The sequence below is a fragment of the Hemiscyllium ocellatum genome, chromosome 1 (genome assembly GCF_020745735.1).
Source record: "Hemiscyllium ocellatum isolate sHemOce1 chromosome 1, sHemOce1.pat.X.cur, whole genome shotgun sequence".
Lineage (NCBI taxonomy): Eukaryota > Metazoa > Chordata > Chondrichthyes > Orectolobiformes > Hemiscylliidae > Hemiscyllium > Hemiscyllium ocellatum.
The window spans coordinates 81,655,023-82,808,455 of NC_083401.1; the positions used below are offsets into that span (position 1 = coordinate 81,655,023).

The 1,153,433-nt window shown below is 41.0% G+C and overlaps 5 protein-coding genes across 8 annotated transcripts; 3 read left to right on the plus strand and 2 right to left on the minus strand.

Annotated features, from left to right (window-relative positions):
- Window positions 1-158,368: 158,368 nt before the first annotated feature.
- Window positions 158,369-159,115, minus strand: LOC132808957 (bone morphogenetic protein 2-like). The gene has a single exon (XM_060822544.1). It carries the CDS (start codon window positions 159,113-159,115, stop codon window positions 158,369-158,371), a length of 747 nt encoding a protein of 248 aa, XP_060678527.1.
- A 119,235-nt stretch (window positions 159,116-278,350) lies between these two features.
- kif2a (kinesin family member 2a) lies at window positions 278,351-425,218 on the plus strand. 3 transcript variants are annotated; one of them, XM_060830311.1, is made up of 21 exons: window positions 278,351-278,544; window positions 313,605-313,699; window positions 327,001-327,120; window positions 331,887-331,938; window positions 333,071-333,190; window positions 340,695-340,795; window positions 341,842-341,937; window positions 346,441-346,495; window positions 366,767-366,929; window positions 372,166-372,256; window positions 376,902-376,965; window positions 377,092-377,183; window positions 380,828-380,970; window positions 383,034-383,238; window positions 383,824-383,934; window positions 392,120-392,187; window positions 400,099-400,215; window positions 402,561-402,708; window positions 409,951-410,052; window positions 417,951-418,086; window positions 423,177-425,218. In XM_060830311.1, the coding sequence occupies exons 1-21, from the start codon at window positions 278,484-278,486 to the stop codon at window positions 423,260-423,262; spliced, it is 2,226 nt and encodes a 741-aa protein (XP_060686294.1). In that variant the 5' UTR covers window positions 278,351-278,483; the 3' UTR covers window positions 423,263-425,218. The 3 variants fall into 3 exon arrangements, with proteins under 3 accessions (XP_060686294.1, XP_060686284.1, XP_060686275.1); XM_060830301.1 differs by lacking the exon at window positions 400,099-400,215 and having other exon boundaries at window positions 409,954-410,052; XM_060830292.1 differs by lacking the exon at window positions 400,099-400,215 and having other exon boundaries at window positions 423,177-425,217.
- Window positions 425,219-428,803: 3,585 nt separating this feature from the next.
- dimt1l (DIM1 dimethyladenosine transferase 1-like (S. cerevisiae)) lies at window positions 428,804-459,098 on the minus strand. The gene is made up of 12 exons (XM_060830325.1): window positions 458,760-459,098; window positions 453,209-453,282; window positions 452,156-452,242; window positions 450,188-450,249; window positions 449,966-450,059; window positions 442,568-442,617; window positions 441,925-442,048; window positions 438,795-438,887; window positions 433,053-433,117; window positions 430,659-430,722; window positions 430,332-430,438; window positions 428,804-429,669 (listed from the first exon to the last, which is right to left on the minus strand). Exons 1-12 carry the CDS (start codon window positions 458,821-458,823, stop codon window positions 429,627-429,629), a joined length of 927 nt encoding a protein of 308 aa, XP_060686308.1. The 5' UTR covers window positions 458,824-459,098; the 3' UTR covers window positions 428,804-429,626.
- A 5,653-nt stretch (window positions 459,099-464,751) lies between these two features.
- ipo11 (importin 11) lies at window positions 464,752-941,638 on the plus strand. Its single transcript, XM_060823716.1, has 30 exons — window positions 464,752-464,831; window positions 508,923-509,067; window positions 522,180-522,280; window positions 524,803-524,875; window positions 530,960-531,163; window positions 558,704-558,833; window positions 570,889-570,947; window positions 599,718-599,766; window positions 621,005-621,075; window positions 625,584-625,776; window positions 630,452-630,604; window positions 641,062-641,105; window positions 643,440-643,530; window positions 646,935-646,982; window positions 649,456-649,561; window positions 663,452-663,578; window positions 680,209-680,242; window positions 682,053-682,093; window positions 689,774-689,890; window positions 693,740-693,853; window positions 710,402-710,517; window positions 724,973-725,049; window positions 731,288-731,367; window positions 741,842-741,922; window positions 758,316-758,411; window positions 761,558-761,671; window positions 773,392-773,513; window positions 834,797-834,892; window positions 848,823-848,907; window positions 940,683-941,638. Exons 2-30 carry the CDS (start codon window positions 508,930-508,932, stop codon window positions 940,845-940,847), a joined length of 2,925 nt encoding a protein of 974 aa, XP_060679699.1. The 5' UTR covers window positions 464,752-464,831; window positions 508,923-508,929; the 3' UTR covers window positions 940,848-941,638.
- LOC132815051 (leucine-rich repeat-containing protein 70-like) lies at window positions 815,018-824,204 on the plus strand. 2 transcript variants are annotated; one of them, XM_060823740.1, is made up of 2 exons: window positions 815,018-815,084; window positions 821,157-824,204. In XM_060823740.1, exon 2 carries the CDS (start codon window positions 821,183-821,185, stop codon window positions 823,004-823,006), a length of 1,824 nt encoding a protein of 607 aa, XP_060679723.1. In that variant the 5' UTR covers window positions 815,018-815,084; window positions 821,157-821,182; the 3' UTR covers window positions 823,007-824,204. The 2 variants fall into 2 exon arrangements, with proteins under 2 accessions (XP_060679723.1, XP_060679713.1); XM_060823730.1 differs by lacking the exon at window positions 815,018-815,084 and adding an exon at window positions 817,840-817,927.
- Window positions 941,639-1,153,433: the final 211,795 nt, after the last annotated feature.

Below are 1,153,433 nucleotides of genomic sequence, written 5' to 3' on the forward strand. Positions count from 1 at the left end.
GGCCAATTCACCTGACCCGCACATCTTTGTGACTGTGGGAGGAAACCGGAGCACCCGGAGGAAACCCACGCAGACACGGGGAGAACGTGCAAGCTCCACACAGTCAGTCGCCTGAGTCGGGAATTGAACCCGGGTCTCAGGCGCTGTGAGGCAGCATTGCTAACCACTGTGCCACAGTGCCGCCCACCAATAGTCATCCTAAACCTTACAAAACAGTGATTATTATCATTTACATGTTCTCTTACTGTCACTTGTTCTATTTAACCTATCTCATTCCCAAGAATTAGGTCCAGAATTCTCTCCTTTATCATTGCACTGGTAACATCCTGCTGTAGAAAATTCTCCTGAACATTCTCCAGAAGGTCTTGCTGTTCTCCACCCACTTATATTACAAATTATATGAATACAGACCTGTAAAGTTCTTTATCATAACTAATTCATAACTTTTGCACCCCTCTCTAATTTCCTTATTCTTCTACATCCTTGCCATTAGTTGGTTGCTGCTGTGGGTTACTCAATGAACACAGTCCACCGATTTTTCAGCAACAAACCCAAACAAGCAGACAAAATGAGTCCAGAAACCCAAGCCACTCTCCCGTACATCAAAGACACCTTGGAAATGATTGCCAGACTACTCAGACCCCTTGGCATTATGGTAGCCCACAAACCCACCAACACACTAAAACAGCAGCTAATGAACTTGAATGACCCTATACAGATAACAAGCAAAACTAATGTCATTTACAAATAACATGCAAGGGCTGTAATAAATGCTACATTGGACAAACAGGCAGAAAATTTGTGACCAGGATACATGAACATCAACTAGCCACAAAACGACATGACCCTCTCTCACTAGTATCCTTACATACAGATAAGGAAGGACACCACTTCAACTGGGACAACACATCCATCCCAGGACAATCCAAACAAATCCAAGTGAATCATCTTCAACATCATTCAGAACTGAATACTGTTTGGAATTAAGATGCATTCAGAGGCTGCCCTTTGTACGGCCTACTGGTTACACATTTCTTCTCTGCTTGCATATTCTTAAACTGCAGAGCAACCACATCTAAAAGCCTGCTATCCACGTAGAAGGGCAGCTGTGCTCATTCATGGACAGGATTGCTGTGCTAGGGGGGATGGGGCCACTATGTTTGAGTGAGGGGTATCGCTGTGGACCTGGCACAGGAGCAATATCAGAGCCTTAATGTCTGTCCTCGGCTGGGCAGGAACACTGTGAAATTGCAAAAACAGAAATTGCAACAGAAGCTCAGCAGGTCTGCCAGCATCTGTGGAGTGAAAGCAGGGTTAACAGTTTGAATCCAGTGACGCTCATTCAGATCTGATAGTCGCTGGAAATAGGTGATATTTCTGTGGAATACAGGGAAGGGTGGGTGGGTGGTTGGGGGGTGGGGGGTGGGGGTGGGGGTGGGGGGTGAGGAGTGAATGGATAGGTGGAGATGGAGCCCAGAGAGAGAGAAAACAACATTTAGGCTGATTGGATTGGACTTGTAACTGATGCTGACTGACTCCAGGCCCCTCTTTCAACTTGTTCTGACTGCTTCCGGGTTATCAGGTGATGAATGAGAAATCAATATCCTTCTGACAAAAGACTGTAGCATCCTTCACTTTTCTTTCATGTGAAGTATCACCTCAAACAAGAAATAAAAGCTAAAAGACCTTTTATCATTGGTGGAAATTCCAGCTGAACAACCTGAAAATGCTCTTAGTAACCTTTGTTGCAAATAATTTAACACTTGCATTTTTACAGCACTTTACCAAGATCAGAAATTTCCATGCTAAGCGCTTTTCACAAAAAATAATTTCTGAAGTAGTCAGGATTTTCTTGTGAATCCCTACGTGAATAATTCTGTAAACATAAAGAGTGGTAGCACAAAGTGGAAATGACAAGGACTGCATGCAACAAGGAATAAGTGTTAAGTTGGAAATTTGATACAGGTGGGAATTCAATGCAGGGGAGAAGGATGTGCTGCTTTTTGCACCTTCCTTAGCCTTCAGTAACTGCAAGGAAATTAACTAAATTAACAGATAGATGATAGTTCAGTGTCTTTTAAAGTTTCATCGCTCTAAACAAGAGCAGTAATTTACATGGGTATTTGGGAGATAGAAATATTATTTTAAATTTATTGCTCAACTGGTAAAGGTGCTTAATATAACTATAGATAAGTAATTCAATATTTCTATACTTGAAATCTAATACTTTAAAAAAAATTAGATGGCTGAGTGGGTGATGTGTTGCAGCTGTAGCATATAGGTGCTGATGGACATTAGTATGATCAATAGCAAACACAGCTGTAATAAGTGTCTGCAAGCCAAGGAACATTGTATCTACAGTTAAGGCTTTGGATACTATGAAACATCAGGGAGGGGAAAGTTTACCTTGACATTTTGCTTTAGGAGGCTAGGCTCACTTCCTATTTACTAGGTACTCCTAATTAGATCTTTCATCAAGGACAGGTTGGTGTGACTGCCAACGAGATAGTTATCAGGTACCAACAATATTGAAATTCTTGTAGATGAAAGTAAGGACTGCTAGTTGGATGAACAAACTGAATAAGGGACAGAGCAGATGAACATAAGAGTGTACGAGCAAAATGTTCAGACTGGGAATAAATGACTTCAAACTGATTAAGGTGAAGGATGGTTCATTTGAAAGGAGGTTTAGGAATCCAAAGATAAAAGTTGAGGGTCAATAGAAAACTATATTGATGTAATTAAAGATAAGCTGTGTGGAATGGTAATTGTGCAAAGTGTAAGGACTATGTAGGAGCAGTGGTGATGAAATAATACAGAAGTCCCGTTACCTGAATGCAAAAAAAAGCACTGCTAATCAAGAAGGAGGGAAGAAAACAAAGAGCTGCCAGTCAGATAACCTGACATTAGTGATCTGAAAACTGATGGAACCTATTATTGGGAACATCTTAACATGTACTTATAAAAACAGAGAATGGATAGAACAAAGAAACATAGTTTTATGAAAGGAAGATCCTGTCTGAAAGTTTTATCAGAAATTTTGGAAGATATAAGTAGTAAGGTTGATTAAGGGAAACAATTGGATGTAGTGTACTTGTGACCCTTGCCATCCCCATTTATTTTCGACGTCATCCCAGAACTGGCCACTGCTCAAACCTGATGCTATTAGGACTGCGAAGCTGTCAGCATGAGTTAATTAAGTATAAAATGGCTGTAGGACAGTAGCTTTCTTGTGGACTGAGTAAACACAGAACCACATACAATCCAGTCCATGAAAATGTATCCTGCAATGCATCATAAACAATAGCAGAGTACCTCTTCAAGTCTTTCCTTCAAAATTGTCTTTTATTCATCTGTATATAAGATGTCTTAATCTTTATTTCTGTGAATACACAGATTTCTATGTAGAAACATGGAAACACAGGTGGGAAGATCCACAAATATATATTTTAAAGAAAGGTCTTTGTAAAGCATATATTTTGTGTGAGTTCAGTTATTCCTGTGCGCTTGATGAGTGTCAATTTGTTAGCACATACCACCACCAATTGTAACAATTTTGACATTGATAGATTAGGTAATGGGTAATGACAATTAAAGATTGATACAAATACTGAAGATAGAAATTGGCGGAAATAAACAGAGACGCAGATAGAATATCAGTTTTGTCACTATAAGAAAAATTGCACAAAGACCAAATTCTTGTTCAAGTATACTCTTGTGGATGCTTTCAATTCATCACTTCAAATTGCTTCCATGAATAACACTGACAGATCAGTAATCATCATTCCTTCTTTTGTTTACGTGTGTTAAAATTGGCTTTCAAAATGACTCCGGTTTAGATGGTAAGAAAATCTGTAAATTTACTGCAGAGCAGTTCAAATTGCTGTTTTAACAGTAGATTTCATGTGACCAGCGTCACTCATTACTGAAATGCTTGTGAAAATACAACTTTTAATGTGACTGTATAGAACTTTCAGCATCATCATTAAATTTACTGATAGCTTCATTTAATCACTAGAAATACAAATACACTGTCAAAATAATTAAGACACTATATGGCCGTACAGAACATAAACTTTAAAATTTCAGAGTGTAATTTTACTACATAAATAAAACATGTGTACATATATAGCACATTTAATGCAGCAAACTAACACAAAGTGCTTAACAGCAATAGTAATGGAATTTAAAATCTTTTCTTGCCTTTGATTTCAAACCATTCCTTGATGACACGGAACCATAATCATCTCAAGGTTAACTTGGGGAAGTTTTTTATTCATTCACAGGATGAAGGTGTTGCTGGCTAGGCCAGCACTTATTGCCCTTCATTAATTGCTCAGAGGAAAGTTAAGAAAGTTAATATCGACTGAAAGTCGATATTAATAATAAATGAGTGATGCTGGTTATCAGTAGACTCTCATCTCCAGATTTTTATTGAATTCACATCTGCTGAGGATTGTGTGGGATTCAAACCTGGGTTCCCAGAACATTATGTGGGTCTCTAGATTAATAGTGCAATGATTACACTACTAGGCCATGCCTCCCCTTGCAGAAAAATGTGGTAGCATAGATAGTAGTTCATGGGCCACTCATTAATAAACTTGCCTTCAGCTACTAGCTAAAGTTAAAAACAGACCTCCTTGCTTTTGTACCATTTTTTTCTAACATTGAGTTGAATATTAGTCACTCCCTGATCCTCAAATTATATGTCAACGTCATCTGGCCTTTCACCAGCTCTTTTTTGGTCCTTTCAAATTGAGCATCTGCCATTAATCATGGAATTCACAGAAGTTATTCAATTTATGGGTTATATGCACATGAAACACTTTAGTCATTATTCTCACCAATGCATATAGATTCCAGACTTTATTCCATTTCCTAATGGCAAATAGAACATTTTATTTTCTGAACATGATTTTCATTTGTCTTCAATTTGGAAAGTGGTTTTGCATAATATTAAATAGTTGTCTTGCAGTTCCTAGATTCTTAAATCTTAGAATTGCAATGACCAAGGTGAATAATTTTATTGATGTATTGCACTGCTATCAATCTATTAATGTTTCAGAGTGAACTATTTTCTTTACCTTGGCATTTAGTTTTAGTTCTAATGTTCTTATTGCTCACTGATTGTAATATCTGCTAAAACAAAAAAACTTTGCTTACGTTTCAGTTATTGTGTCATCAAGATATTGGAAGGAAGAAAACAGGAGTAGGCTGAAAGATGCCGACTGGTCTATGTTTTTGAATCAATATTTCCGAATCTATCATGTGACAATACTACGACTTTAAGAGGTGTATTTTAGAACATAGAAGGATACAGCGCAGTACAGGCCCTTCGGCCCTCGATGTTGCGCCGACCGAATCCTACCTAACCTATACTAGCCCAATAACTTCCAAATGCCTATCCAATGCCCGCTTAAATGACCATAAAGAAGGAGAGTTCACCACTGATACGGGCAGGGCATTCCATGAACTCACAACCCGCTGTGTGAAGAATCTACCCCTAACATCTGTCCTATACCTACCACCCCTTAATTTAAAGCTATGTCCCCTAGTAACACCTGACTCCATTAGCGGTAAAAGGTTCTTAGTATCTACCCTATCTAAACCCCTAATCATCTTATACACTTCTATCAGATCTCCCCTAAACCTTCTCTTCTCCAATGAGAACAGCCCCAAGTGCCTCAGCCTTTCCTCATAAGATTTTCCTACCATTCCAGGCAACATCCTGGTAAACCTCCTCTGCACTCGTTCTAAAGCTTCCACATCCTTCCTATAGTATGGCGACCAAAACTGCACACAATACTCCAGATGAGGCCTCACCAGAGTCTTATACAACTGCAACATGACCTCAGGACTCCGGAACTCAATTCCTCTGCCAATAAAGCCCAGTACACCATATGCCTTCCTCACAGCACTATTTACCTGGGTGGCAACTTTCAGAGATCTGTGTACATGGACACCAAGATCCCTCTGCTCATCCACACTACCAAGTAGCCTACCATTAGCCCAGTAATCCATCATCTTGTTATTCCTACCAAAGTGAATGACTTCGCACTTAGCTACATTGAATTCCATTTGCCACATTTCCGCCCAGCTCTGCAACTTATCTATATCCCGCTGTAACCTACCACTTCCTTCCTCACTATCCATAACTCCACCGACTTTTGTGTCATCCGCAAACTTGCTTACCCAGCTTTCAAGTCCTTCCTCTAGATCATTTATAAAGATAACAAAAAGCAATGGTCCCAAAACAGATCCTTGTGGTACACCGCTAGTAACTGCGCTCCAAGATGAACATAATCCATCAACTACTACCCTCTGTCTCCTTCTAGCCAGCCAATTCCTAATCCAAACCTCTAATGCACCCTCAATGCCATACCTCCGCAGTTTTTGCATTTTGTCCTGGCTTCTTTTATAAAGGGAAGGTAAGACAGAGATACCGAGCAGTCTGTTCCAAGTCAACAAAGTAAATAGCTTGTGAGGTCTTGGCTTTCTATATTAAAGGTGGAACAATGGAAGCAGCTTGAATGGGTGGAGTCACACTCTCACAGAACCAGATTTTAAGTTAGATGTCAATTGTTGTGTTTTTTGAAATTGGCTGTGGAAACAGGTTCACCTCTCTCTGCTACATCAAAGTTCTCTCTCGCTACCAAAATTTTCTCTTGATATTGTTTCTCCTTGAACTGGAGAAACATTGCATGTAAGACGATCTATTTTACTGAATTTGTCTTTGCCAAAGGTGTGTTTATAGGATACTACTCTAATGAAACAGTTGCTATTTACGAATTAAGTAATCTATTATTCTCAAGTTTTCCAATAGAGTTAAAGTTAGATCAATTCTTCTTTCTTTTGTTTGTATTTTATCTGTAGAGTAAGAATGTTTTGCTATTGAAGGGCTTATGCCCAAAACATAAATCTCCAGCTCCTTGGATGCTGCCTGACCTCCTGTGCTTTTCTACCGTCACACTCTTCAACTGTTTTGCTTGAGGCTGAGTAGTGTAACCAATTGAATTACATCAGAACTCAGCATCTTGCCTTTAAATAAGAAAATGTTAGGATCTAGGTGATCTTCTTCATATATTTGAAGGCCACCCCCTCATTCCTGAAGAAGAGCTTATGCTTGAAACATCAATTCTCCTGCTCCTCCAATGCTGTTTGACCAGCTGTGCTTTTCCAGCACGACACTCTTCGACTCTGATCTCCAGCATCTGCAGTCCTCACTTTCTCCCAGTGGATTGTAACCTTAATATGAAGCGTCTTCCAAGGATGCCTACCTTGAAGAAGTTCTCCTTCTCCCTCTACAAGGATCTCAGTAAGTCTCTCTCCCTCTCTCTCACTGCACCATTCCCAGCTACCTTCCCCCCAGTCCCACCCCCCCCTCCCATTTAGCTCTCAGTCCCCATGGGCCACCCCCTCATTACTGTTGAAAAGCCTATGCTCGAAATGTCAATTTTCCTGCTCCTTGGATGCTGCCTGACTGGCCGTGATTTTCCAGCGCCACACTCTTCAACTCTGATCTCCAGCAACTGCAGCGCTCACTTTCTCCCATATTTGAAGGGAGTTTGTTCTGGTCCATAACAACCACTATTTAAATAATAGTCAGCCACTCTGTTTTTCCTAACTTCACAATTAGCCATGTTGTACTGCAGTGAAAGTGAATTCTGCAGATGCTGGAGATTAGAACCAATTAGAGATTATACTGCATTGCCATATATTTCCCATTTGATCACCTTGTCTAAAGTTCCTTGAACTGAAAATGTGTTGCTGGAAAAGCGCAGCAGGTCAGGCAGCATCCAAGGAGCAGGAGAGTCGATGTTTCGGGCATGAACCCTTCTTCAGGAATGAGGAAAGCGTGTTCAGCAGGCTAAGATAAAAGGTAGGGAGGAGGGACTTGCGGAAGGGGAGTTGGAAATGCGATAGTTGGAAGGAGGTCAAGGTGAGGGTGATAGGCCGGAGTGGGGTGGGGGCGGAGAGGTCAGGAAGAAGATTGCAGATTAGGAAGGTGGTGCTGAGTTCGAGGGATTTGACTGAGACAAGGTTGGGGGAGGGGAAATGAGGAAACTGGAGAAATCTGAGTTCATCCCTTGTGGTTGGAGGGTTTCTAGGCGGAAAATGAGGCGCTCTTCCTCCAGCCGTCGTGTTGCTATGCTCTGGCGATGGAGGAATCCAAGGACCTGCATGTCCTTGGTGGAGTGGGAGGGGGAGTTGAAGTGTTGAGCCACGGGGTGGTTGGGTTGGTTGGTCCGGGTGTCCCAGAGGTGTTCTCTGAAACGTTCCGCAAGTAGGTGGCCTGTCTCCCCAATATAGAGGAGGCCACATCGGGTGCAGCGGATGCAGTAAATGATGTGTGTGGAGGTGCAGGTGAATTTGTGGCTGATATGGAAGGATCCCTTGGGGCCTTGGAGGGAAGTAAAGGGGGGAGGTGTGGGAGCAAATTTTGCATTTCTTGCGGTTGCAAGGGAAGGTGCCGGGAGTGGAGGTTGTGTTGGTGGGGGGTGTGGACCTGACGAGGGAGTCACAGAGGAAGTAGACTTTTCGGAATGCTGATAGGGGAGGGGAGGGAAATATATCCCTGGTGGTGGGGTCCATTTGGAAATGGCGGAAATGACGACGGATGATACCTCCTTGGATGCTGCCTGACCTGCTGCACTTTTCCAGCAACACATTTTCAGCTCTGATCTCCAGCATCTGCAGTCCTCACTTTCTCCTTAAAGTTCCTTGAAGTCTCTTTACATTTTCCTTGCCACTCATAATTGTTCCTAGTTTTGTGGCATCAGCACTGTTAAAAATTTTACATTTGGCTCCCTCGTTGATACCTATTCTGAATAGCTGGGCCCAAGTTGTGATCTTGGTAATAACACACTAGTCCCTGCCTTCCATTCCAAAAAAAACTACCCACCAATTCATATTCTTTGTTCCCTGTTTGATAACTAGTGCTCAGCCCATTCCAGGATATTATCACCATCCCACCTAATTTATTTTGTATATTAACTTCTCAGATGGGACATTATCAAAAGCTTTCTGAAAGTCCAAATACAACACATCCACCGGTTGTCCCTTATCTACATTACACCTTCCATTCTCAAAAAAACTTCTCAAGGGTTTGTCAATTTAAGACGAGTAGGAGCTGAGTGAGATGGGAATGAGATATAAAGAACTTTGTTGGGAGTGGATGGGTTGCATTCAAATCACAGGGATTTGAACTAAAATGTGTGGCCCCATAGAAATACAGGTAATTTCAATTGATTCAGGATTCTTGTTCTCTTTATTTCCTTGCTTTTGCTTTCTCAACTAAAACATTTATTTAAACTAAGTGACAGTAAATTACGTTTTTTAATTCATCCATTGAACATGGGTATCAGTGGCTGGGTCAACATTCATTACTCATTCCTAATTGCCTTGGAGAAGGCTGTACTGAGCTGTCTTCTTGAATTGATGCAGTGCTTAGAGTGTCGGAACACCTACAATACTGTTAGCAAAAAAAGTACGTGAATTGTTAATTAGAGTATAAACTCAGAACAGCAATTCAGTTGACTGGAAACTTCCACAGAATAGAAGATAATTTCACAAGTGTGGGAATTTGGAGAGTTGGAAGCAAAAGGTACCACTTATACATACGAATGAATGGTAAAGAAATAGGGTTAAACTAAGATTATGAGCTAAGTTACAGAAAATTACTAAAACAAAGAACAATATCTAATAAATTAAAGAATATTGTTACCAAAATTAAAAAGAGTAAATGAACAATTGAATGATATTTTAAAATTTAAAACCTAATTTAATATTATAGACATGGCAGGTGATATGTTGCGACTGTAGCAAGTGACGAAACAAGTAAGATCCACAGCAACTAAATTTATAGTAATTGACTGCAGCTTGACATACTTTGGCTCAGTGTTGATTTTTCTCATCTCTAGTTCCAAGGACAGCAAAGTCACCCAAGATTTTCACTGGCTGAGATTACCTGGATCACATGTAGATTCTGGGATTTTCTGCTTTAGATGTTTTGGCATTTTACTTGATGTGGGCCTTTACTATTTGGCTACAGCGGAGTATTTTTGAATATTTTGAACAAATTATGATTAAATTTATTACAGATTTGTTATAATGAGTGGGTTATATTCATAGTAGATGAGTCTCCAGAGATCAGGGTGGCATTGTACCATAGATTTACCAATTTTCATTTTCTCCATCCACCGTGTACCACTGAACTGTGCAAAAGATTTCGTGGGCTGAATTTTGCCAGAAATTTGCTCAGGGTCAATATTGGTGTGTTTCATGGAAGATTTCTCTCTGTGACCATTAACGAGATTTCTCATGCAAAACTCAAGTTTGTTACATTTATACTATTCCCTATGGCACCCTGTTCATTATATCCCCTCTCTCGTCACAAGTGAAGTGGCTCACCACTGCCTGGATTTGCTGGCACCGGTGCTATATTTAAATCACAGATGTACATCAGGTGAAGAGCTGTCAGAACACCGAACAGGATCATTGAAAAATTCTGCGAGTAAAAAATGAGGTCTGCAGATGCTGGAGATCACAGCTGCAAATGTGTTGCTGGTCAAAGCACAGCAGGTTAGGCAGCATCTCAGGAATAGAGAATTCGACGTTTCGAGCATAAGCTCGAAGGGCTTATGCTCGAAACGTCGAATTCTCTATGCATTGAAAAATTCTGCAGAGCATGGCTTCCAAGGTGCAATGGAGGTTTAAATAGATACTTGATATCTGTCTTTACCTCAGAATACCTTGTTCCACAACCCTAAATGCAATGTGCAGTTGACTGTAGAATTCTAAATACCAAAGCAGATATGGATATAATGTTGGGAAAAAAACATGTTCAGAACTCCTCAATGTCTGAATAGCATTTATCTAAGTATGATCCAAATCAATGGATGTCTGCTCAGTGAGCCACATGCTCTTATATTTAACATTTGACCAGGTTAAGGTTGTTCCAATGGTTTAAGTACAGGTTAAAGTGTCCGTATTTGAGAAGGGCAGCAGAGGTCAAAACTTGGGATGGGAATGTGGCTCACAATGTGTCCCACTTGCAGCAAAGAGCTAGATTACATTAGATGTTTTACCCTTTCCATCACAAGCCATCAAAATGTTGACTTACATGTCAACTCTCGCAATGAGTTTGTGTTTACTACAAGTTTTCAAAATGAAGCCAGCCGAGCACAGCATACTAAAGGAGTCCCTTAAAAAGGGACTTACCTCGGCACTCAGGCCTCCATTTTTACAGAGTGTCGAGGAGAGAGGACAGAGTGAACCAAGGGCTACTGGAAAGGGAGAGCGTGAGAACCGTTTCTAAAGGAGGAGCTGAGGGAGAAGCCACAGGGAGGAGCAAAGGGCTACCAGCTATGTATTTGGCCAGCAGCTGAATCCCGAGGTACTACACGTGTAGTGTCTCCCAGCCACCATCTTCCTCTAACCAAAACAGAAGGACTATCGTGTGTAGCTAAGGTAAGGCATTTCAGTTGGTATTTCTTGTGTATCTTGTGATTGATTAAAAGTTGGTTAGGTGAATAAGACCATGGAGAAGTACTAGAAATTATTTGACTCATAAATTTGTATAAATTGGTTAATTAAATTGAGATGGCTAAACAGGTGATGTGCTGTAGCTGTATGATGTGTGAGCTGGCTGATCCCATTGTGAATGGCAGTGACCAAATCTGCAGCAAGTGTTGGTTGCTGGAAGAACTCTGAATCACAATTGATGATCTGGAATCTGAGCTTCAAACACTGCGGCACATCCGGGAGGGGGAGATGGATGCTTTGTTTCAGGAGGCAGTCACACCTGGGAGATTAAGTAATTCAAATTCAGTTAGTGATCAGGGACAACAGGGTGTGACTGTAAGTGAGGCAGGTAGGAGGATTCTGAGTTCAGGAGTGGAGGAGCCTCGGCCCTCGACCTTGTCTGAAAGGTATGAGATTTTTGCTCCCTGTATGGATAAGGAAAAGGGCTGTGGACAAGGCTGACCACAGCACCATGATGCAGAAGGCCATTCAAGAAGGGGTAGTAAAAAATACAAGTAATTGCTATAGGGGATTCTATAATAAGGGGGGCAGATAGTATCCTTTGTGAGCTGGATCGGAAGTCCCTCATGATGTGTTGCCTGCCCCGTGCCAGGGTGCAGGACATCTCTGATTGGCTTGAAAGAATACTGGAGCGGGAGGGAGAAGATCCCATTGTTGTGATCCACACTGGCACTAACAATATAGGCAAGGCTAGGAAGGAGGATCTGTTTGGGGAGTATCATGCACTAAGGAGGAAACTGAAGAACAGGTCCTCGAGGGTCATAATCTCTGGATTACTGCCCAAGCCACGTGCTAATTGGCATTTGGATAAGAAAATTACAGAAGTAAACATGTGAATTGGAGATTGATGTGGGAAAGAGGGATTCCATTTCATGGGACATTGGCATCAGTTTAGGAACAGGGGGATCTGTACCGTTGGGGTGGTCTCCACCTGAACCGATCTGGAACCAGTGTTTGAATAAAAAGGATAAATAGAGTGGTCACTAGGACTTTAAACTTGTGAGTCGGGGGCAAGGGAAAGGGAAAGCGACAGGGAGTATGGAGTCAAGTAGAAAGATAAGCATCAGGTTAGCATGTGTGCAGGGTTTAAGTTCAAGGCAGGGTAGGAATGAAGCAAAAAGGAAGGATAACTTAGGACATATTACTAGAGGCGTTGGAAATCATGAGGATAACAAAATTAGTATTAAGGTGCTTTACCTGAATGCTCATAGTATTCGTAACAAAGTAGATGAATTAATGGCACAAATCATCATGAATGATTATGATGTGGTAGGCAGGGGGTTCAGGACTGGCAATTAAACATTCAAGGATTTACAACTTATTGGAAAGACAGGGAGGTGGGCAGAGGGGGTGGGGTTGCCTTGTTAGTTAAGAATGAAATTAAATCTATGGCACTGAATAACATAGGGTCAGATGATGTGGACTCTATGTGGGTGGAGTTGAGGAACCACAAAGGCAAAAAAAAAATAATGGGACTTATGTACAGACCTCCCAACAGTGGTCAGGACCAGGGGCACAAGATGTACCAGGAAATAGATAGGGCATGCCAGAAAGGCAAGGGGGACTTCAATATGCAGGTGGACTGGGTGAATAATGTTGCCGGTGGATCCAACGAAAGGGGATTCATGGAATACTTACAGGGTGGCTTTTTGGAACAGTTTGTGATGGAGCCCACAAGAGAGCAGGGTATTCTGGACTTGACGCTATGTAATAAGCCAGACTTTATAAAAGATCTTAAAGTAAGGGAACACTTAGGAGGCAGCAATCATGATATGGTAGAGTTCAGTCTGCAATTGGAAACAGAGAAGGCAAAATTGGATGTAATGGTGTTACAGTTAAACAAAGCTAATTACAGGGGCATGAGAGAGGAGCTAACGTAAATTGACTGGAAGCTGAACCTAGTGGGGATGACAGTGGAGCAACATGGCAGGAGTTTCTGGGTGTAATTGAGGACACAGTACATAGGTTCATCCCCAAAAAATGAAAGATTATCTTGTGGTTGGGGGGGTGCGGGGGCGGCGGTTGTTAGGGAGCCATTGCTGACAAAGAAACTCAGGAAACATATCACAGAGAAAGGGAGAGCCCATAAAGTGGCCAAGAGCACTGGGAAATCAGAAGATTAGGAAGACTTCAATAACAAACAGAGGATAACAAAGAGAGAAATAAGGAAGGAGAGGATCAGATATGAAGGTAAGCTAGCCAGTAATATTAGAAATGATAGTAAAAGTTTGTTTCAATACATAACAAACAAACGAGAGGCAAAAGTAGACATTGGGCCACTCCAAATAGATGCTGGAAGGCTAGTGCTGGGAGATAAGGAAGTAGCTGAAGAAATTAATAAGTGCTTTACGTTGATCTTCACAGTGGAAGGAGAGCCAGGGGCAGAGCTGAGCATGTAGCAATTACAAAGGAGAATTTGCTAGAAAAGCTAAAAGGTCTAAAAATTGAAAAATTTCCTGGCCCCAATGGGCTACATCCTAGAGTTCTGAGCGAGGTGGCTGAGAAAATAGTGGAGACATTGGTTGTGATCTTTCAAAAGTCACTGGAATTAGGGAAAGTCCCGGATGATTGGAAGATCGCTGTTGTAACCCTCTTGTTCAAGAAAGGATGAAAACAAAAGATGGAAAATTATAGGCTGATTAGCCTAACCTTGGTTGTAGGTAAAATTTTAGAATCTATCGTTAAGGATGAGATTTCTAAATTCTTGGAAGTGTAGGGTTGGATTAGAACAAGTCAGTATGGATTTAGTAAGGGGAGATTGTGCCTGACAAACCTGTTAGAAGTCTTTGAAGAGGTAACAAGTAGGTTAGACCAGGAAAACCCAATGGATGTGGTCTACCTAGACTTTCAAAAGACCTTTGATATGGTGCCTCATGGGAGGCTGCTGAGTAAGGTGAGGGCCCATGGTGTTTGAGATGAGCTACTGGTATGGATTGAGGATTGGCTGTTTGACAGAAGGCAGAGAGTTGCGATGAAAAGTTCTTTTTTGGAATGGCAGCCGGTGACAAGCGGTGTCCCACAGGGTTCAGTGTCGGGGCCGCAGTTGTTCACGTTATATATTAATGATCTGGATGAAGGGACTGGGGGCATGCTGGCGAAGTTTGCCGATTATATGAAGTTAGGCGGACAGGCAGGTGGTACAGAGGAGGTGGGGAGGCTGCAGAAAGATTTAGACAGTTTAGGAGAATGGTCCAGGAAATGGCTGATGAAATTCCATGTGAGCAAATGTGAGGTCTTGCACTTTTGGAAAAAAGAATACAGGCATGGACTATTTACTTTATGAATTTATGAGAAAATTCATAAAGCCAAAGTACAAAGGGATCTGGGAGTGCTACTTCAGGATTCTCTAAAGGTTGACTTGCAGGTTGAGTCCATGATTAAGAAAGCAAATGTAATGTTGTCATTTATCTCGAGGGTTGGAATGTAAAAGCAGTGATGTGCTTCTGAGACTTTGTAAAGCTCTAGTTCAGCCCCATTTGGAATACTGTGTCCAATTTTGGACCCCGCCCCTCAGGAAGGACATACATGTCCAGTGGAGATTCCCACGGATGATCCCTGGCCTAATATACAATGAATGGCTGAGGATCTTGGGATTGTATTCATTAGAGTTTAGAAGGTTGAGGGAGATCTAATAGAAACTTACAAGATAATGCATGGCTTGGAAAGGGTGAACACTGAGAAGTTGTGTCCACCAGGCGGGGAGACTAGGACCCGTGGGCAAAACCTTAGAATTAGAGAGGGTCAATTTAGAATGGAAATGAGGAGACATTTCTTCAGCCAGAGAGTGGTGGCCCTGTGGAATTCATTACCGCAGAGCACAGTGAAGGCTGGGATGTGAAATGTCTTCAAGTCAGAGATTGATAAATTCTTGATCTTGCAAGGAATTAAAGGCTGTGTGGAGAGTACAGGTAAGTGGAGTTGAAATGCCCATCAGTCATGATTAAATGGCAGAGTGGACTCGATGGGCCAAATGGCCTTACTTCCACTCCTATGTTTTTTGGTCTTATGGATATGTGCTGTAAGTCACTCTGAATTCCTGGACCACAATTAATCAGTATTGGTGGTCAGAGAAACATTTCCCAGATTTTTTTTTCCTTTTGAATTCATAGAGAGATTTTTTTTGCCTTTTGCAGGTCATTACATCGTTTCCAATGGGTAGAGAACCCACTGGAGATAACTACACGCTCCATGTTCATTCTGACTTCAAGACTAGTCTCTATTGACTTTTTGCTCTCTTCTTGTTGTCATTTTCATGGACACAGAAGGTAAAGTTCCTATAATACTGACCTTCTTAACTTGTTGAGGAAGTGCCAAGCAAAGTAAACTGAGCGAAGTCTTATCATTTGGTGTACCTAGATTGCCAAAACCCTTTGTATAAACTGTTCCAAGAAAAGCAATGCAACAAACTCAAAGCTGTGGCAATTCAGGGACCAAATAGGAAAATGACTGAAAGGTATATAACAATGTGTACATCTTAGTTGGAGTTATGTCAAATTAGCAGCCTCCCATGGAGCTCATTTCTGGAATTGCCTATTAGTTCAAGGTTTGCAACAGGAAGCAGCAGAACGAAACCAAATAAATTCTAGAAGACAGTACAGCAGCCCTTCGCAGGAGGCACCAAAGCATTGATGATATCACCTAGAAAGGGGATGAAACATCTGCAAATCAACTTCCCAGCTTAGCAACAAACCCACAACCATGATCACCTCTTGGCTCTTGTTTAAATGAGCGATCTGGATTCATAATTTGCAGATAACGTCAAATGTAAACTTCCTGAATGGTATTGAAATGGCAAAGGACAAAGAAGAGAGAGATTTGGTTTCTTAATGGAATCATAGTTGAACATGTCCGATGGGCGTAATCAGCTGGCAATGCCAATGGAATGTTGACCAAGATGGGAAAGCAGTAGAATTATATTTGAGTATTGTGTGGAATATATAGGTTAAATCACTATATCCTAAAAATCATGAAACTACTCTCTCATTAGCGAGTTGATTGGTGGCAGTTTATTCTGAGGGTCACCATGTTTCAGGCAGAGAGCACGGTTGAGAAAGTGGGAACCTCATGATAACCTCATGCTGTTGGCATCACTTGCACTGCAAAATACCTGTCCAGCCAACTAAGCTAACCAGCAAAAGTTATTTTGACATTGAAATATAAGGGAAATAGGTAGTTTGTGTTAGTTTCTGTTCCCCAGCAAATATCAATCCCCCCGAAACTCCTCTCACCTTTTGTTAGCCCCCTAACCCTGAATTAGCTCAATTATGTACATTAAAATTAATCTTTGATGTTGCAGGTCCAGCTTCTCTGCATTGAGACAAGACCCAGGTTAAATTAGGCTGAGATTTGTAAAGGGATGTGAGAGCCAGGGGACACGAGTGGATATTGGCTGGTCTAAAGAGTTGTGGGGGCATTTTAATTTCCATTTCTGTTTGGAATATATTTTTTTCTGTGATGTTCTTTTCCATTCTGCCTACACCTGACTGGAGTTGCTTCTGACTGAATCTGGGACCGGTGAATGAGACTGACGACACACTGTTCCGCCTTGGAATACTTCAATCCCATGGCATCAATGTGGATTTCACGAATTTCCTCATTTCCCCTTCCCCCACCTCACCCAGCTCCAACCTTCCAGCTCAGCACCACCCTCATGACCTGTCCTACCTGTCTATCTTCCTTTCCACCTATCCATTCCACCCTCCTCTCTGACCTATCACCTTCATCCCCACCCCCATTCACCCCTTGTACTCTTTGCTACCTTCCCCCACCCTCCTCTCCGACCTATCATCTCCACCCCCACCCCCATTCACCTATTGTACCCTATGCTACTTTCTCCCTACCCCCCATCCCACCTCTCATTTATCTCTCCACTCTGCAGGCACCCTGGCTGTATTCCTGATAAAGGGCTTTTGTCAATTTTCCTGCTCCTCGGATGCTGCCTGACCTGCTGTGCTTTTCCAGCACCACTCTAATCTAGACCCACTGACACCCCCACCTTTTATTTGGCAGAAGCAGGTGTAGAGATTCCTTATGCACATATCCTTGTATCTTATTCTCACAAATAAAGGCTAGCTGCAGTAAAAAAAAAGAGAGAAGAGGCAACTTTTAAGAGATTTCTTGCACCAGGTATTATGTTCGCTGTCTGAGTAGTGGACATACATGAGGATGGAGTCATATATAAGAGTGCATGCCATCATACTTGCCACATGATGACTTACAAACACATTCTTCTATTCTCTCTGTGGCCATGAAGATGAGAATGCACTCAATTTATATGGTTCAAGGTTATTCCAGCCAATTTATGGGCTGTCTGTCAGGCAGTACATGTTCCATTTGCAGGCAAATTCTCACCTTCTACAACTGAAACTATATACCAGTAAATCATCTGTGTCCATGAAATCACAAATCACTAATTCACCTATGCATGCCAAAAAAAAAGTTACAACAAAAATTAACCCTATGGGCAAAAAGCGCGTATTCGCGGTACTTTAAGTCATTTCAACCTATTTTTTAATGAACTCTGCACGTGAATTTCTTCACTCGCAGGCATTCTCAGGAATGGAAGCCTCTTGTGTAATTCCGCCTCCACAAGCCTCCAAAGTGGAAGTGTCTGAGTTATTGTGTAGAAATGAGGAACCAAGTGCTGCAAAAGGTTAGTTCAAGAGGGTTGGAACATTTCACTTGAATCGTAAAATACCAGTTGTCTTTTCACTGCATGAGAAAATACACCACAGAGACTTTCCATCTAATAGTCTGCCAGATAACTGAGAAAATTACTGTAATTTATATAGTGCTGAGCTAAATTCACCACTGTATCTAACAGCTTTGTGCAGTAACCATGAGTGATTGAAATTTCAAACAGTAATATTGTCCAACTTTCACTGTCCACAGAAGAAAGGAAGATGAGCCAGCGCAGTCTTCCACTCCCTGGAAGTGGTGGGGAAAGTGGCAGGAATAATCAAATGGGTTAATGCCTTTTTACTCCCAAACAAGTTTTAGGTTGCAGGTTTGGAAAGCTCATAGTCAATTTGCCAGATCCGCCATCAGCTAATAATTTGCCCAACCTAGGTATGATTGGTGCAAGAAATGGGGGCCTTTGGGATAGAATCAGAAAGCTACTAGCTGCTATTCCTTTTGACACTCCTTGCCTTGCTGATGGCTCTTTCCCATGAGAGATCTCCCATCACTGCAACCTGCTCCCTCCCCACCACAACCAAAAAGCAATTTACCTTCATGCTTTTCCCAGTCTTCAGTGCTGGTCTGCAGCCAGATGGAATCTGGGCCTGCAAAGCAGTAGCTGCTCCTCACTGACTGTTAGCTTCCACTTAACCGGCAGTTTCAAGCGGTGTGGGGCATCACTATCCCAGCAAGTCAATGACCAACTAGCGGTGTCGGGTGGCCACTTAAGTGCCAGATTAGTGCTTGAACCATTGGGCGTTCTTGTTGATGGTGGTGAGAAAGTCTTAGTCTTAAAGACACCCACCTCCTCACTTTAATTGAAACAGAGAAAAATCATGCCTTAGAAAACAGAACCATGAAGGTTCTTTTAATTTCTCGGAATGTTTTTTGGGGTAAATTTAATGACTCAACCCCACAGGAGCAGCGGGGAGGTGTGGGCATGCAACATATAAAAGATTGGGAAGCCTTGGTATATAAAGCCAAAGCCTTCTCAACTCTCTGTTTCGAGAAAAGCCTTTGAATTGGAAGGTTCATAATGCAAGGCTCAGGAGTGGGAGAAAAGACACGATGCCAGTCACCATGTCCAATGACTTCAGGGGAGGCCTGGGTTTGGGCAGCACCATCCTCAGTGACCAATCAGAGCAAAGTTTTCCAATATGTGTGAGAGACAGTATCTGTAAGTAGCTGCTGCTCCAATCAGAGATTCTGACTCTGTTAAGTTCCTCTAATCACAGATGCTTCTCTCCTACATTCGCCACTGATAGGCTGATGAGTGACTTTGTCAGCATCATAGACAGGACAGCAACATTCTGTGAATGGAGGAACAGCTTGAAAGGTAATCCCTGTGCCAGGGTCTGGGCTGCAGGGGTGGCCTCCGGTTTGCTATTGGCTCAATCTATTTAATGGTCTCTCAAAACAGAACACAGTCATCTCAGGGATCAATTTAGTGAACTTTAATTGCACTCTCTATTGCTTCCTGGACAGTATGGACTCTTATTACAAAGATAGACTGCAGCATCTCAACAAGCCTTCTTCAACATTATCTCCCAAACAGGTGACCTTATCACCAAGAAGGAATTTAGCACATGAGAATACCACAAATTGTATGCTATCTTCCATCTCATACAGACTTGGATACATTATTTTTCTTTTACCATTGCTGGGCCAAATCTGGGAGCTCCTGTGAAAGTTTCTTCATCTGCAGTGACTGAAGAACACAGCCTAAGACCACCTTTCTAATAGTAAAAAATCACACAACACTCAGGTTATAGTCCACAGGTTTAATTGGAAGCACACTAGCTTTCGGAGCGACGCTCCTTCATCAGGTAGTTGTAATGAACCACCTGATGAAGGAGCGTTGCTCCGAAAGCTAGTGCTTCCAATTAAACCTGTTGGACTATAATCTGGTATTAGTGTGTTTTTTAACTTTGTACACCCCAGTCCAACACCGGCATCTCCAAGTGATTTCTAATAGTAGTTAGAGATAGAGAATAAATGTTGGCTCACATCGCACCAATGGATAAATAGTGTGTCAATCATCAACAGTCAAATAGTTGACAAGTGTACCTTATCCTAGAATCTGGCAAAATAATTTTAGAAGTGTTTTATGAAATGCAAGTCAATAGAGCTTTCTGTTTGTTAGTTCTTAGAAAATATTCACTTTCCTTTAGTCTTTCATGTGATGACCAGCAAGGTCAGAATTTTTTGCCCATCCCTAATTGCTGTTCAACTGAGTAGCTTGCGAGGTTATTTCAGTAAGAGTCAATTTTGTTGACGTAGATGTGGATAGACTCCGATGTAGGCCAGATTGGGTGAATACGCAGATTTCCTTCTCAAAAGGACATAATAGCTATCATGATCACCACCACTGAAACAAGTTTCATATTCCAGAATCAAATTCAACCCCTTTCCCCCCATAAGTTTTTCTTACAACTCTGTAAGTTCTTTTTCTTCAATTACTTGTTCAATTCCATTTTAAAATTATTTATGGAATCAGTTTCCACCACTCTGTAAAAACAATTCCCTTCTGGACCTTTTACCAATGATTTTAGATCTTGAGTTTTGATGCATTTGTCAGAAGGAATAATGTTTCTCTGTTGACTCTATCAAAAAGCAAAACCTTCTGGCTGTGGATAGTGGGGAGCCAAGTTAATTAATCGGGGTGCCCCATTACCTTCTCAGCTCAACCAAAAGTAAGTTCTGACAAGGATAGCCTATAGTCGATAATCCTGTGCTGTCACCAATTGAAGACATGGCCACTCAACGGCCTTATGTCTGTGCTTCAGTTATCACAGCTCCAAGCAGCATGTAAGATATTCAGCCACCTGACTGATAAACCAGTGCAGGCTGACAGTTCCTGAGTGCGGGTTTCTTTGATTTTCGCTAAATCATGCACAATTGAGGGCACAGACATAAGGTGCTAAGGTTCACATATTAACCACTCTGTTTCCCTCTGTCTGGAGCAGCCAACATTAGAAAACACACTTGCCCTTCTTCCTTCTCCATTAAAGCACTTATCTGAAACCTTGGTTTTTGCATTCTGACTGTCCTTCCACTAGCAGCCACACTGTAGCACTACCAAATGCAAGAACTGCCGGCCTCTGTTTGGCTGGCACTTACTTTCTTGGCTGTCTGGCTTGTTGGTCTAGGGGCATGGTTCTCAGTTTGGGTCTTCTACTGTGGAGTCTTGCCAGAGATCCTGGGTTCAAATCCCGGACGGACCAGCGTTTCTTAACTTGGGTATTCCTGATGAAGGGCTTTTGCCCGAAACATTGATTTTACTGCTCCTTGGATGCTGCCTGAACTGCTGTGCTTTTCCAGCACCACTAATCCAGAATCTGGCACTACTTACTGGGTGGGACTAGCCTCTGGGACCTGATTGAAGAAGAAGGTCTGTTGCTGTGTTTTAAACTGCTTGATTGAAAAAGGTACATGTTCTGCAAAATCAGTTTGATTAACTAATAGAGGTTTTTGAGGAAGTCTCAACCAGAGTGGAAAAAGGGGAAACAAGTAGATGTATTGTATTTGGATTTCCAGAAGGCTTTTGATAAGGGACTTCCAAAAAGCTTAAGTCATAGGATAGAGTCCATAGTGTTGGAAATAATATTGGTATGGAAACAGAACTGACTCATATGCAGGAAATATTGGGTGAGGATGAGGGGTTCTTTTTCAAATTGGCATCCTGTAACCAGTGGGGTATCACAGGGATCAGTGCTGGGACTGCAACTGTTTATAATATATATTAATGACTTCGCAGTAGAAAGAGGATGAATTGTGATAACACTAAAATAGGTGGAAATGCAGTTTGTGAGAAGGATACAAACAGTTTACAGAGAGATATTGATAGGTTCAGGAAGTGGCTAAAAAGCTGACAAATGGAATATAATGTGGAAAAGTGCAATGTTGTTCGTTTTGAAGGGAGAGCAAAAGAACAGAAGATTCAAGATGGCAGTGGCAGAATAGTAGCAGTCGGGCCACTGAACCCACAACTTGTCCACTTCAGCGTGCTTTTCTTTTCTTTTTCAATTTCTCTTCTTCTCCTTTTTACTTTTACTTTCTCTTTTCTTTTTGTTTTATCTTTAAATTCGTTAAAACCTCAGTTGTAGGAACATCAGTGAGAGCGGGCCACGCGTGGAATGGCAGATGAAGATGGTGGCACAGGCCTGAGGAGTGGTGAAGCTGAGTAAATGTTGAAGGGGAGGTGTCTGGTGGCGGCAACGCCAGGAGGAGGCAGACACAGCTCCATCCCAGCCTGAGGTCTCCCAGTGAGTAAGGAGCAGGTCCCAGGCTTAATCCGGGACAAAAGTGAGGACTGCAGATGCTGGAGATCAGAGTCAAGATTAGAGTGGTGCTGGAAAAGCACATCAGGTCAGGCAGCATTCGAGGAGCAGGAAAATTGACATTTTGATTTTCCTGCTCCTTGGATGCTGCCTGATCTGCTGTGCTTTTCCAGCACCACTCTAATCTTGACCCAGGCTTAATCCCCTCGTCCAGACTCAGAATCAGCTGAGGTTCCGAATCCGGGTACCTCAGGGCAGAGGTGGCAATAGCAGCGAGTTTGGCCCCAGCGCAGAACCCTGGGGCACTGGCAGTGCCTCAGCAGCAGCACTGGTGGAGGCAAGATGGTGCCAGAGAGCAGGAAAGTCTTTGCCTTGGCGGGGGGCAGTGGTGTGGTGGAGCGTGGTTGCAGCAATGCTGTCGGGTTAGCAGCAGGGAATCGAGACATTGAAGGAGCTAAGCTAGAAGTGGGACTTGTTCCAGAGACCATCTAGCTTTATTAAGGTAAGACTATAAGATGAACTTCATTGTTTTGTTTTTCTGGCTTTACATTCCATGGTTTGGTTTATTTTCTGTGTTTGAAGATGACGGCAGAGTGGCAAAACAAAACCAAACTTTTCACTCAATTCTTAATAAATACACGCCAAAATCAATGAATTAAATCAATATATTATTTAAATGGAGAAAAACTGCAGAAAGCTGCAACATTTTTGGCATGACCGGGGGTTTCTGACCATTCCTATTCGCCTTTGAACTGAATGGCTTGCTCAGTCACATCAGTGGTTGTGATTCAACCATATTACTCAGTATTCAGAGTTGCATGATGGTCAGACCAGGTAAACTCAACAGATTTCCTTTGCTAAAGGTTATTAATGAATCAGATGAGTTTTTATGACAATCAATGACAATTTCATGATCACCTTGACTGAGGCTAGCTTTCAATTTGAGGAGATTATTAACTTGAATCCAAGTTCCACCAGGTGCCGTGGTGAAGTTTGAATATGTGTCCCCATGCCATCAGCCCAGGCTTATGACATTGCATGTGTGTCATTGCCTCACTAAATCTCTTTTCATGATCAAAGTTTGGGAGAAGATTTGTAGCTCGGGTGCTCGTTGTTGTGGTTCTGTTCGCCGAGCTGTGAGTTTGTGTTACAAACGTTTCGTCCCCTTTCTAGGTGACATCCTCAGTGCTTGGGAGCCTCCTGTGAAGCGCTTCTGTGATGTTTCCTCTGGCATTTATAGTGGCTTGTCTCTGCCGCTTCCGGTTGTCAGTTCTTGCTGTCCGCTGTAGTGGCCGGTATATCGGGTCCAGGTGGGTGTGTTTGTTGATAGAACGTTTGCAACACAAACTCCCAGCTCATCGAACAGAACCACAACTCTTTTCATGATCTCTTTGTTTTTATATTCTATTCTTTTATTATAAAACTCAATAGCTGATATGCCTTATTACTCGCATTATCAATTTGCCTTACCCCTTACCCCCTTTTTAAAGATCTGTATACATGGACACAAACATCTGTGCTTACTCATACTTTGTAAATTTGTGCCATTTACAGAATACTTTCTTTCCATATGGAACCTCCTAAACTGTATGGTTTCATCTCCTTCTCATTGAATTCTGCCTGCCAATGTTTCTGCCCATTTTCCCATCCCATCTATGTTATCCTGAAGCCTAAAAGTACCATCATCCCAACTATTGGTTTTTCAAGATTTATATCTCCTGATATAAATTCTACTTTGAAATTCTACATCCTACTCCCAAGTGCAGGCCATTTAAAACAAAAATTACGACACGTGTTGGACCGTATGGAAAAACTAACCCTTATGGAACATTCCTCCAAACTACCTCTTTATCGGAAAGACTACCTTTTATTTCCTGACAATGAACAAGTTTTTGTATCCATTCTGCCATTCCCTCCCCCCTCCTATTAATTTTGTCTGCATTAATTAACTTCATGTTTGTCATTTTGTTGAATATGATCCCTATACAACATGTACTGCACTGCCTTGAACGCCTTTTCAGTTACTTCAGCAGAGAATTCATTCAAACAACTAAACATGCTGGGTCTCTTTAATTGACTCATGTCTTGCTAAATGAAGTTTTACTTGGTTCTTCATAATAGTTTCCAATGGATTCCCATCGATGTTAGCTTGACTGACCTGCACTTTCCTGATTTATTCTTCCTCTTTTCCGAATAGCAACTTGTATGCTTTTTTTCCCCATTTATGTTGGATTTTATTTCATGCCTTTCATCTTCATCTGAGGTGACAATTAATGCCTTTAAATCACCTTGCGTGCTGACAAGACTTTCTAGTACGCAAATAGAATTTATTTCACTGTGGCTCAGCATAGTTGCTGAATACAGGACAGGACAGGATTGTTTCATAAAGAAACCACTGGCTGGATGTGCCTTAGTGCTGCTGCTGGCTGCTCACCTCCAGCAACATTCTAATCAGGAATCACTCTTGCGTGGATCCTACCCCTGTGACATTGGTAAGATCACTTAGATAATGACATAATGAAGATAATAACGTTTTGATAATTTCACATTCCTCACATGATGGAGAACAATCTGCCCTTGGAAACGTCCTTTCATAACAAAGAATCAAATGTATAACTTTCCTTATTTTTGCTTTATCCTTATTCAAGATGAAACTATTTACATTTTGCTGAAAGTGGAGGAGAGATGTGGTGGTGCGTGGAGTTCCTGCATTGCTTGCTCCTCTCTGCTGAATTTTGTATTGTACAAAATTACTACCTTTTTAATGGAGCTGCCTGGGGTCTCCTGGTCGAGGTAGATCCTGCATTCAGACCCACAATATACAACAGAAAACAATTGTGGCACAAGTGGTTTTAGATTTCTGATGGCAACGATAGACTCGGATGCTCTGTTCAAAAATAAAGCCAACCAACTTGCTGAAATATTGTGTCTCAAGTTGTGATTTTTCTGCGAATAAAAGGTTTTCTTAGAACAAAACGAGAAGAGATTTTCAATGGACACTTGAGATGATGCAAATTTCCTTTGTCTGTAGCATATTGTACTTGTAGATCAGTTAATAATCTTTTCAGACAAGCCATCCTGCAGTAACTAGGCAACTGACAGAACACTTCAGCTAGACATGGTACAGCTGAGGCTGATATTAAGTTTTCGAACATGTCAACAAATTCTTCATTGAGGTCAGTGAATTTAGAGTAATGAAATAATCACCAATCTCATTCTCCATCAGAGTTTTAAAAATTGGATCAAAGAAATGAAAGTAAAACCCTTCTTCTTCTTAATGGTCTGTGATACGGTGTCTAATATTCCATGCGAGAATGAGAGTTCTCAATTAGAAGGAAGATGTGCTGCAGGGATCCTTTTTCTGCAGTTATTTAAAAATAAATCCTTGACCATGTTAATGAATATCTCTATTTCAGGAATCTCTTTCAATACAGTCTGAAAGAGGCAAAAAAAAGGATTCATGTCTTTTTGTAAAATATTTTGCAGTAACTGATTTATCAGTTTCTATAAGTTCATTATAAAAAACACCCTTTACCTTTTGCCAGTCAGGGAGATCAAAGTGATTAACCCTTACATATGAATGTAGTCACATTACGTCCTTGCTCATATACATTTCTTTTAGCTTGTGAATGAAAAATGTAAGGGTAACACATTCAGAGCCCGAGGGAAAGATTTAAATATGAAGATTAATCTTGAGAGACAGACAAATCTCTGAACCTTAGAATTGGGTCTGTATAAACATTCATTTATAACAAGCTCAAATAAGACAGAATGTTGCATCATGCATTTTGCCAGAATTGGTTTAAAAACAGCTCATAGTTGGACAGAAGGTGAAAATTTTCTTCGAATGTATGTATTGAACAGCTAGAAACTAAGCGCACTCCTGATAATGACAAACTTAGGAATCTGGCCATGCCAATTAGATTTAACTTCTTACAATCATGTAGAAGATGTTTCCAGAAAAAGAAACTAGAAAAAGCAACAAAAAGTGCCAATAGATTTAGTAGAAATGGAATCATAGAATAACATCATTGAAATTGTAGCAATACAGAAAAAAAATTGGATGTGAACCGAATTATAATTGTCGAGGTATGTGAAAAGATTTGAGGCCCACTAGTGGCTGATCCCCAAATCCTAATTCTGTCACATTATTGGCTTCCAAAGATTATCTCCAAATCTCTTCCACACCATGTTTTGGGTTTAAGTTCTTCTTGTAAGTTAAAATGCAATTATATAAATATAATACTGTTGCACTATTAAGTGATACGGAAAAACAATTAAACTGAAGAAATGCTGAAAATACCGAATGGTGAAGCTTTGCTGGACACTGGGTTATATTTCTACTGCGTATGAATTGAGCGTACACTGAGTAATTTCTGGTTGTACAAGTTACCTTCAAATATGTTCCTGGCAATAACAGAACCGCACTATTTTGGAAAGCTGCAATTTTAAAAAGGTTCGGCCACAAAACATGGCAGGAAGGAGAATGCCTTTCCCACTGAGAATGCCTGTGGCTTTACATTGGAAATAAGTCAGTCAGCTGTTTCCAAGGTCAGTGTGATTGAGCCAGGGGTCTAACTGAGCCAATAGAAAAGAAATTCCTCTGGTGGGGAGGCTTACTGGAGATAGGATTGAGACTCCAGGTTTATTGGCAAGATATGATTGGTTGTGCATCTCCTTTAAATCATAACACAGCCGCACATACCTCTTTAACTGTGGATTCAGCTAAATATTTTAGCCATGATTTTAATTGCAAGCATTCAAATGAACTGAAGAGTTCCATTTTATAAAATTCAGCTGAAATGTAAGGATGGAAAGCAGTTTTCTCTTTGTAGGACTTTTCCTTTTCTTTATTTTCATTCATATCCTATCCATTCTGCCATGGTTTTAATAATATTTAGTTTTCTCATGTATCTTGAATTCTCTTTGTTCCTTTTGTTTATTATTAGTCTCTGTGTTTGGCTCATAGCTTTTAATAAATACATATACCGCCCACTCCCACCTCCCCATTAAAAAATCCCAACCTTCTACTTGCATTTTGCTGGCTTTGTCTCAGCCACCTTTCCAATCATTTTCACCTTTCGTGCACCTACTTACAGGGTTCTTAGTACTCGCTTTGGCACTGCTGATCATAGACTGGCATTTTCAGGTTTCAGGATGAATGCCCATATGAATGAAGTGAACATCCATTTCCCCTCACCCCAAGGGCATTCGTGTCAGGGACAGTTTCCTCATTACCATTTATTATTGGTCAAACATGGTCTATAGATTAATGTGGATCATCAGCAACAACTGTTCATTGTGATTCATTGCCTGAGGTCCAATCTTCAGACTTGGCAACTGGATTCAATGTTTACAGATTTGCAATAAATTTGTTAGCCCGTCTTGTATATAATTCAGTGCTGGAGGACAAGATAAACTCATCTGCGGTATTCTATGAGTAATTATATTTTCCCAAGTGCTCTTCACTCTATCACAAATGAAGCCTTTTGTATCAAGAGAGAAAGTAAGGAAGAAAGAAACAGGAAACAAGAGTGAAAGAGAGAAGGAGAAAAAAGAAAATAAACAAATACATTAGTTTCAACATTCAGAGAAATTAGTCCTTACAGAAAAGGAAGTAGTGCCAAACAAGCAAAACAGCGAGTGAAAAGGTAGCTTTACTCCCCAGTTGAATGCTAACCTGATCCTGAACCATTTGAAGGCCCAAGATTCATTACATGCCCCTGTTGAGCAGTTGGCACCAAATTGGAAATGATGTGTTGGTAATGGGAAGGTGGAAAATTGACTGACTCTCTCACTGAGCTGACTGGAAAGCTGGACCTAGGTTTGGGGGCATGGGCAATGATAGGATGATCAGGGTTGTTGTTTCAAATGGATAAATGGTGAATTGGAATAAGTACTGATCCTGACCCCCTATACTTCCAGGGAAGTAAATGTCACCCAACTAGGAATTTAAAATATCCAACCTGAACCCTACTTGATTGATGAGCTATTTCAGAACAATTAGTCTCAAGGAAAGCAGCATATGAACTGAGTTATACATTTGCATGTTAGCAAGAGAATAATACATTGTATGGTATGTATGCTGTAGGGTAGAATTCTTTTCCAGTTATAAAATTGCATTTCATAAATATACTGTGAGTAACATGACTGAGTATTATACAACCAAGTAATAATGCAGTGCTGTATGTTCCTCTACCCCTATATGTAATAATATCTATTTCTAAAGCTTATCTTAATTCTCTACTCATATTGGTTGTTGCATCAATAGCAGTTGAAACAATAAAATTTTTGCATAACAGAACTCTGTTCTCTGTCTTTGCACCAAATTTGTCAAATCACACAGACTCAGTAATAGCATAATTCTGTCCAAGCAGTGTGCTCTTCTCATTACTAGTAGCCCTAGGCTTTAAATGAGGAATACCTTTTAAACTTCATTTTGGTTTTACATGTTCTTTATCTTTTTATCATGTCGCAGATTGTTCCACTCTGACATATGTAATATAGTGTAGTCAGGTGCTATGTTTTTGTGAATGAGCTTGTCATTCCTTGTGTAAAAGGTGGAGATCACCAAAGTTCCTGAGCCAGGTGAATGCTAGAGAGAAAAGCTGCTGAACTATATTCCAAGTTATAATTGTTGGCTGGAGGTAAAGCAACAGATTTGGTGGTGCAGTTTCCATATGACCAAGGTCAATGTGATAGAGGTTTTCTCACCTCCTCGTAAAGACCCTATTTTAAAAAATACACAACTGTTGGCATTGAGCTATAGTTCAGGGAGGGGCATTGGCCATCTCAGCCAATGTAGAAACATTTGCACAGTCATTTAATGTCCTTAGCTAAATTTAAATACGACAACCTTCGTTCCAAAGTAATTATCAACTTCTAAGTATTTTCTAACATTGTCCCATTTGTTTTACTAAATTATATTCAACATATGACAGTTTGACGATTAAAAAAATTCCTTCAGTTGTAAACGTAATATTCAGATAGTATTATCTTGATAAAACTGACTTCTGTTGAATGAACTGTTTTGTTAATTTTACTGCCTTTCTCTGAGGAAGGGTGACTCAACCTGAAACATTCTTTGGATTTTTTTCCGCAGATGCTACCAGCCTGCTGAGTTTTTCCAGCAATTTCTATTTTTGCCTCCCTCTGATATGTTTATCCATTAAGTATTTACTTTTATCAACAAAATCTGACCTTATCTTGATTTTTGTATTGCTTATGTTTAAATACAAAATTCTGTGGATGCTGAAATTCTGAAATTAAAACAGAAAGTGCTGGAGAAACTCAGTAGGTTGGTCAACAACCAGGGAGAGAGAAACAGAGTTAATTTTTTGAATCCATTGACTTTTCTTCAGTACAGTAAAACCATATTTTACACATTTGGGTTAAACTGTTCTCCTGCGTTATCCTAAAGATGCAATTCATTGAAACCAGTTAGTTCATTCAGTTTCCAAATAGAATGAGGCTGAGTTATCTGTATATTCAGTGACAACAATGAATGAAAAGTATGAATATGTTAAATTGAAACAGATAATGACTTAACTGTCGTGAATCATAACTACTGGTTAGAAACTATATAGGGCTAATTTTAACCTTGCCTGCCAGACATCAGTTAGAATGGGCCGTAGAACCTAGCCACATTGATCCAACAGCTTTCCTGTGGGTTCCAGATTTGGATTGTGCTTTTAAGAAGACAAGATTTATATCTGCCTGAAGAAACATATTCCTTCTTTAATTTTGCAGATTTGATATTTTGTTGATATCATAAAGACTTTACTGCTATTGTAACTGGAGGCTTGTGTGGGAAAGCCGTGAATAGAAAATAGATTAGACATTTGACAACATGAGAATAGACTACTACATACTGCCACCTACAGTGTAAAACCTGCTTTGTCCCTGAGTTAGGGGCCTTTGGTCAATGTTATTTCAAACAAATTATATTCATTCTTAGAACAACTTTTGAAAATGAACTTATAGCACCTTGGATGCCAATGTAACTTCTTTTGAATCTATACCATGCTAGTAAAAATAAATTGCCCCATTCTTCAGCCAAGAAGCCACGATGACAATCTATCTCATTCAAGCAAAGGTGTACCTCAGTACACAGCAGCAATCTGTTTGACCATTTTCCTTGCTGCTGTAAGAGGGTGGATCTCATTTTCTTTGGGCTGAGTGTGTTTGGCAAAGTGGAGAACTTCATTTTACAGGCTTTGCAATAAAGGAAGAAAAGGATAAGTGACAAAGTGACAGGAAAAAGAAAATCGTGGTGAACAGTTGTTTTTTTGAACTAGAGAAAGGGAGACAGTGAGATTACTCTGGGATCAGTACCTAGACCACTTCTTTTCTGACCCACATTAATAACTGAAACTTGGGTGAAAACAGTACCATTTTGAAACTTGCAGAGCACATATTAATTGCAAATTTCATGAACTGTGAGAAGGATCTTGATAGACTTTAAGAGAACATGGACTGATGACATGGAACACCAAAATGGGCAACCAATCATGTACTAATGCCTTGACTAATTGAGGCCTTTTGTGAACTTGGTGAACACATCAGCGAGTACAAGAACAAATTCAGTCCTGAAACTATGGGGTCAAGGACCATAAAATCCATTGCAGGTCCCTGTGGAGTTCTCCTGATGACCAGGGATCCCATTGCAGGTCCCTGTGGAGTCCCATTGCAGGTCCCTGTGGAGTTCTCCTGATGACCAGGGATCCCATTGCTGGCTGCTGTGGAATTCTCCTGATGACCAGGGATCCCATTGCTAGAGTGAGATGGCTGCCCTGCCTTGACAGTTTTGACAGTTGAGACAGTAATCTTGGTCTCTGGTAAGGCAGTCTTCTTTTCTTTAGCTTGATAGCCCACTTGGTTATGAACTGCTACCAACACGTAGTTCTTGATGTCATCAGGAAGGATGAGTTGCTTCACCTTTCTCTCCATATCATGCATCAGCTAAAAGGAAATTTGATCTTCTTCCCTGATCTACTTCCAGTATCTCACCAGCTTCCATACCTGTTTGGATTCCCTCTTCAGTCCACATTGGTTGGTAGGTCTACTGATGTCCACATCAATCAATTGAACCTGTCAAAAGCCATTTTTTAAAGATATATAGCAAAGGTGAAATCATACTTGGTTCCACCTACCTGGTTAGATCTCACTCGAAAGTGCATCGGCAACATGCTGCAGGATCTCAATATAAATGTCATAGGGAAATGGGATCAGAATGTTTCTGTTGACTTGGTGCATGAGTGTGGCATCACCAATAGCCCCCTGTAACAGAGAAGGGGGTTCTCTCCCATAATCAGTCTTCCAACTAGGGGCATCAGTAGTTGCAAAACATTGACTGCTGTGAATCAGACCTGGAATTGCCTGATTGGGTCTGTGTTACTCCCAGCTTGATGGCCATTTGAAAGTAGCAGAGTGGGGTGATGTCTGTAAATACTTCAGTCTCTGCACTGATCATAATGTGTTTAGATTTCTGGCATTTAGGCCACCCTGAAGCTAGCAGTTTGTGTTTCATACTGGAATAATTCTCTGTATTTCTTCTCATATGACTTGAGACATCAGCCGGCAGAAACAATAACCATTCCTATCTGCCTTTGAATCTGTGACAGCTCTACTCTGAGGCCAAGGAAGCTGTCATCAGTTTCCAGTATGAAATGAAGTAGGATATGTGACTAGCCAAAGACAGGTGATAGGAAAACCTTCTGCTTGAGGATGCAAAGCATGGAAGCTCGGAGTAGAACCAGGCCTTTTGAGACTTGACCTCCTTCCAACGTGATCATGATTCACCCACGATCTCAATGCTGTACTCCTGCTTTCTCCCCATACTACCTAATACACTTAACCTCAAGAAATCTCTTTTTTTCTTACATATATTCATTGACTTGCCCTCCAAAGCCTTCTGTGGTGGAGAATTCCATAGATTCACTGCTTCTCTGACTGAAGAACTATTCGTCATATCAGTCTGAAATAGTGCACCGCATATCCTCTTCTTGTTAAATTCTATTCCTTTATTTAAGTTGTTGCTATATACTACATATAACTTGGGTGCAGCGCTGATCCCCACTGTATACCCCACTTCCCACTTCCCATTGCCTTCCATCCAAAATTGATCATTTTATTCTTACTGTCTGTTTTCTGCCTGCTAACCAATTCTCAATCCGTGCCAGTATATTACCACCAATCCTACTTATTTTGATTTTGTGCACTAACTTCTTATGTGGATTTTCATCAAAAGCTTTCCAAAACTTCAATACACCTCACCTACTGGTTCTCCCTCATCTAGTCTACTAGTTACATCCAGTAGGCTTGCTCATATTAACCTCATTTTCATAAATCTATTCTATTTATATAATATCATTGGTACCTTTAAATATCATGTTGTCACTTTCTTTATAATAGACTCTGGCATTTTCCCTATTACTGATGTTAGGCTAGTTGGTCTGTAATTCCTAGTTTTCTCTTTCACTCCTTTTTTTAATCAGTAGTGTTTATTCCTGATGAAGGGCTTATGCTCGAAACGTCGAATTCTCTATTCCTGAGATGCTGCCTAACCTGCTGTGCTTTGACCAGCAACACATTTGCAGCTAAATACTCACACCAATTTGTCAGAACTGTTCTGAAATCCAAAGGATTTTGGAAAATGACAACTAACGTAGCCAATATTTCTGTGGCTGCTTCTTTAGTACACTGAATTGTAGATTTAAGGGAGGGACAATGGCCTGGTGGTATTATTGCTACACTATTAATCTGGAAATTTAGGTAATGTTCTCTGACTGTGTTTCAAATCCCATCATGGCAGGTGGTAGAATTGTAATTCAATAAATACTTGGAATTAAGAATCTGCTGATGGCCATGAAACCACTGTTGATCATCAGGGAAAAAAAAAATCTGGTTCACTGATGTCCTTTAGGGAAATAAATCTGCTATCCTCACCTGGTCTGGCCTACATGTGACTCCAGATCCACAGCAATGTGGTTGACTTTTGACTACCCACTGAAATGGCCTAGCAAGCCATTCAGTTGTATCAATCGCTATAAAGTCTCATATGGACTGCAGCTGTTCAAGATAGAATAATGAGTGCAAGTCTCAATTATACACATGCAAGCATTCTCATTCTAAATATTACTGTCAGTAATTTCCTCTGGCGTTCTTCTGCTCCATCACAATAACTTGTGCTTACATGTGACATTTGTAAACTCCATTCATGACTACAGAGCGGGCAAAGTCAAGAAAATTCCCAATGTATGTAAAATTATATTCAGATAATTTGGAATTTTTGGAAGCAAAAACAAATTGATGAATGATCTTGTGCATAGTCACTGGAAATATTCTCACAGGTTATTCCATAAAAGTGATGGAAGTTCCACAGGAACTGTGTTTAATGTGTTTGGTCATTCTCTGTGATACACACTTACTTGAAAAGTGGAGAGGAAAGCTGGAAGGACATTACTTTTGAGGTTGCTATTGATCTGACTGCCAAGAATGATTTGGAAATATCCCAAGATTCTCTGGTGTTCCTCCTCCCTCTCGCTCTCTCTCTTTCTCTTTGAGCATGTGCTGGCCTCAGCTCACATCTTCCCAGGATAATAGGACAAAGTTCAGGAGCAGTTCGAGCAAAATTTATTGTTACGTATTTACTTGAAACATGTTCCTGTTGCAAGTGTCTGACCCTTCCCTCCAGCCCCCACCCTCTCACTGCCAACTTCATCATAAAAGTGAACTTTCAAACATCCTCATACTTACTGCAAACCAAAATGTATCGACAAGGCAATTAACACAAGCAGTGACTTTTTTTTTAAAAATGGTGATTTTCCAACAAATCCCAGGAACAGAACTAAACATTAATATTATTAAATAATATTAAACTCAACAACTTATGTATTATCTTTTCAGTTATCAAGATTAATAATCATATGTTTATCTTCTAAGGAATCTATTCTTGTTCATATAATCTGATATTATCATCACTAACAACAGGAATTCTTTGAGAAAGTGCACATCACTGGGATAGAATGACAACTTAAAATCTATATTCCATTGAAGGATCTCAATTCAAGCAATAATCACAAGAACAATTTGCGTTTATGTAGCACCTTTAAATTGCAAAATATTTCAAGATGCTTCTCAAGAACCACCAACAAATGAAATTTGACACCAAGCCATTTAAAGAGATGTTAGGATAAGTGATCAAATGTTTGATCAAAGAGTTACTTTTTAACATGTAAAACGGAGAGAGAGGAAGAAGAATGAATTGGCCATGCTAAATTGCCCGTAGTGTTAGGTAAGGGGTAAATGTAGGGGTATGGGTGGGTTGCGCTTCGGCGGGTCGGTGCGGACTTGTTGGACCGAAGGGCCTGTTTCCACACTGTAAGTAATCTAATCTAATCTAATCTAAGAGATGGAAAGGTTTAGTGAAGAAATCTAAAGGAGGCAAAGGAATGAAAAAGGGATTCGGTAGTAAATGAGTTGAGAAATGGAAAGAAACAGAGCACTGTGGTGGGGGTGGATGTTAGTGATGGACAGGTTCAGTGGTTGGAAACTTGGTTTGGTAGGAAGAGGAAAAATTCCTGGGCAGTTGTGACTGGGACATGAGACATTGGTTTTAGTCTTCCTGATATTTATTGGGAGAAAATTTCTGCTTATCCATTACTGGATTTGTGCAGCAGTCTGACAAATCAGTGATAATAGAGGCCCCCAGAAAGGGAATGTTGTATTAGAGCAGGATGTGGCCAGCATACATGTGGAACCTGATGATGTTGCCAAATTGCTTCATTCCTGATGAAGGGCTTTTGTCCAAAACATAGATTTTTCTGCTCCTCGGATGCTGCCTGACTTGCTGTTCTTTTCCAGCACCTCTCTAATCTTGACTCTAATCTCCAACATCTGCAGTACCCACTTCCGCTGATGTTGCCAAATATTCCATGTAGATAAGAAATAGAAGGGAGTTATGGATAGACAGTACCTACCAAATGAATTTGTTGAATGTCAAGAGTGGAATTGGTGAAACAGTTTACTGGCTTCAGTAATGAGAACCTTACTGGCTTGAATTATCCTGATTGGGTGGATGTCCCAACACTGGAAGGAAATTCATATTGTGGGCATGCATCCCAAAGAGCTGTCACCTAGCTGTCTCAATCAGAGTGCCAGGAGAAATGGCCACTTCTGTGGGACTCTGCAATCCACAGCTCACAGGGAAGGAAATGGCCCAGATATTCTGATGGTCAGAGAGTCGTTGCAGCAGGATAGGCTGGAGTTGTACAATGGATCAGTCTTGAATCCCCAACACAGTGTCTCTATAGGAATTGCCTGGGAAATTAAAAATTGAAATATCTGATAGGCAATTCTCCTGAGTCTGGGACTTTCCCCATTAAGGTTGGTCACAACACACACACACCCCAGCAAACTTTCCTGCCACTACCACCACCTCCCCCGGTTCCCCCCCCCCCCAATCCACCCACTTGCTCTACCTTCTCTGGCCTATCATTCACATACCTCACCCACCATGAACCCTACCCACTACAAATACCTGGCCCCTTGCCCACCTGGCTCTTAACCTTGAACCCCTCAACCAACTGCTACCATAACCCCACCACTTTAACTAACATACTTATCCTCTCACAGGAGTTGTCAAAATGTCTGGCTGTGCTGCTGGAGATTAATTGCACAGAACCTGGTATCAGATTACTGTAAAGCAACATGGTTTCTACAGAAATCATCTTTGCTGCTGGATTCCTGGGCAGGTTCACAGTGGAAGGCCTGCCATCAGCAATCTGCCAAATACATAAAGCAAACTGCACCCAATACGGCATTTATCTATTTACATTTGAAAGCCATACCTTGGGGGAGGACAGCCTGTTGTATTCTGCTCTCATTATCAGTAATACCCCTGACAGCAAGACATGGTTGGCAAGATGACTCAGTGTGGTTTTTCAGGATTTCCCCCCTTCCTCCCCATCTGCCACGGGCTAGTAAAATTCTACGCACTTAGTGTACAAGAAGGCACTTTCTAAAAAAAACTGTTTTTCAGCCTTTATTATTTTATTACAAGGCTGTGGCATTCTACAGCTCTTTGTCATATAGTCACAGACTTATACAGCATAGAAACGGCCCTGTGGTTGAACGTGATACTGATTCTTTCCTTTCTATTGTATTGTATCCATTGAACTTGGAGAATAAAATGACATTTGATAGGACAGAACAAGGGAGGACCATAGGAATCTCAGGCATTCGACCCATTCAAAGAATCCATCCTTCCAATAATTGGTCAAGTCTTCTGTGTTGTATGCCCAGAATTCCAGAAAGCTGCACATTTACTCCTTCCGCTAAAGAAGTGTGATGGAGTAATAGGAGTTTCAGGATGAGACATGAAATGTAAATGAGCAAAAGAAAATCATAAATCGCGTTGACATTCACAAAACATGCATTTGCTAAAATTAAAAAAGAGGGGATTTTGTAATTACAGTTATTTTCAGGCTTTGTGTGCCATTTTGAAGGATACAGCGAAGCCAGGGTCTAAGCTGGCAAAAGATGTAAAGAACAGGCTAGGGAAGTGCAAGAGACCATAGTTTGTTACAGTCATCTGACAATGGATGAGTTTGTTATTGTGACAACTTTGGAAATGATGAAAAGTTGCTCCTTATAACTTCTCAGTTCCTTTGGGGAATTCACTGCTGCCTAATCCTCATTAATGTTAAACTCCAGCTGTGCAATATCTTGGCTGTTTGTCTCCCACTTTCATGGCCATGTATCTGGAAAGCAAAATTATAAAATAGGTAATAAATTACAGTTATTTTAAAGGCATTCTCAAGCCAATTCCACCATTTATTGAAATCATGACAGGTCTGTGAAACTCCACATGCCTGCTAAATGCCTTAATATATTTTGTTAAAAAAAATTCGAACTCTGCTTTCAATTAACAATCCATTGCCATTTTTGGAAAAAGGTTCCAAACTTCCAACATACTTAAGTGTGGATGTGCTTGTTAATTTCACTCCTGAATGATCTGTTGGTTAGTTAGACTGCAAAGGTATCCCTGGGCATCTGGTACATTGTTAGAGGATGCAAATAGTACAATCTATCCCATTACAGCCTTAACTTGTGCAGTAGCTTTTCCTGCTCTTGGCACAGAAGTATTACAAGCCAGGGTTCGGAAGAGAAGCCAAGGTGATCTTATTCAATGATGTTGATTTTAAGTTCAGCATTAATTTGAAACTCCTTTTGCCTTCCTGTAACACTCTGCTTATCTTTACACGTTGTCTCCTAAATAGTTCCTCAGTGTTAAATATTTTCAATGATGGAGTATCCATAACTCACTGGGATATAGAATTCCAAAAATTCACAATCCTTAGAATGAAGAATTTCCTTCTCATCTCAGCCCTAAATGTTAATCTGATTATCCTAAGTTCCATGTTCTACATTTCCAAGTTATGGAAAACAACCATGATACCTACTTTTTATACTCCTTTCAGAATATTTTACGTTTTAATCAGATTGCCTCTCATTCTTCTAAACTGCACACAGTTTAAGCTCAATTTACTCTGCCAATTGTAATTTTCTTTCTTCACAAACCAGAAGCTAACGTACCATCACTTGTCATGTGCAAGAGGCCGAGATCATGGTGTACTGAGAAACCACATACCATACCAAATTGGATTGATGAAAATGCTTTTCTGATGTCCTCTTGCACCATCTGCTAATGACAGTGTTAAACACTAAGTGGCCATGACTTTGACTTTGGATTAACATCCATGGCCCTTCAAAAGCTAGGAGAACGGATCATAATATGGGTGAATTAAAGCATGAACAGGAGGAATATCAAAGGCTTGGACTTCTGAAGCCACTTTCAAAATACCTTGAAGCTCATTGACATTAATAACTTTTAAGTTAGTTGACACGTAGTCTATTTGACAAAGTATTAACAGATATTATGTACACATTTTAATACAATCTAAAATATGCACTGTTGGCTAATGCCTATGGGACAGTTACAAAATAATTTGTGTAGGTCATTACTAAAAGCTTGTGCATTTTTACATTTCACCTCATACTGAGCTCTTATATTTGTCATTTTGAATGTAAAATCTCTTAATCAAAATGCCGTTTTCCCTGTTTCATAAAATGTTATTGAAAATAATCTGTTTGAATCACTGTTACCATTTTTGCGTTTGTTCTTTAAACTTTATCATTTATTCCAAAGCTCACATATCCTCACACTTTTAAGATGTGACATTTTATTACTGAGTCCTAATTTCAATAATAAAACAAGAAATTATTTATCTGTGTGAGACTTAAGGAATAGCAATGAAAGGTATTTGATTATATGGCTGATGATGTACTGTGGAACAGTAGTTCTTACTTCACAGTACTGGTTACTATACCAGTATTTTGTAACCAATTAAATTTAAATAGTGTTTCCTGTTGCCATTGTACGTTGAATGAAAGTATCATTTTAAGCTTATGTCACACTATTTAGGAATGTTTGAACAAAAATAAAAAGAAGTCAATTAGAATTTGAAAGGAGATATACCACAGCATCGTTTATAATCAGTCTGTTACAGCAAAGTGTTTTCATTTTGCAGAGATAATAAAAGTTCAAATGTCATTCTACTGCCAACAATATAACTAGGAAATGGTTGTTATGTATTAGTTTGCAGTCAAAAGAATAATAAGCTCTTCACTAACATTCTGCAGTGAAGCTGATATGAGACCTTTGCCTAATACAGGTAGTACTGCTGCACAGAGGTACAAAGCACACAATATATTGTTACATCGTGCAAGAACCATGGCTTGTTATTTTTGTGTCTTTAAATATTATAGCTGCTAAAAGAAAGACCTTTTTTTTAATAACAGGGATTTACCTGGATGGATGATTTATTTCACAGCAAGGAATTTGATACCTTTTTGTGAAATCTGTTTCTTCGTTGCTATGGATTCCTTCAATGTGCAGACAATCAGGCGATGAGTATTTGCTTAGTTCTAAGCAGGTTGGAACTGGAAGCAAGTTATTGAGACCCAGGCACAGAGGGAGAGAAAGACACAGAAGGATGAGCTGTTGTTCTCCCCAGCAGAAATTACCTGTTCTCAGTCTAAACTTGAAGAAAAAACAATTACCTTTCCTTCAGCAGTTGCTGTGATTTGTGACTTTTGAATCAATAAATCAGGGAAATTTTCCAAGTTAATCAACTGTTCTTAAAAAATATTGGTAACGCCCAGAGAAATACAACTGAGCACCAGGGTTGGACCTGCCAAAGTAGGATCATCTCAACATTGAGGGAAAGTTGTTATTGCATTTATTGACAATGGGCATGAATGGTAAGTGATTAGTTCTTTGTTTACTTCAATGTGGTTTGAGAGTACACCTTCATTCCTGTTTGCTGACACATCTATAATGACACATGTTTCAATAAGTCAGTTGAAAAATGAGAGGATTGATAGAGATCCCGTCTAACTTTAATGCACCAAACACTGATTTTCTTGCATTACTCAAGTTCTGAGTTAGCTAACTTAAGAACATTTTGTTCCAAATTTTAGTATTAAATCACCTGCATTATAACATCCTTAAGTCTTCTATTTTTATACTTTAATATGGGCACGTCAATGTAGACTGTTAGATTTTTTCACTATCGTAATAAAGCTATGGGCATATATGTATTCATACTTGTTCATCAGGTCAGTGTATTTCTGACAGAGTCATGCCAGCTGACTAATGCGCTTGTAACTTGTGGCAAAAAGCGACCGAATGGAGCCACTTCCTTCCATATGTGTATACAAGGTTAGGTACTACTTGTGCTTCTGGCATGGGGTTGCAGTAGCCAGGAATGTACTTTCGTAAAAATGTCTCTGTTGGCTAATTCATGCAATATATATATATGTGAGAGGGTTAGGAAAATCCTAGGAAGAGATAGAAATCCTCAAATAAAAGGGTGAAAATGGTTACTTTCAGCCCTTTTATGCCGTTCAATTGGGAGCTTTGCTAGTATCCCACTCGAGTTATGATGGTGATGTGATTATTAACAGGGAGGAAAGCTTTAGACTACAGGAAAATATAGATAGGCTGATTATAGAACATAGAACATTACAGTGCAGTACAGGCCCTTCGGCCTTCGTTGTTGCACCGACCTGTCATACCAATCTGAAGCCCATCTAACTTATACTATTCCATGTACGTCCATATGCTTGTCTAATGGCGACTTAAATGTGCTTAAAGTTGGCGAATCTACAACCATTGCAGGCAAAGCATTCCGTACCCTTACCACTCTCTGAGTAAAGAAACTACCTCTGACATCTGTCCTATATCTATCACCCCTCAATTTAAAGCTATGCCCCCTCCTGCTCACCGTCACCATTCTTGAAAAAAAGCTCTCCCTGTCCACCCTATCTAACCCTCTGATTATCTTATATGTCTCTATTAAGTCACCTTTCAACCTTCTTCTCTCCAACAAGAACAGCCTCAAGTACCTCAGCCTTTCCTCGTAAGACCTTCCCTCCATACCAGGCAACATCCTAGTAAATCTCCTCTGCACCCTTTCCAAAGCTTCCACATCCTTCTTATAATGCAGTGACCAGAACTGTACACAATACTCCAAGTGTGGCTGCACTAGAGTTTTGTACAGCTGCAGCATAACCTCATGGTTCCGGAACTCAATCCCTCTATTAATAAAAGTTAAAACACTTTATGCCTTCTTAACAACTCTGTCAACCTGGGTGGCAACTTGCAGGGATCTGTGTACCTGGACACTGAGATCTCTCTACTCATCTACACTACCAAGAATCTTACCATTGGCCCAGTACTTTGCCTTCCAGTTACTCCAACCAAAGTGAATCACCTCATACTTGTCCGCATTAAATTCCATTTTCCACCTCTCAGCCCAGCTCTGCAGCTTATTTATGTCTCTCTGTAACCTACAACATCCTTCATCTCTATCCACAACTCCACCGACCTGAGTGTCATCTGCAAATTTACTAACCCACCCTTCTATGCCCTCATCCAGGTCGTTTATAAAAATGACGAACAGCAGTGGATCCAACACCGACCCTCGCGGTACACCACTGGTAACTGGACTCCGGGATGAACATTTCCCATCAACCACCACCCTCTGTCTTCTTTCAACAAGCCAATTACTGATCCAAACTGCTATATCTCCCACAATCCCATTCCTCCGCATTTTGTACAATAGCCTGCTGTGGGGAACCTTATCGAACGCCTTGCTGAAATCCATACACACCACATCAACCACTTTACTCTCATCTATCTGTTTGGTCACCTTCTCAAAGAACTCAATAAGGTTTGTGAGGCACGACCTACCCTTCACAAAACCGTGCTGACTATCCCTAATCAAATTATTCTTTTCTAGATGATTATAAATCCTTCTCTTATAACCTTTTCCAACACTTTACCAACAACTGAAGTAAGTCTCACTGGTATATAATTACCAGGATTGTCTCTACTCCCCTTCTTGAACAGGGGAACCACATTTTCTATCCTCCAGTCTTCTGGCACTATTCCTGTAGACAATGACGATTTAAAGATCAATGGCAAAGGCTGGGAAATCTCCTCCCTGGCTTCCCAGAGGATCCGAGGATAAATCCCATCCAGCCCAGGGGACTTATCTATTTTCACACTCTGCAGGATTTCTAATACCTTCTTGTGAAACTCAATCACACCTCGTCTGGTAGCCTGTATCTCCGTAATCTCCTCGACAACATTGCCATTTTCTACAGTGAATATTGTTGAAAAATATTCATTTAGTGTTTCCCTTATCTCCTCTGACTCCACACAAAACTTCCACTACTATCCTTGATTGTCCCTAATCTTACTCTTGTCATTCTTTTATTCCTTGCCATGAGGAATATAAGAGGCCTTTGGGGATAGTTGGAATGGGGGAATATGGGGGGTGAAAGGTAGAGACAAAGGGCTTTTGGTTAGATGGGCAGAACTACGCCAAATGGAATTTAATCCTAAAAAGTATGAGGTGATGCAGTTTGGGAGGACCAACAAGACAAAGGGGTACATGTTGAATGGCAAGATCCTTGGAAGTAGAGAGGATTAGAAGGGCCTTGGTGCACCTGTCCACAGATCCTAGAAAGCAGCAGGATGGATGGATAAGGTGCATAAAAAGGTATTTAGGATTCTTGTCATTATTAGTCATAGCATTGAATACAAAAGTATTATATGATGGAACTTTGCCTAAGTTGTGTTATGGGATTTTAAGTCCAGAATGTGTTCTGGAAAAGCACATCAGGTCAGGTAGCATCCAACGAGCAGCAGAATCGAAGTTTTGGGCAGAAGCCCTTCGTCCTCTACGTCTCACCTCTCATATTCCCCCATTCCAATTATCCCCAAAGGCCCCTTATATTCTTCATGGCAACACGACAACTCATGCCTAAAGCCCACTTATGGTAGTCAATTATACCCCTATACCATGCCATGTCAATGCATGTTACCACCTCCCATGGCCCTTTATACTACCCAGAGCAGTTCATGCAAATGGCCCATTCATGTGGCCCTTATAACCTGCACACTGGGTTACCACTCCATGCCTTCCATCAAAGTTCCAATGTTTTCATCTGCATGATCCTCATGCATAGCAGTGACGTCTGGATTCAGAAGTCAATACGGTGAATGGTGTTGGCACATTGACTCAGTAAAGCTTACAGAGAACATTGCCAGTCACCTATATGACTCCTGATATCTTTTTTGAAAATTAATTCATGAAAGCTAGGCCCTTCTCCATTTACCTTCAGAAGATGGTGGTGAGCTGCCTTCTTCACCAGCTGCAGTCTATTTGCTGTAGGTAGACACAGAATACATTTAGGAGGTGCTTCCAGAATTTTGACCCAATAACACTCATGGTACAGTGAGATGTTTCCACATCTGGATGATGAATGGCTTGGGAAGAAACTTGCATATGGTATTGTTCCTATATATCTGATGCCTTTGTCTTTCTAGATGGATGTGGTCAGGGTTTCGGAAGATGCTGTCTGAGAAGCCTTGGTGAACTTCTGTGGTGTGTTAGAGATGGTACACACTGCTGTGACTGAGTGTCAGTGGTGGAGGGAGTAAATCTTTGCTGATGTGATCCATAATCAAGTGGATTGCTTTGAACTTGATGATGTTATGTTTCTTGAGCTTTGCTGGTTCTGTACTTATCTAGGTTGGGGAGTATTCCTTCAATGTCCTGACTTGTGCTTTTTTTGAAAGTGAGTCAGGAAGTGAGTTACTCATGACAGATTCCTTGCCTCTGAACTATTCCTGTAGTGAAAATATTTGTCTGGCTAGTCCAGTTCAATTTCTGGCTACCCTAGGCAGTTGACAGAAAGTGTTTCAGTGGTGAAATGCCATTGAATATGAAGGAGCAGTGATTAGATCTCTTGTCGAAAATGATCATTGCCTGGTACTTACGTGGCACAGATGTTACTTGCCATTTGTTGGTCCACATTTGGATATTGACTAAGACTTATTGAATTTGACCACTGGCTGTTTCAATACCTGAGGAGTAGAAAATGGACATCATGCAATCTTCTTCAAGCCATTCTTGAAGGTTTCTGAAATCTCCCCAACTCTGTGCACATCCAATTCTAATTGTACAATAGGAGGCCTTAAAGGAGAAGAAAGTTTAGGTATACACTGGACATGTTCCCAAAAAGAGAAATAAAGTTCATAAAGCTAGGGCTCACCAGATGACTAAAGATACACTAATTAAAATGAAGTTTCAATTTGATAATATAGTAGATAATACATCATATGTTTGACAGGAGTGAGAGGGATGGAAGGAAAGGAAAACTATTGTTTTCAGCTGTAATGATACATGGCCACTCAGTTTAACAGGTATAAAATGAACTTAATCAATTAGAAAATGTGCTGGTGATTTAGATCTTTGGATTTCTATCTGTCTAGTGCTAATTTTCTTACTGTGGGTTTCATAGGTTTAATGAAATTAATCTAAATTTGTTAATAAAGGAATTTAGATGTCTATGTTATCTCTTGTTCTACCTCTACATGAAACTGACTAATGTCTTCATTGATTCATGTTCTCATCCAGTGAATATCTGAGGTTGCTGGACAAAGAATGCTACAGATTTTAGGAATGCAGTGTAAAGATAGTCAGCAGGCTTTTCCAACCAACCGGAACTTTTTTTCTCAATGCCCTTTCTGATTTAAATAAAGACAAATCATCTGCAGATGCTGGAATCCAAAGTAGACAAGCAAGAGGCTGGAAGAGCACAGCAAACCAGGCAGTATCAGAGGGTGGAGACGTCCAACACTTCAGGTATAACCCTTCTTCAGGACCTGGGGTTGGGTTAGATCGAATTGCAGATAAAAGGAGGAGAGCGAGTTATGGGTGGGGAGAAGGGCAGAATGTTGAATTGGTGATACGTGACTACATGTGGTAGGTACAACCTGGTAGGTGGAATGAATCGGGTTGGTAGCTGGAAGGAGGGATTGGTCAGAGAGATGGACGGGAGGAAGCAAGCCTGGAAAGAGAGTCAGGGGATGATTATTTGAAATTGAAGAACACAATGTTAAGTCCTCTGGACTGTAGGCAGGCCAGGTGAAAGATGAGATGTTATTCCTTCAATTTGTGGTCTGATTTACTGTGGCAATAAATGAGACCGAGGATGGACATGTCAGAGAGGGAGTGGGAAGGGGAATTGAAATGGGTGGTGACCAGGATTTCAGGCTGGCCCTTATGGGCTTGCTGGAGATGCTCAGCGAAACGTGCCCTTAGTTTACGTTTGGTCTCACCAATTAGAGAAGACTATATTGGGAATCTCTTAGTTTACATTTGGTTTCATGAATGTAAAGATATATTCTGCATTCTCATATCAATAGAGCAATGAACATAAGCATTGCTATACCATAGCCTCATGAAACAAAATATTACACAGCATTTACATGTATAGAAAGGGCTATTCAGCACAACAGATCCATGCCATGTTCTGCACACGTTTCCTTGCACCATCTTCAATTGAGCCCTATAAACATTTACTTCTTTTTTTTCTCCTTCACGCATTTATCTAATTTTGATTGCATCTAAAATTTCTTTCATTGCAAAGAATAAACAGTTTACAAGTAAGATGCTTTTTAAGCTTTTACATTGTGTTTGGAATTTTTTAAATGTTTCTTTATTACAATTCAAAGCCCTCTTTCTAACCTGCCTGATCTCCTTCCTTCCTCACAGTTTACCGTCATAGTCACTGTGTTGCGGGACATGCATCTGAGCAACTTGTGATAAACCCTATCACATGAGCAGCAAGGAATTCTTCAAAAGCAATCATGTCAAAATGGGCTACAATTTTGTTTGTATAAAAATCAGAAATACAGACTTGGGCTGAGTCCACTGTAGAACTTTGAGACTCAGCTGTCTTGGTTTCTGTTAGCTGAGTCATTAAGAAGAAAATTCCAATCTGCACAATTGCATTAATGATGTTTTGTGATTTCTGCTCGTTAAGTGGCTCATTAGCTTATTAGAAAATGGTTTAGCATAATTATCACTGGTGCATTCTGATTGGCTAAACTGTTGTTATTGTCTTCCTAGCAAGAATGATTTTCACAAACTTCAGGCTGATCAAAATAATGTATTTCTGCACCTTTGGTAGCAGATCGTAGATAAAAAATAGTGTTCTCTCACTGTCCATTGAAAATAGTCCAATTGCAGGAACTATATGCAGTATCTTATTGAGCGCAGGGCCCTGAACATCACTATGGCAAGAAACAAAAAATTTACGCTAGGTCAACCTCAACACTGGGAGCTGCTACTTGTATTTCCAACAATCCTCGGTGCTGAGATGAGATTCTCACAAGGCAGTGGTGAGATGCCTATTAATGGAGGTTATTGTTTATTATCATCCTTACTAACACAAAATCTCACTCATTAATATGCATCTTCCTATTGTACCACAAGATGGAAATGAGATGTCAACAATTCCCAACATGAACATCCGAGTAAGTGTCTGGTGTGTCCAGCTCACTGCTTGTTCCTGAGGACTGCTACTTTGGACAGACAGCACCAATATTTCAAAGTATACTCCAGGGCACCAGCTGCACACACCTCTAATCCACTATTTGCTAGCCTCTCCTTATCATTATTACGCATTTCTTATACACTTACAGTGCACATCTGCACTTGAGAGCACACCAGTAACAATAACTGAAAAGCGGCTGCAAAGACATCTTACAAGCAAGGAGAGACATCCAACTTATCAACTGGACCTGGTTTGTCTCAGGATGCTTCCTGCTGTCTTAGACAGCATAGAATCCCTACAGTGTGGAAACAGGCCCTTTGGCCCGACAAGTCCACACTGACCCTTTGAAGAGTACCCCATCCAGACCCTTTCTCCTACATGTACCCCGGACTAATGCACCTAACCTACACATCCCTGAACATTATGGGCAACTTAGCATAGCGATTCCACCTGATCTGCACATCTTTGGACTGTGGGAGGAAACTGGAGCATCCAGAGGAAACCCATGCAGACATGGGGAGAATGTACAAACTCCACAGAGATAGTTGCCCAAGGCTGAAATCAAACTTAGGTCCCTGAAGCTGTGAGGCAGCAGTGCTAACCACTAAGCCACTGTGCCACTCATGCACACACATGGCACCTACCTGGAATCTTGCAGTATATGTGACGTGCCTTAACCTGCCCTCGCATGCTATGTCTTTTGGTGCATTGGTGCCTTAGCCAGAGCTTAAAGTCTCACAGTGCTTTGATTTGACTTGCTTTTTAGTGCAGACTCACAATCAGGCTTCTTGTCATGTGTGACAGTCATGACCAATGCAGGAGATGAGCATCTTGCTCTATGGCACATGCTATGTCAATCTCACACTTACAGCATGTATCAGCTTCCTACGCTTCAATCAAATGACCATGTCCGAAAGTCGGTGAGGAGAGGTGATACTATCTCTCCGGGAATCCTAGTGCAGTATCTGTACACAGTCCAGGACTTTGGAATTGTCAGCTGGCAACGTGGAGTGGTCACAGTCAGGTGTTTTAGTCCATAGACGAGGCCAAAATCAACCAGTCAGGGAGCTGGTTAGTTTTGTAACAGAGTTGTCGGGGTATGCAGCAGTCAATCCTGTGGCTCCGCTGATCGAGTTCACTGTCGGGGGTGATGTGAGGGGAGAAAGGGACATTGGAGCAATAGGGAGGTGCGGCTATTCAATGTTGGGAATGAGAGGCAAAGCCCTGTGTTGTGGAAGGGGCAAGGATGGTTACAGATGATCAGATGTGAGTTTTGATGTTTAAGGAAGGGAGCCAGTATTGAGGGCATGGGATGCTCTGGGATTGGGGTTTTTAAGCAGTCACCATCATTGAGGCCTCTCTGGGAAGGCTGTGAGGCATGATGGTTGGGCAATACCAGATTGTATGGAGGGGGACCAGGGGGCAAGGCCAGAAGCTGGGGCCATCATTCAGCATGTGGAAGGTTAGTGAAGATGTCCAGCAAAAGCAAGCTATGGCTGTAAGGACTTGGGGGAATGTACTTAATGACCAGCCTGGGTAAGAAAGGCACTGTATTCAGCGCAAGCTGCATTGCCCTCCTGACCGGCTGATTTGTTAAAAGTGGCACATATGGAGAGTGAAACTGCAGGCTGCAAGCAATGTCAACCAGGTCACTGGTCTTTGCAACTTGCAGATAGGTATCTCTATGTTGCAGAAGTAAGCACAGCCAATCTGGGAAGAGGCAATTATAGGCCACAATGAACACTGTTGATAGAAAACATAGACGGGTGCTAAAGGGCACTAAAGTGTGTTCCTCACTACCTGAACAATAAGTGTTATGCAAAAATCTCATTGTAATGATGGCTTTTGAGAGTCTGGGAAAAAAGGGGTCAGCATGCCTGAAGTGTTTACACTGCATTGCTATGGACTTGATATAAGACTAGTGGAGCAACTCTTCATGTAAGTCTCAATGTACCATGATAATTCAATCACAGTCCTCTTTGTCTCATTGTACAGTGGAATGTGTTTGTAGGGTACATAAGCACTGACTGCTCTCATACCTAAGAACCCGTTCTGTTCCTTATATTCCCAAAATGAGTTCGCTGCAAAAATCACTGATAAATCCAGCTACAAATATGTACATCCATAGAACAAACAAGATTAGACCACTCAGCTTTTTGAACCTGCTCCAGGTGACCTGAATGGCAGAGTGATTAACAATGATCAGGATAAGAGAATGGTAGTGTATGTGTGAGGGAGTGTTTGTCACTCCACCTGTGAACCAAAGCTTGGCTGCATGTATGGCTGTGGTTCCAAAATGGCACGGTTGCTGCAAATATCTGGCCAGTGGCAAATTCTTCTGGTGAGAGGTGGAAACCAACTGGCATCAGATGAGCAGGTTGTCATTGAGGAAGGATACATAGTTGATGAGGCAAGTTTAAGACAATAGCACTGGAATTGTTAGGCCTCACAGAGACAAACCCTCCATGGAAGTCAATGGCAATGATATTTAAATAAAGTATGATTCAACCCTATCTTATTTCATAAAACTTCTCCAGAATAATGATGTTTGGGGTTAAGATTCAAAGTAAAAATTGTTTGCTTCCCAACATTTCATTACAACATTCTCATCTAATACCAACAAATGATACAATGTAAGTATTTAATACCTGGATGTGCCAGCTATTTCCATAGAATCCCTACCATGTTGTAACAGGCCATTAAGCCCAATAAGTCCACACTGACTCTCTGAAGGGCTTGCCAGCCAGACCCACTCCCCCACCCTATCCCTGTAACCCTGCATTTCCCATGGCTAACGCACCTAATCTACACAACCCTAACCTGCACATCTTTTGACTGTAGGAGGAAACTGTAACACCTGACAGAAACCTGTACAGACACGGGGAGAACATGCAAACTCCACACAGACAGTTGCCCAAAGGTGGAATCAAAGCCGGGTCCCTGGCTCTGAGGCAGCAGGCTAGCCACTGAGCCACCGTGCCGCCCTCAGTATTTTAATTACATATTTAAATAGCAGATTAGGAAATTTCTGAGTTTTTTAAAATGAAGACATTATTTACGGGCAATACTTTATTTCCCATATTTATGCATATGGTGAGGAGCACGTGTCTTGCATTCCACATACAAAATCATAGCCTGTGGCTTTTATCAAATTGTTATCATATTTTGTTGATGTAGTGGCTTTATTTAAACATTTATTTTAGTAAAACAACAAATGACAAAATTCTCAACATATTTCAGAATTATGGACATTTAACTGTATACCACAACATTTAATACAATTTTATACCTGATAATAAGCTTGCATTTTGCTTTTATCAGAACTTGATTAAAATGCCCTTGATTCAGTCTGAAATCTCTGGCACATTATAGTCTTGCGAGTATTGACAAATCAGATGTACATGGAATCTTATATCTTTGTTCTTCTCTAAATGAATATTACTACTGTCACATTTTATCTTCTTCAATTTTATTTTTGCCTGAAGGAAGGTTCAACTCACAGTGCCATAGAAAGTAAAAGAAGGAGATCCCAAATCCTCCACAGCCAGAATGGGAATCAATATCATGTTGTTGACACCATTTGATCCAGACTGACCGTCCAGTCCTCTGACTGATCCTCCAAAGTGTTCTAGTCTCGTGGCAACGTTTACATGTATGTTATCGGTAGTATGGAGCTATGAATAGTGATGGTAGAGGCTCCAATTTTCTTCATATCAAATGGTTGACCAGTATTCTCTCACTTATATTCCTCCAGCGATGTATGTTTGAAGGATTGATAGAGGCTACGCCTGCCTCTTTGTGGGCTATGTCAAACAGTCCCCCTTCAGTACCTACACAGGCACTGTGCACCAACTCTTCTGCTGTTACATCAATGGCTGCATTGGTACAGCACCCTGCACCCAGGCTGAATTGCAGCAATTCATCAAGCTCACCCACAACTTTCAACCGCCCTCATCTTCACTTGGTCCATTGTGGACACCACCCTCTCTTTTCTTGACCTCTCCATTTCCATCTCCAGCGACAGTCTCCAGACGGACATTTACTACAAGCCCACAGACTCCCGTGACTACCTGGACTACACCTCCTCCCACCCAATATCCTGCAAGAATCCCATCCCATTCTCCCAATTCCTCCACCCCCGTTGCATCTGCTTGGATGAGGAGACATTCCACTGCCAAGCATCTTAGATGTCCACCTATTTCGAACAACGTGCTTTTCCTCCCTCTGTCATCCAGACAGCCCTCCACCACACCACCTCCATTCTCCATTCCACTGCTCTAAACCTCCCCCCAATGCAATAAAGACGAGTCCCCCTTGTCCTTACCTATCACCTCACCAGTCTCCACATCCTTAAACACTTCTGCGAACTCCAACTAGACCCCACAACCAAGAACATCTTCCCCTCTCCACCCCTCGCTGCCTTCCACAAGGACTGTTCCCTTTGACAGACCTTGGTTTGAGCCACTCGCCCCACCAACTGCCACCACCAGCTCACCCCCCCCAAAAAAAAAACCTGCCAGCAAGCACATCAGCCCCCTCACCTCCATCCAGGGCCTCAAACAATCCTTCCAGGTGAGACAGAAGTTCACCTGCCTCTCTTCCAATCTAGTTTATTGCATCAGTTGCTCCCGATATGGTCTTCTCTACATCAGGGAGACCAAACATAAACTTAGGGAACAGTTTGCTGAGCATCTCAGCTGGGCCCGGACGGGTCAACTGGACCTCCCAGTCACCACCCATTTTAATTTTCCTTCCCGCTCCCTTTCCAACATGACCATCCTTGGCCTCTTCCATTACCATAACGAACCACACCGCAAATTGGAGGAACAAGCCCTCATCCTCTGCCTGGGAAACCTATAGCCCGGAGGACCCAACATTGAGTTCTCCAATTTCAAATAACCTCCCTTCCCTTCCCCTGACTCCCTTTCGAGCCCCTTCCCCTCCCTTCCTCTCCTCCCTGCTACCAACCGGATCATTCCTCCCATTGACCATACAGTTTGTACCCTCTACCTTCCTCACCTATCCCCACTTCACCACCCTGCTCCTGCCTTCCCCTCTATCTACAGTTCCACCTACACCCACCCCCCCAGTCCAAAATGTTGACTTCTCTACCTCTTGATTTTGCCTGGCTTGCTGTGTTTATCCAGCTTCCTGCCTGTCTACTTTGGATTCCAGCATCTGCAGTTTTTTTGACAGTCTCTTGACAGGTTAATCGATTATCTATTCGGGCAAATTATAAATTCAGCATTTGTTTGGGCCTATAGTTCTGAAGTGGAACTTGAACATGGATTCAGAGACAAGGACACTATGCTGTTACGCAAGACCACCTACACATTTGGTCATGACTTTTTGTCACCAATACTTGTTAAACAATAAATGTTGCTGACTGTATCAAGCATTTCAAAAAAATAGCCAAAAGAAGTTACCATATTTCGTCAATCTGAAGATGGTATCAGATCAGACATATCCTGAAATATGCACTATGGAATCCTTCTGATGTTTAAATCTGAAAACTTCGTTGGAAGTGCCAGAGAAGTTGAACTTCCTATGGCAACTGACCCACTCCCTGAGACTCACCAAAAAAATCTTTCCAACTCCAATTTAGAGCCAGACAATTCCACCTTGCTTACCTTACTCAGAGAATGTCAGATGCACTAAATCTGGTCTAATTCCATGGTAACTATATGAATGGCCCATGCAATTACTCACACAAACTCCCCTGACTTACATGTCAACCTCCCTGACACCAATGAAAATATAATTCACCCCTGACCAAACCACCTTCATCTGATCTGACCCAAACACCTCCACCCGACTGTCCTGATCTCCTTGACTACTTTGAACCCGACATGACTGCCCCAAACCCACTTACCCAAGTGGTCTGCAGAAGGTCAAGAAGGTAACTCATTACCACCTTCTCAAGGGATGGTCAATAAATGTTGGCCCAGCAAGTGACACCCACAACACACAAATGAATAAAAGAAACCACTTCCCACATCCAAACTTATCTTCTTATGTACCCTATCCCTTACCCACTTACCTTACCCACCCATCCTCTTACCCATCTTACCTTCATACACACCAACCTTCTCTCCATAAAGAAGCATTAAGATATTTACTGCAACTGGTCCCATGAAAAGAAGGGTGGCTTCTACTTGGATTCTCTCCACTGTTTCCCAGGTTTTCCAAATGAGTTGGTCTGAAGGATCCCTTGTCAGAGAACCACTGGGAAAAATTGGAGAACAATTAAGTTTTTTTTAATCTGAGCAACTTCTGAAATAAAGTTTCTTATGCTGATTAGATGACCTGGACCATTATGTCTTCAGCAATGGTCAGTTATTCTTGTCCACATTTGCAGTCTCTAGTTTACTTGTTTTGATGTGTACAACTGCACTCACCTATTACACATTTACTTCAATTCGGTCTTTCACTGATGTCCCATCACATGCAGAAACATCACTTTTCATCAAGACTCATCGATATTCTTTTCAAGCTCTATTAACAGACTACTTGGCATAAAATAACAATATCACTGTGATTGAATTAATCTCCCTTGTGAGCATACACAGTTCTGAATTCCATGTAAAGGTTAATGGCCTGAATCTTCTGAAAAAAAGAGAGGGATGTGATTCATTGCATGTGTCTAGACCCTGAGGAAGTCCTGACATGTACAGTCCTTCTGTGAGAAATTTAAATTTTCGAATTGCCAGTTTTACCCTGCTCTGTCTGTCTGCTGTACAATTTCTTTCACAGCATTTGGATTAGTTGACTAGAAGCATGGAAATCTTGGCTATTCACTTGCCCTTTACTTTTCACAGTTTTTACACCAATATATTGAGAGTTTTTCACAGCAAATATAAAACCTGATGAGGAACATACCTCGAAGTAAGTCAACCAGAGTATCACAGGGCAAAGGCAATGTTTAAATCCCCTCATGGCAATTTTCAATCCCTACTGAAGCTCACCTGTCTTTTGGCTCAGTTACCCCTCCTCCATCTCACCCCCTGATCATGTTCATCCTGACTCCTATCCAATGAATATGGAAAGATTCTGGACTGTTAATGATTGTGGGGGTGCGGGATGGTGAGCACACTGTGGGGTAATGGGTTTGAGCATTGTCGATAAGATTGACAGAAGGCATGAATGTTGTTGTGGTGTGAGGATTGTTGGAGATCAAGTATTCCCAAAAGGGTCGGAAAGGAAGGAATGCCCATTGGAGAATAAGGATTTGAAGTCGTGAGTGAGGGGAGGGTGGTCATTGGGAAGGGTTTTGGGGGCAGGGAGTGTGAATCACTGGGAACAGTGAGTGAGGAAAGAGTGAGCATGGAGGGGGCTGAGGATTTTGAGGGGGGTGATGAGAAGGAATAAATATTGTCAGACAGGTGAGTGAGGATGAGGTGATTGCGCAGGGAGGTGGAGTAAGTATCTTGGAGGTGAGTGAGGAGAAATGAATGTTGTTGGAGGGGTGATGATTGGGGGGAGGGTGTGAATTGTCAGGGGAGTGAGAAAGGGAAAGGTGAGCATTGTTAGGAGAAGGTTAAGCATTTTGAGGCTGCGTGTGAGATAAGATGACCATTATTCGGGAGATGAGTGAGGAGAAGGGAATGTTTTGGGAGGGAGTGAGAATTGTGAGGGTGGTGAATGAGGTCTTGATCCTTATTGGAGGTTGTCTACATTTATCACTGGTCATTCAGCTCTGTTCATTACTGGATTCAAACTGGAGTTGGGCTGGAAGGTGCTAAGATTTGAACATCAAAGAGTAAATGAGCAGATTCAATTGCAGTCAGCAGCAGATAGGCCATCCTCACTGCTGACCAGAAGATCAAGGCCTTTACTTTGTCCCCACTGCCCCCTTGTGAGTTACAGGTCACTCAGAATGTCTGAGTTGCTGTGGAAACTTGGTTTTTACCTACACTCTGTTGTTTGGAACTTGTGATGGTTAAGGGACCATCTGTCCTGCCTCCACATGCTGACCAGGAATCTCTCCCAGCATTGCTGCATGCTATTAGCAAATGTTGGAATGATTTCCAATTTGATAAACAGAATAATTGGTTTCATTATGAACACACTTCCTTTGGCCATCAGCTCCTTGGGGTGGGACTTAAAATCACAGCATCGGACTTAAAGGCTGGGACACTGCCCATTGAATGATAAAACCTCTCAATCAATGACTATTATTATTGACACTCCATTGGACATCCATGGATATCAAAACTATCATGTTGGCTATATTAAATCTCTGTTCCAAACATTTATTTTTATACAAATGTTTATCTTGTTTAAAAAAACTTGTCAATTTTAGCTTTCAGTCGGTATGGGTGAAGAGTTTAAAACTAATGTTCGTCCATCTCCATGACAGAGCTTTAGTATTCTGTAGCCTAAGGTCAATCCAGATGAATGCTTGGCATTGCCTTGAGAACTGCATTCATTTTATTTATTAACAATTATTGCTATGAAAATCATTAATGTCTCTTTATTTGTTGTTAACAAAATGTGGTTTTAAAAGCTCATCAAGAGGCTATGTTGAATGTATTAAGAATCTTGATATTTTATTGTATTTAGAAAATAAACATTGAAACAGAAATGCTAAATTATTTAGCTGATTCTAGTATGGAGTACAATTTTTGTACCATTAGCATTGTAACCCAACATAAATTTAATTTTCAGTTCTTAAGAGAGACAAGCATGCCAATGAATACATGAGTGAAGAACACTGGGAGATGGTCCAAATAATAACAGCATTATATCTGATGACTTATTTGATGTGATGAAGAATCCTGTTTTGAGATTGTCTGATCTTTTTCTTTCTTTAATGACAATGTAACGATCAAATCAGTTTTATCAATCTCTGTCTCAATCAGGAGAAAATCAACTGAAAATCAATATCTTTAGCTTTGCATGCTGCAATGGGTAGACTGTCCCTCAGGGGACACTAAACTATGTGGGTGTTGCAATGAAAATCAAATCATGTTACAGTGAGCACGCCAGTATAAACCAGTTGTTGCTTGGAAAAGAGGGGCTTATGCGGCATTAAAACTGTAAAATTCTAACAAAAAGAAAAATAAAGACCATAGACCATATGATAGGAGCAGAAGTAGGCCATTCAGTCCATCGAGTATGATTCGCCACTCAGTGAGATCATAACTGATCTCATCATCCTGCCTTTTCCCCATACCCTTGATTCCTTCCTGATTACAAATCTGTCTATCTCAGCCTTGAATATAGTTAATGACCCGACCTTGGCAACCCTCTGTGGTAAAGAATTCTTCACATTTACTACCATCTAGAAGAAGAAGTTAAGAGTCATAGAGATGTACAGCATTAGAGCAGACCTTTTGATCCAACTTGTCCATACTGACCAGATATTCTTAATTAATCTAGTCCCCATCTGTCAGCATTTGGCCCATATCCTCTAAACCCATCCTACTCACGTACCCATCCAGATGCCACTTAAATGTTGTACCAAACTCCACCACTTCCTCAGGTAGCTCATTCTATACACATACTACCCTCTGCATGAAACTGTTGTCCCTTAGGTCCCTTATAAATGCTTCCCCTCTCACTTTAAACCTATGCCCTCTAGTTTTGGACTCTGGTACCCTCGGGAAAAAAGACATTGATTATTCACCCTATCTATGCCCCTCGTGATTTTATAATAAGGTCATCCCTCAGCATCTGACATGCCAGGGAGAATAGCTCTAACCTATTCAGCCTCTCCTCCAATACTGGCAACATTCTTGTAAATCTTTTCTGAACCTTTTCAAGTTTGACATCATCTTTCCTGTACCAGGGACACTAGAATTGAATGCAGTATTCCAAGAATGGCCTATGTCCTGTACAGCCACAACAGCCTGACCTCCCAACTACTAAACTCAATGCACAGTCAAATAAAGGCAAGCATGCCAAATGCCTTCTTCACTACCCTGCCTTCTTGTGGCTCCGCTTTCAATTAACTATGACCCTGGGATCCCAAGGTGTCTTTGTTTGGCAATTGCTCCTCATCTCTGTCTTAAATGCATAAACCATCATTCTCAGATTATGCCCTCTATCCTAGAGTGTCCCACAAGGGGAAGCAACCTCTACACATCTACCCTGTCTAGTCTTCTAAGAATCTTATATCTTTCAATAAAATCACCTCTTATTCTTCTAAATTCCAATGAGTCCAGACCCAACATATTAAACTTCTCTTTGTAAGACAATCCCTCCATAACTGGTCTCAGCCTAGTGAACCTTTTCTGGTCTGTCTCCAATTCCTTTCTCTTTGTTTAGCTAAGGGACCCAAAACTATTCACAACATTCCAGTTGTGGTCGGTCTAGAGCCTTGTATAATTTTGCAAAATCCCCCTGCTTTTAAACTCCATTCCCTTTGAATTAAAGGCTAACATTCTATTTGCCTTCCCTGTTATTCATTGAACTTGTATGCTAGCTTTTTGAGAAATGAGAAAAGTTCTATTCAGCTACTTAGTTTTACTTCTTCCCTGGCTTACTATCAGCAATCCCTTCCTCTGCTTCCCCTTTCTCTCTCTCTCTTGCTCTCTCTGGGCGCCTTCTCCTCCACACCCTCAATGCCCCAGCCCCCACCACCAGCAGAAATACCACCTTCTCCAGCAGCTTTCAGTTCTTACCAAGGATTACGAGACTTGAAACTGTTACTCTCTCCACAGAAGCTGCCAAACCTGCTGAGTTTCTCCAGCACTTTCTGTTTTTGGTTTATTTCAGGTCTTAGCATCCACGGTTCTTTGTTAACTTGGCTCTGCTGAAAAAACTTAACAGAATAATAGATTATTTAACTGTTAAACGGTAAGTGTTCCAATATGGCAACATCCCATAAACAAACCCTTGGCAAAGGTAAATTCACCAAAATAGATTGTCTCAAATGCAATTCCAGCAGCAGGAAGAGAACACCCAGCTATTTGCTGTAACAGAGGGAGGAAAAATAGCTTCCAAATCCAGCATCAAGAACCCAACAGCAACTATTGATGAAAAACTAAAACTAAAATTCCTGGTTCTGTAGGAGTTTGACCTCACCAATTCAGGCTGCCTCTGTTGTTCCAAGTTTGAAAAACACAAATTCAAGGTCTCACAAGGTGTTTATTGGTGTTGGAGCAGACTGATTGGTACCTCTTCCTCAATCTTTTTTTAATAAATAAAAAACAGGTCAAACTACACCTCCTGAAGCCAAAGTACTTTTACAATATGCTCTCATCACTTCAAGACTTGTGGTTCCTGGTGTGAAATTACTGAACAGTTTTGAAATATTAACAATAAACCAAACAAAACAATTACAATTTGTATTTATTCTTCATTAAGAAATCAGAGAGCAAAATCTGGGATCGGTGTTCATAAAAATGCAATAGCATAAATGACAATATTCATGTATTCCTGCATTTGTAAAAGCACAGTTCTGAGGAACCGTCACTCAACCAAAAACATTACCTTTGAGTTATCTCCACAGATACTGCCAGACCTGTTGAGCTTTTCCAGCAATGTCTATTTTTGTATTAGAGCTGACGTGTTAAATTTTAATGTAATTACTTTACACACAGATTTTCTTATTCTTTCCTCATGGTGAACCAAAAGAAATACTGGAGTATAAATTTGTCTTGGGAAGGAGCCCAAACAGGCAAAGGCAGCAAGGGATCCCAGTGAGCCTCACCTTTCCTGTGTCATGTCCCTAGTTTAGGCACTGAGTCAACTGAAGGGTCCCCTGGAGATACGAGCAGGCCACAGTTTAATCTGTTGTGAAAAAATCACTTGCTGACTGGCCTGCTCACCATCACCTCAATGGTACAGACATAGCACAGATGCCACTGCTTGAAACAAATCACATGGCAAGACATGCATTAATTTAAAAAATAATTAATTCATAGGATATGAACATAACTGATCCAAGCAACATTTATTGCTGATCCTTAATGGTTCGAGGGAAGATGATAGTAATCCATCTTTTTCAACTGTTACAGTTTTTGGATGAATGGAGAGATTTTCCAACTCATGCTACCCACCTCAGTGCATCTCATCCAGCTCAGAAACTTAAAGGTTCAAATCTCAATCTTCATCAACGGAGACTGGAAAGTAGATATTGACTTTTGCGATAGCATACACGCAGCCTTTTTTTCTATTTGTGTACAAAACATATTTTTTGGGTGAAAGAATTTTAGGAGCTTCTTGTGAATATGTTTAATGACTGACTACCATGGTAACCAACTGCAAAAATAAAACTTATCAAGCCACGTTTCAATCTGAGATCTCACTATTCCAGTATTACTATCTGTTAGGATTAAAACAGCCTGCAATTTAGGATAATGCATAACAGACATACAACAGGACCATCTCCAATAAGAGTCAATCTAACCACTGCCTCTTGATATTCAATGATGCTACATTCACTGAAACCCCACTATCAACATACTGGAGGTTACTATTGATCAGAACCTGAAAGAGACTTTCTTTGGTTTCAGCTATTCATTAACTGAATCAGCAAAGGAGTTACCTTTTTTGACAAGAAACCTAAACATTTCTTCTTAGAACCTAAAACTTAAATCAGTGGCATAACTAAAAAAAAAATCCATAGAAGGATATCTGTAAAAATGCAAGAAGGATCTTGATTTGTAACAGGACCCACACCTTGCAATTGAAGATTCTCCACATGGTCCTTCTGGCCCGAGACCATTTTGCTAAATTTAAAGAGGGAGCACCTCCAATGTATGCTAAATGTAATGTGAACATGGGACAGACTGTGTGCATACTGGAGCACAGTGGTAGGCAAAATAGAGAAGGCCTTGAGGACAGAGGTGGAGATAACAAAGAACAAAGGAAATTTACAGCCCAGGGACAGGCCCTTCAGCCTCCAAGCCTGAGCCAATCCAAATCCACTGTCTAAACCTGTCACCTAATTCCTAAACATCTGTATCCCTCTACTCCCCACCTACTCATGCATCTGTCCAGATGCATCTTAAATGAATCTACCATGCCTGCCTCCATGACTTCTGCTGGCAACGCGTTCCAGCCAACCGACCACCTTTTGTGTAAAGTACTTGCCACTTGTATCCCCCTTAAATGTTTCACCTCTGACCTTGGAAGTGTGACCTCTCGATGTTAAATCCTTCATCCTAGGATAAAGCTTATCTCTGTCTACCCTGTTTATATCCTTCATAATTTTGTAGACCTGAATCAGGTCCACCTTCAATCTCCTTTTATCTAATGGAAACAATACTAACCTATTCAACCTCTCTTCATAGCTAGCACCTTCCAAACCAGGCAACGTCCTTGTAAACTTTCTCTGCACTCTCTCCAAAACATCCACATCCTTTTGGTAATGTGGCCACCAGAACTGTACGCAGTATTCCAAATGCAGCTGAACCAATGTCTTGCACAATTTTAACATGACGTGCCTGCTCTTATACTTAATATCCCATCCGGTGAAGGCAAGCATACCATATGCCTTCTTGACCACTCTATCCACCTGTGCAGCAATCTTCAGGGTATAATGGACCTGAACTCCCAGATCTCTCTGCTCATCAACTTTTCCCAAGGCTCTTCCATTTACTATATAATTTGCTCTAGAATTAGACTTCCCAAAATGCATCAACTCATATTTGCCTGGATTGAACTCCATCTGCTACTTCCCCGCCCAACTCTCCAGTCTATATATATTTTACTGTATTCTTTGACAGTCCCCTATACTTTCTGCTACTCCACCAATCTTGGTGTCATCTGCAAACTTGCTGATCTTACCAACAGTGAAATCTTCCAGATCATTTGTGTATATCACAAACAACAGTGGCTCTAGCACTGATCCCTGTGGAACACCACTGGTGATCTTTCTGCATTTCCAGAAACTCCCTTCATCTACTACTCTCTGTCTCCTGTCAACTGGTTGTTGCTCAACCAGTTCTTTATCCACCTAGCTAGAACACACTGCATACCATATGGTTTCACTTTCTCCATTAGTTTAACATGGGGAATCTTATCAAACGCCTTACTACAGTCCATGTATATGACATCTACAGCCCTTCCTTCATCTATCAACTTGGTCACTTTCTTAAAGAACACTGTTAAGTTGGTAAGGCATGATCTCCCCTGCACAAAATCATGTTGCCTATCACTGATAAGCTCATTCTTTTCTAAATATAAATAGATATTATCCCTCAGTACCTAGCTAGAACACACTGCACACCATATGACTTCACTTTCTCCATTAATTTACCATGGGGAATCTTATCAAACACTTTACTGAAGTCCATGTATATGACATCTACAGCCCTTCCTTCATCTATCAACTTCATCACTTCCTTAAAGAACTCTATAAATTCAGTATATGGATGTACCTACTCAAGAAGGTGCAAAACTTGACCTACTCTTTGGAAATATGGCAGGACAGGTGATTGAGGAGTCAGTGGGGGAGCACTTTGGGGCCAGCGACCATAATTCTAATCATTTTAAAATAGTGATGGAAAAGGATAGACCAGATATAAAAGTTGAAGTTCTAAATTGGAGAAAGGCCAATTTTGACGGTATTAGGCAAGAACTTTCAAAAGCTGATTGCAGGCAGACGTTCGCAGGTAAAGGGACGGCTGGAAAATGGGAAACCTTCAGAAATGAGGTAACAAGAATTTAGAGATAGTATATTCCTATCAGGGTGAAAGGGAAGGCTGGTAGGTATAGGGAATGCTGGATGACTAAAGAAATTGAGGGTTTGGTTAAGAAAAAGAGGAAGCATATGTCAGGTATGGACAGGATAGATCGAGTGAATCCTTAGAAGAGTATAAAGAAAGTAGGAGTATACTTAAGAGGGAAATCAGGAAGGCAAAACAGGGACATGAGATAGCTTTGGCATATATGATTAAGGAAAATCCAAAGGGTTTTTACAAATATATTAAGGACAAAAGGTTAACTAGGGAGAGAATAGGGCCCTTCAAAGATCAGCAACGCAGCCTTTGTGTGGAGCAACGAAAAATGGGGGAGATACTAAATGAATATTTTGCATAGTATTTACTGTGGAGAACGATATGGAAGATATAGTCTGTAGGGAAATAGATGGTGACATCTTGCAAAATGTCCAGATTACAGAGGAGGAAGTGCTGGATGTCTTGAATCGGTTAAAGGTGGATAAATCCCTAGGACATGATTAGGTGTACCTGAGAACTCTATGGAAAGCTAGAGAAGTGATTGTTGGGCCTCTTGCTGAGAAATTTGTATCATTGATAGTCACAGGCGAGGTGCCAGAAGACTGGAGGTTGGCAAACGTGGTGCCACTGTTTAAGAAGGGCAGTAAAGACAAGCCAGGGAACTATTGACCAGTGAGCCTGACGATGGTGGTATGCAAGTTGTTGGAGGGAATCCTGACGGACAGGATGTACATGTATTTGGAAGGGCAAGGACTGATTTAAGATAGTCAACATGGCTTTGTGTGTGGAAAATCATGTCTCACAAACGTGATTGAGTTTTTTGAAGAAGTAACAAAGAAGATTGATGAGGGCAGAGCAGTAGATGTAATCTATATGGACTTCAGGAAGGCGTTTGACAAGGTTCCCCATGGGAGACAGATTAGCAAGGTTAAATCTCATGGAATACAGGGAGAACTAGCCATTTGGATACAGAACTGGAACAAAGTTAGAAGACAGGGTGGTGGTGGAGGGTTGTTTTTCAGACTGGTGGCCTGAAGCCCAGTGGAGTGCCACAAGGATCGGTGCTGGGTCCTCTACTTTTTGTCATTTACATAAATAATTTGGACACGAGCATAAGAGGTACAGTTAGTGAGTTTGCAGATGACATCAAAATTGGAGGTGAAGTGGACAGCGAAGAGGGTTACCTTAGATTACAACAGGATCAGGACTAAATGGGCCAATGTGCTGAGAAGTGACAGATGGAGTTTAATTCAGATAAATGCGAGGTGCTGCATTTTGGGAAAGCAAATCTTAGCAGGACTTATACACTTAATGGTAAGGTCCTCAGGAGTGTTGTTGAACAAAGAGACCTTGGAATGCAGGTTCATAGCTCCTTGAAAGTGGAGTCACAGGTAGATAGGACAGTGAAGAAGGTATTTGGTAAGCCTTCCTTTATTGGTCAGAGTATTGAGTACAGGAGTTGGGAGGTCATGTTGCAACGAAACAGGATATTGGTTAGGCCACTGTTGGAATATTGCATTCAATTCTGGTCTCCTTCCCATCAGAAAGACATTATGAAACTTGAAAGGGTTCAGAAAAGATTTACAGGGATGTTGCCAGGGTTGGAGGATTTGAGCTATGGGCAGAGGCTGAACAGGCTGGGGCTGTTTTCCCTGGAGCGTCGGAGGCTGACGGGAGACCTTATAGAGGTTTACAAAATTATGAGGGGCATGGATAGGATAAATAGACAAAGCCTTTTCCCTGGGGTTGGGGTGTCCAGAACTCGAGGGCATAGGTTTAGGGTGAGAGTAGAAAGATATAAAAGAGACCTAAGGGGCAAATTTTTCATGCAGAGGGTGGTACATGTATGGAATGAGCTGCCAGAGGAAGTGGTGGAGGCTGGTACAATTGCAAGATTTAAGAGGCATTTGGATGGATATATGAATAGGAAGGTTTTGGAGGGATATGGGCCGGGTGCTGGCAGGTGTGTGGGAATAGATTGGGTTGGGATATCTGGTCGGCATGGACGGGTTGGATCGAAGGGTCTGTTTCCATGCTGTACATCTCTATGACTCTATGGCTAGTTGTACAATTTCTCCTGTCATCCACAGTTCATGAACCTCGCCTTTCCTATCCCTTGCTTTCAACCTATCTTCAAAAGCCTCCTACATATCAAATATGGACTTCCCTTCAAATAGCTGTGTCCAAACCACATTTCCCAGCTCCTGCATAATTTTGATATAATTGGCCTTGGCCCAGTTTAGTACTCTTCCCTTAGGGCCACTCTCATGTTTGTCTATGAGTATTCTAAAACTTACAGAAATGTGGTCACTATTCCCAAAGAAAATAGTGATGGAAAAGGATAGACCAGATCTAAAAGTTGAAGTTCTAAGTTGGGGAAAGGCCAATTTTGACGGTATTAGGCAAGAACTTTCAAAAGCTGATTGGGGGCAGATGTTCACAGGCAAAAGGACAGCTGGAAAATGGGAGGCCTTCAGAAATGAGATAACGAGAATCCAGAGAATTGTTAGGGTGAAAGGAAAGGCTGGTAGGTATAGGGAATGCTGGATAACTAAAGAAATTGAGGGTTTCATTAAGAAAAAAGAGAAAGCATATGTCAGGTATAGACAGGATAGATTGAGTGAATCCTGTGAAAAGTATAAAGGCAGTAGCAGTATACTTAAGAGGGAAATCAGAAGGGCAAAAAAGGGGACATGAGATACTTTGGCAAATAGAATTCAGGAGAATCCAAAGGGTTTTTACAAATACATGAAGGACAAAAGGGTAACTAGGGAGAGAATAGGGCCCCTCAAAGATCAGCAAGGCGACCTTTGTGTGTGGAGCTGCAGGAGATGGGCAAGAAACTAAACGAGTATTCTGCATCAGTATTTACTGTGGAAAAGGATATGAAAGATATAGACTATAGGGAAATAGATGGTGACACCTTGCAAAATGTCCAGATTACAGAGGAGGAAGTGCTGGATGTCTTGAATCGGTTAAAGGTGGATAAATCTCGAGGACACGATCAGGTGTACCCGAGAACTCTGTGGGAAGCTAGAGAAATGATTGCTGGGCCTCTTGCTGAGATATTTGTATCATCGATAGTCACATGTGAGCTGCCGGAAGACTGGAGGTTGGCAAACGTGGTGCTACTGTTTAAGAAGGGCGGTAAAGACAAGCCAGGGAACTATAGACCAGTGAGCCTGATGTTGGTGGTGGGCAAGTTGTTGGAGGGAATCCTGAGGGACAGGATGTACATGTATCTGGAAAGGCAAGGACTGATTAGGGATAGTCAACATGACTTTGTGCGTGAAAAATCATGTCTCACAAACTTGATTAAGTTTTTTAAAGAAGTAACAAAGAGGATTGATGAGGGCAGAGCAGTAGATGTGATCTATATGGACTTCAGTAAGGCATTCAACAAGGTTTCCAGTGGGAGACTGATTAGCAAGGTTAGATCTCACAGAATACAGGGAGAACTAGCCATTTGGATGCAGAACTGGCTCAAAGGTAGAAGACAGAGGGTGGTGATGGAGAGTTGTTTTTCAGACTGGAGGCCTGTGACCAGTGGAATGCCACAAGGGTCGATGCTGGGTCCTCTACTTTTTGTCATTCACATAAATGATTTGGATGCGAGCATAAGAAGTACAGTTAGTAAGTTTGCAGATGACACCAAAATTGGAGGTGTAGTGGACAGTGAAGAAGGTTACCTCAGATTTCAACAGGATCTGAACCAGATGGGCCAATGGGCTGAGAAGTGGCAAATGGAGTTCAATTCAGATAAATGCGAAGTGCTGCATTTTGGAAAAGCACATCTTAGCAGGACTTATACATTTAATGGTAAGATCCTGGAGAGTGTTGCTGAGCAAAGAGACCTTGGAGTGTAGGTTCATAGCTCCTTGAAAGTGGAGTCACAGGTAGATAGGATAGTGAAGAAGGCGTTTGGTATGCTTTCTTTTATTGGTCAGACTATTGAGTACAGGAGTTGAGAGGTCATGTTGCGGCTGTACAGGACATTGGTTAGACAACTAGAACAAAGAACATACAAAAATACAGCGCAGTACAGGCCCTTCGGCCCTCGATGTTGCGCCGATCCAAGCCCACTTAAAACTACACTAGCCCACTATCCTTCATATGCCTATCCAATGCCCGTTCAAATGCCCATAAAGAGGGAGAGTCCACCACTGCTACTGGCAAGGCATTCCATGAACTCACGACTCGCTGAGTAAAGAATCTACCCCTAACATCTGTCCTATACCTACCACACCTTAATTTAAAGCTATGTCCCCTCATAATAGCTGACTCCATACGTGGAAAAAGGTTCTCATGGTCAACCCTATCTAAGCCCCTAATCATCTTGTACACCTCTATCAAGTCACCCCTAAACCTTCTTTTCTCCAATGAAAACAGCCCCAAGTGCCTCAGCCTTTCCTCCTACGATCTTCCTACCATGCCAGGCAACATCCTGGTAAACCTCCTCTACACCCGTTCCAGTGCCTCCACATCCTTCCTATAGTATGGCGACCAAAACTGCACACAATACTCCAGATGCGGCCGCACCAGAGTTTTATACAACTGCAACATGACGTCAGGACACCGGAACTCAATTCCTCTACCAATAAAAGCCAGTACGCCATATGCCTTCTTCACAGCACTATTTATCTGGGTGGCAACTTTCAGAGATCTGTGTACATGGACACCAAGATCCCTCTGCTCATCCACACAACCAAGTATCCGACCATTAGCCCAGTACCCCATCTTCTTGTTAAAGAATATTGTGCGCAATTCTGGTTTCCTTCCTATCGGAAAGATGTTGTGAAACTTGAAAGGGTTCAGAAAAGATTTACAAGGATGTTGCCAGGGTTGGAGGATTTGAGCTATGGGGAGAGGCTGAACAGGCTGGGGCTGTTTTCCCTGGAGCTTCGGAGGCTGAGAGATGACCTTATAGAGTTTTACAAAATTATGAGGTGCGTGGATAGGATAAATCGACAAAGCCTTTTCCCTCGAGTCAGTGAGTCCAGTCCATAGGTTTAGGGTGAGAGGGGAAAGATATAAAAGAGACCTTAGGGACAGCTTTTTCACACAGAGGGTGGTACGTGTATGGAATGCGCTGCCAGAGGAAGTGGTGGAGGCTGGTACAATTGCAACATTTAAGAGGCATTTGGATGGGTATATGAATGGGAAGGGTTTGGAGGGATATGGGCCGGCAGGTGGGACTGGATTGAGTTGGGATATCTGGTCGGCATGGACAGGTTGAACCGAAGGGTTTGTTTCCATGATGTACAACCCTATGACTCTATGACTCTATAAATCCTCCACTGCAACTTCTACCATCTGGCCTGGCTCATTCCCCAACACAAGGTGGACTCGGCAACTCTTCTTCTTGGCTTTGTTAATTCACTTGTATTGGATGCATACCAAAAAGGCTTTTCAGTGTCCACACGTTTTGTGCAAGAAAGAACATTCTATTCAGGTGGGTGTCAGAAAATTCCCCTGTGCTGGTGGGCTGGCATAAGGTAGGCATGGAGCACATCCCCTTGGACTTTCTTATGACTATGGTGTACCATAAAACTGAGAATTTCCATAAGATGTGGTGGCCCTTTTTGGACTGCCTGTGTATAGTTTTGTCCACCATACCAATAAGGGCCTTTATATAGCCTTGGCGATTCTGTGTAATGAATCTTGTGTCCAGAGAGAAGCAGCTACAAACATATGAATATGTATAAACTTGTGTGCTTGATGATCTAGAGCTATTTCTTTGTTTTGCTGTGCCGTGTTATGGTTATTATCATTATTATTATTGTTAAGATTTTCATTTTTTAGCTTTGCTAGTAGTTATTATTTATTTATTATGTAATCAGTGAGTTTTTTTTAACATTGATTTGAAATGTTTGGTTTTGTATTTGTTGTAATATTCAAAAGAACTAAAAACAATTTAAAAACAAATTCCAAAAATATTCCCTTTAAAATCCATGCTAATGTGGAAATATGTCCAGGCAGGCAGGCCACTTCAAGCGAAATTTCAATGTTGAGCATCTCATTGAGTTTATTCTCATGACAAATGTTTGACCCTGCACATGTATAGGTGCAGAATCTATGCACATGCTCAATATTGGAAGCCACTATGTGAAGTGGCATTGCTCCTTAGAATTATCTGGCATTTTATCCACCTTGCTGTGGTATGTGGTTGAAAACCTCTGCCATAGCACTTTCCAAACCTATATTATCCAGACGACGAAAGACTGCAGAGCTCTGAGCTGCAGAGAGATCTGGGTATTTCAGTGCACAAATTGCAAAAGACTACTAATGATCATTTATCATTTATCTCAAAAGGAACTGAATATAAAAGTGATTGCTTTAGAGGCTACGGAGAAAGGGCTGGAGAATTAGACTAGCTCGGTAGCTCTTTCAGGAGCCAGGACAGATATGTTTGTCAAATAGTCTCCTTGTACAATTCTATGAATCTATGATAAAACTGGGATGTTATGTTTCAGTTAGACAGGACCTGAGTGAGACCACATTTCGAGTATTGGGTATAGAATTGGTCACTTTACTTAAGAAAGAATGAAAGCAGTTCAGAGAAGTTTTACCAAACCAATACCCCGAATAGGGAGCTTGTCTTATGAGGAATAGCTGGACAGGCTAGGTTTGTATCTGCTGGAGTTTAGAAGAAAAGCAGAGAACTTGAATGAAACTTTTAAAATCTTGAGGGGCCTTGGCAGGGTAGATGTGGAGGGGATGGCTTTTCATACTGGAGCTAGGGTCACTGTCCATAAAATAAGGGATCACCTGTTTAAACTAGAGATAAGGCAAAGTTTATTATCTCAGGTGGTTATGAGTCCATGGAAATCTCTTCCTGAAATTATGGTCAAAGCAGTGTAATTGAATGCATTTAAGATAGAGGTAGATGGATTCATAATAAGTGAGGAGCACAGGAAGAAAAGTATTGTCAGAGGTATGTGGCTATGCAGGTTTGAGATTATAATCAATTAAACCATAAAGCTACTGAATGGCAGAGTAAGCTTAAGAAGCTGAATGGTCTACTCCTGCTCCTGGTTCCCATGTTAATATGTAATCTGTTGAGACAGATGACTTGAAGATTATTTACAACCTTAACTATTTACATAGCTACAATATTACAGAAATACAAACAAAGTCTAGGTCTGTGCTTCCTTATGTTACTTCATCCCATGTACACGTGCATGTGTAGCTGACAAAAGACACAACATTGACTTCATGACACAGAAAAATTGCCTGAAGGCAAATCTGAGACATCGCAGATCATGATGCCATGGAACTGGTTTGATGGTACAGGAGTATATAGAATCTAGCCATAATACAACAATCTTTGATGCAGATTTATCATCAGATCTGAAGTTGCGATTTTTATAATCCAGTTAATCTGTAGTTACTTTCCACTCAAAAAATATCAAGAAGTTTGCGTTAAACTGCTTGAATGATACAGCACAAAAGATGAGATTCCACAATTTCATTATATTTAATAGGTCTTTCAAATTAAACAATTCACAATCCACTCTGCATACTTTATGCAGAATTTTACACAATGAAGCTAAAAGTTAACATAAAGTTAACACAAACAAGAGGGATTTACAATGAATCATAGTTTGCAGCTACTATGGAAAACAGTCCAATTTGCAATATTTCCTGAGACTCATTGAATCTGTGAGGACAAACATGTTTGAGATTAATGCTGAACAGGCCAAAGAGAGATAAATAAGATTGCATCTAATTAAAACCGAAACAAGATTTTAAAAAATCTCAAATCTTTGATGAAGCTGCCAGAACACTGCACTCCCTACGGTAACTGAACCGCATTGTGGGAGCTGACTTCCGTGTAGGAGGTGGGGTTCAATTTACATTTCCCTATTTATATAAGCAAATTCTCAGATCTGGGAAACAATCTGAGCTCCAAAGGATGTTTTTTTTCTTTAAAAATCAGAAATATGAAAAGTACATTACACTTTATGCATAATTGGGATTTGGTTGAAATATGTGGGTCAGTGTTTGTTTACTCAATGAGAGAAATATTGTCAGCAAAGGACCTTGTTAGGAAACATCAGAAGTTAGGAATGGAGTTAAAAAAAAGAGTGCATGGGTGGTAATCTGGGAATTGTGATACAAACCACATGCTGATGAGCATGGGGATTGAAATAACTCCACAGAGACTAGTACCCTGTCACCAAATCACCCTTTGTTTACACATGCGGAGTCCTTGACACTGATCCAGTTCCCTCAGAGCCAGCTCTCAGGGTGAAAGAACTTCTGATACCTCTTTTTAATCTATGGTAAACAGAAGAAATAACAAATACATCACTTTTTCCTGTCTGGGAGCAGTGGGAGACAGAGCGGAGGTGATGTGGAGCCCAGGAGGATGCCGGGAAGGTAAGGACTTAATATATATTTGGGCAGCGGTTAAATCTGAGATACTACAAGTGTAGAATCTCCCTCCCGTCGACTGACCCCTCCATTTCCCCCACACACCCCCTCCCCACCAACAGAATAAACAGACTGTGTAAGGTAAGGCTTTTATTTTTTCTTTATCTTTCTTTTTTATATATTTAAGTGCATTGTTTGGTTTTAGTTAGTTGATATAGAGCTAAGGCTTACAATGGCAGGGGACCTCAGACCCATGGCATGTGCCTCTTGCTTGATGTGGGAGCCCAGGAATGTGGCTGACATCCCTGACTCCTACAATTGCAAGAAGTGTGTCCAGCTGCAGCTCTTGTTGACCGCATGACGGCTCTGGAGCTGCGGATGGACTCACTGTGGAGCATCGTCGATGCTGAGGAGGTTGTGGATAGCACGTTTAGTGAATTGGTCACACCACAGGTTAGAATTGCTGAGGGAGACAGTGAATGGGTGATCCAAAGGCAGAAAAAGAGTAGGAAGGCAGTGCAGATGTCCCCTGCAGTCATCTCCCTCCGAAACAAGTGTACCGTTTTGGATAATGTTGGGGAGGGATGGCTCACCAGGGGAGGGCAGTAGTTGCCAAGATCATGGCACCATGGCAGGCACTGCTGTTCAGAAGGGCAGGAAAAAGACTCGTCGGGCCATAGTCCTAGGAGATACTATTGTGAGGGGAGTAGACAGGCGGTTCTGTGGCTGAAAACGGGACTCACTGATGGGATGTTGCCTCCCAGGTGCTCAGGCCAGGGATGTCACCGATCGGCTGCAGAGCATTCTAAAAGGGGAGGGTGAACAGCCAGTTGTCTTGGTGCATATAGGCTCCAATGATATAAGTAAAAAATTAGATGAGGTCCTGAAAGCAGAACTCAGGGAGCTAGGAGAGAAGTTAAAAAGGAGGACCTCAAAGGTAGTGCCACACGCTAGCCAGCATAGAAATCAAAGAATAGGCAGGCCGAACAGTGGCTTGAGGGATTGTGTAGGAGGGAGGGGTTCACATTGGTTGGATATTAGGACTGGTTCTGGGGAAGGTGAGACTATTACAATTGAAAAGTCTACACCTCAATCTTCTAGAACTAATGTCCTTGACGGTGTTTTTGCTACTGCTGTTGGGGAGGTTTTAAACAAATGTGGCAGGGGGCTGGGAGCCTAAAGAGGAGACAAGTAGGCAGCGAGGTGGAAACTGGAAACTGTAAGAATCATAAAGTTAGCATTAATAAAGGGAAGAGTAGGGAGAGAGCAGATGAACACAAAAGAACTGGTGGCCTGAAGTACATCTACTTTAATGCAAGGAGTTTGGTGGGTAAGGCAGATGAACTTAGGGCTTGGATTGGGGTCTGAGAATATGATATTATTGCAATCACAGAGACTTGTTTTAAGGAAGGGCATAATTGGCAACTAAATGTTCCAGGATACAGACGCTTCAGGCAGGACAGGGAAAGAAGTAAAAGGGGTGGAGGAGTTGCATTGCTGGTCAGGGATGATATCATGGCTGTGCTAAAGGAGGACACTGTGGAGGGCTTGAGTAGTAATGCATTATGGGTGGAACTGAGAGATAAGAAGGGTGAAGTTACATTGTTGGGGCTGTATTACAGGCCTCCCAACAGTGAGCATGAGGTAGAAGAACAAATTGGTAAACAGATTATGGAAAGATATAGATGCAACAGGGTAGTGGTGATGGGAGATTTTAATTTTCCCAACATTGACTGGGATACACTTAGTGTCAGAGGGCTGGATGGGGCAGAATTTGTAAGAAGGGCCCAGGAGAGTTTTCTAGAGCAGCATGTCAATAGTCCGATGAGGGAAGGGGCCATATTAGACCTGGCGTTGGGGAATGAGCCACGCTAGTTTGTAGAAGTTGCAGTGGGGGATTTCTTTGGGAACACTGACCACAATTCTGTAAGTTTTAGAATACTCGGAGACAAGGATGAGAGTGGTCCTAAGGGAAGAGTACTAAATCGGGCCAAGGCCAATTATATCAAAATTAAGCAGGAGCTGGAAAGTGTGGATTGGACAGAGCTATTTGAAAGGAAGTCCACATTTATGTGGGAGGCTTTCAAAGATAGGTTAAAGATAATGCAGGATAGGCATGTCCTGTTGAAAGCAAAGGATAGGAAAGACAAGATTCATGAACTATGGATGACAGGAAAAATTGTATGACTAGCCAAGAGGAAAAGGGAAGCATACATAAGGACCAAACAGCTAAGGACAGAACCGGCCCTGGAGAATATCAGGAGAGTAGGGCCAGTCTTAACTGAGGAATCAAGTGGGCTAAAAGGGGTCATGAAATAGCTTTAGTGAGTAGAATTAAGAATAATCCCAAAGCCTTTTATTTTTATATAAGAAGCAAGCAGATAACTAGAGAAAGAATTGGTCCACTAAAGGATAATGAAGGAAGGCTGTGTGTCGAACCTGAGAAAATGGGTGAGATTCTGAATGATTACTTTGCATCAGTGTTCACTGAGGAGAGGAACATGATGAATGTTGAGATTAGAGATAGAATTTTGATTCTCTGGATCACATTGACATAAGTAGGGAAGATGTGTTGGATAGGCTATTAAGGTGGACAAATCCCAAGGACTGGATGGGATCTATCCCAGGTTGCTGAGGGAGGCGAGAAAGGACATAGCTGGGCCCCTGATAGATATCTTTGGAGCATCCTTAAACACAGGTGAAATGCCAGAGGACTGGAGGGTTGTTCATGTTGTCCCATTGTACAAGAAGGGTATTAGGGATATTCTGGACAACTACTGTCCAGTGAGCCTGACATCAGTGGTGGGACAGTTGCTGGAGAAGATACTGAGGGATAAGCTCTATTTATGTTTAAAAAAGAATGGGCTTATAAGTGATAGTCAACATGGTTTTGTATGGGGGAGATCATGTCTTACCAACTTAATAGAATTCTTTGAGGAAGTGACTAAGTTGATAGATGAAGGAAGGGCTGTGGATGTCATATATATGGACATTAGTAAGGCATTTGATTAGGTTCCCCATGGTAAACTAATGGAGAAAGTGAAGTCATATGGTGTGCAGGGTGTTCTAGCTAGGTGTATAAAGAATTGGTTGAGAACAGGAGACAGAGAGTAGTAGTTGAAGGGAGTTTCTTGAAATGGAGAAAGGTGACCAGTGGTGTTCCACAGGGATTACTATTGGGGCCACTGTTGTTTGTGATATACATAAATGATCTGGAAGAGGGCACTGTTGGTATGATCAGCAAGTTTGCAGATGACACAAAGATTGGTGGAGTAGCAGAAACCATAAGGGAGTGTCAAAGAATACAGGAGAATATAGACAGACTGGAGAATTGGGCGGAGAAATGATCAATAGAGTTCAATCCAGGCAAATGTGAGGTGATGCATTTTAGGAAGTTTAATTCTAGAGCGAATTATATAGTAAACGGAAGAGCCTTGGGAGATGTTGATGAGCAGAGAGACCTAGGAGTTCAAGTCCATTGTATCCTGAAGGTTGCTGCACAGGTGGATAGCGTGGTCAAGAAGGCATATGGTACGCTTGCCTTTATCGGACAGGGTATTGCGTATAAAAGCAGGCAGGTCATGTTAAAATTGTACAAGACATTGGTTCGGCCGCATTTAGAACACTGTGTACAGTTCTGGTCGCCACATTAACAAAAGGATGTGGATGCTTTTGAGAGGGTGCAGAGAAAGCTTATGAGGATGTTGCCTGGTATGGAAGGTGCTAGCCTTGAAGAGAGGTTGAGTAGGTTAGGATTGTTTTTATTGGAAAAAAGGAGATCGGTGGAGGGGTGGTGGGGGGGGGTTGGGGGTGGAGGTGGACATGAGATTGAGGTCTACAAAATCATGAAGGGTATAGACAGGATAGATAGAGACAAACTTTTTTCCCAGGGTGAAGGATTCAATAACGAGAGGTCATGCTTCCAAGGTGAGAGGTGAAAAGTTTAAGGAGGATACAAGCAGCAAGTACTTTACACAGAGGGTGGTAGGTGCCTGTAACACATTTGCCAGCAGAGGTAGTAGAGGCAGGCATGGTAAATTCATTTAAGATGTGACTGGACAGATGCATGAATAGGTGGGAAGCAGAGCGATACAGATGCTTAGGAATTGGGCGACAGGTTTAGACCATGGATTTGGATTGGCTCAGGATTGGAGGGCTGAAGGGCCTGTTCCTGGGCTGTAAGTTTCCTTTGTTCTTTGTTCTTTTGTTAAATGAAGACCAGGACTGGCAACCAAATGTTGTAGATTATTACATAGCCAGGAAGGATAATGAGGAAGAAGGGGCATGATGACTGTACTAATTAGCGATAACATAATGACATAATTAACAAAAGATTAGTCTCCATTAGCATAGGGCCCCAGAAAGGAGCCATCCTCTCTGTTTCCCAGCCACAAGACCAACATGGTCGGATTAAACACTGGGCAGCAGACTCTCCCTACAATGGGTAAAATCCTAGCAGTGGGGAGAGGAAGTATTGAGGAAAATGGGCCTCCTGCCACCCCCTCGTCGTTAATTACAGAAGGAGTAGAGATGAAGCAAATGAGTAGGTGCCAGGAATGATTTCAATGGCATGGTATCCAATTTATGGCACCATCTCCCCATCCCGCCATTCCTTCTAGAATTGAAATTCTAACACACTCCCGTCAGCTGTCACATTCTATCCTCTGTAAAACTGAAGTCATTTATAACATTGTTGCTCGTCGACTATGAATGGATTGTTGCAACTGAATGTGAGACACAATACAAGCAACAGAATAACTGCAAACAAAATTTTACAGCGGTCATAATACGAAAATCCTAGAATTTATTTGTAAAAGTGAGTGTACATTACTGTGCTGGCTTCCTCTTCTGTATTTAGTAGAATCCCTACAGTGTAGAAACAGGCCCTTCAGCCCAACAAGTCCACACCGACCCACCGAAGAGCAACCCGTCCAGACTCTTTCCCCTACCCCATTATCTTCTGTTTATCCCTGACTAATGCACCTAACCTACACATCCCTGAACACTATGGGCAATTTAGTGTGGCCAATTCACCTGACCTGCACATCTTTGGATTTTGGGAGGAAACCGGAGCACCGAGGAAACCCATGCAGACACAGGGGGGAATGTGCAAACTCCACACAGACAGTCACCTGAGGCTGGAATCAAACTGGGTCCTGGCGCTGAGGCAACAGTGCTAACCACCGAGCCACCGTGCCCACCCCTTTATCTTCTTTGTAACTGAGATGGTAAAAGAAATATATTTGAAAGAAGGTTATTGTAACCACCTCAATAGAACACTAACACTATCCCATGTAAATATTGTATTTAATAGGTGAGTTTTATATATAGAGGAGACACAAGGTTGGTTTCTCTGTTAAAGCTGAATAGATTTGGTACCCCTTGAAAGAGTTGTTGAAAGTTCCATGAATAAGAAATGCATTTGTTTCCACAAGCTGAATTTTTTTTTTAATTGTATAAGTTTGAGTTGCATCAGAGTTTTTGGAAGGCATTTTCCCACAAGGCCCAACGGCTTTCTTTCCCATATTTTATTGAATTTGCCTCATTAACTATTGCACCTTTATGGTAATCCTCACCTCCGCTCCGCCCCATCTTACCACATGATATTCTCACAACAACTTGTCATTCATTGGATAGCCCAGAATTCACCAGCCCACTTGTGCTCGTGCCATTTTAGAAGCCAATGTGCACCCAGACAAGTCAGTCCATACCTGCCCTGCATTGTCCCTGACATTTGCCCTGGGCATGGCAGACAGGGGAGTTTGATGCCCTATTTTGCTGGCAGAGTCCGGAGGACTTGTTGAAAGAGATGGTGCAAACACAGGACATGTTCTATCTTCAGGACTAGCCATGGAGGACATGGCACCAGTTCATGCCAGCCTAGTCAGTGTTTGCCATCTGGGGTAAAGCAGTATCAGTCATCTGGAGCAATGCTAAACCTCACACTAATCCAATTTCTGCCTCTGTACCCACCTTTCACCAAGGCTCATGCTCTACCACCCTCAATATTGCCAGCAATAACCTTCAATTCACTGTCACCCAACTCATGCCCTAGCACTAGCCCTGCCTGCCCTCTGTGCTACCTGATCACTCACTCAGACCACCTCTCACCAGCACTGAAAGTAACAGCTATAGCTCCTACTTTCATGTCCCTTACCACCTGCCTCTGGCTTATTCCATGAGGAAATCAGCTCCCTATAGGGCAAAAAGACAACTGGTGGACTGCGTCTCATTCTTTACGTGGAGAGTGTTCTGATTCTAACTACCTTAGTGCTGACTGATGATTTCCAAACCCCTGAAGTGGCATTAGAAGCTCTTACTAGGCTGCCATCTCCTGAGTGAAGGCCTTTCTCCTTGACTTGACAGATGAGACCTGACAAGTTACCTACATTGTGACTGCACTAAAGGCAGCAGTTATATGATTGGGTAACTCAAACAAAGACAAACGCTAAAAGGCAACACAGGACAGGTTGCTATGAGTATCTGAGTGGGCTCAGAGTCGGCGAGGGCTATGATACTGACTCCCAATGCAGCCCGGTCCAATCTAGTCACTGGCTGCGTGGCTGTGAGAGCATAGTGTCCTTATTGCAATATAACAGTGATGGCTGTCAGTGCACCCTAACGTGCAGCATTGAAGTGCAGAAGCATTCTGTTTTTGGGTAAATGATGCTCCATGGATGTGTGTAATATGGCTAGTGCCTATGGAGTGTGCCAGAGATCTTGGTGCCTGGTGTCCAGCAAGGAGGTCTGTTGGAGCGAGCAGTGAACTGAATTTGTCAGGTAACTGCTCAAATTTCCATGTTGAGTCATCTTGATATTTAAAGCAAAGTAACGATAAAATAATTGCTGAGTTTCTCCAGCAATTCTCTTGGTATCTGGCTTGTTTGGTGAGATAGGAAACTGAATGTTAATGAGGGGAATTGGACTGTTAACAAGATGTTTAACAAGTGACAATCACCGCTAATGGAAACATGCTGCAGCCTAGTAGGAGATTTGCTGTACCATTTGTTAAAAGCATAAAAGATGGAGCGAGGTGCTCCCAATGTCAAGATCAACCTTGCCTGATTTTCTTCCAATTCTGCCAGAAATCTTGTCATAGCTCACATCACTCAGCAATAAGATTCTGCTCATGTTTACTGGTGACAACAGCTCTACCATACTATCACCTCTCTCAATGCCTCCACTGATGATCAGTGACAACCACCTGATGAAGGAGCAGCGCTCTGAAAGCTAGTGCTTCCAAATAAACCTGTTGGACTATAACCTGGTGTTGTGCGATTTTTAACCTTGTACACCCCAGTCCAACACTGGCACTTCCAAATCATTCATATTTATGCCATCAGTACTGAGCTGTTGTATGGTTACAATACAGGATGTCATTTGGCCTGTCATGTCTATGCTGGCTCTCTGATAGAGCAATTCAGTTAATGCCTAAGATCAGTGTTTTCCACTTCTGTACCACTGCCCAAATTTACATATCCTCAACTCATCTGCTACTGAAACATTCGTCCATGTCTTCATTACCTCTAAACTCAACTATTCAAACGCATGCCTTGCTGATCACTCAGGTTTGACCATCTGGAATTTTAGATTATCCAAAATCCTGGTGTCAATGTCTTAATTCAAAGTAATTCTCTGCCCTCTGCACCCTGACCTATATTAGCTGAAGCACATCTTGGTTTTAAGCTTCTCTTCCTTATTTTCAAATACCTCCATGATATCCAAGATATTTGGGGCCAACTAATTCCAACATCTTGTGCATCCCCAATTTTAATTGCTCCAACAGTAGTGACCATGCTTTTAGTCTAAGCCCCAAGCTCTGGAATTCCCTCTCCGCCTCAACTTTGTTCATTTAAGATATGCTTAAAACTGACCTCTTTCAGGAAGCCTTTGGGCATATTCCCTAAACTCCTTCTGTGGCTCAGTGTCAGACTTTGTTTTATGATGTTCCTGTGAAGAGCCTTGGGACTGTGCACAAAGTGAAAGTGCTGTATAAAGGTAAGCTATTTTTATATTCCTCTATTTTTCACTATTTTTGTTCGTGCAAGTGATGAAATGAAACTGATTGGAGCTACATGCAAATTTTAGTTTTTGTTGGAAATTGAATGAATGCACAGCTTGCAGAATGCTCTCCTCATGTCATTTTGGAAAGCCTGCTTTCAGAGTGTAGTACAGTCTTAACTGCACTTTGACCTCATCAATACAAAATGCATTCTCTGAGGATGCTGTTATGTGGAATGAAATTGTTATTCAATGTATTCTTCAATTTTTTTTCTATTATAGACTGTCTTTATTAACATTAGTATTCAGAGATTTACATATATGTAATTTTAGATCAAATCTCTTTAAGCAACCATATCAAGATGGGATGAATAAATCATTTGCAATCTCTTTTATGGAGTGTCAGAAAATGCTGTAAAGGAGTGACACATTCAAAATACTATCTGCGCTTTAATAGTGATTAAAATGTAAAAGTAATCGTATTCAATAGTGTGACTTTACTTTGGCAGAAACTGAGTCTTATTTGAAAGTAATCACAGAGGTCTGCCACTTTAAGTATATTATTAAGGGAAAGAAGTTCCTGACCTTATCAAGGCTTGTTTACAAATGCCCCAAGCTAGATTGTGCTACAGCAATCTTCAATGTTTCTGCTTTAGGTGAAGATAGGGGAGATATTTAAGCCAAGTTACAAATTTTAATCATTTAGGAGTATACAAAACTAAACTGTTTAGTTATTTAAATACAAGGATCTGAGACTGACACAAATGGCTTCTGGTGTAAATATGAATTTGGATAAAATAAAAATAGAATGTTCTTTCAAATGTTGCAGCAATCAAGAAAACACGTTGCTTATGAAAAAAATGCAATTATGCTTCTGCAAAGGATGATGCTCAAGGTCGGCATCATATTTATCACTTCACAATATTAAACTGATCTGGACTTCCACTTAGTCGTAACAGCCATGCTGAATTATACTCAAAAACAGTGGGCATCACACACATAAAGAAGAGGGAGACGATGTCTGGTCTTCAATTGGTAAAGAAATCAGTCATGCCTGACAAATATGTTATCACATTTTTCTCAAGCAGTTGCAGAAAAAAGGTGCCATAGAAAAAGTACTATATTTACAAGTTACAAAATCAAGAATTTGTTTCAAACCAAAATAGTTTAATGGAGAGAGAAACAAAATGAATAGAACGATAAACATTTGCAATATAGGAGGCCATACAGTCCATTGTGTATATGCCTGCTTACAGCTGTGAAAAGTCTGTTAGTGTGTTCAAAGTGTATTTTTGTCTCATTGGACTGGACATCTTTGCCCTTACTGCAGGTGGTAAAGTCATATAGTTATTCAGCACAGAAACAGATCCTTCAGTCCAACTCGTCCGTGCCACCAGATATCCTAAACTGATCTTGTCCCACTTGCCCATGTTTGGCCCGTATCACTCTTAATCCTTCCTATTCATGTACCATCCATATTCCTTTTAAATATAATTGTACCCACTTAAAAGGGTGCTTGTTCCACACATGCACCACCCTCTGGGTGAAAAAAACTGCCTCTCAGGACCCTTTTAAATCTTTCCCCCTCACCTTAAACCTATGTCCTCTAGTTTTGTACTTGCCTATCCTGGAAGAAAGAGTTTGGCTATTCATCCTATCCATGCCCTTTGTGATTTTATAAACCTCTAAAAGATCATTAGATTGACATCTCATTTTTAGGTATATCTTAGGTATATCTGTACACCTCTATGACTCTATCTGGTGTTGCTACTGGAAATGCCTTCCTACACTCTTCATTGAACCAGGGCTAATGCCTGGCATTAATGGGAACTATATGGTGGGGGCTATACCAAGTTTATAGATTTTGGTTGTATACAAATCTACTGCTGATGGCCTACAGTGCTCTGATGTCCAATTTTGAGTTGCTAGATCTGCTTGAAATCTATTCCATTTCACACAGTGGTAATGCCACAATGGAGAGTATCCTCAGTGTGAAGACAGGACTTTGTCTCCACAAGAAGTATATTGGGTTGGTCTAGCTGACAAGAGAGATTACTGAGCTTGCAGTAGGTTATAATAATAGCTTGCTTGTTGCATGGTAAGGATCTATACAGATAGCTTCACAGAAACATGAAAACACCTTTGAAACCATGAGTCTCTTCTCTCATGCGATCTTTTACGTCATCACAGGGAGAGGTGCTACTTACATTCTCTCAGCCGTTCTAGGCTTTCTAGCCTTTTCATACCAAATGCAACCAGTATTGTCATGGATAGATGCATTCACAACAGACAAGGGAAAGTAAATTTTTCCCAACTGTTGGTTCTCTCACAACCTGCCAGTGTGGCAGTAGGATCCAACCAGCTCAATCAGCTGCGGAGCCACTGTTGGTGGTGATCATTGAAGTCTCTCACTGTGCTGTTGCTAGCATCAATGCTCCTTCAATTGGTGTTCAACATGGAATATTGATTCATCATTTGGAAGATGGGAGCTGGGGAGTTGTGTGAGACTGCTGGACTCCGGAGTAAATGTAAAGGATTTCCAGGCATCAAATTCCACCCCACACTGCTGACTGTACATCACTTTGCCACCACATCTGCTGTTGCCTAGTGGAACAGGACATACCCAGAGATGGTGTCTGTGACCTTGTCTGTAGGGCATGCATGATGTGTTAAGTATCACCATGTTCAGGGGGACAGAGAGGATGGGGACAGAGAGGATGGGGACAGAGAGGATGGGGACAGAGAGAGGGGAACAGAGGGAAGGGGACAGAGAGGAGGAGGACAGAGAGGATGGGGACAGAGAGGATGGGGACAGAGAGGATGGGGACAGAGAGAGGGGAACAGAGGGAAGGGGACAGAGAGAGGGGAACAGAAAGTGAAGGGACAGAGAGAGGGAAATAAAAGGAGGGGGACAGAAGGGGGTCAGCGTGAAGGGGACAGGGGGTCAGAGTGAGGGGGACAGAGAGAGGGGGACAGAGAGAGTGGGACAGAGGGTGGGGAACAGAGATTAGATTAGATTAGATTACTTACAGTGTGGAAACAGGCCCTTCGGCCCAACAAGTCCACACCGACCCGCCGAAGCGCAACCCACCCATACCCCTACATATACCCCTTACCTAACACTACGGGCAATTTAGCGTGGCCAATTCACCTGACCCGCACATCTTTGGACTGTGGGAGGAAACCGGAGCACCCGGAGGAAACCCACGCAGACACGGGGAGAACGTGCAAACTCCACACAGTCAGTCGCCTGAGGCGGGAATCGAACCCAGGTCCCTGGCGCTATGAGGCAGCAGTGCTAACCACTGTGCCACCGTGCCGCCCGTAAAGAGAGTGGGGACAGACGGAGGGGGACAGAGAGGGGAACAGAGAGAGGGGGGACAGAGAGGGGAACAGAGAGAGGGGGGACAGAGAGAGGAACAGAGAGGGGTGGACAGAGAGCACGGGGACGGTGGGGACAGAGAGAATGGGGACAGAGAGACGGGTGACAGAGCAAGTTGGGACAGAGAGAGGGGGGGACAGAGAGAAGGGGAACAGAGAGAAGGGGAACAGAGAGAAGGGGATAAAGAGAGAAGGGGAACAGAGAGAAGGGGAACAGAGAGAGGGGGGACAGAGAGAAGGGGATAAAGAGAGAGGGACAGAGAGAAGGGGATAAAGAGAGAGGGACAGAGAGAGGGATAAAGAGAGGGGGACAGAGAGAAGGGGACCAGAGAGAAGGGGATAAAGAGAGAAGGGGAACAGAGAGAAGGGGATAAAGAGAGGGGGACAGAGAGAAGGGGATAAAGAGAGGGGGTACAGAGAGAGGGGGAACAGCGAGAAGGTGATAAAGAGAGGGGAACAGAGAGAAGGGGGACAGAGAGAAGGGGGACAGAGAGAAGGGGGACAGAGAGAGGGGAACAGAGAGAGGGGAACAGAGAGAGGGGAACAGAGAGAAGGGGGACAGAGAGAAGGGGGACAGAGAGAAGGGGAACAGAGAGAAGGGGGACAGAGAGAGGGGAACAGAGAGAGGGGAACAGAAAGTGAAGGGACAGAGAGAGGGAAATAAAAGGAGGGGGACAGAGGGGTTGTCAGAGTGAAGGGGATGGGGGGTCAGAGTGAGGGGGACAGAGAGAGTGGGACAAAGGGAGGGGAACAGAGAGTGGGGACAGACGGAGGGGGACAGAGAGAGGGGGGACGGAGAGTGGAACTGAGAGGGGTGGACAGAGAGCATGGGGACGGTGGGGACAGAGAGAATGGGGACAGAGAGACGGGTGACAGAGCAACTTGGGACAGAGAGAGGGGAACAGAAAGTGAAGGGACAGAGAGAGGGAAATAAAAGGAGGGGGACAGAAGGGGGTCAGAGTGAAGGGGACGGGGGGACAGAGTGAGGGGGACAGAGAGAGTGGGACAGAGGGAGGGGAACAGAGAGTGGGGACAGACGGAGGGGGACAGAGAGGGGAACAGAGGGAGGGGGGACAGAGAGGGGAACAGAGAGGGGTGGGCAGAGAGCGCGGGGACGGTAGGACAGAGAGAATGGGGACAGAGAGACGGGTGACAGAGAGGGGGGGAACAGAGAGAGGAACAGAGAGAAGGGGAACAGAGAGAAGGGGATAAAGAGAGGGGAACAGAGAGAAGGGGATAAAGAGAGAAGGAGATAAAGAGAGAAGGGGAACAGAGAGACGGGGATAAAGAGAGGGGAACAGAGAGAAGGGGACAGAGAGAAGGGCATAAAGAGAGGGGGACAGAGAGAAGGGGATAAAGAGAAAGGGACAGAGAGAGGGATAAAGAGAGGGGAACAGAGAGAAGGGGATAAAGAGAGAAGGGGATAAAGAGAGAAGGGGAACAGAGAGACGGGGATAAAGAGAGGGGAACAGAGAGAAGGGGACAGAGAGAAGAGCATAAAGAGAGGGGGACAGAGAGAAGGGGATAAAGAGAGAGGGACAGAGAGAGGGATAAAGAGAGGGGAACAGAGAGAATGGGATAAAGAGAGAAGGGGATAAAGAGAGGGGAACAGAGAGAAGGGGATAAAGAGAAGGGGATAAAGAGAAGGGGAACTGAGAGAAGGGGAACAGAGAGAAGGGGAACAGAGAGAAGGGGATAAAGAGAGAGGGACAGAGAGAGAGGGATAAAGAGAGGGGAACAGAGAGAAGGGGACAGAGAGAAGGGGATAAAGAGAGAGGGACAGAGAGAAGGGGATAAAGAGAGAGGGACAGAGAGAGGGATAAAGAGAGGGGAACAGAGAGAAGGGGATAAAGAGAGAAGGGGATAAAGAGAGAAGGGGAACAGACAGACGGGGATAAAGAGAGGGGAACAGAGAGAAGGGGACAGAGAGAAGTGCATAAAGAGAGGGGGACAGAGAGAAGGGGATAAAGAGAGAGGGACAGAGAGAAGGGGATAAAGAGAGGGGGACAGAGAGAAGGGGATAAAGAGAGAGGGACAGAGAGAGGGATAAAGAGAGGGGATAAAGAGAGAAGGGGATAAAGAGAGAAGGGGATAAAGAGAGAAGGGGAACAGAGAGACGGGGATAAAGAGATGGGAACAGAGAGAAGGGGACAGAGAGAAGGGCATAAAGAGAGAGGGACAGAGAGAAGGGGATAAAGAGAGAGGGACAGAGAGAGGGATAAAGAGAGGGGAACAGAGAGAAGGGGATAAAGAGAGAAGGGGATAAAGAGAGGGGAACAGAGAGAAGGGGAACAGAGAGAAGGGGATAAAGAGAGAGGGACAGAGAGAGGGATAAAGAGAGGGGAACAGAGAGAAGGGGGACCGAGAGAAGGGGATAAAAAAAAAGTATCACCATGTTCAGTTATTGTTGGACTAGTCTGTGGGACAACTCAAGCATAAGCTCTTCATCAGGATTCCTGCTGATTCTCCTGCTCCTTGGATGTCATCTGACCTGCTGTACTTTTCCAGCACCACACTCTTCAACTCTGATCTCCAGCATCCGCAGTCCTAACTCTACAATTATTTGCTCCCAGCTCCCAAATGTTCGTAAGTTTTGCCGAACCAACAGGGCTGTGTTTGCCATGATCATTTTTGGTACCTAGGTCGATGCCAGACGCCTGGAAAATTGTGTCCAATTCTGAGCAGTCCAAAAGACCATAAGAGCAGAAATTCAGCCCATCAAATCTGCTCCACCATTTGATCATGGCTAATATGTTTCTCAACTCCATTCTCTGCCTTCTCCCTGAAATCTTTATTCCCCTTACTAAATAGGAAGCTATCCATCTCTGTCTTAAATATGCTCAATGACTTTGCCTCCACAGCCTTCTTTCCACAGATTAACCATCATCGAGCTGAAGAAATTCCTCCTCACCTTAGATCTAAAGGGTCGTCCGTTCACTCTGATGCTGTGCTCTCGGATCCCACTCCCTCCTACTAGTGGAAACATCAACTCAATGTCTACTGTATCCAGGCCTCTCAGTATTCTGTGAGTTTCAATCAGAACCTTCCTCATCCCTCTAAACCCCATTGAGGACAGACCCAGAGTCCTCAACCACTCCAGATATGACAAACCCTTCATTCCTTGGATTCATTTTTCTAAACTTCCTCTGGAACCCTCTAAGGCCAGCACATCATTTCTTAGATTTGGGGCCCAAAACTGCTCACAATGTTCCAAATGTGGTCGGATCAGAACCTTATTGAGTTGTAGCAGTACATCTCTGCTCTTGTATTTTAGCCTTAGTGAAATGAATGCTAACATTGCATTTGCCTTCCTAACTGCCAACTGAAACTAGGACTCCTAGATCCCCTTGTGCATCAGATTTCTGAAGCCTTTCCCCATTTAGAAAATAGTCTATGCCTCTATTCTTCCTACTAAAGTGCATAACCTCACACTTTCCCATATTATATTCCATCTGCCTCTTCTTTTCCCACTCTCCTAACCTGCCCAACTCTTTGTGCAGCCTGCCCACTTCCTCGATACCACCTGCCCCTCTACCTATCTTTGTGCCATCTGCAATATGAGCAACAATGACCTGAGTTCCTTCATCCAGATTGTTAATGTACAAAATGAATACTGTAGTTGTGGTCCTAATACTCCACTAGTCATTGGCTGCCATCCTGAAAGAGAACCCTTTATCCTCACTCTGCCTTCTGCCAGTCAGCCAACCTTCCATCCATGCCAGTCCCTTGCCCTAGTACAATGGGCTGTTAGCTTATTTAGCAGCTTCCTGTGTTGCACTTAGTCAAAGGCCTTCTGGAAATCCAAATAGATCACATCCACTGGCTCTCTTTTGTTTAATTTGCTTGTTATCACCTAAAAGAATTTTAACAGATTTAAACAAATCAAAAGAACTGCAGATGCTGGAAATTGCTGGAAAAATGAACAAGTCTGGGAGTATCTGTGGCACTGCATTATTCTTTCAGGGAGCTAGCGTGGATACAATAGACTGTATGGCCTTCTTATGTGATTCTATGAGCTCAATTTTAAGTGGATGCAATGGTATCAAGCACAAGGTGAAAAGTGGTGTTTGAGAGGCTGGGGTGTTGAGCCTATCTCCATGAGGTCAAGACGCCACATTGGAGTTAATTCCCTGAGGCTTTGGCTTCTGCCCACCTCCCAAGAGCTGTCAGACCATTAGAGAGACAATAGTTCACCAGACTCAACAGCACCACAGGAAGCAGTAGTCACAACTGGAACTGAAACCTATTCTAAACAAGGAGCAAGTGTCATAGTCATAGTCATAGAGAGGTGTACAGCGTGGAAACAGACCCTTCGGTCCAACTCGTCCATGCCGACCAGGTGTCCCAACCCAATCTAGTCTCACCTGCCATCATCTGGCCCATATCCCTCCAAACCCTTCCTATTCATATACCCATCTAGATGCCTTTTACATGTTGCAATTTTACTAGCCTCCATCACTGGATGAAGAATAGTGAAAAGCCAATCTGGATTAGTCACACAGGCCCTGGCGAAACAAGGAGGTACACAAGCAGGGGTATAGGGAAAGGGATTTATATAGGAGCGACACTTTCTGCAGTTTTCCTTGGGCTGTTCTCCGAGCAGGGACCTCTCACCACCTGACCTCCTCTGCCAGAGTTAACCTGGTGGTCTCATTATGTAGCTTTGGGCATCCTTCAAAACTGGAAAAATAATTCTCCATCCACCCCTTGCTCACAAGATTATTATATTTCCCAATTCTGATGAAAGCTAACAGTACTAGTTAAATAAAAATCAAAAGAACTGCAGGTCTGGCAGCATCTGTGAAGAGAAGTCAAAGTTAACGTTTCAGGTCCAGTAACCATTCCTCCGAACCCAGTTCTGAGGAAGGATCACTAGACCTGAAACGTTCGTACTGATTCCTCTTCAACAAGGTGCCAGATCTGGTGAGCTTTTCCAGCAACCTCTGTTTTAGCACGAGTTCAATAATTGGAGAAAATCAGGCAGGTTTCGTTACAAGGCTATAAGCTTCGCCACCCAGTTTCCCTCTGTGTACTGTGCCTGTCCTTCCCAGTGCACCCAGCAACAGGATAATATGCCCCTTATCCGCACCCTGTCTCTCTGAAAGGCCTAAAACCTCAAATATTGTATGCTGCACCTTCCAGGGTGAAAAAAGGCTATATATGTGTGAGTTATTGGTTTTTTCCTCAGGCTAGGCCCTCATCCTTTGATGACAAACTCTCACTTGTTTGTCAATTAACTGTCAGACCTAATTTCTTGCAGATATTTTTCATGAGCTAGGAATGAGCTCCCAAGATTCCAGGTCCAAATGAACCCTTACCTACAATCCCTTAACTCTTTTTAGCCTTTCTTAAATTGTAATAATAGGCCATTTCTGCAATAACAACAGTTTGCAATGAAGAATTCCACATTCTATTCACACAATCTGTAATGATAAGACTTTTGCAACTTTTTAAACTCTTAATTATGATGATTGCCACATTTCTTTAGATTCTTGTCATATGTTTGGCACCATCCAGTGGATGTAACTGGGCATAACATTATGATGTGTCACAGGATTATCAAAATAAAACATTAGGCCTAATTGTCAAGTTTTCTCAATGTTATTCTGGGGATTCTCCTGATGTTCCACTTCTGTTTCAAAGGGAAATTGGGATAAACCTACCACCTAGTCCACCAGAATTCCCAACATGGCCATGCTAGGTTTAGATGTAATGGCATAATGAGGGATCTCTCATCCATGATAAACTCTCCCAAGCAACAGATTGAACTTCCTTCACTGACCCACTGCAAGACTAGCTCTCCCCCTAATTTCAAGGAATTTCCTATGCCTGGGAAATGTGAAAAGGAAACCAGGTCTGCAGGTTGATTGGCTACAAAAGAATAGGTAGGTCATCACATTAGAATATAGGGCTGCTACCTTGTCAGTAAACGGGACGGTTTTGTATACACTTTTCTGCATTGTCATGAAAGGACGTGCTAGTTCGCAAGAAGTGTAAGGTTGGTTCATTGGCAAAACAAGTATAAAAAGGGCCCTGGTGAGGTTTTTCTTATTTGAACATGTATCTAGGAAGGACTTCCTTCAGGTTATTAAATAAAAGAATGTAACCCTTTTTAATGACAGGACATTATTATGGACAAGACTAAATTCGCTCAAAATATATTAAGGAGATAGCCTCAACCCTAACTTTTTCTTATTTTAAAGGCATGTACCAAGTGTTGTGTTCCAGATGCAATTTGATTGGTCAAACTATCAGTCTTAAAGCAAAACACACTCCATTCATACACTACAGGTAAATACAACAAAAGAAAGAATTGGAATAACAATTCCCTTGAAAAACTTAACAGAATAATAGATTACTTAACTACTAAGCAGTAACTGTTCCAGTAACATCCCATCAACATACCCTTGGCAACGGCAAATTCAGTAAGATCCAGTTTCTCACATGCAATTCTTGTAGCAGGAAAGGATTCCCCAGCTTATAGTTGTAGCAGAGAGATGAAAACAGCTTCCACATCCAAATTCAAGATCACAACAACTGCTACTGAAAAACGAAAACTAAAATTTCTGGTTCTGTGGGAGTTTGCCCCACCAATTCAGGCTGTTCCTGTTGTTTCAACTTTAAAAAAATCCAAGACCTCACAAACTGTTTATTGGCTCTGAGAGGACTGCTCGGTACCTCTGTCTCAATCTTTCTTCATAAAAAAAGGACAAAATACACCTCTTAAAGTATTATCACAATACAACACATTTGAATAGAAACACAAGCTACATAGGAATCATCTTAGACTCATAGAGTCGTACAGTACGGAAACAAACTCTTCGGTCCAACTCGTCCATGCTGACCAAATATCCCAACCTAATCTCATCCCATTTAGAGTCATAGTCATAGAGTCATGGGGTTGAATAACATGGAAACAGACCCTTCGGTCCAACCTGTCCATGCCAACCAGATATGCCAACTCAATCTAATCCCACCTCCAGCAACTGGACCATATCTCTTCAAACCCTTCCCATTCATATACACGTCCAAATGCCTCTTAAATGATGCAATTGTACCAGCCACCACCACTTCCTCTGGCAGCCCATTCCATACACGTACCACCCTCTGTGTGAAAAAGCTGCCCCTTAGATCTCTTTTATATCCTTCCCCTCTCACCCTAAACCTATGCCCTCTAGTTCTGGACTCCCTGACCCCAGAGAAAAGACTTTGCCTATTTACCCTATCCATACCCCTCATAATTTTGTAAATCTCTATAAGGTCACACCTCAGCCTCCAATGCTCCAGGGAAAACAGCCCCAGCCTGCTCAGCCTCTCCCTGTAGCTCAAATCCTCCAACCCTGGCAACATTCTTGTAACTCTTTTCTGAACCCTTTCAAGTTTCACAACATCTTTCCAATAGGAAGGAGACCAGAACTGCACACAAAAATCCAACAGATGTCTAACCAATGTCCTGTACAGCTGCAACATGACCTCCCAACCCGTGTACTCAATACTCTGACCATTAAAATAAAGCATACCAAATGCCTTCTTCACTATCCTATCTACCTGTGACTCCACTTTCAAGGAGCTATGAACCTGCATTCCAAGGTCTCTTTGCTCAGCAACACTCTCCAGGACCTTACCATTAAGTGGATAAGTCCTGCTAAGATTTGCTTTCCCAAAATGCAGCACTTAGCATTTATCTGAATTAAACTCCATTTGCCACTTCTCGGCCCATTGGCCCATCTGATCAAGATCCTGTTGTAATCTGAGGTAACCTTCTTCGCTGTCCATTACACCTGCAATTTTCGTGTCATCTGCAAACTTACTAACTGTACCTCTTATGCTCACATCCAAATCATTGATATAAATGACAAAAAGTAGAGGACCCAGAACAGATCCTCGTGGCACTCCACTGGTCACTATTCCGTGAGATCTAACCTTGCTAATCAGTCTCCCAGGGGAACCTTGTAGAACGTCTTCCTGAAGTCCATATAGATCCCATCTACCACTCTGCCCTCAGCAATCCCCTTTGTTACTTTTTCAAAAAAACTCAATCAAGTTTGTGAGACATGATTTCCCACGCACAAAGCCATGTTGACTATCCCTAATCAGTCCTTGCCTTTCCAAGCACATTACATCCTGTCCCTCAGGATTCCCTCCAACAACTTGCCCACCACCAATGTCAGGCTCACATGTCTATAGTTCCCTGGCTTGTCCTTACCACCCTTCTTAAAGAGTGGCACCACATTAGTCAACCTCAGTCTTCCAGCACCTCATCTGTGACTATCGATGATACAAATATCTCAGCAAGAGTTCCAGCAATCACTTCTCTAGCTTCCCACAGAGTTCTAGGGTACACCTGATCAGGTCCTGGGGATTTACCCACCTTTATACATTTCAAGACATCCAGCACTTCCTCCTCTGTAATATGGACATTTTGCAAGGTGTCACCATCTATTTCGCTACTTTCTATATCTTCCATATCCTTTTCCACAGTAATTACTGATGCAAAATACTCGTTTAGTATTTCCCCCATTTTCTGCGGCTCCACACAAAGGCCACCTTGCTGATCTTTGAGGGGCCCTATTTTCTCCCTAGTTACCCTTTTGTCCTTCATGTATTTGTTAAAACTGCTTGGATTCTCCTTAATTCTATTTGCCAAAGCTATCTCATGTCCCCTTTTTGCCCTCCTGATTTCCCTCTTAAGTATACTGCTACTACCTTTATACTCTTCTAAGGATTCACTCGATCTATTCTGTCTATATCTGACATATGCTTCCTTGTTTTTCTTAACCAAATCCACAATTTCTTTAGTCATCCAGCATTCCCTATATCTACCAGCCTTTCCTTTCACCCTGACAGGAATATACTTTCTCTGGACTCTCGTTCTCTCATTTCTGAAGGCTTCCTATTTTTCAGCTGTCCCTTTGCCTGCGAACATCTGCGCCCAATCAGCTTTTGAAAGTTCTTGCCTAACACCATCAAAACTGACCTTTCCCCAATTTATAACTTCAACTTTTAGACCGGGTCTATCCTTTTCCATCACTATTTTAAATCTAATAGAATTATGATCGCTGGCCCCAAAGTGCTCCCCCACTGACACCTCAGTCACCCACCCTGCCTTATTTCCTAAGAGTAGGTCAAGTTTAGCACCTTCTCTAGTAGATATATACACATACTGAATCAGAAAATTTTCTTGTAAACACTTAACAAATTCCTCTCCATCTAGACCCTTAACACTATGGCAGTCTCAGTCAATGTTTGGAAAGTTAAAATCCCCTACCATAACCACCCTATTATTCTTACACAGTTAGCTGAGATCTGCTTACAAGTTTGTTTCTCAATTTCTCTCTGACTATTAGGGAGTCTGTAATACAATCTGAATAAAGTGATCATCCCTTTCTTATTTCTCAGATCCACCTAAATAACTTCCCTTGATGTATTTCTGGGAATATCCTCCCTCAGCACAGCTGAAATGCTATCCTTTATCAAAAGCGCCACTCCCCTTCCTCTCTTGCCTCCCTTTCTATCCTTCCTGTAGCATTTGTATCCTGGAACATTAAGCTGCCACTCCTGCCCATCCCTGAGCCATGTTTCTTGAATTGCTATGATATCCCAGTTTATAGCCCAAAGCAGCATATACTAAGGAGTCAGCAAAGAAGTGTGTGAGTGGGTCAGTCATCCTGAGGTAGCTGGCCCAATATGAAGAAATTTGTGGACCTTGCTTTTGTGTTATGTTGCTGATATTGGCTGTTGGCAAATTTGGAGCTGGTCTGAATACCCAGCACACTCCTTCAATTCATTCTGATCATTATTATTGGAGCAACTGAGAAGTAACTGGTGAGAAATCTGACGAGTGATGTCATGTGCCGTACCACCTTGTTCAGTGACGTTTGCAGGAGGCGGACGCTGGTGTAAGAAAAGTCAAGCCCACTTCAGGAATGATTGTGGTTATGTTACTAGATTCCTGATCAAAAGACACTACCTCACACCTCACCATTCCAGTTAGAAAATTTAAATTTGATTAATTAAGCAAATCTGGAATAACAGTGAAGAATCTGTATTGATAACTGTGTAACTACTAGGTTATGGAATAAACTGATCTTGCTCATTACTAACCTTTAGTGGGGGAGGGAGATCTACTGACCTTATCCAGTTTGACCTTCTTACGACTCTAGAGGCAGAGCAATATGATTGACACTTAACTGTCCACTAAAATGGTCTTATGAATTGACTCATTTCTTCCAAGAAGGCAGGTCACCATTACCATTATCAAATAAAAATACCTTTGAGTAGAAATATCAGTGGTCTGAAAATGAATGGCCCAATTTGTATCTGAAAAGGTCATTGTAACACTTTGTTCCGTTTATAGATCAGATGAGACTCAAGTTTCTTTATTTGAGTGTTTAATTCATACATGCATGGGAGCTGTACACATCACAGATGGTGTACAACTTCAATCTTTACACAAACACAACAGTTTTAAACACATTTTAAACCAATGATAAGCGTTCAATCACCTATTTCAACAAGTAATAATTTCCAATCAAAAGGTTCCAATTTTTCCTCACTCATTTCTCTATCCAGTGATCTCATAGTGAACATGCCACGTTAGTTCGCGAGAGTATATTATCCAATCATATTCAAACTAGCACTCATGATCATATTCACTAATCACATTGTAAGATATTCACATCTTCTAACTGTAGGTAAGTACTTGTGAATATCAAAAAACTTACTGTAACCTTTCTCCCCTTTCAGTATCCATTGTCATCCAAGCCCAACCAAAGTATTTTCTCTTTGAGCCATTTCTGAGATGGATATTTGGGGCCAAAGATCTCAACAGCTTTTGTTTCAGATAAATCTGGTCTCCCAATCCCTTAGTACCTTGACGCTGAGTGTAGCAGAATTTATATTTTCTAAATACACCTACCAAATAGGTTGAAAATAGCAACAATGTGTTGCAGAGCTTCAATGAACAGCTACAAGAATGATTCCAAGGATTAAAGTTCAGCTATTTGCCAAGAGAGTATGAGAATTGATTTAATTCTTGACAAAGACTGTAGATAAAGGAAAATATCTGCATCTTAGGGGCAAGTATTCTGAGGTCCAAGTCATTATATGTGTTCTGAAGAAGACTTATTCCAGACTTGAAACATTAACTCTATTTCTGTCTAAATAAAAATGGAAAGAACTGCAGATGCTGTAAATCAGAAAAAAAAACAAAATTGCTGGAAAAGCTCGGCATGTCTGGCTGTATTTGTGGAGAGAAATCAGAGTCAATATTTCGGATTGAGAGACCTTTCCTCAGAACTTGGAGTAAGGGTCACTCTAACTGAAATGTTAACTCTGATTCCTCTCCACAGATACAGCCAGACTTGCTGAGCTTTTCCAGCAATTTCTGTTTTGTTTTTTTTCTATATCATTTGTGGGACGTGGGTGTCACTAAGTGTCCGGCATTTATTGCCTATCTCTAGTTACCCTTGAGAAGGTGATGGTGAGCTGCCTTCTTGAACTGCTGCAGTCCACCTGCTGTGGGTTGACCCACAATGCCATTAGAGAGGGAATTCCAGGATTTTGACCCAGCGACATGAAGGGATGCCGATATATTTCCAAGTCAGGATGGTGAGTGGCTTGGAGCAGAATTTGAAGAGGGTGGTGTTCCCATATATCTGCTGCCCTTGTCCTTCTAGATGGAAGTGGCTGTGGGTTTGTAAAATGCTAACTTAAGATCTTTGGTGAATTTCTCTCTTCACTGATGCTGCCAGATCTGCTGAGCTTCTCCAGCATTTCTTGTGTTTGTTCCATATTTTCAGCATCCAGAGTATATTGTTTTTGTTATCATGGGATGCTCAGGTACTACCAGAATAAATTTGAAAACCATCGGATCTTAATTTTACTTACTTTCTGAATGTAGGTGACAGCTTGCTCATCATTGTCTCACATCTATTGCTTAGATTTAAAGTTGCACCAGTCCCATGGAGTCTTAAAGAAAATCATCTAATGGTACAATGTTATGATCCCAGGTGTAGTTAATCTGGAAGAAGTCAGGTCCCAGAATGAAACCCAGCTTCAAAGAACAAAGAACAAAGAAAATTACAGCACAGGAACAGGCCCTTCGGCCTTCCAAGCCTCTGCCGATCCAGGTCCTCTATCTAAGTGTGCCATCTATTTTCCAAGGATCTATATCTCTGTGCTCCCTGCCCGTTCATGTATCTGTCCAAATCCATCTTAAACGATGCTATCTTGCCCATCTCTACCACTTCTGCTGGCAATGTGTTCCAGGTACCCACCACCCTCTGTGTAAAGAACTTTCCACGCATATTTCCCTTAAACTATTCCCCTCTCACCTTGAACCCGTGACCCTGAGTAATTGAGTCAACCACTCTGGAAAAAGCTTCTTGCTATCCACCCTGTCTCTACCTCTCATGATTTTGTAGACTTCAATCAACTTCCGTCTTTCTAATGAAAATAATCCTCAGCCTCTCTTCATAGCTAGCACCCTCCATACCAGGCAACATCTTGGTGAACCACCGCTGTACCCTCTCCAAAGCATCTACATCTTTCTGGTAATGTGGTGACCAGGATTGTACACAGTATTTCAAATGTGGTTGAACCAAAGTCCAATGCAACTGTAACATGAACTGCCAATGCTTATGCTTGAAACGTCGAATTCTCTATTCCTGAGATGCTGCCTGGCCTGCTGTGCTTTGACCAGCAACACATTTGCAGCTGCCAATGCTTATACTCAACATTCTGTCCAATGAAGGAAAGCATGCCATATACCATCTTGATCACTCTATTGACCTGCCTTACTACCTTCGGGGTACAATGGATCTGAACACCCAGACCTCTCTGTACATCAATTTTCCCCAGGGCTTTTCCATTTACCATATAGTTTGCTCTAGAATTGGATCTTCTGAAATGCATCACCTGCATTTGCCCTGATCCAAGGAACTGAAGTTGGGTGCATTTCCCACAGAGGCAGTCAGCAGGGATTCTGCAGGAAGAACATTCAACTGCCCTAACCTCCATTCCCACTATTCTAGATTCCCAACGATCCTACTGAAAACTAAAAGAGAGGAAATAAAAGGCTAGTAACCTTATCAATCTGGCACACAGAACTTTTTTTTTGATTAGAGGAGGAGAATGGGTGGGAGACATGACCCAAGTAGTGGTTTGGGTAAAGCAACCACCCAAATATCAAGCCTCACTTACCCAGCAGTCCCATGTCTGCTCCTGCTCAGTGTGTGCTCTGCTTATACACAAGATAAGTTTTTAAACTTTACTCCCACCTTCCCATCAGACCTCTGGTCCTCACTGTCACTCCTCCCACTGCAACTGCCACCGAAAAAATTAAGTCCCTGTACATTGGTTCCAGTCCTGTCCAGGTGCAGACCATCCGATTTGCAATAGTCCACCTCCCCCAGAACCGGTCCCAATGTCACAAAAATTCAAACCCCTCCCTTCTACACCATCTCTCAAGCCATTCATTCATACTGCCTATTCTTTCGTTTCTATCTGGTTAGCATGTGGTACTGGTAGCAATCCTGAGATTACTACCTCTGAGGTCCTACTTTTTAACTTGGTGCCTAACTCCCTAGATTCTGTTTGTAGGACGTCATCCCATTTTTAACCAATACCATTGGTGCCCAAAAGCACCATGACAACTGGCTGTTCACCCTCCCCCTTCAGAATGTCCAGCAGCCAATCTGAGACATCCCTATGCTGTGCACCTGGGAGGCATTTGGAAGTCCCGTTTTTGACTAACTTCTCCCCTTACAATTGAATCCCCTATGACTATAACGCTTCCACTCTTTTTCCCAACCTTCTCTACAGCAGAACCAGCCACGGTATACCCATTTTGGAGGGAGATGACTTCAGGGTACACCTGCACTGCCTTCCTGCTCTTTCTCTGCCTTTTGGTCACTCATTTCCTTTCTCCCTCAGCAATCCTCATCTGTAGTGTGACCAATTTGCTAAACGTGCTTTCCATGACCCCCGCAGCATTGAGAATGCTCAAAAGTGAGTCCATCCGCAGCTCCAGAGCCAACATACTGTCTAAGAAGAGCTGCAGCTGGATACACTTCCTGCCTGTGAAGAAGTCAGGGACATCAGCTGCATCCCTGAGCTCCCACATTGAGCAAGAGGAACATAACACAGGTCTGGGATCTCCTGCCATTTTTACTCTGAATCTTAACTTAGTCCAACTATAATATCAAATAATAAATAAATGAAATTTAAAAATTGTTATCAATCACACTACTTAGCAGCACACGATAAAATAAAAGAAAAGAATTACCTTACCAACACACCACAGAGTCTGTTTTTTATGGTTAGCGGAGGAAGGTGGGTGGGAGACACTACATGTATAGTACTCGGGTTTGGCCACTGCAAACATATCAGTTCACTCGCCTTCCCAGAGTGCAATTCAACTGTGCCCACTCAGCTCCTCGCTCTCACTGCTACTGCTGATACTGCAAAATGGAGGCCGATGATTGAATTGAATTGAATTGAATTGAATTAAATTTATGTGTACCAAGGCACAGTGAAATTTGATTTGTGAGCAATACAGGCAGATCACATAATTAAGTAGCATAGATAAGTCAATAATAGGTAAACAGCTGCAAAAACAAAAACACAGGTACTGGCGAACGTTAAGTGTTTGTGAATCCATTCAGTATTCCAACAACAGTAGGGTAGAAACTGTTACAAAACCAGCTGGTGCGTGTGTACAGGCTTCTGTACCTTTTTCCCAATGGTAGAGATTGTAGAAAAGCATTGCCAGGGTGGGATGGATCTTGAGAATGCTGGCAGCCTTTCCTTGACAGCGGGTAGATAGATTCTATAGATGGGAGGGTGGTCTTTGTGATTGTTCAGGCCGAGTTCACCACTCTCTGTAACCGTTTACCATCTTGAATGGTACAGTTGTCATAGCAGGTAGTGATGCAACCAGACAGAATGCTCTCAATGGTGTACCTATAAAAGTTGGCAAAGGTATTCACCGTCACGCCAAATTTCCTCAGCTGCCTGAGGAAGAAGAGACATTGTTGGGCCTTTATAACCAGTGCGTCCACATGAAGAGTCCAAGAGAGCTTGTTGTGGATGACCACTCCCAGGAGCTTGACACTCTCCACTCATTCCCCCTCTGTGCTGTTAATGTGTAGGGGGGCATGAGTAACATCCTACCGAAAGTCAATAATGAGTTCCTTGGTTTTGCTGGCATTGAGAGTTAGATTGTTCTCAGTGCACCATTTTTCCAGGTCTTCCACCTCCTGTCGGTGGTCTGTTTCCATGAGTAAGTATTTAAATGGGAAATTTACCTTCCCGGCAGCCCCCGGGGCTCACTCTCACTACTCCCGTTGCTGCTGCAAACCCCAGCACCTTTAATTTTATTTCTTCACTTTAATCATGGACGTCAGTTACTGAACAGAGTCAACAAACTAGGCTTGTGAAACAAGTTCAAGCATAAACTATATTGCATCAAACATGAGAAGACAATTTAAACCCACACAGTTTGTTTTAATCTCAGCAGTTCGGAGCTCGCCATGGCAGTTGTGGAATTTGAATTCAGTAAAATACCTTGCATTAACAGTCTAATGATGACCATGAAACCGTTGCTGATTTTTGGAGGAAACAAACCTACCTGGTTCATTAAGGGAAGGAAATCTGTCATCCTTACTGTGTCTGGCTTACATATGACTCAAGACCCACAGCAATGTGATTGATTTTTAACTCATCTCTGGGCAATTAGGGATGGGCAATAAGTGCTGTCCTAGTCAGAGATGCCCACATATTGTGAGTGAATTAAAAAAAACCTTACAAAGACCATGACTCCAGCAAAGATTTACCATTATCTTAACCCCAATGTTTCTTTATCATGCTTTTTCTTCTGCTGGTGTCTGTATCTCTGAGACTCATAAACCAAACTGCAAACTAAACTCATTATTATTTAAACTTCAGAGCAACAAATGAGTTCCTTAAACTCAGTTTCCAGTAATCCTGCAGAATTTGTTATTAATGAGTTTGATATTACTGCCTCTACTCTCTGGCATCTATACAACACAGTGACTAACTAACTTATGGATTTTTCTGTGTCTCTCTTGACCCTATGGCTAGGCAACAGCATTTTTTTTGCCCTCTTTTTAATGAATTAAGTTGCTAAAATATATCTCTTCCCCTTTAAATTATAAAACCTCATTAAATGCATGTATGCAGACAATGGTCTAGGCTTCCTGACATCGAGGTCATATGAGAAACAATAAAAAAACTAAAACTATGTCTCCCCATCTTACAAAAACCTGAAATGTACATTAAATTTATATTTATATTTGGACTGAAAGATGTTCCTAAAGTAAGTGTCAGTAGATTATTATGATTAGAAGGCATGAATGCAAACTCACCATGACGAAGTATTGTATCCTGAAACATCTTAGGAAGTGAAACAAAGCCATCACTGCATATGTGCTGAGGTGCATTCACCTGAAACCTCTGATGCAGACTCCACAAAGTTCACAGGGTCAGAGGACACTCTACAATTTAGCAGCTTGCTAAATTATATTATATCACTGTCACAGACATCACATTTTCCTTCCCTCATAGGAGTGATATGGTGGCTCAGTGCACCAGGGACCTGGGTTCAATTCCCACGTCAGGTGACTGTGTGGAGTTTGTACATTCTCCCCGTGTCACTGTGGGTTTTTTCTGGGTGCTCCTGTTTCCTCCCACAATCCAAAGATGTGTTGGTCAGGTGAATTGGCCATGTTAAATTGCCAATAGTGATAAGTGCATTAGTCAGGAGTAAATATAGGGTAGGGGAATGGGTCTGGGTGGGTTACTCTTCGCAGGGTCGGGATGGACTTGTTGAGCCAAAGGGCCTGTTTCTGTACTATTGAGAAACTAATTTAAAAATGCATTCTCTACTCACTAAAAAGGGACTTTACAAGTGACAGCTGAGATGGTAAATAAGTATTGAGAAGAAGGAAGATCTTTTTGAAAAAGGAAACTTAAGACACTTGAAAGATTTCAAATTGATATTGTACTTGAAGTAGTTAAGGCACTGGGACAGGATGAGAATAAGAAGTGAAGTGAAATTGTGGAGGCATTTGCCAATAACTTGCCAGTCTTCCTTAGATTCAGAGATGGTGCCAAAGGACGAAATAATTGGAAATATGGGAGATGGTGGTGTAATAGTAATGGGACTGGATTAGTAATGTCGAACTCCAGGCTGATACTTGGGAGACTTGCTGTACATCTCTATGATGTAGGGAAGAAACTCTGTCATCCTTACCTGGTCTGGTCTACATGTGGCTCCAGACCTGGAACAATGTGGTTGACTCTTAACTGCTCCCTGAAATGGCCTAGCAAGCCTTTCAGTTCAAATGTAATTAGCGATGTGTGACAAATGCTCGTTCTTGCCAGCAACACCTAATCACTGTAAAAGAATAAAACCAACCTATGTGCTGAGCAACTACAGGCCAGTTAGCTTCTAGGGGCAGCATGGTGGCTCAGTGGTTAGCACTGCTGCCTCACAGCACCAGGGACTTGGGTTCAATTCCAGCCTTGGGTGAAAATGTGGAGTTAGCACATTCTCCCTGTGTGTGGCTGTGTGGGCTGCATGGGTTTCTTCCGGGTGCTCCAGTTTCCTTCCATAATCCAAAGAGGTGCAGTTTAGGTGAATTAGCCATGCTAAATTGCCCAAAGTGTTCAGGGATGTGTAGTTAGATGCATTAGTCGGGGGTAAATGTAGAGTAATAGGGTCGGGGAATGGGTTTGGGTGCGATATTCTTTGAAGGGTCATTATGTACTTGTTGGGCTGAAGGGCCTGTTTCCACATAGTAGGATTTCTATGGGCGTTAGTATGAAATTAATAGTCAACAGTGAGAATACAGTTAATTAAGGAAAGCCAGTAAGCCTTTACTCAAGGAAATTCATGTTGATGAGGGGAATGTTGTTAATGGTTAATGTATGTTTTCCAAAGTACAGGAAGATTTATGGTGGATTTCCTTAGTCGATGGTGTTAGAACTTTCAATTTTCTGATATGTACGCATGATCTCAACCTTGGTGTTTTGGTCACCATTTAAAAACTCACAAATGATATAATTTTGAAATTTTGTGAACTGTGAGGGTGATCAAGTAGAACTTTAAGAGGACATAAAGCATTTAAAATGGTCTGACAAATAGTCGCTGAAATTTATAGCATAGAAGTGCTTGTCCAATTTAATTTTTAATGTATCAATTTTATCTGCCTCAGACAGTGCATTCCAGATCCTAAGTATTGCTGAATCTAAATTATTTTCATCATGTCACCATCAATCCTTTTGTCATTCACCTTAAATCGGTGCCCTCTTATTCTCAGCCTTTCTGCCAATGGGAGAAGTTCCTTTTTATCTGCTCTTTTTAGGCCTCCATAACTTTGACTACCTCCAAGAAAGCACCTCTTCAATCTGCTATCTCCAGGGAGAACTGTACAAGCAGCTTCACCAATCTATCCACGTAATTGAAGTCCCTCGGTCCTGGAATCATTCTTGTGAACCTTGCCCAGAATTGGACACAATGCTCCTGTTGAGTTCCAAACAGTTTTTTTTAAAGGTTATCCTGAATACATTTACATTTCATAGCCTTGTCTATAAAGACTGGGATATTGTATACCTTTATAATAAGTTTCTCAACTAGCCCTACCACTCCAGTAAATAATCTCCCTTTGTTTGCATTCCCATTACAATTGAATCCTTTGTATTATTTTGCCTCTCCTTGTATTTCCTGGACAAGTGTATTATTTCACAGCTTAAAATTTTTGTTTGCCATATGTGCATCCATTCTCTCAACTTGTCAATGATCTCTTGAAGTCTGTTGCTATCCTGCTCACAGTTCACAATACACAAAATACCACAATCTACTGCGATGTCCGAGTATTTATGCTGTAGAGTATTACAGTGGTAGAAACATAGAAGAAAGGAGCAGGAGGAGGCCATTCAGCCCTTTGAGCCTGCTCTGCCATTCATCATGATCATGGCTGATTGTCCAACTCATTAGCCTAATCCTGCTTTCTCCTCATAAGCTTTGATCCCATTCACCCCAAGTGCTATATCTAGCTGCCTCATGAATACATTTAATGTCTTCGCATCAGTTACTTCCGGTGGAAGTAGTTCCACAGGCTCACCACTCTTTGGGTGAAAAAATGTCTCCTCAACTTCGTCCTAAATGGTCTACCCTGAGTCCTCAGAATGTGACCCCTGGATCTGGACACACCCACCATCGAGAACATCCTCCCTGCATCAATCCTATCTAATCGTGTTAGAAGTTTTTAACTCCTGCATTACATTTCTATTACTTACTGTATTTTTTAAACAATTACTTTAAAAGGTGTTCTGATGTTTTTACACAGCTTTTTTGAGGGATGTTGGTGTCTCAAAGCTTTGCTTGCTCAGGGTTTACCGCTGTTACATGAACCTCTTGATTATCTGGCAACTTTGATCATTTGGTATACGCTTGGTACCATTGGTGCAGGTTAATAAAAAGTTTGCTGTATTTTCAAGTTTTTGTCATCTGCACATTTTGAAATTGTACCTTTTACAGGCAAATTTAGGAAAGTAATGACCTAGTTGTTCTGGTCAGTACTGATGCTGCTTGCTAAGATTTCTATGACAGAGCACTTTTGTGGATTTTTTTCAGCTGGATTTGCCAATCCCAGCTGAAAAACTGAAGGGGCAGCACTGATAACTCTGGAGAAAATCACAAAGCATAAGGAAAGGTGGACAATGCTAAGGCATCACGATTTCTCACAACTGTGGCTGTTATATTCAGAGGGGTTTTTAAAATCTCACATTTTTCAGCAAGTGAATGGGTGAGTAATTGGGTGACTAGATGGAAGAAATGGGTGAGTGCATATGGGAGGCAAGTTGAAGAGCAAGTGAGTGGGATGTGAAAACAGGCATGTGAACTGGAGAGATGGATAAGTAATACAGAGAAATATTGTCCCTTACTCAATGCATCCTCTTCTGCCCTTAACGCTATTAATATTTCAGCTGATATTAGGAAATTCAAAGTTCTCATGATTACTATAGCTTTCACATTTTTCTCTGTAAATTTATTCTTCTTTCCCATTGATTGGAAGCTAATAGAGTAAACTCAGGATTGCAATGCTACCCCTGTTGTTTCTTAACTTCAACCAAATCTTTGATACTTCAAGAAATCTTTTCTCTGAGAAACCGTAATATTATCCTTCATTAATACTCCTAGCGCCCCTTCTTTCTTTAGTTCCCCACCTTTTCTAAAAACTTTGACTGAGGAATATTTAATCCCCAGCCCAGCCCTTGCATTGAGCCAGGATTTTGTTATTATCACCTCATATTTCCACATGGTTATCGCAATTGCAGCTCACTGACTCTATTTAGCATACTCTGAGTACTCACATACATGCACTTACTGGATTTCCCCCAATCTTTCTCCACCTCATTCCCCACTATTTCTTATTTGAGTGATATTGGTTTCTCCCAATCTTTCATCCAACTTGTTTCTCATTTCTATTGCTATATCCTTGTTCCCATGCCATTATCAAGTTATTTTAATATCTTCTGCTCTCAGAAATATTGAGCTTGGAGACGGAAAGGGCATTCTGTCTGGTGCATTCACATACTTCCTATAGGGAGGCATCCAGAACTGTCTACAATATCCCAGCTGAGGTTCAGCGAGTGTCTTGTATAAGTTCAGCATTACCACCCTGCTCTTCTACTCTACACCCCTATTAATGAAGCCAAGGATAATGCTTTGTCCATTTGCCCTACCACCTTCAGTGATCTGTGCACATATACACCTAGGTCCTGCGTTTCCTTTAGAATTATATTTCTTACAACGTATTGTCTATCCATATTCTTCTTAACAAAATTAATCACCAAACACTTCACTCTATTGAACTTCATCTGACACCTGCTTGCTTATTCCATCAACTTGTCTATGTCCTTTTGAAGTTCTATGCTTCTCACTGTTTACAATGCCTCCAAATTTCATATCATCTTCAAACTTGAATTTGTTTCCTGCACATTAAGATCTGGTTCATTAAAATGTATCAGAAAAAGGAAAACAAATCCTGGAGAACTGACCTGAACTGACCTTCCACCCTAAAAATAACCATTGACCATTTCTCTCTGTTTCCTATCATTTAGCTGATTTTGTATCGACCTTGCTACTGTCCCTTTAATTCCAATGGCCCTTACATTTCTCAAAGGTCTGAGTCAAATGCCTTCTTGAAACTCTATATTAACAACATTACCATCATTGACCATTTCTGATACCTCCTCAAAAAACTCCAAGATTATTTCCCTCTTAGAAACCCAGGCTGGCTTTTCCTAATCAACACAACACTTTCCATGTGACTATTAATAGTATCCCAAATAATTGCTTCTAACAAGCTTCTCCACCGCTAAAGTTAAACTGATTGATCTGTAATTGCTGGGTGCGTCCTTAGAACCTTATTTTGAACAAATGCACAATGTTTACAATTCTCCAGTTGTTTCTGGCACCTTCCAAGTCTAGGGCAAAAGTCAGAATCTGGGTAAGTATAGTGGAGGTAAGGTCCATTGAACATTTGGAATTGGAACCTTATTTTAAAAGGCAAAGTTTTCAGGGCTTTGGAAAATGGCAGGGGGGTAGCACTCGGTGAACTGATCCTTGAGAAATAATGGGCTTAATGTCTTCCATCCATGCTGTGATCATTCTATGATGCAAGATTCAACAACAGTGAAACTAAAGCCAGTTATAAAAACAGAAAAATAGATAAATAATTGAAAATCTAGGGCATGCTAAATTGAAGTGAGGTTGCAAAGTTGTCAAAAATTAAAAATTTAGGAAGTGTGACAAATGGTAAGTTTTAATCACGGAGCACACATCTCATTTAGGTAAAATATGGAAAGAGATAAAATTAGGTTAGAATTTTATCATGAATAATTGAGCTTAATGTTGAGACCATCTACTGTGTAATAAACTACTGAATTATGCAACAGAGTGTGGTCCATTATCTGCAACCAACGTGGGTGATTTTAATCTGCATGTTGACTGGACAAATCAGATAGGCAAGGGTAACATGGAAGACAAGTTTGTAGAGTGCATTAGAGATTGCTTTTTGAAGTAGTAGTTTGCACAACTGATCTGGGAATTAGCTATTTTAGATCTAATAATGTGTAATGAACAAAGATTAATAAGAGTTCTTGTAGTTAAGGATTCTCTCGGGGAAGTGATCATAACATGGTGGAATTTCAAATTAAATTGAAGGAAAGCAACTCAGGTATCGAACTGGTGCCTCAAATTAAATAGGGACAATTACAGGGGTATGGGGAAACGGGCTGGGAAAATAGAGCAAAGGGAAAGTCAGTGGATGATCAACGTTTAATCAACATTTAAATCGATATTACACGATACTCAGAACAAATTTATTCCTGACAAAAGGAAAGTCCTGATGAGAAGAGTGAACTTCCCGTAATTAACTAAAAAAGTCAAAAAAGAAAACAATCAAAAATTAAAGCATAAAACACGACAGAAGCTGGTGGTAGGCCAGAGAATTAGAAATGTTTTAGGAAACAGCAGCAGATGACTGGAAGACTAGTGAAATGAGAGAAAATCGATTGTGAAAGTGAAATGGCAAGAAATATAATAGCCAACTGCAAGAGTTTCTACGGTATAAATAAAACAAAGAGAATATTTAAGGTAATTGTGAGACTCTTGGAAGACATGGCTGGGAAAATAATGATGGGCAAAAGGGAAATGACAGATAATATAAACCAATGTTTGCATTCATCTTATATAAACATCACAAAGATAGCAAAGATAAACAAAGAGTTCATAGAGGGAAAACCTTGCAACAGTCTCTATCATAAGGGGCTAAAGGCAGACAAGTCACCAGAATGTAACGGTCTGCATCCAAGGATCTGAAAGGAAGTGGCTGCAGAAATAGTGGAGGCATTAGTTGAAATATTCCAGAACTTACTGGATTCTAGGAGGGTTCTAATGGATTTGCAAATCATTAATGTGACATCCCTGTTTAAGAATGGAGGGACAGGAAGTAGGAAGCTATAGTCTAGGTAGTCTAACATCAGTCACTGGGAAAATAGCAAAGTCCATTGTCAAGGAAGAAGTGGCAGGACATTTCAAAAAGCTTAATGCAATGAAATAGAGTCAGCATGGTATTATGAGAGGGAAATCATATGTGACAAATTTTCTAGAATTCTTTGAGGAAGTAGGTGACATCTTTATGAGTACTTCACATCAGTATTCACCAAAGAGAAAGAGATGGATGATGGTAAGATTAAGGAGGGATGTGTTGATATTCTGGGGTATGTTGATATTAAGAAGGCAGAAGCATTGGGTGTCTTGAAAGACATTAAGATAGTTAAGTCCTCAGGGCCTGATGGGATCAATCTCAGTATACTGAAGGAGACAAGGTAAGAGATGGCTGGGGCCTCGACAGAGATCTTCTCTCACCACAGATGAGGTTCCAGCAGCCTGGAGAATAGCCAATGTTATTCCTTTGTTTAAAAAGAGTAACAGGAATAAGCCAGGAAATTAAAGGCCAACAAGCCTTGCCGCAATGATAGGGAAATTATTGGAAAAGATTCTTAGGGACAGAATTTACTGGTATTTGGAGAAGAATGGACTTGTCATGGATAGGCAGTATGACTTTAAGCAGAGGAAGTCTTGTTTCACAAATTTGATTGAGTTTTTTTTTGAGGTAGTGACAAATATGATTGCTGAGGGGAAGTTAGTGATAAAGGAGAACTGGTTAGTGTGTATCTGAATTTTGGGAGGGGTTCGATAAGGTACCACATAAAATGAGAACAGAGAAATGGCAGATAATTTAAGGCACAGATAGGAGGCTCATGGTATTGGCAGAAATTTATTAACATGGATTGAGGATTGGTTGACACACAGAAGACAGCTAGCTGGGATTAGTGGGTCTATTTCAGTTCAGTAAGACTTATCTGGTGGAGTGCCATGAGGCTCAGTCCTTAAGGCCTCAATTATTTACTATCTATATTCTTGATTTGCAGATGGGCAGAGTGTATGGTATTTAATTTTGCTGATGATTCAATAGGTGGGCAAGGAAACTGTAATGAAGTCATAAGGAATCTGTAAAGAGAAATAGATAGGTTGAGAGAGTGGGCAAAAATTTGGCAAATGGGAATTAAATGTGGGGAAGTGTGAGGTTAGGGTTAGATAGGACAAATCAAAAGGCAGCTGAAAATGTGTTGCTGGAAAAGCGCAGCAGGTCAGGCAGCATCCAAGGAACAGGAAATTCGATGTTTCGGGCATAAGCCCTTCATCGGGAATCCTGGTGTAGGGCTTATGCCCGAAACGTCGAATTTCCTGTTCCTTGGATGCTGCCTGACCTGCTGTGCTTTTCCAGCAACACATTTTCAGCTCTGATCTCCAGCATCTGCAGACCTCACTTTCTCCTCAAATCAAAAGGCAGACAATTTATTATTATCTAAATGGAGTGAGACTGCACATCTGGATCTGGATGTTCTTGTGTATAAAACACAAAAAAAAGTATGCAGGTCTAGCAAGTAATTAAGAAGGCAAGTGGAATTTTGACCTTTGTTGCTAGGGGCTAGGAGTTGAAAAACAGGAAGTCTTGTTACAACTATACTTGGTATTGCTGCCCCTGGAAAAGTGTGCACAATTTTGGACTCTGTATTTAAAAAAATGATGTACTAGTATTAAAGAAATTCAAAAATGATTCTGACAGGTCAGACAAAAGCAGAGGGAAACAAAAGGACCATTTGAGGTCAAAATGGATGGAAAAGTTAGATTCCCTACAGTTTGGAAACAGGCCCTTTGGCCCAACCAGTTCACACCAATCCTCCGAAGAGTAACCCACCCAGAACCATTTCCCTCTGACTAATGCACCTAACACTATGGGCAATTTAGCATAGCCAATTCATCTGACCTGCACACGTTTGGACTGTGGGAGGAAACCCACGCAGACACAGGGAGAATGTGCAAGTTCCACACAGACAGTCGCCTGAGGCTGGAATCAAACGTGGGACCCTGGTGCTGTGAGGCAGCAGTGCTAACCACTGAGCCACTGTGCCTAATGGAAGATCAGCCAGCTAAAATGATCACTTGGTTTCTCTCCACAGATGCTGCCTGACCTGCTGAGGATTTCTGGCAATACATTTTTCTTCCAGATTCCAGCATTCACAATATTGTGTTTCTATGCTATGTAAATCAATGACTTGGATTCAGAGCACACCCTGCATCTGGTGAACAACCCTGCAAAACACACAGTTAAAATTTATAGTTATTTTAATTAACCTGTTCAGACGTGTCACAAGACACATCCAGAACAAGTGGAACATGAACCCAGATTTTCTGGTCCTGTGGCGGAGACACTACCACTGCACCTTAAGACGCTTTAATAGTGAAGCTTAAACATTGTTTTATCTGGTTTCAAACTAGATATTCTTTGACATTTTAGGCAAATGTGATGGCCACGACACCACAAAAACAACTCTGCCAATTAAAATTTATATCCACTGTTCAAAAAGCTTTTAAAGAGCATACAGATTATGGTTAGAAACTGTTGCTCCCATACAGTCATACAGTCTGTTTTAGGGAACAGAGGTTTGGTCAGAATGAATTCTTCATTTAAGTGTCTGCAAGGTGGCTTCCTGCAGTGTGTGTGCCTCACGGTAAAAGTCATATGACTATGGCAGACCTAGAAGGCCATTTGTACACGATTGCATTTCAATCCAAAAGTAGCCGATGGAACTGGAATTGAAGGCAGAGGTTAGTCAGTTACTGCTAGTTTCCCAACACTTTGTCAATTTTAGCCAATTTAGCCAAATACCTGCTCCCAAACCTACTCCAGGAATGGAATCTTCTGCTCCTGGAAGGTCAAGCTTGGAGACAGGAAGAGCACTTATCCATCTTCTCACTTCCAATGGAATTAAAATGTGGGACAGAATGTCCATAGTTGACTTGTCCACCCTGCCACCAATTGAGTGTCAATGATGTGTCCAATGAAGAATCATTCTGGACCCCAGAGAGCCTATTGTCATGCAATGTGCAAAAAACACCATCCAGAGCAGGCATCTTGTCAGGTAGAGGCCCACAAAGACACTTAGTGCCCGATTACGGGAGGGGACAGAGGATGGGCGTTTTCCACTTATAGCCTATCCCCTCTTGTTGCTTCCGAGCCCTGCAACTACTAATCCAAGGATTGCTCTGATCCACGGCCTCCATGATCTTGGGTGTCTTCTGGCAGGAGTCGTGGCCTCCTCTTGCTGGATGAGTCATCCTTCCCCAGCTTTTAATTCTAGGCAACGGTCCATTCACGGTGCTGCATTAGATTCATTAGGTCTTTCCTTGGTCTCTCACCAGGTCTTCAGTTGGCTGATGACACTCCCACCACCCAAATAATATTTAAGCCCACTTTTTCAGGTTTGTATCCCTCTCTTATCTCCATTCACTTGAATCTGCAATAGATTTACTTTGCCATTGTAATGCATGTCACTAGATGGCACTGACACCAGAAAGTAGGATTGTTAATATAGCTGACTTACAAAGATAGATATTAACAGCATACTTTATTTTAAAACAAAACTGCATGAAAATGAGAAAGTAAAGCAGAGGAATAAAGTAATTATTTGCTGGACCCAAAACGTCAACTCTGATTTCCCCGCATAGATGTTGCCAGATCTGCTTATTTTTCCCAGCAATTTCTGTTTTGTTTGTGAATAAAATAATTATCCCATTTAGCCTTCCCTAAGATAGTCCTAATTTGCATTCTCACTGTAAATGTCCAGAAGATGACAGATATAATCAATAAGTCAGCTTGTTATGCTAAAAATATGGATAATAGGAGCAAATGTAGGGCATTTAGCACTTTGAGTCTGCTCTGCCATTCCTTACGATTATGGCTGACCATTCAACTCAGTATCCTCTTCCTGATTTCTTCCCATATCTTAAGATCCTTTAGCCACAAGATATATCTAACTCCTCCTTAGAAAAAGTAAATGTTTTAGCCGCAATAATTTTTTATTGCAGAGAGTTCCACAGGCTAAGAACTCTCTGGGTGAAAAAATTTCTACTCATCTCCATCCTAAATGGCCCACCGCATATCCTTAGACTATGACTCCTGGTTCCACACTCCCCAGTCATCAGGAAGATCTTTACCCTGTCTAGTCCTGTTAAAATTTATAGATTTCTATTAAATCCTCCTCAGTCCTCTGAACTCAATAACTATAGTCCTAACTGATCCAATCTCTCTTGATACATGATTAGACTACTTTAGATTCCCTACAGTGTGGAAACAGGCCCTTCAGCCCAACAAGTCCACACCGACTCTCCAAAGAGCAACCCACCCCCCTCTGACTAATGCTCCTAACACTATGGGCAAGTTAACATGGCCAATTCACCTGATCTGCACCTCTTTGGACTGTGGGAGGAAACTGGAGCACCAGGAGAAAACCCACACAGACATGGGGAGAATGTGCAAACTCAACACAGACAGTTACCCAAGGCTGGAATTGAACCTGGGACCCTGGTACTGTGAGGCAGCAGTGGTAACCACTGCGCCACCATGTCGCCCGCCACTAAGCGACCATGCCTCCCACATCAGGCCTATCGATCTAGGAATCAGTTCAGTAAATGTTTTTGCACTCCCACTGAAGCCAGGACAGTGTTCTTCAGATACGGAGACCAAAACTGCTCACAATACTCCAGGTGTGGTCTCACCAAGGCCCTGTATAATTGCAGCAAGCTATCCCTGCTCCTATACTTGAATTCTCTCACTATGAAGGCCAACTTACCATTTACTTTCTTCACCGCCTGCTGCACCTGCATGCTTACTTACAGCATCTGGTATATATGGACATCCAGGGCTTTAAGTTCCTCTCCCTTTCCCAATCTATTGCCATTCAGATAATAATTGTCTTCCTGTATAACTTCACATTTGTTCACTTATACTTCATCTGTCATGCATTTGTTCACTCTCTTAGCTTGTCCAACTCATGCTGAAGTATCACTGCATCCTCTTCACAGCTCACCCTCCTACCCAGTTTTGTCTCATCTGCAAACTTGGAGACATTATGTTTAGTTCCCTCATCCAAATGTTTAATGTATATTGTAAATAGCTGGGCTCCAAGCACTGACCTTACAGGACCCCACTAGTTACTGCCTGGAAAAAGAGCCTTCATTCCCACTTTTTGTTTCCTGTCTATCAACCAGTTCTCAATCTATTTCAGTGTACTACGTACAAACCCATGTGCTTTAATTTTACATGCTCATCTCTTATGTGGGATCTTATCAAAAAGGGTTGACAGCTACAATGCTAATAAATAATATTTAATAAATGAATGATGTGAGGTATTGGAAGATCATATGGAATTGGAACTTGAGTTTTGAAGGATCTAATGAATCATGATGGACCCTGTCTATGTAAATACAATAGATAATAAATACATATTCACGATTCATTCATTAGTGTGGTGCCCATTCCTAATCTACCAGGAGCAGGTCATGATACCTACATAGACACAATTACTGCAGAAAAATTTAAAGTACTCCAAACAAAATAGGACAGTTTATTAATGAGCTCGTCAATAAGTTCCATGGGATGTTTAATTGGCAGTGACTGCATTTCCTATTTCCATCCTCAAAATCTGTAATGTTTAATTCTTCATCCTGGGATGCTTTGAAAATCTGGCCCTGATCTCCATCAGCAGCCAGAGGACTCCATCTTGGAGGCATTTTGCAATTACTGCTCCAATGTCCTGCACAGGAGTTTTCTCATTATATCTGTCTGTGCGGAGTTAAAATAGCTTTTATTGTTCTAGAAAGGATAAGTAAATACAACTGCCTCTCCTTAGGCCTAGAGAAAGTTAGTGCTACATTCTAGAAAACTAATGCTGATATTAAGATAACTAGGTAAAAACAAGGACTGCAGATGCTGGAAACCAGATTCTGGATTAGTGGTGCTGGAAGAGCACAGCAGGTCAGGCAGCATCCAAGGAGCAGCGAAATCGATGTTTCGGACAAAAGCCCTTCATCAGGAATAAAGGCTGAAGCGTGGAGAGATAAGCTAGAGGAGGGTGGGTGTGGGGAGAAAGTAGCATAGAGTACAATGGGTGAGTGGGGGAGGGGATGAAGGTGATAGGTCAGGGAGGAGAGGGTGGAGTGGATAGGTGAAAAAGGAGATAGGCAGGTAAGTCTAAAGGAGACAAGTCATGGGGACAATGCTGAGCTGGAAGTTTGGAACTAGGGTGAGGTGGGGGAAGGGGAAATGAGGAAACTGTTGAAGTCCACATTGATGCCCTGGGGTTGAAGTGTTCTGAGGCGTTCCCTCTGTGACTACCTGGTCAGGTCCACACTCCCCTACAACCCACCCTCCCATCCTGGCACTTCCCCTGCCACCGCAGGAACTGTAAAACCTGCGCCCACATCTCCTCCCTCACCTCTATCCAAGGCCCTAAAGGAGCCTTCCACATCCATCAAAGTTTTACCTGCACATCCACTAATATCATTTATTGTATCCGTTGCTCCTGATGCGGTCTCCTCTACATTGGGGAGACTGGACACCTTCTTGCAGAGTGCTTTGGGGAACATCTCCGGGACAACCACACCAATCAACCACACCGCCCCGTGGCCCAACATTTCAACTCCCCCTCCCACTCTGCCGAGGACATGGAGGTCCTGGGCCTCCTTCACCGCCGCTCCCTCACCACCAGACGCCTGGAGGAAGAGCGCCTTATCTTCCGCCTCGGAACACTTCAACCCCAGGGCATCAATGTGGACTTCAACAGTTTCCTCATTTTCCCTTCCCCCACCTCACCCTAGTTCCAAACTTCCAGCTCTGCACTGTCCCCATGACTTGTCTGGACTTGTCCGACCTGCCTATCTCCTTTTCCACCTATCCACTCCACCCTCTCCTCCCTGACCTATCACCTTCATCTCCTCCCCCACTCACCTATTGTACTCTATGCTACTTTCTCCCCACCCCCACCCTCCTCTAGCTTATCTCTCCACGCTTCAGGCTCACTGCCTTTATTCCTGATGAAGGGCTTTTGCCCGAAACGTTGATTTCGCTGCACCTTGGATGCTGCCTGAACTGCTGTGCTCTTCCAGCACCACTGATCCAGAATTAGGATTAAGATGTCATTCTTGATATTAGTCCTGCTTTTTACTAATTTGTGGACTATTCATTTTTTGAATCCCATTGTCGTACATGGGCATTACTGGCTGGCCAGAGTTGCCCTCGAGAAGGTGGAGGTGAGCTGCATTGTTGAACCGCTGCAGTCCACCTGCTGTGGGCTGCCCACAATGCTATTAAACGGAGAACATAAAACATAGAACAGTACAGCACAGCACAGGCTGTTCGGCCACAATGTTATGCCAGACTTTTATCCTACTCTAAAGATCAGATTAATCCACATACCCTTCATTGTAATATCTTCCATGTGCCTATCCAAGAGTTGCTTAAATGTCCCTAATGTACCACTGCTGGCAGAGCATTCCATGCACCCACCATTCTCTGTGTAAAGAACCTACCTCTGACATCTCCCTAAGCCTTCCTCCAATCACCTTAAAAGTATGCCCCCTTATGAAAAACATTTCCACCATGGGAAAACTCTCTGACTATCCATTCTATCTATACCTCTCGTCATCTTGTACACCTCTGTCAAGTCACCTCTCATCCTTCTTCACTCCAATGAGAAAAGCCCTAGCTCCCTCAACCTTTCTTCATAAGACATGACCTCCAATCCAGGAAGCATCTTGGTCAATCACCTCTGTATTCTCTCTAAAGTTTCCACATCCTTCTTATAATGAGGCAACCAGAACTGAACACAATGTTCCAAGTGTGGTCTAACAAGGGCTGTAGAGAGCTGCAGCATAACCTCGCAGCTCTTAAACCCAATCCCTCTGTTAATGACAGCCAACACACCATATGCTTTCTTAACAACCCTATCAACTTGGGTGGCAACTTTGAGGGACATGGACCCCATAAATCTTTTGAGATCAATGAACGCGGACCCCAAGATTCCTCTGTTCCTCCACACTGCCAAGAATCCTGCCTTTAACCTTGTATTCTGCATTCACATTTGACCTTCCAAAGTGAATCACTTCACACTTTTCCAGGTTGAATTCCACTGCCACTTATCAGCCCAGCTCTGCATCCTATCAATGCCCTGTCACAACCTACAACAGCCCTCCATACTATCCACAACTCCACCAACCTTCATGTCATCGGCAAACTTACTAACCCACCCTTCCACTTCCTCATCCAAGTCATCTACAAAAATCACAAAGATCAGAGGTCCAGAACTGATCCCTCCAGAACACCACTGGGTCACTGAGCTCTAGGCTGAATACTTTCAATCTACTACCACCCTCTGTCTTCTATGGGCCAACCAATTCTGTATCCAGACAGCCATATTTCCCTATATCCCATGAATCCTTACTTTCTGAATGACCCTACCATGGGGAACCTTATCAAACACTTTGCTAAAATCCATGTGCACCACATCCACTGCTCTACCTTCATCAATATGTTATGTCACATCCTCAAAGAGTTCAATTAGGTTTGTGAGGCACAACCTGCCCCTCACAAAGCCATGCTGACTATCTCTAATCAAACTATGGTTTTCCAGGTAATCATAAATCCTGTCTTTCAGAATCCTCTCCAAAATGTTGCCCACCACTAACATAAGACTGACTGGTCTGTAATTCCCAGGTTTATCCCTATCCCTTTCTTGAACATGGGAATAACATTTTCCATCCTCCAATCATCTGGCACTACTTCAGTGGAAATTGAGGATGCAAAGATCATCGCCAAAAACACAGCAGTCTCTTCCCTTGCTTCTTGTAGTAAGCTAGGGTTTATCCGGTCTGGCCCAAGGGATTTATCTATCCTTATGTTTTTCAAAGTTTTCAGCACATCATCGTTCCTAACATCAACCTGTTGTGGTATATCAGTCTGTTTCATGCTGTCCTCAGAAATGTCAAGGTCCCTCTCAGTAGTGAATATTGAAGCAAAGTACTCATTAAGAACCTCCCCTATCTCCTCCAACTCCAGGCACATGTTCCCTCCACTATACCCGCTCAGCCCTACCCTCACTCTGACCATCCTGTTGTTCCTCATGTAAGTGTAGAACGCCTTAGGGTTTTCCTTACTCCTACTCGCTAAAGCTTCTTCATGCTCCCTGCTAGATCTCCATCAGTTCCTTCCTGGCTACCTTATAACCCTCTAAAGGTCTGATCCTTGCCTCCTCAACCTTAAGTAAGCTTCTTCACTAGATGTTCCACATCCACTGTCACCCAGATTTCTTTCAACCTACCATCCCTTCCTTGCCTCAGTGGGACAAACCTGTCCAGCACCATCAGCGACTGCTTCCTAAACAATCTCTGCATTTCCATCATGCATTTCTCTGAGAAAATCTATTCCCAATTTAGGTGCCCCAGTTCTCGCCTAATAGCATTATAATTTTCTTTCCCCCAATTGAATACTTTTCCATACCATCCACTCCTATCCCTTTCCATGTGTGTAGTAAGGGTCAGAGTGTTGTGATCACTATCACTGAAATGCTCTCCCACTGAGAGATCTGACGTCTGACCTGGTTCGTTGCCCAGCACCAAATCCAATATGGCCTCCCCTCTACATATTGCGTCAGGAACCCTTCCTGGACACACCTGACAAAAACTGCTCCGTTGGAACTAAGGAGGTTCCAATCAATATTAGGGAAGTTAAGGTCACCCATGACCACAACCCTGTTACTTCATTTTTCTAAAATCTGCCTCCCAATCTGCTCCTCCATATCTCTTTTGCTATTGGGGTGGGGGAGCTGTAGAAAACTCCCAATAAATTGACTGCTCCCTTCTTGTTTCTGACTTCCACCCATACTGATTCTGTAGACAAACCCTCCTTGATGACCACCCTTTCTGCAGCTGTGATACCATCCCTGATCAGTAATGCCACTCCTCCACTTCTTTTACCTCCTTGTGAAATATCTAAATCCTGCAACATTCAACAACCACCCCTGCCCCTGTGATATCCAAGTCTCCCAAATGACCACAACATCATCGTTCCAAGTACTGATCCATGATCTGAGTTCATCACCCTTATTCCTGATAATTCTTGCATTAAAATAGACACACTTCAACCCATCATACTGACAGCACCTTTGCCCTATCAAGTGCCTATCCCTCCTTACAGACTCCTTGCATGCTGTACCTGGCTGTTCACTACTTACTCCATCATCTGATCCATAGCTCAGGTTCCAACCCCCCTGTCAATCAAGTAAACCTCTCGCCCAGGATATTGGTGCCCCTCCAATTCAAGTGCAACTTGTCCTTCTTGCATGTGTTCCACCTTCCCCATTAGAAAGGGAATTCCAGATGTTGACCCAGCGACAGTGAAGGACAGTGGTATATGTCCAAATCAGGATGGTGAGTGACTTGGAAGAGAACTTGAAGGTGGTGCTGTTCCAATGTATCTGTTGCCCTTGTGCTTCTAGATGGAAGTGGTTGTGAGCCTGGAAGGATCTGAGGATCTTTGGTGAATTTCTGCAATGCATCTTGTAGATAGTACACCCTGTTGTTCCTGAGCGTCAGCAGTGGAGGGAGAAGATGCTTCTGGATGTAGTGCCAATCAAGTGGACTGCTTTGTCCCTGGATGGTGTCAAGCTTCTTGATTTCTGTTGGAGCTACACCCATCCAGGCAAATGGAGAGTTTTCCATCACACTCCCGACTTGTGCCTTGTAGATGATGGACAGGGTTTGGGAAGTCAGGAGGTGAATTACTCGCTGCAGTATTTCCAGCCTTTGACCTGTTCATGTAGACGCTGTGTCAAGTCCAGTTGAATTTCTGGCCAATGGTAACCCCCAGGATGTTGATAGTGGAGGACAGTGTTGTCTGTTATTGGTGACGGTCATGCTTGGCATTTGTGTGGCATGAATGCCACTTGACATTTGGCAGCCCAAGCTGGATATTGTCCAGATCTTGTTGCATTTGATCATAGACTGCTTCAGTGTCTGTGGAGTCATGAATGGTGCTGAACATTGTGCAATCATCAGCAAACATCCCCACTTCTGACCTTAAGATGGAGGGAGGTCATTGATGAAGCAGCGGAAGATGGTTGGGGTTAGGACACTACTCTGAGGAATTCCTGCACAGATGTTCTGGATCTGAGATGACTGAACTCCCAAGTCATTCAATAATCACAGCCAACTTCCTATGTGCCAGGTGTGACTCCAACCTATGAAGAGATTATCCTCTGATACTCATTGATTCCAGTTTTGCTAGGGCTCCTTGATGCTACACTTGGTCAAATACAGCCTTGATGTCAAGGGCTGTCACTCTCACTTCACCTCTGGAATTCAGCTCTGTTGGCCATGTTTGACCCAAGGCTGCAATGAGCTCAAGAGCAGACTAGCCCTGGCAGAACCCAAACTGGGGCACCAACAAGCAGGCTATTGCTGAGCAGGTGCTCCTTGATAGCTCTGTTGCTGACACCTTCCATCATTTTGCAGATGATCAAGCAAGAACTGATGGAATAGTAATTGGCTGAATTAGATTTGTCCTATGTTTTACGTATGTTTCATACCGGGGCAATTTTCTACCTCATTAGGTAGACATCAGAGTTGTAACTGGAAGAGCTTGGCTAGGGGAACAGCAAGATTGATGGTAATGGTTGAGTGGGGGATATGCCAGGCCATGAGGTTACAGATTGTGCTGGAGTACAATTCTGCTGTTGTTGATGGCCCACATCACCTCATGGATGCCCAGTCTTGAGTTGCCAGATCTGTTTGAAGTCTGTCCCATTTAGCACGGTGATAGTGCCACACAACATGATGGATGTAATTCTCAGTGTGAAGACGGGACTTCATCTCCATAAGGACTGTGGTGGTTACTCTTACCAATATTATTGTGGACAGATGCATCTGCAGTCAACAGATTGGTAACGATGAGATCAAGTGTATTTTTTCCTTCTTGCTGGCACCCTCACCAGTAATACTGTTGCCAAATCACTCTTGGTGATAGACATTGAAACTCCCCACCAAATGTACATTTTGAGCCCTTTATATCCTCAATGCTTCCTCCAAGTATTGTTCAATTCATCAGCTGAGGGAGGACAGTACATGGTAGTTATCAGGAGGTTTCCTTGCCCGTGTTTAAGCTGAAGCCATGAGACTTCATGGGATCTAGAGTCAATGTTGAGGCAAATCCCTCCTGATTGTATACCACTGTACCACTACCTCTGCTGGGTCTGTCCTGCCAGTGGGACAGGACATCTCCAGGGATGGTGATGGTGGTGTCTGGGACATTGTCTGTACGTATGATTCTGTGAGTATGACTATTGCTTGATTCGTCTGTGAGACAGCTCTCCCAAGTTTGGCACTAGTCCTCAATGTTAATAAGGAGGACTTTGCAGGATCAACAAGTCTGTTTCAGCCACTGTCTTTTCCAGTGCCTAGGTTGATGTCAGATGATCCATTCAGTTTCACTTCTTTGAGACTTTGCAGCAATTGGTACCCTGAATAGCTTGCTGGGCCATTTCAGAGGGCAACTGAGAGTCAACTACTTTGCAGTGAATCTGGAGTCACATATAGGCCAGACCAGGTGAGGATGGCAGATTTCTTTCCCTGAAGGACATTAGTGAACCAGATGGGTTTTTCCAACAATCGACAGTGGATTCCTGGTCATCAGTAGATTCTTAGTTCTAGCATTTTTCTTGTTGAATTCAAATTCCACCATCTGCCATGGCAGGATTTGAACCTGGGTCCCCAGAACATGAGTTGAGTTTCTAGAATAATAGTCTAGTGACAATACCACTAGGACATCACCTCCCCATAAGAAGACAACATAAGACTGTAAGAAGAATTAAGAAAACAAATTGAATTTTGGCCACCACCGAAAGGGGTTAACTTTGACTTTAATTGATTATGGCTAGCTTCCACATCTATCCTTACCTTTTGACATCTGATAATTTCCAATTATGAAGGCATCATAGTAAATTTGCTATCACATCAATTCATCTGCAAATAATGGGATAGATTTCAATTTTGTGAAACAATGCAAGACAAACAATTGAGAATTGGCTGCATATTTTACATATTTCCAAACGTTTTATTTCATTGTCTTCATGCTTTGTGTTCCAAAAATCTACTTTATTCATAAAATTTGTAAACAGCAACATTTCAGGAACATTTCATTTTAAACATTCGAGGATTTGCAAGCAAATCCAACATATCAGATTTTAAGTCTTCACATTTCGCAATTTCATTCCACATCAGATGGAATGCAGCCCAAGGCAAAAAACTTTCAAATAACAAGTTACAGAAAGTGCAATCTATATAAAGTTTTCTTCATTCTGACTTGCCTCAATGCATTTTTGAAACTGTTAATTTATACCATGTACTTTTTGTAAGACATACATTGCGAGAGCTCTTACATTTCCCAGCTTCTCCATGGGGTAAAGCTGAAAGGTTCTGATATTGAACTTTCCTCATTGCATCTTCTGTAGTGCTTGTCCCAAGTTTTAATGCATCCCACAATATGTAGTGCTGGACTTTAGAATGTGCCAGACTGCAACACCAGGTTGAGGTTCCATCTGCTGGAAATCCCATAGATTTCAGAAAGTACAAAGAGCATCCTTCACAGAGTCGATGGTCCTCCAGGCATAGGTGATATTTGACTCAATATGCATCCGGAGGGCGAACCTATGGATCACAGAGTCCTGTGTCATAAAGCTGACAGGATGAACCTTCCACGATAACTATTTCATCTCTCTCCAGACCATTCGAATACATTCCATAAGATGACAGTGTAGAGGACTGTTATAGGCTGCAGTGTGACATTGACAGGATGCAGAGATGGGCTGAGAGGTGGCAGATGGAGTTCAACTTGGATAAATGCGAAGTGATGCATTTTGGAAGGTCGAACTTGAAAATTGAGTACAGGATTAAAGACAGGATTCTTGGCAATGTGGAGGAACAGAGGGATATGTTGTGCAGGTACATAGATCCCTTAAAATTGCCACCCAGGTGGACAGGGTTGTTAAGAAAGCATATCGTGTTTTGGCTTTCATTAACAGGGGGATTGAGTTCAAGAGCCGTGAGATCTTATTGCAGCCCTATAAAAACTTTGGTTAGACCGCACTTGGAATACTGTGTCCAGTTCTGTCGCCCTATTATAGGAAAGCTGCGGATGCTTTAGAGACGGTTCAGAGGAGGTTTACCAGGATGCTGCTTAGAATGGAGAGCTTATCTTATGAAGAGAGATTGACTAAGCTCGGGCTTTTTTCATTGGAAAAAAGAAGGAAGAGTGGGGACCTAATTGAGGTATACAAGATAATGAGAGGCATACATAGAGTTGATAGCCAGAAACTGTTTCCCAGGGCAGAAATTGTTAACACGAGGGCTCATAGTTTTAAGCTATTTGGCGGAAAGTTTAGAGGGGATGTCAGAGGTGGGTTCTTTATGCAGAGAGTTGTGAGAACATGGAATGCGTTGCCAGCAGCAGTTGTGGAAGCGAGGTCATTGGGGATATTTATGAGACTGCTGGACATGCATATGGCACAGACATTTGAGGGTTCGTACATTAGTTTACCTTGCATGAGGATCAATGGTTGGCACCACATCATGGGCTGAAGGGCCTGTTCTGTGCTGTACTGTTCTATGTTCTATGGTGAACAATAGTCTCTTCCCCCATCACAACTTCCTCGAGGATAATGTGTGGAGATTTTAACTCAGATTTCCAGCGTTTGCAATATTTTGCTTTTATATGATCATATAGCTGTTAGGGAGATGTGGCTGCAAGATGGCAAGATTCAGGTTCTGAATATTATGGGGTATATTCATTCAAGAAGAATAGGAAGCTGGGAAAAGGAGGAGGGGTAACACTATCAATCAAGGGAAACATATGCAATAGTGAGGGTTAACCTTGGTTCAGGAGATCAGGATGTAGAATCAGTTTGGTTGGAGCTGGTGAATAGTAGGGGAAAGAAGTCACTATTGAGAGTTAATTATCTGCTCCCTAACAACAACTGCATTGTGTGAGAAAGTACACAGGAGGAAGTATTGCGTGCTGGTGATAAAGGGAAGGCAATAATCATGGGTGATTTCAAACTATGTCAAAACTGGAAAATTCCAATTGGCAATCGTAGCCTGGATGAGAAGTTCATCAAATGTTTTTGAGGGCATTTCTTAGAGCAGTACATTGCAGAACCTGCGAGAGAGCAGATTATATTAGACTTGGTACTGTGTAATCTGGCATGGTTAATTGATTAACTCAGAAAAAGGGTAAGTGGCAGTGACTATGATTTGGTCAGCGAGCTGAAGTGAACTAGAGGATAAATCAATAGAGACACAATCGCAGACATTTAAGGGGATATTTCAAACTACTAGATCAAGTATGTTTGTACTATAAATAAAAATGTAAAGGGAGGAACCAAATTAGGTTAGGAAATGAATCAAACTGAAGGGAAAACATATAACTGCACAATTTGAGTGGCAGGTCAGATAATTGATCTGTATATAAAGAACTGCAGAGAATGACTAAAAGTTTAACCAAGAGGAAGGAATTAGACCACGAATGGAATGTAAAAATAGATAACAAGAGTTTCTACAGATATTTAAAAAAGAAAACAGAAAGAAAGTGAGCGTTAGTCTGCTGCATATTAAGAATTGGGAATTAACAGTATGCAATAAGGAAATGATGGATGAAATGATCAAATATTCTGTCTTCGCTATAGAGAATGCAAAAAACTAACTGTAAGTCAGAAGGCGGAAGGGAGAGAGGAACAAAGTGAAATTGCAGTCGTGAGAAAACTAGTATTAAGAAAACTGATGGGGATGTGTGCTGGCAAATTTCTGCTCCAGGTGGATTTCATCCTCAAAAAAAACATTGCTCCTAAGGCAGTAGAGGTAATAGATGCATGGTATTAATTTTGCAAAATGTTCATGATTTAGAAAAACTTCCATCAGATAGGAGCAGAAGCAAATATAGCCCCTCTATTCAAGAAGGCGGGAGGCAGAAAACAGAAACTATCGGCCAGTTAGCTCAACTTCTGTCATGGAAAAGTTCAGATTCTAGCTACACATTTAGATAAACTCAAGGTAATCAGGAAGAGTCATCATTGCTTCATCAGAGGGAAATCACGTTTTACCATTTTATTGGAGGCTTTTTGAAAGAGTAGATTGTGCTGTGCTTAAAGACACGTTGGATTTCCAGAACACATTTAACAAACTGCCATTTCAAAGGTTATTACAGAAAATAAAATCCATTGTTTAGCAGATCACATATTAACAGATATAGAAGATTGGCTAGCTGGCAGAATTGAATTGAATTGAATTGAATTTATTGTCACATGTACCAAGGCACAGTGAAAAGCTTTGTTTTGTGAGCAATACAGGCAGATCACATAGTTAAGGAGCATAGATAGTAAATAATAGGTAAACAGTAGCAAAAACAAATACACAGGTACAGGCGAATGTTAAGTGTTTGTGAGTCCATTCAGTATTCTAACAACAGTAGGGTAGAAACTGTTTCGAAACCAGCTGGTGCATGTGTTCAGGCTTCTGTACCTTCTCCGCGATGGTAGAGGTTGTAGAAAAACATTGCCAGGGTCGGATGGTTCTTTGAGAATGCTGCCTGCCTTTCCTTGACAGCAGGCCTGGTAGATGGATTCTATAGATGGGAGGGTGGCCTTTGTGATTACCCGGGCTGAGTTCACCACTCTCTGAACCATTTCCGATCTTGAATGGTATAGATGCCATTCCACATAGTGATACATCCAGACAGAATACTCTTGATGGGTATTCAGCATCATGCCAAATTTCCTCAGCTGCCTGAGGAGGAAGAGACGTTGTTGGGCCTTTGTAACCAGTGCGTCCACATGAAGAGTCTAAGAAAACTTGTTGTCAATGACCACTTCTAGGAGCTTGTTACTCTCCACTCATTCCACCTCTGTGCTGTTAATGTGTAGGGGGGCATGAGTAACATCCTGCTGAAAGTCAATAAAGAGCTCCTTGGTTTTGCCAGCATTGAGAGTTAGATTGTCCTCAGTGTACCATTCTTCCAGGTCTTCCACCTCCCGTCTGTAGTCTGTTTCATCACCATCTGAGATTTGACCGACTATGGTGGTGTCAACAGTGAACTTGTAAATGGTGTTAGTATGGTATTTGGCGACACAGTCATGGATATACAGTGGGTACAATAGGGGGCTGAGTTTGCACCCCTGAGGGGCTCCAATGTTGAGTGTTAGTGACGATGAAATATTGTCCCCAATCTTCACTGATGGTGGCCTGTGGGTCAGGGAACTAAGGATCCAGTTGCAGAGAGTGGGGCTTAGTTCGAGATCGCTAAGTTTAGTAATCAGTCTCGAGGGGATAATAGTGTTGAAGGCTGAGCTGTAGTCAATGATAGGATTCTTACATAGCTGTTCTTGGTGTCAAGATGTTCTAGGGAGAAGTGAAGGGCAAGTGATATGGCATCTAATGTGGATCTGTTGGTCCGATAGGCAAATTGGAGTGGGTCAAGAGTAGTAGGGAGGCTGGAGTTGATTAATGCCATGACCATGGCTGGATTTGATTCCTGAAGAAGGACTCATGCCCGAAACGTTGATTCTCCTGCTCCTTGGATGCTGCTTGACCTGCTGCGTTTTTCCAGCAACACATTTTCAGCTCTGATCTCCAGCATCTGCAGTCCTCACTTTCTCCTAATGCCATGATCAGCCTTTCAAAGCACTTCATGATCATCGAGGCTAGGGCCATTGGGCGGTAATCATTGAGACATGCTGCATGAGCCTTCTTAGGCATAGGGATGATGTTGTCCCTTTTGAAGCAGGCAGGGACAGTAGCCTGCTGCAGGAGAGGTTGAAGATGTCTGAGAAGACCTCTGCCAGTTGATTTGCACAAGCTCTGAGTGCATGGCCTGGAACTCCGTCTTGTCCTATCGCTTTCCTTGGGTTCACACAAAGGAAAACTGATCTGACCTCTGATGCAGTGACTGTTGGGATAGGTTCGTTAGGACTTGTTGGAATAGGTGTTACCTCTCTGCCGAAATTCTGCTCAAAGTGAGCATAGAAGGCGTTGAGATGATCTGGGAGGGATGTGTCATCATCTGCTAACTTGCACTGTCTCTTTTTAAAACCTGTGATGTCATTAGATCCTTGCCATATTTGCCAGGTGTCTGCCTGGGTCTCTCGTTTGTATCGGTATTGGTCCTTGGCTGACTTAATGGCTCTGCGAAGGTCTTACTTGGATTCCTTACATCTGGGTGGGTCTCATGATCTGAAGGCCTCATGCCTGGTTTTTAGCAGGTTCTGTATGACCTGATTCATCCAGGGTTTCCTGGTATGCAGTCCTCTACACACTTGCTGATAAAGTCTGTGACGGTGGTGGTGTACTCGTCCAAGATACCTGCGGACTGTTTGAACACGGCCCAATCAGCCGATTCCAGACAGCACCAGAGTTGATCCTCTGCCTCCTCCGACCAGCACTGGGCCTGTATCCGCGAGGGGGTCTCCTGCTTGAGCTTTTCCCTGTAAGCCAGGAGAAGAAACATGGCATTGTGGTCGGAGTTCCCGAAATGAGGGTGGGGGATGGAGCGGTAGGCATCTTTCACAGAGGCGTAGCAGTGGTCTAAAATGTTCGGGCCCCTGGTGGAGCAGGTAATGTTCTGGTAGTATTTGGGCAACAGTTTCCTTAGATGGACTTAATTAAAGTAGCCAGTTACAAGAAACAGGGCCTCGGGGGTCTTGGGTCTCCAGGGTGTTAGTGGTTGAGTACAGCATATCCAGAGCTTCCTCAACCTTTGCTTGTGGCAGTATGTACACAACAGTTAGTATAGCAGCAGTAAATTCCCGTGGTAGATAGAAGGGGGCGGCACTAGATGGTGAGGAAGTCAAGGTTTGGGGAGGGCTGCCCAGGGTTGCAATGTCTGTGCACCACAACTTGTTGATCAAAAAGCAAACCCCTCCACCCTTTGCCTTATCCAAGGATGCTGTACGGTCCATACGATGGACAAAAAAACCCCTCCGGCTAAAGTGCGCAGTCGGGAATGAATGGGTTGAGCCAGGTTTCTGTGAAGCAGAGTGTGCAGCAGTCCCACAGTTCATGCTGGAAGCTGAGCTGTGATCTGAGTTCATCCATCAGAAAACTGTATGCATAAAGGGATCTTTGTCTACTTGACAGGATGTGATGAATAGAGTCTCACAAAGGCCTATGCTGTTCCCTTACCTTTTTATACTTTTCATCAATAACTTAGATAAGGAGAGCAAATGCATGTTAGCTAAATTTACTGATTGGAGCAAGACGAATAGGAAAGTATGTTGTGAAGAACTCACAAGGAAGTTGTGGATTGATTGAGTGAATGGGCAAGAATCTGGGAAAATGTAAATCTGTGCATTATTTAAATGGATAATGGCTGTGGAATTACAAGTTGAAGAGGCATTTAGATGTACTAGTGCATCAGTCAAACATGCTACTATGCAGGTACAGAACATAAGCAAGAAGGTTGATGGGATGTTATCTTTTATTATGAGAGGAATTGAACATATAAGTAAGGATATTATGCTTCAAATATACAGGATATTGTTAACACATCTTAAAAAATATGTACAGTTTTGGTCTCGTTGTTTAAGGAAGGATTCAGATGTATTGGAAGTAGTTCAGAGGAGGTTTGCTAGATTTGTGCCTGGGAGGAGCAAGGAGGACGAGCTGTGGTTGTTTTTACCGGAGTTTAGAAAGGTGAGGGGTGACTTGATTGAACTTGTTAGATCCTAACTGATCTCGACATGACAAACGTGGAAAGGATGTTTCCTCTTATAGGTCAGTTCAGAGTTAGGGGCCACTGTTTTGACATTGGGGGTCACCCTTCTAGTACAGAGATAAGGATTTGTTTTTGACTCTCAGATAGTTGTTTAATTTTGTAACTCTGTCTTCAAGGGAAATAGAAACAGGTTAATAGATTCTTGTTAGATAAGAAAATCAAAGGCTATTGAGGGTACATGGAAACATGAAATTCAAAACCTAAACAGATTGGCCATGATCTTATTGAATGGTGGGGCCGAAAGATCTATTTCTATTCCTGTTTTCTACATTTTCATCCCAACTTAGAATATTTCATTGGGCAGATTGACCCGTGGAATTCTCTTTCTGTATGAAGTGCACCAAGAAACTGCTGATGCAGTTGTTCTTGCTGAATTATGGACGACAAACACACATCAGGAGTTTCACAATATATCAACAGACTTTACACACTTGCATTTATTATAGTTTATTCACGTGAATTCTATAAACCTAAACTAAAGTTAAACCATTAACAAACAATGGAATTGAAATTGTCTACCTTCCATTTTATCATTTCCCACAATAATTATTGAAATACTTCCCAAGATGTTTCAGTTTGCATTAGACATGTTCAAAGTACAAGGTCATATTTTATTAGTGGTGTGCAGCTGCTAAATGGCATTGACACTACAATCCACAGAACTAAAACAATTTGACAGTCTAGTATATTTTGCTCATCGCATTAGGTGTGGTAAAGTATGTTTGTGACATGTTGGTATGGTAATGCATTTGTCAGTATTAACGTAATGAATGGTGTCATCGACATCATTTAAATGATTTTATGGTTATTGTATGCAATGGCCTTTGCACTACAGTATCCACAATGAAAACCTGAAACTTTGTTTTGACTGTAACCTTGATTTTTGAGGTGACTGTTCACAGGGCAAAGCCTCGAACACTGCAGCAACAGAAATGGTTTTGCAACTCAATGTTTGAATATTAGAGTGGAGTAACCAGATGCAAACCTAGATTTAATGTGATCTAATTTCACATCTTATGACCATAAAATATAGTAACAGGAAAAGGCCATTCAGCCCCTTGAGCCTACTCTGCTACTCAATGGCTAATCTGACATTCCTCACATCCACTTTCCTGAGTTGTCTTCTGTTTCTCTCTCCACAGATACCTTGAGACCTGCTGAGTTTTTGTTTTTGTTTTCTCTTTTTATTCTAAAACTGTGATTGTTTGTTTAGGAAGTACATGTTTATAATGCATTACCCTGCATTTAAAGATAAAAGTGAAATAATTAGTGAATGGGGCAAGCCAAGTAGGAAGAGTATTGAGCAAAGAGTAGGGATCCTCCCTTATGTATGTGACATGTCCATCAGAGGCACATTCTAGGCCTCTTCACTTGAAATCTCAACCTTTCACACCTTTGACAAGACAACTGATTAGATTAGATTAGACTTACAGTGTGGAAACAGGCCCTTCGGCCCAACAAGTCCACACCGACCCGCCGAAGCGCAACCCACCCATACCCCTACATTTACCCTTTACCTAACACTACGGGCAATTTAGTATGGCCAATTCACCTGACCCGCACATCTTTGGACACATCTTTGAAACCGGAGCACCCGGAGGAAACCCACGCAGACACGGGGAGAACGTGCAAACTCCACACAGTCAGTCGCCTGAGTCGGGAATTGAACCCAGGTCTCAGGCGCTGTGAGGCAACAGTGCTAACCACTGTGCCACCGTGCCGCCCCTTATGGATCTAGGGTTCTCAAAAGATATGACTGTCTAGTCTCAGTAGTGGTACTACTCGCAGCGAGGACTGCTGCGTTTACTGAGCTGTCAACTAATCCAACCAACTAGCACTCAAATGTGAGATTACTAACTGAGGTGAATTAGTCCAACTCGTCCATGCCAACCAGTTATCCTAACCTAATCTAAGCCCATTTGTCAGCACTTGGCCCATATCCCTCTGAACACCTCCTATTCAAATACCAATCCAGATGCCTTTTAAATGTTGCAATTGTACCAGCCTCCACTACTTTCTCTGGCAGCGCATTCCATACACTCACCCTCCTGTCTGTGAAAAAGTTACCCCTTATGCCCATTTTAAAATTTTCCCCTCTTACCCTAAACCTAGGCCCTCTAGTTCTGGACTCCCCCACCCCAGGGAAAGGACTTTGTATATTTACCCTATCTATGCCTCCCAAAATTCTATAAATTTCCAGAAGGTCAGTCTCCAAAATTCCAGGAAAAACAGCCCCAGCTTATTCAGCCTCTCCCTGTAGCTCAAAACCTCCAACCCTGGCAACATCCTTGTAAACCTTTTCTGAATCCTTTCAGGTTTCACAACACCCTTCCGAAAGGAGGGAGACCAGAATTGTACACAATATTCCAACAGTGGCCTAACCAATGTCCTGTACAGCTGCAACATGACCTCCCAACTCCTATACTCAATGTTCTGTCCAATAAAGGAAAGCATACCAAACACCTTCTTCACTATCCTATCTACCTGCGACTCCACTTTCAAGAAGCTATGAACCTGCACTCCAAGGTCTCTTTGTTAACAACACTCCCCAGGACCTTACCATTAAGCGTATAAGTCCTGTTCTGATTTGCCTTTCCAAAATGCAGCACCTCCCATTTATCTAAATTAAACTCTATCTGCCACTCTTCAGTCCATTGGCCCACCTGAATGAGATCCCAATGTACTCTGAGGTAACCTTCTTCGCTGTCTACTACACCTCCAATTTTGGTGTCATCTGCAGGTTAACTAACTGTACCTCCTATGCTCACATCCAAATCATTTATATAATTGATGAAAAGTAGTGGACCCAGCACCATTCCTTGTGGAACTCCACTGGTCTCAGGCCTCCAGTGTGAAAAACAACCCTCCACCACCACCCTCTGTCTTCTACCTTTGAGCCAGTTCTGTATCCAAATAGCTAGTTCTCCCTGTATTCCATGAGATCTAACCTTACTAACCAGTCTCCCATGAGGAACCTTGTCCACCAACTAATTGAAGTCCATATAGATAACATTTACCACCAGGCCCTCATCAACCCTGTTCATTACATCTTCAAAAAACACAATCAAGTTTGTGAGACATGATTTTCCAACACAAAGCCACATTGACTATCCCTAATCAGTCCTTGCCTTTCCAAATGAATGTAAATCCAGTTCCTCAGGATTCCGTCCAACAACTTGCTCACCACCGGTGTCAGGCTCACCATTCTATAGTTCCCTGGCTTTTCTTTACCACATTTCTTAAACAGTGGCACCACGTTAACCAACCTCCAGTCTTCCAGCAGCTCACCTGTGACTCTCGATGATCCAAATATCTCAGCCAAGGACCCAGCAATCACTTCCATAGCTTCTCACAGAGTCCTAGGGTGCACCTAATCAGTTCCTGGGATTTAACCACTTTTATGCTTTCTAAGATGTCCAGCACCTCCTCCTCTGTAATACGCACATTTTTCAAGATGTCACCATCTATTTCCCCACATTCTATATCTTCCATGTGTTTTTCCACAGTAAATACTGATGAAAAATACTTGTTTAGTGTCCCCCCTTCTCCTGTGGTTCCACACATAGGCTGCCTTGCTGATCTTTGAGGGGCCCTATTCTCTCCCTAGTTACCCTTCTGTCTTTAGTATATTTATAAAATTCCTTTGGATTCTCCTTAACCCCATTTGCCAAAACTATATCATGTCCCCCTTTGACCCTCCTGATTTCCCTCTTAAGTATGCTCTTACTGCCTTTATACTCTTCTAAGAATTCACTCGATCTCTGCTGTCCATACCTAACATATACTTCCTTTTTCTTAACTAAAACCTCAATTTCTCTAGTCATCCAGCATTCTCTACACTTACCAGCCTTTCCTTTCACCCTAACAGGAACATATTGTCTCTGAACTCTTGTTATCTCATTTTTGAAGGCTTCCCATTTTCTAGTGTTCCTTTACTTGTGAACATCTGCCTCCATCTTTCAACTTTTGAAAGTTCTTGCCTAATACCGTCAAAATTGGCCATCCTCCAATTTAGAACTTCAACATTTAGATCCGGTCTATCCTTTTCCATCACTGTTTTAAAACTAATAGAATTATGGTCACTGGCCCCAAAGTGGTCTCCCACTGACACTTCAGTCACCTGCTCTGTCTTATTTCCCAAGAGTAGGTCAAGTTTTGCAGTTTCTCTAGCAGGTACACCCACATACTGAATCAGAAAATTTTCTTGTACACACTTAACAAATTCCTCTCCATCTAAACCCTTAACTCTATGGCAGATCCAGTCTATGTTTGAAAAGTTAAAGTCACCGACCATAACAACCCTAATATTCTTACTGAGATAACTGAAATCTCCTTACATGTTTGTTTCACAATTCCCCACTGACTATTGGAGGGTCTAAAACACAATTCACTTTGGTCTTGAAGGAACCCACCTACAAGATGGTTACCAAGGTGGGCTCCTGCTACAACATGGTGAGCGGCAGTGACCACTATTATTCACAAAGAATGCCAACTCAGAGGATTAGAATTTAGAACTTGAAAAACTGATAAAAAGCATACCAGTGACCAAAAAGACTTCAATAGGAACTAATATTGGCAATGGTGAGTGACAACAAACATCTCATGACAAAACGCAACATTGAAGAATACTTCAGAGAAAAACGCAGAAAGCATTTCAGATCTGAGATGTGCAGGATCAGAACAAGTGAAGGACTTAAAAGTTAAAGGTAGGGGCCTGAAAAATGTTGTTGAACAGAGAGACCTAGGGGTTCAGGTACCTAGTTCTTTGAAAGCTGTGTCACAAGTAAACAGGATGTTAAACAAGGCATTTATCATGCTTGCCTTCGTTATTCAGCCTGTCAGGACAGGAGTTAGGACATCATGTTGTGGTTGTACAGGCTGTTATTGAGGCCACTTCTGGAGTATTATGTATAGCTTTGTTCATCCTGCTACAGGAAGGATATTATTACATTGGAGTGGGTACAAGAAAGGTTTCCAAGGATATAAAGGAAAGTCTGGGATTTTTTCACTGGAGGTTGATTTGAAGTTTATAAAATAATGAAAGGTATGGATAAAGTGAATAATCAAGTTCTTTTTCCCTAGGGTGGGGGAATTCAAGACTAGAGGACATATATTTAGGGTGAGAGGAGAAAGATTTAAAAGGGACCTGAGGGGCAATGTTTTAACAAAGAGGGTAATTTATATGTGCATTGAATTGTCAGAGGAAATGGTAGTTGCAAGTACAGTAGCAACCTTTTTAGGAAATTTGGACAAGTACATGAATAGGAAAGGTCTAGAGGTATATGGGCCAAACACAGGCAAATAGAAATGGATTAGTTGGGAAACTTGGTCGGCATGGACGAGCTGGACCAAAGGGTCTGTCTCCATATTGTATAACTATGTATCTAAATCAGCAGCGCGAAGGCACAGCTATGGAATGTAGCATGAGGCAGTCTGTGGAAGCAGCCCCAAGTCTGTGTTGAGGCAGCAAGCTGTCTAGATATCAAGGATTCCATGAGTTAAAGTCCAAAATTTTTTGTGCAGAAGGAGAAATCTTAAATAGTGTGGTAATTCAGGCTGAAAGGGCAGTAATGTAAAAATCAACAAGTTGTAGCTCCAATCAGGTTTATTGGGAAGAGTGGGCTCCAGTTTGCAGGGAATTGGCCCTAGTACTGGGAATGTTAAATCTGTACTGATGAGACAATCTCCTCCTGAACCATACTGGCTCATCTTACCAGCTGCTTAACAAGGGAAGTAGAGAGGATTTTAAACTAAGTAGTGGGTGTGAGGATTCAAATTTGGGAACATGTGATAAATTAAAGAGTAGAGACAAGACCCAAGAGAAAGTTGTTAAGATGGGAAATGATAAGCCACTGTGACAGGAAGGAATAGAGAGCATGAATATCTAAGCAATCAGATGAAACTAGAATTTGCACACATAAAGAAGGATAGAAATAAAGGCTATGTACCTGAATGTACATATTATTTGAAAAAAAGATGAACTAAGAGTACAAACAGAAATTAATAAATGCAATCTGGTCACCATTTCAGAAACATGGTTGCAGGATGACGTGGATGGGAGTCTGAGTCTTGAGGGTACAGGGGAACATTTAAGAGTTTCAGGAAACTAGGTAAAGAGGGAGGAGTACCTCTGTTAGTTAATAATGGTGTCCGCACAACAGAGTGGTATGAGCTAAATTCAGGAAACCAAGATGTGGAAACAGTTTGAGTTCAAATGAGAAATGATAAAGGCAAAAGGTTACTTGTGTGAGTACAGGCCCATAACAGTAAATACAGGTAGGGTGCAACCTAATATAGAAATAATGGGAGATTATTGGAAAGGTATAGTGTTAATCATGTGAGATTTTGATACATAATGACTGGAAAAGGCCAGATAAGCAAAGATAGCCGAGATGAGGAGTTCATATAATGCTTTTGGATTGTCCCTCAGCAAAGTACGTACTAGAATCAAGTAGAAAGCAGGCTCAACAGAATCTGGTTATGTAATGAGATAAGATTAATTAACAATACTGTAATGAAGAAGCTCATATATAGCACTAACCATGATACGATTGAATTTTACATTCTGTTTGAGGGAAAGAGGAGTGGCCTGAGACTGCTATTTAAATTTAAATAAGGCCAGTTATTTCAGGTTAAAGGACAAATCAATAAAGATGCCATTGCAGAGATTTGGGGGTATTTTCAAAAGATACAATGAAAATACATTCCAACATGTCCAAAAAGTTTCAAAGGATAGACCCACAAATCGTGGTTAACAAGCAATGTTAAAGGTGGTAAAAAACTAAAAGTAAAAGCAGATAATTGAACAAAGACGGATAGAAGTTCAAGATATTTTATGGAATATAACAAACAGCAAATAATTCCCCAAAAATTGATAAAGAAAGAAAATAATTACAAAAGAAAGACAGCCAGAAATATAAAAACAAATAAGCCCATAAGACCACAAGGCATAAAAGCAGAAGTAGGCCATTCAGCCCATCAAGTCTACTCTGCCAGTCAATAAGGTCATGGTTGCTCTGGTAATCCTTAACTCCACTTTTCTGCATTTTTCTCATAATGCTTGGTTCCCTTACTCATTAAAAAATGTGTCAATCTCAGCCTCTCATTCATTTTGTGACTAGCGTGTCTGATACCGATAGTGGAGAAGATGCTAGAGTTCATCATCAAGGATTTTAGAGCAGAGCGCTGAGAAAACAGTGGTAGAATCAGACTCAGTCAGCATGGATTTACAAAAGAAAAATCGTACTTGACAAATCTTATAGAATTCTTAAAGGATGTAGCTAGAGTTGATCAAGGGAAGCCAGTGGATGTGGCTCAGGAGTTTCAGAAGGCTTTTGACAAAGTCCCACATAAAACATTAATGTGTAAAATAAAATTGCATGGGATTGGGCTAGTATTTTAAGATGGATTCAGAATTGTTTAGCAGACACAATGTAAAGAGTAAGAATAATGTTTTTTTTTCTGACAGTGGCAGTGAATAGTGGGGGAGTACAAGGATCAGTTATTCGCAATATAAATTAATGATTTAGATGAGGGAACTAAATATAATACCTCAAAACTTTCAGATGACACAAAGCTGGAAGGGTAAGCTGTGATGAGATATTGCAGAGTGATTTGGACAAGCTGAGTGCAGATGCAGCGTAACATGAATAAAAGTGAGGTTATTCACATTGGTAGCAAAAATAGGAAGGCAGATATTTTTGAATGGCTATAAATTGAGAAAGGGGTAGGTTCAATGGCTCTGGCTGTCTTCGTACACCAGTCATTGAAAGTAAGCATGCAGGTGCAGCGGGCAGGAGAGAAGGCAATCTTTATGTTGGTCTTCATAGTGAGAGGATCTGAGTACAGGAACAAAGATGTCTTGCTAGAAATATACAGGGCCTTGATGAAGCCACACCTGGAATATTGTGTGCAGTTTTGGTCTCTTTATCTGAGGAGTGTTACTCTTGCTATGGAGAGAGTGCAGCAAAAGCTTATCAAATTGATTCCTGGGATGGCAGGACTGATATATGAGGAGAGATTGAGTCAGTTAAGATTATATTCATTGGAATTTAGAAAGGTGATGGGGAATCGCTTTCTAGAAACCTGTAAAATTCTAACAGGGTTCAGGTCATAAGTTAAGGAAAAGGGGTAAACCTTTTAGGAGTCAGATGAGGAATTTCTTGTCCAGAGAGTGGTGAACCTCACTACCAAGAAAATGGTTGAAGCCAAAATGTATTCAGTAAAGAGGTAGTTCTTGTGGCTAAAGAAATCAAAGGAAAAAGGGGAGGATGGGATTAGGGTATTGAGCTCGATGATTAGCCATGATCATGTTGAATGGTGGAGCAGGCTCAAGGGATTGAATGGCTTACTCCTGCTTCTATTTTCTCTGTTTATTTATGACCCAATCTCAAAAGCCCTCTCTGGATAAGAATTCCAAAGATTCACTACTCTTTGGGACAAGAAATTCCTCCTCATCTGTCTGAGATGTGCAACCACTTATTCTGAGATTATGCCTTCTAATCTTAAAATCTCCTACAAGAAAAAATAACCTTTCTGCATCTACAATGTCAAGTGTCTGAAGCAACATGCATATAAGGCAACCTCTCATTCTTCTATATCCCAATGAATACAGGCCCATTCTACTCAACCACTCCTCATAAGACAGTCCTTCCACATTTGGCACCAGTTGAATGAACCTTCTCTGGACTGCATCCAGTGCAACTACAGCTTTCCTCAGATAACAGAAATGATAGTTTCTACAAATAATTAAAGAAGGAAAGAGTTGACAAGAGGGCACAGTGAGACTAGAGGTTTCATAATGGAAAATAAGGGAAAAGCCGATGAATTGAACAGGTATTTTTCAATCATCTTCATTACAGATGATGCAGGTAATATCTCAGAAGCCGTGATAAATCAGGAAATGGAAAGGGAGGCGAACTTTCTTTAACAGTTTCCACAGTTTCTTACTGTTAAGTACTTTGGTTAGTTTGCCCCATAAGATAAGTAAGCCAAATGATGATACATAATTTTACAACAACCAAGCCACGACAAATAATTCAGATTCATTGTAGTATTTGTACATTTAAGTCAATATCCCACCATGTTGTTACTGATTTTATTCACCAAATTTTAACCTTTGTTGCCTCCAATAATAATGTTTTTGAAAAAAAATTCCTTTGTAATTCAAAGTGTATTTACCAAAATTGGAACATCACATCCAAACCTCAGCAAGTACTCATCAGTTCCTTTTCTGTGACAGTCCCATTCACAGTCAACTTTAACGGTTTATGATAATACATGGTCATATTCATGTGCCGTGACCCTCCAATGACCTCTTCACATTCAGGATGCAGCAGACAGTACATGAGTGTTCTAATTTGATGTTCTCTTTTAACATGCTCCTTTCTCATGTTGTGATACAATTTTTCCTTTTTCTGCATGAGATACCTGCAGGGGTTGGGGTTGGGGGGAGGAGTTGCATTTTGGAAATACTGCTGAACATACAATTTATTTTTTTTACATCAGTAATACCTACAGAATGCTGCAGTGTTCAGACCCAAATGTCAAAGGCACAATGCTATGTTAAGTACCCACGATGGCATCCTTCCAATTTCAATTACTTGCTTATTCATTTCTATAACAAAGCAGTTTGTATGCTCATATTTCACATACATGCTATCAGCCTACAAATGTGTAATATTTTCCCATCTGTACAGGTTCAGGGCTTCCTTGTACTCAGAAAGAACAACTGCACATATGACAACCCCAACCATCCTAACATTTATTTATTCTGCATTCAGTTTGAAATTGGATTGACTCAGGCTGTGTGGAGTTGACGGAGATTGTTGCTGTACTGGCTCCTAACTTGAGATTTTGATTATCTATCCACAGATGGAATTCCTTACATAGCACATTGCATTACTTAACAACAGGCTGTTTTATATATATGAACATATGATTTCTTCTCCTTTCACTTAGCTTCCAAGTGGAAAGTCAATTTGGCAGACATCTAGGTGATGAAGGTTGCAGAGGCTGTGGACTCTTCTCCTTCAGCATAGAAATATAAAAGACAGGAACAAGAGTACACAGTTCAGCCCTTCGAAATCATTCTACTATTCAATATGATCGTGGTTGATCATCCAACTCAATATCCTGTCCTGCTTTTCCCACATACCCTTTGATCCTTCAGCCCTAAGAACTACATCCAATTCCTTCTTGAAAGTATTCAATGTTTTGGCCTCATCTCTTCTTGTGGCAGAGAATTCCATAGGCTCACCACTCATTGAGCGAAGAAATGTTCTGTCACCTCAGTCCTAAATGGCTTATCCTCTGCTGACCCCTATTCTAGACTTCCCGGTTACCGGCAACATCATCATCATCATCCTACATTGTGGCCACATCCACCAGTCCCAAGCTGACATACTCAGCATCATACCTTGTACCTGGCAAGAAACAAAAAAATGAACAGAAAGAGCTTCTACTGGTAAAGAGAAAAACAAGAGTAGCTAAAGTGAGTTTGGAATAATTGGAGGATGCCATTGAGGTATTGATATTGGGAAATTGATTGCAGCACTTGGTTTTGTGAAAGGGAAATCATGTTTGGCCAATTTTGTGGAGTTCTTTGAGGTTGTAATGAGCACAGCTTATTAGCAGAACTGAAAGATGTTGTGTACCTGAATTTCAGGAGGTGTTTGATAAGGTGCCACATAAAAGGGGAACAGAGAAATGGCAGATAATTTAAGGCACAAATAGGAACTCATGGTATTGATAGAAATATATTAGCATGGATTGAGGATTGGTTAACACATAGCAGATTAATGGGCCTTTTCTATTTGGAAAGACATATCCAGTGGAATGTTACAATGATCAGTCCTAGGGGCCTCAATTAGTTACTACATGTATTCATGTCTGCAGATGGGCAGAGTATAAAATATCTAACTTTGCTGATGATACAATAACAGGTGAGCTGGCAAGCTGTGATGAGGCCATAATGAATCTAGAAGGAGATATAGACAGATAGAGTGTATAAAAACTTTCCAAATGGAGGTTAAATGTGGAACAGTGTGAAGTCATGCACTTTGATTGGAGGAATCAAAAGGCAGACAATTATATTATAGTCTAAATGGAGAGAGACCACAGAAAAGTACATCATAGAAGTATCTGGATGTCCTTGCGCATGAAACACATAAGTTAGTATGCAGGTCGAGAAAGCTATTAAGAAGGCACATGGAACTTTGAACTTTATTGCTATGGGCTTGGAGTTTAAAAACAGGGAAGTCTTGTTACAACTATATCTGGTATTGGTGAAGCTACACCTAGAGTAATGTGGACAGTTTTTGTCCCTGTATTTAAGATAGGATGTATTGGAAATGGAGGCAGTTCAAAGGAGATTCTCTAGACTGATTCTGGGGATGAAGGATTGACTTCTAAATAATGGCTAAACAGGTTAGGCCTTTATTAATTACAGTTTAAAATAATAAGGGGTCATCTCCTAGAAATATAAAAGACTCTTTGGGGACTTGAAGGGTAGATGTTGAGAAAGATGTTTCTACTAGTGGGAAAACCTTGACATAGGGAACATAGTTACAGAATAAAGGGACACTTATTTGAAGCTAAGATCCTGAAATTTCTGAAAAAAAATCCTTTGTTAATTCAAACTGTTTCTGCCAAAATTGGAACATCACATCCAAGCCTCAGCAAGTACTCATTAGTTCCTTTTCTGTGACAGTCCCATTCTCCAAAGATAACAAATGTCAAGACTTCTTTCCCAGAGAAAAACTGAGGCTAGAAATACTAAAAATAATGAAAGAAGATATATATTTAAAATACATTGAGTTGAGAGTGATATGAAGCTGGCACAAGAGGAATTGAGTTTTGGGAATGTCGGATTAGCAATAATCTTAGACCACAAGATAATAAGGAATAGGAACAGGAATAGGCCATTCAGCCTCTCAACTCTTCTCCACTATTCAAGAGGATCATAGCTGATCCGACATTCCTCAGCTCCACTTTCCTGTCATTTCTCCATAACCCTCGATTCCCTTACGATCAAGGATCCATGTCAGCCTTAAATATTTAGATTAGATTACTTACAGTGTGGAAACAGGCCCTTCGGCCCAACAAGTCCGCACCGACCCGCCGAAGCGCAACCCACCCATACCCCTACATATACCCCTTACCTAACACTACGGGCAATTTAGCATGGCCAATTCACCCAACCCACACATCTTTGGACAGTGGGAGGAAACCGGAGCACCCGGAGGAAACCCACGCAGACACGGGGAGAATGTGCAAACTCCACACAGTCAGTCGCCTGAGTCGGGAATTGAACCCAGGTCTCTGGCGCTGTGAGGCAGCAGTGCTAACCACTGTGCCACCGTGCCGCCCAAAAACTCTGTACAAAAACTATGTACAAAAACTCTGACACTTTGCACTCTGTGGCAAGGAGTTCCAAAGACTCTCAGTCCTCAAAAGAAATTCCTCTGAATCTCAGTCTCAATTTGTATCCCTTTTTTCTGAGACTTTGCCCTCTGCTCCTAGTCTCTCCCATGAGGGGAAACATCATCTCAGTATTTACTCTGTACTTAAGAATCCTACATGTTTCAATGAGATCATCTCACATTCTTCTAAACTCCAGTGAGCCCCAGCCTGTTTAGCTTTTGCTCATAGACAGTCCCTCCATATCAGTGATCATTTCAGTGAACCTTCTCTGAACTGACTCCAATGAAATAAATTCTTTCCTTAAATAGGGAGACTAATCTACTCCAGATGCAGTCTTACATTTAACTCTCTTTAAATACCTTCATGGAGGATTTCTAGCCTCCATGACTCTCTGTGGTAAGGAATTCCTGACATTCACTGTCCTTGGAGAAAGAAATTCCTTCGGTCCTCAGCCTTGTACAGTTGGAATAAGACTTCCTTACTCTTATACTCCTTCCCCCTAGAAAAAAGGACCAACATTCCATTAGCCTTCCTGATTACCTGCTGCATCTGTGTGTTGGCTTTCTGAACACATTTCCCAAGACTTTGTATTGCAGCTTTCTGTAGTTTCTGTTCATTTGAAAAGTATTTTGTTCCTTTATTCTTCCTTCCAAAATAAACAACTTCACATTTTCCCATTTGCAAACCATTTTCCTACTTACTCAACCTATCAATATCTGGTTGAATTATGGGGCAGATTTGAGGGCTGAATGGCCTATTCCATCTCCTATTTCTTAAGGCTTTGTGTACCCTCTGCCCTAAGTTGCCTACAGGTCTTTTTGGTTCTTGTACAACTTGCACTGATTAGTGTTTGGACACATATATGACACACACCATCAGCTGCTCTTATCCACAATGGAGTTAACCCATGTACAATATTTCAGTCATTCGTACTCATACATAATTCCTGACCATTATCTGATCCCCATTGTTATTCTCTTGTACTGGATGATTTATTTTCGATGTAGGCCTGAAAATGTGTTGCTGGAAAAGCGCAGCAGGTCAGGCAGCATCCAAGGAGCAGGAGATTCGATGTTTCAGGCATAAGCCCTTCTTCAGGAATGAAGAAAGTGTGTCCATCAGGCTAAGATAAAAGGTAGGGAGGAGGGACTTGGGGGAGGGACGTTGGAGACGCAATAGGTGGAAGGAGGTCAAGGTGAGGGTGATAGGCCGGAGTGGAGTGGGGGCAGAGGGGTCAGGAAGAAGATTGCAGGTTAGGAAGGCGGTGCTGAGTTCGATGGATTTGACTGAGACAAGGTGGGGGGAGGGGAAATGAGGAAACTGGAGAAATCTGAGTTCATCCCTTGTGGTTGGAGGGTTCCTAGGCGGAAGATGAGGCGCTCTTCCTCCAACCGTCGTGTTGTTATGGTCTGGTGATGGAGGAGTCCAAGGATCTGCATGTCCTTGGTGGAGTGGGAGGGGGAGTTAAAGTGTACTGAACCAATGTACTGCCTGTAATATAAATTATTTCTGTTTCTCGTGCATCTCTTTGACAAATCTATCGTCTGTTTGCCTATTACCTATTATTGCACCTGTTCAGTCAATGTAAGCACTAACACTTTTTTACGAACAGTTTTTAACACTAACAAGTTTATCAAGATTAGTGGCAACACTTAGGTTGCTCTAATGGTCCTGTGCAGCTCTTTCCTCAACCTCTCCATAAGGATCTTATTCATTCTTTCCAAAATTCCCAATATGCAATGCAAGCCTTGATTGACTTGAAGGTGGTTGATGAGAAAATGGCATCAGGTGAGAATGGACTGACATCAAGTTGACAAGTCAAATCATCCTTTACAGATTCAGATCAATTTTTATTTTGATTGAGCATTAGCGCAATGTTTAGGCGACTGGACAAATAAACTGGAGATGTGGAAACAAGAGTTCAAATTAAACTTGGCAGTGTATAAACTTTTATTCAGCTAAATTAAGTAAATCTGAAACAAAAGCTATTGTTAGTAATGGTCACCATGAAAATCACCAGATTATTGTAAAAATACATAGAGCCATAAAGGCATAGAGATGTACAGCACAGAAACAGACCCTTCAGTCCAATTTGTCCATGCCAACCGGATATCCTAAATTACTCTAGTCCCATTTGCCAGCATTTGGACCATCTCCCTCTAAACCTTTCCTATTCATATACCCATCCAGGTGCCTTTTAAATGTTTTAATTATATTAACCTCTACCATTTCCTCTGGCAGCTGATTCCATACACTCACCACCCTCTGTGTGAAAAAGTTGCCCCTTAAGTCCCTTTTAAATTGTTTCCCTCTCACTTTAAAGCTATGCCCTGTAGTTTTGGACTCCCCCACCCAAGGAAAACACCTTGTCTATTTACCCTATCTACGCCCCTAATGATTTTATAAACCTCTGATGCTCCAGGGAAATTAGCCCCAAGCTATTCAGTTCTCTCCCTATAGCTCAAACCCTTCAATCCTGGCAATATGCTTGCAAATCTTTTTTTATTTATCTGATTTCAGGAATGAAATCTGCTATCCTCCATATAACGCCAGATCCAAAGTATTGTGTTGACTCTGAACTGTCCTCTGAAATGTCACTCAGATGTATCAAACCACAACAAAAAGGTATGTCGAGAATACAGCTGGACAGAGCGTATGGTATTCATCTAAGTTGAGGGATTTGGGGTTTTTCTCGTTAGAGGAGAGGTGATTGAAGCGAGGTTTGATAGAGATATACTGTAGATTTAAATGAGGGACTCAAAGGAAAGCTGTTCCCAATAGCTGTTGTGTAAGGACTGGTGAAGACATATTTAGTTTTAGGCCAAAGATACAGGAAGGATGTGATGAAGAACTCAGCAAATAGTAATGGCCTGGAACTCACTGCCAGCAAAGGAGGTAGAAGCATACAGGATCAAAATTAGATTTCTAAAGGAAATTGGATGGGCAGTTGAGGAAAATAACCTTGCAGGTCTATGAGGTTAGTGCAAGAGATTGGAACTGACTGGATTGCTCTGTGGAATGTTGTTGTGATCTCATTGAGTCAATTGACCTCCTTCTGTGCCAAATGATTGTGTCTCATTCCAGCCCAGGTGATGAAGGTGAATATTTACCCCACTGTGTTTCTGATTGTGATTCACTGTCCTGCTATTGAATGAAACAGCATTCAAACCATGCATGAAGTTCAAAGGAGCATCAGTTTCATGAGAATGTCTTTGAAAAATCCTAACACAATAACAAAGCACAAAATAGGGCAAAGTAACAGCTACTGTTGTCTATATAGCCATTCCTAAAATACAAACTACTCCTAAAATCAAATGCGCAGTTTTCACTTGAATTTGCTGATGCCCTAAGTAACCCCACTGTCTGTGTGGCCTGTACATTCTATATATTTACTCCATCTGTTCATCCACTACCCCACCCTACCCCAGGCTCTAAATGTGAAATGTAAGTAGGTTAAATCTTGAACAAAGAAAGAATTGTAAGGATGGAATTGCTAGCCACCACCAGCAGTTTTAGAAAATGGATTTTACATCTTAAGTATTAATGAGTTACCCATTAGGAGGACTGTGAGTAAATTCATCTTGAGCTTATCCTATGAACAGTTTCTGCAAACATTTCCATCTCAGTGTCAGTATATGTTCAACTCACTAAGGTATTATTTAAAAGTTTAAGTATTTAGAACATATGCCTATGTAGTAGTCATTGGCGAATCTTTATTGTGTGCGTGACAACCACCAGGTTTGTTGTTTGGCTGGTCTTTTGCTCTTCAGTGAACATTTACACTGACAAAGTGCAAATTTAAATCTTGGCTTGTACAGTACTTGCACCTGGAAACTTGTTTCTCTTGGCCTATAAAAGTTGTATACTTTGAAAGTTGCCACATCATTACACAATATGTATTTTGAAGTTCGAGGCCACTCTAACAAGTAGCAAGGTCATTATCCTAATTTAGTTTTGCAATGAGCAGTAAAACAGCTGTAGGAGTCCATAAGGTTCACTTGAATTTCCCTTCTGAAGTGCATCATCACATATTTCTCAATTTTTTGACTGTGTATAGCATAAAATCTGGTGAAGAGGTGGAATATTGTTTACTCATCACATTGCCCATTTTGGTTGGTTTTCATGACATAAGTAACTTAGTTTGCAAGCCTGTTTTTGATTCTTTGTTTTCTATTCGTTGTTCAAGATCTTTACTATGAGGCATCTTCTGCTCCTGCCTTGACATTGATTTTCCATGTCTAAGAATACAGAATTAATACAGCACATAACTAATACTGAACAGAACTAATACAGCAAAAAGGAGGCCATTCGGTCCATTGGGTTTGCATGAATTTCACAATTTCTCTTTCTGCGAGGCCTTGCAAATTTCCTTACACTATCATCCCAAATGCACCTCACTAACCAGCAGGCATGCGCTCTACTAGCCCTCTCATCCAAAGCTAGTCCAAATCTCCCACTCTCCATAGCTGGAGATAATTCGTCACAGCCAGGATATCTTGGTATACCCCAGCATTCCTGGCATCAGCATCATATTTAAAAGGTCACTGTGCTGCCCATCAATCACTGGCAATCTAGGGCTAAGTTGCACATTTGCAGATATTCATCTCAGACACAGCAGATGAGGGAAAATTGGGGCCCCATTTTCCCAACAGGGACCTGGTGAACAGGGGAGGAAAGCCATTCTCTTCCCGGAATGCCACCAGAAACAAAAACAGAAAGGGCTGGAGAAACTCAGCAGGTCTAGCAGCATCTGTGGAAGAAAACAGAGTCAAGACCCTTTCTTCAGAACTGATCCACACTACCTGAGTCTGCCATCTTGGTCAAAGGTCAGTGCAGTCTCCACAGTCTGGAGAAACATCCAACAGTGTGGATGAAGGTGAATGACCTTCTTCCCTCATGACATCTTCCCTCACATGCTCTTGCCACCTCAAACCCACCTACCACGCTGCAGTATTAACCCTCTCTGCAGCCTACTCACTCACTCAAGCCACCTCACAATCTTTGCCTTAGCAGCCCAAGTACTAACAGCTCTGCCACCAACCTTCACCCACTCAATCTCTCTCCTCCTCTCATTCCAGCAGAGAGTGACCCACAATAGGGCTGAATGTGCCAAGCCAGGCGGTGGGATGCTGGATATTTGACAAGGATATTTTGGTGATGACTGGTGAAGACTGGGACCACTCCTGTGTGGACAATGAAACCTCCCTGTGCCCATAACCAAATTACGAATCATTGTTCACGATAACACTACTCTCCCATTACCTCCACTGTACATTTAATGTTAGCATGCATCAACTTCTACTCTTTGGTCACAACATTCACTCTTTTGTCTTCTGCAGTCACCAGTGGGAGATCAACAGTGTCCACTGTCAAGAGTCTTGCCATAAACAGAAACTCTGCAAGATATGGTGCCCACCACCTCAGAGAAAGAGGGTACGGGGTGCCTGACAGGAAGTCCTGGTAAGGCCATGCTTAACACAAAAAAAGAAAAAAAGAAAAAGCAAAAGCAAAAAGAAGAAAAGAAGTGAAAGAAAGCAGATGGGAGCAGAGGAACCCTGGGCTCAGCTCTGCTAGATCTACCACTGTCTTGTTGATGGAGGAACGTCTGGCTCAGTGGTTGGGGTGAGACGGTGGCACAGTGGTTAGCACTGCTGCCTCAATGCGCCAGGAACCCAGTTCGATTCCAGCCTCGGGCGACTGTCTGTGTGGAGTTTGCATATTCTCTCCATGTCTGTGTGGGTTTTCTCTAGGTGCTCTGGTTTCCTCCCACAATCTAAAGATATGCAGGTTAGGTGAATTAGCCAAGCTAAATTGTCCATAATGTTCAAGGATGTGTAAGTTAGGTGCATTAGTTAGGGGATGAATGTAACGTAATAGGGTAGGAGAATGGGTCTGGGTGGGTTACTCTTCGGAGGGTCAGTGTGGACCTTTTGGGCCAAATGGATCACACTGTAAAGACTCTAAGTTATAAGACTCACGTTAGAATTTGAGAAATGGCTGTTGCATTGAAGCTTATGCAATATGTTTGCTGCGTATGCAGCTGGCTCATGGTGTAGGTATGAGATTGATGCAGCACAGTTCCATGCAGCAAGATGTCCACTGCCACTTGACTGAGAATTGCTGACTACTACCATCAAGCTATCCGGCTTTGTCGCTGCACTAAACAGCAAGGCGACACAGAACCACTGTGAACCTGTAAGCTGTAGATTAGGTGGAAAAGTACTAGAAAGTAAGGAAAGACAATGCAAGGCATGGGTGCTTTGAGTAACCAGTTGGCACTAAGCTAGTAAGCGCTAAGAAAACAAACAAGTAGCGTGGAGATACAGCCTAGTCAAATCCAGAAGCTGGCTACCCATCCCTGTGCACAAAGTCTTACAGCAGCATTTCAATATTGGTTGCCAGTGAGCCTCAAAGTGTAGCCCTGCAGTGCAGAAATGTACTGGATGTGGATCAGAGCTGTGCCATGGTGGTGCAGACAGGATGGCATATTGGACACCAACACCTGAGGGCATGCGGTAAGTACATTCGCCATCTGTGAAGCATGCCCAGAGATGTTGGTGCTGGTTGTAATCCAGTGAGATAAAGTAAATTCACAGGAGGCCTTTACAGAGCATAAACATCACTTTAGATGTACTGAGCTGATTGATGGGCTCCTTTTCTCTCTGAAGATTGCTAACAGATTAGGTCGTTAGTAAATTGTTGATTTACCAAATGATAGTTGAGTGATCAATATTGATCATAATACTGGAGTACCCTTTTGTTTCCCTTTGAAAATATGCCTTTTGGTTCTTTTATGTCTACGTGAAACAGATTATGCCTCTGATAAGAAGCAAAAGACCCACTCTCTCAATAAAGCAGTTCACATCTGCTATTCCAAGTGAAATCAATGTCCTGAACAGAGGATGGATTGCTGCTATACGAAGAAGTGTGGGGTTTTTTTTGGTTTCTTTTATTTCCTATGGTATGTGTGCACTGTTGGCTGGGTTAGCATTTATTGCCTGTCCTTAGTTGCCCTTGAGAAGGTGATGGTGAGCTGCCTTCTTGAACCGCTGCAGTCCATTTGGTGTACATACACCAACAATGCTTACAGGGAGAGAATTCCAAGATTTTGTCTTAGCAACAGTGAAGGAATGGCAATTTATTTCCAAGTCAGGATGATGAGTGGCTTGAGGGCAACTTGTACGTGGTTGTGTTTCTATGTATCTGCTGCCTATCCCTTCCAGGCGTGATGGTTGTGGGTTTATAAGGTGCTATCTAAGGAGACTTGGTGAACTTTTGCAGGGCTTCTTGTAGACTGCTGAGACTCAATGTCAGTGCTGGAGGGAATGAAGTATTGCAAGTGAGGTGCAAATTTAGTGGACTGCTTTGCCCTGGATGGTGTCAAACTTCCTAAGTGTTGTTGAAGCTGCACTCATCCAGGCAATTGGGGAGTATTCCATCCTACTCTTGACGTGCCTTGTAGATGATGGCCAAGCTTTGGGAAAACAGGAGGTGAGTTCCTCACTTTAGGCCGAGCCTCTGACCGTGCCTTGCAGCCACAGTATTTATATGGCAAGTCCAGTTCAGTTTCTGGTCAATGGTAATCCCCAAGAAGTTGATAGTGAGGGATTGAGGTGGTCATTGTCTGACACTTATGTGGCACAATGTTATTTGCAAATGTAAGTATCAAAATCATAAGTACTTGGAATCATTCAAGTAAAAACAAGACAGTAAAATGTAATATGCCTTTCCTTATCTTACAAATAAATTACTTTTATTGTTGTTGTAACTGATAATTGAACATTCATTGAACTTATTCACTAAATATGCTATTGCTATCAGTGAGATTAAAGAAGCATGAGATTGCATTTGGTCCCCAGTATACTATTCTGAGATAATCTGGGACACACTGAGTTACCATGTACTCCAGAAGGATTGAATTTCATCAGGTTAGATGATGGTTAAATTGGTCTGGCATTTGGGTTTGCCCAAAGCAAAGGCGTGGGATTGTACCACAGTTGAAGGAACGGGCAACTATGGAAATGAAACAGAATGGACATTCCTGAGGCATCAGGACCAGTTTTCTTTTGCAATTGGCAATTTGCAGTTCTGAGGAAGCGTTACTGGACCCGAAACATTATCTCTGATTTTTCTCTACTGTTGCTGCCAGACCTGCTGAGCTTTTCCAGCAGTTTTGATTTTTGTTTCCATTTGCTTTATCATTTTGTGATTTTCCTGAAAAATCTGGGTCTCCTCAGGGCACCAGACAGTAATGTGTGGAGAATGGAAGTGGAATCTTCTTTTGCAAACTTGTTAATGATCATGCAGCCTGAAGGTCTTCAACATGTTTTTGCCTAACCCTAAAGCTAGCATAGCAAGAGCACAGCATCTACACATGAGTGTCCATCCTATTTCCTGTCAAAAAGGTCTGCCAGGTGGATGGCCCGCATCATGTGTGTGACTAGGCCATAAAAATGACAGATTCAACTATCTTAGTAACCCAAGGTACAGCACACATTGTTACAGCATCTTTCCACAATCTGCATGTAAAAAGCAAGGACAAGTGAGCCCTATTTGAACACCCCAGTTACATTGACAATACATACATATAAAAGGTACTAAAATTCAAAATGTCATTGTTCAAAGAGACTTGGTCTGAACAAGAAACACAAAAACATGTACAGCAAGCAGTTAGAAAGACAAATGGCACGTCAACCTTGATTGAAGATATTTGGAGCATTAGCAGAAGCAAGTCTTGAACTGGAGATGACTTTGGTGAAGCCATAACTGAAGATGGTTGGGCTGGGGACACTAGAGAAATTCCTGCAAAGGTGTTTCAGAGCCAAGGTCACTAACCTTCAATAACCACAACCATTTTACTTCCTGCCAGGTATGACTCCAATCTGCTGAAAGTATTTTTCTCTCATTCCTATTGACTTTAGCTTTGTTACGGCTCCTTGATGCTCCATTCAGTTGAATGCAGCTTTGATGTCAAGGGCTGTTGCTTTCACCTCACCTCTGGAATTCAGTTCTTTTTCCATGTTCAAACCAAGGTTGGTCAGGAGCTGAGCGATCCCAGTGGAACCAAATTGGATGTGACTGAGTAGGTTATTGCTGAGTAGGTGCTGCTTATTATAGAGTCATAGAGTAATGCAGCATAAGCAGACCCTTCGGTCCAACACTGGGTTTCCGAAACTGAACTAGTCCCATTTGTCCGCGTTTGGCCCATATCTCTCCAAACCTTACCTATTCTTGTGCCTGTCCAAATGTCTTTTAAATGTTATAATTATACTTGCTTCTACCATTTCCTCTGGCAACTCATTCCATATATGTGTGAAAAAACACTTGCACAACCCGGTCACTTTGAAATCTTTCTCCTCTAACCTAAATCTATGCCCTTTGGTGCTGGACAGCACTACCCTCGGAAAAGACCTTGGCTATTCACTCTCTCCATGCCCCTCATCATTTTATAAACATCTATAAGGTCATCCCTCAGCCTCCTACGCCCCAGCGAAAAGCATCCCAGCATATCCAGCCTCTCCTTATAACTAAAATCGTTCAATCTCAGTAACATCCTTGTAAATCTTTGTTCCACCATTTCTAGCTTAATAACATCCTTTCGAGAACAGAGTGATATAGCAGGGGTGTTGATGTTGATCACGATACTGATGATCGAGAGTAGACTGATGGGGTGGTAATTGGCTACATTTAATTTTGTTCTGCTTTTTGTGTACAGGATAGACTTGGGCAATTTGCTACATTGTCAAGCAGATGCAGTGTTTTAGCTGTGCGGGCAACAGTAAGTTCAAGAACACAAGCGTTCAGTATGTTGGCATCCTGTGAAGTAAATGCCATTAGCTGAAGATTGGCATCTTTGATGCTGAGGACTACTGAAGGAGGTCAAGATAGGTGACTCACTTGACACTGACTGAAGGTTGATGTGAATGGGTCAAATGGCCTACTTCAGCACCTGATTCATATATACATATGCAGTGAAGAACAACAGAAATGAGCCCCAATCTTAGATCATTAATCAAACAAAAATGGAATTCGTACTTTAGATTTGACTTATTGAACGAATGAAAACTTAGTAGGGATTTGGAGAGAGTGATGTATCTATTGAATGATCTGCCACAGGAAGTGGTGGAGGCTGATACAATTGCAACATTTAAAACACATCTGGATGGGTATATGAATAGAAAGTGATTAGCGGGATATGGGCCAAATGCTGGCATTGGGACTCGATTGATTTGGGGTAGCTGGTCAGCAGGGACAAGTTGGACCAAAGAGTCTGTTTCTGTGCTGTACAACTCGATGACTTTACGACTCTATGTAAGAAGATAATCTGTTTAAGGTTAATGACTCAATAGCAGATAGAAGGATGCCATACAAATGATTTCAGTTTTTAAAATACAATGGTTTGTATTTAATACAAACAGTTTTTAAATTACAATACAATGTATAACATTAATGCTTGAAGTTCTATCTATGAAAAGATAAGCATATATTGAATGCATAAAATATACCAACTATTTTGTCACACCATGACTTCATGACAACTATTTACACTTATAATATGTTTTCAACCTAAACAAAGACTCCTCAGCACTTTCTAGCAGACACCAACAAGAAAGTAGGAAAGAAATTGTGGGAAATGTCCAACAGCACAGACATATGAAATGGTGAAAATTATATACTTTGCTTCAAATGTCTGGTTGTTCAGTGGTAATTAGTTGTTACTTTTCCAAGGATATAATTAAAAATTGGCAATGTTAAAATTAACCATAAAACCTTGATTGTAAACGTTTAGGTAACAGCAATGTAACTCTGCATGATACAGAGTGACCAACGTTGGCCACTAAATGGTTACATCACATTGCTGCATGATCCTTGCTGTGTGAATACAGGACTAAAAATCCATGGAGACTGCCACCAAGACAGGGATAGTATTCTGTGAGGTACAGGAGACAGTGAAAAAATTGATACAAGTGAAAATGAATCATTTCATTATTGGGACATATTATTTGATATGTTTTTGACTTGCATCTCTGTTTAAATCTGTTTTGCTGCAAAGTCACTAACTATATTTATTCATATATGAATCAATGGATTATGCCATGAAAAATGTTGTATAATAATAGAATGTCTACTCAACATTTCCATTCATGCATATGTTATTAAAGATGTAATGCAGAAAGTCATTGTAACATACTGTACAACATCTAATTGTCTTTAACATTTTCACCAAATATATAATTACATTACTTTTAGTAATCTATTATGTTATTGTAATACGCTGTACAATAGTTCATTGTAGAAGATCGGGTGGCAAAGTGGGTTGAAACTTTGTCCTTTCACCTCTGGAAATTAGTTCAATTCCATCCCAGACAGAGAGGTTGCAAGTATCCTCTCTTTGGCTATTTTAACAAAGGGTCTTAAGAGAAAGGATCACTGGAGACTCAACCCAATAACTGTTACATATATAACATTCTACATAGTTTGGAAATGTCAGAGTATGGAGGAAAAACAATTTTATAAAACACTTTGGAAAACGACTAGAATTTGAAGAAGAAGTGCATTGCAATTTGACTGGGAGATCATTGAAACATAATTTCTGCAAAAGCATCCCAATAACTTGATAATCCATAAGTATTTATTATTCCAGAAATATAGGAACATTGGGGAAAAATATGAGCAGAGGCATAAGGCAGAGAAGGAAGCTAATATTCCCAATATGAGACACTGGGAAGCTAATTAAAATGCCAAACGATGTTATGTCAAACTTCTGGAGAGTGGGCAAACAGAACAAAATCCACTGACTGGGGAGTGGGGAGGGAGTTTGGAAGGTGTAAAATATCTCTTCACAAACTTCTTTTAAAGGATTCCACTAACATCTTAAACTAAAAATATGATTGTGAAATATTGATGTAAAACTGATACCATCGAGTTCAAGCTCAGCTTTTCTCTTTCTCTACAAAAGTGTGTACATTGCTGCCAGGTATAACATTTAATTCTGTAACTTGTAGGTGACTTGCAGATATTACAGCAATAAAACACACTCTCCTTTGACATTATGTTGGTTTGATTTAAGCCTGGTTCATCGGGAAGCAAAACAGCCAGTTTTCTGATCCTAAGATTAAAAACAGTGAACAATCTATGCAGAAATTTGTAGCATGTTCTTCCAAATATCGTTTGCAAATATAGTTCTGGTTTGGGAACGGCTTTGCTGCTACATTTGTCACATTTGCTGATGAGTCACCCCACAGTGTTTGCAAACACTTGAAAAAAGCCTCTTTGGCACAGAGTTCAAATTTTAGCAATTCAGACAATAAGGAGGCTAAGTTCTTTCAAACCACAAACCAGCACAATTCCAGCAACATACAATAATGGCTGTTTAGAACAGAAAGACCCAAGAACCAAACTCAACTTCTCCTTGGAATAGATGCAACAAACAGGCACTTTCCCATAATTGACCAGTCAGGACTTTATCAAAGCTGATTTGACCCTGGCCCATGGGGTGAAACAACAGGTGTCCCTGCAGTTTTCTTGTGATGCCAGAAAGGAGCATTCCTATGTCCTCCACTTCCACAAAAGCCAAATATTTACTGAGCTTGTTTGAACAATTACCAGTCGTTCAGTTAAAGCCTGCTGACAAAGCTGCTTGACTTGGAAATGACCAGCCAGAACTTCCATATTTCACACTCCGACCAGGATAAAGATGCCCATTTTAATCTCCCATGAGTTGAAGATTTAATCTGGAACAGATGCATTTATAAGATTCTGAGATGTAGACGTGAAAATTATGTTTATTCTTGTGGGTCAGTCCAGAACTAGGTGGCACTGTCACTGTATAGGACAGAATTTAGGGGAATTATTTCTCTCGGAGGGTTGAAAAATCATTTTGGACAATTTTGATTCTGCAACAAGTTCATGCCAGTTTCAACCATAATAAAAATACCAAAAATTGGAGTCAAGTCTATATATTATAAATAATTGATAACATAGAGTGTTTTCAGGGTAGTAATCTAATCAGTATATTCAGATGATGGTTGTAAAACACTTTATCTGAACTATATCTCTCAGTTCTTCCAACCTAATTAGGAAATGTAAGTTCTGAAGAGTCATCATAATGGAGTCAAAACATTCATTTTCTCTCCTGATGCTATCAGAACTGCTGAGTTTCTCCAGCATTCTCTGTGTACGTTTCAGATTTGTAGCATCTGTAGCATTTTGCTTAATCAATATCAAGTTTGGGGAATAAATGTTGATGTTTTTCCATGTCCTAACTGCAAAGAGTCATTTCAAAATTATGAAGTCCCATTACTCCATCCTCTAACCCCTAGCCTCTCATACAAAATCTAATTTGATCTCCTGAAAAAGTACTACCTCCTTTTCCAATGACACTTTCTTTTCAGATTAGTTTCTGTGACCTCTTCAGTTCCACTCTCAATGAGCCTAACAAAAACTGCACTCCATGTGGCTACAGTTGTGTTAACTCTCATGGGTTGAGTTTTATGTGGATGGCGTAACTACACCTCTCCACTCCCACCCCATACCAGCTGAAGAACACATAGGCCTATGGCTTTAAGAATGACACTTGTTGATACTTTTAGAGAGAGCTAGGCATTGCAAATAGTGAAGTGCTTTATCTCCCCTTCCAATTCCAGTTTCATTTAGTCCCCTCCCCCACTCCTTACCTCACCTTCACATAAATTATTGAATTGGAAACATTGGTGATTTACTGGTGGTGGTTAATAGATGAAAAAAAATACTATGAGTGATTTGGTATTGGAAATAAAGTTCAGTTGTGTGTAAGACCACTTCTGGGATATAAGCAAAACAAACAGGAAGTCCTAGTCTAGAGAACTGCTGACCAATCTGACTCACAGCAGCTCCACAGTACCAGTATTGAGCAGTAGCTATGGCTGGGACTAAAAGTAGTCCCTAAAGTTGAGGTGCCATAGATCCCAATTTCAGGAATGCCCAGGGATTTTGGATAGGCATACCTGACAAAACTAATAAAGGTGGCAGTGGGTAGGGTGAAGGTGGATTTGAGCTTTAAAGGTTTATGCTTGGAAGCTGGGAAGGAATAGAGGGAGACGCAATCTTAGGAGGAAGCACTTGGTGGACATCGAAGTCCCTACTTTCTGTCTGCGAGAAGCTCATTCAAGAAAATATGCTGAAGTTCTTGCCATTCCCCCATCTTCTTCATTGTGACAAAAATAAATGTAGCAGAATCAGATTGAGACACTTAATTGGCAGTTAATTGTACACCAAAGGACTTTAATAAGTTGAGAAGTTGGAAGGTTGTCTGATACCTTAACTATAATATAAGGGACATGGTAGGATTGGTGAGATGCTATAATATAAGGGACAGGGTGGGATTGGTGAGGTGCTTTATTTTATATTACCTCTGTCTGCAAAGTCTATAAAATTTACTCTTCCCTTGAAGAACATTTAAAATAATTACTAAAGTGTTTGGAAGGGGTCTTTTGGCATGAGTTCAAATCCCACCTGCACCAGAGGTTTGTCATACAGAGTCTGAATAAGTTAATTCAAATATCTTAAAGTGACTTGAATTGTGAGGTAGTGAATAAAATCCAGTGGGCAACTAGGTACATTGGGTTGAAATCTCTTGTGTTCAGAGAATTTTAGAAATGGTCATAAGTTATACAACATTATTTTAATTAAAAAGTAAGGATTTCATAGCTGTTTAGCTTAGTTCTGATCTTCCTCCTCCTCCTCTATCATCTGTTTTCATTTAATTCACGTATTTAAGTCCATCTTAGATACTGTGATTATCTTGGTTTCTACTTAAAGTAATCCATTTCATAATCTAATGATATATTTGAAGATTTTCTAGCCTCCTTAATACATATCACTCTTTGTCAATTTATGTACCTCCCTCAGTCACCAACATCTCAACCATATTCCATGCCATGACCTCCAGTTCCCTGTCAGCAAAGGAGATGCCAATTACCCTCTGTCTGATATGTCTGGGGCAAATAAAACAAACTATTCAGGACAGCTGTGGGCTGCCAATGATTGACCAGCTGTCCATCTGGTCTTTGGCTGTAAGAACCTCAGGGGATCCTAGCGCTGGCAAGTACTTCTGCCTGTGGAATGTTGGAAAATTTGGAGAATAAGATGAGAATGGTGCCATAGGGGCACAGGTAATGGTGTGCATTTGGGAAGATGGCACAAGCTAACCTACTTGTGCTCATAGAAACTCTGCATCAAATTTGTCAAAATCAACCCTTAGCCAACTTTAGGTAAAATTCAACCATGATTCTTTTTGGGTTTATGACAGGGAGTATAAACAAATTAACTCATTAGAGTCACAGAGTCATAGAGATGTATAGCATGGAAACAGACCCTTTGGTCCAACACATCCATGCTGACCAGATATCCCAACCCAATCTAATCCCACCTGCCAGCACCTGGCCCATATGCCTCCAAACAATTCCTATTCATATACCCATCCAGATGCCTGTTAAATGTTGCAATTGTACCAGCCTCCACCACTTCCTCTGGCAGCTCATTCCATACACATACCACTCTCTGTGGAAAAGCTGCCCTTCAGGCCTCTTTTATATTTTCCCCTCTCACGCTAAGCCTATATCCTCTAGTTCTGGACTCTTCCACCCCAGGGAAAAGACTTTGTCTATTTACCCTATCCATGCTCCTCATGATTTTATACACTTCTGTAAGGTCACCATTCAGCCTCCGATGCTCCTGAGAAAACAGCCCTAGCCCATTTAACCTCTCCCTATAGCTCAAATCCTCCAACCCTGGCAACATCATTGTAAATCTTTTCTGAACCCTTTCAAGTTTCACAACATCCTTCCGAAAGGAAGGAGACCAGAATTGCATGCAATATTCTAACAGTGGCCTAACCAATGTCCTGCACAGCCGCAACATGACCTCCCAACTCCTGTACTCAATACTCTGACCAATAAAGGAAAGCATACCAAATGCTTTCTTCACTATCTTTTCTACCTGTGATTCCACTTTCAAGAAACTATGAACCTGCACTCCAAGGTCTCTTTGTTCAGCAACACTCCCTAGGACCTTACCATTAAGTGGTTAAGTCTTGCTGAGATTTGCTTTCCCAAAATGCAGCATCGCGCATTTATCTGAATTAAACTCCATCTGACACTTCTAAGCCTATTGGCCCATTTGATCAAGATCCTGTTGTAATCTGAGGTAACTTTCTTCGCTGTCCACTACACCTCCAATTTTGGTGTCATCTGCAAAGTTACTAACTAAAACTCTGATGCTCACATCCAAATCATTTATATAAATGGTGAAAAGTAGTGGACCCAGCACTGATCCTTGTGGCACTCCACTGGTCACAGGCCTCCAGTCTGAAAAACAATCTTCCACCACCACCCTCTGTCTTCTACCTGCTGTATCCAAATGGATAGTTCTCCCTGTATTCTGGGAGATCTAACCTTGCTAACCAGTCTCCCATGGGGAACCTTGTCGAATATTTTACTGAAGTCCATATAGATCACGTCTACCACTCTGCCCTCATCAATCCTCTTTGTTACTTCTTCAAAAAACTCAATCAAGTTCATGAGACATGATTTCCCATGCACAAGTTGACTATCCCTAATCAGTCCATGTCTTTCCAAATACATGTACATCCCATCCCTCAGGATTCCCTCCAACAACTTGCCCACCACCGATGTCAGGCTCGCTGGTCTATAGTTCTCTGGTTTGTCCTTACCACTTTTCTTAAATAGTGGCACCATGTTAGTCAAGCTCCAGTCTTCTAGCACCTCACCTGTGACTATTGATGATACAAATATCACAGCAAGGGACCCAGCAATCTCTTCCCTATCTTCCTATAAAGTTTGTTTTTGAACACATCAGTGTTTTCGCTGCACATAATCAAGAGTTCAGTTCAGAAGCAGGTTTTTAGCTTCTCTACTAACAGGTTTAAGTTCAGTTCAATTTAAAGGAAGCTAGCCACTGTAGTCATAGTATTTTGTTCAAATTATAAACTTTCCAAAACTGAACAATTTGGGATTGAAATCTTTAGGTTGTTGAAAGTGAATAGATTTACGCCATCATGAGAAAGCTTGTAGCCTTACATGTGACACATTTATAGAGGAGATGTGGGAAAGCACTTGACCACAGCAGGGGCATCCATTTGTTCAGAAGAATTGGGGATATCTATTCTTAGTGACAATGGATTGGTGTAAATAAGGTGATAATATTTGTTCACTTGTGGAATGTGTGGCAGTACATCCTTCTCATCCCAGGGGCTGGAACATGCCTATTTCACAGTGGGATGTTGGATAACTGAGTTTCTGGTTTATATTGAAGACTCTTAACAAAACTCATACTCAATAGGAAAAGAACTTGTAATTTAATAAGCTGAGTGGAATATGTATGTAATAGAACAATCCTGATACCTTTTCATGTATACCACATGGAGCAGATTTGAATTTATGAAGCTCAGTTCCCTCATCTTAACTGTTCTGGAATGTGAATGTCTCATTGCCCTTATAGGCTGGGGAAACACAAAGGCTAAAACTGACATGTGAGGAAGTTGGAAGATGTTCATTTGTGAGTGAGAGGGGAAAACATTCTTCTGTAAATTACATTCACTGACTGAAGGGTTCAAGGGACACTGAGAGAAAGAGACAGACAGACAGGACAGAAGGTGGTGGAAAGGTTAACTCTTTGTGGTCTGCTTTGAGTGAACATTGGCTTATTATGGATTGAATGTTTGTGTGTTGTTCCCTGGAGCTCGAGATCCAGGAATGTTATGAATTTAATTTGCAGTCTGAGAATCTAAGATGATTTTATTAAAAACCCCTTTTGTAGGACCATGATACTGGACATGTTAGCTGAGCATGGTTGAGAGTGTGTTACTGGAAAAGCACAGCAGGTCAGGCAGCATCCGAGGAGCAGGAAAATAGATATTTTGGGCCAGAGCCCTTCATCGATTCTCCTGCTCCTCGAATGCTGCCTGACCTGCTGTGCTTTTCTAGTAACACACTCTCGACTCTGATCTCCAGCATCTGTAGTCTTCACTGTCTCCATGTTAGCTGAACAAGGTTACCTCATGACCTTTCCCACATAGTTTCGACTAGTCCCCATTATGATGTACTGTTAAAAGGGAAGGTTATCTAGCCAAAGCAATTGGCCATTTGGGGCCTGGCTGGATCAAGGTTTCCCACTTTGATGTGCATGGAGCTTAATTAGTCAAGCATTCATAGACCTGTCAATGAGGTTCTCTTCCTCTGCAAACTTTTGCCATTTTATTGCTGCTTATCTGATTAAGGACATGTGGTTTTTTTTGTCATTTTAATATCAATTTCTGTAGAAAGACAGTTTGCAGCAATAAGGGGAGTAGCCTGAGAGAGCTCTTAGGGGTAAGAACTGGAGCTGCTGCACTATTAATGGTTTTAGAACCTTAGCTCAAGCCTGGCTTTGTAGGTATCTATGATATAGTGTAACATTGATACTATTGGTAAAAAAAGGTAATAATTTGAACTCAACTGTCTGTAAGAGTTTTATATTCCAGACTATCACAGAATACGATCACTGGGACGAACCAAGAGAGGCTTACAGGTCGAGTCCATCAGGGATTCCCTGATCCATCTCGAATAGGTACTTGGAGAGGAAGCCTAAATTTTCTCTGCAGTTCAAGAAAGAGAAATTGGAAGAAGTCAATTAAACAGAAATGAAAAGAGTTGAGATACGAGTATAATTTCTCTGGACTTAATGTAATAGACTGGTTTGGGATATGTTAGTTTACTTGTTTTCTGTCTTTTGTGTAATAACTCATGTTCAGCTGTTAATGAATCCCAGCATCCTCTTGGGAATATGTTTCAGTGCCCAACCCACCACATTAAATAACAAAACAGAAAATGTAAACATATGATGTTTCATGCCACGTTTCATTCTGGGATCTGACTTGTTGGGATCATACCAGTATAAAAAGTATCTCACTAACATCACGTCCCTTGTGTCAAAGATTTTGGTGATTTGTCCATGCACCTGAACATCAATGCTTCCTGGACCTTGGAGTATTTTAGTCTGACTGTCACAGACTTAAATCATGGCCCGTACATTCATCTTAAGACCTGCTGAGATAGTCTATGTATTGGTTTTAATTTTAATTTTAAAACCAATTCGTTTTAATTTTCCAAAATTCTCTAGATGCAGGGAAGGTTCTATTGGATTAGAAAACAGTGAATGTAACTCTTTTATCAAAAAAGAGTGGGAGATAGAAAGCTGGAAACCGCAGTTTAAAATCTATCTTAGGGAAGATGTTATTATGAAGGACATTTGAAAAAACTCAGAGGCCAGTTTTCCATCAGCGAGTTACTCTTTATTTACATGTGGAGAATCCTCGATACTGATCTAGTTTCCTCAGAGCCAGCTCTAAGGCTAAACAGGATGACTAACATTCCTGTTCTTATCTGTCAGCCAGGGCTCTCTACACTGAGCAGATTAACAGCCCCAATCAGGGAACTCACTCTATGAGGTCCACCTGGCTGATCTCATTACAATCACCACAATTATATCATTTGAGGTTATCAGGCAGAGTCAACATGATTTTGTGAAACGGGAGTCATGTCAAACCAATCTATTGGAGTTCTTTAAAGAAGTAACAGGTTATCCGAATAAAAGAGAACTAGTAGATGTACTCTACATAGATTAGCAATAGAATTTAATAAAGTGCAACATCAAAAGCAGTTGCAGAGGCAGTGGCCCTAATGGTAATGTCACTTAATTAGTAATCCAGAATCCCGTGCTAATGGACACACATGGCACCCAAATTCACCATGGTGATGGTGAAATTTGAATATAAAATCTTGAAATAAAAGCTAGTCTAATGTAGGACATGTAACCATTGTTGCTTGTAAAAAGCCATCCATTTAGGGAAAGAAATCTGCTGTCTTTATCTAGTCTATATATGACTCCTGACTCACAACATCATGGTTGATTCTTATTTGTCTTTGGCAATTAAGGATGGGCAATACACCCTGGCCTTGGCAGTGATACCAATATCTCATGAACAAATAATAAAGAAGATTCCCATGCTGAAGGGTGTAACATCTTGGCATGCATTGAAGATTGGTTAGCTAACAGGAAACAGAAAGTAAGAATAAATGGTTATTTTTCTGATTGGCAGGATGTAAAATGTGGTTGTGCCTCAATCTTTGTATAAAATTATTTGGATGAAGGACAAGAGATATGTGCCCAGATATTTAGATAGCCAGTAAATTGTGTTAGCAATGTAGACTGGAATTGTATGTCAGAACCGTGCAGAATTCTGATGGTAGCACACTCCATGGGAATTGCCTGGGAATTTGAAGGTTTTGATTGGCAACTCCCCTGCAGCTGGAACCTTTCGGAAGAGTTTATTAAAGTCAGAGAATTTGGAGGGTTCCAACTCAGTTAAGCTAATAATTGCACAGGAAAATTAGAAAATTAAAAACCTACTCTAACTCTTTGCTATTAAACTGAACATGCAACTCACTATTTACCATATCTAAATCCCAACCTTGTCTGCTTGCATCCACATATCTCTGAGAACAATGCCCCAATCGTATACCTCAACTACCTAATGTGATTCCAAACGTCCACCTTGGGAGGCAACACCCATCCCATCCCTTCAGCCCTTTATAGCTGACAGCCCCAGGCCACCAGCCTGACCTCCCCTCTACCCCCTCATTGATGGCCTGACTGTTATTGATGGCAACCATATACCATGCTTCCTCACATTACTTACAACCTATCTGTGCACATGCAAGTCCACGATGAAACCTTGTTTTTCTCGATGCAAAGCTAGTTTCTATTAGCTCTCATCCTTCGTCTGTCCAAATTTAACATTCAAAGCTTTTCAGCATTAAATTTCACCTGTTTTGCTTACATTATTTTGGAAGATGGATGAAACTTCCTGAAATTTTATATCCAATAAGAACAGTAGGTAAAGTCCATGATGGCAGCAAATATGTAGATTCTGTGCAAAAAATAGGCTTAATGAGGCAAATGGGTCCTTTTTATTCTATGCTTTCAGATGTAGTTATGTGGACACTGGAAATGTGGAACTTCGTCTATAAGATTATTCATTTCACAACATGTCAGCATCTATTGCTCCCTCCTCACTGTAGAAAGGGCTGCATGATTTGATTTCTAGCTATTTTATATTAGTAGTATATTGAGAAATCCAATCAACTGTTTGTTTTTGCAACACAGATGAATCAGCTAGAGAGAAGTATTCCCCCTTGATCTCCAAAAAGGTTCCTCTCCAAATTACATGCCCCCCCCAAAAAAAACATGGAAGTTGTTTCATGCCTGCTCACCAAATGATCATTTTTCAAACTGCTGATGATATGCTCCTTTCTTACATTTACCCTCCTGAGTAATGTGCAATCAGATGTATTTGATTGGGTACTATAACTCAATTTGATATTGAACTTGATTTATCCAGATCAAACAGCAGGTTATGCACTTCATTAACAATGTAAGGCACCATCAGAATATTATACATCCAGCTCAACATAATAAATGGCTACCCATTTGTCATTACCATTCTTTGGTTTCATAGATGTCATTTCAGAAAGTGTGCCAAAAATATTAAAAATGTGCCACTGACATTGGACAGGGTTAAATTCCCTTGGTGCTTCTCCAACTTCATTGTCATAACTAACGCTGAAATTCATTAGAAACCCCATTTGTGCCATGGATGAGGTTTCTGTTAAGTTGGAGTGTAAGAAGCCCCAAAATAAATTGACCCTGAGACTTTGGGACTGGATCTGTCCAGTTTGCAGGATCAAAATCCTGGAATTCTCTTCCAAATAGGTCTATGGGTGTATCTATTCCCTATGGAATGCAGAGGTTCATGAAGGTAGTTCAATACCACCATCACAAGGACAATTGGGAACAAGTAATAGATGCTGGGCCAGCTCCCACATGCTCTGAATGAGTAAAGTTTACTTCAGTCATTTAATTCTGAAACTTTTATTTGAATACCCATTGCATGTACATTCCTATTTTAATAGGCTGCTCCTTTTTCTTTCTAAATCATGTGTTAGCTGCACATTTAAGTTTTCAAGAATAACTTTGCTTTTTGGAATATCAAAAAGGTACAGAAAGACAAATGGGCAGTATATTAACTTTAATTTGACAGCTAGTGTACAATGATGAAATAACAGAAGATTGAATGAACTATTATTTTTACTGTAGATGGAATAGCACATAAATATCAATAAATACTTTATTTGCAATAAATAGCTCAATTATAAATTGGTTAATAAAATTATGAGCAATGGCATCTGGACACAATCATGTCATCAAATGCTGTAAGTGTTAATTTGCTGTTACTGTTAAAATGCAGGAGAGTTAGTGGTTCATAGGATGCAGGAACGCAACAAGGTGCAGGAATAGCTCCATTAGAAAGATGATTCATCTTTGATTTGATTAGTGTATGCATTGTGGCAAGTTTGTACTTTTGAGGACAAGTACCCTCACAGTAAAAGGCATTGTAACTTAGAGGGGCCCTAATCCAATCTGACCATCCAATCTCGTCAAAAGAAACATATAATGGCCGCCTACAACATTGTATTTGATTTCTCTGGCAGTCCTCTGTATGGCTTTCACGGCGTGTGCGGACCTCTTTAAAAACCTTTTGCATTTCTATTTCCAGCTCTGCTTCAATGGTCACTTTGTCTTCTGGAGTGTGTTTGTGACTGGCAAACCAAGGAATCAACTCAAGTTCCAGACCATAATTTTCCTGTGGGTAGTTTATCCAGTATTCAACTGTTTTTCGAATGTCAAATATTACAGCCTTCTCATCATTTGACAGAATGACTGTACTGCCAAGGAAATGGCGCTGGAATTCTTTCCTTTCAACTGCTGGCTTGAGCAACTGGTATATTTTCACAAGCTGTAAGTTTGCGTCTCTCTTTTGCTGATGTAAATTTGTATTCTGTTGTAAGCGTTTGTAGAGCTTAAGTTCACCTCTCAAAATCTTTATTTCAGGAGAAACAAGCCAGTTTCTGGTCATGGTAATATTGAAGTACAGTCGCTGTTTATTGCTGGCCAGGTAATTTGTTGTTCTACCAGTGGTTTCCAAAAATGTCCCTGTTACAAACATAAGAGAAATGTACAATTATTCAATAGAATACGGTGAATTTTCCTTATATTCTTCTAACACACTTCCTATAGTTTCAGTGCTGTGAATATTTCTCCTAGAAAAAAAAATTGGGTTGGATATCTGTCTCCAAACCCCCAGGATTTTCTCACAAATATCATCTAGGGCTCAGTTGGAGCACTCTTGTCTCTGAATCATAAAATTCCATGTTCAAGTTACATCCTTGGGTTTGAATATAAAAATCAAGATGAACATTCTAGTACATTAAAGTGCACGCTGCATTGTTGGAAATGCTGACTTCCAGATAAGATGTTAAATTGAGACTCTAAGGTGCATGTAAAATATTCCAAGCACTATTTGTGGAAGCATCAGGAGATATCCTTCTCCTGAAGTATCTGCCTTTCAAAGTTTGCTTTACGCTTTCTGTGGCTTTGCCTGATGCTACTTTGGTCAGTTGTCAGCCATAAGCATATTGACTGATGGGGTAGACCCAATGGGTTGAATGGCCTACACCTCATCCTATGTTTCTAACTGTGGCTCAATTCAAAACAATCTCACTTGCAAGTCAAAAGGTTTAAAGTTTATGTCCATTCCAGAGACCTGACTACAAAACGTTCTAGGTTGACATCCTTGTGCAATAGAGAGAGTACTATGGGTTGGAGATGCTGTCTTTCGAATCGGTTATGAAAAGAAGACTTCAGTTGCCATCTCAGGAGGCTCTGAAAGGTCTCATGAGACATGCTTTCATTGAAAAGCAAAAGAATTATGCCCAGCATCCTAATCAATATTAATCCTAGGTCATCATCACTAAAATAAATGGTCATTATCAGACTGTGGATTATGGGACCTTGCTGTTGTTATACTTCCCACCCTTTAACAGTCACTACATTTCAATTGCACGTACTTATTCATGGAAGGCACTGCAACATTTCCTTTTTTGAACCGAAAGAAAGACAAGCTGAGGAATCACAGCTGTAACCCCCCCTCTTTCAGATTGTTGGATCGCCAATGTCTTATCACCATGTTTATTTCTATATAGTTTGATAATTCATTTCAAATTGCTAGATCACTTTGCTAACGAGTCAGATGATTGCATAAAAGTAATGGTATTTTTCAGCAAGATCATCTCACCAATTCATATGAGAATCTGTCCAAGAACTTATCTTGTGAATCATTACCAAAAAGGAAACAAATTATGGTCATGAGTTCGATGCTGTCAAGTTTTAAAGTATAGTAAGTATAAAAAAAATCACATAAAATATAGAATATAAACAGAAGACACAATGTTGAAGTTTTTTGTCTTGCATTCATCCAGGCAGAATTAGAAAAGTCAGTTGCAGGAGAATTGACGTTTCAGGCATAAGCCCTTCATCAGGAGTGAGGCTTGTGGGCTGGGGGACTGAGGGATAAATGGGAGGGGGTGGGCTGGGGAAAGGTAGCTGGGAATGCAATAGGTAGATGACGGTGGGGGAGAAGGTGATAGGTCGGAAAGGAAGGTGTAGCGAATAGACAGGAAAGTCGAAGGACAGGGCATGAGAGCAGTGCCGAGTCGAGGCTTGGGACTGGGATAAGGTGAGGGGAGGGGAAATGATGAAACTGGTGAAATCCACATTAATCCCGTGTGGTTGCAGGATCTCAAGGTGGAAGATATGGTGTTCTTCCTCCAGGCATCAGGTGGTTAGGGTTTGGCGATGGAGCTGGCCTGGACCTACATGTCCTTGGTCAAGTGGGAAGAGGAGTTAAAGTGTTCAGCCACAGGACGGTGGGGTTTGTTGGTGTGGGGTCCCAGAGTTGTTCTCTGAAATGATCCACAAGTTGGTGTCCTGTCTTCCCGATGTAGAGGAGACCGCATCAGGTGCAATGGATACAGTAGATGACATTTGTGGAGGTACAGGTAAATTTCTGTCAGATGTGGAAGGATCCTTTGGGGCCTTGGACAGAGGTGAGGGAGGAGGTGTGGGCGCAGGCTTTGCACTTCCTGCGGTGGCAGGGGAAGGTGCCAGGAGCGGGGTGAGGGCTGCTGGGGTGGGCGTGAATCTGACAAGGGAGTCGCAGAGGGAATGGTTTCTCCTGACAAGGGAGTCGTGGAGCACCTGCAGTCACCAGCATCTGCATTCCTCAATTTCTCCTAGAACTATAAGTATATCAAGTCTCAAGTGAACAACAATGTTGACTATATGAGAGATGGGTCCTGATTGGTTAACAAATGGTAGAAGCATTTCTTAATGGGACATGTTCCTTAAATATTATATTGTCTTTCTTCTGCACCTCACTGAAGCAGCCATCTTTGTGTGTGACTAAACAGTGGAAGTTGGAATATCACAATTGCATCTGACATTCCCAAACATACAATTATCAACAGAGTTATCAGATAATAATCAAAGGCTAATGATGGTATTGCTGACTCAGTTAAGATCAACTGTTTCATCACAGACCAAGGATGTTTCCCCTGGCCTATATAGCTCAATATAACATTGAGATGTTTTTGGACTCTCTACCCTAGGATGGTTATACTCATGAGATTTCCAACATTTCTCAAAAATAATTCCCAACCTTGTGCATGAAGGAGTTTGTAAAAGCTAATAAATTATATATCAGTAAAAACGCCATTCTTTAATGAACATGACAATATACAACTGTAAAGTAATAGAATCAATAGCTGTGACCTATTTGCTGGAACATTTGATATAATATTAAGGGTCACACTTGGCATCTGTTACATTTTTAAATTATTTGAGCTTAACACTTTGAAAACACATGTATTTCAATAGTAAATGCTTTCACTAGGTCTATATCTGGTGCCACTTATATCTTCTTCACAGTAAACAATTGTAACTATCTTAGTGGAGTATAGGTGCCCTAATAGTCATGTACACCATGATGTGAAACAAGGTATATGAGAAGAAACTTTGGGGGCTTGTGATTAAGGGAAAAAATTATTGATGACTTTAACCTGCTTATAAAATGTAAAACTCAACAGTAGTTGCATGGATGAAGATTTCATAGAATGGTTTCAAAATCGTTTCTAAGAACAGCACATTTTGGAACTAACCACAGCACAGATTATATTAGGTCTGGCATTGTGTAATGCCACAAGATTTTAAACGACCTTAGAGTTAAGGGAGCAATAGTCACAATATAACTAAAGTTTGTATCAGTTTCAAAAAGTGAAGACTGGGGTTAACACTAGTTTTTAAACCAAAACAAGGGCAATTATGTGTGTATGAAAGCTGACCTAGTTGAATTAAACTGGCATACAGGGTTGGGGGAAAAATCAAAAGAGACACAATGGTAGACATTTAAGGAAGATTTTCAGAATAATCAAAATAAGTTTATTCCTACTGTAAAGAAAAGTAGTGAAGGACCTACCATCTTAGCTAAAGATGTTAGGGAACGCATGAAATCCAACAGCACTCAAGAAGCTTGGCACCATCCAGTTCAAAGTGTTTGATTGGTACCACATCCACAAACATTTACTCTTCTACCACTGTTGCTCAGTAGCAGCAGTGTGTACTATCTAAAGTATGCAGTACAGAAATTCATCAAAGCCTCTCAGATAGCACCTTCCAAATCCATGACCGCTACCACCTAGAAAAACAAAGGTATTAGATGTATGGGAACCCCACCACTTGTGAATTCCCTTCACCATCCTGACTTGGAAAGATATAGCCGTTCCTTCAGCTTCGCTGTGTCAAAACCATGGATCTTCCTTCGTAATGGCACTGCAGGCCCTAGATTCCGTAGTTCAAGAAGACACCTCTCCACCACTTTCTTCAGGGCAATTAGGCCAGCAATACCAACATCCCATGAACGAATAAAAAACGATTAAGGAAAAGATACATAACTGTGCAAAGATCAGTGTCAGGCTGGTGATCTGTCAGAGAATGACTAAAAACTAAATCAGGTGGAGAAAGTTAGTGTATGCCAGGAAGCTAGGCAGGAATGAAAAAAAGCAGATGACAAGTTTGTACATGTATTTAAATAAGAAAATACTAAATAAAGTGATCATTGGTCCTCTGGAGAGTGAAAATAAGGTGTTAGTAGTAGATAAAAATGAAATGGCAGATGATATGAATAAGTATTCTGCTTCTACCTTCACTATCAAGGGAACAAAAAGCATTGCAGTAATTGCTGTAAATCTCGAGGTGGAGGTGAGACAGCAAGTTATCAAATTATATTCATGGGGGGAGTAAGTACTAAGGAAACTGATAGAACTGTGGGTTGACAAGTCTCCAGGTCCAGGTGGATTTCATCCAAAAGTTTTTAAAGAGGTTGCTCATAAGGGGGTTGCTAAAAGATTCCACTGGCCAGAAAAATAACAAATATAACCCGTGTATTCAAGACAGAGAGAGAGACAGACAGACAGATAGACAGACATATAACAGAAATCTATAGACCAGAATAGCATGGTGTCTATCATAGGGGAAGATGTTAGAATCGATCAATTAAAGTACACACTTAGAAAAACTGGAAGTAATTAGGAAGTGCCAGCATTGTTTTACCAATGGGAAATCATGCTTAACCGGTTCAATGGAGTTCGTTGGATAAAGGGGAGTCTGTTGACGTACTATGAGAAAGGGAGAACTGCAGATGCTGGAGATCAGAGTTGAGAATATAGTGCTAGAAAAGCACAGCAGGTAAGACAGCATCTGAGGAGCAGGAGAATCGACGTTTTAAGCATAAGCTTGAAACTTTCAAACACAAGCTTATGCCCAAAACATTGATTCACCTGCTCCTCGGATGCTGCCTGACTTGCTATGCTTTTCCAGCACTACACTCTCGACTGTTGATGTACTATACTTGGAATTTCGGTGTCAGGATAACCTATTAGCATGGCTAGAAGTTTGTATGGCTGGTAGAAAACACTGAGTGTGATTAACTTAAAGTGACATGTGAGTCCAACAGGTATCTGGGGTCTCAACATTTTACAATTTACATCAATGGCAATGAGGGGAGTGAAGAATGATAGCTAAATTCACAGCTGATATGAAGATAGGTAGGAATGTTTAATGTGAAGAAGAAAAAGAAATTGTGAACAGACATAGATAGGTTGAGTAAATGGGCAAGAATTTGGCAGATAGTGTACAATGTGAGAAATATGAAGTTATTCATGCTGGCAGGAAGAATAAGAAACAGTGTATTATTTAAATGGAGAATGACAGCAGAATTCTGAGGTGCAGAGTTAGATGTTCTGCTGCATAGGTCACAAAGGTCACTTTGCAGGTGCAGCACTTAATATCAAAGGCTAATGGAATGATGTGCTTTACTACAAGTTGAACTGAACATAAAAGTAATGATGTTAGGCTTCAGTTATACTGAGCTTTGGCAAAACCATGTCCAATACTATATGCAGTCTTGTCTCTTTCTTTAAGGAAGGACATAAATGCATTGCCATTCTGAAGAGATTGATTGACACCTGGAATGAATGGGTTGTCTTATAGAGTCATAGAGTCTTACGCCATCGAAACAGACCTTTCAGTCCAACTAGTCCATGCCGAACATGTTCCCAAACTAAACTATTCCCACTTGCCTGTGTTTGGCTCATATCCCTCCAAGGCGAAAGTGAAGACTGCAGATGCTGGAGGTTAGAGTTGACCGTGTGGTGCTGGAAAAGCACAGCGGGTCAGGCAGCATCTGAGGAGGAGAATTGACATTTCAGGCAAAACATTGATTCCTGATGAAGGGCTCTTTTCGATTCTCCTGCTCCTCGGATGCTGCCTAACCTGCTGTGCTTTTCTAGCACCACATCCTTGACTCATATCCCTCCAAACCTCTCACATTTATGTACTTATCTAAATGTCTTTTACATGTTGTAACTATACCTGCATCCACCACTTCCTCTGGCAGTTCAGTCTACATACGAACCACTCTCTGTGTAAAAATGTTGCCTCTCATGTCCTTTTTAAATCTTTCGATTTCCAGTTAACTTCCGCTCTTAACACATAATCAACAGTTCTATTTAAAGAAGTCATCATCCTACTTTCAGGTTTGCTATTTTGTATTTTCTACTGGCTTTTGCTAAGTTTTTGAAAGTTTTGGACATTTTCAGAAGTTCATGAAGGTTGGTGAAGTCCACAGTTGATAAAATAATGCTGCACATGGAGAAGGCATTAATTGTTACTGCAAGGCATCTTTTGTTAGCAATTATTTCCAGCCATGAAGCCTATAACAACAGTCCTCCTTGGGTTGCAACATCACGTGGCGATGGAGCGGAAACAAGAAGAAGGATCAGGGAAAGAAGGGGTGTTAGTAAGAGGCATATTTACCTAGTGAACATTTTTCAGTGAACACTTTTCCTGCTTGCACCTAAATCAGAAACAGTGCATTTGGTGCTTCATCGTGGAACTGAAAGTCCTTAGTGAACTGAAGAACCGAAGTCACAAAACTGTGTCACATCCTGGAAGCAGACTTTCAGCCTCAGTACAAGGTGAGGTCGTCAACTGAAGTGAGTGTGAATGTGACCACTACACCATTGGAAATTCAAGACTATCCAAATCCAATTCAAACACACTGGCACCGCAATATTCAAGGCCCAACCCTACTGGAATTCTAATTCCTAGTTGGCCTTCAGGAATTGCAGCCGGGACCTTACAGAGAATTGAGGGATTTAGATGTGTGCTTGTGAAACAAAAGCACAGACAATTCAACAATAACAAAACCTATCCATTCCACACCCTGATCTTCAGCTACAACCCAATCATAAGTGGTCAGCTTGAAATGAGAATCTGACTGCTGTGAGAAACTTGATAAGGCAGGTGATTAATATGCTGTCTGGGTCACTCTAGCAGAACCACCCTGTACTTAGCAGCAAGTATCTCAATTTACACAGATCTGTTGCATCCTGCACAATATGACACCTGCACCATTGTCATTACCAGCTCAAGATACATTTCAGAAGGAAAAAGGTGCGGAAGAGGAGAAGGAGGTAGCCAGCACATCCATCCTCCCAAGGGGGATGTCCATGAGTGCGTCATTTAATCTTAGTTCCTGTGAACATAATCTCAAATCACCACAACTTAAGAAATTCACACCTGATCCATTCCTCTGTTAACAGCCCTCACTTGGTCACAATCCTGAATAAAGGTCATTATAAGATAACTATTCTGCACCAATTTTATCCATTAAAACTGATATTGTATATAATAGTAAACCTACATTCCTGTCATGCAGGTGCTTTTGCTTGTCCTAAAGCAAGATTCATAAAGGATCATCCAAGAAGCATCCACACAAGCCATCCTTTCCTTCCATCCTGGTTGCAGGCCATTCATGCCTAATGTTTCCTCACAACAATGCTACTATCTTAAATTCACTCATTGCCAGAAGCTACTGACTATAAGTTCAGATAAATGACCATGGTCTGAAGTTCCATACAGATGGAAAGGCGCTGCACCTTGGGTGCCTGTGTCCCAAATATAGAAATTCCAACTCCATAGGAGGCTCACTGAGGTGGCTGAGCAAGCTGATGGATAGGTTGGAAATGAGTTTACATTTCAGCATTTCTTGAGGCAGTGGTGCATTTTAAATTTCGCTGCTTTCACTTCGGGCCACAGAAAATAAGACACTTTTCACATGTTTGGCATCAAACATAAGCCCAAAGAGCAGACTGCCTTTAAGCGTTTTCTGCCATTGTGTCATCAGATACTTTGTAGGTAGCACAGGAACGATGGTCGTTGGCCCATTCCTGGAACCACTGCAGTCCAATCTGTGATGTTCCTTCCAGAATAATGAGGAATTTCTGAATACTGGCTCAGTAATATTGACACAGCTCCGGCACAATGACACTTGAATTGAAAATAAATTGGAGACAATGGTGTCTCCTTGACTTAAGATTATAAGACACAGTAACAGAAGTAGGCCATTCAGCCTATTGAGTCTTCTCCAAATTCAATGAGATCATGACTGATCTAATAATTTGATAATCAACTACACTTTCCTACTTTTTCTCAAACATTTTTTATGCACTTGGAGCTTGGAAACAAAACATGCTGGACAGACAGTCACTGCCATCGAATAGAATGACCAAAAACTGGAAACACACATCTGATTACTGATTAAATGTATATTTTAGCTTTGAATATACTTAACAACACAAACTCTACGGTGTTCTGCGGTAAAAAATTCCACCGATTCACAACTCTCTAAGATAAAGAGAAATCCTCCATGTCTCTATCTTAAATAGGCAAGTCTTTATTCTGAGATTATGCCCTCTGATCCTGGACTCTCCCTTCTGCATCTACCCTGTTAAGTCCCCTAAGAACCATTTTCATCCTTCTCAAAAGTAGAAGGTACAAGAAAATGAGATACTGTCAAAGTGAATTTGATGAATTGCTACGATGCATCCTACATAACTATTGCTGTCAATATGCTAGGGATGGAAGGAGTGAATACAGAGTTCACTTCCTTGCTTTATTGTGCCATCTGAGACATTTTCAATTGTCAGCTTTCTGTTTTTCCCCTCAGCTCAGCCCCTTCTCTTTATGGGCTGCAGTAGTTCTGCTGTAGTATTGCTTGAAGTTTTGAAGTTGATAATGGCAAACTCCCTCTTGCTCATAGAGATTAAATTGGGAACTGCTATCAAAACTTAAAGAGCCCTAACTCAAGAAAATCTACTGAGGTCAGGGCAAAAAAGTGGAAGCTTTCAAGCACTGATACAGAAAAATTCAAATCTCAGATCTCAATAAAGTTAAAATAATACCCTTACATTAAAAAAATGTAAGTAATTGCCTGGTTACTTGTTTTGTCATTTATCAAATTGTGTGTGCTTCAAGGAAAAAGAAACAGCAATTGTAACTGGCATCAAAACTGATAAGACTGTTTATTGGCAATGCCAGTGCTACACAGAGCATTACAACTTGTGAGTGCGCAAGGTGAAAGAACTGCTGACTGGCTGCAGCAAAAACAATTCTGCCTGGCTGCACCAAAGCTTGCTTCAAGCACAAAACAAGTAACAATTACAACAATTACTTGTATTAAATTTTAAGTTAGTTGGAAGATCCAGGAAACCACAGCAATAATTATAATCAGTCTGTAAATTTATATGCAACTTGGGAGCTTGGAAACAAAACATGCTGGACAGGCAGTCACTGCCATCGAGTAGAATGACCAAAAACTGGAAACACACGTCTGCATTTGCACTCACACAATTGCGCACAATGCTGAAGTAGTTGGCTTCATAAATAATTTAGATCTATCGTTCGTCGAATTACCAGGAGTGATTAATTTTTATCTAAATGTTATCTAATCACATGGTGTCAGACGACAGTTATAAACAACTTGAGTTTTACTCTGTCAATTTAACATTCCAATTCTTTTGAGCTAAACCAATAAAACAAAATAAAGCTGTCATCATCAAAAGGCATTGAAATTTGAGTTTGGTTGTAGACTCAAAGAGTCAAACAGGACAGGAACAGACACTTCAACCTAACCAGTCCACACTAACCATATTCCCAAATTAAAGTAGTCCCTCCTGCCTGCACTTGGCCCATGTTCTCCAAACCTTTCCTATTAACAAACCTATCCAGACGTATTTTAAACATTATAACTCCATCTACGTCCACCACTTTCTCTGGCAGTTCATTCCAAACAAATATCACTCTCTGTGTAAAAACGTTGCCCCTCGTGTCCTTTTAAAATGTTTCTTCTCTCACCTGAAAAACTGCTCCTAGTTTTGAACTCGCCCACCCTAGAGAAAAGACCTTTGTCATTCACCTTATCTATGCCCCTCAAGATTTTACAAAACTTGATAAGGTCACCCCTAAACCTCCTACGCTCCAGTGAAAAACATCCCAGCCTTTCGAGTCTATTTGTATATCTTAAACCCTTCATTCCTGGCAATATTTTGGTAAATCTTTTCTGAACTCTCTCCAATTTAGTAATATTTTTCCAATGTCAGGGTGACCAGAACTGCACACAGTACTCCATAAAAGGCCTCACCAACATCCTGCACAACCTCAACATGACATCCCAACTCCTATGTTCAAAGGTCTGAGCTATGAAAGCAAAGGGGCAAAATGCCTTTGAACCACACTGTCTACCTGTGACACAAATTTCAAAGAATTATGTACCTGAACCCGTATGTCTCTCTGTTCTACTATACTACCCAGGGTCCTCCTATTATCTGTATACGTTCCGCCCTTGTTGATATTAACAAAATCCAATACTCCACATTTATCCTAATTAAACTCTATCTGCTACTCCTCAGCTCATTGACCTAATTAATCAAGATATCTTTGTAATCTTAAATAACTTTTTTCACTGGCCATGACACCATCAATTTGGTGGTTTCTGCAAACTTACTGACCATGCCTCCTATATTTTCATCCAAATTATTTATATGAATGACAAACAAAGGTGAACCCAGTACTGATCCCTCTGGAACATCACTGATCACATGCCTCCAGTCCGAAAACAATCCTCCACCACCACCCTTTGTCTCCTACCATTTAAGCCAATTGACATGTTAATTGTTAGCATGGAAACCATTAAAATGCATTTTGTAATTATGATTATTGTATAATAATTTGTGGTTCTAGATCATGTCTCAGAGCTTCCTGCAAATAATAATAAATTGTGACTTTATCATCTAGGGTGTGGGTTTGCTCGCTGAGCTGTAGGTTTGATATCCATGGATATCAAACCTACAACTCAGCGAGCAAACCTACACCCTAAACCTCAACCTGAGCTACAAACCTTGCACTTTATCATCTGCATTGAATCTAATTGTGGATTTGTCCAAAATAGACTTGGTCTAGTGAGGGGACTAAACTTCCATTATTTGTCTTAATATGAGCTTTTGTTTACAAATGATTAGATTTTTTTTAGATTAGATTAGATTACTTACAGTGTGGAAACAGGCCCTTCGGCCCAACAAGTCCGCACCGACCCGCCGAAGCACAACCCACCCATACCCCTACATTTACCCCTTACCTAACACTACGGGCAATTTAGCATGGTCAATTCACCTGACCCGCACATCTTTGGACTGTGGGAGGAAACCGGAGTGGAAGTGGATAAAAAAGTTTCTCAAGATAATTCAATTAAGAATGGCCCAAATAAACCTTTTGATCAAATTTTTAACTTGCAATTTCAATTATTGATAATCCTATTCTATGTACTGTACCAGTCAGCAGGACATGCATTTTTTTTTAAAAAAACAGAATGTTTTTAAATATTCTTTCATGAAATGTAGATATCATTAGCAATGCCAGCATTTATTGCCAATCTCTAATTGCCTTTGAATGAAACTGCTTTCTCAGCCATTTCCAACAATACTTAAGAGGAAATTATGCTGTGGGTCTGAAGTCACAGATAGGCCAGACCAGGTAAGAATGGCAGTTTTTCACCCTAAAGCATTATTGAATCAGCTGCATTTTTATAACAGTCACAATAGATGTCATTGTCAGCATTACTGAAACTAGTTTTATATTCCAAATTTATTAATCGCGATTTAATGGTTTCCATGATAACAATTAAACTCAAATGCCAATGTAACCTGCTGCTGTGAATGGGATTTGAACTTGTTTCCCAAGGCGGGTTCTCTGGATTGATAGTTCAATTATATTACTGCTATGCCATCATAGACACCCAAGTGGTGGCTACAAAGAGGAGATACTAGTGTTACATGGAGATACTAGAACCAGATGCTTCTGATGCTGGAAACAGTGATACAATTTATTTGTTTCTTTTTAAATCCCAATTTACTTACCCCTTTTACACTTAATAGCAATAGCCCACAGCATCATCAACGTATATAGCAGTAGTTATTTTCTTGACTGTTATACACTCATCAAAAATTCCTCTTCCCCATTCTCTCTTCCACCTCCCTTTTTGGATGTTTCTGTTATACAACTTGGAGAGGAGGCCTCAGTGTGAACTTCAGTCAGGAATTCAATTACCTGGCTGGCAATCCATAGTATCACTATAAAGCTGTTCTGAAAATTATTGTATCCACAGATATAAAAGCACTTAGGCATCTTGCAATAATAGTTAAAGAAAATGTGTACATAAGCACTAATTCCATTTCCTATCAGTTTCATAACTTATGTCTGTAATTCACAATGAAAAGTTGCCTTGAAGAGGCAAAGTATCAAGGCTTTCAAAAATTAAGGGAGAAGGAAAACATAAAATTATGGCAAGAGAAGCTATTATATAGTACTTACACCATCAATTTAAAACAAATCTAAGTAAGGCATCTCCTGCATGATTTATCATCATTTTGTGAATCATATGGATATTATGTTGCTTGCCATGATACTGAGCATGACTCAAATGATATATGGTTCTGAAAAAGTGCAAATGCATTTGATGATCATTCTAAGCAATTGCTTAGAAGTCAGCACTTCAAACATGACTGGTTATTAATTTATACTACTCAACTCAGGAAAATAAGCCTCAGTACCAGTGATTGTAGAAATATAGCTGAGTGGTATTCATAATAATCAGAGACTACTGGACAAATGCTCAGGCTGACAATAGGAATCATTGGGAATCCAATGAATTTTAAAGTTATAAAACAATTCATATTCTTTTCCTATTCTCAAATAGATCTCATTTCCCAAAAGTATTGTGATCCTGTAATAATAGGTTGTTAGTACCTATTATGGACTAGGCCAGACCACTCTAAGCATTGTCAAGCAGGCAGGCAGCTCAGACCATAATTTTGCAATTTGTTTCGGTGAGTGTACAGTGAAAATTACCCGAATTAAGTTAGTGAGGTTGACTATTAGATTTTAAAATAGACAAAAAATTATTCACAAAATTAAACAATGAAACACAAAGACCAGAATAAAGAACCCCTACAGAACTCAATCTATCCAACTAGACTTAATCATGCAGTTCTGAATATACACAACAGTCCCAATAAGCAAACTTCCTTTAAAACCCAGTACAAATGGAACACATGCTTACATTTTAAAGTTGAAGGGCAGAAAAGAGAGAGAGTTTCCATATAGCTCCCTGTTGAACTTCCAACCAGTTCAAGACTGAACTAAAACTGCCCGGCTCAGCTAGAGAGTTGACCACTTCCCTTTCTTTATCCAAGTCACTTCTAAAACATGACCCATTTGGCCTGAAAACTCATCTGTTTACCAATAAACAAAGGCCTCTCACACAGACGTTCTCCTATTTCATTATTATTTTACTGTAACAAAATGAATGCCCAGCCAGTCTGTGCCAAAAACACTATGATTGTGCAAGTAGGGTGAGCACGACCTTCACAGGGCAAGCAGTGATGGCAATAAATGCAGCTTTGCCCATTTCGAAAAGAATACTGGGCAGGATTTTTCCAGGTGATGAGTAGGATGGGCAATGGTGAGCTTCCTAATTATGTAGGAAAAAAAATGTAATTTTTCTCCCTAAGCTTTCAACAGTGAGTTCTGAATTTCACTAATCAACAACTATTACCTTATTATGCATTTTCATCTCATTTATAGCAAATCTCACCTCATTTCAATGCAGCTTCCAATTCTGCCTTCTTTGTGGCTTGCACTGTCTTTCAGCTCATATTTTGTCCAGCTATAACTTATATACAGGCTATCAGCTTCACTGTCTTGCAATATTATTTAGCAAGACGGAGGGGTTTTCCTCATGTTCAGAGCACAGAGGTAAGGAGTTGACTTGCCCACTGGACAATACTGGGCTATGTAAAGGTCGCACTTTCAGCCTGTGCCAGTTGCTTACACAGCAAACATAGTGCATGCTTCATGTCAATGGTAATGTCTGAAAGTCAAAAGCGACTAGATTCAGTGGAGTAAAAGGAGGCTACAATGAGTCAGGGAGTACCGCCACCTTCTGACAAGAGGCACATCCAATCTCCATCCAAGGAACTGACCACAGTTGATCAGGTGCTTGGTTTTACATCAATCCAATGTTCAGTGTCCTTGCAGTCTGATGATTGCATTGTGGCAAACTCTTCAGATCAAGTGTAAGCACTCCAGGAATTTCAGATAGGTCAGTGAGAATTCTTTGGAGACATCCTCCGAATTGATCACGGACCTTGAAGTGAAGGATCCATTAGGAGGTAGTGACCATAATACAATAAGCTTCAACCTGCAATTTGAAAGGGAGAGGGTACAATTGGTAGTGACAATATTTCAGTTGAATAAAGGGAACTATGGAGCTATGAGGGAGGAGCTGTCCAAAGTTCAGTGGTGCAATAATCTCTTAGCAGGGATGACAGTGGAGGAACAATGGCAGATATTTCTGGGTATAATGCAGAAGATACAGATCAGTTCATTCCAAAAAGAAAGAAAGATCCTATGAGGAGCCAGGGGTGGCCGTGGCTGATGAGGGAAGTTAGGAAACATATAAAGTCAAAAGAGAAAAAGTATAACATAGCAAGGATGAGTGGGAAAACGGAGGACTGGGAAGCTTCTAAAGAACAACAGAGGATTACTAAGAAAGAAATATGCAGAGAAAAAATGAGGCAAAAAGGTAAACTGGCCAAAAATATAAAGGAGGATATTAAAAGTTTTTTTTAGGTATGTATGTGAAAGGCAAAAAAAATGGTTAAGACTAAAATTGGGCCGTTGAAGACAGAAACAGGGGAATATATTACGGAGAACAAAGAAATGGCAGAAGAGTTGAATTGGTACTTCAGATCTGTGTTCACTGGGGAAGACACAAGCAATCTCCCTGAGGTAACAGTGGCTGAAGGACCTGAACTGAAGGGAATATTTATATTTGCCCGGAATTGGTGTTGGAGAGACTGTTAGGTCTGAAGACTGTTAAGTCCCCAGGGCCTGATAGTCTACATCCCAGGGTACTGAAAGAGGTGGCTCGAGAAATCGTGGATGCGTTGGTGATTATTTTCCAGATTTCGATAGATTCAGGATCAGTTCCTGCGTATTGGAGGGTGGCTAATGTTGTACCACGTTTTAAGAAAGGAGCAAGAGAGAAAGCAGGAAATTATAGACCAGTTAGTCTGACCTCAGTGGTGGGAAAGATGCTGGAGTCAATTATAAAGGATGAAATTACGACACAACTGGATAGCAGTAACAGGATAGGTCAGAGTCAGCATAGATTTATGAAGGGGAAATCATGCTTGACTAATCTTCTGGAATTTTTTGAGGATGTAACTCTGAAGATGGACAAGGGAGATCCAGCGGATGTAGTGTACCTGGACTTTCAGAAAGCCTTTGATAAAGTCCCACATAGGAGATTATTGAGCAAAATTAGGGCACATGGTATTGGGGGCAAAGTACTGACTTGGATTGAAAATTGGTTGGCTGACAGGAAACAAAGAGTAGTGATAAACGGCTCCCTTTTGGAATGGCAGGTGGTGACCAGTGGGGTACCGCAGGGATCAGTGCTGGGACCGCAGCTTTTGGCAATATATATTAATGGTATAAAAGATGGTATTATTAGTAACATTAGCAAATTTGCTGATGATACAAAGCTGGGTGGCAGGGTGAAATATGAGGAAGATGTTAGGAGATTACAAGGTGACCTGGACAGGTTAGGTCAGTGGACAGATGCACGGCAGATGCAGTTTAATGTGGATAAATGTATGGTTATCCACTTTGGTGGCAAGAACAGGAAGGCAGATTACTACCTAAATGGAGTCAAGTTAGGTAAAGGGGCAGTACAAAGAGACCTGGGTGTTCTTGTACACTAGTCAATGAAGGCAAGCATGCAGGTACAGCAGGTAGTGAAGAAAGCTAATAGCATGCTGGCCTTCATAACAAGAGGGACTGAGTGTAGAAGCAAATAGGTTCTTCTGCAGCTGTACAGGGCCTTGGTGAGACTGCACCTGGAATATTGTGTGCAGTTCTGGTCTCCAAATTTGAGGAAAGACATTCTGGCTATTGAGGGAGTGCAGCGTACGTTCACGAGGTCAATTCCTAGAATGGCGGACTATCTTATGTTGAAAGATTGGAGCGCCTGGGCTTGTATCCCTTGAGTTTAGAAGACTGAGAGGGGATCTGATTGAGATGTATAAGATTGTTAAAGGATTGGACAGTCTGGAGGCAGGAAACATGTTTCCGCTGATGGGTGAGTGCCGAACCAGAGGACGCAGCTTAAAAATACGGGGTAGGCCATTTAGGACAGAGATGAGGAGAAACTTCTTCACCCAGAGAGTGGTGGCTGTGTGGAATGCTCTGCCCCAGAAAGCAGTGGAGGCCCAATCTCTGGATTCGTTTAAGAAAGAGTTGGATAGAGCTCTCAAGGATAGTGGGATCAAGGGTTATGGAGATAAGGCAGGAACAGGATACTGATTGAGGATGATCATAATGAATGGTGGTGTAGGCACTAAGGGCAGAATGGCCTACTCCTGCACCTATTGTCTATTGTCTATATATTTTACTCTCCTTCATTTGTGACTGTGGACTGAAATGGGAAAAGGATTGCTTAAAGCCAAGGACTTAGAAAGAGTTGATGCACTTCTATAGGCAAGTTACTGGAACTCATTGTGAGTTGTGTTTACACATATGTGGTCGGCATGGACAGGTTGGACCGAAGGGTCTGTTTCCACGCTGTACATCTCTATGATTAAGTGACCCTATGCTGTTTGGAAGCAGTGGGGGAAGAGAGCTAAGATGGTGTAGCATCAGAGTATGTAAGTAGAGCGAGATTTGTTCAGTAACAGAAACGGTAAGATTTGACCAGCAACAGTGCTGATTGGCTTTTGTAACTATAACTGGTTGTGGATACCAGAGGTCATCAGCCAAAAGACAACTCTCTGATTGGCTCCTCAGCAGCTGAACAGCTGGTACATGTGAAAAACATAGAGTCAGGAGCTCTTTCTCTCAGCAGTGAGCTAACCAAAAATCTGAATAATTGCTAACTATCCTCTTCTGCCATTTGCTTTAATCAGTGTTATGGACCAAGCCAGACTGCTCAAAACATTTGAAGAAGGTAGCCCAGATCCTAACTTATCTAGTTGTTTTAAGCAGGTGTAACACAGATATTCCAGAAAGGATGCAGTGGTCAAACCATGCACTTTTAAACACAACACAATTTATTTACAAGATTACTGAATGAAACACAGACAAAAGAGAACAGAATACCGAATATCTTAACCAATCTGAAAACCCGACAAGTTATATCAACTTAATGATGCAGTTCCCAATACTGGCAACAGTCCCCATAAACACCCCTTGGCACAAAAGTTGAAATCAAACATAGGGTCTTACAGGGGAGAGAGTACCAATCTGGACCTGATTCATTGGGTCCAGCAGCTTTCTTTTCCCACTACTCTTAAAAACCAAACCAAACCAGAGATAAGCTGAGCTGGGAGAACTGGTCAGCACCCTTTCATTGTGCAGGTGATTTTTTTAATAACTTGAAGGCCTTCTGCCTGAGGCAGTATCTGTTAGGTATAGGCATATTGGCCCTAAAACCCTTCAACCTCAGACTTTTCGGAGTCTGTGTCTTTTATCACCTCACTGAAAAAAAGTCAAGGACAACATTACCTTGTCAAAGGAGCAGCATCATCACATCAGTGACTATGAAATTATGCAATTATGTGTAAATGCTATTTTTTGGCAAAGAGTTGAGATTCTTGAAGCAAAGGGATAAGAGTACAGAAGGAGTTGGTAAACAAAAGGACCACCTTATAAATTGTGAGGGCAGGCGCTATTAAACTGTTGAACACTTTTCCCTCAACTTATACTTTTGTTTTGCCTGCTGTGTCTCACTGTCTGGGTGTAGAGAGATTTAAAAGAGTTAGAGTTTCAACTAGCAGAGTTATGTGTTAACAATCTGTACTTTGTTTACCTGTGCCTAACAAACTTATTTATATCTAATAAAAAGCAATTCTTGTTAAGCATCAGTGTTTTCTGTTAATTTGATTCCATCAGACCAGTAAATTAGGGAATTTGAGAAGTTTGGGTACTTTGTTTAAATGATTAAATTTTAGGAGTAATTGGCACTTGAGAATCAAGACAGTCTTCCAAGTGATTTATGACAATTTATAATCACGCTCGCTTCAATATGAGAAGAGTGAATGGTCAACAAAGCCATGGTATTTCACAAAGCCATGATCTCAGAGAGTAAATGGAGAATATTAACAGTGCTATAAAGAGAGTAATGAGATGTGATGGGTTGAATGGAAATGGAGGAGTGTTGGGGGAAGCTGAAAATTCATCAGGGTTACAAGAATAGTAACACAAAAGGAATCATGGAGGATTGGGAGCAGGATCATTGTTCATTTCAAGTGGAAACTGCAAATGCACTCATAAGGACACAAAATTGAAACCTCGCCATCTGTGCACCAAACTGAACTACACAACGAGGAGAACGTGAGGACTGCAGATGCTGGAGATCAGAGCTGAAAATGTGTTGCTGGAAAAGCGCAGCAGGTCAGGCAGCATCCAAAGAGCAGGAGAATCGACGTTTCAGGCATGAAGAAGGGCTCATGCCTGAAATGTCGATTCTACACAATGAGGAACCAAGTAGCAGCCACTGCATGCATAACTCATGGTGATACCTTTTCTTCCCTCTGGAGGTGCTATGCAATTATTTACTTGTGAGGCGCTGCTAGGGGCAAAAGTGCTAATTATGCATCCAGCTAATTGTGTAATGCTACCTATCTGCCATCAAAGTGCCTTCTACTGAAAATTTGTTATTTTGACAACTATGATTATGTCAAATTATAACCATTGTGTATTTTGCATAAATTGTCCCCCTGTCAAAGCTATGTAGATACAATCTTAAAAGTCTCACTTTACTTTGCGAATTCTGAATAACTTGTCATACCTGACAATGGAACACAAGGCTTCAGAGCTGCATCATTCCACACCTACTTATAAGTCTGCAATAGCATGGCCTGCAATGTAAAGGGGTGGCTTTATTTGGCAGAGGGTGCTGTCAAAATGGAGAAATGCCAGTATTTAAACAAACTAATGGAGGAGGTGTTTTAATAATGCTCTTATATCTGCATAAAGAGTTAAGAGCTTCTTATTTAGGCCTGGCATTGTCCTCCTTCTGCAGGCAAGGGCCCAATGACACCATAAGGCCAGAACATGTCATTTCCTTGTGATGGATGTGAGAGACCAGGCATACCATTACTGATATACTGTCTATTTTCAGATTGAACGTAAATTATCTGATCACACATCAGGGATATAACCAGGTCCTGGAGGTTAACCTGCAGTGTTGCTGACCATCACATACCAGCCTCAAAGAAGACATTCAGTGGGACACCTTCACTAAACCCAGTAACTTCCAGTAGCTATTGCACAGCCTCCAAAGACAGTGCCAGCAGCTGCAAATCCCCAAAACCAGTGGAAAAAAAGACCAAATCCCACATGTGCCAGATACAGTGTCACTTTATTCTTTAAAGTTCATTCATGGGATGTGGGCGTCACTGGCTTGGACTGCAGTCACTGCTCAGAAAGTAGTTGAGAGTCAACCACATTGCTGTCAGTTTGGAATTGCGTGCAGATCAGATCAGGTAAAGACAGCGGTTTCTCTGAACCAAACAGGGTTTACAGGGTTTTCCCTGAACAATCAATAACAGTTTCATGGTCATCATTAGCTCTTAATTCTAAGCTTTATTGAGATTCAGGTCTTTTTAACTTGCTGCCTAATTCCATGTATTCTGCTTTCAAGACCCAATTCTTTTGTTCACCTTTGTTGTTGGTACAACCACCTTCCCCTTCGGGGGGAGGGAGTTTCTTTAGATATATAAAGGCAAAAGAGAGGTAAAAGTGGACATTGGGCCACTGAAAAATGGCGCTGAAGAGATAGGAGTGGGGAATAAGGAAATGGTTGAGGAACTGAATAATTACTTCGCATTAGTCTTCACAGTGGAAGACATGACTAACATTCCAAAAATTCAAGGGAGAGATGGTCGGGCTGAGTATGGTGGCCATCACCAAGGAGAAGGTCCTAGAAAAACTAATGGCCTAAAGGTGGATAAATTACCTGGACCAGGTGGACTACACCCCAGAGTTCTAGGGCAGATACCTGAAGAGATAGTGGAGACATTAGTGATGATCTTTCATGAATTGCTAGAATCAGGGAGGGTCCCAGAAGACTGGAAAATCATTAATGTGACACCCCTGTTTAAAAAAGGAGTAAGGCAAAAGATGGAAAATAACAGTCTGAAAAGCCTAACCTAAGCTGTGGGTAAGATCCTGGAATCTATTGTGAAGGATGAGATTTCTGAGTACTTGGAAGTATTTGGTAAATAGGACAAAGGCAGCATGGTCTCATTGAGGGGAGGTCATCCCAAATAACCCTGCTAGAATTCTTTGAGGGAGTAACAAGCAGGTTAGACCAAGGAGAGTCAATGGATGTTATCTAGCTGGACTTTAAGAAGGCCTTTGATAAGGTGCTGCACAGGTGGCTACTGAGTAAGATAAGGGCCCATGGTGTCCGAGGCAAGGTGCTAGCATGGATTGAAGCTTGGCTGTCTGGCAGAAAGCAGAGAGTGGGGATGGAAGGATCCTTCTCAAGATGGCAGCTGGTGACAAGTGGTGTTCTGCAAGGCTCAGTGTTGAGATCACAACTTTTCACTTTAAACATTAATGATCTAGATGAAGGAACCAAGTGTATTCTGGCTAAGTTTGCAGATGACATAGATGGGTGGAGGGACAGGTAGCACTGAAGAGGCAAAGAGGCTACAGAAGGACTTGGACAGGTTAGGAGAGTGAGCAAACAAGTGGCAGGTGGAGTATGATGTGGGAAAGTGTGAGGACATGCACTCTGGGGGGAAGAATAGAAGCATGGACTATTTTCTAAATGGAGAGAAAATTCAGTAGACTGAGGTGCAAAGAGACTTGAGAGTTCTAGTCCAGGATTCTCTCAAGGTAAACTTGCAGGATGAGTCAGTAGCTAGGAAGGCAAATGCAATGAAGGCATTTATTTTAAGAGGACTCGAATATAAAAGCAAGGATGTACTTCTGAGGCTCTATAAGGCTCTGGTCAGAACACGTTTGGAGTATTGTGCACAGTTTTGGGCCCATATCTCAGGAAAGATGTACTGGCCTTGGAGCATGTTCAGAGGAGGTTCACGAGAATGGTCTCAGCAATGAAAGTCTTAACATACAAGGAACGTTTGAGTACTTGGGTCTATATTCGATGGAGTTTAGAAGGATGAGGGAGGTCTAATTGAAACATACAGAATGCTGAATGGCCTGGACAGTGTGGATGTTGGGAAGATGTTTCCATTGGGAGGAGAGACTAGGATCTGAGGGCATATCCTTAGAGTAAAGGAAAGACCTTTTACAATGGAGATAAGGAGAAACGTCTTCAGCCAGCAAGTGGTGAATCTATGGAACTCATTGCCACTGAAGGCTGTGGAGGCCAGGTCACTGAATATATTTAAGACTGAGATAGGTAGGTTTTTGATTGTCAAAGGGATCAAGGGATAGGGGGAGAAAGTGGGAGAATAGAGTTGAGAAACTTATCAGCCATGATTGAATGGCAGAGCTTAATCTCTGCTCCTATGTCTTATGGTCTTATGGTCCTGCAGCTGTTTCAAAACATCCTTGACCCTAGCAATGTATTATTCTGGAGTCTGGCAGCAACTGTGAAGAGAAATTCAAGTTAATGTTACCGGTCCGGTGACCCATCCTCAGAATGCACTCGAAACATTAACTCTGATTTCCCTTCACAAGTGCTGCCAGACCTGCTAAGTATTTCCAACAATTTCTGTGGTTGTTTCGGATTTACAGCATCCACATTTATTTCAGCTTTTATTCAGGAGTTCTGCTTTTGGATTCAGTGAAGATTCTCACTGCTCCGCTCTGCTCTGCTCTGCTCCCACTGCTATGACTGGGCTCAGAAAAAAATGGATAGTCATCCCATCCTGGTGCCAGTCTATGTCATAGAATTTATATGGCAGCAGATTGTTCCAAGAGCAACTGGGAAGCACTGTAGCATCTCCTAATCCCTGGCCCACAAGTGCATCTAGGATGTCACAGATGTCAGGACACAATGAAGCTCAGAGTCAAGAGTGTTGCACTGGAAAAGCACAGCAGGTGAGGCAGCATGCGAGGAGCGAATGCGGCGGTGTATGCTGTGGTGGTCACGGAAGCAGTCATCTTCCCGGCGATCACTGAGGTGATTGTTTGGACGGTGATCGTGGAGGCGGGATAGTTGGCAGTGGCTGCAGTCTGTGGGGCGGAGGGGGCAGAAGTGACATCATCATTTGCCACAGCTGTTATGGCTGGATTGGCCACATTGCTAATGGCATCTGACCAGTTCCAGAGACCAGGAGAACATTCTTGAATGGTTGAAGAAACCTGTGTATTGAAGTAAATGCATGAAAGTTTATTTAACTTATGTTCTTTTAGTCTGATATAGTGGACAGAAAGCATGAAGCTCACTCAGTTTGTTACTCGTGGAGGTCTGACAGCCTTGTATGAACAGTCGCCCATTCCTCCATCCAACTACAACAGCTTCTGCTCATTTCAAGGTGAGGAACCTATTGTTACCTGCTGCTGATTCTGGCCCTCTTGGCTCAGTTTTGGCAGATGAAGAGTCACTGGACTCGAAACATAAACTCTGCTTTCTTCTCACAGATGCTGCCAGACGTTCTGCGTGTCTCCAGCTATTTCTGTTCTTTTTTTGTTTCATGACAGGTTTTGTCATATACAGTGTAATAATCCAAAGAGAGGGCTTGAATATGATACAAGTAAATGGGAGAAATGTTTGTGATGATGCACGAGCAGGAGAGATATCGAAGTGAGTGAATAGGAAATGTAGAGGACAGGAAAGATCAGTAGCTTGAGAGGATGAGGTGGCTGGGAGCTTCTGAGTGAACATGCTACATGCAACAGTGAGTTGTAGTCCACTCATTTTGGTGAGTTGTGGCCTTATGAGTGAGATGTAGGAGAGAACAGATGGTGACACGTATCTTGTGGAGCGCAAAAGGGTATTAAGCTTCTTACTGCACTCCTGGTTGTTTATGATGACAACACTTACCCAGGTGGCTATCTCCATCCCAGGCTGTCCGGATCTAGTGACGTGATCTCCTTCGTCAGTCAGAACACTCCACTTCTCCCGACAACCACATCCACCTGAAATGGATCACAGCTTTTCTCTCTGGGCTATTTGTTTAGATCCAAGGGTGGAGGCAGCAAAATGTAAAGGGCAGTTCCTGGTTTGCATCATCTGAAGTTCTGTGGAGCTAATGTTTAAATACAGCACCAGTAGAGAACATCACAATGCTCCAGCAATGGCAAGCACTTCCACTGCTCCTGCTGTATGATTACCTGAGCCAGGTGCTGAAGAGGTCAGTTGCATAATTAATCAGCTGAAGTGTGGATGATTGCAGGAGAAAGGTCAACATGAGCCAACATGGACCACGCTACATGAATCTCACTGAAAAATTCAGCCCATTATTTTTAAAAACTACTGATACCATACATTGAATCTATATAGAGGCGCATATGCTATTTATCCTGACTCTCTGCTTTCTAGTGATTAGCTGATCCGCAATCCAAGCTAATATATTATCACTAGCCACGTGTGATCTTATCTTGTGTATCAACCACTTATGTGGCACATTATCAAATGCATTATGGAAGTACAGATATACACCGAAAGAACCCCCATTATCCACACTGCTTGTTATATTTTCAAAACAAAGTTTAAATAAAGCCAATTACATTGTTAAGATGGGAGATTGGGTAAATAGTCAAAAAGTTACGGTAAATAAAGAGCAAAAAACATTTGAGGAAGCTATTAATTTTATTTGGCAAATATACATTCCACCAAAACACAAAAACTCAGTGAGAAAGATCCATCAAGGGCTCACTAGACAAGGTAGGTATCATATTAGAATAATAGAAAAGACTTATATTGCTGTAAAAGATCACTTCAAGCCTGAAGATTGTTAGAGTTTTAAAAATCAGCATCAACTTCCCACTAAGGGTTTCCACAGGTGCAGCCCACCTGATCCTCTCACATGAGACCATTCTGGGGATGAGTGTGACATGTGGGCTGACAGGAGACCCACATTTTACAGGTCCACCCAATTTTTCAGGTCCACCTTGCTTTGCGGCCTGTGGGGGGGGGGCCTGTAAAATCCAGTGCATACGAGGATTTGATGGAATAGCTTTGTCAAAGGGAAATTATACTTGACAATTTTATTGGAATTCTTTGAGGTTGCAACAAATTGGCTAGATAAGGAAAGCATAAGACTTAATTTCCACAAGGTATTGAATTAAGTTTGACACAAGAGATTAATAAGGGCTAATGGATTTAGGGCAATCTATTAGCATGGGAAGGAGATACAGGAAGTGAGTATTGGGTAAGTAGAGCACTTTCAAGCTAACAGGTGTTATCTAGTACAGTGCTACAAGAATTGGTGCTGCAGGCTCAGTGATTTATAATTTACATTGTTCACTTAGAGTTAAGAGGTCACTTCACTAATGATAGGAAGGTAGGTGTGCCTATTCAGAGGCAGCACGGGATGTCCATCGGCACAATAGAGGCCTTTAGAGACCACTGGGCACTACAGGAGCTGGAGTGCATCATCACCTTGGACAATGCTATTTTCATTTAGTAAGTTTCCATTTATCTTTTAGAAGTTTCTATTTAGAAGTTTGCATTTTTTTACAGTGCCCTATTGGGGAATACTTAGTTGTTAAAATAATAAAGTAAAAGTGTAGGTGGGGTTATGAGCTGTGAAGAGGTAGCAAAGAGATATGGACAAGGTAAATAAGTGGGCCACATGATGGCAGATGAAGTATTATGTGATAAATTGTTAGGTTAATTCCTTTGGTGGTAAGAATAGGCAAACAGGATATTATTTAAAAGGTGTGAAACTTCTAAATATAATACATCTGAGAAGGGAAGCACCAATATTGAATCAATTAGTTGGGAATGAACTATGTGATCAGAGGCTAAGAGAGGGGGAGATATGGACAATATGACCATGTGCTTTAAGATTATAATAGTGAATGACACAATAATGACAAAAACAGTTAATACATTGGAGGAAATCTGATTATGAGGAGCTGAGAATAGAACTTCAGGAAACAAAATGGGCAACTGTATTGGCAAACAACAATTTAGAAAACTGTTGGGTCTATGGAATGTCACCGATCAAAAATACCTTGGAGTGCAGGTTTGTAGCTACTTGAAAGTGGAGTCACAGGTAGACAGAGTGAAGAAGAAATCATTTGGTATGCTTGCCTTTATTGTTCAGTTCATTGAGTATAGGAGTTGGGAGATCATCTTGCAGCTATACAGGACATGGTTTAGGGCACTTTTGGAATACTGTATTCAGTTCTTTCCTGCTATAGGGAAAGGTGTTTTGAAATTTGAAAAGGTTCAGAAAAAATTTACAAGAATGTTGCCATGGTTGGAGGATTTGAGCTATAGGGAGAGGCTGAATAGGCTGGGTCTGCTTTTCCTGGAGTGTCGGAAGCTGAAGAGTGACCTTATAGAGGTTTATAAAATCATGAGGGATATGGAAAGAGTGAATAGACAACGCCTTCGGGTAAGGGAAAAACTTAAAATTGACCTGGGAGCATCTTTTTCAACTAGGCAAAAGTGAGGACTGCAGATGCTGGAGACCAGAGTTTAGATCTGAGTGATGCTGGAAAAGCACAGCAGGTCAGGCAGCATCCGAGGAGCAGGAAAATCAACGTTTCAGGCAAAAGTCCTTCATCAGAAATAGAGGCAGGAAGCCTCTAGGATGGAGAGATAAATAAGGGGGGAGTGGGTCTGGAGAGAAGGTAGCAAGGAGTACAATAGGTGAATGGGGGTGGGGATGGAGATGATAAGTCAGAGAGGAGGGTAGGGGAAGGTAGCAAAGCGTACAATAGGTGAATGTGGGTGGGGATGGAGGTGATAGGTTAGAGGGAAGGGTGGAGTGGATAGGTGGGAAGGGAGATTGGCAGATAGGACAGGTCATGAGGACAATGCTGAGCTGGAAGGTTGGAACTGAGGTAAGGTGTGGGGAGGGGAAATGAGGAAACTGATACCCTGGGGTTGAAGCGTTCCCCGGCGGAAGATGAGGCGTACTTCCTCATGGAGCGGCCTGCAGAGGGTGGTGCATTTATGGAACAAGCTGCTAGAGGAGGTGAAGGCTAGTACAATTACAACCTTTAAAAGGTATCTGGATGGGTTCATGAATAGGAAAGGTTTAGAGAGAAAAGGGCCAAGTGCTGGCAAATGGGACTAAATTAATTTAGGACATCTGGTTGGCATGGACAAGTTAGACTGAAGGATCTGTTTCCATGCTGTACATTTCTATGACTCTATAACTGTGGATAATATTAAAATGGAATTCAACAAAATATAATGAAAACATATTCCACTAAAAGGAAATAACAAATGGAACACATGAATAAATAAACACATGACAGTTAGGAAAAAGAAATCCAAGGGAGTTCTGAGGAAATAGCTTTCGACCCAAACATTAACACTGATTTCTCTCCCCAGATGCTGCAGACCTGCTGAGCTTTTCCAGCAATTTCTGTTTGTGTTTCTGATTTCTAGCATCCACTGTTCTTTTGGTTTTTATTTCATAAATAGTACACATTACATGTGTCAATGATGAAGAGAGGAAATGCTTGTAGCTGAGGTGCCATTTCAGTGGCTGCTATGTCTGGATGGTGTCAAGTTTCTTGATGAGTAATGAGGTAAATGCATTTAAATAAACATCGGATGTACCAAACCCTCTATGATCAAAACCCCCTGTCCATGGATTGCATTTTCATATTTTAAAAGAAATGAAATTCGTACCAATGAAAAAAGTACGAACATCTATAAGTAAGAAATATAATGAATAGTTGGTATGGATATCTAAATGGAAAATCTTGCTTCAGCAGCTTATTGAATTTTTGCAGAGGTTATCATGAGAATAGGTATTAATCTGGACCCATTGCAGCTTGTTATGGCAACTGGTCTGCCCTGGACCATAAGAAATAACAGAGTTGTGAACACAGCCCAGTCTATTATGCAAGCCAACCTTCCATCCATTGACTCCATCTATACTTCTCGTTGCCTTGGAAAGGCAGCCAACATCATCAAAGACCCCTCATACCCTGGTTATAATCTCTTCCAACCTCTTCCATTGAGCAGAAGATACAAAAGCTTAAACACACGTACCAAGAGATTGATGAACAGCTTCTTCCCCGTTGTTCTTAGACTTTAGAATGGAACTCTCAAATTTTAAATTTAATGTGATCTCGCTCCTTGTGCACCTTCTCTGCAGCCATAACATTGTATTTCTCCCTCTGTTCTATTACCCTTATGTACTTTGAATGATATGATCTGTCTGTACTGCACACAAAACAAAACCTTTCACTGTACCTAGGTATATGGGACAATAATAAATCAAATCAATAGATGCAACTTATCCAAATTTTCAAAAGATCTTTGATAAGGTGCCCATAAAAGATTAATGAAAAATTTAGAGAATTTAGAGTTTGGGGCAGGAGGCAGAATAGGTTGCTAATTACTTTCAAGACTTAATGCAGAGAAGGTTGCTGTGAAGTGTTGTTAGTCAGCGTGGCAGAAGGTGGAAAACTGTGTTCCATGTGGAACTGGACTGGAATCACTTCTGTTCTCAATTTATATTAATGATTTGAAATCAAAAATACAATTTCTAAATTTCTGGATGAAATGATGTTCTTGGGAAAGTTAATACTGAAGAAGTGTCTTTACCCAAAATGCACTGAGAATTTGCAACTTCATTCAATAGGGACAGGGGGAAGTCAATAGTATAAATGCAGTTCAGGAGAAGCTCGGTATGCATTTGGGGGAGAAAGGAATGTTTGGTTGAATTAGATTACAAAAAGTGGGGAGAATGAAACAAGAACATTGGCAAGGACTAGTTGTTCCCGTGCTGTATATGTTATGTACAATAATCCTAAATACAGGTGTAGAAATAGATGAGCCAATTCCACTACCAGCAAGTGGGGGCCCCTGAGTCCCAAATATTGTCCTGAAATAGCTGCATGTGTTCCTTCACACAAACACTAACTCTCAGAAAAGGAGCCCATAATCGCAGTGTTCAAGTTGGGGCGGTTTCACTTTAGGACAATCTACCTCGTTAGAATTCAGCCGCGAGCAAGGGAAACCTGGAAAACAAACTCCCATAACTCATCCACGTGACAGAGAGAAGGCAACTAAGGTGATATCAAATTTAACAGCATTAATTTTCTCAAATGTATTTCCTTAAAAATCGGTATGTGTTTCAAAATTTATGCTCAACGTTGGAGCCAAAACGTTTAATTCTAACTGGAAAAACAAGAGTTCGGGTTAGGGGATATTTACAGTGTGTGGCTAAAATGATACCACGATTGAATCAAATTCCATGCTAATATACACACCATTAATGTGCTTACCCTTCTCCATAAAGATGTTGACAGAACTCATTCTGATTGCGTCCTTGTTGGTCAAGCCAATATTTTGATCGAAATGCCTCACACGCTGTAGGTAAAGTTTCTGCATTTTTTCCTCCTGTGTTCCCGAAATATTTCTTCCCGAAATAGGTGGTCTCAACAGCCCCAGTTGTTCCATGACTGCTTTCTTGATCGTTTCAATCCGGATTTGTTTCTCGTCTCTCCACCTCGGACCGGATTGATTTTTCATCTCGCTGCTCTTGGAGCATGTTAGCGCCAAATAAATAGAAACATACATGGAATAATAGCGGTACAGTTCCATGCTGTGAGCTTGCAGTCAAAATTCCTGGCAGGTCCTGCACCAGGAAGTAATGATGCGACTGGACGCTTTCTCTTGCAGCTATTCGTTCCAGTCCGGGTGCGTGGGTTTATATTGTGTGTCCAAAGTTGACCGTGTGTGCCATCGCCTTTTGTTTATTCCTTTTCCTTTAAACAACAGAGATTTTATTAATAGCACACCCATAGCAGGTGTGAAGTTATTTAGAATTCTAAAAGGCTGCGATAAAACATAATAAATAATGGCAATAAAACTCTCACAAAATGACAAAATTATTCAACAGGTTTGATTACAACAAAAAAGTAACAGTGTATCAAGATGTGATGGGGTTGTTGGGAGGATTTCTGATTTAAGTACACAACAGGGGATCTGACTGCTCCTTTGTATGATTGTAGAAGCAGAGTCTCTAACCAAACTTCTAATGTCAAATTCCCTAACCTGGTCAAAGCCCTGCTGGAAATCAAGTAACTCCAGGATGTTTCTAATCAGGCAAGAAGTTATTAAGTGCTTCATGGTTTGGTCTGTGTTTCCACAATCGCTGCCAAATAAGGTGTTCAGGTGCCACTGTTAATTCAGGTGGTAGCTCAGCTTTGTCCATCTGGTCTGCATTCTCCACATGCTCCTGCCCAGGGTATTAGAGCCTGATAACTGAGATGTTGGCTCAGGAACAATGTGATTTTGTTTATGGAAGAGTGTTCTTTGCCCAAGCTTTGCTCTGGGCCTATCAATGTTATGAAGTTGGGGCTGTTCAGTTTGTGTCCAGAGAGAGTTTGCAGAGTATGCAGTGAGTTAGGGGGCAGGATGGCTGCCTGCAAATCCCAACAGGTTTTTCTGATGGTACTTTATGCAAGGGAAGTTTTATTCTCTCTGGAAATAAAGCAAAGCAAAACCATTTTCTATTTGGACTGAAGAAGGGTCAGTGGACCCAAAATACTAATACTTTCCTTGCCACAGCTACTGCCAAATCTGCTGAGTTTCTCTAGCAATTTCTGCTTTTGTTTCGAAAATCCAGCATCCACTGTTCTGTGCTTTTTATTTCTATTTGGGCTTCCTGTTTTACTAATCCAGCAGCTGCTGCCACAGCTGTAGTAAAATCCTTTATTAAAATCCTGGAATACAGAAACAAATCAATTTGATTGGGCCATTAATGTATAATTCTTATGGTATGAAGACTAGTTTCACAGCATTAAAGTTATCTTCTAAGCTGTCAGTAGCTATGAGCCCCCATTCCTGTCCATGTGAGGAAACAAAGTCAAATTGTATGCAGTTATAGAAGCACAGACTGGAATCGTTTCAACGCTTCAGTTTGTGAAGCATCTGGAAGGTTTAACAGACTGACACCACAATTAAATTCTAATCAGAGCGTGCCATAAATCACTAAATAAATATGGATGTGAAAGTTTTTTCAACCCATGTTAGATGACTCATCCAGTGAAACCTTACTCTACAAGTGATGCCCACTTAAGGTGGCATGGTGGCTCAGTCATTAGCACTGCTGCCTCACAGCACTAGGGATCTGGGTTCAATTCCACCCTTGGCAACTGTCCATGTGGAATTTGCACATTCTCCCTGTGTCTCCGTGGGTTTCATACGGATGCTCTAGTTTCCTTCCACAGTCCAGTATTTTGCAGGTTAGGTGGATTGGCCATACTAAATTGCTATAGTATCCAGGGATGTGTAAGCGAAATGGATTAGCCTGGGAAATGGGAGTTGCAGGGATGGGATTGGTCTGGGTAGGATACTCTTTGGAGGGTTGAATGGCCTGTTTCCATGCTTTAGGGATTCCATTAATCACCTCTTTAAAAGGTCTGAACATTCATATCCTCTACCCTAGCCAGAAGCCTCTTGCCCATGTTGATTTCTTTATGTCTGAAAAGTCTCTTGATATCAGTTCTGTATACAGAGGAACCTCGATTATCTGAAAAAGATGGGCGGGCACTATTTCATACGGATAATTGATTATTCGGTTAATCGATTCAATGCCTTTCCTCTGGGGCTCGGAGTTTTCTGTAAAGTCTGCCTCCTGTTTAGGAGATAAGGCAGCATTACAGCGCATGCGAGCCCCTGCCTTCCCCAACCCCATCCAACACAGCCCCCCCCCCCCCCCCCCCCGCTTGCCCTCAATCCCATCCAACCCTGTCCCCAGCTCATGTGCTTCCAACCCCATCCAACCCTGCCGCCCCAAACCCATCCAACACTGCTTCCCACATGCACCCCAACCCAGTCCAACACTGCCACCCTGCCCACACCCCATACCCTTTACAACACCACCCCCCACCTGCCCCCTTGCCCACCCCCAACTTCCCCACCCCCTTTCCAGAGCAGCCGGACTGGACACCAACAACAAGACTGCTGCTGCTGCTGCTGCCTTTTGGGGGGGCAGGGGTGGGGGTGAATCTCCAAATAGTGCACACAAACACAACTTTTTACTGCAACGTTTTGACAGGTTCCACCTTTGCCCTGTACAGGAAAATGTAGGAGAGATTATCTGGGGAAAGAGAGACTTAGGGTACGCGCCTCTGTAGAACTCCAACAAAATTGTGGGAATAGAGAGAGAGAGAAAGAGAGAGAGAGAGAGAGAGAGAGTTGGGAGGTAAGTCATTTAGAGATGGTGCCTGTGCTCCCATCAGTCCAGGACTGTTCTCAGCAGCACTTTTAATCACTGTAAACAAAAGACGGCGATCAGTGTTTGATGTAATGTTTCTGTCGAGACCTCAAGATCTCCTTCGGATAGTCCGATTTTTGGATAATCGGTATTCAGATAATCGAGGTTCCTCTGTATACCATTTACAGTTTGAATCTGTGTCCCCCTAACTAACTCCCACAATTTAATGATTCACAGAAAGGTTACAGCACCAGAGGAAGCACATGAGGAAGATCATCAAGTCTATGCCAGTTCTCTTCAGCATTAAGTCACCTCGTCCTACCTACTTGCCATTTTTGCTGTACCTCTGATTTTATTTTGTCTTCAGACATTCATCTATTTCTCTTTTGAAAGCCATGATTGAGTCTGTCTCCATCATACTCTCAGGCAGTGTATTTTAGATTCTAACCACATGTTCCATCAAAAAAATCCTCATATCACGTTTGATTGTTTCACTATTCACCTTAAATCAATGTTGTTTGATTTGTGATTTTTCTCCCAATAGGACCAGTTTCTCCCTGACCAAATCCCTCATCATTTTGAACATCTGTATCAAATCTCATCTCAACCGTCTCATCTTTAAAAAGAACAATTCCAATCCATCAGTGTAACTGAAGTCCTTCATCATCAGACCATTCTATTCATAAAAGATGACTCTGACCTTCCGGTTGTGTGTCACTTCAACACACCACCATGTTCCTTGGCCAGCATCTCTGTTTCATGCCTGCTGCAGTTTTCTATTGAGGCTCAACATAAGCTGGAAGAACAACATCTCATTTTCTATTTGGGCACCCTGCAATCTTCAGGGCTCAATGTTATGTTCAAATAATTTTAGAACCTGAGCACTTTCAACTATGTCCTTTATCCATCCTCATAACCAGGCATTGTTATGACTTGAGCTGCTTTAGTGCAGCTAATGCGTTTTGACCTAGTTATAGTATCTACTATCAGCTTTTCTTTCTGTCTGGCTTACTATCAGCCATCCCTTTGTCTACCTAACAGTCATTCTCTCCCTCTCTGGGCTCCATCTTCACCTACTGCTTACTCCTTTTCCAACCCACTTTGTCTCTTCAACACCATCTTTTCTTTGTTACTATCAGTTCTGAAGAAGAGTCGCTGGACTCGAAACATTAACTCTGCTTACTCTCCGTAGATGCTGCCACACCTGCTGAGTTTGTGCAGCAATTTTTGTTACACAGCTGCTCTAATTACAAATAATTGTTTTCTTCATTTTTTTTATTCTGTATCCGTTCTGATGTTTTACCCAGAAATCCCAATGAATTCAGCTGAATTTGCATTTTTTAATGTAAAACTTTGTCAAGTATCTTTTGGAGGCCCAGGTAGACTACATTACAGTTGAGTTCTGAAGAAAACTCACATGGACTCGAAAAATTAACTCTGTTTCTCTCTCCACAGATGCGATCAGAACTTCTGTTTTTCTTTCCAGGGTCCATTTGGGCTATTATTTCCTCAGAACAGGTAAGAAAGTTGGTCTGGCAGTATTTTTACTCCTGATTAGCTCCATCATTTTACATTGCTTTGAAGTATGTCACTTCGGTCTGAGCTTATCAATTCACTGTTCTTTTACAATGTGTAGTGTTAGCCTGTTTTAAGATACTACTCATTCCCAGTCATCCATGTTTCCCTCACAATGATTGTTAATTTGTCACAAATTCCATCCTTTTTCTTTATTTAAGCAACCTGAAATGAATACCAAATGAACTAGGATTTAATTATTTTGAGTCACTTTAGAATGCTAAGGTCATTTTTCCAATTTATTTTTAAATTATTCACTCAATATGACTTAGCATTACAAAAAAGTAACAAAAAAGGTAGAATTGAATAGGAGGTTGGTCTCACATTTAAGGACCACCATCAATGACTATGTCAACATCTAGCAGTTACAATGAAGTCAAAGTAAAATATTGAAATTTTAAATTCTTTTATGTCAGAATGTTAAGACAAACATTGAGCATATAGTTGAGGTTGAACAGATTTGTACTGTACAGGTCATGTATCAGAAGTGGATGATGCTTTTGATTGAAAGAAACGTGGCCAGTCAACTGCAATAACACCTTAAGCCCTCAATCAACAGCATGGGGACTGTGACAAGCAAGGGAGGATATTGAAGTTCCAATGGCAACACTATCTGGCTGAAAGGCAAGTGTTGGCTCCATCTTTAAAACGATGCCAGCACTTAATGGTTCAGCACTGCAGAGAGAAGCCTCACGGGTTCCCCATTACCCCAAGTGAAGATCCGAGAAGCAAACTAGGAGGCTGCTATGTTAGAGGAAAGATACAGGATGGCCTCACAGTTTAATGATGGGCTCCTGGAGTTCCTTGTCCCAATGGGCTACAAGAAGAGGTCAACCTTCCTGACCAAGCAAGGTTGGTTGAAGATTTCAGAGGAGCTTGTCAGATATGGGAATCAAAACTGAACCTGAGTTCAGTGCAACAAACAGATCAATGACCTCCTTTATTATGACAGACTAAATCCTTCATGTAGCTCTCCTCAAAGGCCTGTGCTAGTCTTTGTGGGAAAATTGGACAGTTTTCCTCCTTCTGCCTGCAGGAATAATTGGCCCATGATAATGAGGAACAAGCCAAGACTGATGGTGACATCCCAGATATTTGTACTTTAAAGTGTGCATAAGAGGAAAGACCCTGGAATTGGCTGGGTCATAGAACAACCGCATGATAGCTGATAGTGAGACAGCATTGCTGACCCAAGAGACTGAGTGAATGAGTGCAGGGACATGAGAGTATATTTGGCCAACACATATGACATCATGTTCATGTGCCCACTACAAGGTATATAGAGCTCCTCAGCAGGAAATGTTGGACTTCAAGATGGGCAGCTCTTACCCTCAAATGTTTGTGTTCACCCAAGTCTTAGAGATCTCAAAGAAATCTCAACTCTAGAGGCCAAGATCCATCAGACAACCTCTGAGGAGGAAGGATCCATTGCAGATTCTATCAAGTCAGAGTGTGATATTATGTGATCACAAACAGATTCAGCATTGAAAGCTGATGAGTACATTACTCAGCTGTCCTGTGAGACAATGGAGTCTCCGACAGCTGAAACCACTGATTGCTGGTGGCCTTGCCCTTTCTGAACTCCAGGCTACTGTTGTGCCTCTGGAGTCAGCAACATGTCACCTATCAGAACTGCAGCAAGAGGTAGGGGAACGTGTGGGTAGAGCTACAAAAAACATTGAATCACTAGATGAAGAAAGTAGAGGAGACCACCCAGGGAATAAGTTCTGCTATATCTCAGATGTGCGTGCACATGGTTCCCTTCATCGAAAGGTTGGCGATCCTCATGGAGAATCTGACCAGATAACGGATATGAAGATGGCACAGACCTGCATGCCATCATTTTGTCCACAAGTTCAACACAACAGGCTCAGATTCTCATTGTCCTCCAGTGAGCAGAAAGGGGTGTGTCCTACAAGGGAAGAGGGATTTGAACTTCCTAATCAGGAAGCTTTGCTTAAGGTGCTCTTAGCATGGACAGATGTTCCTCAAACCCTCTGCCAGTGACCCCATCTCCAGCTCCCACAATGACTGTGGAAGCATCCCTGTGCAGGAGTTCCTCAGTGTATTGGCAGCCACTGGCTCCCTGACCAGTAGACAAAACTCCACTGCAGCCTGTCTCTGCTATAGCTACAAGTGCAGAGGTTGCATCTCTCGAGAGTTCACAGTCAATGAGCTGGCCCTTGCTATATCCTGTCACCATGCTTCTTCATGCAGCCGTACCTTCTCTTCCTGAAGTGACAGAGGGGTCTAAATTTTGAGCACCTGAAATAAAAAAAAAGAGGGACAGGGATTAGCTTTTAATGTGAAGCAAAGCAGAAGGAGTGCTTGTTGCAGTTTGTCATGCAGTGTAGAGTGAAAAAGAGGTAGGAAGGTATAAAAGGAGGATAAATGAATAAATATTTGAAGAAAGTTTGCACAATGACTCTCTAGCATTGTCACTCATCATGTTGAAGATACTTTACCTGTCCTCAATGACCATGCATTTTATTTTACAGGAAAGAGCAGATTTGTACTTTCACTGCATTTTTTTGCTGCCTTCCCATGTTTCTCCTGACTCTTCAGACTAAGATACGACAGATAATTTGGACAACCTCTCCTGAAAGCCACCCTTGGAATATGCAGGCTGGATTTGCCTCATTCAGGTGCAGCCTCCCAGAGCAGGTTATATTCACTCAAGTGTGGTGAGAAAGAAAGGAATGTATTAGTGACTGTTCTGTGAGGTATATCGGGAATGTTCCTGGCTTGATTAAATAAATGCCATGAAACGAGGCATGGAGATATGAAGTTACAAATTTTGGGAGAAGATTTGTAGCTTGGGTGCTCGTTGTTGTGGTTCTGTTCGCTGAGCTGGGAATTTGTGTTGCAGACATTTCGTCCCCTGTCTGGGTGACATCCTCAGTGCTTGGGAGCCTCCTATGAAGCACCTCTGTGATGTTTCCTCCAGCATTTATAGTGGTTTGAATCTGCTGCTTCCGGTTGTCAGTTCCAGCTGTCTGCTGCAGTGGCCGGTATATTGGGTCCAGGTCGATGTGCTTATTGATTGAATCTGTACAAATCTCACAACACCAGGGTATAGTCCAACAGGTTTAATTGGAAGCACTAGCTTTCGTAGCGCTGCTCCTTCATCAGGTGGCTGTGGAGAATAAGATTGTAAGACACACAGAATTTATAGCAAAAGTTTATAGTGTGATGTAACTGAAATTATACATTGAAAAATACCTTGATTGTTTGTTAATAATGACCATGATAGTTTCACTTCTTTCATATGTAAATCGCAAAACTTTTTGTTTTAAAAGTTACATTCTCAAGTGAACTTTAACAATTGGTGTCAGCCCAGACAATGTATTGGGTATTAGTACCCCTCTGTGCTGCTGTCTGTGCCATAATGTTTAGACTGATTCTAATCTAAAAAATGAGTTAACAGAGTCTTACATGGATTCATGCAGTTTTTGAGCAAAACACAATGTAACTCTGCAAGTATAAATTCACCCCACAAACCTGTATGTGTGAGTGAGAGTGTCTATAGTGCAGTGGGGTCACCTGTAATGTGACATGAACCCAAGGTCCCGGTTGAGGCCATCTCTATGGGTATGGAACTTAGCTATCAGTCTCTGCTCAGCCACTTTTCGCTACTGCATGTCCCGAAGTCCACCTTGGAGGATGGTTACCCGAAGGTCCGAGGTCAAATGTCCCGGGCCACTGAAGTGTTCTCCAACTGGAAGGGAACACAGCCCCAATTATACCTCCCCAAAACGCCTTACACATATCCCAGACCATGACCTGACACACCTCTCTACGCTCAACACCCCATGGGACCTGAAAACAACCCCTGGCCATCAGGGAACTATCACACTCCAAGACTCCTACAGGAAGGATGTTGTGAAAATTGACAGGGTTCAGAAAAGACTTACAAGCATTGGAGGGTTTGATCTACAGGGAGAGCCTGAATGGGCTGGGTCTGTTTTCACTGGAATGTCGGTGGCTGAGGGATGACCTTACAGAGGTTTATAAAATCATGAGGGGCATGGATAGGGTAAATAGGCAAGGTCTTTTCCCTGAGTTGAGGGAGTCCAGAATGAGACAGCATAGGTTTCAGGTCAGAGAGGAAAGATTTAAAAGGGACCTAAAGGGCAACCTTTTCACGCAAAGGGTAGTGCAAGTATGGAAGTCTGGGATATGTGTAAGGCATTTGGGGAGGTATAATTGGGGCTGTGTTCCCTCCCAGTTGAGAGTGGGTAAGTAGCATTGCAATGCCCATCAGCCACGATTGAATGGCGGAGTGGACTCGATGGGCCAAATGGTCTTACTTCCACTCCTATTTCTTATGGTCTTATGGAAAAGGTGGAGGCGCGCACACACACACACACGCACTCCTACACACAGACACACACGCGTGTGCGTACACACATACACACTCACACTCCTACACACAGACACACACGCGTGCACACACACACACACACACACACAGATACATTTAAAAGGTATCTGGATGGGTATATGAATGAAAAGGGTTTGGAGGGATATGGGCCAAGTGCTGGCAAATGGGACTAGATTAATTTAGGTGATCTGGTCGACAAAGATGAGTTGGACCAAAGGGTCTGTTTCTGCGCTGTATATCTCTACGTCTCTATGACTCTAAGACCTCCGAATCGAAAACAATATCGCCCTCTCCCCCTACCAACTCTGAGACCTGACATTGCCACCACCCTACAGGACTCAGACCAACAGCAACCCCCTCCCAGGACATTAGTAAGTGTGGGACACAGGCTTCCTCCCACCCACACCCGCCAAACCCAATGTTTCCTGCCTTACCATAAACCTACCATAAACACTCCATGATTCACTAGCCCCATTGTCACCTTGCACTCTTGCACATCACCCTCATACACTGGCACCTAACTTAACTTAGTACCCAATCCCTACCATCTGGCACACTACCCTCCAGGCCGCCGAAACTCACACATAGCTTTACTTATCCTTTCACAGGAGCTGACAAGGTGGCTGCTTGTGACACTGGACCTTTAAGCCACAGAATACAGTATGAAAAAGGGTTTGTCTTCCCCCAGCAATCAAGCAGAATGAGGGACTTATCAGATTTAAAGTACAGTTCTGAAGTTGACCTATTGGAATCTGATAAGATGTTGCTGAGTAGCAATATGCATGTGATGGCCACTTCTCGGGAAATCCAGCCCAATATTCTTATCTTAATACCTCTGGTGAGGTCATTGAACTTCTTTTGCCATTGCAATGATTTACTGGGAGCTAAGTCCTTCAGTGGCTTCAATCCACCAGTGTCAATATAATCTGGAGAGTTTGTTGCCCCAAGAAATCAGGATATCTGCCTTCCAGACCAGATTTCAATCCTACATCAAAATATTGGTGTCCTTTTTAAACCAGTTGACACTTTGCTGCCATCCTCTACAGTCTTGAGCTTGAGTTTACCTCCTGTTAGATTAGATTCCCTCCAGCATGGAAACAGGCCCTTCGGCCCAACAAGTCCACATCGGCCCTCAGAAGAGTAACCCACCCAGACCCATTCCTCTACATTTAGCCTTGATTAATGCACTTAACACTATGAGGAGAAAGTGAGGTCTGCAGATGCTGGAGATCAGAGCTGAAAATGTGTTGCTGGAAAAGCGCAGCAGGTCAGGCAGCATCCAAGGAACAGAAGATTCGACGTTTCGGGCATAAGCTTATGCCCGAAACGTCGAATCTCCTGTTCCTTGGACACTGCCTGACCTGCTGCGCTTTTCCAGCAACACATTTTCAGCACTTAACATTATGGGCAACTTAGCATGGCCAATTCACCTGCACATCTTTGGATTGTGGGAAGAAACCAGAGCACCCAGAGGAAACCCACATAGACACAATGAGAATGTGCAAACTCCACGCAGTCAGCCACCCGAGGCCGGAATCGAACCTAGGTCCCTGGCGCTGTGAGACAGTAGTGCTGACTACTGAGCTACCATGCTGCCCCCCATTACTGAAGATGCTGGAATCTATACTGAAGGCAACAAATGTTGGAGATCACAGCGGTCAGGCAGCATCCGTGGAGAGAGAGCAAGCTAACATTTCAAGTCCAGACCGGAAGTGAAGTGTGGAGGGACAGCATTTATGCTGTTTTCAGGTGGACGGTAGTAGATGTAGGGTGCTAGTGGAGAAAAGATGCTAGTACTTTACATTAACTGATCAGAATGTGAGAATGACAGAACAGTAGTGTGTTTCTCCTGCCAGACTTGAAAAGACAGTAAGTGGGATAGGGGGAGGGGAAGCCATGATAACAAGCTAAAAGAAAGGAAAGAAATGGTTCACAATTTAAAGGTTTTGAACTCAATATTAAGTTGACAAGACTGTAAAGTGCCTTGAAGTTGAGATCATGTTCCTGGAACACTGGAACATTGCATCAAACCTGGATAAACTTGTGGGCATGTGAGCAGGACATTGTGTTAAAATGACCAGCTATGGGGAGGTCAGGTCCTGCTTGCACACAGACCAGAGGTGTTCCACAAAGCAGTCACCCAGTCTGCATTTGATTTCTTCAATGTAGAGTAGGTCACACTGGGTGCAACGAATACAGTACACAATTTTGGAGGAGGTACAGGTGAAATGACTGGAAAAACTGTTTAGACCCTTGGATGGTGAGCAGGGAGGATTCAAAGGTGCAAGTGTTGCACGTTCTGCAGTTACATGGGAAGGTGTCATGGGGGGGATGGTGTTGGTGATTGTGGAATGTATTAGAGTGTCCCAATGGGAACAATCCCTCTGAAATACAGGCAGGGGAAGTGAGGGGAAGATCTGTTTCATGGTGACATTCTGCCGGAGTTTTCTGAAATGCCAGAGAATGATCCTTTGAATTCAGAGGCTTGTGGGATGAAAAGTGAGGACAAGGGGGACCCGTTTATGCTGTTTGGTCAGGGAAGAGGCAGGGACAGAAGCGTGGGTGATAGAACAGATACAGTTGAGGGCCCTGTCAACCACTGTGGATGGGAATGTTATGGATGAAGCAAGCCACGTCAGCAGCGCTGTTTTGGAAGGTTGCTTCATCTGAACAGATACGATGTAGGCAAAGGAACTGGGAGAATGAGATGGAGTCCTTACAGGATGTGGGGTGTGGCAAGCTATAGTGAAGGTAGCTATGGGAGTCAGTGGCTTTGTAATGGATGGCAGTGGACAGTTTATTCCCTGGACAGAGAGGTCAAGGAAAGGAAGGGAAGTGTCAGAAATGGATGATGTGAAAGTTATAGAGGGGTGGAAATTGGAGGAAAAGTGAATGAAGTTTTCAAGGTTTTGGTGGGAGCTTCATGTGGCATTGAAGCAGTTGTCAATGTACCAAATAAAAGAGTTGTGGGAATAAAAGTTCAGCCAAGCTGAGGAGAATGCTGCTGACATGCCTTGCTTCCTCCATAATCACGGTTTCCCACCCACTGTGGTTGTCAGGGCCCTCAACTGCATCCGATCAAACCCATGCTTCTGCCCTGCCGCTGCCCTGCCCCTTCCCTGACCAACAACAGTGTGATCGGGTTCCCCTTGCCCACACTTTTCATCCCACCAGCTTCCGCACGCAAAGGATCATTCTCTGCCATTTCAGATAACTCCAGCAGAACATCACCCTCTACCCCCCCAACCCCTCGCGCCCTCCCCTTCACCGCCCATCCACAGCACCTTCCCCTGTAACCGCAGAAAGTGCAGCACTGACCCCTTCACCACCTCCCTGTTCATCATCCAAGGTCCTAAACCGTCTTTCCGGGTGAAGCAGCATTTCACCTGCACCTAGTGTGGCTACTGTACACTGGAGAAACCAAACGCAGACTGAGTGATCACTTTGCAGAACACCTCCAGTCTGTGTGCAAGCATGACCCTGACATTCCCGTAGCCGGTCATTTTAACACAGCGTCCTGCTCACATGCCCACATGTCTGTCCTTGGCATGCTGCAGTCTTCCAGTGAATCACAGTGCAAACTGGAGGAACAACATCTCATCTTCAGACAAGACACTTTACAGCCTTCTAGACTTAATATTGAGTTCAACACCTTCAAATTGTGAACCATTTTTTTCCTTTCTTTTAGCTTGTCGTCATGTCCTCCCATCCCCCATCCCACATACTGTCCTTTTAAGTCTGGCAGGACACACACCATTGTTCTGCCATTCTCACATTTCGATCACTTAATGTAAACAACTAACATTTTTTCTCCACCAGCACCCTATGCCTACCCACCCTCATGAACTATAACATAAATAATATTTCTCTATCCTTCACTTCAGCTCTGATGAAGAGTCATCTGGACTCAAAACGTTAGCTTGCTCTCTCTCCATGGATGCTGCCTGACCCACTGCGATCTCCAGCATTTGTTGTTTTCGGTCTTGTTAAGAGCAGGTTGCCTTTATATAGTTTCTGGATTAGTGGTGCTAGAAGAGCACAGCAGTTCAGGCAGCATCCAAGGAGCAGCGAAATTGACGTTTCAGGCAAAAGCCCTTGATCAAGAATAAAGGCAGAGAGCTTGGAGCATGGAGAGATAAGCTAGAGGAGGGTGGGGGTGGGGAGAAAGTAGCATAGAGTACAATAGGTGAGTGGGGGAGGGGATGAAGGTGATAAGTCAGGGAGGAGAGGGTGGAGTGAATAGGTGGAAAAAGAGATAGGCAGGTCGGACAAGTCCAGACAAGTCATGGGGACAGTGCTGAGCTGGAAGTTTGGAACTAGGGTGAGGTGGGGGAAGGGGAAATGAGGAAACTGTTGAAGTCCACATTGATGCCCTGGGGGTGAAGTGTTCCGAGGCGGAAGATGAGGCGTTCTTCCTCCAGGCATCTGCTGGTGAGGGAGCGGCGGTGAAGGAGGTCCAGGACCTTCATGTCCTCGGCAGAGTGGGAGGGGGAGTTGAAATGTTGGGCCATGGGGCGGTGTGGTTGATTCGTCCGGGTGTCCCGGAGATGTTTCCTAAAGCGCTCTGCTAGGAGGCGCCCAGTCTCCCCAATGTAGAGGAGACCGCATCAGGAGCAACGGATACAATAAATGATATTAGTGGATGTGCAGGTAAAACTTTGATGGATGTGGAAGGCTCCTTTAGGGCCTTGGATAGAGGTGAGGGAGGAGGTGAAGTGTCAGTGAAGTCTGATTTCACCCACTCCCACACATTCCTGTCCAAATAGCCTTGCAGCTAATGAATAGCATTGGTGTTGCTGGGTGCACTTCTGGAAGGTGATAATGAGTTCCCAACAAGAATGTAATGAAATCTTTTGTTTGATATAAACTGAAGTGTGCAGCACAATTTAATCCCTATGTCCACTTATTCTCTTACCTTCAGATCAATTGCTTGTCCTTCTTCATTATCTAGAATGAGAGTCAATACATGCACTTTAATTAGTTTACTCTCCTGTTTTATCCTCCCTATCTCTTCTGAGAATTTTCTAACCAGAAAAATTAGGTTTCTAATCCTGTATCAGCCGCAACCAAGATTCCACCAAGGCTGGAATATTATATGCCCCCCATTTTAATTAGTGTTTCTAATCCTGTGGCTTTTTTTCCAATATCTTGTGTCTTCTCATTATTATGGTGATCGTAACCCATCCAAGTTTCTAATTAACTTCCTAGCTTCTAATTTTTCTTATTAATTTCTTCATTATTCTTACTAACTAGGTTTTGCCTGCATTTGAGATACTTTTCTTACCCACTTTCAATTTATTATTTCGGAATGCTCTGCTTCTTCATCCCCATACCTCTGCAATATGTTTGTTTGTTGAAATTTCACAATTCTTTGACATTGAAACAAAATCAATATTTATGTATTTTTTTCCTAACGAAAGCAATGCAGTAATGGAGCCAAGTTTGCTTGGTAATGTTGTTGAAAATTTCATCTTCAAATTTCTACCCCATCATTTGTAGCAGGTGTAGGTTCTGCATGCTTTTCTGGAGTTGGGATAATTTCACCCATCTCTCTCGTTCTCTCACCTTCTGAACATCTTTGAGGATGAAGAATCTCTTAATATCCCCCTTAATTGTTCCTCATCAATGTACGGAGACTCAAAAAGGAATTTCATAGTTCTGCAATTTTTGTCATCCCATTTGAGTTCCTCAATATGTTCAGGGGTCTACAGTTTTACATTTAGCTTCACCATTCTCTTGTCACCCTTCTGGTCCTCCTGTAAATGACAGTCAGTTAGCAGGAGGCAGTGGTCACCACTCGATGTTGGTGGATCCAAACACTTAGAATACAAACGGAAATCTACCTGGTGGGGACACCCACCTGACTGTGAAAGGTCTATCTACTTTGTGCTTCATCTGCAGGGTTACTGAAGATATTGCGCAGCTTGGAATCTGTTACCATTTCCTTGTGAGTCTGGACATCCAGACTGGACACCCAGTTTGCTGTCAGCCCCTCCAGATCATCCAGCTTCCTTAATGATGCAGTTGATGTCACTGGCCAGAATGATCGGCCTGGATGTCACCAGAAACGATGGGAGCTGCTAAAGGACAGTCAGAAGCCCACTCTTTACCGCTGGGGCGAATTCTTCTCAGGAGACCATTTCTGTAAATGGGTCCTGCTTCAAGGAGGCAGCTGCCCTTAATCTCAGAGATGATGAAGTTGTCTCCTCGCAGCAGAATATCTAAGCCAAAAGAACAGCAATCATTACTTTCTGATCAAATCAAAGGCCGGTGAGTCCACTAGCTCGACCATTTCCTGTAGTTGCTGAGGTGCAGTATCCCACACTCCTGCAGAAACAGAAGGTCTGTTTTGACATTGGTCAGGTTAGCCATCAGGGAACATACACAGCAGCTTTAATGCTGTGCACATTGATACTGGTTTTAAATCTAATTTTCATATTTTAGATCACCATCAATTAACCAATAGTTAAAAGGTCAATATGTTTCTGTTTCTGGGTAATTTCCAGCATCCATGTGGTATGTGTGAGCTGCTGCACACACAGGGCAGGGGTAGTTGTCCTATTCTTCCCTATTTGGGTTTCATTGGTGGAGAGGTGCAGCCAGGAAGATCAGGTTCGATGTCTGGCCCTAAACCAGGCACTTCTGTTGATTTGCTCCAGAATGTCACTGCTTCTGGTTGCACAGAGCCGGGGTTTGGTGCAGGCATCATGGTACCTGGCATCCTGATGCAGGATTCTGCCAGGCCCCTCACCATTACCAAGGGCTGTGAGTCTTTGGAATGCCCTTCTTCAAAAGGCGGTACATGTGGAATCTTTAATTATTTCGAAGGCAGAAGTAGATTCTTGATTTCCAAGCTGGTGAAAAATTACTGGGGAATATGCAGGAATGTAGAATTGATGTTAAAATAAGATCAACCATGATCTTATTGAATGGTGGAGCAGGCTCAAAGGGCTGAGTGGCCTACTCTTGCTCATTGCTTTATGAACCATTGACTCAGAGTTTTGCTCAGGCTCCTTGATGCCACACTTGGTCAATTGCTGGGTTGATGTCAAGACCAGTCAAACTCATATCCACTCTGGAATTCAGCTCCTTTGTACATGGTTAGACCAAGGCCATATTGAGATCAGGAGTTGAGTGGCCCTGGCGAATCCTGAGCTCAGCATCAGTAAATAGGTTTTTGCTAAGCAAGTGAAAGCACTGTTGATGACACCTTCCATTGCTCTACTTATGATCAAAGTTAGACCAATAGGCTGATAATTGGCAGGGTTAGATTTGTGATCAGGACATACCTGAGCAATTTTCCACATCATCAGACAGATGCCAGAGTTCTGACTGCAGTGAAACAGCTTGGCTAAGTGCATGCTAGCTTGTGAGCGCACATGTTTGGCACGGTGGCTCAGTAGTTAGCACTGCACCTCACAGTGCCAGGGACCTGGGTTCAATTCCAGCCTTGGCCGACTGTCTGTGTGGAGTTTGCACATTCTCCCCGTGCCTGTGTGGGTTTCCTCTGGGTCCTCCGGTTTTCTCCCATAGTCCAAAGATGTGCAGGTCAGGAGAATTGGCCATGTTAAATTGTCCATAGGGTTAGGTGCATCAGTCAGAGGGAAATGGGTCTGGGTGGGTTACTCTTCGGAGGGTTGGTGTGGACTTGTTGGGCCGAAGGGCCTGTTTCCATACTGTAGGTAATCTAATCTACTTCTGGACTGTTATCAACGTCTGTTGACTATGTAGAATCCAGTGCCTTCAACCATTTAAAGTTGAAGTTCTAAATTGGAGGAAGGCAAATTTTGATGGTATTCTGCAAGATCTTTCAAAAGCTGATTGGAGGCAGATGTTCACAGATGAGGAGACAACTGGAAAGTAGAAGCCTTCAAAAGTGAGATAATGAGAGTCCAGAGACAGTATATTCCTGTTAGATTGAAAGGAAAGGCTGGTAGGTATAGGGAATGTTGGATGACTAGAGAAATTGATGCAGTAGGATGGAAATCAGGAGGGCAAAAAGGGGATAGGAGATAGCCTTGGCAAATGGGAAAATCCAAAGGGTTTTTTATACATTAAGGACAAAAGGGTAACTAGGGAGAGGATAGGATTCTTCAAAGATCAGCAAGGCAGCTTCTGTGTGGAACCTGTAGGAGATGGGGGAGATACTGAACGAGTATTTTGCCTCAGTGTTTACTGTGGAGAAGGACATGGGAGGTATAGAATATGGGGAAATGAATGGTGACATCTTGAAAAATGTCCATATTAAAGAGGAGGAGCTGCTGGATGTCTTGAAACACATAAAAATGGATAAATCCCCAGGACCTGATCAGGTGTACCCTAGAACTCTATGGGAAACTAGGGAAGTGCATTCTGGACCGTTTGCTGAGATATTTGCATCATCGATAGTCACAGGTGAGGTCCTGGAAGACTGGAGGGTGGCTAAAATGGTGCCACTATTTTAAAAAGGTAGTAAGGAAAAGCTAGGGAACTACAGAACGGTGAGCCTGACATCGGTGGTAGGCAAGTTGTTGGTGAGCCTGACATCGGTGGTAGGCAAGTTGTTGGAGGGAATCCTGAGGCACAGGATTTTCATGTATTTGCAAAGGCAAGGACTGATCAGGGATAGTCAGCATGGCTTTGTACGTGGGAGATCGTGTCTTGATTGAGTTTTTTGAAGAAGTAACAAAGAGGATTGATGAGGCCAGAGCGGATGGACTTCAGCAAGGCTGACTCCTCTACTTTTTGTCATTTACATAAATGATTTGGATGCAAGCATAAGAGGTACAGTTAGTAGGTTTGCAGATGATACCAAAATTGGAGGTGTAGTGGACAGCAAAGAAGGTTATCTCAGATTACAAAAGGATCTTGACCAGGTGGGCCAATGAGCTGAGAAGTGGCAGATGGACTTTAATTCAGATAAATGTGAGATGCTGCATTTTGGGAAAGCAAATCTCAGTAGGACTCATACACTTAATGGTAAGGTCCTAGGGAGTGTTGCTGAACAAAGAAACTTTGGAGTGCAGATTCATAGCTCCTTGAAAGTGGAGTCGCAGGTAGATAGAATAGTGAAGAAGGCATTTGGTATGCTTTCCTGTATTGGACAGAGCATGAAGTATAGAAGTTGCAGCTGTACAGGACATTAGTTAGGCCACTTTTGGAATATTGCGTGCAATTCTGGTCTCCTTCCTGTAGGAAGGATGTTGTGAAAACTGGAAGTGTTCAGAAAAGATTTACAAGGATGTTGCCAGGATTGGAGGATTTGAGCTACAGGGAGAGGCTAAATAGGCTGGGGCAACGAAGGCTGAGGGGTGACCTTATAGAGGTTTATAAAATCATGAGGGATATGTATAGGATAAATAGACAAGGTCTTTTCCCTGGGTTGGGGAGAGTCCAGAACTGGAGGGGCTAGCTTTAGGGTGAGAGGGGAAGGATTATAAAGGGGACCCAAGGGTCAACAATTTCACGCAGAGGGTGGTACATGTAAGAAATGAGTTGCCAGAGGAAGTGGTGGAGGCTGGTACAAGTGCAGCATTTAAAAGGCATCTGGATGGGTATATGAATAGAGAGGATTTAGAGGAATATGGATCATGTGCTGGCAAATGGGACTAGATTAGATTAGAATATCTAGGCAGCATGGATGAGTTGACTGAAGGGTCTGTTTCTGTGCTGTATATCTCTATGACTATGTAGTGGAAAACAAGTTTGTTGAAGATAGACACTGTGATGCTGAGGACCTCAAGAGGAAGCCAGGATGGTTTCTTCACTCTGCACTTCAGACTTCAGCCCTGATGGGGGAGGCAATGGCATAGTGATACTATTGCTGGCCACAGACGAATCTGTCCATGACTATATTGGTAACAGTGACCACTGCACAATTGTTGTGGACAATAACCTGCTTCATGTTGTGGCGCACTATCACTGTGTGAAATGAAAGACTTTGAACAAATCTGGCAACTCAAGACTAGGCCATCAGCAGCAGCAGAATTGTATTCTAACATATTCTGTAACCTCATGGCCTGGCATATTCCCACTCAACCAGTACCATCAACCTAGTGTCCCAATTTGTCAATCGTGTTACAGCAAATTTGCATTAATGGAATGTGTGTTACAGCAGAATGACCCATATTCCTCTTTCTCACTTTTATGCAGCAGAGCAGACTCAATGGTCTTGAATGGTCTACCTTTACTCCTATGTTTTCTGGTCTTCCAGTCTCATTTTCACTATAGAGCAAGGCAGGGATGCAGCCCCAAAATACTACCTCGGCCTCTATAGGGAGTTAACTTAAATTGGCGGCACAATTCTGCACCATACTTTAGTAATCTAACCAACTTAGCTTGTCATTGCCCTTAATGTCACTGCACCACATTTAAAAACTGATTGCCAGTTAACTAAGAGATTCCAACTTAATACTTAGCTTACACATGCTCAACACTATAATAGATATTATACTATACATTAATAAAGCTGTTGTGCTGATTGGAATTAGCATTAACAAATAGTCTCTTCACATTATTAGACTGAAGAAAGAAACTTTCTTGCTGACATCGCTACAATAAACCTGTTATTTTTGCATCTTAAATATTATCCTTAACCCCTTCACTGGGGGCGGCACGGTGGCACAGTGGTTAGCACTGCTGCCTCACAGCGCCTGGAGACCCGGGTTCAATTCCCGACTCAGGCGACTGACTGTGTGGAGTTTGCACGTTCTCCCCGTGTCTGCGTGGGTTTCCTCCGGGTGCTCCGGTTTCCTCCCACAGTCACAAAGATGTGCGGGTCAGGTGAATTGGCCATTCTAAATTGCCCATAGTGGTAAGGGGTAAGGGATAATGTAGGGGTATGGGTGGGTTGCGCTTCGGCGGGTCGGTGTGGACTTGTTGGGCCGAAGGGCCTGTTTCCACACTGTAAGTAATCTAATCTAATCTCTCCTGAAGTTGTTAAGTCCCTTTGGTAATGATTGCCTTCTTGTACCTTACAATTGCCAATTACTCATCTCTAGGCTTCAAGGATAAGTACTGAAAACTATCTTTGTAGTGGATAGTGTAAGGGAAATCCTTATGGGATGGAACATGACTAGCTGAGCCAGTAGTTATTTCCTATTCCTAGTTGTCTTTGAGAAGGTGGCAGTGAGCTGCTATCTTGAACCGCTACAGTCCATATGCTGTAGGTATACCCGCAATATCATTAGAGAGGGAATTCCACCTGTCCTTAACTTAAATCCACATACAGACAATTTAATTGAGGGATACCTGGAAAGCATTCTGTATGGGAACCCTTGTCAATTCTCCTTTCCCAGGCCTATCATCAATTCTGTAGATTAAACTGATCTTTTTGAATAAGGAACAAGCTCAAGAGCAAAAGAATTATTAAGATCAATCAATCTGACTGCTTGTAATTGCTGTATTCTCATGGTGCTACAGCCCTCACTAGTTTGTTTTTATTTTCATTTTATTCTTTTATCAACTTTGGTTTGTTGTTATGAATTGGGAACTATGAGCTAAACATGACTTTTGGACTGTGGATAACAGCTTGTGTTAAAAGGAAAACAGGCCAAACAAAACTTTGTTTGTTTATGAGGACAGGTGTAGAAGTTATTTTCTGGTTGGTTCCTGATCAAAAGAGTCTGCAGATGCTTTGTCACTGGGAAAGAGTATTACGTTTAAGACAATAGCAGAAGTTGGCTATTAATGATGTTTGTGATCTGGGAATTGGTTCCAGCAAGTCTGGAATAGATCTTTTGCTCAAGCATATGGCATATTTTGTAACTAGGACCTTGTGGAGGAGATGGTCAATCTGTTAGGGAGTGGGCAGAGTTTGGACTGTGTTTTCTGTGAAGGGAAATCTGGCTGTTGATAGTACAGCTTGAAGATTTTAAAGCTCCCTGTCTAAGCGCCCATAAACAGATCTTGGAAGTTCAGACAATTAAAAATTAAGATATAAGTATTACTGTCTTGATCTGAGTGAATTGCAGAGGTGACCCGGTAGACATCTTCAGAAAATTATTTATGCCTACGGAATAATACATCATGAAAGCCATTTGAATAATCTGGCCACTTTTGTTATTTTCTTTGATTTATCCCTTACCTATGTTTGTTTGTCTGTTTTTTTGTGTGAATGGGACTTCAAGCAAACGTTTTTGTTTGATAACATAGACCAATTAGATTACTTTGTTCTTTGATTTTGCTCTACTAAAGTTACTACAGAGAAACCTCGATTATTCGGCATTCATTTATCTGTATATTTGATTATCCGGCAAGATTGCAAGATCCCGATGCTTGGCTAAATTATATTATCTGGCATTCAATTATCCGGAATTCGATTAACCGAATGAAATACTCCCTGCCCATGTCCTTCGGATAATCGAGGTTCCTCTGTATGTTATTAATGAATAGCTAAATCTCTTGTTTAAATTACAAACTAGTGTCTGGAATTGACTATTCAGAATCTAGGATTGGTTATTCAAAAGACTGCTTAGGAACTGTTGGAGTCAATTTTGAGGATCTTAGAAGATTTTCATTTGAATGTATTGCAAATCTAGAGGTGGAAAGCTGATTTGGTTTGGCTCTTTGTCTCCACGTTGTAACAGTGGAGATTAATTTATCATCTTCAACGTATTTCTTCTGCTTTATTTTTATTGCCCCCTCATCCTAACTTGAAAGATAGGCACACTGAATGCCAGCATGAGATTTCAACACAGCTGAGATTCAGTTCTAACCTTGCACATGTGTGCACTTTCCAACACGGACCACTAGATAGCAATCACAAGCAGGAAACGTGATTATTTTTTCCATTTTCTTACCCAAGCAAACAAGCTTACTTTTAGATCTTTTATTCTAGCTCCTATTGCTCTGAGTATATTGAAAGGATTTGACAGAAGATCTCTGCTATGTGTAGCCCAGTACCATACCAGATGTTACATAAACGTATTGAATTATTGGAGTTATCTATTTATTAAACTTTCTTCCTTCTTTAAATGGAGAGATATTTTAGATTTCCTTATTTCCTTTTCTCTATCTTTATTGACTTTTGCTTTATTACTTTAAAAACATGATGTAAATGCAAATCATTGTTGTTGTTCAACTGGACATTTTCACTATACGTTTGCATCATACAACCATATTGAAACGTAATGAATGCAGATTTTAAGATGGAGTGAATCAAGCAGATAATGTTATGCTTGCTATATTCAAGCACGGTGGCAGGGAGTAATGACCATTCATGATTCTGATAAATCAGACAGTTGTCTTATGTGACAAAGTAGCATCACTGAATAGGCCTTTCAACCCAGCATTCTCATGCCAGTGTTTGTGCTCCACATGCTTTCAATACAGGTAGATCTAGGATATGGCACAACAGCACAATTTGGCTGTAAGGTCGCTGAAAAACTAGGGAACAGTAATGTTGGAATAGCGTGATTTCATCGGGGATTGGTTCGCATGTTTTGTTTTGTCCATGTGCCGGTGTGCACACCAAAATTTTGGCGCTGTTCTGGGCATGCGCCAATGTTCTTGCCAAATTGTACCGGAGACTACGCGTGCGCGATGTCAGTACCAGTCTCTGTGCATGTGCAATGTGAGCTCCAGTTTTTGTACCATTCTGCGCCTGCACCGATGTCAGCTGCTGACAGAGCAGCTTTCTGAAATTTTTTAAATGTACTGTGTTAAATTTACTTTTGTTTCATTAATAAAGTATGATTTCAACCTTTATTCAGCCTGTGCTATACTTTGCATTAGACTTTTGGGTGATTTTTTTGAGTGGTCATGGGTGTTACTTTTTGCTGGTCTGCCCCAAACCCCAGTTTTCTCATAGATCCCATTATTTCTATTAAGTAGTTTTCTATTAAGGGAGGTTTTTCGCTGGAATGCAACCAGAGCGTTCTAAGAGAACTACATATACTTCAACTAACCCCGTCAGAATTAAAAATCACACAACACCAACAAGTTTAATTGGAAGCTCACTAGCTTTCGGAGCAACGCTCCTTCACGAGATGACAATCACCTGATGAATGAGCGAGTTCCGAAAGCTAGTGCTTCCAATTAAACCTGTTGGGCTATAACCTGGTGTTGTGTGATTTTTAACTTTGTACACCTCAGTCCAACACCGACATCTCTGTCAGAATTAGTTAGGGTTCCTGCTTGTGATTGCTATCTAGCGACCCCTGTTGGAAAGTGCACACATCTGACTATGAATGAGATCGGTACTGGATCTTAAACTTGAGGAGAAATGAAAAACAACTTTCGAGATAGATTAGAGATTATAAATTAATCCTCATAGAAATACTGGAAGTACAGACGGACTGACATATCCACGCTTGCAGCAATGCGCCAGCACCTAACGTCTCGACAGTCAGCCCTGCCTCAGCTGAGGGCCACACTCTCTCAGAATTGCAAAGGACCCACTCTGTACTACATCCTCAGGAGAATTCATACTCTCAACAAGCAGTATTTCAATTCCATCTCAAACATCAAAAACTGTAAGTACAACAAACTTTTATCCACCCACCTCCATAACCAGCGCTCCTCAAACATTCCAGAAGATTCTCCTGGCCTCGGAAACGCCGTTAGCCATGCAGCTGATGCACCTATCATCCCCACACTGATCGATGATGTCACTTCCGCCCCCATCATATCCACTCCCACAGCCGCTTCTGCCCCTCACAATTCCTCATGCATCACACGTGACATCACGTCCGCCCCTCACATCATCGCTGATGCCACCCCTACTGCAGTGATCACCACCACTTCCGCCCCCACCAGCGCCACTCACCTGCATTCTGCTGACATGCCCCCCACACAGACCCCACTGTCACTATCCCCACCCCCCCAGAACCCCGAGGGCAACACTACCCCTGCTCATGACTTCACCCCAATTCCCCCCACCATCACACCCACTCCAGTTACTGGCTCCGACCACACTCCCAGCTCCACACCCACACCAGATCCCAGTTCCCAGCCCTGCCGAGTTTTCACCATCCCTCCAGACCTCCCCCTCACTGAGGACGAACGATCAGTCTTCAGCAAAGGACTCACCTTCATCTCCCTCCGTCCACGCATCAATTAATTTAATACACACCGTGACGTCGAACAATTCTTCCGTCACCTCGGCCTCTGAGCTTACTTTCACAATCAGGATTCCCGCCCACCTTCCGAGGACCCCTTTGCCCACCTCCAACACACTGCATCCACCTGGACACCCCGAGCTGGCCTATTACCTGCCCTCAACCTCTTCATTTCCAACTGCCGCCGGGACATTAACCGCCTCAACCTGTCTACCCCCCCTCCCCCACTCTAACCTCTTATCCTCACAATGCGCAGTCCTCCAATCCCTCTGCTCAAATCCCAACCTTACCATTAAGCCAACGGATAAAGGGGGCGCAGTGGTGGTCTGGCGCACTGAACTCTACACCGCTGAAACCAAATGCCAACTGGAGGACAACTCTTCCTACTGCCCCCTCAACCATGACCCCACCCCCCATCACCAAACCATCATCTCCCAGACCATACAGAACCTCATCACCTCAGGAGATCTCCCACCCACAGCTTCAACCGCATAGTCCGGGAACCCCGCACTCCTTCCCAAGATCCACAAGCCTGACCATCCTGGCCGACCCATTGTCTCAGCATGCTCCTGGCCCAACTGAAATCATCTCTACCTACCTCGACACCGTCCTATCCCCCCCAGTCCAGGAACTCCCCACATATGTTCGAGACACCACCCACGCCCTCCACCTCCTCCAAGACTTCCGTTTCCCCGGTCCGCAACGCCTCATCTTCACCATGGATATCCAATCCCTCTACACCTCCATCCGCCATGACCAGGGCCTCCAAGACCTCCGTTTTTTCCTCTCTAGACGTCCCCAACAGTACTCTTCCACCGACACTCTCATTCGTTTGGCCGAACTGGTCCTCACCCTTAACAATTTCTCCTTTGAATCCTCCCACTTCCTCCAGACCAAAGGGGTAGCCATGGGCACACGTATGGGCCCCAGCTATGCCTGTCTCATTGTTGGCTACGTAGAACAGTTGATCTTCCGTAATTACACTGGCACCACTCCCCACCTCTTCCTCCGCTACATTGATGACTGCATTGGCGCCACTTCGTGCTCCCATGAGGAGGTTGAGCAATTCATCAACTTCATCAACACATTCCACCCTGACCTTAAATTTACCTGGACCATCTCTGACACCTCCCTCCCCTTCCTGGACCTCTCCATCTCCATTAATGACAACCGACTTGACACTGACATTTTTTACAAACCCACCGACTCCCACAGCTACCTGGATTACACCTCTTCCTACCCTATCTCTTGCAAAAATGCCATCCCGTATTCCCAATTCCTCCGCCTCCACCGTATCTGCTCCCAGGAGGACCAATTCCACCATAGAACACACCAGAAGGCCTCCTTCTTTAGAGACCGCAATTTCCCTTCCCACGTGGTTAAAGATGCCCTCCAATGCATCTCATCCACATCCCGCACCTCCGGCCTCAGACCCCACCCCTCCAACCATAACAAGGACAGAATGCCCCTGGTGCTCACCTTCCACTCTACAAACTTTCATATAAACCAAATTATCCGCCTACATTTCCGCCACCTCCAAAAAGACCCCACCACCAGGGATATATTTCCCTCCCCACCCCTTTCCGCCTTCCGCAAAGACCGTTCCCTCCGTGACTATCTGGTCAGGTCCACGCCCCCCTACAACCCACCATCCCATCCTGGCACTTCCCCTGCCACCGCAGGAACTGTAAAACCTGTGCCCACACCTCCTCCCTCACCTCTATCCAAGGCCCTAAAGGAGCCTTCCATATCCATCAAAGTTTTACCTGCACATCCACTAACATCATTTATTGTATCCGTTGCTCCCAATGCGGTCTCCTCTACATTGGGGAGACTGGGCTCCTCCTAGCAGAGCGCTTTAGGGAACATCTCCAAGACACCCGCACCAATCAACCACACCGCCCCGTGGCCCAACATTTCAACTCCCCCTCCCACTCTGCTGAGGACATGGAGGTCCTGGGCCTCCTTCACCGCCGTTCCCTCACCACCAGACGCGTGGAGGAAAAATACCTCATCTTCCGTCTCGGAACTCTTCAACCCCAGGGCATCAATGTGGACTTCAACAGTTTCCTCATTTCCCCTTCCCCCACCTCATCCGAGTTCCAAACTTTCCACTTAGCACTGTCCCCATGACTTGTCCGGACTTGTCCGACCTCCATAGCTCCTTTTCCACCTATCCACTCCACCCTCTCCTCCCTGACCTATCACCTTCATCCCCTCCCTCACTCACCTATTGTACTCTATGCTACTTTCTCCCCAACCCCACCCTCCTCTAGCTTATCTCTCCACTCTTCAGGCTCACTGCCTTTATTCCTGATGAAGGGCTTTTGCCCGAAACATCGATTTCGCTGCTCGTTGGATGCTGCCTGAACTGCTGCGCTCTTCCAGCACCACCGATCCAGAGTCTGTTTTCCAGCATCTGCAGTCATTGTTTTTACCATATTGATTGTCTCAATTAAAATTAGATTCCCTACAGTGTGGAAACAGGCCCTTCAGTCCAACCGGTCCACACAGACCCTCCGAAGAGTAACCCACTCAGCCATTTCCTTCTGACTAATGCGCCTAACACTATGGGCAATTTAGCATGACCAATTCACCTGACTTGCACATTTTTGGACTGTGGGAGGAAACCGGAGCACCCGGAGGAAACCCACACAGATACGGGGAGAATGTGCAAACTCCACATGGACAGTCGCCCGAGGCTGGAATCACACCTGGGACGCTGGTGCTGTGAGGCAGCAGTGCTAACCACTGAGCCACCATGCCAGTTCCTCAACTCCAACGAAAGATTGTAGAATTGATACTGTGAGCTGACCTTCCTGGTCTTGTAGCAATATGTTGAGGGTGAATGGGAAACAAAACTTCAGACTCCTGCATGAGGACAGCTCCCCAACATGTTCAGCCTCCAAGTAATTGAGCAAACACTACAGAGGCTGGTTTCCCGCCACCAAGTCACTCTGTGTTTAGACATGGAGAGTCCTTGACACTATTCATCTCCCTCAGCACCACTCTAAGAGTGAACAGGATGTCTGACCCTCCTGTTTATATCTATCAGCCAGGGCTTCCTAATTGGACCAGATTAACAGCCCCAATTAGAGAATTCATATTCTATGAAGTCTAGCCTGGCTGACCTCATTACAATCACTAAATATCCCCCCGCCCTCTGAGTCTGAGGACATAGACCCCTCCTGGGATGTTTAGTACTGGGTCAGCTTCCTACAACTCTGCCTCTGATAAGGGCGATATGTAACACACAGTAACTTGGCCCTGGTGCCCAGAGCATCTGAAAAGAAATTCATACTCTTCTTCAGGCGTCAAAAGCTTCAAGGCAGTGACATCCACTGTGTCCATCTCAGAATCTGAGGTATCTCCAAAACTTGATGAAGAGGAAGGACCCACAAGTTCTGGAACAGTCGGAAAAGCTGTCAAAGAGCCAGGCACATTTTGCTCCTGCACCACTTATGAGTTTGCAAGTTCCATACGATCTATGTTCTTGTTCAGGACAGTCACACCTCTCCAAACCTTGTTCGCCATTGGATCTGACCACACGTTGACCATGCTTCTTACCCATGCAGGACCATTTCTGTGATGCCTACACTAAATAATATCCCCTGAAGAATACCATCTCTCTTGTTTAACAAAGTCTTGTGTCCAGCATTGGCACTCCTGATACCATTTCACTCTCCATCCCCCACCAGTCTGAGAAGGATTAGATTTAACCTTCTCCCCATCAGAGACTCTGCTGGAGCTATCCCTGTAGTTGCATGAGGGCTGATCCCATAACCAAATGGGAACCGGGACAGTTTGGTATCTAGTGAAGCTATAGGCTGTTTCTTTAAACCTGCCTTCAAATTTTGGACTGTTCCTTCTGCCACACCATTGGATGATGAGTGGAATGGAGCTGTCGTTTTACGTTGAATATGATTCGACTTTAGAAAATACTCAAATTCTCTGCTGTCTTATGATGGCCTCTGACCAACACTTTTGAGAGTCTGTGTATTTCAAAAGATGCAGCAGGTTTTCCATCATTGTCTCCATGTCTGACAAATGAACTCTATGTAAGTCCAGCCACTTGAGTGGGCATCCACAGTGATTAAGAACATTGAGCCCATGAAAGGATCTGCATAGTCAATGTGTAACTAAGTCCAGGGTTTATCTGACCATTCTCACAAGTGTGGGGGAGCTGCTGGTGGTAACCTTTGTCCTTGTTGGCACTCTGGGCACTGCCCCACCAACATGACTATGTTCATATCCAATCCTAGCCACCAGACATAACTTTTTGCTAACATCTTCATTTTAGAAACCCCTGGATGACCCAGGTGGAGTTCAGCCAATATCCTGTGGTGACCTTTGTTCAGGACAATCACTTGTCCTCCCATAATAATATGCCGTCCTCCACTGTGATCTGGTCTTTCTGGGTCCAAAAAGCTGTCAATGGTTGTGATGTCCCTTTTGTTTCCCCCATCATCATCAGCTGTTTCAGTTTTGCCAGCACCTGATAAAGCCTGATATTGTTAATTGTGACTGGAAGTGTACCCAGAAAATTTAAAACTATTATGGACTCCTCCAATGGTGGTCCCTGCCAGTTAGTGTATCTGCCAGTGGGAGGCAGTTCAATATATCCACATTTTCTACCTGGCCATCCAGATGGTGTTCCAACTTGCAATTATACACACTTATTATTTGAACCAACTGCTGAATTTGGCCTAAACCTATGGGCAGCACTGTATTGTCCTCTTTAAGTAGACCTAGCAAGCATTTGTGGTCTATTATTATTACACGTTTATGTCAATAAAGGTATTGATGGAACTTCCTAACTCCAAAATGACTGCCAACCCTTGCTTCTCTGTCTAGGTGTATTTAAGCCCTGCATTAGCCAAAGTCCTGGAAGCATATGCTATTTGATATTCCTCTCTTTTTGCCACCTATGAATTAATAGTACCACGGTGCCACATTGGAAGGCATTGCATGTCAATACCAGAAGTCACTCGGGATTATAGAGTGCCAACACCTTAGAGGATGATAGCTATTTCTTCATTTGCCTGAAAGCTATGGCTTAGCTAAGACTGGTCCTTTTTGAGAGTTGATGCAAGAGTGCCAGGTTATATATGAACTTGCTGTAATAACTGACCGGCCCAAAGAAAGCCCTAATCTCTGGTACAGATGTGGGAGGTGGGGACCTTTGATTGCCTTCACTTTATCTTCCAACAGGTTTAACCCGGACTTTTCGATTCTGTAGCCAAAGTAGGTCCCTTCTAAGGCAAATGCCCACTTGGAAGAAATGTATAAGGACTATGAGTTTTTGAAGTGCTGCTTATTGGTCTTCCCTGTTATTACCATATCATCCAGATATATGGCAACCTGGGTAAACCTTACAAAATGTTTTCCATCATCTCTTGAAAAATTGCACAGGCTGACAATACCCCAGGTGACAGACTTGTATATTGGTACAAATCCTTATGAGTATTAATTATAGCATACTTCTGGAAATCCTCATCACACTGCAATTGCAAGTACACATGGCTCATGTCCAGTTTCGTGAAGTACAGGCCCCTGCCAACTTTGCATATAAATCCTCTATGCAAGACATTGGGTATTTATCAAGCTGTGAAAAGCAGTTTACTAATTGTTTAATATCCCCACAGAGGTGAACTGACGCTTGGGCTTCACAGTTGATACGAGCGCTGCTGCTCATTCTGCAAATGGGACTGACTTGATGATTCCTTCACTTTCCAGCTTTCTGATTTCTGCTTCTACTTTTGCCTGTAAGGCAATTGGCACTGGGCAGGCCTTATCAATTGTTTCCTTATCAACACACAAGGTGCCCTTGGCTCCTTTAATAGTCCCTAGACCTTCCTGAAAGACCTGAATATTTATTTTGGACTTCACTCAGGCAGCCATTTTCTAGTCGAAAAATGTTGAGCTAATCTAAGTGGGTGGGCAGTAGTTCATTAATTGAATGCTAGATAACATAGTTAGCCAAGCATCGGGGCCTTGTGATCTTATTTAGACAATCTGAAATTCGGTGATTTGAATGCCGGATAATCAAGGTTCCTCTGTATCGCTTCTCAGTCTAGCTGAGATCTTGTGCAAACTTAAGGTTTGAAATCCAGGATTAACTTTCTTAAAGCTGTGATAACTGAAACAGCCTTGCCAGGTATTGACCTCCATTAGAACTGGGTGACCATTTAACCAGATGGTTATTTTGATTAGCTCTGATTTGGATGTTGCTACTTAATTTAACTTTTCCAAACTAGATCTAGTGGACTTTCCTGGGTGTGCACTATCTTGGATACTGGCCTATAAGTTGTCTTACTCAACAAATAAGTGGGACTCATTTGCTGTCTCGAGTTTGCATACTGGCAGCAACTACAATGGCTTGCCAGCCTTGATCCTGAGAAAAGTTTAATCGTTTAGCCAAGGCTTGGCTTTGTTAGTTTTGCTTTGAGCTGACCTAGAGTCCCTCTGTCCAAGATATATTTCCAGAGTGAGGCTATGCAATTTCTTTCACTCAAGTGGTGTTCCCTAACCCCAGTCAGACTGGCAAAGGTCTCCACTTCCATTGGAATATTCTGCAACTGATATGGTCCACTTGTTGCATTTTCCAATGATAAAGCCAGTGATAGTGCCTGTTTGAAGTTCAGTTGGGCTTCAGCTGGTAGGCACTTTCGCATGGTTACATCATTAATCCCACATACCAAACAATCTCTCAGCATCTCATTAAGGGTTAAACCAAAGTCACATGCCTCTACCAATTGTCTTAACCTAGTCAAAAATCCTGATAAGAATTCCTGATGAAGGGCTTTTGCCCGGAATGTTGATTTTCCTGCTCCTTGGATGCTGCCTGACCTTTGTGCTTTTCCAGCACCACTCTAATCTAGACTCTGGTTTCCAGCATCTGCAGTCTTGTTGTTGATGTGCAGTTCGGCAGCCCCAAAGAAGGGGCGGGGGTGGACAGAGGTGGGGTGGCAGGGGGCTGTGTTGAGGCAGGGGCTCGCGTGCTATGTGCTGGGGGGGGGCGGAGGGGGTTAGACGTGGCTGGAGCAGGGGTGGGATTGGACCGGATTTTGGGGGGTGGGGGTTGGTTATGGACCGGGTTGGGGGTGTGGGGGGGTTGGGTACGGAGGAGGTTGGGGGTGTAGGGGGGGTTGGGTATGGACTGGGATGGAGGGTTGGGGGATGGGGTTCTGGGGGCCGGCAGAGGGCTGTGTTGGGGGTGGGAGCTTGCGCACCTTGTGCTGGGGGGGGTGGGGTGGAGGCAGTGTTGGGCGGACAGGTGTCGGGGGGGGCGTTGTTGGACGAGGGTAGGTGGGCGGTGTTGGGGGTGGGGTGTCACACAATTTGTGCTGCTGCAGTCTCCCGAACGGGGAGCAGACTTTAAAACTCCGAGCCCCAGAGGAAAGGCATTTAATTGATTTTCCGAATAATCGAATTTCCGAACAAAATAGTGCCCGCCCATCTCGTTCGGATACTTGAGTATCCACTGTATTTGTCCAAATACCTCTCAGATGTTATTAATATACACACCTCAACTACTTCCACTGGCTGCTCATTCCATATACGCACCGCCCTCTGTGTAGAAAGGTTGCTCCTCAGGTTCCCTTTTATTCTTTCACCTCTAACCTTAAACTGAAGCCCTCTAATCCTCAATTCCCCAACCCTGGAAAAAAAAACTGACTGCATTCACCCTATCCATGCCTCTTGTGATTTTATACACTTCTATAAGGTCCCACCTTAGTCTTCTACACGCTAAAGGAAAATCCTAGCTTATCCGTATATCTCTGACCCCTGAGTCCTGGCAATATCCTTGTAAATTTCTTCTGAACTTCTTCCAGTTTAATAACATCCTTCTTTCAGCAAGGTAACCAAAACTGAACATAATACTCCAGTAGCGAATGTTGTGCCCTCACCAACGTCCTGTACAACTGCAGCATAACTTCCTAACTTCTATACTCAGTGTCCTGACTGATGGAGGCCAGTGTGCCAAAATCCTTCTTCACTACCCTGTCTACCTGTGACTCCATATTCCTGATGAAGAGCTTATGCTCGAAATATCGACTGTCCTGCTCCTCAGATGCTGTCTGACTGGCTGTGCTTTTCCATGCACCTGAACTCCAAGGTCCCTCTGTTCCACTACATTCCTTAAATCCCTACCATTCACTACAAAACTCCCACCTTGACTTACTTTACTAAATGCAAGACCTCACACTTAGCTATATTAAACTTCATTTGCCCTTTCTTGGCCCACTTCCCCAGCTAATCAAGGTCCTACTGCAATTTCTGATAACCTTCCTCATTGTCATCTGCAAACTTGCTAATCACACCTTGCGCATTCTCATCCAAATCATTGATATAGATAACAAACGGCAATGGGCCCAGCACCGACCCCTGAGGCACTCCACTAATCACAGGCCTCCAGGCCAACTAGTACCCTAAAAGTATTACCCTCTGCTTTCTACCATCAAGCTAATTGCGTATCCAGATTGCCAGCTCTCCCTGGATTCCATGTGATCTAATCATCCTAAGCAGCATACCGTGTAGAACATAGACCCTACTGAAATACATATGGACAATGTTTACCATCCTCCCCTCATCAACCTTCCTAGTCACTTCATCAAAGAGTGCTAACAAATTTTCCCATGCGCAAAGCCATGCTGACTATTCCTAATCAAACCCTGTCTCTCCAAATGCACGTATATCTTATCCATTAGAATCTTCTCAAGTAACTTACCCGCCACAGATGTTAGACATACTTGTCTGTAGTTCCCAGGCTTTCCTTTGCAGCTGTTCTTAAATAAGGGCACAACATTCGCTACCTTCCACTCTTCCGGGACCTCACCTTGTAGTTACCAATGATGCAAATATATCAGCCAGGGCCCCGCAATTTCCTTTCTAGTTTTTTGCAGAGTTCTTAGATATATCTGGTTAGGCCCAGGAGATTTATCCATCTTCGTACATTCTGACACATTCAACAACTCCTCTACTGTGATATAGACTGTCCCCCAGATATCCCCATTAACTTCACCAAATTCCCAAGTCTTCATGTCTTTCTCCACAGTAAACACAGGAGAAATATTCATTGATGACGTCGCTCATCTCCTGGGTTCTACACATGCATGTCCACATTGGTCCTTGAGGGTTCCTGTTTTCTCTCTCTCATTATTCTTTGTTAATATACTTAAAGGACCTCATTGGATTCACCCTAATCTTCTCAGCCTAAGCTAACTCATCCCCCCTTTTCGCCTTCCTGATTTCCTTCTTCAGTCAATGCCTGTATCCCTTATATACCTCCAGGGAATACCTAAATCCCAGCTGCCCATACCTGAGCCATGCCTCCTTTTTCTGGTCAAAGCCTCAATATCTTTTGTCATCCAGGATTCCCTATTCCTGCTAACCTTCACCCTCACAGGAACATATAAACTTGAACTCTCGCTATCTCACTTGCTGGGGGTCCCTTTGACTGCAAGAAAACTGCTCCACTCAAGCCAGCAAGCTCCTTTCTAATTCCATCAAAATTCACCTTGCCCCAATTTAGAGCTTGAACCTGTGGATCAGTTTTGTTCCTCTTTCATTACTTTTTCAAATCAATAAAACAATGGTCACTGATCCCAAAATGCTTCCCCACTGTCACTTCAGTCACCTGCTTTGCCCTATTTTCCAAGAGTAGCTTGAGGTTTGACCCTTCCTGAGTAGAACCCTATATATACTGCTTGAGGAAACGTTCCTGAAAGCACTTAATAACTGCCACCCTATCTAAGCCCTATCATGCTATTGTTATGGACCAGCCTAGACACTCTCAAAACAGGTAGCCTCGACCCTAACTTTGCTAGTTGTTTTAAGCAGGTGTAACGTGGATATTTCAGGAGGGATGTAGCTGGTCAACCACTTAGTTTTAAACAAAACAGAATTTATTTCTGAGATTACCGAATGAAACACAAACAAAAAAGAACAGAATACTGAATAACGTTACCTATCAGAAAATCCAACAGGTTATCCCAACTTAATGATGCTGTTCCCAGTCCTTGCAACAATCACCATAAACACCCCTTGGCACAAAAGATAAAATCAAACACAGAATCTTACAGGAGAGATGTCAGAGAGAGGATCAGTCTGGACCTGCTTTTTTTGGGTCCAGCAGCTTCACAATATTACTGCTAAAAACAAAACCAAGTCAGAGAAAAGCTGAGCTGGGAGAACGGACCACTTCCTTTTCATTGCACAATTGTTTTTATTTCAAAAACTTGGAAGTCTTTTGCCTGAGACAGTATTTGTTAGTTATAATCAAACTGGTTCTAAAACCCATCCAAGCCCAGACATTTTGGTGTCTGTGACTTTTACGACCTCATCACACAAGGGCGGTTGCATAATTTCTTAAGGACCCTATGAATTCTCTGATTTAATTTAAGATTTTTAAACAGTTCCAAACATAGAGGATTTGCCCAGCAGAAAATTCAATTTCCCAGGTAATGTCTTTGGAATTGACTATGATGGGGATTCTGCAGGATCCCCAAGTGCAATTCCTTTATACACTGGAATATTGACTATCTGGCTAATGGAAGACCAAAATGACTTAAGCAGGATAATGAAACAAAGAACTATGGATGTCGAAGTTCTGAAACAAAAACAGAAATTGCTGGAGAATCTCAGTAAGTCTGGTGGCAATACTTGAGAGAAAGTAGAGTTAACATTTCAGGTCCAGTCATTCGTCTTCAGATCTCAAGAATGTTCAGAACACAATTTCCATTTTTCAGTTCAGCAGGAGACTGGAATGTGAATATTGTATTCATAGCAATTATAGCTATACAGTAGTTCCAAAAATGTTCCAAACTGGTCTTGTTAATGCTGACTTTTGTTTGACACCATTCTGTTTTTGTCAGGGACCAAGTAAGATTTTGAATAGAAGTTCCTGAGAGGCGAAATCTAATCAGCTGTTTTGATGTTTTTTTAATGCAGCTCACTACAATATCCACATGAATACAAGTTGACACTTTGATACCAGAGAATAGCACAATTCAGATAAGACAGTATAGTCTTCCTCTTGAAGAAGTTTCTGGACAACTAACCACTTCCAGTTAGGGAGACTAGAGTATCAAAAATAATCAATAATAATTAATATTTTATATACATAGTGAAAGACTGTAAAATCAAAAAGTAATTGGTATTTGCTTTGCATGTAGTTTTCATCTCGAAGATAGTGGCAAATTTTGGTAGACAAGTACATTTTACTAAATAATAATCTTCATTCCACACAGAGGAACAAATGGAATCCAAAACTTCGATGTTATGTCACAAAATATATTTACATTTAAATAGTAACTTTAATGTGCCAAATGATGGTGTCATCGTTTGCAACACCTCATATACTAAAACTGTCCACATCCAAATGCAGCAAGTCTGGGCCCGTACTGAAAATGGCATCATTCACACCACACAAATGCTGAGAGATAATCTAACCACTGCCCCTTGATATTCAATGGCAATATGATCACTTAATCCCACACTATCAACATTCTGGGAGTTACCATTGATTAGAGACTGAACTGTACTAGCCATATAAATATAATGGCTACCAAAAACAGGTCAGAGGCTAGGAGTACTGCAGTGAGTAACTCACCTCCTGACTACTCAAAGCCAACAAATTACAAGTGCAGAGCACAATAAAACCCTCTCCACTTGTCTGGATAATTGGAACTCCAATAGCACTCAAGAAGGTTGACACCATCTAGGACAATGCAGCCTGTTTGATTAGCATACATCCACTCCCTCCACCATCAGATGCTTAGTAGCAGCAGGGTGTACTATCTACAAGATGTACTGCAGAAATTCATCAAAGGTTCTTAGGCAGTAGTTTCCCAACCATGACTACTTCCATCTAGAAGGACAAGGGCTGCAGATATATGGGATCACCACCACCAGGTTCAAGCCACTCTCCATCCTGACTTGGAAATATATTGTCATGCTTTATTGTCACTGAATTAAAATCCTGGAATTCCCTCCCTCATGGCATTATTGATCCACCTGTATCACATTGACTGCAGCTCACTCACTACTATTTTCTCTAGGGCAACTAGGGATAGGAAATAAATGCTGACTCTGTCAGACACTGCCAGGCCCCATGAGTAAATTAATATAAAAACCAAAGTGCTTCATAGTCATACCCAAAGGCAGTTATTGAATAGTCTATCAAAGGACATTTTTATTCAACCAGAATTTTTCTTCATCTTCTCACTAATAGTGAGGCATTGGAACACCCTTTGCACACTCAACTGCATTCTCATATTCCCAAAGTTCTCAAGGATTATTTAATAAAGAAATAACTACTGACTTTGTAAACTTTGGTTGGACAATTCAGAGGTTACTTGTAGACCTATCATAGCACTTATGCTACAACAAAAGAGTCTGAGAAATTTCAATTCTGGTGGTTACTGAATATGTTTTAGTTAGAAGAAATATAAGAATGGTACGCCATAGAGAACAATGTTAGAACATAGAACAATGCAGTGCAGAACAGGCCCTTCGGTCCTCAATGTTGCGCTGACCTGTGAACTATTCTAAGCTCATCCCCCTACACTATCCCATCATCATCCATGTGCTTATCCAAGGATTGTGTAAATATTCCTAATGTGGATGAGTTAACGCCATTGGCAGGTAGGACATTCCACATCTTTACCACTCTCTGAGTAAAGAACCTGCCTCTGACATCTGTCTTAAATCTAGCACCCCTCAATTTGTAATTATGCCCCCTTGTAAAAGCTGACATCATTCATCCTAAGAAAAAGACTTTCACTGTCTACCCTATCTCATCCTCTGATCACCTTGCATGTCTCTATCAAATCCCCTCTTAGCCTTCTTCTTTCCAATGAGAACAGGTTCAAGCCTCTCAGCCTTTCCTCATAAGACCTTCCTTCCAGACCAGGCAATATCCTGTTAAATCTCCTCTGCACCTTTTCCAATGCTTCCACATTCTTCCCGAAATATGGTGACCAGAACTGTACACAATATTCCAAGTGCAGCCACACTAGCATTTAATATTTGCAGCATTACATTTGTGGCTCCGGAACTCAATCCTCTCCCAATGAAACCTAATACACCGTATGCCATCTTAACAGTGCTATCAACCTGGGTGACAATTTTCAGTGATCTATGTACATGGACTCCAAAATCCCTCTGCACATCCACAATACCAAGAACCTTTCCATTGACCCAGTATTTTGCCTTCCTGTTATTCTTCCCAAAGTGCATCACCTCACATTTAGCTGCATTGAACTCCATTTGCCACCTCTCAGCCCAATTCTGCAGTTTATCCAAGCCCCCCTGCAACTTGTAATATTCTTCCACTCTGTCCACTATTCTACCAACTTCAGTGTCATCTGCAAATTTACTAATCCATCCACCTATGCCTGCATCTAAATCATTTATAAAAATGACAGACAGCAGTGGTCCCAAAACAGATCCTTGTGGCATACCACTAGCAACCAGTCATCAGGCTGAATATTTCCCTCAAACACCACTTGCTGCCTTCTTTCAGAAAGACAGTTTCTAATCCAAACTGCTAAGTCACCCTCAAACCCATGCCTCTGCATTTTCTCCAACAGCCTACCATGTGGAACCTTATCAAAGGCTTTACTGAAGTCTATGTACACAACGTCAACTGCCCTACCCTCATCTACATGCTTGATCACCTTCTCAAAAAACTCAATGAGTTTTGTGAGACATGACCTGCCTTGACGAAACCGTGTTGACTATCTGAAATCAAATTGTTGCTTGCTAGATGATTATAAATCCTTTCCAAAACCCTTCCTACAACAGAAGTAAGGCTCACAGGTCTATATTACCTGGGTCATCTCTACTGCCCTTCTTGAACAAGGGCACAACATTTGCAATCCTGCAGTCCTCTGGTACTAAACTAGTAGGCAATTATGATTCAAATATCAAAGCCAAAGGCTCCACTATTTCCTCCCTAGATTCCTAGAGAATCCTCAGATAAATCCCATCCAGCCTAGGGGATTTATCTACTTTCACTCTTTCTAGAATTGATAACACGTCTTCCTTACTAACATTAATCTTTCTAGTCTAATATCTCATATCCCATTCTTCTCCTCTATAATATTCTCCTTTTCCTGAGTGAAAACTGATGAGAAATGTTCATTCAGCACTTCTCCAATCTCCACAGGGTCCACACTCAACTTTCCACTTCTGTCTTTGATTGGCCCTATTCCTACCCTAGTCATCCTTTTATTCCTCACATACCTATAGAAAGCCTCAGGGTTCTCCTTTATTCTATCTGCTAAAGACTGCTTGTGTCCTCTCTTTGCTCTTCTTAACTCTGCATTTAAATCCTTCCTAGCTGATTTGTAACTCTCCATCGCCTCATCTGAACCATCTTGTCTCATGAACACATAAGTCTCCTTCTTCCGCTTAACAAGAAATGCAATTTCTTTAGTAAACCATGGTTCCCTTATCTTATCACTTCCTCCCTGTCTGACAGGGACATACCTATCAAGGACATACAATATCTGTTCCTTAAACCAGCTCCACATTTCGATTGTTGCCATTCCGTGCATTTTGCTGCCCTATTCTATGCATCCTAGTTCTTGCCTAATTGTATTATAATTGCCCTTGTCCCACCAATAACTCTTGACCTGTGGCATGTACTTATCCCGTTCCATCGCTAAACTAAACCTAACTGAATTATGATCACTCTTTCCAAAGTGCTCACCTACAACTAAATCAAACACCTGCCTGGTTCATTACCAAGTACCAGATCCAGTGTGACCTCCACTCTCATCAGCCCTTCAACATACTGTGTCAGGAAACCCTCCTGAACACATTGGACAAAAACTGATCCATCCAACGTACTAGAGTTATAGCATTTTCAGTCAAGGTTGGGGAAGTTAAAGTCCCCCATAATGACCATCCTGTTCCTTTCACTCCTACCCAGAGTCATTTTGCCAATCCTCTCTTCCACCTCCCTGGAACTCTGCGGAGGCCTATAAAAACTCCAAGCAGTGTGACCTCTCCTCTCCTGTTTCTAACCTCAGCCCATACTACCTCAGTAGACTAGTCTTCATCAGAAGTTCTTTCAGCCACCATTATACTATCCTTGACTAACAACATCACACCTCCCCCTCTTTTACCACCTTGCCTGTTCTTAATGAAAGATCTAAACCCTGGAACCTGCAACACCCATTCCTCACCCTTTCTCCGAAATGGCCACAACATCAAAGTCCCAGTTACCTATCCATGCAGCAAGCTCACCTACTTATTTCGGATACTTCTGGCGTTGAAGTAGACACACTTCAAACCAGCTTGTTGTCTGCCATTCCTGTGACTTTGAAATCCAATCCCTGTCCTCCCTACTCTCATCCTCCTGCGCACTGCAACTACACCTCAGGTTGCCATCCCCTTGCTGAGCTAGTTTAACTCCACCCGAATAGCAGCAGCAAATTTCCCACCCAGGATATTAATACCCCTCTGGTTCAAGTGAAGACTGTCCTGTTTGTACAAATCCCACCTTCCCCAGAATGAGCCCCAATTATTCATGTAGCTGAAACCCTCCCTAGTCTTCTCACAATATGAAAATAATGAGGACTTAAATGTAAAAACAAAAATCAAAATTTACAGATCACACTAAGAAGGATGATTAACTGTAACAAGAACTATGAGTGAATTCAGATGCTTAAAGAGTTTAAGAGATTCAATAGATAGAGGTCCGATTACAATTATGCAAAGTTAAAGTGATATACATTGACAGTGAGATCCTAGTCCAGAAAATGGAGGAGTCAGGAACACTGTTGTGTCTCATGGATGAGATCCCCCATTGAAATAGTGATCACTATCATGGAGAAACATATGGCATGACTCGTCAATTTCACACCAGCTTTGCATAAAGGAATGTGTTTTAGAAATTTTTTATACTCTCCTTTTAAGACTGCAGACATAGCTGTACACTAGTATTAAAGAAGAAAGCAGGTTTCAAATCTCCAACCTTCGTTTCACTATGGATAATGAAATTATATTTTCTGTCGTATTTATTCCATCTGCTGTTCTTCTTGTTTTCTAAATAAATACAACTGTTGATCTTCCGTTCCACATAAATTATTTGTTCATGTCAGGATTTCCAGATTCTTAAGGTAACTTTCAATTGAGCATGATTTTGAGTTGTCGCATGGTTCTGACTTAGAGTGTACCCATTCACAAGCAACTATTCCCTCCTCCAACAAGCAGTAATGTGTACTATCTACAAGGTGGTCTGCAGAAATTCATGAAAAATCCTTAGACCACACCTTCCCAAACCCATGTCTACTTCCATCTAAGGACGGGCAGCAGATATTTGGAAACACCACAACCTGCAAGTGACCTCCAAGCCACTCACCATCCTGACTTGGAAATATATCACCATTCTTTCAGTGTCACTGAGTCAAAATCCTGGAATTCCTTCCCTTAGAGCACTATGGGTCCACCCATAGCAAGCAGACTGCAGCAGTTTAAGAAGGCAACTCACCACTTCCTTCTCAAGGGGAACTAGGGACGGGCAATAAATGGTGGCCAGTCAGTGATGTCCTCATCTCACGAGTGAATAAAAAGAAACAATCTGGAGCATTACTGTTTCCTTTATTCCTACAAGCCAATTAAAGAAGACTGCCTTTGCTGCTGTAATTGGAAAGTGGAGCATTTAAATGGTTAATTGCTCCCATCATCACATCTACATTTCTGACTCTGACTTTGTAAACTTGATTGCCATAGCTTGGATTTCATTAAGACCTAGATGACCTCCCCTGCCAGCATAATTATACAAGCATTTTTTTTTCATTATTGGAACCTCAGACAGCATTGTTTTAACAGGATGCTAGAGTTCATTCTATCCTAATTATTTATTGAATAATGCTGATTGCTGTGGCATATTTTGACTATCCTGTACTTAAAGGAACTGCAGCTGTATCCTGGTCAACCTAAGAGCTTGTACTTAGCAACGAAAAGGGAAGTATTTTTCAAACTCAGTCTTCAAAAATAAAAACTAGGTCAACCAGTTGAAGCGAACAATCAGCTGTATTCATGTTTGTTATTCATATTGTTAATTGTTAATGATTCAGAAGAGAACATAATAACTGGTACTATTCCTGAGCTATACTGCGTCGTCAAATCTGAAAATAGCAATTAAACTGTCTTTGTGTCAACATGGTTATGTGCATGCTTTATTATTGACTGTAATCTTTTCAGCACTCAATGATCTGGGAAATTACCTTATACAATTCAGACTTGGAAAATATTATCAAAACATAACAAGACTTTTCTTATATCAAATATTATACTAATTGGCATATATATCCAAAACAAACACTTTCTCCAAATACAGAACATGAATTAAAGTCCAATAGTACACCAAAACCTGACTGTGTCAATTTTAAAAAATCAACTTTTAAATTATGTAATAGAATTTTGCAAGGCTATATAACTTTGCTAGGTGACCTTAAGTTATTGTCAAATGTTCACAACAAAACCTAGAACTCAAAAAAAAGTAAAATTTGCAGTTGCTAGTTACAAGATGAGCAAATTAACTAAGAATCAACTGGTCATAAGAATGACTGTACCTCAGAACTCAGTTGGCAATCTAACAGTTGCAGCATACCAGAGAGGTGCATTGCAACTATGAGATGGGAAGACCACGCTATCTTCCTTCCCTGAGCAACAAACCCAAACAAGCAGACATAACATGTCCAGATACCCTAGTCACTCTCCCCTACTTCAAATATATCTCAGAAATGAAGGCCAGACTACTCAGACCCCTTGGCATCATGGTAACCCACAAACCCACCAACACAATAAATCAGCAGCTATTGAACTTAAAAGACCCTATACAGACAATAAGCAAAATGAATGTCATTTACAAAATACCTTGCAAGAGCTATAACAAATACTATATTGGACAAACAGGCAGAAGACTAGCCACCAGGATACATGAACATCAACCAAACTAGCCACAAAAAAATATAATCCACGATCACTAGTATACAGATGAGGAAGGACACCACTTCAACTGGGACAACACATCCATCCGAGGACAGGTCAAACAGAGACATGCATGAGAATTCCCAGAAGCATGACATTCCAACTGGAACTTTTTCAACAAACACATTGACTTGGACCCATTTATCACCCTCTAAGAAAAAGAACAGGAAATAACATCACCAACCCAAGGAAACCTAAACACATAAATAGAAAGCTGGTCATAACAGTGCTTCACCAGAGGGTCACTGATGATGTTACGTAGTATGACGATGAAATGTCCGAAAACAAACCTTCCAGCTCAGTGAGCAAACTTACATCCAAAACCTCAACCTGAGCTACAAATCTTCTCAAAAAGTGTAGAAACTGCTGTGCTTTGTAGTTTTCATATATTAGTACACATAATTAAAACAATAAAAAATCCGGATCACATTGGCTGATGGACTGACTAGCAGGATAACTTACAACTGACGTATGATGGAGATCTTTTATACTGGAATGTTACATACTTCCATTACTTTTTTTTAGATTAGATTACTTATAGTATGGAAATAGGCCCTTTGGCCCAACAAGCCCACATTGACCCACCGAAGCGCAACCCACCCAGACCCATTCTCCTACATTTACCTCTTCACCTAACACTACGGGCAATTTAGCATGGCCAATTCACCTAACCTGCACATTTTTAGACTTTGGGAGGAAACTGGAGCACCCGGAGGAAACCCACGCAGACATGGGGAGAATGTGCAAACTCCACACAGTCAGTCACCCGAGGCTGCCTGAAAGGTATTGTACCTCTCAGAGAGCTTCCACCTTCATCCCTTTGAAGAGTAGGAAATCTGCTCTGATAAACAAATACAACCATGTATAACTGTACATTATCTTTATACATTATGATAATGCTTTGACAATGTACAATGTGACCAGATCTAGTCCTTAAATAGTCATCATGACTTTAATGTGTAGCTTCATTCTGCCATGTGCTGTCTCTAGTTTGGATGGATGTGTGTCATACTTACATTAAAGAATGGTTGTTATGTGGTGTGATACTTTCTCATATGATATTTTATGTATGGAACAATATAAATGTATTGGAAGGTTTGGTTGGACAAGCTAAGTTTGTAACTTCTGGAGTTTAGAAGAGTAAAATGCTACTTGGTTGAAACTGAGATAAAATCCTAAGTGGTCTTGACAGGGTAAATATGGAGAGGATGTTTCCTTTTATTGGAGAATCAAGGGTCACAGTTTCAGAATCAGTTAAAGCAAAGATTCAGCAAATTGTTTTCTCTCAGAGATCCATGAGTCTTTGGAACTCTTTTCCTGAAAAGGTGGTGGAAACAGTGTTGTTGGATATGTTTAAGGTAAACTTTAATAGATTCTTCTTACGCAAGTGAGAGAAATGTTACCATGGCAGCAGGAATGGGATTTGAGGTTACAATTAGGTCAGCCATGAGCTTATTGAATGGCAAAACAGGCTTGGTTTTAGATGTCATCGAAAGGATGGAAAGGGAAGTAAGGGGGGAGAGTGGGGGTTGGCATTTTTGATTAAGGAAAATTGTAATTAGGGAAGATATTTCTGAGGGATCATTTAGTAAAAATATATGGGTTGAAATTAGAAATAAGAAGGGGATGATCACCTTGATGGGATTGTACTATAGGACCCCTAATGATAAGACAGAAATTGAGAAACAAATATGTAGAGAGATCTGAAATATATGTAAGAATAATAAGGTTGTAGTAGAAAGGAATTTTAATTTTTCAAACATGGATTGCCATAGTGTTAAAAGTTTGGATGGTGAACAATTTGTTAAATGTGTTCAAAAAAATTTTCTTTATCAAGATGCAAATGACCATATGAGAGAAGGAGCAAAACTTGACCTTCTCTTGGGAAATAAGGCAGGACAGGTGACTGAAGTGTTAGTAGAGGAACACTTTGGGACGAGTGAATATAATACTATTAGTTTTAAAATAGTTATTGAAAAGAATAAGATTTACATAAATGTTAAAGTTCTTAATTGGAGTAAAGCAGATTTTAAGGGTATGAAACAAGAACTTTCGAAAGTTGATAGGAGTAGACTGTTTGCAAGTAAAGGATGACTTTTATTTAATTCACAAAATTATACAGCCACAGAGCTAAACAGTATGGAAACAGATTCTTCCGTCCAACTCATCCATGCCGACCATTTATCCTAAATAAATCTTGTCCCATTTTCCAGGATTTGGCCTACAGCCCTCCAAACTCTTCCTCTTCACACACCCATCCAGATGCCCTTTAAATGTTGTAAATGTACCAGTCTCCACCACTTTCTCTGGCAGCTTATTCCATATACACACAAATCTCTGCATGAACAAGTTGCTTTTTAGATCCTTTTAAAATCTTTCCCCTGTCACCTTAAACCTATGCTCTCTAGCTTTGGACTCTCCCACCCCAGGGAAAAAACCTTGTCTATTTACCCTATTCGTGCCCTTCATGACTTTATAAACCTCTCAGCTTCAATGCTCCAGGGAAAATTGCCCCAGTCTATTCAGCCTCTCACTATAGTTCAAACCTTCCAACCCTGACACCATCCTTGTAAATCTTTTCTGAACACTTTCCAAGTTCACAACATTCTTTCAAAGCAGGTACACCAGAATTACACACAATATTCCAGTAATGGCCTAACTAATGTCCTGTACAGCCACAACATTTAAACCCACCTCCTACACTCAATGCACTGACCAATAAAGGCTAGCATACCAAATGCCTTCTTCACTATCCTGTCTACCTGTGATTCTACTTTGAAGGAACTATGAACCTGCACTCCAAGGTCTCTTTGTTCGGCAACACTCCCCAGGACCTTACCATTAATGTATAAATCCTGCCCTGATTTGCCCTCTCCAAATTACAGCATCTGACACTTACCTAAATTAAACTCCATTCTCATTCACAGGATGTGGGTGTCACTGGTTAGGCATCAATAATTGCCCATTCCTAATTACCCACAAGGCAGTTAGGAGTCAACCACATTGCTGTTGGTCAGGAGTCACATGTAGGCCAGACCAAGGAAGGTTGGCAGTTTCCTTCCCTGGATGAGTATTTCCGACAATCAACAATGGATTCCTGGTCATCATTAAACTCTTAATTCCAGATATTTATACAATTCAAATTCCACCATCTGCCATGGATGGATTTTGAACCCAGATTCCCAGAACATTGCCTGAGTCTCTGGATTAACAGTGTAGTGATAATACCACTAGACCATTGACTCATCTGTAGCCTGACTGACAAGTGGGAGGCCTTCAAAAGTGTGATTATGAGAGTTCAAGGGCATTATTTTCCTGTTAGATGAAAGGCGAGGCTGTTAAAATTAGGGAATAATGGATGAATAAAGATATTGATGTACCAGTCAAGAATAAAAAGAATCATATATTCAGTCTAGACAACTTGGATCAACTGAATTGCTTGAAGAATATAAATAGTGTGGGGGCATTCTTAAGAAGGAAATCAGAAAGACAAAGAGAGTTTATGAGATAGCCTTGGCAGATAATATTAAAGATAATCCAAAATAAATCTGAATACATTAAGAGCAAGACAGCAACTAAAGAGAGAGAGTAGGGTCCCTTAAAGGTCAATGAGGATGTCTTTGTGTTAAACCGCAGGAGATGGGAGAGATATTAAATGAATATTTTGTTTCAGGTTTTACTGTTAAGAAAGAAATGGGTGCTAGAGGACTCAGAGAAGTAAATATTGCTGCTGTGAAAACAGTTTAATATTACAGAAGAAGAAATGCTGGAGGTCTTAGAAAACATAAAGATAGATAAATTTCCAGGACCTGATCAAGTGTATCTCAGGACATTGTGGAAAATTAGGGAGGAAATTACAGGTCCCCTCACAGAAATATTTGTATCATCTATAAATGCAGGTGAAGTGCTGGAAGTCTGGAGGGTGACTGGTGTAGTGCTGTTATTTAAGAAAGGCTGTAAGGAGAAGCTTGGAAACTGTATACCTGTGAGTCTGACATCAGTGGTGGGTAAATTATTCGAGGCAATTCTGAAAGATAGGATAGGATACAATTTACATGCATTTGGAGAGGCAAGGATTCATTAGGGATGATTTTGTGCAAGATAAATTGTGTCTCACAACCTTGATTGTGTTTTTTTTAATGAAGTAACCAAAAAGATTGATGTGGACAGAGTGGTAAATATTGTTTACTTGGTCTTTAATAAAGCCTTTGAAAAGGCTACTGCTTGATAGGCTAATTAGTAAAGTTGGATCACATGGAATTCAGGATGAGCTTGCCAATTCAATACAAAATTGGCTTTATGATAACAGACAGAGGGTGGTAGTGGAAGATTGTTTTTTGAATTGGAGGCCTGTGAAAAGTGGTGTTTCACAGGGATCAGTGCTGGGTCTACTATTGTTTGTCATTTATGGACAGGGACTTGGATGACAATATTGAAGGCATGGTTAGTCAATTTGCAGATGACACACCAAAATTAGTAACTTAATGGATAGTAAAGAAGGTTATCTAATATGACAAAGAGATCTTGAACAATTAGGGCAATGAGCTGAGTTGTGGCCGATCGAGTTTAATTTGAAAAAATGCCAAGTATTTCATTTTGGTAAAACAAACAACAACGGACTTATACAATTAATGTGAAGACTCCCTGAGTAGTCCTGTAGGGACTTTGGGCTCAGACATATATCTCTTTGAAGTTGCATCACTGGTAGACAATATGGTTTATGAAGGTATTAAATGTGCTTACCTTCATTGGTCAGACCTTCAAGTATTGGAGATGGGACATCATGTTGAGATTGTACAGCATGTTGTTGAGGCCTCTTCTGGACTACTGTGTACAGTTCTGTTTGCCCTGTTATAGGAAGGATAGTTTTAAGCTAGAGCGGTTTCAGAAAAGATTTATCAGGATGTTGCTGGTTTGGAGGGTTTGAGATGCAAAAATATAGGCTGAGACATTTTTCACTGGAGTATTGGAAGTTGCGGGGTGACTTTATTGAAGTTTATAAAATCAGGAGAGGTATCAGTCAGGTGAATGACAAGGGTCTTTTCCCTAGTGTAGGGGAGTTCAAAACTAGGATGCATATTTTTAAAGTGAGGTAAGAAAGATTTAAAAAGGACATAAGGGGCAATTTCTGACACAGAGAATGGTTAGTTTGTGAGAAGAAGGCCAGAGAAAGAGGTGGATGGAGGTAAAGTTACAATGTTTAAAATACATTTGGGTAAATACATGAATGTGAAAGGTTTGGAGGGATATTGACCAAACACAAGCAGGTGGGACTAGTTTAGTTTGGGAAGATAGTCAACATGGACTGGTTGGACTGAAGGGTCTGGTTCCATGCTGCATGACTCTATGATTCTGTGAATCTATGGCTCAAGGGATGAATGGCCTATTCTGTCTCCTTCAAATGTTTGTATGTTAAGTTTCAGTGTGCTCATCTTGTATGATAGACAGTTGGTCATGTACAACTTGGATGTGTTGTTATTTCACTATTTGATCACTGTTTGATAATGTCACATGACCTGATTTGCAGATAATATTGTAGTATCTTTCCATGAATTCACGTATTTGTATGACGATCTCATACTCTGACCTATTTCAAGGTGGGATAACATTGATCATGCTCCTGTACTATTTTCTCCCTTCCTGCCAACTATGTGTTGTGTTAATGTCATTGGTTGGTAATAGTATGTGATGGAGTGTGTCTTCCAAACATGACAGCTGCCATTGAGGGTATACCATGGCTTTTTTTGGAGTAGCATGTAGATTTAACATGGCTGTCAAAAGTCTTAGCAAGCAGCCTTGCATTTAATAATAATGAATATCACGACATGAACAGTATATTCTGCAAGACCACTAATTTGAGGATAGCAGTAATATGCTGAATAACCTACTGCCTGCATGGCTTGGAAGGGGACAGTAATGTATGTGGAACATTGTCAGGCACAATTTGCTGAGGAACACAAATCATGCTGAATATGTCAGTTAATGTAGCAAAACCACTGTGCCAGTGGTATACTTCACCAAGGGAAAATGATGTAATAGTCAACAAAATGTGATTTTATGCTGGGACAGTGAAAAGTATTTTTAGGTATGACGAAATTAATGAGATCGATGTGGAGATTATCTTTGAACTCGATTCAACAATATCCACCTGTAAGTCTAGATAAGTATCTTTGTTCCCTGTAAGATTTGGAAGTCTGATAGAAACATCAGGAATGCTCACCTGTGAACCTGGTTTGAATTCCAATTCAGAATTGTACCCTTGGATCATCTCAAGTAGATAGTGTAATTGTAGAGGTGCACTTGTGAGAGATTTTCAACAAATCATTTTTAACAGTTTGTGGTCAGTATAAGTAATGGAATGCTTGCCAATCAGGTGCATGTGGAACCTTTGAACTCCAAAAACTAAAGTGAGAGATTGCCTTTCTGTGATGAAGCAGTTCACCTTAGCTGTCATAAGGAATTCAGAACCAAACACAATAAGCTTTTCATCCTGTAATAGCCATGCTCTGACCTCTTTGTGGGATGCCCCTATTTCAGATGTAGGAGGCTTGGAGGGATCATAATATTACACAATACATTTGCTGGAAGACAAAGTATGTGTGAATGATTGTAAAATATGCTGGCAACCTTTTTGCCACACTTGGTGTATCTTTGAAGAGCAAATCTGGAAGAGGAAATACTTTTATCTTAAGACTTGGAATATAAAAGTTAAAAAGTTGGAGAAACCAAAATAACTTTGTAATTCACGTTTGGCTTGTGGTGTAGCCATCTATTGTATGGTTGCTAATTTGGTAGGGTCAGATCGATTACTGTTTGTAGATTATATTGATTTGAAGAAATTGGTTGGCTCAAGTTGACTTGAATTTCTTTGCTTTTGAAAACTCGACCATTTTTTGGCCCTGCTATGAGTTGATGAATATTGTGTTATATTAAATTTAACAATCTGGTAGATTCTCTATGATATTATCCATGTATGGTTAAAATCTGATGAAAATCATTACAAAAAGACACGTATTTAAATATATAGCTAATTTATTGGCTTAATGTACTTACTGTATAAACAAACTAATGAGCAAATGTATTATCGTATTATACATACATCAACTAATGAGTCTCACTGCCTTGTTTTCACGCTAGGGTCTTTGGACATCTGACACTTGGAGCTCAGATTTCATGGCACTGGTCTCACAAATCTCCTGTTGATTGTGAAAGTCCATGGCCCCAGCCTCATGAACTTGGTCTAATGGGCAAAGTGCAAAAGTGAGAAACAGTCCAACAAATCATACAAAGTCCTTGAAATTAATACTATTTTTGTTATGTGCTGGATCACCATTAGTACTTTCAGTTCTTTTCTAGACATACCATCGTGCAGAAAACAAGTTGAAAAACAGCTCCAGGTGGCTCTTTGTTAACAATGTAAAAAAAGGTTCCCATAGATAATCAAGGTTATGCAGTTGCCTCCCAGCCAAAACAAGCTTTGTTTTAATATCAGACCTATTTTCATGTATTTGTTTTTCACATTTTACAATTGTTATTGGCATGAGCACTTAACTCTTAATGATTGGGAGGCTAGGGTGACCTCATAGATAGGCATAGAAAAGGTGAATAGCCAAAATCTTTTCCCTCAGGTAGGGGAGTCCAAAACGAGAGGGTATAGGTTTACGATGAGGTGAGGGGAGGATTTAAAAAAGACCTTAGGGGCAGCTTTTTGACACAGAGTGTAACGTGTATATGGAACAAACTGCCAAGGGAAATGGTAGCGGTGGGTACAATTACAATATTTAAAAGACATTTGGACAGCTACATTAATAGGAAGGGTTTACACATATATGAACCAAGAAAATGGGACTTGTTCAGTTTAGGAAACCTGGTCAGCGTGGATACGTTAGGCCGAAGGGCCTGTTGCCATGTTTTATGACTTTATGACTTTGTCTGGTTTGAAGATATAGTTTTAGGCCAAACATGTTAGTTGGAATACGGCTACACGTGACTGATAACTGGAAGGGATTTGTAAAGAGGGAGGAAGAACATTTAACAGCTCTTAGCGGGCTGTCCAACATCCCATTGTAATCTTCTTCAATCAGGAAGAGTGCCTTTCAATACATAGTGCCCCTGAGCCCAGGTGTAACCCCAAGAGGTTTGAGTTTCATGATCTCTGCATGGAGAGATCCCACTATCTGCCCTTGGGTTAATACCAGTGGCAGCAGAATGAAGATCTAAGTGGGCAGTAATTGGTCACTTCAGTGCCTGAATTGGTGACAGGGCGCAAAGGTCTTGCCTTCCCATCACCGATTCATCAGGTGTCGACAAGAAGGCAATGGTGTTCCTATTTACTATTATCATGTCTGATTAAATATCCCCTCACCCCACTAAACACATCATTGGACAGGGTGATGTGATGAGATGTGTGTGACTTATATACATTAGGGTTAAAAATCACACAACACAGTTTATAGTCCAACAGGGTAATTTGGAAGCACTAGCTTTCAGAGCGCTGCTGCTTTATCAGGTGGTTATGGAGGTTAATATCTTAACCTCCACAACCACCTGATGAAGAAATGGCACTCTGAAAGCTAGTGCTTCCAAATAAACCTGTTGGACTATCACCTGGTGTTGTGTGATTTTTAACCTTGTCCACGTCAATGCATTACCAGCACCTCCGAGCCATAAGAGTTTCAATTTTACATTAACAATACCCATTAAATGTGTGTTGGCTCATTTACATGAAGGGGTTTAAAAATTGATCAGGTCAGTCTTTCTGGAACTGTGTTAAAACAATATGTGTTGGAAAGTAGCTGATGGAAATGACCCCTGGAATGTTTAATGGAAGTTTGTTTATATTGTTGTAAAACAGGAGCAAAAATAAATGAAGCACAAGCTGCAGCTGAAAATAGGATGAATACTTTTTTTTTAAAAATTCATTTAGAAAACTTTGGTCTTATTTCAAAGGAGATGTGACTGACATGAGAAGTGAGTATAGTCTTTCCCAGAAAAGAGATTCTTTGGACCATTAAGGGAATAAATTACCTCTGTGAAAGAGTTTAATCTGCGAATCTTCAGACCAGGAGTCTTTGGGTAGGAACTTGCATAGGTTTTTCAAAACTGATAAATTCTAAACTCTCAGTTGTGCCAGTAGTCAAGGGGAAATGCCTCACAACTCACAGGACAGGATCCGAGAGGAAGAAGTTAAGTCAAATCTATAGATTGGACAGGGAAGGCAAAATGCTCTTTTGATTTTGATTAATTGTGAAACGATGGTGTTGGCGAATAACTGGGATTAATGGTTGCGTGTTTTGAAATCATTTAAACTGTGATGTATTTAGATTGCTTATTTATTTTTATTTAATTTGTCTATTGGAGTTCTGTTTTATTGTTAAGGCAAAATCTGCAACATTAAATCCTTATGTTTCTGTGAAAGACCATCACATTAACTAAAACAAAATCAAAGACTTGTGGTCTACCAAGACCAAATGTCTTTTAGGGATTTGACTCGACCAGTAGTAACATCAAGTGGGATAATAACTCAAGAAGGTATGAATGCTAAGGGTAAATATTTTATTTTGTTGCAGACAGTCAGTACTGTGGCACATGTGTGATGTGAATGTTACATGCTTCTTATCAGTTCAAGCCTGAGTATTGTTGACCTTGTTGCATACAGACATGGATTGCTTCACTGTTTGAAGAATTATGAATGGAACGGAACAGCGTGCAATAATCAGTGATCATTCCGAGTTCTGACTTTACAATGGGTGTTTTCCATCTGATTCCCTTTTTCTTCAGTTTTGTTGTGATTCCTTGAGGCAACGCTCAGTCAAATGCTGCCTTGCTGTCAAGAGCAATCACTTTCACCTCACCTTTTGAGTTCAGCTCTTCCACCTATGTTTGGCATAAGGCTGTAATGAAGTCAGTCACCAGGTGATCCTGGTGGAATTCGATCTGAGCTCTGGTGAGCAGGTTACTGCTGTGTATGTGTCACTTCATAGCACTGTTAATGACATTTATGATTGCTTTCCTGATGATTGTGCATAAACAGATTTGGGTGGAAACTGAACAGATTAGATATCTTTGGATTTTTCTGGTCAGCACATGATTGGACAATTTTCCACATTTTTAGGCAGATGTCAATGCTGTCCAACTGGAACAATGTTGCAATGTTCCTCTTGCAACATGTATGGGGTGAGGGAAGCCATTAGCGTACCTGCTGATTACACTTGCAAGAAGTGCACCCATCTCCAGCTCCTCCAAGACCGTATTAGGGAACTGGAGCTGGAGTTAGATGAACTGCGGATCATTTGGGAGGCAGAGGTGGTCATAGATCAGAGCTTTAGGGAAGTAGTTACTCCGAAAGTTATAGAGAGATGGGTGACAGTGAGGGGGAGTGGGAGGAAGCAGCCAGTGCAGGGACCCCCTGCGGTCATCCCCCTCAAGAACAATTATACCGTTTTGGATACTTGTGGGGGGGATGACTTACCAGGGGTAAGCAATGAGGTTCAGGCCTCTGGCACGGAGCCTGTCCCCGTTGCTCAGAAGGGAAGGGTGGAGAAAGGTAGAGCGATAGTTATTGGGGACTCAATAGTGAGGGGCACAGATAGGCGGTTTTGCGGGGGCGACAGAGACTCACGATTGGTATGTTGCCTCCCAGGTGCAAGGGTATGCGATGTCTCTGATCGTGTTTTCCGGGTCCTTAAGGGGGAGGGGGAGCAGCCCCAGATCGTGGTCCACATTGGCACCAATGACATAGGTAGGAAGAGGGGTGAGGATGTTAGGCAGGCTTTCAGGGAGCTAGGTTGGAAGCTCAGAGCTAGAACGAACAGAGTTGTTGTCTCTGGTTTGTTACCCATGCCACGTGATAGAGAGTCGAGGAATAGGGAGAGAGAACAGTTAAATGCGTGGCTACAGGGATGGTGCAGGAGGGAGGGATTCCGGTTTCTGGACAACTGGGGTTCTTTCTGGGGAAGGTGGGACCTCTATAAACAGGATGGTCTACACCTGAACCTGAGGGGCACCAGTATCCTTGGGGGGAGGTTTGCTAGTGCTCTTTGGGAGGGTTTAAACTAACTCTGCAGGGGCATGGGAACCTGGACTGTAGCTTTAGTGTAGGGAGGTTAGGAACAAGGCATCGATCTCGAAGGAGGGTGCCTGTAAACAGGAAGGTGGCTTGAAGTGTGTATACTTCAATGCCAGAAGTATAAGAAATAAGGTAGGTGAACTTGCGGCGTGGGTTGGTACCTGGGACTTCGATGTTGTGGCCATTACAGAGACGTGGGTAGAACAGGGACAGGAATGGCTGTTGCAGGTTCCAGGGTTTAAATGTTTTAGCAGGGTCAGAGATGGGGGTAAAAGAGGGGGAGGTGTGGCATTGCTTGTCAAGGATAGTATTACAGCGGTGGAAAGGACGATGGAGGAAGACTTGCCATCTGAGGTAGTTTGGGCTGAGGTTAGAAATAGGAAAGGTGAGGTCACCCTGTTAGGAGTTTTCTACAGGCCTCCTAATAGTCCGAGAGAAGTAGAGGAAAGTATTGCGAGGATGATTCAGGAGAAGAGTGAAAGTAGCAGGGTGGTTGTTATGGGGGACTTTAACTTCCCAGATATTGACTGGGAAAGCTATAGCTCGAGTTCGTTAGATGGGTCGGTGTTTGTCCAATGTGTGCAGGTGGGTTTCCTGACACAATATGTAGACAGGCCAACAAGAGGTGAGGCTATACTGGATTTGGTTCTAGGTAATGAACCAGGCCAGGTGTTAGACTTGGAGGTAGGTGAGCACTTCGGGGACAGTGACCACAACTCGGTGACTTTTACTCTAGTGATGGAGAGGGATAAGTGTGCACTGCAGGGCAAGAGTTATAGCTGGGGGCAGGGAAATTATGATGCGGTGAGGCATGACTTAGGATGCATGGATTGGAAAAATAGGCTTCAAGGGAAGAACACAAATGATATGTGGAGATTGTTCAAGGAACAGCTATTGGGTGTCCTTGATAAGTATGTACCAGTCAGGCAGGGAGTAAAGGGTCTTGTGAGGGAGCCATGGTTTAATAAGGAATTGGAATCCCTTGTGAAAGGGAAGAGGGTGGCCTATGTAAAGATGAGGCGTGAAGGTTCAGTTGGGGCAATTGAGAGTTATAAGGTAGCCAGGAAGGATCTAAAGAGAGAGCTAAGAGCAGCGAGAAGAGGACATGAAAAGTCCTTAGTTGGTAGGATTAGGGAAAACCCAAAAGCTTTCTATAGGTATGTCAGGAATAAAAGGATGACTAGGGTAGGTATCGGTCCAGTCAAGGATAGTAGTGGGAAGTTGTGCGTGGAGGCGGAGGAGATTGGAGAGACACTAAATCAATACTTTTCATCAGTATTCACTCAGGAACAGGACACTGTTGCTGATGTGAATATTGAGTCACAAGTGATTAGAATGGATGGCCTTGAGGTATGTAGGGAAGAGGTCCGGGGAATACTGGAAAGGATGAAAATAGATAAGTCCCCTGGGCCTGATGGCATTTATCCTAGGATCCTCTGGGAAGCTAGGGAGGAGATAGCGGAGCCATTGGCCTTGATTTTTATGTCATCGTTATCTACAGGAATAGTGCCAGAAGACTAGGGATAGCCCGAGTAACTATAGGCCAGTGAGTCTCACTTCTGTTGTGGGCAAAGTCTTAGAGATAATTGTAAGGGATAGGATTTATGAACATCTGGATAGGAATAATGTGATAAAGGATAGTCAGCATGGTTTTGTGAAGGGCAGGTCGTGCCTCACAAACCTTATTGAGTTCTTTGAGAAGGTGACCAAGGAAGTGGACGAGGGTAAAGCAGTAGATGTGGTGTATATGGATTTTAGCAAGGTGTTCGATAAGGTACCCCATGGTAGGCTAATGCAAAAACTATGGAGGTATGGCATTGAGGGTGCATTAGAGGTTTGGATTAGGAATTGGCTGGCTGGGAGGAGACAGAGGGTAGTAGTTGATGGTATAGGTTCATATTGGAATGCAGTTACTAGCGGTGTTCCACAAGGATCTGTTTTGGGACCATTGCTGTTTGTCATTTTTATAAATGACCTAGAGGAGGGGCTTGAAAGCTGGGTGAGCAAGTTTGCGGATGACACGAAAGTCGGTGGAGTTGTGGACAGCGAAGAAGGATGTGGCAGGTTACAGCGGGATATCGATAAATTGCAGAGCTGGACAGAAAGGTAGCAAATGGAGTTCAATGTAGCTAAGTGTGAAGTCATTCAGTTTGGTAGGAGTAACAAGAAGATGGATTACTGGGCTAATGGTAGGCTACTTGGTAGTGTGGATGAGCAGAGGGATCTTAGTGTCCATGTACACAGATCTCTGAAAGTTGCCACCCAGATAAATAGTGCTGTGAAGAAGGCATATGGTGTACTGGGCTTTATTGGTAGAGGAATTGAGTTGCGGAGTCCTGAGGTCATGTTGCAGTTGTATAAGACTCTGGTGCGGCCTCATCTGGAGTATTGTGTGCAGTTTTGGTCGCCATACTATAGGAAGGATGTGGAGGCATTGGAACGAGTGCAGAGGAGGTTTACCAGGATGTTGCCTTGCATGGTAGGAAGATTGTATGAGGAAAGGCTGAGGCACTTGGGGCTGTTCTCATTGGAGAAAAGAAGGTTTAGGGGAGATTTGATAGAGGTGTACAAGATGATTAGGAGTTTAGATAGGGTTGACAGTGAGAACCTTTTTCCGCTAATGGAGTCAGCTGTTACTAGGGGACACAGCTTTAAATTAAGGGGTGGTAGTTTTAGGACAGATGTTAGGGGTAGATTCTTTACTCAGCGGGTTGTGAGTTCATGGAATGCCCTGCCAGTAGCAGTGATGGACTCTTCCTCTTTATGGTCATTTAAGCGGGCATTGGATAAGCATATGGAGGTTATTGGGCTCGTGTAGGTTAGGTAGGCTTCGGTCGGCGCAACATCGAGGGCTGAAGGGCCTGTACTGCGCTGTATTTTTCTATGTTCTATGTTCTTAACAGCTCAGCAAGGCTTGTGGTTAGCTAAGCATAATTCCTCAGGAGTGTACTTGAACACTGTCAAGGCCATTAATACATCTTCTGCACTCAGCAAATTTTTATATATCACATGAGTTGAACTGCATTAGCTAAATACTGGCATCTTCAGCCAGAGGTACTGAGTGGATGATCCAACACTGTCTCCTCCTAAGATTCCCAACAATATGGATGCCAGTCTTCAGTTAAGTTGATTCATTCCATGTGAGGACGTTCATTGATATTTAGTGGTCTGGCCCATTTGCAAAACCTCAAATAATGAAGCAGTCTGAACTCACATGCAGCAAGATCTGAACAACATTTAGGGTTGAAGTGTTAATTGGCAAGTCACATGATCAATAATTCAAGATGTGAAGGTGCCAGTGTTGGACTGGGGTGGACAAAGTTAAAAGTCACACAACACCAGATTATAGTCCACCAGGTTCATTTGGAAGTCCTAGCTTTCAGAGCACCACGCCTTCATCAGGTAGCTGTGAGAAGTCTCATAAAACACAGAACCTATAGCAGAAGATTACAGTGTCATGCAACTGGTACAATATATTGAACAAACTTAGATTGCTGTTAAGTCTATCATCTTTTAGAAAGAGTTGCAGTTTTAGTTCATTAAAAGTAATTCCCAGAACTTCTTTTAAGTCATACTTTTTGTCATTTACATAAATGATTTGGATGCGAGCATAAGAGGTATAATTAGTAAGTTTGCAGATGACACCAAAATTGGAGGTGTAGTAGACAGAGAGGAGGGTTACCTCAGATTACAACAGGATCTTAACCAGATGGGTCAATGGGCTTAGAAGTGGCAGATGTGTTCAAATAAATGTGATGTGCTGCATTTTGGGAAAGCAAATCTTAGCAGGACTTATACACTTAATGGTAAGGTCCTCAGGAGTATTGCTGAAACAACAGGTTTCAACTGTTGTTTCCAACAACTGGAGTGCAGCTTCATAGTTCCTTGAAAGCAGCAAGACAGGTAGTTAAGCTGGTTAAGAAGACTTATGGGAATCTTGCCTTTATTAGTGAAGGAATTGAATACAAGAGCAAGGAGGTTATGATGGAGCTTTATAAAACATTAGTTAGGCCATAACTGGAGTACTGTGTGTAGTTCTGGTTGCCCCACTATGGGAAGGATATGATTGCACTTGAGGGCAAGGTAGATTCACCAGAACATTGCCTGGGCAGGAGATATTCAGCTATGAAGAGCAATTAGACCGACTGGGGTTCTTTCCCTTCAAGCTGAGAAGGCATCTGATTAAGGTATTCCAAGTTCTAAGAGATATAGATATGAAGAACCTTTTCTCATTAGTAGAGGCTCAATAACCAGGGGCACAATTTTAAAGTAAGGAGCAGAAGGTTTAGAGAGGATTTAAGAAATCATTGTTTTCACCCAGAGAGTTGTGGCACCAAGAAGTCATTGCCTGAAAGGGTGGTAGAAAGGGGAATCCTCAAGATATTTAAGAATTCTTTAAATGAGCATTTGAAATGCCATAACAAGCAAGGCTGTAGGCCAAATGCTGGAAAACAGGATTAGAATAGATAAATGTTTGATTACCATTGCAGACATAATAAGTCAAAGAGCCTCTTTCTGTGTGTAAAAACTCTATGGTCTAAATACTGTGGCTACAAGAGCATGTAAGAAGGTTGGAAGTCTATGGTAAGTATCTCATCTTTTGATTTCCTAAAATCTGTTCACTATCTGCAAGTCTCAATTCAGGAGTGCTGTGGAATGTTCCCCAGTCACTTGGATGAGCATAACTCCAACAACACAGAAGAAGTTCAACATTGTCCTTGACAAAATGTCTCACTTTGATGGCACCAACCATCAATATCAACCATTTTAAATATTCACTTGTTGAACCACTGGCACACAGTGGCTGCATTATAAATCATCTACAAGAAGAACTGTAACTACTCATCAAGGCTTCTTCAATATTATCTCCCAAATGCTCAAAGACTTCCATGTGAAAGAACAAGGTCAATGATCATTGAAAATATCACCATCCATGTGTCCCTCTCTGAATCATACACTATACTGACTTGGAACTATATTCCTTCACTGTCACTGGGTCAAAATCCTGGAACTCCCTCATCAATGCCACATGGATTCCTACTGCTCAAGAAAGCAACTCATCACACCTTCTCATGCATATTTAAAATGTTCAATTAATGTTGGTCTCACGAGTAATACCTAATTTCCAAGAACAAATTAAAAATGGCCACATAAATCTTCTGCATACAGAAGTAACTACACTTTAAAAGTGACTGTAAAGTGTTTTTGAATATCTTCATGATATATCAAAAAATATTTTCATATGGAAGTCTGGCATTATGCATTTTGAAGCCAAGACAGAATTTGCAGTTAATTCTTCCATCAGGTTCTCACCATGATTATACTTGAACAGCTATGTAGTTGAGAATACATAAATTTATGCATTCTGAAAATTGGAATATGAGCACATTACTGGAGTGGGAAGGATTTCTCATGTTTACTTGGAACAGGAAAGTCAAAAGATTGAAAGAGACTATAGGATATTTTCTGTTTTACAACAAAAAACAAGCAACTTTGGAAAACAGTGACCAGCAAGGTTTTATTGCTTTAATTGTTGAGCAAACCGACCTTGAAATCCCTAATGAATCTATTCTGTTGTTGCTTAGCAACAGCCACTGGACTGAAGTAATAGCGATTTTTCAGTACACACCGAGAAGCTGTGGGAAGTTTTTGGAGACGTTTGAAAACATAAAAAGTATTTTCTCTTTCTCTCTCTCTAACAACAAAAGGCAGAGATTGGAGCTGAAAGTAGCACTCTCTATATCTCTTAGTGAAGTTTGAAGAACCTAATAAAGTTCAAATATCTGGACTCCTAATTGTTTCTCCGATGAATTGGAACTCTGGTCTGAAGACTTTCTATTATTCTGTGACTGTCAGAATCAGATAAAATTAACTGAAGTTCAAAGGAACTGTGAGAAGTCAACCTATTTTTTCATCTGAATTTACCCCTTGAACCATAAGGGTGCTTTCACCCCCTTTTTGCCTATTTCTTCAATCATGATTGCTCTGAATATTTGACTATGTTTTTGTCCTTTTGTGTATGAGTGTGTGCACAATTTGGCTTAAGGAGGATATAATTTAATTCACATAGTAGTATAGTTGATAACCAGTTTGCCACTTCTTTGAAGAATAAGCTTGTTAGTAATAAACATGCTGCTTTCGAGTTAATTGAAAAGCTTCTTGGAAGTCTCTTTTGTCTGGTTAACAATAAAAAAGAAAAACAAATTGACCATTTTTGATGATTGAATAAGAAATTTACCCTTTTGAAACAGCTCATGGAGTAATGGGCCTTGACCTCAAAAATGCATCTCCCACGAGAATCATGACACAGCATTTTATCTTTGTATTCTGTTTACTTAGATCTATATTAGTTTTCTATGGTGATACTGCTAATGTACAAATGAGTGACAGAAAATTATCAATGACCTACTGGTATGCCAATTTTTTTTTTAAGTCTGCTGAATCAATTATATAATGTCACAATCTAGAATTAAGGGTAGCTTGAGAAAATCATTTCCAACATGTTAAAAATTTGGCTTTTATCTTTTTCTATATATACAGGCTGTATGATAACATTTTTAATAAATTCTACCATCATAAGTACACCTTTACAAATCATTGATCAGACTACTTTTGGAATACGGTGTTCAGTTCTGGGCACCTTATTTAAGGAAGGATGTTAAAGCCCTGGAGAGAGTGCAAAGGAGATTTACTAGAATTTAACAGGATAAGGAGTTTTAGGTACAAGGAAAGATTAGAGAAATTGGACTTATTCTCCTTGGAGCAGAGAAGATTAAGAGATACCTTATATGAGGTGTTCAAATTTATGAACTAGTTTAATAGGGTTAAAAAGGATATTCTGTTTTGACTAGTTGGCATGTCAGTAACTAGGGTCATAGTTTAGACTGTCATCAAGAGAGTCAGGAGTACGATAAGGGAAAACTTGTTTGCTCAAAGAGTTGTTAGGATTTGGAAGGTGCTGCCTGGGAGAGTGGTGGAATTGGATTCCATAGGAGGTTTCAGAAGAGAGCTGGATATATATTTGAAAATGATGAATTTAGAGGGCTATGGAGATAGGGCTAGAAAATGGGACTAGCTGGGTAACTCTATTAGGAGTCAGTACAGACATGATCAGTCGAATGGCCTCCTTCTTTATTGTAAAATCCTATGACTCTATGAGAAGTAGTCAGGATCAAAAATATCTTAAACCTAATTACAAGATTAATGTGTTTTTTGTTTCGATGATGAAAAGAAGCCATTTTAGAGACAGGTTACAAGTATTCCAGTGAATATCACAGGTAGATATGATACTCACTGGAATTGGTTTAATGGTCTCCAGCCCATCTGAGAACACAGGCCAGGTGGTAGAGGAACCTAGTCTGCACCTGAAGCAGAGAAATTACACATGTAGGAGCTTACAGTCAATTTGGAGACCAAATCTATGAGGATTGAAAGGAGGCTGGTAGATTTACCTAGCTTGAGGGAGTTGGAAGGAAACTGTGAATGTCAATTCTGGGATTAGAGGTTTTATGATCGGGTAAATAAAAAAGAAGCAGCCCTTTGGAAGTTGCATGTTATTGTCTACTGACTGCTGGAAGGACTATAATTTCATGGAGAGTACAATGTGTGATAAGTCAAAAGGAAAATATACCTTTCTATAATTTAAAGTATAAGTTGTCTACAAAAAAGTAATTAGTGTCACCTTTTTTGTCATCTATTACAGTAGATGTTTTAAATTGTGAATCTTCTTTCAGCTAATATACAATATTGGTCTCTGCAGAGATTATAAAAGCTGATGGGAATAGACTTGGTATATTTCACAATTAGTAAAGAAAAACATTAAAAGGATCTATTTTCTTGCTGTTATTTCTCATTACTTATCGCTCTTCTGCTACAAATAGTGATAGATATTGGGATGTTTTTATGATGTGCAAATTCCTATCTAGTAAGATAACAGTAATTGCAGCAGGCTAGTTGTATTTCCTGATTACTGAAGAAAAATTAAAAGGATTCTTTTCTTGCTGTTGTTTTCTTTACTCATCTTTGCTACAAGTAATGATAGATATTTGGATATTATTATGAAGTGCAAATTCCTATTGGTAATATAATAATTGTCGCAACAGGCTAGCAACTCAAATTCAATCAATGTGCAAAACTTGATTCATAAATGTGGTAAATTTGTGAATTAGCACCAGGGAAATAGCCATGTAAGAAGATAGATTGCTATAAACAAATTATTTGTCTTATTTGAGTTTGGAGAGTGGGAGGCAACAGCATAAGTGATTGTGGATTTACAGAGCCAAGGCTGACAATAATTCTCATCTAATTTTAGCACACATGCATTTCTGGCATGTAATACTGGCTGGGGACCAACAATAAGGAATGGTTGGTGACATTGAGGCTATCTATTGTACCCACTTAACTCGACTAAGTCAGCAAAGTTCTGGGATCTTGCCACATCTTTTTGAACGTCAGCTTGGTAGTTTCGTAGAGACAATGTACACAGCTGAATAAACACAGCTGTATTTAAAACAGAGCCAAAGTGCTTTGAGAGAACTCTGCACGCTGCACTGTGGTCCAGATTGCAACTCAATTGGGAAGAGAAAAAAGAAGTGTAGTAATAGGGGATAGCACTAGTTAGGGTAATGGATAATGTTTTCTGTAGCAACGTTGGAGAGTCTGGAAGGCTATGTTGACTACCTGGTGGATCTCTCTGGGCTGGAGAGGAAATTGGAGTGGGTGGGGAAGCTTCCAGTTGTCAAATAGTTCCAATGACATAAGGAGAAGCAGGAAAGAGGTTCTCCTAAAGGATTACAAGCAGGTCAGGCTAAATTAAAATGCAGAACCATGAAGGTCACAATCTCTGGATTACTACCTGAACCACATGCAAATTGAAGAGGCTTAATAAATTAGAGAGTAAAAAGTGTGGATCAAAGATTGGCGTGGAAGAAAGCATTTTGATTCATGGGGAACTGGCACGCTACTAGTGAAAGACAGAACTGCTCCAGGGGAATGGATTTCATGTGAAGTGTGCTTGGACTAGTGTCCTGACAAATCATATAAAGAGGCTTTAGATTGGACTTTAAACAATTACAGGGAAGGAGGGTTCAACTGAATAGGAATTTGTAAAATTCATCAAAAAAAGAGGTGGGGTAACTTTGTTAATAAAGGGGTGTATCAGTACAGTGAAAAATAGTGACATAGGTGCAATAGATTGTGATGGAGTATCAGTTTGCGTGGAAATAAAGTATAGCCAAGAAAATAAGTTGTGGATGGGAGTTGTATTTAGGCCCCCAAACAGCTGTCACATTTTAGATCTAAGTATAAATCAGGATATAATGTAGGTATAACAGAAGGGCACTACAATTGTTATGGGTAATCTTAATCTTCATTTTGACTAGATACATCAGATGGGCAAAGTTAACACGGAAAATAAATTTATAAAGTGCTTCAAGGATTGCTTTTTTTTTGAGTAGCATGTTGCAGGAGTTACTTGGAAACATGTCTTTTTAGATTCAGAAATGTGTAATGAAGTAGGATTAATAAGAGATCCACTTATTAAGAGTCCATTGGAAGTAGCAATCACAACGCAGTAGAATTTCAAATTCAGTTTGAGGGAAAGCGATTTCAAACTAATGTTCTTAACTTAAATACTGGCAAATACTGAGTATGAAAAAGAGTTGTCAGAAATGTGCTGGAAAAGGAGGCTAAGGGGAAAGTCAGTGAATGAGCAGTAGCCAACATTTAATCAGAAATTTAATAACACTCAGCAATAATTTATTCAACTTAGAAAGGACTTAATAAGAAGGACGTACCACCTGTGGTTAACAAAAGCAGTCAAGGAGAGTATCAAAAGATACACAGCAGTGAAAACTAATGGCAGGTCAAAGAATTTAGCAACAAATGACTAAAAACTAATAATTTAATATAAGATCACCCCTTTTTCTTCTAAGCATGAACAAATAAAATGTGGGATCATGCAATTATGGTAGGAAGAATCAAAAGGCAAATTGAGCAATATGGAGAGGATGATTAGGCTGGGGCTATTTTCCCTGGAGGGTCGGAGGCTGAGGAGATGACCTTATAGAGGCTTCTTTAAATCATGAAGGGCATGGATAGGGTGAATAGTCAAGGTCTTTTCCCAGGGGTGGGGATGGGGGGAGGGGGCATTCAAAACTAGAGGGCATAGGTTTAAGGAGAGAGGAGAAAGATTTAAAAGGAAGCTAAGGGGCAACTTTTTCACGTAGAGGGTGGTGCATGTATGGAATGAGCTCTCAGAGGAAGTGATTGAAGCTGGCACAATTATAACATTTAAGAGGCATCTGGATGGGTGTATGAATAGGAAGGATTTAGAGGGATATGGGCCAAATTTTGGCAAATGGGACTAGATTTATTTAGGTATTTGGTCAGCATGGATAAGTTGGACTGAATGGGTCTGTTTCTGTGCTGTACATCTCTATGTCTCTATGTAGCACAGAGGGATCTGGATGTTCTTTACATTAAGCCCAAGCTGGTATGTTGGTGCAGCAACTAGTTAGAAGGCAAATGGAATTATAGTCTTTATTGCTTGGGGGGGTGGTGGGGTTGGAGTTTAAAAACAGAGACATCTTGTTTACAACTATACATGACACTGCTGAAGAGTATGGTGCTAGAAAAACACATCCTGCTTCTCGGATGCTGCCTGACCAACTATGCTTTTCCAGCACCACACTCTTCAAATCTGATCTCCAGCATCTGCAGTCCTCACTTGCACATTAGTCAGGCTGCACTGGGCGTACTGTTTTGCTTACTGTTTAAAAAAGGATAATGTGGCATTAGATGCAGTTCAAAAGATATTACTGGGCTGATTCCTGGGATGAAAGAGTTGAGTTATCAAGAGTAGCTAAGCAGGTTAGGTGTTTATGTAGGGTAGGGGAATGGGTGTGGGTGGGTTTCTCTTTGGTGGGTCGGTGTGGACTTGATGAACCTAGGAGCCTGTTTCCATACTATAGGGATTCTCTGATCCTCTCACAATGAAAGCCAACATACCATTTGCTTTCTTCACTGCTTGCCGTATCTGTTAGTTTAGTTTCAGTGACAGATATACAAGGACACCTGGGTATTGTTGCACATGTCCCTTTCCCAATCTATTGCAACTAATATAATCATCCATCTTCCTTGTTTTCCTATCAAAGTGGATAACCTCATATTCATTCAATTTTATGCTTGCCGATCACTCTTTGGATCGTCATCACATTTTTTTCCTCCCATCCAATTTTGTATCATCTGCACACTGAAGATATTGCATTTAGTATTCACATCTAAATGATTAATATATATTGTGAATAGCTCGGATCTAAGCACTGACTCTTGGATACCCTACAGGTCACTGGCTGCTACTCAGAAAATAACCTGTTTATTCATGTTCTTTGTTCTTTGCCAGCCAGTTCTCAACCCCAATCCCATACACTTTAATACATGTTAATCTTTGGTATGGAACTTTATGGAATACTTTCCCAAAGTTCAACTAAATCACATCAATTGCTGCCCCTTTATCACCTATACTTAGTACATCCATGAAAACGTCCAACAGATTTGTCAAGCAGGATCCCCTTATTGTAAATCCATGCTGTCCAATTATGTCTCTGCTTTCCAAGTGCTCTGGTGTTAAATCTTTATAATGGATTCTAGCATTTTCCCTACCACAGATGTCAGTCTAAACAGTCTATAATTCCCCTGTACCACCTTGTTAAAATTATGTTAGCTACCGTCCAAATCATAGGAACTAGTCCAGAGTCCATGCATCCACTATTTCTCGGACCACCTTCAGTTAGTCCACAAACATGACCCCAACTTTCACTTGGTGCTTCACTTCACCATTCTGCTCTGATGCTCACATTCTGTCCTTTGGCCTGCTGCAGTATTGAAGTGACACCCAACACAAACTAGAGGAATAGCTTCTCATCTTCAAATTAGGTATTTTGCAACCTTCTGGACTCAACTTTGAGTTAATAAACTTTCGATCATGAAGTGTGATCTTCATTTTTACCCTTGAGTTGCAGTCTGTATTTTGTTCTCTTGTTTTTGCTTTCAGAACTGACCTTTATTCTACCATTAGCACCCACTCTGGGCCAATGCTTTGTTTTGTTACTGTTACTCTTGCATTTTGTTTCATTACATCTTTAGCATTTAACCCACCACACATTCATATTGATCTCTGGCTTTCCTATTTGTTCATTTGACTGCACCACTTTCCAACCATTTCCAACAGCGTAAGATTCATCTCATTTTTACATCACTTCAGTTTTGAGAAAGGATCATATTTATATTTAACTAAGTATTTACTTTGTTTCTCCTTCCACAATTACTGCTAGACTTGTTGAGTATTTCCAGCATTTTATGTTTTTATTTCTAATTTCCAGCTTTCACACTGCTTTTATTTTCATCCAGAGTTTATAATCTTCCTGTGATTTCATGATGACTAACTAAATTATTTCAGGAATCTCATTCCTACTGCTTGCCAACAATGTTGGATATAATTTTAGAGCTAAAATTGAAACATTTTCATGACATGGCAGTATCTACCTGACGAAGGAGCAGTGCTCTGAAAGCTTGAACTTTCAAATAAACCTGTTGGACTTTAACTTAGTGTTGTGTGATTTTTTTTAACATTTTCATGATAACAACATATAGTCAAAATTTGATGCTGATTTTAAACAATATAATTATTGTTTTAAACACTGGTTCATTTCTTTCTTATCAGATTACACTTGTAAAAACAAAATTTCCTCAATATGAAACCATCAATAAGAATTAGATTTTCCTGTGCAATGGTTGTGTAGTTATTCTGATCACCAGTCAATAGAGGGAGCCACATTTCATATATTAAATACAACAAACAATTCTGGAGAAGCTCAGCAGGTTTGGCAGAATCCGTGGAGAGAGACTCAGATGTAATTTTTTGAGTACAAAATCCTTCTGCAGAAATGAAATTGGTTTGAAAATGGTGTATAACCAAATAGAGGACAGATGTCATGCCCTGAAGTTGTTGAATTCAATGAGTAACTCAGTGCAACTCATGCATTTGCTGAGTGGCAAGGCAAGATCTTTGATAGACAGCTGTGAGTTGCCAATTAGGGGGGCTTATAGCTTATTGTTTACTAATGTCGCAACTTGCCTCATTGACATTCAGCTTTCTAACATTACAAATGTGCTGAAACCACAATTGACATGCCGGGGGTATGCTGAAATATAGAGTTGAGGTTAAAATGAGATCAGCTATAATCTTGTTGAATGGTGGAGCAGCATTGAAGAGCTATTTGACCAACTCTTGTTCTTTGTTCATATCTAAACAACCTTGGTGAATTTCTGCAGTACAATGGTAAGTATTGACGCTACTGAGTGTTAGTGGTGGAAAAAGTGAACATTTGTGAATGTGGTACAAATTAAGCAGGCTGCTTTGTCCTGGAAAATTTTAAATTTCTTCAGTGTTGTTGGAGCTGCTCTAATCCAGGCAAATGGAGTTCCATCACATTCATAACTTATGCCCTTAGATAGTGGACAGGTATGGGTGTGAGGTGGTAAGTAACTCATCACATAAATTCCCAGTTTCTTGCATCACAGTATTTATGTAGCTATTTCAGTTCAGTTTCTGGTCAATGATAACCTCTAGGATGATGATACTGGTGATTTCAATGATGGTGATTGCATTGAATCTCAAGAGATGATGGCTGGATTCTTTCTTAATGGAGGTGATCATTTCCTGCCACTTGTGTAGCATGGATGCTCTTGCCACTTGTGAGCTGAAACCTGGGTAGTGTCTCGGTCTTGCTGCATTTGGACTTTAGCTACTTCAGTATCTGAGAGGAGCTGAAGTTATGCTGAACATTGTACAATCATCATAGAATATTCCCATTCTGACTTTATAGTGGAGAGAAGGTTACCACTAAAACAGATGAAGAGGGTTAAGCCTAAGACACTATCCTGAGGAACTCCTGCATAGATACCCTGGAGCTGTAATGATTGGTCTCCAACATCCAAAACCATTTTCCTCTGCACTCATTTTAGTTCCAACCAGCAGAGAGTTTCCTTTTGATTCCTATTTACATTGGCTTCCTGATGCTGCACTCAGTCAAAAGCAGCCTTGATGGCAAGAGTGGTCACTCTTACCTCCCCTCTACAGTGCAGCTGTTTTGTCTATGTTTTATTTTAAATTGCAATGAGGTTTGGAGTTGAATGGCCCTGGTGGAATCCAAATTGAATGTCCATGATCAGTAGTTGCAGAGTAAATGCCACTTGATAGTATTATTGATGGACCCTCCATCACTTTCCTGGTGATTAACACTAGCTGACAGGGTGGTAACTGGCAGATTGAAATTTGTCCTGTTTTTAAGAATGAAACATAATTGTGGAATATTGCACATTGGGTGGATGCCACTGGAACAGCTTCACTAGGGGCATCACTAGTTCTGGAGCACAAGTTTTCAGTGTTATTGCCAAAATGTTGTCAGGGCCAATAGCTTTTGCAGTATTTTGTGCCTTTAGCCATTTTTAGTATCATGTGGAGTGAATCAAATTGGCTGAATACTGGCATCTGTATTGCTGTGGACGTATGGAAGAGTCCAGGTAGATCGTCTATACAGGACTTCTGGCTGCAAATTGTTGTAAATGTTTCAGCCTTACCTTTTGCACTAATGTGCCGAGCTCCCCCATTATTGAGAATGGAATGTTTGTGGAGCATCTCCTTCAGTTGTTTAATTTATACGGCATTGGATTCCTCAATATGATGGTTCCAATTAATTGATAGTGAGCTACAGTCATCAGCTATTTTGTCAAAGGATTGCCCTTGTCATAGAGTCATAGAGATGCATGGAAACAGACCCTTCGGTCCAACTCATCCATACTGACCAGATATCACAACTTAATCTTGTCCCACCTGCCAGCACCCGGCCCATATCCCTCCAAACCCTTCCTATTCATATACCCATCCAGATGCCTTTTAAATGTTGCAATTGTACCAGCCTCCACCACTTCTGGCAGCTCATTCCATACACATACCACTCTCTGCATGGTCTCTTTTATATCTTGCCCCTTTCACCCTAAACCTATGCCCTCTAGTTCTGGACTACTTCACCCAGGGAAAAGACTTTGTCTATTTATCCTATCCATGCCCCTCATGATTTTATAAACCTCTATAAAGTCACCCCTCAGCCTCCGACGGTCCAGGGAAAATAGCCCTAGCCGATTCAATCTCTCCCTGTATCTCAAATCCTCCAATCCTGGCAACATCCTTGTAAATCTTTTCTGAATGCTTTCAAGTTTCACAACATCTTTCCGAGAGGAAGGAGACCAGAGTCGCACGCAATATTCCAACAGTGGCCTAACCAATGTCCTATACAGCCGCAACATGACCTCCCAACTCCTGTACTCAATACTCTGACCAATAAATGAAAGCATACCAAACGCCTTCTTCACTATCCTATCTACCTGCGACTCCACTTTCAAGGAGCTATGAACCTGCACCCCACGGTCTCTTTGTTCAGCAACACTCCCTAGGACCTTACCATTAGTGGGCGGCACGGTGGCACAGTGGTTAGCACTGCTGCCTCACAGCGCCTGTAGACCCGGGTTCAATTCCCGACTCAGGCGACTGACTGTGTGGAGTTTGCACGTTCTCCCCGTGTCTGCGTGGGTTTCCTCCGGGTGCTCCGGTTTCCTCCCACAGTCACAAAGATGTGCGGGTCAGGTGAATTGGCCATGCTAAATTGCCCATAGTGTTAGGTAAGGGGTAAATGTAGGGGTATGGGTGGGTTGCGCTTCGGCGGGTCGGTGTGGACTTGTTGGGCCGAAGGGCCTGTTTCCACACTGTAAGTCTAATCTAATCTTAAGTGTATGGGTCCTGCTAAGAGTTGCTTTCCCAAAATGCAGTACCTCACATTTTTCTAAATCAAATTCCATTTGCCACTTCTCAGCCCATTGGCCCATCTGATCAAGATCTCGTTGTAATCTGAGGTAACCTTCTTCACTGTCCATTACACCTCCAATTTTGGTGTCATCTGCAAACTTACTAACTATGCCTCTTATGCTCACATCCAAATCATTCTATATCTTCCATGTCCTTTTCCACAGTAAATCAGTAGGCAAATACTTATTTAGTATCTCCCCCATCTCCTGCTGCTTCACACAAAGGCCACCACTCTCCTTGTCATTTACTGTCCACCCTCTGGTTTGTCAAAATATCTCAAATGCAAAGGCACAGCCGACTGCCACAGAAGGCACCCTGACTTCTATCAGGATTCTGCTGACATAATAGGCTGTGTGTGTTCACACTCAAGCTCGTTATTGAGGGAGTGGAATCCTTTCAGTTGCATAGGTCTGAGCTGGTGTGAGGATTTCACAAAATGACAAGTTTGCAGTAAATGTCAAGTGCATGATGGGAAATCATTCAATCCACATACAATTTACTTTTGTTTAGCTTACTTCTCAAGTACTCTCTTAGAATACCAATCCTTGGTGACTGATCTCGTTTGCATCATAGAAGTTCACCAAAGAGAGCCTAACGCACTGGATAAAAATGATCTCTTACCAACAGAACTTCTCCCAACCTCCAAGCCCATTCATCACCAGTTCGCCTTGCTCTCTCTATTTATTCTCGATCATGCAAAAGCAAAACCGAATGCAAATATCTGATTCTATATTTGGATGAGTTACATTGGTTCCTGGTTCCACAATCATCTGATTCAAAGTTTTCACCCAAATGTTTAATTTACTTTATTACTTTGTCCATTTGCAATATGCTCTATCTCTGTAACACCTCAACACACCACTTCTTTCAACTTTCACCAGTCATAGCTCCACATGAAAAGCTCTCATGCCCCTGACTCATCTGCAAAGCCAGTGCTGGCAGCTTGGTGAGTAAATTCTTAATGTCATTAAAACAAATCTAATCTTTATTTGTAAAACCATAAGAGCTGTGGATGCTATAAATCAGAAATAAAATCAGAAGTTGCTGGAAAAGCTTAGCAAATTTGGCAGCATCTATGAAGAGAAATCAAAGTTAATGTTTTGGGTCCAGTGACCCTTCCTCTATTCCACTTATAAGTCTTAGCTGTATTACATCTTGAATGACAGCTACGACACCACCATTCATGACTGGGTGTGGCAGGATTGCAGAGTTTAGATCTGGTTAGTTCATTCTAGAATTACCTAACTCTATCACTTGCTAATTATGCTGTTTAGAAGCAATTAATCCATATTGTGGCTTCCCCAAGCTGCCATTTCATTTTTAAATGTGACTGGTGCTGCTTCTGGCATTTCCTCCTGTTCACTGAACTGGGGTTAATCCCCTGACTTGTTAGTAATAGTAGAGTGGGGTATGTTGGACCATATGATGATTGTGCTTCAGTACATTTCTACTGCCGCTTATGACTCCAGCACCTCATGGGTGCCCAGGATGGTGTTGCTGGATCTGTCTGAAGTCTGTCCCATTTAGCAGAGTGATAATGTGCATACAACATGATGGAAAGCATCTTCAATATACTCTAATGAGTCAAACATGAATAGACCAAAAAAGAACATAGTTATATTTGGACATTGTATGGTGAGGGGAATAGGCCAGGTTTTGTGCAGTCAAGAGCATGAGCCCTGGAGCCTGGATTGCTTATTGGGTGTCTGAGTTTGAGACATCTTCTCAGGTTGGACATGAGGGGGAGGATCCAGTTACCGTGTTTCATGTAGGTAAGACCAGGGGGCACATTAAGGTGAAAGGAAGGAGATTTTAAAAAGTATATGAGGGGTAAGTTTTTTAGAGGGTGATTCACATGTGGAATGAATGTCCTGAGGAAGTGGTGGATGTGGGCACAATTACAACAGTTAAAAGATATTTGGATAAGTACATGAATTGGAAAGGTTTGGAAGGATTTGGGCCTGGAACAGGCAAGTGGGACTAGTTTGGTCAGGGATTATGTAAGGCTTGGACTGGTTGGACTGAAGAGTCTATTTCTGTCCTGTGTGATTCTATGGCTCTATATAAATGATATAGGTAGGACTAAGAAAGAAGTTTTGCTTATGTCGTATGAAGAGCTGGCCTGAGTCACGGAGAGAGGGCACATATCATTAGTGAATACTTGGCTCAAAAATCAGTTTCACCCTGAACTCACTGAGAGAGTTAATTTTTTCTGAAATGAGACGTATCACCTGGGCAATCCATCCTCACCGGCTTCTTGTCTCCCAACTGAAGACCAGGTATCAAAGCACTCTCCACCCAGTTACTGTTCAATAGCTATAACAGGGGGTTGAGCAAAGAAAGCAGTGATCATCAGATTTTTCATTAGCCAGATAGTTGTAATTTCACTGTACACGGAAGCTACACAACAGTGACTCTGGAGAATCCTCATCAAGGCCTACTCTAAAGATATTGCCCGGGAAATTGAAGATTCCACAGAGCAATTCCCCTACTTCTAGAATTTTCTGAAAGTCACCATTTACATTGGAGAATTCAAAGGGTTCTGATGAAATTTAAATAATTAGTTACTTAGGAAAATTTAGACTATTAAATACACAGTCTAACAGTAGTATTCAACTGACCCTATACTTAACCCACACATCCCCAATTACACCTCCCCCAGACCACTTGCACACCCAGATCTTGAACCAAACAGTCAAAAATTTTTCTAAAGTACCTACTGGAATCTTGTGCTAAAAAAATATGTAATTTTAAGAGCCACCTCAAAGACTCACAAACAGGGACAATCAGAGGAAACTTAACACAGAGGTTCTTCGGTTTGAGGACACATCAACCTTTTAAATAGTGCAAGCTCTGCGCATAATTTTTTTTTCAAATTGTGCTAATGATTAAAGAAATTTGAATGGCATTGAACATAATTTCCACTTAAAATTCTGTGCCACTAACTGGAAGTGCCAGACACATTTGTCTATTGCAGCTGAAAAGATTGGAATTCAAAACATACTTTATTAGGACACCAACATAAGGAGAACAGAGTGAGTGATAGCTGCAGTACACCAGTTTTCCCACATTAAAAGATTCCAACCATAGGCTCTTGCCATAAGTAAGTGCCATCCTCATTCCAAGAAACTAACATAGACACAAGAAGAAAGGAACTCAAGTAGATCGAAGAAGTAAGATACAAAATATCCTAAACAGCTATAAATGTTGTTAGCCCAAGAAAAAAAAATGTGATAAACATATATCTGGTTCGCAAGGAAACTAATTTATAAATATAAATAGAAATTCAAGGGAATTAGCTTTGGGAATGAAGTATTGGGGATGGGCACTGTCTGTGACATATTAATTTCCTCCAGGCAATGATTGGGTGGGGCTTAGAATAGTATGACATTTTTGAGGGAGGCTACCATTAGCAACAACAAATAATTAATTGAACATGTTATTGCACACTTACAGTTCAAATGACTAAATGATCTGTGTGTCATTTGGTTTTGTGGTGTATGTCATTTGAACATTCTAATAATAATCTTTATTCACTGTACATATAACTTCATCATTATGCAAGCCTGGAGACTTTTCTCACTAATTTAAATCTGGTGTAATACAACAATAATAGTGATGAAATCATTCTGTTGTCTAAATTCAATTTAATGAGAAGAAACTTGGTTTCTGTTTATTACACACTGTATTTTTATTTCAATGTTCCACCTAGCTTGCTAGGAGCCAGCAGCCACTGACAAGGAGCTGCCATATCGCAGCCAGTTTCAACATAGTCATAGTTTCAGAAGTGGAGGTGAGATTGAACATTGAAGAGCAAGGAAAGATAAAGGAACACTATTGACGGAGAGACAGAAATGTTCAGAAATTGAAAAGTGTGACGTAATTAACTCATCTTGCAGAAACCTGTGCAGTTGCAGGACTAAAAAATGATCTAATTGAAGACAGATTTATATTAGGCATGAGAGATGCTGTAGTTAGAGCACTTCTAAAGACAGAGATAAAGTTTGCCCACAGAAAAGCAATCAACGTATGCAGACGCACTGAGGTTGTAACTCATGGCAGAACAGATCAAGTATTGCATTATGTTGGTAACTATTCCATGCCTCAAGGGCAGAACAATCATAGACAAAGGATAGGATATAAATACTATGGACAACATCTTAAAAGGGAGAATAAGTCAGGTCCAGAGTGGCAGAGATAGTGTACTCACTGCAAGAAGTTGGATCACTTTGTATATTAGTGTAAGACTTGAATGAAGCACAACAACGTGGTAGAGGTAAAAGCAAAATACTGCAGATGCAAGAAATCTGAAACAAACACAGAAAATGCTGGAGAAACTCAACAGGCCTGGCAGCATCTATGAAGAGAGAAATTACTAACGTTTAAAGTCCAGTATTACACTACTGAATAAGAAGATGGTAGATTTGGCCACTGGAGAGAGATCTGTTGAAGAACCTGATGGATCACTTTACAATATACAACATTCAATTAATTGGTATGGGATAAATGTTTTGTAACTGTTGGAATGAGAACTTCAGAAGGAGAACATCAGGTCAACATGAAGTATCAGGTAGACAATGATACCCTTGAAACTAAGTTTGAAACTATATGATGGCACCGTAGTCATACATTAGGACAGATAACCCTGTGAGCCCAATGAAGTGATGTGAATAAAATTCTGGAGTTCCAGATCATAAGCAGCAACTTGAAGCCACTCATTTCAGATCTGCTGAGTCTAAAACTTGTTAACCTCTATGTGGCAAAGGAGGTTTTCAACTTGCAGAGTCCATTAAACCATAGATCATGAAGTAAATCCTGGAGAAGTGCAATGATAGGTTCCCAGGGTTACATTATCTCCTTAGAGTTGATGAGAGTGAGACCAATTCCCATCTGGCAAATAAAGTTTCAGCTGCCTTGATGGCCAATCTGAAGGACAAGATCGAAGAAGGAGGAAAAGAAATAAATAAATAAGAAAGTGGTAACTCCCACAAAATAGATTAGCATAAAGATATACAGTACAGAAAGACTCTTCGGTCTAACTCACCCATGTCAACCAGCTATCCTAAATAATTCTAGTCCCATTTGCTAGCATTTAGCCCATATTCCTCTAAACCCTTCCCATTTGTATACCCATCCAGATGCCATGTAATTAACCCACTTCCACCACCTCCTCTGGTAGCTCATTCCATTCATGCATCACCAGCTGTATGCAAATGTTGCCACTTAGGTCCCTTTTAAATCTTTCTCCTCTCACCTGAAACCTATGCCCTCTAATTTTAGACTCCCCCAACCCTGGTAAAAAGACTTTGGCTATTCACCCTATCCATGCCTCTCACGATTTTATAATGTTACGATTAGTCTCGAAAGTTCCAGGGGGAAAAGTCCTATCCTATTCAGCCTCTCCCTATAGCTCACTCACTCCAATCCTGGCAACATCCTTGTAAATCTTTTCTGGACCTTTTCAGGTTTACCATCTTTCCTATAGCAGGGAGATGAGAATTGAACACAGTATTCCAAAAGTGCCCTCACCAATGTCCTGTACAGCCACAACCTGACATCCCAACTCCCTGAATCAATGCACTGACCAATGAAGGCAAGCAGGTTAAATGCTGCCCTCATCAACCTGTCCACCTGTGACTCCACTTTCAAGGAGCTATGCACCTGCAGCCCAGATCTTTGTTCAGCAACACTCCCCCAGACTCTACCATTAACAATATAAATCCAGCCTTGGTTTGCCTTACTAAAATGAAACACCTCATATTTATCTAAATTTAACTCCATCTGCCACTCCTCAGCCCATTGAGCCATCTGATCAAGATCCCGTTGTACTCTGAGATAATCGTCCTCACTGTCCGCAACAACATCAAATTTGGTATAAGTTGCAAACTTACTAACCATACTTCCTATATTCACATCCAAATCATTTATATAAATGACAAAAAGCAATGGACCCAGCACTGATCCTTGGTGCAGTCCATGGTCACAAGTTTCCAGTTCAAGAAACAACCCTCTACCACCATCCTCTGACTCCTTCCTTCAAGCCGTTTTTGTATCCAATTAGCTAGCTCCCCATCGATCCATTTGATCTAATCTTGCCAACAAGTTTACCATGTGGAACCTTGTCAAATGCTTTGCTGAAATTCATGTAGACAACATCTGTTGCTCTGCCTGCATTAATCTTTCTTGTCACCTTTTCAAAAATCTCAATCAAGTTAGTCAGATATGATTTCCCACACACAAAGCCATGTTGACTTTGCTTAATTTCTCCTTTCTTTCCCAAATGCATGTAAATCCTGTCCCTCAGAATTCCCTCCAACAACTTACCCACCACTGACATCAAGCTCACTGGTCTATTATTCTCTGGCCTTTCCTTACCAATTTTCTTAAAGAATGGCACCACATTAGCTACCTCCAGTCTTCCAGCACGTCACCCATGGCAGTCAATGAAACAAGTATCTCAGCAAGGTGCCAAGCAATCTCTTTCCTGGCTTTCTATTAAGCTATAGGGTACACCTGATCAGGTCCCAGGGATTTATCTGCCTTTATGCATTTTAAGACCTTCAGCACCCACCATGAAACAACTGGGAAATTGAAAGTATGCATCAAACCAAAGGATCTCACTATCACATTGCCAACATCAAAGGAATTTTGCCACAATTTACAAAGACAAAAATTCTTCACTATACTGATCCTAACTACATTCAAAATGCCCTTTATGTGATGCAGATGGCTGTGCATGATTTTGGCATTTCCATGGCTTCAGAGGAATAACAATGCAGACAACATGAGATGTTACTGTTCTACCCTCAAGTATTAGTGGATGATCCGCTAGTTTTGGTTAGATTCCATACAGTGTGGAAACAGGCCCTTCGGCCCAACAAGTCCACACCAACCCTCCAAAGAGTAATACACCTAACATTATGAGTAATTTAGCATGACTGGCACAGCTTTGGACTGTGGGAGGAAACCAAAGGAAACCCACACAGACACAGGGAGAATGTGCAAACCTCCACACAGTCGCCCAAGGATGGAATCGAACCTGGGACCCTGGCACTGAGGCAGCAGTGCTAACCACTGAGCCACCATGCCACCCCATGATTTATGGACATGGAGACCTCATGGAAGAAGCAATTGCTGATCATAATCAAAACTTTGTAGGAGAGTAGAGCTTGACAGTTGAATTTAACGCTGACCAAGAAAAGAAACTGTAATTTATGATGTCTGAATACAAGTGCAGAGTCATGTGCTGCCAGCAAAATATCTTCACCCAAATTCTGGCAATTCAGGAGTTGTAACAGTGATGCAATTACCAAGAGATGGAAAAGCAGCACAGGTATTTATTGGATTCGTTGACTATTTAGCAACATTCTTGCCCAATTTGTCAGCTGAATGTGAACCATGACATCAGTTCACTACCAATGACATGTAATTGTCACAAAACAAGAAGCTGCGGTCACTAAAATCAAGGAACTAGTGATAGTAGTACTTAAATACAATTCTGTAAATGATGAAGTCACCTTGTTGTATGATGTCAATGAGGCAGGACTTGGACCAACTCTAATAACATTATTTAATTTGAATCCAGGGTTTTAAAGTAGAACAATGCTACACTCGGATTGGAGTAGAAGTGACTGGCAGTTGCCTTTGCTCGTGAGCATTTTCATTAATACCTACTTGGAAGAGATAGAGTAACATTCAAAACATGTTCGTCAAGGTACTAACTGTTCCGAAGTGTCTGCAAAAGAAGTTTACTTTGGTTCCAGAGATAGCAAAGGTGTACAAATGCAGACAATTAAAAACAAAATACTGTGGATGCTAGAAATCTAAAACATGAAATTCTGGAGAATCTCAGCAGGTCTGGCAGCATCTGTGGAGAGTCAAACAATTTCAATGTTTTTGAGACCAATGTGATTCTTCAGAAGAGAATTACATTGCAGACATAGTGTCAAGAGCAGCATTCTCGATGAAGAAAGCAGAAGATGCTACAACAGACTGAAAATTATTCCAGTTTCAATAAGAAGCAGCAGCTCGATATGCTGTGGAAGTTATCAACACAGCAGAGACATAATAGGCAAATGCCTTGCTCAAGTCAAGGGAACTACTCAACAAGATGCAACTTTTCAACTGTTGGAAAAAGTATTGATGAAAGGATGGCTCAAAAATATCAAGGATACCCATTATGGTAGAGAATATTGTGCATACAGAGATAAATTAACATCCCCAGACAACGTATTGTACAAAGGAAGTAGAGACATTGTCCTTAAAGACTTAAGAGGAAATATGCTAAAACACATTTATATAAGTCATCAAAGAATTGAAGCAAGTCACAAGAAGACAAGAGATGTGTCAGAGCAGTGGAATGCACTCAATAATAAAAAAAAGAGGATACAAGGGCAACATGTTCCAATAAAGATAAATGGTGGGACCAATAAATCCTGTGGACCCAGGATATCAAAGAATGTTTTGGATTGAATAAAGAGAACAAAGGAGGCTTATGGCAAATACTGAGGGCGCAAAACAGCAAAAGCCCTACAGGAGTACCATTTGTGCAAGAGGAAACTTAATTTTCAATTTCTTCCGGGCCACAAGAGAGATGCCAGAGGGCTGGAGGACAGCCAGTATATTCAAGACAGGAACAGGGAATGAACCAGGAAACAACAGGCCAGTCAGTCTAACTTCAGTGATGAGAAGCTATTGTAAGCAATATTGAGGGACAAAATAATCCTGCCTCTGCAAGTGCAGATTAAATCAGGAACAGTCGACTTGATTTTATTAGAGAGGAGTCACATCTGACTAACTTAATTGAATTTTTCGGAGAGGTAACTAGGTGAGGGCAACACATTTGATTGTAGTCTACTTGGACTTCAGCAAAGGTTTTGAAAAGGTCCCACATGAGAGACTGATAGGTAGAGCCCATGGGATCCATGGAAATTTGGCCAATTAGATCCAGATATAGATGAGTAGCAGGAATCACCAGATGATGATCGAAGGGTTTTTTTGTGACTGGGAGCCTGTGTACTGTGAGATTCCTCAAGAATCAGTGTTGGGAGCTTTGCAGTTTTTAGTTTATTTAAATAATTTAATATAGGATGTGATTTGTTGATCGGTAAATTTGCAAATGTTACGAAAATTGGTGTTACTGTAAATAAAGAGGATAACCTCATAACTAACCTTAGGAGGTCATAAAAGAGTTGGTCAGTGACAAATGGAATTCAATCTGGTTAAGTATGAAGTGATGGATATGGGCAGGAGTAATAAGGCAAGGTAATACATGATGAAGAATATGATCCTGGGAAACACCGAGGATCAGAGTACCTAGATGTGTTTGTCCACTAGTTCCTTAAGGAAGTGGGATATGTAGATAAAGTGGTTAAGAAGGCATTTGGGATAATTGCCTTTATTAACCAAAGCATAGAGTTTAAGGACAGGTAAGTGTTGCTGTAACTGTATAAAACGTTGGTTAGACCACAGCTATAGTATTGTGTGCAGTTCTAGCATCTTCACTATAGAAGGGATGTGCATTGCAGAGGGTGCAGAAGAGATTTACCCGGAATTTGTCTAGGCTGGATAGCTTCAGTTATGAAGTGAGATTGGATAGACTGGCATTGTTTTCCTTGGAGTAGAGAAGACTGAGAACGGAATGATTGAGATGCATAAAATTATGAGGGGCATTGACAGGGCTGGTGAAAAGAATTTTTTTCCTCTGGGTGCGGTGATCAATGACCAAGCAGCATTGATTTAATGTAAGGGGCAGGAGATTTAGAGGGGATGTGAGGAAACATTTTACCTCCCAGAGTGTTATGGTAATCTGGAACTCATAGCCTGTAATGGTGGTAGCGGTAGAAACCCTCTTGGCATTTAAGAAGAATTTAGAACTATACTTGTAATACCAAGGTACACTGGCTTATGGGCCAAGTGCTGGAAAATGGGATTAGACTAGTTAGGTACTTATTTTTGATTGCACAGACTTGATGGGCTGACAGGCCTTTTTCTGTGCTATAGACCTCTATGACTATGACTCTCCAAATAGTGGATTATGTGTCTGACTAGATCCTGATTACACTAATCCCACTTCCAGTGTCATTCATTCCACACCACTTCCAACCACTGGCCATGACAGTGTCTCACGGGTACTGGCTAGATGTCCTTGGTCCTGGTGGGGAAAGAAACAGTTCCTTAGGATGAAAATACCAAGGCCCAAGAGGAAGCATTAGCAGAGGTATTCCCTGCACCCTCCACCAGCCCAGATACTGACACCCAGGTAGAAATATTTGAAAACATAAGCTGCTGAGCACCTCACTGCAAAAGTCCATACTGGTTGAGGAAGAAACACCCCACTGGCACTCAGAACTTCTGGGGACCCGGCGCCTGCTCAGCTCCAGGCAGGAGAGAAGCCAGTACTGTTAATATTCAGGCACTGTCTAAATGAACAGGCAGAACTGAAACAGCAGCCAGGTACATGGGATACAATGACCTCACTGTCCCGGATTCTGCCGTCAACACTCGGACTGGCTTCCATTTCCCCCCAGCTTCTGGCTCCACTTCTGGCTCCACCATTCTGCAGCCAAGACTCAGACTACACTTCCCAGGGTCACCCCTGGGTCCTACTGCTGACCTGCAGCTAGCCATCATACTAGTTCTCCCCCCCTCACCTATCCACCCCATAATGCACTCCAACATGCCACCTCTCCCTCTTCATCTCATCCCCCCCCCCGCATGCCTTTCCACTCCCCCATCCCAATCTCCTTTCTCTCCCACACCCACCCACCACACCACATCCAACCCTCACCCACCACATGTCATCACCCTTCCCCCTCCCCTCCATTAGCCACTCAGGAAACACCCAAAACCCCACCCACAACCTGTGCCACATATTGACTATCCCCTCTGACCTCAAACTCTCTGAGGCTGAAAGGTTTATCCTCAGGAAAGGTTTCATGTTCGTACCCTCCCGCCTCCACCTTAATGAATTCTGAACTGGTCACAATGCCTCCGCCTCTGTGCCTTCTTCTTTGACAAAAACTCCCAACCTACCCTGACAACCTCTTCTCCTGCCTCCAACCTTCCTCCTCCACATGTTCACTCCTCTCTGCTAGACTTGTACCTGTCCTAGACCTCTTCATTGCTGTGGAAGCTGTTTTTGCTGGACTGCTTGTTTGCAGAGATTTTGATCTGTCATGGTGTTGCTCTCGCCTGGCTTGGCCCCTTGCCTGGGTGGCCCTGTCCTGCTAGAACATTTTGTAACAACCACATAACCTCTGCCTTTCCGACATAACTCATGAACTGTTTATCTGCAGAAAGCGCAACTCAGCCAAATGTTATCAATGGGCAAGTGTAGTATCTGGAGTGTGCATCAACTGAAGGTCTGAGAACAATAGCTTGTTATGTGCAGTCTTGGACTCTGGCTCGTGTATTCTGAAGTGGACCATCGTGTCGACTATCTTGTGGTTTTATGTCTGATTGAGAAACTGTCAGCTCAGCATTTGTTGTACTATATAAATCTGCGGCAATCAGGAAGCGCTTTGGAGATGTACCGGACCATACTAAGGAATGGTGTGCTCCCCATGATATCATCCAATAAAATTTGTCAATGCTCAAAGTCTGAGTCTAGAGAATTTCTTCAACAATTGCAGAATGCCGACATGACATAGCCGCCATAATTTCTCCATCCCTCACCTACTCCAACCTCATCGGCTCCAAATGTGCAGCGCTCCACTCTCTTCGCACCAACTCCCGGGTCACCATCAAACCCGCTGACAAACGTGGAGCAGTGGCAGTCTGGAGAATGGACCTCAATATCGCAGACACTGAACGCCAACTCTCTGACATGTCCTGCCTCCCCCTGCCTATGATCCCACCACGACCCATCATGCCAAAATCACTCGCATTGTCTGTGCCCTCATTGCATCTGGTGATCTCTCGTCCACTGCCTCCAAACTCATAGTTCCCCCAGCCCAGCACTGCCCGGTTCTACCTGCTCCCCAAGATCCACAAGCCCAACTACCCTGGCTGACCCACTGTTTCGGCATACTCCTGCTCCTCTGACCTCATCTTGTCCTACCTTAACTCCATCCTCTCCGCCTTGGTTCAGGCACGTCCCCCCCCCTACAGCTGCAACATCAACCATGCTCTCCATCTCTTCAGTAACTTCCAGTTCCCAGGCCCACAGCGCTTTATCTTCACAATGGACGTGCAGTCCTTATACATATTCATATTACATAAGGATAGCCTCCAGACCCTCTGCTTCTTCCTCTGGAACAGACCCATCCAGTCCCCCTCCATCAACACTCTCCTCTGCCTTGCCAAACTGGTCCTCAACCTCAATAAATTTTCCTTCAACTCCTCCCATTTCCTCCAAATCTAGGGAGTGGCCATGGGGATTAGGATGGGCCCAGCTATGCCTGCCTCTTTGTTTGCTATGTCAAACAGTCCCTCTTCAGTACCTACACAGTCATTGTGGCCCAACTCTTCTGCTGTTACATCGATGATAGCATTGGTGCAGCACCCTGCTGATCATCTACTTCACCTACAACTTCCACTCAACACTCAAATTCACTTGGTCCATTTCAGACACCTCCCTCCCCTTTCTTGAGTTCTCCATTTCCATGTCCGGCAACAGTTTCCACATGGGTATTTACTACAAACCCACAGACTCCCATAACTACCTGGACAACATGTTCTCCCACTCAGTATCCTGCAAGAACTCCATCCAGTTCTCCCAATTCCTCCGCCTCCACCGCATCTGCTCAGATGAGGAGACATTCCATTCCCAAGCATCCAGATGTCCACCTATTTCGAACAATGTGCTTTTCCTCCCTCTGTCATCCGGACAGCCTTCCACCGCACCACCTCCATTCCCGTTCCACTGCTCTAAACACCCCCCACCAAATGCAATAAAGACAGAGATCCCCTTGTCCTCACCTACGCATCCAATGCATCATCCTTAAACACTGTCGCCAACACCAACTAGACCCCACCACCAAGAACGTCTTCCCCTTCCACCCCTCTCTGGTTTCCACAAGGACCGTTCCCTTTGACATTCCTTGGTTTGCTCTACTCTCCCCACCAACCCCTTTGAGATGCCAGGCACCTTCTCCAGCAACCAGAAAAGATGCAAAACCTGCCAGTATACCCACCCCCCTCACCTCCACGCAGGGTTGCAAACAGTCCTTCCAGGTGAGACAGAGATTCACTTGCCTCTCTTCCAACCTAGTTTACTGCATCAGGTGCTCCTGATGTGGTCTTCTCTACATCGCTGCCTCACAGTGCCAGGGATCCGAGTTTGATTCCAGCCTCGGGGTTTGCACATTCTCTCCGTACCTGCGTGGGTTTCCTCCGGGTGCTCCAGTTTCCCCCCACAGTCTAAAGATGTGCGGGCCATAGTGTTAGGTGCATTAAATTACCCATAGTGTTAGGTGCATTAGTTCGGTGTCAATATAGGATTGAAGAATGAGTCTGGGTGGGTTACTCTTTGGAGGGTCGGTATGGACGGTGGGCCAAATGGCCTGCTTCCACACTGTAGGTAATATAATCTAATCAAAAACGTAAACTTAGGAAATGGTTTACCGAGCATCTCAGCCAGGCCCACAGGGAACATCTGGACCTCCAAGTCACTGGCCATTTTAATTTCCCTTCCCATTCCTTTTCTGACATGACTATCCCTGGCCTCCTCCATTGCCACAATGAACCAAACTGCAAATTGGAGGAACAATACCTCATCTTCCACCAACGGCCCAGAGGACTCAACACTGAGTTCTCCAATTTCAAATAATCTCCCTTCCCATCCCCCGACTCCCTTTCACCAAACATTTCATCAAAGAGATGCCTACATTTTCGGTAACTTTAACCACAACAGCCCTTCCGATACTTTTCTTCTACAGACATTATTAACTCTTACACTCATCATATCTTTGGTTCTCCATTTTTATTGGTGATTTTTTTTTACCTTTTACCTGCAAAGACAGAAAATACTTGTTTAAGGTCCTTATCATTTTCCTTATTCCCCATTATAATTTATTCTTTCTCAGCCCATCAAGGACTAACGCTTAGTTTTCTTATAGTCTTCCTTTTTATATACATGTAATGTATAAACATAGAAAATGGGTGCATTGAAGTAAGACTTCAAGCCTGTTCCACTATTCAATATCATCTTCCCACCTTCTGCTCATATTCTTTGATCCCTTTGGTCCTAACAGTTTTTGTTTTGACCGCTTTCTGTGGGAGAGAATTCCACAGGCTCACCACTCTCCAGATCAAACAATTTCTCATCTCAGTCCTAAATTACCTACCCCATATACTTAAACTGTGATTCCTGCTTCTGGATTTCCCAGTCATTGGAAATATCTTTCCCAGTCATTGGAAATATCCATCTACTCCTGTAAGAATTTTATAGGTTTTTATGAGATCACTACTCATTCTTCTAAAGTCCAGTCAATATGGTCCTAACTGATCCAGTTCATGGATTATTCATTCATGTCAGAATCAGAAACAATCAAAATCTCTTTAAATCATACAGTTTCTTCTAGCCAAATTCCTAGGTCCTTCCTTTACTGTTAGATGTAAAAGAGGTAACATAAATGTTAGTTGGGATTTATCAACACAATTTGTCACAAATTTGGTGCTTAATCCTTCCTATTAAAGGCTGAAAATATGGCTCAAGTGATGGTGAATTTAGTGTTCAGCCAATTATTGCATTATTTAAATTTTGGGTAGGTACATCAGAATGCATATTTTTATATTTTAAAAAACTGGAAGTCAGTACATCACACCAGACAAGGGAGATCAATATTACAGAAAACAATTTATTTTAACAATTAAACTCTCTCTCCTTTCTCCCAGTCCCCTAGAGCCCAAAACAAAAAGTCACCAGAAGATAAAAGACATGGATAATGAAGGTATTAGTCATAGGGTCATACAGAATGGAACCAGACTTTACGGTCCAACTAGTTTGTGCTGACCATAATTCCAAACTAAACTGGTCCCACCTGCCTGCTCCTGGTCAGTATCCCTCCAAACCTTTCCTATTCATGTACTTATCCAAATGTCTTTTAAACATTGTAATTAAATCTGCATCCAACACTTCCACTGGAGATTCATTCCACATACAAATCACCTTCTTTGTAAAAAACAATTGCCCCCATGTCTTTTTAAGATCTCTCTCCTTAAAAATGTGCTCCCTAGTTTTGAAATTCTCCATCCTAGAGAAAAGACAACTACCATTACCTCTATCTATACCCCTCATTATTTTATAAACGCCTATATGGTAACCTCTCAAACTCTTACACTCCAGTGAAAAAAAGTCGTGGCCTACCCAGCCTTTCTTTATAACTCAAAGCATCCATTCTGTCACTATGTCCTCTCTCCCCTCCCCCCACTCCAGTGGGACTGTCTGTTCTTTTCAGTCTATAGACAAAAAAAAACTGCAGATGCTGGAATCCAAAGTAGACAGGCAGGAGGCTGGAAGAACACAGCAAACCAGGAGGCTGGCAGATAGACATATCGTTGTTCTACCATTCTCACATTCCATTCACTTAATCTGAACTATCAACATCTTTTCTCCCCTAGCACTCTACACTCCAATTTCCCCCAACTGTAGCATAAACGCTGCTCCCTCCACACTTCATCACAGCGCTGATGAAGAGTCATCTAGACTTGAAAGTTAGCCTGCTCCCTCTCCATGGATGCAGCCTGACCCACTGTGATCTCCAGCATTTATTGTTTTTAATACAGATTCCAGCATCTGCAGTAATTTGCTCCTATGGACCCAGCAACATCCTGCTAAACATCTTCTGAGCCCTCTCTAGCTTAATAAAACTCTTCCTATAAAAAAGCGACCAGAACTGGACCTAGTACTCAAACAGCAGCCTCAGCAATGTCCCACACAACTTCAACTTGACTTCCCAACTCATACTTGAAGGACTAAGCAATGAAGGCAAGTGTGCCAAATATCTTTTTAACCATCCTGCCTGTATGTGTATTTTTTAATCCTTATAAGCAGCTTTATTTTTTAATCATCACCAGAGGGCTTTGGACACTTTAAATCAATCAATCTTTTCCATTTGCCAGCATTTGGCCCATATCCCTCACAACCCTTCCTACTCATATAACCACCCAGATGCTTTTTAAACATTGTAATTGTACCAGCCTCCACCACTTCCTCTGGTAGCTTTGTTCCATACATGCACCACCTTCTGTATGAAAAAGTGGCCCCTTAGGTCCCTTTTAAATCTTTCCTCTCTCACTTTAAACCTATGCCCTCTAGTTTTGAAATCCTTCATCCCAGGGAAAATACCTTTTTATTTACCCTATCCATGACCCTCATGTTTATATAAATCTCTATATGGTCACGTCTCAGCCTCCCCACTCCATGAAAAATAGCCCCAACCTATTCAGTCTCTCCCTATAACTCAAACCCTCCGACCCAAAGTGGTCTAATCAATGTCCTGTCAGTGGCAACATTGAGAAAGCTGGTACCTTTACAAATCTGCTATAGGGAATGCAGGAAAGCTCTTGACCACGGGTGGGGGAAACGGGCTGTAACCATTTGTTCAGAAGAATTAAGGACATCTGTTCTTAGTGTCAATGGATCAGTGTAAATAAGGTGATAACATTTGTTCACTTGTGGAATGTGTGGCAGTACTTCCTTCTCATGCTTGGGGCTGGAAGTTGTGCATATTTCACTGTGGGATGTTGGATAACTTGAGTTTCTGGTTTATATTAAAGACTCTTAACAAAACTCCTACTTTATAGGAAAATAACTTGTAATTTAATATGCTGAGTGGAATATGCATCTAATAGAAGAACTTTGATACATTTTCATGTATACTACACTGAGCACATTTGAATTTATGAAGCTCAGCTCCCTAATCGTGACTGTTCTGGAATGTGAATGTCTCATTATCCTTATAAGCTAGGAAAACACAAAGGCTGAAATTGACATTATAAGAAAGTTGGAAGATGTTCATGTGTATGACAGAAAACATTCTTCTGTAAATTACATTCACTTATCTAAGAGTTCAAGGGACAGAGAGAGAGAGAGAGAGAGAAACAGGACGGAAGCTGGTGGAAAGGTTAACTCTTTGTGGTCTGATTTGAGTGTACACTTGCTTGTCATGGATTGAATGTTTTGTGTTGTTCCCAGGAGCTTGAGATCTAGGAATGTTATGAGTTGAATTTACATTTTGGGTATCTAAGATGATTTTAAAAGAAAAAGCCATTTTGTAGGATAATGATAGTGGGCATGTTAGCTGAGTGAGGTTACCGTATGACCTTTTCCACAAAGTTTAGACTAATCTCTTGTTATGATGTACTGTTAAAATGGAAGGTTATCTAGCCAAAGCAATTGGTCATTTGGCCTGGCTTGATCAGAGTTCTCACTTTGAAGTGCATGTAGCTTAATTAGTCAAATGTACTCAGACCTGTCAATGAGTTTCTCTTCCTCTGCAAACTTTTGTCATTTTATTGCTGCTTATCTTATTCTGATCTGTTTTTGTAATTTTAACACCAATTTCTGTATAAAGACAGCTTGTTTGCAGCAATAAGGTGCGTAGCCTGAGGGAGCTCTTACGGTACTGTTACTCTGCTAATGGTTTTAGAATCTTAGCTCAGGCCTTGCTTGTAGGTATCTATGTTATAGTGTAACATTGATGCCATTGGTAAATAAAGATAAATTTGTTTTAATTTAAACTAAACAGAGTTTCATATTCCAGACTACCACAGAGTACGATCTCTGGGACGAACCAGGATACTTGCAGGTCGAGTCCATCAGAGATTCCCTGAGCCATCTCAAATAGGTACTTTAACAATATGATCTCCCAAGTCCTATAATCAATGCAATGATCAAAAAGGAACGCATACCAAATGCCGTCTTCACTATCCTATCGACCTGCAACTCCACTTTCAAGGAACTATGTACCTGCACTCCTGGGTCTTTTTGTTCAGCGACAGTCCCCAGGACCTTACCATTAAGTGTATTAGTCCTGCCCTGATTTGCCTTACCAAAATGTAGCAGTTCACATTTATCTATATTAAACTCCATCTGCCACTTCTTGGCCCACCAAATTAAGATCCCATTGTACTCTGAGATAACCTTCTTTGATGTCCACTACACCTCCAATTTTGGTGTCATCTGCAAACTTACTAACCATGCCTCCTATGTTCACATTCCAAATCATGAGTATTCTTGGATAATTTGATGTATTGTTTTAGGAAATTGTCTTGAATATCTCTGAACTTGACCTCCAGACTGCCTTTGTCGATTTTAGTTATCCAATCTAGAGGAGATTAAAGTCCACCTTGATTGTCACATTACCTTTGTTAAAGCTCTCATTAATTGTTGATTCATGCTTTGTCCAATGCAATAGCTGCTGTAAGGGGGCTGCAAAATTTTACCACTCTGCGCTCTGCAGTGTTACCCTTTACCTCGACACATTCTGATTGTACTTGGTGTTTTGAGCCAAACTCCTTTCACACCATTGTTTTATCTGAGCTATCTTTCCTTCTTTTCTACTCTGTATTTGCAAGTCCTTTTTTTTAATCTTATCTAAGGTTTATCAAAATACTTTACACTAGCTTCCTCCCACTCTATTTGGTTAGAGCTAAGATACAATAAAAGTATCAATACGTTAGTGGGTATATTCTGTAGGCCATTGTCTAGTGGGAAAGATATACAATAATAAATGTGGAATGAAATTAGAGATGTAAGAATAAATAACTACAGAATGGTTATAACAGGATACTTTAATTAAATCGTAATACAGCCAGAGATAGTAATAGTATAAAGGGCAAATGAGTGTTAGAGTTTCTAAAACATAATTAGCAGAATTTTCAGTCCACTATTTTCAGATCAGTATTTTTCAGTTTCAACAAGGAAAGAGATGCTGCTAGGTCTGGTTCTGGAAAATGAGGTAGGTCAAGTTGATCAAGTATTAGCAGGGGAAATTATTGTTTATCATAATGTCTAGGTTAACGATGGAAAAAAGAAAAATTTGGCATTAAAATAAATTGGAGGAGGGCCAGCGTGATGAGAAAAGATCTGGCTGAGGTAAATTCCATCAAGGATTGCCGAGCCAATTTTCCTTCAAAGCAAAGAGAATTTGGGTTTGCGGAGTTACATTCCCACAAGGGGAAAGTAGAAAAAAGTCAGAGTGTCCGAAAGATAACAGTAAGAGAACGCAAAATAAAGCGGAAAAGGTATAAATATGAGAAATATCAAATGAATAATACAGATTTATAAATAAAGTTCAGAAGGGAAGTAAAGCAAAGAGAAAGAACATAAGAAAGTAATGGCAGCTAAGTAAAAGGGAAAATGAATTTCTGCTATGGAAATATAAAAAGTAAAAGGAAGATTGGGCTAAATGGACAATAAAAGGGACTTATACATAAAGCACGGGACATTGTTAGGGTGAGGTACTAAATAAATACCTTGCATCTGTCTTTATTAAAAAAGAAGATGCTGCCAAAGTCATAGTGAAAGAACAGGTAATTGAAATAGTGGATGGAATAAAATTTGATAAAGAAGATATAATGGATAGACTAAATCATAGAGTCATACAGCATGGAAACAGATCCTTCAGACCAACTAGTCCAAGCCGACCATGTTCCCAAACTGAACTAGTCCCTCTTGCCTGCATTTGACCCATATCCCTCCAAACTTTTCCTATTCATGTACTTATCCAAATGTCTTTTAAACCTAATGATACCTGCATCCACCACTTCCTCTGGCAGTCCATTGCACACAAGAACCACTTTCTGTAAAAACGTTGCCCCTCATTTCCTTTTTAAATCTTTTTCCTCTCACCTTAAAAATGTGCCCCCGAGTTTGAGCACCCCCACCCTAAGAAAAAGACACTTGCTATTTAACTTATCTATGTCTCTTGTGATTTTATGTACCTCTAAAAGGTCACCTCTCAACCTCCTATGCTTCATTGAAAAATGTCCCTATCCAGCCTACTTTTTTTGTCACTCAAATCCTATCCTTTCTATAATAGGGTGATCAGAACTGCACACAGTATTCCAGAAGAGGCCTCACCAACATTGTATACAACCTCAATGTGAAAGGTTACCTTTTCTCTTTTTCTGTGATGATGGATGATAACCATTGATCAGGTAGCGACATATTAAACTATTAATTACATGTTTTCATTTTTTTTAAAGAGGATATGCAGTCAAATAAAAAGGTTGTAAATTCTGAACAATGTAGCTTGTGACTGTAAGGCTTTGGAATATTGAAAAGGCCTGTGTGGAGTATTCCCAGTCTAGATAGAGATCATGGAAGATCACAGTTGAAGGGTGTCAAATAAATCTTATACAAAATAACTTCAAAGGGACAGATGCACTGCAAACTGAACAGTAATAGCCTGTGATTTTTCCCAGAGTGTGAACATGAAGGAAGAAAAGACAGCAGTTTGGGGAAAAGGCATATGTGTGATTAAAAGCTGGTAAAAACCCTGGCTGTATGTGCGAGTGTGTGCTGTGAGCATTGCAGTCATGACCTCCTGTCCCTGACATTAATTGCCTTCTGAGAAGAAAAATGTCCAGGTAACTTTCCTCCTTCCTGAAGTTTTTCAATATTCGCAACTCCAGCTCTGAACAAAGTATGCGAAGCTGCAAGTAATTATGATTACCAGAGTCATGGTATCTGGAACAAATTTCACAAATTCCCACATATTGTGGCAATAACACATCATCATCATTGTCTTTGTGTCTAACCTTATTTAATGGTTTGATCAGTCCTGGTTGTGGTTAAAGTTGATAACTTACCAGGGGCTGGATGAGATGCATCCAGAGAAGTACAGACAGAATTTGCAGAAACATTGACAATAATCTTCTAATCGTCCTTAGGTGTAGGAATGGGCCTGAGGCCTGGAGAATTGCAACTCTTATAAATTTACTTTATAAAGGTTGCAAGGCTAATCCCAATCCAAATGTGAGTTTTTGATTAAGTATCAGTGAAGGTTGATGAGCGCAATGCTGCTGATGAGCATTTGGACTTCCAAAAAACATTTGAAGAAGTGCCACATAATAGATTTGATAGTAAAGTTTAGACAACAGAATAAAAGCAATAGTGGTATAATGAATATGGAAACAGAGGATACTGGTCATTGGTTGTTTTTTCAGACTGGAAGAAGACATATAATGATGTTGTCTCCATGTCAGTTTTAAGTATACTACTTTTCTTGGTGGAGATTAATGACTGAGACTTCATATGCAGGGAACAATTATCAAAATTTTAAAATTACACAAAACTTGGAAATTTTGTGAATTGTGAGGATGATGGTGATAAGCTTCAAGAGGACTTAGGTAGCATGGTAGGAAAAGTGGCAGATAAAACTTAATGCTGAAGTTATTGTAGTAGTAAGAATGTGAACAGTCAATATTAATAATAAAAGATATAATTCTAAACAGGATGTTGGAGCAGAGGAATCTTGGGGTATACGTGCACAAATAACTGAAGGTGTTGAGGGAAATTGGACAAAAGTGGTTGACCGTACAGAATTCTGGCTTTATAAAGAGGGGCACAGAGGACAAAAACAAACAAATTATGATAAGCCTATATAAAAAAAAATTAGGCCTCAACTTAAGATCTGGTAGAAGTTTTCAAAATCATGAAGCGTCTGGACCGAGTAAATAAACTAATTGCTCTACCAGCACGCGAAGTTTTTTTGTGATTCATGTACTTCCAACAAACACCACCTTCCTTTGTGTTGGTTCTGTTTCCAGCTACTGGAGCATCCCTCTTGATCCTTATTATGCCCCAACGGGCAGTACAACGTATACACTTTTCAAAGCGAGCGTTATCTTAGAAAAGACAACTGTAGCCGGGTTTTAAAAATGTATGCACATTTTTGTCGGCGTAGCATTAAAATCACAAGATTAAGGAGAAGGATCCACTTTGCCTTTATATTGATGAGGAGCGGGTAGAGGGGAGGTGACTGGGCATGCGCAGTAGTGCTGGCGCTACTCTTGCTGCCCGGTAATTGTGGAGAGGGAATAACGAGGAAGTGTCAGCAAACTTGAAGGGGAAAAATCATCAACGGTTAAATATATTTCTAATCAACCGTGATATCGTGCGACGAATGTTAGCGGACGAAGTATGGCTGTCAATTTTGGAAAAGTCCAAATCGGGATTTACGTCGAAATCAAACGGAGCGACGGTTAGTGAAAGCGGGGAACAGATTTTTTTTTGAGCGCCTCTTCTCACGATCATTGTTTAAGAGACGCCTCAACAACCATTAGCAACGGCCGCCTCTGCGCTAGAGCTCCCTGTCTGCGTGATCCTTCCTCGATTTGAGGGCTGGGGGAGAGAGGGTAACAGGCGAGGAGGTGGCGGGGGAGGAGTAGGCAGTTCGGTTGACAGATTTTTCCCGAAGGTGTACTTGCTCGGTTGTCTCGGAGACGGCGCCGGCAGTACTGCCCAGGCCGGCGGTTGTTGCTGCCACCATCACGCCCTAGCGGAGAGCGCGCTCTCGTCGGGAAGGAGCCGTTGGGCGCGTGCGCGCTGGCGGGAGTGGGTGAGAGCCGGGCGGCGGCGGCGAAGCACGCTCCTTGTGAGGGTTTATTTTGGTGTTTGTGTGTGGGAGGATATCAGACGTTTTCTGTTTATTTCAAACAAAATAAAAGAAATCATCGAAGATGGTGATTGATTGTGACTAGAGAGTTCATTCAAAAGAGTTGGAGGGGATGTGTTCAGACACGCCCCTCCCGTCCTCGCCGTGCGCGTTGCTGCGGCGCTGCTGCAGACTGCGCGTGCGCGTTTTGCATCTCTATTATTTGGGCTGAACGAAGGGCCTGGTACTGATTGTCAGCTGGGTGTGAGGCTCTTGGAAAGGAGTATGTGGCTTTTTACAGGCGCTTTGGATCGGATTCTGTGGCCTGTTTGTCAGCAATTAATATCTGGAATTTTTCTCTTTCACCTGGGCAACCTGATTTCTCAATCGTAAAAGAGGGGTTCATTTTTTTTCTGTTGTGATTTCTAAGCATTCCTAAGGAGCCAATGAAATTTAATTGTCTCGTTTCCTGCATAAGAGTAGCTAAAATTACTTTGCACGCAGAAATAATACACGTACAGAATTATCATGGTGGTACTTGTTCCATTGTTATTGACAGTGGGAAACCCTAACTCATTGTGCAACAGTAAGGTAAAACAAAGAACCGTGGATGCTGGAGACCTGAGTTAAGAACAGAAATTGGTGGTGAAACTCTGGTCTGACAGCATCTTTGGAGAGAAAGCAGAGAACCCCAGACAGTTCTGTTGAAGACCCACCAGACTCAATGTTGATTCTTTCTCCCCACAGATGCTGCCAGGCCAGCTGAGTTTTGCCAGCAATTTTTTTGTTTAATTGTGTAATAGCATCCATTACATCCACCAGTGAAAAATGGATGGTACTCTGTTTAACCCTTTAGTCAAAGAAAGGCACCTAGGAGTGTGAGATGATTATGCATGGTTATTGTTTCTTCAGTTGCTGCAGAGGGAGACAATGGGCTGAGAAGAAGTTCAATGTAGAATCTGAAAATATTAAAGAAACTGAGTTCTGGCAGCATCTGTAGAGAGAAACCATTGATATTTTGAACTAGGTCTCTTCTTTGATGTTTTTAGGTCTCTTCTTTGATTTTTTAAAATATCCCCCCCCCCCACCAACACACAAGCCCCACTTCCAAATTGATGAACTGAGTATTTTTCCAAGAAGTCTGCCTTTAGAGGTCAGGGCCATTAGTGCCTGTCAGCATATGTCTGTCCGCCTTCATTATGCTTTCAGGTGTCACTATAGAGGATGTATGGACATCCAGGAAGATGTAATCCAGAGTCTACTCCAGTACAATAAAAGTCTTTGGACTTATGACCATCATCTATCTCATTGGCTCCTTAGGAATGCTTAGAAATCACAACAGAAGAAAAATGAGCCCCTCTTTTACAACAGCTAAGGTGGAAACTGTTCAGCCTTTTCTCCTGTTTAGGATATGTTGCTCAGCTCTCAACACTGAAGAGGCATGTTCTCTGGGTGGATGCTTAGTGGACTCCATTATCAGTATTCTTGGGCTGAAATTATTCTGCACTTGTACTTTGCTTGGGTGTAACAGCTTCAGCTTTTGTGACTCGTATGTTAATTTCAGCATCAAGTTGCTGGTGAATGTGAAGCTGTCAGCAATATCCAAAGTCACTTTGGCATTGCTGGTAAATATTGGTATCTCATCATTCCAGACCATGGCATTTGTTTTCCTGATACTGATGGACGAATTATACTTTACAAGTTTGAGAGTTTATCTATTTGCCACTGAAGGTGTTTCTCAGTATGGAGTGCTTGTCTGAGATTCAAGATGAGGATGAATAGCTTTCTGTCAGTTCTGGCATTTACTGTAAATGTCCTGAAGGTAAATGACAGCAATAAATGGAAGAATGTGTTCAAGAGCGTCTGTACCAGAGTATGACTCTGCTTATCATCACTGCAGACCTCATAGGCTTCTGTTGTTGCACCCATATAGCTGACCTGACATCATCTTGGAAAGAGGAGGTCACATTGAGTAGCTCTGAATAGCTTAAAAAGGCTTCCTCTGCTTATGTGGTCACATGTCTTGTTGAGATGAATGAATGCCATATACAGTGGACTCCTTTGTTTACAGCATTTCTCTTCGGCTGTTAGACTTTAAAGAGCATGTCAACTGTAGATCTTCCTGTACTTAGATATTTACAGTGTGGAAACAGGCCCTTTGGCCCAACAAGTCCACACCGACCAGCCGAAGCGCAACCCACCCATACCCTTACATTTACCCCTTACCTAACACTACGGGCAATTTAGCATGGCCAATTCACCTGACCCGCACATCTTTGGATTGTGGGAGGAAACCGGAGCACCCGGAGGAAACCCACGCACACACGGGGAGAACGTGCAAACTCCACACAGTCTGTCGCCTGAGTCGGGAATTGAACCCAGGTCTCAAGCGCTGTGAGGCAGCAGTGCTAACCACTGTGCCACCGTGCCGCCCACAGATTCAGCCAGGATTTGCTGCCTGAAGGGGAACACAGACAATTATGTTTTTAGTTCATAGTTAACTACTTTCTTAAGCTTATTTATTTTCCCATATTGTCCTCACATTAGGAACATATAGTTAATCCAGTAATTGATTTTACTATTTTGACTGTGTTAATCTATTAATGGTAAAGTGTAAACAGTTTTCAGTGGAAAACGTTGGATCTGTTGAGATGCCAAAAGAAGTTATGTTGTGGAGATGGAGAATATGGCATAAGCCAGTGAGTACTTTGCGTCGGTTTCCACAAAGACAATGAATAGTGTCACATCTAAGGAGAGGAATTATGGACAGCACGATGGAGCTGAAAAGCATAAGAATGAAGAGCAGGAGTAGGTGATTCAGCCTCTTGAGCCAACTCTGTCATTCACTACAATCATGACCTCAACTCTACTGCCTGCTCCCCATAACCCTTCAAACCATTACAAATTTTAAAATTGTCTGTCTTTTTAAAATTTACTGAATGTCCTGTCATCTACTGCACTCTTTCTCCTCATCTGCTTTAAACCTGCTACCCCTTATCTTAAAATCTGATTTTTCTTCTTGTAGGACAGCCTCTTTTCATTTACTTGGTTAATTCCCTTTAGCCATCTTTTATACCTCAATTAGATTCCCTCTTATTCTTCTAAACTCTTCTCAACTTCAGAGACTTTAACCTTAACTACTCAATCGCTCCTTTTTAAGACAAACCCTACATCTGTGATCAGTCTGATGAACCTCTTCTGAACTGTCTCCAATGCAGCTACATTTGTCCTAAAGTAAAGGAAACAGTACTCCAGGAGTGCTGTAACTGATGCTTTGTACAGTTGCAGCAGCACTTAGAAACCCAGGATTTTATAGTCTAGAAGGAGGGCATTTGACCCATTGTGTCTGTACTGGCTCCCAAAAACGCTGTCCAGCTAGTCTCATCCTCCAGCCCCCAAAGGCATCACTTTCTAATATACATCCAGCTCTCTTTTGAAATCTCCTATGGAATCCATCTCCACCACTCTCCTAGGCAGCCCATTCGAAATTCGAACTCTAGTAAAGAAGTTTCTCCTCCTCTCGCTCCGAGCTGTCTTGCAGTCAGTATTGAAATAGTGACCTCTAATTGCTGACCTACCAACTAGTGGAAACAGAATATCCTTTCTTACCCTGTCAAAATTGTTTATAATTTTGAACACCTTTAATAATGTCACCTCTCAATCTTTGTTCCAAGAAGAACAAGCTCAATTTCTGTAATCTTTTCACACTTCCCAGGGCTTTCACATCTTTCCTTTAAATAAGATGTCCTTCCCTTTTATACTTTTTTTGTTTAGCTATAAATGCCTATATTCCATTTGCCTTCCTGATTACCTGCATGCTTTCTGCAATTTGTGCATGAACACATGCAAATTATTTTGTACTGAAGTACCCTGAAGTTTCTCTCCATTTAGATAATACATTTCCTTTACGCTGTTTTGTCAAAAATGGATTACCTCAACATGTATGCTAAACTCCATCTACCAAATTTTGGCACATTTTCACTTAAGAAAGTTACAAATGAATATGGATTACTTATGTTACAACTTACGACCTATTTTAATGTTGACTGCAAATTTGGCTATGGTACCTTTTTTTTTATCTCTGCATTCAAGTTATTAGTATATATAACTGGAGCTTGAAGACTATAGCACTCTGTAACAGTTATATTCTTGCTGACCAGAAAAAGATCTATTTATCTCTACTTCCTGCTTTCTGTTGGTTAGTCAATTGTGTATCCAAGCTAATAAATTACCCCAATCTTCATATGATCTTGTCTTGTATATTATCTTTTGTGTGGCACCATATCAGATTCCTTCTAGAAGTCCAGATATTGTAGCTATAGTTAACCACTTTGCTTGTTACATCGTCGTAATCCCAAACTAAACTAGTCCCACCTGCCTGCTCCTGGTCCATATCCTTCCAAACCTTTCCTATTCATGTATTTATCCAAATGTTTTTTAAACGTTGTAACTACATGCATCACTTCCTCAGGAAGTTCATTCAATGCGCGAATGACCCTCGTGTTTTGTTTTAAAAATGCCCCTCATGTCTCTTCTAAATTACACTCCTCTCACCTTAAAAATTATGCCCCCTAGTTTGGAATATTGAGTGCAGTTTTGATCTCCATATTTCAGGAAGGCTGTAATGGCCCTGAAGCATGTTCAGAGGAGGTTTACAAGGTAAGGAGAAACTACTACTTCTTCAACCAGAGAGTGGAGAATCTATGGAATTCATTGCCACAGAAGGCTGTGGAGGCCAGGTCATTGAGTATTTTTAAGATAGACAGATAGGTCCTTGAGTATCAAGGGTTACAGGGAGAAAGCGGGAGAATGGGGTTGAGAAAATTATTGGCCATTTTTTGAATGGCAGAACAGACTCGATGGGCTGAATGGCTGCTCCTATGTCTTATGCTCTTGAAATCCGCTATCCTAGGTAAAAGACAACTACCATTGACTATTTATACCTCTCATTATCTTATAATTCTGTAATATTGCCTGTCAACCTTTTATGCTCCAGTGATAAAGTTTAGTTTATCCACTCTTTAGTTATAAACTAGACCTTCCATACTCTGCAACATCCTGGTAAATCTCTTGTCAACCCATCTTTGACGGTGAAGATCCCCAGTAGGATAGCTTTACTGAGTGCGTTGGAAGTTCTTAAGTAAAAATGGAATGCATCTTGAATTGCTGAATGTAGCGAAGGTGAATCGGTTATAATCTTGCAATCCTCATTGGATACAAAAGTATGGAAATTCAAGATGGGGGAAGAGAGTCAACTCAGGGCTAAAAGTCAGCCAGCCTAACATCAGTGATAATTCGAATCTATTATCGGACCAAAATTTTCTTTTGGCTAGGTATGAGTTAATTAAGGAGATTGGTGTATTTGCTTAAAGATGAAATATGTTTAATTTTAATTTTTTGTAGTATCTGAATAGTACACATTGTATGTTCTAGATGTTTCATGTATGAACGTTTGGAAGGGTTGACGAGCCCTATAAGACACTTAATAGAAGTGAAAGCCACAAAATTTTAGGGACAATGATCTGGGTACAACATTGGCATAATGACTGAAAGCAAAAGATTGGATGGATTTTTTTTCTGATGTATCTTCAAGGGTGGTTTTGGGTCTGTTATTTGTTTTTTTTCTTTTTAAGATCTAGACTGGTCAAAGGAGCAGTATTATAAAACTTGCAAGTTGATATTAAACTTGGCAAAATAGTGGATCAGGATGAGGATAGTTACAGAATAGTCTAGATGTGTAGTGGAATGACAAGTATTGAGTTATATGAAGGAATGATGCACTTTGGGAGGACTAATGTAAGAATACATTGCATTTTGCCAAAACAGCCATTTATTGATACGCCAAGAAAGAAATTTTTTTTGTCTGGAAGCAATAATCAATTCAAGGTGACAGAGATTGTTTTAAAAAGTGCATATAGTTTGCTTTATGAATAGAGGGACAGAATTCTGGGAAAGAAACAAGTCATTAGCAAGTATTTTGAGAAGATTTACCAGGATGTGACCAGGGATGAGGGACTTCCCTGATTGAGAGGTTGTAAAAGTTAGGACTATTTTCCTTAGATGGGTGGGTGATGTGAGCAGGTTGAATGAAGAGGAAGAGTGTTCCCTCTGGTGATGTCATGGATTGAAAAGGAGATGTTTCCACCTGTTGGAATGTGGACTATCTTAGCTGAAAAGATGGTCGAGGGTATTTTCTTGATGGTTTTAACTGAGTTGTGATAGACACTTAAGAATGAGGGTTACAGACAAAATAAATCACTGCTGTTTCAAAGAATCAACACAATTAAGATGGCAGAAAGAGTTCCCATTTCTAAGTCTACAATATTAGAGCATGGGGTCTTTTAAACAATGAGTGAGCTTACCTGCCAACTTGCTCCTTGGATCCTGCTTGACCTGCTGTGCTTTTCCAGCACCACACTCTCGAATCTAACCTATTAAGTCTCTCAAAATCTTGTATGTTTTAAAAGATCACTTCTCATTTTGGTGAACTCTAATGGTTGTGGGCCCAATTTGTCTAAGCTTTCCTCATCGCACAAAGCAGCTAAGTGAACCGCTTTTACACTGCTTTTAGTGCAATTATGTCCTTTTTACAAATAAAGGAGAACAAAACTATACTCAATACTTTAGATGGAGTCTCATGAATGCCCTGTGGAAAACTTACTTCCATTTTTAATAAAAACAGAAAATGTTGAAGGAACTGCAGGTCTGGCAGCATCTGTGGAGGGAGAAGTGGAGTTCACGTTTTGAGTTTGATATGATTCATCTTCAGATTTCCAACATCTGCAGTATTACTCAGAGTATGTGTATGCATCTATTAGATGAGAATTTTTTAAAAAAATTGTAAATTAGGGTTACACTGCAAATGTGTAAATACTTGGAATGGAATAAATCTGCTTCAGAATTAATATGGAGGTGGTATTGGATAAGTTGTTGGTACTTAAAGTTGGCAAGTTATTGGGGCTGAATGAGATACATCCAAGGATACTGAGGGAAGTGAGAGTGGAAATTCCAAGGACTATAACCTTTTCAGTTTTTCCTCAACATTGAATGATGTGAGAGGACTGGAGAATTGGGTGGAACCGAAATTGCTTATTGATGAGCAGGTGCACTTTGCACATGCTGCTCGGTAGCACTGTTGACAAAACCTTCCATCGCTTTACTGATGATCAAAATTATGCAGAGGGTGGTTATTGTCTGGGTTGAATTTGTCCTGCTCTTGTACATAAAACATATCTAGGGGATTTTGTTTTGTCTGATTAGGAACAGAAATGGGATTTTTCACCATTCACCACAGTCATACATCATAGAAACAGAGCTTGCAGTGCAAATCATCCACGCTGACCAAGTTTCCCAAACTAAGCGAGACCCACCTATCTGTATTTGGCCCATATCCCTCTAAACCATTCTGATTCATGTACCTATTCAAATGTCTTTTAAATGGCGTCGCTATACTTGCATCGATTACTTCCTCTGGCAGTTTATTCTATGTACGAACTACTGTCTGTGTAGTTGCCCCTCAGCTCCTTTCTAAATCTTTCTCCTTTCACCTTAAAAATATGCCCCCTAGTTTTCGATTTTCCATTTGGTATTCATCTTTCCTATGCCCCTTGTGATTTCATAAACCTCTTTCAGGTTACCCCTCAATCTCCTTTATCTATGCCCTTCCACCATCAATGATTTGTATTCATAAAACCACAGACCCCTTTACTCTTAAATGCCCCTTAGAATATTATCCTTTGTATTGTTGCCTCTCCTCTGGTCTTCCTAACAAATTGAAACGCTCATACTTGATAATTCTCTGAAATATATTTTGTCTGCAGCATGTCCACCATGCTGCCAGCTTATCTGTGTATTGTTTCTGAAGTCTATCACTACCGTCACAGTGCATAATATTCTCAAGATTTTGTCATCTGCAAATTTTTCCCAGTCCTTTTTAAGTCTAGGAGAAGGTGAGGACTGCAGATGCTGGACATTCCTGTTGAAGGGCTAATGCCCAAACTGTCAACTCTCCTGCTCCTCAGTTGCTGCCTGACCTACTATACTTTTCCAATGCCACACCTATCAACTCTTAAGTCTCGTCCATTAATTGAGATCAGGAAAAGCAATAGTCCAAATAACAGCCCCTAGAGAACATTAATATATTATTCTTCCAGCCTAAAAATAACGCATTAACAGCAACTCTGTTTTCTGTCACTCAATGAACTTGGTTTCCATGTGACTACTTCCCTTTTATTTTGTGATGATTAACTTTGCTGAGAAGCCTGCTCTCAGGCATGTTATTAAATGCCTTTTGCAAGTTTTGTACACCACATCAACCACATTACCATGTCAATGTTGTCCATTATCTTACTGAAACCTCAAATTTGTTAAACATTATTTGTGATTAACAAATTGTTGCAGCTTTCCTTAATGAATGTGTATTTGCCCAAGTGACTGTCAATTTTATCAGAGTATCCTTTCCTTTCCAAATGACTTTCTTCACTGAGGTTAAACTGATGGGTTTATAATTTTGCTAGATTTATCTTCTCATCTGTTTTGAACAAGTGTGTAACACGTGCAATTATTCACTCCTCTAATACTGTCGGTTTATCTAAGGGAGATTAAAAGACATTGGCCAGTGCCACTGCAGTTTCCATCTGAATTCCTTCAGTATCCTCAAATGCATATGATCCAGTCCTGGAAGCCTACTAACTTTTAAGCAGAACCAGCTTTTCCAATTCTTCTGCCTTACTTATTTTTCAGCCCACACAGGTCTAATACAATTCCGGTTTCATTATGACATTTACAGCATCTTCTTTGTTGCTAGAAGCAAATGCATTACGCTCTGCATATCCTTGTTTGCTATTATCTGCCTGTACTGCTCGCGAAAGAAACCTTTTCACTGTAATTAGGTACACGTGGCTACAACCAATTCATTCATTTTTATATGCCTTTTTAGGAAACTTTTTAGAATTCATTTTATGTTGGCTACCATTCTCGTTTTATTTTCCTTTGCTTAACAGCTGAAATTTAAATATCTAACAGGTTCTCGCCTATTGTCCAAATGTTATACAGACCTTTTTTCTGCTTCATCTTGCTCTCTATCTCTTTCTTTATCCATAAAGATCTGGCTCTGATTCTCTACCTTTTACCCTTGGCGAGAATAGACCATAAGAAATAGGAACAGGAGTAGGCCATTTGGCCCCTCATGCCTGCTCCACTATTAAATAAGTTCATGGCTGATCCAACATTTCTCACACCCACTTTACTGCCCTTTCCCCATAACCCTTGATTCCCCTACTGATCAAGAATCTATCTCAGACTAAAATATAGACTCCTTGCGGCAGCTCTCTGTGGCAGGAGTTTCAAAGACGCACAACTCTGAGGTCTCCCCACTATAGGACAGATGCTATGAAACTTGCAAAGGTTAAGAAAAGATTTATAAGGTTGGAGGTTTTGAGCTTTTGGGAGAGGCTGAATAGACTGGAGCTATTTTCCCTGGAGCATCCGAGGCTGTGGGGTGCCCTTATAGAAGTTTATAAAATTATGAAGGGCATGGATGGGATGAATAGTCAAGGTCTTTTTCCTCAGGATAGGTGAGTCCAAAACTAGAGGGCATAGGTTTTAGATGAGAAGGGAAATATTTAAAAGGGACCTAAGGGACAGTTTTTTCAGAGGGTGGTGTGTGTATGGAATGAGCTGCCAGAGGAAATGGTAGAGGCTGGTATAATTATCTGGATGGGACTACGAATAGGAAAGGTTTGGAGGGATATGGACCAAACTGTGGCAAATGTGACTAGAGTTATTTAGGACAAATGGTTGGCATGGACGAATGGACTGAAGGATCTGTTTTCTGTGCTGTACTACTCTGACTCTATCTTCATCTCAATCTTAAAATGGCACTCCTTTATTCTCACACTGTATACTCTAACCCTAGACTCTCCCATGAAAAAAAATCCTTTCAGTATTTATCCTGTCAAGCCTCATAAGAATCTTTCTTGTTTCAATAAGATCACCTCACTTTTTGCTTATAAGACAATCCCTCCATACCTGATATCATCCTAGTGAACCTTCTGAAGTCAGATGTGTAGTGGAGCACTCTCCACTTGCTTGGATGGGTGCAGCTTCAAGAACACTTGAGAAGCTCCACACCATACAGGACAAAGCAACCCATTTGATTTGATACTGCAGCCAACACCTTAAAAAAATACACTCTCTTCCGTACCAATCCACAGTGGCAGTACTGTGTATCTTAAAACAATTATACTCCACTAGGTGCAGTTGCCTTTAGACACGGGAGCAGAGACAGGTAATTCAGATATCATGGTTCATCTGCTAAAATCTCCACTTCACTTTCTTACTTTATCCCCATATCCCTGATTGATTTAAAACCCTGTCAATTTTGATTATGTTCAACTATCCAACTTCACCAGTCCTCTGTATAAAGAATTTCACAAAATCCATACCCTCAAAGAGAAGAAATTCCTTCTCATTCGTTTTAAATATGTATGCCCCTGATAATGTGTATAGGGTATGAGCAGGCAGGGAAAGAGTTAAGTTCTGTGTTTTGTGATGCGAGAGGTTCAGCTGAGCATGACTCAGATCAGATAAAAACTTGCAGTTAATAGTGGGGTGCTGGAGACAAAGGTTGGGTTAACAAGGTAGAAAAACATTCATTATGTAGAGCCATTTAACAATATTGGAAGCATTCAGGGTGTAAGGTCAGGTGAAAAGTATTCATTATGTGAAGCCAGTTAAGATTAAGAACATTCATTGTGTAACAGCAGATGGCTTAATCTTTACTGTTCATGCTTGCTGATTGTAATGGTTACCCCAATCAATATGTATGCTGCCTTATCTGAATGCCCCTCCCCTGTACAATGACTATATAACTCATTAAGAACCTGCTCTTCCAGGGAAGACTGGGAACTCATGGTTCCGTGCACGTAGGCGATCATTCTCTGTCTCTCTCTGTCTCTCTCTGTCTCTCTCTGTCTCTCTCTGTCTCTCTCTGAACGTCTTGATTTGACTGAGGGGAAACTGGACGACACCCACACCTGTATTCTGACCTCTGGCCCTAGACTCTCCTACATTGGGAAACAATCTTTCAGCATCTACCCTTAAAGCCCCCAAAGAATCTTCTATGTTTAAATAAGGTCAACTATCATTCTTCTAAATTTAAAGGAGTACAGGCTCTACCTACTCAGTCTTTCCTTCATAAGAAAGTCCTGCCACATCTGATATCAACCCAGTGAACCTTCTCTCAATACCATCTCTCCTTGGATAAAAGCCCAAAACTCTGCACAGTGTTCCAGCTATGGTTGACTAGAATCTGATATAGCTTTCGCAAAATGTCTTGACCTTTACTCCATTTCTTTTCAAATAAAGGCCAACACATAATTTGCTGTCCCTGAATGTGGATGTTAGCTTTTTCTGATTTGTGTATGAGTTCTGTAGTTTTCTAATGTCTTTCTCCATTTAAATAACATGTAGCTCCTCCATTTTTCCTGCTAAACTACAAATACTTGCGTTTTTCTACATTGCATTCATCTGCCAAGTTTTTGTCCACTAGCCTAACCAGTCTACATTCTTCTTCCAGCTCTTTGTTATACCCTCACCACTTGCCTTCCCATTCCCTATTTTTGTTTCATCTGCAAATTTGGCTATAGTACATTCACTTTCTCCATCCAAGTCATTACAATTATTGTAAATAATTGTGGTCCCAGTTCTGATCCCTGTCACATGCCACTAATTACAAGTTGCCATCCTGAAAATGAGCCTCGTGTCCCAACTCTGTCTTCTATTAGTCAGCCAGTCCTCTGAGACCACAGGTCCTTGTTTTATTAAGTAGTCTAATGTGAGCTTCTGTCTCAAATGCCTTCTCTATTGCATCCAGTGCTTTCCTTTTATCTGTCCTGCTTGTTACTTCCTCAAGGGTGATGGCACAATGATTAACACTGCTGCCTCACAGCACCAGGTTTGATTCCAGCCATGGGCAAATGTCCACGTGGAGCCAGTACATTTTGTTAATGTCATTAATGGTTGGTTGGTCTGATTGGGATACTTCTGGATGATTGGTGGCAGATTCAATGAACCATGTGGCAGCTTTCTGCACTGTAAGGATTCTATAATGCTACAATTCTATGATTCAAAGAATTCACCTAAATTTCTCAGGCACGTAGATCAGTGAAAGTGTGCTGACTCTGCTTGGTCATAATATATATTTCTAAATGTTCTGCTGTTATTATCCTCTACAATAAACTTGAACATTTTCCCAATGGCAGGCATTAAGTGGCATAGTGAAGTGTTTTTTTTTTGTCTTTTTTTTATCCTTTCTAAATAAAGGAATACGTTGTCGGTTTTTCAACCCTCTGGGACTTTTCCAGAAGCTAACTAGCTGGGCCAATTTTTATTGCTAATTCAGGGTTGATCTTGAGAGCGTGGTGGTGAGCTACCTTCTTGAATTGCTGCAGTTCATTGCTTGTTGCACAGTTCCATTATGGAGCATTTTGGTTGGAATTTCTGGGCCCATTATGTAGAGATTTGAGAAGATGTTTTATGAATAAGAGTATCTGAATAAACACTGATTTTGAGCATCATAACACATTCCAGTGAAATTTTATGAAGTTTCATTCCCTGATGTCTTGCCACTGGTTTATGATAAATAGATTTTAGGTTTCGGATGAAGGTGCCTTTATTTTTGTTTTGATATGCTTAAACAGTAGGTACGATTTTGGTTATAAACCTTGATGAAATCAATGTTTAAGTTGATGCAATAGATTTTCGACCTTTTTTTTAAACAAGGCATGTACAACTTATGTACATGCGGAACAGGAGCAGGATCATTTGGCTTCTTGATTCTGCTCCACTATTCGAGAAGATCATGGCTGCTCTGTTTGTGTTCCGAATTCCCCACTACCACGTACTGCTGAAATCCTTGTTTAGCAAGGTTCCATCTGCTTCTGTCTTTAAAAGTATTCAATAGAACTGCTTCTACTGCCTTCTGAAGCAGAGTTCCAAAGTGTACTAACCTTCTGAGGAAAAAGAATTCTCCCCATATCTGCCTAAAAGGAAGGCCTTTAATTTTGAAACAGTGTCCTCTTGTGTTCGACTCATCTACAAGTGGTTAACGTTATTTATATGTCCACTTTGCAAGGAACATTTTCAGGATCCTACACAGTTGAATCGACTTACTGCTCACTTTTCGAGACTGAAGTGTAAATAAGCCCACCTGCAGTTGAGAATGTATGTAGGGTATAAACTGGCAGGGAAATTTACAGAGACTATCACAAGATCTTTTCTCCTATTAGTACCTTTCTTATCCAACCTCTTTGGGATGTTTACAGTGCCCTCCACCATGAAAACTGGAGCAAAATGTTGATTTTAAACTATTTGCTGTTTGCAGCTTCCCTGCTATCAATTCCCAGTCGCATCTTACAGTTGAGAATGTGTATAGGATATAAGCAGGCAGGGAAAGAGTTCATTTGAGTTTTGTGAAACCAGATGTTCAGCTGAGCATGACTCAGATCAGATAAGAACGTGCAGTTAAGAATGGCGTGCTGGAGGCAAGGGTAACGGGTTAACAAGGTGCAAAAACATTCATTATGTCGAGCCATTTAACAAGATGAGGTAGCGTTCGGTATGTAACATCAGTTAACAAGGTGAAAAGTATCCATTATATGAATACAGTTAACAAGGTTAAGAACATTCATTGTTTAACAATAAAGGGCTTGGCCTCTGCTATTGATACTCGTTGATTGTAACAGTCACCCAATTAATGTTTGTTTGCCCTATCTGGATGCTTCTCCCTGTAAAATGACGATATAGTTCATTTGAGAAACTGCTGATCCAGAGAAGACAGAGAACTCATGTCTCTGTGCACATGGGTGATTGTTCTCTCTCCATCCATGGCCCAGAATAAAGATGAAGGAGGTCAAACTACACTGTGTCTCTGAGCATTTTGCTTCGACTGAAGGGGGGTTGGGATAATACAGTTTTGCAATTTGTTGAAACTCTCCTAGAACCCAGTGAGTATTTCAGCAAATACCTCTACTATATCAGTAGCCACTTCCTTTAAAACCCTTGGATGCAAGTCATCAGGCCTTGGTGTTTTGTCTGCCTTCAGTCCTATTAGTTTAAGTACTTTGTCCTTCATTATAGAGTCATAGTCATAGAGATGTACAGTATAGAAACAGACTCTTTGGTCCAACCCGTCCATGCTGACCAGACATTCCAACCCAATTTAGTCCCACCTGCCAGCACCCGGCCCATATCCCTCCAAACCCTTCCAAATGCCTCTTAAATGTTGCAATTGTACCAGCCTCCACCACATCCTCTGGCAGCTCATTCCATACATGTACCACCCTCTGCGTGGAAAAAGTTGCCCCTTACGTCTCTTTTATATCTTTCCCCTCTCATCCTAAACCTATGCCCTCTAGTTCTGGACTCCCTGACCTCAGGGAAAAGACTTTGCCTATTTATCCTATCCATGTCCCTCATAATTTTGTAAATCTCTATAAGGTCACCCTTCAGCCTTCGACACTCCAGGGAAAACAGCCACAGGCTGTTCAGCCTCTCCCTGTAGCTTAGATCCTCCAATCCTGGCAACATCCTTGGAAATCTTTTCTGAACCCTTTCAAGTTTCACAACATCTCTCCAATAGGAAGGAGACCAGAATTGCACGCAATATTCCAACAGTGGCCTAACCAATGTCCTATACAGCCACAACACGACCTCCCAACTCCTGTACTCAATACCCTGACCAATAAAGAAAAGCATACCAAATGCCTTCTTCACTATCCTATTTACCTGCGATTCCACTTTCAAGGAGCTATGAACCTGCACTCCAAGGTCTCTTTGTTCAGCAACGCTCCCTAGCACCTTACCATTAAGTGTATAAGTCCTGCTAAGATTTGCTTTCCCAAAATGCAGCACCTCGCATTTACCTGAATTAAACTCCATCTGCCACTTATAGGCCCAACTGGTCCAGATCCTGTTGTAATTTGAGGTAACCCTCTTCACTCTCCACTGCACCTCCAATTTTGGTGTCATCTGCAAACTTACTAACTGTACCTCTTCTGCTCGCATCCAAATCATTTAGTAAATGGCAAAAATTAGAGGACCCAGCACCGATCCTTATGGCACTCCACTGGTCACAGGCCTCCAGTCTGAAAAACAACCCTCCACCACCACCCTCTGTCTTCTACCTTTGAGCCAGTTGGCTAGTTCTCCCTGTATTCCATTAGATCTAACCTTGCTAATCGGTCTCCCATGGGGAACCTTGTCGAACGCCTTACTGAAGTCCATATAGATTACATCTACTGCTCTGCTCTCATCAATCTCCTTTGTTACTTCTGCAAAAAATTCAATCAAGTTTGTGAGACATGATTTCCCTTGCACAAAGCCATGTTGACTATCCCAAATCAGTCCGTGTCTTTCCAAATACATGTACATCCTGTCCCTCAGGATTCCCTCCAACAACTTGCACACCACCAAAGTCAGGCTCACTGGTCTATAGTTCCCTGGCTTGTCTTTACTGCCCTTTTTAAACAGTGGCACCACGTTTGCCAATCTCCAGTCTTCTGGCATCTCACTTGTGACTATCAATGATACAAATATATCTCAGCAAGAGGCCCAGCAATCACTTCTCTAGCTTCCCACAGTGTCCTCGGGTACACCTGATCAGGTCCTGGGGATTTATCCACTTTTAATCGTTTCAAAACATCCACACTTCCTCCTCTGTAATCTGGACATTTTGCAAGATGTCACTATCTATTTCCCTGCAGTCTGTATCTTCAATATCCTTTTCCACAGTAAATACTGATGCAAAATATTCATTTAGTATACCCCCCCCCCATTTTCTGTGGCTCCACACAAAGACAGAGACTATCACAAGATCTTTCCTCCTATTAGCACCTTTCTTATCTGACCTCTTCAGGATGTTTACAGTGCCCTCCACCACAAAGATGGGAGCAAAATGTTCAATTTAAACTATTTGCTGTTTCCAATTCCCTGCTATCAATTCCCAGTCGCGTCTTCCAAGTTCCACACTCACTTTAGTTACCCTTTTCATATACAGTACTTATAGAAGCTCTTGCCATTTGCTTTTATATTTCATGCTAGTTTGCTTTCCTAACCAATTTTCTCCCTTTTTTTAAATTAGGTCTTTAGTCCTCCACTGCTGGTTCCTACAAATCCCAAGCCTCTAGACAGCCATTTAGTTTTGTCACTTTGTCTTCCTTAGTTTTTGATTTGGTTATTTTCCTTCATTACCTTTGTTAACCATGGCTGGTTCATCCTTTTGATCAAGTCTGTTGTTTTTTTTTTGTTGAAAAAAATTCTGTTGAGCGTTATGGAAGAATCTGCTAAAATGTCTGCCACCGCTCATCTATTGATCTTCTCTTTAGCCTGCTCTAGTCAACTCTTTCTTCATACCTCTGTAATTGTCTCTATTTAGGTTTCAAACCAGTGTTTTTAATTTATGTTTTTCTCCTTAAAACTTTATTTAAAATTCTACAATGTTGTGAATGCTACCCCCTATAAGATCTTTCACTGTGCAATCTCTTATGTCTTGTTGTATTCCATATTATTATCTGTGAAACAGCCTGTTCTTGGAGGATTGTGTAATGTACTGACATTCTCTCGAAATTTGTCTTCCATGTTAACCTTGCCCATTAAATGGTGGCACGGTGGCTCAGTGGTTAGCACTGCTGCCTCGCAGTACTAGGGTCCCAGGTTTGATTCCAGCCTCGAGTGACTGTCTGTGTGGAGTTTGCACATTCTTCCCGTGTCTACATGGGTTTCCTCCAGGTGCTCCGGTTTCCTCCCACTGTCGAAAGATGTGCAGGTCAGGTGAATTGGCCATGCTAAATTGCCCATGGTGTTAGGTGCATTAGTCAGAGGGAAATGGGTCTGGGTGGGTTACTTTTCGGAGGGTCTGTGTGGACTGGTTGGGCTGAAGGGCCTATTTCCACACTGTAGGGAATCTAATCTGAATTATCTAGCCAATATGTAAATTAAAGTCCCCCAGGACAAATGTAATATCCTTCTAAAATGTCTCCATTATTTCCTGCTTTATATTTTATCCTAAAGCGATACAACTTTTGGGAACTTATAGATTCCTCTCACCTGTGACTTCTTTATCTCGCTCTTCCTTGTATGCATTTAAACTGATTTCATATCTCAATCAATTGCACCTACGTCACTAGTCATCACAAAACCGATTGAATCATTTATCGAAATGCTACTCTACTTCCCTTGTTTGCCTATTCTTCTGGAACACTAAATACCTTTTGAATATTTGAGTTTCTAATCTTGGTCAATCTGCACTCTTATCTCTGTAATAGATGTCAAATCATATTCATTTCTTTCCATTTCCATTTCAACTTGCCTATCTTGTTATGAGTACGGCATGTGTTCTGATAACAACCTGAAACGTTGACATTTTATCATATACAGAACAACCTCGATTATCCAAACAGGACAGGCGGAGAGTATTTTGTTTGGATAATGGGTAACGTTTTATGGGACCTTGAGATCTTGTTTGGATAATCTGAAATTTGGATAATTTTGGCATTTGGATAACCGAGGCTGTTCTGTATTAATTTCTATTCCATTTTTCATCTCATTTGTTTCTGCCGTTTTCAGTCATGTTTTGATTGTTTTTGCCTCTTCACTATCCTGCACCTCTGCTCCCTTTGATTCTTTTTGATTTTTTTTGTGGAGTTTGCACATTCTCCCTGTGTCTGTGTGGCTTTCCTCCAGGTTCTCCGGTTTCCTCCCACAGTCCAAAAGATGTGCCGGTCAGGTGAATTGGCCATGCTAAATTGCCCATAGTGTTAGATGCTTTAGTCAGAGGGAAATGAGTCTGGGCGGGTTACTCTTCGAAGGGTCATTGTGGACTGGTTGGGCTGAAGGGCCTGTTTCCACACTGTAGGGAATCTAACCTAATCTTAAAAAAAACTAAACCCTCCCATTAATACTTTATTTAAAGCCCTATCTACCACCTCAACTGTATGATTTTGCCAGGATCCAAGACTGGTTTCAGCATGGTTCAGATGAAGCCCATCTCAATGGATCATTCTTTTTCCATAGTACAGTTGCTAGTTCCTTGTGAATCAAAACCCATTTCTCCCACACGAAACTTTGTGCCATGTGTTTATCCTCTAATCTTTTTCACCCTGTGCTAATTTGAATGTAGCTCAGGTAGTAACCCTGAAATTTATTATCTCCTGAATTCTGCTTTTTAACTTTAGCTTGAACGTTTTTAATTCCTTAGCTGAACCTTCTTTCCCAGTTCTCCCTATGTCTTTGGTACCTATATATGTCAAGGCAGCTGGATCCTTCCTCTCCCACTCAAAGTTCCTCCCCATCTCAGAAGAGATGTCATGAGTCTTGTCACCAGTTTAGGAACACAGGCTTTGGTACTCTTTTACAGTGTCTTCAGCTCAGACTGGTTCATCTACCCTGAGTTGAAATTCCTCAAGAACCGACACTCGCTATAGATGCGTTCACTATGGATCACACCTATGTCACCAACTCCAACACATCACCTGCCCATCCATCTTTATTCAATTTACTTAATTAATTTGGATGTTAACTACTTTAGAGGTGAATTTCCTAAGTCTGCTGTTCAGCTGTAAGAGCATCATTTTTTAAGCCACTTAGTGAGTCAAAATGGATTGGAAGATCCACCAATCAGTTTGTTTTCCTGTGATATCACACTTCAACTCTTGTTAGATGGAAACAGGTTGTAGGGGCTCGATGCCACTGTTTTTTTTAATCTTTGGATGTTGACCTTCTTGTGCAGGTCTGCCCTCGTGGTCTATTTCACAGTGATGTTGACTTGCTATACTCTGACTCCCCCAAGGCCAGTGTTTTCTAAGACTTCTGAGACTGCACCCATGAATCTTAACTACCTGTACAATTTCAGCTGTTATCAAGTGGCTGGATTCATTGAGCTGGTGTTCATTATTTCTAAGATACAATTTTTCTCAACTGTACCAAGCAAGTACTGTTCGTGAGCTTCCTTCACCCCAGTCTCAGCTGCTGTGAACTATTAATGGTCTGAAAACTGCTATCCTTTTTGTAATAGTACTTCTTTGAATTCTCCTGAGCTCCAAATGCCTGGAATCTGCTAACGGAACACTTTCTGCCTGGAATTACTTCCTATGCTTCAACCCACTCCCCGCTCCAAACTACCTCCAACTCCCATACCAGCAAACACCCAAATAAATCGAAACCAGAGAGCCTTTTAAAATCTCACCCAAGAGCAGTTAAATGCGTGGCTACAGGGATGGTGCAGGAGGGAGGGATTCCGGTTTCTGGACAACTGGGGTCCTTTCTGGGGAAGGTGGGACCTCTATAAAAAGGATGGGCTACACCTGAACCTGAGGGGCACCAGTATCCTTGGGGGGAGGTTTGCTAGTGCTCTTTGGGAGGGTTTAAACTAACTCCGCGGGGGCATGGGAACCAGGACTGTAGCTTTAGGGTACAGGACCTTGAGTGTAGGGAGGTTAGGAATAATGCAGCGATCTCTAAGGAGGGTGCCTGTAACCAGAAGGGTGGATTGAAGTGTGTATACTTCAATGCCAGAAGTATAAGGAATAAGGTAGGTGAACTTGCAGCGTGGGTTGGTACCTGGGACTTCGATGTTGTGGCCATTACAGAGACGTGGGTAGAACAGGGACAAGAATGGCTGTTGCACGTTCCAGGGTTCAAATGTTTTAGTAGGATCAGACATGGGGGTAAAAAAGGGGGAGGCGTGGCATTACTTGTCAAAGATAGTATCACAGCAGTGGAATGGACGATGGAAGAGGACTTGCCATCTGAGGTAGTTTGGGCTGAGGTTAGAAATAGGAAAGGTGAGGTCACCCTGTTAGGTGTTTTCTACAGGCCTCCTAATAGTCCTAGAGAAGTAGAGGATAATATTGCGAGGATGATTCAGGAAAAGAGTGAAGGTAGCAGGGTGGTTGTTATGGGGGACTTTAACTTCCCAGATATTGACTGGGAGAGCTATAGCTCGAGTTCATTAGATGGGTCGGTGTTTGTACAATGTGTGCAGGAGGGTTTCCTGACACAATATGTCGACAGGCCAACAAGAGGGGAGGCTATATTGGATTTGGTTCTAGGTAATGAACCAGGCCAGGTGTTAGACTTGGAGGTAGGTGAGCACTTCGGGGACAGTGACCACAACTCGGTGACTTTTACTTTAGTGATGGAGAGGGATAATCGTGCGCCGCAGGGCAAGAGCTATAGCTGGGGGCAGGGAAATTATGATGCAGTGAGGCATGACTTAGGATGTGTGGATTGGAAAAACAGGCTTCAAGAGAAGAACACTAATGAGATGTGGGGATTGTTCAAGGAGCAGCTACTGCGTGTCCTCGATAGGTATGTACCAGTCAGGCATGGTGTAAAGGGCCTTGTGAGGTAGCCGTGGTTTAGTAAGGAATTGGTGTCCCTTGTGAAAGGGAAGAAGGCGGCATATGTAAAGATGAGGCGTGAAGGTTCAGTAGGGGCGATTGAGAGTTATAAGGTAGCCAGGAAGGAGCTAAAGAGGGAGCTAAGAGAAGCGAGAAGGGGACATGAAAAGTCTTTAGCTGGTAGGATTAGGGAAAACCCAAAGGCTTTCTATAGGTATGTCAAGAATAAAAGGATGACTAGGGTAGGTATCGGTCCAGTCAAGGATAGTAGTGGGAAGTTGTGTGTGGAGGCGGAAGAGATTGGAGAGACATTAAATCAGTACTTTTCATCAGTATTCACTCAGGAACAGGACACTGTTGCTGATGTGAATATGGAGTCACAAATAATTAGAATGGATGCCCTGGAAATATGCAGGGAAGAGGTTTTGGGAATATTGGAAAGGATGAATATAGATAAGTCTCCTGGGCCTGATGGCATTTACCCCAGGATCCTATGGGAAGCTAGGGAGGAGATAGCAGAGCCATTGGCCTGGATTTTTATGTCGTCATTGTCAACGGGAATAGTACCAGAGGACTGGAGGATAGCGAATGTGGTCCCATTGTTCAAGAAAGGGAGTAGGGATAGCCCTAGTAACTATAGGCCAGTGAGTCTGACTTCAGTGGTGGGCAAAGTCTTAGAGAGAATGGTAAGGGATAAGATTTATGAATAACGTGATCAGGGATAGCCAGCATGGTTTTGTGAAGGGCAGGTCGTGCCTCACAAACCTTATTGAGTTCTTTGAGAAGGTGACTAAGGAAGTGGACGAGGGTAAAGCAGTAGATGTTGTGTATATGGATTTTAGTAAGGCGTTCGATAAGGTTCCCCATGGTAGGCTAATGCTAAAACTACGGAGATATGGCATTGAGGATACATTAGAGGTTTAGATTAGGAATTGGCTGGCTGGAAGGAGACAGAGGGTAGTAGTTGATGGATTATGTTCATCTTGGAGCGCAGTTACTAGCGGTGTACCACAAGGATCTGTTTTGGGACCATTGCTTTTTGTTATCTTTATAAATGATCTAGAGGAAGGACTTGAAAGCTGGGTAAGCAAGTTTGCGGATGACACAAAAGTCGGTGGAGTTGTGGATAGTGAGGAAGGAAGTGGTAGGTTACAGCGGGATATAGATAAGTTGCAGAGCTGGGCGGAAATGTGGCAAATGGAATTCAATGTAGCTAAGTGCGAAGTCGTTCACTTTGGTAGGAATAACAAGATGATGGATTACTGGGCTAATGGTAGGCTACTTGGTAGTGTGGATGAGCAGAGGGATCTTGGTGTCCATGTACACAGATCTCTGAAAGTTGCCACCCAGGTAAATAGTGCTGTGAGGAAGGCATATGGTGTACTGGGCTTTATTGGCAGAGGAATTGAGTTGCGGAGTCCTGAGGTCATGTTGCAGTTGTATAAGACTCTGGTGAGGCCTCATCTGGAGTATTGTGTGCAGTTTTGGTCGCCATACTATAGGAAGGATGTGGAGGCATTGGAACGAGTGCAGAGGAGGTTTACCAGGATGTTGCCTGGAATGGTAGGAAAATCTTATGTGGAAAGGCTGAGGCACTTGGGGTTGTTCTCATTGGAGAAGAGAAGGTTTAGGGGAGATCTGATAGAAGTGTATAAGATGATTAGGGGTTTAGATAGGGTAGATACTAAGAACCTTTTACCGCTAATGGAGTCAGGTGTTACTAGGGGACATAGCTTTAAATTAAGGGGTGGTAGGTATAGGACAGATGTTAGGGGTAGATTCTTCACACAGCGGGTTGTGAGTTCATGGAATGCCCTGCCCGTATCAGTGGTGTACTCTCCTTTATGGTCATTTAAGCGGGCATTGGATAGGCATTTGGAAGTTATTGGGCTAGTATAGGTTAGGTAGGATTCGGTCGGCGCAACATCGAGGGCCGAAGGGCCTGTACTGCGCTGTATCCTTCTATGTTCTATGTTCTATGTTCAATTCAGCCATGACACCAATTCGTCTACTACCTTTACAGAATTTTTTTTGTTCTGATGAAGTAAATGTCTTTTCACTGAATGCTTTAAGCTAATTTAGCTGTTACTATGAAGTTCTGCTACTTTTTATTATAATAATAATAATTAATCCAAATCTCCAACTCCACAATCCCATCTATTGTTTCTGATCCTATCTTTCTAGTTGTTCAGCTATGTGAAGCAACATGACCCAAACTTTAATGTAATTGAGTAAAAAGACAATTCTGTGTTCATCTCATCCTATAAATTAGATATAATGCATGGGGTCACCGGTCTTCCATTATTGCTGGTAATTATTGATCGGAAATAAAACAACTGATTGGTATATATAAAATCTTTTGGTTAGTTTTAGGTGAGAATCTTTCTGAAGGAGTAAGAAATAGCAAGAGAAGGAAGTTCCTGGTGGGAATAATGTTTAGGGCACCTAACAGTATTTTTAAAAAAAAATGTACAGCATAGAACCGATTCTTCAGTCCACCATGTTGGCGTTGACCCCATACTATCCTAATCTAATCCCATCCACCTGCACCTGGTCCATATCCTTCTATTAACTGCCAGTTCATGTGTCTGACTAAATGCTTCTTAAATGTCGCTATTGTATCTCTTCTACTGCCTCCCCTGGCAGTAGGTTCCAGGCACCTACCACCCTCTACATTTTAAAAGAAAAAGCTTGCCTTTAAACTTTACCCTTCTCACCTTAAACCTGTGTCCCCTAGTATTTGATATTTCCACCCTGAGAAAAAGACTCTGACTATCCATCTTATCGGTGCCTTTTTAATTTTGTATACTTCTGTTAGGTTGCTTTCAGTGTCCAACACTCCAGCGAGAACAATCCAAATTTGTCCAACCTTCCCTCTTAGAGCCAATAGACTCCATTCCAGGCAATTTTCTGATAAATGTTTTTTTTTGCACCCTGTCCAAAGCCTCAACATCCTCCTACAGTGTGGCAATCAGAACTGCATGCACACTCCAAATGTGGCCTAACTAAAGTTTTACACAGTTGCAATATGACTTGCCAACTTTTATGCTCAATACGACAACCAATAAAGTCAAGCATCCTATACATCGCCTTTACTGCCTTATCCACTTGTGTTGCCATTTTCAGGGAGCTGTGGACTTGGACCCCAAGATCCCTCTCTTTATCAATGCTCCTAAGAGTCCTATCATTTATTGTAGATGTTCCTCTTGCATTTGACATCCCAAAATGCATCACTTAGCACTTGTCCATATTGAACTTCATCTGTAATTTCCTTGCCCAATTTTCCAACTTATTCATATCCTGCTGCATCATTTAATATCGTTCCTCACTATGCATAACTTTGCCAAGTTTTGTGTCATCTGAAAATGTATTAACTCGTCTACTGGCATTTTAACCCAAATCATTTATTTTACAGTCTGCAGCACTTCCAACCACCCATTCTTGCGGAACACTACTGGTCACAGACCTCTAGTCAGTAAAATACCTCTCCATAACTTCTATGACCAAGACAACATGCCAATTAACCACGGATCCCCTGTGATATAATCTCCTGAACTAGTCTAATGTGAGGGGATTTGTCAGATGCTTTAGCAATGTCCATATAGACAACATGCACTGTCTTTTCCTCATCAATCTTCTTTGTCACTTTCTCAAATGACATAATCTGTTTTGTGAGATAAGACCTTTCCTGAGCAAAACCATGTTGACGATCCTTATAAAATACATTCTTTTTCAAATGCAAGTAAATCCTATCCCTAATAATCTCCTCCTGAGTAGTTTCACAGTAGGGCACAGTATAAACATGGAAATACCGTGGGCTTGTAAGAAACCTACAACACCAATCATGGATGACTTTAATATGCGTATTGACTGGACTAACCAAATCAGCAAGGGCTCGCCTATAGAGAGAATTTATGTATTATATTAGAGATTTTTATTTTGGAGCACTGTGTTTGGGAAACAACCAGGGGACAAACTATTTTGTGTTTAGTATAATGAAATGAGATGGGATTAATTAATTACTTCACAGCATAGGAATTAGGGAACCGTGATTATAGCATACTTGAATTTCAAGTTCAGTCTAAGGGGGAGAAACTTGAGTCTCACACCAGTGCTCAGGCATTTTTAAAGAAAAAGTGTAATCACATAGGTATGAGGACAGATTTAGCTGCAGTGAGTTGGAACAAAAGACTAAAAGATAGGCCAGTTGATGTCCAGTGGCTGACATTTCAGGAGACATACAATTGCTCCCAATTAAAATACATTCCAGAGAGGAAGAAGGATTGAGCGAGTGAGAAAAAGTATTCATGACAAAGTGGTTGAAGATAATATAAGGGCTAAACCTAAGGCATACCAGATTGCAATGTTCAGTGGTAGGCTGGAAGATTGGGAAACATTTAGTGACTAACAAAAGTTTATTAGAAAAGCAATGAAAGCAAGGTTAATTATGGAAGAAAACTAGCACATAACGTAAGAATGGATAGCAAAAACTTCTCTGTGTATGAAAAGAAAGATAGTAACTGAAGTGAATATCGATCCCTTAGAAGACAAGTCTGGGTGGTTGATAGTGGGGAACACAAATGTCAGAGGCACTAAATTAATATTTTGCTTCAGTTTTCACAGTGGAGGGTACTGAAATCATCCCAGGGTTAATGGGTAATGCAGAGACTTTAGAAAAGGAGGAACCTAAAGTAATCGTGAAAGAAAGGGTGCTTGGCAAACTATTGGGATTAATGGCAGACACATCCCCAGGGCCTGATGGCCTCCATCCTAGGGTCTTAAAGGAACTGGCAGCAGAGACAGTAAATACATTGCTTATAATGTTCCAAAATTCTCTGATTCTTGAAATGTTCCAGTGGATTGAAAAATTGTGAACATAACGCCCTTATTCAAAAAGGAGAGAAGCATAAAGTAGGAAACTATAGACCAGTTAGTTTAACATCTATTGTTGGGAAATGTTTGGAATCCATTATTAAGAAAGTAGCAATGGATCATTTGAAAAGTCAAAATGAAATCTTTCAGAATCAGCATGGTTTTATTAATGGTAAATTGTGTTTGACTACTTTTGCTAGAGTTCTTTGAAGATGTAATAAACAAAATGGATAATTGGGATCCTTCCGAAGTGTGTATTTGGACTTTTTGAAGGCATTTCATATCATTCCACACAATTGGTTACTACACAAAATATGATCACATGGGATTAGTGGTAATTTATATTAGCTTGAATAGAGGATTGGCTAACTAACAGAAGCTGAGATAAATGAATCTTTTCTTGGTTGGCAAGTTGTGACTAGTGAAGGTACCAAAGAGTTTGATCTTTGGCTGCCAATTATGTACAATCTATGTTAATGAATTGGAAGCAATAATTTGCAGATTACATTAAAATAGATGGGAAAGTAACTTGTAACAAAGCAATAAGAAAGTTACAAATGGATAGGGATGGGTTAGGTGAATGGAGTTTAATGTGGATTATTGTGAGGCTATCCATTTTAGTTAGAACAATAAAATAGAACTTATCTAAAGGGAGAGAAAACTAGGTGTACTAGTGCCCTTTGTGCACAAACTGTAGAAAGCTAGTGTGCAGGTACCATGTAATGAAGAGGGCAAGTGGGACTTTGGCATTTATTGCTAAAGGAATGGAGTATAAAAGCAGGGAAGTCCCCAATTGTGCAAAGCATTGGTGAGACTGCATCTAGAATACTACGTGCATTTTTTTGTCCCCTTACATGAGGAAGGATACAATTGCACTGGGGAATGTTTACTAGATTAATTAAAGAGATGGAAGGATTGTCTTATGGGAGGAATTGAGCAGTTTATAAATATACTTTAGAGTTTAGGAGAATGCGAGGGTATGTAACTGAGGTCTATAAGATACTAAAAGGGACCAATGAAGTAGCCAAAAAGTGGATGTTTCCTCTTCAGCCATCTAGAACGAGTAGTCATAGCTTTACGCTAAAGTATTAAAACAAATGAAGAGGAATTACTTCTCTCAAGGTTGCAAATCTGTGGAATTCACTGCCTCAGAATGCAGTGGGTACTGGAACACTGCATAAATATGTGACAGATATTTAATTAGTAATGGGTTCAAGCATTATGGGGATTGGCAGGAAAATGGAGTTGAAGCTGAGATGAGGTCAGCCATCAAGGCAAAGAGTATGGTGCTGGAAAAGCACAGCTGGTCAGCCAGCATCTGAGGAGCAGGAGAGTTGACGTTTCGAGCGTAAGCTCTTCAGGAATGTGGGGATTCCCAAGGGGACTAGGAGATAAAATGGGAGAGGGTTGGGGGAAGGGCAACTGGCAATGCAAGATGAAGGTGGGGGTGAAAGTGATAGGATGGAGCGGATACGTGGGAAGGAAGATGGACAGGTAGGACAGTTCAAGAGAATGGTTGGATCTGGGATAAGGTGGGGGGTAGGGGAAATGGGGAAACTGGTGAAATCCACATTGATCCCGTGTGGTTGGAGGGTCACAAGGCGGAAGGTGAGGTTCTTCCTCCAGGCTGTGGAAGAGGCCCAGGACTTGCATGTCCTTGGCAGATTGGGAGGGGGAGTGAAGTGTTCGCCCAAAAATTATAGTTTGTGCTCGTTTTTCTTCTCTAAGAATGAATCTGTGTATTGATTACTTAAAGCGTGTGTTAACGTTGGTTAACTTGGTTCATATTATACAGTCAAATAATTTTCAAATCATAAATCCAATTAGAAAGGAAATCTGGTAACTGGTTCACAAAGTTCATTGTATGTATCGTCATTATGTATTTATTCTAGAAGAATTTTAAGATCAGGCTTTACATGTTTTATCTGCTGGGTGTTGCTTACTGTAAGGTCAGTTGGAAGATTTTGAGATGTGAGACATCATTCAATAAGTTAATTTGAAGTGAATATGAGAAAATGTTGCTTTTCCTTGTTCAATGGCCTGTTATGAGTGGAGCTACTTTTCTGGCTTTTCAAGGTGAGATTTCTTTGTCTCCCATTGCTACTTCTCCAGCCTCATTGGACCACTAGAAAAGGTCCAGTCTTGCCCTTCTCTTTATCTTTTTTAGCTATTTTTCTTTTTAAAAAAAACTCTTGCAAACTTCCCTTTATATTCCTAGATATTTCATCTCTCCCCTGTTATTACTTTTTTTAAGTTATCCTCTAATGAGAAACTGTTATTAAACTGGAAAGCGTGCAATAAAATATGTACAAGGATGTTCCTGAGACTGGAAGGTTGAGTTATAAGGAAAGGCTGGATAGTCTGAGACTTTCTTTCCTGGGGCATAGGCTGAGGGGTGACCTTGTAGAGATTTATAAAATCATGAGGTGCATAGATAAGGTGAATAGCCAAAGTCTTTTACTTTGATAGGGGAGTCCAATCTACAGGGCATAGGTTTAAGGTGAGCAGGGAAAGATTTAATAGGGATCCAAGGGACAATGTTTTCACAGAGGGTGGTGCGTTGATGGAACAAGCTGCCAGAGGAAGTGGTAGAATTGGGAACAATTATAACATTTAGAAAATATTTGGACAGTTACAGGGGCAGGAAAGGTTTAGAGGAATATGCGCCCAATGCATGCAAATGGGACTAGTTCCGTTTAGGAAACCTGGTCGGTGTGGATGAGTTGGGTTGGGAGGTCTACTTCTGTGCTGTATCACTCTATAACTCTGGTTTTTAAATGCTTCCTGCTAATTTTCACCACACTGTCTGCTTTACTTTTGTGTTGTCCCTGACTTCCTTTTATCAGCCATGGTTGTCTCATCCTGCCTTTAATATGTTTCTTCTTTCTTGGGATGACTTTCTGCTGTGCCCCCATATCACCGTCACAAACCCCCGCCATTGCTCCTCTACAGTCTTCCTTGCCAAGTTTCCTTCTGGTCAACTGTGGCCAGCTCCTCCTTCATGTCCTCGTAGTCACCTTTACTCAATTGTAATATCATTACATCTGATTAGAGCTTCTCCCTCTCAAACTACAGGGTAAATTCTATCATATTATGGTCACTACTCCCTTGGGTTTCTTCACCTTTAGCCCCTAATCAAGTCTGCCTTGTTACGATCACCAAATCCAGAATTGCCTATTCCCTAGTCGGCCCTATCACAAGCTGATCTGAAACAAAAAAAACTCATAAACATTCCACAAATTCCTTTACTTGGGATCCGCCACTAACCTGATTTTCCAAATTCACATGCATATTGATGTCCTCCATTATCAGCCTTTGCTACGTGCCTTTTCTATCTTTTTGATTTACTTTCTGCTCCAAATTCTGACTAGATTAGATTACTTAGTGTGGAAACAGGCCCTTCAGCCCAACAAGTCCCGCTGATGCGCAGTCCACCCAGACCCATTCCCTTCCATTTTACCCCTGCCACTAACACTACGAGCAGTTTAACATGGCCAGTTCACGTAACCTGCACATCTTTGGACTGCGGGAGAAAACCCACGCAGACACTGGGAGAATGTGCAAACTCCACACAGTCAGTCGCCTGAGGTGGAAATTGAACCCGGGTCTCTGGTGCTGTGAGGCAGCAGTGCTAACAACTGTGCCGCCCACTGATGCAATTAATACTGATGCAACTCCTATCATGGTCCACTTTTCTCTTTGCGGTTCTTCAACTCTACCCACAGGTTCTACACCTTCCAGTGGTATACCACTCCTTGCTATTGCTTTAATTTCTTACTAACAAGATAACACCATCCCATTGACTGCCGTTTAAGTAGGGCGTGCATCCTTGCATATTTCGTTCCCAGACTAGTCCCCTTGCAGCCACGTCTGTGGGATACCCTACCTGCCACTTTGTGCTCTAAGCTCATTTAATTTGTTTTGTGTACTGTGTGCAGTTAAGTAAAAAGCCTTCAGTCCTCTGATTGTCCCCTACTTATAGTTGTCCCCTAATTTGCCCAAAGTTAGATTCCTGACTCTTTCCATATTCTGTCTTGAAAGTGAGGGTGCCGGTGTTGAACAGGGATGGATAAAGTTAACAATCGGTTGTATGACACTTTTGATCTTTTACTATAAATCCTGTGCCCTGTGATCCTGCCCGACTAGCTACCTGATGAAGGAGCAGCGCTCCGAAAGCTTGTACTTCCAAATATACCTGTTGGACTACAACCTGGTTTTGTGAATTTTTTTTTTCCAACTTCATACTTTGTCTTATTACTTGTTATGGAAATTTTAATAACCTTTACTAAGTACGAGGAACTTGGTGGAATGTGGAAATTCAACTGGTAAATCTTTCTTCCTTTCTCCACTTTAAAAGTTTATAATCCAGTAGTCTAGTGAGAAGGTTAATAAGGAAGTTGATTCAGCTGACTGAGGGCACAGTTATCAGGATGCTGAGCTGGAAGGTTCATTTCAAAATGTTTCGTCACACTATTAGGTAATATTTTCAGTGGGCCTCTGGGCAAAGTATTGCTGATAATTCCTGCTTTCTGTTTATATGTTTGGGTTCCTTTGGGTGACTGATGTCATTTTCTGTGGTGATGTCATTTGCTGTTCTTTTTCTCAGGAGGTGGTAGATGGGTCTAACTCGCTGTGTTAGTTGATAGAGTTCTGGTTGGAATGCCATACTTCTAGGAATTCTCATGCGTGTTTCTGTTTAGGTTGTCCCAGTCGTGGTGTTCTTACTTTTCTGTATGTAAGGATACAGCTAATGAACTTGAAAGACCAATACAGACAACAAGCAAAATAAATGTTATTTACAAAATACAGTGCAAGGACTGTAACAAACACTACAATGGAAAAAGAGGCAGAAAACGTAGCCACCAGAATACATGAACATCAACTAGCCACAAAATGACATGACGCCCTCTTGCTAGTATCCTTACATATAAACAAGGAAGGACACCACTTCGACTGGGACAACACATCCATCCCAGGACAATCTAAACAGAGACATTCCTAGAAGTATGGCATTCCACCCATCAACAAGTGAGACCCCATCTAGCACCCCCTGAGAAAAAGAACAGGAAATGACATCACCGCAAGAAATGATATCACCAACCCAAAGAAACCCAAACATAAATAGAAAGCAGGAATTATCAGCAGTGCTTTGCCTGGAGGCCTATGGAAGATGCTACCTGGTAGGGTGACGAAATATCTGGAAATGAACCTTCCGGCTCAATGAACAAACCTACGTCCAGAACTTCAACCTGAGCTACAGATCTTCTCAAAACTCGCTGGGACAGTTATCAATCTGAATAACTGAAGCCTGAATAAGGCCTTAATAGGTGTTGGTTCAGAGTGAAATGAGTCATTTCAGTTCTATTTAAGAGAGGCTCTGTTGAAAGTGCATGGTCAGGAAGGAGAAAATCTATCCAGAGTGAGACACAGCCAGAGTGAGTAAGATTCTGAGGAGACTCAACAGGATCGATATGGAAAGGTTGTTTCTACTTGTGGGAAAGCCTAGGACCAGAGGGCATAATCTTGGAATAAGGGGGTATACATTTTAAGACCAATATGAGGAGGAATTTCTTTGGTGTGATAGTGAGTCTGTGGAATTCTTTATTGTGGAGGACTATTGAGGCTGAGTTGTTAAATATATTCAGAACTGAAATAGATAAAGTTTAATCAGTAAAGGAATTCAAGGCTATGGGGAAAGGGCAAGAGAGTGAAACTGAGGGTTATCAGATTAAAGATGATTTCACTGAAAGGTGGAGCAGGCTCACTGGCTGAATGGCCTACTTCTGCTCCTGTGTCTTTTGGTGTTAACTCTGGAAAATCACAATCACTGGAGAAGTGGTACTGAATTAAATTGTTGGAGATGAGGACTGGCAAGTGCCTGGGTTCTGATGGATGTAATCTTAGGGTCTATAAAGAAATAGCTAGTGTGATTGGTGTCATAGACCCCATAGAGATATACAAGGGAAACAGACCATTCGGTCCAACTCATCCATGCCGAACAGATATCCTAACCTAATCTAGTCCCATTTGCCAGCACTTGGCCCATATCCCTCTAAACCCTTCCTATTCATATACCCATCCAGATACCTCACCTCATTAAATGTTGCAATTGTACCAGCCTCCACCACATCCTCTGGCAGCTCATTCCATACACGTACCACCCTCTGCATGAAAACGTTGCCCCTTAATTCCCTTTTATATCTTTCTCCTCTCACCCTAAACCTATGCCGTCTAGTTCTGGACTCCTCCACCCCAGGGAAAAAACTTTGTCTATTTATCCCTAATGATTTTGTAAACCTCTGAGGTCACCTCTTAGCCTTCGACATTTCAAGGAAAACAGTCCCAGCCTATTTAGCCTCTCCCTATAGCTCAAATCCTTCAATCCTGGCAGGGTTGGGGGGCAGGGGGTGTGGGGGGCGGGGGGGGCGTGGGTGGGGGGGGGCAGGAGGAGGGGGGGGGGCGCAGGGGTTGGGGGGGGAGGGGATGCAGAAATCAAGAAACTACAGCCCAGTCAGCTTAATATCTAACATTGGAGAAAATGTTACTGGCAATGCAGTAATAGCAGTGCATTTGGATGAATTCAAGGAAACCAGGCAGAGTCAATATGGTTTTGTGAAATGAAAATCATGTTTGACCAGTGTACTGGAGTTCTTTGAGGAGGCAATACATCTATGAATATGCCAGTGGATGTACAGTATTCAGATTTTCAGAAGCCATTTGATGCAATGCCACATCAAAGGTGACTGTGGAAAAGAAAAGCTCACTCTGTCGGTGGTAACGTTTTTGCAAGGGTGGAAGATTGGTTGGCTAAGAGGAGACAGACAGGTTGGCAGCATGTTATGAGTGTTGTTGCACAAGGATGGGTGCTGGGACCTTGACTGTTCACAATTTATCTAACTGACTTGGATCAAGGGACAGAAGGTATGGTTTCCACATATGCTCATGAAACAATGTAGAAGTTGTTAAGAGTATATAACGATGCTACAGAAGTATATACAAAAGATTCCGTGACTGACCAAAGATCTGGCAGCTAAAGTATAATGTGGGGAAACATAAACTCATCCATTTCAGAAGGACGAATAAAACAAGTTAGATAGTGAAAGGTTGCAAATCTCGGAGGTTCAGAGGGATTTGGTGTCTTAATGTATGAATTGCAGAAGGTTGTGATGCAGATTCAGCAAGTAATTAGAAAATCTAAATATTATCATTTTATTGCAAGAGGAATTGAATACAAAAGTAGGGAGGTTATGTTTGGTTATTGTAGGCACTGTTGAGATGTAGAGTACCGTGCACAGTATTGGCCTCCATATGTACAAGGATAGAAGTGTTTTGGAAGTAGAGACTCGGGTAATGTTTTGGAGATCTGGGATTAAATCCCTTCATGATAGATAGTGGAATTTGATTACAATTTAAATAAAAATCTGGAACTAAGACTGTAATTATGACCATGAAACTGTCAATTGTTGTAAAAACCTATCTGGTTCACTAAAGCCCTCTTAGAGAAGGAAATCTGCCATCTTTACCTGGACTAGCCTATCTGTGATTCCAGATTCACAGCAATATGTTTGACACTTAACAGGTCTCTTGGCAATCAGGAATGGGCAATAAATCCTGCCTAGCTAGAGACACTGACATCTTATGAATGAATTTTTTAAAAAAGCATAGAAAGGGTTTAACAGTTAAGCTGGAATGAGCAGGCTGTCTTATGAGGAAAGATTTGAAAGAAAAGGCTTATGTATGGGAGAGAATGTGTATTTCAGAAAAATGTTTGCCCAAACTTATTTTCCTTACTGCCACTGTATTTGTATGACTGTGCAAAATTATGAATACAAACAGTTGGTTTATTGATCAATCCATTTTTTGGAAAAGAAATACAGTATTTGTATTTTGTTAAATCCTTTTTTTATTTTGAATTGTTTGTCCTTAAATGCCATTAGCTTAGTGGTAGCATGTTAAGACTGATTTGGAATATTGTGCATGTCCTATTTTAGATACATGAGAACATTGTTCTGGCTGACACTTTTTGTGGACAACTGAGGAAGTGCTACATTTATGGAACTGTTGCCTTTCAATCAGATGCTCTAGACAAGATCTACAGTATCCAAGTAGGCAAGATCCACAGTATCCAATGACAATTCCTCATGTTCTCGCTAACATTTATCTTTTTTAAGTAAAATTCAGCAAAAAAAAAGTAGTCATAGAGATGTACAGCACAGAAACAGACCCTTTGGTCCAACTCATCCATGCCAAGATATCCAAACCCAATCTAGTCCTACCTGCCAGTACTTGGCCCATATCCTGCCAAACCCTCCCTATTCATTTACATCCGGATGCTTTTAAAATGTTGCAATTGTACTCTCCTCTGTCTTGGGTTTTGTACATTACAACAGTGGCTATGTTTCACAGAAGTATTTCATTTGACTACATTTTTGGAACATGGAAGTCATAACAGATATTCGCTCTCTTCAGTCAATCAATAGGTACTGCAGTAATCCACAGTTCTGAAAGTTGGCTAACTACAGCAGGACATGTCGCAGTTGGAGAAATTAATAGAAAATAAATTAGAACAAAACAAAAATCTGAATAACTTACTAGGCTGATGAAATGCATCCAAAGCTATTGAGAGATGTCAGGGAAAGAAGCACTGTCCCTAAATGTTTTCTTCCAGAAAGTCTGTTAGTAAAGATATACTGGAGCCAACCTTTTATGCATTTTTATTTATTTAAGTTTGCACCTTACAAGCAAGCATCTTTTAAACTAGGCAACCACAACTTTAGTTTGTGTCAATCAAGGACAGAGTTGAATACCCCGTTAATGCCAACCACTAACATACAATTATTAGACTGTTCTTGTTCTTTGAATGAAAATGTAACACACAAATGTCTGGATATCAAACCTACACCCTAAACCTCAACCTGAGCTACAAACCTTCACAAACCTTGCAAAAACGCACACACATATTTTCAAAACACTTGAAGTCAGAAATCTAATAAAAGTTTCAAAAAGCAGTATGTTGTGAAACACCCCTCCTGTAGGACATCCCTGACAAAGGTTTGCAAAATAATCTGATATTAATGATTTGCATCTACCCATTTTAATTTTAGAAATTTTCTTCCTCTCTGTATTTGCTTTAAATTAACGTTGCTCCATATGCTTTATCACCCATATTTTAGTATAGACTGCATTATCCTACAGTGATTACAAAATATACCTATTATATAAAATTTCACGTTTAGATTTGACAAAATCTGGAATTCATTCTGTAACAGAGCAGTTAGTTCAACAGCTAATGTACTTTTAATGACCTTTTTCATTATTTTCTTAACCTGTTATTAGGTATGTACGAAATTCCAGGTGCAATGTTTTTTGACTGCTTTTCAATTTTCCATTTTCCAGGACGGATACATCAGGCTATGGTGACATCATTAAATGAGGATAATGAAAGTGCTACAGTAGAATGGATTGAAAATGGAGATACAAAAGGAAAGGAGGTAAATTTCCTCATTTAGCAGGTGACTTCGATATGATCGAATAAATAATTTCATTGAAAAGAATTTTTAAGTAAGATATTTATTGAAGTCATTATGTCCTATTGCCATTTCATTGGGGTTTCACGCAAGACTTTCACGTATCCACAGCCTAGTTAGTAAATCTGATTGTCAGTTGTATTGTAGGATCTTTTGAACTTAATACATTTCTATCTTTTAGATATCACAAAGTCTTAGTGCTGCTTCAATTCTCTATTGTAAAAAATTAGTTTGAATCTGCCTGCAGTTGCGTGATTTGACCACTGAATGTCACTGGAATGTTTAACTTGAGCATTTTGCTGTAGCATGACATGTTTTTAAAAGTCTAAGTTTTGGAAACTGTATGTAGCCGAACTGTACATGTTTATCATATTAAATATGTAATTTCATTGTGTAACTTTAAAATCAGTAAAGACATTTTATTTTTCATGCAAAATTACAGTAACCCATTCAGATATTTTCTAGCCAACTTGTTTAGAGATGTTATTACGCACTTCTGAAGCAGGTAGGACTTGAACCCAGGTCTCCTGGCTCAGAGGTAGGGACACTACTACTGTGACACAAGTGCCCTAACTTTGTGCTGCACATGGTAAATCCAAGTACTTACTAGGCCTAAGTCTGCTTACTTTCAGAAATCTGATGAAGTGATTTTAGTTGAGACTATATTATCCTACAATGATTACAAAATATTAAATTGGTATGTTTATACCTATTGTATAAAATTTAACTTCCGATTTGTCAAAATTTAATGAAAGTGCTACTCTAGAATGGGTTGAAAATGGAGATACATAAGGAAAAGAGGTAAATTTCCTCATTTAGCAGGTGACTTCAATATGATCGAATAAGCAATTTCATTGAAAAGAATTTTTAAGTAAGATATTTATTGATGTCATTATGTCCTATTGCCATTTCATTGAGGTTTCACGTAAGACTTTCACGTATACACAGCCTAGCTAGTAAATCTGATTGTCAGTTGGTATTTTAACTTTAGAAATTTTCTTCTCTGTATTTGTTGCTCCATATGCTTTATCACCCACACTTTAGTAGAGACTATATTATTTTGCAATGATTGCAAAATATTAAATTGATAAGCGTATACCTATTGTATAGATTTCACTTTAGAGGTGAAGGGGTATGTTTTAAAGAAGATTAACAGTTAAATCTTTTGTTTAAACACCGAGGGTGGCAAGTGCCTGGAACGTGCTGCCAGATGAGGTGGTGGAGATGGATACAGTAGCAATATTTCGGAGGCTTGTTGACAGATACATGAATAGACAAGGAATAAAGGGATATGGGCTGCATAGAGGCAAACCATTCTTCGTTTAGAAAGTCATCATATGTTAGTGCAGTGTTGATGGGCCAAAGTACTAACCAGGCCTAAGTCTGCTTACTTTCTGATATCCAATAAAATCAGGCCCATTCATCTTACTAGTTTTAGTTTGTTACGATTAAATAGGGTAGTGAGGTGAAAATGGAGCCCACTATTCCAAGAGTCATCACGAAAAGCTAAAGATTTTATAAAGAACACACAAAAATTTCCCAATTTATCTGACTTTCCGACCTAGGTTAATAGAAACCATGGATCATGTTTCTGCCGTGAACAAGAATGACTGACTGATTATTTATTACGTGTAATTAGACTGTAGCTGGAGTCGGAGTTATAAACCATCGACACTTAACATTACAATTAAAACAGTAATCTGCCTATGAATTCCAATATATACACAAGACAAGTTGGAATAGGTTATGGACAGAGGAGCAAAAGTGGAAAGTTCAGTAGTGTTTGTTCCCAGATATTTTGTTGAGATGATTGTTATGGTTCTTCTGCTAGCCAGCACCTTGCTTCATACATCTTTCTCCAGATGCTTCAACTGGTTCAATGTACCTGGTTGACTTGTAAATTGTCTCTGACATATCAGTAAATATTCAAAGCATACAACACCCATTTCTAGAACACTAAACTGGTTATGACACCCCCACACACACACGCACACATGCACGTATGCACACAAGAATGGCAGTGCATAGAGCAGAAGTAACAAGAGTCTCAGAGTCCTAATGGCTCACAAGGTGGCCATTTAGCCCAATGCATCTGTGTCAACTACTTGAACAATCTAGTTGGTCCATTCCTGTGACTATCCTTGAAGCCTTCTGTGATTATTTATCTCCTAATGCTCATCTAATTTCAAAAAACAGTCCAACACAGGAACAGACCCTTTGGCTCACCAACACTGCATTAACATATGATGCCTTTCTAAACTAAGAATAGTTTCCCACGTGGCCCATATCCCTTTATTCCTTGTCCATTCATGTATCTATCAACATGCCTCCTAAATGTTGCTATTGTATCAGTCTCCACCACCTCAACTGGTAGTACGTTCCAGACACTAGCCACCCTCTGTGCTTTTTAAAAAAAAACTTCACTGTTAATCTCCTTTTAAAACATACCCCTTTCACCTTAAACCTATGTCCCCTAGCAATTGACATTTCTACCTTGGGAGAAATATTCCGACTATCCATTTTATCCATGCTTATTGTAATTTGACTTTATTTATTGTGGTTACATGTGTCTAGGAACAGCGAAAAGCTTTGTTTTGCTTCAGTACAGGCAAATCATAGGAAACAAGAGCATACGGATCAAAGGGTGCTGAGACAGAGTGAGGCATACAGGTTACACTGCACAGGAGGTGCACAAAGCAAGGTCAACATTATTAACAGCTAGAGAGTATATTCATCAGTTTAATAATGGCAGGGATGAAGCTGTTCTTGAATCTGTTGCTGTGTCTGTTCAAAGTTCTATGTTTTCTGTCCAACAGAAAAAGTTGTAGGAGAGATTACCAGAGTGGGAGGGGTCTTTGCCGTGGAAAGGCTGCCGACATCAATGAGAAGTGTAAATGGTGTTCATGGATGGGAAATTGACTGCCGTGATGGTTTGGGCTGTGCACACAGCCTTCTGTAATTTTTGAAGCTTGCAGGCCGACCAGTTGCCATACCAGGCCGTTATGCACCTGGATAGAATGCTTTCTATGGTGCTTCTGTAAAAGTTGGTGAGGTTCCTTGTGAACATGCTGAATTTTCTAAGATGACTGAGGAAGAAGAGGTATTCATTAGAGAATAAGGTTGAGCGGAGATCTAATAGAAACTTACAAGATAATGCATGGCTTAGAAAGGGTGGACGCTGGGAATTTGTTTCCGTTAGGCAGGGATACCAAGATCCGTGGGCACAGCCTTAGAAATAGAGGGGGTTAATTTAGAACGGAAATGAGGAGACATTTCTTCAGCCAGAGAGTGGTGGACTTGTGGAATTCATTGCAATGGAGTGCAGTGGAGGCTGAGACATTAAATGTCTTCAAGGCAGAGATTGATAAATCCTTAATCTCGCAAGGAATTAAGGGATACAGGGAGAATGCGGGTAAGTGGTGTTAAAATGTCCATCAGCCGTGATTGGATGGTGGATTCGATGGGTGGAATGGCCTTCTATGTCTTATGGTCTTATAGTTATTATTGCAAACATGATAACAAGCCCTCTATTTCTTTTCTGTACTCTGACACATCGTTGTTTGATATTGGTCCTACCATGGTGGTGTTGTCAGAAAGCTTTGTAGATGGCATTCGTTTGGAATTTGGCTACACAGGAGTTCAGGGAGTACAGTAGGAGGCTGAGAATGCATCCTTTTGGAGAGGCGGTGGGGGGGGGGGGCGCTCCATTATTGACGGTTAACATGGAGGTGGTTCAATTGTCTGTCTTCACTGATTACGGTCTGTGGGTCAGGAAGCTGACGATCCATTTGCTGAGGACTGAGCTGTGACCTAGGTCTAGGAGTTTTGAGAATTAGAATGGAGGGGATTATGGTCTTGAAGGCATAGCGTATGAGTAAGGGTCTGATGGAGGCGTCCTAATTATCCAGATGTTTCAATGTCGTCCTGCTCTCTTTTCCCCCCCCACCCCCCTCCCCCGCTCAGTTAAAGCAAAACACTCAGAGTCACAGTGTAGTTTTACCTCATTCATTTTTATTCCGGTCCCTGTGGGGAGAGAGAACGATCGCCCATGTGCACAGAGACATGAGTTCACGGTCTTCTCTGGAACAGCAATTTCTCAATGTGCTATTTGGTCATTTTACAGGGAAGAGCATCCAGATAGTCATAGAGATGTACAGCATGGAAACAGACCTTTCGGTCCAACCTGTCCATGCCGACTAGTTATTCCAGCCCCAGTTTGGTCCTACCTGCCAGCACCCGGCCCATATCCTTCCAAACCCTTCCTAATCCTATACCTATCCAGATGCCTTTTAAATGTTGTAAATGTACTAGCATCCACCACTTACTCTGGCAGCTCATTCCATACATGTACCACCCTCTGCGTGAAAGGTTTGCCCCTTAGGTCTCTTTTATACCTTTCCCTTTTCACCCTAAATCTATGCCCTCTAGTTCTGGACTCCCACCCCAGGGAAAAGACTTTTTTGCCTATTTATCCTATCCATGCCCCTCATGGATTTTATAAACCTCTATAAGGTCACCCCTTAGCCTCTGATGCTTCAGGGAAAACACATATTAATTGGGTGATCATTACAATCAACGAGTATCAGTAGCAGAGATCTAGCCTTTTACTGTTACACAATGAATGTTTTAAACCCTGTTAACTGGATTCATACAATGGATACTTTTCACCTTGTTAACTGGGACTTGAGCTTGGACGAGGGAGAGGTTGAAGATGTCAGTGAATACCTCTGCCAGCTGGCCAACACAGGATCTAAGTGTCCATCTGGACCCATCGTTTTTCTTGGGTTGATTCCCAGGAAGATCGATCTGATGTCTGCAGCGGTTACAGTGGACACAGGTGTGTCTGGGGATGTTGGGACAAGTGACGCTACGCTGCTGGCAATCTGCTTGAACTGAGCATAGAAATTGTTGAGCCCAGCAGGGAGGAAATGTTTTTGTTTGTTATCTTGTTCTGTTTCATTCTGTATTTGGTTATCTTATGTAGGCCTTGCCACAAGTGGCAGGTGTCCGTGTGGTTGGTTTGGGCCTAACTTGGCCCAGTACTGCCTTTTGGCATCTCTGGCTTTATGAAGATCATCTCTGGATTATCTGTATAGATCTGGGCTGTCTGACTTAAGCAGTGGATTTCCCAGTTGATCTCCGGTTTCTGATTTGGGGAACATCTAGACTAATGACTTTAACAAAATGTGTGGAGGACTGCATGCCAATTAAGTCCTTTACTTTGGTGCATTACTTGTCTTGGTTGTCCACTGAGTTCTTAAGTGTCGGCCAGTCCACCGATTCCAAGCGGTCTCCGAGAAGCTCTTCTGTTGCCTCAAACCAGCATTGTACTACATTCTGTGAAGGATTCTCCTGTTTAAGCTTTTGCAGGTAAGCTGGGAGGAGGAATGTAGCATTATGATCTCATTTTCTGAACTGTGGACAGAGAATGGAGCAGTAGGAGTCTTTGGTTGTGTGATAGTGGTCCAGGATGTTTGGTCCTCCAGTGGGACAGAGAAATGTTGGTGGTATTTTTACAGCACCCCCTTGAGGTTGGCCTGGTGGAAGTTGCTGGCCATGATGAATAAGACGTTGGGGAATTTCATCTCCGGAGCGTTTGTGGCGATGTAAATTTAATTCTGAGCATTGTTCACATCTGCTGTCAGGATGGCAGTAGTGAACTCATGTGGTAGATAGTAGGGATGGCGTTTCACTGCAAGGTATTCTAGGTCCAGGGAGCAGTGGCTCGTAATTTTGTAAATTTCTAACAGGTTGCCCCTCGTCCTTCGTTCAAGTGTAAACAAACCAAGTTTCTCCAATCTGTCCTCATAGCTAATACCTTCTAAATTAGGCAACATATTGATAACCTGTTGCTGTACCCTCTTCAAAATTCCACAACTGTTTTGTAGTGTGGTGAACAGAACTGTAGATAATATTCCTGATATGACCTAATGTAAATTCTCTGCAGCTGCAACATGACTTGCCGATTTTTATACTCCTATACTGTACTAATGAAGGCCAACATGTTACATGCTGCCTTGACCACCATATCCACTTGTGTTGCCACTTCCTGGGAACTGTGGACCTATAAGCTGAGATCCCTCTATATATATCGATGCCTCTAACAGCTCTATCTCAGGCGACTGAATGACTCCCACAGCTACCTAGATTACACCTCCTCCCACCCTGCCCCCTGTAAAAACGCCATCCCATATTCCCAATTCCTTTGTCTCCGCCACATCTGCTCCCAGGAGGATCAGTTCCAATACCGTACAATCCAGATGGCCTCCTTTTTTCAAAGACCGCAATTTCCCCCCAGACGTGATCGACGATGCTCTCCACCACATCTCCTCCACTTCCTGCTCCTCTGCCCTTGAGCCCAGCCCTTCCAATCGCCACCAGGACAGAACCCCACTGGTCCTCACCTACCACCCCACCAACCTCCATATACACCATATCATCTGTTGTCATTTCCGAGACCTCTAAACGAACCCCACCACCAGGGATATATTTCCCTTCCCTCCCCTCCCCTCCCCTATCAGCGTTCCGAAAAGACCACTCCCTCCGTGAACTCCCTCATCAGGTCCACACCCCCCACCAACCCAACCTCCACTCCCAGCAGCTTCCCCTGCAACCACAAGAAATGCAAAACTTGCGCCCACACCTCCCCCCTTACTTCCCTCCAAGGCCCCAAGGGATCCTTCCATATCCGCCACAAATTCACCTGCACCTCCACACACATCACTTACTGCATCCGCTGCACCCAATGTGGCCTCCTCTATATTGGGGAGACAGGCCGCCTACTTGCAGAACATTTCAGAGAACACCTCTGGGACACCCAGACTAACCAACCCAACCACCCCGTGGCTCAACACTTCAACTCCCCCTCCCACTCCACCAAAGACATGCAGGTCCTTGGACGACTCCATCGCCAGACCATGGCAACATGACGGCTGGAGGAAGAGCGCCTCATCTTCCACCTAGGAACCCTCCAACAACAAGGGCCTGAACTCAGATTTCTCCAGTTTCCTCATTTCCCCTCCCCCCACCTTGTCTCAGTCCCAACCCTAGAACTCAGCACTACCTTCCTAACCTGCAATCTTCTTCCTGACCTCTCCGCCCCCGCTCCTACACCCACTCCAGCCTATCACCCTCACCTTAACCTCCTTCCACCTATCGCATTTCCAACGCCCCTCCCCCAAGTCCCTCCTCCCTACCTTTTATCTTGGCCTGCTTGGCACACTTTCCTCACTCCTGAAGAAGGGCTCATGCCCAAAACGTCGATTCTCTTGCTCCTTGGATGCAGCCTGACCTGCTGCGCTTTTCCAGCAACATATTTTCAGCCTTTAACAGTTCTGCCATTTATTGTATATTTCCCTCCCGCATTAAATCTTCCAAAATGCATTATGTCGCACTTGTTCAGATGAAATTACATCTGCCATTTCTCTGCCCAGGTTTCCAGCCTATCTATACCCTGCTCTATCCTCTGAATCTTTCTCACTGCCAACAGCTTCCCCAAACTTTGTATCATCTGCAACGTAGTAATCAGGCCACTTATGTCCTCCTCCAAATCATTTATAGTTCTAGGTACTGATCTCTGCCGAACACCACTGGTCACAGATCTCCAACTGGAAAAACACACTTCCATTGCTACACTAAGACTAAGCCAGTTCTGTATCCATCTTACTAGCTTACAAAAAGGTGAAGTCTGCAGTATCAGCCTGCCATGTGGGATCTTGTCAAAGGCCTTACTGTAGTCCACATTGACACCATCTACTGCCCTGCCCTTATGAATCCTGTCTGTCACTTTGTCAAAAAACTGAAATCAAGTTTGAGATTCACAACCAACCCTGCACAAATTTGTGCTGCTATTGCTCATAAGTCCATATTTTCCCAAGTGTGAGTAAATCCTATTCCTAAGAATCTCCTCCAATAGCTTCCTGACCACTGAGGTAAAGCTCACCGGTTTGTAATTTCCTGGATTATCCCTGTTGCTCTTCATATCAAAGGAATAATGTTGGCTTTTCTCCAGTCCACTGGGACTTCTTCTGTGATTAAAGAGGATACAAACAGTTCATATAAGGCCACAGCAATTTTCTCGCCTGCCTCCCTTAGCATACTGCGATTGATTCCATCAGATCCTGGAGACTTGTCTGTTAATGCTTTTTAAAACAGTTAATGCTATCGCCCTTTTTTTTGTATTGACATGCCTCAGAATATCAACATACTGTTCCCTAGACTCACCATCCATCATGTCTTCTTCCTTTGTGAATACTGGTACAAAGTAATTGCTAAGGACCTCGCCCACTTCTTCCAGCTTCACGTGCAAATTCCCTCCTTCGCCCATGAGTGGACCTAGCCCTGAGTGGATTTCCCTTGTGTTGAAACGAGGACACCTGCCAATTAAGTCAACATATCAATACCAATTACTGATAATAATTCACTAACTGATTACACAACCTAATCTATTAATTGCCAAACGCTGTTCTCTATTGGTAGCAGACTATATCGACAAAAGCTTTATCTCTCTCCCGATACTACTCATTCACTCTGCAAACCTGGTTCTGAGCAGTCAAGCCTATGTCACTTTTTAAGTCATGACATCCCCTCAGTTGTGCCTCCAATCTACTGTTGTCCACTTCTTAGCATTGCTGCTGCTGCTTGAAATTGTAAATTGCTTGCGTTCATTTTGAAATCATTAATTGTCTCCACATCCATTATCCTCATGGGCATTGAGTTCCAGATTGTGAACCGTTTGCTGTATTTATTTTTAAAAATGCTCTTACTCCCTTTGCCTAAAACCTAAAATCTATGTCCCTAGTCCTATTATTATCATCCATTAATAGAAGTAGCCTTAATTTGCCCAGACTTACAGTATTATTATAGGTTTGGATAATATTATATACTTCCTACTACATCTCATCGGAACCAACCTTTGCTCCCAGGAGAACGGTTCTGGCTTCTCCACCTATGTAGCCAAAATCTCTCATGTTTGGAACTATTGTGGACTGTACCTCCTTGAGGTGTGTCGCGTCCTGTTTCAAGTTGCAGTGACCAGAACTTAGACTGTCGAAAGCGGTTTAATAGTAACAGTGGTACCAAGAGGGCTACAGCGGATGAATGGAAGGTTTCACAAGGGAAAATTTGGAAAGCTTTTGAGGAAAGACCAGTCAATAGTGCAGACTAGCAATATGTGTATGGTATTCCTGTGTGACAAGAGAGGAAAGAACACATTCACAAAGAGAGTATCAGCAAATAGAGGTAGGGTAGGGGTAGGGCAAAGAGTTAAGGCTCTGCATCTGAATTGTATTAAGAAATGAAAGCTCAAGTAGAAATTGTAAGATATGGTATGCTTCTTCATTAATGCCAGAAAAGAACATTAATGTAACTACGAGACAACTGTACCACATTATGATTTAGCCAGCAGCCTGCAGGTTGAGTTTAAATACCTTTTGTAGTTAATTCTAATATATTGCTTGCTGAATCTAACATTTGTGGAAAAAGACAAAAAGAAGTCATAGGCAAGCAAATGCATTGTCATAGGGGATCATGTTATCTCATTGTGACTGTTGGCTGTCCCCAATCATGTTCTCTTTGAAATGGCATAGAAAATAACAGATTTGTTTTTATGGTTCCCAGGATATTTTGACTTTCGTTTATATTTCCTTTGTATGTTAACATAACTGCAATGAAATATTTATATCACGTTTGAGTCCAGTTAAATTTTAGCTGCAAAAACTGAAATCTGTTTTAACAAGATTTTTATTGTTTGAAGAATAAGATAAACACAATTTTGTTGAATATTTTTAAAAATGTCCTTGTTTTTGCTTTATAAGTTTCTCCCCTCTCTTATTGCAGTTATTAGCTGCTTCATGTGGCTATTCTGTGGTTTAATAAGTACAATTCCATGAACACCAGACTGTTTTATTTTATTATTCATGTGCCAGTCCCTGATGTAAGCCTGTTGAGTGTCAGCAAACTGTTCAGCTATTAGTGAGAATCACAGTCAAGGCCAACCAGTAATTACCAGACCCAGACACATTCTGGTTGTGTTTCCTAGACAACAAATTGATCAATTTCCTTGATTCCCTCATCATACTCCCATCACAACTGATTAGCTAACTCCGTGCAAAGAAAGAATTTAACATAAAATTATTCTATTTGGCATAATCAGACTAAAAACCAAAGAACTGTAGATCCTGGAAATCAGAAACAAGCTCAGAAATTGTTGGAAAAACTCAGCCAATGTGGCAATATTTTGTGGAGAGATAGCAGAATCAACATTTTAGATCCATTTCAGACTGCTAGTTTCTTTTGGCTGCTGGATGACACATGGGATCCAGGGAGATTATCCAATTGGATACAAAATTGGATTGACAGTAGGAGACAGAGGGTGCTGGTAAAGGGGTGCTTTTCAGGCTGGAGGATTGTGACCAGTGGTATGCCACAAGTATTGGTGCTGAGTCCACTGTTTGTCACTTACATAAATGATTTGGATGATAATGTAGTAGCCATGGTTAGTAAGTTTGCGATTTGACACCAGATGTGGTTGTATAGTGGTTGGAAGAAAATTATCTACCGATACAACAGAAACTAGATAACTGGACCAATGGGCCGAGGAAAGGTAGATGGGGTTTAATTCTGATTAAATGCGAGGTGTTGCATTTTGGTAAGACAGACCAGGGTAGAGTTACACAGTTAATGGTAGGGCCCTGCGGAGTGTTGGTCAAACAGAGACCTAGGAGTGAAGGTACATAGTTTACTGAAAGTGGTATCACAGGAGATAGGGTAGTGAAGAAGGCATTTGGCATGCTTGCCATCATTAGTCAGAGCATTGCATATCAGAGTTGGGATGTTATACTACAGGTGTACAAGACATTGGTAAGGCCACATGTGGAGTACAATTCTAGTTGCCCTGCTTACTGTAGGAAGGATCTTATTAAACTGGAAAGGGTGCAAAAAAAAATCTACAAGAATGTTAGTCAGACTAGAGGGTTTGAGTTATAAGGATAGGCTGGACCTTTATTACTTGAGCTTAGGAACTTGAGGATGATCTTAGAGATTTATAAAATCGCAAGGGGTCTTAAGTAAAAGATGAATAGCCAAGGTCTTTTCCCCAGGGCGGGAGAGTAGGAAAGTAGAGAGTATAGGTTTATGGTGAGAGGGGAAAGATTTAAAGGCACCTGAGGGACAATTTCAGGAATAAAAGGATGACTAGGGTAGGTATCGGTCCAGTCAAGGATAGTAGTGGGAAGTTGTGTGTGGAGGCGGAGGAGATTGGAGAGACACTAAATCAATACTTTTCATCAGTATTCACTCAGGAACAGGACACTTGCTGATGTGAATATGGAGTCACAAATGATTAGAATGGATGGCCTGGAAATATGCAGGGAAGAGGTTCTGGGAATATTGGAGAGGATGAAAATAGATAAGTCTCCTGGGCCTGATGGCATTTACCCTAGGATCCTATGGGAAGCTATGGAGGAGATAGCAGAGCCATTGGCCTGGATTTTTATGTCGTCATTGTCAACGGGAATAGTACCAGAGGACTGGAGGATAGCGAATGTGGTCCCATTGTTCAAGAAAGGGAGTAGGGATAGCCCTAGTAACTATAGGCCAGTGAGTCTGACTTCAGTGGTGGGCAAAGTCTTAGAGAGAATGGTAAGGGATAAGATTTATGAATAACGTGATCAGGGATAGCCAGCATGGTTTTGTGAAGGGCAGGTCGTGCCTCACAAACCTTATTGAGTTCTTTGAGAAGGTGACTAAGGAAGTGGACGAGGGTAAAGCAGTAGATGTTGTGTATATGGATTTTAGTAAGGCGTTCGATAAGGTTCCCCATGGTAGGCTAATGCTAAAACTACGGAGATATGGCATTGAGGATACATTAGAGGTTTAGATTAGGAATTGGCTGGCTGGAAGGAGACAGAGGGTAGTAGTTGATGGACTATGTTCATCTTGGAGTGCAGATACTAGCGGTGTACCACAAGGATCTGTTTTGGGACCATTGCTTTTTGTTATCTTTTATAAATGATCTAGAGGAAGGGCTTGAAAGCTGGGTAAGCAAGTTTGCGGATGACACAAAAGTCGGTGGAGTTGTGGATAGTGAGGAAGGAAGTGGTAGGTTACAGCGGGATATAGATAAGTTGCAGAGCTGGGCGGAAATGTGGCAAATGGAATTCAGTGTAGCTAAGTGTGAAGTCATTCACTTTGGTAGGAGTAACAAGAAGATGGATTACTGGGCTAATGGTAGGCTACTTGGTAGTGTGGATGAGCAGAGGGATCTTGGTGTCCATGTACACAGATCTCTGAAAGCTGCCACCCAGGTAAATAGTGCTGTGAGGAAGGCATATGGTGTACTGGGCTTTATTGGTAGAGGAATTGAGTTCCGGAGTCCTGAGGTCATGTTGCAACTGTATAAGACTCTGGTGCGGCCTCATCTGGAGTATTGTGTGCAGTTTTGGTCGCCATACTATAGGAAGGATGTGGAGGCATTGGAACGAGTGCAGAGGAGGTTCACCAGGATGTTGCCTGGAATGGTAGGAAAATCTTATGAGGAAAGGCTGAGGCACTTGGGGCTGTTCTCATTGGAGAAGAGAAGGTTTAGGGGAGATTTGATAGAGGTGTATAAGATGATTAGGGGTTTAGATAGGGTCGACACTGAGAGCCTTTTACCGCTAATGGAGTCAGGTGTTACTAGAGGACACAGCTTTAAATTAATGGGTGGTAGGTATAGGACAGATGTTAGGGGTAGATTCTTTACACAGCGGGTTGTGAGTTCATGGAATGCCCTGCCAGTAGCAGTGGTGAACTCTCCTTCTTTATGGTCATTTAAGCGGGCATTGGATAAGCATATGGAGGTTATTGGGCTAGTGTAGGTTAGGTAGGCTTCGGTCGGCGCAACATCGAGGGCTGAAGGGCCTGTACTGCGCTGTATCTTTCTATGTTCTATGTTCTATAATTCTTTTTCTCAGAGGGTGGTGTGTTATTGGAGGTGGGTACAATTACAATGTTTAAAAGGCATTTGGACAGATACATGCTTCAGAAATGTTTAGCAGGAAAGTGGCCAAATGTAGGCAATTGGGACCAGTTCAGTTTAGGAAACCTGATCGAATTGGATGTGTTGGGCTGAGAGACTTGTTTCCATGTTGTATACCTCTATGACTGTACTGGTTTCACTAGAGCCATTTGGAGGGACGTTGTATAATTAATTAAATGTTTAAAAAATGACTGAATAAATGTGAGTTATTCAATCTATAATCTCTCTCTTCTCCCCCAATTAATAGATTGACCTTGAAAGCGTTTTTGCACTTAACCCAGACCTTGCACCTGATGAAGAAATTGAGCCAAGTCCGGAAACACCTCCCCCTCCAACACCTTCCATCAAAACTAACAAGATAGTAAAGGTCTGTTATTTCCTTTGATTATTTATTCTAGGTGTTATTCTTCACTCTCCAAATTCCTCTGGAGTAAAGAGAGGTTGTTGGTGGAAAGAAGTGTAATTTTCTTTTTGACATCTCCTTTAAAGAAAAGATAATTTAGTTACAGTTTGGAGAGAAAAGAATGTCATTAGCAGCAATAATTTTTTGTTGTAATTTCAGTCAGTATGTCTCTCCTCTTTGCTCTCTAAGTGTGGTATCATAACTTTGTATTGAAATGCTCTTGCACATTGAATTTATTCAAAATTGAGAAATTTTGTGTCTCTTATCAAATTGCATGATCACTTTGAGCCAGATCTCTCCTAGCGCTTTCTAGATCCTTAGGGAAGTTATTCATGGACTTCCTGCCAGGAATGATTTGGTCATAAGACAGGTACCATGCTAGCTCCAGTGAAGACCCTACAAATGGATTTTTTGTTTAACACAGCTGTTGGCAATTCTCCAGAGTTCATGTAAGTGACAAAGTTGATTCCCTACCAGAATGATAGGTACAGCACAGGAACAGACTATTAAGTTAGTTCTGACTCTGCCAACTTTTCAAAGAACTATCCAGTTAGGCTCACTCTCTCTATCTTGCCCTGCAGTCCTTCATAATTTCCCCAGCAAGTATTTACCCAATTCTCTTTTGAAAAATGTGTTGCTGGAAAAGCACAGCAGGTCAGGGCAGTATCCAAGGAGCAGGAGAATCGATGTTTCAGGCATAAGCCCTTCTTCAGGAATGAGGAAGGTGTGCCAAGCAGGCTAAGATAAAGGTAGGGAAAGGGACTTGAGGGAGGGGCGTTGGGAATGTGATAGGTGGAGGGTGGTTAAGGTGAGTGTGGTGGGGTCGGAGAGGTCGGGAAGAAGATTGCAGGCCAAGAAGGCGGTGCTGAGTCCGAGGGTTGGGACTGAGATAAGGTGGGGGGTGGGGAAATGAGGAAGCTGGAGAAATCTGCATTCATCCCTTGTGGTTGGAGGGTTCCTAGGCGGAAGATGAGGCGCTCTTCCTCCAGGCGTCGTGTTGCCGTGGTCTGGCAATGGAGGAGGCCAAAGACCTGCATGTTCTTGGCGGAGTGGGAGGGGGAGTTAAAGTGTTCCGCCACGGGGCGGTTGGGTTGGTTGGTGCGGGTGTCCCAGAGGTGTTCTCTGAAACGTTCCGCAAGTAGGCGGCCTGTCTCCCCAATGTAGCAGATGCCACATTGGGTGCAGTGGATGCAGTAAATGATGTGTGTGGAGGTGCAACTGAATTTGTGACGGATATGGAAGGATCCCTTGGGACCTTGGAGGGAAGTTAGTGGGGAGATGTGGGCGCAAGTTTTGCATTTCTTGCGGTTGCAGGGGAAGGTGCTGGGAGTGGAGGTTGGGTTGGTGGGGGCTGTCGCAGTAGTATTTAGCATAACCTCTATTCTTTTGTATTCTGTCCTTCCATTTATAAAGCCAGAAGATTCTGTGTGCTTTTAATGCCTTTATTCTCTTGATCTGTCACCTTAACAATTTCTGTTACTCTGTTGCTGCCCCATTTTTAAAAATTGCACCATCTTAATTTACTCACCTTCATTCTGGTATCAAATTGCTTCTGTCCATGAATATTGTTACTATTCTTACTATTTACTATATTATCAAATTTTGTTATTTGCAGCATTTGCAATTAGGCCCAGTATACAGTAATAACATTCAAATTGTTCATATAATGCCAACTTCTAGAGGACACGATTGAAAGCAGATATTCCCAGCTATCTTGCAGTCTGTATCCACAAATTTTGAATTCATGTTGCTACTGCTACTTAATAAATGTGACACTATGGCAAGGACCTTTTTGACAATACAAAATTTCAACTGCATGATCTTAACCAACCGTGTTAATAATTTCTTCTTTTTGTTCCCCATTCCCCACTTCCCACTCAATCCAGTACTGTCTAGCAGTAGTAGCAGAGTGTTCATCTGCATTCAACAACAATTTATATTTCTCCTGCAGTTACTTCTCACATTTTGAACGTTCCAGACTATACACCCACCCCCCTCTCCCCCCAGGCCCGTGCGCCACCCCCACCATCTCTGTGTGGCTCTTGCTCTCGCTCTCTCTCTCTCACTCGCTCTCCCTCTCTCTCACTCACTCTTGGTCTCTCTTTTTCGTTTTCACTTCAAAGATACTGAACGTAGAAGCGTAAGAGCAAGAATAGGCCATTTAACACCTCAAACCATTATAGGTTATGATATATCACCAACCTCAACACCATTTACCGATAACTATCGGTTTTGCTTTCTCTACTCTTCAAGTAACATCCTCAAAAAAAAACATCTGACAGGTTTGTCAAATGTTATTTTTCCTTTTAACAAATTTGTGTTGACCTGTCCAAAGTATGCAGTTGTCACATCTTTTTCTACTGGTTTATAATACTTTTCCTGCTACTGATGTCAAGCTACTTAGTGGTTAGTTCTCCATTTTCTCCCTCGTTTCTTAAATTGTATGGTCACGTTTGCAAGTGCAATTCCAGAATCTACAGAATTATGAAAGACTGCATCCACCTTTTTCAACACTCAGGAGTCATTGAATGCTGATGATGTGTAAGCTTTACATCTTTTTAATTTGTCTAGTACTTTTTTTTTTACTAATTTCTTTCAGATCCTCCTCCTCCTCACTAGTCTCTTGAACTTGATTGTTTTGGGAAAATGTCTTTCTTCATGAAAGTAGACCTAAAGTAATTTTTTTAGCTTACGGGTAATTTCCCCAGTTTAAATATCTCTGACTGTAATGAACCCATTTTTTATTTTTGCTTTTCTCCCAACTTTTTATGCACCTGTAGATACCTTTTACACTTTTTTGTATTTTCCTCAGTTTAAAATCTCATTCTATTATTCCTTAATAAGTTTTATGCTTATCCTTTGGAAACATTTTAAGAGTCCAGCAATCATAGGGCTTACTACACTTTCCTTACAACTTTGTAAGTCTTCTCCTTTTGATTTAATACTATCTTTTACCTTTCTTTGCCAGTTACATTTGACTTTCCTATCTCAGTTTGAGTTTTGTAAATCTTAAAGGAATGCATGTTTGGTTGTTGTAAATACTAGCCTTGTCTGTCTACTATCATATCTTTTAATGTGATTATCCAGTCCACTAACTTCAACTTGCCCCTCATACCTTCGTAGCTTTCTTTTATTTAGATTAAAGATGCTATAATTTTGGATTGAATGATATTGTTCCCAAACTGAATGGTAATATCATGGAATTTTGTGTTACTGTTTTCTCAAGATTCTTTTGCAGCATGGTTATTAATTGGGGGTGGGGAGGGAATAATTGTTTTAAATCTGCTTCTCCTTGCTGTTTCTTATTGCTACCCAAACAGATTCTACATCTACGATCAGATCTACGATCCTCTTGCAATAATGTACTGATCCAATCTCTTATTATCAGTATTATATCACTTACTTTTTATCATTGCTTGTCTTAAATTAAATGTCCCTCCCAGGTATTTATTACAACAGTTTACATTATACCTGCTTATTCCTTTTGTGCAATCAGTTCACCTTATTGAGAACGCTCTATGAATTCTGAGTACCTTTAATTCTGCATCTTGAATGTTGTTCCACATTGCTGAACAAAAATCAATTTTTTTCAGAGGTTTGCATTCATCCGGAAAATTGCTGAAGTGGAATAATATTTATACTGTATGAAAGGAGACTGTTGATTGATTGATTGGCAAGTGGGATGTGATTCCACAATTGGACAGCATTGGCTAAATAAACCTGTGTGCAAAACATTAGATTGATAACCAATTTATAACTATTAGTCAGGCACCTTGTGTGACGCAGTTGCATGTTCTGGAAGGTACATTTAATAAATGTAAAAACATCATAACTAGGTGCAAGAGTAGGCAAATCAGCTCCTCAAGCTTGCTCCGCCATTCAATACAATCATGGCTTACCTCATCTTGGTCTCCACTCCACTTTGCTGCCTGTCCTTATTACTCTTTAAACCTTACTAATTACAAATCTGTCTGTGTCCTGGCATCCACTACAATCTGGGATAGAAAATTTTAAAGATTCTAAAGATTGACTGAGTGTGCGTGTGTGTATTCTTTGCAAACAGGACACTGAAGTTCTCTTGTCTGCACTCCCTTGCAAGTTTCCAACCTCCTGCCTAGTCTCTTTAAATTAACTTGCTAGCAAATGACCTTGCAAGCCTGGGTCAGTTGAGGTTTAAGCTGGCACCTCATACAAATTTAATCTCTTCCCCACTCCCCTCCCTTCCTACATCATTTCTCCAGCATGTGGTAGTATCTGTTGTTTTAATTTCTTACTAGTTTGTTCTCTTTCTCATTTGTTCTCTCTCTCTCTCGCTCTCGCTTCTCATTCGATCGTTTGCTCTCCACATCCTCTGCTCCAAAAATGTCAATTCTTTTCTCCTTGGTTAATCTTTTCACAGAATACTCAGAGGATAGAGATCAAGGTTATCATCCTCAACTCACCAGAGGGTGCACAACGTTTTTAACCACTCCTTGAAGCACAATAATTTAGGCTTCCAACTTTTTGTTTTAATTGCACATACCCTATCTGACCATTTTTCTGTGTTCTTCATTACCTATATCTTTTACATAACACTTTTTTTACTTTTATAAAAGCTATTACTTATTTTATTATTGGATGAATTTCCACCACAACCATGGCTTGTTGGAAATGGGGAATTTGGTGGTTTCACGGCATTCCTTTGATTTTAATTTATAAAATTATGACACCACCTTTGTTTTCTTTTAAAGAATCGCCGAACAATGGCTGCTAAGAATGAAACTCCTGCCAAAGATAACAGAGGTAATTTTAAAGTGGGAAAGTGGTGCATTTTCCATTGCTTTGACAATTTATATTTCGTATTATGTGAAGTTTACACAACTGTTACACTCTTGTTTGTTAGCTTGCTGCTTTTACATCATATTTTAAACCCTTTGGTTTGGGAATTAAATCCCTCAAGTGAGCGCAAAAATTAGGGTCAAACTGGATGAAAACTAGAAACATTAACATATTACACTTTTCATCTTTAGCATAAAGAGAGCTTGATTTCATTTGTCATTGGCGATATCAACACTGGAGCAATGTTTAGTCTTATGTAGTTATGGAAGGTTCTTTTGGGTAGGAGTCACTAGAGGATGCAGATAAAATTGAATATCAACTCCTTTTACCATTCAATTTTGTGAAAGCTGTTGTAACTTTAATCCATCTGAAATTATTGCTTATACTAGTTATACTGACTTATGTAAGTGCTATTTTGGATCCAGTGCATGAAGTTTTTTAATAAAGTATCCTTATTTTTTAATTCTGGAATTCAGAAAGGTGTAATTTATAATGTGAAATAATTTATTTTATAAGACAGTCCAAACCCAGATGAGACTTGGATGAAGAGAGCAACAATAGACAAAATTAAATTTAAGGAATTATTGTAAAAATAGATGTGTTGATTGGTTTGACAGTAAGTTAAAATGAATTTGTACAAACTTGAATTCAGGTTACATGCATGACATGAGTTGACATTCAGTTTTATCTGCATCCTCAATGCCTTGTTTCCAAAGAAATTGCCACAACTATATCAGACTTAATATTGCCACTGGGGAGCTAGAAGATCAAGTTCTCTTTATGCCAAATATAGAAGTGCAGTATGTTAATTTTTCCAGGTTTTAACTAAACCTGATTGGCACCATCGTTTGGAGGATAATCTGCCGACAAAAGTGACAACAGTTCAAAGTATATCCAGTGATCATGAAGAGTTCGATATAAATGCACCTGATAATTATGTCAGTAACCTATTAAATCAAAGCTCTTGTTCAAAGTACTTTGTATTATTTTGGCTTGCGCTTGAAAGGTTTTCCAGTTATTTTATGCAAAGTGTGTGGTTGATGTGTTGCTTTGAGAGAATTTCGCAAACTGCAACTAATTATATTTTTATTCTCAGTTGCATCAACCCGATCAAGACCAAGTCAGCTTCCAGAACACTCTTCAGCTACACATCAGAATGGCAGTGCTTCAGATATCTCACCAGCTCAGCCTGGCAAAAAGGATTTTGCACCACCATGTAAGTGCAATATAATTGTGTCTAATACATTAGCTGATCTCATGTCATATTTTACACCAGATTTAAGACCAAGTGAAGGTGAAGCAGGGTAGCGGGCAAAAACTAAAGGGACTACAGCGCGGACATGTAATTCAGTGCTGCTGTTAAAGTATCGCTCTGTTTATTATGTATTTGGCATTCTAATTATCGATATCCACATTCTAATGAAAGTATCTATATGTGCCTATTTTAGTGCTCAGTCTAGCCACCGGGTTCCAACAATTCTCAAATGTGTCTTGGGTTTTCTTTTATGCTGCCTTATCCTATGTTAATGAGTTTCTATAAAAGGTTGAAAGGGTGTCAGTAGGAATGGGGATTTCAGCTTGCAGCTGGATCACCCATGATCTTTACTGAATGGCTGAGTAGCCTTGAAAGATTGACTAACCTTCTGATACTCCTGATTCATATGTTAATATGATTAATCTTAACCGTTGAATTGCTTTATAGGGCTAGAGAACCTAGGAGATGTGGAAGGGTGAGTCCATGAAGAGATTTTAAGACTAAGATAAGCAAATTAATAGCAGTTGAACTTTGAAATTAACTCGCTTGACTTTACAAAATGCTAGTTCAACTTTGAAAACATGTTTCGTCTTTTCAGGACAAATGAGTGGATAGGCGAATAGGGAAACAGGTTATGGGTGAGAGGCTGCTCTTTGCTGGAGAGATGGCAGACTAAGGATGGGGTATGAGATAGTGGACCAAGGGAAAGAGCAAACCTCTTGTGTTTAGTTCAAAACGGGTGTAGCAATGGAAGTACATTAATTGTGAGAAGATATAATGAAAGGATATGATACATTAATTGCAATGAATGGGTTAGATGTATACCGATGGAAATGCCCAAATTTAAATTAATACTTCAGTTAAGGGCAGGTAATAAGTGGTATTATTGCTAGACTATTAATCAAGAGACCTAGGTAATGTTTTGGAGACCTGGGTTTGAATTGCACCATGCCAGATGGTGGATTTTGAATTCAATAATAACATGGCAATAAGAGTCTAATGATCTTGAAACCATTGCTGATTTTCAGGAAAAAATTGTCTGGTTCTCTGATTTTCTTTACGGAGGAATATTGCCTTTTTTACGTTGTCTGGCTTACATGTGACTCCAAACCCACAATAAAGTTGTCGGCTCTTAACTGTCCTCTGGGTAATAAATGCTAGTCTAGCCAGTGATATGGTGCAGCCACATCCCATGAATGAATTTTGGAAAAGAAATTAGTTGTTTATTTCCATGTCACACTGCTCACCTGAAAGAAAATTCAAAGACAGGGGGAATAAAAGATGATGAGAAACAAAAATGGATAAGGGGCAAGAAGCAAGAAAACAATGTCAGTCTTCTAGAGTGGACACTGTTAAGATAGTAACTGTATTCTGCCTTGCAACCTGCGGTGCCTCAGGACGCCAGCTATAAAAATGCATTCAAAGTCAATTGGCCTTGTAGCACTTTTTCATAATTTCTGTAGTTGTAATGATTGTAGGTGACAATGGAAATAGATGTTACATTAATGTTAGTGACACCGTAGTTGCTAAATTAGACTGAATTTAAGTTTCTTTGAATAACTTGTTAGCTGACATGCATTTGCAAGCTTTGGTCATAGGACATCCCTACTGAGTTCGCCACAATTGATCTAATATTTTTATTTGACCCAGAATTTGCTGTCAAAGGAATACAGAGGAATTGCTGCTATTTATACAAAAATACTAAAGCAATTTTGAGCAAGGTGAAAATGTGCAGTTAATGGAAAATATCCAAAAATTGGTATCCAAATTGGGTGGCTATACTGTTTACAAAAACCAACATCAGTTTGTCATGTCATTTGAAATATGATTTGAATGGCATGAGGTTGTTGCATTGCACAGGAACTATTTCTACAGAAACTTTCCACAAAGTTGACTCTGTTATTTCAAGTACAATTTTCCATTTATATGTGATTTTGTTTTATTTATTCCTAATTTAACCTTTCTTGAAAATTAGCCAATGCATGTACGAAGTCTCAATTATTGGGAGGGATTAAAAGGTATAAACTTTTAAATTTCATGTGTTTTAAATTTTCCTTTTCTCTCCATCAAATTTTTATTTCCTATTTTTTCACTTCTCTTTCTGTACCTGATTTAGCATTGTGTTCATTAACCATTTGTCAGCCATGACTCGATTTGTAGCAGTTGACCTTCTTGAGTGAGAGGATTGTGAGCTCAAGTCCTACTTGAGGACGAGCACAAAAGTGTAGTATAGAGGGCATGCTGCACTGCTAGAGGGTGTCATCTTTCAGATGCCTCTCAGTTGGATTTTGGACATATCATTGCTTGAAAAGGTGGTAGAGGCAATAATCCTTAAAGCATTTACTAAAATTACTTGGGTATGTGCTTAAAGTGCTATAACCTGAAGAGCTGGAAAGTTGGATTAGGCTCTGTAGCTGTTTTACAGATGAACCAAATGAGGAGCTGAAAGGCCACTTTTTGAAACATACATTTTCTGAGCTTCAGTATTTCTGTAGCTACTTCCACACACTTGCTGTGCACAAATTTGCTACCAGACTTCCAACAGTGACTACCCTTCAAAAAATACCCCATTTGGCTTTAAAATAGTATAAGACATTTCAAGATTTATGAATGCACTATTGTTCTCTCTTAATTTGTTGTTTATTTTACAGCCCTTCAATTTGCTTAGTTAGGGAGTTGCAAGTACACTTGCCCTGTATACTCATGTCCCAGATGCAGTTTTTCCTTATTATGAACTTATCTGTTTGCACTTTTAGAAACTTGCTACAGAAAAATAATTAAAACCTAAACATGTACATGTATGACTAATGATGAAAGTCACAACAATGTTTTGATGCAACTGCCTGCTCCGATTTCCTCCCACAGTCCAAAGATGTACAGAGTGGTTGGATTAGTCATAGTAAATTGTCCCATAGTGACCAGGGATGTGGCTGTGATGTAGATTATCCATGGAAAATGCGAGGTTACAGGGATTTGGGGGGGATGGGGGGAGTTTCCTGGGAGGAGTGCTCTTCAGAGGGTCTTCCGCATTATAGATGGGCAGCATGGTAGCTCAGTGGTTAGCACTGCTGCCTCACAGCGCCAGAGACCTGGGTTCGATTCCTGCCTATGGCAACTGTCTGTGTGGAGTTTGCACATTCTCCCTGTGTCTGCGTGGGTTTCTTCTGGGTGCTCTGGTTTCCTCCCACAAACCAAAGATGTGCAGGTTAAGTGAATTGGTCATTGCTAAATTGCCCATAGTGTTAGATGTATTAGTCAGGGGTAAATATAGGATAGGGGAATGGGTCTGGGTGAGTTACACTTCAGAGGGTCACTGTGGACTTTTTGGGCCAATTGGCCTGTTTCCAAACTGTAGGGGATCTAATCTAATCTATAGGGATTCTGTGATTATTTGTCAATTTACTCCCCATTAATTTTGATTCAAACAAACTTGCTGTCAAAGGGAAAAGGTATTCTTTTAAGAAAACACTTCCACTTTTGTCAGATGTTCTGATGGTATAAGATGGAGTACTTTTTTTACTTCTCATAAGTGAGGGAGTGGAGGCATTTGATGCAAGAAGATGGTACTCTGTCAAGATGTTTGTTATAACTCCTTCCTTAGTTCCAAAACAAATATTTTAGACTAAAATTTTCTATCACCTTAATGTTGTTAATTCAGTCTTTAAGATTTAAGAATAAATAAGTGAAGGTTACTGAATTGATCGTGTATCTGGAGCACACAGATTTCTGGGACACAGGATTTTTATTTGATGCAGTAATAAATGTAGTGTTAAGTAAGAAGATTGCCTTCTAGTTTCCTGTATCAGAGTGAATTAAACTTGGTAACAGTGGATGGTTTTTTAAAAGTGAAGATTGAAAACTAAACTTTTTTGTCAAGAAGAAGTTTGTAAGCTGAGTGACTTTCAGTCATTCTTCACAAATGTAACTGAACGGTCAAGGCATGATCACACAATGACCAATGGAAAAATTAAGTTAATATGTGGGTATGGGTCATGCCATTATTGAAGAGAAAACAAGGCATGTCTTTGGCCTTGTTGCTTCCTGACAAAAGTAAAGTCATCAGACTTTTTTTTAAGCTGGATCCTTGTCAACTGATGGAGGTTTGGACAGGTTATTAAGTTTCTTGGATGGAATTTGTAAGAAGGGTATTTTAATAAATGACTGAGGCATGGTCAAACCTTGATAAATTTCAAAAGATGGTTATTCTATAGGGGAATATATCATGGAATTGTAACAGACTACATAAAAAAAATGAAAATATTCAATTTGGAAATTTCATGTTTGCTACTCTTATTCCAGGGCTTGAATGGCAGCAGAAAAAGTCAATATTAAGATTGACGGCCTTTGGGATTGTTGGGACACAGGAGTCTGTATAGTAGAAGGGATGCAAACAGCCAATGGGATTGGGATAACAATAGATGACTGAGCTTCAGGAATGTCTAAAGAGCTGCTTTGGGTGTGATTTCAAATATCATTGTGATGAACTGCCTGAAGTTGGAATAGTAAGGTTTTGAAAGTGACACATGACAGAGTATTTATAAGTTGAAAAGGGTAATGTTCAATTTGAAGGAATTGTAGCAAGCTTTTGTAATGGACTAGTCATAGATTCATTTCATTGTTCCATTTTGGATAGTTGCTGTACTTCAACAGCTTGGAACAGATTGATTGTGTATATTCACTGTGTCAAAGAGCAATGTAAAGCCAGGGGAGTGTGTAAGTTTCAGGTTCAAGGATGAAAATGTTGCTGTAACCGAAAAGCTTGGTGATTCTGTGCAGAATAGCTGGAGTAAGCCACTTTTATTTATACAAATCTGATATCTCTTCAGGTATCTTTGCTGTTGAGCAATCCTCTTATGAAAAAAGGCATAAATGAAACTGAACAAGAAACATGATAAAATATTTGTTTGGGTAAACTGCAAATGAACTGATTGTCCAAATCAGAGCATTATTGCACCCCTTATCAAAACCTGTTTTTTCTCACTGAGGTGTAAAAGAAGTGTTAAGTACACTAGGTGATCAGGATGTGAGAGAAAAATCATTCTACCTCATTTTCTTAGAAAATTTGCTCATCCTTTTTTCTCAGAGATTTAAAATGACTAATTTTAAGAATGTTAATGAGATTCATAAAGTTCAGTTTGCATGTGAAAAGTGACCATGGCCTACGTAAGTCTCCCAATGGCTCAAAACTTTAATGAAATAGGAGCTGTGTGTATAAGGGCAAGGACAGAAGCTTTCTGTTGTACAGTTTATAGGCATAATATCTGAAATAACTCCACAGAGGCCAGTATTCCAAAACCAAGTCATCCTTCATTTACTCGTGGAGAGTCTTTGACACTGATTCAGTTCCCTCAGAGTCAGCTTTGAGTGAACAGTACCACTAATGCACCTGTTTTTATCTGTCAACCAGGGCTTCCTGTTTGTGTCTGTTAATCTGGTCCAGTCAGGGAACTCATATATTCTGTGAGGTTCACCTGGCTGACCTCATTCCAGTCACTACAATATCAAGATTCCGTCTTTCTGTGGTAAGACTTGGAAGGATAAAAAGTGGTTTAAAAATACTTCAGCCATGAAAACACTGGCTCTACATGAAGTAGTAGATATAGGGTTTTACTGAAAAAAATCTTGAGAAATACTCTGCAAAGGGCAATTTGGAATACTTTGCCCAGTGAATGCTGTAAGACCTTGAGATTTATGGCATTCAGCCCATCAAGTCTGCTCTGTCATTCAGTGAGATAATAGCTGATCTGATGAGGCTCTACTCTACTCCTACTTTCTTGCCTTTTCCCCAAAAAACTTTGATTCCTTTACTGATTAAAAATCTGCTATCTCAGCCATGAATATACAGTCCCCTTTAGTAAAGAATTCTATGTATTCATTGCCCTCAGAGAAGAAATTTTTCCTTGCACTGAGATTATGCCCTCTAGTCCTAGACTGTCCCAAATGGGAAAACAACTTAGAATCATAGAAACCCTACGGTGTAGAAGCAGGCCACTTTGCTCATCAAGTCCACACTGCCCTTATGAAGAGCATAGCACCCAGACCCACCTATACCCTATCCCTGTAACCCTGTATTCCCAATGACCAATCCACTTAACCTGCACATCTTTGGACTGTGGAAGAAAACTGGAGCACCCAGAGGAAACCCACACAGACACACAGAGAATGTGTAAACTCCAAGAGTAGAATCAAAACCAGGCCCCTGGCACTGAGGGGTGCTAATCACTGAGTCACCATGCCACCTACATGGAGTCATACAGCACAGAAACCACTCGTCCATGTTGAACAGGTGTCCTAAACTAAACCAGTCCAACTTGCCTGCTTTTGGTCTGTGTCCCTTTAAACATTTCCTATTCATGTACCTGTATAAAAGGGCTTTTAAATATTGTAACTACTGCATTTAGCGCTTCCTCTGGCATTTCATTCCACATATGAACTACCCTGTGTGAAAGTGTTGCCCCAGTCATGCTTGACAAATGTGTTTGAATTCTTTCAGAACCTGAATCTCTAAATCGACCCTGTCAAGCCCCTAACCATCTTGTATTTCAATAAGGTCTCCTCTCTTTTCTTTCAACACCAGTGAATATAACCCTAACCTACTCAATCCGTCCTGATAGAAGGTTCCTTCATACCTATGATCAACCTCGTGAACCTCTATGGATTGCCTCCAATGTATTAACCTGGGCCTTTACATTACTAGCCAATAACATTACTAATATGCCTTTGGTTAATTAAGAAATACTTGTGAATACACCAGCTCAAACCTTTACGTTTAGTGCAGAGCAAATCCAGTGTGATTTTTATTCATTTTAGTGCGGAGTCAATGTGCAAGGATTGCAATAGTGCAACCTGTCTGGAAGCAACCTTTCTCTAACAGCAACTTTTGAATTTACATCTGTACACTCGTGCACTTGAACTATGTTTTTACCTGATTCAGTCTGTTATAACAGTGAGCAGTACAGGTATATGCCTCACTTTTCTCACAAAATACAATCAGATCAAGGAATGCAAAATCTCTAATACGAATGACAATGCCAACAAAAATCCTCTGCCAGTAATGTTCACCTATACTGTATACTGGCCAATCCAGTCCAAATCAGTGTGGCTTTAGAACAGTTTACAACACTGAGGCTACAGCAACAGCTTGAAAGTTGTTGGTCTATTTGTTTCTATGTGTTGGCCCCGATTTCTATATGCAAATTACAAAATATTATGATGTCTTTGCAATATTAGTTGGAATGCTTGAAAAATCTGTCTGTAAAAAAAAAAGTATTTGTATCAAAGTATAAAGTATGTAAAACCATAAATGTCTATTTTCGTCATGAAATTTGCAATGTTTAGCATCAGGGTTGAATTTTGGAGTCAACAAAATTGCACTTGTTTACAGCTTTCTAAATAACTTCATCCAGTTGATCTCCACATGACTGACCAAATGCATATATACTGTGCTGACAAATGAATCTTTCAGCACGCAGAAAATCAAATTGTGTGAAAGAAGTCGAAAAACTCCAGGAAAAACGTGAGAAACGGCGAATACAGCAGCAAGAGATGAGGGAAAAACGAGCTCAGGTTTGCATTCATTTTATTGCACAAAATACTTGACTTCTTACTGAACCCTGAGGTTTAACAAAGACAGGTTTAATTTTTGTTCTAAATTTATTTGTTATCCCTAATTTACTAATGCACCAGGTGATTGGCAACACTTGATTAATTATGCTCTGGTAAAAAGGTAATCTGTTGCTCATACAATCTCAGAATTTTTTTTTCTCTCCAGATCTGTTTCCAGGAAGTTCTTTAGCCCTTCCATCACTTATCACTTGGAAATTTATATCTTCTATCATTGGATGTCAGTAAAAGAAGCAGGAAATTGGTTAGCAAATGGCAGTGTTTTTATGATGTGCACATTCCATATTGTATAATATCTTAACAAAATTTGGTCTTGGGTTGTACAACCCAAGAAAATTCCAGATTCAATTCCATGTCATTTAAGTTGGCTGATGTTGGCAGAGAAGCAAGGAAGGTTCTGTTAGGAAGATGTAGGTTAGGAAGAAAATGACCTTCTCTGTGATTATAGTCTGTTATTCAGATGGAAATACTTTGAATGTGTAATTTACTGTGATGTTTTGCAGGCTGTCACCCAATGGCAGTAAATGCTCAGCAGGAATGTGTAAAGATGGAAGTTTGGGTAAAGTACAATAGGCCAGTTGGTACCTCTAAACTCCATCCAGCTAATGCTGTGATGGGGGTGGAATGAGAAGAAATATTCATATCCTAGTTTTTGTTTTTGTTCCCTGAAATGTACTTGCGACTCTAATTTTATAATGCATTCTTTTCCCATTGCCTGCTTTGAAAACAGTCAAAGCTAATGTTGAAAGCTTCTGCACTGGCATCCAACTGGTCTGTAGACAATCAGTTACTCCATTAGCTGTTCTTTTTGGGGAAAAAAAAACTCAGTTATTTTCCAGACTTGTGCTTGCAAATATCTGTATTTTGATTCTCATTTTGAGGAATAAGATTTGGAAAACCAGAGTTACTGGTGCATGTAGTTTTGTCTACTTTGTGTAATCTTGTTATTGTATATGATTACTTAAGTAACTATGTGCTTAATACAATAGGATGTTGATTCTACAAATCCAAACTGGGAAATTATGTGTATGATCAGAGAATTTAGATCAAGCCTCGACTATCGACCTCTTACAGCTGCTGACCCAGTAAGTTACAAATTTAAGCAAGTAGACTGTGTGTACTCTACTGATATGACAACCTATGAGAATCCAGTAGTGTTGATTGAAGGTTGTCTTATACATATCTCGATAACTACTTTCTAATAAATTTAAAATCAAATGTTGAATTTTCAAAGTTGAGTAAGTTTCATGATATCTAAAGTGCAGTGTATTTAAAAAAGTCAGCTTCACATTTTTACATTTTTAAGTTTATTGTAAGTGTTCATATCATGTTTTTAAGGTTATAAAGTCTTTGACTTTTATAGAGGCAGTTTGATAGTTCAGAGTGGAGTTCTTAGTTAATGACTTTGTTTGTTTGTTTCAGTTTTGGAATTTCATTTAGTGTGTTCATAACCATTTGATTTGTATGATTGTGAAGCAATGTAACTTATTTGGAATATAAACAGACTTACAATAACACAGTATTTTTAAAAACTGCATATAGATTTCAAACTCTACATGCATTTTCTGTAGCATTGCAAAATTTTCACAAACATCACAGACAGTTCAGTTACATTTTATGTCCCAGTAACTCTGAAGGTTATATAACTTAATGCAATATAAAACAGTACAAGGACAGGCTCTTCAACCCACCAAGCCTGCGCCAATTTTTCATCCTTATTTAGACCTGCTATTTATTGTCCATGTGGTTTCTATCCCTCTGTTCACCTCACCATTCACTTGTCTATTAAGATCTACCTTAAACATGCCTGCTTCCACTGCCTACGCTGGCAGTGTGTTCCAAGCAAAGACCATCCTCTGTGTGAAAAGTTTTCCCTGCACTTCTTACCTTGAACCTGTTTCTCTTGTAGTTGACCTTTCCATCCTGGGAAAAAAGCCTCTGATCATCACCCTATCTCTGCCTCACATAATTTTGTAGATCTCTATCAGATTGCCCCTCACCCCCTGTATTTCCTGTGAAAACAATCTGAGTTGAGCCAACCTCTCCTCATAACTAAAACCCTCCAGACTAGGTAACATCCGGTAGTGTGGTGTTCAGAGCTACATGCAGTATTCCAATGTGTCCTAACTAAAGTGTTGTACAGCTGTAACATAACTTGCCAACTTTTATATTTGATGTCTCAGCTGATGAAGGCAAGTGTGAAGGATGCCTTCTTGTCCACCTCATCCACCCGTACTGCCACTTTCATGGATTTAAGGATCTGCATACTCTGATCCCTCTGTATATCAATGCTTCTCAGGGTTCTGCCATTTATTGTACAATTTGCACCTGAATTTGATCTTCCAAAATGCATCATCTTGCATTTGTCCAGATTAAAATCTGTCTGCCATTTCTCTGCCCAAATCTGCAATGTATCTGTATCTTGCTGTATCCAAGATAATCCTCCTCACTCTCTGCAACTCCACCAAGTTTGGTGTCCTCCTCAAACTTACTTATCAGATCACGTGCACCTTCCTCCAGATAAAATAACCATGGTCCTAGCACTCCTTTCTATGGAACACCACTGGTTACTGATCTCCATTCCGAAAAGCACCCTTCCACTGCTACCCTCTGTCTTCTCTGACCAAGCTAGTTATGTATCTGTCTAGCCAGCTCACCCCAGATCCCATGAGACTCTAACTTCTTTTCCAACCTGCCATGAGGTACCTTATCAAATGGTTATTGAAGTCCATATTGACAACATTCACTGCCCTTCCCTCATCAGTTATTCCTGTCACCTCAAAACAAAACCTCAAATCGAACTGGTGAGACATGACCTTTCTCGTACACATCCATGCTGCCTATCACTAACAAATCCACTTGCTTCTTGATGTGAATAAATCCTGTCTCTCAGTATCTTCTCCATCAGCTTCCCCACCACTGATGTCAGACTTATTGGCCTATAATTACTTGGATTATCTCTGTTTCCCTTCGTCAACAAAAGAACAATATTGGCCATTCTCCATTCCTCTGGAACCTTGCCCGAGGTCAAAGAGGATGCAAAAATAACTGTTAAGGCCCCAACTATTTGCTTCGTTGTCTACCACAGTACTCTTGGATAGATCCTGTCTGGACTTGGGGACCTGTCTACCTTTTAATATACTTCAAGACAGCTAACACTTACTCCTTCATTATGTTGACCTACCCAAGAGTATTCACACGCCTTTCCCTAGTGTTAACATCCCTTATGTCCCTGACTTTGGTGAATATTAGTGTAAATACTCATTGAGGATCTCACCCATTTCCTCTGGCTCCACCCATAACCTCCTTCCTTTTTCTTTGAGTGGGCCTTCTCTTTTCCTAGCTACCCTCTTGCTCCTAATATATGTACAAAATGCCTTGGGATTGTCCTTTTAACCCTCCTGGACAAAGATATTTCCTAGCCCCTTTTAGCCTTTCTAATACCCTGTTTGAGCTCCTTCCCACTTTCTCTATATTCTTCAAGGACTTTGTTTTTAGTTGCCTTGACCTTCGGTATGGTTCCTTTTTGTTTTGACTAAGCTTTGATAATTTCTCCTGTCAACCAAGGTTTATGAATCCTGACATTCCTGTCCTCCTCTTTCACAGGAACATGCCTGTCCTGCACTCTAATCAACTGGTCCTTAAAAGATTCCCACATGTCAGATGTGTATTTACCTCAAACAGCTGCTCCCAATCCACATTTTCCAATTCTTACCTAATTAAGTTTTTTATTTGGCCTCCCCCTAGTTTGCTACCTTCATACAAGATCCACTCTTGTCCTTAACCATAACTATCCAAAATCTTGCAGAATTATGATCACTATTTGCAAAATGCTGCCCCACTGAATTTTTGATCGTCTAACTGGGCTCATTTCCCTATACCAGGCCATTATGGCCCCCTCCCTCTTTAGATAGCCCACATACTGTTTCAAAAAATCTTCTTGGACATACCTAACAAATTGTCCTCATATAACCCTCTTGGCTGTAAGGGAGCTCCAGGCAATCTGGGGAAAATTTCAAATTGCACCCCGTTATTTTCACATCCTTCCAGAATCTGACTGCAGTAATTCAGCTCCACCAACCTAATTTGTTTCCTCCTTTTGTCTTGTTTAAAATATCAATATCCCAGAATGTTACACTGTCAATTATGTCCCTCTTTTAACCATATCTCTGTGATATCAATAACACTGTAATTACAGGCATTAACCCAGGGTCTGAGTTCAACCGTCTTACCTGTTATACTTCTTGCATTGAAGCAAATACAGTCCAAGATTCCAGTTCTGCTGAGCCCAGCAACTTCTCCCTGCTCTTCATCTTCGCTACATTTGTGTTAGTCTCCAGCTCTTTCCCAATTTCTATAATTATTGACCTACTGCTCCATTTTGACCCTTTGCCACACTAGTTTAAGCCATCCCGAGTGATAATGTCAAACCTCCCTGCCAGGATATTGGTTCCCCTCCAGCTTAGGTGCAACCCATCCTTCTCATGCAGGTTCCACCTTCCCTAAAGACTTCCCAATGATTCACAAATCTGAAGCCCTCCCCGCTAAACTAACTCTTTGGCCATGTGTTCAATTGTACTCTGTCTCTGTTCCTAGCCTCAGAGCAGATGGCACGGGGAGTAATCCTGAGACTACTACCCTAGAGGTCCTGCTTTTTAGTTTACAATCTAACTCCCTGAATTGTCATTGCAAGACCTTGTTTGTCACTCTTCCCACCGATGTCATTTGTGCCAATTTGAACAATGACTTCTGTTTACCTTAAGTAATCCTGTTGGCTAATTCTATAAGTTTGATAGTTTTAAAAAAAATGCTTCCAAGCTTTCTTTGGTGTGTGTGTGTGTGTGTGTGTCAATGGATGGTCCAGCATTTATTTCCCAACCTTATTGTGCATTAGAAAGTAGTGGTGATCTTGGACCACTATATTTGGAAATAGAGTTCCGGATTTTGACCCAGTGAAAACGAAGGAATAGCAACATACTTCCAAGTCAGATTGGCTTGGAGGGGAACTTAAGTGCACTGTTCCCACGTATCAGCTAACCTCCTCCTCCTAGGTGTTGGAGGTCATGGGCTTGGAAAGTGCTCTGGTTGAAAGAGGCTTGGTGAGTTGTTGAGCTGAATCATGTACTTGGAACAAACTGCTGCCACAATGCATCACTAGTGGAGGAAATCAATGCTAAAGGTGGTGCAAGAAGTGCCCATTGAGCAATCTACTTTGTCCTGGATGATGTTGAGTTTCTTTTGAGTTTCTTGGAGCCGCACCTATTCGGGCAAATGCAGAGCATTTCCTCACACTCCTGGCTTGTGCATTGTAGATTGGAGTCTGGAGGTGAGTTCCTCTTTGTAGTATTTCTAGTTTCTGATCTTATAACCACAATGCACAGCTGGTCCAGTTGAGTTTCAGGTCCATAAACCCAGGATGTTGATGATTGGAGATTTGTTGATGGTAATGTTTTTGAAAGTCAAGTAAAGATGGTTGTATTTTCTCTTGTTGGAGATAATCATTGCCCAGTACTTTTGTGGCGTAAATACTACATGCATGCCTTATTAGAACAGCTTGCCCTGCAACTAAAATTTTGTTTTCCTTTTAGATCGATGAACAAAGAATATGTGTTTGTGTAAGAAAACGACCACTAAACAAGAAAGGTATAATTGTTGATTTTACTTAAAATTGGAAAATCGATCCCATTATTTTATCCAGATTCTAATTGGTCTCTAATCCAATATTGTTTAGCATCAGGGAAAGTAATGGAAAAGAATTATATAAAGCATCAAACTGGCCCTAAAAGCTAATAGTGCTTTAAGTTTTGGTGTTTTTTTTAACTAATTACTTCCAGGAGTTCAGTGCGACCTGTTGGTCTTTATACTGAAGAAATACCATGCCCCAAAAACTAGAATGTGGCAGTAATGAGTAAAGTATGGCTTGACTGTAGGACTGATCAGAAAACCTTTTTATAACTGGACATATTTCACATGTTAAATAATTCATTTGACTTTATTGATCACTTCTTTCTGACTATTTTGGGTTGCACACCACTAAGTATTTATTCAACGGAGCACATCTAACAGAATAGTAGTTATTCAATTAGTAGTTACATAAAACCTTTTTCCTTTTGCAACACTTTGTCAAAAATAACAAAGACACATCTCCTGTCCTAAAGTTCAACATAATAATGTTCTTCAAAATGTAATTGATAACTACTCAAATTCTTTCAGGGACTTGGTAATATGTTTGATGGTTTCAGATAGACTAATAAGGCTACACACAAATTCAAACTTGCAATCTGATTGCTTATTAGAGTTTACCATCAAGGATATGGTCCTCTCTCCTTTTGAAAAATATCTGAATCTTCAATGCAGATATAACTTAGTCAGATCTTTATGATCTCCAACATTGAACTTCTGTGTAGTCTTTTATGTGAACATATCAACACATTACCTCTTGAGCATGCTGCATAGTTTGGAATTTTGTGGAAATGGTGGTGGGTTTCACTCTGTAAGTATGCCTGCAATCTTAAAAATTATTTACACGAAGCCTTCTTTTAGGAGTACACATTCCCAAACACTAGAAACTTCCGCCTGAGCTCAAATGCCTTTTGCTTCTCATCAACTTGTTTGCCCCCTTTCTGCAGTGCCTGGATATTTGTTGTGTAGTATGGCAACAAAACTTTGTGCATAGTTTTTCATTTGTGGTCTGAATGGTGCCTTGTACAGATTATCAGATTCTTGGACCTGTGCTTTAGCTCTTTGATTATATATCTGAAAATATACAAAACCAGAAAGGTTAACTACATAGTAGAAGGCAACTCCATCTGTCATATCTCTTCTGGCTCTTTACAAGAAGAATCTAATTTAACCCATTGTTCTGCTGTCCTTCAGTAGCCAGTTATTAACTAATTCTCTATTCACATTAATACACATTGTCTTGTACTACGGTTGACTGAATTTTTGTAGCATGATTTCTGCTTGACACCTTTGGTAATTTCTGAAAGTTAATGCGTTTTACTACACTATAAGATCATGATATTACTTTTATTAGCACTTTTTCAGATTTCTATACCATAGGAAGGTTCAGTCACTGGTGGTAATTGCATTCATTTCAGTTGCCTTTCTTCCCTTTATCATTCAATTTAAAATCTTCTGTTTCCTTTTGTTATTTACTGTATATACTTGAGTAATTTTTTGGCTACATTTTAAGGTTAAATGTATGAGGTCGACTATGACATGGATTCTACTTTTGAAGGGTTGAAATTCATGTGCATCAAAATTCATACCATATCATTAGCGGAAGCCTAATTGATCACTAAAGGAATAAAGAAAAATAAACAATGAATTATGGTAATTCCGAAAACCGGGAGCGGTATACAACAGCCAGCCGTCTGGAAGACTGGGCGCAGAGCAGAACAGCTGGCAGACTGGAAACCTGGAGCGGGACGTGAAGGCCGGCACACTGACTTAAATGTTGATTTGTTGTCTTTGAAGAACTACGGTTACTTTTACACAAGATATATGGAAAGTTCCAGATTAGTTGGCCAAAAATAGGGGTTGACTTTTACATGAGATCGACTATTAATCGAATATAAATGGTAATTTTGTTTGTATTAATAGTGTTCATATTAAAAAGGATTCAATAGGAGGAAATAGATTGTCAAGGTAAATTTGATGAAAATTGACCATTTCTTGCTTTTTATAGAGGAATCCAGAATTACATATGGGATAATTTTATTTTGTTAGTGCATCTTGTGTTTCCCCTCACTAAAATTCAGAGGAAGCAGTTACATAAAATATATGGAATATGTGAATTGGAAGCTGGAGAAGGCAGTTCGATGTTTTGAGTCTAATCTGTCATTGATCATGTCTGATCTGATTATGACCTATAAATTCTTGGGCCAGCCTATGCCTGTATTTAAGCTCTTCTCAAACTTCCTTCTATCAAAATTATATATTCCTTTCTCCTTCATTTGTTTGTATGACCGCTCCTTTAAATGCATTTATAGAATAGAGTATATTCTGTATCTCTGCTGTATATAAACTACAGAAAGTGCTGGACACGGGTCTGACAGCATCTATGAAAAGAAAATCAAAGCTAACATTTCAAGTCTGAAACTTGAAGAGTGGTTGAACTCTGTTAATTCTGTTACTTTCTCCTTGGGTAAAGCCAGACCTGCTGAGTTTCTCCAGCATTTTGGTTCGATGTCCTATTTGTCTGTGTTGCACTTTATTTGATGATAACCTGCCCATTCTGCAAATTTATTGATGTCTCGTAGAATTTGTATACAGTACTGACTTGCCTAACTTCAACTTCATGTCACCTGCACATTTAGAAGTCCAAATCATTTGAAGTATTTTGTCAACAACAACGTTCCCAGTATTCATAGTGTAGTTGATCAGATTATTTACTAATTTGCACTTGACCAAAGTTTCATGTTGTGATACTGAAAGAATACTTCACTTTGAGCTTTCTTCTATTAAGTGAACCTCTTATTTCTTCCTTCATGATTTGTTCAAACTGTATTTCCTCCCATTCTTTTTAATATGTTTCTTGACTTGTGAATAATCGTGTATACTTTGTGAAATATGTATTTGGAAATGTAATTCATGTTATTCTTCCAAATATGTTCTGTTGGCATTAATTTTGAAATTTTGTTAAATAACCTTGCCCACTTTTTTTTTAGTTTCTGAAAACAAAGTGCTGGAAAGATTCAGTAGGTCTGGGATTACCTGTGAAGGCAGAACCAGTGTAAAAGTTGAGTCCATTGAGTCTTCAAAACTGAAGAGATGAGGAAAAGTCCCAAACTACATGCTGTTGAAGGGAATGGGGCAAGTGGAATAACAGATCAGATCAGGAAAGATTAAGGAATTTAAGGAATGAAGATTAATTGGAGATCAAGGTGTCAAATGGCAAAGGGAATGGTTATGATTGTAGAAAAGGTAAGGCATTATTGAGATTAGAGACTAATGACACAATAAAGATGAATTCTGACTGAAAGTAAAATCATGAAAAACAACACAATGGAGAGAGGGAGCAGTGGGGTGTGGGAAGCGGAAAGAAACTGGAGGACAAACTTGATGATTTCAAATTAAGAAGTCAGTGTTGAGTACAAGAGTGCCAAACTGAGAAATAAGGTGTCGTTCCTTTACCTTGCTTTGGGTTTTCCTGGAACACTGTAGTAGACTTAGGACAGAAAAATAAATGTGAAAGCATGATGGTGTATTGAAATTGTAAATGATTAGACATTGGGGTTATGCTTGTAGACTTCAAAGATATTTTTGTAAAGTGCTTACCCAGTTTGAGTTTGGGAGACAGCCTTGTGAGCAGTGGATGTAGTCAACTAGATTGAACGTTATCATGGAAGACAGATCATAAGTCCAGATCATCTACAAATATATTGAATTTTTAATTACGATTTTTTTTTAAGAAGAGCACATACAGGCACGAATGGTTGAGAATGTAAATTCTGCACAACATATTTTGGTGTCTGTCTGAAAGGCTGATGCAGATTATCCGCAGACATCGGTGAGAGTCTGGAGTGTTACACCTAATAGGTGTCAAGGAGATGAACTTCAAAAGGAAGTAATGTAAAGCAAAGATTTTGTAAACGTGAAAGAAGGAGCAAGAACAGGAGTAAGCCATTTGGCTCATCAAGTGCACTCCATCGCTCGGTGTGATCACAGCTGATCCTCTATCTCAGTGCTATACTCCCACACTCTCCCATTCCCCATGACATCTAAACAGCACCTCATTTCCTATTTCTCTGTTTCTTAGATAACAACTTAAAATAGGAACAGGAGTAGGCCATTCATCCCTTGAGCCTGTTCCATCACTCAATGTGATCATGACTAATCCATGGCCTACTTGCATATCATTTCTGTCATTTATGGAAAAATGTTGTGCTGTCACATTCTGATTTGGTGGGTGGCTTTTAGTAGTTGTCTAAAGAATTGTTGACTTCGAATTTCTTTGGCATTGTAATGCTAAAAAAAAGTTCATGCAATTTTCTACTCCCGTAGCTTCAACATGTGTTTATCCCTCTGGTACCCCTGATGCTTAGAACTATGACTTTTTATGCTCAGAGGATTATGGGGGCTGATCATATATTACTATGTCTCTCTGTTTTCTACATACCAACTTTAACTCAGTTGGTGATATTCTCATCCCTTAATTAACCAGGTTCTGGGTTCAGTCTAGGACTTGAACACAAAAAATATCAAAGCTGAAACTCCATTGGGGATGATGGTAAAATGAGGCCCTATGTGTCTCCTTAGTAGATGTAAAAGATCCTATGGCAGTATTTCAAAGAAGAACAGAGGAGCTAATAAAGTATCCTGGAGAATATTAATCCCCAGATAAGAAACAGACTTCCTAGTTAATGACTGCTGTGTGTTTTACATTATGACTGTAAAGTTTTAAAATTGAAATGTTTGGTGGTTGTGAAAAACTCTATACATCAAATCCATTTTTTTTAACCGCCAGCTACTTCTTTTATTGGTGATCTCACACTCTTTCAAAAAAACGCTCAAAATACCCTAGAGAATATTTCACCATATTCTCCATCTGATTTTTGACAAAATCCCAATAAATGTAAATTGCTGTTCCTCATTATGTCATTATTTACATCGATGTGGAGTATTACCGTAGAGTTTTTAAGCATTTCCATTCTGTTTCACTTCTAACCTTGCTGCTGTATGTACAGATCTAGTTGCAGATTGATAGCTGATAATCAGTGAAGAATTTTACTGATCCATTTCATAAGCAAAGAATTGCTTACAAGTAGAATTGTTTATGGTCACCAGTACTTTTATCCAGGCTATCTTGTGGTTTTTTTAAGGTTTGTTTTTCTGGAACTTATTACTTTCTGCTGTATTAGTATCTGATTTATTAACATAATCTCTACATTCTTTAAAAGTAGTTTTACTTAAGACAATTTTGCTTTCTTCAGCTTTACTCTATTTTTCTCTTATTGTAACAACTCTTTTGTTGATGGTATTCTCCAGCTCCTGGTAATTTAATGCTATACTGACTTTAAACACAGAACTGTAATGATTTATTGAGCTTAATATTCATTCACCTGCAAGTATTCCCAGTTGGTTACCTGCCCTTGTAAGTTCCGATACCTTCCTCTACATTGCTTTGATTACCAGAAAGTTTCTACATCTCCGCACCCTTTGTACTTTTATTTCTCATTCACTAACTGTTGCAGTCATAGTTAACTGTTGATGTCTTCAAACTTAAGAGTATTATCAGGTCCTTCTTACCGAAGAAGTAGGAATGAAAACCTGATGTTTGGTACTGTAAAAGGAAAATACCCCTGAATGTAGGAGCTAAAAGTGATCCAGGTCTGTTCTTATGATTTTAGAAAAGGGTTGCAATGCATTTGTTCATTTCTTTGAATCTTTGTAGCTAGTATAGCAATCAATAGTTTTCTTCAATGGGAGACAATAATTTTCACTACCCATTGGGATTTGCATCTCTTTTCAAAACAAAACTGCTATAAACTGATTTTACAGACCTCTGCTTATATGACTTAAGTTGATGTAATTGTAAATATGTTGCATCAACTTGACCATTTTACAGCAAATGCCCAATCTGCCTCCAACTCTAAATGCCTCCTGTCCACAAAAGATCCATCAAATCTTGACTTGATCATATAGATCCATTGCATCTATCACATTTTCTTTCATACGAAAGGTCATTATTCCCATTTATTCATATCTAAGCCTGCCAAGTGATACATAGCCCTTTGTTTGTCAAGCTATGCTGTAACTCAACTCTATAAAGATGATGATTTTGTTGTCTTCCTATCCACCAATACCTCTAGCTGTCCCACTTTATTACCAGGACTTCAAGCAGCAAGTGAATTGAAATTGAAGATAACTCCCAGGTTTCTAACTGAAACCTTGAGACACAGTTATTTTATTTTGCCATAAAGATCCCTAAAGTACACAAAAACCAATTAGTCCTGAAACTAATTCTTTCAAACTGTTTATATACAAAACAAGTGAACTTGGCTCAAAAAATACAAATTGTTTTTAATTCCTACAAATATTTTAAAATCCAAACTTCACATATGAAATTTAAAATGTACAAATCACATAGTCCACATTTCAGTCAGCGACAAATTCTGTTAAATTTAGAAAGTAAGAAAGTTATTTTAGAGCGTTTAAAAAAGCAAATATTGTAGTGATTGTTTTGTATTTCTATAGAAGTGAATGAAAGTGATATGAAAATTATGTACTCGCATTCCCTCTTCCAGAAACTGTGCCCCTCAGAGCATTAAGACGCAACTGGAGGCAACAGGCATTAAGGAACCAGGAGGCAGGCAGAACTCCATCAGGTAGCAGACAGGAACTAACAAGGTAGCAGAAAAGTGAGAGATAGTAAACAGAAAAATATTAACTCATGAGAGGTCTTGTGTAATAATCCGAATATTCAGTGTATTGCAATTTTGGAAATGAAGCAGTCTGGAATCATGCAATGGTTGCGTGATGTTTCAGGGTATAAAATTGCTGAAAGTTTCATCTACATTGTGAAAGTGCTTCTGAAGCTACCTATAAAAGGATCTAATATGGGTATTCTTAAATATTTTTAATTTGTTTATTTTGAAATTTACTATGCGTTATGTCATTGTCTGCTATTTAATTCTTTATTAAGCATTCCTGTACAAAATTATGGTTCTCATTTGGGATTTTTGATCAGTCTTCTAGTTATTAACTGAGCTTGGATAATTATTAAGTACTAATCCTGTGTGTAAAGACTGCAACCATGCTTGACTTCTCTCCCAAAATTAGCCAAGCCATTTCAGTGATTCCAAGAAGAAGTTGTCAGCATTATTACTTTAAGATGCTTTCATGAATCAAATGGTTACATTTTGTACCTTGCTCCTGTGGTGTTTTTAATATTTTTCATTTTCAAGTAATTATTCAATTCCATTTCAAAGAAAATATTTCTGGAAGGAGATCCTGGTTTTAAAAGAAGTGTTATTCTATCAAGCTTCTTTGATTTATCTTGTAAACATGTCAGAATAACTTTTTTTACTATAGTTTATCCAAAGACCAATCTATCTTAACATTTACACTGTGAACCTCATTTTAGGATGCATATAAACTCCAAGTGTATTAATTGCCTTTTACATGCAAATGTTTAAAAATATATTAAGTGATAGAGTGAACAAGGTTACAGAGGCAAGAGTAATTGCAACAAATTGAACTGTGCATATTCTAAATTGCTATTATGTTGTTTGTCCACAAGTTATCAATTTAGTTTAGCCTAAGATTTAGGTGTATCTTACATAAGTCTAAGCCATGATCAAATTAGCGCAGGGAAAATATGATTAGAGAAATGAATGTATGGCTAAATGAGTGGGCTGATATAAGTGGGTTTCAGTTCCTTGCAGGGGAGGGGAAATAACAATAACAAGGCTGTATGACATGGATGGTCTAAATCTGAACTGTACTGAAACCAGTGTATTAGGGATGTATAGAGTACTTTGAATTAAGCAGTAGAAGAACAAATTTGGGAAGATGTGGAGAGAGGTTGAGGACAAGGTAAGAGAAGTGTATTAATATGGAGAATGATAATCAGATCATGATATGAAGGCATAGACTGTTCAACTCGCTTACGAGAAAATCGGCCCTTGAGATTAAAGTTACAAAAAATAATGAAAGAACAAAGCTAAAGAGTTTGTGTTCCCTTGATTTGGGGTCAGCCCTATATAATTCTTTTATTCAAAAAGGGAGGGAGACTAAAAGCCAAAAAACTACAGGCAAGTTAACTCAATTTGTTGCAGGCTTGAACAACATTTGGAAAAGTTCAAGGTAATCGGGCAGCGTCAACGTGGTTTTCTGAAATGGAAACAATGTTTAACAAATTTATTGGACTCCTTTTGGTGTGGATGAAGAGGAAACAGTAGATATATTTGTATATCCAGAAAGCATTTAGAGTCCTAGTTATTGAGATGTACAGCACAGAAACAAACCCTTCGGTCCAATCGCCCATGCCAACCAGATATCCTAAATTAATCTAGTCTCATTTGCCAGCACTTGGCCCATATCCCTCTAAACCCTTCCTATTCATATACCCATCCAGATGTCTTTTACTTGTTAATATTATACCAGCCTCCACCACTTCCTCTGGCAGCTTATTCCATGCACTGACCACCCTCTGCGAGAAAAAGTTGCCCCCTTAGGTCCCTTTTAAATCTTTCCCCTCTCGCCATAAATCAATGTCATCTAGTTCTGGATTCCTGCAATCCAGGGAAAAAAACCTAGTCTATTTACCCTATCCATGTCCCTCATGATTTTATGAACCTTGATAAGGTCACCCCTCAGTTTCTGATGCTCCAGGGAAAACAGCCCCAGCCTCTCCCTATAGCTCAAATCCTCCAATCTTGGCAACATCCTTCTAAATATTTTCTGAACCCTTTTGAGTTTCACAACATCCTTCCTATAGGACCAAGACCAGAATTGCACACAATATGCCAACAGTGGCCTAACCAATGTCCTGTGCAGCCACAACATGACCTCCTAATTCCTATATTCTGTGTCTGACCAATAAAGGAAAGCATATCCAACATCATCTTCACTATCTTATCTGCCTGCGATTCTACTTTCAAGGAGCTATGAAAATGCACTCCAAGGTCTCTTTGTTCAGCAACACTCCCTAGAGTCTTACCATTAAGTGTATAAGTCACGCCCTGATTTTCCTTCCAAAATGCAGCAGCTCACACTTATCAAAATTAAACTCCATCTGCCACTCAGCCCATTGGCCCATTTGATCAAGATCCCATTGTAATCTGAGGTTACCTTCTTTGCTGTCCACTCCACTTCCAATTTTGGTGTCATCTGCAAACTTTTATTAATTGAACCTCCTTTGTTCGTGTCTAAATCATTTATATAAATGATGAAAAGCTGTGGACCCAGCACTGATCCTTGTGGCACATCACTGTCCATGGGCCTCCAGTCTGAAAAACAACCTCCACCACCACTCTCTCTCTTCTATCTTCGAGCCAGTTCTGTATCCAAATGGCTAGATCTCCCTGTATTCCATGAGATCTAACCTTGCTAAGCAGTCTGTCATGACCAACCTTGCTGAATGCCTTACTGAAGTCCAGATAGATTATGTCCACCATTCTTCCCTCCTCAATCCTATTTGTTACTTCTGCAAAAAACCCATTCAAATTTGTGAGGCATGATTTCCCATGCACAAAGCCATGTTGACTATCATTTATTGTATCCGTTGCTCCCGATGCGGTCTCCTCTACATTGGGGAGACTGGACACCTCCTAGCAGAGCACTTTAGGGAACATGTCTGGGATACCCACACCACCCTGTAGCCCAACATTTCAACTTCCCCTCCCATCTGCCGAGGACATGGAGGTCCTGGGCCTCCTTCGCCTCTCCCTCACCACCCGACGCCTGGAGGAAGAACGCCTCATCTTCTGCCTTGGAACACTTCAACCCCAGGGCATCAATGTGAACTTCAACAGTTTCCTCCTTCCCCCTTCTCCCATCTCATCCCAGTTCCAAACTTCCAGCTCAGCACTGTCCCCATGACTCGTCCTACCTGCCTATCTTCTTTTCCACCTATCCATTCCACATTCCTCCCTGACCTATCACCTGCATCCCCACCCCACTCACCTATTGTAGTCTATGCTACTTTTTCCCCACCCCCACCCTCCTCTCATTTATCTCTCCACCCTTCAGGCACTCTGCCTTTATTCCTAATGAAGGGCTTTTGCCCGAAACGTCGATTTTACTGCTCCTCGGATGCTGCCTGAACTGCTGTGCTTTTCTAGCACCACTAATCCAGAATCTGGTTTCCAGAATCTGCAGTCATTGTTTTTACCATGTTGACTATCCCTAATCAGAAATTGCTGTTCCAAATAGATGTAAATCCTGTCCCTCACGATTTCCTCCAACAATTTGCCCACCACCGATGTTAAGCTCACTGTTCTATATTTTCCTGACTTTTCCTTACCACGTTTCTTAAATGTTCTTAATTGTGGCAACATGTTAGCAAACCTCCAGTCTTCTGGCATCTCATCTGTGAGTATTAATACAAATACCTCAGCAAAGGGCCCAGCAATCAACTTCCCTTAGCTTCCCACAGAATTCTAGGGTATTGCTGATCATTCACCAAGGGATTTATCCACCTTTTTATGGACATTTTTCAAGATGCCACCATCTATTTCCCCATATGCTATACCTTCTATGTCCTTCTCCACAGTAAACGCTGGTGCAAAATGCTCATTTAGTATTCCACCAACCCCCCCATATCCACACATAGGCAGTCTTGCTGGTCTTTGAGGGACCCTGTTCTCTCCCTAGTTACCCTTTTGGCCTCAATGCATTTATAAAATCCCTTCAGATTCTCATTAATCCTATTTGCCAAAGCTATGTCATGTCCCCTTTTGCCCTCTTGATTTTCTTCTCAAATATGTTCCTACTGTCTTTATAGTCTTCTAAGGGATTCACTTGATCTCTGCTATCTATACCTGACATGTACTTCCTTCCTTTTCTTGACCAAAACCTCAATTTCTCTAGTCATTCAACATTCCCTACACCAATCAGCCTTGCCTTTCACCCTAATAGGAATATACTGTCTTTTGGACTCTCATTTCCTCTTTTTTTTAAAGGCTTCCCATTTTCTAGCTGTCCCTTTACCTGTGATTATCTGCCCCCAATCAACTTTTGAAGGTTTTTGCCTGATACCATCAAACATGGCCGCCTTCCAGTTTAGAATTTTAAATTTTAGGTCCAATCTATCCTTTTCCATTACCATATTAAACTAATAGAATTATGGTTGCTGATCCCATAGTGTTATCCCACTGACCCCTCAGTCACCTGCCCTGCCTCATTTCCCAAGAGTAGGTCCAGTTCTGCAACATCTCTAGTAGATACATCAACGTACTGAATCAGAAAATTTTCTTGTACACACTTAACAAATTCCTCTCTATCTAAACTATTAACAGTATGGCAGTCCCATTCTATGTTTGGAAAGTAAAAATCCCTACTGTAACAATCCTATTATTCTTACAGATAACTAAGATCTCCTTACAAATTTGTTTCTCAATTTCCTGCTGACTATTAGGGGCATATAGTACAATCCCAATAAGGTGCTCATCCCTTTATTTCTCAGTTCCACCCAAATAACTTCCCTGGAGGTAATCCCAGGAATATCCTCCCTGAGTACAGCAGTATTGTTATCCCTTATCAAAAATGCCACTCTCACTCCTGTCCTGCCCACCTTTCCCCATCCTTCCCATAGTATTTGTATCCTGGAACATTAATCTGCCAGTCCTGTATATCCCTGAGCCATATCTCTGTAATTGCTATGATATCCCAGTCCCATGTTTCTAACCATGCCCTGAGGTCATCTGCTTCCCTGTTAGGCTTCTTGCATTGAAATAATTGCAGTTTAATTGATCAGTTATACCTTGTTCTCTGCTTTTGTTCCTGACTGTTTGACTTACTCATTTTCCCAACTGTACCAATCTCAGCCTGATTTCTTTCCGCACTATCTCCTTGGGTCCCCTCCCACCTGACTGATTTAAAACCTCCTGAGCAGCTGTAGCAAATCCCTCTGTCAGTACATTAGTGCTCTTCCAATTCAGGTGCAATCTCTCTTTCTTATACAGGTCAACATCTACCCTAGAAGGGATTCCAGCGATCCCAAAAATGTGAACCCTTCTCCCAAGTACAGCTCCTCAGCCATGCAATCATTTGCTCTATCCTCCTGTTCCTACCCTCACTAGCTCATAGTATCAGGAATAACCCAGATATTACTACCCTGAGGACCTCCTTTTTAAATTCCTGCCTAATTTCCTATATTCTCACCCTTTTCTTTTTCTATGTTGTTAGTTCCAATATGTACAACCTCCTGCTGGTCTCCCCTTTTGAGAATATTCTGCACACTCTCCGAGATATCTTTGATCCTGGCACCAGGGAGGCAACACACCATTCTGATTTCTCGCTGTTGACTGCAGAAATGTCTGTCTTTGCCTGTGACTGGAGAGTCCCCCGTCACATTTGATCTCTTGGAATCTGATGTACCCGTTGTTACATTAGAGCCATTCTTAGTACCAGAAAGTAGGCTGTTCATGCTACGATCTTGAGAGTCCACTACTCCTTATATTTTCTAAAACAGCATACTTGTTTAGGATGGGGATAGCCACAGGAGACTCCCGCACTACCTGCCTTCCTATCTTTCTTGGAGGTAACCGATCTATCTGACTGGATCTGCGGTTTTTCTCCCTTCCCATAACTGCCATCCATCACACCCCTGAACTCCTTTAAATTCCTCAATGCCTCTAACTGCTGCTCCGACTGATCCGTGCAATCTGATAGGATTTACAATGAAACACACTTGTTGCAGATATACTCGTCAGTAACATGGAAACTCTCCCTGATCTTCCACATAAGAGTACATCATTGTACTAAAGACCCTCTTTGCATCTTAACAATCTACAGACCCAGAAAATAGCAGAGTCTTACTGCTGTGAAAAACACTGCTCCAGGCTAACTTAGTACCTATGTTTTATATTTTTAAATTTTTAATCAAGAGATTGATCTCAATAAAACATATAATCAAAAAAGAACCCATTCTATTCTAGATTTACAAAAAAACTGCAAGGTTACACTTAAAAAACTATGCACTTAACTGCTCCCCTGCTCTGAGCTCTCCTATGTAGGTTATTTCAAGGTCAGCTGTGAATTGTACTGTTTGTTAATTTTTCTTTGAGTCCAGAGATGTTTGAACTCAAACAACAATGTAATAACTATGCAGATTCACTGTTATTGTCAGACAGCAGTGTAGGTTTCTTAATTAAGTGTCACAGATTATTATAGAAAATTAAATTCTCATAGTATAAGAATAGCATTTTTGCATGGAAGAGGATTGATCAGTTGATAAGAAGCAGAATGTAGGCATAAATGAGTTACTTTCAGTTTGGTAAAATGAAATGATTTTTGTGCTAGAAGGACAGTTGCTGGGACTTCAACTTTTTACTAATCATATAAGTGAATATAGGGCTGGAAGGTGTGTTTGCCAAATTTGCTGATGACTCAAATATTGAGATATAAGTTGTGAACAGGACATAAGGATGTGAATGAAGGATATGCACAGGTTAAGAGAGTGGAGGATGCAGAAATTTTCAGTGTAACTTGGACAAGTTGAGTGAATGGACAGATGTGTGCCAGGTGAAGTATCATGTGGATAAATGTGAGGTTATCCACTTTGGTACCGAAAACAGGAAGGCACGTTATTTACCTGAATGGCAACAGATAGGAAAGGGTAGGTGCAAAGAGACCTGGGTGTCCTTTTACCAGTTGCTGAAAGTAAACAAGTAAGTGCAGCAGGCGTTTTAAGAACACAAATGTTGCGTTGGCCTCATTATGAGAGGATTCAAAGACAGGAGCTAGGATGTGTTGCTGTAATTGTGAAATCACCAAGGCGCTATACATCTGGAATATTATGGATCTCTTACTTGAGGATGGATGCTCTGGCAATGGAGGGAGTGCGATAAAGGTATACTGAGCTGATTGTCTGGATGGTTGGGCCGACACATGAAGAGAAACGACAATGATTAGAATTATATTCAGTGGAGGTGAAAAGAACGAGGGGTTCTCATTGAACCCTTTAAAATTCTAACAGGGCTAGATAGGGCAAATGCAGGCAGGATTTTCCTGATGACCGGGAATCCAGGAATGTCTACACAACATTTGAAAGTACAGGAAGCCAGGCAAAACATTGTGATTTGATTCTGTTAATCATTGTTGGGACAGGCACAATGGAGAGGGATGATCTAAGGTTAGGATACTAGGACTTACAAGTGGTTTGGGTAGAAATGAAAAACTATAAAGGCAAGAAACCACTTTATAGGCATAGTGTACAGGCTTCCTAACAGTTAACACCAGGTAGAATACAGTATAAAGGAAGGAACTTTGGGAGTTCCTATGTACAGACTGGAAAAATCAGATGGGCAAATGTAACCTAGATTAAAAGTTTATAGAACATTTCTTGGAACAGTGTGCACTGGAACCAATAATAGAAGTGGCTGAATCAGATCAGGTACATGAGATGAATGTAGTGAAGGTGTCCTTCAGTAGCATGACCATAATATGGTTGGGGGAACTTTATGTTTAGTTTTAGATGTGGAAGAGAGGTTCCAAGACTTGTCTTCAATCTTAAATAAATGGTAATGGAGGCATGAATGCAAAGCTGGTTAATGAGAGCTGACAAATTTAAAAAAAATAGGTTAAAGGATTGGTCATTTGTAATGTAGTGATAAACATTTAAGGGATATATCAGAATGCGCAGAATAGATATCTTTCAAAAAAAAGTGAAAGGGAGCACTTACCATATATAATTAAGTTTTTGCAGTCTTTAACTTTTTTTAATTATTGGGTTAGGTGAGACTGTGGAACAATTCTTTGAAGAGGTGACAAGTAGGTTAGACCAGGGAAACCCAGTGGATGTGGTCTATCTAGACTTTCAAAAGGCCTTTGATAAGGTGCCACACGGGAGGCTGCTGAGCAAGGTGAAGGCCCATGGTGTTCGAGGTGAGCTGCTGGGATGGATTGAGGATTGGCTGTCCGACAGAAGGCAGAGAGTTGGGATAAAAGGTTCTTTTTCGGAATGGCAGCCGGTGACGAGCGGTGTCCCGCAGGGTTCAGTGTTGGGGCCACAGCTATTTGCATTATATATTAATGATTTGTATGAGGGGACTAGGGGCATTCTAGCGAAGTTTGCAGATAATACGAAGTTAGGTGGACAGGCAGGTAGTACTGAGGAAGTGGGGAGGCTGCAGAAGGATCTAGACAGTTTGGGAGAGTAGTCCAGGAAATGGCTGATGGAATTCAACATGAGGAAGTGCGAGGTCTTGCACTTTGGCAAAAAGAATAAAAGCATAGACTACTTTCTAAATGGTGAGAAAATTAGTAAAGCCAAAGTACAAAGGGATCTGGGAGTGCTAATCGAGGATTCTCTAAAGGTAAACGTGCAGGTTGAGCCCGTGATTAAGAAAGCGAATGCAATGTTGTCACTTGTCTCAAGAGGGTTGGAATATAAAAGCAGAGATGTGCTACTGAGACTTTATAAAGCTCTGGTTAGGTCCCATTTGGAGTACTGTGTCCAGTTTTGGTCCCCACACCTCAGGAAGGACATACTGGCACTGGAACGTGTCCAGCGGAGATTCACTCGGATGATCCCTGGAATGTTAGGTCTAACATATGAGGAACGGCTGAGGATCCTGGGATTGTATTCATTGGAGTTTAGAAGATTAAGGGGAGACTTAATAGAGACGTACAAGATAATACATGGCTTGGAAAAGGTGGATGCTAGGAAATTGTTTCCATTAGGTGAGGAGACTAGGACCCGTGGACATAGCCTTAGAATTAGAGGGGGTAAATTCAGAACAGAAATGCGGAGACATTTCTTCAGCTAGAGGGTGGTGGGCCTGTGGAATTCATTGCCACGGAGTGCAGTGGAGGCCGGCAGAGATTGATAGATTCTTGTTGTCTCGAGGAATTAAGGGCTACGGGGAGAACGCTGGTAAGTGGAGTTGAAATGCCCGTCAGCCATGATTGAATGGCGGAGTGGACTCGATGGGCCGAATAGCCTTACTTCCACTCCTATGTCTTATGGTCTTATCTGATCAGATTTTATTGAATGGCACAGGAATGTTGAGGGGGTAAGCGATTTGTTTCTGGTTCACATCTTTATATGTCAAGTTGACAATGTTGCATCTGTATATTGAAAACTCAACTTGGTTTTGCTGGTGATGAGCATCTTTGATAAAAATTCTTGGTTTTCTTACAGGCTTTCTTGAGTTGATACCAAGAGAGTTATGACCTCAAAACCACTTGTAAACTCTTGTGATGAACATTATGTGGATGTAATGGCTTTCTTCTGACTTCTTTTTGATCATCCTAACCTTGTTTTTGTTTTAGGAAATCTTATATGCCAATGATGCACTGAATTATCTGCTTATCTCTCATTTGCTGAAGTACTTGAACTTTTCTGAACTGTTTCTGTTGACTTTCTGTCAGTTTCCTCTGGTCAACTTCTGTTTTTTTTTGATCTTTGACTTCATATATGTGAATAAAAAAGCCATTGTATTTCATTGGTCAAGTCTTTCCTGGGATGGTGATAGTACCTAAGCCAAGTTACTATGCTGCTTGTAGGATCTTTTTAATTGCAAAATGTTTTTGTGCAGGAAAATGGTAACAACTACTTTTAATTGAAAGGGCTAGAAAAAAGTAAAACATTTTCTGAAGTGTAATCAGACAAAAATGATATCCTATCAAAGAAAATGTGGACAGGTGATTGATTGTGGATAGTGTTATGTTTTAAGCAGAAGCTTAAAATCAGGTCAGAAAGGAGATGAGATTTAGTGATAAAATTTCAGCGCTTTTGATCTACACAACTGAAAGTACATCTGTCAGTGATAGAGGTGGGGATTTGACCAGATTCTAGAGTTGGAGGAATGGAGAGTTTTCAGGTTTGTAAAACTGTAGGAGACTATAGTAATTGTTATGGTCAAGGCTGAAGAAGAATTTCAATATGAGAAAGTGTATTTTAAAATTAAGGCACAGAAATATGGAACATGTGGAATTAAAAGGTCACTTGAGGCTTATAAGCCCCAAACAGTAGTTACACTGCGTATAAAGGAAGAAACAAAATAGGATATGTTAAACAAAATCCAAATAATCATGTTAACTAAGTTGCAAATGACACAATTATATGTGGTAAAAAGCGAGGAGGAAAGCCTTAGACTACAATGATATAGACAGACTAGTCAGATGGGCAGAACAATGATAAAAGGAATTTTAATCCTGAAGCATGTGAGGTGATGCATTTGGGAGGACTAACAATGTAAACGAATACACAAAGACTGATAAGACCACAGGATGTACAGAGGAACCTTAGTGTAACCTGTCCACACATGTTTGGTTGGTGGGATCAGGACAGCTGGTTAAGTGATTAAGAAAGCATACTTGCCTTTATTAATTGAGGTACTGCGTACAAGAGCAGGGATTTCATGATGGAGCTGTATGAGATGTTAGTGGGCCACAGCATAAGAACGATGCAATTCTGGTCACCATACAATAGGAAAGATGTGTTTGCAGAGGAGATTTACCAGGATGTTGCCTGGGCTGGTCTATATCACCTGTGAAGAAAGACCACATAGATTCACATTGGCTTCACAGCAAAAGGCAGGACCTTTAGAGGGGACTTGAGGAAGATATTTTTCACTCCTCTGGAATTGGTGAAGATGGCAGAGGCCTTGAATAGGTTTTCTTTTGTTTGTCTTCATTGACTGAGAGCTGAAAAACATCCCAAACACACTTGATAATTAAGTGGTGAAAAGGAAGGAAACAGTTAACACAGTCACTTTCACCAGGAAGGGGTGCTGGTAAACTTACTGGACTCAAAAATTAACCTGTCCCTAGGACCAGATAGTCATACAGCACATTAGACCCTTTGGTTCACTAGTCCATGTCCACTAAGTTTCCCAAACTAAATTAGTCCCACTTGCCCGTGTTTGGCCCATGTATGTCTAAATCTTTCCTATTCATATGCCCATCCAAATGTCTTTTAAATGTTGTAATTATACCTGCATCTACCACTTCTTCTGGCTTCTTGTATATGCATGCACCATCTTCTGTATGAAAAAGTTACCCCTCACCCCTTTTTAAATCTTTTCCCCCCCTCATTTTAACCCTATGCCTTCCAGTTTTGAACTCCCCCACCCTAGGAAAAAAAAACTTGGTAATTCACCCTATCCATGCCCCTCACGATTTTACAAACCTTTATAAGGTTACCTCTTAGCCTTCGGTGCTCCAGGGATAAAAGCCCCAGCCTATTCAACTTCTCCCTATAAGCTCAAACTCTCCAGTCTCAGCAGTATCCTTATAAATATTTTTTTGCATCCTCTCAAGTTTAGCAACATCCTTCCTATAGCAGGGTGATCATAATCATGTGTAGTATTGTAAAAGTGGCCTCACCAATGTCCTGTACAGCTGTAACATGACACTGACTAGTGAAGGTAAGCATGCTAAATGCTGCCTTCACCACCCTGTTGGGCAGCGTGGTAACTCTGTGGTTTGTGCTACAGCGTCACAGCACCAGAGACCCAGGTTCAGTTCCAGCCTTGGGCAACTGTCTGTGGAGTGTGCACATTCTCCCTTTCTCTGTATGGATTTTCTCTGGGTGCTCCGGTTTCCTCCCAAAGTCTAAAGATGTGCAGTTTGGGTGGATTAGGCATGCTAAATTGCCCATTGTGACCAGGGACATGCATGTTAGGTGGGTTAGCCATCGGAAACACAGGGTTACAGGGATCGGGTAGAGGAGTGAGTCTGGATGGGATGCTCTTTGGAGCGTCCGTCTGGACTTGATGGGCTGAGTGGCCTACTTCCACACTGGAGATTCTGATTCTATACCCGCGACTCCACTTTCAAGGAACTATACAGCCTACACCCATCGGTCTCTTTGTTTGACAACACTCCTCAGGGCTCTACCATTAATTGTATAAGTCCTGCCAAAATGCAACACCTCAAATGTATCTAAATTAACTCCATCTCCCACTACTTAGGCCATTGGCCCATCTGATCAAGATCCCATTGTACTCTGAATTAACCTTCTTCACTGTCCACTGCACCAACAATATTTTGGTGTCATTTGCAAACTTGCTAATCATACCTCCTATATGAATCAACTGATTTATATAAATGATGAAAAGTAGTGGAACTGGCACCAATACTTGTGACACGCAGGCCTCCAGTCTGAAAAGCACCTTGTGTCCACCACCCTCTGACTCCTACCTTCAAGCCAATTTTGTATCCAGTTGACTAGCTTTCCTGGTCGCATGTCATCTAACTTACTAATCAGTCTATCATGTGGAACCTTGTTGAAGCTTTGTTAAAATCCATATAGATAACATCTACTGCCTGCCTTCATCAATCTTCTTTGTCACCTCTTCAAAATAAACTCAATCAATTTAGTGAGACACGGTTTCCCATGCACAAAGCCATGCTGGCTATCCCCAATCAGTCCTTGCCTTTCTAAATGCATGTAGCTCCTGTCCCTCAGAACCCCCTCCAACGTCCACCAATGACATATGGCTCATTGGTCTGTAGTTCCCCGGTTTTCCTTCCTTATAGCATAGGTTGCTCACTTTTTGATTTTTATGTTTGTATGGTTGTACAATTTACGTTTTTCTTTAGAAAAGTAAATTCACCTTAGTTTCTAATACAAGTTATCTATATTCACAGTATCTGTATATCTACGTCATTGGCTCTTGAGCTCTAAGTCAAGATGTGGTTCAGAAGGTTGACTATCTTGATTCAGGGTTTCGGTTTCTGGCCAATGATGACAATTACAGCTAAAGTATGAAGAAAATTTGAATAGGTCAAGACTATTGGTAGCAAGTGGTTGCTCACTATTAAATTCTCCTACGTGAATCTAACTTATTAGCCATTTCCCAAAAAGTAACCAATACCCTAGCTGGCTGAGGAAAATGAGGACTTCTTAAGTTGTTGGGAAGTATTCTTAAAGACAAAAGCATCTTTATAGGATATTCTACCATTACCCCCTTCCAGGTGATGATAAATGCTTTATATTATTTGTGTGTGTGTGTGTGTGTGTGTGTTCAACTTATGACTCTTAAATCTGGGTCATCAGATTCTTGTTTATCTCTGGTTAACCTTTATACTTGAACAGAACAATCTGATCACTTAATAATAAATTTAATTGTCATATGGCATACAAAATAATTTCACATGCCACAGAACTGTTTTAAGAAGATGGTTGAATGTATTGATTTGGTAAACAATTTCTCATGAAAGGAAATTTAGATAAACAAAGTAGCATCATGAGAGATGAAGCAAAGCATAACTCCTTGTCTTAATCTCTTTCAGAAAATGCAATAAGGGATCTTGATGTAATCACAATTCCCAGCAAGGATGTTGTAATGGTTCATGAACCAAAACAAAAAGTGGATTTAACAAAGTACTTAGAAAACCAAACTTTTCGTTTTGACTATGCTTTTGATGAAACTGCTACTAATGAAATGGTTTACAGGTAGGCAAAAACTATTGCTTTCCAAAAAAAAAATTGTGAACTAACAAACTTGCAAATGAGGTGTTTCTATCCTGTGGAGCAGATGGAAGTTGAAACTCTGGTGTTCCGGCCCTGAGGTAGGGGCACTACCACTGCCACAAGCTGGGGCTTTTGTTATGCTGACGCAAACAATCGAGAACTAATATACACTTGAGTACTGAGATGTGATGCATTCATCTCCCAAGTTGACTATTGAAGACACTGAATTTCCTGATCAAGACCATAGTGTCTTTTCTTCTGTTTACACTTTGTATTTAAAGGATCACTGCTTCTGTATCAGTGAAAAGGTCACTTAATTCAAAAATTATTGTTTTAAAGGAACTGTCTGAATCCAAAATTTGCCGTAATGTTGTGGAATCTTTTAGTTTACTCTTATTTTTTTCTCTCTCTTCATGGTAGTTACTGGCAGCCCACCTATTATCTTCATTTGCCTACATAACAAATGCATAGTTTGTAATGTGTTGAATGCAATGTCCAACAAATCAGTGCAGAAATAGGTGATTTGAATGCAATGTCCATCAAATCAGTACAGAAATAGGTGCCTTTCAAAGAGCTATTGAATTAGTCTGTGTTTTGCTTTCTTCCCCCATATACCTGCATTTATTTTCTTCTTTAGAAATACCCAATTTCCTTTTGTTTGCTTTTTTCCTCCATTTTTCACCTCGCTCTTTCTCATTTCTCCCTGATTTTCCTTTTCCTTTTTTAATCTTTTCATTCTGCTTCATCAACAATAAAATTGAACATGTATGGTATTTTCTGGTGTCTGTCTTTGACAAGGTAGGATCAGAATTGCAGGAAAACAGGAAAAATAGCTGATGTTTGTTGCTTGCAAATTTTGCCTTGCAGAGTTTGGAACTGGATCCAATATCAGACACTGAACTCCTGTTTAATATATGAGTAAGAAGTTAACTTATAAAGGCAGGTTGCTTAAACAAAGCTTTTAGACCCTTGAATGTGGAATTTTAAGAGGTGATTCTAGTTAACTATTTAAGATGATTAGAAATGTGCACTGAAAAAATCCATTTTCCCTGGTCAGAATCTGGAAATGTTACGTAATCTTAAAATTCAAACTAGGCCTTTCAGAGATGATGTCAGGCAGCAAGTTTTGAGTGGTTTTTGCTAGGCAAGGCTTTTACAGTTTAGGGAATTGAGGCAAGTTGTAGACGCTTGATCATGAATGATCTGTAACTTGTTGAACAGTGGAACAGACTGAAGGAGTTGAAATGTTAACAGCCTTGTTCTTGTTCTTGTATGCCAAATTTGCTTCCAGCGTCCTTTCACAACAATGCATTCAGATCAAAACCAGCTATGTAGAAAGCAGTTTGGTATTTTTCCCAATTGTCTTAATTTAATGGTTGACAGTTCTTAAAGACATTTGAGTGCCCTTGCCAGAAAAACCACTATATACAGTGATTCAGTTTTCATGTTTGCATAAACAGTGAAGTCTAATCTAAAATATGACATTAATATGCTTGATGTAATTACTTGTAATGCAAGTTTAATGTCACCTGTAAGATTTCTGCTGGTTGCCTTTCTTACCTCTTTTATGTATTGAATGTGTTGTACTCTTACAAGTCTTTGTTAGGCATCTCTAATTTTGTCTCTGTTTCCATTCAAAAAGACCCAAGATAAAGTTACAGATAATAACTTCTGTGACTGTGACTGTATCTCTATTTCCTTCTCTGCAACAAATGACACAATTCAGTCATGCTGTCCTTCTGTTAACCTGCTTGGTGGAATTTGGTGTTATACTTACCTGATTCTTAAATAATTGCTTCTTCACTATAGATACTTTGCAAACATTGAAAATATTGACGTTTCATTCCTGAGTTAAAGTCTTTAACGCTTGCCATTACTTTGATCTCTTTCTCATTGGCCAGATAATTCACATGATCTTTGAACTTTTTTTTGTGTTGTCATGCCTCATAGAACAATACAGCACAGAACAGGCCCTTCGGCCCACGATGTTGTGCCAAACATTTGTCCTAGCTTAAGCACCTATCCATGTACCTATCCAATTGCCGCTTAAAGGTCACCAATGATTCTGACTCTGCCACTCCCACAGGCAGCGCATCCCATGCCCCCACCATTCTCTGGTAAAGAACCTACTCCTGACATCCCCCCTATACCTTCCACCCTTCACCTTAAATTTATGTCCCCTTGCCTCACTGGTGCTTGTGCTGGAAATCAAATCTCGCTATTCCCAGAATCATTACCAAACCTTAAAAATTTTTTACTAAAGTACATACAAGTTCACTGATGCAACTACTTAAACCTAGGCAATCAGAAACAGTCTACCTTTCTGTACTTTGAGGATTACTATTTATTACATATTGAGCAATCAACCGTGACTATTGGTATAACACTGAGAGTTAAAACTCCAGCCCCTATTATAAAGCACTCCTATTTTTCTGTCTGTCTTTCTCTATCTGTCTCTCTCTGTCTATTACTTTCTCACACTCTGTGTCTCTCTCTCTCTCTCTCTCTCTCTCTCTCTCTCTCTCTATATACACCTTTCAGTCTGTGTCTCTTTTTCTTCCTCTCTCCGTTTCCCTTTGTCTCAACCTTGTTACATTGCTCCTCTCTACTGCCACTTCAGCTTGCATTCTGCTGAAATGCTGTTCCATGCCTTTTGTTCCACCTGGCAATCCGACCTTCCACCTGCTGTAAACTCAACCTCATTCAATTTCATTACACCTGATTGATATTGGCTCACAGTCCCCAATAGTTCAACCTTAAAATTTGCCACCTCAATTTTGAAACCTTTTTATGGTCTTACCTTGCCCAATCCTATTTCTCTAAGGTATACAGATGGGGAACTGTTTATGTGTAAACATAAAGCCTTTGTTTCATTTTTGCAGTCACTCTTGTTTCAGTAACAAACTCCCAACCTCTACCACTATCACTAGCCACATAACCACGTGCAAACATACACACCCTCTATCTCTTTTTTTGCACTGAATTATTTGAAATTCAGTTGATACATTGGCATTCATCTTAAAGGGATTTGACTACAAATATTACGATTTCTTGTACCTTGGTGAGACCTAACCATGGAGTATTATGTATTTGGTTTTCTTATGTAAAGAAGGATGTATTTGCCATAGAGGGAATGCAGCAAAGCTTCAGATTAATCCCTGGGAAGGCAGGAATGTTTTCTGAGCAGACTAGGTTTGTATCATCTCAAGTTTTGAAGGATGACAAATGATCTTATTGAAGCTTACAAAACTTTTCATAGGTCATGAGAAGGAGGACCTAGGATGTATTCCATGGTGATTCCAAAACCAGGAGGCATAATCTAAAATGGCCTATCCCTTTGCCTTAAGATTGAGATGAGGAATTTTTCACTCAGTACTAAATCTTTGGCAGTCTGTACCCAGCAAGGATCTTTGAAGCTCAATCATTGAGCAAGTTCAGGACACAAGTTGATAGGATTCTGGAGACTAATGACATTAAGGAATATAGAGGGAAAATGGCATTGAGGAGATATTAGCTATAATCTAAAGTAACAGAGCAGGTTTGATAGGATGGGTGGCCGACTCCTTGTCTTGCGTACCCCACCATTAGAGACTGTTTACCTTCCAAACACCCATGCGTTGGAATTCTGTTACTATATATCTGCCTTTACTCCTCTTTTAATCCATCTCTTTTACTAAGATTTTTTGGTTGCTATCTAATACCACCTCTTTTTGGCAGATTATACCTCAGTAAAGCACTTTTTGAATTTTGCTTCTGTTATAGGTGCTGTGTATGGGGGCATTTTCTCTACTTTAGTTATCGAATAAAAGGGACAGTGAGAGTCTGGACGTTGAAGTTGTTTGGTCACAAGGAACTGAAGGTAGTGTTGAAAGGTGGTATTTGGACTGGAGGAAGGTCAGCAGTAGGATTCCAGCTTTTCTAAAAAAAATTATTAATGACCTAGATTTGTGAGATAAGACACAAATTTAAAACTTGTGTATGACACTAAACTTTTGTGAATTGGGAGGAGAGTGGTAATAGACTTCAAGAGATAGGTTGGTTACATGTATGGAGACATAGTAAATGATATTTAATGCAGCGATATATGGAGTGATGGGAGCTCATAGAAAATAAAGTGGATGTGGGATTTGAGGAACCTGACAGTATGTACGGAAATCATTGAAGGTAGCAGGACAGATTGGGAATGTGGTTAATAAAGTGCAAGAGATTCTGGGTTTATTATTTGGGGCTTGGAACACTAAAGTCAGGAAGTTGTGAGTGAACCTGAATAAAACTAGTTTGTCCTCCGGTAAAGTATTGTGACCAATTCTGGGTACCAGAATGTCCTTTTTTAGGAAGGACATGAAGACTTGAGAGATCAGAAAGGTTTCTTAAGAAGAGTTCCAGGGATGAGACTGAGCTTCTCTTTAGTAAAGAGAAAATTAAGAGGAGATATGATAGGTGTGCAAAGTCATGACATTTGGACAGAGTAAATAAGGAAAATCTTCCCATTTGCACAACGAAGCAGGGGATATAAGATATGCTGACTGGAAAAGGAAAAAGTGATGACATGAAGTAAAGTCTCCAATGTATTGGCTGCTCAGGAGGTGGGCCTACTTGAGTGCTTAGTGGTTGTTCAATCAATATTGCAAAAGAACATTTGACAGCGATCTGAAGAGAAAAATTGTATGAAGTGACAGAAAAAAGGCAGAGAAATGTGACAAGAGAGTTGCTGGTGCAGAGCTGATATAAAAGTCTGAATGAATATATGCTACAACCAAATTACAGTTCTTTGAAAGTAACCTGTTGAGGCTGCCTAAGTCAAATGAAAATTTCAATGCTAAGATTGATGGATTTTGGGTTGGTAAAGAGATGAATGGATATGGACCAAGACGGTTGAATGTAATTAAGATACAGATCGATCATGGTATAATTCAATGGCAGAACAGGTTTGAAGCACACTCCTGTTCTTGTGTTTTTGAGAAAAAGAGAAAGATCAGAGAGAAGAAAAAGCAACTGACATACCTGCCTATTGAACAGTCTCTCTCTCTGTCTCTCTCTCTGTCTCTCTCTCTGTCTCTCTCTCTGTCTCTCTCTCTCTGTCTCTCTCTCTCTCTGTCTCTCTCTCTCTCTGTCTCTCTCTCTCTCTCTGTCTCTCTCTCTGTCTCTCTCTCTCTCTCACACACACAGAGAAGGGCTCTTGAGTGCAAATTTTAAAACCTTTATTTTTGGTCCTTAGATTTACAGCTAGACCACTGGTGGAGACTATATTTGATAGAGGAATGGCAACTTGCTTTGCATATGGTCAGACTGGAAGTGGAAAAACACACGTAAGTTTTTTTTACAATCAAGTTATATCATCTAACTGTAGTTGGAATTATCATAGAATTTTTACAGCGAAGAAGGTGGCCAATCAGATATTCTATCCGCAACGACTCTCCAAATAAGTAAATCACCACGGACCATTCCCCCACTTTCTCCCTATAACCCTGCACACTTCCCTTCTTTTTCAGATAACAATCTAATTTCCTTTTGAATACTTAATTCACACTATCACCATCACAGTGAATTCCACATAATGCAGTGCATTCAAGACCTTAGTCGCTCACTGCATGAAAATGCATTTGCTGATATTACTTATGCTTTTTAAATCTATGCCTACTCATTCTTGATCTATACGTGAATAGGAACCACTTGTCTATTTACTCTGTCCAAATCTCTCCGCTTCCTTCTCTGCAAGGAAAACTGTTCCAACTTCTCCACTTTATCTTTGTCACCACTTCTGTGAATGTTTTCTGCAGTCTGCAATGCCTTTGTAATGTGGAAATTGACGAAAATTCGTTGTTGTACTCTTTGCCCTTATTGCTGAGTCTCAGGATACTGTATGCTTTACTGACCGCTTTCTTAATGTGTCCTGCTTGGTGGCTTGTATATGTATATGTCAAGGTCTGTCTGCTCTTGCACCCCCTTTTAGAGTTTTTTTTATTTTATAATATCTCTCCATGCTTTTCCTATGATACCTCTGAAATCCAGTAAGACTTTTCATCTTGAGTGTAAAAGCATGGTTGTGTATTTCTATAGACAGCTAAATATGAGCTGAGTTTACTTCACTCGCTCAAGATTTGCAGTTACTCAAGATTTGTATAGAAACTTATCCAAATTTTCCATCATTGTGTCCCATCATCTTGTGGAAAGTATTTTGCTAATGCTGCATATTCAGTTTCCATACAAGCTGATAAATGAGGTGAAATGTAAGTTTAAGCATATTGTCATAATTAATCTGCTTGGCATTGACTAAAAAATCTATTTCATCTCTTGATCTCTTTGCATTTTTACTCTGGTATTTTCTGCGAACCACTTTTTGATCCATTTGCTTAGCAAATAGTATCTTTTTGTTAAGTAAAATTGCAGATGCAGTATATCTTTTTATTGCTGCATTTAACTTGCTAGGTATGTCATTAATCCAGTGTGCTCTTCTAGTTAGTGGAAGGAAGTAGAATAAATACTTAGGACTATCATCTTCAGAATATGTTAATAGTAACTAATGAGCAATATCAAAGACAATATAGCAAATTACAAGAGTTTACAGTTTTTTTAAAGGCAATATATGTCACTTTGTACTGTCGGAGACTTGCAGTATTAATGACATACAGCTTGGCACAATAACGTCCTGTTTCATGAGATGTTAGAAACATCTCTCTAGGTGTCCGATCTAAATTCAGTTATTATCCAGTTGAAAATTATTTTAGACTTTAAGCCATCTGCTATTATTCTAGCTGGTTGGCTGATACGGTGAAAAATACAACTTCCAGACACTAAGCGAACCAAAGTTCAACCACAAAGAAAATGTAATGGAAAGTTAGAAAAGTGATGCAGAGTGGTTACATTACAATGTTTTGTACTCTGGCTTCCTCTACAAACCAAATACAGTCTAAATTATTGTTAACTATTAATTTATTTAGCTTCCTTAAAGAGAAGTCTTGGAAAATAATTCATTTTTCCATCTATGGTAATCAACTTGAGAATAGCTGTTCAAAATTTTATGTCAAAGTATTCACCCATCTTTTCTGAGGGATCATATTTGTCATATTATACTTTATTGCAGTTCATACATTGTAGCACCAGGGTGATTGGGGCACTATTAGTGCAGCAAAGAGTCAAACTAGTCTTGAACATATATGCAAAGATTCTCTGTCTAATAGAACAATGACAGCAGTTGTTCTCAGGAAAATGCCAGCATGCCCACATTCTGAAAAAATATTCTAAATATGATGCAGTTTGACATGGAAAAGCATGATAGATTCTTCAAAGAGAAAAAACAAGAATGGTACAATGTGCTGAATAATAATAATGCTAAAGGCTATACAAGAGACCAAAGGATTCAACTTCTTAATTCTTTGAAAACATATGTTCATGGAGAGAAATTGATTAAACAGCCAGTAGCATTTCGAGCTTAATTGTAGAATCCTGGAAGGTATGCAGCATGAATGAACCCATTCAGTCCATTGGGTCTGCACCAGCTCCTTGAAACAAGAATTCAATCCAACTTCCTGCTCTCTGCCCTGCAAATATTTTCTCTTGGGTGATCATCCAGTTCCCCTGTGAATGACATTTTTGTATCTACCTCTTGGACAATGCTTCTCATATCCCAAAGTAAAAATGACACTGTTGGTTTTCCGCAATTCGCTTCAAATCTGTGACCTGTGGTTCTCCCTTCCTCTCCAAGTTTCACTGCTTATCCCTTCAGCCCCCCTCATAGTTTTGAACGCGTATAATATATCTTCTCTAACCTATTTATGTAACTGAAGTCCTTTATCGCTGGTGCTGCTATCAATTTTTTTTTTGCATGCTTTTATTTTCCACATCTTTTTCGAGTTCAGTGCCCAGAACTGGATACAATACTCCAGTTAAGACTGAACTCTTGGGTTCATAACAGCTTCCTTGCTTTTGCACAGCGTGCACCTTTTTGCAAAGCTTAAGATCTCGCATGACATTGAACTATCTTCTTCTGCAATATGCCAACTTTTATGAACAACAACCAAATTCTACAGTACAAATTTTGGAGAAACTCAACACTCTCTTTGCCATGCTTGTGAAGCATGTCGATAGATCTCCCTGAACAAAGGAAACAGTTCAAAAGGATGGAAAATCTTTACATCACAGTAAGTAATGCCCACAAGACAAGCCTCAGTCACTCCCTTACAGTCATGTGCCACTCTACACAACGCAGTGACCACATCATTTCCAGAAACAATACAATGAAAATCATCCCTTAATGTTCAAATAGGTTTTTTTTAACTACACTGAGTCGTCAAAATTCCAACTGCAATATTTTGAATAGGATGATGATGCAAGTGTAAATTATCTCTGAATAATAGGAGATGACCATGTAAATGGCTCTGAATGGGAAGGGATGGGAATGTAAATTCCTTACAATCTACCAATAAGTCAGAGGCATCCCACCCTAGCCTCGGGACATCCAATTTCCTGCAGATGAGCAGAGCACATGAACTCATTAATATCATACAATGGCTTCTCTTTAGCCCATTTAGTGTCTGAATTCCCACTTTTTTTGCTATGGATTTGATAGTACCTTCTTCCTTGGTTAAGACAGATGCAGTGTACTTATTTGTTCCATTAGATGTACTCGCTTCTTCCATCTGCAAATTTCATGTTTGGAATGGTACCAATCATCGGGAGCCAATTTTTCTATTTATCTGTATCTATAGAAAACATTGGGATTTTCTTCTATGTTAATGCTTGTCTTGTGTCTTCTTATTCTTTCTTTGGTTTTGTTTCCTTTCTCACTCCCTTCTGAAGGTTTAATTGTTCTGTTGCAGTTTTTTTTCCTGCAATCTGATTCCAATTTATCTGGAGCAGGTTTGTTCTCAGCTGCACTGAAATTAGTCTGACTTGAATTAAATATATATTTTAGATTATGTTTTGTCCTTTTCCCAAGTTAACCTAATCTTCCCAATACAGTGTTCATTAAAGGACATTTAATGGGAAATAAGTAATAAACCTGTAAAATGTATGACAATGTACCACAAAGACTACGTACAAGTTTGGGCATCCAGTTATAGAAAAGATGTCGACGTAGAGTCATAGAGATGTACAGGTCAGAAACCGACCCTTCGGTTCAACTCATCCATGCCAACCATATCCTAAATAAATCTAGTCTCATCTGCCAGCACTTGGCTTATATCCCCCTAACCCTCCCTATTCATATACCCATCCAGGTGCATTTCAAATATTGTAATTGTACTAGTCTCCACCATCATTAGATTATGTAGAGTGCCCAAGATGATGTCTGGCTTTGTAAATTACTTGTTACGAAGAGAAGCTAGTCATTTTTAATATATTTTATTGAAGCATGAATAAGTAATTAGAACTTTAAAAAATTTAAAGAGTAAAACACTATTCTCCTCAGTTAGCACATTAATAATGGACTAAGAGAAAGTGAAGATGCAGATGCTGGAGGTCAGTGTCAAAGTGTGGTGCTGAAAAAGCACAGCCAGTCAGGCAACATCCAAGGAGATTTTGTTTCACATTAAAATATCAGAAAATATTTTTTGTAAGTACCTACGATTGCGTGTCTCTGGAGGGGGTAGTTTAAGCTACTCTGGACTTTGACTTTGAAGTCAACTCTCCTGTTCCTTGGATGCTGCCTGACCGGCTGTGCTTGTCCAGCACCACACTTTTTGACATTACTAAAAAAAAGCCTTTTATAAATTAGTTAAGCTAAATTCTAATCTGGAATATTACTTAAATTGGGAGAAAGACGAGCAAATCTTGTGTTTATACATTGTAAAAGATAGTATTAGGAATTACATCAATAAGTTATTTATGCAAATTATACTTTAGCACCCCTCTTCAAAAGTGATTAATCACAAAAGCTGCAATTCATATTTATTTAGGTTTTATGTTGTAATTTCGCATTCTGTGATTTAATATGTCTACCCATTGAAATTTCAGACTATGGGTGGTGACTTCACAGGAAAAAATCAAGATTGTTCTAAAGGAATATATGCCCTTGCGGGTGAGACTTTTGTACATAACTTTCTAAAGCATAATTTATTTTTGAAAAAGCAGTATTGATTTGATGTTTTTGCATGGTAAATCTTTCTCTTGTATATCTCTCAAATTTTTATCAACTTTGTTACAGCTCGGGATGTTTTTCTCATGCTGAAGAAGCCAAATTACAGAAAAATAGAACTCCAAGTATTTGCAACATTTTTTGAAATTTACAGTGGTAAGGTAAGCAAGACATTTTTAACTTCAATAAAAAGACTTCTCCATTAAATTCAATAATTTCTGGGGATGAAAATTTTGAATACTGTTCTCATTTTCAAAGCAGGGGTTTTTGCAATTCAAACTTTACCTGTAAATGTAAATTCAGCTTATCGAAGTTATGTTTGGTTAATTATATCTAAAAAGTCAACAATGATTTATTGCAATGATTGTATTTTTAACACCAAAAACTTTCATTTGTAAGGCATTTCAGGACACTTCGGAAATAAGCGCATGCATATGGTCATCAAGCTGGGAAAGGGCAAGTAAATGTTTGTTCAGAGAAATGGACTTTGAGAAATTTTAAAAAGAACATGTTGAGGAGGGAATCCTAATAAGCAGGGCCTGAGTAAATGAGAGCTTTGTTGTTCAGTGTTGGATTGTAAGGAAGGGAGAAGTGAACAAGCCTAATATTAGAAATGTAAAGCTAGGGTGGGGCACTGGTATGGAAGGACATTTTAAGATGATTTCAAACTTAGAAATATTGGAAACTAGGGAACCAATTATGATTTAAGATAATAAGCTTGTGTGATTTAGAGTTAAACCGGATACATGTAATGTTGGAAAGATTGAAAGAGGGAAGATAATCTCAGGGATTGCTCTGACCAGAAAAGGGGGACAGTGATGGAGGAACTCATTTCAACCAAGTCCCCACCCTTTTCTCTTTCCTGCACGAGGCCTGAGCAGTTAAATTTGTCCCCACTTGCCTAATCTTTAATTATATGCTGCAGGTCTAAAATAATTGGATACATAAGGACCTTAGAATCAGGGCAGGCAACGGGCCGTAAGCTTCCGCTAGATCTACTTTTAATTGTTAAGGAAAGAACTTTGGCCGAGGCACTAGCAAAACGACTTTATCTCCTTCAAGTACACCCATGAGATCTTCAACATCCACCACAAAAGATCAGATGTTAAACTAAAATTTGTCAAATTCCTGACAGGTTGAGGGCTGATTGGTGCTCAAAAGGCCAGATGGAAATTTTATGGTCTGCCCACCTACAAACGTGCCAATAGGCCCTGTTAAATTCTGCCCGTTCTGTTTGGAAGATGATCAGCCCTTGTTTCTGAAATAAGTGTTTCTATGTAAAATTTTTTTTTTTTGCCTTTTATTCCGAAATTAAGTTCAATGGCAAAAGATGCTGGTAATTCCTGTTGCCCCATCTGATCTGCGAAGTTGACTTTGAAATGGCAAACAGTATCAGCCTGCATTTTGCAGTGAAGCAATCCACAAAGATTAAGTGTCCTCTTCTTGTTAATTTGGATGTGGTTCTAAAACAGAGGGAATTTTTAGGTGTTCAACAGTGGAGATCTAATCGAACAAGATAAGCAGCCTTATTTTACTTTTTGGTTTGCTGTGTGTTAAAAATACTTTGAAGTATTTTTCACACACAGCAAACCACAAAGTAAAATAAGGCTGCTTATCCTTCACTTGCAATTACATTTTAAAGTGAATGAAATACATAGATTATGGTAGAAGTTGAAATGTATAACTTTACTTTTAAAGGCTCCTGAGTGAAATACAATATTCCACAAATAATGAAATTTCATTTCAGGCCTAGGCAAGCTTTAGTAAGAGTACATTTTGAACTCAGTAAAGGTTTAAAAATCCCAGTTATATTGTGTTCAGCGAGTTAAAAGTTTTATCAAGAGTTTTAACAGTGACCCTAACAATTTTAAGGGCAAGTTCTCATCAGTTTAGTGATTTCTAATTAGTGATGATCTTATGTGAGGTGACTTTAACAATACATTGTATGAAAAAGTATAGAATCACTGTGAGCAACTCTGGATTTCTGAACTTAACAGCATGAGTGGACTGCAGAAGTTGCTATCTCAGAGGAATAATGATAATGGACACAAGCTGTATAGTCATCATTCTTATTGCAGAATCAAGATGATTTATCTTTCTATTCATGTCCTTTTCAACTGCCACCCAGACCAAAAGTAGAAGGCACCAATACAGATCTGCACCTTGTATCAGCCAAGTTCTGAGAATAGAGCAACATTAGAATAATTGAACCTCTGATCTTTTGTGGATATTGGCGATCCCCTGGCTATCTTTGAAGGAAATCAAGAAATTTTACTGGTGCTTTGGCAAAAAATTCTTACCTTAACTTTTTAAAAAAAGTGATCATTTATTTCATAATTGTGCAAAATTTGAACGACACGTTTGGTTACAAGGCTAGAAGGGTCATTTGTGACCTTATGGATGGGTGTTTCTGTTCTGTTGTGCATGATCTCAGGACCAGTTAAGGAACCTATGCTCAAAGTTTTGAACCATAGCCAACAACAGCATCAATGAATTATGAGTGGTGATACCCACAGTAGTTAGAACCTCCAGTGATGAGTACTCAGCAGGTTCTTGTTCCAGAAAAGGGATTATGTTCTCTTTAAGTTCACAAAAGGAAGGCAATGGGCATTATCCCCTTGTGTTTTTTTTTCCCTGGTTATATTGGTTATTTAAATTGAAAACAGACTTTTAGCAACAACTGAATATGATAACACAAAACGATATGATGTAGAGAAATGAACAGAGGACTTGTCTTTGGGTATATCACTGCTTATTTGCTTACATTGCAACACTGCAAATTGTTGAATTGCACAGGACCAGTTTTTGGACATTGTAAAATTTGCAGGTGCTATATGGATTGGCTAGTAGAATTTGATACCATTTTTGTGACAAGAATATTGCATGCTAACCTTGCTTAATTTCTAAGTTTCATTTCAAAATTTAGAAGTAGCTGCTTATGGATTTCTTTTATCTCACTGGTCTTCAGAAATCCAGAAAAAAAAAGGACTTAGAAGCTAGATGTTATGTTTATGCTCAAATACTCTAGATTTTGTATTATTTGAGATGCAAATCCCTCATGAAAATGACCATGAACAGCACAGTAGTTGCATTCAATGAGAAGTTGCTTAGTTTCTTTAGTCAAATTAGGCACACAATAGCAAAATATGATACAACAGTAGACAAATTGTATAGCCAATTTGAAAATGATTTGGAATACATTGGTGGATGGCTAAATGCCATTCAGCCTTCTGTGGCAGTCAGATTCATTATGGCTTACAATAGCTGTCTCTAGTAATTAGGAATAAGCAACAAATGCTGCCCTTGACAATGATGCTTACGTTGCATGAATGGGGAGGATAAGGCTGAGAATGAGGCCAAATCAAATCTTGATTTGTGAAGGGAAAATATCTACTATGCAGGAATGGGCTGGTAATGAAGATGGTGCTATGTCAGTAGTGCCACAGCACCTTAAAGGGATACCTATTTATGATTTTCCGTACTTTTGGATTTACCTCTTCTGGCAGATACTTCAAAGAATGAAGCATGTCGATGCTCAAAGATTGATGGAGCCCCATAAGTTATGTGCTTTGTCTTTCCTTTCATGAGTAATTAACTAAATGTTGAACACATTTTCTCCAGGTCTTTTTTTTGTGTATTTTGCCAAGATTTAATTTGAAAAGTGAACTACTTTTCATCAGGCGTTTTTTAACTATAATGTTTTGGTTTGAATTACTTGAATAAGGTGACTACTTGAATTTTTAATTGCTTTCTGTACGGTCCTTTGACAGCAAATAACTTGAGTTTATTGTATTTTTCTATCCAGGTATTTGACTTGCTTAACAGAAAAGCTAAGCTAAGGGTGCTGGAGGATGGAAAGCAACAAGTTCAAGTGGTTGGGCTTTCTGAGCGTGATGTTAAATGTACAGAAGATGTTTTGAAACTAATTGAAGCTGGCAATAGTTGCAGGTAGGTTTACCTTAGAAAAGTAGTGTTTTTATGTTTTGGAAACTTTGAACTTTTTTTTAGAAGAAGGAAGAGTTCACTATGTCATTGTTACCTGACTTAACTTTGATTAAAGATCCAGCTGATTACCAATGCAATATCTGTCTGAAATATTAAACATCAATGAATTTCTATATTATGTTCATAAATTATTAATTTCCTTTTTTATGAGGAAGCATGATATTGAGCTGCATCTGTGATGGCATTCTGTGAAATCATGGCTGATCTGATTACTGTGCAATTCCTCTTATTCCCTAATAATCTTTCACCCCCTTCTCAAAAATCTATTTACCTCTGACTTAAGAGTTTTCAAAATAATTGCTTTCTTAAAAGACAATGGAAGTAGAGCTCCAAAGATTCACAATTGTCCATAAGAAAAAAAAATCATCTTTTCTTAAATGGACGATGCCTTATTTTGAATCACCTTAGTTTTATTTTCTCCCATAAGTGAAAACATCCTTTCCATGTGCACCCTAAAAAGACCGTCCTATATGTTTCAGTTAAGTCACTTTCTACTCTTCGAAACACCAGCAAAAACGAGCCTAGCCTGTCCAACCTTGCCTCAAAAAATTATGCCCATTCCAGGTATTAGTCTAGGTAAGCCTTTTCTGAGTTCCTTCCAGTGCGTTTACATCCTTCCTTTGATAAGGAGACCAATACTGTATTCTCTGTATTCTGTATCTCGATGTAATCTCACAAATGCCAAATATATTTAAAACAGCCCCCCTATTTTTGTGTTCAATTCCCTTTACAATAAACAATAACCTTTTATTAGCTTAAATGATTACTTGTACCTTCAAATTATGCGGGTGCTGTGAGCTCTGGAATCTCTCACCTTTTAGATAGTGTGCTTTCTTTCAGTTCTTTGTCCCAAAATGGACACTTTCACATTCTTACACATTGCATTCAATTTGCCAGATCTTTGTCTACTTTTTTAACCTATGTTATGAAGGTCTAAGTATATTAATCCTGATTTGTTATATGACCTGTTCCAGATGCACACATATTTTCACAAGTTTTGTAGAAATTAAGTTGATGATAAATATGAACTAAATAATATTTAATGAAAACAGTGCTTTTCAATTGATCTACTTTTGGGATGCCAGGTTGTGACGAGTTCCTCCCTCTGTTCTATTGACTGAAGTTCTTTTTCTATCTCAGTCGTCCTTCCTGTGTATTAAACTGTACAGATTGTTACCTTTTTTAATAATTCCGAGATTATTAGCCCTGTGAGGTTTGGCTTAACTTGTTGTGTAGCTCTTCATACTGGCTACGTAGAATCTCTTTTTTTTTCTCTCCCCCCCGCCTTGCATTCCTGCCTTAAGTATCCCCCTAACTGCCTCACTCACATCATATCTGTTCTCTTCCATTCTCCACTCTCCCCACAGTAATAAATACCATTTTACAGTCCTTGGAGAATGCATTACAAATGATCATGCTCTCCCATGAAGTGTTTATATGTAGCAGTAGTAAGATCTAGGTGCAGACCTTTTGGAGAGAGAAATTAGATTTGACACTGATCTGTAGCTTTTCAGTATCTTTCACTACTTTATAAAACAGAATTTTTCTCTATTCATTAGAATGGTGGAACGTGTTTGAGACTTGTGCTGACTTTTGAGAATTTGTTGTCTTTAGAATATATGCAAGTGAATTATTTAATTTTCTTCAATGAAGAGTATGAATTCTTAGTTACTGAGTGTCTTCAAAACATGAGTCCCAGATTTTTGGTTCATGTAAGAAAGAAGGTTTTCTGAGGATATTGTGGAAGGAGTAACTGAGTTAGGAAATTAGCCATCTCACTGAGTGGCAGAGCAGTATTGAAAGACCGAATAACCACCACCTGCTCCTACTTCTTTGCTGAATTGTGCAGGAAATAGGATTTTCTTGTAAATTAATAACTAAAAATAAATCTTAATAAATATTTTCCTTTTAGATTCAGATAAAATTACCAATTTTATAACCATTGAAGAACCTTACGGTTTGAAAGGCCAATTTATAAACAAGGTTGTGTTTTATTTATGTTCTAGAACATCTGGTCAGACATCTGCAAATGCTCACTCTTCAAGAAGTCATGCAGTGTTCCAGATTATTCTTCGTAGAAAAGGGAAAATGCATGGAAAATTTTCATTAATTGATCTGGCAGGAAATGAGAGAGGGGCAGACACCTCTAGTGCAGATCGTCAGACACGACTTGAAGGTGCTGAGATTAACAAGAGCCTTTTAGCACTCAAGGTAATTCAATGCAACAACTTCTGTGTAAGACAAAGTCATGTTTCTCAGTCAGAGCCGAGGACAGTTTTTTTTTTAGAAAGAGATCCTTTTAAGATTTTGTGAAGTCTCTCAGCCGGACACAAATACCTTTTTTGCACTGCTTCAATTGAGGAAAACATGTTGTCATTAAGCTTTGAAGTTAGCATTAAGTAATGTCTACACTAATGCCAACTGTAAAGATCCAGAAATTTTCCCACCACTCAATTGGGCCAGCAGAAATGACCTTAAGATAATCAAATGGGGTTAGATCAGCATTTTTTTTTTGCAGTGTTGCAGGTGGCCAGTTGATTTATTTTTGTGTGCAGCCTATGCATGGGATATTTCATTTGGCAAAGACAATGGAGAGCCTTCCTGGCTGATGCACAATCGCACCTTCATATATATTTTATTGTAGCCATTGGTATGGATCCTGCAGCATAGCTGTTATGAATTTCATTTGTTGCCACTAGGGAATTGGTTTACATTACAGAGGGGATTGAGTATTTGAGTATTACTCAAATGTTTAGAGTATTTTTCTCATTTTTAAATGAACATGTGTAATTACAGGAATGTATCCGAGCCTTGGGTCGAAACAAACCTCATACCCCATTCAGAGCAAGTAAACTTACCCAAGTGCTAAGAGATTCTTTTATTGGAGAAAATTCCAGAACTTGCATGGTATGTAATTTAGTGTTATACATTTTTAAGGATAGTTTCTTAGTATCTATCACTTAGTCAAAATGAAAAAAAAATCTGATTTCTATAATATTGTTGTTCAAAGAATTGTTCTCATTCAGTTTGTGTAAACTAGTTGCTTCTGTCTTGTACTGCACTCAAATCCCTCTCGGATATGATGATATAATAGAGTATGTTTGTAGCTATTCGTCCTCCATTGTTCCACTTAGATGGTTATTCTGCATATAAAATAGTCTGGAGTCCAAATTTCTGCGTAAAGAAGATGCAGCAGAATCTGTTCAGAAGTTGTTTGATGCCATACCCGTTTTTCAACCTAACTGAACAGGCAATGTTAACTCAGAAGCACAAAAGCTAATTGTACTACCCCACCACTGAATCTGGTTAACAGTAGTTAACTTTACTCTACGGAATGCTAATATCCCATCACCAAGTCACCATTTATTTACACATGGAGAATCTGTGACTGTGATCCAGCCCTGAGTGAATAGGATGCCTGACACTCCTGTTCTTATTTGTCTACAACAGCTTCCTGATTGGGGTTGTTACTTTCATCCAAACAGAGCTCATGATCTATGAGCTGCCACTGGGTGACCTTATTACAGTCACTTCCTCCCTCCCCCTCTGATTCCAAGGACATTGGTCAATGTTTTTTTTATCCTTCTGGGGACTTTTAGAACTGGGTCAGGTTCCTCTTACTCGGTCTCTGACGGGCAGCATGTAACGCTTGCCTCTTGCACCTGGTGCATCACAGAAGAAATTCATTCACTTTTTCAGGCAGCAAGGATACCAAGGCAGTGACATCCACTGTATCCATTTCACATTCTGACGTATCTTCTGTAACAGTCAGAATGGTGGTCAAGGAGCTGGATACATTTTGCTCCTGCACCTTTTGCAAGTTTGCAGCTTTCATATGTTCCATGTGCTTATTCAAGACCGTCGCACGCACCTAAACTTTATATGTCACTGGACCTGGCCTCACATTGATCATGTCTCTTACCCATGCAGGGCCATTCCTGTGGTTCCTACACCAACTTCATTGCCTGAAGTAAACTCTCTCTATTGGTTAGTGCAGTCTTGTGACTGGTATTGGCATTCTTGAACCCAATTCAACAACCCATCCCCTCCTCACCCTGGTCTGGGAATCGGAATCAGAATCCGAATCCCTACATTGTGGAAGCAAGCCCTTCAGCCCAACAAATCCACGCTGACTCTCCGAAGAGTAGCCCAGTCAGGCACATTCCCCTACCCTATATTTACTCCTGACTAATGCACCTAACGTATATATCCCTGTACACTGTGGGCAATTTAGCATGTCCAGTTCACCTAACCTGGCACAGATTTAAGCTGGTGATTAGAGTTGAAAAGTGTGGCACTGGAAGTTCACAGTAGGTCAGGCAGCATCCGAGAAGTAGGAGAATTGACACTTTGGGCAAAAGCCCTTCATCACGAATGTCATTCCAGGAGTCCATATGTTGCAAAAGATGTGCACAATGTTTCTGTTGTCGTCCACATATTTGATGAATAAACTGTGCATCTCCAGTCACTTTGAATGGGCATCCATAATGACAAAGAACATTGAGTCAATGAATTGACATGCATTGTTGTCATGTAACCGAGTCCCAACCATTCCCACGAATGTGGGGAAGCTGACGGGTATTTTTTGTCCTTGTTGGCAATCTGAGTACAACCCCATCAGTGTGGCTCTGTCTGCATCCGGTTCAAGTTGCCAGATATAACATCTTGCTAGCAACTTCATTTTGCAAACCCCTGGGTAACCCAGGTGGAGGTCAACCAGTATGTGGCAGCGACTTTTGGTCGGGACAGTGTCTCTTGCTCCTCATAATAATATGTTGTCCTCCACTGGGATTTAGTCTCTCCGGGTCCAAAACGGTTTTAATTATAGTTGTGACCCCATCATCAGCTGTCTCAGTTTTGCCAGGACTGGATCATTTTGTATCCAAAGTCTGATATTGTCAGCTTTGACTGGAAGTGTGTCCAGAAGATGTAAACCATTACGGATTCATCCAGTGGTGGTACCACTGGTTCTGTATCTGCCAGTGGGAGGGTAGTTCAGTGCAGCTGCATTTGCTGCTTGGTCTCCGGGACGGTGTTCCAATTTGTAATTATTTGCACTTAGAATCAGAGCCCACTATTGAATTTGGCCTGAAGCTATGAGTGGCACTGCCTTATCCTCTAAGTAGACCTAGTAGGGGTTTGTGGTGTGTTATTATTACAAATTTACATCCGTAAAGACATTGGAACTTCCTGGCCCTAAATATGACCGCCAAACCTTGCTTCCCTCTATCTGGGCATACTTAGCTCTGCATTTGCCAAGTCCTGGATGCATATACTATTGGGCATTCCTCTCTATTGGGCCACCTATGAGCTAATACTACCCCAATGCCATACTGTGAGGCACTTCACATCACTTGCTTGGAAACTTAATGAGTCAACACCTTTGAGGACAATATCTGTTTCTTCAGTTCCCTGAAAGCACTGGCTTGGCTATGTGACCATTTCCAAGGCTGACCCTTTTTTTAAAGAGTTGATGCAAAGGGGGTGGTGGGAATTGTTTTCTGGTCAACATACAAGGTGGCTTTGGCTTCCTAGGCCTTCCTGAAAGACTTTTGTATATTCAGTTAGGACTTCACTTAGACATCCATTTCCTAATACAAAGATGTTGAGGCAATCTAGATGAATCTTTCTCTACCAATTTTGCCCATCACACTTGGGTCCGAATGTTTTACTACAATCAGTGGCAAGTGAACCAGCTGCTTCTCATATGAGACTGAAACCAAAGTTGCACCCTTCATCTGTCAAGGGTCCCTGATATGGGTTTTCAGTCAAGCTAGGTCTTGTGCAAACTTGAGAGTTGGAGTCGACCGCAAATTTTGTTAAAGATTGGTTCTGCGATCACTGAAATAGCCACGCTGGTATTGATCTCTATTAAAGCCCAGTGACCATTTAACCAGATGTTTAATTTGGTTCGGATTTGGATGCTCCTCAGCAATTAAACTGTTCCAGACCAGATTTAGGTGAACATTCCAGGGTGTGCACTCTTCTGGATATCTTACTTAATTTAGGTCTTATGGGACTCTTTTGCTGTCTGAACACATACCAGCAATAACTACAATGGCTGGCCACCCAGGATCCTGAAGAACATTTTAACCATTTGGCTGAGGCTTGGCTGTGTTTTGGGGTTTTGCTGTGGGCTGACCTAGAGTTTCTGGTCATGATTTTTCCTGAGTGAGACTATGCAATTGCCTTCACTCAAATGGTATTTCCCAAACTCAGTCAGACTGGCGAGGGGTCCACTTCCATCGGAATACCCTGCGACTCATATGTTCTACTTGCCGCATTTTCCAACGATAAAGACAGTTGTAGTCTTGTTTGAAGTCCGGTTGGGCTTCTGCTATTAGAGGCTTTTACATGATCATATCATTAGTCCCACATACCAACCAATCTCTCAGCATCCCACTAAGGATTAAACCAAAGTCCCATGTTTCTCCAGTTGTCTTAGCCTAGTCAAAAATCCTGTTACAGATTCCCCCAGTTCTTGAATTGCCTAGTAAAATGAAAGTGTGTCAAAATTAGAGGCGGCTTTGGGTTGTAATATATTGTAACTAAATCTGCCAACTCTTAAAAGGTTTCAGTATCTGGTGCCTCAGGGAAAGTTAGGTTCCTAATGACTGAGAAAGCTCTGGGTCCACTGCCCAAGTGTCATTTGCTTGGGAAAAAAAAAATGCATTCTTTCCACATACTGGGCCCAGTTTTTGACAGCAGGATCAAACGTGTCAAGCTTGAAATAACTTCAGAGGCTGGTATATCATTGCAAAGTCACCCTTTATTTACATGGGCAGAGTCCATGATGCTGATCCAGCGCCCTCAGAGCCAGCTCTCTAAATGAACAAGATGTCTGACACTCCTGTTCTTATCTGTCAGCCAGGGATCCCTGATTATATCAAATTAACAGCCCTAGTCAGGAAACTCGTATTCTGAGATCCGCTTGGCTGACCTTGTTGTAATCACTGCACTTAAGACATGTTTGAGATTAAACATTTGCCTTCCTAAAAGTCAGTGATCCATCTCTCTGTGTACTTACTAACTGAGTCTCAATCTCTCACGCTGTCTCTTCCTCCATTACCAATACTTCAGCATTATATATGGAGTAGATAATATATCTCCATCCCAAATTCCCGATTCTGCTTTTTCATCCCTCTCTAATCTCTCACTTTCTGTCCACTTTCTGTCCACTTCCTGTCACGCACTTGTCTATCTCTCCATTTTCAATCCCTCATTGTCTGTCTCCAGTGGCCCGATGTATCCATTTCTCCCCTCTAATCCCTCACTCATATTTATCTCTCCATCTATAATGCATTATTTTGTGTGTCTCTGTTTCAAATTCCTGATTCTACCTTTCCATCAATCTCTACTCTCTCAATCATGCCATCTCGAATCTCACCCTCTCTCTTTCCATCTACAATCCTTCTCTGTGTATCTCCTCTCCAATCACTTTATTACACTGTATCCAATCTCTCATTTTGTTCAGAACTCTATTTCAAATCATTCACCCTCAACCATGTCTCCATTTTCTCACTTTGTCTATCCACATCTCCAGTTCTTCACTCTGTCCAATCCATCATTCTCTCTACCTATCTCCGAAACCTCATTCTTTCACACTCTTCATCTTCAGTTATTCATTTACTCTATCACTACACCTCTAATTATTCACTCTATCATAACACATCCAAAATGTCCATTCTGTCTAGCTTACCTGCAAATTTACTATCTGTTACTCTATGTCTCCATGAGTACATGAATTGGGACCGTTTGGAAGGATATGGGCCAAATGCTAGCAGATGGGAGTAGATTAATTTAGGTTATCTGATCGGCATGGATGAGTTGGACTGAAGGGTTTGTCCCGTACTGTACAACTTGATGACTCTAACTCAAGTTCCTCACTCACTATCTTTAACCATCTCTCAATTGTTGCATCTAATTTCAGACTTTCTTTTTCCAATTCCATCATAAAATTATTACTAGGTCTATCTCTTATTACTAGGTCTATCACCGTGGACGGCATGGTGGTGCAGTGGTTAGCACTGCTGCTTCACACTGCCAGAGACCTGCGTTCAATTCTCACCTCAGGCGACTGTGTGGAGTTTGCACATTCTCTTCGTGTCTGCATGGGTTTCTTTCGAGTGCTCCGGTTTCCTCCCACAGTCCAAAAATGTGCAGGTTAGGTGAATTGACCATGCTAAATTACCCGTAGTGTTAGGGGTAAGGGTAAATGTCAGGGAATGAGTCTGGGTGGGTTGCGCTTTGGTGGGTCGGTGTGGACTTGTTGGGCGGAAGGTCCTGTATTCACACTGTGTAAGTAATCTAATCTAATCTTTATCTCCAATTCCCCCACTGTATCTAGCATGTTACCATTCCATAAGTCTACCAATATCCTAATCCCCAATATAATCTCCATTTGGAATGTCTCTGTCTAAATCCAATTTCTTTTTCTGTTAGCGAGTTTTGAGAATATTTACAAAATACTTTTGCAAAAACTGTAACAAACACAACATTGAACAAACAGGTAGAAAACCAGCCACCAGGATACATGAATATCAGCTAGCCACAAAAGGTCATGAACCTCTCTTACTAGTATTCTTACATACAGATGAGGAATGGCACTACTTTGACTGGGACAGCACATCCATTCTAGGACAAGCCAAACAGAGACACGCATGAGAATTCCTAGAAGCATGGCATTCCAACTGGAACTCTACCAACAAACGCAATGACGTGGATCCCATTTACCACCCCCGAGACAAAGAACTGGAAATGATGTCACCACAGGAAATGGTGTCACCAATCCAAGGAAACCTAAACACATAAATAGAAAGCAGACCATGCCACCAGTGCTTCATCGGGAGGCTCACTGATGATGTTACCTAGTATGGTGCTGAAATGTCTGAAAACGAACTTTCCAGCTCAGCGAGTAAACCTACATCCTTTTTCTGCCTTCAGTGTTTCTCTCTGTTTCTTCATTTCTGATCCCTTGTTCTGTTTTTCCTTAAGTCTCTAATCCTTCACTCTTTCTATCTCTGCACATCCAGGTCCTCACTGTGCATCCCTCTGTTGCTAACTCTTCAGTCTTGGTATCTCTCCATTCTTTGTATTTCTCCATTTTCAATCCTCCCCTCACTTGGTTCCCTCATCATCAACTCCTCCCTCTGTTTGGCTTAACCTTTCAAATTCCTTACAGTCAATTTCAACATCTCCAATCCCTCATCATCTTTCAACTCCAATCTTTCGCTCTCTCTATCCCTCCAATTTCTCACTCTCTATCTCATCTCCACACCCTAGTTCTGTTGTTGAAAATCTGTCTCATTTTCCTCAGTCTTTATACCTCTCCGTCTCCAAATCTGCACTCATTCTATTTCTTTACCACCACTTCCTCAACCTTTCTATTTCACCATCTCCAGGACTCTCAGATGCTTCGTATCCTTTTTATTGTAATGAAATCCTGATTGGAAGGAATCTAAGCTCTGGTATGGCCACACTTGGAGTATTGTGTACAGTTCTGGTCACCGCATTATAAGAAGAATGTGGAAGCTTTGGAAAGGGTGCAGAGGAGATTTACTAGGATGTTGCCTGGTATGGAAGGAATGTCTTACGAGAAAAGGCTGAGGGCTTTTGAGGCCGTTCTTGTTAGAGAGAAGGTTGAGAGGTGACTTAATAAATAGAGACATACAAGATATTCAGAGGGTTAGATAGGGTGGTCAGGGAGAGCCTTTTTCCAAGTTTGGGGACGGCATACACGAGGGGACACAACTTTTAAAGTGAGGGGAGGTAGGTTCAAGACAGATGCCAGAGGTAGTTTCTTTACTCAGAGAGTAAGTATATGGAATGCTTTGCCTGCAACTGTAGTAGATTCGCCAAGTTTAAGTGCATTTAAGTCTTCATTGGACAGGCAAATGGACGTACATGGAATAGTGTAGGTGGGATTGGCTTCAGATTAGTATGACAGGGCAGCGCAACATCGAGGGCTGAAGGGCCTGTACTGCGCTATAATGTTCAAAACAAAATAAAACAAAACAAAGTGGCACAATCAGAAATTGACCCTAATGGGGTAGCCAGTGAGACAAATTGGTTCCTATACTCAATAAACATAAGTTCCTGGCAAACAATCGAAGCATTTCTTCAGAGGCAAGAATTTGAATCCTGCATCTGCAGTAACACAAAGGAAGCAGAACTTTTCAAAATGATGCATGATTACTCAGTCACTGTTACTCCGCTAGGGTATACAATTCTATTGAAACCAACATTTGCAAATCTTATTATAATAGTGACAAAGTCACGCTTGCAAAAAATAAAAGCCAACTCAAAGATCGGAAAGATGTTATGAAACTTAAAAGGGTTCAGAAAGGATTTACTAGGATATTGACAAGGTTGCAGGGTTTGAGCTATAGTGGAAGGCTGAATAGACTGGGGCTGTTTTCCATGGAGCGTCTGAGGCTGAGGGGTGACCTTAGAGGTTTATAAAATCATGAGGGGCATGGATAGGGTAAATATACATGGCCATTCCCATGGGATGGGGGTGTTCAGAACTAGAAGGCATAGGTTTTGGCTGAGAGGGGATGAATTTAAAATGTGTGTGTATAACGAACTGCCAGAGGACGTGGTGGAGGCTGCTACAGCCACAACATTTAAAAGGCAATCTGTATGGGAATATGAATAAGAAGGGTTTGGGGGGGATATGGGCGAAGTGCTGTCAAATGGGATTATATTTGTTAGGATATCTGGTTGGCATAGATGAGTCAGACCTAAGCATCTGTTTCCATGCTGTACATCTATGAATCTATAAAGCATTGGGATAAGTGCTTTCTATCAGTCTTCCTTCTATTTTTAAAACTTTAAAAGATTAATTTATTGATTTCAAGTTCTACTGAGCAACTAAGTCTCTGCTTTTGCTCACTGTTACCAACTTTTGACTGTGAATACAATCTGGCTGTGAAGATAAATAATTCTGCATTCGTGGTCTGAAATTGCAGTATTTCAAAGGGGTAGATTACCGGTGGTTTTTACTTCATCATGAATCTTGAACTGGAGATTGGTGAAAATTGTTGATGCATTTGGATTGATATGCAATCTTCTAAACTTTGTGCATTTATAGATCGCCACTATCTCTCCAGGAATGGGTTCATGTGAGAACACACTAAACACACTTAGATATGCAAACAGGTATGATTTTCAAAATCAAGTAAATGAAACAAAGTTGCCATCCCCATTTTCATATTATAAAGTAAGATCTTATCTGGGAGTCTTTTAATGTTATTTACCTAACTTAAATATTGAAGCTATAAAATTCTGTTTTGTTCCATTTGTAGCTGTATAAGAATTGTTAATGCATTTTGAATTTAAGCTTAATGTATTTAAATCTTAAATGCCACATGCCTTTTAGTCAAACATTAAGAGCTTAACATTGCATGTTTTGTACGTTCTTGATCGTTTTAAGAAGTGAGTTTGATATACTGGAATCTGGAACGAAAAGTTACCATGAAGCTGTTGGATTATCGTTAAAGCTCTGCTTGCTCATGTTATTTAAGGAAGGAAAGCTGTTGTCCTTCTCATTCTGGCCAACACGTGTCTCCAGAATCACAACAACATGGTTAATTCTTAATAATCCTTGAAATGACTGAGCAAATCATTTGGTTATCACAAACAGCATTGTGGTGCTAATAACACTAGCCTTGCTAATGATGCACAAATTTTAAAAATTAATATTTTTCATTATAGGACTGGGAGGTGTTGTCATGAAGGCCAGGAACCACAAATAAATATTTCAACAGATATTTTTGAAATGTTATTAATTAAATGGTTGTCTTGCTGCATGTGCAATAAATCTATGAGTTGGGTTCTGGAATATCATCACTCCTAATCTATTTCAGATTGAAACAGTGAGGATTATTGTCTCTGCTCAAGCCTATGAAATCATGATTTCTGTTTTTTCATTCTAAGGATAACAAGGGATATTTCTTCTGAGCCTCCGCAATGTGGGATGAGGAGGCTAGTTTTCCTGCAGACTGGAGAATAGGTCGGAGGGATACCCCTCCCACTAGTTGGGTACACAGACACAACAGAGAAAAAGACAAATGGTAGTCAGTCAGTTAGATCTAAGAAGAAGGCATAGTGCAGTGAATGAGAACTTGCCCATATCCTGACCATATTGATTCACAGTGTATGCTGTGTGGGGTATGACATCATCACTATAACAGAGACATGGTTGAGGAAAGGATAGGACTGGCAGTTCTGTATTCTAGGGAATAGAATCTTCAAGCAAGATGTTCAAAACACTGGATGTCAGAGTATAGAAAATTCAGGGAGATACTTTTTTAAAAAATTAGTGTAGTCAAGAGATGACATGTAAAACACAAGAAGATAATGTTGAGGAGAATTCAAACATTTTTATAAGTACACTTGGGGCAAGAGAATAACCAGTAAAAGAGTAGGGTGAATTAGGGACCAAATTGGCAATCTTTTTGGAGCCAAAAGACAGCCTTGCTTTTACTTGAATATCTTGACCTTCTCTACAGTGAATACAAATGTAGTTCAAGGAGGGGAGCTGATATACTTGCACAAATTAGCATTGAGAGAGAGGAGGTTTCAGCAGGCTTGAACGTGGATAAATCCCCAGACTCAGATAAGATGTATCCCAGGCTGCTGTGGGAGGAAAAGGGGGAGATTGCAGAGGTTCTGACGTTAATTTTCAAATTGTCTCCAGCACAGGAGGGTAACAGAAGTCTGGAGTACAGCTAATATAGTACCATTATCCAGGAAACTACAGGCCAGTAAATCTAACAAGAGTTGTTATCTCTGGTTCGTTACTCGTGCCACATGCTACCGAGACGAGGAATAGAGAGAGAGGAGATGAACACGAGGCTATTGGGATGATGCAGGAAGGAGGGATTCAGATACCTGGATAATTGGGGTTCATTCTGCGGTAGGTGGGACCTTTACAAACAGGATGGTCCACACCTGAACCAGAAAGATACCAATATCCTGGGGGGACAATTTGCTAATGTTCTTTGGGAAGGTTTAAACTAATTCAGCAGGAGGGATGGGAACATGAATTGTAGCTCTAGTGTATACAGGAGGTTGAGAGTAGTGTGGTCATAAGCTCGGCAAGAGTGTATCGGCAGGCAGGAAGGTGGTTTGAAGTGTGTCTGTTTCAACAGTAGTGTGAAAGCCTGTCCAAGAACAGAGAACCACCACTTAATTAATACACTTCAACAGTACTGTTTTTATTCAAGACTGTTAGTATATGAATATACTAACAAGACTTGGGAGAGAAAAGCCACTCAGACCACACTGGTTACTAAAGAGTGGATTCTCTCACCGTAGATAGGGAAAGTTGTTACATTTATACATAACTTCTCACGCAATACAGAGTCCCGTGTCATTAAGCTATCGCAAAGTATATTAATCAAAGTATACTTAATTGTAAGCTTACACATCAAAACATGCTTTAAATCTAACACACAGACACCAGCACCCATCTGGTTAAGATCTTAACACTATCTTTAAAGTCTGACATTAACTCCCATTATTTTTCTAACCCTTCAAAGCAACAGTCAAATCTCTGAGATGCTCTTTAAATGTAAACATTCAAACCTCATTAGTGTGTTACAACTAGACCATAAGGCTCCAGTACTCTTCTGATGGCTGCCCTTTGACCTAATGCTGGTACTATGTCATTCTCAGATCTGTGGGATTGGACATGTTTACCCAGCCTGTGCAAGTTGCTGTATTAGCAATTTGTTCGCTCAGGATGCTGGGCAATATAGCCAATGTGCTTCAGCCATTTTAGTTAACATTCTAAGCTCCATTTTCTATATGGTCACTATATCTATTTCCAACTTATCAGTAGGAGCATCCAGACGAAGTTGGTTGAACTTGCAGCATGGGTTGGTACCTGGGACTTCGATGTTGAGGCCATTTTGGAGAAATGGACAGAGCAGGGACAGGAATAGTTGTTGCAGGTTCCGGGTTTTAGATGTTCCTCTAAGAACAGGGAAGGTAGTAAAAGAGGGGGAGGTGTGGCATTGTTAGTCAAGGACACTAATATTGTGGCAGAAAAGACGTTTGATGAGGACTCATCTACTGAGATAGTATTGGCTGAGGTTAGAATCAGGAAAGGAGCAGTCACCCTGTTGAGAGTTTTCTATAGGCCTCCGAAAAGTAACAGAGATGTAGAGGAAAGGATTGAAAAGATGATTCTGGATAGGAGCGAGAGTAACAGTGTAGTTGTTGTGGGGGACTTCAACTTTCCAACTATTGACTGGAAACGCTATAGTTCAAGTACTTTAAATAGGTCAGCTTTTGTCCAGTGTGTGCAGGAGGGTTTCTTGACACAGTATGTAGATAGGCTAGCAGGAGGCAGGACCATAGTTTGATTTGGTACTGGGTAATGAGCCAGGCCAGGTGTTAGATTTGGAGGTAGCTGAGCACTTTGGTGATAGTGACCACAATTCAGTTATGTTTACTTTAACAATGGAAAGGGATAGGTATATACTGCAGGGCAAGAGTTATAGCTGGCGGAAAGGCAATTATGATGCGATTTGGCAAGATTTAGGATGCATAGGATGGGGAAGGAAACTGCAAGGGATGGGCGTAATTGAAATGTGGAGATTATTCAAGGTACAGCTACTGCAGGTCTTTGATAAATATGTACCTGTCAGGCAGGGAGGAAGTTGTCAAGTGCTGGAGCTATGGTATACTAAAGAAGTTGAATCTTTTGTCAAGAGGAAGAAGGAGGCTTATTAAAGGGTGAGACATGAAGGCTCAGTTAGGGCACTTGAGAATTACAAGCTAGCCAGGAAAGACCGAAAGAGAGAACTAAGAGGAGCTGGGAGGGGACATGAGAAGTCTTTGGCAGGTAGGATCAGGGAAAACCCTAAAGCCATGTCAGGAGTAAAAAAAATGATGAGAGAAAGATTAGGGTCAATCAAGGATAGTAGTGGGAAGTTGTGTGTGTGGAGTCCGAGAATATAGGAGGACGCTAAATGAATATTTTTCATCAGTATTCACACTGGAAAAAGACAATGTTGCCAAGGAGAATACTGATTTCCAGGCTATTAGACTAGATGGGATTGAGGTTCACGAGGAGCAGGTGTTATCAATTCTGGAAAGTGTGAAAATAGATAAGTCCATTGGGCTAGATGGGATTAATCCTAGGATTTTTCAGGGAACCTAGGGAGGAGATTGCAGAGCATTTGGCTTTGATCTTTATGTCATCATTGTCTACAAGAATAGTGCCAGAAGACTGGAGGATAGCAAATGTTGCTATTCTCTTGTTCAAGAAGGGGAGTAGAGACAACCCTGATAATTATAGACCAGTGTGCCTTACTCCAGTTGTGGATAAACTGTTGGAAAAGGTTATAAGAGAAAGGATTTATAGTCGTCTAGAGAAGAATAAGTTGAGTAGAGATGGTCAACACGGTTTTGTGAAGGGTAGGTCGTGCCTCTCAAAACTTAGAGTTCTTTGAGAACGTCACCAAATTAGTGGATGAGGGTGAAGCAGTTGCTGTGGTGTATATGGACTTCAGTAAGGCATTTGGTAAGGTACCCCACAATAGGCTATTGCACAAAAAATGGAGACATGAGATTGAGGGTAATTTAACAGTTTGGATCAGAAATTGACAAGTTGTAAGAAGGCAGAGGGTGGTGGTTGATGAGAAATGTTCTTCCTGAAGTTCAGTTACCAGTGGCATACTGCAAGGATTTCTTTTGGGGCCACTGCTGTTTTTCACTTTTATAAATTATCTGGATGAGGGCGTAGAGGATGGTTTAGTAAATTTGCGGATGACACTAAGGTCGGTGGAGTTGTGCAGAAGGATGATGCAGGTTGCAGAGGGACATAAATAAGCTGCAGAGCTGGGCTGAGACTTGGTAAATGGTATTTAATGCAGAAAAGTGTGAGGTGATTCATTTTAGAAGGAGGAACAGGAATACAAGGTACTGGGCTATTGGTAAGATTCTTGATAGTGTGGAGGAGCAGAGAGATCTGTGTCCATGTGCATAGATCCATGAAAGTTGCCACCCAGTTTGACAGGGTTGTTAAGAAGGCGTACGGTGTGTTAGCTTCTGTTAGTGGAGGGATTGAGTTTTGGAGCTATGAGGTCATGTTGCAGCTATTTAAAATTCTGGTGTGGCTGCACTTGGAGTATTGTGTACAGTTCTGGTCGTTCCATTCTCTGAAGGACGTGGAAGCATTGGAAAGAGTACAGAGATTTACCAGGATATTGCCTGGTATGGAGAGAATGCTGTATGAGGAAAGGCTGAGGGGCTTGAAGCTGTTTTCGTTAGAAGAAGGTTGAGACACAAGATGATCGGAGGATTAAATAGGGTGAACAGTGAGAGCCTTTTACCTTGCATGGTGATGATTAGCACTAGGGAACATAGCTTTAAATTGAGGGGTGATAGATATAGGACAGATGTCAGAGGCAGTTTCTTTACTCAGAGTGGTAAGGACATGGAATGCCCTGCCTACAAAGAGAGATACAAAGAATAGAACATTATCGCGCAGTACAGGCCCTTCAGCCCTCAATGTTGCACCGACCTGTGAAACCAATCTCCACTATTCCATTGTCATCATATGTTTATCCAATGAACATTTAAATGCCCTTAATGTTGGCGAGTCTACTACTGTTGTAGGCAGGGAGTTCCACGGCCTTACTAGATTAGATTAGATTACTTACAGTGTGGAAACAGGCCCTTCGGCCCAACAAGTCCACACTGACCTGCCGAAGCGCAACCCACCCATACCCCTACATTTACCCCTTTACCTAACACTACGGGCAATTTAGCACGGCCAATTCACCTGACCCGCACATCTTTGGACTGTGGGAGGAAACCGGAGCACCCGGAGCCAACCCACGCAGACACGGGGAGAATGTGCAAACTCCACACAGTCAGTCGCCTGAGTCGGGAATTGAACCCGGGTCTCTGGCGCTGTGAGGCAGCAGTGCTAACCACAGTGCCACCGTGCCGCCCACTACTCTGAGTAAAGCACCTACATCTGTTTTCACACTTTCCAGAATTGCTACGACCTCCTCCTTGTGAACCTCAATCCGTCTAGTCTAACAGCCTGTATCTTAGTATTCTCAATGCCTTTTTCCAGTGTGAATATTGATAAAACAATAATCATTTAGCACCTCTCCTATTTCCTCGGATTCCACGCACAACTTCCTACTACTGTCCCTGACTGGCCATAATCTTACCTAGTGTCCCCCAGAAGGCAGCAGAACAGGTTAAGAATACATGTGGGATACTTACCTTTATCAGTACAGGTTGTTTTGTTATAATGCAGGTTTTGTCAATGTGAATTTGCTGTAACGCAATTGATGAATTGAGGATGCTGTTTCTACAGTGTGAACTTTTAAACGTGTTGGCTGTAATGCGATTACATCATCAGTGCTTTAACTGCTGTTACTAAAGTATGATTTTTTTATAATGTGGGATTGCACAAGAACGCAACCCATTGCATTATTGAAGAACTAACTGTAATGTCATTTAATACACAAGGCAGTTGTGGAAGAGTTTATAAAACATTAATTATGTCACAGTTGACATACTGTATAGAGTTCTGTTCATGACACTGCAGGCAGGGTGTGGTTGCACTAGAAGGGGTGCAGAAGACATTGGATTGGATAAACTTGGATTATTTTCATTGGAGCAGAGGCGTCTAAGGAGGGATCTGATTGATGTGTAGATAACTCTGAAGGAGATAGATAGATAGGAGAAACCTCTTCTCCCTTCGTTGAGGGGTTAATAACGAGGAGCACCATTTTAAAGTAAGGAACAAGAAGTTCACCCAGAGGATGAAGGGTGTCTGGAACACTCAAACTAAAAGGGTGGTAGAGGTGGGAAATCTCAAAACATTGAAGAATTGCTCAGATAAGCACTTGAAATGCCATAACATACAAAGCCACAGGTCATGTGCTGGGAAATGAGATAGAATAGATGGATTTTTGATGATCAGTGTGGACACCTGGGGTGGCACGGTGGCTCAGTGGTTAGTACAGCTGCCTCATTGCAGGGACCAGGGTGCAATTCCACCCTTAGGCTACTGTCTGTATGGAGTTTGCACATTCTTCCCGTGTCTCTGTGAGTTTTCTTTGGCTGCTCCGGTTTCATCCCACGGTCCAAAGATGTGCAGTTTAGGTGGATTGGCCATGCTAAATTGCCCATAGTTGAGAGTGTGGTGTTAGAAAAGCACAGCAGGTTAGGTAGCATCCGAAGAGCAGGAAAATTGATGTTTTGGAATTGCTGATGAAGGGCTTATGCCTGAAGCATCGATTCACCTGCTCCTCGGATGCTGCCTGACTTGCTGTGCTTTTCCAGCACCACACTGTTGATGCTGCTGTTACTATTCCAAATGTTTTAAACAAAAACCCAAGGTCTCTCAAGTTGTTTACTTTATTAGCTTGGAACAGGCCACTCAGTATCTCTGTCTTAACCTCCTTTCTTAAACTAAAAAGGGCAAAATATACCTCTTAAAGCCATAGTGTCATCTGCAAAATTTAGCACCTTAATGATTTGTAACTGGTCATCTTTCACCAAGTGTTCTCAGTCCACCTTAAGGAGGATTGAGGAAACACACATTAAGAGAAAATAATTTCTAATCACGAGATTGTTTAATCTCATAGCCATGGACATCACTGTACGCAAGAGAATATTTGAGGGAAAGACTCAAACTTGTAATTTCTGGATATAATTGTTTAATGGAGTAAATAATTGAATGGTGTAAATTAATTTAATTTATGACAGTTATTGACCTAGTACACAAAATACAATATCAAATACTTTGTAAAACACAATTTTAGTTGAAATTAAAATTACTTTTTAGCCATAGTTCATTAAAATTCTGGTATTGCAAATGAAGCAGTTTAAGATAAAGGTAACAATTTTGCTGGCTTCAGCTTCATATTTGACTGTTAATTTTGACCTTTTGTAAAAAGCAGAACTCTGCTGAAGTATTATTTCTAGAATTACATGTCATATTTTTAACGTTCTAGCTTTAAAAATGTGTCTTTTACTGTTCCCTCCTGACTGGGTTTCCCCCTTTGTTCACTCATTTGCTTGATACTGCAGAGTAAAGGAGTTTGGAATAAGTCCCTCGGATATTCCCTTTCAGCAAGGTGGTGGGAGCCGTTCTGACCTCTCTCCTACCTACCTCGAATATGATGACTTCCCTCCTTCACCTACCAGGTCTTCTTTGTCTTTCTATCAGTTTCTTTTCCTTCTACTACCTCTCATTCTTTTTATACTGGTCTTTATGATCCATCAATTACTACGAGCTCTCCCATTAAAGCAAAATACTGTGGTGTAAATCTGAAAATAAAAACAGCAAACCTGGAAATACTTTGCAAGTTTTTCAGTGTCTGTGAAGAAACAGTTGTTCAGTTCTGATGAAAGATTTTTTTTTACTCTACACCAATACTGCCAGACTTGCTAAGTAATTTTCAGTATTTTCTGTTTTTACTATAAACTGTACCTTTTGTTTATTTGTCAGAATTTGTATAAAGTTCTGTTGCATGTCTTTCACCCCTTCACCTTTTCCCATTTTTGTTGGAGTGTTTAACAAAACGCTGTTTTTGCATGGTTATATGTATATTTTTAGTTGCAGTGTAATTTTCAGCAGTGGTATTGTATGTTTTCAAATGACATTTGTGCATGGCTCAAAAATTAAAACTGCAGAAACACAAGAATAGATGAGAAGCTGGCAGAAGTCTCTGTTCTGCAATTTTACTAGATGGCTTTAAATGTGCAATGGAAGATGCAAATATATTTGCTGAACATGTTGGGGACAATTTTTTTTTAAAAAAGCTTGTAAACAGAGAACTTCCTTTCATGTATTGCATTTCATTATACGCACTGGTCAGTCAGATCAAGAACAGTGTTTCTGCATTGTAGTTTTCTGGATGTTTTAATCCAGCGGTGCTAAATTCAAGCTCTACTGATAGAGGTTATGCCTTAATCATCTTGTTGATTATTTATATAGTTTGTTCACCATTGCAGAAAGTGAAATGGTTAATTGTTTTTCATTTACAACCTGTAAGTTACCTATTTATTACAGCTAGTAATTGCAATTTCAAGCAGACATTTCAAATTGTATAAAACGTTTTGCTGTTATGGCATTGTGACATCACACTTGTCTTGTGCCACTTCCTCTTTATGGTCTAGCATTCTAAAATGACTTGCCTTGGTAGGTTCAGGTAGCATTTAGTTAGTGAGTTGTTTGAAGTTTTGTCATGAGAGGTTGAATTCACCTGTTTGAGAAGTCAAAAATCCTATCCTTTCAAACTTTACATTGAAAGACCAGCTCCTTTAATTTATTCTTAAGAATCTGGAGATTTGCAGAAATCCAATGCCCCTTCCTCATCTCCCTTACATATATAATGGAGTGAAGTCCTTCATTTGTTTTCTTCCATCATCCACAAGGATATAAAATTCAACTCCCTGTATTAGTTTAAAACCAAAGAACAGCAGATGTTGGAAATCTGAAACAAAAGCAGAAAATACTGGAGAAACTCAGCAGGTCTGCAGCATCTGTGAAGAGGAAACTGAATTAATCTTTCAAGTCCAGTGATTCTGTTCTAATCTTGAGGGTCAGTGGACCCAAAACATTAATTTACAGATTTTTGGTCCTTTTAACACACTGTGTACAGCAGGGGTGATCTAGCTTAACAAGAACATAAAAGATGCTTTCCGAAGTAGTTGTCCTGCTATAGATCTATCATACCTGCAAACCCTCTTTGATGTTAGGAATGTGAACTACCAAGATCGGTCTCTGTACAAGTTCAGATGAATCAGATCATGACATTGGATGTGTAATTTTGTTTATTTTGGCCCAATGGACTGGTCTTATCTTTTGGTTTTACTGTGAACAATGAGGAATTGACTTGCACTTAACAGAAATCTGTTGTAGAACATGGTTGCTTTCATTCATCGTGGAACTGGATGCCTAGCTTGAGAATATGGTTACCGCAGCACAGGTGGTAGTTTGACCTCGTTTCTTCTGTGTGGGAGTGTGTGAAACTGAGAGTGATGAAAATATCACCTTCTTTCCAGTCAAAGGAAGGTTCTGTGATGGTGTCCAAAATTAGTGGCAGTTAATCAAGGTCCAATGATAGGAAAAGACAAAGTAAAGGTCTTTTCTGAAGTAGTACTCAGATAATTCTCCTTCACTTCCCATGGAATCATGAAGGTTTATATTTGTATGTAAAAGTTAACCTTCATTCAACGTAAGAGGTTCTTAGCTGAGATATCTTCTAGATAATATTCTGCAGTATTAATTTTTTGCAAAGCATGCACAAGTTCAATAACTGGTTTCTTGATATTTTGCTAAACCGAAGCTATATGTTTTATTTTTGGTACACTTTTAAAAATTTATTATTTGAATATGCCAATTTTATGTGAATCTTATTATAAATCTACATGTTCAGTCTATTATGGCAGTAAGATTGAAGTCTAAAATCTAACTGGAGAAATTATCCTTAAAGGTGAGACTGTCATCATGATATATTTTTTCTCCTTCCCCTTCCCTATGCCAGAGTGAAAGAGTTAATTGTGGATCAAAATGGTCCAGGAGAAGGACGGGCTAATATACTTGTACCAAATCAGCTCGATGCTTTAGAGGCTCAGTGGGGACTTGGTAGCTCTCCCCAACGAGATGACCTGAAACTCCTCTGTGAACAAAATGTGAGTCTTTTTGATTGACTTTAAGTAATGTCTAAGCATACGCTTAGTATTGCAAAACATTTTGCTCTCAACTACTCTTTAGTACTCTATCTAAAATGTTCTCATAATTTTAAATGTTTGGTTGATAACAGATACTCAGTAATAGTGGCTATCTGTAAAATATAGTTGCATATATGTGATTTTATATTTTCACACAACTTTTATCCAATTTAAAAAAAAATCAGTACTATTAGTTTTGATGATCTAAGTCTCATCCTCTGGGAGTAAAGACCATTTATTTAACTTTAAAAATGCAACCTGTTTACACAATTTTTAAACAGCTCTTTGTTTAAATGTACTTTATAATCTGTCACCACTACTATTCCAAGACGTTAGTAAAAGTATGATTTGGAATGTCAGTTACAATTTTCCTTTCTTCATCATTATTTTTTGTGGAAATACACTTTGTATTTGGAGGAATGTCATCCACTTCAGTGTCTTCATTTTCTGGTAGAAATGTCTACATTTTAGATGCTTCAAAGCTTTAAAAAGAATTGCTTAGGTTTTCCCATTGTGTGGCCATTTTTAGATCATGTGGATTATCATTGTATGGTTGGATGGAATACACATTAAGCCAGAGCTATGTGCATACTTTTAAATTTAAAGGTCACTTGGTAAATGTGGCACAATCTTTGTCCACCCACCTGAGAAAATGTTTTTGTTTTGTCTCCAGTTTTAACATTTAACATAGGATACAGAACTGGCTCAAAAGGTAGAAGACAGAGGGTGGTGGTGGAGGGTTGTTTTTCAGACTGGAGGCCTGTGACCAGTGGAGTGCCACAAGGATCGGTGCTGGGTCCTCTACTTTTTGTCATTTATATAAATGATTTGGATGCAAGCATAAGAGGTGCAGTTAGTAAGTTTGCAGATGACACCAAAATTGGAGGTGAAGTGAACAGCGAAGAGGATTACCTCAGATTACAACAGGATCTGGACCAGATGGGCCAATGGGCTGAAAAGAGGCAGATGGCGTTTAATTCAGATAAATGCGAGGTGCTGCATTTTGGGAAAGCAAATCTTAGCAGGACTTATACACTTAATGGTAAGGTCCTAGGGAGTGTTGCTGAACAAAGAGACCTTGGAGTGCAGGTTCATAGCTCCTTGAAAGTGGAGTCGCAGGTAGATAGGATAGTGAAGAAGGCATTTGGTATGCTTTCCTTTATTGGTCAGAGTATTGAGTACAGGAGTTGCGAGGTCATGTTGCGGCTGTACAGGACATTGGTTAGGCCACTGTTGGAATATTGCATGCAATTCTGGTCTCCGTCCTATCAGAAAGATGTTGTGAAACTTGAAAGGGTTCAGAAAAGATTTCCAAGGATGTTGCCAGGATTGGAGGATCTGAGCTACAAGAAGAGGCTGAACAGGCTGGGGCTGTTTTCCCTGGAGCGTCAGAGGCTGAGGGGTGACCTTATAGAGATTTATAAAATTGAGGGGCATGGATAGGATAAATAGGCAAAGTCTTTTCCCTGGGGTGGTGGGGTCCAGAATTAGAGGGCATAAGTTTAGGGTTAGAGGGGCAATATTTCCACGCAGAGGATGGTACATGTATTGAATGAGCTGCCAGAGGATGTGGTGGAGGCTGGTACAATTGTAACATTTAAGAGGTATTTGGATGGGTATATGAAGGGTTTGGAGGGATATGGGCTGGGTGCTGGCAGGTGGGATGAGATTGGGTTGGGATATCTGGTCGGCATGGACGGGTTGGACCGAAGGGTCTGCTTCCATGCTGTACATCTCTGACTCCATTTCATGCAAAGTGTTATGAAAATGTGGATGTACTGTACCTTTTAAGAAAATTAAAATCTAGCAAAACTACCTGACAGCTGCAAGTGTTCTGAACCAGATATAATGTAACCTTTTAGTCCAGCAGATAGTGTAGCTGGTTGCTTGGAGACAAAAACAAATTTGAATTAGACCAATCAGTTTAAATTATACTCTCAAAAATATCAAACTCCAATCAAGTTTGAATTGAGTATATTGACTATTAAAAGCCAATGACACAATCTGATGCTTTGGCGGTATAAGACCGGGACCCCTAGGTGATCTCCTGTTGGTAGTTCATGTGCTATCCATAACACCACCTGTCTGTATGCTACCAACAGTTTGGAGCACTTCGGCCCATTTCTCTTCTGCACTAACCTGCTGTGGTCTCCATTTCTGTCTTAGGATTCTATCTTTTAGATAGTAACCCTCGGAATATTCTCTGTCTCCTTTTCAGAGTATGCATCCTCATGCGTATCTGTTATTGTCATGTCTTGCTGTTGCAAGTCTGTCAGCCTTTTAGGGCTAAACACTTCTGTCTGACCCTCTCCATTACATCAAACAGGGTATCCACTAACTGAACCTTAATTTCTTCATCTTTCATGTGGTAAATTCTTACCAGTGTTCTCTATTCATTCTTTCATAGTGTAGGATCTCCCCTTCTCCCAATTTCTATCCCTAACAGGACGAAATTCTGGCTTGAAGCTTGTCATAGAGATGTACAGCCATGGAAACACACCCTTCGGTCCAACCCGTCCATTCCAACCAGATATCCCAACCCAATCTAGTCCCATTGCCAGCACCTGGCCCATATCCCTCCAAACCCTTCCTATTCATATATCCATCCAATTGCCTCTTAAATGTTGCAATTGTACCAGCCTCCACCACATCCTTGGGCAGCTCATTCCATACACCTACCACCCTCTGCGTGAAAATATTGCCCCTTAGGTCTCTTTTATATCTTTTCCCCTCTCACCCTAAACCTATGCCCTCTAGTTCTGGACTCCCCAACCCCAGGGAAAAGACTTTGCCTATTTATCCTATCCATGCCCCTCATAATTTTGTAAACCTCGATACGTTCACCACTCAGCCTCCGACGCTCCAGGGAAAACAGCCCCAGCCTGTTCAGCCTCTTCCTGTAGCTCAGATCCTCCAACCCTGGCAACATTCTTGTAAATCTTTCATGTTTCACAACATCTTTCCAATAGGAAGGAGACCAGAATTGCATGCAATATTCCAACAGTGGTCTAACCAATGTATCTTATGCACTAATGTGTATTCATCTGCTAATTCTGCTGTCCTTCTCACTTCCTGAAATTTCTGTTCCTCCATGTGAATTCTTACCATCTCTAGAAGTGAGTTTTTAACCTCTTCTAGCAGAATAATCTCTTGTAGAACCTCCAACTTCCTGTCTATCAAAATGGCTATGTTTAATTCTTTGAACCTCAACGTAAATCTCTCCTGGTTCCTTTTTTTGTTTCTGAACTGCTGTCTATATGCTTCTGATAACAATTCATAAGCACTGAAAATAGCCTGTTTAACCTCTACATAATCTCTTGACACCTCATCTGACAGTGTGGCAAATACCTCACTAGCTCTGCCTGCCAGTTTAGTCTGAATCAGCATTGCCCATAAATCCTTGGGCCACTCCATCTCCTTAGCCAATTTTACAAATGAAATAAAAAAGGCTTCAACATCTTTCTCATCAAAATGTGGCAGAGTTTTGATATATTTGTATATATCAATACCTTCTCTTTTTATCTCCATTCTGTTAACTAGATTTTGCTACGTCGCAACTTCTCCAGTTCAAATTCTTTCTTTCTCTCTCTTTGCTCAGCTAAGAATCTTCTCTCATTTTTACCCCTCTCTCATTGTTTATCTTCTAACTCCATTTTCCTCAATTGTAATTTAAATTTTTCTATTTCTACTGCACTTGTCTGTTTCTTTGATACACCTGAGTGTTTGAGTAACTCTCTTACAATTTGAGCTTTACTTCTGTCCTTGGTTAAACCCAAATCCAACTTCATTTGCTAATTCTATATGGCCTTTTTCTTTCCTTCACAACTTTCTTAGCAAGTTTGAGAATTATCTTCAAACCCCAGAACCTCTTCAGCAATTTTAAGAGCCATTTTTCTCACTTTTAGTCAACCACAAGTCACTGAAATTAAACAAATTACCTCAACTATGTTTTATTTAGAGATCGAGGACACTAACCTGCAAGTGCTTGAATCTGCTGGGATTTTTCGTACCCCTAAATCTATTCAAATCTGTCTAAACCAGTTCAAATCTCGACATGAGCCCCCAAACTGTTACTTCACGGGGTAAACCGTCCTGCTTAATTTAAAGCAGCAAGACAGAAAAGATTTATCCCGTGCAGTAATCTGTGAAAATTCAAGGGGCCAAAACATTTAAAGTAAAAATTAACAACTTTATTTCTTAAACTATAACTGAGAATAATTAACTAACAACTATTTACCTCTAACCTACCTTTTACTTTCCCTTCAATAATACTAGTCTGATAAAAGCTTCGATTAAGATTTACTGAAAAATTCAAATTTCAAAACCAGCTAGAGATCAAATCTCTTTATATCTTCCTGAGTAGATTTGCTCTTCAGGTTGGTGTTGATGTTTTCTCTGTGTAAACTCCTTCTCTGGACAGGCACCTCTGAGTTCTGACTAGCAGCCTACATCTGTTGGTCTTTTGGCAGTTCTCCCCCAACTGTTCAATTTTTCCCGGTCTTATAAACCCCAAAGCATCGGATAGTGTAATCGGCTTTTAATATTGTCAATATACTCAGTTCAAATTTGATTGGAGTTTGGTTTTTTTTAATCTATAATTTAAACTGATTGGCCTAATTCAAATTTGTTTTTGTCTCCAGGCAACTAGCTACACTAGCTGCTGGACTAAAAGATTACATTATATCTGATTCAGAACACTTGGTGCTGTCAGGTAGCTCTGCTAGCTTTTAACTTAAAGGTACAGTACATCCACATCTTCATAACAAAAGTCATCATGAGCTTGCAGGCAGTTCTTTGGATCATTATTATAAATAGAAAAAAATGCAGCAATAGTTCTAAAATAAGCCCCATGGGAGTTCACTAGAAACCTACCTCCACGTGGAATTACTGTGATTAATACCACCTCTGTCAATGAGAATTCAGCCAGTTCTTTAGTGAACCTCAAAGCATAATTTGAGAAATAATTTTCTATATTAAAATTGCTTTGGGCAAGAGCAAAAATCTGGCATAGTTTCTTGTTAATATCAGTAAAATTCTTCTGTACACATACATTTAGAGAAAGAAGGTATGAGGGCACGTAATCTGACATTCAGGAAATAGATTAATATCCATTTTAATAGGATTAGAAGGTACTTTACTATTCTTTACTTAGTTCTCAGTAGAAATCAGCAACATCTCTGCTCCCCCACCAAAACCCTGGTGACTGAGATGATGTGTAATTGAGGTCAAAATGCAGCATTTTTCAAACATGCAAATTAAAGTGCATCTCCACCTAATCAAATAAACTTTTATAGGCAGTTTTCATGTTCTCCGCAAGCTTACTCTTGTACTCTGTGTTTTCCCCTTTTAATCGACCCTTCTTTACTGAATTCTAAACTGCTCCCAATCTGTTTTCTTTCTGGCCAATTTGTGTCTGTCTCTAATTTTTCTTGTAAGCCATGGTTTGGCCACCTTTCCTAACTTACTTTTGTGCCAGACAAGAATGAACAATTGTTGCTGTTCACCCTTGTGCTCTTTAAATGTTTGCTTTCACCTTTTCACTGTCAAGTCTTCAAATAACATTCTGTAATCCATCATCGCCAACTTGCACTTCAAACAATTGAAGTTTCCTCTATTTAGATTCCAAGGACCTAGTTTCAATCAACTGCATTACTCTTTATCCTAATGAAGAATTTGTCAATTTATGGTCATTTCCAAGGTGCTTCATATAATTAAATTGCCGGTTCTACCTTTCTCATTACAAGGTACTCAACCTCAGATGGCTTGTTTGTTAGTTGGTTCTTCAACGTATTGGTCCAGAAATCTATCCCTCATTCCTCTTTTATTATGCAAATTAATGTGTACCATAACCACTAGCTGTTCACCTCCCAGGATGTCCCAGAGATGATCAGAGAGATATCCTTGACCCTGCACCAGGGAGGCAATATACCATCCTGGGATCCTGTTAACAGTCACAGAAATGCCTATCTATTTCCCTTCCAATTAAATACCCCATAAGTATTACATTTCCATACTTTTATCCTCTCCTGTGCAGAAGACCTAACTGTGATGCAACAAATGTGGCTGTTGCTGCTTTCCTTTGAGATGCCATCCATCCGCCCTAATAGTATCCGAAGTGGTATATGTGTTTTGTAGGGGAATTGCCACAGGAGACTCCTTTACTACCTGCCTGGTCGTCTTGCTGTGTCTCGTGGTTACTCACTCCCATCCTGCTTGTGAAGTCTTAGCCTGTTGCGTGATCACCTCTGTTTACGTGCGAGCCACAATACTTTGTACTTTTGCAGTGTCCCAGCCGCCACTCCATCTCTAAAACCCAAGCTTTCAGGAATTGCAGCTGGAGATGACACTCACATTGTGGCCCTAGCCATTGCAAATGTTCCTGCTTTCCACAGAGTAGGAAGAGTGACTTTGAGCTTTGTTGCTAAACCCTTCAAATAAATTTGGAAGAGGTTTAATATCAAACAAATGCCCTCTGGGACCCTTATTGCCTGGTCCTCATTATTACAGAATACAGTCCTTACAAACCATAAATCAAAATTAAAGCAAAAAGCACTTCTTCTCCTCTGTATCAAATTCCCTTTGTGCTCCAAATTCCCTCTGTCTGTATTTCATTCCACATGCGCCCTCTCCTTACTGATTTCGCTTTACTATCACTTATCATTAGAAGAGTGCCATTTAGTAAAGTATATCTGTGTCGGCTCTTTGAAAACTGTACAATTAGTTGAATTTCCCATTATTAGTCTTTTAAGTTATTGCTGTTATCGAACTGATTTGTGAAATTTAGCATTAAAACTGCTTACTTTCACCATCACTTTATCAATTAAGCAGTATATTCTGATCACAAAGATGTAGATAGAAGTTTCCAAATATTGCCTTTCATTCTTTGTCAATCTGTTCTCAGGTTGTTATTCCTACCACTGGAAATAGTTTATTTGTATGTATTCTTATCAAAAATATCCACAATTTCAAATATCACTATCAAATCTTTCCTTTTAACTTTGCCAGATCTAAGGAGAATGTGTATATTCTTGTGTGTCTATAGATATTTTTGAGCTGCATTTCTATCTTATTGTTGTTTATAATTGATTGCATATGACAAAGCTCTACTTCTGATCTTGTGGTTTTAAGTTTTGTTCTCTGTATTAAAGTAAAATATGTTTTTAAAACATTCCTGCTGATTCAGCCTATTGCTTGTGTTTTGAGGAGGAGGAGGTTTCACCTCAGCTATTCACTTTCCATGAAGCAGTTTCTCAAATGGTGGAAATGGAAGAACAGGTTGTAGAAGAGCACAGAGCGATATTCCAGGTATGAAATTATTTTGAGAGAATATAACTCTAAAAGAATTTTCATAGAATGATATCAATTTCTGAAGGTTAATTGATTTTTCACTCTCATTAAACTACATTTTTATGCTTTCTGACCTTAATACTGGGAAATTATTGTCTCCACCAGTTTGTGACCTACCTTTCCCACTCTACTGCAAGCTGGCTTGACAGTCTCATTCCAGCATGTCCTTTAATAGATAGCAGTTTGTCCAAGCAACCTACCAAATTAATGGTATACTGATTTGAATGTAAATTGATACATTGCAAACAAAGAGCTCATAGTAGTATGGCATAGTTGGGATAAACGTATGTTTTATAGAATACCCAACTGTACAGTACAGGAATGGGCCCTTTGGCCCATGATGTTGTGCCTAACATGATGCCAAATTAAATTAATCCCTTCTGCCTGACTTGGTCTATATCCCTCCATTCCTTGCATATTTATGTGCTTATCTGAAAGTCCTTTATCTGCCTCTACCACCATCCCTGGCAGTGTGTTCCAGATTCTTGCCACTCTGTTTAAAAAAAAACTTGCGCCTCACATCTCCTTCGAAGTTTTCCCCTCTCTCACCTAAAATGCACACTAGTTTTGGACATGTCAACTCTGGGAAGAAGATTCTGATCGTCAACACTTTTTTGCACCCTCTCCAAAACCTCCAAATACTTTCTATAGTGTGGTGACCAGAATTATAGAGTCATAGAAATGTACAGCATTGTCCAACCCGTCCATGCCGACCAGATATCCCAACCCAATCTAGTCCCACCTGCTAGCACCTAGTCCGTATCCCCCTCAACCCTTCCTATTCTTGTACCCATCTAAATGCCTCTTAAATGTTGCAATTGTACCAGCCTCCACCACTTCCTCTGGCATCTCATTTCATACACACCACTCTGTGTGAAAAAGTTGCCCCTTAGGTCTCTTTTATATCTTTCCCCTCTCACCCACAATATAAAAAGTGTAGCCTAATCTGCAACCTGACATTCTGACTAATGTACTCAGTTCCCCAATCAATCAATAAAAGCAAGCATGCCATACGCCACCTTATCTACTTGTATGGCCACTTTCAGGGAACGATGGACTTGAACTCCAAGATCCCTCTGTACATTAATGCTGTTCAGGGTCCTGCCATTAGCTGTATACCTTTTTCCTTTTAACTTTTCATCTCCCAAAGCGCCTCTCACTCACCTGGATTAAACCCCATTTACTGTTTCTCCGTCTGTGTCTGCAACTGATCTGTATGCTGCTGTATTCTTTGACACCCATCTACATTTTCATCCTCTATATATATATATATATATATGTGTGTGTGTGTGGACGGACAGGTAGGACAGTTCAAGTGAGCTGTGCCGAGTTGGATCTGGAATAAGGCTGGAACAGGGGAAATGAGGAAACTGGTGCAATCCACATTGATCCCAAGGCGGAAGATGAGGCATTCTTCCTCCAGGTGTTGGGTGGCTAGAAGTTGGCGATGGAGGAGGCCCAGGACTTGTCCTTGGGGGAATGGGAGCGGGAGTTGAACTGTCCAGCCTAAGGCGGTGGAATTGTTTTGTGCGTGTGTCCCAGAAATGTTCTCTGAAACTTTCTGAAAGTTGGCGTCCTGTCTCCCCAATGTAGAGGAGACCACATTGAGAGCAATGGACACAGTAGATTGCATGTGTGGAAGTGCAAGAAAATTTAGGTCTGATGTGGAAGGATCCTTTGGGACCTTGTATGGAGGTGAGAGGGGAAGTATGGGTGCAGGTTTCAAACCTCTTGTGGGGAAAGGAAAGGTGCCAGCGACAGAGGGTAGGTTGTTGGGGGTATGGACCTAACAAGGGAGTCGCAGAGAGAGTGCTCTCTGCAAAATGCAGATAGGGCTGGGGAGGGAAATATATCTCTGGTAATAGGGTCTGTTTGTAGGTGATAGACGATGATGCGTTACATCCGGGGGTTGGTGGGATGGAAGGTGAGGACCAGGAGAGTTCTGTCCTTGTTGTGGTTGGAGGGGTGGTGTTCAAAGGCATAAGTGCAGGAAGTGGAGGAGATGCGCTGGAAGACATCGATGACCATGTGGGAGGGGAAATTGCAGTCTTTGAAGAAGGAGTCCATCTAGGATGTTCTATGGTGGAAATAGTCCTCCTGGGAGTAGCTGGGGCAGAGGTGGAAGAATTGAGAGGAAGGGATAGTGTTTTTACAGGAGACAGCATGGGAGGAGGTGTAGTCCAGGTGTGGTCTCCTCTACACTGGGGAGACAGGACGTCAACCCGCGGAATGTTTCAGAGAACATCTCCAGGACACGCACTAAACAACCCTATCACTCATGGCCAAACACTTCAACTTCCCCTCCCACTCTGCCAAGGACATGCAATTCCTGGGCCTCTTCCACTGCCAAATCGTAGCCACCCGAAGCCTGGAGGAAGAACGCCTCATCTTCTGCCTTGGGACCCTCCAACCACACTGTATCAATGTCGATTTCACCAGTTTCCTCACCTCCCCTCCCCCAAACTTGTCCCAGGTTCAACCTCCAACTCAGCACCGCCCTCTTGAACTGTCTTACCTGTCCACCTTCCTTCCCACCTATCTGGTCTGACCTATCACCAACACCACCACCCTCATCGACCTATTGCAATCCCAGCCTCACTCTCCCTCACATTTTATCTCTCAGCCCCCTAGGGCCCAACACATTCCTGGTGAAAAGCTTATGCTCGATACGTCTATTCTCTCAGATTCTGCTTGGCTGGCTGTGCTTTTCCAGCACCACACTTTGACTCTGAACTCTAGCATCTGCGGTCCTCACTTTCTTCTTCTATCGGCAAGTTCTGAATCCATGTGGATCCCATGCATCTTAATTTTTTGGGTGAACATACCATGAGGGACCTTATCAATAGCCTTACTAAAATCCATGTCAACACCATCCGCTGCTTTACCCTCATTGATCTCCTTTGTTATCTCCTCAAAAATTGAATCAAGGTAGTAAGCCATGACCTACCCTGCACAAAGACATGCTGACTGTCCCTAATTAGGCCATGCTTTTCCAAATCTGCGTAAATCCTATCCCTAAGAATTCTCTCCGATAGCTTCTTGTCTTAGTTTCTTGAATTAACCCTATTTCCCTTCTTCAACAGAGGAATAACATTCGTTACTCACCAGTCCTCTGTGACCTCTCCAGTGGCTAGCAAGGATACAAAGATCTTGGTCAAGGCTCCAGCAATCTTTTTTTTTCTCTCTCTTTCCTCTCTCAATAACCTGGGGTAGATAGCATCAGGCCCTGGGGAATTATCCACCCTAGTGCTCTTCAAGAGACCCAACGTCTATTGGTATATCAGAACCAAAAGAATGACTACAGTAAGATTAGGGCCAATCAGAGACAGTAGTAGGAAGTTGTGTGTGGAATCTGAGGACATAAGAGAAGTGCTTAATGAATACTTTTCATCAGTATTCAGATTGGAAAAAGTCAATGTTAGTGGGAATATGGAGATACAGGCTACAAGATTAAATGGGATTGCAGGTGACTAAGAGGACGTTTTTTGGCTATTTTGGAATATCTGAAAATATACCTGTGCCAGATGGGGTTTATTCTCGGATTCTCTGGGAAGCCAGGGTGGAGATTGCAGAGCCTTTGGCTTTGATCTTTGTCATCATTGCCGACAGGAGTAGTGCCAGAAGACTGGAGGATAGCAAATGTTGTTACCTTGTTTAAGAATGGGAGTCGGGACAAACCTGGTAATTTAGGTCAATGAACCATACTTTGGTTGTGGGTAAGACGTTGGAAACAAATAATATAAGAGGTAGGATTTATAATAATTTGGACAGGAATAATTTGATTAGGGATAGTCAACACAGTTTTGTGAAGGGTAGGTCATGCCTCAATAACCTTATTGAGTTCTTCGAGAAAGTGACAAAACAGGTGGATGAAGGTAAAATTGTTGATTTGGTGTATATGGACTTCAGAAAGGCATTTAATAAGGTTCCACATGGTAGGCTATTGCACAAAATGTGGAATTTCTGAATTGAAGGTGATTTAGTGGTTTGGATCAGAAATTGGCTAGCTGAAAGAAGACCGTGTGGTGGTTGATGGGAAATGTTCATCCTGGCGTTCAGTGACCAGTGTTGTGCTGCAGGGATCTGTTTTGGAGCCACTGCTGTTTGTCATTTTTATAAATGATCTGGATGTGTGTGTAGAAGGATGGGTTAGTAAATTTGCAGATGACACTTAAGGTTGGCAGAGTTGTGGATTGTGCGGAAGGATGTTGCTAGTTACAGAGGGACATAGATAAGATGCGGAGCTGGGCAAAGAAGTGGCAAATGGAGTTTAATGCGGAAAAGTGTGAGGTAGTTCACTTTGGAAGAAGTAACAGGAATGCAGAGTACTGGGCTAATGGTAAAATTCTTGGCAGTGTAGATGCACAGAGAGATCTGTGTCCAGGTGCATAAATCCCTGAAAGTTAACACCCGGATTGATCGAGTTGTTCAGAAGGCATATGGTGTGTTGGTGTTTATTGAACCAAATCATCCGCCGACATTTCCGCCACCTCCAAACGGACCTCACCACCAGGAGTATATTTCCCTCCCCACCCCTTTCCGCCTTCCGCAAAGACCGTTCCCTCCGTGACTACCTGGTCAGGTCCACTCCACACACACCCCCCCCCCGCACCACCACCACCGCCCACCCTCCCATCCTGGCATCTTTCCCTGCCACCGCAGAATTGCAAAATCTGCTCCCACACCACCTCCCTCACCTCCATCCAAGACCCTAAAAGGGGCCTTCCACATCCATCAAAGTTTTACCTGCACGTCCACCAATATCATTTATTGTATCCGTTGCTCCTGATGCGGTCTCCTCTACATTGGGGAGACTGGACACCTCCTAGCAGAGCGCTTTAGGGAACATCTCTGGGACATCCGCACCAATCAACCACACCGCCCTGTGGCCCAACATTTCAACTCCCCCTCCCACTCTGCCGAGGACATGGAGGTCCTGGGCCTCCTTCATGACTGCTCCCTCGCCACCAGACGCCTGGAGGAAGAACGCCTCATCTTCCACCTCGGAACACTTCAACCCCAGGGCATCAATGTGGACTTCAACAGTTTCCTCATGTCCCCTTCCCCCACTAGTTCCAAACTTCCAGCTCAGCACTGTCCCCATGACTTGTCCTACCTGCCTATCTTCTTTTCCACCTATCACCTTCATTCCCTCCCCCACTTACCTATTGTACTCTATGCTACTTTCTCCCCACCCCCACCCTCCTCTCATTTATCTCTCCTCCCTTCAGGCTGTCTGCTTTTGCCCGAAACGTCGATTTTACTGCTTCTCGGATGCTGCCTGAACTGCTGTGCTCTTCCAAACTAGACTCTGGTTTCCAGCATCTGCAGTCATTGTTTTTAATCTGGTATGGAAGGAAGGCTTTACAAGGACAGGCTGAGGGAACTGAGACTGTTTGTTGGAGGAAAGAAAGTTGAGAGGTGACCTAATCGAGACATATAAGATAATCAGAGGTTTAGATAGGGTGGACAGTGCATGATAACAGCTCCTCCCAATTAACACTCCCTAGCTCTTCTTTAATATTGATTGTAATGTGCTCTTCTCCAATTTACTAACTTCCCATAAGGTCCTGGCTTCTTATCCTTATTCATAGCTATCTTAAAACTTAAGGAGTTTATGTCACCAAAAACAATTCAAGTTAAACAGAAACTCTCAGTAGGGAAAAGAATCTCTGCTCCGTGCTTACATGTACATCTTTTTAACTGATTTCAAACACTATTTTAGCCGGTTGAAATTTTTGGCGCAAAGAAGAATCCCATTGCTGATATGGTCGTTATCATGATGGAAAATACAACAGCAATGACAAATTGGCCAGCACAGGCTTTAAATTTTATTGAATGATCGATTTATGAGTTAGGCAACAGATGAGCCATAATCTCATTGAATCATGGAACAGGTTCAAGGGACTGAATGGCCTACTCCTGTTTCTGTGTTCCTCTTTTCCTCTGTAACGTTGGAAGTAGGAACATGGCACTCATCTCTGCAATCTTGCTCTTTCATTCATTAAAATCAAGAGTGTGTTATTTTTAAACTCCACAGCAAAACCCTAATTTACAACTGATAGTGTACTACACCATACAGACTGTGGCAGTTCAAGAGAATTGCTCACTGCCATTTCTTAAAGCAGATTTAATTAACCTTTTTTTATTGCTGCTTCTTTGTGTCCACTTCACAGCTTACTTTACCACTCACCTTCACCAAACTCAATGCATTGCATTTGACCAGTGAAATACATTAGAAGCAGGATTTGTTTATGTAATGAGAGAAGAAGGTTGAGAAGTGATTTAATAGAGACATACAAGATGATCAGAAGGTTAGATAAGTGTGGACAGTGAGAGGCTTTTTCCTCAGATGGTGATGGCTAGCGTGAGGGGACATAGCTTTAAACTGGAGGGTGATAGATGTCAGAGGTAGGTGCTTTACTCAGTAGTAAGGGCATGGAATGCCCTGCCTGCAACAGCAGTGGACTCGCCAACATTAAGGGCATTTAAATGGCCATTGGATAAACATATGGATGATAATGGAATAGTGTAGGTTAGATGGGCTTCAGCTTGGTTTCACAGACCAGTGCAATATCAAGGGCCGAAGGGCCTCTACTGTGCTGTAATGTTCTATATATGCCTTGGAGTTATTACCTAGGCTAGGGGATTGGGTTGAGATACGTTGGGGGAAGGTGATGTTGGTTTATAATCGGTAAAGTAGTATGCTTAATGTGAAAAGCAGACTCCTTAGGGAGCAACCTTTCTACCAGAGGCCTGAGTATGATGACTTGCTGGTCTTCCTGCTGTGTCCTCTTGTCAACCTCAGTTTAGCTGTGTTGATCACCTAATGGTCTTAATTTAGTGGAGGGCAGGTGAGCCTCCCTACATAAAATTAGGGCTAGTTCAGGAGTGCATGGCAGAAGGCTGCACAGAGATTTGCCTTCTGCAAACTTTCCAGTGGGCTCTGTAAAGGTTTGCCCTGTAAATAGCTGCAGCCTAACTATTGATCCTTGTGGCAGCCTGCAAGATGTATTATATGTTAATAAGTCACATCATCCTGTGAACCCAGTTTTGTGTGATAATACTGCATGTGGCGAGTTGTGACATGTTACATTTGGATTGTTTGAATAAATTGAATTATTTTATTTAAGGATTGTGACTGGCTTGAAGAGGTTTTTTCTCCCCGTCATTTCTCTTTATGAAGAGAGGACAGTGGTGGTGAGCAGTCTGTTCAAAGCCAGTAAACAGCTAGTGAGACCTTGGGTTCTTTTTAAACTTGGAGCATTAGAAGCAGCAGGAATGAGTGGGGTCAGGCTCCGACAGAACTAGGCTTTTACTTTAGTTATCAGTTTGAAGGTTCAATTCATTTCTCACCGCTACATCAAAATGCTTGAATTTTCTCTCTAAGTTTTGCTCTTGATATTCTTTCCTCCTGGACTGGAGAATTACATGTGAGACTATCTATTTCACTGAATTTATGGGATGTTACTATATTGGAAACGCTGCTGTTTAGTAGCTAAATAATCTAAGTTAAAGTTAAAGTTTTCCAATAGTTAAGTTATTCCAATTCTTCTTTCTTTTGCTAATACTTTACCATTTTGCATCAAGCCTGATATGTGACCAGTCGAATTGCATCCGGAACCCAACGCCTGGCATTTATATTTAAAAGAAGAAAAAGTTTGGGTCCAGGCTACCCTCTTGACATGTTTTATGGGGGTTTGGTTTGGTCCATAACAGAATTAACAACATGAACCAGCTCAAGCACATGACTATTCTGAAATATCTGCTTCAGGGCTTTGAAGATTAGTAAGCATGGACTTATTGATAAGTATTTGTTGTGTTGTCTCAACATTGATTTGGTTTTGTATCTACAGGAATCTATTCGGTGGCTAGAGGATGAAAAAGCACTTTTGGAAATGACTGAAGAAGTGGATTATGATGTGGATGCGTACTCCACACAGCTAGAGGCTATTTTAGATCAGAAGGTTGAGATTCTAACTGAACTGAGAGGTAGGTTTAAAGAAATGGAATTCACAATCAATCCGTATATAAAGACTATATCTAGGAATAGTGGTCACCAACTATTATATTATATTGAAATAAAAGGTATTCTAATATAATTTTTATGTACTTAGCTGACAGTGTGCTGTGTTGCTAGGAGAATACATGACAATCAACAAGCTGCAAAGTGCTGAGCAGAAAGATAAAATTCTGTCTTTTTGAAATTGGTTTTGAAGACACTGGATCACTGTTGAAGGGCAGAGACTGAGAAACACAGTTTACATTATTTTTATTTGTTAATGACTTGGCCAGCATTTATTGCCTGTGTCTGATTGCCCAAACGTTTAACAGTCAACCATGTTGTTTTGGATTTGGAGTCAGACCAGGTAAAGTTGGCAGATTTTCTTCCCTAAAAGATATTATTGCACCAGATGTTTTTTATGGCAGTTGATAGTGGTACATGGTTGTAATTTGACTATGTTGTTGGGCAACTGGTGTTGGATTGCGGTGGACAAAGTCAGAAATCACACCACACCAGGTTTATAGAACATCACAGCGCTGTACAGGCCGTTTGGCTCTCTGTTGCGCCGACCTGTGAAACCAATCTGAAGCCTATCTTTTCTTCACTATTCCATTTTCATCCATTTGTCTATTCAATGACCATCTAAATGTCCTTAAAGTTGGCGAGTCTACAACTGTTGGAGGCAGTGCGTTCCACGCCCCTACTACTCTGAGTAAAGAAACTACCTCCAACATCTGTCACCCCTCAATTTAAAGCTCTGTCCTCTCATGCTAGCCATCACCATCTGAGGAAAAAGGCTCTCACTATCCACCCTATCTAACCCTCTGATTATCTTACGTTTCTATTGTTATCGCTCACCTTCTGTCTTACGAAAACGGCCTCCAGTCCCTCAGCCTTTCCTCATAAGACCTTCCCTCCATACCAGGCAACGTCCTAGTAAATCTCGGCTGCACCCTTTCCAAAATTTCCACATCCTTCCTAATAATGCAGTGACCAGAACTGTATGCAATAATTCAACTGCGGACACACCAGAGTTTTGTGTAGCTGCAGCTTGATCTCGTGGCTCTGAAACTCAATCTCTCTAGAAATAAAAGCTGACACACCATATGCCTTCTTAACAGCCCTATTAACCTGGGTGGCAACCTTCAGAGATCTATGTACACGGACACCGAAATCTCTCTCCTTATCTACACTACCAATAATCTTACCATTAGCCTAGTACTCTGTGTTCCTGTTGCTCCTTCCAAAGTGAATCAACCCACACTCATCTGCATTAAATTTCATTTGTCACCTCTCAGCCCAGCTCTGTAGCTTATCTATGTCCCTCTGTAACCGGCAACATCCTTCCGCACTGTTCACAACTCCACCAACCTTCGTGTCATCCGCAAATTTATGAACTCATCCTTCAATGCCCTCATCGAGGTCATTTATAAAAATTACAAACACAATGGCCTCAAAACACATCCTTGCGGTACATCAGTAGTAACTGAACTCCAAGATGAATATTTCCCTCTGTCTTCTCTCAGCTAGCCAATTTCTGATCCAAACCGCTAAATCACCATGCTTCCATATTTTGTGCAATAGGCTACTGTGGGGAACTTTTTCAAATGCCTTACTGTAATCCATATACACCACATCAACCTCTTTACCCTCATCCACCTGTTTGGTCACCATCTCAAAGAACTCAATAAGGTTTGTCAGGCACAATGTATCCTTCACAAAATTGTGTTGACTGTCCCGAATCAAGTTATTCCTCTCCAGATGATTATAAATCCTATCTCTTATAACCTTTTTACAACATTTTACCGAAATAAGCTGCACTTTTCTAAAATTACCAGGGTTGTCTCTACTCCCCTTCTCGAACAAGTGAACAACATTCGCTATCCTCCAGTCTTCTGGCATTATTCCTGTAGACAATGGTGACACAAAGATCAAAGTCAAAGGCTGTGCAATCTTATCCCTGGCTTCCCAGAGAATCCTAGGATAAATCCCATCCAGCCCAGGGGACTTATCTATTTTCATACTTGCCAGAATTGCTAACACCTCCTCCTTGTGAACCTCAGTCCCGTCTAGTCTAACAGCCTGTAGCTCAGTATTCTCAACAACATTGTCTTTTTCCAGTGTGAGTACTGCCAAAAAATATTCATTTAGTGCCTCTCTTATTTCCTCGGACTCCACACACAACTTCCCACTACTATCCTTGATTGACCCTAATCTTTCTGTAGTCATTATTCCTTCTGGGTGTTCCTGGCATTGAAGTAGTCGCACTTCAGACCAACTTCTTGCTTGCCAGTGAACTCTTGTGATCTTTAAACCTCATTTCTGACCTCTCTGCTCTCAAATTCCTGGACACTGGAACTATAATTTAGGTTCCCATCCCCCTGCTGAATTAGTTTAAACCCTTCCGAAGAGCATTAGTAAATTATTCCCATCTAAGGATATTGGTACCCCTCTGGTTCAGGTGTAGACAATCCTGATTGTAGAGGTCGCACCTACCCCAGAATGAGCCCCAGTTATCCAAGTATCTTGAGTCCCTTTTTCCTGCGCCATCTCAAACGTCACGAGTTCAACTTCTCTCTCTGTGTTTCTCGTCTCGTTAGCACGTGGCACGGGTAACAAACCAGAAATAACTCTGTTCTAGCACTACATTTCCGCTGTAGCTCCCTGAATGTCTGCCTTAACCTCCATCCCTTTTCCTACTTATGTGGACCACACACGCATGCACACACACACGCACACACACCTGGCACCTGGGAGGCAACACACCAACTGTGAGTCTCTCTCATTGCCACAGAACCTCCTATCTGTCCCCCTAACTATGGAGTCCCCAACGATTAATGCTCTGCTCCTCTTCCCCTTCCCTACTGATCAACGGGGACAGACTCTGTGCCAGAGACCTATGCCCTATGGCTTACCCCTGGTAAGTCGTACCCCCCAACAGCATTCAAAATGGTATACTTGTTGAAGGGAACAGCCACAAGGGTAACCTCCACTTCTTCCTGGTTCCCTTTCCGTTCACTGTCGGTAACCTATCTGCCTTTTTCTTGCACCTGAGATGTGACTACCTCCCTGTAACACCTTTCAATAACCTCCTCTGCCTCCCAAATGATCCGAAGTTCAGTCAGCTCCAGCTCCCTAATGCAGTTTTTGAGGAGGTGGAGTTGGATGCACTTCCTGCAGTTAGCAGGGACATTGGTGGTGACCCTTACCTCTACATTCTATAGGAGGAACATTCAACTGCCCTAACTGCCATTTCCACTATTCTAAATTCTCGCTCTTCCTGCTGCTGAAACAAAAAGTGCATCCAAGTAAACATGTTGGACTATAACCTGGTGTTGTGCTATTAGACTAAGCATTTTTAATTCCAGATTTTTTTATTAATTGTAAATTTCATCTTTTATGGTGGGATTTGAAGCCATATCTTCAGAACGTTCGTCTGGGATTATAAAAACAGGAAGTGCTGAAGATACTCTTCAGGTTTGGCAGCATCTGTGAGGTTAATATTTTGAGTCCAATATGACTTTTCGTTTTAAGTCAACTGTTCCTCTGTTCACATATGCTGCCAGGCCTATTATTTTCTGAATGCTGGGAATCTGAAATTAAAAACCTAGTTTTTTTTTCTTTGTTATTAGTCCAGCGATGTTATCACCTTTGTCAATGCCAGAATACAGCAAAACTTGGACAACATTTATATTTGGTCTGAAAAGTGGCAAGTAACATTCACACCACACAAGTGCCTCCAATGATCTACACCTCCACATAATAGTCTTCATCACTGCCATCTAATTCCCCTGCCATCAACATCCTCGGGGCTACTGTTGACTAGCCATATAACGAAATACTGCATAATCAGCTAGAAATTGGGAATTCTGGTGAAACTGACTTCCTGAAGCTTTCTCTGCATCTACATAGCACAAGTCAGAGAGTGTATTGGATAAGTACAGATCCAACAAAAAACAGTGTAGGACAAACCAACTTGCCTAATTTGCACCCCATCTATCATCTTAACATCCATTCCCTTTAACTTCAGCATGTCATATCCAATTACAGACCAAACTCACGAAGGTATCTTCAATAATCTGAGGGGTACGGATAGGGCAGATAGACAAGGCGGGGGAGTCCAGAACTAGAGGGCGGAGGTTTTGGTGGAATGGGGAAAAATTTAAAGGAACCTAAGGGGCAACTTTTTCACGCAGAGTGTGGTGCTAAAATGGAATGAGCTGCCAGAGGAAGTGGTGGAGACTGGTACAATTGCAACATGTAAGAGGCATCTGGATGGGTATATGAATAGGAAAGGTTTAGGGTGAGATCGGCCAAGTGCTGGCAAATAGGACTAGATTAGGTTAGGATATATGGTCAGCATGGATGAGTTGGACTGAAGGGTCTGTTTCCATGCCGTACATCTCTATGATTCTAATACCACCTTGCGGACCAATAGCCTCTAACGTTTAGAAGGACCAAGGAAGCATCATTTCCAAGTTAAATTCCTATGGTTCTCTGCCCTGATCTGAAAGTGTTTTGTCATTTCTTCATTATCATTGGCTCAAAATCTTGCAACTCCCTCCCTAATAGCATTGTGGAAGTACCTTCATTACATGGACTGCAGTGATACAAGAAGATTATTTTCCATCATCGTTTTGAGGGCAGTTATGCATAAACAAATGGTAGATTTGCTAGTGATGTTTACATTTCATGAACAAATAGAACACATGTTCACAAATGCGCTTTAGCTGGTTAAAGCAATGAGTAATTAAGGTAGAATTTTGGAACACTATAATTTCTAGTCTTCATAGAAATGAACAAAATCGCTTTGCACATTTTTATTTGCATTTGGTAAGGGGTTCACTATCTATTATTACTCATTTTAATCATTTAGTATTACAAAGCTACCTTATACAGTGAGCAAAACAAATAATTACTCTAATTCAAGGTTAGTTTCATCATTTAATATAAATTTGAAGAGGTTTCTCCTTTGTACATTACTGAAGACAAGTTGGGATAATTTTTTACTTTTTAGTTGGTGAAAAAATTAGTTCTTCCGTACAGCATGTTACAAACTTACCTTCTGTTTTTACAGATAAAGTAAAAGCCTTCCGTACAGCTCTTCAAGAGGAAGAACAGGCTAGTAAGCAGATCAATCCCAAACGGCCACGAGCTATTTAAATGACAGACACATGCTAAGGATTAACTGATTCACTAAATCCTTATTACTGAAACTTCCTTACTAATGTCATGCTGTGGTCATCAGAATCCAATCACTGGAATGATGAGAACTTTTGGAACTACATCAATTGAAACTTTCTATTATTTGACTTGAATAAGTTTTCTTCTGAACTCACTCCCATGGTATTACTATTAAACAAATGCTTCTAATCCAACAGCACAAATTCACAGGGTTAGGACTTTATTAAGTACTTCATTGGAAAGTTTTGGGCTTTGCCGAAAAGCTTTGGAAAGAAAATTCTTGCCAACTTTTTTTTTTAAATAACTCAAAATAACTATGGAGATTACGCTTTTAGATACTGTATTTTTTATTTTATATTTTAATTGATGTGGTTACATTTTGTTATCATAGCTGGCTGTTTAGTTTTGAAGTGTGTTTGTATGCATGCACAACCCACTTGTGGTGTGAAGTAACTCTCATACACCAGACTGATTGATTGATCAACTTGTTTTCTCTATGCCTTCCACAAGGCTGATTTTCCCCAAACCAACAGGTGTCTCAATATTAGGGACTGATGTTACTTAATAAAAATGCATTCCTTGTTTTCTGTGTGAATTAATTTATTGTGCCATGTATTTTTCTGTTTTAGTTGTGTGTTTGAGCCATCCTTGTCTAATTTGTTCTATTATCTTTAAAAATAAGTGCCATATTATCAATGTATTTAAAATGTCAGTTAGTCTTGAAATGTCCTGAAATGGTACACAAATGGAGCTTGACATTCCACTTACATAATTTATCAATTAAGTCAAGGTATATGCTGATTTTTTTTAAAAATGAAGTGCTTCCTAGCATCTCAGTTTAACAGCTATACAGAGTATTGAAAATAAAGTTAAATTTACTTTTGGGAGAGGTTGCATTTCAAGCAATGTCAGGACATGCACTAAGTAAATCTTAAAACTGGGACTCAGTTACAGAGTTTCCTCCTATTTCAAGATTTTGAACATCTACTTTTAGTAAAAGGATTAATTACAATGAAGACTTTAATGATGGTTACTAATGTATTAAAACACCTGTTTTAGTGCACTGGTAACTCAGCTTACAAATGAGTGTGGAATAGTTTACAGTGCTGGTGCTTCATGCTGTTCAGCTGAGCAGTGGAGACATCACTGGAAAACAAGGTTTTTTAGGAAAACATCAGTATGCTTTCCCTACATCTTTTTTTGATTCCTGTAGAACTTTTTTGTTGAAGACCTCATCAGTTATGTATAACAACATTTTCCTCAAAGTTCATTTAAATTTGTATTTGAAAAGTAGTATTAAAACGATGTAAACCATTGTATTGGTATGATTTAATTTCAACTAGGTAACAATGTACAAGTTGATTATTTCTCATTTGTAACTACAAGTTGTTCATATCTCATTTGTACACTGACAATGCAAAGTTTCAGTCCGTTCATCTTGCTGGTTTACCTCCTGCAAGCATCAGTAAAATGTCTGAATGTGAAAGTTAAGTTTAATGCAGCATCCTTCCAATTAATATAAAATGTGTATGAATGTCTTCATTGAACGCAATCAGAATGTCACATAATTCATACATGAGCCACATTGAAATATTGTTTAGAAAAACAAGAAATAATAAATTTGGAGGGCTTTGCTAGAATAACATGTTAATTGTGATAAATTAACTGGTACTAGTAGGCATTCCAAAAAAATGCATTAACATTTTAGTCTTCAATTTGCTTTAACTCAGGAGAGATCGTTACTTAACAACAATTGAAAACATGGATCTTGGCAGCTAGACACCCAATGTAATATTCTGATAATTTGAAGCATTATAATTTACTTTCAGTCATTTTATTTAGTCATTTGGAATAGTGAAAGTTGTGTATAAGATTTACTTTTTAAAAGACATTTTGTGATGTTTTGCTCTTGAGTTTCTAAGTAGCCTTTTGTAAAATACCAAAACAATTAAAGGAAGCTAGAAATGGATGCATGGTTTTGAAATAATTTTTTGTTTATAATATATTTCTGTAACAGAATGCTTCTATTAACTTTCTTCGAAGTGACATAGTAAGTCAATTGTTTTGTTTTTCCTTATTTTAATACTTCTGGAAATTTTAAATCTCATTTAGTCATCTTTGTATTAGTTTTAAATGATATTTGTCACTAATATAGAACTACAAATTGAAAGGGAAATTCAGTAAGTGTTTTAATTATTGTTTTACATTCCTGCCTTTTCTATATATGTAGCTGTTACATTTCTTTTGTTGATTTATGCCACCCCCTTCCCCTGGGGTACAACCGTATTTAGGTCTGTGTGCATTGACAGAGCTGGGGGACTGACTTGCTGGCAGTCCTTACGCAGTGATCTCTTCTGTTATATTGCTCTGATCCAGACACTACTTGACAACTCAATACTGATGTTTCACGCAGAAGACTAAAGGTATCAGCATGACACTGCCATATATAGTTTGTTTTGCTTTCTTATGATGCAGTAGGTTCTCAGTGCAAATGTTCATCCATGGAACTTTGTTACACCATCTGGCATCACTTCAGTCACAGACTCTATATAGACAGACTAACAAGTAGACGGCTGCAGTAGCAGGGAGTGCAAAGCGGAGAAGAATGTGGTACTTTGTGTACATTCTTTTACCATTTGCTGGCCAATCCATTCTCCTCTCTGGATTCTTAACTCACCCAAGTGTAATAAACCGAGCAGGCTGGCAGGATCTGGTAGGGAAGAGGACTTATTTCTTTTAAAAATGTATTTGCAGGATGTGAATGTCGCTGACTGTCCAGTGATTATTACCTGTCCCTAGTTGCCGTTGAAGGTGGTGGTGAGCTGCCTTCTTGAACCACGTTAAAAATCGCACAGCACCAGGTTATAATCCAACAGGTTTATTTGGAAGTACAAGCTTTGAGTGCTGCACCTTATTCAGGTAGCTAGTGAGACAGGATCATAGACACAAAATTTATAGTTATGATCAAAGTGTCATACAGCTGATGCAATGTATTGAACAAAGTTAGATTGCTATTAAGTCTTTTAACCACTTACAATGGGGATTCAGTTTTGATTGATAAAAATGTAAATAGGAAGGGATTTGAGGGATATGGGCTGGGTGCTGGCAGGTAGGACTAGATTGGATTGGGATAGCTGGTCAGCAGCATGGACAAGTTGAACCAAAGGGTCTGTTTCCATGCTGTACATTTCTATGACTCTAATAAATTAGTAAAGCAGGGTTTTCCTTTTAGAAACCATGTTGGCTTTGCCAGTTTGCATAGAGATTTTAAATTTTTAAATTTTAAACAACCTCACATCTGTAAGTACACTTGTGGAGAACTACAAGTGAAATCCAGAGAACACCAGTAGAAACTAACTTCAGTTAATTCTGTCTAGACACTATTTAACTAATAAAACAGAGCATACCAAAGCAAACAATTGGTGTGCCCTGGATTTGTACATCCTGGATTGTTCTTCACTTTGCATCCTGCAGAAGCAAATGGAGAAATGTACCTAGCTGCATCTCTCAGCAGTAACCTGAACTGCCTGCTCATCTTGACCTCAATTCTAGAAGCAGATTAAGACCTGGTCTCCCAACACCACATTTGGTGTGGATGGTACATTTTGTCTTATAACATTACTACCATATTTCCACTACACCACGGTGAGATCCCATATCTTAGTAATGGTTTGAGAAACACTGCACTAAGCATGAACCATTTTGGTACTTGAAAGTGGCAGAGATTCCGGTGAATGAAAACGAGAATTTCTATTATCACTGCATCTCTGTTTGAATTGATTATAATTTGAACTTTCTGCTGTTGAATGTCTTGAGTTGCTACTCACATGGATAGAGTAGCACAAGGCATGACAACATTGGAGGATCTTTTGTTTCACATTGAGTGTGCAGGTTGTGGCTCTTAGTTCGGTTCAGGGAAACAGTTGCAATTTTTTTAAAGTTATGTCTCATGATGTTCTCCATTTTACAGGCAGCTTTAGATATTTTCTAATCAACCTTTGCAAAAAAGTTATTACATACTTCTGGAGCAGTAGCACTTGAACACAGCCACTTGGACCAGGCAGTTTTTTAAAAAAATCACTTTTTAAAGAAAATAATGCAATCTGCACAGAGATGTTGTTAAATACCTTTGGAGCAGGTGGGATTTGAACCCAGGCATCTTGATCCAGGGGTAGGAACATTACCACTGCAGCACAAAAGGGCCCATAACATTCCCACATAATTGGAACACTGATAACCAGAATTTTAAAAAAAATCACAATAATTTGGATGAATTGTATTTACATTTCATTGTGGAACAATATTTCTCATTTAAATGTTGAACAGAAGAGCAACCTAATAAAATCTTTTAACTCTTCAAATCTGAGTGTTCAATAGATGCTCCTAAAAATTTTGTATTACCTAAACAACTTTTGTGACTGCCTCTTTAGGTAACATTTTGATCATTTCCTTTTGATAGCAGATGAATCTAGAAGAGGGTTATCTGGTTTTAGGTGCTCATTTTGTGAAATATTGTAAAGAAAGCTCAACTATTTTATAAAATGCAGAACTATTAATTTGAGACAATGGGCAACAATGAAAGGAAATGAGATCTCTGATCCACATCAGAGTAGAAAGGAGAATAACAATATCACAGCAGAGAGAACTCTGCTAAATCATTAATTATATAAAATGCATCTGGATGGGTACATGAATTGGAAGGGTTGAGGACTATTGGCCAAGTGCTGGCAATAGATTAATTTGGGATATCTGGTCAGCATGGATGAGTTGTACATCCCTATGACTTTATATTAGAACTGATTATTTGACATTATTCATGACGGAACTTGGACAATGACTTACATCAAGTGTAACTGTTCATTTCGAAGCATTCCACATATTTGCTCATGGGACCTTCTGGCACTTTCTTGTTGATTTGAGCATAGACTGATGAGGATTAAGCAGTTGGATTGGGTTTGTCGAGCTTAGTTTTTCACAATGTTTGTAGATGCAGTATTATACTACTGGAACATCTAGACAACTATAGATACTTTTTGAGCTCCTGCCTTCAAGTATTGTAGACAATATTTTCAGGTCCATAGTCTTTACAGTATCCAGTGTTTTCACATCAAGTTAATCAATTTAGCTGACAGTTGGCTTTTCTGCTGCTTGATTTAATCAAAGATTTTAAGGTATTAATGATCAAATCTCTGGTTTCAAAGTTTGTAATTTTTTGAGGATTCTTAAATTGAAGAGGAAGATTTATCCATTGAATTGCTAAGGAAATCAAAACATCTGAAGAGGTGGATAAAAGCAAATTACTGCGGATGGTGGAATCTGAAACCAAAAGAGAAAATGCTGGAAAATCTCAACAGGTCTGGCAGCATCTGTGAGGAGAGAAAAGAGCTGACGTTTCAAGTCTAACTGACCCTTTGTGAAGAGGTTGAGTCCATAAAAAGGACAGAGCCAGAGTCTAGCTGTTCGGTACAGACAGCCTAAAGTAAAGTATAATAAGATCCAAAAGCTGAGAATAGGCAAATGTACTGTTGCTGCAGTCATTCTGTTTATTGAACACAAAATTGATGGATCTACATCATCAAGACTGTTGTAAGCAGAGTTGAGGAGGTTTTGCACACTTTGGTCAAGGCCATGCCTACAGCTCTTAAGTCGGTTGTACTCTGCTGCCATCTGGGATAATGTGACTGAGACTGATGATGTGAGCGAATGCATACATTTGATCTTAGTTATTGCTGCCTTTTCTGATGCATTTTATTGTTCCTAAACAACTGAAGCTATAATGCTGCCAAATATTTATTGCAATGCAAATAAACTTGGAAAGACATTGGTATACAGGTCTGACAGCATTTTGTATTTTCCAAAGATCAATCCATGCTTTTCGGAGAAGAATCGGAAGAGAGCCAAAACCTTGTTCATTTCCAATATTTGACATTTCCTAGATATGTTTAATTCCCACTTTATATTCTGGTCCTATTCATCGGTTCAATAAGTATACTGAAAGTTATGCTAAAAATCAATCTAAAATTCAGAATTCATAATAAATTGTTTATCATGGAAGTAACTTGTTAAAGTTTTATTCAAGAGTTATACTTTTTCTGCTGTTTTGAGCTGTACATTTTCAGAAATATCATATGCTCATTTGGGAACCAATCACGTGAACTTACAATAATCGTAAGTGAGCAGAACCACAATGCATCTGTTTCAACTCTAATCCAGACTAAAAACTTATTCCACATGATTGTAACATCATTCTCAATATCACAAAATCATTCCAATAGGATTTGTAAAGTCTGTCCTCTTATTTACATTAGACCTTATCTACAATCAATTTGCTGAAGCAATTCTCTCATGAGAAGTGGATTCCTTGTGAATTGAAACCATGAAGTAACCTGGGGGAGAAACATAGGAACATTACTTGAACAGAATGCAATGTATTTTTAAATTGCTTTCCCCTAGATTTTATTTTTTTACTAAAAAGTAATTTAATTTCAAACCTTTAATTCTTCATAGGCCAGCATAAACAATTTTTTTTTGACAATGAGAGGTACAAAGAAGTCTCTAATATCAGGTGGAAGTAGATGTTACAATGTGACCAAAGCTTTGCACAATACTGATACTATGGCATTGCTAAATACTTTGCCTAAAAAATTACATCAAAGCTAATTTGCAAACATTCACACCATTCTTTAAAGTAATTTGAATAGTCAAATATCTTAATTTTTGTGGACATACTGTGTTATGAAACTATGACAGCACAACTTTTTTTAAAATCAAAACATTGAAAACTTAAACTTAAATAAAATTCTGAAGTGGAACATTTAATTCCAGCGTTGCAGATCTCCCAATATCAAACATTGTATCATTGAGTTGGAGAACTGATCAAACAGTTTTAATCATAATGAGTTAATTTCATAACCACCTCACTGGTCAGTGAGATCTGTGACTTGCACACCATGTGGTTGAGTGTTTACAATGAGTGTTGAGAGATAGAAGAGAAAATACATGCATGTATTTAAGCAAATTGAAATTTTAGGGATTAGTGTCCCTTTACCTCATGAAATCATCTATGTCCATTGTGCGAGCTCGTTTTTCATTAAAATCTGTTTCTTTCAGGATTTTCTGGATCTTTTCTGTAATGCTGAAGTTTTCTGGTAATTGCTATTAATAAACATGAATTGGTATCTGAATAATAGTTGAAATTTTACAGTTCTTAAAAATGTTAGTACTGTTTAGTTTAAAATTGTTAAAAATATTTAGACATTTATTATTGAAAAATTCTGGTTAATAAATGTTTATTAAATAAATAAAATTACATTAAATCAGTCATAAGAATTGTGGCAATGGTGTGATGAATCAAAAATACAACTTCTACACTTACAATATTATGCAAAGAACAGTGTATTCTGTAATTTTTTTCCAGCAATCGTTCAACTGCATTGGATCTATGGGAAAAAAAATGCATAAATTTTAACAGGTATGTTATTCTAAACATTCAAATTAGTTTGAAGCACAATATTAGATACAAATCACCCCATATCAACCAAACAAAAAAAACTCAGATAATGCATTAGTATGTACAGGAAAGATCTGACAGAACTGAAAAAGAAAAGATCTGCTAGATTAAAAATAAAACAAACCGGTGAAATGTGTGTAAGCACTGAAGTATTCACAAAAATACTTTTCCCCCTTCTGAAACAGATTTAAAAACAAAGTTTGAGAGATATTTTTAGATTGATTGATGCATTGATCTGTTATTCACCTGTACAATGATACTTTGTTGATTAGAGTTTTTAAAACTTTATTCTCACATTCCAGTACTGACCGTAGAGTTTATTAATTTTTAATTGCATCTGATATAAGACTGCAGTAAGGTTCTCTACTTAGAAACTGAAATGGTTCTTCTAATTTGTCATGCCAATTGCTTCAGGGAAGCTATTGCTAACTGCAATTGTTAAAATTCTTCTCCATAGTTTGTGAAATGCTGGTATGCACAAGATAATTGCCACTTCATCCTTCCCAATTACACAACAGATAATTAATTCCATATAGTGTTTTTGGACATTTTGAAAGACATTGAAAGTGTCGAATAGATGCGCTTTTTGTCTTTGGAGATAGCAACAACGCGAACAAAGAATTATTGGACTTTTCTTATGTCTTCTCTCATGTAGCTTATGAACAAGGCACTGACTGTTCAGACAAGGGCAGAGCTGTGGTATTACTTGAGTAATGGTTAAATTGACATGGGTGAAAAATGTTTTGATGAAGTGGTGACTAATTGCAATTTTTAAATTGCAATATTTTTAAATTCAGCTTCATTAATTAGATTTGATTATACTTTGAGGAGTGCTTATGTCATTCATTTGGAATGCATTCAACTTTTGGTTTCAATTTAAGCCCAATATTTTTGAACATTTATGCAGCTTTTCTAGCAATAGATGTTTGACTCTATTCAAATCTTGGGTGAAAGAATAATGTGAAATCTTGTACCGAAATAAATCATTTTTCAACAGAGATATCACTCTGATTTCAAAGATTTTACCAGTCTCTTGCAGAGACATGCAAGGTGCATGGTGAACAGAAGCATGTGGCGTATTTGTGGCTGGCAATAGTGAAGGCGGCAGCAGCGGCACCAAACGCAGTGGAAGGTATCGGATTTTTAATCTATCATTATACAGCTCTTGTCTAGCTATTTGGTTGTTATGTAAATATGGTGGGTGGAGCCTGACACATTCACATGCAAAGGACCGCAGTGTTTAGACACATATGCAGCTGTCAACAATTGATAGCAGTGCCAAAGGGTAAAGTAGTTGATAGGATAAAAATCAGTAGAAAGTTAAGGACAGTCCAACAAAGTTCACTGGCTTCTGGATCAGTGGTGCTGGAAGAGCACAGCAGTTCAGGCAGCATCCAATGAGCAGCGAAATCGACGTTTCGGGCAAAAGCCCTTCATCAGGAATAAAGGCAGTGAGCTGGAAGCATGGAGAGATAAGCTAGAGCAGGGTGGGGTGGGGAGAGAGTAGCATAGAGTACAATGGGTGAGTGGGGGAGGAGATGAAGGTGATAGGTCAGGGAGGAGAGGGTGGAGTGGATAGGTGGAAAAGATGATAAGCCGGTTGGACAAGTCCGGACAAGTCACGGGGAGAGTGCAGAACTGGAAGTTTGAAACTAGGATGAGGTGGGGGAAGGGGAAACGAGGAAGCTGTTGAAGTCCACATTGATGCCCTGGGGTTGAAGTGTTCCGAGGCGGAAGATGAGGCATTCTTCCTCTAGGCGTCTGGTGATGAGGGAGCGGCGGTGAAGGAGGCCCAGGACCTCCATGTCCTCGGCAGAGTGGGAGGGGGAGTTGAAACGTTGGGCCACGGGGCGGTGTGGTTGATTGGTGCGGGTGTCCCAGAGATGTTCCCTAAAGCGCTCTGCTAGGAGGCGCCCAGTCTCCCCAATGTAGAGGTCACCGCATCGGGAGCAACGGATACAATAAATGATATTAGTGGATGTGCAGGTAAAACTTTGATGGATGTGGAAGGGTCTTTTAGGGCCTTGGATAGAGGTGAGGGAGGAGGTATGAGCACAAGTTCACTGGCTGAAGGAATTGGAGTAAGAGTTTAGGGGGGCATGAATGGAGAGGAGGGAATGAAATGGCAGATATGGAATGGGGATGATAGAGGAGTGGAATAGTGTGGGGATAATACAAGTACTAAAAAAGGATGGGGATTTTTTTAAGGTACTGTTATAGTAAAAGATACAAAGGTTTAATAGATATGCTGGTACATACTTAAAAGCTGAAGCTAGAGTCTTGTTTTTTCTCACAAATGCTATCCGGACCAGACCATCCCATTCCTGATATATAAAAAAAAGCAACAAAACTTATGGTTAGAACCAAAGTGAAATAATGTAGATTGCATTTCCTTGAGCTCATTGAATGGTCAAGATGATGGGGTGAATAACCAACTTAAACTTTGAAGTTTTTAATCCTGGGCCCCACAAGAGATTTGGCTGAAGAGTTGCTTCCTGTGCCTGTAATGTCTTTTATCCAGTTGATAGTAGACATGACTTTCTCTAATCTTGCACGACACTTACTCAGTATACTTTCATGATGATCACAAATTCATTGTCAAAAATTTTCCATAAACCTTTACTATACTAGGACATTAAATGCTGTTGCACCTATGATTGGAACATGTTAATTTGCTCTTATTTTACATATCATATAAATTCTGTTTCAGCCAGAACTTTGATTTGTTTTTTGGTCTATAAAATCTGAAACAAAAAAATTGTTAATTGCTACAAACACTCGTCTGTTAGCATTTCTGGAGATAAAAGCAATGTTTCAAATTAAATACCTATAATGCAAAACTCTTGGGAATATTCAACTCAAAGTAACCAACCCCACCCCCCCCCCCCCCTCAGATACTGCCAAATTTGAAGATTTACATGCAGGATTGCTAATATAACTCACTATTTGTATACAGAGTGTATATACTTTGTGTTAAATGACTCAATTTTCAATGAGATAGAGGCTGATCTGGTAATCCTCAACTCCATTCTCTTTTCCCCATATCCTTGATTCCCTTACGGATTAAAAACCTGTCTTCATCAGCCAGGAATTCCATAAATTCAGTAACCTTACAGAAGTAATTTTTCTCCCCTGTTTTAAGTGTGTGCTGTCTTACTGAGATTATGCTCTGTGGACCTAGTAAGTCTTCTCTGGACTGTCCCCAGTGCTAGTATGCTCCTGAGATAAGGGGACTAAAAACTGTTTGCCTTATTGCAGGTATGGTTCGGTCAGTGCCTTGTATAGTTTTAGCAATATTATCCTACTTTTAAATCATCAATTCCCTTTAAAAGGCCAATATATAATTTGTCTTCCTTATTACTCAGTGAATTTGCACTGATTTATGCACGAGTACTCCCAAAATATCTCTGTGCTGCAGTTTTCTGCAGTCTTTCCAAGTGAAGCAACATTCAACTCCTCTATTCTTTGTTCCAAAATGCATGATATCATTTCCCCACATGGTATGCAATCTGCTAAGTTTTTGCCTTCTCACTTAACCAGTCTATTGCCATATGTAGACTTTAAGTGCTATTCTCTCACCACTTGCCTTCTAAACTATTTTTCTGTCATCCACAAATGTAGCAATAACACTCTAGTTTCCAGCACTGATCCTGAAGGCACTGTTAATTATGGTTGCCATCCTGAAATTGTCTGCTTTTTCCAACTCTTCTCTATTAATTAGTCAATCCTCTATCCATGGTATAAACTACACCTCCAACACCACATGCTCTTATTTTATGTGTTGTACCTTATCAAGCACCTTTTGGAAATCCAAATATTAGATTTACTGGTTCCCCCTTTATTTAATCTGTTTGCCAACTCCTGAAAGAATTCTAATAAATGTGTTAAATTCAATAACTAGTTTGTCTGCAAATATTTTAAAATGTTCCATATTGCATGCATTGCTTTCAAGTTACTTCCTGTAACACTAGCGTCATACTTTGGCTCCAAGTAATTCAATTGTGAGTCAGAATTGAAAAGGCAGACAACAAATGAATCAAAAACAAAAAGGAAACCAACAGTGAGGAAACCTTAAGGACTCTCAAGAACCATGAATCCTGAACAATGGATTACAAAATAAATGACTAATTCTTTGATTCAAAAGTCAAAGTGAGTACAAGTGTCTTAGATTACTCCGTGTGGAAACAGGCCCTACGGCCCAACAAGACCACACTGACCCTCCGAAGTACAACCCACACACATTTCCCTACATTTACCCCTTCACCTAACACTATAGGCAATTTAGCATGGCCAATTCAACCTAACCTGCATATTTTTGGACTGTGGGAGGAAACCGGAGCACCTGGAGGAAACCCATGCAGACACAGGGAGAATGTGCAACTCCACACAGACAGTTGCCTGAGACGGGAATTGAACCCGGGTCTCTGGACTGTGAAGCAACAGTACTAACCACAGTGCCACCTCTTAAAACAGTGTTGTGATTGGATCAAGGTTGGCCATGTGAATCGCATTGAGTTTGAGCTCGGTAATTGGCCCACATTAACAGCCCCAGTCAGGGAACACTGGCTGATAGATGATTAGATTAGATTCCCTACAGTGTGGAAACAGGCCCTTCGACCCTCCGAAATGCAACCCACCCAGACCCATTTCCCTCTGACTAATGCACCTAGCACTATGGGCAATTTACCATGGCCAATTCACCTGACCTACACATCCTTGGACTGTAGGAGGAAACCGGAGCACCAGGAGGAAACCCATGCAGACACAGGGAGAATGTCTGTGTGGAGTTTGCACAGTCACCTGAGGCTGGAATCAAACCTGGGACCCTGGTGCTGTGAAGCAGTAGTGCTAACCACTGTGCCACCGTGCCAACCAACAGTCCTTTAGTCTGCATTTTTTCCTGCACTATTTTGCCTCAATTTTTGACAGTCAATGTTAACACTGACAGTAAGGAGGATCATATCAGAATCCAATCATGGAGCTAAATGGTTAGCTGCTGTATTTCCACCCAAGTGGTTTTCCTTTTGAAAAGCATTAATTCTAACTAGTATAGGGGAGGTGAGAATTTGAGAGCACGTGAGGAGGGTGAGACGTTTCTATTTTCTAGGGGTTTACAGTTTGGAGTAAGTAGTACAAGAAATTTAATTAACAAAATCAGAAGTAGTGAGGCAGTCAGGAAATCACCAGTTTCAAAACCACCAAAAAAGTTTTTGCGTTGGAAAACAGTGCGTGAGACATACAGAAGAAAAACCAGTGTGGAAGGTAAAGCATATATGTCAAGTTATGAGCATAGCAAGGCTGGACAGCATTTATTTTAATAAAAGGAGACTTGCAAGAAAAGCAGATGTCCTGAGGGTGCTGATTAACACAAGGGGATGTTTAAATTGTTATCACAGAGACATGATTGATGGAAGAACAAGACTGACAGCTCAATATTACAGGTTTATAGAATCTTCAGGCAAGACAGTGGAGTAGGTTGGAAAAGAAGTGGCAATGCTCCAATATCAAATCAAGAAATCAATTACGTAATGACTAGGGATGATTTTAGAATGTTCTAAAATTTAGGCCATAAAAGCAACAATCACATTACAAGGAGAACAATAAATTCCCAGCCAGTGATATAGAAGCAATATGTAGGCAAATCACAGAAGTGTAAAAACAATAGGATAATAATGACAGATTTCAACTTCCCTATTAACTGGGATAGGGAAAATGCTGAGGGAGGGCAGAACTGAAATATGTACAGCAAGGGTTTTTAAGCCAATACATGGTAAGGTCTAAGAAGGGGCAGTGCTAGACCTAATTGTCAGGGACAGAGCTGCACAAGTGTCAATGGGGGAACATTAAGGTGATTGTGACCAGAACTTTCTGATACTTAAGTTAGTTGTGGAAATAGACAATATTGGATCAGAAAACAAAACAGCTGGGGCAGGTGGGGACAGTTTTGATATAAGACAGGACTTGGCTAAAGTGGACAGGGCGCAGCTCCTTGTATGAAAATCAACATGATAGCAATTTGAAAAAGGAAATACAGCTATTGAGTGTGAGGGGCCAACATGTTCCCATATATATATATATATAAAAATGGAGGAGGAGGAAAAGTCCAGGCAACATGGGTGTTAAGAAATGTGCAGGGTGGGAGAAGGAAGAAAAGGGACGCTTATGGCAGATAGTGGACTAAAAACAGTACAAACCCAACAGCAGTATACAAAGTACAAGTGTTTACTTTGAAAATGAATTAGGAGAGTGAATAGGGGGCATGAAAGTAAAACTGGTGGGCAAAATATAGGATAATCAAAAGATGTCTAAGTATAATACTAGCATGATGATAACCAGGGAAGAGAGTAGGGCTTTTTAGGGACACAAGGTGATGTGTGTGTGTGGATAAAATCAGAAGATAATGGTGAGGTTTTAAATGGATTACTTTGTTCTTGATTATAATGAATACAGATACAATGTAGGTATAGAAATCAATGAACTTGAACAAATTAGCATTGATGGGGAGATGGTCTTAGTGGGTAACAAAAGAGGAGATTGCAAGAGCTTTAAACTTAATTTTTAAAATATTCTCTGGGCACAAGAGAGGTGTCAGAGGATTGGAAGATAGCTAATTTGGCACCATTATTCAAGAACGATAGTAGGTATAAACCAGGGAATTAAAGGCTACACAGACTAACATTAGTGGTAGGAATTTTTTTGTAGAACAGTGCTGAATGACAGAATTTCCCTCTACTTGGAGAAAGGAAAGCTTAATCAAGGATAGTCAGTCTGGTTTCAATACAAGATCAGGTTTGTATGAATTTCTTGAAGAGATTACTAGGTGTATGTATGAGGGTAGTGCAGATGATGTTGTCTACATGGACTTCAGTAAGGATTTTTAAAGCAGGGTATCACATAGGAGACTGATCAGGGCAGCAAGAGGGATTCAGGGAAATTTGGCAAATGAATCCAAAGTTGGCTTTGGAGGGTGGTGGTTGAAAGTGGTTTTTGAGACTGGAAGCCTGTGCCTATTAGTGTACCAGTTTGGTTCAGAGTGCCTCACTGTTTGATGTATGAATTATTAATAATGTATTTGTGTCTAAAATAAAGTTTTCAGGTAACAAAAGTTGAGTGGTATGGTAAATAGCAAGGAGGAAAGTTTTAGACTACAGGACAATATAGACAGGTTGGTCAGATAAGCAGAACAATAGAAAATATAACTTATGTTCCAAACAGTGAGGTGATGCATCTTGACAGGAGTAACAAAGGACTGCATGGTAGTATTTTGTGGTGACCCTTCTCTCACTCCAGCAAACCTAGCACGTACCAACGATTATCAGGACATTGATGTGCATGTACATAGATTCTTAAAAGCAACAGGACAGACGAATAGGGTGGCTTAGGCATATGGGATATTTTATTAGCTGAGGCATTAATTGCAAGGGCAGGGAGATTGTAAAGGAGCTTTATAGGAATATGACTAAGCCACAGCTGGTCATTACAGCATAGGAAGGATGTGATCGCACTAGAAAAGGGTGTAGAGGAGATTCACCAGGATGTTGTATGGACTGAAGTATTTCAGCTATGAAAAAGAGACTGCACAGGCTAGGTTGATTTTCTTGGATAGGTAAAGCTGAGGGGCATAGATTTAAGATAAGTAGCAGGTGGTTTAGGAGAATATTTTCATCTGGGGGCTAAATGATAAGAAATGGGATTGAATAGATATTGACGAACAGCATGATTATGATGGACCAAAGGGCGTCCTTCCAAATTGTAATACTCTGATTCTATAGTCATATGTTTACTAGGTATGTAGTTAACATTTAAGTGATTGGATTGGGAATCCTACTAATTTTGCCTACAGGAGTCCAAGAAGATCAGTGTAAATTGTGGTGCACCTTCCCTTACTCTGACAAAACCTAGCACAGACTGGAGCCTGAACCTTTCTATCTGTATTCTTTCTATGAACCATTATAACTGGTTCATCAGCCTGTATTAAACATTAATAAAATCGATTTGCACCTGAAAGTTCACTGGAGGTGGTGGATTCTTTGGTTCTATCCTAACCACACTTGATTCAACTTTTGGAGGTGGTCTAAAGTTGTTTTTTCCAACCTAGACAAAGATGAAGGTGAATTCAGGTTATAAGTAGCATTTTAGAAGCTTTCCAAACAGGTACTTTCTTAAGATTAAACCACAAGCAATACTAATAGAAAAACTTTACTGTTAAGACAATCAGATTTCTTACAAAATTACATTGTCAAGCAGTTTGAACATTTCATACTTTTTCTGAAGACTTGAATTCTGATGTATAGTGGAAAGTTTGATTATTTTGAGTTCAGAGATTAGCTTGAATGTTTGATTTTTTAACAAGTCAAACAAAAGACGTTTCTGGAGAAAGAGATGACATTACCTAATTGCTTTGACTTGCCTTTAAAAAATTACCAGCCTGTATTTTAGGCGGTTTCGTTTGGACAGTATTTTGGATGTCAAATGTGAAATAGGCTGCTCAGTTTCTCTTTCTGCCTTTCCAATACACCCTTTTTGAGAGTGTACTATGAAACCTTCTTGTCCCCTTGTAGGGCTTCTGGAAGACTTCTGTATACTCTGCTTCTTTAGCAAGCTGAGACTTCCAATATCAGAGGTGCAGAATGCCAGACCTGACAACCACCTGAACATTTACACTTTTTCCTTTCTCATTGTTAAGAAATTACTACAACAGGATATGTATTTTTCTTTTCCCAAAGTGAATTCATACAGAGAACAGTTTTATTCATTTTAGTAGTGAGTGCATGCATCTTTGCGGATTAAAGTTTTAATAATAAAAACTTGTGTTTACTAAAATCACCTGGTTGATGGAACTTTTTATTCTAATATCTAATACAGAGGAAGCACATGTTTAGCCACATCAGGAACTGCGTGAAACAAACTCAATTTAAGGTGTGTCCGACATAACAGCCAGACTAGAAAGAATCAGTGTACTGTTCCCCCGAGTTCTAACAGTAAGGTCGAGGAAGAAAGATTGCAGCTATTTCTGGCTGGTAAGCCATTGGGCTCTTTCAGCGACAACCCTGGAAACTTTTGCACCATTTCCCTCATCATCTTCTATCCACTTTCATGCACCCTTGCCAATTTTTTTTTTAAAATATGCCAACCTGAACTGTGTAGTGTTTCCTATTTGATACAGGTTTCATACAACTTTTCTACTCTATATTCTATCCTTGTAGAAATAAATCCTTGCCAAACTACAGCACAAGTTTTACTGCTTGGTGTGTTTGTACTTGGAGATACATTGGTCCCTTTACTCCACCTAGACTTGTATTGTCCAAGTAACAAGTGACCTCCCTATAGTTCCCACTAAAACGTGCTCTCACCTTCATCCGAATTTAACTTGATTTGTATTTTAATAAACTTGCAGATTGGGTTAGTAAGTTCATCCTGTAATTTGTTGTCCTTTTCAATATTGACAGTCTTCACCAATTTGGTTCATTCGCAAAACGTTATTATAATAAATTGTGGACAATGACCTTAAAAATTCCATAAGACATAGGAACAAATAAGGCATTCAGCCCATTCAGTCTGTTCCATCACTAAGATCATGGCTGATTTTGTAATCAGCAATTCTGTTTTCCTGCGTTTCCCATAACCCTGGATTCTACTACTGATAGACAGATATTTTTCAATCTCAGCCGTTAAGACATATATTGTCCCAGCTCTGCGGCTGTCTTTGGTAAAGATTTCCACAGATTCACCACCCTCAGAAGATATTACTCATCTTGGTCTTAAATGTTTATGTAGTTAAATGTTACTGAGATTATGTAGTCTTGTTGGAGACTGTCTCTCAAGGGACAAACAGCCTTTGAGCATTCATTCTGTCAAGTCCCCTAAGAATCTTGTATGTTTCAACAAAATTGCCTCTCATTCTTCTGAACTCCAAGTACAAGCCCAACTTACTTAATCTCAAAGTCAGTTCTTCCACTTCCTGTATCGATCTACTGGACCATCTCCAAATGATAGTATATCCTTCCCTAGACAATGGGATCAATATTATTCACTGTACTCCAGGTGGGATTTAACTATTAACAAAAACAGAAATTACTGGAAAAACTCAGCCAGACTGGCAGCATTTGTGGAGAGGAAGCAAAGCTAGCATTGTGTGTCCACAGACTCTTCTTCAGAAGAGAGTTTTTCCAGCAATTTGTTTTTGATTTCCAGCATCTGCAGTTCTTTGCTTTTTGTTTTGAGGTTTAACTGGTGCCTTGTATAGTTTTAAATGAGATCTCCATACTTTTATACTCCACTCCCTTTGAAATAAAGGCCAACATTCCTTTTGCCTTCTCAGGTAATAACCTATTAAAACACAGAATTTTCAATCAGAATCCCTACAATTGACCAGTTTAATTTTTGGATGTTTTTTTTGGAGATTTATGCATGAGGACTCCCAAATTCTTGTTTAGATTAGATTAGATTACTTACAGTGTGGAAACAGGCCCTTCGGCCCAACAAGTCCACACCGACCCGCCGAAGCGCAACCCACCCATAACCCTAACCTAACACTACGGGCAATTTAGCATGGCCAATTCACCTGACCCGCACATCTTTGGACTGTGGGAGGAAACCGGAGCACCCGGAAGAAACCCACGCAGACACGGGGAGAATGTGCAAACTCCACACAGTCAGTCGCCTGAGGCGGGAATTGAACCCAGGTCCCTGGCGCTGTGAGGCCGCAGTGCTAACCACTGTGCCACCGTGCCGCTGTGTTGTAGCTTTCTCCCAACTTACTCCATCTAACTAATATTCAGCTCTTTGAAAATTGTGTCATCTGCACCACATGCTTTGCTACCTACTTGTGTTATATGCAAACTTTGGCAGAAGTGAATGTACTGTACTTTCTGAACAATTGCCCTTTACCCAAATTCTTCACTTTGTCTCAAAGTTAACTTTGATTTCTATTGAATTATGAAATAAAATTCTCATAGAATCCATTCTATCAGATTTTTACCTCTTAATTCAGGGATTCAGAAATTCAATTGTAGGACTGTCACTCTGAAATCAAAACTTAAGCGCTTCCTGGTCTTTGGGCTCTATACATGGTCCATGCTTCTATTCAAGAGCCTATAACACATTTTATTATGAAAACTCTGAGTTGTACCTTCATCAGGTGATCTACACGTGCCAATAACTGCGTATTGATTGAGAGCCTGCAGTATAGTTTATCCCCTGGCTTTGCAACAAGCCGAAGAGCAAATTCTTGTTGGAACATCAACACTGCACATCTGTGAGGAGAAATGCAATAGTAGAGGCTGAAGTACAGAACAGAGAATAAAGCTAGTATTCTTTTCAATGCTCTCTTTTGCAATTAAAGATGTGCTAGCTCTCTCCCACCCTTCACAGACCTTGGATACTAACAATAATGGTACATTTCAAACTCATTCACTACTCTGATGAAGAACGTATAACAGCAATGCATGTCAAATCTTAATTTGAATAGCTGACAACAGAAATTCTTAGCTTAGGATAGGTTGGGAGAAAAAAAAACATTAAGTTCATACACTAATCTTCTCAACTTGCCATTTCTCCAGAAATACAGTTCTCCTTTTATACTGCCTGCCTTCGTAGCTTCTCTTAACTTTCATGACCATTATCTTTACAGAGAAAACGTTTTGCCCAACTTTGCTCCATATTTCCCCATTATTTACAAATAAAATATATATTTCAACAACATATCGTCAGAGAAGTAGATAGAGTTTTCATTTTGCAAAATAGCTGGTTGTTCAACTTTCAGGCAAGCTTACCTGAAGAATGGTCTGTGCAGCAGGAGTTTAAAAACAAATGGAGATGAGATCTGCAATAACATTACAAGAATTCAAATTATATCTTTTCACATACAATAGCATGAATAAAAACTGCCTTGCAAGGAATAGTGCATTACATGTATAAGTCAGTCCATCTAAAAACAAATCCCCTACTTCACGGAAAAACATTCAGATTGGGAGAGTTCCAGGTCTGCACAAGTATGTCTCTAGGAACGCTTGGGTTTCTGTTACTTCATTTTTGAATTTGCAAATACATTAGTTTTCAGCTACGTGCTAAGATTTCACCTATAGATGGTATTCTGTCCTTTGCAGAAAGTCTAGCTAGAAGCTATTCATAAAAATTACAAAATAGAATGGTGAGGGGATGGCCTAGTGATATTATCAGTAGACTATTAATCTAGGAACTCCGTTAACGGTCTGGGGATCTGGGTTTGAAATCCACTGTGGCAGATGGTGGGACTGGAGTTCAATAAAAATACTGGGAATTAAGAATATTGGGAAAAACCCATCTGGTTCACTCATGTCCTTCAACACCATCCTCACCTGGTCTGGCCTCCATGTGACTCCAGTCATAATAATATGGTTGACTGTCAATTGCCCTCAACTAGCTTAGCAAGCTGCTCAGTTGTAATAACCACTATGAAGTTGCGACAAAGAAATGAAATTGGGTGGATCACCTGGCACTGAACCAAACACTTGAAACGCTCTGATGCTCACCTTCCACCCCATCAACCTTCGCATAAACCAAATCATCCGCTGACATTTCCGCCACTTTCAAAAAGACCCCACCACCAGGGATATATTTCCCTCCCCACCCCTTTCCACCTTCCGCTAAGACCGTTCCCTCCGTGACTACCTGGTCAGGTCCACGCCCCCCCTACAACCCACCCTCCCATCCTGGCACCTTCCCCTGCCACTGCAGAAAGTGTAAAACCTGCTCCCACACCTCCTCCCTCACCTCTATCCAAGGCCCTAAAGGAGCCTTCCACATCCATCAAAGTTTTACCTGCACATCCACTAATGTCATTTATTGTATCCGTTGCTCCCGAAGCGGTCTCCTCTACGTTGGGGGAGACTGGGCGTCTCCTAGCAGAGCGCTTTAGGGAACATCTCCGGGACACCCGCACCAATCAAACACACCGCCCCGTGGCCCAACATTTCAACTCCCCCTCCCACTCTGCCAAGGACATGGAGGTCCTGGGCCTCCTTCACCGCTGCTCCCTCACCAGACGCCTAGAGGAAGAACGCCTCATCTTCCGCCTCAGAACACTTCAACCCCAGGGCATCAATGTGGACTTCAACAGTTTCCTCATTTCCCCTTCCCCCCCCCCACCTCACCCTAGTTCCAAACTTCCAGCTCAGCACTGTCCCCATGACTTGTCCTACCTGCCTATCTCCTTTTCCACCTATCCACTCCACCCTCTCTTCCCTGACCTATCAGCTTCATCCCCTCTCCCACTCACCTATTGTACTCTATGCTACTTTCTCCCCTCCCCCACCCTCCTCTAGCTTATCTCTCCACGCTTCAGGCTCGCTGCTGCTGTTCCTTGGATGCTGCCTGAACTAGTGTGCTCTTCCAGCACCACTAATCCAGAAGAGGGCAAAAACAGCCCTGCTGACTTTACTAGCACCTGGGAGCTGGTACCAAAATTGAGAGAGCTATCTCACAGACTAGTCAAACAACAGCTTGACCGCCAGTATCATGGAATCATACTCTACAGAAAATGTCCCAGACACCACCAACCTGCCAGCAGGACAGACCCAGCCAAGGTAGTGGCACAGTGGTATACAGTCAGGAAGGGGTTGCCTTGGGAGTTCTCAACATTGAATGTGGATCTCATGGGCGTCTCCTGGCATCAGGTTAAAATGAGCAAGGAAACCTGCTCATTATCACATACCAGGTTCTTCTCCATGTTGAACAGTACTTGGAGGAAGCACTGAGGGAGGCAGAAAATGTACACTGTGCAGGTGATTTCAGTGTTCTCCAAGATTGGCTTGGCAGTAGCACTAATGATTCAGCTGCTCAGGTCTTAAAGCACATAGCTGCTAGACTAGGTCTGCAGCAGGTGCTGAGGGAACCAGCAAGAGAGAAAAACATACTTGACCTCCACGGCATCTATCCATGACAATCGCAGTAAGTTGCCAATGCACAGTCCTTATAGAGACAAAGTCCCATCTTGCAGAGAGAATAATCGCCATCACACCATGTGGCACTATCACCGTGCTAAGTAGGACAGTCCAAATAGAACAAGCAAATCAAGACTGGGGGGGGGGGGGGCATCACAAGGTGCTGTGGGCCAACTGCACAAGCAGAATGTACTCCAACACAATCGTAACCTGATGGCCTGGAATATCCCCCACTCAACCATTATTATAAAGCCATCGTTAACCCTGGTTCAGTGAAGAGTGCTAGACGGTATTCCAGAAGCAGCACAAGGTTTACCTAAAACAGGTTCAATCCAGTGACACTACCAAACAGGACTTATTGCATGTCAAATAGCAACAAGTGACAGAGCTAAGCGATCCCATAACTAATAGATTAGATCTAAGCTCTACAGTCCTGTCACATCCAGGGGTGAATGGTGGTGAACAACTCACTAGAAGAGAAGACTCCACAAATTTCCCCATCCTCAATGGTGGAGGAGCCCAACACATCATAGCTGAAACACATGCAGTTATGTTTAGACAGAATTGCCGAGGGGATGATCCACCACACAACAAACTAGGGGAGGGTTTGAGAAGGAGAATCCTTTGTGGCAACCTCAGCAGGCATAGGAATTGAACCCATACTATTGGTATCACTGCACTGTAAACCAGCTGTTCAGCCAACTGAGCAAAGTGATCCCAAATTCAAGTCTAGTGTATACAATCTCCACAATATATTGTTCTAAGTATTCCAAAAACAAGAAACAAGGTGAAATAAAGCCAATTATGGAGTATGCTTTGAAAGCTGAGTGATGTCAAAATGATAATGTTAACTCAAACTGAAATGTATATAGCATTCTGACAAGGTAGATGACCTAAAGAGATACATGAGAATATACCAATTAGATCAAAAAGGGATGGAATCAATATATTAGCAATGGAGAACCTTAGATTAGTGGAAAAGTGGTCATAGGCCAGTTTTCACTGAGTAGCACAAGCTGGCCAACAGCTGCCTATCATTGAATAGCAAAACATGGCTGCCCTCAACTATAGCTAACAACGTTTTTCCTTGGTCAACCAAAATCAATTTAACAACAATAACATTTTCAAGATAAAAATATTTGAACAATAGAACAGTTGTAGCTGGTACATATATTTGAAGAACATTCTATAAGCCATAAATACAACAACAGCAAGTGGAGATTAGAATTAACCATACTGGACATTTGATTCAACTCTGTAAACAATTAATAATGACTTCTAGAATAATCAATAATTATGAAATAAATTTGTTTATAAAAGTATTCAAAGCAGACACAAATGGTTAACGACAGTCTTCATAGCCATGTGCCTTTTTTGTGCTGTATCAGTATTATACAAATAAAGGGCACATTTTTTAAGTCTATAGCCATAACTCAAACTCTCATTGAAAGATGTGAGATCTAATAATTGCTTTGAAGAAAGAAACAGCAAGGACAGCAGACACTGGGTGAACTTATTTGTAGGCTACCAAATATTATTGTAGCTTGGGTCATGGTACACATCTGGGGAGGAAAGAAATATTTGGCAGGGTAAGTTATCATTAGTGATTTCAGTTTCCCCATGCAGAAGAAGTTGAGCACTAAAGCTGTGGAGGACGACTTTCTGCAGTTTCACATGGATGGTTCTTTCACAGCAGTACGTTGAGGAACCAACTAGAGGGCATATAATTTTAGATCTAGTGTTATGAATTGAAAAGGGCTAATTAATAATCTTGTTGGAAAAGAACATTAGGGATGAGTGACCACAAATGATAGAATTTTACATTATGTTTAAAAGTGAGGTATTTAATTAGGAAGTAATGCTAAATTTTAATAAAGGGAAATTATGAAAGCATCATTGACAAGTTAGTTAAGATGGATTTAGAAATACATTAAAATGCATCTCTGTACATAGTTCCTCAAGGATTCTCCATTGCCTATAACAATAACATACAACAATACAATCCTTCAAGGAGTAAAACATCAAAGATCAGTCAACCATGGAGACCATTCCAACAATGCATATTTCATTTTCCTGACTGGAACCTATTTCTTCCATACTAGTCTTTGAACCACCATTCATTTTGCTCATCTGATTTGCCCTAAGCCAATTTGAACATGGCTGAAATAAGACAAGGATCACAACGTCTGAAGTTCTGCTTCTTAATTTGGCACCTAGCACATACTAAGTAGAATCTCCTTTGTGCTGTCTAGGTCATTGGTACCTACATGACCACTTTATTCCTTCTCTCCCACTACAACTTCATCTCTAGCCCCGAAAAAGAAATCCCAAACCTTGACAAGGAGGCGACAGATCCACATGGACTGTCAGTTTTCACTGCAAACAGTGGTGTCAATTCCTCTATCCTCACCACAACTACCACTACCATGCCCTTTTGCTCCCCTACACTAGTGTGGCTTCCTGCATCATTTTGCTGTGGTTGCTAGTTCAAGTACCTTGCAGTCCCTAGTCTAACTCAAACAAGTTGAAAGAACCTGAAACCTATTGGACAATTGCAGAGACGGAGGCTCTTGCACTCCTGATCTCTGGGTTCCTTTAACTGACCCACTTGTAGCCACACCTCTTAGCAAATGATTTGATCAGAGTCTGATGTGACTACCTTCAAGTACATGGAATCCAGGTAGTTCAGAAAACAGTTCAAACTCAAAAAGCTGCTCAAACTTTAAACACTTACCATAAATGTAGTTGCCCTGAATAAAACTGGCATTCAGGACCTCCCACATGCTGCATCTGTGACACGTAACCTGCCCTGCCACTCAATATGTTCTAATTAGCTATGTAATTATTTTATTCAATTATATTTACTTTTTGTTTTCTTCACAAATTACAGATGATGCAACCTAGCTTTAGGTGCTCCTTTTGCCTGCCTCTCTAGATGTTGCTGACTGTCTCTGGGTGTTCCTATAACCTGCACTTTTCAGTAATGCACATTGTGCTCCTTTTCCCTGCATTTCTAGATGATGCTGACTGCCACTGGTTTCTCCTTTTGCCACATACTGGGACAAATTTCAGAATTCTTCTTTTGAGGAGCCTGACCACTCCTCCTTGCTGGATGTCATTGCCTCTGTGGTCTACGTGGTGGGGTTGTGCTTCCTGGCTGGCTTAGAGTCTCCAGCCTTTATCCCTCTGCCTGACATACATAGTGCCAGTCATGACTGGGCTTGCGGGCTTTCTTTCCTATCTTTCCCTTTGGTGGTGGTTAGGGTAATAAGGTTGCTGTGGTAGATCATAGCTTGCAGCTAGCAGAGATATGTGAAGAAGTTGAGGATGGAGTTTGGTAGCTATTCTGAAATGTTTAGCTGGCTATGAGCCACACAGTCTGCTGTGGGGCCCTGCTGTGTCATGGAGGGAGAGGTCTTCCACTGAGCTGCAGTCATGGTTGGCACCCCACAGGATGGCTCCGTCATATTCAGGTGGGTCTCAGGAATAGTGTTAAAATCTCAGGGACTGCTGTTGGGTGGCAGCTGCAGTGGACAATCTGGACCCTGGTCAGAGACAGCTCCTTTATGAAAATCTCGGATAAAGGTGTCAGATAGAAAAGGTAACAAATTGAAAATCTGGGAGCAGTTTCATATCGGAGGGGGAAAAGTTTCAAAAAAATGGGTAAGGCAAGGTACTGCAGTAGATGACATTAAAACAAATCTTGCAATGCTCACTGGGATCTCCAACCTAATAACTTAATGTTAAAGATAAACAATGATAAAAAGGGTGACGTTAAGCATGCACTTCCTAAAATCAAATTAGGTAAATATAGTGAACTGAAGTGATTCCAGAACAGAATCCAATGGAATGTGACTAACCATTTCCAACAACTTTAAAATGCTCTTGATCTGTAGCAAATAGTCTCCCCTCCTCTAACTGACCTTTAATCCATTTATTACTCTCCCAGTTCCATTTATATTTGTATTTACTAATGACAAATTGAGAGATAGCTTAGAGTAAATGCTGGAGATCACAGCTGAAAATGTGTTGCTGGTCAAAGCACAGCAGGCCAGGCAGCATCTCAGGAATAGGGAATTCGATGAAGGGCTTATGCTCGAAACGTCGAATTCCCTATTCCTGAGATGCTGCCTGGCCTGCTGTGCTTTGACCAGCAACACATTTTCAGCTGAGAGACAGCTTAGCCCAATTTTGTGAAAGAGTGTTCCTTCATCCACTGCAGTTCTGCCGTCCATCGCATTTGTCATCTCAAAAAGACAACCTTCCTGACTGACATATTGGCTATTGGTGATTATTTTCTTTTTAACAGGAATTTCATACTTTAATTTTTGGTTAAAAAATATTTCCTGCAATGAATTGTAAATTTAGTGGCCTCATGAATCATTCCTGATGAAGGGCTTATGTCCGAAACATTGATTCTCCTGGTCCTTGGATGTTGCCCGAGTGGTTATGCTTTTCCAGTGCCACACTCTTCAACTCTAATTACTCAGGTTAATGCTGTCCCTTTTTTTTGTGAATGGTTATTACATTGGCCAATTTCTAGTTCATCTTGTGTCTCAAGAAATTGATATGTACTTTTCAGAGTACTTTCCACACATCATTAGGATCCTTGGCCCAAAGAAGAATGTTAAGTTGAAGATTTGAACTTGGGGTTCATTCAGGAATCCAATACCTAGATAGCTTTTTTGCTGGAAATTGTTGCAACTCAAAAGGAAAAAAAAACTACTGCAGAACTAACATTCAGACCGTAGGCAATCAGGTTAATAGAAAGTGAAATATTTGTGAAATTAACAATTGAATATCAGAAACAAAACCAGAACTTTTTGGATAGAGTCAGCAGGCTGGGCAGCACCTATGGAGAGAAAAGAGTGTTAAACAATGAGTCTAGTGACCTTTCTTCAGAACTTTGGGTTTGTTAGGAAATGAATATTCATCTTTTCTACAGAACTTGCCGTCTAGACTTTAGATTTAATAGACCAAGACTTCCACTAAACCTCTGTGCTAAAATGTGGCTGGGATGGAGTAGCAGGAAAAAGAATCAAAACTATAAACCAATTCTCATCTTTACAATGAAATTAGAATTCCCATGCTACTCAAATTGTGAACGGATAGCTTTTTGTACATAGTTCTAGGAGGAAACCTCCTCATGTTTACCCTAACTGCAGTGAAATGTATGCCTATCCCAACATTCTCCCTGAACCTTAACACAAGCACCTTGCATGTAGGAAATTAAAGTGATTATAAAATTACCTGATATGGCAAGTTTGCTACGCATGCATCAAAAAATGGCAAGTCTGTCTTCAGCACATCTCCAACCATCATTTGAAGTTTATTTGCTGTAGGTCTGAAGAAAACACATAGAAAAAACAAAGACTCAAGTTTTCCAACAGCAGAAAAGTAATCATAACAGAATTTCAGACCATTTGGCTTAAACTGGAGTAAATCTCCAACCTACAGTTAATTGTTACTTACGTTCCTTGAACTCTCTTCTGTAATTCAGCAACGAGTCTGGTATCAAGTTCACAAGCAATTACCTGTCAACAATATAGAAAGCAATCCTATATTACTGTTCTTGGTACTCTGAAAACTACAAAATATCACCCCTGCACACCTAGAGAAGTTTAATAAGCATGTAAGATTGGTGTGCACAGGAGAACAGGAGAAGCAGACCAGAAGTGTAGGCAATTTGGTCCTTCAAATTGTCACAGGAGATGGGCATCGACTATCATTTGTTGCTCATTCTTAATTGCCATTTTAGGTGACTGGCCTGCCAGGATCATTTCAGAAAGTAGTTAAGTGTCAACAATATTGTTGTGGGGCTGAAGTCACACATAGGTCAGACTGAGCAAGGATGGCAGATTTCCTCACCTAAAAGGACATCAGTGAACATGTGGAGTCTTTACAACTATCTTGGTAATGTACATAAAATTTCACTATTTGCCACAGTGGGATTCAAATCTATGTACCATAGGATTACCAGTTCATTGGTAAGATCATTATGCCACCACCTCCTTATTAGGTTGCAGTGATCTAGCCTCTGCAACTGAGGTACAAAATTCCAGATGTTCATTGCCCATTGGTGGAAAAGAAATTCTCCCACCTCAGCCTTAAATGAGCAGTTCCTTATTCTATAAGGATCTCCTCGAGTTTGAGACTCATCCACTAGTGGAAAATATCTTCTCAACACTTGCCCTGTCAAGCCCTCTCAGAATCTCAGCAGCACAAAGACTGAAGTTCAATTATCTCTTGGTAGTATAGAATTTGGATCGGGCTGACAAGAGACCAAAAGCTTTTCATCTTTCACTCATCAGGACAAATGAATGAATGGCAAATATCAAGCAATCATAACAATTTACACTGTAGGAGAAAAAGATGCCTGTTGTCTGGCAAGCGACTTTATAAAACTAACAAAAACATGCAACTGAAAAGTAGCCAAGTTTAAAAAAAACTTCCTTTAGACATCAACATTTAGTGTTCCCACTCTAACAGTGAATATTGCAGCAAGCAGTATAATATGCAAATTGTAGCTTCTCAGCACAATAGTCCATTTGACTCCAGAGAAGTCAGCCAGAGGAGTTGATACTCTTTTAATTAAGGGCCATAAGTATAAATAACACATGCAAAGATACTAACTGCTTAACCTCATGAAATCAGTTAAGAGGCAGATTGTAATGCCAAATTGTGGGGGCTATCATGATGTGCAGTAGTGGTGTCCCTACCCCTGAACTAAGAAACCCTGGTTCGAGTCCCACCTGCTCCAGAAGTGTGTAACAACATCTCTGAATAGGTTCATTTTAAAGATGCTAAATAAAAACAATTTTTAAAAAAATACCTAATTGTAAAATGTCCTTGTGATATTGCCCCTACAGGTCATTCTACTATAATGCGCGTTTCGTCACCCCAAATTGGCTATAACGTGGCTGATGAATTGTGGACATAGTTTGCATTATCCAACCATTCTACTGAACAGGTACAGCAATTTTCTATAGCAGCTTTGTACACACAAGGTTGCAGAGGAACACAACTGTCACATTATAGCGGAACAGCCTGTACTGTGAGCCAGGAGGCCCAGGCTCAAGTCCTACCTACCTCGGGGTGTATCCTAACATTTCTGAACACATTGGTTAAAAATGAATTGTAAGGCTCTAGTTGTGCTGTATTAGTTTCCCTTCCACTGGATCAGAAGGTCTGGATTGAGTACCACCAATGTATCACAACATATCTGAACAATCAGAGTAATGAGAAATGCCTAATTGTTGGAAAAACTTTAAAAATGGCCTTCTTGATGTTTGAGGTTTCTGAGTCAGCCCAATAATTCTCAACGATAAAAAATCTTAAATATTGTTTCATCAAACTTTGGTTTTAAAATATCTACAAAAATGTGATTATTTGTTAATTTGCTTACAAGATCATTTGTTTGTAATTTAAAGTGGCAAGTACCTTTTTAGCCTTTTCCAGAAGTTTCACAGTCATGTTTCCAGTACCAGGTCCAACTTCCAATATGACATCTGTTGGTCTAATAGCAGCCTTGAGGTAAAAAAATAAGGATCAATTCCCCATTTAGAAATATTCCTTATTTCTGAGTTTAAATATAAAATGGATATATATTTTGTGCAACTTGACTTTATGCTTTCATATTCAATTTTAAAATATCAGACTGTCTATATATTCTAGAGAATTTCAGCTTCCCAGGACTGACCAAATGAATACTTCAACTGACAACTTTAGAAGGAAAATATTACCACAAAAATACTCAAATGTCGGGAGCTTGGAAAGTCTCAGATGTTATCAGAATAGAGTGTATGAGAAGTAAAAAAAATACTTTATTGCATAAGAGTGTATGACGTTCATGGAACACTTGCAGTATCTTCATAAATTTATAGCTGATCCAGGAATGTTTAGCACTCGTAATATGGTATTCAAAATGAAAAACTGCCCCATTTCAAATTAGAAGAAAAGTATAGCAATACATTGCATTATAAATACACCTATGTATTAGTGAGGTTTGAGACAATTTGTAGCTCCAGTTGAGGTTCTGGATGTAGGTTTGCTCGCTGACTGGAAGGTTAGTTTTCAGACATTTCATCACCCGTGGGCCATACCATCAGTGCTTCATCCGGAGGCTCAATGATGATGTTACCTAGTATGGTGACGAAACGTTTGAAAACAAGCCTTCCAGCTCAGTGAGCAAACTTACATCCACACCTATGTTCATTACTAATAAGATAGATAAGGTATTTAAATATCCTTGTCACAGTTGAATTGGATTTTCATATTCAAAATTTGAATACACCCAATTTAGAGTCATAGAGGTGTACAGCATGGAAACAGACCCTTCGGTCCAACCTGTCCATGCCATTTGTAGCATCCTTTCCCTTTTTAAATAGTTAAGGACCATTTAATATAGCTAGAGGTAGTTCAAAATTATAGAAATTATAGCTAGATTATGAATGATAGCACTGGTTGACAACAACATAATGCATTCTACTGTACCTTTTCAATGATGCTATTCACAATCAAAGGATTCTTCAGAATGTGCTGACCAATTCCAGTGTTGAACATTATACCTAGACCAAAACAAAAGTGCTAAAACAGAACTTAAAATACAGAAAATTTAAAATACTTTTAAGATCATGTTTCTAGCACATGGGAGTGTAAGGTAATGCTACAGATTAGCAACAATGTCTGTTGTGAAGTATTTTCAACTTGATCCTTCTCATTGATTTGCTCTCTCCCAACTAAAATCAGATTATATCAAATCTTTTAGAAAAATCATTGAGGCAATGTTACTTTAGTTTGCCTCCTATACATAATTCACAAGGTACTGGCAATGTAACTGTTAGTCTTTTGGGTACTGAGAAAATCAGATTGGTTATAGCACAGGAGGGACCCATTTGTCACCAACCACAAAGCAATTCAGCCAGCTCACTCTCTGCTCTTTCCCCAGTATAAAATTTCTAATCAACCTCTTTGGAGATGTTATTGCACACCACTGGAGTAAGTAGGACTGGAAGCTCGGCATTCTGGCCTATGGGGAGGGATACTGCCAATGGCCACAAAAGCACCTCCAGTCTTTTCTCAAGATTCTTTTTGAATCAGCCCATTCAAAGAAGTCATTTTACACCAGTGGAGCAGGTGGGACTTGAATCTGGGCATCCTAGCTCAAAAGTAGAGACACTACCACTGTACCACAAGAGCTCCTGAGGTTTTTCTCCCCAAAACCCTGCAAGTCAGCAAACTTTTTGTTGATTGGCACCTATGGAATCAGGAAAGTAATCGGTTGATCAAATAACAGTTCGATGTAACCACTATAAAAACACACTAATTAGTAGAAATAAAATGCAGGGGGCATACACATCACTATTATATATTTTATTTACAATGTAAATCACTTGAATAATACTTATTAGCAGACAACCTTCTTAATTGCACTCTCAAATGACTATTCAGACATTGCGACAATACATTAAGCTTCTAGTATTTCAGGTTTTTTTTTGCTGGTTTATTGAGTGCCGATTAAAACAAAATTTGCTGTACAAAGTTTAGGTGCACATAATTCCCTTTTGAAAGTCACAATGGAATCTGCCTCTACTACACTTAAGTGATAACTTCCAGATCCTAAACATTTTAAGCATAAAATGTTGTTCTCTCATGTTGCTTTTGCTTTTTTTTTTAAACACCATTAACCTCAAATCTGGTTTTTGATCATTCCACCAAAGGGAAGATTCTCTTCATCTGTTCTCTCTACATTCCTCACACTTTTTGGATATTTGAGTGTTACGTCTTCAATCTTTCGAAGAACAACTCCAGTTTCTCCAAACTATCCTCATTATTGAAGACCCTCAAACTTGGAACCTTAAATATTTTCTGCACTCTTCGTAAAACCTTCAGATCCTTCTTAAAGTGCAGTGCCCACAAATGGATACAATAACCCATTTAAATCATAAAGATTAGTAATGAAGTTCTTGTTTTTAAATTCCATGTGTCAGATTAACAAAGGTCCAGCATTCTTTATACTTTTATATTGCCTTTCATTTTAAAAAACGCCCTCAGTACAATTATTTCTGGGTCATTAACGTATCAAGAATGTTGACAGTGGTGCTGATTTCAGATTGAGCATTTACAGTATTTTGCTTTTGTTATAGGCCTGGTACTGCCACCTGGAAAATTTCATTGCATTCAATCCACCATTCCAAAAAACAACTCTATGTTGCCATTTAGTTCCATGGGCCTCAACTTTGTTGGCAAACCTACATTATTAAAATTCTTCTTTAAAAACAGGTGACACTGTTTAAGTCTCAACATGACAACGTAAGAGATAAAACCAGTGTTATTCTCTGTTTTCTTGTATATCAAATGCAAACATTTTCTGAATCAAGTTAGATATACATTTTCCCAGACTTTCTACAAATCTCACGTCGAAGAGATTGGGACCTTTTGCTCAACTCCTCCTGTCCCCACAGCTCTCAGAGATACTTGTGCTTCTCTAATTTTGGCTTCTTCTGAATTTCCAATTATAACTGTTTCAGCAATGGTGGCAAGGTCTTCTGTTTCCTACACTCAAGGTTTGGAAGGAAGAAAGCCAATCTGGAGGCAGAGTAATTTGCATACCTATATAAAGGGATAAAAATGCTAATGAAATCATAGCAAAATAGGAAATAGTCAAAGAACTGGATGGTTAAAATCGATAAAGAGAAGAAAACAGCTGTACTTAAAAAGTTGATAAGTTGCCTGGCTCAGACCACTCACCTGAGGGTACTCAGAAATGCAAGAGGGGAAAATCGAAGAGGTTTAAATATTGGGCTACTGACAACAGTACTCGTGATTTTTAAATGTCCCTTCTACTCTTGTTCAAAAAAGGACACAAGCAGCAAGCCAGTAACTACAGATTAGTCAGTTTAACTCCTATGGTGATGGGGGCAGTTTTCAGAAACACTAACTCAGAACAAAATTAAGTGACTTGGACAAATATGATTCAAGGAAAGCGACCACAGGTCTGTTGTGGGGAAAACTGTGTTAAGATAACTGATTTTTTAAAATAAAAAGATAATGCAAAGATAGAAAAATAATATGTTTATTGCAATGTACATGGTCTTCCCAAAAGACATTTGATCAATAGGCTCGTCAGCAAAATGGAAGCTTATGGAATAAACTAAGCAGAGGTAGCACGGATACACAGTTAGATGAATAACAGGAAAGAGTCATTTTTTGTTCTGGAGGAAAGTATACGGAGGTGTTTCCTTGCTGTACATTAATGAACTACATTTGGTTATTCAGCACACAATTAAAAACGTTGCAGGCAACACAAAACTTGAAAAACTACAAGAAGAGTCATAGACGTCAAGATTTTTGGCTGGATTTTCAATAACAAAGCGGGTAATGTGAATCACGAAATGCCCAGCCAGCAAATCAAAAATGTGATTCGTCAGAAACAAGGGTACAACTTGAATGTACAGCAGCTGCTCATTTTTAAGATTCCCAGGCCTGATCCACAAAAAAAAAAGCAGCTTTAAACCTAGCTGGTGTAGTAGGCAGATGTGTGACACATGAAATTCATTGTAGAGAAGTGCTTTATTTTGATATGAAGGAGATGGGGCCATGGTTGAAAATAAAGGGTCAAACTTTAAATAAATTGCAGGGATACAGGGACCTGGATGCACATCTCCATACACCATTGAAGGTAGCGTGACAGATGACAAGATAGCTGACAAGATGACAAATACTTGGAGGATGTACTGAAGAAATGCTGCAAGTACCAGCCACATATGGTTACCCAAAACAAGGAAAAGGAAAGGAATCCTTGTATGTACAGGGTAAGAGGCATTATGACGGGAAGCAGAGTGATTCTGGTGACAGACAAAGATTATATTTTGCAAAAAGGCGAAGACCATAAAGAAGAGTTTGCCGAGACTGGAATGTGTGGAGCCTAACTGTCAACTGAGAATGTTGGCCATCAAGAAATGCAAGCTGGCAGGAGACAAGAGGAAGGGACAAGTCAGCCAGTTCCAAGGTGTAGTCTGTGTGTTCTTTGAAGTATAAACTTGCAATAAAACCAAGAAGTTTTAAAAAAATATTGATATTGGACTTTATAACTAAGGTCAGAGGAAAACAGAGGAAAAGAATATCAAAAAATATCAAATCTTTACAAAACATTAGTTTTTGCTCAGCATCTAACTCTAAACTCCACTGTTTAGGAATAGTATACTGTAAAGACAGAGGGGAGTGCAGAAAAATTCATAGGACTATCTCCAGATTCCAGTATGTGGATAAAATTGAGAAATTCCTAATGTTTGACCAGAAAGGTTGAGATATTTAAGAAAGATACTCAAAGTTAATAGACAATAGGTGCAGGAGTAGGCCATTCTGGCCTGCAAGCCAGCACCACCATTCATTATGATCATGGCTGATCATCCTCAACCGGTACCCTGTTCCTGCCTTATCCCCATAACTCTTGATTCCACTATCCTTAAGAGCTCTATCCAACTCATTCTTGAAAGTATCCAGAGATTTGGCCTCCACAGCCTTCTGGGGCATAGCATTCCATACACCCACTACTCTCTGGGTGAAGAAGTTTCTTCTCAACTCTGATCTAAAGTTGCCTACCCCATATTTTTAAACTGTGTCCTCTGGTTCGGGACTTACCCATCAGTGGAAACATGCTTCCAGCCTCCAGAGTGTCCAATCCTTTAATAATCTTATATGTCTCAATCAGATCCCCTCTCAGCCTTCTAAACTCAAGGGTATACAAGCCCAGTTGCTCCAATCTTTCAGCGTAAGATAGTCCCGCCATTCCAGGAATTGACCTCGTGAACCTACACTGCACTCCCTCAATAGCCAGAATGTCTTTCCTCAAATTTGGAGACCAAAACTGCACACAATATTCCAGGTGCGGTCTCACCAGGGCCCTGTACAGCTGCAGAAGGACCTCTTTGCTTCTATACCAATTCCTCTTGTTATGAAGGAGAAAGTGAGGACTGCAGATGCTGGAGATCAGAGCTGAAAATGTGTTGCTGGAAAAGCGCAGCAGGTCAGGCAACATCCAAGGAATCCTGAAGAAGGGCTCATGCCTGAAACATCGACTCTCCTGTTCCTTGGATGCTGCCTGACCTGCTGCGTTTTTCCAGCAACACATTTTCACCTCTTGTTATGAAGGCCAGCATGCTATTAGCTTTCTTCACTGCCTGCTCTACTTGCATGTTTGGTTTCATTGACCGATGTACAAGATCACCTAGATCTTGTTGTACTGCCTCTTTATCTAACTTGACTCCATTTAGGTAACAATCTGCCTTCCTGTTCTTGCCACCAAAATAGATAACCACACATTTATCCACATTAAACTGCATCTTCCATGCATCCGTCCACTCACCTAGCCTGTCCAGGTCACCCTGTATTCTCCTAACATTTCACCCTGCCACCCCAGATTTGTGTCATCAGCAAATTTGCTAATATTACTTTTAATACCTTCATCTATATCACTAATGTACATAGTAAAAAGCTGCGGTCCCAGCACTGATCCCTGCGGTTGCCCACTAACCTGCCATTCCGAAAGAGAGCAGTTTATCACTACTCTGTTTCCGGTCAGCCAACCAACTTTCAATCCATGTCAGTATTTTGCCCCTAATTTTGCTCACTAATCTCCTATGTGGGACTTTATCAAAGGCTTTCTTAAGGTCCAGGTATATCGAGAGGGTCTCAAGAAAAAGTGTTACTCCTGGCAGGCAAACAGATCGATAACGAGAGCAGATTTAAGGCAATCAGCAGAAGCAATAATAGAGACATAAGGAAATTATTTTTTTAAAAAATACAGCGGGTAATTAAAATCTGGAATTTCATTTCCTGGGAGTGTAGCGATAACATTAAGAAAAAATCTGAACAGTTATCTGGAAAGGAAGAAAAAAGATAACCTCTATGTAAAACAGAGTGAGTCGAGTTACCCTTCGTCCGTGCTGTAATAACTCTGTGGTGTTAACACTTCCCCACTGTGTTTCAGCCGCTTGATCCAGCCCATCACATTAACACTGAGTGAGAGAGAACCAGACCTCACCTTGACTGTGCCCTGGGGTCTCTCGGCATCTCCCATGTTTCCTCCCGAGTTTAATTTTGGGCATTCTCCGCTCAGATGAGACGCTCTCCAACTTTAAACTTTTTTTAAACAACCCAACGGCCGCTCTCAGCACGTGCCCCTTCTAACCGTCCACAACACAACAGCGCCTGGGGCTGGAAGCTTCACAGCTCAGAACGGCACGGTCTCAATTAGTCATACACCAATGGCAGAGCATCCTACCATCAGTCATCGCTAACTGTAATTAGTGTGAGGAAAATCTGCTACCCACAACTTGGTGATAAATTTACAGCCAGCTCCCGAAGTGCGGTGCCAGAATGATTTGGTCGCATAGTATGACGACTATTGAATAAAGAGGAAGGACAAGAGCAGACCCATCTGTCGAGACTGCTCGCTCTACCACCATCTGTAGGAGAGACAGAGACACAGTCTCAAAAGCTTCTGAAGCAAATTCTTTCACATATTTTCTGATCGACTTGTTCAGAGGTGTGATTACACACCTCTGGAGCAGATGGATTAGTGGTTCTGGATTAGTGGTGCTCCTTGGATGCTACCTGAACTGCTGTGTTCTTCCAGCACCACTAATCCAGAGTCTGGTTTCAAGCATCTGCAGTCATTGTTTTTACTTATGTCTATAACTTGCTGCTTTTGCTCTTTGACACAAATAGTCCTAGGTTGTACCTTCACCAGACTGAGGCATCACTTTTGGGTATGCCTGGTGCTGCTCCGAGCATGCCCTCTTGCACTGTCCATTGAACCAGGTTTTATCTCCTGACTTTATAGTCATGGTTAGAGATATGTCAGGCCACAAGGTTGCAGATTATGTTTGAGTACAGTTGTACTGCTGCTGATGACCCAAAGTCCCTCATGGATGCCCAGTCTTGAGTTGCTAGATATTTCAAAGTCTATTCTATTCAGATGACAGTACAACACAACACAATGGAGGGTACACTCATTATGAAGATGGGACTTCATCTCCACAAGGATACTGTCACAGTCTGATGCATCTGCAGCAGCCAGTTTAGTCAAGATGAAGTCAACTATATTTTTCCATCTTATTGGTTTGCTCACCTCCTACCACAGTCTAGCAGCTTTAGCACTTAACCAACTCTGTCAGTAATAGTATTGCCAAGCCAAACTTGGTGATGGACATTGAAGTTCCCGCAGCAGAGTACATTCTGCACCCTTGCTACCCTCAGTATTTTCTCTAGGTTGATGATAACATGGAGGGGACAATATGTGATAATCAATAGGAAATTTGCATGTCCATGTTTGTTGATGCCTTGAAATTTCATTGGGTTCAGAGTCAATGTTGAGGACTTCTAGGGCAACTTCCTCACAACTGAATGTCACTGTCCTGCCCACAGTACTGGGTTTGTCCTGCTGGTGTGACAGGAGAAGGTGGTGATGATATTGTCTGGGAGATTGCCTGTGCAAGGTTTGTTCGCAGGATTTGGGATCATATTGCCCATTCCTAATTGCCCAGAGGGCAGTTAAGAGTCAACAATATTGCTGCGGGTCTGGAGCCAAGTTAAGGATGGCAGTTTCCTTTCCAAAAGGATATGGTGAACAAGATAGGTTTTTTCCGACAATCATCAATGGTTTCATTAAACTCTTAATTCCAAATTTTTATTGAATTTAAATTTAAACCTGGGTTCCCAGAACATTACCTCGGTCTCTGGATTATGTCCAGTGATAATACCAATAGGCTTCGTTGATGGCATGACTATGTCTCTCTTCCACTTTTGACACTATCCTTTTGCAAGAGCAGCTACGGGCTAAATTAAAATGAACCTCATAGATACGAATTTCTGGATCATTACATGAGCCACAAGCAAATAGGTATAGGCTACATAAAGTTTTTAAAAAGGCTCAAAATTGGTATTGGACAGATAGATTTTGATTCTGTGAGCACTGGCACCAACACTGGAGAAAGTGGGAGCTGTCAGGTTGTGATGCCTATCATTTGAACTATGTTGGGTTCACTGATCTAACAAGTCATAGCTAATGTGGAAAAGAGAACTATAAACTAAATTGTGAGAATGATGGATCAAGTTTGGGAAGATTCCATAAATTAAAAGAGAAGGTAAGGCAAAAGCAATATGAAAAATTGTAATCACAAAGCGTTTGGTGTGCTTTCCTTTATTGGTCAGAGTATTGAGTACAGGAGTTGGGAGGTCATGTTGCGGCTGTACAGGACATTAGTTAGGCCACTGTTGGAATATTGCATGTAATTCTGGTCTCCCTCTTATTGGAAAGATGTTGTGCAATATGAAAGGATTTAGAAAAGATTTACAAGGATGTTGCCCAGGGTTGGAGGATTTGAGTTATAGGAAGAGGTTGAACAGACTGGGGCTGTTTTCCCTTGAGCGAAGGAGGCTGAGGGGTGACCTTATAGAGGTTTACAAAATTATGAAGGGCATGGATAGGATAAATAGACAAAGTCTTTTCCCTGGGGTCAGGGAGTCCAGAACTAGAGGGCTTAGGTTTAGGATGAGAGGGGAAAGATATAAAAGAGACGTAAGGGGCAATTTTTTCACACAGAGGGTGGTACGTGTATGGAATGAACTGCTAGAAGAAGTGCTGGAGGCTAGTACAATTGCAACATTTGAAAGGCATTTGGATGGGTATATGAATAGGAAGGGTTTGGAGGAATATGGGCCTGGTGCTGGCAGGTGGGACTAGGTTGGGTTGGGATATCTGGTTGGCATGGACGGATTGGACCGAAGGGTCTGTTTCCATGCTGTCAATCTCTATGACTCTATGACTGTATGATACATAGGGACAGAGTTTATTAATCTAAGAGTACTATAGGAAATAGAGCAAGAGATTATAAAAGTAATAAACAAAAAACACATGAAAGCTCTGTATTTGAATGTGCATGGCAACTGCAATAAAACAGATGAATTGACAATACAAATCGTATGATCTGATAACCATTATAGAGACATGACTACAAGATGTAGTCATGTGGACCATGACTTTTGGCCGATTTCCCTCCTCTCGAAGGATGACCTGTGGCCATTCTGTAACATCATTAGCCCTGATCCCAGAGAAGCAACACACCATGTTGAATCATGTTTAATGCTACAGAAATGTACATCTGATCCTTTGACAATGGAGTCTCGTATCACTATTGTCCTTCCATTCTTCTTCTTTCTCCACCATGCAACATGCAACACCCCCAATCGACCATCCCCTGGTAGAGCTGAGGTGTTCATGATGGCATGAATTTGGCTTTGGCTATACTTCCCGATTTGGCTATAATTGACCTCACTAGCTTCAAATAGAATTGTGATTAGCAAGCAGGAAAGACTCAGAGGATTCCTGAACACCTACCTTGTTCTCTGAGACTGTGTGTTGGATACCCATTCACTCTGTTTGTAAGTTTCTCACCTGCAGTGTAACCTACTCCCTCCACATGGCTATCTGCATGGATATCTGCCTTGAGGATATACAACTGAGACTCCATTCACTGCTCAAATTCTGAAACCTGGAGTTCAAACTTGTGCAGCGGGTGACACTTCCTGTAGATGTGTTTGGCTGGGACATACGTATCTCCACAACTTTGTACATTCTGCAGGACATACACTCATCTTCGCTCAGTTGACCTGCCATTCAATAACTCTAAAACAATTTGTTACTCTTAAAATAAGTATAAAATTACTATAAAAATTTATAAACACAAGTGGATGAAATTCGAGTTACTAATTTTACTTCATTTTAGTTTATTATTTTATTTGACTTTCCTTTTGGTAGTATTCCTTACTTAAATCCCAGCAGCTACTTCTTCATGACAAATATTTTCAAGTTTTTTTCCTACTTCAACTCTCTAATTAGTAGCTTCTCGCTAAAGGTCAAAATACACTCTTAAAGCCATTGTATTGTCACAATTCAGAAATAAAACAAGATTATTTGAGAATGATGAACCTTCCTTAGTTAACTTAAAAAGTTAAAATGGCCTGATAATTAAGAGTTGTTTTTAGTTCAGAATGCCTGTTTTTAATGCAGGTTGCTAGATCTACCTATATATGAAGTTTCATGCGCCTGAGCAAATCGTATACAAATTGATGAATATTAACTTCTATAACATTTGCTTAAATACAAACCTGTCTGTAACTGACGAGTTGACATTCTTCCAGGTGAGCCCACTGCACCGGAGAAGCAAATTCAACAGCTACAACATCAAACCTAGTAGAAGCAAATTTTAACTTGTCATGCAGAAATTGGAAATTTGTGCAGTTGATCCATTGGTTTCTACTGATCCCAATTGAGCCTGTGTAACTTTTACAGGTATTGCAACCCTATACATGTAAAGGATTGGTGAACTGTGTTCCTTGACTAAATATTTAAAGTCATCGTACATCAATGATTGTAACTGTTCTTTTACATCATTCAACTCAAATTGTCATGTTAATCTGGTATGACATGCTGACTTGACTTCAGAATCTACAACAAAAAAGGGCAGGACTTCTACAATTAATGGGGCTATGGGTAGTGTTGTATAACAGAGGGACCCAGGGGTGCGGGTACATAATTCTTCGAATTTTGTATCACATACAGACAGGATGGTTAAAAAGGTGTTTGGCACACTTGCCTTCGTTGCTCAGTCCTTTAAGTATAGGAATTGGGAAGTCATGTTGAGGTTGTACAGGTCATTGGTGAGGCCTCTTCTGGAATACTGTGTCCAGTTCTAGTCTCCCAGTTATAGGAAGGGTATTATTAAGCTGGAGAGGTTTCAGAAGAGATTTACCAGGATGTTGCCAGGTATGGAAGGTTTAAGCTATAAAGAAAGGCTGGCTAGACTGGGACTTTTTTCAGTGGAACATAGGAGATTGAGAGGCGACCTTACAGAAATTTATGAAATAATGAGGAGTATAGACATGGTTAATGGTAGTTGTATTTTCCCCAGAATGGGGAATTTCAAGGCTAGGAGGTACATTTTTAAGGTGAGAGGAGAGAGATTTAAAAGACATGAGAGACAAATTTTTACACAGAGGGTGATTTGCATGTGGAATGATCTTCCTGAGGAAGTTGTGGATGAGGGTACAATTGCAGTGTTTAATTGGATAAGCACACAAATAGGAAAGGTTTGGAGGAATATGGACCAAAGAGCAGACGGAGAAACTAGTTTAGTTTGGGATTATGTTCATATTGGATTGAAGGGTCTGTTTCCTTGCTGAATGATTCTGACTCTATGACTGTATAGAGCAGTTTTCAATTGGTATTTATGATGAATGCAACCGATTGTTGAGCTGTTCAGTCCAGATTGTGATCCATTTTACTGATGTGCTCACAATCGTTGTGATTTTGCGAAAGTGCCAATGGTACTCCACCAAATAGAGGTATTGGTCACAGACATAGCCTTTTTATGTCCAATTAGTTGTAGGAAAGTGGAACCACTGTGTGAATGAATATGTGGGGCCTCCAATGATGGCAGCGTGGGGTGAGGAAGTTGTGTGCAAAAAGTCATGGGAACTTCCAGGAATCCCTGTTGGCAAGGCCCAAAGAATTATGTTCTGTTCTTGCTACAACTCCATTCACTAGCCGCTCCCTTAAGGATAAACCAGTTTGTAACATTGGCATTATTTGACCCCGAGTTGAGGTCCTGATCACAACGGCATCTATACTATCCTGTACTAACTTCTTATTCCGCCCATTTACTGGTGCAATTTCCAAGGTTTCCTAAAAATAAGAATGGCCAAAAACCAACGAAAATGGTCTTTCAAATATAGATGTACTGCAAGAATAAAATCAAAATATTAAAATGTCACGACTGAGTAAATTTATGGAAACTATGTACACACTACAATTCTGGATATTTTTCAATAGGGAGAGAAATGTTCACCTTCCCATTCAGCTATTGCCATAAGTGCTTGTTTTTATTGCTAGGTGGTGCTATTCCGGGAGTCCGACATTCACCAACGCAGTTGTGATGTAATTGTGCGCCATGCCGCGTTGTGCGCATGTGTGCTGCTGCTTGATGGCGCGGTCCTGGTTGAGGCGTGGAAACGCTGATATTAAAGTGGAGTGACGAGCGGTGAGCGAGATCAGGTAGAGTTTCCCATGGTCTACTTGACCTGTTGGCTAACGTACACATCGAACCGGTTTTCCATCTCGGTGAAGATTTGGTAAAACTGATTGGGGTGCTGTGTGTTCAGGTGTGAACACCTGCCGCAGATTTAAGCTGAAACGGTAAAGAACAGGCGTGGGACCGAAAAGCTGCCGCAGTGGGCGGCTTGTGGCCAGTGTTGGTGTTAACGTGATTGACTTTTATCCGATTCCAATCGCTGCTGTTGTCCTATTTCTAAATACATGTAGACTTTCCCTGAAGAATGCATCTTACCTTCTCAGCCTTATAAAAATACATACCCTGAAATGTATTGCAGGAAGTAGACTGCGTATTTTGCGTCTAGAAATGTGTTAGCGGGGTACGAAGCAAATACTTGGAATATGAAGGAAACTCAGGCGAGAGTGTAATACTCGGAATTAGAATTTTTTCCCTCCCTTATTCCTCCCTGTCGCTCCCAGTGCCTCGAAAAAAATCTTGACATCCTTGAGGCATTGAAATACATTCAAACATGCTTTGCTAAATACAATCGATAGTTTGAAACTTTATTAAAATATTTCAGCACTGTATCCAGGCCTTTTTTTAACATTAATTTATGCTTGTTCATGTCCCTTTCTATGCTTAACTCTATATTGGGAAATTTGGGTATGACTGCAGGTAAAATCGCCATAGTCTTAACAGAAAATAGGGCTCTCTGATATTAGATAGAGACAACTATAGTGGTTTAACGTGAGGTTACCATGCCTCAGAGGAGGGGGAGCAATGAGGTTGAGGAAGACTGCATTTTACCTTATCAGCATTTTGAAAGTAAATATAGTGAAACATATTGCAGGAAGTATATTTTGCATCTAAATAACAATTATTTAGAATATGAAGGAAACTCAGGCAATAGAGTAATACTCATAATTATAACATGCCAGAATTTTATCCCTCCTTTACTCCTCCCTGTCACTCCCTGTGCCTCAAAAAAAGCCTTGATTCATAATAAAGGCATCCTTGAGGCATTTATATGCAGCCAGTGTAACACACTGCATTACTCTGCATTGCAAATTCGCTATCCAGCTAACTAATCCTTATTCCCCCATGTCTGGATGCTGACAAAATACTATAATTTGCATGGCACCCCATAACATTAATGCTTTCATACAGTATCTATGTATGTTACACTTGAGTTTTGCTGTATGTTTGAGAATTGTGGAAATTGATAGGATCGAAAAGAGATGTCCCATTTTCATTTGTCTGTGTTGGCTGTTTGTAAATTCAAATCATTTCTTCCCATCACCCAAATGAGGGTGCTAAGGGAACAGTGATATTTTCCTCAATTTGGGCAGCATGGTGGCTCAGTGGTTAGCAATGCAGCCTTACAGCACCAAGTTCCAGAGTTTAATTCCAGCCTTGGGCGATTTTCTGTGTGGAGTTTGCACATTCTCCTGTGTCTGCATGGGTTTCCTCCGGATGTTCCAGTTTCCTCTCTCAGTCACAAAGATGTGCAAGTCAAGTGAATTGATTATGCTAAGTTGCCCAAAGTATTCAGGGATATGTAGGTTAGCTGCATTAATGAGGTGTAAATGTAGAGTAATAGGGTAGGGGAATTGGTCTGGGTGGGTTGCTTTTCAGAGAGTTGTTGTGCACTTGGGCTAAATGGCCTGTTTCCATACTGTAGGGATTCTGTGATTCTCAACATTTGGAAAACATATCTTTTTACAAATCTTCACATTTTATGCTTATGTTGAACCTCTTTCTTCACACACTTTGAAAGAAAGATCTGTGTTGACATAATGACTTTTGTGACAAATGAGTGTTTCAAAGCAGTTTGTAACTGATTCGTTACTTGACAGGTAAGAAATGAAGCCACAGGATCCTTTTAATTATTTAGAGTCAACCATATTATTGTGGGTCTGGGTTCAGATGTAGGCCAGACTAGGTAAGAATGGCAGTTTCCATCCCTTAAAACATATTAGTGAAGCCACCTGATGAAGGAGTGGTGCTCCGAAAGCTAGTGCTTCCAATTAAACCAGTTGGTCTATAACCTGGTGTTGTGTGACTTTTAACTTTGTACACCCCAGTCCAACACCGGCACCTCCAAATCATTAGTTTTTCTGATAACCGTCACCAGTTTCAAAGTCATCATTAATCTCTTAATTCAGATATTTATTGAATTCACATTCCATCATCAGGCATGCCATGGTGAGATTCAAATCCATGTCCCTAGTCTAGTAACATTACCATTACACCATTGGCTCCCTCTTACATAGAAACATAGAATCCCCCACAATGTAAAAACAGGCCATTTGGCCCAACAAGCCGTAACCAACCCTCCGAAGAGTAACCCACCAAGGCCCATTCCTATTGCGCGTCATTTACCCCGACTAATGCACCTAACCTATACATCCCTGTATGCTATGGGCAATTTAGCATGGCCAATTCACCTACCCTGCGCATCTTTGAAATGTGGGAGGAAACTGGAGCACTGGGAGAAAACCCAAGCAGACACGGGGAGTATGCGCAAACTCCACGCAGGCAGTTGTCCAAGACTAGTATTGAATCCGGCTCTCTGGTGCTGTGAGGCAGTAGTGCTAACTACTGAGCCATCCCTGTAAGTACGGGGATTGAACACATGACTTTGGCGTTATTAGTGCCACACTGTAACCATCTGAGCTAACCAAAGAGTGATAAATTACCAGATAACCAATTTAAATGTTCGTTTAGGGACTAGGACCCTGAAAATAACTTTCCTACTCTTCAGAATTGTTCCATGCAATGTTTTATGTACATTGGAGAGCACAGATAGTGTTAGTTGAACATCACATTCAAACAGTGGAACTCTGTCAGTGCAGTTCTCCTTCAGTACTGTACTAGAATGTTAGCCTGGATGTGCTTAGAACTCTGGGATTTGAACCCAAAATTTTCTGAGTTTGCTTTTTACTAAGGTATGGCTGGCTTTGTTTCAAATTAATAATCACCCCCACCCAAAACATAATCATTGAGCTACAGTTTCTCTGTTCAACATATCAAATTCCCCCATAATTTTAAAAGCATCTTAAATTTCTTCGTAGTTTTTGCATCCTTAGCTATCACAGTAGCTTTTTAATTTGTTCTTGGCATGAAAACATCACTGTGTTCTGGATTAGAGTGGTGCTGGAAAAGCACAGCTGTTCAGGCAGCATCGGAGGAGCAGGTAAATCGACGTTTCGGGCAAAAGCCCTTCGATTTTCCTGCACCTCAGATGCTGCCTGAACTGCTGTGTTTTTCCAGCACCACTCTAATCCAGAATCTGGTTTCCAGCATCTGCAGTCATTGTTTATACCTCGATGAAAACATCACTGGAAAGACCTACGTTTATTGCCAATCCTAAATTGCCATTAAGGTGGTGGGTTGCCTTCTGAGTTAGTTCAGCAGTGCCTGTGTTGTAGTGCTGACAGTGGTATTAAAAAGAAAGTTCCAGGTTTGTGGCTCAGTGATAGTGAAGGAATGACAATATAGTTCTAAATCAAGAGAAAAGAGACAATCTGTTAATCTGTACCCTATATATGTGTATAGTACTGAGAGTCTTGAGTGGTTGTTTTCCATTGTGCCCTCATCCTTTGGGAGGTGATATTGAAGAAACAAAGGCAGGTTACTATATTACTACTTATGGTACACACTATTTATACAATGTGACAGTGCTGGAGGTAGTAAATGCAATACTGATCAAGTAGATCGTTTTATCTTGGATGGTGTCAAATATCTGGAGTGTTTTTGTTGTTACTCCAAGAAATTGGAGAGTATTCTATTGTACATCAGACTGATGCATTGAAGAAATTAGATAGGCTTTGGGGAGTCAGAACATTAGCTGCTTGCCGAATTCCCAAACTCTGACCTGGTCTTGTGGCTGGTTCGGTTAAGTTTCTGGTCAGTGATAATACCAGGGTGCTGATGGTGGGATTTTCACTAATGGTAATACTGTGAATGTGAAACTGAAGTGATTTAGTTGTCTCTTGGAGATGATCATTGGCTGTGTTTCAACCCATACTGAATGTTGTCAATATCTACTTGTATGTTGGCCTGGACTGTTTTGGTATCTGAGGCTTTATGGAAAGGATTGATTAAACAATCATTCGTAAACACTCCTAATTCTGATCCTCCACTGGAGGGGAAGTCATTAATAAAATAATAGCAGATATCTTTGGTGAGTTTACTAAGCTGATGAACTCTCACAGTGATGTCATGGGACTGAGATGATCGGCCTACAACTATGCTCCTTTGTGCTAGTTGTGACTCTGGTGGAGAATTTTTTGTCTTGATTCCAATTGATCTCTTCGCTAAGTCGTTTACCACATTCAATCTAGCGCTGCACTGTTAATGTGGACAGTGACTCTCGCTTTCCACGTGGGATTTTGCTCCCTTGTTCATTGATTAATGATCTAATGAGCTTGGGAGTCAGGTGCCCCTTGTGGAAAGCAGATTTCGCATTTTTGATCAGTTTATTACTGAGTAAGTTCCACTTGACTGAGTGGTTGACTTTATTGGTTTGTCTTGCTTTTTGTGAGTCATTTTCCTTGTTGCCAGTGTTGTCAAAGGATCGCACAGTTTGTTCAGGAGTGTAAATTTTGTAGCTGCAAGCATGTGCAAGTGCACCACACTACCAGCTCTACTAAATATCTTAAATTGGATCTTGGCGCACTCTGAATTATCTAGAGCTAACGTTATCCAATCATGGAAACCTATCTGACATTAGTCTCTGTATTTTGAGTTCTGCAAGTACATACTAATGTTTTTAGGAAGGGAGTTCTGCTATTCTTACACAGTCTGGCCCACAAAGACTCCAGATTTTCAACAAAGTGGTTTACACTTAACGGTTCTCTGGGTACACTGGGATGGACAATAGTGGGCTAGTTAGCAATGCCCACATCCCATGAATGAATAAAAATAGCTGGTTGGGTATGGTTCATATATTAGATTAGATTAGATTACTTACAGTGTGAAAACAGGCTCTTCGGCCCAACAAGTCCACATCGACCTGCCGAAACGCAACCCACCCAGACGCATTCCCTTACATTTACCCCTTCACCTAACACTACGGGCAATTTAACATGGCCAGTTCACCTAACCTGCACATCTTTTGATTGTGCAGGAAACCCACGCAACACAGGGAGAGTGTGTGGAGTTTGCACAGTCAGTCACCTGAGGTGGGAACTGAACCCGGGTCTCTGGCGCTGTGAGGCAGCAGTGCTAATCACTGTGCCACCGTGCTGTGAATTGCTAAAGGATACCTTGTGAGGTAATGCCTACATTGGTTTGCAAGATAGACCCATTCGTTGATCAGGTCATTTATTGGTGTAAGGCTACCGCATTTGATCCTGAGAAATGCCTAGTCTACCTTAATACCAAGGAAGATTGAGATATGTTGAAAATTTCAGCAAGAGGTAAAGCAAACAAAGGTACTAGCTCAGGAGAGAGGCTGCAGGAGGTGAGGAAGGCAAATCTATGTTGGCCTTCATAGTGAGAAGATTCAAGTAGACGAGCATGGACATCTTTCTGTCATTATACAGGGCTTTGTTGAGAACCTATTTGGAGTATTGTGTGCAATTTGGTCTCCTTATTTGAGGAAGAATGTTCTAGCTATGAAGGGAGTGCAACAAATGTTTACCATGAGAAGGTGTATAGGGTGTAAGCAGGCAGGGAAAAAATTAAGTTCTGAGTTTTGTGAAACAAGAGATTCAGCTAAGTGTGACTCAGATCAGATAAGAACTTAGTTAACAATGGGGTGCTGGAGGCAAGGGTGATGAGTTAACAAGATGGAAAAGCATTCATTATGTCGAGCCACTTAACAATATTGGACGCATTCAGTTTGCAAGGTCAGCTAAAAAGGGGGAAAATATCCATTATATGAATCCAGTTAGCAAGGTTAAGAACATTCATTGTGTAATAGCACATGGCTTAATCTTTACTGTTGATACTTGTTGATTATAATGGTCACTGGAAAAGCGCAGCAGGTCAGGCAGCATCCAAGGAGCAGGAGATTCGACATTTTGGGCATAAGCCCTTCAGGAATCCCGAAGAAGGGCTTATGCCCGAAACGTTGAATCTCCTGCTCCCTGGATGCTGCCTGACCTGCTGCACTTTTCCAGCAACACATTTTCAGCTCTGATCTCCAGCATCTGCAGACCTCACTTTCTCCTCGAAGATTATAATAGTCACCCAATTAATATGTTTGTTGCCTTATCTGGATGCTCCTGCCTATAAAAGTTCATTGAGAAACTGCCGTTCCAGAGAAGATAGGGATGGTAATAACCAGACAGAATCCTCAACTAGCAGGACTGCAGTCTGAAGAGAAATTGGAAGTGTTAGGACTATTATTCACTGGAGTTTAGAAGAAGGATTCTCCTAGAATCCTATGAAATTCTAACTGTACAGGGTAAATGTAGGAAAAGCTGGGGAGTTCAGATCCAGGGTTTATAGTTTATGGGGATAGGCCATTTAGGACTGAAATGGGAAATCTTTTCACCAGAGTGTCATGAGTCTGAGGAACTCTCTGTCACTAGTTTAGGTTAAAAATTAAATGTTTTTAAGGAGGAGTTAGATATGTAGATTTAGATTTTATTTTCATGTGCACTCATGTACGGAAATATAGTGGAAAGTGTCTAATGTTGTCACACGGTGCAGTCTTGGGTACCAAGGTACCTAGATACAAAAACCCTGTGTATAAAATACTTGATTGAGATAGGAATAGCCACAGGATACTTCTGCATGACATGATTTCCTCTTCTACCTTTCCTGGAGGTAACCCATTTACCTGACTGTATCTTTTGTTTATCTTCCTTCCTACAAGTGCCATCTATCACACTCCCTCGCTCCTGTAAATTCCTCCATGCCTCTAACTACTGCTCCAACTGATCCATGCAATCCAATAGCATTGGCAACCAAACACACTTCCTGCAGATATAATCATCAATAACGTGGAAACTGTTCCTAATCTCCCACATCTGTCAGGAAGAACATATTACTCTACTAAAGACCGTCTTTGCATCTTAATAATCTATAGACCCAGAAAATAGCATAGTCTTACTGCTTGAAAAAGAAACACTACTCTATGCTGACTTAATACATATGTTTTGTATTTTTAAACTTTAATCAAGTGACAAATCTCAAGCAAGCATAATTAAAAAGGAACCCACTGTACTCACTATTATAGATTTACGGAAAAAACAGTGAGGTTACACTTTAAAATTCCACTTCGCTGCTCCCTTGCCGTGAGCTCTCCCACACAGGTTTCTCCAAGGTCAGGTGTGAATCTTGCTGTTGGTTAATTTTTTTTCTTAGATGCACTCAGATGTCCAGGGATCAGCCAGTTGTGCAGATTCTCTGCTGGGTTAGACAGCAGTGCAGGTTTATTTCACTACCCATGTGATCACTGCCTTTGTCTGTTTTCCTCCTTTTAAAGTGCTGTTGTTTTGATTCTTTTCCCCAAAGTTCCAGTACAGTGCTGCAGCTTATAAAACCATAATTACTGCTCCCAGAATTTGAGGAAGTCAGTTCCAACACTGAAAATACTTCAAAAAAAGGAGCAGCTTTTACAGCCACAACTTTTTCCCATTCTCCAAATTGGATTACCCAGATTCCTCGCTTCGACCTGTGTGGACAGGTAAATAGGATTGTGAAGGAGGCATTTGGTATGTTTGCCGATATTGGTCAGTGCATTGAGTATAGGTGTTGGGAGGTCATGTTGCAGCTGTACGGGACATTAGTTAGGCCACTTTTGGAAGACTGTGTGCAGTTCTGGTCTCCCTGCTGTAGGAAGGGTGTTGTGAAACTTGAAATAGTTCAGAAAAAATTTACAATGATATTGCCAGGGTTGGAGGGTTTGAGCTTTAAGGAGAAGCTGAACAGGCTGGGGCTATTTTCCCTGGAGCATTGGAGGCTGAGGGGTTACTGTATAGAGGTTTATAAAATCATGAGGGGGCTTAGGGTAAATAGACAAGGTCTTTTCCCTGGGGTGGGCAAGTCCAGAACTAGAGGGCAAATGTTTAAGACAAGAGGGTAAAAATTTAAAAGGGATCTAAAGGGAACTTTTTCATGCAGAATGTAGTGTCTGTATGAAATGAGCTGCCAGAGGAAGTAGTGGAGGCTGCTATGAATACAACATTTTAAAAGGCATCTAGATGGGTATATGAATAGGAAGGGCTTACAGGGATATGGGCCAAATGCTGGCAAATGGGACTTGATTTATTTAGGATATCTGATCGACATGAATGAAACCAAAACAAGGCTCTCCCTCTCACAAATATAAATGTAGTATATGAATTTCAATTCAAAAACAATGGTAGGTCAGTAGGTTCATATGTCCCAAACAATGGCAGATTGTTGATGACCCTTTGTTTGCAATAAGTACTGACTTCCAGACCATGCTTGCATAACTCAACATTAAATGTGATTCTGTGATTAGACATAATTTGCTAAATAATCCTGAAAGTGCTAAGAATTAGATTGGCAAACAATTTAAAATTCTGTTGGCTTCTAGTGTGGAAGCTGTAGGTATTAATTCATAGGATCTTGTTCATTGCAGGTAGAAAGAACATAGACAACTTCAGAGCAACAAAATAAATAATAGCCATTCTCTGATCATTTTGTAAGGCATTGCCATCATCCTTCAGTCCACCTATTGGATTTAAATGTTGAATAAAGATTGTTTGTCACAGTCATCATATGACTGATGTATTCTCTACATCAAAGCCTCTGCCAACCAGTGTCCACATGCCAAATAAATAGTCAACTCTTCACATGGGTTATGAAAATGTTGTTTTCCCTTCATGCAGATAGTTGTGCAAATGTACATGAGGACAAGATGAAAACCTTTGACAAGATGCACTTTCTCAGCAAAGTCTAAATTCTGTACTACTAAGCAACTACTTACTATTGCACAGTTACAACTAATGAAAAAGATCAGAAACAAAATAACCATACCAGAGTAGATGAGTGTCTGTATTTATGTGCTGTTAACCTTTTAATTTCCATGCTTTTGGCCAGTCGATTTTGAATTTTGAGACCCACGAAGAGTATTCTGCAGATTCTGTGACTTTACCATTTGTTCTTCATCTTGTGTAATTACGTGAATGCTCCGGAAGTAAATGATGGAAGGGAATTTGTGATAAATCTGTCAAGAATTAGGACTGAAAATCCAGAATAAAATTTGAAAATGCTGTGGATCTGATCTGGAGTCGTAGGGTCATACAGTACAGAAACGGTCCAACTCATCCATGGCGACCAGGTCTCTCAAACTCAACTAGCCTCATTTGCCTATATTTGGCCCATATTCCTTGAAACCTTTCTCATCCAGGTACCTAGCCGAATGTCTTTTAAATTTTATAGCTGTACCTGCATCTATCAAATCCTCTGATAGTTCATTCCATATTTGCACCACCTCTATTGAAAAAGTAACTGCTCAGATCCCTTTTAAATTTTTCTCCTCTTTCCTTAAACCTATGCCTACACTGGGGAAAAAGACCTTAGCTATTTGCATTATCTATGCTCCTCATGACTTTATAAACCTCTATAAGGTCCTCAACCTCCAAAATTCCAGGGGAAAAAGTCCTAGCCTGTCCAGCCTCTCATTATAGCTTAAACCCTCCAGTCCTAGTAATATCCTTGTAAGTTTTTTGTGTACCCTTTCCAATTTAATAATATTCTTCCTATAGCAGGGCAACTAGAACTGTACGAAATACTTCAAAATTGGCTTGACCAATATTCCATGTAGCACAACATGATGTCCCAATTCCTATACTCAATGCTATGACCATCGGAGGCAAGCGCCCCAAATGCCGCCTTCCCCATCCTGTATGTTTGTGAAGCCAATTTCAAGGAACTGTGTTCTTGAACCCCTAGGTGTCTCTGTTCAATAATACTCCCCATTGGGGAGAAAAAGTATACAGTATGGGATCGCAGAATGGATTCACAAAGAAACGTTTCTATCCATTTGAGTCACTTTTGGATCTTTGCAAATGCAGTTTGGCTGGTCCTACTCCCATCCTTTTCCCTTACCCGTGCAACTCTTTTCCTTTTCAGTACTTATCCAATTTCCTTTCAAAAACTGTGATTGAATCTACCTCCACTACACTCTTGGGCAGGATACCCAAACTATACTCCGTGCAAAAAACTGTCAACTCTGGTTTTTGTGCCAATCTTGATTTATTGTGCCTCGAGTCCTCATTGTTTTGGCCAGTGAAAGTGTTCAGAAGTGTTCATATTACAGAGGAGTTGGTGTTGGGTGTCTTAAAATGCTTAAAGGTAGGTAAATTCCCTGGATCTGATCAGGTGTACCTAAGAACTTTGTTGGAAGCTAGGGAAATGATTGCTGGGCTCCTTGCTAAGGTATTTGTTTCATCTATGACCATCTGAAAGACTGGAAGATGGCTAACATGTCATTATTGAAGAAAGGTGGTAAAGAAAAACCATGGAACAAGTTTCATGGGATTCTGGGGGACAGCATTTACATGTATTTGGAAAGGCAAGGACTGATTAAGGATAGCCACAATGACATTGTGCAAAGGGAATTATTTCTCATTAACATGATAGAGTCTTTGAAGAAATGACAACGTTGATAAAGGCAGAGCGGTGGATGTTGTCTGGAAGGACTTCAGTAAGGCATTCAGCAAGGTTCTGCGTGATAGAACCTTGTTAACCAGTCTATCACAGAACTCAGGGACATCAATCTATTTGGATACAATATTTGCTTGAAGTGGTGGTGGAGGCTATTTGGACTGGAGGCCTGTGACCAGTGGTTTGCCGCAAGGATCGGTGCTGAGTCCACTGCATTTTCTTTGTAGAAAATGAATATAGGTAGTGTGGTAAGTAAGTTTGCAGATGGTACCCAAATTGGTGGTGTAGTGGACAGTGAAGAAGTTTACCTCAGAGTACAATGGGACGATGATCAGATAAGTCAGTAGGCTGAGGAGTGGTAATTAATTTAGATAAGTGGGAGGTGCTACAGTTTGGTAGAGTAAATCAAGGCAGGATTTAATGGTAAGGTCCTTGGAGTATTGCTGAACAAAGAGACCTTGGAGTGTAGGTAGACTGGATAAGTGAAAAAGGCACAAAAACAGAAATTACTGGAAAAGCTCAGCAGGTCTGGCAGCATTTGTGCAGAGAAATCAGAATTAACCTTTTGAGTCCACTGACTCTTCATCAGAACTGATGGTAGGAAATTCTCGGGGATTTTGCAGAAGATAGGGTGAGGTGAGGGGGTAGGGAATAAACGAGAGGTGGAGATAGAGCCCAGAGAGAGAAAAGAACAGTTGGATAGGCAAACAAGTGTGAAACGATCTGGCTAGGAGGGGAAATAGCTGTTATTGGAGACTACTAGTGGCTAACGATGATTGTGTAAAAGCAGAGCATGTGAACATGGGGCCGAGTGTGTGTGTGTGTATATGTTTTTTGGGGGGGGGGGGGGGCGTGGTGCTAGAACATAAGAGAGTTCAAGCCCTAAAGTCATTGAAGCTGATATTGAGTCCAGAAGGCTGCAGGGTCCACAAGCAAAAATTGGTCTGCCAATTTAACCTGAGCTTTGCTGGAGCCTGAGACAGAGGTATTGGCAAAGGAACAGGGTGGTCTGTTGAAGAGGCAGGCAACTGGAAGCTTGGGGCCATTTTTGCAAGCGAAACATAGGGGTTCTGCGAAGCGGTCACCCAATCTATGCTTCATTTCCTCAATGTAGCAGAGATGACTTTGTGAGCCATGAATGCAGTAGACTAGATTGTGTGAAGTGCAGATAAAGCAGTCTTCATTTGGAAGTTTTGTTTGGGCCCTTGGATACTGAGGAGCTAGGAAATAAACATGCAAGTGTTTCATCTTCTGCTATTGCAGGGGAAGGGGCGGTGGGGAGACGGGAGTGAAGGAGGAACGGGCCAGTGTGTTCAGGACAGATCTGTTCCTGTGGAACGTTGACAGCGGAGGGGAGGGGAGTATGTGTCTTGTGACGGCATCTTCTTGAAGGTGGCGGAAATGATGGTTAATGATTTTCTGAATGTGGATGCTGGTGTGATGGTAAGTAAGAACAAGGGTTGCCCTTTCGCTGTTGCAGGAGGGAAGAGAAGGAGCTTCTCAGCCCTTTGGAACTGTGTTTTTTCTCCTATTTCCTCTGCCTCGATTTTGCACAGATCTATCAAGTCTCCTTGCCAACATTCTAATCCATCATTTTAGCAGAAGTTGCACACCCATGTAAATTATTCTCTTTATTTTTTTCTGCACCCTCTGAAAAACATTCTTGTGCTTCCCAAAGACCGGTGCTTAGGCTAGTACAGTTGAGAATGCTGGTAATGACAACAGCATATTAACAATGTGAGTGCTTATGTTGCAAGATTGTGCTAACACACTGTATAAACCTGAGACGTACTGGACAACAATTGGCATAGGGATAAGAAAATTAGGCAAGTAAGCATGTGGCTAAGAGATTGATGTGGGAAAGAGGGATTCCATTTCATGGGACATTGGCATCAGTTTTGGAACTGTAGCGATCTGCACCGATGAGACGGTCTCCACCTGAATTGATCTGGAACCAGTGTTCTGGCGAAAAGGATAAATAGAGTGGTCACTAGGAGTTTAAACTTGTGAGTTGGGGGGTAAGGAAAAAGGAATGCAACAGGGAGTATGGAGTCAAGTAGAAAGATAAGCATCAGGTTAGCACATGTGCAGGGTTTAAGTTGGAGGTAGACTAGAAATGAAGCAAAAAGGAATGATAACTTAGGACATATTACTAGAGGTGGTGGAAATCATGAGGTTAAGAAAATTAGTATTAAGGTGCTTTACCTATATGCTCGTAGTATTCGTAACAAAGTAGATGGATTAACAGCAGAAATCATTATGAATGATTATGATGTAGTAGGCATCACAGAGATGTAGTTGCAGGGGGTTCAGGACTGGCAGTTAAACATCCAAGGATTTACAATTTATCGAAAAGACAGGAAGGTGGGGGGGGTGTTGCCTTGTTAGTTAAGAATGAAATTAAATCTATGGCATTAAATGACATAGAGTCCACATCATCTGACCCTATGTGGGTGGAGTTGAGGAACCACAAAGGCAAAAAAAAACATAATGGGAGTTATGTACAGACCTCCCAGCAGAGGTCAGGACCAGGGGCACAAGATGTACCAGGAAATAGATAGGGCATGTCAGAAAGGCAAGGTCATGGGCGACTTCGTAGTACAAATGGACTGGGTGAATAATGTTGTCGGTGAATCCAAAGAAAGGGATTCATGGAATGCTTGCAGGATGGCTTTTTGGAACAGCTTGTGATGGAGCCCACAAGGGAGCAGGCTATTCTGGACTTAGTGCTTTGTAATGAGTCAGACTTTATAAAAGATCTTAAAGTAAGGCAACGCTTAGGAGGCAGCGATCATAATATAGTGGAGTTCAGTCTGCATTTTGAAAGAGAGAATGCAAAATCGGATGTAACGATGTTACAAATAAATTAAGGTAATTACAAGGGCATGAAAGAGGAACTGACGACCATCGACTGGAAGCAGAGCCTAGCGGGGAAGACAGTAGAGCAACAATGGCAGGACTTTCTGGGTGAAATTGAGAGGACACAGTACAGAGGTTCGTCCCAGAGAAAAGAAAGATTATCCCGTGGGGGGGGGGGGAAGAGGTTGGAAATTAGACAGCCATTGCTGATAAAGGAAGTCAGGAGATGTATCATAGAGAAAAGAGAGCCCATAAAGTGGTTAAGAGCACTGAGAAATCAGACGATTGGGAAGACTACAAAACCAAACAGAGGATAACAAATAGAGAAATAAGGAAGGAGAGGAACAAATATCAAGGTAAGCTAACCAGTAATATTAGAAATGATAGTAAAAGTATCTTTCAATACATAAGAAACAAACAAGAAGCATAAGTAGAAATTGGGCCGCTCTACATTGATGCAGGAAGGCTCGTGATGGGAGATGAGGAAATAGCTGAAGAATTTAATAAGTACTTTGTGTCAGTCTTCACAGTGAAAGACATGGGTAATACCCCAACAATTGAGTGTCAAGGGGCAGAGTTGAGTATGGTTGCCATTACAAAAGAGGAAGTGCTAGAAAAGCTAAAAGGTCTAAATATTGATAAATCACCTGGCCCCGATGGGTTACATCCCAGAGTTCTGAGGGAGGTGGCTGAAGAAATAGTGGGGGTGCTGGTTGTAATCTTTCAAAAATCACTGGAATCAGGGAAAGTCGCAGGTGATTGGAAAATCACTGTTGTAACCCCCTTATTCAAGAAAGGATGAAGACAAAAGAAGGAAAATTATAGGCCGATTAGCCTAACCTCGGTTGTAGGTGAAATTCTAGAATCTATCGTTAAGGATGAGATTTCTAAATTTTTGGAAGTGCAGGGTCAGATGAGAACAAGTCAGCATGGATTTAGTGAGGGGAGGTTATGCCTGACAAATCTGTTAGAATTCTTTGAAGAGCTAACAAGTAGATTAGACCAGGTAAAGCCAGTGGATGTTATCTACCTAGACTTCCAAAAGACCTTAGATAAAATGCCTCACGGGAGGCTGCTAAATAAGGTGAGGACCCATGGTGTTTGAGGTGAGCTACTGGTATGGATTGAGGATTGGCTGTCTGACAGAAGGCAGAGAGTTGGGATAAAAGATCCTTTTTTGTAATGGCAACTAGTGACGAGTGGTGTCCTGCAGGGATAAGTGTTGGGGCCGCAGCTGTTCACATTAATGATCAGGATGAGGGGACTAGAGACATTCTGGTGAAGTTGGCTGATGATATGAAAGTGGACAGGCAGGTAGTGGTGAGGAGGCTGCAGAAAGACTTAGACAGTTTAGGAGAGCAGTCCAAGAAATGGCTGATGAAATTCAACCTGAGCAAATGCGAGGTCTTGCACTGAAAGAAAGAATACAGGGGTGGACTATTTTCAAAACGGTGAGAAAGTTCATAGAGCCAAAGTACAAAGGAATCTGGGAATGGTAGGTGAGGACTTGCAGGTTGAGTCCATGGTTAAGAAAGCAAATGTAATGTCGTCATTTACCTCAAGAGATATAAATTGGAATATAAAAGCAGCCATGTGCTACTGCGACTTTATAAAGCTCTGGTTAGGCCCCGTTTCATACTGTGTCCAGTTTTGGGTCCCCTACTTCAGGAAAGACATACTGACACTGGAGCATGTCCAAAGGAGATTCACACGGATGATCCTTGGAATGGTAGGCTTAACATGATGAAAGGCTGACGATCCTGGGATTGTATTCATTAAAGTTTAGAAGATCGAGGGGATATCTAATAGAATCTTCCAAGATAATGCATGGCTTAGAAAGGGTGGATACTGGGAATTTGTTTCCGTTAGGTAGGGATACTAGGATCTGTGGGCACAGCCTTAGAATTTAGAAGGAAATGAGGAGACATTTCTTTGGCCAGAGAGTGGTGGGCCTGTGGAATTCATTGCCACAAAGCGCAGTGGAGGCTAGGATAAATTCTTAATCTCGCAAGGAATTAAGGGATATGGGGAGAGTGTGGGTAAGTGGTGTTGAAATGCCCATCAGCCATGATTGAATGGCAGAGAGGACTTGGTGGGCCAAATGGCCTCACTTCCACTCCTATGTCTTATGGTCTAACAAAGGGTACCTTGTCAGGTTGCACCTTACGTCTGTCTTCTTAGGAGGTCATTATGGTTTCTCGTTGTGTTTCATCAGAACTGGCGGTCGATGAGTTGAGCAACATACCCTGTTCTTATAAAGACATCCTTGAGTACTTCCAAGTGCCCATCATGTTCCTCCTCATCTGAACAGATCCTGTGCATACATAGGGCTTATCCGTTGGTGATGGCTGATTTAATATGTTTCGGGTGAAAGTTGGAGAAGTGCAGCATTGTGAGCTTATCCGTGGATTTGCAGTAGAGTGTGGTGTTGAGGTGCCCATCCTTGATGGAGATGCAGGTGTCTAAGAATCAGTCAGATGCTAAAGAGTTAGATGGTGGGTTGAAACTCGTTGATACCACTGTGTAGTTGTTTCAGTGACTTCTCGCCACGTGTCCACAGGAAGAAAATGTCATCAATATGCCTGGTGTGTAGTGTTGATTGGAGGTCCTGCGTAGAGAAGTCTTGTTCGAATCTGTGCATGAAAATGTTGGTACACTGGGGTGTAAATTTGGTCTCCATGGCTGTTCCGTGTGTCTGGATGAAGAACTGGTTGTCTAAGGTGAAAACATGGTCGAGGATAAAGCAGATGAGTTGTAGGACGGTGCTCTGAGATTGGCAGTTGTTGGTGTTGAACACTGAGGCTGTTGCCGTGACACCGTCATTGTGGGAGATGCTGGTGTAGAGAGCTGAAATGTCCATTGTGATGAGAAATGTTCTGGTTCAACTGGTCTGTGGGTGTTCAATTTCTGTTAGAAATCCGAAGTGCTGTGACAGAAGCTGGGGCTGTCCTGTACAATGACCTGTACAATGCCTTCAACATAGCCAGAAAGGTTCTCACTCAAGGTCCCATTGTGTGATAAGGGAGTCCTGGAGGGAATGGCTTCTCCGGAATGCTAATAGGGGTTGGAAAGGAAATATATCCCTAGTAGTGGGGTCTGTTTGTAGATGGCGGAAGTGGTGGAGGATGATGCATTGTATACGGACATTGGTGGGGTGGAAGGTGAGGACCGGGGTGGGTTCTGTCCTTGTTGTGTTGGGAGGGGTGGTGTTCAAGGGTGGAGGGATGGGCAGTGCAGGAGATGCTATAGGAAATCGGCAACCATGTGGGAGGGGAAATTGCAGTCTTTGAAGAAGGAGGCCATCTGGGATTTTCTATGGTGGAATTGGTCATCCTGGAAACAGTCCCTCTGCTTCTCCCTTGTCAGATCAACGCCCTCCACCAGCCCTCTTCCCAGTCCCGGCATCTTCCATGCCACCGCAGGGAGTGCAAAACCTGCACCCACCCTGCCCCCTCACCTCTGTCCAGGGCCCTAAAGGATCCTTTCACACCTGACAGAAATTTACCCTGTACCTCCATTAATGTCATCTACTGTATCTGTTGCACCCGAAATGGTCTCCTCTAAATCTAGGAGACAGGATGCCAACTTGCGGATAAATTCAGAGGACACCCGCACCAACCAACCCCACCACCTTGTGGCTGAAGACTTCAACTCCCCCTTCCATTCCACCAAGGACATGCAGGATCTGGGCCACCTCCATTGCCAAACCCTGACCACCCAATGCCTGGAGGAAGAAAGCCTCATCTTCCGCCTTGGGACCCTGCCACCACATGGGATTAACGTGGATTTCACCAGTCTCCTCATTTCCTTTTCCCCCCCACCTTATCGCAGTCCCAAGCCTCCAACTCGGCAGTGCCCTCTTGACCTGTCGATCGTCTTTCCCAACTATCCGCTCCACTGTCCTCTCCGCCCTATCAACTTCTTCCCGACCTTCATCTACTTATTGCATTCTCAGCTTCTCCCCCACCCCCCCCTTCCCATTTATCTCTATGTCCCCTGGCCCATATGCCTCATTCCTGATGAAGGGCTTATGCCCAAATCATCGATTCTTCTGCTCCTCGGATGCTGCCTTTCCAGCACCACACTGTCAGTCCCTTTACACTCCTACTCAGTCACAAACACACACACTTTCTCACAGGCACTCACACACCTTCCCCCCCCACCAACACACACTTGTCCACATGCATACAAGCACATGTAGGTTTGTGGGATGAATTTATACTGGCAGAATTACATTTTATTTTGCTCAAAAACTGCATGAATCCACTTAAGATTCTGTAGATCCCTTTTTTAGAAATAGATTCAGTCTGAGCAATGGGGCACAGACAGCCTCACACAGGGCATCTCACACCTTCAATGTATTATCTGAGCTGACATGGTACCTATTGTTAAAGTTAATTTGAGAATGTAACTTTAAAAAATGTTCTAGGATTTACATATGAAGGAACTGAAACCAACACGGTCATTCTAAAAGATGAGAGACTTAACAAACAATCCAGGGTTTTCTCAATATATAATTTCAGTTACATCACATTGTAAATATATGCTATGAATTCTGTGTCTTATGAAGTTATACTCCACAGCCACCTGATGAAGGAGTGGAAGTAAGGCCATTTGGCCCATCAACTCCACTCTGCCATTCAACCATGGCTGATGGAGATTTCAACGCCGCAAACCAGTACTCTCCCCGTATCCCTTAATTCCTTGCGAGATTAAAAATTTATCAATCTCTGGCTTGAAGACATTTAATATCACAACCTCCACTGCACTCTGTGCCAATGAATTCCACAGGCCCATCACTCTCTGGCTGAAGAAATTCTCCTCATTTTTAAATTTACCCCCTCTAATTCTAAGGCTATGTCCGCCTGATGGAAACAAATTCCCAGCATCAACATTTTCTAAGCCGTGCATTATCTTGTAAGTTTCTATTGGATCTCCCCTCAACCTTCTAAGCTCTAATAATGCAATTCCAGGATCCTCAGCCGTTCATCATATGTTAGGCCTACCACTCCAGGGATCATCCGTGTGAATCTCAGCTGGATACGCTCTAGTGCCAGTATGTCCATCCTGAGGTGTGGGGCCCAAAACTGGACACAGTATTCTAAATGAGGCCTAACCAGAGCTTTATAAAGTCTCAGTAGGACATTGCTGCTTTTACATTCCAACCCTCTTGAGATAAATGACAGCATTACATTTGCTTTCTTAACCACAGACTCATTCTGCAAGTCAACCTTTCGAGAATCCTGTATGAGCACGCCCAGATCCCTTTGTAACTAGCACTCCCAGATCACTTTGTAAAAAGCTCCAAAAGCTGTTGCTTCCAAATAAACCTGTTGGACTATAACCTGGTGTGTGGTTTTTAACTTTGTACACCCTAGTCCAACAGTGACATCTCCAAATCAAGTGTGTGAAGATTAATGATAGGTCACATGATCATAGCCAGTAAATAGTAACAAAACTGAAGGAGAAATTAGAGTATGAGGAAAAGGCAAGAAAAAAAAAATCACACAGTAAATTTCTACAAATCTGTTTCAAAGGAAACATGTAATTAAAGTGAGCATTAATTCCCATGAGAGTCTTAAGATTTATTAATAGCACACAAGAAAATGTTGGAAGAGTTACACAGATTTTTGCATCAGCCTACACTGTAGAAGACACAGAATCCCAAGAATAGTTAAAAATCAAGAGAGTAATGGGACAGAGGAACTTAAAAGTTACGATCACTAGGGAAAGGAACTGGGAGAACTACCAGGACTAATGATCTGGAGGTGCTGGTGTTGGACGGGGTGGACAAAGTCATAGAGATTTACAGCACAGAAACAGACCCTCCAACTTATCCATGTCAACCAGATATCCTGAATTTATCTAGTCCAATTGTACTTGTTACTTTCTCAAAGGACTCTCATGAATTTGTCAAATCCATGTTGACTCAGTTTGTTGGTGTTATGATTTTCTAAATATTCTGCTATTACTTCCTTAGTGGCTGATTCAAGCATTTTCCTGATGTCAGATGTTGGGCCCACTTGCCGACAAGTGTGCAGTTTTGTCTCTTACCTTTCTTGAACAGAGGTGTTAACATTTTTGATTTCCCAACCTGCTGGCAACTCTTTAGAATCCAAGGGAATTTGGAACATTATAAAAAGTCCGTTCACATCTCTACAGCACAACCTTGAAGATGCCAGGAAAAAAAGGCATGTCGGTCTAGTGGTGGCAAAACTGCACACTTGTTGGCAAGTGGGCCCAACATCTGACATCAGAAAAATGCTTGAATCAGCCACTAAGAAAGTAATAGCAGAATATTTAGAAAGTCATAACACTAACAAACTGAGTCAACATGGATTTGTGCAAAGGTAATTGACTAATTCATGAGAGTCCTTTGAGGAAGTAACAAGCAGGATGGACAGTAAGAAAACTTTAGGTGTGCTATCTTTAGATTTCCCCAGAGTATTAGTGTCATTGCGTCATATAGATATACAGCATGGAAACAGACCCTTGGGTGCAACCCATCCATGCTGATCAGACATCCTAAATTAATCTAGTCCAATTTGCCAGCACTTTGCCCAATCCCTCTAAACCTCTCCTTTTCATATACCCATCCAGGTGCCTTTTAAATGTTGTAATTGTGTCAGCCTCTGTCACTTGCTGTGGCAGCTCATTCCATACCTGCACCACCCTCTGTGTGAAAACGGTGCCCCTTAGGTCCCTTTTAAATATGTCCCCTCTCATCTTAAATCTATGCTCTCTTGTTTTGGACTTACCAACCACTGGGAAAAGACCTTGCCTTTTACCCTATCCATGCTCATTATGATTTTATAAACCTCTATAAGGTCATCCCTCAGCCTCTGATACTCCAGGGAAAATAGCCCCAGTTTGTTCAGCCTTTCCTTATAGCTCAAACCTTCCAAACCTGGCAATATCCTTGTAAATCTTTTCTGAACCCTTTCAAGTTTCACAAGATCCTTCCTCTAGCAGGGAGACCACAATTGCGAACAATATTCCAAAAGTGGTCAAGCCAATGTCCTGTACAGCCGCAACATGAGCTCTCAACTTCTATACTCAATGCACTGACCAATAAAGGAAAGCATACCAAATGCCTTCTTTACTATCCTGCCTACTGTGATTCCACTTTTAAGGAATTATGAACCTGCACCCCAAAGATCTTTATTCAGCAACACTCCCCACTCCCCTGACCGTTAAGAGTATTAGTCCTTGGTAAAAACAATGACTGCAGATGCTGGAAACCAGAGTCTAGATTAGAATGGTGCTGGAAAAGCACAGCAGGAAAAGCATAGCACTTCAGGCAGCATCCGAGGAGCAGTAAAATCTATGTTTTGGGCAAAAGCTCTTCATCAAGAATACAGGCAGAGAGCCTGAAGGGTGGAGAGATAAATGAGAGGAGGGTGGAGGTGGGGAGAAAGTAGCATAGAGTACAATGGGTGAGTGGGGGAGGGGATGAAGGTGTAGGTCGGGGGGGGGTGGAGTGAATAGGTGGAAAAGGAGATAGGCAGGTAGGACAAGTTATGGGGACAGTGCTGAGCAGGAAGTTTGGAACTAGGGTGAGGTCGGGGAAGGGGAAATGAGGAAACTGTTGAAGTTCACATTGTTGCCCTGGTGTTGAAGTGTTCCGAGGCGGAAGATGAGTCGTTCTTCCTCCAGGTGTTTGGTGGTGAGGGAGTGGTGGTGAAGGAGGTCCAGGACCTCCATGTTCTCGACAGAGTGGGAGGGGGAGTTGAAATGTTGGGCCACGGGGCGGTGTGGTTGATTGGTGCGGGTGTCCCGGAGATGTTCCCTAAAGCACTCTGCTAGGAGGCGTCCAGTCTCCCCAATGTAGAGGAGACCGCATCGGGAGCAACGGATACAATAAATGATATTGGTGAATGTGCAGGTAAAACTTTGATGAATGTGGAATGCTCCTTTAGGGCCTTAATGGAGGTGAGGGAGGTGGTTTGGGAGCAGGTTTTGCAATTTGTGCGGTGGCAGGGGAAGGTGCCAGGTTGGGAGGGTGGGTTGTAGGGGGGCATGGATCTGACCAGGTAGTCACGGAGGGAATGGTCTTTGTGGAAGGTGGGAAGGGGTGGGAGGGAACTATATCCCTGGTGGTGGGGTCCATTTGGAGGTGGCAGAAATGTCAGCAGATGATTTGATTTATGCGAAGGTTGGTAGGGTGGAAGGTGAGCGCTAGGGGCATTCTGTCCTTGTTATAGTTGAAGGGGTGGGGTCTGAGGGCAGAGGTGCGGGATGGGGGCACAATGCATTGGAGGGCATCTTTAACCACGCGGGAAGTGAAATTGAGGTCTGTAAAGAAGGAGGCTATCTGGTGTGTTCTATGGTGAAACTGGTCCTCCTGGGAGCAGATACGGCGGAGGCGGAGGATTTGGGAATACGGGATGGCATTTTTGCAAGAGATAGGGTGGGAAGAGGTGTAATCCAGGTAACTGTGGGAGTCGGTGGGTTTGTAAAAAATGTCAGTGTCAAGTCGGTCATCATTAATGGAGATGGAGAGGTCCAGGAAGGTGAGGGAGGTGTCAGAGATGGTCCAGGTAAATTTAAGGTCAGGGTGGAATGTGTTGGTGAAGTTGATGAATTGCTCAACCTCCTCGCGGGAGCAAGAGGTGGCGCCAATGCAGTCATCAATGTAGCGGAGGAAGAGGTGGGGAGTGGTGCCGGTGTAATTATGGAAGATCAGCTGTTCTATGTAGCCAACAAAGAGACAGGCATAGCTGGGGCCCATACGGGTGCCCATGGCTACCCCTTTGGTCTGGAGGAAGTGGGAGGATTCAAAGGAGAAATTGTTGAGGGTGAGGACCTGTTCGGCCAAACGAATGAGAGTGTCAGTGGAAGGATACTGTTGGGGACGTCGGGAGAGGAAGAAACGGAGGTCTTGGTGGCCCTGGTCATGGCGGATGGAGGTGTAGAGGGATTGGATATCCATGGTGAAGATGAGGCGTTGGGGGCCGGGGAAACGGAAGGCTTGGAGGAGATGGAAGGCGTGAGTGGATTCTCAAATGTATGTGGGGAGTTCCTGGACTAGGGGGGATAGGACAGTGTCGAGGTAGGTAGAAATGAGTTCAGTGGGGCAGGAGCATGCTGAGACAATGGGTCGGCCAGGGTGGTCAGGCTTGTGGATCTTGGAAAGGAGGTAGAACTGGGCAGTGCGGGGTTCCCGGACTATGAGGTTGGAAGCTGTGGGTGGGAGATTTCCTGAAGTGATGAGGTTCTGTATGGTCTGGGAGATGATGGTTTGACAATGGGGTGTGGAGTCATGGTCGAGGGGGCGGTAGGAAGAGGAGTCCTCGAGTTGGCGTTTGGCTTCAGCGGTGTAGAGGTCAGTGCGCCAGACTACCACTGTGCCCCCTTTATCTGACTAGATACCTCCTAGCAGAGCGCTTTAGGGAACATCTCTGGGACACCCGCCTTGTGGCCCAATATTTCACACTCCTTCTCCCACTCTGCCAAGGACAGGGAGGTCCTAGGCCTCCTTCAACGCTGCTCCCTCACCACAAGATGCCTGGAGGAAGAACGCCTCATCTTCCGCATCGGAACATTTCAACCCCAGGGCAACAATGTGGACTTCAACAGTTCCCTCATTTCCCCTTCCCCCACCTCACCCTAGTTCCAAACATCCTGCTCAACACTGTCCCCATGACTTGTCCTACCTGCCTATCTTCTTTTCCACCTATTCACTCCACCCCCCCACCTATCACCTTCACCACATCCCCTGTACTCACCTGTAGTACTCTATGCTACTTTCTCCCCACCCCCACCCTCCTCTCATTTATCTCTCCACCCTTCAGGCTCTCTGCCTGTATTCCTGATGAAGGGCTTTTGTCCGAAACGTCGATTTTACTGTTCCTCGGATGCTGCCTGAATTGCTGTGCTTTTCCAGCACCATTCTAATCTAGAGTATCAGTCTTGCCCTGACCTGCCTTTCCGAAATGCAGCATCTCACATTTATCTAAATTAAACTCCACCTCCCAATCCTCGGCCCATTGGTCCATTTGATCAAGATCCCGTTGTTCTCTGAGGCTGTCTCATTGTGCACTGCACCTCCAATTTTAGTGTTATCCGTAAATCTACCTACCGTACCTCCTTTGTTCACATCCAAATCATATATATAAATGACAAAAAGCAGTAAGATGGTAGGTAAAAGATTATTACACAAGAGCTCATGGCGTTGGTGGAGAAATATTAATGTGGGTAGACATTTGGTTATCAAACAGCAGAGTGTGGATGAATAGGTTGCTTTTGTTTGGCAAACTGTAATAAAAGAAGGCCACAAGGGCCTGTCCTCATACCTGTACAACTTAAAATCTGTGGTAATGACACGTGAAGGAACTTTTTCTTTCATGGGTATAGCACTGAACAAAGAGCCCTCCATGCTGTGCTGACACATTTTGCCCTTCCATACTAAATTTACTGGATTCGTATCCTGCTATTCTCTTCCTATTCATGTTTTTGTCCAGGTGCTTCTTGAATGCTGCTGTTGTGTCTCCTTCCACCACTGCCTCTGGCATCCACCACCCTTTGTGTGGAAAAATGTGTTGCACATCTCTTTCAAACTTGCCACCTGCATCTTGAGCCTGTGTCCTGTAGTAATTGAGCCCTCCATTCTGTGGAAAAAGTCTCGTATTTACACTCTATTCATGCCATTCACAATCTTATAAACTGCTATCAGGTCGCCCCTCAACTTCCTGCATTCTAATAAAAACAAATTCAGTGTGTAGAACCTTTCTTCATAGCCAAAGTCCCCCATGCTATGTAAATTTTTTCTGTACCCTCCAAAGCATTCACATCCTTCTGGTAGTGCTGCAACCATTACTGCATGCAGCACTCCCAAGTGTGGCCCAACTGAAGTTCTATAAAGCTGCTACGTAGATTGTCTATCCTTATACTCCGTGCCCATTCCAGTGATGCAGTGCTTATGCCTGAAATGTCGACTCTCCTGCTCCTGGGATGCTGCCTGACCTGCTGCGCTTTTCAGCACACACTTTTTGGCCCCTTTCAATGAAGGCAAGCATGCCACAGGCCTTTTTTTACTACCTGTGTTGCCATCTTCAGTGATCTGTGGACCTGCACATCCAGATCCCTTTACATATCAAAATTCCAAAGGGTTCTGCCATTCGCTATATAATTTTCATCTGCCATTTTGTTTTGGCAATGTCTCAAACTGGTCTATATCCTCTGATAATCCTCCTCACTATCGGCAACTTCACTAATCTTTATATTAAATTGGACCAGCTACGTTTTCCTCCAATTCTTTTATGTAAACCACAGACAACAGAGGTGCCAGCACTAATCCCTGTGGAACACCTCTAGTCACAGCCCTCCATTTCGAAAAGCATCCTTCCACTGCTACCCTCTCTTCTGTGACTAAGCCAGTTCTGTATCCCTCTTGCTGGCTCACCACTGATACCATGTTCAAAGTTTGTGAGAAGATTTGTAGCTCGGGTGCTCGTTGTTGTGGTTCTGTTCGCCGAGCTGGGAGTTTTTGTTGCAAACGTTTCGTCCCCTGTCTAGGTGACATCTTCAGTGCTTAGGAGCTTCCTGTGAAGTACTTCTGTGCTGATTCCTCCGGCATTTATACTGGTTTGAATCTGCCGCTTCCAGTTGTCAGTTGCTGTCCGCTGCAGTGGCCGGTATATAGGATCTAGGTCGATGTGTCTGTTGGTACCTAGACCCTATATACCGACCACTGCAGCGGACAGCAACTGACAACCGGAAGCGGCAGATTCAAACCAGTATAAATACTGGAGGAATCAGCACAGAAGTGCTTCACAGGAGATTCCTAAGCACTGAAGATGTCACCTAGACAGGGGATGAAACGTTTGCAACAAAAACTCCCAGCTCGGCGAACAGAACCACAACAACTGATACCATGTGGCTTCACTCCTGTTTATACCAGTCTACCATGAGGCACCTTGTCAAAGCCTGTACTGAAGTTGGCTTTACTGCGGGCAAGCTGATCTACCTTTAATTGTATGCTGATGCTTTCATAGCGTGATGGAGGAATAATAGCAGCCTGTGGCTAATTTCTGTATCAGAAGGGCCATACCTATTTCCTTTATTGCTATGTGACTGGGCTATGTTGGTTTGAGATTATTTTCCAACTTCTTTCTAATTGTGACCGCCTTGAGATTTCTGCCAATCTCTGTCCAGATATTTTACAAACTATACAACTGCCTTTCTGCTTGGATAACTTATTATGGTTCCTGACTGTCTGTTTCTGTATCATTAAAAGCTCAACTTTATAAACATTCAGTAGTTAACTCCCCCACAGTTAAATGTTCAAGCCGTTTAACTTAACTTATGTGCTTCCTTGGAAATGTTGTCTTTCGTTCGCTGCTGAAATTGACTTTTGGACCATCTTAAAATAAACAAGTCACAATCAAAAAAAGTAAAGTTGAAATTTTTTTTCTCCACATTTGAATTCAAGTTTCTTAATAACAGTAACATACTGCAAGTATACTTCTCAATATCCTTGTAAGCAATTGGAAAGGACAAAGGCATTCTCTGCATAAATGGATTACCTCAAAGTACTGTTTAAAAAAAGGAATTGCTAGGTGTGAAGGCTGAGCCAGTACACACCAACAGAGGGAAAGACTGGAAAGGCATTTCAAAGGTCCCTGATCACAGGTTTACTGAGGTATTCCTATCCGCTGGTTTGCACTTGCTGCTCCTCAATCTTCCTTCTCCAGGCACTTTCACTTGCTTGCAAGAAGCACAGTGTGACTGGTTCACATAACTAATGTTTTGGCTAAAAGCCATAGTTTACAACAACTGACAACTGAAACCAGAAGAAAGCCAGTTTTTGGTTCACTGCAGAGAATAAGACAGCTATATTCTTATGAGGCCTGATGACTTTTGACTAATCACTCATTGGTCAGCTCCCAAACCGTTCAGCTACCTGAATGCTTATCACATAGATGTTGGCAGGCAGAAGGTTGACAGCTGATTGCCATTCTATAGCTGCTTGTTGACAGCTGACCTCTCATTGTGCACATCCCTGGGTCATGAGAAGCCTATGAGAAATAGGAACAGGAGTAGACCGTTTGGCCTTTACAGCCTGCACTACCATCCAGGAGGCTTGTGGCTGATCTGATATTCCTCAAATCCACTTCCCTGCATTTTCCTTCATATACCTTGGTTCTCCTACTGATGAAGAATATATCTCAGCGTTAAATGTTCACAAGGGCTCTGCCCTCAAACCTCTCTGTCAGGGAGTTTGAAAGACTCTCGACCCTTTGATAGAAGAAGTTCTCCATCATCTCAGTCTTAACTTATTTTGAGACAATGTGGCCTGGTCTTAGAATCCACCTCCAATTTTCCTCACTGAACAAATAGCAGTTTAAACAGCACTTCCCTTTAAAAACTGCAATAGTTATTTCTACAGCTCATGACTTTTAAAACTCTCTCTCATTTCAGTCCAGTATATATTAACAATTAACAAAACAGATCTCCAAAGAATGAAACATGAAGGATCCAACATGCCTTGTTTTGACAGATTACCAAAGGGACACAAACCAAGGGCCCTCTCACTTCCTGACACTCTGACAAACAGACTAGCAAAGGAACTGCAACTCCAACTGAAATACCTAGTAGAATACTCACGCCTCTCCATCTACTCCACCCAGGAATTTCTGAACATCATTAAAGACACCAAGGAAGAGGATGACAAGGTCATGGTTTCCTTTAACATGACAGCCCTATTCACATTTAAAAAAAACCACTCCGGCCAAAGAAATACTGGCCGCACTACTAGACCAATAAGGATGCAAACACCAGACAACACCAACTCTATCAGCAAGGACAGCATCCTCAAACTAGCAGACCTATGCGTCACAACCCATTTCACCTTCAACGACAAGACCTGCAAACAAATCAACGGGACACCCATGGGATCACCAATATCAGGAATCTTGGCAGAAGAAGTTATGTAGAGGTTGGAATGAGCAGTGCTCCCCGCGATTCAGCCCAAGCTTTAGATCCGCAATGTGGATGACACTTTTAGATTAGGTTAGATTCCCTACAGTGTGGAAAAAGGCCATTTGGACCAACAAGTCCACATCGACCCTCCAAAGAGTAACTCACTTAGACCCATTCTGCTATATTTACCCCTACCTAATGTACCTAACAATATGGCCAATTCACCTGACCTGCACATCTTTGGAATGTGGGAGGAAACCGGAACACCTGGAGGTAACCCACGCGTACACAGGGAGAATGTGCAAACTCCACGCAGACAGTTACCTGAGATGGGAATTAAACCTGAATCCCTGGTGCTGTCAGGCAGCTGTGCTAACCACTGAGCCACCATGCCACACTCATTGTGATGACCCCTTTGTCATCCCGAAATGGAGTAAATTAGAAGAAACCCACAAGCACAAACAACGTCATCTTTACTGGCATAAAGTTCACCAAAGAGGAAGAGAACAACAACGGACTGCCCTTCCTAGTTGTCACAGTAGAATGAAAAGCCAATGGAGAGCTGCAAATCAGTGTATACAGGAGAGTGGATGCACACAGATCAGCTGCTCGACTACAGGAGCAATCACCCCAACACCCACAAACGGAGCTGCATCAGGACATTATTTAAATGAGCCACAACATACTGCAGCACCCAGGGGTTACAAGATGCCAAAGAAAAATGCCAATACAATGTATTCAAGAACAATAGGTTCCTGATAAGCACAGTCCGCCGATTCTTACAGAACAAACCTAAACAAGAAGACCTCACACACCCAAAGACTCTACCTACTCTAGAAGTAAAAAATGAGGTCTGCAGATGCTGGAGATCACAGCTGAAAATGTGTTGCTGGTTAAAGCACAGCAGGTTAGGCAGCATCTCAGGAATAGGGAATTCGACGTTTCGAGCATAAGCCGTTCACCAGGACTCTACCATACATTAAATACATCTCTGAGATGATGACTAGACTACCCAGTCCCCTTGGCATCATGGTAGCCTACAAACCTACCAACACACTGAAACTACTCTTAATGAATCTAAAGGACCCTGTACCAACAGCCAGCAGAACAAACGTCATTTACAATATACCCTGCAAGGGCTGCAACAAACATTACATCAGTCAGACAGGCAGGAAACTAGCCATCAGGATACACGAGCGCCAATTAGCCACCAAAAGACATGATGTACTCTCACAAATATCCATCAACATAGACAATGAGGGACACTAGTCTGACTGGACAATACATCCATCCTTAAACAGGCTAAACAAAGATACACATACAAAATCCTAGAGGACTGGCATTCAAACCAGAACTCTATCAACAAACACGTCGATTTGGATCCCATTTACCAACCTCTTAGAAAAAGAACAGGAAGTGATATCACCCACCACAACAGACCAAGACACAAATAGAAAGTGGGACTGTACACCAGTGCTTCAACGGAGGCTCACCGATGATGTTACCTAGCATAGAGACAAAACGTCTGAAATCAAACCTTCCAGCTCAGTGAGCAAACTTAAAACCTGAACTGAGAATGTGTATAGACTATGAGACGGCAAGGAAAGAGTTAAGTTCTGAGTTTTGTGAAACAAGAGGTCCAGCTGAACATGACTCACTTCAGATAACAACTTAGTTAACAATGGGGTGCTGGAGGCAAGGGTAATGTGTTAGCAGGTTGGAAAAGTAGTCATTTTGTAGAGTCATTTAACAAGATGAGGTAGCATTCAGTATGCAATGTTAGTTAACAAGGTGAAAAGTATCAATTGTATGAATCTCGTTAACAAGGTTAATAATGTTTGTTGTGTAACAGTAAAGGGCTTGGTCTCTCAATAGTGATACTCATTGATAGTAACGATCACCCAATTAAAATGTATGTTGCCTTATCTGGATGCTCCTCCCTGTCAAATGACAACATAGTTCATTTGAGAAACTGCAGTTCCAGAGAAGACCGAGAACTCATTGTCTCTGTGCACATGGGCGACTGTACTCTCTCCCTCCAGGGCCTAGAATAAAGATGAAGGACGTAAAGCCCATACTGTGTCTCTGAGCGTTTTACTTCGTCTGATGAGAGGGGAAAGGATAGTGTAATGGTGGCTGAGAGAACATTTGATGTGGACTCTTCTACTGAGGTAGTGTGGGTTGAGGTTAGAAACAGGAGAGGAGAGGTCACACTGCTTGGAGTTTTTTTATAGACCTCCGCAGAGTTCCAGGAAGGTGGAAGAGAGGATTGGCAAAATTATTCTGGGCACAAGTGAAAGGAACAGGGTGGTTATTATGGGGGCTTTAACTTCCCCAACATTGACTGGAAATGCTATAACTCGAATACATCGGATGGATCAGTTTTTGTCCAATGTGTACAGGAGAGTTTCTTGACGCAGTATGTCGAAGGGCCGATAAGGGGAGGCCACACTGGATCTGGTGCTTGGTAATGAACCATTCCAAGTGTTTGATTTAGTTTAGGTGAATACTTTGGAAAGAGTGACTATAATTCAATTGCGCTTAGTTTAGCGATGGAAAGGGATAGGTACATGCCACAGGTCAAAAGTTATCGAAAGGGCAAGGGCATTTATAATGCGATTAGGCAAGAATTAGGATGCACAGAATGGGGTAGCAAAATGCAGGGGATGCAGACAATGGAAATGTGGAACTGGTTTAAGGAACAGATATTGTATGTCCTTGATAGGTATGTCCCTGTCAGGCAGGGAGGAAGTGGTAAGATAAGGGAACCGTGGCTTACTACAAAAAGCATCTCTTGTTACGAAGAAGGAGGAGGCTTATGTGTTGATGAGGCAAGATGGTTCGGATGAGGTGATGGAGAGTTACAGATCAGCTAGGAAGGATTTAAAGAGAGAGGTAAGAAGAGCAAAGAGAGAACAGGAGCAGCCTTTAGTAAATAAAGGAGAATCCTAAAGCTTTTTATAGGTATGTGAGGAATAAACGGATGACTAGGGTAGGAATAGGGCCAATCAAAGATGAAAGTGGGAAGTTGAGTGTGGACCCTGTGGAGATCGAAGAGGTGCTGAACGAACATTTCTCATTGGTTTTCTCTCAGGAAAAGGAGAATATTGTAGAGGAGAAGAATGAGGTACGAGATATTAGACTAGAAAGGATCGAGATTAGTTACCATAAGACCATAAGACATAGGAGTGGAAGTAAGGCCATTCGGCCCATCGAGTCCACTCCACCATTCAATCATGGCTGATGGGCATTTCAACTCCACTTACCGCATTCTCCCCGTAGTCCTTAATTCCTCGAGACAACAAGAATCTATCGATCTCTGCCTTGAAGACATTTAGCATCCCGGCCTCCACTGCACTCTGCAGCAATGAATTCCACAGGCCCACCACTCTCTGGCTGAAGAAATGTCTCTGCATTTCTGTTCTGAATCGACCCCCTCTAATTTTAAGGCTGTGTCCACGGGTCCTAGTCTCCTCGCCTAATGGAAACAATTTCCTAGCGTCCACCCTTTCCAAGCCATTTATTGTACGTCTCTATTAAGTCTCCCCTTAATCTTCTAAACTCCAATGAATACGATCCCAGGATCCTCAGCCATTCCTCGTATGTTAGACCAACCATTCCGGGGATCATCCGTGTGAATCTCTGCTGGACACGTTCCAGTGCCAGTATGTCCTTCCTGAGGTGTGGGGACCAAAACTGGACACAGTACTCCAAATGGGGCCTAACCAGAGCTTTATAAAGTCTCAGTAGCGCAACGGTGCTTTTATGTTCCAACCCTCTTGAGATAAGTGACAACATTGCATTCGCTTTCTTAATCACGGACTCAACCTACATGTTTACCTTTAGAGAATCCTCGACTAGCACTCCCAGATCCCTTTGTACTTTGGCTTTACGAATTTTCTCACCGTTTAGAAAGTAGTCTACGCTTTTATTCTTTTTGCCAAAGTGCAAAACCTCGCATTTGCTCACGTTGAATTCCATCAGCCATTTCCTGGACCACTCTCCCAAACTATCTAGATCCTTCTGCAGCCACCCCACTTCCTCAGTACTACCTGCCTGTCCACCTAACTTCGTATCATCGGCAAACTTCGCTAGAATGCCCCCTGTCCCTTCATCCAGATCATTTATATATAATGCAAACAGCTGTGGCCCCAACACTGAACCCTTCGGGACACCGCTCGTCACCGGCTGCCATTCTAAAAAAGAATCTTTGATCCCAACTCTCTGCCTTCTGTCAGACAGCCAATCCTCAATCCATCCCAGTAGCTCACCTCGAACACCATGGGCCCTCACCTTGCTCAGCAGTCTCCCGTGTGGCACCTTATCAAAGTCCTTTTGGAAGTCTAGATAGACCACATCCACTGGGTTTCCCTGGTCTACCCTACTTGTCACCTCTTCAGATAATTTTGTTACAAACAGGTGTTGTTAATTCTAGAAGGAGTGAAAGTAGACAAGTCCCCTGGGCCGGCTGAGAAGCTAGAGAGGAGATAGCAGAGCCTTTGGCTTTGATATTTGAGTTGTAATTGCCTACAGGTTTGGTACCTGAGGCATGGAGGATTGCAAATGTTGTGCCCTTGTTCAAGAAGGGCAGTAGAGATGACCCAGATAATTATACACCAGTGAGCCTTACTTCTGTTGTAGCAAAGGTTTTGGAAAGGATTATAAGAGATAAGATTTATAATCGTCTAGCAAGCAACAATTTGATTTCTGATAGTCAACACTGTTTTGTCAAGGGCAGGTCATGTCTCACAAAACTCATTGAGTTTTTTGAGAAGGTGACCAAGCACGTAGATGAAGGTAGGGCAGTTGACATGGTATACATGGACTTCAGTAAAGCCTTTGATAAGGTTCCACACGGTAGGCTGTTGGAGAAAATGCAGAAGCATGGGTTTGCGGGTGATTAGCAGTTTGGATTAGAAGCTGCCTTTCTGAGAGAAGGCAGCGAGTGGTGGTTGATGGAAAATATTCAGCCTGATGTTCGGTTACTAGTGGTGTGCCACAAGGATCTGTTTTTGGGACCACTGCTGTTTGTCGTTTTTGTAAATGACTTGGACGCAGTCATAGGTGGATGGATTAGTAAATTTGCAGATGACACTAAAGTCTGTGGAGTAGTGGACAGTGTGGAAGAACGTTGCAGGTTGCAGGGCGACTTGGATAAACTGCAGAATTGGGCTGAGAAGTGGCAACTGGAGTTCAATGCAGCTAAATGTTAGGTGATTCACTTTGGGAAGAATAACAGGAAGGCAGAGTACTGGGTCAACGGAAAGATTCTTGGTAGTGTGGATATGCCGAAGGATCTTGGAGTCCATGTACGTAGATCCCTGAAAGTTGCCACCCAGATGGATAGTGCTGTTAAGGAGGCATACGGTGTGTTAGGTTTCATTCGTAGAGGGATTGAGTTCCGGAGCTGCAATATCATGCTGCAACTATACATAACGCTGGTGCAGTCACACTTGGAATATTGTGTACAGTTCTGGTCCCCATATTTCTGGAAGGATTTGGAAGCATTGGAAAAGTTGCAGAGGAGATTTACCAGGATGTTGCCTGGTGTGGAGAAAAGGTCTTATGAGGAAAGACTGAGAGACTTGAATCTGTTCTCATTAGCAAGAAGGTGGCAAAGAGGGGATTTGAGAGAGACATACAAGATGATCAGAGGATTAGATAGGGTAGACAGTGAAAGTTTTTTTCCTAGGATGATTACGTCAGCGTGTACGAGGGGGCATAACTACAAATTGAGGGGTGATAGATTTGAAACAGATGTCAGATGCAGGTTCTTTACTCAGAGAGTGGTAAGGGCGTGGAGTGCTCTACCTGCTAACGTAGTCAACTCAGCCACATTAGGGAGATTTAAACAATCCTTACATAAGCATATGGATGATTTTGGGAGAGCGTAGGGGGATGAGCTGAGAATAGTTCACAGGTCGGCGCAACACAGAGAGCTAAAGGGCCTGTTCTGTGCTGAAATGGAATGACAGAACCACAACCTGAGCTACAAATCTTCACAAAAATGGTAAGTTTAAAAACATAATGAAAATCATTTATTTTCTATGTCAACTGTAAGCCAGGATACTGGATGAAATTAAAATAAAGAGAAAGTGTTATGATATTCGCGATTTGGCCTAAATCTTCAGGCAACTTAAGCAACGAATGACTTTGTTTTTGCATAATTTGCATTAATTATTTTCCAAAAATTATTTGGATGAGAGTATTGATGGTACGGTGACTAAATTTGCAGATGACACGAAGGTAGATAGAAAAGTGTCACAAAGATGTAGACCTACGTAGGTTAAATGAAAATGGAAGAAACCTGGCACATAGAGTATAATGTGGAAAAATGTGACATTGTTCATTTTGACAGCGAGATTAGGGACTATGATGCTTTTTTAAAAATGGTGAACGAATGAAGAATTCCAGGGCGCAGAGGGATCTAGCTTTTCTCGTGCATGAACCACAAAAGGTAATTATGTAGGTACAACATGTAATTAAAAACCTGCTAGCCCTTGTTATAAGAGGGATTGAAGCAAGGGTGTTATTTTCAGTTAACAAAGGTGAGACACCTATAAAATACTGAATATAATTCTTATCTCCTTGTTTAAGGAAAGATGTACATGTGTTGGGCATGAGTCAGAAAGGGTTTACTTGATTGATACCTCTATTGATTGGGTTGCTCTGATGAGGAAAGATTGCAAAAGCACAAACTTGACTTCTCTTCAAAAGATAGCTGGTGTTGTCAACCTTGTTGAGGGGTTAATAGGCTTTGTCAACATTGCTGAGAGGAGATAGTGGCTAGGTAGGGGTTGTAAATGCTTCTGGAGGCTGAGGGAGAGATGAGAACATTGTCGAAGAGGGAAGGGATGAATGTGTGAACATAAGGTTGGAGCTGTGAACATGGGAGGGATGATGAGGTAGTGAACATTGTCAGTTGACAGTGGTACCTCTACAGGATGTTGCGAGTGGGGGTTTTAGAGATGGTACTGCTCAATGTTAGTTAGATTCTTGTTGCCTAGGCTTTGCCTGTTTCAAAGATTTTGTGCTGTTTATTATTCCAACCTATGGTTCTCCTGCAATGAATACCTGCTCTAAAGTGATTGTTCTCCAACAAAGTTAAAAGAGAAAAAGTATAACATAGCAAAGATAAGTGGGAAAACGGAGGACTGGGAAGCTTTTAAAGGACAACAGAGAATTACTAAGAAGGAAATACGCAGAGAAAAAATGAGGTACCAAGGTAAACTGGCCAATAATATAAAGGAGGATAGTAAAAGTTTTTTTAGGTATGTGAAAGGGAAAAAAAATGGTTAAGACTAAAATTGGGCCCTTGAAGACAGAAACAGGGGAATATATTACGGGGAACAAAGAAATGGCAGAAGAATTGAATTGTTACTTCAGATCTGTGTTCACTGGGGAAGACACAAGCAATCTCCCTGAGGTAACAGTTGCTGAAGGACTTGAACTGAAGGGAATTTATATTTGCCAGGAATTGGTGTTGGCGAGACTGTTAGGTCTGAAGGTTGATAAGTCCCCGGGGCCTGATGGTCTACATCCAGGGTACTGAAGGAGGTGGCTCGAGAAATCGTGGATGCGTTGGTGATTATTTTCCAGAGTTCGATAGATTCAGGATCAGTTCCTGCGGATTGGAGGGTGGCTAATGTTGTACCACCTTTTAAGAAAAGGTGGGAGAGAGGAAACAGGAAGTTATAGACCAGTTAGTCTGACCTCAGTGGTGGGAAAGATGCTGGAGTCTGTTATAAAGGATGAAATTACAACACATCTGGATAGTAGTAACAGGATAGGTCAGAGTCAGCATGGATTTATGAAGGGGAAATCATGCTTGACTAACCTTCTGGAATTCTTTGAGGATGTAACTCTGAAGATGGACGAGGGAGATCCAGTCGATGTAGTTTAGATTAGATTAGATTACTTACAGTGTGGAAACAGGCCCTTCGGCCCAACAAGTCCACACCGACCCGCCACCCACCCATACCCCTACATTTACCCCTTACCTAACACTACGGGCAATTTAGCATGGCCAATTCACCTGACCCGCACATCTTTGGACTGTGGGAGGAAACCGGAGCACCCGGAGGAAACCCACGCAGACACGGGGAGAACGTGCAAACTCCACACAGTCAGTCGCCTGAGGTGGGAATTGAACCCAGGTCCCTGGCGCTGTGAGGCAGCAGTGCTAACCACTGTACCACCGTGCCGCCCAAAGTATACCTGGACTTTCAGAAAGCTTTTGATAAAGTCCCACATAGGAGGTTAGTGAGCAAAATTAGGGCGCATGGTATTGGGGGCAAAGTACTAACTTGGATTGCAAGTTGGTTGGCTGATAGGAAACAAAAAGTGGTGATAAACGGCTCCATTTTGGAATGGCAGGCAGTGACCAGTGGGGTACCGCGGGGATCAGTACTGGGACTGCAGCATTTTACAATATAGGTTAATGATATAGAAGATGGTATTAGTAATAACATTAGCAAATTTTATGATGATACTAAGCTGGGTGGCAGGGTGAAATGTGATGAGGATGTCAGGTCCACACCCCCCCACCAACCCAACCTCCACTCCCGGCACCTTCCCCTGCAACCGCAAGAAATGCAAAACTTGTGCCCACACCTCTTCCCTTACTTCTCTCCAAGGCCCTAAGGGATCCTTCCATATCCGCCACAAATTCACCTCCATCTCCACACACACCATTTACTGCACCCAATGTGGCCTCCTCTATATTGGGGAGACAGGCCGCCTACTTGCGGAACGTTTCAGAGAACACCTCTGGGACACCCGGACCAACCACCCCAACACCCCGTGGCTCAACACTTCTACTCCCCCTCCTACTCCACCAAGGACATGCAGGTCCTTGGACTCCTCCATCGCCAGACCATAGCAACACGACGGTTGGAGGAAGAACGCCTCATCTTCCGCCTAGGAACCCTCCAAACACAAGGGATGAACTCAGATTTCTCCAGTTTCCTCATTTCCCCTCCCCACACCTTGTCTCAGTCAAATCCCTCAAACTCAGCACCACCTTCCTAACCTGCAATCTTCTTCCTGATCTCTCCGCCCCCATCCCACTCCGGCCTATCACCCTCACCTTGACCTCCTTCCACCTATCACATCTCCAACCCCCTCCCCCAAGTCCCTCCTCCCTACCTTTTATCTTAGCCTGCTGGACACACTTTCCTCATTCCTGAAGAAGGGCTTATGCCTGAAACGTCGATTCTCCTGTTCCTTGGATACTGCCTGACCTGCTGCGCTTTTCCAGCAACACATTTTCAGCTTTGATCTCCAGCATCTGCAGTCCTCACTTTCTCCTCCAAGTTAGGTGAGTGGTCAGATGCAGTTTAATGTGGATAAATGTATGGTTATCCACTTTGGTGGCAAGAACAGGAAGGCAGATTGCAACCTAAATGGAATCAATTTAGGTAAAGGGGCAGTACAGAGAGATCTGGGTGTTCTTGTACACCAGTCAATGAAGATAAGCATGCAGGTACAACAGGTAGTGAAGAAGGCTAATAGCATGCTGGCCTTCATAACAAGAGGGATTGAGCATAGAAGCAAAGAGGTTCTTCTGCAGCTGTACAGGGCCCTGGTGAGACCACACCTGGAGTACTGTGTGCAGTTCTGGTCTCCAAATTTGAGCAAAGACATTCTGGCTATTGAGGGAGTGCAGCGTAGGTTCACGAGGTCAATTCCTGGAATGGCGGGATTACCTTACGCTGAAAGACTGGAGTGACTGGGCTTGTATACCCTTGAGTTTAGAAGACTGAGAGGGGATCTGATTGAGACATATAAGATTATGAAAGGATTGGACAGTCTGGAGGCAGGAAACATGTTTCCGCTGATGGGTGCGTTCTGAATTAGAGGATACAGCTTAAAAATACGGGGTAGACCATTTAGGACAGCGATGAGGAGAAACTTCTTCACCCAGAGAGTGGTGGCTGTGTGGAATATTCTGCCCCAGAGGGCAGTGGAGGCCCAGTCTCTGGATTCATTTAAGAAAGAGTTGTATAGAGCTCTCAAGGATAGTGGAATCAAGGGTTATGGAGATAAGGCAGGAACAGGATACTGATTAAGGATGATCAGCCATGATCATATTGAATGGTGGTGCAGGCTTGAAGGGCAGAATGGCCTACTCCTGCATCTATTGTCTATTAACTACAACAGTTTACCTTTCTGCCAGGTATGACTCCAACTAATGGATACTTTTCCTTCTGATTGCTGCTGGCTTCAGTTTTTCTACTGCCCCTTCGTGTCTTGCATGATCAACTGCTGGCTCGATGCCAAGGGCAGTTACTCTTGTCTCTTTTTTTTCTATACTTTGTGATGTATGAGGCCAAGTAAGAACTGTATAAAGCACTAGCAAGACTGCAGTCGCAGTGCTCCATGAAGTTCTGATCACTCAACACAGAAACGATGGTGACAAGGAAAGAGAATTTTTGTAATGAGGACAGATTGTACAGACTCATTGGTTTCTTGACAGCTTAAGAGCTTGAGGGGAAATTTAATCAAGTTGAATAAAACATTTATGTATGGCCAATGTGGAGTGGATAAGAAGGACCTTTTTCCATCCGCAAAGCGGTCAATAACCATTGAGTGTAGAATTTAAGTAATTAGTAGGATTAGAGGAGATTCAAGGGGAAATTGGTGATAAATGTTCTGGAATTGATTATCTGAAAATCTAATAGAAGGTAGGAACTGTCATCAGAATTAAGGAAAAATAACTTGGTCTATCTTGAGAATAGAAACCTGAAGACTGAAAGCTGGAAAGTGCAATTTACTGGATATGTTTTTTGCAGCCAGCATGATATGCTGGGCAATATTTATTCTAAGTTTATTTGTAATTTAAATGGTAATTTACATGATCATGCCTGTTTTGATAATTGTTGCAACCTGAAGGTAGACCACATTTGAAAATCCAAGTCTCTGCTATTGTTGTATACAATAATAGTCCTCTTTCCGCAAACAAAATGTTGTTCTTGGAGTTAATGTAAAGACCACCCTTTACAGTAAATGATTATTTTACATTTGACTAAAACAATGCCATCCCCTATATTTAAGAAAATGGCAATGAGGAATTTAAAAAACAAAAATCCCCTGTTAAAAATCCCACAATGGCTTGGAATAGTTGATTGTGCTTTGATCACTGAAACCTGATTTGTAAACAGACGCAGCTTGTGTAATATTCTGATTTGTACAGACACTGGTGTGCATATGTAGACTCTCAAAAAAATTAATCCAACCTGAATGACTGTCAAAATTTAGCAAGTGAGTAGTAACTCAATGCAAGTTGTTTAGAAAAGGAGTCGTGGGTGGGGAGGGGAAAGGCGTGTGAGGAAGTGTAATGTGATTGGGCACATCTCAGAAATTCTTGGAAATTAAGAGGGAAAAGGGAGGCATGAATTTAAAACAATTTGTCTCTTGGGAAAGTATACTGGGAAAGCTGTTAGAACAATAGACTGACAAGTCCTTTTGGATCTGTTGATCTGCATCCAAGAACCTTAAAAGATGCGGCTGCAGAAAAGTCGCCGGCCTCTGTAGTGCAACTATCAATGCGTTCGGATGTTAACCAAAAGGTTGGTGGTTTGAGACCACTCAGGGACGGATCCTCCGCTGTTTTGATTCCATAAGTTTTTCTATTAGGGAGGCGATGATCAAGTGGTATTATCGCTGGACTGTTAATCCAGAGACCCAGATAATGTTCTGGTGACCCAGGTTCAAATCCTGCTGTGGCCAATGTTGGAATTTGAATTAAGCAAAAAAAAACCCGGAAATAACTGTTAAGACCGTTGTCGATTATCAGAAAACCCTATCTGGTTCACTGAAGCCCTTGAGGGAAGGGTACTGCCATCCTTACGTGGTCTGGCCTACATGTGACTCCAGACCCAGAGCAAAGTGGTTGTTTCTTAGGGATAAGCAATAAATGATGCCTAGCCAGTGATGCCCTCATCCCATGAATGAATAACCAAAAAGAAACTAGTTGCTTTGGATTTGTAATGATCCAAACTTCCCTAGATTCTGGAAAAGTGCTATAAAATGTAAAAAAAGATGGCAACTCTTAAGGAAAGGAAGAAGATAGAGAGCAGAAAATCATCAGCCAGTTAGACAAAAATGTCATCATGAAAATGCAAGAAATCATTATTTGCAGAGGTCTTTTAGAAAATCATCATAAAAGTAGTTTCAACATTGTTCTGTGACAGAGGAAATAGTGTTTGACTAATTTATTCAAGTTCTTTAGGATAACGAGCAGGGTTGATGAAGGGAAACTTGTTGGTGTCTGCTTAAATTTCCAAAAGTTGTTCAAAAAGGTCAATATGTAAACAGAGTGCATCATGTAGTGAACAATGTATAAGCATAGGATTAGTGAGCTAACTGGAAGGAGAGTAGAAATAATTAGGTCATTTTTGAGGTTGGAAAGCTGCAACTAGTGGATTGCCAAAAAGAACAGTGTTAAGGTCTCAATATTTTCAGTCTGTACTGATGATTTGGATGAAGAGATGGAATAAATGGTAGCTAACTTTGTTGCTGAGAAGAGGGAGAAAAGTTTGTTACTATGAGGAAAATTTGAATTGGCTCCTTTGGAAGGAAGAAAAAGAAGTTTGCTGCTAGTAGATTGAAGTAAGGAACTACAGAGTGAAACGACACTTGGTATTTCCCAGCTTAATGTATTTAGTATTTATCCTGCTTGCATCTTAAACCACTAGATGGCACTGTGTTATCAAGTATGCATCCATTAACTCTGGTATCTACAGTCAGACTCTTTGGTCCAACTTGTCCATACCAACAGATATCCTAAATTAATCTAGTCCCATTTGCCAACATTTGACCCATATCCCTCCAAACCCTTCCTATTCAAATACCCATCCAGATGCCTATGTTGCAATTGTACCAGCCTCCACTTCCTCTGGCAGCTCATTCCATACACACACCACCCGCTGCGTGAAAAGATTTCCCCTTAGGTCCCTTTTAAATCTTCCCTCTTTCACTTTAAACCTGTGCACTCTAGTTCTTGACACCCCCACCCCAGGGAAAAGACATTGCCTATTTATCCTATCCATTCCCCTCATGATTTTATAAACCTCTATAAGGTCACCCATCAGCCTCCGACACTCCAGGGAAAACAGCCCTAGCTAATTCAGCCTTTCCCTATAGCTCAAACCCACCAACCCTTGCAACATCCTTGTATAGCTTTTAAATATTGTATTAAATTTTATATTTTAAAGATCATTTTGTATATATCAGGAAGCAACATTCAATTTGGTCTTGTGTCCTGCTTCAGTTACTGATCTGTTTCTGATTTGGTACTGCAATTTGCTTCATCAATGTCTCTTGATAACTTTGTTTTCATTAATCTCAAATTTCTTTTGCTAAGCCACAATAAATACCTTTGGGTTCTTTCCAATATTTGTGCACTTTGTACCAAAGAAAACTAGTCCAGAGTGTTTTCTAGATATTGAACCGCTAGGAACTATGAAAGAACAGACTCAGTGGGCCAAAGTGCCTTTTCTTGTGTTGTGGATCTCTATTACTCTAAGCAGAGATTTAAGGGTCCATGTATAAAATTCATTAAAAGCCAAAGCACAGATACAATAAAAAGTTGTCTCATGGAATGTTGGACTGTCCTGGCCAGCTATCCATAATCCCCTCGTTTACCTACTCCTTTCATATGTCTCTTTTTTCTGGACTCCATCTCCACTTATCTGCTTACCTCTCCGTGCCCCCCACCCCTTGTCTTCAGCATAAATACAAGCTCTTCATAGCTGCAGTCAGTTCTGATGAAGAATCATCGGATTCGAAACTTTAACTGTGGTTTCTTCCCACAGTTGCTGCCAGCAATTTCTGTTTTGTATCACATCTCCAGCATCCACAGTTCTTTATTTATTTTGTTTGAATCTGATGGATTGTGCTTTAACTTTCCAAATGTCCTGTTACTACAGGCACTTCCTGAATGGATGCTAACAATTTCTCAGTGTCAGACATTACTGATTTATAGTTTTGTACATTATGCTTCTCTCCCATTTGAATAAGGGCTTTATGTTAGCATTTTTCCATTTCCCTAGAACCTTTCCAGACTTTAGGGAATTTTGGAATATTTAGTAAAAGGAGTTTGTAGCTTTTACCTAAGACAATAACTTCCTATAATTTTCATCCTGTTTCACTGTGGGATGAGGATCGCTTCCATTTTTCATTCAAAATGAATTTAACAACTCAACTGGCTCCTTGACTCTTTCTCACTTCTGTTTTAGCTTACAGTGTAAAAGCTTTTAAAAAGCAGTTTGTGTCACCGCATCAGAGCTTCCAGCTTGGCTTTGTATTTAATTTTTGTTTATAACATGATGTCTTTCACCTAAACTTCCAGATTTCAACAATAAACTCATTGTGTTCTTCGATAATGTTTATGAATTTGCCTCTGGTGCATTGCGTAAGAGCAGTGATGACCTAAAAAATGCAACATTTTATGTTAGTTAAATTATGTTTCTTTCATCAAGCATTTTTGCTTTTAATTTTTAATGTGCAGACAAACTGAACTAATAGATGTCCTTTTTTATTCCTGATGAAGGGCTTTTGCCCAAACCGTTTATTTTACTGCTCCTCGGATGCTGCCTGAACTGCTGTGCTCTTCCAGCACCACTAATCCAGAATCTGGTTTCCAGCATCTGCAGTCATTGTTTTTGCCCTGAAATAATAGATGAGCAAGTAATGAGCATTCTTCATTACGTTGAATCAGAGCTTCGTTCATGAAAAGTGCATGTCCTTAAATTTAGATTAGATTAGATTAGATTACTTACAGTGTGGAAACAGGCCCTTCAGCCCAACAAGTCCACACCGACCCGCCGAAGCGCAACCCACCCAGACCCATTCCCCTACATTTCAGGGTTGACCCATTCCCAAATGTAGAACCATTCCCCTACATTTCACCCATTCGCCTAACGCTATAGGCAATTTAGCTTGGCCAATTCACCAAACCTGCACATTTTTGGACTGTGGGAGGAAACCAGAGCACCCGGAGGAAACCCACGCAGACACGGGAAAAATATGCAAACTCCACACAGCCAGTCGCCTGATTCGGGAATTGAGGCTGTGAGGCAGCAGTGCTAACTACTGTGCCACCGTGCTGCCCACTTTTTCTTTTTATCGCTTTGAAGTCCTCCACTGTTCCACAACTGTCCTACCATGCAGTCTTTGCTCCCAATCTACCTTAGACAACTCCTCCTTCATCCCATTGTTGTCCCATTAAATGTGTTGCAAATAGTGAGCAGCTGAAGTGGAATACTTTGAATATTTATAGTGAGAGACAAATATCTGTGATTTGCTATGCCAATATAAATGTGCTGTGTTTCAATTTCTTCATACTTTTTCTACAAGGTTATTTTGTAGTTGCAATTAATTGCAGACAATTTAAGGAGTAGTCAACACTATTGTCCTAGTAGCTGTGCCAGACCAGTCCTGAGCAATGGAAAAGTTAATTCTGTTACCGTAAGATTGAATTTTTGTGAGAATGAATAGGACACCATGCAATACAGTGCAGACCTTTATAAAATCATTTGAAAGATTGTTTTTACTCAAGTGTCAGAAATGAGGTATAAAGAAAAATTTTTATTTGCAAAATGCCTTTCACAATAACTGGCTGTAAAACATTTGGGTCATCCAATGAAGTCCATTTCGGAAAAAATACTATAAAACTGCAGATACTGAAGATCTGAAAATAAAACAGAAATTGCTGGATAAACTCAGCATGTCTGGCATCATCTGTGGAGAGAAACCAGAATTAATATTTTGTGTCCAGTAACTCCTCTTCAGAATGGCAGTTCTAGAATCCCCAACTAGTGGAAATAGTTTACCTACCTTGTCTTTTCCTGTTAATAGCTTGGAGACTGCGGTCAGATCACCCTCGCCCTTGTACATTCTCGGGAAAACAGGCCTGATTTGAATAATCTCTCTTCATTAGCCCTGAAGTACACACATTATTCTTGAAAAGTTATATTGTTCCCTTGTCAAGGCCAATTTATCCTTCCTAAGGTGTGGTGCCCAGACCTCCTTTCTATTCTCCAAGTGAGGTCTAAGCAGGTTTTTGTATAGCTGCAGCATAACCTCTGCGTCCTTATACTTCAGTCCTACTAAGCTGCTCTGATTATTTTCTGTATGTGCTTGTGTCATTTTAATCTCTATGTACCTGAACTCCCAAGTCTCTTTGGATATCCAGCTTTCCCTACGTATTCAGCTACCCTTAATGACTCGTACAGATACATCCATGTCTTCCTGCTGCTTATATGTGCTTTTGAGTCATTCTGATTAATTAGTAATACATGCACCTTTTGATAAATTTGTCCATGTTCTTGTAAAGATGTTGGCGTTGATTTTTTTTATGGCATTAATATTATTTTTGTGCAGTGCAATTAATATATTGTATAGTGTTACCAGATCATAGGGCTGCCTGTGTATTCGAGAGAGATGATTGGTACTGGTTTGACCTGAGGGTCAACACACCTCAAACGAGGGACTAGGTTGAGAAAGTGGGTCCTTCATGGTAACCTGTCCTGGTATGGGATTTGAACCCGTGCTGTTGCTGTTGCTATGCGTTTCAAACTAGCCTTCTACCTAACTGAGCTAACCAATCTACTGAACTAAGCTGTTTAAACAGTAGAAGAATTACTACCTTTGCTCATTTTCCAGGCTTCACTTGCTATTTTGTATGTTGATAATACTTCTTATTTCCTTGCCAGGTTCTTTATGGATATTAGTTGTGCTAGCGTCGTTGTCCTACAGACTTTGACTCAGGCTTCTAGTCAAGACACAGCTGTGCTGAAGCCAGCTGAGGAGCAGTTGAAGCAATGGGAGACACAACCTGGTTTCTATTCAACTTTGTTGGTGAGTTATACTTAAAAGCATGAATCTACTTCCCAGTGTAGCTTGTTGGATAAACTAACACAACAGCTTGACATGCAGCTAGTGGTTACAAAAGTAATTAGTCTAAATTTCTAATAATACTACATGGCATTACAACTTGTTTCTTAAATTCATTAAAAAATTGTTATTCTATAGAATTTTAAATATATCCATATTTAAGATTGCTTAGACATTGAGTAAAAATGTACGACAATAATTTTTATCTCTTTCTTTAAGATAAATGTTTAGGGGTTACTGTGCTTAGGTATGACCAGGTTTCATGCTAATTTGCTGAATGCAAATGGACCTTTTTCTTTAGTAAATTCACAAACAGAAATATATTTGACATCTATCTTGGAACTCTGAGGAACATGGTTGAGCTATTTGCTACAAATATTAGCCAGTTTAATGTTGATCTGGATTCTTGGAAAATACTCCCAGTTCATTTTATTTGTTTGTGGAATGCTAACATCAATTATTGCCCTTCCCTAATTGCTGTTGTGAAGGTGTTGATGATGTGTTTTTTTTTAACCAATGTTGTCTGTGAGGCATGCTTTCAGTTCTGCTCGGAAGGGAGTTTCAGGATTTTGATCCGGGTGCCTGCAAGGGAATGGTAATTTAGTAGGAGATAGTGAGGTCTGCAGATGCTGGAGATCAGAAATGAGAGTGTGTTATGAGAGTGTGTTGCTGGAAAAGCACAGCAGGTCAGGCAGCATCTGGGGAGCAGGAAATCGACGTTTCGGGCCAGAGCCATGAAGGGCTCCGGCCCGAAACGTCGATTTGCCTCCTCCGATGATAATTTAGTTTCTACTCAGAATAACGAGTGGTTTGGATGGTGCTGTCAGAGGAATCTTGATGAATTGCTGCTGCGCATCTGGTGTATGTCACAGGGTAAAAACAATGACTGCAGATGCTGGAAACCAGATTCTGGATTAGTAGTGCTGGAAGAGCACAGCAGTTCAGGCAGCATCCGAGGAGCAGTAAAATCAACGTTTTGGGCCAAAGCCCTTCATCAAGAATAAAGGCAGAGAGCCTGAAGGGTGGAGAGATAAGTTAGAGGAAGGTGGGGTGGGGAGAAAGTAACATTGAGTACAATAGGTGAGTGGGGGAGGGGATGAAGCTGATAGGTCAGGGAGGAGGGTGGAGTGGATAGGTGGAAAAGAAGATAGGCAGGTAGGACAAGTCATTGGGACAGTGCTGAGCTGGAAGTTTGGAACTTGGGTGAGGTGGGGGGGGATAAATGAGAAAACTGAAGTCCACATTGATGCCCTGAGGTTGAAGTGTTCCGAGGTGGAAGATGAGGCGTTCTTCCTCCAGGCGTCTGGTGTCGAGGGAGCAGCAGTGAAGGAGGCCCAGCACCTCCATGTCCTCGGCAGAGTGGGAGGGGTAGTTGAAATGTTAGGCCTCAGGGTGGTGTGGTTGATTGGTGCGGGTGTCCTGGAGGTGTTCCCTAAAGCGCTTAGCTAGGAGGTGTCCAGTCTCGCCAAAGTAGAGGAGACCGCATCGGGAGCAACGGATACAATAAATGATATTGGTGGATGTGCAGGTAAAACTTTGGATGTGGAAGGCTCCTTTAGGGCCTTGGATGGAGGTGAGAGAGGTGGTTTGGGAGCAGGTTTTGCAATTCCTGCGGTGGCAGGGGAAGGTGCCAGGATGGGAGGGTGGGTTGTCGGGCGTGGACCTGACCAGGTAGTCACGGAGGTAACGGTCTTTGTGGAAAGGGGTGGGGAGGGAAATATATCCCTGGCGGTGGGGTCTTTTCGGAGGTGGCGACATTTCTGCCATACCTGGATTACACCTCTTCCCACCTGATCTCTTGCAAAAATGCCATCCTGTATTCCCAATTCCTCCGCCGTATCTGCTCCCAGGAGGACCAGTTCCACCACAGAACACACCAGATGGCCTCCTTCTTTAGAGACTGCAATTTCCCTTCCCATGTGGTAAAAGGTGCCGTCCAACGCATCTCGCCCACATCCCGCACCTCCGCCCTCAGACCCCACCCCTCCAACCGTAACAAGGACAGAATGCCCCTAGTGCTCACATTCCACCCTACCGACCTTCGCATAAACCAAATCATCCGCTGACATTTCCGCCACCTCCAAAAAGACCCCACCACCACGGATATATTTCCCTCCCCACCCCTTTCCACGTTCCGTAAAAAACGTTCCCTCCATGACTACCTGGTTAGGTCCACGCCCCCCCCTACAACCCACCCTCCCATCCTGGCACCTTCCCCTGCCACCGCAGGAATTGCAAAACCTGCGCCCACACCACCTCCCTCACCTCCATCCAAGGCCCTAAAGGAGCCTTCCACATTCATCAAAGTTTTACCTGCACATCCACCAATATTATTTATTGCATCCTTTGTTCCCAATGCGATCTCCTCTACATTGGGGAAACTAACGCCTCCGAGCAGAGCGCTTTAGGGAACATCTCTGGGATACCTGCACCAATCAACCACACCGCCCCGTGGCCCAACGTTTCAACTCCCCCTCCCACTCTGCCGAGGACATGGAGGTGCTGGGCCTCCCTCACCACCAGACACCTGGAGGAAGAACGCCTCATCTTCCGCCTCTGAACACTTCAACCCCAGGGCATCAATGTGGACTTCAACAGTTTCCTCATTTGCCTTTCCCCCACCTCACCCTAGTTCCAAAGTTCCAGCTCAGCATTGTCCCCATGACTTGTCCTACCTGCCTATCTTTTCCACCTATCCACTCCACCCTCCTCCCTGACCTATCAGTTTCATCCCCTCCCCCACTCACCTATTGTACTCTATGCTACTTTCTCCCCACTCCCATCCTCCTCTAGCTTATCTCTCCATCCTTCAGGCTCTCTGCCTGTATTCCTGATGAAGGGCTTTTGCCCGAAACGTCGATTTTACTGCTCCTCGGATGCTGCCTGATCTGCTGTGCTCTTCCAGCACCACTGATCCAGAATCCGGTGTATGTCACAGTTTGTTGTTGGTAAAGAGAGTGATGATAAAGTGATGAATGGACTGCTGATCAGGTGGTGCTTTGTTCTGAATGGTGTTGACCATCTTGAGTGTCACCTGAAGAACTGCGCCACATCAGTCACATTTTTGACTTGTGAATAGGCTGAAAGGAGCCAAGAGCGAGTTACTGATCAAAGAATTCCCAATTTCTGACCTACTCTAAACATGTATATAGAATAGGGTTAGTATAGATAGATGTCTAGAAAATGGCATGCCCCCTCTGTAACACTGCTTTTCCCCAGGCTAATCCACCTAGCTTGCACATGTCTGGACACTATAGACAATTTAGCATGGCCAATCCACCTGCATAGCTTTGGATTTGAAGGATTACTGCACTTTTTAAAAGCTGTTGTGTACACTCATTCTAAATGCTGTTTACACAACGATTGCTTCAAGCTGTGAGAAAAGCTTTGTTACAGGCCGCATACAAATAGAGATTGGGCCAGCAACATTTATTTGGAAACTGTAACACCGGCACCTCCAAATCATAATATTTAATTATTTGATCTGTGAAATTATCAATGACAACAGCCTCCTACCTGCCAATAGTTATGCAATTGCATATCGCCTAGCTGAACAGCTTGGGAGTATAAGTGTTTGGATCATAAGCTATTCGAGCTCTGGATGGGAAGGAGCTGTTTCCTTCTGCAATACAAAAAGCATCTTAAGCCTGAAGATAGGCAGTTTAATTCTTCTTATGTTTCTGGAAGCTGTGACTTTTAATTACTAAGTCAGAAACCTTTACAAATGTGAACAAATACCCTGTGCAAAAAAATGAAAGTGTCTGGAAAGAAGGAAAGGAAGCAGCAATCTGATCAGTGAAAGGTTCACCTTGGCAAACTCTACGGACAAGAACTATTGAACTGCATTCCTAATCTTTCTCTCCCTTCAATCTACCCATTTTATTTTGATGAGAGTGTGATGCTGGATACAGCAAGTCAGGCAGCATCCGAGGAGCAGGAGAATTGATTTTTCAGGCATAAGCCTCTCAGAGGTGAAGCCTGATGAAGTTTGGCTTATGCCTGAAACATCGATTCTCCTGCTTCTCAGATGCTGCCTGACCACCTGTTCTTTTCCAGCACTACACTCTTAACTCTGATCTCGGCATCTGCAGTCCTCATTTTCTCCAATTTTATTTTGTGTCAGAATTTACATTTGTATATCAATGGATCATAATTGTTGTCTGCAGTTAGAATTTTGTTGTGAAAAAAAGCTTGTTACGTACAGAAAACTGGTCCATGTGGTCTATCAACTTGGGTCTAAAAGATAGGTAAATTGTGGTACTGTGCGTAATTTTTAAAAAGTATTAATAGAACATAGAACATAGAAAAATACAGCGCAGTACAGGCCCTTCGTCCCTCGATGTTGCGCCGATCCAAGCCCACCTAACCTACACTAGCCCACTTTCCTCCATATGCCTATCCAATGCCCGTTTAAATGCCCATAAAGAGGGAGAGTCCACCACTGTTACTGGCAGGGCATTCCATGAACTCACGACGCGCTGAGTAAAGAATCTACTCCTAACGTCTGTCCTATACCTACCACCCCTTAATTTAAAGCTATGCCCCCTCGTAATATCTGACTCCATACGTGGAAAAAGGTTCTCATGGTCAACCCTATCTAAACCCCTAATCATCTTGTACACCTCTATCGAGTCACCCCTAAATCTTCTTTTCTCCAATGAAAACAGCCCCAAGTGCCTCAGCCTTTCCTCATACGATTTTCCTACCATGCCAGGCAACATCCTGGTAAACCTCCTCTGCACCCGTTCCAGTGCCTCCACATCCTTCCTATAGTATGGCGACCAAAACTGCACACAATACTCCAGATGAGGCCGCACCAGAGTCTTCTACAACTGCAACATGACCTCAGGACTCCGGAACTCAATTCCTCTACCAATAAAAGCCAGTACACCATATGGCATCTTCACAGCACTATTTACCTAGGTGGCAACTTTCAGAGATTTATGTACATGGACACCAAGATCCCTCTGCTCATCCACACTACCAAGTATCCGACCATTAGCCCAGTATTCCATCTTCTTGTTACTCTTACCAAAGTGAACCACTTCACACTTAGCTACATTGAACTCCATTTGCCACCTTTCTGCCCAGCTCTGCAGCTTACCTATATCCTGCTGTAACCTGCCACATCCTTCCTCACTGTCAACAACTCCACCGACTTTCGTATCATCCGCAAACTTGCTCACCCAACCTTCTAGCCCCTTCTCCAGGTCATTTATAAAAATGACAAACAGCAATGGTCCCAAAACAGATCCTTGTGGAACACCGCTGGTAACTGCACTCCAAGATGAACCTTTACCATCAACTACTACCCTCTGTCTTCTTCCAGCCAGCCAATTCCTAATCCAAACCTCCAACTCCCCCTCAATGCCATACCTCCGTATTTTTTGCAGTAGCCTACCATGGGGAACCTTCTCAAACGCCTTACTAAAATCCATGTACACCACATCAACCGCTTTACCCTCGTCCACCTCCTTAGTCACCTTCTCAAAGAACTCAATAAGGTTTGTGAGGCACGATCTGCTCTTCACAAAACCATGCTGACTATCCTTGATCACATTATTCCTATCCAGATGTTCATAAATCCTATCCCCTACAATTCTCTCTAAGACTTTGCCAACAACAGAGGTAAGACTCACGGCCTATAGTTACTAGGGTTATCCCTACTCCCCTTCTTGAACAAGGGAACCACATTTGCTATCCTCCAGTCTTCTGGCACTATTCCTGTAGACAACGAGGACATAAAAATTAAGGCCAATGGCTCTGCAATCTCCTCCCTTGCTTCCCAGAGAATCTTGGGATAAATGCCATCAGGCCCAGGGGACTTATCTACATTCACCCTTTCCAGAATTTCCAACACCTCTTCCTTACATATCTCAAAGCCATCCATTCTAATTAATTGTGACTCAATATTCACATCAGCAACAATGTCCTGTTCCTGAGTGAATACTGACGAAAAGTATTCATTCAGTGTCTCCCCACGCAACCTCCTACTACTATCCTTGACGGGACCTATTCCTACCCTAGTCATCCGTTTATTCTTGACATACCTATAGAAAGCCTTTGGGTTTTCCCTAATCCTATCAACCAAGGACTTTTCATATCCCTTCCTTGCTGCTCTTAGCTCTCTCTTTAGATCCTTCCTGGCTACCTTATAACTCTCAATCGCCCCAATTGAACGTTCACACCTCATCTTTACATAGGCCGCCCTCTTCCCTTTAACAAGGGATTCCAATTCCTTATTAAACCACGGTTCCCTCACACGACTCTTTCCTCCCTGCCTGACAGGTACATACTTATCAAGGACACTCAATAGTTGCTCCTTGAACTAGCTCCACATATCGATTGCACCCTTCCCTTGAAGCCTACTTTTCCAAGCCACGCATCCTAAGTCATGCCCCACCGCATCATAATTTCCCTGCCCCCAGCTATAACTCTTGCCCTATAGTGCACACTTATCCCTCTTCATTAATGTTTGTGATGACTTGCAATAGTGGGTCCTGACTTCCTACATAATATCCAGTGGGGCATAAATAGAAAAATTGATTTGCTTTTATCACCTCCAAATTTAATTATTCCAATTTCTACCTTTTGACCTCTTAATTTCAATCATTCATAAACAACCACGACCACTGTCCTTTTTCCCCAATCTCACATCATGACCCCATTTTTCATGACAACGGATCAGAACCCCAACGTACCTCGGGCATTTATTAACTTTTTAACTCCAAAGAGTCCTCAACCTGAAATATAACAGCCAAAATGTAATTGCAGATGTAAACACAGTTTGGTAATGTTCATTGTGTGACCCAGAGGATGTCACTCCTATAGCTTGCTAAGGAAAACACTACAAAGAGAAACAGAAGCAAAAAATAATTTTTAAAGAGAAAGCAAATGTGATGGGAATAGATAATAATGGCTTTGACTCTTCCTCATATACCCACCCAACCCTACCGGAAAGCCTCTTATTGCATCATAGATGCTTTGGCCTTCTAATGTATGAGGAGCATGCAAAAAAGGGTTCATAAAAGAACCACGACACTGAGTTAGTGGCCTGACATCCCAGTGTCAGTCGCAGCTCTAAGAACAGCCATAAGAATTTCTAACCTTCTGCTTAAAAATGCAAACAAAACTCAATTACTGCTTACAGTTGGCAGGTGTCGAAAGAAATCAAGACCAAAAAAGTTCAGTCAAAGCCAGGAATCTTGAACTCGTTGTTGTGGTTCTGTTCGCCGAGCTGGGAATTTGTGTTGCAGACGTTTCATCCCCTGTCTAGGTGACATCCTCAGTGCTTGGGAGCCTCCTGTGAAGTGCTTCTGTGATCTTTCCTCCGGCATTTGTAGTGGTTTGAATCTGCCGCTTCCGGTTGTCAGTTCCAGTTGTCTGCTGCAGTGGTCGGTATATTGGATCCAGGTCGATGTGCTTATTGATTGAATCTGTGGATGACTGCCATGCCTCTTGGAATTCCCTGGCTGTTCTCTGTTTGGCTTGTCCTATAATAGGAGTGTTGTCCCAGTCGAATTCATTTTGCTTGTCATCTGCGTGTGTGGCTACTAAGGATAGCTGGTCGTGTCGTTTCATGGCTAGTTGGTGTTCATAGATGTGGATCGTTAGCTGTCTTCCTGTTTGTCCTATGTAGTGTTTTGTGCAGTCCTTGCATGGGATTTTGTACACTACATTGTTTTTGCTCATGCTGGGTATTGACAACAACTTACCAGAATGAAGGACCCAATACCCAGCATGAGCAAAACCAATGTAGTGTACAAAATCCCATGCAAGGACTGCACAAAACACTACATAGGACAAACAGGAAGACAGCTAACGATCAGCATCCATGAACACCAGCTATCCTTAGTAGCCACACACGCAGATAACAACAACATGAATTTGACTGGGACAACACTACTATTATAGGACAAGCCAAACAGAGAACAGCCAGGGAATTCCTAGAGGCATGGCAGTCATCCACAGATTCAATCAATAAGCACATCGACCTGGACCCACTATACCGGCCACTGTAGCGTACAGCTGGAACTGACAACCAGAAGCGGCAGATTCAAACCACTATAAATGCCGGAGGAAAGATCACAGAAGCACTTCACAGGAGGCTCCCGAGCACTGAGGATGTCACCTAGACAGGGGACGAAACGTCTGTAACACAAATTCCCAGCTCGGCGAACAGAACCACAACAACGAGCACCCGAGCTACAAATCTTCTCACAAACTTTGAATCTTGAACTCAATTGTTCTTCTACCGACTTTAACTATACTGGTAATCTCCAGTGCAAGTACTGCAATGTTCAACGATCAATCTTTGTGAATAAGTCAGAGTGATGATAATTGAGATACTTAAGGGAGTTAATGAATATGATTGGGTGGATAGAGATAAACTACTTTACGTCGTCCAGTAGAAGGAGCATAACTTCAAAATTCTGGCTGGCTGCTCAAGGGTGACCTCAGTAAGAACAATTGGTCAAAAGATGTAAGGCGATTAGGAATTCTTGTCCCCAAAAGGTAGATGAAGCTAGGTCAATTGAGAAAACTTTAAAACAGTAATTGATTTTTGTCAGATACAGGTAATATAGGGGTACATCCAAATCAGGTAGATGAATATAATATACAGATCAGCAATGATGTAATTTAGCCTGCTTTGCTATTCATTGAGCTTATGGACTACTTTTTATTCCATGAGTTAAACAGCCATAATCAAATACAATGCTATTGAGAATAAATGTGATGGCAACTTCCTTTATGAAAGAAAGCACCATATTAAAAGATAATCAATGCCTGTTGAGAAGTAGACTAAGACTTGCAATCACTTTTGAAACTGATGAGATGAAAATACAGTTCTATCAAATCCCTCACAAAATAATAAACACAGGTCACTGGCATACTAAGAATTATTCCACTTTGTTTTCAAATTCCAAATGTTTTGAAGGATTTTTGAAAAGTGTTGATCTTGAGTTAATGCCTTCTGCAAACTATGGGAGTTTACAGGTAACTATTTCAAGATTATTAACATTTTTCATGGAGAATTCTTTCAATTGAAAGCTTAGCTGACAGAGCACAACAAATAGCAGTCTGCATTGTGCACATTGAAAAGCATTCTTCAAAGCACTTCAAAACTTTTCTGCCATGTGGCTTATAACAATTAAGAGGCCACTACTTATGATTTTATATCAATTTATATATAATAAATTCACATTTCAACATTGGCAGAAAATGAACCTGCCACAAAAATTGGTTGTGGAGAACATTACATTTTGCTACTTCAGTAGTCCATTTGATGTTACTTGCACTCAACTTCTATAGTCCCACAATAGAATTAACATTTTACAGTTGTAAAACACTAATTCCTGTCAAATTAAAGGAATCTCACACTGTAATGCTATGAAGTTGAAAGCATGTATTGTACCTTTGAGAGAGTGAATGCTGTTCTAAACTGAGGACTTACAAGTAGATGTGTTATATGACTAACAGTCTGAACTGTTATATGACTAACAGTATTTGAAAATTGAAAATATGTTAACATTTGGCAGTAAATGGATATCTGAGTCGGTTGCTATTTTGACAACAATTCAAATTTAACCAGTTAGTTTAAATTATGCCCAGGATACTAAAACCCAATCGAGTTTGAATTTATTGTTTTGTCAATATTGAACCAATTAGACGGTCCAATGATGGGGATATAAAAAAGGCAGACATTTTGAAAATCAGACTGAGTAACTGTCATCAAGAGCCAATAAATTAGGAACACACTCTATCATATGAAACATCTTCATAGTAAAAAGAAAGTAGACGACCCAGGGAGATCTTTAGCTGGAAGAAGGCAGATATCAAAGACGACAGCTGCTGTATGGTTTGGAAATTAAGTTGATGTAATTTTAATAAGAGTTTTCTTGGAACAGTATATTGTTATAGAGTTGAAGGCAGGTAATTAGCAGTTAAGAGAAAGGGAGGTTTAGAGTTGTGAATAGTTGTTTAATGTTCATTTTTAGAGTTAAAGAAATTGATATTAGTTTCTTTAAATATTGGAATTTGGGAATTTGCTGTCATTCATATTTAACAGATTACAAAGCGAGGTGAGCTTTTCTGGGTATTTGTTTTAATTAAGAGCGAGGTTCACCGCCATGTAACAGTAACCATTGATGCATTCAGACTGTCTCCTCCAAGTGACAATGATGTCATTAGGACATGCTGCAAACATATTTACTGGTATCACAGCAGAAATTCATTTCATAAGGCTAAGCACTGTGGGTGGCATAGTAGCTCAGTGGTTAACACTGCTGCCTCACAGCTCCTGGGACTCTAGTTTGATTCCACCCTGGGGTGGTTATCTGTGTGGAGTTTGCACATTCTCTTCGTGTCTCCATCAGTTTCCTCCTGGTGCTCTGGTTTCCACCCCCAGTCCAAAGATGTGCAGCTTAGGTGGATTGGCATGCTGAATTGCTGATAGTAGTCCAGGGATGAGTAGATTGGGTGGTTTAGCCACAGGAAATGCAGAATTACAGGGATAGAGTGGGTCTGGACAGGGTGTTCTTCAGAGAGGTGGTGTGAATTTGATGGGTAGGGATTTTATAATTATAATTCTTGGATTTTAAAACTGTTTTTTTTCTCATTTCAGTCCATAATCAAAAATGCAGTAAAATACAAAGATGCTATCTTTACAGTTATTGTATCATGAATCATTACTGGCAAAGACCATATTAGTTGCCCATCCTCTAATGCCTTTGGAGAGGTGCTAGTGTATGATCTCCTTGAACCACTGCAGTCCATTAGATGTATTTTCTCCTGGACAGTCCCCTGAGGTTGAAGATAACTTGCTTCCTGTCTGGTTTGTTGAGTTCTGAGATGTCTAATAAGTTTAATGCACAATTTGCTGACATTGTCACATACTAAGCAGATGGTATTTGGGTTGGGTGTGTAAGTTATTGGAGGTCCGGTGTGCTGACTCTGAAGCCTTGTCTTTACCTATGCATGTTCCCACATGAGCCTTCTCCACCAACTTCGTTGGTCACAAGCCAAGGATGCCTATGAACTGGAAGATATTTTGATGTAGTCAGAAACACTTTGTGAACACTTGTGAAGTACTCCGCTGTTGTCTTCGATGTCATTAGCATATAAAATAATATTTTTAAAAAGCATGAAAAAAAATTTCTATGGTTTGGTATTCTATGATCATCTACAATATGTGAACGCTAGTCATTATATTCCAAATGTCATTATTCTTTGTTGCTGTTTTGCTTTTGTTAATAAGAAGTTGATAAGAGCCAGAGGTTAAAAAAATAGTTCAAAGACAGAACAAGAGGCTGTATTTGAATGCACATGACATTCATAACCATTTGGATGAATTAATAGCACAAATTTACTCAGAGTCCATGATCAGATAGCCAAACTAGAGACATGGCTACAACATAATAAAGATGGTCACTGCAATATTCAAGTATATGTCACATTTAGGAAGGAAATGTTGGAAGTATAGCTCTTTTAATTAAAGATGGCATCAGTATAATAGATTACCTTTGTTCTTGAGATGAGGATGTTGAATCATTTAGGGTAGAGATAAGAAATACTAAAGGTAAGAAGTTACATTTGGGAGTGGTTTATTGGTCTCATAACCACACTACAGATTCAGGAAATGTAAAAAAAATATTGGGGACTTGTGAGAAAGGCAAAATGGTGATTGTTAATGAGTTTAATTTATATTAGATTGAAAAATTCAGGTTGGTAAAGGTAGCCTGGTGAATTCATACAGTGTTTTCAGCACAGTTTGTTGGAGGAAAATGTTTTTGATCCAAACATGGAGCAGGCAACGTTGTTTTGGTGGTGTACAATTAATTGATGATCTCATTGTAAAAGTACATGTACTTTTACAATTGTCCTCATTGAATTTTAAACTTAAATGAGCAATAACAAGGGCATGAAATCAAGATAGCTCAAGGAACTGGGAAACTAAGGATGTGTAAGTAGAGATACAATGATAGATAATTAAGGAAGTATTTCAGAAGCATCATCTCCTGCAACCACAATGGTACTATATCGTTGACATAGTCGATATGCTTGGAACTGGAAATCGGTATTCATTCTGCCTGAAGGGACATGGATTGTCCTGCTGATGTAATTTTTGTGCCTGTTTACAGTCTATACTAATGACTTGAATGCAGGATAGAATGTACAATCATCAAGAGGGTGGTGCTGGAAAAGCACAGCAGGTCAGGCAGCATCCGAGGAGCAGGAGAATCAACATTTCGGCATAAGCCCTTCATCAGGAATCCGGCTTATGCCAGAAACATCAATTCTCCTGCTCCTCGGATGCTGCCTGCTGGGCTTTTCCAGCACCACACTCTTGACTCTGATCTCCAGCATCTGCAGTCCTCACTTTCTCCGAGAATGTACAATAGGCAAATTTACAGGTGACATTAAAATAAGTGGGAAAGGAAGTTTGAATGAAGAAAAAAGAAGTTTACAGTAGACATGGATAGGTTGTGTGAATGGCCAAAATTTGACAGATGGAAGCATAATGTGGGTAAGTGTAAGGTTATTCATTTTAGTTGGAAGAATAAATAGGCAATTTTGGTCATCTCTTTTTAATCTCTCTCTTATGCACAAACACACATGTAAGCAAAAACACACTCGCACTTACATAGGCAGGTTGAAAGAGATTATGGACAGAGGGGAGAAACTATCCAGACAATTCAGTCATCTTTGTTGCCAGGCATGAGATGATCCTTCTGACTTTTCCGTTGACCAGCACTTTTCTTGTGTTGTTTTTTCTCTGGTTGCATCGACTGGTTGTTGAGAGATCAGTGTGGCTGGTACAGTTATAAAATGTCTCTGACTTAGCAGTTAAAAGTTTATAGATGAATGATGTAATTCATCTGAAAGCCAACTCAGCAAGTAATGGGCAAGCTGTTGGTTCTTGAACTCAGTATGGTGATTTTGAAAACTGTGAAAAACTAAGAATAGAGTAAGGATACATTTTTGATGTAAAACCTGCACGTAATTCTAATTTGTACAGTTTAAACCACTGGCTCTGTCCTTCAGACAAATTAATTCATTTATTGTATACCTTTCAGAATATCTTCACTAATCACGCATTAGATGTAAATGTACGGTGGCTTGCTGTGTTATACTTCAAAAATGGAATTGATCGTTACTGGCGACGTATTGCTCCACAGTAAGTACTCCTTATTCTTCCTAGCCTAATGAGTTGTGTATAAGTGTAGGAAGTTGGAACAGAAGTAGATCATTAAGCAGAGGCTGCTTTCATTCCTGTTCCCATTCCTAGCTACCCATGATATCCTTTGGTTCTCCTGCCTAACAAGAACCTTTGCCTTAAAAGTATGTAAGGACTCTGCTTCCACTACTTTCTGAGGCAGAGTTGTAAAATTACATAATTACCTTAAGGGAAAAATGAATTCTAAAATGGCAATACTAATTTTTAAACAGTGCCCTGACTTAAAGTGTAAGGATAAAATTGCCATAGTCTCAGACACCATATGGCTACTATCCATCAGAGAGAGGTCGCCACATCTCAGATGAGGGGAGATGGAGAGAATGAGAGTCCTTCATGGTCACCTCAGCCGGTGCAGGAAACTGCATACCAAACCAGCTGATCAGCCAATTGAGCTAACTGACCTGTCTCGAATAATATATTAATACTCAAGCTCTGTTCTTTGCAGATGGAAAGATTATGTACATACAACGTGCCTGTTGCAGTGCAACAAAATAACTGCCAACCATTCACTGGTTAATTTCCTGAAAATGCCCTAATCAATCAGATCCAACCTACCTCCTTTAAAATTTAAGCAAAACCTGGGAGTTAACTGTCAGTTAGCAGTAATAGATGCATTTTCCATGACAAAGCCTCAACCAATCTGAGTTCACTTACCAACCAATCAGAGTTCACTTACCAACCAATCAGCGTTCCCCCATATGCAATAAAAGTGTTTCCTCTTGAAATAATTACCTCTTAAACTGGTATTCTTGCAAATTGTTCTGATGATTCCAAAATGTAAAGCTATAACAAAATGTACTGCCCAGTTCTATCTCCAATCCAAAATTCACAAACCTGATTGCTCCGGTCTCATCATGGTCAAACGTAGTAAACTCTGCAAAAAGGCTAAGATGGAAGAGTGGAGATAATTCTTCACTCAGTCACAGTGAATTTCAGAAAAAGTCATTTTGCTGCTTTGAAAAGGACAAAAATCAAATCAAATCAAGAGGTTGTGCACAGATTTGTGGAAATAGTGTACATATGGCAGGGCACATTCATTTGAGGACCTTGGAAAGATTTAAAAAAAAGAAATTCTGTATTGATGGTGGAAGAATTAAGCATGGCATTCTTAATTGCAGTAATCGTGATCTTAAAGTGGAGGAATGAGAGACAATTCTGTTGAACTTTCCATCCCGGCCCCCTCATATGCCTCCCCTCAATATTTTCTTCTGCAGCAAGGAAGTATTGCTGTCAGTTGCCTACTGTAATATTTTAATCTTATTGATTTTACTGTGTTTTAAAGCATTGGAGTCCCTTTTTTTTTAGATTAGATTACTTGCAGTGTGGAAACAGGCCCTTCGGCCCAACAAGTCCACACCGACCCGCCGAAGCGCAACCCACCCATTCACCCCACACTACGGGCAATTTAGCATGGCCAATTCACCTGACCTGCACATCTTTTGACTGTGGGAGGAAACCGGAGCACCCGGAGGAAACCCACGCAGACACGGGGAGAATGTGCAAACTCCACACAGTCAGTCGTCTAAGTCGGGAATTGAACCCAGGTCTCTGGTGCTGTGAGGCAGCAGTGCTAACCACTGTGCCACCGTGCCGCCCTTAAAATGCATTTGTCGAGATTTGTCGAGGGGGCCGGGATGGAAAGTTCAACAGAATTGTCTCTCATTCCTCCACTTTAAGATCACGATTACTGCAATTAAGAATGCCATGCTTAATTCTTCCACCGTCATCAATACAGAATTTCTTTTTTTTAAATCTTTCCAAGGTCCTCAAATGAATGTGCCCTGCCATATGTACACTATTTCCACAAATCTGTGCACAACCTCTTGATTTGATTTGATTTTTGTCCTTTTCAAAGCAGATTTGATTTTCGAATAGCCTTGGAATCTTTCGTGTTAGTAAATGATATTGCCAATTCAAGACGGAAACCTAGAAGACAGAAGGATTGGTGGATGAGGATTTGCTTTTGAAATAATAAGTTAAAGTGGTAGTCTTGTTTATCAAGAAAAAGTTTTAATTTTTTTGCTGTGATTTCTCTGAAAATCACCAGACGACTGTTGTATATGTAAAACGTGTATCATTATCAGCATTTTAGTACTATGTTCAGAATGTTGTACAGGTAAAAACAAGGACTGTAGATGCTGGAAACCAGATTCTGGATTAGTGGTGCTGGAAGAGCACAGCAGTTCAGGCAGCATCTGAGGAGCAGTAAAATTGACGTTTTGGGCAAAAACCCTTCAACTGTATTCCTGATGAAGGGCTTTTGCCCGAAATGTCGATTTTACTGCCCCTCGGATGCTGCCTGAACTGCTGTGATCTTCCTGCACCACTAATCCAGAATCAGAATGTTGTATATCGTATAAATAATTTCAACAATAATATGGGTATTTTGTCAGCATTTATTGCATCGTTATTTGAGTTATTTACAGCTATCTGTCAAAACAATTTGTTTTTACTTTTGACAGTGCTATATCAGAAGAAGAAAAATCCTCATTGCGAGCAGGGCTGATTGCAAATTTTAACGAACCAGTGAATCAGGTTGGTGATGTGATTTCACATTGATTTCTAAGGATTATTTATTTGGGACAGTTCTTTCTTTTACATGGAAGAAATTGCATTGCCATTTTGTTAGCATTTAAGCGAGGAAGAAAATTGTGATAAATGGCTATCTCACTGTTGTGCCAGTAAAGACTGCCTCATTCGGCCAAATGAGAAATAATGCAAAATTACAAGTATGCTGCAATCATCTTAAATGGTGACATTTCTATGATTCATAATGTGTTTGCGTATATCTACACATACAGAAGCGCTTAAGTCAAACTACCTGGTGTAGAAAGAGAACTAGGCGAATATGAATAGTTGCAAATTGTTATTTTTCTGATTCCTTGGTAACTACAATCACCATGCCTGCTTATGTGTGTGTGAATGCATATAAGATTGTAAAAGTCATATTCTTCAATAACTAGTTTCACATTATAGCTTCACACTATGTTGGGTGAACACTTCATTCGCTATAGCTTTGAGCTGGCTACTGATAGTTTAAAAATCAGTGGCAGTCTCTGGGCTCTGCATTGTCGCCTTTTGACTGTATGTGGCAGTCTGTCGGCCTGGCATGGCCTCACCTTGGACTTCCAGTCTCAAGGTGGTTCTCTGAAGTACAGTCCCACTTATTGTAGCTAAGCATTTAAGAAAGACTGCAACGTTTGACCTTTTTAGCTTTATTTCTTTATTTTCGACTTAAAACTAAGAAGATCTGCAGTGTGTGACTTTTAACCTTATTTTGTATGTTTTGCACTATGATTATGTTTAACTTTCAACTTTGTTCTTTCTTTCTTCCTTGTTTTATGAGAATCTGTACCTAGGTTCTTGTACCTAATATGGTGCCTTGTATGGCAGTACTATATATTTTTCACTGTACTCCAGCACTTTTGTATTGAGTGCACGTCACACTAAAATTACGTCAATCAAAATGAATAAGGAGGTCATGCCTAGTTACTCTATTTGTTACCATTGTTATCCCTTGATGCTGCCACTTCAAATATATTGTACATTGACATTGCTGGCAAGAAGGTTTTGGTAATGTTAATAAATGACCAGGTAATTATTTAATTGAGAAGAATTAAATTTTTTATTGCTGCTTTGTTATGACCTAGATGTGAGGACTGTGCTGTCTTTTTCTAGTTAACATCAATTTAATGATTTTACCTGGCTCCTCATATGGTCAATAGCATTATTTTTTATGAGACTTAAAATATAAAGATCGATCAGCCAGCTTTCTTTAATGAGCACTAATGTATTGATTTATTTTTAAACAAAACTTATTCCATGAAATAGCAAACTGGTTAATGCACTTTGTAATATGAAAATGTCAATGTTTATCCCTTTAGATAACGTGTGTGTATGTGCACAAACAGAGGTAAAAGTGAAAAAGTAATTCACTTTGGGAAATAAGCATTTTTAACCAGTAAGTCTTCGTTCTTGAAGGGGAAAGGGTTCAGATGTTTTTAGGTGTACAGATGGCTGTCTGATGTTCTTGCATATGGAGGCAGAGAGGCATCATCAAACATGGGCAGCTACTTCTGTGATCTTGGCAGATGCAACTTGTTTAGGAAATGCAGAATTGAAAAGTCTTTCAGTCAGGTCATAAAGGACAATCAGGTTTTTCACTGGGTTCACCACAAAGGTGCTTGAGAACAAGAGAGACAGATGACACTGCCAGTCCACAAAGCGGCCAGGTCTGTCAATCAAAAGTTCGCATGGAGGCAGAGCGAAGAGTCGGACATCGCACAGAGCCGTGGTAATAGGGGACTCTATAGTGAGAGGAACTGACCGGGGTTTTTGTGGCAGCAGACGGGACTTAAGGATGGTGTGTTGCCTTCCTGGTGCCAGGGTTAAAGACATCACAGACAGAGTGCAGGAAATCCTCAAGGATGAAGGTGAAGAGCCAGAGGTGGTGGTACATGTCGGCACAAATGATGTCGGGAAGAAGAGGAAGAACATTCTGTAGCGGGACTTTGGAGAACTAGGAAGAAGGCTGAAAAGCAGGACGTACAGGGTGGTTATCTCCAGTTTGTTTCCAGTTCCTCGGGCTGGTGAAGCCAGAAACAGGGAGGTAATGGACTTGAACGTGTGGCTGGGGAACTGATGCAGGAAGTAAGGATTTAAATTCTTGGATCACTGGGGTATGTTTTGTGGTAAGCATAAATTATATAAGAGAGACGGTTTGCACTTTAATAGGTTAGGGACCAGCATTCTGGCAGGCAGGTTTGCGACTGCAACACAACTACGTTTAAACTAAGTAGCTGGGGGAGGGGACAAACTAGATGTTTAAGAAGGAAATCGAAGGGAAAGTTAGAACAAGGGAAGTCAAGAAAGACAACTGTATCAATGAGGCAGAAAAGTCAAAAAGGGATCACGCTGAAAGGTTGAGTGAAATAGGAGTTGATGGGAAGGGTGAGGGCAGTAACAAATTAAAAATACTATACACGAATGCATGAAGCATTAGAAATCAGATGGATGAGCTTGAGGTTCTTTTGGAAATTGGTAGATACGATATTGTGTGGCTTCAAGTGGACAGGGCCTGGGAAATGAATATTCAAGGTTACACGTGCTTTCGTAAGGACAGACTGATGGGCAGAGGGGGTGGGTTGGCCCTGTTGGTAAGGGATGATATTCAGTCCCTTGCGCGGGGGAACCTAGAATCAGGGGATGTAGAGTCAGTGTGGATAGAGCTGAGAAATTCTAAGGGTAAAAAGACCCTGTTGGGAGTTATCTACAGGCCCCCAAACAGTAGTCTGGATGTCGGATGTAAGTTGAATCAGGAGCTGAAATTGGCCTGTTGCAAAGATGTTACTACAGTTGTTATGGGGGATTTCAACATGCAGGTAGACTGGGAGAATCAGGATGGTATTAGACCTCAAGAAAGAGACTTTGTGGAGTGCCTCTGAGAAGGATTCTTAGAACTTTTTCTGGTGCTGGAACCTGCCAAGGAGAAGGCAATTCTGGATTGGGTATTGTGCAATGAACCAGAATTGATCAGGGACCTCGAAGTGAAGGAGCCATTGGGAAGTAGTGACCATAATGCAATAAGCTTCAATCTGCAATTTGAGAGGGAGAGGGTACAATCGGAAGTGACAATATTTCTGTTGAATAAAGCGAACTATGGAGCTATGAGGGAGGAACTGGCCAAAGTTCAATGGTGCAATACTTTAGCAGGGATGACAGTGGAGGAACAATGGCGGATATTTCTGTGTTCAGTGCAGAAGTTGCAGGATCAGTTCATTCCAAAAAGGAAGAAAGATCCTTGGAGGAGGCATGGGATGCCATGGCTGACAAGGGAAGTTAAGGAAAATATAAAGTTAAAAGAGAAAAAGTCTAACATAGCAAAGGTAAGTGGGAAAACGGAGGACTGGGAAGCATTTAAAGAACAACAGAGGATTACTAAGAAGGAAATACGCAGAGAAAAAATGAGGGATGAAGGTAAACTGGCCAAAAATATAAAGGAGGATAATAAAAGCTTTTTTAGGTATGTGAAAGGCAAAAAAATGGTTAGGACTAAAATTGGGCTCTTGAAGACAGAAACAGGGGAATATATTATGGGGAACAAAGAAATGGCAGAAGAATTGAATTGTTACTTCAGATCTGTGTTCACTGGGGAAGGACACAAGCAATCTCCCTGAGGTAACTGGCTGAAGGATCTGAACTGAAGGGAATTTATATTTGCAAGGAATTAGTGTTGGAGAGACTGTTAGGTCTGAAGGTTGATAAGTTCCCGGGACCTGATGGTACTGAAGGAGGTGGCTCTAGAAATCGTGGATGTGTTGGTGATTATTTTCCAGAGTTTGATAGATTCGGGATCAGTTCCTGCCGATTGGAGGGTGGCTAACGTTGTACCACTTTTTAAGAAAGGTGGGAAAGAGAAAGCAGGAAATTATAGACCAGTTAGTCTGACCTCAGTGGTGAGAAAGATGCTGGAGTCTGTTATAAAGGATGAAACTAGGATAGGTCAGAGTCAGCATGGATTTATGAAGGGGAAATCATGCTTGACTAATCTTCTGGAATTTTTTGAGGATGTAACTCTGAAGATGGACGAGGGAGATCCAGTAGATGTAGTGTACCTAGACTTTCAGAAAGCTTTTGATAAAGTCCCACAAAGGAGGTTAGTGAGCAAAATTAGGGCGCATGGTATTGGGGGCAAATACTAACTTAGATTGAAAGTTGGTTGGCTGATAGGAAACAAAGAGTAGTGATAAACGGCTCCATTTCAGAAAGGCAGGCAGTGACCAGTAGGGTACCGCAGGGATCAGTGCTGGGACCGCAGCTTTTTACAATATATTTTAATGATATAGAAGATGCTATTAGTAATAACATTAGCAAACTTGCTGATGATACTGAAGCTGGGTGGCAGGGTGAAATGTGATGAGGATGTTAGGAGATTACAGGGTGACCTGGACAGGTTAGGTGAGTGGTCAGATGCATGGCAGATGCAGTTTAATGTGGATAAATGTATGGTTATCCACTTTGGTGGCAAGAACAGGAAGGCGGATTACTACCTAAATGGAATCAATTTAGGTAAAGGGGCAGTACAAAGCGATCTGGGTGTTCTTGTACACCAGTCAATGAAGGTAAGCATGTAGGTACAGCAGGTAGTGAAGAAGGCTAATAGCATGCTGGCCTTCATAACAAGAGGGATTGAGTATAGAAGCAAAGAGGTTCTTCTGCAGCTGTACAGGGCCCTGGTGAGACCACACCTGGAGTACTGTGTGCAGTTCTGGTCTCCAAATTTGAGCAAAGACATTCTGGCTATTGAGAGAGTGTAGCGTAGGTTCACGAGGTCAATTCCTGGAATGGCGGGACTACCTTACGCTGAAAGACTGGAGCGACTGGGCTTGTATACCCTTGAGTTTAGAAGACTGAAAGAGGATCTGATTGAGACATATAAGATTATGAAAGGATTGGACACTCTGGAGGCAGGAAACATGTTTCCGCTGATGGGTGAGTGCCGAACCAGAGGACACAGCTTAAAAATACGAGGTAGACCATTTAGGACAGAGATGTGGAGAAACTTCTTCACCCAGAGCGTGGTGGCTGTGTGGAATGCTCTGCCCCAGAGGGCAGTGGAGGCCCAGTCTCTGGATTCATTTAAGAAAGAGTTGGATAGAGCTCTCAAGGATAGTGGAATCAAGGGTTATGGAGATAAGGCAGGAACAGGATACTGAGTAAGGATGATCAGCCATGATCATATTGAATGGTGGTGCAGGCTCAAAGGGCAGAATGGCCTACTCCTGCACCTGTTGTCTCTTGTCATAAGAGAATTGAGTCGTATAGCCCCTTCCCTTCAGCAAGCTTCCCCAAATGAAAATCCAAAAAAATTCTCCATGCATGCAAAGCACCATTCTCACAGAACACCCCTAAAATCAATCATAAAACCAGTGAAATGTTTTCCCTGATGTGAATTCAAGCAGTTATTTGGAACCCACGGGATTTTCATTTAAGGATTCAAGAATCTTTGTTTTAAAAAATGTTTCACTGTCCCTTCTTTGATGTCTTTAAAAATAATTATTCCAGGTGTCCATAATCCTTCAACCAAAGTCAACAAAACTTATTAACTATGAAACTGTCATAAATTTGAATCTTAACATGGGGTTCTTTCCACACATCCATTTGTGGAGATGTGATATTGATGTCCCAACCCATCTGGAACAATTCTGACTCTGTGTTGAAGCTCTAACTTTGTAGCTAGGTTATAACTTTAGTGCTTTTCTGAGCTTTTAAGCGTTAGTGAACTGCAATGCAATTTGAACAATCATCTTTTTTCCGTCAGTTGAATCAGCATTGATTAAAAATGAGTACAGATATTTGGTAATTTTCATAATCTCCTCTTGTCTGTGCTGACTTAACAATTTTTTTTGGAGAATAACCTTTTACAAACAAAATCAAATTTATCCATTAACTGAAATTAGTTGAACAAAGATTTTCTCTTAAATCTGAAAGCTAATGATTTCTGTTTAACTGTGCTCATTTGACAGCATAAATATTTTTTCCAGTAGTTCTGCACTTTTCTTTTCATGGACTGCTTCTGAGTTTGATCATTTAACCTGTTTGTGGTTTATATCTTTACAGATTGCAACGCAAATTGGAGTACTGATTGCTAAGGTTGCCAGGTTAGATTGCCCTCGACACTGGCCAGAATTAATTCCCACACTGTTGGAATCTGTTAAGGTTCAGGATGATCTGCGTCAGCATAGGGCACTGCTTGCCTTTTATCACGTTACTAAGACACTGTCATCTAAAAAACTGATAGCAGATAAGAAGTTGTTTCAAGATGTAAGTATTTTTAAACATACTTTGATAAAGTTTATATTTATATAAAGTGATTGAGTTTATATTTAAATATCATTGTACATGTAAAAGAACAGCTTTTGAACTTGGAGGGTGGAAGGAGTGTATGGTTATTTTAAGCAAAAGGATGGATTTGTAGGAGACAGTTGAAAGGATGAAGGTAGCACACAACAATTATTTTAGGAGAAAGTTTGAAAAAACGACAAAATGGAGAAGAATTTGATTATAAAGTCGGGTTAATTGGCAGCACATGAACAGTAGTCTTCAGCACATGTTATGCCGCAGCAGGTACATGTTGTTATGACCAAGACACAGGAGTGCATTGTTGCTCTGATCTTACTACTTCACTGGTAGCACACAAAATATTATATCCAAGTGTTGATAAGTCAGTTGTCTTCTGTATTAGACCCGGAATAAAAAAATCCACTAACTAAGTTTCTTTAATAAGCACAATTATAGATTTATTACAAAAAACATTATGGAAAGGTGCAAGTTTAATGATTATGCAAAATTTGTAAGATGAAAATATAAATACTTACCCTTCTAAATATCTGAATAAATACACACATTATCTTACTCATCAGGTAAAGAGAAAAAAAATATGATTTCTCTTTGCAAAAATTGAATTTTGAAAAGTGAACCACTTCATCCATGGCGGTTTTTCTTGAAGGCAAAAGGATAAGAGGCAAAATGTTCCAAAGTGTCGCAATCAGGTGTTCTCGCATATTTGACCAAGTCACTAATCATGCTGGGTTCTCCCTCCAGTTTTAGCAGAAATAAGTTGCTCAGAGAAAAAAAATTAAGAAGTTTTTTTTCATTCATCCTTCCAGAGGAACAACTTGGTTTTAAACTTAATTCACCACAAAGGTGCTTCAGAAGTAGGAGGCACAAGCTGTAGCAAAATTTCCTCAACTATAACTACACACCAGCTCCAAGCTGGAAAACTTATATGAGAACAATATAAACCATAGTGCATGGAGCTGGACAATATATGTCGGATTCTAGATGAATTATTGTCTTTGTGTTTGCTGGTGGTTGTAGAAATCAGGGATAAAAACTGTGATATAATTAAATTTAAGTGTTAGATAAAATGTATGAATGAGGCAAGAGAGGAAATAGCAGGGGCACTAGCAATTTTCAATTCCTCCCTGGCCACAGGAGAGGCGCTAGAGACCTGGAGAACAGCCATTGTGATACCGTCCCTCAAGAAGGGAGGAAAAGATGAACCGGGAAATTAGAGGCAGTCCGTCTAACCTCAGTGGTAGGGAGACTATTGGAAACAATTCTGAGGGACATAATTAATCTGTACTTGGACAGGAAGGGATTAATCAAGAACAGTCAATGTGGTTTTGTTATGGTAAGTCATGTCTAACCAACTTGATTAAATTGTTTGAAGAGGTGACCATATTTGTAGATGAGGATGGTGTTTTTGATGTAGTCTACTTGGGCTTCAGGGCTTTTGACAAGGTCCTGCAGAGGAGATTGATACTGAAAGTAAGATTCCATGAAATTCGAGGAAATCTGGCTAATTGTATCCAGAATTAGCTGAGTGTCAGGAAGCCAAGGTTGATAGTCAAAGGGTGCTTTTGTGACTGAAAGCCTGTGTCATAGATCATTGTTGGGGCCCTTGCTGTTTAAATAATTTAGCCTTGAATGTATGATGGTTGATCAATAAGTTCCTGGATGATATGAAAATTGGTAAATAGTGAGAGGAAAGCCTTGGATTGTGGGAGGATATAGTTGGGCTGAGCAGTGGCAATAGAATTTAGTCTGGATAGATGTGAAGCAATGCATTTGGACAGGACAAAGGTGGTAAAGAAATGCAGAGAGTTATATAGTGTGAAACAAGTCATTTGGCTCAACTCATCCATACTGGCCATGTTTCCTGAACTTAATAGTCCCATTTGCCTGCATTTATCCCATATTCCTCTAAATCTCTACTATCTATGTACCAGTCCAAATATTGTTAAAATGTTATAATTGTACCCATCTCCAATTACTCTGGCAGCTCATTCCAGATACACACCACCCTTTGTGTGAAAATGTTGCCCTTCAAATCCCTTTTAAATATTCCCCCTCTTAAAACTATGCCCTCTTGGACTCTCCTACCGTGGGGAAAAGACCTTGGCCGTTCATCTTACCTATGGCCCTCATGATTTTATAAACCTCTTTAAGGTCACCCTTCAGATTCCCATGCTCCAGGAAAAAAAAGAGTTTGCAGCCTGTCCAGCCTTCCAGTCCTGGTAACATCCTTGTAAATTTTTTTTTTGCATTCTTTCCAGTTTAATAACATCCATCCTACAGCAGGTTGACCAGAATTGTACACCGTATTTTAAATGTGACCTTACGAATGTCTTGTACAGCTGTAACATGATTTCTGAACTCTTTACTCAATGCACTAACCAATGAATTTAAAATGCTGATTTCATCCTCTCTACCTGTGACATCACTTTCAGGAAACTATGTACATGCATCCCTTAGGTTCTCTATTCAACAACATTCTTGAGGGCCCTACTATTAAATCCTGCCCTTGGTTTGTATTACCAAAATGCAACAGCTTGCATTTTTTCTAGATTAAACACCATCTGCCATTCCTTGGCCCTTTGGCCCAGTTGATCAAGATCCCATTGTACTCTTAGATAACATTCTTCACTGTTCATTATATTACCCATTTTGATGTAATTTGCAAACTTATGAATCATGCCTTCTGCCTTCTCATCCAAGACGTTAATATAAATGATGAACAATAGTGGACCCGGTGGACCGATGCTTGCTGCATACTGCTGGTCACAATGACCCTCTGCCGCCACTCTGTCTCCTACTGTCCAGCCAATTTTGTATCCAATTAGCTAGCTGTCCTTGAATGCCATGTTATCTAACCTTACTAACCAGTTTACCATGCAGAACCTTTTCAAAGGCCATGCTAAAGACCATGTAGACAACATCGACCACTCTACATTCATCGATCTTCTTGGTCACCATTTTCAAATAAGTGGTAGTACCCTTGGAAGCATTGAGAATCAGTGGGACCTTGGTGTACATAATCCCATGTCCCTTAAACTAGCGGGATAGGTTGACAGTGGTTAAGAACGCAAATGGGAATACTTGCCTTTATTAGCTGAGGTATAGAGTTTAAGAGCAGGGAAGTTCTGCTGGAACTGCATAAAACATTGGTTAGGCAACAATTAGAGTACTGTGTGCAATTCTGAACCTTCACCATATTTCCAGGCAGAGCATTCCATACCTTAATATCTCACTGTATGAAGATTTTTTTTCTTGCATCACCCTTGCTTTGCTTGCATGTCATTTTACACCTATGCCCTCTTGTTCTTGTTTCACTTACAAGTGGAAACAGCTTCACCCAATCTGCTCTGTCCAGCCCGCTCATGACTTTGAAAATTCAAGCAGATCTCCTCTCGATTGTCTTCTCTGCAGGGACAAGAGTGCCAACTTCTTTAATCTATCCTCATTGCTGAAGCTTTTCTATAATGTGGCAGAGTAAAAAGTGAGGTCTGCAGATGCTGGAGATTAGAGCTGAAAATGTGTTGCTGGTTAAAGCACACCTGATGAAGGGCTCTGGCCCGAAATGTCGAATTTCCTGTTCCTGGGATGCTGCCTAACCTGCTGTGCTTTAACCAGCAACACATTTTCAGCATCTATAATGTGGCACCCAACTGTACACAATACTCTTATTGAAATTTAGTAAGTGTCTTGTACAGGTTGAACCTTCAATGATTGTGCACATGTACACCTAGGTCCCTCTCCTCTTGTACTCCTTGTAGAATTGTTCCTCTCTTTTATATTGTCTTTCAATGTGCTCCGTACCAAAGTGTATCACCTCTCACTCCTCTGCATTAAACCTCATTCCCCACCTATCTGCCCACTCTGCCAATTTGTCACAGTTCTTTTGGAGTTCCACACTATTGCTCACACAGTTTGCCGTTCTTCCAAATTTATTATCATCTGCACACTTGGAAATTGTTGCTTGCACACCAAGTTCAGGTCATGAATAAATATCTGGAAAAGCAAGGATGCCGTACTGACCGTGCTCCAATATGGAAAAAATAATACTCTGTTTTCTATCATTTCGCTAATTTTGAATCTACATTGTCAACTTTACAGATTTTGTTCCCTCTTGTGACAGGTTATATGTCTGTGTCACCATGGCCTGAAAAGTATCCTCATCTTTTGTAAAGACAGTTGCAAAGTATTTATTACCTGAGCCATGTCCTCTGCCTCTACCTGTAAATCCACTTTTCGTTTTTGATTGTTCCCTTTTGTACCATGACCAGCAACATTTTTCACAGGTCTATTGTAAAACACTATATGAAATGTCTCCTGGAAATCCTTATATGCGATTACATAAATATTATCTTCAGCAGCTCTTTCCATTACCTTTCCATTAGAAATCAATTTTTCTAATCAAACCCAACTTTTTTTGCGTATCTCCTGATTCCATTCCAAATACTTGTTTGCAAAGGTTTCCCCAGCCACTGCTTTAATGCAAGCAGCATAACAGGCAAAGTAGATGAGCTTACAGCATGGACTGGTACATGAAACTACAATGTTCAAGCCATTATAGAGACTTGGCTGAGAGAAGGGCAGAACTGGGACCTCAACGTTGCAGAGTCTAAATGCTTCAGGCATGATAGAGAGGGATGTAAAAGTGCTCCATGACTGATTAAGGAGAATTAGGAGAAAGTGAGGACTGCAGATGCTAGAGATCAGAGTCAACAATGTGTTGCTGGAAAAGCACAGCAAGTCAGGCAGCATCTGAGGAGCAGAAGAATCGATGTTTTGGGCATAAGTCTTTCATCAGGAAACAGGCATGTCGGTTGGGGCTGAGAGATAAATGGGACGGGGTGGGGTTGGGGGTAAGGTAGGTGGGAAAGTGATAGGTGGATGAAGGTGAGGGACATGGTGATAGGTAAGCGGGGGGGAGTAATAGACAGGTCAGGAGGGTGGTGCCAAGTTGGAGGCTTGGGACTAGGTTAATGTTGGGGGGGGGAGGAGGGGGGGGGGGGGGGGGGGGGGGGGGGGGGGGGGGGGGGGGGGGGGGGAGATGACGAAACTGTTGAAATCAACGTTTATCCCATGTGGTTGCAGGGTCCCAAGGCAGAATATGAGGTGTTCTTCCTCTAGGCATCAGGTAGTAATGGTTTGGTGGTGGTGGAGGCCCAGAACCTGCACGTCATTGGTGGAGTGGGAAGGGGAGTTGAAGCGTTCAGCCACAGGGTGGAGGGGTTTGTAGGTGCAGGTGTCCCAGAGATGTTCTCTGAAATGATCCGCAAAAAGGTGTCCTGTCTCCCCGATGTATAGCAGACTACACTGGGTGCAACAGATGCAGTAGATGATATTGGTAGAGGCACAGGTAAATTTCTGACTGATGAGGAAGGATCCCTGAGGGCCTTGGGTGGAGGTGAGGGGGGTGGTGTGGGTGCAGGTTTTGCATTTCTTGCGGTCACAAGGAAAAGTGCCAATCGTGGGGTGTGGGCTGGTGGGGCTTATGGACCTCACGAGGGAGTCGCAGAGGGAATAGTCTTTCTGGAACACTGATGGGGATGGGGAGGAAATATATCTTTGGCGGGGTCTGTTTGGATATTCATCGCATCATCCTCCACCACTTTCAAACGGACCCCACCACCAAAGACCTCATCAGGTCCACACCCCCTCTACCAGCCCACACCCTACTTCTGGCACCTTTCACTGCCACAGCATGAAGCGCAGTACCTGAGCCCACACCACTCCCCTCACCTCCGTCCAAGGCCCCAAGGGTTCCTTCCACAGAAATTTACCCGTACCTCTAACAATATCATCTACTGCATCCTTTGCACCTGGTGTAGTTTCCTCTACTTCAGGGAGACAGGATGCCGCCTTGTGGATTGTTTCAGAGAACATCTTTAGGACACCCGCACCCACCAACCCCACTGCCCAGTGGCTGAAGACTTCAACTCCCCCTCCCATTCCTTCAAGGACATGAAAGTCCTAAACTCCCCCACCACCGAACCATTACCACCCGATGCCTGGAGGAAGAACGCCTTATATTCTGCCTTGGAACCCTGCAACTACACTCGATAAATGTTGATTTCACCAGCTTCCTCATTCCCCCCCCCCCCCCACCCCCGCCACATTATCCAAGTCCCAAGCCCTCAACTCAGCACCGCCCTCCTGACCTGTCGAATACTCCCCCCTCTGACCTATCACCTTATCCCTCACCTTCATTCACCTATTGCTTTCCCAGCTACCATCTCTCCAGTCCCACCCTCCTCCCTTTTATCTCTCAGCCCTAACCCACAAGCCTCATTCCTGTCTAAGGGCTTGTGCCTGAAATGTCAATTCTTCTGTTCCTCTGCTGCCTGACCTGCTGTGCTTTTCCAGCAGCACACTCTTGACTCTGCTTAAGGAGAATGCAACAGCTGCATTGAGAGAGGACACATTGAAGAGGACCTCCAGTAAGTTAGAACTCAGGAATAAGGCAGTAGAAATCACAAGGATGGAGTAATGCTATAGTTCTCCCAATAACCAGCAGGAAATAGAGGAAAGATACATAAGTAGATCATGGAAAGATGTTTGTAAGTAGATAGGGGAGGAAGTCAAATACAGAGGAATCTCGATTATCCGAAGGACACGGGCAGGGAGTATTTCGTTCACTTAATTGAATGTCGGATAACATAGTTTAGCTAAGCAGTGGGACCTTGCGATCTTGCCGGATAATCTGATAACACAGAAATGTAGGACAGGAACAGACAGGACTGGCAGCTTAATGTTCCACAGTATAGATGTTATAGAAAGGGAAGCAAGCGAGGAGGGAAAGTGGTGTATTTGCTTCGGGATAACATTGTGGCTGTACTTAAGGAGGATATTCTGGAGACATCATCCAGTCAAATTATAATGGGTGGAACTTAAGAAAGTTGTAATTACTTTGTTGGATTGTATTAAAGGTCCTGTATTAGTTAATGAGAAATTGAGAAGCAACTATGTAAGGAAATTGCACCTATTGGTAAGGAAATAGGAACGTAATGGTACGGATTTTAACTTTTCAAACAGACTAGGACCGTTATAGTGTTTTGGGCTTAGATGGGGTGGAATTTAAGTGTGTACACAAAAACTTTCTTATTCAGTATGTGGATATACCCCCTGGAAAATGAGCAACATTCCAACTTCTGTTGGAAAATAAGGCAGGGCAAGTAACTAAGGTATCAGTGGAGGAGGACTTTTGGGAAAGTGATCCATAATTCTACTAGTTCTAAAATAGTTATGGGAAAACATAGAACTGATCAAACAGTTAAAATTCTAAATTGGAGTTAGGCCAATTTTGACAGTATTGGACAGGAACTTTTAAAATTACTTGAGGTAGGATATTCACAGGTGAAGGGACAGTTGAAAAGTGGAAGGTCTTTAAGAATGAGATGACAACAGTACAGAGACTGTATGTTCCTGTTAGTGCGAAGTACAGATAGGTAGATGTAGGGAATGCTGGATGACAAAAGAAGTTGAGGTTCCAGTCAAGAAAAAGCAGGCATATATCAGACCTAGACAGCTGAGTGAATAACATACTCTAGAGAGAAATCAGGAGGTCAAAAAGGGAACAAGAGATGATTTGGAAATAAAGTTAAAGAGAATCCAAAGATATTCATGAAGTACATTAAGAGCAAAAGAATAACTAGGGAGAGAATAGGGCTCCTTAAAAATTAATGTGGCCATCTATGTGTGGAAGCACAGGAGAATGGTAAAATACTAAACAAATATTTTTTGTCAGTATTTACTCTGGAGAAGAGCATGGAAGCTAGGGAATTGGGGAAATAAATAGCGATGTCTTGAAAAGAGTTCATACTACAGAAGAGGAGGTGCTAGAGATCTTAAAAATCCCCGGAACCTGATCAGGTGTTTCTCAAAACTTAGTGTGAAACTAGGCAAGTGATTGCTGAACGGTAAAAAATGAGGTCTGCAGATGCTGGAGATCACAGCTGAAAATGTGTTGCTGTTTAAAGCACAGCAGGTTAGGCAGCATCCAAGGAATAGGAAATTCGACGTTTTGGGCATAAGCCCTTCATCAGGAATGAGGAGAGTGTGCCAAGCAGGCTAAGATAAAAGGTAGGGAGGAGGGACTTGGGGGAGGGGCGACGGAGATGTGATAGGTGGAAGGAGGTCAAGGTGAGGGTGATAGGCCGGAGTGGGGTGGGGGCGGAGAGGTCAGGAAGAAGATTGCAGGTTAGGAGGGCGGTGCTGAGTTGAGGGAACCAACTGAGACAAGGTGGGGGGAGGGGAAATGAGGAAACTGGAGAAATCTGAGTTCATTCCTTGTGGTTGGAGGGTTCCCAGGCGGAAGATGAGGCGCTCCTCCTCCAGCCGTCGTGTTGTTATGTTCTGCCGGTGAAGGAGTCCAAGGACCTGCATGTCCTCAGTGGAGTGGGAGGGAGAGTTAAAGTGTTGAGCCATGGGGTGGTTGGGTTGGTTGGTCCGGGCGTCCCAGAGGTGTTCTCTGATCCGTTCCGCAAGTAAGCGGCCCTTCTCCCCAATATAGAGGAGGCCACATCGGGTGCAGCGGATGCAATAGATGATGTGTGTGGAGGTGCAGGTGAATTTGTGGCGGATATGGAATGATCCCTTGGGGCCTTGGAGGGAAGTGAGGGAGGAGGTGTGAGCGCAAGTTTTACATTTCCTGCGGTTGCAGGGGAAGGTGCCAGGAGTGGAGGTTGGGTTGGTGGGGGGTGTGGACCTGACGAGGGAGTCACGAAGGGAGTGGTCTTTGCGGAACGCTGATAGGGGAGGGGAGGGAAATATATCCCTGGTGGTGGGGTCCGTTTGGAGGTGGCGGAAATGACGGCGGATGATACGGTGTATGCGGAGGTTGGTGGGGTGGTAGGTGAGAACCAGTGGGGTTCTGTCTTGGTGGCGGTTGGAGGAGCGGGAAGTGGAGGAGATGCGGTGGAGGGCATCGTCGATCACGTCTGGGGGGAATCTGCGGTCCTTGAAGAAGGAGGCCATCTGGGCTGTGCGGTGTTGGAACTGGTCCTCCTGGGAGCAGATGCGGCGGAGACGAAGGAATTGGGAATATGGGATGGAGTTTTTACAGGGGGCAGGGTGGGAGGAGGTGTAGTCCAGGTAGCTGTGGGAGTCAGTCAGTTTATAGTAGATGTCTGTGTTGAGTCGGTCGCCCGAGATAGAAATGGAAAGGTCTAGGAAGGGGAGGGAGGAGTCTGAGACAGTCCAGGTGAATTTGAGGTTGGGATGCAAGGTGTTAGTAAAGTTGATGAACTGTTCAACCTCCTCGTGGGAGCACGAGGCAGCGCCGATACAGTCATCGATGTAGCGGAGGAAAAGGTGGGGGGTGGTGCCAGTGTAGTTGCGGAAGATGGACTGTTCCACATATCCTACGAAGAGACAGGCATAGCTGGGGCCCATGCGGGTGCCCATGGCAACTCCTTTAGTTTGGAGAAAGTGGGAGGATTGAAAAGAGAAGTTATTCAGGGTGAGGACCAGTTCAGTCAGTGGAAGGGTACTGGTTGGTGCGGCGGGAAAGGAAGAAGCGGAGGGCTTTGAGTCCTTCGTGATGGGGGATGGAGGTGTACAGGGACTGGATGTCCAGCGTGAAAATAAGGCGTTGGGGACCGGGGAAGCGAAAATCCTGGAGGAGGTGGAGGGCGTGGGTGGTGTCCCGAACGTAGGTGGGGAGTTCTTGGACTAAGGGGGACAGAACCGTGTCGAGGTACTTGGATTAAGGGGGACAGAACCGTGTCGAGGTACTTGGACTAAGGGGGACAGAACCGTGTCGAGGTACTTGGACTAAGGGGGACAGAACCGTGTCGAGGTACTTGGACTAAGGGGGACAGAACCGTGTCGAGGTACTTGGACCAAGGGGGACAGAACTGTGTCGAGGTATGGACTAAGTGATTGCTGAGCTCCTTGCTGTGATATTTGTGTCATGGATAGCCATGGGTGAGGTGCCGGAAGACTGGAGGATGGCTAATGTCCCATTATTTAAGGCAAATTGTAAGGAAAGGCCAAGGAGCTAGAAATCCGTGAGCCTTATGTCATTGGTAGGTAAGTTTTTGCAGGGAATTCTGAGGGACAGGATCTACGTGCATTTGGAAAGGCAAGGACTGATTAGGGCTAATCAACATGGCTTTGTGCCTTTGGAATCGTATCTCACTATCTTGATTGAGTTTTTGAAGAGATGACAAAAAAGATTGATGAATGTAGAGCAGTAGACGTTCTCCTGATGGACTTCAAGGTGTTCTACAAGGTTTTGCATGGAGACTGGTTAGTAAGATTAGATCACACAGAATCTAGGGATAGCTAGCCAATTGGGTACAAAATTGGCTTGATGGTAGGAGACAGAGGATGATAGCAGAAGGTTGCTTTTTGGACTGGAGGCTTGTGACCAGCGGTGTGTCACAAGAATCAGTGTGGGTCCACTACTTTTTGTCATTTATGTGAATGATTTGGATATGAACATAGGAGATCTGGTTAGTAAGGTGATGTAGTGAACACTGAAGAAGATTATGTCAGAATACAGTGGGACTATGATCATATGGGCCAATGGGCTGAGGAGAGTGGCAGACAAAATTTAATTTATAATTGTGAGTTGTTGCATCTTGATAAGGCAAAACAGTGCAAGATTTATAAAGTTAATGGTAGGGCCCTGGAGAGTGTTGCCAAACAAGAAGTCCTATGTGTGTGGGTGCATAGTTCCTTGAAAGTGGAGTCGTGGGTGAATAAAGTGGTGAAGAAAGCGTTTGGCATGCTTGCCTTCATCAGTTATAGCATAGGAGTTGAGATGTAATGGTGCAGATATACGGCACATTGGTGAGTCCACTTTTGAAACACTGTGTATAATTCTGGTCGCCATTCTATAGCAAGGATGTTGTTAAGCTTGAGTGGGTGTAGAAAAGATTTATAAGGATGTTGCCGGGATTGGAGGGTTTAAGCTATAGGGAGAGGCTGAATAGACTGGGGCTTTTTGCCCTGGAGTATCGGAGACTGCAGTCACCTTATAAAGGTTTATAAAATCATGAGGGGCATGAATAGGATGAATAGCCAAGGAATGTTTCCTAGGGTGGGGGAGACTAGAGAGCATAGGTTTGTGCTGAGAAGGGAAAATTGAGAAAGGACTTAAGGGGTAACTTTTTCATGCAGAGGATAGTGCATGAGCTGCTAGAAGAAGTGGTGGAGGCAGATACAAGTAAAAAAACATTTAAAAGGCATCAGGATGGTTGTATGAATAGGTAGAGTTTAGAGTTTCATGGGCCAATGCTGGCAAATGGAACTAAATCAGGTTGGGATGTTTGGCTGGTGCAGGTGAGTTTAACTAGAAGGTCTGTTTCCGGGCTATATGACTTTATGACTATGTAAAAACAACAGTGTTGTTATGGGTGATTTTTAACTCCCCAATATTGACTGGGACTTCCTTTTGTGCCTGGGAATTACATGGGGCAGAGGTTGTTAGCTGCCTTCAGGAGGATTTCTTGAAACAGTCTTGAAGGGACTGGACTAAACCTTATATTGGTGATTGAAGCTTCAGTGGACAATCATTTTGGGAACTGTGATCACGATTCCATAAGTAGCTATGGATAAGGATAAGACTGGTCCTTGGGTGAAAGTACTAATTTGGGGTATGGGTAATTAGAACAATATTAGACAGGAACTAGAGAAATTATATTGAAGGTCATTGTTTGAGGTCACATCTCACATTTGACAAGTGGGAGTCTTTTACATGTGAGTTGATCAGAGTTCAGGATGTTCCTTTGAGGATGACACATTAAGGTGGCGAGATTTGAGAATCCTGGATGACGAGCAATATTGAAAGGTTAGTCAAAAATGAAAAGGAAGCATATGTAAGGTTTAGGATACTGAAGTCAGACAAGGCCTTTGAGGAATATAAAGGAAGCGGGAAAGAACTTGACAAATGAAGAGGGCTAGAAGAAATGTGCTTGGAAAGGATTTAGGAGAATCCCAAGGCATTTTATATGTATATTAGACACAATAAGGCAAGGATAGGTCCACTCAAGAACAAAGGAGGGAATTTATGTATGGAACCAGAGGAAGTGGATGAGGTATTTAATAAGTAATGAGTAATCACCAAGGAGAAGGGCATAGATGATGGTAAGATTAGAGAAGGGTACGTTGATATTCTCAGGCATGTCGATATTAAAGAGATGATATTGGGTTATTTGAAAAACATTAAGTAGATAACTGGTCTCATCCTTAGATACTGAGGAAGACAAGGGAGGAGATTGCTGAGGCTTTGTCAGAGACCTTTCTATCCTCTTTAGCCACAGGCAGGGACCAAGAAGGCTGAAGAATAGTTAGTTTGATTAAAAAGGATAATCCAGCAAATTATAGGATGGTATTCTTATATCAATGATAGACAAATTATTGAAAAATTCCTAGGGACAGCATCAACTCGCATTTGGAAAATAATGGACTTAGTAGGGATAGTCAGCATGGCTTTCTGCAGAGGTGATCTATTACAAATTTGATTGAGTTTTTTGCGCAAGTGACAAAATTGTTTGATGAGGAAAGGGTGCTGTATGCTATCTAAATGAACTTTACTAAAGAATTTGAAAAGGTTCTTCAGGTCCAGAAGATTAAGTAACATCGGATTCATGTGATTTGGCAAATTGGATACAAAATTGGCCTGGCTTTAGAGGACAAGAGGATAGTTGTTAAGGACTGCTTTTCTGCCTGGAGCTCTGTGACCAGTGGTGTTCCGTAAGGATCCGTGCTGGGATCTGTGTTTGTGATATACATAAATGACTTGGATGAAGAAGTGAGTGGTTTGATTAGTAAAGGTGCACTCAATATGAAAATTAATGGAAACAAAAAATGCTGGAAATCATGGCAGGTCAGGCAGAATCCATGAAGCAAGCTAATGTTTTGAATCTAGATGACTCTTCATCAGAGCTCTGTTAAATATTAAGTGTAAGGTGAGAGAGGGAAACGTTCAAGAAAATGTCTGAGTGGTAGAAGTCTGGAATGTGCTGCCAGGGGAGGTTGTAGAAACAGAAATGATCGCAATGTTTAAGAGACATTTAGACTTAAAATATTAGCTTGCTGTCTCTCCATGGATACTGGCTGACTTGCTGTTATTTACGACATTTTTTGTATTCAGATTTCCAGCATTTGCAGTAATTTGCTCCATTAAAATTAATGGACTTGTGTCAAATGATATGGATCAGTTGGAATGTGGAGAGAGAAATGGCAGGTAGAGTTTAATCCAGACAAGTTTGAGGTGATGCATTTTTGGAGGTCAAATGTAAGAGGAAAATGTATTGTAAATGACAGGACGCTTAGGAACGTGGATATACAGAGTTGATGACCCATCTCGTGTCTCCTCCAAAGGGCACAAACATGACCGATGCCAATCAAATCATTTAATTGCACATGATGTCTAGAAATGTCAGAAGGCACTGGAGATTGTAAAGGCTCTGTGGACTGATAATATTTCAACAATTGTAGTGAAAGCTGTACACCAAAACTTGCTGCACCCCAGCCATGCAATTTCAGAGCAGCTGCAACACTGGCATCTACCTGACAATGTGAAAAATTGTTGAGGTATATCCTTTACACCTGGCCTATGTCTTCTGTCAATCTGGATTGAAATACCAAGTAAATTGGGGAATTCTACATACTTTATAAAATCTTTAACATTAGTGCTGACTCTGAGAAGTGTGGGACTTGATTTCCAGCATGCTATTCCAGTGAGGCGATTTCAACATCAGCATTTTTGGGAATGTAGAGGTCACTATTGACCAGAGCTGAACTAGACTAATCACATGAATAGCTGTAAGAAAGAGCATATCTGAGGCTGCATCTGACACCTCTTGGCGTCCCTACCATTTATATAAGGTGTGTGGTGGAATTGTATCACTTATAGGGATGGTGGCAGCAGCTGAAGTAGTGTTGAAAGAATTCAAACCTCTCCTCGACTTAGAAGCTTGCTTCATTGAACACTCCTCCACCACTGGCTGACTGAATTTATGATATGTTAAGCCTGTACTGTCTACCTCAGGTACACTGCAGTAATCTAGAAACTTTCTTTAATACTCAATAATTCCAAAGGGATAAGATCATAAGATATTGGAGCACAGTAGTAATAAACAACAAGTGTATTTCCTTAAACTACGTTCTCTGCCACTTAGACATGTCTTTCCCTAAAAAGGTGAAGGAAATCAATAGTTGAAAACATTATTTGCCATTTCATAATATTTGTGTAATGTTTACTTTGTAAATTGTGGTATGTGTTCTGTTTGGAAACCACTAAGTAAAGTTTAATTTTAAAAAAACTCACCAAGTATCTTTGAAGGTGATGCATTTCTTCTTCCAGTTATTCCTTTTTCTACAGTCTAATATGATGGGTGCACTTCATAACTTGCTATCAGAAAAGACATGAATTTGATATTTTTAATATCCTTTTGTTTGAAGTGTCATGACAACAGATGAATGGGCTTCCCTGTGTTGAAAACTTAATGAAACTGCAATAGTATGCAATAAATTGCATGCTCCCAGAGAATAAAGAATATCATTATGCTCTGAAAGAGTAATAGAGAGATTGATGTTACAAGTGACGGATACAATATAAGTTAAAAAATCAGCGTTTCAGAGCCTTCAAACTCCCAAAGCATTTGTTTCATAGTTACCGATAGGAATGTGCAGCAAACAATTTATTTATTGAAAGATGCCAGAAGCAGCAGTGGAATAATTGACCAATTAATTTGTTTTTTTTTTGGAGATGATGTTTGCAGAGTACATGTTGACAAGGATGGCACGAAGAATCCCTGCTCCAATTTAAAGAATGTTTTGAGCTATTTTACATTTGCCTGAATTAGTGGCTAAGTTCATTTAAAATTTCAGGAAGTGCAGTACTTTACTTTTGACTTGACTGTCAGTTGTTAGTCTTAACTTTAATTGTCAAACATCATAACTTGTGCATTCTTCATAGCAGCACCTCTAGTAATCAAAGTGCTCAATCTGTGTTCACCCCTCTCCTACTATACAAATGTTAATTTTCCCTTAATTCGGTATTCTTGCACGTTGCCCAGACAAGTATAAGTCAAAAAACTTCAACAAAATGTACCTTTCTTTCAGCACTACTCTCATCTTCCATTTTTCATGTTAATTCCTTTTCAGCCAATCTGCCCTCATGTTGGTTGGAAAGATATGTATTAGCTGTTGAAAGAACAGAAAGTTTGAATAATGTTCAGATGTCAGTAAACCTGGAATCTTTTGTAAAGTTAGGACGAATTTCACACTTCGCATTTGGTAGATGTTAAAAAATAAAAAGACTGCAGATGCTATAAATTTGGTAGTTGTTGACGTGTGTACATTAATGGCCTGTTAATCTGTACAAGACCTGGTGCCGAACTTGTCTGAAGTGAGCATACATGAAACTTTTGACTGGTCACCTTGTCTAAATGTTAGTATTGATTTTCCAACATCTTAGCTAGACTTAATTATAATTTTTTTTTAGGAAGAAGTAATATGCAATTTACTTTTCTTCAAAGATTAAATAATTTAACTAGTGAAATTTAGTAAGGTATGCTATGTGTCTTTGCTTTAAATAAGTTTAATTCTTGTGGTTCATAAATAGAAATGTTGCCAGTACACTTAATAAAGAGCATAAGTGCTTTGTTAAGATCTCAATGTAGGCGCTGTTAATGTTAAGATGCTCATGGCTTAGAAGCCAAAGAACGTTATTTGGCTTAATTGAATCAGCAAATTCCTGTTAGACTTACCTTGTGAGTTCCGTCTGTCTAGATTTGTCACTACTTCTTGTCTACAATATACAGAAAATTGAATGACAGGACCAGGAAGCTCAGAGGGAACGGGGTGCTTGTTCAGAGATCCTTGAATGTGGCAGGAATGTAAATAGACTGGTTAAGAAGACATATGGGATACTTGTCTTTGAGTCTTGGCAAAGATTGTAAGAGCAGGGAGATTATGTTGGAACTGTATAAAGCTTTGATTAAGACCACAGATGGAGTACCTGTGCAATTCTGGTTATTGCACCAGAGGAAGGATGTGATTGCACTGGAGGGGACACAGAGCAGATTCACCAGGATGCTGAAGATATTGCAGTTTCCCTATGAAGGGAGACTAAACAAGCTTGAATTGTTTTCTTGAGAGCCAAGATGGCTGAGGATGTTCCTGATTGAGGTGTATAAAATATGAGGGGCAGGGAAAGGGTGGATAAAAAACAGGTGGTCCCTTTGGTTTAAGTGTCTATAGTAAGGCATAGTTTTAAGGTGAAAAGGAGGCGGCTTAGGGGGATTTGAGGAACATCGGTTTTAGGGCAGGGGGTTTAGAGAAGATTTAAGAAACATCCAACACCCAGAGGGTGGTTAGTATCTGGAATGCACTGCTTGAGAGTATAATTGATGGGGTTGAAACCTCACAACCGTTAAAAAGTACTTAGATGAGAACTTGAATAAAATTCAAAGCTATGACCAAGTGCTGAAAAGTGGGACTAGTGTAGATTTTGAGGAGTTTTTGTTGGTATAAGCTTGATAGGCCAAGGGCCCCTTCCGTGTTGTATGATTCTATAATACCATAAAATATTAATGATGTATTTGAAATATAGTAATTGTACCATGAAAAATAAACAAATTAAATATCAACACATGGGGCATGCTAATATGCTAGGGCATTTTGAGGTCAGAAAGAAGTGATGTTATGTCTTTTGAAGAGCATTAATGTAGTTAAGTCCCCAGCGCCCGATGGGAGAGGCAAGAGAGGAGATTGCTGGGGCCTTGACCAAGATTTTTGTAGTCTTTCTAGCCACTGGAGAGGTCCCTGAGGACTGGCAGTAGCTAATGTTGACTTCCACCCTCCCCTCGCCCCCCGCCACTGCATGTTCACCACCACGTCCGCCCCCACCAAACCCACTCACTTACATTCTGCTGACACCCCCCACCCACAGATCCCACTGTCACCATCTCCCCTTCCCCCCCCCCCCCCCAAGAACCCTGAGGGGAACACCACATCTGTTCATGACTCCACCCCCATTCCCCCTAACACCACACCCACTCAGGTTAAAGGTTCTGTCCCACTCCCAGCTCTACACCTACACCAGGATCTAGCTCCCAGCCCTGCCAACTTTTCACCATTCCCTCTGACCTCCCCCTCACTAAGGACGAACGATCGGTCCTCAGCAAAGGCCTCACCTTTATTCCCCCTCCATCCATGCATCAATGCATTTAATACACGCCATGACATCAAACACTTCTTCTGCCGCTGCTGCCTCCGTGCTTACTTTTACAATCAGGACTCCTGCCCACCTTCCAAGGACCTCTTTGCCCACCTCCAGCACACTCCGTCCACCTGGACAACCCATACTGGCCAATCACCCACCCTCGATCATTTCGTTTCCAACTGTCATCGAGACATTAACCTGTCCACCTCTCTCCACCACTCCAACCCCTCACCCTCACCCTCACGACTTGCAGCCCTCCACCCCCTCTGCTCCAATCCCCAACTCACCATCAAACCAGCGAATAAAGGAGATGCAGTGGTAGTTTGGCCTCTACACTGCTGAAGCCAGATGCCAACTCGAAGACACCTTTTCCTACCGCCCTTTCGATCATGACCGAACCCCCCCCATCACCAAACAGTCATCTCCCACATCATACAGAACCTCATCACCTCAGGAGATCTCCCACCCACGGCTTCCAACATCATAGTCTGGGAACCCCGCACCGCCTGGTTCTACCTCCTTCCCAGGATCCACAAGCCTGACCACCTTGGCCGATCTATTGTCTCAAAATGCTCCTGTCCCACCAAACTCATCTCCACCTACCTTGACACTGTCCTATCCGCCCTTGTCCAGGAACTTCCCAGATACGTTCGAGACACCACCCATGCCCTTCACCTCCTCCAAGGCTTCCATTTCCCCAGCCCCCAATGCCTCATCTTCATCATGGATATCCAATCCCTCTACACCTCTGTCCGCCATGACCGGGGCCTCCAAGACCTCCGTTTCCTCCTCTCCTGACGTCCCCAACAGTACCTTTCCACCGACACTCTTATTCGTTTGGCTGAACTGGTCCTCACCCTTAACAATTTCTCCTTTGAATCCTCCCACTTCCTCCAGACCAAAGGGGTAGCCATGGGCACCCATATAGGACCCAGCTATGCCTCTCTCTTTGTTGGCTAGAACAGTTCATCTTCCGTAGTTACACCGGCACCACTCCCCACCTCTTCCTCTGCTACATTAATGACTGCATTGGCGCCACCTCGTGCTCCCTTGAGGAGGTTGAGCTATTCATCAACTTTACCAACACATTCCACACCGACCTTAATTTCACCTTGACCATCTCTGACACCTCCCTCCCCTTCCCGGACCTCTCCATCTCCATTAAAGACGATCGACTTGACACCGACATTTTTTTAACAAACCAACCGACTCCCACAGCTACCTGGATTACACCTCTTCCTACCCTACCTCCTGCAATAATGCCATCCCGTATTACCAATTCCTCTGCCTCCGCCGTATCCGCTCCCAGGAGGAACATTTCCACCCCAGAACACATCAGATGGCCTCCTTCTTTAGAGACTGCAATTTCCCTTCCCATGTGGTTAAAGATGCCCTCCAACGCATCTCATCCACATCCCATCCCTTCAACCATAACAAGGACAGAATGCCCCCGGTCCTCACCTTCCACCCTACCAACCTTCGCATAAACCACGTCATCCGACGACATTTCCGCCACCTCCAAAAAGACCCCACCACCAGGGATATATCCCCCCCCCCACCCATTTCTGCTTTCCGCAAAGACTGTTCCCTCCGTGACTACCTGGTCAGATCCACGCCCCTCAACAACCCACCCTCCCTTCCTGGCACCCTCCCCTGTCATTGCAGGAATTGCAAAACCTGCGCCCACACCTCTCCCCTCATCTCCATCCAAGCCTCCAAAGGAGCTGTCCACATTCATTAAAGTTCTACCTGCACATCCATCAATACTGTATCCATTGCTCCCGTTGCGGTCTCCTCTACATTGGGGAGACTGGACGTCTCCTCGCAGAGCACTTCAAGGAACGTACAGGTCCTGGGCTTCCTTCACTGCTGCTCTCTCACCACCCGAGGCCTGGAGGAAGAACGCCTCATCTTCTGCCTCGGAACACTTCAACCCCATGGCATCAATGTGGATTTCATCGGTTTCCTCATTTCCCCTTCCCCCACCTCATCCCAGCTCCAACCTTCCAGCTCAGCACTGTTCCCATGACCTGTCCTATCTGCCTATCTTCCTTTTTCACCTATCCACTCCACCCTCCTCTCTGACCTATCACCTCCATCCGCATCCCCATTCAACTATTGTACTCAATGCTACTTTCTCCCCACCCCCACCCCCTCTCATTTATCTCTCCACCCTGCAGGCACTCTGTCTCTATTCCTGATGAAGGGCTTTTGCCTGAAACGTCGATTTTCCTGCTCCTCGAATGCTGCCTGACCTGCTGTGCTTTTCCAGTACCACTCTAATCTAGACTCTGGTTTCCAGCATCTGCAGTCCTTGTTTTTACTTAGTAACTAATGTTGTTCCAAGAAGGGAAATAGGTATGATCCCGGAAATTATAGACTGGTGAGTCTCATGTCAGTATTTGGTCAGCTATTGGAGAGAATTTGGAAAAGCGTGGCCTGATTAGGGACAGTCGCATTGTTCTCTGCAGGGCAGATCATAACTTACTAACTTAGTCATAGGATTGTTCAGCACAGACACAGATCCTTCGATCCAACTTGTTTATGCCAGCCTTATTTATCATAAACAAATCTAGTCCCATTTGTCAGCATTTGGCCCATCTTCCTCTAAACCCTTCCAATTCATATACCATCCAGATATCTTTTAAATGTTGCAATTGTACCAGCCTCTGCAGCTCATTCCATGCACACACTACTCCCTGTATGAAAACGTTGCCCCTTAGTTCTCTTTTAAATCTTCCCCTCTCATCTTAAACCTATGCCCTCTAGTCCTGGACCCCCTCACCCCATATCAGGGAAAATGCCTTGTCTCTTTACCCTATTCATGCCCCTCATGATTTTATAAACCTCTATGTGGTCACCTCTCGGCCTCTGACGCTCTAGGGAAAATAGCCCCAGCCTATTCAGCCTCTCCCTCTAGCTCAAACCTACGAACCCTGGCAGTACCCTTTTAAATCCTTTTTGAACCTTTCAAGTTTTACAACATTCTTCTTGTAGCAGGGAGACTAAAATTGCACACAGTATTCCAAAAGTAGCCAAACCAATGTCCTGTACAGCCACAACATAACATTCGAACTCCAAGCTCAATGCACCGACCAATAAAAACAAGGATACCAAACACCACCTTCATTATCCTATCTATCTGTGACTCTACTTTCAAATAACTATGAACCTGCACTCCAAGGGCTGTTTGTTCAGTAAAACTCCCTTACCATTAAGTGCATAAGTTGTGCCCTGATTTGCCTTTTCAAAATACAGCACCTCACATTTATCTATATTAAACTCCATCTGCCACTCCTCAGCCCACTGGTCCATCTGATCAAGATCATGTTGTACGCTGAGGTAACATTCTTTGCTTCGATTATACCTCTAATTTTGGTGTCATCTGCAAACTTACTAACCATACCTCCTCTTTCACATCCAGATCATTTATATCAAAACGGCGAACCCAGCCCTAGTCCTTTTCGTTGATTTTTTGAGGTGATGAAGGAGGTGATGGATGAGGGTTGACCAGTGGATGTTTGCATGGATTTTAGTAAAGCTTTTGACAAGGTTCCTTCTAAGCTGATCAAGAAAGTTAAGTTGCATAGGACCCTTGGTGACTTGGCTTTTTGAATTCAGACTTGGCTTACCCATAGAAGACAAAGGGTAGTGGTGGAAGGGTGTTTTTCTCGTTGGAGATCCATGAATAATGGTATTCTGCAGGAATCTGTACTGGGATCTCTGCTGTTTATGATTTTTGTAAATGACTTAAATGAGAATGTAGATGGATGGTTAGTAAGTTTGCAGACAATTCAAAGATCGTGAGAGCTGTGAATAGTGTAGAAGATTGTCAAAGGATATAGCAGGATATCGATTGGTTGACGATATGGGCAGAGAAATGGTAGATGGAGTTTAATCCAGGTAAGTGTGAGCTGCTGCGCTTTGGGCGATCAATTGTTAAGGAAGAGTATGCAGTTAATGGCAGGAACCTGAACAGCATTGATGTACAGATGGATCTTGGGGGTCCTAGTTCATAGATCCCTGAAAGTGGCTACGCAAGTAGATAGGGTTGTAAAGAAGGCATATGGCATGCTTGCCTTTATTGTTCAGGGCATTGAGTACAAGGATCTGGATGGCATGTTTTAGTCTTATAAAAATTTGGTTAGGCAGCACTTAGAGTATTATGTTCAATTCTGGTTGCACACTATAGGAAGGATGTGGAGGCTTTGGAGAGATTTCAGAGAGGTTTACCAGGATGCTACCTGGATTGGAGGCTTGAGGTATAAAGGCAGAGTGGACGGACTACTATGGTTTCTCTAGAGCGACAGAGGCTGAGTGGAGGTTGACCGAATTCTATAAAATTAGGGGATGCATAGAGTGGGAAAAAGATTCTGACTGGGAGAAAGTGAGGACTGCAGGCGCTGGAGATCAGAGTCAAAAAGTGTGGTGCTGGAAAAGCACAGCCAGTCAGGCAGCATCCAGTGAGCAGGAGAATCAATGTTTTGAGCATGAGCTCTTCATCAAGAATATGATGAAGATCTCATGCTTGAAATGTTGACTCTTCTGCTTCTCGGATGCTGCCTACATGGCTATGCTTTTTCAGCACCACATTTTTCAAAAAAGATTCTGACTGTCAACCCTGGGTTGAAATGTCTCATAGTAGAGGGCATGCATTCAAGATAAGAGGGGGAGAGTTCAAAGGAGATGTGTTATGATATGGGGCAAACCCTCTTGCTTAATTTAAACCAGCAACACAGAAAAGAGTTATCCCGTGCAGTAATCTCTGAAAATTCAAGACGCCAGGAACTATTGAAAGTAAAAATTAACAACTTTATTCTCCATTATACTATAAGAAATAATTAATAAACAACTATTTACAACTCCTTCCTCTAACCTATGTTTTACCTTCCCCTTCTACAATACTTGTCGGATAAAACCCCCAATGAAAATTTGAACTTTTGGTAAATCTTAAAAACCAGTCAGATGTCGAAACTTCTCTTGATATCTTCCGGAATCATCTTTTTTTCTTCTTAAGGATTTGTGTTTCAGAGCTTACTGATCGATAAAGGTACCTTTAAGCAAGCTATTTTTTTGGGCAGTCGGCACATGCTGGTGGCTTGGCAGTTCTCCTCTCAAGTGTTCAATTTTTCTCAGTCTTGTACTCCTAAAGCATCGCATTAGGTCATTGGCTTTTAAGATTGTCATTATACTAACTTCAAACTTGATTGGAGTTTGGTGTTTTCAGAGTATAATTTAAACTAATTGGCCTAATTCAAATTTGTTTTGTCGTTTTCAGCCATCAAGTTGTTTGACCATCTGTTATTTGCAGTCACATTGATGCTAAAACCAAATCTAATACTTCATTTTTCAGACGACCAACAAATGAGATGGGTACAAAGTAAAAGAATTGTGTTGGTGAAATTATGTAGACACTTGTGTCTAAGAAGTGATGATGTCTGCTCAGATCAGGATTTTCGGTACTTGTTTGCAAATTGTCAGATAGCGATCATCCATGCAGCAAGATTTTTGGCAACATTCGGGCTAGGGCTAACATGTGGCAAGTATCGTTCTTGACAAAATGTAAGAATGTAATCTTATCCATAAAGTGAGAATATCCTGATGAAATTTCATTATTTTTTAAAAAATCACTTGTGGTTTGGACTGTGGGCTGACAGGTGAATGTAAACTTTGCACCCTGAGCAGCTAGTAAAAAAAAGAGAATAAGCAAATTGTTTTTTGTTCATTAGGCCAGTCCTGAAAATTAATTACATGTTGTTTCTAGCTAAAAAGTGCTCTAATTATGCTTTAATTCTAAAGAGACCTGTTATTCACACTGTCAACAGATATTGAATGTTAACTGGCACCTCATGAGGAGATGGCCAGACTAACAAAGGCCACAGTTTGAACTGTTTTATTTTTTGTTAGAAGGATTGTGGCAGCAGAAGCTGCAGGACATGGATTTTATTGCTTCCTAATTGGCCTCTCATTATCAGCTTGTTGAAAGCTTGGAGAACAAAACATCAGTTTTAAGAATTAAGTGAATATTCCTCAGCATACTGGAAGATACTTACATGCATCGGTGTCATCAGAAACCAAACAAGCTATATTCTGACCAAGTTGGGGATTGTGCTTAAGTGAACCGGCCAGTTCCATCTCATTTACTTTTCCCCTTTGATTTATCCCCTAACTGTGTCTATTTGTCTGTGTTTGTGAGTGAGTGGGGGCAAGAATTAAAGAGGATTGGGTTTAAATAACAGATATTAATTAGATTATCTTTGAGTATAACTTTGTTCTGCTAAAGCGACTGTATTATTAATGATTTCTTAAAACTTTTGCTAGAAACCTGGTGTCTTTTGTCAGTTATTCTTATAATCTGATTTTGGTTATTAAAAAAAGTTTGGCACTGAACCATTGGGGTCAATTTTGAATGCAATTAAGTATTCTAATTTTACTGTGTTGCAAATAGAGGTAGGGACTGAAAATGTGTTGCTGGTTAAAGCGCAGCAGGTCAGGCAGCATCCAAGGAACAGGAAATTTGACGTTTCGGGCAAAAGCCCTTCATCAGGAATTACTTACTAATAGAGGTATGGAGGCTGATTTGATTCAGCTGTCTGACTTTGTGTCAGAACATAACTGGGGGCTCATCTGGGATCTTTATTAAAGATTTTTTTGGAAGTATGAGAAATTTCCCTGGTATGGTTTCAAGTTCTGACTAAAGCTAAGCTAGCAGAGTTAGCCAGTAGGCTGGAGACAAAGTTGCCACACCAAGATAAGGAGGCAGCTGAAAAATGTGTTGCTGGAAAAGTGCAGCAGGTCAGGCAGCATCCAAGGAGCAGGAGAATCGATGTTTCAGGCATAAGCCCTTCTTCAGGAATCCTGAAACATCGATTCTCCTGCTCCTTGGATGTTGCCTGACCTGTTGCGCTTTTCCAGCAATACATTTTTCAGCTCTGATCTCCAGCATTTGCAGTCCTCACTTTCTCCTACAAGATAAGAAGGCAGACATGATGGATTTCATATTAAACAATTAGGTTTAATGAAGTCGAGAGACCAGGTTGTACATTGGATGCATCAGTGAACCTTGAGTTGCAGTTTAGGCAAATGGGAATGATAAAATTGGAGGTGCAATTCAAAGCAGCAGGAAAAGAGAGAAAAAGAACATTAAAACTTTAAACAATAGACTAGAAAGTCAAAAGAAAGAAAATGAATATAATTTACAAATAATGCCATTTAGGCAAACTAAACCAGACATTTTGGTAGGCTTGGAAGAGGAATGTTCTAGTCATAATCAATAAGTTAGAAGATATTTAAGTACAGGCTCTTCTGCTATAACATGTGTGTTTCGTTAAGTTCACTATAATGCTATTGACAAATTGGGGACACTGTTTCTAAAGCACATACTGTTAAAATGTGTGTTTGCTATAATGCAATTACATTGCCAACACTTTAAGCGCTGTTTCTAAAGTGCAATTTTTTGTTTTTGTGGGGTTGAACGTGAATGTAACCATCACGTTAGAGCAACCTGTAGTTCAGGCTTTGCCAAATTTTGAAGAGAAGGAGTTGCAAACATTTCTCAAGTTATTTGAGAAGATAGTAACCTAAATGAGATGACCAAGAGCAGATTGGGGCCTTCCCTAAACAAAACAAATTAACTGGTAAGGCTCAAGAGGTTTATGCGTCCCTGTCACAGTAATGTTTGTGATGAGGTAAAAAGAGCGATTCCAAGCACATGCAAGTTGGCCCTGAAAGTTTACAGGTAGAGATTTCAGAATTTAAGGAACAAGCCTGAACAAACTTAGATTAAGTTTGAGAGAGTTAAACAGAATTATTTTCAGAGGTGGGCAAATGTTATAAAGGCTAAGAAAATTTACAATGCTCTGAGAAGTTATTGCTTTGTTGAAAGGAAAAATGACTCCTTTTCTTCAGGTGATGTAGCTAAATTCATAACCATAATAAGAAATAAAGGGATCACACAATCACTTTTATTGAATAAAATATTGATTTGCCCTCCAGAGAATTTGGTGGGAACTCAGATGTAAGTAAATAGGATGAGTGAAGAATATATTCCTGTTCCATATAAAGTTCAACTAGAATGTGATTTGTTATCAAGAGAAATAATTGTTGGAGTAGATTTATCTCTAGGTAATAATTTGGCAGGATTAAAGAGGATAAGACCATAAGAAATAGGAGTGGAAATGAGGCCATTCAGTCTATCGAGTCCACTCCCACATTCAATCATGGCTGATCGGTATTTCAACACCACTTACCCGCCGTCTCCCCGTATCTCTTATAGAGGTAGCCTCACTTGTAATTACAGGATACCAAAAGGATGTTTAAGAGGCAGAACAGTTACAAAAACAGATTCTCAGTAGTTTTCCTTCGTTAGTAGTAGCCAGAATGATGATTAATCAAAATCCGCCAATAAAGACTGATGTGACACCACAAACAAAATGAAAGAGTAGCTGAAACTGTACCAGTAGGTGAGATGATCCAGGTGGAGTGTTTGACGTGACATCATTAATTGAAGCACAAAAAACAGATCTTGAATTGAATAAATTAGCACTGTTGGCTTGTGCTGACATGAAGGCCGAAGGAGTTCTGCTAGCTGTCATCTCAAGAACAGAAGGCTAATGTGGAAGTGGAGACTCCTCAACCTCCACAAAAAGAACTGCAGATGAAGAATGAACAGTTGCACATTAGGTAGTGGTACTGCATTGGGGTGATATTGCAATTGTATATGAATTTTCCATGGCTGGATATATGAGGATTCAAAAATTTGAGCCGTCCATAAATAAGTATTTTATCTTTATTGCATAAAAATGTCGTGTAGTTTTGTAAAACAGCTATGTGTAGGCTTTTATTATTCAATCAAAAGGCTCCTGTACCTCTCCAGTTTGACATTCTGGACAATCAACCCACTTGACTGCAACCTATCACCTAAACATTCACTTCCACACAATTAATGATGCCATTCGCGAGCGCACGGTGATAATCATAGAGTTGCATAGCATGGAAATAGAGTCCTTGATTCCAACTTCCTCCTGCCACCCAGATATCCTAAATTTACCTAGTCCCGTTTACCAGCATTTATTTGGCCCAGATTTCAGTAAACCCTTCCTATTTGTGTGACTATCCAGCTGCTTTTTAAATGTTGTAATTTAACCCACCTACGCCACCACCTTTGGCAGCTCCTTCCATATACACGTTGCCCTCTGCATGAAACGTTGCCCCTTAGATCCCTTTTGAATATTTTCCCTCTCACTTTAAACCTATGCTGTCTGGTTTTGGACTCCCCTACCCTGAGAAAACGACCTTGGCTATTCACCCTGTCCATGCCCCCCCCATGATTTTATAAACATCTATAAGGTCACTTCTCAGCCTTCAATGCTCAAGGGAAAAAAAGCCTCAACCTATTCAGCTTCTGGTATATCTCAAACCCTCCAAGCCCAACAGCATCCTTGTAGATCTTTTCTGAAATCTTTCAAGTTTCACAGCATCTTTCCTATAGCAGAGAGACTAGAATTGAACGCAGGCTTTTAAAAGTGGTTTCATTAGTGTTCTGTGCAGCTGCAACATGATGTCCCAATAGAATTGCAACTACATTTATGAACACCTTTAATATTGGCAAACACCCCTTGGTGAGGCCAAAAGTGAGTCAAACGAAAGATAGACCTTTAGAATTGTGGCACTGCCAAATCTGATACTGTTGGAGGTAAATAAACTCAAGGATGGTAATTGAAAGGTACTATCTATAAGCAGCAACTTGTCAAATGTCTTTTGGCAGTCCCTTTCAAACCTGTGATCTTTACCAGTTAGAAAAACAAGCGCACCAGATATGTGGAAATACTACCGTGACAATTCCTCTCCAAGTCCCCCATTATTCTGACTTGGAATTGTATCACTGTTTCTTCATTACTGTCAGGCCAAAAAGAAAAACTGACACTTATTCCCAAGCAGTTCTGTTGTTGCATGTGCACCATATTGCTGTTGTTGGCTGCCCTTTGATCTAAGGGTGATGTCTAGTCGGTATTGTGATTTTCTTGATGTAACTGAACAGTCGGATTCTCAACCAGCAAGCCTTTCACCACATGCTATAGGACATCTCACACACATTCATTGGTTAAGGATATATGATAAACTTAACTAGGATTTGGTATATTAAATAATTTCTTTCAAAGTATTACCAAAATCTGTATATGAACTGGGAGCTGTGTCTTGTCATGTAAGCTGCAATAAAATGTATTATGATGTATATACACTATCTATTACTGTTCATCTTCCTTGTGCAATTACATTATCATACAACTATGGCAATAAACTATAACACAAAATTTTATTATTTATTGCAGTTGGCATCAGGGATCTACAACTTTGCCTGCTCTCTATGGAATCATCATACTGATACTTTTTTACAGCAAATCTATACAGGGGATGCGGCTGCTATAAATTCACTGGAAAGAACTTCGCTTTCATTGAAAGGTATTATTTGTTATAAACAATCTTAAAATAATCATCTTGACTGGATTGTATATTGGATTTAACCGAATTGCATCAATTTGTTTAATTTTAGGTTGATTTTGCCAAATCTTTCAAGTTACAGTACCTACACAGGTCATTGTGAATTTTTGACTGGCTGTTTGTTATTTTACAATGTTTTCAATTTTTTATTGGATTCAGATACTTTGCAACGTCTGAGAAAATTCATTTTAAAAGAATTCATCAGCATGACAGTGTTTATCTGAATGAAAGTCTCTACAGAATTTATGGAATCCAGAATAGGCTATTCACTACTTGAGCTTACCAACTGATCAAACCAGCTGTCTTCAATTTCCAAGATTATATATGAAAATTTTATTTTTATTTAAGCTCTTGTCATTTTGGGTTCTGCAAGAAAGCAGCAAACATTTGCTAATATGAGATTCATTTGATTTGGAATTTTAGTTTCAGAAAGGAAAATGCTGACAGTTCTCAGCAGCATACATGGAGAAGGAATCAGAGTCAATGCATTCAAGCTCCATTCTAGAGTCATGCGAACATAAACTAGGCTGCCACTTGAATTTGGAACTCTGGATAATAAGATCTTCTGAGTTGTGGTAAACCAAAGGAAGTAACCACTTCCTGGCAAGATATGTCAGAATTAATTGTCTAACAATAAGCAAAATTTCTGCTTTGGGCTCCTGAAAGAATGTGTTCTGAATTTTTCAAGAATCCATCTTTGCCATATTCACTTTTAAGGCCTTCATATATCCTTTCTGTGATTACATTAGCCAACATGTGTTTGACTTACATTGTTGTATTTGGCAGAGGAAAACATTACCCCCAGTGAAATGCTAGAACAAAGCTGTAATTTTTGTTGAAAGCTTTGACTGCTTTAGTTGAGTAAAATTGCATGCAACATTAGCAATTTGCTTGATTCAGTGGCTAGATATTAATTACTATTTTAGGATATTGTTTTTGTGCTGCTACTTTAGAACAATAATATCCAGAATGTATTACAATGATTATATTTTTGTTTATCAGTTATAAGGCAGCAAATACTAAAGAAAAAAAGTCAAATAAATTCAGTTAAAATCACAGAACAAATTTTCAATGATAAGATATGAATAAGTGAGTTTTGAGAAAATTTGTAGTTCAGGTTAAGGTTCTGGATGTAAGTTTGCTTGCTGACCTGGAAAGTTCATTTTCAGACGTTTCGTCACCATACTAGGTAACATCATCAGTGAGCCTCCGTTGAAGCACTGGTGTTAGTGACCCACTTTGTATTTTTGTGTTTAGATTTCCTTGGGTTGGTGATGTCATTTCCTGTTCTTTTTCTCAGAGGGTGGTAAATGGCATCCAAGTTGATGTGTTTGTTGATAGAATCAGGTACCCAATGAAAACAGTCTGCCGATTTCTTAGCAACAAACCCGAACAAGCAGACACAACATGCCCAGAAACCCTAGCCACTCTCCCCTACATCAAAGACACCTCGGAAATGACTGCCAGACTACTCAAGCATCTTGGCATCATGGTAGCCCACAAACGCACCAACACACTAAAACAGCAGCTAATGAACTTGAAATACCCGATACAGACAAGCAAAACTAATGTCATTTACAAAATACCTTGCAAGAACTGTAACAAACGCTACACTGGACAAACAGGCAGAAAACTAGCTACCAGGATGTATGAACGTAAACTAATCACAAAAAGACATGACAGACTCTCACTGGTATCCTTGCTTACAGATGAGGAAGGAAACCACTTCGGCTGGGACAGCACATCCTAGGACACACACGAGTTCTTAGAAGCATGGCATTCCAACTGGAACTCTTATCAACAAACACATTGACTTGAACACCATTTTCCACCCTCTGAGAAACAGAACAGGAAATGACATCACCACAGGAAATGGCGTCACTAACTGAAGGAAACCTAATCACATAAATAAAAAGTGGGTTACTAACACCAGTACTTCACCAGAGACTCAATTATGATGTTACTCAGTGTGGTGATGAAATGTCTGAAAATGAACCTTCCAGCTCAGCAAGCAAACCTACATCCAGTGTATGAATAAGTTTCATTTCTCTTTCGACACATGGGGAAGAGGAAGTATGCGATACTTTACTGGACAGAGAGGTTCATTTGATACTGACCACGGACTTTGTCACCTTGGCTCACTGAAAAATAGAGGACGGCAGCACTGAATGATTGATAATTGAAGCGGCCATTAAAGTGGTCTGCCTGCATGAACATGTTTACATGGCAGTACTGATTTTAAGGTGAATATTTAGAATTTTTTTAATTAATTAAGCTACAGATTTAAGTCTTAGAATAGATTCTGAGAAGAAATGGATAAGTTTTCTTTCAAAAGAGCTGATTTCTCTACCAATTCAGTTAATGACATATCTGAACCCAAAGACAGAAAAAAAGTAGCAACTGTTCAGAGACCTTGCAACGAGAGCTATCTGACCTTTAGCATTTCATGGACATGCAATTCTACTTGCCCCTTGTCTCAATGTCTCGGTTGCAGAGAGAAGTTGCCAAACTCTGTAATGGTACAAAATAATAACAGGACAGTTTACAGAAAAGCATCTAACTGTTGCAAGCAACCATATGACTCTGTCATTCAGTAATTCAAGAGCTTCAGAGAATAGAACATCAACCAGACCCAACATTTAATTGACTGTGCTGACATTGGATGGAACTCACGATGCTGATTACCTGGTGGTTGAGCTTGAAGTAAAATAAAAGAAAGCCCAAAATGCTTGCATGCAAAAAAAAATTGTCATGTCAGGAGGTGACGTTGCCAAAGAACTTGACAAAATTCCACTCTAATAGTAGTTAAACAGTAAATTTACAACATGTCATTTGATATGGAGGAAGTGCTGCAAGAGAAGTTAGTTACTACGCGAAAATTTGCTTTGCAGATTGATGAGTCCATTGATGTAAGAGGATACTGCCAGCTGCTGGCCAGTATGTTGATGGGAATTCCAGTGAGGAGATTGTTTTCTTTTTTGTAAGGAGCTACCAAGTCTTGCAACTGGAAAAGAAATATTTCTGGTAACAGATTTCTTTTTGAGGGAAAATAAACTTAGCTGGATCATGTGTTGAAAAATTTGACTGGAAATCTGTGTGACAGGGAATGGTCAAAGAATATGTCAGTAAGGTGAAAGAGAAAAATCCTGACGTTCAGATCGCCCGTTGCATCCTCCACCACGAAGCTCTTGTAGACAAAAGCATGTCGGCTGAGTTAGCTGCAATCTTAGAGCAAGCCGTGAAAATCACGAATTACATAAAGCCATGGGTGTTGAAATTACACCCTTCGATACGATAGTTATCTCTTATATTCATGAGACATAATTCTCAGAGAGAACTGAGAATTTTCAAGTTTATGACTGCCTTATGAAGAGTTACTATCTGGTGATTACTGGTGGGCTAAGCTGATGCAGACATTTTCAGCTCTCTGAATGGACTGAATACCAAAATGCAGGGAAAGAAGGAAATGATCCTGACCATTACAGATAAACTTCAAGGTTTCAGGGTAAACCTGGACCTTTGATAAGAGATACTGGCAGGGGGTTCACTTGAGGTGATTCCACAACATCATCAGCAGACACAGCAATCAAGATGCACAGTCTAATTCAAACCTGTCAAAGTATTATAAAAGAAGTTGAGTTCTGCTTATGGAACACTATAACTGGATGCATGATATGTTTAGTTTACTGTCTTCTGATTCATTGCAAAAGCTGACATAATGAAATGTAGGGTTGGAGGGTCCAGTGGCGGAAGATAAGGCGTTCTTCCTCCAGGCGTCGAGTGGCCAGGGAGTGGTGATGGCGGAATCCCAGGACCTGCATGTCCTTGGCGGAGTGGGAGGGGGAGTTGAAGTGTTTGGTCATGGGGTGGAGGGGTTGTTCGGTGCGGATGTCCCGGAGATGTCCTCTTAAGCACTCTGCAAGTAGGCATCCTGTTTCCCCAATGTAGAGAAGACCGCATCGGGAGCAACGGATACAATTTACAGTTTGTGGGGGGGAAATAAATCTTTCTCTGATATATTGTCAGTGGGTATATAAATAGGAAGGGTTTGGAGGGCTTTGGTTGAGTGCTGGCAGTTGGGACTAGATTGCGTTGGGATATCTGGTATGCATGGGCAAGTTGGACTGAAGGGTCTGTTTCTGTGCTGTATATCTCTATGACTCTATAAATAGAGGAATTCGCAGTGCTATGGATGGACCACACAATGAAGCTGAAAGTGAGAGAGGTGTTTATGTGTTTTGGCTGACAATCTCTGAGCATACCATTCGTGGACTCTTGCAGTTTCCTACTACAGCATTTTCAGCACTGGCGTACATTAAAAATAACAGGAGAGAGAGCTTGTTAATGGAGCAAGATTAGTGGGTGGCCCTGTCATCAATTCCTTCCTGGATTAAAAGGCCCTGAACACACCAGCAGGCCCACACTTCCCACTCACCCAATATATTAGAGTTTACTCTACTTTGCATTTTGCTCTGGTGCATTTATTCATGAATAGTTAGACATTCTTGAGTTGAGCAGGTTTTGAAAAGATGGTCAAAGATGGCATATTTTTACCATTGGATTTGAAACATGAATGCTTTTGGTCTTCCTTACAAGCCTCTCGAGAAAGACAGTAAATAGATGTGACATTCATGAGCAGTCAATTCAGCTGAACAAATGTGTGTCCCTGTGGAATTGTTTGTTTCATTGATGCTGAAAAAATTGGGAACTGCTGATGTACAGGAAGGTGAGAGGCAGACATTCCTAGGTTGTATCGTAAAGGCTATCTCTTATTATTATTCTGTGTGATTTTTGATGTGTATTGAAATTTGAAAGTAACTATTTTAGAAGTGAAGGATTGCTGAAGGATTCCTTAATGGTTTTGAAAGCAAATAGCCTGACACTTAAGAAGCATTCTTTATTCAGCTGATGACTCAAACTAAGTAGGAGCTAAGCTGGAGCTAACAGTGTGTACAAATGGAGATTCAGCCAGCAACAGTATCTGATTCGTCTGTGAAAAGTTATCAGTGTTAAAGGTGCGTTACCTATCAATAACTATGGTTCTAAAGTAGCTGAACATCTTGGGACTGTAAACAAAATTGGAAGAAGCTATGTATCTTCACCAGTTCAGGATCTGTTCTGTGTAACACAACCCACTATGAAGAAAGTTCATTCTTCGGTTCTTGTAAACTTTGACTTTCATTAGTAAATCAGAGACCATTTATAAGTTTGAACGAGCAACTAGTGCCTCCTTCAAATCAATAAAAACATCTGAAGAAGCAATATTCTGATCAGGAATAATAATAATTCTTGTTAAGTACATTAACCTGGTTCGTGCTTTCTGTCCATCTGGATCTGAAAATCAGGTGAATTGCAGAGTATGCGTGCTTCTATAAAATTTTTAACTTTTTAAATGACTCCAGGATGATTGAGGCTGGACTTCCAGTGTACTAGCCCAGTGAGGTGTAACAGTATTCAGGAGAATTTTCTACAGCAGTATGTGTCCAGTCCAACAAACAAGATGGCTTTGCTAGACTTTCTGTTAACAAAGTGGGCCAAGTAGATCAAGTGTCAGTGGGATTATTTAAGAGACAGTTAGAATGGTTTAGGATCACAATGGAAAGTACAATGGACATTCCAAAGGAAGAATAATTAACTGGGGGAGAGATGACTTCAGTTGGGCACAAGTGGAACAGGACTGGATATACTGGAACTGAAGGCTGGTGGAAAACCTGTAGCTGAATGATAGGCCATCTTCAAAGAAAAATGGTTTGGAACACAGTTGAGATGCAATCCCTCAAAGTGGAAACATAGGACAAATAAATCCAGAGCACTCTGGATGAAAACAAAGAGATAGAGGCTTTTTAAAAAAAAAAGGAAAAATGTGCTTGTATCAGATGCAAAAATCTATTTGAGATTCAAGCTGATTGCAGGAAGTTACAAAGGGAGATGAAAAGACAAATAAAAATAGCAAAGAGATATAGAGAGGGGAAAAAAAAACTATCAGCAACCATAAAAGGAATGTCAAAATCTTCCTTAGATATGGAAACAATGAAAGGATAGGAAAAGGAAGAGTAAGGCCAATTCATCTCCAAGAATGCAATCTAAATGTTGAGGTAGGAGCATGACAGATGAATGTTGTATTAATGCTTTGCATTGTTTTTCACTAAGGAAAGAGATATCACCCAATTCGAGGTGACAGTGGAAGATACTCAGTCACCAGAAGGATTTAAAACTGTGCAGATTGTTGATATTTAGTATTGAAAGGCATTGGACTAGATGAGATTCATCCAGGGATATTGAAGAATGACTGATGCTCAACAGAGGTACGAGAAAATTGGAGAAGAGTAAATGAAGTGCACTTGCTCAAAAAGGGGTTATAGGGATAAGGCTAGCAAATGCAGACTTGTCAGTTTATCTTCATAGTGGGAAAGCTTTTAAAACTGTAATTTGAGTTGGGATTTATAGTCACAAATGCAGGTTAATTAGGAACAGCAGACTTACGACAAATGTTAAAGCTTATAGAATAAATGAGACCGGAGCAACCTTGATAGAAAATTTGTGGAAGGTTTGGACACTAAGAGTAATAGTTAGTGAAATTGTTTCAAGCTGGAGGAAAATTTGTAATGGAGTTCCTCAGGGATCAGTTTTAGCATTCTTGAGTTTCCTGATAATATTATCCAGATCTTATAGAGTTATAGAGATCTACAGCGCACAGCAAAGACCTTTTGGCCCATCCAATTTACGCTAGTCAAAAACAATCAGCTAAATATTTTCATCTGTTTTCCAACACTTGATTTTGTTGTGTAAGGGGTAATTTGTGGCTGATACACTACTTGGAAAGATTGCAAACTGTGAAGAGATCATTGTAAATGGCAGAAGTTCATGGTGGTAGAATGGTCAGGGGTTGTAAAGTTCAAGATACAGGAAAACAAAAATGGCAGAACCAGAGAAACATGGGTCTCTATGTGTGTTAGTCACTAAATGTGATTAAAAATGTTTAAAAAAGCATACAGTAGCTAGGTTTTAATAGTGACTAAGAGCACAAGAACAATATTTCATATAAAGCAGTAGTTAGACTTCAGCTAAGTACTGTATACAGTTAGGTTACCACACTTTTGGAGAGATGTGAGTGGATTAGAAAAAGTAAAAGAACAGTCCTAAGATGAGAAATTTCAGCTCTGAAGGTGGATCAGAGAAGTTTAAATTGATTTCCTTGGAGAGGTGCAGGCAAGATGAAAAATGAACGAATTTTTCAAAACCATGAAGCTGTGGGGTTAATAGGTGGGCAGAAACTGCTCCTGCTCCTGAAGGAATTAACAATTAACAGTGACGCGGAATAAGGTAATTTGCAAACTAAGTAAAGATGATGTATTTTCTCACAGTGAATTGTTAGGTTTTGGATTGTACAATGTGATGGAGGCAGGTTGAATTGAATCATTTAGGAGCACGTTAAATGATTATTTAACAGAAGCAATGTTCAAGATTATAGAGAAAAAATTAATTGTAGTGCTTGTTTGGAGACCCTGTTCAGACACGCACAACTGCTTCCTGTGCTGCAACTATTCTTCTGTGAACAGTCAATTTGATCATCAGCAAAATGATGAAGAGGTTGCCAACAGTGTTATCAAGTGTCATCTGTTCAGCAATAACCTGGTGACTGATGCTCAGCTCCTTTTAGGTTTGGTCCTGACATTGACAAAAGGGCTGAACTCTGTGAGTGAGAGTGACTGTCATTACTATTAAGGCTGAATTTGGCTAAGGATCCCTAGCAGAACTGCAGTCTTGGGAATTAAGAAGTGGTGATGGCGGTATCTTGCTGTTCATTGGAATTAAAGATTGACAAAGTAGATGTGGGCAAGGATGTTTCCTCGTGGGGGAACCTAGAATGAGAGGTCATACTTTTAGGATAAGGTGTGACAGATTTAAAACAGCTGAGGAAAAATTACTTTTCTCAAAGGGTTGGGAGTCTGTGGGATTCACTATTGTAGAGTATGGTGGATGCTGGGACATTGAGCATATCTAAGGAGTACATTGAGTATGTCTAAGGAGAGCATGAACAGATTTATAACTAAAAATGGATTAAATGGAGAACAAGCAGGAAAGTGGAGTAAAGGTCGAGATGAGATCAGCCATCATCAGATCAAATAGCGAAGCAGCCTTGGTTGACTGAGCAACGTATTTCTGCTTCTAGTTCTTGTGTTCACTCAAAGGAGATAGTTGTGTCCGTTGGACGTCAACCTGAGAGGTCCTGTTTTCATGTCCTGGATGAGCCCTGATTTCTTGGATGGCATGGTGAATGAGAAAATAAAAATGCTGCCTCACTGCGCCAGGGACCCACGTTCGATTCTAGCCTCCGGTGACTGTATGGAGTTTTCATATTCTTCCTGAGTCTGCATGAGTTTCCTTTGGGTGCTCCGCTTTCATTCTACCGTGCAGTTTACGTAGATTAGCTAAATTTCCCATAGTATCTGGGTTGGCTTAGCCATGAGAAATGCAGGGTTACAGGAATGGCTGGGATGCTGTTCAGAGAGTGGTGCGGATTTGATGGGCCAAATGGCCTGTTGCTGCACTGTCAGAATTGTTTGATTCTTTTTTTTTATAGATATTTTTATTGGGAATTTAACATTTTGACAAATTTACAAAAATAAGCAGAATTTTCAAGCACAAACATTAATATAAAAATAGATCTTAAATATATAATCATCAAAATTCAACTAATCCACAATCATCCAGAGTGTATAGTTGAGTCGCTTACATCCTTCAAATAAGAGAAAATGTTCTCTAATACACTCATAACAGTATGATAAAAAGGAAGCTATTTCCAAACAATAAGAACAAAAAAAAAATTAAACATATTTGAATGGAGATCTTCCCCCTTGTTCTCAGGGGGCCTTACTACCTTTCCAACGTTCCACCATATCCTCTCCCAAACAGTGTCCCACCCTCGACCCGGGCGCTCCTTAATAGGATTTAGATATAATACCGAGCTAGAGTTAACAGTGAGCGCCGCACCCCCACCCCTCCCCACCCATACCTGAGTATATCTAATAGCATCAATGCCACGTACAAACACACATAACTATAAAATTACAACTCCAACAGATTACAGTTAAGTATAATAACATAGCAAGGAAGACAACCCCGCTCCCAGAGGCAAAAGTAAAGTAGAATAAAGTATCCATTTCTCCCCACGGAGTGTGGAAGAGGCAAGCCAACATAAATTGTCTCTTACGATTTATTTAACCGAGTCTAAAAGTTTCTTAGCCTCTTCCGATGATCTAAAATTATACTCGGATCCTTTGTGGGTAAAGCATAACGTTGCTGGGTAGCGTAAGGTGTATTGAATATCTAAGTCCCTTAAACATTTCTTCACCTCATCAAACGCTTTCCTTCTTCGTGCCAAAGCCGGGGAGAAGTCCTGAAATAACATAATCTTGGATCCTTCATGAATCATAGCTTTAGGATCCTTTCCAAGCTGTCTGGAGGCATCCAGGAGTATCTGCCTCTCCCTATAACTCTGCAGCCGGAACAGGACCGGGCGTGGGCGCTGGTTTGGGCCAGATCTGCGTACTGCGACCCGGTAGGCCCACTCCACCCTTACCCGGTCAGTTTCAGCCCCCAGGTTTAAAAGCTGGGGCAGCCATCGCTCCAGAAATACTACTAACTGTTCTTTCCCTTCTTGCTCTTGAAGGCCCAGCAACCGAATATTTTTTCTCCGATTTCTGTTGTCAATATCATCCATGTAGATTTCAAAGGCCCTGACTCTCTGCTCCAGAGCTCGCACCTGTTCTGCAGCTGTTTGAGCTGCAGCCTCGGAGGTCGTGGCCTTTAGTTCCGCCCCCTCCACTCGGCTCTGCAGCTCCTCCATTGTTTGATTCTGTTTCTGCAGCTTTTCTTCGAATGCATTCCATCTCTGTCGGGATTCTGCGATGAAATTGACGAGTGTCGATTCCAATCTGGCAATCATCTCTACAAGGCCTGTTTTTACATCAGCTGCAGCCGGAGGAGAGGAGGGTGGGGGAGGGGTCTTTGTTTTCTGAGAGCTGCGGGGTCCCTTTGATTTACTCATTATCCACTCAGTATTAGACTATTTAAATATAATATTCAGCAGCTAATTAAGATTAAAGAAATTTTTTGGGTGGTTTGGCAAGTGTGGTGGGGGCAGGAAACCCACTTTACCCAGGTTTTGGGAAGGGCTCTGTAGACTCAGACTTGCTGAGTCGCCGCCATCTTGGATCTCTCATTGTTTGATTCTTGATTGTTGGATGGGATTAATGCTGGGACCACAATTATTTACAATATATGTTAATAACTTGGATGAGGAAAGTTAATGGTCTGTACAGATAAGTCAAAAATACAAAGTCAAAATGAAACAGTGTCTTGATAGTAGTATAGTTAGATAAATGATATTTGGTAGATGGAATAAAATGTGGGGAAACGTGAAGTTATGCACTTTGGCAGGAAGAATCAAGGAGCTGAATATTATTTAAAAAAATGATAACTGCAGAAGGCACAGAAGGATTTAGGCATTCTGGTGCATAAATGACAAAAAAGAGCTAATGTGCAAGTTCAGCACGTAATAGGGAAGACACAGAGAATGTTTATCTTTATTTCCAAGGGAATGAGTATGAAAGGAAGCACGTTTTTTCAAAACTATACAAGGAACTAGTCAGGTCACAGCTGAAATACTGTGAACAGTCTTGGGTGCCTTATCAAAAGAAAGATATACTGGCCTTGGACACAATCCATAAAACGTTCAATAGAATGGTCATAGGCAAGAAAAGTCTGTCTTATGAGGACAAGTTGAGGAGATTTGCCTTAAACTTGGAGTTTAGAAGAATGAGAAGTGACCTTTCTGTAACGTAAAATCCTTAAGGGACTTGATGGGTAAAAGTGAAAAGGTTGTTTCCCCTTGTGGGAATGTGTGGTACTAAAGAGCATAATTACACTAAGGAGCTAACTATTTATGTGCAGAGATGTGCAGGGATTTCTTCTATTGAGGGTAGTGAATCCGTGGAATTCTTTACTTCAGAGGACTCTCAAGGCTGGGTTAAACCTGAGATAAACATAATTTTAATCAATAAGGAAATCAAGAACTATGGGTAAAAGGCAGGATTGGAATTGATGATTAGGCCAACCGTGATCCTATTGAATGATAGAACAGACTTGATGGACTGAATGTCTCTTTTCTGAGGGGGAGAGAACATGCATGGCTGCCCTCAGAGGGAGTGTTCATACGTGCCTGTGGAGGGCGATAGACAAAGTTAACCAGCTACAGTAAGTTATTTTCATTTGTTACAGTTCAGTGCTAGTGTGTACGTGCATGCGAGTTTTACAAGTTGGTGCTTACCTTTATGTTTAATATGTTTGCCTGGGTGTGCTTTGCAAGACCATAAGACATAGGAGCAGAAGAAAAGAAATCAGCCAATCAAGCCTGCTATCTATTAAACCTGAAAGTAAGCACCAACTTGTAAAATTTACATGCAAATACACAATAGGATCAAATTACAACAAATGCACATAGCTTCCTATTGCTGTTTGACTTCATGTCTCTCCCTCTGCAGGTACTTGTGATTGCTCCCTCTCTCCCTCTGAGGGTGACCATAATCTCTTCCACCCCACGAGTGCCCATGTGTGCTCCCTCCCTCTCTTTGCAGGCATGCGTGTTTCTGTCCGCCTTTCCCTTCATGTGCCTGTGTGCTTCTCTCCCTTCTTTTCCTCTTTGCCTTCATGGACGGTGGCTACATTATGCAAGTCTGCAGCTATTTTAATATGAGCTATTGACCCTTTGTTTCAGTCATTTTTATGTGAGCCTTTGATTCAGTGAAGTGCCAGTTTTTTTATTGAATGTTCTTAGTGCAAAGTGGATGTAATCTTCAAAGTTTTCAGCTGGATCACTATGAGTTGCATTATTATTAAATGTCCACAAGTATTGTTGAAATACAAATTTATGAATAACTATTTGAGAAAAACATAATTAAGAAATGTGTTACCAACTTAAGTATGTCTCATTTTATGTTTATTTTCTTTTCAGTTCTTCGTAAGCTGACTGTGCATGGTTTTGTGGAACCTCACAAGAATCTAGAAGTAATGGTATGTATTTTTTACAAATTTTGCTTTACTTGCAGAAATTAGTCAGGATACCATAACCATATACCTCTACAGACATGGCACCCAGAATGAGTGGAATATTTGACATGTTATTCATGTGACTTCAAAGTGTTGAGAAGTTAAATAGTTTATTTAGTGATATTAAGATATGTATTGATGTGGGAGCATTGGACAGGTTGCTGAAGATGTTAACAAGAATGGTTCCTTGGATGAAGAATTTCGGTTACGAAGATAATTTGGAGAGGTTGGGACTATTCTTCAAAAAGAGAAGGCTAAGGGATCTATTAGCTTGAATTGTTTTCTGATTGAATTATTTGAAGTCATGGTAGAGAAAATAATAATGGAAAGTTCCTTCTCACAAATGAAGTAATTGCAAGTCATTTAAATAAGCTAAATGTAATCAGAGTCAATATGGTTTTGTGGAAGAGAAATCATGTTTGACCAAAGCAGTGGAGATCTTTGACAAAGTAATGTGCTATGGCTGAAGGCAAACTAGTGGATGTTGAAAACCATAAACTTCTCTAGGACAGTCAGAAGTGGGCAGTAAATGTTGGTTTTACTGGCATGGTCAAACCCTAGGGCTAAATTAACAAAATGTTAGCATGGTTTAATTTGCATATGTTTTCTGAATGAGGAATGAGTGAGCTAATCATCACTTGTCCATAATGTTGGTCATAGGGAGGCTGAATGATTGCTCATTTCTCTGTCTTGTCACAGTGTTATGTTGGGCTCAATTGATATTGTTTTATATTTGAAATTTAATACAACATGCTCCAGTCATCTAAATTGAAAAATTCATAATTTAAATAAATCCATAATCTGTGCATCAGTATTGAATGAATTTCTTACATTTTCAGGGTGTAAAGCTCAAAATTACATGCTTCACCTTAATTTTGATAGATAGTCACACTTGATTGAAGACTGCATGTGATGGGCTCAGATGCATTCACAACTTGCTTTGGTTTCTTACGCTCTTGGGCAGAATAGTTACCAAAGCAAGCTGTGAAGCATCAAGATAGAATGCTTGCTGTGGTGCATCTATAAAATTGGTAAGCATAATTGTGGGCATACTGAAATTCCTTCGGCTTCTGAGAAAATAGAGGCGTTAGTATGTTTTCTTGACTGGAGCGATGACATGGATGGGCCAGAACCAAATTATTCCTTGGAGCTTGAAGCTGTCGATCACCTCCACCTCAGCACTATTGATACAGACAATGGTGTGTCCTCTATGTTGCTTCCTGAAGTCCGTGACAAGCTCCTTTGTTTTGCTAACATTGAAGAAAATTGTTGTCTTTACACCATGTTATACAACTCTATATCTCTTTCCTATACTCTATATTGTTGTGAGATCATACCCACTATGGTGGCGTCATCAGCAAATTTGTGAATTGTCTGCATTACCAAGACCTCTATTTCCATCCACATATGATCATTCGGTATACATCTCTGTTCAGCTCGTGAATTGAAACCTTTATTCATGCATTTGATAACCTCTGTGCTTTATTAATTCCAATACTTTCCTAATTGGGCTTCTAACACTTAACCTTGACAACTGGACTTTATGCAAAATTAGCTTTTATTCTAATTTTCTCCAAGTCCAAATCAACTTTAAACCTGTGCTTCCTGATCCATATTAGCTTCTAGCCTAGCAACACCTCACTTGTAATGGTTGTACTCCTTTATTCAAATTTCTCTATACCCTGACCCTTCCATTCTCTGTAGCATCCTTGAGTCTTATAATGCCTTTGATTTCTGGGATTCTTCAATTTTGTCATGTTACGCATCCCTCATTTTAATCATTGCATTTCCGATGGCTGTATCCTCAATTACCTAAGCTCCAGAACTCCAGCCCTAAGCCTTTTTCTGTTTACCTTTTTTTCTTCTTTTAGTTGACACTTACTGGAACACATATCGTTGGTCTATCTTCTGGCCATCTCCATGTGCGATAGTGCAGTAAATTTTCTTTCTTAATTAATTCTAAAAGATTATATATATATATATATATATATATATGTGTGTATATATATATATAAATAAATAAAAGTATTATATTATATCAATGTTGGTTGGATGTTAACTTTGTTTTGTTGGGCAGGAATTATTCAAAATGATTTTTGTGACTGCACTAGACTTAAGGTGAATTTAAATTTCAATCTTGTTAATTCTGAGGAAAAATCTGTTGATTTTAAGAATGAGATGTTTCATTTTGATTCAGCATTAAAAAGTTACAATGTTCCATTAATAAGTCATGAATAATTTAATTCTAACAGTCTGTTAGAGTTGCTTTCTACGCAGAGTAATTTATGGACTAGTAATTGACTAGTAATGCAAAATGCATTAACTGTTGCTCAGTTTCTGAAAGGATGTTGGTACATAGAACATAGAACATAGAAAGATACAGCGCAGTACAGGCCCTTCGGCCCTCGATGTTGCGCCGACCGAATCCTACCTAACCTACACTAGCCCAATAACTTCCAAATGCCTATCCAATGCCTGCTTAAATGACCCTAAAGAAGGAGAGTTCACCACTGCTCCTGGCAGGGCATTCCATGAACTCACAACCCGCTGTGTAAAGAATCTACCCCTAACATCTGTCCTATACCTACCACCCCTTAATTTAAAGCTGTGTCCCCTAGTAACACCTGACTCTATTAGCGGTAAAAGGTTCTCAGTGTCGACCCTATCTAAACCCCTAATCATCTTATACACCTCTATCAAATCTCCCCTAAACCTTCTCTTCTCCAATGAGAACAGCCCCAAGTGCCTCAGCCTTTCCTCATAAGATTTTCCTACCATTCCAGGCAACATCCTGGTAAACCTCCTCTGCACTCGTTCCAATGCCTCCACATCCTTCCTATAGTATGGCGACCAAAACTGCACACAATACTCCAGATGAGGCCGCACCAGAGTCTTATACAGTTGCAACATGACCTCAGGACTCCGGAACTCAATTCCTCTACCAATAAAGCCCAGTACACCATATGCCTTCCTCACAGCACTATTTACCTGGGTGGCAACTTTCAGAGATCTGTGTACATGGACACCAAGATCCCTCTGCTCATCCACACTGCCAAGTAGCCTACCATTAGCCAAGTAATCCATCTTCTTGTTACTCCTACCAAAGTGAATGACTTCACACTTAGCTACATTGAATTCCATTTGCCACATTTCTGCCCAGCTCTGCAACTTATCTATATCCCGCTGTAACCTACCACTTCCTTCCTCACTATCCACAACTCCACCGACTTTTGTGTCATCCGCAAACTTGCTTACCCAGCTTTCAAGCCCTTCCTCTAGATCATTTATAAAGATAACAAAAAGCAATGGTCCCAAAACAGATCCTTGTGGTACACCGCTAGTAACTGCACTCCAAGATGAACATAGTCCATCAACTACTACCCTCTGTCTCCTTCCAGCCAGCCAATTCCTAATCCAAACCTCTAATGTATCCTCAATGCCATACCTCCGTAGTTTTAGCATTAGCCTACCATGGGGAACCTTATCGAACGCCTTACTAAAATCCATATACACAACATCTACTGCTTTACCCTCGTCCACTTCCTTAGTCACCTTCTCAAAGAACTCAATAAGGTTTGTGAGGCACAACCTGCCCTTCACAAAACCATGCTGGCTATCCTTGATCACGTTATTCCTATCCAGATGTTCATAAATCTTATCCCTTACCATTCTCTCTAAGACTTTGCCCACCACTGAAGTCAGACTCACTGGCCTATAGTTACTAGGGCTATCCCTACTCCCTTTCTTGAACAAGGGGACCACATTCGCTATCCTCCAGTCCTCTGGTACTATTCCCGTTGACAATGACGACATAAAAATCCAGGCCAATGGCTCTGCTATCTCCTCCCTAGCTTCCCATAGGATCCTAGGGTAAATGCCATCAGGCCCAGGAGACTTATCTATTTTCATCCTTTCCAATATTCCCAGAACCTCTTCCCTGCATATTTCCAGGCCATCCATTCTAATCATTTGTGACTCCATATTCACATCAGCAACAGTGTCCTGTTCCTGAGTGAATACTGATGAAAAGTATTGATTTAGTGAATTTTGTGTGAACCTACATTATTTCAACAGCTGCTTCTTCACTTGGTGGAATAGTATAGATAACAAAAATGTGATAAATTGAAAATTAAAATTCTTGAAAGATAAGATAGATAGCCCAGGAGGAGAAAGTGAGACCTGCAGATGCTGGAGTATCAGAGCTGAAAATGTGTTGCTGGAAAAGTGCAGCAGGTCAGGCAGCATCCAAGGAATAGGAAATTCATTGTTTCGGGCATAAGCCTTTCCTGATGAAGGGCTTATGCCCGAAACATCGAATTTCCTGTTCCTTGGATGCTGTCTGACCTGCTGCGCTTTTCTAGATAGCCCAGGATTCTGTTTCAGTATTTTAAGTTTGGTTGAGTTTGATTTTCTGTTGATCTGAAATCTTTATCAAAGTAGGAAGCAGTTTCCTTTGCCCAAGCATTTACATCAGGTATCTAAAGGGGTGCAGGGCAACAAATTGCCATGTCTATGACAACACCTCCAAAACATTTGAACTTTACCCACATGTGATTGGTTCTTGGAAATTCGTCACCTCCAAGTTCCCTTCCATGTCTTGTTTTCCATGTACACCTTGACTTTGCAGTACATCATCACTCCTTCATTGTCACAGAACTGGAACTGCCATTTCAAAAAGTATCAGAAAAAATATTTCAGCACACTGACAGCAGTGATTCAATGTCAACCACCAACTTTCAAGAATTGTTAAGGTTCATTAATAAACTTCAGCCTCATCAGTGCTACTTCCATCTGAACAGTGAATCAAAACAAATGTTTGGCATTCATAAATGTTGAGTATTGTAGTTGTACTTAAAATGTTTCACTTGCTTATGTTCAATTATGGGCTTTAAGAGTTGCTAGTCCAGGTATTTCTGGTATAACAGAACGTAAGTTTGTACAAGAACGCAATTATAGAAAATTGCGCTATGGAAATCGCTATACTTATGCAGTAGAAAGTTTGCATTATCCAAACAGCATTCACAATTCGATAAATCATGTTATAGCCAATTCGTGTTGACGAAACATGAGTTATACCAGAAATACCTGTCTCCAATAGTGAAGAGGTGGAGTTGAGCCCCACTCTTGAATTGCTGCAACCCATGTAGATTAGGTACATCCATTATGCTATGAAGAAAGGAGTTCCAGGTTTTTGACCAAGTGACTAAAGAACACCAATGTCTGTCCAAGCCAGGATGATCTATGCTCTGGTGGAAAATTTATGCATGATCTGCAAGCAGACGGTTTACAATGGTCCTAATTGACATCAGTTTATTTCTCCTTTCGTGCAATGTGTCTGTTGCTGGTTCAACTGATCTCTAACTGTCCTTGAGAGGATGTTGTTGAGTTGATTTTTTTGAACTGCTGGGCTCATTTCTTCTTTGACAGTCCCTCCGGGTTGAGCATTATGTGCTTTCACTGGGGAAGTATGTTTTGCTGTGACTGAATAGTCTAATCCTGGAGCTGTAGACTGCCACAAGTGGGGCAGGTGGTATTTGAAGAAGTTGGGTGACTGGATAGCAATCTAGCAGTTTGTTCATCCAGTGACAGTAAAGAAAGGCCACTACAGTTCCAAATCGTATCGTTTGCTTGGAAGGAAACTCTTAGTTGGTAGTTTTCCTGTGCTGCCCTCTGTATTCCAAGTGATTGATAGAGTTCACAGGTTTTAAAAGTATTGATGAATTACTGCAGTGCTGCTTGAAGGTAGACTACTATATTGACAATGCAGGCAGTGAGTACTAAAGGTGGCAGATGGCACTCCAATCATGTGGGGGCGAGGGTGGGTTTGTGGTTGAACAAAATTTGCTACATTAGTTGCTCTGTTTTATTGCATATTAAAAATAAATGTAGAAAGTATTGAAATGTTTGTAGTGCATTGAGACCAGTTTTATTTCCACAGCCACCATTACTGACACTTTGAGCTTACTGAGCTTTACTGATTCATGACGAAGGGCTTTTGCCCGAAACGTTGATTTTCCTGCTCCTCAGATGCTGCCTGACCTGCTGTGCTTTTCCAGCACCACTCTAATCTAAACACTGGTTTCCAGCATCTGCAGTCCTCACTTGCTCCATTATGAGCTTTACTGCTCTGTATATAGATCATATATCTTCTTAGGCAGTCCCTTTGGACTGAGATGACTTTCTTCCACTCCAGAGTTGTGGGTCTTGAGATGCCCAAACAAACCCTGCCACAGGGTGGCAAAAATAGTGCTTAGTGTATGGGACACTTGGATTTTCACATGCGTCTTCTGTTGTTTGCACCTGGCCTCCACTTGAGCTTGCTGAAGATGTTTGAGAAGGTTGATACTTTTGCAGATGTTTCTCTGATTTAGGCAATCTTGAGATAGATATTCCTATGAGTTGGTGGATGTACTGCATCTTTTTCTGGGAGGCTTTGAAGATGACATTGAAGTATTTCAGTGCCCTCCTGTTTGCTGTGTTGAAGCACGGCAGAAAGAGCTGATTTTGGAAGTCTTGTGTCAAACATTCAGAGGCTATGGCCTGCTCAATGCAACTGATTGACACAAGTAATTGCTTTGATGCTAGAAATGTTGGCTTCAGCAAGGGCAAACCATTGGATTTGTGTTGTTGGGGGATTTAAGATGTCTATTGTATACTCTATTATTGTAAGAATTAATTAGCTAAGGATGAGAATAGCAATAAATGCAAGTAGATGACTAATATGAAGTCCAATGGTGTGTCAAAACATAGAATTCGGCATATCGTTCTTTTCATAGTAGATTTACTGTTAGTTGTGACACCATCTCAAGATTTAACAAATTTCTCCATCTGTAGACGAAGAAAATTTGGAGCATATGTTTCTGTCTAGTCTCATCTTGACCCTTTCTCTCTCTCCCTCTCATTCCTTTTCTCCCCCTCCCCCTCTCTCCCTCCCCGTCCCTCCCCGTCCCTCCCCGTCCCTCCCCGTCCCTCCCCGTCCCTCCCCGTCCCTCCCCGTCCCTCCCCGTCCCTCCCCGTCCCTCCCCGTCTCTCCCTGACTCTCCCTGACTCTCCTCCTCTTCCCCCCTCTCTTCCCCCTCTCTTACCCCCCAACCTCTCTCTCGCCCTCTGTCTTTCTCCTCTCTGTCTCTACTCTCTGTCTGTTTACTTCTAGATGCTAATGAAACTGCATTTTTTTAAATTTTATGTTCTGGCCTAAAGTTAAGGCGTTCTCTGATATGGTGTCCAAAATGGAAACTTAAATCAATCATAAAAAATTACATACATTAATGCCCTTCCACCTATTTCTTTCACTACTATGTTCCTGTTAATGCTTGCACTGGTTAAAGCAGTTATTATGATGGCTCTGAATTAATGGTAGTCATGTAGACAAACTGCAATGCTTAGCTTCATTTATGGACTTTGTGCTCTTGCACTGACTCCAAAAGCTGGAAATGTAGATTAAATTGAATACATCTGTAATGTTGCCCTTCAGGGGACAACAAATGCTGGTCTAGCCAGTGACACTCATCCCATGAATGAATAAATTAAAAATACACCCCACTTCACTTTATCTGTAAATGAGTCAGCTGTACATTTTCCAATCCAACTTGCCTGAATTTTTTCAATTTTTTTTCTCAAAATCGTCTAGCCCTCATTTCAAATTCTATTCTAAAATCTATTATAAAATAGCTATTGTAAACAAATATAGTTAGCTCCTCAATTGCTGGTAAATATTTCAAAATATGATCTGATTTTAAGGATTGGTTATTGAGATGACAAATAAAAATATGCTAAAGTTGTCGTGCGGCTTCATTGTGATATCTTAACCCAGCAAGTAGGAGAGAAAGCAAAGTATGTGAGTGATTTCCTAATTTTAAAGGTGTAAATATTGTTTAGGAGAAGGACTTTTAAATTAATATAATCCTGTTGGAACTTGAGTTTGAATCTGTTGATGATCTCAATATCTCGAGTCCAATACAATTAAATTGATGCAAGCAATTAAAGTCTTATCGAAAAGACAGGGAGGTGGGCAGAAGGGGCGCGGTGTAATGAACCTGACTTTATAAAAGATCTTAAAGTAAGGGAACACCGAGTAGGCAGCGATCATATTATGGTCAAGTTCGGTCTGCAGTTTGAAAGAGAGAAGGCAAAATCGGATATAATGGTGTTACAGTTAAATAAAGGTAATTATAGCGGCATGAGAGAGAAACTGACGAAAATTGACTGGAAGCAGAGCCCAGTGGAGAAGACAGTAGAGCAACAATGGCAGAAGTTTCTGGGTGTGTTAGAGGGTGCAGTGCAGAGGTTCATCCCAAAGAAAAGGAAAATTATCGGGGGGTTGCGGTGGGGGCGGGGGACGTGATTAGACAGCCATGGCTGACAAAGAAAGTCAGGAAATGTATCAAAGAAAAAGAGAGAGCCTATAAAGTGGCCAAGAGCACTGAGAAATCAGAAGATTAGAAACAGGGGATAACAAAGAGATGATCAAATGTGAAGCTAAGTAGCCAGTAATATTAGAAACGATAGGAAAAGTTTTTCAATACATAAGAAACAATAACGAGGTAAAAGTAGAAATTGGGCTGCTCTAAATTGATGAAGAAAGGCTAGTGCTGGGAGATAAGGAAATAGCTGAAGAACCTAATAAATAATTTGTCATTCTTCATAGTGGAAGACATGAGTAATATCCCAACCATTAAGGAGAGTCAAGGGGCAGAGTTGAGTATAGTAGCTATTACAAAAGAGAAAGTGCTAGGAAAGCTAAAAGGTCTAAATATTGAAAAACCTCCTGGCCCCGTTGGGCTACATCCTAGAGTTTTGAGGGAGGTGGCTGAGGAAGTAGCGGAGGTGTTGGTTGTAATCTTTCAAAAATCACTGGAGTCAGGGAAAGTCCCAGATGATTGGAAAGTCGCTATTGTAATCCCCTTGTTCAAGAAAAGATTAAGACAAAAGATGGAAAGTTATAGGCTGATTAGACTAACGTTGGTTGTAGGTAAAATTCTAGAATCCATCATTAAGGATGAGATTTCTAAATTCTTGGAAATGCAGGATCGGATTAGAATAAGTCAGCATGGATTGAATAAGGAGAGGTTGTGCCTGACAAACCCGTTACAATTCTTTGAAGAGGTAACAAGTAGGTTAGACCAGGGAAACCTGTCTAGACTTTCAAAAGGCCTTTGGTAATGTGCCTCACGGGAGGCTGCTATGTAAGATGGGGGCCCATGGTATTCGAGGTGAGCTACTGGCATGGATTGAGGATTAGCTCTCTGACAGAATCCAGAGAGTTGGGATAAAAGGTTCTTTTTCGGAATGGCAACTAGTGACAAGTGGTGTCCCGCAAGGTTCACTGTTGGGCCACAACCATTCACTTTATATATTAATGATCTGGATGAAGGGACTGGGGACATTCTGGCAAAATTTGCTGATGATACGAAGTTAGGCAGACAGGCAGGTAGTACTGAGGAAGTGGGGAGGCTGCAGAAAGATTTATACAGTTTAGGAGAGTAGTCCAGCAAATGGCTGATGAAATTCAACGTGAGTAAATGAGGATCTTGCACTTTGGAAAAAAGAATACAGGGATGGACTATTTTCTAAACGGTGAGAAAATTCATAGAGCCAAATTTCAAAGGGATCTGGGAGTGCCAGTCGAAGATTCTCTAAAGGTTAACTTGCAGGTTGAGTCAGTGATTAAGAAAGCAAATGTAATGTTATTTATTTCAAGAGGGTTGGAAAATAAAAGCAGTGAGACTTTATAAAGCTCTGGTTAGGCCCCACTTGGAGTACTGTGTCCAGTTTTGGTCCCCACACCTCAGGAAGGACATACTGGCACTGGAGCGTGTCCAGTGGAGATTCACACGGATGATCCCTGGAATAGTAGGCCTAACATACGATGAACGGCTGAGGATTCTGGGATTGTATTCATTGGTGTTTAGAAGTTGGGGGAGATCTGATAGAAACTTAGAAGATAATGCACGGATTAGAAAGGATGGATGCTGGGAATTTGTTTCCGTTAGGTGGTGATACTAGGACCCATGGGCACAGTCTTAGAATTAGGGGGGTAAATTTAGAATGGAAACGAATAGACATTTCTTCAGCCAGGGTATGGTGGGCCCATGGAATTCATTGCCATGGAGCGCTGTAGAGGCCGGGATGTTAAATGTCTTCAAGGCAGAGATTGATAAATTCTTGACCTCGCAAGGATTTAAGGGCTACGGGGAGAGTGCGGGTAAGTGGTGTTGAAATGCCCATGAGCCATGATTGAATGGCGGATTGGACTCAATGGGCCAAATGGCCTTACTTCCACTCCGAACTCTTATGGTCTAAAATCTGATTCTTGCTGGATGTAAATGGACAATATTAAACTATTCATTAAATGTGCTGTTAATTGGCATCATCTTTGTAGCCTGATTTTAGGAGATCACAATCAAACATTTGTGTGAGATGATATTGTCACTAATGAAATGAGAACTTGTCTCCTTCACTAGATGTGGTGTTATAGCTACACTTTTCTAACGGAATAGACAATAGACAATAGATGCAGGAGTAGGCCATTCTGCCCTTCGAGCCTGCACACCATTCAGTATGATCATGGCTGATCATCCTTAATCAGTATCCTGTTCCTGACTTATCTCCATAACCCTTGATTCCACTATCCTTGAGAGCTCTATCCAACTCTTTCTTAAATGAATCCAGAGACTGGACCTCCACTGCCCTCTGGGGCAGAGCATTCCACACAGCCACCAGTTTTTCCTCATCTCTGTCCTAAATGATCTATCCTGTATTTTAAGCTGTGTCCTCTGGTTCGGCACTCACCCATCAGCGGAAACCTGTTTCCTGCCTCCAGAGTGTCTAATCCTTTAATAATCTTATATGTCTCAATCCGATCCCCTCTCAGTCTTCTCAACTCAAGGGTATACAAGCCCAGCCGCTCCAGTCTTTCAGCATAAGGTAGTCCCACCATTCAAGGAATTGACCTCGTGAACATACATTGCACTCCCTCAATAGCCAGAATGTCTTTCCTCAAGTTTGGAGACCAGAACTGCACATAATACTCCAGGTGTGGTTTCACCAGGGCCCTGTACAGCTGCAGAAGAACCTCTTTGCTTCTATCCTCAATCCCTCTTGTTATGAAGGCCAGCATGCTATTAGCCTTCTTCACTACCTGCTGTATCTGCATGCTTACCTTCATTGACTGGTGTACAAGAACACCCAGATCTCTTTGTACTGCCCCTTTACCTAAATTGATTCCATTTAGGTAGTAATCTGCCTTCCTATTCTTGCTACCAAAGTGGATAACGTTACATTTATCCACATTAAACTGCATCTGCCATGCATCTGACCACTCTCCTAACCTGTCCAGGTCACCCTATAATCTCCCAACATCCTCCTCACATTTCACTCTGCCACCCAGCTTAGTATCATCAGCAAATTTGCTAATGTTACTATTAACACCATATATTTGGAAAAAGCTGCAGTCCTAGTACTGATCCCTGCCATACCCCACTGGTCACTGCCTGCCATTCTGAAATGGAGCCGTTTATCACTACTCTTTGTTTCCTGTCAGTCAACCAGCTTTCAATCCAAGTTAGTACTTTGCCCCCAATACCATGCGCCCTACTTTTGCTCATTAACTTTCCACGTGGGACTTTATCAAAAGCTTTCTGAAAGTCCAGTACACTACATCTACTGGATCTCCCTCGTCCATCTTCAGAGTTACATCCTCAAAAAAATTCCAGATTAGTCAAGCATGATTTCCCCTTCATAAATCCATGCTGACTCTGACCTATCCTGTTACTGCTGTCCAGATGTGTCGTAATTTCATCCTTTATAATAGACTCCGGCATCTTTCCCACCACTGAGGTCAGACTAACTGGTCTATAATTTCCTGCTTTCTCTCTCCCACCTTTCTTAAAAAGTGGTACAACATTAGCCACTCTCCAATCCGCAGGAACTGATCCCGAATCTATCGAACTCTGGAAAATAATCACCAACACATCCATGATTTCTTGAGCCACCTCCTTCAGTACCCTGGGATGTGGACCATCAGGCCCTGGGGACTTCTCAACCTGTGTATCTACAAAAATGCAGGCAGAGATTATCTTTTGCATAGGAATGTATGTAACATGCAAGTATGTTTTTTTTAAAATCTTACTTTGAGACACATTTTTCCAATTCTGGAAGAGTACCGTCATTTTTCCTCTCAACTCGAGTAAGTGTTAAAAGAAACGCTTTCTCAAGAATTGATCCGTCAAGTATGGACTGTATATATACTAATCGGAAAATATGTACTAAATGTTCTTTCTTCTTCATGATTCAGATGCTTCCATCAAGCATTGCAGTTTGGCTGTTTGTTATCTTTCTTTATGCTGATCACAACTGTAAAGTAGTTATTTAAATTGGGAAATCTGCATATGTAGGCAATTCAGCTATTGAAGTCATTGTTACCACGTTAGGGCATGTTGTTCTAAAGCATTTTTCAGACTTCAAACAATCTGTCTTTTTCGCAGAAGTCTTTATAGAAGGGTTGTGGGACATGCAGTGAGTCCTTCTATCTTCTTGCAATAATACAAATTGATATAATTTATAATTTTAAAAAGTCTTATCTGAAGACATTATGGACTGTTCCTAGACTGCTATTAGGTGGTTAGAAACTGGCAGTGAAATTATTTTCTAAATCTTTCCAGTTCAGTTTTGATCCTGACTGTGAGTTATTTAAAATTTTGTTTTGGTGGTCATTTTAAGCATGATAAGTGGAAAAATATTTAAGACTCCTGAGCGTCCACAAAAGACTGATGTTTAATTACAGAGGGTCCATCTAAACCTAGTTCCCCCTCTATTGTTCCAAAAGCAACCCATCTGTTTTTCACCTTCCACAGGGGAAAGTTTGAAAGATCTAGGCAGTTGTTCCAGAACATTGCCTTATAGTTACAGAGCAGTTGGCTCTCACATCCTAATCTCGTACTCTTCTGGGAAGTTTCTTCTTATTTTCTCTCCTGTGGCTCAGAAGCTTTCCCAAAAGTTTCTTTTTTAAAGTTGGATTTATATCCTTGTTCAGTAGCATTTCATCTATATAGTAAAAAAAACTTGTGAAACTTAAACACTGTTTTCATTTAATTTTTAGCTATAATTCATACAATTATATGCACCTATACTGTATAGTTAGCTGACAGAAAAGGTTTTAAAATGGGAAGTGCAATGTTTTTCATGTAAATGCAATATTTGTGTGATAACCAAATGGAAATTGCTTATTCCTTAATAGCATTTCACTACACGAGAAATTGTGATTCAAAAGTTTATAATAACAATATACTGTTTGTGCACATTAAGGATGTGTAAAATAATTGTTACTAAAAGTTTTACTTAATGCTTTTCTCTCAGTCCTGAGATTTGTTATGTGTAAAATTTGGCTGGTTTTGTATTAGCATGATTAAGTAAGAATCCTACTTACTTAATGCTCTCATTTATTTGCATACAGTTTAAAAATCACATTCTGACAAAAGATCAAATGAAGTTTTGCAAAGTTTAGTAGAATATTGGAGATCCATAAAGATCTCCCCTAGTTTTATACATGTAATTAAAAGTATCATTATAATGTGAACAAACTAAATTTGAGGATTCCTAACTTGGATTAATAATAACTGGAGACAGTGAATCTACCCATGATATTTCAGATTATTCTGGTGGACCCAATCACAATAGGTAACATTCTGGCAAAACTGGTATCTGAAAATATGCTAGCAGCAGTGAATTCCTTGCATAACATGGTATTGGTAGGTGAGTCTCGCTGTTTTGTATAAAGTGGACTAGCAACAATGTTTTCCTGAGGAAATCTTATGCTCTACAAAATCCACAACAATCCAAGAAGAGAGGCCAAGAAATAGCCAAAAGATACACAGCAGCTGAAAAATGCACGGTCTTGTCAGCTTCTGCAAAACAGGATCAGCAGTGAAAAAGACTGCAGATGTGATAGCAACACTAAACTTCCTTGTAGAAGCCCAACACAACGAGAACGTGTGAAAAGCACTGAAATAGCTTGTGTCGACTATGGAGAGTCTTATCAGAGGTACAAATGGGATGTCCAAATCATTAAATCCAGGAGGATGCAGTTGATAGTATGTACCCAAAGTAAGTTAAGACCTTGGAAGAAAAGATAAAAATACTTCTAATGAAAAGTTCTAGGCTGAGAAGCTAAAAGCAGATTTAAGTCGCTACATATAGTAAATGAGAATCACTATAATGGGGAAAGTTGTATAAAATTCTTCAATAAAAAGGTCTCTCACTAAGGAATTTGTTAAATCTGTTGCATAATTCAGTTAATTGATGAAAAAAGTTGAAGGCCGAAGAACACTTTATTAAAAAGTTATTTTGACATGTAAGTGAATTTTTGTTCAACCAAAAATCATGTGGGTATAAAAGCAAATGCCATTTTGTTACTAGTAAAGTAGCACAAATTTCACAAAGAAGCATCAAAAAGGGCGTGGATCATCCATTCCATTAGAAAGGATGGGAAACCCTCTTTTTGAAAAAAAGAGAGAAATAGTGTGAAATGTTTTCTTTTCCCTCCATCTTGAAAAAATAGCTTACTGTATTTATTCACTATAAAGAATTTCAATATATTGTAAAAATTTTACAGCTGAAATAAGGGGATAATTTCGAATCTTCCAACTAACACACATTAAAAGAAATTTCAGAGAAGAAAGTTAACTTAAAATCTTTATCAGTATAGCAAAGGTTCTTAATGTCAAAAGTTTATTAGCAATTCATCTTCATTATCAACAATTTAAAAAAACTCTTAATATATTCACTGCAAAATATTCAAATGTTTAATGCCGTTGAAGTGTTTGTACAATTTTACAGGAAAATCAACAACATCTGTCAAGACGTTTCAAGTGAATCATTTAATTAAAAGAAGCAACAGAAGTTAACTCCAATGACAGTTGAGGAAAAATATTACAACTCAAGAGAGTTTTAAGATCACAGATGCTTCAGGCAAAAGTAATTAGTACTGTATAGAAGAGTCAATCCATAAGATAGAGAATTGCTTCAGGAGTACAGAAGAAGCCTGGAGAATAAGTGAACAAATCTCTTATTACTTCAGCACTACAAGATATATGTTTGTAAAAAAGCAATGTTGGCTCAGACACTGAAATTGTTGATAATATTGCAAGAATATTTGACTGTTAACTTAAATTTGTGATGATACAATGGCTTTAAGAGTTGTATTTGGTCCTTTTTTTTAAATGAAGAACAGTTGAGATAGAGATGTCAAGCAATCTGTTTCAAAGCCCATAAACAGTCTGTAAGGCCTCAGAGGTTTTTTTTTAAAGTTTAAACAGTAGGAGCAGCCTGAATAGATGATCAGGCTCTCAGAGAATCAGGATTTTTAGTTTTAGTTTTTTAGCAGCTGTTGCTCCTGTGATCTTGAAACTGCACGTGGAAGCTGTAGTATATCTCTCCCCATTACACACTCTCCGTTTTCACTTGATGGTTTTTTAATCTGGAGAGTTGTATGTGAGACTATCTATTTTATCAAATTTGTCTTTGCCAAAGGTATGTTTATGGCATGTTACTATTTTGGAACAGTTGCTGTTGTTATGACACGGGATAAACCCCTCTGCTAATTTAACCCCGACATACCGGGAAGCTTCCCTCGCGCCGTAATCTGTTAAATTTTGGGAGGCAAAGAACTATCCCAGAGGTCACTATCTAAAGTAAAAATTAACAATTTTGTTCCTTAAGTCCAACAGAGAACATTAAAACAACAGCTCTTTTCTCTAAAACCTATCTTTTACCTTCTACTCTACAATACTAGTCTGATACAAAATCCTGATTAAGATTTACAAAAAAAAATCATTTTCAAAAACCAATCAGCTTTGTCAATTCTCGTTTGTAGAATTTCCTCTTGTAGGTTTTGTCTAGTTAGGTTTCAATATTCTGCGCAAACTTCTTATCAACAGGTACCTTTCAGAGAGCTGTTCTGCTAGCAGTCTGCACTTGATGATGGCTTGGCAGTTCTCCCCCCAACTGTTCAAAATGTCCAACTTTATACCCCGAAACATTGGATTCTTTCATTGATTTTGATGTCATTAAAAGCATTGTATTTCAAATTTGATTGGATTTAAACTGATTGGCCGAATATGAATTTGTTTTTAATTCATGGCAACTTAGCTGTAGCTATTTGCTTTAACCAAGTATTACATTTTTATTTTGTTCAGGATAATCTGTGCTTTGTCAGTCCTTGCTAGCTTTTTAACCCTCTTAAAGATACAGTACACACCTACACCTTCGTAACACTGTTTCGTAGTTAAATAATGTTTTATTCTTTACATTTTCCAATAGAGTTAAGTTATTCCAATTTATTCATTCTGTTGTTGTATTCTTATAGTATAAGAATAGAGTGTGCTTTGCTTCAAGATTGGTAGTTTGACCAATCAAATTGCATCCGGAATGCAACACCCAGCACTTGCCTTTTAAAATAAGAAAAAAAAATTAGTGTCTAAGCTATTTTCTTAATACATTTTGAGGGGGCTTGATGAGGTCCACAACACGTTAGCACCAATTGTATAATGGAGATTGCAAGATTCAGTAAGAAAAATACTGCTTCCAAGATAACTCTTGTCTCCTTAAATATCTTCATACATTGTCACAATTTTAAAACGAGAGATTTACAAGTAGAACTAATTCGATAGACGAAATTCCAACAATTCTACATACTTTCAGATGTATTATAATCAAAATAGAATTTGCACCAAGAACAGCTATCCAGAGAGTGACAGAAGCTGTGCTTTTGCAACAACAGAAGAAAATGATGGGAACAGAAAACAAATCTCGCTCAAGAAAATCTTCAGATTTTTTTTCAACTTCTAATGTTCCAAAATACCTTGTAATAGAACAGCACAATGGTAACGTAAAGTAAGTTGACCGGTGGGACTATCAGTAAAAGTAATGCCATTGAATGTCAAGGAGCAGTGATTAGATTCTGTTTTGTTGGAGATGGTTGTTGCCTGGAATTTGAGTGGTATGAATGTTATTGTCAGCCTAAACCTGCTAATTTCTTAGTCCTGCTAATCATTGTGCAATCATTGCTGAACATCCTCACCTCTGACTTAAGGATGGTGGGAAGGTTAATGATGAGGTGAATCAGCTAAAGCTGTTGGTCCCTGAAACTTGTGCAGAGATGCCCTGGAGCTGAGATTACTGAATGCCAACAATCACAGCCATCTCTTCCTTTGTGTCAGGTATGATTTCAACCAGTAGACAGTTATCCTTCCATTCCCATTGGCTTCAGTTTTGCTATGGCTCCTTGATGTATTGCCCGATTGAGTGTGGCTTTGATGTCAAGTGCTGTCACTCTCACCTCACCTCTGGAATTCAGCTCTTTTGTCCGTGTTGGAACCAGGGCTGTAAGGGACCTGGAGCTGGATGACTGTGGCAGAACTTAAACTGAGCATCGCTGAGCAGGTTTTTTTTTAGAATAGATTAGATTCCCTACAGTGTGGAAACAGGCTCTTCAGACCAACAAGTCCACACCGCCCCTCCGTAGAGTAACCCACCCAGACCCATTTCCCTCTGACTAATGCACCTAACACTATGGGCAATTTAGATTGGCCAATTCACCTGGACTGCACATCTTTGGACTGCGGGATGAAACTGGAGCACCCGGAGGAAACCCACGCAGACGTGAGAATGTGCAAACTCCACACAGACAGTCACCCAAGGCTGGAATCGAACCTGGGTCCCTGGCACTGTGAGGCAGCAGTGCTAACCACTGAGCCACCATATGAAAGAACTGTTTGAAGCACTTTTTAATTACAGCTTTTACAACTTTAACAATCAAAAGAAGTCTAATATGATAATTGGCTGTGTTGGATTTGATTTCCTTTCTATGTAAATAACATACCTTGCCAATCTTCCACATTATTGGCTAGATACCCGTGTAGTAGCTGTTCTAGAACAACTTGGTTGGGGGTGTGGCGTGCTCTGGAGCATGTTTCTCCAGTACTTTGTAGGGAATGTTCTCAGGACCATATACAAAAGTGAGGACTACAGATGCTGGAAACCAGAGTTTAGATCAGAGTGGTGCTGGAAAAGCACAGCAGGTCAGGCAGCATCCGAGGAGCAGGAAGATTGATGTTTCGGGCAAAGGCCCTTCATCAGGAATCATTCCCGATGAAGGGCTTTTGCCCGAAACGTCGATCTTGCTGCTCAGGATCGTAGTGTTTGCAGTATCAATTGTCTTCAGCTATTTCTTGATTGAATTTAATTGGCTGTACACTTGCATCTGTAATGCTAGAGGACTCCAAAGGTGCCTGAGATGGATCATTCACTTGACATTACCGGCTGTAAATTTTTGCAAATGCTTCAGCCTTATATTTTGCACTGATGTGCTGGGCTGCTCCATCATTGAAGATGGAGGCATTTATGGAACCACCTCCTCTGAGTTGTTTGATTGCCATTCACCATTAATAATCGAAAGTGGCTCGATTGCAGAACTTAGACCTAATCCCTGCGTTGTGGTATCACTTTGTACTGTCGACCACTTGATGCTTATGAGATTTGGCATGCTGGTAGTCCTGTGTTGTTGCTTCAACAGGTTGACAACTCGTGTAGATATGCCTGGTGCTTCTCCCAGCATGCTTCTTGCAGTCTTTATTGAAGCTGGTATGATCCTCTGATTTGATGGTGATAGGTAAAAAGGTTCTAAAGTTGCTTTATGATTTTGTACTGAGGAGATGGGCCTCCAGGGAAAGTCAGATAACAGTTATTTGCCTGTGGCCAGATAAAGAACCCTGTACAATGTAGCATGTCTTCTGTGAACAAGCTTCACAGCATTGTCAAGATTGGAGCAATGCAAATACAAAATTACAAGATCTGTGGAGAAGAACAGTTTAGATCACTATCACAGTGTAAATGGGGGAGATGGATTACTCCTCCTTTGGTAGTCAATCTGATTGAAAATGAATGAGTGGAATTTATGCTGAGCCGTGAGGTTGCAGATTCTGTTTAAGGTCACTTTATTTGGTGCAGATGGCCTACAGTGTTTCAAGGATGCCCAGTCTTGAATTGTTGGATCTCTTTGAAGTCCATCCATTCAGCACAGTGGTAGCACCACAATGAAATGTAGGATCTCCTCAATATGAAAACAGGATTTTGTCTCCACAAAGACTATGTGGTAGTCATTTCTACCAATGCCAGTGCATGATTGCTGAGGATGATGTCAGCTGAGTTTTTTTTATAGGTTGACTGCTGTTTTGACACCATCTCTAACAGGTCTGCCCTGCTGCTGGGATAAGACATACCTTTATAGCACAAAATCAATTAAATTTGAGGAATACATTGGAATCTGTTACTTTATTACATTATAAAATGCTTAGTGCAGTAAACCATATCAGGAAATAATGTTGGTCATGTGGTGCTGTAACAAGTTATCCCATTATATTTTCAACTGTTATAGAAGAAATGTGCTAATGTTCAAATCCCCCTACTTCATCAGTTGCACTATTAGTATAAATATGTAATGTGCAATATTGTATATAGCTGAAAATGTGTTGCTGGAAAAGCGCAGCAGGTCAGGCAGCATCCAAGGAACAGGAAATTCGACATTTCGGGCATAAGCCCTTCATCAGGAAGGTGAATTGTATATATTGTATACAGCACTGGTATAAATTCAGTCAGCATAATGACAATTGTTTCTCTTTTGTGATACTATTGACACTAAAAATGACTTTCACTGTGCTTCTTTAATAAACTCAAAAACAAATTTATTCTTAAGACAACAGCAAATACTGATCAACATATAGGCTAAAATCCAGAACTAAAACAGTATATTTTAATTCCAAACACAGAACATTCAATTCCAAACACAAAATGACAGATCTCTGCAAAGCAGATGTTTTCGGGAAATATAAGGAAAAACATACTCCTTCTGCCACCAACAGTCTGAAAATAAAGGATGGAGTATGATACATGTCCATTGTTTCCTTTTGACAAAATTGAATTTCTGGTTGCTGTAATTGAAGATATTCAATTTGAATTGGAATTAAGATGAATATGAGTCTTTGAAAAGTGACCACAGTTCAGCTTTCCAGGGCTTCAGCTTCTGAGCTTTTCTTCCTTCCATAGGTCTGTAAAACAGAAAAACTGGAAAGGGTTGCATTAGTGTAGGGGCCTTAATAATCTTTTCAAAACCAGCTTTTCCAGTAACTAAAGGTCGTGAACTCCATCACTTATCTCGCCAAAAGCTTTTACCAAAGTCATTTGACTTTGTGTAAACCGCAGGTAAACTCCAGCACATTCAGTTGTCAACTTCCAAGACATCAAATAGTAAGCTCTTCTCAATTCCAAAAATGATAATTTCAGACAGTTTCATATCTTACAATTTTCTCACATATTTCCAACAAATAGCACACATTGATGTCATGCATCCTATAATAAAGAAACCTTTGGAAATGGAAGTTGAGCCAGAGTTCTAGAGTTGTATTAACATTTGGTTTCACGTCAGAAGGTAAATATTTATTTTAATATATAGTCACCAGTTGAAATATTGGTGTTGCAAGATCAAAGGCAGTGGTTGATATGGAACTCCAACCAGGCGCTAATAGCTATATGACCTCTTTAAATCATTTTTTAAAATAATGTATTTGGTCTGTTGGTTGATCCTTGAGGCCTGATTGTTATCTTGAAAAATCCAGTGGAAAAGTTGATGCTTTTTATTTAATTGTGTGGATTAAAAAGGCGCATATCAAAGTGCTAAAACATTGACTACAGTTCAGCCTTCAACATTAATATCTCCTCGTGACTGATTACTAAATTTAGTGATCTTGGACTAAGTCCCACTCTCTGCAACTGGATCCTCAGTTTCCTGACCCATAGGCCACAATCGGTGGTGTTTGGGGACAATGTTTCATCGTTACTAACACTCAATACTGGAGCCCCCCCCCCCCCAGGAGTGTGTACTCAACCCCCTACTATGCTCACTGTATACCCATTACTGCGTCGCCAAATACCAGATTAATGCCATTTATAAGTTGGTTGATGACACAACCATAATCGGTCGAATCTCAGATGGTGATGAAACAGACTACAGACGGGAGGTGGAAGACCTGGAAAAATGGTGCACTGAGTACAACTTAGCTCTCAATGCCGGCAAAACAAGGAACTCATTATTGACTTTCGGCAGGATGTTGCTAATGCACCCCCTCCCTACACATTAACAGCACAGAGGTGGAACGAGTGGAGAATGTCAAGCTCCTGGGAGTGGTCATCCACAGCAAGCTTTCTTGGATCCTTCATGTGGACGCATTGGTTATGAAGGCCCAACAATGTCTCTTCTTCCTCAGGCAGCTGAGGAAATTTGGCATGAAGGCAAATACCCATGCTAACTTTTATAGGTGCGTCATTGAGAGCATTCTGTCTGGATGTATCACTACCTGATATGGCAACTGTGCCATTCAAGATTGGAGATGGTTACAAAGAGCAGTGAACTCAGCCCAGACAATCACAAAGGCCAACCTCCCATCTATGGAACCCATCTACCAGGCCCGCTGCCAGCATTCTCAAAGTTCCATCCCATCCTGGCAATGTTTTTCTGCAAATTCTACCATCAGGGAGAAGGTACAGAAGCCTGAACACACGCACCAGCCGGTTTCGTAACAGTTTCTACCCGACTGTGATTAGAATACTGAATGGACTCACAAACTCTTAACAGTCGCCTGTACCCGTGTTTTTGTTTTTGCCGCTGTTTACCTCTTATTTACTTATCTCTGCTACTTCACTCTGTGATTTGCCTGTATTGCTCACAAGAGACAGCTTTTCGCTGTGCCTCGGTACATGTGACAATAAATTCAATTCACGTTCTGAAATAAATTATACGAAGGAGGGAATGTCTCAGATACAGTCACATAGATGGGTTAACTCCAGGAACGGTAAGAGAGGTAGGCACCTAGTGCAGGAGTCTTTTTTGAATAGACCCAGGGAGATAGTGAGGAAAGAGATCAATCTGAGACTGGTACAGTTGAGAACAGAAGCGAGTCAAACAGTCAGGGCAGGCAGGGACAAGGTAGGACTAATAAATTAAACTGCATTTATTTCAATGCAAGGGGCATAACAGGGAAGGCAGATGAACTCAGGGCATGGTTAGGAACATGGGACTGGGATATCATAGCAATTATGGAAACATGGCTCAGGGATGGGCAGAACTGGCAGCTTAATGTTCCAGGATACAAATGCTACAGGAAGGGCAGAAAGGGAGGCAAGAAAGGAGGGGGAATGGCATTTTTGATAAGGGATAGTATTACAGCTGTGCTGAGGGAGGATATTCCCAGAAATTCATCCAGGAAAGTTATTTGGGTGGAACTGAGAAATAAGAAAGGATGATCACCTTATTGGGATTGTATTATAGACCCCCTAATAGTCAGAGGGAAATTGAGAAACAAACTTGTAAGCAGATCTCAGCTATCTGCAAGAATAATAGCATAGTTAAGGTAGGGGATTTTAATTTTCCAAACATAGACTGGGACTGCCGTAGCATTAAAGGGTGGTATGGGTATGGAATAATCTGCCAGAGGATGTGGTGGAGGCTGGTACAATTGCAGCATTTAAGAGGCATTTGGATGGGTATATGAATAGGAAGGGTTTGGAGGGATACGGGCTGGGTGCTGGCAGGTGGGACTAGATTGGGTTGGGATATCTGGTTGGGATGGACAAGTTGGACCGAATGGTCTGTTTCCATGCTGTACATGTCTGTGGCTCTAAATTTTGCTTAAGGCTCATGGTGAGGTACCCTGTTATTCTTTGAGTATTTACACTTAAGTATTTACACTGGCACATACTGCCTCAGGAAAAATGCTTTAAGGTTTTAAAAAACACTTGAACAATGGGAGTGGCCAGTTCTCCCAGCTCAGCTTTTCTCTGGTTTGATTTGGTTTTCGTAGTCTGGCTATTCGATGAAAGCAGTCAGGCAGATTGAGGCTGCTGATCCAAGAAACAGCAACATGGAAGAGGTTGTTCAATGCTATCATCTCTCTCTGACATGTTTCCTCTAAGACCTTGTGTTTGTTTTTACATTTTGGCCCAAGGTGTGTTTATGAGCATTCTTGAAAGTGCTTCGCACAAATCTTCGCACAAACTTTGAATTCTTGAAAGTATTGAGAAGAGCATCATTAAGCTGGTATAATCCTGGGTTTTTGGATAGGTTAAATTATTCCGTATTCTGTTCCCTTCTGTTTGTGTTTCATTCAGTAATCCTGTAAATAGATTCTGTTTTGTTTAAAACTATATAGTGTGACCAGTTGCATCTCTCCTGGAATATTTGTGTTACACCTGCTTAAAACAACAACTAGCAAAGTTAGGGTCTGGACTACTTTCTGGAAGTGTTTTGTGAAAGTCTGGCATGGTCCATAACAGTACACTAAGGTCAAAGTATGAAAGAATTAGATAAAAGCATCAAGGCAAAGCAACAATGCTTGATCTATTCTCTGAACACCTGCACATCAGAGTTTATTACTCCCTGTTTCATTTTAACTATGATATTGGTGTATGCTGGATGGAGAGGAATTTCTTCAACAGATGGATGGTGAGTCTGTGGAACCCATTGGCCCAGAAGTCTATTTAGGATGGAGAAAGAGAGGTTCTTGATTAGTAAGGGGATCTGAGGTTATGGGAGAAGACAGGGGAATGATATCACCTACATTTGAATAGCAGAGTACACATGATGAACTGAATGGCCTAAACCAGCTCCTATGGTCTTATGATGGGGAAATGTGTCCTGATATGTTGTATAAACTTTTACAAAGAAATGATGAACTTGGCAATTACTGACTTATTAACATTCTCTCTATACTCAGTTGGAATGATGGAAGAATGGCTTAAGTGACACTGAAACACCATTTGCACAAAAAAAAGTTAGGTCACATTCCACCAAAAGCATTTACGCTTGACCTTGACATGGTATTGATTCGGATACAAATACAATACTCAAAACTAGAGTAGAGAAGGGAGTAGAGTCATAGAGATGTACAGCAAGGAAACAGACCCTTCGGTTCAACCTGTTCAGGCCGACCAGATATCCTAACCTAATCTAGTCCCATTTGTCAGCACTTCACCCATATCCCTCTAAACCCTTCCTATTCATTGATCAATCCAGCTGCCATTTAAATGATGTGATTGTAACAGCCTCCACCACTTCCTCTTGCAGTTCATTCCATTCGTGCACCTTTCCTCTGCATGAAAAAGTTGTCCCTTGGGTCCCTTTTAAATTTTTTCCCTCTCACCCTAAACCTATGCCCTCTAGACCTGGACTCCTCCACTTCAGGGAAAAGACCTTGTCTGTTTATCCTGGCCATGCCCCTCATGATTTTATAAACCTCAATAAGTTCAACCCCCCACCTCCGACGCTCAGGGAAAACAGCACCAGCCTATTCAGCCTTTCCTTCTAGCTCAAATCCTGCAACCCTGGCAATATCCTTATGAATCTTTTCTGAACCCTTTCAAGTTTCACAATTGTCCTTCTGATATTCCAAAAGTGGCCTAACCAATGTCCTGTACAGCTGCAACATGATCTCTCAACTCCTATACTCAATGTTCTGACCAATAATGACAAGCATACTAAACACCATCTTCACTATCCCATCTAGATTAGATTAGATGATTTGATTAGATTAGATTAGGTTACTTACAGTGTGGAAACAGGCCCTTCGGCCCAACAGGTCCACACCGACCCGCCAAAGCGCAACCCACCCAGACCCATTCCCCGACATTTACCCCATCACCTAACACTATGGGCAATTTAGCATAGCTAATTCACCTAACCTGCACATTTTTGGACTGTCGGAGACAACTGTGGGAGATCTACCTGCGATATTACTTTTAAGGAGCCATGAACCTGAACTCCAGTCTCTTTATTCAACAACTCCCCAGGGTCTTACTGATTAGTGTATAAGTCCTGCTCTGATTTGCCTTTCCAAAATGCAGCTCCTCATATTTATCTAAATTAAACTCCACCTGCCACTCCTCAGCTCATTGGCTCATTTAATCAAGATCCCATTGTACTCTGAGGTAACCTTCTTCGCTGTCCCCTACACCTCCAATTTTGGTGTCATCTGCAAACTTAACGACGCCTCCTATGTTCACATTAACATCATTTATATAAATGATGAAAGCAGTTGACCCAGCACCGATCGTTGTGGCACACCAGTGTTCACAGGCCTCCAGTTTGAAAGGTAACCCTCCATCACCACCATCTGTCTTCTACCTTCAAACCAGTTTCGTATCCAAATGGCCAGTTCTCCCTGTATTCCATGAGATCTAACCTTGCTAACCAGTTGACAATGAGGGACCTTGTGGAATGCCTTACTGAAATCCAGATAGATCACATCGCTCTGCCCTCCAGTGGCCTATTCAAGTCAGCTACATGGGAAGATTTTGTTTATGTTGAGAGAAGAAACTTTACAATCCCAGGATTGCAGGAAATTATTAGATCTGAAAATGTATTGCTGGAAAAGCGCAGCAGGTCAGGCAACATCCAAGGAACAGGAGATTCGATGTTTCGGGCATAAGCCCTTCTTCAGGAATCATTCGATGTCAGGTCTTTTACCCAGAATTGTTTCATCAAATTCTCTTTTTTGTGAGGAATGGAGTGAGGATCAGTATTGATAATTCTAGAAATTATCCCATTCACAATTTCTCCAGTAATGGACTAGATCATATTGACCTACAAAAGACTTTGAAAAGCTTGGCATCAGTCAACAGGCTCTCCTTCTCAGAGTTCCATTGCCAATGAATACAAAAGCACTACAGTCAGGAAACATCATCATCAATTTAATATCATCAAAATGTAAAGCAATTTAAATATGCAGACTGGATATGCAAGGATGATTTTTCGTCTTGCTCGGGAGAGGGGTCCAGAACCAAGGATCATTTGTTTTTGTTTTCACTCATGGGACATTGGTGATGCTGGTTGTACTTTGATGCCCTTGAGAAAATGGTGATGCACTGTCTTTTTGAACCACTGCTGGCTGTGCTGTGGATTGACCCACAATGCCTTTAGGGAGGGACTTTCTGGATTTTGACCCAGTCACAGTGAAGAACAGCAATATACTTCCACGTCAGGATAGTGAGTGGCTTGGAGTGGGAACATGCAGGTGGTGGTGTTCTCATGTATCTGCTGCACTTGTTCTAGATGGAAGTGGTCGTGGGTTTGGAAGATGCTGTCTAAGGATCTTGGGTAAATTGCTGCAGAGCATCTTGTAGATGCTTGCTACTGCTGAACATCAGTGTGGAGGGAGTCAGTGTAGTGCAGTCAAGCTGGCTGGTTTTCCCTGGATGTCAAGCTGCTTGAGTGTTGCTGAAGCTGCACTAATCCAGGCAAGTGGGAATTATTCCATTGCACTCCTGACTTGTGTCTTGTAGATGATGGACAGATTTGGGGTGTTAGTAGGTGAGTTGCTTGTCACAGTATTCCTAGCCTCTGATCTGTCTGGTAGCCACTGTGCTTCAGTGAAAGTCCAGTTAAGTTTCTGGTTAGTAGTAAGCCACTAAAATGTTGATTGTGGGGAGTTCCATGATGCTAATATTGTTGAATGTCAAGGAGGAGTGATTAGATTGTCTCTTATTGAAGATGGTAATTGCCTGGCATTTTTGTGGTGCAGATGTTATCAGCCCAAGCTGGATATTGTTGCACTTGAATTTGGACTGCTTCAGTATCTGAGGAATTGTGAATGGTGCTAAACGTTTTGCATTCATCAGCGACTATCCCCACTTCTGACCTTTTGACGGAAGGAAGGCCATTGATTATGCTGCTGAAAATGATTGGTCCTCAGACACACACTGAGGAACTCCTGCAGAAATGTCCTAGAGCTGACATGACTGACCTCCAACAACTGCAACCATCTTCCTGTGTTCCAGATATGACGACAACCATGCTTTCAAATACAGTTCAGGCTATTTCAGATTGTGATGAGGATTATGTCGAGAGAGTAGGAGTATGGCATCGAGAGAGAGAGAGAGAGCCAAGGTCATGTTGGATAGCGGTGTGGACTTGGTAGGCTGAATGAACTAATCCTGTTGTTTTCTTTGTTTCTGTGTCATGCACCATCCTGTTTGGTCATTGTTTTTTCTGTGTTTTCTGTTGAATTTTTCTTATTTCCCTAAATAATTTCAGCATTTCCCCAAGCACTAATGTTTTTAAGGAGCAAATAGGAATGCACAATAAATATGTCACCAATATCTCTACATCTTTAATGAATTTGATAATGTTATGTAACAAAAACCTATTTTTATTCATCATTGAGTTTGTCGGTAATGGACGATGGTTCATAATTTCTTAAGAAAACTGTTAATGGTATAATTATGCATGAGGAAGGTTATCCAGTTCATGTTTGTTCAGAATGATTTGAAAGTCGCTCCATTGAGATGGTTGTTAAATAATTCCAGAGATTTTTTTGTGTTGTCTGACCAAGGTGAACTCCCAGGTTCCACAAAGCACATTTGAACTTGTTTTCTCTCTGGTCTAATTCTTGCCATTTACATTCTCATGCAATTTACGAGTTTATTTACCCTTAAAAGTCTTCTCTGTTCACATCTGTTCCCAGTTGGCAGTATCCTGATGGTTCCTTCCTGCAGTGCCTTCATCCTTGAATGTCCTTTTTTTCTTGGTGAATGTACTGATGATAATAATGAGGCTCATGGTATTTACTATTATGGGACAAATTGGATAAAAACTTCCTAATGATATGTATATTCAGTTAAAGGAGGAAATCCTTATGTTTTAGTCTGAGTTACAGTGTTCTTTCACTGACTTATTAGAGTGGATGTTATGTCAGCTCAGCATTGAAATGCATTTAAGTAAGGTTAGGTGCTTACCCACTAATTATCCAAAAATACATGACTAATTCATGATTCTGCACTCTACAAATGTGAACTTGTAATGGTATAATACAAATTCATCACTGCATCTCAGCCTTTATGTACTATTCTGCTTCTTGTGAAACCAATAGTTCTATTAGTTTAATATGTCTTTCCATTTGAAGTGCCCCTTTTATTGCCTTGGGAATATATGCTCTCAAGTTGTCTGTTTTTTCACATTTCTTTGCAATTAATGTTTAATTATTTACTAAAATGTACCAATTGGCATTTCCTGACATTAAATTCCAACTGATACTTTTTAGCCTATTTCACCCACTTACCAATCAATATCTGCTTGCAGTCTTCCTTGTCCTTGGAAAAAACACGAGGCTTATAATAATTTAGGCATGAGATGTGGGATATCTCACTGAAGAGTTTAATTTTTGTTTTTGATTTGTTTGGTTTCATAAAATATTTATCATTTTTATTCATAACTATCTCTTTTAGTCACAATTATAAATCTCAAGCATGTTTGTGGAGTTACATTAGTTTTTTTTTACAATTGCTGAATTTGGAAAAATAATGAATTCAAAATCAATAAATCCAATAGATTGTTTCCATTTTATGGAACTTCAGTTCTGAATTTTAACTCATAAGATTATGTAGATTTCATGGAGTTTTTAGCAAGCATTTTTATGAACTGCTTAAAGATATCTTTTAAAAAGAATTATTGTGAACAGATGATGTTTTGTAAAAGCACTTACAAAGGAGCATTTGAAATATTTTCAAATTGTAGTTTCAGAACTGTTCCCTGATATGAATAGGATCTGATTGTTATTGCTAGTCTGTTGGCTTTATTATTTATCAGTATTTTTAATAGTGTTTTCTCTCCTTATCTATTCCCCCACCTTATAGGAATTTCTGAGCGCAGTTTTTGAGAGGCTAAAACAATTTCTGGAATGTCGTAAGTACATTTATGGTAAATAACAAGATTAAAGTTGACATGCGGAATTGTACTACATGAAAAAAAATCCTTGTGTATTACAAAAAATAGGACGCTGAATTATTTATGAACAGAGTATTGCTGCATTAAGAAATTCATGCGAATACCAATGGAAAGAGGAACAACATTTCATACTGTATGGAAAGCGAGTACTGGTTGGCTTGTAGATGCTGATTGACAGAGGCCCTGCCATGGAGAATGAACCATTTCATTGATGACTAACAGTTAATTACCAAGCTTTATTTAAATTTTAAACCAGGCATGTTTGCTCTAATTGGCCAAGGCATTTCCCTCAGGAATGGAGCAGAGAATGATGTGTCACAACACGTATATGTCTTTTTGTCTGCTGCAAACAGGACTCTATTTATTGATACATATAGCTTCTATTACATGCAGTTGCACCACTACAAATGTGACTGATTAGCTTGAATAGGTTGTTAGCATTGTTTCTTGCGCACTCAGGAATAGTTGGCAAATGTTGCCCAGTTGCACAATTGAATCTAATTTTGAGCACTCAGTTTTGAGTGTTGCAAGTGCAAGCTGGTTGGGTGCAGACAGTACTTTTCCGGTTGTAAACTGCAGGAGGTTCATACTGTTTCATACAATCTGCTAGCCTTATGACATATGGCCCATATATCTGCATCACACCAGCACTGAAATTCACTGACTACATTATTCCTTTGTGAGCTAAGCAGAATATCTAATTGGCTTGATGACAATCTGTTGATATGGTGAACATTATAACAGCAGTGTAAGACAGAAAGCTTCACCTGTTGCTCAGATTTTTGAAAAGATATTTAAAATACCATGAACAGATGCAGAAAATAATCAAAAGGACAATGGAATGTCAGCCTTTATACCTAGAGGACTGGAGTGTAAGGATGCAGAAGTTATGTTGCAGCTATGCAAAATTCTGGTTAGACCCCACTTGGAGTTTAATAAACAAATTTGGACACCACACCTTGGGAAGAATACATTGGCTTTAGAGAGAGTACAGCATAGGTTTACAAGAATGTTATCTGGATATAAGGAATTATGAGGAGAAATAATACAAATTGGGCCTGTTTTCTAGAGAATATACAAAGTTAAGGGAAAATCAGTTCCAAGGTTTCACGATATTAACAGGAAAAGAAAGATAGATGAAGATAAATATTTCCATTGGTTGGGGATTTTAGAACTAGGGGGCATTGTCTGAGAATTCGAGCCAGACCATAGAGGAGAGATGTTAGGAAGCACTTCTACATACACTGGGTAGAAGATGTTTGGAATTCCTTTCCCCACAAATGACCGTTGTTAATTTTAGATCAGATTTTTTTTTTATTAAGGAAAGGTATTAAGAGATATGGGCCAAAGGCACGTATACGAAATTAGGTCACAGATCAGCCATGATTTTATTGAATGGTGGAACAGGCTTGAGGGTTAAATGTTCTATGGTTATTCCTATGAAATACCAAAGGACAATTTGAGATAGATTGAGCACTTTTCTCCACTTAAACGAATTTATGAATTTTGTGATAAGGAAAAGATAACATACTTGAACAAAATGTATTTTTGGGCAGCACTCAAGTCCTATACACCCCAATGATAATTTTGTTTATAAATGTTTGCAGCTTTTAACTGCAGTTGTGGCTGATCTCACTTGTTTCAGCACAGAGTTTTGTATTAATGTCTTCAGGTGGACTCCTCAAAAGGAACAGAGGCACTTTGAGCCTTTGGGTTTCCTCCACAATTTGCTTTAATCATGGCTGATTGAGCACTTCAGTGCTTTTTATCTGGACTATCCTCATAACTATTTACCTTGCTAGTAATCAGAAATATGTTAACCTGTGCTTTAAATATACTCTGAAAGACTGAGCGTGTGCAGTCCTCTGAGTTAGACAATTCTAAAAATTCACCTTCTACTGAGTAAAACAAAATCCTACTCACCTCAATACTAGATGGATCCCCCATTTTTAAATAATGCCCAATGGTTTTAGGCTCCCCATCCACGGGGAAGAATCTACTCTGTCTATTCCTATTAAATAATTGGTAAGGTTGAATGAGAGATTCTGTCATTCTTCAAAACTCTACAGATTAAGTTGCCCAATCTCATTTCTTAGGACAGTCTGGCCATTCTGAAAACAAATTTGATAAATTGTCATTGCACTTTGTCAATGGCAGTGGTGTACTTTCTGAGTTAAGGAGATTAAAACATTGAACGGAGAACATTATAGCGCAGTGCAGGTCCTTCGACCTTCAATGTTGCACCAATCTGAAGCCCATCTAACCTACACTATTCCATTCTCGTCCAAACTGCACACAATCCTCTAGGTATAAATAAGATCCTATACAATTGAAGAAGGGTCACTGGACTCAAAGCATAAGCTCTACCTTTTCTACACAGATGCTGCCACACTGCTTGATTTCTCCCGCAATTTCGGTTTTTGTTTCAGAATCCCAGTATCTACAGTTCTTTGTTTTATTTTATCCTATTCAATTGATACAAGGCTTCACTACTGCTATGCTTAAATCCTCTTGTGATTTAGGCTAACATTCCTTTGCTGCATCTGCATGTTAACCTTCAGTGAGTAGGACACTCATAGACAAGGTAAGAGTAGATAGAGTAATAGACAAGGATATCGAGATCTATTTGCACACCTATCATTTCCAACTTCTCATCATTTTTGAAAGACTTTGCCTATATACTTTCTCTTATCAATATGGATAACCTCTTATTTTTCCATATTATATTCCATCCGCATGTTCTTGCTCAATCAAGAAGCTTTGTACGATTCCTCCTGAAAATCTTTTACCCAACATATTCCTGCTTAGCTTTTATCACTTCCAAATTTGGAATATTATATTGGAAATATTGCGTGACCAGATTAATAGTATGAACAGGTGAGGTCCATCTGATCCTTGTAGCACTCCAGTAGGCCAATATGACAATGGCCCAATTATTACTTGGCTGCGTTTTCTGTCTGTTAGCTAATCCTTAAACTATTCCAATAGATTATCTCCTAGACCACATATTTTAGTTTTGATAATCAACCTTTTGTATGGGTAATTGTCAAAACTTTCTGAAAACCCAAATATGAAACATCGATTGATTTCCCTTCATTAATGTCTCTTTGTTATATTCCCCAAAAAATTTTTCCATATACAAATATGTTGATTATCCTCAATTACATCATTGTTATCTAATTGCATATTTGTTATGTCCTTTATGATTGTTTCTGCATTTCCCCTACTACTGATGTAAGGCTGATAGGTGTCATTCCTGTTTCTTCCCTTGTTACTTCCTTAAATTGTGGGATGACATCATGAAGCAAGTCATAATTGCAAAGAAGATAGATATTTAGGCCTTTGAATGCATGTTTGTGTTCAATCCCTAACCTGTATGTCCCTTACTTCTTTCATGCCCTAATTCTATTTCCTATTAAAATCATTGTTGCTGCTTGTCAGTTTTGAGTTCCATGTCATCACCATGCTGTGTTTTAAAAAGTAAACTTCTAGTTCCTCTAGTTTTTGTTCAGGGCATTTCATCTATATCCCATAATGATCCTGGTACGATCAGCTCATGGAATAGCTTTCGTCTTTGGCGTTCTGAAGATGAGTCACATTGAGCATGATGTTAACTGTTTCACTTTCCACAGATGTTGTCAGATCTGAGTACTTTTTGTTTTACTAACTGCTTTTCTTTGTCTACTATATCCAAGTCTACCATAATATTGTGCACTTCTATCAGCCCTCAAGTTCTTTTGCCCCAAAGAGAGCAGCATGCTCCTGTATTATGCAATGTACTTCATATAGTGTATAAACTTGAACTCATTCAAAACTCTATAGCATGTTTCTAACTTGCCCCAAGCCTGGTTCACTCTTCACAGCTATACTGACTGACAATGACTTCCAATCTTGGTAATACTTTGGTTGTTATCTTTGTTTTCATTTTCCTTCACATATCCATTATCTCTTACTCCCTTTGGTCTTGCAACCTGTAGTTCCTCGAATTATTTTATGTGACTTATTCATTTAAATGTATGGGCCCTTTGAATTTTTTAATCATGTTGGCACAATAACTTAAGGCAAAATTTACACTCAGCAGTGGAATTATATATTGCAGCATAGCCTCGCTACTCATGGCCTGCAGCTTTAAAAGCTCTGCAGTCCTCCAATTTTGTCCCCTTGCAGGTCCCTTATTTTAATCGCTGCACCATTGATGGCAAGGTCTTTAATATCCTCTTCAAATCTAATTGCCTCGCTACCATTTTTTTTTGTCATTTCTTCAACTATATCTTTGTTCAAAGTGTTTGATCATCCATCCTGTTAATTCAGTGACTTTCGTATGGCCACATTTTTAGCCATATATGCAGTTCTGGTCACCACATTCTGGGAAGGATGTGGAGGCCTTGGAGAGGGTACAGAAGAGGTTTAGATTGTATTAGCTACAGGGAGAGGTTTGACAAACTTGGATTGTTTTCATTATGCTTCAGAGGATGTGGGATGACCAGACAGAAGTGTATTCAATTATGTGAGGCATGAATAGGGTGGATACTCAGAGTCTCTTCTCCCAGGATGGAAATGTCAAATACTAGGGGGTGTAGGTGCAACATGAGTAGGGAAAGTTTAAAGGAGACGTGGGAGGAAAATCTTTCTACAGAGAGGGTGGTAGGTGCTTGGAACGCACTGCCATGGATGGTGGTAGATATGATAGCAAAGTTTGAGAGGCATTTAGACATTTATGAACAAGCAGGGAATAGGGGATACAGACCACGTACAGGCAGATGGGGTTAGTTTAGAATAGCACCATGGTTGGCACAGACATGGTGTGCCAAAGGGCCTGTTCCTGTGCTGTACAGTTCTATGTTCTCTGATAGCAAGTCAGAAACAACCATACTTAGTATAATTTAATAAAGTTCACAAGGAGAAATTTGACTGAAGAAACTCAATCAACTTGATAAAGAATTTCAAGTATTTTCAGACACCAACTATTCTCTGCATCATAAAGAAAACATCTAATGCCCTGAAGAGTCCCAAACTCAGCAAAAATTCTAAGAATTACTCATTCATGCAATATCTAAAGGAGAAAGTTAGATCTGTAGAAAATGGGATCCAAGATAGAGAGGAATGAAGATTAACACCAAGGTTTTGGACTTAATTTGCTCCTCTGAGCAAATCAAAAAGATTAGATCACATGGAAGAGAGGGAGAAGTAGCCATTTGGACACAGAAATGGCCCGAACATAGAAGACAGGGGGGTGTAGTGGAGGGTTGCTTTTCAGACTTGAAGCCTGTGACCAGTGATATACCACAAGGGTTGGTGCTGAGTCTGCTGCTTTTTGTCATTTGTATAAATTATTTAGATGTAAACCTAGGAAGGGTGATTAGTAAGTTGGCAGGCACAGTTAACAGCGAAGAAGGTTACCTGAGAGTAAAATGGAACCTTGATCAGATGGGCCAATGGGCCGAGGAGTGGCAAATGGAGTTTAGATTAGACTTACAGTGTGGAAACAGGCCCTTCGGCCCAACAAGTCCACACCGACCCGCAACCCACCCATACCATTTACCCCTTACCTAACACTATGGGCAATTTAGCATGGCCAATTCACCTGACCCGCACATCTTTGTGACTGTGGGAGGAAACCGGAGCACCCGGAGGAAACCCACGCAGACACGGGGAGAACGTGCAAACTCCACACAGTCAGTCGCCTGAGTCGGGAATTGAACCCGGGTCTACAGGCGCTGTGAGGCAGCAGTGCTAACCACTGTGCCACCGTGCCGCCCACTATAGATAATATAGATAAATGTGAGGAGCTGCATTTTGGAAAGGCATTGTTCACAACTCCACCAATTTCCTTGTTATCTGCAAACTTACTAATCAGATCACAGTATTTTAATCCAGATTATTTATATATGTTACAAACAATAGAGGGCTCAATATTGATGCTCGCAGAACACTAGTCAGAAAAGTACCTTCCACAACTGTCCTCTGTCTTCTACAGCCAAGCCAATTTTATATCCAACTTGCCAAATCACTGTGGACTCGATGTGAGTTAATCTGCTAGACCAGCCTGGCATGAGAGACCTTGCTAAAGTCTATGTTGACAACATCTACTACCTTTCCCTCATCAATCAGCTTTCTAATTTCCTCAAAAATCATGTTTGTGAGAAAAGACTTCAACTGTATAAAGTCATGCTGACTGTCACGTATAAGTTCATTCTTCTCCAACTGCATCCTGATGTTAAAAATCTTCTATAATTTCCTACCATTGACGTAAGACTCACTGGCCTGTAATTTCTTGGATTATCCCTGTTGCCCTTCTTGAACAAAGGAACAGCATTGTCTGTTTTCCAGTCTTCTAGAATCTCACCTATCGTTAAAGAGGACACAAAGATCTCTGTCAATGCCCCAGCAATCTCCTCCCTTGTCTCCTTCAGTAGCCCAGGATAGATCTCATCAATCCCTGGGACTTATCTACTTTAATGTTCATCAAGACACCCAAACCCTCTCCTCCTTAGTATTGACTCGTGCCAGCGTATCAACAAACACTTGTCAAAATTTACCGTCATCCATGTCTTTCTGTGATACCAATGTGAAATACTCATTAAGGACCTCACCCACTTTATCTGGCTCCGGACATAAATTCTGTCCTTTATCCTTGTAGTGAACTTACCCTTTCCCCAATTTAGTACTCTTACCCATGGATCAGATGTATCCTTATCCATAATTATCTTAAAACGTATAGAATTATGATCCACTCTTCCCAAAATACTCCCACGCTGAAGTTCGACCATCTGACCAGGCTCATTCGCCAGTATAGGGTGCATTGGGGCTGCACGGTGACTCAGTGGTTAGCACTGCTGCCTCTCAGCACCAGCAACCCGCGTTTGATTCCCGCCTTGGACGATTGTCTGTGTGGAGTTTGCATATTCTCTCCGTGTCTGTGTGGGTTTCCTCCCACAATCCAAAGATGCACAGGTCAGATGAATTGGCCATGCTAAATTGCCCATAGTTTTAGGTGTATTAGTCAGGGGTAAATATAGGGTAGGAGAATGGATCTGGGTGGGTTACTCTTCGGAAGGTTGGTGTGGACTTGTTGGGCCAAAGGGCCTGTTTCCACTACTGTAGGGAATCTATTTCCGGCATGTTGCCTGGTTGCACTATCTACATATTGTTTCAACAAACCCGTCTGGATGTGATAACAGGGAGGCTATGACCTAGTGGTATTATCGCTAGTCTATTAACCCAGAAACTCAACTCATGTTCTGTGGACTTGAGTTCAAATCTGCCATTGCAGTTGGTGGAATTTAAATTAAATAAAAACAAACTGGAATTAAGAATCCCCTGATGTTCATGACAGCATTGTTGATTATTAGAAAACCCATGTGGCTCACAAATGTCCTTCAGGGAAGGAAATCTTCCATCCTCCCTGGTATGGCCTAATAAGTTGTATCAATTGCTGTGAAGTCTCAACAAAAAATTGAAACCAACCAGATCATCTGGCACTGGAAAACACAATGGCAGAAATAACCCTGTTGGCCCTGCAGAATCCTCCTTCCTAACATCTGGGTTCCAGTGCCAAAAGTGGGAGAACTGTCTCATAGACTAGTTGAGCATCAGACTGATATAGTCATAATCATGGAACCATACCTGACAGACAGTGCCCCAGAAACCACCATCACCATTCCTAGCTATACTCTTGGCAGGACAGACCCAGTAGTGGTGGCACACTGTGATACACAGTCACAAATGAATTTCCATGGAAGCCTTCAACATTAACTCTGGACCCCATGAAGTCTCATGGCTTCAGGTAAAACACAAGCAAAGAAACCTGTTGATTACCAAGTACATTCCTCCCCCTTAGCTGATGTTCAACATAGAGGTGTAATAATACAATACTTGGAGGAAGCGCCGAGTGCGGCATGGGTACAAAATGTCCACCACAGGAGTGGTTTGGCAGCAGCACTACAGATCGGGCTAGTGTAGACCGAAAGAGCACAGCCTCTCGTCTGCACATGCAGCAGGCAGTGAGGGAACCAACGAGAGGGACAAATATGTTTGACCTCTCCTTATCAATCTTCCAGCTGCAAATGCATCTGTCCATGTCAGTTTCTGAAAGGGTAGCCACTGCAAAGTCCTTGTGAAGATCACGTTTCACCTTCATTTTTTTTTGTTGTGTGACACTATCACCATGCTAGATAGGACAGACATCAAACAGATTTAGCAATCCAAGACTGGCCATCCATGAGGTGCTATAGGCCATCAACTAAAGCAGAAATGTATCCCAGCACAATCTGCAACCTCTTGGCCCAGCATATTCCCTACTCAACCATTGCCATCAAGGCAAGGAATCAACCCTGGTTCAATGGAGGATGCAGCAGAGCATGCCAATAGCAGAACCAAGCAAACCTGAAGTGAGGTGTCAACTTGGTGAAGCTCCAAACTGGACTACTAGCATTATAAACAGGATAAGGAGAAAGTGATAGACAGAACTAAACGATCCCACAATCAACTGATCAGATCTGAGCTCTGCAGTCCTGCCACATCCAGTTGTGAATGGTAGTGCAAGTTAAACAACTTGCTGAAGAAGGCAATTCCACAAATATCCCCATCCTCAATGATGGAAGAGCCCAGCAGATCAGTGCAAAAGATCAGGCTGAAGCATTCGCAGCAATCTTTAACCAAGTGGATGATCCATCTTGGCCTCCACCATTGGTCCCAGAATTACAGAAACCAGTCTTCAGCCAATTCAATTCACTCATTGTGAAATCAAGAAATGGTTGGAGACATTGAATATTGCATAGGCTATGGACCCTGACAGCATTCTGGCAATCATACTGATGACTTGTGTTTCAGAACTTGCTGCTCGCGAGCCAAGCTGTTCCAGTAGTTACGATACTGGCGACAGTATCCAACAGTGTGAGAAATTGACCAAGTATGTCCTGTATCTGAATAGGCAGAACAAACCCAACTTGGCTAATTACTCCCCATTAGTCTACTCTCGATCATCAGTAAAGTGATGGAAAGTGTCGTCAACAGTGCTATTACACAGCACTTGCTCAGTGATGCCCAGTTTAAGTTCCGCCAGTACTACTTAGCTCCTAACCTCATTATAGCCTTGGTTCAAACTTAGACGAAAGAGCTTAATTCTAGAGATGAGGCGAGAGTGACAGTCCTTGATATCAAGGCCAGATTCGCATCGATGAGCTCTAGCACAACTGGAATCAATGGGTATCAGGTGTCAAACGCTTTGCTGGTTGGAATCATACCTGACACGTAAGAAGATGGTTGTGGCTGTTCGAGGTCAGTTGTCTCAGCTCCAGGGCATCTCTGTAGGAGTTGCTCAAGATAGTATCCTGGGCCCAACCATCTTCAGCTGCATCATCAATGACCTCCCTTCGTGAAAAATGAGAAGTTGGGCTGTTTGCCTTTTGATTGTACATTGTTCAGCGCCGTTTGTGATTCCTTAGATACTGAGGCAGTTCATGTTCAAATATGACAAGATCTAGACAACTTGGACTGGCAAGTTGCAAATTACATTCACATTACATAAATGCCAGGCAGTGGCCATCTTCCATAATAGACCATCTAATCACTGCCCTTTGACACTCAATGTTGTTACCATCACTGAATTCAACATCCTTCGCGTTACCATTGACCAGAAACTTAATTGTCAACGAAACATAGTGGCTACAAAGAGCAGGTCAGAGGCTAAAGAATACTGCATTGAGTAACACCTCCTGACTCCTCAGAGCTGTCCGACATCTACAACGCACAAGTCAGTGTGTGTTGGAATATTTCCCACTTGCCTGAATATGTGCAACTCCAATAACATTCAGCAAGCTTGACACTATCTAGGACAAGTAAAAAATGAGGTCTGCAGATGCTGGAAATCACAGCTGCAAATGTGTTGCTGGTCAAAGCACAGCAGGCCAGGCAGCATCTCAGGAATAGAGAAGGGCTTATGCTCGAAACGTCGAATTCTCTATTCCTGAGATGCTGCCTGGCCTGCTGTGCTTTGACCAGCAACACATTTGCAACTATCTAGGACAAAACAACCTGCTTGATTTGCACCACATCCACTCCCTCCATCACGGACACTCAGTAACAGCAGTATGTATGATCTACAAGGTTCACCACAAATTCACCCAAGATCCTTAGACAGCACCTTCCAAGTGTACAACCACTTCCATTTGGAAGGACAAGGGCTGTAGAGTCATGCAAACACTACCATCTGCCAGTTCCCTTCCAAGACACTTGTGGTTTTGACCTAAATGCCTAAATTCACTTGCAGGACTTCCATCTCTACTTCTGCATATGTCTTTAGTACTGTGGACTATGACTTCTGGCAGCTGACCCTCTCCTTTACAATATCCTGTGGACACTGACAGACATCCTTGATGTTTCATGAGGAAGGCAACGCAGAATCACTTGTGGCAACAGCAATATCTATCTCTGTGTCTGACTATACAGCCCCCTATCACTACCATTCATTTACGCTTCAACTCTCCATGGTTCACAGCAGAGCCAATCGTATCACAGAGCTGTTGTTGCTTCCCCTTTTGAGGCTATCAACCCTGACCCACCCCAAATAAAACGGTGCAGAGGAACCTCAGTTATCCGAAGGACAAGGGCAGGGAGTATTTCATTTAGTTAATCGAATGCCAGATAACATTGTTTAGCCAAGCATCAGGACCTTGCAATCTTACTGGATAATCTGATATTCGAATAATTGAATGCCGGATAATTGAGATTCCTCTGTATTTCTATTTGAGAGGCGAATGCTACAGGAGTCTCCTGCATTTCCCCCTAATGCTCGTTAGTGTGCTTGATTTCCCGTATATTGAAGGAAGAACATTTCATAGGGCTGAGTTCTGCTGCTGTTTTTACCCTTATCAACTACAAACAATAATCTCGTAACCAATTATGCAATCTTAACCACTACTCACCAAAATAAGATTTCTCTCGTTTTGTATTCCTGACAAACTGCAATGACAAAACTCTGATCTCGAGCATCTGTAGACCTCAGGGTGTCCCTGCAATGACAAAAAGTAAGTACTTTATTCTCTATCTCCTTCTGGGTACTATCTGCTTCCTGAGCAGCAAAGCTATGTCATTTTTTAAAATCATGGCATCACCTCCACAGCTCTGTCTCTGGATTCAGCTCTACTCCCACTACTGCTGGTTTGACTGTCCTCAGTCCCGCTGTGTCTGATCCTGCTACGCAGATATTTATCTGATATCTCCTGCAGCTGTTCACCCCCAGGTTCACTCTGCTGTGCTCCTGCTAACACTACTCTTGTGGAATAGAAAAAAAATTGAATGAATTTAATAATAATTCAAAGGGATGACAGTATGAATGTGATAAAGGAACCTAGGACTTGAGAGCAGATGAGGCCATTTGACTCTGCAAGCCTTCTCCAACATTCATTAAGACCATGGCTGATCTGGATATAGTCCAAGTTCCACTTTTCTATCCCATAACCTATCATTCCCATGTCTGTCAAAGATTTGCCTAACTCAGTCTTGAATAAATTTGAAGACACTGCGTCCTTTGGGTGAAGGGAATTCCACAGACTAACGAGGCATAGAGAGAAAAAGAATTCTTCTAGTCTATGCCTTAAAAGAGAAAACCACTTGTTCTAATCCACGTCCCTTTGTTTTATTTCTCCCAAGAAGAGTAAACACCCTCTGAATATCCAGCTATCCACTCCCCTTCAGATTTTATATATTTCTATGAAATTACTTCTCATTATTCTAAACTGCAGTTAGTACTGGCCTAATTTCACCACCCTTTCAGGATAAACTAAACCCTTCGTCCTGTGATTGACTTGAATAAACCTTCACTGAACTGCTTCTAAAGCAAATATATTTTCTTTTAAATAATGAGACCAAATCTGTACACAGTACTCCAGAGCTGGTCTCATCAAGGACCTGTACAACTGCAGTAACACATCTCTATTTTTATAGAAGTGTTTTTATACAAAGAGTTGCAGATGCTGGAGATCTGAAATAAAAACACATTGTTCGGGAGAAACCCATCAGCACGGGAAAAACAGAGTTAACAGCTGAGTACAATGTTGAAAGTTTGGTGCTGGGAAAGCACAGCAGGTCAGGCAGCATCCAAGGAGCAGGAGAATCAACGTTTCAGGCAAGACCCCTTCATCAGGAGGGCATTCCTGATGAAGGGCTCTTGCCCGAAACGTCAATTCTCCTGCTCCTTGGATGCTGCCTGACTTGCTGGACTTTTCCAGCACCACATTCTCAACTCTGATCTCCAACATCTGCAATCGCACTTTCTCCTACCTTGAGTACAATATTCAAATTTGGAATGGCTTTCTCATAGTGATTTAATTTCCTAAGTGATTCACTGAATAGGGAATTGGAAAGAATATTGTGTCATCATTCAATGGACAGACGCTATGAAAAGTGCAGATTGGAGGGTAAATATGTGGTATAAGGGTATATTGCAAGAGAAAGGCCTGTACTGTGCTGTGCTATTCTATGTTCTATTTCCAAAAGGATCTGAGAGTTACCCCCCTCCTCCATCCCAGAGATAAAGTGAACAATTTGAACTCAACAAAGATCCTTAATTATAGAATAAGGACTGGGAATCACTGGAGATCTGTCTTATAATGTTCTCAAACTACAAAGCTCTCCATGTTTAGACCATTTACTTGAATGGTTTGGCTGACATAATACTGCATGGCAGTTAAGCGTAGTCTTCTCTAAGCTTTTATTTTCGTGGCATATTATGTTTTCTGACAAACATAGTCACAATTAGAATTTATCATGAGAGACAAGAGACAACTTAGTAATTATAAAAGTTGTCTATAGAATTACTTCTCATTCTTCTAATGGAATTCTGTGATCCATGTAAATCTGGATAGATTTTGTATGATTGTAGTAAGCAAGAGAATTCATCTGTATGAAATACATTAATTTTCACCCTAATAAAATATTCTGTTGGCATGCAGTCTGAAAATGCATCGCATTTGACCATAAGACATAGGAGTGGAAGTAAGGCCATTCGGCCCATCGAGTCCACTCCGCCATTCAATCATGGCTGATGGGCATTTCAACTCCACTTACCAGCATTCTCCCCGTAGCCCTTAATTCCTTGTGACATCAAGAATTTATCAATCTCTGCCTTGAAGACATTTAACGTCCCGCCTCCACTGCACTCTGCGGCATTGAATTCCACAGGCCCACCGCACTCTGGCTGAAGAAATGTCTCCGCATTTCTGTTCTGAATTGACCCCCTCTAATTCTAAAGCTGTGTCCACGGGCCCTAGTCTCCTCACCTAACGGAAACAATTTCCTAGCGTCCACCCTTTCCAAGCCATGTGTTATCTTGTAAGTTTCTATTAAATCTCCCCTTAATCTTCTAATCTCCAATGAATGCAATCCCAGGATCCTCAGCTGTTCCTCGTATGTTAGACCTACCATTCCAGGGATCACCCGTGTGAATCTCCGCTGGACACACTCCAGTGCCTGTATGTCCTTCCTGAGGTGTGGGGACCAAAACTGGACACAGTACACCAAATGGAGCCTAACCAGAGCTTTACGAAGTCTCAGTAGCACAACGGTGCTTTTATATTCCAATCCTCTTGAGATAAATGACAACATTGCATTCGCTTTCTTAATCATGGACTCAACCTGCATGTTTACCTTTAGAGAATCCTCGATGAGCACTCCCAGATCCCTTTGTACTTTGGCTTTGTGAATTTTCTCACCGTTTAGAAAGTAGTCCAAGCTTTTATTCTTCTTTCCAAAGTGCAAGACCTTGCATTTGCTCACGTTGAATTCCATCAGCCATTTCCTGGACCACTCTCCCAAACTGTCTAGATCCTTCTGCAGCCTCCCCACTTCCTCAGTACTACCTGTCTGTCCGTCTAACTTGGTATCATCTGCAAACTTCGCTAGAATGCCCCCAGTCCCTTCATCCAGATCATTAATATATAATGTGAACAGCTGCGGCCCCAACACTGAACCCTGCGGGACACCGCTTGTCACCGGCTGCCATTCCAAAAAAAGAACCTTTTATCCCAACTCTCTGCCTTCTGTCAGACAGCCAATCCTCAATCCATACCAGTAGCTCACCTCGAACACCATGGACTCTCACCTTGATCAACAGCCTCCTGTGTGGCACCTTATCAAAGGCCATTTGGAAGTCTAAATAGACCACATCCACTGGGTTTCCCTGGTCTAACCTACTTATTACCTCTTCAAAGAATTCCAACAGATTTGTCAGATATAACCTCCCCTTACTAAATCCATGTTGACAAGTTCTAATCAGACTCTGCTCTTCCAAGAATTTAGAAACCTCATCCTTAATGATGGATTCTAGAATTTTACCAACAACCGAGGTTAGGCTAATTGGCCTATAATTTTCCTTCTTTTGTCTTGATCCTTTCTTGAACAAGGGGGTTACAACAGCGATCTTCCGATCATCCAGGACTTCCTGACTCCAGTGACTCTTGAAAGATCTCAACCAATGCCTCCGCTATTTCCTCAGCCACCTCTCTCAGAACTCTAGGATATATCCCATTGGGGCCAGGAGATTTATCAATTTTAAGACCTCTTAGCTTTTCTAGCACTTTCTCTTTTGTAATGGCAACCATACTCAACTCAGCCCCCTAACTCCCTTTAATTGTTGGGATATTACTCATGTCTTCCACTGTGAAGACTGACGCAAAGTACTTGTTAAGTTCTCCTGTTATTTCCTTATCTCCCATCACTAGGCTTCCAGCATCAGTTTGAAGTGGCCCAATGTCTACTTTTGCCTGTCGTTTGTTTCTTATGTATTGAAAGAAACTTTTACTATCATTTCTAATATTACTGGCTAGCCTACCTTCATATTTGATCCTCTCCTTCCTTATTTCTCTCTTTGTTATCCTCTGTTCATTTTTGCAGCCTTCCCAATCTTCTGATTTCCCACTGCTCTTGGCCACTTTATAGGATCTCTCATTTTCTTTAATACATTTCCTGACTTCCTTTGTCAGCCATGGCTGTCTAATCCCTCCCCGGATAATCTTTCTTTTCTTGGGGATGAACCTCTGTACAGTGTCCTCAATTATACCCACAAATTCCTGCCCTTTTTGCTCTACTGCCTTCCCTGCTAGGCTCTGCTTCCAGTCGATTTTCGTCAGTTCCTCTCTCATGCCCTCATAATTACCTTTATTTACCTGTAACACCATTACATCAGATTTTGCCTTCTCTCTTTCAAACTGCAGACTGAACTCTATTATGATCGCTGCTTCCTAAGGGTTCCCTTACTTTAAGATCTTTTATAAAGTCTGGTTCATTACAAAGCACTGGGTCCAGAATAGCCTGCTCCCTTGTGGGCTCCATGACAAGCTGTCCCAAAAAACCATCCTGTAAGCATTCCATGAATTCCCTTTCTTTGAATCCACTGGCAACATTATTTACCCAGTCCACCTGCATATTGAAGTCTCCCATGATCCTCTTGCCTTTCTGACATGCCTTCTCTATTTCCCGGTACATGTTGCGTCCCTGGTCCTGACCACTGTTAGGAAGTCTGTACATAACTCCCATTATTTTTTTTTGCCTTTGTGTTTCCTCAATTCCACCCACACAGACTCCACATCATCCAACACTATGTCATTCAGTGCCATAGATTTAATTTTGTTCTTAACTAACAAGGCCACTCCACCCCCTCTTCCCACCTCCCTGTCTTTTCGATAAGTTGAAAATCCTTGGTGGTTTAACTGCCAGTCCTGACCCCCCTGTATCCAAATCTCTGTGAAGCCTACCACATCATAATCATTCGCTATGATCTGTGCCATTAGTTCATCTGCTTTGTTACGAATGCTACAAGCATTCAGGTAAACTGCCTTAATGCTAACTTTATCATTAAAGATATTGGAGGTCATAAGATGTCCTTCCTTTTTGCTGCATTCCCAGTCTGCCTCGAGATTAAATCCGCCTGCACATATGCTATCCTGTTGCTTATCTTTCCATGTAATTCCATGCTCCCTGTCGCTTTCACTCCCCCCCCCCCCCCCCCCCCCGCTCAGAAACGCTAGAACATTGGTACCTTATCGGTTCAGGTGGAGATCGTCCCAACGGTACAGATCCTCCCGGTTCCAAAATTGATGCCAATGCCCCATGAAGTGGAATCCCTCTTTCCCACACCAATCCCTTAGCCACATGTTTACTTCCCTAATTTTCTTATCCCTATGCCAATTGGCACGTGGCTCGGGCAGTAATCCGGAGATTATGACCCTTGAGGACCTGTACTTCAATATCTTTCCTATGTTGGTGGGCAGTGATCTACTGTCAGAGACTCTGCAATCAACCGGTCAATCACAATCTGTGTTGGAAACCACAGATTTAGGTCATCACATAAAGAAAGAAACTTTGGAACTTGTCTGATTGGTTGAACTGGTTTGGTGCTCAGATGCGGAGATTGTAAAATTCTCTAACTCTCTAAAGTCTGGAATGTTTCAGTTGTGAATAAAGTATTAAAAGCAATTAAACCTGAAGCAGTATGTACTTACGTTCTGATCATTAGATTACCAGAAAATAATTTTAGCGATGCTTCTCCTGCTAACCTCCCTGCTGAGTATACATTTGCAGCTGCTTTCATAATATTTGCATGTTGCATCTTGGTCAAGGATTATTATACAGTTTAGATTATTGGTTGTCTTCCATAAACTGTTTATGTTAAAGCGTAACAAGCTTTAATTTTATTTCTTCTGCAACTTGAATGAAATAGTGCAGATGTTAAAACTTATTACTGCACCATTATGAAGCTTTTTTGTGTGAACATTAATTTATATTTGTTATACTTGAATACTTTGTGCAAGGCACAGCTCAATTTGGCTTGTCATCTTTGAAATGTGCAGTCATTCAAATGAATGCAATTAGGTGAAAATTAAAATATTTTCCAATTGTACATTCATCCGTATATTTTTGAAAGAAGACTTGAGTAATCAAGTTTTAATAAGAAAAAACTAGCACGTTTTTGTAATATGCTGGTGTATTGACGCACTTATGGTCCATTTATGGGCAAATTATCTTTAGCTAAAAATAAAGCACTGTTAATTTATACTTCAGTAAAACAATGCATAGGTAATTCCCAGATACCCTCATTTTTGATTTTGTTCACATACTGAATCTACTGCTTACTGAAGTGATAAACATATATTTTTCAGCATATACTAATTTCTGACATAAAGAAGGTTGAGAAAGGTAGAAGGAAGTAGATTTTTGCTTGTCTCATTCTGAGTACCCTGTAAGTATCTTTTTCGGTTGTAATCTCAGGATTGCTTCCTGTGTCATCTACTCGTAAATATAGGAAGCTGATGTACACCAGAATGCCTCAGTTAGAAAAATGGTATAGAAGGGGTTACTTTGGATTCTTGGGATATTAGAACCTGTGTTGTGAAAGATGGGCCTGTACAGACTGGCACATTGCATCTTGTTAGAGTCAGAACTGATTTTTATTGTGAAGTGGTTAACTAGTGTCGTTTGGAGGTCTTACACTAACCAGGCAAGGAGGTGAAAATTGGGAGGTAATATCAGAGATACCCAAAGATTTAGGAAAGATATATGTATAGCACAAGAGTAAGTCATAAAGTGTTAAGTAAGATTTGACTAACTGTAAATGCTTGGAGTATTTTAAGTAAACTGAGTTAGCTGTGGAAGCAGATGGACGCACAAGATTATAATTTTGAGGCTATCATTGAAAACAGCCTCAAAAGAGAACATAGCTGGATTGTAGTATCAAACAAAGAGCTGCGGATGCTGGAGCTCTGACCCAAAAACAGAAGTTGCCGAAGACGTGTAGCATGGCTGGCAGTGTGTATGGGAAGAAAGCAGAATTAATGTATTGAGTTTGGACTATTCATTAGAACTGTTAGCAGCTAGGAAATGAGGTATTTATGCTGAACCGAAGTTGAAGGTTGGTGGGGTTTGGAGGTGACAGCTGAACAGATCAATAGATTATGGAGCTGAGAGAGAAGCCGCTTGAAGGAAAACAACCCAGCCATTGTTCATAGCTGAATTGCTCCAGCCTAGACAATATCCTGGTGACTCCTATGCACACTTTCTAGTGCAATCCCATCCTTCCTACGGTGTGGTGAGCAGATTGTGCACAGTTCTCTATGATCACCTGGACACCATATTCCCATGTCTGAATGCATCCAAAGGAATGTTATATACTAAATTTTATATCCTGCTGTATCACAGTCTCCTCGCTCCTGTATTCAGTGCTTTGACTAATAAAGGCAATTATTCCATGTGCCTCCTGAACAACCTTAGTTACCTATCCTGCTGCCTTCAAAGATCTATGGATATACACACTAGTGTCTACCTGATCCTGTGGACTTCTGAGAGACTTCCACTCAACATGTACTTCCTTACCTTGTTAGTCCACTCAAAATACATCACCTCACACTTTTTAGGATTAAATTCCATTTGCTACTGTTCAGCCTATCTTACCTGCCAATTTTTTGTCATTCTGTAGTCTAAGACTTCCTTCCTGTCTGTTTATTACATCACCAATTTTTGTGTTATCTGCAAACTTAATGTTCATACCCCATTTTCATGTTTAATCATAAATGTGCGCAAACTAACAGGAAGGGATCCAGAACTGAACTCTGTAGTACACTAATTGACACAGTAATCTTTCAATTGTTACCCTTGTTGCATGTCTCAAAGCCAAATTTTGGATCCAAATTGCCCTTGATCACATTCCTAACCAGTCTGCCATGTGAGACCTTGACTAATGTCATAACCATAAATGTTACATGCCACTGATCAGTCCAAGCCAAGATATTATCCAGATCACGTTGCATTTGAACATGGGTTACTTAGGCATCTGAGGAGTTGTAAATGCTGCTGAACGTTGTACAATCATCAATGAACACCCCTACTGCTGACCTTATGATTGATAGAAGGTCATTGATGTCGTGCTGAAAATGGTTGTGCTTAGGACACTACCCTGAGGAACTCCTGCCACAATGTCCTGGAGCTGAGATGACTGACCTGCAATAACTGCAACCACCTTCCTATGTGCCAGGTATGACTTTAACCTGCTCCCAATTCATAGCTGAATTGCTCCAGCCTAGACAATATCCTGGTGATATTGCTCCTAATTCCATTGATTCCAGTTTTACTCGGGCTCCATGATGTCACAACGGTTGAGTATAGCCTTGACATCAAGGGCTGTCACTTCCCCCTAAGCTCTGGAATTCATCTCTTTTGTTCATATTTGAACTGATGCCCAGGTGATAAGTGGCACTGATGGAACCAAACTGGGCATCACTGAGGAGGCTATTGAGTATCACAGGTTATTGTTGAGCAGCTGCTGCTTGATAGCACTTTCCATCACTTTACTGATGATCAAGAGTAGACCGATGGGACGGCAATTGACCAGGTTTGGATTTGTCCTACTTTTTGTGTACAGGACATTTCTGGGAAATTTTCCGTATTTCTAAGGTAGAAGCCAGTGTTGTAACTGTATTCGAAGAGCTGTAATATTACTCTTGTTTTATGTAGGTCCCCTGATTCTGGGCTTCAGTTTAAAAAGACTTAGCCTTACTCCAGATTTTATGTTTCCTTCCTGACCATGTAAAGCTTGCTGATCTTTTCTTTGAGGAAAGACCTGAATGTAATCTCAGAGACCTCAGCACCTTCTTTACTGTACTCTTTGGTTCATTCAAATTTACTGTCATATATTCAAAATGTTCTCATGTAGACACGTAATTATCTTTGGGATGCCTGGACATAAATTGTTTGCTAAGTTATTGGACCTTGGGAAGAAAAGTAGTAAGTTGCAAATCGGCTTACCACTTCTTATGATGAAACACTACCGTCTGAGTTGTGAATAGACTTCATTGCTGAACATTTGTTGTAATTTGTTAATTTGTGAAAACAGCATTTTGCCTGTACCTACCTGTTGGCTTTCCAAAGTTGGTACACTTTGAGATAAATTGCAAAATAAGCATCCCACGGAAAGTTAAATCTCTCAGTTACAGTGTGTACAAGTGAAATTGGCTTCAAGTGCTTGTATCATTGATGTACTATTAGCATCTTTTGTAGTTGCCTGTATGGCAACCAAGAGTTCTTCCCCTCTACCCCAGGGCCAGTATGGTCCAGTTTGTAGCTGGATTTTCCTCGGCTCAGATCTGTTTGAAGGCATTCTCCTCGCTTATGTGCTGTCAGCACCAGTAATCAGCAATCTTCTAACAAGCAAGCTGAAGCAACAGACAAATTGTTTGATTGCAGAGAAGCAAAAGCACATGGAAAAACGCTTTAATGGAGTGCCAGGTGATTAGTTCATTTTGATATGGAATGATTTAATTTACAAACTTGGATTAAATGTGTATTTTTTTTTGTCTTCTGATTTTTGCATTGTGGGTAAGAGAAAGTCAACTGTTGTCTTGACAGTAACTGGCAGTTATTGTCTTTTTCTAGCACCCTAGCTATGAATGCAGTAGATGATAGAATACAATGATGACCTCCTGAGTGAATTGCGAATATCCCAAACATTGGTCGTTGCTTAAGTCAAGGTAGAAGAATTGCTAGGCAGATGCAACCTTATTCAGAGACCACAATTCCTCATTGATCAGTTTGTGCTGCTGTAAAGAGATGCTGTTCTTTTACCTATTATCATCATCACTTCCAAGAAGAAAGCCAGTGTCTGGGAGCAACTGGTTTCTGCAGAAGTAAATAAGTGGGTAAGACAGTACATATAGGTAAAAACAATGACTGCAGATGCTGGAAACCAGATTCTGGATTAATGGTGCTGGAAGAGCACAGCAGTTCAGGCAGCATCTGAGGAGTAGTACATATAGAGTAGTGAACCTTAAGACTATTGTAGAAAGCATCCAAAATATATAGAATTGCTGTCATAAGCCAACAGCTAACCTGTAAGGACTTAATTATTTTAAATAGTGCTACTTTGGGGAAAGTTGTTGAGGGTTTATTATGCTGCCATGTTGTGTTCAGTTTAAGGGAGGATATAGGTTGAAGGTGGAGATCCAAAATGGCAGCACTGACATTGTATCACAAAATGGTCTGTTTGTTTTCAGTATGCTTCAGGTGGATTTTAAGTGTTCATGCACTAACATCTTCAGAAGCATGCCATCCTCTTTGAATTCTGCATGTTTGTTGTGCGGATTTTCTGCTATAATGTTAAATGCATAATTTTGTACATTTTGAGTTATTTGTCATTTTATCCTTTTTATAGGTAGACAAGTCAACCCAGAGAGCACATGCTGTGAAAAGCTGGAGAAGACAATTATTCTTTTCACAAAAGTGGTAAGCAAATATAGTTTTTCTAAAGTCATATTGTTTGGACATGTTGTGACACACCACCATGGCAGATGGAACTTGAACCCAGACTCTACAATAGTTCTTTTTAAAGAAAGTACATCAGTCTGATACTTAACAGTAATTATATTTGAGAACAGCAGAAGATTAAACAATGTTTAGTAATTAGTATGTTGTATCAATCCAAATGTGAACCGATTCAAAGTAATTTCCCATTTTTTTATAGGTAAAAATATAAAGCTATATGTAGGTAAATATGCTCTTTGCCTGCTACTGCAAGGAAATGCTTATAGACATTTAAAATTGTTTTTCAGTTCATAACAGATTTAAGAGTAGTATGTATTTATTTTCTAAACTAAGACCATCTCTGCTCTCATTCAGGTCAGTTTTATTAGCTGATAATCTGGCAGCTTTCTGAAAAGTGTGAAGATAAGCAAGAATGTGAACTTGAAAATATTAAAAACTTAATTACAATAATCATGTTTGAACATTTTCTAATTCAACTGTATTAAATACTTTACCTTCTGTTGAGGATTTCAGTTCTCTGTAATTCAGTCTTTTATCATTGGGTGTCACATGTCCAAGCAAAATGTAAGTTTTAAAAACATATTTCAAAAGTTACAGAAATTAATTTTGTAAAGATGGTGCTATTCTTCAAAATGTTGTGACTCTATGACCATCTGTTGCAAGATAAAACACACAAGAGAAACTCGCACAATGAAAATAGGCCTTTTTGACAACAAGGCTGGTGAAGTAATGAAAAGCCAGGGAATGGAAGAAGAGTTGAAAAATACTTTGCATCAGTCTTCATACTGAATGACCCTAATAACATTTCAGTAAAGAATGATAAAGGGGCTAAATGCAGTGAGGAAATAAACACAATAACTATCGCTGCAGATAAAGTATGAGGAGAAACTAATGGGGCCAAAGGTCAATACGTTCCTCTGGGCCAGATCAAATGCATCCAAGGATATTGAAAGGAGTAGCTCCTGAGAAAGTGAATGCACTGGTAGCATTTTTCGAAGAGTCATTGAATTCCACATAAGATCCAGACAGCTAGAAAAGTGGCAATCTAACATCCGTATTCATATGGAGAGGGAGACAAAGAACCAGTGGCTATTGTCCAGTTAGTTGAATGCCTGTTTTTGGGAAAATGTTTGAATCTACAATAAAGGTATAATAGCACAGCACTTAGAAGTGCATCATATGATCAAGCAGAGTCAGAATGGATTCATGAACGGAAATTGTGTGTTACAAATTTATTACAGTCTTTGAGGCAGTAACAAGCAGTGTAGGTAAAGGGGTCCAGTAGATGTAAAAGGTTTGGATGCGAGAGGATTGGTTAACTAATAGAAGATAATGAGTTGAGATAAGGCATTTTTAGGCTTGCAACCTATAATGAGTGGGATGGCGCATGGAGATTAGTGCTGGGACGTAATTATTATAGCACACATTAATTTGAGAGAAATGAGTCGACTCAGGCATGTTTGCAGATTACACAAAAATAGGTGCGAAGGCACGAGTGAAGGTGTTGTAAAGAGACTACAGAGGAATGTCGCCATGTTATGTGAGTGGGCAAAAACTTGGCAAATAGAATATAATATGGGAAAGTGTGAAGTTATCCATTTTGGCAGGAAGAATAGGTGAGCTGAATATTAATTAAGTGGAGAAAACCTGCAGAAAGCTACAGTATAGAAGGATTTGATAGTCCTCATGCAGAAATCACATCAGCTTTTACAGGTGAACTTGGGTGCATAACAGCCTGGTAAGGCAACTGCTCTGCCCAGTACTGTAAGAAACTACAGAGGGTTGTGTGACAACCCAGATCACAACAGAAACCAGATGGTCCATCCATGGACTCCATTTACATTTCCCTTTGCTGCAGAAAGGCTGCCAATATCATCCAAGATCCCTCCCACCCCAGTAATGATCTCCTACAACCACTTCCGTCAGGCAGGAATTACAGAACTTGAAGACATGCACCAATGGCTTCAACTACAGCATCTTCCCTGCTTTTATCAGACTGATGAATGGACTCTTGAACTTCATAAAATGTTGTTCTTGTTATATTTCTTGCTTTGCACACCTCGTGTGCAGTGTAATCAGAATACCTCACTCTGTCCAAGCACTCTATACTCTCTATGTCTTTGCTTACTGTGATCTGCCTGTATTGCTCACCACCAAGGCTTTTTTACTGTACTTGGATGCATGTGACCACAATAAATCAAATCAAATCAAGTTGACTTGCAAGTTCTGCAGGTAATAGAAAAGCTAAATGGACTATTAGCCTTAATTTAAAAGTGAATAGAGTTTTTTTGCTGTCAGACATGTACATTGGTGACAAAGAGTAAAAAGTGAGGTCTGCAGATGATGGAGATCAGAGCTGAAAATGTGTTGCTGGTTAAAGCGCAGCAGGTCAGGCAGCATCCAAGGAACAGGAAATTCAACGTTTCGGGCAAAAGCCCTTCATCAGGAATGAGGAAAGTGTGTCCAGCAGGCTAAGATAAAAGGTAGGGAGGAGGTACTTGGGGGAGGGGCGATGGAGATGTGATAGGTGGAAGGAGGTCAAGGTGAGGGTGATAGGCCGGAGTGGGGTGGGGGCGGAGAGGTCAGGAAGAAAATTGCAGGTTAGGAGGGCGGTGCTGAGTTCGAGGGAATCGACTGAGACAAGGTGGGGGGAGGGGAAATGAGGAAACTGGAGAAATCTGAGTTCATCCCTTGTGGTTGGAGGGTTCCCAGGCGGAAGATGAGGCGCTCTTCCTCCAACCGTCGTGTTGTTATGTTCTGGCGATGGAGGAGTCCAAGGACCTGATGTCCTTGGTGGAGTGGGAGGGAGAGTTAAAGTGTTGAGCCACGAGGTGGTTGGGTTGGTTGGTCCGGGCGTCCCAGAGGTGTTCCCTGAAGCGTTCCGCAAGTAGGCGGCCCGTCTCCCCAATATAGAGGAAGCCACATCGGGTGCAGCGGCTGCAATAGATGATGTGTATGGAGGTGCAGGTGAATTTGTGGCGGATATGGAAGGACCCCTTGGGGCCTTGGAGAGAGGTAAGGGAAGAGGTGTGGGCGCAAGTTTTGCATTTCCTGCGGTTGCTGGGGAAGGTGCCGGGAGTGGAGGTTGGGTTGGTGGGGGGTGTGGACCTGACGAGGGAGTAACGAAGGGAGTGGTCTTTGCGGAATGCTGATAGGGGAGGGGAGGGAAATATATCCCTGGTGGTGGGGTCCGTTTGGAGGTGGAAAAGAGGTGACAAAGAGGTCAAGTAAATTTTTCCCTCCAGTTGGTTCCCTAACCACTTGCCACTGACTTAATTCACCAGCTATGTTCTTTAAAATGTAGTCAGCTCTATCAGTAGAGATGGTGTGGAACCGCTGTTGGTCATTGACATTGTATACCCTCGCTGAGAATATATTCTGGTCCGTTTCCACCTCAGTGCCTTCTTTGGGAGATGTTCAGTATAGTGGAATACCGGCTCATTAGCAGAGGATAAGTGGTACACAGTAATTATATAGTTGCCCTCATGCCATGGTATTTCATAAGGTCTGGAGTTGATGTTATGGATTCCCAGAGGAATGCCTTCACACTGAATACCACTGTGCTAAAACATTGTTGGGTGTGATGTGATGGTGGGACGAAGCAGATCCAAAAATGATGGTGGTATTTGAAGCATTCTCGTGGAATCATACCTTAAATACCTTGTCAGATAATTACTTGACTGGACTGTGAGGCAGCCCTCCTAATTTTGGCACAAGACCTAACATGTCAGGAAGACTTTGTCAGCATTTGGGTTGTGTTTTCATTGTTGATTTTGATTGCCTGTTTGATGTCAGATGGTCCATCCCTGTTTTCACTAAGTAGCGGTTTGGTACAAATTAACACCATTTTAGGGGAATTTAAGAGCGAACCACTTTGTTGTTTGTGTGGTGACACATGTAAGGCAGAGCAGGTCAAGGTAGAGAATTGCTTTTCCAATGGATATTAGTGAACCACGTTGTTTTATAACTTTGTTACATCACCTTTATGAATATTTTTAATTCCAGATTTGATTGAATTCGCATATTAGTCCTGGTGGAATTCAGACCTATATGCACAGAAAATTAGACTCTGATCTTAATTGTTTGTCCACTTACATTACGACTCTACCACTGCCCCACTCATACCTGGACAGGGTGTATATAAATATGCTCTGACGAAGCATACTGAATGGTCTTCTCTCAGTTCATGTTTTAATTTTATTTCAAGGCCCTGTCACCATTTTAAATGTCATGACATTCCAAGTAAATGAAGATGTCTTTAGAGGAAATATGATTCTTGATTGCAACTCAAATATTACATGACAGTGCAAAGGGGTTTGCTCATTTGATGACATATTCACTGCATTGAAATTTTCAAGTAATTCTTCCAGAAAGTTTAGTGTCTTTATTAACCACACTGGACAATAATTGAGTATGCTGTGTTTTTCATCAACTTTAAAATGTTACATATCTGTCTTTGTTAATTGCAGCTTTTGGACTTTTTGGACTATCACCCATTTTCATTCATCGGGTTGATTCAGAGATCATTGGAGTTTGCTGTTAGCTACATATTTACAGGTGCTGGTGAGGGTGTGGTGTTTGAGCGGTTCATCGTTCAGTGCATGAACCTCATTAAAATGATCGTCAAAAATGATGCTTACAAACCGGCAAAGAAAACTGAAGGTACAAGTACTTCAATGCATATTATTTTATTTCCTTAATGCATAAAAACCTTATTATTGCTCATCAATTTGATTGCAGTAAATTGCGTTTTAGATAATTATTTTATTGAAAATAATTTGCAGCTGAATGCGCGAGTTTGTATTACGTTCACTTCTGTTTTCTAGAATTTAATCAACGGGTTTTGTCATTGGTGTGGAAATTGCTTTGCAATTTATTTAAAAGAAATTGTTTCAGAATTTAAAGTGTCACATGAAGCACATGCAATGTAAATCATGGAATCATTTTCGGAAGATTGTTTTAAATAGAAGTAATCACATGCCTTGAAGGTAGATCTTTTATTATCACCTAGGATAATATGAACATTCCACTTTTTCTGAGGGAAATATTTTGAAGCCTTTCCTTTAAAATACACCAAATTAATTTAATTAAACATATCAGAAGCAAATGGATCATTTCATTTGTATCCTGGACTTGTCATAATGCATCAAGTTATAATCAGTGTTTCAAAGAACTCCCAACAGGTCAGCCTTCCAGAGAAAGGTGCTTGAGATATTCAGTTTTTCTTGATCCTTAGAGTTTCTCAATTCTTCTTGTTTTCCATATGCATTTTCCCCAGTGCCCCCTCTCTTTTTCATAATATGAAGACTAGAATTGCCCAAAATCTAGGTTATTTTTAGGTGCAGTATAACATAAATTCTCTGCAAAGATGATAATACTTCACTGCTTTTCTACTTTATCCTTCCAGAAACTAACCTCAGTGTTTGGCATGGTCTTATTAAGCTCTATTGTTTGTGCATCCACACTTTACATTTCATTGCTTCAAACTGGTTTGGATACTTATTATTCAAATTATATATGTCATGCATTATTCTTCTTGCAAAAGTGCACAACTTTTTGTAAATTTCTTTTCTTGAGGTTCATTTCTGAACTAAAAGTCAATTTTGCAAGTTTATTAAAGTAGTTTGAAAACTTTTATTTTTCATTCATTAGCTGCGATAGCACTATTACCACTCTCTAGTTGCTCTGGACGAGGTGGTAGTGAACTTTGTCCTTGAAACATTGCACTTTGTACAGTGTAAGGATACCTACAATGTTGTTGGGAATAGCGTTCCAGAATTTGGACCCAGTGACAATGAACGAAAACAGTATTGTTCCAAGGCAAGATGGTGTGTGGCTTTGGAGGGAAACTTGCTGGTGGTAGTCCTTCCACACATTTGCTGCACTTGACCTTCCAAATTATAGTGGTAATGGGTGAGAAGGTGCTTTTGAAGGTAGCTTGGTGAGTTGCTGCAGTGTATCTAAGAAATGGTACCTGTTGTCCATATTGTATGTGGAGGGATTGAATTTTCAACATGGTTGACTTGGTGTCATTAAGTGAATAGCTTTATCTGGGATGTGTTCAGCTTCTTGAGTGTTGCTGAAGCTGCATTCACCTAGGTAAGTGATGAATGTTCCATCACATGGATGGTCATAGGAAAGGCAGGAAATTAGTTACTCACTGCAGAATTCCTAGCATCTGATTTGCTGGTGTGACCACTATCATTGTGTATGTAGTCCAGTTCAGTTTCTCATTAATGATAACTGCTAGGATACTGATGGTGGAAGATTTAGCAAAGATAATGCTGAAAGTTAATATAATCGGGCAGTGGTTAGATTTCTATTTTTGGAGATCATCATAACAGGCACTTGTGTGGTGCAAATGTTATTTGCCACTTTTCAATTCTAAATCGCTCTTGCTGCATATGGGCCTGGAAAGCTTCACTATCTGAGGAACAGTCCCGTGTTCAATCATCAGTAAACTACTTAAAGTCTCACTATAAAAGGGAGGGAGAAGCAGCAGAAAATAATTGGACCTAGGAACCTCTGCAGTGTTGTTCTTGGACTCAAGACATTGGACCTTTAACAGTCACAACCAACTTCCTTTTTGCTAGCCTTTAACCAGTGGAGAGTTTACCCCTAACTTCCGTTGATGTCCAGTTTTGTTAGGGCTCCTTGATTAAATGCTGCCTTTATACAAAGTACTTTACTTCTGGAGTTCTGCTGTTTTGTCTATGTTTAGACCATGCTTATGATGAGGTAAGAGTTGAAAGGCTGTGGAAAAATCTAAACTGAGTATCAGTGAGCAAATTATTTTTTCACAAATGTTGCTTGATAACTCTGACTCCTTCTATCACTTGACTGATAGAGGATAGATTGAGGTACATGCCCATATTTGACTTGCCCTACAGTGTGTGAACAGGGCACATTTGGGCCATTTTGTAACCGTGCTGAAACAGCTTGGTTCAACCTGGTCCTGTTTTGGTTGATGTCTTCAGTACTGCTGCTTTGTTGTTGTCAGGACCCTCGATCTTTTCTGTGGTTTCGACCATTCCTTAATAACACATGAAGTAATTCAATTAACTGAAGACTGGTACCAGAATGTGAGATTTCAGTGGAGGGGAGAGCAAGATGTATCGTGCACTGTGCACAATTGGGGCAAGATGTCAAAGTGGAATCTTGAGCCCTGTGTTCAGTAGCACTAAATCGATTTCATTCAGAGGTCCTTTCCCACACGTGTAAGCGAGGCCAGAGAGTGCTCCAAATCTGGCTTTCATGTGGAGCCCAGTTGCCCTCTTAATCATGGCTCAGATTGAAAGACACTCCGTGACACTCTGGCTTCCCCTGCCGAGTACAGAACTTTTATATCTTTCACATTCCAGTCACGGCGTACAACATTGATGTCATTGTTCTATCCCTCAACTTGAACATCAAATCCTGTAGACATCTGAGCAATGATGGACACTGCTGTGGACAACCCTAGGTTCTCCCATGATCTCATGGTGTTTCCCATGCGGCTTTCTAATGTGTCCTTGGGATCGTAGAACATCTCCCATTAATTAGCATTTCTATCGTTGCAGTTATTGCAAGAGACTGAAAAAGATGCTAATTTCCTCCTAATTGCTATAAAATTCATAATGTCAGTTCAAACATAAGGTTAGTTATATATAAAATTATGTAGTCAAACCTAATGTTAGAATTCTTTAGCCAATGAGTAGCTTTTTTTCTCACCCGACCTTGAAATGTCAAACAAAACATTGCCCCTCTATCTTTTAGCTGCAAATATAAGTGTTTTAAACAGGAGGTTGCTTCGAAGACAAAAGTTGTTGTCCTGACTCCAGATATTTTTACACTAACTCTTTTACTTAATAAACAGCATCAATATCTTTTCATAAAACTGAAACTTAATCACTTTCCCAGCTCTTAAATCTTCTCTGAATTCCTAAGATCTTACAAGATATCTTTGTCCTCGCCCACCCCTCGATTCTTGGATTTGAGAATTCCTTTGAGGTGTCTCAAGCATTATCTAGGTTTGCTTATTTAGATTGGGAAGTTGTCATTGTTTATTTTCTTGAATTCAAGCTGGTGCCCTTAAGAGATCAACTGCTTACCGATTTGTCGTTCAGTCCCCCTTGCCAACACGATGGGGACTGTTCTCCGCTATCCATAGTCCTTTCTTTTAAAGGAATTCAGCCAAATCCCTTAACGTTAGGTGTAGATCGCATTTCTTATTTTCTCAATACTTTATTACCTAAAATGTTTCCCTTATTGTGGGATCATAATTCTTGCTAAATTACAAACACTGGGCTGGCTGTTGCCAAACATCTCTTATCACACTGGCTCTTACAGATACCTGCCACTGATAGTTTGCAGAAAACATCCTATATTTTAATTTATAAGCTTCTTTGTTCTATCTGTTACCTTGGGCTTATCTCATTATCAAAGCTGTCATTGTCCTAACTTATGATTTCACTCTGATACTGCCATAGGCAGCCATTTTGTGCTACCTCTGGCTAAGGGCTGCCTTAACAAATAGAAATGCTTCAGGCTCGTCTTTTGCACTGATGTGCTGGACTCCCCCACCATTAAAGTTCAGGATATTTGAGAACCCTCCTCCTGTCAATCCTTGTCCACCAGAATTCATGGATGGCTTTATCAGGATTGCAGATCCTTGAACACGGTGGCACAGTGGTTAGCACTGCTGCCTCACAGCGCCTGTAGATCCGGGTTCATTTCCCGACTCAGGCGACTGACTGTGTGGAGTTTGCACGTTCTCCCCGTGTCTGCGTGGGTTTCCTCCGGGTGCTCCGGTTTCCTCCCACAGTCACAAAGATGTGCGGGTCAGGTGAATTGGCCAACCTAAATTGCCCATAGTGTTAGGTAAGGGGTAAATGTAGGGGTATGGGTGGGTTGCGCTTCGGCGGGTCGGTGTGGACTTGTTGGGCCGAAGGGCCTGTTTCCACACTGTAAGTCTAATCTAACTGTTACCTTTGTTGTTCTCCTAGGTCGCAGGTAAGCTGTTTTTGCAGTGGATTAATTGAGGTTAATTATAAGGTAGGGTGTTTGTTGGCAATTGCATAATGTTAAGCACCATCCTGGAACTCCCTTACCAGCAGTACTCTGGTTCATGTTCACTTCCAGTACACTCTTCAGAATATTTAAGGTTGTCAAATGTATTGACCGATTTGGTGATACCAATATCCCATGAACAAGTAAAAAGACTAGAAGCCTCAAAGAATTCTGATCTGATTGACAAAGGACATTTATGGACAGAAATGATTGAGAGCATGGATCAAGTAGAAAGTTAGTTGTAATTCTAAGATTTTGGAACTGATTAGCAATTTTTTTTTATTTTTAGAAAACAAACCTGAAACTTTGGAAGCACACAAGATCAAATTGTGCTTCTTCAACTATTCAACTTTAACTGAAATCTGTCGAAGACTGGTATCTCAATATTTCCTTCTGACTCCAGAGGAATTGTCTATGTGGGAGGAAGATCCTGAGGGCTTTGGTGAGATTTCAGTTGAAACGAAATTTGCTTTAAATGTACATGTTTTATTATCTATAATTCAGTTGAAATATCTGCTGAGGTAACATTTTGCATCTTAAATAATCTGATGCAGCACTTCTAATATTCCATTTCAAGTTACTGGTTTTTATGATTCTTAAATTATCTAGAAGCATATCACAAATGTATGTCTTATATATTTCAGAATTAAATTTATACAAATTTTTGTATGATTAGAAGGGTTTTTTATTCAAACGATCACTCCAATTAGTGTTTACAGTTCAAAGCTGAAGTACAGTGAAGTATGTTGAACAGATAATTATGTAAGATAAAAGCTTCTCAGTATGTAGCTCATGGTTCATGTATTTCAGTTTTTTTAAATGAATATTTTAGTGATTGGATCTTAACTGAAAAGTGAGATAAAAGCAATTGATACATCTTGAAGTATAATATACCTAAAAGTTTGAGGACGTGTTACTTTAGGAGGTTACCTATGTTTACCTGTTTGGTTTCTAGACATCAAAACCAAATCTTTAGTATTGCTTCATTCTGCAGATGGTGAATTTTTGAAATTGTCTACCCCAGAGATCTATGGAAGCGTGGTCATTAATTATGTTCAGTTTAGAGATTGGTATATTTCCACTCACTAGCAAAGGACATGGGAATAGTGTGGGAATATATCAGGTGATCAACCATGATCTAGAAACACAAAGCAGCATGAAGGGACTTGATGGCATGTAAGCATAGTTAGCTAGGTTAGGCATTGTTTTCTGTACAAGATAGTGTTGTGCTGCCATTCTGAACTGCTGCAATTCTGGTAGTATAAAGACTCAGTGCTTTTAGGTTGAGAGTTAAGGATTTTGACCTAGCGACAATGGAACAGTGATTTAGTTCCAAGTCAAGATAATGTATGGCATGAAAGGCAACCTGAAAATGTTGATGATGAGTTTGATTTAACCAAGATCTTTGTTTAATTCCTAACTTTACTGAATAATAGGTTGGGATTTATTTGATCTTGTTCATTAAAGCTGCTACAAAATTGATGTGGGCAAACATCTAATTCTACAATGTGTTCTAATGGGTAAGGCTATGGATGTTTTCTTAAGTCTTTCAAAAGAACAGTCTTAGGACTGTGCGTTCATACTAGGTAATAATTTGACCAGAACAGATGGTTACATAGCAAGGACAGTATTGTAACAGTTGCTGATTTTGCCTCACTCCCTAAAATTGCTGTGTCAAAACAAGCAAAGTTTAATGAGCATCACAAGTATTTGAAGGAAAAACTGATCACTGTGAAGAAGGAACTCTTACATTTGATGAAGAATAAGGAGTGAGAACACTTGAGTGTCAGTCACAGGAAATAAGTCTTGAATGAGGACTTGAAATGTTAAAATAATAAACTTCCGTTAAGGGAGATCTACAATTAAAATTTAAGGAATTGCACGTGTCAGAAGTTTCCAAGAATTATGAAGAACATCTGGGACATGAAAAGGAGTTCTGATGAGTAGGAGCAGTTGAGAGAGAAAAAACAAGACTGATTAATGAAAGAGCAATAAATGTTTTGAAATCCAATGCAATTTGGAGAATAAAAAAGAGGAGATGTGTGGTATGAAAGAACAGATCGGCACTGGAGAAGTAACAAGTGGCTAGACAAATGAACTGTTGCTCAAAACCTCAATAGGATATGGTTTAGGAATTCAGTGGAAGACAAAATGAAATAAAAGGCCAGAACAAGGGGGGCAATGATATCACACAGAAAGAATTGAATGAAGTATGTCTGGAATAGTATCAGAGGAAAATGACAGATTTAACAAGAATGCGATACACTTAAGTAAACATAAAAAGCATCTCAATGTCCCTTTTGGAACAACTGGGGGCTTTTGATCAGAAGAAATTTACAAGTCATTGCACTGTGTTGTGACCAGCTGTAAAGCCCAGTCAGAAGCAGGCTAACTCTCTCTTTACACAATAGGTGCTCATATAGACAATATCCTAGTAAGAACTCAGTTTGAGGTAAGAACTGTATGTAAAAAAAGTTATTGAAAGGGTTACCTCAGACTACAACAGGATCTGGACCAGATGGGCCAATGGGCTGAGAAGTGGCAGATGGAGTTTAATTCTGAGAATTGCCAGGTGCTCCTGTTTGGGAAAGCAAATCTTAGCAGGACTTATACACTTAATGGTAAGGTCCTAGGGCATGTTGCTGAACAAAGAGACCTTGGAATGCGGGTTCATTGCTCCTTGAAAGTGAAGTCGCAGGCAGATAGGATAGTGAAGAAGGCGTTTGGTATGCTTTCCTTTATTGGTCAGAGTATTGAGTACAGGAGTTGGGAGGTCATGTTGCGGCTGTACATGACATTGGTTAGGCCACTGTTGGAATATTGCGTGCAATTCTGGTCGTCTTCCTATCGGAAAGATGTGAAACTTGAAAGGGTTCAGAAAAGATTTACAAAGATGTTGCCAGGGTTGGAGGATCTGAGCTACAGGGAGAAGCTGAACAGGCTGGGGCTGTTTTCCCGGGAGTGTCGGGGGCTGAGGGGTGACCTTATAGAGGTTTACAAAATTATGTGGGGCATAGATAGGATAAATAGATAAAGTCTTTTCTCTGGCATCAGGGAGTCCAGAACTAGAGGGCGTAGGTTTAGGGTGAGAGGGGAAAGATATAAAAGAGACCTACAGGGCAACTTTTTCACGCAGAGGATGGTATGTGTTTGGAATGAGCTGCCAGATGATGTGGTGGAGGCTGGTACAATTGCAACATTTAAGAGGAATTTGGATGATTATATGAATAGGAAGGGTTTGGAGAGATATGGTTCGAGCGCTGGCAGGTGGGACTAGATTGGGTTGGGATATCTGGTCAGCATGGACAGGTTGGACCGAAGGGTCTGTTTCCATGCTGTACATCTCTGTGACTCAATGGTCATTTCACACTCAGAAACAAAAAGCACTAATACTGAATGTGTGAAGTTTGATAAATGCAACCAGTAACTTCGAGGTAGGTTATACTTGTTGATGGAAAATTGTGAAACCTCAAATTTTAAGGATCAGTTTGTTTGAGATCAAATTGTTTTTGTATGTTTAAATGAGCAGTTGTCAGATTTCTTACAATCAAGGATGGCTTGATGTTGATGAAAGCTGTTCATTTGACTAGGCAAGTCAAAGTTAGAAAATAGAACTGTACAGTAATTTGAGTTGACAGGACGATTGATTTGCAAAAAGTGCTTGACTCTGGGGTTTGGTAAACTCTGGCTTTAAAAAAATGGTCGAGGAATGTTGTTCTTGAGTGAGATTAAAGGATCAAATGGAAATTGTTAGAGTGAACATCAAACATGTTTTAAGATGGATAATAGAGCTGGAATGTCTGCTGTTTTCAACATTGGCCTGTGATTGGAGCAAGGTAATTAGCCATTAGGGTAAAACTCCATTGAATAGGAGGAAAACAACTTAAAGTCATGGCAGACATGACTGCCACAATTCAGTGTAAAGAGCAGAAAATCACAGAATTCTTGTATGTAATTCAAAATCAGGATTAAAGTAGAAAAGTTTGTACAATTTACAGCTTATTTCTAAAATGGAGGAATTGTAAAGCCAATATAAGCCTCAGTGTTTTTGAGCTGAATTTCCACAATTGTTCAAAAGATATGGGAAGCTGAAACCAGCATATCACTTCACCTTCTAGCTTGAAGCAAATCCTCTATTATAACAAGGAAACTTATTTGTCCACTTTTGAAGAAATCTAAGCAAAAGTAGACTCAATGTGTTGTAACGAGGCGTTATCTCACATAACAAAACCTGCAAGGTGGGGTTCAGGTGTGATTCCATTAGGTTAGAATAGCTCCATTTGGCAACTACCTTTAGATGAGGAATCAAAATTAGTTACAACTTTTATTTGACAATTCGGCAAATACTATTTTAACTGCTTACCCTTCAGTATTAAAACAGTGCTGGGTATCTTTCTGCACATGGTAAGTATTTTGGAAAGATTAGAGGTGGTTATTTTCCACCCAGGTGATGTCCCAGTCGATGGATCTTTTACAAAAAGCATGATGTCAAAGTGAGAGCTGAGATGCAGAACTTATTCTTAATAACAAACGTGAGTTATTTCAAGCAGTCATTATTTCCTTGGGTACATTGTACATGGATCAAGGGTCAGAGCAAATGCTCAAAAAACGAAATGATTGAAGAGTTTCCACCTCCTCAATTTCTGAGTTCCAGCATTTCATGGAGATCAAACAGAGAAGCTTTTAACTCAGTTTGGCAAATATGAATGAACATTCGTGACTGAGGGAAGAAGTTCTAAAGAGTTTTGTCAGGTGCTGAAATCAAGGAAGTGTTGATAGCACTGGACATAACGGCACAATGTGATCCAAAATTGCCAATGATTATAGCTGGAGAGGCCTCATTGATTGGGAGCTGTACTTTCCAGATTCAGAGAGACGGTAAATGGTGTGTTGTATATCTTGTTCTTAAGACTGAAACAGAACAGAAGTGATAGTAATTGAAACTGAAGCCCTGGCTATTCCTGTGTTTATGAAAAGATTGCATTGTAATGCATGGATATTTACTTTACAGTTGAGACTGATGACAGTTATTTGATTATCCATTTGGATGTGAAAGAATTAGCAAGGATGTGACCTTGTAAGAATAATAGGGTTGTAATGATAGGGGATATTAACTTTGCAAACATAGACTGAGTTTGCCATAGTGTTAAGGGCTTAGATGGAGAAGTACTCAAATGTGTTCAAGAAAGTTTTCTTTTTCAATATGTGGATGTATCTACTCCTTAAATGATTTGGATGTGAACATAGGAGATATGATTAGTAAGTTTGCAGAGGACACCAAAAGTAATCATGTAGAGGACAAAGAAGAAATTTATCTCAGAGTGCAGCTGATCAGATGGGCCAGTGGGCCGAGGAATGGCAGACATTTAACTTCAATAAATGTGAGATGTACTTTGGTAAGGCAAACCAGGGCTGGGCTTATACAGTAATAGTAGGACCCTGTGGAGTGTTGCTGAACCGTGGGGTGCAGGTGCATAATTCCTTGTACGTGGAGTTCCAGAGTGTTGAAGAAGGCATTTGTCATGCTTGCCTTTATAGACAGCGCACTGAGTATAGGAGTTGGGACGTCATGTTATATAAGAACATATGAAATAGGAGCAGGAGTAGGCCATCTGAACCCACGAGCCTGCTTCACCTTTCAGTAAGATCATAGTTGATCTTTTCATGGACTCAGCTCTACTTTCCTGCCCGCTCACTATAACCCTTAATTCCCTGTCCGTTCAAAATCTATCTATCTCTGCCTTCAAAACAGTAAACGAGGTAGCTTCAACTGTTTCATTGGGCAGGGAATTCTGCACATTCACAACCTTTTGAGTGAAGAAGTTCCTCCTGAACTCAGTCCTAAATCTGCTCCTCCTTATTTTGAGGCTGTGCCCCCTAGTCTGGTTTCATCCATCAATGGAAACAACTTCCCTGCTTCTATCTTATCTATTCCCTTCATAATTTCATGTGTGTTTCTCAGATTCCCCCTCATTTTTCTAAATTGCAATGACTATAGTCCCAGTCTACTCAATTTCTCCTCATAAACCAATCCTCTTACCAGAATCACCACCTCTGCAACCTCTCCAGTGCTAGTATATCCTTTTCTTAAATAGGAGATCAAAACTGTACACAGTACTCCAGATCTGGCTTCACCATCACCAGCAGCATAACCTCCCTGTTTTTAAATTCCATCTCTCTAGCAGTGAAGGACATATTCCATTTACAGTCTTAATTACCTGCTTCACCTTCAAACAGGCTTTTTGTATGGGGGCTGTACAGGACATTACTGAGGCCATTTTTGGAAGCCTGCATTCTTTCTTTAGCAGGGAGACTAGAATTGAATGTTGTTAAACTTGAAAGGATTTAGAAAGGATTTACAAGGATGTTTCTGGGATTGGTGGGTTTGAGCTATAGTGAGAGGCTGAATAGGCTGGGGCTTTGTACTCCATAGTGTCAGAGACTTCGAGGTGACCTTCTGGAGGTTTATAAAATCATGAAGGGTATGGTTAGGGTGAATAGTCAAGGTCTTTACCCCAGGTAGAGGAGTCCAAGACTCTAGGGTGTGTAGGGTTTAAGCTGAGAGAGCAACAATTTAGAAGTGACTTGAGGGACAACATTTTTACACAGAGGGTGGTGCACGTACAGAACAAATTCCAGAGAAAGTGGTGGAGGAGGGTAAAATTAAAATATTGTGAAGGCATCTGAATAGGTACATGAATAGGAAGAGCTTAGAGGGCTGTGGGACAAATCTGAGAGATTAAATGAGGATATCTGGTTGGTGTGGATGGGTTCGACTGAAGTGTCTGTTTCCGTATAACTGACTGTATGACCTGGAGTATGAAGATTTTGTGTGATGTTCTTGAGATTTGCTGCTACAACTGAAAATGTGCAAGGAAAGAACAGATCACTGTAGCCATATTGTTGCACATTCCAATAGCAAGGCCTCAAATAGAGCTTACAAGTTTTGTTCCAGATGTGAAGACTTTTCGTTCACCAATGACACGTAAAAATGTACAAAAAGTCAAAAGAATGTGCTCAAATAAGAATACTGTATCAAAGATTGGCCAGAATAATTTCTGTGCAATTCCATTGGAAGATTATATTTTGAGCAAAGGAAATCATCTCGCTGTTATGGCTGACATGCTGATTTATGATAAAGCTTAGACTCAACTGGAGTCCTGGTTACACAAGGTCACTTGGGTTTCATGACGTGTTATACCTGAGTGCAAAATTACGTTTGATGACCGGAGCCTTCAAAAATGATTAAAAGAGATGAAATCCAGTTGCATGACATCAGCTATCAATCAGGAGGAGCAAAAGGAGACAAGATGGCATCGTCACTTCCATCCTGAGTTCAAATAAATGTATTCTGAGATGTTTCTATGGTCTGGATGGAAATACTTTTCATTGTGATTGATTACTATTCAAAGTGGATAGAGGTAAAATGAGTATATTGCTTAAGATAATACTGGGCAAGTCAGATCCTTCACTTAATAGATCACAAGATTTAATTTTTGCAGTTAGTCACTGTGATGGTCAGTCACTGACACATTTTTGTGAGTTGAAAGTGTGAAGACACATTTTTTACTTCAAAAGAATGCAGGTTTGTTGCTTCAAAGATAAGAACCAACCTTATCTATCGGATCTGTTGTTTCAACTTTTTCCCAGCAATAGCATTCTCAGGCACTCAATTCCACTCTATCTTAACTCTTTGATTTCTGACCTAAGTGACTCTCTTCAGTTCTAATGGCCTAGTGATTTCTTTCTAGTTCTACTGCCTTCAACCTCCTTTGATAGCTTGAAAGATTAAACACAATCTCTCTCACAACTTGGACTGCTGAAATAGCTTCAAGCCACTTGATAAACCACTTTATCTTTTGTTGGAGTGAAAGTATTCTGCTACACAGAGAAATATGTTTCCTTTCATGGGGGTTATGGATAGGGTAAATAGACAAGGTAATTTCCTTGGAATGGGGTCCAGAACCAGAAGGCATAGGTTTAGGGTGAAAAGAGAAAAATTTAAAAGGGATCTAAGGGGCAACTTTTTCACATAGAGGGTGATGGATGTATGAAAAGAGCTGCCAGAGGAAGTGATGGAGGCTGGTACAATTACAACATTTAAAAGGCATCTGGAAGGATATATGAATAGAAAGGGTTTAGAGGGACGTAGGCCAAGAACTAGCAAATGGAACTAGATTAAGTGAGGATATCTGGTTAGCATGGATGAGTTGGACCAAAGGATCTGTTTCCATATTATACTTCTCTATGACTCTATGATCTCAAACTACTATGGTCTATATTCCCTATATATCATATGCATTCAAGACTATAAACACTTCTTTGATCAGTACAACAGGTATTCTGTTGGGCACTTAAGATAAATCTGCTTAGACAGGGTTGTTTAACTCATTGTTCCAAATGAGTTAAGGATTTCTAAAAATGCTTTCACTGAACTGAAACCATCATCTATTTTACCTCTTTTTTTGAAATCTACATTCTTTGATGATCATACTACTTTATTATAATACAGTCACACCACTGAAGTTCTGTATTATTGAATGAAATTTTGTCACAAATTGGATTTCTCACTTATTCATTTTTCTTCATTATTGAAAACTGTGAACATTTTACTGAATCATCTAGGTTAATGCATATGACTAACTTTCCGTGATTCCTACAAACTGATAGCGAGGTAAACAGTTGGGTTTGGATGGTAAAAGATTCATTAAAAGAGATTTCATTAACATCTTCGCTAAATTATTGTTCTACCTTCTCCATGATGGTCTGGCTCTATGCAAGCCTTTGATAGGAAGAAATCTGCAGATTGTTTGGCATAAATTAATACCATGCCCCACAACAACAAATTTTGACAAAGTGAAAGAGGAGGATGATGAGTATTGTTGAAGTCAAATGCAGAATTACAATATTGTCACAGAGTACACCTGATCTGCAACTTGGAGAACGTGTGGATTGGCAATCAGAATCATCAAGGCCAGGTTCTCGAGAGAACACTACACTATAATAGTGTTGTGTGAGGACAGAAAAACAGAATTATGTGAATAAACGGAATGCACTAGTTACCACAAGGAAGCAACCATCTGAACAGTTGACCATTTCTTCAAGAAATCTGGAAGATATTTTGTACAGTCAATTGGTATTGTATAATTATTCTGTCTAACAAAGCTAAGACAGTTTGAATTCTTAATCACCAAGAGAGCTGAGAACAATGTTCCCTCTAAGTTTAGTTGTTACTTCAGGGATTTCAGAGTTCTTTGATTGGTACATTTAAATGTGAGCGGAAGTCATACGGCAGAAGGTGGAGTGTGTGTGGAATGTCTCAGTGATCATGCATCTTGCAGAGAACATTGGCCTTGAAGACCACCAGCTGGATTGATGAAACCATAATGGGAATGAGGAGAAGACCTCTACACTCTTTGGAGTCATGCACAAAAGAAAATGGCTTTGAATGTTTGAAGTCAGTTATCTCAGTTCCAGGACACCTCAGTTGGTGTTTCTCAGGGTAGTGTCCCAGGTCCAATATCTTCAGCTGCTTCATAATGAATATCACTCCATCAATAATCTTCCTTCTATCAATAATCTCTCCATCAGTACGTCAGAAGTGGGCATGAGTATTAATGATTGTAGAATGTTCAGCGCCATTTGCATGTCTTCAGTTTCAAAGTAGTCCATATCCATGTGCAGCAGGACCTGAAAATACCCAGGTTTGGGCTGACGAGTGCCAATTAATGTGTCTACCATGCACATGCCTCCCAGTGATCATCAACCAGAGAGAAACTGACCAACTGCTTCTTGACATTCAATGGCATTACCATTAACAAGTCCTCAACTTTCAGCATTCTGGAGATCATCATTGATCAGAAACTGAACTGGCTGGCCATAATAAATATTGTGGCTGCAAGAGCAGGTTATAAACGGGAAGTCCTGCATAGAATAAGTTTCTTCCTGACTCCCCAAAGCTTGTTCAAGGCCCAAGGCACGTGTGTGATGGAATGCATATCACTTGCCTGGATGAATATAGTTCCAATAACACTCATGAAGTTATGCACTTTTTCCCACCCTCAGTGCTTGTCTTTATAATCTTCCTTATTAATATTTCTAGTCCCTCTGTTCTCTTCATCACCTTTGCTGTTCTTTACTTCTTATTTCTCACCAGGGTCTTTGACTCTCAACTTTTGCTTCTTTTCTAATTCTCCCAGTTGCACAACCAGACGGCCGTTTGATTTTGGCTCTTTATCTAAACAAAGATATACTTACAGTGGAGGTAGTTCAAAGAAGATTCACCAGGTTTACCCTGGTTGTGGAAGACTGTTGGGAGGAGAGGTTGAATAGGTTGGGTCTGTATTCATTGGATTTTAGAATGAGAGGTGGCCTTCTTGAAACAGGTTCTTGGGGGACTTGACAAAATATATGTGGAAAGGTTGTTTACCTTTCTGGGAGTGTCTAGGACCAGAGAGCATGGTCTTGGAATAAAACAAATGAGAAATTTCTTCTCTCAGGGTCATGAATTGTGGAATTTCACTGTACTTGTGAATTTTACTGCAGAGGATTGTAGAACCTGGGACATTAATTATATCTAAGACAAAGATGGATTTTTAATCAACAAGTAAGTTGAGGGTTATGGGGTAAAGACTGGAAAGTGGAGTTGAGGGTTATCCGATCAGCCATGATATCATTGAATGGCGGAGGATAGAGTGGACTGAATGGCTTCTGCTCCTACATTTTATGATCTTCGTTATGGCCTTCCTCCACTTTTCCATCCTTGGTTGTGATAAACCTGCTTTCAACCAATGGAACATACTAATTAGTCTTGGTAACAGAATTGAATTAGATTGTGATTTTTTTTGTGTCTTCAGATCATTTGCTCAAAATGTCAATTTGTTTTTTTTATTTCACTAGCTGTGGAAGAGGCTGGAGGGGACTCTTACAAATACAGCTTAAGGGTAAGTTGGAGTGTTTACGAACTTACTTTTGAGAGCAATTTATTTATTAAGGGAAAACTATTATTCGCTACAATTAATCATCTGACCATCAGTATAACTGCACTGGGAGGAATCTTTCAAGAATCCTAGGTTCTGGAATAGTGTCTGAGGATTAGAAAACTACCAGATTAGATGGGTTGCAACTTTGTCACCTGTGATTTTAATGAGTATACTTGTAGCTAAATTGTTATATAATTGGCCAATCAGCACAGATCTTAAAATTTACATACTTGCCCTGACTATTGACCCACAGATTCCTTTCCCCTTGTCCAATCTGAATGTAACATTCTACTGCCTCAGCCAGCGTCATTGAATTTAGGCAAGTGGATGTGTTATTTGGTCAGCCAAATACTGATTGACAAGTTGTGGAAAATCCTTGTATATTTAGAACAGAGAGATTCATGCAACTTAATGAGGTCTTTTAAATGAAACTTAATCATATTTTCCTTTATAGATTTGGAGATGCTGGTGTTGGACTGGGGTGTACAAAGTTAAAAATCACACAACACCAGGTTATAGGCCAACAGGTTTAATTGGAAGCACTAGCTTTCGGAACGTCGCTCCTTCATCAGATGGTTGTCCTTCATCAGGCACAACCATCTGATGAAGGAGCGACGCTCCGAAAGCTAGTGCTTCCAATTAAACCTGTTGGACTATAACCTGGTGTTGTGTGATTTTTAACTTCCTTTACAGACTCTGCTATAACAGTGAAATTCCCATTGTAAATCATTTTTCTTGGTTGGCAATAAAAGTAGATAAATGAACCTGAGGGAGGAAGAAATACCCAGCTTCACATTGAGTGTGGCTGCCCTTGTCATCAAAGTCATATTTGACTGAGTGTACGTTCAAGAGCCCAAGCAAAACTGGAGTCAGTCGCAATCAGTGGAAATCTCTCTGCTGACTAGAATCATACTTGGCATAAAAGAAGGTCACTAATGATTGCACAGTACTTAGCATGCTACATGCTTCTCATAATGAAGCAGTCCATGTCCAAATATCTGGATAGTATCCAGGCTTGGGCTAACAAGGGACCAATAACATGTGCTGCACAAGCACCAGGCGCTGACCGTATCCAGCAAGGGTGAATCTAACCATCATCCTTAGGGATTACCACTGAAGAGAAACTAAATTGCACTAATCATATCAATACTATAAATACAAGAGCAGCTCTTGGAATCTTACAGCAAAATAATTCACCTCCTGACTCACAATCTCTACAGCACAAGTCAAGAGTATGATGAAATAGCCATTATTTGCCTGAAGTGAAGCTCCAACAGATTTAAGAAGTTTACCACTATCCAGGACAAATCAACCCATTGCATTGGCACCATATCCACAAACTCTCAGTCCTTTCTACTCTGGTCAGTAGCAGTAGTGTATACGATCTACAAGATGCATTATAGAATTTCATCTAGGCTGTTTGGATAGCACCTTCCAACACAACTACAACAATTTAGAATTTCCTTCTAAATACTGGCACCAGGTTCTGTATACCAGTTACTCAACAGGACTCCTCTTACTGCACCTTGCAAAGCTATGAACTCTTTGACCCAAAAGGAAAAGGGCAGCAAATGTGCAACAACTTACAAGATCCCCTCCAAGCCACTCACCTTCCTCACTTGGAAATATACTGGCATTCCTTCACTGTCGCTGAGTCAAATTACTGGAACTCCCTCTCTAGCACCATTGTGAGTCTATCTGCATGAAAGGACTGCATTGGCTCAAGAAGGCAGCTCACTACTACCTTTCAAGGGCAACTACACGTGGGCAATAAATGTGGCCTAGTCAGTAGCACCCACATCTCTTGAATGAATGTGAAAAGACTGTTCCAACAACTGAATGTTAATAACTAAAGGATGTACCATTGATGAATTGGTAAAAAGAAAACAAAATTGATGTGAATAACTGTTTTTGTAACAAGTGGTCAGTACTAGAATGTATTGCCAAAGTATGGTTAGCAATTCAGTAGTTGTCTGCAGAATGACGTTGGATAAATGCTTGATGGAGAATTGTTGCCTGAATGTGTAGAAAGACTACTAAATGGGACTACTAACTGGAATGTTATTTGAAAGAACTCCACAGAATTTCTGGGATAAGTTTCCACTTTGTAGATTATGCTGAGCTGTTCAAAGAGAAAAATCTGAAAGTTTCCAATGGGTAAATTTACAAATAAAAATAATACGCTCAGTTCCTCCACTTCCCAAACCCTTAGAATTGAAATTAGGTTTCAATATGAACTTAGAGTAAAACACTGCATATTCTCATTATTTTGCAAATTTTTTTGTTTTTTTTTAGCCATGTACAGAAGTCCTGTTTTTGGACATATTTCACGAATATAGCCAAACACTCACCCCTGTGTTGTTAGAAATGGTTCAAAATCTACATGGTAAGTTCTGTTATATTTTAAAAATAGATATTTAATTTAAATGTAACATAATATTTCATCAGAGAGAATATTTTGATAAGTGCTTTCAAGTCTCTCAAACTAAAATTTGTAAAATGGAAAGTCCCCTTTGGCACCATATTACTCAAATTCAGACTACATGCAAATGGTTTTTGTTTATTGTACAAAATTGTTGGGATATTTTTCTGTGTGAATTTTTTTCATGGATGTCATTTATATATAATATCCAAGGATGTATCAAAATAATTATGCACATTAACAGTATGTTAGAATTTCAACCAATTTTTCTTTTATTTGTTCAAGGGATAAGTGTGTCAATGGCAGGGCCAGTGCTTTGTGCTCATCTGTAATTGTCCTTGGAAATGTTGTGGTGTGCCACAATGTGGTGTGATTGTGGTATTTGTCTGGTGTAGGTATTCCTACAATATTGCTGGGAGAGAGTTTCAGTCTATTGATGCAACTACAATGAAGGAGAAAAAAAACGTATTTACCAATCAAGATGTTTTGTGACTTGTTAGTTTGGGGTTGGGAGGCATACTGTGCATCTACTGCCCTTATTTTACCCTGTGAAAGAAGCTGTAGAGTATTACTTGCGCTTCCCTTGAAATTGGTAAACCTGACAAGCGTGATGCAATGTCTGTACTGCTTCTCACCACATAAGAGGTTTAATGGATTCACCCGACAGATGAACAAAAACACCGAGTGTAATCACATTATTTAATTGTAAGAGGGGTTGGGTTGGGGCTAGTTGGTTATTAGGAGTATCAAATCTGACAAGTGGGAGAGATTGATAATTTCAGGCGGGTGTCAGTTGTCAGGGCTTCGGTTGGAGGGGGTGGGGGTTGGTGGAGGGGTGTAGGTGGCATGCAGTTCAATACTTATCCAGGGGTTAGGATAGATTTTTGATTCACTAACCTTTGTTGGTTAAGTGTTTTGCTTCACTGAGCCAGAACTGCTCGATGTTTCTGACTTTGAGGGGTTTTTATTTTGCAGAGGATTCCAGATGCTCATTGGAAGTTTTAATTTTCCAGGTAGTTCCATTTGAATCAACTATGTCAGGGATTCCTGACATGTATCTTCAGTCTACGCTGCTTGAATGACTCTCTGATCCTTGGAATATTTGGGATTATGTATCATGGGGATCTATTTCATTGGGAATACAGTGTGAATACATGCTTATGATACTTCTGCTATTTGTATACTATTTTTAAGTTAAAACTAATTACCAAATTTTATTGACTATTAGAAGGTAACAAAAAAGGAGCAAGCTAATTCCATTGAGGGCTAAATTCCATGTTTTCTAACATTTTTTATTCTTTATTTCTGTACTTGTATTTGCACTCACTTGAAGTTTAAAAAAAAGCAAAAAGCTATTAATGTTATTTGGAACCATTTTAGTGTGAAAGAGTGAGACAAGGTGGAATTTTTAAAGTGCATCCAGGAGACCTTTTTGTGCCAGTCCACACATCGTCCTATTGAAGATGGGGTAGTGCTAATCTGAGGGAAGGGAGCTGGTCAAATGGCTGAAGTTTCAGTGGTTCGGGACAGTGACTACAACCTTCTAAGTTTCAAAGTCAGGAGAAGGGATAGGGATAATGCAGAAGTCAAGTATCTAAATTGGGCATTTTAATGTCATTAGACTGGATCTGGAAATGTAGACTGGGAGTAGTTGCTTGCAGGTAAGTTTACCTTTGGAAAGTGGGAGTCACTTAAAGTTGTGTAATGAGAATCCAGTGCTAGCATGTAAGGGTAAGAGTTAAGGATATGAGCAGTGGGTCTTGTGAACCCTGGACGTCAAGGCATAGCGAGAGTTTGATAAAGAGAAAAGAAGGAAGCATGTGTTAGATAGCGTGCATTAAAAATACGGACGCCTTTCAAAAGTGCTGAAAGTTTAGGAGAGTGCTTTAAAAAAAACAATTAGAGGGCAGTGATGGGCCACAAAATATCTTTGGAAAACCAGAAGACATTTTATAAGTATGTTAAGGGTTAGAGGATTACCAGGGAAAGAGTGGGGCTTTTTTGAGACCAAAGGGGCAATTTGTGTGTGGAACCAGAGGATGTAGGTGAGATCTGAAATAAATATTTCTTATTTGTATTCACAGTGGATATTATTTGCGATGGTGTGGTCACCACACCATTGGAAGGACCTGAGTATGTAAAGATAATTAAGGAGATGGTTTTAGATGTTTTGGTGGGGTTGAGTAATGTTGTTCCTTTGTTCAAGAAGGGCTGCAGGGATAGGCCAGGTATTATAGACCTGTTAGTCTGACATGAGTGGTAGGGAAATTATTGGAAAAATTCATAAGACAGGATAAATGAAGACTTGGAAAAGTGAGGATTGATCAGCGATGGTCAGAATGGATTTATGAGAGGGAGATAATGAATGACTAATTTAATTCAGTTTTTGACTAAATGTACTGATGAGAGGTTTTGTTTTGATTGGAAGCCTGTGCCCAGCAGTGTACCACAGGTTTCAGGGCTGGGGCTCTTGCTGTTTGTTATGTCTGTTAACGACTTTGATATGAATGTAGCAGACATAAAAATTAATGGTGCTGTTGACAGTGAGTAAGATGGTCTCAGGATACAATCTTATATTGGTCAGCTGGTAGATTATGCAGAACATTGACAAATGGAATGAATCCTGATATATGTGGGATGATGCATTTTGGGAGGTCTAATAAGTGAACGATGTATACAATGAATGGTGGGTTCCTGGGGAGTACTGAGGAACTTGGGGACCTCAGGGCACAAGTCCATAGACTTGGCAAGCTTACCTGCATTAGCTGGGGTGTAGAATATAAAGGACCAAGGAAGTCTTGTTACAGGTTCATAAAACATTGGTTAGTTCCACTGATGCAATACATTGTGCAGTTCTGGTCACCACACCATTGGAAGGACATGATTGCATTGGAGGGATGAAGATTCAGCAGGATGTTGCCTGGGTGGAAAGTCTCCATTACGATGTGTTTGTTTTCTTTGGCACAGAGGAGACGGAGATGGGATCTGATTGAGGTAAAAAATATGAGAGGGATGGGCAGGATTGATCATCTTATCCCTGTGGCAGACATGTCTAAAACTAGAGGGCATAAGTTTAAAGGCGGAGTATGTGGTTTAGAGGAGATCTAAAAAAAGGTTCTTCTTTTACCCATATAGATTGCGCTGCCTCAGAGGGTGGTGGAGGCACGTACTCTCTCAATAATTAAGAAACATCTGGGTGAGTCCTTAAAATTCCAGGGCATAGTAGGCTATGTACCAAGTGCAGGTAAATAAGATTAGTGTAGTTTGTTGTTTGTTCGTCAGCATTGATACAGTGGGCTGAAAGGTCTATTTGTATGCTGTATGACTGTGACTCTATAATCTGAAAACATGTTCTTGGTATTTTTCAGGACCATCCGATGTCGATAATACTGTTGATCTAGTGATCAAAGATGCTGGTATGTTATGTTTTGCAGTATTTTTTCAGCTCAATCAAGAGACAGTATATTCCTTTTAGGGTGAAAGGAAAGGCTGGTAGGTATAGGGAGTGCTGGATGACTATAAAAATTGAGGGTTTAGATAAGAGTGGTGCTGGAAAAGCACAGCAGGTCAGGCAGCATCTGAGGAGCAGGAAAATCGACATTTCGGGCAAAAGCCTTTCATCAGGATGAAACTTCGATTTTCTTGCTCCTTGGAATGCTGCCTGACTTGCTGTGCTTTTCCAGCACCACTCTGGTTTCCAGCATCTGCAGTCCTCACTTTTGCTTAAAGAAATTGAGGGTTTGGTTAAGGAAAAGAAGGAAGCATATGCCAGGTATAGACAGGATAGATCGAATGAATACTTAGGAGAGTATAGAGGCTATAGGAGTATAGTTAGAAAGGGAAATCAGGAGGGTAAAAAAGGGAGATGAGATAGCTTTGGCAAATAGAGTTAAGGAGAATCCAAAGGGTTTATACAACTACATTAAGGACAAAAGGGAGACATTAGGGCCCCTCAAAGATCAGCAAGGCGGCCTTTGTGTGGAGCTGCAGGGGATGGACGAAGATACTAAATGAATATTTTGCATCAGTGTTTACTGTGAAAAAGGACACGGAAGATATAAAATATAGGGAAATAGATGGTGACATCTTGAAAAATGTCCATACTACAGAAGAGGAAGTGCTGGATGCCTTGAAATGCATAAAAGTAGATAAATCTCCAAGACCTGATCAGGTGTCCTCTCGGACTCTGTGGGAAGCTAGGGAAGTGATTGCTGGGCCTCTTGCTGAGATATTTATATCATCAATAGTCACAGGTGAGCTGCTGAGGGTTGGCTAATGTGGTGCCACTGTTTAAGAAAAGTGGCAAGGACAAACCAGGGAACTGTAGACTGGTGAGCCTGACGTCGGTGGTGGGCAAGTTGTTGGAGGGAATCCTGAGGGACAGGATGTACGTGTATTTGGAAAGACAGAGACTGATTAGGGATTGTCCACATGGCTTTGCGCATGGGAAATCATGTCTGACAAACTTGATTGTTACTTTTTCAAAAAATTCAAAGAGGATTGATGTGGGTAGAGCGGTAGACATTATCTATATGCTCTTCAGTAAGGCATTCGACAAGGTTCCCATTGGGAGACTGGTTAGCAAGGTTAGATCTCATGGAATACAGGGAGAACTAGCCATTTGGATACAGAATTGGATTGAAGGTATAAAGCAGTGGGTGGTGGTGGAGGGTTGTGTTTCAGACTGGAGACCTGTGACCAGTGGAGTGCCACAAGGATCGGTGCTAGATCCACTACTTTTCATCATTTGTATGAATGATTTGGATATGAGCATAAGAGGTATAGTTCGTAAGTTTTCAGATGACACCAAAATTGGAGGTGTAGTGGACAGCGAAGAAGGTTGCCTCAGATTACAGCGGGATCAAGTGGGCCAATGGGCTGAAAAGTGGCAGATGGAGTTTAATTTAGATAAATGTGGGGTGCTTCATTTTGGGAAAGCAACTCTTAGCAGGACTTATACACTCAATGATAAGGTCTTTAGAGTGCAGGTTCATAGCTCCTTGAAAGTAGAGTCGCAGGTAGGGAGGATAGTGAAGAAGGTGTTTGGTATGCTTTCCTTTATTGGCCAGAGTATTGAGTACAGGAGTTGGGAGGTCATATGTTGCAGCTGTACAAGATATTGGTTAGGCCACTTTGGACTATTGTGTGCAATTAAGGTCTCCTTCCTATCGAAAGGACTATGTGAAACTTGAAAGGGTTCAGAAAAGATTCACAAGAATGTTGCCTGGGTTGAAGGATTTGAGCTATAGGGAGAGGTTGAATAGGCTAGGGCTGTTTCTCCCTGGAGCGTCGGAAACTGAGGGGTGACCTGATAGAGGTTTGTGAAACCATGAGTAGAGTAAATAGACAAAGTCTTTTCTCTGTGATGGGGGGAGTCCAGAACTAGAGGGCAGAGGTTTAAGGTGAGAGGGGGAAGATATAAAAGAGACCTAACGAACAACGTTTTCATGCAGAGGGTAGTACATGTATGGAATGAGCTGCCAGAGGAAGTGGTGGAGGCCGATACAATTGCAATTTTTAAAAGGCATTTGGATGGGTATATGAAAAGGAAGGATTTGGAGGGATATGGGCCAGGTGCTGGCAGGTGGGACTAGATTGGGTTGGATATCTGGTCGGCATGGATGAGTTGGACCGAAGGGTCTATTTCCATGCTGTCCATCTCTATGACTCTGACTCTAAGTACTGTGGTTAGATCAGTGTTATTGATTTTCATTATATGTTTTATTTTGAAGAAATTACATTGAATTGAACACAAGATAATTTAAGAATGATTTGTCATGACCTTCTGTGAAAGTAGAAGACATAAACTATGCACTTTATATTAATGTTAATAAATTAAATTTATTATGAAATTATTTTGTATTGTTAATACTTCATTTTTCTTAATAGTGTACAATGCAATTGGATTAGCAGCCTATGAACTTTTTGATAGTGTTGACTTTGACCAGTGGTTCAAGAACCACTTACTGGCTGAATTACAGGTTACCCATATAAGGTAAGCTATTGTTGTTTAACTCACTTAAGAATCTATTTTTTAGGTGTTTAAAGACATGTCTAGTGGGATATTGAAGTGTTCGTACAATGCTCTTTAGTTTCTTATTCTGTCTTTGCAGTTAGTAATTGTCTCTTTGGAGTTATTTCAGTTTCACCTTCTGCTGTCTTTGTAATCCCTTCCACTTTGACATTATCTTTCTCAGTTTGGACAATGGAATGTCTAACCTATGGGTATTAGGTACAAATATAATTGGAATCTGTCTGTATTAATGTAATAGGATTGCTATCCAAACAATGTGATGAAAATGTGATGTTGCTTCTCAAAGCAAACCTGCACATTCACAATTTTGCTCAACTAGTAAGATATTGTTATTTATGTTGTGAAATAACTTTACCATCAATAGAAAGATGATGGCAACCAAAACCATGTTTAATTTGAGAATTATCCATTGTTTTTTCTATTATATCTTCTTAATCAATTTCTGTAGTTGATGTGCCAAAGATCTTTACCAATGCTATCGTTGCAGCATCAAATATTTGAAACCACATTTACATTACACATTGAAACCACATTTACATTACACATTGAAACCACATTTACCTGACCTTGGGAAAGTGAACTAAATGCCATATGCTTCTATGTTACTGTAGATCATTGAAAATAAGATGATCCCTGTCTTGGATGCCAAAATACATGTTTCGACTGATATTTTGTCCATAATTATTGCTTCATTTTTCACCTAATAAATTTAGGACTAAATTCTTCTTGTGAGTTGTCTTCATTTTTTCAGCTTAGAAATTAATGTTTAGGTTTATGCTCAGTTCAAAAGTTGCTCCATGGAATTAAGCAGACGAAATGGACCGTATCGCCAAGATGAGGTTGAGTCCGTGATTAAGGAAGTAAATGTAATGTTATCATTTATCTTGGAATATAAAAACAGCGATGTGCTTCTGAGACTTTATAAAGCTCTAGTTAGGCCCCATTTGGAATACTGTGTCCAGTTTTGGGGCCCCACACCTCAAGAAGGACATACTGGCACTGGAGCATGTCCAGTGGAGATTCACACGGATGATCCCTGGAATGGTACGCCTAACATACAATGATCAGCTGAGGATCCTGGGATTGTATTCGTTAGAGTTTAAAAGGTCAAGGGGAGATATAATAGAAATTTACAAGATAATGCATGCCTTAGAAAGGGTGGTGCTGGGAATTTGTTTCCGTTAGGCAGGAAGACTAGGACCTGTGGGCATAGCATTAAAATTATGGGGGGTCAATTTAGAGCAGAAATGAGGAGACATTTCTTCATCCAGAGAGTAGTGGTCCTGCGGAATGCATTGCCACAGAGCACAGTGGAGGCTGGGACAAGGCCAAGATTGATAAATTCTTGATCTTGCATGGAATTAAGAGCTACGGGAGAGTGCGGGTAAGTGGAGTTGAAATGCCCATTAGCCATGATTAAATGGTGGAGTGGATCGATGGGCCAAATGGCTTGACTTCCGCTCCAATGTCTTATGGTCTTATGATACATTAGAGTTCAAACATGCTCATATGAAGCACGGTAGGAGGCTGTTCAGCTTATCAGGTCCATGTCTGTCCCTCCTGTGACACCACTGCTGCTGAAGTCTTTACTCTCAAGCCTTTGTGACCTCTAAAACTTCATTCTTGTGGAGTCCTCTTTCCCAGTTGCTCTTTTTACATAAGTTCTTAACTTATCTGAAAAAAACAGCTACCTGTATCCTATTTTCACCCTGTTTCTCACTTTGTCATTTTCATTGACTTACTGTGAGTATTACTGTTCCAACATAGTAAATTTACTATATTTCTAGCTTTTCTATCACACTTTCTCTTCTTTTAAAAATGATCTCTGAGCTCATATTTTTAACAATCTGAGTTAGTCTGAGCTTCAGTGAACTTAAAGGAATTAGCACAACAGAAAAGTATATTTATATTCAGAAAGGTTCCAGTGTAGAAGAAAAAGTCATAGACATCTAGCAATCTGGGTGTTTTTTCCTGCATGGATCAGCATACATGCAGGAATTTCCGTTATGAATGACTTCAAGGAATGTTTATATAGTAAGCAATTAGGGATGCCTTGTATATAGAGTACCTTGGACATAGTTGTATTTTTGACTATGATGTTCATTTTTTTTAAAGGTTACCTTAAAATATTGAATTTGCGTTGACACATGGGGTAAGGGCCATACTGCCAATGGGAGCATTAAATTCAGACTTGCCCTGATGCATTTGATACTTCAGTAATTTTATTTATGGAGTTCTATCTTGGACTAGAAGAAATCAATCATCCCAGGTTTTTATCTTGCTATGTGCAGATCTAATAGGCCAGCTAAAGTTTGTTTAACTTTCAGACTGATACGTCATAAATCAATTATTAACTTATCAGTGCTTTACAAACATGGGTGCTTGATTGAAGAAATTTTAAATACAGAGTGGAAGAAAACAAAGAGAGTTTTTATGTGTACAACATGCTTTAATGAGGACGGGAATACGATGTGAAGACGTGGTAGTTGAGAAGCATAGAGGGGGTCAAGGATTTGTTCAATTTTAGAAAGGGTGACTGCAGCAGAATTCAAAGGGAAATGAATATAACTGTTGTCAGCATAACTTTATCATGAGGAGCAGCTAGTTAGTTAAATGGCACGTTTGTTGGCAGAAGAGTTGGGAGAACAGTAGAATGGCCTTGTAGGTAAGTTGTATCGAAGGAGGGCATCGTGTTAGGAATTAGGCCAGACCACTCAAAACATTCTTAAGCAGGCAGCCCCAGACCATAACTTTGCAATTTAAGTGTACAGTGAAAATTGCTGGAGTTAGATAGTTAGGTTGACTACTAGATTTTAAAACAGACAAAATTTTATTCACTAAATCACAATGAAACACAAAGAACAGAATAAAGAACCCCTACAGAGCTAAGCCTATCCATCTAGATTTAATTGTGCTGTTCCGAATATACACAGGTCCCAATAAGCAAGCTCCCTTTAAAATCCAGTAGACGGGTTGAAGTTGAAGTTGAAGGACAGACAGAGAGAGTGCGAATTTTCACACAGCTCTCTATTGAACTTCCAACCAGCTGAAGACCTGAACTAAAACTGCTGAGTTGACTACTCCCCTTTCTTTATACAGATCACTTCTAAAACATGACCATTTTGACCTAAGGTCTCATCTGTTTACATATAAACAAAAGGCATCTCAAAATCCTTTCCGTCTCTGTACCAAACCAGCCTGATTGGAGCCCAGCCCGATATATTGCCTCTCTGGAAAATAAAATCAAGGAGTCTCCTTAAGTCAAGGAACAGCTTTTAGAAAAAAAGGGCTAGTTTTGTGACAATCGGAACATCAAAGAGTTGCAATCTTGCTTTTACACCAGGGAAAGCCAACTGAATCTTATCTTGGATGCTGGCTTGGTAGAGTTGGTAAAGACTTAAATGTCATTTTGTTTGAATAATTGATCTGGATAGAACTTTGAAAGTGTTTTATTTCTCTAATGAAATTAGCATCAACATAATTGGGCTAATCCTTCATTATAAGATCTACACCTTCACACAGCTGTTTTTCCAAATTATCTAAACAAACCCAAAAATGAAAAATTGTTTGCTGCATTTTTGTATACGCTTTCTCTTTTCTTCAAGTTATTTTAAGGGCATCCATCAAAAGAAAAGAAGGTTCCACTCAAAACTTGACTCTTGGAAAAGTTTTTCATCAATATTAAGTACATTGTCATCAGTGTCATCTTATTTTCATTTTTTTTTTCTTTTATCCACGCACTTGTAGACTACACCAAGCAGATTTTCTTTTGCTTTGGGTTCAATTTCATAAAACTTTTCCTGAGTCCCTTACACAAAATGTGTGAGAGAATTGGAAAGATTTGCAGATGTAATAAAATCTGTCTATGAATCCTTTAGGCCTTTTGTTCATTTGTGGAGTTGATCTAACAAATAATTCCAAAGTTCCAAAATGAGCACACTCACTAATTCCTCCACTCTGTCCTGCAAATGACGGCTTCCTTCCTAGTTTCAGTTTTTTTGCTGTCATCACTATGAAGTTGATTGATAGCATTGTAATTGAACCAGAACTCTCAGCTACAGGTGAAATAGTCTTTGCACAAACTTCCAAACTGTTGTTGGACAGATATTTTGCTATGGTTGATTCAGGATCTAAAAGTTGAGTATTGTCAATATCGGTCACTCATTTAAGATCTGAGGAATTTCTTTACTCAGATGGTTAATCTGTGGAATTCTTTACTGCAGAGGGGTGTCGAGGGTGGGTCATTGAGACATAGAGTCATACAGCAAGGAGACAGACTCTTCGATCCAACCACCAGAAATGCACTTGATACAAATTCTTTGAGGCTTTATTCATCATAGCTGGCAACCTTAACCAGGCCAAGAGGGTGCTACTAAAATACCATCAACATATCTCCTATCCCACCAGAGGCCCAAAAGTCTTTTGACTATTGCTATACAACTATCAAGGATGCCTACCGCTCCATGCTTTGTACGCACTTTCGAAAGTCAGATCACAATGCTGTGTTCCTCCTCCCAGCTTACAAGTAGAAGTTGAAATATGAGGACCCAGCACAGAAAGTATTACAATGCTGGTATGAGGGAGCAGAAGAATTTCTGAGAGTCTGTTTGTATTTGATGGACTAGTCCATATTCAATAATTCACTGGCCAACTTAGATGAGTATGCCACCACTCTCATGGTCTTCATTAGCAAGTGCATAGAGGACTGCATGCTAAAGAAGTCAATCAGTATGTTCTCCAACCAGAAACCATGGACGAACTGGGAAATCCATTGTCTACTGGAGCCTAGGCGTGTGGTGTTCATATTGGATGACCCGAACCTCCACGATAACCCTCAACAGTGGCGCTCTGCAAGGATGTATACTCAGCCCCCTACTGCTCTCCCATTCATGACTGTGTGGCCAAATTTTGTGCACGTGCTGTATACAAGTTCACTAACGACACCACCATTGCAGGTTGGATATCAAATAATGACAAGACAGAATACAGAAAGGAAGTAGAATGCTTGATGTCACAGTGCAAACATAACAATCTCTGTCTCAATGTCAGCAAAACTGAAGAGTTGATCATCGACTTGCTGAATAAAGGAGGAGGGCATGCCCCTATCTACTTTAATGGAGCAGAGGTGGAGAGGCTCAAGAGCGTCGAGTTCCTAGGAATGACAATAATAAACAATCTGTCCTGGACCTTCCAAGTAGATGCAACAGTCAAAAACGCACAACAACAACTTTTCTTCCCCGAGAAGCTAAGAAAATTCAGCATGTTGCACCATAGAAAACATTCTGTCTGGGCGCATCACAGCTTGGAATGGCAAGTGCTCTGCCCAGGACCATGAGAAATTACAGAAAGTTGTGAACGCAGCCCAGACATCATACAAGCCTACCTTCCATCTATTTACACCTCGTTGCTGTGGAAAAGCAGCCATCATCATTAAAGACACCTTCCACCCCGATTATAATCTCTCCTAACCTCTTCTGTCAGGTAGAAGATACAAAAGCTTAAATACACATACCAACATGTTCATGAACAGCTTCTTCCCTGCTGTTATAAGACGGCTGATTGGATATCTCAAATTTCAAATCTAATTTTGATCTCGCTTTTGTATACCTCCTATAAGCAGCTGTAACTTGTGTATGCCTCGGCTCTGTTCAAACACTCTTATGATCTGTATGTCCTTGTATGTTATATGCCTGTTCTGCACGCAAACAAAACTTGTTGCTGTACTTCGGTACGTGACAACAGTAAATCAAATCTAATCAAAAACTCATCCTGCCAGCCAGATGTTGTGAACTGAACTACTCCTCTGTGCTTGCATTTGGTCCATATCCCTCTAAACCTTACCTGTTTATGTACATGTCCAAATGTTTTTTAAATGTTGTAATTGTACATGCCTCTACCTCTTCCTCTGGCAGTTCATTCAATATAGATACCAATTTCTTTGTAGAAAAAGTAGCCCCTCAAGTCCCTTTTAAATCTTGCCTATCTCACCTTAAACCTATGCCCTCTAGTTTTGACCTTCCCTGCCCTTGGAAAATGATTTTGGATTATCTATGCCCCTCATAATTTTATAAACCTCTATAATGTCACTGCTCAGCCTTCTGAAGTTCCAGGGAAAGTTTCAGCCAATCCAGCCTCTCCTTCTAACTCAAACCTTCCAGATTCGGCCAAATCCTTCTCAAACTTCTCTTTATCATTTCTATCACCCTTCCTATGGCGGGGCAATGAAAACTGTATGCAGTGTTCTAACAGTGGCCTCACCAATGTCTTATACAGCTGCAACATGACACCCCAACTTCTATACTCAATGTCTGAACAAGGTAAGCGTGCCAAACGCCGCCTTACCACTCTGTCTACCTGCAAAGCCTTTTTCAAGAAACTGTGCACCTGCAACCCTCAATCCCCCTGTTAAACAACACTCCCCAGAGCCCTACTATTACAATTATTAAGCATATTCAAGGCTAACCGAGATTTTTAATCAGTAAGCGCATCAAAGCTTTAGGGGGTAAGGGAGGAAATTGGAGTTGGGATTGTTAGATTAACCATGATCTCATTGAATCGTGGAGTAGACTCTATCGGCTGAATGGCCAGCTTTTGCTCTGTTTTATGGTATTATGGACTTGGCATATTTACTCCTTAACCTGTCTTTTTTGAACTCATGTTTTCATCAGCCATCTGTTTCTGGAGCTTTACTTATGGACTTTTAATTTACGCAGCTCTCCATTTCAGCTGAGATGGTTTCAGAGATTGCGAAAATTTTAGCACCTCTGCTGTTGTAGACCTTTTCTCACTGAATGAAGCTGTAATTATAAATACAGAATGTCTGACTTCTCGGTCATTCTGTCTTTCTGTGAACTGGACTTCTGTCGGTAGGCAACAGCATTTTCTTTTTCACCTGTACCCCTTTCGTAAATGACTGAATTATTTTCACCTCAAAGTTTTTAAAAGCATGTATACAATGCATATCTCCAGACATCCCATATTCATACAAATGTAAAATGAAACTAAAATCATGTCCTTTCCTTTTAACACATATGATCGAAATACGGAAGTAACTTAAAGCTATACTTTGAATTTGTATACCTAAAGCCACATTCCGGGATGATATCTTGGAAGAGCCATCAAATGATGCTTTGTGAGTAGAACCTAAAAAATGAAACTGGGTAATCATACTGTTAGGACTGTGTTGTAGACCTCCAACAGTCAGTATGCATGTAGTAAATTCACTAAGACATGTGAAAAATAATAATAAAGTAATTATATTTCTGGGTTTAACCTACTCCAACATTAATTGGGATATTCATTGTATGAAGGATTTTGAGGGAGAAGATTTCTTGATATGTATTTGGTACAGCTATTTACAGGGGATGGTGCAGTGCTGGACTGAATCCTGGGGAATGAAGCTGGGTAGGTGTTTGAGGTGATAGTGGGGGAGCGTTTTCATGATAGTGATGATGACACCATATGTTTTAAGTTTATCATGGAAAAGAAGAAAGATGATCTGAAAAAAGGTTTTGGATTGGTGTGAGGCAGATTTTGTTAACATATGACAGGATCTGGCCAAAATAAACAGAGAACAGCTACTTGAGAGTAACTCTACAGCTGAAGAACAAGAGGCATCCAGAAAGGTAGAGGGATAGTACAAGCACAACATGTTCCCTTTAGAACGTAATGTTGAAGCAAGAAACCCAGAGAACTCTGGATGTGTATACATACTTAGAACTGGATAAAAATGAAAAGGGAGACTTATAATAGGCATAAAGGGGACAAAACAATGAAGGACTTTGAAGAATCTAGGAAGTGCAGGGAAGAGGTTCAAGAAAGCAATTAGGAGAGCAAAAAGGGGGCATGAGAAAACACTAGTGGACAAGAATAGGAGAATCATAAAGTTTTCTACAAATAGATCAAGAGGAAGAGAATAGCCAGACAAGATTAGAACTTATTAGGAAAGAAGGAGACAACCTGTATGTGAAGCCAGAGGACATCAGAGTGTTTAAGAAGAGTTCTTAACATCTGTTTTTACTCTGAAGAAGAAGGATGCAAGCACAGAATCTGAGAAGATGAACTGTAAGTTCTTGGCAGTTTGAAACCAGAGGGTCAATACATCTCAGGATGTATTGGAAGTTTTGGCAGTTTAAATAATGGTCAGATCCACAGGTCCAGATGGGTTCTATCCCAGACTCTTGTTGGAGATGAGGGAGGAAATTTCAGGGGCCCTGGCCCAATTTTTTAAATTGTCTCTGGCCACAGGGGAAGCTCCAGAAGACTGGAGGACAGCTAACGTGGTCTATCTTCACAAGAAGTGTGGTAGGGATAGACCAGGATATCCTAGACCTCTGAGTCTAACATAAATAGGAGGAAAACAATTGGGAAAAAAAATAGTGAAGTAGAAAATTACTCTCCATTTAGAGAGGTAAGGTTTGCTCAGGGATAGTCAGCATGCTTTGACAGATGGAAACCTTACAAATCTGGTGGAATTCTTAGAGGACATAACCAGGTGTTTGGATGAGGTGGTCGATGTGGTTTATATGGATTTCAGCAAGGCCTTTGACAAGGTCCCACATGGGAAACTGATAAAGAAGTTTAAAGCTGATGGGATCCAGGGTGACTTGGCAAGATGGATCCAACATTGGCTTAGCGATAGGAGATTGTTCGTGCAACTGGAGCCTGGTGTCCAGTGATGTACCACATGGATCAGTGCTGAATCCTTTATTGTTTGTGATATTCATAAATGATGTAGTAATAGACTCAAACAGTATGGAAATAGAACTTTTGGTCCAACTCATCCACACTGATTAAGTTTCCCAAACTAATCTCGTCTCACTTTCCTGCATTTGGCCTTTATCCCTCTAAACCTTTCTGCTCATGTACCTGTCCAAATATCCTTTAAATATTGTAACTGTTGGGGGATTCAAGATGGTGGTGACCCAGTAGGTCTGAGTTTGCTGAGCTCTGCCCAGGACTCAGACAAAGTGGGGTACCCACCCTCCTCTCACATTTTAAATCACTTTAAATAGCTTTTCCCCAGTTCCTACAGCAAACTTTAACAGTTTGGTACATTTTAAAATGACTAAAGGAAGAGGATCACAGAGTTCGCAACAAGCAGGGACATAAGTCATTTGTTTAAATGGTGCACCTGGAATGTTAAAGGAAGCCACTCACCAATAAAAAGGAAAAAGATATTATCAAATCTTTAAAAAAGAGAGGTTTGATGTAGCCCTTTTGCAGGAGACACACCAAATTGATAAGGAGCACTTGAAGCTACAGTAGGGAGGATTTGGTCAGGTGTTCTTTTCATCCTTCAAGTCGAAAAGTAGGGGAGTGGCCATTCTTGTTCGGAAAAATCTTCGATTCCAAATGTTAGGCCAGATAAAAGATGAGTCTGGACGGTTTATAATACTTAAAGCTCTAATATATGGAGAAGGGTATGGGACTTTAAATGCATACTGCCCCCCGACACGTCCTTTTCAATTCGTAACAGATGCATTCTCCAGGCTGATGGTCCTTGGGGTACGTCAGATAGTTATAGGGGGAGATTTTAATTGTATTATTGATCCCGAGGTGGACAGCACACCTAGGAGCTCTGTGGGCATGTCTCTGCGATCTAGGTAGCTGGTTGATTTGAATAGGGAGCTGGGACTGGTAGATGTGTGGAGGAGTCTTCGCCCTGAGGGTAGAGATTTCACTTTTTATTCTAATCCACACTAGTGCCACACCAGAATCGATATGTTTTTTGTCCCCTTGATTTTTCTGAATTCAATACTTTCCTGTAAAATAAGGAATTATAGCTATTTCTGATCATGCAGCAGTCTGTGTAGAGGTCAAGATTAGCGGTGATAAGATAGACTCCCGACACTGGCGTATGGACCCTTTCCTGTTGAAGGATAGTAAGTTCGTAGAATACTACTTGCATGAATTTAGTTTTCTGGGACATTACCATAGGTATGGCCAGCAACCCATCGGTGATGTGGGAGCCTGCTAAGGCATATGCACGCGGCCTAATTATTTCATATTCTGCAACCCGGAAAAGACAAAAGGGAGAGCAACAGCATCTGCTTGAGGCTTGCCTGAAAGCGTATGGCGATAGGCCATTCATAATTAAATTACAGCGGATTACAGCTCTCAGGGCTACCTTGAATGCTCCTCTTACGGCGATAAGCCGGGCAGGTAACTAGCATAGAGTCATAGAGATGTACGGTATGGAAACAGACCCTTTGGTCATACCCGTCCATGCCGACCAGATATCCCAACCCAATCTAGTCCCACCTGCCAGCACCTGGCCCATATCCCTTCAAACTATTCCTATTCATATACCCATTCAAATGTCTTTTAAATTTGCAATTGTACCAGCCTCCAGCACTTCCTCTGGCAGCTCATTCCATATATGTACTACCCTCTGTGTGACCACGTTGCACCTCAGGGCTCTTTTATATCTTTCCCCTCTCACCCTAATCCTATGCCCTCTAGTTCTGGACTCCCTAACCCCAGGGAAAAGACTATGTCTATTTATCCTATCCATGCCCCTCACGATTTTGTAAATCTCTATGAGGTCACCCCTCAGCCTCCGACCCTCCAGGGAAACTCCCCAATCCATTACATCTATTAGAGATAGTGTTGATATTTTGACTTGTGATCCTAAGAAGATCAACTCAGCTTTTAAAAAGTTTTATTTTGAGTTGTACCAGTCGGAGGGCTGCGCAGGTAGAGTGAGGAGAATAGAGTCCTTTTTTAAGAATCTGGATCTTTCGGGCATAACCTCGGAGCAGGTGTCCTCTTTGAATGACCCCCTGACAATTCATGAGGTGCAGGAGGTGGTGAGGCAGCTCCAGAGTGGCAAAGCAGCCAGGCCAGATGGATTTCAGGCTGAGTTTTACAAAGAGTTTATAGACAAGTTGGCCAGACCACTTATAGATATGTACAACTACTCATTTAGTCAGAGTTGTCTCCAGCATTCTCTGAGAGAAGCAAATATCTCTCTCATCTTCAAGAAAGGGAAAGCCCCAGATGATTGTACTTTGTACAGGCCTATATCCTTATTAAATGTCGACTTGAAAATTCTCTCCAAAGTGCTGGCAATAAGGCTGGAGAAGGTTTTGCCATTTATTATAAAAGAGGATCAGACGGGGTTTGCTAAGGGCCGCAGATCTACTAATAATATCAGAAGAGTGTTAAGTATGGTACAGATCTGCCAGCAAAAAGCAATACTAGGATTAGTTGTCTCCCTGGATGCAGAGAAAGCATTTGATTGGATAGAATGACCTTACCGTTTTTATACTATGGAGTGGTTTAGTAATGGAGAGGTTTTTACTAAGCGGGTCACAGTTTTATATAATGACCCTAAAAAAGCGGTGATTACTAATTTGATAAGATCGGATAGTTTGGTGTTGACAGAGGTTGCTGTCAAGCATATCCTCTTTCGCCACTATTATTTTTACTAGCAATTGAAGCGTTAGTGGAAGCTATTCGAACTGACCCCAGTATAACGGCCCCGGAGGTAGGATCAGGCAAGCATAATTACTGTTTATGCGGGTAATGGTCGTCTCTTCTTAAATGGTCCATTGATATCTGTGCCCTGCTTAATTCAAGTGGTTAATTTATTTGGTGGTTTTTCAGGATACAAAATTAATTTCACAAAATCAGAGACCAGTGATCAGTAGATCTTACCAGCATATCTAACTTTGTGGATGGATCTCGCTTTGCCTTTTGGTGGTTACTGGGAGGTTTCCTTTATTTAGGTATTTTTATTACCCCGGTATTCGGTCAGGTATATAAAGCTAATTACATTCATTTATTAGAGTAAATAAGGCAGAACCTCCAGCATTGGGAAGATCTCCCAATATCCTGGTTAGGAAAAACACCTTTGGTTAAGATGAATATCCTCTCACGCTTATTATACCCCATGAGAATGCTTCCCCTGATGTTGCCGAGACAGGCGCTGCGCAAGCTTTATGATTGGCTTGGTTCCTTCGTTTGGAATCATAGACGGCCCCTTATCAAATTAGATAAATTACAGCTCCCACAAGTAAGGGGAGGTCTGGATTTTCCAGATTTTAGGAAGTACCAACTGAGCTCGCTGCTATCGTATGTGGCTGACTGGATCTCTTGTGATTCACAATCAATTCAGCTAGATATTGAAGCTTCCCAATCAAAATGCCCCTCATTAATCTATTGTTTATGGATCATTGTAAAAGCCTGATTATCCTAAACACAATCAAAGCTTGGAGGATGATATGACAGGGTGAGGGTAATTTAGAAAAATACTTCCCCCTATACTCCTTTAGTGGGAATGCTGGGATTTCAGCCAGACCTGATAGATGCTGGATTTAAAGTTTGGGAGTCCAGAGGAATCTCATGTTTGGGAGATTTATTTGATAGGGAGGTCATGATGTCTTTTGAACAGTTATGTTAGAAGTTTGGGTTGTCTAGCAAGGATCTCTTTCGATATTTTCAAATACGAGATTTCATACAACAAAAGACCACATTAATGACCAATCCTTACAAATCGGATATGGAAAGGAGAGTGCTTTGGCCGATGGACGCATCCTCGGTCAGCACTCTCTATCACTCGCTAGCTAATAATGTTTCGAAGGACATGGAATGGTTATATAAAACCTGGACTCAAGAATTAGGGATGGCAATCCCTTAGAGATGTGGGAGGACATCTGGAACAATGCTTGAAAGATCTCTATCTGTAACAGGACTTAAGCTATTCAATTAAAGATACTTCATAGGACCCATATAGCACCAGAGTGACTTGCAAAGCTTAAGGCAGGAGCATCTCCAGTGTGTCCTAAATGTAAAATAGAAGTTGGTACTCTCACTCACTGTGTGTGGACATGTCATACGATTCGTAGATACTGGGACAGTGTAGCGAATGCCTTGGCAAAGATTGTGGGATGGGAGATTGGGTTAGACCTGGTGTCTCTCCTTTTGGGCTCTTCAAATCTTCCCTCTCTAGGTGGATATGGGATTTCTGAAGGTGGCAGGACGGGTAAACTGGTAGTTGAGGTATTGGGGAAGCATGCCTTTATCAGTTGTGGTATAGATTATAATAGCAGGAAGGTTATGTTGGAGCTGTATTGGGCTACAGATGGAGTATTGTGTGGGTTCAGATCACCACACTACAGAAGAATGTGATTGCAGTGGAGAGGGTCCAAAGAAGATTCACCAAGTATTTAAAAGTACTTGAATGAGCCCTCGGATGTGTCATGGCATTCAAGGCTATGTGCCTTTTATTCATTTAGGCAGAATTTATTGCACATTTCCAATTACCCAAAGGGCAGTTAAGAGTCAACCACATTGCTGTGGGTTTGGAGTCAGATATAGGCCAGACCCGGTAAGGATAGCAGTTTTCTTTCCTATAGGACATAAGTGAACCACATGGGATTTCTGTCAATCAGCAGTGGATTCATGGTTATCATTAGACTCTTAATTCTAGAGATTTTTTATTGTTGAATTCAAATTGTGCTAGCTACTGTGGCAGGATTTGAACTTGGGTCCCCAGAACATTATCTGGTCTATGGATTAACAGTCCAGCCATAATACCACAGCTAGTGTAAGTAGTATTATATTTTTGGCAGTACAGACTGGATGGGCTGAATAGCCTCTTCTGTTCTTTATGATTCTATGATGTTCAGTATTCCTTTACTTTAAAACCCAAGCTAACCAGCAATAATAATGTATCATGATGAGCCATCTTCAGAAAATTAATTTCTCTCTACTAGAATAGATCTGGCAAGGCACTGTAACTTAATCTAACAATGTTGCAGGGTTTTTTAATGGTTTGGTCATGTGTTTGAGGACAACATTTTTAATAGACTACTAATATGTAATTGCCTTTTTTTTAATGTACAGATACAAACTTATTCGGCGGAGGGTGATTTGGTTGATTGGTCAATGGATCTCAGTAAAATTTAAATCAGAATTAAGACCATTGTTGTACGAGGCTATCCTTAATCTCATGCAAGACCAAGACCGTGTGGTACGTTTTCAAATATAGTTTATATTTTCACAATACAGTCTATATTTAATTTATTTGGCAATCTTAAGTTTGTAGTTATATGGCTGTTGCTAACATGTTGATGTGTCTTTTTAGTGGTGATTAAATTTGGAAACATGATGTGTGTCTACTTTGTTCAAGTTGAAGTGATACACTAGGGCAGCAGATTTTGAACCTTGAGTTTCTCTTTCATCTACATCTCCACTGATCACCCATCTTAAGATGTCTATGAAGATAAAATTAGTCTCTAATACAAAGTTAGTGATCTTGAATTAGAAGAATGCTGTAAACAGTTGTGCTTTCCATAATGGTCAGCAATTAGGCTTGCTGGATAATTAATGATGAATTTGTTTAGTGCCTCTGATGAATACCTCTTTTACCCATGTATTTTTTTCAAGCAGGTTTAACATACTTTACAAATGCAATATATTGCTTGGAATGGAAATAAAAACAAAAGTGCAGCTAATGACTAATTATGTCGGTTGAGTTTTTTATACTGGTGCAGAATTTGCAAAATCTTAGCTTGATTTTTAATTCTCAATGACAAGTCAGGCTCCTCTTTTAAATGTCTTCTGTGTCTGTTCCTGATGCAAGTAAATGAAGAAAGTCCCATTTTACAGATGCATTGAAGTAAACTGGGCAAGTGTTTCAGCTGCAAGCTGTGATGAAGAAATCTTTTTGAACTGTAAGAAAGCGAAATCAAAAAGCAGGAGTATAAAATTCTGTCACAAAATGGTCACCCACAGTGTCAATCCACATCTCTTGACTCGATCTCAATATTGTTGACCAAAAAACACATTGACATGGATTTTGCATGCCCACAGTTAATTTATCTGTCGGATAAATATATATGGAATTTTGTACAGAATTTTTTTTGGTTTTTTTTCAGTTGTAGCAGTTTGCAATCCATAATAACAGCACAATATAGGAAGTATATTAACATTTTTTTCTGCAGAACATAGTTTCCAGTTAATAGCAAAGCATTTTTAACAAAGCTATATACTTCATGCATGATGAAATATTGTAGTTTTCACCTCACAAAGTAAGGCTAAGTTTGTTGAGCCTTTTCAAGTATGTCAGCCCCGTAAAGCCTATGAACTGTGGGTTAGAAAATGAAGTGTTGATTTAGCATCAATGAAAAGCACATAATGCTTCATGCATTCCCACATTCTTGCTAAAACTTTACCATGAGACAGCAAGCTTATTTTCTTGATCAGTACATTCCCTTGATGTTGCTTTACTTTCGAGGTGAGGACACTTAGTCTCCAGGTAGTGTTTTTGCTCTCCTAAGCAAGAACTTCAGCGTAAACATTATGTTTAGTTGATGCTGTTCAGGACGTCGTGAGTCTACTTACAACACAAGGACTGCAGCGGTTCAAGAAGCCAGCTCGCCACTACCTCGTTAAGGGCGACTAGGGGCAAGAAATAAATGCTGGTCAGCCAGTGATATCCATGCCCCACAAGTGAATAAAAATAAGACTGTTCATCTGAATAAACATAGTTTTTGAAACAAAATTGATGAATGGGTAACGCAAATGGTCATTACAGAGGATGACATAAGGTACGATCTGAATTTTGAAGGTTACAAGAGGTTTAGACAAGGCGGAAACTAGGAAAAGTGGAATGCCAACTTTGCTAATTAACCATGACATTAGCACAATAGAGAGGGATGGCCTAATTCAGGAATTCAGGCTGTATTCCTGATGAAGGGTTTTTGCCCGAAATGTCGATTTTACTGCTCCTCGGATGCTGCCTGAACTGCTGTACTTTTCCAGCACCACTCTAATCTAGACTCTGGTTTCCAGCATCTGCAGTCATTGTTTTTACCTAATTCAGGAAATCAGAACATAGAAGTGGTTTCGGTCATGATGAGAAATGATGGTGACAGTTTTTTGACAGAATGTTTTTGAATTGATTTTGTTTTCCCACAATTCAAAAATAATTCTTCATTGCAAAGTGCAGTCAAAATACTTATCCATTCAAGAATTCACTTGAACCATAACCACGAAGTCGGATGAGTATGAAGTATGAAATGGTGGTGAGGGTGGGTGCTTGTCAATAATCATATGAAGGGCGAAGTTAACCAGAGGAGGAATTTATAAATTGCTTTAAGGATAGAATTAGAATATCCTTTTATTGTCACACATACTCCATTGTAGGAGTACAGTGAAAAGCTTTTACAATGTCTGCCTTCTTATGGTGATATTTTAGGTACAAGTACCGAGGTACAATTCTTGGATACAGCAAAGGCATAAAAGTAGCTGCATTGCTTACAGAGTTGAAAAATAAGATAAAAATTGGACATCATTAAAAGATTGACATTACAGGAAAATAGGAAATTTCAAATAGACATTGCAGTTAAGAGCCCATTTGGGTGTGTTTGAGATACCAGGCCTCGTATTGTGCAATGAGGTAGGATTAGTTAATAACCTAGTCAAGGCACAGTGGTAAATAAGATCATAAGCTGAATGTAAAATTCAGCCTTCTTGATTTAAAAATAAGAGTGGACCCAAGATTAATGTTTTAAGTTAAATAAGGGCACTTACAAGAGTAAGAAGACACAACTAGCTAACTGGCAGATGAGATTCAGGGATTAGTAAGTGGAGATGCAGGAGAGGTATTTAAGGGCATATTTTAGAACACACACATAAAAAACATTCCAATCCCACCATCAGTGGTTAACTAATTTGAAGACAGCATCAAACTTAAAAGAAAGAAAAGGGTGGGTGGCAGGTCAAAGTTTAAGAGAAATTATTTGTTTTTTCTCATCGCTGGTTGTGAATCCTTGGAACTCTTTTCTTAGGATATTTTTAAGGCAGAACTGGATAAAATCCTGATAAATAAGGGGGTGAAAGGCTACCAGATTGGTAGGAATGTGGAGCAATTGCATCAGCAATATTCATATCAAATGGCTGAGCAAATCACCTTATTTCCACTGTCTAATTTGTACATTCATGTATTGTTGGACAGAATATTTACAAAAAATCAAAATTGACAAAAAAATTAATAAAGAGAGAAAAAATTATAAGAGGAGAAAGGTACCTAGAAATTAAAAAAAGAGTTTTTGTAGATATTTAAAATAGAGTTAGCATAGTGATTGTTGTTCCTGATGGCCTACATTCCAGGATGTTAAATGAAGTGGCAGCAGAGATAGATCTATCGGTTACAATATTTCAAAATTCTATGGACACAGGAAAGGTTCCAGTGGATTGGAAATGGTTAATATAATGCCCTTTATTCAAAAAGGAAGAGAGGCAAAATGTGGGAGTTTACAGACCAGTGAGTTAAACATCTGTTGTTGAGAAACTGTTAGAATTAATTATCAAGGAAGCAATATCAGGACATTTGGAAAGTCAAGACGTTATCCATCAGAGTCAGCATACTTTTATGAAGGGCAAATCCTTTTTGACTAATTTGCTAGGGTTCTTTGAAGATGTAACAAGCAAGGTGGGTAATGAGGATACTGCAGATGGACTTTTCGGAAGGTGTTTGATAAGGTGCTGCACAAAAGGTTAATTCACAAGGTTGGATCGTATGGGATTAGGTAGGGGTAATTTATTAGCCTGATAGGTAACTGGCTGATGGACAGAAGACGGAGAGTTGGGATAAAGGCTGATAAGATGTAACAAGTGGAGTGCTACAGGTTTTGCTCCTTGGACCCCAGCTATTTACAATCTACATTAACGACCTGGAGAAAGAAGGTTGGATACCCAAATTTGCAGTTGAACAAAAATAGGCAGAACGGTAAATTGCAATGAGGAAATAAGAACCTTACAAATGGATATAGATATGTTAGGAGAGTGGACCAAAATGTGGCAGATGGAGTTTAACATGAATAAGTGCAAGGTCATGCATTTGGGTCAAAAAAATGGAAAGGTGGCCTATTATTTTAATGGGGCGATACTTTGGGGTGCTCTGGAGCAAAGGGATCTTGCTGTACTTGTTTGTGAGTCAAAGAGAACTGACATGTCGGTACAACAAGTAGTAAAGAAAGCGAATGGAATGTTGGGTTTCCCAACTTCACCATCACACCAGCGGATAAAGGGGGTGCAGTGATAGTTTGGCGCACTGACCTCTACACCACTGAAGCCATAAGCCAACTTGCAGACACCGCCTCCTACTGCCCCCTCAACTTTGACCCCCCCCAATCACCAAACCATCATCTCCCAGACCATACACAACCTCATCACTTCAGGAGATCTCCCACCCATAGCTTCCAACCTCGTAGTCCGGGAACTCCGCACCGCCCGATTCTATCTCTTTCCCAAGATCCAGAAGCCTGACTACCCTGGCCGACCCATTGTCACAGCCTGCTCCTGCACCACTGAACGCATCTTCACATACCTCGATACTGTCCTATCCCCTCCAGTCCAGGAACTTCCCACATACGTTCGAGACACCACCCATGCCCTCCACCTCCTCCAAGGCTTCCAGTTCCCCGGACCCCAAGGCCTCATCTTCACCATGGACATTCAATCCCTCTACAACTCCATCCACCATGACCAGGGCCTCCAAGCCTTCCGTTTCTTCCTCTCCTGACGTCCCCGACAGTACCCTTCTACCGACACACTCGTTTGTTTAGCTGAGTTGGTCCTCACCCTTAGCAATTACTCCTTCGAATCTTCCCACTTCCTCCAGACGAAAGGGATAGCCATGGGCACCCGCAAGGGCCCCAGCTTTGCCTGTCTCTTTGTTGGCTACGTAGAACAGTCCATCTTCCGTAGTTACCCCAGCACCACTCACTGCCTCTTCCTCCGCTTGACTGCATCGGTGCCACTTCGTGCTCCAGCGAGGAGGTTTAGCAGTTCATCAACTTCACCAACGCATTCCACCCTGACCTTAAATTCACCTGGACCATCTCTGACACCTCCCTCCCCTTCCCGGACCTCGCCATCTTCATCAATGACGACCGACTTGACATTGACATTTTTTACAAACCCACCAACTCTCACATCTACCTGGATTTCACTTCTTCCCATCCTCCCTCCTGCAAAAATGCCATCCCATATTCCCAATTCCTTCACCTCCACCGTATCTGCTCCCAGGAGGACCAGTTCCACCACAGAATACACCAGATGGCCTACTTGGTTAGAGATTGCAATTTCCCTTCCCACATGGTTGAAAATGCCTTCCAATGTATCTAATCCACATTCTGCACCTCCGCCTCAGACCCCACCCCTCCAACTATAACAAGGACAGAACCCCCCTGGTCCTCACCTTCCACTCTACCAACCTTTGCATAAGCCACATCATCCGCTGACATTTCCGCCACTTCCAAACAGACCCCACAAACAGAGATATATTTCCTTCCCCACCCCTTTCCGCTATCCGCAAAGACCGTTCCCTCCCTGACTACCTGGTCAGGTTCACGCCCCCCAACAACCCATCCTCCCTTCCTGGCACCTTCCCCTGCCACCGCAGGAATTGCAAAACTTGCACCCACACCTCCCCTTTCACCTCCAACCAAGGCCCCAAAGGAGCCTTCCACATCCATCAAAGTTTCACCTGCACATCCACCAATGTCATTTATTGTATCTGTTGCTCCTGATGTGGTCTCCTTTACATTGGGGAGATTGGACACTTTCTTGCAGCGCGCTTTAGGGAATATCTCTGGGACACCAACACCAATCAACCACACCGCCCCGTAGCCCAACATGTCTGCTGAGGACATGCAGGTCCTGGACCACTCCCTCACCACCTGACGCCGGGAGGAAGAATGCCTCATCTTCCGCCTCAGAACACTTCAACCCCAGAGCATCAATGTGGAATTCACCAGTTTCCTCATTTCTCCTCCCCCCACCTTACCCCAGTTCCAACCTTCCAGCTCAGCACCATCCTCATGACCTGTCCCACCTGCCAATCTTCCTTCCTACCTATCCGCTCCACCCTCCTTTCTGACCTATCACCTTTATCCCCACCCCCATCCACCTACTCTTTGCTACCTTCTCCCCAGCCCCACTCCTCTCCCATTTATCTCTCCACCCCAGAGGCTCCCTGCCTTCATTCCTGATGAAGGTCCTTTGCCCGAAATGTTGATTTTCCTGCTCCTTGGATGCCGCCTGACCTGCTGTGCTTTTCCAGCACCACTCTAATCTAGACTCTGTTGGCTTTTACATCTAAAGCAATGGAATATAAAGGTCAGGGATTATTTTTGGTATTTGTGAGTGCGTATCTGGAGTATTGTACACCGTTTTGGTCCCCTTATTTCAGGAAAGACGTGGTGGTATTGGAAGCAGTTCAGAGAAGGTTCACTAGATTGATCCCAGAGATGAGTGGTTTATTGTGTTGAATTGATTGAACAGTTTAGACTATACTTTCTGGAAGTTAGAAGAATGAGGAGAGATCAAATTGAGGTATTCAAGATGATAAAAGGTGTGGATAAAATAGACTTGGAGTGGATGCTTCCTATTGTGGAGCATTCTAGGACAAGAGACCATAGTCTTGTGGTAAGGGGTAGCAAATTTAAAACCGAGTTGAGGAGAAACTATTTCTCCCAAAGGGTTGAGAATCTGTGGAATTCGCTACCCCAAAGTGGATGCTGGGACAGTAAGTGTAAGGAGGCATTAGACAGATTTTTAAATGTTAATGGGTTGAAGCAATTGCAGAGAAGGCAGGAAAATGGGGCTGAGAAGCATATCAGCCATGATCGAATGGTGGAGCAGACTCGATGGACCTAATGGCCTAATTCTGCTCCTATTTCTTATGAACTTGTGGAAAATAAAGTTACAGCAGATGAATGGCACAGATATTTTGCATCAGTTTTCTAGTGAGAGTAGAAGCAAATTTCAAGAATTTGCTGTAAATCTGAAAATAAAAGGGAGGGTTGGACTCTAGAAATTACAATTAGCAATGAAGTGGTACTGAGTAAAGTGTTGGCAATGGGAACTCACAAGTCCCCAGATCCAGAACTTCACCCTGGGCTCTTTGCGTGGGAAAGAAGTAGCTGGTAAGATAGTTCATGCATTGGTTTTAATTTTCTGAAATTCAGTAGATTCAGAGAAGGTTCCATTGAATTTTGAAATTGGTGATTAAAACTTTTGTTTTAAAAATGGGAGACAAGAAGAGGAAGTTGTAAACCAGTTAGCTTAACATCTACAATTTGGAAGAAAATGAGGCAGAGGTTGCAAGTTTTCTGTAGCAAATGGTATTTAAAAATATTACCTTGGGAGCTCAGCACATCAGCACAAAAGACAACTCTGCAGCATTTGCAGTGTCCATAAAGAGAAATGGTGAGTAGATGATCCAGTTCAAACTCCTCCAGATGTCCCCAACATTACAGATGCCAGTCGGAAATTTGATTTAGTCTACATGATATCATGAAACTGCTGATAACACTGGATAGTATAAAGACTATGGGCCCTGAATACATTCCAACAATACTACTGACATCCTGTCTAGATGCACCTCTAAACATACTGTTTCCGTGTAGATACAACATTGATCTCTTCCCAGTCATGTGGAAAATGCTCAGGTGTATCCTGTCTGCAAAAAAAAGCAAGGATTTCCAACGCACGAATTACTATCCTTTCAATTTATTCTTGAACTGCAGCAAAGCAATAGAAGGAGTCATCAATAATGCTATCAACTGGCATTTGAAAAGGAATAACCTGCTCGCTGACAAACCTGGGTTCTGCCAGGGCCACTCAGCTCTTGACCTCAATATGGCTACAGAGGTAGTATGGGCTGAAGTTAGAAACAGGAAAGGAGAGGTCACCCTGTTTGGAGTTTTCTACAGGCCTCCAAATAGTTCCAGAGATGCAGAGGAAAGGATAGCAAAAATAATTCTGGATAGGAGCGAGCGTATCAGGGTAGTTGTTATGGGGTCTTTAACTTTCCAGATATTGACTGGAAATACTGTAGTTCGAGTACATGAGATGGGTCAGGTTTTTTCTAATGTATGCAGGATGGATTCCAGACATAGTATTTAGCAAGCCAACAAGAGACAAGACCACATTGGATTTGCTGCTGGGTAATAAACCTAGTCAGGTGTTAGATTTGGATGTAGGTGAGCACTTTGGTGATAGTCACCACAATTCGGTTATGTTTACCGATTTAAGGGATAGATATATACCGCAGGGCAAGAGTTATAGCTGGTGGTAAGGCAATTATGATGCGATTAAGCAAGATTTAGGAAGTATACGATGGGAAAGGGCACAATGGAAATGTGGAATTTATTCAAGGAACATTGCCACTCGGGTTAAGAGGGTTGTCAAGAGGGCATACGGTGTGTTAACTTTTATTTGTAGAGCTATCGAGTTTCTGAGCCACAAGATCATGCTGCAGCTGTACAAAACTTGATGCGGCCGCACTTGGAGTATTAATATATAGTTCTGGTCACCGCATTATAGGAAGGATGTGGAAGCTTTAGAAAGGGTCCAGAGGAGATTTACCAGGATGTTGCCTGATATGGAGGGAAGGTATTATGAGGAAAGGCTGAGGGAGTTGAGGCTGTTTTCTTTAGAGAGAAGAAGGTTAAGAGGTGGCGTAATTGAGACATATAAGATAATCAGAGGGTTAGATAGGGTGGACAGTAAGAGCCTTTTTCCTCGGATGGTGATGGCTAGCATGAGGGGACATAAGTTTAAATTCATGGGTGATAGGTATAGGACAGATGTCAGAGGTAGTTTCTTTACTCAGAGTAGTTGGGACATAGAACGCGCTGCTTGCAGCGGTAGTAGTCTTGCCAACTTTATGGCATTTAAATGGTCATTGGATAAACATATAGATGAAAATGGAATAGTATAGGATAGATAGGTTTCAGATTGGTTCCACAAGTCAGCGCACCCTCGAAGGCTGAAGGGCCTGTACTGCGCTGTAATGTTCAATGTTCTTTGGCATTGGATCAAACATGGGCAAAAGAATAAAATTCTAAAGTAAAGTGAGAGTGACTTGATGATGACCACATGACATTGCACTTGACCAAATATGGCAGCTCTTCTAAAGCTGGAATAATTGGGAATTGGGAAAGCTCTCTATTGATTTGAGTCCGACCTGTGAGAATGCAAGATAGTTGTCCTTTTTGGCTGTTAATAACTTGGGGCAGGAAATGAGGAAGAAAAAGCAGGGTCTAGTGACTACACAGGGGCTCCTGTGCTCAAATCAGGGGTGTGGCTGCTGTATTCATTCAGGAAACATATGGTTGTGGACCAAGGGAAGGCCAGAGAATGGGATATCTAGCCCTAGCCAATTATCTGAGCCCCAGGATGTGACAGCAGGAGTTCCTCAGGGTCGTGTCTAGACACAACCATTTTCATGGCTTCATTGTTGACGTTTACACCATTAATATGTTAGGAGTGGAGATGTTCGCTGATAACACTATGCTAAACACCACTTGTTATTTCTCAGATCCTGAAGCAGTCAGTCATCAGACAAAACAAGACTGCACAACATCCAGGCTTGGTTTAGAACACAAAACATAGAACAGTACAGCACAGAACAGGCCCTTCAGCCCACGATGTTGTGCCAACCATTGATCCTCATGTATGCACCCTCAAATTTCTGTGACCATATGCATGTCCAGCAGTCTCTTAAATGTCCCCAATGACCTTGCTTCTAGAACTGCTGCTGACAACGCATTCCATGCTCTCACAACTGTCTGTGTAAAAAACCCCACCTCTGACAGCCCCTCTAAGTCATATGTAACATTCATGGCAAACAAGTGCCAGACAATGATCATCTCCGACTGAAAATAATTTACCATTGCCTATTAATGTTCAGTGTCATTACCATTGCTGAATACCTTGCTGTCAACCTTCTTGGATTTTCAGTTGACCAGAGACTGACCTTGAACCAGTAATATAAATACTACAGCTATGAGGCCAATTCAGAAGCAGGGAACTCTGTGGTGAGTAATTCTCCTCCTCTCTCACAGTGCATGTCCAGCACATTCAAGGTCAAGACAGTAATATGAGGGTAGTCTCTCCACTTGGGTCCATAGATGCAACTCTGACAACAATCCAGAGTCTTGTCTCCACCCAGAACAAAACCGCCCAGTTTGGTTTACATCCCATGTATCACATTCAATGTTCATCACTTTACCACAACCAGCAGACATTGGCGGCATTGTGCACTATTCATCGCATGAACTTCCAAACTCCTCAGGTAACAGTAACACTTCAAAACTTTCTTTAGGAGAAAATGAGGACTGTAAATGCTGGAGATCAGAAAAGAGTGTGTGGTGCTGGAAAAGCACAGCAGGTCAGGCAACATCCAAGGAGCAGGAGAATCAAAGATTTGGGAATTAGGCTTGTGGGTGGGAGTCTTGATTGAAAAAGTGACCCGGAGGTGGAATCTGCAACCGTCCCCACCTTTTCCTCTGCAAAATTCTCTACCTTTTTCTCTGCTTCCTCGTAAGCATCTATCTGCCACAACAGAGGCCTCCAAGCTCTCCCTTTCCTCCTCTCACGCTGCCCCAAACAGTATCCTTCTAATGACACCCTCATCTGCCAGGCTGAACTTATCCTCACCCTTAACAATTTCTCCTTCCAATCTTCCCACTTCCTCCAAACCAACATGTGCTCTAGCCATGCCTGCCTCTTTGTTGGGTACATTGAACAGTCCATCTTCTGCAGCTACACCAATATCAACCCCCACCTCTTCTTCAGCTACATCGATGACCGTGTAGGTGCCACCATGTGCTCCCACGAGGGGGTTGAACAGTTCAAGAACTTCACTAACACTTTTCACCCCAACCTCAAAATCACCTGGACCATCTCGGACACTTCTCCATCTCCAGCGGCCAACTGACCACAGATGTCTACAACAAACCTATGAACTCCCACAGCTGCCTGGGCTATACCTCCTCCCACCCTGACTCCTGTAAAAACGCCATCCCTTATTCCCAAATCGTCGGCCTCTGCCACATCTGTTCCCAGTGTGAAGAATTCCACATAGAAAATCCCAGATGGCCTCCTTCTTCAAAAACCACAATTTCCCCTCTCACTTGGCTGACGATGCCCTCCAGCACATCTCCTCCACTTCCTGCACCTCCACCTGTGAACCCCACCCCTCTCAATGCAACAAGGACAGAACCCTGGTCCTCATCTTCTACCCCATCAACCTCCGGATACATTGCATCATCCTCCGCCACTTCCGCCACATTCAAATAGACCCACCACAAGGAATATTAGCGTTTCGGAGAGTCGATTCCCTCTGCGACTCGCTTGTCAGATCCCCACCCCTCACCAGCCCTTGCCTCACTTCCAGCACCTTCTCCAACACCGTAGGAAGTGCAAAACCTGTGCCCACATCTCTCTCTCTCTTCCCCCCCCCCCCCCCCCCACCTCTGTTCAAGACCCCAAAGGATCCTTCCACATCCGACAGAAAATTACCTGTACCTCCACTAATGTCATCTACTGTATCTGTTACATCAGATGTAGTCTCCAGTACATTGGGGACACAAGATGCCAACTTGAGGACTGTTTCAGTGAACATTTCTGAAACACCTGCACCAACCAACCCCTACACCCCGTGGTTGAACACTTCAACTCTTCCTCCCACTCCACCAAGGACATGTAGGTCCTGGGCCGCCTCCATCGCCAATCTCTAACTACCTGATGCCTGGAGGAAGAACACCTCATCTTCCGCTTTGGGACCCAGCAACCCCACAAGATTAATGTGAATTTCACCAGTTCCCTCATTCCCCCCACCCTCACCCCTCCCCAACCCCCCACATTATCCCAGTCCCAAACCTCCAACTGGGCACTACCCTCGTGACTTGTCCATCATCTTTCTCATCTATCCGCTCCACTCTCTTCAAACTATCACCTTCTCCCCCACCTTCATCTACCTATTGCATTTTCAGCTACTCAGCCCCCCCCCCCCCCCCCAAGTCTCATTCCTGATGAAAGGCTTATGCCTGAAATGTCAATTCTCCTACTCCTCCAATGCTATCTTTTCCAGCACCACGCTCTCAACTCAAACTTAGGACCTACCATTTAGAGCGACAAGGGAAGCAGATGTACATAAAAAAAACACCTGCACATTCACTTCCAAATCACTCACCCTCTTGACTTTGACCTAACCTTAGTGAGATAGTTCTAAATCCTAGAATTCTAAATAGTTCTTTGTTGTTCATTCATCTCCAGGCCTGCAGTCCTTTGAGAAAGCAGCAATTACTGTTGGACAATTAATGTTGGTCTAACCAGTTATGCCCACGTTTCATATTGAATAAATTGAAAAATAGAGAAGTTGCAGAAATTAGCTCTCAGAATTATACCAGAAACCAGAGGTTTAATCTGTCATAAAAAAAGATGTATAGCTAGGACTTCTCTCAAAAGAAGATTTGATCGAGCTTTCTCAGATTTTGAAAGCATTTGCCAGTGTACATGTGGGAAAACTAATTTTAGTTATGGACAAGATCAGACTTAAAGGACCATAAATACATGATAGTGGTGAATGCGTAACAAGCAATCAATAATCATTGGACTCAAAATCTCACCACAGATGCTGCCAGACTTGAATCTGGCAATTTCCGTTTTTGTTTGTTTATTTGGAGAGTAGATGGAAAATGGGACTGTCAGTCACAAGGCACAGCTGAATTGACTAATGGAGGTATATTTGGGGGAAACTAGGTAAACATGAGGGGAAAAGGAATAGAATATGTTTGAGTTAGATGAAGGCTGAGAGGAAGCTTGTGTGACTGACATGAATGTGTTGGACTAAATGGCTTGTTTCTGTACTCTAAATGCCAATTAATAAACCTGAATTCTCTGAATAACGTGTTGGGTACTGTGTTCTTTTCTGTGAGGATTGAGGAATAGATTGTCTTGACAGCCTTTACACTTTGCTAGTTGTTTTAAGCAGATGTAATGCGGATATTCCAGGAGGGATGCAGTTAGTCAAACGATGTATTTTTAAACAAAACAGAATTTATTTACAAGATTACTGAATGAAACACAAAAGAGAACAAAATACCAAATAACATAACCTATCTGAAAGCCTAGCAGTTCATCCCAATTTAATGAGGCTGTTCCAAATACTTGCAACAACCCTCAGGAAGACCCTTGGCACAAAAGGTAAAATCAAACACAGGGTCTTACAGGAGAGATGTCAGAGAGCGATTCCGCATGGACCTGCTGCTTTTGGTCCAGCAGCTTTTACAACTGCCTGACTGCTTTCACTGAATAGACAGACCAAACCAAACCAGAAAAAAGCTGAGCTGAGAGAACTGGCCACTTCCCTTTCATTGTACAAGCTTTGTTTTTTAAACTTAAAGGCCTTTTGCCTGAGACAGTATCTATTAACTATAATGAAATTGGCCCTAAAATCCTTCAAACTTTTTGGAGTCTTGTCTTTTATGACCTCTCTGGAAACAAAAAGCCAAGGACACCATAACCTTGTTAAAGGAGCAGCATCATCATATCTCAAACATCATTATGATGGGTTATTGATTTTCTGTATACTGTTAGATATTCAAATTCTTTTTTAATTACATAAATGTGACATGAATTAGTTTCTTCTCTTATTCTCTTACATTGATCTTGTTTGTGAACTAAGGAAAGATTTCTTGAACAAAATTATTTTCCTGTTGTGAATCTGTCCTCCAGATCGTACATTTGTTTGCCTTCCACCTCCCTCTACCTCTTGTAGCAGTTGATGTCTCCTATTCATCGTGCAGATAGAATGTAATTTTGCATCATTAGATTGGTAAACACAAATCTCTGTTGCCCAGTACATGTAATGGTGAGTTACATTTCATTCAAAGTTTTGACAAGTCTTCATATGTTGTAGAAGTATCATGTAAAGCCTGTTCTTCACTATTCGCTTAATGGGTCTTACAATGCCATTGATTCAGCTTCTGTTATGTTAGCCATTGTCATTTAGGGTGGAAGGCTATTGCATCAGTGTTCGTTGATTTGGAAGGATGGCAATGTTTTCACGCAGAGGTTAGTGCTTATATGGAATGAGCTGCCAGAGGAAGTAGTGGAGACTGGTACAATTACAACATTTAAAAGACATCTGGATGGGTATATGAATAGGAAGAGTTTAGAGGGATATGGCCCAAATGCTGGCAAATGGGACTGCATTAATTTAGGATATCTAGTCGGCCCGGACGAGTTGACCAGAGGGTCTGTTGCTGTGCTATGCATCTCTATGACTATATGACCAGAAATGTTTGAGTAAAACTCTGAAGAGCTTTTTGAAACTGAAAACGTTTAAATTCAGGTGAATGAAAACTCCAGAAAAAAGCCTTCAGATTTTTCAAATTTGGAGTTGAAGTCACTGTTAACCTAAGCTCATTGAGATGTTTGAATGAAAAATTTTTCTGTGATAGGAGTACTGTGCAAGGGCTGCTTTTGGGTTCTGTTAAGAATTGTTTTTGGATCTGTAAAGAAGTGTTTTGAGATTAATAAGATTAAGAGATTTATTCAGCTTCTACCAGAAATTGATCACTCATTGTTTATTTTGTTTTCACTAGCAATTCTGACATAAGATAAAACTGTCTATCTTCTCAGTGTAGTTATTCCAAAATTATTTGAATTGCATTTATATCACAGTTATTATCAGTCTCTCAATCCAATGCCTACTTATCACAATTAATGCATTTACTTCAAACTGAAAGTTATATTCGAAAACATATTGAATTCAAAACTGGGTTTCTGCAACAAAACAAATCTTGAACATTTACAAATTGCTTAGTACTTTCCTGAGTGTTCATATTTGCAACTTGAAATAAGGTTTGAAGTTTTATATGCATAAAGAATGACTGAGCATTTCATTCATTCAGATTTTTCAAATGACTAATCATAGTCAAATTCAAACCAAATTACCAGTATGTGCATGAAACGGCTGTTTCATAAAAACCGGTGATGCTGATGTTATCTTCCATATGGTTGTTGTTAAATAATATATACAACTGTGAAGACTGCCACATGGAAAAAATGACATTAAAATGATGTTTCTTGAGCTTGAGGTAGAGCTTTTTTTTTCATGATTCTATCACAAAGTAGCATTCGTGATCTCAATAACTTTGAAACATTTCATTGCGTTTTCATTGAATTTGGTCAGGAAACTTTTGTAATCTTTTATATTTATGAAAGTATCTGTAAAGCCGACATATTGTCTCATCTGAGTAGATGGCTCAAATAATCTGTTTTTATCATTCTTTTACTAATATCTAATTCTGTGTTGCATAATTTTTCCTGGTGGTATAGATTTTAAGATGGTAATAGTCATGAAACTATCAATATTTGTCATCCTTGCTCTGTTAAACTGACGCAACTCTGGTCTCTACATGTCCAGTTTAATGCCAAAATTGAGAAGTTGCTGCACAAAAGGGTACATGACCTAATTTTGCAACATGTCCATCTTTCTCCTCCACCCCACTAATCTATCCTCAATGGAAAGATTTTCTAATTACTTGAATTGACATGAAAGCTTGTTTTTCTGTCAAAAGGACATATGAAAATATACTTGCAATGTTTTTTGCCTGCTTGAATGAAGTGTAGCTGGGTATTCTAACACTGTACTAATTTTGTAATTATTCTTGAACAATTTGGTGCTCAAAGCTAATTATATTTGTAGAATTTCATTTTTTCCATGATTTATAGTTCAATAGGTTTTGAATATAATATTTTTTAAAGCTTAGTAAATGAAATTTCTGCTTTTCTCTGAATCCCATTTGTTTGTCCCGGTTTTTATTTTGTTTGTAAAATGATTAAGATGTGAAAGCTAATCAGCACGTTTTACTTTCTGATTTGTTGACGCCAAAGATTTTCCAGTAAGAGAGACTGCTTAACATGTTTGGTGACAGCAACAATGCTGGAGATTGCTTATTGTTGGCACCAGAATTAAATTAACACTGGAAAGATGAAATCCAAGCCGAAGAGATCAGGATTCTTTTGAGGTCAACAGTTAGCATTGTACCTATTGCTGCTGACTGCAAAATCTGGACTATGATTTTTTTTCACCTCTGATTGCAGTCTTCCTCAAAACTTCAGTTGCGGTATTAAATTATTTGGTGATCGCATTAATTTTGGAGAGGTGTGTTAGACAGAGCAAACTTGTAAATCAGGAAGAGTACAATGTACCTCTATCATTTTCCAAAGCAGTAATTTAAATAGATAAAGATTCAGCTGCACTACAATGTTGAATTGTTTACTGTTGTGATTTACCCTTAAGTTTGCAACAGAGGGATTTGAGAGTTTGATTTAGAATAAGGAGTGTCACAACCATTCTTGTGTTTTTCTTTACACTTGAACTAGCACATCTTTAAAGCAAACAGATCTGGGCTTATGGGTTTTTATAGACTGTATAGATTTTCTCGAATGATTTAGTTATTGTTCAAACAGACGAAATTGAAAAATGTTTCTTTTCCAGTTAAGATTTATGACCCCGACTTTTCAGCCTTTAATGTTTTGAATATTGCATAGTATCTGAATGTATGAAACATTCTGCCAATGTGTTTGTACCGAAGAAAGTAATTTAAATTCTGTTTCTAAAAAGGTTTTGGTCTGAGATACATCTTGATGTATTCTTGTATTTGGATTTAAATGCAGTTGATTCACTTGATCTGGAATAAGATAAATGCCTATTGCAATTGAACAATATGTTAATATTAAGATTAAGAACTCATGTTTCATAAATGCATTTTGTTTTATTTTTGTTTTAGGTTCGCATTGAGACAGCTACAACCCTGAAGCTTGATATCCTTTTCAATGTTGATAGGAATGCCATGTTCATTTTTGGTAGTTATTTTTAATTTCATCTTTGGAGACCTTTTCCAATATCATGAACGAGAGACTGGAACCGATCGATCAGTGTGGCATCCCTCAGCCTTCTCTATTGCTGCTTCTGCTGACAACCCATGACACCAAGGAGCCAGAATAAAACTGGAGTCAATGGGAATCAGGAGGAGGAAAGCTGTCTGCTGGTTGGAATCGTGCATAGCGCATAAATAATTGTGACTGTTAGAGAGTAATAAACTTAGTCTCAGGATGTCACTGCAGGAGTTCCTCAAGGTAATAACCTCAACCCAAACATCTATGGCTGTCACACCAATGAGGTTCCTTCCATCATAAAGTCAGAAATGGGGATGTTTGCTGAAGATTGAACACTGTTCACCCCAATTTACAAATTATTACATAGCTAGGCAACTGGTAACCATGTGCACCAAGACCTGGACAACACCCAGTCTTGTGCTGATAAGTGACATTTATGCCACACAGTTGCCAGGCAATGACAATTTACTTGCCATTGTTGTCCAAAATTTAGTTTGACCACCATTGGAGTATTCTGTGATGTATGATCACTGCACTATAGAAAGGATGTGATTGCACTAAAGAGGTACAGAAGAGATTCACCAGGATGGTGCACAAAATGGAAGAGTTGAACTGTGAAGAGAAGCTGGATAAAATTGGATTGCTTTCTTTTGAGGATAAAAAGCTCAGAGGGGATCTATTTGAGGTTTTTAAGATTGAGGGGTTGTATAGGTTAAATGCAGCTGTACCTCTTAATTCACAAATCGATAACAAGGGGGTATAATTTTAACATGAAAGCCGAGAGGTTTAGAAGGTGTTTGAGGAAAATCTTTTTCACCCAGAGCGGGGTGGAAATCTGCAATGCACTGTCTGGAAGGATAGTTGAGGCAGCAAATCTCACAATCTTTAAAAGTTCTTTAGATTATCACTTAAAATGTCATAACATTCAAGTCTGTGAGCCTAGTGCTGGCTGGATCATGTGTGTTAGACACCATGTTCACCACCTTCAGCATCTGCTTCCTTCACTATTAATATTGTGACAGCAATATGTATTATATATACGATATATGGCAGTAACTCTCCAAGGGTCCCAGTGCCTTCCAAACCCATGATCTCTAACTATTTGGAATGACAGGATGGCAGAAGCAAGGGAATATCACAACCTGCAAGTACTTTTCCAAGCTAGAGTCCATCTTGGCATGGAGCCATAGTGTTGTTCCATCATTATCACTGGGTGAAAATCCTCCAACATCCTACCTTAAAGCCCTGTGAATGTCCCTATGTGCCCACGATTGCAGTGGTTTAAGAAGGCAGTTCATCAACAATTTCTGTAGGGCAAATGAGGATGGGCAAAAATATGCTGGTATCGGCAGCAATGCCCACAGTACTTCATTAAATGAAAATTAATCTTTCAAAATGGAATAATTTTGAACCACCAAGTATTTTTTTTTTCTTTTTGTGACTTTAGCAAAAGTGTTTTTAGTAATCAATATTTTACATTCTTCAAGTTGATTTTCAATGATTAAGAGTAAATGTATTGACATAAGTGGATTCTAATTGTCTTTTGTTTTAGTTTAGATTAATTTGTGAATTTTTTTTCTAATCGTGTGAATCTAAACTATGGCTATATCAAGAAAAGAAGTAAGATTTTCACTGAAAAAAAATTTACCGAATGCATCGAGAACTTACTAATCCAGTAGTTTGTTGATTGTTTTACAAGGGCAAACAAACATCTTTTTCCTTAACTTGATTATACCTGTAGATGACTTTGAATTTAGAACAGAGCAGTTTGTGCCAGTAAGTATTCTATTTCTATGCATATTTGTAACTTTGATAAAAAGGTAAATTTTATTTAGTATTGCGTAGGGATTTTTAGTTGATGATTGAGAGAAAGTAATCACGGTAGAATCATGACCAAACTTCAGCAAATGAGGTGACTAAAATCATGGATTGTGCTAGATATTGTCCTGAAAATGCATGCTTAACAAAAGAACCATTGCTAATTAGGGCAGTTGATTGCAGTTTTTAAAATTGTGTGTAGGACAACTTTGTAAGTGTGTTTTTCAGTTTAGCGCTTATATTGTCACAGCACATGATGCATCGGTAAAACAACTGTGCAGATGCAAATTCCTGCAAAATTAAGTTAATCATATTAATGAGACCATTGTGGATTACTTATCAGAATTTGAGGATGGTAAAGATACTTCACAATAAAAGTTTACATGAAAGGTAGCTGCAAATTCTTTAGCCATAATTTTTTTTTTAACTTCATAAATGTTGCTTAATTTCTTTATTTTTCTCTCCCCCTCCTAATATTAAAGGAGCTGGTTACTACTCCATAATTTGCTTTGGCTTGGAGACAAAATGTGTTGTGGGTACATACTAGTCTAGCAATAGAGTCATTGCATGGAAGCAGGCACTTGCGTTTAACCTGTCATGCAGACTAGACATTCCAATCTGACCTAGTTCCATATGCCAGCATCTGACCATATCCCTCTTAAACCCTTCCAATCATATATCCATCCAGATCCCTTTCAGTGTTGTAATTGTACCCGCCTCTGGTGATTGGGAAATGTCCCACAACTTGGAACTAAATTGAAATAATGTTTTTTCTGAATTTAACAGCTCTTGTTTTCAATGCTTCAAAATGTCTAGCCTGTGGTCCTAGCTCTAACTTCCAACTCTATGTACAACTTCAATTTCTTTTCTCCAAATTGATACCAAGCTTAACAGTGAGCATCAAAAGTATTTGGACTAAGCTCAACATTGTAAATGCATTATTCACAGTGTATGCAGAATTCAGGAAAGTAGATGAATAGATTGAAAAATGACAATTAAAAAGTTCAAATTACCATAGTGACAACATTTCAAAAAAAGTATTTTATTGGTTGCAAACCAGTTTGAGACATTGAGGTTGTGAGTTTTTCTATAATTGAATAAGTAACTTTTTTTGCCTTACATTGAATTTCAAAATTCTTATTGGCTGCTTGTATTTTGCAATTCAGTTTTCACAATGAATGCCAAAACCTAATGATTACATGTAAAACATACAAAAGGAATTTGCTGTAATGGAAATGTATCATCGTCGGTTGTATTTTAAGAGGGAGAATAATTAAAATATTCAAATCCAGGAAATGAGATCTTATTTAGATTAGATTAGACTTACAGTGTGGAAACAGGCCCTTCGGCCCAACAAGTCCACACCGACCCGCCGAAGCGAAACCCACCCATACCCTTACATTTACCCCTTACCTAACACTAGGGGCAATTTAGCATGGCCAATTCACCTGACCCGCACATCTTTGGAATGTGGGAGGAAACCGGAGCACCCGGAGGAAACCCACGCAGACACGGGGAGAATGTGCAAACTCCACACAGTCAGTCGCCTGAGTCGGGAACTGAACCCGGGTCTCAGGCGCTGTGAGGCAGAAGTGCTAACCACTGTGCCACCGTGCCGCTCTTCTGTGCAATATTTATTTCAAAGAGTTTCGGGAGGACACTCTCCCTCAGGAAATTTTTTTTCCTTTTTGTCACTTTGATCCACTTTTCATTATTTTGATGTTAACAATTGTTAATGCTGTAATCGGCTGGGCAGCTGTCAGTAAGTCCTTGTTTCTGTTGTAGAATAATCATGGAATCACTGAAGCACAGAAAATGGCTATCAGCCTATTCGACAATTTTGGCCAATTAGACCAACCCCAACTCCAATCAGTCCCATTTCTACTTTCTCCCCTATTCCTGTAATTCCATTGTTTTATTTCTTAAATGTAACTGCCCATCCGACATGAGTGTCAACTTAACATTTTTGTTTTGTCTTACATTCTTCTTAACTACTCAAGCTAGTCTCTGCTATTTTATATGATCTAGAATGTTGAATGCTTGTAAATTGTACAAAAGCAGTTGTTTGGGCTTTACAACATAATGAGCATAATTTTTGTGGTTTTCTAGTCCAGCAGTGTGTGATAACATAAATTAAGTTAGAGAGTCCGTTGAATTATTTAATCAAATATCAACAAGAATCAAAAACACAAGTGAACAGCCCACATTTAATATGCATTTTTATCTTCCAACACCAGTCTATCTGTGAGAACAAGGAAATTAAAAGGTTAGAAAAGGAAATTAAAGTATCAATGACTAAGATTTGATAAAATTGTGTTGATTAATATATATATGAAAAAGTATGTAGATTCAAACCTGTTCCTTCCATTTACACAACTTGTGACACTCTTAAAAATGTGACGACAACATTAATTGTATTCACGACAGTCCATTTATACATTTTTTTTTCAAATATGTAATTTAGTTTAGCATGACTTTTTGTTTCCAATATCATTACCTCATCTCATTGGCTTCACAATATAAGATCCTCAATTCCACTTGCATCTGATCTTCAACTAATTTACCTGTGATTTTTAAAAAATTAATATTTATTTTGAGGGTGATCTCACTGGTAAGTCTTGGCACTTATTCCCCATTCATTGTTGCCCTGAGAAGGTAATGGTCAGTCTTTTCCTTGAGCCACTGTCAGTATTGTTACTTTTATAGTGATTTACAACTGAGTCACTTACTTATTTAAAAGTAGGTCATGTTGATGTGTGGCTGCAGTCACATATAGGCAGTACTAAGCAAGAGAAGCAAGTTTACTTCACAAAAAATATTTGTCAGCAGTGAACTTTTACTACAATTAATAAGTCTTGTGGTCACTTTTACTTTTCCAACCTTTTTTTATTTTCATTTAAAAAAAAATGAAACCCTCAAATTGCCATGCTGAAATCTAAACTGGCATCCATTGAGTTATAGGTGCAGTAGCATGATTACTATTGCTATTATCATACAGAGATTCCCTGATTAATTTTTTGGTCTGGTTCTTTGAATGGAGTATCACTTTTGCCACCTTCTTATTCTTTGATCTGAATGATGTTTTGGATACAGTGTTTAATTCCGGGGCTTTAGTTTCCAGTATCAACTTTAGTATTCTGGAACACTTTTTAGTCTTGGTCTTAATGTTACATGCTTTTTAAATATTTATCTCCACTAGTATCTATAATAACTACTGCAAAATACTTTCAAAACACATTCACCATCCCTCAAGAAATTGAATAGTCCCCTTCTGCCTTTAAATAGTCCAATCTGTTTTGACTTTAATATGCTTATAATAGCTATTCCTATTTTCCTTGATGTTGACCTCCACTTCCTAATCTCTTGGTTTTATTTTTACATCCTCCAATTTTTAATCTATATTCTATTCTTTAAGCAAACTTATGTTTGCTCCAACATCTTTATATATTTACAAATCCCAGCCTGTGTTCTAGTCAAAATGTTTTTTTAAATTCTCTGGTGTGATTTGGGTGTCACCAAAAATGCCAGCATTTGTTGCCCATCCCTAATTGCCCTTGAACTAACTTGCTATGCCATTTCAGAGTGTAGTTAGAAGTCAATCAAATATTTGCGGTTTTATACTTGTGTAAGCTACACTAAGTAATCAACTTCCTTAAAGCTTGGAAACCTGAAACTGATCCTTACTCTTGGCTTCCTGTTCCCAAATAACTCTTTATCCATGACAAGTTTTACCTTATGCCATGAGCTATTATTTTGTATAATTGTCTTATTATGTGTCATGCTATGAAATGGCATCTGGAAACTCAGGCACTTGACATCTACCTTTATCCATGAGGGCCACCTGGACTTTGAAGCCCCAGCGGATGCCCACCAAAGTCATCACAGTCAACAGGGTGTAACAGCAGGCTGAATCCACAGGAGCTCTGCATGTTGGAGCTACACCTGATGGCAGGTGAAGAAGTAAAGTAGTTTTGAGCCCACACAATGAGGTGTTTTACCAATGCATAATCACTATTAAGCACATGTTCACATGCACTGCTTAAGTTGTCTGTACTTTCTGAATCCTATTTGATCAAAGAAGTAGAGCACTTTTCTCTATAAGAATACCATAATAGCCCATCCATGGAAGCCCATCTATTGCCTCACATCTGAGATGGGCATTTCTCATGTTTTACCACCCAGGAAGTGACATACAGAATCTGGGATGGGTGGGGTGGGGGGGTGTGGGGGAGTGGGGGAGAGCACACGGAGCGGAGCGAGGAGGGGTGGTGGGGAGAGTGGGCGAGCGGCGGGATAAGTGGTTACAGTTTGGTTGCATCCAAGACTTTGGGTCTTTGGCTTTATTAGATGAGGTAAGACTGAGGAGAATGAGCTTGTGTTCGCAACATTACAAACAGGGAATGGAAGAGAAAAAATCTGAATGGGCTCTGCAGAGTGAGGCTGCAGAGATCTTTCGGCTTATACACGATAGAGACGTAAAGGACTTAATTCTCTTGGGAATGGGTCAGGTATATCTGGAATTGTTCCATGTAAGAGTGATGAATGTATAGTGACTGAGTATGCTTAACTAATGTAACGTTAAATTTTGGGAAGATAGCCAGGTCTATAATGCAAGTAAGAGAATGAAGTGTTCAATTGCATCAGTCACCATTTTGGAGAGTTGCCAAACATGCTCCATATCTGATTAGCCTACTCTTGCTTCTCTTTTGTATTTTTATATCCTTAACAAATTTGGAGAGTATTATGTTGAAGTGAGTGCAATCAAACCAAGGTAAGACAGCGTGTGGCTTTCAAGGTACTATGTATTTGGACTTGCTTGAGACAAGGCTGTTTACTTCCTGGATCCAATGGTCACAGGAGTGTAATGTTGTGCATAAACTGTTGCACATAATTTTTTTTGAAAAAGCTAAGTTTTTTTGCATGGATTGAGTGCAAGTTGTAGCACAGTCAAACTGAAGAAAAACACTCCATTGTGAAACAAAAAGCAGTGTAAATGTATTGAAACATGTCTGACGTGAACAGAGTTTTGGGCTCCCAGTCACCAGATTTTTTAAAAAAATTAGAAGAAAAAGGTGTCAGTTGCTCACTCGACCTGAAATCTGTTCCCAGTAAGGATTATATGAGGTTGTTTGCCTCATCTCACCAGTATCATTGTTGCTTCTTGTCTGCAACCAAATTCGAAGTCCACAATACAATCATCCCCTTCTCCTTCCTCAAAGAGATATTTCAGTCTTCCGCCTCTTCAAAGATAATCACCCATTACTAGTTGGGTATGTGGAATGCGCTGCACATCATAGTGATGTGAGACACTCTTTCTGTGGAATAGTGTACTAAAGATCTAAGTATCTGAAACTTAATTTGAGCAAGTCTACTGTGTACTTGTTGGTGATGCCCCTTTGCAGTACAACATTGTATGTCTCCTTCGTATGCTAAATATCGTTCATCAGTGTCATCATTTAAACCTGCATGCCAGGTGGAAATCCCAGTGGATGCAGAAACCCCTAACTGCTCTCTGTTACCTATCTATTGCATGCCCCATTCTCTTTAAGAATCAGGGTTGGAATTCTGGTGCCAAGCCAGCATGACCACCTCCAGACCACCAATTGAGAACCCTCCATAGATTTTTCAAGCTCATGTAGGCTATCACAGCGAGAGTAATCCTATCTGCTTATTCTATTCCCATTATTTCTCACTTTGTACCTTCAGAAATACATTATCCGCTTTGGACCTGTTGGTACTGCAGCTTTTAACCATATTTTGGGGAATCACATTTGTGAGGATGTAGATTATGTCACCAACAACCACTAAATTTACTCAGTGGTTTAGCTTGTGTTCTCACTGACAGATGTGAGAGAGTTGATGCAGGCCTGTTCTACTTGACTTCTAAAAGTTGATAACAATTTATCATGCCTTTTGGCATGTAGATCAGTGTATTTGCAGCTGAAAGCTGGTCTCCACAATCTGACAAACTGCTAAATTGTGGACATTTTTGAAGTGATGACTTTGTTTGACACTAAGTGCACTGTAAATTATTAAGCCATGAGATATGTAATTCTGATGTTAAAGTTCATGAGTGATTTGAAACTAAGTACCTAAGGAAAGAATAACTGTATTTTCCAACAGATGACTTGAGATCAACATTGGTAAATAAATGGCAAATGACCTTGTTCTGGCAATACTGAACCAGTCCTTGTCTAAATGCAGCAAGACCTGGACTATATCCAGGCTTGGACTTACAGGAAAGAATTAACACTCACACCACAAAAGTTACAGACAATTTCCATCTCCAAGAGGCAATCTAACCACCACCCTTTCACATTCAGTAGCATTACCAAATCCCTCACTATAACATTGGCCAGAAGCTCAACTCAATATAAATACAGTGGCAACAACAACATCAGAAGCTAGGAATACTGTAGAGAGTAATACACCTCCTGACTCCTCATTGCCAGACTGCCGTCTACAAGTCAGGGCAGTGATGGAAATCTCACGACTTGTCTGGATGGGTGCAACTCTAACAACATTCTATAAGCTTGCCACCATTCAAGACATGGCAACCTATTTGATTGGCCCCAAGTAAACAAACATCCACACTCTTCACCACCAAAACTCAGTAGTGGTAGTGTGTATCTACAAGATGCTCCACAGAATCTCACCAAAGATCCTTAGACAGCAACTTCTAAACACATGACCACTGCCATTTAGAAGGACATAGGCCACATGTACACAGGAATGGCGCTACCTGCAAGTTCCCCTGCAAGCTACTCACCATCCTGACTTGGAAGTTTATATTGCTGGGTCAGAATCCCGTGGTTTCTCCCTTTTTAATGTCAGCATTGCTGACTGGCCAGTATTTATTGCCCTTGAGAAAATGGTAGTGAGCTCCTTTCTGGAACTGCTGCAGTCCACATGCTGTAGCTACACCCATAATGCTGTACAGCACATAGACTACAGTGGTTTGAGAATCACCTTCTCAAGGGCAGTTAGGGATTGTGAATAAGTGCTAGCCAGTTAGTAACACATATGTCCCATGAGTAAATAAAAATAATGAACTGGAAAATGGTAGAGTTATCATTTTGTGCGAATGAAATGTTAGTTATTTTGTTATTTTCCTTTGGTGTTCATGTGTGTTGGTAGGGGCATAGAGTCAAATAGCACAGTAACAGACCCTTTGGCCTGACTTGTCCACGTCAAGTAGGTTTCCTAAACTGAACTAATTCCACTTGCCTGCATTTGGTTCACATCCCTCTAAAGCTTCCTGTCCATGTCCCTGTCCAAACGTATTTTAAATGTTGTAATTTTGCTCATGTTCCTTGGCAGCTCGTTCCAAATGTACACCCCCTTCATTGTGAAAAAGTTACTGTTCACGTCTCTTTTAAATCTTTCTTCCTGATGAAGGGCTTATGCTCGAAACGTCGAATTCTCTATTCCTGAGATGCTGCCTAACCTGCTGTGCTTTGACCAGCAACACATTTGCAGCCTCTCATCTTAAACCTATGCTCTCTAGTTTTGGTCTCCCCTACCCTGGGGAAAAGGCATTGGCTATTTACCTTATTCATTTGAAATATTCTGCTTAATATTATTTTTGTGTATCTTTAAACTGCTGTAATTACAGTGCATAATTTATTTCTTCTACAGTATTTGGAAAATATTTTCAGTCTACTCTTCCACTTGCTTCAAGAAGTCACAGAATGTGATACAAAGATGCATGTATTGCATGTAATTTCTTGTGTCATCGAAAGAGTTGGAATGCAGGTAATACTATGGAAATTTGTACAATTGCAAAATTAATTTTAAAAATCTTTAAACATCAGTTATCCTGTATATATTTAATTTACAATTATATGAATAGAAAACTCAGTCAGATGCATGTTAACAGTCAAATACATTTTTCCCTCTCACTTCACATTTTATTCTTTCTTTCTGATAATGAGTGAACCATTGGCATATCATTTGATGGTAATTCCTCAAACTGAGGCAGTGAAATGTTTTGGTTTGTAAACTGGCAGCTGCTCCCTGTTCTTTCTACATGACCTTTTCTACACTTAGCTGTCTGTTTTGAATAGTTATTAAGAGCAGAATTAGTTATTTTAATAATTTGTCAGTTGGAGTAGAAAGCTAATGTGTTTCTTTTCCATTTCACTCAAGTAGGATTCCAAGGTTTAGGTGGAGACAACTGCTTTCCTCATTAGATTTATGACATGTTTCTTAAGTAAGGCTTCTTAAAAAGGTGGGATTCTTACAATTGTTATAACATATGTAGGGAAATCACAGCTTTTCAAATATACAGTTATGCATCAATGACAGTCTCATAAGGTGTCATTGATTGGAACTGCTCATCTAAATGGTAGTTACTCACAGTTTATTGCCTCACTCGTTTAATGTTCATGTTGCCACTAGTTCTGCTGACATCCATTTGGCAGAAAATTGGTAGTTGGGTCCTGACTGTCTTTTCTTTTCAAGTCGCCAAACTTACAGAAAAGGTGAAAATTAGATCTTTTGCCAGCTAATACTGCTGACCAGTAACTTGCAATTTTCAAAACAAAGCTGATGAAAACTGATTGCAGAGCTTTTTATTTTAAAGCCAAACTATTCTCTTTTCAAAAAATATTGAATAATATTCATGACGCAAATAAGGAAATGCAAACTGAGGAACCTAATTTAAAATGGCAGTCTTGAGAATTCTTTTCTTACTAATAGTTTGTGTAGGAATGTAGTTGGTAGTAGATATTCCAAGATAAAAAGTGAAACGTTTTCCTCGTAAAACAGGAGAATAAAACCAAGGCATTTTGTTGACATGCCTTTTACTGAATCTGTGGGGATGTTTGACCTTGGACTTCTGTTATTTGCTGCCATCATAATCCATTCGAAAAGCAGTCTGGTTGCTTATTCTTAGCAGGTTCAAATATTGCTACTTTGAGTTAAAGCAGGTAAACAAATTGAATGCATTGCATTAGTAGCCCAGATTTGTGACTGTAATGATACCACAACTATTGGCGTTCACTATCTTTAGAATTGTGAACCACTCAGCAGCTTCTAGCATCCATATGTGCACGATTCAAAGCAAGAATCTGTAAGTTGCTGTAATTGATTTCCTGCAGATCCACAGAATACACTAAGCGCTTCATATGGAAATCTTTTATTAAAAATCACTCGAATAGACATAAAAGCCTATTTCAATGAAATTAAGACTCACTGTAAAAACCTTGGACAGAGAAATGACTATTTGAGAAAGGCTTAACTTGGTTTTTAACAGGTACTGTATTGTGAATTACCTGTCTGGCCTTGGGAAAAAAAACTGATTTGTGGATATTTTCTAAATTCTTCACCATAAAAAATTTAACATTTTAAAAAGAAAATGATATTTCCACTCCTACCTCAATCTCCTATATCTTTCCCAATCTTTGATTTCCTGTCAGTAATCTGATTGTTCGCTGACTTTGAGAATTCATCACTGAGATTAGCTGCTTAGTCTGTTTAGTGACAGCACTGTTGTTGGAAGTAGAAATTCCCTTGAATTGATATTAGTCTGAACTAAATGTTGGGGAAGATTAGATTACTTGATTTTTTTTTTAGTCTACGTTCTTCATGGTCAGCAACATGTTTCACTCATTGTCTCATCACCTGTTGCAAAATTCAGGCCAGTAAAAGCATGAACAGTAGTCGCAGATTTAGGAAGGAAAAAGTTGCCCAAACGTCAACATTGATATTTCATTGGGATAATTATATTCCAAATGAATTTTGATTCGCTCCAGATTTTACTTAGTTTGACTTACCAAAGACAAATGAACATGCAGAGCCAATTTAAATGGTACAAAAGTAAAAATTAAGGTTTTTAGAGGTATCAATCAAATGGAAAAGCAACAGAGAATTAGGCTGATAACCTTTGAAAAGAGACTTGAGAAGATTGACTTTTACTTTTCAGGCATATGTCTAAAAGATTATCTTCTTTTAGACTATTTCTCCAAAGTAGTGGCTGCTTGATTTCTGGAATACACCAGTTCTGCACAGTAACTTTGATCACCAAGTATAGATGGAAACAAGTAGACTTGAAGTCATTCTTGTGGATTGCTCTTGAACCTGACTAAGGTCCCCATCGATAAAACTCCAGGCAGAGGAATTGGTTTGCTTGACTACATCCTCCCATCTATAAGTACATCATCACCTTTGTCTTTCTGCAGAGGACCATGTTGTTTCTGTTGGTAAGCTTCAGGCCTTCCAAGACTAGAGGACACCAGGAAGTCTTGAGTACATATTTTTAGGGACTGCCACTTTAAATCTAAATAGCTCAATTTTCTTAAAGACCCTTTTTAAAACACTATTTCAGTAGTGATTTTTAGAGATGGGTCATTTATATCCTTGTTATTGTCAAACTTCTGGTCAGATAAAAAGAACGGTTCAAATTGTAAGGTAATGTTAATCTTCAAAATTACTAAAGGTTGAACTTTAAGAATAGGGCATTGTACCAAGTCCTAAATGAGCTGTCCAGAACCCCAGATCAATGTTTTAGGTACATGCGTCCAAATTCCACCATTGAAGATGGTGAGATTTCAATTTAATAAAAATCTGGAATAAAGAATGGCCTAATTGTGACTATGGAGCCATGTTATTTGCTATAAAGAAATCCAACTGGTTCACTGATGTCCTTTAGGGAAGGAAAGATGTTAACCTTGCCTATTCTGGTCTACATGTGACTCCAGATCCTCAGCAGTGTCGTTGATACTTGATTTCCCTCAGGGCAATCAGGATTAGGCAATAAATGCTGGCCTAGCCAGTACCACCTGCATACAGTGAATAAATATTTTTTAAAAACATGGAAAAGACTTTTTGAAAATGATGGAATCAAACACCCTGGAATTTTTGAGAAGTTAATACTTCAGTAGATGCGAGTGTAGGGGGGTTTGTTGTCATTCTAAATAAGTTATTTGAATTCTTCCTCTTCAGTATTTATCTTCTGTTATTCCAGTTGTCCATCATTGCTTTTGGTAAACAGCTAGTCACAGTTTATCATTCATTTTGTGTTTCCATCCAAATACAATTGCCACTTCCAATGTAAAGAAAAATCAAGAATGATTGTCAGTACCTAATTTCCATTATGAGCAAATCAAATGCAACAGTGTCTTACAGAATAGGTTACTAAGAGCTTCTTAGGAACCATGTATCAGAAATGGTTACATGTTTACATGTTGCTCTTGTAAATGGTATCTATTTTGCAAGAAATAGCACGTAACTTTTATGTGGTGTATTTTGCATCTCTCGCATGATGTTTCTTACCATGTTTTAATGCCGAGCAACTATAAATGAGAAAAATTCCCATGGTGATAATCAGAATAGGTGCTGCAACAAAGGAGGTTTTGAGAGTGTGCATTTCAGTTAGTCAGAGCTGCTACCAAAATCACAGGATTAATTCAGCATGGAAGAAACAGATTGCAGCATTTTTTACAGCAACCTACCTATTCATCTTAATTTGAAGTATTAAAACTTGCATTAGGTAACATCTATAGTGGTCTTCAGTGTGATTTAAGGTTTTCAAATATCTTATAACCATTCTCAAACTTGATGTTTTGTAAATTTTATGAATGATTAAATTTTTTTTAAATTTAGATTCGACCTTATGTTGGATGTTTGGTGCAGTATTTACCTTTGCTTTGGAAGCAATCTGAAGATCATAATATGCTGCGATGTGCAATTCTTACCACATTAATTCATCTTGTGCAGGTACAGTTTTAATAAATGCATTGTCTTTTCACTAGATTTAGAATTATATAGAATTCCATTGAACAGTTCTAGGAGCTCAGCTCTGCACAAAAGCAGGAATACTGTGCAATGTTGTAGTTATCTATCCAACTGTTAACTTATAGGATCAGAGATAATGAATCTGATCACATAGTAAATTAATGCTGGTCAGTTTCTGCTCATGAAATTGGATCATTGTGTAAGGCTGTACTTTTTAAAGAAGGGGAGAAAATTACAAACAGCAGACCAAGATTTGGGACAATTTGGAATACTTATGACTGATGACTAAACTTTGGGCAGTGTGGTACTTTGTCTGTCGTTCCCATTGCCTAGCTCCATCTCTGTCTTCCTACAAATGTAAGCGTACTACCCCCAAGCTCCCATCCTTTTCCTTTACAAGTGGTTCATCATCTCTGCCTCTGTCAGCCTATGTAGGCATTGGAGGGGCTGTGTAACAAAGAATATAAGAATAAAAGAAAATGCTGGAAACAGCTGAATGGGAACCCAAGCCTGCTTTGCTATTCAGTAATACCTGATATACTGTGACCTTGACTTCACTTTCTGCTTGTCCCCAAAATCATTAATTCCCTTATAGATCAAAACTGTATCTCGATCAGCTTCGGATATATTCAATAAACTAGTCTCCATGTTCCCTACGCTAAAGAATTCAAAAGGTTACCAAGAAAGTAATGCTGCCTCATTGCTGGATTTAAGAGGAGACTACTCATTATGAAACTGGGTCCGATTAGTTCTAGATTCAACCACGAGTCGAAACGTCCTGTCGGCATTCTCCCGATCAACCCCATCAGAATCTCATTTTTCATAAACATCACTTCTCATTCTTCTAAGCAAAAATGAGCATAGCCCCAATTTTGATAAACTTTTCCACGTAAGACAAGTCCTTTATCTCAAATATCAACCTAGTGACCATTCTCTCAACTGTCTGTGGTGCAAGTGACCAAAATAGTCAAGGTCACTCTAGATATACTCTCATCAATGTTCTGTACAGTGGTACCAAGACTTCCCTATACTTACACTGTATCACATTTGTAATAAAGGTCATCATGCACTTTGCCTTCCAAATATTTGCTGAGCCTGCATGCTAATTTCTTGTATGTCATGTACAATAGCATCCAGATCCCTCCTTACCGCAGTTTGTTATGGTATCTATCCATTTAAATGCAATACTGCTTTTCTGTTCGTGCAAAAGAAATGGATAATCTCACATTTTCCCACATTATATTCTATATTCCCACTTGGTTAATGTTCTGAGAAGTCTGTTCAGACTCATTGTGTCCTCTACATAAGTTGTTTTTCAACATACCTTTGTGCCATCAGATTTGATTTGTGCTTCCTCCAAGTCGTTAATGTAGATTATCAATAATTGAGGCCCCAACATTAATTCCATGGCACCCCAAAAGGTACAGCTTGCCAATTGGGAAATTGGTGCAATTACCCTTGGTTTTGTTTCCTGTTAGTTAGCCAATCCTCTTTCCATGGTAGTACATCACCCCCAATTCCATGAGTCATTAGCTTATGTACTAACCTTTTATGTGTCAACTGATTGAATGTATGGTGGAATTCAAAATTCCCTCATCCTCTGGTTCTTGATTTGATTTATTATTGTCACATGCCAAGATACAGTGAAAATTGTTTTGTGGGCTAACTGGACAAATCATACATGACATAAGTACATCAGGATAATATAACAGAATATAGAATATAGTTTTACAATGACAGAAGATGCAGAGAAAGATCAACTCTGATCTATGAGAGGTCCATTCCTAAGTCTGATAACAGTGAGGAAGTAGCTGTTCTTGAATCTATTGGTAAACTTTCAAACTTTTGTACCAATGGAAGATGGTGGAAGAGAGTATAACCAAGGTAGGAGGGATCTTTTGATTATATTGGCTGTTTTCCTGAGGCAGTGCAAATTGTAGGTGGAGTCAATGGAAGGAACCCTGGCGTTTGGTAGTGGACTGGACTGTGTTCACAATTCTATAATTTCTTGCGGTCTTGGGCAGATCAAGCTGTGATGCATCGGGATAGGATGCTTTCTATGGTGCATCTATAAAAATTGGTAAGAATCATTGTGGCCATGTTGAATTTCCTAGTCTTCTGAGGAAGTCGATGTGTTGGTGTTCTTTCTTGACTGTAACATCAATGTTGGTCGTATTCACTCCTAGGAACTTGAAACTCTCGACCACTTCTACCTCCGCAGTATTGACACAGACAGTGGTGACCAGTTCCTTTAGTTTGCCTACATTGAGAAAGAGATTGTTGTCTTTGTACATGCCAGTAAGCTGTCTATCTTCTTCCTGTGCTCTGTCTCTTCATTGTTTATGATCTGATCCAATATGGTGGTGTCATCAACAAATTTGTAAATGGAACTGAATTTATAGAGCTGAATATGGCCCGATAGGAATGAGTATACTGAAAATGTGTCGCTGGTAAAAGCGCAGCAGGTCCGGCAGCATCCAAGGAACAGGAGATTCGACGTTTCGGGCATAAGCCCTTCATCAGGAAACGTCGAATCTCCTGTTCCTTGGATGCTGCCTAACCTGCTGTGCTTTAACCAGCAACACATTTTCAGCTCTGATCTCCAGCATCTGCAGACCTCACTTTTTACAGGAATGAGTGTACAAGCAGTTTAGTAAAGGGCTGAGTACGCAGTGTTATAGGGCACTCATGTTGAGGGCTTTGTGGAGGTGGTGTTGTCTAGCCTTACTGATTGCAGTCTGTGGGTCAGGGAACCAAGGATCCAGTTGCAGAGTGGGGAACAGAGTCTTAGGACTCGGAATTTAGAGATGAGTTTGATTGGAATGTGGGCTAAAGTCAATAAATAGGAGTCTGACTTAAGTTTCCTTATTATTTAGATTTTCCTGGATATAGTCGAGTGTCGTTGCATTTGAGCATTGACACGTTCAATGTCACGAGTGGTGCTCCACTTGTGCAATCATTGGCAAGCATCCCTACTTCTTACATTATAAAGGTGGAGAGATCATTAATGAAGCAGTAGAAGATGGTTGCTCCTTGGACACTATCCTGAGGAACTCCTGCAGAGGTGTCCGGGAGCTGAGATGACTTATTTCACAATTGCAATCGTCTTCCTATGTGCCAGGAATGACTCCAACTAACACAAGAGATTGCCACCTGATTTTCATTGATTTCAGTTTCTAGGGCTTCTTTCTGCCACACTCGGTTGAATGCAGCTCCCTCCCCCTGCCTTGATATTAAGGGCTGTAACTCTCACCTCAGGTCTGGAATTCAGCTCTTTTGTCTGTATTTGAACCAAGGCTGTAATGAGATCAGGAGGTACGTGGTATTGATAGAACCCAAATTGGACATTACTAAGCAGTTTATTGCTGAGCAGGTGTTGCTTGATGTCACTGTTGATACCGTCCATTTATTTACTGGGATGTTGTTAAAATATCCTGTGGACTTTGCTTACGTAATGTTTCTTCCTTTCATTTCTATGATGAGGTGTTCTGCAATATACTCCTTTCCATGCGATTGGCCCTATGTACTTTCTTACAATTCTATGGATTTTTTTCTATTTGTTGTTCTAACCTCTAATTAATACAACTAATATCTATATCCTGATACTTTCTGATAATGTTGTAAACTGCCAGTCTTGTTGTTAATGTACCAAAGTTTTGATTATTCCTATTTCCTGGTTTTCTTGATGGATAATGGCCAGTTTCATTTGGATACCTTGTTTACTGCTGTGTGAATAGTTTAATTAATCTTTGCTCATTCTTTTAATTCTGAACATTCAATCTCCATTTGCAAACAATAATTGAATAGATTATTTAAGTAGTTAATGTGAAATATATTAAGTACGAGTAAACAATTAATGTGTCATGGCTGCAGCGAATGGGAATTCTTGGATACTGGTTTGATCCAGAGCAAATACAGAGTAAAAACTAAGTTTTTACAGCTCACATTGCTTTGGCTTAGTGTTTATGAGCTGGAGGCTGAATGACAGACTGTAACCTATTAGGCAGGGGAAATGCTATATAGACATTTTGTCAGAAGTCTCACAACATCTGGTTATAGTCCAATCGCAAGTTTTTGGATCACTGCTCCTTCGTCAGATGACATCACATTACCTGACGAAGGAGCAGCGCTCCAAAAACTTGTGATTTCAAATAAACCTATTGGACTATAACCTGGTGTCGTGAGACATCTAACTTGTCCACACCAGTCCAACACCGGCACCTCCACATCATAGATATTTTGTAGCAAGAAGCAGTTATACCCTTTCAAATATGGCCTTATGATCTGCCTTAGTGGTGAGCGAAAGCAAGGTGTGACTGAGAATGAGGCAGTAAAGGTGACCTGCATGGCAGTTGTGCAGGGATCTCCACATTTACAGTTGTTCAGGAAATTTCAGGTTTTTCAGCTTGTTTGAATGAGACTGGGTAGGGCTGGGATGGGCAATTAAATATGGCACTGTGCGCTATAGGAAACAATTCAAGTATAGGGAGCAAAAAGGAATGTAGTTGCAATAAGGGACAGTATATTGAAAGGGATTAATACTGTTTTTAGCAGTAAAGAGGAAGATTCCAGATGGCAGTATTGCCTACGTTTGGAGAGGAATTTAGGATACGACGAGCAAATTCTGCTGTTGATACCAGTGACGTAGGTAAAATGAGGAAAGAGGTTCTCTTTGGTCAGTATGAGGAGCTGTGATTAAATTAAGAACCTGAATCCCAAAAATACTCGTTTCTGGATTATTAACTGACACGTGCGAATTGACAAAGGACAAATAAGATTAGAGAAATGTACATCCAAGATAAGTGGTTTGTCAGGCACTGGCATCAGTGGGAAAGTGGGAATTGTGCCATGGGGATAGTCTCCACTTGAGTCATGCTGGTACTAGTGCACAAGTGAGCATACCATGTAAGTAGAGAGGCTCTTAAACTAAATACTGAGGGCAAGGAAAGGTATTGTAAATCAAAGAGTAAAGACAAGTCCGGAGAGAAAGTTTGAGTATGGCAAATGGTATCGTGTCCAAATCAAAAAGTGAAGCAACAGATATGGGTTTGAGGTTAAATAAAAGTATCAACTGAAGGCTGTATGTGTCTGAACGCACACAACATTCAAAACCAGATGGATGAATTTAAAATGCAGAATGTAATAAATATGATTTAAAAGCTTAATTGCATTGATATGGCTTCTGGCTAGATTAGTACCTGAATATTGAAATGTGCATGACAAGGTTAGAAAATGAGATAAGGGTGGATGGGTTGGATTTGTTAAGTAATGGTGGTATTGTACAATGAGAGAGATGACTGAAGTTCAGGAAATAAGGATGTCAAAATGATAAGATGGAGCACAAAGGACAAACTAATCAAGATCTGTCAGAAAGTATGACGATTAGTTATGGGTGATAATAGCCTAAATATAATCTGGATTAATGAGATGGACAAAGGTAACCTACATGGGTTTTTGAAAGAGCTTGAAAGAATAGCATATTGTGGAGCTGACTCCTGCAGGCACTACCTGACCCGATATTATGCAAGGAAATGGAATTAACTAATGACTTATAGTTAAGGCATACTAGGTAGCACCAGCTGTAATATGGTTGAATTCTACAGTTAGTTTGAGCGAGAGAGGAATGGGGCCAAGACTAATATTTTAAATATAAATAAGCTCAAGCATGATGGCTTGAAAGCTAAGCAAACTGGAGTGAACTAACAAATAAGTTCAAGGGATAACTTGGGTAAGGAAACGATTGGAAAATATTAAGGGATAGAATTGATCTCTACTTGGCTGAAAGTGGCAAATGGAACTTAGGTTAGATTCCCTACAGTGTGGAAACAGGCCGTTTGGCTCAACAAGTCCACACCGAAGCTCCAAAGTGTAAGCCTCCCAGAGCCATTTTCCTCTGACTAATGGACCTAACGATATGGGAGGCGAAAGTGAGGACTGCAGATGCTGGAGATCAGAGTTTAGATTAGAGTTGCGCTGGAAAAGCACAGCAGCTCAGGCAGCATCTGATGAGCAGGAGAACTGACGTTTTGGGCAAAAGACCTTCGTCAGGAATGAGGCAGGGAGCCTCCAGGATGGAGAGGTAAATGGGAGGGGGTGGTGCTGTAGGAAGGATATTATTAAACTGGAAAGAGTACAGAAATAATATACAGAGATCTTGCCAGGATTCAACAGTCTGGAGTTCACTGCCTAAAAGAGTGATAGGGATTTAACAGCTATTTAGGTGAACACTTCAAATGCCATAGCACATAAAACTATGGGCCAAGTACTGAAAATTGGGATTAGATTAAATACATGTTTGATGTCTAGCTGAGATGTGATGGACTGAAGGGCCTTTTTTTATGCTTTCTGATAAGAATGCAAATGAAGTAAATAACTTAAATTGTGAAAGACTGCAGAGCTCTGAAACACAGAGGCATAAGTATGTCCCAGAACATGAATGACATAGAAATAGAACCGTATACCACAGGAATGGGCCCTCCGGCCATGATGTGCTGAACATGACGCCAAATTAAACTAATCCCTTCTGCATGCTCTTGGTTCATATCCCTCCATTCCTTGCATATTCATGTGCCTATCTAAAGTCCCTTTTAGTCCCTAAAATGACCCTATTGTATCTGCCTCCACTCCCTCCACCCATGGCAGCAGTTTCCAGACTCCTACCACTCCGTGTAAAAAAAAAAGCTCCTCCCATCTCCTTTGAACTTTACCCCGTCACCTTAAGGCATGCCCCCCTAGTATCAGACATTTCAACTTTGGAAAAAAGATTCTGACTGTCAACCTAATTCGAGACTTCTATCAAGTCTTCCCTCAGCCTCTGTCACTTCAGAGAAAACGACCCTAGATTTTCTAACCTCTCCTTGTAACTCCTATCCTCTAATTCAGGCAGCAGGTAAACCTCTTCTGCAACATCTCCAAAGCCTTTACATTCTTCCTATAATGTGGTGATCAGAATTGAATGCAATAATGTGGTGCAAAGTGTGGCCTAGCCAAACTCTTGTACAGGTAGTTCTTCTATAACGTGATGGTTGTGTTCTTGTGTGACCCCATGCGATATAAAAATCACGCAATAAAAATCGCACTTAAAGTGTTGGCAATACAATCGCATTATAGCCAACATATATTTTAAAAGTTTGAGCTTTAGAAACAATGTCTCCTATTTGTCAATTGCATTACAGCCAATTCCTATTGTCTAAATGCATGTTAAAGCAGAAAGACCTGACTCTTTAATTCAATTTCCTGACCAATAAAGGCAAGTATACGATATGCCTTCTTTATGGCGAGGAACAGGCTGGTGTAGGAGGGAGGGCTTCAGATATGTAGATAATTGGGATGCCTTCTGGGGAAGGTGCGACCTATACAAGAAGGACGGGTTGCATCTGAACTGGAAGGGAGCCAATGTCCTGGGTGGAAGGTTTGCTCAAGTAGTTCAAGAGGGTTTAAACTAGTATGGCAGGGGGGTGGGAACCTGAGCTGTATATGGAAGTGAGAGTTGATGAAGATGAGGCAATAGCAAGAGGATACCAGATAATGGGAAGGATTTTCCTGAGAAGGAACCAAGGGATCAGTTAAAGTGTGTTTGCTTTAACGCAAGGAGTATCAGGAATAAAAGTGATGAGCTTAGAGCATGGATCAGTACCTGGTGCTATGATGTTGTGGCCATAATAGAGACATGGGTTTCTCAGGGGCAGGAATGGTTGCTGGATGTTCCAGGGTTTAGAGCATTTAAAAAGAATAGGGAGAGGGGAGAAAGAGGAGGGGGTGTAGCACTACTAATCAGAGAGGGTATCACAGCTATAGAAGCTTCCATTGTCGAGGAAGATCTGCCTACCGAGTCAGTTTGGGTGGAAATGAGGAACAGCAAGGGAGCAGTCACCTCGTTAGGGTGACTCGCAGGCCCCCAACAGCAGCAGGAAGATGGAAGAATGCATAGGTCAGCAGATTTTGGAAAAGTGTGGACGTAGTGGGGTTGTTGTAATGGATGATTTTAACTTTCCCAATATTGATTGGAAACTCCTTCGAGCAGAAGATTTGAATGGAGCTATTTTTGTAAGGTGTGTTCAGGAGGGCTTCCTAACTCAGTACGTTGACAGGCCAACGAGGGGAGAGGCTATTCTAGACTTGGTGCTTGGAAACGAGCTGGGGCAGGTATCAGATCTTGTGGTGGGAGAGCATTTTGGGGATAGTGACCACTTGATATTTTGGGGCGGCACGGTGGCACAGTGGTTAGCACTGCTGCCTCACAGCACCAGAGACCCGGGTTCAATTCCCGACTCAGGTGGCAGACTGTGTGGAGTTTGCATGTTCTCCCCGTGTCTGCGTGGGTTTCCTCCGGGTGCTCCAGTTTCCTCGCACAGTCACAAAGATGTGCGGGTCAAGTGAATTGGCCATGCTAAATTGCCCATAGTGTTAGGTAAAGGGGTAAATGTAAGGGTATGGGTGGGTTGCGCTTCAGTGGGTCGGTGTGGACTTGTTGGGCCGAAGGGCCTGTTTCCACACTGTAAGTAATCTAAACTAAGTAACCTAATCTAAACTGCCTCACATTCTACATAGCAATGGAGAAGGAGAGGATTAGGCAAAATGGGAGGATATTTAATTGGGGAAGAGGAAACTATGGTGCGATTAGACATGAGTTAGGAAGCATGGACTGGGAGCAATTGTTCCATGATAAAGGCACTATAGACATGTGGAGACTTGTTGAAGGAACAGTTGTTGGGAGTGATGAATAAATATGTCCCTCTGAGACAGGCAAGAAATGGTAAGATAAAGGAACCTTGGATGACGAGAGCGGTGGAGCTTCTCGTCAAAAGGAAGAAGGTAGCTTACATAAGGTGGAGGAAGCTGGGGTCAAGCTCAGCTCTAAAGGACTACAGACAGGCGAGGAAGGAGCTCAAAAATGATCTGAGGAGAGCCAGGAGGGGCACGAGAAAGGCTTGGCAGAACGGATTAGGGAAAACACAAAGGCATTTTACACTTATGTGAGGAATAAGAGAATGGTCAAAGAAAGAGTAAGGCCGATCAGGGATAGCATAGGGAACTTGTGTGTGGAGTCTGATGTGGTAGGGGAAGCCCTAAATGAGTTTTTTGCTTTTGCCTTTACGAAAGAAACGAACTTTGTAGTGAATGAAACCTTTGAAGAGCAGGTGTGCATGCTGGAATGGATAGAGATAGAGGAAGCTGATGTGCTGAAAATGTTGTCGAATATTAAGGTTGACAAGTCGCCAGGCCCGGACCAAATTTGTCTTCGGCTGCTTTGGGAAACGAGAAATGCAATTGCTTCGCCACTTATGAAGATCTTTGCATCCTCGCTGTCCACTGGAATTGGACCTGAGGACTGGAGAGAGGCAAATGTAATTCCTCTCTTCAAGAAAGGAAATAGGGGAATCCCAGGCAATTACAGATCAGTAAGTCTCACGTCTGTCATCTGCAAGGTGTTAGAAAGGATTCTGAGGGATAGGATTTATGACCATCTGGAAGAGCATGGCTTGATTAAATGCAGTCAACACTGCTTTGAGAGGGGCAGGTCATGCCTCACAAACCTTATCGAGTTCTTTGAAGATGTGACTAGAAAGGTTGATGATGGTTGAGCTGTGGATATAGTGTATATGCACTTCAGCAAGGCATTTGATAAGATTCCCCATGGTAGGCTCATTCAGAAGGTCAGGAGGAATGGGATACGGGGGAACTTAGCAGTCTGGATAGAATTGGCTGGCCAACAGAAGACCGAGTGGTAGTAGAAGGAAAATATTCTGCCTAGAAATCAGTAATGAGTGGTGTTCCACAGGGCTCTGTCCTTGAGCCGCTTCTGTTTGTAACTTTTATTAATGACTTGGATAAGGGGATTGAAGGATGGGTCAGCAAGTTTGCAGACGACACAAAGGTTGGAGGTGTCGTTGACGGTATAGAGGGCTGTTGTAGGCTGTCGCAAGACATTGACAGGATGCAGAGATGGGCTGAGAGGTGGCAGGTTGAGTTCAACATGGATAACTGCAAAGTGATGCATTTTGGAAGGTCGAATTTGAAAGCTGAGTACAAGATTAAGGGTAGGATTCTTGGCAGTGTGGAGAAACAGAGGGATCTTGGTGTGCAGGTACATAGATCCCTTAAAATGGCCACCCAAGTGGACAGGGTTGTTAAGAAAGCATATGGTGTTTTGGCTTTCATTAACAGGGGGATTGAGTTTGAGTTGTGAGATCTTGTTGCAGGTCTATAAAACTTTGGTTAGACTGCACTTGGAATACTGCATCCAGTTCTGGTCGACCTATTATAGGAAAGATGTGGATGCTTTGGAGAGGGTTCAGAGGAGGTTTACCAGGATGCTGCCTGGGCTGGAGGGCTTATCTTATGAAGAGAGGTTGACTGAGCTCAGACTTTTTTCATTGGAGAAAAGGAGGAGGAGAGGGAACCTAATTGAGGTATACAAGATAATGAGAGGCATAGGTAGAGTTGAAAGCCAGAGACTATTTCCCAGGGCAGAAATGGCTACTACGAAGGGTCATAGTTTTAAGCTGGTTGGAGGAAAGTATAGAGGGGATGTCAGAGGCAGGTTCTCTACAGAGAGTTGTGAGAGCATGGAATGCGTTGCCAGTAGCAGTTGTGGAAGCAAGGTCATTGGGGACATTTAAGAGACTGCTGGACATGCATATGGTCACAGAAATTTGAGGGTGCATACATGAGGATCAATGGTCGGCACAACATTGTGTGCTGAAGGGCCTGTTCTGTGTTGTTCTGTTCTATGTTTACCATCCTATCTCCTTATGTGTCCACTTTCAGGGAACTTTGGCCTTTGGCCCAAGATCCCTCTGTACATCAGTGCTGTTCAGGGTCTTGCCATTAACTATATACTTTTCCTTAAAATTTGATCTCCCAGAGTGCAGCAATTGACACTCATATGACTTAAACTTCATTTACCATTTCTCCACCAATATCCACAACTGACCTATAACTCGCTGTATCCTTTGACAACCTTTTACACAACTCAAAACTCCACTGATCGTTGTATAGTCTGCAAACTTACTAACCCACCCATTTACATTTTCATCCAAGTCATTTATTTTTCACCACAAGCAGCAGAGGTCACAGATCCCTGCAGAATACCACTGGTCACTGATTTCCAACCTGAAAAGCAACCTTCCACTACTACCCTCTGCCTTCTGTGGGCAAGCCAATTCTGAATCCACGTGACCAAGTCACCGCGAATCCTATGCATCTTAATCTTCTGGATCAACCTAACATGAGGGACCTTGTCGAAAACCTTACTAAAATCCATGTAAACAACATTCATTTGCAGTATCCTCATTGATCACCTTTGTCACCTTTCCAAAAAATTCAGTCATGTTAGTAAGACATGACCTGTCCTGCACAAAGCCATGTTGACTGTCCCTAATTAGGCCATGTTTTTCCAAATGTGCATAAATCCTGCCCCTAAGCATTATTTCCAAAAGTTTTCCAACTGTTAATGTGTGACTCACAGGTCTATAATTCCCTGGATTATCTGTACTTTTCTTCTTGAACAGAGGAACAACATTAGCTATTTACCAGTCATTCAGGACCACTCCAGAGGCTAGTGAGGATACAAAGATCTTTGTCAAAGCCCCAGCAATCCTCCCTCTCAATAGGTTGGTGTAAATACTATTGGGCCCTGGGGACTTATCCACCTTAATGCTCTTCAAGAGACAGCACGTCACTTTTTTCTTGATCTCAAAATGCCCTAGCATATTAGCATGCTCCACACAAATTTCACGATCCACCATATAAGGGTGGCACAGTGGCTAGCACTGCTGCCTCACAGCGCCAGAGACCTGGGTTCAATTCCCGCTTCAGGCGACTGTGCAAACTCCACACAGTCATTCTCCCCATGTCTGCGTGGGTTTCCTCCGGGTGCTCCGATTTCCTCCCACAATCCAAAAATGTGCAGGTTAGGTGAATTGGCCATGCTAAATTGTCCATACCCTTAGGTGAAGGGGTAAATGTAGGGGGTGGGGTTGCGCTTCAGCGGTTCGGTGTGGACTTGTTGGGCCGAAGGGCCCGTTTCCACACCGTAAGTAATCTAATCTAATCATGTACTTCTCCTGGGTCCAGACTGTTGTAAAGACTATTTCAAAGTACTCATTTAGGATCTTGCCCACATCCTTTGCCTCTAAGCACTAGTTCTCTTCTTTATCTTTAAGCCATCCTATCTTCTCCCTAGTTATCCTCTTATTTTTAATGTATGTATGGAATGCTTTGGGATTCTTTTTAACCTTATTCACAAGATTACTTCATGGCCCCTTGTTGCTCTTCTAATTCCCTGGTTGAGTTCTTCCCTGCTTTCTTTATGTTCCATTTGTTTTCAATTCAGTTTAGTGGGATGTGGCCATTGCTGGCTGGCTAGCATTTATTGCCCATCCCTCGTTGCTGTTGACAGGGTTTTGGTGAGCTGCCTTCTTGAACAGCTGCAGTCCACCTGCTGTGGGTTCACCCACAGTGCCATGAGGGATGGAGTCCCAGGGTTTTGATCCAGCAACAGTGATGGAATACTGACATTATTTCCATGTCAGGGTGATGAGTGACTTGGAGGGGAACATATAGGTTGTGATGCTATATGTCTGCTGCCCTTGTCCTTCTCAATGGAAGTGGTCTTGGGTTTGGAAGGTGCTGCCTGAGGTTCTTTGCTAAATTTCTGCAGTGCGTCTTGCATGTAGTACACACTGCTGCTACTGAACATGGGTGATGGAGGGAGTGAATGCTTCTGGATGCAGTGCCAATCAAACAGGCTGCTTTGTCTTGGGTGGTGTCAAGCTTCTTGAGTGTTGTTGAGGCTGCACTCATCCAGGGAAGTGAGAAGTATTCCATCACACTTCTGACTTGTGCCTTGTAGATGATGGATGGGCTTTGAGGAATCTCCGCAGTATTCCTAGCCTCTGGCCTGCTCATGTAACCACTGCGTTTATGTGGTGAGTCCAGTTAAATTTCTGATCAATGATAACTCCCAGAATATTGATAGTGGGGGATTCAGTGATGCTAACATCATTGAATGTGATGGGGCAATGATTAGATTGTCTCTAGTTGGTGATGGTCATAGCCTGGCATTACTGTGGCATGAATGTTACTTGTCAGCCCAAGCCTGGAGGTTGTTCAGATCTTGTTGCATTTGGACACAGACTGCTTCAGTATCTGAGCAGTCGTAAACGGTGCTGATCATTGTGCAGTCATCGATGAACATTCTCACTTCTGACCTTACGATAGTCTTTGATGAAGCAGCTGAGGATGGTTGTGCCTCAGATACTACCCTGAAAAACTCCTACAGAGATGTCCTTGAGCTGAGATGATTGACCTCCAATAACCACAACTGTCTTCCTGTGTGTCATTTATGACTCTAACCACTGGAGAATCTGCCCCCGATATCCATTGATTTCAGTTTTGCTAGGAGTCCTTGATGTCACAGTCTGTCAAATGCTGCCTTTGTGTCAAGGGCTGTCAATCTCATCTCATCTCTGGAATTCAGCTGTTTTGTCCATGTTTAAACCAAGGCTGTAATGAGCTCGGGAGTTGGCTGGCCTGGGAACCCAAACTGGGTGTTGCTGAGCAGGTTATTGCGGAGCAGGTACTACTTGATAGAACTGTTGATGATTGAGAGTGAACTGATGGGGCAGTAATTGGCCCAGTTAGTTTTGTTCTGCTTTTTATGTATAAGACATATTTGGGCGATTTTCAACATTGTTAGGTAGACTATAACTGGACTGGAACAGGTTGGCTAAGGGAGTGGCAAGTTCTGGAACACAAGTCTTGATGGTCCCTGTCTGATTTTAGCTTCCGAAACATTACATATACTTGTTTTTTTTTCCTTTTGATTAAATTCACAACCTCCCTCATTATCCAAGGGTCCCTTACCTTGCCATCTTGTCCTTCCTCCTTACTGGAGCATGCTGGTCTTGAACTCACATCAACAGATCTTTAAACAATTCCCACATGTCAAATGTGGACTTGCCTGATAAAAGCTCCTCCCAATTACCACTTCCTAGCTCCTCCCTAATATTGATGCAACGTGCTCTTCTCCAACTTAGTACCTTCCCACAAGATCCTGACTTATCCTTATTTGTAGCTGCCTTAAAATTTAAGGAGTTGTGATACTCTTTGCAAAATGCTATCCTACTGAAAGGTCAGTCACCTGGCTAGGATCATTTGCCAATACAAGATTCAGTATGGCACATCCTGTAGTTGGATGATCCACATACTGTGGAGGAAATGAGGACTGGAGATCAAAGTCAAGAGTATGGTGCTGGAAAAGCACAACACGTCAGGCAGCATCCGAGGAGCAGGAAAATCGACATTTCGGGCAAGAGCCCTTAATCAGGAATGCCCTCCTGATGAAGGGCTCTCACTTGAAACATTGATTCTCCTGCTCCTTGGATGCTGCCTCACCTGCTGTGCTTTTCCAGCACCTCACTATCCACATGCTGTTTCAAGAAACACTCTTGGATGCACTTAACAAAATCTGCCTGGGCGAAGCGTCTTGCACGAAGGGAGTCCTAATCAATATTGGGGAAGTTAAAGTCATCCACTGTGACAGCTCTGTTTAAATTGCATCTTGCCATAATCTGCCTTCATATTTGTTCCCCAATGCCTCCTTGGCTGTTGGGGGGCATATAATCCTGTCAGAGTAATTGCACCCAATTTGATTTTGAGCTCTACCCATATTGTTTCAGTGGGTGAGTCCTCCAGTACATTCTCTCGGAGTGCAGATTTGACATCCTCCTTGATTAGTAATGCAACTCCTCCACCACTTTTATCTTCCCTTCTGTTTCGTCTAAAACAACAAAACCTTCAAACATTGACAAGCCTGTCTCTCAACCAAACCTCTGTAATGGCCACAACCTCATAAACCCATATACTGATCTAGGCTTTAAGCTCATCTGTGTTACATAATACTACTTGCGTTTAAATATACACACTTCAGCCCATTATTATCATCATGTTCATTTACCTGTGTCTGCCTGCCCATCCTTTCTGATTTACTGGTCCTAACATGTACCTTCCCCTCAATCCCTCCATTGCTGACTTGCTGTTCTGGTTCCCAGTCCCCTGCCACTCTTATTTAAATCTTCCTGAGTAGCACTGGCAAACCTCCCTGCGAGAATATTGGTTCCCTTTAGCTTAAGTGCAAACCATTTCTCTTGCACATGTTACCCCTGCATTAGAAGAGGTCCCAATGATCCTAGAACCTGAAATGCTGCCTGTTGTACCAGCTCCTTAGCAATGCATTCATCTGTACCATCTTTCTATTCCTTGCCTCACTAACATGCGGCACTGGTAGCTACCCGGAGATTCCTACTCTTGAAGTCTTGCTTTTTAGCTTTTCTCTTAACTCCCTATACTTATTCTGCAGGACCTCATCCCTCTTTCTACCTATGTCATTGGTACTGATGTGCATAATGACATTTGGCTGCTGACCCTCCCCCTTAAGAATTTCATGCACTCTCAGAGACGTTTTCCTCACAGTGCTGATCAGCCATGGTAGCTGAGCCAACTTGTCCTAGGATGGTCCTTGGCGGAGTCTCTCTGTTGTCCTGTATAGGATTGCAACAATGTTCCCTCTAAATTGCAGCTCCAAGGTTTTGTGATTAGTGTTGGTTCACCCTGGTTCCAGAAGTCGCTGCTGCACACGAACCTTGGAGGCCCATACAGCCGGAAAGAAACTTAGAGAGAACACCATTAGCAAGTAAAATGAGTAATTATGTACATTCATAATTATGTATGTTATCATTATTGCAAAAGGAACTGAGGTGATATGTCAACTATATAGTGCACCAATGAGACAATATTTGGAGTGCTGTGTGCTTGATGCTCATCATTAAAGGAAGAATGTAAGTTTGTTAGAAGTGGTTTACAGACGAATGCCTAGAATGTTTGGATTGCTGTTAGAGGAAAGGTTGGATATGTTACACTTGTATCCATTAAGTTTGTATGTAAGAGGTGACCTGGCTGATGCATAGAAGGTTATGAGAGGCCATAACAGAGTGTATGTGAAAAGGGTGTTCCTCTTTTGGTAAACTGTAGGGCTAGGAATTATTGTTATGGAAGTCATCTTCCATTTAAAACTGAGATGAGGAGAACATTTTTCTCCGAGAATTGAGAATTTTTGCAACACTTACCCAAAAGGTGGTGGAAGTGTTGCCTTTCAATATTTTTAAGGCAGAAGTAGAAGTATTCCAGGTTATTTTTCACTCCTTTGTTTCAGGTGTATAGGCTGCAATGTGGAGTAATACTGCTCCAAATTGTATGCTTGTAGGTTCATACATTTAAAAATGTGTTTACTTTCTGATTGTATGTGGCACCCCTTTTTTTAGCTTTGCTTGATGTTTATTCCTTTTGCTTTCTTTATAATTCATGATATTTTCACCAGCTATGTTTTTATGCAATGCATATCCAAGAATTTTGAACAATCTTTCAGGAAAGGTGCACATTATATTTGTAGATATGCATTATATCTTCATTTTCTCTAGATATGAAGTCGATCTGTTATATGACTTTTCAGACTTTTCTTATCTCTAGGGTTTGGGAGCAGACAGCAGAAATCTCTACCCATTCTTGCTTCCAATCATTCAACTGAGCACAGATGTTTCTCAGCCACCTCATGTTTATCTGCTGGAGGATGGTTTAGAATTGTGGTGAGTAGTCCTTATTGTGAAACTTCAATCTGAGTTTTTTTGTGGATTGATCGAACAATTAAAAACTAAATATTGATGCAGCATTATGCACTGTCAGTCATGGTCATGTTTAGTAGATGGGTATTGCTGATGTAATTTCTGACCTCACCTGTAAAGCAAATTATAAACAATAATTTCTATTAAGTTACTTTCCTATTCACACCTCTGTATTAATTGCATTTTTATTTCAATGTGGAGACATAATTTAAGGAGAGAAATTCATATTTTAGATGCAGAACGAATGTAGAATTTGAATATAGAAAGTATTCAGATGCCAACAGGCCAATTATTTTTGCCTATCCATAATTGTCTAGAGAGCAATTGAGAATCAGTGCCATTGTTATGGCTCTGGAGTCGCATGTAGGCTAGAACATGTAAGGACAGAAGTTTCATTCCTTAAAGGAAGTTATTGAATCAGATTTTTTTTCCCAACAATTGAGAATGATTTCACGCTCACTGAACTCTTAATTGCAGATTCTTATCAAATTCATATTCTTCAATCTGCCACAGTGGGATTTCAAAATGGGTCCCCAGAACATTACCTGGGTCTCTGGATCAACAGTCTAATGATAACATCGCTAGACTATCAGCACTGATTTCCACTCAACATTTACTTTTTTGTATTTTTCTCTGTAACCTTGCCAATGTTTTAAAGAAAAATCACCAACTGATGAGAAAATCCAAAAGCGCAACTCTGTCTGAATGGGCTATGTTTGGAACGTACACATGGTTGATATTGGGAATTAATGCACAATCAAATTATAATGTTTTGCCATTTCGTTCAAATTAAGATGCAGATGTCAGTTGAGAAGAGCTATTGAGTAAAAATTTTGGTACCTGACATTGAATTATTTTGCTGATGTAATTTCTAACCTCACCTGTAAAGCAAATTATAAACAATAATTTCTATTAAGTTACTTTCTATTCACACCTCTGAATTAATTGCATTTTTATTTCAATGTGGAGACATCATTTAAGGAGAGAAATTTGTCAAGCACTATGTTTCTAGATGATGTAGTCACATACTGCAGAAAAGAGAGACATACTACCAAATTGATTTTGAATTCACCAGGATGAATGCAAGAATGCCAAATTCTAATTGATCACAACAGATCATACTACTGTACTGGAGAAAGGCTGCAGCTTGGCTGGCAAGTGAACTAGGCATTGCTTTTGAGAATGTAGATTTATTTCTGTTAATTCAGATAAGTGATCTTTAAATCTGCAACTGCTAGCAAAAATTTCTTTACATGTTTTAATAATGCCCATCTCCACTCATATTCACTTTTCAGACAGACCAATCCGACTTTTCCCCCTTTTCTTGACACATTAATTAAGAAATTTGCAATTTTGGGTTTTCCACTACTGTCTACCCTGAACCTATCTTCACTAGTCAATATACACTTTGGGATCTGTTTATGGCTGTTCACACTATTATCAGCAGTCTTGTAAATAGGGCCCATGCCATTTGCTCACCCTACAACTTTGCTGTAGAAGAAGAGCACATCTCATGGGGCAGTGGTTATTCTGGTCAAATCACAGTCCAGTAATCTTGCAAGTCAGTCAAGGACCAGTTCTTGAAAAGTGCCTCTTCTACCTAATATTATCTTGGAAAGACAAAGACTAGAATAAATCTCAGTCTTAAATTGACCTCCCTTTATCTCAAGTTGAGAGTGTGGTGCTGGAAAAGCACAGCAGGTCAGGCAGCATCTGAGGAGCAGGAGAATCTACATTTTGGGCATAAGCCCTGCGTCAGGAATGGGCTTATGCCCGAAATTCCTGATGAAAGGCTTATGCCTGAATGTCGATTCTCCTGCTCCTCAGATGCTGCCTGACCTGCTGTGCTTTTCCAGCACCACACTCTCAACTCCGATCTCCAGCATCTGCAGTGCTCCCTTTCTCCTCCCTTTATTCCAAGACAGAGCCATCTGGTCCTAGACTGTCCCATGAAGGGAAACATCCTCTCAGCAATTATCTTGTCAAGCCCCTCAAGAATCACATATATTTCAATGAGATCTCCTGTCATTCTTCTAAATTCCAGTGAGTAGAATCCCAACCTATTTAGCCTTTGTTTATAAGACAGCTCCTTCATAACATGGGTCACCCCAGTGAATCTTCTCTGAACTGTTTCTAATGAAAAAATATCTGTCCTTAAATAAGCGGACCAAAACAGCTGTCGCACACCAGATGTAGTCTCACCAGCAGTAAGACTTCCTTCATCTTATATTCCAAACCCCTTGTAATAAAAGCAAATATTCCATTAGGCTTTCTGATAACCCGCTGCACCTGTGTTCTAGCTTTCTGTGTTTCATGCACAAGTCCTGTTGTGTTGCAGCTTTCTGCAGTTTTTCTTTATTTAAATAATGGCCCCATATCTTCAGCAGTCTTATACTCCTCTGCAACATGGTCCAGGTCAAGGCATGAGTGGCATTAAATCTGCTCTCCACTTCCAGTCAGGTGTTATGCAATTGTGTTATGAGCCATAGTCGCAATGAGTGGCTCTTGACTTCAGTAACCGGTTTTGTAAGGCAGCAAGACCCTTAACTGCATTGCATACACAAGAGTTCTCCAGGATGGAGGAGTTGTGGCAATTGTCAGGGTAGTGGACACACCTCCAGCAAATGGTAACAGTGATCACAGATTACCTGAGCATTAAGGGAATGGAATCTTTTCTTCTTGATGAATTCTGCACTGTTGTGATTCGCCCCTCTCAGTGCCATGTGTGTGCAGTGAATGGCACCCTGTACGTGAGGAATCCCAGTTATGTTTCCAAATCCTACTGCCTGCCTTGTCATCCGAAATTGAACTGGTGTGACCTTGTACGGGTGGCATAGGTCAATGGCCTGATACATTTGGAGGTGCATGACTAAAAACATTCCATACAGGAACTTGAGGTGGAGATGCAAGTGACATATCCTGCATGTGAGGGCTGAGTATACTTCACCATAAAGTAAAATATGCTCTCCCCTGATAATGAAGGATATTTCTCCATCATCATCTTCAGGATCAGCATGTGCAGCAACTTGGTGAAAGTGTCATGCCAGCTGAGTGAATGCAGCATGTCATCAGAAAGGGAGTGCCTGCAGTGCTCTGAAACACTTCCTATCCCAGACCCACATCAAATGTGCAACTTCTCACTCCATTCACTGCAGACCAACATGACAGATGAAGAAGCAATATTACCTGGCTCCCATAGCATCTTTGGAAGTTACATGAGCAATTTGTTCCCCTTCGACCAGTATTAGCCTTTGGTAATATTATTGCTTTTCTGTTTAAATAATTGAGATGCTCATGTTATATTTAGCAAGAATCAGTGGCATATGACTAGCCTTCTTTGATGAGCATCTGATGCATAATTACCTTCACTCTGCTTGCATGGCAAATGGGTGATGAAATGAGTGCAAGTTAGATACTTCTGGAGTTTGCAAATGGCTGCTTCATGCATTTGTTGCCACAATGATTAAGCTTCCCACAAGCATTGATTTCGTCCTCTCAGCCGTGAAAGTGACTCTTCAATTAACTCATGAGGACAAAAGTGGGTAGCTGCATGGCTCCCAGTTATTTCTTTGAGGTATATATAGACCATTCTTTATTCCAGTCCGATTTGAGCTTCCTCCACAACTCATTCTCCAGTATGTTGATGGCAGTATTAGTACACTCTCCTTCTCTCATCTGGAATTGGAAAAATGAAGCAATCCTGTTTCAAATTTCCATCCTTAACCTAGTTTATTTCTGACTCTTCTCTTCCTTGACTTCTGTGTTTCAATTTTTGGAGGTAGACTGTCCACTGATGTTCATTACAAACCCACTGACTCTCATTGTTAGTTGACTATATTTCATCGCAACCTGCTTTCCGGAAGTTCTCGGATCTAGTCATCAAATTTTTCCGAGCGTCTGTTCTGATGATGATGCCTTGTACAGGTGTACTCCAGCATGTACTCTTTTTTTCCCTCAACCAAACATTCCCTCCACTATGGTTGACAGGGCTCTCAGCTGTGTCAGACTAATTTTCTGTAGCTCTGCTCTCATCCTGTACCCTTCCTCCCAGATCAACAATAGGGTTGCTGTTATCTTTATTTTCTGTTCCATTGACCTTGTATTCAAAGGAGCATCCATTACAATTTCTGGCATCTCCAGCAGATTTCACCACCAAAAATATCTTTCTCTCCCCTCCATTGTCAACATTCTACAAAGTCTGTTTCCTGTGTAGCAGATTGGCCCACTCTCTGTCACTCCTAACACTTCTTTCCCCAGTTCATGGCATCTCACCATGTAACCTCAGTTGATGTAGCACTTGCCTTTGTATTTCTTCACTCCTCATTGTCGAAGGCCCTGAACTCACCTTGCAGGTGAACCAGGGGTTTACTGGTGGTACTTTCAGTATGTTTGCATGGGTTTGCTCTGAGCAAAACTGACCTATTTTCTACTATACACATCCACCATTAACACCTATTCTGTATCCTTCCTCTGCTCTATGTTTTACTTTGGACACTATTACCATCAATTTCATTCATTCCTCCGGCCTGGTCATGAACATAAAAACCTTTATTCTCCGATCATCTTTACTTCCAAAAGGAAAGGTACAAACACAGTGCGCAAAGTGGCCTCCTGCACCATAAAAATTCTTTAATTCTGTGCTATTGGACTTGAAATGTCAACTGTTTCTCCAGTACTTTGTTTTTTTGTATTTCAGATCTCCAACTTCCATAGAACTTGCCTTTTTGCATGGGTTTGAGAGTATGGGTTCCCATCCATACCTACCAGGTACCATTGTCTAGTAGTTGTCAATGCAAGTCTTGAATTCACTTATCAGCTTGATGACAGGTATCTGCTCTGAAAGTGGTAAAGCAGTCCATACCTCCTGGCTTTCAGTCTGTTGAGTAGCTACTCAGAATTTATAACACAGTGGCATTTTAAATTCACTTCTTCCCCTTTCTGTTCAGGTTCTGTTTAAGGCCACATCTCAGCTACTAGTTTTTTTTTCGACGACTCCTTGCCTGCCTTGACTTTGATCTTCTATCCGAGACTTGAATATTATCTTTGTGGTCAAGATTACCTAATTTTGAGTATTATGTACCAAGCTTGCTCCTCATTAACTAGTTAATCTGAGTCTTTGTGACTGGATTTTTTTGGGAGCATGTTGAATGGTTGTGAAGCATGACAACTCAACAACAATCAAGGAAATAAGTTCAACAGTTTTCATCTCAATTATTTGCCGTGTGATTTTATCATCTCATGGAAAGACAGAATCCCAAATATGACAGCGTTGTCCAAAGCAAATCTCCTGAATATGCAAGTACTCCATATGCAGCATTGACGTTGCTGGTTTGGCACATTTACAGGACGGAAGATTGACTCATTCTGAAGGGATTTCTGAATTGTGAGATACTGGGAGCTGGAAGACCATTGCAACATCCTTTGCTTAAAGGATGTTTATAGGTGTGACACGAAGGCCCTAACCATCAGTTTTAGCGCATGTGAGAACACTAGTCAATAACAGCAGGAAATGGTAACAAATGTTGGCTGACTTGTATCGCCATGATGAACAGTGGCTAAAGTAGCTTCACATTATGCACTAATGCCAAGAGCAACAGCCAACAACAAAATATGACAACCAGTCCTTCCATTTGTGCCACTTAAGGCAGAGCCTGCCTCTCATGAAATGGTCTGTTCATCTGTCAGCAAAAATGCACAGTATGAAATGATCAAATCCCCAATGGATTTGCTGTATGTTAATCACATTATATAGATTGATGCTTCCTGACGCGACATGACAGGCTTTCCAAATTAAGTATATATGCTGTGAGGTACATAGTCTTTCCAGACTACTCAATCATTTGTCATCTAATACCAAGAACATCTCTTGTTAGTATTTTTCCAGTGTCCACATCCAGCACCTCAGTTATGTGACTTATTGTTGCAAGCCCACTGCTGCTATGTTGGGCACATTTATGTGCATCAACCCTAATTTAACAAGATTACACACTTGCCAAACAAAACAGGCAGCAAGAGCATTGTCATTATAACAGAAGCAGGAAATTGAGGTGTCTGTTCCAAAAAAAACTTAACAAAAATGTTGCATTGTTAACAAATTGTCTTCAGTACATTATAAATCATCACATGTAGATAGTTAAATAAACTATGAAGTGTTCATTAATGGTACCTTAACCCTGCAATTTGTTCTTGCTTTGAAACATGTGTCAAAATATCTCTTTTGTATGTAACCGTACAACCAGAATGATTAGTACACTCTGTCAGGTCCTTGCTGGCTTTCTATAAGAGCAGCTGTGCTGTCCCTTTTCCATGCCCTTTACTCATAGCTGTGCATTTTGTTGTCTTCAGCTGCATATCCATTTGTCTTTGGAAAATATGATTGTATTTGCTTCCACCAGACTCAGACCATTTCAGATCCCAACCACTGGCCTGGTTAAAAGTATTTTTCCTCATTTCCTGCTGGTTCTTTAGCCAAACCCCTTCTAGATACCCTGCAGTTCTTGCATCAGTAGGAACCGTTTCTTCCAATTATCTTTGTCTGGACCCCTCATGGTTATGAAAACATCTATTAAATTTCCTCTTAACCTTCTCAAAGAAGAGTAATCCAGCTTCTCCATTCCATTGGCAGTCTTGTATTGCTGCACCCATTCTCTCAAAGCCTTCCCTGTACCCTCTCTAAAGCCTCCCTGAATTACCTAGAGAGTGGTTTCCAAAATTGAATGCAGTTCTCCCGTTAAAGTCAAAGCAGAGGTTAATTTAAAAAATCAGCAAAAAAGTTATTGCTGTACACCTTGCCTCTGCCTACAAAATCCAATCCCTTGTGATTTTTTAACTGCAAGCTGCCTTGTTTTTCAGCAATATTTATGCTCATGAAACCCAGGCTGCTTTACTATAACTCCTTTTAAAGATTGTGATCTTCATTTTTCTCATTCTTTCTACCAAAATGTAGAACTTTACAAATCTCTGCAATGTTCCCTGCCCCCTGGGAAGCTATGCACTTATTGATCGGAGAGCTAATGCATGGCTTCCATTTCTGCTCCTGGACGTTGCTGCCTTGCACAAAACACAGAGGTCAACACAGCAGCAAGAAAAATAACAGGAAACATTGTGCCCTCTACATTAAATTTTATCTGACACCAACCTATATATGTCCTATTTTGGTTTAATGTATGCTTTTCACACTTCATATTATTTCCAAATTCTAAGTCAACTTCAAATTTTGAAATAGAGTCTACTCAAGTCTAAGTAATTAGAATTTATCCAAAAAAAAGTTATCCTTAGCCCCAGGAAAGCCCATTATATACCATGTAACAAAGAATCATAGAATCCCTACAATGTGAAAACTGTCCATTCGGTCCAACAAGTCCACACCAACCCTCCGAAGAGTATCCCACCCAGAGTCTTCCCCTACCGTATTACACTACATTCCCCATGCCTAACACACCTATCCTACACATCCCCAAACACTTTGGGCAATTTAACATTGCCAATTCACCTAACATGCACATTTTTGGACTGTGGGAGGAAACTAGAGCACCTGGAGGAAACCCATGCAGACACAGCGAGAATGTGCAAACTCCACACAGTTAGTCGCCCTAATCAAATCCAGTGCCCTGTAGCTGTGAGGCAGCAGTGCTAACTGCTGAGCCACAGTGCTGCCTTATGGAAAATGTAATAGTTTCTTAAAGTCCACTTTTTCTGAGCTAACTCTTTCATAGCATTAGAGAATGGGAAAGGGAAACAGAAATAGACCATTTGAGCTGTAAACTAAATAGAGCATATTCAATTTTGAAAAAGTAACAAAGAGGTTTGATGAGGGCAGAGTGGTGAACATGATCGCATGGACTTCAGTAAGGCATTTGACAAGGTTCCCCATGGGAAACTGGTTAACAAGGTTACATCTCGTGGAATACAGAGAGAACTAGCCATTTGGATACAAGACTGGCTCAAGATAGAAGACAAAGGATGGTGGTCGAGGGTTGTTTTTCAGTCTGGAGACCTGTGGCCAGTGGAGTACCACAAGAATCAGTGCTAGGTCCACTATTTTTTGTCATTCATATTAATGATTTCGATGTGAACATAGGAGGTATCGGTTAGTACGTTTGCAGATGACACCAAATTTGGAGGTGTAATGGACAGCGAAGAAAGTTACCTTGGATTACAATGGGATCTTAATCAGATGGGCCAATGGGCTGAGAAGTGGCGGATGGAATTTAATTTAGATAAATGTAAGATGCTGCGTTTTGGGAAAGCAAATCTTAGCAGGACTTATACCTTACATTTAAAGGTAAGGTCCCAGAGAGTGTTGCTGAATAAAAAGACCTTGGAGTGCAGGTTCATAGCTCCTTGAAAGTAGAGTTACAGGTAAATAGGATCGTGAAGAAGGCAATTAGTATGCTTTCCTTTATTGGTCAGAGCATTCAGTGTAGGAGTTGGGAGGTCATGTTGCAGCTGCACAGGACATTGGTTAGACCACTTTTGGAATATTGTATGCAGTTCTGGTCTCCATCCTATCGGAAGGATGTTGTGAAACTTGAAAGGGCTCAGAAAAGATTTACAAGGATGTTGCCAAGGTTGGAAGATTTGAGTGATAGGGAGAGGTTGAATAGGCTGGGGCTGTTTTCACTGGAACGTCGAAACCTTGTAGAGGTTTATAATACCATGAGGGGCATGGATAGGATAAATAGACAAAATCCCTTCCCTGGGGTGGGAGAGTCCAGAACTAGAGGGCATAGGTTTAAGGTGAAAGGGGAAGATATAAAAGAGACCGAAGAAGCAGCGTTTTCACGCAGAGGGTGGTGAGTGTATGGAAAGAGCTGCCAGAGGAAATGGTGGAGGATGGTACAATTGCAACATTTAAAAGGCATCTGGATGAATATATGAATTGGAAGGGTTTAGATGGATATGAGCCAAATGCTGGCAAATGAGATCAGATTAGATTGGGATATCTATTCGGCATGGACGGGTTGGACCGAAAGGTCTGTTTCCATGCTGTTCATCTCTATGACTCTACGTAACGTGGTTAGATTAGTGTTATTGCTTTTGAATGCCCTGAAATTAGACATTCAACCCCCATTATATCTAATCAACCCAAAATCAATAACCATGATGGATAAAAAATAAAATAATAAAATGTTATTACTTATAGTATGTGCGCAGAAAATATTACTTTGCTTTATGACTTGTAGAAATATATTAGTAATCCAAGTGAAGCCAAATAACAAATGGTATATGGCAGTAAAGATGAATAACTGGAAATGCTAGAAATCTGAAATAAAGCATACAGTCTGCAAATACATGGCATATTTGAAAAAGCAATGTTTATAATGAGCTTTGATGAAACTTCAAGACATAATATATTGCAGTTTAATTGCTGATACACTGCATGGTATATTCAAATTATTAACCCTAAATTGCTCAATAATATCAGAAGCAATTTTATTAGAATTTTGAGTGACACAGCTTAAAAGACAAACTTTTTTTTGCTGATGATACAAAGTAAAGTAACATTATTTTTGGAGCTAAGATGCTATGTTTGAACAATACATGAAAGGTTATCTTTGCAGTTACATGGCCTGTCTGTAATAATTTATCCCCTTTACTTTGTGTTCACATTTAAGTGAAATCACAAACTTCTTGAGATAAGTAGTTTAAGAGAAGTGATTTTTGATTTATGGCTCATAATAATGTTAGTGATTCAGGCACAATTGCATTGAAAATAGAAATGGCTTTCCTCTTGAAGAAAAGCTTTGACAAAGATTTGATGAAAGGAAACTAAGAAAAATGGAGATTGCCATTAATTCATGCGTGCAAATGAAAGTTGTTAAAAGATGAGAGTGAAAAAATAAATGATACAGTTTTAACCTAAATGACTTTCATGATTTAGTATTGTGTCTGACAGGAAGCTGAAACAATAATTTTTCATTTGTTGGGATGCCTATGTGATAAGGCTAGACAAGTATAATGAGAACCTTAGCGGCAAGTCTGACTTAGCCCTTGTTTTTCTGTCAGAGGTAATGATTCATCTTTAGGAGGGTCAGCAAAATGATCTGTGCTGATCCAGCAGGTTAATTTCACAGTCCCAAAGAAAGTTACTGTGATTTTTATTTGCTAATGCAGTATCCTCCTGTTATTAAACAGCTTTCCACTCGTGACCAGGGTATTTTCATTGTAAAGCTGTCTTCAAGAGGGAGTCATGAACTAAACAGAAGTAACTTCCAAATTACAGATATTTGCTGATAGGATTATGACTGTGAACTGAAAATCACTGCCATCAGAATTTATATTCCAAGTGCATCACATTTTGCAAGCAAAATTATTTAAATCCAAGGAAGGGAGTAATATCATCTGAGAGAGTGAGGGAGGATGAGAAGCTGAGAAAATGAGTAGGCTGATGGCAATTGGGAAAAGGAAAAAGTGCAAGTGGGAGAGGGAGGATGAGAGGGAAGGAGAGCAAAATAAGTGATACGAAATGCCAGTGGAAGAAGGTTTTTTTTGTGGAGTTTTGCTTTTCCTGATATATTTGAGTTATCTAGATATTGGTGGTCCACTTTCAGATTTTGCAGGTGATACTAACCTTGGAAAAATTGTAAACTGATAGTGTAGAATTCCAGAAGGACTTGGACATGTTGGTGAGCACAATGGCAGATGAATTTCAGTGCAGTGAAGTCTGAGGTGATGTATTTTGGTAGAAAGAACATCGAAAGACAATCTGAGCTGGGGTACTGTTTGGATTGTCCTTAATGTTCTTTCTACCAAAATAGATGGTGTAGGGGCACAGGGGTGGATGCCCAGATCATTAAAGAGCAATAAGTAAAGCATACAATATTCTTGACTTTATATATCGAAGTATAGGGTACAAGTGCACGAGGTGTTGTTGAACTTGTGTAAGACACTTGTTAGACCTCACTTGGAGTAATGTCTTTAGTTTTGGGTGCCACATTATACAAACTATTTGAACACATTCAAAAGAGTATTGAAACTGTTTATATAAAATGGTTCCAGGGATGAGGAGCTCAGTTATGAAGAAGTTTGAAAGGGGTGTAGTAGAAAAAAAGTGAGCAAAAGATGGAGGGAGGGGAGGAGAGGAGAGATGAGCGTAAAGAAGGGGATAGTGTGAAGAAGGGGCTAGTGGGTGAGGGCATGAGAAGAAGTGGGGGTAATAGCAAAACTGACGTGAGGCAGGGAAAGGGAGAGAAATGGACAGATGATGTGATGATGTGTAATAGTGAGGGAATTGGAGGGGCCATAAGGAAGCATTTGATATATGAATGCAGAGAGGCCACATGAGAGAAGATGTACGGATAGACAGATGGGCAAAGGATGTGTGAAGAGTGAAGGGCAAATAGATGGAAAGGACTGGAGCGAGATACAAGATGTACCAGGGTAGAAAGGCATGAAGGGAAATGTAGGGCAGCATGGTGGCTCAGTGGATCGCCTCATTGTGCTAGGGACCCAGTTTCAATTCCACTCTTGGGTGACTATCTGTGTGCATTTTTAGATATTCTTCCCATGTCTGCATGGGTTTCCTTTGGGTGCTCTGCTTTCCTCGCATAGTCCAAAATTGTGCAGATTAGGTGGATTGAACATACTAAATTGTGTCCAGGGTTGTACAAGCTAGGTGGATTAGCCAAGGGAAATACAGGGATAGGGTAGGGGATGGGTCTGTGTGGGATGCTCTTTGGATGGTTGGTGTGGACTTGATGGGCTGCATGGCCTGCTTCTATATTGCGGGGAGTCTATGAAAGGGCCTTTTAGTAAGTCATTCCAGGTGCAATATCTGATTGGTTAGATAGAGAGGAAACATTTGCGACAACCATTGCGACTTCATAAAAAGGCTTTGCATTCTAAATCTGTGGGACAAAACCCATGCAAACACAAGGATAATGTGTAAAACCCACACAGACAGTTGTCTTAGGCTAGAGTTGAACCCAGGCCCCTGGCACCATGAGTCAACAGTGTAACCACTGAGCCACCATGCCACCCTTTAGAATACTGACTTGAATAGATTCATATTGTCTCCTTTTCTGAAGATGGAACAATCCTAGAGTGTAATAATCTCTAAAAGAAAAAAAATGTATCAAGATTTGCACACCACATATTGCATCTCCCTGAAGTTCCTTGGTGCATATCACCAAACCTAGCTGTGTTGTCTTAATTTCTAGTTTAATTTTTAAAAGTTTTTGTCTTTCAAATTTTAGGATATATTTACTACAATGTTGGTAAATGTGAAGACATCCATTTTGATAGGAGTAACAGCAAAATGGGCTATTATTTAAATGGTGAAAAATTGTAGCACGCTGTTGTACAGAGAGATCTGGGTGTCCTTGTGCATGAGTCACAAGAAGTTGGTTTGCAGGTGCAGCAGTTATTTAAGAAAGCAAATGGAATATTTTCTTTCATTGCTGGAGGAATGGAGTCAAAAAACAGGCAGCTATATAGGGTGCTGGTGAGCCCACATCAGGAGTGCTTTGTACAGTTTTGGTCTCCTCACTTGAGAAAGGATGTGCTGGAGGGGTTGCAGAGAAGATTAACTGGGTTGATTCTGGAGTTGAATATTCACTTATGAGAAGAGATTGAGCAGACTGGGGCAATACCCTTTGGAATTTAGAAAAATGAGGGAGGATCTTATGGAAACATATTAAGTTGTGAAAGTAGTAGGTAAGGTAGAAGCAGGGATTGTTGTTTCCACTGGCAATTGAAACTTGAATTAGGGGACATAGTCTCAAAATAAGGGGAAGCAAATTTAGGACTGAGTTGAAGTGGAACTTCACCCATAGGGTTGTGAATGTGTGGAATTCCCTACCCAGTGAAGCAATTGAGGCTCCTTCGTTAATGTTTTTAAGGCAAAGATAGATTTTTGAACATTAAAGGAATTAAGGGTGATGGTGAGTGGGTGGTTAATGGAGCTTGAGTTCTACGAGAAGAGCAGCCATTGAATGGCAGAGCAAACTCAATGGGCCTACTCCTGCTCCTACTTCTTATATTCTTATTTTCTTATTCATTGCTTTTTCTTTTTAAGATAAACTAATTTGGTCTTTGTTAAGTCAAATTTAATATTCAGACAGTAATGCAAATTGTACAATCTCAGTAATTCCTAATTTAATATTTTTTATTGTTCCATTTTAGACGCTATCAAATTTCAAAAGTAAAGTGAATCAATTTCAGTAATAAATTTATGCCCATAGGTAATATGCAAGTGAAGACTAAGTTAATGACCAAATTGAATAGTAGTTCAGTCCTGAAACTGGACAAGACTTGGACAGTCTGGGGCTTGCTCTTTTCTTAGGATTCAGGGTGAATGTGCTGCAAAGAAAGTGCAGTATAAATGGGAGAAAATAGTAGTGTTAGCTCATCTAAAAGCCTAGTCAAAATGTCTCATAAACTTGTAACAAACATAGGAACTTATCTTCATCCTCATTCTTTCTAAACGTTTGACTGGTGTTCAGGAGTGGGAACCCATCTGGCAATTTTTCCTCTCTCTGATGCTAATTGTTGTACACCTATCATCCCAGTAGATGAGATAAGTTAACTCAGTACCGAGTGGGAAACAAAATTAGTGATTTCCTGATATGTTGCACTCTGTTTGTGCATTTACACACTTTCCCATCTGCTTTGTGCTCATAGAAGCAGGTGTAGGACAATCAGCTTTTGAGTCTGCTACACCATTCAGCATGCTCATGACTGATCATCAATTTCAGTACTATGTTCCTGCTTTCTTCCTATGCACTTTTCAGCTGTTCAAGCCAGTACATTCAAGCAGTATTTTTGTGTGAAGACAGCCAGATATACCATTTGTTTATACTGCAGTTTGGAGGAGTAGATACAGAGTGAATGTTAGTATTCCATAGACATGTATTTAATCTGTATTTTAATACAAGTTTCAAAGAGAATTGTTGCATTCACAATTCAGTTGATGAGGTCAAAAGGCCAAAGTAGCCCAGCATGATCATTATTAATGTACATCTTAAAGCTAGTTTGGGAATTATTACATCATAGTACAAACAATATATCAACCAATGTGGAAAACAATAGTATAATTCATTTTTTGCGGAAGATAAACACTCAAAGATTTTTTTAAGCGGGGTGAGGAGCACATACGTTGCTGAAATTAAATTAAAATGAACTAACAATTGCGATCTTCTTTGGAGCATTATTCTCCATTTCTTATTTTAAAAAAAATTATTTATAGATGTTAATTCCCTTAGCAAATGAGCTGCGTAATTAAACTGGTATTCTGATTTGCTAATTACAGCCTTGAGTATCTTAACCAGTGACAGTGCTCAGGTGTTTGATGTCAAGATTGCCCATTGAGATACTGCAGAATTTTAGGTCTTATCAGTTGATGCTGTTCATTTGTTTATTTTGTAACTGCTCAGTGTTAGTGAAACTCCTCAGCTAGTTGTTAACTATTATCTTATAGGTTAGTGACATTGGAAAACAGCCCATCAATCACGCCGGAGCTTCTTGGAATTTTTCAGAATATGTCTGCTTTACTTGGTAAGTATAGCTTACTGTTACGGTTTAATAATTTTATATTGTCCAAGTCACAAGTTTTTACAGGTATATTTCTGAAAAGTTTTTACACAATTCCTTGTCCCACAGTTGCAAATATCAATTATTCTGCTCTTTTTTTACTCTCTATCAAAGTTTAACACAAGCTACCTACTTGGGAGAGAGAAACAAAAGCAGAAAATGCAAGAGAAGCTCAACAGGTCTGGCAGTACCTTTGGAGAGAAGGCAGAGTTAACATTGAGTCCAATGACCCTTCTTCAGAACTCTTAATAGCTAAGAAAAGGTGGTCCACGTGCTAAAAACAGTATTTGGGTGGGTGGAGGAGTGGTGGCTGGTGAAGGTGGGTCGAAATGAGCAGAGACAGAAATGAAGACAATTAGGTAGATAAAGGGATGGATAATGGTAAGCCTGTGAGAAAGAAAACTTAACAGTGGGGGTCATAAGTAGGTGAAAAAGGGTTTGTTGTGCTGAAATCAGGAATTGTTAAACTCAACATTGAGCCCTGAAGACTGCAGTGTCCCCAAGTATAAAATGAGATGTTGTCCTTCCAGCCTGCACTGAACCTCGCTGGAGCACTGCAGCAAGCCCCAGACAGAGGTATTGGCCAGGGAACATGATTGACTTTAATACTTTTGGAGCCTGAACATCACCTTCCATGTATTTTACCCACCCCATAGTCCTGCCCCTGTCATGACCTAGGCTGACCCAAAATGAAAAACCACCCTCCAAAGGAATATCCTCAGGATTGCAACCTGAGCCACAGGTAAATTAGCACAGTTTGCTTTACATTACTTAGGAGAAAGACTTGTTAGTTGTTCAGCAGGATTTCGAGGGTGAGTGAATTTTTTAAATGAATTTGTTTAGTGATTTGTCAATGGAATATATGGGAAAGTTAAGCTGATATTTATTATGTTCCAGCATTTGGTTTGAAATTCTGTCCAGTACTCATAAGTTGTGCATTTGCTTGTAGAATTATTAAAATACACAACTTTGTTTTAAAAATAAGCTTTTATTAAGAAGCTGATATTATTATAGCATAACAGCTTTTTCTTGATAATGATTTCCATGTATTAATCTGCAGGTCTCCTTTGAGGCGTTATGTTATGGAATTCCTAACATTGTCAGTGAGAAAATATTATTGGATACCACTAATATATTTCATTTAATGCAGTGAAGTACGAAGAGGTGAAGTTTCAGTTCAAGATATCCTTTCTCAAATACAACAAAGTGGAGATAAAAATGAAATGCATGAAGCATCAGTCAGTTTATTTAATCATTTTTTCACTTGTATTGATTTCTGCTGGTGTTGGATGATGAAGTGCTTTCTTAAGCACAGCAGCAGTAGTTGTTAGGCCTTTAGTTGTTTTTATGAGCACAATTACACAACCAAAGTGTGTCCTTATATTAGGATCTATTATTTTTCTTATGATAGAAAGTCACAAAGGGAGAAGTTAGTGTCGATTCATCAATTGTGTATGCATCTGAGAACTGTTAGAAGGAAAGGATTGAATCTAGTTTGAACAGTAGCGGCATTGTGGCTGGTTAGCAATTCAGCCTCAAAGTGCTAGGGACCACCCTCAGATGATTGTGTGGAGTTTGCATGTTCTCCCCAAATCTGCATGGGTTTCCTCCCACAGTACAAAGATGTACAGGTTAGGTCAGTTTATTTTTGACAGATGTGGTTTGACTTCTGCTTTTACTTCAAAAACTTTCTCACTCTCTCTGGATGACATGAGCTTGCTAAATACAATGTGTTCCATCTTTCTCCTTCTGTCTGGAATTATAATTCTATTATGAGTGATGGCTTAAGGAATATTTTCCAGTCTTATGCATTTTCCAATATGTGAATGACAAGATTGGATAGTCCAGTCTGAAGAAGATAGATTTTCTCCATAATTAAAGATTTTCAAGTAAGACACTGGATGCTCCCAACAACAGAATGCAAAACTTCATCCTCACAGATCAGCTTATTAACACTTTTCGACAAGGGAGGCACAATAGATGTAGATGGGTTAAGTACCAATAAAGCAGGTAGTTATCATAGAACTAGTGCTCATGTTTTTTAAATGTTAAATTGAGTGTACGGAATAAAAATGTCTTACATTTAAAATTCAGTTTTCAGATAAACAGAATATTGCAATTATTGTTGCAAGATGTTGTTTCCTGAATAATAGTGGGGTGAGTGTGTGAGGAAAGGAAATGTTCTATTTTCACTAAATGAGTGAATGTTCTTTTATGTGACCTTACTTCGAAAGTGGTAAAATGCCAAATTTCTCGCAGTTGCCAACCATTATCAATGAGCTTGCAATTTTCCAGCCCTGGAATTGAGTTGTATATATATAAAAATGGATTGACGACTTCAAATTATTTTCTACATGAAGCAAAAACATATTTAGTGTTTAGTTAAGTTTCCTCTTGTTTACTTGACGTGAAAATGTTAATTTTCAAAATCTGAATGTGACTTGAAGGAGACTTGTCTCTCCTGATTTGCTATCTCCCTGTTGGTTGTCTGAATTGGCCAAGGGTTTATCCACAGGATACCCAGTGGAGCTGCTGACTGATGTTGCTATAATTTGACATTAATGGAGAACTCTCCTGCAGAGAAGGAGACCAAAAATAGTGGATCTCCACATGATTAACTAATAGAGGACATCTTTATTTTAATTTCTAACAGCAAAATGTCCTTGTCAGAATTACATAGATCTCAGTATGGTGAAGGGCATGTTTGCTTTTTATGAGTAAATATTATTGATGGGTTTTCTGTGATACTGCTGTAAGAAACCATGAAACTGGCAATGGAGCATTCCACTGTTTTCAGATCAATGAACAGTTGATAGGTCTTTTTGGTCCTTGTTTTGACAGGGCTCACCAACCTTAGAGTTTCAAAAGAAGTTGTGATGACTTCACGTTTTCTCACTGACTAGTTAGGAAGAGTAAACAAATTCTTAGCCAAGGGTTCAGATACTAAAAAGATGTCTAATATGAATAATGCATGATTCAGTGACTAATAGTGATGCCTGCTCAGTTTTCTTCATTACTGAAATAAGATCCTTATCATGTCACATGTATATGTTATCCCTTGTATTCTGAAAAAAAAGCTGTGAATCAGGATTCTAGATTTATAGCAAGATGTTCTAGCCTGCGACGTACAACGTCAAAAGTGTATGGTTTAAAGAGTATGTGTGGGGAAAAATAACATTCTTTTTCATATTTACAATGGTGTTGTAATGCAGTTATACTCCCACAGTGATTTTGATGCAGTTAGGTACATATAATGGGTAGGTATTGGAGCAGTAGTCGTGTGATTAGACGACTAATCCAGAATCCCAGTCTAATGTTCTGAGGATATTGGTTTTAATCCCACTGAACTGATAGTGAAATTTGATTCGAATAAATTTCTGGAATTAAAAACTAGTCCAATGGCAACCGAGTAGCCATTGTCAATTGCACATTAACAAAATGTATTCTGCTTCACTATTGTCCTCTCTGAAAGAAGCATAGACCTAGAAACTAGGATCAGGGATAAGCCATTTTACCCTTTGAGCCTTCTTCACTATTTAATACGATCATGGCTGATACTCTATCTTAATGTCATATTCCCATCTTTGTTTTTTTATTAAATATATTTAACAACTTGATCTCCATAACCTTCTGTGTGATAGAGAATTACACAGGTTCATGACTAAAGAAATATTTCCTCATCTCGGTCCTAAGTGGTCTACCCCGTATCCTGAGACTGAAGCCCTCATTCTAGACTTCCCATCCGAGAAAAACATCCTCCTTGCATCTCATCTTATTAGAAATTCATACGTTTCAATCTGTCATCCTTACTTGGTCTGGCCTGGTTATGCCCAAACCCACAGCCATGAGGATGACGCTGACTCCCTTCTGAAATTGCCCTCAAATCTGGTGATTTACTAGGGTCGGTGAGGATTGGCAACAATGTCAACCCAGCCAGCAGGTTCCACATTCTGTGAACAAATTTAAAGATGATCTTGTGATTCCAGAGTTCAAACATACTGTGATTCTGGACAAGCTAAATCGAGGCAGTGAGATAAATCCATTAGGTTGTTGATCGCCTTGATCATCTTTTAAAATCCACATTATGTATCATAAAATTTAAGGGGACAGCCTCACAGTTTTACACATTCTAACTAGGCAGCTGGCCCAGCAGACTTGGTTTTGGATGGTGCTGTTGGCTCCTTCGAGGATGCCATTGTCAGTATGCCCAAGCTCCCAGCTGATGTGGAGAATCCATATCTAGTAGCACTGATGGTACTTCTCAAGGTCCTTCATGTGATAGTCCAAGTTTCAGGACCATATGGAAGAATCAGAAGACTACAGAGGTTCTTGGTATCAATACTGATGTCACAGTCCTCAAAAACCCTAATCCTTAGGCATAATCTAACGACTTTTCTTTTACTTTACAGAAATATTCACTAGTCAGCTGCTTTGTTTCAGCAAAAGTAATCTCTTCCTCTGCTTAACACGTTGAGAGACAACTCCAGCACTCTTTTGTAATTCACATTCCTCATAAATACTAAATCACATTTTGTTGGCTATTTACATATGCCTGAAGAAGGGCTTATGCCTGAAACGTCGATTCTCCTGTTCCTTGGATGCTGCCTGACCTGCTGCGCTTTTCCAGCAACACATTTTTCAGCTATTTAAATATGCTATCAACAGTAAGAGCCCATCTGACTCAATTACTGAAGATGCCATTTCAGTCAGTTCTTAGTTAAGCTGCTCTTCCTATGTCCCCCTTGAAAATAAACTTTCTCAAAGTTCACAAGTACAGAATTTTAAACTGCACCTTGTACTTTAATGACAACTACAAATGACCATCTATTTAGGCTAAATTTGGTTTGCACAAATCAGACAATTTCTTACCTAACAAAATGCACACATTCAGTCTAATGCTGAACTAAAAGAACAGGCATCAGTAAATTACTATGGAGTTGTATAAAAGATTTGCTAAATTTGTACTTTCAGAGATAACAAGAAGGCTATGGAATTGCATATTTACACGTTAGATATCCTGTAAACCCATCAAAAAAGTTGCAATATATCCATTCTACTGGATGAAGATTTTTAATGTACGAAGGGTTTGTGAGCAATGAACACTAAAAAGTAACTTTTATTGTAAAGTTCATTCCCTCACCTTTAATTATTGTTGGATATAAATTTACATTTTTAAAAACTACTTGTTTTTCTTTATTCTGTTTTCCCCTCCTCCATTTTTTGTTGGAGGATTATATCATGACTGAGTCATCAGGAAAATAAGTGAAGGACTATTGCAGCTGTTTTCCATTCAGTAACTGAGGGGCAAATTTTCCATTAGTTATTCCAATATACTGGAGGTAACAGTTGTTCTTGGGGATTCTGCAGAATCCACATTGTAGCAGTCTGAAGGAATTGTTGAAGGAATCTAACTTACCTCTGGACAATTCTTCTATACCTGGAGCTTCCCAAAGTCTCCATAAAAAATTGGGAACATTTTTAAAAAAAATTTAAATTGTAACAATCCTGACTAGCTGCTAAACTGACCCCATACTTAATACATCAACTCCCAAACTACGAGTGATAGAGCTGTCAGAATGCAAGTACGGCTCAGCATTTCTGAAGGAACCCAGTTTGGAACCTCCCCTCAAATGTAGAGCTCGCTTTTGTGTAAAAAAAAATGGTCTGGAGTGAATTACCATTCACTGGAAAATCTGGCTCTGAGTTTCATTAATTTTTTTTACTTAAGTTTTTCTGTCATTAAACCACCTCCTTAAACATGGGCGTATTGTGGATTTAGGTGTATTTAAAGTCATAGAGATGTGCAGCATGGAAACAGACCCTGCGATCCAACTCATTCATGCCGATAAGATATCCTAAATTGATCTAGTCCTATTTGTCAGCACTTGGTCCATATCCCTCTAAACCCTTTTTATTCAAATGCACATCCATATCCTTTTAAATGTTGCAATTGTGTCAGCCTCCATCACATCCTCTGCCAGCTCATTCCATACATGCACCACCCTCTGCGTGAAAAAGTTTGCCCCTCAGGTCATTTTTAAATCTTTTCCCCTCACCTGAAGCCTATGGCCTCTTGTTTAATCCCTTTTCTTGGAATTGATGGCTGGTTACTCAAGACTATATCTTCATTGTTAGATGAACTAAAATGTTTTGTTGTACTTCCCTGTGCTTCTAATTTATACTCTGTTTTCTTTACTTGCAGAGCTTGGTTCTGAAAATGTAAGGACTTGTTTCCAGATTATAAATGCTTACATTTTCTTGACCTCGTCAGAATTTTTACAGGTAATTTTTAAATATTTTCTCAAGTACCAAGACCACTTCAAGAAACAAATTGTTGAATGAAACTGAGTTTTTAAAGCCCACTTATGGTATTTTTACGGTCTGTTCAGTTCTTTCATTTGATCAAACTTCTTTGCTTTATTGAGACATTTTCCTAACATCATCTATACTCAAGTAATTTATATTTAGTGCAATACATGTTTTTTGTAATTAACTTTAAAGTTTGCATTTTCTTTATTCTGCATTTTTCACACCAGGTCTATTGCCATATTTGTTCAGTGTGCATGTGTAAATAGTCATGCCATTGCAAATTGGTGATGTCACATGCAAGTTGTTGTGATTCATGAATCTACTCCCTTACATCTCTTCCACATTTCTGGGGTTTCTGCTTACCTTGGACCTCTTGTAACTAAAGGACAGTATCAGGCCTCTCTCCAGAGTGATTTTTAAAGTTGTTCATGGAATGACCTAGCATCCCATCCCTCAGTCCCCTTGAAGCAATTGTGAGCTGTGTTCTTAAACAGCTTCAGTGCATTAGGGAAGTATGTATATTTACATGCTCTTAGAAAAACAATTCCAGGATTTTGTTCCTCCAACAGTGAAACAATTCGGTTCCAAGTCTGGATGGTCTGTGGCTTAGAGGGGAACTTGAATATGGTGGTGCTCCAGTTGTTGCATTTGGTAGATGCTGTTGAAGAGGTCTTGGTAAATTACTACATCTTGTAGATAGTATGCCCTGCTTGCACTGTGCATTTTTGGTGAAAGGAGTGAATGTTTCAAGTGGCATGTTAGGGTTCCAATCAAACAGACTCTTGTTCTGAATGTTGTTGGCTCTGCACTCATACAGTTATTTGGAGAGTATTCCTTCGTATTCCTGATCTTGTGCCTGATCAATTGTAGACAAGCTTTGGAGAGATAACAGGTGAATTATTTGCTGCAGAATTCATATCCTCTGATCTGCTAATGTAGCCACAGTGTTTATATAACCATTGCAGATCAGTTTTTGGTCAGTGGCAAACATCAAAATGTTGCTGGTGTAGCCTTCAGCAATGGTAATTCAACTAAATGTCAAGCAGAAATGGTTAGATTCTCCCTCGTTGCAGATTGTCATCACCCACCAGTTACTTTGTGCGCATGTTATTTTCTACTTACCAACCCAACCTGGATGTTGACTAGGTTTCACTGCACATGGATATAGATGGCTTGAAGCATCTTGATTATTTAAGTGATCTATGCTGATTATGTTGCTTATTTTTCAGATTTTGTGTTTAAAGCATCAATAATTCACAATGAATCTAAAATATGATAACACAAGGCTGTCAGGTATTGGCCAAGCACATAAATCAAGCAAGCTATACTTTTAGTTGCTAAAGCAGGCAAACTGAAATATGACATGTCATAGAGAGGATTAAGGCAATACATAACAATTCTGTAAAATATAATTTTGCACACTGCACAGTGCATATTTCCTAACTGGGCTGTGGTCACAGTAATGTCTTATGCAGTATATCAACTACTGGTTTGTTGCCTTTGTGGATAAACATGCAGTGACTAAGACTGAACTATGCAAGAATTATAGAGTTGTAGTGAATAATAGAGTATTTCACTAATCTAATGACAGAGAGGGATAATAATAGTGTAAATGGCAGAGTAGGGTATGATTTCTTAGAGTATTCTCGAGGTAAATTTTGACAGCAGTATGTTTACTGTCCAACAAGGAAAGAATGTATTGGTGTACCTACTTCCTGGGAATGGGGAGGACCACGTTGATCATGTCATGAGAGTAACATTTAAGCAACAGTAGTTTAGATATGGAAAAGGCCAGGTAACAATTACAATCAAAATAATTAACTGGGAGAAAGCTAATCTCAACAGGACAAGAATGGATCTGGTCTAAAGATGAGCAGACAGCTCGAATTGAATAAAGGGCTGCCTTTAAATAAGTAATAGTTCAGATAGACTAATAGTACAAAGGAAAGGTAGGGTAAACAAATCGAGAACTCCCTGGATATTGGAAGAGAGGGGCATTGTGATAAAAGATAAGGAGTATTCTTATGACATATCAGGATGAGTATTAAAAAAAACAAAAGAACTGTGGATGCTAGAAATCAGTAACAAAACCTGGAAAAGGTCTGGCATTATCTGTGGAGGGAAATAAGAGTTAATGTTTTGGGTCCAGTGAACCTCCTTCAGAACGCCAGCTGAGTAAAAATGGTTCAGAGGGGAATTGGAGCAGTGAAGAATGAGTATGAAAAGAGATTAGCAAGTAACATAAAAGAATATTTAAAGTTTCTTCTACTGATGTGTAAATAGTAAAAGGGCAGTAAAAAAGGAATTCGACAGTTTGGTTAACACAGACCTGCTGAGCTTTTCCACTGATTTCTATTTTTGCCTTCAAAGCAAGTAGGTTTGTGGAGAGAAATCAGAATTTCCAGTCAAATGACCCTTCCTCAAAACTCCTCCTGCCAGACCTGCTGAGCTTTTCCACCAATTTTTATTTTTGTCTCTAATTTCAGCATCTGCAGTTCTTTTGGTTTTTAATTTAGAAGTCTTGCTTCAATTGTATAGAAGCTTAGTGACACTGTATCTGAAGTAATGTGTGCAATTTCAGTCTCACCTCATGAAAGATATGGTTGCCATGGAAAAGGTGCAACGAAGGTTCACCAGCCTGGTTCCTAGGATGGTGAGGCTGTCTTATTAAGAAAACTAGCATGCAGTTAAAGCACATAAGAAAGAACAAAGGGAATGGAATGTTGGCTTTTATAGCTAAAGGCATAGAATATAAAGGTAAGGAAGTATTGTTGCAACTTATACACATACCGGTAAGGTCCTAGAGAGTGTGGCTGAACAAAGAGACCTTGGATTGCCGGTTCATAGTTCATTGAAAGTACAGACTTAAGTAGATAGCATAGTGAAGAAAGTGTTTGGTGTGCTTTCCTTTCTTGGTCAGAACATTGAGTATGGGCAGCACAGTGGCACAGTGGTTAGTGAGGCAGCGTCAGAGACCCGGGTTCAATTCCCGCCTCAGGCAACTGACTGTGTGGAGTTTGTATGTTCTCCCCATGTCTGCATGGGTTTCCTCCCACAGGTTAGATGAGTTGGCCATGCTAAATTGCCCATAGTGTTAGGTGAAGGGGTAAATGTAGGGGAATGGGTCTGGGTGGGTTGTGTTTCGGCGGGTTGGTGTAGACTTGTTGGGCTGAAGGGCCTGTTTCCACACTGTAAGTAATCTAATCCAATTTACTATATTAAAAAGTTAATAGGATTTGGGAGGTCATGTTGATATGCTTCTCATCCCCATTTTCCTGCCTTCTCTCCACAATCCTTCAAACCATTACCAATTTAAAATCTAATTCCTCCTTAAATTTACTCACTGTCCAAGCATCCATCACTTTTTGGGGTAATGAATTCAACAGAGTCACAACCCTTTTGGAGTAGTTTCTCCTCAACTCTGTTTTAGATTTGCTACCCCGTATCCTAAGACTATGACCTCACGTCCCAGAAAGCCCCACGAAGAAAGATCCGCTCCACATCTATTTTATCCATGTCTTTTATCATCTTAAATACCTCAATTTGATCTCCCCCATTCTTCTAAATTCCAGAAAGTATAGACCTAAACTGTTCAATCTCTCTTCAGTCATCAAACCTCTTATCTTTGGGATCAATCCAGTGAACCTCCTCTGAACTGCCTCCAATGCCTCAAACAAGGGACCAAAACTGTGCACAATACTCCTGGTGCAGTCTCACCAATGCCTGGTATCGTTATAGAGTCATACAGACGAACAGCACTGAAACAGACCCCTCAATCCAACTCATCCTTGATATGCTAATCTAACCTAGTCCCACTTGCCAGCACTTGGCCCATTTCTCTATAAAGTTTTCCTATTCATATTCCCACCCAGATGCCTTTTAAATATCTTATGAATTTATGAAGAGAGGTTTGGAAAAACAGGCCTATATTCTCTTGAGTTATGAAGAATGAAAAGATGTTACGTTGGCAGATTTATGAATTTTGGAACTTTACCAGAATTTAAGAATTTTTGAATGATCACTATCTCAAAATCATTTTCCTTTCCTTGGGATGCAGTGCATCAAGTTGGAAAGAGCTATCACCCTTTACCCCATTAATTTCCCTGGTAGGTTTCTGTGCTAATAGTTGTTATATTTATTCCCCTCATTTTCTCCCTTAGTTGAGTATTTTTGGAATGCTATTAGTGACTTCTAATTGAAGACTAATGCAAATTATTTATTTAACTGATGTGCCATTTCATGATTCCACCTTGATTATTTCCCCAGCCTCATTCTTGAAAGGGCCTGTGTTCACTTTGAGCCTCTCTTCCCTTTTCATATATTTAAAGAAACTCTTCACTGGCCATCTTGATATTACTTGCAAGTGTTCACTCCATTTTTCCCTCTTTATTCAATTTTTGCTCGTCTTTGGTATTGTTTTAAAATGTTTTCAATACCCTGACTTACCACCAATCTTTTCCACATTGTATGGTTTTTCTTTCAATTTGTTAGTATTCTTAACTTCCCTGGTAAACTACTGTTGATTTATCTCCTTCGTAGAATTATTCTTCCTCACTGGAAAATATCTTTGCTCTGAGTCATGAACTATTTTCTTAAATGTCTGCTGTTATTCATCACTATCTTTTCCACAAAACCCATTCCACACCAGCCAAATCTACACTCATTCATTTGCAATTTTTCTTACTTAAGTCTGGCATATATGTTATTAGATCAGTTTTTTCCCCCTCAAACCAAATGCTAAATTACACGAAGTTATGGTTATTCTTTCCTCGGGGATCATTTGTTAAACTTGCCTCATTGTATATCATTGTTTTTGTAACCATTACTACAAATTTGATTTTCCTAATCCACATGAAGATTACAATCACCTATAATTAATGTATTACATTTCTTACATGGCTTCATTACTGAGTTTATTTTCTGTCCTATAAAGCTGTTCCTACAGAATAGCTACTGTTAAGTGCCCTATGGACTATTCTGCCAGTATCCTGGTTATTTTTTACCTCAACCAATATGATTAGATTAGATTACTATTTATATGATTAGATTAGATTAGATTAGATTACTTACAGTGTGGAAACAGGCCCTTCGGCCCAACAAGTCCACACCGACCCGCCGAAGCGCAACCCACCCATTCCCCCACACTTACCCCACATTACAGGCAATTTAGCATGGCCAATTCACCTGACCCGCACATCTTTGGACTGTGGGAGGAAACCGGAGCACCCGGAGGAAACCCACGCAGATACGGGGAGAACGTGCAAACTCCACACAGTCAGTCGCCTGAGGCGGGAATTGAACCCAGGTGCCTGGCGCTGTGAGGCAGCAGTGCTAACCACTGTGCCACCGTGCCGCCCGATGGTTTGTACATCTTTTGATCCAAGATAATTTCTTGCCACTGTACATATTCCATTTTGTACTAACAAAGATGCTGCATCATCCATTCTCTTTGAAAAGTCATATACACCACCAAATTTAGTTTTCAGCTTTGATCTCCTTGTAACGATACCTCCATGTTGTCTATAAGATTAACTCCATAAAATTCTTATCTGAGCTGTTAACTTATTTATTTTATTCCAGAAATTCCGTGAAGTTTTGTAAAGAGCCATTAATTTTGCCTTTTTATTATATTTTCCCTCTACAGCCCGACGATGCTGGAAATTTTCAATAAAAACATGAATTTGCTGGAGAACCCCAGCACGTCTAGCTCTGTCTCTGGAGAAAAAACAGTTAATGTTTCAAATCCATTGACCTTTAGTCAGAACCTTCAGTTCAGCACATTTACGTTTTCTCCCCTACACTTGAATGGCCTGCTGTATGTGACAGTACCATCTGCACAAGAACCTTGGAACTGTTGGACAGTTGCAGGGTCTAAAGATCTTCAAAAGCCATTGTTGAACCTAGGCACAAACTAAAGGCCTTAATTTTAGTTGAAAACCTTGAAATCCTCACCAACCAGCTGTTTTCTTTCTGCAAAAGTTGCCAAACTCTTCTTTTCTTTCTCTGCTTCACTCCTAGGGTGCTCAATTCCAAATCACACTCAAGTGCGAAGTCACTCCTTAAGTTGTTTATTTATATGAGCTCCCAACCCCAAAAGTCTGCCTAAGTTAATGAATGAAGATCGAATTTCAGCTGCTTCTTAATTTAGCTGCTGTTTCACTGAAGAACGCTTAAGGCTGGCATTTACAGTATTTAAACTGTATATTTTAGTTTAAAGGAAATTACGAACTGCAACCTAAATTAGACTGAATTAAGTGTGTATAATTTAAAGATTTATACTTTTGTTACCCAACAACTGTGCACACTCAGTTTTAGATTGAACATCTCAAACAAGAAAGAATCTAATCATTGCCCTTTGACAAGCAGGGGCATCACCATAATTGAATCCTCCATTAGTGTTACCATTGACCAGAAACAACTGGCCGAACAGTATAAATACAGTGGCTGCAGGTGGAGCTCTGAAGCTAGGTATTTTACAGTGGGTAACGTGCCTCCTGACTCCTCTCAGTCGATCCACCATTTACAAAGTACAAATCAGGAGTGTTTTGAACGCCTTCATTATTCAATATCTCTATCACTGACTCACAGTGAGAAAGCAGTGTGTATCATCAACAAATCACACATTCTTCTTAGACAGACCCATGACCTCTACTGCTGAGGAAGATAAGGACCCCAGATATATGAGGAGAGCACTAACTGCAAGTTCCCTCCAAGCCGCACAGCATCCTGTATTGCTATTCCTCACTGTTGTGCAATGGCAATTGTAGAGATTCCTCCCTAACAGTAGTGTGTGAGCATCACATGACTGCCACAGCTTAAGAAGGAAATCACCACCAGCCTTCACCAGAGCAGTTAGCGTTGGGCAGTAAATGATGTGCCCAGCTAGCAATGCCAGCATCCCTTAATGATGTTGTAAAAAAAGTTGGTAAGTCTTCATTTTAAAAAAAAAATCATTATCCCTTTGTTTCTTTTATGATCCTTAAACTTTTGAGATGCGTCATTGCTATAGATTGGGAGGTTCTGAGCCAGTTTTGACATGTGTATGTGACAAACTGCATGATTTCTAGTTTTTTGAGAAACCTGAGTGAATAAGTGACATTCAGGAAAGTTGATTGAAGACTCTGTCAGACATAAATATTTGGGTTATTTTTAAATAAAGAAAGTAATATTTTCATGAGTGTATTTCTCCAAAGTATGGTCAGAAAATCCCCTTAATAAAATGTGTTAACCCAACACCAGGGCTTCCCAAAGTTGGGTGATGAGTAGAAATTTTGGGGTTACAAGGTCTGACATAGTAATGGCTGACAAAGAGCTTCAACTGAATGAATAGCTCAAAATAGTTTTAAGTCCTCTGTTCTTTAAAAAGTTTGACTGTGGCCTCAATTACCAATTATTCAATTACTACTCTCAGGCACTGAAAATGGTGGGATTTACATGGACTTACAACCAAGGCTGGAAGAATGTACACTTTACATCAGCCCCATCCCGTTTTGTGTCTTGCCATAATATCAAACACATACTTTCACTGGTTACTAAGATAACCAGTAAAATAGCTGAACTGTGCGATTTTAAAAAGTGATGTGTAAACCAGATTTCTTTATCAGTGCAATTTTAGGTGTATTAGCAAAACTGAAAGTTTTTTGTTTAAAAAATGTATATTTGTTTAACATACATAGTTATTAATATAAAAGTTCAAATGCTTTTTACTCTATATGTTCGTGAAACATATTATTCCGGTAAATGAGAAAAGTTGGTTTCTGAATTGGTCAAAGGGTCATTCTTAAAGGCAAAAGGAAAACATTACACTCTGAAGTATGTTGCTCACCTCACTAATAATGTACGGTTGTCTCTAAATTCTTGCAGACAAAGCTTACCTCAGGAATTATGATCTAAAGATGTTGTTTCGGTCACTCTTTCAAAGGAGCAAATAGGTTTCACACTGAAGGTTTTTTATAAGGCGGGTTTCCTTTTTAGAATTGGGAGTGATCAGCTGGGCAGCTTGTTCCTCGCAGGCTTACCATCTAATTCACCTGGTTCTTAGTTGGACCTCACCAGCCAGTGACAGTTGAAAAACAGCTGAAGCAGGGTCTACAGCAAAACAGGCAGTACTCATGTGATTCCTAGGAAGCCTTATTTCAAGAAAATCCCCTGGCCACAGTGAACATCCAAAGAACTCTTTAAAGAGTCCACTGCAAATGTGTTCATCATGAAATCAATTTCATTTCCCACAATCTTTAAAAATGTAAGTACTCCAGGCAAGATTAAGTATAACACATCTTCGTAACAATACTTTCCTCTTTCTATATTAACCTTTCCATTGTCACATCTGCTCTCGTAGGACTTGGTCCTCCCAGCCAGCTTTTTCTGACCTCTCTTGTCACTGCTGTTACAGTTCTTGCTGGAGTTTCCCAACAATTTTCAAAGTTTGAAGTGGATTTCCAGTGTGAAGAGTTTTAGAACCCCCAGCTCTAGACATCTCCTTGCAGCATATTTGTTTAATTGTTTTATTGTCCGCAGTTGCTAAGGTTAATAAAGGCAGGAAATATATGGGAAATCAGGGACACTTAGTGTTTGTAGTGACCTTGTATGCAGGAAGTGTGTTCAAGTGCAGCTCAGCTCATGGAGCTTGAGTTAATACATGAGATGACAATGTTGAAGCCATTACAGAAACTTGGTTGAGAAAAGGAAAGCTCAACATTCCAGAGTTTAGATGTTTCAGACGTGATAGAGTGAGGTGTAAGTGGGATGTTAGAGTTTCATCATTGATTTAAGTAGAATGTCACAGCTGTACTTCAGATTAGATTCCCTATAGTGTGGAAACAGGCCATTTGGCCCAACATGTAACCTCCAAACAGTAATCTACCCAGACCCATGTCGACACCCTGTATTTACCCCTGACTAATGCACCTAACACAATTCACCTAACCTGCACATCTTTAGATTGTGGAAGGAAACCAGAGCACCCAGAGGAAACCCACGCAGACATGGGGAAATGTGCAAACTCCACACAGACAGTTGCCTGAGGCAGGACTTGAACCTGGGTCCCTGGTGCTGTAAGGCAGCAGTGCTAACCACTGAGCCACTGTGCTGCCCGTAAGAGAGGACAACGTGCCATTGATCAGCAAGCTCATCCACCAAGGGCATATGGGTGAAACTAAGGAATAAGAAAGCTGCAGTCACTATGATGGGGTTATACTGTGTGCCTCCCAATAACCAGGGGGAGATGGAGGAATAAATGTGTAAACCAATCCAGAATAATTATGAAAACAGCAGTGTTGATGTCATGGTGATTTTAACTTTCCCAAAATTGACTGGGATTCCCTTAGTGCCAAGGGCTTAGGTGGGGCAGCATCCAGTTCATCCAGAGGGTTTCTTGAATCAGTATACAGGTAGTTCTTCTATAATGCAATCCTTGCCTGCAGCATATGAGAGAGACCACGTGCACAGGTACTCATGTAATTCAGCCAATATTGTCTACGCTGCAGGCAAGGATGCTCCAAGGCATGGTATATTGACAAAACCATGAGGACTTTATGACAACAGATGAGTGGACGCTGCACAGCAGTCACCAGACAAAGATGTCTGCCCTCGGGGAGTGGTGGGGTGGGGGGGGGGTGAGATTTAGAACCTCGGCTCTAGACATCTCCTTGCAGCATGATTGTTTAATTGTTTTATTGTCCGCAGTTGCTAAGATACTCTTCTACTTTTGTGTCTTTCATTATAAAAATCAAAGAACATGAATAATTATTGAAGCCTTCCAATTGGCTTATGACAAATGAGAACACTTATCGCAACACTTTGAGCTGAATTGCAATTCATCAAGTATAAAACTAAGTAGTTGATCCTAATCCTTAACCATTTTTAATCCACTGGAATGCACAAACGATGGTTTTACTTAGCAACACTATTTTTGACTTTGTGAATAGAAATAAATTTGTACTGAAGTGGGGTTATCAGTATTAAAATTGAAAACCAAGCAACTAAATTTATTCAGTGTATGCCTTGGCATTGGATTAGTTTCAGGATTGTTACTGAAAGCTGAATCGCTAATATAATGTAAACCCTACAACCTGTAAGTTCCTCTCCAAACTACACATCATACTGACTTGGAACCATATCACTGTTCCTTCTCTGTTGCTGGGTCAAAATCTTACAATTTCCTCCCTAACAAAAGATGTACCTACACACATGGATAACTGCAGTTCAAGAAGTTAGCTCACCACTGCCTTCTAGGAGCAATTAGGGATTGTCAATAAATGGTCATGTAGCCAATGAAACCCACATCCTATGAAATAATAACATACAATCATGATGCATGCACCATCCCTGAGGATTATCTGTATTCTCTTCTGACCTGTCCATCTCTACTGATGTTTTAAATATCGAATTACTAGAATATATTAACTTATTTTACTGTTTGAGATGAGCATGAAATTCTCCTTTCCAGAATTTTGCAGATGTCCTATGCCAATCCTTCTGCGAGCTGATGCAAGATATCACCACTGAAGGACAAGTTCAAATACTTAAGGTACTAGTTTTATTTTGTTATGTAATAGTATTATCAAAGTAATCAATACTTATTTTTTGCAACAAGGATTGTGGATCAAGATGTATTATTCAGAAATATAAATTTCTCTGATATGTGTTTTTATATATGGATATAAAATCATTTTATCCTTGAATCAATGTAGCTCTCTCTGACCCCAACTTAGACCCTGTGACCTTCCATTTTTTCTGTACTTTCAGCCTCAATTCTCAATAATTCCTCTACTCCTTCCCAATCAGAGCTTTGACTCTGCCTTCTTGAAGTGTTAATATGACCCTTCCTTACCACCCTCTCAGTTTTATCCTAACCTCGGATTTATAGTTTTTTAATATATGAACTCTCTCTTCCTGCTATCCCCAATATCACATACTGGTGTCCACTTACAGGTACTAGCACTGCATTACCCCTCATTGTAGAATTGAGAATTAGAAAAGGATGCCAGATTCTGATGGAATATTAGCAGTAACAGTCAAGCAGGCTTCATATAACACAGATTAGTTTCTTGCATAAATGCAGTAGATATATTTAACTTCTACATAGGTAGAGGGAAGCAAATCATTTTGTAGTCCCCAAAGATTACTAATTTATTGAATGTAATTTGAACAGTATTCTGAAGCAATATGTTTGTAATCACACAAGGGAGTACATTGACACATTTTGTAACAAAAGTAAACTAGTAAATAATTTAATAGCAAAGTGCATTTTAATCACAAAATGCAGCCCAACAACTCAGCCATCTTAAGACAGCACCTTCTAAACCTCTAACACCTAGAAAGACAAGGGTATCACAGCCTGCAAGATCCCCTTTAAACTACATTCCATCCTAACTTCGAACTATATTACTGTTCCTTCACTCTGTCTGGATCAAAATCCTGGAAGTCCCTCCCTAATAGCACTGTGGATATATCTAAATCAAATGGACTGTGTTGTTCCAGACGTCAGCTCACTACTACTTTCTCAAGGGCATATAGGGATTAGCAATGGTTATTTAGTCAGTAGTGATCACAGCCCAAGATTGAAAAGGGAGGCAGTGGCCTTGTGATATTATTGCTAGACTATTAATCTAAAAATTCAGCTAATGTTCGGGCCAGTTTCGAATCCTGAATTTGAAATTCAGGTTTTGAAATTTTAGTTGTGAATTCAATAAAAAATATCTGGCATTAAGAATTTACTGATGACTGTGAATTGTTGGGAAAAAGCACTAATGTCCCTCAAGGAAGGAAATCTGCCATCCTCGTCTGGTCTGGCCCACATGCGACTCCAGACCCACAATAATGTCATTGACTCTGAACTGCCCTCTGGCCAATTGGATTCTGGATTAGTGGTGCTGGAAAAGCACAGCAGTTCAGGCAGCATCCGAGGAGCAGTAAAATCGACGTGTTGGGCAAAAGCCCTTCAGGGATACAGGCAGAGTGCCTGAAGGGTGGAGAGATAAATGAGATGAGGGTGGGCATGGGGAGACGGCTCTTCGGATGCTGCCTGAACTGCTGTGCTTTTCCAGCACCACTAATCCAGAATCTGGTTTCCAACATCTGCAGTCATTGTTTTTACCTCTGGCCAACTGGGGATGGACAGTGAATGCTGGCCTAGCCAGTGATGTGCTCATCCTGTGAATGAATGAATGAAGAAAAAGCTGTACCTGCAGAACTAAACAAACTTACTCAATACAAAAAGTAAGAAACAGTACAAAACGTTTAGAAAGCTATATGCAGGTAAGGAGCACTAAATGTCGCATGGACTTTAGAGATGTAAAGACCAAGAAAAAGTTAATGTTTGGAAATGAAGAGGTAGGCAAGGCTCTTAAAAATACTTTTCTTCAGTTTTCACTTTGTATTTGCATTGTATTTGCTGGGGAATGTGAGATCCTGAATTGGAAAAAACATAATGAGAAGGGAAATATTCACATGTTTAGCATCTTTGAAAGTGGGTAAATCTTTGTCTCACAAAATGTACTGCCTCTAAGAGAAGCAGGAAGTTAATAATAGACACTCCCTCCATCATTTTTCAGTCCTCTCTGGCTTCAAGTCTGACGCTGGAGGACTGTGATTGTTAACTTTATGTTAATATTCGAAGAGCGAGGAAGGGATAGCCCAAGTAATTCCAAAGTTAGAAGTCTCAATACCAGCTTATAGTCCAACAGGTTTATTTAAAATTCCATGCAAGGACTGCCACAAAGACTACGTATGACAAACAGGAAGCAAGTTAGCCACCAGAATACATGACCACCAGCTAGCCACAAAAAGACACGACCCCCTCTCCCTCATAGCCCTACACACGAATGACAAAAACCACCATTTCGACTGGGACAGCAGTTCTATCCTGGGACAGGCTAAGCAAAGACATGCCAGAGAATTCCTAGAGGCCTGGCACTCCAACCACAATGCCATAAACAAGCACATAGATCTAGATGCCATCTATCAACCCCTCAGAAAACGAACAGGAAATGACATTACCACAAACCCCAGGAACCCCATCCAGGAGAAAGATATAAATAGAAAGCAGGAGAAAACAGCTTCACTTCACTTGGAGGTCGCCACTGATGATGGTACCTAGCCAGGTAATGAAACGTCTGGATATCAAACCTACAGCTCAGCGAGCAAACCTACACCCTAAACACCCCTTTGTTTAAAATCACGAGCTTTTGGAGCACTGCTGCTTTGTCAGGTGACATGAGCAGCTCCGCATCAAGTAATTATAGTTGGACACGTTATTGGAAATAGATTTAGGAAGCAGAATGAGTTATCATTTATGGGGCACAGTCAACATAGACTTATTCAGCAAGGTTGTCTCGAATGAAGTTGTTTCATTTTCTGTGGAGGTAATAAATATTAAAGAGATAGCAAACTTGACTTAGTTTTGATTTTATTTATTCTGGATTATGTGGTGCTAGAAGAGCACAGCAGTTCAGGCAGCATCCAACGAGCAGTGAAATCGACGTTTCGGGCAAAAGCCCTTCATCAGGAATAAAGGCAGTGAGCCTGAAGCGTGGAGAGATAAGCTAGAGGAGGGTGGGGGTGGGGAGAAAGTAGCATAGAGTACAATGGGTGAGTGGGGGAGGGGATGAAGGTGATAGGTCAGGGAGGAGAGGGTGGAGTGGATAGGTGGAAAAGGAGCTAGGCAGGTCGGACAAGTCCGGACAAGTCACAGGAACAGTGCTGAGCTGGAAGTTTAGCACAAGGGTGAGGTGGGGGAAGGGGAAACAAGGAAACTATTGAAGTTCACATTGATGCCCTGGGGTTGAAGTGTTCCGAGGCGGAAGATGAGGCATTCTTCCTCCAGGCGTCTGGTGGTGAGGGAGCAGTGATGAAGGAGGTCCAGGACCTCCATGTCCTCGGCAGAGTGGGAGTGGGAGTTGAAATGTTGGGTCACGGGACGGTATGGTTGATTGGTGCGGGTGTCCCGGAGATGTTCCCTAAAGCGCTCTGCTAGGAGGCGCCCGGTCTCCCCAATGCAGAGGAGACGGCATCGGGAGCAACGGATACAATAAATGATATTAGTGGATGTGCAGGTAAAACTTTGGATGTGGAAGTCTCCTTTAGGGCCTTGGATAGAGGTGAGGGAGGACGTGTGGGTGCAGGTTTTACAGTTCCTGCAATGGCAGGGGAAAGTGCCAGGATGGGAGGGTGTATTGTAGGGGGGCGTGGACTTGACCAGGTAAGTCACGGAGGGAACGGTCTTTGCGGAAGGCGGAAAGGGGTGGGGAGGGAAATATATCCCTGGTGGTGGGGTCTTTTTGGAGGTGGCGGATGATTTGGTTTATGCGAAGGTTTGGAGGGAGGAAGGTGAGCAGCAGGGGCGTTCTGTGCTTGTTACGGTTGGAGGGGTGGGGTCTGAGGGCGGAAGTGCGGGATGTGGACGAGATGCGTTGGAGAGCATCTTTAACCACGTGGGAAGGGAAGTTGCGGTCTCTAAAGAAGGAGGCCATCTGGTGTGTTCTGTGGTGGAACTGGTCTTCCTGGAAGCAGATACGGCGGAGGCGGAGGAATTGGGAATACGAGATAGCATTTTTGCAAGAAGTAGGGTGGGAAGAGGTTTAATCCAGGTAGCTGTGGGAGTCGGTGGGTTTGTAAAAAATGTCAGTGTCAAGCCGGTCGTCATTGATGGAGAGGTCCAGGAAGGGGAGGGAGGTGTCAGAGATGGTCCAGATAAATTTAAGGTCATGGTGGAATGTGTTGGTGAAGTTGATGAATTGCTCAACCTCCTCGCGGGAGCACAAGGTGGCGCCAATGCAGTCATCAATGTGGCGGAGGAAGAGGTGGGGAGTGGTGCCGGTGTAATTATGGAAGATCAACTGTTCTACATAACCAACAAAGAGATGGGCATAGCTGGGGCCCATACGTGTGCCCATGGCTACCCCTTTGGTCTGGAGGAAGTGGGAGGATTCAAAGGAGAAATTGTTAAGGGTGAGGACCAGTTCGACCAAATGAATGAGAGTGTCGGTGGAAGGGTACTGTTGGGGACGTCTGGAGAGGAAAAAAAAGTCTGGCACATGGAAGTGTAGAGGGATTGGATATTCATGGTGAAGATGAGGCATTGGGAGCCAGGGAAACGGAAGTCTTGGAGGAGGTGGAGGGCGTGGGTGGTGTCTCGAACATATGTGGGGAATTCTTGGACTAGGGGAATAGGACAGTGTCAAGGTAGGTAGAGATGAGTTCATTGGGGCAGGAGCATTCTGAGACAATGCGTCGGCCAGGGTGGTCAGGCTTGTGGATCTTGGGAAGGAGGTGGAACTTGGCAGTGCGGGATTCCCGGACTATGAGGTTGGAAACTGTGGGTGGGAGATCTTCTGAGGTGATCTCCCACCCACAGGTGGGAGACTAGGCTAGTCACACATTTCTGCATGAACGATTGATACTTTAAAGGGTCGTGGGGTGCAAATGCAAATGGCACATTGGATTCCAAAATTCATCTTGCAAATTGTCATTGTCATTGTCAATGATATTGTCTTGCAATAGGAAGCAAATGGTATGGTTGACGGGTGCATTTATGACTCAGTGTCAATTTCCAATGAAGTTTCACAAAACTGGGTCTCATTGCTCATAAAAACCAAAAGAACCAGATACTTTAAATCAGAAACAAAACAGAAAGTGCTGGAAAAACTCAGCAGGTCTGGTAGTGTTTACAAAGGAAAATCAGAGTTAATGTTTAGGGTCCGTTCCTCAGAACCCTTTCTATTCACCATGCTGCTAGATCTGCTGAGTTTTACCGGCAACTTGTTTTTAATACCTTGTTCATGATATATAGATCAGTGATTTAGACTTAAAAGTTAACAGCATGGTGCACAAATGAAACAGAAATTACTGGAAAAACTCAGTGTTAACATTTTGGGTCCAGTGACCCTTCTTCAGAACTGATTGTAGCTAGAAAAAGGTTGGCACTGTATATGTTAAAGGTGAGGTGGAGGGAGACAGGGATCAGTAAATGATAGATGGAGGTGGAGGTGGACCCAAGAAAGAGTGAAAAACAGTTAAACAGCCAAAAAGAATGGAAAAGGTCAGAAGGATAATGAATAGCTGCTAATGGGGACTATTAATGGTTGACAATGGGTTGTTTCTCGTAACAGCTCATGTGGTGATAAACATTGGTGTGATGGGTTGGCGTAAGAACAGAGGAGAAGGTGCTGAAACTTATGCAATTGTTGAACTTGATATTGAATCCATAAGGCTGCTGAGTTCTCAAGGGGAAATGTTTTTCCAGTTTGTGCTGTGCTTAGATCAGAGTGGTAATCCCATGACAGAAATTTTGGCCAGCAAACATGGTGGTGTGTTGAAGTGGCAGGCAACTGGAAGTTCACTGTCCTATTTGGAGTCAGAACATTAGTGTTTTTTAAAGCAGTCAGCCAATCAGCTCTTTGTTTCCCCAGTGTAGAGGAGACTACATTGTGATCAGCAAATAAAGTAGACTAGATTGAGTGCTAGTAAATCGCTGCTTGACTTGGAAGGTGAGTATGGGCTTTGGATTGTGAAGACGGAGGATGTAATCAGACAGGTGTTACACCTTCTGTGATTGCATGGGACGGTACCATGAGGCTGTGGGGACCTGTTGGGAATGGAGGAGTGGACTGGTGTGACTTGTAGAGACATGTATTCCCTGTGGAAGACTAACAAAGGAGGAGAGGAAATTGTGTGTCTCATGATGAAATCCTACTGGAGATAGCAGAAATGACAGATAATGACCTTTTAGATGTAGATGTGATGGTAGTTGTTGGAGGGAAGAGAGGGGTAAGGGGCAAAGTGTGCGAGATTGGTCAGACAAAACTAAAGCCCCTGTTACCATGTTGGTGGGTAATCCTCAGTTGAGGAAAAAAGTTTTGGAGATCCACCTTGTTGAAGTTGGAATAGATGTGACAGAGATGGTGTCTTTACAAGATGCAGGCGGCAAGGATGTATAGTCAAGTGGGAGTTGGTGGGTTTGTAGTAGATATTGGTTAGCCTGGCCCCAGAAATTGAAACAGACATGTGGAGGAAAAAGAGGAGTCAGACAGGAAACAATGAAGGTGAGAGCAAGTTGGAATTTGGAAATGAAATAGATAAACTATTTCTGGATAAGAAAGACACTGATGATGTCATCAGTGTACCAGAGAAAGAGTTGTGGCTGGGGGATGGAGTTGGACTGGAACAAGGAATGTTCCACGTACCTCACAAAGAGACATGCATGACTGGGGCCCATGCAGATATCCATAGTCACACCTTTAACCTGAAGAAAATGGGAGGAGTTGAATGAGAAGTTGTTCAGAGTGAGGACAAGCTCAGCCAGGCAGAGAAGTGTGTTGGTGGATGGGGAAAATTCAGGCCTTCCAGGAAGAAGCGGAAAGCCCTGAGACTGTTCTGATAGCGGACTGGATGTTAAAGGAATTGCATGTCCATAATGTAAAGTGGGTGGCAAACTGCAAATTTTGAAATTCATGTAAAGCGTCACAAGAATCTCAGATACAAGTGTGAAGGGACTGGACAAGGGGGAGAAAAGTCAAGTCAAGGTAGAAAGAGATGAGTTTCTTGGAGAGGGAGCAGGCAGAAACGGTGTTTCTGTCCAGGCAGTCCTGTTTGTGGATTTTTTGGAAAGGGGTTAGAAGTGAGTTATGTGGAGTTGGGTGAACTATACACTTGTACACCATGAGGAGGAGATTACAAATTTAATTAATAACTGTTGTGGACACAATAGCTTGGTCTTCCATGGTGCGGTTCATAGTCCACTGGGAGACATGAGGAAGTATTGAAGAGCTGGTGCTCAGCCACCATAACGTAGAGGTTAGTATGTCAGACAACAACTGCACCACCCTTGGCAGGCTTAATTACAAAGTTAGAGTTGGATCCGAGTCCAAGGAGTACAGTCAGCTCAGAGGGAAGTAGGGTTAGAATGGGTAAAGGTGGATGGGAAATAAAATTAGGGCAACCAATATCTCGTCAGAAGTTAGCAGATGATACAGAAATTTGCTGTGTAGTTGATAGAGGGGGAAAAGGCTGTGGGTGGCAGGAGATTATCACTGGGCCGGTCATTTAAGAAGAGAAAAGTCAAGTCTCAGGAGGAGAGTAGAGGGAATGATGCGTGTGTACTTCAACTGGCAACATGAGACTAATAGTGATCCCACAGGTCTGGAGCAAGGCCTCAGCCAAACTTTTTCATTTAATCTCATATATTTAAACAATTTTGATCTCAATTAGCTTTTTAGCTCATTAAAATAATTTGACCTGATTTCCTAGTAGTTACGATTTTTGACCTGGACAAGAACATCCTGTTTAAATGGTGATAAAAAAACAGAAATAGCTTTTTTCAAGTTTTTTCAAGTGTTGATGAGTTTGAATTAAAGTTTCAAATTCACTGGTCGTCTTTTGCTCATGGTTCACGTTGAATATTCAAGAACTTTGGATTGTTTAGTGTCACAGTTAAATTACCATATCTTGATCTTTTCTGCATCCTACACTTAAATCAAAATTTGATTTCTGACAACACTTAGAGTCATAGAGATGTACAGCATGGAATCAGACCCTTCGGTCCAACCCATCCATGCCGACCAGATATCCTAACCAATCTAGTCTCACCTGCCAGCACCCGGCCCATATCCCTCCAAATCCTTCCTATTCTCATGCCAATCCAAATGCCTCTTAAATGTTGCAATTATACCAGCCTCCACCACTTCCTCTGGTAGCTCATTCCATACCCGAACCACCCTCTGAGAAAAAGTTGCCCTTTTATATCTTTCCCCTCTTACCCTAAACCTATGCCCTCTAGTTCTGGACTTCCCAACCCCAGGGAAAAGACTTTATCTATTTATCCTATCCATGCCCCTCATAATTTTGTAAACCTCTATAAGGTCACCCCTCAGCCTCCAACGCTCCAGGGAAAACAGCCCCAGCCTGTTCAACCTCTCCCTATAGCTCAAATCCTCCAACCCTGGCAACATCCTTGTAAATTTTGTCTGAACCCTTTCAAGTTTCACAACATCTTTCCGATAGGAAGGAGATCAGAATTGCATGCAATATTCCAACAATGACCTAACCAATGTCCTGTACAGCCACAACATGACCTCCCAACTCCTGTACTCAGTACTCTGACCAATAAAGGAAAGCATACTAAACGCCTTCTTCAATATCCTATCTACCTGCAACTCCACTTTCAAGGAGCTGTGAACCTGCACTCCAAGGTCTCTTTGTTCAGCAACATTCCCTAGGACCTTACCATTAAGTGTAGAAGTCCTGCTAAGATTTGCTTTCCCAAAATGCAGCATCTCGCATTTTATCTGAATTAAACTCCATCTGCCACTTCTCAGCCCATTGGCCCATCTGGTCCAGATCCTGTTTTAATCTGAGGTAACGTTCTTTGCTGTCCACGAAACCTCCAACTTTGATGTAATCTGCAAACTGGCTAACTGTAGTTTTTATGCTCGCATCCAAATCATTTATTAACCAGGCTCACTGGTCTATAGTTCCCTGGCTTGTCCTTACCACCCTTCTTAAACAGTGGCACCACGTTTGTCAACCCCCAGTTTTCTGGCACCTCACCTGTGACTATCGACGATACAAATACCTCAGCAAGTGGCCCAACAATCACTTCTGTAGCTTCCCACAGAGTTCTAGTGTACACCTGATCAGGTCCTGGGGATTTATCCACCTTTACCTGCTTCAAGGCATCAACACACTTGCTCCTCTGTAATCTGGATATTTTGCAAAATGTCACCATCTATTTCCCGTCTATATCTTTCTTCCATATCCTTTTCCACACTTGCAAAGATTTTTTTTCTTAAGACTACACTGCTGTTTTCACCTCCTGGGACTTTTGAAATTATTTTTCTGCCTGCTACCTCGTGCTACCTCGTTCTGGCCTGTCTCAAAACTCCCTCATCACCTCAATGTCAGAATAACCTCTAGTTCATCTTAAATTATTTTGTTGTTCTTAACAACGCTTTTCTAAGATAAGAGCAGAAAGATCTGAAAATACTCCATATGTCAGACAGTATTTGTAGTGAAGGAGATAGTTAATGTTGAGGCAGACTTGTGTACTTTAATCAGATTTTTTCCCCCACAGTCTATACAGTCTTAATTTCTGTAAGACATCTATTTTGATTTTGTATCAGAGCAAGCACTTTTAGCATATTTTTCACACTTCTGGACATAAGCAGAAAAATGTTAGCTCACTGATCATTTCTTCTTATCACACTCTCTAACTATGTTTTTTTCCCCGCATTAAAATTACTGTTTTCATTCCTGCTACAATTGGCTTCACTTATTCCTAAAGAATTATAAAAGTATTAACTTACATAGTTTCTCTTGCATCTTCACTTTCAACTCCAGGTAATTGTTTTCACAAATAGTAAAGCTTCTAGATTAAACCTTGAAACATAGAAAACAGGAGAAGGAGTCAGCTATTTTGTCCTGCTCTGCCATTCAACATTATCGTAGCTGATCATCTAATTCAGTATTCTGTTCCTGCTTTTTCTCCGTAGTTTTTGATCCGTTTAGTTCCAAGACCTATATCTAATTACTTCCTGAAAGCATTCAATGTTTTGGCTTCAACCCCTTTCTTTGGTAGAGAATTCCACAGGCTCATCACTCTCTGGGTGACGAAATTTCTTCTCATCTTAGGTAAAAGTGGCCTATTCCATAGTTTTAAACTGTGACCCAAGATCTAGAGTTCCCTGTCATTTGCGTCATTCTTTCTGTGTTTACCGTATGTTATCCTGTTTAGAATTTTGTAGGTTTCTCTTAGACACCCCTTCATTCTTCTAAGCTCTGTAATATAGTCCCAACCAATGTCAGTCTTGCCATCAGAGGAGTTAGCCTGGTAAATCTTCGCTGCAATCCCTCCATAACCAGAACATTCTTTCTCAGATAAGGACATCAAAACTACACCAAATACACTAGATGCAGCCTCCAGGACTCAAATCTTCTTTTACCACCTGCAGTACCTACGTGTTTACTTTCCGTAACTAGTGTACAAGGGTATCCATGTCTCGTTGCACATTCCCCTTGTAATTTATTATCTTAGTGGGCACAGTCTGCCTTCCTGTTTTTGTTACCAAAGAGGATAATCTCTCATTTATCCACATGATATTTCATCAACCATGCATATGTCTACCAGCTCAATTTGTCCAATTCACATTGAAATATCTCTTCATCCTTCTCCCAATTCACCTTTCATCCAGCTTTGTGTCCTCTGCAAACTTGGAGATATTTACTCCCCTCATCTAAATCATTAATAATATATAACGAGCTGGGTCCAAGCATTAATTCCTGAGGTGCCTCACTAGTCACTGGCTGACAGTTGGAAAAAGACCTGTTTATTCCTACTTTGTTTCCTGTCTGCCAACCAGTCCTCTACCCATGTCAGTACACTACCGTAATTCCATATGGTTTAATTTTACATACTAAACTCTTACATGAAACCTTATCAAAAACCTTCTGAAAGTTCAACTAAATCACATCCACTGGCTCCTCCTTGTCAACTCTACTAGTTACATCCTCAAAGTACACTGTTGATTTGTCAAGCATGATTATCCCTTTCTAAATCCATGCTTACTCTGTCTAAACACTATTTTCCGAGTGCTCTGCTATTAAATCTTTAGAATGGACTGTTGCTTTTTCCTGACTACCAATATCAAGCTAATCAGTCTATAATTCTCTGTTTTCTCACTAACGTTTTAAATAGTAGGGTTTCATTAGCTACCCTCCATGCTATGCGAACTGTTCTAGAGTTTATAGCATCCGGAATTATAAGCACCTTGCATTCACTGTTTCTAGGCCAGCTTCCTTAATTACTCTGAGATACAGATTGCTATGCCCTGGGGACTTATTGGTCTTTAATCCCATTAATTTCTTCAAAACCAATTTCCCTGCTAATACTATCTCAGAAACATAGGAACAGGCATAGGCCATTCACCTGATCAAGCCTGTTCTGCCATTCAGTGAAATCAAGACTGATCTGTGGCTTTACTCTGTTTTCCTGCCTTTGCCTCATATCCCTTAATATGTTTGCTTAGCCCACTGCTATTAGTGGCAGAGAGTTCTTCATTTTTGCCTTCTCTGTAGACTCTGTGATCCTCACGGTTTTGGGGTGTAGTTTGTGTCGTCCTTTGTGAAAATGTACCAGAATATGTCTTCAATTGGTCTGTCATCTCTTTGTCCCTCATTATAGCTTCCCTTTTTTCTGGCTGTAAGGGACTGATATCTGTTTTCAACAATCATTTTTCTCTTCGTGACCTGTAGATGCTTTTGCAATTAGTTTGTATGCTCAGTGCAAGGTCATTCTCAGACTTGACTTGTTTCTGCACCACCACCACCCCACCTCCCCCGTCCCCCACCCCAAACCCCCTCCCTCACACCTGCCTCTTTTGTTAAGATCTAAACTGCTTTTAATATTTGGATCTACAGCTTTTTCTGGCCACTTTGAATACTCCTTCCTTGAATCTAATACTATCCCTAATTTCTCTTATTAGCATTGATTGAGCCACATTTTTCTCATTTTAGTTTTTGTCAAGACAGGAATGAACAGTTGTTGCATTTCCTCCATGTACATTTTTTAAATGCTGGCCATTGCCTATTCACTGTTCTTCCTTTAAATAATGTTCCCCAAATTATAATTAGCCCACTTCTCCTATCAAGATCATTTTCTTTAGATTCAGGACCTAAGGCTCAAAATCAATTATGTCACTTTCTATCTTAATCAAGAACTCTGTCTCATTATGGTCACTCTTCCCCAGGGGACCTCGCACAGCTAAATTGCCAATTATTCCTTTATTAAAAGGTAGAAACTTATTTCAGGCTTTGAAAACCCAAAGTTGACATAATATAAACATAATTTTATGATTTATTCCAATTTTTGCATCTTTTCTTTGGGAGCTCTATGACACATAACTTAGTTCTCATCCTCAAATTTTCCATTTAGATCAATGATTTCTATTAAACCTTACACTCTGACTGTATAACTAAGCATCTTGGTTGTCTCAGATGTGACATAAAAACGACGTAGCTTTTTACAGAGCTCTTCATTTACTCCAGAATTGATGTGTCCTCAATGTACATTATCCAATTAAGTGATTATTCTGTCATAACTATGATTCTCATTAAACATGTGGCCTGTACAGTTTTCAACATTGTACTCTCCCTGCAAAGTAACAGATATTCTGTGTCTCTCAGCATGACGTTAAATTTAAAAAGTGCCACAATGTCAGCGACAGGGATAACAGATCCTAAAAATGCAAAAGTATTGGCAGAAGTGGAAAACTCAGCACATTGTTGACAAATGGAATCAGAGTCCAGAATTGATATTGTAAAACTGGTGAAATGAAATGGGTATATTTGCTGTGGAATGTTCAATGACAAGTTTCACTGTCGGGCTGCATGTGAGTGAACAAACTAGGGCAGCTTTTGACAAGCCATCATGTGTAAAGAAAAATTAGAGCAAAGACCCAGGATGAAGAACAAAACTAGTAGTTAAGAAATCCAACCGAACATGAGCAAAGCTGCTGAGAAAGGGGAGAGCATTGAAATAAAAAATAAGGTTTTTGTTTACCACAATGAATGTGTTGAACAAATTGATTTCCTAATTAAAAACCAAAAGAACTGCAGATGCTGGAAATCAGACGAATGCAGAAATTGTTAGAAACGTTCAGGAGGTCTGGCAGCATCTGTGGAGAGAAATCAGAGTTAACGTTTGGTGTCTGAAGAAGGATCACTGGACCCAAAATGTTAGCTAATTTCTCTTCAGAGATGCTGCCTTACCTGATGAGTTTTTCCAGTATTTTTCAATTTTGTTTTTGTCTCTTATTTTCTTATTGTTTTTATATTAGAAGGGTGAAGAAGTAGCTCAGTCACAGTCCCAAACTTGCCTCTATACTCTTGAACTCATCCAAAATCTGATTGCCCAAACCCTCCAACATAAAGCCAAAATAGGGTTGTTCACTAATTGTACAATATTTAGCACCATTCCTGATTTCTCAGGGATAAAGCAGTCATGTCTCAATGCAACAAGATTTGAATAATATTCAAGCTCCTTCTGACAAGTGGCAAGTAACTCTAGCACCGTGGGTGGCACAGTGGCTCAGTAGTTAGTATTGCTTCCTCACAGCGCCAGGGACCAGGATTCAATTCCTGCTTCGATTGACTGACTGCGTGAAGTTTGCACATTTTCTGTGTTTGCGTGGGTTTCCTCTATGTTCTCTGGTTTTCTCCCACAATCCAAAGATGTGCAGTATAGGTGAATTGGTCATGCTAAATGGCCCGTAGTGTTCAGGGATGTGTAGGTTAAGTGCATTAGTCAGGGATAAATAAATGATAATATGCTAGGGCAATGGGTCTGGATGGGTTTCGCTTCATAGAGTCGGTGTAGACTTGTCGGGCCAAAGGATCTGTTTCTACACTTTCAGGATTTTATGGATTCTATTTCCTTTACACCGCCATTGGTGGCTGTCTTGTTTGCCATCTTGGCCTAAAAGTCTGGAAATTGTGTGCTAAATTTAGGTTATTCAGCAATTCTTTCCCTAAACCTCGCTTTATCTCTTCTGTAAAACACTTGTGAAATGCTTGTTACCTCTCCTAGCATCGCCTCTTTGTGCTTAGTGACAGTTGTTGTATAATTGTCCTGTGATATTCCATTGGGATATATTACATTATTGAAAGTATTTTTCAGTGAATTCATGTTGATATTAGATATTGTGAAATAAATTGTCATTTTCTGACTTTGCTGCTGGAAATTTGAGCTATTTTAAATAAAATTTGAATGGTATTAGAAAGTCACAAACAAAAGATTTTTTTCCATGTTGTTTGCAATAAAAATGTAGGATAAACCAAAAGTTTTCCTTGACTTATGATGAGTAATCATTTGTGTGATGTAGATAACACACAATAAATTTCTACAGTCTTCTCCACTATTACATACGTCAGTTACTTGGATGTGACTTTTGAATTTTTTTTGTAGTTCACTTGCTTTAATGAAGAATGATTCCAGGTACTAGTCAACATCCACAGATGGTCAGTGATGGAGATAATTTTACTAAAACCACTTGCATGAAAATCTGAATAAAGTCTGTTATTATTGTATTTGAATCTTATTCATGTTAAGGAGACCAACATATTTCACCTACAAATTGCATTAGTGATGTTTCAAACTGTATCAGGTCAGATCTCTTTGAACGAGTTATATTTTTATCTGAAATCTCTCTTTTCGCATCTTGGTCTTTACAGCAGTTGCAGGTTCTTGAATGCAACTTCCAACAGCATCTCACTGTTGTCACTAGTGTCACCTGATCTTTCAATAATGGTGTTCAACAAAATCTTGAGATTTCCAAGCCTGTTTACAAGATTGTAAGGGGGCATGATATTACTTAGAGATTGTGGTGCACACACTCAGTTTGTAGGAGTTGACATGTCCAAGTCTACCAATATTGATTTCTCAGCAACTTTGTAGGAGGTAGCATGTCTAAGTGTACCAATATTGATTTCTCAGTGGGCGTCACTGACTCGGCCAGCATTTGTTGCCCATCCCTAATTGCCTTTAAGACTGGTAATGAGCTGCCTTGAACCACACAATCCATGTGGTGTAGGCAGTATTCATGGGTTGGAAGGTACTGTATATGGAGCCTCGATGAGCTGCTGCAGTTCATCTTATAGATGGTACACATTATTGCCACTGTGCATCAGTGGTGCAGAGAGTGAATAATGAATATGTTAGGTGAGATACATGGGTAACTTGTTTTGGATCATCCTGTATTTGACTGTGGAATATTTGGTTGTCAAATGGAAATTATCCATAAATGATAAAGCATATTGGTGGTAAAGGGAAGTATACTTGTTGTTAGAATATGGGGAGATTGTGACATAGTGGTAATACAGGTTGTAAGCTTGCTCGCTGAGCTGAAAGGTTTGTTTTGTGTGATGTCTTGTCACCATACTAGGTAACATCATCAGTGAGCTTCTAGTGAAGCGCTAGTATTATGTCCTACTTGCTATTTATCTGTCTTGGTCTCTTAAGATAGGTAATTTTTGGTTCTTCTTCTCAGAGGTTGGTAAATGGGTCCAAATCGATGTGTTTATTGATGGAGTTCCAGCTTGAATGCCAAGCCTTGAGAAATTCCTATGCATGTCTATGTTTAGCCTCTCCTAGGAATTCCTAGAGGCTTGGCATTCAAACCAGAACTCTATCATATCGATCTGGACCCCATTTACCAACCTCTGAGAAAAAGAACCAGGAATGATATCACTCACCTTAAGAGACCAAGGCACACACATAGAAAGTGAGACATAACACCAGCGTTTCACCGGAGGTTCACTGATGATGTTACCTAGCATGGTGATGAAACGTCTGAAGCTCAGTGAGCAAACTTGCAGCCTGAACCTTAACCTGAGCTACAAATCTTCTCAAAAATCGCAAAAAGTGGTAATACCACTAGTAATCCAGCAGCATGAGATAATACTCTGGGGTCAGGGGTTCACTTCCCACCATGGCAGCTAGTGAATTTCAAATTCACTGAATAAATCTGAAATTATAAACTTATGGGTAGAAAAACCTAATTGGGATAGATTTAAATGTACATGCTTTGTGCATTAAATTATTAGATAAGTGTAACCGAGATATGAATAAATTCACATCCCCTTTTCAGTTGCCTTTAATATACTATGAAAATGTTAACTGTATCTACAAATAAGTCAAGTCAGTGTGTTAGGAAATTCATTTCTAGTACTTTGTTTGAATGCATATTGTTTGGCATCTCTAGATACATAGTAGTATTGTTAATGAAACTTTCATAAAAATCATTTCTCACTGTTTCATTACCAAAGTTTTAAAAATTACAATTCAGTTTAGTTTTAAATGTTTTATTCAGCACCTGAAGCAGAGTTTAAAATTATTTTAACTACTTCTTTGGTGGATAAATTTTGTTTTGCAGGTTGTAGAAAATGTCCTCAAAGTGAATCCTGTACTAGGGCCTCAGATATTTCAGCCACTTCTTCCAGCAGTCCTGAAAGGAATCTTGGATGGAGAGGTAGGAATTAAGAAATATAATTCACAGATGATGTATTAAACAGGCTCTTAATTTAGTAGATATGCAGAATTTTATCGAGGCCAGGGCAATAATTGTGGCAGAATCACAGTGAGACATTTGGTAAAACCTCTAGCCAGCAGCATGTTGCCTTTTTAGGGGGTTATTGTTATTAAAGCCTTATTAATACACATTTTGCCTCATTAATATTCAACTTCCTATTTTGGCGATCATGCCAAACAAACTGCATGTTGAGAATTTTCAGCATGAAATCAGAGGTGTCCTTGACACTTAAACCCACTGTTGACTGTGAAAAGTCTCCTTGCAAGCAGCAGCATCTCAAAGCATGATCAATGGACACAGTCCTCTCATATCCCTCCCTTACCAACAGTAGTATCTGATTTTTGCAAATCGCACATGATCCTTATGCACTGCTCCAACCTACTTGCCAGATATTTTAGAAGCATAAACTTGCATTAAAAGGTGCACCAACAACTAGCATTGAAAGGCTGCGACAACAACATTTTACACATGTGGACAGGCACACAGCTCAGTGATTGGATTAGGCTGATCTCGGACCTGTTGATCAGTGCTCTTAGCGCACAGTGACTTTGTGCCTCATGCATGCAGCATCCATGCTTTGCCATGCCTGTTAATTCACTGGGGCTTCAACCAGAACCTGAAGAAAGTCAGTACTGCCATATTGTGCAGACCCATAGACAGGTTGCTTGTAATGTTCATCTGTCCAGTAATGGGGTAAATGTCTTGCTATATGACTCACAGTTGTTTGCACAGGAAATGCAATACATACTTAATCGCCGCACCCCCCCCCCGCCTTTCAAACTAGCCCTCCTCCAGATGGAGGGCAGCAGCTACTGTTATCAGTCAGAGGATCTCGGTATGGTCACTCACAGATACAGTCCTTACATGGTCCAGGGACTTATTCACAGTTAATCCTTTACTCAGGCTAATCATGATTAAGGGATATGTCTGACTGTAATGAACAGTGGGCAACAGTCAATCCTGTAGAGCCATCAATGGCTGCCAGGGAGATCCTATGATGTCAGGTCTGCAATTACATGGCAGCCATAAAAAAAAAACTTGGGATAAGTGCAAGACATTTTCTGAAGGTATCATTGTTTTAGAGGATTTTGCATTGCATGCCTTTTTTGCGCTCATAAAGTTTTGTTGCAACTTTTTAAGACAATTAGTGTTGATTTGTTTTCACTCTGTCAAAATACACTTCCAAATTCTGATTTCATGTCTCCAGAGACACAGCCATCAGAATATCCTGTTGTTATAAACAAATCATTTTTATTGGATTTCATATAATTTGAATATTTTTACATTTTACCATGTTATAAGCTACAATAAAGTTGCTTAATGAGAATTTTAAATTTGATCAATTAGCTGTAGTGTTACACTTTATTAGGATTTCCCCTGGCAATCAAGTCCTGGTATTCCTGGAGTCATCACAAAATTAAAGATTTTATAACAATATACAAAATTTCCATTGTTTTAACAAAGCACAGGCCAAGTTTCAGTGCTTGACAAGAATGACTGTTACTAATACATAGATTGCAATCATAGATAAACGTAGAAAAAAAATAATGAGAGTCATCGATATATCCATTGTGGCAAGTACCAAATGGCAGATATCTCCTCTAAATAGATATAAACATGTTTGCAGTATTCAACTCATTAATGCTATAAGCTGCTTATAAGCTCCCACAATGCACATGGGATTGTATACACTCACATAGGTAGGGAGAATTAATTTGGGTTTTTATGGAAGTAGGAGAAAAAAAATAGTGATCTTTGTCCATAAGGCTTGCTGAATTGATTCTTCTGATTAGAACGCTTTCTTGATCTTCTTCCTTGAGACACTTTTACTTTTTTTTTGGAAAGACATAGTGATTGGTTCCCATTTATAAAGATTTTTGACTTATCCATTAGAAGTGACAGCTTACAGCTTCTGGAAAGGGGAAATAAGCTAGGTATCCTCAGGTTTGAGACGCATTTTACTGTAAAGAAAGGAGATAGTAGTTTCTGCTGACATATTCACACCTCCAAGCTGTTCTGTTACCTAGGAGCCAATCACATGATCGTTGACTGACCGAAGGTCTTTGTTATCAATAACTGATCACTAGTTCACAAACCAATTAGCTACTTTTAAAACTCCATTTATATATGTGCCTTGGGTTCAGCTCATCTACAAACTCTGTTCCACCCCTGTTTGAATAATCAGTACATACCATAAATGTTAGGCTATTTGCTTTAACAATATGCAGCAATCCTTGTTTCTTAAGACATTCTTTTCTCATTTCAAACCACACTCAAAAATACAGAAGAAGTAAAGATATGATATTTACTAACTATTAACACTTGATCAGGAAACTGGATAAGAAATGCAGAAATTTCTTGTTACAAAACTGCTCACAACATAATTGTAATTTCACAGAATTTCATAGCATTCAGCATTATAAGTAAAATAATTTAAAATAGTTGGCAGTAAACCAGAAAACATGCAAATCAGACAACTGCAATAAACTTAAGCTATTGTCTTGTTTAACACAAATCAAAAGTATTTTGTTTTTCTTTTTTCCTCCAATTCAATGAGGATAATTGAGAGTTTTCCCTTCAAAATTGATTTAACCTTCAAAATTGATTTAACTTTAGTTGTGAATTTAGAGAATGTGAATGAGGAGGGGGTGACACTGTGGTAATGTCATGGACCAATAATCCTGAAACCCAGGCTGATGCTCTCAGAACATGGATTTGAAGCACACATGACAAATAGTGAAATTTGAATTGCTTAAAAATCTGGAATAAAAAGTGAGTCTAAAACAATAATAGCAACTATATAACCACAGTTGATTGTCATAAAACTCATCCAGTTCACTAATACCCTTTAGAAAATGAAATCTGCCATCCTTGCATGGTCTGGCTTCCCTGTGACTCCTGACCCACAGCAATGTAGTTGACACCTAACTACCCTCTGGGTAATTGGAGGTGGACAGTAAAAGCTAGTCTAACTAGCACACCAATGATACATGGAGAAATTAAAATGTTTTGAAGATTTTTATTAACAAGTCTACTTTTTTTTTCAACAAGATATGTTTTGTTTGTATTGTTTCCTTGTATTTCAGAAATATCCAGTGGTAATGTCTACATATCTAGGTATTACAGGACGTGTACTATTGCAAAATGCAGGATTTTTCTCTTCCCTTCTCAACCAGATTGCATTAGATCTCAGCCAAGAGGTAAGTGCAAGCATTTACAATTCTTGAAACATGTTAACTGATTTGAAATGGAACAAAAATTACTATTTCCTTAAGACTCTCCTTCGCTTGATTACAGTGAAATTGCCTATTATAATAATCAACAAATAAGTCTGTCAGGTTTGAAAGTTCATGGTTATGCATTGCCAGAAAATAGGAAATGTGGGACAGCAAGTTTCAGGTATTATTTCGAACAATTCAATTGATTACCAAATAGTAAGTACAACTTTACACCAACCAAATGGATGACAAAGCATTTTCTCCCCCCTTGGGATGTGATGAACATTTTCAAGAGTGTATTCATTGCCCATCTCTCAGTTATAAAGGTGTCAGTAGTCTAGAACTGCTGTAATCTTTTTGCAATAATTCTTTGGTTAATCTGTGAGAATATAACTTTTTTAAAAAATTCTGCCACTACCTCTGCTAATGACTGAATTGTTTAGGATGCAGGTGAAGTACCATTTTGATGGCTTTTTGAAAGCACGTAATTGCGAAAGTTATCACGAGGTCTAGTCTGTCTTTCACATATAGTAAATCAAGGTGGTGTAAAATCTCTGTACGAGGTTGTCTTTCTATTTGTTTGAACTGTGTAGTATCTAGGCAGATAAGAAGCTACAATGAATACTTGATAATTTTATTTCTAGTCGGTTGGTAGATCTGCCCTTGTTCTCACAAACTTAATTCGTACTTGTCTGAAATGAAATTCTACATATGTATTTAAACCCCAAGCATAGTGTTTCTCTGTAACTGATTCTGATGTTGAGTGCAACAATACATGGTAGGCTGTATAAACTTGATATGTGGCATATTTTGCTATCAACACATACCAGTCAGACTGATAGCTGCAATTCAGTCACAACGATGAATATTTATGATTCAAATTCCAAATATTGAATTTTAAAATCCAATTTGACAAGCTAGAAAAAATCTCCAGATTGGCTTGGCTTTCTGACTACGATACATTCATTACATAGTGCTTTTTGAGAATATAATGTTTTCCTTTGATACCCATGGCTACGTATGATTTAAGCTCTTATCCACAGAAAAGTGGTGCAACTAGATAGCCTTATAACCTGACTATAATTGCAGCTTTTTCTCATCAATTTTGTTTTAAAGCTTGAGAAAGACAGTTTTATTGTTTTCCTATTGTTTTGGCTAGCTTAATTTCAAAGAAAGACATTGAATGCCTGAAATGTTTTCCTTATCAGAATTCTATTTGGTTTTTTTTTGCTTCAACTCCAACAATCTTAATTTCTAAGAGGTTTTGCCTATCCTGAAGCTGCCAAATGCTTGTAAATTACTGATGCATATTTGTAAGATTTATTTGTACTTTATTATTTTCTTCAATACTCTCCCTGTTCCTCCTCTACTGTAAGTATGGCTGTATCCTAAGTCCCTTTACTGGGATTGAGTATCTTCTGGTACTCATCAAAATTGTCATTATTTCATAAGCGTGATGATATTGTTGCCAGCAATCAATTTGAGTATAACAAGCATGACAGCAGTGTTCATATTTCCAACAGGTGTCGCAAAATTAATGATATGGAGCAGGAATGATGGCAGATTTCAGTGCTAAGCAACACCACCATCTTTCCCCCTCTTCCCCCACCCCACATTCACCACCACTATCACCATCATCGAATTTAGGTTTGCTGGAAGAGACTTCAGGGGTCCTATTAATGTCCCAGCTGATAGCTAACTCATTAGGCAGCATGGAATCAATCCTGTGATGTACCTCATCTGCCTAACCCAATTGCTAACTTGGTAAATTTGCTGACTTTTTTATGATGTGGAGCTGCCGGTGTTGGACTGGTGGACAAAGTTAAAAATCACATAACACCAGGTTATTGTCCAACAGGTGTAGTTGGAAGTACTATTGCTTCTTCTTCAGGTAGCTATGGAGTAGGCCACAGAATATATTGCAAAAGATCACAGTGTCATACAACTGAAATCATATATTGAACAAACCTGGATTGCTGTTTAATCTTTTAGAATGGATTGCAGGTTTTGGTTCATTAATATGTAAATCCCAGTACTTCTTTCAGGTCACATTCTTGAGATAACTAAAGGTTTTATATTAAAAAAAGACATTTCAGCTCAGACAATGCATTAAAGGCCTGAGGTTGGAGTCTGCATGTACCCTAATCCTGAGCCATACTGGTTCTGTTTCCAAAATGGGAATTTATAAAATGTTACATGCATTGACTGTCTGCAGATTGTGTCCTTTTTGAACAAAGTAGAATGTATCTGCATTTACAATTCTGCAAATGCAAATTCACCTCATAGACTTAAATGTGTGTGTGTGTGTGTGTGTTGATGGAGGGCGGGGAAAGGTGTGAGTATGTTTGTGTGTGCGTGCTTGGTAGTGTGTGTGCATGAGTGTGACAAAATATAAGCCTGTGAGAGGGTGTCTGCGTTGGTGTGAGTGTGGGGAGTGTATGTGTGTGTGTGCCTGAGAGAGAGCATGTGTATGAGAGAGGGTCTGCGTGAGTGTGTCAGTATGTAACAGTGTATGTGAGAGTGTGTATAGTGTAGTTGGGGTCACTTGCAGTGTAACATGAACCCAAGGTCCCGGTTTTGACCATCCTCATGAGTACCGAACTTTGCTATCAGCCAAAGATCCAAGGCCGAATGTCCTGCGGTCAGGGACGCAGAGTGGCCAAATATGCAAGCACACACCACATTCACTCACATGCACACACTCACAGCACCCCCTCCGCACATGCACGCGCGCGCGCACATGCACGCACACACACGCACGCGCGCACACACACACACTCTCTGTATTTCACTCTGTCTGTCTCTGTTTCTCTCTTTCTCTGACCTTGGAAGCATCCTGTCCTTCCAAAATATCAAATATTGCCCTTTTGAAATGAGAGTTGCTACTGTGTAGTCTGCGCACTTAAAATTCCCACTTCCTTCACTTGAACCTATATCCCAGTAAAACTAAATTTGCACAGTTACCTGTTGTATAAACTAGATGAAATTTGTGCATGAATGTATATTTGAATTTCAAAAATCGATATGGATTAGTCTGAGAAGTATTCACTAGACTGCCAAACTGCAGCACCTTAGATACTTCAGACACTGTGGCAGAATACCTGGTTTAGGCAATATCTATGTCTCTTATGACTGTGAAAAACTGCTTCATGCCAGAATTTGTTCATTACAGGTAACAGCCTATATTTAAATAAATGTTCTTTCAAACCTTGAACAGACCGAACGCACAGAACAATACCTATGGTTCACTGAAAGTGAAGCTACAAAGTCAGCCTATGTCATTTTGAATTTCCTTACAAATTGTCTTTTCATTATATAGTAAGCAATGCCTGGAAGGAAATAAGGCAGCAACCAGCATGTTTATAAATGAATTACTATAAGATAAAATGGAGCTGCCTACAAAAAATTGTGATTGCATTTTTTAAAAATTCATTTATGGGATGTGGGCTTTGCTGGCTGGCCAGTATTTCTTGCTTACCTCTAGTTGCTCATGAAAAGGTGGTGGTGAGCTGCCTTCTTGAACTGCTGCAGTCCACATGCTATAGGTTGACCCACAATGCCAATAGGGAGGGAATTCCAGGATTTTGACGCAGCAACACTGAAAGAACGACAACATATTTCCAAGTCAGGATGGTGAGTGGCTTGCACGATATCTTGCAGGTGGTGGGGTTCCCAACTTTCTACTGCCATTCTGGGTGAAAGTGGTCATGTGTTTGGAAAGTGCTGTCTAAGAATCTTTAGTGAATTCCTGCATTGCAACTTGTAGAAACACTCTGCCTCAACTGAGTGTTTGTGGTTGACAGAATTGATGTTTGTATATGTGGAAACTGGCTGCTTTGTCCTGGATGGTGTCAAGCTTCTTGAGTGTTGTTGGAGTTGCACCCATCCAAGCATGTGGAGAGAGTTCTATCACATTCCTGACTTGTGCCAATGGACAGACTTTGGGGAGTTGGGAAGTGAGTTACTTGCCCAATATTCCAAGCCTCTGACCTGCTCTTGTTGCTACTGTATTTATGAGTTCAATTGTGTTACTGGCCAATGGTAATTCTGAGGATTTTGACAGTGAGGGATTCAGTGATGGTATCGCCATAGAATGTCAAGGGGCATTGATCAGATTGTTTCTTATTGGAGATAGTCATTGTGTGGCACAGACGTTACTTGCTACGAGTCAGGCCAATCTTAGATATTGTCCAGCTCTTGTTGCATTTGAACATCGACTGCTTCAGTGTTTGAGGAGTCATAATGGTGCTGAGCGTTGTGCAATCATTGGCAAACATTCCCACTTCTGACCATATAATGCAGGGAAGGTCTTTGATGAAGATGGTTGGAACCAGGGCTCTACCTGGGAAACTTCTGCAGAGGCGTCCTGGAGCTGAGATGACTTGCCTTCAACAACCACACCTGTCTTTCTAGATATGACTGTAATCAGCAGAGACTTTGCTTCCTGATTCACATTGATTCCAGTTTTGTTAGGGCTCCTTGATTTCAAGGACTATCATTCTCCCCTCAGCTCTGGAATTCAGCTCTTTTGTCCATATTTGAGTCAAGGCTGTAATGAGGTCAGAAGCTGAGGGGCACTTAAACAATTTAGATGTGACTCTAGGAGGCATGGTTAGTATGTTTGAGGATGTGTACAATTCTGGGTGCCCTGCTATAGGAAAGATCTTATTAAACTGGAAAGGGTACAAAAATATTTAAAAGGATGCTACCAAAATTAGAGGGGTTGAGTTATAAGAAGAGAATGGATAGGCTGGGACTTTTATCCCTGGAGAGAAGGCTGAGGGGTGACCTCATAGAGGTTTATAAAATCATGAGTCATATATAAGGTGAATAGTTAAAATCTTTTCCCCAGGATAGGGAAGTTCAAAAGCATAATTAAGGTGAGAGGGGAAAGATTTAAAAGAGACTGAAGAGGGCAGCTTTTTATACACAGGGTGGTGTATATATGGAACAAGCTGCCAGAGGAAATCACAGGGGCAAGTACAGTTACAACATTTAAAAGACATTTGGACAGATACATGGATAGAAAACATTTAGATTAGATTCCCTACAGTGCGAAAACCGATCCTTCAGCCCAACAAGTCCACACCGACCCTCTGAAGAGTAACCCACCCAGACCCATTCCCCTACATTTATCCTGAACACTATGGACAATTTAGCACAGCCAATTCCCCTGACCTCACATTTTTGGATGGTGGGAGGGAACCGGAGCACCCGGAGGAAACCCACACACGTGGATATGGACTAAACAGAGGCAATTGGAATTAGCCTTGACAACTTGGGTGTACGACTCTATGACTATGGCAGAACCCAAATTGGTCATTACTGAGCAGGTTATTGCTGAACAGCTGCTGCTTGATAACACTGTTGATGATATCATCCATCAGTTTACTTATGATTGAGAGTAAACTAGGGTGATAATTAGATGGCTTAGATTTGTCCTGTTTTTTTGTGTGCAGGGCATATCCTGGGCAATTTTCCACATTGTCGAGTAGCTTCCAGTATTGTAGCTGCTTGGCTAGGTGAGCAGCAAGTTCTGGAGGACAAGACTGAGGTACTATGACTGGAATGTTCTCAGAACCAAGAGCCTTTGCTGTATCCAGTGCCTCCAACTGTTTCTTGATATTGCATGGAGTGAATTGAATTGGCTAAAGACTGGCATCTGTGATGCTCGAAATCTTTGAGGAAACCAAGATGGATCATCCATTTGGCACTCTGGCTGAATATTGCTGTGAATGCTTCAGCCATTTGCACTGATGTTTTGATCTCTTCCATCATTGGGCAAGGTTCCCCATGGGAGACTGGTTAGCAAGGTTAGATCTCACAGAATACAGGGAGAACTAGCCATTTGGATACAGAACTGGCTCAAAGGTAGAAGACCTTTGGTAGTAAAGGGTTGTTTTTCAGAATGGAGGCCTGTGACCAGTGGAGTGCCACAAGGATTGGTGCTAGGTCCTCTACTTATATAAATGATTTGGATACGAGCATAAGAGGTACAGTTAGTAAGTTTGCAGATGACACCAAAATTAGAGGTGTAGTTGACAATGAAGAAGGTTACCTCAGATTACAACAGGATCTTAACCAGATGGGCCAATGGGCTGAGAAGTGGCAGATGGAGTTTAATTCAGATAAATGGGAGGTACTGCATTTTGGGAAAGCAAATCTTAGCAGGACTTATACACTTAATGGTAAGCTCAAAATTTAGGAGAAGATTTGTAGCTCGGGTGCTCGTTGTTGTGGTTCTGTTCGCTGAGCTGGGAATTTGTGTTGCAGACGTTTCGTCCCCTGTCTAGGTGACATCCTCAGTGCTTGGGAGCCTCCTGTGAAGTGCTTCTGTGATGTTTCCTCTGGCATTTATAGTGATTTGTACCTGCCGCTTCTGGTTGTCAGTTCCAGCTGTCCGTTGCAGTAGTCGGTATATTGGGTCCAGGTCGATGTGCTTATTGATTGAATCTGTGGATGAGTGCCATGCCTCTAGGAATTCCCTGGCTGTTCTCTGTTTGGCTTGTGCTATAACAGTAGTGTTGTCCCAGTCGAAACGACATGACATGACCAGCTATCCTTAATAGTCACACAAGCAGATGACAAGCAACACAAGTTCAACTGGGACAACACTACTATTATAGGACAAGCCAAACAGAGAACGGCCAGGGAATTCCTAGAGGCATGGCACTCATCCACAGATTCAATCAATAAGCACATCGACCTGGACCCAATATACTGGCCACTGCAGCGGACAGCTGGAATTGACAACTGGAAGCGGCGGGTACAAATCACTATAAATGCCGGAGGAAACATCACAGAAGCGCTTCACAGTAGGCTCCCAAGCATTGAGGATGTCACCTAGACAGGGGACGAAACGTCTGCAACACAAATTCCCAGCTCGGCGAACAGAACCACAACAACTAAATGGTAAGGTCCTAGGGAGTGTTGCTGAACAAAGAGACCTTGGAGTGCAGGTTCATAGCTCCTTGAAAGTAGTGTCGCAGGTAGATAAGATAGTGAAGAAGGCATTTAGTATGCTTTCTTTTATTGGTCAGAGTATTGAGTACAGGAGTTGGGAGGTCATGTTGTAGTTGTACAGGCTATTGGTTATGCCACTGTTGGAATATTGCATGCAATTCTGGTCTCCTTCCTATCGGAAAGATGTTGAGAAACTTGAAAGGGTTCAGAAAAGATTTACAAGGATGTTGCCAGGGTTGGAGGATTTGAGCTATAGGGAGAGGCTGAACAGTCTGGGGTTGTTTTCCCTGGAGCGTTCAAGGCTGAGGGGTGACCTTATAGAGGTTTATAAAATTATGATTGGCATGGATAGGGTAAATAGACGAGGTCTTTTCCCTGGGGTTGGGGAGCCCAGAACTAGAGGGCATAGGTTTAGGGTGAGAGTGGAAAGATATAAAAGAGACCTAAAGGGCAACCTTTCCACACAGAGGGTGGTACGTGTATGGAATGAGCTGCCAGAGGAAGCAGTAGAGACTAGTACAATTGCAACATTTAAAAGGCGTTTGGATGGGCATATGAATAGGAAGGATCTGGAGGGATGTGGGCCTTGTGCTGGTAGGTGCGACTAGATTGGTTGAAATATCTGGTTGGCATGGATGAGTTGGACTGAAGGGTCTGTTTCCATGCTATTCATCTCTATGACTCTGTCATTAGGGATGGGGATATCGTGGAGCCTTCTCCTCCACCAGTGATTTATTTAATTGTCTGGCACCATTCATGACTGGATGTGGCAGAACTGCAGAACTTAGGTATGATCTATTCGTTATAGGATTGCTTAGTTCTATCACTTCTGATTGTAGTTTCTGTTATTCAGAACAAATCTACTTTAAAAGTAATTGGCAGCAGAGCACTTTGGAACTTTCTAAAGCTATGAAAGTTGCAAAATTACATACTAGATTACCTTGGAGACTGCATATAATAGTTTGGCTGAGATCCACTCAATATTGTGAATTCCCGTGTGAAAAAGATTACTGATGCTACTCACTAGTAGTGCACTTTGGTTTTGTTGTCACTGGTCCATGTGGCCAATCCTTGAAGTCGTTTGTAGCACATTCCCAAAGCTGCATTTATTTTGTTAGTGAAATTTGGCAATATTATAAGATTGAATTAATCCAAATAGAGTCTGCTTTGTAAGTCACCTAGCAGGTACTTGTGCAGTGTTTTCTACACACTGGGTTTGCAACAGAGATTTGTGCTGCAGAGTTAGCTAATGTAGCCAGATCTACAGAGAAGTTTAATCTTGTACAGTAACAAAAACTTTAAAACTATAAACTTGTAGATCCTTGTTCCTGACTGCTTATTTAAAGAGCTAACATCCTCTGATTATTATTTGCCAATAAATCCGTCATTGCTAAAAAATTACAGTCTTGTTATTATATCTTGGTATTTTTTAAAAATTCATATAAGACAGTTTAGAGATGTATTCTTACAACAAAATTGATGGTAATAAGTGCACCACGCAGAATTGGAAATTTGTATAATCTAAATGTGTTATTACTTGCACCCACAACAGGCCACTGAAATCACTCATGAGGGCGTTGGAACAGTTGAAGTAAATATGGCAATGAGCTCAGGGATTCTTAACAAGAATTTTATACGAAGTTAGGTCAAGAGTTATTAATGGTATGTGTGAGAAGATGGAGGTAGGCAGTATGAAGGAAGGGAAATTGCTTTTTGCAAGGACTGTTGCTTTATTGAATAATGCTGAAATCTAAGGATTAAAGTAAACTTTTATAAAGAGAATTAAGAAGTTAGTAAATGCATAATGAGTTTAAAATTAAAATAAATGTTGCATTTTCTCAGGCAATTAAATCAGTGGAAATGATTGGAAAATCCCATCTGGTTCACAAATATCCTTTTAGAATAGGAAACTGCCATCCTTATCAAAAGAGTGGTCACTGAACCTGAAACATTAACTCTGATTTCTCTCCACAGATGCTGCCAAACCTACTGAGATTTTCCAGCAATTTCTGTTTTTGTTTTAGATTTCCAGCATCTGGAGTTCTTTTAGTTTTTGGCATCCTTACCTGGTCTGAACTATGTATGACTTCAGACCCGCAGCAATGCAGGGTCAACACCGGGGCTCAGTGGTCAGCACTGCTGCCTCACAACACCAGGGACCCGAGTTCAATTGCAGCCTTGGGCAACTGTCTGCGTGGAGTTTGCACATTCTCCTCGTGTCTGTGTGGGTTTCCTCTGGGTGCTCTGATTTCTCCCACAATCCAAAGATCTGCAGATAAGGTGAATTGGCCATGCTAAATTGTCCATAGTGTTCAGGGAGATATGGGTTAGGTACATTAGTCGGAGTAAATGTAGAGTAATCGGATAAGGGCATGGGTTACTCTTCGGAGAGTTGGTGTGGACTTGTTGGGGCGAATTGCCTGTTTCCACATTGTAGGCATTCTATGACTTAATACCTCTCCGGGCAATGAGGGTTAGCCTAGCGAGATCCCGTGAGTGAATAAAAATGATTTGAATGCGAGCATAAGAGGTATAGTTAGTAAGTTTGCAGATGACACCAAAATTGGAGGTGTAGTGGACAGCAAAGGTTACCTCAGATTACAACAGAACCTTGATCAGATGGGCCAACAGGCTAAGAAGTGGCAGATGGAGTTTAATTCAGATAAATGGGAAGTGCTTCATTTTGGGAAAGCAAATCTTCGTAGGACTCTTTTATACCTTTCCCGTCTCACCCTGAATCTATGCTTTCTAGTTATGAACTGCTCCATCCCAGGGAAAAGACTTTGTCTTTTTATCCTATCCATGCTCCTCATAATTTTGTAAATCTCTATAAAGTCACCCCTCAGCCTCCGACACTCCAGGAAAACAATCCCAGACAGTTCAGCCTATCCCTATAGCTCACATCCTCCAGCCCTTGTAAATCTTTTCTGAACCCTTTCAAGTTTCACAATGTCTTTCCGATAGGAAGGAGACCAGAATTGCATGCAATATTCCAGCAGTGGCCTAACCAATGTCCTGTACAGCCACAACATGACCTCCCAACTCCTGTACTCAATACTCTGACCAATAAAGGAAAGAATACCAAACACCGCCTTCTCTATCCTATCTACCTGCTACTCCACTTTCAAGGAGCTATGAATCTGCACTCCAAGGTCTCTTTGTTCAGCAACACTCCCTAGGACCTTACCATTAAGTGTGTAAGTCCTGCTAAGATTTGCTTTCCCAAAATGCATTTATCTGAATTAAACTCCATCTGCCACTTCTCAGCCCATTGGCCCATCTGGTCCAGATCCTGTTGTAATCTGAGGTAACCTCCTTCGCTGTCCACTACACCTCCAATTTTGGTGTTATCTGCAAACTTGCTAACTATACCTCTTATGCTCGTATCCAAATCATTTATATAAATGGCGAAAAGTAGAGGACCCAGCACCAATCCTTGTCTTCTACGTTTGAGCCAGTTCTGTATCCAAATGGCTAGTTCTCGCTGTATTCTGTGAAATCTAACCTTGCTAACCAGTTTCCCAATGGGAACCTTGTTGAATCCCTTACTGGAGTCCATATAGACCACATCTACCACTCTGCCTTCATCAATCCTCTTTGTTACTTCTTCAAAAACCTCAGTCAAGTTTGTGAGACATGATTTCCCATGCACAAAGCCTTGTCTTTCCAAATACATGTACATCCTGTCCCTCAGGATTCCCTCCAACAACTTGCCCGGCACCAACATCAGGCTCACTGGTCTATAGTTCCCTGGCTTGTCCTTACCACCCTTCTTAAACATTGGCACCACGTTTGCCAACCTCCAGTCTTCCGGCACCTCACTTGTGACTATTGATGATACGAGTATCTCAGTGAGAGGCCCAGCAATCACTTCCCTAGTTTCCTATAGAGTTCTGGGGTACACCTGATCAGCTCCTGGGGATTTATCCACCTTTATGCGTTTCAAGACATCCAGCACTTCCTCCTCTGTAATATGGACATTTTTCAAAATGTCACCATCTATTTCCCTACGTTCTATATCTTCCATGTCCTTTTATTTGGCATATTTTCAATTCACTGAACATGCATCACAATTAAGTTTGTTTTCATGAAAATTTAGGATAATTTATGGATTATTTAGGTACTGTCTTTGACAATACAAGTGAAATCTGCAATACCAGTATGGTCACTGTGAAAGCCCAATCTTCTTAATCATGCTTCTCACCCTGAGACTTGGTGACCCTCCAGGTTAAACTCATCAGCTGAGGTCTTTCTTCAATGAGAGAGTTTGCCATGATGCTCAGACTATGGCAATTTCCAGTAAAATGCAACTGAAATTTTAATAAACGGTTTTAGCAGTGGGCATACACTTTTTTTCTCCATTGGTACTAAAATGAAAAAAGCTTGGTGAGGCTATCTTTGTTTGGCAAGAAAATGTAGCTTCTACTTTCTATTCTGATGTATTCAGTATTATCACTTTGACAATTTGAGAAATGTTACATATTCCATCATAATTATGAAAGAGATGCTGACTGCCCATCCATCACGTGAGAATTTATGGAAGCAATTTCTTTTGGTTTTCATACCATTTTGACTAGATCCTCCAGTACAAATACAATACTCTGTATATTGTTCATGTTCTCTTTGATAATGGAATTCTCTAATATTAAACTTATAATTTTTTTAAAGCCTTACTGTCGCATTCTCCCCAGTAGTAAAACGTTTGGTTGTAAATAAATTAAGTCTGTTTTTCTTTCTAGATGGATCAGATCCTTGGCAGTATAATTGAGATGTGGGTTGATCGAATGGATAACATTACACAGCCAGAGAGAAGGAAACTTTCTGCATTAGCATTACTTTCACTCTTACCTTCAGAAAACAGGTAAGCAAGTGCTTATTAATGTAACAATCATATCTACTTATAGTATTCTCTGTCCTGAGTAAGAATGGTGCTTATTTGAGCTTTCAGTTGACTGTATTAAGTTAATTATTTGTATCAGAGGTTAATTTGATCAGCATTGTTCATTGTCACCTTCATACTTTGTAATGCTATTGTTTTTTGTGATTGTTTGCCATTTATGATTCAAAACTCCATTTTTGAAAAAGAATATTGGGAGAAAGTGAGATTCTGAATTTGCAATATATGTTGTTTTTTGTGGCTATTATCATTTCTATGATCCCTGTTAAGACATGGTAATTTGGTAACTTAAATTACGAGGTAAAGTTTGAAGAAAATTACTACATTCCTCCATTGAATGTACATTACTTTTATCAGCTGCAAATACTCTAAACTACTGTCAAGGAAATTGTCGTCTTGTAACTCTGAAAAGACTGAAAATAGCTATCCATTTTGAATCTTAATAGACACGTCATTCTCAAGGAACCAGTCTAAAGTGGTTCTCAGCTCCTGATGGCCTTTTGTCCTTTCATAAGGTCCAAATTGCAGAACTAATTTTGCAGTGGGGTAATGTGGGAGATAACCTTGCATGTGCCCAACCTAAGTGGATCTTCCAAACTCCTGTTAAACCCTCACAAACGTGATCTTTCCAATCTGAACTTGAAACCTCCCCCCCCCCCCTCTCCACCCCCATTCATTTTGGTGACCAATAGACTCATCGCTTTCTCTGCTTCGGTGTATGAGCTGCCTCATAGATGGCTGCAGACTGAGAGTTTCCAGGTATCTCAAAAACCTACCAGTAATACAATGGCTTTCTGCACATTTTGCTTTCCTCAAAGCTTTGTATCTGAGTAGAAGTACAAATTAGCATCATGTATACCCCAAACTCCATGCTGTGAAAGAATTAGATAAACAGATCACAATTTAGCCATTTATGAAAACTGATGTTGATAACTCCATTCTATGAGACTTTGAGATAGCAATCTAGCCACAGTCAACAACACAACTACTGTTGTCCAGAAATGCAAATGTCTTCCCCCATCTCAGCAAGTCTCACAATTTTTGCTTACTGTAGAAACAAGAAGAGCCAGGTTTGTTGTTGTACAGAAGTCAGTCATGTGAGCACTTTGCTGCAGTTTACCTCAAGTTAAAGAGGCAGTTCCCAAATTTCATAAAATACTATGTATAAGACAAATATATATTGAGAATGACGAACAACTGTGTAAGATGCAAGAAAAATTACTGTGGTTATCTTGCAAAACATGGAAGTATACCATTGTATTTAAAAATAAATGGATTATGCTGTTTCTCTTGACATTACCTTTGGTTCATAATGACCTGAAATCTAAGGAATAATTAGATGATTATGAAACAGTGGCTCAGATTTTGTGTCAGCGGCAAAATGCTGGAGCTTGCAGCTGACCTGTAGTAAAGCTGCCAACAAGGTTTGATGTTGCCTGTGGCATTTTTTTTTTGCCTATCCTAATGTTGGTTTGAACCTAATGCCAAGTCAAGGGGATCTTCAGGCATTCATTAACAGTGATGTTACCAAGCAGAGTAAGCATCCAATTCTCAAGGCAGAGACCTAAAAGTAAAATGCACTGCTTAATGTTCAATTATAAATTTTACAGTAACTGCAATAAAGATTGATACATACCAATTATAAATTGAAACAGCATAAGCAAACATTATATTTTTGGTATTTTAAATGATGGAACTTCTTATCATAGGAAAGTTTAGCATGAGTCAAATATAACATGAGTTTTTCTGGGTTATGGAGGTTGCTAAACACCTTGATGACAGTATATTATGAACCTAGTTGCATTTCAGAGCATGGTGATTTTTAGCAAGGATATAGAGGAGAAACTTTCATCAGTTCAGCGATTTCTAATGATTCCGATTCACAAAGATGTCAGCAGCATACTGCAAGAACAGAGGAGTTTTTGAATTCGTGTTTGTTTGCACATGCAAATACATGATATTGTTGATTTCACAGAGTAACAGTTCTGCCAATCCTGTCAAAGCAATGTTTAAAAAAAACCATGCTGTTATTTTTACTAATGGAGCATGCATAGATAGCAGATCATTTTTGGATAATTTGTGAACATGTTACAATCCTGACAACTCCAGGCTCAATATTGATTTCACCAATTTTTAAATCATAACATTGCCTCATTTTGTTGCATGTTTATGCCTGTTAGCTTTTTCTTCATATCTTTCTTCTCTTACTTGACATTCAGACTACTGTTATCAAATCATTTGCAGCTTATCTAGACATACAGTATGGAGGATTACAGCCCTACAGCACACAGACAGGCCCTTTGGCCCAAGCTGGTCCATGCTGACCAAAATGTCTATTCACAAATAACCCTATTTCCCTGCACTTAGCCCATATCCTTCTAAACCTTTCCTACCTGTGTATTTGTCCAAATGCCTTTTAAATGTTGGACACACCTCAACCACTTCCTCTGGCAGCTCATTCCACATGTGTACCGCACTCTGCGTAAGAGATTTGTCCCTCAGGTTCCCTTTTATTCTTTCCCGTCTAACCTTAAACTGATACCCTCTCATCCTTGATCCCCAAACTTGAGAGAAAGATTGAGTGCATTCACCCAATTCATGCCTTTCATGTTCTTATACACTTCTAAAAATTCCCCTTGTCTTCTATGCTCTGAAGAAAAAAAAAGTTCTAGCTTGACCAACCTCTCCCTAGAACTCAGACCCTTAAGTCCTTGTAAATTTCTTCTGCAATCTTTTCAGTTGAATAACATCCTTCCTATATCAAGGTGACAAAAACTGGACATAATACTCGAAGTGCAGCCTCACCAATGTCATGCACAACTGCAATATAACTTCCCAACTTCTATACCCAACGCCCTGACTGATGAAGGCAGGTGTGCTAAAAGCCTTCTTTTCACTGCCCTATGTCTGCCTGTGACTCTAGTTTCAGAGAACCGTGCACCTGAACTCCAAGATCTCTCTGTTCCACTACCCTCCTTAAGGTCCTACCATTCACCATGAAAGCCCTACCTTGATTTGACTTTCCAAAATGCAAGACCTCACACTTAACTGTATTAAACTCCATTTGCCCATTCTCATCCCACTTTCCCAGCTGGTCAAGGTCCTGCTGCAATTTCTGATAACCTTCCTCACGTCCATAATACCACCTATTTTAGTGTTATCTACAAACTTAGTAATCATGTCTTGTACATTCTCATCCAAGTCATTGATAGAGGTAACAAACATTAATGGGCCCAGCACTGATGCCTGAGGCACTCCACTAGTCACAGGCCTCCAGTCCAACAAGCTTCCTTCCACTATTACCCTCTTTTTCCTACCATCAAGCCGATCGTGTATCCAATTTGCCAGCTCCCCCTGGATTCCATGCAATCTAACATTCCAGAGCAGCCTACCATGTGGAACCTTATCAAAGGCCTTACTGAAATCCATACATATTATGTCTACCACCCTGCCCTTATGAATCTTCCTGGTCACTTCATCAAAGAGCTCTAACAAATTTTTGAGGCATGATCTTACATGCACAAAGCCATGCTGACTGCTCTTAGTCAAACCCCATCTTTCCAAATGCCTTATCTCTTACTTCTCAGAATCTTCTCAAGTAACTTACGTACCACAGATGTTAGGTGTACTGGTCTATACTTCCCACATTTTTCTTTGCAGCCCTCTTGAATAAGGACACAGCATTTGCTACCTTCCAGTCTCCTGGGACCTCAACCGTGATGCAAAAATATCAGCTAGGGCCCCCACAATTTCTTCTCTCGCCTCTTGTAATGATCTTGGATATATCTGGTCAGGACCTTTGTACATTCTGTACTGTGAAATGGACAGTCCCCGAAATATCACCACTAACTTCCCCAAGATTGCAAGTCTTCATGTCTTTCTCCACAGTAACTACAGAGTTGAAGGACCTCACCCATCTCCTGCGGTTCTACACATACGTGTCTTCTTTGGTCCTTTGAAGGGGTGGGGGGAGGAAGGGGTTCTGTTCTCTCTCTCATTTATTCTTTTTTGTTAAATATACTTAAAGAACCTCTTTAGATTCACCCTAATATTCTCAGCTAAGGCTATCTCATGCCCTCTTTTTACCCTCCTGATTTTCTTCTTCAGTAATCTCCTGTATTCCCTGTATACCTTCAGGGATTTTCTTGATCCTAGCCGCCTTTACCCTGAGCCATGCCTCCTTTTTTCTGGTCAAAGCCTCAATATCTCTTATCATCCAGGGTTCCCTATTCCTGCCAACCTTGCCCTTAACCCTCACAGGAACATATAGACCTTGAACTCTAGCTATCTCATTTTTAAAGGCCTCCCACTTGCTGCAGGTCCTTTTGCCTACAAACAACTCCAATCATACCCTACAAATTCCTGTCTAATTCCTTACCCCATTTGGAACTTGAACCTGTGGTCCAGTTTTGTCCCTCTCCATAACTTTTTAAAAAATTAATAGAACTATGGTTACTGGTCCTAAAATGCTCCCCACCACTGTTACCTCAGTCACCCATCCTGCCTTTTTCCCAAGAGTAGGTTGAGTTTTTATCCCTTCCTGAGTAGGACTCTCTAAGTACTGTTTGAGGAAGTTTTCCTGAACACACTTAACAAATCCCACTCCATCTAAGACCATAACGCTGTGGCAGTCCCAGTCTATGTTAGGGAAGTTAAAATCCCCGAATGTAACAACCCTATTGCTCCCGAAAGGTCACCTCAGTCTCCCTGCAAATTTGTTCCTTTTAATTCCTGTTAACTATTTGGGAGTCTATAGTACAACCCCAATAAAGCCACCATCCCCTTATTTCTTAGCTCCACCCACAAAGCCTCACTGGATAATCCTTCAGTTATTTCATCTCTGATTACTGCTGAGATACTCCCCATAATCAAAACTGGAACTCCCCCTCCCCTCTTTCTGCCCACCACTGTCCCGCCTAAATCACCTGTACCCTGGCACATTAAGATGCCAGTTCTGTACCTCCCTTAGCCATGTTTCTGTAATGGCTATAATATCCCAGTCCCATGTACTTTTCTATGCCCTGAATTCATCAGCCTTACCTGTCAGCCTTCTTGCATTGAAATAGATACACTTTAATCCAACAGGTATTCCTAGCTTGCTGTTGTGTTCCAGCCTGACCTGTCTCTTCACCTTACTATTTCTGATTATCTTACCTCCTTCCAGCCTCACACTTGCCTCCCTGCTATGGAGGATCCTGTCCCCCTGCAAATCTAGTTTAAACCCTCTCTTGCAGCACTAACAAACCTGTTTGCCAAGATATTGGTTCTCCCTCCAATTCAGGTGCAACCCTTCCCTCTTGAATCTCCTATCAATAAGGTCCTGTCTATCTTTACTCCTTTCCGCTGTGCCATAGAGCCAGTCAAAGTGCTGGCTACTGCTGCTTTCCCCTGAATGATCATGACCCCAATGGTATCCAAAACAGTATACTCATTTTCAATGGGAATGGCCACAAGGAATTCTGCATTCTCTGCTTACTCCCTTTGCCTTTCCTGATGGTCACCCAGCTACTCTCTGCCTGCACCGTAGGTGTGAACATCTCAGTAAAATTCTATGAAGCACTCAGCATCTTGAATGATCCTGACTCCATCCAGCTCCCTAACACTGTCTCCCAGAAGCTGCAGCTGGGTGCATTTCCAATTTCTATCGTCATCAAGGCCGATGGGAGTCTTCCTGAGCTCCCACATCCTGCAGGAGGAACATGTGACTGCCAAAAATCTCTCAACGCCAGGTTATAGTCCCAAAAGGTTTATTTGGAAGTACAAGCTTTCAGAGTGCTGCTTCTTCCCCAGATGGTTAGTGATCTCAGCTTCTGTAAGACTAAAGAATAAAGTTAAAGGACTTTACCTGAGATTGTCAGTACATTTTTTGCTGAGCCACTGCTCTCCAAAGCCTCTGAAGCCACAGGCTTATTACTTACTCTCCTACCAACAAGTCCAATAGCACATCTCTCTAACCATCCTCGCCTGGTTTTGTTTTGGTAAGATGAGATGGAAAGGGGGGGGAAACATTTCAGTGATATACTGTTTGGCCTTCAGCATTTCTTGATACCAGGCCCACAATGATCAGTGTAGTTGACTGCTTCCAGGCTCTAATGTATGCACCGAAGTGATGCCTCTCCCTCTCAGTCGTCCTCTTGTTTGGTTCTAATTAGTATTCCCAGATTATTAAATTATGGCTTTCAGTATTTAGAGTAATAGAAATAAATTGAAAATATTCTATAAGTTAACTAGTTTCTATGATATATTATTCTAGTTGATTTCATATTTTGTCACATGCTAGGTGAAAGGGTATAATGTGTAATAAGAGCTGGAAGCTTCTGGAAGCACTGAACTGCGGTTGAAAATGAGTATAGTTTGAATCTTCCATGTTTATTGTTTCATCAATATCTTGAAAGCTGGTGAGATCACAGATACTTTGATCTTGTCGTGACCCATTAGGAGAGATATTACATTAGTCTGTAATTTGTACTGACATTGATATTGTGTTGCTGAATCTCATAGTTTGATGTTTATGTAAGTTTGTGATGTGATTTCAACTGGCACTGAAAGCAATACATGTGACTGCAGGTTCAATATCTGATTTTTCTTTCTCCTTTTATTCTGTGAACGCATTAAAATAAACTTCATTGTTAACTAAAATCACCATAGACATTTTCCTTTGCACATTGAATTCTGTGATTATTGTAAGAGTTTTCAGGCATCAGAGAGACCTTGTAACTTAAGAATTTATTTAACAAGAATTTTAAAGGGAAGCTAAACTTACTGCTGATTTTTGGTTTTGGAGATTTGGATTTGAAGATAGGAGACATGGTTAGTAAGTTTGCAGATGACACCAAAATTGGCAGTACGTGGGTAGTGAAGAAGGCTATCCAAGAGAGTACAATGGGATCTAGAGCAACTGGACCAGTAGGCTGAGGAATGGCAGCTGAAATTTAATTCTGATAAATTCCACTATCCAGTAGATGATGGCCATAGGAAATTTTAAAGATTCCCCATTTATACTTAATGAAGAAAGAACAAGTAGTTAAAAACTAAGTAAAAGGACAAAAAGAGACATATTACATGTCTCTAAACCAAGGAATTAGAATTTTTTTTAAAATTGAGGGGACAGGCATTTTATATATTAAAAAAAAATCAAAATTGCTATCTTATTATGCCTCTCAATGTCACAGGAACATTTATGAAAGTATCTATAATTTCTTCCCATACCAATTAAAGTTAGCGCTGCTAATAACTGTGCTAGGACTTAGAATGAAGTAGATGTTGAGTACCTGATTTAAATATTTCTTATTGGTGTTCATTTACCCGGAGCAAGGGAAAAACTGTGACAGCATTGTTAATGATGGCAAATATTGTAAAAGCAATGACCAAGATGAGGACTTGGGAGACAGTCACCACCAGCTAAAAGTGAGTGAGATGACTGTCACTCTTATGTGCTGGTGATTACCAGGAGAATCCACAAACAGTCAACAGGTTGTAAGAGAGAGGGAGCAGACACCAGATAAAATAGTGTCAGGAGAAAAGAAAAGAAGTCTCGAGTGATAATACAGGAATTTTTGAATTGATTGATTATTGAGCAGCTGCTTTAAGGACTGTGCTTCAACTCCAGTACTTTTAAACAACAAATTTATAACCTGGCAAAGGGCAAGACAGAACTTATAAGCAGAGAAGGAAACTGATTTGTGAGTAAGGACAAAGAGTTTCTACTTTCTACTAATCTCCAGATTTAAGTAAATGATGTAAGATTAAGGTTATATTAAGTGAAGTAGCTTAAAAGTATGATGTAAGGTCCAGCAAGACAGCTTAATCAAGAAACCTGAACAAACCCATGTGCAGGAACTGTTCCTGGGTAAATGAGCTTGAGCTGAAAATGTGTTGCTGGAAAAGCGCAGCAGGTCAGGCGGCATCCAAGGAGCAGGAAATTCGACGTTTCGGGCATAAGCCCTTCTTCAGTCCTGCGCTTTTCCAGCAACACATTTTCAGCTCTGATCTCCAGCAACTGCAGACCTCACTTTCTCCCCTAAATGAGCTTGAGCTCTAGGTTTTGAGCTCTAGAAGTGCTGAGATGCATTCTCGAAGCAAAGCTCCATATATAGCATGTTCACATCAGAAAATGGGGATCTGGGTGCAGATAGTGTTATGGACCAGGTCAGACCCGCTCACACGTTTCAAGAAAGTAGTCCAGACCTTAACTTTGCTAGTTGTTTTAAGCAGCTGTAATATGGATATTCCAGGAAGGATAAGGTTGGTCAAACTACATATTTTTAAACAAAGCAATTTAGTTACAATTATCAAATGAAACACAAACAAAAAGAACAGCATATGTAATAACTTAACCTATCCAAAAACCCAACAGATCATCTCAACTTAATGATGCTGTTCCAAATACTTGCAACAATCCCTATAACCACCCTCTGGCTTAAAAGATAAAATCAAACAGGGTCTTACAGGAGAGAAGTGTACGAGAGAGTACCGCCATGGACCTGCTTCTTTGTTTCCAGCAGTTTCAAAAACCACTGCTAAATACCAAAGGAAACCAGAGAAAAGCTGAGCTGTGAGAACTGGCCACTCCTCTTTCATTTACAAGTGTTTTTTTTAAACTTAATAGTCTTTTGCCTGAGGCAGTATCTGATGGCTAGAATCAAATTGGCCCTAAACCCCTTCAAAGTTAGTCTTTTCAAAGTCTGTGTCTTTTATGACCTCTCTGGGAAAAAAACAAGGAAAACCTAACTTTGTTAAAGGAGCAGCATCATCACATTTCCCCATTTAGAGAAATGAACTGTCAATATCTAAAAATGACTTCATTTTAAAACCCCTTAATCTTAAATTGTTAGTACACTACAACGCACATACATTGACTATAAACATGCACTACTGCATGCTGTTTCAATCTGTTCTACTCCTGCCACGAAACTTCTCTGTTTCACATTCAAGTCTTGACAAAGCGTTGGCAGTCATGTTTTTTCATCCAGCCACATGCACAATTTTCAAATTGAATGGCTGAGACAACAAACTCCATCTAAGCAGCCTGGCATTCCACAAATGTCAGAAAGTTATAGTCAGTATTTATGATTGTCTCAGATATGTTAGTGGTAACCTAGCCATTGAAATATTGTAACGTCAACACCAAGATTGAAGTCTCCTTCTCAACTGTCCAAAATTTCTGCTCTTGAATGAATGTTCAGTTTTCTGGAGAAATACCCAATAGGTCTTTCTGTCATCTTTCCTGCAAAGGCACAGTACAGACATATACATCACTTACATTGATAGTCACCTTAAACAGCTTTGCGTAATTAGATGTGGCTAACACTGGGGTAGTAGTTACTACAGTCTTCAGGCTGTCAAATGGCTTCTGACAGACTGCTGTTCACTGAAACTTCTTGCTTTTCTTTAGCAATTCAGTGAGTGGAGCAGCTCTATTGCTAAATTCGGGATGAATTTTCAATTAAATCCACTCCATCCCAGGAACTGTAGTACTGCTCTTTTTGTCAATGATATGGACATGTTTGTCAATGTTTTTGCATCCTGTACGGCCATTTGTCCATTTCCAATAAGATGGCTCAGGAAGGTGACTTGGGCTTTGGCAAATTCACTTTTAGTCAGGTATATCACCAAGCCTGCCTTCCAAAGTCGATCAAACAATTCTGATAAATGTTGCAAATGTTCCTTCCATGTGTGACTAACAATCACCAGGTCAATAAATACAAACGACACAATAATCTTCTTGGGAATCCAGCAATGACCTTATTGGTTAAAATCTGAAATGTGGTTGGTGCATTTTTCATATTAAATGGCATGTATTTAAACTGATACAGTCCATTTGGCATTATGAAAGCCGAAGTTGCCTTTGCTGTTTCTGACAAAGGTACCTGCCAGTATCCTCTGAACAAGTACAACTTTGAAATATAAGTTGCTTGTCCCACCTTCTCAACAGTCTTCCAACTGCAGAATTGGATATTCGTCATTTTTCGTAACTTATTGACTTTGCGATTGGCCACACATAACCATAGGGTACCATCTGGTTTTGGCACCATTACAATGGGTAAGTTCCATTCGCTATAATTCACTTCGATTATATTGTCTTGGAGCATGCGTTCAGTCTCCTTGTGAACCTGTACCAATTTTAGAGGGTTATGCCTATAAGGATGTTGCTTAATCGGAACAGCATCTCCTATATCTACATCATGCAAATGAGTTTATTGCTTCCCAGCTTATTTCCACATATCTCCCCAGGTGACAGTAATAACTCAGGTCATTTCAATTTTCCTCTGGAAGGTTACTTAATAATTTATCCCAGTTTTTGACAACTCCCTCATTGTCCAATTTAATTTGAGAAATGTCCAATTCTTCCCTCTGAGTTGTAACCAATAACACATTCTCCTCTTGTTTTCCTTCCCTGTCAGAGTACCTTCTGAACGTATTCACATGACACACCCTGTGAGATTTCTTTCTGTCTGGAGTCCTTATCAAGTAGTTTGCCTCACTCATTTCCTTTTGACTTGATAAAGGTTCACCTATCACTGGAAGTACCACTAAAACCTTATTCCCAATTTGCAAAATTGTGATTCCTAAATTTCTAGTCTGCTTTCTGTTTCATTGTATGCTGTGATACTTTTACATGCTGTCGAGCCAACTTCCCCACAGTATTTAATTGTTCCCTAAATTTGACACATAGTCAAAAAATGTAGTCTCTGACTTCTGACTTACCAATTTCTCCTTAATCAATTTTAGTGGACCTCTCACTTCATGCCCAAAAATTAATTCAAATGGACTGAATTTGGTCGATTCATTTGGTGATGTCTAATTGCAAAAAGCACAAATGTAATTCCCTTATCTTTGTCATCTGGATAGTCTTGAATATAAGTCTTCAACATGATCTTTAATATCTGATGCCACCTTTCTACCGCTCCCTGTGACCCTGGATGGTACACTAGATTTGAATTGTTTTATTCCTAGGTTGTCCATTACTTCCTTGAATAATTTTGATATGAACTTTGACCCCTGATCTGATTGTATCTCTGTGGGCAGTCCATATGTAGTGAAAAACTTGTGTAATTTCTCTACATCCTTTTAACTGTAATATTGCGTAATGGAACGGCCTCTGGAAATCTGGTGGGCACATCCATTAATGCTAACAAATACTGATTTCCATAGATAGGGGGCGTATACAATCAGGTAGGTCAAAACAATGACTGCGGATGCTGGAAACCAGATTCTGGACGAAGGGCTTTTGCCCAAAACGTCGATTTTACTGCTCCTCGGATGCTGCTTGAACTGCTGGCCTACGCAATCAATTAAGACTCTTGTAAAGGTTCTTCAAATGCAGGATATGTATTAAAGATATGTATGTTGTTACTGCCTGTGTTTTTCCAATTATCTGATGTGTGTCATGTTTGTCAAAATTCAACTACATCTTTGTGCAGTCCAGGTCAATAAAAATGTTTTTGTATTTTAGTTGTGTTTTTCTCACTCCTAAAGGACCCCCTAGCAGTAGCTTGTGTGCTACTTGCAACACCTCCTTTCTATACCCCACTGGCAGTAGGACTTGATGACCTTTTTTGCTCATTTCTCATCTGCCTGAATATATGATGGTCTCCATTTCCTCATTAATACATCATTTTTGAGATAATAACATTCAGAGATACATTCGGATTCTTTTTCTGTGTATGCCTTCTGATATGATTGCTTTAAATTTTCATCTTTCTGCTGGAATTCCGTTAATTTATCTGAGCTAAAGATGTCTGTTTTGTCATTTTTCTGCTCATGGTTTGTCTTCACCATCTGATCAAACAGGGTATCTGCTAATTCAACTTTCTTCTCTATACTCTTTGATCTATCCTGTTTCAACTGGTGACTTTGTGACCTTGTTACCACACAATCAGGAAATATCCCAGGATATGTGTCCTGCAATAGTTCAGTTGCCTGAATTTCCACTGGCTTTTCCTCCACTGTAGGCAGCACTCCCACCTGTAAACCAGCTATATCATTAACAAGGATAAATTGTATTCCTGGAGCTGAGATTTATCCAGTACTCCTACCATTACCTCCCTGGACATTCTAATCTCACTTTACATAACTGAGTGCTTTTTTGTCTCACTGCGAATTCCCGTTATTAGTACCTTTGCTGGCATTAGTCCTTCAGAAGTACATAACTCCTCATTTTTTGGCATAACAGTTTGAGAGCATCCTATATCTCTTAATATTGGAACCTCTTTACTGTTGAGTAAACTTTACCCTCACAGGTATATGGTTTAAGCAACCTCCGACCAGCTTGTACATTCTGGTGCAGCTTTCTCGCTTTCACTGTGCTTTCCGTTACCACTCCAACAAAATTCACTGGCTTATCCAGTTTTACTACATCTGGCTTCTCAATGCTTTTCTTAACCCAACAACATTGTTATTTAATGTGGCCTACGTCATTGCAGTGTATACACTGGAGGTTATTAACCTCTCTGTCCTCTTCAAGTGTTTCCTTTTTATCCTGTGGTAAGTTATCCTTATGATCTTCACTGAGATCTATCTTTCCCTTTCTATGTGAGGACTTTGCTTTTCCCCAATTCCTATCCCTCACAGATTGAAGTTGATTTTGGAAGCTAAACTTTGATTTATAGACCAACTCATAATCATCAGCCATTTCAGCTGCTAATCTTGGCATTTTAACTTTCTGTTCTTCCACCTGAGTTCTCACTACTTCAGAAAGTGAATTTTTGAATTCCCCCAAAATAATAGTCTCTCTAAGAGGATCTTGGTTTGCTCTATTTTTAATGCCCTTATCCACCTATCAAAATTACTTTGTTAAATCCTTTCAAACTCAATGTTGGTTTGACCAAGGTCCTTCCTCAGATTCCTGAAATGTCTGTAGGCTTCTGACACAAGCTCATATGCACTTAAGATAGTTTTCTTCACCTACTCATGCACCCTAGGTTCCTCCTCTGATAGAGATGTAAGTACCTCACTAGCTCTACCGACAAGTTTTGTTTGGATCAACAAAACGTACATGGTCACTGGTTGCTACATTTGTCTAGCCACCTTTTCAAATGAAATGAAAAAGCCTTCCACATCCTTCTTATCAAATTTAGGCAATGCTTGAATATATTTAATCAGATCCCCACCAGGCCTTTTGCTACCATGGGTTTGCTCATCCTTACTCTTTTCCTCATTCAGCTTACCTTCTGCCTTCATCGCCACCCTTTTAAGGTGACTTTCCTGTGAAGTACCAATTTCTGAAGTTCACACTCCTTCTCTTTCTTCCTTTCTTCTCTCTCTCTCTGTTCTCTCACTTTTTTTTTGTTCTGCGAAAGCAATTTGTCCATTTCCTCTTTTCTCTGTTTTTAATTGCAATTCAATCTATTTAATTTCTGTTGCCCTTTCTTTGTCTTTTGCCTGTAACCCAAGCTGTCATTTTCAATTGAATTTTAACCATCTCTAAAGATTCTGGCATTTCTAGCAAATGTAAATGTGAGCTATTGCTGTAATTATCTCTCCTTTTCTCACAGAAGCAGACAACTCCAAGCCCAGTTTATCTGCTAATTCCAGTAGCTTGGCCTTAATCACCTTTTGTAAAACCTCCAAAGTCACTTCTTTCACCCCCAGAAAACTCTTGTGACTGAAGGAGTCATTGTTATCCCAAGCACTGTTCAAACCAACTGAATTAAATACCCAGAACAAAAGTCTCCAGTACCTATTACTCGCTGCCTTCGAGCTTAACAACCCTAATCCCAATTTTGAACTACAGAACAACCCCGCAAAGAGCCCTCAATCTATTATGGCCCAGGCCAGGCTCCCTCAAAACATTTCAAGAGTGTAGGCCAGACCCTAACTTCCCAGACCCATATTACCAGAGGGAATATACAGTGGTCAAACCACATAGTTTTAAACAAAACAATTTTTTACAAGATTACCAAATGAAATGCAAACAAAAGTGAACAGAATACAGAATAATGTAACTTATCCAAAAACCCAACAGATCATCCCAACTTAATGATGCTGTTCTAAATACATGCAACAATCCCCATAAACACCCCTTGGCATAAAAAGTAAAATAAAGCACATGTTCTTATAGGAGTAAAGTCAGCGAGAGAGTACCAGCATGGACTTGCTTCTTTGCATCCAGCAGCTTCAAAAAAACCACTGCTAAACACCAAACCAAACCAGAGAAAAGCTGAGCTATGAGAACTGGCCACTCCACTTCCATTTGCAAATGTTGTTTTAAACTTAAAAGCCTTTTGCCTGAGGCAGTATCTATTAGCTGTAATCAAATTGGCCCTAAAGCCCTTCAACGTTAGACTTTTCAGAGTCAATGTCTTTATGACCTCTCTGGGGGAAAAAAAAGCCAAGGCCAACATAAGCTTGCCTGTACATGAGTGGATGACGAAGAGAAGAAATGCAGTACTTTGAGGGATTCTTTATTGAGAGGAAAGGTGTTTCTGTAGCTGTAAACATGATTCCAGTATGGTTTGTTCCCTCTCTGCCCCTGACCCTAAGGTTAGGCATGTCACAGAACAGCTGCAGGATCTCCTACGGGAGGGCAAACAGCCAGTAGGCAAGCTCCACACTGGTACTAACAATATTGGTAGGAATGGGAATGTGGGCCTCCAATCCAGATTTCAGGAGCTCGGTAGAAAACCTGCAGGCAAGTCCACGCAAGCAGTGATCTCTGATTAGTCCCAATGCCACATGCAAGTGGATACTGAAGTAAGAAGGTAAGAGCAATGAATGATTGGCTGGAAAAGATGCTACAAGGGGAAAGGCTGTAGCTTCCTGTGATATTGAGGCTGGCTCTTAGCATTGTGTCACCTATACAAGACATACAGGTTACATATTACCAGGGCTGGGATTGAGCCAGGTCTGTTTCCTGGCCAACATCCTTGTCTCAGGCTTACTGTAGTGCTTACTGAAGCTCAGCACATGTTAGAAGAACAGCATCTCATTTTCTGTTTGGGAACTCTTCAGCCTTCTGGACTCAACAAGTTCAACAACTTTAGCACTTTGGCATCTTCGATGTCCTTATCCTGAGCCTCACTTCCGGGCCTGGAATAGGCCTTATCACATAGTCTGCTGTTATACACAACCCATTGTTAGCCACAAACAGTGAATAGCTAGTCCCCATGAATAGCTAGTCCTCCTAGCCTGACTGTTATCCACTCCTTTGTCTGTCCAACTGCCCTTGACTCTCTTTAGGCTCTATCCCCACCTATCATTTACTCCATACTTACTCACCCCACCCTATCTTCTCCATACAAACCAATATTTTCCTAGCGACCATCAGTTCTGAGGAAGGGTCATTTGATCTGGAATATTAACTCTGATTTCTCCACACAGATGCTGCCAGACCCGTTGTGCTTTTCCAGCAATTCAGTTTTTGTTTAGGTCTGGGATTAAGTTTGCTGTTGAGCAAGTTTTAAATTAACTCAATATGGGAACCAGGGGAGAATTTGAGAAAGCCTTTCGAGGAAAGAATGCTGGAAGAGGCAGATAGCACTCAAATTTTAAAAAAAGCTAAGTTAGTATATGTCGTCTGACTAGTGATTTCAAAATCAGAGTTATACAGCATAAATGTGAATGCATGGCAAATAGTCTGTAAGATTGGGGAGTTCCAGGATTATGATATTGTGGTGATAGCAGTGACCTGACTTAGGAAAAGGAGATCTGGGTAATAAGTAGTTCTGGTTACAAGTTGATTAGAAAAGATAGAAGTAAAGAGAGGTTTGCATCTTTAGTTGGGGAGAGCATTACAGTACTGCTGAAAGACGATGTTTCAGAGGGCTGAAAGACGGATCAATTTGTCTAAAGCTAAGGAATAAGAAGGGTGCTTACAGGACAATACAGGGATGTGTAAGCATTCTAGAGTGGAAAAATAGCTTACTTCAATGATGCATTTATCATCTCGTTAGTTGTAGTCTAAGGAGCATTGATGGAGAAGAGTTCCTGGATTGTGTTCAGGAGAATTTCCTACAACAGTATGTGTCTAGTCCAAAAAGGCTCTGAAAATTTAAGGGACAATAATCATTGTATAATAAGGTTTAGGCTAATGATCAAAAATTACTAGGTCACTCTAGAGTAAGAATTTGCTGGCGGACAATGAATTTCAATGGGGCAAGGACAGAGCTGGTAGACTGGAACTCCAGGTTAGCAAGAAAAGCCATAATTGAACAATGGACTACATTCAAACAGGAGGTTTGGGCACAGTCAAGGTATTCCTTCAAAAGGGAAAGATCAGACAAACAAATCCAGAGATTTCTGGATGATAAAGGAAACAGAAGTTGAGTTAAAGAAGAATGTTTATGACAGGTGTCAGGTCATAATAACAGTTGACAATCAAGCTCCTAGGAAAAAGTGAGGACTGTAGATGCTGGAGATTAGAGTTGAAGAATGTGGTACTGGAAAAGCACAGAGGGTCAGACAGCCGTCCAAGGAGCAGGAGAATCAATGTTTTGGGCATAAGCCCTTCATCAGGAATGAGACTTGTGGGCCAAGGGGCTGAGAGATAAGTAGGAGGGGGTGGGGCAGGGGGGAAGGTAGTTGAGAATGCAGTAGGTAGATGGAGGTGTGGGTGAAAGTGATAGGTCGAAGAGGAGGGTGATGCAGATAAGTGGGATGGACAGGTAGAACCATTCAAGAATTGGAAGGTTGGGGACTGGGATAAGGTGAGAGGAGGGAAACTGGTGAAATCTACATTGATTCTGTGTGGTTGGAGGGTCCCAAGGTGGAAGATGAGGTGTTCTTCCTCCAGGTGTTGGATGGTTAGGGTTTGGTGATGGAGGAGGCCCAGGACTTGCATGTCCTTGGCGGAGTGGGAGGAGGAGTTGAAGTGTTCAGCACAGGATGGTGGGGTTGGTTAGTGCAGGTGTCCCAGAGATGTTCTCAGAAACAATCCGCAAGGTGACTTTCTGTCTCCCCAGTGTAGAGGAGACCTCGTCGGGTGCATCAGATACAGTAGATGACGTGTGTGGAAGTACATGTAAGCTTCCGTTGGATGTGGAAGGATCTGTTGGGCCCTGGACGGAGGTGATGGGGGAGGTGTGGGCATAGGGCTCAGAGCTCATTGACTCATAAACAATAAACAATGAATTACGGATGCTGGAAATCAAAGGGTGAAAAACAGGAATTACTGGAGAAACTCCATAATTCGGGCAGCAATCTGTTGAGAGAATGCAGAATCAAATGGTCCTTCTTTAGAACTGACTGAAACTAAGAAATAGTAGTATTTATCTAAAAGACAATGCGTTGGGGGGAGAGGAATAAACAATTGGTGTATATGGAACTCAGAGAGAGAGGGAGAGCAGCAGTTAGGTACACAAAGGGATGGATCATGATGAGCTGGGTGAAAGATCAACTGATAGTATCTTCTGCGCCTTCTAGAGTGATTGCATTCGTCCTGTGATGTGATGACCAGAACTTGGTACTCTAGTTGTGGCCCAACCAGCATTTTATATAGTTGCAGTATCTCCTCTGCTCTTGCATTTTATGCCTCAGCTGAGTGAGTGAAAATGGATTGGCTATGCTGAAAGCAAGCCATGTGATGATAGGGTCAGGGATGTCGGTTGGGTAAAGGATATTGAAGGAAGTGTTCATCCCCTAAAATTATTCAACTGAATATTGAGTCCTGAAGGCTACAGGGTTCCCAAGCATAATTACTCTTCTTCCAGCTTATATTGAGCTTTATTGTTGGACTGCAGCAAGCCTTAGACAGCAGTGTTGGCAAGGGAGCACGGTGGTATGTTGAAATGACAGGCACGGTGGCTCAGTAGTTAGCACTGCTGCCTCACAGCACTAGAGACCCAGGTTTGATTCCAGCCTCAAGCAACTGTCTGTGTGGAGTTTGCGCATTCTCCTAGTGTCTATGTGGGTTTCCTCTCGGTGCTGCGGTTTCATCCCACAGTCTAAAGATGTGCAGGTTAGGTGAATTGGCCATGCTAAATTGCCCATAGTGTTCAGGGATGTGTACGTTATGTGCATTAATCATGGAAAATGTAGAGAATGGGGAATGGGCCTGGGCATTATTCTTTGGAGAGTGGGTGTGGACTTGTTGGGCCAAAGCGCCTGTTTCCACACTGTACGGATTCTATGACTTTCTATGTAGGGGTTCGATGACTTTCCAATCAGAAGCTTGGGATCATTTTCGTGGACAGAATGTAGGTGTTATGCAAAGTGGTTGCCCAGTCTGTGTTTTGTCTCCCCAGTGTAGAGGAGATCGCATTGTGATCACTGGATACAGTAGACTAGATTGACTGAAGTGCAGGTACTTCACTGCTTAAACTGAAAGATATGTCTGGGTCCTTTGAGACATAGACTTAGTGTTTGCAGTGCTGAAGGAGGCCTTTCAATATTTGTGTCTGTCTGCGCTGGTCAACAAAGATCTGACTACACGAATCCCACATTCCAGCTTTTGGCCCAAAGTGCTGGAGGCTATGGCAATATAAGTCAATATCTAAATACATTTGTAGTTATTTGTGTTTTGAGAGTTTCTGACTGAACCACCCCCTTCAGGTAATTAGTCTGAGACTCCGACAACCCTGAATGAAAACGTTTTTCTTGAACTCCCCTCTTAGCCTTCTATCCCAAACCTTAAATTAATACTCCCTGGTTATTGACCTCCCTCCTACTAATTATAAAACTGTCTTCCATTTCACCATATCTATGACCCTCATAGTTTTATACAATTCTATCAGTCCTCTCTCAACCTTCACTGCTCCAAGAAAGTGATTCCGGACTAACCAATGTTTCCTCTGAGCTCAGATCCAGTCCAAGCAACATCCTGGTAAATATCTTCTGCGCCTTCTAGAGTGATTGCATTCGTCCTGTGATGTGTGAGAGAACTTGGTACTCTAGTTGTGGCCCAACCAGCATTTTATATAGTTGCAGTATCTCCTCTTTGCTCTTGCATTTTATGCCTCAGCTGATAAAGGCATATATCCCCTATGTTGCATTAACCTTTTCTCATTCGGTGATGTGTAGATATGCATGCCAATATTCTTCTGATCTTCAAGTCTTTTTAAGAATCATATCATTCATATTGTAATCTCTTGCCTTGTTAGCCCTTCCCAAGTATATTGCCTGTCACTTTTCTGGTTTGAGCTTCATATGCCATTGTTGTGCCCTGCTAACCAGTACGTGAATATCTTTCTGCTGTTTATGGCTCTCCTCCTCACTATTTACCACAAAGCTTTGTGTCTACCACAAACCTCTTGATAGTATTCCCCAACATCTTGCATTTATGTCCAAATCATTAATGTACATCATAAAGAGCAACAGCCCATCACCAATATCTGTGGAGCCCCACTATCACAGAAGCATCCTTCTCCCATCACACTCTGCTTCCTGCCAAGCTCTATTACCTTACCCTTTCTCTTCAACTTACTAGTTTCCCTCCCTGACATTATAAGTTTAAAGCTATCTCCTCATTCAAGATCTTTCCAATGATACAGATCCCACTTACTCCAGGACTGGTAGCAGTAGCCCATGAATCAAAAACTATTTCTTCCAAACCAATCTTTGAGCTATGCATTTAACTCTGATCTTATCACATCATATCTTTTGCGAAACCTTTGTGGTTCTACCTTTTGAATTTAGCCCTAATTGTTCATTATTCCCAAATAGATTCTTTTCCCTCATCCTAGCTTTGTCTTTGGTACTAATGTGGGCCACAACGACTGCACATTTGTCTTCAATCTTGATAGAAGTGATGTCCTGGATCCTGGGACCAGCTGGTCGCCATTGCCTTTGAGACCCATGCTCTCAGCTGCAGAAAAGTGTGTCTATCCCTTTAACAAGACTGCCCTATATTGGGATGACTTCCTTTTTATTGCTCTAATTTGAATAGCACTTTTATCGCAATGCCATTGTCAGTTTGTTCATCACTCTTTAACCCCTACCTTCATCCAAGCAAACTTTGCACATGTTGGAAAATTGTGATATTTGAGGCTTTTCCTCCACAACTATCTTCTTGATCCCCATTGCATCTGCATTCGTAATCACCACTGCCTTCTATACCAAAGTAATCTGGTAATTTTCCTCAGTATACTGACCATCATCAGTGCCTTTAAACTTAGACTTCAGCTCATCAATTCTGAGGCTCATTAACTCCTGGAGCTGTAATGCTTATGCAGATGAGTTGGGCATTGCTGGCTGACACTGCTGGCATGTATTGCTCATCTGTAAGTGCCCTGGAGAAGGTGGTGATCTGCTACATTTCTGAACTGCTGCAACCCATTTGGTGTAATGTGTTATCAGTGGGGGGAATTCTAGGATTTTGACCTATAAGCACTAAAAGAGCAGCTTTTTTATTTCCAATTAAGAATGAGGTGGGTGGCTTGGACAGAAACTTGCAGGTTGACATGTTTAAATTAGATTCTCTACAGTGTGGAAACAGGCCCTTCGGCCCAACCAGTCCACACCGACCCTCCGAAGAATAACCCACCCAGACCCATTTCCTTCTGACTAATGACCTAGCACTATGGGCAATTTATCATGGCCAATTCACCTGACCTGCACATCTTTGGACCATGAGAGGAAACCGGAGCACCCGGAGGAAACCCACGCAGACACGGGGAGAATGTGGAAACTCCACACAGACAGTTGCCCGAGGCTGGAATTGAACCTGGGACTCTGGTGCTGTGAGACAGCAGTGCTAACCACTGAGTCCACCGTGCCACCCCTTGTGTTCTTGTGTTGGTCCTTCTAGATTGTAATGATTGAGAGTTAGGGAGGTGTAGTCTAAGAAGACTTGGTGAATTGCTGCAATACATTTTGTACATGGTACAAATTATTGTTTGTGGTAAAAGGATTAAATCTGTGAATTCTGTACTAATTGAGTGAGCTGTTTTGTCCTGGATGGTGACAACCTTCTTGAGTATTGCTGGAGCTGCAATCATCCAGGCATCTCAGGAATATTTCACTACACTCTTGACTTGTGCCTTGTAAATGGTGGACAGGCTTTGAGGAGTCAGTGGGTAAGTTACTTGCTGTAATAAGTTACTTGCTTCTGGCCTGTACTTGTAATAACAGTATTTATTTGGCTAGCCCAGTTTAGTTTCTGGCCAATGGTAATCTCCAAGATGCTGATAATTGATCCCGGGATGGTGGATCACTTTGGAGCCCATGCATTATAGGTGCAACACAGCATTTGCAATAAGATCCTTGTTATGTTTCATTGCTTTAACTCCTTTGTTTTGTTCATAGGTTTCACTCAAAAGGTTTCACTGGAAAAGCACAGCAGGTCACACAGCATCGGAGGAGTGGGAGAGTTGATGTTTCGAGTATAAGCCCTTCAGGTTTCTCCAAGTTGTGATAACCTTACTGCGAAGCCTCTTCCATGGATGCCCACCTTGAAGAAGTTCTCCTCTTCCCTCCACCAGCCCAAAATGTTGATTCTCGTCCTCCTCGGATACTGCCTGACCAGCTGTGCTTTTCCAACACCACAGTCTTCTACTCTGACCTCCAGCATCTGCAGTCCTCATTTTCTCCTTATAGGCTTTACTGACTGTGTTGGATTTATTGTTTTTGTACTTTTAAAAAAATGTTTGTTGAAAGTTTGTGCATCTACTGTCATTTGATTCCTGCTGGATATTTGTTCAATTATAATTTGATGTTTGAAAATGGATTTTGACAAGACAGAACTGGTAAGAAAATGATTATGTAAGAAGGTATGATAACTAAAATGTATGACTGGCACTGATGCACATGATTTACAATATTTCTAGGCATGCTGACTGGGAAACTTCAACTTTGTCAGGCTTTTTCACACACAGCAAGGTCCCTGCTATCAAACTTTACTAACAGCAAAATATTACCTTTACATCACATTCTGAATCTCCCCTTTTATTTTTGTCTGATCTCAGTATAATCAAATTCCAATTCCTCAACCTGAAGTCTCACAGATCTTCAAACGTAATTTTTTCATAATTTTCCTTTTGTTCTACAGCAAATTACTTACACCCCAGAGATTACAATAGATCAAAATGAATGATGCTATTCAGACCCAGCATGTACATTTTTATGATGACAAAGTGAGGAGGGAGAATTGGCTACCCTTCTTTAGACCCTTTTTGATTGGCCACAGCAATTTGTTTTAAAATTACCTGCCTATACAATTCAATTAAAATGTAATTAACCAGATCAATATGAAGGAGTCAAATTACAAGATTTCCTTTAGTGAAGGAAAGAGGAAAAAAAATGAGTGAAAACACAATATCAAACACATATAATAAGCTTAAAAAAAGGTGAAGAATATTCCTGATGAAGGGCTTATGCTCGAAACGTCGAATTCTCTATTCCTGAGATGCTGCCTAACCTGCTGTGCTTTGACCAGCAACACATTTGCAGCCAAGAATATCTATGCAGGCAGGAAGTTACAGTTTAAAGTTCTTAGAGTCATTGAGGTATTAGATTTTAAATATGAGGCTAATTGATCAATTGATGCCTCGGTTCTGCAGTGGTAGCACAATTTGTAAATGTTCAGTGAGTGATGGTCATCCCAAGTTAATTTTCACAAGACACTGACTTTTAAAGTTGATGAGAGAGACATCCAGAGAGAGTTTACAGTTCTTGTTCTCAAATTCATTTTCCTTGTTTCCCCCAAGCTGTTAATATTGGTGCATTTGCACATTAGGCGAAAGTGGGTACTGTAGATGCTGGAGATTAGATTCAAGATTAGAGTGTTGCTTGAGGGGCACAGCAGGTCAGGCAGCATCCGAGCAGCAGGAAAATCGACGTTTCAGGCAAAGGCCCTTCATCAGGAATCATCAAGAATTCCTGCTTCTCGGATGCTGCCTGACCTGCTGTGCCTTTCCAGTATTACTCTAATCTTGACATTTGTACATTCCTGTGTCTATATACTCTTTCTCAAGTTTGTTAACTGGCTCGATAGCTTTTCACTTCCCAATATGTTAACTTTCCGTAGACTTGTGAATTAAACCAGATGCAAATTTCTTGATGCTAAATTTAGATGACATGGTAATATTAATTTAGATAGATTTTGTTTAAATATTACTGGTTTCAAACTAGTGTCAAGTGACAGGCACCTGCAAACGGATAACCTGGTGATGCTACACTTCTCTAGCTTCCACCCTAAACATATTAAAACAGCCATACCCTAAAGATGCATACACAGAATCTATTTAGATGAGGAGGAACATAATGGACACCTGAAGTTCCTGAAGAATGCCCTCATAAGATCAGCATACAATGCTCAACTTATCGCTCGCCAATTCCAATGTGCAACAGTGAGAAACCATAATTATCTCCTCAGGAGAGACACAGGATATGACCGAGAGGGTACCTTTCATCATCCAGTACTTCTGTAGAGCGGAAAAATTATGTCATGTTCTTCACAGCATGCAACACGTTATCGATCAGAATGAGCGTCTCACTAAGATCTTCCCACGACTCCACTTCTTGCCTTTAAACAACCGCCAAACCTTAAACAGACCATTGTTTGCAGCAAAATGCCTGGCCTTCAAGGCAACATTGACCACAACACCATACAACCCTGTCATGGCAACCAATGCAAGGTGTGTCAGAGTGTCGACATGGATACTGCCGTTACATGTGGCGGCACCACCCATCACATGTGTGGCAGATACACGTGATTATTTCATATGTGCAGGGCCTGAGGCATGATATATTGGTGTGACCAAGCAGATGCTATGACAACAGATAAATGGAAACTGTGCAACAATTGCAACTCAGGGGTGTTCCCTCCCAGTCAGAGAAAACCTAAGTGGTCAAGGATATTCAATCTCGGATCTTCGGGTGACCATCCTCCAAGGCGGACATCAAGGTACACAACAATGCAGAGTCGCCAAGCAGAGGCTCATAGCCATGTTTGGTACCCATGAGGATGGCCTCAATCAGGATGTTGGGTTCATGTCACACTACTGGTGACCCCACCACACGGTGCGCGCGCGCGACACACACACACACACACACACACACACACACACACACACACACACACACACACACACACACACACTCTTTAGTACTCTTTCATTCACACGCATGCATTCTTACACATGACCACATTCACACAGACCCTCTTTAATATGCTATTTTAGTGTCATCTGCAAACTCACTAATCATGCCTCACACATTCTCATCCAAATAATTGATAGAGATAACTGTCACAAAGCTGCTTTTTTTAAAAAGCTGTTCCTTTTCTCAAGGATACTGTGCCCTTGATTTTTTTCAGAGGGGTCATAAACAGACCAGGCTCTGAAATAGCTGAGTTTGGTAGAGGTAAAAAGGTATTGAGAGGCCTTTTTCCTTAATCAGATGAGACTTTAAGCGAAAGCTTTTATGTTTAGAAGTGACCTGTATAATGAAAAGAGAGTGCCCAGTCCTGGAAACTGAATTGAGTTAGGAGTTCAACAGTGGAGCTGTGTGGAAACAGGCTGCTAAACTCTCTCTCTTTCTGTCCTTCCAAGTTTGACCTGTAAGCGTTTGTTTCATTTGTTGCTCTGCATTTAAGGGGTTTGTTTATTGGGACTGTTGGGCATATTCAGAACAGCATAATTAAGTCCAGTTTGGATAGACTGAGTTCAGTAGATATTCTTTATTCTGTATTTTGTGTTTCATTTTGTATTTTGTGAATACATTTTTGTCTGTTTTAAAACCTGGTAGTCAACCTAGCTAACTTACTTGGGGTAATTTTCACTGTACACTTACCAAAACACATTGCAAAGTTACAGTCTGGGCTGTCTGCTTAAGAATGTTTTGAGTGGTCTGGCCTAATCCACAACAACTTAACAAGCATTAATGGGCATAGCACCAACCCCTGAGGCACGCCACTATTCATTGGCCTCCAGTTCAACAAGCATCCTTCCAATATTACCTTCTGCTTCCTATCATCAAGCCAATTGTGTATCCAATTTGCCAGCTCCCCCTGGATTCTATGCGATCTAACCTTCCAGAGCAGCCTACCATGTGGAACCTTATCAAAGGCCTTACTGAAATCTATATCGACTGCTGCCTTGCCCTCATCAGCCTTCCTGGTCACTTCATCAAAGAATTCTAACAAAGTTGTGAGGCAGCATCTCCCACACACACAGCCATGCTCACTACTCAAATTGTTGGAGAAACTCAACAGGTCTGGCAGCATCTATGGAGAGAGAAGCAAAGTTGACCTTTCAAGTTTGATAGGGCTTCAGAGAGTGTTAAGACTCTTGTTTACTATTATCATAACAATTCAGTGTTACAAAGTGAATCACAAAATACTAATCTGGAACACGATCCTAGTTATTATTGTCCCTTATTAACCCATGGATTGTGGAGGTAATTCTTGATTTCCCTAGCTTGGGACTTAAGAACCAGGGGACACAGTCTCAGAAGAAGGGGTAAGTGTTTTACCCTGAGAAGAAGAGTATCTTCATTGCGATGGGTGTAATTTTTTGTAATTTTTACAAAACAGAGATTGTTAAAGGGAATAATGTTGGAAAATAATATTAAAGTAGGTAATTAGTCATGATCAAGAGTGGCGGAGTAGTCATGATCAAGAGTGGTGGAGTAGTCTCTGAGGGAAGCTAGGGAATTACTTGCTGAGCCCTTGGAAATATTTCTAAGTTCGATAGCCACACGTAAGTTGCTGCAAGACTGGAGGTTGGCTAATGTGCTGTCACTATTTAAGAAATGTAGAAAAGAAAAGCCAGAGAACTATAGAGTGGTGAACCTGACAACAGTGATGAGCAAATTCCTGGAGGGAGTCCTGAGGGACAGAATATATATGTATTTGGAAAGGCAAGGACTGATTAAGGATAGTCAACATGGCTTTATGCATAGGAAATCATGCCTAACAAACTTGATTGAGTTTTTTGAAGAAGTAACAAAGAGGATTGATGAGGGCAGAGCGGTGGTTCCTCATGGTAGACTGGTTAGCAAGGTTAAAGCACATGGAATACAGGGAGAACTAGCTATTTGGATACAGAACCAGCTCGAAGGTAGAAGACAGAGGATGAGGGTGGAGGGTTTTTCAGACTGGAGGCTTGTGACTAGCGGTATACCGAAGGATCAGTGCTGGGTCCACTGCATTTCATTATTTATATAAACCATTTGGATGTAAACGTAAAAAGTATGATTAGTAAGTTTGCAGATGACCACCAAAATTGGAGGTGTAGTGGACATCGAAGAAGGCTAGGAGAAAGTGAGTACTGCTGAAGCTGGAGATCAGAGTGGAAGAGTGTGGTGCTGGAAGAACACAGCTGGTCAGGCAGCATCCGAGAAGCAGGAGAATCGATGTTTCGAGCATAAGCTCTTCATCAGGAATGATGGGGTGGCCCAAGTGGGTTGAGAGATAAATGGGAGGGGCGTGGGACTGAGGGAAACGTAGCTAAAAATGTGATAAACTGATGAATTTGAGGGTGAAGGTGATAGGTTGGAGAGGAGAATGGAGTGGATAGGTGAGAAGAAAGATGGACAGGTAGGACAGGTCAAGAGGGCGTTGCTGAGTTGGAAGGTTGGATCTGGGATAAGGTGCGGGGAGTGGGCCAATGGGCAGAGGAGTAGCAGATGGAGTTTAATTGAGATAAATGTGAATTGCTGCACTTTGGAAAGGCAAATCAGGGCAGGACTTACACTTAATGGGAAGGTCCTTGGGAATTGCAAATTGATAGGTCTTTGAAAATGGAGTTGCAGATAGGATAGTGAAGGTGGCGTTTGGCCTTTATTGGTCACTGCGTTGAGTATAGGAGTTGGGAGATCACGTTGCGGCTGTACACGACGTTTGTTAGGCCACTTTTGGAATACTGTGTTCAGTGCTGGTCTCCCTGCTATCAGAAGGATGTTGCTGTTTTCCCTGGAATGTTGGAGGCTGAGCGGTGACCTTATGGGGGTTTATAAAATCATGAAGGGCATGGACAGGTTGAATAGCCAAGGTGTTTTCCCTGAGTTGAGGAAGTCCAAAATGAGAGGGCGTAGGTTTAAGGTGAGAGGAGAAAGATTTACAAGGGATCTGAGAGACAACTTTTTCGTGCACAGGGTGGTGCATGTATTTAATGAGCTGCCAGAGGGAGTGTTGGAAGATGGTACAATTACAACATTTAAAAGACATTTGGATGGGTTTCTGAATAGGGAGGGTTTAGAAGGATATGGGCCAAATGCTGGCAAGTGAGATTAGATTAATTTTGAATATCTTGTCGGCATGGACGAGTTGGACCAAAGAGACTGTTTCTGTGCTGATCATCTTTTTGACTCTATGACTCTATATTCTTGATTTGTTGAAGACCAGTGAATGAACCTGGCTCCCACATGGGCTATAGTTAACCTTGACATTGTGATAGCACTGTTACCTCTGAATCAGAAGTATGAGAATTCAAACCCTGATTAAGAAACTTGAGCAGTTTACGCCGATATGTTAGTGCAGTGTGTAAGGGAATATTATTTGTTGAAGGTCCTGCCTTTTTGAGTGAGTTTGAAGGTCCCCTGACACTAACGATGGAGAAAGGAGTAATATCTTGCTTTGTGAAGATTGGTTGCCACATCATCCATATACTGTATCAATAATAACTGTGCTTAAGAAAGAAAACTTATTGTGAAATACTTGGGTTTTTTTTTAAACGTGCCTGAGTTCCACAGGTCAGTGCACATAAATATAAAGCTTTAGAAAGGATATTCCTGCTATTGAGAGGGTGCAGTGGAAGTTTAAAAGTCTAATTTCTGGATGGCAGGACTGTATTATGAGGAGAGGTTGAGTCAATTAGGATTATATTTATTTTAATTCAGAAGAATGGGAGGGGGGGGGCAGATCTCATAGAAATGCATAAAATTATAACCAGATTAGTCAGGGTATACAGAAACTATGTTCCTGATGGCGGGGGAGACCAGAACAAGGATTCACAATCTAAGGTTACAGCATAGGCCATTTCAGACTGAGATGAGGCAAATGTTCTTCATATAGATAATGGTGAATGTGTGGAATTTATTACCTCAGAAAACAGTTGAGACCAAAATGTATGACCTCAAGAAACAGTTGGATGTAATGCTTTGGACTAAAGGGATCAAAGGATATGGGGAAAACCAGGAATAGACTGTAGAATTAGATGATCAGCCATCATCAAAATGATTGAGTAGGCTTGAAGGGTTAAATGGCCTACTCCTGCTCCTGTTTTCTGTGTTTGTATGTCTATGTATAAGCTTGACCTTCTTTACTTATTACTTATCATGTCATAGCATCATAGAGATGTACAGCATGGAAACAGACCCTTCGGTCCAACCTGTCCAGGCTGACCAGATATCCCAACCCAATCTAGTCCCACCTGTCAGCGCCCAGCCCATATCTCTCCAAACCCTTCCTATTCATATACCCATCCAAATGCCTCTTAAATGTTGCAATTGTCCTAGCCTCCACCACATCCTCTGACAGCTCATTCCATACACATACCACCCCCTGCGTGAAAAACTTGCCCCATTGGTCTCTTTTATATCTTTCCCCTCTCACCCTAAACCTATGCCGTCTAGTTCTGGACTCTCTGACCCCAGGGAAAAGACTTTGTCTATATATATTATCCATGCCTCTCATAATTTTGTAAACCTCTATAAGGTCACCCCTCGGCCTCTGATGCTCCAGGGAAAACAGCCCCAGCCTGCTCAGCCTCTCCCTGTAGCTCAGATCCTCCAACTCTGGCAACATTCTTGTAAATCTTTTTTGAATCCTTTCAAATTTCACAACATCTTTCCGATAGGAAGGAGACGCAATATTCCAACAGTGGCCTAGCCAGTGTCCTGTACAGCTGCAACATGACCTCCCAACTCCTGTACTCAGTACTCTGACCAATAAAGGAAAGCATACCAAACACAGCCTTCTTCACTATCCTATCTACCTGCGACTCCACTTTCAAGGAGCTATGAACCTGCACTCCAAGGTCTCTCTGTTCAGCAACACTCCCTAGGACCTTACCATCAAATGTATAAGTCCTGCTAAGATTTGCTTTCCCAAAATGCAGCACCTCACATTTATCTGAATTAAACTCCATCTGCCACTTCTCAACCAATTGGCCCATCTGGTCCAGATTCTGTTGTAATCTGAGGCAACCCTCTTCACTGTTCATTGCTTGTGTTTTTTTGAAAATAATGTAAGACCGCAAATGACAACACAAACTTCAAATGACCGAAGCACAGGTAGCAGTAAAGGTCAGTGAACGCTAGTCTTGCAACGTATTGTGTTGTTTTGTTTTGAGCAAGATTCCATGTTTTGAGAGCCTAGAGAGGTTGTGCAATAATTATGACTTTTTACGTCATTTAAAACCTCAGTTATTACTTGTTGATTCATGGTCAAGATTTCAATTATCTTTACAATGAAAATAGTGGTTAATTAGTTTAAGTTCAAATCAAATCAATGAATTCTATTTTCATCTAATCTGAAGACTGAAATAGTGACTCTGTGGCTGAGCAATTTATCTCTAATGGCAGCTTCTGGATTCTGCATTTAACTACAGATGTACAAGTGGTAGAAATTGCAGTCAGTTTTATACAGTCACACTAGTGATCTGAGACAGTCACACCAGACATACTATAAAACATCCAGGCCAATAATTCTCACATTCATTCAGATTAAACTTAAAGCTAAGGCATTTATTTATCGTGTTGTTTGTATTTTCTTGTAAGTTTATTCCTTGATGCCTTGTTGGTTGAACTCACTGTCCAATTACACATGCGTTGATGTTATGCACTTAGTGAATCAGCATATAAGCAGCATGTTTTATTTGCCATTTGTAAGGGATTCTTAACCACTGAGAGTAGTCTTGGAATTGCAAGTTGTAGCTGGTGCTCAAGCCTTCTAATTTTATACACTAAGTTCTGAATCATGCTTCAGTATAAATCATAATAGAACACATCTGTAGCCTCTGTGACTGGCATGTTAATTACTAGTGTGGTTTTAAGCATACATTAATATGAAAATATAGGACACCATGTCCAGAATACGTATTAATTATCAAGGATTTGACATTTGAGATGATAAGCTTTAGGTTAATTTTGGAATATAGTTGTTAAAATTCATCTAACCATTAGATTTTGATTTTTCTCTTTGTATTCACATTAGCAAGCTCGCTGCTTCAGTTGGCAATTGAGTTTTGATTGATATGTGCTGTTTTTATCAGTTCAATAATTTCAAACCTTTTGCCAAGGTGTACCATCTGGTACTTACTTGAAAATATCTGCTATTTTGGAATAAAACAGCAACTCAATCAACAAAACCTACATGCTAATTTATTTAACCTAGCTCTAGCACCTGTTACATTAAATTAAAGAATGAGTTTTTTTTTATTCTGGTAACTTAAGTAATCTCTTGAGTATTTCAGTGAAGTCTCTTAGGAATCAGCAACCAAATGTCACCATTCTTAAATAAAATGATATGGTTGACTGTTTAGCTGTTCAGTAAAAATACTCTTATAATCATCTAATGAAAGGAAGATACAGATTCATTTATAATTTTGAATATAATGTGATAGCAAGTCATCTAGTTAGTACATTGCAAACTTGAAAAGCGTAACTGCTTTTTGCCATATTAAATAAAGAGAATATTTTGTAAATGACACATAAATTGTTCCAAGATGAAACAATTTTCACCTTCTTGGAAAAATATTGCAACAGAAGTTCATTGTTGCCTGTTAGCATTGCCCACTCACTTGGTGCAAAGAAACGTATGCATAGGTGGAAACTGATTAGCTAAATTGCAAGAATAAATTCTTTGCAAACCTGAATTAAACAATACTTCAAGCTCAAGTAATCTTAGATTCAGGTCCAATTAGAACACTGTTTTAGTCCAATTAAAGAAATTTTAAAGTAAAATAATGTAAAAATTCCACTGATAGAGTTGGTCTTGAATGCTCGAGTTAATTTTTTTTAAATTGCAGATTGATTTAGCTGAGATTGAACTAGTTTTATCCTGATATGGTTCCTAATTTGTTAACTTTAGCTCTGATTTTCTTATAACTTTGTTGCAACTGTTTACAGTTGAGTGGTTCACTAGGCCACTTCACAGAAGGCATTAAGATGCAAGTAGTACGGGTGGGATGACAATAGAGTGAGAGTCATGTGCAAGTAACACCAGTTAGTGTTGATGGGCTCTCTTTCCAATTTATACAAATGAACTGTTCGTACTGTCACAGCAACCTAGAGGCTTTTACTGCTGTTTTTGGTGCGAATGCAGAAATAATCAGGTTTAATGCATTCAGTTTCACAATAGATCACAATGGAACTTGAACAAAATGTCCAGTGTCCATAATCATGGAGATATCACACTAGTATTTACCTTCCCTTTTTACCACATATAGGAATGTTCCTATATTGAACTGAAGTAATTTCATACTTAGTTTTCACTGCAGATTTAACATAAATTTTCTTTCCCATCTACCAAACTAAATTCAGTTTCATCCGTTGGAGTGCCGTCTTGCAGTCAGATTTATATTTCCAATATTCTTCCGTCTTGTTTTAAAATAAATGTTATCATTGCTCAGTCTCATTTTTTTCAATATTTTCACTGACCTACTCTGGCCTATTCTTCAGAAGCAGTGCTAGGAAGGGATTTTTAATGCCCAAATGCAGCAAAACCTGGACAACATCTAGACTTGGGTTGGCAAATAGCAAGTAAGATTCACACCACACAATGCCAGGCACTGAATAGCTCCAGTAAGAGACAATCTAACCCACAGTCCTTTGACATTCGATGGTGTTACCATCATTTAATGCCCCACTTCCACTACCAGTATCCTGGAGCAGCTACCATTGACCAGAAGCTGATCTAGACTTGCTATATAAATATTACTACTGCTACGAGAGCGGGTCAGAGGCTAGGAATCTTGCAACTCGTAACTCAGCTCCTGACTTCCCAACGAGGCCCAAGTAAGGAGCGAAAAAGAATAATCCTGCAGGTCTGGATGATTCCAGTCGAAAAACACTAAAGCTTCACATTATCCGGGACAAAGCAGCTCACATGATTGGCACCGCATCCACAAATATTCACTCCTTCCGTTATCAACACTGAGTAGCAGCAATAAGTGCATCTTGCAAATGGTACAGCAGCGACTCACCAAGGCTCCATTGGATAGCACCTTCCAAATCAATAACCATTATGTTCTGGAAGGATAAGAACAGCAGATATATGGGAATGCCACCATCTGCAAGTCCCTCTTGAATTCACTAACCTGACCTGGAACTGTTGTGGTTCTGTTCGCCGTGCCGGGAATTTGTGTTGCAGACGTTTCGTCCCCTGTCTAGGTGACATCCTCAGTGCTTGGGAGCCTAGTCATGACATGACACGACCAGCTACCCTTAGTAACCACACACACAGATGATAAGCAACATGAATTCGACTGGGACAACACTCCTATTATAGGACAAGCCAAACAGAGAACAGCCAGGGAATTCCTAGAGGCATGGCACTCATCCACAGATTCAATCAATAAGCACATCGACCTGGACCCACTATACTGACCACTGCAGCGTACAGCTGGAACTGACAACCAGAAGCGGCAGATTTAAACCACTACAAATGCCGGAGGAAAGATCACAGAAGCGCTTCACAGGAGGCTCCCAAGCACTGAGGATGTTACCTAGACAGGGGACGGAACGTCTGCAACACAAATTCCCAGCGCGGCGAACAGAACCACAACAACAAGCACCCGAGCTACAAATCTTCTCACAAACTTTGACCTGGAACTACTTGATTGTTCCGCCAGTTTTGCTGAGTCAGTATCCTGGAATTCCCTCCCTAATGACATTGTGGTTCTACTGAAACCAAATGGACTGTAACAGCTGAGGAACGCAGCTTACTGCCACCTTTTCTGGGGCAGCTAGCGATTAGCAATGTGTATTAGTAATACTTGCACGACACCCCATGAATTAATAATGCAGAAAAGTCCCTTCCAGAAAAACACAGAAGAGCCTCTCTGAGATACCATTTCCATTTCAATGTAAGTGATGACATCCTTTCTTAATCTGGACCTTTTCTTGACCATTTTCTTCATTTGTGAATGAATATGCTTAATTTCCCTATCCTGGGGATAATCCTAGGAATCCTCTGATTTTGGTATCATTTAATTTGTACATCACTTCATTTTTGTATTGGTTATACATTCTACTTGGGCTCCTATTTCTTGGCTTCTGAAATCATCTCATTTGCAACAAAACAGTGTACCAAGTGGCATGGTCAGCCGAGATCATGTTGATTGACAGAAGAGGCTTGAGGGGCTGAATGGTTTAGTTTTGTTCCTATTTCCTATATTTCTGTGCTTTTAATTAGTGGGGAGTTTGGTTTTCAGTACTGATTACTTTCACTTTGCTTCCTCTGAAAAGATTTGATTTTGAAATTCTTTCTTGTTTTGGTCAAGCACGTGATTTTATTATTTCTTAACTGTTGTCAACAAAGTCTTAGGCATTTGGGGCTGTACTGCATGGAAATGGACCCTTCGATCCAACTCATTCATGCTGACCGTGATGTGGAGGTGCTGGTGTCGGGCTGGGGTGGCCAAAGTTAAAAATCACAAGACACCTAGGTTACAGTCCAACAGGTTTATTTGAAAGTACAAGCTTTTGGAGCATTGCACCTTCATCAGGTAGCTAGTGGCATAGGATTATAGGACACAGAATTTATAGCAAAAGATCATAGTGTCATACACTGATGTAATATATTGAACAAACCTAGATTACTGTTAAGTCTTTCATCTTTTAGAATGGGCTGCAGGTTTCAATTCATTAGTATATAAATCCCAGAACTTCTTTCAAGTCACATTCCTGAGCACTGCCTCACCGCACCAGGGACCCGGGTTCGATTCCAGCCTCGAGTGACTGTCCGCGTGGAGTTTGCACATTCTCCCTGTGTCTGCGTGGGTTTCCTCCTGGTGCTCTGGTTTCCTCCCACTGTCCAAAGATATATAGGTTAGGTGAATTGGCCATACTAAATTGCCCATGGTACTCAGGAATGTGTAGTTTAGGTGCATTAGTCAGGAGTAAATGTAGAGTAATCGGGAATGGATCTGGGTGGGTGACTCTTCGGCGGGTCAATGTGGATTTGTTGGGCAAAAGAGCCTGTTTCCACATTGTTGGGATTCTAGGATAACTTAGGGGTTATATATAAAAAACAAGTAACATCTCAACTCAGATAATGCATTAAAGATAAGGTCTGTATGTATTCCAATCTTGAGTCAGACTGGTTCTATTTCCAAAGAGTGAGATAGAGTGAGCGTGTGATGGAGTATATGCCTGTGAGAGGGTATGCATGGGTGAGAGTGTGGGGTGTGTGCGTCTGAGAGAGAGAGAGAGAGAGTGTGTGTGTGTGTGTGTGTGTGTATGTTTGTGTACAGTGTAGTGGGGTCACCTGTAGTATGACATGAACCCAAGGTCTCAGCTACCATCATCTGCTCGGCCACTCTGCGTTGTTGCTTATCCCAAAGTCCACCTTAGAGGATGGTCACCCAAAGATCTGAGGCCGAATGTCCCTGACTGCTGAAGTGTTCCTTGTCGTGAGCATCCCTGTCTGGTGGTTGTTGCGCAGTGTCCATTCATCCGTTGTCGTAGTGTCTGCTTAGTCGAGCCAATTTACCATGTCTCGGGGCATTCTTACCTGCAGAATATCAGATAGACTACGTTGGCCGAGTCACATGAGTACCTGCCACATACATGGTGACCAAGGTGCTGACCAGAAATTAATCTAGCTCCATTTGCCAGCATTTGGCCCATAACCCTCAACCTTTCCTATTCATATAACTATCCAGATGTCTTTTAAATGTTATAATTGTACCACCCTCACCACTACCTCGGGCTGATCATCCATACATGTACGACCCTCCATGTGAAAATGTTACCCATGAGGTCCCTTTTAAATCTTTCCCCCTCACCTTAAATGTATGCCCTTAAAGTTCACGACTTCCCCCACCCCGAGGAAAACAGCTTGGCTATTCACACTATCAATGCCCCTCATGATTTTATAAATCTCTATAAGATTGCTCCTCAGGCGCTGACACTCCAGGGAAAACAGCCCAAGCCTATTCAGCCCCTCCCTTTCACTCAAGCCCTCCAACCCTGGCAACATCCGTGTAAATCTTTAGTGAACCCTTTTAACCTCTGAACTCCTATACTAAATGCACTGACTAATAAGACCGGAAGACCGTAGGAGCAGAAGTTAGGCCATTCGGCCCATCAAATCTGCTTTGCCTTTCGACCATGACTGACCCCATTTTCCTTTTTTTCTGTCTGTAACCTGTGATCCCCTTGGCAACCAATAACTTATTTATCTCTGTTTTAAATATACTCAATGACCTGGCCTCCATAGTCTCGTGTGGCAATGAATTCCACAGATTCATCACTCTCAGGTGCAAGACACTTCTTCTCATCTTCATTCTAAAGGGTCTTCCTTATACTCTTAGGCTGTGCCCTTGGGTCCTTGACTCTCTTACCAATTGAAAGATCTTCCCAATGTCCACTCTGTCCAGGCCATCTAGTGTTCAGTAAGTTTCAGTTAGATTCCCCCTCATCCTTCTAAACACCATTAAGTATAGTGCCAGAGTCCTCAAACATTCCTCACATGTTAAGTCTTTCATTTCTTGGAACATTTTCATGAGCCTCCTCTGAACCCAGTCCAGGGCCAATATATCCTTGCTGAGTTATGGGGCCCTACTCGCAATATTCTAAATGTTGTCGGACCAGAGCCTTCTAAAGCCTCAGAAGTACATTCCCTGTTTTTATATTCTAGTCCTCTCATGATGCATGCCTTCCTAACTACCTACTCAACGTTGAAGTTTACCTGAAGAGAATCCTGGACTAGGACTCCCAAGTCCCTCTGCACTCAGATTTCTGAATTTTCTCCCCTTTTAGAAAATAGTCCATGCCTCTATTCTTCCTACCAAAGTGCATAGCCTCTCACGTTCCCACAGGGTATTCCACCTGCCATCTTTTTGCCCCCCCTCCTCACCTATCCAAATCTTTCTGCAGTCTCCCTACCTCCTCAGTACTAACTGCCCCTCCACCTATCTTTGTATCACCTGCAAACTTCGCCACAAGGCCCTCAGTTCCTTCATCCAGATTATTGATGTATGAAGTGAAAAATTGTCCCAACACTGATCCTTCTGGGGCACCATAGACACTAGCTTCCATCTTGAGAAGGACCCTTTTATCCCCACTCTTTGCCTTCTGGCAGACAGCCAATGGGACAAAGACAAGCATACAGATGCCTTCTTCATTATCCTGTCTACCTGCCATTCCACTTTCAAGGAACAATGGACCTGCACTCTTTGTTCAGCAACACTCCCCAGGACCTTACCATTCACTGTATAAGTCCTGCCCTGATTGACATTTCCAAAAATGTGGCACTTCACATTTATCTGAATTAATCTCTGTCTGCCATGCCTTGGCCCAATGGCCCATCTGATCAAGGTCTCGTTGAACTCGGAGGTAGCCTTCACTGTCCACTACACCAGCAATTTTGGTGTTATCTGCACACTTAATAACCATGCCTCCTGTGTTCACATCCAAATCATTTATACAAACAATGAAGAGCAGTGGACCCAACACAAATCCTTGTAATGCACTGCTAGTCACAGGCCTCCAGACTGAAAAGCAACTCCCCACCACCACCCTCTGTATCCTACCTTTGAGTCAAGTAGTTAGTTTGTCCTGTATTCCATGTGATTTAATCTTGCTAACCAGTCTATCAAGCGGAACCTTGTTGAACACCTTACTGAAGTTCATATAGATAATGTCTACCACTCTGCCCTCATCCATTCTCTTTGTTACTCTGTTACATCGTTGTGATTAATCAATTTCATGTTGATAATGGACTATGGTTTATGTTTTATAAATTGAGCTTTCAACATTTGAGTTTGCATGTTCTCCCTGTGTCTGCGTGGGTTTCCTCCCACAGTCCAAAGATGTGCAGGTCAGGTGAATTGGCTATGCTAAAATGCCTGCAGTGTTAGATAAGGGGTAAATGTAGGGGTATGGGTGGGTTGTGCTTCGGTGGGTCGGTGTGGACTTATTGGGCCGAAGGGCCTGTTTTCACACTGTAAGTAATCTAATCTAATCATTTTTTTTAGTCTTGGACAATATGGGCAGCATGGTGACACAGTGGTTAGCACTGCTCCCTCACAGCACCAGAGACCCGGGTTCAATTCCCGCCTCAGGCAACTGTTGTGTGGAGTTTGCACATTTTCCCTGTGTCTGCGTGGGTTTCCTCTGGGTGTTCCGGTTTCCTCCCACAGTCCAAAAATGTGCAGGTAATGTGACTTGGCTATGCTAAATTGCCCTTAGTGTTAGGTGAAGGGGTAAATGTAGGGGAATAGGTCTGGGTGGGTTGCTTGTCTGAGGGTTGGTGTGAAGTTGTTGGGACGAAGGGCCTGTTTCCACACTGTAAGTAATCTGGAATATTGTCTGGTTATCATCATTACTGACATATTCAGCAATTTATTGTACAGTAAATATATTTGGCTCTGAAACCACAGTTTTTGAAAGGATTATTTGCAAGCAGCATGGTAGCCTTTGAATTTACTGTAAAATGACTACAAATTGTCGTGCCAACAGTCTGTGATCTTGAATGCAGCTTTGAATTTAGGACTCTTTCTGATGACAGGAAATTATTAAGTCAATCATTACTCTCCAGGCATCCGTCATGAGTCTTTGATATCAATCAGTCAGGTACCACTTGAGGTAGTCCACATCTGCTCTGCTTCCTCTGACTTTGGTATCATTTAATTTATATGTCATTTAACTTTTATATTGTTCACAAATTCTACTTGGGCTCCAGTAGATTTCAGTTGCTTCTAAAATCATTCATTTGCCGCATTGAAACTTGCTTTGGAACAAAGAATGTTCTGAAAAGGTTTGATGCAGCAAATATTGAATAGATCTCTCCATCCCAGGAATATCGAAATATAGCACCTGTTAAAGAATAAGTGGACTCTCATTTAAAACAGAGACACAAAGGAATTGTGTTTTTGAAGATTGTGAATGCCTGGACTTCGCCGCCGCAGTGAATTATGAAGACTCGATAACTGAAAACATTTAAAGAGGAAGTAGGTAAATTTTTTTAAATGTCAAAAAGAGCAGTGATGAGCTAGTGCGAAACGGTAGTTGAGGCCTGGTAAGGATCATATTAGCAAGAAAGAGGTATGAGATGTTTTAGCAGGTTTCAAGGCACATAAACACGAGGGCCTGATGAGACGTATCCCAAACTGCACCCGAACAGGTGGGGAATCGTATTGGAAAATTTCCTGAGGACAGGATTGATCAACATTTAGAAATCCAGGGATTGATCAGAGATAGTCAGCACAGATGTTTTGGAGGGAGATTCTGTCTGATTAATTTAATTGAGTTTTTTGAAGAGGTGAGTAAATATATTGTGAGGGTAGTGCAGTTGAGGTGGTTTACATGAATTCAAGTAAGGCTTTTGACAAGATCCCACATGGAAGGCTGATCCTAAGAGGTAAGAGTCCATGAGATCCAAAATTGGATTACAAATAGAGGGCAAAGGGTCATGGGGATGAATATTTTTGTAATTGGAAGCCTGTAACAGTGAAGTATCACAGGGATCAGTGCTGGGACCGTTGTGGTTGTTACATACGTTAATGACTTGAATGTGAATGTAGAAGGTATAATTCGTAAATTTTTAAATGGAATGAAAATAGGTGGTATGCATAATGAGGAGAATGGTCTCAGGCTACAGTCTGAGATTGGTCAGCTGTAAATTGGCCATATGACATTTAATCCTGATAAATGTGAGGTTTTGCATTTTGGGAGGTCCAGGAAGGGAAAAGATATACACAATAATAGTAGGTTCCCATGGCGTGCTGAGGAGTAAAGTGACCTTGATGTACAAGTCCTTAGGTCCCTGAAGATGTCAGCGCAGGAGACAGTGGTGAAGTAGGTATTTGGGATGGTTGCCCTTCATGAGACTGGGCTAGAATATAGGAGCAAGGAAGTCTTGTTTCAACTTTTTGTAAAGCATTGGTTAGGCCAGAAATAGAACAGTGTGTGCAGTTCTGATTGCCATGCTGTTGGAGGGACGAGATTGCAATGGCGTGGGTACAAAGGGGATTCACAAGGATGTTGCCTGAAATGAAAAGCCTTGGGTATGAGGAGATTGGATAGGCTGAGTTTGCTTTGGGGATCTGAGGAAAACATTTTCACCCAAACGGTCTTGGAAATGTAGAATGTGCTGCTCTTGCAACCTTCAGTAATCTGGACAAGCACGTAAGATGACAAGGTTTGGAAGGCAATGGAGCAATTGCAGGCAAATGAGATTAGTCTAGTTTGGTGTTTGTTGGTTGGATTAATGTGGTGAGTTAAAGGGCTTGTTTCTATGCTGTATAAGACTCTTTATAATCTTATGGAATGATGAGACAATGGGGCTCTTGCAATACAGTGGAAATGACCCTACCTTTGCAACAGAAGGCCCAGGTTCGAGCCCCACCTATTCCAGAGGTATATCAAAGCACATTTAGATATGTTGTATAAAAATATCTAGGATGGCAGTGCGCGCTTGAGGGGATGAGTGGCCTATTCTTGCTCCTAGTTCCTATGTACATGGTTTTGATTTGTGGTAATTTGTAAATATTGCCAAACCTCCTCATTTTCAATATGTTTTACTTTGAAAATGCAATCCTTTGAACATGTCCAGAACCAACTTTAAGCTCTAATTTTAAAGTGTTGTGACACAATCCCCATTTTATTGAACGCCAGAAGATTTGGATTTGTTTTGCTCTTTGAATTTCAAAAACACAAATAATTGCTGCTATTCATATCAGGATGCCTTTTATTGTTTTTGAATTCTGATTTTCCATAATACTGTTTCTTTTAATCATCAATTTTAATTTTTACACAATACTTTGATGCTATAGAGGTTTTTTATTTTTCTTTAGATGCCATGTGGAGGTGGATAGAATTAGTTTTCCTTGTTACCTACTTGTTCCTGTTGGTACATGAATTACATGAGCTTGTAACTGGGTCACTGAATATTTTCATGCAAATTATTTGGTGTAATATGAAGGTTAGTAGAGGATGTGCAAAAACACAGGTGCCTTGGAAAAGATGAAAAAGTTGTATATTTGCACATTTATTGTTGTCATGATCAGCCGATGTTTGAAGTATGTCTTTTTTTTTGTGGAACAATGGTGTGCAGAGGGACATTATATTCCTGTGTCACTCTGAAGCAATAAAGTGGGATGTTCTTGAATAAACATACATTGAAAACATTCCCTGTATGTATGTAAAACAATTTGTACTTATGGTTGTTCAGTCTATGGTCAGTAAGTAAATGCAGGTTTGGAAGCATTGAAAGTGACTTGAAATGGACTTTTATCTGTTAGTACATTGCCATCTCTTATTGTCTTCTATTACTGCTGAATTACTTACTCCTGTTTATTGCACTTATCTTCCCCACTCTTAGGTTCTCACACTTCCTTCCTTTGTCGCAAAAGATATGATGTAAACTCCCAAACTGTGTCAGTATAATTTTCTAACTGGCTGCCTAAACATCTGCAGAAACAATTTGCCCTATTTCTAATTTTTCTGCCTGTTTCTCAAGAGTATATACCCCTTGCAACATTTTCGTAGCTTTTTTGAGATTGGAAATTTGCAGTGTACAGAAAAAAGAAAGGCCATTTATATGGTGACGCAGCATGTTCTGAGAATATTCAACTTTACAACCAGTACTTTGAGAGAGAAATCCAGTAGCCACCTGACATGCAAAGTCCCGTTAATGGCAAATGAGTGGTTAAGTTTTAAAAGTCAGCCATTTCTGTGCATGTTGTGGGCCAGGATAGTAGCACCAAGTAAGTCTTTTTTTGACTATCAGTTTGCTGGGTGGGTCAGAATTTGTTGTCCATTGTCCTTGAGAAAGTGGTAGTGAGCCAGCACTTTGAACTATTGCATGTTCTGTGAACATTCAGAAGGCTGTTAGGAAGTGAGCTGCAGGTGGTGGATCACGGACTGTGAAGGAACGGTGTAGTTTCAGGTCTGGTGGTGCAAGGCTTGGAGGGGAACTTGCTAGGGTTCTCAGTCATCTGCTCACTTTCTCTTTCCAGATGTTTAGGTTGTTGCTGTATAGTTAATGAGTTGCTGCATATATGATTATATATGGTAAATACTGCTGCCAGTCTGCATTGCTGGTGGAGAGAACGAATGTTGAATGCTATAGTTCTGATGATTATTCATTGTATTGCCTTCACCAAGCTAGTGAGCATAGAAAATAGGAATCCGTGTAGGCCATTCAGTTCATAAAGCCTGTTCTGCTATTCAGTACGATCATGGCTGATAATCTGTCTCAATGTCATACTCTCGCTCTTCTACTTCAGAAGACACTTTTGTGATGTTGACCATATTCAGATTTATTGAAATTACACTCAGTGAAATTGGAGAGTATTTATTTATATGCCTGATTTGTGCTTTGTAGATGACTGACAGTCTTTAGGGGGACAGAAAGTGAATTACTTGCTGCTACATTCCAATGCACTGACTTAATCTTGCTAATATAGGCTGAAGCCATCCTCACTGGAACGTCGGAGGCTGAGAGGTCATCTTGTAGAGGTTCATAAAATCATGAGGGGCATGGATAAGGTAAATATACAAGGTCTTTCCCCTGGCATGAGGGAGTCTAGAACTAAAGGGCATAGATTTAGGGTGAGAGGGGAAAGATTTAAAAGGGACCTAAAGGGCAACCTTTTCACACAGAGGGTGGTGAGTGTATGGAATGAGCTGCCAGAGGACATGGCAGAGGCTGGTACAATTACAACATTTAAAAGGCATCTGGATGTGTATATGAGTAGGAAGGTTTGGAGGAGTATTTGCCAAGTGCTGGCAAATAGGGCTAAGTTAATGACAACCACCAGGGTGTTAGGAGAATTTTTAAGAATATTAAAACATCTCAATAATATCTGAAAGACTGGCAAAGATGTCTAAGAATAAGGAATGTTTTGCACTTGGGTCACACAAGTGGGGCAATCCTAGGGCAACAAGCAAACCTGCAGAAAAGCAACAGGGAAGCCGTGTTATAGGAAAATCGTGTGTTAGAGACAGTGCTTAAAGTGTTGGCCATGTAATCTTGCTTTAGAAACAGTCCCCAATTTGTCAATTACAAATTTGTGTTCATGAAAGGTGCATTATAGTAGAGGCTTTCAAGATGATTGGTGACCAAATAGGTGGCAATATACATTTGAGCTGAAAAATGTGTTGTTGGAAAAGCATAGCAGGTCAGGCAGCATCCAAGGAACAGGAGAATTGAAGTTTCGGGCATAAGCCCTTCTTCAGCTCTGTTGCTGCTCTTTTCCAACAACACATTTTTCAGCTCTGATCTCCAGCATCTGCAGTCCTCACTTTCTCCTAGGTAATATACATTTACTGAGTACCAAAGGTCATGAATCTAAAATCATTGGAAAATTATCCAAAGAAGAGGTGAGGAGGTGTATTTTTCTCTCAGCATTGTCAAGATCTGAAATACTGAACTATTTAGCTGAAACGGTTAAGTTAAATGATTTGTGGACAATTTTAATTGGGAATTGCACAAGAACTTGAAGGTAAGGGATTCACAGTGCTTTACGGAAAATGGGAATGTGGGATTCAGCATCATTAAGCCTCCCCCCACCTTGTCTCAGTCGATTCCCTCGAACTCAGCACCGCCCTCCTAACCTGCAATTTTCTTCCTGACCTCTCCGCCCCCACCCCACTCCGGCCTATCACCCTCACCTTGACCTCCTTCCACCTATCACATCTCCATCGCCCCTCCCCCAAGTCCCTCCTCTCTACCTTTTATCTTAGCCTGCTGGACACATTTTCCTCATTCCTGATGAACGGCTTTTGCCCGAAACGTCAAATTTCCTGTTCCTTGGATGCTGCCTGACCTGCTGCGCTTTAACCAGCAACACATTTTCAGCATCATTACTCTTACAGAGGTCCAGAATAAGCATGATTGTCTGACTGGCTTCCTCTATGTTGTAAATTTCCATGATTTCATAAATAAAACAGATCATTTGCAAAATTTGTAGCTTCCCTGTTGCTTTTCTGCAGGTTTGCTTGTTGCCCCAGGATTGCCCCACTTGTGTGACCCAAGTGCAAAACATTCCTTATTCTTAGACATCCTCACCAGTCTTCTAGATATTATTGAGATGTTTTAATAATCTTAAAAATTCTCCTAACATCCTGGAGGTTGCCGTTGACTAGAAATTGACCTGAACTAGCTGGCTACAAGAGTAGTTTCGAGGAGGAATAATTCACCTCCTGACTCCCCAAAGACCATCCACTATCTGCTAGGTACATGTCGAGAGTATAATGGAATATTGCCTGAATGAGTGCAATATTACAGAAGCTTGAAACTATTCAGGGCAAAGCAGCCCACTTAATTGGCCCCAGATTCACAAACATTCTCTCATTCCACCACCGATGCTCGGCAGCAGCATGTACCCATCTACAAGATGCATTGCAGAAATTCACCAAATCTCCTTTGACAGCACCACCCAATGGTACACTGTCTAACAGGACAATGTCACCACATGGGAACACCACAATCAGCCAGTTCCCTTCCATATCACACTCAATCCTGATTTGGAAGTATATCGCCATTCCCTCAATGTTACAGAGGCAAAATTCTAAAACTCCCTACCTGAGGCATTGTGAGTGTACTGATGTCAAATGAACTGACAGAAAAGGAACATATTTGAAGAAAATGCAAATATATGATTTATTAATCAGACAGTGCTGGTCCAGGATACCTTTAAGATTAAAATATAGGTGCAAATTGACTTGAAGGAAAAGTGTAGTGGAAGGGTAAATAGATATTGCAGAAAAGAAACTGCAAAGAGCTAAATCTTGGATTTAGACAGTACTTGTCAAGAATAATTGTAATACTTGACAAATTTAAGACCATTAACCGTAATGTGTACTGTAATGTAAGCTGTAATGTCACCTATATAATTTTGGAGGCATTGAAAGTTATATTGTGGTTCATTACGTTGGTATAGCGAAGCAAGGGTGTTATCGCAGACATTGAGGAAAGTCTTATAATGAGTTGTAAGTTATTGAGTTCTGGGTGACAGACAATTGTTGATTACAGGCAAAATTTAATTCTAATTAACTGAAATTAATCCATAAACATCTACATTACTAAAATTGCTTTGCCAGAAGCAATCCACAATGAACAATGAAACTTTGCCCAGTTTCACCATTTCCTGTTTTCATGGAAACACACTTTGTCAAACCACTATGGAGAAACATTATGAATAGTCAGTTCCTGCCTCACTATGGATACACACCAAAGGGATGTGTACATTTCCTGAAGTTGACATTTTCCACTCCCATCCTGCAGTAAAATCTTTTGTTCGATAACCAAAGTTATTTTTTGAAATATGTGCATGCTTATTATCTCAACATTTTATGATTACGAAGCAGTTTATGTTCTGTTCATCCAGGTGAGGATATGGGTTTGATTTTGCTCGATCTGTTTTGAAATTCATAACTTAATTGCATGAATCAAAGCGATTTGAATTTTTTTAATCAATGAAATATTACTCGCATGAAATACATATTTGGTGGTGTGGTAATAAAGCACTATCCGAGAGGCTTGATATTGGCCTTGAAAGTTATCCAACTTCTTAATGAATGGTTAAAAATGCAGGGCTGTAATAGGGTCTGTAAAGTTGACCCTGGCCCTTAACTTAGTGGGAATTTGATCACTGTTTTTGCTCGGCCTGTATTCAGAGGTTTGTGTGGGAAATCTTAGATTTTGTGTTTCTGCTTTAAAGAAGGAAGGGACAAATAATACTAATGAAAAATTTGCAGCAACAGGAAAAGAGTTTTTTAAAAAACTGGAAGGAATACTGTGCACTTCACATATGATGTGTTGCTATAAAACAAAATTTTAATAAATCATTTTAAAAATATCACTACATTTTTAGTATAACTTTTTAATGCTGCAGAATGAGCCATTCCGTCGAGCACAATTTTGTTTTTAACTACTACCTTTACTTTTTAAAATATTCCGAGTTCTAAAAATTGAAGATATTTTCAAAGTAATTTTCTAATTCTTTAATGCTAAAGAGTGAAAGTACAATTAACTGGATAGATTTGTAGAATGTTTTTATCTTCAAATAAACTATAATAATTGAAATCCTGTTCTGAAATCAGTGCAAAAGTTATTATTAGAACAGATTAAATTTTGTTCTTTGGGCTGTTTGTAAATTTGTCAAGTATTTGTGGGTTCAGCAGAGCTACAGCATGGCTGCTTGCCTGCAAAGAGTTCATGAATTGTCAGTAATATTAAAGAAAATGTTTACAATGGCTATTTATTTCTGTCAATCAAGCTATTGATTGGCACACAAACCTACGTTCTCAGACTAATGTGACCATTTACTCATTAAGTCAGTTTTTTTGGGAATCAAATTATTTTTGAGTTTTAATGGCATAATCCCCACTGTTGAGAATATAGGTCACATGTTGCATTGTTATTTTGCCATTCATAAGTCATCACAGTTCAGAAAATACGAAAATATTTAAGGCAGGAATATATTGGAAATATATTTAAAATCGATCATCAGATCACTAAATCTACAAAAACTTGTACTTTTGTTTTACAAAAGGACAGATCTCTGCATTTCTGAACAGAGATTCTATTCAGGTCTCCTTCCGGAAGCCAGACTTCCATTTTGACAGTTCTTTTGTCGTGCAGAGCTATCAGATGAAGGGAAGCTGAGTGGCTCCTTTTATACAGCAGTCAGCTGCTGTATTTTGACATGCAGAAGTCCTGAAATCCAATTTCACAACTCTTGCCAAAGTGCAAGTAGAGAGGCAAAGTAGGACGTTAGGGTGTCAGATGCATAGTGTGCCAGGTAAGTGATGATGTTGGGGTAGACATCAGATGATTATGCTGCAAGGTAAGTAGTTAGGGTGCAAGGGGTAGATGAATAGGAGATAGGGTGCCAGATAATAGGGTACCAACTGGAAGCAGGCTGGGAGATAGTTAGTTAGTTGGATTTGAACCAGTGGAGAGGAAAGTAAAGGATAGGAATGGGACAGATCATCAAAATAATTTGAATTTTTTGATTAAATTGAGACTTTCAGAAGATTCCAAGTATAGAGGATTTGCCCAGCCGAATCTTCAATTTCCAGGGCAGTTATTTTGGAGTATACGGTGCTGGGGATTCCACAGGGTTGCCATGTGCAAAACTGATTTACACTGAAATGGCAGCCGTCTGGCCATTGGAAACTTCAACCCAATATCTTTTTCAGTAAATTCAAAAGCAATGCACTGGTGAAATCCATTGTTATCACCTTGAAGTTATACCTGTTTTGCTACTTCGGAATAAAATTTATCCTTATAGTTTAGAATAATGTTCTGACATTCTTTAGTATAGATTTTTTTTGGAAAAATCTTGCATGAATAGCTGAATAGGTCAAAAGTATTGGAAAACAGTTATGATTCTCCAGTTGTTCAGCATTCTAAACTGGGAAGAGTTCCATGATTTTTGTTTAGTCTTGTGTCATTAATAAATTTCAAGTAAGCCAATTCATTGACCTTAGAATTCTATGTTGGGGGGTGGGGGGTGGGAAAGAATTAGAAGAACAGCCTAAAGTTTCTTAACTCATGCTATCCATTGAACTCTGCTGCAAGTTTGCTTGTGTGGAGTACTGAAGCATAAAGTCTTTCTACTGGTGGGAGGATCTGTAGTAAAATGACATAGATTAGCAAACAAACTGCAGGGAAGAGAAGTTATTTAAGACCTAGAATGGCATTGCTTCAAAGGTGGTGAACACATTTCACAGTGGCAAGATGTTCCACGATGCTTTTCAGCAGAAAATTATTTTTGAGATATAATATTTATTGTAATGTAGGAGCTCGAACAGCAACAGGGGAGCTGGATGGTCTTCAATGCTGTATGATGGATCAGCACTTAATTGCAACAACTCCGTAGTGTAGACTTTGGTTGTTTGGCAAATGGGGGAATGTTAGACCCAGTGTCCTGATCATACTTATCCTTTCACAGAGAGATTCCGGTCATTATCAGATTGGTGTTTCATGCAATGTTCTAACAAGTTACTGTGATCTTTTTGTTTATTCTTTAATGAGATGTTGGCTTGCTAGACTATTTCAGAAAGTATTAAAGAGTCAGTAAATCACTGTGGGCCTGAAGTCACATTTAGGCCAAGCCAGGAAAGGATGGCAGATTTCCTTCCCTAAAGCACATTAGTGAACCAGATGAGATTTTACAACAATTGACCACAGTTTCCTGGCCACTGTTAGATTAGCGTCCATAAATTGTGTAATGACTACACTTAAACATTTAATTGGCTGGCAATTACTTTGCTGTATCGAGGGCTGAAGGGCCTGTACTGCGCTGTTATGTTCTATCCCCTGTGGTTGTAAAAGGTGCAATATAAAGAAACTGGCACCAGAACAAGAAAAATAATTCCTTGAGTGTATGCATTTAGTAATGTTGGGTGGTTCAGAGATGTTTGAGAGGAGTTTTCAATTGAGAATTACTGCGTAAATTGATTCAATCTGAAAAGAGTAAAATGAGTAAAATAAGGGATTTGAAAAGTTTTCAAATGTAAAGTGCACATTATTTTCATGAAATAAAATTGAAACTAAATTAGGTCAACTGCTGGTAATATATTCTGTCTTTTTACATGTTGAAACAATAGGCTATAAAGGACAAGAACTCAAGAAAATGTACGGATTTTACAACATCAACAAATGCTGTGTACCAGTTGTCAAGCTGCTGGTTGGCATTCTTCTTCTGATGCCTCAAGGCCTTTCACTGGTTTGCCCTTCTGTTTGTCAGCGTTGTTCAAGGACTCTAGTTCAGTGCTGCAACTTGGGTTTCACATCAGTTCCTCGGAACTTTGCAAAGACCACTTCAGTTATTTACCTTAGCAGGAATAACATTTCTAATGTAATGCCTGAGGATTTAGAAGGATTTAACAGACTGTCATCGCTTTTCCTTGATAACAGCGGTCTCAAGGATATACATCCTCAAGCTTTTATTAGTCTCATAAATTTGTATTACTTGTATTTGAATAATAACCAGATACAGTATATCAAGCAAGGGATGTTTGGAAGCCTTTCAAAACTTCGATACTTATACCTACAACACAATCACATTCTTTCTATTCCAAGAAGAATATTTTCTGATTTGACTGCCCTTCGATACTTACAACTTGAAGGGAACTCTCTTCGTGTGCTCAGCAATGGAATGTTCATTGGTTTAGTGAGTCTTCATACACTGCATCTTGCTAACAACAGAATTTCCAGGCTATCTAATTCCTCATTTAATCAGCTTGCACGACTGGAGTTTCTCAATCTACAGAGCAACTACTTAACATGGATCCCGTCAAATACTTTCATTCAGCTTAAGATCCTTAAAAGCCTTATCTTATCCAATAATCCAATAAAGTTGATCCATGCTAATTCATTTAATGGATTAGGAAGTCTCAAATATCTTTACCTTGGTAATTCCAAAATAAAATCCATAGCAAAAGATGGCTTTACTGCAATGAAGAGCTTAATACATTTAACACTAAGTAACAACAGCATAATTCGCATTAATTCTGATGCTTTTAAAATATTGTATCTTGGGTATTTGAGGCTTGACCATAATAATATATCATTTACTGAGTCTGATGCATTTGAAGGAATGGCAACAACTTTGAAAATTCTGCACTTGGCCAATAATCGTCTTGCAAATTTGCTTCCTGAGGTCCTGAGACCACTGGTCTCGCTAAATCACTTAGTAATAAATGGCAATCCCTGGGAGTGCAACTGTAACTTGCTCAGTTTGCATAGATGGCTCTTGTCATCCTCTTTGAGGTTATATATACGTTATCACAGTCCATCCCAGCTGCGTGGTAAATCCTTGCACTATGTCAGTGTAAATGAAGTTAGTGGATGTAATAACAGTTTAGTATCTTTGGGATTAGATACTGAAAAGAGATCTCCAACTACTAGCAAACTGTTAACCTCAATAAAAACAGATACCTCAAATGTTCATTTCAAGTCGGAGCACAATTCTGTAACAGTGCAAGATTTTAGAGATGTAGTATTTGCCACAGAAGGCACAGAGCAGTACACAAGCATGCTACCAGGGCAACTATCAATGGCAAATGAATCTGTAAATTTAACTACATTTGCAGCTTCTGATATGGCATCAATTTCAATCAAACCTTTGTTCATCTGTGAACAAAATTTAGAAAAGTTGAACCAAGCCTTTGACATACTCTTGGTCTTTTTCATCTTGGCCTGTGCAGCAGTTTTATTCCTGATATATAAAGTTCAACAGCTGCATAAGAAACTCAAGGATACTGAGGCAGAAGGAGACAATGTCCTAGAGTATTACGGTGTGTATCCATATGCAAGGTATTATGTGACAGACTCAGTCCAGGTTATACCTCCCGAATCTGTGACAAATCCAGATGTGGACCAGACCAATATCCTAAAGATAGCAGACCCTACTGAACAAGCTGAAGTTATTCTCTTTGAGCACTCAGTTTTATGATTATGTTCATATCTACAATGTACGCTGAATAGAAAGTTATCATTTATAGGCAACAGATTTTGATTTTGATCAGTTCATTAGAGTTTAAACTGTGTATGGATAATTTGTCATCATACAAGAAACCCCTGTGCAGAACAATCTATTAGTAAAATACGTATTTTTATGCAAGTCTACAGCAAAACATCACCAAGTTTTTTTTTTCTGAAGCATCGAAACACCCTGGGGTCCAACTGGACTATGTGGACCAGGTATCCTAACTTAATCTAGTCCCATTTGCCAGCATTTGGCCCATATCCCTCTAAACTCTTCCTATTCATGTACCCATCCAGAAGTATTTGTATCAGCCTCCACCACTTCCTCTGGCATCACTCTCTCTGTGAAAAAGTTGTTTCTTACATCCCTTTTAAATCTTTCCCCTCTCACCTTAAACCTGTGCCCTGCAGTTTTGGACTCCTGTGCCCTGGGAAAAAGGCTTTAACTATTCACCCTATCCATGCCCTTCATGACTTTATAAATCTCTTCTAGGTCACCCCTCAGCCTTTGCGCTCCAGGAAAATAGCCCTGGCCTCTCCTTATAAAACCCTCCAACCCTGATAATATTCTTGTAAGTCTTTTCTGAACCCTTTCAAGTTTCACAACAGCATTCATATAGCAGGGAGATCAGAATTGAACACAGTATTCTAAAAATGGTGGTGGTGCACTATCCTGGATGCCAGCCTATGAGTTCTCTTACTCAGTTCAGGCCTAGTGGGACTCTTTTGCTGTCATGAGTCTGCATACCAGCAGCAACTACAATGGCTTGTTGGCCCGGATTCTAAAGAAAACGTTAACTGTTTGGCCGACGATTGGCTTTGTTTTGGGTTTTTGCTGTGGGCTGACCTATCCCTCTGTTCAGGATATGTCTGAGTGAGGCTATGCAATTGCCCTTATTCAAGTGGTGCGCACCAAGCTGGGGAAGGTGTCCACTTCTAATTGCATGCCTTGTTCAGGAAGTTATGAAAAATAACCTGCATTTTTAAAAATCTCAGCACATGGTTTTCTTTTAACAACTGCAATAGAGTATAGGTAATATGCATTTATAATTTAGGGAATGTGAAGTATTCAATTGGTGACATTCCAAAAGTTTAGTGGATTTGTTCCTTACATTACAAATAATGACCATGTATTGTTCATAAGCAATAAATATCCTAAGAAGAAATGTTTTGTGCTGAATCCTTGGGTTCTTATTCATGTTATGATAGTGCACTTATGCAAGTGTATCAATACCATGTTTTAGTCTGTCATGTTAGTAGTAGAAAGAGCTACATCTTAAGAGGTACCCTTTGAGATTTTACTGGACATGTATTACAAATTGGTCATTTTAAATTATAAAAATACCAGAAGAATAATTGAGTTAGGATGCCAAACATCTGAGATTCCAGTGTATATAGCACAGTCATATCAAATACAATGGTGCTATTATAACCATGTCATTATGGTTCCTTGGAAGTCTGTGATTAATACATCAAAATATAAAGCAGAATATCTGAAGAAAATAATTGAAGTGAATCGATGTTCCACATTTATGATTCATTTTATATTATAACTAAAAAGACTTTCTTCTAATCTAGCCTGTATTCTGGCACTGCTTTTTGACTTCAGAAAAGGCAGCAGCTGATGCTATCAATTTATTGTCATAAATATGAATTAAGCAGAGCACATTATGCAGATTGTTTCTGTCCCATGTATTGTTTATGCTTGTTCTACAACCATAAACCAGTCAAAGACGTTGTTCTCATCTTTCCTTTGAGTCATCTTTTCCAAACTTCATGAGCCTAAGATCACTACAATGGTACTTGTTTGATCAGTTAATCCTAACTTAGCCCACTCCACTAAATATCTATTGAACAAACACCAGAATTCAGGAGAAACTCAGCAGGTCTGGCAGCATCTGTGGAGAGATAAACAGTTAATATTTTGAGTCTGATGTGACGATTCCTCTGAACTGTAAAATATGAATTTGTCCTGTTATCAGCAGACTAGTGCAATCCATTTACGTCTCTTTTTTGTTCCTCCATTAACAAAGCTTTTGCCTTTTGCATTGACCTCTGCCTTTGTAAAAACTACAAAGAAATTTTCCAACACCTTTCAGTTCTGAACAGGAGTTAGGGCGGCACGGTGGCACAGTGGTTAGCACTGCTGCCTCACAGCGCCTGTAGACCCGGGTTCAATTCCCGACTCAGGCGACTGACTGTGTGGAGTTTGCACGTTCTCCCCGTGTCTGCGTGGGTTTCCTCCAGGTGCTCCGGTTTCCTCCCACAGTCACAAAGATGTGCGGGTTAGGTGAATTGGCCAAGCTAAATTGCCCGTAGTGTTAGGTAAGGGGTAAATGTAGGGGTATGGGTGGGTTGCGCTTCGGCGGGTCGGTGTGGACTTGTTGGGCCGAAGGGCCTGTTTCCACACTGTAAGTCTAATCAAACTTGAAACATTAACCGTTTCTCTCTCCAAAGTTGCTGCCAGACTACCTGATTTTCTCCAGCATTCTGTGTTTGTTTCAGATTTCCAGTGTCTGCAGTATTTTAGCCTTATTTAAATGTATATTTAATTTTTTTCATCTTTAATATTTTGTGTAAAATTTGTTAGGCAGGTGTTTAACTCCAGGAGTTAATTCAAACTCACTAATTAAAATCAGGGAATGCCCATATAGAACAGAGATAAGGCAGACTTTATTTTCTCACAGAGGGGATTGAGAGTTTTTGTGAGTTTCCTCCTGAAAAGTGATGAAAGCCAAGTCCTTGAATATTTTAAGACAGATTAGATAGATTCTTGTTAGGCAAGGTTATCATGGGTAAGCAAGACTATTGTTTGAAATTCCAATCAGATCAATTGGAATATTGATTGGTGGAGCACACACGAGGTGCTGAATGGCCTACTCCAGTGACTGGATCATACGTCAATTTGCTTTTCCAGTTGATTACAATATTGTCCTGGATTTTTAGAATTACTGAGGGTAATGTTTCCTGATAATGTATCTGTCATGTACTCTTCAAACAATGGTTTAAATTCAAACAAGGTTCATCTCTGTTGTTATCCATATAAAGATGAGTAGATCTTTTTGAATACTATTGTATAGCACTTCTAAAATTGTTTTCCAGTTAGCTTATGTTTCATAACGTATTGCATGTTAATAATGCACAACTTCTATGCATTGATTAGCATTATACTGAGAAGTGATTTTATTTTATCTTTCTGGCAAGCTCTTTATTTAGTTTTTGACATGATGTGGATATTATCTTCATTATGAGGAGGGAGTTAACATTTATGAAGTTCAAACTGGTTAGTTTTGGATTTGATGGCCAAATTTGGTTGCTATTGCCTTTTAAAAAGAGTTATTTTCAAAATGTCTGCATTCCTCTTTTCTTTCACTGAATGCACATTGTTATTTAAAAATATATTTAAAAGGCTCCTGATGTCAACATCCAGGAGGGAAAGGCTGCAAGTGGATTTGTTGTGAATGTGTGTGCTGAAAGAGATTTATCATATGCCAGATGATTTTGATCAATCTGTTGGCTCTGTCAGTGTGGTTCACTACAGTGATGTCACCCTCAGGACTATGTTTGAACTAGTCGTCTGCAGAAAGGCAAAGTTATTGATTCAAACCATGTTATGGGTTTTTTTTTGCAGGCAAAGTTGTTGATTTGTCAACTGGTGTTTTTAAACAGTCTTGCTGAATTTTATGTTTGCAGTGAAAAAAATTATGTTTTTAGAAGTAAAATTAATAGAATCTTATTTTAATGGGCTTTTCACATTATATTTACATCAAGTCCTTTTCTTGTCTAATCCATAAGAAGTGGATCTGGACTCTGTCTAAATTGTAATCCAAATCCTTATCTCTCATGGTGATGACATACTGGAATATTGTGTGTTGCTTTACTCTCCTTATGTGAGGAAGGATGTTGCTGCTATAAGAGAGTGCAGCAAACGTTTACCAGTCTGATTCCGAAATGGTGGGACTGAAATGAAGATGGGTTGAATCAATTACATATTAACATCAAAGACAGGAGCAGGGTAGGCTGTTCGACCCCTCAAGCCTAACCTACCGTTCAATATGATCATGGCTGATCATCAAGTTCAATACTCGAATGCCGCCCTCCACCTATATCCCTGGATCACTTTAGTCACGAGCTGTATTTACCTTAGTGTTTTGACCTCAACTGCTTTCTATGGTAGTGAATTCCACAGGCTCACCACGCTAGATGAAGGAAGTTCTTCTCATCTCAGTCCTAAAAGCTTTATCCCTTATCCTTAAACTATGATTCAGATTGCATTCACTGGACCTCAGAAGACTAAGGGAAGATTCTCTCAGAAATCTATAAAATTCTAACAGGGCAGCACCTTGGCTCAGTGGTAAACACTGCTGCCTCACAGCACCAGGAACCCAGGTTCGATTCCAGCCTCAGGCAACTGTGGGGAGTTTGCACATTCTCCCCATGTGCTCCAGGTGCTCCATAGAACATAGACCTTACAGCGCAGTACAGACCCTTTGGTCCTCGATGTTGCTCCAACCTGTGGAACCAATCTGATGCCCATCCATCCTACACTACTCCATATCATCCATATGTTTATCCAATGACCATTTAAACACACTTAAAGTTGGCGAGTCTCAACTGTTGCAGGCAGGGTGTTTCATGCCCCCTACTACTCTGAGTAAAGAAATTACCTCTGACGTCTGTCCTATATCTATCACCCCTCAATTTAAAGCTACGTCCACGCGTGCTAGCCATCACCATGAGAGAAAAAAGGCTCTCACTGTCCACCCTATCTAACCCTCTGATTATCTTATATGTCTCAATTAGGTCACCTCTCAACCTTCTCTCTAGCAAAAACAGCCTCAAGTCCCTCATCCTTTCCTCATAAGACCTTCCCTCCATACCAGGCAACATCCTAATAAATCGCCTATGAACCCTTTCCAAAGCTTCCACATCCTTCCAATAATGCGGTGACCAGAACTGTACGCAGTACTCCAAGTGCAGCTGCACCAGAGTTTTATACTGCTGCAACGTGACCTCGTGGCTCTGAAACACAATCCCTCTACCAATAAAAGCTAACACACTGTATGCCTTAACAATCCAATCAACCTGGGTGGAAATTTTCAGGGATCTCTGTACATGGACAACGAGATCTCTCTGCTCATTTACACTATCAAGAATCTTACCATTAGCCCAGTACTCTTTATTCCTGTTGCTCCTTCCACATTGAATCACCTCACCTTTTCTGCATTTAACTCTATTTGCCACCTCTCGGCCCAGCTTTGCAGCTTATTTATGTCCCTTTGTAACCAGCAACCCTCTTCAGTACTATCCACGACTCCACCGACCTTAATGTCATCTGCAAATTTACCAACCCATCCTTCTATACCCTTCTCCAACTCATTTATAAAAATGACAAACAGCAGTGGACCCAAAACAGATCCTTACGGTGCACCACCTGTAACTGAACCCCAGGATGAACATTTCCCATCAACCACTACACTCTGTCTTCTTTCAGCTAGCTAATTTATGATTCAAAACACAAAATCACCCTTAATCCCATGCCTCCGTATTTTGTGCAATAACCTAACATGGGGAACCTTATCAAATACCATACTGAAATTCATAGGCACCCTTCACAAAGCCGTGTTGACAATGCCTAATCATCATATTCCTTTCTAGATGATTATAAATCCTTTCTCTTATAACATTTTCCAACACTTTACCCACAACCAAAGTTAGGCTCACTGGTCTATAATTACCAAGGTTGTCTCTACTCTCCTTGTCGAACTAGGAAACAACATTTGCTATCCTGCAGTTTCTGGCACAATTCCTGTAGACAATGATGTCATAAAGATCAAAACCAAATGCTCTGCAGTCTCCTCCCTGGTTTCTTAGACAATCCTAGGATAAATCCCATCCAGCCCAGGGGACTTATCTATTTTCACACTTTCCAGAATTGCTAACATCGCCTCCTTGTGGACCTCAATCCCATCTAATCTAGTAGCCTGTTTCTCAATATTCTCCTTGACAACATTGTCTTTTCCTGTGTGAATACAGATGAAAAATATTAATTTAGCCCTTCTCCTATCTCCTCGGACTCCACGCACAACTTCCCACTACTGTCCTTGATTGACCCTAATCTTACTGTAGTCATTATTTTACTCCTGATATGCCTATAGAAAGCTTTAGGGTTTTCCTTGATCCTACCTGCCAATAACTTCTCATGTCCCATTATGACTCCTCTTAGTTCTCTCTTAAGGTCTTTCCTGGCTAGCTTGTAACTCTCAGGCACCCCAACTGAGCTTTCATGTCTCATCCTAACATAAGCTGCATTCTTCCTCTTGACAAGAGATTCAACTTCTTTAGTAAACCACGGCTCTCTCGCCTGACCACCTCCTCCCTATCTGACAGGTACATACTTATCAAGGACACATAATAGCTGTTCCTTGAATAAGTTCCACATTTCAATTGTGTCCATCCCTTGCTGCTTCCTTCCTCATTCTATGTATCCTAAATCTTGCCCAATCGCATCACAGTTGCCTTTCCCCCAGCTTATAACTCTTGCCCTGCAATAAATACCTATCCCTTTCCATTGCTAAAGTGAACATAACCGAATTGTGGTCACTATCGCCAAAGTGCAAATCTAATACCTGGCCTGGTTCGTTACCCAATACTAAATCCAATGTGGCCTTGCCCCTTTTTGACCTGTCTACATACTGTGTGAGGAAACCCTCCTGCAAACATTGAACAAAAACTAACCCATCTAAGGCACTCGAACTATCATATTTCCAGTCAATATTTGGAAAGTTAAAGTGTTCCATAACAACTACCCAGTTACGCTCACTCCTATCCAGAATCATCTTTGCTATCCTTTCCTCCATGTCTCTGGAACTATTCGGAGGCCTATAGAAAAGTCCCAACAGGATGACCCCTCCTTTCCTGTTTCTAACCTCAGCCCACACTACCTCAATAGATGAGTCATAGAGAGATATTGCACTGAAACAGACCCCTCAGTCCAACCCGTCTACGCCGACCAGCTATCCCACCCCAATCTAGTCCCACCTGCCAGCCCCCGGCCCATATCCCTCCAAATCCTTCCTATTCATATACCCATCCAAATGCCTTTTAAATGTTGCATTTGTACCAGCCTCCACCACATCCTCTGGCAGCTCATTCCATACATGTACCACCCTCTGTGTGAAAAAGTTGCCCCTCACGTCTCTTTTATATCTTTCCCCTCTCTCCCTCTCTCCCTAAACCCTCTTTTTATATCTTTCCCCTCTCTCCCTCTAGTTCTGGACTCCCCCACCCCAGAGAAAAGACTTTGTCTATTTATTCCATCCATGCCCCTCATAATTTTATAAATCTCTAAGGTCACCCCTCAGCCTCCGATGCTCCAGGGAAAACAGCCCCAGCCTGTTCAGCCTCTCCCTGTAGCTCAAATCCTCCAACCCTGGCAACATCCTTGTAAATCTTTTCTGAACCCTTTCAAGTTTCACAACGTCTTTCCGATACAAAGGAGACAGAATTGCATGCAATATTCCAACAGTGGCCTAACCAATGTCCTGTACAGCTGCAACATGACCTCCCAACTCCTGTACTCAATACTCTGACTAATAAAGGAAAGTATACCAAATACCTCCTTCACTATCCTGTGACTCCACTTTCAAGGAGCTATGAACCTGCACTCCAAGGTCTCTTTGTTCAGCAACACTCCCTAGGACCTTACCATGAAGTGTATAAGTCCTGCTCTGATTTCCTTTCCCAAAATGCAGCACCTCCCATTTATTTGAATTAAATCCAGCTGCCACTTCTCAACCCATTAGCCCATCTGATCAAGATCTTGTTGTAATCTGAGGTAACCTTCTTCGCTGTCCACTACATATCTAATTTTGACGTCATCTGCAAAGTTACTAACTATACTCTTATGCTCATTCCAAATCATTTATATAAATGACGAAAAGTAGAGGATCCAACACTAATCTTTGTGATCACAGGCCTCCAGTGTGAAAAACAACCTTTCACCACCACCCTCCGTCTTCTACCTTTGAGCCAGTTCTGTATCTAAATAGCTAGTTCTCCCTGTGTTCCGTGAGATCTAACCAGTCTCCCATGGGGAGCCCTCAAACGTCCTTTCTGTCACCGTAAGACTGTCCTTGTGTAAGTCCACCGTCCCCACACACACATACACACACCCCTCCCTTACCGTCTGCTCTGTTCTTACTGAAACATTTAAATCCCGGAACCTGCAACAACCATTCCTGTTCCTGCTCTATCCATGTCTCTGAAATGGCCACAACATCAAAGTCCCAGGTATCAACCCATGCTGCAACCCACCTTATTCTGGATGATCCTGGTGTTGAACCACCTTCCTGCTTGCTGGTGCACTCTTGTGACCTTGAAATCATTTTCTGACCTCGCTACTCTCAACCTACTGGACACTGGAACTACAGTTAGGTTCCCATCCCCTGCTGAATTATTCTAAACATTAGCAAATTCTCCCCCCAAGATATTGGTACCCGTCTGGTTCAGGTGCAGACCATCCTGTTTTTAGAGGTCCCACCTACCCCAGAATGAGCCCTAATTATCCAGGTCTCCCAAACCCTCCCTCCTGCATCATCCTTGTAGCCACATGGGCGGCACAGTGGTTAGCACTGCTGCCTCACAGCGCCTGAGACCCGGGTTCAATTCCCGACTCAGGCGACTGACTGTGTGGAGTTTGCACGTTCTCCCCGTGTCTGCGTGGGTTTTCTCCGGGTACTCCGGTTTCCTCCCACAGTCCAAAGATAAATGCGGGTCAGGTAAATGCTAAATTGCCCGTCGTGTTAGGTAAGGGGTAAATGTAGGGGTCTGGGTGGGTTGTGCTTCGGCAGGTCGGTGTGGACTTGTTGGGCCGAAGGGCCTGTTTCTACACTGTAAGTAATCTAATCTAATACATGTTCAACTCCACTGTCTCCCTATTCCTCATCTAGCTAGCACATGGCATGGGTAACAAACCAAAGATAATAACTCTTTGTTCTAGCTCTAAGCTTCCACCCTAGCTCCCTGAATTTCTACCTTAAATCCCCATCCCCTTTCCTACTTATGTCATTAGTGCCTACCTGGTCCATGTCTTGGGGCAGCTCCCCCTCCTCCTCAAGGATCCCAAAAGCACGATCCGAGACACCGTGAACCCTGGCACCTGGGAGGCAATGCACCAATTGTGAGTCTCTCTCATTCCCACAGAACCTCCTATCTGTCCCCCTAACTATGGAGTCCCCAGTGACTAATGCTATGCTCCTCTCCTCGCTTCCCTCTGAGCAACAGGGACAGGGTTTATGCCAGAGACCTGTACTCCATGGCTAACCCCAGGTAAGTTCCCACCACCACCACCTCCTCCCACCCACCCCGCCCCCGCCCCAAACCCCAAAACAGTATCTAAAACAGTGTACTTGTTTACTCGTTACATGTTTCCTCACATAGTCCAAAGATGTGCAGGTTGGTTGGATTCACATGCTAAATTGCCCAATAATCAGCCATGATTATGGTAAATGCTGGTGTCTTTTTGTAATAACTTCGTGATGGGAAGGCAGAGCTTAAGAAAACAACTTGTATATGCCAGTGTATGTAGAGGCTTTGATAGTGCATATAATTGAGTTTGTAAGTTCGTTCACTGAGCAGGTGTGGTTCACTGTAGACATTTCAGCACCTCACTAGGTGACCTTATCAGTGGTTCTTCAATGAAGTGTTGGTGGTTTATCCCGCCTGGTATTTGTGTGTATCAGTTTGTTGGTACTTCCGGTTCTGTGTCTGAGTGATTTGTATGTGGGCTCCAGTTCATTGTGTTGATTGATAGGGTTCTGGTTGGAGTGCCAGACTTCAAGGAATTTTCTGGCGTGTCACTGTGTTGCCTATGCTATTGCAGGTTACATTTTCCCAGTTGAATTTGTGTCCTTCGTTGACTGTGTGGTTGGAAATGAGAGATTACTCGTCGTGTCCGGCAGTGGCAAGATGATGTTCGTGCACTAATATGGTCAGTTTCCTTCTAATTTGTCCTGTGTAGTGTTTTTCAATCCTTGCAGGGTATCTTTTAAATAACATTTGTCCTGCTAGATGTGGGGAGCTGTTTGAGAGGAGCTGGTGAAGGGCGTTTGCCAGTTTGTGTGCCATTAAGATTCCTAGGGGCCTGAGTTGGGTAGTCATTTCCGATATGCCTTTGATATACGGTATGATCATTATCATGTCTGGTTGTGTAGTGTTTTCTTCTTAAAGTTTGTTGGCTAAGTATCAGAGGATAGTACTCTTGGGTTATCTGTTTTGTTTAGATCCCTTGAATAGGTGTTCCTGGTCTGCCTTCTGGAGTTCTGGGTTACTGCAGTGTCTTTTTGCTGGTTTGAGTAGTGTTCAAACGCAGTTTTGTTTGTGTGTCTTGCAGTGGTTGCTGTTATAGTTCAGTAGTTGGTCTGTATGGGTGTTCTTCCTGTACACCGTGGTCTAGAGTTCACTGGTCAGTATGCATTCCACTTAATACATCCAGGAAGGGTGGTTTGCTGTTATTTTCCTCTTCTTTAATGAAGTTTATTGCGGTAAGGATGTTGTTGATGTGGTTGTGGGTTTCTTCCAGTTGTGTGCATTTAGTGATGACAAAGGTATCATCTACATACCGGATGCAGAATTTGGGTTGTGTGGTGGGAAGGGCTATCCATTCTAAGCGTTGCATTACTGCTTCCACTATCAGTCCTAATATCAGTGACCCCATTGATATACCATTGATTTGTCTGTATACTTGTCCATTGAATGTAAAGTGAGTAATGAGGCATAGGTGTAGTAGTTTTAACATGCTGTTCTTGTTGATGCTGCTGGTGACATTGGGTGACCTAGTAACTGTTTCATCCAATAATGTGGCAATGGTACTCTTGGCTGGGCTGATGTCTATAGGTGTGAAGAGCACTGTTACATCAAATGAAATAATTATTTCTTCCTCCTCTGTTGTGGTGTTTCTGATAATGTTAAAAAATTCTTAGGAAGAGAGAATTCTGTTAGCTGTTTTAGTCTTGTTTCAATTGGGCCAATGTGACCATCCTAGCACGGGCAAAGCAGAGACACGCAAGAGAATTCCTTGAAGCCTGGCACTCCAACTGGAACTCACTCAATCAACATATCAAACTAGACCCCATATGCAAACCACTCAGATACAGAACTGAAGTACCAAAAAAGACAGATGCACATAAATACCAGGTAGGATAGATCCTCAACACTTTATTGAAGACGCACTAAGGATGTAATCTAACGAGGCAACGAAACATCTGCAGAAAACCACACCAGCTTGGTGAATGAATCTATGACTTCATCCACAACCAGAGCTACAAATCTTTTTTAAAACTCTACAATTTAAAAAATTAAATTGCTGTAACTCTTCAAGATTCATTTTTGTGAGCATACATATTAAGAGATTAAATTTGATTGAAACATTCATACTCATCCAGTATATAGCAATGCTGTCTATGTGTTTATTTAAGAAAACTCAAAAATTTATGCTTCCTACAATTCTCACAAATGGAGTAAATGACAATTTAGCATCAAGTCTTAATATCTTGGAAAAATGACTCAGTAAGACTAGTTTTAATCTTTATTGATTATTATTATTATACATATTTCAAGATGTGTTTTCCGCTGAGGTATTTTACATTTTTCAGAGAACTTTTTTCTAGCTATGCCTTTTGATTTGCTTCAGAGCAGCTTTCTTACTGCATACTTTGTCGAAGTCATTGAATTTAAGCTGCATCCTGTTCTTTTACAGTCTTATTCAAGATAAGTTCTGTGGCATTATAAACATTTGTGTGGAAGCATTACATGATGTCCTGTCAGAGGATCCAGACACAGGAACTTACAAAGAGTAAGTAAGCAGTCCATGAATGTGAATTAATTTAAAATGATTGTAAATTATTTTATTGCACTAAATTTATTGGAAATTATATGATAGAATGGAAATGAAAACCAGACAATCTAAAATGCCGTGTTGGTACTCAGCAAATTCAAAATCTGCCCCTATACCTTCGGACTTTACTTCAGCTTATGTATGAAATAACAACCATAGATGTCCTGTTGCCTTAGTTCATTAAGTTCCAGGCTATAAAGCTTGGAGTGAAACCATACTTCACGTTTAGGTTGGTTTTCAGAGATGATTCCATCTGCCCATTCATCATGAACCCATTTATCCCAAGGGAGCATTAGGTATGTCACACTTTTATTTGAAAAGGCACATCCCAGTGATTGATTATGCCTCAGATGAGCTTGATTCCTACTGAAGAGCAAACTTATTTGACAATATTTGTTGTTGAGTTGTAAATTTCCTAAGAGTCCATATTGCTATATAGAACATTGTGACATTATTACTCATTTATTGTTATCTAATAGAATTTTTTAAAATTGTAATTTCTCGATTTGTGTTGTGAATAATGTTAAAATTTCCATCATATTAAGAGAAGTGTTTGGTTGTTTGCAATTTAATTTTGATCAACATAAATTTACAAGTATAAAAAGGGTTTTGTTTCCAGCATTTTGTTAAATTATAAAGCTATACATTGAGGCCTGGCTGAATATCACCAAGCATTACACACAACAAAGGTTTAGAAATACCAATATCGTTATTTTGTCTAATTTCACTTTCTTTCTACCTTGTCTTAAAATGTTTGCAAAATTCATGAAAATATTCAAAGATATAACTTTCCTCATATTAAATGTCTTTATTCTTGCTGTTTCTATAATTAATCTATTAAGTGTAATTCGTGATAATGCAGATCACGTTTTTGGAAAACACCGATGTATTAGGTAGTGTCATGCCTTGATGCGGAAGTGTGTCCTGTAAGTTCCACAAACCATCACAAAATGTATAAAGTTCCAATGAGACCACTAAAATGGGCAATTTGACTGACTATTATTCAGAACAAAAGCAATTTATGCCGTGTTTTGTCAGTAACAGTGAAATAGCTATTTATTGTAACACACTTATAAGACCATTGAAAGAGAAAATTGTGAACATGATGATGCTATTGTTAATGCAGTGATGGATATTCTTCAATGCAGTGGTTGATCAGGTAGACCTGTATTGTTTTAAGATTCTTTCTTTTCAGCTTTCTTGGTTTCTCTTGTCTTTTATCCCCAACAGTGAAGAAGAAAGGGCGGGTTTGAATGGTAGTTGAAGATGAATTTTTCTGTCTGCTGGTCTAGAATTTTTATGCATCCCAGTGTATTTCTACAGATCTTCTCATTGTCCTTCCTCTAAGTATGATAATGCATTGTCTAACTGTCTCAGTACTTTCAGTGTTGGGCTAGTCAAGTTGTAAGAGATTTACTTTGTGAAAAGTATACTTCTACCTCTACCTCACTTGTGTTGTCTATCATCTCTATTGCTCTTAACATCTAACATACGTTCTCTCTGTTATCATCTTAGAACTTAGAACATAGAACATAGAAGGATACAGCGCAGTACAGGCCCTTCGGCCCTCGATGTTGCGCCGACCGAGTCCTACCTAACCTATACTAGCCCAATAACTTCCAAATGCCTATCCAATGCCCGCTTAAATGAACATAAAGAAGGAGAGTTCACCACTGATACGGGCAGGGCATTCCATGAACTCACAACCCGCTGTGTGAAGAATCTACCCCTAACATCTGTCCTATACCTACCACCCCTTAATTTAAAGCTATGTCCCCTAGTAACACCTGACTCCATTAGCGGTAAAAGGTTCTTAGTATCTACCCTATCTAAACCCCTAATCATCTTATACACTTCTATCAGATCTCCCCTAAACCTTCTCTTCTCCAATGAGAACAGCCCCAAGTGCCTCAGCCTTTCCTCATAAGATTTTCCTACCATTCCAGGCAACATCCTGGTAAACCTCCTCTGCACTCGTTCTAAAGCTTCCACATCCTTCCTATAGTATGGCGACCAAAACTGTACACAATACTCCAGATGAGGCCTCACCAGAGTCTTCTCTGCTATGATTTTGTTTTACCATGTTTGGTTGTTCAAATTTCTAAATTTTTGCCTGTATGCTTCAAGAACTGACTCATATACACATAATAGCCTTTTTTACTGTGCCATAATTCTTCAAAGGCCCATCTGACAGTGGTGCATACATTCCGTATGCTGTACCATCAATTTGCTTTGTGTGGGCCATGTCTACTTTCCCATTAGCCGCTTCATTTGTTTTACTGTTTTGTTAAATGGCATAAAAAGTGTCTCCACATCCATTTCCTCTAATTTCATATTCTCTGTTTCTCTTGTCTTTTATCCTGCCTGAAATTCAAGTTTTCTTAGCTCCATTTCTTGCTTTTTAATTTCATTTTTTTTTATTCCAAAGCACTTTCCTTTTCAATTTTACCTCTTTCTCATGTTCAAGCTACTTTAACTATAATTGAATGCTTCCTCAGGTGACTCACCACTTGGTGTACCTAGTCATGCTGGTATTTCAAACAATTCCAGATGTTTTTCCAATATTTCTGCCACCTTAATCTTGGCAGTCATTTCCACGTCAATTTATTTGCCAATTCAGCAATTTTAGCTTTTGTTACTTTCTGTTCTAACTGCACAATGGTTTTAGCTGCTTCTAATGTCACCGTATTTGATCATGAGAAACCTGTTACCACTCACACTAACTCATAATCTAACATACAATCTTACAAAATCCTTCAAAACATCCTGGCAATGAGCCTCCTAACACTTGTTATGATGAATGAGAAGAGTATAACAATGATCATGTCTCACTGTTCCACAAAGTATCACTAAATGTGTAAATGTAAAGAAGTCCCAAAGAGACCACCAAAGTGACCAATTTACTTGACAGATTGTTTTTGTAATGAATAGCAATTTCATACCAGGTTTCATCAGTAACAGTAAAAATATTGTAAAGACATGACTTTAGCAACAGGAGAAAAAGGAAAGGATTTCTAAGCTTCAACTGTGAAACTTAAACTATTCTCTTCAAAACCCACATTTACATGTACATAATCACAATTAATATAGACAAATAAATGGTTTACCATTACATGCTATGGTGGGGAAAATTAACCAAATTCTGAAAATCAGAATTATAAGACACAAAGCAGAACATTATTTTCTCTCAGTCCCTCTGATTTTCACCATGATATTACAGTGTTATCTGTAAGGTGATGAGATGGCCTATCATAGTCTTAGAGGTTTAAAGCACAGAAAATGATTTGGGTGCGAGCATAAGAGGTACAGTTAGTAAGTTTGCAAATGACACCAAAATTGGAGGTGTAGTGGACAGCGAAGAGGGTTACCACAGATTATAACAGGATCTGGACCTGATGGGCCAATAGGTCGAGAAGTGGCAGATGGAGTTTAATTCAGATAAATGTGAGGTGCTGCATTTTAGGAAAGCAAATCTTAGTCGGACTTATACATTTAATGCTAAGGTCCTAGGGAGTGTTGCTAGGAGTGCAGGTTCATAGCTCCTTGAAAGTGAAGTCGCAGGTAGATAGGATAGTGAAGAAGGCATATGGTATGCTTTCTTTTATTGGTCAGAGTATTGAATACAGGAGTTGGGAGGTCATGTTACAGCTTTACAGGACATTGGTTAGGCCACTGTTGGAATATTGCGTGCAATTCTGTCTCCTTTGTATCGGAAAGACGTTGGGAAACTTGAAAGGCTTCAGAAAAGATTTACAAGGATGTTGCCAGGGTTGGAGGATTTGAGCTATAGGGAGAGGCTGAACAGGCTGGGGCTGTTTCCCTGGAGCGTCAGAGGCTGAGGGGTGACCTTATAGAGATTTACAAATTATGAGGGGCATGGATAGGATAAATAGACAAAGTCTTTTCTCTGGGGTTGGGGAGTCCAGAACTAGAGGGCATCGGTTTAGGGTAAGAAGGGAAAGATGTAAAAGAGACCTAAGGGCAACGTTTTCACACAGAGGGTGGTACGTGTATGGAATGATCTGCCAGAGGATGTGGTGGAGGCTGGTACAATTGCAACATTTAAGAGGCATTTGGATGGGTATATGAATAGGAAGGGTTTGGAGGGATATGGGCCGGATGCTGGCAGGTGGGACTAGATTGGGGTGGGATATCTGGTTGGCATGGACAGGTTTGACCGAAGGGTCTGTTTCCATGCTGTATATCTCTATGACTCTAAAAAGGCACTTAATCCTATTGAGTCTGCACTGGACTAAAACAATGGCCTAACTATTCTTATCTCATTATTCAGCATCTTGCCCAAAGCTCTGTCAGGTGAATATAGGGCTTGTTTTAGAATTTCTTCTTTATTTATCTACTTTGTTCCAGAGAGAGGGAGAGAGAGAGAGACACGCATGCTGCTTCTCTGCAGACTGTGAAAGTTTTTTCTTCTGTCTTGATATTTGAAGGTCTTTTGAAACATGCTGCAACTCAGTCAATCAAAGAGCTGAAAGTGCCACTCAGTCTTGATTTCTCCTTCTCACCCACCGCTTCAAAAAGCCACATTATATCTCACAGCTCAATTCCAACTTCCATTGAAGTTTACAGTCCCAAAAGAGAAAATGTATCTTGTAAAGTGGCTGAATTTCTTTGAGTTTTTGAATGCACCCAGAAACAGTCTAGAAGTAGTTTGATGCTCACAATGTGGTCTCCTCTACATTGGGGAAACTAAGTGTTGACTGGGTGACCACTTAGCAGAACACCTATGTTCTGCATGCAAAAATGACCGAGTTTCCAGTTGCCTGCCATTTTAATACACCATCCTGTTCCCTGGCCAACATCTCTGTCTCAGGCTTGCTGCAATTTTCCAGCGAAGCTTAGCATAAGCTGGAAGAACAGCAGTTCATTTTCTGCTTGGGGACGCTGCAGGCCTCCTGACTCAACATCGAGTTCAATAATTTTAGGGCCTGCAGCGTCCCATGTCCTAGCCCCCAACCCCACACACCAGGCCTTGATATCACATAGTCTGCCATTACACATTATTACTGTTAGCTCCATTAACAGCTATTCACTCTCCTAGCCAAATCGTTATCCACTCCTTTGTCTAGGCAACTATGAGGACTGCAGATGCTGGAAACCAGAGTTTAGATCAGTGTAGTACTGGAAAAGCACAGCAGGTCAGGCAGCATCCGAGGAGCAGGAAAATTGACATTTCGGACAAAAGCCCGTCCGTCAGGAAACGTTGGTCAGACAAACTCCTTTGTCTGTCCAATGGCATTTCTCTCTCTTTGGGCTCTATCCCCATTGATCATTTATTCCTTACTCCCTTTCAACCCCCACCCTATTTTTTGCATATAAACCTACATCATCCTAGCTACCATCAGTTCCAAGGAAGGGTCACAGGATCCGAAACATTAACTTTGATTTCTGTCCTCAGCTGCTGGTACATGTGCTGAGCTTTTCCTTCTGTTGTTGTTTTAGAAGTAGTTGCTGTTTGTTACAGTTTTTCTGAAGTTAATCTCCACAGTGCACCTATTTCCTTTTATCTCCTCCAACTTTGTAATGCATATATTTGAAAATCACTCCAGCCGCAGCAGGTTCCATTGCAAAAATTGTATTAAAATAAAATACACTTCAGGATAAATTTTACAGGGTTCTGCAGGTGCACAGTTTATGATGGTAAAATAACATTGTGTTGCAAATTAGGCCTCATTAACAGTTACATTTTGTACCATGTTGGATTTATCTTTGCCAACTTTGATTGCAACATAGCCCAGGAGGATTTTTCACATGACCTGTTCTAATCACCTTGTTCCCTGCTGTCACTTTCTGAATTACCTGGTTAATGAGTGTAAGAATGCTGTTTGGGTGAATTTGGTCAATTAAGTTAATGCCCTTACATTGTGATTAATGATGGTGATATGGATTCAGCCTAATTTACTGATTACCTTAACAGAAGCACCTTAATGGGTGCAATCTTGTTTTAGTAATTTAGATTTTGTTTTTTTTAGTAAAATACTTTAAAGAGTTATCTAATTTGAAGCTATTCAAAACCTTCAAAACCATACATATTCCAGCTTCCAGAACATTTGGTCAAGTTTCATGTCGCTCATTCATACTCTCGGTTGGATGCTCTCACTCCCCTTGCTCCTAGCACTTCTTCATCCATCAAACATGTCGCAGATCCCAGACTGCAATCTAGTTGTTGTTCCGTAATGCAGGCAGATAGATGGGTGTGATTAAAAGGTGCGGAGACTGAGGGGGAATCACATGTGGAATTGTTCACAGCCTCCAGCGGTTACTCTGCTTGGAAAGTATCTTTACTGCATTTAATTATGTGACAGCATTTCTGCCTTGGATGCAATCAATCGGAGTCTGTAAAAGGCAATATACAAATTTAAGAACTGTTTTCTGAATTAATGTTCTTTTGCTGCAAAATACTAACCGTGAACATCTGTATAATGTACTCTTGGGTTCATTCAGATTATTATTTTATTCCAGAATGATCAGCAATCCTAAGTAGATTTCTTTGGTGGATTCTGCATTCACAGGATCCAGTTAGCTCAAATGAAATGCATGTGCCATGAATTGGCTATTGGCAGGCCTGCTCAACTATTTTGAGTATAGATCAAATTTGCTTGGTTTTTACATTTTCTTAACACTTTTTTTTGTTGTTTTACTCTGCAGTCTGTATTTTTCTCTCTTATCAATGCAGAATATTAATATTCATAATTAACAACCACCATAATATAAATAACACTGTTCAAAATACTGAGAATGAAATTTCCTTTAAGATTTCCAACAGTACACATGAATTGCATAATCAACAGCACGCAGAAGATTAGTTTCAAGAGGGTAACAACTGCAGATGTAAGACAACTGAGCTATTTAGTCCATATGTTGTTAACTTGGGACCTGCCAACTTCAGGCATCAGCTAACCATGGTGCCAAGCTTTGATAAGAGGACAGTATTCCTTTGAATGTAAATAATTTCATAGCTCTTCATTATTCATCTTTAGCCTTTATGAACAAACAGTGTTTGAACGCAATTGATCACAAATGGGCATCAGGAAATAAGTTGATAGCTTGCTTACAGGAAGAAGGCATGCAGCACACCATATCCACGATCTGATGGAGGCAGAAAGTAGCAGAAATGGGCTAACATATCTATCTATGGTTACTTCAAAGTAAAATGATGCCTGACAGCCCAGAAACATCTCAGAACAGAAGCCCAAAGTCTCTTTGTTCCTTTACCAGTGCAACTATTTAACAAAAAATTGAATTATTTATGGAAGTATATTAGCTGAAAGCAGACATCACCAACCACACCAATATTTTTGCATATTCCAGTTGCTTTGAGAAGGTAGTTCTGGGTCCTCTTCCTGAATTAATGCCATCTGTGTTTTAATGATTCTTCCATAATTATGTCCAGAATTTCTAGCGGTTTGACACAGTTGAGCAGATTGTCAAGCCATGTTAGGGAGTGGGAGGCAAGTCACATTTAAATCAAATTGATTCAATAAAGAACATCGGTGAACCAGTTTGGATTCGACAACAATACGGCAACTTTATGGTCACCTGTAAGGTCACCAGCTTTTGAATTAAAGTTTTCAAATACCATGATGATATTTTAACTTGTCAATATTTTAATGATTAGCTGAGGCCTTTACATTACTAGCCCAGTAAAATATTTACAAATATGCTGGACACATCTTAGCTACCATGAAAATATACAATCAACAGCTACGTGCCAAATTGATTTTTTTTATCATTTGCAATCAAGTAGAAATACACTATAAGCCTGTTTGATTCCATCACTGCTCTCCCTGTAAGCAGTTTTGACTTGTACTTTGCCAAAAGCCTCTTCAGTGAGCTTGCCTCACCTTATCTTCCCCTTCAATTACAGCCTGAATTCTTTTAGAACGACTCTATCTGCTGAGCATCCTCTCTCTCTCTCGCTCTCACTCCTCTTTCGCGCTCTCTGTCTCCCAACCCCTCTGCCTCTGGTCAGGTCAGTAGGAGCTGTTGACGTTGCACAGTTGAGCATTCCATGAATCTTTCCATGCCAACCAATTCCAATTAACAGAAAGCAATCCAATCACATAAATTATAGTGGCTTGCCTCCTGCATCAACAATGGAGGAAAATTGTATCATGGGACAGCTCTGTAAAATATTTTACGGTACTATAATTTAATCCGATGTACTTAAACGCTTTAGGACAATAGTGAATCAAACCAAGCGTTATTTTGTGGTAATTAGATTCCAGTTTTCATTTTCATTCCTTCAGTAAAGCTATATAAAAATGAAAGGAGATGGTCTGAAAAATGATTCCATTGAATCCAAATGTATTCCAATAAAACATAGATATTAACAAGTGAGTTCTGTATTTATTATTTTCTACCTTTCAAAACTGGCACAGTAAAAGTCTATGTTCTGCATTCATAACTCACGTCCAGACAATGGTTAAACACTATTTAATTCAAGGTTTTCATTTACTGATATGTCTGAAATGACTATGATTTATTGGTACTACATAAACAAAGGGGCGGTTTATCATAGTAACATTGAATTCATTTTTGTACAGTGGTAAATATTGCAAGATGCTGGAGAACAAAGGCTATATTCTACAAGCAGGACCATTGATCTTCTATTGCTGCATTCTAATTCATATTGCCTTATTTTAATTATGTATTAAGTCTTTAAAAAGTACCATTTTTAAGTATCAGTTTTTCTTTAATTTACTCTGAAATTCACATAGGAGATTCAGAAGTGGGGTTTGGGCTTTTTAAATATTTCACTCCAGTAATCTGACATGTTAGTTTTTTTCACGTTAATAATCCTTCGATATATCTGCTATTCCTTTCAAAAAAGTTCAAAGCAGAATTGTGTCAAATTCACAACTATATACATTTAATTAAATATAAGTGCAGAAAGTCTATTAACTGTAAATTCATTATGTTTAATCATACATAATTGGTAGACATTATTTGGGTATTCATTTGAGCCCCCTTAATGGGTTCTTGTGGTGTAGTGTCAAAAGGTGTGGTGCTGGAAAAGCACAGCCTATCACGCAACATCCGAGGATCTGGAGAGTTGACATTTTGAACATAAGCTCTTCATCAGAAAGTGTGTGGGGGGGGGGGGGGTGCGGTTGTGTGCCAAGGGCCTGACAGATTAATGGGAGGGGGGGGTGGGGCTGGTGCAGAGGAAGCTGAGAATGCAATAGACAGATGAAGGTGGGGGGTGTTAGGGATAGGTCGGAGTGGAGGGTGGCGCAGATAGGTGGGAAGGAAGATGGACAGGTAGGACAGTTCATGAGCGCGATGCCGAGTTGGGAGGTTGGATCTGGGATAAGGTGGGGAGAGGGGAGACCAGGAAACTGGTGATATCACAGAAGATGAGGCGTTCTTTCTCCAGATATTGGGTGGTTAGAATTTGGCGATGGATGATGCCCAGGACTAGCATGTCCTTAGTGGAGGAGGAATTGAAGTGTTTAGCCACAGGCCAGTGGGATTGATTGGTTTGTGTGTGTCCTGGAGATGTTCTCTGCAACGTTCCGCAGGTTGACATCCAGTCTGCCCAATGTTGAGGAGACCACATCGAGGACAATGGACACAGTGTTTGGTGGTGCACGAAAACCTCTGCCAGATTAGATTAGATTAGATTAGATTACTTACAGTGTGGAAACAGGCCCTTCGGCCCAACAAGTCCACACTGACCCGCTGAAGCGCAACCCACCCAGACACATTCCCCTACACTTACCCTTTCACCTAACACTATGGGCAATTTAGCATGGCCAATTCACCTAACCTGCACATTTTTTTTGGATTGTGGGAGGAAATGTAGAAAGATCTTTTGGGATTCTTGGATGGAGATGAAGGGGAAGGTGTGGATGCAGGTTTTGCACCTCTTGCGGTGGCAAGGGAAGGTGACGGGAGTGGAGGGTGGGTTGTTGGGGGGTGGAGGTGGACCTAACGAAGGAATTGTAGAGGGAATGGTCTCTGCAGAATGCAGATAGGACTGTGGAGGGAAATATTATCTCTGTTGGCAGAGGGTGAAGAATTGTATCTGGAGGTTGGTGGGGTGGAAGGTGAGGACCGGGGAGTTTCTATCCTTATTGCGGTTGGAGGTTTTCCTACACCTCCAGATCCTTTCACATTCAGCAGAGGTTTTCCTGCACCTCCAAATACCTCTTCCATCCACTGTACAAAAATGAATTCAATGTTACTATGATAAACCGCCCCTTTGTTTATGTAGTACCAATAAATCATAGTCATTTCAGACATATCAGTAAATGAAAACCTTGAATTAATTAGTGTTTAACCATTGTCTGGACGTGAGTTATGAATGCAGAACATAGACTTTTACTGTGCCAGTTTTGAAAGGTAGAAAATAATAAATACAGAACTCACTTGTTAATATCTATGTTTTATTGGAATACAACACAGTAGATGGTCTCAATATGGTCTCGTCTACATTGGGGAGACAGGACGCCAACTTGCAGAACGTTTCAGAGAACATCTCTGGGACACACGCACCAATCAATCCCACCACCCTGTGGCTGAACACTTCAGCTGCCCCTCCCATTCCACCAAGGACAAGCAAATTCTGAGCCTCCTCCACTGCCAAATTTAGCCACCTGATGCCTGGAGGAAAAACACCTCATCTTCCTCCTGGGACCCTCCAACCACATGGGGTCAATGTCGATTTCACCAGTTTCCTGATCTCCCCCCTCCCCCCCCCCCCCATGTTATTCCTGATCCAAACCTCCAACTCGGCACAGCTCTCTTGAACTGCCCTATCTGTCCACCTTCCTTCTCTATCTATCCATCTTCCTTCCCACCTATCTGCTCCACCTTCCACTCCATCCCATCCCCATCACCCTCCCACTTTCATCTCCTTATCACATTCCCAGCTACCTCCCTATCGCATTCTCAGCTACCTTCCTCCCAGCCCCACCCCCTCCCATTTACCTCTCAACCCCTTGGTGCCCCCCACACCATTCCTGATGAAGAACTTACGTTCAAAACATCATTTGTGCTGCTCCTCGGATGCTGCCTGACCTCTTGTGCTTTTCCAGCATCACACTTCGACTCTGATCTCCAGTATCTGCAGTCCTCACTTTCTCCTTCTTGAAGTGTAGTGTTTGTGGCCCTGCCTCTGAGCTAAGAGACCCAGATGCAAGTCCCACCTGCTCTAATGACATGTAATAGCATCTCTAAACAAGTTGCTTAGAATATAGTGTCCCTACCTCTGAGCCAGGAGGTCTGGGTTCAAGGCTTGGGAGGTGCTTTCTAAGGAGCCTTGGTGAATTTCTGCAGTGCATCTTGTAGATGGTACACAACACTGCTACTGAGCATCCATGATTGAGGGTGTGGATGTATTGCTGGTCAAGTGGACTGCTTTGTTCTAGGTGATGTCAAGATTCTTGAGCATTGTTGGAACTGCACTCACAAAGTCATCAGCATGGAAACAGGCCCTACAACCCAACTCGCAGATGTCAACCTGTTTTCTTCAGCTGAACTTCTCTCATTTCCCTGCATTTTGCCCATATCCCCCTCAACGTTTCCTATCATGTACCTTCCAAACATCTTTTAAATGTTTTAAAAGCACTTTCTCTGCTAGTTTGTTCCATATACGCACTGCACTCTGTGTGGAAAAAGTTGCCCTTCAGGTTCCTTTATCTGTTTTGTCTAAGCTGGACATTGCAACAGTGCACGGTACTTCATGCATAGTCTCATCCAGTCAAAAAACCAATACTCATTTTAAATTTGAATGTTTCTGTCAATTAAAACCAACTGACTCTGAAATACACCTTTGTGCAATATAACTTGAATTTTTCTCATTGACTCTAGGATCCATGGTTCCACAGGAAAATCAATAAACCAAGGGAAGTCAGTTCAAAGATAGTTTAAAAGATCTGTGCTGTAAGATTGTATGAAGTAGAAACAGAAAGTTGGGCATTTGCCACATCAAGACTTCTGTATTGTTCAGTAAGATTATAGCTGTTCTGATTGTGGTATTAATTCAATTTTCCTACCTAACCCCTTAACTGTTTAATGCTTGTTGATCAAAAATCTGTCTGACTGAAACACCTCCTCATGTCCATCTTAAATGGGACACCCCTTAGGTTAAGCTTTGTACTTTAGTTCCAGATTCGTCCATGAAGGAAAGCCTTCTCTCTTTATCTATCTTTTATCCAGTGAAAGCCCTTTCAGGTTTGCGCATTGTACATTTTTCTTTGTCCATAGTCTTTGAGCCCTACATTTCCATGATCTTTAGAAAGAATACAGGGAGCCTTTGTTTAAAGTTCACCACTTAACATTATTTTGTTCAAATGCCATATCTTCTTGGGAATCTTTTGTTTTGTGACATTGTTTATGTTTTAGCATCATTTGCATGTGTTGTCAACTTGCATCACCATCATAATCATCATTACAAATCAACATCCAATACTGCATCCCAGATACTCACTCCCTTTTGTTCTCTTTATGGGTAAAGTGTAAAGCCCCTCTACTACCCTTGCTCCCTTCCTCATCTCTCCCACACATTGTTCTCCCCTGGGTGGTGTTCTGCGTAGTCTGCCCTATGCTTTTTCCTTGCCTTCACACCCAGAGTTAATGCCTTACTGTGTTTTTTGCCCCAGCCCTGCATCTTGACCCTTGTTCATACCTTTAGGCTCTAGCTCCAGTCTTTCGTTCACTGCTGCCTCCAATCTTAGTTTCCTAGTTTATTCCCACTAAACTGTGCATAAGTCAAGGTTTTGAGCTTAACGCTGAAAGGCGGGACTAGTGTAGATTTTCTGCAGTTTTGACAGTACAGACTTGTTAGGTCAAAGGCCTCTTTTCGATTGTTTGATTCTATGATGAGAAAGGATAACTAGAGGGAACGTTGCACTTGGGTCCTCACTTCCCTCTAGAATTGAACTGGGTCCTGGGCACTATCTTGTGGCAGCACTTAAGCTGTGCAGATAGTCCTGATGTGAAGGTGCGTGTTGGACTGAGGTGAGCAAAGTAAAAAATCCCACAACACCAGGTTATAGTCCAAGAGGTTTATTTGGAAGTACAAGCTTTCAGAGCACTGCTCCTTTGTCAGGTAGCTAATCCTGGGCATTGAGCTGTACCAATCCACTTCTACCACTAGAGGGAATCAGGTCAATTTAATAGTACTGTACATTAAAGGTAGCTAGTTTTTTTAAAATTTTGTGCTGTACTTTATAGTCACTGACACAATTTTTTTTGCACATCTTTTCTGGTAAGGATGTCATATTACATGTACAAACCAGTATTTCAAATTTTGCACTCTTGTTTTCTGGGTGAGAAATGGCTCAAGTAACTTAATTGTGGGTTTAATATCGATTCCTATGGGTATCCACGCTTCACTTGAAGTAGTTTTGTTTAAAGTCACGATTTTCAGGTATGTGGCCACGGCGTTTTGATTGTGAATCAATGTGCTGCTTCAAAGGAGGTAAGATGCTTAATTGCTTTGCACAGAAATTGAGAATGCACAACAGTGATTACCAATGTCATTTCATTTTTTAAGTTGGAACACAAAATCTGTGGAAAGAAAACAGAATTAATGTTTTGAGTCTCTGGTGATCCTTCTTCAGAATTGAAGTTCATGATAGGTGTGTTTCTCAGTAATTGTTGGTTGCCTGGTGAATGTACACAAATATATATATATATATAGTTCAGTGTTGATAGGCATGCAACGATTTTGCCACTCACCAACATTATCACTCCATTTCAATGGACCAGCTTCATAATTATGGGAAGTGTTCAATGCAAATAGCTTTTCCTCCATTCTGCCACTTGGCACTCATTCAAGAGTAGCGTTAGAAACTAACATAACTCAATCGAAAAATCTTATCTTGTGTTATATTAAATACTTACATTTGCTTAAATATAGCTGTATGGTGATGTCACATTTTGAAGAGCAAAAAGTAAGTGAAGATGAAGAACCCCCAACTGAACAGGACCGGAGGAAGAAATTGGTAAGTAGATATTTTGTAATCTGTTTTCAAGAGTTTGTGCTGTTGAAGGGTTTTAAGCAAAAAATGAAAGTTTAAATCTAAGCACTTTACCAAGATGCTGAAAATATTAAATTTTTTTTAGGAATTTCTTTCTGACCAATTTAATTGCCCTTCATATACTTCACGTGAAGGGACAACTCATGTGACACCCCATGTGACCTCGTGTTATTGTCTGAGTATGATGGCCAGTTGGCCTTTAGTCATATATAAGCTGAGATAGTGAGTATCCATGATGCAAACAGGAACTTTACACGTGATATATTGCTGCTTCTAGGATTCCACGTGTCCTAGCTCTGGTTAGTTGACTGAGCACAGAGTGTAGATTGGATCTTCATGGCCTTGCAGCTTGCTGCCTAATTATATAACCGTACTGAGCCATCAACAGAGTTTTGATGGTGCAAAATTCTAAGAACAAGCCTTTAAATACCCAGTTTGCAAATATGACAGTATATTTACTAATAGTTTCTGAAGAAGGGCTCGTACCCGAAACGTCGACTCTCCTCCTCCTTGGATGCTGCCTGACCTGCTGCGCTTTTCGAGCAACACTTTTCAGCTCTAACAGTTTCTGCGGTTGAGTATGAGAGTGCTTTTTTTTTATTTTCATTCCTCATATTTGCTGGATTTTCATCCCTGGCTTAATTGTATACTGCTCCAACAAACCTGAATTTCCACTGTAGGTATATTTACACATTCTATCAATTTGTGCTGTAATATGAATCATTCAAAAGCACTGTAATTTAATAGTGTAGAAATCCGTAATGCGTAGTGATCAATATGATATATGTCTCTTACTAATTCTTAGAAACATTCTGATGCACTTCCAGGTGCTCAAATTAATATAAAGGAAAGAGAAGCAGGAGAAGAGGTTATTTGTTTTGGCATTCAGTCATTGCTTATGCTATGCATCAATCTATGTTAAGAATATACTAAATTGGATCAGTGGGCCGCACAACCCTTCAAGCCTGTTCTGCTGTTTAAGCCGATACCGGTTGTTCATTGGCTTTAACTCCAATGTCTGTCTTCTCCTCATATCCCTTGATTCATTGAAGCTGAAAATCTGGTTCTCTCAGCTATAAATATATCCAATAGGTCATCTTACATCCATTGAAGAAAGAATTCCAAATATTTCAAATTCAGCAAAATATATTTAATGCTATATAGCAGTAAGGCTATGAAGCTGGCATAGTTTTGGATCTAAATTTCCAGAAGACAGGGAATGGGAATTGAGAACACAACCAGATCAGTCTTGCTCTGTTTGAATAGTCAGCAGTCTTCAAGAAGCAAATGCTCAAGTCCTGCTAAATGTGATATTCCTATGCTGTGTGTTCCAACATAATGAACATTTTCCTTCACAGCACGAGACCAAATAAATCCTGTAGTTTCCTACACTTAGAGGATAGCAACAGACTCCACCTCATGAACGGCAGCTCATAGAGTGTAGTGAGCTACATATAGCAAAAGGGAAGAAACAGAATTATGAGGAGCATCAGTTTGATCCTAGAAGTATTTATTTTTTTCACTCTTTACACTCACTACACATTATTTGCACTCAGTTCAAAACAGTAATCTGAACATTTTTGACAAAGTTGTAGTGCTGGATATAATTAATGAAGGACTATGACAAAACACAGGAAGACTTTTGCAAGTTGTGCATAGTAAGGAAAGAGAGATCACATCCAGAAAATTGGATCCCATTGTGATTCAGAGTAACCACACCCACGGCACATGTTGGTTGCTTGATGAATTCGGGATCAAAGTGGATGAATCTGAGCTTCGAACATATCAAGGGAAGAGTCACCTGGAATCTATGTTTCAGAAAGCAGTCTCACCCCTTAGATTAGCTCTATCAAATTCAGTGCTCCAGAACAGGAAGGTATGACTATAAGTGAGGCAGGTAGAGGGATCCAGGAGGTAATGTTGAAGGAGCCTCGGCCCTTCAGTTTGTCTAACAGGTTTGAGATTCTTGCTCTCTGTGTGGATGAGATTGGGGACTATAGGGATGATGAACAAACTACCATAGTGGTACAGGAGGAGGAGATCAAAGAGAAATATAATTATCATCAAGGACGGTATAGTTTGGGGAATCGACATTATTCTTTGTACCCTGGGTTAAGAGTCCTGAAGGTTGTGTTAACTGCCTGGTACTTGAGTTCAGGATATCTCATTTAGGCTGCAGAGGAACTTGGAGTAGGTGGGGGAAAATCCACCTATCATGGTGCATGTTGGTACCATTGATATAGGTAGAAAGAGGAAAAGGGCTGTGCTGAAGGAACATGAACTAATTGGAGCTAAATTACAAAGCAGAACCAAAAAGATAATCTCAGGATTGCTACCTGAGACATGGCACAATGGTAAACAATATAAAACAGGTAAGCATGTGGCTCAAAGATTGGTGTGGGAGAAATGGATTTGAATTCATGGCATTTTGGCACCTGTGCTGGGGAAGGAGACAGCTGTTCTCATGGGACATGCTCCACCTGAATCATGTTAGGACCAGACTCCTGGTGAATTGCAGAATTAGGACCGTGTGGGATTTTTAGTTGCATGGAAAATTTTGGAAAAAGATAAAGTGGGGGCTTAGGGCTCAGCAGAGATTAATGTTTCCATCACAAGTAATCGAGGGTATGGAAAGGGTCAGAAATCTAATTTCAGGCACAGCAGATAACGGGACCACCATGAAAAGATGGGCAGTCAATATAGGGCTGAGAATGTTGTACTTAAATATGGAACAAGGTAAATGAGCTTGTAGGGCAGATTCAAATTGGCAAGTATGATATTGTGGGCATCACAGAGACATGACTGCAAGGGGGCCAGGGCTGGCAACTAAATATCCAAGGTTAAATTTCCGATCAAAATGACAGGCAGAAGGGCAGGGGGGCAGGGTTGCCTTGTTTGTAAGAAATGATATTAAATTGATAGCAAGAAGTAATATTGAAACTGAAGGCATGAAATCTAAATGAGTAGAGTTAAGGGACCGCAAAGAGAAGGAGGTCACTGATGGAAGTTGTGTACAGGCCTCTTGCAGTAGTCAGGATGTGAGGAAAATAAATCAAGAGATAGAAAAGGCCTATAGTAAGGACACTATTACAATATGGGAGATTTCAATATTCAGGTGACTTGAAAAAGGCAAGCTGGTAAGCGGATCTCAAGGAAAGGAATTTGTGCAATGTCTATGGGATGGTTTTATGGAGCAGCTTGTGGTAGAGCCCACAGGGGAACAGGCACTTCTTGCTTTGGGGATGTGTAATGAGGCAGGCTTGATTAGGAAACTGAAGGTGAAGGATCCCCTAGGGACCAGTGACTGTAATATGATAAAATTCACCTGGGAGAAACTGGAAGCAGATGTAACAGTATTACAATTGAGTAAAGACAGCTGCAAAAACATGAGGGAGGAGCTGGCCAGAGTTGATTTGGGTGTGTGTGGGGGTGGCGTGGTTAGCTCTGTTGCCTCACAGCACCAGGGATCCGTGTTTCATTCCATCCATGAGCAACTGTCTGTGTGGAGTTTCCTCCGGGTGCTCCAGTTTCTTCTCTCAATCCAAAGATGTACATTTTAGGTGGATTCGCCATGCTAAATTATCCTTGTATTCAGGGATGTGCAGGCTAGATGGTTTAGCCATGGAGAATGCAGGATTAGAGTGATAAAGTCGGGGGTTCGGTCTGGGTGGGAAGCTCTTTAGAGGGTCAGTATGGACTTGATGGTCTGAATGGCCTGCTTGCACACTGTAGGGATTCTATAGGAAGGGAACCCTAGCAGGGAAAATGGTGAAGCAGCAATGGCAAGAGTTTCTGGGAGTAATTTGGCAGGCACAGCAGAGATTCATCCCAACAAAGAAGAAATATACTAAAGGGGAGCACAAGACAACAATGGCTGGAATCAAAGCAAAAGAAAACGCATACAATGAAAATTAGTGGGAAGGCAGAGGATTGGGAAGCCTTTAACCAACCAGCAGAGGATAACTAAAAAATCAATAAGGCGAATGTGGATAAAATATGAGAGTAAGCTAGCTTGCAATATAAAAGAGGATTGCAAGAGTTATTTAGAGACATGAAAGACAAGAGTTGGCATTAGACTGCTAAAAAGTGAGGCTGGAGAGGTAGTAATGGGGTACAAAGAAATGACTGAGGAACACTGAATAAGTGATTTGCATCAGTCTTCATGGTGGAAGATACCAATGGCATATCAGAACTTCAAGAATCAGGGAGGAGAAGGTGCTGAGGAGTTTGAAGGTGGATAAATCACCCTCCCCTTCCTGGACCTCTCCATCTCCATTAATGATGACCGACTTGACACTGACATTTTTTACAAACCCACCAACTCCTACAGCTACCTGGATTACACCTCTTCTCACTCTATCTCTTACAAAAATGCCATCCCGTATTCCCAATTCCTCCGCCTCCGCCGTATCTGCTCCCAGGAGAACCAGTTCCACCATAGAACACACCAGATGGCCTCCTTCTTTAGAGACCGCAATTCCCCTTCCCACGTGATTAAAGATGCCCTCCAACGCATCTCGTCCACATCCCGCACCTCTGCCCTCAGACCCCACCTCTCCAACCATAACAAGGACAGAACGCCCCTGGTGCTCACCTTCCACCCTACCAACCTTCGCATAAACCAAATCATCTGCCGACATTTCCGCCACCTCCAAAAAGACCCCACCACCAGCGATATATTTCCCTCCCCACCCCTCTCCGCCTTCCGCAAAGACCATTCCCTCTGACTACCTGGTCAGGTCCACGCCTCCCTACGACCCACCCTCCCATCCTGGCACTTTCCCCTGCCACCGCAGGAACTGTAAAACCTGTGCCCACACCTCCTCCCTCACCTCTATCCAAGGCCCTAAAGGAGCCTTCCATATCCATCAAAGTTTTACCTGCACATCCACTAATATTATTTATTGTATCCGTTGCTCCCGATGCGGTCTCCTCTACATTGGGGAGACTGGGCGCCTCCTGGCAGAGCGCTTTAGGGAACATCTCAGAGACACCCACACCAATCAACCACACCGCCCCGTGGCCCAACATTTCAACTCCCACTCTGCTGAGGACATGGAGGTTCTGGGCCTCCTTCACCGCCGCTCCCTCACCACCAAACGCATGGAGGAAGAACGCCTCATCGTCCGCCTCGGAACACTTCAATGTGAACTTAACAGCTTCCTCATTTCCCCTTCCCCACCTCATCCTAGTTTCAAAATTCCAGCTCAGCACTGTCCCCATGACTTGTCCGGACTTGTCTGACCTGCCTAGCTCCTTTTCCACCTATCCACTCCACCCTCTCCTCCCTGACCTATCACCTTCATCTCCTCCCCCACTCACCCATTGTACTCTATGCTACTCTCTCCCCACCCCCACCCTCCCCTGGCTTATCTCTCTATGCTTTCAGGCTCACTGCCTTTATTCCTGATGAAGGGCTTTTGCCCGAAACCTTTGATTTCACTGCTCGTTGGATGCTGCCTGAAATGCTGTGCTCTTCCAGCACCACTGATCCAGAATCTGGTTTCCAGCATCTGCAGTCATTGTTTTTACCCAAACTAGATAGACTACACTCCAAAGTTCTGAAGGAGATTGTAGAAGTATTGGAATCACTGGAGTCAGGGACTGCCAACCAGGACTGGAAAATGTCTAATGTAACACTTGTTTAAGAAGAGAAGGAAACAGAAAACAGGGAACTGTAGGCTCATCGGCCTGACCTCAGTAAGATTTTAGAGTCCATTATTAAGGATGAGATTGAATTTGTTTTTGTATCATGGCAGCTCATCTGCACTATTAGTTTCACAGTCAAATGTTACATTTTAAATTGTTTTGGCACACCATGTACATCTTTAAGTGCATGCCAACCTCCAGTCTCTCTTAAAGGTACAGTATACTTCTACACCTTCATAACACTGACTCAGACCTGTTTTACCATGCACTTCGAAGTAGTGCAAGATAAAATAGGTCTCAGTCAGTGTTATGAAGGTGGAGAAGTGTGCTGTACCTTTAAGAGAGACTGGAGGTTGGCAAGCACTTAAAGAGGCACACGGTGTGCTGAAAGAATTTAAAATTAACATTTGACTGTGAAACTAATAGTGCAGTTGAGCTGCCATGATACAAAAACAAAGTCGAATTCAGTCAATCAGTTTGAATTGTATCCAAGATACCAAAATGCTATCAAATTTGAATTTAGTATTTTGGTAATGTTAAAACCAATGAAACAATCTGAAGTTTTGGGGTATAAAACCTGACATTATGAACAGTTGGGGGATAACTGCCAGCAGAACTGCTCTCTGAAAGGTACCTGTCTATAAGAAGTTTGCACAGCAGAACATTGAAAAGATAACAAAGGAGAATCTGCCGAGGAAGATACAAAGAGAAGATTTGACAGCTGACTGGCTTGAAAGTCGAGGTTTTTTTGTAAATTTTAATCAGGATTTTTATCAGGCTAGTATTGTAGAGTGGGTGGTAAAAGATAGGTTTAAGAGAAAGAAGTTGTAAACAGTTGTTGGTTTTAATAATCTCTGTTAGACGTAAAGAATATAGCTGTTAATTTTTGCTTTGAATAATGACCTCTGGGATAGTTCTTTGCCCCTCGAATTTTAACAGATCACAGCAGGAGGTGAATCTTTTCTGTGGCTGGTATAAATTAGCAGAGGAGTTTACCCTGTGTTGTAACAGTCAGCATGGCTTCATCAAGAGGTGATGCCTGACAAATCTGATCGAATTTTTTGAGGAGACAATGAGCAAGTTAGACAAAGGAGAGCCAGTGAACGTTATTTATTTAGATTTCCAGAAGGCCTTTAGCAAGGTGCTGCAAGGGAGAGGCTGCTTCATAAGATAAGAGCCGAGGGTGTTGGGGACATGGTACTGGCATGGGTAGAGGATTCGCTGACTGGCAGAAGGCAGAGAGTACGGATGAAAAGGGTTTTTTTCAGGGTGGCAACCGATGTCTCGTGGGGCCTCGCAGGTGTCAGTGTTGGGACCACAACTGTTCACATTTTACATAAACAATCGAGACAAAGGAACTGAGGATATTGTTGCTAGGTTTGCAGATGACGCAAAGATAGGTGGAGGGGTGGGCAATGAAGAAGTAGTGGGGAGGCTGCAAAAGGACAAGCTTGGCAAATGGGTGAAGAAGTGGCAGATGGAATACAGTGTGGGAAAATGAAAGCTTACAACACTTTGCGAAGAACAGAGGTGTAGACCAATTTCTAAACAGGGAAAGGCTTTGGAAATCTGAAGCACAAAGGGGCTTGGAAGTCATAGTTCAGGTTTCTCTTAAGGTTAACATGCAGGTTCAGGTGGTAGGAAAGCAAATACAATGTTGACATTCATTTCAAGAGGACTAGAATTCAAGAGCAAATTCATGCTGCTGAAGCTGTATAAGGCTGTATTCAGACCACATTTTAGATTTAGGTTTATTTGGAATATTGAGAGCAATTTTGGGCCCTGTATCTAAGAAAGGATGTGCTGGTTTTGGAGGAGGTTCAGTGGAGATTTACAAGAATGATCCTGGGGATGAAGAGCATTCATATGAAGAGCAATTGAAGTTGTACTCTGTAGAATTTAGAAAGACAAGGGTATCTAATTAAAACTTAGTATACTGAGAAATTCTGAATAGGCTGAACCTGGAGAAGATGTTTCCACTGGTAGGAGATTAGGACTTACAGGCACAGCCATAGAGTGAACAATGACCCCTTAGAACTGAAATGAGGAGGAATTTCTTCAGCCAGAAGGTGGTTAATCTATGGAACACAGAAGGCTATGGAGGCCAAGTCATTGAGTGTATTTAAGAAGAGATAGCTAGGTTCTTGATAAGTAAGGGGATCAAAGGTTACAGGAAGAAAGCAGAATAGCATTGAGAGACGTGTCACTTTTGATCGACTGATGGAGCACGCACGATGGGCCAAATGGTCTAATTCTGCTCCTCTGTGTTATGTCCTTACAGGCTTAATAATCTTGCAAAATTAATGTATAACAGGAACAGAATGTCAATATAGTTAACTGTTTTTGGTAGCAATAATCAGAAGACTACATGTCTCCTGGAAGATATGTCTAAATGAGAGAAAAGTAACAGGGACTTGAGAGTATATAATTCACAAAGTAACCATTCAGATTACAAACCATGATAAAAGCAGTGAAAGCACTGAAGTCAATTTCTTTTGATTCAGAATGGAAAAGCAAATCAAATTTGCTGAACTTGCACATTTTCGAGGCAATGTCATTGACTTGGTGAGGGTGCAAAGAAGGCTTCTGAGGTTGTTGTTTGGGCTGAAGGGTTTTAGTTAAGAAAAGTGATTGGACAGACTGGGGTTGATTCCCTTAAAGTAGAGGAGACTGAGGAGGAAATCATTAAGATATATAACATGAAAGGCATAGGTAGGAAGAAACTTCTCCTTTCAATGAAGGGATTAATGACGGGGACATAGTTTTAAGGTAAGAACAGGAGGTTTGGAAAGGAGTTGAGGATATTTTTGCACTCAGAGGATAGTGGGAATCTTGAACTCACTTCCTGTAAGAGTGGTAGTAGCAGGATACCTCATAGCATTTAAGAAGCATTTGGATGTGTACTTGTGCTGCCACAGCATACAAGGCTATGAGCCAAATACTGGAAATTGGGATCCAAATTGTTAGGTTCTTGTTTTTGACGAGCGTAGAGTTTTCTGTGCTGTACGCCTCTGTGGCTCTATTGTATATTGGTTAGACCACACTTAGTGCACTGTACAGACTTATGGTCTGTACAAATATAAAAGGACATAGAGTCAATGAAGACAGTGCAAAATATATAGTTGAGTTATCCCAGGCATATGTGGTTAAATCTGTCAGGAAACTCTTTTCTTTAGAAAAGATGAGAGTTTACCTGGTAAGAGACCTTCAGGATCATGAAGTATAAAATAAAACCAGGAACTGTGAATGCTGGTGATCTGAAACTAAAACAGAATAAGAGAGTGGTTAAATCAAGAAACTTGCTGCAGAATATGGTAGGTACCAAAACTACTAAACATCAGAGGGAAAGACTTAAAAGAATTTGTTACTGTCAAATGAAGATCGTTGTGAAGAAGCTTGTGGAGAATTTTAAGATCTATTGGACTGAATTATCCTTGAAAAATAGAAAAATGTAAGCTTGGCCTTAAGATAAACTCACCACCGAAGGAGTAGAACAATTTGGGAAGCACTTCACAATGAGGTTGATAAAATTATTCAACCTCTGTATAGAAATCAAGATAACTATACCACTCCTAATTCCTAAGGCTATTTGGATCTTCAAATGAAACAGATGTGTTTTTAATATTAGCAATGGTCATCATGAGCTTTAAAATTCCAGATTTTTGTTACTAATTTCAAATTTCAGCATCTGACATGGTGAGATTTGAACCCAGAATATTAGCACAGAGTTGTGCATTGCGCCACATCACTGTATTCTCCTGTGCTGTTAGGAGGTCCTTGCAACAGCCTTGAAGGATAAGGGAAATGTCATATCTACATAATAAATGAAATCTCGAAAACAAACATAAGTTTTTTTTAATGGATTTTGCAAGGTTAATTAGTGTTCTGCAGGGTGCTTTGGTCCCTTTTTGGGTATAGCTCGAATGTAGTATGCACATGCATTACTGTTCCTCACTGAAATTTCATTTGCAGTGTAATAGAGAGGCCTGTATCCCGCCATCAAGTCACCCTTTGTTTACACATAGAGAGTCCTTGACACTGATCCAGCTCCCTTAGAGCCCGCTGTCTGTGTCAGAATGTTTGACATTCCTGTTTTTTTCTGTCAGCCAGGACACCCCAAATGGACCAAATAATAGCCCCAATCAGGGAGCTCATTCTGAGGTCCACCTCGCTGACCTTGTTGCAATCACTACAGGCAGCAGTAGTTACAGTACATTGGAAAGGCAGGGCTTCATAATGAGACACACACTAAGTGTCTTAATGGCAGGATCTGGGGGAGGGCAGAGAAAGTAAGATGTCATTTCCTGGAACTGAATTGTGTCCAGCCAGAGTCGACAATCCTTTTAAGACATCAAATTGCTCAAGACAGCTGTTAAAAATGACTGGTAGTTTTTCAGAAGTGTGTAACGGACTGGAGATGGGACAGCTGAAAAATCCCAAAGTTTATGGTGGCCTTTGTGCAGTGATAGTGTCCTTGTCTCCGGACCAGGAGTCCCCGGTTCAAGAAGTGTAACATCACAGAACAGGTTGAGAAGAAAGTAACTCCGTGATATTTCTGCCACTTACTTAAAACTAACAAGGTTTCATTTGTCAGAAATCCCCAAATCCTGTATTCCACTTTGATTTACTGTAGATTGCACAATGATAAAATCAGTGTTCACTCAGTTCAGTTTTCACTATTCACGATACGTTGTCACAGTGTAATGGGAGCATTCTATCATTTCTTTCATATTCCATAGACCTTGGGTCACCATAAAGTCCCCATTAATCCTATTTATGGAACAAGCTTCAAGCTCTCAGGAAGGCATTTCAGTGCTACCTCAATTTCTTTTTGCAATTGTGCATATTGTGTGCTGCTGTTGTAGTGCAACAGGGTTCAGTGTAGCTGTGATGTATGTGGCAAAACTATTGATCTGGTGAAAGATAAGTTACTGTAATTACTGGAGGTGGTACTCATTGTCACTGATTCAGGGCTACATTGAAACATTACTTCAGAAATTGCTCTGAGCTTTTAAATGTAACTGTGTTTGTATGCTGCTAACTGATTTACAATTAAGAGAAGAATATCTGTGTTTCATGGTGGATTTTCATAGTTGAGCTTCCAGAAAAATTTTGTTAACACAAAATGGTAGCTGATTGTTTTGTAACATTCATTATGAATGAGTAACTCGGAGTAGCCTGGTTGGCAATCCAGACCAAAACAACATGTTGTTAAAAGAATGTGTTAGCATGTGGCAGATGATATTTAAAACAAATTATAATTAAATATTGTTCTCTCAAGTAAACAATGGGTTCACCTTAAGAATTAGACACTTGATCTATAGTTTGTACACCTCATCCACCTTTCCAAATGATTTTACCAAACTAATCAAATATTTCTAAAGATTAGTTGTGTGCTCAAGTCGTCTGTTCTCAATATACCACTTGGAAGGTCAGCCAGATTGCTTGGACAAGATCATCCTAACTCCCCACAGCAATGTGGAATGGCACATAGTTGAGAAGAAGCCAATGGGATTTGCAGGAGAAGAGCTGAGAATAGAACATTTGTAGCAGATTCTGTTCTATGGCTCATGCCATGGCATCAAGCAAACTGGGCAATTGTTTAGGTGCTGCTTGAGTTGCTTTTGGAAAGTTGCAACTGCTTTTCCAAATATCATAAGTTTAGAAGGTGTTATCACAGCAATCAAGATATTGGAGCCAAAAAAATCACGATCACTCCTTGGAGATATGAAGTGGTGGTGGTGGTGGTGTTTGCAAGAAGGACGGGACATATCTTTTCCTGTCCCAGTTTATATATGGGAGGAAGGGAAATGCCATAAACTGGGATAATGATTTTGAGGAAATTATCACGATACCATGACACTTAGTGAAAATCTTGAACTGTCCCAGCAAAATCAGTATATCTGGTGGCTTTCATCCCAGGTTATTAAAAGGAAGTTGGAGTGGAGGTAGTGGCACAGTCTTCTCATCTTTCCTTGATTCAACAAAGTGCCAGTGGATTTGAGTGTGAAAAATATGACTGCCTTTTCAAGAGTAGTATGAAAACATTTATTAGTAACCATGCATTTGACTAACATAAGTCACTTTTTTGGTGAAGTAACAAGAAGTTTTTATTTAGCAAATTTCAACTATTTCTTTTAGGAAGTGATACATTTTGTCGATGATAGAAATCTACGTGTGGATATTTGGAAATGCTTTGAACAATCTGACACATTATACCTGTCAATAACTCAACAGTGTGGAATTAAAGACAGGATAACAAACTGAAATAAAAATTCGTTAACTGCAGAAAATAGATTAGGAGTTAATTTGCTATTCAAACATAATAATTGTGTTGCACAGATTTTGGTCCTAAAAGCCACTTCTGTTCACGATGTTTATCAATAATTCAGGTAGTGTTTGAGAGGGTTTTAAAATTTGCAAATTATGCCAAAATAGAAGGGGTAGTGAATTATACAGAAAATTGAAAAAAGCTGCAAAGGGATTTTGGTAAGATGGTGCAGATGGAGCAATGTGTGATGTGATATATTTTGGTGGAATACAAAGCAGTAATTATACTGTGAATAGACTTTGGCTTTGTGCTATAGAAGAACAGATGGATTGGGTGTTACAGGTTCACAGGACACTAAAGACTACACTTCAGGTTGAAACGCTAAGAAAACGAAAACTCACATTTTCTCAGCTTTACTACATTTCAAAGTCAAGAGTTGATGTCACATTTGTGAGGTTTTTTTAAACTTCCATTAAGAATATTACATTTGGCACTGAGTTTTCATTATTTTATGTCGGAAGGATATTGCTTTAGATATAGTACGATGCAGATTCACTGAATACCTCCTGTTATAAGAAAACATAATAACTTGGAAAAATGATTAAAACAAGGCATATTATGTAGTGGTAAATTTTAAATTTTTGAATGATGACCAAGATTGATGGAAGCAGACCTTTTTCAATTCTTGATGGATAAGACCATTAGAAACAGAAATATAAATAGGTTGTTCAACTTTTAGAGCTTGTAAACCATTGAAAAGGATCACGGCTGATCCGACAGTCCACATGTCCACTTTCCTGCTATTCCCTGTAGCCATTGATTCTCCTACTGATGATGAATCTGTGTATATCAGCCTTAAATATGCACAAGGACTTTGCCACTACAGTTCTCCCTGCAAGTAGTTCCAAAGACATACAGCACTCTGAGACAATAAATTCCACCTCATCTTTGTCTTAAAGTGATGCCTATTTATTCTAAGGCTTTGCCCTCTGGTCTTGGACTTTCACATGAGGGAAAACATCTTCCCAGCATTTATCCTATCAAGCCTGTTAAGAATCTGATATGTTTCATTGAGATCGCCTCTTATTATTCTAAACTGCAGTGAGTAGATCCCCAACCTTTAGCCTTTGCTCATAAGACAATCCCACTATACTGAAAATCATGCCAGTGAACCTTCACTCCAAAGAAGTTATATTTTTTCTTTGTTAAAGAGACAAAAACTGTTCACATTTCACCCAGGTGTGGTCTCACCAGCATCTCTGTACAGTTCCTTCAAAGTTTGTGCGAAGATTTGTAGCTCGGGTGCTTGTTGTAGTGGTTCTGTTCGCCGAGCTGGAAGTTTTGTTTGCAAACGTTTCGTCCCCTGGCTAGGAGACATCATCAGTGCTCTGGAGCCTCCTGCGAAGCGCTTCTTTGATGTTTCTTCCGGCTTTTATAGTGGTCTGTCCTTGCCGCTTCCGGGTGTCAGTTTCAGCTGTCCGCTGTAGTGATTGGTATATTGGGTCCAGGTCGATGTGTCTGTTGATGGAGTTTGTGGATGAATGCCATGTCTCTAGGAATTCCCTGGCTGTTCTCTGTCTGGCTTGCCCTATGATAGTAGTGTTTTCCCAGTCGAATTCATGTTGCTTGTTGTCTGAGTGTGTGGCTACTAGGGATAGCTGGTCGTGTCGTTTCGTGGCTAGTTGGTGTTCATGTATGCGGATTGTTAGCTGTCTTCCTGTTTGTCCTATATAGTGTTTTGTGCAGTCCTTGCATGATATTTTATAAACTACATTAGTTTTGCTCATGTTGGGTATTGGCTCCTTTGTTCTAGTAAGTTGTTGTCTGAGCGTGGCTGTTGGTTTGTGTGCCGTTATTAGTCCTAGGGGTCGCAGTAGTCTGGCTGTCAGTTCTGAAACGCTCCTGATGTATGGTAGTGTGGCTAGTCCTTTTGGTTGTGGCATGTCCTCGTTCCGTGGTCTATCTCTTAGGCATCTGTTGATAAAGTTGCGCGGGTATCCGTTTTTGGCGAATACCTTGTATAGGTGTTCCTCTTCCTCTTTTCGCAGTTCTGGTGTACTGCAGTGTGTTGTAGCTCTTTTGAATAGTGTCCTGATGCAGCTTCGTTTGTGTGTGTTGGGGTGGTTACTTTCATAGTTTAGGACTTGGTCTGTGTGTGTTGTTTTCCTGTGTACCCTTGTGGTGAATTCTCCGTTCGGTGTTCTCTGTACTATCACGTCTAGGAATGGGAGTTGACTATCCTTTTCTACTTCTCGTGAATCGGATTCCTGTGAGTGTGGCGTTGATGATCCGGTGTGTTTTTTCTATTTCCGTGTTTTTGATGATTACGAAAGTGTCATCGACATATCTGACCCAGAGTTTGGGTTGAATTTGTGGTAGGGCTGTTTGTTCTAACCTTTGCATAACTGCCTCTGCTATGAGTTCCTTGTACAGACTTCCCCAATCTTTGCTCCAATCCCTTTGAAATAAGGGCCATCATTCCATTAGCCTCCCTGATTACCTGCTTGCCCCTATGTGCTAGCTTTTTGTGTTTCATGCACAAGTACCCATAAGTCCCTCTGTGATGCAGCTTTCTGCAATTTTTCTTCATTTAAATAATATTCTGTTTTTTTGTTCTTCCAAACAGAACAATTTCACATTTTCCGATGTTATACTTCATTTGCCAACTTTTTACTTGCTCACATCTCCCTGTAAACTGTTAGTGTCTCTCTTGCAACCTGCCTTTTCATCTGTTTTATGTGTCTTCTGCAAATTTAGCTACAGTACATTCATGTCCTTCCTCCAAGTCATACATATATTGTAAACATTTGTGGTCCCAGCACTGATGTCTGTGTCACAGAATGCCAACCACAAAAGGACCTCTTTATCCCTATTCACTGTTTCCTACCTATTAACTAGTTCTCTAAACAAACCAATATACTACCTGAAACAGTGTGGGGCTTATCTTAAGAGTTAACCTTTTGCGTAGTACCTTCAGGAAGTCCAAATACAACACATCTACTGGTTCCTCTTTAACCAGTCTCGTTGCGATTTCCTCAAAAAAAACTCTAATGTATTAGTCTGACATGATTTCCCATTTGTGTGGCCATGCTGACTCTGCTTGATTAGATTATGGTCTTTCAAATGTTCTGCTATTCTTTAATAATTGATTTCAGTACTTTTCCAACAACAGATGTCAGGCTAACCGTCTATATTTGCCTGCTTTTTGCTCACTCCCTTTTTGAATAAGGCTGTCACATTAGCAGTTTCCAATCCTCTGGTACTTCTCCAGAATCCAAAATTTTTTGGAAAATTTCAATCCAATCTAGATCTTGAAGGAGAGGCTGTAGATACAAAATTAAAGTTAACATGAAAGTTAGAACAAACAATAGCAAAATATTTTTTCATGCAGTGGGAGGCAGTTGCAAACTGGTGATGTCACTGGGCAAGTGCTTCAAAACCTCAGACTAATGTTCTGAGGATATGAAACATTCAAATCTCACGATTTGCCATGGTCGGATTTGAATCCCATAAAACCTAGGATGAACAGCTTGTCTAGTGGCAAGATGAGAGCACTGTCAATTGTAGTTGATTCATTGATGTCCTTTAGAGAAATAAGTCCTGTGGCTTCAGATCTACCATTTGGTTGACTCTTAACTGCCTCTGGGCAATTAGGAATGGGCAATATATAATGGCTAGCCAGTGATGCCAGCATCCCACGGACAAGCTTAAAAGGTTAAGTATCAGTTTTGCATTATCACTGTTTTAGTATTCACTGTTTAATCATTATTATTGTTAGAGTACTGCACCATGGGGTTGTGAAACCACTTTCTCACATTGAAGCAAAAACATGAAACGGATTGCATAGGTCAAATAGCCTGCTATCATTACTGAAACCTCTGTACCTCTATGTGTTGCATATTTTCTCTCCATAATTAACTTTGTAGTTAGGCACGCAAAAACATCAATGACTGATTAACAATATGTTATGAGATTCGATCAGTAATTAAAGAGAATGTGCCGAGAGTTTTCATTCTGATACAGGCATAGGAATATTTTGGAGATTATTCATTGCTCAGAAAAATATTGCTAGAACAATACTCTGAAAGGTGATCTAGAATTTACCAGCTTAATTTAATTTGACATTAAGTCCTTCGAGTAAGCAGAGATTTCAAAGGTGTGTGCAGTTATTTTTTCTCATGACATTCATTAATTAACAAAAATGTCTGCTAACGAAAGCAGCTATCAATTACCCAGTAAATGAATATTAATTATGTAATGTTCATAGCTAATATTAATGAGGAATTCATTTAGAAAGGAATTTAGATTAGATTAGATTCCCTACAGTGTGGAAACAGGCCCTTCGGCCCAACAAGTCCACACTGATCCTCCGAAGAGTAACCCACCCAGACCCATTTCCTCCTGACTAACGCACCTAACCTATGGGCAATTTAGCATGGCCAATTCACCTAACCTGCACATCTTTGGACTGTGGGAGGACACCAGAGCACCTGGAGGAAACCCATGCAGACACGGGGAGAATGTGCAAACTCCACACAGACAGTCACCCAAGGCTGGAATTGAACTTGGATCCGTGGTGCTGTGAGGCAGCAGTGCTAACCACTAAGCCACTGTGTTTGTTAACCTGCTCTTAATTAGTCAACTGCAGCAGTACAGTACAGTTTTTTGCATATAAAATTAAAGCACATGGGATTGCAGGTAGTATACTAATATAGGTAGAGAACTGAGGATTGGCAGACAAGCATAAACAGGTCTTCATCTGAGTGGCAAGCAATGAAGAGTGGGATACTACATGGAATCAATGCTTGGACCCCAGCACTTGCAATATATATTCATGATTTGATTAAGGAAATGAAATGCCATATCTGCAAGTTTTCAGAGGACACAAAGCTGGTGGGAGGAGAATGCGGAGATGCTTCAGTATAATTTGGCTGTGGAGAAGGGTGTGCAATGAATGTTTACCAGACTGATTACTTGGGTGGCAGGACTGACATATGAAGAGAGATTGGATTGCTTAGGACTATACTCACGGTAATTAAGAAGAATGAGGGTGTGACCTTATAGAAATGTACAAAATTCTAATATGATTAATTGGTGTAAAACAGGAAGAAAGTTCCAAATTATCAGGGAGTGCACAACCAGTGGTGCTAAGGATATGGGATAGGCCATTTAGGACTGAGATCAGGAGAACTTACTTCACCCAGAGAATGGTGAGCATGTGGAATTCTTTGCCAGAACATTTAATATTTACAAGAAGGAGTTAGACATGGTTCTTGGGGCTAAAGGGATCAAAGGGAATGGAGCAAAAGTGGGAACAGTGGGTGTTGCGTTGGATAATCAACCTTGAGCATATGAATGGCACAGTGATCTTGAAGGGCTGAATAGCCTACTCCCAATTTTCTATGATCTTCTGTGTTTTAAGATTGTGCTCATCTTTGGTTAAAAATTAAAGTATAAATCATTGCATATGTATAATGTAATATTCCCTGGTTAAATTTATGTCATCAGTAAATTTGGAAATATAATGTTTGTTCTCCACATTCAAAAAAGTTACATAAATTGAGAGCAGCTGGCATCTAAACTCATTATATGGAGAAAATTAGGGGAACTGAAAATGACATCCCACACCTGTTGGTTTTAACCAGAGAGTGTTAAAGGAATTAGGGGAGCACATTGTAGTCTCCCTAACAATAATCTTTCAGAGATGCAGGAGTTATATCTCTAGATTGGAAAATTGCATATCACTGCACCTTTTAAGAAGAATGAAAGAGGAAAACCAGAGAATTACAGACCAGTTAGCCTAACATCTGTGGTAGGGAAATTGTTAGTGTGTATAGTCTAGGGCAGGATAACTTTAAAACTTTCAGTTAATCAGAGAGAGAGAGACAGCATGGGTTCATGACAGGTCATGCCTGCGAAACCTCATTGAATGTTTTGAAGAGGTGACTAAGATATTGGACAGGGAATGTCATTTATGTGGACTTTCAAAGGGCATTTGATAATGTTCTACATAAGAGACAGTTAACTAATGTCAAAGCCCACAAAATTGAGGCAAATTACTGATGTGGATGGAAATTCGATTGAGTCAAAAAAAAAACTGCAGGTGCTAGAATCCAAGGTAGACGAGCAGGAGACTGGAAGACAACAGCAAGTAGGCAGAAAACTGGGGTTAAAGAAGTACCAGAGCAAGCATGATCTCATTGAATGGCGGAGCAGAATCAATGGGTTGTATGGCCATTTCTGTGCCTATGTCTTATGGTCAGTCCAAGCTACTCACCATCCTGACTTTAAAATATATAATTCCTCTGCTGTCAAAATCCCAGAACTTCCTCCCTAGTACCACGGTAGATGTAACTATACCAAATGGATTGCTGCGATTCAAGAAGGCAGATTACCACCTCTTTTTCAGGGGCACTTGAGAATCGGCAATAAATGCTGCCCATCCAGTGACGTCCATATCTTCTTAATGAATGAAAAAAGTGCACAAGCTCTCCAAGTTGCACTCCATTCAGACTTTGACTTTTTGTCATCACTCCTTCATTGTCTTTAAGTTAAAATCCTGGAATTTCTTCCCTAACAATATTACGAGTTTACTGACATCAAATGGGCAGTAGTGGTTCAAGAAGGCAGCTCACCAGCAACTACTCAATGACAGTTTAGGGTGGGCAGTAAATAATAAGAAACGAATAAGGTAAATGTGAGCTTTAACTTGTGGACAAGGAACAAAATAAATTGTAATTCTTGCGACAGAAATTTGAGGGAGAAATAAGGTGAGAAAGTAACAAACCTTTGTAGTCCTTGAACTCCAAAAGGAACTTTAAATATTTGTTGCAATGAACTATTTTAAAGTTCTGGAGTCAGTACAGATTTGGCCCAGAAAACATGTTTTTAACACAATTTATCTTTATGACATAGCTTCGAAGTTATGCATTAGGCATTAGGTACTGACCAACAAGATAACAAAGCATATCATAACTATTCATACATCAATGCATTCAGTTTATGTTAGGGGCTTGATTTGTCTATTTTGTAGAGTACGTTTATGCTTATGAAATGCAATACCACACCAGTGATGCTAATGAAAGAGCCAGGTGGGCATTTTAACCAGTTTTATTGGTATTTTTGACAGGATGGTTCCGTGAAATAGGCAGATTAGATGCTGTAAAAAGTGTCTTGAATTCATACTAATACACCAGGCCGTATAGTGTTTTAAGAGATGAGTTTTGATCTCCTAGCTATTTTGCACTTGCCTTGTTGTTAACCATTGTAATGGAAATGATGCAACATTCAATGACTGGGAAGATATGCACCAACACACTTCTGATTTTGCTGGACTATTTCAGTGAATTGCCATTAGTACAAGTATGTCTCTGGTCAGAGAGTGATGATAGTACTAGATTTGTAATCAAGAGGTCACTACTAATGATCCAGAGACATGAGTTCAAATGAAATCACAGCAGGTGGAAAATTAAAATTCAGTTAATGAGACAAAAATCTGCAATTAAACTAAAGGGGTCAACCCTAATACAAAGAAGAGTGCAGCACTTCAGGCTAGGAGCTGCACTTAACATACCTAATAATGAGGTACCAAGCTGGTGAAGCCAACACATGCCTATATGATGCTATAAGTGGTACCAAATGTAATAATACAAGGCTAAGCAATCCCAAAACGTATCAGATCAAAGCATTGCTGTCTTACTACAATCTTTAATACTGGTAAAGACTTAAACAACTGATAGGAAGAGACGTCTCCAAGAGTACATTATCCTCACTGATGATAAAGTCCATCTTGTGAATGCAAAAGATAAAGCTGAAATGTGTGCAGCCGTTTTCAGTCAAGTGGATGATCCATTTCAGCCTTCTTCTGAAGTCAGTGTCATCTCAAGTTTTTGATCCCTTTTCCCTAAATTCTTCCAGAAGGGTTTAATTCCTGAATTGTGAAATAGGTTTTAGTTATACTGAAAAGTATGATTCTCTAACAATTTCACCCCTAAATGTCTGGCTTTGACTTTCCTGTGATATTTTAAAGGTTTAACTCCACGTATTTGAAATCTACAGCTGATTAAGAGCATTGGGCTGCTTTTTCTCCTAATGCTGTGGCATTCTGTGTTGAAGAAACAGCACATATTTAGTGTACTGATGGAGATCACCAGTTTGCCAAAAAAAACAGAAATAAATTCTCAGCTGTTATACTCTGTTAACCCCAGTTAGCATTTTCCATGTCTATAAATTAAATAGACACAATTACATTGAAACTATTATTCATTGGCATAAAATAATTTTGATGACATGAATATACAAACTGTTCTATCTGATTGCGCTTGGGACACTTTATAAAGTGTATCTTACAGTTTGATTCATTTGACGTTATTTAGTTTGAAAAATTGATGGTGGTCTCAGTGACATAGAGCTTATTATACAGAAATTATACTCACTGAATTTCCCAAAGCATTGTTGCAGAGATACGGTTTATATAGTCAAGAGGGATAATTGTGTTAATGATTTGCATTCATTGGGAGTGAAATGAAGATTACAAGAATTTCTCATTTGTGACACATTGTTATTACATGGAGGCACTTAATTTGATTTTTTTGTTCTTGAATATTTTATTTTCTTTATCCATAAAATGGAAATAATTTATGACATTGTGTGGACACTTTCCAGCAATTCTGAAGAAGGGTCACTGGACCTGAAACGCTAACTCTGCTTTCTCTCCACAGCTGCCGCCAGACCTGAGCTTTTCCAGCAATTTTTGATTTAGTTCCTTCCAGCAATTACTGTTCCAAGTTTGAGTTTCCCCCAGACTATATGAATGGTACCTGTTTTCTTTGCACAGAGGAATATCATGTGAAATAGCTTGTTTTCAATTCAGCCGCCATGATGTTCCAGATTTCTAAGCCTAGTACTATTTATCAGCCTTACTCTTAAAGAGTTATTTATTACCAGGAGTTTAAGCAAAGTGGCATCTTCAGTATACTGGTGAAAATTACTATAGTCTGGTACCTTCCTTCCCTGCAGCTGATTACAATTTGTAACAAATCCATCATGCATCTTAGTTTTGGACCTTTTACATAAGCCAAAGGGAATCTTTCCATTGCATATAAGAAATTAAGAGCAATGTAGGAGATTTGTATCAACAGAGAACAAAGCCTGTAAATGCATATCTTTTAATGAAATGTTAGAGTTGGACTTGTCTGCCTGCTTAGTTGAATGTAAGATATATTTCACAATACTGTTTGAAGAGCAGTGAGTTCTTCTAGTGCATCTCTAGTAATAATTTTTCTTCACAATGTCACATCAGGATTGCCTTTTATTTGGTATCATTAGCAGCCACAGTATCACATTTATATAGCGAAGAAACCCTGCCCACTACTGCTATTTGGCACTAGGCCTTTGAAAGTGAAGCTTTACTTTTACAATAAGTAATGTCACCCATCTTTGACCCTCATTATAAACTTCACTTTCTTGTTAATGACTCAATCTCAGTTACCACTTCCTTGTAATAACTGCACCAGAACTTGTGAAATCTCAGCAATGTTTACCCCATATCTGAGCTGAAAACCCCAACTCTTATTCATCACAAAGAAAATATTTTACAATATTATCTGCAAAGAACAATGTAGCACCAGAATAGGCCCTTTGGCCCTCCAAGCCTGCGCCAACACATTTTGTCCTTCCATTCTAAAACTGTCTTCACTTATCGGATCCGTATCCCTCTATTCCCCTCCTATTCATGTATTCATCCACGTGCTTCTTAAATGCTGCTATTGAAAATCCTTATCACCGTTTTCACTCCTGGTTTCACTTTCTTTAGTGTTCTATTAAATCTACTCAACAAAATCAAACTATTTGACCCATTTGCTACATGAGACCGAGAATTCTCAACCTTTTGCGCCTGCCCCCTCTTGTTGCAGAATTCCACCAAACCCCTGTAATGTCTGCCCATTTTTGTGTTCCTTACTTCTGAAGAAATTTGTTGATGGTACTGAGCACAATTCTTTTGAGAAATTAAGATATCTTCAAATACAGACTTATAGAGTCATAGTTATAGAGTATGTTATGGTTAATAATTTTTCCTGGCTAGGTTTTGCTCAGGTTAATGGACTATTACCAAGGTAGGAATACTGTCACACAAGAAATGTTGCTGAGTGCTGAATAGTTTGTTGTTCGTTGGGTAGACTGCTGACCTGAAGTTGACAGGCTGTCACTGGAGCTTATAAAAGTGCTGGTGAGACTGATGATGTTGACAGTTGAATCACCTCCAGCTTTTCCTTTTGTCTATTAATAATAAACCAAGCAGAACATGCCTACTGATACTGGACTCTTGTCTCCTTGACAACACTTTGTTGGACCAATGATCATGAATCTCTAGGGGGCGATGGATGCCAAGCGGCAATTTCCAGTTTTTCATGTCCTTTCTGAGGCTAGGATTAGGAAGTAATATGATATGGTTTTGGTGCAGGGTGGAAACAGACTGGCAAACCTCTTGACTTCTTTGTGTGGATCCCTGAATTCACCGCGAGTTTATTAATGACTAAAAAACATAAATAGCAGTAATGTTTTTACAATCCATTAACCTCTAGGTTATGGACACATTATACTCACACTGTTCCAAACTACTCTAATGTTCTTAAACTATCCTCCATCTTAAATAAACTCCAAATGAATTACAGATTTTCAAAGGGCTATTTAAAAATCATTCAATTGGCTATATCGTAAATTCATAGGTAAAATGCAGTATTCCATATTAGAAATATCTTCTTACTCAAAATATTTCTTGAATTTTTTTTTTCCCAGGCTATGTTTTGAAATTATTTACATTGAGATATCTTTTAACATATTTTAAATCCATATTGCAGAATTGAAGTGTTGTTTTGAATGGTGACTTTTACAGTGATTGTTAAATCTATGACCTTAACTACCTTCTTAATTCTTGATCTTCTGCTGTAGGGCTGTAAGGTATACTTTCTGTCTGTAAGATGCATTTTCTATCTAAGTCATGCTGTTCACTTGTCAGGAATGATTAACTCTCTTTTGTGTCTCCTTGTGCCTTGCTGTATATTGCACAGAAAGGTTATAATTGCTTGCTGACAACTGGGATTTGGTAGTATTTTGCTTTTTTAAATTAACATTATATGTGGACACCATATGAATTCCTTATTAAGAAAGTGTTATAGTAAATGTTTGATTTTGCCTGACAAAACCATTTATAAGTCCAAAATAATAATTGGTTGAAGTAATACCGAAACTTGAACAAATTGCCACCTGATTGGATGGCTACTGGCAACTATAAGCTAAACTCTGAAATCCTACCGCATACAGCTCTAAATGTTGGTGAATAATTCAACAATGGGAGGAAGAGGAGCATATTTTTGAATTTTAATTCTGTTTTCAAAACAGACGGAAGTAAGATACCGCATTCAATAAATAACTGGCCATGAAGTGATAAGATTGTCTTAATGACCCAACTGGTTCACTTAGTCTTCCATGCTTTTTCTGACCCAGTTGTGACATTTATTTAGGTAGTGAATTACGTCAAGGTTCTCCACATTGAACTCCATCTATGTTTGTTTTAAATTTCTCTATGCTTGCCCCTATTTACAAACCTAATGTAGTTATTAATGTTATCTGCAAACCTTTATTTCTGTATATTTCTACTCCTTCATCCAAGTTATTGGAATAAGTGTGAAAAGCTATGGCTTCAGTGCACGTCTTTGGCAAATGTTGTTTGCCTAATTTGCCAATCAAATAATGTTGTTTTTCTCCCAACTTTGACTTCTTCCTCCCATGATCTTCTAAATCACATGTTTCTCTGCAATTTTGTACACTCAGTTTTGTTAATCATATTTGGTTCAAAACCTTTAATCATACTTTCTGCAAGACAGCATCCAAATATATTGTCAGCAATCAAAACAGAAATTGGGTATTTAACAAGTTGTCTGCTCAGAAAACTATATAGTCTCATCATAACTACGACTGTCTTGTTTACTCTTATTCTCTTTTGCATTACTAGTTTTCATTTATTGACCATACTGAACATCAAGTACATTTAGGCTCCTGATAATCAGTTTCATTTTTGTGCATAAGTATTGTAATTATGTTTGTCCTTGTCTGCTTTATCATCTCTTTTAAGTTTTGGCACTACATTAGACTGGTATTGGTTACTCCCCATGCCTTAGGTAGCCAATTTTTATTTCATTCTTTCATAAGATGTGCATTTCACTGGTTTTGTTAGCTTATATTGCTCATCCCTAATTGTCCTGGAGAAGGAGTAATGAGGGTGTAGGTTTGCTCGCTGAGCTGTAGGTTTGATATCCAGACATTTCATTACCTGGCTAGGTAACATCATCAGTGGCGACCTCCAAGTGAAGCGAAGCTGTTGTCTCCTGCTTTCTATTTATATCTTTCTCCTGGATGGGGTTCCTGGGGTTTGTGGTAATGTCATTTCCTGTTCGTTTTCTGAGGGGTTGATAGATGGCATCTAGATCTATGTGCTTGTTAAAGGCGTTGTGGTTGGAGTGCCAGGCCTTTAGGAATTCTCTGGCATGTCTTTGCTTAGCCTGTCCCAGGATAGATGTGTTGTCCCAGTCAAAATGGTGGGTTTCTTTCATCCGTGTGTAGGGCTACGAGGGAGAGAAGGTCGTGTCTTTTTGTGGCTAGCTGGTGTTCATGTATCCTGGTGGCTAACTTTCTTCCTGTTTGTCCTACGTAGTGTTTGTGGTTGTCCTTGCATGGAATTTTATAGATGACGTTGGTTTTGTCCATGGGTTGTACTGGGTCTTTTAAGTTTGTTAGTTTTTGTTTGAGAGTGTTGGTGGGCTTGTGTGCTACTAGGATTCCGAGGGGTCTCAATAGTCTGGCTGTCATTTCTGAAACTTCTTTGATATATGGTAAGGTGGTTAGTGTTTCTGGCTGTGTTTTGTCTGCTTGTCGTGGTTTGGTCAGTTCACAGTCATCCTGAACAGAAGGGACTACATAGAGAAAGCCAATGCACTACTCGCAAACACCTAGAGGCCTGGCACTCCAATCACAACACCATAAACAAGCACATAGATCTACATGCCATCTATCAACCCCTCAGAAAATGAACAGGAAATGACATCATCACAAATCCCAGGAACCCCATCCAGGAAAAAGATATAAATAGAAAGCAGGAGACAATAGCTTCGCTTCACTTAGAGGTCGCCACTGATGATGTTACCTAGCCAGGTAATGAAATGTCTGGATATCAAACCTACAGCTCAGCGAGCAAACCTACACCCTAAACCTCAACCTGAGCTACTAACCTTTACAAACCTTGCAAGGAGTAATGAGCCATCTTCTTGAACTGCTGTAGTGATTGGGATGCAGGGAAACCTACAATCCTGTTAAGAGAGTACTGACCCAGTGAAAGTAGGGAAATACTAATATAGTTCCAAGTCAAGCTGGTATGTAACTTGGAAGTTAACCATTGAACTGTAGGCAATTACCATCAACAAGAGAGAATCTAACCATTGTTCTGGGATGTTCAACAGCATTACGATCACTGAATTATCTAGTACCAACATCCTGAGGGTTACAAAAATAGAAATTGCAGAAAAAGCTCAGTCAGGTCTGGCAGTATCTGTGAAGAGAAGTCAGAGTTAATGTTTTGGGTCGAGTGACTCTTCTTCAGGACATTCTATTTCTATTTTTGTCCCTGATACATAACATCTGCAGTTCTTTCTGTTTTTATCCTGAGGCTTCCTATTGACCAGAAACTCAGCTGGACTAGTCAGATAAATACAATGGCTACAAGAGCAGATCAGAAACTAAGAACCATGCAGTGGGTAACTCGTCTCCTGAATCCCCAAAGCCTGTCCACCATCCACAAGGCACAATTCAGGATTGTGATGGAATACTCCCCATTTGCCTGATGGTTGCAGCTGTAATAACACTTAAAAAAAAGGCTGACATCATTCAGAACAAAGCAGCCCACTTGATTGGCACCACACCCACAAACATCCTCTCCCGCACCACCGATACTCAGTAGCAATAGTGTTTACAATCTGCAAGATGCACTGCAGAAATTCACCAAAGCTTTGTAGACAGCACCTTCCAATCACCATCTAGAAGGCTTGTGGCAGCATTCATATGGGAACACCAGTAGTTTCCCTCCAAGCCATTCACCATTCCTAACTTGGAAATACGTTGCAGTTCCTTCAGTGTCATTTAGTCAAAAGGGGCTCACCGCCACCTTCTGAAGGGCATTTGGGGATGGGTAATAAATGCTGGCCCAGCTTGTGAACCGCACATCTCACAAAATAATTTTTTTTAAAGCTTGCAGATGATGATCTTCCCATGTATCCGGAGACCTTTTACTTCAAGGTGGCAAATGACCAGAAGATTAGAGGGAATATGCAGTAGCAGGAAGTTGTAGCTGAGGATCCTTGGGGAGAGTCTTTGCAACCGGAAATGGCAGATGGTTTACAGAATTCAGGCTTGGAAGATGCAAAGCCAGCCCAATACAGTGGGTGGGGTGGGTGCCTGTCTTGTGCTCATGTAATTTTGTAGGGGGTGGGGGGGGGGGGAGAAATGTTAACTGTTTTCTGTAAGCAGGAAACTCTTTGATTATAGAAAGTTGACATTTCTAACGTAGCATTTTTGGAACAACAGTAATTGCCAGGGAACACTTCTCCAGGCTACCCAATTCTGAGGAAAGCACTGAATCTCAGAGTTATCAACTATGAGGGTTTGTAAATTGCAAGTATGAGAAAAGATTGGATAGCTGAGGGTTGTTTACCTTGGAACAGAGGAAGCTGAATTAATTGAGGTATACAAAATCATGAGGGACTTAGACAGGGACAAGGAAGACCAGTTTCCCCTGTTTAAGAGATCACTTATCAGGAAGTTAAAAATCGCACAACACCAGGTTATAGTCCAACAGGTTTAATTGGAAGCACACTAGCTTTCGGAGTGACGCTCCTTCATCAGCTGATTGATGAAGGAGCGTCAATCACTTGATGAAGGACCGTCACTCCGAAAGCTAGTGTGCTTCCAATTAAACCTGTTGGACTATAACCTGGTGTTGTGCGATTTTTAACTTTGTACACCCCAGTCTAACACCGGCATCTCCAAATCATGATTACTTACCAGGAAGCACAGATTTAAAGTGATTGGATAAGGAAATGAGTCAGCTGTTTCGTTCTGTTCATGACTACCAGGACCTGAGGACACAAATTTGTGTTTATTTAATGTTTTCCCCCATTCCCCACCTGTTCAGGACACTAACTCTTGCTGGGTATAGTTAATTAGGTGAAATGATACTTGACGATCAGTGACCAAGTTTTGTTGATCAGTTGTCATGTAAACATTGTTATATAAGTGATCACATGGATCAACTATGAAATGATCAGACTTTCAAGAATACACCCAACCACAGTTAGTTAGCCATGTTTTGCTGAATAAATATCAGCTTTGTTCCTAATCTGGTTGAGTGCTGTGTAGATTTACACATAAAAATCTACATTTAGAAACTGTTCAAGAACTTGGTGTGTAAGGTTCAGTTTAGGAGGAGGGAAAATTGGGATTTCTCTTTTAAAGTGTTATTTTGCAGTGATTTCCTTAAATTTTATGCCCTAGTTAATAATTTTTTACTGAGGACAACAGCGTTCTTTTCAGGGCATTCACAGAAGTCCACCATGAGAATTGTTTCTGGTTCTGATGCAGAATTATAAGAATGACACCACATATGCATGATAACTATGGAGAAAGTAGCGCCAATCTATTGCCTTCAATATTACCCCATGTAATATTTCATTAGGAATAACTGATCGTATTGTCAGTCTTTCCTTGTACAGTAGTTTTTTGTATACCACAGTAGTTATGTTCCTGTGTGACCCCCCTCCCCACCCCGGAACTTTGGAGAAAAAAAGTCAAAACAACGGCACTTTTAAAAGGGAGAAGGACAGATAATAGGCAGGACATGGTCTGTGCAGGAGAGAGAAAAAAACCCCACACTGTTAACTGACACAGTGGTGAACCTGAGCAGATACAGCCTTTGCTGTTTGAATCCATGTAACGATGGATGTCTGGGTGTGACTAGGAAAACTTACCAAACAGTGAAATTCACAACTGATCTTGGAGGAACCTGTTTGTGAAATGTCACAGCACAGAAATAGATAGGTGATTAGTTTTAAGTATAGCCTTGCTGTAAGGTGAGATTCTGAAGGGAGAATATAGAAAGTTAAGCAGGAATTTAAAAACTAGATCCTCAAGGCTAATAATATCTGGATTACTCCCAGTGCTACGAGCTAGTGAGGACAAGAATGGGAGGATAGAGCAGATGAATATATGGCTGAGGAGCTGGTGTATGGGAGAAAGATTCACATTTTTGGATCATTGGAATCTCTTCTGAGGTAGAAGTGATCTGTACAAGAAGGATGGATTGCACCTGAATTGGAAGGGGACTAATATACTGGCAGGGAGAATTGCTCGAGCTGCTCTGGAGGATTTAAACTAGCAAGGTGGTGGTGGGGGGGGGGGGGGGGGTGCGGTGGGGACCCATGGAGATTGTGAGAACTCTATTGAGGTCAAACTGAGACTTGTAGAGTTGAGAAAAGAAGCGAGGGCAGGCAGGGACAAAGCAGAGAACAAGGTCAATTAAACTGCATTTATTTCAATGCAAGGGGCCTAACAGGGAAGGCAGATGAACTCAGGACATGGTTCGGAACATCGGTTTGGGATAGCATAGCAATCACAAAAATGTGGCTCAGGAATGGGCAGGACAGGCAGCTTATTGTTCCAGGATACAAGTGCTACAGGAAGGATAGAAATGGAGCCAAGAGAGGAGGGGGTGTGCTGATTTTGATAAGGGGTAGTGTTAACGCTGTATTTCTGGGAGGATATTCCCAGAAATACAAGCAGGGAAGTTATTTGGGTGGAACTGAGAAATAAGAAAGGGATGATCACCTTATTGGGATTGTATTACAGACCCCCAATATACAGCGGGAAATTAAGAAACAAATTTGTAGGGAGATTTCAGTTATCTGTCAGGATAATAGGATGGTTATGATAGGTCATTTTAACTCGCCAAACATCGACTGGGACTGCCATTGTGTTAAGGGTTCAGATGAAGAGGAATTTGTTAAGTCTGTACAAGAAAATCTTCTGCTTTAGCATGTGTATGTAGCTATTTGAGAAGGTACGAAACTTGACCTACTTTTGGGAAATGAGTCAGGGCAGGTGATTGAAGTGTCCGTGGGGGAGAACTTTGGGGCCAGCAATCATAATCCTATTAGTTTTAAAATAGTGATGGAAAAGGATAGACCAGATCTAACAACTGAAGTTCTAAATTGGTGGAAGGCTAATTTTGATGGCATTAGGCAAGAAGGTTCAAAAGCTGATTGGGGGCAGATGTTTGTAATTAAAGGGATGGCTGAAAAATGGGAACCCTTCAGAAATGAGATAACAAGAGTGCAAAGACAGTATATTCCTGTTAGGGTGAAAGGAAAGGCCGGTAGGTATAGGGAATGCTGGATGATTAGAGAAATTGAGGGTTTGGTTAAGAAAAAGAAGGAAGCAGGTGTCAGGTATAGACAGGATAGATCGAGTGAATCCTTAGAAGAGTATAAAGGCAGTAGGAGTATACTTTAGATGGAAATCAGGGGGGCAAAAAAGAACATGAGATAGCTTTGGCAAATAGGGTTAAGGCAAATCCAAAGGGTTTTTACAAATACATTAAGGTCAAAAGGGTAACTAGGGAGAGAATAGGGCTCCTCAAGGATCAGCAAGGTGGTTTTTTTTGTGTGGAGCTGCAGGAGATGGGACAGATACTATAAGAGTATTTTGCAACAGTGTTTACTGTGGAGAAGGACATGGAAGATATAGAATGTAGGGAAGTATATGGTGACATCTTGAAAAATGTCCATAATGCAGCGGAGGAAGTGCTGGATGTCTTGCAACGGTTAAAGGTGGATAAATCCCCATGACCTGATCAGGTGTACCCTAGAACTCTGTGGGATGCTAGGGAAGTGATTACCGGGCCCCTTGCTGAGATATTTGTATCGCCAATAGTCACAGGTGAGGTGCCGGAAGACTGGAGGTTGGTTAATGTGGTGCCACTGTTTAAGAAGGGTGGTAAGGACAAGCCAAGTAACAATAGATCGGTGAGCCTGACGTCAGTGGTGGGCAAGTTGCTGGAGGGAATCCTGAGGGACAGGATGTACATGTATTTGGAAAGGCAAGGACTGATTAGGGATAGTCAACATGGCTTTGTGCATGGGAAATCATGTATCTCAGACTTGATTGAGTTTTTTTTGAAGAAGTACCGTAGAGGATTGATGAGGGCAGAGCAGTGAAGATAATCTATATGGACTTCAGTAAGGCATTCAACAAGGTTCTCCATGAGAGACTGGTTAGCAAGGTTAGATCTCATGGAATACAGGGAGAAGTAGCCATTTGGATACAGAACTGGCTCAAAGGTAGAAGACAGGGTGGTGGAGTGTTGTTTTTCAGACTGGAGACCTGTGACCAGTGGTGTGCCACAAGGATTGCTGCTGGGTCCACTACTTTTCATCATTTATATGAATTATTTGGATGTGAATATAGGAGGTATAGTTAATAAATTTGCAGATGACACCAAAATTGGAGGTGTAGGGACAGTGAAGAAGGTTACCTCTGATTACAATGGGATCTTGATCAGAGGATGAGCTGAGGAGTGGCAGATGGAGTTTAATTTAGATAAATGTGAGGTGTTGCATTTTGGGAAAGCGAATCTTAGCAGGACATACACACTTAATGATAAGGTCCTAGGGAGTGTTGCTGAACAAAGATACCTTGGAGTGCAGGTTCATAGCTCCTTGTAAGTGGAGTCACAGGTAGATAGGATAGTGAAGAAGTGATTGGTATGCTTTCCTTTATTGGTCAGAGTATTGCGTGCAGGAATTGGGAGGTCATGTTGCAGCTGTACAGGATGTTGATTAGGCTACTTTTGAAATATTGCATGCAATTCTGGTCTCCTTCCTATCAGAAGGATGTTGTGAAACTTGAAAGGGTTCGTAAAAGATGTACAAGGATGTTGCCAGGGTTGGAGAATTTGAGTTATAGCGAGAGGTTGAATAGGCTGGGGCTGTTTTCACTGGAGCGTCAGAGGCTGAGGGGTGACCTTATAGAGGTTTATAAAATCATGAGGGGCATGGATATGATAAATAGACAAAGTCTTTTCCCTGGGATGGGAAAGTCCAGAACTAGAGGGCATAGGTTTAGGGTGAGAGGGGAAAGATATAAAAGAGACCTAAAGGGCAACGTTTTCACGCAGAGGGTGGTGCATGTATGGAATGAGCTGCCACAGTAAGTGGTGAAGCATGGTACAATTGCAACATTTAAAAGACATATGGATGGTTAAATAAATAGGCAGGGTTTGGAGGGATATGGGCCGGGTGCTGGCAAGTGGAGTAGATTAGGTTGGGATATCTGGCCATCATGGACGAGGTGGACCAAAGGGTCTGTTTCCATGCTGTACATCTCTATGACTCTATAATTGTGCAATACAAATAACACTTAAAGTGTCGACATTGTAATCACGTTATAACCAATACAAGTTTAAAATTTTCGCACTTTAGAATCAGCATCCTCAATCGTAAATCACGTTACAGCCAATTCATGTTGATGAAACACACATTATAGAAGAATGACCTGTGTGTTGTTAAGAATTCAGTGCACCTAATATTCCTGTGCTCTGTCATATCCCTTAACATCAACATTTTTACCATGTCAGGTTATACCTATAAACTGTGCATCAGAGAGCAGTATGCTGTTTCAAGATGGATATGTGACCTGACATCTTTAACAATGTAACTAGTTGGTTGACAAATTTCATTGTTTCAGTAAATGTATGCACATGCCTAGATTCTCCAGTTCCTTGCAACACAGCTTTATCTTTTTAAAAGCAACTGGATTGAAATTGACATTTCAAAAAGTGCCATAGAAATAATTAGTTAAATGTCCCATCCAACAGATGTAATGCTTTCCTGATACTGTATAAATACTGTAATGATAAAGTGAAATAGCAAAGGTCACAGTTTTGAAGAGAAAACAAACCCAGCATGAATAAATGTTATTTGAACAAATTGGAAGCTGAAGTGGCACCAAGACTACTTGTGTTATTGGTCGAAGGCAGATTACATTCTTGGTTCTGTGACATTCCTTCACAATGCAGTCTATTGTATATAAAATGTTTTGTGATGTTTTGAAGTGAACATGCTGTGTAATTGCAAGTGTTGTATTTTGTTGGATACCAGGTTTCTGGCAGATGTTCTTGTGTTTTGTGATAATGTATGACGATACACTAACATATGCTGTTTGTGCTAACCCCCAAGACCAAAACTTAAACCATTGTTTCAACATTGAAATCAGATGTCATCAGTAACATTTTCAGCAATTCTACTACTTATTTATCTCTGGTTCTTTATCCTTTCTGTCAAACACCTTCTTTCCTCCTTCCCTGGGGGTGTCTATTTGTCTCACACCCATCAAGCTTCCCCTCTCCTGCTTACTGTTTGTTTACAACACAAGTAATAAATTCTAATAACTACATGCATTAAGAACCAATTCCTCACTCTCAGGAAGTTGTCACCATTAATTGGAGGTCTTGGATGAGGTTTTCCTTCACTTTTATTTTTCTGGAAAACAAAAATGTAACATTATATGTGTATTGCAGCTGTTACTGTTTTCCACTTGACAAGCCACAACCATTGATAACTAGTAAACGTTGTCTAGAATGCTTGGTGGTAATGTCTCGGCATCTCTGGAGTTGCTGAGGAGAAATAGAAAAGAGGGGGTCTCTACAAGAATCTTTGAACCTATCTTTTCTAGGCTGTCCTTGAGAGAGACAGGAAGAAAGAAAGGAACAAGCAACCTTGAGCCACATATCAATTCAGTGAATGGAAAAGAGGTGACCACTGGCATTCCTAGCAGGGAGGTTGGAGGTAAATTGGCTTTCTGCCATCTGTGGGACATGATAGAATCACAGCTTCTGACAAAGGAGATCACTTGTACTTCTTTTGACGGGTGAAGAAGCAAATTCTGGGAAGATAAAATCTGCTGTAAATGCCATACATAAAGTTGCCATAGTCATTAGAATCATACAGCAGGGAAACGGACCTTATGGTCCAGCTAGTCCACTCCATCTAAATGAATCCCACTTGCCTGTGTTTGACCCATATCCCTCCAAACCTCTCCTATTCATGTACTTGTCCAAATGTCTTTTAAATGTTATAACTGTACTGCATCCACAATTTCCTCTCGCAGTTCATTCCACGCACAAGTCACTCTGTGGAAAAAAAAATTGCCCGTCATGTCCTTTTCAAAACTTCCTTCTCTCAGCTTAACAACATGCCCCTTAGTTTTGAACTCCCCCACATTCTGGAAAAGACCTTTGATATTCACCTTATCTATGCCCCTCATGATTTAATAAATCTCAATAAGGTCACCACTCTGCCTCCTACACTCCAGTGAAAAAGGTCCCAGCCTATCTAGTCTCTCATTGCAACACAAACCCTCCATTCCTGGCAAGATCCTGGTAAATGTTTTCTTAACCCTCTCCAATTCAATATAGCCCTTCCTGTGGCCGGGCAACCAGTATATTCTAATACAATATTCCAGAAGAGGCCTCACCGATGTCCTGTATAACCTCAACGTACCAAACCAACTAGAGTGTGGAAAAGCCGTAAACTGCCACATTCCATGCTCCATAAAAGTTATTGTGGTGCCTGTCTGTCTAGCCGGTTATATGACACCAACCTTGGTCAACCCAGGAAAACTGCAGGTCTCAATATGTCCTAGCTGCAGTTTTAACTGAAGTCAGGGTTTAAAATAGCTTGACTAAAATTCCCAGCATTCTTGATTGTTCCATTTAACCAATCTCTTAACCATTACTGCTGCTGGCTACATGACCACCCTTTCTTGCTTGTTGTTTACTACATCTATAAGTTTATTGCCATTTTCAGATTTTGAAATAGTTCCCTTTAATTTCCCAAATTTATTTTATTAATACATTTCAACAACTGCAGTGAATCTAGCATTGAACCCTGGGGAATTCTAATTATACCTTCCTCCAATCTAGAAATTAGCTGTTTAACACAAGTTATTTTTTATCAAGATAGCTCTGCCCTTTTTTTATTCCAGTGGGCTTCAATTTTGCTGGAAATCTTAAAGTGTCTTTCACAGCATCGACACTGTCCACATCCAAAGTTATATCATGAAAATGCAATTCTAATTAGTCTAACATGATTTGCCCTTAACAGGTTTGTGCCAACCGTCCTTTCAGAGTAAAAATGCCTGTTAGTATTCTCATAGGTTATTGTTTATAAGAGATCCTCCGCCACCATCGTAAAGCTGGTATAAAATTGCCAAGTTTGTTCTTCTTCCTTATTTGGCAAACAATGTTGGAAAATGTGCAATTTTCCAACTATCCAACACCTCCTGTATATGTGAGGATGATTACAAAATGGAAGCCTCTGTAATTTCAGACTTTGTTTCTATTGACAACCTAGAATACATTACAACTGGAATAGATACAATCACTTTATGTTCTGCCAAATGTTTTGAAACTCTTTGTCTTTTTTAATTCAGTCCAGTATCATGGCAACAGCCTTGTTTACTGTAGATGTAGAAAATTAATAATTTTCATTATATTGTACTTCTCATTCATTCTCCTTGATTCCTATTTTAGTATTTCCTTACCTCTCAGCAGATTCTGAATTTTATTTTACAGCCTTTTCTATAATATGTACTTCTGCTGTCATTTTAGACAGACCTGTCAAAATTTGCACATTTTTCCTGTTCAGCTGTCAATTTCCAATTATTTCACCTGACAGAAACTACTAGGAATGTCAATACATTTATTAGCCAAAAGTTAATCAATTAATCTGGACAAGTTAATTAATTGTTCCCATTAACATCAGTTCTGAGCTGTACATAGAAAAATCATGATAGTTACATAATTTAAACGAAACAAAATAATTTATAAACTATTGGCAACAGATTTTCTACATAAGTAGTGGAACAGAATTTCATTTGCATATGTCCATTACTCAGTCAACTTCAGAAGGGTCACACAGCATGGAAATAGACCCTTTGGGCCAATCTGTCCATGCTGACCAAGTTTTCCAAATTAAACTAGTCCTATTTGTCCGAGTTTGGCCTATTTCCCCCTCAACCTTTCCTGTTCAAGTACCTCTCCAAATGTCCTAACTGTGCCTGCATCTACCACTTCATCTTTTCATGCCTCTAAGATGGGTAGTTTTCAAGATGGGAATGACCAATTAATTAACTTTTCCTTTTTGATCATGTTCTGCTTCCGCCCTCAAATAACATTTACCCATAATCTAACCTGACAGTTTATAGATGGATTCTCCATGCAGGGAATTTGAAAGCCACCATGTAGAAAGAATCAGGTTCAATTAATATCCATCAGTTGTCAAATACTAATGCTTTCATTGCAAATAAAGTTCAATCAAAATATTTTGTAATTTTGCACCATTAAAATGTGTCTTTACAGTAAATGCCCTGCATAAGAGACCTTAGACCATAAGACATAGGAGTGGAAGTAAGGCCATTCGGCCCATCAAGTCCACTCCGCCATTCAATCATGGCTGATGGGCATTTCAACTCCATTTACCAGCATTGTCCCCATAGCCCTTAATTCCTCGTGACATCAAGAATCTATCAATCTCTGCCTTGAAGATATTTAGCATCCCAGCCTCCACTGCACTCTGTGGCAATGAATTCCACAGGCCCACCACTCTCTGGCTGAAGAAATGTCTCCGCATTTCTGTTCTGAATTGACCCCCTCTAATTCTAAGGCTGTGTCCACGGGTCCTAGTCTCCTTGCCTAACGCAAACAATTTCCTAGCGTTCACCCTTTCCAAGCATGTATTATCTTGTAAGTTTCTATTAAGTCTCCCCTTAATCTTCTAAACTCCAATGAATACAATCCCAGGATCCTCAGCCGTTCCTCGTATGTTAGACCAACCATTCCAGGGATCATCTGTGTGAATCTCCGCTGGACACGTCCTAGTACCAGTATGTCCTTCCTGAAGTGTGGGGACCAAAACTGGACACAGTATTCCAAATGGGGCCTAACCAGAGCTTTATAAAGTCTACTTTTAACTATCCTCAAATTCATTCTCGAGATGCAAAAACAAATTCATCTTTTTAATAAACAACATCTCTCCGCAGTAGGACCAAAGGAAGAAGGCCACAACCTTTAGCTACTCTCTTATCCCATATTTATGCACAGCATGTAAGCATGGGTTTAGAGTATTTGGTTCCTCAGGCTTCTCTGCCATTCAATAAGATCATTACTGATCTGTTTTTGTTTTAAACTCCATGCTCCCAACTGCCTCAGTAACCTTCGATTCCTTTAGAAAAAAGAATCAATTACCTATTCCATAAAAATATTCAATAGTCCCACCTGCACCACATTCTGAGATAAACAATTCCAAAGTTGCAGAACATGCTGAGAAAACAATTACCTTCTTCTCTGTCCTAAAAGAGCTTTCCATAATTTTAAAACAGTGCCTCCTAGTTCTGGACTAAATAATATTTTAAAAATGCAAATCACACTCTTGCATCATATGCTCGTGGCTATATTTATATGGCTAGCGATTTGGTATTACAGAAATTGTATGTTCCTGAAAAAGGACAGATCTTGTCAAAGTATTTCATCTTGCAGTTATCAGGACAACTCACAAGAAATAACAATGTAAAAAGGAAAACAAAGTTTGTAATGTATGAAAGGAGAGTGCTGACTGTTTGGCAATTGGACTTGGATTATTATAGGCGTTGCCATGGAGAGTGCCCCAATAGTTGACTAACAGTTAACTGCAAAAGTTTGTTTAAATTTGGAGCAAGATAGGTTAATTCTGTTTAGTCAAGGTATTATCCTGAGAAATGAACCAGAGAATGGTTGCAGCCTATTTTGTTGAGTTGAAACAAGGACAGAACATGTTCTTTCTGTCTGAAAAAAGGGCCCTGTGTATTTATGTATAACTTGCAGTACATGCAAGTCTGCCACAATGCAAGCCCAAATAACAATCTTAAATTGGATGTCAGTATAATGCTTTGCAAAATCTAGATTATTTAGCAGTTGCTGTCCAATCAACATCTCATTTTGAAACCTGTGTTACAAGTTCTGTAAGCATGAGCTGTTTGAACACAAGTTTCTGCATATTAAGACATATAGAATAATTCGTGCAATTGCCATGCATGCACATGTTTCAAGTCAGTAGAAGAGAGCAAAACGGAGCTTAATGTTTCAGGTCCAATATGATGAGTTTATAACTAACAAGAGGTGAAATATGATGGATGTCCTGCTGTTGCAGAAGGGAATACGGTCATGTAGAACCAAAGAAAAAGTCAATGAAAGGTTAGAGGGCATGGGAAATTGGAAATCAGAAATGTCATAGAATAAAAGGCAAAGGGAATAATAATAGTTTTAGAAAAAAGACAAACATTAGTCCAGAGCAGGAGTTAATAACCAGTAGAAAATTCATTGTCTGAAGTTGTTGAATACAGTATTGAGTCCTGAAGGCTGTAAGGTGCCTAATCAGAAGATGAACTGCTGGTGTTCCAGCTTGCATTAGACTCCACTGGAACATTGCAGTAAACCTTGGGCAGAGATGTGTACATCACAGCAGAAAGAAATGGCAAATAACTGGAAGATCAGAGTCATACTTGTAAACTGACCAAAAGTGTTCAGCAAAGCAATCACTCAGTCTGCATTTACTATCTCCAGGCGATCATGTGTGAACCACAAATACAGGATACCAGATTGAAAGAAGTGCACTTCTCTTAGAAGGAACTTTTCGGATTCTTGAACAGTAAGGAGGCTGGAGATAAAAGGATGAGTGTTGCAGTTTGTAAGGGGGTTAAGGTGTAAAGTGACAGAGGAGGTGTCATAGTGTCCCAGAAAGAGGGTTCCTTTCAGAATTTTGACAGGGAAGGGATGAGAAGATTTCTTTGGTGATGGTATCATACTAGAGATGGTAGAAAATGATGACAATGATTCTTTTAATGCACAGACTGGAGGGGTAGGATGTGCAGACAAGGACACCTTATTAGTCCAGGAATGAGAGTAGATGTGCAGATGACCAATAACTGTCAGTTGTCATTGGTCATCCCAAATTATTTTGAAGAAGGTGAATGCTTCCACAAAATGAGGATGGCACAGTGAGTTTAAAGAGCTATTAGTGTGGACAAATGATCATTGAGTGACTTGATTTAGGGATGGCGAACATGTGATAATGGGGGAAAGTGGGCAGGAGGGATGAGTTTTGTTTTCATCTTTCGTTGTAAACTTTGATAAATGTGCTCAAGCCCCAAGACAGGCTTTCTACCCAGCCTGGCTCAGGCACCGGCAGTCCAATAGGCACTTCCCCTAATATCCAGCCCAAATCCCAGTCTAACCCAAAAATTGAAGATGGCTATTTTATGTGAGGAACAGATTCTTCTGCATGCACACCTAACCCACAAACAAAAATCTTGACTGAAACTGTTAGGACAATTGAAACTTTCAAAACTGAGATTTGTAGATTTTTGGGAGTTAAGAGCATCAAGGTGTACAGAGCAAAGACAGGTAAATATTGTTGAGATTTGGTTCAACCATAATCAAATGGAAGGGCAGAGCCAGGTCAGTGGGATGAATGGCCTCTTCCTATTCCAGTGTTCTTAGACTTCTCATTTTGTGATAGCATTCAGTGCCTACACCGAACAACAAAGAAAGGTCATTACGTGTTATTTGAAATTATTTTTAAAAATGAACTTAGTTATGTTATTTCTTTAAAAGCTTTCAGTGTCATTTATTGCACCTATTACTCTGTGTAATTTCTGAATTTTTAAATTATTTAACCCAAATTTGCATAACCCAGAAAGTTGTGTGTTTAGTAAGTTGTGTCTCTGGGCCAAAAAATCAGCAGAATCCTTTCAGCACACAAAACCTATTCTATTGTGTCTGCACCATCTGTCAAAGTGAACAGATCTCTTTTTATTTGTCTTCTCTTTCAAACCCTGCACATTGTTTTCTTTCAAGTAACCATCTAATTTCCTTTTGAAAGCTTGGATTGAACCTGTCTCCACTGCATTCTAGATGCTAACCACTCGCATGAACAATTTGTTCTCGTATCACTTCTTATTCTCTTACAAATGACTTTAAATCAATGTCCTCTCATTCTTGATTCCTTCATGAGTGGGAACATTTTCTCCCCATTTACTTTGTCCAGAGCTTAATTATGGGAGGCAGTGTTATAGTGGTGCAATCAGTGGACTACTAATCCAGAGCCTTCAGGCTAAAGTGTTGAGGACATCAATTCAAATTCCATCTTGGCTGATGATGAAATTTGAATTCTGTTGTTGCTCAAATTGCTTCACAGTCAAATAGTGAAAAAAACTTTGAAGTTCCATTTTATTGATGTTTTGTGGAGAAAAATAGTTATATTACAGAGGTATGAAAATTGCACTAAGTAATCTTTACACTTTACCATGCACTGAATGAAGGCGTTGATCAGGACACCTTTTAGCTAGGAGACTGGGTTTCTTCATTTCTTTAGTTAATGCAATTGAAATACTGGCAGTGAATTATGTGATCTGTGATAAACACTAATCCAACCTGTTCAACTTTCTGTGAACTTAATTAAGGTACCTGATGTTTTCAGATCTTTATCACGAACTTTGTCTGAATCTCTGACACTGTCTATGCAAATCTTAAAAATTAGTACAAAAATGAAATTTTGCTACAATGACTCACTGAAAGCCTTTTATGAACCTGGATAAACATATGACAATATTTAACACAAAAGTAGCTGTGCAGCATACCCAGCTGCTGAGGATGTTGACAACTTACATCATTGAGCACTTGCAAACTTTTATTCTGATATTTAGGGAATGCTGTGGAGCAAATCAATAAATCCAGGCAATCTGTCATTTCTGCCAAATTTATAAGGTATGTTTCCTGTGTGACAACCAATCAGATGGACAGGTTGGTTAGTTACTGAAAGCCAGTCTCTGAAGGTCATTTGAACTGAATCTCCTTAAAGTGTATGAATATGTAAAGTGATAGAACAAAGAATTACAGATGCTTGAAATCTGAAACAAAGACAAAATTTGCTGAAGCAAATCAGAAGGTTTAGCAGCATCTGTGAGGTAACATTCCGAGTCCAGTGAGTCTTCCTCAGAACTGATAATGTGTAGTTTTTGTCCACTGACTGTGAAAACATGACAGTTTCATGCACGTCATCACTTGTGCTACACAATAAATTCCTTTCCAGTTCACTAACTTGTACACTAGAGACACTAACATTAAAGCAAATGAATAATTAACATCATTTTTTATTGCTATTAAAATTGATTTTAAGTTTTAAAATTACTGGAAAGTTAATTGGATAAACATTTGACTAAAACTTCCTGAAAAATTTGTAAAATATAATTAAAATAAAACTGTATTTCTTTTAAACAAGGCAGGCTTAAATATTTTGATTATCAGAGTCAGACTTTGATTGATGGCCTCGCTCTAATAGTAATTGCATGATTGCACTGCTGTCTATTCTCCTATAACCAATTAGGAATAAGAAGCGATGCTTACGGCGTTAGAAATAATATATAGAAATATTAAGACGTGTAAATCTCCTTTTAAAGTCTTATTGCACAGTCGTCATTTAATTTCCTGTTGAAAAATTGAGTATCACATGATCTTATCAACAATATATTGATTAAATCAGTAAAAATGCATTGGCAGACATTTAAGATGCTATTTCGTAACATTCCAGTGAGAAAGAGAGACACTGCGAATTAAGACACCCTATTCGTAGCTAAGTCACGAACATATAAAATGCTATGTAGATGTTATCCACTTGCAGTACAATGGTAGTATCAAACTGAAAGAAAAAATATTCAATTCTGCAAAAATTGTCAGATTTTGATAGAATTTAAAACCAGCAAAGAATGAACAAAAGACCAATAAGGACGAAGAAGCTACAATGAGTGAAAACTAACTAGGAATGTGAAAGGAAACAGTAAAACTTTGTACAGGTATTTAAAAAGAAAGAGTAACTAAATTCATCAGTGGTTATCTGAAGAGTGAGTCCAGGAAATTATTAGTGGGAAATAAGAAAATAACAGCAACATTGAACAGATACTTTGTGTCTGTCCTCACTGTTGAAGCCACGCACATCATTTGAGAAATACTTGCAAATTAGAATCAAAAAGGAAGGAAATACTTAGAACAATTACAATTACAGGGAAGAGATCCATTTGAAATAAAGGTTAGCAAGTCACCAAGAATATGATGCTGAGGTGATAAGTGTTTTGAGTTAAGTTTTCCAAAATTTCTTTGATTCTGGAGAAGTCCCATCAGTTTGGAAAAGAACAAATGTAACACTTCAGTTCAGGAAAGGAGAAAAAGAGAAATAGGTCGGGTAGGCAAAAGTGAGGACTGCAGATGCTGGAAATCAGAGTCTAGATTAGAGTTGTGCTGGAAAAGCACAGCAGGTCAAGCAGCATCCGAGAAGCAGGAAAATTGACGTTTTGGGCAAAAGCCCTTCAAGAATGAACAGGAATAGGTCGGGTAGCCTAATATCTCATAGTGAAAATCCTAGAATCTGTTGTTACGGAGGTTATGGCAGAAAATCCAAATTCAATTAGGCAAAGTCAAATGGTTTAATGTAAGGCAGTCATATTTAACTAATTTATTCTTTGAGTTCTTGAAGTAAAAACTAATGCAAGTAAAGAATGGTCTATAGATGTTGTGTACTTGCACTCCCAAAGACGTTTGCTAAGAAGCCACATCAATATGTAGAGTGGTATGAGGAGAAACACAAAACATGGATAGAGGTTTGTTTAGCTAATCTGAAAGCATGGAGCAAGGATAAATGTGTCATTTCCAGCTTGGTAAATTGTAAGCAGTGGAGTGCCACAGAGATCAATGCTGAATCCTGAAGTGTTTATAATCTCCGTAAATGACATGGATGAAGGAACCCCAATGTATGATTGCTAAATTTGCTGATGACCCAAGGATGGATAGGAATTATGAGGAGGACATAAGAGTCTTTAAAAGGGAATTAGATAGAGTAGTGAGTAAGCAAAGAAAATGACAGATGAATGCAATGTGGACAAATGTAAACTTGTCAACTTTGACAGGAAGAATAGAAAAGCAGTATCTCACTTAAATGCTGAAAGATCTCAAAACTCCTTGATACAGTGGAATCTGGGGTGACATAGCATATGAATCATAAAAAGTACAGGAAAAACAAGGAACATAAATAAATTATTATTGTAAATACATGGGAAATGGAACGTAGCAGTATGGACATTACGGTACAAATGTATGGGACGTTAGATGAGGTCATGTAAAATACTGTGTACAGTTTGGGCAGCTTACTTGAGAAAGGATATATTTGCTTCAGAAGCAATGCCGAAATAGTTCACTTGATTGATTCCTAGAGTGAAGAGGTTAGCTTGGAGAGAGAGATGTAATCTTATTGAAACATAAAAGATGGCAAGGGGACTTACCAGAATGGATGCCACTAGATGCTTCTCTTTGGAAGGAGAAAAGAATTTGCTGACATAGTTTAAAATAAAGATAGACCTCGCTCCCATTTAACATAAATATGAGAATTTCTTTCTCAGAGAGTTGAGAATCTATGGAATTCTTTTCCCCACAGAGCAATGGACACAAGGTCATTGAACACTTTTAAGGCAGAATTTGATAGAATCTTGATTGTCAAAAGAGTTGAAGGGTATGGAGTAACCAGAAACTGAAGTTGAGGCCATTGTCAGATCAGCTATGGTCTTCGCAGATATGCTGAAACTGTCCTTTATGATGGTATTCCATTCTCTTGGAGCTAGCACAACTAATTTTTTTTTGCTCCCATTTTTTTTCCTCAGGAGATTTTTCTCCTAGTTCAAACTAGGCAAATATTCCAATATTATTTGCGCATTTTGTCTTCTCAATCCGAACACAAGCTCCACCCATGTTATTGCAAGGTGAACCATTGAGACTTTCAGCCTCAAAGAACAAAGAGAGTTACAGCACAGGAACAGGCCCTTCGGCCCTCCAAGCCTGCGCCAATCCAGATCTTCTATTTAAACCTGTCACCTATTTTCTAAGAATCTGTATCCCTTTGCATTCCCGCCCCTACCACCTCCGCTGGCAATGCATTCCAGGCACCCACCACCCTCTGTGTGAAGAACTTTCCATGCCTATCTCCTCTAAACCTTTCCCCTCTCACTTTGAACTTGTGAGCTCTGGTAATTGAGTCCTCCACTCTGGGAAAACGTTTCTTGCTATCCACCCTGCCGACACCTCTCATGATTTTGTAGGCCTCAATCAGGTCCCCCCCTCAGACTCCTCTTTTCCAATGAAAATAATCCTAATAATCCTAATCTACTCAACCTCTCCTTATAGCTAGCATCCTCCATACCAGGCAATATCCTGATGAACTTCCTCTGCATCCTCTCCAAAGCATCCACATCCTTTTGGTAATGTGGTGACCAGAACTGTACACAGTATTCCAAATGTGGCCAAACTAAAGTCTTATACAACTGTAACATGACCCAAATGGGCATACAGAGGAACCTCGAGTATCCGAACGAGATGGGCGGGCACTATTTTGTTCAAATACTTGATTATTCGGTTAATCGATTCAATGCATCTCTGGAGGTCAGAGTTTTCTGTTAAGTCTACTTCCATTCAGGAGACTGCAGCACACCCCACACAAGTGCCCGCCATTCGCTCACCCCAACCCCGGCCAACACCGCCTCCCGCATATCCCCAATCCGATCCAGTACTGCCACACCCCAGCCCCCGACCGCCCTGCCCCCTGTGTTTCCCCAACCCCCCGTCCGTCCCTGCCCCCGTCAGCATCCCCCCCCCTGTCATTTGGAGACGGTGCCTGGGCTCCTATTGATGTCCAGGACTATTCTTGGCAGCATTTCAGTGAGCCGAGGTCATGTTTAATCATTGTAAACAAAAGATGCGATCAGGGCTGAAGCAGCTCTTTGATGTAATGTTCCTAATGGGACCTTGAGATCTCCTTCAGATAATCTGATATTCAGATAATCGTGGTGCCTCTGTATATCCTGTCCCTCTGTATCTACTGCAATAGCTTCCCTACCACTGACGTCAGGCTTACAGGTTTGTAATTAACTGGATTATCCCTGGTACCCTCTTAAACAAGGGGGCAACGTTAGCAATTCTCCAGTCCTCTGAGACCTCCCCCATGTTCAAGGTTGCTACAAAGATATCTTATAAAGCCCCAGCTATTTCCTCCCTTGCTTCCCTCGGTGATCTGGGATAGATCCCATCTAGACCTGGGGACTTGTCCACTTAATGCCTTTTAGATTACCCAACATTTCCTCTGTCCTTATGCTGACTTGACCTAGAATAATCAATGATCTATCCCTAACCTCAACATCTGCCATGACCGTCTCCTCTGTGAATACCAATGCAAAGTACTCATTAAGAATCTCACCCATTTCCTCTGACTCCATGCATGTCTTTCCTCCTTTGCTCTTGAGTGGTCCAACCTTTTCCCTAGTTACCCTCGTGTCCCTTATATATGAATAAAAGGCTTTGAGGTTGTCCTTAACCCTGCTCGCTAAGGATATCTCTTTCATTCCTCGTTTCAGATTGATCCTGCATTTCCGATATTCTTCCAAAGTTTTGTCTGTTTTCAGTCGCAGAGAGCTTATGTACTCATTCTTTTTCCTCTTAGCTAGTCTCACAATTTCACTTGTCATCCATGTTTCCCCAAATCTTGCCATTTCTATCCCTCATTTTCACAGGATCTTGTCTTTCCTAAATTCTAATCAATCTCTCTTTAAAAGCCTCTCACATATCAAGTGTGGATTTCCCCTCAAACAACTGCTCCCATTCTACATTCCCCCACTCCTGCCATATAGTTGGCCTTCCTCCAATTTAGCATTCTTCCTTTAGGACCACTCTCGTCTTTGTCCATGCGTATTCTAAAACTTATGGAATTGCGATCACTATTCCCAAAGTAGTCCCCTACTGAAATGTCAACCACCTGGCCAGGCTCATTTCTCAACACTAGGTCCAGTATGGCCCCTTCCCGAGTTGGACTATTTACATACTGCTCTAGAAAACCCTCAATCCAGACCTCTAACACTAAGTGAATCCCAGTCAGTATTGGGAAAATTTAAATCTCCACCACCCTGTTGCTCCTACACCTTTCTATGATCTCTCTACATATTTGTACCTCTATTTCATGTTCGCTGTTGGGAGGCCTGTAGTACAGTCCTAATGTTGTCAGCGTACCCTTCCTATTTCTGAGCTCTGCCCATATTGCCTCACTGCTCAAGTCCTCCATAGTGCCCTCGTTCAACACAGCTGTGATATCCTCTCTGACCAGTGATGCAACCCCTGCACCCTTTTACCTCCCTCTCTATAGCACCTGAACATCTATATCCTAGGATATTTAGTTGCCAATCATGCCCTTCCCTCAACCAAGTCTCATTAATAACAATATAATCATACTCCCAGGTACTATTTCAAGCCCAAAGTTCATCTGCCTTACCTAATATACTTTTTGCATTAAAACAAATGCACCTCAGACCACCAGTCCCTCTGTGTTCATCCTCTGCTCCCTGCCTACTCTTCCCCTTAGTCACGCTGATGTAATTACCTAGTTCTTTACAAACTTGTTACTAATTCCTTCCTGTCCACTGACCTGTTCATTTGGTTCCCATCCCTCTGCCACATTTAGTTTAAACCCTCCCCAACAACGTGAGCAAAAGCAGCCCCAATGACGTTGGTTCCAGTCCAGCCCAAGTATAGACCGTCCAATATGTAATAGTCCCACCTCCCCCAGAACCGGTCCCAATGTCCCAAAAGTCTGAGGCCCTCCTTCCTTCACCATCTATAAAGCCACACGTTCATTCTGCTTATTCTATCATTCCTACTCTGACTGGTAATAGTCCTGAGATTACTACTGTGAGGTCCTATTTTTTAATTTGGTTTCTAACTTCTTGTAGGACCTCATCCCATTTTTAACCTATATCATTGGTGCCTAGATGTACCGTGACAATTAGCTATTCACCCACCACCTTGAGAATTTTCTGTAGCCGATCCAAGACATCCCTGAACTGTGCAAAAAACCGTTCGGGAGTCTCGTTTTCGACCACAGAAATGCCTATCTACTCCCCTTACAATTGAATCCCCTATGACTGCAGCCTTTCCACTCCTTTTCCCACCCTTCTGAACAGCAGAGCCAGCCACGATGCCATGAACTTGGATACTGCTGCTTCTCCTGGTGAGCCATCTCCCCAACCTATTTTGGAGGGAGATGACCACAGGGGACACCTGCACTGCCTTCCTGGTCTTTCTGTACCTTTTGGTCACCCATTCCCTTTCTCCCTCAGCAATCCTAATCTGCAGTGTGACCAATTCACTAAACATGCATTTCACGAGCCCCGCAGCATAGCATATACTCCAAAGTGAGTCCACCCGCAGCTCCAGAGCCATCATGCAATCTAACAAGAACTGCAAATGGCCACATTTCTTGCACGTGAAGGAGCCAGGGACATCACCTGTGTCCCTGAGCTCCCACATTGAGCAAGAGGAGCATAACATTGGACATGCTTTCCCTCTTCCAGTTTCCTGCAGATTACCTGCCTGTGACGCTCAGTGGTAATGCAATATCATGACAGGTTTTCTCTATTATAACCTGCTAAATCTCCATCACCATAGTAATATGAATTTCATGGAGCTTGTATCAGATAGAAATGTTTCCTAGCTGTTTTATAAAGAATATTTTTATTCAGTTTTGGAATTTAATGAAGTTTATTGCACAACTGTTTATAACCTGACATTGTCAGCACTTCTGTTTGGAGATTGATAATGTACCCACTGTTAGCGGACAGGCTATTTCCATTATTTCCATATGGAAAGACCTTGCGTGTACTTTGTGAAACAGTGTGAACCCCCCGTCCCGACTTAGTTCTAACAAACAAACCACTCAGCTGTTCTTCCAGACAAATTTCAGAATAAATGACAGGAGCCCCTTTGCCTTTGGTTAAAGATGCAGTTCCAAAGTACAATGAAAAGTGTCATCACAGTTATAATGTGGGGAATTATTGTTTGTTGCCACTTGGCACTACAGATCATCCAGACAATCCCAATACCCTGATGGGTGAATGTTTCATTCAAGTGCCTGTTAGGCCAGTAACAGGATCTTTTCTTTATTAAAACTTTGTTGAATTTATACCTGAATTTGACCTTTAGTAAATATCCAAGGAATACTATTATAGATTGATACAGTACAGAAGAAAGCTATTTGGGCCACCTTTACTACATTAACTCATTCAGAGAGCTATACAATTAGGTTGACTCTCCTGCTGTTTTTCTGTATGCCCTCAAATGTAACTCCTTCAGCTATTTTTCTTCTTTTCTTTGTAAAATACTTCAATGTGCAATCACCATCTTTTCAGGTAGTGTGTTCCATATTATCAGAGTTCACAGAGATTTTTCTTTCCTTTCCTTTGTTAATTCTGATTCTTTTACTTAAATCTATATCTTCTACTTCCTGACTCATCCACTGCTGGAAACAGTTTCTCTTTAGTTACTGTGTCAACTACATATGATTTTGTCAACCTCCATTAAATCACTTTGTCAGCTCTAAGGAAAATGCCACCAGTTTATGTAGTCTCTTTTTCTCATTGCTGGTACCATTTTAGTAACCTGCACCCTCTTTAAAACGTTGAAATCCCTCCTAAAGTATGTGGTGCCCAAAACTGGCTGCAGTACTCCAGCTATGACTTGACCAGTATTATGAAGACACTTCCAATCTTAATACTTATTGAAGACTTATGATTAAAAGATTGCAAAAATGGGTTCATTTGAAGTGCCTGAACATTTTTTTAAGAACACTGCGGGAAACCTTTTTTAAAATTCAAGACATTTAATGGACATCACACGATTCCCAGGTATCTTTGTTCATTTTGGATATCCATAGTTTTATAACAGCTAGAGAACATAGTGTTCAGAATTGTAGGCGTTGTAGAAATAGACAATGTAGTAAATGTGATAGTGTGTGGAATCGGCAGATGGTTATCAGATTAATTCAATGTTGGTAGATGAAGATCTATGAACCTGTACAAGGGAATAGTCTCTGTGGATTCTGAAGGGTGTGACCAACCACAGCCATGTGAAAAATGCTTAAACTTGTTTACTGGAAGTCAGATGGCATCAGCTGACTGCATGGACTAAGTAAGTGTTACATCTCTGAGGTTAAGCTCTCAGGAGTTGTGGCTGTTTGATATTGTTTTGGAATTCAGTTAGGATGTAGCCTGAGAAGACATAAGATTCCCAAATTGACCTTTGCCATCTTTCTGAGAAACCCCCTTGTGGATCTCGTGAGAACTGAAAAGCTGAAATAGCTATTTTCCCTGACAGCCTTCTGAAAGACCTACTCACATCGCAAAATGAACAGTTCCAGGGACAACTACAATGTCTAATGACCAATCTGTTGCCAGACAAGGATGCCAGACCAAAAGCAATCTGGAACATTTCAAATCTTACCTTTCTCCAAGAATAGATGCTTATTTAGTGAAAGCATTTTTAAAGGTAATTTTTGCAGAGGAACCTTTTTAAATTTTTCTTTAACTGGTATGTGTCATCTCTATATCAAAGTCCAGATCACTAATGTGTTGAGGCACTGGTTCTAGAACCCGGATGGATACCACAGTGCACTGCCCTCTAGTTTAAAAATACACCTGTTAGATACTAGTTTTTCTTTCTATTCTAAAGCTGTTCCATGTATACCAAATACCTTTAATACAATGACTATTTTCATGTAAGAGCTTTGTAATGCATGTTGAGAGATATTTCGAGATTTGAAAAGGTGTTTTACCTGTTGCTGATCTTTACCTAATGTCCAGAAAATCATTTTCAAGGGTGGCGAATTATTGGGTAATGATTAATCTGATGTTTGTTTTCTTTCCACTTCTTATTGATGGATGCTAGGCTGATTGTTTTATCCCCTGCTCTTATCCTTGTTTAAATTGGTCTATTCAGCACAGGATGAATTTAATATTGGCTATGTTAACTTTCTTTATTATTCATTCAGAGGTTGTGGGCATCACTGGCCAGGCTAGCATTTATTCCCCATCCCTAATTGCCTGAAGGGCAGTTGAAAGTCACCCACAGTGCCACGGGTGTGGAGTCAAGTGTAAAGTTGACAGTTTCCTTTCTTCAAGGATGTACATGAATCAAATGGTATCATTAGACTTTTAATTCCAGATTTGTTATTGAATTCAAATTCTTGGTTGGGACTTGAATGAAGTACCATGAACATTATCCAGGTTGTGTTACATAACTTGAGATGTGGATGAGATTTTTTTTGCCGCTATGGAAAACGATAACGTTGAATTAAACTTGAAGTAATTATTGGACAGAAAGGAGAAAACCATGAATAAGAAACTAGGATAGCTTATTAGTAATTGGAAATAGGCAGCAATGTTTGCAATTGATCTGTTTGGGACTATCCTTGTTCATTATGGTAATCCATTGTGTTGTAGCAGATCGAGAAAACATAGTATCCAAAATTGTAGACATTTAGAAATAGAATAAATATGATACAGATAGTGTGTTGGAATCAGCAGACGGTTATCAGAATGAAATCAATGTTGATGAATTTAGATATGTAAAACTGTAAAAGAGAGTAGTAATGCACATGGATTATGTATGGGGTGTCCAACCACAGCAACGTGAAAAGACAGCTGCAGTTACTGAAAGAAGAATTAAATGCGCTGTTTAATGCAACAACTGAAAAGAGAATTCACTTCCTGCAATCTCATAAAACTTCGAGTCATAGAGGCTTCACAGCTTGGAAACAGACCCTTCGGTCTAACTTGTCTGTGCTGACCAGATATCCTAAATTAATCTAGTCCCATTTGCCAGCATTGGGCCCATATCCCTCTAAACCCTTCCGATTCATGTACCCATCCAAATATGTTTTAAATGTTGTAATTGTACCAGCCTCCACCACTTCCTCTGGCAGCTCATTCCATACACAACCACCTTCTGCATGAAAAAAGCTGCCCATGAGGTCCCCTTTTAAATCTTTCCCCTCTCATCTTAAACCTATGCCCTCTCCTTTTGGACTCCCCTACCCTCTGGAAAACACCTTAGCTATTCATCCTATCCATGCCCTTCATGATTTTATTAACTTCTATAAGGTTATCCCTCTAATCCTGGCAACATCCGTGCAAATCTGATCTGCACTATTTCAAGTTTAACAACGCCTTTACTTCAAGAGGGAGACCAGATTGAACACAGTACTTTTAAAGTGGCCTAACCAGTGTCCTGTACTGCCACAACTTGACAACCCAATTCCTATACTGAATGCACCGATCTTCACTTTAAGAAGAGCAACAATTGTGCAAGTGGTAATAAAAACCGAAAGAACTGCAGATGCTGGAAATCAGAGGAGGTTCAAACCATTTGGGAGACCAATCTCAGACTGTGACTACTTTATGGAGTGTCAGTGTTCAGTCCACAAGTGTGGCCGCAACCTCAAAGTTAATTGCCATTCTAATGCATCATCCTGCTCCCACGCTCACGTTCCTGTTGTAAATCAGCTATGGTGCTCTAGTGAAGCCCAACATGAGCTGAAGGAATATTGCCTCATTTCCTGTTTATTTTCAGGCTTATGGACTCAGCATTGAGTTCAACAACATCAGACCATAAACTACTCTCCCTTTATTTCCCCTGACCAGCAGTATCTGATTTTCTTGGCTTTGCTTTCAACAGAGCTAATTTATACTCAGCAATTAACTGTGTACCCATTTCTCTCTTCTCCAACCATTGCCTCTCCTTTTTGCTTTTTGTTTTATGACATGCTGTGATCCCTAATCTCACTCTCCCTCTAATCTTCCCTGACTTTTTGTCTCTTCACCTGCTCCTCCCCCCTCTTTTCTACAATTTAAAACCCTCCAATCACTTTTCCCCTTCTGTCTTTAGTTACAGAGAAAAATCACGTCAGACTCAAAACATTAATCTACTTTCTCCACAGATGCTCCAAAACCTGCTGAATTTCCCCAGCACTTTCTATTTTTATTTTATAAAGATTTCACTTAATTGGCCAGTGAGAAAACAGTAAACAGAACTCAGCACAAATGCATGTTTCTAAATATAATGCAAAATACGAGCTTTAAAGAAAATGTGAGATACAAGCACCCATGGAATAGGAGCAAGAATAGTTCACCAAGTCTGGTCTGCCATTCAATCCAACCTTGTCATAGGACAATCACCTTACCTTAGGGGGAGAATTTCGAAACTTCATTTTACTGTCTCCATGTAAATATTATTTTCTTAAATGTGGAAAACAAATCTACACACAATCCTTCAGCTGTGTTTTAATCAAAACCTTGTAAAATTGTAACCTGAAGAAGGGTTCATGCCCAAAACGTCGAATCTCCTGCTACTAGGATGCTGCCTGACCTGCGCTTTTCTAGCAACACATTTTCAGCTCTAACCTCCAGCATCTGCAGTCCTCACTTTCTCCTAGAAGAATTCCCAGGAGTATCCCTGTTCCCTTTCTTGAACAAGGGAATAATATTTGCCACCCTCCAATTATCTGGCACTACTCCAGTGGACAGTGAGGATGCAAAGATCACTGCCAAAGGCGTAGCAATTTCTTCCCTTGCTTCCCATAGTAACCTTGGATATATCCCATCCGACCCAGGGGACTTATCTATCCTTATGTTTTCAAATCTTCAGCACATCTGCCTCAACATCAGCCTGTTTGAGCATATCAGTCTGTTTCAAGCTATCCTCACAAACGTCATGGTCCCTCTCAGTAGTGAATACCGAAGCAAAGTATTCATTAAGGACCTCACCTACCTCCTCCAACTCTAGACACACGTTCCCTACACTATCCTTGATCAGCTCTACCCTCACTCTGACCATCCTCTTGTTTCTTACATTTTCCTTAATCCTATCCGCTAAAGATTTTTCATGCCCTCTTCCTAACACTCCTAAGTCCATTCTTCAGTTCCTTTCTGGTTACCTTGTAACCCTGTCGAGCCCTGTCTAATCCTTGCCTCCTCAACCTTAAGTTAGCTTCCTTCTTCCTTTTGACTACATGTTCCTTCGTCCTACCAACACTTCCTTGCCTTGGTGGGACAGATCTATCCAGCGCTATCAGCAAGTGCTCCCTAAACAACCCCACATTTCTGTCATGCATTTCCCTGACAATATCGGTTTCCAGTTCCTGCCTAATAGCACTGCAATTCCCCTTTCCCCAAATAATATTTTCCCATATCATCTGCTCCTATCCCTTTCCATGACTATAATAAAAGTCAAGGAGTTGTGGTCACTATCACCAAAATGCTCTCCCACCAAGAGATCTGACACCTGGCCTGATTTGCTGCCAAGCACCAAATTCAATATGGCTTCCTCTCTAGTCAGCCTATCTACCTATTGAGTCAGAAATCCTTCCTGGACTCACCTGACAAAACTGCTCCATCAAAACTGTTTGAAGTAAGGAGGTTCCAATCAATATTGGGGAAGCTAAAGCCGCCCGTGACAGCGACACTGTTACTTCTGTACCTTTCCAAAATCTGCTTCCCAATCTGCTCCTCTGCCTCTCTGTTGCTATTGGAGCATCTGTAGAAAACTCCCAGTGAAGTGACTGCTCCTTTCCTGTTTCTGATTTCCAACCATACTGACTCTGTAGACAAACCCTCCTTGATAACCTCCCTTGGCAGCTGTGATACTATCCCTGATTAGCAAAGCCACAACCCCACCTCTTTTACCTCCCCAGCTCCACTCCCCCATTCATTCTGAAACATCTAAAACCTTGCAATAAAATCCAACATCCCATTTACCTCTGTAACTGCTTGCTGTACCTGTATGCCAGTTTTCTGCATATGCACACCCAAGTCTTTGAACAGTGACACGTAAGTTTCATACCTTTAAAGAACAGTTTTACTTTTATATTCTTATGGCCCCTAAAGTGTGAATAGGTTCCCTGCATTATGATCCATTAGCCATTTTGTTGCCCACTCACTTTATCTGTCTATATCTTCTGCAGCCTCTTTGGGTCCTCTCCACAACTTGTATTTTTACCTGACTTTAAATCATCAGCAAACGTAGATAATTCTAAGAGTCTCTGTCTCTTCATCTAAATAAATAATGTAGATTGTAAATATGAGGCCCCAGCACAGACCTTTGGGGGCACCTCACTAGTCACTGTCTACCAATTAGAAAATGCCTCACTTGTTAACCACACTTAGCTTCCTTACTGTTAACCAATCTTCTGACCATGCTGATATATGACAACCAACTCCGTGAGCACTTACCTATTAATCTTTTGTGTTTTGTTTGGCCCGTTATCTGGATAGAACCTCAACTAAGATTGTTTTTAGTCGTCAAAATAACTCCTATATAAATGTCAGTTATGAGATCTGCATTGTAGAACCATTGTTACCTTACAAAAAGCGTATGCATTTTATTCATGGGTAGCTTCATAAGATGATCAATTACACACATTATTAGTTTATGAAAAAAATAGAAACTATTACATAACAGAAGTTAGTGCCACTAATGCTATGTATTGAATGTTCCTATGAACTGATACATGTTTATAATGTTAAGCCGTTGTGTAAATTTTTGAGATCTATTTGAGCAATATCACTTCAGTAATGTTGTTCAGTGTAAATACTGTACATGGTGCTTATTTTTGCTACACATACCTCAGATCTTAACTCTGACTGACAGAATAGCCTATGAGCAGTGAAGCTATAAAATTTACAGGCTTAACATTTTAATATTAACGTTATTAAATTTAAACACAATGTTGACACAAACAATATGGTTTGCTGGTGAAACTCCTCACACCATCCCTAGAAATAATTTTAAATTATGTGATATTAACATCTCATAACCTTTTAAACTCCCATGTGCTAACTGTGCCAGATTGCTATTTAATTATGTAATAGTCCATTGGTTGCACTAATTTGTTATGAAATATTTCACACCTTCATAAATTATTAATACTGAGTATGTACAGTTGTTATTGCAACATTTGTGGATAAAATGGGTATGTTTATAATGACATATTGAAATGAATAGTCCAAAGTATTTTATGTATCATTGTAATGAAAGATTAATTGAATTATACAATGAATTTTTTTCACTGTCCCTGCATAATTAACAGTGTCTATAAATACACATATATGATACTTGTTTTTCTACACTATTAAACCAAATTTAGCAAATGGGAGTAACTTATTATTGAAGTAGCAGTGTACATGTACAGGATAGTATTATTTAGGAATAGGACAGAAATGATGAGCTGAATCTTATGTATTTTTGACTAAGCCTAATTTGCATGGTCTTTTTAAAAGGATCTCAGCCAGATACCTCAAGTTTTCTTTCACCATATCTTACCAAACATGTTGCATTGCATACCTACCCACCACTAAAATGTCTCCCACATCTGATTCTGGCCTCATATGTCATTCCCAAAACAACTTGCCACTGTGCAGATGCAGAAAGCTTGGTATCTCTTGCACCTGCATCATATTTGAAATGACTGAACACCAAGACATCGAAGAAGAAAGGATAGGACTGGCAGCTTGACATTGAAGGGTATAGACATTTCAGACATGATCGGGAGAATGTAGGAAAAGTGGAGCTATTACTTTACTGCAATAATATTCTCCTTTATCAATGATGAGAGAGAATGTCTTAGAAGGCTCTTCAAATAAGGCCATATAGATAGACCTTGTAAATAAAAAAAAGAGAGCCAATAACTTCGCTAGGATTATACTACAGGTCTCCCATCAGTCAATGGGAGACAGAGGAGCTGAAATGTAAGCAAATCATAGAGTTGTGGGAGGGATGGGGTTACTGTAGGAAGGGTTTTCAACTTGGCTAACATTAACTGGGATTGTCCTCCTACGAAAGGATTAGGCAGGGTAGATTTTTTAAATTGCATTTAGGAGACCCCTTTGTGCCAGTATGTAGATAATCCTACTAGAGATGGAAAGGGATGATAAATTCTGCACTAAATGTCTAAATAACTGGGAGAAAGGCCAGTTTCAGTATTGTTAAACAATATTTAGCAAAAATAGACTGGGAACAACTACTTGCAAGTAGGTCTACATTTGTACAGTGGGAATCTTTTAAAAGTAGTATATTCAGAATTCAGTGTCAGTTTGTTCCTCTAAGAGTGAACAGCAAGGGCAGCAAGTCCAAGGAATCCTGGATGTCAAGGGGTATTGAGGGTTTGATGAAGAAAAAGAAGGAAGTATTTGCTGGGTACAGAGCTTTAAAAAGAGGGAAGGCCCTTTAGGCTACAGAGTGTAGAAGGGGATGCTTAAAAAGGATATTAAGTGGGCAAAGAGGAGCCACAAAATATCTTTGGCAGATAAGATTAAGGAAATCTCAAGGCATTTTATAAGTATTTTAAGAACAAAATTTCTTATGAATGGTGGCTTGTTAGAGACAAAAGGGGCAAGCTATGTGTGGTGCCAGAGGATGTGGGTGATATCTTAAATTAATATTTCTCATCTGTATTCACGAAGGAGAAGGACATTGTAGCCAGAGATTTCAGTTAGGTTGTTGAGATTCAAGCCTATGTTAAAATTAATAACGAGGAGATATTAGATGTTTTAACAGGCGTACAGATGCATAAACTCCCACGGCCTGATAAGATGCTTCCCAGGCTGCTATGGGAGGATGTGATAAGATTGCAGAGCTATATGATCCTTCCCTAGCCACAGATGAAGTCCCAGATGACTGGAGGATAGCTAATGTGGTCCCTTTGTTCACAAAGGAAAGCAGGAAAAGGCCAGCTAACTACAGACCTGTTATTCAGTGGTAAGGAAATTACTGAAGAAAAAATCTAAGAAACAGGATGAATCAGCACTTGGAAAGGCAGGGATAGTCAGCATAGACTTGTTAGAGGGACATCCTGCCTGACTAATTTAATTGAGCTTTTTTAAAAAGGTAATGAAATGTATTGATGAAAGGAGTGCAGTTTGTGATTTACGTGAACATTGACATGGTCGGACATGCAAGCCTGGTCCAAATAAAAGGGCCAAGGCAAGTCGGTAAACTGGATCCAAAATTAGCTTCCAAATAGGAGGCAAAGGGCTATGGTGAACTGTGATTTTGTGAATGGAAGCCAGTAACCGTCATTGTACAGGGTTCGGTGTTGGGTTTCGAGCTTTTTGTGATGTACATTTACGACTTGGATTTAATGTAGAAAGTATAATGAATAAGTTTAGAACTGACGTGAAAATTGGTAATGTTGCTGATAGTGAGGAGGATAGTCTCAAGCTGCAGTCTGACATCGATCACAGCTCAGAAAATAGGTAGAGCAATGACAGTTGGAATTTAATCCAAATAAGTCTGAGGTGATCCATTTTGAGAGGTCTAATAATAAGAATTTTTACAGTGAATGGTACGTACCAAGGGAAGACAAAGCAATAATGGGACTTTTGTATGTAAGTCCAGAGATTCCTGAAGGTGTCACCTTCAGGTAGATAAAAAATAGTGAGTAAAAAATGAGGTCTGCAGATGCTGGAGATCACAGCTGCAAATGTGTTGCTGGTCAAAGCACAGCAGGCCAGGCAGCATCTCAGGAATAGAGAATTCGACGTTTCGAGCATAAGCCCTTCATCTGGAATAAGAGAGAGAGCCAAGCAGGCTAAGATAAAAGGTAGGGAGGAGGGACTAGGGGGAGGGGCGATGGAGGTGGGATAGGTGGAAGGAGGTCAAGGTGAGGGTGATAGGCCGGAGTGGGGTGGGGGCGGAGAGGTCAGGAAGAGGATTGCAGGTTAGGAGGGCGGTGCTGAGTTGAGGGAACCGACTGAGACAAGGTGGGGGGAGGGGAAATGAGGAAACTGGAGAAATCTGAATTCATACCTTGTGGTTGGAGGGTTCCCAGGCGGAAGATGAGGCGCTCCTCCTCCAGCCGTCGTGTTGTTGTGTTCTGCCGGTGGAGGAGTCCAAGGACCTGCATGTCCTCGGTGGAGTGGGAGGGAGAGTTAAAGTGTTGAGCCACGGGGTGGTTGGGTTGGTTGGTTCGGGCAGCCCGGAGGTGTTCTCTGAAGCATTCCGCAAGTAAGCGGCCTGTCTCACCAATATAGAGGAGGCCACATCGGGTGCAGCGGATGCAATAGATGATGTGTGTGGAGGTACAGGTGAACTTGTGGCGGATATGGAAGGATCCCTTGGGGCCTTGGAGGAAAGTGAGTGTGGAGGTGTGGGCGCAAGTTTTACATTTCCTGAGGTTGCAGGGGAAGGTGCCGGGGGTGGAGGTTGGGTTGGTGGGGGGGTGTGGATCTGACGAGGGAGTCACGAAGGGAGTGGTCCTTGCGGAACGCTGATAGGGGAGGGGAGGGAAATATATCCTTGGTGGTGGGGTCCGTTTGGAGGTGGCGGAAATGGCGGCGGATGATACGTTGTATGCGGAGGTTGGTGGGGTGGTAGGTGAGAACCAGTGGGGTTCTGTCTTGGTGGCGGTTGGAGGAGCGGGGCTCAAGGGCGGAGGAGCGGGAAGTGGAGGAGATGCGGTGGAGGGCATCGTCGATCACGTCTGGGGGGAATCTGCGGTCCTTGAAGAAGGAGGCCATCTGGGCTGTGCGGTGTTGGAATTGGTCCTCCTGGGAGCAGATGCGGCGGAGACGAAGGAATTGGGAATATGGGATGGCGTTTTTACAGGGGGCAGGGTGGGAGGTGGTGTAGTCCAGGTAGCTGTGGGAGTCAGTCGGTTTATAATAGATGTCTGTGTTGAGTCGGTCGCCCGAGATAGAGATGGAAAGGTCTAGGAAGGGGAGGGAGGAGTCTGAGACAGTCCAGGTGAATTTCAGGTCGGGATGGAAGGTGTTAGTAAAGTTGATGAACTGTTCAACCTCCTCGTGGGAGCACGAGGCAGCGCCGATACAGTCATCGATGTAGCGGAGGAAAAGGTGGGGGGTGGTGCCAGTGTAGTTGCGGAAGATGGACTGTTCCACATATCCTACGAAGAGGCAGGCATAGCTGGGGCCCATGCGGGTGCCCATGGCAACTCCTTTAGTTTGGAGGAAGTGGGAGGATTGAAAAGAGAAGTTATTCAGGGTGAGGACCAGTTCAGTCAGTCAAAGGAGGGTGTCAGTGGAAGGGTACTGGTTGGTGCGGCGGGAAAGGAAGAAGCGGAGGGCTTTGAGTCCTTCGTGATGGGGGATGGAGGTGTACAGGGACTGGATGTCCATAGTGAAAATAAGGCGTTGGGGACCGGGGAAGTGAAAATCCTGGAGGAGGTGGAGGGCGTGGGTGGTGTCCCGAACGTAGGTGGGGAGTTCTTGGACTAAAGGGGACAGGACCGTGTCGAGGTATTGGGAGATGAGTTCGGTGGGGCAGGAGCAGGCTGAAACAATGGGTCGGCCGGGGCAGGCAGGTTTGTGGATTTTGGGCAGGAGGTAGAAACAGGCGGTGCGGGGTTGTGGGACTATGAGGTTGGAGGCGGTGGATGGGAGATCCCCTGAGGTGATGAGGTCCTGGATGGTCTGGGAGATGATGGTTTGGTGGTGGGAGGTGGGGTCGTAGTCAAGGGGGCGATAAGAGGAGGCGTCCGCGAGCTGGCGTTTGGCTTCAGCGGTATACAGGTCAGTGCGCCAAACTACCACCGCGCCTCCCTTGTCTGCGGGTTTGATGGTGAGGTTGGGATTGGAGCGGAGGGCTGCACGTTCTGAGGGTGAGAGGTTGGAGTGGGTGAGAGGGGTGGACAGGTTGAGTCGGTTAATGTCACGACGGCAGTTGGCTATAAAGAGGTCGAGGGCGGGTAGGAGGCCAGCACGGGGTGTCCAGGTGGATGGGGTGTGTTGGAGGCGGGAGAAGGGGTCGTCAGAGGGTGGGCGGGAGTCTCGGGCGACCGACTCAACACAGACATCTATTATAAACCGACTGACTCCCACAGCTACCTGGACTACACCTCCTCCCACCCTGCCCCCTGTAAAAACGCCATCCCATATTCCCAATTCCTTCGTCTCCGCCGCATCTGCTCCCAGGAGGACCAATTCCAACACCGCACAGCCCAGATGGCCTCCTTCTTCAAGGACCGCAGATTCCCCCCAGACGTGATCGACGATGCCCTCCACCGCATCTCCTCCACTTCCCGCTCCTCCACCCTTGAGCCCCGCTCCTCCAACCGCCACCAAGACAGAACCCCACTGGTTCTCACCTACCACCCCACCAACCTCCGCATACAACGTATCATCCGCCGCCATTTCCGCCACCTCCAAACGGACCCCACCACCAAGGATATATTTCCCTCCCCTCCCCTATCAGCGTTCCGCAAGGACCACTCCCTTCGTGACTCCCTCGTCAGATCCACACCCCCCCACCAACCCAACCTCCACCCCCGGCACCTTCCCCTGCAACCGCAGGAAATGTAAAACTTGCGCCCACACCTCCACACTCACTTTCCTCCAAGGCCCCAAGGGATCCTTCCATATCCGCTACAAGTTCACCTGTACCTCCACACACATCATCTATTGCATCCGCTGCACCCGATGTGGCCTCCTCTATATTGGTGAGACAGGCCGCTTACTTGCGGAACGCTTCAGAGAACACCTCCGGGCCGCCCGAACCAACCAACCCAACCACCCCGTGGCCCAACACTTTAACTCTCCCTCCCACTCCACCGAGGACATGCAGGTCCTTGGACTCCTCCACCGGCAGAACACAACAACACGACGGCTGGAGGAGGAGCGCCTCATCTTCCGCCTGGGAACCCTCCAACCACAAGGTATGAATTCAGATTTCTCCAGTTTCCTCATTTCCCCTCCCCCCACCTTGTCTCAGTCGGTTCCCTCAACTCAGCACCGCCCTCCTAACCTGCAATCCTCTTCCTGACCTCTCCGCCCCCACCCCACTCCGGCCTATCACCCTCACCTTGACCTCCTTCCACCTATCCCACCTCCATCGCCCCTCCCCCTAGTCCCTCCTCCCTACCTTTTATCTTAGCCTGCTTGGCTCTCTCTCTTATTCCTGATGAAGGGCTTATGCTCGAAACGTCGAATTCTCTATTCCTGAGATGCTGCCTGGCCTGCTGTGCTTTGACCAGCAACACATTTGCAGCAGAAAAAATAGTGAGGAAGACCTTCAAGGTGTTTGCCTTCATTAGGCTGGGTTTGGAATATAGGGCTGAAAATGTGTTGCTGGAAAAGCGCAGCAGGTCAGGCAGCATCCAAGAAACAGGAGATTCGACGTTTCGGGCATAAGCCCTTCTTCAGGAATTCCTGAAGAAGGGCTTATGCCTGAAACGTCGAATCTCCTGTTCCTTGGATGCTGCCTGACCTGCTGCGCTTTTCCAGCAACACATTTTCAGCTGTGATCTCCAGCATCTGCAGTCCTCACTTTCTCCTCTTTGGAATATAGGAACAAGGAAGACTTGTTATAACTTGCTAAAGCATTGACTAGGGTGCAAATGGCATACTGAATGCAGATCTAGTTGCCACTTTTTCGGAAGGACATTGATTACACTGGAGAGGAGATTCACCAGAATATTGTCTGGGATGAAACATCTCAGTTATGAGGAGAGACTGGATAGGCTGGATTTATTTTCCTTGGAGCATCAGAGGCTGAGGGGGCTCTGATTGAGGTGTACAAAATTATGAGAGGCATAAGTAGGACAGATTGTGAGAATCTTTCCCCAAGGCAGTTATGTCTAAGGCTATAGGGCATAAGTTTAACATGAGTAAGTAGTTTAGAGGAGATCTGAGGAAAATATTGAGGGGGTAAAAATATGAAATGCGCTGCCTGAGATGGTGGTGGCGGCAGGTACTTTCACAACATTTAAGAAGCATTTGGATGAGCACTTCAAATGCCAGGGCACAGTAGACTATTGACTAATGAAATTAGTATAGTTTGGTGTTTGTTGGTTGGCATTGACATTGTAGACTTGTTTCTGTGCTATACGATTCTGACTTTGCATACCTGGATGAGTATTGGTAATCTGGCATTGTCCCTTATTAGCAGTGGCTTAACACAGCAGCCACAAAGCCACATGCACAGCTAACATGAGCCACACTCCCTCACACATGCAAACCCATTCTCTCAAGTTAGTTACTGTTTAACCACCAAGCCACCCACTTTACTTGTCCATAGTCACATTGCATCTGAACACTCTCTCTAAGTCAGCGCTACCCTGTCCCCAGTGCTCACTGTCGACCTCAGCTAATCATTGTCCAGTAACTGTACATACTGTATATATGAAGGCAGACAGATAAATCCAAATATGAAATTTTATTTGCAGATAGCAGAAGTGAGACAAACAAAACCAATAAATGTCCACCCCTTTGGAAGTTCACCCCAGCAATGCAAACTGGATTTCAGCACATGACCAATGAGTATTTTACAGTCCATGGTCTGCTACACCCTGCTGTCATCTTCTGATACGAAGTGTCAGTGGGGTTCTCTCTGGTTTGCAGCCCCTGATGCAACTGAGCTCTATGGGCCGTGACAGCTTTCTGTTCTGCAGTCTGCTGATCCTCCTCCTCAGAATACTTAATCCTGTTCCTCTAGTTCCTCAAAATCCAGGACTGCACCTCTTTGTTTGCTTCTGTTGTACCAAGCACAGCATGCCATGATAATGCAGCACATCCTGTCAGGTCTGTACTGGAGATCCTGAACAAACCACCCAAACAGTGCAACCATGCCTTCAATACCCAATCTGCTCCACCAGAGCCATGTCTGAGGAATGGGTTGCATTAAGCTTAAACTTCACAGGTTGGGGATTGAGCGATGGTGTCATTAGCCATGGTCCTGATGGGTAGCTCTCATACCCCTCCAGCCCCATAACCAACCTTGCAAGGCCCCTGGACCCTCCAATGCAGAAGGTACAAAAACCATGTTCCAGTATCTGGCAGCTACCTGGGTAATGGGTGCACCTCAAGACAGTGGTAACAGCAATCACAAATCATCTGGACATTAATCGAATAGAACCCTTTTCTGTTGATGAAATCTGCAGCGTTGAGTTATGTCACGGGAAAATAGAATGAAGAAGTGTGACCATGCATAGCTGGCACTAGTCACTTGTTCTAATGCATTTGTGGTACACAACTGAGAGATCCCACACAGGTCACATGTCACTCCCTGGAAAGAGCCACTAGCAATTCAGAGCATCAGTAACCTTCACAGCTACCAGGAGTGGTCGAACCGTGCTGCAGTATCTGGCACAGTTCCACCACAGCATCTCGAGACATGCAGAGCAAGGCAACACTGTCGACACTGTACCTCACTCATCCCCCAGGAAATGGATTCGGTGCCAGAAAATTCTGGGCCTCCTGCACACTTATGCTTTCTGTGGGGCCTGGTAGCAACAACCTCTCTCTAAGCTGGGTGCTCCTCATTCTCAGTGATGGCCTGTTGCTGCTGCTGGGCTTTCTGTAAGTCCTGGTCCTCCTGCATCTATCCTCACCACCTTAAGAAAGCAGTCAATGTGGCAGGGCCTTTCATTCTTGGTCGAAAGGTCCAAAATTGACCGTAGAGGGAGCAAAAGAGTTTCTTATATCTCAGAAGAATAACTGGTGATATGCTCTGCAGATGAAGGCTGAGCACATTGAACCACATAGTGAGACACACTGTGATGGTCATGTCTCCATCATCCGTCCACAGTGAAACACAGCATTTGTAGTCACGTGGGGAAGGTGCCGCTCCAGCCATGTGACCATTCACTGCAAACAGGAAGGCACTGCCTGTAGCACCTTTCCTGTCCCAGACCTGTAACAAACACTCAACTTCTCAAACTATTCAGTGCAGGCAGTTGTTATGCTTGTATGATAGATGGGAAGTTCAGCTCATACAGCATCCTTGGAAATTGCATGAATGAGGATTCCCCTCAATCATTATTACTTTTTGTAATATTTGTTTTGCTAACTTCACCATTATTGAGATCTCCTTTTTCGATGTCAAATACCAGTGTCATGATGTAACTTACCTTTGACCAGCATTTATGACTCTGCATATGTCAGAAATGGGTAAGAAAATGATTGTATATTAAATGTACCTGTGCTTGTATTTGTTGCTACGCTGTTCTCGCATCCAGCAAATGCAGATCCTGCCATTCATGTCCATCAAAATGATGACTGTATCCATCCTGGTTATTGTCCCGGCCATTTTATAAACGCTTCATTTCTAGAGCAATTCACCATGTGGAGACCCACCACATTGAACTTTTGTGTGTACAGTTGTCTTCCCTGCCTCCTGAACCCTGACGTTACACCTGATGTTGCCCACCCTGCTCCTCTGTGTGCCCCCCCCCCCGTGGAAAGTACCATGGTAGTCACTGAGGTCTTCCCCACCGCCCTCCATGCTGTTTTGCATGACCCACGTAGCCTTGTGTTTCCCCATCATTGTCCTTATCCACACCTCCATGTAGATACGGTCTAAGAATTAAAATCACCCAGGGTCCCCACCAAAAGCCTCATGGGCATTTTCTCACCCAGCCCAGTTATATTATGATACTTTAAATGTAATGGAGCAAAGGTAGCTAAATCCTGACTTGGAAATTAAAAAGATAAAGAAGACTTGTAGTATTCTTCTCAATCTTCCCACCCCACCCTTGCAGAACAAAACAAGCTGAGAAGGGACTCAGTTGTCAGACACAGGTTTTTTAAAACTTCTTTTCAAGTAACAGTTGAATAATGACGTGGAATGATTGACAGGCTAACCAAACTTATTTTACTTTTTGTTATAATTTATTTCCACAAATTTAATTTCTTCAGTTCAATAAATATTCAAAGCCATTAAGCTTAAATTGTGAAGGCAGTGAATTCAAAAAAAAACTTAAGTGTTTGCAAAAATCAAGGAAGAATAGATTACAAAAGCAGTATTGGGATTGTGAAAGTAAGGTCACTGTTATTAGATCATATTGCTGACAGCAGTAGTATTAATATCATGCTATCAATGTACAAGTACCTCAGTTACATGTTGGCTATTAACTGAGTCATTCGGGCAGCGCTCTTATACACTTGCACACAAATGAGTTTCTGTGAATGGCTTAGGTGTTTTGTTGGTTTTAGTGGGTCATTAAGATTATTCTTGAGTTCATTGCATTGTCAACAATGCTTATTTCTGGAAAGAAGAAAATGGGTCTCACAAGAAAATGACCCCTGGCAAAGTAAACTTTGTTTTCTTTGTCCTAATGGTGGTTAGTAGCAGCTCTCCAGTATTGCACCACCTGGTAGTTCTCATTGTATAATCTTTAAAAAAAACATCTTTCACTGGTGTGAGAGCTGTCTGCAATGATGAGTGTATATATGAATGTAATAGTCATCTGATTGCCTGTTTGTTGTTCTTTCTGCAGGACAGGCTAGGCCAGGGACAGAAGCAGGCATTGATTTGGAAATATAGTTTTGGAAACGGCTGGGATGTGGGGTTTGAAACTTAGCTTGGGGACAATGCTGCTAAACCTTTAACAGCAAATGTCAGCCTGAATAAGTGACATGGGAATAACAAAAAAAAATCAATGCCACCTGAGTTCTTCTGATCTTGGTGATCAATTTGATAGATTTCTGTTGCTGTCCTCCAGGAGGTTTCCCTCTTTTCAGTCACCACTATTGATTTTTGAGCCACATTGCAGACTGACCAGAACACTTTAATGTACATGGCTTTCCCCTTCTTGTACTCTTGTATTATAGCTATGTTGAACAGCTCCTGAAAACAAATTTTTTTGGATTTGCCTTCATAAGTATACTGAATGTGCCATTTTCATTATCTCCTTAACTAACCAGAGGAAATTTCTATGTCAAAACCACTGACAATTCAGAATAGCCCTTCATTCCTGATGAAGGGCTCTGGCCCGAAATGTCGAATTTCCTGTTCCTTGGATGCTGCCTAACCTGCTGTGCTTTAACCAGCAACACATTTTCAGCTCTGATCTCCAGCATCTGCAGACCTCACTTTTTACCCACAATTCAGAATAGCACAAGTTGACAGAGGCCTGAACTTTGCATCAGATCAGTTCATAAATGGAAGCTATAAATAGCTGTTAAAGATGTTAAAGTTATGCAGATGACATTCGGTCCATTCCAGTGATGCGTGGCAACTGACTGAAATAACCGCCATTGTTCATCTTGTATACTGTGTTTAATTGACCTGAAAGTCGCAATATTAATTGCTATCTTCAGAAAAGCTGATATAAAAGTATTCTCTGCTTCAAAATACATATTTCAAAGATGAATTAAGTGGGCATGCCCACAATATTTATTGCAGTGTCTCTAAAACTTGAAACTGTGGATCTTTTGTGATTCTTTGAATTCATTCTCAGAATATTAGCATCATTACCAAGGTTAACATGCATTGCCCATCCCTAGTTGCCCTCAAAAAGGTGATGTGCATTTTTATTATGCCACTGTAATCCATGTGATAAACATTCTTCCGCAGTGCTACGAGGAATTTCAAGCATTTTAGCACAACAATGATGGAACAATAATGTAGGTCCAAGTTGAAATTGTGTGTAACCTAGAGGTAATATCGTTTGAATGTCTTTTTAGGTGCTGGAGGGAAAAGGGTGGATTGGTAAGTAGGATGAGAAAGCCTAATATTCCCATCAGAAGTGATGAGCAACAAATGAAGGGACAGATGAGGTAGTTTGGGTTACTACTCAAAAGGAAGTAGAATGGTGTTCTCTGACCCTTCAGACAAATGTCTTGGTAACTGGTGTAACCAGGATTCAATTATCCTAAGAAGCATGTCGAGATGTGAACAATAGAATAGAACAGATTGGTATTGGAGATTGCCCGATAAAGCACTGAGCATGGGTGAAATCAATTATAACATGTTGGCTAACAAGAAGAAGAGAGAACCCAGCAGAGAGGCCAAGAAGGATATAAAGCTGTGTGTTATTGGGCTTGTGTTAAGGGCAGCAGCCAGAATATTCTTGAGATGGACGGAATGGATATGGGATATATAGACATGACAGTAAATAGGAGCTATGGTCCTAATTATAAACAAAAGATAAGGAAGGGATTATATGAGCAATCAAATTACTATTATTTGGTGGTAGGATGAAGCTGCATTGTACATGGAGTGGAGTTAGCTTGAAGCATTGACATAGATGTAGAGATGGAGTGAAAGCAGAATATGTTCAAAATGCAGAAAAGACAATAAGTTCAATCCCTGGACCATGTCCTGTGGAAGCAGAGGACTGGAGAGAAATTAAGAATGACCCTTATGAGCTAGCAGAAGTTGATCCAGTGTGTAGCAAAAGCAGCCTCAAGACATATCATTATTCTTTGGCACATTCAGTACAACATCAAAGAAGGAAAGAGCAATGGGATTTAAACTAAAAGATTAAAAAAGATGGGTAAGAAAATCAGCACAGCTGATGTTTTTACAACAGAACATTATGAGAAAATGTTATAAAAGTATGACATATTATAAAGGGTTTTGGTACAGGTAAATACAAAAAACTGGCAAGAGGATCAGTAACCAAAGGATACTGATGAAGATAATTGGCAAAAGAACTAGAAGATAAATGGGAAGTATTTTTTTATACTGAGGTATTATGATCTGCATTCTACTACCTGAAAGAGTAGTGGAAACTGAATCAGTGGTGACTTTCAAGGCAATATTTTTGAAAAAAAGAAAAATTAATAGGACTCCAGGGAAAAGCAAGCAAGTAACATTGATTGAGTATCCCTCATAAAGAGCAACCATAGGCATGATACACCAGGTGGTGTCTTCCTATGCTGCATGCTTCTGTGAGGGAGCAATTTAGAGAAGCAGCTGTAGGAAGGTGAGAGACATGTGGGATTGGGACATTGTGGGAGCTTGAGGAATTGATGCAACATACTCGGTTGAAGCATGAGAGGAGAGTTCTGAAGGGCCAATGGAGACAATGTTCGTAAGATACCAGAGAAAAATAATAAAAAATAGAGCAAAGACCATTCAGCACCAAGGAGCAAAGTCCAAAATAAAATGTGAACCTGAAAGCACAGACTGTCATTTGGTACTAACTTGTTTAGGTAGCTGATATTTTTTGTTGAGTGGAAGGAGTAAACCAATGTGAGGATGAGGAATTTTACAAAAAAGTCATTCATCATACTGAAAATGCAACGTTCATGTTATTTGCTGAACCCATCTGTTATCTATGACGGATCATATTCACTGACCCAAGCAAAATTATTAAAGCAATAACTATTTAATTTTAAATCTGTGATTGATTTCTGTGCTACTTATTAAACCACTAGCACAATAGTATTCTAAAGTGCATCACTGATATAAGATGTCCTATTAGATTCTAAACAGCAGAAATATTATTTACATCTAAAACTGTTTATGAAGTATTCATTGGAATTTGAAATGTCACTGCTCTCACTATGCAAATCATAGAGTCATAGAGATGTACAGCAGAGAAACAGATCCTTTAGTCCAACCCGTCCATGCTGACTAGATATTCCATACCATTCTAGACCCACCTGCCAGCACCCAGTCCATATCCCTCCAAACCCCTCCTATTCATATACCCATCCAGATGCCTTTTAAATGTTGCAATTGTACAGGCCTCCATCACTTCATCTAGCATCTCATTCCATACACGTACCACTCTCTGCGTGAAAGTGTTACCCTTTAGGTCTCTTTTATATCTTTCCCCTCTCACCCTAAACCTATGCCCTCCGGTTTTGGACCCCCTCCAATCCAGGGAAAAAGACTTTGTCCATTCATCCTATCCATGTCCCTCATAATTTTGTAAATCTCTATAAGGTCACCCCTCAGCCTCAGACGCTCAAGGGAAAACAACCTGAGCCTATTTAGCCTCTCCCTGTAGCTCAAATCCTCCAACCCTGACAACATCCTTGTAAATCTTTTCTGAACCATTTCAAGTTTCACAACATCCTTCCGATGGGAAGGAGACCAGAATTGCACGCAATATTCCAACAGTGGCCTTACCAATGTCCTGTACAGCCGCAACATGACCTCCCAACACCTGTACTCAATACTCTGACCAATAAAGGAAAGCATACCAAACACCTTCTTCACTATCCTATCTACCTGCGATTCTACTTTCAAGGAGATGTGAACCTGCACTGTAAGATCTCTTTGTTCAGCATCACTCCCTAGGACTTTACCATTAAGTGTATAAATCCTGCTCAGATTTGCTTTCCCAAAATGTAGCAACGCACATTTACCTAAATTAAACTCCATCTGCCACTCCTCAGCCCATTGACCCATCTGATCAAGATCCCATTGTAATCCAAGGTAACTTTCTTCGCTGTCCACTACATCTCCCATTTTGGTGTCATCTGCAAACTTACTAACTGTATCTCTTATGATCACATCTAAATCATTTATGTAAATGACGAAAAGTAGTGGACCCAGCACCGATCCTTATGGCACTCCACTGGTCACAGGCCTCCAGTCTGAAAAACAGCCCTGTACCACCACCCTCTGTCTTGTACCTTCAAGCCAGTTTTATATGGCTAGTTCTCCCTGTATTCCATATGATCTAACCTTGCTAATCAGTCTCCCATGGGGAACCTTGTCGAATGCCTTACTGAAATCTATATAGATCATGTCAACCATAATGTCTGAAAGAAAGACCAAAGTTGGAACCTTCCTAGTGCCTGATCCACATTGGATGATTCAGTTAGGACAATAGATTGACATAAATGAGATTTTTGACATCGAAGAAGTAGTTCACTTGTCTAACACAAGCTTTGAATGGCAAGACAAAAATCGCACTAATGAGTAGCAAGAGGCTTATCTGAATCCACTTGAATCCTCTAACATTTCATTGATAACTAATCTTGCCTCTCTTCTCCCATTGACAGAGGGAAACTATTTGACAATTCCAGACACGCTAGTCAGAGCAGTTACCTGGTGATGCAAGCTTCCGCTTGCTCTTCCAGGTCTCCATCTTTGACAATAGTTCCCAACATCTCAGGGCACAGTCCATAAGTAGCGACTGCTGGCATCACAAAGGTAAAAGCTACATGTATCCACCCACCACCCACAGAGGTTGGCATATACCAGCCTTCCTGCATTCCTCCTGACACATTTCTAACTCACTTATAATACAAGTCTCCACAACAGTGCAATACTTTGAGGTACAACATCTTTCGTCATAATACTGCTGCCAGGACATTGACATTGAATTTAACCAAGTATCTCAGGGATTCTCAACTGCCCTCTTAGACTCACTCACTCTATACCTACTTCAATGTTCCCAGTATTTCTTTATTGCTTTGCTGTTTAGCACAGACACAAAGCCAGGCAGCTTGACATGGTTGTCTGCAATGATCAGTTAAGAGTGTGAACTAGTGACTCATAGGCACCATGCTGTGCCAATCTCAAAACTGCAAAAACCAATGTACGTTCAATATATTTAGTATGTACCAACAACATACATGCTAAATACACTGAATGTACATCAACAAAATGTCTATCCTCCTGCTCCTCGGATGCTGCCTGACCTGCTGTGCTTTCAACACTGTGGTTACAGGGGTTTGTTTAATCAGAAGAATTAAAAGGAATGTGGTAGTAGTCATTCAGTTGTGCAGAACTTGAGTTTTTGCTGGAAGAAGAAAACATTTATTGCAGAATATTTTTAGCTTGCAGTCATCAGGACATTTTGCAAGAATACCAATTCAAGGGAGAAATCAACATTTATACTACATGAGAAGAAAGTACTAATTGGTTGGCATATAGACTTTGATTGGGAGAGTTATTACCATGGAGAATGCACCAAGCAATGGTGATTGATAGTTAACAGCTAGGCATTGTTTAACTTTTAAAACAGGCAGGTTGATTCTGGCCAGCGCATTGTCTTAGAAATGGACCGACAAATGGCTGACACTTATTTTACTGAGTTGTGACAGGCATTGTGCATATACATACTCTTTCAGTCTACAAAGAACAGGTCACATTAATGTATGTAGCTTCTGGCACACCCGTGTACTCTACACTACAAGTCCAAGTGACAATCCTAAATTAGTTGCCAGCATAATTCTTTGCATTTTCAGGGTTTTCCACCAAAAGCTGGCCAACTGCAGAATTGCAACTACTATTGGACATTGTTGTGAAGTTTTGCAAATACAGGTTGGGGTTACATTATTGCAGACATGATATGTTGTTTCATATAACACTCCAATCTTTGGGACACAAGAATTTGGTTAGCCCTACAGATGGGGTAATAAATTGCCTTCTTAAACTGCTAGAATCTCAAGAGTGTAGGAATAGGCACACTACTTCAGCAAGGCAGGAGGTTAAAACATTGTGTAATTCAATCAAGGATCTTACATATGGTGAGGTTTCCAAGCATTTGCTACCTTTATTCTTTTAGATGGAAGAAGTCGTGCCCTTGGAAGGTGCTTTCAAAGGAGTCTTGATGAGTTACTGCATTGTATCTTCTAGATGATCTGCACAACTGCTGCAGTACATCACTGGTGAAGGGAATATCTGATGGAAGTGTTGAATGTGGTGTCAGACAAGAGGCTGCTTTGTCCTGGATGGTAGACAGCTTCTTTATTGTTGTTGGGGCTGCACTCATCCAGGGAATATTATACCACATACCTGACATGGACCTTGTAGGTATTGAACAAGCACTGGTAAGATAGGAGATGTGTTACTCACTACAGAATTGCTAGCCTCTGATCCACTCTTGTAATCACAGTTTATGCATGGCTGATCTGTTTGGTTTCTAATCAAAGGCCCTAATAACTCTCAGGAATTGACAGTGGAGGATTCAGGAATGGTAATAGCATTGAATGTCAAGGAGCAATGGCTAGATTCTCTCTTCTTGGAGGTGGTTGTTGTCTACCATCTGTGTGGCACAAATGTTTCTAGCCATTTGTCAGTCCAAGATCTCTGGCTACATAAATACATGCATTGCTTCAATATCTGAGGAGTCGTGAATGGTGCAAGTTTCAGCAAACATCTCCACTTCTGACCTTATGATGGGGAGGAAATGATCATTGCTGGTTAAGATGGTTAACCTAGGACACTAACCTGAATAACACAGAAATGATGTCCTAGCACTGGATTGATTGACCTTCAAACCTCACAAGGATCTTCCTTTGTGTTCCAAGTAACTTATTCATTAAAATAGTTCAAAGGTGACACTCAGGTGCTTCTGTTACAAACAAAAGTGCTTTTGGATGTCAGTGTAGAAATTTCTGTATGACAATGTGATTCAGCACAAAGGGAAATAAAAATATCCCTTTTGGTCATTTGCAAGGGCTGAGGCTCCTGCATTTCTACCCAATGAGTATCCTTACCCGCCTCATTTTCAAACATACCATTGACCACAAATCAGAAGACACCATGCTAAGAGATGCCTCCGAGTACAAAGTGTCCAGATAATTTTTCCAATCCCTGATGTATCACAGTGTCTGAAACCCATTTCCAGTCTAATGACTCTGAGACAAATCTCCTCAATTCGCAGATACTTACTGCAGTCGTGTGTCTTGGATTACAGCTTTCAAGTAAATGTCAGATCACCATAGAAGTACAAAGCTCTCTAAAAAAAGGCAGGTTGAGATTACTGACAGCTATATTCAGTATTATAAATAATTGGAACATAAGCAAGATAAAAGAAGATAAATTAAAGGTAAATAAGTGAGATTCCTGAGAAAGGTAATGAGAATTATTTGGTCAAAAATCACACAATAGCAGGTTATAATCCAACGGATTTATTTGAAAATGTTTTCAAATAAACCTGTTGGACTATAACCTGGTGTCATGTGATTTTAAACCTAGTCCAACGCTGGCATCTCCACAACAAGGATTATTTGGACAATGTACACAACTGATGAGAAAGTTCTGAGGAAAGCAGTTGCTCAAAGACTTTTACAAGGTAATCATGGGGAAACAACCGCAATTATTTAGGCACATACATAGAAGAGAGAAACTAGAGAGTCTGGTTCTGAATGTAGTTGTGGAACTAGAATGAGATAAAGGGGAACTATACTGTCAACTTGACAAGTAGAACATAAACATAAGAGCATCAAAAAAAAGGAGCAGGAGTAGACCATCTGGCCATTGAGCCTGCTTCGCCATGACCATGGCTAACTTTTTAAAAACCATGCAACAAGGTTGCCTCAACTGCTTCACTGGGCAGGGAATTCCACACATTTACAACCCTTTGGGTGAAGACATTCCTCCTCAACTCAGTCCTAAGTTTGCTTCCTCTATTTTGAGGGTATGTCCTCTAGTTCTCATTTCAGTCACCAGTGGAAACAGCCTCTCTGTTCTATCCATTTCATTCATAATTTTGTGTGTTTCTATAAGAAGGCCCCTCATCCTTTTAAATTCCAGTACAGTCCCAGTCTACTCAATCTCTGCTCATAAGACAACCTTCTCAATTTCAGAATCAACCTAGTGAACCTCCTCCAATGCCAGTACATCCTCTCTCAAGTAAGGAGACCAAAACTGTACACAGTACTCCACATGTGGCCTCACCAGCACCTTTTACAACTTCAGCATGACACCCCCCTATTTTTAAACTCCATTCAGCACTTCTAGCAATGAAGGACACAATTCCATTTGTTGTCCTAATTACTTGCTGCACCTGCAAACCGATATTTTGTGACTCATGCACAAGGACAACCAGGTCCCTCTGCACAGCAGTATGCTGCAATTTTTCTCCATGTAAGTAAATGTCCATTTGGCTGTTATTTCAACCAAAATGGATAACCTCACATTTACCAACATTATGCTCCATTTGCCACCCCTTGCCTCCTCACTTATCTATCCTTCTGTAGACTTTCAGCATCCTCTACAAACTTTGTTCCAAGACTCATTTTAGTGTCAAATGTGAACTTTAACGCACTACACTTGGTCCCCACCTCTAAATTATCTATGTAAATTGTAAACAATTGCACTCCCAACACTGAACCCTGAGGGACACCACCAGCCATTGATCGCCAACCAGAAAAACATTTTATTTATCCGCACTCTTTGCTTTCTGTTAGTTAACCAATCTTCAAACCATGCTAATACATTACCCATAATGCCATGCACCTTTATCTTATGCAGCAGCCTTTTGTGTGGTATTTTGTCAAATGCTTTCTGGACAAAATTCAAAATTTGAGAACAGCACCAAGGTGTTGACTGTTATGAAGAGGCAAGAAAGCTGTCAAACCTTGATCTACAATGCTCTATAACATCTGAAGAAAAAGTTGGGGAAAAGCCTCACGTATGGCATTGACACCTTTGTGGAATGCAAATTACAAAACTGTAATTCATTACTCATAATTTCCTATGAAATCATGAGTTCAAAATTTCCAAGAACTCTCAAAATAATGCCTGCCTTATTAAATGAGGAAGCTTTGCTCATTGGTCATTTTCTCGTTTCTGACTTTTCTGACCTGATTGCTTCTGAATATAGTCCTCAGCAGCATATCAGTTGATGTCCAATCAATTATTCTTAAATGAATTGATGAATTTTTGTTACTCAATAGTACTAAGAGGCATTTTGAGGTAAAAGTGGGTATGTATGGTCTTACGTTAGGGGGGGCACGGTATCTCAGTGGTTAGCACTGCTGCCTCACAGCACCAGGTTCAACTCTGTGTGGAGTTTGCGCATTCTCCCTGTGTCTGCATGGGTTTCCTCCAACAGTCCAAAGTTGTGCAGTTAGGTGAATTGGCCATGCTAAATTTCCCATAGTGTCCAGGGATGTATAGGTTAAGCGGTTTAACCATAGGAAATGCAAGATTACTGGGATAGGGTAGGATTCTCTTTGGGGGGGTTGGAGTGGACTGAATGAACCAAATGGACTCCTGTAGAAGTTCTATGGTTATGATGACACATGACCTTATTGAGTGGTGGTACAGGCTGGAAGGGTGAAATGGCCTATTTTCGTTCCCCATGTCCTTATGACATGGTGCTAATGTCAATTTTTTTGTTCTGCAAAGACCTAGGAGCACTGGCAGTTTTATTTAGTGTATTCACCTTCCCATTTCAAGGGTGTTTTACTGTGCTTTCAATGCTTTAGATGTCCAATAGAATACCGCAGTAGAAGAAAAACTTGGTCTATATTCACTCTGATTTCTTTCCACAGATACTGCCAGAACTTCTGAGCTTTTCCAGCAATTTCTGTTTTTGTTTCTGATTTATAGCATCCACAGTTCTTTTGGTTTTTATTTGGTCTATATTCATTTTGCTTGGAAAAGTAGTGAGACTATTGTTAGGCTATCTACTTGAATGAATATAAATGTAAGACTATCAAACCCACAGCATTCAGTAAGTACATTTCTTTGAGGTGTGTACACACAAAAGGGGACTAAAAAGCATAATTATGTGCAGTTATGAGCAATGAAACTGATAGCAGTTTGTCTTGCAATTCCGCTGCATATGCTAATTACCCATCAGCTCTACACTATGGGGATATTTTGAAATACTGACAATTTAAAAATATTGGTTTAGCATTTTAGTGTACTGTACTTAGCAGAAATCTTATTGTGCAAAGCAAAATAATAATTTTCTGGCAGCATGCCCCTTTCAAGAAGTAGTCCAGAGGTATATTGCTTCCAAAGTAGCAGCTTATTTGCATAACCAAATGTGAAATTGAGACATTTGTGGGAAATCGAACATCAATCTTGGAATTTATGAAAATGTTTTTTTTTGCTTTTGGGAACTTTTATCACAGATTTAATTTAAATCATTAAACATGAAGAACATAGTTTTTAAATTATATGCATATGTGAAAATTACTATTGCTATGATGCAGTAAGAAATTGAGAGTTCATACGAGAAATCACTCTTCTGATGCCTCCATTAGATGCAGTATTTTACATTTGTTACATTATTGGCATTACTTGAGCAAGCTATCAACTAGGCAAGAGCATATCTTGCTATATGTGTAGAGCTAAAAATTATTTTAATGACATGTATTCTTAGTAATTTGATAAAAGAATTGTTCTTTACTTATGTTGAAGAAAGTGTATAGCCTGTTGGTCTATAAAGCAATCAGGAATACCTTAGTCATAAAGAGGTCCGGAATATACTTCTGTCGGTGAATAGCAACAGATTAGCCTAAAACATTCACAATTTAGTAAGTCAATGACTAAATAAGTTTCACAGTATAAACAGAAACTAATAAAATGCAATGAGTACCTGCAAAAGAAAGCTAAATTAAAATGTCAGGTGAAATCTATTATCAGTCACAAAGGTCTGTACCAAGCCAATCTATTTACGTTTTGCGGATGTCAATCATATTTCAATGCATCTTTTGCTTTAATTTTCAACAGTTACCATTTTCCTTTCCCAAATAAAAATATTCTATTTCAACAACATAAATTGTATAACATGGAAGGAATAATTTGGTATACTTGTTATTGCAATGGTTCAAAAAGGCAACTGACTAGCATCTTTTCAAGAGTGATCATGGATGGGCAATAAATGGTAGTCTCGCCAGTGACCTTGTTTAAAAAATCCACAAGTCATATGCTGAATCACTTTTATTTCTGTGCCATGCATCATCCTCCACTCCAGTGACAGTCTGTTTGGAATGTGTTTGGTGGGTCTTTTTGGTAATTTTGTTTAGGAGTCATATGAATGATTGCACTGTAATAGCGTTATGCCCAATTTACTGAGAGAAAGAGAAAAGATGTTAAGACACTTACACTGGCTTATCATGACACTTGGGAATAGCTCAAAGTATTTACTTTGCAGTTGATTAGTTTGAAGTGCAATGAGTTATGTGAATAGTTGTGGTAGAAGCCATTTTTTCACATAAAGAGATTCCTCAAGCAGCAGTGTACAATTGCATAATTTGAATTGGTGATATGAATAAAGGGAAATAAAATTGGCCATGCCAAGGAAAGAATACATTTGTCCTTTTCAGTTTATGCCTTTGGACCTTGCTATTTGAATACCTTCTCTGGAGCCATCACATTGTATTCTTCATTCTGTTCTATAACCCTTATGCACTTTGTATGGTGGGACCTGCCTGTACTGCACACAAAACAAAATTTTTCACTGTACCGAGATGCATGTAACAATAATAAATCAAATTAAATCAAATCTTTCATTTGTAGTAAAACCACTGGGACAGGCAAGCAGGATCTCCGTTCAACATCACTGTTGAAGAAAAGTTACACCCAACTGTACAGCACGAAGTATTACATGTAACTGAGTTGACACACCCTAGCATGTGATTCAGATTTGTAAGATTAAGTCCCACTCCAGGACTTGAGCCCAAAAATCAAGGTTGCCATCTCGACGCAGAATAAAGGAAGTGTTTTACTGCAGCAGTTCTATCTTTCAAATAGATGATAAAACCCAAAGTCCAGCTTGCTTTCTCTGCTGGATGTGGAAGATTCTATGGCAATCTTTGGAAGGGCTGTAACTTACATTCCCACCATTATAAATACCATTTCAGCCAGTTCAATTCATTTTAAATGGTATCAAAAAAAGATAGCTGAGGGCACTGGATACAGTAAAGACTAGGTCTGTCAACAACATCTCTGACATGCTTCAGAGCTAGCTATACCCTAACCAAATTGCTCTGGTATAGCTACTACACTGGCATCTCCCAAACAGTGTGGAAAACTGTCCACAAAAAGCAGGACAAATCCTTTGAATCAGCAACGACCTGCTCATTGATGTTCAGTTCGTAATCCACCAGAGCCTGGGCACAACTACAAATTGAGGGGTTATAGATTTAAGGCAGATGTCAGAGACAAGTTCTTTACGCAGAGAGTGGTAAGGGCATGGAATGCCCTACCTGCTAATGTAGTCAACTCAGCCACATTAGGGAGATTTAAACAATCCTTAGATAAGCACATGGATGATTTTGGGATAGTGTAGGGGGACGAGCTGAGAATAATTCACAGGTCGGCGCAACATTGAGAGCTGAAGGGCCTGTTTTGCGCTGTATTGTTCTATGTTCTATTATTGTCCAAAAAGAGACAAAAGAGCTGCACTTCAAACGTGAGATGAGACCAACTACCCTTGACATTAAAATGGCAGTTCAGAGTGTGACAACAAGCAGTTGCCAAAATTGAAATAACTAGCTGTTAACTGAAACAAATCTCCCACTACTTGATATCAAGGCTAATTTATATCTAAATATGGATTTCTTTTGATTAGTTGTGGAACCTTTTAGATATGTTGATTTAATGTTCCATGTATTTTCTTAAACATTTCGACAAATGTGCAGAGGCGAAAATACATTGCTCACTTTTATGGTAATAGCTGTTTGGATTCTTCCTCGATCCCTGCTATTAGCACTGCTCTCTGTTAAAAGTTCCTGATTACAATGAATGTCTTTTGCCCAGAGGTTTTCTTAATATGTTAAGTCCAGCTGATATAGATAACTTGTGTATTGCTTTAAAAGTCTCATTGTGTCATTTTAAAAAATTTTTTGTGCTTCAGGGTATTCACAAAATGCCAGTGCAAAAGAGAATTAAATCCAATACTGTATGAGAAGAGAGTGCTGATTAGTTGGCAAATGGATTTTAATTGGTAAAGACAATGTGGAGACATTGCCATGGAGAATATACCAGTTAGTTGGTGTCTGAAAGTTAAATGCAAATTTTATTTAAATTTAGACCAGGCAGGTTGCTCCGATTAATCAAGAAATTGCCTTTAGAAATGAACCAGAAAATGGTTGTCACCTATGTTGTTAGGTTGAAACAGATACAATGTGCCTACACATGTTCTGTCTACGTAGAACAGGGCCCTGTATTTTAATATATGTAGTATAAATGAGTAATGTGGTGTTTGTATTTCAGTATAAGTGTGATCATTGTTTTTATTGCCCTGCTCAATCTTCCGGAGAAAACATATTATTCCACATTTATCTCTGTAAAATTATATCTACAATCTATCTGCTTAGTTCACTAGTCTGTTGGATGTATTCATGAAATCTATTGCTATCTGATTCAGTTTACAATTATATTGATGTTCTTTCACTATTTATCAAAATCCTGAAGCTCTGTTGTCAGCAGCATAGAAACCAATCAAGTTACTTAAATACAATTTTCCTTTAACAAATCTGCAAATTATCTTTCATTAATTACACTTTTATCCAGGAAAATTCCATTTTTACTTATTTATGTCAATACTTTTTCTTACCTATACCGGAATAAATGCTAAATAACTTGATGGAAATTCAAAATCCCAAGCTTTCTTAAAACTTTTTTCATGGGATGTAGACATTGTTGGCAAATTCAGCATTTAGAGTCATAGCGATGTACAGCACGGAAACAGACCCTTCAGCCCATATCTCTCTAAACCCTTCCTATTCATATACCCATCCAGATGCCTTCTCAATGCTATAATTGAACCAACCTCCACCACTTTATCTGGCAGCTCATTCCATACACACACCACCCTCTGTGTGGAAAGAATTGCCCCTTAGGTCCCTTATAAATTTTTCTCTTCTCACCCTAAATCTTTGCCCTCTAGTTCTGGACTCCAGACTAGGAAAAGACCTAGTCTACCGACCCTATTTGTGCCTCTTGTGATTTTATAAACCTCTATAAGGTCACCTCTCAGCCTTCAACGCTCTGGAGAAAACAGCCCTAGCCTATTCAATCTCTCCCCCTTGCTCAAATCCACCAACCATGGCAACATCCTTGTACACCTCTTCTGAACTCTTTCAAGTTTCACAACATTTTTCCTATAAGAGGGAGACCAGCATTGCACACAATATTCCAAAAGTAGCCGAAACAATGTCCTGTACTGCTGCAACATGACCCCCAACTCTTATACTCAATGCTCTGTCCAATAAATGAAAGCATACCAAATGCCGCCTTCACTATCCTATCAACCTGCAACTCCACTTTTGAGGAACTATAGCCTGCGCTCCAAGGTCTCTTTGTTCAACAACACTCCCCAGGACCTTACCATTAAGTGTATAAATCCTGCTCTGATTTGCCTTTCCAAAATGCAGCACCTCACATTTATCTAAATTAAACTCCATCTGCCATTTCTTAGACCATTGGCCCATTTGATCAAGATCCCGTTGAACTCTGAGGTAACCTTCTTCACTGTCCACTACACCTCCAACTTTGGTGTCATCAGCAAACTTACTAACTATACATCCTATGTTCACATCCAAATCATTCATATAAATGACAAAAAGCAGTGGACTCAGCACCAATCCTTGTAGCACACCACTGGTCACAGGCCTGCAGTCTGAAAAGCAACCATCTTCCACCAGCCTCTGTCTTTCACCTTCAAGCCAGTTCTGTATCCATGAGAAACCAATCTACCATGAGAAAGCTTGTCAAACACCTTACCAAAGTCCACATAGATCATGTCCACCGTTCTGCCTTCATCAATCTTCTTCGTTACTTCTTCAAAAAAACTCAGAGTCTAAGTTCATGAGACATGATTTCCCATGCACAAAGCTATGTTGCCTCTCCCTAATCAGTCCTTATCTTTCCAAATATATGTAAATCCTGTCCCTCAGATTCCCTCCAACAACTTGCCTACCACTGATGTCAGGCCCACCACTGTATAGTTCCGTGATTTTTCCATACCATCTTTCTTAAATAATGGCACCACGTTAGCCAACCTCCAGTCTTCCAACACTTCATCTGTGACCATCGTTGATATACCTATCTCAGCAAGGGGCTCAGCAATCACCTCCCTCGCTTTCCACAGAGTTCTAGGGTACACCTGATCAGGTGCTGTGGATTTATCCATTTTTATGCATTTTAAGACATCCAGCACCACCATCTCTGTAATATGGATATTTTTCAAGATGTCACCATCAATGTCCACACATTCTATATCTTCCATGTCCTTCTCCACTGTAAACACTGATGCAAAATACTCGTTTAGTATCTTCCCCCATCTCCTGTGGTTCCACACTAAGGCTGCCTTGCTGATCTTTGGGGGGGGGCTCTATTTTCTCCATAGTTAACCTTTGTCCATAATGTAATTATAAAATCCCTTTGGATTCTCCTTAATCCTACTTGCTAAAGCTATCTCATGTCCCCTTTTTTGCCCTCCTGATTTCTCTCTTAAGTATACTCTTACTGGCTTTATACTCTTCTAAGGATTCACTCAATCTCTCCTAAATACCTGACGTATGCTTTCTTCTTTTTCACCAAACCCTCAATTTCTCTAATCGTCCAGCATTCCCTATACCTACCAGCCTTTCCTTTCACCCTAACAGGCATATATTGTCTCTAACCTCTCGTTGCCTCGTTTTTGAAGGCTTACCATTTTCCCACTATCCCACTATCTCTTTACTTGCAAACACCTGCCCTCAATTGACTTTTGGAAGTTTTTACATAATACCATCAAAATTGGCCTTCCTCCAATTTAGGACTTTAACTTTTAGATCTGGTCTATCCTTTTCCATCGCTATTTTAAAACTAATAGAATTATGGTCACTGGCCCTAAAGTGCTCCCCCAATGACACCTCAGTCACCTGCCCTGCCTTACTTCCCAAGAGTAGGTCAAGTTTTGCGCCTTCTCTAGTAAGTACATCTACATACTGAATCAGAAACATTTCTTGTACACACTTAGCAAATTCTTCTCCATCTAAACCCTTAACCCTTTGGCAGTCCCAGTCTATGTTTGGAAAGTTAAAATCCCCTACCATAACCAACCTATTATTCTTATAGATAACTGAGACCTCCTGAGATTTAGGTGCAATCATCCTCCTTGTTTGTTATCCAGCCCCAGCTGCCCTTGGGGTGAGCATCCTTTTTTTAAACCAATGAAGTTCATCTGGTGTAGATGCACTCGCATTCATGCTGTGAAGAGAGTTTGAGAATTTTTATATTGCAGTAGTGAAAGAATAACAATACAGTTCCACGTCACGATGGTGCATTATTTGGGGGCGCTTTCAGATGCCAGTGTTCTCATGCATCTGCTGCCCTTGTCCTTCTAGGTGATAGGGGTCACAAGTTTGGAAACTGCTTTTGAAGGAACCTTGATGAGTTGCTGCAGTGCATCTTGTAGATGGTAATCATCACTACCACCTTGTGACGGTGTGGAAGGACTGAATGTTGAAGGTGATAGATGGGAACCTGACTTTTTTCTAGGTGGTGTCAAGCTTCTTGCATGTTGTTGGTACCATGAGTGGAGCATATTCTATCTCCTGACTTGGGCCTTATCATTGATAGAAAGAATTTGAAATGTAAGGAGCTCAGTTACTTCACAATGCCTAGTCTCTGCCCTTCCTGTCTTGCTATCTTTCTTGTTTAGTTGGTCTAATTCAGTTTTTGGTCAATAGTAACCCCTTATGTACTAAAAATGGATCATCCATTGTGATAATGCCATGGGATTTCAGAGAGATGGTTAGATGCTGTCTTGTTGCAGTGGTCATTTCCTGGCATTTGTGTGGTACAAATGGTACCTACTACTTACAGCACAAGCCTAGTCGTTGTCAATGTGCTGTTAGATTTTGACACAGAACTGCTTCACAATGAATGTTGGGTAATCATCGCTGAGCATCCTGACTTCTGACATTGATGGAAAGAAGGTCATTGAGAAAGCATCTGAAGATGGTTTGGCCTTGCACAATATCATGAGGATCTCTTGCAGCCATATTGAACTGAGATAACTGACATCTGAAAACCATAGCCATCTTCCCATCTGGTAGGTATAGCAGTAACCAACGGAGAATTTTCTCCTTAATCCCATGGACAATGATTCTTTGAATCTTTGAAGCCACATAAGGTCAGTTATGCCATGATGTCAGTGTGGTCATTTCCCACTTATCCTCTTGGATTTATCTCTTTTATCCATGTTTGGGTCAAGGCTTTCATAAAGTTCAAGTGTCAAGCAGCCTTAGCAGAACTCAAAATAAATGGTAGTGAGTAGCTCAGTTGATAACACTGTTGATGGTATCTTCCGTCATATTGCTGTGGATCAAGAGTATACTGATGGAGCAATAATTTGATTTGTCCTGCTTCTTGTAATCAGGACATATCTGAGCAAATTTTCACATTTTTGGGATGATGGCAATCTTTTAGATATACAAAAACAGCTTGGCCGCGAACAGGCTACTCCTGGAGCACAAGTTGTCAGTATTACTGTCCTAACTATCCTGACAGCAGCCCACATCCCACCCCATGCAGAAGTGAAGAGTGCACTTGATGAAGTATACAATGCCACAAACCGTCTTGAGATGGAATACTTTGAGGCCTTGTTCATTGGAGGCAGTGACTTCAAGATGGCCAAGTTCGAGACTGTGCTATCAAAATACCATCAACATGTCTCCTGTCCCCGAGAGGTCTGAGCATCCTTGACCAATGCAACACAACTAGAACATTGTTCCTCCTCCCGGCTTACCAGCAGAAACTGAAGCATGAGGACCCAGCACAGAAAGTAGTGCAAGAGTTGTTCTGAGGAAACAGAAGAGGTTCTATGTAGCTGCTTAGAGCCAGTGGATTGGTCCACATTCAAGAACAAGGGCGGCACAGTGGCTCAGTGGTTAGCACTGCTGCCTCACAGCACCAGGGACCTGGGTTTGATTCCAGCCTCGGGCGACTGTCTGTGTGGAGTTTGCACATTCTCTCCGTGTCTGCGTAGGTTTCCTCCCACAGGCCACAGATGTGCAGGTTAGGTGAATTGGCTATGCTAAATTGTCCATGGCATTCAGGATGTTTAGGCTAGGTATATTAGTCAGGGGAAGTGTAGGGTAGTAGGAGAATGGGTCTGGGTGGGATACTGTTCGGAGGATCTGTGTGGACTTGTTGGGCCAAATGGCCTGTTTCCCCACTGTAGGGGTTCAATGTTTCTATGAACTCGGCCTAAATTAGGTGCCACTACCATTGCAGACTGCATTAATAAGTGCATGGATGACTGAATATCAAAGAAGTTAATCTGAACATTCCTCAGCTAGAAACTATGGATGAACTGGGAGATCCACTTTCTACTGAAGGTCCAGGTCTAAGACATTAAAGTCAAGCATTCCAGCTGCTGAGAAGGTGCAGAGAGAGAACAATATTAACATTTTAAGAGGTACATTCAAATGTCTGATAACAGCAGGAAAGACACTGTTCTTGAATCTGTTCGTATGTGTATTTTATATGTTCTGCCCAATGGAAGAGAGTGGAAGAGAGTATAATGGAATGGGAGGGCTCTTTGATTATGTTGGTTGCTTTCCTGAGGCAGTGGAAAATATAGATTGAGTCAACGGATGGAAGGCAGTTTGTGTGATGGACTGGACTGTGTTCATGACTCTGTGGTTTCTTGCGCTTTTGGGAAGAACTGTTGCCATATCATGCTGCAATGCATCCAGTTAGAAGATACTTTTTATAGTGCTTCTATAAAAATTGGTATGTTTCCTTTTGGAAGTGCCAAGTTTCCTTAGCCTCCTGAGGAAGTAGAGACATTGTTCTTGACTGTCACGTCAACATGGGTGTACGTGGACAGATTGTTGGTGATCATCACTCCCAGGCTGTCGTCCATTTCCATTGATGCAGATAGAAGCATGCCCTCCATTCTGTTCCCTGAAGTCAGTGATCTAGCTCCTTTGCCTAGCTGATGTTGATGGAGAGATTGCTGTCTTTACACCATGCCGCTAAGGACTCCATCTCTTTTTGTGAAATTTGATTAAACCAACAGCTTAAAAAAAAATTCATCTCTGTATTTCTGTTTTATAGTCTGCATTGAAATATTTATGTAGTTCCATTTTGGCACTATAACAGTTCTGTTTAATTAACTGCAATTAGTTCTTGAACTTATTTATTAAGTTCTAACACACAACTTGAGAAGCCGAGTTTGTGTTTATAACCTTGTGGGTGGTTTCTCATTCAATTTTTAATGGATGTTAATTAACTAGTGTAACAACTGGCTATTTGATAATCTCATAATTTGAAAGATAATGTTGGATTGACTAACAGTATTCATAAATTTAAATGAGATGTGAAATGAATTGATAGAGAGGCCAGACTAAAAAATGTCTAACATTTCTCTTTCATCTTAGTTGTCTGTGTATAATGCTGTAGGTCTGAAAGTTAATGTCACATTTTAATACTCAATAAAGTCAAAAACCAAGGTAAAGTGACATGCAAGATTTTTAAGCAGAATTATTTCCTGGTAAAATGTTCAAGCCAACAGATTCAGTACAATCAACTGAAATGGTTGCTTGCTGAAATTCTTAGTTGTACATCTTTATTAAAACAAAACTTTGATTTTTGAGATGATGCTTTTTTGTTTAGTTATTTTCTGTCCCCCTCAAAGATTCTGTTTGCTTGGCAGTTCACAGTTTTATTCTAATTGGTCATTTATTGTGTAAATTCATGGACAGTGGGTGCTGATGGTTTATTCATTTGTGTAGCACAGCTGAACCTGATAAGATATTTTCGATATTGATACCAATTGTTACCCAACCAGAACAGAATTTACCTGTTTATCAGTGATGGCACGTATGCATGATAGTCAGATATGGTCAAAGTCTGTTGTAATACCCCACATGGTCATATGTACTGCTGGCTTTTGTACTCGAGGTTCTACTTAGAGGCTCTAAAATCTTTTGCCTGCTAAAGGTAACAATATCTCAATCTCGCACAAGAAAAGTGTCCAAAATTTAATTACATCCAATTTTAATTCCATATTTGACAACAATCCATATAAATATGTATTGAATGCTTACTTTACTTATCAAATACTGTACTACTGTATTGCTTCAAACACTATAAAACTGCATAGCAACTAATCTCAACTTATAGTTTTAGTGCTAAGGTTTTTTATGATCTATAGTGTACACGGTGCATGCAGAAACCCATCTTGCTATCGAGTATAATTTCAACATCTATACAAACCTACCTGACATGAAGTGCACACATTCTTCTTGTAAGATTGCCTCTTACCTATTCTTGAAGATTTAAGAACATATTGACAGATTGGAGGCTTACAAGCTTCAAATGTGCATAGAAGATTATAGGATCATAACAAGTAGAAATAGGCCACTTGGACTTTGAGAGGAGAAAGTGAGGTCTGCAGATGCTGGAGATCAGAGTCAAGAGTGTGGTACTGGAGAAGCACAGCAGGGCAGGCAGCATCCAAGGAGCAGGAGAATCGACATTTCAGGCATAGGCCCACCCGGAATTCCTGATGAAGGGTTTATGCCCGAAATGTCGATTCTCCTGCACCTTGGATGCTGCCTGACCTGCTGTGCTTTTCCAGCATTACACTCTCGACACTTGGGATTTCAAGCTTACTCTGCCATTCAACAAGGTTGCCAGTGGTATTTGACATTGATTCCATTTCCTGTCCAATCTCTAGATTTCTTGATTCTCTTGATTTCTAAAAATCTATTTTTGTCTTTCTTGAATATATTCAATGATGGAGCATCCACAGCTCTCTGGGACAAAAAATTCTAGAGATTTATTTGCTCCTTACCTTGATCTAAAATGGCCAACCTTTATTCTGGATTTATGAACTCCTAGTTCTCGACTCCCCAGCCAAGGGAACCATTTTCCCAGTATCTATCCTGTCATTTACCTCGTGATGTTTTTAAATCAGCCCTCAGGATGGTTTGAGCATCACTGGTAAAGCTAGCATCTGATGTCCACAATGTTAGAAAGGGAGTTGCAAGGTTTTGACCTAGTGGTAATAAAGGAATACCGATATATTTCCAAGTCAAGATGGGGTGTGATTTGGAGGGGAACCTGTACATCTGTTCTTGTGTTCGCTGACTGAGGCTGTTCGTACATTTGAACACACAGATCAGGGGTAGGTGGTTCAGCCCCCAAGCCTGCTCTACCATTCAATAAGACCATGGCTAATCTGATTGTGACCTCTCATCCATTTTCCATTCTACCCCTGATAGCATAACCCCTTTGCTTAACAACTACCAATCTACCTGAGCCTTCAAAAGGTTAAAGAACTCTGGTTCCACCACCTATTTTTAATTCGCCTGTGGGACTGGACATCATTGGATGCGATAGCATTTGTTGCTCATTACTAGATTCCCTGGCGAAAGTGGTTGTGAACCTTGTTGAACTGCTGCAGCCAGTAGATCCACAATGCCATTACATAGAGCATTCCAGGACTTTGAAACTGTGACAGTGAAGGAACAGTGATATATTTCCAAATCAGGGTGTTGAGTGGCTGAATTGCCTATTCCTGTTCCTAGATCTTGTGTTGACCCTGGGAGTAGTGGAGCTTGATTTCCAGAGCACTACTCCACTGAGTTTTAACAATATTAGCCTAGGAGCCTAATTTTGTGCAGTAGCCTCCATGTGTGGTGTCTTATTGAATACATTTTAAAAATTGAATCCATTAATCCACTTTTTCCTTTTTACCTACCTGCTACAACCTCAAAAAGCTGTGATTTGTATAGTACACTCTCTGTAACTGAGCTTCTGATGTATGAATACATATTCTCATTCCCAGCCTCCAACCTTCCAAAAGCTGCTGTCTCAAACATCAGTGTTTTATTGGCCATGCATTGAGCAGTTGTTTTTCTTTGCTGGGAGGATCTGCACATATCAATTTATGTTTGTTCAAGCCACTTGAAGATCCAAATGGCAGGTTAATTTTTATAAGCCAAGTTTCGATCACTTAATGTAGATCATTATGTAAGAAGTTATAATAACAAAGCAATCCTGCCAAATCAGGCAGCCCATGCTTTTTTAGCCCAAAGCCATTCTCAGCTTCATCTTGGACATTAGTATACTTGAAGACCTATTTTCTCACCTTTTCCGATCTGGAAGACGACAAGATAAACCTTTTTTTTCTTCAGACATTGCATATGATTTTCAACCATTGAGTTAAGAAATAGACTGAAAATACCTTTGCTATTCACAACTGAGTTTTCATTCATTGATTTTTAGCTTAACCTGATGATAAATAAGTTGCCATTTTAGACAACATTTTACATTTTTGGCTGTATTATTGAAAGCTGTTTAAAACTGTCTGCATACAGTTATATCCTTGTTTATGCTGTTTGTACAGAATTTGGACATTGAGTAGATAGTTTTCTCATTTCTGCGAGATTAAATTCCTTATCTGATCAGATGCTGCAGCTCACACGCAACTGTTAAGATCTTACACCATATCAGTTTTATTCCATGTTGAAAATGTTATTGTTCCATTGTACAATATTATGCTATCAATCTGTCTAAAATCAACCAATTCTTTGTCACCTATTAACAGGCAGAATATTTTTTTCACTTTTAACCCTTTAAAATAACTTTTTTGGATACCATTCAGCATAGGCCAAAAATGAAAAATCTTGTCTAAAATGGCAATTTTTTATCATCAAATTCAGCTCAAAATCAATGAATGAAAACTGAAGTGTGAATAGTAAGTCCTCTGATACCTTTCTAAGTGCCAACTCATATATCGAACCATAATGAGTTTATTGTCAGTAAAGCTTACCACAGCCCAAACCTGCAATTTGAATAGAAGCAGAGGAGGTCTGCTAGTTTGAGACAATCTCATCCTTCAACCAACGTCACCAAAACACTTGTAACTGCTCATTTATCTCCTGTGTTGTTCAAGAACTCTTGTGACTTGCAGTGTATGAATTAGTGTATATGAAATTACTTTGAATGCATTTTTATAGAAGCACAGAACACAGAAGACTATTTAATCCATCATATCTGTGCCAGCTCTTTAGAAAGAACTAACCATTCTGTTCCAATCATGCAGATTTTTCCTTTTCGAAGATCTAATTCCTTCAGAATGATAAACTTAAATTTTCTTTCATCACCCTTTATGACAATGCATTCTAGATCATAACAACCTGCTGTACAATTCTCCTAGTCTGCCTGTTCTGGTTCTTCTGGTGATAGCCAGCAATCTCAGATTGACTGTTATCAGCCTCCTTATCAGGGAATCAGTTTATTCCTAACTACTGCATCAAATGCACTCATAGTTTTGAAACCTCTATTTAATACCATCTTAACCTTTTTCTGCTTTCAGAAAAACAATTCCAACTTATCTCCACATAGTTGAAATACGGGTAGTTCTTCTATAACGCAATTATTGAGTTCTTGTGCAACCCCGTGTTATAAAGAAAATTGTGCTATAGAAACAGCACTTATTGTTGGTGATATAAATGTGTTACAGCCAACACACATTCTAAAAGTTCCCTCTATAGAAATAGTGTCCCCAATTCATCATGTTAATGAAATGTGCATTATAGCAGAATAATCTGTGAAGTTATTTAGCATGAATCAATTTGAGAGTTCCTGATGATCTGATAAAAGTTGAAGAAGTATTATGATATACAAATATGATCACATTTATACATTTCTAACAGATTGGTGTATGATTGCTTAAGATGAAATATCCTTCCTGCTTGAAAGTACTGTTTTCTTTTATTCACTGTGAAAAGATTCTTTACAGTTGTAGAATGGGAGAGTATTTTCCTTAGTCAGGGTTGTGGAGACTGTTAAGACCTAAAGATCCGGTTTCTTTCTTTCTTTGTAATTGGAATATATGTTAAAAGAATAGAAATTGATTTATAATGACATGGACAAATGAGATGTGTGAAAAGTAATGGAAGTAGAAAAAAAAATTGAGAATATTTGGTTGTAATGAAAGGAACATCTGAGCAAGGAACAGGAGGAGGCCATTCAGCCCCTCAAGTCTGCCCCACCATTCAGTAAGATCATGATTGGTCTGATTTTAACTTGAACTCTACATTTCTGCATATCCCAAGAATCTTTCATCCCCATGGTATTCAAAAATCTATGTTTCTGTGCCTTAAAAGGATTTAAAGATTGTAATCCGCTGCCATTTGAGGAAGGGAATTCCAAAGACTGTCAAACCTCATCTCTGTTTGAAATGGGTGTTCCCTTATTTTAAAACTAGGACTCCTCATTCTAGATTCAATCACAAGAGGAAACATCCTTTCAATGTCCACCCAGTCAAGTCCCCTCAGGATCTTATATGTTCAATTAGGTCACCACTGATTCTCCTAAACTCCATAGGATAGAAGGCCCAGCCAGTCTAGCTTTTCCTTCAGGCAGTCTGCTCATTTGTGGTATTAGTCTCATAACAAAAACAGAAGTTGTCAGAGAAACTCAGCAGATATGCCAGCATCTGTGGGAAGAGAGCAGAACTGTTAGTTTAGTAAACTTTCTCTGAACTGCTTTCAATGCATTTAACATCCTTCTGTAACTATGGTGATCTGTATTGTACGCAGTGTACCAGATGCAGTCTCACCACCTTTACCAAATGTTTAACTTTTGCAAATATTGTTTTTATATTTTGCATTAGAATTTTTTTCTTCTGTGTGACTATGTAGAGGCAAAATTGGCAGATAGGTTTTTGCCTTTCCTATATTAGTTGGGCCACACCTAGAATATTGTGAACAGCTGTTTCGTCCTCTTCTCTAAGGAAAGATATCTTGACATTGGAGACAATCCAGAGAAGGTTCACTGGGTTGATTCTGGATATGGAGGAATTTCCTTATGAGGTGAGTTTGAGTAGCTTTGGTCTATATTCATTTGGAGTTTAGGAGAATGAAGGGTGAAGCCTATAAGATAGACTGGGGACTTGGCAGTGTTGATGTGGAGCAATTCCCTCCCCTTGTGGAAGAGTCTAGGACCAGAGAGCATAATCCCAGAGTCAGTGGTCACCATTTGAGACTCAGATAAGGAGGAATTTCTTCTCACAGTAGTTAGAAAATCTGTGCAATTCTTTGCCTTAGAGAACCGTTCAAGGCTAAGCTTTTTAATCAGTCAAGGAATCAAGAGATATAGAGAAAAGGTAATGAAAATGTTTAAGATCAGGTCAGCCATAATGTTATTGACTGGCAGAGCAAAGTCCATGGGCCAGATAGCCTGAATCTCATGGTCTCTTTATCATTTTGTAGATATAATGGAAGGAACATTCTAGTACACTGACCTGAGATTGTTATCTAGTTCTTGTTCTTATGTTATTCCTGCCTGCTGTTGGTGGTTCAAATCAGGTTATTTCCAGCTAGATGCTGTGGGCTTCATGGTGAGGAGTCACAAGTTGATGACCCCTGAGTCATGGGGAGGGCGGAGAAGGAGCTTTTGAAACTTCCAATTAGTGCCATTATTTTGGAGTTCATATTTACTATCACGATGTGCCTCAAGGTTACTTGTATCAGATGAATGACTAGTACCTTAATTTCACACTGCATAAACTTGCCATTGTTACATAATCAAAGTCAGGGACTACTAATTAAATTGTTTCTTGCTTCCTATTCTCAATCGTAATTCTACTTTGTAATAGGGAGCAAGAGGTCATTTGTAGAGTTGCATCTATTTCACCCTCTTTGTGGGATGTGTTTTCAGGAAGGTTGTACAGAACAAATGTATTTGATGTGTGTTTCTTTATGGTAGTCAGTGCTTTCTATAAATATTCTCAAATTTAGTAATTAACATGCTATCTTTACCAAGTTTATAAAATAAATTGGAGAATTTCTAGACGTGTTATTAAATCCAACTGGAATAGAATAAGTTGCATCCTAGATATACTTCACTAAGCAAGTCTGTTGAGTTTTCCATAATTGTAACAATATTGCATTTTTAAGCAGATATTCTGGACTATTTTGGGATTAAATGATATGGTAGCCAGTTCAGAAATCTAGCTCCAAGCTAGGCATGACTAAGAGCTAAAATATTCCAGGCTATAGAACTTCAACAAAATTGAAAAAGAGGATGAGTAACAGTGTTGTTAAAAGATATAACTACAGCAGTAGAAGAAAGTGATTTCAATGAAGCTGTGGGAGCACAATAGATATTATTTGAAAGTATTGCAGGAGTTGTTTACATAACTCCTCATGGAAGTGATACGTATATGTTGAAGTATGGACAAATAAAATAACAATGTGTGCTTGTTAAAGACTGCAGGCAAGATTACATGAACTCTGGGTAGAAAAAGCATAATTGGCTTTTAATATCTAATCTTCATCTTCATGTATTCTTGGCTAAGGGAGGCAAGATAGCTATGTTGCTCTCATGCAAAGTGGTAAATGAAGTACGTGAAAACTATGCAAAGTAAATTTGTTTCTAATTTGCACCTTTTCTGAAAAGTGTCAATCCTTGAGTCATCACTTTTTTTTAAATATCGCCTCACTGAGCTCGGCAATGATTCTGAATTGGCATTATATATTTGTTCACAAATACCAACTTGAAGTTTCATAAATTTTTTAATACATTCACGCATCCATTAATTTGCGTAAATTACAGTAAAGTATGTCTTCAATTTCTTTAATTGATTCTGAGTGAAGAAATCATGATTTTAAAAAGAAGCAGTGACTCTGTTGTATTGATTGATATGCTTTCAGGTCCAAACCAGTTTTCTACTTGGAAGACATTCAACACAAACCACTGCAGTAATTGCATTTTAAGACAGAAAAGAAGTTTTATAGAAACCTAGCAGATTCTCTGGAAATTTATGGGGAAATTGAGGTACATTGCTTAAGCATATTGGCTGGTTGGTGGGCCAAGCGAGTAGGTACAATGTTAGGTTGATCTCCCCAGTAATCATGTTATGTACCTTTTACTGTGCTGAATAATCTTACTTAACAAAATCTGAGGACCAGCTTTAATGGATCTTATTGAGTAGATCCCGACAAAAATATTTCTTCTAACTTAATAAAGCAACATTGGTATGAAATTTACAAATTAGCCCACTGATCTTTCACCAACCATAACAGCTTGAAAAAAACTTGCAAATAAAGTTCACTTGATGATCAAACAAGCAGCATGGAAATCAGTTCATCTTTTAATAACGTGCAGGTGGTACCTCTACAAAGGAATTTTTGTTCACAATATTTCATTTAACAAGGACACTTCAATATGAGACTTGCAATGCTCTGCAAGTAACCTGGGAACATCATTGTTAAGTGAACTGACAAGTAGCAAATGCAGCAGCTGTATTATATGCTACAAAGGGAGAATGTGTTGCCAGTGCTAATCATTATGGTTTTCATCTAATTCCTGCAGCTTGCATTGAAAGACCCAGTACACAGTGTGTCGCTGCAGCAATTTGTCTACGAGAAGCTAAAGGCACAGCAAGAGTTACTTGGAGAGCAAGGATTCCAGAGTCTGATAGAATCTGTGGACACTGAAGTTATCAGACAACTGCAAGGGTTTTTACAAAAATTATGAAAAGAAATTTCCTCGAGTTGAAGAAATGGAATTATATTCTTACAGCAAATGCACCAGAGCTTCCAACATCAGAGTGGCAGTAGCCCTCATACACAATCTGATGTAGTATCCTGATGAAAACAAATCAAGTTAAACATTATTTTGAACTGTGCTAAAAAAGAACCAATGTAGTTTGAGATAACTGTTGCTGGGGGTTAAAAACTATGAGCTTCTTGTAGCTTCGTTGTTCATTGTATTTGAATACACGAGAATGTGTTTTTTTTCTTTTTGTATTATTTGAAAGATTACAGAAAATTACAGGGTGTGACTACAGAAAGCAGTTCGTGTGATATCAAGAACACAGTAATTGGATGAAAATTGAGCTTTTGGAAAGAAAAGGTTTTTACTGTGTCCAGTACATTTTAGCTTCAGCTGCAAAGCCTGCAGCTTGGTTTCTTATATTATGTTAACCAGCTCACAGATAATGTGTGTTTAATGCACATATATAAACATTGAGAATTGTCTAGATTAAAGTTTGCCTAAGTCTGGGATATATGTTGCCTTACTGTATTTTATTGACCTTACCTCAACTAAAAACCTATCTTTCAGCATTTTGAGTTCTTTTTAAACAATTATCAACTGATAAATTAGTCCTTGCAGAACCCAAGTATATCTTTTCAATATAAATTTCAGTCTTACTTGGTTCAGATCACACAATGTTCCTAATCGTTTTGATGTTGATAAGTAGCATAGACCTTGAATATTGACCAGCATTCAGTTTTCAGTCTAATTACAAAATGCTTTCAGAATGATAACCAGTGAAAACAATAAAGTCTTTATTTAGCAAATGCTGTTGAAATGGGTTTTTGTTCAGCATGAGATCCTAAAACTACTGTTGACCTTGTGTATCAAGGCACAGCATAGATATTTAATGAAGAGTGAAAGGCGTGAAAAGTTTTGCATATAAAATAGAACTTTTGAACCAGCACACATTCAGTGCACCTAATTTAAGTTTATTTCATTTTGCCAGTGTGACAAGATGTGCAGAACTTTGTAACAACTATCTTAGAATAGCATAGTCACTGCAAGCACCTGACAAATTGAGACTGAGAATCCATCAGTGTTTAATTGCTTAATTAGAATAAGTTCTTAACTGAAATCTGTAGATGCTAAAGTTTTAGGTTCTTATTTTTCATTACATGTGTGACTGCAGAAGTCTCTAGCTGCTACAGACAATAGTAAGTGGTGCAAACTGACAGGAATAAATGACAGAAATGGAACAATTAAGTAAGGAGTAATCAGGATGAAACTTAGTTCAGAAAAGTTAACCAGCTGTAAAAAGAGTAGAGCAGAGCTGACTACATGTACATAGGAACCAAGATTGGCAGATAGCTGTAATCAATTGGAGATTTTTGGGGGCTCAGGGTAGAACTAGCTTTTTATCCTCTGGGTTGGAGGTGCCTTTAACAAAGTCATTAGCCATCAAGGACTCTGTATGTCTCCAATCTAAAAATAACCCCTTTGCAATCCAACTGCTGCACTGATAACAGATTCAACAATCAGAATAATTGATGAATGAGGGTTGGAAGGCCAGAATGTGGGTAAGCAGCAATTTTAGAAAATAGAACAATACAGCACAGTGCAGGCCCTTCGGCCACAAAGTTGTGCCATACCTTTATCTTAATCTAAGATGAACCTAACTGAAACACACCTCAATTTACTGTTGTGGTTCTGTTCGCCGAGCTGGAAGTTTTTGTTGCAAACGTTTCGTCCCCTGGCTAGGCGACATCATCAGTTCTCTGGAACCTCCTGCAAAGCGCTTCTTTGATGTTTCTTCCGGTGTTTATAGTGGTCTGTCCTTGCCGCTTCCGGGTGTCAGTTTCAGCTGTCCGCTGTAGTGGTTGGTATATTGGGTCCAGGTCGATGTGTTTGTTGATGGAGTTTGTGGATGAATGCCATGCCTCTAGGAATTCCCTGGCTGTTCTCTGTCTGGCTTGCTCTATGATAGTAGTGTTCACCATAAGGGTACACAGGAAAACAACACACAGACCAAGTCCTAAACTATGAAAGTAACCACCCCAACACACACAAAATGAAGCTGCATCAGGACACTATTCATAGGAGCCACAACACTGCAGTACACCAGAACTGCAAAAAGAGGAAGAGGAACACCTATACAAGGTATTCACCAAAAACAGATACCCGCGCAACTTTATCAACAGATGCCTAAGGGACAGACCACGGAACGAGGACATGCCACAACCAAAAGGACTAGCCACACTACCATACATCAGGAGCGTTTCAGAACTGACAGCCAGACTACTGCGACCCTTAGGACTCATAACGGCACACAAACCAACAGCCACGCTCAGACAACAACTCACTAGAACAAAGGACCCGATACCCAACATGAGCAAAACTAATGTAGTTTACAAAATACCATGCAAGGACTGCACAAAACACTACATAGGACAAACAGGAAGACAACTAACAATCCGCATACATGAACATCAACTAGCCACGAAACGACACGACCAGCTATCCCTAGTAGCCACACACGCAGACAACAAGCAACATGAATTCGACTGGCAAAACACTACTATCATAGGGCAAGCCAGACAGAGAACAGCCAGGGAATTCCTAGAGGCATAGCATTCATCCACAAACTCCATCAACAAACACATCGACCTGGACCCAATATACCAACCACTACAGCAGACAGCTGAAACTGACACCCGGAAGCGGCAAGGACAGACCACTATAAATACCGGAAGAAACATCAAAGAAGCGCTTCGCAGGAGGCTGCAGAGCACTGATGATGTCACCTAGCCAGGGGACGAAACGTTTGCAACAAAAACTTCCAGCTCGGCGAACAGAACCACTACAACGAGCACCAGAGCTATAAATCTTCGCACAAACCTTGAACCTCAATTTACTGCTGTCCATGTGCTGTCTAGTAGTCGCTTAAATATTCCTAATGACTCTGACTCTATGACTACAGCTGGCAGTGCATTCCATGCACCCACCACTCTCTGCATAAAGAACCTACCTCTGACATCTCCCCTAAGCCTTCCTCCAATCACCTTAAAATTCCAATCCTTTGTGACAGTCATTTCAGCCCTGGGGAAAAAGTCTCTAGCTATCTATTCTATCTATGCCACTCATTACCTTGTACTTCTATTAAGTCACCTCTCTTCCTTCTCCTCTCCAGTGTGAAAAGCCCTAGCTCACTCAACTTCTCTTCATAAGACAAGCCCTTCAATTCATGCAACATCCTGGCGGCACGGTGGCACAGTAGTTAGCACTGCTGCCTCACAGCACCAGAGACCTGGGTTCAATTCCCGACTCAGGCGACTGACTGTGTGGAGTTTGCACGTTCTCCCCGTGTCTGCGTGGGTTTCCTCCGGGTGCTCCGGTTTCCTCCCACAGTCATAAAGATGTGCGGGTCAGGTGAATTGGCCATGCTAAATTGCCCGTAGTGTTAGGTAAGGGGTAAATGTAAGGGTATGGGTGGGTTGCGCTTCGGCGGGTCGGTGTGGACTTGTTGGGCCAAAGGGCCTGTTTCCACACTGTAAGTCTAATCTAATCCTTCCTATAATGAGGTGACCAGAACTGGACATAATATTCCAAGTGTGGTCTAATCAAGGTTTTATAGAGTTGCAGCAAAACCTCGTGCCTCTTAAACTCAATCCCCCTGTTAATAAAAGCCAAAACACTGTAAGCCTTCTTAACAACCTTATCAACGTCGATGGCAACTTAGAAGGATCTGTGTACATGGACCCCAAGATCCCCCTGTTCCTCCACACTGACAAGAATCATGTCTTTAACTCTATATTCAGTATTCAAATTCGATCTTCCAAAATGAAACACTTCACATTTATCCTGGTTGAATGCCATCTGCCACTTCTCAGCCCAGCTCTGCATCCTGTCAATATCTTGTTGTAGTCTGCCACAGCCGTTGACACTATCTAGTACACCACTGACCTTGAGCAAACTTACTAACCTACCCTTCCATTACTTCATCCAAGTTATTTACAAATGGCAGGACCCAAAGACAGATTCCTGCGTGACACCACTGGTCACCGACCTCCAGGCAGAATACTTTCATCCACTACCACTCGCTGTCTTTTTCCAGCCAGCCAATTCTGTATCCAGACAGCCAAATTTCCCTGTATCCCATGTCTCCTAACTTTCTGAATGAGCCTACCATGGGGAACCTTATCAAATGCCTTACTGAAATCCATATACACAACATCCACTGCTCGACCTTTGTCAACTTGCCTCGTTACATCCTCAAAGAACTTAATAAGGCTTGTGAGGCATTATCTGCCCGTTATGAAGCCATGCTGACTATCTTTAATCAAACTATGTTTTCCAGAAGTCATAAATTCTATCTCTCAGAATCCTTTCCAGTACCTTGCTTTACCACAGACGTAAGACTAACTGGCCTGTAATTCCCAGGGATTTCCCTATTCTCTTTCTTGAACAGAGGAACAACATTTGCCTCCTTCCAATCATCCGGTACTACTCCCGTGGAATCTCATTCCTCACTTCCTGTAGTAACCTTGGATATATCTAGTCTGCTCCTGGGGATTTATCTATCTTGAAACTTCCCAGAGTCTCCAGCACATCCACCTCCTTAATATCAATCTGGTCAACACTATTAACCTGGTCCACAGTGTTCGCACTATCAACAAGGTCCCTTTCTCCAGTGTATACTAAATTTAAAAATCTCATGTAGGGCCTCCCCTACCTCTTTAGGCACAAATCCCTTTCAGTATCCCTGATTGGCCCTACCCTCTCACTGATCATTCTCTTACTCCCTATGTACATGTAGAATGCCTTTGGCTTTCCCTAATTCTTCCCACCAACACTTTTTCATGCCCCCTCCTATCTCTTCTCAGTCCATTTTTGAGTTCTTTCCGAGTTCCCCTGTAATCTTCTAAAGTTGTGCTATATCCTTGCTTCCTCAACCTTAAGTAAGCTTCCTTCTTCCTTTTGACAAGAAGTTCCTCTGCTCTTATCCTCTGAAGCTCCCTCACCTAACCATTCTTTGCCTGTCTCAGTGGGATAAAGTTATCCAACATTCGGAACAAGTACTCCTCAAACATTTCCTATAGAACAATTGTTCCCAATTCATACTCTACAGCTCTTCTCCAATAGTAGTATAATTTCCCCTCACCCAGTTAAATACCTTCCCATACTGTGTGTTCCTATTCCTGTTCATGGCTACAGTAAAGGTGATACGGTTGTGGTCACTGTCACCAAAATGACCTCCCACCAAGAGATCTGACACCTGGCCTGGCCCATTGGACAGAGGTGAGGCAGGGAGGTGTGGGTGCAGGTTTTGCAATTCTTCTGGTGGCAGGGGAAGGTGCAGGGAGGGGAGGCTGGATTGGTAGGGTGTGTGGACCTGACAAGAGAGTCATGGAGGGAATGGTCTTTACAGAATGCAGATAGGGGTGGGGAGGGAAATATATCACTGGTGGTGGGGTCATTTTGTAGGTGGCGGAAATGGTGGAGGATGATGCAATGTATCCGGAGGTTAGTGGGGTGGAAGGTGAGGACCAGGAGGGATCTGTCTTGTTGCGGTTGGAGCAGTGGGTTTCGAGGGCGGAAAAGGAGGAATTGGATGAGATGCGCTGGTGGGCATCATCGACCACTTGGGAGGGAAAATTGCGATCTTTGAAGAAGCAGGCCATCTGGTATATTCTGTGGTGGAATTGGTCCACTGGGGAGCAGATGTGGCGGAGACTGAGGAAATGGGATTAAGGGAAAGCGTTTTTTACAGGGAGGAGGTGTAGTCCAGGTAGCTGTGGGAGTCGTGGGTTTGTAGAAGATGTCCGAGTTGAGTCGGTCATCATTGGTGGAAATGGAGAGGGAGTTGTCAGAGATATTCCAGGTGAACGTAAGGTTGGGGTGGAACGTGTTAGTGAAGTTGATGAACTGTTCAACCTCCTCGCAGGAACACGAGGCGATGCCAATGAAGTTGTCAATGTAGCAGAGAAAAAGGTGGGGAATGGTGCCTGTGTAGCTGCGGAGGATGGATTGTTCCACATACCTGACGAAGAGACAGGCATAGCTGGGAACCATGCAGGTGCCCATGGCTACCCCTTTAGTCTGGAGGAAGTGGGAGGATTCAATGGAGAAATTTTTGGGGGGGGGATGACCAGTTCGGCCAAACCAGCTCAGTGGAAGGTACTGGTGGGGACAAAGGAGAAATGGAGGGCTTGGAGTCCTTCATCATAGCAGATAGAAGTGTGTAGGGACTGGATGTGTCCTTGGTGAAGATGGAGGCCAGGGAAACGAATGTCATGGAGGTGGTGAAGGGTGTGGGTGGTGCTCCGAATGTAGGTGGGGAGTGCCTGGACCAGGGAGGGGGGGGGATAGGACAGTATTGAGATATGTGGAGATGTGTTTGGTGCGGCAGGAGCAGGCCAAGATGATGAGTTGTGTTGGGTCGTCAGGCTTGTGAATCTTAGGTAGGAAGTAAAACCGGGCAGTGCGGGGTTCCCAGACTGAGGTTGGAAGCTATGGGTGGGAGATCCCTTGAGGTAATGAGATTGTGTGCGGTCTGAGAGATGGTGGGAGGTGAGGTTAACGTCAAGGGGGCACCCCACCGAACTCATCTCCACATACCTTGATAGTGTCCTTTCCTCCCTGTCGAGAAACCCCCCACCTACATTTGGGACACCACCCATGACCTCTGTCTCCTCCATGCCCCTCTATCTGCCATAACCAAGGCCTTCAAGCCCTCTGTTTCTTCCTTTCCTCTCATCCCCACCAATTACCCTTCCACTGACACTCACATTCGCTTGGATGAACTGGTCCCTGACCGTCAATAATTTCGCCTTTGAATCCCCCCACTGCTTCCAGACCAAAGGGGTAGCCATGGTCACCTGCATGGGATCCGCCTGTGCCTGCCTCTTCATTGGGTACGTGGAACCATCCATCCTCCACAGAAACACCGGCACCATTCTCCACCTTTTCCTCTGCTAGGATGTTGCCAGAGTTGGAGGATTTGAGTTATAGGGAGAGGCTGAACAGTCTGGAACTGTTTTCCCTGGAGTGTCGGAGCCTGAGGGGTGACCTTACAGAGGTTTACAAAATTGTGAGGGGCATGGATAGGATAAATAGACAAGGTCTTTTCCCTGGGGTCAGGGAGTCCAGAACTAGAGGGCATAGGTTTAGTGTGAGAGGGCAAAGATATAAAAGAGACCTAAGAGGCAACTTTTTCATGCAGAGGGTAGTACGTGGGTGGAATGAGCTGCCAGAGGAAATGGTGGAGGCTGATACAATTGCAACATTTAAGAGGCATTTGGATGGGTATATGAATAGGAAGGGTTTGGAGGAATATGGGCCGGGTGCTGGCAGGTGGGACTAGATTGGGTTGGGATATCTGATCGGCATGGACAGGTTGGACCGACGGATCTGTTTCCATGCTGTACATCTCTATGACTCTATGGCTGTATCAGCACCACCTTGTGCTCCCATGAGAAGATTGAACAGTTCTTCAACTTCACTAACACGTTCCACCCTGACCTTAAGTTCACCTGGACTATCTCTGAGACCTCCCTCCCCTTCCTGAACCTCTCCATCTCCAACAATGGTGACTGACTCAACATTGACATCTTCTACAAAACCACCGACTCCCACAGCTACCTGGACTACACCTCCTCCCACCCTACCTCCTGGAAAAACGCTATCCCTTATTCCAATTCCTCCACCACATCTGCTCCCAAGAGGACCACTTCCACCACAGAACATACCAGATGGCTGCTTCCTTCAAAGACCGCAATTTTCCCTTCCACGTGGTCGATGATGCCCTTCAGCGCATCTCATCCAATTCTCACACCTCTGCCCGCGAACCCCATCCCTCCAACCCCAACAAGACAAAATGCTCCTGGTCCTCACCCTCCACCCCACTAACCTCTGGATATGTCACATCATCTTCCACCATTTCTGTCACCTACAAACAGACTCCAAAACATTCCAAGGAAGTGGCCCAGACCCTAGTTGTTTTAAGCAAGTGTAATGGGGATATTCCAGAAGGGGTACAGCTGGTCAAACCACACACTTTGAAACAAAACAGAATTTATTTACAAGATGACCAAATGAAGCACAAACAAAAGAGAACAGAATACTGATAACTTAAACTATCTATAAACCCAACAGAACACCTCAACCTAATGATGCTGTTCCAAATATTTGCAACAATCCCCAGAAACACCTCTTGGCCCAAAAGGTGAAATTCAATACAAGGTCTTACAGGAGAGATGTCAGAGAGAGGGAGGATCAGCCTGGACCTTCTTCTTTAGATCTAGCAGCTTTTACAACTGCCTCACTGCTTTCACCGAACAGTCAGACCAAACCAAACCAGAGAAAAACTGAGCTGGGAGAACTGGTCACTCCCCTTTCATTGTACAAGTGTTTTTTTTAAACTGTAAAGGCTGTATCTGTTAGCTATAATTAAATTGGCCCTAAAACCCATTGAAATCCAGGCTTTTTGGAACCTGTGTCTTTTCCAACCTCTCTGAAAAAAAATCCAAGGACACCATAACCTTGTTAAAGGAGCATCACCATCACAAACCCACCTCCACCACTTCCTCTGGCAACTCATTCCATACAAGCATCATCCTTTCATGAAAAGTTGTCAGCTACTTACTGGTTTAAGGAATGGGGCAATCCTTCCCAATCCTTGGCCTCACTTCAGTCCATGTGGTTTATGTACACCCAAAGTGATGTAAGGGGAGGATGTTTCAGGAATTTAGCCTAGCAATAGTGCAAGAAATGTGATGTAGTTCCAAATCAGAATGGTGTAAGACTTGGAGGAAACTTTGCAGATGATAGCGTTCCCTTGTGTCTTCTGCGCTGGTCTTTCTTGTTGTTAGACTTTACAGATCTGGAAGGTTCTGTGCAATGAGCCTCAGTAAATTATTGCAAAGATTTTGTTGATGATAATCACTGCTGTCATTGCGTGCTTGTAGTGAAGGTTGAAGGTATTAGACAAAGGACCAATCCAACAAGCCGTTTTGTTCAGAATGGTAGTGAGCCTGTGTTGTGAGAAAGATGTAAAGCAGCTTTAGGAGGATTTGGACAGGTTTACTGATTGAGCTAGAACATGGCAGATGGAATATAATGTGGAGAAATGTGATGTTATCCATTTTGATAGGACGAACAGATATGCAGAATATTTCTTAAATGGTACAATGTTGTAAAGTGCAGATGTACAAAGGGACATAGATGCCCTTATCAGTAAATTATTGAAGGTTAGCATGTTGATGGAGCAAGGTGTTAGGAAGGCAAGGCTGTGTCTTGTTGGATGTTTTTTTTTGGGTAAGTTGCAGTTTCAAGTTGTTATGAATACTAAAGATAGAAAAGAGATTTCCAGTATTAAGGTATTGGGAGAGAAATGTTCTGATAGATTGTGTAAATGAATAACTTGGATTCAGAACTGACCACTCAGATCCATGGTTGGACATTTTAGACTTTTATTCAGTGCCTGCTGTTAAAAAGGCAAACTGAACCGATCCTGCTGTTTACACAGATATTGAGAATTACGATAATGTGTTTGCTTAAGCCCGGCCTCATTAAGGATACATGAACATACAGAGATCAATGAACAAACTGCAGCATCTGTTCATTAAGCAGTATCCAACCCAAGAGGTAGCCACCCACATGATAAGGGAAACAATTCATTAATTCCTGGACTGGCACATTCAGAGAAAGGTCTCTGATTTGTGTCATAAGTCTGACAGCAACTAGCACATGAATTTTATAAACTTAACTTGATCATGGTAGCATGATACCCCACACATCCACTACACCCCACCCCCAACCTTCATCCACCTATTACCTTCACCCTTCCTATTTATGTCTCAGCCCCCTTCCCCTCTTCCCCCCACCCCCCCCCTTACCCACTACCCCTGCCCATTCCTGATGAAGAGCTTATGTCCGAAATGTCGACTCTTCCTGCTCCTCGGATGCTGCCTGACCTGATGTGCTTTTTCAGCGCCACACTTTTCAACTCAGACTCTCCAGCATCTGCAGTGCACATGTTCTCTCAGTCGTGGTAGAATGTACACCTGTCTCAGATGTTGGTTTGCTGTTTTTCTACCTTGGGCATACCAAACCGACCCTCTGCAGTATTCATAGAGTCATAGAGATGTAAAGCATGGAAACAGACCCTTCAGAGTAACCTGAACATGCCGACCAGATATCCTAACCCAATCTATTCCCACCTGCCAGCATCTGGCCCATATCCCTCCAAACCCTTTCTATTCATATACCCATCCAATTGCCTCTTAAATGTTGCAATTGTACCAGCCTCCACCACATCCTCTGGCAGCTCATTCCATACACATACCATCCTCTGCATGAAAAAAGTTGCCCCTTAGGTCTCTTTTATATCTTTCCCCGCTCTCCCTAAACCTATGCCCTCTAGTTCTGGACTCCCCGACCCCAGGGAAAAGACTTTGTCTATTTATCCTATCCATGTCCCTCATAATTTTGTAAACCTCTGTAAGGTCACCCCCTCAGCCTCCGACGCTCCAGGGAAAACAGCCCCAGCCTGTTCAGCATCTCCCTGTAGCTCAGATCCTCCAACCCTGGCAACATCCTTGTATATCTTTTCTGAACCCTTTCAAGTTTCACAACATCTTTCCGATAGGAAGGAGACCAGAATTGCACGCAATAGTCCAACAGTGGCCTAACCAACGTCCTGTACAGCCACAACATGACCTCCCAACTCCTGTACTCAATACTCTGACCAATAAAGGAAAGCATACCAAACACATCCTTCTTCACTATCCTATCTACCTGCGACTCCACTTTCAACGAGCTATGAACATGCACTCCAAGGTCTCTTTGTTCAGCAACACTCCCTAGGACCTTACCATCAAGTGTATAAGAACTGCAAAGATTTGCTTTCCCAAAATGCAGCACCACGCATTTATCTGAATTAAACTCCATCTGCCATTTCTCAGCCCATTGGCCCATCTGGTCCAGATCCTGTTGTAATCTGAGGTAACCCTCTTCGCTGTCCACTACACCTGCAATTTTGGTGTCATCTGCAAACTTACTAACTGTACCTCTTATGCTCGCATCCAAATCATTTGTGTAAATGACAAAAAGTAGAGGACTCAGCACTGATCCTTGTGGCACTCCACTGGTCACAGGCCTCCAGTCTGAAAAACAACCCTCCACCACCACCCTCTGTCTTCTACCTTTGAGCCAGTTCTTTATTCAAATGGCTAGTTCTCCCTGTATTCCATGAGATCTAACTTTGCTGATCAGTCTCCCATGGGGAAATTTGTCGAATGCCTTACTGAAGTCCATATGGATCACATCTACTGCTCTGCCCTCATCAATCTTCTTTGTTACTTCTTTAAAAAACTCAATCAAGTTTGTGAGACATGATTTCCTATGCACAAAGCTATGTTAACTATTCCTAACCTTCAACAGGATCAGTACAAGTTGTTTTAATGATCAAGGATTAGTCATGCTTAGGCCTCTCTAGTCCAAGAATTCCATCATGCTCTGACAGATTTCCATTGGATTGTCTGTTGCCTTTCTGTACCACTACTTAAGAGTTCTTTTGGAAGACCTCAGCAGCTATTGACGGAGACAGGGCTAAAAGTTAATGTTTGCAAGGTGCAATTGGAAGAGCAGTGTAGAGCTTTTCTGTCTTTGCATCAGCAACCAGATATAAACCCAACAAATCAATGGTATAGAATGTTCTGAGTTTATTTACAAATTTTCAAACAGGTTTGTGATCATTTCTCAGCTTTGTTGACTATGAGAGTGCTTTCTTGAATATATATATTGAAACAGAATAGCCTGGTAATTATAATGACTGCTAAAGGAAAAGGAGAGTGATGTGCACTCCAGCTGGATCGCTGCTTTTACTCAATCTCTCTCCCATTTCAAACAAGTACTGATGCCAGTGGCGTGCCTTGTGATCAGTCCCTGACTAAACCATTTCACCTCCAAGTGGCAGCAAGTGACCAGAGTCTTGAATTTTCTGTCACAGTTCAAGGCGAACAACAAATTGGCAATATATCTCAGCTTCCGACTGGAATTAAAATGATGTATAAACTCATGAAAGATACTTATTCATCACTCCTTGAGCAATGAAACATTTCACCCTCACAACACACAGACAGGATTATATTCTTCTTGTGTGACACTTAATTTGCCAACGAAAGTTGGAAATAACTTTTCTTTTTGCCTTTGTCCTTAGAATGTGAACATTGCTGGCAAGGCTTGTGTTGCAAATCCCAAATTATTGCTGCTCAACAACTTAGAATGCCAACAGTTAAGAATCAATCAGTCAGGAGTAACATGCTGGTTGGACCAGATTAGGACAGCACATTGCTGTGCTGAAGGACCTCAGTGAATATTTACAACAGTCATGATTTTAATAGCATCACTGAGGCTAGCATTTTGTTCTGGATTTATTAATTGCCTGAATTTAGCTCCCCCAGGCACCACGGTGGAATTAGTGCTTGTGTCCTGAGTGCTCTCAATTGCATGAGCAGTAACAGTGCCACTATGCTACATGGCATGTCACACTGGAGTCATTGGATATTGCTGCTGATGGAGAGTAGTTTGGACAGAAATGTTTGTTACCTCAGTTGAAATATGCAGGTGCTCGCCAATGTTCACTTCCCCCTACCTACTCTTGCAGCACTGCCAGGCCAAAAGCTGCAAATGACCTAATATTTATTCCAATATTATTACATGTGGATAGAAATCTATTTACTAAATAAGCTGAGGCTCCATTGGACAGATCCAAACAGTACCAATGATTGGTTAGGTAAGTAATGACAGATCGGTGGAAGAATATTCATAGTCAGGGTGCATGAAGTTGACAAAAGAATAAGGAGGTAGCAGAATTGCAGGCAAAAAATGGCAATTTCTTGATCTAACTTCTTTTTTAATTCATTCATGGGATGTGGGCGTCAGTGGCTGGGCCAGCGTTTATTTCACATCACTTGTTGCCCTTGAGAAGGTGGCGGTGAACTGCCTTCTTGAATAGAAATCAAATGGTCAGCTGCATTTGCCTCTTGGAAGGGAAATTAACTGCTTGCATCTCAAGCACCAATAATTTGTGGTGGCGTGGTGGCTCAGTGCTTAGCACTGCTGCCTCACAGCACCAGGGACCTGGGTTCGATTCCTGCCTTGGGTCTGCATGGGTTTCCTCCCACGATCCAAAGTTGTGCAAGTTGAGTGAATTGGCTGTGCTAAAGTGTCCATAGCATTCAGGGATGTGTAGTGTTAGTGAGGGGTAAAAATAGGTCAGGTTACCACTCTGGGTGTGTTACTTTTTGGATGTAGGTTTGCTTGCTGAGCTGGAAGATTCATTTCCTGATGTTTCGTTACCATACTAGGTAACATCTTCAGTAGGCCTCAGGCAAAGCACTACTGAAAAATTCCTGCTTTCTATTTACATTTATATGTTTTGGTAACTTTGGGTTGGTGATGTCATTTCCTGTAGTGATGTTATTTCCTGTGGTGAAGTCACTTCCTGGTCTTTTTCTCAGGATTGGTAGATGGGGTCTAACTCGATGTGTTTGTTGATAGGTTTCCAGTTGGAATGCCATGCTTCTAGGAATTCTAGTGTGTATCTTTGTTTGGCTTGTCCTAGGATGGATGTGTTGTCCCAGTTGAAGTGGTGTCCTTCCTCATCCGTATGTGAGGATACTAGTGAGAGAGGGTCATGTCGTTTTGTGGCTAGTTGGTGTTCATGTATCCTGGTGGCTAGCTTTCTGCCTGTTTGTCCAATGTAGTGTTTGTTACAGTTCTTGCATGGTATTTTGTAAATGACATTAGTTTTGATTGTTGTCTGGATAGGATTTTTCAAGTTCATTAGCTGCTGTTTTAGTGTGTTGGTGGGTTTGTGGGCTACCATGATGCCAAGGCGTCTGAAGAAGGGCTTATGCCCGAAACGTCGATTCTCCTGCTGCTTGGATGCTGCCTGACCTGCTGCGCTTTTCGAGCAACACATTTTTCAGCTCTGATCTCCAGCATCTGCAGTCCTCACTTTCTCCAAGAGGTCTGAGTAGTCTGGCTGTCATTTCCCAGATGTCTTTGATGTAGGGGAGAGTGACTAGGGTTTCTGGAAGTGTTTTGTTTGCTTGTTTGGGTTTATTGCTGAGAAATCGGCGGACTGTGTTCATTAGGTGAATACACGGTATAGGTGATTTTCCTCTGATCGGTGTAGTTCCACTGTGCTGCAATGTGTGTTCGCTTGTTGAAATAATGTTCTGATGTGCTGGGGTGATTGCTTCTGTAGTTCAATATTTGGTCCGTGTGTGTTGTTTTTCTGTAGACACTGGTTTGAAGTTCCCCATTGTTTGCTCTACTGTGACATCTCAAAATGGCAGTTTGTTGTTGGTTTGGGTACTATTGATGGTCTTGAAGGTTTCCTCTAATTTGTTTCATTTAGTGATGATAAAGGTGTCATCCACATAGCGGACCCAAAGTTTGGGTTGGATGGTTGGCAGAGCTGTTTGTTCAAGTCCCTGCATTACTGCCTCTGCTAAGAACCCTGATATTGGAGATCCCATGGGTGTTCCATTGGTATTTGTCTCTGTGTTTGTCAGTTTGTCTCAATTCTGCTTTTCCTTTTACGTCATAAGGTTATTATCAGCATTCCCTGTTATTTTCTTTCAAGCTGTAGGGGCTTCCAAGGCCCATGTGTGGAAGTTTGTTCCAGAACTGGAAGTCAGTGCTGCACTCAGCATACACAAGATGAGTACCCTCCAATCTGCTAAGACTGTTCCAGAAACTACAGAATTATGGAAGATAACAGCCAAAACTTTCACAATCTTCATGATCACCTCCTTTAATACTGTGCAATGTAAAATAACAGGGAATTATTAGATTTCAATCTCATTTATTTCTATTAATTTTCTTCAATTCATCTTTCCCAGCAGTTCCATAACATTAGTGGTAAGTTATTCATGTCTATTACTGTGAAGACAGAATTACAGTAGTGTTTCAGTGTGCTGTCATTTTCTTATCCTTCCTTATCAATTGTCCCTTTTCAGATTTAGGGAACTTACACTTGTCTTCACTGATCTTTCTCTTTTCATACTTACAGAAGATCTTATAGTCCACTTTTATATTCCTCGTGAGTTTATTCTCCTACTCTATTTTTCTCCTCAATCAAATTCCGTGTCCTTTTTTGCTGAATTTTAAACTACCCCTGATTCCTCAGGCTTGTAACATTTTATACCAGTTTTATATAAACTCTCTTTAGATCTATGACTTAATCCATTTTGTTAGCCATGATTCGACTTAACTTTTGCACCACAAATGAATATATAATTCTTGCAAAGTATGCATTCATTACTTAAACATTAGCAACTGCCTATCTGTATCTATGTTCTTTAATTAAGTTTCCCAAGTTATCACAGCCAGCATCTCACACCTTCATAGTTTCCTTTGGTTAGATTTAGGATCTAATGGCTTTGGATTAGATTGCTTCACTTTCCATTCCACTGAAGAATTCTATCATGATATGGTCACTCTTCCCTGCACAACAAGTTCATGACTTAACCTCCTCTCATTGCACAATACCAAATCTAGAATAACCTATTCCCTAGTTGATTCCTTGATGTATTGGTCTAAAGCATATCTTATACGTGCACTAGGATTTCATTTACCACTGTATTATTTCATATGGGGTTTGCCTAGCCTGTATGCAACTCTGGTACTCTTGTTACATACCCCTCAAATTTCTAGTTTAATGCTGTTTCCCATGGACACAAACTGCTTCAGTTTCTGAGGAGTGTGTTATGACCATATACATCACACCCCTATATCACCAGTACACATGGTGAACTTCAAATTGCAGAAGTGTTTTTTTTTCAAAAGAGAAGGTACAGGCAAAAGACATACTGGAGATGTAAGTTCACTACCTATCTGAAGAAGGACCTTAGAGTGTCACGTCTGAAGGTATCAAAGAAGTTTCAAAAGGAGAAATTCACTTCAAACTAAACAGTAATCTTTTATGAGTATTTCAACCACCATGAGAGAAGTATAGCAGTTTGGACAAAACATGTTCACATTTTTTTCCTTTCAGGAATACACAGGGATGGATTAAAAGTAAATTTCAGCCCTACTTTGTGTGTGCCAGTGAGATGAGGTAATCATTTGTTGAAGTGTTAGTCTGCTGTGATAGTCACGGTTGAAGAACTATCTATTATTCACCCCTGCACTGCAGATAAAGGACGTTCTGCATCTGAGTGCTGGAAGCCAGATCAAAAGGAAAATGTTAAAAGAATTTCAACGTAGTCGAAAAGCCAAGGATGTTGAAACTGATTACTCAGCTATCTACTCATCACAAACAAAGCCAAACTGATTCATAGATGCAGGGACAGTTACAACATGTAAAAGACATTTGGATGGATACATGAATAAGAAACGTTCAGAGGGATATGCACCATGAGCAGGCAGGTGGGACTGATTTAGTTTGAGATTATGATCAGCACGGACTGGTTGGATCAAACCACTATGACTCTCTGTATATAAAAGTATAAGAACTAAGAGCAGGAATTGGTAACTCAGCCCCTCAAGCCTGCTCTACATTTCAATACGATCATGGCTGATCTCATCTCAGCCTCAACACCACTCTCCTGTTCTCCATTACCCTTCAACCCATAACTAATTAAAAATCTGCCTGTCTCCTCTTTAAATGTATTCAATGTTCGGTATCCACGACCCTCTGGGGTTTTGAATTCCACAAGTTCACAACTCTTTGAGGTAAGTAATTTCTCCTCAGCCCTGTTCTAAATCTGCCATCCTTTATACAAAAGCTATGACCTTTCACAACAAGAGGAAATGTCCTCTCTTTGTTTACTTTGTCAATCCCTTTTAGCATCTTGTATACCTCAATTTGATCTCATTTCATTCTTCTAGAATCTAGAGATTATAGGCCTAACCTCTCTTCATTGGACAGAGCCTTCCTCACTAGAATCAATCGAGTGAACCTCTTCTGAACTGTCTCCAATATAACTATATCCCTCCTCAAGGGAAGACATCAAAACTATCTGCAGTACTCCAGGTACAAAAACAAAATTGCTGGGAAATCTCAGCAGGTCTGGCAGCATCTGTGGAGAGAAATCAGAGGTTAACCTCTCGGGTTGGGTGACCCTTCCCCAGAATTGGCAATCATTGAGGAATGTGATAATGGCTGTGGAAACGAGTTTTAGCAAATACCTGGTCAAACACCATGAGCAACAGTGAAATTAGTGACAGTGGACAAGTAAAACGATTAGAATAAAAATCCTATTGTGGAGAGGAACAGAACTTATTCAAAGTGGGCATGCCTGGAAGAGAAGTGTCAGGGAGTTAAATACTAAATAAAAACCAGAAGAATGACATATGCTGTAAATCAGAAACAAAGACAGAAATTGCTGGAAAAGCTCAGCAGGTCTGGCAGCAACTGTGGAGAGAAATCAGAGTTAACCTTTCAGATCAGGTGACCCCTCCTCATAACTGGGTTCTGGGAGAAAGGTATCCCAGTGGGATCCTTTGTAAATCAATCTTGTTGTGGCCAACCAAGGGGGTGGATGACTAAAGGACAATAAGCTAGGGAGCTTGACAGTTTGGAGTATGCTGCCTAGAACCTTCATACATCAGGGCACCTTACCTGGGGATTGGTTGAAACAGGAGTGGCAAATGGTGATTAACTTTGTAAGATTATTCCCACTTCTGATCATTTGATGGGGGAAGGGCATTGATAAAGTTGCTGTAGATGGTTGGCCCTAGGGCACTACCCTGCAGTGATGTCGTTAGACACAATGATTAACTTCCAATAATCACAGCCATCTTACTTTGTGCCAGAATGATTCCAATCAACAGACAGTTCACCCCTCGCTTCCCATTGACTGTAGTTTTATTGACTGTAGTTTTATTGACTGTAGCTTTATAGACTGTAGTTTTATTGAAGGTCCTTGGTTCACATCTGAACAAATGTTGTTCAGTTCTGGCTGAACAAATTCACTGTTAAACTCTTCACATTTGGTGACCATGCCTTTGGCTTTCTGGGTCTAAAGCTTTAAAATCCCTTACCTAAGTTTCTTTGTCTCTATCCCCTCCTTTCAGACCATAAGTTATAAGGTATAATTAGGCCAATCAGACTTACCATTTGATCGTGGCTGATAACGTTTCTTAACTCCATTTTCCTGCCAGTCTCCCTGTAATCTTTGATCTCCTTATTAATCAAGAACTTATCTATTTCTATTTTTAATACACTCAATGACTTGGCCTCCACAGTTGTCTGTGACAGTGAGGTTCCACTGATCCACTATGCTCTGGCTGGAGAAATTCCTCATCTTAGTTCTAAAGTGTCATCCCTTCACTCCGGGTCCTAGTCTCTCCTACTGGTGGAAATATCTTCTCAATATCCACTCTATCCAGGCCTCTCACTATCCTGTAAGTTTCAATTATTATCACCTCTCATCCTTCTAAACTCCACCAAGTACAGACCCAGAGTCCTCAACCATTCCTTGTAAGACAAGCCCTTCATCTCTGGAATCATTCTTGTAAACTTCCTCTAAACCCCTCCAAGGCCTTAGTTACATAACCCAAAGCTGCTCACAATATTCCAAATGCAATCTGTCCCGAGCCTTACATAGACTCAGCAGTACCCTGCTCTTGTATTCTAGCCCTCTCAAAATGAATGCTAGCATTGCATTTGTCTTTCTAACTACAAACTGAACCTTCAGGTTAATCTTAAGAGAATAATGAATTAGGACTCCCAAATTCCTTAATAATTCAGATTTCCAAAGCCTTTCCCCATTTAGAAAATAGTCCATGCCTCTATTCTTCCTACCAAAGTGCATAACCTAATACTTTCCCATATTGTACTCCATCTGCCACTTCTTTGCCCACTTGCCTAATCTGTCCAAATCCTTCTGCAGCCTTCCCACTTTCTCAACATTACCTCAAGCTATCTTTGTGTCATCTGCAAATTTAGCAACAATTCTTTCAGATCCTTTGTCCAGATGGTTAATGTATAATGGGAATAGTTGTGGCCCCAACACTAACCCTTGTAGAACTCCACTAGACACTGGCTCTCACCTTGAAAAAGACTACCTTATCCTGGCTTTCTGCCAGTCAGCCAATCCATGCCAGTACCTTGTCTCTAACCTGATGGTCTCTTATCTGATTTATCAGCCTCCTGTGCAGCACCTCGTCAAAGCCCTCCTGGAAATCCAAAGAGATCATGTCCATTGGCTCTCCTTTGTCTAACATTCCCGTTACATCCTCAAAGAATTTTAACAGATTTGAAGCCATGGTGACTCAGCCATATTTGTACTTCCAAGTACTCTGCAATCTCATCCTTAATGATGGACTCTAAAATCTTTCCCAACAACCGAGATCAGGCCCATCAGCCTACAGTTTCCTGTCTTTTGCTCTTCTTAAATTGGGGTGTTATGTTAGCCAGTTTTTCCTCTAGGTCTTTCCTGACTCTAATGATTCCTGAAAGATCACCACCAATACTCTATGATCTCCTCAGCAGTCTCCTTCAGAATCCTGAGTTGTAGTCCAGTACTTCAGACCTTTCAGCTTCCCCAGCACTTTCTCCTTAGTGATGGCCACGATACTCACCTCTGCCCTGGGACTCTCTTGAAGTTCTGGTATGCTACAGGTGTCTTCCACCTTGAAAACTGATACAAAGTTGCCTCTCCCTTACCTTTTATATGTCTAAAAAAAACTCTTGCAATCTCCTTGTATATGACTAGCTAGTTTACCCTCATATTTCATTTTCTCCCCTATTATTGATTTTTAGTTTCCCCTGTTTGTTTTTAAAATCTTCCCTATTCTCTGGCATCTCACTAAGCTTCACCACACTGAATGCTTTTCTTTTGTTTTTATGCTAAACCTGACTTCCCTTGTCAGCCATTGGTACCTTATCCTCCCCTTAGTATGCTTCTTCTTCCTTGGAATGAATTTCTGCTGTGCCTCCTGAATTATCCCCAGAAACTCCTGCCATTGCTGCTCCACCATCTTCCCTGCCATTGCTCCCCTTTTAATCTTGCCAGCTCCTCCCTCATGTCTTTGTAGTCACCTTTACTCAATTGTAAAACCATTCCATCTGATTCCATCTTCCCTCTCAGACTGCAGGGTGAATTCCATCATGTTATGGTCACTGCCTGTGAGGGGGTTTGGCAAAGGGGATCCCTTGTTGAATGGTTTTCCTATTGTCTTTTGGTTACGCATGGATTGTCAGCCTTTTGGCTCGGAATTTGTGTAGTTCCTGAGGACCAGAGGAAGAGATTCTGCTCGAGTGCTGCAGGTTCGATGCAGCGGACGTGGGCTGGCAGGGGAGATACCACGGGGATCGTGTCGCGAGTTGTCGGAGCTGGTGGAGATCATTGCTGGATTGTGATTGGACGTTGGAGGATTGTTTGGTTGTGCTGACCTGCTCTTGGTGGATCTTCATGCTGGCTTCGACCTAACGCGAATTCAGGTACCAGACAACCTCAGAGCTATGGCCTTAGCAGACGCTCGCAGCCCAGGCCAGGGCATTCGCAGCACGGTCAGGGTGACTGTGAAGAGGGTGATGAGCACACACCAGTCGATCGGATGGTGTTTGTCAAGAAGATTTTGCAGGAGTGCTGCGGGTTCGAAGCAGCAGGCACATGGCGGCGGATTGTAAGGTGACCGTCTGTCGAAACTGCAAGCAGGAAGGCCACCCGACCAAGGAATGTAAGGAGGCCAAGAACTATAATCTGTGTGGAGAGGCGGGCCACATGTACAAGGCCTGCCCAAGACGAGGGGCTGCCACCTATACACAGATGGCCGGAGGTGGCAACACGAGCTGTGGACCGCCTAAGACCAGCAAGGTACCACAAACCAGCATGAGAATGGTGTCTGGAGGCACCCAGAAGGAAAGGCAGGCTGTAGCGGAGCAGATTGCAGACAGCGGAGAGGTGCGGCAGCCGATCCAAGCTCCTTCAAGACAGACGGAGGAAATGGAAGAGGAGGGAACAAAGAGGCAGAGGATTGGATCACTGTCAAAAGCAGGAAGAGGAAACCTCAAAGCCACCCAGTGAAGGGGGAAGCAACACCTACATGACGAGGATACAGGCAGCTCTTCCGACAGTGAGGATAGGTGCAAGGATGGTCGTCACCAGAGGAAGAGACAGAGCGTCACGGGGCAGCACCGCCCAAACAGGAAAAGATGAATCCTCCGAGGGGATGGGTAAAGACCTCCCCCCACCGGTGAGAACCAAGAGGTACCCACCGGCCCACAGCTCCAGGTAACTGGGAGTAGCAGTCCTGTGACAGCCCTGCTGTCGGACAGAGAACTGGACGGTGCGGACCCTGGGCCCGACCCGAAGACACCAGAGCGGGGAAATGGCCCCAGCGTGGAGCCGGACAGCTACCTCAGCCCTGGGAGGGTCCAGCAGTTTGCCGTCACCACGGAGATGCACACAGCTACCCCAGAGAGGCAAGACCTGCAGCAAATGGACACTGGTAACCTCGTAAACTGTTAAAATGGGGATAAGAATTGCCAGCATCAATGTGCGTAGCATCAGATCAGCTACGTGATGTGTTTCTATGATGGCCTTCTTGGCCAATGTTAAAGCCGACGTCCTGTTTCTGCAGGAGTGTGGGATACCGCACCTCAGCAGCTACAGGAGATGGTTGAGCTTGTAGGCCCCTGGGCCTCCAGTTTGGTTGGGGGGTAACGATAGTCGCGCCTCCGGCCTAGGTATCCTGTTGCGAGGAGGCAACTTCACCATCTCCGAGGTTAAGGAGGTGGTGGGCGGGCGCCTCCTCATCACCGACGTCATGTACAGGAATGCTCCCCTGAGACTGATTAATGTGTATGCCCCAGTGGGTAAGAGTGAACGGTTGGCCGTCCTGCAGCAGCTTCACTGTTGCTGGCTACGTCCAGGCCGGTCATTCTGGCCGGAGACTTCAAATGTATCATTGATGCAGATGGACGATCCGTCAGGGAGAACAGTAAACTGGACGCCACGTCCAGAGCCCTGATGGACACGGTAAAAGATGCCAAGCTGCACGACGTCTTCAGCACCCCTGCAGACAGAGCGCAGCATAGATACACCTGGTCACGGGCAGACGGGTCTATCTGCTCAAGGATAGATTGCCTGTTTGTGTCCCAAACGCTCTCGGTCAGATCCACCGATGACAAACCGGTGTTCTTCTCTGACCACTGCCTCCTGCTGGTCGACTGTCACCTACAGAATGAGCAGCGGGCGGGTAAGGGAACGTGGAAGCTGAACACAAAGCTGTTGACCCCGGGAAACATTGAGGAGCTTGAAGGATTACGCAGGTTGGAGAACCGTGAAGCCTCTCTTTGAGTCCCCAGCGGACTGGTGGAAAACAGTAAAAGTGAATATCAAGAGGTTCTTCATCCTCAAAAAGGTGTTCAGGAGGCGAGAGAGAGGCGGGGAAAACTGTCCCAACTCCAGGAAAGTACGCAGAACCTACTCCTGCTGCAGACAATGGGGGTCGATGTCACAGAGGACCTCAAGGAGGTGAAGGGCCAGCAAGCCTCGCTCTTTGCCTCGGAGGCCTTCAAGATAATCTTCGAGTCCAGGGCCCGCTTGGTGGAGCAGGACGAGACGTGCTCATGTTTCTTCATCCAGAAGGTGCATAAAGAGAGCTCCATGCTCAGCACCCTGAAGGAAGAAGATGGCTCGATAATGTCATCTCAGGCTGACGTCACGAGGATCAGCAAATCCTTCTATGCCAGTCTGTATGACGCGAAGTCGACCGACAGCACGGCCTCCCAGTCGTTCCTGTCCTCTATCACAGAGGTCTTAGATGACAGAACATGGAAAAGGCTGGACCGGCCGCTATCTCTGGACGAGCTGACCAAGGCCCTCGAGTCCTTCGAAAAGAATAAAACTCCTGGGAGCAACAGCTTACCGGTCAATCTCGGTTCTGCTCTGTGGGACTTGATTGACCAGGACCTGCTGGAGGTGTATGTCAGTATGTTTTGGGCAAGTACCATGAGTGAATCCATGAGGAAAAGCATCATCTCCCTCATCTACAAGCGGAAGGGGGAGAGGGAGGAACTCAAAAATTGGAGACCAATCTCACTGTTGAATGCGGATTACAAAATTCTGTCAAAGGTAATTGCCAACCAGGTCAGGTCTGTCCTGGGATCTGTGATCCACCCTGACCAAACCTGTGCAATACCAGGCAGGAGGATCGCTGAGAGTCTCGCACTTCTCAAGGATACATTCGCCTACGTGCAGGACAAAGGGTTGGACACCTGCCTGATCAGTCTGGACCAGGAGAAAGCGTTTGACAGGATATCACACAGGTATATGAGAGATGTTCTCTTCAAAATAGGCTTTGGGGAGGGAATCTGCAATTGGATCAGACTGCTCTTCACCAACATTGTCAGTGCAGTCTCAATCAATGGGTGGGGATCAGATAGCTTCCCAGTCAGATCTAGAGTCAGGCAGGGCTGCCTTGTTTGTGTGCTGCATAGAGCCATTTGCCAAGCCCACCAGGAAGGATGCGAGCCTGAGAGGGGTGACTATTCCTGGCAGTAGGGGCTTGTAGGTCAAGGCCTCCCTGTACATGGATGACGTCGCCGTTTTCTGCTCTGATCCGCTGTCCGTGCACAGACTCGTGCGCATATGTGACCAGTTCGAACGGGCCTCGGGGGCCAAGGTAAACTGAGCAAGAGCGAGGCCATGCTCTTTGGGAACTGGGCCGACCAATCTTGATCCCCTTCACTGTCAGGACTGACCACCTGAAGGTGCTGGGTATTTGGTTCGGGGGGGCTGGGGCGTGCGCCAAGTCTTGGGAGGACCGTATCAGCAAAGTGAGGCAGAAACTGGGCAGATAGAAGCTATGGTCGCTCTCCATCGCGGGAAAAAATCTGGTCATCAGGTGTGAGGCACTGTCATTGCTGTTATATGTGGCACAGGTCTGGCCTATTCCCAGAACCTGTGCCACTGCAGTCACCCAGGCCATCTTCCAGTTTATATGGAGATCAAAGATGGACCGGATCTGAATGGACTTGATGTATAAAGATCTGGACAACGGAAGAAAAAATACACCCAATGCCACCCTCATCCTGATGGCCACCTTTGTGTGTGGCTGCATCAAGCTGTGCGTGGATCCTCAGTACGCAAACACCAAGTGTCACTACGTACTGAGGTTCTACCTGTCCCCGGTGTTGTGAAGGATGGGCCTGGCCTTGCTGCCGTGGAATGCTCCGAGTAGTTGGACCGTTCCGTATCACCTGTCCTTCGTGGAGAAGTTTACCACAAGTCCATCAGGAAGTTTCAGCATGTGGTGTCCTTGAGACCCTTCGGGAAAAGGAGAGGGTGGATCCTATTGAGTGGTTCCCTGAGCAGACTGTCAAAGTCATTTGGCAGAATGCCTCATCGCCAGAACTTTCCAACAAGCACCAAGACATGGCTTGGCTGGTGGTGAGGAGGGCTCTGCCTGTGAGATCCTTTATGCACGCCTGGACTTTCTCCTGCACCGCACGTGACCCTCGAAGTGGCTGCGGGGAGGACGAGACTGTCACACACCTCCTTCTGGAATGTGCCTATGCAAAAGAAGTCTGGAGAGGAATGCAGTGGTGTTTGTTGAGGTTCGTCCTGAACAGTGCCGTCACGCAGGACTCCGTGCTCTACGGCCTGTTTCCTGGGACACACACCGAGACAAACATCAACTGCGCCTGGAGGATCATCAACTCGGTGAAGGACGCTCTCTGGGTGGTCCGAAACCTGTTGATCTTCCAGCTGAAGGCGTTGACCCCGACTGAGTGTTGCAGACTGGCACATTCCAAGGTCCAGGACTATGTGTTGAGGGACGCGCTGAAGCTTGGGGCAGCTGCCGCCAAGGCGCGGTGGGGAAAGACCACCGTGTAACGTCTGCCTGCCTAAGCACAGGGGGCTGACACAGTAAGGAGGTTCCGCTGACCCCCCCCCCCAGCTAATTATGTGGAGAGTAATTGTACAGACGTGTAAATATGATTGATTTCACTGTCTCTGTATACCAAAAAATGGAATGTTTACAGATGCATGGCATGACCAATTGTACAGATCAAAATATTTTATGAATAAAGTATATTTTTGAAATAAAAAGAAGTTCCTTCACTTCAGTTCCTTAATAAAATCTGTCTCATCACCAAACCTGTAAAACCATCACATGGATGTCCTACAAGTTCCTTTCCTTGAGATCTGCTACCAGCCTGATTTTTCCCAGTTCACCTGCATTTTGAAGTCTCCATGAATATTGTAATAGTGCCTTCCTTACATGCCTTTTTCGTCTTCTGATTTATTTTCTTCCCCACCTCCTGACACTGCTAGGAGGTCTGTAAACAACTCCCATCAGGGATTTTTGTCCTTTGCGGTTCCTCAATGCTATCCACATAGATTCTATGCCTGGACCGTATATTACTTGTTACTGATTTATTTTCATTTTTACTAACAAGGCAAACCTGTCCTCTCTGCCCATCTACCTGCCCTTTTGATAGGATGTATTTCCTTGGATATTTAGTTCCCAATCCTCATCCCCTTGCAGCCACGTTTTTCTGATACCCAAACCATCTTACCCACCAATTTCAATCTGTGCTATAAGTTCTTTTACTCTATTTTGTATATTGCGTGCATTTAGATACACCACCCTCACTCCTGTGTTGACTGCCCCCTTCTCATAGTTATACCCTTATCTGCTGTACCTGAAGTTAAATTTCTGACCATTTCCATACTCTCTGTCCTGTTACTTGTTCTGGAAACTTTGATAACCTCCCCTTCTGCACCTATTTCCTATGTTTCTAAAGATGTGGGCCATTCGGCCCTTCAAGCCTGTGCCACCATTCAATATGATCATGTCTGATCCTGCAATCTTATATCCCATTCCCACTTTCTCTGCATACCCCTTGATCCCTTTAGCTGCAAGGGCTACGTTCACCTCCCTCTTGAATATATCTAATGAACTGGCCCCATCCGCTTCCTGTGTGAGAGAATTCTATGGGAATTCACAACTCTCTAAGTGAAGAAATTCTTCTTCACCTCAGTCCTGAATGGCTTACTCCTTATTCCAAGACTGTGACCCCTAGTTCTGGAGTTCTCCAACATCAGGAACATTCTTCCCACACCCAGCCTGTCCAGGCCCACCAGGATTTTATATGTTTCTATGAGATCATTCCTCATTCTTCCAAATTCCAGTCAGTATGAGTCCAGTCAATCCAGTCTTTCTTCATTTGTTAGTCCTGCCATCCCAGGAATCAGTCTGGTGAATCTTTGCTGGACTCCCTCAATTGGAAGAATGTACTTCCTCAGACTAGGAGACCAAAACTGCACCCAATACTCAAGGTGTAGCCTCACCAAGACCCTGTATAACTGCAGTTGAAAAGTGTGGTGCTGGAAAAGCGCAGCAGGCCAGGCAGCATCCGAGGAGTAGGAGAATCGACGTTTCGGGCATAAGCCCTTCTTCAATGCCCGAAACGTCAATTCTCCTGCTCCTCGGATGCTGCATAGCCTGCTGCGCTTTTCCAGCACCACACTTTTCAACTCTGGTCTCCAGCATCTGCAGTCCCCACTTTCTCCTGTATAACTGCAGCAAGACATCCTTCCTCTGAGTCTCCAATCCTTTTGCTATGAAGGCCAACATTTTATTAGCTTTCTTCACTGCCAGCTCACCTTTTCCTAAACTGCCAACATTCAGATAATAATCTGCCTTCCTATTTTTGAGACCAAAGTGTAAAACCTCACATTTATCCACATTATATTTGCCAAGTATTTGCCCACTCAGCCAGTCTGTTCAAGTCACCCTGCAGCCTCTTAACATCCTCCTCACAGTACACACTGCCACCCAGCATTAGTGTCATCTGCAAATTTGAAGATATTACATTCAATTCCTTCATCCAAATCATTAAGATATACTACAAAAAGCTGGAGTCGTAGCACTGAACTCGTCACTGCCTTTCACTCCAAAAAGGACCCATTTATTCCAACTCTCTGCTTCCAGATCTCTATCCAGGTCAACACATTGCCTCCAGTACCATGAGCTTTAATTTTCCTTACTAATCTCCTGTGTGGAACCTTGTCACAAGTCTTTTGAAAACTTATCTAGTTTTAATCCCATCAAGTTCCCCAATACCATTTCCTGACTGATAATAATTGCCTTCAGTTCCCCCTTTCTTTCCTGAAGGTTATTTTTGTCTCTCTGCAAAAAGACACATCTAAAGGATTTTTGGATTGGTCTGTCATTTCTTTGTTATCTATTAAGAAGTCATCTGATTCTAACTGCAAGGGATCTACATTTGTCTTCACTAGTCTTTTTCTCTTCACATATCTATAGAAGCTTTCACAGTCAGTTTTTATGTTTCATGCAAGCTTACTTTCATCTTCTAGTTTCCCTTTCTGAACTAAACCCTTCATCCTCCTCTGTTGAATTCTAAATTTCTCCCTGTTCAGGTTTGCTGCTTTTTCTGGCCAATTTATGTGCCTCCTCTTTAGCTTTACCACAATCCCTGATTTCACTTGTTAGCCATGGTTGAGCCACCCTCCCTGCTTTATGTCAGACAGGGATGTAAAATTGTTGAGGTTCTTTAAATATCTGCCATTGCCTATCCACTACCAACACCTTAAGTATCCTTGGCCAGTTTTCCCAGCCAATGCTTGCCTCATACATCAAAGCTAGCTTTCTTTCAGTTCAGGACCTTAGTTTCAGATTTAATTGCATAACTCTCCATCTTAATGAAGGACTAGTTTAATTAGTTTAAATTTTTTGTGACCTTGATTTAGCCCTTGACATTTATTAAAGCTTCCCTTGTTGATTTTTGGTCACCTGACATAATACCTCCTTATTTTGGTTAGTGAATACAAATACAAAGTTTTTTTGCAGTTGAATAAGAATCAGGTATGTGGGAAGCACTTGTAAGATTTCAAATATTTCGACTTGATGCAAGCTATGTCTCAGCTCAAAGTAAACAGGTTCCACTACATTTGCTTTCATTATTGCATTGAATTGCTTCATTCTCATCTGACAAGTGCAATTAATTCCATCCATTCCCTTCATCAGCACACCGCACATTAACAGCATGTAACAGGGAACTATTGATTGTCAATTGGCATCTTGAACTCCTTTACCTCTATTAGCTCTCCAATCAATGTTAAAGCTCCAAATTTAACCCTGCATGTCTCACAACAATAGCGCGGGTGAGAGGTTAAAATAATGGTGGAATGCCTTTTTTTAAAAAAATTCACATGGGATATGAGCATCACTGTCCATAGTTACTCTTGAGAAGATGCTGATCAGCTGCTTTCTTGAACTACTGTAGTCTGAATGCTATAGGTTGACCCACAAGGCCATTAGGGAGGGAATTCTAGGGTTTTGACTCAGTGACAGTGAAAAAATGGCAAGATATTTTCAAGTCAGTGGCTTGGAGGGTGTTGCTATGTTGCTGCTGCCCTTGTCCTTTGGTGATGGGGATAGTGAGTTTGGAAGGTGTTGTCTGAGGACCCTTGGTGGATTTCTGCATGTTAACTACTATTTTGCTGCACTCATGATGCTAACAACTATTTCACTTTGCAAGATTTAGATGTAACTGAGCCACCCACTGAAAATTGTAGTCTCTTGAATATCTTGGGATGACACATCTATATTTCTGGACTTTGTGAGTAAGTTCAATAACTATTTAAATATGTTTCTGGATTAAGCAAGATTTTTACCAAGGGAGAAGAAAGAACTTGGATGATTTCTTAGAAATTTGGCGAACAGTTTAATGTAGGCTGTGATCCACCTGCTAATTACAGGGAGTTCGGAAATAAAGCAGCCCAGCAAAGCATTTAGGAAGATAAGAGTTGGGGGTGTTATTGCCCTTACTGTCTGGGAAACCTGCTTTCGGAAAGGACAATAGGGGTCCTTTACTGATGGTCTCCTAATAACCCTTTCTGGTCTTAAATTCTGTTTCAAAACTGGAAGAAAACCTCTAAAATGATCAGTAAAAACTGCAATTTTCTCTCTCCCTCTTAGTTGAAGTAATTCAGAACATGATCATATAAACACACACATCTCAGTGTGTTGTTTACCTCATAAAGCATGAAAAACTGAACTGCAGCCCGATTTGAATCCTACCCGATTTCCATCTGAACCAGAGTTTGTTTGGAAGATCTTGCATTGGTCTATAGGTGTTAGCAATTCAAGATGGTGAATAAAAAGCCCAGTGGATTCCGCCTCCAACTCCACTTTGATTTCATCCCTCCCTCACTCTGGTTTATATTTCTCATCTAATTAAACTTCTAATTGGTTACACGGCTGATTTACTGGTAGTGGTGGTTAATAATTAAAAACAAAAACAGGTTCATGGTGATTTGGTGATGGGAAAGTTATTTGGTTGTTTGTGATAACAGGTTGGCTAAGAAAGAAAACAGAACAGACCCCAAAAGCTATTGTGGTGCAGTATCATTACTGCTGAGCCAGGAAACCTCCGTTCAAGTCACTCGATCCAGAGTTGTGCAGTAACACCTCTGAACAGGTTGATCAGAAAATAATAAGAAATCCAGCGAATTGTAAGAAGTCATGGAATTTTTACTTTTTATTGCTCAGACTCTTCATCAATACACGCCTTCTGCATTTTTCAAAATATCATCTCCCCAGCAGTCTTGTTGTCTTTAATGTTATGTGAGTATGTTTGTGTTGGAATTAAAAGGGGCATACAATTCTAAATTTGGATTATTGTTCTGATATTAACCAGTTTCAGCCCTTGTTTTCATAAATGTAATTTATTTTATCATAACTGTCATTAAAAAAAACCTGGTGAAAGTCCTTTTCTGTTCTGACTGGCAGCACAAAAGAGGAAGCAATTGGCCATTTTGGTATTGAATCAATAGTAGTGGTCTGAGTTATGCAGCAGTGGGTTTGATTACCAGCGTGCCCCTCCTATCACTGTTGTAACAATATTAAAATTAGGATCCCAAAACTCAAATTACATCCCCATGATTTAAAATTTAAAAATCACACAAAACTCAACCGTCATCTTGACCTTCTGGCTAGACTGATCTGGAAAAGCTAATGGAGTAATGTTTAAAGGGACACTTCAATGAAACTGACTGGATCACGGTCTCTTCTTCCTCAGTCAGCTTAGGAAATTCAGCACATCCGCAAGGACCTACTTTTACAGATCTACCATAGAAAGCATTCTATCCGGGTGCATAATGGCCTGGTACAGCAACTGCTCTGTCGTAAGAAACTGCAAAAGATGGTGTGCCCAGCCCAGACCATCACGGAAGCCAACCTCCCAGCCATGGACTACATTGACACTTCTCATTGCAATGAAAAGGCTGCCAACATCATCAAAGACCTGTCCTATCCTGGTGATGCTCTCTTCCAACCTCTTCCATTAGGCAGAAGATACAGAACCTTGAACACGCACACACACCAACAATTTCAAGAACAGCTTCTTCCCTGCCATTATTAGACTGCTGAATGGATCAGTCTAATTTCAAATGACATTGATTTGCTTTGTATGCCTCCTGTGCAGTTATAAGCCTGTATGCCATTCAGTGTCTAAGCACCTATGATCTCTATGTCCTTGTTTGCTATGATCTGTCTGTACTGCTCACAAAACAAAGACTTTCACTGTACTTAGGTACACGTGACTACAATAAATCAAATGAAAAAAAATGGGCAAAGTGCAGGCAGATGAGACTAGTTTATGATTTGGAGATGCCGGTGTTGGACTGAGGTGTACAAAGTTAAAAATCACACAACACCAGGTTATAGTCCAACAGATTTAATTGGAAGCACACTAGTTTAGTTTGGGATTATGATCAGCATGGACTGGTTGGCCTGAAAGATCTGTTTCTGTGCTGCACGACTCTATAAGTAGCACTCTTAATAGATTTAATAGCACTTGGTATTTCCATCTGCTTTCAACAAAGTAACAAAGGAGTGCCAAGCTATCCATTAGATAATGTCAAACTGGTGATCAATGCAATCTCTCCCCACGTTTCTGCTCTGAGTAACAACTGGGGATAAATTCATCATCTGTCTTTGCTTGTACCATGTTGTAGCTTTTGATATATCACTGGATGTATACTGGAAGAAAAATCAGAGAAAGCTTCAGAAAGCAGGCCAGTGTCTGCATTTACAATGGAGGAGTTCCTGGAACTCCAAAGATAACATGGGTGTTCTCCATTTTTGTTTACTTCTGTATGTTGCATAACATTTTTCTTTGTTAGGTCAGTTTGTCACTTTCAAAGGTAATAGGTAATCTCAATGGCCAGACAAGCAAGGCTTCTGTGATCTGTCTAATGCAGGTTGGGAAATTTATCAGATAGCATCTGTTGTTGTTTGGAAGGATTCAAAGTATCATGGCTGATTTCCTACCTCCTAAACCACAGCAAGCATTGACAGATGTTAAAATGATCACCACCTAGGGTAACGTGGAATTAACTGACTGAGTCCTTCAGCAGCCAGTTGTATCTTGCAACCCATCTCTGGCTGGGAAACTAAAATGAATCTCAATTTTGTCCCCAAAGGATTCCATTTTATATTACAAACAATTACAAGTTTAGTTTAATTAAAGTAGAAATGCTTCTGAACACTCCTGTCACATAACACCAAACATGAATCTAGATAGCTTTTGTTTTGTTAGTGTTTTTGGTCACCTTGGGTTTTCTTTTATTTGGAAGCTAGAAGCAGGTAAGAACAGAAGAATTCTTTTACGTAAAGTGTCACAGATCTAGTTCAAAAACTCCATGGCTAAGAAATATTAGTCTTTAACTAAATTATTGTCCGCTGTCAATAATACATTCTCTATTAGATACTGCACTGCCTGGGACAAAAGGCTGATGATCTGTTCAAAGTAGTTCATGCCTGCCAAATGATCTATGGGTAATATTAACTTGATAGCTTGTTTTACTGTGTGGATAAAATGATGACAATAAATTAACTATATTAACCGTGGGCTGCAACATACTCTGGATATTAAACTGAATCAAATGGGGGAATATTTGAAGGGATTGAAATGAAGATTGGTTCAGTAACAAAAATACAATTTTCCAATAGCTGAAGCTGGCTGCCTAGGAAGATGGTTAAAGTGGAGATGATCAATGATTTCAAAAGGAAAATGACAGGTACTTGAGGAAATACATTTGCGGTGTTAGAGGATAGAGCAGGGGAATGTGACTGACTGGATTATTCTCAGACAGCCACATTAATTCCTTAGACTAAATGGTCTCTTCCTGTGTCAAAGTGACTCTATGGATGAATTTTACAAGAAGTTAAATTTCCCTGTGAGGGTCAAAGGCATGGGTGACCTGAGGTTGTAGCAGCATAAGTAGGCCATTCAGCCCATCAAATCTGCTCTACAATACAATAAAAAAAAGGCTGATTTAATCATTCTCAACTCCACTTTCCTGCCTTTTTCCTATGGCCCTTGATTTTCACTTGTAGTTTTAGAACTGGGCCCTAGTCTGTTCTTGAAGTCAAGTGCGAGCACCCTGAGGATTGCAACTGTGTCAGTCAGGGTGCTATTGAGACATCATTCTGGAGGAGAAGCTGTGGTCAGTTAGAATGGAACCTGGAAGGTCATTGAGGAGAGCACTGAAGGAATAGAGTAGCTCAAAGGTAGGGCACTATTCTGGTGCAGTTCACATTGCATCTAGTATAGCAGTGCACCAGTTACTGGGAGGGGAGCCAAGTGGACAATACAGCAGGTGAATCCTAGTCTGCAGACAGTTAGGAAAGGGTGGTGTGCCATAGCCTGTAGCTTTAATATGCAACAGGGAGGAGGAGCATTTCCTGCTCTTGCTAGTTCCACAATAAGCAATAAAAATGTCACACTTGGTTGGCAGCTTCCAGCAATCTGTTTACATTGAACTGATCGTTTTGTAAATGAGCTTCTGAAACTGACCACACTGTGGGCCAATGAGGCTTCAATTTGCAAATACAACAACCTTGTTTGCTCAATAACTTCAGGTACATTTCATAACTAAGGCTCAGTTCTTTTACCAAAATGAAAGGCAGGGCTCTTCCAGAATATAATCTCCCCACGTTTGGCACTAATGCCTGTGTGACTTGAGCAGAGTCATCATTTTCCAGGTGGTAGAAGAAGATGAAGTAGTCCCGTGTTTTGAAAGCTACAGTCTAATTGCAGTCGAATAAGATGTAATCAGTGATTTTTGACTTTAATTATTTCAGTGCTGTGGGCAGAGCTAGAAGAAAGTGAATTGAAAAGTAAATTTGGTAGGGATGGGGCTAACTGATAATGACTTAGTCTATGGCTTTGAAATCAGCATTAACACTATCCTGGGAGTCAGATACATTCACATGTCTCATATATGAATGGACGATTGTCCACACACTCAGTTGGCTCTCAACATGGAGTTAAGAAGTTAAGAAAATATCTTGCTTTGCCAGTGACACTGTAGAATTCCAGTTTAATATTCCATAAGTGAGAAAATGCAAACAAATAATTCATTCGGCCCCAGACTAACAATAACATGGATTTCTAAAGTGGTTTCACTAATGTTTATATTGCATTAGTGAGCAGGTGCTTCTGCAGAAGAGTTCACTTAGGACTGATTAATGCATTTGGCTCTGGCTGCATAATTTAATCAGCTTTTCTGTTTCACTTAAAGGCCACAACTTATTCAACCCTATACTAGGAATGTATGAAATTAACTATATAATAATTTCAGCAAAACATTTACAAATGTTGGGAACCCTCCTTCATAGAACAACTAGACCTGGATGGCAGGCGTTCCTCCAACAGGGCACCACTGAAAAGCAATCAAAGCAAGAAGTCAATCACATTGACTTCATTCCACACACACTGGCATAACAGCTGCCTTGTGAACATTTACTGCATGTCTTCTCTAATTATGTGAGTTGTGTTGTTTTAATATCATTGCTTTGGGCACCATCTGTCAACGTTATATCCCCAAATGTTGTTTAGGATTATAGAATCTGTCGTTAGTCACATTTATACAAGGTTTTATGCCTGTACCCACATTCTGGCCCTGTTTCTGTCAACCAGTACTGATTATTTTTCTCATGTATCTACTTACAGGTTGGTACAGTGGTTAGCACTGCTGCCTCACGGCAACAGGGATCTGGGCTCAATTTCACCCTTGGGTGACTGTTGGTATGGAGGTTTTACATGTTCTCTCTGTGTCAGTGTGGGTTTCCTCCCACAGTCCAAAGATGTGCAAGTTAGGTAGATTAGCCATGCTAAATTGCTCATAGTGTCCAAGGACGTGCAGGCTATGTGGTTTAGCCATTGGAAATGCAGGGTTATAGGATTCGGGTTGGGTCTGAGTGGGATGCTCTTCAGAGGGTTGGTGAGGACTCGATGGGCTGAATGGCCTACTTCCACACTAGTGATTCTATGATTTGTGGTCAGGAAACTGAGAATGGTGGAAGTCTGAGAAGGAGACACAATTGGCAGCATCTTTCCCTAAAATGTACAGTTCTGAAGAAGGGTCACTGGACTTAGAATGTTAACTGTTTCCTTTCCACAGATGCTGACATACTTGTTGAGTTTCACCAGCAACTGTTTTTTCAGAGTCTACCCCTATTTGTGCTTACAAGTGATACTCCATGAATCACTGAGTTGGATGTGCAGTGTCACAGGTGAGATGGACAAACGGTGTCCACAAAACTAAAGATGTCATCACAAAAAAATGCTGGAGAGAGCCAAAAACATTTGTTTCACACATAGCAACTGAGTTTGACTTTATCTACTCCAAGTAAGTGAACTGCATCATAATCGCTTTGACTAAAAAATAATTGAGCAGAGTGATGCTGAATTCAGAATTGTTTTAAATGTGGATATAGAATGAGGTGAAGAATAAAGCTGAAAATGAGTTAGCTGTAGCGGGTACAATTTAACATAAATTTTGAAGTAGTATGCTTTGGAGATTGGTTTGGAAGATAGTCTGGGAAAGTAACAGTGTTGGAGATCTCTCTGTACATCCATAGCATATTGAAACATTTTATTTTGTGCATAGTTCATAGCATAGCCAATGTTAAGATTTTGTACTGACCTTTTCCAATAAAAGCTGCCTTTACAAACATACCTCATTGGGAGGAGCCTTACTGTTTTTGAAAATGAGATCAGGACCAACAGCAGGTTCTGGTCCAACTGCTGATGTCTGACATGTGAAATCTTACTTCAGGCAACTTTCTGCCTCTGAAAGTGTATCCACTTAAGGGTGGTAGGCAGAAAAGGCAGACAGCTCATCCACTGAAATAATGTCCTGACACTTAGAGAAGTGGGCGCCGTTATCTAGTCCATGAAACACATTAATGTGAATATTCCTTTGGAACCCAGAGGAAAGAAAAAATGGAGAGGAAACAAGCATACTTGGAAATGAACATACTGAACCTCCATATTATAAATATTAGATGAGTTTGACCCGAATGACTCATTTGTCAGTTTTACTGTTTATTTTCTTTCTGCAAAGATAAATAAAATTGCTCAAAATTATTTGTTTCCAAAATGGCCAGCCTATCATTGAGGAGAGGGCCAGACTTCGCAGGAGGACCTTTGCTACGGTATTGGTCCGGCAGCAGGAGTGCTTCTGGGGGTGTGAGGGATAAATGAATAAGACATTAAGATGCCAGCAACATCTCCACCTGCCTCCAGGTAGCTGGTTATTTGTATCTAATCAGCTTTCTGTTACTGCCAGTAGAGAGCTCCATCCGACACTCACTCACCATCTGCCAGCACACTAGGTGGCATACGTCCTGGCCGACCTTCCAGATTTCTTTCTTGTTCCTACTTCAGCGTCTCTCCTAACATCCCCTGCCACCACCACCCCTCCCCCATTATAGCTAGACATCAACGGTGGGATTGTCAATTCTACGCCTTCAGAAACTACTGCAGAGAACTGGTAATGTTCCAATCAATTCCACCTTTCAATGTACCAGATGATTATAAATACTGACAAACCAAAGCATTAGAATCATGGAGATATACAGCATGAAAATACATCCTTTGGTCCAACTTGTACATCCCAATTAATTTAATCCTAAATTAATCTCGTCCCATTTGCCACCATTTGGCTCATATCCCTCCAAACCCTTCCTTTTCAAATACCCATCCAGATGCCTTTTAAATGCTGCAATTGTAACAGCCTGCGCCACTTCCTCTGGCAGCTCATTCAATTCACATACCACCCTCTGCATGAAAACGTTGTCCGTTGGGTCCTTTTTAACTCTTTACCCTCTCACCTTAAAACTATACCCTCTAGTTTTAGACTCCCCCATCCCAGAGAAAAGTCCTCGACTATTCACCCAATCCATGCCCCATATGATTTTATAAACATCTATAAGGTCACCCCTCAGCCTCTGATGCTTCAGGGAAAACAGCTCCAGCCTAATCAGCCTCTTTCTGTAGCTCAAACCCTCCGACCCTGGCAACATCTTTGTAAATCTTTTCTGAACTTGTTCAAGTTTCACAATATCCTTCCTAAAGAAGGGAGACCAGAATTGCACACAGTATTCCGATGGTGACCTAACCAATGTCCTGTACAGCTGCAACATGGCCTTCCAACTCCTGTACTCAATGCACTGACTAGTAAAGGAAAGCATACCAAAAGCTTTCTTCACTCTCCTATCTACTGAGACTCCTTTTTCAAGGAGCTATGAGCCTGCACTCCAAGTTTCTTTGTCAGCAACATACCCCAGGACTTTACCATTAAGTGTATAAGTCTTGCTCTGATTTGCATTTCCAAAATGCAGCACCTCACATTTATCTAAATTAATCTCCATCTGCTGCTCCTTGGCCCATTGGCTCATTTGGTCAAGATCCCATTGAACTCGGTGGCAACCTTCTTTGCTGTCTACTGTACGTCCAATTGTGGTGTCATCTGCAAACTTACAAACCATACCTCCTATGTTCACAACTAATCATATGTATTGTAAGGATAGAATGTGCAACTTTCAAGTGAAACTTTGTCTCCTTGTTGTATTCTAGACATTTTAATCAATCTGTTCATGCATGTTATGACATCTTTCCGAGGAACTTGAACATGGGCCTTCTAACCTAGAGGTAGAGACACTACCACTGTGCCATAAGAGTCCTTGTCCTGGTCTGGTCCCCTGCCCTTTTACTCTGCATTACCTAAACATTACGTTCATTCTTAACTCACTCTGCATCATGCCTCTGAAAATAAACTAGCAAATAATTCAAATCTAATCTGCAAATGAAAAATATTGATCAAAAAGGCTTTAGCACCAGAGTTACATTTAATAGAAGAAGGAAATGTTATTAAAATTATAGAGTACCTTTTGGATTAATTTTTCATTGTTCCATCTGAAGAAAAATGCCATTGCTTCACAAAACACCCAAATAAAATGCAATCGCAGACTGATAATCACGATTCCTGTGGGTAAGGGAGAGTGTTACATTGCATTATCATCCAAACAACAAGCATAATCTGATCAAGGTGTTTAAAATAATGAAGGGAATTGGTGCAGTGGGTAGAAAACAGTGTTTCCCCCTATTAATAAATTCAAAAATAAATGAATATATTCTTAGCATTTAAAGTAAACCAGGCAAAAATGAATCCAGAAAATTGACTTTGAGTAAAAAGCTGTGGGAATACAGAAAGCACTTCTTCAGAAGGCCAAACCTGCCAAGCTGCTTAAAGTGGTAATAGATGTTCACTTGGAAACCAAGGCTATTATATTTAGATTTGAATTTATTGTCATGTAGAGTCATGGAACCATAGAGCTATACAACGTGGAAATAGACCCATTAGTCCAACTTGTTCATGCAAACCAGATATCCTAACCTAATCTAGTCCCAGTTGCCAGCATTTGGCCCATATCCCTCTAAACCCTTCCTCCAATACTACAGGGAAAACAGCCCCAGTCTATTCAGCCTCTCTCTATAGGTTACAGGCCCACTGCCACTACCACATCTGCTGTGTCTGAGTTAGAACCACCCATGGCCTGCTCTCATCCCTCCTATTTCCCATCCAATGCTCCTCCAGACACTGCCACTGGTTATTGGTTACTGGGGTCTGGGCTGCAGACTCCTCCACTCCTTGTGCTTTAGCCTCTGTGACCACTGCACCCAAACCAGAGTAGGCCATGAACCTGGGATCACACAGGGCCTGGGGCTACACAGGATCTGACCACAATGTGTAATATGAAATATTAACCAATATTAAGTAAGGTGAAGGAATTCATTTTAAAGAGATAGAACTGTCTTCACTAATTAAATAGTGGGCCAGCCTCAATGGGCCAAATAGCTTGCTTTTAGTGCCACAGTCTGTGAAGTACTGCTTCTAATGTCTGAAGAACTCTGGAATAGCTCTAACATAGACAGTTCCCAAATTGCTTTCCAGTCAATCCCACCTTTTCACAATGTGGCGAACCCATGGTGATATATAAACTGAGTTAGCTGGAAATGAGTCAAGTTCAGTTATCTTTATATTTTGATTAGTTCCAGCAGTTTGAAGAATTAGTTATAGGTCAGAACATTTTGAAAACTAGACAGAAGTGGACCGTCTCTTCTTCTGCTGATCCACTGTCCCACATCAATGTATCTATGAGAGATGAAGAGATATCTGCATTGTATACATTCCAAGATGGCAGCAGAATAGGACACATCAGCTGGAGTTCATCCGTTCCATTTGTTTCTTTTTATCCTTTTTTAAATTTCCTTTTCTGTGTTTCTTTTTTCTTTCTCTTCTTCCTTCTCTGTGACATCCTGAGTTCCCAGCCTCAGTGTGGACTCAGACTCTTGGCCTCAGCTCAGACCCATTGAGATATACTCCCAGCCCAGTGTGGGGGTCTTTTGGCCAGTGTGGAAGTATTTTTGGCCCATCGTGGTAGTCTCTCGGCCTGGCATAGTGGTCTCATGCCTGGTAAGGTAGTCTCAGGCCTGGCATGGCAGTGTTTCAGTCCGGCGTGGGAGGTGTTTCAACCTGACATGGTGGTCTCAGACCGGGCATGGTGATCACAGGTCCGGCATGGTGGTCTCAGGCCTGGCATGGTGGTCTCAGACATGGCATGGTGATTTCAGACCTGGCATGCTGATCTCAGACCATCTGGCATGGTGGTCTCAGACCTGGCATGGTGGTCTCAGGCCCGGCATGGTGGTCTCAGGCCTGGCTTGATGGTCTTAGGTCCAGCATGGTGGTCTCAGGCCTGGCATGGTGGTCGCAGACCTGGCATGGTGATCTCAGGCCTGGCATGGTGGTCTCAGATCCGGCATGGTGGTCTCAGGCCCCGCATGGTGGTCTCAGATCCGGCATGGTGGTCTCAGGCCCGGCATGGTAGTCTCAGACCTGGCATGGTGGTCTCAGACATGGCATGGTGGTCTCAGACCCAACATGGCGGTGTTTCAGCCTGGCGTGGGCGTGTTTCGGTCTGGCATGGTGATCTCAGGCCTGGCATGGCAGTATTTGGCCCAGCACAGCTGTCTGTCGGCTCAATGCTGGAATTTCTATTCCTTTATATTTTTCTAATTTTTTTTGCTGAGAACATGTACTGAAGAACCTGCATCTAGGCACCTTGTACCTAAGATGGCACCGTAAGTGGCAACTTGTAAACATTTCACTGCACTCATTTGAGTACATGTGACAATAAAGCTAATTCAATTCAATTCAATTCATTTGATGGCAGTTACACAGCTGAAATATGTGAAGGTACCTGGGCTGAAGGTGTTGACAAGGGCTATTGTGACACAGTGATAGTATCCCTACCTTTGAGGTGAGTAATCACGTCTCTAAAGAGGTTGATTAGAACAACAGGCTAAATAAAAATAAATTGGAAAAAACAATTTGAAAAGGTGTTGACTCCCTTCCAACTCCATTTTGATTTCAACCCCTTCTCTCCCTCACCTTTGATGGTCTGCATTGCCCTTAACAGACTTTGTATGTAAATCAACCGATTTAAAAACACGGGTGATTAACTGGTGTTAGTTAACAGATGAAAACAAATATTATGGGTGATTTGGTGAGGGGGGGGGTAAAAGTTCAGTTGTGTGTAAGAGTACTTCTAGATGAAGAAGAATGAAAAGATGCTGGGAGGATGTTTGTGGCATACCTCTGAGCCCATAGACCTGGGTTCACATCCCATCTACTCCAAAAATTTGTGCTGCAGTGGTAGTGTCCCTATCTCTGGGCCAGGAAGGTGGGCTGGATTAAGTCCCACCAGTTCTAGAAGTATACAATAAGATCCCTGAGTAGATTGCTCAGAAAATATTTGAAAATAAGTTGAGGCTGATTTTCATCTCACTATTGCCTTTTTAAAAATATTAACAGCATGGAGCATGGGTATTACTGACTGGCCAGCATTTATTGCCTATTGTAGTTGCCCTTGAGAAAGTGATGTTAAGCTGCCTTCTTTCATCTCTGTGCTCCATGTGCTGTGGATTTTGACACAGTGACAATAAAGGAACATCAATATGTTTCCAAGTCAGGATGGTGAGTGATTTGGAGGTGAACGTGCAGGTAATGGTATTCGTGTGTTTCTGCTGCCCTTGTCCTTCTAAATGGAAGTGGTTGTGGGTTTGGAAGGTACTATGTAAGGATCTTTAGTGAATTTCTGCAGTGCGTCTTGTAGTTAGTATACGCTGCTGCTACTGAGCATCAATGTTGGAGGGAGTGGAAGCTTGTGGATGTGGTGCCAATCAAGCAGGCTGCTTGGTCCTGAGTCATGTCAAACTTCTTCAGTCTTGCTGGAGCTGCACCTGCCCTGCCAAGTATGGAGTATTCCATCACACAGCTGACTTGTGCCTTGGAGATGATGGACAGATTTTCAGGAGTCAGGAGGTGAGTTACTGACTGCAGTATTCCCAGCTTCTGACCTGCTCTTATAGTCACTGTGTGGCAAATCAATTGAGCTTTTCATCAATGGTAAACCCCAGAATGTTTATGGTGGGGGAATAGCGAGGTATCAGCATTGATTCTCAGTGGACTGTGGTGAGATTGTCTCTTTTTGGAGATGGTTATTGCCTGGCATTTGTGTGGGCAGATATTTCTTATCACTTGTCACCTAAAATTGGATAAGGTTCAGCTCTTTTTGCATTTGAATATGAACTGCTTCAGTATAGAGGAGTGAAGAATTCTGGGCCGGGAGGATGTCTGACTGGGTCCGCCCAGAGGCCAAGAGTCTGAATCACCATTGAAGCTGGGAACTCAGGATGTCACCAGCGAACATCACTACTTCTGACCTTATAATGGAGGTCAAATGTGGCCTTGATGTCAAGGGCTGTCACTCTTAACCCCCCCTCTGGAATTCAGCTCTTTTGTCCATGTTTGAACCAAGGCTGTAATGTGGTCATTGACGAAGAAGCTGAAGATGGTTGGGCCTAGGACATTACCCTGAGGAACTCCTGTAGAGATGACTGACCTCCAACAGCCACAAAGTACAACTCTAACTACTGGAGAGTTTGCTCCCTGGTTTCCATTGATTCCAGCTTTGCTAGGGCACTTTGGTGCCACACTTGGTCAAATGTGGCCTTGATGTCAAGGGCTGTCACTCTTAACCCCCCCTCTGGAATTCAGCTCTTTTGTCCATGTTTGAGCCAAGGCTGTAATGTGGTCAGGAGTTGAGTGACCCTGGTGGAAGACAAACTGGGGCATCACTGAGGAGGTTGTTGCTGATCTGGTATTGTTTGATAGCACTGTTGATGCCACCTTCCATCTGATGATCAAGTGTAGACTGATGGGGGAGCAATTGACCAGGTTGGATTTGTCCTGTTTTTTGTGTGCAAGACATATCTGGACAACATTTCATATTGTTGGGTGGATGCCATTTTAAAATGTACTGGAAAAGCTTGGTGAGGGGGAGCAGCAAATTCTGGAGCAGAAGTCTTCAGTACTGTTGCAGGAATGTTGTCAGGGCCTATAGCCTTTGCAGTATCCAGTGTCTCCACCATTTCTTAATGTGACATGGAGTAAATCAAATTGGCTGAAGTCTGGTATCTGTAATGCTGGGGACCGCTGAAGGAGGCCAAGATGGATCATCCACTCAACACTTCTACTGAAAATTGCTGTGCATGCTTCAGCCTTATATTATGCACTGATATACTGGGCTCTTCCATTATTGAGGATGTGGATATTGGTGGAACCTTCATCTTCAGTGAGGAATATGCAGTGTTTGCACTTACTGATGCTGTCATGGACAAATGCATCTGTAGCTGGCAGATTGGTCAGGATATTTTTCCCTCTTGTTAGTTTTCTCACCACCTGCTGCAGACCCAATCTAACTGCTACCTCCTTCAATGTTGCTGCCGAGTCAATCTTGGTGTTAGACATTGAAATCCTCTATGCTGTTTTATTCCCTTGCCATACTCAATGCTTCTTCCTAGTGTTGTTCACCATGGGGGAATTCTGATTAATCAACGGAGAGAGGATGGTACGCGATCATAAGCTGGAGATTTCCTTGCCCATATTCAACCTGAAGTAATGGGATCTGAAGTCTATGTTCAGGACTTCCAGGGCAACCACCTCCCAACTGTGTGGCACCATGCTGTCAACTCTGCTTGGTCTGTCCTGCCAGTGGGACAGGACATCATTAGGGATGGTGAAGGTGGTGTCTGGGGCATTGTCTGTAAAGTATTGTTCCATGTCGCTTGACTAGTCCGTGAGACAACTGCCCCAATCTTGGCACTAGCCTCCAGATAATAGTCAGGAGAACTTTGTAGGGTTGACAGGGCTGCACCTTTCCTGCTACCCAGGTGGATGCTAGATGATCCATCTGGTTTCATTCCTTTGTTGAGACTTTATAGTAATTGATGCAACTGAGTGTCTCGTTAGGCCATTTCAGAGCACAGCTGAGAGTCAACTGCATTGATGCGGGTGTGGAGTCATAGGTCCTTGAAGACCAGATGGGGTTTCTCAACATTTAACAGCGGTTTCATGATCATCAGTAGGTTTTTAATTCTAGATTATTTTCATTGAATTCAAATTCTTTCATGAGCCAGGTCCCCAGAAGATTACCTGGGACTCTGGATTAATAGACTATTGTCTCCCCTGCTTGTGACTATAAACAGAAAATGGCAAAGGGAATGGAAATTACAGCTACAGATTCATCCATTCTACTGTTCAGCCTGCACTCCTCCCAGAAATAATGTGAGGCCTAATGAGTATCTACAGACATGGATCAAACAGCACAAATAAGATCCGATTTGAGTTTCATGACTACTAGAGCTGCTCAATCCATCTTGTCAAAAGTGAGGTATGCAAGTGCTGAAAACCAGAGTTTATACCCATCTACAGACCATCAGGTTGGGAGGCAGCTATTTTCCATCATAAATTTGGATTCCTCTATCAAATCTCTCAACTTTCTGCTCCCACAACATACATAGAACATAGAACAGGGCAGCACATTACATGCCTCTTGGCCCTCGATGTTATACCGACCATTTATCCTACTCTAAGAATCGACTAACCTACTTAATTCATTTCAGTATCATCTATGTGCCTATTCACGAGTTGCTTAAATGTCCCCGATGTATCTGACTCTACTACCACCGCTTGGCAGTGCATTCCACACACCCACCACTCTGTATAAAGAACCTACCTCTGACATCACCCCTAAACCTTCCTCCAATTACCCTAAAATTATGCCCCTTTGTAATCGCCATTTCTGCCCTGGGAAAAAGTCTCTGACTATTCACTCTATCTATGCCTCTCGTCATCTTGTACACCTCCATCAAGTCACCTCTCATCCTTCTTCACTCCAATGAGAAAAGCCCTAGCTCCCTCAACCTTCGTAAGACATGCCCTCCAGTCCAGGCAGCATCCTGGCAAATCTCCTCTCCATCCTCTCTAAAGCTTCCACATTCTTCCTATAACGAGGCAACCAGAACTGAACACGATATTTCAAGTCTGGTCTAACAGCATAACCTTGCAGCTCTTAAACTCAATTCCCCCTGTTAATGACAGCCAACACACCATATGCCTTCTTAACAACCCTATCAGCTTGGGTGGCAACTTTGAGGGAGCTAGATCCCAAGATCCCTCTGTTCCTCCACAAGAATCCTGCCTTTAACCCTATATTCTGCATTCAAATTCAACTTTAAAAAAGAATGTCTTCACACTTTTCCAGGTTGAACTCCATCTGTCACTTATCAGTCCAACTCTGCATCATGTCAATGTCCAATTGCAACCTACAACAGCCCTTCGCACTATCCACCACTCCACCAACCTTCGTGTCATTGGCAAACTACTAACCCGCACTTCCACTTCCTCACACAAGTCATTCATAAAAATCACAAAGAACAGAGGTCCCAGAAAAGACTGCTGCGGAACACCACTGGCCACCGTGCTCCAGGCTGAATATTTTCCATCTACTACCACTCTCTGTCTTCTAGGGGCCAGCCAATTCTGTATCTAGACAGACAGGTTTCCCTGTACTCCATGCCTCTTTACTTTCTGAATGAGCCTACCATGGGGAACCTTATCAAACACCTTGCTAAAATCCATATATACCACATCCACTGCTCTATCTTCATCAATATTTTTGTCACATCCTCACAGAATTCAATAAAGCTTGTGAGGCATGATTCACCCCTCTGAAAGACATGCTGACTATCTGTAATGAAACTAAAGCTTTCCAAGAAATCATAAATCCTGTCTCTCATAATTTTCTATAATTTGCACATCACAGATGTAAGACTGACTGGTCTGTAATTCCCAAAATTATCCCTATTCCCTTTCTTGAACATGGGAATAACATTTGCCACCCTCCAATCATCTGGCACTATTCCAGTAGACAGTAAGAATGCAAAGATTATCACCAAAGTCACAGCAATCTCTGCCCTTACGTCCTGTAGAAACCTTGAGTATATCCCATTTGGCCAGATTTTCAATATTTTCAGCATATCCTCCTTCTTAACATTAACTTGTTTGAGCATATCAGCCTGTTTCATGCTGTCCTTACAAGTGACGAGATCTCTCTCAGTAGTGAATACTGAAGCAAAATATTCACTGAAGACCCCCCACCTCCTCTGACTCCAGGCACAAGTTCCCTGCACTATCACTGATCGGCCCTACCCTCACTCTGGCCATCCTCTTTTTCCTCAAATAAGTGCAGAATGCCTTAGGATTTTTCTTAATTCTACCCGCTAAAGCTTTATCATGCCCTCTCTTCTAGCTCCCATAAGTCCATTCTTCAGATCCTTCCAAGCTACCTTGTAATCCTCTGGAGCCCTGTCTGATCCTTGCCTCCTCAACCTTAAGTAAGCTTCCTCTTCTTCTTGACTAAACGTTTCACATCCCTTGTCACCGAAGGTCCCTCCACCCTCCCATTCCTTCCTTGCCTCAATGGGATAAACCTATCCAGCACTATCAGCAAGTGCTCCATAAACACCCTTCACATTTCTGTTGTGCATTTTCATGAGAACATCTGTTCCCAATTTCAGTGCCCCAGTTCTTTTCTAATAGCATTATAATTCCCCCTCCCCCAATTAAATACTTACCCATGCCGTCTGCTCCTATCCCTCTCCATGAGTACAGTAAAGGTCAGGAAGTTGTGATCACTTTCACCGAAATGATCTTCCACTGAGAGATCTGACATCTGACATCGTTCATTGTCAAGCACCAAGTCCAATATGGCTTCCCTTCTGGTTGGCCTATCTACATATTGAGTCAGGAATCTTTCCTGGATACACCTGACAAAAACTGCTCCATCCAAACCATCTGAACTGAGGAGGTTCCAATCAATATTAGGGAGATTAAAGTCACCCATGAAAATGACCCTGTTACTTCTGCACATTTGCAAAATCTGCCTCCCAATCTGCTCCTCCATGTCTCTGTTGATATTGGGGGTCTGTTGAAAACTCCCAAGTGACTGCTCCTTTCCTGTTTCTGATTGCACCCATACTGACTCTGTAGATAAACCATCCTCGATGACCTCCCTTTCTGCAGCGGTCATCCCTGATTAGCAATGGTACTCCCCCACCTGTATTTCTCTGTCGCCCTCCCCCCCCACCATTCCTTTTGAAACATCTAAAGCCTGGAACATCCAACAACCATTCCTGCCGCTGAGATATCTAAATCTCCATAATGGCCACAACATCATAGTTCCAAGTACAGATCCACGCTCAAAGTTCATCATAATGAGGACAATTTAGTTTGATCAGCTTGAGTGCCAGGTCTTGGAGTTTGAGTGTTTGCTGAGGTTCACTGCTGAGCATCCGTGAGGCTTAGCTCAATGGATAGCACACTTTTAGATATGGTCACCCTGCAGTTTAAGGAATGCAATTGGCAAGGGAATGGCAAGCAGGCAGTCATAAAAAACCCAGAGTGCATCTCGCTCAAGAACAGATTATCTGTGGTGGAAAACAGTGAGAATGGGTACCTTTGGGGAGTGCAGTCAGGAAGAAAGGAAGAACAATAGATGTGACTGACCATGACGTGTTGTCTCCTTGGAACCAGGGTCCAGCATAGAATTAAATGACTGTGGACCTTTCTGGAGGGGTGAGTAAATAGTCAGTGATCATGGTTCACATTGGGAGCAATGATCTAGACAGAAAAAGGGATGAGGTTCAACATCAATAATTTCGGGAGTTAGGTCGCAGATTAAAAAGCAGGCTCTCTAAGTTTGTAATCTTGGAATTACTCCTGGTGTTACTTGCTAGCAAACATGAGAATAGATGGATAGATCAGATGAATGTGTGATTTGAAGCACAAGGGAGGGCTTTGGATTTCAGAATCATTGGATTTATTTCTTGGGAAAGTGGAACCTGTACCAGTCTGACAGGTTGCAATTGAACAAAGACTGGATCGACATCCTCATGGGGAGGTTTGCTAGTGAGATTGGTGAGAACATAACTAATATGCCATAGGGAGGGATGAGGACTGGAGACACAGTGGTGGTGATACACAGACAATTATAGCAGAAGAACCAATACTGTGCGGCACTGGGCGGCACGGTGGCACAGTGGTTAGCACTGCTGCCTCACAGCGCCTGAGACCCGGGTTCAATTCCTGACTCAGGCGACAGACTGTGTGGAGTTTGCACGTTCTCCTCGTGTCTGCGTGGGTTTCCTCCGGGTGCTCCGGTTTCCTCCCACAGTCACAAAGATGTGCGGGTCAGGTGAATTGGCCATGCTAAATTGCCCGTAGTGTTAGGTAAGGGGTAAATGTAGGGGTATGTGTGGGTTGCGCTTCGGCGGGTCGGTGTGGACTTGTTGGGCCGAAGGGCCTGTTTCCACACTGTAAGTAATCTAGTGCCTTACATAATTTAGGCAAAACTTCCTACTTTTGTATTCAATTCCCCTTACAATAAATTATAACATTCGATGAGCTTTCCTAATAACTTGCTATGCCTGCATACTAATCTTTTGTGATTCATGAACTAAAGTACTCCAAACCCTCTGTCTTCCTGAGCACTGCAATCTTTCACTATATGTATGCTAGGCTTTTTTTATTCCTGTTACCAAAATGGATAATTTCACATTTTCGTACTAGACTCCTTTAGCCAGATCTTTTTCCTAATCACTTAATGTATCTGTATCCCTTAGTAGCCTCCTTATGTAAAAATGGTCACTTTATGTTTGCGTATTTCTGGCTAGTTTTCCCTCATACTCTCATTTTTTTAAACTCCTATTTAATCCTTACATAATTTTTTGCTTTTTTTTATATTCTGTCAAATCTTCTGTCCCGCCATCCAACCTTGAGGAATTATTTATTTGTTCTTTAAGCTTGATGCTATTTTTAATTCTTTCAATTAAGGTCAGGCGATGGCTCCTCTCTGTGAAAGTTGTCTTTCTCTCTGGAATATATCTGTCTCTGTTGACCTATCTGCCAGTTTATTATGGCAGCTGGCTCTGCTTTCATGCTTTTGTAATTGCCCTCAGAAAAAACTGAACTTGAACTTATTCTTCATTTCTTCAAATTGAATATAAAATTCAATCATATTATGTTCACTGCTACCTAGTGGCATATTCATTGAGGTCAGAAATTAATTCTATCTCATTGAACAGTGCTGGATATAGTACAGCCTGTTATCTAGTTAGCTCCAGCAAGTGCTGTTTTAAGAAACAATCTTGAAAACATTCTCTGAATTCTTCACCAAGACGCCCCTTACCAGATTAATTACTTCAGTCTATTGTAGATTAAAATACCCCATATTTAAAACTGTACCTTTCTGACAATCACTTATTATTTCTTCCTTCATAATCTTCCATCATATCGTTACTGCCAGAAGGTTTGTACACCACTCCTATAAGTGATCGCTTGCCTTTATCTATTTGCATCTTACATAAACTGCGTCTACATCCTGACTTCCTGAACTTAGGTCATCTTTCTCTAATGTAGTAATACCATTATTAGTTAACAGAACCACTTTTCCATCCTTTACCAGCTTCCTATCCTTCCGAAATGTTCTGTTCCTTGAAAAGATCAGGTCCCAATTTAAGCCATTCCAAAGCCACGTATCTATAATAGAACAAAGAACCACAGATGCAGGAGATCTAAGCGAAAACAGAAAGAGCTGGCGATACTCAGCACAGCTGCAGCATCTTTGGAGAGAAAGCAGAGTTAACATTTCAATTCCAATGACTCTTCATCAAAATGGCAAGTGTCTGTATTGGCTATCAGATTGTACTTGTTTAGTTCCGCTGGAGTTCAAAATTCATTTGTTTTGTTTCAAATATCATATGTACTCAGGTAGTGAGCTGACATTTTATGCTTTTGTTCCTTCTGTAGCCTCCAACATTGATTTACTCTTAGATTTATGATCTCTGTCCTTTCCTGTCACAGTCTGATTATCATTTCCCAAAATAATATTTTTCTCCCTTGCCTTGTTTCTCCTTTATCATTTACCACATTTTTCCAAAATAGATCCAATATCCTGCACTATTTAGTTCAATTCAAACATTCCAATCAACAGACTAATATCACCTAGGGGAACAAAAGCTCATCACCTTCTTAAAAGGAAGCCACCCTGTTCTTAAACTGCATCCCCTCATTCTAGTCCCTCCTGAGTCCAGGGCTAATCCATTCCATCTGCTTGACTTTTTATTTCTCCTTTTCTCATTTTTTTTCTATTTTAGTTTTTGCTTCTACTTAGCCTCTGAGGACAGCTCAGTTGTGGTGGCATTGACAGCAACGGCATCAACGAAGAAGGTAGAAGGCAGCTTCACTGGGGTCTGGAGCATGGTAGCAGCTGGTAATCCCAACTTGGGTCTCTGACAGATGGTGGTGAGATGGCAGCTCGCAAGAGTACAGCATGGGACCCAGCACCAGCTGTTATATCGGTGGAAGTAACATCATCGAATTAGGCCCAGCGACGAAATGTGGAGCCTGAGAGGTGGTGACTTCAATGTTGTTTGGGTCTAGCAGTGGTGCAAGTATTATGGACTCTCTATAAACTTTATCTTTTTTAGAGTTATTTTTAAACTATACAAAATAGCAGTAGATCATGGTGACAGTGGAAACTTTTTTGATATATTTTGCTGTATTTTTAAGTGTAAGATACATGTGAGAATGAAACCATTCATTCAAAAGAAGCCAATACCTGGCATTAAGTCCCCTCAGGATCTTAAATGCTTCAATGAGTTCGCTTCTCATTGTTCTAAACTCAAATTGGCAACCTGTTCAACTTCATAAAAGAAGCTTTTCATCTCAGGGATGAATCAAGTGAATCAGTTTTAAATTCTTCTCATGTAATTATATATATTTTTTCAAATAAGGAGACCAAAACCATGCACAGTACACTGATGTGGTCTCATCAAAGCCCTGCTCAGCTGCAGTACAACCTCTCTGCTTTACGATTCCATTTCCTTATAATAAATGTCCACAGTTCTTTTGCCTTCATAATAATTTGCTGGATCTGAAAATATAGACACGGATATAGGTGACCTGGCTCTTACTTTGTTCGTCTCCTTTCAACCTTTTATCAAATATTGAAATACAGAGACTTTCAAACCAACCCATCATTAAGTTTAACTTGACTTACTGCTACAAGAATCTACATTTTTTTATTAATATGGCATCTCAGCTTTCCTCTGAAGGTTTGTATTTTAAAAGTCTTTTTGATATATCTCCCTTCTTTTTTGAAAGCGTTTGCTGTTGAAAATTTATAAGCACTTCACTTTTACTGATCTTGGATGCATTCTGCTCCCTGACATAAATGTTTGAACTAAAAATAAATTAACAAAGAACTGAGTAAAAGAAGGACAAATAATTATTAAAAATGCAACTCTGATAATCTATCAATAGAAGTTTAATTAAAATCAGTATCTGATCAGTAACCAGTTCTTTTACAATTGGAGTTTACTGTGAGATCATGACCTGGAAGTTGTATAATAAAGAAAATCTGTAATTTCTTTAAAAAGTCAGTGGAAGTTCTAAATGTTATAAAGAATGTTGGGGAAAAAAACTGTTGCATTAATTTAAAGGGATTAATTGTAATTTTCTTGGTTAATAAGCGTAACTGGATTAAAGGGTTGGCGAACCTTGACCTGGAAATCATGCCAACAGGAAGATGTTTATAAAAGAGGTTGTGTGCCCGTTGGAGAGCTCAGAGCAGAACAGGTGAAGGTGCAGATGTGGGCACAAAGACCAAGTAGAGAGAAACAGAAAGAGGGACATATGAAAACCTTTTATTTGTTCGTGGCATGTGATAATTGCTGACTATTGGCCATCTCTATTGCCCTAGAGAAGGTGGTGATGAGCTGTCGTCTTGATCTGCTGCTGTGTAGGTGCACTAACTGTGTTTTTAAGAGGGGAGTTCCAGGACTTTGATCCAGTGACAGTGAAGGAACAACAATATAGTTCCAAGTTAGAATGGGGAACTTGGGAGTTGCGGTATCTTCAAGTATTTTCTGTCCTTGTCGTTCCAGGTGGTCAAGGCTGTGTGTTTGGAAGGCACAATGGAATGATTCCCAGTGCATCCTATAGATGGCAAACACAGCTATCACTGCAGGCCAGTGGTAAAGTGAGTAAATCTTAAAGTCTGGTGGAGCTGAAGAAACAAATCAGTGTCAGGAAGAAATCAATATTTCCCATTTCAGAAATGGAGTTTGGAGCACTTAGAAGCACTCTGACATCTATCCAATAAGGTCTCAAACCTGGAAGGCTCCATAGATAGCTCAGAGACATGAAAGGTCAATTGGGAGCTTTTCCAGATGTAGCCAAGCCATGAACTGGGATGTTATTACTTTGGTGATTGAAAAAGGAGTCTGGATAACTAAACCATCAAGACTGTAACCCCTTGAGGGAGAGAGAGTCCATAAAGATGAGTCTTGCTGATGAATTAGAATTAGATTTTATTGACATGTGCACTCATGTACAGGAGTACACTGAAAAGTATTCAGTGATGATCACAACCATGAAACATAGAGCTGTCGTCAGAGAGGATACCTGGCCAATTGTATATGAATAAATGTCAGCATATTGTGCAGAGATAGATGTGCGTTCTCATGGCTGATAGGATATATCTTCGTTGTATCATTTATTTAAAATAAATTTTAACTTCTACATTGAAGGTTTCTTCTGCTTGATAAGTCAAATGTTTAATTTACATTTACTCTGATTTGTATTAAAGATGCAATCTTCTTTGTAATTTCTTCTTTGAGTATCATTTAGTAAATGTAGTTATTTTAGTTAATGGTTCCCTCATGGTGATTAAAGCATGGTGATTACGTCCAAATCTCATAATGAGGAAACCGAATATATTCACAGTGCAGTCTTTTCTTTAATTGTGTGATTTGAACCGTATCTAAATTATTTAAATACATGACAAAAATTTGGATCTTTAAGAGAGAGAGTTGCTTAAATTTCTGACCCCCACTTGTCCTTACAAATTAACACAGAATGAAAGGTTGCACCACTTCCGTTAGTGAAAATGAGCAGCTGAATTGAAAACTGACATTCTTTTTTTAACCAAAATGAAGTTTTTCAAAGCCTTACCACATTCCAGACTTTGTTTTGTCTCATGATTCACTTGGCATATAGATTACACATTACACCTAGAACAATTTCTATTCTGTTAAAATTCCTTTAATTTTAAAATGAAATGGATTTTTCTGGATCTACTTAGGAACATGAGAAATAGCAATAAACCATTTTATTCCTTGAGCCTGCTCCAATATTCAATATGGTCATAGCTGATCTTCCACATCACTTCCATTTTTCACCTGGTTCCCCAATCGTTTGATTGCCTGAGAGACAAAAAAAATAACTTGCCATTCAAAGCCTTATTCTATGGTTATACCCAGCCAATGTCTCAAACTGCTGCTACATGCAAATTATCCCATGAACAGCATTTGATTTATGTAGGTCCATAATAATTATGCACATTTTAGATGTCCATCAGACGTATAAATTTGTGCTCCTGAATAGCTGCCTATCCCTGTGAGAGAGAAAATAACATTCCAATTTGACACCTCTTACCCAAACATGTATAGAGAAATCTGCATACTGATTATGGGTTACAAGACAAGTATTAGTACTTTTTTTCCTTTGACTAGTGTAATCTAAAATAGCCTTATCTCTTAGTTCTTCCTTGAAAATATTGGATAAAGTTTTAATATTGTATTGATTGTTTTTGAAAAAAAATTGAAAACGCCTGATGCAATTTTAATGCATTTACTTACACGAACTCACCAAACGTTGTTCATTATTCAGAGCAAAGTACATGGTTGGAAAAAATACAAAGAACCTGAGAAAATCACATTTATATAATTTGTCCTGAAGTACCCACAGTGTCATCAATTGCTGTACATTGAAACAAATAAAAGGACAGCCCCTTATCACAAATTAATATTTATAGTCTAATTTAAATGTTTTTTGTGCTGTGCCATAGCCTCATTAATGTAGAAGGATTTCTTAGCCACTGCACACATAACTTAAAGATATCATTTCTTCCATCAATGAATTCATTCCCTACAGCTTTCCCCAAGTCATTAATCTCCGAAACCAATGGGAATTCCAATTAATTGGGATCAGGGGTTTATAAATATTTTTTAACAATATATGAAGTAACTGAATGTGTTAGAATGAGACTAGTGTGTGACAAAAGAATATAAATATTTATATAATGTTGTGATTGCTACAGTACCAGCATAAGACAAGTCATAGCCACATCTCCATGGTCGCACTCACATCTTGAAATCTGAAGTTTGTGGGTTCAACTCCCACACCTGAGCTATGCAAATAATACTGGATGTCACTCAATGTACCAGTATTAGAGTGCCGGATTGCCAGAGATACTGCCTTTCAGCAGAGACCCTATCCACTTGTCAAGTAGATACAAACAATGCTATGACATTCCTTAAAGTTGAGGAGCTTTTCTCAAGTCTTAGCAGTACCTATCGATTAAACTTGATTATCTGATCATTTAAACCATTGCTCTCTATGGGACATTGTTATGTTCCCTATACATGACATGAGTGGCTGCACTTTAAGACACTTCATTGGCTGTGAGATCCATTGAGACATTCTGAAAGGTATTATGGAAACCAAAGTTCTTCCTTACCACTGGGGAATAAAATGCATGACAACTGATAGATGAAAAAACATCACATTTTTGTATGCCATTAAAGTGAATGACTAATGTGGAATATTGCACTCTCCTAATTTAGCAATGCTATATCAGTAATAAAACATAGTGATGGTGTATTCTGCTAACCCTGTTCCTGTGAGCTGTAAATGGCTTTGAAGCAAGCATGAAGACTTCTTCAGTTTAAAGAAAGAATGACAGCAGATTGAAATGACAGTTGCTTGCTATGTTAAACCCAATCCTCAATGATGCAAACCCAATTCATTTCAACAGATGCTTTACATTAATTTGTATTTTTTTTTCTGGTAGTATAAATTATTCTATTTAATAAAACGTTTCAACAGAATTTCCTCTGATCTTCCGACCCGCCGGCCTTACACTGGCCTGCATCATGTTCTGGTGGCACAAGAAGTATGAAGTTGAAATCAGGAAAATGTTCAACTTCAAATCCTAATTCAGATAGTCTGAGAAAACTTCAACTTTCGACACTTATCCAAGTATCTGTCAATTTTATTTAACTATTTGAATTTTTAATTTTACTTATTGCTTTTTCAATTCGTGATTGGCTGCAGAATTAATAAGGATGATTCTCAGATGAACTTTGTGTTCATGATCAGAACCCCGAGAGATTTGAACTGGTAAGAGTGTACAGGGCATCAAATCTGAGCTCCTCCAAACATCGGTCCCCAGAGGATTCCCTGGGTCTCTGAATTTATAGTGTCACGAAAATACCACCAAACCATCGCCTCCCTATTGACTTCAGCAATGATGATCGGAAATGAGATACTTACTGTAAGTAGGCAACTGCCTCATTTTTTTTCAAAAGGGGAGAACTACAACTATTTCCCTTGTTTAACATTGTTAAAATGATTTTTCATTTTAGAACAGAGAAGGGAATTGCAGTTTCTTATCTCATTTCATGTTCAGAAACCAATAGCAGGATTTTACAGCGCAAGATGGATAGGCCAACTCCCCAGTGTGACCATAAAACATCGTGTGGTCATTGATCTGAAGTCATCCTGCCAGTCTCCCATATTATGAAAGATGAATAGGGAAAAGGAATTAGAAGCCCACCCACGATTTTAGGTAAAGCAATTTACAAATTAATTAGCTTGTTCAAGCATAGGTTGTTTGCAGCTTTCCACTGCCCACTCCATTTTGCACCAATGGCCATTCCTTAATTTTTGGGGGAGGAAATCCAACTTGCCTCTGCATTCCCAACTCTGCATCATTTTTCCCTGGCAATTTTGGAGGTAAAGCATGCCTAGTGTGATAACACATTCACACCTTTGCTGAGGAACAACATTTAGATTTCCTCCTGGACACTTTTGTCGTTGGTGGTGATCTCAGCCTGGGCTGTCATCATTTCTATTGTAATTTAAATCGAGTACAGCTCTTGCTGAAACAAATCTACATTTGAGACTTGAAAGAAAATGAGCCACCCACTCCCAGAAGATGATTTAAAATTGGAATGACTATATTTTGTTTATTCCATCTCAGAAAGTGAATGTTGTTTGAACAGCTGTGACCATTTTGAATGCTTGACAGAGGTTCAAGAGCTGATTTTTTTTACCACAGCAGGCATTTCATTTATCGGAGAATTAATGCATGAATGAATGAATTGAAATAATGAGTTGTGGCTTTGATGTGATTCCTGCTTTACTGATTACAACATTTTTTCATCTCATGGTAAAAAGCATTTCTCTTCTCAGCACAGAAGGACAGTAATTGAATCCTTACTTGAACTAGCTTCAGACAGAGCACTGAACCATTTCCTTTTCATTCTTTAATAATACTTCAAATGCAGAATTAATTCTCTTCAAGATTGTTTAATCTTTAGAGAATGGATTTACACTGCCACAATAAATGCATCAGGATCTCTCAGAAATACTGATGCTTTGATTCCATGAGATTGCCTGGGAGTCTTAAACATCAATAGGCAATTCCCCAGTTTCCTGCGACCCTGGGCAAATGTTCCAACTGAGAGTTAAAATTGGAGACTCTGAATAAATCCAAATTACTTAGCCAGGTACTTGCACAGAAAATGTTACGAGTTGGAGACGTTGGTGTTGGACTGGAGTGTACAAAGTTAAAAATCAGGCTATAGTCCAACAGGTCTCTTTGGAAGTGCTAGCTTTCAGAGCGCTACTCCCTTCATCAGGTTAGCCGCTCTCTGAAAGCTAGTGCTTCCAAATAGATCTGTTGGACTATAACATGGTGTTGTGTGATTTTTAACAGAAAATGTTATACAGATTAAAATGATTTCTGACTCCTATGTGTCCACACAACTGAACTCCAGACTCACCACTGAACAATTGGAACAATTCTGTGACCTGACCCCATAACTGCCCCCAATCCCCTAAACCTCCAATCCTCTGAGCCATCAACCTCCAGCATATGAAACCACGGACTATTTGAACCCCCTTCTTGCCCCAGATCCTGCAACCTAACCTTGATCAACTGCTATTCCTCACATTCTCTGACCTGCCAACTACTCACACAGCCCCAAACTCCTCCCCCCTCTGACTCACCCGACCATCCGATATCCCCGGCACTCCTGCACCTTCTGACTCCATAGCTCACGCCTGACATGATTTTACCCAACTTCACCACCCAGCATTCTGCCATCCTACCCATCCAGCAGCCAACTCAGCTAGCACCCTACGCACCCTAGCACCTTTCCATTCTGTCACCTATGACAGTCATAGAGTCATAAAGCTGTACAGCACAGAAACAGGCAGATCCAACTCGTCCATGCCGCCCAGATATCCTAAATTAATCTAGTCCCCTTTGCCAGAATTTGGCCCATATCTCTCTTAAACCCTTCCTACTTGTATAGCCATCCGGATGCCATTTAACTGTTCTTTCCATACACACACTGCCCTCTTACATGAAATGTTTGCCCCTTAGGTCCCTTTTAAATCTTTCCCCTCTCACCTTAACCCTCTGCCCTCTCGTTATGGACTTCCTTCCTCTGGGGAAAAGACTTTGGCTATTCACCCTATCCGTGCCCCTCATGATTTTATAAAATGCAATGAAAAGGAATTAGGGCTTCAGTGTGGATTATTTTCACTGCTTCTCGTAAGGATTCCTGTGCTGACTGAGTTTAGTAGGATTGCTCATTAGAAAATCAGTTTGAAAAAAAGAAGGAAGTAAAGAAGATCACTTTCTGTCTGGTTAGCATTAAACAAAGGGGTCTGACACTGAGGAGAAAATATGGGCCATATTTACTCAGCTTTGATAGCTTCTTTCTTTAGTAATATGTTTCCTTAGGAGAATGATGTTAACCTTTCTATTTATGCTTTTAGTAGGAATCCTAAATACTTGCCTTGTAAACCATTACTAATCAAATCTTTCTTTCTTAATGAGAACTGAAATCTATTTCTGGTGGTGTAGAATTAGTAATTGGTTTGAATCATGATTAATTAAAATAATGCTTAATGGAGCTGTCAAATAGTAATCACTATTATTCTCAAAAAACATTTTCACATTTCAATTCATCTTGGTTTTTAGTCATGGTAAGTTTATTAAGATCATGAATGGAGATCCATGAAGCAGTTTCCCTCAGGAAAACTCCTCAAAAACATTCCTGTCCTCACACTCAGCTCTCACTCTGGCAGTGGTACATGTGTATAGGAATACAATGGCTGCAAACACAGGAAGAGAATGTCATTCATATATCTATAGCTCATACGACATTCTCATTGAAGAACATCAAAAATAAATGTTAACTCTGCTTCTATCTCCACTAACACTGCCTGAGCTGCTGACTGTTTCCAGCATTTTGTCTTTGATTGACATGCAGAATATGATATCTGAATGTGTGCAGAATTTGGATAACGTTCATACATCAGCAGAACATAATGGCCACATGTGCACAAAAGAATTGTATGGTGTACCGGAGGTTTGACCAGCCACGAGATACTTTCCCCATCAATTTACACACATAAAGAGGATTCATTGTCAAAAAAATGAATATGTTAATCGTAGAAGTTAACTGTGATTAATTGGCTGTCATAATTATAAAGAGCACACAATACATTGTCTGTGGCATTGCAGACCAGCACTGTCCTTAGAGAACTCACACCAGCAGAGAGAAAAGAACTGAATATTTCATAGCAGGAGCTAAAACCTGTGATATGCAAGTCTGACACTTAATTGGGGAAGAGGATTGCACATCATTAGAAGTGTGACGTATTGAAAGTGTCTGGGAAGGAGAAGGCACAGCATAAACCTACAAAAACTTCAACAAACTACAAAACAAATATTCCATGTAATGCATTAAAATATCCAATTCTTCTTGGAAGTCTATTTTTTTGTTTGGAAGCACTCTGAGATGTTTCTAATTGGCACAATTATGATTTCTAATAAACCACTAGTATATTGCTTTCTCTTATTTATTTCCCATGTACTAGGCCAAAACAAAAGTGCTAAAAGCAGACCAATAATAAACAACAAGGGCCTGAAAATCAAATCTTATCTGTAAATTTAAAGAAAATCAACCCAGGAGAATTTCCTCTGCTCCTCCCAGCTCCATATGAGGTAAATGAAAGAAACCAAAATTTTCTTTCATATGGCAGCCTACAGTGGCTCTTCTCAGGATGATTAGTTTGGCTGTCAAGTTGCTGAAGAAATGGCTACAGAATGTTTGGTCATGTAAGGAGGGCCTTAAACAACTTGTAGGCTCTCAAGTTCCATAGGCAACCAGCCCAATGTCTGTTTCATGCTTGCACTCTCAACATGTGCAAGGGAACCTTACCAAGATCAGGCAGAGCTATATTTTCTGCACAGAATTAGTGCACATCTTCAGGCATTAAACTGAATTCTTAGACACTCATGTTTATGCCTCCACATTGAGTGTAACATGATTAAATTCCTAAGCCCTGATTTCAAATGAATGTTTTCCAGTGCTTGCCAAGATGCACCATCAAGACACACCAAACATTAGAGCGAAAAAGGCAGAGCTCATGTCTGTATTTGAATCTGCCCGATTTTCATTCTATTCATTTAGATGCTGGAATATCAGGCATACTGGTTAATTTTCACATGGATGATCCCTGGAATGGTAGGTCTAACATATGAGGAACAGCCGAGGATCCTGGGATTATATTCATTGGAGTTTAGAAGATTAAGGGGAGATTTAATAGAAACGTACAAGATAATACATGGCTTGGAAAGGGTGGACGCTAGGAAATTGTTTCCGTTAGGCGAGGAGACTAGGATCCGTGGACACACCCTTAGAATTAGAGGGGATCAATTCAGAACAGAAATGCGGAGACATTTCTTCAGCCAGAGAGTGGTGGGTCTGTGGAATTCATTGCCGCAGAGTGCAGTAGAGGCTGGGACGCTAAATGTCTTCAAGGCAGAGATTAATAAATTCTTGATGTCACAAGGAATTAAGGGCTACGGGGAGAATGCTGGTAAGTGGAGTTGAAATGCCCATCAGCCATGATTGAATGGCGGAGTGGACTCGATGGGCCGAATGGCCTTACTTCCACTCCTATGTCTTATGGTCTTATGGTCTTAAGGCAAACATTGCAACTCATGACCTTTCAATATTTGCTAAATCCCAATTATTTATCATGTATGGCTGCAAATGCAAGACAATCCCCCTTATAGTGGTGTGCTTTCCCAAGTGCTTATACAAGTGCTATAGCAGTAAATATTAGTGATGAGAGAAGAGAGTTTACTTTCCTCAGGGTTTTTATGTGGTAATGATAGACTATAATGTGCATGTTATCTCACAAAGAATTTCAAGCTTTGGACATTTATATTAGAAGTGGGTGAAATGTTGATTTTTCTTCAGACTTGCATAGTCTGTGGAAACTGAATGTTCTTGTCCTTCACTGATTTAATTTGGATAATATTGTAAATACTGAAAAACTCAACACCCACATTGTCAACCTTTACATAATCAGGAGCTTCAATGAAGGCTTCTGAATGGAATAATATCCAGAAAGGTTAACAGCTTATTACAGTCATCAAAGATATTTATTTTTGCATGCTGAGCAGTCCATTCATCATCTTAGGTGCATTGAACAGCTTAACTTGCTGCTTATAATATGCTAATGAAGTGAGGAAGACACTTCCTGTTGCAGATTTGTTTTGCAAAAGCAACCACTACCAACTTGTGATTGTGGTAATTGGATTAACTTTAGCTGTATCTAAGGGCCTACATGGTTTACAGTGGTGAAGGAAAACCACTGGTGAGCCTTAATGAGAATAGGTCCTTTTGTATTAAACAAAATGTAATTTTTGCATAATTGCAAACAGGTATAAGTTCCATGAGTATGATAAACATTGTTACGAAGACTGCAAGGAAACCTATTATAAGTCACTTCTCTTGGAGTTCCTAAAATGTCCTTTTCATTTCTAATCCTTACCATATCACTTAATGGAACTAGTCTCCAACATTAGCACTTTCAAAACTATTACCTCATACTTTACCTCTCCTAATACTTTATTCCTCCAAAGTTAACATTTATACATTAATGTATATAATTTCATTTCCCACTACCCCATCTATTCCAAGTCTCTGACATCACAAATTCAGGCAGTTTGGAGATTTCACAATTCCTCGGCAAACCTTTCTCTTTGGACTTAGAAGACGAGTAGGCCTTATGGATTGAGGAGTGTTGACCTTAATTCTGTTCTTGAACTTGTGCGTCTGTAAAGTCTCTCCACACAAGAAGATTTTTGTATCTTGGATGTGTTTCACTAAGGATGTTGTCCCTGTTAAACCCTTACCTTATCTGTGGAATCGTTACTCGCCTGTAGAATAACTTGTTCCTGCTGAATCATATAGTTTCCACATAATGTCAGTTGGCAGACCTTTAATCTTATGAATTGATTTCATGAAAGATGGTAATTTTCATTATGACAGTAGCTTGGATTTCTGGAACAAGCAATTTCTTTTTGTTGATATCTTGAACATTAATCATTCCACCTTAGTGTTGGATCTCATGGAGTCACATCTTTAACCTGTGTGAGAAAATCTTCATCTGGATCTTCTGTTGCATCTGTGTTAAGTATGTAAACTCTTTGTCTTAACTTATAGATTAATATGAACATCTTCCTTTGATCTCTGGTTGTCTTGCTAGTGAACTCAATATTTTCATTTCCTTAATAATGCTATTAAGGATTGATGCTGATTTAGCTTTGGCACTGGTGTTGATAAATTTAAATTGGGAGGAGGAAAAATGAAATTTTCCTCCAGAATTTGTCATTTTGTCATCTGATCTCAAATACGAATCAATGATTATAGTGTAATCATCATGCTATGCTATTGCCTGAAAAATGTCAGCTAAAGATTCATCAGTTAACTCACCAGGGTACTACCATTTTCTTTTTCATCCTCCCCATCTGTGTCTTCTCACAAACTTTGCTGATTTTTGTCATCTGAATGCTCTTCATGTTAATATGAGTGGAAAACATTTCTGCTAACCCTGTGTAGTCAAATTTCCATCTTATTCATAGTATAAAACTATTCTGTTATGACAATCTCAACAGATTGTTTCTTCCTTTTGGGTTCCACCACTGGTCTAGGAGGCCTAGTTGAACCTTGACCAGTTGTTCAATGACCACTTATTCCTGGATCAGTTGTTCTCTGACTTGCTTGTCTTTGGAGAGAATTTAAGAACTTGGTCTCCCTTGACCTGTTTGTTATTCATTGTAACTAATTGAAATTCTTCTGCTATTGCAAGAATGTTGGGATCAAGACACATGTGAATGCTCAACAGTGAGGTTTCTTGATTATGGATTACATATACACTCTATCTTTGATTTGCAATGTTGCTTGTAGCTCGATCTAGAGAATTATTCCACCGGGACCATGTGGCTTCATCTTTATAGGCTGTAACTTTTATTTATTCACTCATAGTAAATGATTTGATTGCACAGCTTAAAATTAATGAGCCATCCATAGACAAAGATAAGTTTTGTTAACCTCAATGTGGTTGGATCATCAATTTCCCTTGGGAATGCTTTGGGTATCTGTTCTAATATCAGTAGCTAAATTATATAAACTTTTGTATCAGTAGCCATTTCAAATTTTGTTAGTCTATCTCTGCCTTACTGCAAGTCTTCTGGAACTGACCTATAGCTTTTCAGGTTTACTTTTTTTAAATAGCAGGGCACTGCTTCAGACTGTGAGGCTTGCTTGTTCCACATTGCTGACACAGTATCTGTGGCCTGGCCTACTCTTTGTGTCGCATGTGGTGAGACACTGAATGGGTCCTGTTCCTTTCCCATAGTAAGGTGTCTTCTTTTCTCAGGAAACTTCTGTGACTCTCCTGCTTTTAACTCAACATGAATAACTTTAGCCAAAGTCAAATCTTTTCTCAGTCTGTACTTCCAACAACAATTCTTCCTCATGAAGGTTCTGACTTCAAAGCTCCACAGTTACTGTTTTTTACTCATCTCTAGAGATCATTAATGGTATTACTTATGGATTTCCATGTAGGTTCCACTCTTCTGCTAAAGCCTGCTCCTTCCAAGAATTTTAATTGCTTTCAGATTGAAGTAATTGTTTAAAGCTTATATAACTTCATCAAAACTGTCTGTCCCTTTATTAAGCATGATTTGGAGAATGTCTGGCTATGTCGAAGGCATCTTGAAACCATTGTACGGGGACCTTCAGCTTCTGTCTCAACACTACAGAGATTTTACAGACCAGTCAAACCAGGAACATTCCTTGTCACAATGGACATTTCAGCACTCCACACCAGAATCCCCCACAATGATGGCATTGCGGCAACAGCCTCAGGACTCAACACCAACAACTGCTAATCTCTGAACACCACCCTACAACTCATCTGCTTTACCCTCAACCACAACATCTTCACCTTTGATAACCAGTTCTTCATCTAGACACATAGAACAGCCATGGGGACCAAATTTTCACCCCAATATGCAAACATTTTCATGCACAAGTTCAAACAAGACTACTTCTCTATGCAGGACCTCCAACCAACACTATACACCAAGTACATTGACGACATTTTCTTTCTCTGGACCCATGGAGAGGGGTCACTGAAAAAAACTTGATAGTGATTTCAAGAAGTTTCATCCCACCATCAAACTCACTATGGACTACTCTCTACTATCTGTCTCATTCTTGGACATACATATCTTCATTAAGGATTGGCACCTCAGCACCTTACTCTACTACAAACCCATAGATAACCCCACGATGCTACACTTCTCCAGCTTCCAACCAAAACATATTAAAACAGCTATTTCCCATGGACAAGCCCCATGCATACACTGGACCTGTTCAGATGAGGAGGAACATGATGAGCACTTGAAAGTACTCAGAGATGTCCGCATAAGAACAGGGGACAATGCTCAACTCATTGACCACCAGTTCTGACGTGCCACAGCGAGGAACCATAATGACCTCCTCAGGAGATGGACACGAGCTGCAACCAACAGGGTATCCTTTGTTGTCCAGTACTTCCCAGGAGCCGAAAAACCACGCCATGTTTTTTGCAGCCTGCGACACATTATCAATGATGATGAGTACTTTGCCAAGACCATCCCCACACCTCCACTTCTCGCTGTTAAACAGCCACCAAACCTCAAACAGATCATTGTTCATAACAAACTGCCCGGCTTTCAGGACAATACTATACAACCCTGTCATGGTAGATGCTGCAAGACACGTAAGAATGTTGACACGGATACCACCATTACACATGGGAACATCTCTCACCAAGTACGTGGCAAGTACTCATGCGACTCAGTCAACGTTGTCTATCTCATATGTTGCAGGCAAGGATGCCCTGAGGCTTGGTACATTGGCGAGACTAAAACAGAGGCTATGGCAACAGACAGGAGTGTTCCCTCCAAGTTGGAGAACACTTCAGTGGTCTGGGATATTTGACCTTGGACCTACGAGTGACCGTCCTCCAAGGTGGACTTCGGTTCAGGCAACAATGAAACGTGGCCGAGCAGAGGCTGATAGCCAAGTTCGGTATCCATGGGGATGGCCTCAACCAGGATCTTGGGTTCTTGTCACACTACAGGTGACCCCAATGCAGTAAACACACAGACAGACACATGCACACAGACAGGCATGTACACACAGACAATCCTCTCTATATATATATATATACACACACGCACGCACACACACACACACACACACACACACACACACACTCATAACCCCCCAACACACCCATGTGCACACATAGACATTTAAGTTTGTGGGGTGAATTTGTACTTGCAGAATTACATTTTACTTTGCTCAAAAACTGCATGAATCCATGTAAAATTCTGTAAATTCGTTTTTTAGATTAGAATCAGTCTGACCATTGTGGCACAGACAGCCTCACACAGGAAGCTAATATCTTCAATACATTATCTGGGCTGACATGACACCAATTGTTAAAGTTCACTTGAAAAAGTTGTGTGATTTACATATGAAAGAACTGAAACCAACATGGTCATTTAAAAAGATGAGAGACGTAAGAATCATCCAGGTCTTTTTCAGTATATAATTGCAGTTACATCACACTGTAAACTTTTGCTTTAAATTCTGTGTCTTACAATCTTATTCTCCACAATCACCTAAGCAGCGCTTAGAAAGCTAGTGTTTCCAAATAAACCTATTGGATTATAACCTGGTGTTGTGTGATTTTTGACCTTTTATTAGAGTCATACATATCTACAGCACAGAAAAAAGGCCCTTTATCCCATCAAGTCAAACTTTATCACCTAACTACTAGAATCCCATTTTCCAACACTTGGCCTATAACCTTGCATGCCTTATCATTGTGAGTGTACATCGAATTACTTCATAAATGTCATTAAGGTTTCTGCCTTTGCCACCCTATCAGGAAGTGTATTCCAGATTCCTGCCAACCTCAGAGAGAAAAACGTTTCCTCACAGCCCCTCAATACCTCCTGCCCTTATCATAAATCTATGTGCCAAATCATTTGATCCTTCCACCAAGGGCAAAAATCTTTCCTGACTAACGCCCCTCATAATTTTATACATCACCATCATATGTTCCCTCATTCTCCTCTGCTTCAAGATAAACAGACCCAGTCTATCCCATTCCTCTTCATTACGAAAACTGTCCAGCCCAGGCAACATCTTGGTAAATCTCCTCTTCATCCTCTCCAGTACAGTTGCATTCCACTTATACGTAATTTGAATTCCAGAACTGCACATAATATTCTAGCTGTTGTTGCAGTCTGAATAATCTTCTTACAATCATCTCAGAGTCATAGAGTCATAGAGATGTACAGCATGGAAACAAATCCTTTGGTCTAACTTGTCCATGCTAACCAGACATCCCAACCTAATCTAGTCCCATCTTCTTTCAGAATTTGTCTGTTTAGGCTTTTAAATTGCCCCCATTGGTGATCTTAATTCTGGCTTTGTGATGTTATCAGTGCTGAACTCTCTATTTGAGTTATCCCTATGGACTTTGCTTTCTGTGTTGTAGCCTTGCCTTTTGGTGTCCACTTGCTATGGTGTCAATGCTCATTACGAGTATAGGTGTAAGTGCACATTTTTAATTGCTAGCCTTCTCAGCCCATCCTACACCATTAAATAAAGTTTTCCCCTTGTCTGACAGGTACTTCTAACTTGCCTCACAGAGCTCTGATGTCTGTTCATTTTCTAGCTGAACATATAATCAGGACTGTTCTCACAGATCCTCACTTCGCAGTGTAATTTCTAACTGCTAGGTATAACTAGCTTCTAGCACTCACTAGCTTGTTATTCTCATAACAGGTCTGAAGTAAATGGCCCTACCCATAAGTGCTATTTCTCCCTTGTTGATTTTCCCACGGCCTTGTCCACAGACTGTGTGAATGTTCAACTGCTGCAACTAGGAGTAGTTCTTAAAGCTGTAAAACATTTACAGCTGTAAATGTCCAGTATTTTTCGTGGCCTACTCGATTTCTCTCTGCTTAGTTCCTTTAAAATTCTCCCCATTGTTACATTGTGGTATTAAGCAATGATGTCCTTATTCATTTATTTGGAAAAATTAAACAAGATCTTCAAAGATGGGTGGCACTTCCAGTCTCGTGGTTGGGTCGGATCGCGTTTATTAAAATGAATATTCTCCCTCATTCACTATACCCCATATGGATGCTCCCCCTGATTTTTAACAAGCAAACACTCAGGAGACTGAACGGCTGGTTCAGCCCCTTTCTTTGGCATCGTAAGCGGCCCCTCAATAAATTAGCCAAACTGCAACTGCCTCACAGATTGGGGGAAGTGGACCTTCCAGACATTGAGAATTGCCACTTAAGTTCGCTTTTGACCTACATGCGTGATTGGTTTGTGAAGATTCTCTCAATATGGCTAGATATCGAAGCCTCCCAGGCAAGGTGCCGCCTCACCAATTTGCTGTTTTTGAACAAAATGAGGTCAGTTAGGGAATATTGCCAAACCCAATAGTCATCAATACTGTCAAAGCATGAAGGGCAATTCGGCAGAGGGAAGGCAATATTGGCAAAACATCTTTGGTTACACCTTTAGTGGGTGTGCTGGGTTTTCAGCTGCAAATGTGTTGCTGGTCAAAGCACAGCAGGCCAGGCAGCATCTCAGGAATAGAGAGTTCGACGTTTCGAGCATAAGCCCTTCATCAGGAAGGGTTTTCAACCAGGTATAATAGGTTCAGGATTTAAATGTTGAGCAGCGAGGGGTGTGTCTTGCATGGCCGATTTATTTGAGGGAAATGTAATGATGTCCTTTAATCAGTTAGTACAGAGTATGAGTGATCTAATAGAGACCTCTGTTTTTTTTCAAGTTAGGGATTTTATTTTTAAACAATCCACACTTTTGACTGATCCCTGCAAATCTGACATAGAGAGGGGGGGTACTAAGTGCTAAGAGTACACTTTCTGTCAGTACTTTATATCATCAATTGCGGGGTGCCCCCTCAGATGAGTTTGATCAATTTTGCAGGATGTGGGAACGAGAGCTGGGTGATGAAGTCTCCTTGGAGTTATGGGAGGATATTTGGGGGAATGTAAGGAAGATATCAATTTGCACTAGGATCCATGCCTTACAGTTGAAGATTCTCCACAGGGTCCACTTGGCTTCAGACCGTTTGTCAAATTTTAAACCAGGGAAATCTTCAGCATGTTCCAAGTGCAAGGTCTGCACGGGCACTCTTATCCATTGTCTTCAAACATGTTGGAGTGCTGTGGCAGACACAATGGAGAGGATTTTGGGTGTAAGGGTGGAAAAGAACCCAACTGTCTCCTTTTGGGCCTGCCCACTATATTTCCTGCAGATGCGTATAAGAAAATTTTTTTCAATATTCTCACTTTCTGTGCAAGAAAGAATATCTTGCTAGGTTGGCTGTCCGAAAAAACCCCCAGGCCTGTCAGGTTGGCGGAAGATTGTTATGGAGCATATTCCCCTGGATTTTCTCACAAGTAAGGTACACCACAAAACTGAGAATTTTTATAAGACATGGCAGCCCTTTTTGGAATACTTGGACACAGATTTATCTGCCACACTAACAAGGGCTTTTATATATCCATAACAATTGTGTTTTATGAGTCCAATATCCAGGGAGGAGGAACTGTGAACGTATGAGCGTTTTGTTTGGCTGGGCTGAGTTATTGCTATTTATTAGTTTGTTGTTGGTTATTTATTTATTTATTTAGATAAATAGCCAGTTTGGGTTTTTTTAATATATTTTTTTCTTTGTGTGTTTATACATTTGTACATGAATGTGGGTTCGGGATTTTTTTATTTGGGTTGGATTTTTTTGTACTGTTTTGAATTGTATTGTTTTGTTCTTGTTATAATATTAAAAATATTGAAAAAAAATGATGTCCACTGCTGCTGGCATGATGCACATGTTGCAATGCCAATCGCTACCAGCCCACATTTGGATTTGTATGCTGCCACCATCTTCTTTCATGGACTGGGTCTAAGGACACAGTTGCCTTACAGTGGTGCAGTAAAGCCACAATTGAATCTTAGTGAAAACAGCCTGGTTTATTGCAAGAAAGCAATCAGTTACACGTTACATTAGTACAGTAAATATTGTACTAGCTTTGACAAAGCTTTGACAAAAGGTCAGTTAGACTCGAAACATCAGCTCTTTTCTCTCCTTACAGATGCTGCTAGACCTATTGAGATTTTCCAACATTTTCTGTCTAGATGATATAACAGTTGCTGCTGGGGTTGGGATCCTGAGAGAATGTGCAATGGGAGGAGATGAACAGCTAAAGGCACAGCAAGTGAATCAAGAAGGTATATAAATTATAGTCCAGTTAAAGAACAAGGGAGTTTGGTAAGGTTAGATGGTATTTATTTTAATGCAAAGAATTTAACAAACAAGGCAGATGAGTTGAGGACACACATTGAGCATGTTGGCACTGCTGCCTCACAATGCCAGGCCTTAGAACTTTGTGGGAAGCTATGGAAGTGATTGCTGGCCCCTTTGCTGAGATATTTGTATCATTAATAGTAACAGGTGAAGTACTGGAAGACTGGAAGTTGGCTAATGTGGTGCCACTATTTAAGAAAGCTAAGGAAAAGTTGGGAACTATAGACCAGTGAGCCTGACATCATTGGTTGGCAAATTATTGGAGGGAATCCTGAGGGACAAGATTTACATGTACTTGGAAAGGCGAGGACTCATCAGGGATAGTCAACATGACATTGTACATTGGAAATCATGTCTCACTAAATTGATTAAGTTTTTTGAAAAAGTAAGAAAGAGGATTGATAAGGGCAGAGTGGTGGACATGAACTATATGGATTTCAGTAAGGCGTTCGACAAGGTTTCTCGTGGTAGCCTGGTTAGCAAGGTGAGATCACATGGAATACAGGGAGAACTAGCCATTTTAATACAGAATTGGCTCAAAAGTAGAAGATAGAGGGTGGTGGTGTAGGGTTTTTTCAGACCGCAGGCCTGTGACCAGTAGTGTGCCACAAGGATCGGTGCTGGGTCCACTACTTTTTGTCATTTAAATCAATAACTTGGATGTGAATATCAGCAGTATAGTTAGTAAGTTTACAGATGACGTTAAAATTGGAGGTGTAGTGGACAGCGAAGAAGGTTACCTCAGATTACAATGGGATCTTGTTCAGATGAGCCAATGGGCTCAGGTGTAGCAAATGGAGTTTAATTTAGTATTATGGATCAGGCCAGATCCCCTCAAAACATTTCAAGAAAGTTGCCCAGACCCAAACTTTGCTAGTTGTTTTAAGCAAGTGTAACGTGGATATTCCAGGAGAGATTCCTCTGGTCAAACCACTTAGTTTTAAACAGAACAGAATTTATTTACAAGATTACTGAATGAAACACAAACAAAAGAGAACAGAGTACAGAATAGCCTAAGCTATCCAAAAACCCAACAGATCATCCCAATGTAATGATGCTGTTCCAAATACTCACACAACCTGCATAAACATCCCTTCGGCACAAAAGGTAAAATCAAACACAGGGTCTTACAGGAGAGATGTCAGAGAGAGACAATACCAGCATGGATCTGCTTCTTTGGGTTCAGCAGATTCCAAACACTACTGTTTGCTAAAACCAAACTAAACCAGAGAAAAGCTGAGCTGTGAGAACTGACTACCCCCCTGTCATTGTACAAGTGTTTTTTTAAATTGAAAAGCCTTTTTCTTGAGGCAGTATCTGATAGCTATAACTAAATTGGCCCTAAAACCCTTCAAATCCAGACTTTTCAGAGTCTGGGTCTTTAAGACCTCCTAAAAAAAATCCAAGGGCACCATAACATTATTAAAGGAGCAGCATGGTCACATTAGATAAATGTGAGGTGCTGCATTTTGGGAAGGTAAATCAAGGCAGAACTTATATACTTAATAGTAAGGTCCTGGGGAGTGTGGCTGACCAAAGAGACCTTGGAGTGCAGATTCATAATTCCTTGAAAGTAGAGTCATAGGTATATAGATTAGTAAAGAAGGCATTTGGTATGCTTTCCTTTATCAGTCAGAATATTGAATATAGGAGTTTGGAGAGCATGTTGCGACTGTACACTGGTTAGGTCACTTTTGGAATCTTGCGTGCAATTCTGGTCTCCCTCCTATTGGAAAGCTGTTGCGAAACCTGAAAGGGTTTAGGAAAGATTCACAAGGATATTGCCAGAGTTGGAGGGTTTGAGCTATTGGGAGAGGCTGAATAGGCTGGGGCTGTTTTGCCTGAAGCATTGGAGGCTAAGGGGGTGACCTTATAGGACCTTATAAAATCATGAGGGGCATGGAATAGGGTAAATAGACAGGGCCTTTTTCCTGGAATGAGGGAGTCCAGAACTAGAGGGCGTAGGTTCGGGGAGAGAGAGGAAAGATTTAAAAGGGACCTAAGGGGCAACTCTTTCCTCCAGAGGGTGATGCGCGTGTGGAATGAGTTGCCGGGCGAAGTGGTAGCTGATACAATCACAACATTTAAAAGATATCTGGATGGGTATATGAATAGGAAAGGTTTAGAGGGATATGAGGCAAATGGGACTAGATTAGGTTAGGATATCTGGTCGGCATGGACGAGTTGGACCAAAGGGTCTGTTTCTGTGCTGTACATCTCTATGACTCTGTGATCCAGGTTCAATTCCAGTCTGGGTGACTGTGTAGAGTTTTGCACGTTTTCTCCATGCCTGCGTGGGTTTCCATTGGCTGCTGTGGTTCCCTCTCACAGTCCAAAGATGTGCAGGTTAGGTGGATTGACTATGCTAAATTTTCTGTAGAGTCCAGGATGTGCAGACTAAGTGGATAAGCATACTAAATACAGAGACAGAGTGGAGGGTTTTGATGGATGCTATTCAGAGGGTCAGTGCAGACTTGATGGATCGAAAGATCTCTTTCTAACACTGTAGAGATACTATCATCAGGGAACGTCCTCACTTCTAACTTTATGACAGAGTGATGGTTATCAATGTAACAGCTGAAGATGTTTGGGTCTCGGACACTTGCTTGAGGAATTCAGGTGTGCCAGATTGTTGTCTGGACTGGCAAGTTTTAGAGAGATTAGGTTGACTGGGATTGTTTTCCTTTGAGCAGAGAAAACTGAAGGCGGTACATGGGTGAGATGTAGACAATTATGAGGAGCATAGATAGGAGAGATGGGAAGGAGGGATCAAAAACCAGCTGGCATAGATTTAAGGTAAGGGACAGTAGGTTTACAGGGATATGGGGAAAGGGTTTTTTTAACCCAAAAGGTAGTGGAAACTTGGAACTCATTGCCTTTAAGGGTGATAGTATTTAAGAAATATTTAGATGTTCAGCTGCAGTGTCAAGGCATACAAGACTACAGGCCAAGTGTTTGAAAATGGAATTAGAATCATTCAGTGGTTGTTTTTGATTAGCACTGTTTCAATGAGCTGAAGGGTCTTGTTCTGTGCTATAGGCTTCAAAGACTCCAAGGGTCATCACTTTCGAAAGACATCACTTCCTCTTTCTTTCATACATTGTAAACACTCACCGTAATCCTTATGTAGTGCTTTGTAAGTGTCTCAAAGCTGCTTTCACTGAATACAGTGTATTCATTAGGTAAAAACCTAACCTTCAATTACTTTTTAATATTTACAGAAGAGAGTATGAAATACGAGGTAGATAGCCAGGCATAGAGAAAAGCTACTGACAAATGAGCCTGATCATAGAGCAAAGATGCTTTACGTCAGCATGATTTTTATTCAAAGGAGAGCCAGAGAGCTCACAGAGAGCTTCTGACAGAATTACAAATAACTTTGGCATACATAAATTGACTAAATTTCATCGATGACAGAACTGTGAGAAGATTGAATCCGGTTGATTGACAAGATTGTGACTTTGCCATGATTAAATCAAATTACTTTTTTTTGTCTAAACCCTTCATATAAAATATAAGAAATAAGAGATCAGTCAGCACCTCAAGACTGCTCTGCCATTCAATAAAGCAGTGAATGATTTGATTGAATATATAAAAGTTTGAATACACGTACGAAAAGATTCAAGAACAGCTTCTTCCCCTCTGTTGTCAGACTTTTGAATGGACCTCTCACATATTAATTCTGATTCATCTTGCACGTTCTCTGTGGTTGTAACACTGTATTCTGCACTTTGTTCTGCTTCCCCTCCTCACTTTGTATGGTACAATCTGTAGAGCACACAAAACACCATTTTTCACTGTATCTCAGCACATGTGACAACAGTAAATCAAACTCATACAGCCAAACGCCTCTCAACCCTTGTAGATCAAAAATTTGTCCAATTCAGGTTTCAATGTATTTAATAACCTAGCCTCCTCACCTCTTCAGAAATGTCTTCTCATCTTCATAAATAGGAAGTTCCTTACATTTAAACTGGGTCCTTAGTTCTAGATTTTGCGAAGAGGGGAAAGTTCATCATAGTATCTACCCTATCAAAACACCTCAAAGTCTTATATGATTCAATAACATCACCTCTCATTCTTGTGAATTGCTTAAAAATTTTGGTTTTGGCTTTTCTGGCTGGTGAGTATTGTGGCCCTTCCCTACTTGCCCTTGGGAAAGTGGTAGTGAGCTGCCTTCTTGAATCGCTGCAGTCCATTTGGTGAAGGTATCTCTACAATTCTATTAGGGAGGGGGATCAGGAATATTAATTCAGTGTCAGTAAAAGAATGTAATATTTAAACATTTCTAGAAGTTGGATCAAACTTCTTATGTCATCTTTACATGAAGAAGGGGTTTGCTCGTTTAACCAAATGATTTGTTTGCAATGCAGAGTAATGCCAAAGTGTGGGTTCAATTCCTCCACTGGCTAAGCTTATCATGAAAGGGGTTTTCTTCTCAACTTTTTTTTAACCTGAGGCTTGGTGAAACTCAGGTTAAACCAGCAACCATCATCTTATGAGTGGGACTACAAGGCCTTTATTTATCCAAATAAAAGTGAAGTATACAATTTTTGGTGTATTTTGAGAATCAACACACATGTTTCATACCTGGGCTGTAATATATTAGAAAGACAATGTTTTCACAAAATCTGATTTTGATACAGGTTTCAGAGGATATAAGTCACAGTTCTAATCTCATCAGTGATGCAGCTAATCACTCCATAATATAAAAGCATTGATTTTAAACAGACTATTTCTGTTCATGCGTTGATCAATAGGGTCAACTTCATCTTCGGTCACATATTGGCCTTTGCACTGAAGAAAGTAATATTTACCAGTTGAATTTGCCATCTTCTGCTGAAAAGCATCTCAGCCAGAATAAATTTGTTTTTTAGCTTTTTGTCCCAAGATTCAATCAAACACAGCAAAGTACTGAATTTGATTCACATTGGTTGCAATGACCTCGCTTCTAATTTCTATTATTTTGCCACTGACATCATGCTCCTTAAATAATATTGTCGTTTTCATGAGAAGAAATCAATCTGTAGCCCATCAAACAACATTTATTTTGCTTAAGGACATGTAAGATTTTCTTAAAAAGTCGATTTTGATTATCTGCATCAGATTGCATTTCCAACTATGAAAAAACCTGATCTTTGTCTCATTTTTGCGTAGTTGGTGCCTTGATATAGATAAATAAGAGCTAAATTAATAGAAGGTATAACATTTCGCCAGAACAAATAATGATATTCAGCCCAAACACATTGTTATGGACTAGGCCAGACCGCTCAAAACATTCTTAAGCAGGTAGCCCCAGACCATAACTTTGCAATTTGTTTTGGTAAGTATACAGTGAAAATTACCTGGAGTAAGTTAGCTAGGTCAACTAGCTAGATTTTAAAATAGACAAAAAATTGTTCACAAAATTACACAATGAAACACAAAAAACAGAATAAAGAACTCCTACAGAACTCAGTCTATCCAAATATAATTATGCTGTTCCGAATATACACTACAGTCCCAGTAAGCAATCTCCCTTTAAAAACCAGTATAAATGGAACACATACTTACAGGTTGAAGTTGAAGGGCAGAAAAATAGAGAGAGAGAGAGAGAGAGAGAAAAAGAGTCAGAGAGAGAGAGTTTCCACACAGCTCCCTGTTGAACTCCTTACCAGTTCAGACTGAACTAAACTGCTCAACTCAGCTAGACAGCTGACCACTCCCCTTTCTTTATACAGGTCACTTCTAAAGCATGACCATTTTGTCCTAAAGTCTCATCTGTTTGCATATCAACAAAAGGCCTTTCAAATTCCTTTTCATCTCTGTACTAAACCAGACTGACTGGAACCTAGCCTGGTTTATTACCCTCTGAACAAAATCAAGGACACAGTAACCTTTAGCCATGAAACAGCTTTTAGAAAAAAAAGGGACTAGCTTTGTGACAACGTCCACGGTGGTATTTATGCTTTATGCAGGCTTTTGCCCACACAAGCTGTTTGTGTAAACTCACCAACATATCCTTTATTCCCTTCTCCCTCATGTGCTTATCTGGCTTTTAATGAGATGCATAATTGGGCAATTTAAATATTTGAATGGGAAGATTGATGTTGCCCACAATTTCTTTTTCCTTCATGAATTTCAATGCTTTTGTAGTAAAATGCAGACAGATTAATATGAAGACAGCACTGGGAGCCATTCAGTTGAAGTGGGTTTAATTATCCCTAATTCTACCTTCATGTCTATGACCTTTGTGGGCAGCTGCAGACCATTGTTCTGCAGAAAGGTAGGCAAGAGCCACTGTGCAAAGTGTTCTACTTTTTGAGGTTTTGAAATTACTTTAAAAATTTATGAATCTTTGCTTTATAACAATTGGGTCCTCTTTTGAGGCATGAACAACAAGTGTTTATGATTCAAACAACATTTTATGAATACTTAACAAATAAGCAGTGAAGGCAACAAGGAAATAAAACAAAGAACTGTGGGTGATAAAGATCTGAAAGTTAAAAATCACGCAACACCAGGTTATAGTCAAACAGGTTTATTGTTGCTCCTACCTGATAAAGGAACAGCGCTCCGAAAGCTAGTACTTACAAATAAATCTGTTGGACTATAACCTGGTGTTGCGTGATTTTTAACTTTGTCCACCCCAGTCCAAAACTGGCACCTCCACATCATGAAGATCTGAAAGCAGAACAGAAATTACTGGAGAAACTCAGCAGGTTTGTTAAGCATCTGTGGAGAGAAAGTGGAGGGAATGTTTCATGTCCAGTGACCCTTCTTCAAAACCAAGTATCAATTTTGCTTGGAATTGGAAAACAAATGTGAATTTTGTTTCAGTTCTGAAATGGTTTCACTGGACTCGAAACATTAACTCTGCTTTCTCACCATAGATGATGTCATATCTGTTGAGTTTCTCCAGTAATTTCTGTTTTGTTTAAGCCAATGAGGAAGTTTATTATCTTTCAAGGCCCAGGATTCCTTGTGGGCTCAGAAAGCACACAGCAGTGATAAATAGTCTTTTGCAGGTTGGTAAGCTGTCAGTAGTGGAGTGCCACAGGGATTAGTGCTTGGTCCTTGGTAATTTACTATCTATATCAAAGAATTTGATAGTGACTGCATGCTTGATAATGAGGAAAGTAAGTTGTCAAGTGGAGGTGGGGAGTCTGCAAAGGGATATAGGCAAGGTACGTGAATGGATAAAAAATATGCCAGATACAGTATGAAATGGATAAATGTGAACTGTCCATTTTGATGTGGAGAATGTAAGTAAAGAGAGGTTTCAAAGCATCATGGCACAGATGGATCTGGGTGTCCTGGTACATAGATCACAAATGTTAGGATGGAGGTACAGCAAGTGCTTTAAAACAAAAACAAAAGTGGAATATTGTTGTTATTGCAAGAGGATGTAGGGATTTTTTTAGATTAGATTACTTTCAGTGTGGAAACAGGCCCTTCAAGTCCACACCGACGCACAACCCACCCATACCCCTACATTTACCTCTTGCCTAACACTACAGGCAATTTAGCATGGCCAATTCACCTGACCCACACATCTTTGGACTGTGGGAGGAAACCGGAGCACCCGGAGGAAACCCACGCCAACACGGGGAGAACGTGCAAACTTCACACAGTCAGTCGCCTGAGGCAGGAATTGAACCCAGGTCTCTGGTACTGTGAGGCAGCAGTGCTAACCATTGTGCCACTATCCCACCCTAATTACTGCAGCTGATATGAGACCATATCTGGAGTCTGTACAGGATTGGTCTTCTTATTTGAAAGAAAATGCGTAATTGTTTTAGAAGCAGTTCAGAGAAGATTGAGTCAACTTGTTCCTGGGATGAAATGTATAAGTCAAAGGCAGAAGAAGATGTCATTGAAAAGAATTCATTGTAGTGGTTCTGTTCGCCGAGCTGGAAGTTTTAGTTGCAAACGTTTCGTCCCCTGGCTAGGAGACATCATCAGTGCTGTGGAGCCTCCTGCGAAGCGCTTCTTTGATGTTTCTTCCGGTATTTATAGTGGTCTGTCCTTGCCGCTTCCGGGTGTCAGTTTCAGCTGTCCGCTGTAGTGGTTGGTATATTGGGTCCAGGTCGATGTGTTTGTTGATGGAGTTTGTGGATGAATGCCATGTCTCTAGGAATTCCCTGGCTGTTCTCTGTCTGGCTTGCCCTATGATAGTAGTGTTTTCCCAGTCGAATTCATGTTGCTTGTTGTCTGAGTGTGTGGCTACTAGGGATAGCTGGTCGTGTCGTTTCGTGGCTAGTTGGTGTTCATGTATGCGGATTGTTAGCTGTCTTCCTGTTTGTCCTATATAGTGTTTTGTGCAGTCCTTGCATGGTATTTTATAAACTACATTAGTTTTGCTCATGTTGGATATTGGCTCCTTTGTTCTAGTAAGTTGTTGTCTGAGCGTGGCTGTTGGTTTCTGTGCCGTTATGAGTCCTAAGGGTCGCAGTAGTCTGGCTGTCAGTTCTGAAACGCTCCTGATATATGGTGTGTGGCTAGTCCTTTTGGTTGTGGCATGTCCTCGTTCCGTGGTCTATCTCTTAGGCATCTGTTGATAAAGTTGCGCGGGTATCTGTTTTTCGCGAATACCTTGTATAGGTGTTCCTCTTCCTCTTTTCGCAGTTCTGGTGTACTGCAGTGTGTTGTAGCTCTTTTGAATAGTGTCCTGATGCAGCTTCGTTTGTGTGTGTTGGGGTGGTTGCTTTCATAGTTTAGGACTTGGTCTGTGTGTGTTGTTTTCCTGTGTACCCTTGTGGTGAATTCTCCGTTCGGTGTTCTCTGTACTATCACGTCTAGGAATGGGAGTTGGCTATCCTTTTCTACTTCTCTCGTGAATCGGATTCCTGTGAGCGTGGCGTTGATGATCCGGTGTGTTTTTTCTATTTCCGTGTTTTTGATGATAACGAACGTGTCATCGACATATCTGACCCAGAGTTTGGGTTGAATTTGTGGTAGGGCTGTTTGTTCTAACCTTTGCATAACTGCCTCTGCTATGAGTCCCGAGATTGGTGATCCCATGGGTGTTCCGTTGATTTGTTCGTATATCTGATTGTTGAATGTAAAGTGTGTAGTGAGGCACAAGTCCAGTAGTTTAAGTATGCCGTCTTTGTGGATAGGTTCCGCCTCCTGTTTTTTGTTCTGTATGTCCAGTAGGTTGGCTATTGTTTCTCTGGCTAGGGTTTTGTCAATCGAAGTGAACAGTGCCGTCACGTCGAATGAGATCATGGTTTCTTCTTTGTCTATGTGTGTATTCTTGATGGCGTCCAAGAATTCCTGTGTTGATTGTATGGAGTGTTTGGATCCACTGACCAGGTGTTTCAGTTTCTGTTGTAGTTCTTTGACCAGTTTGTATGCTGGTGTCCCTGGTAGTGATACTATGGGTCTGAGTGGGATGTCTGGTTTGTGTACTTTGGGTAGTCCATAGAATCTGGGGGTGTTGTTGCTTTCCGGTCTCATTTTTCATAGGTCCGCTTTGGTTATCTGTCCGTTTTTTTGTAGATTCCTTAGTGTGTTATTTATTCTATTGGTGAGTTGTGGTGTGGGGTCAGAATCCTTCATTTGGTAGGTGTTAGTGTCTGCTAGTAGGTCTTGTGCTTTTTTGATGTAATCTGATTTATCTGGACTTGTGCCTCACTACACACTTTACATTCAACAATCAGATATACGAACAAATCAACGGAGCACCCATGGGATCACCAATCTCGGGACTCATAGCAGAGGCAGTTATGCAAAGGTTAGAACAAACAGCCCTACCACAAATTCAACCCAAACTCTGGGTCAGATATGTCGATGACACGTTCGTTATCATCAAAAACACGGAAATAGAAAAAACACACCGGATCATCAACGCCACACTCACAGGAATCCGATTCACGAGAGAAGTAGAAAAGGATAGCCAACTCCCATTCCTAGACGTGATAGTACAGAGAACACCGAACGGAGAATTCACCACAAGGGTACACAGGAAAACAACACACACAGACCAAGTCCTAAACTATGAAAGTAACCACCCCAACACACACAAACGAAGCTGCATCAGGACACTATTCAAAAGAGCTACAACACACTGCAGTACACCAGAACTGCGAAAAGAGGAAGAGGAACACCTGTACAAGGTATTCGCGAAAAACGGATAACCGCGCAACTTTATCAACAGATGCTTAAGAGATAGACCACGGAACGAGGACGTGCCACAACCAAAAGGACTAGCCACACTACCATACATTAGGAGCATTTCAGAACTGACAGCCAGACTACTGCGACCCTTAGGACTCATAACCCTTAGGCACACAAACCAACAGCTACGCTCAGACAACAACTTACTAGAACAAAAGAGCCAATACCCAACATGAGCAAAACTAATGTAGTTTATAAAATACCATGCAAGGACTGCACAAAACACTATATAGGACAAACAGGAAGACAGCTAACAATCTGCATACATGAACATCAACTAGCCACGAAACGACACGACCAGCTATCTCTAGTAGCCACACACTCAGACAGCAAGCAACATGAATTCGACTAGGAAAACACTACTATCATAGGGCAAGCCAGACAGAGAACAGCCAGGGAATTCCTAGAGGCATGGCATTCATCCACAAACTCCATCAACAAATACATCGACCTGGGCCCAATATACCAACCACTACAGCGGACAGCTGAAACTGACACCCGGAAGCGGCAAGGACAGACCACTATAAATACTGGAAGAAACATCAAAGAAGCGCTTCGCAGGAGGCTCCACAGCACTAATGATGTCTCCTAGCCAGGGGACGAAACGTTTGCAACTAAAACTTCCAGCTCGGCGAACAGAACCACTACAACAATCACCCGAGCTACAAATCTTCGCACAAACTTTGAAAATAATTCATTTTAAGTTAAACCAAACTTAATATACTCATTTTGTTAAGTTATAAAGGATGCAAATCAGTTCAAAGAGAAGCAGAAATAATGCAACATATCCATCTCTTTGAAAGTGGTAGTAACGTAATGAACTGTAAAATGGGTCAAAAACACCACCTTAAATTTTTATATTGGGAAGATAAAGTTTTATTTAGAATACGATTGAAAAAGACTTATAACGTCTCATTCACTTTAAAAATAACGCAAATCTTTATTGAAGAAATATTTTTATAATAGGGAGACAAGAAAAGCTTTCACAATTTAAAATACTATAAAAAAATGCTTTGAAGAAAGGAGCTTTACAGCAGCACAAAAGAACAGCCAAATACAATTTAAAGCTTTGATAGGAGATTTTATCTTGGTCTACTGCAATTTAAAATATGAGAAAAACATAAAGCTGCAAATCCTCCATAAGGCTTTATAGCAATTGAATTGAAATCACAATTCAAATGTTTAAATAAGTAAACTTATAGGTACAACAGTGTTCAAATAATTTTAAAAACTCTTTCAGAAAAAAACCGAGCAATTTGTTTATAAAAAAAATATTAAAAACCTTATTACAAACATTCAAAAGGCTAAATTGTACTTTTTATGGCTAATTGCAAGTCAAATTGAGGTATTTGGAAAGATTCTCATTACAAGATCTAGTGAGATCTCTCACTGCACTTTAATGAACTCACCTACACTTAAATCTCTGCCCTGGTTAGTGATCTCCTATCAAGGGGAAATGTTTCTTCCTGTCTACCTTATCTATGCTTCTCATAATTTTATACAGCTCCATCATGTCTACCCTTCCTGCGCCCCCTACCCCCTCACCCCACACACACTCAGTCTCCTCTGCTCTAAGAAAAACAATCCCAACCTCTCTCCAAAACTGAAAATCTAGGCAACATCCTTGTAAATCTCCTCCGGTATCCTCTCCAATGCAATCACATCCCTTTTGTAATGTGGTTTGCAGAATTGAACATGATTCCCTAGCTGCGGCCTAACCAACCTTTCATGCTCTTTCAGACAACCTCCCTGCTGTTAAACTCTGTGCCTTGGCTAATGAAAGCGATGATCCTTTCTGTCTTTTTAACCACTTTATCCATCTATTCTAATATCTTAAGGGACATCAGAATCACTTTGATCCTCAGTTTTTTCCCAGGGTCCTACCATTCATCATGTATTCCCTTGCCTTGTTTCTCCTGCCCAAAACTGATCAGCCCATCGGACTAGCCTGTCAATATCCTCCTGTAATCTAAGGCTATCATTCTCACTATTTACCCTGCCACCAATTTTCATTTCATACAACAGTACAGCAGAGACGTGGGCCCTTTGGTCCATGATGTTTTGTCAAGCATGACACTAAATGAAACTAATCTCTTCTGCCTGTGATTGGTGCACATCCCTTCACTCCTTGCATATTCAATGTGCTTATCTAAAAGTCCCTTAAATGCCCCTATTGTATCTGTGTCCACCCCCACCTATGGCAGTGCTTTCCAAACTCCTATCTCTCTGTGTGTGAAAACCTTGCCCCTCACATCTCTTTTTGAACATTCCCCCTCTAACCTTAAATGCATACCCCATAGTATTAGACTTTTCAACTCTGGGGAAAAGATTCTGACCATCCACCCCTACCTATGCATTCTCATAATTTTATAGACTCTATCAAGTCTCCCCTCAACTTCCACCGCTCAAGAGAAAACAACCTGAGTTATTCCAGCCTCTCCTTATAGCTCAGACCCTCTAAGCCAGGCAGCATCCTGGTAAACCTCTTCTGCACTCTCTCCAAAGCCTCCATATCCTTCCTGTAATGAGGTAACCAAAATTGAACACAATGCTCTTAAGTGTGGCATAGCCAAAGACATATAAAGCTGCAATATGGCAACCTGACTCTTGTACTCAATTCCCTGACCAATAAAGGCAAGCCTTCTTTACCCTATCTACTTGAGTGGCCACTTTCAGGGAGCTATAGACATGAATCTCAAGATCCTGCTGTATGTCAATGCTGTTCAGGTTCCTGCCCTTAACTGTATACTTTCATTTAACATTTGATCTTCCAAAGTGCAGCAACTTATACTTACCTGGATTAAACTGCATTTGCCATTTCTCCACCCATATCTGCAACTGATCTATATCCCCCTGTATCCTTTGACAACCTTCTGCACAACTCCACTGATCTTTGTATTGTCTGCAAACTTACTTACCCACCCATCTACATTTTCATTAAAGTTATTTACATATATCATAAACAGCAGAGGTCCCAGCACGGATCCCTGCAGAACTCCACTAGTCCCGGAGTTCCAGCCTTAAAAAACACCCTTCCACTACTACCTCTGCCTTCTACGGGCAAGCCAATTCTGAATCCATGCAGCCAAGTCACCGTGCATCTCATGCACCTTAATCTTTTGATGAGCCTATCACGAGGGACCTTGTCAAAAGCCTTACTAAAATCCATATAGACAACATCCACTGTTCTGCCCCCATTGATCACCTTTGTCACCTCCTCAAAAGATTCAATCAGGCTAGTAAGACATGATCTGCACAAAGCCATGCTGACTATCCCTAATTAGGCCATGCTTTTCCAAATGTGCACAAATCCTATCTTTAAAAATTCTCTTCGATAGCTTCCCAACCATTGATGTGAGACTCACTGGTCTGTAGTTTCCTAGATTAACCCTGTTTCCCTTCTTGAACAGATGAACAACATTAACTACTCACCAGTCCTCTGTGACCTGTCAAGTGGCTAACAAGGATTGAAAGATCTTGGTCAAGGCCTCAGCAATCTCCTCTCTTGCCTCTTTCAATAAGCTGGGGTAGATACCATTTGGCCCTGGGGACTTAGCCACCTTAATGCTCTTCAAGAGATTCAACACCACTTCGTTCTCGAATGCAGTATCATATTAGCATGTTCCACACAAATCTCACTATCCTCCATATCCTTTTTCTGGGTGAATACTACCACAAGATACTCATTTAGGATCTCACCCACAATCTCTGCCTCCAAGCACAAGTTCCCTCCTTTATTTTTGAGTGGTCCTACCTTCTCTATAGTTATCCTCTTGTTTTTAATGTATCTATTGAATGCCTTGGGATTCTCTTTAAATCCTACTTGCCAAGGTCATTTCGTGGCCTCATCTGAGATCTTACTATTCAATCCTCCAACATTTAAGTCTAACTTGTTTATATCTCTCATAAACAGATAAGGTCTCCATTTCTGATCCCTATGGAATTCCAGCCACAAAAACACACCTCAATTATTACTGTGTGCACTTGGTGCCACTCAGCAATTAGCCAAATTTCCTTGAATCCCATGGGCATTTATCTTTGCTATCAGTCCCCCATGTGGGACCTTATCAAAACTTTGCTGAAGTCCAAACGGATTATGTTGAATGCATTGCCCACCAAAAAGCCATGCTGACTGTTCTTGATTAATTCCTACTAATTAAACTAATTAAAAGTTTTCCCCACTACTGAGGTTGGATTATCTGGCCAGTAGCTTCTTAGTTTCTGGTTTACCCCTTGCTTCCTTCTTGAACAACAGTACCACACTGGCTGTCCTCCAGTTCTCTTACACCTTTCCTGTGGCCAGAAAGGAATTGAAAGTTATTGCCAACACCTTTGCAATTTCCTTGCTTGCCTCACTCATCAGCTTGGGGTGCATTTCATCTGGCCCTGGATATTTATATAACACTAAATGATCAGAACTTCTTCTCTGTCTATTATAAGTTGTTTAAGTATATCACAGTCCTAGTAAACTAGTCTGAAATCACCACTCAGATCAGCGCCGCCCGAGTGGTGCAGAGGAATGATGAGCGATGACCATCTGCCTGCTACCTCACACGCAGACTCAGTCGGCTAATGCATCCACTTACTACTAAAGTGTATGTTCTACCACTCTCAGCATTGCCTGCAATATATCCCCTCACTCACTGTCCCCCTCCCTAATCTCCTGAACTTCTAACCTTGTATGGCCCTCATGCTGCTTTCTTTCTCATCTGGGACACCTTTTGTCCATCTGCAATGGCAATAACAGATGTGCCATCAGCCTCCACCTCACTCCCTCCCTTTCTCACCACAGTGTGGGGCTGAAAGGATCCAGATGGATGGCTGTGGGCAAAGGGGTGGGGAAATATTCAACTCCTCAGCTCCTATGAAGAGAGAAACTTGGCCCTTGCTGACCATGCCATTTCCAACAAGAATGTGGACACAACCATCTCCTGCCAAACCAGCAAGAACCATTCTTCATTCCACTGCAGCTCTCACAGTAACCCTGCTGTCAGTGTCATTCAGTGCAGCCCATTCTAACCACTGATCATGACATCTTCTCTCCCTTGTGCCTTGCAGTAACCTCTGAGATGTCTCTGGCCCCAACAGAGAAACTGTCTGCTCAGCGTGAAGTTGACCTCTGAGGAAGAGAATTCTAAGGCCTCAGAGAGACATTAGTACAGCTCCCTACTGCAAGCCCCTCAGCACCATCCCCAGTACTGACTCCTCACTTGGAGCGTCAGCCTTGGAATATTTGGGAACACAAGCTGGTGAGTACCTCATTGCGACAGCTCTGCAACTGGATAAGAAAGAGATGGCCCAGGCGGCTGGCACTTAGAGGCTTGTCAAAGACCAGGCTCCTGCTCAGTCCCAGGCAAGAGAGGAGCCTGTGGTGCGAACCATCAGGGGCTCCATCCACAAGTACAGGAGGAGCAGGAGCAGCAGGCAGTGGCCTACAGGAGTGCAGTGAATCATGTGATCATATGGCTGGCATGGATAGGTTGGCGGCTGCCATAGAGAGACAGGTTCAGGGCCATCAGCGTCTGCTGAGAGAGACATGCAGACCCGTACCCCATCCTGCCAGTTATTGGTCCTGAGGACTAGTGACATGGTGCCTGGCAAATACAGGTGCCCCTTCCTCATGAGGAAACAGGACAGTGTGAAGAGGCACCCAGCTGGAGGAGGAACTGCACACAGGTTCTCCCAAAGTCACTTCAGCTAAAGCTGAGAGCTATAGGAATGCTTCATCACCATGCAGTTTAGTGCAGATCCTTGGCAGGCTGTTTAGCATTCTTGCCAGTAGGGATTTGCATGTGGCCTTGCTTTATGACATACTGAGACATCAATGTAACATTTATACAATGTACTAGTTGTCTACAAACACATTGAACATTCATTCAACCAAATGGCCTTTGCAATAGCTGGCTGGGGGCTGCTCCTCAGTTCAGTCAAGGGACTGGTTCGGGTGTGCCATTACCTGTTAGTGGGTACTGATGCCATCAGTCATGGACGCTGTCTGTGTACAGTCCGGGGCTTGGCCATGGTCAGTATGGGCCTGGGACGCCTCCTGTCCAGGAAGTGGATGGAGTTCAGCCCTGTAGGGACAGCACCAGCAGTCGGGGGTATCATCTGTCAAGGAGCTGCAAAGACAGTGATCAGGAGTCTGATTAGCCATGTGCAGGGGCTGCTTGTCAATGTCAGAGGTCGGATGGTTATGAGTGACTGTCGTATTGGGAGTCATTTTGCTGATCATTCCCCTTGTAAGGGCTGCACTGCCACGAAGGGTGGGGAATTCAAGGCTCAAGGGGAGAACAGGAGCATTTATAACAATGGGGATACCGATGGGGACAGGCTGGGGTTTCATGTGACAGCATCAGAGCACATGGTGGGTTCAGCAGGAGCCATTACAGGTATTTGGTAGTGACCAAAACTGTGGTTTCACAGGGTGAGAGTAGAAGAGCAGTGTGGGCATCATGAAGGTGTAATGTTGGCTCTCAGGGCCACGGAGGGTACTTGGAGGTGACATTCAATGTGGTTGGTCTCCACTCGAGGGTGTGTGGAGAGGAGGAATTGGTGGAAGTGGATTGTCAGGATACTGAAGGGTAAACGGGAAAATGGAGACTCGGGGAGGATACATAGTGACCAGGCAGAGTCCAGTTCCACAAAATGGAACTGAAATATGGTTGGGAGAACACTCAGGGTGGGTGATGTACGTGTGGCTTGGATAGGCCAAAGCCTGGGATCCACGTTTGCTGGACACTAGGGCATTGAAGGAACAAATCCATGAAGGAGATGTTTGGAAACTCTAGTTGCATGTGATTTACAATCTTTTTTAAAATCCATTTGCTGTACATGCAGAGTGCACCTGTTTCGGACTTAAATGCTGGTTAAAGGCGATATGCACTATGACATTGTTGCTTACAAACTAAACATGGACAACACAATGATACTGAACTTAGCAGCAATGGTTTAAAAAGAGGCCAGTGCTGGCCAAAAGGAAACTGTTAATCATGAAACTTCCAAGGATACTGTGGGAGGCGCTGACCTTTGCTTTGTCAGCTATCACACAAGTGTTAACATGGTCTGTACTGAATGCAGTAGGAAGTTAAATGATTGATGTGGTTCTGGCATAGGAAGGTGTTCAGTATGCAGCAGACACTCCCTCTCTCATGTAATGTGCTGATCACGTCGCCCAACTGGCACCATCACCAACTTGGTACAGATCCTAACTGTGATGGATGATGGGGACACGCCCCTCATCATCAGTTGCAGCATGTCTCACTGGTGGGAGGAATGTGCTCAGCTCACATCTACAGGGAATGTTAGCGATGCATTTCCCCTGAGGGCACTGGGCCCAGCTACTGTGGGATGCTGATCACTGCGGCTGCTTGCATAAGGAAGTGGCAGTGGGAACTGGAGGACCAGAACCGAGAGCATGCTCAGGGACACACCACTGCAGAGGATGGGGAGTTGAAGGAAGGGTCACGGTGACAGGGCTCTTCTGGATGCATGGAGTCTACCAATGTTTATCAGTCCCTACTTGATTTCCTGTGGATGAGTGAGGTTCATTGTCAATGCAGGCTCCATATGTTCCAGGACACTGTGCCAGACCTGTTCCAGGTGCTGGAGTGGGACTTGAAGGTCAGAGTAAGAGGCCATTCTCTCCTGATGGCTGTGAAGGTGATTGCTGCCCTGAATTTCTATGTGACTGGATCCTTTAGAGAGTGATAGGTGACCTGTGAGGGACCTCTCAGTTGTGCACCCACAAATACATCAGGACAGTGACTGATGCCATCCATCTCAGCGGATCATTGTATTTCCTGATGGCAAAGTCAGTGCTGCAGCCCAGGCAGAAGGATTCAGGAACATAACTGGCTTTCCCCAGGTATAGGCTGACATTGACTGCACACATGGGGGGCACTGAGAGGGTCAAGCCTCTCAAATTTGCAGGACTCATCTCCATTCCATGCAGGTGTTCACTTTGTGCCCGCTACCCTGGCAGCTGCCATATATCTTGGAACACTCTCATGTACCAGTTGTGTTTGAGAGTCCAGGGGCCATTGTGCAGCCCCTGAGTGAGGTGGAGCACAGATACAATGCTGCCCATTCTTCAAGCAGGACCATGGTGGAGCAGACAGTGAGATCATTCCAGTGCTCGGATCAGTCTAGGGAACCCTCCAGTATTATCGAGGCACAGTGTGTCTCATCATCCCGGAGTGCTGTGCACAATTGGAGAAGATGACAAAGTTATGTGATAGCTGGGAGGAACCGGGAGAATGGGGGACAGTTGTCCAAGAGTAGGACAAAGACATTGAGGCTGAAGCTGTCCTTGTGTATCACATAGATCAGCACTTCTAGAAGTGCGGACATAGTCTGAGAAGTGGGCCACATGGTCTAGCTCTGCATCCATATGTTAAGATCTTATAAATAGATTCTTGATTAGTAAGGAAATCAAGGGTAATCGGGAGGAAGGCAGGAGAATGGGGTTGAGAAACATAACAGTCATGGTCAAATAATGGAGCAGAATGGCCTAATTCTGCACCTTTATCTTAACTTATAGTAATTAGGGTCAGACTATTTAGGAGAGCTGTTAGGAAGAACCCCTGCACACAAAGGGTGGTAAATGTCTGGAATTTTCTTTCACAAATGGCAGTGGATGCGAGATCAGTTGCTAATTTTAAATCAGAAATGGATACATTTTTGTCGTATTGAGGGCGATGGGTCAAAGACAGGTAAATAGTGTTAGGCCACAGATCAGCGATGATCTCATTCAATTGCGAAGTGGTTCAGGGTCTGATTGGCCTACTCTTGTTTGTATGTTCCTATATGTGTTTCAGGCACTACAAGCCAAACAGGACCTCACCGATATCTGGCTCCAGTAGGTGAGAGCTGGGTGTTGTAGGTGAGAGCTGGGTGTTGTAGGTGAGAGCTGGGTGTTGTAGATAACTGTGGACTGATGAGCATTCATTGAAAATGATACCAATATTTGGTTTGCATTGTGGGAGTGAAATGCTGCCTCTGTTGATTTTGTTTGTTTACCCTTTTGCTTGCTGTCAATAAAAGCTCATGTTTAGATTTGTCCATTTGTTTCCACATATATATGATGTGCCCATAGTGGACAATGACACAACATGGGTCTACAGTGGGCAAAGTAATGGTGAGGTTGAGAGAGTTTTAGATTGAATGTAACTCAGGAAGGGAATGTAACTAAGTAATGATTAGAGTGATTACTCTATGTGATATCACTGGACACACAGGATACTCTAAAAGGCTATGGGCCTGACAACATTCCAGCAATAGTCCTAAAGACTTATGTTCCAGGACTTGCCAGACCCTTGGCCAAGCTCTTCAATACAGTTACAAGCCTGGTATTTACCTGCTCATGTAGAATGTTGCCCAGCTATGTCCTGTTATAGAAAGCAGAACAAATCCAACCCAGCCAATTACCACCCGATCAGTCTGTTCTCGATCATCAGAAAAGTGATGGAAGTTGTCATCAACAGTGCCATCTAACAGTGCCAGCTGAGCAATAACCTGCAGTGAAGCCCAGTTTGACTTCCAGCAGGGCCACTCAGCTCCTAACCTCATTACAGTCTTGGGTCAAACATGAATTCCAGAGGTGAAGTGAGAGTGACAGCCCTTGACATCAAGGCTGCATTTGATTCAGTGAGGCATCAAGGAGTCCTGGCAAAACTGGAATCAATGGGTATCAGGGGCAAACCCTTTGCTGGTTGGAATCATATCTGACATGTAGAAAGATCATCATGTTTGTTGGGGGTCAGTTATCTCAGTTCCAGGTCATCTCTGCAGAAGTTCCTCAGGGTAGTGGCCTATGTTTAACCATCTTCAGCTGCTTCATCAATGACCTTCCCTCCATTACAAAGTGGGGATGTTTGCTGATGATTGCATAATGTTCAGTACCATTCACGACTCCTCTAATATTGAAGCAGTCCATCTACAAAAGTGCAAATAACATTCTCACCTCACAAATATCAGGCAATGACCATCTTCAACAGGAGAGATTCTAACCATGACCACTTGATATATAATCACCATCAGCAACATCCTGGGGATTTTCATTCACCAGAAATTGAACTTACCAGTCATATGAATACAGTGACTACAATATCAGGTCAGAGGATAAGAACCACGCAACAAACAACTCACTTTCTGACTCGCCAAAGCCTGTTCACCATCTACAAGGGTCAAGTCAGGGGTGTGATGGAATACTCCTCACTTGCCTGGATGAATGCAGCTCCAAAATACTCAAAAAGCATGCCACCATCCAGGACAAAGCTATCCAGTTGATTCGACTAGATCTACAAACATCCACTCCCTTCATCTCCAAAGCTCAGTAGCAGAAATGTGTACTGTTTAATATGCTATATACACTGTAGAAAATCATCAAGGCCTCTCTGCATCTTCCAAATCTATCACCATAACCATCTGAAAGAACAAGGGCAGCAGTTACATGGGAACGCCACTACCTGGATGATCCCCTTATCATTCTGAATTGGAAATATATTGTCATTCCTTCAGTGTAGTGTCAAAATTCTGGAATCCATTATGGGTGTGCCTAACGCAAATGGACTGCAAGTTTTCCAGGAGATAGCTTGCCACCACCTTCTCAAGGGCAGTTAGGGGTTGGCAATAAATGCTGGACCCGCCAGTGACATCCACATCCTGTGGGTGAATAAAAAAAAGACATTATATGTGTGAGGCAGTGTCAGCCAGGCAAGCTCTGTGTCATGAACAGCATGGCCCTATGGCTGCTGCACAATTACTTGCCAATGAGGGACAATACCCAATTGTCAGAACCTGTCGTCATTCACAGCAGTAATTCAAGAAAAGCCTGGGTAAGGGCACAATAGATCCCAGTCTTTTGGTGAATAAATGCTGGGCGATGAATTGGTCTGGGAATGGCACATGGTAAGATTGGGCTAGAGACAGATTTGAGGGAAGTCATAGATGTAAGATCCAAGAAATTTCACTGGGCCTTGTATGAGAATCCCTCCAAACAAAATCTGTGCAACTCACACCCAACTATAAAAGCATAAAATCCAGCCAAGGTTCTTCAAAATGAGAGAATAATCACACTTAGACTTGTTATGGGTCAAATGGCTTATTTTCAGTGGACCTCATGTTTAATGGTGCTTTGCACAATCTTTCTTTAAAGGTAGAATTAATAGAGGAATGACTTTTAAAAATGCATCATTGCTTACATATTAACTGCTCTCCAGAAAAGAGAAGTACTGCTTCAGCGAGTTTTCTATATAATTTCTATATTAAGAACTCACCTCTCCTCCAAATGGAGTCATTGTCAGAGGCTGCATTCCCTGTGGTTAAAAAGGGAAAAGTACTACAAGCTTTTGAAAAGACAGACTACTCAAGTGTATTATCTAACATATTAGCGGAAAGATTACACTTTGTGAATCTATGGGTTGAAGAAATGTAGTCAGAACTTGAAGCAGCACAGTGGGACAGCACTGAGATCATGTCAATGCACTTGTTACATGCACCAGATCCACTGTAGATATTCACATGGGATTAGGGATAGCAGCATTTGATTTCTGTTTTAGCTTCTTTTAGGTCAGGTTCCGGATGAAATACCAACTTGCCATTTCTTAACTCCATGCTCAGGCCAAGTTCTCCTTAATTAAACCATGTTGGAGCTGTCTGTCATAGAGCATGATTTTCTCCTCTCTTGCTAGTTAACTCTGACCCCAAATAAGAGAATCTCATTGGAGGAACATAAACGACTATCCATGTTGAACACAAATAAATCATGTCATTTTGACCAAAATAGATTTGAACAAGCAATGGAACATCCAAATTAGCTTTGATTTCCCTGTTTTATAATTCATTGTGAATCCAAAGTTAAATATACTAGGCCCATTTGAATCACATGAAATGCTGATTAAATGCAATAGTAACTTTCTTAAACATTACCTGTGACTGAACTTTTAAATATGACAGTTCTACTTCAAAGAATGGCAGTAGAAAGTAATTATATTACTATATGCTATCTGATGCAATACCAAATGTATCCTTTTAATAGACTTTTTTCCAGGGAATTGAAATTGGGGAGGTGAGGGAGAGGGAGGATCTCTAAGACAGCAAAAAAGAGGACAGTGGACAAGATATATAAAATTAATCTTGATCCAAAAGTGGACAGTGCACGAAGAGTACTCAGCCAACCTTTAGTGAACTGTCCATTTGGGAGATTTGTTAAGTAGAGTCACAGAATCATACAGCACAGAAAGAGACCCTTCGGTCCAACTTGTCCATGCCTACCAAGTTTTCTAAACTAGTCTGCTTGACTGCATTTAGCCCATTTTTCCCTAAAGCGTACCTATTTATGTACCTGTCCAAATGTCATTTAAATATTGAAACTGTGCCTGTGTCGAGCACTTTCTCTGGCAGTTTATTTCACATATGAGCCACCCTCTGTGTGAAAACGTTGTCCCTCAAGTCCTTTTTAAATCTCTCTCCTGACACCTTAAAAATGCACACCCTAGTTTTAAACTCCACTCAAGGAAAAGACATTTACTATTCTCCTAATCTATGCCCCACATGATTTTATGAACCTCTACAATGTCACACCACAACTTCCTGAGCTCCAGTGAAAAAAGTCCCAGCCTATCCAGCCTCTCCTTATAACTCAAACCCTCCAGTCCCAGCAACATCCTGATCAATCTTTTCTGAACCGTCTCCAATTTAATAATATCCTTCCTATTACAGGGTGACGAGAACTGGACACAATAGTCCAAAAGTAGCCTTGCTAATGTCCTGTATAATCTCAATAAGACATCTTAGCCCCAATACTCCATTGTCTGAGCAATGAAGGCAAGTGTGCTAAATGCTTCTTAACCACCCTGCCTACCTGTGAAGCAACTTTCAAAGAATAATGAATCTGAAACCTTAGGTTTCACTGTATGTCAACACTACCTATGGCCCTACCATTAACTATATAAGCCTTGCCCTTGTTTATTTTATCAAAATACATTATCTCACGTTTATCTAAATTAAACCCCATCTTCCCACTCTTCAGTTCATGTTAAAAATGCGAACCATGTGGAGGAATAGAGCTGGTGACAGGAAGTTGCAGACTGGGGATATTTTAACCTAACAGTATTATCATTGACTATTAATCCAGAGACCTGGGTTTGAATCCTGCCATGGCAGATGATGGAATTTGAATTCACTAAAAATCAGGAACTAAGAATCTACTGATGACCATGACTCCATTGCCAATTTTTGTCAGAAAAATCCCATCTGGTTCACTAATATCCTTTAGAAAAGGAAACTGCTGTCCCTAAACCAACTGATGAAGGAACAGCACTCTGAAAGCTACTGTTTCCAATTAAACCTATTGGACTATAGCCTGGTGTTCTGTGATTTTTAACTTTGTACACCCCAGTGTAACACCAGCATCGCCAAATCATGACTCACCTGATCTGGCCTTCATGTGACTCCAGACCTACAGCAATATGGTTGACTTTTAACTGCTCTCTGGACAATTAGGGATGGACAATAGATACTGGTCTAGTCAGTGATGCCCACATCCTGTGAATGAGTTTTTAAAAAATCCCTTCGGATATTAAGACTAAAAAGATACTTAAAGGAGCAAGCATTCTGATTGAACAATCTGAAAAATAATTAGGTGGGTTGGACAACAATATCACAAACATGTTAATGAAGACAGGATAATGTGTTTACTTAATCAAGCCAAAAGCTTTCCCTCCAGCCCACACCCCAAAACACTCTTATCCCAATCCTTGGCATCTAGAAATATGACATCCAATTTTTTTGTGCAATTGTGATTTGCAATTTTGGGTGTTTAATTTAATTTCTGTAATATCACTTATGACACATTTTGTTGGGACATCTCTGTTTCCAGTGTGAGATCAATCACAGGGATACTCTCTCATCAGACAACATGAGACCTTCATGGTAACCTCAGCTCAGGGATTGAGCCAATATTATTAGTGTCACTCTGTATTGCAAACCAGCTATTGAGCCAACTGAGTTAACCAACCTCCCACTCACAAACATTGCAAGCATGCACCGAATGTTGTGCTATCACAACAGCAATCAGAACAACCCACCTAATTTGGTGCACCAATGTCTGTACCTTATTTCTCCCTTTATAGTGGAAACAAACAGAGCTGAGCTGAGCTGAGCCTTGCATTAGCACTCCTCAAAGGGCTATTTGAAGGGAAAGTATTTTTTAAAGAATTTCTGCTGTTACAAAACATCCACAAGTCCCCTGGAATGTGATTTTTGGGGGGAGCATGCAGTGCAAGCTCCATACATCTTGGTGTGCGTGCCCCTGACCACCATCCCATCATCTTCTCATCTGAGTTTACTGCAGCAGAGTTTTTCTGAGGCTGACAAACAAGTCTTTTCCCCTCACCTGGCTGCAACCATACCTACCCAGATGATTCACTAATCCCTGGTCGTGGTGCCAAATGTGCGCCTGAAGGTACATATAATGTCAATATCTGAGCTGGTGGCTTTCAGTATCTGATCTTGTGATGAAACTTCTATCTCTCTCTCTCCTCTCTTCCCCCTCACCCTTCACCTGTGGTTGATGTGACTGGGGAGTCTGGTTATTGCAAGGGAAGTGGGGATGTGGTGGAAAGCAAGAGGCCAATAGTGATGCCATCAGCAGCTTGTACCTCATGGACGATAACAGAGTGAGGGTGAGCTGGGAGAGAAGAAGGTGCATAAGGTCACTATCATTAACATTTCAAAATTGCCTAAATATCACACATTCTATTGGAACTGGACCCATGACGCTGAAAATCGACTCCTTTGCAGAGCTCACAAGAAGTGTCTGTTTTTCTGTCCCACTTTACTCTTTCCTATTTCCTATGAGTGAGAGAGAAAAAATATCAGTGATTTTGTTGCTCTGAATTGGGCATTGTGCCTGCCAAAAATGAAAAGCTAAAGGTACAAGTGAGAGCTGGGTGTGAGACTGGAGTTATCAATGAGTATGAGAGGGTGAGATGCAGGATTTGATAGGTATCAGGTAGTACTGCCAGATGAGTGAGGGCAGTGTGATGCGTTGAGAGTGTGAAAAGTGAGAGTTGTGGAAATGGAGAAGGATCACATTGGTGGGCAAGCTGAACTCTTTGGCTCAGCCAGGACTGTTGGTACAGGATAGAATGCTGGATGAAGTGAGGCAAACCGTCCTACAATTTGGATGAGTGAGATCATTTGATTCCTTGTCGTCTGCACTCTAGGAGCTCTCCTGCCTCGCCACCTGCTCCCGCGTGCTCTGACAGCAGCCCTTCAGTGTCCCCAGGACTCTCCATTGACCCTTTTTATTCTTTCACAGGATGAGGGCATCAGTGGCTAGGTCAACATCTGTTGCCCTCCCCTAATGGTCCAGAGGGCAGTTTAAGAGTCAATCACATTGCTGTGGGTCTGGAATCATATGTAGGCTATATCAGAAAAGGATGACAGTTTCCTTCTCTAAAGGAAATCTGTGAACCAGATGGGTTTTTTTGACAATGTTTTTATGGCCATCATTAGACTCTTGATTCCAGATTCTTGTTGAATTCAAATTCCACCAGATGCTGTGGTGGGATTTGAACCCAGATCCCCAGGACATTACCTGGCTTCATAGTCTGGTGATAATACCACTAGGCCATCAGCTCTCCTATATTTCACTTTTAAAAAATATTTAATATTTTACTAATGCCTTCACCCCTGCATTCACCATGTCAGAACCCTCCCTTTACCATCACTCGATGCTGATTGGCCCCCTATTAAATACAAGTACAGCTGGCAGCATGAAGAAGACACCAGAAATACAATGAGGAAGTTGGCAGTGTGGAAGGCACTTGACTTCCAATAAAAGCATAGGAATAAGATGGGTACTGTGGATGGACAGATTTATAGCTCATATAGTTGAGTGTAGCTTTCAGTTTGAATATGTCCCAACACATTATTCCCTTTCATGCATATTACAGTGTTGAAATTCTGTGGAAGTTCTTCAATTCTTTCACAAATGGTGGAAAAAATGTCTTGCCCTACCTTCTTAAGTGAACTGCCTGGCATCAGCCTTCAGTGGGAAGTGCTCATTTGCAGTCTGCTTCTCTGCTGAACTTCACTGACAAGGCCAATGTTTGAGGCCAGAGTACTTTATATCACCCAGTATACTACTGTCCAATGGTACACCCAGTCTGAGCCAAAACAATGGGGTTGAACACTAAGGGTACCTCCCCTTTCCACAGGCATAGCATTATAGGAAAAAAAACCACTGACAATTTTAAATGGATGACTAAAACTGGCAAATGTCTTTCAATGAGAGCAAATATGAAATCTTCCAATTTAGGCCAAATAAAAATACAGCAGACTGCTTTCTAAATGGGAAAAGCTAGAAACCATTAAGTCTAATGAGGCTTGGTGTTCAGGTACATGGATCATTAAAATCTCATGAATAATGCAAGAGTTCTTATGTTTTATAGAATACTATAACTCATGCTCTGTGAATTATGAGACAACAAATTGTTGATTTCCTCAGTTAGTTTCTATGCTTAATGGTGTTAGTTTATTTGTAACCACAATTACAGATTTCACAGGCATAGATTGAAAATGGTTCCACAAAATTGAAAACGCTGAAAGAAAATGATAATAGAGTTACAGGTTAAGAACAGGTGAGATAGGTTAATGTTGATAAAAAGAACTCAACTGCTTTTTTTAGCATTACTTCAACTAAGTGACTGCTTCAAGTAAGTCATTAATATCTAACTCAATTATACTAGCAAATCTGATCAATCATCTGAATCATCCCTCTCTCTTTGTCTCCTTTCTCTTTGAGATCTCTTTTTGCCTGAACATTTTCGTTGACTGCAGCACAGAAGTCTTTTGTACCCTTTTCCAAGGCATGTCCATATTGACCAGCCATGCTATTTTATGAAGCTCCTATCAGAAATGCAATAACCAGAAAATATAACTGGGTAGTACTTAAAGCATTTGTTTGAATCTGTCCAACAGTTATGCATCTTTCACTTCCTTCTCTTTAGTTATATTTTGCTGGAAAACCAAACTTCATCTTATCTTGAAGCAAGGCATAGTCTTCATAATCGAAGGACTAGTGTCTCTCATTGGCCTGTATTATCTCTGCTGGTTCCCTTGGCAACATTTCTTTTGATCTCTCAACTTGGTCCATTCAGCAAATCCAGTCTTCTGAACAGATGAGGCACTTGTCATCACCTGAGCCTGAAGGAGTACACATGCAATTAAATTTTTCACTTTTATTTTGATTTTATTAATTTAAAAAAGGTTGACAAACAATTAGCAGCACTTTTCTGCTTTCCTAAGACATGCTGAACGTCAAACTTCTTCAGTACAATTGGATTATGGATCCGATTAACAATATGTTAATTGAATTGAATTAAGTTAGCTTTATTGTCACATGTACTCAAATGTGTACAGTGAAAATGTTGTAAGTTGCCACCTATAGTGCCATCTTGGGTACAAAAGTATCTAGGTACAGAATTTTCAGTCCAAGCTCTTAGGGAGAAAACTAAGAAAATATAGGAATAAGAAGTCCAGTATTGCAGATTGTAGGAATAAATTAGAAAATAGCGAAATAAAAAATTCAGAACAATGGTCCTTCCAACCCAGTCCATATTACCTCCAGTCTGCATTGGGCCTTGACTCCAGATTGTGCCAGGCTTCATCCTGTGGCCTGGAGACTGCTCTGGAATCACCTCAAGACTGGAAGTACATGCTGAAGCCATGCCATGCCAAAAGATGGGGATACTAAGAGACCACCATGCCAGGCCAGGAGAACATCACACCAGGCCAAAGGTCTGGCACGCCAGGCTGGGAGGATGCTTTGAAGAAAGCGAGGACTGCAGATGCTGGAGATCAGAATCGAGAGTGTGGTGCTGGAAAAGCAAAGCTGGGTAGGCAGCATCAGAAGAGCCGGAGAATTGACATTTCGGCATAGGCCCTTCATCAGGAATGAGGCTTGTGGATTGGGGCTGAGAGATAAATGGGAGGGGTGGTGGTGTTGGGGGGAGGTAGCTGGAAAAGCGATAGGTGGATGAAGGTGAGGGAAAAGTTGATAGGTCGGAGGGGCAGTGATGGACGCGTCTGAAGGACGGTGCCAAGTTGGATGCTTGTGACTTGGAAAATGTGGGGGGGAAGGGAAATGAGGAAGCTGATAAAATTCACATTTATCCCATGTGGTTGCAGGGTCCCATGGCAGAATATAAGGCATTCCTCCTCCAGGCGTCGGGTGTTAATGGTTTGGTGGTGGAGGCAGTCCAGGACCTGCATGTCCTTGATGGAGTGGGAGGGGGAGTTGAAGTGTTCAGCCACGGGGCGGTGCGGTTGGTGGGTGCGGATGTCCCAGATATGATCTCTGAAATGATCCTCAAGAAGGCATCCTGTCTCCCTGAAGTAAAGGAGACCACACCGGGTGCAAAGGATGCAGTAGATGACATTGGTAGAGGTACAGATAAATTTCTGATGGATGTGAATGAATCCCTTGGGGCCTTGGACGGTGGTGAAGGGAATGGTGTGGGCGCTGGCTTTGCACTTCCTGTAGTGGCAGGGGAAAGTATTGGAAGGAGAAGTTGTTGATGGTGAGGACCAGTTCAGTCAGGCGGATGAGGGTGTTGGGGAAAAGAGTACTGGTTGGAATGGCATGGGAGGAAGATATGGAGGGCTTGGAGACCTTCATCATGGTGGATCGATGTGTACAGGGACTGGATATCCATGGTGAAGATGAGGTGTTGGGGGCTGGGGAAATGAAAATCTTGGAGAAGGTGAAGGGCAGGAGTAGTGTCACGAACATAGGTAGGGAATTCCTGAACTAAGGGGGACAGGATGGTGTCGAGGTAGGAAGAGATGAGTTCAGTGGGACAGGCGCAGGCTGAGACAATGGGTCAACAGGGGCAGTCAGGTTTGTGAATCTTAGGAAGGAGGTAGAATCAAGCAGTGCAAAGTGCACAGACAATGAGGTTGGAGGCTGTGGATGGGAGATCCCCAGAAGTGATGAAGTTGTGGATGGTCTGGGAGATGATGGTTTGGTGATGCAAGATGAGGTAGCGATGAAGGGGGCAGTAGGAAGAGGTGTTTGCGAGTTGGCACCTGGCTTCAGCAGTGAGGTCAGTGCGCGACACTACTACTGCACGCCCCTTGTCTGCGGGTTTGATGGTGAGGCTGGGGTTGGAGCAGAGTGAATGGAGGGCTGCCCGTTATGAGGGTGAGAGGTTGGAGTGGATGAGGCGGTTGGACAGGTTGAGGTGGTCGATATTACAGTGGCAGTTTGAAATGAAAAGGTCAAAGACAGGTAACAGGCTGGCACAGGGTGTCCAGGTGGATGAGGTGTGTTGGAGGCGGAAGAAGGGGTCCTCAGTGGGTGGCGGGGGTCTTGGTTGAAAAAAATGGGCATGGAGTTGGAGGTGGCAGAATAAACGTTCAAGGCCACAGTGTGTGTCAAACTTATTAATCTGGGAGCGGATGTGATGTCACGGGTGGTGATGGCAACATTACCATTGGATACTCGGCTGCTGATGTCATTTGCAGTGGAAGTGACATGAACGATAGAGCCTTCCAGTGTGTGGAATTGACTGCCGCAGCAGCAACTGCAGGGTGGAAGTGATGTTCAAGGTTGGTATCACATCTGTGCTGGTGAATTTGGCAGGGCCGGTAGATCCTATGGCAGTAGTCTTCTCTGCAGTCGTGGAGGAGGTTGAGTGGATGGCAATCTCGAAGGTGGTGTTGTTGGCAGTGGCTGCGGTCTGTGTGGCGTCATCGAGGGTGGAAGTTGTTGAAGGACCAGCCGTGTGGCTAATGGTGTCTGGGCGGTTCCAGAGGCCAGGAGAATGTTCTGGAAGGTTCGAGGAAACCAGTGTATGGAGCAAAGTACATGAAAGTTTGTTTAGCTTATGTTCTTTTATGTCCAATGCAGTAGACAAGTACCTTTAGTTGAGAGCATGTATCCTTCTGAGGATGTAGAAATACAGTGGTCCGCTACAGATTTGGGAAAGTGTGGCTCTGAGCTGGGACAGGACTGACTGCAGGGAGAGTAGATGGTGGCGCATGGCCGATAGGCTGGAGTGGAGGATCCATAAAGAGAATCGTTGTTGAAGGGTTCGGATTTGTAGAGTGTACTGAGTGTCCTGTTCAGGTCCAAATTGTGTTGGTCTACGTGTGGTCTGGAGTCCATGTCGAATCAGACAGTTCCATAGGCAGGTACTGAGGAAGGAGATGTGGCTGTGATAGGGAGTCTGCTAGAGGATGTGGCTGAAGAGCTTCAGGGCAGAGGAGAGCACTTGGGGAGTACAGTGAGAGAAGCACTCACTGAGATCTTTGTAGACAGAGGAGGAGAACTTCTTCAAGGTAGACATCCTTGGAAGAGGCTTCACAGTAAGGTTGAAATCAACTAAGAGAAAATTAGGAGTGCAGAGTTGAGAGTGTGTTGCTGGCAAAGCACAGCCAGTCAGGCAGCATCAGAGGAGCAGGAGAGTCGACGTTTCAGGCATAAGCCCTTCAACAGGAATGAGGCTTGTGTGTCGGGGTTGTGGAGGGGGGAGGGAGGTGGGAAGGAGTTAGGAGAATGCTTTGCCAGGTCTGCATTGAGGCTGGGTGTCTGAGGCCATGTCCAAAGCCGAGACTCTGCTGCCATGTGAAAAGAAGAAGAGAGAAGAAAAGAAACAGAACATCGAAAGAAAAAGAAAAAACAATAAAAGAAATTGATAAAATGGAAGATCTCTGGCTGAAGCATCCTACTCTGCCATCACCCTGGTAAAGAGTACAAGATTTGTGCAAAACTATTAGTGTACTTACCCTCAGATCTAACCACCATCAGGTCCCCTTGGACCTGCCTGTCTCATTCCAATATGGATTCCCTACAATGCAGAAAGAGGCCATTCACTTATTGAGTCTATGCTAACCCTTCAAAGAGAATCCCACCAAGACACCCCATCCCCATTCCTGTAACTCTGCATGGCTTTTTTCACCATAATTAAGCCACCTAACCTGCACACTACAGGGCAATTTGTAGAGTAGCCTATCCACGTAACCTATCTATCTTTGGATTGCAGGAGGAAAATGGAGCACACGATGGAGACCTACACAGACATGGAGAGAACATGCAAACTCCATGTAGCCAGTCACTGAAGGCTGAAATTAAACCCAGGTCCCTAGCTCTGTGAGGCAGCCATACTAACCACTATGCCACACAGTACTGCCATCTTCATTCGCAGCATTGACTCCCCTTTTATCCCCACCACATCGGCATTTCGCAGAGACCATTCCCTCCACGATCCCTTGTTATGTCCACACTCTCCACTAACCCACCCTCCACTCCCAGCACCTTCCACTGCCACCACAAGAGGTGTAAAACCTTCACCCATACCTTCTCCCTCACCTCCGCCCAAGGCCCTAAAGCATTCTTCCACATCCAGCATAGATTTTGCTGCACATTCAAAAACCGCATCCGCTGTATCTGTTGCACTCAACGTGGTCTCTTCTATATTGGGGAGACAGGACGTCAACTTGCAGAGCATTTCAGAGAACATCTCCAGGACACCTGCAACAAACAATCCTACCGCCCTGTGGCCAACCACTTCAACTCCCCCTCCCACTCTGCAATACCTGTGCCTCTAGGCGAAAGTGAGGACTACAGATGCTGGAGATGAGAGTCAAGATTATAGTGATGCTGGAAATGCACAGCAGGTCTGGCAATGTCCGAGGACCAGGAAAATCGATGTTTCAGGCCCTACCTCATCCCAGATCCAATGCTCCAACTTGGCACCGCCCTCTCGAACTGTCCTACCTGTGCATCTTCTTTCCACCTACCGGCTCCACCTCTCCTCCACCTATTACCATGACCCCCATCTGTTTCTTTCTACAATCCTCCCAGCTTCCTCCCACCCACCCCCACCCTCACCCCCACCCTCCTATTTATATCTCAGCACCCCCTCACATTTCTGACAAAGGACTTATGCCCAAAATGCCAATTCTCCTGCTTCTCAGATGCTGCCTGACCTGCCGTGTTTTCCCAGCACCACACTTTTCAACTCTGATCTCCAGCATCTGCAGTCCTCATTTTCCCCTATTCCTTGCTTGAGGAGACAGCTGGCTGCTCCATCTGCCCGTCTACTACATTTTCAGTGTGTCAATCAATCAATCTGAAGGTTTCACTCTGTGGTCATTAGGAGGTATTGTAGGGTATTTCCAATTATGTGAGAGTCATACGACTTTGGTACCCAAAACCAACTCACTTATTCATGGTTGTAGGTCTGGGTTTACCTTTATGAATCACACTGAAGGATGATGAATAAAAGGAATCTTAAATTTTGAATAATAAGACTATGTTTAATATGTACAGTGAATCTTAATATGGCATAATCGATGCTAAACATTCTTAAATTACTAACAACAAAAATGATTACTTCCTCTTGGACTCCATTGAACTAAGCCCCTCCATGTTCCCTTACTCACGGTGCATAAGTTACATAAGGTTTGGTTGGGAGATGCAGGACAATTCTCCACACTGTGTTGGGTTGAGTATTCTGCAGGCTACAGATGAAATGTTTACCTTTTCATTCTTTTCAGCCCCTTGAGACATGTGATTTCCTTTGGTCCTGATTGTAGAAAAAGAGACAGTAAGATAGAGAGAGAGAGAGAAATGCTGCTCTGATGTACTGGTCTTGTACAATTATATGCTTTGCGTTTCTTCCTTACTTTCCCTGTGGTTCGACTGCTTCATTTTCTGATTGTTCTATTCGGATGGCAAACACAGACAAAATTTGCCTTGATTGGTCCCCTGGGCAGAAAACTTTGGTTTCTACCCTTCATTTAGCTGGTATTGTGGGGCAATGTGAACTCCTGACTTTGAATACTGTACAGTATATTGTGTGAACTGTCTTCCTTAGGCTCCGTCATCTCCTTGATTATTTCAAACCAATAAATGTCATTGTTTAGCCATTGAGAGCTGGTGATTTGGTGATCAATTGTTGGGGTTGGTTTTAGTTTATATTTGAAAAGCTTTGTCCTTCCTGGTCTCAGGACTGTGTTTTAAACAGGGCACCTTTTCTCAAAGCTGGAATATCTCCAGGGGAATATTTGATAACTGTTACTAAATCCTTTGTCACCCATGAAGATATGAAAGAATAAACATTTAAAAACTCTGGGAGTTGTGCAGAATGTAAGTACTGGGATAGGTCCATGGGCAACAAGCTCATTCTGGCAGGACATGTCTATAGTCACAAATAAGATGAAGGTTCAGGGAGTGAAATCCTTTTTCCATTCAGGAATCTGGCTGGATGATGCCTGTGAATGCTGAGCATCTCACGTATTCCATTAATGGTCTCTTGCACATGGGGGAGCCCAGCAATGGTTGTAAATCTGATTTCCATGCATTGAGACAGTCCATGATCATGGTGTACTAGACCAATGGTATTGCTTTCCTTCAAAAGGGCATTGATGAACTCATGAATGTGTTATGTAAAAATAAGCAGTTGATTAATAAAAATGTTACTGTTATTGTGCTTTGGCTGCCTTTGCTCCAACCATATGAACTTCTGTAACTTTTTCTCTTCGGCTTTGCGCTCAGGGTCATTTATGTTGTTGTTCAATGCATTGTTATGCCTGAACTGTCTTGTTGTATCTGTACAGGGCATTGGTTAGGCCATTTTTTGAATACTGCATCAAATTCTATTTTCCCTGACATAGGAAAGATGCTGTTTAAACTTGAAAGGGTGCAGAAAAGATTTGCAAGGATGTTGCCAGGGTTGGTGAGTTTGAGCTGCAGGGAGAGGATAAATAGGCTCAGGCTGTTTTTCATGGAGCATCAGAAGCTGAGGGGTGACCTTGTAGAGGTTTATAAAATCAATATGGGTATGGATAGGATGAATTGCCAAAATCTTTTTCCGAGTGTAAGGGAGTCCAAAGTTAGAGGGCATAAGTTTAAGGTGAGGAGGTAAAGATTTAAAAGGGACTGAAACAGGCTGGTGCATGTATGGGAATGAGCTGCAGAGGAAGTAGTGGAGGCTGGTACAATTATAACATTTAAAAGGTATCTGGATGTGTATATGAATAAGAAGGTTTTGGAGGAATATGGGTCAAGTGTTGGCAAGTGGGACTAGATTAATTTAGGATATCTGGTCAGCAAGGATGAAGTAGACCAAAGGATGTGTTTCTGTGAATGCAGTTTTGGGTTACCCATAGAGAAATGTTACGCATGTCCGCAGTTGAGGTTTGAAATAAGCTGTGAGTGAGAAAATTCATTGCTGCTGTAATCTTCTACATGCATCCCCAAAGACCCAGGACTGGTTTTCCTCTCCCTCATTCTACCATGTGCAAGGTCTTTGTAGCCGTGATCTTTAAACTGCTATCCATGCATGTGTCAATTAGCTCATCTTGACCCTTGGTGACCTTTATTATCTTCTGCAATACAGCCCTCCAACCTTGAATTTTAACGGTTTATCCCTACGTCCTTAATGTTCAGTTGTCCAGGAATTCTCTGCACAGCTGCATGTGGGAAAACCGACCACAACCACCGCCACCATCATTGGTGACTCTTGGATGCCTTCTTCCCAAAATTAAAATTTTGAAAGATGTCCTCAAATTTATTGCCCATCCCTAGTTGCCCTTGAGAAGGTAGTGGTGAGCTGTCTTTTTGGAACTGCTACAGTCCATTTGCTGGAGTTGGACTGGCAATGCTGTTAGGGAGGGAATTCTATGATTTTGATCCAGTAATAGTGAAGGTGAGTCAGGGTGGTGAGTCACTTGGAGGGGAACTTGCTGGTGGTGGTGTTCCCATGTATCTCTTGTCTTTTGCCTTCTAGACAGAAGTGGTCGTAGGTTTGGAAAGTGTAGTCTAGGAATCTTTTGTGAGCATCTGCAGTGCATCTTCTATATAATATACACTGCTACCACTGATTGTTGGCGATGGAAAGAATGGATGCTTGTGGATGTGGTGCCATCAAGTGGGCTGCTTTGCCCTGGATGGTGCCGAACTTTGAATGATGTTGGCACTGCATTTATTCAGACAACTGGGGTACATGCCATCCCACTCCCAATTTCTGCCTTGTAGATGGTGCACAGGCTTTGGGGACTCAATAGGTAAGTTAGTTGTTGCAAGGCTCTTAGCCTTTAACATGCTCCTGTAGTTACTATATTTATATGTTTGGTCTAGTTCAGTTCTGGTTAATGATAGCCCCTAGGATGTTGATAATGGGGAATTTAGTGATGACAACACCATTGAAAGTCACAATTGACAGTTACAATCTCTTATGTTTGGGATGATCATTCCCTGGCATTTGCACAGCATGATGTTACTTAATTGTCAGCCCCTGTCCAGAACATGTTACATTTAGACATGGAATGCTTCAGTATCTGAGGAATCATGAATAGTGGTGAAAATTGTGCAATCATCAGCAAACATTCCTACTTCATTGGTGAAGCAGCAGAAGATAGTCGGGCCTGGGACACTGTCCTGAGGAATCTCTGCAAAGATGTCCTGGAGTTGAGGTAATTGGCTTCCAAAGCCCACAGCCATCTTCTTTTGGACTTCTCATGACTCCAACCAGCAAAGCACATTGCCCTAGTTGTCATTATCTTAGGTTTTGTTTGGGTTCCGTGATGCCACACTCAGACAACTGAAGTCAAGATGTCAAGGGCAGTCACTCTCACTTGAATTTCAGGACATGTTTGTGTTCAGCTTTGATTGTGTTCATTCATCTTTATTCTCAAGCTAGTGCTTCCCATCAGTGCTGTACCCTTAATGGAATCAGTTCCCTTAATTATGTGTATTTGTGTTGTACAGAAATCCGTTCATCAGATTTTGGACCCTTACTATGTACTCCATCTTCTCTGTTTTGGCCTTCTTTTGCTAGGTGATTTATAAGGAATATGGTAACTATTAATTTTGCATTTGAGTCTTTCATTCCTAATCACCGTAGATGGCTTTCTCCTTTACTTTGGCATTCTATCTGTCCTTCTTTGGATTCTCTCCTGTGACAGTCCATCCTTTCATAATCTCTTGATATTCTTATTCTTCCACACCGATCCAGTTCTCCATGTCCAGAGTTATCTTTACAGCTCTATTCATTCAGTTCACTTACTCCTTCTCACTCCCTATTGTGTTTGCCACCCTCTTTATGGCCCCTTGCCTTCTATATACATTGTTGCTCTTTCCAACTGTATCACAGTTTCTTCTGTCCATTGCCAAGATCTTTCCAATGCCTCAACAACCATACTGTTTAACTTCCATTCTCTATTTTTTTATATCTTATTTACCTTTATCTTAACGTTTTGCTTTATGTTCTAGTTTGAATAGAGCTCCCTCTTGAGTTGAGTTTCCTTTTGAGTTAAGCTCTGTTGTTTTTCAGCCAGGTCAGGTTTGCTGGCACCAGTAAGGTGTGGTTGCCTTACTTGGGTAGGCTTGTTGATTCAGTCAGGCATCCTCCCTACACTGTAGTTGTTAACAGCAACAAGCAGCTCCACATATGACAGATGTAAAAGTTGGATCTGGTTAGCTTTCCCCGCTAACACTGTAAGCGTTTTCTCAAATACTCAACTTAGTTATGAAGGAATGTGGTGATTGAAGAGTTTGTAATTGTCATAGCTTGGAGGGAAAAAAAAACTACCTGTAATGAATGGAATGAGGTTGGCTCATTGAGTGTGAGATTCCTGACTGGGTCTCTTAACCTGGGCCAACCAGGGAGCCCTGGCTGACAGAGATAAGCAGAAGCTTCAGTGAGTCTCCTCACTCTAGGAACAGGCTCTGAGCTAGCTGGTTAGAGTGCATATACTGTGCACATGTAAATAAAGAGTGACTTGGTGATGGGATACCGGCCTCTGTGGAATTATTTCACTATCCACTATATAACATTATCAGATTTACGAGCATCCATGTCCCAATTTTGCTAATAAATAATTAAACTGTGAATGTAACCAGCAGGTTGAAGTATTAAGGAGAATTAATGGCTTGCGAATGAATGCAGGTTCTCGACAACCAAGATCAGGAAAGCTGACTCACCAGAAAAGTTCGGAGAACTTAATGCCAATACTTCAACTTGTCATCAGAGAATAGAAACTTCTCCATAAATTAAGTGATCCTGCCTGGCCATTTAAATATTGCAACTGACCTAGAGAATTTTAGAATTTGTACAATGTGGAAACAAGCCCTTTGGCCCAACAAGTCCACGCCAACCTTCCGAAGAGTAACCCACCTAGATCCATTCCCCTAACCATATTTACCCCTGACTAATGCCCCTAACCTACACATCCCTGAACACTTTGGGTGATTTAGTATGGCCAATTCACCTAACCTGCACATCTTTGGATTATGAGAAGAAACCAGAGCATCCGGAGGAAACTCCACACAGATAGTCGCCTGAGTCTAGAACTGAACCTGAGTCGCTGGTGTTGTGAAGCAGCAGTGCTAACCACTGAGCCACTGTTCCACCCTTGAGATGAAACAATTAGGACAGATAGAGAGAAACAATTTCCACCGGTTGTGAAGTTGGAACCAGAAGGTTTAGGCTAAAGTTTAGAGCCAGGTGTTTCAGATGTGAGATTAAAACTCTTTCCTGCAAAGGACAAATGTTGCTCATTCAACTACTAAGTTAAAATGTAAGGTTGACAGATTGTGTTACTCAAAAAGATATGAGCTAAAGGTAATTATATCATTAGCTTACAGTTCTGCCCTGACTTCACTGCGAAGTTTGAGGAATTAAATGTCTTGCTCCTGTTATGAAAATGCATTGTATTTCTTGAAAGATGTAAGTTTTGAAGACTTGTAGAAAAATTGATTTATTTCAAGTTTGCAACTAACTGAGTGTTTTTTTTTAAATAAACACTGGAGATTTTTTGTGATAAGACTTTATTAAAATCACGTGATTGGTGATAACTGCATGTTCTGCTGCAGAGGTCTGCTGGGGCTGTTTGATTGGTGACTGGATGGTGATTGGTTTGGTATCTAAAATTAATTGGAAACAGGAAACCCATGAGGAAGTGTTGTTCAGCAAAACTCCCTTATTTCTGAAAATAACCCACTTTTTGAGTTCAGAATGAAACCTATTTGTTCTTCAGAAAGAGTGAGTGAAAGAACTTCTCAATATTGTCTTTCCTGTGCAAAATGTGCCTCCCGAGACTCCAAAATGAACCAAGATACTTGACGACACAAATATCAATGAATAGCGAAGAATAGCAAACCAACAGTTTTCAGAACACTTTTTGGCTTATCCAAATTGCTTTCAAGAATTGCTCTCACAATGCAAACTTCTGCACAGACAGATTGTTTTCTGTTTTCCTAATGTGTGTGTTTTTTGTTCTAATAATCAAGTATCAATAATATTTTTAAAAACACGGTTGACCAATCTATTTATTTAAATCTGATTTAGATAATGTATTTAAATGGCTATTTTGGTCACTGGGGAATTTATTGAAAGGGTTTAGAGGAATATTGGCGAAATGTTGACAAATGGGATTGGTTTAATTTAGGATATAAGACCATAAGACCATAAGACATAGGAGCAGAAATTAGGCCATTCAGCCCATTGAGTCTGCTCCGCCATTTAATCATGGCTGATAAGTTTCTCATCCCTATTCTCCCACTTTCTCCCCGTAACTCTTGATCCCCTTAATACTCAAGAGCCTATCTATCTCAGTCTAAAATATACTCAATGACTTGGTATCCACAGCCTTCTGTGGCAATGAATTCCATAGATTCACCACTCTCTGGCAAAAGAAGTTTCTCCTTATCTCTGTCCTAAAAGGTCTTCCCTTTACTCTAAGGCTATGCACTTGGGTACTAGTCTCTCCTACCAATGGAGACATTTTACCAACATCTACTCTGTCCAGGCCATTCAGTATTCTGTATGTTTTAATTAGACCCCCCCTCTCATCCTTCTAAACTCCACTGAGTATAGAGTCCTCAAATGTTCCTCATATGTTGAGCTTTTCATTCCTGGGACCATTTTCGTGAACCTCCACTGAACATGCTCCAGGGCCAGTACATCCCTCCTGAAATATGGAGCCCAAAACTGTGCACAATATTCCAAATTTGGTCTGACCAGAACCTTATAGAGCCTCAGAAGCATTCAAGTCCTCTCAAAATAAATGCCATCATTGCATTTGCCTTCCTAACCACTGACTCAACCTGTAAGTTTACCTTGAGAGAGTCCTGGACTAGAACTCTTTGCACTTTAGACTTCTGAATTTTCTGTCCATTTAGAAAATAGTCCATGTCTTTATTCTTCATACCAAAGTGCATAACCTCACATTTTCCCATGTTTTACTCCATCTGCCACTTCATTGCCCACTCTCCTAAACTGTCCAGATCCTTCTGTAGACTCTCTGCCTCCTCAATGCTACCTGTCCCTCTATTTATCTTTGTATCATCTGCAAACTTTGCCAGAATGTCCTCAGTTCTTTCATTTAGCTTGTTAATGATATTAGATTAGATTAGATTAGACTTAGATTAGACTTACAGTGTGGAAACAGGCCCTTCGGCCCAACAAGTCCACACCGACCCGCCGAAGCGCAACCCACCCATACCCCTACATTTACCCCTTACCTAACACTACGGGCAATTTAGCTTGGCCAATTCACCTGACCCGCACATCTTTGGACTGTGGGAGGAAACCGGAGCACCCGGAGGAAACCCACGCAGACACGGGGAGAACTTGCAAACTCCACACAGTCAGTCGCCTGAGTCGGGAATTGAACCCGGGTCTACAGGCGCTGTGAGGCAGCAGTGCTAACCACTGTGCCACCGTGCCGCCCACAGCATCTGGTCAGCATGGACAAGTTGGACCAAAGCATACGTTTCTATGCTGTAAAGTCATGACAGTATATTGACCTGTGGAGTAGTAGGACCAGAGCAGTAGTGGTCATAACAGATGCACCACTCCTTGGTAATGGATTTGTGGAATTTTCAGCTGTTACATGGCATAGAAGAAACTCTCAGAAATAGCAGTGATCTGTGCAATTAGATCTATGTTATTTTTGGGACCTGTGATAGCTTTTTGCTGGTCTCCCACTGATACTCTAGGACAAGACTCACGGAAACTCTAAGTCATTATAGCACTTCAACTCTTGCAACAGAAAAATGGAAACTGCTTTCCTGCATTATTGAATTTGCTTCCATTGACAGAATGTACTTGAGGAATGTTGGATCTTTTTCTTAATTTGCTATAAATGATGCATTCTGGTTAATTTTGCCCCTCTGTTTCCTCTGAAGCTCCACAGTGACTATAAATCTCACCATCTAAAATACATGCTGTTGTGACACAGGCACGGCAAACCAGACCTAATCAGCCTCCCTATGCTTGTATTTGCAACACAGTAAAGTGTTCCTGCCTGATTACTACCAGATCATTTGTGATTTATTTTGCATTAGTTGGAATTTTTGGGGAGTGAATTTTGATATTTCATTTTTTTCCCACAGATGGAATGAGGAGCCTTGATTATGTTCATATTAATTATATCTATACATACCAATTCTATTCCTTTTTTATGCTTCGCCAGGTCTGGTGGGCTGTTAGGAATATGCATATATTTTTAGACAATGAGAAACTGGAATATGAAACTGTCTGGACACTTCTGGATTGAAAAGGCTTTGTTATGTGACTTCCTGGGAACAACGTGGTACGGAGAACTGTGAATAATCTGCTGTTTACTGGAAAACAACTAAATTTGGGAGAAGCCCAAATAATCTTTCAGGAGAAACAAGAGTTGAATGTCTCTTAATTACTGGACAAACAGATTCTGATAAACCTTACGATCTGTGCTGTTTGTTGCCTGGCAACATAGTCTGGACAGAGGTTGCTGTGTGTTTTCACAGACCTGGATGTGAAGAGTTGTCAAAGTAACTGGCAGCAGAAAACAATTGTTTTTCTCTGACAGTATGAGACAACTATTAAAATAAAACCAGCAAAAAGCTTTCTGTCTCTCAGTGAAGTATTTGTGAAACCTGCTAAAGTTTAAATGTATGGGCTCGAACTGTTGTCCATCTGAATCTGAAATCTAGTCGGAAGATCTTTCATCATTAGCGCTATGATCTCACCAAAGGGAATTGAGAAGTCAACCTAATCTGGTAGTAACCTGAATTTGTAACCTGGACCAGTATGGGTGTTGTTTCAGTTTTGCCTATTTTTCTAAACCCATGATGTCTCTGCAGAGCTGTGTTGTATTGTCTGTATAAGAATTTGGAATTAAATGTTTGGAATTAAGAAGATTTAGAATCGTAGAATCCCTACAGTGTGGGGACAGACCATTTGGCCCAACAAGTCTACACCAACCCTCCGAAGAGTAACTTACCCAGACCCAATCCCCTATCCTCTTATTCTATGTTTTACTCCTGATTAATGCACCTAAGCTACACATCCCTGAACACTATAATTTAATTGCGAATAGTAGCTCAGTTGTTAAGTATTTTTGCAATGGGTTTAAATAACATATATTGCTTACAATAAATTAGTTAATTAAAGGAGTCTGTGAGGCACTTCTTTGACTTTGGATAGTGGTACAAAAGAAGGATAAATTGACCATTTTGGTGATTCAATAACACACTTCACCAGATTGTGGTGTGGTGGGGTTTGATGCCATTGCATTCTACCCATCAGTCGTAACAAGGCATCCTTCAGCACAAACCAGACATCGTTTCCTGAATCAGTTTGGCCTGCCACACCTTTCATAAGATTGGCATTCAACCAGATATTCACAATGGAAAATTGGAGCAAGGTCCCTGGCTGGAGTGGGAAAGACAACAGAGGGTGTGCATGTGTTAATTTACAGCTGACTTGAGTATAAGACTACTTCCCACATAAACCATAGGAAGTATTTCAAACTGACAGAAACTTAGAAAGCTCTTTTGCTAAAACTGAAGGAACAGGGGACCAAGAATTGCAGAAAAAGATGTTGAAAGGCAAGCAGGTGACTGCTTATTGAACTTGTATTTGATGATTGCTGAGGTGAAAGTGATGCTGCATGAAATTGTTACAAGAACTGCTGAGTTTCTTCAGCATTCTGTGTTTGTTTCAGATTTTCAGCAACCGCAATATTTTACTTTAATCACTACGAGTATTGCTGCATATTCAAGCTTTACATTTCAGGCAATCTAATAATGAATGATGCCAAATACATCTATGTATTCAGATTTCAGAAGACAAGCCTATCACCAGTACCATAACCAATACCAGATGGTTTCCCATCCCAATGACCATTAGCAGCTACGTGGACTATGGCCAACAGAGCTGGTTAATATCATTTCATTTGGGCTGATCACTCTACATTGCTTAATAACCACTCAGCTCTCCATATATCCAAGTAACAGCAGAAAATCTGAAATATTATGATAATGGCACTTTGCAGAAAGCATCTGTGATTAGAAGCGTATTCATATGTGTTATTGGTAGCATTGACTCTGGTGTGACATCCTTCATATTGAATGAAAGCTTGCATATGCACAAATCATCAGGTAAACTGAGATTTATTTCTGGCGATGTGTTTTGGGTTTACTGAATAGTTTCCATACACCTTACCTGACTGTTATCCCCCTCTAGATTTTCCACTTCATCCTGACATGTCAGGCAGGAGAAGTCTCTTCCGGAGAAGATATAATTAAGAACAGCCAGCATTAAGATTGTAAGAGTTTGAATGCCAGCAAAAACAAAAATTAACAGTTAAGTAAGGAGCTAAAGTAAGCCATTTGGGGTCTTGAGATTGCTCTAGTAATCAATAACATCACGATCAATCTGGATGAAAGTACCAATTCACATTTCTGTCCATCCATGAAAACATTTGCTAACCAAGAATGTATCCTCTAAACATATCTTCAGACTCTGCTTCCACTGCTTTTTTTCAGGAAGGCAGTTCTAAAGCTTCATTTCTCTTTCTGAGGAAAACGTTCAGCAGAACTCTCTTCGAAATGGGTGAGCTCCAAGTTTTAAACAATAACCCCTTGTGCTAGATTCTCCCATAGAGGATACATCCTCTCCACACCTACCCGGTCAAGACTCCTGAGGGTTTTGTATGTTTCAATTAAATCTCCTCTTACTCGTCTGTACTCCAGTACAAGCTTAGTCTGTCCAATCTTTCCTCATTAGACGACCCACTCATTCTAGGTATCAGTCTGTAGTGTATTAGTGCTTCCAATGCGTTGATAATCTTCCTCAAATATGATGACTAATATAATGCGTAGTGCTCCAGATGTGGTCCGCCAGTGCCTTGAATAACTGAAGCATAATCTCTCTTCATTGGTATTCCATTCCCTTCACAATAAACTCTAACATTCCATTAGCTGTCGTGTTACTTGTTGAAACCGCATGTGATGCGTATGCTAATTTACCCAGATTCCTCTGCATCTCAGAGCTTTGCAATCATTTGCCATTTAATTCCTTGGTTTTCAACATGTAGCTCATGATCAATGGTCACTTTTTTTGTGAGATTACTTAGATTAGATTAGATTACTTACAGTGTGGAAACAGGCCCTTCAGCCCAACAAGTCCACACCGACCCGCCGAAGCGCAACCCACGCATACCCCTACCCCTACATTTACCCCACTACCTAATACTACGGGCAATTTAGCATGGCCACTTCACCTGACCCGCACATCTTTGGACTGTGGGAGGAAACCGGAGCACCCAGAGGAAACCCACGCAGACACGGTGAGAATGTGCAAACTCCACACAGTCAGTCGCCTGAGGCGGGAATTGAACCCAGGTCTCTGGCACTGTGAGGCAGCAGTGCTAACCACTGTGCCACCGTAGAGTCTCTTACATTCAATGACACCACCTGCCTGCAGTCACACATTGATTGTCGTGCTGTTGCATCTTTTGACTTCGGGAAGCCAGGTGGTTAGAAGAAACTGAATACTCAAAACAGGCTTTGCCAGCTTGTTGCATCATGTTTCAATATAGTCCAGATGGACTGTCATTGCAGGTTAAAGTAAGTTTTGTAGTGGCAATGTATATGAATGAATAAGAAATATATTAGGAACTGATGTGTGAAGCCAGTATATTGCAGTACCAAACACATCAGGGGCTATTCATCCCATCATGTCCACGTACAAATGAAGGTCAGCTAATCCTTGGTGAAGGGCTTATGCTTGAAACGTTGATTCTCCTGTTCCTTGGATGCTGCCTGACTGACTGTGCTTTTCCAGCACCACACTCTTCACTAGGCCCACTCCTCTGCCTCTGGATCAGTGGTGCTGGAAGAGCACAGCAGTTCAGGCAGCATCCAACGAGCAGTGAAATCGACGTTTCGGGCAAAAGCCCTTCATCAGGAATAGAGGCAGTGGGCCAGAAGCATGGAGAGATAAGCTAGGGGAGGGTGGGGGTGAGGAGAGAGTAGCATAGAGTACAATGGGTGAGTGGGGGAGGAGATGAAGATGATAGGTCAGGGAGGAGAGGGTGGAGTGGATAGGTGGAAAAGGAGATAGGCAGGTCGGACAAGTCCAGATAAGTCATGGGGACAGTGCCACTCTTTTGCCTGTTCTCTGAAGACCTGCAAAATTGTTTCTGCAACTGCTTATCTAACAAGTTCATGCAGGATAAAGAACACCCCACATACAATATCTGAAAAGTACAAACTGACCAGAGGGTCTGGAAACAAATTGTGACTTCCATGTCTCCCCCCCCTTGAAAGGAGCCAATAATTTTCTGGACATTCCAGAGGTCTCCCTCCAGCATGGCCAGTGGCAGAGTGATGTCATGAACTGAGGTGAAGCAATAATAACCTGAGGTGAACCTGGATCATCTAAAAAGGAATAAAAACTGTACAATTTTCACATGGAATGGGAAAATGAATTTCTATTCACAAATGTAAATGATCAGAACATCAGTCTTAGACCCATGTATATCGATAATTAAAATATGGAGCTTGTAACGACATCACACAATGCAAAATAAATGCAAAATTGTGGATCATTTTCCCCTGAACAGTATACTACAGACAAAGAAAGATGACAAGCTGATGGCTGTTTTGAAGCTCAGTCATTTCTTTCTAAACCAGCAGATAAAGGTATGATCTGCTTCAAAGGATCATTCTACATTTGTTGTCTACTGGCAAAACACAAGAAATCATTCACAGATGGTGAAATTATTAAAGAAGCAATGACTGTGACTGGTCTTTAATTCCATTCTTTAAGAACACAATAATGATAACAATGATGGAGGTGGTAGTGTCATGTTGATGTTATCGGATTAGTAATCCATGATGAACATTCTGAGGACATCGGTTCAATTCCTAATGTAGCAGGAAGTGCAATTTGAATTCAATGAAAATCCACAATGAAAAATGAGATTAATGGTGACCACATAACCATTGTCTTAAAAACCCATCTGGTTCACTAATCCCCTTTAGGGAAGGAAACTTGTCATCCTTCCCTGGTCAGGCCTACATCTGAAGCCAGACCTACAGCAAAATGATCGATGTTTAAGTGCCTTGTGGGCAATCAGGAATGGATAATAAATATTGTCATAGCCAGCGACACTTAACTCATGTATGAATAAAACGAATCCTGGCAAGTTACTTGAAAGAGAAATGGAATCTGCTTTCAGCAACTACAGCAGGACCTGAAGGGCTGAGAATGATTTTCGCCGATATGACTGACCAACACAGCCCCAGCTGATTGTGCACAGTTTTTTGTGTGCATAGTTGTGCCCAGGGTTTTTTTTAGGTGTTAGCGACTAAAGAGAATTTTCTCATCATTTTGTGTGGAGTTTGCATGTTCTCCTCATGTCTGCATGTGTTTCCTCTGGATGCTCCGGCTTTCTCCCACAGTCTAAAGATTGCAGGTTAGATGAACTGGCCATGCTAAATTGTCCCATATTGAGCAGAGATGTGTAGGTTAGATGCATCAGTCAGAGGTAAATATAGGGTAGGGGGAATGGGTCTGGGCGGGTTACTCTTTGAAAGATCAGTGCGGACTTGTTGGGCTGAAGGGCCTGTTTCCATACTGTAGGGATTCTATGATTTTATGATTTTACCCCTTAAAGAAAGACAAATGGTGAGGATATCTACAATAAGTTCAAAAGACACATGCTTGTGAAAAATGTTCCAGTCAATAAACTGATTTCCATCACAACTGATAGTCCACCTGCAGTGCTCACTGTAAATACAGGCTTTGTTGCATTTTGTAGAAATGATCCTGATATCCCCTTTTAGTCAATTACCATTGTATAATCCACCAACTAGAATTAGTGAGCAAAGTTATAGATTGTTGCATATAATTAACATTGCTAAGTTTGCAACATTGTATTGAGGAAAAGCCCTTCAGCAGAGCTTCTTATCCTTTTTTGGTGACTTTGATGTTGCCCATGGTGAACTAGTCCTCCATGCTGATATATGGTGGCTATGTCAAGGGATGGTCCTGCAAAGATGTTTGGATCTAATGCCTGAAATCATCACTTTTTTCAGATAATGGAATGGTGTGTGCAGTGAAATGTCAGACGATGTGTAGTTTCTCAATTTTGGATTCCTTACAGGCATAATGTCAAAAACTAAACAAACTGAACTATAAACAGAGAAAAGGAAAGGACAGAGACTTAGCACATATGATCTGAGCTGCATATGAATTTAAACTGAAACTGGATATGTGGTTTTCCCTATTAAAAAAAGCACTGTAACACATCCTGAGTCTGGAGAAAATACTAGATAAAATCAAAGACAAAGAAAAATAATTCCACCCATAAAACCTCTGTGTACATCTTTGGAAGTTAGCAGAGAAATTCAACTGACAACTTCAGGACGTAGATCATAGATGCTCTACAATGCAGAAAGAGGCCATTCAAATCTGGACTCACCCTCTGCAGAGCATCCCACTGATACCCCTACCCTATCCCCATAACCCCTCATTTTCCATGGCTAATCCACCTAGTCTACGGCTCACTAGACACCTTCAACAGTGTGGTGCTGGAAAAGCACAGCAGGTCAGGAAGCATCCGAGGAGCAGGTTAGTCGATGTTTTAGGCATAAGCTCTTCATTGGGAATGTGGAGGGGGAAAGGGAATGAGAGATAAATGGGGGGAGGTGAGGTAACTGGGAAGAGAATAGGTGGATTCAGGTGGGGGATAATTGTGATAGGTCAGTGGGATGGGTGGAGCAGATAGGTGGGAAATAAGATGGACAGATAGGACAGGACAAGAGGGCAGTGCCAAGTTGGAAGGTTGGATCTGGGATGATTGGGGGGGGCAGATTTGGAAACTAATGAAGTTGATGTTGATGCCATGTGTTTGAAGGGTCCAAATGTGGAAGATGAGGCATTCTTCCCCAGTTGTTGGGTGGCTTGGATTTGATGGTGGATGAGGCCAAATCTTGCATATCCATAAGACCATAAGACATAGGAGCAGAAGTTAGGCCATTCAGCTCATCGAGTCTGCTCCACCATTCAATCATGGCTGATAAGTTTCTCAACCCTATCCTTCCACTTTCTCCCCGTAACCCTTGATTCCCTTAATCCCCTTGATACTCAAGAACCTACCTATCTCAGTCTTAAATATACTCAATGGCCTGGCCTTCACAACCTTCTATGGCAATGACTTCCATTAATTCACCACTCTCTGGCTGAAGAAGTTTCTCCTTATCTCTGTTCTAAAAGGTCTTCCCTTTACTCTAAGGCTATGTCGTCTGGTCCTAGTTTCTCTTACCAATGGAAACATCTTCCCAACATCTATTCTGTCCAGGCCATTCTGTATTCTATATGTTGCAATTAGATTCCCCTCATCCTTCTAAACTCCATCGAACATTCCTCATATGTTAAGCTTTTCATTCCTGGGACTATTCTCGTGAACCTCCTTTGCAAACCCTCCACAGGACCAATATATCCTTCCTGAGATATGGAGCCCAAAATTGTGCATAATACTCCAAATATCCTCTGACCAGAGCCTTATTGAGCCTGAGATGTACATTTTTGCTTTTATATTCAAGGTCTCTCAAAATAAATGCCATCATTGCAATTGTCTTTCTAACTACTGACTCAACCTATAAGTTTACCTTGAGAGAATCCTGGACTAGAACTCCCAAATCTTATTGCACTTCAGGCTTCTGAATTTTCTCCCCATTTAGAAAATGCCTCTATTCTTCCTACGAAAGTGCATGACCTCATACTTTCCCACATTGTACTCCATCTGCCAGTTCTTTGCCCACTCTCTTAACCTGTCCAAATCCTTCTGCAGTCTTCCTCCTCCTCAATGCTACCTGGCTCTCCACCTATCTTTGTATCATCTGAAAACTTAGCCAGCATGCCCTCAGTTCTTTCATCTAGATCATTAATGTATAAAATGAAAAGTCATGGTCCCAACAGACTTGTGGAACACCACTTGTCACCTGCTGCCATCCTGAGAAGGACCCTTTTATCCCCACTCTCTGTTTTCTGCCACAAAGCCAAGTTTCTATTCATAGTAGCAGCTTGCCTCTAATCACATTGTTCCTTATCTTACTCAGTAGCCTCCCATGCAGCATCATGTCAAAGGCTTTCTTGACATCCAGGTAGATAACATCCATTGGATCTCCTTGGTCTAACCTGCTCATTACTTTCTCAGAGAATTGTAGCAGATTTGTCAGACATGACCTCCCCTTGATAAAACCATGTTGATTTTGCCCTATTTTACTATACATTTCCAAATGTTCAGAAATCTCATCCTTCACAATGGATTCCACGATCTTACCCACAACCAAGATTAGGCTAATCAGTCTATAATTTTCCATCTTTTGCCTTACTCCATTTTTAAATGGAGGTCTCAGTTTAGCAATTTTCCAGTCTACTGGGACCTTCCCTGATTCTAACAATTCCTGAAAGATCGCCACTAATGCCTTCACTATCTCTTCAGCTATCTCCCTTAGAGCTCTGGATGTAGTCCACCTGGTCCAGGTGATTTATCCACTTTCAGGCCATTCAGTTTTTCTAGCACATTCTCCTTGGTGATGGTCACCATACTCAGTTCTGCTCCCTCACTCTCTTAGATTTTTGGGACGTGATTTGTGTCTTCCACCCTGAAGAATAACGTAAACTAATTATTCTGTTCCTCAGCTATTTCCTTGTTCCCACTACTATCTCTCCAGTGTCATTTTCCAATGGCCCAATGTCTACTTTTGCCTCTCTTTTGCCCTTTATATATCTAAAGAAACTCTTACAGTCTTCCTTTATATTACAGGCTGGCTTACCCTCATATTTAATCTTTTCCCTCCTTATTTCTTTTTTTGTCGCCCTCTGTTGGTCTCTCTAAGCTTTCTAATCCTCTGGTTTCCTACTGCTCTTCACCACATTATATGATTTCTCTTCTGTTTTATGCTGTCCCTGACTTCCCTAGTCAGCCATGGTTGCCTCATCCTCCCTGTACCATGCTTCTTTTTCCTCTGGATGAATCTCTGCTGTGTCTCATGAATTATTCCCCAAAACTCCTGCCATTGCTGTTCCACTGTCTTTCCTGCTGGGCTCCTCTCCCAGTCAATTCTATCCTCCCTCTTGCCTCTATCATTGCTTTTATTCAGCTGTAATCCCGTTAACTCTGATTTTATCTTCTCCCTTTCAAATTGCCAAATAAATTCAATCATATTATGATTACTGCCTCCTAAGGCAGCTTAATCACCTTAACCTCCATTATCAAATCTGTCTCATTTCACAACACTGAATCCAATATTGCCTATTGCTGTGGAGTCCTCCACAAATTGCTCCAAAAAGTGATCTTATAAACATTAAACAAATTCCTTCTCTTACAATCCACTACCAAACTGATTTTCCCAGTCCACATGCATATTGAAATCCCCCATGATCACTGTAGCTTTCCCTTTCCTACATGTCTTTTCTATTTCCTGGTGTATCTTGTACCCGAGCTCTTGATTACTATTTGGAGTACATAACTCTAACTAAGGTTTTTTTTCACCTTTGTAGTTCCTGAATTCTACTTACACAGGTTCTACATCATCTGACCCTACTTCATTTCTTACTATTGATTTAACTTCATTTCTTACTAATAAGGCAATCCCACCCTTTGCCCACCCACCTATCTTTTCAATAGATTGTATATCCTTGAATACTCACCTCATAATTCTGATTCCCCTGCAGCCACATCTCTGTGATGTCCACCATGTCATACCTGCCATCTCCTTGGGGGAGTGGCAGGGGGATTCGAAGTGGTCAGCCAGAGGACGGTGGGGTTGTTTGGTGCGGGTGTCCCAGAGATGTTTCCTGAAATGTTCTGCAAGTTGACATTCTGTCTCCCCAGTGTAAAGGAGACCACATCAAGAGCAATAGGCCCAATAGATGAGGTATCTGTTCCACCTTCTCCACCAACCTACCACAATGATCCCCCACCTGTATCCACTCATGGCCTTCCCACCTACTTCCTCCACAGAACCCCCCCCACCCTCTTATTTATCTCTCAGCACCCAATCAACCCTCCTTCCCTGCAACATTTATGATGAAGGGCTTATGCCTGAAACATGGACTTTCCTGTTCCTCAGATGCTGCCTGACCTGCTGTACTTTTCCAGTGCCACATGTTTTGACATCTTTAAACTATGGGAGGAAACCAGAACACTCAGCAGGATCTCAATAAAGGAGAAAAATATCCATGCCTATTATTTTGTACTTTTAAAATGAAAGCTTACTTTGTTTTCACATACCTCTGTGAGACAGCATTCTCCCAAGTGAAGATAATCAAGTCAAAGTATTCTACACACTCACAGAGGCTCATTTGATGGACTGTATACAACAAGCAAACTTCAAGGCACCAGTAGATAATATGCACTCACAGTGAGGATGGTAAGTAGAGGACCAAATGAATAATTATATATGCTCCATTTTAGATTATATAACACATAAAATAAACTTTATTCTGTATTTTCTTCAAATAGGTTATACTTAAATTTAAGAAGTGATCTTCTGCTTAAAAAAGGTTAGAGATCACTGATTAAAATGTTCCTTCTTACCAAGATGAACAAGCTCACAATTTCCCACATTATACACCATTTACCACATCTTTGTCAACTCACTTAAACAGTCTGTATCTTTTCTTGTGGTCTCTGTATATCCTCTTCACAATTTATGACTCTATGACTCTATTTATCTGCATATCTTTTTATAAGCAAAAAATTTAGCAACTATACCTTCCTTCTCTTCATCCAAATCACTAACATAAATGTAAGTACTTGATATCCTAGCACTGAGCCCTTGACAAAGAGTTATGTCTCCTCTGTTCCCTGTTAACTAGCTAATCTTCTTTCCATGTTGATATGTAACCCTTCATATATAAGCTTTTGTTTCTGCTAAAACCTTTGACAGCCACTTTATAAAGTGCTTTCTGACCATCCAAGTACAGTACATCCACTAGTTCCCCTTCATCCACAGCTACTTGCTCAAAGATCGCTATCAGATTTGTTCAACATGAGTTCCCTTTTACAAAACCACATTGGTCTGCTTAATTATCTTGAACTTATCTAAGCAACCAACTATAGCCTCTTTAGTAATAGCTTCTAATACCTTCCTTGTAGTGAAGTTAAGCTATTTGACTTGTACTTTTCTGATATTGGTTTTCTTCCCTTTCTGATTGGAAGACTTATAGTTGCAATCTTCCAATATAATGTGACCTTCCCAAATGTAGAGGGCTTTGGAAAATTAAAAACAACAATCTCTCTTTGTACTATTTTAATACCCTAGGATGAAATCCAAGAGAACATTGGTATCGGTCAGCTTAGTACTCCAACTATTTGCTCAGTACCACTTCTGTAAAGATTGTAATTTTCCTGAGGTTCTCCCTCTCTTCTAATTGTTGATGTATCACTGCCTCTGGCATGTTCCTTGCATTCTCTATAGTGAAAACCGATGCAAAGTACTTGTTCAAATCATCTGCCATTTCCTTATTTTCCAATAAGAAATAAAATGAACACAGAAAATGGTTAAGAAATAGCAAAAAAAATTTGTATTTATATCATTGTGTGTTTTTCATGTCTTTTGAATGGGGCAAGTAATCAGTGTGAGAATCTTAGGCCACTGTTGAAATATTGCGTGCAGTTCTGGTCTTCTTCCTATTGGAAAGATGTTGCGAAAAATGAAAGGGTTCAGAAAAGATTTACATGAATGTTGCCAGGTTTGGAGGATTTGAGCTATAGGGAGAGGCTGAACTGGCTGAGGCTGTTTTCCCTAGAGCATCGGAGGCTGAGGGGTGACCTTATAGATGTTTACAAAATTATGAGGGGCATGGAGAGGATAAATAGGCAAAATCTTTTCCATGGGACGGAGAGTCCAGAACTAGAGGGCATAGGTTTAGGGTGAGAGGGGAAAGATATAAAAGAGACTTAAGGGGCAACTTTTTCACACAGAGGGTGGTACATGAATGGAATGAATTGCCAGAGTATGTGGTGGAGGCTGGTACAATTTCAACATTTAAGAGGCATTTGGATTGGTATATGAGTAGGAAGGGTTTGGAGGGATATGGCCGGGTGCTGCAGGTGGGACTAGATTGGGTTGGGATATCTGGTTGGCATGGACAGGTTGGACAGAAGGGTCTGTTTCCATGCTGTACATCTCTATGACTCTATGACTCTTTGACAGGAAAGTGGACAAGAGCAATGTTGGATTAGTGATGATCCTGTTGAATGGTGGAACAGGCTTGAGGGGCCGAACAGCAACTCTTGTTTCTATTTCTAATGGTCTTATGTTGAATGTTTCTGAAGAGAATGGCAAATGGGATGAAAGATGGATCTGCTCCCAGATTAATATTTAAATGAAACATCTGCCTCCAGTTAAACTGCCTCTGATTAGCCTTTTGGAAAGCTCAAATATTTATCTAATTTAGTTGACATCCAGTATTACGATTACTTTTGTTTTTTATTTGTTTACATTTGGATCTTTTCACACAATTACTATTTGCGATAAGATTTACAGAGCCATGTCAGATATTTAACAATCCCCTTGCTTCTTTTGCAGTAAATTCCTGATATCCTCTGAAAAAATGTCTCAAATATAATTGTGGGGAAGACAGAATAAGCTGCTTTCCGTATATATCCCAGCTGTACTTGCCATAGCAGCAAAGAAGTGAATTACTTCCAAATTGTCCCAGCATTAATTAATGCAGCCTAAAACATTTTGACATGACCTATAGTCGAACTTTTCTCCAGAAGTAGTCAATTATCCCCCACAGTGATCAGGGCAATTATCATTTAAAATAGTTTTGAAAATCTCTGCTGAGAGAATTGGTGCAAACATGATGAGCTGAATGAGTGTTCTACATGATAACACCTTTGTGATTCTAGATACTGGTTGGGATGCCCCAAAAAGTAATCCATATTTTTCATGATTGACAGTGGAACATGTGGTGGAATCTTCCCAGCCCCTGAATGATGTGGGCATGTTGAATCAGTTGGTGAAACATGGTGACATTGGCCGTGAGGAAAAAGGAAGGCTGGTTTTCCCACCTACAATTTTAATGGCAAGATATCAATGTCTCTTGTGAGTGGTGAGGGGCCGATTTGAATGTAACAACATTTCATTATTACCCAATCCCATCTCATTTATGTACAATTCGCTATTTCAGTCATTAATGGAGAGAAACAACATGGTAACAATCCCTGACATGAAAATCGAGGAGGTACCTGCTGGCTCCAGCTGCCTGCTTATTCTTTTGGGGGATTCTACAATATCTCAGGGCCTGCCGTATGTGCAGCGGCTGCCTACATCCTTCATTCATGTAGGTTGGCAGTAGAAGTGCACCAGCCTCACCACATCATCATGGCACATCAACAACTCACTTAGAATACAGTTCACCACTTCACTTCATTTTGAAATTCACTGACACCTTACATTGCAATCTTGCTGCTACTCTGTGCCCATGATTGGAGCAGTGTACACCTCAGCTCTCTCCGCCTCATCTCTAAGTGCTCATACACTTTGTGCTGACTTAAATGCTTACTGAATCTTTGCCTCACATTTGACAAGGTGCTGCATGAAAGACTGATCCAGAAGGTTAGATCTCAAGGGGTTAGGGGAAGAGTATTGGCTTGTATAGAGGATTGGCTGACTGAAGAAAGCAGAAGGTCAGAATAAATGGATCCTTCTCTGGATGGCAAAGTGAAACTAACGGGGTGCCGCAGGGTTCAGTTCTTGGACCTCAACTATTTAACATCTATATAAATGTAGGAAAAGACTAGCAGCAAAATTTGCTAATGATACGGAAATAGGTAGGAAAGGAGGCTGTGATGATTAGATAAAAAGTTTACAAATGGATATTGATAGACCAGAAGAATGGACAGAATCTGGCAGATGGAGGTGAATGTGGGTAAGGGCGAGGTAGTCCAGGCTTCAGTAAGGCATTCAACAAGGCTTCTCATTGAGGACTGGTTAGCAAGGTGAGATCACATGGAATATAGGGAGAATTAGCCATTTGGATACAGAACTGGCTCGAAGGTAGCAGACAGAATGGAGGGTTGCTTTTCAGCCTGAAGATCTGTGATCAATGGTATGCCAAAAGGATCGGTGCTGGGTTCACTGATTTTCATCATTCATATAAATAATTTGGGTGTGAACATAGTTATAAAATCATGAATGGCATGGATAGGATAAATAGATAAGACTTTTTCTCTGGGGTGGGTGAGTCCAGAGCTAGAGGCGGTATGATTAGATTAGATTAGATTAGATTACTGACATGTGTGGAAACAGGCCCTTCGGCCCAACAAGTCCACACCAACCCGCCGAAGCGCAACCCACCCATACCCCTACATTTACCCCTTACCTAACACTACGGGCAATTTAGCATGGCCAATTCACCTGACCCGCACATCTTTGGACTGTGGGAGGAAACCCATGCAGACACGGAGAGAATGTGCAAACTCCACACACTCAGTCGCCTGAGTCGGGAATTGAACCCGGGTCTCTGGCGCTGTGAGGCAGCAATGCTAACCACTGTGTGTTTCGGTGAAAGGGGAAAGATTTGAAAAGGACCTAAGATGTACATTTATCATGCAGAGGGTGGTGCATGTATGGAATGAGCTGCCAGAGGAAGTGGTGGAGGCTGGTACAATTATAACATTTAAAAGGCATCTGGATGGGTATATGAATAGGAAAGGTTTAGAGGAATATGGGCTAAGTATTGGCAAATGGGACTAGATTAATATAGGATATCTGGTCAGCATGGACGAGTTGGACCGAAGGGTCTGTTTCCGTGCTGTACTTCTTCATGACTCCATGATCAGAAAATCATAAGGACACATTATGATGTAAAAGGGAAAGCAGATTCAAAGTGCATCAATGCAGAAGGCTCTGGCGTCTTTGTGCATGAATTAGAGAAAGTACGTATGCAGATTCAGCATATAATAAGGAAGGCAAATGGAATCCTTGTATTTATTGCAAAAAGACTTGATTATAAAAGTAAAAAATGCTATTACAATTATTTGAGGCATTGATGAGTGCACAATTGGAATATTGTGTCCGGTTTTGGTCTCCTTACTTGAGGAAAGATGTGATGGCACTGAAGACAGTTTAGAGAAGATTCACAAGTTTGATTCCAGGGATGAAAGGGCTGTCCTGCAATGAATGATTGAATAGCTTGGGCTAGTACTCGCTGGAATTCAGAAAAATGAGGGGGGATTTATTTGAGATATACAAAATGCTAAAGGGGATTGATAAGGTGGATGTTCAACAAATGTTCCATTTTGTGGGGCATTTTTGAACAAGAGATCATAGATATAGAATGAGAGGAGATGGTTCAGAATTGAGATGGGGAGAAACTACTTCTCTCAGATGATTGTGAATCTATAGAACTCACTGCCCCAGAGGGCAGTGGAAGCAGAATCAATCAACAGATTCAAGAAAGAAATGGCTATGTTTCTGATGAAAGGCGGAGCAAAGGGATATAGGGAACAGGCTGAGTTAGGACTGGAATAAGGTCAACCATGATCATGTTAAATAGCAGACCAGGCTCAAAGGGCTGGATTGCCAACTCCTGCTCATAATTCCTAAGCTCCTTGTTTTGTTTTTGCACATTGCCCTTTCACCCAGAACTTACTGTCTCACAGTACTTCAATTTTACCTTCCCTTTCACTGAATACACAAAGCCAGGCAATTTGTCATGATTGCTCGGAGTGCCTAGTGAAGCATGTGGACATGTTTCTGTACACCAGCAGGTTATGTTCATAGCACATCACAGCATGTGTCGGAAGCTTACACAGCAAATTCCCTGAATGTGCTTCAACCAAGCGATCACATCTGAATGTCCAAGGGCTGACTTGTCAATCAAGTCAAGGGGAGTGCCAACATTCATCCTGCTACAATCTGTCAAGGACAGCATCCGAGCTCAGTCTAGAGGCTTATACATAGTCAATCAGCTGCTTAGGCCAGTCAGGGTCAGGGTTTCTATGTCGTCAGTGCTCAAAGAATGGGACACAGCCAGTCTTACAAATCCAGTACAAACAGTCCAAAGATGTGCGGGTCAGGTGAATTGGCGATGCTAAATTGTCCGTAGTGTTAGGTAAGGGGTAAATGTAGGGGTATGGGTGGGTTTCGCTTTGGCGGGTCGGTGTGGACTTGTTGGGCCGAAGGGCCTGTTTCCACACTGTAAGTAATCTAATCAGTCCAGGGGGTAGTTATAACTCAGTCAGGAAACAAAATAGAGATCTGTCAGGAGTAAACTTGGGAGATGAAGACTTAAATGAAAGAGTTGGATGGTACTCTATGGAGGTCCAGAACTGATATGGTCAACACGAAATACAAGGCTGAAAGGAACATGAAGGTTTGAATGTCACATTGATTAACAGGCTGAGCCCTGTTCTACAAAGCATGACTTGTATTGCTTTCTATCTTCATTCAAATCACAAATGTGCAATGTAACTGAAAATGACAACCACCACAAGTGGAGTGCATAGAATTAGTATTTCTTTCTGTCTGAGGACACAGGCTGTACTGTGAGTGATGGCAGGCCCTTCAAGTGGCTATTGTTTTAATCAAACGCAGTACAGATTTCAGATATCCGTAATATTAGCATGCAGTGTGTGAGTCGCCTGCAGTGACTGACTATAGGATACAAATCCTGGCCACATACAATCTTGAACATGTCATTAGTTATTACAAATTGATCAAAGTCATCTCTGTGCAGCAGAAGTAATCAGTGAGCCTAAAAGTATCATAATTCACAGAAGCAATTGAAGGTCTCATAAGTTATACAAGTGTGCAAAGCCGATTTCCTCTCACCTTGTTATTATATGCAATGCTGCTTTTCTGAGCGATGTTGCGAATGGGGGTGCAGCAAAGTTTCAGTAATTCTACTGAGCCCACAATCTCCTAATGTACTTGCAAGATATGGATTGTGTGACATACATTGGAATGCAGTCATTATGTCAAAAATCCATATAGATTTTTGTCTATGTCCTCTCTGTCTCACTGTTTCACGGCTGAACTGTCATTTGCACTTGATAATTAAGGACCTGGTCTATTTCTGATATTCCCCAATACAGGTACACTGGAACCATGACCAGTGAATCAGTCATTGTGGGATTCTTGTCATTGTTGCTGCAATGTGACAAGGGTGCAGAGAAACTGAGAAGAACCCAGGAAGCTCCCAGGATCAGCAACAACCCCCAGCAGCTGCCCAGCAGCCTCCACATGTAACAGTCACAGCAGAAGGTCCAGGCAGGAGGTAAGGAGGCCCAGAGTTGAGGCCTGTCCTTGATGCCTTTTCCTCCAGATGAGTGAGATGCATTGGCACTGCCTGCAAGCTGACAAACATGATGCACACATAATGTTGAGAGCATCATACCATAATGCAGCAGGTTTCATCAAGAGAAACCTCCATTCAGTAAATGTGCAAGTCATCCAAGATCATTGGTATCACATCCTAGAAGTTTGCACCAAATGACATGGAAGCAGCCTTGATGTCTGTACCCTTAATAACTCTGAGAGTACTACTTCATTTGAAATGTCAGCTGGGAGGGCTGGGTTTTCCCGTGTTAAAAGGGACTTACCTCGGGAGTCAGGCCTCCATTTTGCCAGAGCGGTGAGGAGAGAAGGAGTGGTGAAGCGAGGGCTGCCGGGAAGGGTGAGATTTCCCGGGACTTACCTCGGGAGTTGGGCCTCCATTTTTGAGAAGTGTGAGGGAGGAGCGAAGGACTTCTGGGAAGTCATATATTTGTGTGGTTGTGTTACCCGAAACACTACTCGGGTAGTGTCTCCCGCCTATCCTCCTCCTCTAACCAAAAAAAAGGTTCAGTGCGCCAGGTTGGTAAGGTAACGAGTTTTTTTTATTCCTTATTTTTCAACAGTCTCTTTGGGAATTTAGAACAGTGGGAATGGAGGTGAGGGCAGTTGAATGTTCCTCCTGCAGAATGTGGGAGGTAAAGGTCATCACTAGTGTCCCTGCTGACTACATCTGTGTGAACTGCACCCAACTCCATCTCCTTGAAAACTGCATTAGGGAACTGGAGCTGGAGCTGAATGAACTTCAGATCATTTGGGAGGCAGAGGGAGTTATTGAGAGGGGTTACAATGAGGTCGTCACTCCTCATGTACAAGAAAAAGGCAGTTGGGTTACAGTCAGGGGACGGAAAGGGAACTGGCAGGCAATGCAGTGATCCCCTGTGGCCATTCCCCTCAACAATAAGTATACTGTTTTGGATACTGTTAGGGGAGGACGACTTACCTGGGGAAAGCAGTAGGTCACATGGCTCTGGCACAAAGTCTGTCCCTGCTGCTCATAAGGGAAGGGGGAAGAGGAGCAGAGCAGTAGTCATTGAGGACTCCATAGTTAGGGGGACAGATAGGAGGTTCTATGGGGACGAGAGAGACTCACTGTTGGTGTGTTGCCTCCCAGGTGCCAGGGTCCGTGATGTCTCTGATTGTGTTTTGGGGATCCTTAAAGGGGAGGGGGAGCAGCCCCAAGTCGTGGTCCACATAGGCACCAACGACATAGGTAGGAAAAGAGATGGGGATTTAAGGCAGAAACTCAGGGAGCTAGGATGGAAGCTTAGAGCTAGGATGAACAGAGTGGTTGTCTCAGGTTTTTGCCAGTGCCATGTGCTAGTGAGGCAAGGAATAGGGAGAGAAAGGAGTTGAACACGTGGCTACAGGGATGGTGCAGGAGAGAGGGATTTGGATTCTTGGATGACTGGGGCTCTTTTTGGGGTAGGTAGGACCTCTACAAGCAGGATGGTCTTCATCTGAACCAGGGGGTACCAATATCCTGGGGGAATATTTGCTAAGGCTATTGGGGTGGGTTTAAACTAATCCAGCAGGGGGATGGGAACCAAAATTGTAGTTCGAGTATAGAAAAGGTTGAGAGTAGGGAGGTCTGAAATCAAGTTTCAGGGACGCAAGGTGGCACCGGTAAGCAAGAGGTTGGTTTGAAGTGTGTCTACCTCAACGCCAGGAGCATCCGGCATAAGGTGGGTGAACTTGCAGCATGGATTGGTATCTGGGACTTCGATGTTGTGGCCATTTCGGAGACATGGATAGAGCAGGGATAGGAAGTGTTTTTGCAGGTTCCAGGATTTAGATGTTTCAGTAAGAAGAGATAAGATTGTAAAAGAGGGGGAGGTGTGGCATTGTTGGTCAAGGACAATATTACAGTGGCAGAAAGGATGTTTGGGGACTCATCAACTGAGGTAGTATAGGCTGAAGTTAGAAACAAGAAAGGAGAGGTCACCCTGTTGGGAGTTTTCTATAGGCCGCCGAATAGTTCCTGAGATGTAGAGGTAAGGATAGCAAAGATGATTCTCGATAGGAGTGAGAAAGACAGGGTAGTTGTCATGGGGGGCTTCAACTTTCCAAATATTGACTGGGAACAATATAGTACGAGTACTATAGATGGGTCAGTTTTTGTCCAGTGTGTGCAGGAGGGCTTCCTGACACAGTATGTAGACAGGCCAACAAGAGGCAAAGGCACATTAGATCTGGTACTGGGTAATGAGCCTGGCCAGGTGTTAGACTTGCAAGTAGGTGAGCACTTTGGTGATAGCGATCACTATTCTGTTATGTTTACTTTAGTGGTAGAAAGGGATAGGTGTATACCACTGGGCAAGAGTTACAGCTGGGGGAAAGGCAATTGCGATGCGATTAGGCAAGATTGAGGAAGCATAGGATGGGAAAGGAAACTGCAGGGAATGGGCACATTAGAAATGTGGAGCTTATTCAAAGAAAAGCTCCTGTGCGTCCTACATAAGTATGTACCTGTCAGGCAGGGAGGAAGCTGTAGAGCACGGGAGCTGTGATTTACGAAGGAAATCTCTGGTGAAGAGGAAGAAGAAGGCTTATGTTAGGATGAGATGTGAAGGCTCAGTTAGGGCACTTGAGGCTTACAAGGTAGCCAGGAAAGACCTCAAGAGAGATCTCAGAAGAACCAGGAAGAGACATGAGACGTTGATGGCAGTAAACCCTAAGGCTTTTTATAGGTATTTAAGGAAAAAAGAATGACAAGAGTAAGATTAGGGTCAATCAAGGATAGTAGTGGGAAGTTGTGTGTGGAGTCAGAGGAGATGGGGAAGCACTAAATGAATATTTTTCGACAGTATTCACTCTAGAAAACGACAATGTTGTCGAGGAGATTACTGAGATACAGACTACTCGACTAGGTGTGATAGAGGTTCACAAGGAAGAGGTATTAGAAATCCTGCAGAGTGTGAAAATAGATAAGTCCCCTGGGCCGGTTGGGATTTATCCTAGGATCCTCTGGGAAGCCAGACAGGAGATTGCTGAGCCTTTGGCATTGATCTTTAAATCGTCATTGTCTACAGGAATAGTGCCAGAAGACTCGGGGACAGCAAATGTTGTCCCTGTTCAAGAAGGGGAGTAGAGACAATCCTGGTAATTGTAGACCATGAGCCTTACTTCAGTTGTTGGTAAAGTGTTGGAAAGAGTTTAAGAGATAGGATTTATAATCATCTAGAAAATAATAATTTGATTAGGGATAGTCAGCATGGTTTTGTGAAGGATAGGTCATGCCTCACAAACCTTATTGAGTTCTTTGAGAAGGTGACTAAACAGGTAGATGAGAGTAAACCGGTTGATGTGGTGTATATGGATTTCAGCAAGGCGTTCGATAAGGTTCCCCATAGTAGGCTATTGTACAAATACGGAGGAATTGGATTGTGGGAGATATAGCAGTTTGGATCAGTAATTGGCTTGCTGAAAGAAGACAAAGGGTGGTGGTTGATTGGAAATGTTCATCCTGGAGTCCAGTTATCAGTGGTGTGTCACAAGGGTCGGTGTTGGGTCCACTGCTGTTCGTCATTTTTATTAACGAGCTGGATGAGGGCGTAGAAGGGTGGGTTGGTAAATTTGCAGATGACACTCAGGTCGGTGGAGTTGTGGATAGTGACGAAGGATGTTATAAGTTACAGAGAGATGTAGATAAGCTGCAGAGCTGGGCTGAGAGGTTGCAAATGGAGTTTAAGGAGGACAAGTGTGAGGTGATTCACTTTGGTCAGAGTAACTGAAATGCAAAGTACTGGGCTAATGGTAAGATTCTTGGTAGTGTAGATGAGCAGAGAGATCTCGGTCCTTGAAAATTGCTACCCAGGTTGACAGGGTTGTTAAGAAGACATACAGTGTTTTAGCTTTTATTAATAGAGGGATTGAGTTCCGGAACCATGAGGTTATGCTACAGCTGTACAAAACTCTGGTGCGGCTGCACTTGGAGTATTGTGTACAGTTCTGGTCACCGCATTATAAGAAGGATGTGGAAGCTTTGGAAAGGGTGCAGAGGAGATTTCCTAGGATGTTGCCTGGTATGGAGGGGAGGTCTTACGAGGAAAGGCTATAGGACTTGAGGCTGTTTTTGTTGGAGAGAAGAAGGTTGAGAGGTGACTTAATAGAGACATATAAGATAATCAGAGGGCTAGATAGGGTGGACAGGGAGAGCCTTTTTCCAAGAATGGTGATGGTGAGCATGAGGGGGCATAGCTTTAAATTGAGGGGTGATAGTTATAGGACAGTTGGCAGAGATAATTTCTTTACTCAGAGAGTAGTAAGGGTACGGAATGCTTTGCCTGCAACGGTAGTAGATTCGCCAACTTTAAGTACATTTAAGTTGTCATTGGATAAGCATATGGACATACATGGAATAGTGTTGGTTAGATGGGCTTCAGATTGGTATGACAGGTCAGCACAACATTGAGGGCCGAAGGGCCTGTATTGCTCTGTAATGTTCTATGTTCTATATCAGCTGCTTTCCCAGGAGTTCATTCTTCCGCCAAGGCCATGGTAGAGCAGACCTTCTGTAGATGAGGTTCTGATGCTCAGCTTGATCTTGAGTGCAAGTGGAGGAGTTGGCTGACCTTTCACTACTGTACTCACAGATTGTGACACATAAGCCTAGTATTCTGCATCCTGCACAACTGGAACGTGGGAGGAGGAGCAGTTATCACCAGGAGGAAGGTGAGGACACTGAGCAGGAGGACCATCCCCTTCACCAGGACAGAGGTCTGCAGTGTCAGGAGAAACAAGCCAGACAGGACTTAATTGACAGGTTCCTAAGACAGGTGCTAGGTGAGACCATCATTCATTGACTGTAAATTTGATCATATTTAATAAGTAAGAAGCCCCTGTCTATTCCAAGAAGCAACTGCTGCTTATTTGTTTGTCTTTTCTTCACCATTCCTGTTCATTAAAAGTTAATATTGTCAACTGTTTGAAGACTTTCCAACATGTGATGTTCCATGATCAAACTGTGATAAGATGCTATGTTGTACTAGGCACTGGGGAAAGGATAGCACTTCATTGGTTGTAACATGGTACAACACAAATGATGGGTGGCCTCTATAACTTCATTCTTGTAGGTGCAGTTACGGTGACATGCAAACATATAGGTGATGGACTAAAGGACCACACAAAATAGGCAAAGAATTGCGACATTCAGCCCATCAAATCTACTCCAGCATTTCATCATGACTGACTCAACCCTATTCTTCTGCCTCCTCCTGATAACCCCTCACCAATCAAGAATCTATCTATTTCTGTCTCAAAGACACTCAGTGACTGGACCTCCATAGTCCTCTCCTCACAAATTCATTGCTCTCTGGCTAAAGAAATTCCTCCTCATCTCAGTTTTAAAGTGTGAGCAGTTCACTTTCAGGCTCTGCCCTCACACCTTAGTCTCTCCTACTAGTGGAAACATGTTCTCCACATTCACTCTATCCAGACCACTCAGTATTCTGTAAGTTTCAATATGACCCCCTCTTGTCATTCTAAACTCCATCAATTACAAACTCAGAGTCCTCAACCACTATTCATATGACAAGGTCTTCATCCTTGGGATCATTCCTATAAACCACCTCTGAACACCCTCTGCTGTTAGCATATCCTTCCTTAGATACAAGGCCCAGAACTGTTCACAATATTCCAAATGCAGTCTGACCAATTAGTTAAATTCATACTTCTCAATCTTCAAATAGAGGCAGAGAAATGGTAAAACGTGTGGACTTGTGATGAAATGGAATTTCAGTTATCTGCATATGAAGTGGGACAGCAATATTGTAAAGGTTAAGGCAGAAGAAGATGTTCTGATGCATATTAACAGGCATTCTTTGTGATTGATATGTTTCTAGCTCAATGAGGCAGGACTAAGTCAAAAATCACACTGGGTTCTAGTCCAACAGGTTTATTTGAAACCACAAGCTTTCGGAGCCTCACTCCTTCTTTAGCTATCTAGTGAGAGAGAATACATCAGACACAGAATTTATAAGTAAAAGATTGGACACAGAATTTATAAGTAAAAGAGGCAGGAGGCATCGTTGGATCTGGTTTTGGGGAGCGGAATTGGTCAATTGGATCAAGTGTCAGTTAGTGAATGTTAGGGAACAGTAATCATAACATTGTTTTAGTCACTGGTGGAAAAAGAGCAATCTAAAGCAAAAATACAGATTTGGAGGAGCATGTAAATAGATCTGTCTCAGGAAAATTGGAATCACAGGCTGGCAGGTAAAACGATTGTGAGACAATGACCTGTGTTTAAAGGTATGGTTTGTGTACAGGTCAAGGTACAATCCAAATAAAGCTACAGCTTCCTGGAGCGACAGAGATGAAGATGAAGCTGGTAAAAGGGAATAATTGACAGATATCAAGTTGATAGCGTATGTGAGAGGCAGCTGAATATTGAAAATTCCAAGGGGATATCTAAAAAGACTTAGACAGGAAAATAGAATATAAGAAGTCATAGGTAGCTAATATGAAAGGGAAACCAAAAGTCTTCCCCAGATATGCATGCTAGAAAAGATGATAAAAGGTGAATGGAGATGATTAAGGGATCACAAAAGCAAACTATATATGGAACTCAAAGGTATGCCTGATGCTTGAAATGAATGTTTCACCTCTATGTTTACCTAGAAAGAAGATGCTGGTAATGTCATAATAAAGAAAATGAAGTAGTTGAGATACAGGATGGGCTAGGAACTGATAAAGTGGTAATAGAAAGACCAGTTCTATTTAAAGCTGCTAAGTGACCAGGACTGAGTAGGATGTAGCCAAGGTTGATGAGCAAGATTCGGGTAGAAATTGTGGAGGTACTGGCCAGATTTTTCCATTTTTCCTTAGAAAGGAACTTGGTTCCAAAGCACTGGAAAATTGCAAATGGTACACTTTTTGAAGAGGCTGTAAATACAAATATAGCAATTACAGGCCATTTTAACTTTGGTGGCATTCAGTTTTGCAAGATGATAAGCTGTGATAAAATGTATGTTCGCTTTGACAATTGCGGATGATTTAGACAAGGCAGCGGAGATTTGTCCAAGGTAAATCATATTCAATAAACTTTCTATGAAGGGGCAGAAGAGAGCACTGATATGGGCACTGCAGTTGATGGCTGTATTTGGGCTTCCAAAGACACTTGATAAAGTGTCACACAATAGACCTGCCAACAAACTTGAAATAGAAGCCCAGAATAATAAAGTATGTAAGTTATAATTTGCCTTGACAAAACTATGGATCAGAGTCAAGAGTGTGGTGTCTGGAAAAACACAGCAGGTCAGGCAGCAGCCAAGGAGCAGGAGAATTGATGTTTCGGGCATAAGCCCTTCATCAGGAATCTGCAGTCCTCACTTTCTCCCTCCAAAACTATGGTTCAACCTGAACTGTTTTTTTTATGCTGATGGATTCAGGGTACAACTCTTTAGGAAGAATGTGAAAGCTTTAGAGAGGGAGCAGAGAAGATTCATGAGAATGGATCCAAGGATGAAGGGCTTCAGTCACATGGATAGGTTGGAAAAGCTAGGGTTGTTCTACATCATGAATGTCCAGAGATTTGATAGTAGAATTCAAAATCATGAAGGATTCAAACACAGAAGATAGAGAGCAACTGTCCTCTTGTAAAACAATCATGAACAAGATGATAGAGCCATGTCATGATTGATAAAAGATGTAACAACTAATAAGGAAGCCTTTTTTTAAAATTCAGCAAGTGATTACCATTTTAAATACATCACCTGAGAGGGTGTTGGAAGTATATCTAATTAAACTGATGAAAAGTCATTGAGCTGAAATATTAACTCCACTTCTTTCCATGGATGTTGGCTGACCTGATGAGAATTTCTTACACTTTGTGTTTCCCACTCAAAAAGAAATTCAATGAGCACCTTAAAAGAAAAGGAACTTCCAGGAAAAGAGCGAGGAAGTGGGGCGATCTGAGCTGCTCTTGCAGAAAACTTGAACAGAAGAATTTGAGGACTGCAGATGCTGGAGGTCGGTCGAAAAGTGTGGCACTGGAAAAGCACAGCCGGTCAGGCAGCATCCGAGGAGCAGGAGAGTGAACATTTCAGGTATAAACCCTTCATCAGGAATGTGGAGGGGGTTGTAGGGGGCTGGCATTAATACTGAGGAAAGAGGAAGGGATATGTAACCTGTTTGAGAACCCTGTTGTATTAAATAACTAGGGTGGTGCACAGGGCTTTGAAATTAAGCTATGGAGGTTGGCTTGGGTAAGTATATATTTATAGGTCTGTAGAGAAAATCAAGGCTGAAGAGCAGAATGTGCTTTTGGTAAAATCAAATAGCATAAATGACAGAAGGAACAGGGTGTTCCAGATCAGAACGAGAGCATTCTTGAAGAAGGAATCAGGTAAAATAATAATGAGTTAAAATTAAGGACACTATATGTGTAAAACATTTGTCACAAGATAGATGAATCAATTATATAAACAGAGATAAATGTTTTTGATCTAGCAGTCATTTCTTTACTGTTGCAGAGCAGTCAAAGCTGGATTTAAATATTCCGGGATACATTACCTGACATTCAGAACAGACAGGCAAAAGTAAAGTCACCCTGATCTTAAGAGATGAGAAATGGGCAGTGAAGAGTCATAGCATCATAGAGAGGTACAGCACTTAAACAGATCCTTCAGTCCCACAACCCGTCCATGCCAACCAGATATCTTAAACTAATCCAGTCCCATTTGCCAGCACTTAGGCCATATCTCTCTAAACCTTTCCTATTCACATACCTATCCAGATGCCTTTAAATGTTGCAATTGTACCAGCCTCCACCACGTCCTCTGGCAGTTCATTCCATACACACAACAACTTCTGTATGAAAAAGTTGCCCCTTAGGTCCCTTTTAAATTTTTCCCCTCTCACCCTAAACCTATGCCCTCTAGTTTTGGACTCCCACACCCCAGGGAAAAGGCCTTGTCTAGTTACCGTATCCATGCCATCCATCCATGATTTTATAAACCTCTATAAGGTCACCCCTCAGCTTCTGGCTCTCCAGAGAAAGCAGTCCCAGCCTATTCAGCCTCTCCCTATAGCTCAAACCCTCCAACCCTGGCAACATCCTTGTAAATTTTTTCTGAACCCTTTCGAGTTTCATAACATTCTTCCTACAGCACGAGACCAGAATTGCATACGATATCTCAAAAATGGCCTAACTATTGTCTCATATAGTCACAACATGGCCTCCCATCTCTTATATTTGATGCTCTGACCAATAAAGGAAAGCATACCAAATGCCTCCTTCACTATCCCAGCTACCTGTGACTCCACTTTCAAGAAACTATAAACCTGTACTCCAAGGTCTTTTCATTCTGCCACACTCCCCAGGATCTTACCATTATAAGTCCTGACTTGATTTGCCTTTCCAAAATGCAGCAACTCACATTTATCTAAATTAAACTCCATCTACCACTCCTCTGTCCATTGCCCATCTTACCAAAATTCCATTGTATTCTGAGGTAACCTTCTTCACTGTCCACTACATCTCCAATTTTGGTGTTATCTGCAAATTTACTATCTATATTTCCTATTTTCACATCTAAATCATTTATATAAATGACAAAAAGCAGTGGACCCAGCACCAATCCTTGTGGCACTCCACTGGTCACAGGTCTCCAGGCTAAAAAGCAACTCTCCACCACCACCCTCTGATTTCTACTTTTGAGCCAGTTCTACATCCAAAAAGGCTAGCTTTCCCTGTATTCCATGTGATTTGACCTTGCTAACCTGTCTACCATGAGGAAACTTGTTGAACACCTTATTGAAGTCCATGTAGTTCACTTCCACTACTCTGTCCTCATCGATCCTCTCCATTATTTCTTCAAAAAACTGAATCAAGTTAGTGAGACATGATTTCCCACGCACAAAGCCATGTTGACTATCCCTAATCAGTCCTTTCCTTTCCAAATACATGTAAAGCCAATCCCTCAGGATTCCCTCCAACAACTTGTCCACCACTGATGTCAGGCTCATCAGTCTATAGTTCCCTGGCTTTTCCTTACCACCTTTCTTAAACAGTGGTACCACGTTAGCTAACCTTCAATCTTCCAGCACCTCACCTGTGACTACCAATGATACAAATATCTCAGCAAGGGCCCCAGCAATCACTTCCCTAGCTTCCCAGAGAGTTCTAGGGTACACCTGATCAGGACCTGGGGATTTATCCACTTCTTTGTGTTTCAAGTCATCCAGCACTTCCTCCTCAGTTATATGGACATTTTTCAAGATGTCACCGTATATTTCCCCAAACTTATATCTTCCATGTCCTTATCAATACTAAACACTGATGTAAAATATTTGTTTAGTATCCAAAATGATTTGGATGTGAGCATAAGAGGTATAGTTAGTAAGTTAGCAGGTGACACCAAAATTGGAGGTGTAGCAGACAGCGAAGAAGGTAACCTCAGATTACAATGGGACCTTGATCAGATGGGCCAATGGGCTGAGAAATGGCAGATGGAGTTTAATTTAGATAAATATGAGGTGCTTCGTTTTTGGGAAAGCTCCTAGGGAGTGTTGCTGAACAAAGAGACCTTGGAGTGCAGGTTCATAGCTCCTTGAAAATGGTGTCACAGATAGATAGGACACTGAAGAAGGCATTTGGTATACTTGCTTTTATTGGTCAGTGCATTGAGTATAGGAGTTGGGAGGTCCTGTTACAGCTGTACAGAACATTGGTTAGACCTCTTTTGGAATATTGCATGCAATGCTGTTCCCCTTCTTAATGGAAAGATGTTGTGAAACCTGAAAGGGTTCAGAAAAGATTTACAAGGATGTTGCCAGGGTTGGAGCATTTGAGCTATAGGGAGAGGCTGAATAGGCTGGGGCTGCTTTCCTTGGAGCATCAGAAGCTAAGGGGTGAGGTTTATAAAATCATGAGGGGCATGGATAGGATAAATAGACAAAGTCTTTTCTCTGGGGTTGGGAAGTCCAGAACTGGAGGGCATAGGTTTAGGGTGAGAGGGGAAAGATATAAAGAGATCCAAGGGGCAACTTTTTAACACAGAGGGTAGTGCATGTATGGAATGAGCTGCCAGATGAAGTAGTGTAGGCTAGTACAATTCCAACATTTGTCTGGATGGGTATATGAATAGGAAGGCTTTGGAGGGATATGACCATAAGACCATAAGACATAGGAGTGGAAGTAAGGCCATTCGGCCCATCGAGTCCACTCCACCATTCAATCATGGCTGATGGGCATTTCAACTTCACTTACCAGCATTCTCCCTGTAGCCCTTAATTCCTCGTGACATCAAGTATCTATCAATCTCTGCCTTGAAGACATTTAGCATCCCAGCCTCCACTGCACTCTGCGGCAATGAATTCCACAGGCCTACTATTCTCTGGCTGAAGAAATGTCTCCGCATTTCTGTTCTGAATTGACCCCCTCTAATTCTAAGGCTGTGCCCACGGGTCCTAGTCTCCTCGCCTAACGGAAACAATTTCCTAGCGTCCACCCTTTCCAAGCCAGGTATTATTTTGTAAGTTTCTATTAAGTCTCCCCTTAATCTTCTAAACTCCAATGAATACAATCCCAGGATCCTCAGCCGTTCCTCGTATGTTAGTCCAACCATTCCAGGGATCATCCGTGTGAATCTCCGCTGCACACGTTCCAGTGCCAGTATGTCCTTCCTGAGGTGTGGGGACCAAAACTGGACACAGTACTCCAAATGGGGCCTAACCAGAGCTTTATAAAGTCTCAGTAGCACAACGGTGCTTTTATATTCCAACCCTCTTGAGATAAATGACAACATTGCATTCACTTTCTTAATCACGGACTCAACCTGCATGTTTACCTTTAAAGAATCCTCCACTAGCACTCCCAGATCCCTTTGTACCTTGGCCTTATGAATTTTCTCACCGTTTAGAAAGTAATCTATGCTTTTATTCTCGCATTTGCTCACGTTGAATTCCATCAGCCATTTCCTGGACCACTCTCCCAAACTGTCTAGATCCTTCTGCAGCCACCCCACTTCCTCAGTACTACCTGTCTGTCCACCTAGCTTTGTATCATCAGCAAACTTCGCTAGAATGCCCCCAGTCCCTTCATATGGGCCTGGTGCTGGCAGGTGGGACTAGATTGGGTTGGGGTATATCTGGTTGACATGGATGAGTTGCTGTACATCTCTATGACTCTTTGACTCTATGACTCTATCTCCCCCATCTCCTACGGTTCCATGCATATGCTGCCTTGCTGAACCTTGAGGGGCCCTCTTCTCCGTAGATACCCTTTTGTTCTTAATGTATTTATAAAGTTCCTTTGGATTCTCCTTAACCCTACTTGCCAAAGCTATCTCATGTCCCCTCTTAAGTATACTCCTACTGCCTTTATACTCTTCTGAGTATTGACTCGATCTCTACTGTCTATATCTGATATATGCTTGTTTTTTCTTGACCAAAACCTCAATTTCTCTAGTCATCCAGCAAAGATATGTTAGTTCAGAAAATCAACACGAGAATCATTTGTATGAGTAACAAGACTTGTTTGGACAGAAAAGATTTGTGAGAGTATTTTTTATTCATTCATTGGATATGGACATTGCTGGTGAAGCTACATTTATTCTGTATTGCTTATTGCCCAGAGATCAGCTAAGCGTCTTTTATATGTCCCTCAATGTATCAGGAAAATGGAAGAGAATGTGACAACAATAATCCGTAATCTTCCTACAGACAAAGTTGACAACAATAGTGGGATGGCTAGTTCATAACAAGCATTTGACAACAACTTGCCAGAAAAAATATCTGTCACAGAACTAAACTTTAGATCTGGTATCGTGCATATTTATTCTGCGTTATTTCACACCTTTTTCAGTAAAGGATCCTCTAGAGAGAGTTGTCATAATATTGTAGAAATTCATACTAAATTTCAAAGTGATGTAACTGGGTCCTTTTAAATAAAACTATTATAGAAGTATGAAGTTTGCTGAAAAAGGATTGGCGAATTAGCTTATAAGCTGCAAAGGTAGATAAATAATGAAGAAAAAAAATAAAAATAAATACCTCTCTTGCTACCCTGTCCACCAACTTATATATTCACTCTCTCTACCACCAATGCACAGTGGCAGCTGTGTGCACAAATGCAAAATGTACTGTCACGATTTATCAAGCCTTCTCTGACAGTACCTTCTGGACAAACAAAGTTTCCTGCTGTGAAGGACAAAGACAGCAGATGCATGAGAACACCACCACTTGCAAGTTCCTCTCCAAGCTAATAACATCCTCACTCTATCCTTGTCAATGACTCCTGGACCGTCCTTCCTGACAGAACTATAAGTAAACATCCACCAGATGGATTACTATGTTTCAAAAAGGCAGCTCATCACTTACTTCTTAAGGGCAGTTACGGACGGGCAATAAACCGGCCTTACCAGTGAAGTCAATGTCCCACAAAAGAATAAAACATAGACAGTTACATTAAAAGTCCTGGGCTACTCCCATTCTCTTATCAATATGCTGATCATATTGTGCTGATCATTGATCTAAAGAAAATGCATCTCTTCTGCTACAATCATAATACAATTCTGGCATCTTCATATAATTTCAGAAAATCTAACAGCAAATTAAATGACACATTGCTTAAGGAAACCCTATGGGGGCTTTATGACCTGTTGCAGCACTCAAATTCCCAGTCCCTGTGTAGGAGGCATGACTCATGCCTCATATTCGCCTTCAACATTCAAGTGAGCTGAGCTTGGGAAATAGAGCATAGCATGGGAACACCATCCAGCAGCTTATTTGCTTTCTGGTCCTGAGCTCACATCCGACAGAGATGCTTTTTGCCATCAATAAACCTTCAGGGTATTCTCCAGCTTTCCATTTAGTCTGTGGTGTAGGCAGACCATTAACAGCACGCACTCTTTTTTTAAGTAGATCTCTCTCTCTCCATTCCAACTATTTGCTGAAATGCTAGTCTCATTTTAAATTTCTTGAGAAAACATATCCTCAAAGTGTTCCATTTTTAATGTGCCTCAATTTGAATTATGCCTGAAAATATTTGTCAAGAGTATTACAGAGGAACTTAAGACAATATTTATCATTCTAAAATTTAATGACCAAACATTCTCAACTGTGTAGTCGTTTGAAAGAAAAACTCACAACTGTCTCCCTTGTGATGATATTATTGTTATTTCTGAATCATCTGGTCGCCACACTATTGCTTTTATCATTGTTAACCATTTGTAAACAATGAGAGATTCATTGTTGTGATCGATTATTTTATGAAATAATCTCAGGAACCTCGAGGTACAGGTTAATAAATTCCTTATTGTGCCAATGTTTGGAGAATCTACCCTAGAAAATATTTAAGGTAGCACTCTACCTCAACAAGAATTCATCAGACAGCAAACCGAAAGAACTGCAGATGCTGGAAATCAGAAACAATAACAGAAATTGCTGGAGAAGCTCAGCAGGTCTGGCAGCATTTGTGGAGAGAACAGAGTTAATGTTTCAGGTCCAGTGACCTTTCCTCAGAACTGTACCTGAAACATTAACTCCATTTTCTCTTCACAAGTTTAACTCCATTTTCTCTTCACAAGTGGTGCCAGACTTGCTGAGTTTTTCCAGCAATTTATGTTTTTGTTTAAGAATTCATTAGATTTATATACATTGTAATTCATGTCGATAGTACATAGCTCAAATTCCTAAAGCATCTATTTTAGACAAACATCTTGTTTTTCACACATTGCAAACGTGACAAGGTGTTTGCTACCCCTGATCTCACCACTCGCTATCTTCCCAGGCTGCAATCCTATCTCCTATCTGAAGGTTGTGCCTCTTTCCCATCCTTGAGTCAAACCATTGCCTTGTCTTTTTTGATGTGGTATCAGGAACATCCTTCTGTTCCATTGCCAAATAAGGCCTCAGGATTAATACTAGTTCAACTATGTTGCATTTTCACAGAAACTCTGTCTGCTGCATCAGCATCTCAGCACATTTATGCAGTTTAATTAAGTTTTCCTTTAACATGACTACTCTTGACTGAATAAACAGGAGCCAGGGAGGTGGCAAGGGTGTGGAGAGATGAGTTATTTGAATGTGGCAATGAAAATAGGATAGAACTTGATCTTTTCTGTGCACATTTTATGTCTGAAAATGGGAAAAACAAGGCCCTATTTCAGCTACCAAACATCGGGCCCTCAAAAGTATACCACAAATATTTAATTAAATATTGACTTGATTTGATATATTATTGACACGTATTGAAATACAATGAAAGGTATTGTTTTGCATTTTAACCAGATAAAGCTTTCCTTATATAAGTACATCAGGGTGATAGAACAGAATGGCGACTATAGTTTTGCAGCTCCAGAGAAGAATCAGAGAAGGATCAACTCTAATATATTATTCCAACCATTTCTTTCAGACACCCTTGGTGGTCACCTTAGGAATCTGGTATACATATTATCTAATGTCCTAAGCTATTAACTTTACAATGCTACTTTTGGAGTTGAGGGTCAAGGTGTTTGATATTCCTGTTCAAGGGTCAAATGGTACAGGTGGTGTACTAAATGATATTGCCTGTTCACCTCATTGATTTTGTTCTGCAGCCTAAGTGTAATATCATTTCTTGACTGATTGCACACAACAAGGGAGCCAGGAGTATACTTGGCCAGAATGAGTTAGCCTTCACTTCTAAAAGATAGTCTCCACCTTTCAAAGAAAGAATACTAATGAAAGCTGAGATATGGCTCCAAGCTTCCCTGATGCAGCAGTGAGGAGGCCTCTCCCAGTCAGTGGAAAAGCGATGAGGGCACATATGCAGAATCTTATAGCGTCTGAACCATGTGGGCTATGGTGCAGAATGTGATATAATTCTATGAGAAGTCTGGCAAAGTTCATCTCAACAACTGGAGCAACTCGCTGCAGTTTTTGATCCAAGCTCCAGCATCAAAATGAGATTCTTGTTAAGCAGCGGTGAATTGCCTATTAAGTGGAAGTTTAACTTCTTAATAATCTTATTAGCTACACAATTTGTCTTAATAATATGCAGATTCCTATTCTATCACTGCAAGCAAAGTAGATGCTAAGATTCTTTGGTTTGAACCAGGCTGCATCTCAGGACTCTGTGCTTCCTTAGCTTCCCTTTCCTAGACAGCAGCTATGTCTTGCCTTGCCTTGCCTCACTGTGTATGTTAGTACAGTCACACAGACACGCAGCTTGCCTTGCTGTTCAGCGGTCCTCAGTGAAGTGGATGCACAGCTTGTTATATGACAACCAGAACCATGTGCCAGCTGTTTGCAAACACACAGGTAGCTGTGTCTCAATGTCTTAGGGAGATTTTCCACGCTGGTGTCCATGGAGGCAACAGTTAGTTGGGGGGTGGGTGGGAGGAGGGGAAGAGGGGGTGGTGGTGGTTCCAGCACAGCACATCAAGGACAGAGTCCAGTATCAGTCCAGGGACTCCACCACAGAGAGGCATCTGGTCAGGTTGTTCTCTGCCAGGGCATCCATGCCTCTGAGTGGGCTCAATCAGTTCTATTGTTCCATTATGGTCAGTGCACAGGCACGGTTAATACAATGTACAGGCATCAGTACAGGGACTAGACTTTGAAATGAAGGCCAGTATCCTGTCAACACCTTTCATTTCCATGCACATAGTGACACTGACCCAGCAAGCACATGATTTTATAAACCTCTATAAGGTCACCCCTCAGCCTCTGACACTCCAGGGAAAACAGGCCTAGCCTATTCAGCCTCTCCCTATAGCTCAAATCCTCCAACTCTGACAACATCCTTGTAAATATTTTCTGAAGCCTTTCAAGTTTCACAACATCTTTCCGATAAGAAGGAGACCAGAATTGTACTCAATATTCCAACAGTGGCCTAACCAATGTCCCGTATAGCGGTAACATGATCTCCCAACTCCTGTACTCAATACTCTGACCAATAAAGGAAAGCATACCAAATGCCTTCTTCACTATCATATCTATCTACAACTCTACTTTCAAGGAACTCTGAACCTGCACTCCAAGCTGTCTTTGTTCAGCAACACTCCCTAGGACCTTACCTTAAGTGTATAAGTCCTGCCATGATTGCTTTCCCAAAATGCAACACCTCACATTTATCTAAATTAAACTGCATCTGCTACTCCTCAGCCTATTGGCCCATCTGATCAAGGTCCTGTTGTAATCTGAGGTAATCTTCTTTGCTGTCCACTGCACCTCCAATTTTGGTATCATCTGCAAACTTACTAACTGTACCTCCTGTGTTCACACCCAACTCATTTATATAAATGAAGAAAAGTGGTGGATCCAGCACCGATCCTTGTGGCACACAACTGGTCACAGGCCTCCAGTCTTGGTAAGGCCGTAAGTGAACCCCAAATTTGTATCAGATGTGAAGTCAGCCAAACTCCAGTAGGATTTCTGAGTGGTAATGGTGGGTGAAGGATCTCAGCAAATGTTCTGCCTAAAACAGGTTGGTTGGAGCAGGGATCCAAATGCAGGAACTTCAGGGGTCAATAGGGGAAGGTAAAATTAGGTCATATTTGTTTGTCAGGTCATATTGAATCACAGAATTGTTACAGTGCAGCAGGAGGACATTCAGCCCATTGTGCTGCATCAACTCCTCAAATGAGCATCATGAGTATCTCCTGCTTCTTCCTCATCCCTTGCACATGAATTCTATTCAAGTAATCATCCAAAACCCCTCTTGATTGTCTCAATCGAATTTTCCTGTGTAACTCTGCCTTGGATACTGATGGCATGTACCAGACTGTAGCCCGCCTCTTGTCCCCAGAGCATCTCGAAAGAAATTCATTTTCTTCTTCAGGTGGTAACAGCATCGAGGCTGTGACATCTGTCATGTCCATCTCATCATCAGAGATTTCTTCAATGCTAGGTGGAAGAGGAGAACCCACATGTTCTGATAGCATTGCCACATGTGCTGAGGGTATATTTTGCTTCCTGCTGGGTTTGCTGGTTTGCAGCTTTCATGTGGTCCACATGCTTGTTTAGGACTGCCTCTCCTATTCGAACTTGTACATCATGGGACTGACCTCACATCGACCATTCCTTTTACCCATGCAGGCCATTCACATGGTTTCGACACCGAATTTCATCCCCTGAAGTAAACTGTCTCTCTCACTTAGAGAGGTCTTGCATCCAGCTTTGGCATTCCTAATGCCGTTTCACATCCACCCCTCTCATGCCTGAAAAGATCAGATTTCGCCTGGTGCGGATTTTTCTCCCTGTTGTGTGAGAGGTGGTCCTATAATCAAACAATTACATTACATTACTTATAGTGTGGAAACAGGCCCTTCAGCCCAACAAGTCCACACCGACCCACAACCCACCCAAATCCATTTCCCTACATTTACCCCTTAACCTAACACTGCGGGCAATTTAGCATGGCCAATTCACCTAACCTGCACATTTTTGGACTGTGGGAGGAAACCGGAGCACCCGGAGGAGGCACGGGGAGAATGTGCACTCCACACAGTCAGTCGCCTGAGGCGGGAATTGAACCCGGGTCTCTGGCGCTGCGAGGCAGCAGTGCTAACCACTGTGCCACTGTGCCGCCCACAATTTTAAACTTTTTTTTCCTTTTTTTGGCTCAAGGGATGACTTTCAATAGATCACAGCGAGGTAGCTGCTCTGCTACTTACAAATGACACTGACAGCTGTGTTACTATAAGAGTTGGATCAGAGTGAAGGGTGATATCTGTTTGGAAGGACATGGATATATTGGCATGCCCACAGGAATGGTCCTGGTCTTCTCTTCCAAGGGACAGAATTCTCTCCTCACATGGGTTATGATGCAGAGATCAGTTTGTTTAACCATTGGTACCTGGAAAATGAGTTATTTAAGTCTTAAGACTGTCAGTTTTCCTGTAAAATGCAGGTAGTGCCAGCCAATAGAATGATTTTCAGATTTGCAGCTCTGTTTAATAGTAAATTAACAATAATTAGAGAGTCATAAAATCATACAACATGATAGAGGCCATTTGGCCTATTGAGTCTGCACTGACCTATCCACACTCATCCCACTTTCCAACACTTTGCTCATAGTTTTGAATGTAATGTCATTTCAAGTATTCCTGAAAGATTGTGATGTTACACATCTGAACTACACTCCCAGGCAGTGCATTCCAGATTCCCACCCTCCCCTGATTTTTTTCTTAAATCCCCTCTAAACCTCCTGTCTTCCACTTTAAAATTATACCTCCTCGTTATTGAGTCTTCAACGAAGAGAAACATCTTCTTTCCATCCATCCTATACATGCCCATGATAATCTTATGCAGCTCAGTCAGTTCTCCCCTCAGCCCTCAGCCAGGTCCAAAGAAATCAACCAAAGCTTATCCAGGTAAAAACAATGACTGCAGATGCTGAAAACCAGATTCTGGATTAGTGGTGCTGGAAGAGCATAGCAGTTCAGGCAGCATCCAAAGTGCAGCGAAATCGAAGTTTCGGGCAAAAGCCCTTCATCAGCCCTGATGAAGGGCTTTTGCCTGAAACGTCGATTTCGCTGCACTTTGGATGCTGCCTGAACTGCTGTGCTCTTCCAGCACCACTAATCCAAAATCCAAAGCTTATCCAACTTCTCTTCATAGCTAAAATGCTCCAACCTTATCAATTTTCTCTGCACACCCTCCAGTGCAATCACACTCTTCCTATTATGTGGTGACCAGTACTGCGCACAGTACTGCTATGGCCAAATCTAATGTTTTGTACAGTTCCAACATGATCTCCTTGCTGTTATAATCTGAGAAAGACAAACGTCTGGTACGCCTTCTTAGCTATCCCATCAACCTGTCCTGCCACCTTCAGGGATCTGTGAGCAAGCAGCCGAAGACCCCTTTACTTCTGAGTTTCTAATATCCTGCCATTCATTGAATACTCCCTTATCTTTTCACTTCTTCCAAAATACTCTACATTTTCAGGGTTAAATGTCATCTACCGTGGGCCGGCCCATTTGACCAATCCATCGATATCTTCATAAGACCTTCTTCTTCACTGAAAACCATCCAGCCATCGTTAGGCTCCGTCTGGACTCACTGGACCAGATGGTCTGCTTTCACACTCTACAGAGTCTATGATTAATGCTGATCTGAGACTTGTTGGTCTGTAAATCCTTAGTATATCCCTACCACCTTTCTTTACAGAATCCTTCATTTTAGATATCGATGTTTCCAGTTGCAGATCAGCAGAGCTCTCAGCTGTAATATTTTCATATTGTTGGTTCAGAAACGTATGTGTATCGAATATCACCATATATAGCTAGTGATATTGGTTTAATTGTTACACTGGGTGAAGAGTTGGGCCATAGCAATTGGAATCCACAGTCTACCACAATTATGATGAAGAAAGTCTATGAAATTATGATAAGACTTACTCCATTTTACACACCATGTCATAAGTTCCTACAGTGTTCCACCAAGACCTCAGCTGAAAATAATTGAACAGCTAATTACCATAGCTGCAGCATTAGGAGTGTTAGGAAATTTAGGTTTGTTGAAATAATGAATTACAAACTGTGATTATTACAGCCATTTGACCATTACAGAATGGCACAGAAGGACTTGGTTCAGTCACAACACTTAAAAAGACAGTGTGTAGGATCACTGGAGCTAGGTGCATTGCAACATAGATTATGTCCCCAAAATTAGCTCAGAGACAGGGACCAGAGGTAGTTGGGCAGACACTGAGGTTGGTTTAAGGTGGAGAAATCAGGAAGAACAGACGTCCCGCAAGTCCCACCAAATTTAACAACAGGACATGATTAACATTTTTGCCTCTGTTTCCTAGCTATAGCCAGCCAGTTGGAGTAGAGACGAGGGAAGGAAGGTTGTATAAGATAAAGAAAAATGTTGAAGACTGCTCAAGTCCCAGTTATCTGATGATGCTATAAGATCCTGGGTGGGGAGAGACTGAACACCTTAGGGTCTTGAAGAGGACAGACTCTGGTTTCCTCAAAGTCTTAGAAATAATGCCTTGCTAATATAAATTCTACTGGATTACCAAAATATTCCATTGTTCCTAATTGTCTTTCCCCTAGCCCAGAAGTCATTAACTGGATTGTGATTAACTTTGTCTTCACTTTTTTTATTTTTATTATTATGCATGACTTCTGTCTTTTAATAAAGGTGCTTTCGTAGGGCGACCTATAGGACTTCTAATTGCATTTCTCATGTAAAAGTACATGTGACAATAAATTTCTATTCCCTTCTATTCTCAATTGTCATCATGTAATAAATTGTACCTTGTTAAAAACAAGGACCTCTACGCTGACTGGTTTTCCATGGAGGCCATGAAAGGTAAAAATCACCATTGTCCTATCAGACCAAAGGGTGCTCTCTCATCATTAGATTAGAGACAACTGGTGGTGGGTTAACTTGAGGGTCATCGCTCTTCAGTGAGGGGGAGAGATTGAGAAAATGGGACCTTCATGGTAACCTCAGCCAGTCTGGGAATTGAACCCATGCTGTTGGCATGACTATGAATTACAAACCAGCCATCCAAGCTAACATGCTGATCTTCTTTAACAAATTCAAGGGGATCAATGGTTATTGAGAGAAAGCAAAAGAATGGGGTTGAGCAACTTATCAGCAGAGCAGACTCAATGGGCTGAATGGCCTAATTTCTGCTCCTAAGTTTTATGGACTTAACTCATTCCTGGGCAGTCATTGTATAAGACTGTAAGTTCATAAAATATAGGAGCAGAATTAGACCATTCAGCCCTTTAAGTCTGCTCTGCTATTCGATCATGGCTGATATATTTCTCAACCCCATTCTCCTGCCTTCTCCCAATAATCCTTGATCCCTTTCCAAACAAGAATCTATCAATCTCTGTCTTGAATACATGCCAAAAACTTGACCTCCACAGAATTCATCAACAATGAATTCTACAGATTCACCACCCTCTGGCTAAATAAATTCCTACTCAGCTACATTCGCGTTCTAGTCTCTCCTACTAGTGGAAACATCTTCTCTACATCCATTCTTTGCAAGTCTCTCAGCATTCTGTAAGTTTTAATAAGATACCCCCTCATGCTTCTAAGCACCAGTACGTACAAACCCAGAGTTCTCAACTGCTCCTCATACAGCAAGTCCTCCTTCCCTGAGGTTGGAGTTGTAACCATCTTCCATACCCCCTCCAATGTCCAGCGCATCCGCCCTTATATATGGAGCTGAAAACTGCTCACAATATTCCAAATGCAGTCTGACCAGAGCCTTGTACAGCCTCTGCAGTACATCTCCACTGTTATATTCAAGCTCTCCCTAAATAAATACTAACATTGCAATTGCCTCCCTAACTGCCGACTGAGAATCTTGAACAAGGAGCCTTAAGTCCCTTTATGCTTCATATTCCTGAAGCCTTTCCCTATTTAGAAAATAGTCTACACATCTATTCTTTGTATCAAAGCGCACAACCTCACACTTTCCCACATCATCTTCTAACTGCCACTTATTTGCCCACTTTCTCCAGCCTATCAAAGCTCTTCTGCAGCCTCCTGACAATGCCCTCAGTTCCTTTGTCCAGATTGTTAATGTATAACATGAATAGTTGTGGTCCTAACACTGACCTCCAGTTGTTAATGGGTGCCATCCTAAAAAAGACCTCTTTATCCCCATTAACAGAACCTTTTTCTGTTAATGGAGTCAGCTGTTACTAGGGGACACAGCTTTAAATTAAGGGGTGGTAGGTATAGGACAGATGTTAGGGGTAGATTCTTTACTCAGCGGGTTGTGAGTTCATGGAATGCCCTGCCAGTAGCAGTGGTGAACTCTCCCCCTTTATGGTCATTTAAGCGGGCATTGGATAAACATATGGAGGTTATTGGGCTAGTGTAGGTTAGGTAGACTTTGGTCGGCGCAACATCGAGGGCCAAAGGGCCTGTACTGCGCTGTATTTTACTATGTTCTATGTTCTATGCTCTGCCCTCTGCCAGTCAGCCAATCCTGTATTCATGTCAGTACCTTTCCCCTAACACCATGGGCTCTGATTTAGCAGCTTCCTGAACAAGATCATTTGAATGATCTCCTGGAAATCTAAATAGATCATGTCCACTGGTTCTCCTTTGACAAACTTGCTTGTTACTTCCTTGCATCTCTTAATACCCTAATGTGACGAAACAAATATTGATTTCAGTATGGAGTGCCCTCCTACTGAATAGCCACAGCCCTGTGGATTACTGAAAGGATCCTGATGGGAAATCCAGACAGAGTTAAATTGAAGATGCTGATTATTCCTGAGACACTGATTTATTATAATATTTAAATACTTCCTGAGTTCTGCAAATGTCTTGGCTGACTGCCTTCAAGCCTGCAGCCATTAAAACTGAGAGTGAGTGGCTTGGAGCATGTCTTTTTATATTTTTACATAATACATCACCCATACTCATTTTAGAGTTTAAGATTATTCCCTATACATCTCTGGTGGGAATGAGTTGCCAATTTCTAGCCATAAACTGCAATCCAAATGTGGTTTCATTTTAGTGTCTGGTTTGGAGTATTAAATTCTATGTGGTGTTGTTAATGATGTGTCAATTTGCACCTTATTAAAAACCAGGTAGTAAATCAGAAATAGCACTGGGATTACAGCTTGCATGTGTAATTAAAGACTAAATGCTTTTCGTTTCTGTGCTATCCATACAATCTCAGTATAAAGCATGAGAGTGGTATCGGTGTATGTCAATTCACCTTCTACTTAATTAGTTAGGTAGTTAAAAAGAAAACTAAGTCCTTAGCGTCAATCAGCTCTCTCTAATGTCTAGAACATAATCTGTCAAATGTTTTGACATTAATGCTTTGACCATGGATGTTAGATAATCAAAATTTCCCTGAGTCCATTTTTGTGGTCCAGAATTTGTGTTCCATAGTAATCATGTGGCCAGCTGAGAGGGTCAAGCTTGGTCTGAAATTGTGTTGAGCACATCAAAAGCATTTTACATGTGCTGCTGCTTCACCCCCATAGGCACAGTTGAAGAAGATGAATGTCAATCCACATGCTTCATTAGTTGAATCCCTGAGTTGAATTCTTGAGCGAAGCTGATGTCCATTACAATGATGTGAAAACAGTATGTGGGGAGTGGAGGTTTTGGGAGAGCTGGTGGGTGGTGATGGATAAAGAACTCTTGACCGTCCTGGCGTTATGGGAACTGTCCTTCAGTTGACATCGTCTACATTAGATTGGTGCTGGAAAAGCACAGCCGGTCAGGCAGCATCCAAGGAGCAGGAAAATCAACGTTTTGGGCAAAAGCCCATTTCTGATGAAGAAGAGCTGAAGGCTAGCCAGAAAGAGGGCCTCCACATGTCACCTTCCTCCCCCCGCCTCCCCTCTGCCTTGTATCGCTACTACTTTCTTCACCCAGCCTGTCCAAGTTGAAGGCCTCTGCTGCTTTTTCTGCCTTTTCATGAAGTAGCTGAAAGTAGATTGTTGTTTATGTGTCTGAAAGGGTTATGACTGAGGGGTGCCATAAGCAGCACCCAATATGATGATGTGATATGTACTTGAGGGCAGAATAGCTTAGGATCATGAAGAAATTAGACTTAATACCTAACCTTCGATGTCTTTCTAAAAATGTTGATAATATGAATGTAATCTATAAATAATAGCTAACATGCAGTGATCTACATTGTGATAACAAGAAATTCTTCTGGTTAGACTAAACATACCCTTGTAGCTTCCAACACTTAAAGTTGACACTGGAAACAACCATCACTTCATCATGAATTGTAGCCCATACAGTGCATTGCATTGGTATACGCAATGTGGTAAACCCAAACATAGCTTTGACAAGGTGTCATAGGGAGGCTGCTAAAGAAGATAAGAGGACATGGTGTTGGGACAAGGCACTGGCATGGATGGAGGATTGGCTGACTGGCAGAATTAGATTAGATTACTTACAGTGTGGAAACAGGCCCTTTGGCCCAACAAGTCCACACCGACCCGCCGAAGCGAAACCCACCCATATCCCTACATTTGCCCCTTACCTAACACTACAGGCAATTTAGCATGGCCAATTCACTGATCCGCACATCTTTGGACTGTGGGAGGAAACCGGAGCACCCGGAGGAAACCCACGCAGACACGGGGAGAACGTGCAAACTCCACACAGCCAGTCGCCTGAGGCAGGAATTGAACCCAGGTCTCTGGTGCTGTGAGGCAGCAGTGCTAACCACTGTGCTACCGTGCCGCCAGTAAAGAAGGCAGAAGACAGCAAATGGGAATAACAGGGTCTTTTTCAAGATGGCAGTGGAATGGAGTTTAGATTAGATTAGATTACTTACAGTGTGGAAACAGGCCCTTCTGCCCAACAAGTCCACACCGACCCGCCGAAGCATATATCACCCAGACCCATACTCCTACATTTACCCCTTACCTAACACTACGGGCAATTTATCATGGCCAAGTCACCTAACCTGGACATTTTTGGACTGCGGGAGGAAGCCAGAGCACCAAGAGGAAACCCACGCAGACACGAGGAGAATGTGCAAATTCCACATAGAGAGTCGCCTGAGGTGGGAATTGGATCCAGAATTGAACCCGGATCTCTGGCGCTGTGAGGCAGCAGTGCTAACCACTGTGCCACCATGCTGCCCACCGTGACCCCCGTTCCACACAACACAATGACTCACTTGATACACTAACAATCTGGATGAAGGAACTGAGGGTATTGTTGCTCAGTATGCAGGTGACATAAAGATAGGTGGAAGGGAAGATAGTGTGGAGGAAGTGGGGAGACTGCAGAAGGATTTGGACAGGCTTGGAGAATGGGCAAAGAAGTGGCAGATAGAGTACAATGTAGGAAACTGTAGTTATGCACTTTGGTAGGAAGAAAAGAGGCATAAACTATTTTCTTCTGATGCACAAGGGACTTAGAGTCCTTCCTTAGGATTCTCTTAAAGTTAACAGGCAGGTTCAATTGGCAGTTAGGAAAATAAATGCAATGTTAGCATTCATTTCAAGAGGGTTAGAATCCAATGACAGAAATAGACTCCCGCAGCTATATAAGGCTCTGGTCAGATTGCATTTGGAATATTATGAGCAGTTTTTGGGCCCTGTATCTAAGGAAGGATGCGCTGACCTTGGAGGACGTCCACAGAAGGTTCACAAGAATGATCTTGTGAATGAAGGTCTTGTCACGTAAGAAGCAGTTGAGAACTCTGGGTCTGTACTTGATGGTGCTTAGAAGGATGAGGGGGCGAATCTCATTAAACTTGCAGAATACTAAGAGGCCTAGGCAGAATGGACATGGAGAAGATGGTTCCACTACTGGGAGAGACTAGGACCAGAGAGCACAGTCAAAGCCTGAAGGAAAGACCCTTTAAAGCTGACATACAGAGGAATTTCTTCTGCCAGAGGGTGGTCAAACTGTAGAACTCATTCACACAGAGAGCTGTGAAGGCCACATTTTCAAGTAATTGAGTTTCAGATAGACATTGTTAGGTTCTTGATTAGTAAGAGCATCAAGGGTTGTGGGGAGAAGGCAGGAGAATGGCGGTGAGAAACATATTAGACACAATTGAATGGTGAAGCAGCCTTGATGGGTCCAATGGCCCAGTCCTGCTCTTCTAGTCTTATAGTGTCAATAATGCAGATTTTATTTAATTGCTCTCACAAGACATAGTGAACAATGGAATGAGATCTTCAGACTCAGCTTTAAATTGCCTGTTCATAAGGCGCAGTCAGCATCAAGGAAGAATTATTAATTGTTCAAACCAAATCTGCAGCTGTAGTACTTACATTTCAGTGAAAGACTGCAACGTTAATTAAGAAAGAACAAAATACGATCCATCAGGCCATATTTTATTCTGAAATCTGACTTGCAAAGTAGTTGATCATTTGAGATGATAACATCAGGATGGAATCCATCAGGACCCAAGCATTTGTTAATCCAAAGCTCCAACAATTTACTCAATACACTTCCTTGCGATTGTAAATTTCTTCTTTTCCATTTCCTGATTTATAACTCCTCTGGGTTGCCGAGTTGTTACACAGTTACGGAGAGGATTTGGGAGGGGATCCTCCACAACAGCCATAATAAACTGATTTTATTTATTTAAGCTGTGAGGAGTTTAAATTATTCAGTAAAACTGTAATTTAAAATGAGATTTGTTCACTAAAGCTGCAAATGGCTGGATTTATACAGTGAAGCTGCAGAAAAATAAAATAAATCCTCCATTTCATCTGTAAAGCGAATCTGCCATGTTAGCTGCAAAATATAGAAGAACCCACCAATGCAGCAGCAAAGTACAACATATAACAGTAACAGGCCTTTAACCCCCTATGTCTGTGCTTACCATGATCCCATTCTAAACTAACCCCATCTACCTACAAATGGTCTGTATCCCTCTATTGCCTGTCTGTTCGTGCATCTGTCTAAATGCTTCTTAAACATTTCTGTTGTACCTGATTCTACCACTTCCTCTGGCAGCGCGTTCCAGGCACTTACCACACTATGTAAAAACACTTGCATCACATATCTATTTTAAACTTTTCCCCTCTCACCTTTGCCCCCCGAGTATTTGACATTTCCACCTGGGGAAAAATACTTCAAATATCCACCCTATCCATGCTTCTCATAATTTTATATACTGCTATCAGGTTGTCCCACACCATCTGATGCTCCAGTGAAAACAATCCAAGTTTGTCCAATATCTCCTTCGAGTTAATACTCTCCAAACCAGGCAACATCCTGGTAAACCTCTTCTACTGCCTCTCCAAAGCCTCCACATCCTTCCTATAGTGGGGTGACCAGAACTGCACACAATACTCCAAACATGGTCTAACTTAACTCTTATGCAGCTGCAACATGACATGCCAATTTGTATATTCAATGCTCAACCAGTGAAAGCAAGCATCCTGTTTGTTGTCACTTTTAGGAAGCTATGGAGTTGTACCCCAAGGTTCCTCTATATATCAAGCTCAAAAAGGTCTTGCCATTTATTGTATATTGTCCTCTTGCATTTGGCCTCCCAAAATGCATGACCTCACATTTGTCTGGATTAAATTCCATTTTTTATTTCTCTGCCCAACTTTCCAACTGATCTATATCCTGCTGCATCCTTTGAAAACTTTTCTCACTATCTACAACTCTACCAATTTTCATGTCTTCTGCAAACTTATTAATCAGACCACTTAAATTTGCATACATATCAGTTGTACGTATTACAAACAACAGAGGTCCCAACATTGTTGGTCACAGACCTCCAGTTAGAATAACACCCCTCTACAACCACACTATGTCTGGATGTAGGTTTGCTCGCTGAGCTGGAAGGTTCGGAAACCTTCTGTCACCCTTTTTAAATAAAGGAACAATATTAGCCATTCTCCAGTCTTCTGGGACCTTGCCTGTGGCTAAAGAAGAACTTTGTTTTGGCTCCAGCAATTTGTCTCCTTCAGTATTGATAGATAGATCCCATCAGGTCCTGGGGTCGTATCTCCCTTAATGTTTTTCAAGGCACTCAATACCTCCTCCTTCTTAATATTGCCTAGAATATCAACATACCCCTTCCTAATCTAACTATCATCCACAGGCTCACCACTTAGAGTCATAGAGTCATAGAGATGGACAGCATGGAAACAGACCATTCGGTCCAACCTGTCCATGCCGACCAGATATCCCAACCCAATCTAGTCCCACCTGCCAGCACGTGGCTCCTTTTTCCATCCAAACCTTTCCTATTCATATACCTATCCAAATGCTTCTTAAATGTTACAATTGTACCAGCCTCCACCACATCCTCTGGCAGCTCATTCCATACACGTATCACCCTCTGTGTGAAAACGTTGCCCCTTAGGTCTCTTTTATATCTTTCTCCTCTCATGCTAAACCTATGCCCTCTAGTTCTGGACACCCCGACCCCAGGGAAAAGACTTTGCCTATTTACCCTATCCATGCCCCTCATAATTTTGTAAACCTCTGTAAGGTCACCCCTCAGTCTCTGACGCTCCAGGGATACCAGCCCCAGCCTGTTCAGCCTTTTCCTATAGCTCAAACCTTCCAACCCTGACAACATCCTTGTAAATCTTTTCTGAACACTTTCAAGTTTCACAACATCTTTCCGATAGGAAGGAGACCAGAATTGCACTCAATATTCCAACAGTGGCCTAACCAATGCCCTGTACAGCCGCAACATGACCTCCTAACTCCTGTATTCAATACTCTGACCAATAAAGGAAAGCATACCAAACGCCTTCTTCACTATCCTATCTACCTGCGGTTCCACTTTCAATGAGCTATGAACCTGCACTCCAAGGTCTCTTTGTTCAGCAACACTTCCTAGGGCCTTACTATTAAGTGTATAAGTCCTGCTAAGATTTGGTTTCCCAAAATGCAGCACCTCACATTTATCTGAATTAAACTCCATCTGCCACTTCTCAGCCTATTGGCCCATTTGGTCCAGATCCTGTTGCAATCTGAGGTAATCCTCTTCACTGTCAACTACACTTCCAATTTTGGTGTCATCTGCAAACTTACTAACTGTATCTCTTATGCTCGCATTCAAATCATTTATGTAAATGACAAAAAAGTAGTGGACACAGCACCGATCCTTGTGGCACTCCACTGGTCACAGGCCTCCAGTCTGAAAAACAACCCTCCACCACCACCCTCTGTCTTCTACCTTTGAACCAGTTCTATATTCAAATGGCTAATTCTCCCTGTATTCCATGAGATCTAACCTCGCTAATCAGTCTCTCACGGGGAACCTTGTCGAACGCCTTACTGAAATCCACATAGATCACATCCAGTGCTCTGCCCTCATCAATCTTCTTTGTTACTTCTTCAAAAAACTCAATCAAGTTTGTGAGACATGATTTCCCACACACAAAGCCATGTTGACTATCCCTAATCAGTTCTTGCCTTTCCAAGTACATGTACATCCTGTACCTCAGGATTCCCTCCAACAACTTGCCCACCACCGAGGTCAGGCTCACTGGTCTATAGTTCCCTGACTTGTCTTTATCGCCCTTCTTAAACAGTGGCACCGCATTTGCTAACTTTCTCTGGCTACATGCATACATTCCCTCCTTTTCCTTGAGTGGATACATCCTTTCCCTCCCTACCTTCTTGCTTCCAATATATGTATAAAATGCCTTGGGAGTTTCCTTGTCTCACTTGCGAAGAACATTTCATTGTCCCTTTTAGCCCTCCTTAATCTTTGTTTAATTTTTTTACTGCTTCCTTTATATTCCTCAAGGGCCTTGTCTGATTTCATTTTCCAAACCTAAATCGAGTAACCTTGATTATCCGAATACCAATTATCCGAAAATCCGATTTTCCGAAGGAGGTCTCAAGGTCCTGACAGAAACATTACATCAAAGACATGCGTCCAACACTGATCGCTGTCTTTTGTTTACAGTGATTAAAAGTGCTGCTGAGAACAGTCCTGGACTGATGGAAGCGCAGGCACCATCTCTAAATTATTGATCTCCCACCCCCCTCTCTCCCCACACCTTCCCTGGAGTTCTACACAGGCATGTACCCCAAACCCCCCTTCCCCAGATAATCTCTCCAACATTGTCCTGTACAGTGCAAAGGTGGAACCAGAGAAAAAGTTGCAGTAAAAAGATATGTGTTTATGTGTGTGTGTGTGTGTGTGTGTGTGTGTGTTATTTGGAGATTCACCTCCCAAAAGGCACCAGCAGCAGCAGTCTTGAGGTTGGTGTCCAGTCCAGCTGCCCTGGAGAGGGGGTGGGGGCGGAAGGGGATGGGGGCGGATGGTGGTTGCGCATGGGATGGAGGTGGGGCAGGTGAGGGTGCGGTGTTGAGGCAGGTGGGGTCGATGTTGGGGCTGGGCAATGGGCGGATGGGGAGGGGGCGGTGTTTGGGGTGGGCAGTGGGTGGATGGGGTGGTGTTGGGGGTGGATGGGGGTGAATGGGTAGTGGACGGGGGAGTGGGTGGGGTGCGGACAGGGTGTGGACGGGCGGGGCCTTGCACATGCTGTGCTGTTGCTACTCTCCTGAACAGGGAGCAGACATAATAGAAAACTCCAGAGGAAAGGCACGAGAATCGATTAACTGAATAACCAATTATCTGAACGAAATAGTGCGCGCCCATCTCGTTGGGATAATTGAGGTTCCCCTGTGTATCCTTCCTTTATCTTTCTGACTAAAGTTTCAGTACCTCTTGTCATCCGGAGTTCCCAAATCTTGCCATCCTTCTCTTTAATCCTCACAACTAGTTGGTCCTGAACTCCTTTAAAAGATTCCCAAATGTCAGATGTGGATTTACCCTCCAATAGTCACCCACAATCTAATCTCTGCAGTTACTGCATAATACTGTTGAAAGTGTAACACTTTTAACTGGGGACCAGTCTTAACTTGCCCATAAAATTGTTAACACTTGCCCACTGTTCCCAAAATGCTCCCTGACTGAAACCTTGATGACCTGGTCAGGTCCATTCCTCAGGACAAGGTCTATAATGTTCCCTTCTCTGGATAGACTATCTTCATATTGTTTCAAGACACCCTCCTGGATGTACCTAACAGATTGTGTCATATCTGAGCCCATGGCACTAAAGGAGTCTTGGTCAATGTTGGGGAAGTTCAAATCACGTACTATAACAGCCCTGTTGTACTTACATCTTCCCATGAACTCCTTTCATAGTAACCGTCTATCTCCCACTGGCTATTGGGAAGCCTATAATAATTCATCATAAATATTACACCTTTCTTAGTCCTGAGTTCTACCTATCTAGCCTCACTGGATGAGCCTTCCATTTAAAACTACTATTAGGACAAAATTAAAATGCTTTAAGCAAGCAAAATATGAAATGGAGTTCAAAAGACATTACATCAGGAATAATATGCAAGGGTGACCTAATTTCAAAGCTGGGCCAGACAGAACACAGAATTGGATTACTTGGTGAAAATAATTCCTGAGATACAGATTAGCAGCCATGATTTCATTAATGACTTCTACAGACTAGTGAAAAAATTTGACTGTTGTGACTCCAAATCGGAATTCTTAACAAACAGAAACCTTTTAGAAGTTGCAAATGAACCTTTGTCAGATTTATTACAATCCAAAAAAGACCTCACTCTGGAGAAAGATGGGGAGTGATGGAGAAGTTTGGAAGCTGCATCAATAATCCTTAGAGCATCACCCTGACACAGGAGAGCAGCAGAGTCCTTTCAATTTTTAAGGAATAAAACCAGAAATAAAAAAACCTGAGAATCCAAAACTTCAACAGACAGGTAACAGGCAGTTAAAATCACATGTTAGCACAGTGGAGAAAAGAACTGTAATACGTACAGATAGCACCCGGCTATCAAAAGTAAATGTCTTTTTTGTCACACAATAGGTAACTGTTGTTAAATGGGCAGCAAGGAAACATAGACATCAAAACCGCAAGAAACTGAATTATTGGCCACCCAAAGGGATTGATGAGGTGGAGCAATCTGTAACATTTAACCAAAGAGGTCCTGTAGTTTCTTATATTTAAAGAGGATCGTGAAGCAATCTTCACCATAAGCAGCAACTCATACCATGCAGTGAGTTGGTATGCCCACAAATAAATTCCCTTTAGGAACATAGGAACAGGAGTAGGCTATTCAGCCCCTCGAGCCTGCTGTGGCCTTCAATAAGATTACCTAACCCCATATGCCTGCCTTAGGCCCATATCCCTTAGTTTGCATGCTTGATGAGAATTTAAATTCTCAGATTTAAATTTAACAATTAAATTAACATCGACTGTGATTTGAGGAAGAAAATTCCAAATTTCCACTACTCTTTGTGTGTAGAAATGCTTTTTAACATCTCTCTTGAATGGCCTGCTGCTAATTCGTAGACCATGTCCCTGGTTTTAGAATCTTAAATCAGTGGAAAAAGTTAATCTACTTTATCTTTCCCTGTTAATAGCCTGAAAACCTTGATGAAATCACCCCTTAACCTTTCAAATTCCAGGGAAAAATGGCCTTATTTGTCCAATCTCTCATCATAACTTAACCCCTGTAGTTCAGGTATCATCCATGTAAACTGGGTTAAATTCCCTCCACAGCTAGTGTCCAGGTCTGCTCACACAGTACTCTAAGTGGGGTCTAATCAGGGTTTTGTATAACTGCAGCATAACAGTTATATCCTTATACTCTAGCCCTTTAGATATGAAGGCTATATTCCACTAACATTTTAATTATTTTCTGTACCTGTTTATAACAATTTGAAGAGCAATGCACATGAAATCTCAATCTCATTGGGCATCCACTGTATTTAACTTTGTCCCTTCCAAACAATACCCTGATTTCTGTCTGTAATGGACAACCTCATATTTGTTTATATTAAAATTGATCTGCCTAGCTTTGCCTATTCAGCTAATCTATCAATATCTTGTTGCAGTTATGCTGTCGCCAACATTGCCTACAGTGCTGCCCATTTTGTGTTATCAGCAAATTGAATATTTGACTTTTTAATATCATTATCCAGTCGTTAATGAATATTGTGAATGATTGAGGCCTCACCATAGACCCTGAGTGACACCAGTAGTCACGCCCTGTCAATTTGAGTACTTACATATTATTCCAACTCTCAGTTTTCTGTTCGTAAACCAATTGCCAATCCATGTTAGTAATTTGCCTTCAGTTTCATTGGCTCTCTAGGTCTCTAGTGTGGGACTGTAGGATAAGCCTTCTGGAAGTCCAGATAAACCACATCAATCAACTTACCCTGAATTGTACTCAAGTGCTTCTTTGAAGCTAAAAGGCCTCTGTTTGACCCTTTATCTTTGCAAGCTTGCCCATTGCTCTTTGCTAATTGGAGAACTGGTTTCTATATCAAAAAAGTGCTCATTATACAAGACTTTTAACCTCTACCAGTTTCCTTATGGAGGCAGGTTTCTGACCCAAAAACAAATCTCGGTCCTAGACTCCAGTTTGCTTGGGCAAATTCAGCAGGTTTCCCTTGGATCTGAATTATTTAATTTCATTTTAGGTATCAAATCTGGAAAAAGCCAGCAAATCTTGTTCACAGCCTTCAAGCTGAAAACTGAACATTTACACCATTTTCCACTACTAAGGAAGATCTACTTTGTATTGAAACAGAAATTGCGGGAGAAGTTCCGTAACTCTAGCAGCAACTGTGGAGAGAAGGCAGAATTAATGTTTCAGGTCCAGTAACTTTTCTTTAAAACTGATAGCAGCAAGGACGAGGTGGCATAAGGGAGTTAGTAGGATGTGGAAGGAATATATGATAGGTAGAGGTGAGCCAGAGAGAGAGAAAACAGCAGATAGGCGGACAAAGTGGGAGATAATAGTGAACCAGAGAGAAAGAAAATCTATAATGGGGACCATAAGTACGTTGAAAATGGGTTGCCTATTGTAAAAGTTGCCCATGTCATGACAGGAACCGTGGTGTGGAGGTAGATAAAAGCCATGAAGGAGGTGTTCAGTTTCTAAGATTATTGAACTCAATACTGAGGCCTAAAGGCTCTAAGATCGCCCCACAGAAAATGAGATTCTGTACTTTCAGCTTGCGCTGAACCTCACTGCAGCATAGGAGCAAGACTGAAACTCGATCTGCCAGATCCTCTACCTCAGTCGGGATTTACCGGGCCTCCTTTGTCTATTGTGGTAGAGGAATACCATTCCATGGTCTGAGTTGAAGGGCACCATAAGAGAAAAAATATAATTCATTGCATGATAGCAACTATCATGCAATAAATCATATGACACTAATTTGGCAGATATTATTACAGAGACTATGAGGGAGACTTGGATGGGAGATCTTACCCCTTCAAGCTCCTAAGCTTGTACTCCACCATGTGTATAAGTGTTGAAGGCATACTTTGTCACTGACTTTGGCCAGATTATATGCATTTCATTTTACAGTGGATATAAATAAAAAGAGTCCAGAAAGAATGTGGGAATTACAATGGGGACATTTAGCAAAGAAACAGGACTGGGGACATGCTCCTGATGTAATATTGTATGAGGATTAACTTAATTTCTGTATGTTAAATGTATATAATCTACATATGTCTAACACATACAGACAATTAAAATATGCATCAGTTGCAAAAGGAAGGCTATTATTAAACAAAATAGCTTAAAAATGGGTGAAAAATTGGAGAGAACTGGACATGCTATGACCCTAAGTTTTCCCTTTGAATAGATTGATTAGCAATTTTCTCCAACTGAAAAAAACATAACTCCTTAATATGTTGAACAGATTATTGTAATGTAGAAAATAGTAATAGGGAGTTTGATTCGGCACTGATTTATTTTGAAATCCAGCTGCATTGTATCAGGGACTAACAACATATCATCTTTACTGAGTTTAAATATTTATTGTTTCAATATTTGGAAGGCTAGAAACCTTGTAAACCTTGTTGACTACTTGAGGTTTTAGATTACTTGAGCCCAGGACACATTGCTGTAACCTGTTACTGTGATCAGACTCAGGAACCAGCTGCTCAAATGGAAGGAGACTGGATAATTCCATCTCCTCTTACCTCAACTTATATAAACCAACCTACAATACTCAACAAAGCTGACACAGGCTACAAAAGCTGACAATTTAGCAAATATTTAAAAAAAAAGGAGATCTTGAGTAAAATTCTCAACTAAGGCAGCTGATTCATGATCAAATTAGTTCAAATTATTTGTGTATATTGGATTTCAAGGTTTTTATTTGCCTTTTGGGATCATATTCTGCAATAATGTTGTTTATTTTGTGACAGCTAAAACGTAATGACTTCATGAATGACATAAAAGTAACAGTAGGTGAGAGACAAGATTGTTGAGTCTTAAAGAAAGCAATGAGTGGATTTTAACTTGGAGCTGGACTTCAGCAGGAAAGCTTTGATGAATCCATTTTCTTGCCAGCAGAGGCAGCAGTAAGCCATGGTAATTTTAAATGCATGACATCTTCTAGATGCTGCTGATCAAAGGTGTCGAATCTTTGGAATTCTTTATCCTTAGATGACTGTGAAAGCTCACTTTGAATGTACTTAAAGTAGAAGTTGGTAGCTTTCTCATTATCAAAGGTATAGGCACTGCAGCCTCACAGCACCAGGGTCCCAGGTTCAATTCCAGCCTCGGGCGACTGTCTATGTGGAGTTTGCACATTCTCTCCGTGTCTGTGTAGGTTTCCTCTCACAATCCACAGATATGCAGTCAGGTGAATTGGCCATGCTAAATTGCCCATAGTGTTAGGTGCATTAGTCAGAGGGGGGTGGGTTACTCTTCGGTTGGCTGGTTGAAGGACCTGTTTCCACGCAGGAGGGAATCTAAAAAAAAGAAAGGTTTAGGGGATAATGTGCATAAAGGTATTGGCAGTGCAGGTTGATGGGCTGAATGGCTTATTCCTGTGCCTATATTCCTATCCACTTGCTCTTCAGCACACATGCTTGCTGATGGTAGATGTGTTTCAGAGGCCTTGCATACATTTTGGCTTCCAAATACAGTTGAGAGTGAGATTCTGGGAAAGAATTAGATTAGATTAAATTACTTACAGTGTGGAAACAGGCCCTTCAGCCCAACAAGTCCACATCGACCCTCCGAAGAGCAACCCACTGAGACCCATTCCCCCCTTCACCTAACACTACAGGCAATTTAGCATGGCCAATTCACCTAACCTGTACATTTTTGGACCATGGGAGGAAACCGGAGCACCAGAGAAAACCCATGCAGACATGGGGTGAATGTGCAAACTCCACACAGACAGTTGCCTGAGGTGGGAAATGAACGTGGGTGTCTGGCGTTGTGAGGCAGCAGTGCTAAGATGGTTACTACTTTCCCTATCAGGCCTGGAGGTACACACTAATCCTATAGGCAATAGCTTGACATAGTCGTACACAACAAAATATACCTTGCAGCCAAAGTCCTAGACACGGTGATCGTGATTGCTGAGTAATGGCATTGTGGTATACAGTCACAAGGGTGTTGGCCTGGGAGTCCTCCAGCTTGGTTCTAATTCCATAAAGTCTCATGGTATCAGATGAAGCATGTACAAGAAAACCTCCTGCAAATATCCACTTTTTACTTCAGTCTCAGCTGATGAATCAGTACATCTCCATGTTGCAACTAGCTGCAAAGAAACTCTGAGGGTGAGAAGAGAATAGAATTCAATGTCCATCATCAAGGGGACTCACTATCACCACAGCTAACTGAACTGGCTGATTAGTGGACATACCTGTACCAGAAGGTGAAGAAACCACAAGACAAATAAATCCTAATTCTCATTAACCTATTTATTGCAGGCTTGTCTGTTATCTGTTTGTCCTTCTGGAGGCAAATGCCTTCGTACTGAAGATATCCACCATTGTTATGTAGCATTACCAACCTGCAAGATTGATTTTGAACAGATCTAGCAGCTCCAAGTTGACCATCCATGAGGTGTTGTGAACCATCAACAGCAGCAGAATTGTATTCAAGCACAGTCTGTAACCTCAAGGCTCAGCATTCCTTCACGCTACCATACTGCTAAGTGCGGGATCAACCCTAGTTTAAGGAAAAAACAGGAGGGCATTTTGGGAAAAGTGCCCAGCATATCAGTGCAAGGTAGACAGCTGAGCTGTTTGCAACTGGCTTCAGCCAGAAATGTCAAGTGGAAGGCCATATTCTGAAATTCCCTGCGTCAGAGGTGCCAGGCTCCAGTCAATTCAATTCACTTCATTTGAATATCAAGAAATGAGTGAAGGGCACAGGTTACTGCAAATGCCATTGGCATTGACAACATTTTTCCAGTAGTACTGGTCCTCCAGAGCTCGGTGCAGTCTGAGCCAAACTATTTCCGGAGCTCTAACTGGCATTTACCCAAAAATGTGGAAAATTAACTCGAAAAGCAAGACAAATCCAAGCCAGCAAATTACCACTCATCAGTTTATGCTAAATCATCAGTAAAGTGATGAAAGGGGTTATTTATAGTTCTATTAAGCAGCACCTACCCAGTAACAGCCTATTCACTGATGCTCAGTCTATAAGCTACAAGCTCAGCTCCTTATTCATTTCAACTTTATGCAAAAATTTGGACAAAAGAGTTGAGATGAAGAGGTGCAAGGAAAGTACTTGTATCTTCAAGTCACCAGTTAATTAACAATAGTATCAAGGAAACCAAGCACAGCTAAAGCCAGTAGGAAATTAGGGGTAAATTCTCTCTTGCTGAAATCACATAGGAAGATCGCTGTGGTTGTTGGACATCAATTATTTCAATCCAAATCTATCTGTGCAGGAGTTCCTCAGGTTAATGTGCTAAGGCTAATCACTTTCATCCCAGTTTACCAACTCACCAGCATTGGGAAAACTCACCAAAAAAAACCAGAGCGCATATCAGGCAGCTTCAGCTCACTGTTTGCTCCGAATGATATTCATGTTGCCTGTAGACAAACCGCAACCCAGCCATAACTCACAGATACCAACCACATACACCCCTCACTCACAGTCATGGGAATATGGGATCTGCTGAGCAATTACAACCATACTGGAATTTCTATACATTGGAAACACAGACTTCCATTGCAGGGCACATCGACAACTATCACTGAAAGGCTGCAGTGGATCAATGTGCACAGGGACCAGCTCCCATCTCTCAGGCTGTGTCTCAGGGATGCTTGCTTTCTCTGTTAGCCTTGGCTCACTGAACATCTAGCTGCACCTCTGCCTTGCTTTGTTGTGCCAGTTAGCACTGTCACAAAACAGGCAACTTGCTTTGCTGTTACAGAGTTCTCAGTCTAGGGGCACACTTATTGAAGATCAGCTACATCAGCCTCACACCTGCTCCCTGAGCCAGCAACTTACTCAGCAATGAACACACTGCATGTGTGCACAAGCAGGCAGCAATGTCTCAAAGCTTAGAGATGCAGTCCCTGGATGCAGCATTCACCAGGGGTCCTGGAACAGTGAGCCAAGGGCAGCTTCCCTTGCCAGTCAAGGGAATCAGCCACGGTCAGGCATCCACTTGGAGTTTCATGCCAAACAGTCCAGGCTGTGGGTCAAAGTCAGTCCTTTGTCCCTGCAAGTCCAAAGGGTGGAGTTAATGTACTCGGGGAGATGAACAGACACCAGAAAGTGGTCTTGTACTCTTTGATCTTGTGGACTGCAAGGAGGTGGACCACTGTCACTCTGTTGGGGCAGGCCATGGAAACTAATGCAGTGGGAGTGCAGTTGCAGCCATGGGGCTGAGGCTTGGCAGATTAGTCTTCAGAAATGGAGGCTGCAAACTCCAGTCAGGGGAGCTGTGGAATTGTGAAGGCAGCCAACAGGATTTAAAAGGCATGTTAAAGCATGCTAGGAAAGCAGCAATGTGGGAGCTAGGTTCTCTATACTGCCTGGAGAACCCTGGCTTCAAAGGGAAGACAGTGAATGACCACACAAAACACAGTCACCTCATCGATTTGAGGCAGGGTGGGAAAGGTAGACAGATATAGGCACATGTGGACAGCTTGGTTAGGAACTTGGGGAAATGTGAAGGATGGGCCTTTAGGAAGGGGAAGTAGATATTTGGGGGCTTGGTGGTTCATTCAGACTGAGGTTAGAAGCCTTTGGCAAAGGAGCCCCCACACTCAGTGTTGGTGGACTAAGTAACTACTGTAGTAAACACTGATCATAGGGCTTTCAAAGGAAAAGAGCACTGGTCACAGGACCATGCAATGCATAGCATAGAGACACACAGGGTCACTCCTCCTTGGCCAGCATACAGCATTGACCCTCTCTCCACATTATACCTCCTTTGCCCAGTCACTGTTGGACACCTCATTGATAGCTACAGCTTTGTGCACAGAGGGAGCTGCCCATTAGTGATATTGAACAAGGAGGCCAAAGGTGTCAGCATAACCTCATGCTGAGTGTATACAGTGTTTCCTCTGCTTCTAGATGGTGCCATGGACTCTTAGCACAGACCTCTCTGTGGCTGTGAGTGCTGTCAGATGGTGTGAAAATATGTTTAAATCTACACAGAGATCCTTACAGCTATATAAACATTAAAGTCAGGAATATTTATGCATAAACTGATATTAATGTACACGTCATTGTCACCCAAAGACACCAGACATTTTCTTTGTCCTCTCCCTCCCATTACAGCTCAGTGTAATGATTCCAAATCTTGACAAGATTTTCAGATAACTATGATAAACCCCTCAAGACAATCTTTTGTCAGCAGCTCTCATGTTTGAAATATATGTCCACATAGTTCTTCAAGCATACAATCTTACTACTCAACCACACATGCATGATGTCTCCATCTTATTCTCTGTACATTCACTTAGTTAGCAGCTGGTCTGTTAGCAAGCAAATAGTCAGTTAGTCAGCCCATCAGTCAAGAATGTAATAGAATCGAAATCTAAGTAAGCACATAACCTGGACTGTATATGTATATGTAAGTCTCAGGTGTCTTGTCAGTGTACTTAGTTAACTGTCACCAAACTTCCAGATATTTAACTCAATTGAATAGAACTCTTGTGGGCGGCACGGTGGCACAGTGGGCGGCACGGTGGCACAGTGGGCGGCACGGTGGCACAGTGGTTAGCACTGCTGCCTCGCAGTGCCTGTAGACCCGGGTTCAATTCCCGACTCAGGCGACTGACTGTGTGGAGTTTGCACGTTCTCCCCGTGTCTGCGTGGGTTTCCTCCGGTGCTCCGGTTTCCTCCCACAGTCCAAAGATGTGCGGGTCAGGTGAATTGGCCAAGCTAAATTGCCCGTAGTGTTAGGTAGGGGGTCAATGTAGGGGTATGGGTGGGTGCGCTTCGGCGGGTCGGCGTGGACTTGTTGGGCCGAAGGGCCTGTTTCCACACTGTAAGTCTAATCTAATCTAATCTAATATGTTATGTGGGCTAACATATAGAAAACCAAAGTGCATCATGCTGGCAGCAAATGACTACATCAGTTCGCTCTGTCACAGGGTCAAACCTCAGGAGCTCCCTTCCATCAGCACAGTGGATATACCTACAACAAATTGACTGCAGTGCAGTTCACCATAAACTTCTCAAGGACATTTAGGGATGGGCAAGAAATGAGACCTAGCCAGTGATGCACACTTTTCGTGGAAAGTTAAACAAAAGAAAGTAGAGGAATATTTGAGACTTAGCTGATGAGACGTTTCTGAATTTAAACCAGCTACTGCAAAACATAGGACATAGAACATTATAGTGCAGTACAAGCCCTTCAGCCCTCGATGTTATGCTAACCTGTGGAGCCAATCTGAAGCCCACTATTCTATTTCATCCATATGTTTATCCAATGACCATTTAAATGCCCTTAAAGTTGGCGAGTCTACTACTGATACAGGCAGTGTGCTCATATAGCGCCTCTCCTATCTCTTCGGACTCCACGCACAACATCCCACTACTATCCTTGATTAGCCCTAATCTTTCTCTCGTCATTCTTTTATTCCTCACATACCTATAGAAAGCTTTAGGGTTTTCCTTGATTTTATCTGCCAACGACTTCTCAGGTCCCCTCCTGGCTCTTCTTGGCTCTCTCTTTAGATCTTTCCTGGCTAACTTGTACCTCTCAAGTGCTCTAACTGAGCCTTCACATCCCATCCTAACATAAACCTTCTTCTTCCTGTTAACAAGAGATTCAACCTCTTTAGTAAACCATGGCTCCCTCACTTGACTACTTCCTCCCTGCCTGACAGGGACATCTTATCAAGGGCATGCAGTAGCTGGTCCTTGAATAAGCTCCACATTACAGTTGTGCCCATCCCCTGCAGTTTCCTTCCCCATCCTATGCATTCTAAATCTTGCCTAGTTGAATCATAATTGCCTTTTCCCCAGCAATAACTCTTTCCCTGCATTATATACTTAACCGTTTCCAACACTAAAGTAAACATAACCAAATTGTGGTCACTATCACCAAAGTGCTCACTTACTTCCAAATCTAATACCTGGCCTGGTTCATTACCCAGTACCAGATCCAATGTGGCCTCGCCTCCCTGTTGGCTTGTCTACATACTGCGTTAGGAAACCATACTGCACACATTAGACAAGAACTGACCCATCTAAAGTACTTGAACTATAGCATTTCTAGTCAATATTTGGAAAGTTGAAGTTGCCTATAACAAATACCCTGTAACTCTCACTCCTATACAGACTGATCTTTGCAATCCTTTCCCCTACATCTGAACCAAAAAAAAACCTCAGCTGCTGGGACTGGCTACTCCCCTTTCATTATACAAGTTATTTCTAAAACATGAAAGCCTTTGGCCTGTGGTATCATGTGTTTAAGGTTATACAAAAAGGACCCCAATAAACCATTCATCTCTGTAGCAACTCAGCCATTTCGGAATCTGGGCTGTTTTACAGCCCCTCTGATTAAAAATCGAGGACACAGTGACTTTAAGAAGAAGAATTAGCTTTATGACAGTTTAGGCACTTGCTCTGCCCTCAGAAACAGGAAGGAAGGTGGAAGTGGAAGCGTAACTGTGCAAGGAGCTAAGTATCATATTCCTGACGGTGGGATGTGTCTTTGCAATTAAGTTCTCCAAACTACAAAGGTGAGTTGGCAAGCATTAGAAGCTTTTGCATGGATTGTGCATCATGCATACTTCTCAGCTCACGAGAATTAAGTTGCCCATTGTAACTAGTTCTCGCAAACAAACAATACATGCCAACATACTCACAGCCATGTAGAAGTGATGTACACCAGGTGGGATAGTCATCTGGCGTCTGGAGTGAGTAGCAGGCGTCATGTTAGGTTAGGTTGTCCTAACAAGGTTAGGTTGTCCTTGGTTTTTTTTTCAGGTGGTCGTAAAGACACTGACGCCAAAATGTCTGGGCTTGATCAACTTGAGGAAGGTTTCAAGTTTAAAACAAAACACTTGTACAATGAAAGAGAAATGGCCAGTTTTCCCAGCTCAGCCTTTCTCTGGTTTGGTTTGGTTTTAACAAGTTGTGTGTTGTGAGGCTGCTGGACCCAACGAAGCAGGTCCATGCTGATCCTCACTCTCTCTGACGTCTCTCCTGTAAAAACCTGTGTTAGCTGTTTCCTATTTTTCGTAAAAGGGTGTTTATGGGAATTGTTGCAAGTATTTGGAACAGGAGTATTAAGTTGGGATAATCTGTTAGGTTTTCGGATAGGTTAAGTTAGTCTATACTCAGTTCTCTTTTGTTTGTGTTTCATTCGATAATCTTGCAAATAAAACAACGAGTGAAGTTCGGGTCTGGACTACTTTCTTGAAATGTTTTGAGGCGGTCTGGCCTAGTCCATAACAGATTGGGGGATCTTTGCAGAATTTGTTCTATAGTTCCAAACTGGGATTAGTGTTGTTGGATTCAAATGCTGCGAGTGGCAGGTGTTAGTGTGTACTGTTCTGGGCGTTGCTTTCAGTTGGCTTAAACAGTGCTTGGGATAGCAATGGCTCTTTCCATCACTTAGAGTTTTCTGGGGGTAGAAGAAGTGACTTTGGGGGCTTCACAAAAGGTGATTAAGGCCAAGATGCTGGAATTAACAGACAAGCTGGAATTAGAACTGTCTACTTTGGTGAGGGAACGAGCGATAATTACAGCAATAGCTCAACATTTAGAATTGCAGGAAGCACCATCAGACTCTTTAGAGGTGGCTAAAATTCAATTGAAAATGAAGCAGCTTGAGTTAGAGGTAAAAGACAAGGAAAGGGCAACAGAAATGGACCTATTTGAATTACTCTAAAATAACCTGAAAGAGTTATTAATGTCTCATGGGGAGATATGTGGACATAAGCTGGGAAATATTAACTTAATTATACATGGTGTCGATATAGAACATAGAACAGTACTGCACAGTACAGGCCCTTCAGCCTTCAATGTTGTGCTGACATTTTATTCTACTCTAAGATCAAACTAACCTACATACTAACCTACAAACTAACCTTAATTTTACTATCATCCATGTGCCTATCCAAGTGTCATTTCCCCTTCCTCCAACTAAATACTTTCCCATGCCTTTGTGATCACTATCACCGAAATGCTCTTTCACCGAGAGATCTGACATTTGACCTGGTTCGTTGCCAAGCACCAAATCCAATATGGCTTCCCCTCTAGTCAGCCTATCTACAAATTGAGTCAGGAATTCTTACCGGACACACCTGACAAAGTCTGCTGCATCCAAACTGTTTAAACTGAGGTTCTAATCAATATTATGGAAGTTGAGGTCACCCATGACAACAACCCTGTTACTTCTGCACATTTCCAAAATCTGCCTCCCAATCTACTCCTCCATGTCTCTGGTGCTGTTGAGGTGTCTAAGGAAAACTCCCAGTAAAGTGACTGTTCCTTTCCTGTGTCTGATTTCCACCCATATGGACTCTGTAGACAAAGCATCCTTGACAACCTCTCTTTCTGTGGCTGTTGTACTATTCCTGATTAGCAATTCTACTCCCCCACCCCTTTACCTCACTCCTTACTCTTTTTGTAATATCTAAATCCCAGAACATCCAACAACCATTCCTGCCCCTGTGATATCTAAGTCTCCACAATGACCACAAAATTGTAGCTCCAAGTACTGATCCATGCTCAAAGTTCATCACCCTTCTTCCTGATACTTGTTGCATTAAAATAGGCACACTTCAACCATCACACTCACTGCAACTTTGCCCTATCAACTGTCTATCCTTCCTCACACACTCTCTGCACGCTGTATCTGCCTGTTCACAAGCTACCCCATCCTCTGATCTGTAGTTCTGATTCCTACACCCTTGCCAATCTCGTTTAAACCCTCCCCAAAAAGCTCTAACAAACCTCATGCCCAGGATATTGGTGTCCCTTCAGTTGAAGTGCAACCTGTCTGTCTTGTACAGGCCCCACCTTCCGCAGAAAATATCCCAATGATCCACATATCTGAAATCCTCTCTCCTACACCAGCCTTGCGGCCATGTGTTCATCTACACTCACTCTCTATTCCTAGCCACACTAACCAAAGGCACCGGTAGCAATCCTGAGATTACTACTCTGCTCATCCTGCTTTCTAGCTTCCAATCTAACTCCCTATATTCTCTTTTCAGGTCCTCATCCCTTTCCCTACCTAGGTCCTTGATATTGATGTGTACTATGACTTCTGGCTGCTCTCCCTCCCCCTTAGGAATCCTACAGACCTGATCCTGAATGTTGTAGTGTATCAATAGTTTGAGATTAAGGGGTTTTAAAATGAAGCCATCTTTTGTTATTGATGTTTCTTTTTTTATGGGGATAGGTATGATGATGCTGCTCCTTTAACAAGGTTAGTTTGTCCTAGGTTTGTTTCAAGAATTTGTAAAGACACAGACTCCAAATGGCCTGGCATTGAGGAAGCTTCCAAGTTTAAAAAAAGTCACTTGTACAATGGAAGAGGAGTGGTCAGTTCTACCAGCTCAGCCTTTCTCTGGTTTGGTTTAGTTTACACAAGCTGTGTGTTGTGAGGCTGCTGGACCCAAAGAAGCAGGTCCATCCTGATCCTCACTCTCTCTGACATCTCTCCTGTAAGAAACTGTGTTGGATTTTTCCTGTTTTTTTGCAAAAGGGTTTTTATGGGGATTGTTACAAGTATTTGGAACAGCATCATTATGCTGGGATAAACTGTTAGGTTTTTGGATAGGTTAAGTTATTCCACACTCTGTTCACTTTTGTTTGTGTTTCACTTGGTAATCTTGCAAATAATCTTGCAAATAATCTTGCAAATCTTGTATTGTTTGAAACTAAGTGGTTGGGCCGGCTGCATCACTCCTAGAATATCCACTATACACCTGCTTAAAACAACTGGCAAAGTTAAGGTCCGGGCTATGTTTTAAAAAATGTTTTGAGGGGCTCTGGCCTGGTCAATAACAATGACTTCATTGAAATTGAGGGTGGCAGACTAATTGTATGGGCTCAAAGGATAGCTGGGGGGGGGGGGGGGGGGGGGGGAAGGCTACTGCATAATGGACGTAGGTCAAAGCAGGTGGCCAAGAATGAGAGCCTGTTTGGCCATGGATAGTAGTTTGTCTTGGAGATGGAGGGAGACTGATCAGGAAGGGGTAAAAGAACTGGACTATTTAGCTATAGGTATCAAGTTTGAGAGGAGAAAGTGAGAGCTGCAGATGCTTGGAGATCAGAATTTATAAGTGTGGTGCTAGAAAAGCACAGCAGGTCAGGCAACATCCGAAGAGCAGGAGAATTGACATTTTTGGGTGTAAGCCCCTCATCAGAATGTGTGGGTAGTGGTGGGGGCAGGGGGAAGGGGACTGAAAGGGGCCGATGTGGGGCTGGGGGGAAGGTAGCTGGGAAGGCGATAGATGGATGCAGGTGGGAGAGGATGGTGATAGGTCGGAGGGGAGGGTGGAGCAGATTGGTGGGAAGGAAGATGAACAGGTAGGACAGTTTAAGAGGTTGGTGTCAAGTTGGAGAGTTGGATCTGGGATGAGGTGGGTGGAGGGTGGATGAGGAAACTGGTGAAATTGACGTTGAAGCTGTGTGGTTGGAGGGTCCCAAGATAAAACATTCTTTCTTCAGGAGTCGGATGGCTAGGGTTTAGCTAAGACTGCTGGCCACCTTCCACTCCAGAACATAAGGATGAGACCTTGGACAAAGGTGAGACGGGAGGTGTGGTGCAGGTTTTACATCTCTAGCGGCAGCTAGGGAAGGTGCAGGGAGTGGAGGGTGGATTGGTGGAGGGTGTGGACCTAACAAGGGAGTCGCGGAGGGAATGGTCTCTGTGAAATGCAGATAGGGGTGGGGAGGGAAATATGTCTCTGGTGGTGGGGTCTGACTGTAGGTGGCGGAAATGTTGGAGGATGATGCACTCTATCCGGTGTTGGTGGGATGGAAGGTGAGGACTGGGGGATTGTTTCCTTGTTGCAGGTGGAGGGGTAGGATTCAAGGGAGGAGGTGCGGGAAGTGAAAGAGCTTTGCTGGAGGGCATTGTTGACCATGTGGGAGGGGAAATTGCAGTGCTTGAAATAGGATGCCATCTGGGATGTTCTGAGTGGAATTTCTTGTTCTGGGAGCAGATACGGCGGAGGCAGAGTCTGAGAGCTTGAGCACTGGCCCTGCCTGGGGGGAATGAATGCTGGTGCAGGTGCCTTTTCGGTATGGCACCAAGACTCCAAACCCTGTAAGGTAACAGGGCACGTTAACTTCCTGCCTATCCCCACCACACATTTTACCCTGTTCCTTGTACCTTTGTATATAATGAACTGACACCTATGTAATTGCATGAGAAAAATTGTCCCGCCATTGTTAAGTGGAAAGATGGCTGCCCACCTTCCACTCCAGAACATAAGGCTCTTGCCCACATTCTGCCAGGTGTATGACAGGTGGATGTGTGCCTGGGAGACTGCTCTGCGACCAAACTACTAGCCATCTTTAACAGCTGTAGTGGGCAGAATTTAAAGGCTTTGATTAAATAAAGTAATGAGTATTGCAACAAAGAAAAAATACTAACAGCCTGCACGGATTTCAGAAGAGATAACTTTGCCTGACAAATCTCTGAGAATTCCTCGAGGAGGTAACGTCCGATGAGGGAAATGTAGGGCATGTAATCAACAATGTAAGATAACATGTAGGAGATTAGGGGAAAAGATTAAGAGGTAAGGGTTTCGGGGAAAACTTGTTCGAAGCAAGAAAGCGGTGGAGGGTTGGAATGAAGGGCAGGTTTCAAGAGCACTTGGTGTTGAGTGGGTGATACTTCTGTTCACTGTGTGTATCAATGATTTAGGTGCAGGTTAAATTAGAGCAAAGTTGAAATTTGCACAGGATAATCAAGTAAGATGTCTAGTTTCTTTCTAAAAATAAACCTGTGAAAAGATTTTGATAGAATGAGGGAAAGGACTAAATGTCACAGGTGGACAACAGCATCTGTGTGAGTGGATGTACTTTAGTCAGTAAAATAGCAGCAGGAACTATGTTCATAATTATTCAGACCCAAGTATATGGGTCAATCTGCGATCAGACTCAACCAATTTATCAAATGGAAGGAGGTGGTGAAACTTTTCCCTCTGCCTAATTCATGTCAAACCAGACATGTCAGCCCAATGTGGTAAAGCAACCATGGCCCCAAAATGGGACGTTCTGAACTGACTCATAGTCAGTGAAATCAGGGCTGACAGAAAATTTGTCAAACTAAACAGCATCAAGCTGCTATTGGCTACAGAGAACGGTGAAAACCAAGATCAAGGAGGTTGCCACTTTCAAGGAACCTTAGCATTGTGCATTGGCGAAGTGTCCATCAGACATCATGGCATCTTGACTGCTTAATTATGAGTATTTTACACCTCCTGACGTGGCAACAGTGAAAGGTGTTAGAACACCACATTGGATGATTTGAGCCAGTCCATGACCCCATTGGCCAAAAGCCACACAATGTGCTGGAAGGTCTGGTGCAAGGGTGGATATAGGAGAGGGGACACACATCTGGAAGGCATCCCTCATTGAAGACTCTGTGAAGACTCAACAAAGACTCACAGGGAAGACTCGCAGCAAGACTCATGCCTGAAGACTATGAGTCAAGATTCTCTCACTCATCAGGTGCTGCCTGACCTGCTATGCTTTTCCAGCACCATACTCTCCACTCTGATCTCCAGCATCTTCAGTCCTCACTTTCTCATCCCTGAAGATGATGAGGCAAACCAAGAAGACCCAGCAGAAGATCTGCCCTGACCCCTGTCAGACCCACCTTCCTGAAAGAGATTTCCCTACATTGGAGAGGAAGGAGATTTCAATGGCCCAGCTCAAACCCATCAATCATTGTGGATCACATCCTTTCTCAGGCAGATCGTGCTAGATTAAAAAGTAAATATTGTGAGAATTTGGGAAACTCTTACATGGTGTTTTTAGTAAGGAATATTTTGTTAATAAAATCATGTTGACCGAGAAACTAAATATTTTGTCCCTTTGTTCACTTCACCGACAACAGCACTTGGGTACAGTGTTTTTAAAACATAATCTGGTCAAGGATCCAAAAAAGCAGGCAACACTAGAAAGTTGAGAAAAACTGACACAACCGTAAAAAGATAATAACTTTGCAAATAATTAAAATTGTAAAGTAGATTTGAATAAAGACATTGACTAAGGTAGTTGCTTTGTGAGTTCAAATCATTTGTATTATATTGGATTTTAGGATTTGTATTTGTCTTCTGGGATCACATTCTTCAATAAAGTTATTTTACTGTCAGGACTAAAATCTAATATCCTCTGGCATGAAATATGAGGGATGAGATTGCTGAGGCTGAAAGAAATTCTGGAGTGGATTTTAACTTGGAGTTGGATTTCAGAGGTAACATTTGGTGAGTTGTTTTCCTGTGCAGCATAAGCAAAATTTCAGACAGGCCTTGGATATCCATTAGCTTCCAGATAAAATTGTGGGATCTGATTTTGGGAAGGGATAACTACAATGTTCTTTATGCGGCCCAGAGATCTTCAGTAGTTCCTCTATCCTCTACCTGGTCCCCTCTGAATGATAATTCAAACTCACAGTCACAGAGTTTTACAGTATAGAAACAGGGCCTTTAAGCAACCTTATCAGTGCAGACAAACAAATACCAAACTATGCTAACCCCATTTAACTGTACTTAGTCCATAGCCTACTACTCTGTCTACATGTGCTGACACATTCAGGGATCTCTGGAGTTGTACACTGGGTCCTTTGTTCTTCAGTACTCCCTAGGGACCTACCATTTATTGTATATATCCTTCCCTTATTAGGATAAGGGAAGAATATATACATATCAGGATTAAATTCCATCTGCTATTTCTCTGCTTAATTTATCAGTTGACAATATTAGACGGCAGCCTGAGAAACTCCTTCTCACTATCAATAATATCTCAAATTTCATATCATCTGCAAAATTACAAATTATACTCTCTACTTTCACATATAAGTCATTAACACATGTAACAAACAGCAAAGGTTCCAGCACCAAACCCTATCGTACATTACTGGTCACAGGCTTCCAATCACAAAAGCCTCTGCCATCACCCTTAGCCTCCTGTTTGCAAGCCAATTTTGGATCCAGTTTGCCATCTTGCCTTGGATGACATGGGCTCTTACCTTCTGGGCCGGCCTGACATATAGACTTTGTCAAAGGCCTTACTGAAGTCCATGTAAACCACATCAACTGCACAATCCTCACCAATATACTTAGTTACCTTTTCAATAAAACACCCATATATATTAGTCAGACAAACAAATCCATGCTAGTTATCCCTGATCAATCCCTGCCTTTCCAAGTGTTGATTAATAATTCTTTCAGAATTTTTTTGAGTAAATACCCCACCATTTACATCAGGCTACCTGGTCTGTCATTACCTGGCCTATCCCTGCTGCCTTTCTTAAACAAAGGAAACACTTTCTCTCTCCTCCAGTTATCTGGCATTTCACCTGTGGCCAGCAAAATATTAAGTATTTGTGCTAGGGTCCCAGCAATCTCCTCCCTTGCTTCCCATAACGGCTTGGAATATATCTCATCAGGCCCAGGAGATTTTATGCACCTGTATGCCACTAAAACATCTAATTCCTTCTTTTTAATCTTGATCACCTTAACTGAAATCCCTGGATACAATGTCTTTCTCCTCTGTGGCGTCTACTGGCTCCAAACACAGGTTGCCCCTTTGGTCTCTAATCAATCTGACTCTTTCTCTGGTAATCTTCTTGCTCCAATTCTCCTTATAAATGTCTTTATGTTTTCCTTGATCCTATCTGCCAAAGATGCTTCATGGCCCCTCTGTGGCCTCCAAATGTCATTCTTAAGCTCCGATTCCCATCCCCTTTTCCCCATACACTCTTTACTTCTGAATGACCTCTGCTGCTTTTAATGCGGAGTACCTAACATAGGCTTGCTTATTTGTTCATTTTTTAAAAACATCTTAGCTAAAGATTCCACACTGTCTTCAAACCATGTAGCAACTGCCTAACATGACATTATAGTTTCTTTCAAGCTATGGCGCTCTGGTTTGAATCATGGCAGGATTCACTGGACTCTGTAAACCTTAGTTTATAATGCAAGTGTCTCATGTGCTTACAATATTCTGTCAGGATATAACATGATTAATTTTAACTGCTTAGCTACCTTGTTTCTACAAGGTGAGCAGGACTATAATAAGCTCTTCTCGTCTGAATGTTATGTTAATTTTGGTTACGTTTCACTGAGTTTCATGGAGGCTGTCTTGCTGTGAAGCCTGGTGAGTTCTTTAGCCGCATCTTTCCAAATTTGTTTCATTAACTATCCACCTTTCCCCCGATGGTACCCCTCTACACCACTTACAATTCTACCACTCTCTATAACGCGAGAAAAACATTTGACTGTTGGGAAATCCCAGAGTGGAATAACATTCCTGGCAGCGGCATCATCTTTAAAAGGTCACATGGACAAACAAGTCCCAAGTAGATGGGGTACCGCAGAGATGAGACATCCTTTTCACGCAGGACTGGCAGTGGAGGCCACAGAGCCAGGCAATGCTAGCTGGTCTGAGGTTGCTATCCAGGACAGTGCAGTCACAGTCATCTGGATGAATGCCCAACATGGGAAGAATAAGGTCAATTTCCTTCTCCACTCCACCTGTGTAACTTCTGTTTGATACCTCACATTCATTCCATCTCTTCTAATGCACCCTCCTCCTACCAAGGCTCATGCTCCACCACACTCAGTATTACCTGAAACATCTTCTCTCACTCCATTTCATCCATTCCAAGCCCCGACATCACTAACCCTGTATGCCCTCTGCACTGCCAAATCACTCACAATGGAAACCTTCCCAACTGCATCAAACATAACCCCGCCATGCCACCCACTTTCATCTCCCTTAATACTTGCCTGTCTCCCATTCTAGGAGAATAGCATAAGACTCATGACGGGTGGTGGACTGCCTGACATCTGAGCTCATCACCCCTTAAGACAACTGGAACCTAACTCTGACCATCCGAGTAGTTGATGGACTCTGTCCAAGCTCCTGGACTGGTATCAGAGATTGCTCTTGACTTAATGTATTAAAGTCTACCTCCCTAGCCTTGACTGAGGCCTGCTGACACCTGTGCCAAGCTCCCTGGCTTTGTGTCTGTGCTAAAAAGCACAGCAATATTGCAGTATTGTGAACTTGATATCTCTGACTGAGAGACAAAGCACAAAACAGCAAAGCAAGACAAGGCAAGGCAGGGGTGCTGTGAGCATCCAGATAAGCTCAAAGTAAGTGACTGGGAACAGAGAAAGCAACCAGCCTGGAGTTGCAATCGGATCTAGAATGTCACTGAGCGCAAAGTGTCCTTGCTGCAGCATAACAATGATAGCTGCAATTTTACCCTGAGGTACAGCATGGACGTTCAGAAGCATCGAGTAAGTGGATTAGAGATATACCATGAGGGTGGTTAGAGGTTGGCACCTGTTGCATGCCAACATCTGTGAGTGTGGGGTACATGTGGCCAGAGTGTGTGGAATGTGGCCTGAGATGTCAGTGTGAGGTGCCCAAAGTGGAGGGCCTTTGGAACAAATGGCAATTCAAAATCATCAGGGACTATTCAGATTTCTGTGCTGAGAGTTCCCAGTGTCTAGTTTGGTTGTCGTAAGTGGAAGGATTGGAAGTCACATATTGATCAGGCAAAGATTTGCAGTTAATAAGGTTGTATCCACTTAACAGGCAAGTCAACACAGCGTAGTGAGAATCACAGATCATTGCCTGGATCTGCAGCATATTGCTCCTGATGTCAAGACAGGGCTCGATGGACTTATCACTGAACAAATCTGTCACATGCCTCTTAATAGCCTGTATTGTGCAAGCTCCTATTGGATTCTGCCCTATATTTCTATTTGGGATGTATGTATGTCTGGCAAACAAGAAGGTGACCAAATGAATAGCCATTTTGATATGTAATGGGGATAATTTGGAATCTTGTATTAAGAATGAAATTACTGACCAATGTGACAAGGAAAAGTTAGTAATGGCCAGCACAAATTTCAGAAGGGATTGTTTTGCTTGGCAAATCTCCTTAGATTCTTTGAAGTGGTAATGTGGTTGTAAAGTAAGTGTAGGACATGTCATTGACATGAACATAAGGGAAGTTTTTCATAAGATACCAGATGGAAAATTAGAAGAAAAGATTAAGAGATGTGAAATTAGGGATGAAACTGGAATGAAGTGAAAAAACAGCACAGGGTTAAAGTTAAGGGCAAGTTTTATTTGAAAGTAAATGGTGGTATCCCTCATAGTTCAGCTCTGGCTAATCTATTTATTCTCAGTGCAACTCAAAGAATTAGATATAGATGTAGCAGGAATGAGGTTGAAGTTTGCTAATCTCAGCAGATAAGGTGTATACTTTTTACGAAAGGATGTTGTACAGATAATCTGAGTTTGATTTTTGTGAAAAAATATATGTGGAATTCAATGTTAGTGTGTGATGCATTTTTGGTAAAAGGAACAGTAATTATTATATTGTGAATGATACCAAGCTCACTGCAGTGGACAAGGAAAAGGATGTTACATAGGGTTCATGCAATATTAAAGGCAGCAACTCAAGAAGACTCAAATGGAATTCTATTTTTCACCATAAGAACTGTGAAAAAAAAGAGAAGTATACAATGAGACTATATGAATCTTTGGTAAATACTTTAACCATTAGGCCAAGACAGGATTTTAAGATATTATGATTTTTTTTATTCTCTTGTGGGACATGGGTGTTGCTCGCTGGGCCAACATTTACTGCCTGTCCTCAGTCACTCTTGAGAAGGTGTTAGTGAGCTGTGTTCTTGAACTGTTGCAGTCCCTATGCTGTAGGTAGACCCACAATGCCATTAGGGAGAGAATTCCAGAGTTTTGACCTGGTGACCATGAAGGAATGGCAATATTTTTCCAAGTCATTGGTGAATGGCTTAGAGGGGATCTTGCAGGTAGTGGCTATTCCATATTCCTACTGCCCTTGTCCTTCTAGATGGAAGTGTTTGCAGGTTTGGAAGGTGCTGTCCAAGGATCTTTGGTGAAATTCTGGAGTACAGATTGTGCACACTGTTGCTACTGAGTGTCAGTGTTTGAGGGAGTGGATGTTTGTAGATGTGGTGCCATTCAAGCAGGCTGCTTTGTCATGGATGGTGTCAAACTTCTTGAGTGTTATTAGAGCTGCATTCAATCAGCCAAATAGGAGAAATCCCAGCACCTTCCTGACTTGTGCCTTGTAAATGGTGGACAGATTTTGAGGAGCCAGGAGGTGAATTATTTGTCACAATATTCATAGCTTTTGATCTGTTCTTGTAGCCATTGTATTTATATGGCAAGTGCAGTTTGAGTTTCTGGTCAATGCTAATACCCAGGATATTGATAGTGTTGGTGGGTAAGGTGGCGGGGATGGGATGGAATCAGTGATGGCAACAATGTTGAATGTCAAGGGTTGGTGGTTAGATTGTCTCTTTTTGGAGATGGTCATATCCTGGCATTTGTGCAGCACAAATGTTACTTGCCACTTATCAGTCCAAGGGGTAAAAACAATGACTGCAGATGCTGGAAACCAGATTCTGGATTAGTGGTGCTGGAAGAGCACAGCAGTTCAGGCAGCATCCGAGGAGCAGTAAAATCGATGATTCGGGCAAAAGCCCTTCATCAGGAATAAAGGCAGAGAGCCTGAAGTGTGGAGAGATAAGCTAGAGGAGGGTGGGGAGGGGAGAAAGTAGCATAGAGTACAATAGGCCCCCTCTCACTCTGCCAAGGACTTGGAGGTCCTGGGCCTCCTTCACCACCCCTCCCTCACCACCAGATGCCTGGAGGAAGAATGCCTCATCTTCCGCCTCGGAACACTTCAACCCCAGGGCACCAATGTGGATTCAACAGTTTCCTCATTTCCCCTTCCCCCACCTCATCCCAGTTCCAAACTTCCAGCTCAGCACTGTCCCCATGACTTGTCCTACCTGCCTATCTTCTTTTCCACCTATCCACTCCACCCTCCGCCCTGACCTATCAGCTTCATCCCCTCCCCCACTCACCCATTGTACTCTATGCTACTTTCTCCCCACCCCCACCCCCTCTAGCTTATCTCTCCATGCTTCAGGCTCTCTGTCTTTATTCTTGATGAAGGGTTTTTGCCCGAATCGTCGATTTTGCTTCCAGCACCAGTAATCCGGAACTTATCAGCCCAACCCTGGAAATTGTCCAGCTTTTGCTGCATTGGAACACAGAATCATAGAGTCATAGAGTCATAGAGATATACAGCATGGAAACAGACCCTTCGGTCCAACCCGTCCATGCCGACCAGATATCCCAACCCAATCTAGTCCCACCTGCCAGCAACGAGCCCATATCCCTCCAAACCCTTCCTATTCATATACCCATCCAAGTGCCTTTTAAATGTTGCAATTGTACTGGCCTCCACCACTTCCTCTGGCAGCTCTGTACCACCCTCTGCATGAAAAAGTTGCCCCTTGGGTCTCTTTTATATCTTTCCCCTCTCACCCTAAACCTATGTCCCCTGGTTCTGGACTTCCCCATCCCAAGGAAAAGATTTTTGTTTATTTATCCAATCCATGCCCCTCATGACTTTATAAGGTCACCCCTCAGCCTCTGAGGCTCCAGGACAAACAGCCACAGCCTGTTCAACCTCTCCCTATATCTCAAATCTTCCAATCCTGGCAAAATCCTTGTAAATCTTTTCTGAACCCTTTCAAGTTTCACAACACCTTTCCGATAGGAAGGAGACCAGAATTGCACGCAATATTCCAACAATGGTCGAACCAATGTCTTGTACAGACGCAATATGACCTCCCAACTTCTGTACTCAATACTCTGACCAATAAAGGAAAGCATACCAAAAGCCTTCTTCACTATTCTATCTAACTGTGACTTTACTTTCAAGGAGCTATGAACCTGCGCTCCAAGGTCTCTTTGTTCAGCATAACTCCCCAGGACTTCACCATTAAGTGTATAAGTCCTGCTAAGATTTGGTTTCCCAAAATGCAGCACCTCACATTTATCTGAATTAAACTCCATCTGCCACTTCTCAGCCCATTGGCCCATCTGATCAACATCCCATTGTAATTCAAGGTGACCTTCTTCACTGTCCACTACACCTACAATTTTGGTGTCATTAGCAAACTTACTAACTATACCTCTTATAGAACATAGAACATAGAAAAATACAGCGCAGTACAGGCCCTTCGGCCTCGATGTTGCGCCGACCGAAGCCTACCTAACCTACACTAGCCCAATAACCTCCATATGCTTATCCAATGCCCGCTTAAATGACCATAAAGAGGGAGAGTCCACCACTGCTACTGGCAGGGCATTCCATGAACTCACAACCTGCTGAGTAAAGAATCTACCCCTAACATCTGTCCTATACTACCACCCCTTAATTTAAAGCTGAGTCCCCTAGTAACAGCTGACTCCATTAGCAGAAAAAGGTTCTCACTGTCAACCCTATCTAAACCCCTAATCATCTTGTACACCTCTATCAAATCTCCCTAAACCTTCTTTTCTCCAATGAGAACAGCCACAAGTGCCTCAGCCTTTCCTCATACGATCTTCCTACCATGCCAGGCAATATCCTGGTAAACCTCCTCTGCACTCTTTCCAATGCATCCACATCCTTCCGATAGTATGGCGACCAAAACTGCACACAATACTCCAGATGAGGCCGCACCAGAGTCTTATACAACTGCAACATGACCTCAGGACTCCGGAACTCAATTCCTCTACCAATAAAGCCCAGTACACCATATGCCTTCTTCACAGCACTATTTACCTGGGTGGCAACTTTCAGAGATCTGTGTACATGGACACCGAGATCCCTCTGCTCATCCACACTAACAAGTAGCCTACCATTAGCCCAGTAATCCATCTTCTTATTACTCCTACCAAAGTGAATGACTTCACACTTAGCTACATTGAACTCCATTTGCCACCTTTCTGCCCAGCTCTGCAACTTATCTATATCCCGCTGTAACCTGCCACGTCCTTCTTCGCTGTCCACAACTCCACCGACTTTCGTGTCATCCGCAAACTTGCTCACCCAGCCTTCAAGCCCCTCCTCTAGGTCATTTATAAAAATGACAAACAGCAATGGTCCCAAAAGAGATCCTTGTGGAACACCACTAGTAACTGCATTCCAATATGAACCTATACCATCAACTACTACCCTCTGTCTCCTTCCAGCCAGCCAATTCCTAATCCTAACCTCTAATGCACCCTCAATGCCATACCTCCGTAGTTTTGAATTAGCCTGCCATGGGGTACCTTACCAAACGCCTTGCTAAAATCCATATACACCACATCTACTGCTTTACCCTCGTCCACTTCCTTGGTCACCTTCTCAAAGAACTCAATAAGGTTTGTGAGGCACGACCTGCCCTTCACAAAACCATGCTGACTATCCTTGATCACATTATTCCTATCCAGATGTTCATAAATCCTATCCCTTACAATTCTCTCTAAGACTTTGCCCACAACAGAAGTGAGACTCACTGGCCTATAGTTACTACAGCTATCCCTACTCCCCTTCTTGAACAAGGGGACCACATTCGCTATCCTCCAGTCTTCTGGCACTATTCCTGTAGACAACGATGACATAAAAATCAAGGCCAATGGCTCCGCTATCTCCTCCCTAGCTTCCCAGATGATCCTAGGATAAATGTCATCAGGCCCAGGGGACTTATCTATTTTCATCCTTTCCAGTATTCCCCAGACCTCTTCCCTACATACATAAAGGCCATCCATTCTAATCACTTGTGACTCAATATTCACATCAGCAACAGTGTCCTGTTCCTGAGTGAATACTGATGATATGTATTGATTTAGTGTCTCTCCAATCTCCTCCGCCTCCACGCACAACTTCCCACTACTATCCTTGACTGGACCGATACCTACCCTAGTCATCCTTTTATTCCTGACATACCAGTAGAAAGCCTTTGGGTTTTCCCTAATCCTACCAACTAAGGACTTTTCATGTCCCCTTCTCGCTGCTCTTAGCTCTCTCTTTAGATCCTTCCTGGCTACCTTATAACTCTCAATCACCCCAACTGAACCTTCAACCTCATCTTTACATAGGCCGCTCTCTTCCCTTTCACAAGGGATTCCAATTCCTTATTAAACCACGGCTCCCTCACAAGACCCTTAACTCCCTGCCTGACAGGTACATACTTATCAAGGACACTCCGTAGCTGTTCCTTGAACAATCTCCACATATCATTTGCGTTCTTCCCTTGAAGCCTATTTTTCCGATCAACGCATCCTAAGTCATGCCTCACTGCATCATAATTTTCCTGCCCCCAGCTATAACTCTTGGATGCTCACATCCAAATCATTTTTAGAAATGATGAAAAGTAGAGGACTCAGCACCGATCCTTGTGGCACTCCACTGGTCACAGACCTCCTTTCTGAAAAGCAACCCTCCACCACCATCCTCCGTTTTCTACCTTTGAACCAGTTCTGTATCCAAATGGCTAGTTCTCCCTGTATTCCATGAGATCTAACCTTGCTAACCAGTCTCCCACAGGGAACCTTGTCGAATGCCTTACTGAAGTCTATGTAGATCACATCTACCACTCTGCCCTCATCCATCCTCTTTGTTACTTCTTAAAAGTACTCAATCAAGTTTGTGAGACATGATTTCCCATGCACAAAGCCATGTTGACTATCCCTAATCAGTCCTTGCCTTTCCAAATACATATACATTCTGTCCCTCAGGATTCCCTCCAACAATTTGCCCACCACTGACGTCAGGCTCACTGGTCTATAGTTCCCTGGCTTGTTCTTACCACCCTTCTTAAACAGTGGCACCACATTAGCCAACCTCCAGTCTTCCAGCACCTCACCTGTAACTATCAATGATCCAAATATCTCAGTATGCCGAATCTATCGAGCGCTGGAAAATAATCATCAACGCATCTACGATTTCTCGAGCCACCTCCTTCAGTACCATAGGATGTAGACAATATGGAGTGACCACTGCACTGTCCTTGTGGAGACAAAGTCCTGCCTTCACATTGAAAATAACTTCTATCATGTTGTATGTGTGGCACTATCATCATGCTAAATGGGACAAACTTCAAACAGTTCTAGCACCTCTAGATGAGACATTCATGAGGTGTTGTGGGCTATCCATTTGGTGACAAGAACAGGAAGGCAGATTACTACCTAAATAATCACATTGTCGAGAAATGCGAATGCTTTAATTGTACTGAAACAGCTTGGTTAGACAAGTGGCAGGTTCTGGAGCATGTCTTTGGTACATTTTCCAGAAATTTGTCAGAGCCTATGCAATTTGCAGTATCCAACGCTTCCAAATGTTTATTGATATCACATGGAGTGATTTAAACTGGCACCTTCGATTCTGGGGACCATTGAAGGAGGCCAAGAAGGATCTCCCACTTCGTACCTCCAGCTGAAGATTACTGTGAATGCATCTGCCTTATCTTTTACACAGATGTATTGGGTTATTCCATCATTGAGGATTGAGATATTTGTGGAGCCTTCTCCTCCAGTGAGTCATTTAATTGTCTCCCACCACTCACGACTGAGTGTGGTCAGACTGCAGAGCTTAGATCTGATCAGTTGGTTGTAGAATTGCTTAATTCTGACTATCACTTGCTGATTGTGCTGTTTGGCTTGCAAGTAGTCTTGTTTAGTAGCTTCACCAGGTTGATGCCTCATTTTTAGATATGTCTGGTGTTTCTCCTGGCATGTCCTCCTGCACTCTCCATTGAACCAGGGTTGATCTCCTGGATTGATGGTAGTGGCTGAGTACAATTCTGCTGCTGCTGATTGCCCACAGCACCACATGGATATCACGTCTAGAGGTGCTAGAACTGTTTGAAGTCTGTCCCATTTAGCATGATGATAGTGCCACACATATAACATGATGGAGGTTATTTTCAATGTGAAGGCGGGACTTTGTCTCCACAAGGACAGTGCAGTGGTCACTCCTATCGATACCGTCTTGGACGGATGCAACTGTAGTCAATAGATTGTTAAGGATGAGGTCAAGTATGTTTTTTCCATCTTGTTGGTTCCCTCACCACCTGCCACTGACCTAATCCAGCAGCTATGTTGCTTAGGATCTGACCAGCTTGACCAGTAGTGCCGTTGCCAAGCCACATTTGGTGATGGACATTAAAGTCCATCAACCAGCGCACATTTTACACTCTTGACACCCTCAGTGCTTCCTCAATGTTCAACATGAACGAGTACTGATTCATCAACCAAGGTATGTGGTAATCAGCAGATTTCCTTGCCCACATTTAACCTAGTGCTATGAGACTTCATGGATGCAGAGTCAATGTTCAGGACCCATGGACAACTCTCTCCTGACTGTATACCACTGTGACACCACCTCTGCTGGGTTTGTCCTGCTGGTAGGACAGGACATATCCAGAGATGGTGTTATGAAGATGTGGGTGAACTATACCTTTTAAGAGCAGTGATGGCACCAAGTGTTCTCAAAATGACACAACATAACATGCGCTCCAGATACTGGAGTAGCTGTTGTCTGGAAATGACAAAAAACAGATTTGAATTAGAGCAATCAGTTTAAATTATACTCAAAAAAAATCAAACTCCAATCCAGTTTGACTAGAGTACAATGACAATCTTAAAAGCCAATGACACAATCCGATGGTCTGGGATATAAGACTGGGGAAAATTGAACAGTTGGGAGGAGAACTGTAAAGCCCCAGCAGGTAAAAGACTGCCTGAAAAAATAGCTCTCTTAAAAGGTACTGTTTTCGATCAGTAACCTGTGAAGCAGAAAAGAAGAAAAGGAGACACAGGAAAATCCAAATAGAAGAAGAAAGCTGCCTGGTTTTAAGATAAGTTTGTAAATTTTAGTAAATTTTGATTGGGAGTTTTATCGAACTAGTATTAAAGAAGGGGAAGGTATTATTTAACATTAGGTTAGAATAAGGATTTGTGAATAGTTGTTAGTTAATTATACTCTGTTATACTTTAAGAAATACATTTGTCAATTTTTACTTTGAATAGTTCTTGGTCACTCAAATCTTTACAGATTACTACACGTGATAAATCTTTTCTGTGTTGCTGGTTTTAAATTAAGCAGGAGGTGTTTACCCCATGTCGTAACATTGGTAATCATGGTGCCTGGGACTTCGTCTGTAAGGTATGATAGTGTGAGTATGTCAATATCAGGCTGTTGTTTGATTAATCTGTGAGACAGCTCTCCCTATTTCTGCACTAGCCCCAGATGTTAGTGAGGAGGAATTTGCAGGGTTGACAGGTGTTTCAGCCGTTGTCTTTTCCGGTGCCTCGATCAGTTTCTGCTGGTACATCTGGTTTCACTTCTTTCCTGAGATTTTGTTGCAACTGATACAACTGAGTGGCTAGCTAGGCCATTTCAGAGACAAAAAAACTGAAGATGGTGGAATCCAATGTAGACATGGAAGCAGGCTGGAAGATCACAGCAAACCAGGTAGCAACAGGAGGTGGAGAAGTTGACGTTTTGGATGTAACCCTTCTTCAGGACTGGGGGTGGGTGTAGGGGGAGTTGCAGATAAAAGGGATGATGGGGCAGGGTGGTGAAGTGGGGATAGGTGAAGACAGGTAGAGGGTACAATCTAGTTGGACAATGGAAGGAATGAATCTGGAAGGGATGAGTGGAAGGGAGGGGAGGGGCTGGGAAGGGAGTCAGGGGATGGGAAAGAAGGTTATTTGAAACTGGAGAATTCAATGTAGAGTCCTCTGGGATGTAGGCTGTTCAGGAGGAAGATGAGGTGTTGTTCTCCCAAGCACCTATTTTCTATTGTCTATTGTCATTGCCACTTTAATTAATGTTCTCTCCTAAACACATAACTGAACATTGATGGAACAGTAACTCCCACCCAGCACTATTTATAGGGATCATCCACAACTTGCAGGTTGGATGCTGATTACTTTCTACCAGATCTGAATTTGTGGGAGTGCTATGTGTTTGTGAAGTTAGTGGCAGTTGATGATGTCTTCAGAGGTTGGTGCTACATGCAGAAAGGCAATGCTTGTATCTGCAGAGCTTTTTGCACATCACTTGCTTCTATTCAAAGATGCTGTAGTCGCAGACCTCTTGGTCTGTTAGGGGGGAGAGAGAGAGAGAGAGAGAGAGAGAGAGAGAGAGACACAGAGAGAGAGAGAGAGAGAGAGACACAGAGAGAGAGAGAGAGAGAGAGAGAGACACAGAGAGAGAGAGAGAGACAGAGAGAGACAGAGAGAGAGAGAGAGAGAGAGAGATTGTTCTCAGTTAGCAAATAGGAGAAGTTTATGACAGAGGGATTATGTGGAAGGTGAGAAGAACCTTCAACAGCAAGCCTTATCCATATGGTATCTTCAGGAAACGTCTCCAATCTCCACATAACCCAGGAGGAAGGTATGTATGATCTGATCATAGAACTCCTCCGTCACCTCTTTTAACCGGACCTGTATCCTACAAGCTGGGTGAGGTTTAGCTTTGATTAGATTATAATCCCTACAGTGTAGAAACAGGCCCTTCAGCCCAACAAGTCCACACCGACCCTCTGAAGGGTAACCCACCCAGACTAATTTCCCTACGTTTACCCCTGACTAATGCACCTCTGCTGCCAATGATAATAAGGCTGAGCAAGACATCTTTGACAGGTTCTGACAGAATAGAGAATGTGGCATTACTAATGTCTTTTAATGCACTGTCCAATGCTATATCAGATAAAAGGCTGTTTATTATAGAAGGGAGTTCATCTGAATGGAGAGAAAGCACATTACAACTGGTCAAGAACAAAGAATAGCCCTTTGGTCCACCAAGACTGCACCAACACATGATGGCTTCCTAAACTAAAAACCCCTTTGGCCTCTATGTGGTCCATATTCCCTTAGTCCTGAGTATTCATGTACCTGTTAAGATGCCTTACATGCTGCTGTTGTATCAGCTTCTACCACCTCCTCTGGCAACACATCCTGGAAGCTTACCACCCTCTCTGTAAAGTATCTGCCTCTGATATCTCTTTTAAACTTTCCCCCTTTTACCTTAAACCTACATTCCCCAGATATTGACATTTCTACCCTAGGGGGAAATAAAGAGTCTAACTATCCATTCTATCTATGCCTCTCATAATTTTGTAAACCCTCTATCAGGTCATCCCTCAGTCTCTGATGTTCAAGTGGAAATAATCAACTTTGGCAAATCCCTCCGCATAGCTAATAGCCTCCAAACCAGGCAACATCCTGGTAAATCTTTTCTGTACCCTCTTCAAAGCCTCCATATCCTTCCAGTAGTGTGGCAACCAAAGCTGTATGCAATATTTCAAATGCGGCTTAACTAAAGTTCTATACAGCTGTACTGAAGGTGCCCAATTTGTTCTAATAAAAACTGAAAGAACTGCAGATGTTGTAAATCAAAAATAGAAATTGCTGGAAAAGCTCAACAGGTCTGGCAGCAGCTGTGGAGAGAAATCAGAATTAATGTTTCGGGTTGAGCAATCCTTCCTTAGCACCTGTTCTAATCCCAGGTGAAGGGAAAGGAACCAACTTATCTTCTTCCTTCAAAGTCCATTCCTGTTGTTGCTCACTACAAAGCTAATTTAAAACAAATGATACCTTTCTTCAGAGATACTTTCCCAATTCCAATGCTCTGATGTTTTTAAAGGAGCCAGGTTTTCTTGAATAAAAAAGAGTTTAGTAGTGCCTAGAATTTGACGGAAAGTAAAGCGCAACACACTGGACTGACAAGTAGCAGATAGCATTCACCCCATACAAATGCCAGGCAAATGACCATCTCCAGTAAGAGATAATCTAACCACTGCCCTTGGCATTCAATGGTGTTATCATCACCAAGTCTTCCATTATCAACATCCCAGGGGTTATCAGTCACCAGAAATTCACTGGACTCAACATATCAACACAATGGCTACAAAAGCAGGTCAGAGGCTAGGAATACTGCAGTGACTCCCTAAAACCTGTCCATCATCTTCAAGGCTCAAGTCAGGAGTCTGATGGAATACTCTCCTCTTGCATGGATGGATGGAACTCCTATAACACTCAAGAAGCTTGACACCATCAAGGCCAAAGTAGCATGATTGATTGACAACACATCCATGGCATCCACTTCCTCCACTACTGCTCAGTAGCAGCAGTGTGTACTAATGTATAAGGTGCACTGCAAAAATCTTTAGACAGCACCTTCCAAACCCAAGACCATTTCCATCTAAAAGAACAAGGGCAGCAGGTACATAGGAACACCACCACCTGCAAGGTTCCCTCTGAGTTATTTATCATCCGGACTTAGAAATACGTCACTATTCCTTCACTATCACTGGGTCAAAATCCTGAAATTCTCTCCTGAAGAGCTGGAGAGCATTGTGAGTCAAACCACAGCACATGGATCCCAGCAGTTCAAGGAGGCACCTCACCCCCACCTTCTCAAGGGGAATTATGGATGGGCAATAAATGCAGGCCAGCTAGTGACACCTGTGTCCCATTAGTGAACAAAAAGTACATGCAGATTAGAAATGAAAAGCTTTCAATTGAAACATCCAATCAGTCTTCAGCATGTTTCTGGGAAGTAAATGATGAAACATTGCAGCTGTTAGGTGGGTGATTCTGGCGGATTGACTCAGGCAGTTGAGCAGTTGGATTGGAGATTCTGGGCTCCAGATCTGCTGAGAAGTGTTATTTGGTTTTGCATTTGATTATGGCTTTTAATAATTGTCTTGTTTCTAGCAATAAGACATGGCGAGAGAAAGAGAGTTAGAGAGACTTTCTATCATTTTTCTACTTACCTGTAAGTATAGGGAGGTTGAGTAGATGATCTCTAGCTGTAACATTGAATCAAATTCCCATGAAGTCAACTTAAGTTCCTATTTTTCAACTGTCGTATACTTCATCTCTCAGTTACAAACTATCATAGTGTCCCTTTGATGGAAAGTCTTGAAGTACTGCTAATGAACATGTCCCTTCTCTTGCATTTAAGAGAGTTCACCTTTAAGCACTTTGGGTATTAGCTTTGCATATAATGCTGCGTCTCTGCCTGCCAGTCAGCCCACTGTGGCTCTACAAGCTCTACACACAGAATCCATAAGTTTGCTGTAATGTCCACTTTAAACTTTATGATCTGTTTTACTGATTTACTAAAATAACCAGAGTTGATCAATCATCAACAATCAATAGATTCTATTACCATTAACATGACAAAAGGAACCACTAGATCCAACTTTATCCAATAAAATATTCAAATTGCATTATATGTTCAATTAATCAGATGTCAGCACTGACAGACTGGTATGATCATGGTATAGATGGCAGCAGTCTGTACTACTGTACTGGGTTGACAGGCAACAGCAATAGCACTGTTAGACAGGCAGTGATGGGAAGATGTGTGATGTTATTCTGAGAGAGCTTCTTGTTTCACAGAATCATTATCAGTACTGCAGAGTTGCAGCTCAGCTATCTCCATAATCCACTGGCAAAAAGATTGTTGGAGTGTTGTTAGACTTCGACAGCCCTTTTGAGTTCAATGCTGATATCCACAGCCATGCTAACAGCAGTCTGAGCCGGAGTAGCAACAAGCTGAGATGTATCATGATCTCAGGTTGAGTGTCTATTGAAGCAATCAAAAATTGGTTGGTTTCTGTTTGTGTTGGAATGAAAACTGAAACATTGGATATCGGATGCTGCACAATAATCTGTGCCAAATTGTCCATGACATGTGATGGCAAGCTTCATGCAAGAACTGCCCAATGCACCAAGCTTTTCTGTGTTGTTGTCTGTTAACCAGTTTCTATGCATCCTTGGCAGCAAAAGCTACATGTGACCACAGTATTTGTTCCACCTACTCCCTCTGGTCTGCTTGAAGTTTACTCTTGCCCAGCAACTCATCATTTGCAGAACACATCTGTACTCTATCCTCCAGTGGCACTATCTGAGCTGAAGACTGTGACCATGTGATAACATGGGGTAAGAGAGGGGGAGGTGTGGCATTGCTTGTCAAAGATAGTATTACAGCAGTGGAAAGGATGATGGATGAAGACTCGCCATCTGAGGTAGTTTGGGCTGAGCTTAGAAATAGGAAAGGTGAGGTCACCCTGTTAGGAGTTTTCTACAGGCCTCCTAATAGTGCTAGAAACGTAGAAAAAAGGATTGCGAGGATGATTCAGGAGAAAAGTGAAAGTAATAGGGTGGTTGTTATGGGGGACTTTAACTTTCCAGATATTGACTGGGAAAGCTATAGCTCGAGTATGTTAGATGGATCAGTGTTTGTTCAATGTGTGCAGGAGGGTTTCCTGACACAATATGTAGACAGGCCAACAAGAGGTGAGGCCATACTGGATTTGGTTCTGGGTAACGAACCAGGCCAGGTGTTAGAATTTGGAGGTAGGTGAGCACTTTGGGCACAGTGACCACAATTCGGTGACTTTTACTCTAGTGATGGAGAGGGAAAAGTGTGCACTACAAGGCAAGAGTTATAGCTGGGGGCAGGGAAATTATGGTGCGGTGGGGCATGACTTAGAATGTGTGACTTGGAAAAGTAGGCTTCAAGGGAAGGGTGCAATCGATATGTGGAGCTTGTTCAAGGAACAACTACGGAGTGTCCTTGATAAGTATGTACCTGTCAGGCAGGGAGGAAAAAGTCGTGTGAGGAAGCCGTGGTTTAATAAGGAATTGGAATCCCTTGTTAAAGGGAAGAGGACGGCCTATGTAAAGATGAGGCATGAACGTTCAATTGGGGCGATTGAGAGTTATAAGGTAGCCAGGAAGGATCTAAAGAAAGAGCTAAGAGCAGCAAGGAAGGGACATGAAAAGTCCTTGGTTGATAGGATTAGGGAAAACCCAAAGGCTTTCTATAGGTATGTCAAGAATAAAAGGATGACTAGGATAGGAATAGGTCCTGTCAAGGATAGTAGCGGGATGTTGCGTGTGGAGGCTGAAGAAATTGGGGAGACACTGAATGAATATTTTTGTCAGTATTCACTCAGGAACAGGACATTGTTGCCAATGTGAATATTGAGTCACAATTAATTAGAATGGATGGCTTTGAGATATGTAGGGAAGAGGTGTTGGAAATTCTGGAAGGGTGAATGTAGATAAGTCCCCTGGGCCTGATGGCATTTATCCTAGGATTCTCTGGGAAGCAAGGGAGGAGATTGCAGAGCCATTGGCCTTGATTTTTATGTCGTCGTTGTCTACAGGAATAGTGCCAGAAGACTGGAGGATAGCAAATGTTGTTCCCAAATTCAAGAAGGGGAGTAGGGATAACCCTAGTAACTATAGGCTGGTGAGTCTTACCTCTGTTGTGGGCAAAGTCTTGGAGAGAATTGTAAGGGATAGGATTTATGAACATCTGGATAGGAATAATGTTCAAGGATAGTCAGCATGGTTTTGTGAAGGGCCGGTCGTGCCTCACAAACCTTATTGAATTCTTTGAGAAGGTGACTAAGGAGGTGGACGAGGGTAAAGCGGTAGATTTGGTGTATATGGATTTTAGTAAGGTGTTTGATAAGGTACCCCATGGTAGGCTACTGCAAAAAATACGGAGGTATGGCATTGAGGGGGAGTTGGAGGTTTGGATTAGGAATTGGCTGGCTGGAAGAAGACAGAGGGTAGTAGTTGATGGTAAAGGTTCATCTTGGAGTGCAGTTACCAGCGGTGTTCCACAAGGATCTGTTTTGGGACCATTGCTGTTTGTCATTTTGATCAATGACCTGGAGGAGGGGCTAGAAGGTTGGGTGAGCAAGTTTGCGGATGATACGAAAGTCAGTGGAGTTGTTGACAGTGAGGAAGGATGTGGCAGGTTACAACGGGATATAGATAAGCTGCAGAGCTGGGCAGATAGGTGGCAAATGGAGTTCAATGTCGCTAAGTGTGAAGTGATTCACTTTGGTAAGAGTAACAAGAAGATGGGGTACTGGGCTAATGGTCGGATACTTGGTAGTGTGGATGAGCAGAGGGATCTTGGTGTCCATGTACACAGATCTCTGAAAGTTGCCATTCAGGTAAATAGTGCTGTGAAGAAGGTCTATGGTGTACTGGCTTTTATTGGTAGAGGAATTGAGTTCCGGAGTCCTGACGTCATGTTGCAGTTGTATAAGACTCTGGTGCGGCCGCATCTGGAGTATTGTGTGCAGTTTTGGTCGCCATACTATCGGAAGGATGTGGAGGCACTGGAATGGGTGCAAAGGAGGTTTACCAGGATGTTGCCTGGCATGGTAGGAAGATCGTATGAGGAAAGGCTGAGGCACTTGGGGCTGTTTTCATTGGAGAAAAGAAGGTTCAGGGGTGACTTGATAGAGGTGTACAAGATGATTAGGGATTTAGATAGGGTTGACCATGAGAACCTTTTTCAATGTATGGAGTCAGATATTACGAGGGGGCGTAGCTTTAAATTAAGGGGTGGTAGGTATAGGACAGATGTTAGGGGTAGATTCTTTACTCAGCGCGTCGTGAGTTCATGGAATGCCCTGCCAGTAACAGTGGTGGACTCTTATGGGCATTTAAACGGGCATTGGATAAGTATAGGGAGGAAAGTGGGCTAGTGTAGGTGTGGTGGGCTTGGATTGGCGCAAAATCGAGAGCCGAAGGGCCTGTACTGCGCTGTATTTTTCTATGTTCTAACATACTGACATTTCTTCTTCATCTGTATTTTGATCCTCTGGGCCTTCAGTCTCCTGCACCACTGCTTGTCTAAGCAGCAGATTGTGGGACTCTGGAACCATAAAGGCAGTAGGATATGATTGGAATGAGGGAGAGGGTAGCAAGCAAGTGCCGCATGGTTGCTTTCCGATTCTGTCATCTGCAGATCGTAAACTGAAGAGTTTGTGTTCTGAGGGGAAATGGGTTGAATGCGAGATGGTGAATAATGTTGGAGAGTTTTGTCTATTTTTTACTATTCATTTACAGGACAAGGGCATTACTGGTTAGGTCAGCATTTATTTCCCATCCCTAATTGCCCACAAGACAATTAAGAGTTAACCACAGGGCTTTGCATTTGGAGTCACGTAGTTCAGACCAGGTAAGGATAGTGGTTTCCTTCTCCAAAGGAGATTAGTGAACCAGATGGGGTTTTTCTGACAATCAGCAGTGGTTTCATGGTCATCAATAGACTTTTGATTCCAGATTTTTATTGAAATTAAATTTCACCACCTGTTGTGGTGGGATTTCAACCCAGGTTCCCACAACATTACAAAGGTCTCTAGTTTAACAGTCCAACAATAATACCACTTGGCCATCATCTCCCATTTGCAATGCTTTCAAGCTCATGGGTGACCATGGCCTCAGATGTGTCTACTCCATTGGTAGTCAAGCTGTGGATTCTATGAGGAGTGAGGCCCAGTTGCCACGCTTGTCTCTGTAGTCAGATATCGCTGCCTCTGCTTATGAGCTACCTTGTCCTACAAAAGAGGAACACATGTCATTGAGTACAATGCAATACACTTGAGCGATGTCCCTATCACCATTGAGTAGCTGGTAGGTTATACAAATTGTAAGATGTGAATGTAAGTCTTTCAGCAGTGAGGTGAAGGAAGAGTCTAAAAGTGTGGCGCTAGAAAAGTACAGCAGGTCAGGCAGCATCTGAGGAGCAGGAGAATCGACATTTTGGACATAACCCTTTGTCAGGAATGAAGGGTGAGGTGAAGTCACTCTGTGAATGTGAGCTATGTGACATGGTTGATGGAGACAGCTGGTAAAGTCTGGTGAATGGATCAGTGTATAAGATGAGCTGCTCGTTTGCGAAGAAATTGAACTGAAGACACATTCAGTAACCTTAACCATACACATGACACCTTGACCTCCTTCCACCTATCGCATCTCCATCGCCCCTCCCCCAAGTCCCTCCTCCCTACCTCTTATCTGAAGAAGAGCTTATGCCCGAAACGTCAAATCTCCTGTTCCTTGGATGCTGCCTGACCTGCTGCGCTTTTCCAGCAACACATTTTCAGCTCTGATCTCCAGCATCTGCAGACTTCATGAGATAGGTAACCATTTTATGGCACTGTTCCCAGGCCAGATTGCTGATATTGAATGTGCAACATTCTCCTCCCACTTTCTGCTTCGTATCTGCCTATATGACCTGAGTAATGCAGAATTATTTCTTCCCTGTTCCCTTGGCACCAAGACCTCCACTGCTGCATCAAAGAACCTTGCAAAATACTCTCTGGCCTGTTACATAATCTTTCAATGTTACTCCTACTTCTCAACTTCTCAGTCATCATTTTCAGTCCCTAATGCAGCAAGAAAGCACATTGCTTTAAAAGGTGTAGAAATGTTTTAAGTGGCACACTTTAAGAGAACTGATAAATGCTAGGCTAGGTGTTCAACATAAGCTGGTTGGTATGAAAGCCTCGTGCTGTAATGTCTTTCCAACTCTAAGTGGAATATATCTCTGAACCAGATATATTAAGGCAGCATGAATACTAATTTTGATCAATTCTATTATTGGGAAAATAATAAAGTACACTAAGCATCACTTTTGCAGTGATGTATTTAGAAGTTTTTGAAGAGGATAATGAATACTGATGGTGTCAAATTTATTAGCTAAGGTCAGAAAATTATGGTTTCAAATTTCACTCCATTAATTTAGCAGATAATCACTATTAATGTGTCAAAACAATACAAAGGCAGCACTACACTGTCAGAGGTTCTGTCTTTTAGATGACATGTTAAATTGAACCCTCATTTGCCATTAGGATGAATAAAGGAGATTGCTTAGCATTGTTGAAAGAAGAATAAGGTTTGTCTCCTGCTGTCCTGAGTCGACTAAAAATCTAAAGTAGATTATTGTTCATATATCTCATTGCTGTGCACAAATAGGTTGTCATGATGTTTGCAAAATAACAATGAGCTTAAACCTTGGTTCAGTGATTGATAAGTACTTTAGCACAAATTATGATTGAACTGAAATGTGCTTTATAAACATAAGCATTTTCTCATGTAACTCAAGGTCAATGGTATGATTACTTTTTGTCTTACCACATGGAGAACTCATTGTTAATTACAAGTGGAAATTTTATAGATTCCAGGGCAGACTGTCTATAAAGAAATGCATTATTTAGTTTATTCTGTAAAGTCCACTCGTAAGTAAGCAGCCTAGAAAAGAAGCAAGACTTCCTGATACATTTCAGTATAGGAACTATAATTTGTCCCTTGCTTTCATTGTGAATTACAGCTGTAACAGAAAATATGGCATAGCAGAGTTGTACTGCTCATTTTCTTTTGAAAAGAGTTTAAGTTGGATGCACTTAGTTTACAACGTCACTTCAGTTAGTGCTGAACAGTTATCTTTTAGCTCATAAACATTTATCATTGAGTTTTACCTCTCCATTAAAACTAAAATATTCATTGGGAAAGTAAAATTACTGGATGTGACACGTAATCTACAAACACAATGTTGACCTTTTATGAAAAGTTAGTTTGCCAATCTCGTTGGAGTGTTGGAGTAATTTGTTCAGGTAATGACCAAACCAACTCTCAAAAATGTTAATTATATATGAAGGGTTTTTATTTTAATTTTCTAGTTCTTGGTGGCTCTGCAGTTCTTTCCAGGACAGGGCCATTTTCCTCCATCTCCCGATCTGCTCTTTCTGATCACAAGCTGGCAGCTGCCTCTTTCCAGGCTGTACATTTGGTAAACATCACTTAGCTGGTGAATGGCATGGCTTCATTTTTTAGTCATCATTACCAGAGGAAAAAATAATAATCAAAATGAATCAAATTTACCTCTGATATTTTCAAATCAATATTTGATTCACATAACAAATGTATAGGAAGACTATAGATAAAGAAACAATCCTTGATTAGATCTGATAAGAGCTCCCAATAATTTTGTCATTTGCTTAAGTAAAGCAATGGAATAATTCTCTCTCTTTTTAATTGATATCTGGATTCTTTGAACATTTCTTTCTAACAAATTCCTTACATTCCAACATTGAAGACAATTATCCAATGAGAAGTTAACATTAGTATATGTCTCCATCTGCGCTATATATGTAATCTTGATAAGGTGGTGAACTGAGTTGTTACAATCTTAATGGCCCAAATTGTGGCATTCTTTGACGGACTGAGGATTGATAAATGCAACCCATATGCCTTGGATACCATCTCTTTGTCTGTCCTTTCGACATTTGCCCAGTTGATGTGTTAAAAACTTTATCCAAATGCTGTTGTTGGTGAGGTGGGCAAAGACGCACAGAATTCAGTTTGTGATTCAACTCAATTTTATTCACAAAATTTTCCTTATTCAAACACTATATGAGCATTCCTCAAATTCCCACAAATTTAATCTCTACCTGGCTCGATTCATCTGAGAAAGGATGTTACCTGCAATGATCCACATGTTTGAGCTGGACCATTGGAAATGTGACTTTTCTCTGATGTAGGTGGATCTCACAGGTCAGGGTGAATCTTCTTCTGGGTCTTCTTGGGTTGCCATGTGGTCTTCTGCCATGAGTCTTGCTGCAAAGCTTCCTCGTGAGCCTTCACACTGTCTCCACAGTGTCTTCACTAAAGGACTGGTTTCTAAATGTGTGTACTTATTCTCCTCTTACACAGGACTTTCTAGAACATTCTGTGGCCTTTGACCAATGGGGTCATGATTCTGGATCAGTGGTGCTGGAAGAGCACAGCAGTTCAGGCAGCATTCAATGAGCAGCGAAATCTGCCTGAACTGCTGTGTTCTTCCAGCACCACTGATCCAGCATCTGGTTTCCAGCATCTGCAGTCAATGTTTTTACCTCAATGGGGTCATGAACTAGATTCAAATCCTTCTATGGGGGTCAGGCTAACACCCTTCATTGTTGCCATGGTGGGAGGTGTAAAAGGCACGTATTTAGGCAGTCAAGTTGCCAGAATATCTGAGTGATACTTCTCCAAAACACAACCCTCAGGCTAATTGTAGCTGGTTCCCCTGAACATTTGTAACCTTTTTGATCTGGGGTTCCACTGTTTTCTATAGCCAATAGCTGCTGGTTGCTGTTTAATTTAGTTTGGCCAATTTTCTGTCAAGTCTGAGTTCTCCAGTTGTGGGTCAATTTAGAGTCCATGGTCACTTGACCATAGTACAGAAGAGATAACATACGGCATATTATGGAACACTGTAAACTGTTGAGAAACCATCAATTTTTTAAATAAAATGAGAATGAATATTGTACAATAGTGGCTGATTTGCATTTATTACAGACAGCTTGTCACTATGATTATAGCTGGTGCCCCCTTTCATGAAAATTAGGGTATTATGAGTCCTCTGCACTATGTCAACATTATTTAAAATTCTCAAATGTCCAGTGCTTTTTTAAAGAGTTAATTAAAAAAAACTTCCGCTTGAGTATTTAAGCAACCCTCAAATTCCTGTCAATTGAACTGCTGTCCTGTGTGTGGACCTGAGCACCACTAGCCATGTCCTTGTTGTTACCATCCCTGGGTAATGTTCAGTGTTCTGGTGAATGAGACAAAGACAAAACTTCAGCTCATTAAACCACTGCATCTGGTGAAAACCAACTTTACAATATCGGAAAACACGAAGCACAATTTGAATACATATTCTTGTCCTAATCTTAAAGGTAGAACCTATATGGTGCACTTCCCAATTAGTAAGTATTCATGATTGGAAATGATTTTCTTTTATTTGTTCATGTCACTGGAGATGAGGCCTGGAGTCAATGTTGAATACTCACAGGGCAAGTCCTTCCCACCCATACACCACTGTGCCAACTGTAGTCCAGAATTTATGCCACCTCCAGCAGGATGCCACCATCAGACATATTTTCCCCTCCTGTGCCATTCTCTCCCTCTATCTCTCTGGGCTCCATGTCCACTTATCCATTCACTCCTTTCTACACCCCTACCCACCTCCTGAAGGCAAAGAAGATTGAAGGAATAAAGCCCCCAAATAGTTATTACTCAGAGCCAGACAGCTTGGTTGGCAATGATTCACATATATCAGACCGCTAAAAGTGTACTTGTGCTTTCTATGTCAAGGCTTATCTTTCCTCAACAAATTTAGCTTTTGTCTACTTCACAAATACAGCAGCTTCAAGCTATTGAATGCATTTCAATAGAAAGGTGAAATGTCATTTTCGTGGAGATATCAGCAGCATGGTACATTTCAAACAGCAACTTTTGGATATTTGGAGATAATCGTGGATCAACTCTTTGCCTGAAGTTGCTGTATCAATTATGCCAAATAAAACTGAACGTTACTTTGACAACAAAATCTGGGCCATTAAGGTTTGTTTTGAAACAACTATGCTTCAGCCAATATATTTCTGTTATCATTGGAGTTGCAGATTTTTTGCCATGGGGACATTGACCATTTACTGAATATTCATTATTTTCTGAAATCAATATGATGCTTATTCAGTACGCCATTTATATAAATGTCAGATTTTAAAATAAAATTGATTTGCAGTTAATCCTCATGATCATCTGAAGTTGTCTTCTGTAAAAGTAATTTAATTAAGGGCTTTAAAAGCTTCTACTCTGCTAATCATCAAATATTTACTTGTTTACAGTGAGTGCTCTGTGAAATGCTTACACAAAATAATAACAATGGCTCATTAAAATGCCCAAAACATTTGAACCCAAAATCTCAAAAACCATAAAGGTCAACATAATGTTTTTATGTCCACAGGGACTGAAATATTCATGGGCCAAATTGGCCATGTGTTGGTTTAAATAACAAATTAGGTTGAAGTCAATCACTTTTTGAAAGCATATCATTTTGCACTGTGTAAATTTAAGACATCCAATCACATATAAAAATGAGTTATATTTACAAGTTGCAAATTATACCTTTAATTCCTCTAAAGACACATGAGTATTCACAGCAAACAATCCAATCAGAAGTTGAACAGCAAAGGGTAGAGTTTGATTTGGGCTGAAGTATTAACTGGGTCATCAGACAGTATTGTATCTTTTCTGATTTTTATTGGGAAAGATTCAAATGGCCTCACAACTCATTATCACCAGTTATACACTATTGAACTGTAAAGCAGTCGGCTAACTGTTTCTGTCTGCCTACCCATGACAACTATGTGTTAACAAAGGTTCAACTGCCCATTAATTATTTATTTACATATGATGAGTGGGCTGTCAATTTTGGAGTCCACCCATTTTCTGTATCATGGTATTGTACATAGGAATGGGTGGGAAGGGGATGAGCTGAGCACCTACACTATTTTATAAGCCTAAAAAATTGAAAGACATGTAATGGCCAGCCCACTTTCTCACTTCTGGGCACCATGCTTTAGAAAGAAAATGAAGCCTTTGGAGAGAATATAGAAGGGGATTTATTCACTGGTTACACATATGAAGGATTGCAACTATATGGATATATTGGAAAAGCTGGACCAATTCTCCTTTAAAGCAGAGGAAATTAAGAGAATTAGTTAGAGTGTTTGCAATCCTGAAGATTATAGTGAATAAAGAGAAGGACAATGGGTAACCAATGGTCAGAAATTTAAGGAGGCATGAGGACATGAATTTACAAGTGTTCAAGATTTGGAGTGCACTGCCTGAGAGGGCTATGAAAATGTATTCAATAATAACTTCCCAAAGGGAATTGAATAAATATTTGAAGGAGAAAAAAAAATGTGGTAATGGAAGAATACTAGTGGAGTGGGACTAGCTGGATTGCACTATGAATCACATGACTGAGACTTGATGGGCTGAATAACCTCTTTCTGAGCTACACAATTTTATATATGATTCCATTCTGACCTTGTCTGAATATGTTGCATTTTGTTGAATGCAGTTCTCATGAATCATTCCCAATCCCAGCATGACTATTTTTAATCCTTGGCATTAGAATTAGAATCTCCTCAAGACCTGTTCAAATCTCCAGCTTGAAAACTAGCAATAAAGCCATACATAAGTGACCCTGAGTTGCTTGCAACATTTACATTGTCAATCCTGTTGGGCATGGAATGCCTCTCTGTTTAATCAATGTGTTACTTTCGAGGCATCTTTCTGCCTTTTTGAGAGACCTTACTCAGCTGCTTTTGGCTAGGCAGCTGCTGTTGGATCCCTCCAGATGCTAATTCATCTGTGTTTTCTGCAACAAATGATTCTGTCAAAGCTAAAACGTTATGCTTTACTGTAATGGCTGCATATTTTTACTTACCTCTTTACAGTTTCATTTACAGACAGTTGACTACATATCATGCTAAGTAAATGCCAAACAGAACTCTACACTTTTTTTTTAAGACATTTGTTATCCTGAGGTTACAAACACCTCAACAGTTTTTCCTTCAACTAGATGCACAGCCTAAGTTTCAACTCCAAGGATTTCTGCTCAGCCCATCCCTCACAGTTCGCTTTCTACACAGTCTTACGACCTGCTTCTTTCTCAATTGCCCAAGTTCCTTTTGGTCTTTAGCAATAAACCCCTAGATACTAATTGTAGGTCCCAGTTCTTCAGATCATTGGATTATCAGTTGATGTTCCAACCTTGAAAGCCATCACCATGACAAGTCAATTATAGAACAAAAAGTGGAATTTTAATCATTGACTTACATGCATCTGAAGGACAAAATAGTGCGTGTGACTTTTCTGTGGAGTTTTAACATCTCCTGTTGGGATGTGAGATCAAAGCTGGAAAGAATGTCATTCTTAGCTACACTGAGCTCACAAAGACAGAGCTTGATAAGATTTTTGATTTTTCTTTTATCCTTATTTTCTAGTGACTCTAACTTATCATTTTGAATCTAGTTTCATTTGTGTTCGATGTTTAATTCTCCAAAGATTAAGTTTAATAACTTATATATTCTTTTCTATTGTTTCCATTGTTGCCAACTCATCCACTGATGTATCACTCACTTATGTTCTGTCTGTTTGCTCTTCTTGCAATTTGCAGTCAACTCTACAACATTTGGTGAGTTAATCTTCTGTGAAAACATGTTTATAGTGCACACATAAAAGAGAGAGCTTGCAAGGTGGTGTGAGGCATTTTGAAGACTTTGCAACTGTCACTCACGAATTGGCAGGAGTTTTTTTCCCTGCACAATTGCAAAACTCTGGGCATTGTTAACAGATTCAACAATGTACATTAAAGTGTAATTATTTATGTACTTTGATAATGAATACAAACCACTTTGCTGGTGATTTTATTCCCACTCCTAAGCAGCAGTCAGGTTCAAGACAGATTGGTTAAGGAAAGACTTGAGGTTTGAGTTTCTCAATGGTACAGAATATTTCATATCAAGACTAAATATTACAAATTATGGTATTCAGAGATATATCAGGCTCTATTCTTATTGTTACATGATTAAAAGACCATTCCATGAACTCTCCCACCTAAAGCTAATCAGTCACCTCCACATGCTTCATGCTAGGTTTCTGATAAATGTAGCTAGACTTAAAGTTTCTGAATAGTGTAGAAACACAGAAACTAGGAGCAGGAGTGGGATATTCGGCCCTTTGAGCCTGCTCTGCCATTTAATTCGAATATACTTGATCATTTAACTCAGTCCTTTCTTTCTGCTTTCTCCACTTTTATCCCTTTAGCCCTAAGAACTATACCTAACTCATCCTATGCAGTTGCAGAAAGACATCCCTGCTCCTGTATTTGAATCATCTAATTATGAAGGCCAACATACAATTTGCATTCTTCACCACCTGCTGCACCTCTATGCTTTCTTTCAGTGACTGGTGTACAAGGACACCGAGATCTTGATGTACCATCCCTTTCCCAATCTATCGCCATTCAGATAATAACCTGCTTTTCTGTTTTTGCTACCAAAGTATATAACCTCACATTTATCCACATTGTAGTTCACCTGCTAAACATTTGCCCACTCACTCAACGTGTCCAAATTACACTGAAGTATCTCTGTATCCTCCTCATAGCTTGCCCTCACACCCAGCTTTGTGTTGACTTCTCTCATCCAAATATATATTGTGAATAGCTGGGTTCCAGCAATGATCATGGCAGTACCCCCACTTATTACTGTCTACTCAGAAAAAGACTTGTTTCTTTCTATTCTGTTTCCTATCTGCCAACAGTTTTCCATTCTTGTCAGTACACTACCTCCAGTCTCATGCACTTTAATTTTACATACTCATCTCTTATGTGGGGCGTTGCTGAAAGCCTTCTGAAAATCCAAATAAGTCACATTCACTGGCTCACCCTTTCAATTCTACTAGTTACACCTTTGAAAAATTACAGTAGACTTGTCAAGCATTGTTTCCTTTTTTATAAATCCATGCTGACTATTTAATCCGGTCACCGTTTTTAAATGCTTTGCTACTAACACTGCTATAATGGGCTATAGCATTTTGATAGTTTGATATATTTATTGTCACTTGTAATGAAGTACAGTGAAAAGCACAGGCAGATTAGAGTAAGCAAAGATGAACAGGACAAAAGACTTAGATGGAGGCATACTGGCAACATTGCACAGGGCATACAACAGAGATCAACATTAGCAAGACCAGTATTATTTGAGACTAGAGTGTCCATTTAATAGTCTAAAAGCAACCAGGAAGAAGTTGTCCCCAAACCTAGCGGTACATGTGTTCAGGCTTCTGTATCTTCTATCTGATGAAAGAGATGGTAGGAGATCATAATGATTTTCTCATTTCTTTTCTTTACCTCTGAAATAAACTGTGGAACCTCAACAGGTCTGGCAGCATCTGTGGAGAGTGAAATAGTGTTAACATTTCAAGTCTGGTATGACAATTCTTCAGATGCATTGACTCTGCAAAAGTAAAATCTAAGGTAAAATACAGCAGGATAGATTTTCAAGTTTGAAAGGAACTGAAAATTAGGGTGAAAATTACTCTCATAGAGTGATGTTTTAACGGACTGTGAGAGCAGGAAACACGAAGAAGTGGAGATGCTGGAAATCTGAAACAAAAACAAAAACAGAAACAGAAATTGCTGGAGAAACTCAGCAGTGAAACTCAGCAGCAGCTGTGGAGAGAAAGCAGAGTTAACATTTCAAATCCCAGTGACTATTCTTCAGAATTTATAGCAGTTTGATAAAGTCGGATGTATATGCTGAAGCCAGGAGGCGTGTAACTTCCATTGTGCCTGTTAAATGTTCTCTATGTTTGCATAAGCATCTCCCTGAACCAGTTCTATGTTTAAAATTGAATTTATATTCTTACTTGCCTCAACAAATTTATCAACCTTACCTTTATGAGACCATAAAATATAGGAGCTGGAATAGACCATTAAATCTCAAAACTGCCCTGCCATTCTCTAAGATCATGGCTGAACTGCCCATGCTTGACATCCTCATTCATGACAGCTTTATATAGTCCTCAACTCGTTGATATTTCAAAAATCTAAGTTACTCCTCTTTAAATACTTTCAGTGATCTAGCCTCCATAATTCTTTAGGTGAGGGAATTCCAGACATTCATTACTTCTGAAGAGAAGAAATTTCTTCACATCTCACTTTTAAATGAGTACCCAGATATTCAGCAATGATGTCCCAAGTTTGAGATTCACTCACAAGTACAAAATTCTTCTCAACATATGTCTTATCAAACAGTCTCAGAATTAAGTTTGCTTCAATAAGATCATCCCTTATTCTTCTGAACTTTAGTGAATAAAGGCATCATCTGAACAGCCTTTCTTAATAAGTCAACCCTGGAATCAGCTTGATAAATTTCTTTTGAACTCTTTTCTTAAACATGTGGGCAAAAACTGTACACAGTACTCCAGATATGGCCTCATTCTGTACAGTTGTAACAAGACTTCCTAATTTTTGAACTCCAAACCCCAACAATTCTAACATTAATTTAAAACAAACATTATTAGAAAATACTGGGATCCTATACAGTTTTCATGATTTAGTTTGCACTCCCCACCTGTGCATCTTCTACCCACCCGCCCCCCCCAACTGGTGAGAGATCAACCTTGGGGACAGCTGGAATCTGCATGGATTGGGATTTCCCATTTTTTTTTATCACCCCTTGCTCTGAAGAAAGACAATCAAAGTTCAGAGGGAGGTTAACCCCATGACCTTTTAGCGGATACAAAAATGTCCGGGAAGGAAAGTTACAATCTGAAAAGAGAAAAGAGGGGCCGGAGTTGTAAATCCCACAGCCCTGTGTGAGGAGTCAGTGGGAAGAGCTTGAGCAGTGAGGTGCAGGAAGGATAGCTCCTGGATAGGAGACACACTGTGAATGACAACTTGGTAGGGAACCACAGGGACACAGCCTGAAGCAAAGAACAGGAAACTATGATTGGAACACTTAAGAAGTCTGAAATCAACCACTTTTGTAATTTTTGAGATGATTTGTAGCTTAGGTTGTGGTTCAGGTTGTAAGTTTGCTCGCTGAGCTGCAAAGTCCGTTTTCAGACATTTCGTCACCATACTAAGTAACATTATCAGTGAGCCTCCGGTGAAGCACTGGTGTTCTGTCCCACTTGCCATTCATGTGTCTTGGTTTGTGGTGGTCGGTGATATCACTTCTGGTTCATTTTCTCAGAGGTTGGTAAATGGGGTCCAGTATTTTTTTGCTGCCACTCATGGGTCCTGGATGCTGCAGTGTGTTGTGGCCCGTTTAAATAATGTCCTGATGCAGCTTCAGTTGTGGGTGTTGGGATGGTTGCTCCTGTAGTTGAGTATCTGTTTAACTACTTAACTAGTTAATATATACTTAACTACAGAAGCAATCACCCCAAAACTCACAAAAGGAGCTGCATCAGGACATTATTTAAATAAGCAACAACACACTACAGCATCCAGGAACCATGAGCAGCAGAAGAAAAAAACTTTTACATCATATTCAAGAACAACGTGTACCCGATAAACAGAGTAAGCTGATTCTTAAACAACAAACCCAAACAAGTGGACACAACATGGTCAGAAACTCTAGCCCCCATGCATCAAAGACGTCTTGGAGATGACTACCAGACTACTCCGGCCCCTAGGCATCATGATAGCCCACAAACCTACCAACACACTGAAACAGCTACTGATGAACCTAAAGGACCCTATACCAACAACCAGCAAAACAAATATCCTTTACAAAGGACTGCAAGGACTGTAATAAACACTATATTGGACAGACAAGCACAAAACTAGCCACCAGTATACACGAACACCAACTAGCCACCAAAGGACATGACCAGCTACCACTAGTATCCTTACATACAGGTGAAGGAGGACACCACTTCAACTGGGGCAACACATCCATCCTGGGACAGGCTAAACAGAGACATGCACAGGAATTCATAGAGGCCTGACATTCAAATCAGAACTCCATCAATAAACATATTGATTTGGACCCCATTTAACAACCTCTGAGAAAAATGAAAATGATATAACCCACCACAACAGACCAAGACACACAAATAGCAAGCAGGACAGAACACCAGCACTTCATCAGAGGCTCATGAAGGATGTTACCTGGCATTGTGATGAAACATCTGAAAACAAACCTGCCAGCTCGACGAGCAAACTTACAAACAGCCACTTTTTTCTCTGTCTATTTTAACTTCATATCTAACCTCCAGTACTAACCTTCAGTCTTGTTTGTCAGGTGTAAGTGCCGGCTTGGAGATAAAGGAGGAATTTGGGCTAATGGCCCCGGTAGTTAGTTAATGGTTTTAAACATTTGTATTAATGCTATTCTTAGAGTTTTGTGAAGTACTTTTCACTAATAATTAATACATATTCCTGTTTTAAGTAAAACAGTGTCAGAAATCTTTGTGATAAGTATAGTTCGGGGGGCAGTAAATTGAGGGACAGGTCAATTAGGAGGAGCTAGTGTGATAACTTCACAAAACATTCATCACATGTTCCAGACCCATGGTTCTCCATTTTGTGTTTGTCCTTTTGGTTAATTCATTGCCCATGACACAATAGAGGCCAAAATTCCATTGTTCCTTCTTAATTACTTATTGCACCTGCTTACTTTATGCATTTCATGCACAAAAACAAATCACAGATCCCACTGCGTTGTATTTTTTAGAATCTCTTTTCTTTAAAAATACTCTGCCTTTTGATTCTTCCTATCAAAGTGCATGAATTAACACTTCTCTAATGTAATCTCTTCCTGCCAAGATTATACCCACTCCCTTTCACAAATCCATGAGGACTCCACCTGATTACCTTGAACTCATTTATTTTGATGATGCCTTTAATGACATCTTCCCTATGCCACATGCTCAGCTAACTTTCTGCTTTTTCCCTTCTATGTGAGTAAAAGAGGTGCAATCACTATTTTTCATTGTAATGGAACTTTACCAGAATGTAGGGTAATTTGGAAATTAAAAACAATGCCTCAATTATCACATTTTCCTCTTCACTTAAGATCCTCAGATGAAGTCCTTCAGTACTCAGGGATTTGTCATTGTGCAGCTTCAACAATTTGCTCATTACTGCTTCTCTGATGAAGATGTTGAGGGGTCTTGAAAGGATAGATGTGAAGAGTATGTTTTCTTTTATGGCATAATCAAGAGCTGGGGTTTACTATTTAAAGATCAGAGGTTGTCAATGTAAAACAGAGATAATATCTCAGAGACTCTCTCTTTTTCTCCCAGAGAGTCATGAGGCTTTGAAATTCTCAGTTGGTTCTTGTTAAGCAAAGGGATGAAGGATTATCAAGAGTGGGAGGGAATGTTGATCTAAGGATGCAATCACATCAGCCATGACCTCACTGAATGGCAGAACAGGTTCAAGACATATTCCTGCTCCTCCCGTATATGTTTGGACCATTTCAATAATCCTCCCTCTCTTCTATTTTCCTTTTTAGAGGTAATTCTTGGATTTTATTTACCCCGTCTATAGTGAAACCTTATGCAAAATTATTCAATTGATTTGTTATGTCCTTATTTTTTATTATTAATTTCCCAGACTGACTTTCTATGGGACCACTGATCTCTTTGTTACTTCGTTTCTTTATTCAATAACATATAAAAAACGATATGAAGACTAGAAAAGAGCACAAGGAAATGCAAGCCAGAGTTCTCATTCTATGCTACAAACATTCTTCTCATTGGTACTAGGGTCCATGAGGCACAGCTGCGAGGAACTGTGAAAGGACCAAAAACACATTTAGTTGGAACAATGGAATCAGAACCCTTACAATGTGGAAACAGACCCTTCAGCCCAACAAGTCCACACCAACCCTCCAAAGAGTAACCAACCGAGACACGTTTGCCTACCCTATATTTACCCCTTACTAATGCACCTAGCTTCCACTACCCCAAACACTATGGGCAATTCACCTGACCTGCACATCTTTGGATTGTGGAAGGAAATCAGAGCAAACCCATGCAGACACGAGGAGGATGTGCAAACTCCACACATAGTTGCCTGAGGCTGGAATCAAACCCGGGTCACAGGCAATGTGAGGCAGCAGTGCTAACCACTGAGCCACCATGCTGTCATAACCAGGAAGGCTCAGAAGTTATTTAAGCTTAAAATGAGCAAATTTAAAGAGGTTCAGTGAAGGAGTCTAGTATGAGAATGAGAATTAAAGTCAGGAAAAATTAAGTGTTTTAAAGAACCAAGAATCAATATGATCTGTTCTGATATAATGTGATAGTTCCGTTCCCGTGCGATGCCGTTATAAGAAAATCACATAATAGCAGTACCATTTAAACCAATAGGACCGGAATAGCATTATAGCCAATATAGGTAAGGAAAGTTCGCCTTCTATAATTAATGGTCAAAAACCTTCAATCGCATTACAGTCAATTTGTGTTGAAGAAACGCTGTTATATCAGAACCAACAGAAATTAAGTTGCAATTTAATTGGAAACAGTCAGAAAGATCTATTCAAACGTTTGTGTGGAAGAACGTATTTGGTGTTTCAGATCATGAAATGCTGGGAAATGTCCATCTTTATATGGAAGGAGTGGAAAAACTCTATCTTAGCTGCAGAATATAGGAAAGTCCTAGAAGACCAGCTAGCTACTGTTTTGATGATTGATAAACCAGTAAGTAGTGCACAGGGACAGGATTGTAAAGAAGAATTGTTAAAATGCTTTGAGGGTAATGGATTGCTATAGAACAGCCAATAAAAGATTTTCTGAAAAAATTAATGCAATCATTGTGTAGAATTAAAAAGGATTGGCAAGTCAAAGAAGTAGTGTCTAGCAAGCTTTACAGTAATTCAATTTGAAACAGCATTGCTGAATGCTAGTGTACAAACTCAAGTAAAAGAAGTTTGAAGAAGAATGAAATGATACGGATTTTAAATGCCATCACAACAATAAGATTAATCATGTTGAGATGAAATGGAAAAAGATATAATACTTTGTAGATTCAAGGTCAGGGAAGGACCATACACAATATAGGTTTAGACTTCATTGAGGTGATGAGATTAAGATACAATATTCCCTCAAAATCAAACATCATGGGCAGAGGAATAGTGAGAAAGGTGAGAATGAAGAAAATTAGATTTGTGACATTAAGGAAAGATTTCATGATTTTCTGCTCGAGCCATAAATGTTTTCTAAACCTGCCTGTTGAGCTTGGATTCCTTTATTTCATTGAAGCTGCATCTTATTAAAGCCTCAGCTCATCTCATTTATATGCCACCTCCAATTTTTCTCTCCTCGATGGAAAAACCGGATGATGCAAATTCCCAACGTGTAAATCGGAGTGATTACCTGGTGGCTGCAATTTGCCAGTTAATGTCATCATACACCTGCCTCTTCAGATATCCTTGTCTGGTCCATGGTCACCATCTTCCTTCACCCTTCATCCACACAGGTGGCTTCAGCAAACCATCATTCTTACCATATCATCAAACCTGTTCTCAGCCTAACCCGCACACCACCTCAGCGATTCAATCCATTAGTCTGGAGCCCAGAAACACCAAATACTTGCACATTTCTGCTAGTTTGCTTTATGTGCAAGGAAACACATTCATTTCATGTTTCAGTCCAGGATGTGTGTTATGGCTGTTAGCATTCACTCACTTGATCCCTTACTTGATAGCCACTTGACATCATGCTTTAGTATAGATTCACTGGCCTATAGGCTGCCAACTCCCATGTGGAACACACAGCATTTTTCATGCACGATGCCTTTACTACTTGCAGCCTAGGCAGTAGGTAGCAATGGGCAGTTAAGGGGCAGTCATATTGCTGCATAGCATCATGCCATGTGAACATCACACCAGCAGCAGGAGCCAGCAGTTTACATAGCAAACTTCCAGCAAATGACAACGAGGGGAAGTCAAAGGGGAGCAGTCTTAGTTGAATGAAAGTGAATTATGGTCAATCATGGAGTAGCACCTCTGTCAGTCAAGGTACTCACCTGATTCTAGTCCAAGATTAGGCCATGGTCAGTCAGGTGATAAATCTGACCAGCATTCAGGAATCTGTGCCCTTGCAGTCTGGGAATTGGGCCACAGTCAGGCCTGAAGGTCAAGTGCGACCACTTTGGGAATTACAGGTTGGCCAATCTGTGGAACTGTGTAGACATCAGTCCGAGGGCTGAACCAGGGTCATTTGGGACTGTTCTTCCAGGTCCTGGGGGTTAGGCCACAGTCACCCTGGCTGATCGGGGGATTACCATAGGGCAGTCTCCAACCTCTCGTCATATATCAGTCCCATAATTCTAAGCATCAGTCTGTAAGTCATCATCATATTCCTGCCATAGCCTTCCTCAGATAAGGAAACCAAAACTGCATGAAATACGGCCAATGCTCTGTACAGTTAAATGTTATTGACCCCTTGACTGAAGATAGTCTGCAACCTCAGGGATCGTTGAATTCTGTCTAACTCAGGAAAGAAGGCAACCAAGTCTGGGAGGGCTTTCATTGTGCGGGATGAGTGAGAGAATGGTGACAGTTAAAGGGAGAAATTGTGAGAAATAGTTGTCCAAACATAGTACATGACAGGGACTGGCCCTTCAGCCCGTGATGTTGTGCTGAGCATAACACCAAATTAAACTAATCACTTCTGCCTGCCCTTGGTCCATATCCCTCCATTCTTTGCATACTCACGTGCTTATCTAAAGCACCAAAAACACCCCTATTGCATTTACCTCTTACATTCCAGTTGACTGGAATCCTTTTCATTCTTCCATATTGGTACCCCTTCAATATTTTTAGTGCATATAGACTGTCAGGTTATCGTGAAATGCTTGAGAATTCAATAGAACAGCTAAGAACCTGCGAACAACAGTGCTTTGTGTAACTTTTCTCAGCAGAACAAAATGCTGTGTTAAATGGCAGTGCGCTTCCCAGAAAAGCAGATAACATGTACCTAGAATGAATCCTTCTCTGAGCGGATGTGTAGAATCATCACTAATTCTGGATTCTCTTTCAGGGGTGGGTTTATGTTTGGAATGATATGTGCAGGCCATATCCCAGCACATTCCCTGCACACTGCATTCAGAAAATATGTTGTCCTCATTAAAATGCAATGCTCTGACTTTAGTCCTCAGTGTCACAATTCAAAGATCCCTGAAATTTCAGGCTATCTGCAATCAAGGAATCAATAATATGTAACGGACATTGGTAGTATAGTATGTACTTTTGGCCTCCTTATCTGAGAAAGGATATTACGGCTCTAGTGGGAGTGCAGTGAAGACTTACAGATTGAAGACTAGAATTAAAGGACTGACATATGAGAGATTGGATCAGTTAGGATGGTATTCACTGGAATTTAGACTGATGGGACATGATGGGATCTCATAGAAACCTATATAATTTGAACAGACTAGAGAGATAAATGCATGAAAGTTATTCCTGATGACTGAAGAGTCCTGAACCAGGAATAACAGTCTCAGGATAAGGGAAAGGGTTTTGAAGACAGAGATGTTGCCAAATTTCTTAACCCAGAGGGTAGATGAGCTTATGGAATCCTCTGCAGAAGAAAGATCACTGTACTTGAAATGTTTATTTTGCTTTCTCTCACCGATGTTGCCAGACGTCCTGAGTTTCTCCAGCAATTTCTGTCTTTGCTGTTTGACATTCAATGGAGTGACCATCTGTGAATCCTCCACTATGAACATCCTGATTCTACAATTGACCAGAAACTGAACTGGATTTGCCATACATGTACAATGGCTACGAGAAAAGGTCAGACGCTAGGAATACTGCAGCAAGTAATACACCTTCTAACTCGCAAAAGCCTATCCATCATCCCCAAAGAATGGTCCCCACTTGCACGCAAGAAGCTTGACATCCAGGACAAAGCAGCTTGCTTGACTGGCACTCTATCCACAAAAATCCTCTCTCTCCACTATTCACTAATGCTGCTTAGACAGCACATTCTAAACCCATGACGTAATCCATCTAGGAGGGCATGGGCAGCAGATATATGGGAATGCCACAAGCTTCAAATTCCCCTCCAAAGCCATTCATCATCCTGATGTGGAAATATTTTGCTTATTCTTCAGTGTTGCTGGAT

Excerpts from the sequence above, each read along its gene's own strand:
- LOC132808957 (XM_060822544.1), bottom strand. The coding sequence starts at position 159,115 with ATGACCAGAAACTGGCTTGTTTCTCCTGAAATAAAGATTTTGAGAGGT.
- kif2a (XM_060830311.1), top strand. The coding sequence starts at position 278,484 with ATGGCTGTCAATTTTGGAAAAGTCCAAATCGGGATTTACGTCGAAATC. Across the intron at positions 278,545-313,604 it reads CGAAATCAAACGGAGCGACG|GACGGATACATCAGGCTATG; the intron begins GTTAGTGAAAGC and ends TCCATTTTCCAG. Across the intron at positions 331,939-333,070 it reads TCCTGCCAAAGATAACAGAG|TTGCATCAACCCGATCAAGA; the intron begins GTAATTTTAAAG and ends TTTTATTCTCAG.
- dimt1l (XM_060830325.1), bottom strand. The coding sequence starts at position 458,823 with ATGCCCAAAATTAAACTCGGGAGGAAACATGGGAGATGCCGAGAGACC. Across the intron at positions 442,618-449,965 it reads TAGCAAACTTGCCATATCAG|ATCTCATCTCCATTTGTTTT; the intron begins GTAATTTTATAA and ends ATGTTATTGCAG. Across the intron at positions 442,049-442,567 it reads CTGCACAGACCATTCTTCAG|ATGTGCAGTGTTGATGTTCC; the intron begins GTAAGCTTGCCT and ends TTCTCCTCACAG.
- ipo11 (XM_060823716.1), top strand. The coding sequence starts at position 508,930 with ATGGATATTAGTTGTGCTAGCGTCGTTGTCCTACAGACTTTGACTCAG. Across the intron at positions 621,076-625,583 it reads TTATTCTTTTCACAAAAGTG|CTTTTGGACTTTTTGGACTA; the intron begins GTAAGCAAATAT and ends TGTTAATTGCAG. Across the intron at positions 680,243-682,052 it reads AGCTACAACCCTGAAGCTTG|CTGTAGATGACTTTGAATTT; the intron begins ATATCCTTTTCA and ends ACTTGATTATAC.
- LOC132815051 (XM_060823740.1), top strand. The coding sequence starts at position 821,183 with ATGTACGGATTTTACAACATCAACAAATGCTGTGTACCAGTTGTCAAG.